Source organism: Panthera onca, chromosome A3 (genome assembly GCF_046562875.1).
Source record: "Panthera onca isolate mPanOnc1 chromosome A3, mPanOnc1 haplotype 2, whole genome shotgun sequence".
NCBI lineage: Eukaryota > Metazoa > Chordata > Mammalia > Carnivora > Felidae > Panthera > Panthera onca.
In genome coordinates, this window is record NC_138341.1 from 680,288 (window position 1) to 1,825,500 (window position 1,145,213).

A 1,145,213-nucleotide genomic window follows, 5' to 3' on the forward strand; every position below is an offset into this window, starting at 1 on the left:
TGACCCTCGGGTTCGGGCTGGACGAGTGCTTGGGGAGGAGCCGAGGCTTCCGCGCGCTTTCCTTCGCGGGACGGTCCCCGGGGTCCCACGTCACCTGCGGTGAGACCGGCGACGGCACGGGGGTGGGGTGGTGGGTCCCCAGGGACCCGAAAAGCAGCGGGGCTGTACCGAGTGAGAGTGAGGGCGGGGAGGGCGGAGGGGAGCCCCCCAATCAGACACCCTGGAGACGGACGCGGAGGGGGCGCCCAGCCCGGGGTGGGGGCGCTCGCCTCGCGCCCGAGGGAGCGGAGCATCCAAGCTCTCCCACCCTTCCCGCCCCCCGCGTGCGGCCCTAGTGCCCCCTCCCGACCCCAGCCGGATGCCCTCCCCCGGCCCGGGGCCCCTACGCCCGCCCCGCCTCCGACCCCTGCGCCCCCACCCCCGCGGGAGCGCCACGTGCCCCTGCCCCGCCCGTGCGCCGGCCCCGCCCACCCGGAACGCAGCGCGCCCCTCCCCCCGGGGGCGGGCCCACGTGGGCGGAGCGAGGAACGCCCCTCCCCCTGCCGCCGAGCCCGGGAGGGGCGCCGACCAGCCGCCCGCGGGACCCTCGGACGCTGGCGCGGGGCCGCGGCGCTGGGCGGCCATGAGCGCGCACGGCCCGCCGCCCCCCGCCGCCCCCCGCGGGCGCCCCGACCACCTGCTGGAGCCCGCGCGGGTGAGTGCGGCCCCTCGGCGCCCCCTCCGCCCCCCGGCTCCCCGTCCCCCACTCCGTGCCCCTCGCCCGCCGGCGTCCACCTCGGCTTCCCGCGCCCCTTCGCCTACCCGCGCCCCGTCCTCCCCGCGCACCCCTTCCCGCACCCCTTCTCTTAGCCCTTCCGCTCTGCGAGTCCCCCTCCGCCCCCCGCGCCCCTTCCCCTCCCCGCCTTCCAGTGCCCCGTCCTCTCCGCGCACCCCTTCCCGCGCCCCTTCCCCTCCCCGCCTTGCCTTCCAGTGCCCCGTCCTCCCCGCGCACCCCTTCCCGCACCCCTTCTCTTAGCCCTTCCGCTCTGCGAGTCCCCCTCCGCCCCCCGCGCCCCTTCCCCTCCCCGCCTCGCCTTCCAGTGCCCCGTCCTCTCCGCGCACCCCTTCCCACGCGCCTTCCCCTCCCCGCCTTCCCCTTCCCGCCTCGCCTTCCAGTGTCCCGTCCTCTCCGCTCACCCCTTCCCCTCCTCTCCCCACGTCCTTTCCCCTTCCCGCCCCCTTACCCTCGGCGCCCCTTCCCGCACCCCTTCTCTTAGCCTTTCCGCTCCGCGAGTCCCCCTCCGCCCTCCGCGCCCCTTCCCCTCCCCGCGCCCCTTCCCCTCCCCGCTCCCATCTAGCCTTCCAGCGCCCCGTCCTCTCCGCGCACCCCATCCCGCACTCCTTTTCTTACCCCTTCCCCTCCGCGAGTCTTCCTCCGCCCCCCGCGCCCCACCCCCCCACACCCTCCCCCTTCCTTTTGTGTCATCTGGAGCAGCCAGTGCCGGTGGGCGGGCTCGGGGACCTCGGCCACAGTGGGCGCTCACCTCCTGGCCGCCTCTCTCTGTCCGCACCCCAATACCCCGGCTGGAACCTGGATTTGCTGTCTGACGTCCCGAAGGGCTTGCAGGAAGCGCGGGGGCGCCCTGGGCCATGGGAACGGGGGTTTTCCAGAATCGGGCGTTTGGGGTTGGCTGGTTCCTTCGTGCGAGCGACTCCGGGTCCGGGGGTTTGGGGTCCGGGGGCCCGCGTCCCGGTTGCGGTCCCAGTTTGCCCCCCCCCCCGTACCCCTCTGTCTCTCCGGTGCCGGGGACACCCACAGCCCCGTGCGCCGTTTTCGGATTCGGAACATGGACGCTGTTGGGACCCCCTATTCCAGTCCCTGGTTCAAACAGCCCCCCTGCCAGCTTCGTATTGTTGAATAGCTGAACTATTGACAGAAAACAGAAATGTTGGCACAAACAAAAACGGAAAGTTCTTGGAAGCCTTCAAGTTGCCACCCACAGCATAACCGAGCTTCCTGGAAACAGTTTAGGAAAGCAGCGGATTATCAGGAGCCTCAGGAGGCTCTCTGGAGACACTGAAGTGGTTCATGCAGGTGTCACAGCAGCACCCCTGTGGGGCTCGCCCCCACGTCCCCTCACCCCGTGGACGCCGGTGAGAACCCAGGATACACTGGCTGTACTTTTCGGGGTACCTGACAAGTGTTTTCAGAGATGGTCACGGGTCCTGATGCTTCTGAACAAGGGCGGGAGTAGTAACTATGATTGTTTTTTCTCAATCTGTGAGTAGATGCCTTTTCCATCACGTTATGCATTTCTGGGATATTGTTACAAAATCTTAAAACTCCATCCCAGGTAAAGTTCTGTGTGTATTTTTAAAGTACTTTGTGACATGAACCGCTCTCCAGCCACTGCGGGTGGCGATTAAACCCGACAAGGTGTGCTTGTAGTAAGTGGCAGTAAACTGCTTAAGGAAATACAGACACTCGAGCCAGAAGCTTTCGTTTTAGTGCTGCTTCGAATTTTAAAGCGATTCCCCCCATGGTTAGAATTGTACGTTTTCCTTGAGGTATTTTTCCAGCAAGTCCTGTTTATAACCGTTGCTCTTGTAGTGGAAGAATCGAGTGGATTTATTATCATTGACCCAGTTGATGAATTATTGGCAGTGACTTTGGCTTTTAAAAACTATCGACTGCAAGTCGCCCGATGAGTACTCTCCACTGTGCTAAGTGTTGATTCCTCTAAGGTGCTAAATTTGGGGTGTGCTAGTCCAGATGGAGTCTATTCACCAGTTTGCATAAGATGTGATTAGTGCTTTCTTTGTAAGAAGAGCCTTGATTATATGATACAACCTATGTGAATTATACTTGCAAGTAAGCTCTTGTTAGGATTGGAGGCCAAATATTAGAATCATGATGGACAGCGTGGTAAGGGCGAGAAAAATAACTTTGGGTACATAAACAGCAAGCTGTTCTCAGTGCTCCACTGGGCTGCAGTGCAGGAGAAGCTTCAGACTCCTCTGTTTAAACCCATCTAAGTATCCCTTTTACATGTTGTCTTTAAAAACATGAGCATCCAGAGCGTGTAATCGTGGCTTAGGTATGGGAAACGGCACTATACGTGTTGGATGGTCATTAATTTTTACTGGGATGATTGGGGTCCAGACAGCCACGCAGAATTACGAATTTTTGTGTCAGTAACTTTACGTAATGTCATTGAATTTGCATAGCTATTCCATCCTTTCTGTTAAGGAAGGAACTCCGTGCTTCTGATGAGAAAGATTGATGACAAAAAAGAAACTTGTTTTAAGCCCGTTATATTTCTAGTGGCAGATATTTTTTCGGAAGTCACAAATGCAGCACAATCTTTGCAAGGACTGGTTGCTTGAATCTTGGGAACCTGGCCAAACGTGAATGTCTCTTCCTTTGCAGTCCCTTTTCCATAGCTGTTCCATGGTCTGCTCCCTCTGGGTTCTGCCAGTACAGGTGCGAGGGCCCCTGGCTCCCCACCTCCCCACCCCTGCTAAAGTGCATTGCTGGACCCGGGCTCCCCCACCCCCCACCCCTGCTGAAGTGCATTGCTGGACCCCGGCTCCCCCACCCCCCACCCCTGCTGAAGTGCATTGCTGGACCCCGGCTCCCCCACCCCCCACCCCTGCTGAAGTGCATTGCTGGACCCCGGCTCCCCCACCCCCCACCCCTGCTGAAGTGCATTGCTGGAGAAGCAGCAGTGCAGTGGAAGAGTGTGCTCTGCTTCTAGGGTCCGAGGCTGCTGCTGGCGGTTGGTGCCGAGAGCACATTCTGGGTGCCCGAATAGCAACACTGTCCAGTCCAAAGGGGCTGGAAGCACGAAGCCGCGTGGGCCAGCAGCGCGCCTGCTGTTGTGTGCGATGAGCTTGCCCCTGGAAAGGCGAGAACAGGTCGCTGAAACGTGCGGTTGGTAATTAGAGATGTGAATTACTGTGGGAGGTCACGTACGCGTGCGACCTCCCGGCAAGGCGGTCCCTTCGTTTTATGCTTTTGTTACGTGTTTCTTCTCCTTGCTGACTCATCTTTGGCTTCAACTGTGGAATTTCTGGTGAGGTCTGTGACATCATAAGCAAGATTCACGTAATTTAAAATGAGGAATCAGATTTTACCAGGAGATGTAATTGCCAGTGAACATTTTAACAAGATCCGAGTTAGAGACATGCTTATTGATCGAAAACCCCGGAGGTTGCAATCGCCTTGTTTCCCAAACGTACGCACGCGGGACGACAACCTTTTACAGCAGCAGGTCCGTCTGATACCTGAACAGAGACCTGGATTTTAAAGCTCCCGACTGTAGGTAGCTCCACTTCCCAGGATGCCCCGAGACCTGCGTTGGGAAAGGCGGACCGTATTCCATCCAGGGAAGGACTGACTTCCTCGGGCTCCTGGCTCCCTTCTGACGGGAAGGAGGGAGGAGAGTCTGTGCTGTTGGCTGAGGAGGAATTAACTTAGGTGGGCGTTTCGCCCAGACCCTAGAGCTTACCTGTCCCTGGGGGCAGCACCTGGTGACCTCAGGCCCAGAAGGGACAGTTCCGGAAGGGGAGGGGCCCTCCATGGCTGTCTGTGTCCTGTTGGCAGGGGGCAGGCCCTTCCCCCCTGTAGTGAGTACAGCCGTACAGCCGGTGGTGTTCCCTCCCTCTGGTGTCTCACCCGAAGAATGTGCTGTTTGGGTGCCCAGGGTGGTTTTGAATCTCTGATGCAGCACCTGCTATTTAAATAGAACCGACAGGTATTTTACTGAGATAAGGAAGGGTAAAAAATGCCTCTGGAGGAAAAATGCCTGAGAAGGTCCAGAGGAAACGTATTTGCATTTTAAAGGGTCTGGTACTTGCCGTTACCCTCAGGCTGGTCACCTCGTCCTGTCCCTGTCGTTCAGGCGGTAGTTTTGGATGAAAGGCTTCAGATTCTTTCCAGTGAACAGTAGATGTCACTTGTCCCCCCAGTCCGTGCCCACACTGAAGCGGCTCGACTTCTCCTACTTCTGTGTCAAAGGCTAAACCTCCCTGCTCTTGGGGACCCAGAGCCGTGAGGGCTGACCCCTCGCCCCTGAAGCCCGCCCTTCCGGACCGTGCTGATCCCACATCTGCTTTGATGCCGAAGTTATGATTTTGTGATTTTTCAACCTAAGTTATTGGGTAAAATAGTTGTGTTTTCTAAAGTGTCTGCTGTTTTAGAGCCTGTAAATGTTATTAATTAGCTATGCTTAATTAAGCAAAGAATGAAGATTTAGGGAAATAAACCTGTCTCCACTTAAAGGAATGCTGGGCTGACGAGGCTGGGTTCTAATGAGCCTGGTGCCGCGCCTGTTAGTTGTTGGGAACGAATAAATCGGACCATACCGTTGACACTTGACATCGACTCTCCTTAGTTTTGATAGTTGTTTTGAACTCTTTTGAAATTTGGACAGATACCGTTTTGTTACAGCACTGAATTGCACTATTATGGAAGCAATCACACAAAATGTGCAAGATCAGCATCGTAAATACCGTCATGCTCATTAACATCCACTCTTAATTTCACGAATCTCTGTTAGACTCCAGCTCGCGAGGACAGACATCCCTCGGGTACCCAGCGGGTTAGTGATTGCATTGAGGAGTTAACTAGTGAGGAATTAACTGTGATTATTTATATTTTAATCAAAAATGGTTTAAATGACACACTGCACTTAGAATTAAATGCCATCTAGAATGAATGTTCCTGACAGGCAGATATTTTATTGTCTGTTTTATGAATTATTGTTGGTAAAAATGTAACCACAGAAATGCACCCAAATTCCATATGAGAATGTTTTTATTCTTTGAGTTAGTGTTTAGAAAAATAATCTGTATTTATAAAGTGTGACATAACTCTCAGTTATTCCTACCAAAAATTATAACCCCTTCCACGGAAAATAAGTACTTTATGGTTAGCAGTGTTCACAGCAAACCTTGGAGGACGAGCTTCCGGAAACTGAACGCAAGGGCTCTGGAATGTTCTCTAATGGGGAAACCGGCTTCCCTTTGTAAAACAGAACTACGAGATGAAGGGGGCCTGAGCCCTGTGCCGTCTTTCCCTCAGTCTGAGCGCTGCCCACAGCTGCCTCCGTGCTCAGCCTCCGTCCCTGAAACACGAGGGCCCTGTGGGTCCCCAGACCTCAGCCTGTGGGAAGCAGCAGTGGCTTCCAGCTCCCTCCGGACACACCCCTGTCCCACATCACAGCCTCTGGTTCACCCCTTCCTCCTTGGGGTCTTTGGGTGACCAGCCCTCCACTAGCCTTCCGGGGTAACCTCCCCCTGCTTAGGGTACCCACCACCCGGCCACTGGACACCACTGGCACCCCCAGGCTGTGTCCTCAGCCACTCAGCTCAGACCTCTGTGTCTGTGGCCTGGCTCTTCGGTTACCATCCCCCAAACCAGTCTCATAATCTCAGTCCTGAAACCCGGTTGCCTTTCTGTGTTTTCGTGTCAGAGAGTCATATAGCACCACCCACAGAGCACATGGCAGTGTCCAGACCCTGCCCTCTGAAGCTTCAGAGGCACCCATGTTCCTTCTGGCTGCCTCAGGCCCTTTGCTCATGCTGCATCCCAACCCTCACCTCAGTCCCAGCCTCCCGTTAGCTCTGCTAATTCCCAGTGGCTGCGGCAGCCCTGCTCCTCCCTGATGGCGGCTCCCTCCTCTCCTGCGGCCAAAGCCCCGGCTCCGTCCAGGCGTTCGATGCTCCCAGGCCTTGTGGGCCTTGTTCCCATCCACACGGTCGGTGCTCCTAGGCCGCATGGGCCTTGTTACAACGACCAGGTTACGATTTGAACCAACCTAAGTCATGATTGCCTTTAGAAAGGCATGTCTGCAGCTTGGCCAATGATGCTGTTTAGGAGCGAATGCGAGTATTTCCCTTTCTCTTAGAAAGAGCCAGAAGACTTGGCTACTCGTATACGTGGAGCGTAGCCGCTGACAAGCACACGCCCTCCCGATCATGTACATACCTGCGTCCGGGTGTGATTCTGTGAGTGGGAGGGAGAAGTTCTGATTCTGGCCTTTATGCTGAGAATTTATTTTACATTTATCATTAGCTGTTTCGGGTTTGAATAAAATCGCACCTTTTATTTTTGTGATAGCAACATTCTAACATCGCTTTGACAAATGAGTAGAACTCTTCATGGTAGAATATAGCTTATTCTGTTTCTCGTTTCTATCCTGCTGAATATTACCCTTAATGATTTCTCTTCAGATAGGTGTACTTTACCAAATGGCTCATTGTAATTATCTTTTCAAATGTTTGTTTATTTTTAATAACTTATTGTCGAGTTGGCCAACATACTGTATGCAGTGTGCTCTTGGCTTTGAGAGTACGTTCCCGTGGTTCATCACTTACACACGACACCCGGTGCTCATCCCAACAAGTGCCCTCCTCAGTGCCCATCACCCATTTTCCCTAAGTGTCACGGACTGAGAAGTGTAAAATTACCTCTCGTGCCATAAACCCCAGGACATTCAGAACCCGATGAGTTAGAAGCAGTCCTTCTAGAAAGGCGTGCGGTGTCGATGCATCATCACGGGCCCATGTTATCTTGATGAAAGAAATCCAAGTCTGGTCTTCTTCCGAAAAGTTTCATGGTTTGCGTAGCAAGGTAGAGAAATACCCACTTCTCCCCGTGTGTCAGGAGAAATGCCAGAGACGCCAGGCTTCCTGCAGAGGAGGGAGCAGACGGAGGGTGGCCCGGGAAGCTGGCACCACGTGGGTTCTCCCCGGCTCAAGGATTTCCTGGGGAATGGGCACTTGGCGACGGGAGAATTGCGTGTCCTCTGGAGAAGGGCTCTGTGGGTGTAAATGTTACACCCGTGCACACACACACACCACTTACAGGACAGTGTCTGTGCTGGAATCGGAGGCAGAACAGAGAGGTCCAGGCAGAGGCGCTGGGTCGAGCCAGCACCACAGTGGGAGGGAGTCCCCGCGTCCTCCTGGGGCTCCTCCCTGGGCTGTGGGGGGCAGTGTGCTCAGGGGCCTTCTGGAGAGGTGGAGGTCAGGGTTTGCGGAGTGAACACGTGACACGTGGTGGCCAGTCTTCATGGGCATTGTAAGGGGAAGAGGCGTGTGCCGGCACAGAGGAACCCCTGTGTTACCCGGTGTGGTCGTTACGCGTGCAGGGCAGTCCCGGAGCTGTGGCCCAGACACTTGAGGCGGATGCACAGAAGCCCTGGGGGGACGGTACGTGGGAGCTGCGGGGATGGTCAGCACAGGTGCAGCCGGGAGTGGCTCGGATTCGGGGCAGGCGCCGGATGTGGTGCCTGCGGGGACTCTGGGGGAGGGGCAGGAGTGCGGGTGCCGCGTGTAGATGCACACACATGTGACACATGTGTGCACACCACAGTGTGCATATGCATCACACATGCACAGAGTACACACACCACAGATGTGCGTGCACACATCACATACTTGTGCACACGCACCACACATACTGCACGCGTCACATGTGCACACATCACACATGCACATCACACGTGCATATGCATCACACACATGTGCACACACACAGCAAACAGTGCACACACACACGTACACACACCTTGCACATGCAACGCACACCCCCCATGCATATACACACACGCGCACATGCATTCTTCCCACATACACCAGGTTTCAGAGCTCTTTAGGGGGAGTCTCTTAGAGCCCACATTTCTGTTTTACTCCCCAGCCGGCGTGGAGGGAAAAGTCCAGACCCAGGGTCTGAAGGTTTTCACGCACAGAGCAGGCTTCCTCCCCAGACCCAGTGTTTTCGGGTCACGGAGCAGAGGCGTTACCCACTGGGGCAGTAGGTTCTCAGCGGTTAAGCAGAATCCCTCCACATCGAGGTGGAAAAGACAGAGCTGTGAGTGGAGGCCCGTGAGGGGCTCTGGTGTCTCAGCAAACGCCTGCTTCTTTCTAGTGAGCAGAGTGAGACACAAGGTCCAAGTGGTTTGAACTTAAGTAAGAACTTTTCCCTAAATGTGCAATCTCTGCTGTCTGTGGAGTGTGAGCTGTGCATCATTCACAGGCTTGCACGTCAGAGTCCTTGACCCTGGGGCCACAGTTTGTTTTGTGTTAACCTAGTCTAGCTCAAGTTGTTTTAGTTTGCTACCTATTCTTTGTATGCTTGTCCTTTGGGCACCTCTCCTGGTCCACTATTCTGGCTGATTCTGCGTCCTCGGCTAGCATACCAGAAGGACTGAGAGCGCAAAGCTCAGGGGCCGATTTCTGTGTGACTGGGGTGGGTTACGGAACTTCTCTGTGGCTCACCAGTAAGGTGGGGAGAATCACAGTGCCCACATTACAGGGTTCTACGATGGCCCCGTTCGTAAACGACTGTGTTGGGAAGTGTGTAACGGGGGTACTAGTAACAACTTCACACGTTTTTACTATTATTATTAGGCAGGCTTCATTAAAGGTGAGTCATTATCATAGTACGACTATGATGTCTTAGGCGATTTGTATTCCTAATTTTTACTGGGTCACTATCCCGAGAACATAGGGCCCAAACTTTGATCTTGTGTGGTTTGCAGGTTTTGTCTTAATGAGACCACATAACTGTGTAATATGTTGTAACGTGGAATTTACACACAGCATCATCTACCGTCAGAGGCACAACACAAGCCTTCTCTCCTCGCTAGAAAAAACAACGCAGTGCCAGATGGCTCTGTAACTACACACTCCCGACAGTCGCTGTTTCCGCTGGAATGCTGCCCCAGGAGTTTGTGTGTTAGGACTAATCGTAATGGGCTTTTCTCGGTCAGAAGGTTTGTTTAGGACATTACTCAGCATATTTAGGGTTTTGCCTGTGATTTTCCAATCGCCCAGTGTGTCTTCTGTAGTGGATTGGGTGGTGGTTCCCAAGAAGATACACCTATGCCCTGAGAATCCCTGCAAAGTCATATGGCCAAAGGTGGGATTCAGAGAAGGGTCTTGAAAGGAGACGCTTGTCCTGAATTATTTGAGCGGACACTTAAGTGTGAGTACCTGTGTTCGGGGTGGGGGGGCAGGGGGACAGATGCACGGAGCAAAGGGGAGGTGAATGGGGAGACAGAGACCCGGATGCGGCCACGAGCCTGGGAGCTGGGAGAGAGGCGAGCCTCTGATTTCATTTTGTACTGAGGCCCTCGAAGACTGGGAAGAGGGCCTTCTTGTTTTGCACCACCAAGTTTGTGACAATTTTGTTACAGCAAGCTGGGACACTGACGCACCTTCAGTAAAGAATAGTTTGTGGGGCACCTGGGTGGCTCAGTTGGTTGGGCTTCCAGCTTGGGCTCAGGTCATGATCTCAGGGTTTGTGAGTTCGAGCCCCGTGTCAGGCTCTGTGCTGACAGCTCGGAGCCTGGAGCCTGCTTCAGATTCTGTGTCTCCCTCTCTCTCTCTCTGCCCCTCCCCTGCTCATGTTCTGTCTCTCTCTGTCTCAAAAATAAGTAAAAAAAATAAATAAATAAATACATAAAAAAGAATACAGTTTGCAAGGGAATCTGAGCACAGACCTGCAGCTTCAGAAGTAGGTCCATAGTTGTTACATTTGCTGATGCTCTAGGGGAGCTCCTCCAGGGCCCCTAACCCTGGGGAGGTCGTGTCCACACCACCCAGCTGCTGGCTGCAGCCCTGGGCATCTGTCGTGGACCCACACTCTGGGTGCCCACAGCAGCGGCCTCCCTCCTGTGTGCACCCTGCAGAAATGGACCTTTGGTCATGTCGTGTGAAAGGAAAACAAAACAACAGGAATCGGAACATCAGAAATTGGGAGGGGATATGTGGATATCTCCTTAAATCACCCGATTTATTTTATTTTATTTTATTTTATTTTATTTTATTTTATTTTATTTTATTTTATTTTTAATTTTATTTTTAATTTTTAAAAATTTACATCCAAATTAGCATATCGTGCAACAATGATTTCAGGAGTAGATTCTTTAGTGCCCCTCTCCCATTTAGCCCATCTCCCCTCCCACAACCCCTCCAGCAACCCTGTTTGTTTACTTATTTATGAGTCTCTTCTGTTTTGTCCTCCCTGTTTTTATATTATTTTTGTTTCCCTTCCCTTGTTTTCATCTGTTCTGTGTCTTAAAGTCCTCATATGAGTGAAGTCATGATTTTTGTCTTTCTCTGACTAATTTCACTTAGCATAATACCCTCCAGGTCCATCCACGTACTTACAAATGGCAAGATTTCCTTCTTTTTGATTGCCGAGTAATACTCTATTGTATCTATAGACCACATCGTCTTTATCTGTTCATCCATCAGTGGACATTTGGGCTCTTTCCATACTTTGGCTATTGTTGATAGTGCTGCTATAAACATGGGGGGGTGCATGTGCCCCTTTGAAACAGCACACTTGTATCCCATGGATAAATGCCTAGTAGTGCAATTGCTGGGTCGTAGGGTAGTTCTATTTTTAATTGTTTTTTTTTTTTAATTTTTTTTTTAACGTTTATTTATTTTTGAGACAGAGAGAGAAGAGCATGAATGGGGGAGGGTCAGAGAGAGAGGGAGACACAGAATCGGAAGCAGGCTCCAGGCTCCGAGCCATCAGCCCAGAGCCCGACGCGGGGCTCGAACTCACGGACCGTGAGATCGTGACCTGAGCTGAAGCCGGTGCTCAACCGACTGAGCCACCCAGGCGCCCCTATTTTTAGTTTTTTGAGTGGCTGCGCCAGCCTGCATTCCCGCCAACACTGCAAAAGACATCCTCTTTCTCCGCATCCTCGCCAACATTTGTTGTTGCCTGAGTTGTTAATGGGAGCCATTCTGACAGGTGTAAGGTGGTATCTCATTGTGGTTTTGATTTGTATTTCCCTGATGATGAGTGAGGTGGAGCGTTTTTTCATGTGTCGGTTGACCATCTGGATGTCTTCTTTGGAGAAGTGTCTATCCATGTCTTTTGCCCATTTCTTCACTGGATTCTTTGTTTTTTGGGTGTTGAGTTTGATAAGTTCTTTATGCATTTTGGATACTAACCCTTTATCTGATATGTCATTTGCAAATATCTTCTCCCATTCTGTCGGTTGCCTTTTAGTTTTGCTGATTGTCTCCTTTGCTGTGCAGAAGCTTTTTATTTTGATGAGGTCCCAGTAGTTCATTTTTGCTTTTGTTTCTCTTGCCTTTGGAGACGATTTGAATAAGAAGTTGCTGCAGCCAAGATCAAAGAGGTTTTTGCCTGCTTTCTCCTTGAGGATTTTGATGGCTTCCTGTCTTACATGGAGGTCTTTCATCCATTTTGAGTTTATTTCTGTGTCAGGTGTAAGAAAGCGGTCCAGGTTCATTCTTCTGCGTGTCGCTGTCCAGTTTTCCCAGTACCACTTGCTGAAGAGACTGTCTTTATTCCATTGGATATTCTTTCCTGCTCTGTGAAAGATTAGTTGGCCATACGTTTGTGGGTCCATTTCTGGGTTCTCTATTCTGTCCTACTGATCTGAGTGTCTTTTCTTGTGCCAGTACCATACTGTCTTGATATTACAACTTTGTAGTATAGCTTGAAGTCCGGGATTGTGATGCCTCCTGCTTTGGTTTTCTTTTTCAAGATCACTTTGGCTATTCGGGGTCTTTTCTGGTTTCATACAAATTTTAGGATTATTTGTTCTAGCTCTGTGAAGAATGCTGGTGTTATTTTGATAGGGATTGCATGGAATATGTAGATTGCGTTGGGTAGTATCGGCATTTTAACAATATTTGTTCTTCCTATCCAGGAGCATGGAATCTTTTTCCATTTTTTTGTGTCTTTTTCAATTTCTTTCATAAGCTTTCTGTGGTTTTCAGTGTATGGATTTTTCACCTCTTTGGTTAGTCTTATTCCTAGGTATTTTATGTTTTTTGGCACAACTGTAAATGGGATCAATTCCTTGATTTCTCTTTCTGTTGCTTCATTGTTGGTGTATAGGAATGCAACTGATTTCTGTGTGTTGATTTTATATCCTGCGACTTTGCTGAATTCATGAATCAATTCTAGCAGTTTTTTGGTGGAATCTTTTGGGTTTTCCATATAGAGTATCATGTCATCTGCGAAGAGTGAAAGTTTGACCTCCTCCTGGCCGATTTGGATGCCTTTTGTTTCTTTGTGTTGTCTGATTGCAGAGGCTAAGGCTTCCAATACTAGGTTGAATAACAGTGGTGAGAGTGGACATCCCTGTGTTGTTCGTGACCTTAGGGGGAAAGCTGTCAGTTTTTCCCCATTGATGATGATGTTAGCGTTGGGTCGTTCATATATGGCTTTTATGATCTCGAGTTATGCTCCTTTTATCCCTACTTTCTTGAGGGTTTTTATCAAGAAAGGATGCTGTATTTTGTCAAATGCTTTCTCTGCATCTATTGAGAGGATCATATGGTTCTTGTCCTTTCTTTTATTGATGTGATGAATCACGTTAATTGTTTTGCAGATATTGAACCAGCCCTGCATCCCACGTATAAATCCCACTTGGTCATGGTGAATAATTTTTTTAATGTATTGTTGGATCTGGTTGGCTAATACCTTGTTGAGGATTTTTGCATCCATGTTCATCAGGGAAATTGGTCTGTAGTTCTCCTTTTTAGTGGGGTCTCTGTCTGGTTTTGGAATCAAGGTAATGCTGGCTTCATAGAAAGAGTTTGGAAGTTTTCCTTCCATTTCTATTTTTTGGAATAGCTTCAAGAGAATAGGTGTTAACTCTTCCTTAAATGTTTGGTAGAATTCCCCTGGAAAGCCATTTGGCCCTGGACTCTTGTTTTTTGGCAGATTTTTGATTACTAATTTGATTTCCTTACTGGTTATGGGTCTGTTCAAATTTTCCATTTCTTCCTGTTTCAGGTTTGGTAGTGTATATGTTTCTAGGAATTTGTCCATTTCTTCCATACTGCCCATTTTATTGGCATATAATTGCTCATAATATTCTCTTATTATTTATTTTTGCTGTGTTGGTTGTGATCTCTCTTCTTTCATTCTTGATTTTATTTATTTGGGTCCTTTCCTTTTTCTTTTTGATCAGACTGGCTAGTGGTTTATCAATTTTGTTAATTCTTTCAAAGAACCAGCTTCTGGTTTCATTGATCTGTTCTACTGTTTCTTGGTTTCGATAGCAATAATATCTGTTCTCATCTTTGTTATTTCCTGTCTTCTGATTTGGGGTTTTATTTGCTGTTCTTTTCCCAGCTCCTTAAGGCGTAAGGTTAAGTTGTGTACCTGAGATCTTTCTTCCTTCTTTAGGAAGGCCTGGATTGCTATATACTTTCCTCTTATGACCGCCTTTGCTGCGTCTCAGAGGTTTTGGGTTGTGGTGTTATCATTTTCATTGGCTTCCATATACTTTTTAATTTCCTCTTTAACTGCTTGGTTAGCCCATTCATTCTTTAGTGGGATGTTCTTTAGTCTCCAAGTATTTGTTACCTTTAAATCACCTGTTTTAAACTTGGGTCTTGGGGCACCAGGGTGGCTTTGTCAGTTAAGCGTCCGACTCTTGATTGGCTCAGGGTGTGACCTCACGGTTGGTGAGATCAAGCCCGAGTTGGGCTCTGTGCTGACAGCGCGGAGCCTGCTTGGGATTCTCTCTCTCTCTCTGCCCCTCCCCCCTCACATGCGCTCGCTCTTGTGCTCACTCTCTCTCTCAAAATAAATGAAGAAACTTAAAAATAAACCCGAGGCTCCACTACAAACCGAGAATAGTTCACAGGTCAGACAGAAGGCAGCGGTACCTGGGTGCGCACACGCACACTCGCGATGCCGAGAGGATGCAACCAGGTATTCAGTTTCCAAAGTTTGCACCTGAAGCTGGGCTTTGCTTCAAAAAAAATTAAATGTGTAAGTTGAGTTTAAAATTGGGGAAGATACCCATATCTTTAAAAAATGATTTTCAATTAATTCTTGAGGACTAAGCTTTTAAAGAATATTTTCCCTTTTGAGTTTGCTTGGAACTATATTCTAAGGACCTATTTTCAGTATTAAATATTTAAACATTTTCAGTTTTCAGTTTAAAATGATAAAATACATGGTTTAACAAATTTGGAAAAATATAATCTTTCATTTCTTAGAGAGGTTCTTTCATTTTCCTTGTAAATATCTATTTGTCAATCAAGTATTTTAACTTTTATCCTGTATTCTGTCATAGTGGTGACTGGTAAATATGGAATACAGGATTTGGAGATGAACGTGGCATATTTATTAATTCAGCAAAGATATGACATTTCAGTGAGGTTGAACAACTGAAGTTTTGTGAACATCTCAACAGTTTTTCTAGAAAAATCTCCAAAGTCACCATTATCTACATTGGTTGTTAGGATTTGAAATGCAATGGAAACCAGGGTTTACAGCTAAAATCTGTTGAAATCAAAATAAATGGCATTTTAGGGGCGCCTGGGTGGCTCAGTCTGTTGAGCATCGGACTTCAACTCAGGTCATGATCTTGAGGTCCATGAGTTCGAGCCCCATGTTGGGCTCTGTGCTGACAGCTGGAGCCTGGAGCCTGCTTCGGATTCTGTGTCTCCCTCTCTCTCTCTGCCCCTCCCTTGTTCTCATGCTCTCTACCTCCCCCCCCCCAAAAAATAAATAAACATTAAGAAAAATAAATAAATGGCATTTTAAAAAGAAATTTGTTCATTTAAAATCCAGAGAGTTACTTAAAAAATTCTTTTCCCATTTTAACTCTCTGGATATAATACAAGTAATAGATACGTATTTTATATTCTGATGTTAATATGGTGACAATGTCAAACATCCTTAATTGACGTTTAGGATATTGGAATAATATTCACCTAAAACCATTGTGTTTCTCTAAGATTTAAGAAATTGGAGTCCAGCTCTGAAGTGCTAATAACAAACGATAACAGAGAAACAACACACGTGTAAGGTCACCTCTTTGTATAGGCAATACCTTCATCCTGGCATCTGAAACGAAACGGGGCAAAGTGGGACGTACAAAGGTTAATGGATCAGATGTAATTATATTAAAAAATTTAATCTTTATTTGTTTTTGACAGAGAGAGAGAGAGAGACAGGGCTCTCTCTCTGAACGGGGGAGGGGGGGCAGATAGAGAGGGAGACACAGAATCCGAAGCAGGCTCCAGGCTCCGAGCTGTCAGCACAGAGCCCGACGCGGGGCTCGAACCCACATCCCACGAGATCCTGACCTGATCCGAAGTTGGACAGTTAACTGACGGCCATCCAGGCACCCCTGATTTAATTATACTTTTAAAAATTAATTTCTAAGTTGGATAATATTGGAATTTAAAACTGGCTTGACATGAAAACATCGAACACAGTCTGCTGGGTTAACAGAACCCGGAGCGGAACCAAGAGGACAAAGTTAGGAACTAGGAAAGAGCAGGCGAGCTGAGGAGCTTCCCACCCGGGCAGGACACAAACCCCAGAAAAGTGAGGGTCGCCTGGGCCACAGGAGTCACCCACCTTGTAAGCGCAGGGTGCACAGGTCTCTTTACTCTTCCTCCTCTGACTCAGGTGAGGACCAGCCCATGTCCTTGCAAATTGAGTGCTTCAGGCATCGGATTTATTTCCTGGTCTTCACTTGATCAGATTCCATTGCAGCCCGCAGATTCGTTTTCATCAGGGTGGAATCAAATGCTCTTAGCTTTGTGATTTCCGTTTTCGTAGGTGGGATGGGGGGGGGGGGCGGGCAGGAGGAGTCTGCACAGCCTGTCCTGCGTCCCAGCGGTGGGTACTGGGATGTGCCGGGCGCACCAGGAGCGTGGCTCGGTGGGCGGGCGGTGTGGCCCGTGGGGCCCTACGAGTTTCACGCTGTTCCTGCTGAGCCGGCGTGGGGTTCAAGGAGGCACAGAGCACCCAGGAGACACGGGACAGCCCTGGACCACGGGAGCAGGGCCACCGGAGCCCATCCCCAGCCCTTCCCCAGCAGAGACACTGTGCGCAGCCCTGACAAGGGTCCCTGTGGCCTGCTGGTGGACAGGCTAACGTCCCCTGCCTCCCTGTGGCCTGCTGGTGGACAGGCTAACGTCCCCTGCCTCCCTGTGGCCTGCTGGTGGACAGGCTAACGTCCCCTGCCTCCCTGTGGCCTGCTGGTGGACAGGCTAACGTCCCCTGCCTCCCTGTGGCCTGCTGGTGGACAGGCTAACGTCCCCTGCCTCCCTGTGGCCTGCTGGTGGACAGGCTAACGTCCCCTGCCTCCCTGTGGCCTGCTGGTGGACAGGCTAACGTCCCCTGCCTCCCTGTGGCCTGCTGGTGGACAGGCTAACGTCCCCTGCCTCCCTGTGGCCTGCTGGTGGACAGGCTAACGTCCCCTGCCTCCCTGTGGCCTGCTGGTGGACAGGCTAACGTCCCCTGCCTCCCTGTGGCCTGCTGGTGGATAGGCTAACGTCCCCTGTCTCCTTGTGCCTTGTCTGCACTGGCCAGGATTCCCGGTCGTGAACTCTTCTTACCTACAACGTTTATCTTGCTTTTTAAAATTCTTCATCAGGAAGTAGTAGTTTTCAGTTTATTAAAGACTACCACTCGGTGGTCAAATCTCAGCCACGTGTGTCGTATCAGATGCGGCTTTGCACGGTTACTCCCGTAACGTAAGAGGGGGTTGTAAGGGTGACGCGGTTTGTCCGTGTGGGGACCGGTACCAGCGGGTCCGCGCCCCTCCCCTGGGAGCTCTTGGTAGCAGCCACTTGTCCATGGGTCATACTCCCGTAGGGACCAAATGCCGATTTCCCCGCGGTTCTCGGGCGCAGTCCCATCGTGCCCATGTGTCAGAAGTGCACCCGCAAGTTAAGCTCCTTCAGGCGCGTTTGCGGTGGGTTGTTCCGATCCTGGTGCCGCATCCTTCACAGCGGGGTGAAGGGGGGGTGCAGGGACATCCTTGTCATCCCCTGAGTCTGTATCTACGGAAGTTCATCGGGGCCACAGGAACAAGGGAAACATCTCCAGGTGGATTTGTGGCCCCATCTGCCCTCAGACAGGACCTGCCTGGCACCTGCTGGGGCGTGAGCCTCAAGCTGTATAGGTGGGACTTCAACGCCATCTGGAGAATTTAACTTCCAAGTGAGAAGTGAGGTGTCCTGGGGTCAGTCGTGGTCCAGCCCTCCCCTCGCCCCTCCCCCATCCCTCCCCTCCCCCCTCCCCCGCACCCTCTCTCCCTCCCCCAGCCCTCCCCACACCTTCCCTGCTTCTCTATCTGCACCTCCTCCTGGGCTCACTCTTCCTCTAGACCATCCTCAGGGGTTCCTGTGATAAAGGTGTCTTTAGTACGAAAACCTCTTATTTCCCTGCCCCCTTTTTCTGGGAAGAGTGGTGGGATTCTAGTTTTACTTTTCATCGCTTTTCGAGGTTTCATTCGTTTCCTCCTCCTCCCCTTGTTGCTGGTGGGAAGTCCGCGTCCTCCCGGCTGCGCAGAATGAGCCAGCAGGCCTCCTTCCTCCTTCCAGACACAGGGGGAACCGCACGCTCAGTCTGCGGGCCGGAGCTGAAGGTCCTTGGAAAACAGCTTTGAACCTTAGGCATTCTTACCGTGCAGTGCCAGTAACGCATACCAGTGAAATCAGCCCGAAATTCTGAACGCACGAGGCGTCACAGTGCTGTTACTGTGGGGCTGGGTGAGAGCCCTAGGTCTTTCCCGCTCGCTCTCACCAGTGAGCTGTGCAGGCGCGGGTCGGCCCCTTATCTCGTTCAGGGTGGAGTTTCCTCGTCTACAGAATCATTTATAAGGAGACGCTTGATGACGTGGTTTGATCCTTAGCGTTCTGTACTCATTTTTGAAAATTGAGCTCTTGGTGTGTTGCAGGTTCGGGACTAGGCATCGAGGACTCAGAAATGAGTAAGGCAGGGGCCCCTCTCTCCTTAACTCAGTTTCACGGGAAGAACTGAAATGGAGTTAAAATGTTACCATAAACTGGACGGTCGGCCGCACACGGTCTCTCTGGGGGAGGCCGGGGGGAGAAGAGGCCTGACTTGGCGCGTGAGGGGACTGCCCTGGTGTAAATACTGTCGCGGCTCGTTTCAGGCTGCCGGTGGTTTCATTACAGCTTCTGACATCCGACTGTTCAGCGGTCCGCTGTCCTGTGCTGGCACAGGGACGGCTTCCGTGAGGAATCTAGCGGAGCAGGTGCAAACTCAGTGCGGATGCCGGTGGCCCCTGGGGAAGCAGGGCTGCCGTGCGTCTGCCTGGCCCGGACGGACGGACAGGAACCCACCCGCCCCGTCTCGCGGGGCGCCTGGATTCCGTTAGCCTCTTTGTGACCGTTGCCTCTTTGGGATCGTGGGTTGAGTGTCACATCTCCATGATCTGCCGAGATGCCTTTTGGGAAACCGGAGGGCGTCTTTAAACACACCCAGCAGCTTTGCTGCTAAGAAATTACCTTCTTCAGAAAATGGTTTTAGGGAAACCTCGCGTTGTCTGTCGTCTTTTTCTGTTCTTTTTGAAGATACCTGCCTGTCTCAAAGCTGCAGGACCAGGAACAGATCATTCCCACCAGTAAGGCAGACATGTGGGTTTCTTTCAACAGGCGACGAGGCGATTTTCCACTCTTAACGCGATGTTTACAGTGCAGAGTTTCTTCTTTGAACAAAGTTAGTGCTGAAATTTACAGAAAGACAAGGTAATTTGATTTCAATTGTATTAGATAAATAACGTGAGAGAGAATCATGCCACTTTTTTGTTATGAAGTGGCTATTAATCACCATTCAACATTTCTAATGGAATAAATTTTCACAGGTTAGGTTATTTTATAATTTTATGCTTTCTGTTGAGCATCTGTGACTTCTGCTGACTGGTATGTTTGAAATAAAACCTATCTCAAATCCAGAATCATCAGATCAATAGTTAATTCTTAACCGTGCACACACACCAGGCTGACCAAGTGTTCCTGTGTTAAATGCGTCAGATCAAGTTTTCAAGTTGCAGCTCAGCCTTGTGATTCTTCTTTATAGGTGAACAAGTGAGAGGTGATTTTCATAGTAGACCTGGAAACATCCCGTGATTAATAATTCATGGAAAAAATTTTGTTTCCAGTAGATTTAGTACCATAAGGATATGTGGTAGTCCTGAGTCACGGGGTCGCTGCCAGAAGAGAGAAAAGAATTCTGGATAATAATATCGACATTCCCATCCTGTTTTATATTTAAAGCAAATGTCAGAAAGTGGAATGTCAGATTATCATCTATTTTGTCAAGAATACAGTGGTTTCTACAAAGCTCGTATATTCTAGATGTTTACCTGAAATATTTTAGCTCCATGAGCTACTCAATAAAAGTGTAATTAAATACACAGATCTAGTGTTATTTACATTATAATGAATAAAAAATAAATGGTGTAGTAAACCTTGTTTTAATATTTGACATCACCAAAGGAAAATACTCTTAGTTTTCCTTGAAAGGAACACACGTGCACACACATGCAGGTACACAGGCATACACACGTGCACACACACACGTGCACACACATACACATATATCTGCACATATGCACATATATATCTGCACATACACACACCTGCACACATATACGCATGTGCACATATATGCCTGCACATACACACAGATACGCACACGTGCACACATACACATCTGCACACACCCGCACACGTGTATACATTCACACATGCATATACATGTGCACTTGTACGGCTACATGAGCGCACCTGCACACACTTGTGCACGTTTGCACATGGGTGTACATATACACTTGTGCACATACACACATGCACACACACATGTACACTTGTGCGCTTATGTACACGCATCAAACGATATGCTTGTCCACGTACACACATGCATACCCATATACTCTTGTGCATATACCCACATGCACATATACATACGTGCACTTGTCTACGTGCACATATACATTTGTGCATGTACACCCATGCGTACACATACACACATGCACCGACACACATTCCTGTGCACATACACACCTGCACACACATACTTGTATGTGTACACACATACACACTTGTGCCTGCACACACGTGCAGGTGTCCACGTGCACACATACATGTACACACACTTGTGCATACACACACACGTCGTCCTCTTGGAACTGTCTCTTCCTTGTGGGCGTCCAGCAGTAGTGTGCAGTGTGGGACGGCATTGCCTTATCCCTGGGACAAGAGACAGTGCTGAACATGTAAATGTATTCTGAGCAAGGCAAGGAGGAGGCAGCAGGCAGACCCCACTGCCAAAGTTGAGGTTATGGTGACGTCACCCAGAGACACTACTTGCTTGACCGCAGAGGAACGTCCAGTTTGTAGCTCTTACAGCTGCACCTGACGTCCGCACTCCGGTGCTGATTGTATTATGGCAGAGCGGAGGTTTTGTTATCAGAATGTAACAAGGGTTGATGTGAATCTACCTGCTCCTTGTAAGGAGCTTTCTTCAGTCACACTAGAAAAGACACAGCACAGGCTGCACAGTTTGCCGGCACAGATTTCTGGGCAGAAGCACGTTATATGTCATTTTTCTTCCCGGGAAACTTTTCATTTTTTTTTTGGAAAGCAGTCACCTCAATTTGTGAAGATACAAAATCCAATCATCGAGAGTTGCCAGAAAACCAAATATATATAAATCACATTCATTCTTAGACACAATCTGGTTTCTGAAGGGAAAAATGTATCCCCTGACGAAAATGAGTCGGGCTCCCTTTGAGTAACTGCCTTTTCCTCAGTTAATGTGCATAGGGTTCCAGAAAAATCTACCAAGACATATGTGCCTGCTTCCATTAAACGTAAAGACTAGGTGGTATTTTTTTCTGTTTGGCAAATGTAGAAACTGGTTAGAATGCATTTTATGCCAGAACAACTTCTGTAATTAAGATATTTCCTTTCTCCAGAATAGAATGGTTTGTTGGGTGACAAATCCCGCTTTCCTTCTCTCCCAGTTGGCCTTTTCTTTTCTAAGAAGTGGAAAACCCGGCTTCCTGGCTTGAATTTGGGGCCAGTACTGGTGACAATAACATTATGCACCTGTGTTGGGAGGCTCCCCCCACCCCCACCCCGCCCTGGCACAGCGCTGGTCCACGAAGAGACAGCCAAAAGGATTCAAATATACCAACCAAGGACACGTTGGTTTTTAATGTCAGAGGATTTCTATCGAATTATTTTATTTTGAAAGAGAAACTGACTTGTGATAAATTGGTCTCTTGGAACTGTGGTCACAAATTTGGCTTTTTCTCCGGCTGACTTTGTGGGAACACTTGCTCCCCACAGGTGGGGTGACCCCCTGTGTGCTCCCCGCAGGTGGGGTGACCCCCTGTGTGCTCCCTGCAAATTGGGTGACCCCCTGTGTGCTCCCCACAGGTGGGGTGACCCCTGTGTGCTCCCCGCAGGTGGGGTGACCCCCTGTGTGCTCCCTGCAGGTGGGGTGACCCCCTGTGTGCTCCCCGCAGGTGGGGTGACCCCCTGTGTGCTCCCCACAAATTGGGTGACCCCCCGTGTGCTCCCTGCAGGTGGGGTGACCCCCTGTGTGCTCCCCGCAGGTGGGGTGACCCCTGTGTGCTCCCCACAAATTGGGTGACCCCCTCGTGTGCTCCCCGCAGGTGGGGTGACCCCCTGTGTGCTCCCTGCAAATTGGGTGACCCCCTGTCTGCTCCCCGCAGGTGGGGTGACCCCCTGTGTGCTCCCCGCAGGTGGGGTGACCCCTGTGTGCTCCCCGCAAATTGGGTGACCCCCAATGTGCTCCCCGCAGGTGGGGTGACCCCTGTGTGCTCCCCGCAAATTGGGTGACCCCCTGTGTGCTCCCTGCAAATTGGGTGACCCCCTGTGTGCTCCCCACAGGTGGGGTGACCCCTGTGTGCTCCCCGCAAATTGGGTGACCCCCTGTGTGCTCCCCGCAGGTGGGGTGACCCCCTATGTGCTCCCCACAAATTGGGTGACCCCCCGTGTGCTTCCCGCAGGTGGGGTGACCTCCTGTGTGCTCCCCGCAGGTGGGGTGACCCCTGTGTGCTCCCCGCAAATTGGGTGACCCCGTGTGCTCCCTGCAGGTGGGGTGACCCCCTGTGTGCTCCCCGCAGGTGGGGTGACCCCTGTGTGCTCCCCACAAATTGGGTGACCCCCAATGTGCTCCCTGCAGGTGGGGTGACCCCTGTGTGCTCCCCGCAAATTGGGTGACCCCCTGTGTGCTCCCTGCAAATTGGGTGACCCCCCCCCCCGTGTGCTCCCTGTAGGTGGGGTGACCCCTGTGTGCAGGGCTGCCGGGAGCACCCAGGCGGTCCTTGAATCGTCATAAGCGTTGCTGCCCTGTCATGAATCGTCGGAATTACCCGGCCTAATCCTCTCGCAGGAGCTGTCAGTGCTAAGGTAGGCGAGCATCGTCAGTGTCATAGATAAGGAAGGAAGCAGAGGACGTTGTTGTGTTCAGAGAGCCGATGTGTTTGTTCTTTTTCTGGAAATCAAAGCTCAGAAGGGAGAAGAGGAGAAGTCCTTTTGTTTGTTCTTATTATTTCTGGGGTGTGTGTGCATCACCGGGTCACACGTATTCCCTGCGAGTAACAATAAAACATACACACCATCCCCCTGTGTGTGCGTGTGGAGAGACTGAGGTGAGACAGGCTGTATTTACCAGATGTCCCTTTTCCTCCGGCTTTGGGTGGAGGAGAGGGGACGGGGGGGGGGGGTGGGGGGGTGGGGTGGTGGGATGGCCGCCAGTACAGGTGCGCGTGGGCGCCTCTGGGCGTCCCCTCCCCCGCCTCTGCCGGGGCCGTTTCGGACGGAGCGGGAAGTAACTGCACCCTTTCTGTTCTCATGTTGAACGTTGGTAAAGACGCCCCTTCACGTAAGGTGACCTACACTCAACGAGACGCAGGGTAAACTTAATGAAATCGTGCTCTCTCTGGAGAAGCCGCGTTTAGCAAATGCTGTGACTCAGATGGCCATGCTTAGCAAAAAGGTAGGACACGAGATGAAACGCAGAGAGGGATCTGGACGGCTCCGGGCGAGGCAGGAAGGAGGCGCCCTGCAGGGATGCACCGGCTCGCTGACCTCTTTTCCGAAGGCCCACCGTGCAGTCTCCGGGGTTCTGTGCGAGAATTGCTCTGTCGGCGTGCGGGACGCTGTCTCCTTCCTTACATAGAGGACTTGTTCTTTTAGTGCAGAAGGCAAAATGTAGTCCTGTTCTCATTAAAGCACAGATCGTGTTAAGGAGAACGTCCCCCACATTCTGGAAAGATAAAACATGTTAGAAAAACCAATAAACTCGTAGCATTTTTAGGATGCCTGTCTCAGGGGCTAATTTTACAGAATGTGCTTAAAATGTAATAGTTTTTCTCTCATTAATAGCTTTAAATTAAATTGAAACTGTCTCCTCTGGAGGCAACCCCATTATCAGACCTAACACACATATTTTGCACAGATTTTTTCCAGACTGTTTTGTCTTTTTATTTCTTTAACTGTGCATTTCATAAAGCACACATTTTTAATTTCAGTGAACTCTGGTTACCCAGTTTGCTTCTTTTCACTTTAGTTTTTTTTGTTTGCTTTTACTGATCTCGCTCCTCTTTCTTGTGCTAAACCTGCTGCCATAACTTTCTGCTTCGTTCTTGAAGTTTTACAGATTTTTATTCTTACATGTAAGTCTGGGATCCGTCGTGGGTACTTTCTGGGTAAGTAGTGAAGTACAGACCGGGGTTCATCTATTCATAGATGGCGCTCTGACTGTTCAAGCGGCATTTTGTAAAAAAGGCTACTCTTTCCTTATTAAACCTTGTTAGCCTTTTTAAAAATTTATTTATTTATTTTGAGAGAGAAGGAGAGCATCCCAAGCAGGCTCCATGCTGTCAGCACAGAGCCCAATGTAGGACTTGATCCCACGAACTGCAAGATCATGACCTGAGCCAAAACCAAGAGTCAGACACTTAACTGACTGAGCCACCCAGGCACCCCTTTTCTTTGGCCCTTTTAATTACAGATCTATCAGCTACATCTCTGTGGATGTATTTCTGGACTCTCATACGTACACGCACACACACCTCTTCTTATGCCTGCTGATTGTTGTAGCTTTGCAGAAAGCCTAGAAATCACCTGTGTCTCTCACCACCCTACAGTCGATCCCTGAACAACACGGGTTTGAACTGCACCGGTCCCCTTATACATACGTGAATTGTTTTTTCAGTAAATACAGCACAGTGCTGTAATGTATTTTATCTTTCCTGTGATTGTCCTAGTAACATTTTTTTTTCTCTAGCTTACTTTATTGTAAGAGCACAATGTATAATACATATATAAAATATGTGTTAATCTACTGTTTATGTTGTTGATATGGCTTTGGTCAGCAGTAGGCTGATAGTAGTTAAGTTTTGGGGGAGTCAAAAGTTATGTGTGGATTTTTGACTGTGCAGAGATCAGTGCCCCAGCCCTATGTCGTTCAAAAGTATATACAAAACTTGTTATTAATCCGCATGTTTCTGCTGGTAATCAGATAATTTAATACTGAAGACAGAGAAAACCAGATGGCAACTTTATTGTTCTGTAACTTTAGGGATTATAGCTGAGTCTCCTGAAAGTCTGTTGCAAGTATTAATATCTAATGAATTTCAAGGATGAATGCCAATCCCTCAAACAAATGGTTTCATTTTCTAAGTCGTGTGACTGTTAAATACAGTCAGTATGTGAATTGAAGTTCTGAGGGCAGTGGGGATGGAGGGGAAGATATAAGTTCTATAGTATTTGAAAGAACAAAACCGTGACTTTAATTCCAAAATTAATTCTTTTTAATGTTTATTTATTTTTGAGACAGAGATAGAATGCGAGTGGGTTGGGGCAGAGGGAGGCACAGAGTCTGAAGCAGGCTCCGGGCTCCCAGCTGTCAGCACAGAGCCTGACGCGGGGCTCGAACTCAGGCTGTGAGATCATGACCTGAGCCAAAGTCGGATGCTCAACCGACTGAGCCACCCAGGCGCCCCAATTCCAAAATTAACAATGCACACTATAATTTTGCTTCCCAAAAGTAAGTGCCTTCTTGTATTAGGATGCTTATATTCAGTAACTCACTGGAGTTCTTTACGTTTATTTTATTTTCCATACTCCTCTTAAAGCTTTTGACTTCATAATCACGTGTTGAGACGTGTGGCAATTTTTTCCCCCAAAATAATGCCCAGTAGTAACGCGAACTGATCGTAGGAGGTATTTGGGTAGCTGAGAAAAAGCATCCGCAGTATGTAATTCAAAACCAGCCAACCGCACTGGGTGGGGCCCCAGGGCCCCTCGTAGGACGCGCACGCCTTCGGCAGAGAGGACACAGCTGCTCTTCCAGGAGCGGATATGAGACCTGGCGGCAGTGGTAGGGTGAAGCCCCCACAGTTCACTGTAAGCATTAATAAATGATGAGAAGTTTCCCAGAAGACTGTACGCGTCACGTTGCCCTGGAGCTTAAATCCGGAAGGGGATGAACTGGGCGCTGAGAGAGACCACGGAGAGGTCACCTGCTGCTCAAGGCGGGAACCGAAACGGGAGTATCTTTCCCCAGGGGCTGAGCGTCTGTGTTGTGAGGCGCACCGCACAGATGAAGGAAAGAACGTTCGTTAGGACTTCCTGTAGAATATGACATATTTTTGTATGAATTACCAGCACCATGTGCCACACTGAAAAGCAAACATTTGACTGTTTTATAGAACAAAAAAAAATGGAAAAATGCTTTAGCAGAAATAAGCAGAAAACAGATGTAGAAATTAAATTCGTGATATTGAGAAAATTAGGATTTCTAAGAATACAGAGCAAAGAAAGACAAAAATATGATAAAGAGGATAAAGGTATGGAAGACAGAGCAAATTACAGAAATTCCAAAGAAGAAACGGAAGAGACACAGTAATCAAAGTACAATTACAGAACTTTCTCTCTTTTTTTTAAACGTTTATTCATTTTTGAGAGAGATAGTGGGGGAGGAGGAGAGAGACGGGGAGACGGAGACTCCCAGGCAGGCTCTGTGCTGACTGCAGCGAGCTCGACAACAGGGCTTGAACTCATGAGCTGTGAGATCACGACCTGAGCTGAAGTCAGAAGTCAGACGTTCAACTGACTGAGCCACCCAGGCGCCCTTCGAAACTTTCTTATACAGAATTTATTTCTGGCGTCCTCAGAAATACACTGTTGACCTTAGGAAATTCACAAGTGAAGGAGAATGAAGACTTGAGGGATTCCTGCAGGGCAAAGTGAGTAAATCCGCAAAATGAAATAACAAGATGATGGTCATTAACTGAACGTAATTCCCCTTCTCTTACAATTCACCCCGGGGGCACCGACCGACGCTTTGGAACGGCTTCCCAGTTGCCGGGGAAGAATTCTCCAGCAGGCACACCGTGTTTCACTGTGTCGGGGCTTGGAGACGCGGCCAGGCGCTCAGTGCGGCTCCCTGGGCGCAGCCCGGCCAGGTCTTGGTTCCTGCTGCTCTGTATTTTCTTTACGGCAGATACGTAATTCACACACCGCCCTCTTCACCCAAAGTGAGCGGTTTAGCGGTCTGTCGTGTCCTCGAGCTGTGCTGTCATTGCCACAATCTACTTCAAGGACGTTTCACACCCAGCGAAAGAACTCCGTACCCGCCGAGCACTCCGTCCCCGTTGTCCCTCCCGCCAGGGTGCCCGTCTGCTTTCCGTATGGATCTGCCCGTTGCAGACACTTTACAGTAAGAGGATCTCACGGTGGTCTTGGTGACTCGCGTCTTTCCCTTATCATGACTTCAAGGTTCGCCAACATTCTAGCAAGTTTCAGACTGTATTTTTTGTTGCTGCAAAATACGTTCTGTGTATCACATCTGTTTATGGACGATTGGGTGGCTCCGGGGCTACCTGAATGGTGCTGCGGTGAACACGCGTATGTAGGTTTGGGGTGGGACCCGCAGGCTCAGTCCCGTTGGCGGTCTGTGCCTCGGAGTGGAGAGTCATGGAGACACTGGGTGCCATGGAGACTCTGTTTTGGCCAGTGGGACGGACGGCTTGGCCGTTCGCCACAGATTTCCAGCTCGGGTTCACTGCTTTAGAAACCCCAGATGTCAGGACGGTATCTCTGAGTGACGGCGAGTGTGTCGTGAAGGTTGTGCCTTTTTCTGCCCCCACCAGCAGCACGAGAGCGCGCCAGCCTCTGGGCGTCCTTGCTGAAACTCGCTGGTGTTCCTGCTGGAGAGTTACGGTCACAGCAGTGGATGGGACGGAGTATCTAAGTGGTTTTGATGTGCATTTCCTCAGTTCTTAAAGGTGTTAAATATCTTCCCATGTATTTAATGGCCATTTGTGTGTCTTCTTAGGACAGTTGTGTATTCAAATTGTTCACCCATAGTTTAATTGGATTCTTTGCTTTTATTCAACTATAGGGTTTTTAAAAAGTATTTTGCATACAAATCCCTTATAAAAACAGATATAGGATTTGCAACTATTTTCTGCCATTCTGTGGGTTGTCTTTTTATTTTCTTCATGGTATCACAGAGTTTTTATTTTGGTCTGCTTTTTCTTTTGTCATTTATTTTTTGGTGTTTTATCTGACAAAATAGTGCCTTACCAAGTTCCTTTAGATTTACTCCTGTTTTCTTCCAGGACTTCCATAATTTTAGTTTGTTTTTAGGAAAGGATCCATTTTGAGTTAACTTTTGTGTATGGTGTGAGGAAGGAATACAAATTAATTTTTTAATTTTTATTTATTTTTATTTTTAATGTTTTTATTTTAGAGAGAGAGACAGAATGCAAGCAGGGGAGGGGCAGAGAGAGAGGGAGACACAGAATCCAAAGCAGGCTCCAGGCTCCGAGTTGTCAAGCACAGAGCCCAGCACAGGACTTGAACTCACGAACGGTGAGATGATGACCTGAGCTGAAGTCAGATGCTTAAACGACTGAGTCACCCAGGCGCCCCAGAATTCATTTTTTGAAATGTGAATATCCAGGTGTCCCAGCATTGGTCAAAAAGTGTATTCTTTCCCCCATTGACTTGCCCTGTCAGTGTTGCTGAAAATTAATTGATCATATAAGTGAGGGTTTTTCTGGATTCTTGGTTTGATTCCATTGATCTATGTGTCTGCCCTTGCAGACTTTTATATATATCCTCACCCTCCTTGCTAGCACCACACTGTCTCGATTCCTGTACCTTCTAAGTTTTGAAACTGGGAAATGTGAGTTCTCCAGTTTTGTTCTTTGTCAGGACTGTTTTGACCGTGTTGGATCCCTTGAATTTCCATATACTTTTAGGATCAGGTTGTCAATTTTTGCAAGGAAGCCACCTGGCCTCTTGACCGAGATTGCACTGAGTCTGTGGATCAGGGAGTGGATCACTGGCATCGTCGTTCGGAGTCTTCTGGAGTCTTCTGACCCGCGAACGCGGGGTCTTCCCATTGAGTTAGCGCCTCAGCTTCCTTCCGCGAGGATACACAGCTCCCGAGTTTCCATCTGTTTTTGTAAAGTTGTTCCCAGATATTTCATTCCTTTTTTGCTCTTATAAATGGAGTTTTCTTATTTTCGTTTTTAGATTATTCACCGCAAGTGTGCAGGGATACAGCTGCCTATGTGTTGATCTTGTATCCTGCCACCTTTCTAAACTCAGTTATCGGTTCAACTGATCTTTGGGCGGATTCCTTGAGATTTTCTGTACATAAGATAATGTACTTTGCAAATAGAGTCTTCTTAATTTTTAGTATAGTTGAGTATTAGTTCTTTTTTGATTAGTAAGACTTTTTTTTTGTTTTTTACGGAAGTTTAAGACTCAGCAAAGTTGAGGGGAAGGCACAGACGTCCCACATGCCCTCCGCCCCTCACACATGCACGGCCTCCCTGGTTATCAGCACCCCCAGCAGAGGGGACGTTTGGTATTACTGATGCCCGTGGACGCGGCATCACCGCCCACAGTCTGTAGTTCACCTGAGGGTCCACTTGTGGTGATGTCAACTCTGAGTTTGGGCGGATGGGTGAGGAAATGTGCTCGTTGTTGTATCACACGGAGTCGTCTCACTGCCCTGAAAACCCTCTGTGCGCTGCCTGTTCTCCCTCCCCTGCTCTCCGGAGAGGGACGTGAACGTGAACAGAGGCTCGGGGAGGAGAGGCAGGGGCGCGTGAGGGACGGCAGGGCGCTGGGACGGGCGGTGGAGAAAGCAGGTGAGCTGCGGCAGTGGGGGCTGTGTGTGGCCACGAGGCCTGGCGCCCGGGAAGAGGTGAGAGGCGTGCGGGGCAGGGCGAGCCGGGACAGGATCCTGCTTGTGCTCTGGAATCGGGGTGCCTGTGGAGGAGATGGAAGAGGAGTCTGCCGGCTGCGGGGCCCGGGGGTGGGGGTGGGGAGGGTGGGGCGGCGTGGGCACTGGGAATGGGATGGGGCATTGCGGGCACCGGGAACGGGGGTGGGGGGGTTGTGGGCACGTGGAATAGGGGGGCGGTTGTGGGCACCGGGAATGGGGGGGCGTGGGCACTGGGAACGGGGTGGGGGGAGGCGTGGGCACCGGGAACAGGGTTGGGGGGGGCATGGCGTGGGCACCGGGAACGGGGGTGGGTGGGGGGCGGCGTGGGCACCGGGAACGGGGGGGGTGTTGTGGGCACCGGGAATGGGGGGGCGTGGGCACTGGGAACGGGGGGGGGGGGACGTTTGCGGGCACCGGGAATGGGCGGGGGCGTTGCGGGCACCGGGAACGGTGGGGGGGTGTTGTGGGCACCGGGAATGGGGGGGCGTGGGCACCGGGAACGGGGTGGGGGGCGGCATGGGCACCGGGAACGGAGGGCCCACTCTGCAGCTGCGGGGAGGGAAGGGCCCCCAGGCTTTGGGAGATGTGTTTGCAGGCGCAGGTGCTGGCCGGGCTGTGGTGGTGCTGGGGGGATGGGGGGATGGGGGGCAGAGGGGAAACACTCGGAACAGCACGTGGCCTCCGTGGGCCTGGGCCGTGCACACGTGCCGTGTGGCGGGCCATCTCCCGTGTGACTTCTGTGCACACTTGGAGACATGGCATCTGGCCTGCACACAAACTTTCAAAAAATGTTGAGGACACAACTTAGAAGCATTACGTAAAGGGTCAGTAGAACAGACTTTCAGAGCAGATCACAAAACAGACTGTAGCGAGTCCGATTGAAAATTTGCCTGCCTTACCGTGAAGACATCTACGTGTATGTAGACGTGGTTTTGTCCCCCCCACCCCCCCCCCGCCCCAAAGACAGCATAACTCAGATTAACTGACAGAGCATAGGCTGCAAAAGCACGTTTTCCATTTGTATACCGAGGATTTATTTCCATATTGTGTAAATAATTAAAAATTAACGAAGAAATACCGAAACGCCCCCGTGGTATAAACAGGAAATCCAACACATGGAAATCTCTAAGGGCAATAAACATAAATGAGGCTCGGGTGGCTCACCAGTGATCAGGGAAATGGAAGTTATCGTTCAGGATGAATGACTTCACAGCTACGAGGTCGAAGAATAAAAAACATGTTAATCCCAAGTGACGCCTCCTTAGTGGATTGTGAGAAACTCACATGCGACTTTGTAAATCTCCACAACCGCCATGAGGAGCGGTCCGGCTGGAGAGTTTAAAACCCTCCTGCTGCTTTTACCGTGATGGTGGCGTGCAGGGGTGAGTGGGGAGGAGGCAGTCCAGAGCTGTTAAGAAGCGTACCCCACTTGTGAACCGAAGGGGGTGTTGTGGGAAGAGGCACGGGTTGTGAAGTTATAGAAGGTGTCGGAGGCGTGGTCCCCGGGGGACTGACAGGCCGGGAGGGCTGGTTGAGGCGCCCGCGACACTCGGGAGCTTGCATAGCGGCCCAGGGAAGGGAGTGGAGGGGAGGGACCCCTGGCTTGGCAGCAGGTGGTCCAGACCGCCCCAGCTTTGCCTCCGTTAGCGGGGTGTCTGCTCACGGCCGTGCTGCAGATTTCGGATGAGTGACGGCCCCAGGGGGCATGCAACTGTCACCGGCACGGAGACCCGGGGAGCCGCTGATGGCTGTTGCTGGCAGTGATTCCGGCGTGCCCCTGTCCACAAATGAACGCCAGCTGGGTCTCCCCTCCCTTAACTGAGGGGAACGAGTCAGGCCTTCCCACGTGCGCACATGCAAGCATGCCCCCAGGCTCCGTTTCCCACAAGGGTAGTGGCGTGGAGAGGGTGGGCCCCCCACCCCCCCTCCTCGGGCGCTCCAGACAAACAGCTGACGGGGGGCGATAGGTGTGTGCGTACAGGCAGAGAAAGGGGTTTATTGTGAGGAAGGGCTCATGCAGTTATGGCGGCCGGGGAGCTCCTCCACATCTGCCCCAGGCCAGCGGCAGACCCAGGGGAGCCCGTGGTCTCCGAGTCAGGAGGCCCAGTGATGTGGTTCAAGCCTAAAGGCAGAAAGAACTGATGTTTCAGTTTGAAGACCGTCTGGCAGGGGAATTCTCTCGTTCTAGAGAGCATCCACTTTTTTGTTCTAGCAGGCCTTCCTTCAGCTGACGAGGTGAGGCCCACCCACATCACGGAGAGCAGTCTGCTTTACTCACGGTCCGCTGATTTAAATGTCGTTCTCATTCAAAAATGCTTTCACGGGAACATCCCAAATAAAACGCTTGACCGAATATCTGGGCGCCGTGGCCCAGTCAAGTTGACGCACAAAATTAACCCCCACGGGGGGCGAATGAAGTACGTGAGTTGGTCTCTGGGAACAGAGATGCGATCCAAGTTCACTCGGTGATCTACACTCTCACGGGAGGGTACGGTGTCCCAGAGCGCCTAGGAGGTCAGCGAAGGCTCCCTGCAGGTGGGGACACGAGAGCTGAGACAGAATAGGAAAGGTGAGGAGGGAAGGCTTTCTCAAGGAGACGGAACGGCGTGTGCACGAGCTCGGCAGCACGTGGAGGAACTGGTGGCGGTTGAGTGTGTGGGTTTGTACAGCCGCCACGGGGTGACCTGTGACTGGGGGCCAGAGATGCAGGTTTTGTAGGGGCTGCTAAGAAATTCAGACTCTGCTCAGTGCAGGGGAACTGTTTATGCAACGTGGGATGATTGATTGTTTTAAAAAAAATTTTTTTTTTAACGTTTATTTATTAGAGACAGAGAGAGATACAGAGCATTAGCAGGGGAGGGGCAGGGAGAGGGGGAGACACAGAATCAGAAGCAGCTCCAGGCTCCGAGCCGTCAGCACAGAGCCCGACGCGGGGCTCGAACTCACAAACTGCGAGATCACGACCTGAGCTGAAGTCGGACGCCTAACCGACTGAGCCACCCAGGCGCCCCTATTGGTTGTTGTAATGTCTGTTAAATGCATTTTTCAAGTACCTGGTTTGGTCATGTGACACACAGTGTTTTAGCTACTCTAGCACTGGAGCCCGAGAGGTGGATTAAATCTTCACAGAGCAATTCAGGTGAGGGGCTGCTTTGAATTAGGAAGGTGGCCGTGACATGCAGAGAGTGGGAGGGTGGGGAGCCAGGGAGAGACGTGTGGTGAGGGGGCCGCAGGGTGACGCCCCGCTGTCTCACGGGGGCCTGATCGGCGATGGCAGGGCCAGTGTCTGAGGCACAGTCAGCAACCGGCAGATCTGAGCTTTGGGGCTGGCTGTCCCCGGCTCTGGCGTCTGTGCCTTTCCTCTGCCCCTGGAGCCTCATCGCCAGATGGTGACTGAGAGGAAACTGAAGCCAGCAGACGGTAGCAGAACCTCAGGTCACGTCTCGGGGGGCGAGCTGCCAGCGTGGCTCATCTTTACAAGAAGAGTGCTCTCCACAAAGTTCATCCCCCCTCCGTCCACGTGGGGTCTGAGTGTGCTGAGTTTGTGTAATGATTACTGCGGGTTTTCTCCAAAGTTGTGTTAGTGAATATCTTCTAAAACATAGAAAATTTGGAAAACTATCCCAGTAGATTCTTATATACCCATCACCCAGATTCCATAACAATGTTTTTTGGGCTTTTTTGTTTGTTTTTGCTTATTTTTTTAGAGAGAGCGCAAGAAGGGGAGGAGGGCAGCAGGAGAGAGAGAGAGAGAGAGAGAGAGGGAGGGAGGGTGGGGGAGAGAGAGAGACCTCAGCAGGCTCCACACCTAGCACAGAGCCCGACTCGGGGCTGGATCCCACGACCTTGGGATCATGACCTGGGCTGAAATCAGCAGTCGGACACTCAACCGACTGAGCCGCCCCCGCGCCCCGTGACTGATGTTTTACATTCTCCTCGTCTACGTGCATGTGCATTGTAGGTCAGGATTTCAGCCACAGACATGTCAGCCTGTCCCTCACATCAGTCTATCTGTTATCATGATCTGAGTTTCTCACTTGGTCAAGGAAGTAACTCAGATTCTCTCTCTCTCTCTCTCTCTCTCTCTCTCTTTTACTAATGGTAAGCGGCTGGCACCATAAATATGCTGTTTAGCAGCAGTTTTTAGCCCGATGGTGTTAGCACTCGGGCTAACCTTCTGAGTCCGTCAACCTAGAAGTCTGGCCAAGTGGCGACTCGCTGATGCATTTCTCAGTGGCCTTGTGTGAAGACAGCCTTCCCTCGTCCGCTGAGACGTGCTGCAGTGCTCTCAGAAACACAGGGTCAGTGCCTCCCAGTGTCCAGCGCCCTGGGCCTTCCGCGCTGGAGCTGGGGCCCCGTCTTTCAGGCCCCTGGGGCCTGCTGTCTTTCAGAGTCTTTCTCCTTACTTGGGCGAGCGGCATTATATTCCCAGGCCGCGTATTTACCCAGTGTGAGCCATCGGTTATGGTCACCCCGGCCTTGGGTGTGAGACACCATGTGCCCGGAGCGGGCCGCCTGCCTGTCTCCTTGGTGTTTGTCCCGTCTTCGCGTCCTGTTCTGACGTTAAATGATCTCCGCTCACCCTGTAACCGCTGCCGAACCCAGTAATGTGGTCTCCTGCCTCCCAAGCAGTGGGGGCCGCTCTTTCTGTTGAGTTTAGTTGAATATTTAGAAACCAGAGCTTCCAGGACTGTTCGCTGGACAGAGCAAGAAAAAGTATTTTTAAATTGTCGAGACCTTCAAATTTCACAGTATAAGATTTTCACCTAGATTTGATTTTTCTTTTCTTATTTCTTCAGTGAAAATCTCGGCTCCTACTAATCTTATCCTTGCTTATTTACTAGTCCTGTGTGTACACTGAACACTCTCCAAGTGGTAATATCAAACTCTCAGCACCAGAATGATTGACTGAAGGTTTATTTATTACTCCTCTTTAGGACATCGTCTAGGACATCGTCAGTGAGGAATGAACACACCCGTGCCATGTGCACAGTCCTTTTGAAATGGTTATTTTCTGTTTGTGGGCATGTTATCAATTTAACATACAATTAGCTTGAATATTTACATTAGTTTCTAATTTTGGGGCTTTCATATTTTTCTTTTGACTTAATTCAATTTTTGAATATGTAAAAACTTACAATGTGTGCCATTAAACGCAGATAAAAAGAACTCAGAATCCTTGCTTCACCCCTATTATCTACCTGGGTCCTGACGCTTCCTGTCTCCTGTGGTCACTTCGGTTACTTTCTCATTTATATTTAGACTTTTATTTGGGGGGAAAAAGCTAAACGTATATTTTTTCTCTTCTGTGCTTCTCTCTCGTAATATGTTCTTCTGATGCAGGATTATCATACTGTACACAACGTCCCCCTATCTTGAAATTGACTCTGTGTTACGATGTTACTAGTTGGTGTCTCCCTCACTATTCTTGGGGCTGCCATGTGAATGTCCCACCTCGCATGTTCAGCCAGTCCCCGTTCAGAGATACTCTATGCTTCTAGGGCTTTTGCAAATACAGTGTTGCAACTAATATCCCCTCGCATGTCTGTGAGGGTACCTTGCAGTTGGAATCCAGAGGAGGACTTACAGGCCACGTGGTAGATGCATGACTTAACTAAGTGGCTCACATTTCTGCCCCTGGGGTAGGGCTGTTTTGCACTTAGCCAGGCAGCTGTTTAGACTCTAGTTTCCTTCAGATGCAAACAGTGGGGTGTTGTCACGTGTTTATTTGTGCCTGAGGTCACTGATGAGGACTGAGGGCCTGTGCTTCTGTTTAAAAATGTGTATTTTCACATTTCCATGCAAATCCGAGTTCGGTGTTATCTGTCTCCTCCTCACACCTCAGACATGAGCTGTGGTGATTTTACCTGCTTTCCTGTGGTCTCCAAGGTGTTTTGAAATATGTCTAGAAGTTTAAATTTAAAAAGCTACAGTTTTCCAGTGGGAACCTGAAATTATTTCTCCAACTTAATTGTGTAAATTATTTTTCCTTTATAGTAGTATTGCTGTGATATTCTTATTTAACTATGTGTTGACCAAATAGGGCTCTGATTATGAATGTCTTTATGCAAAGTACCAACTGAGGAGTCTGATGGCCAATTCACTTCAGCTCACTTAGATACCAGGGATCAACTACTATGCGAGGCCGGTGTTTGGGAGCGTGGACCACAGAGGTCGTGGGAGTCAGTCTGCTTTCCAGGGTGTCTCTAAAATGACGTCCCCAAGGAGGCTGTCATTTTGTTCTTTGACTGTGTTCTCTCACATGTGAAAAGTCTGCTGTAGGCCACCAAATCAACATACATATTTCAGAATTGATTTTTATATTTAGTGTACAATTAAGAAATAGGATATTTCATTATAGTATTACCTCCAAAAGATTGATTAAACAACTGTTTATTAACATAACATTATAACCATTAAGGATACTCAAGTGGAGTGAAGTGATTGCAGAACTTTCCGTTAGAACTTTGATTTGCTTTAGGTAGCAATTTGTCCAACTTAAAAGTATCCAAAAGCTTCTCTTCCAAATTCTACTAAATCACTGGCTTTAATACTAAATGATAATAAATTAAACAAAGACCATTTCTGTAATTCAAAATTATGATTTGCTGACACATAGTCATACTTAACTAGTAAATTCCTTTGATTTCTGACCATGGGATTTTTTTCATTGTGTATTGTCTGCATAGGAGTTTTATTTATATCACACAAAACAACCTTTCAGGGTGTTGGGAGTGGTTGGGACAGTCATTTCTAGAACATGGGGAGTTCGGGCACATCCATGTGCCTTTCTTCTGCATTTATATAATGATGATTTTAGCCTAGGGAATTGGGAACCACGGTGGAATGATTTTGGCATGGATGCTGCATTTGCACTGAGGTCTTGAATCGTCATTTGCAGAATAAAACCTGTGTTCATTTCTTGTCTTACATCTAATTGACGTCCATATTTTTTTGTTAAAGAGTTCTCTAGTAAGAAACATGATTTTATATGAAGGAAAAGTCCAAGGCTGAGTGTTGTAGTTAATACACTGGGGTATTGGGTTTTATTTTGAAAAGTGAATGAACAGGATGACATACCCGTGATAGACACCGAAATGGGGATACTGAGCTATTTGAAAACTTCATGGAGAGTTAAGGGAGAAATTGACCTGCATTTCTCAAGTTCAGTGCCAGGAGAGGTGGGATGAATGTAGGCTTGAAGATTAGCTGAACTGTTTCATATAAATTTACCCAAAGATATTAAGAAAACTGTATAGAAATTCACTGTCAAGTGCTTGCTTCTAAATACAGAAAAGGCTCTTAAATATAACATTGTCTTTAAAAGAAAGACGGCTGTTTTTCATGATGTTGTGTTAACTTACATTATCTGCCTTTCAAATCAGGAACTGTGATGACTTTAATTCGGGAAATGTTATTGCTTTACTTAAAGTGAGGAACACACATTTGATTTTCTTTCTCGGTTCTGATGTTTCAAGTGAACAGAATGAGTGCCAGAGCAACAAGTCAGTTCGGTGGGGATGTCAGAGAAACACTGTGGAGCCGGACCAAGTAGGTAGTTGGTGGGGTTTTTCCAGCGGCAGTTCTGGTGTCCGATGAATCCCAGGCACCCACTGATTCGGGGAAATACACACGTCACCAAGCCCTCAGACAGGGACGATGGGGACTTACCTCCGCGATGGTCTGATTTAATCATGATGGCTCGTTCTTCCAGAAGTGGGGGTCAAACTAAGCCACCGCGACCTGCCTGAAGGGCAGAAGCGTGTGTGCCCGCAGGCTGTGGGCTCTGGAGGGAAGGCTTCAGAGGAACAGGCTGTCCTCGGCCTGGGAAGCCGTCATGGGCCTGTGCACGCGACACACTCGAGCATGTTCGTAAACACGTGATGCGTGCCTGTGTGACAGCCCGTATTCCCGGTGCGCGAGGACCACGTAAGGCTTCCGCACGCCACCGTCCAAGGAAGAGAATGGCGCAGCTCCACCTGGGAGGACCTCTTGGGCTGGCTGGGTCTCTGGGGTTAGAGGTGAGAGCGCCGTCTTGACGGTGGAGATACATCTGTAGACCTTGAGGGAAGGAACATGACGAGTTAAGATTTACTTCAGGAAGAGAAGAGACCGGAGAAGGAGGAGGAGCGGAGGGGCCAGATCTGGGATCCCGGACGCAGCCGGCGGTCAGGAGCGCGTGGGGCCACAGGTGAGTCATCGGCAGGTTCAAGCTCACGAGCACCTGGGAGGGCACTGGAGAAAGAGGATTCCGTACCCTCTGGTTGTGGGTCGAAGTGAATCCTTTTCGACTTCATCTTGAGGCCGCTCTCAGTAACAACTCAGGTAGGTTCGTTTAGTGGTGGCCCCTGGACTTGGTTCAGCTGACAATTGGGCTGGATCCACAGGATTCATCCTGGTGGAAGCGGAGGGGAGTGAGTTGCAGCCTCAGAGCCCGGCCTGGTGGTTACTCTCCTCGTGTGGAAAGTAACCCCTGGTGGGAGTGGATGGATAAGGCCCTGGGTGTTTTCCTCCTCCGACGCAGCGGGAGGTGAGTGTCCATAAAATTGGGTTGACCCGTTCAGGCTGTATTGGAGTCTGGGTGTTGGGAAACCTGTTTTTAAAACAATTCTCTGTGCTCAGAATGTGCAAATAGATGGTGTTGAGTCTTTGTTTTGAGTGGCAGAGATAAAAAGGCTTTAATCTTTCTGTCAAATGCAGCGTCTTAGTAAAAGATGAGGACGTGACCTAATTCATGAGGTAGGTGGTAGATTGCCGTGTTGAGTGTTGACAGCAGAAGTCTGAATGTTCCTGCACTGGCTTGCCTCAATTCTCTGCCCCCCTGACCCCCTTGGAGGAGAGGGTCAGTCTGGAAGAACAGGTTGACTGGCTGTGGCCCCGGTGACGACCCCATCTGCCAGGACCGCCACCCTGTGGGTATTCCGTCAGCTTTAGGTAGACCGCGTTGTCGGACGAGTGCGTTCGGCCCTTAGCAGTTTGCAAGGAGAGCTAGTCCTTGCTCACCTCTGTGTGCAGAAGTGTGGCTGCGCTGGGCTCCGTGGCCTCTTGCCCTGTGACCACAGGGGAGAAAACGCACTCGAAAGTCTAGGCTGGTACGTATGAGGGAACTTACTAGAATAGCTGGAGATGTGGGCAAAGCAGTATACGTGTCACACCCGCAAAACCTATTTCAGTAGAGGCCCGTGTGTGGGCTCTGTCTTGGCGACCGCGTCTGCCCTTGTCAGGGAAGCGAAGGCGTGGGCGTGCGTGGGCCAGGCCACGTCTGATCTGTGGGCCAGTTTGATGATCCCAGATTTACTTAGAAAGTAAAGTCGAAGAGAACATCTATTTGGAAAATTCCAAGTGAAGTGACGATCGGTGTGAAGAAAACCGAAAGATTCTTTATTAAATAAATATGTGACTGGGGTAGGTTAAGTGTCTGACTTCGGCTCAGGTCATGATCTCATGGTCTGTGGGTTCGAGCCCCGCGTCGGGCGCTGTGCTGACGGCTCAGAGCCTGGAGCCCGTTTCGAATTCTGTGTCTCCCTTTCTGCCCCTCCCCCGCTCATGCTCTGTCCCTCTCTGTCAAAAATAAATAAACATTAAAAATAAATAAATAAATACGTGACTTCACTGAATAAGGTTACAGCAGGAAGTGATACGGGAGAGTAAATTTGTATTTTCTCTACAAATGAATTCATGGTTTCGGCATAACACCAATCAAAACGCCTAGAGTATTTTTAAATAAAATAAATGGATTCTGAAGTTTCGCTGCAAAAACGAGCAGGTGGGAATGAAGGGAAAACCAAAACAGGGAAAAGACGCTGACCCTCCCTCCAAGTGTCAGTGTACCGTCAGCACTGTGGTCGTCGGAACAGCATGGCGCGGACGCGAGACCAATGACGCGGATCCACGCGGTGCAGCCGGTCCGAACAGAGTCCAGCGCTGACAGCAAGGCTGTGGGAGTGTGAAGGAGACGGTATTAGTTATTTTGAAAAAATATTTATGACCCGCTGCATGCATTCCAAATGGATTAAATAATTAGTATAAAGACTCAAAACTATAAAACACTCCCCCTCATCTCACCCACTGTCAGACTACACGCCTGTCGCATCATTGACGGGAATCTCGTGGAGTCTGTTTAATAAACTGGGAGGAGATCACAGGGGGTCAACTCGGGTTTTCACTTCGGGGCAGTGGGGACCTACTGGTACTGGGACGGTGTCCGGGCAGGACAGTGGTCGTTCCGGCTCCGAGTAACCATGGGGACTTGTGGTGCCTGGAGACTGAGAGCTGACCACGAGGCGGGCCGCACGTCAGGTGCGGGCAGGGCGGCGCTGGGCGGGCGCCCTGGGAGGGCCGTGTGCCGTGGGGTTTTCCCGGAGCTCCGAGAACGGGTCTGCCTGTGACACCATGGGCAGCATCGTTCATTCACGTGAGACCCTGGGACAGACCGACTGCGTCGGAGAGATTCAAACCTTTGGGTCCCACAAGAGCATCGATTTGTTGGACTAGGTCACAAACCCAAAAGTTCTGCTTCCAAGTCAGCACGACAGATAGATTTGTCACTTGACTTCCTTTTGCTGCATATTTACAGAATTTAGGATACATCTTTTAAAACCAGCCCAAAAGCAATACATATTTGAATATGAATTGTTAATCAATGTCTGGAAAAGCAAACAGCTATCAGTCATTACCGGACAGTTAATTTTTGAAAGTCCTTTGCAGTGTTCAGCGCCAGATGCGGACGCACGGCTTTCAATTGGAGACCGCTCCAGCGTTGTCTTATGGAATTCCGGGATTATTAGTCAGACTCTCTGGCGGTGTTACTCTCCAAGCACTAAACCTGGATTCCGAATAAAATACAAGGCAGGAAACTAGTCGTCCTCCTCCTCCCGAGTTTAGGTGCCCTCGGTGTCCTCCGCGTCGGTTCCGCACCGGCTGTGTGATGCGCGGACAAGTCACTGGGGGTCACGGGGTCACAGCACACAGACGTCCCCTCTGGAAGCAGGTTTAGCAAATTGTAGATGGGCGTTTGCCAACATCCAAAAGTACAAATAAATGAAACTTCCAGGAAAATGAGTGAGAGAAACTCTGTGTTTCTGAGAGAATAGTCATTGTTGGCCCTTCGTGTGTCCTCTCACTTCCTCCCCCTGGAGTCCTGGCCCCTGAGCGCCACCCCCCGCCCCCACCGCCAACACCCAGCCATCAGGACCGCCTGCCGATTCTGCCTTTGGGGGCGTCTGGATTCCACCCACATCTCCCCATCCTTACTCACCCGGGGAATGCAGCAGCCTTCTCTGCCTTGACCTTTTTATCCTTGACCCTCTTCTGCCCTGACCTCTCCTTCCCTTCACCTCCTTCTCTTGAACCTCCTTCTGCCCTTGACCTTTTATCCTTGACCCCCTTCTTCCCTGACCTCCCCCTTCCCTTGACTCTCCCTCTGCTCTTGACCTTTTATCCTTGACCCCCTTCTGCCCTTGACTTTTATCCTTGACCCTCTTCTGCCCTTGACCTTCCTTCTCCCCTTGACCTTTGGTTAATTTTCTTCATTGTGAATGGTTGTACCGGGTGATATTTGCCAATATCGTCCGGCCTTTTTGGAGGTGTGGATTTTCAGATGTTCTTAGTTGGCCGTTTCAGAAACGTTTCTTTGGGACTGAGTCCTGTTATACTTTATCTGTGGACCTGCAAGGAGCGTCTCTGGTCATGTGCTCCAGGGCAGGGTTGCTGGGGTGGGATTCGTCCATGCGTCTTTACTGCGTAACTCAGGAGCCCGTGGCAGGGGTGCGCTCCAGTCTGGGCGCCCTGCATGTACAAGAGTGTCTCTAGTTTCTTCATATCCTCACCTAAATTTCTGGTTTTATTGTTTTCACCTATCTGTTGGGTATATTAAGCAAATTCATGGAAGTTTTGAAGTAATATCTTTATTTTCATTCAGTTCATAACCTGCTGTGTTCTTTTCTCTGTCAGTTGGTGTTGTGTCCTGATGTCTGTAAGTTGGTGTTATGGTCAGAGACTACATTCTGACTGACCATGATGCTCTGTGGTTGCTTTGGGGCTGTGCTCCATGGGGGACTCTGAAGTGAGTTTTGTTTGGTTTTGTTTTATTTTTTAAAGTAAACTCTACACCCAGTGTGGGACTCGAACTCATGGCCCCAAGATCGAGTCACACGCTCCACTGACTGAGCCGGCCAGGAGCTCCTAAAACGAGAACTTTTTATTATTATTATTTATTATTATTATTACTATTATTTTAATGTTTTATTTTTTTTAAGACAGAGAGTGACAGAGTATGAGTGGGGATGGGGCAGAGAGAGAGGGAGACACAGAATCCAAAGCAGGCTCCAGGCTCTGAGCTATCAGCATGAACTCAGGGCTCGAACTCACGGGGGTGAACTCACGGGGCTCGAACTCACAAACTGTGAGATCATGACCTGAGCTGAAGTTGGATGCTCAACTGACTGAGCTTTTTAAACAAAGAACTTTTTAAATTCATGGCTGTTTCTTTCAGATTCATAATCATGTTTCACATCTTCTGTACCTTTGCCTATTTTCCTTTTATTCTAATGGCAGATGGGCAGGCAGGTGTGCCCAAATCTCCAGCTGCCGCTTTAATTTTGTTTATCTGCAATATTTGGTTATTGGGTTTTTTTATCTTAAATATTTGCCGCGTATGTGTGTGGTCTTGGTTGTTGTATCTTCTTGATTTATTGTTCCTTTTATCAGTGTTTTGTTGTCATGTTTTTATCGTTGCTGGAAAATCTGGGTTTTTTTTTTTCATAAATTGGTTTAAATTGGATTGATCCCCTTTGGGGAGTTCAGATTTCCCTAGTTTATACATCACTGTCCTTTTCAACTTTTTTTGTATATTTTTGTGTCTTCAGTTTATTTCTTGTCTTTATTTTATTGTCTGCAGATTTCACGTGAAGAGCTTTTAAACTTGAAACAACTATTTCCGTTCTGTGTGGGGGAGATCTGTTTTTTTTGCAAGATAAACAATTGCATTGTCTGACAATGATGATAATTTTTTCTTCTCCTTTTCCAGTCATTAAACACCATATTTCTATTTACTGCCTTACTAATTTAGCTCTGTTTTTTCAGAACATTAGATGGTAGTGATGATAATTGAAGTGTTTTATAATAACTTTCTGATATCTGTTAACAAGATCATAAGATTTTTCCTTCTGGTTTACTTAGGTGATTTGTTACTTACGATCATTAGGATATTATTTTGTGGACATGTAACTATTTCTGTGTAGTTGCAATATTATTCTTTTGTTCTGTTCTTGAATTCTATTATCAGAGTGCCGAAGACGGTCCATTTTTATTCCAAAGTGAGACTTTGTTCTTCATTTATTTTTGTTCTTTTTCTTTGTCAGGTTTTTTAATTTTTCTGTCGGATGTGGTGGGAGTCATTCCCTCTTTCCTATACTTGGGAATACTTCACACAGCATAGTATTTCTTTCCTTGAAAGTTTCAAAGGATGTGCTCATAACCATCTGAGCTTTGGATCATTTATAAAGATGGTGTTGGGGTGCCTGGGTGGCGCAGTCGGTTAAGCGTCCGACTTCGGCTCAGGTCACGATCTCGCGGTCCGTGAGTTCGAGCCCCGCGTCGGGCTCTGGGCTGATGGCTCAGAGCCTGGAGCCTGCTTCCGATTCTGTGTCTCCCTCTCTCTCTGCCCCTCCCCGTTCATGCTCTGTCTCTCTCTGTCTCAAAAATAAACAAACATTAAAAAAAAAAAAAAACTTTAAAAAAAAAAAAAGATGGTGTTGACAAAATTGTGAGTCTGTTCATTGTCTCCAAGTCTGCTTGAGTTTTGACAATTTAATTTTTACCGAAAATTGTCACCTACAGTGCAGATGCAGGCCGCTGCCCACTGTGGCTTTCACTTGGCATTGTTTCTCCATCGGGTTATTTCATTCAGTCTTCTCTACTTTGGCTTATAGACGCTATTATCTTCTCAAGTGGCGTTGCAGACATCGAACTGAAAATTTAATACACTGTCTCGTTTCCTGCAGTAATTTTATTTGGCGTAACTTCCCTCTGGTTTTTCCAGCTGATCCCTATATTGTTAGCAACTGTATATTCTTAAAATACACACTGACTCAGCCCTGCTCTTCCCACCGAGTTTCCCACTTCTCAGCGGTAGGCAAATACGGACGGTGGTTCGCTTTGACGCGCTGCAGACCAGCGAACCAGTACAGGAAAGGCTGTTGTGAGTCGCAGACACCCCTGTGTGGGTGCGGCTGTCTGGTGTCGCCCGCCTGCCTGCCAGGTAAGCCTGCCGTTCCTGGTCCGTGGGCACGGGCGAGCGAGAATCGGCCAGGTCAGAGCGGCTGATGGCCGGGTGGGCACAGCTTTCTCTCGCCACCCTGGTCATGCTGCCATCCGCCCTTGGGTTCTGCACACCCCTGCACGCTGCTCCTCGAGGCAGGGAGCCCACGTGCTTGGGGGCCACGACTTAGGGCGTCCTGAGCCGGAGCCGCCCGGCGGCACCCTGTCCACACGTGGGACCCTGGCGCGTTCCCGCAGGGCGCCTGCCACGCATCGTCTCCTCCCTGACCCGTGGCACGTGGCTTCTGGTCGTGTCTGCCTCGGCCCACACTTCGTGTAAATACAGGATGTGCAAAAATACCTGTATATACAGCTGCTGCCTTTAAGGGTCTCCCCTTCATTCCCAGACGGCATGACGATGGCTGCACAGAACCCACATGATTTTTCGGCGTTGTCGTGTAGAAGCTGTTTCACGTGGTTTATGGTGTGCGAGCGCCTCCATTCTCTCTTCTTCAGGTTTTTTGGTTTCTGTTTTTGGTTTTGAGAGAGGGAGAGCGAGAGAGCGAGCATGGGCAAGGAGCAGAGAGAGAGGGAGAGAGAGAACCCCAAAGAGGCTCTGAGCTGTCAGCCCAGAGCCCAGCTCGAGACTCCATCCCATGACCCGCGAGACCATGACCTGAGCCGAAATCAAGAGTCGGGAGCTTAACCAGCTGAGTCCCCAGGCGCCCCGTGCATTCTCTTAATCATTGGTAGGGTTATGTCACCAATAACTTATCTGTCAATTCAGTGGGTCGGGGCTGAGATCAAACTTGCCATCTTACTCAGAAAACCTGAAATACATTTTGTGTACAAGGGCTCGTTGAGATGTTCACAGACCGCAAGGCCTGCACTCAAAGCATACAGGTCGGTGGTTCACTTCTCGCGGAGCTGTGCCAGACATTTTTATCCCCCGGAAGGAAACGCCGTGTCCCGACTGGCCCTTGCACACGCCCCCGGCCCCCACCCCTGCATCCGCTAGTCTGTGCTCTGTGGATCTTCCCTGGGCCTTCTGTGGACACGGGGTCATGGTGTTATCCGTGGCTGATTGCTCTCTCTCACCAAGCAGTCAGGGTTCGGCCACGGCGCTCCGTGTGCCGGAACTCCATTTCTGTCGTTAATGTGATTCCACCTTCGGGGTAGGACACGTGTGTAGCCACACATCACCTGGTGGGCATTTGGGTTGTTTTGCCTGTTCTGAGGGACACTGCTGTGGACACTTGGGGACACGTTTTTGTGCGGATACGTGTTTGACTCTCTGGGTCTGTACGTGGGAGTGGATTTGGCGGCCGGTGTGGGCATTCCGTGTTTAATCACCGGGAGGAAGCACCAGGCTCTTCCGAAGGCACGTAGGGGTCCTCATGTGCCGAGCCTCACCAACACCGCTCCTTTCCACGTTCTGATGACAGCCAGCCTGGGGGTGTGCGGTGGCGTGAAACCTGTACTTTAAACCTATTTCTTGTCAAAAATGACACAGTTTGAGCATGAAAAGCCTAATGGAGAAAATAAAACATACCCATTACAGCACAGACAAAAAGCTACTCAGCATTTCAGGGTTTTTAGCCAAGGTGAAGATTCTTTAGCAGACATATCCGTTCCCGTAAATTATAAGAAGACAAAAACCCTAATTGTATGGCTTCCTTCTGTGCTTTGGGGTTGATTGTTGACCAAGACAAGTGAGTCCCCACAGGTCCAGCTGTGTCCTCCTGGTGGGTGGATTTGAGTTTTCGGACACTTCTCTGTGATTAGGAGGACTGTCGCTCCCACTCCTTCGGTCCATTCTCCGCTCCGCAGACATCAGACGTGCTGGTGAGCTCTCGTGTGATTTTCGTCCCCTGCCTGCCTGCACACGTCTGTGGGATTCGGTGGACACCCTCACTGTTTCACTCGACTGTAACACATTTCGTCATGGACTTTCTTCTAAGTATGCTCATGTCGCTTTCCTCCTCAACACGCATCCCCTCCGAGCCGGGCTGGCTGGCTCTCTCCTGTCGTCCAGGTTACGGACATCCGCTTTCTCTCCGAAACCCCACAGCAACAGCAGCGTATCTTGACGGTATTGAATCTGCATTGTTTTTGGCCTACGATCCTCAGGTCTGTCGTTCTAAATAGAGCATCATTAAATTACCCTTCAGGAATGTGCACTCTCGTTTGGAGAAACGTGTGTCTTCGCAAGTGTGAGGAGTTCTGCATCGGTGGTCAGACTCTTTCCTCATTTTGCTGCATTTCACAGGGTCCTGAAATACTGTGTCCTGCTTCTGATCTGCAGCTGGTCCCATTTCTTTTTTCCCTTGAACGGGAAGCTTCTTGTCTGTATGTGCTGCTGGTGGTTCTGAGGGCAGCGAGTGGAACACAACACGACAATCTACTAACCCTCCCCCCGTGGGGCTTCACCCTCGGTTTGGAGAATATGTAATGATCCATAGTGACGTCAGTGCCTTTGCCAATGCCTTCCCCTCATGAGGTGTTCCTAGTAACAGACGTACTTAAACAGAACAGAAGCACGCACGTTTTATAATTAACCTGAAGAAAGACTTCTTTGAGTCATACTTGGCCAGTTTAGCAAACGTGTGTAGGGTTTATAAATGTTAATGAAAAAGCGATACCGTAAAGGCCCATCCCTGCATGAAGACTGCTTGACTTTCTCGCAAGCTGAGCACACACGCACGCCAAGATGTGCGAGAAGGACGTTAAAATAGCCTGAGCGTCTCCCGTGCAAGTGGGAAGCCATCGCCCTGTCTTCCCATCTGCTTCCTACAACTCGCCTGGCCCGTCAGTGAGACTGACCTGTGTTCTCACTGAAATCCTGCCCTAAATCAGCAGGCGCTGGTCACGATGAAGAAAAGTAAGGTCCATCACCAAGGCCAGAAAGTGGTTTATCGATCCCTCCGCGTCAGGATGCTTCGCTGGGAGGTCTGCGTTCCTCCAGCATCTGGCCCACCAGGTAGCGGGGGGCAGGCCATCGGCCCCGCGGTCAGGCCGTCGGGTAAGACGCCTCTCGGAGGGCTGTGGACAAGGGAGGAATTGGGGGTTAGGCATTGGCCAGGTGGGTGTGGGGGGACAGGCAGGGTGTCCGCATAGAGGCCCTTGGGCGACTGTGGGTGGAGAGTGGGAGAGCGTCGACGAGCCAGCAGGAGAGCAGAGGAGAAGCCAAGGGCCTGTGGCAGGTGGAGGGGAGGGGGCCTCCAGGAAGGCGCTGACGCCTTCCCAGCTCTCCGTCCACGTGTCTGGGGGAAGGAGGGAGGGGCCGCCACGTACGGTCACGTCCAGTCACACTGTCGCAGGAGCGATGCAGACAGATCAGGGCTCCCTTAGGTGGACGTCACATCTGCCGCTTAGGATGGAACCAGAGAAGTTGCCCCGTGTGAGATCGCGCTGCCCAGCCTGTGACGCACGGTGACCCTGTGAGCTTCGGTGATGGCTCTCCCCCCTGACGTTTTTGGCTTAAATGTATGAAGTGAAGTCCCATAAAAGAACACACTTCTGGGAAATGTGAAAGAAGGAGGAATGGTGGTTGGGTGAGAGATTTTAGCAGCATTTTTCGAACCTTCATACCAGGAGAACAAGCCGTGGAATTTATAGTGTGGGGGAATCCCCTGCACTTCGAGAGGTTTGAGCTCAGTTCTGCTGAGAGTGGGCATCTTGCCTCCACGGAAGGGAGGACGGGGCTGTTGTAATTAGCGGAGTTAACACAGTAGCGGCCCAGGCACGTGGGAAGCGGCTTCATCCGACATCCACAGGCCCCTGAAGGTTTCACAGACGTGGTCACTCTCGGGCAGCACCTTCCCAAGAGTAAGTGAAGGAACAGTAAGTTAGGTCCAGCAAGAACGTTCCGGCAAGAGAGAGTTCAGAACGGGTCCTGCTAAATCAGGTGGCGCTTTGCCGTGTTTGAGTCATCTCGTGTGCGTGTCGTCTCCGCGCTCCCGTGTTGGTCTGAGAGTGGACAGTGTCATTCTCCATCAGAGTGAATAAAGTTGTCGTCATTATGAACACACGCAGCGGCCACGAAGACCTAGTCTTGCGTAGAAGTGCAATAACGCACCCAAAGTCACATGACCGACAGCAGGTCACACAGGTGTCTTTCTACAGGGACGTGTTTAAGTTGCACACGTTCCTCGAGCCCCTGCTGCTCCAGCCGCAGAGTGAGAGCAGACGGTCCTGATGCCACATGGCACCCACAGCTGGCCAGGGGACGCTCCTGGCTGTGGGCACGTCTCTAGTGAAGGATTCTGGGGAGCCCGTGTGCCCGCCCGCCCGCCAGGCGGGGCGCCAGGAGGTCAGAGGGAGAGCGGGCCAGTGGGCGCTTCCCTGTCCGGTGGGACTGGTGATGGTCGGGGTTGTCCTGCTCACCCGCAAAGGCTTGGCGACCCTGGTGCCTGCTTCTCAGCCACCTGCTGAGGCCAGGAGAGGAAGAGAACCACGGCTGGGTTCCCGGGTTCCCGGGTTCCGGAGCGTGGGTGTGGGGGCCAGCCCTGTGCAGACACCTCCGTGCAGCGCTCGGCCCCGGCGGCCACGTGTGACGGAGCCACGTCGGCTCCGGCCCCGGCAGCTGGCAGACAGGGTGCATGTAGGCCGAGCGCGTCCAGACGTCCGACGGGTTTGCAGACGCCCTTACGGCTCCTGTTTGTGTACTTTCTAAGTCAAGCAGAGTTTTGAACGGGCTGTCTGTGGCGCAGCTGTTTGTGTGGACGGCAGCCTTGCGCGAGTGCGTCGGCGTGGTCGTGGGTGAGCGCGGCGGTGCCGGGAGTGCGGGTGGGCGGTACTGTCGCGCAGTCTAACCCGGCAGGACGCGGCTTCCTCCGCGCCGGCGTCACCTGGGGTGGGGGGAAGCGCAGGTTCTGTTTGGGTGGGAGGGTCTGTGGGCCAAGGGTCTGCGTTTCCAGGGAGCGTTCCGGACGCCGTTCCCCCTTGCTCTGAGCCCTTCCTCCCCGGACTCTCCCGTTAATAGAAGCATCTGGCAAGCTTCTAAAACCCTGAGGCTCAGACCGCACCCCACACAGATTCAGGCGTGGTCTCAGGGGAGACCGGTGCGGGCACTGGTGCTCTGTGGGCGCCCGGTCCTTCCCGAGCAGCCACGTTTAGTGGCCTGGAGCTGCCCCGGCACCACGGCGTCATCCTTCACACCTCGCTGGGCCTCCCTCTCGCGGGCCCATCCACGTGGCCCTGGCCTGAGGGTGCAGCGCCTGCCACCTCGCCAGTCATCCTCCTGCCTCCCCCGCCCTCCTTCCTGGCGCGCAGGGTGACCGCCCGGGGCCGCGCGGGTAGCGCCCCGCACGCGGCCCCTGCCGCTCGACAGGACGGAAATGCCAGCCTGCTCGCACCTGAGGCCCGACCGCCGGGGCCGGGCTGGGGGCACCCGGTCGACCGCGATTTTCACGCACCAGGAGGCCCCCTCATTTATCCAGAGACGTCTTTCCGACTTCCCCCTTCTCCTCTGCGGACGAGGCCTGGCACGCCATCTTCTTTACTTAGATTCCCTCCTGACCGCTGCTTCCGTTTTCTGACTGCTTTGTCTGGTGTCAGAAGGAAGCCCCCCCCTCGTCCCCGGGCTCCCGCGGAAGCAGAGGCCGCCCTGGAGGAGCCTGGCGCACGGGCCCTGCCTGGTACTTCCGAGGAAGTCGGTGTCCGTTTAATGATGATTTTCCACATTTCCTACTCCAACAAATCTTCATCCAAGTATTATCTGAATCTTTCTATTTTTTTTTTTTTTTAATTTTTTTTTTTTCAACGTTTTTTATTTATTTTTGGGACAGAGAGAGACAGAGCATGAACGGGGGAGGGGCAGAGAGAGAGGGAGACACAGAATCGGAAACAGGCTCCAGGCTCCGAGCCATCAGCCCAGAGCCTGACGTGGGGCTCGAACTCACGGACCGCGAGATCGTGACCTGGCTGAAGTCGGACGCTTAACCGACTGCGCCACCCAGGCGCCCCTATCTGAATCTTTCTAAAGGCATGGTTTTCATTTCAACAGCTTTGGTGAAAGTAGAAAAGCCTTTCTAAAGGCAGAAAAAATTGCTTTAAGTAAAATACTGATAATACTTCAATATTTTGAAGAAAATCCTGGCCAGTTTTCTTTTAAAAACATATTTACTCAAATCCTGTAAAACTGTTCGGCAACGGTTATTCAAAACTTAGCCTTCCCGTGTGTTAGGCCAGTCGCCGGAGCCCTGGTCAGATGGGAGGCAGATGTGCTGCCCTGTGTGCTCAGTGCAGGCGGGTCCCATGGGCTGGTGGGCGAGGGGCCGTGGTCCTGTTGTGGCGCTCACGCCCTTGGCCCGTTTCCGCTTTGCCCCCTCAGACCAGAACCGGCCTCGCCCTGCTGCACCACGAAGGGTCTGGAAGCCCCTGCGACGTCCGCCTGAAGCTGACGAGAGAGGTCCTCACGATTCAGAAACAGGACGTGGTCTGTGTCCGCGGGAGCAGCCACGGCGCACATGTAAGTGCCCTGCGCCGCCGCCGGGCGTCGCGTGGACGCGCTGGGAAGGCCTAACTGGGTGAGGCCGCTTTCCTGTTTCCTTCGGGCTGTTTGCTGAGGAAGAGCCCCTCCCCCATTAACTGTCCCCAGACATCAGGTTCCAGGTGGACCCCTTTACTGTCTCCCTGACTCCCGCCATTCCTTTGCTGATGGGTTTCCCTTAAGGACCTTTATGTGAAAATGGCCCCACGCACCACGGGATGGAACGTGACACAACCTCATTGGAAATGGAAGGACATAGTGTGAGAGGTCGTCTGCCGGCGGAAACCTCAGCCGGGAGGTCTCTGTCTAGAACGATGTGCAGCGGCCATTTTCTGGTGCCTGGCGTCAGCTCTGTCCCTGGCGTCTGGGGACATAAACAGGCGCTCCTGCCGCTTTTGGCTTCAGTCTCTTACAAATGAACTTTTCTTAAGGCGAGAAACTTACTGATTAGAGGCAATAAAATGTCGAATAAAGATGAGGAAGAATAATTTTGGCTGGTTTTGTTTCAGTTTAACTCAAACAGGGCTACCCTATGTGGTATATTTAATATGCAGTATACTGTACATGATGTATTTTAATATGCGCTATACTGTGCGTGATACATTTAATACACAGCATACTGTATATGGTATACTTAATACACAGTATGCTGTAAATGATATTTTAATATATAGCATACTGTATGCAGTATGTTTAACATACAGTATACTGTACATGATATATTTAATATATAGTATGCTTCACAAGATATATTTAATATACAGTATACTGTATTAAGTGTGCTATATTAAAACTGTAGCCAATTTCCTGTTTTCCTTCTGCTGGACTCATAATTGGAAATATATAAATCTATGCATATACAATCTACGTCTCACTGCTCTGTCCTTTGAATGCACCCACCCAGGAGCTACAAAAACAGAGAGAGACCCAAGGAATCATGTAGCTGAAAATAAGTTTTTTCTGTGCATTTGTTAATACCCCAGGTCATTCCTTTTCCCCAGTCCAGGGAGGGCTGTTGGGAGAGTGCGGGCTCTTACGTTCACAATTGCCTGGGTCCTCATGACCTTTGACTGGAAATGAAGTAAACTGGCCATTTCTCTCAAATCGGCGTTTCCCGGGAGATGCAGATGCTGCCAATGTGATGTCTTCCCTGGGAGAGCCCGACGTGCCCCCGCACGGAAGCGATGCCGGGCTCCTGTGTGAGTCATACACACACGTGGCCCTGAGAACGGAAGTGCTCGTGCCTTCCACTGGAAGTGTCCCTCTGTGCCCCACCTTTCTCAGGCCACTGCCCCTGTTCCGGATGCTCCCTGCCATCCAGGACAGGTGAGGCGACTGTGATGGGGGTGGAGGACAGTTCCTTCCGCTGTTCCTCCCTTGAATCGAGGGTCGGGTTGGACGTTGGGGTCCACCTTCCTGCAGCCCAGGCACTAAGCCCTCATTCAACCTACTGTCCCCTTCTGTCCTCTACCTGTTCTGAGTACTTGGTGGCATGGGACTGGGGAGCAGAGGGTTAGCAAAGAGTTTGGAACTGCTTAAAAAATTATCCTTCTTCAGAGTGACTTTATAATCTGTAGAGAATCCCTGACAACTTGTAATAAAAACATTCAGTGTTTCTGTGCTCAGTTGTCCAGGAAAAATAAATTACATTCTTTATTCATAATGTCAGATTCTTGGGCTAAGGTTAAGTCCTTGATGAAAGTGATCAGTTCCTTCCTAGGATAAATGAGTGTGTGTTCGGACCTGTCAGTTTATGTTTATAATTTCCAGTGATTCACTGAGGGCTGTGAACGGCCACAGGACTGACCTTAACTCGCCCGCTCTGGAGAGTGGGTGGGAGGCACACGGGGCTTGGGTCTGTGACCACTGTGTCTGCCGGCCGCACTTCCAGTGTTCTCTGTGGGTTCCCTGCTTCTCCTCCTACAAAATCGTGGATGTTCTGGTGAAGAAACACGTGTCCCTGTGCTGGATGGTTTGGGGGGCGGTTCCGGGGGAAACAGTCAGCAACCTGAGATCAGACTCCTGTATCCCAGCCACAGAGCAGATTGGGTGCAGCCCCATTAGTTTGCTGGAGGGCTGAAGCACTGCATTCTTCAGTTGGTTATAAAAATAACAGCTGTCTTGCCTGAGAATACATCATGTGTCTGGAGACCGAGAAGACTATTTTTAACAAAGGTCACAGCTGATTTTGGAATGGGATCCAGAACACCTCTGGGGGAGCTCTCACCGCGCCTGTGGAACCGGACGTTTCCAAGGAGGCCGCACCTGGCCGAGGACGATTATTCCCTTGAAGCTTATTCCGAAGGGCAGGAGTGGAAGGTCTAGTCAGTCCACGGTGCGTCAACAGAAGAAACAAGTCGGGGTTTTACACGTCGCCGAACCCCGAGCCTCTGTGGCCAGGACGTGACACTTACGTGTCAGATTCGGTGCGACACCTATTTACTGGGCACACAGTATAGATACTAAATTCCAGCAGAAACTAGCTTATCAGTAGGACCACAAGACTTAAAACTACCATTAAACGTCATTGCTGTCGTGTGTGACTCCGCCCCCGGGGGCCGGGACCGTCCTGGACACGTCACGTACCTGACGTCACGTACCTGCCGTGGGTGACTCCGCCCCGGGGGCCGGGACCGCCCTGAACACCTGAAGTCAGGGTCGTTCTGCAGCCGCACGTGCAGCAGGCCCATGGAGTTCTCGTCCTCGACGTCCGTTTTCTTCCCAGGAAATGGTGCTGGTGACTGTTGCCGCCTTTCGCGCTCTGACCTTGGGGCGAAGCGCGCGTGCCGCGTGCTTGGTGATCCAGCCGCGCGGTGGCGGGAACCAGCTCCCCCGACCCCACAGGCGGACTCTGCGGGGGCTCCCCGCCTCCGGCCGCACTTTCTGGATTGCGCGCGTCCGAGACACGGGAACGGGTGGACGTGACCCTGCCGAAGCAATCGCTGCAATGTCAGTTCACGATGGGTGTTATTTTTATCACAAAAGACGGAGGACAGGACTGCACTGACTCTTCCATAAAACCAGAGGATTTTTTAAATCTGCCGGTTCAACACTGGAGTTTAAAACCAGAAAATTCTTGTTTCATTCATATTTCTTCCCGTTGAGATCAACGTGGCGTTTTGCAAATTTCAAATCCTGGGATTTTCCCATTATCTCCTAAGGAGAGGGAGTGCTTATAGCGTGAGAGACCTAGCTTTTTCTCGTGTTTCAGGGTTTTGTGTACATCGTTTTATTTTACAGTCATCCCTGTACACGTGACACGTTGCATTTCTCTACTTGTAAGTTTATGCTTGTGGCTTAAATTAATGTGGTTGGGAAGGTCTGCATGAAGAGAACATTTTAATAAATTTATATTGTATTCGCTACCTTGAGTCCCGGCGAATTTGCGGCTGGCACGTACTTCAGTGGATTCTGTGTCCTCGTGTTACTATTTGGGACGCTAAGATTCAGAGCGACCGAGCTAAGCTCCTGGAGTTAGTCACGGGGTCGGGGCAGTGTCTCAGCTGCTCCTCTGTGAGGGTGTGACCCGGGGACGCTCTCGCACACGGATCCCCGGTTCTGGCGGGGGCTGCCAAGCTGGCGTGAGCGGAGGCTCCCGGCCCCTGGGGCTGGCGTCGGCCCACCTGCCACGACCTGGCTGCATCTGCATGAGACCTCAGGAGGCAGTCCCAGGGCCCAGAGGTCAGAGGACAGCTGACTTTCTCCCCTGCTTGGAGCAGGAGTGCTGGAAAGTCACGTCCTTCATGAGTGAACTTGAAACCACCATAAAGTCACGTCCTTCATGACTGAACTTTAAACCACTGTAAGCAACAGACGGCAGAAATAAAACAGACGTTGACCTTCGGGGACCTTAGGCTCGGCAACAACCAGGTTTGTAGCACGCCTCTGGCACAGGAGGCTACGGAGGTGGCACAAGGACAAGACACGAAAAGTGACCCAGCAGACCTGAGTAGAGGGGCTGTCTTGAGATAAAGATGAAAACACACCTGGCATCGGAATATCTGTGCACCAGCTAAACAATGTATTAGATGCAAAACTCAGGCTGTGAGACCGAAAGACGTCACAGGAGTGGGGGGAGCTGGGCGTGAGGAGGTGGGTAGTGAACTTGTTAAAGTCATTTTCAAAAAGTAAGTTTATTTCTCACGTAACAAGTGCCGTGAGGAATAGCAACAAACTGATTTTTAGTTTGGAATAAAGAATTAAACTTGTATTAAACTCCGCAAGACGGATGAATTTGTTATCATGACGCCTGCCAAAGTCCTGGCTATGTCTGATAAATTCTATACTCAATGCCCACAATTCTATCATTGCTCGTTTGTGATAAAATAAATGCATTATTACTGCTTTTATCCACCTACATTTATATCCTTTCTGTGGTTCCCTTTTGCTTTCAATTCTCTGGGTCCATAAATCTGCAGTAGGTAAATGTCAAAACATAGTTTGGAATTAGTGATAAAGCAGAGTATTTTCTTAAGGTCCTTATCTCTTATGTTTGTGAAAAGCGCAGCTGGCTTCGGTTGGAAAAGAGTTTATTGAAGAGTTACCTTAGATTTCCAAACTTGGTCCTCCCAAGTCTCTTCACATCTGAATGAATTCATAATTCATTGCTCTGGGAAGTGAGCGCACCCCAACCCTGAAGAGAAGGGGAGAACGTGGCTCGATGGATGAGGTACTGGCCCCACGGTTGTGCACTGAGCGAGCTTGTCAGAGGGGACCGCTTTGGTTGAATTAGAAGGTGCCTTTTGAGAGCACTAGTTTCCATCTGCACATCTGCTGAGAGAAGGGCTTTCAAAACTTGTGTCTGTGGCCTGGCTGTGAGTTCGTGAAGCATCAGGACACAGGAGGGGCCTCAGCTGGGTTGCTGTGTGGACGTTTTCAGCTAAAAGCTGTACAAGTTGTGTTTCCTATTCGTTTTAACCATCCACTAACTTTTACAAATCTTGTTTTGAAAAACAAAATTGTTAAATATGACAATGCTACAATCGTGTTAGAACCTAGGTAGTTATATGACCTTCAATTGTGAGAACACAGGTTGGCAGAACCTTCTCCCGGCTTTGAATGCGAGATTCTTACAAGCTCCAGCGAGGGAGTTTAGAAGAGCAGAAAGAAGAGGTTTTTCATGACGAGACTTGACATCCTGATGTTTCTGTGACACTTGCTGGTTTCCCATAATTCTCTCCACTGGCTGTCTTCGTGGGCCCAGGCTGCCCACGCAGAACCACGCAGATGGTCAGGTGCCCTCTTTTAGTTTGGAAAACCATGCCCTCCACAGGCTTTCCTCTGAGCACATGCAGAGAGGGCTCTGGGGTCCCCCTCTTCCTGCTCCTGTGGGGACAGCAGTCCCATGGTCTGGGGCCCAGCCTGTGACCCCTCCAACCTCACTCTACCTCCAAATGTAGTCACACAGGGACCGGACTTCCACGTAGGGACTTGAGGGGAACAGTTCAGTCCACAGCAACTTTCTGTGTGGGACACACAGTGTCATCCTTGCTTTCCAGACGCAGAAACTCAATTTCTCACAGGGTTAAGTGACCAGGGTGCATTTGCTCCAAAAGGAAATTTTAGCAGATTGCATAGAGCACTTGAATAAATAGTGTTCTGGATTAATAACAGATAACAGTCACTTCAAGTTCTCCTGAACAAATGGTAAAGGGGCTCATTGCATAAATTTTTTCTGCTTTCACCTGTTGGGACTATTAGTCCAGATTTTTGGTGTGCATTAACCTGTTTTGTCTCAGGTGATCATTTTCTGAAGTTTTATTTGAAGTTTCCTCCTGAGATCGGTATGTGAATAAAATGACTGATTTACAGTGTCATTTGGCAAAGTCTGTCGCAACAGAAACACACTTGGCACTTTTCCAAACATATTTTCTCTAAAATACATCCATCCGCTTGCTCTCCGTGAGGTTCAAATGGTCGCATTAATGGCGAAAGTTGGAAAACACGATTGAATGTTTGACAAATTCCGTGCGGTGGAGATTGCTGGCTGGTGTGGAATCACATGACCCTATTTTCTGGGCTTTGGTTAGAATATTCCCTGCAGAGGCACGTTGGGTGTCGCCACACACGCGGCAGGGACTCAGGCTGAATGATGAGGCAGCCGGTAACTGTCCCCTCCGCCTTTCCCGCTGAGTCGCTAGCTGACTCCAGACTTTGCGGACAGAAGACCCCCACGCACCGTGGGATTTACGTCCCGAGTGTGTCTGCCCTTGGCAGGGATGAGACGTGCTTCCAGCGTTCAGCTAAGTACTTGGAAAGGCCCGGAAGGAGCCCCCGCGAATCTGTCAACGGGCGTGAGCTGGGCCTGCTCTTCACCGTCACCCCCTCGCGGGCAGTGCGGGACATGGAGACAGTGTGATCCATTACCCTGAAGCCAGCGTCCCCGACCCGCGGCTCTCTCTCTGCGTGTGATGATACAAACGGCCACCAGCTGAAGATGCTGCAGCCACAGGACACTCAGAACACAGTGTTGCCGTTAATATCCACACGGGTAGCGGATTCCCATGCATGCGCTAAAGGAGGTACGTTGGCTCTGGTTTCTTATGATGAATTCACTCCTGAGAATGGAGTCACTCTTGGATTTTACACGTTGTGCAAGAGACACGTTGTAAACACTGGCTTCCCCCTCGGCCCTGCAGTCCCTGTGGCCCATTGCTGGCGGGGGGCATGCTCGGCTTGGGCAGGAGCCCACATGGCCCCCCCGATGGCCTGTTCCTGCTCATGGTGCTCCGCGAGCACACTCCTGATGGCCTGTCCCCGCTCACGGCTCTCCACGGCCCCCTGACGGCCTGTCCTTGCTCACGGCGCTCTGCGAGCACACTCCTGATGGCCTGTCCCCGCTCACGGCGCTCCGCGAGCACACTCCTGATGGCCTGTCCCTGCTCACGGCTCTCCACGGCCCCCTGACGGCCTGTCCCTGCTCACGGCGCTCCGCGAGCACACTCCTGATGGCCTGTCCCCGCTCACGGCGCTCCGCGAGCACACTCCTGATGGCCTGTCCCTGCTCACGGCTCTCCACGGCCCCCTGACGGCCTGTCCCTGCTCACGGCGCTCCGCGAGCACACTCCTGATGGCCTGTCCCTGCTCACGGCTCTCCACGGCCCCCTGATGGCCTGTCCCTGCTCATGGCGCTCTGCAAGCACCGTTTGGTCTGAAAGCATCTATGCTTCCGCTTCCAGAGCAGAGAACATGGGTCATTGCTGTTGTTCCCACGGGATCTTTCTGAGCCACAGATGCGCCTGGCCCTCCCCTTCCTCCCACCCCAGGCCCCTGTCTTCCACCCTCAGATCTGGTGCAGTTGGTTAACGATTGGTCAGTTTAGACCAAGCAGAACAGGAGCTGGGGATTGAACGTGTATGTGGTTTGGAGGCCTCGCTGGTTCCGGGCACCGCTGCACTTCCAGCTCGTTGCCACCCCTGGCGCCTTCACGCGTGGTTGGGCCCCGTGGGCCAAGGACCGGGAGATGGTGATCATTCAGGGGTCAGCTCTGACTACCTGAGAACGGGCCTAGGCCTGAAGGCGGTTGTGCCAGGTGGAGAGGCAGCAGGGGAGGGAGCCAGGCTGGGGACTGGTGGCAAGAACGGATTCGAAGGCGGGTTGAGATCGGGAGAGCACGACCATTTCCTGGGGCCTGTGATCCTTGAGAAAGATCCGGAAGATCGGCCAGCTTGCAGGAATTCACCTTGGGTTTAAATAACGGCTGTAATAGGGCCTGGATCTTGTGTGTCTGTTTTTAATCCAGGTCTCTGCTCCTCAAGGTAACACTACAGACAGGAAGTGAACGTGTGTCACTCTGCAGGTGTATTTTAAAGAGTTACTTAACTTTAAATGAACGTATGTCTGCATTTTGCATTCACTCTCTGATCATGCATTTTAACCTAAACTTGCTTTGTTTTCTAAAATTTTTTAAAGCACAGAACCGTTACGCTGCGCAGACAGCCCGTTGGCGGCTTGGGCCTGAGCGTAAAGGTAGGAACGCATTCCTCCCACGCGACCTTCTTTCTGAGCGCGTGTCTGTGCTGATCGTGACGGAACCTTCTCTCTGCCTGTCTTCCAGGGAGGCGCCGAGCACAGGGTCCCTGTCGTCATATCAAAGATATTCAGAGGCCATGCAGGTAACGCGGCCAGGACATGTATGCCCACGGCAGTTTGTGAGATAATGTGTTACTGGAAACGATAAAAATAAGCACCTGTTTGTGTGCTGGGTCGTTTGGCGGCCGTTTTGTTTTGTTGTTGCCCCTACGTTACCCCTGACACGGCTCTGCCTTTTTCATGTCCTCTGAGGCCGCAAGCCCTTACGAGAGATACTGCTTCCCCTGTGGCCATCAGGGCAGCCTCTGGAGACACGTTCAGGGCCAGACCACAGGGTCTTCTTAGCAGTGTGATGCCCGAGGACACATGGTCCTGGCGTCGGCAGTCATGATGCTCATGGAGGTCTGTGACAAAAATCGCGTCCCGCCCTCTGGGAGCGGCTTGGTGGGGAGGCTGGGATGGCCGTCGGGGACGCGGTTGGACGGTGTCAGGCTTGGGGGGGGGCGATGGTCGCCCCGCAGCTGCCGCTGACTCAGGTCACCGGGAGCGGGAGGGGGAGTGGATGTGCGGTTTGTGGCCGCACCATCCAGTGCTGAGTGGTGGGAGATGGTTGTAGTACAGTCACGTAGTTAGATGGCAGGGACCAGTCCGGTGTCCCAGCAGGCCCTCCGTGCGGCCGCCTCCACTCTGCCTGTGGGTGCTGGTCCCCCTGAGGCTCAGGGGCCGTTTGTCCCCCTGCTGGAGGAGGAGGGGAGGCAGCAACCCGTGTGGGGGAAGGGGTCCGAGGCGGTGAAAGCAGAGCAGGGGTGAGTCACCCACGCAGACTGGGCTCTTGAACAGTGGAAACGTGTCCCCTCCTTCTCCCCGACCGCAGCCCCAGCCCCGTGTCAGAGCACATGGCAGCCCTGTGGTTGCGGGAGAGGCAGCCTCGGCCTGGGACCCCACCACCGCGTGCTCCGCAGGTGTGTGTGCGCAGGGGCTGTGGCGTGGACCTGTGGCTGGAGTCCCGTGTCTACACGGAATGTGAATTCCCCACAACAACCTTGACTCATTCGTGCAGAGAAGAGCGATTTTAACCACACATTTGCATCTGCAGAAAGACCATTTCCGCCCGAAGGACATTGAGTCATCGGCTCGACAACACACGTTTCTCCCCTTGTTGAGCGAGGTTACAACAGGTGGGTAGTGTTTCATCAGGACCGAGGCTGAGACTCAGGGCCTCCGAGGAGACCAGCTTGTGAAGTGCGGCCAGTGCGTGGCTCTCCTTGCATACGCCTTCCTAACACGAGAGGATTTTGGTTCTGTAGGAAGTGTGGTTTTGATGAAATCTGTAGGTAGCAGGAGAGCTGCACTGGTCTGTGCATCACGTGGGTCACTCTTGTTGACGTTTTCAAAGATGTCAAAACCGTCGTCCCTCCAGACTGGAGCGTTCCTGTTGTACTTCCGGTGATACCGTGGAGCCTAGATGCTTCCAGAACCTAGTGCGTCTGTGCAAGGGACTGTCCCTACCTGGACTGGGCCATCTGTCTGGTTCCTTCTGTGCCATGTGGCACACGGGGTGGGCTGATTGGTGACGGAAGGAGGACAGCTCGGTGTGTTTCTGTGATGTTGCAAACGTCTTTTCTACTAGTGTAGGTTTTCATTTGTGGATATGAGTGTGTCAGAGGAGAGGAAGGAGGATTAACCAGCAGATAAAAATCAGAAAAAGCTTTTATGCTTCGATTAGAGGGAAAACCTCCATTCTCTGTGGAGGGACAAACAGGTGAAGGCCATGTGCAGAGAGCGCCACCGTGAATCGAGGCTGTAGTTTTGAGAAAGGTGGCCGGTCACCCCAGTCCTCCTGTCTCTGAGCCGGGGCCCCCGAGGCAGCTGGGCCAGTAGATTCCCCCACTTCCTACTGGTCCTGCAGCCAGAATGTGCGGGTGCCTCCTGAGCAGAGTCCCTGCAGGGGTCAAAGAAGCTTCCTGTCTTCTCAGGCTGCCTCCATCCCGGCATCGGTGGCCGGTGAGCTGAGAGCCAGGGCCCTGTCCCCATCCACTGGGTCACCTGTCCCTGCACTCCATCAGTGCGGTCCTGCCTCAGTCGGCCTCAGTAGCTCAGGCCTCTTCTCAGACACGAAGATGGTTGCCCCCACCCTACTGCTGTCGGCCTGTGTTCCAGACCTGTTGCTTCCCTTTTCACCGAGTGCATATCCCACACCCTGAGCTCTTTGTAAAGTCTGCATAAATGTTCAACCGACTGTGAGCTTTTAGAGACCCAGGCTCGGCGTAACGCCACTCACCTCAGAGTATGGCACAGGATCATTGTTTTACGGGCAGGGACGCCCTTGGCTGCTGGAAATCTGTGCCCAGCTGTCGTGTGCCTCTGGTGTCGGGTGAAAGTGTGGGGCCCCGTGTGCTGGAGCCCCGGGTCCAGGCGACCTGGAGACGCACATGGCAGCCAGCACACCCGTGAACTGGTTCCCAGTCCAGCAGTCAAGTCAGGATTGGCTCCTGGAGACGGGAGACTCCAGGTGAGTGGTGGGAAGGGGGACACTGACTGGCCCTGGTGAGAAGGCCGCACCCCCACATGGCCTGGGTACCTCCCTGATGTGGCAGGTGTCACTTGCCCACAAGGAAGGCCTAGATGTTGAGGGATCGTCTGCAGCCTCGGTCCCACTGGGAACGTGATGTGCACCTGGCTCCACGTTCAGGAGCGAGGCGGCTATAAACTGTAAGGTCAAAGGGGAATGTCAGCTCAGGCTGTCGTTCATCTGTGCATTTGTGCAGCCACGTTCAACAAATCATGTCTTTGGAAGAGTCTCTGTTCTGGGCATTCAGCGGTGATGAGCCCGCCATCACATCAAAATCGTCAGGCAACAAGATGAGTAAGGTATGTTCAGGCCGCGAACATAGGTTCCGCTGTGTAGGAAACTAGGCCGTGTGATGACGGACGTGAGGGAGGGTTTTGTGCGACGTGGTCTGGGAAAGTCCTCCCGCGGGTGATGTTCAGCAGATATTGGCGAGAAACGGAAGAGTGTGGCCCGGGTCGCCTCGGCGGGAGCGTGGTGCACGTGGAGAGGAGGAGGCATGGTGGTCGTCAGGCCGGAAGAGGCGGAGACACGGTGGTCGTCACGCCGGAAGAGGTGGAGACACAGGCGTCGTTTTGCTGGAAGAGGCGGAGACACGCCGGAAGAGGCAGGTGGCCGGGTGTTCGGGGCCTGAAGTCCAAGGATGGAGCTCGGGTTGTATTTACCAGCGAGAAGGTGGTTTGCGGACTTTCCAAACGCAGCATTATAACGTCTGTTCACGTTAAAGAGCCACCACCCGGCTGCTGCGGGAAGTGAGCAAGAGGGACCGCGCTCTTGGACGTCTTGGTGAACGTGGGGGCAGCCGCCAGCCTCTCAGGTGCTTTGAAGGGGAGCCCAGGCGCGATTTTACAGAGACACCCCGGGGACTCCTGCTGGAGTCTCTGTGTCTTTAGCTTCAGCAGCATCTGACGGCATTTGGTAACATGACACAGCGGACACGGGGATCAGCAGATGCTGGAAATGCGGGTGGGGGTGGGGATCCACGCCCCGTGGCAGGTGCATGCTTAAGGGTGCTCGGAACGGGTCGGGGAATTAGAACAAAAGAAGCATTTGAATTAGGGTGATTTTCTAAGAACTTAACCTCCATGGGGAGGAGCGGCTGCCTGAGCACCTGGGGTGTGAAAGGAGGGGGCCTGAGAGGGGTCCGGAGGCCGAGGGGCCGGGTTACCCTCTGGCTCCTTTAATTCTTCAGGAAGAGCTTTCCCACCTCCTGCGAGCGCATGAAGTCCCTCTGGGGCACAGGACGCACCCAGAGGCTCTCCCCGCACATCCCGGTGCCCAGGCCTCCTGGGAGGGACCCCGGCAGACCGTGGTGCCCCGCGGCCTCCAGCCAGGCTGAGGCTCTGAGCTCAGAGGTCCGGTGAGTCCGTGATGTCTGCTCACATCATGAGGAAAAGGTACAAGTGTTTATTTTGCTTGGGGATATTTATTAATACTATATACCTAGTAAGTAAAGTCTTAAAAATATCTTTCTTTGGACGTTTAACATTCCTTCAATTCCTGAAGCCCTTCAAGTTATTATTAGAAATTTCTGTTTGGTAACTTCAAACCTCATGAACAGGGGCAGCTCACTTGGCTTGTAAGATCACAGGCTCTCGCTCACTCTCGGGGACCTGCTGCTACACTGAGCTCCCCCTCGCTTCAGGGGGCAGTGAAGACACACCTACTTCCTGCCCTCCTGGAGTGTGCCTCATGCTGGGGAAGCCTCATGTCACCCACGGGGACACAGATAAATAATGGCAGGAGCGGATCGTACTGCAAAGAAAAATATGAATTTTACTTAATGCTTTCCGTGTCTGGGCATTCAGCACCCTATCAGAGAGGGACTCTCGTGACCACCCTCGTGGTGCAGTGAGAACGCTGAGGCACAAGTACACTAAAGAGATTGTCCAGAGACACACGGCTGGCAAACGGAAAAGCCAGGGTGTGGCCCACGTGGTGAGTCTCTGAGGTCGTCGTGAGAAATTGCCCGAAAATCCGTGGATTCACATCCAGATGGGGGTGTCTTTGGCTGTGAAATAGCCTAAATGTCCAGTGGCCTGAAGGGATAGGGTCTGCTTTTCTGACTCCACAAGAAGCCAGCGGTCCAGGCCCCGGCATCTCCCTGTCCTTCCACGGAGTCGTCCCTACCAACGTGGGCTTCGCCTCGTTACCTGTTCCACGTTTACAGAATGGCTGCCTTTCGAGGCAGTAACCCTCTTTCCAGGTGGGGCAGAAGAGAGTTGGCGAAGGCCACCTCCGGGAAGGGCCGTCTTTTCCCGCAAGAAGAATGCTTTCCGGCATCGTCCCCCCCCACTGACTGGGACTGCAGCCAAGTCGCCCTCGGAAAGGCCGAGGGAATGAGCTCGCGGCATGTCTTTCGGTCAGCTCTCTTCAGCCCGAGTTCAGGGGCGCGCAGGGCCTCCTCTCGCCGGGAGGAGACGCCGGGCTCTCCGAAGCAGTGTGAGCACGTGCACCTGTCGTGGGGGAGGGGACTCGGGGCTGCGCAAGTATGGGGGGGGGCGCTTGCATTTTGTCAACAACGGTGCCTTCGGCAGCTTCCTTTCCTTGGACACAAAGGGCCTCGTGTGTACGTTAGCTCTGCTCTTTCAAACCTTGATGAATCCTTTTGGGCCACACCATTGGGCTCTTTTCCTTGGACCCTTTCCAGCTATATCCCGCTTTCTCGTGCTGCTTTTCTTGTGTTCTGCTGCTGCTGAAGCTCGTAGCTGGCTTCCAGCCTGTGTGCTTGCGTCTGCGCCAAGAGTGGAATCCGTAGCTGCCGAGGAGCCCTTTCCCGCTGGCGGATGAGGTCTGGGGGGCAGGGATGTTCGAGGAAGCGGAGACAAGGAGAGCAGGTACGGCAGCTGTCGGGCCTCTTAACGGTGAGCTAGAAAACACTTCCTTCTAGAGGCTCCGGATTCGCACGGAAATGTTCCCTAATTTACTGTATTATGTTTCACACACAAATTTCCTAAAATACGTGGCTTTAACTACAACTGTGACGTATGACTCCGTTTGTTAATAATTAACAAGCCATAAGTGGTTACCAACTGGAAAAAAAAATCTTAGAAATAATGTAGTAGGGTTTTCCTTCCTTAAGTGACAAAACGCCAGCATTTGGTAGCAGTTAAACTTCTGGTTAGTGATGACTAACTAGCGAGTACGTGTTCCTTAAGCCTCTTGTGATTTCAGTGTCTGAAACTGATGCTGCATTTACCTTGGGAAGAAACGTCTCAAACAGAAAGCGCCCATACGCTTGTGGCCTTTTATCTACTTATTATTTAATGATCCCACAAAGGAATACAGGGGTCAGTGGAAATAGTGAAGAACCCTAGACCCAGGACGCTAGGGTCCAGTGCCGCCCTTCTGCAGATCCGCGTATGCCCCTCCCCTCTGTCCGGTCCTCCTGCCCTCTCCTTACAACTTTCTGCATTTCCTAAGTGCATCCTGGGTGCTGGTTCCTTTCCAGACCCCGAGACGTGGAGGTGTGGAGCACAGGACCTCAGCCTGCAGGAAAACTAGATCGGTACTTGAGTACATACATGGAAGTTGCACTGTTTGTGTGCGTACACGCGTGTGCATATGTGAGCCTGTTCTGTGTAGAGTTACGGATACGTGCGTGTGCGCGTGCCCAGAACGCGGCCGTAACCAACGAGAGATCAAGCTTCGTAAGCTGAAGGTAACTACCTCGGAAGGTGTGGTGTAGAGCGGAATCGCGGTTGCCAGTTACCACTCAGGGTCAGCTGTGCTCGGCCCCGTCTGAAGGACGTGAGCAAACTGCACGACTCTGGGGCTCCGTGGGTGGTGGGCGTAGGATGCCCTTCGAGGAGAGCTGGCCCCGGAGACTCGGAGCTAACCTGAGGAGGTCATTCGTCCTGGTTGGGCTTTGCTCTCCTTGCTGTGAAGTGATCAGCGCGGCGTTCTGGCCGGGCACCGGAAGTCGGGCCTGCGCAGCGGGTGCGCTAAGATTTCACAGGAGAGGCGGGGCAGCTGGACCAGCCGGGTCCCCGGGTTACCCCAGAGGCCGCCAGGGGCACCACAGACCCTCTGTCGGTGGGCGCGGTGAGGGGCGTTCACTCTTTTCTTGAGGGCAGCAGCACATCCCGTGGGAGCCGCAGGCTGACCAGCGGCCTCTGCGGCGTGCGGTGCTGACGGGGCCCGACCCTGGTTTCTCGAGTCCGGGGCTGCAGAGAGGGCATCGCAGTCTCGTGCAGCTCAAGCTGCCCTGTTGATCCCGCCAGTGAGGAGCGAGGTATTTAGCAGGCGAGGGTGTCTTCCTAGTTTGGGCCCACACCTGGTAGGTAATAGACGCCCCACAGAAATTGCTCAGAACCGGGAGGGGGGGCGGGGCATGTTTGGTTTTCCTCTCGCAGCATAGAGGTGTGTCACGTGGAGTTGTGTTGTGTGCTCGGAGCTGAGCCAGCCTGTTGTGCGGGGACGCAGCTCTGCCTGAGATCAGTCTCGGGTGCGCTCCTGCGTGTCTACTCCCTGGCGGTGTTGAGTGCACCTCCCCAGGCCCACCCGTCCACACCTGCCCAGGATGCGGAAGTGCGGGCCCCTCAGGGTGGCTGAGTGCTGTCATCACCCAGAATTCCACTTAAAAACCTGAACCAGTGGGGCGCCTGGGTGGCTCAGTCGGTTGAGCGTCCGGCTTCGGCTCACGTCATGATCTCGCGGTGTGTGAGTTCGAGCCCCGCGTCGGGCTCTGTGCTGACGGTTCAGAGCCTGGAGCCTGCTTGGGGTTCTGTGTCTCCCTCTGTGTCTGCCACTCCCCTGCTCATGCTCTGTCTCTCAAAAAAAAAAAAAATTAAAAAGAAAAACCTGAACCAGCCGTAGGTGGCAGGAGGTGGAGGGAGATGTCCAGAGCCAGCAAGGAGTTCTGCGTGGGTGGGGTGTTCACGCTGAGCATGCAGGTGTGGTGAGTGTGGCCGCATCCTTTGAACTTGATGCTTCATTCTCTGTGTGGCGCTTCTGTGTCCTTGCCCAGGAGTAGCCAGCGACCCTGTCCGGTCACAAAACCGTAAACGCCGGGCAGAGATTCAGCCCTTTGCGTGTGGCTGGCCTTGGTCACCCACTGACCCCGCGCGTCGTGCCTCAGCCTCGTTCCCACGGCAGCTCTGCCTCGCCGGGCTTCCCCCACCCTTCTTGGGGTGCAGACCCCACCCCCTCGCCTGCCCGCGTCGCAGACGCGCCAGCGCCACCGTGGTTGTGCGTGTGTGGAGTCGCACACAGACCTTGAGAACATTTACGCTTTTGGAAAAGCGAAAGCAGCGTGGCTCCTCTCTCGGGGGTCGGTCACGGAAGCTGCTCTTCGATTACCCGCTTCGCACTGTGCGGGATTAAGGGGGAGAAGAGCGTCTCCGCAGAGAACGACGTTCACAGGGAGCCTCTCGATGTGGCAGAAAAGAAGCGCGGAGCTTCGTGCCGCGTGCAGAGAGCGAGCACAGGGAGGCGCTGGACGGCTGGCGGCCGTCACCCCGCTGTCACCCCGACGGGCTCCTCCCGCTGCTGCGGCGCAGCCGCGCCCCCGCCCCCGCCGCTCGCCAACGCCCCGCGGGAGGGAGGAGGCGCTCGCCCGGCCTGTCCACTGAGGCCGCGCCCGGGGGCGGGGGCGGCCCCGTCGCAAACCTGCGCTGTCCCACATCTAGTTCTTCCGCCGCCGGCCGGACGCGCTCGGAGACCCGGTCCGTTCCCGGCCGCGGAGCAAGTCCGGGTATCACGGCATCGTTCGGGTGGGCGTGTGGGCAGGCCCGGCCGGTGGCTGGTTGGAGGCCCGTGTTCAGGAGACACGTGGGCCCTCTCGAAACTACCCAGAAAATTTCAACAAGAGGGAGGGAAAGAGAGGAGCTTGTGCGTTAGCAAGGGCGAAACGGATGAGAGCCAGGGTCTTGCACGCGAAACTTCCGTTGTTAAAAGCGAGTAAGTGTCCCGGGTGAAATGTGGGTTCTCGTAAGGCCCCGCTGAGTGTGAGACTGGGAGCAGACACGCTGTGCTCTTCGAGCAGATGTTCGCACGTGACACAGGACAGCATTTCTGCAGCCACGTGTGGGGATTTCTCTGAGGGGAAGCAGAGGTGAGGCGGGCCCGCTGCCTGCCCAGCTCTCCAGCCTGCAGGGCCCGAGCTTCTGAAGCTGCGGCCTTGGGGTCCTTAGACCTCAGGGTGTCCGAGCTGCGTGGGGGGCAGCTGTGGGTCCCCTGGGCCCCTGATTTCCAGCCTTCTCTAGAATTTTCACTTGCATCTGGCGTCTCACTGCCATGAGTATGTCATCACCGTATAGATTTGCGATTGATTTATTTTCACATCCGGGATATTTCATCAGTTTAGCTGATTGCATGTTAAAGCTTCCCCCTCCCCCTTCCCTGCTTCCAGTCGGCACTAACTCCTGAATCGGTAGCCGACGCTGAGCCCTTCGAGACCCCTGCCGTCTTGCACGCCCAGTGAATGTGCAACAGGTGCCCGGGGAGCCGAGCACCAGCCGCCTCAGGAAGCAGAGGGAAGAGTCTGAGCTCCATTCTCGTAGACGTGACTGATTCAGGGTGCCGCAGCCTTGCAGTGACACCGCTCAGATCCAGGGCCCGTGTGCTGGGCTCCCGTCTCACTGCCCCTGAACCAGCAGAGGTGCCCGCGGGGCCCCCACCTTCCTGTCGGTTCCGTGGGGGAGCCCGCCTTCAGCGTGTAGAACGAGGTCCAGACACGCAGGCCCGCGTGCCCATGGCGATAGCAGGTCAGCCCCTGACCCCTTCTGGGGGTCCGTGGATCTCGGTAGACCCCGCTCTGAGATGGGTTAGGCTGCACCCGACCGGAGTCGTGCGCACACAGCCTGAGACGCCCCTCCCGCTTGGGGCGGCTGAGTGCAGAGTGGGAGCAGAGTTTCTCGCCACACTCGCCTCCCCCTGGTTCTTTCACCAAACCCCAGTCTACTTCCCGTGTCCAGAGAGCCGGCCCTTTGGGGGAGGAGGCCCCGGGGCCAATCCTGGACCGAGTTAGGGGTGGAGAGAGTCGGATGAAGAGCGTTTCCGTGCCTCTTCTTGTTTACTGGAAACAAACCAATGAATGGCATGATTTTAAACCTGTCGAAATAAACAGAACTTGAAACAGATAATAGAAGTGGACTCATCCTCTGGGTGAGAAATGCTGAAGCTCTGTGGGATCCTGTCACACCCTGCGGGGGCTTTGTCACACCCTGCGGGGGCCTTGTCATACCCTGCGGGGGCCTTGTCATACCCTGCGGGACCGTGTCGCACCCTGCGGGACCTTGTCGCACCCTGCGGGGGCCTTGTCGCACCCTGTGGGACTCTGTTGCACCCTAAGGGACCCTGTCAAACTCTGGGGGCCCTGTCGCACCCCGTGGGACCCTGTCACACCCTGAAGGCCCTGTCGCACCCTGTGGGACCCTGTCGCACCCTGGGGGACCGTGTCACACCTTGTGGGACTGTGTCACATGCACCTTGTGGGACCCTGTTGCACCCTATGCTTCCTACAGAATTGCCAGGAATGGGGGGTGTTCTGGACAGGAGTTTATTTTCAGAAAATCAGATCCAAATTACTGAAGGTGATCAGTCTTTCCCTGTGATTCTACAGTCACTTGGGGTTTCTGCAGAGCCCGTGTGTGTGTGCGTGTGTGTGTGTGTGAGTGAGTTGGGAGGCGGGGTATTTCTGAGACATCAGCGTGGGTTATACAGCAATCCAAGGTATCAAGGTTACTTTTAACAACTGCTGACACTGTCACTTTTTTGTTACTGGTTGTTCAATTTTAACAAATAACTCTTATTATTGTTCTTTTTCTCTCTCATAAAAGTGAAGACAAGAATAGTTAAGTTTTAATAGCAGGTAATCGAGCAGAAGTCAGTATCAAAGGCCATAGTTTCTCTCCACAAAGGAGCAGTGACTTGGTGGCGATGTGGGCTTGGGAACAGATGGTCAGTGCCTGAGCAGGGATGGGGACACAGACCGTGTTGAGGGAGCAGGAGTTAGACAGCATCTTCGGGGAGGCCTGACCACAGACTGAGCCGCCACCAGAGGCCCTTCCTTGGTCCGTGTGGACAGAGAGAGCTGGGAGGCGGTAGAAGGCTTCATGTGAGAGTACAGTGACAGGTGCACGGGGAGGAAGTCGTTCTGATCATGAGAGACAGCCTGGCCCCAGTAGAGTCAAGGGGGTGGCTCAGTTGTACGGCTGGTCCCACAGCTGGAGAGAGATGTCCCACAGCTGCAGAGGGGCTGGTCCCAGGAATGGAAAGGGGGTGGTGGGAGCAAGGAGGTGGAGGGTTCAGGTGTCTGTTCTGAGGGCTGAGAACCAGGAGTTCAGACGGGCCAGGTGGGGCTGGGAGTCAGTGGGTTTTAGGCACAGACACAGCAAAGACAGAGATCATACATGCACATGACATGATTATATCTCCATATGTAAATATATGTTAACATCTATTGAAAAGATTTGTATAACTTCGCAAATAAAGACCTCACTGTTCAGACTTTTAAGACTTCACATCTGAATGTCTGGAACCAAAAAAAGAAAAATTCAGATAAGGTTGAATTCCTTACTACCTGAGTTCACCTTTCCTATAGATGCCATTTTTTCAGAGCGACTCGGGATGAAAGTATCATTCACTGAAATTCAGTGGAGGCAATTATGTGGGAATCACGAAGGGAGGTGTCGAGAGGTTTAGCCCTGCTCTGAAGGATGCGGCATCCTGAAATTCTGTCCCACCTGTAACATGGTGTTCAAGGCCTCACACAACGTGGCCGCTGGCCCCCGCAGCCGCCTCCTCGGTCCGGCTTGCCTCACCCCGTTCCACCCGACTGAGCCTGGAGGGACCCCTCGCTCGCGTGCTCTCCCTTTTACCGTTCGGCTGCAAGGGAAACTCTGGTGTCTGTGTTCTAGGTTTTCTGAGGCCCCCACTGCACCCACAAAGTTAAGTGTCCTGCACCTGGGGTTTTTCAAACGCCATGCACACCTCTCGTGCTGGGTCAGGACTCTGTTTAGGTGGGGACTCTACCGTGCACATATTACAAAGAATCTGTATAGCCAGTAGTCAGTAATCCTTCTGTTGCCCTGTGTGGATTTTCACCTGGTAGACTGTGAGCCCCTGAAGCCAGCATTGTCCTGTTCTCTGCCCCCAGCTCAGAGCTGGAGGGGGTGCAGGAAGGACGAAGGAGAGCAGGAGAGAGACCGGGAGACAGAGACAGGGACATTGGTCACACCAATGGGTCACGCGGCTTTTCTGGGCAAAGCTGCCGTGGAAGTGAGAACCCTGTTAGCTAGCTGAGATCAGTACCATTACGTTTAGTGATGTGGGCTGTATTTCATTTTCAACAAAGTTTAATGTCATTACAATGACCAGAAGTAATATTAACTCACCTTAAATACATACAGGGAGCGTGAAGAGAATTGCAGTGTTTAAAGAAGAGCGTACTCTCTGGCTTCCAATATTTAACCAAAGACTTAAAAATTAAAACCAGTCCGCATGAAGGCAGGAAACCGCAGCACCTTCTATTTGGGGCAGGTGCGTCAGTCTTCCTGGAAGCCGTCTCTGCGTCTGAGGACCGGAGTGGTAACGCGGCCGGCACCGCGAGCCTCCGGTCTCCGCACGGTCTCTTTAATTAAAACCGTCTGTGTAAATTTGTCCCCAAGAAAGAGTGGAAATGCTAAAGGGTTTCTGGGTTTCCTGCTTCACGGCCTGTGCCGACTTGATGAAAACCGGGAAGCCGACTTTCTGAGAACGTGATGAACTTCTTTCCGTATTAAAGGGCTCTTGTGTGTCTGGGGAGGAACTCCCTTAACGTGCTCAGCTTGATGGGCGGGACCTGCCTACCGCCTTGTGCTGGCACTTCCCACACCTGCACGGGCCCTTGTACGCGCACCCACACACACCTGCTGCACACCTGCACAGGCACGCACGCTCACACACATATTGCACACCACAGGCCCGCGCACACCCACGCACACTCACACTGAACACCCCTGCGTGTCGCACACACAACACACATGTATGTGCCCCCTGCACACATTCCCACGTGTGTTCACCCCACACGTGTGCGCACACATCTCACACACATGTTCACTCACAGCCCACACGTGTGCACACATGTACCTGTGTTCACCCATGTGTGTGCACACACACGCACACACGTGGGCACACACATAAGCCATTCCAGTTGCTGTGGACACTGAGCTTAAACGGGGCCCTAAAAAGAGCAATGACCTCAATTTTTCTTAACACTGTTGCCACTTTTGCAACCCTGCAGCCGACCAGACAGGGATGTTGTTCGTCGGAGACGCCGTCCTGCAGGTCAGTATTTTAAACTTGAGCCTCCGCCCTGTTGTGTATTTTAAAGTGACAGTAATCGGTGATCATCCTCACAATTTTCAGCTCTCAATTTGTTGTCTACTCAGGTGAACGGCATTAACGTAGAACACGCGACCCATGAGGAAGTGGTGAGTGTGCCTCGTTTCTTATTTGTGTTCTTCTATCGTAACGGTTTTTCTCTCTAAGTTGTATTTCACTGAGTGCGTTCCTAGACACAGAGCTCCATAATTGGAAGGAAAGCTTAGAAAACTTAGTGAGGGTGCTCCCAGAGGACCTGCGTGAAAAGCCCAGCGTGGCAGCGAGGCGCGTCCCGTACGCTGTGTGACGGGTGCTCACGGGCTGAGCAGGGTGGAAGGAACTGCTCCTATTCCAACTGGGGGACTGAGTTCGGGGAGTGTGGACCCAGCCCCCGGGGCAGTGAGGACCGCTGGCTTGCTGGAGCACGCTGGTGTGTAACGTGGGCAGACCGGGCAGGATGTCCCGTGACACACGCACCTGGTGACCGTCTGGGACAAGGGCTTGTCGACACGCACGTGCTCCAGCCTTCCTTCTGTGGGAGAGGACTTTGTCCAGGTCAGGTCAGGTGCAGGATGCCAGCAGGGGTGAAATGAACATCCACGTGAAGTTGGGCACGGAGAAGCCCTATGTGCTCACGTGTGGCTGCGGCCAGGACGGCACCAAGGTGGGGAGGCGTTTAAGCTGGCTCTTGAAACCGAGAAGGTGGGGGACGGGTGGGTGGTGCGGTCAAGTGCAGAGCAGGGGCGGTCACGGGGGGCGAGGCGGGAAGGAACGCCTCCCCCAGAGGTGTCGGTGCCCCCCACAGGGACTTTACTCTGCACGTTACAGGGAACCAAGCATAATGTATTACTGTCCCTGGGAAGGGTCGGCGTGCGTCCATCCATCAGTGTTTATCTTTCCAAGAAGCCACCTCCTGGCTCACGTAGGGCAAAGTCCGCTGATGCGGTCCCCCTGAACTTCCACGACACTGGCACAGAGTCCCCAGTAATCTCAGCCCGTGAAGAGTTGTTCGCCATCCCCCCTCCTCGCTCGGGGCCCTGGACCTGTGCCAGGTGTGGGGAAGGCGCTCACACTGGGGATAAACGTGTTTCTTGGTCTCAAGCGACGTTCTCTGCAAAGGTTTTGTTAGGGTGAAGAAGCCCATGACTCGGGGGGGGGGCCTTGTGCACCACAGTGACCCCTCCTCGGTCCAGCATTCATCCAAGAAACCAATTCTTGAGTAAACGAGGTGCATACCTTGTAAACAGAGATATTCTAATATTTGACACAAATATACTTTTAAAATCACACTATCAAATTATATGTCTGCCTCCTTTTTTATTTTAGAGAGAGTGTGTCAGGGAGAGAGACCGAGGGAGAGGGCAGGAGAATCCCAAGCAGGCTCCACACCATCAGCACAGAGCCCAATGTGGGGCTTGAACCCACCAACCCTGAGATCAAGACCTGAGCCAAAATCAGGAGTCAGACGCTCAACTGCCTGAGCACCCCCAGGACCCCCACGTCTACATTCTTAGGTGACAGAAAACACGTGATTGCAACACTGCTAATGAGACAGATTCCATTGTTCAGGTTCATAAAGTTCATAAAAATATTAAATTTGTGAAGACCTCAGAAATCATAGTCTCACACGCTCGCCTGAAGAGTGAATTCTAGCTTCAGTTAATTCTAAAAGGACAAATGTCGGTTTTGCTCAACACAAAGGATCCACAAAATGAATCGTAATCACCCGCATTCTGCCCAAGCTTTGGAAGAGTTCTGATACGTGATGGGGACAGAAGTCTGTTTATTTCCACGTAATGCGTCTGTGGGAATAAACATGCAACTTTCCCTCTTTCTAATACACTGTGTATTTTTTTCCACGTCGACGTCTGTCATCAGAACTGCCATGGCAGGGAGTAAGTGTCCTTGGGCACGTGTGTGCGTTGGGCGCGTTCTGAGACCCGTCACCCGAGAAAACGGAAAGTCAGAGCCTGACACCCGCCTTCGGAGCTAGGAGGTGCCTGGAGAGGAGGTGACTGCTCACGCAGCGGGTCCCCGGCCACGCGGGTCAGCGAGGAGCGGGGGCCGTGGTGGGTGTGCAGGCAGAGCTCATGGCAGTCGAGGGCTGGAGCAGGGTCTGTGCTGTCCGGACCGCGTGACGGGTTTCATTTTTCCGCAACAGGGTCAGAAACCGTAGAAGACCTCTCCGATTTGTGATCAGATGTTACTTGTGGTCTCACGTAGCAGACTGAGTTCTCAGGTGCTGCGAACACACGGATGAAAATTGCCGTAATCAGTAAAAATTCACTAACTTCCAGAGCCTCCTATTTAAGTTGAAATTAGTCCTTTTTGTACATATTTCAGTCATCGGTAGGACTTTTGTTCTCACGGAGGCCTCGGGACAGTTTCTAAGTTCAGGTGGGTTTGAACGTAACCCACAGAAATAAAGTCAACTACATGTTGAGGACAAAACAAAGAAAACGGGGTGGCGGGTCCCTTGTCCCGGCTGTGCCGCCACAGTCTGCCCCAGGGGTGAGCCAGGACAGAAGGGTTTCCCTGAGAGCGGACACTCGCTTCCCCCAGGTCACCCACGACAGATATGCGTGGGACGTCTTTTACGCCTGATACTATGGCATCGGATCATGCGGAACGAGGCCTCCACCCTCAGGGTTGAGTGTGGTCTGACGGGGGAGCGAAAGCTGCACCCCTGCTGGCGGCGAGCCACCCGATCCTGTGTCTGCTCTCAGCTCCTGGGAGAGACACTGAGCCCTTGAGATGCCTGTCACCCCGTCCCAGGGGCGTCGCCCTCTGCCTCCTTGCGCAACCCCCCACATATTCTCTTCAGGGGTCGGGGGTTACAGTGCCCTCTGTCCTGCTCCCATGAGGACCTGCCCAGAAGCTCTGATGCCGTGAACTGACAGAAGATTCCAGCAGCCTTCCCATCTTGTGGGAAGGAGCGTTAGAGCTGGATGGAGAGACAGGCTAAAATGCATGGATGGACGACAGACAGACAGACGGATGGATGGGTGGATGGATGGACGGACGCGATTAGATTAGATAGATAGATGATAGATTGTAGATAGATAACAGATGATAGATAGATAGATAGATAATAGATGGTAGATGATTGGTGGAAGATTCCATGATAGAAGTAGATAGGTAGGTGATGGAGATGAGTGATGGGTAGGTTGACAGACAGGTAGAGATAACTTGATGACAATACTCTCTCACTCCTGAGTTGGAAAGTTGCGGGGGAGGTGGTTCTCAACCCCACGGCACACTGGACTCAGCCAGCACCACACAGAGATTTCACTAGATGCCTTAGGGTCAGCATGATTCCTCCCGAACGTCCAGACCTCTTAATCAGTAGAGTTCAAAATCAAGGAGTGGGAAATAAAACTTGTGATTGTGTCGTGGTTGTGGTTTACGAGCGAGGTGTCACGTGGCCGTGGAAGGAGCCGTGGTAGTCGAGAGTCCTGTTCACGGGCTCACCTCTTCCACCAAGACCCGGTCCAGCCCGGTCCCCAGGGGTAGTGGGGCGGGTGACAGGCAAGCCTCGGTGGACAGTTACTGTGTGTTGTGGCTCGTTGGCCCGAGGTCGATCACCGAGACCCTGCCAGAGCCCGGGGACCAGCCTGCTCTCCCAAGGAGCCTTTTCAGGACGAGAGCATATGTATTAGCAGATACGGTTTTCCTGACGTGGCTTTAGTCCCACACCCGAGGGTGTGCGTGTGATTGTCCTGTTGGCCTCCCCCAGGAGCCGCCTACAGGGCCTGTCTGCACGGACCCCCCGCCCCTTCGGATCTTGGGCCGTGCTGCCTGGGTTGCTGAGCCCTTACGTGGCGGCCGTGTGACTACGGTGCTGAGCCTTGTCACGATCGGCCGTCTGGAAAGCGCAGATGGGGCTGATGTCCCGTCAGGATCCACAGAGACCTCCGGGGGTTTGGTAGGCTTCCTCGCCGTAGGGGTGCAACCTGCAGCAGTTTGTCCTTCGGCCGGAGTGTCTGACCTGCCCCAGGCCACCAGCAAAGCCCATGGGCGTCCCAGGCTTGCACGTGTTTGTGGGGTCGTTTCTCTCTCCCTCACATCACCAGGTCCTCCAGGGTGCTGCCTCGCTTCCCCCAAGTTGGATAAGCATGGTGTCCCCACGTAGCAAACCACGATGCCCCCTGAGAGGCCCCGGGTCCTGTGGAGCAGAGACCGACAGGTCGCTGGCATGGCCCCAGTGCTGCCCTCCGAAAGCAGGCTGTTTCTGCCAACAGCTGGAACCTACAGACGAGGGAAGGTCGCTGTGCCGGTGGAGGGCGTCACTTGCCACGGAGCAGAGCGCACCTGGACGGCAGTGGGGATTGCAGCTGGGGTTCCGTGTGTTTGCCAGCGTGGCTGGTTTTCTGGGGTGTGAAAGTGGTGGAGGGAATCCCCACGTGTCCTATCGGAGGCTGGCTTCCTCCAGAGTGACAGAGGATGACAGATACTTTCTGCTGTCATCTCAGAACATGATCTATCATGTTCTAACTCAGAAGGAAGGAAAGGTTTTTCTCAAACCTCCCTGATCTTACACACAAACCAATCAGGCCCCCAATCGATTACCTCAAACCACACTTTGTTCTTGCCAAATTATGAACCACCGACTATTATTTCAAGGATTGTTTTAATGATGGGTACTGTTTTGGGGTTCTAGTAGAGAAACAGAGCCATCGAGGGAGATACTGGATTTCTGTGTGTGTGTGTGTGTGTGAGAGAGAGAGAGAGAGAGAGAGAGAGAGAGAGAGAGAGACGGACCGACACACAGACGGGGAGAGACAGAGAAGGAGGGAACTCTGGAGGTCAGAGCTTGAGGCTTGAAGCTCTCAGGCAGAATTTGTGGCTTCCGCTAATAGAAATGTTTTCTTCCTCAGAATCCTCAAATTTTATCTTAAAGCCTTCAACTAATTAGATGAGGCCCACCTGCAGTATGGAGGGTGACCAGCTCTACTCAAAGTCCCTGACTGCAGACATCAGTCACATCCACGAAATACCTTTACAGCAACACCTAGGTAGCTGGGTACCGTAGCCTACCCAAGTGGACACATAAAGCTATTAACCAACTGTGACATATTGCTATACGATTATCGTTAAAATATATATATAAAGGAGGGGCGCCTGGGTGGCTCACTCGGTTGAGCGTCCGACTTCAACTCAGGTCACGATCTCACACTCCATGAGTTCGAGCCCCACGTGGGGCTCTGTGCTGACAGCTCGAGCCTGGAGCCTGCTTCGGATTCTGTGTCTCCTGATCTCTCTGCCCCTCCCCCGCCCCGTGCTCTGTCTCTCAAAAATAAACATTAAAAAAAATTTAATAAAAAATGGATTATCTCTGTTTGAATGATACATTAGCAGAGTCTGTTACTTTGAGTTGTGAGGAAAATATTGGGAATATAATTATGGGATACACACGAATAGTTCTCTCATGGCTCAGAATGACAGTTACACATGCGGAAGGAGGGCCCAGGGGCAGCCCCTTAAATCTCCCACATTCGAATTCAGGAAAGAAATCTCGGCGGGGGCGTGGGGGGGATGGCGTGGGATCCTGGAGGCGAGTGGACAGTGTGACGTTACCGCCCGGGCCGGGCATCTGAGACGTCCCTGGAGGCACAGAGGAGGACGGCTGTAGAGCTTGGCGGGCAGAGGCCGCCTCAGGGGAGTCAGCGAGGGTAGCCTGCCTGGGGGCCGACAGTGTTTGCCAGCGTTTTCTTCCAAGGGCAGCGGGACGAGGTGCTGGGGGGGGGGGGGGGGCGCCGTGGGCTGTTCCTGCTCCAGGGCCGCTCACCAGGCGCAGGTGCAGCCTCCGGGGTGGGGGATCCCTGGGCTGACGCACGCCCAGAGCGGGGGGTGGTGACCTGCAGCTGACTGACCTCAGGGAGAGGAGGTGACCTCGGGGTTCAGCCGAGAGGAGACGAGGAGGAAGGTCCCCTCAGGGAGCGGGGATGAGGACGCAGCCTCACGCGCTCAGAGCCCCCCTAGAATGAGGCCACGAGGATGGCACGAGGCTGATCGGCCACTTGTGTCCCTCCGGCCACGCGGTGCCGCCTGCACCACAGGACCGATGGTCAGCGGTGGCCGTGATGCCAGAGGGTGAGGGGTCAAGGGGTGCAGTGACGGGTCCGGGAATCGGAGCTGCACGAAGAGGGTGAGGCGTCACATGGGGCCACCCGGAGCGGCAGGTACCGTGGAGGACACATGGGGTGCAGACACCCCGGGAGCTCGGCAAGGTCAGGCATAGGACCCTGTGAGCGCGGCCGGCCAGGCGACCCGACCTCAGGGAACAGAGGAGGCCCGGGGAGGGCCAGGCTGGGCTGGAGCCTGTGAGCATGCGCGCGCGCCCCAGCCCCGCGCGCGCCCCAGCCCCGCGCGCGCCCCAGCCCCGCGCGCACAGGGACTGGTTTTCTCTGCCCTGCGGGCCTCGTGCATGGAGGCGAGTGTGCGAGACGCGGCGGATAATTCGCGCTGATGTCTCAGCTCACCTGCCCTGCGCCACTTTCCAGCCCCTGGTGTGGACGGAGGGAGGGTTTGTGCCCACGTTCCCATGCGGTGCCTCTGGCCCCTGGGTGCCCTTAGCAGGTGGGCCCGTGGAGGTGATGGGGGTTCAGTCAGGTCATGGGCGGGTCCCGGGGTGGGATCAGTGTCCCTGCCAGGAGAGACGCTCGAGCTCACGCCGCCCACCGTTCACACCGTCCGTGGCTGGGGAGGAGCCTCACGGGTGTCCAGCCCCGCTGGCCCCTGACCTTAGGCTCTGGCCTCTGACCCTGGCAGATAAACTTCTGTTGTGGAAGCTCCCCACCAACGCGCTAAGACCCCGGGGGTTTGAATGGCTTGAGTGGCTTTTGTTAAACGCTCGGGAAAATTCGGGGTGCCTGGGGGGACCAGTCGGTTGAGCATCCGAATCTTAACTTAGGCTCAGGTCATGATCTCATGGTTTGTGGGTCGGAGCCCCGAGTCAGGCTCTGTACGGACACCACGGAGCCTGGAGCCTGTTTGGGATATTCTTTCTCTCTCTCTCTCTGCCCCTCTCCTGCTCACATGTTCTCGCCCTCAAAAAATAAAAAGCTAAAAAATTAAAAAATAAAAAAGCTTGGAAAATTCATGCGGAAGTTGAATCTTTCCTTAAAAGGAAAGGTCCCTGACATGGCTGCAGGAAGCTGAGGGCACAGGTGGGAATCTGAAGCTGGAGTCTGCAGCCCCCAGCTGCCCTGTGGGGGTGGGACCGATGTGCCCCAGGGTCAGTGACGCAGGAGGAGAGGAGACTCTGATTAGATGCACAAGGCAGTTGTGTGTCGCTCTGGGTGGCAAGGAGCCATCCGACCTCCAGGCTGCAGTCAGGTGTCTGCCCCTGCACCTGTCAGTCTTCCGGTGATGTCTTGAGGGGAGAGATGGTCTTGGAGCCCTTTGGTGAGCGTGGAGGCATTAATGACGAGTGTCCCAGACGGTTTTTTTATTGTTGGACGAGCGCAAGCAGGGAAGGGGCAGAGGGGGGAACAGAGAACCTGGAGCAGGCTTGGGGCTGACAGGCTGATAAGCAGTGAGCCGGATGTGGGGCTCGAACTCACGAACCGCGAGATCACGATCTGAACCGAGGTTAACCGACCGAGCCCCCCAGACGCCCCCGTTCGCAGACATTTCTGAACACGCACACAAGCCTTGCACCAAACTGGGGAAGACGCACAATGAAGCGGAGCCTTCGTGGCCCCCACGTGGGCGTCCAGAGCATCGCGGTGGGCAGAGGGGGGGAGGGGGCCCCGTGTGCCGCTGAAAGTGCTGAATTCCTTCAGGCCGCTTGCCGCACGCCTCACTGTCCTGCACACAACATCACCTTGTCCGAAGTGGTGTCTCTTGAGGGGCCTCGTGAACCACACACAAGGGCAGACTCACGGAAAGGTGCAGCGGGTTCTTTGGGGTTAATCAGTCTCCGCTAAACAGGTAGGAGACGTCAACGCTTGGACGCGTGTCGTGTCCAGAAAGCCTCGTGCGTGGTATTCGATCTGTGACGGCTGCAGGTGTTTACGTAGGTGGGGTGTGTGCGTCTCCTTCAAGAAGAGTCTGGAGAGGCCGCTGAAGGTGGCCACCTGCATGCACAGATCTGGGGCTGTTCCATCCAGGGGACGCTCGCTCTTTGAAGTTTAAAGCCACACGAGCTCAGGACGTCTCGGGGGCCTCGGTGCCCTTCCTCGGATGTGGTGGAGTGTCTGCGACCCCACCTGCATTCGGGGAGGAGCCGCTGCTTAGGGCCGGGTGGCCGGTGGCCGTCTCTCGGGTCAGACGGAGAGAACATAGTGGCGAGGTTCCCACAGATGCATCAGGGCCTGCTGAGGCCTGTCCGCGAGCAGAGGCCGGTGCTAGGTGCTCCCAGGCCCCCCTCCTGGTCTGGGGGCTCTGACCCCTACCATGAGCTCCCAAGTGACTTGGTCCTACGCTGTGTTTGAAGGTGGGTTTGGACCTCGTCCCTGGCAGTGGACGTGTCCCGTGTGCACCTATCCGGAGAGCAGGTCCGACGAGGCGGCTATGGAAGGGATGGCTAGGTGTCCACCCACCTTGACCAAGTGTGAGCAGAGGCAAAGCCACAGGACCGTGTGGTTTAATCCTTACAGGGTCGGTGTGGCCCGAGTGAGGCGGGAGGCCATCAATGCATGGCCACGGGGAATGAGGGAGGACATGGAAGGTGTGGGAGGGATGCCGCAGAGGTGAGTCTGCAGCCCGGAGTATTTAGGGGGAATTCGGGGCCTGGGTGTGAGGTCAAGGTCGAGGTGACGCAGGCCACCGGCAGGCGTGGTCCCAGGTCCACTGGGGTGGAGGTGCTGGTGCCCGGTGGTCGTTGTCACGGCGGACAAGGGCTTTTGTGTGGCTCTCAGGGCCGTGCAGGGGACGACAGCAGGTGTCTGAGAGATCTGGACTTGGGGGTGACAGAGCCGAGTGCGAGCCCGTAGGGTCCCCACGCCGGCCGGACAGCTGACCACCGGCCCTGATTGGGCCTGACCTGGAGTGCCCCAGCCGTGCACCCGCGTGATCCCAGGCTCCGGAGCAGCCACGTCACGTCTGCCTCAACACCAGTGAGCGCGCTGAGCACGGGAAGCTGACCGGACGTGGGCGGAAGCAGAGCCCCGTGGTGGGGATGCGTTGGCACAGGGAGGGGCGCCCGCTCCTCCCTCCAGAATTGTGCTTCAGACCCGGAGCAGGGCTGGTGGTCAGCCGTGTCTCAGCTGCGTGGCGGTGTGCGTTTTGCCGGCGTCTGACGCTTGGGTCTTTGTGCCAATACATTGAGTCCTCACCTGACTTGACCTTCGGGGAGACGGCCCGTGTGGTGGGCGGGGAGCCCGGTCTGGTTGAATGCAGGCTCGCCCCTGCTGGCGTGCACGAATGTCCGTGTAGATGGCTCGCCCCTGCTGGTGTGCACGAGCGTCCGTGTAGACAGCTTGCCCCTGCTGGTGTGCACGAGTGTCCGTGTAGACGGAATGCAGGAAGCATGCACGAACATCTGTGTAGACGGCTTGCCCCTGATGGTGTGCACAAGCGCCCGTGTAGACGGCTCGTCCCTGCTGGTGTGCACAGGCTCCATGTAGACCTGAGCTCAGACCTCCAGGGGCCCACAGGCCCTCAGTGTCTCAGGAAATCACCGGCGTGGAATTCTTGGGAAGTAGGCCAGGTGTATAGGACTCTTGTTTTAATTCTGTGTTTGATCCTCTCCTGGTGGTAAAGTAGTTATTTTTTGTCGTGTTGACAGGTGCATCTTTTGAGAAACGCTGGCGACGAGGTGGCCATCACTGTTGACTATCTCAGGGAGGCGCCGGCATTTCTGAAGCTCCCATTAGGTAAGGGCGGCAGACCGTCGGGGCACTGTCCTCCCGCGCCTCGCTGTGTCTGCACAGGACACGGCACCGACAGGCATACGCCAGGTCCCCAGCACGGGTTCGGAGGCAGCAGGGGCACGGATAGACACCCTGCGTTTCCACGTCCGCAGCCCTTAGTGGAGGCATCCGACTACTGCGTGCGGATCAGTTGACTTCTGCGGGTGGGCTCGCTGATCACGCTTCCTGCGTGCGCACCGACACGTGTACGGGAAGTAAGGTTGTACCTGAAGTACCTGTGTAGACTTGGGAGATCCCCCGCGAGAGAGAAGACGGTAGTAAGGGCACGCTCTGAAGTGCCTGCCTCGTGCTCGTCTCCCGTACACGGCTGTGACCCAGTTTGGAGGCGATGGGTCGCCCGTCCATGCAGACGTTTTCGTCAGAGTTGTCACCATGACCCTCACGGACTCCGCCGCAGCCACATTTCTACAACAGGTGCAGAGTGGTTTAGTGGGGGCGGGGGTGCGGTCCTCTCAGCCAGAGGGGGCGTTAGGTACCATCGTGCCCGCAGGGGCTGTGACTCTGCTGGTGGCCCCTCGAGGTCCAGCTCTGGCAGGGCGGGTGCCCCGAGGACGGGGGTGGGTCCCACCCTCCGTGTCGTCCTGTGGAGGACCAGCGCCCGCCCTGGGCTGGCCACGTTCTCCGCGTTTTCTCTCCCTCTTCTCCCCGCAACCGCAGAAGCCTGTGGTGGGGGGGCCGGCGCAGTCCTCTGGGCGCGTCTGTGGTGGAAACCCGTCTTGCAGGAGGGCCCACGTTTGACAGAAAGTCATTGAACTCGGTCGACTTCTTACTTTCTCTCCCTGAGAACCTGAGCAAATCAGTTTCAGAATCCATTTTCCCGTCAGACCGCACCGGGGTAACCAGGCCACTATTCGCCTTTCTCGGGAAAATCGATACTCCTCCGTCAGTAAGATCCCTCGGGGTCTACGTTCTTAGGAGCCCAGCTCCTCGCAGTTCGCAGAGGGCTCCAAGGTCAAGAGGACAGGCCGCGGGGCTGTGGACGGAAAGGAGCGTGCCCCGAGCGGCAGGAAGTGGGAATGGTGACCATCAGACCAGTCTTTGGAAAAGTAAACACCACGCACAGCACTGCGTCGTGTCCCGTGGGGTCTGGGCAGACGTGCACGTGCACCTGTGAGGGGAGCGGCTCGGGGCAGCCCGTGTGCAGGTCCTGGAGCCAGCGGGGCGCTACTCCCGGGACAGACTGTCCGTTGCGGGGAAGGAGGGGGACGCCGGTCCCAGGGTGCGCTGTCCGTGGGGGAGGCAGGCGCCTCTGGCCCGAAGAGGGGACGCCACTACCTCCTGCCCACGGCCAGCTGCTCTGGGTCTTTGGGCTCAGGGGGTGCATCCGTGGGCACCTCCAGCAGTTTGGAGGAGAAGACAGGCTCGGGGGGGGGGGGGGGGGGGGGGCTGGTCCACTCGGCCACAGTAACAAAGCGCAGTGGCGGCCGGGACAGCAGACACTTCTTGCTCTGGCTTCTGGAGGCGGGACGTCTTAGGAGGACCTGGTTCATAGGCGCCTCTCCTCTCTGTGTCCTCACGTGCGGCGGGAGCCAGGGAGACCCTGGGGCCTTTTGGAAGCTCACCCATCACCTGCTTCAGGTGCCCCAACAACTTCCTGTCAGGGGCTCGGTTGAATTCCAAATTCAGCAGAGGAATTTGGAGGACACAAACGTTCAGTTCATAACAGAGGGGAGGTTCGGGTGAGATAGGGGATTTAGGGTGGCAGGTGGAAATGGAGAGGCAGGGGTGGCCTGTGGACTTCGTGTCCCCCCGCAGCACGGGGGCTGGAGAAGGGTCCGTCGTGTTTCTTCTGAATCGCACACAGAGTGAGTGGCTCTCGTGCAAAGAGCTTAGTCGCTTCTGGCCGCTCTGGGCTTCCGTTTCAGACTGTGAGCACATGCTACCAGGGTTTCACGGGGGTTCTTTCCAGCAGAACGTAAAGGCTAGCAAGTGTCGGACGTGCACTTGGGTGTCACGTATGTGGCATCGTGTTTGTGGAAGGTGGTCGGTTCGCAGCACTGTGCCACCAGGCGGGCCGTGGGTCCACCCTGTGGGTCGGCCTGCATATCTGTCCTGTAGGTGTTTTCCCGTGCGGATAGAGAGCTGATCCTGTAACGTTGCAGCAGGAGGAACGGGGTGGCGGGCAGGATCTGGTGCGTAGACGTTCGTGTTAGGGCTCCATCTGCCTTCTTCCAGGTGAGGTGACCTCCCGGCAGAGGGGGCGGCCGGGGTCTCCAGACCGCTTCTGATAACGCTACGGAAGCAGCAGAATCCAGGCAACCCCAGCAGCATCTTGAAGCCGGGGTGGGGGGAGGGAGTGCCCAGGGGAGTCAACAGGGAGCCTGTCCCCAGAGCCACCACAGGCCTGGGGTGGCCACGTGCCCCTGGCCGAGGGACCGACGGGGACCTCTGACCATCAGCCGGGGCACTGGAGACGTTTTGTTGAGAGATGCGACACAGCTGCGCGTAGCCAGCAGCCTCGTCACTTGCCCGGCTTTGCTGCCGATGTCCTGGCACAGCCTGGCTGAGTCCCGCTGGCCCTCGTGGTGGGCTCAGCATGCACGTCAGCACCCCCGTAAGGGTGCTCACGGCCCAGTGTGGGGGGCCAGCCAGCCGTGGCCTGGCAACAAGCCCCATGCGATCTGCCTGCCAGCCTTCCCACATGGCAAGGATGTTGAATTCTCTCTTGAGTCAATAAACGTCTATTCTTTATTTGGTTTCGTATAATCTTCAAAAGTTAAAACCTTACTATTCCAAAACACCGTAATCCCTCCGTAAATTCAGGCAGGTTCCTCTGGTAGGCCGCAGCAGGACGGCAACTCGCTCTTGCCTGCCCCACCCTCACCCCTGCACCGGGTCATCGGTGGAAGCCCGCCGTGCACTACAGCAGCGACTGGCGGTGCAAGGACACCAGGCCCGTGAGGACAGTGCCCGCTTTCGACACCTGACCGCCACGCTGGAGAGAAGATGAACGGCCGGTGACAGGAGTCAGCAGCCTCTCTCTCTCTCTCTCTCTCTCTCTCTCTCTTTTTTTTTTTTGCATAAATTCAGACTCTTAGTGTTTTTTTAAGATATAAGTCCCATAACACAACTTCCACTGTTTATTTTTTTATTTTTTTAACGTTTTATTTTCGAGAGAATGCAAGCAGGAGAGGGGCAGAGAGAGAGGGACAGAGGATCTGGAGAGGGTTCTGTGCTGTAGCACTGAGCCCGATGTGGGGCTTGAACTCGGGAACCAAGAGATCATGACCTGAGCTGAAGTCAGATGCTCAGCGGGCTGAGCCCCCCAAGTGTCCCCAAGATCCACTATTCAAAGTGCTCGTTCACTTGAGTGGTTTGTAGTGTTTTCCGCGTGCCACGCAGCCCTCAGAGTCCAGTCCCAGAGCCCTCCCATCACCCCAGAGAGGCCACAGCCCCTGGCCCGGCCCCATGGGCCCCCCTCCTGTGTCTGGGCTCTCCTGCTCCACACTCTCTGTGAAGGTGATCCGCACACGGTGTGGCCTCTGCGTCTGCGTCCCTCACTTGAGCTCCTGTTTTCCAGGCTGGCAGAGGCTGTAGCAGGTGTCAGCCCCCCTGTTCTGTTCTGTTCTATGAGGTCCCACATTGTGATCCCTGCTTCATCAGCGGACCGGGGTGGGGGGGGGGGGGAGCGGTGGGTGGTTTGTTTCCACCTTGGAGCCGCTGTGAATAATACGGACAAGAGCCTTCATACATGGGTTTTGTGTGGACATGTGTTCCTTCTCTGGGTGTTAGCTGCATGGGATTGCTGTGTCCTTCGGTCTTTCCGTGCATGACCCTGGGGGACCTTCTCGGCAGCCACCCCCTCATTAAACCCCACCCACCCTGCATGAGGGAGGCCAGTGTAATTTCCTAGGTGAGAGCTCGTTTTGTAGGCTAGAAGTTTCTATAAATATTTCTTGTAAGCTTTTTGTTGTATATTTTCTTTTTTAAATTTTCTTTATATTTATTTTTGAGAGAGACAGAGCACGAGCAGGGAGAGGGGAGAGAGGGAGGGAGACACAGAATCCCAAGCAGGCTCTAGGCTCCAGGCTCCGAGCTGTCGGCACAGAGCCTGACGCGGGGCTTGAGCCCACGAATGGTGAGATCGTGACCTGAGCCGAAGTCAGATGCCCCACCGACTGAGCCCCCAGGTGCTCCTGTTGTATATTTTCTAATGTTGAATTGTGACCCCAAGTTTATTTTTATCATTAGCAATTATTGACAACTGATCGTCCTGTAAATAATGGGCTTTACTGGTGGTGACCAAAACTGTATCACAACAGTTCGGATTTCCCTTCTCGGATGCTGTAGACGAAAACACACCGGTTTATCCGAAGTCAGTAGGATGACTGGCGGGGTGACCTACTCACGTTCCCGTTCGCTCCACGTCCTTTATTTTGCCCTCTGGGACCGGCAGTCGCGTGTCCTCTGGCCGCAGCGCTGTCCTGGGGCGCGGGGAGCTTGGAGGTGCAGGGAGCCAGGGCGGCGTTGTGTCACCGTGGCCTAGCGGAGCGCCCAGGCGGAGACGGCCCCAGGGCAGCGGGTTCGCGGGGGCTGGTCCAGGGAAGGAGGGGTGCGCTGGGGCGCCGTCTTTGGGGCCCAGAACAGCGCGCATTTCCCGAGTCCTTGGGGCTGCGCACGGCGCGCGCGGGAACGTGGTGTTCGGTGGGGAATCCAGGTCCTCATCGGTTCTGTAGGGATGGGGGAAGGGTGCGGGGGGTGGGGGCGTGGTGGCTGGTGGCCCAGGAGTCCCGCAGCGGCAGGCAGGGGTGGCGATAGTCGGCTGCAGAGCCCCGCGAGCCCGCCCGCAGCGAGAGGGCTGGTGACTTCGGAATGACTGCGTACGTGACGTCACCTGACCTTCAGTTTAATCTTAGGAAGTCGACCGAGCACCAGGCGTCTCCAGTGTTTGGGGGTTCCGGCTCCATATACTCCTTTCCTGCAGCAGGTGGGGGAGGGGGCACGCCACATCACGCGGTGATGGCTGGCGGCCGGCGTCTGTGGCAGATCGGCCGCGCCGTCCTCAGCACCCAGACGGTCACATGCCAGGACCCTGGATCGGCTCAGGGGTCCGTAGGGGGCTCCTCAGGGTAAAGCCTAGATGCCTGGTTCTCGTGGCCGGTGGACTTACGTGGACAGGTGTCCGTCTCCGTGTGGCCCCACCACAAAAATTAACAGACTGAACCTGTGAGTCACACGGGAGCTGCTCATGCTCCTACTGTGGCCAAAAATATTTGGGATCCGGTTGTCGGCGGATCTAGCTTTCTCTGCGAAGCTATTCTCAGACATCGGAAACAGCAGGAAAGCTTTCTCCTTCCCCTTGAAAATTCACCGTCGGCGTGAATTTTGTGGAGCTGATCATAAGCTCTGGTCGTGTGGCCCCGGAGGCCTGGAGGTGGGGCGTGTTCCCCTTTACCGGAACCAGGTGCTCCGGGTGTGAGCCCTCGGTCCCGAGAGGACTGCGGTCAGTGGGTGACAGACAGAGTCCCTCCAATTTCTTCCTCTGCGAAATGACGCTTGTAGTAAACACCCCCAGCAGAGGCACGTGTTTTGAAGCAGCAGGTGAAACCGCATTTACGAGGCACTTGGTTCAGTTCCCAAGAAATCATAAGGATGTTGATGACGGGGTGACCAACACAGGCTCATCTCTGTCCCTGCGTGGCCACCTCACGTGACTGACCCGCAGGGCGGGGGCCCTGATGCCGGTGGCTGGCGGGTTTGGGCCCCGTGTGGTGAGGAGGCTAGGGGACAGTGATTTATTGTCAGGAGCCTCAGATGTCTCTCTTTTCCAGGAAAGTCAGAAATCTGGTTGTTTTTTTTAAATTTCTCTTTAATGTTTATTTATTTTTGAGAGAGAGACAGAGCGTGACCAGGGGAGGGGCAGAGAGAGAGAAACACAAAATCCAAAGCAGGCTCCAGGCTCTGAGCCGTCAGCACAGAACCCGACGCGGGGCCCGACCTCACAAACCGCGAGATCGTGACCTGAGCTGAAGTCAGATGCCCAACTGATTGAATCACCCAGGCACCCTTATGAATTCTGAGATTTAATGTGATGTCTTGGTTTTTCTCAAGCAAAACCGATCTGTAGGTCAGCTTCAACTTTACCTTGCAGTTTGGTGTCTCTCCCTAATGCGATTTACTGCCCAACAATCGGCTGCTGGGGGTGCCCAGGGCACCTCCTTTCAGAAGGGCAGGGGTGGAGGTCACTCAGCCCCGTCTCTCCTTTCCTCTTCAGTTTTCGGAAGAGGAAACCGTAGCTCAGAATGGCTCCTGGCCCCAGACCTCTGCTCCCTGCCCAGACACGGGCTTTTTGTTTTCAGACCCACTGTGCACAAGCTTATCTGATTTATCTCTATGTTGTCCACTAATGCAGTTGGCAATGCCAAGGAAATCAGAAAATGTCAAACAAGTAAGCAGCTTGGAAATTTAGAACAGAAAGTCAGGAATAGCGTGTAGAAGGTTCTGATGCGATCCTGGTGGTAGAGAGTGCAGGTGTGGGACGTCCCCGGGGACCAGGGATGACAGTCCCCCGGTGCCGTGTGGGTGCGGATTCTGGACCCCGGTGGCACCTTTTCCCGTGAGGTGGGCCATCTGCCCTGCCTTCTGCCTTCTGCCCCATTTCTGGTTGAGGCCAGACGGGTGTGAGGTGGCCCCAGGACAGCAGGGGACGGAGGGCGGACGTGGTGGCTCCGCGTGATGGCCGGTGTCCTGGGGGACTTCCCGGTGCTTCGGGAGAAGGGAGGCTCTCTACCTGGGGACCGCTGCCCGCGCTCCGTCTGAGTGACCGTCTCTGCTTGCCCGCAGGGTCCCCGGGGCCAGCCGGCGACCACAGCAGCGGGGCCTCGTCCCCTCTGTTTGACAGTGGACTGCATCTGAACAGCAACCCCAGCAGCACAGTAAGCACGGCTTCTCGTACTTTAACCGAGCGGGGATGTATGTCCCCACACACGCCCCAGAATTAAAACGTCACTCGAGGTGGCAGGTTCAGCTAGGAGGACGTGGGGCACGATGGAGGACACCGTTGGTTGGCGTCTGGTCCCACAAGGGATGGCTCGGCGCCACGATGTAGGACGTGGTGGCCGTGGTGGCCATGGCCCCCACGGCCCAGCAAGCGGGCGGGTGCAGTCGGCTCCAAGGTGGGATTCAGCCCTGCTCCCACCGCCTCTGCCGGGCTCCCGTGTGCCGTGTGCCAGTGGGACATTTTCCTCCTGCCCAGATGCCTGCCCCCCCGAGAACCCCAGCTGAGCCAGAGCAGGGGGGGCACCTGGCCCCTGAAACCCCTCCCGCAGAGACCCAGACCCTGTGCAGCGGGCCTACCTCGGCCCCCTTCCAGCGTGTGGGCGGGCTCCTCTCCACCTGCGTTAGCGGATGGGGATCGGAATCCCGTAAGCAGTCTGAAAACCTGTTACTGGAAATCAGGCCCTCTCTCGCTCATAAAAGGACCAGCTGCGGGACGTGCAGGGACAGCCTGAGGGAAAAGTCCAGATTCAGACAGTAACGTTCTTGAAATACCGTTTTTCATTTTAACGTTAAAAAAATGTTTATTTATTTTGAGAGCGAGAGAGAGAGAGTGGGTGAGGGGCAGAGAGAGAGGGAGAGAGAGGATCCCAAGCAGGCTCCACACTGTCAGCACAGAGCCCGACGCGGGGCTGGAACCCACGAACCGTGAGATCATGACCTGGCCGAAGTCGGGTGCTTAACCGACTGAGCGACCCAAGCGCCCCCCGTCCGTGCTTTCCTGTGTGGATTTAGCATCTGGTTCAGGAGAACCTTCCTTACCCCGTGCTCGTAAATATATCTGCTTGTGTTTCCTTCTCAGTGTTCGTTTGCTCTCTGTGTTAGGTCTCCCAGGCATGCGACACTTATTTCTGTGAAACATGTGAAAAGTAGGGATCAGATTTATCGTCCTGGGCAAGCACGTGTCGTGACCGGTTCCTCGGGGATCGTGTGCCACCTGGGCCCTCGACCGCGTGTCCTGCCGTGGTTTACGTGTGCTCTCCAACGGTGTCAAGGCCGGAATCACACCGCTGTGGACCTACGGCACACGTTTGCCACCGCGGGCCCACGTCTCCTCACCTCCTGGTTCACTTTATTTTTTCCGTCTTCTCTTTCCCTTTGTTTCTTCGTGAGAATTTTAAAAGCCTCTGATCAGATTCTGCAGAAGTCTTGGGGTTTTTATTGAAAGTGTGTGAAAGTGTGTGACTACAGGGGAAGTCATTTTTCCTGCTGGTGAAAGGATCTCAGATCTTCAGTATTTTTCAACAGGGTTAATTTTTTTCTTTTTTGATCGATTCAGCAGAGGATTCTTCATTTTACTGCTCTTAGCAAAGAACGACTTTGGCTCTGCAGATCCGCATGCTGCTGGTTCCTACTCATTTTTGTTACCTTGTCCCTTTGATTTCGTTTGCATTTTTGTGCTTCCTTCTTTCTTACCACCGAGCCTGACAGGCTGCGCCCCCGTTGGAGTGTGTGGTGATTACCGATGTGTGCTCGAGCTCGGTTTTGATCGCGGACTTTGACTTTTTATTGGTCCCCCCCTTTACTGTGCCCCTTTTCTTCTTGATATTTAAATTATTCTGATTAAATTTTTCACGTGTCTTCCTTCTAAAATTCTCCTCTGCATGTCTCAAATGTGTGTACTCCATTTACATTTATTTGGAGGTGGCCCTTGAAATTTTGCCAAATGTATACTCTGCTTACACGATAGAAAGACAGCATGTTTAGGTCCTGCTGGAAGGTGCTAGGACCTTGTGACCCCCGAGCCCGAGTTGTTTCCTGATTTACCACCTGCTGTGGCTTTGTGTTTAGAAGCTGCTTTAAACTGCGTGAAAAGTCACAACTTTTAGGGTTCCTGCACTCTGAAATGTTTACAGCCTCTTGTTCTCGCCACGACTTCTGCATCCGGCCTCCTTGCAGGGTGGATCTCCTCTCTGCTCAAGGACTCTCGCTAGAGCTTAAGGCCTGTTGGTACCAAAATCTATTTCAGGTTATTTTAAAGCGGGTTATTTTGTCTACACTTGAACGTACTTCCAGCGTCTCTGGTCTCTACTGCGGACACTGGGAAGTTTTCTCTCCACGTGGCTGCGGGTCCGGCTGTGTTCCTGGGCAGCCTCCGGTGTGGTCACTGATACAGCCCTCTCCATGGTCTTTGACACCAGCCTTCATCTACACACACGGCACCTCCCCGCCCCTCCGGCCCCCACCCCGAGCTCAGATTGCCTTTGTGCCCCAGCGTCACCTCCTGTCCCTTACAGGCCTTACCTCTTGTCACTTCTTGCCTTCCCTTGGGCTTCTCATCAGACTATCTTCTAGGAGATCTCTTAAAATTTTTATTTTGTTATTTGTCTCAGCTTTGTACAGTATCCTAGTTGAATCATCTGCTGAGTGTTTTTTTTTTTTTAAGAAAACATCATCCAAGATCACGTTAATGCGATTCTTCTTGAATGACAGGGTGTGCACAGAGCAGGACGCACCCCCAGCAGTCCCCTCAGGAAAGGTGACCCAGTCTGCCGGAGATGTGGTGCACACTGGAGAACGGAACAGATGGGGGGGGGGGAGGCCCCACCCGACCCCACCCGAGGTCCCCCGGCACCTCCTCCCACGGCCTCGGGCCTCCGTGCTCTCAGGCTCGGCGTGGGGCCGGCGACCAGCCTGCTCCTGTGAACGCATACCCTCAGCCTTCGTCGTCACCCTCATCACGAAGGGGAGAAAGAGAAAGGCAGAGCGTAGGAATGCTCTGTAATCATTTGGTTAGGTCACCTTCAAGAACAACGCATTTCACAGAATCTGAATCCCAGAGAGTCAAAACAGAGTTTTAATATGTTATTTTTTAAAAGATATTAAGACTCAAAATCCTGTAAAAAATGTTAAAGGCCACCTGCTTCGTATTCCAGATGGAAACAATAATAATCGCGTCAATAATCCAGCGGCCAGCTGGTTCCACACCCTTAGCGGCTGGGCTCTGTCTTCTGAAGCCTGTTCGGCACTGAGATCGTTCTCTGCACTCGACAGGGGACTGTGTCCAGTACAGCCTCACGATGGTGCTGGAATTGACAGGACCTGTGGATCGGAGGGTAAAGTAGACTCTGCCCTGCACTTTGCTTTATCGACAGAAGCGGGTCGGAAACATCCTCAGACTCGAGGGATGTGGACCGTTTCCGGTGGCGACGCTCTCGGGATGGTTGGATGGCTTCCGTCCTCTGGGACCGAACCCGACCCGACCGAGCAGGAAGTGGAGTTTGCTCAGAGCAGCCTTGTTAACGGGGAGGGGGGACCCGCGGGCTGGTCCCCGGCTCTCACGGCTCGTGCCTCCGACCCGGTGCGTCTGTGCCTCTCCTTGTGGAGGCGGGGAGGCTGCACGTCCTCCGGTCCACACTGCCGGAGGGACGCCCGTGCTACCTTGTCTAGGCCGCAGCCTTTCTGTGTGTTTATTCCGAACTGAATTGGTAACTACTGCTTCCCGACGTGACCTCTCTTCCCCCGTGAGACGGGGTCGGCTCCCGGCTTTTCCTTCTGGCTCCCACACGCTCTCGTCCAGAAGCTGGGGCCGCCCCACATAGCTTAGAACTGACTTCATCTTTACGCTGCTTCTCTGCCAGAAACCCTTACCGAATATTTATAACAACAGAGAAGGTCTCATTCGCACTGACACCATCTATTAGGCTGAAAGTTGCAGAATTTATTCCTCCTGTCCCCTGGACCTCCCACTCGTCTGCAGACCCGCTGGCGCCTCCTTACCCGGTTAGTGTTGATGCTTGTCCTCGGAGCGGGCTGCTCCGAGAGGGTTTCGTGTCCAGAAAGGTCTCCTTTGTCCCGAGCGAGAGCCGGCGTGCTCCCTGGGTGTTCTTGGGCTCTCGGGTGAGTATAGACCAATGCTGTTTGTCTTGAGGTGGTAACACCACCGATGTCAGTGTCTGCTGTCGTAGGTTAGTCGGAGCTCGGGTAGGACTGGACGGTGAGCGTGCTGAGGTCCCTCTCTTGTTATAATACTTCATAAATTAGTAAAACACCAGTAAAATTAAAGACCAAAAGAGAAATAAAGCAAATTGCAAAAGATAATTAAAAATGCACCAAGAAAAAAGGAAAAGAAGACAATGAAGGAGCCAAAGTAAGAAGGTAAATATGAATACAAATAGAGTAGTAATAAAATACGTTTAATTAGACTGAATTTACAGTTTAGGAGCCATCGATTATTTCAGTCTCTAAGAGGACTGGAATCAGGGGTGCCTGGGGGGCTCAGTCGGTTAAGCATCTGACTCTTGGCTTTAGCTCCGGTCATGATCGCACAGTTCGTGGGTTCGAGCCCCACACTGGGCTCTCTGCTGTCAGCACAGAGCTGGAGCTGCTTTGGATCCTCTCTCTCTCTCTCCCCTTCCCTACTCGTGCTGTCTCTCTCTCAAAAATAAATAACACATTTATTAAAAAAATCTCTTAAAATGCCCATGCTATCCAAAGCAATGTACAGATTCAATGCAGTCCCTATCAAAATTCCAATAGCAGTTTTCACAGAAGTAGAACAAACAATCCTAAAATTTGTATGAGACCAAGAAAGACTAAGAAACACCAGATAAATCTTGAAAAAGAACAAAGCTGGAGGCATCATGTTCCCTGACTTAAGTTTTTTTTACAAAGCTGTGATCATCAAAACAGTATGGTCCTGGTATAAAAACAGACACATAGACCAATGGGACAGAATAGAAAACCCAGCAATAAATCCACAATTATATGGTCAATTACTTTATTACAAAAGAGCCAAGAATATACAGAGGGGAAAAGACAGTCTCTTCAGCAAATGGTGTTGGGAAAGCTGGACAGCAATGTGCAGAAGGATGAAATGAAAGTGAACCGATTTCTTACACAAAAGAATTAAGTCAAAGTAGACGAAAGACTGAACGTAAGACCCTTAACCGTAAACCTCCTGGAAGAAATCATAGGGTATAAGTGCCTTGATTCTGGTCTTGGTGCTGATTTTTAAAAATTGACCCCGAACGCAAAGGCAACAAAAGCAAAAATAAACAAGTGGGCTGTATCACACGGAAAGCTTCTGCACAGCAAATGAAGGCATCAAAAATGGAGAAGATACTTGACTTGTAAGGGGCTATTATTCAAAATTTATAAGGAACACCTACAGCTCAAGAGAAGAAACCTTACACTTCAATGAAGATTTGGGTGGAGAGGACTCGGGGCGCCTGGCGGGCTCAGTCGGTTAAGCGTCAACTCTTGATCTCATGTCAGGTGACAATCTCACGGTTCGTGAGTTTGAGCCCCACGTCGGGCTCTGCACTGACAGTGTGGAGCCTGCTGGGGATTCTCTCTCAAAATAAGTAAGTAAACTTAAAAAAATTGGGTAGACGAACTGAATAGATATTTTTCTGCAGAAGACATACAGGTTAGACTAGCACACACGAGAAGATGGTCAGCGTCAGACACCCTCAAGAAAGTGCAAATCAGTGGGGCGCCTGGGTGGCTCAGTCAGCTGAGCGTCCGACTTCGGCTCAGGTCATGATCTCACAGTCCGTGGGTTCGAGCCCCGCGTCAGGCTCTGTGCTGACAGCTCGGAGCCTGGAGCCTGCTTCGGATTCTGTGTCTCCCTCTCTCTGTACCCTCCCTGGCTCATTCTCTCTTTCTTTCTCTCTCCCTCTCTCTCCCAAAAATAAATAATAAAGATTTTTAAAAATTAAAAAAAAAAAAAAGAAAATCAAATCAAGACCATGATGTCACCTCACAGCTGTCCGAACGGCTAAAGTCAACGACACAAGAAACAGCAGGTGTTGGCGAGGACGTGGAGAAAAGGGAACCCTCAAGCACGGTCAGTGGGAATGCTGACTGGTGCGGCCGCGCTGGAGGACAGCGTGGAGGTTCCTCAAAACGTGAGAAATAGAAGTACCGCGTGACCAGCAATCCCACTTCTGGGAACGCTTCCAAAGGACACGAAACCACGGTCTCGAAGAGACACCTGCATTCCCTCGTTCATTGCTCGTTATTGACAGCAGCCAAGATAGGAATCAACCTGGGTGTCGTTGATGGGTGCACGGCTCACGAAAACACGGAAGCCCTACATCTCTGTCTGCAGTGGCATATTACACGGCCTTGGGAAGAAGGAAGTCCTGCCACTTGTGACAACACGGATGGACCTTGGTGGCATCGTGCTAAGTGAGAGGACGCACAGAAAGAAAGACAGATACTGTATGATTTCGCTTACGTGCGGAACCTGAAAAATAAAAAAGAGTGAAGGAAACCCTCGCAGACACAGTGCACAGATTGGTGACTGTCAGAGGTAGGCTGGGGGGCACTGGGTAAGGTGGCTGGAAGAGAAGAGTGGAGGCACCGGACACTGCCAGGTCCACCCGTCACGTGGAGCCAGCGAGGAACCCTGGCGACGTCCTCAGCCGGTCTTGCTGTCACATCCCCTCCGTCGTCCTTCTGGCCACGTTGGGTGGGGGACCGTGACTGTCGCGCTGCGTCCCCGAGGCAAGTCCTGCTGGGGATGGTCAGCGGTAGGTGTTTGTGCACGTGGACCGCTCTCGTGGGTGCCTCAGCTTTGTGGCCCCCCGACCGTACCGTGCTTGTGCTCGTGGAAGCCACACGCACCGCAGAGCGCGGGACGCTGGTTATGGCGGGGAGAGTGGCTGACGGTAGCCACGGGGTGAAAGGGACGACCCAGATGGCTGCAGGGCGTCAGTCATGTGATGTGTGAGTCGATAAACAGTTTCACACAAACAGCAAGTCTGTTATAAACCACAGCGGGGCTCAGGGCTCGGGGCCCGTGTCCCCAGGATGTGGCACTGAAGCCACGACTGGTACGCTGTGTATTCAGGCTCACACACACCAGTCCCAGTGAGGGCTCAGTGAGTCTGATCTGGGGGCTCTGCAGAGGGCGTTGGAAATGGGGTTTTACCAAAGGCTGTGGTGTGATGGCAGATTCCACGGAGCCGATCCTGACCAGTCCGGCTGAGCGCCTTGCGGGGGTGTTTCTGGAGTGCTGTCTGGCGGTAAGGGCAGCGCGTCCGTGGACCATCACGCCGTCCACACAGCAATCCCAAGCCCGGGACTGACGGCAAGCCGTGTTCATAGTGCACATAGTAAGTGCTTAAGAAAAACCCGTTTCGATCTAACGTCTCAAGAATAGGGAGATAGTTCTGTATATGCTGATGCATTCATGTGAGGAGAGTTTTCAGTGTTTTAAAATGAATTTTACCAAGAGCTTTTAATGGCTGGAAGATACTTACGCGATGTTAATTTTCAGAAGTATGAGTGCCATAGAAACACAGTCATTTACAAGGACACAGAGATGCGAATGAGCTCTGCCGTGTGCAACAGTGATTACCTGCGGAGGTGAGAATGTTCAGGACTGCGGTTTCCTTGTGCGCATAGACCTGTCTGCTGGGAATTGTGATAACAGCGGTGGAAGCCCCAGTTTACACAGCAGTTTCTCTGTGTTTCTCTGTCAATGAGGTTTTTGCCAGCTTTCTCCTTGATTTTGATGGCTTCCTGTCTTACATGGAGGTCTTTCATCCATTTTGAGTTTATTTCTGTGTCTGGTGTAAGAAAGCGGTCCAGGTTCATTCTTCTGCGTGTCGCTGTCCAGTTTTCCCAGCACCACTTGCTGAAGAGACTGTCTTTATTCCACTGGATATTCTTTCCTGCTTTGTCAAAGATTAGTTGGCCATACGTTTGTGGGTCCATTTCTGGGTTCTCTATTCTGTTCCATTGATCCGAGTGTCTGTTCTTGTGCCAGTACCATACTGTCTTGATGATGACAGCTTTGTAGTGTAGCTTGAGGTCTGGGATTGTGATGCCTCCTGCTTTGGTTTTCTTTTTCAAGATCGCTTTGGCTATTTGGGGTCTTTTCTGGTTCCGTACAAATTTTAGTACTGTTTTCTCTAGCTTTGTGAAGAATGCTGGTGTTATTTTGATAGGGATTGCATCGAATATGTAGATTGCTTTGGGTAGTATTGACATTTTAACAATATTTGTTCTTTGAATCCATGAGCATGGAGTGTTTTTCCATTTCTTTATGTCTTCTTCAATTTCTTTCTGAAGTTTTCTATAGTTTTCAGCATACAGATCTTTTACCTCTTTGGTTAGGTTTATTCCTAGGTATTTTACAGTTTTGGGTGCAATTGTAAATGGGATCAATTCCTCGATATCTCTGTCTGTTGCTTCATTGTTGGTGTATAGGAATACAACCAATTTCTGTACATTGATTTTATATCCTGCAGCCTTGCTGAATTCATGGATCAGCTCTAGCAGTTTTTTGGTGGAATCTTTTGGGTTTTCCATGTGGAGTATATGTCATCTGCGAAGAGTGAAAGGGTGACTTCTTCTTTGCCAGTTTGGATGCCTTTTACTTCTTTGTGTTGTCTGATTGCTGAGGCTAGGACTTCCATCACTATGTTGAACAACAGTAGGGAGAATGGACATCCTGTTGTGTTCCTGATATTAGGGGGAAGACTCTTGGTTTTTCCTCATTGAGGATGATATGAGCTGTGGGCGTTTCATATATGGCTTTTATGATGTTAATGTATGTTCTTTCTATCCCTACTTTCTTAACAGTTTTATTAGGAAAGGATGCTGTGTTTTGTCGAATGCTTTTTCTGCATCTATTGACAGGGTCATGTGGTTCTTATAGTTTCTTCTAATGTAGTGTATCATGTTGACTGACTTGCAAATATTGAACCAGCGCTGCAGCCCAGGAATGAATCCCACTTGGCCATGGTGAATAATTCTTTAGATGTACTGTTGAATTTGATTTGCTAGTATCTTGTTGAAAATTTTTGCATCCATGTTTATCAGGGATATTGACCTGCAGTTCTCCTTTTTAAAAATTTTTTTTTTTTTCAACGTTTATTTATTTTTGGGACAGAGAGAGACAGAGCATGAACGGGGGAGGGGCAGAGAGAGAGGGAGACACAGAATCGGAAACAGGCTCCAGGCTCTGAGCCATCAGCCCAGAGCCTGACGCGGGGCTCGAACTCACGGACCGCGAGATCGTGACCTGGCTGAAGTCGGACGCTTAACCGACTGCGCCACCCAGGCGCCCCCAGTTCTCCTTTTTAGGTGGGGTCTTTGTCTGGTTTTGGAATCAAAGTAATGCTGGCCTCATACAATGAGTTTGGAAGCTTTCCTTCCATTTCTGTTTTTTGGAATACCTTGAGAACAATAGGTATTAACTCTTGTTTAGATGTTTGGTAGAATTCCCCTAGGAAGCCCTCTGGCCCACGACTCTCGTTTGTTGGGAGATTTTTGATAAGCAATTCAATTTCTTTGCTGGCTATGCATCTGTTCAGATTTTCTGTTTCTTCCTATTTGAGTTTTGGTAGTGTGTGGGTGTCTAGGAATTTGTCCATTTCGTCTGGATCGTCCAGTTTGTTGGCATATAATTTTTTCAAAGCATTGTCTTCTAATTGTATTTGTGATCTCTTTCATTTGTGATTTTTATCTGTTTGCTTTTTGAGAAGTCTGGCTTGGGGTTTATCAATTTTGTTTATTCTTTCAAAAAAAACCAGCGCTCAGTTTCGTTGATCTGTTCTGTTTTTTTTATTCTATATCATTTATTTCTGCTCTAATCTTTATTTCCCTTCTTCTGACTTTTGGCTTTATTTGCTGCTCTTTTAGGTGTAAGGTTAGGTTGTGTGTTTGGGACCATTCTTGTTTCTTGAGATGGGCCTGGATTGCAATGTATTTTCCTCTTAGGACTGCCTTTGCTGCATCCCAAAGGGACTGACTGTCATGTTTTCATTTTGATTTGCTTCCATGTATTTTTAAATTTCTTCTTCAATTTCATGGCTAACCCATTCATTCTTCAGTGGGATATTCTTTAACCTCCATGTATTTGGGGGCTCTCCACGTTTTTTCTAGTGGTTAATTTCAAGTTTCATAGTGTTGTGGTCTGAAAATATTCATGGTATGATCTCGATCTTTTTGTACTTGTGGGCTGTTTTGTGACCCAGTATGTGATCTATTGTGGAGAATGCTCCATGTGCCCTGGAGAAGAATGTGTATTCTGCTGCTTTAAGATGAAATGTTCTGAATATATGTTAGGTCCATCTGGTCCAATGTCTTATTCAGAGCCGTGGTTTCCTTATTGATTTTCTGCCTAGATGATCTGTCCATTGTTGTAAGTGGGGTATTAAAGTCTCCTACAATTACAGTATTATCTAAAAGTTTGCTTATGTTTGTGATTAACTTAATTTCTATTTGGGTGCCTCCACATTTGGATGGACCCCTTAATTATGATATAATGCCCTTCTTCATCTCTTGTTACAGTCTTTGTTTTACATCTAGTGTGTCTGATAGAAGTATGGCTACTCCGGCTTTCTTTTGACTTCCAGGAGCATGATAGATGGTTCTCTATCCCTTCACTTTCAATCTGCAGGTCTAGAGTGAGTCTCTTGTAGACAGTGTATAGATGGATCTTGTTTTTTTTTTTTTTTTAATCCATTCTGATACCCTGTGTCTTTTGATTGGAGCATTTAGTCCATTTATATTCAGAGTGATCCTTAATCTGGGGAAAGAAACAGGCATCCAAGTCCAAGAGGCACAGAGAACTCTGTTTAAAATCAATAAAAACAGGTCAACACCATGACATATCATAGTAAAACTGGCAGAATTCAAAGATAAAGGGACAGTTCTGAAATCAGCAAGGGACAAACATGCCTTAACCTATAAGGGTAGACACATAAGGGTAGGAGCAGACCCGTCCACTGAACCTTGGCAGGCCGGAAGGGATTGGCAGAAAATAGTCAACGTGCTGAACAGGAAAAATATGCAGCCAAGAATCCTTTGTTCAGCAAGGCCGTCATTCAGAGTAGAAGGAAAGATAAAGACTTTCCCAAACAAAACTGAAGGAGTTTGTGACCACTAATCCGGCCCTGCAGGAGGTCCTAAGGGGGACTCTATGAGTGGAACGTGGCAAAGACCGCAAAGGACCAGAGTCATCACCACAGACATGAAATCTCTAGGTAACCCCACTGGCTTCTGAACGGGCCTGATTTACAACTGCCTGTGAAGAGTCTAAGAACAATCATGTCCTATTTTGTCTCCATTATTGACGTTTCTTAAGAGATTTTTAATCTCATTGTGATAATAGTGATTTTGATTTGAAAAATATGACAATAACCTGTTGTCACAAAAGTTCATTTGCTTTTAATAATTGTATTGCCGTAACATCAAAAAATTTATGCACCATAAGTACTGTAGATAGCCTACACAAAATATTTGAAAATAATAGACTAAACATTTCCACTCAAAATACATCAAATTCAAATAGAAAATTATTTACATTTTTCGTATGAAACGCTGAGACCATGCTGTTCGTTCCTGAGACGTATGTCTAAATCTAGCTGTGGACAGAGACGTTAGAAGACTTTCCCGTCAATAATAGTTAATATTGGATGTCTAGTTAGCCTGTAAGAGTTGCTCCTTGTAGACAACACGGAGAACTCCTGTTTCAGCAGGATGCACCTGCGGAAGCTGCAGAAACAGCTTGTGTGGGGCTGTGTGTATTCGCTGAGACAGTTTCCTGAGGCTCACGTGCGGCTGGTTCTGGAGAGGCCTCGGTGGCCTCGTCTACTTGGCCGCCTCGCCAACCAGCCGCAGTGAGTTCCTTGCTCCATTCGCTGCAGTTTCACTCAATGTCCAGGGGCCTGGCAGAGGGACAGGGGGCAGGGGGCGGGGGGCAGCTGCAGGTGGCCGGCCCGGTGTGTGCAGCCTCGGGCTCTGGTCATCTTGACACACCGTGTTCCCAGAGGAAATGAAAACAGGAAGTCAGTAAAAGCTGACGCTGTTAAGAAACTGTCTTAATTCTTGTCTGTTTGTTGTTTTTTACAGTTCGTTTATTTTGAGAGAGAGATTGAGAGAGAGAGCATGTGCGCATGAGTGGGGGAGCTGCAGAGAGAGAGGGAGAGAGAATCCCAAGGAGGTTCCATGTTGTCAGCAGAGAACCTGACGTGGGGCTCGATCCCAGGAACCGTGAGATCATGACCAGAACCAAAGTCAAGAGTCCAATGCTGAACCGACCGAGCCCCCCAGATGCCCCCGGGTCCATTTAAAGAAAATTAGGAAACAAAATGCTTCGAGAGGTCCCTGCTGCCCAGGGCCCAAGGCCCTTCTCTTTCGCTCGAGAGAGAAGACTCACTGTTCTGAGGGGACGTCAGTGGAAACCTGACCGCACTGTGCGTGTGCTTCGCGGGGATTCGAGCAAGGCTGTTAACCGACACACTGATCGCGCTGTGCAAGAACGAAGTCTCCTTTCCAAGCTTCTGGGTGTTAAACAAAAACTTGAAAGGACTAATGAGGGTGCACCCCCCCAAACTGGCATGCGGAATGTTACAGAGATGAGCTCGGCTGAGGCCGCAGTTCCACATCCACGGAAAGTCATCTACTGAGAAAATTCACCGTAAGCAGAGGCTGAAGTGGGCGTCAACCCGGATTTTATGGGAAAACAGGCCTCGTCGTTTCGTTGTATTCAGCACTAACTGAGCGTGGCCCCTGTGTTCCCGGGTCAGTGCTGTGGTGTCCACGTGGCCCTCCTGGTCCCCCAAAGCTGCCATCGCTGACTCTGTTTATAGAGGAGGAAACTGAGGGTCAAGGGGGTTACATCCGAGTAATGAGTAGCAAAAATAAGTAGCAGGGTTGGAGCCAGGTCTGTGTTTGGGTTAGACAGCGTTTCTCATTAAGGGGGTATATTTGTGTAAGATACGCATGTGTATGTGATCACCATACTTACGGTAACACAAGATTTGTTACTCTTTGTTCATAATGTGTTGTACACGCCAAGTGTATACGTTTATACAATGCCTGCAAGTACTTAAATGAAAGGCTGAGCTGAGCCAGAGAGCAGAACCGGTGGCAGGACGAGCCCAGGATGGCATAAGGCAGCCAGCGTCGGGTGCCCGGCTGAGAGGGGACAGTGACGTTCAGAAGCATAGGTGCTGGAGATCCGGGCCTCCTGGTTCTGCATTAAAGCATCGTTCTGGTCTGGATTTGTCCATCGCCACGTTCTGGCTTTGCAGGCAGTTGTATTCAGACACAGGACCTAAGACCGTGGACGGACGTAAGAACATGCAGCGTTATGCCACATGGATCTCTTCCAAACTTCCGTTGAGTGTGTAAATGTGACAGGTTTGTTGGCAAATTTACCGACTTAAATTCAGACACTGAAAGCGTCTACTAGGAAATTCTAACTGACGAGTTCTTCCTCCCAAGCTGGGACTTGGGTGTGTGTGGTGATTGGTGCCAGGATGGGTCTGAGCTTGGGTTTGGGAAATGGTGCGACCTGACCGCCAGAAACCTGGCTTTGCCTGCAGCACACCGTCTCTGAGCCCCCGGCCTGTATCTGGTGACATCTCACGGGCTGGCCCTGGGGCGGCTGTACGCAAAACAGCCACGGCTGTGGTCTGCATCCCCCCATTCTTTGGTGCCCAGGGACCTAGAGAGGAGAGTAAGAGACCAGAGAGGTCACGGGTGGTCATGGGAGGAGTAGGCACCTGTCACGGGGAAGCTGGAGCCCGTGTCCCCTCCACCCTGTGACAGCTGCTGCACATCTTGTGAATGTCCGGGACCCTCTGGCGTCACTGGAGTGAGGACGTGAGGGGTCTGCTGAGGGGGCAAGGTGGCCGTCAGGTCGAGGGCACCAGCGGCTGCTCCCTGGTGAAGGTGACAGAGGGTCCAGGCCTCCGTGGGTGGTCCTTGTGGCCTCTGGGAAGGCACGAGAGACCCACAGACCGGGCGTGGACATATCTCACCCTAACCCTGCGGCCAGTGCTTCCTGGGGCCCTCCTGCACCTGATGTTTCTGTGAAATCTTGTGTCTGGGATAGATTTCTACTAAAATTACATTTAATAATGTTAGGCTATTTTAATTTTATAGTTTTGCATAAGCAATAGCTCAAAACTATTCTTCTGTAGTGAAAATGTGGAATGGTGAATTACTGCTCTTACGTTAACTGATTTATGTTCAGTATTTCTGCTTTGCAATCTCACGCGCTGCATTTGCTCTTACGTCAAAAGCACAAAATGACTCAGCAAGGTGTGTCTTGTGTAGAAAAGGCAGGATCCACAGTTTCTAGTAAAATGTCGGTGTGGGGGACGAGTAAATGACAGAGGCCATCGGGCCTCTAACAGGTGCATTTCCTCCTCACCACGGGCACCTCGGCGACAGCTTCTCTGGCCGTGACAACCGTGTCCACACCATCCTGGCTGCAGTTCTGGACTAGCTCAGGGCAAACCGCAGGACAGAGGACCCCAAAGGAAGAATATCCTGCAAAAAACACATTCCCTTCGCTCCACAGACGTTCACAGTCTGTGCCATTCCGAGGACATTCAATGACGTGCAGATGAAAAATTAGGAAATACTTGATTTTTAGAGATGGATGTGGCCATAAACGCCCGTAGGGGCGCTGACCCGACAGATATGACTGTAAACGCCCATAGAGGCGCTGACCAAACAGATGTGGCCATTAACGCCCGCAGGGGCTCTGACCCGACGGATGTGGCCGTAAACACGCGTAGGGGCACTGACCCGACAGGTACGACCATAAACGCACGTAGGGGCGCTGACCCGACAGGTATGACCGTAAATGCCCGCAGGGGCGCTGACCTATAATTTCTGTAACGTAGTAAATGGGTGGTTCTGGATGGAGTGGACCTTGCATGGGCCCAGGTCCCTTCGTACAGCCTGCTTCAGCTCTGGATTCTTCTGTGTGAAAAGAGCAAAAGATACTTTTCCTGCTGTTTTAAAATGTGTTACAGTAAATACGTGTTCATCTTGTTCGTTTTGTGATTCGGAGGGCACGGCCACACTTGGTGCCCAAAGGCAGGCACTAGGTGGACCTGCTCCGGCCCCGGGAGGCGAGGCGGCTGGTCGGGGGGTGTCTCCCGCAGGGGCAGCTGGGTGCTGGGTGGTCAGGGGCCGGAGCCCTCGGGTCAGTGCTGGGACGTGCCCTCCCCGGGAGCTGTGCCGCCACCCCACCGGCTGCCCGCGGGGACGTGGAGGGGTCCGTCCTAGCCCAGCGGCCATCCTGGTGTCGCTTCTCGGGCCACCCCGCCCCCACCCCATGCTGAGCCGCTGCCCGGCCGTGTGCCCTGGGGTGGTGCTGACGGTGTCACTGTGCCCCAAACCAACCCCCAAGCCCGTGTGCGGTGTGCACGGGTGGGTGTGGGTGTGTGCGGACGTGCATGTGTGGGTGTGCGGGTGCGTGCATGTGGGTGTACGTGGGTGCATGTGTGCGTGCGTGTGGGCGTGTACAGGCAGGCGTGCAAGTGTGGGTGTGCATGCCGGGGTGCATGTGTGGGGAGGCGTGTGCGTGGGTGTGGGTGTATGTGGGTGCGCGTGTGCATGCGAGTGCACGCGGGTGGCCTGGGAAGTAGCACACTGCGGAGGCCAGCCCGCAAAGAGAAGAGTTCTGGAAGCAAAGTCACCACCCGAAAGCTGAAGGAAACATGACACTAGAGACAGAGCAGAGTCACCAAGCCTGTCCCTGAGATGAGTGTCAAGCCCGCCCTGTGCCAACGTGATTACGGGTTTTTAAAGTAAGAAAGACGAGAGCATCGGGCGTGAACAGTGTTGAGAAGGGCCCGTGACGCTGCAGTCAAAATAGTTCGTCATCAGACACGTCGCGTACTCACCTTAAATTACATGCTGACAGCAGAGTTAATTACGCGATTATGGAAACATTCTTTCCTTTAAGAAACTCCCTCAGAGCCCTGCCGGGAGCTCAGAGGTGACAGTTCAGTCTGGCTTTTCCGCCGCTCGGCTCGCCTCCCCTCGCTGAATCTCTGATGCTGAGAAAGTAGTGTCTCAAGGTTCTTAACTGTTAAGAGTTCAGATTTAAAATTCCGCGCTGGTATCCGGGCTTCATACCCACCGTGGGGTCTTCCTCGTAGGGGAAACACAGTGTGTGCGGAGGATGTGAGGCTTCTGGGTTTTTTTTTTTTTTCGTTATTTAGGGGTATATAGGTGACATGTGTCTTGTTTTCCGCAAGAAAAGAAGTGTTTGTAAAAGTCTTACGTACATTTTGTTCTAATCAATTTCACTTCTAAAAGCACTAATGTTATGACACAAGGTCAGAGTATTTTACTAAGGCAAGGAGTATTTTCAAAGTCTGTCTCTTCAGGGAGGTACGGGGAGGGCAGGAGGCCGAGGGAGGGGACTGTCCCCTCCAGGTGCACCCCACCTGCCCTTGGCTTTCCGGGTGTGGCTGAGATACCCTTGGCAACCCCTAGGGGTTTCACCCAGTGACCACATGAGGCCGTGAATGTCACGTCCATTTCACAGATTTTAAGTGTAGGGGTAATTGGGACTTCTCACTGAAACCCGTCTTCTTAAATTGCCTCTAGGTTGTGAAGGTCCCGCAGGGTTCCCAGACCAAGTCATGGTGACGAGGCGTCCAGCTTCGGCCACCTCTCCCCCAAGGCACCACACGGTGCTTCCTGTGACTGTGTGCAATACCAAAGTACGGTTGTGTTGTGTCACAGTCTGAAATTAGATTTAAAAACGGGCCCGTACCTCCAGCAGGATGTATCAAGGTCGAAATTATGAACTTGTGACCCACAGGCATCTTTGTCTGCTGTGCAGCACACTTGCCATTAATTGAACACTAAGTGGTGAATATTCAGCTGCTTGCTAGCATTTGAGTCTTTCCTGGGTTTAAAAATTACCTTTACTGGGGCGCCTGGGTGGCGCAGTCGGTTAAGCGTCCGACTTCGGCCAGGTCACGATCTCGCGGTCCGTGAGTTCGAGCCCCGCGTCGGGCTCTGGGCTGATGGCTCGGAGCCTGGAGCCTGTTTCCGATTCTGTGTCTCCCTCTCTCTCTGCCCCTCCCCCGTTCATGCTCTGTCTCTCTCTGTCCCCAAAATAAATAAAAAACGTTGAAAAAAAAAAATTAAAATTACCTTTACTTTATTCATCAAAATTAGAAAGAAATCCAAGTCCCATCTTGGAGCTTCTCTAAGGATAACACCGAGGCACTGCAGTCCGCCACGTAGAAGCATATTCTAAAGAGCCACGTAAAATAAAGGTTTGGATTTGGAGTCTTTGGTCTGTGGTCTGCGTAACAAATTTAGTATACCGCCTTCTCAGGAACCTCCAGTGAATGGCTGCCTCGTAGTCATCGGCTCCATGTTAGGTCAGAATATCCAAAATCCAGAACTTCAATAAAGCCACCAAACACTTGCCGTCCATTCTAGTGACTTAGTTAATTTCATGGAAATAAATGTGGCAAGAAGCTGGTTGCTATGGACTCTAACCTGTGAGCCCCCGGTGGGGGCCCTGAGCTGCATCAGATAGCCCATGAGCAGGCATGAATTATACAGCACTCTGCTCTGGTACGAAAATATCGACCATCATTTTAATTATTTAATTGAAATCATTTTATTTATTTTTTTTAAACGTTTATTTTTGAGGGAAGGAGAGAGAGTGACAGAGTGTGAGCAGGGGAGGGGCAGAGAGAGAGGGACACAGAATCTGAAGCAGGCTCCAGGCTCTGAGCTGTCAGCACAGAGCCCAACACGGGACTCGAACACATGAGCTGTGAGATCATGACCTGAGCCGAAGTCAGACGCTCATCTGACTGAGCCACCCAGGCGCCCCAGATTGAAATCATTTTAAAATTACAGTTAATATTTCTGTTTTAAAAATTACATTTAGGTTATGCACTGAATGATGCTTAATCAGCCTACCAACATGGACGTTTTTAAACACCCTTCTCCCTAGAAACAGACACAGTGCTTGGGTACTACAACATCTTGCGTGGCCTGGTCCTGATACACGCGAGTGGTGTTTCGTGACGCGTGTCAAAGCGTGTGCAGTGTCAAAGTAACAGAGATTCCAAAGCCATATCTAAGCACCTGTACAACACGAATCTCAAAGAAGGGGGCCTGAGAATTTATCTCTTACAAACTCCCTTTATGATTCGTATGCACAGTGACATTTTCAAGTCCTTGCACGAGACATCGGATGTGTGAAACAAGACAAAGCAGCTGTTGGCACAGGCCTCCCGTCCAGCACGGGTTCTAAGAAGATCCGTGAGCACAGGAAGAACCAAGTGCACTTGAAGAAGCCCACACAGCACGTCTCCCGCAGTGCTAACCTCTGCCCTAAATAGAAGTAAGGTGCTTGTTTTCAGGTGCTGGGCAGCCGGCCATATAAGACCGTGAGCCGTGACGGAGGGGACACCACAAGGTGACAGTGCAACTCACACACAGCGTGTGGTCCTGGCGCACCGAGGAGACAAGGACAAGGACGCAGGGCTTCTGGATCAGCTAGAAGCCGTGGGGCAGGGCAGCAGGGTCCCCGGAAGGAGGTGGCGTTGGGAGCTGGAAGCGTGTCTACGTAGGTTTTGCACAAGTCCTTGGCCGAATGCCAGGATACCAGCGCGCAGGGAAAGACTGCCCCGTGCCCCCCCGTCAAGGCGCTGAGGGGCACAACAAGCAAAGATGCCAGAGGTCTAGCCGTGCTGGTAACACTGCGGCTCCATCCCGGCCGAACCGGAGAAACTGTGCTAGATACGCAGCTGCGAATTCAGAAGGGCTGCGCCTCAGGCACAGAGGCAACCCTAAAGCTGCCGTAACGGAGTCTCTAAAACCAACCCTTGGAAACAAGTGTGGACTGGACAGCACTGGAGGCTGAATCCCTTCAAGTTACAGGGGTTTAGTAAACACTTTGGTTTCTGCAAACCCACCCCAACATAGTTTAAAACTCCCTACGTTTAAGGTGATTACGGTAAGCGATCTACCTGCTGAACAGAAATGCCCTGGAAGAAAACATAATCCATAGTAGTCACTACCTTGTGTCGTTGATAACGTCTGGTCTGCAGCCAGAAACTACGAGTGACGCAAACAAGAACAAGTGATATGAAGCTAAGAAAACACGCAAGCAGTAGAAATAGACCCCATGTGAAAATACGGAATTTAGCAGACAAAGATCTTAACGCAGCACTTTCAAATATGTTTAAGGCCTTAGAGGAAAATACGGTCGTAATGACTGAACAGATGGGGACTCTCAGTGAAGAATCTGAAACTTCAGAAAATGAACAAATGGTAACCATAGAACTGGAAGCATAATAATTAGAATCCAATGCCTACTAGTTCGTCTTCCCATGGATAGAAGATGGCAGTAGGACTGCTCGAGAGACCAGGAGACAAATGGAAAATTGCCCATCTCAAGAACAGAGACAGACTGACAAATGAGCCCCAGTGATGTGTGGGACACATCAGGTGGACGAGTCCCAGAATGAGGATGGGGATGATCAGAAGCCTGACGCACACAAAGAAAACTATTCCAGTCAAACTGTCGAAAACCGAAAGAGGAAATTCAGGCAGCAGCCATATTTTAAAAAGACATAACTTACCCGGGTACAATGATGTAAATGAGTGTTTATTAAGAATTTTACATGCATGGGATAATATTCTTTAAAAATGAAGGGATACAGGGGCGCCTGGGTGGCGCAGTCGGTTAAGCGTCCGACTTCAGCCAGGTCACGATCTTGCGGTCCGTGAGTTCGAGCCCCGCGTCAGGCTCTGGGCTGATGGCTCGGAGCCTGGAGCCTGTTTCCGATTCTGTGTCTCCCTCTCTCTCTGCCCCTCCCCCGTTCATGCTCTGTCTCTCTCTGTCCCAAAAATAAATAAAAAACGTTGAAAAAAAAATTAAAAAAAAAAAAAATGAAGGGATACAGACTTTTTTAAGTTTTTTTTTTATTTTTTATTTTTTTAAATATGAAATTTATTGTCAAACTGGTTTCCATACAACACCCAGTGCTCATCCCAACCGGTGCCCTCCTCAATGCCCCTCACCCACCCTCCCTTCCCTCCCACCCCCCAACAACCCTCAGTTTGTTCTCAGTTTTTAATAAGAGTCTCTTATGTTTTGGCTCCCTCCCTCTCTAACCTCTTTTTTTTTTTCCTTCCCCTTCCCCATGGTCTTCTGTTAAGTTTCTCAGGATCCACATAGCAGTGAAAACATATGGAGTCTGTCCTTCTTTGTATGACTTATTTCACTTAGCAACACTCTCTAGTTCCATCCACGTTGCTACAAAAGGCCAAATTTTATTCTTTCTCATTGCCACGTAGTATTCCATCGTGTATATAAACCACAGTTTCTTTATCCATTCATCAGCTGATGGACATTTAGGCGCTTTCCATAATTTGGCTATTGTTGAAAGTGCTGCTATAAACATTGGGATACAAGTGCCCCTACGCATCAGCACTTACAGACTTTTTAAAGTAAATCTAAGCTAAGAAAATGCCATCAGGGGGGCTGCACTACAGGAAATCCTGAGAGGTGGTCTTCCAGATGAAAGGACAGAATGCCAGTGGGAGACGTGCATATACAAGGAGTGAGGAGCACCACAGGAGGAGTGTGCGTGTGTAAGATGTCTGTGCTTCCTTCTCTGAAGTTCCTTTGAAGTTAGATAGTTCAGAGGGCAGAATGATAGCACAGTAAAGTGGAGGTGGTGATGTATGTGGACGTAAGAGACAGCAAAAATAGCACCAAGGGTGGGGGCCAAGCACATTGAGATGCTCTGCTGTGAGATCCTGGCACTGGTGAAGGGAGGCATGGGAAGGAGGATGTGTCAGATACAAGGTTTGAAGTGATGCGGTACTGACTCAGAGTAAACACTGATAAATTAAGAGTGTGTATTATGATCCCTATAGCCAATGAGGAGATAAAAAAGAATAATGAAAAAAATTAACCCCTAAAAGAGTATGTTCAATGAACTGGGAGAAAACCCAAGAGGAACAAATAACAAATTAGCAATGTATAACTAAACCCGTGACACGAGAATTATATTAAATGCAAATGAACTAAACGTTCCATTTGAAACAAATTATCAGACTGAATTAGACCCAAGTCTGCTTACCACGGGAAGTATTGTTTAAATGTAAAGATGCAGATGGGTAGAGATTAAAAGAGTAGAGAATATGTATCTTATAAACAGTAACCAAAAAAGGTGGCTTTGTTAACGTCTAACAAAGTAGTCTTCAAGATAAGGAGTGTCCAAAAAACAAAGAGAAGTGTTTTGTTATGATTAAAGAATCAATTCATCAGGAAGACGTTCTAGTCTTAAGTATGGCACACACCCAGTAATAGAGCTTCCAAATACATATACCAAAACCTGGCAGAAATGAGAATTAGACAAGCCTCTCATCATCTATGGAGATTTTAATGCTCTTTATGCAGAAGTTGATATGACGTGTAGACAGAACATCAGTAAGGACATAAAGGACATAATCAACCTTATGAACCAACTGGAACCTAACTGCCTTTTACAGGAAACCACACCCCAAGCCTACAGGGTGAATATGGAACGTTCACCAAGATCACGTGCAGGGCTGTGATAAGCTATTTAGGACTGTAAACTCAACTATTCTGTGATTGGTGAATTCTGTCAAAGAAATAACATGTGACCTCCACAGTTTTTCAGGAAATAGAGGAAGATGGAATGTATCCCACTAATTGTGTGAGGCCAGGATAATACGGGTACTGGAACCTTTCGATGGCATTATAAGTAACGAACGTTACAGACAACAACCCTCACGGATGCTGGTGCAAAAATGGTCAACAACCTGTGAAAAAACCCAAAGGGTACCACATCATGAGCAAGTGATGTTTGCCCCAGCAGCGCAAGCGGGCACAACATCCAAAGTGCTGACTTAACTGATAACACAGCAAATGTGCTGATAATATCCTCCAACTGGAAGGAGCCCAGATCTCCTTTAGCAGGTGAGTGGATGAGAAATGCAGGTATACGCAAACAGTAGAATACTACTCACTGATGAAAATGAATCCTCTGCCGATACATCTCACAGACTTCCTGCTGAATGGAGCCTTGTGCATATACTTCCTGTGTGGTCCTATTTGTAGAAGTTCTAAGAGTCAAAACTAATCTAGCTGATCTGACTTCTGTCAGACTGACGTGACTGGAGGGCAGGAATTGCCTACAAACTGCCACAGGGAACTTTGTGGGGACAAGGTTTGTGTGGGTGTGGATGGGGCAGAATTAGCTTGTGTCGTGATTCAGGTTCTGGCATGGGGTGTATCTATTTGTCAAAGCTCATCAAACTGTGCTCCTACATGAGTACATGTTGTAGGTGGTTCATGCCTCAAGATTGCTCAGTAAAAACAAAAGGAGTTGCAAAGCCCACAATTATCCAAAGTAGGAAGAAGACAGCAATACCTGAAAAGTTGCTTTCAAATCTCTTATTCAAAGTATTACGATGACTAATATTTTTTTTTCTTTTAAAAAAATGATTTAGGGGCACCTGGGTGGCTCAGTCGGTTAAGTGTTGGACTCGTGATTTCAGCCCAGGTCGTGATCTCATGGTTCATGAGTTCGAGCCCCGCATCGAGCTCTGCCCTGACAGCACAGAGCCTGCTCGGGATTCTCTCCCCCCCGCCCCTCAAAATAAATTTAAAAAGTTAAAAAAATGCCTTAAAGACGTATTTCAGCATACAGCAGAGATGGAGACCCCCATTAGCGGGGTCGGCGCAGCAGAGAACGGGGGTCCGCTCCCCCTCGCTCTCGGCTCCTGCTCACGCGCTCGGCGAACTAGGGTCGCCGCTCAGGGCCGCCCCTGCTGACACTCGTTCCTGCAGAATCGTCCTTACCCCTCACGGCCGTTGCCTGTTCCCGCTAGGCCATCAGGGTCTCGGGCCAGCCTGCAGGCCGCTCTTCAGACAAAGCCTCAGGCATCTTAGTAATCCTGTAAAACGTGCGAACGCCGTGTTCTCCTCGAGCAAGTGCTGATAACTGCTAAATTATATTTAGATACAGACTTCATTCCAAGGGAGTTAGAGCAAGAGAAGCTCTCCCTACACAAGGGATAAATAGAACAGAGCATAATCACCCTCAAGGACCCGGGTTCCTATTAAACAGAAGGTGCTCTGCCTCCGAGCGCGAGGTCTGTGGGTGAGTCCCGCTTTGTGTCAAGTGTGACCCATAAACGTTCTCTTCCGTGCCCTCGATCGCGGTTATTGGCAGTATGGCTCTAACTAAGTTTCAAAAAGAGAAGAGGAAGAAGGTCCTCAGGAAATGTACCAAGTGTGTGATGAGGTTTGGACCGAATTTTTTCCCTCTTTTTACAGTTTTGAATTTCCCAGTTGTGTAGGGTGTGGTCGTGTCTCCACCGTGAAGGTGGTGTTTTCGTGCTTCCGTGTGGACGCGTGTGCGTGCATGCCTGAGGAGAGCCGGCACGCTGGCATGCCGTGTGCCACGCGTGGCTCTCCGTGCCCGTGCGTGGCAAGACGCCGGGACGCGCGTTACTTCATCTTCTCTCACTCACTCCCAAACGGTTTCTGTGTCTTGTATCACAAGTACTTGGTTTTCCTGGCGTTTCTCAGATGTCTCCATCGTGTGGCACGTCGGGGAACCAGAGGGAAGAGATTGCCCTGGGGAGGGTCTGTGAGGGCCTCCCCACGGGGCCGCCCGCCCCTGACGCACCTGCCCCGACGCTGCGCCTCCAGCCGCCCCCAGCGGCTCCCGAGGTTCCCACCCGTTCAGAATCCGTCGCGTGGTCACTGCGGCAGCGAACAGGAAACGTCCCGGGACTCGCTTGGTTGCACATCGGTGTTTCACGACGGCCTTTTCCGCTTTAGCTCTTCGGCAGCTTTGGGCCGCGTCACAGAGCAAGCGGGGGAGGGCACGTTTTGTGTCGCCTGCAGTGGGCGCGTGACTCCTGCCTTAACCTGTGCGGGTTGCGAGGCGCTGACTGGCACAGCCCGCGGCGTCTCGGGTCCGCTGTGGGAACGCGGCCCCTTGCTCCTGCAAGCTAGAGGGACTGAGCAGCTCTGCTTGCTTTCTTTCTCTTTTTTCTTTTTAACGTTTATTCGGTTTTGAGAGAGAGAGACAGAGAGAGGGCGGGGGAGGGGCAGAGAGAGAGAGAGTGGGCGGGGGAGGGGCAGAGAGAGAGGGAGACACAGAATCCGAAGCAGCTCCAGGCTCCGAGCTGTCCGCACAGAGCCCGACGTGGGGCTCGGACCCACAGACCACGAGATCATGACCTGAGCCGAAGTCGGACGTTCCGCCGACTGAGCCCCCAGGTACCCCCACACAGCTGTCATTTCTTACAGGAACCTGGACAGCAGGGAACTCGGGGAATTGGCCCTTTGCCCTTGGAGCCGGTGGTGCTGAGTCGGGGGCTGCTGTGCGCTCGGGAGCCTGCGTGCTGGCCAGGTGCCCTCACCCCTGCCCGGGGCTGCCGTCTCCATGCTGGGCCGCAGGCTCCACGGGAGGATGGGTCGGGCTGCTACCGGCCCCTCCCTCAGAACCCAGACGGGAACTTGGGGGTCCTCTTGCCTGGAGCCCACTTCCGATCCTGCCGCCTGCGGACCCGGCAGCGCGGGGTCGGGTCACGAGCCCGTTTGCCTGGGTTCCGCGTTTCCCACGCACCTGCCTGTGATCTGCAGGCTCCACGGAGGAGGGACTGTGCTCGCGCCCACCGGACAGTCAGCGTGGCCCCTGACCCGGCCTCTGTGCGTGTGTACCTTCTGTCTCCGGACCCGGAGGCGCTCCACTGCAACGTTTGACGTGGGCGTGGCCGCAGCCCCTCGGCCTCCTGGACTCGCCCCTTCCCACGTCAGTCTCTCTCCCCGAAGCTTCCCCTTTGACCTTTCTCTTCTGTGCAGTGTTTTGTTAACAAAAGAGAGAATTAGTTTAAATTCACATGGGAGGGCACTTACTTCTTTCCAGATCTTTCAGAAAATTGTCACATGCTTTTTAAACAGTTGAAATGTATTTCCTTTGAATTTTAGGGGACAGGATGCTGGTGGCTGTCCCTGCATTCGGTGCTGACCGACTCTGTGACTGTTGCTTCTTGCTTATCGTGCACAGGATTCACCATCGCCTTCCTCGCCCGCAGCTGACGCACCACAGTATGAGAAGCGCTGGCTGGACACGCTGTCCGTTCCTCTGTCTATGGCCCGAATCTCCAGGTGCAAGGCTGGAACAGGAAAATGCAGGTGTGTGACCGCCGTCGGAAAGCGGGACGCTGGCACACCCCCCAGCCACCGCCTGCCCCAGAGTGTGTGTGTCGTGAGGCAAGCGTGTGTGACGTCTTCTGGTAGAGCGAGCATTTGCGAAATAAATAAGTAACAAGTCAGAGGAAAGGTAGGCACTGAAAAGAAACCGTAACCAGAGCAGTAGTGGATTTGTTGTTGGCAACAGTCCTCCCGTGGTGAGGTGATTCGTGTTAGTTCTTCTGAATCGTTGATCACTGGAAAAACCGTATGTTCGTGTGTAAGTGTCGGTAGAATTAGACAGGAAGTAAGAGTGCATTCGTGTCCAAGTTGCAGACGATTTCAGAGAAGTCATTTAAAGTCTGTGGGCCTCGTTGTCACTGTTCATAAAATGAGGGGTTACACCTGCATCCGTGTCCAGTAAGGCTCCTTGTCTCCGAGCTCGGTTAATTAATCCATTTCAAAGATTTATGTGTGAAGGTTGTGTTTCCATAACTGTTTCTGCGGACTCAGCGTTTTGCTCTCTTACCAGGCATAGCGTGTCCTCTGTGGCTAACCACCGTGGCAGGGACGGCACGGTGCTGGTGAATTGCCTCTCGGTTGTACGACGGGTGTGCAGACACCTGTGTGAGCCGTGGCCTGCCAGCCAGGGAGGAGTTTGCTGTTTGCAAATCGAGCACTATCTTTGACAAAACGTGCGTGCCTGCACCTGCCTGTGGGTGTGTGCCCTCGTGCGCGCTCATGTGTGGGTGGGGGAGAGAGGAGTCCAAGGTTCTCTTCTCTGGTCCCTCGGCCAAGGAGGGAGTCTGTCTGATGGCGCTTTTGACGAACGGCTACCATTTCATTTTCGGTATGAAGTGACATTACTTGCGTAGCCTCTCACAGTCAACGTGCACGTCCGTGAGAGGGCACTTTTGACACCGTCGCGTGCACGCCAGCTCTGAGTCTAAGTTTTACGTGTGTGGCCGTTTGGAAAAGGTCAGTAGACCTGAGAAGGTAGGGAGGTGGGAAGACGTGGATGGATATGTGGGTGGGTAGGTAGGTAGGGGGACAGTAAGGTGGGAAGGTAGGTAGGTAGAGGGAGCGACAGAGAGGAGTAGGTAGGTAGGCAGGCAGGCCGAGATAGGCCCGTCGGTAAACAGCCATGTGCAGGCCTAACAGCAGTCGTGGCCACAGATCCCTCTTAAAGTGTGTGTGTGTGTGTGTGTGTGTGTGTGTGTGTGTGTGTGTGTGTGTCTCTGCCCATCCCCCTGTTTGAATAAGAGGCCCTGGGAAAACCAGGGCCACTGGACGTCTTCAGGCACCTGCTGTCTCGCGGGACGAAGGGGCGGCCCGGACCAGCCTCTGGTTGGAAGGCCAGCGCTCTCGTTTCCCACAGGCCACAGCTGTGCCCTGTGTCGTCCGCGGGGTGCGTGACAAAACGCTACCGCCTGACTGGGTTCTGCCAGCCGCTCCGCTGCCTGGGGTGTTCAAGCGGGTGCTCCTGGCAACGGGAGAGCCGAACCCATCGGGCCTCCAGCAGGCGCCCGCTGGGATGAGCACGTTGTGCCTATGGACAACACGTGGTTCGGGAGGGCTCCCGCTGCCGCCTCGGTGCCGCCCCGTCTCCTGTCCCGGCAGAAAGGCCGCAGAGCCACCAGCCCATAGACAGCCCTCAACTCTTCCGGAGACAAAAACGTGTCGGTTGAAGGCCCCATGTCACCCGGGCAACACGTGCGGGTCCAGAGACGTCTCAGGGGCGCATCCTCTAAACACATGATTGGCTCAGTCCATGCTTGGTTGTGCTTCACCCGGTGCCTTCGAAAGGACGCCGGTTTGGGATTCCAGGACCCGGGTTTGAGTCGAGGCGCGTGTGCTGGGGTTTGGAAGTAAAGGCAGAGAGGACGCCTTTAGGACCAAGGGAACTGTGCAGGCAGAGTGTCCAGGGTCATCCCAGGAGGCTTCCGGAGATGGTCTGGATACGCCCCGGAAAGCCTTGCTCTCCTCGGACAAGCCGCCAGACCGCTGGGGAGGCGCACGGTGCGTGGGGAAGTGTCCTGGGTCTGGAAGGGTCCTGGAATCGACATTTTGCCGGTTTCCCTTTGCCTTTCCAGGGCCCCGTGGCTTCACCCAGCGAGGCGTGCGTTTAAACAAGTAGGTGGGGAAAGATGTTAATACCTCACTGCCTCCTAAGGTCTTGCGCAGGTAACGTAAACTAACGCTGTAGGTTAAGGAGCTCTCAAGTATCCTGAAGGCTTGTGAAATTACAGAATTCCTAAGTTCTGCAGAAGAGGAATGCCTGACCTGAAGGAAGAAAATCACGATTTGAGAGATGTCACCAAGAGCGTCAGGCAGTCTGAGTCTGTCCTGCAGGCACTGGGCACAGCTGGACTCGTTTGCAGGGCACAGACCTCCGTGGTCCTGCTCAGACCAGCCTCTCCATGCCTCTGGTTTAATGCTGGCCTCGAAGACAGTATGGACGGGGCACCTGGGTGGCTCAGTCGGTTAAGCATCCGACTTTGGCTCAGGTCACGATCTTGCGGTTCATGGGTTCAAGCCCCGCGTCGGGCTCTGTGCTGATAGTTCAGAGCCTGGAGCTGCTTTGGAGTCTGTGTCTCCCTCTCTCTCTGCCTCTCCCCTGTTCACACTCTATCTCTGTCTGTCTCTCAAAAATGAATAAATGTAGGGGCGCCTGGGTGGCTCAGTCAATTAAGCATCTGACTTCAGCTCAGGCCATGAACTCGCGGTCTGTGGGTTCGAGCCCCGAGTGGGGCTCTGTGCTGATAGCTCAGAACCTGGAGCCTTCTTCGGATTCTGTGTCTCCCTCTCTCTGCCTCTCCCCTGTTCACACTCTATCTCTCTCTGTCTCTCAAAAATGAATAAATGTAGGGGCGCCTCCGTGGCTCAGTCGGTTAAGTGGCCAACTTCGGCTCAGGTCATGATCTCACAGTTCGTGGGTTCGAGCCCCACGTCAGGCTCTGTGCTGATGGGTCGGAGCCTGGAGCCTGCTTCAGATTCTGTGTCTCCCTCTCTCTCTGCCCCTTCCCTGATTGTGCTGTGCCTCTCTCTCAAAGATAAATTAACATTAAAAAATGACCAAGAAAAAGTACAGAGTTGTTTCTGAAACTAGGAAGCGAGGAAGGAGGGGTGGGGAGGGAGGAGGAGGAAGGAGCAAAACTGTAGCTTCGGCCCTTTTTGCCTCACTTCTGTTGAGTCTCTGAAAGTAAGAGTGAAACTGTGTCTAATCACTGCAGCGATTCCATTTTTCTTCTGGGAGACGACCTTTCGTTAGAAGACAGAGCACAGAGTGTGTGTTCTTTCGTCGAGAGCAGGGCACCCGGGGGGCCAGTCGGTTAAGCATCCCGACTCTTGAGTCAGGTCATGATCTCAGAGTTTGTGGGCTCAAGGTCCAGGTCGGGCTCTGTGCTGACAGTGTGGAGCCTGCTAGGGACTCTCTCCCTCTCTCTGCCCTTCCCACCCCCCAGAAAATAAGTGAATAAACCTTTAAAAAAGAAGAAGAAAGAGCACGTCGGGAGCCAGGTGGTTTGCAGACGGGAACATTTTGAGAAGTGACGGGGCTGTCAGGATTATCCCGCTAAATACTCTGATTTCTATCGCAAGGTTGGTTTCGTGCCAGGAATGGACTCCTCTGTAGCAGATTTTCTGTGGTTGGGAATCGTGCGGGTGCAGCCTCGTGGCGCCTGTGGGCCTGGTGTGGCCGAGCAGAGCTGGGAGACCACGTCCCGCGTCCCGGGGGACGTGGCGTCTCGGTGAGGGGAGCAGCTTGTAAAGGATGTGGATGGAGTCGGCGGTCAGCAGGACAGTCGGGAACTCGGGGTCTGATCTGCGTCGGGCTCCTGTGCTCATCACTTGGCTTAATTTTTATCTAGGAAGATGGCAGGGGACAGTGGGAAGGAGCGGGCCAGACGTGTCCTGGGAGAGGCATCGTCACAGTCAGGTTCGTCATTGCACAGCGTCCGTGTCTCTGCTCGGGGGATCGTGAAGAACCCTTGTGCTGTCTTCCTCCGTGGGGCCCACAGGGAGCCCGGTGCCCCGCAGGCCGGCTGGCAGTGCTCACAGCCAGGGCCCTGGTCTCCATCCCAGCACTCTGGCCGTAAGGGTTCTGGAAGTTTCATTTTAGGGGTAGAAAGTTAGGGTGCTCATGTTTGTTGAAAGAGAACGATGCCATCCTGGAAGCGTCCCTACAGACCTGGAGCTGGTCCAGGTATGCGGAGGTCTGGGAGCCGGTGCCCACAAACCGTGTTTCTGAGCCTCAGACCTGCTGGGACGGCCGGGCAAGCCCGGCCGCCAGAGAGCGGGGGTCCTGATGCGGTGCCGGCCGGGGCTTCTGTCCGATGATTCCGTATGTCACTGGCCCAGCCTGGGTGACGAGCCTGCCTCAGAGCCGACACCCACCTAAGAGGCAAGTGAGGTCCCTGCACGAGCGGCGAATTCTGTGCTCCTTCATCCTGTCTTCCTGGTCCGTGATTACCGGCTTTAACGCCCACACAAGCCTGCCGTGCTTTCTCTGTGCACTTTTCCAAAGCACAGACCCCGGCCTCACCATGCGTGGACGTGCTGCTCCCTCCACACTGGCCCTGGGACAAGCTTCGCGTCACGGCTGGAAGGCGGGGTCTCGGCCGTCCCTCGGGGAGCAGGGACCCCTGCGTCAGTGGTCAGCTCTGGTCAGGTCTGGGTGGCCTGCACAAGCCTGTGGAAACCACGGAGAGTCGCCCCCACCTCGTGACGCCCGCTGCTAACCTGACCAGTGGCCGTTCCTGGCACGGGCTGGGGTTGCCATAGAGCAGACACTGCCCGTTGATCAAACGTGTAGTGCGAAGCTGGACAGCCTCCCCGGCCAGGGATGGCGGGCCGTGCCCTCCTGGAGATTCGAACCCTGAGCCGTGCCCAACGTAAACAGAGCCAGTGGCCGGGACTTGCTCCGTGGCTCTGATCCTGGGGGGCCGCTCCCCCATGGTATGTGCCAACGTAGAAGTGCTCTGTGTCTGTCCTCGCGGATCCAGTGGTGGATTCCCCAAGTGGCACCTCCCGGCACTCTGAGGGTCACGAGCACCCCGCCTGCGGGTCCCCACATGCACGTTGTCGTCCTTCCAAGCAGGATGCGCCCGAGTGGGGGGAGGGAGTGAACAGGCACCCAGAGCTGGACATGAAAACAATCAGGAGGGGTCTTAAGGTGGGAAGAAAGGGTGGCTGGAGACACACGTGCCTGCTTCCTGCCCACTGCACGGGTCCCTCAGCCAGAACAGAACCCCCCCCCCCGCCACCGCCACCCCAGTGCTGCACGCAGAGCAGGGGTGTTTAGTCCCGAGCCTCTGCCCTCACTTACCAAGGTCCCGTCCTTACAGGGAAATACAGGAACTGGAGGGACAGGGTCTCCACGCCACTGAGGGGGCGCTGTGCCCTGGAAGACCTAACGCTGTCCCGGTGCCCAGAGGATCTGCATCGCCCTCGACAGGGGGTCCACAGGCTCCCACGTGGCTCCGGGCAGGCCTCGCACGTTCACACACGGGTTGGGCCCTGACCCCGGGAACAAAAGGGGACCCTGCTCTTGACTTATCCGAACAGCTTTCTAATCACTTTTGAGGACAAACCCAGCGAATCAGGTCTATCTGGGTTTCCATTCCTGCCTCGGCCTCGCGGGCAAGCCTGGGTGCGCCACACGGACCCTGCCTCCCAGGACCACGGCACCACGGGCACCTCCTGTCTCCGCCAGTCCCGCCCTGCTCTTACCCAGAGGCCGTTTTCTCCCCGAGACCGAAGGTGTCCCAAAATGCTTCCTGATGCCACGTGTCTGCCAGTCTGTGAGAAGGTGACGGGGGCCCTCAGGCGGCATTCGCAGGGCGCACGGACCCCTGCCCGGGGCCCACGCGTTCCTGCGCGGAAGGTGACAGAACCACTGCAGGTCCTCAAGCTCTGTGGCTGCCCCAGCATGCTCGCTGCCTTCCAGCAGTGTCTCCGTCCCAGGAGCGAGCGCACGGGGTGGCCACACGGGGTGGCCACGGCCCGTCCGGACCGCCCAGCACATCCGGTTGTACCAAACAGGTGCACGCGCAAGATGCAGGCAGGCGCGGGAAGCAGGGGCGCCGAGTGGTGACGACCGCGGTCTGCGTGGTTCTGACGTACGGGAGATGCCCTTGTGATCCCCGCCAGGCAGCGTGCTGTCGTAAGGGCCGAGGTTGTAGAAGCAGAGACTGGGTTCTGTGCGTACGTGTGCACGCGTGTGCATATGCGTGTGTCTGTGTGTGTGTGTGCCTTTCCAGTTTCTGGCCTCGTGACCTTGGGTACGTCGATCGATGTACACAGGCCTCCGTCTCCTCACCTCCAGGTGGTGACACCAAGGGGACCCTCTGCGTGGGATCATAGTGAGTCTAAAACCAGAGCGGTTTGCACAGTGCTGGTCGCAAGGTCGGAAGCAGCGTCAGGGAGCTATCTTTACCATTCGTTGTGTCATTGTAACACACGAGGTATCTTTTTGGCCTCTAAACTTTGTTACTTATTTAACTTGAAAGACTTACATAGGATTGTGAAAATAACCCATACGCTCGTTGAAAGAACGTAAGATTCCTTACGCGTCTCTGGCCCGTCTGAGAAGCGGAGACAGCGTGAGATGCTGTATGTTTTACACCCTCTTGAAAGAGAGTCTTTTCGATGCATTTTGGTGACTTCCATAAAATCAACTAACATGCTGTCAGCTGGAAATCGTTGACAAAAGGCTCTTTGGGGACACAATTTAAGCACCATGTGGACCAAGAAGTTACTGCGAACACTTCGCTGACAAACGCCAGACAGAGCGGAAAGTCCACGACTGCCGGAAATGAGCCCGTCTGGGGAACGTTCGCTGCAGACCTCGCGATGGGCGGGGAGGCCACGATCAGGGTCAGTGGAGTCCCTCCGGGCCAGCCTCCCCATCACCCGCACGCTTGGTGTGGGTTTGCTGAGTCACTTTCAGGGAACAGCCTCGGCGTTCCCTTGTCCCGGACCCGGGCCGTCCCTCATGCCCCGGACTCACTTCCACAGTAGGGCCTCTGCGTCCCATGTGTGCCGTGCGTCAGGAGTGGCCGGCTGAGACTCCATACGGCCTCCAGGAGCTCTCGGGGCCCAGGGAGGGTCCTGCCCCTCTGCCTGTGGCCCCCGTCCCTTCCTGCCCCGTCCCTGAGGACCTGAGACGTCGAATCTCCGTGACGGAGTTTTGCCCGGGAAGCGTGTGTTGACACGACTCGGTGCCGCGTGCTGCTCCGGGGACCCTGCTGTGTGTGTGCAAGTGTGTATATTCAGTGTGACAACCATCAGATTGGAACTTTAAGGGTCCTGCGTCCGAAACCTAGGAAGGATGGCGACGCTTCCTAGGGAAGGGAGGGGGTCGTGAGCGCTTGGAGGGCGGGGGGCCGCCAGCAAGGACGCGGAGCCTGTGCCGGGGGTGAGGATCGGAGCCGTTGGGGCGTCTCTGACACACACCCCTGTGCACGCGTGCGCACACACCCCTGTGGATATGCACAGCCACAAATACTGACTCTGGGAAATTCAGAAAATGCAGGTGTGGGGGGGACCCGGAGCTGTCACGGCCTGTGACTCCGGTACGCTGGCCTAGACTTGCTGTGGAGACAGAGGTGACGTTGCGGATAAGTACGTGGGGGCCAGGGTTTCAGGCACAGCATCGATGCCACGGTGCTCGGCGGAGCCGCCCGGGCGTGCAGAGAACCCCTGTGCTCCCGGGCGCCCCCACGCTCACGGGTGCCCTACAGACCCGCCAGCTGCATTCTGTGCTGCAGGCTGACCTTTCAGGGACCTGGGCTGCTTGGGGGCCTCACTGCTTCCTTGTTGGCAGTAAACCCGTAAGATGATTTTCACTGCAGCGTAGGGGACACACGATATCCTTTCCGTTTCAGGCCGGATCGAAGGGATCTCCTGTCTTTGTAGGTTGCAAGTGATCCCCACAAGACCAGGTACCACCTGCCCCCGTGCGGTGTCATTGGGGCGTGGCTGTCCTCTGTGTCACTCACTGCTTAGAGCTGGAAGTCCATACCCCCCCCCCCCGTCCCCCTCGCCTGCTTTGCCCATCCCCCACCTTCACTCCGGTGACCACCAGATTGTCTTCTGTATCCAGGAGTCTGTTTCCATTTGGTTTTGGTTTTTCACTTGTTTCATTTTTCGGATTCCACGTATGATTGGGATCACCTGGCACTTGTCTTTCTCCGTCCGACTTATCTCACCGAACGTTGTTCTCTCAAGGTCCATCCGTGTTGCTGCAAATGGCAAGATCTCGTTATTTTTTACAACTAATATTCCACTGTATATGTGTATCACAACTTCCTTTCTAGAAATTTTTAAATGTTACCTGAGTCGAAGTCGGGCGCTTAACCGACTGAGCCACCCAGGCGCCCCTAAATGTTTTTTATCTTTTTTGAGAGAGAGAGTGCAAGCAGGAAAGTGGCAGAGAGAGGATGAGAGAGAATCCCAAGCAGGCCCCTCGCTGTCAGCGCAGAGCCCGACGTGGGGCTCGAACTCACGGAGTGTGAGATCATGACCTGCGCTGAGATCAAGGGTCAGACACTTAACCGACTGAGCCCCCTGGGCGCCCCCGGTGCACCACATGTCCTTTATCCGTTCACCGGTGGATGGACACTGAGGTGGTTTCTACGTCTTGGCTGTTGTGAACGTGAGGGTGCATGTACGTCTTGGGATTGGCGATTTCACCTTCTTTTGACAAATACACGTGTGGCTCCGGGGTGGGAGGGTGGTTCTACTTGGAACTTGTCGAGGGGCCTCCACACCGTTCCCAGAGCAGCTGCACGGGGGCGCCCCCACCAGCAGTGCACGAGGGTTCCCCTTTCTCCGCGTCCTCACCCACACCTGTTGTTTCCTGAGTTGTTCACGTTGGCCGCTCTGACAGGTGTGAGGTGACGTGTCTTTGTGGCTCGATGATGCGCGATGGCGAGCCTCTCGTGTGTCTGTTGCGTCTGGATGTCGTCATCGGCGAGATGTCCATTCAGGTCCTCTGCCCGGTTTTTAATCGAACAAACGCACAGGTTTGGTCACGTGACAGCTCGGTCCTGCCCTGCCCCCCACCTGTGTCAGGGCCGAGGACACAAGAGGCGGGAGATTCCTCAGCTCCTGGTGTGAGGTGCCCACACCTGTGGCCTCTCTGTCCACAGTCAGGAAACGCGATTTTCTATCCACGATCCGTGGGATATTTTGGATAATTGTCACTGCCTGATTCGTGCCAGGCTCTGTGACCCAGGTGTACTGTTTGAGTCATGAGGGTTTACGTTCTGAAACAGAGGAAACAAGGCGGGTGAGATCCACGTGCACGGGTTCCGGGTGGTGTCGCGGTCAGTGCGCTGAGTCGAGCTGACACTCGGATTGCACGTCTTCGGGGGCGGTGGCTGGAGGGCGCAGGGGACATTTACACAGGAGAGGTCGTGCGGGGGCCGGGGCTCGGTGGACGGTGGGCGGCAGTGAGGTGGGTGCCAGGCGGGTTCGGTGACCGTTGGCCACCGTTCCTGATGACTGGGGTGGCCCAGACGAAGCAGCGGGCTTCCTTAGGCACGGGTAATGGCGAAGCAGGACAGAAACCCAAGATGCAGCTGCTTGTGTCTGTGGACTAAACCGTGGACGGTAACTTGGTTCCTGTGGGAAGCGTGGCTCCCTGTGCAGAGCACAGACCTGGAGGGAGCTGGGCGGTGCTGAAATCCGGTCTCCAACCTTGTGAGCTGGGCAGGTGACGTGGTCTCTCGACGCCACTCTGGGAAGCCGAAACGGTAACCCTGTTTTACAAGGTCGCTGAGAGGAGACGTGCGTTACACGAAGAGTGTGAGTCAGGCCGCACGGTGCTGGCGCAAAGCCAGGCCTGAGGAAATGGTCACCTTCCGGTCCCCTCACTGCCCCGGCTAATGCTGCGTGTGAACCGTTCACGCCCCGGAGTGTCGTCCTCCCACAAAGGGGGTGACGTCCCAGGGGACAGACGTGCAAAAGAAGCACAGGTCACCCGGTGCCGTGTCACTGGCTCTCCTGGCGGATTTTCCAGAAGAAATGATAACTACAGTAATTACGTGCCTGCGTCCGCCAGGCCACGCTAGCACCTGCCGAGTCTGGTCCACACAGCGCGGCCCCGCAGCCCATCAGCACACCTGTTTGGGGGTGTGGAAGCCGCCACCCGACCGGGGGCTGGGGTCGCGGGTGTGGAAGCCGCCACGATCCGTCAGATCGGTCCTCGAGCACCCACGCAGTGGGCAGGGGGTTGGGCGCACCTCGCCTCACGCATCGGGCTGCACGTGCTCAGGCGGCAGATGTTCTCGATCACACTGTAGGTGCTCTCGTAGGTGCCGGAGGTGGGAAACGAACCCCGGCGTGAGTGCTCACGGAGCTCAGCGTCTGGCGGGAGACACGGGCAGGCAGCGAGCAGACACGAGAGTCGAGCAAGGAGACAGTGGTGAGTGACCGTAGGATCCTTGTGGTTCTGTTTTATCTCTGCTCCTCCTTTAGGGGGGACCCCGTGCAGGTGCTCAGCCCGTGTAGGGCACCGTGCCGCTCACACCGCCGCGGGGCCAGGGGCTGGGCGGACACAGGCCTGGTCTCGGGAAGGTGACAGGAGGTGACAGAGGAGGACGCCAACTTGCTCTGTTCAGCACCACAAGGGAGAAGCTGGTTTTCTCGTCTGGACCTGCTCAGCTTTCGTCGTCCCTGGCTCTCCTAGGAGTGGTGCCTTAGAATAACCGCCCTGGGGAGAACGGTGCCTGGATTCAGACTGACGCTCCGGGCCCCCGTGTAACGTGGTACTTAGGAATGCCGCTGCCCAATGGGGAGAGTAGGGAGAGAATCTTCCTCTGCCTTCCACTAAAAAGCGATGTGCAGGCTACAGAGACCGTCTTAAAAGGCTGTATGCGAGCGCAGACTTTTCAAACAGTGAGACATACGCACAGTTTCTTCTCGCTTTGTTTGGTGAATGCCCATCACGAGCAGAATAAACACACACCCTGTCCCTCAGCTCCAAAGCGTGGGGGCCTCAAGCCGTGTGTGTGCAGCCCGCTTCTCCTCCGGGGCTCCTGTCCAGGGGCAGGAGAGGCTTTCCGGAAGCCTGGGCATCGCCGGGCCTCGACTTCCTGCTGAAACGGTGTTTGGACGAGGCTTCGCTCCCCCTGTGGGAGCTCAGGTGTAGCTTTTCTGCGGATTCTCAAAACCTGACGCAGGGCTATCACAGAATGTGCTGGGCCCCGAGCGGTGGGTACTCTGATCTTTAGCCTGACGACGACCTTGACCGTTGGAAAGAATCCCAAAAAGGCCGAGTGAGCAGATGCTCTGACTCCAGAGCCGCGTGGTCGGGCTCCTCCCGTGCACTGGGAGGGACCTTGTACACCAGCCCGAACACAGTTCACGCGAGATGCTGACACAGTGAACCGTCAGAGTCCATCTGGAAGAGATGAGTGGGAATCTGTCGTTCGTACTGCTTTCCTAACAATTAGCCAGCGTGAACGTCCTGATCAAACGTTATTACTGTGTATGTGTCATCGGCATTAACGTCGGCGTCTGTATAATCTTCAATCTGTGTTGCTTTCTTTGAAGGTGAGTTTCTGAGTGATGCTCTTTGCAGGGAAACTGGGTTTGCAATAACCTTGCTTACGGCCTCTCCTCCCGCGCTTGTGTTCTGTCGCATGGTCGGCGTTTTGAAGCCCATCACGTGGGGAAGGGGGACAGATGTCGGAGGCTGGAGGTCCTGACCCTAGCCCTAACCCTAACCTGTGGAGGGCTGTGTCGGACTGAGGACGCTCCCCTGGTCGTGGACGCGGGGAGGGGCAGAGAGAGCTCTGCAGGTGCGGTCCGTGTGTCCCTGGGGTTAAAAGGACACAGCAGGGCCGGATTCTGATTAGCAAAGGGGCATATGCTGAACCCCAGAGCCATGAGTAATCTCGTACATACATCACATGTAAACACTAATTCGCTAACTAATTAATTCACCCTTGTTACCAACTCCTTAGCGCGTTGCACATCCTCTGCCCTGTCGCGAGCACGTACATGACCCACGGATCACGTGTGTTCCAGATGCGAGCCCGTGGTATGTATGTTTCCCCATCGTGGGGCCAGCAGTATGTCAGAGACATGGCGTTTTCTACAACGGCTTCTACACTGTTTGTAATAAGGAGGAAATGGGCGCCTGGCTGGCTCAGTCCGTGGAGCGCGTGCCTCTCAGTCGTGAGTTCGAGCCCCACGTTGGGCATGAAGCCTACTTTAAACAAAGAAAAACACAAGCAAAGAAAGGAGGAAAAAAGATGTATCCTGTCTTGTGATTCCATCGTCACCGCACCGGTCTGTGTTCCCGTGGATCCACGTCACGGGTGGGAACTGCCTGCTCTCAGCCTAACGGTCTCGTCAGCACTTCCCAGGGGTTTCAGGAGCAGCTTCTCTGCTTCCTTCACCGGGAACGCCCGTATTCCGTCCGCGTGGAGAGGTGGCTGTGGGCTGGCAACACGGTACTCGGCCGACACTCTGGCTTTGAGCGCTGGGGATGCGCTGTGCCTGCCCCCTGCCCCCCTGCCCCCCTGCCCTCCTGCCCCTGTGCCCCTGTGCCCCCGCCTCTGCAACAGGTCAGCTGATAGCTGGCGGCCTCCTTGTGAGGAATGAGCTGTTTTACTACGTGCCCTTCGGCTGGGATTCCCCGCATCGTTGACCCAAGGTGTCCGTCCCTGGAGGCGTGAGTCTGCATCCGGATTGCACCCCTGGGCCTTGGCGGGTGTGCTGACCGGCCGTCCCCAGGTCCCCGGTGTGCTGAGCAGCTGTCCCCAGAAAAGTTGGGAACGTTTCCTCTGCCCTCAGTCTCCCTCCTGCTGGTGCCCCCACCCCAGCGTCTCTTGCTTCTCAGAGCCTCTGGCAGGTTTCTTCCTTCTTTCTTCTGCCTGGTCTGTGGGCTGGGGGGACTCTGCCCACCCACCCAGTTCAAGTCCACTGTGTAGCCTCTCCGGCATTTCAGTTCTCCTATTGTTAACTCCACTAGATTCACTGGCTCTTCCATAGCGTCTGTCCCTTTGTTGGTTTTCTCCTGAGATGTGCTACAGTCATCGTATGTCTGTTTCTTTAATTTTTTTCAACGTTTATTAATTTTTGGGAGACAGAGACAAAGCACGAGCATGGGAGGGGCAGAGAGAGGAGGAGACACAGAATCGGAAGCAGGCTCCAGGCTCCAAGCTGTCAGCACAGAGGTCGACGCAGGGCTGGAACCCACGGACCGCGAGATCGTGACCTGAGCCGAAGTCGGCCGCTCGGCCGACTGAGCCCCCCAGGTGCCCTGATATACACGGTTTTCTTAAGGAGACCTGAACGGAAGTGTCGATGACATTACCTTTCGGACACGTTTCATTAGTCCAGTGGAGCCGCACAGCCAAGCGCTCACTGGGCCGCGTGGACAACACACGTTCACATCCTCACGTTCCGGAGGCCGGACGTCCACGTCGGGCGCATCACAGCCTCTTCCTGGCTTCTAGACGGCCGTCTTCTTGCCGTGTCCTCAAGGGTGGGGAGGGAGCTCTGGCGTCTCTTCCCATAAGGACTCCAGTCCTGCAGGATCGGGGCTCAGCCCTCACAACGTCACTCGATGTGTGTCTTGAGAGGCTGCCCACGTCGAGTAGCAATGGCACCGCCATCATCGTGTCTTGAGCCTCAAATACCACAATGGATGGTCTCTGGATGAACTTTACTAAGGATTCTGTAAAACGAGAACTCCCAAATTCCTAAAAGAGCAGGAGTTGCGTCCTCCACAAACGACTCTCATGTTTCCTATTGAGGCAGAAATGGCCTGTTAGTGATGGATCTCAAAGTTCTGAACTTAATTTTGGTGAACTTACAAACTGGAGCAGGTTGGTCATGTCAGGGCGCCGTCACGTGTCTCCGCGTGTGGCTCTCGGCCGGGCCGGAGGCGCCGTGGATGACACTGTCTGCCTGGTGTGCACAGCCTGGCTCTCCCCTCCCTGCAGGTCCGGCGCGTTCCAGGTGCTGGCTGTGGACGGCGTCCGCACGGGAGTCCTGCAGTTTCACACGGCCCGGGAGAGCGCCGACTGGCTGAGGGCAGTGTCCGCGACCATCAGTGACCTGACACTGGAGAGCGTGAGCACACCTCCCGTGACTTAGTGCTTTTGTGTTTAATCCACAGAAATAGAGATCTTTGAATTTACGATTAACACTAAAATAGCGGGTTACAAGATTAAACAAGGAAATGCACTTTCTTCCAACATACCACATCTCTGACTATAACCAGGTCGTGTTAAGTTGTCCAGATGCCTCCTGGCAGGAGAGTCTGGACCAGGTCAGTCGTTTGGATGCCCAGGGGCCGTTCCCTCCCTGAGAGGACCTTCCTCTCTCAACTCCTGTCCCGCACAGACACAGATGTACTCATGTGCACATAATTTCACGCATACTTTATCGATGTGATGTGGGGAACTTAACGGGGTCAAAGATGGAATTCCCCTCGCAACTTTATGAAAACAAGAGGCATATCCAACCAAAAAGGTCACGTCCCAACTATTCAGAGCAAGTATCCAGGAGATAGTGCTGTCTCCTGGAGCCACCTGTTTGATGTTCAAAGTCAATACGAAATTAAAAAATTAAAAGTAAAACAAAATGGGCTGGGAGTTAAAATCCAACTCAGTAGTAAGTTCCCACGGGAACCACGGTGTGCTGGCAGTGGGCTGGTGGCCAGAGCTGTGGACACTCACGGAAGGAGTGACCTGCCCAGTGACTGCGTTTGCATCCTGAGGCCAGCTTCTGTGCTGGAGCGAGCAGGTGGAGGGCCAGCGGGGGCAGCGCTGGGGCTGACGCTGCAGCAGCACGTGCACAGCGCCCCGCCCCCCCCCCCCCCCCCGGCCCCCACCGCCCCTCTTCTTCCACACACACTGCCTTGTTCTGAAGCTGCTGGACAGGTTGACCGAGCACATTGGGAGACTCGGGAAGGAGCGATGTGTTCGATTTCCATTCTGCAGACCTCATGGCTTCTTTCTCCAGTCAGATAAGGAGCTTCTGTAAGACCTTAGTTTTCAGGCTTGACATTTTGAATTCCTAAGGTATCTGGACGGATAAAAAGAAAGGAGAAAGCAGACAGCGGGTGGTAGATTGGTATTTGCAGGCGTGCAAGTGACCGTGAGTGTCCCTCAGTTCTGGGTGAGTTTCACACATCCCAGCCGGTAGGCAGAGCAGAGGGGAGGAAGCCGGAAATGTGGATCTGAAGTCACGTTCCGAGCGTGTGTGCTATTATCCTGCATCTCCACTTCCTCACCGGTAAAGTTTGGAGATAGTACCACCTTGCGGGATTCCTGGGGGTGTGGGGGAGAATGTGTGTGATGTGAAACTCTGAGATCGTTAGAGCAGAAAGTGTCTTCCCCACTTTTTTCAGATATTGAAATTCAAGTATCTGTGGTCCCATAGCTTCACTCACACAAGATGCTGATATTTGAAAAAGAACAGCTTAAGTATGCTAATGTTGTTTTTTGCGAGTTTTGTTTTTTGCTAGTAGTTTCTTGCTACTATTGTTTTTTGCTAATATTGTTCTTTTTTTCCGTTGTGGGAACTGCTGCTATACATTTGTACGTACTCTGGTTTTTAGGTTAGAAATACATCGTAAAAGAAACTTGTTCCCAAGGAGCCTTCCCGCGGCTAGTTAATTTCAGTTGCCAGTTCGACAGGCGAAGAAATGATGGCGTTAATATTCTTGTCATAGTGACTTCTCACTTCCCTCTCTTCACAGATGAAAATGGTGAATGAGGGCTGTTCTCCCTGTGACCAGGTAGGGCTTGCGTTTTTCATGTTGATCCTATAACAAGTCTCTACAGTAGCTTCTGGATTTGGAACTTGATTTGGAAATCTGGGGAGGACGAGCAGACCGCAGTCAGGGGTCCTTCCCCCAGTATCAACTCCACCAAACTGCTCAGTTTTAGCCGAAACGGCTTAGGAGGGGGTTCTGGTCCCCGGTGCCACGTTATAACCGAGCTGTCGGCACGTGCTCTGAGGAAGTGCGATTAAACAGTTGTGTCACTGTGAGTATTGAAGCCGAGAGGGTTTTTCCCTGTGTGATCTGCGTGATCTGAGCGCGGTGTAATTTTCCTAGAGAACGTCCTCACTTGGAGGGCCTTGCCCCGGGGCGGCCTCTGGCCAGCAGGAATTACGGCAGGTGCGTGGGAACAGCGCTCCCGGGGCCCCGGGCTGGCCTGCAGGGCCGCGTCGTGGGGAGTCAACACCTCCTTCCTTCGCAGGGCTGGGTGCTGCCCCTCGACTCGGGACCCTCACTCGCTCGGTCTGCGAGCACCGCGAGTGACGCATCACGCTCAACTAGTTTGAGCGCCAGGTGCCTGCACTGTGAAGCCACAGAGTCACTGGCTCTTTCTGGAAACATCACAGTTGAAGCCGTCCTGTAAGGGCAGACTTTTTATTCACTGCCCATCAGTTTTCTGATTTGCCTCTCGCAGGTTTGAGGTGCAGAAAACCGAGAAGAGTGAGCTCAGTTTGCTTTAAGTAGTGCCCACACACGCTCTAGATGGTGCTCGCGATCAGGCGTGGGCGCAGGGTGGGGGCACTCGTCCGTCTGTGCCGGTCCATGTTTGCTACACGAGAGGGACAGTTAGGCCTGTGTCTAAGTCAATCCACGAGTGCACGTTTTGTAATTAGAAAAGCAACTCTAGGGGCCCCTGGGTGGCCCAGTCGGTTGATCGTCCGACTTAGGCTCAGGTCATGACCTCGTAGTTCATGGGTTCAAGCCCTGCGTCGGGCGCTGTGCTGACAGCTCAGAGCCTGGAGCCTGCTTCCGATTCTGTCTCTCTCTGCCCCTCCCCTGCTCGCACTCTATCTCTCAAAAATAAACAAACAAGAAAGAAAGAAAGAAGAAAGGAAGGAAGGAAGGAAGGAAGGAAGGAAGGAAGGAAGGAAGAAGGGAGGAAGGGAGGAAGCAGAAAGAAAGAAAGAGAGAAAGAGAGAAAGAAAGAAAGAAAGAAAGAAAGAAAGAAAGAAAGGAAACTCTAAGGAAAGCTGCTCTAAATGTAACTTTTATTTCTTGTAACATTTTTCTGAATACACGATCATCTGTTTTGCCTTAGGGAGCTGAAGGAGGGCGGTGAGCTGTTAATGGGTGATAGTTCCATAGATGCCTTCAAATTCATACAGGATTCATTTTGTAGTCCTGTGCAGAAAATACTGTTTTCTCAGTCTGCGCTGTGTTTCTAACGTGGAAGCTCTTGTGGACTCTTCCACTGAGGGCAGAGCTCCACTGTCCACACGTAAAGCGTGTCTTCTCCAGGCTGAGGGGGGAGGGGGAACCGACCAATCGGTTCTGTTCTCTCCTGGAATAATTTACCGTTCTGAAATTGGATCTCAAAATTAGCAAAATGTCTGTGGAATTATTTATGGTAAATCAGAGACTCTCTCGAGACCACAGGAGAGAGGGATGGTCCGGGTGGTGACCCAGAACTCAGCTTTTCAGTCGTTCAGTGTCCCCGGGACCCTGCTGGCAGGTCACTGCAGTCAGGGCTGTGCACACGTGGGCACGCACAGTGTGTGGCTTTGACGGGGCTTGAACTTACCGTGCTTGGAGGCACGTGCTGGCCTTTCAGGATGTACCTGTGTCTCCTGGCACGTGAGGAAGAGCTCGGGTCTGGGATTCAGAACATGCTGTGTTTCACTCTGAAAATCAGGAGTCACAGCAGAAAATCAGGAAACAGTGTTCAGGGAAACTTCAAGCCATCCGAGGAGCAAAACTCCCGATGCTGAGAGCATCGGTAGTTACGGCTCAGGGACCTCGAGGCAGTGGGGTAATCTTGCTCGGCTTGGTCTTAGCAGGATGTTGTCACACCCTAAGCCACGCCAGTGTGATGCCAATGTCCCTAACACCTGGGTTCTAATCCCAAGTAATCTCTTCGCTGGTGACATACTTTGGCCAAATTAACATCTCAGCCACGGTTTTCTCTCCCATAAGATAAGCAAGCGGTAATGGGAAATCTAAAGACTTTTTCTAACCTCAAAATTTCTGTATTACTTTGAACTTTTTTTAATGTTTGTTTATTTTTGAGAGAGAGAGAGAGAGAGAGCAAGCGAGCACGAGTGGGGGAGGGGCAGGGGCAGAGAGAGGGAGACACAGACCCAGAAGCCGGCTCCAGGCTCCGAGCTGTCAGCACAGAGCCCGACGCGGGGCTTGAACCCACAAACTGGGAGACCTTGGCCTGCCATCCAGGCGCCTCTGAACTCTTTTTCCCCTCGGGGGCTCAGATTAGTTCATTTGGAAGGAAATATTAGAGACGAGCTTTACTGTGTGGACTTTCTGAAGAGCTACCCCTGCCTTGTCTCAGTGTGCTTTGGGTACAGATTATCTCACATGTGCTCCAAAAACTAAACATTTTGTGTGTATTATAGGAGTTTAGATTTGTGATGTTGGGCCCTTAGGAACGAGAAGGCATGCTCTTTTTCATTCTGAACCGTTAATTCCTGGTTTTGGTATGTAGAAAAAACATACTATTTGATTAAATACTTTTAAAAGTAAACGTATTTGGGAATTACTGCAATTTGCAAAAACAAATACAAGACAGAATTGGCAGATCCTACAGAAAACCCAGTACAGATGATTTTAGACTCACGTTCAGTGAGTAAGATGGCTGTAGATCTTGCCATCCAAACAGAGGCAGGTCCTTCCGGGATGACGGCCAGCCTGAAAACAACACATGTACATTTAAATGGTCCCGGGCGAACCCGAACACGTGCTCCCTGCTAAAACAACGAGTAGTTCTGTACATTTCCAAACTACATTTTATCTAGAAAACCTGAAGTAAAGGGAAATGTGGGTGCCTGGCTCATCAAACCCAAAAGAAACCGAAGTATCTCAGATAATGTGGGCATTTTCTGTGTAAAGGGCCCAGCCTATGGCGTCGTCTCATGAACACTTACCTAATTATCTTGACTCAGTCATGTGAAAAAAAAGGCTTTCCTATAGAAATGGAATCAGAAGAGATAAATGAAAATGTGCTCATTTATTATGAATGGTCATGTCCTCTTAATGTAATTTACAGTGACATAATCAGGTAGGTGTTCCTAAAATTATAATATACGTTTCTTGGAACACATAATAAGCCATTAGAAAACTCATAATGTAAAAGATAATATTAGCTACCCTTGAAATTATTTATGAACTACATATACCCAAAAAAGATTCACAAAGCGGGCAACGTTTCTAATAATAGCTAAGCTGTAACTTATTTCTTTGCTAATTAATCGAGGCGGAATTAAATTACATACGGAGTTTCATTAAGGTCACGTCCAATTTATAGATGTTTCAGATTAACAATCTGGTTTTTAAGCATTTCTTTTTGTAAAACTTCATCTGGCATCTTGACTTAGGACGTCTTTCACCGGCCGTAAGAGTGAAAGCTGTCAGGAATTTGTCACATAAACTGCAGAAGCGGAGAGGACCTACCTGAGCCCGGGCTGGGTGCCCCAGTGAGCCCCAGGGCACCGCCTTGAAGCGGCTCGTAGGACGGTTTTATTTCGTAAGGTTTCCTGGCATGTCTGTGGTAATTCACTCTTCGTTTTACTTACACGTGAAGCTGCTTTAAACACTTTTTTGTAAACATGGCAAAAGGAGGAAATTAAAATGAAATTACTACAAAATACGTGTCACATCAAAATTTGGGGTAAGACGCAGGGACTTCAGCTTAACATGAGTTTGTGTTCATGCACTGAACACTTAGGTTATATCACTGCTTCCGTAAGCTTTTTGGATCCTATTCTGATTTGTTACAGCTTGCACACAAAATGCCAGTCGTAAGAGTCAAATATCGTTGTCTTCTCTTCACTCTCGTCAGGAAGCGGAACGGTAAAGAAACAGTCACCTTTCCCACGTGCATCAGCTCTGTGCAAACTCATGGACGAATCCGAAATCCTAGCCCCTGAGAGGATGTGATTTAATACTGTGTTTTTAAAGATGCGCGGAAGGCACAACTCTGCCGCAGGCGAGGGTTCTGGTGGCGCCCAGACACGCACACGGAGCCCGGCAGGTGCAGAGCCCCGGGGCTGTCCCGGGACACTGCCTTTCACATCCGTCTGCTTGATCAGGGTTAGGACACCTGCTGGTTCTGGGCGTGCCCGTCTCTGCCGCTTCCAGCCCTGCGACCGTGCCCGCTGCGAAGGCTTTGCTTTAATGACACAGGCTTTCTTTTGCAGGTCGTGCACATGGGCTGGGTCAGGGAGAGACTCGAAGGCACCAGCTCCCGTGAGACCTTCAGATCCAAGTTCTTGGCCCTGAAAGGCTCTTTGCTGTATGTTTTCAGCACCGCTCCGGTAAGGACGCCTTGACATTCCGTGGGCAAGGGGTTGCTGATGAGAAGCAGCGATGGGATCCAGTGTTCGCGGGAGGCCAGGGCGGCCCCTCCCGCCCACACCCCTCTCCCCGGCCCGGAGGTGAGGGCACAGAGCCCGTCCCTTACGTGGTCAGAGAACCCAGAGACGAAACAAAACAGGTCATGAAAGTTTAAAAGTTCCTCTTTCCTTCACATCCCCCAAGTTTTGTGAAAATAACCAGACAGCCTGATTCAGCAGGGCCCCTCGTAGAAACCTGACGCCAAATGCCATAGTTTGCAATTTTGTTTTCAAATCAGCAGCGACAACGCCTTTCTCCCTGAGCGAACCAGGTACATAACGTGTGCTCTGCCTCGGGTATCAGTCAAAGCAGCTTCTGTGGGCATCGGGACCAGGAACCACAGGACCTGGGAGGTTCAGGCGTCCAGAACTTTGGATGCACTCTGTGCAGTGTCGATGGAACTTCCTGCCGTTGAAAGGAATTAACAGGTTTCCTTCCTCTTAAGGCTGGGCAGTGTCCCATTGTGCACACACACCACACTCTTTCTCTGCCCACCGGGCGACGGACCTTGAATTGTGTCCGTGTCGGCTGTTGCGAATAGCACTGGATGGAAATTTGAGTGTCTGGACGCCCGGATTTCATTTCCTTTGCGGAAATACCGAATCACGTGGTAGCTCCAGGTTTGATGCTTCGAGGACCCTCCGCACTGTTGTCAGTGGTGGCCCTGCCAGCTCACATTCACCGACAGTGCACGCGGCTCCCTTTCTGCACATTCCCGCCACACCCAGTCTTTGTCTGGGGGGGGGGGGGTGCGTGGTGGGAAGACAGTGTCGTGGGTGGAGCCCCACCTCCAAACGCATCGGGCCGCGTACGTTAAATTTGTGTTCTTGTTGGATGGCGATCATATCCCAAGAAAGTGGTTTTAAAAAAATAAAGAATAATGAAAGGACAGAATCACATTTTACCTCCAGGCATCAAGACAATAATGCAAGTTTTCACTAATGAATATAGTTTTTTTAATAAGCTTTTTAATTGGGAATAATTTTAGATTTACCGAAAGTCGCATATGTGGCATGGAGAGTTGCTGGGTCCCAGTGTCCCCAAAGGTTGGCACCAAATGTGACTGTGGTCCCTTTGCTGAAGGTGAAACTGGACAGTGGTCCCTCCTGGTAACTAAACCAGACAGACACTGCTGTCCTCACCAGCCTGTCCACTGACGCTCTTCCTGTCCCAGGACCCCCCCAGGACACCGGCTTGGGTGTAGCTGCACGTGTTTTGATAAACCAACAATGCTGTGAATTTACTGAGGCCGAAGGGCTTTCTGAATTAAAAAAAAAAAAAAAAAATCATAGAATTCTACTCAGAACAAATGTACTAATGTTTTTTAGCATTTGTTGCTAAACATCCATTCTCTGGGTTTGGACAAGGGTGCAGTGATGCGCGTCCACCATTACAGCATCCTAAGAGTGGTTTCGCTGTCCTGAACATCCTCTGTGCCCAACCCCACCCGCCCTGTGGCCCAGAACCACCGATCGTTTACTGTCTCCGTGGGTTCCCCTTATCCAGGTTGTCCTGTAGTTGGAATCATAGTGCGTGGCCTTTTCGCGTTGGCTTCCCTCACTCAGTAACATCTGAGATTCCTCCTTGTCTTTTCGTGGCTTGTAGCTCATGTATTTTTAGTGCAGAATGAGATTCCGTTGTCTGGATGGACCACAGTTTATTTATCCGTCACCTACTGAAGGGCATCTTGGTTACTTCCGAGCTTAGCAGTTACGAATAAAGCTGCTGTAAACATCCACGTGCAGGTTTCCACGTGGACGTAAGTTCTCACCTCCTTTGACTGAATTCCAAGGAGTGTGATCGCTGGACCGTCTGGTGTTCAGTTTTGTGAGAAGGCTCCACACTGTCTTCCAAAGGGGCGGCACCATTCTGCGTCGCGACCTGCGATGAGTGGGCGTTCCTGCCCCACGTCCTCGCCAGCACCTGCCGTTGCCGGGGTTCCGGATTGTGGCCATTCTCACGGGTGTGCGGTGGGACCCCGTGTGGTTTTAACTTGCGTTTCGCGGAAGACGAGTGAGGCATCTGCTGCCTTTGTCTCTTCGCTGGGGAGGCGTCTGTTGAGGTCTTCGGCCTATTTTTTTACTCAGGTTGTTCGCTAACTGTTGAGTTTTAAGAGTTCTTTGTATGTTTTGGGTAACAGTCCTTTCTTGGATGTGTCTTTGGCAAATATTTTCTCCCAGTCTGTGGCTCGTCCTCTCTCTCTCTGTCTTTCTCAGAGCAGTGTTTTTAACCTTAATGGAGTCCAGCTCATTGGTTCTTCCCTTCATGGATCCCGTCTGTGGTGTTGGATTGAAAAGGTCATCATCACCCCCAAGATCACCTAGGTGTCCCCGATGTTATGTTTAGGAGTCTTACATTTTGCATTTTGATTCTGACTGATTCTGAGCTTTTCGTCAGGCGTGTAAGGTCTGGGTCGAGATTATTTTGCACACGGACATCCCTTGTTCCCCAGTCACTTGATGGAAGACGGTCTAGGCTCTGTTCTGTTTTCTTTGCTCCCTTGTGAACCGCCAGTGACTATATGGGATTAGGAGCTCTCTCTGATCCATTGATCTGTGTGGCTCTAAACCACCTGCGGTGAACGCTGTAGCTTTGTAGTAAGTCTTGAAGTCGGTTGGTGTCAGTTTTCCAACCTTTCTCCCTCAATATCGGGCTGCCTGTCGGGATCCTTTGCCTCCATATGCATATGAAGGTTAGAACGTCTGCATCCACAAAGTAACGTCCTGGGAATGGCTAGGCTGAGTTCTCACGGAAGTTAATTTCTTAACAGACACGATGTTCCGGGTAAAAACGGCCGGGATATGAGGTCCTGTGATGATGTCTCAGTCCCTCGTGAGACTGAGCCCCTGGGCTCTGAGCCTCCCCAACGTTCTCTGGTTTATCTGCCCCCTTCTGTGGGGCAGGGTGGGTGGGGGACTGGACTTGGGATGTCCCTTCCCCTGGGCAGGGAGGCTCTGATGAAACCCCACCAGGTTCCGCTCTGGCTGACCAGCCTCCCCGAGGGCAGGCCTGTGCAGAGCTGGGCTCTGGGACATTTCAAACGTCTCCGAAGGGACTTTCCCTGGTGTTTTCTGTGGGAACCTGGTTGAGCTCCTGCAGGTAAATCTCACACTTTTGGGGGGTCTCCCCCACCCTGTGACTGGGTTGCCCTGCAGTTTTTAACTCTCAGCAGCTCGCTAATGACAGGCCAGATTTTCCCGCCCGCCCTGGTGCCCACCATGGACTCCATGCCTCCTGACCTGTCTCAAGGCCGTGGTGCGCCCTGTGTCCTCCCCTGTGGCTCTCACGGATCTGCGAAGAGTCTGTTGAGGTTCTCACTTGTTACACCGGAGCAGGGACTTCCAAGGTCCTTGTGCACAAGCAGAAACATGTTTACTTTTTAAGTAGAAAAAAATCAAACTCTCCCATCACTTAATGGTATTATGCTTGTTTAAACAAACCGTTTTCATGCATTATCCCAAATAATAAAAGCATATTTTTAAATGGGGACTCGGAAGATTTTATAAGACAACGAAGAAGTTTTACTCTGAAAAACCCCAGGGAAAGAGTGGTTTGGTAGAGTAAGTTGTGCATTATAATCACTGGCTGTGGGACTAGGTGTGTTATTCCCCCTTCATTCGATAGTCTGCTCGCTTTGGGGACAGGGACAGCAGACGGCAGCCGCCGCCCCCCTCCCCCCGCAGGGTCACTGTGAGCCCCGAGAGACTGCACCTATGTGTTCGTACACGTGTTTGAAGACGCCAGAGCATTTAAAGTTAACAGGTGGACTTTGGTATTGGTACTCGGCAAGTCTCGTTGTAAGAGCAGTACCCAGAATATGGCAAGGGAATCTGACCTCGGTGTTGGCGGGTATTTCGGTCCGGCCGGGCTTGTATCCTGCAGCCGACCACAGTGTCTACTTTGCCCAAATCTGTAACACCCCCCTATGTTACGTTTGCAGCATCTGTACACGGTGACTTATGCTCTGGTGACAGAAGACAGGAGACGACCACTGGTCACGCCCCACACACCTCCGGGCCGGTTTCCCGCCCCGGCCCCACAGGCAGCGCAGTGAGCACCGCCGTGTTCCGCACGGACACTGAGCAGAGGGGGGATGGGGGCACAGGAGAGAGACGATCTCTCCGACTCGGTAAACGAGGACCCTCTTGGGAGAGCAGGGTCCAGGGGAGGTAAATTCTCAGATGTCCCCCACCAGTCACTGTCGCTGTCCCGTGAGAAAGTCCCGTATTCAAGGACGGCTTCTGAGCTCCATCAGGTCGAGCCAAAGGGATGATGTTGAAGCAGAGGAGGGAAAAGAAGGGCAGAAAGTGGAAGAGGGGTGCGGAGGGGGCGTCTGCAGTTTCCGGCTCAAGGTCCTGCCCCGAGGAGGCAGAGCCCAGGGGTGGGGCCTGGCCCGGCCTCAGGCCCTCCTAGGTGCTCACACGGGCCGACGAAAGCCGGGATTGTTCTCATCACTGTGCTCTCCTTCCAGCCAGCGGGTTATTTCTGACTTGCAAATTGGCATCTGAGAAAACGTGAGCAACATGTTTTCAAAAATCATTAAAATGTGTTAATAACAGTCATGAAGTCAATTTTACAGCGTCGTACAGCATTAACGTATAAATTATGTAGCAGTTCCTTATGAATATGCAGGGAATAGTAGAAGCAACTTTAAGAATGTCAATTAGGCAAATATATTCTATCATTTAAAAATTTTTACCTGGAAAGAAATAACTCATTTGAAGGTTTGTAGATTGAAGAAACACTAGATAATTGTGTGTCTGATACAGAATTATTCTGTGTCCCCTCTGGGGCTACCCGGTAGGTGTTCCCCAATAAGATTAAAGGACACCAAGATATTACATTTACAGCCTAAAGTTTCTGCTACATTCCAAGTCAGATGTGGCCGAGGAAACAAACTGTCAACTCTCAGGACTTGGGAAAAGCATCAGTGGCCTGGGGTTACAGACCTTCACGCTTTTCTTCCACGTTGCAAAGGCTGGTTAGTTCCATTCTGTTGCCTGCTGGCTGGAAACGCTGAGATTCCATCGTGGATCATTTTTCCCTTTCTTGATTTCCGAGTCGCCAGGAAGGAGCGTAAGGATCAGGGGATCACATCTCATTCCCGTCCAGGGAAGTATTTCTCCGGAGACAGGCAGGCACGGTGACGGCTCTGAGTGTCACTCCGCATCCCTCCCTTCCTATCAGAGGGTCTTGCCCCTCCTGAGAGGCAGGGAAGAGCCTTCAGCTGGGTCCGTCCACCTGAGGGCCTCCGAAATCAGCAGGTTACCTCATGGAGCATCTGGTTCGCAAAGCAAGGAGTTCTGACTGAATAGGCGTCTGCTCGGGTCCCCACCGCCTGTCTGTCTGCCTTTCCTTTTAAAAGGGGTTAGGCTTTTAACCCTTGGATTATCTTCTTAAGACATCATCACAACAGGGGCATCGCCTGCACATATTTTTTTGAGTTTATTTGTTTATTTTGAGAGAGAGAGAACAAGCCCACACCAACGGTGCAGATGGGCAGAGAGAGCGGGAGAGAGAGAATCTCAAGAACGTTCCATGCTCAGCGTGGAGCCGGACGTGGGGCTCGGTCCCTCAACCCTGGGATCATGGCCTGAGCTGAAACCACGAGTTGGACCCTCAACCAGCCGAGCCCCCCAGGTGCCCCACCTGGGCGTATTTTTGAGACAAAATTCTGATCTGACCAGTCTGTGGTGGGTCCTGAGGTTCCCAGGTGATGGCAAGGCTGCTGGTTCACATGGCCTCAGTAGTAAATTTACTCAAATGTAAAACCAGGATCTCTGAGCCCCTTCCCACACTGGCTAAGTCTGAATCACCCCCATGGGGCCAGGAACCTGCTTCGAAGGTGACACCTGCCTGCATTCAGAGTTAGTTCACAACTCTAGGAATGTCCGCTTCTGAGATTTCATCCATCACTCACCGCTGTCCTACAAACCTCCAAGGCTGAACTTTCTATTTCCCTTCTAATTATACAAATATACGTAGATGCCACCCATCTTGGTTTTCTTGGGGACAGCCACGTCCTAGATGGCTCCTGCCTGGGAGCTTGTTGGCTTTAGTGTTGGGTTGGTGCAGCCCAGATAACTTCTAGAGTCATAACTAATAAAATAGAAGGTAGAGGCAGCCCTGACGGGCATCACGAATATTCTGGAGATAATTTACGTCAAGCGGAAACTTAGGAGTACTTTGTGTTTGTGCTTTGGCTGAGCCAGAGAAGGGTTCACGTAGCAAAGCTTGACAATGGCCAACACGCGCACTGAACGAGTGTGCGTAGCCATGCCTATTTACAGCAACAGGGAACTACTAAGGAAGGACATTCTGAATAATGTCATTTTTTTTCTTTTTCACGGTTCTCCAAAAATAGGCAGCATTGTTATAACTGGAAAAATTAAAAATTGTGTCTACCTTCATTGCTGCAGCCTAAATGCTCTACTTTGCCCCCAAATTACCTTCGAATTATGACTGTGATTGACCTTTCCACCTTTATATTTTACCATTTTCGTGTTTTGTTAATCACAGGAACAATGACTTACTTACCTCTGGATCAGTTAATATGAAGTGGCAACATGCCAGTGTAATTTCACATCATTAACTATTCGGTGAAACGTTCTCAGGTGATGGGCTCGAAATGCCTGATTACGTCCCAGTATTTATTTGGTGGAACAATTTCAAGAAGGTCACCAACTACGTACATCATGTACTTTCATTTCAAAGACACGGTGAACCTTTGAGTATTTTCATTCTTATTTGTGTGTTTAGTTGCTGCAAGGTAGCCACCGGGTAAGCAGTCACAGTCAAAATTTGTTACAGTGTTGAGTATTTCAGATTTTTTTACACAAAATATTTTCGTGTACAGCATGTAAGTGAACATGAATTGCAGTCCATAGAACACCATTCAAAAGTTGGACGATGTCTTCATTATTATTGCTAAAATGGTTGTGAAATGCAGTCAGGCCAATCAAAAACGTTCGATTAAATTGGTAAGTCAATAAATTTGTATTCGTTTCTGGAACGGAGCAGACTAGTGAGTTTATCCTAAGTCTCACGACTGGACACGCAGCACACTGTCACACACAAACTAACCACCCTCTCAGTAAGCTCCCTAGACGGGACCGAAAATTGGTCCATAACTTAATGTATGAGGAGTCCAGAATGAATTCTAAAACTGTACCCAAGTGAGTGTAATAGATGAGCCCCTACGTTACCGACTTGTGCTGTGAGCACAAGTTCTCCGTCAAATCCCCTGCCACAGGCAAGGTTTGGTGTCCTACTGCCCTACTCATGGTGTAGAATTTAATTAAGGTAAAGACACGTTGACTCCATTGCTGTAAATGTTTAAATTTATCCAACTGAAAGTAATCCAACAAGCATGCTTGTTTTTGTGTCTACTTTAAAATTCTTCCCAGCCTTATGAGGTATAATTAACAAATAAAATTGTAAATAGCTCAAGTGAACAACATGATGGTTTGATGTATGTGCACGTGTGAAATGATTCCCACAGCTGAGCTAATGAGCACATCCATTACCTCACACAGTTGCCTTTTTTTAAACAAGAGAATGCTTATGATTTATGTATATATCTTATATTTCTTGCAGGTAAGCACATTAGACTGGGTACGGGCAGAAAAAACCTACAACCTCTGTGAGGTACTATTTAAACTTCACAAGGTAGGTATCCTTTGCACGTGAGATGTGCTCATGGAAGTAAGATGTGCCTTTGGGTTTAAGAGTCCATTGAGATAGTAAGATAACCTGAAAATCTTCTGTATTCATAACATTTCCCCATCCTGAAACCTGCCATCCTGCTGTTCACGCAGATGAATGGATGGATGGATGGATGGATGGATGGATGAGTTGGTGGGTGGATGGAAGGAAGGAAGGAAGGAAGGAAGGAAGGAAGGATGGATGGATGAGTTGGTGGGTGGGTGGATAGATGGATGGATGGATGAGTTGGTGGATAGATGGATGATGGATGGATGGATGGATGGATGGATGGATGAGTTGGTGGGTGGATGGAAGGAAGGAAGGAAGGATGGATGAGTTGGTGGGTGGGTGGATAGATGGATGATGGATGGATGGATGGATGGATGGATGAGTTGGTGGGTGGATGGAAGGAAGGAAGGAAGGAAGGATGGAAGGATGGATGAGCTGGGTGGGTGGATGGATGGATGGATAGGAAGGAAGGAAGGATGCATGGATGCATGGATGTATGGATGGATGGATGAGTTGGGTGGGTGGATGGAAGGAAGGAAGGAAGGAAAGAAGGAAGGAAGGAAGGATACATGAATGCATGGATGGATAGATGGATGGATGGATGAGTTGGTGGGTGGGTAGATGGATGGATCGAAGGAAGGAAGGAAGGGAGGAAGGAAGGAAGGATGGATGAGTTGGGTGGGTGGATGGATGGATGGATGGATGGATAGGAAGGAAGGAAGGATGCATGGATGGATGGGTGGATGGATGAGTTGGTGGGTGGATGGATGGAAGGAAGGAAAGGAAGGAAAGGAAGGAAGGAAGGAAGGAAGGAAGGAAGGAAGGAAGGAAGGAAACATGGATGAGTTGGTGGGTGGATGGAAGGAAAGAAGGAAGGAAGGAAGGAAGGAAGGAAGGAAGGATGGATGAGTTGGTGGGTGGGTGGATAGATGGATGGATGGATGAGTTGGTGGATAGATGGATGATGGATGGATGGATGGATGGATGGATGAGTTGGTGGGTGGGTAGATGGATGGATGGAAGGAAGGAAGGAAGGATGGAAGGATGGATGAGTTGGGTGGGTGGATGGATGGATGGATAGGAAGGAAGGAAGGATGCATGGATGCATGGATGTATGGATGGATGGATGAGTTGGGTGGGTGGATGGAAGGAAGGAAGGAAAGAAGGAAGGAATGGAGGGAGGGAGGAAGGAAGGATGGATGAGTTGGGTGGGTGGATTGATGGATGGATGGATAGGAAGGAAGGAAGGATGCATGGATGGATGGGTGGATGGATGAGTTGGTGGGTGGGTGGATGGATGGAAGGAAGGAAGGAAAGGAAGGAAGGAAGGAAGGAAGGAAGGAAGGAAGGAAGGAAGGATACATGGATGGATGAGTTGGTGGGTGGATGGAAGGAAGGAAGGAAGGAAGGAAGGAAGGAAGGAAGGAAGGTAGGAAGGAAGGAAGGAAGCATGGATGCATGGATGGATGGATGGATGGATGGATGAGTTGGTGGGTGGATGGATGATGGATGGATGGATGGATGAATTGGTGAGTGGGTGGATGGATGAAAGGAAGGAAGGATGCATGGTTGGATGGATTGGTGGATTGGTGGGTGGGTGGATGGGTGGGTGGACCGGTGGATCGATAGAGTGTGCACAAGTGTGTATGTGCACACATACTGGGGAGAGAGTGTTTTAGTCACTGCCACTTACAGTAATATGTTCCGGGATCTTTGGTATATTATTGTCATTGCCATTGTTTTTAACAGGTCAGATACAAACCCCAGCTTCCCAGCTTTTCTTTTCAAAGTCTGGCCCAAGCAGACCAGAATGACTGATCAAATATTCCACGTCTATTAGAGGGAAAGCATTCACTGGCTAAGAAAGGGCAAAGTTTTACCAATAACCTCCATCCCAAGCTTTCAGAATCACCCAGTTCCAAAGTAGCGAATCCACTGCCAAGAAACAAGTTTTCCGTTTCTCCTGGGCTGACACCTCGTCTGGGACTCATGAGGTCGGGGTTTCCCGGGAGCGCTCTGTGCGACTCCTGCTTGCTTGCAGTTGTCACACGTTGACATATCGGAGAAGAAGACAACCGGGGATTTGAGCGGGGATTGCACCAGGCTACACCAGCCAGGAGACACGGGTGTCTCACGGATGGGCTTTTAGCAGACCTCAGGTCACACTGAATGATACAGAGGTTGGGAAATGGAACCTGAAATGCAAAACCTGGTCACTGAGCGGCTCAGGGGACTCCGCCAGGCGGGAAGAGGTCAGTCCCACCCCATCCCGGTGACCCGGAAGCGCCTGCTTTGGGCCCAGGGGTGCTCCCAGCTGTGACTTGTGCCCAGGCTGGGGGGGAGGCTTGTCTCTGGCCTCATGCCCCTGCTCAGTGAGAAGCCAGGGCCGTCACCACCCATCACAGGGGAGGAGACACAGGAGGCGGTGCCCTCGGCCAGCTGTCCCGGACCTGCTGACGTCCGGCTGACCCACAGTGCACAGGCAGGAAATAAATGCACCCAGTGAATGTGCCACAGAGGGTCTGCTGTTGTGTGTGAAGCACGTGCTCTCGATGTAGACAGGGCTGACGCTACCACCTGAAATTTTACTTTGTTTCTTTATGCCTCAGTTTCCTCATCTGTAAAATGGGGTGATAATAACCTGTTGTTGTCTATTATTTGTGACCCTCTGCAGGGTTGTGTTAATTGTGTGATGACCAAACGCCCCGGCCATAAGGAAGTGCTCACCGAACACGGCCTTTTTAGGGCATGTTTGAGGTCCCCTCCTGCCCTCTGCATCCCGGGAGCCGTGATTCTCCCACACCACAGGGCCAGGGATGCACCTGCCGGTGATTCTCAGCCTTGTCTTAAGGGGAAATCACCCGGAGGGAGCTTTAAAGCAGAGCTAATGGTTTCATTTTATTTGAGATGTGGCCCAGACATCTGTGTTCATTCTGGAAGTTTCTGCGGTGCTAACATGTGGTGCTAACATTCTGCGGTGTTAAGTCTCGTGTCGTGTGTGCAGCATTTGTGCTTTGACACCTCCTTGTCAGTAAGTATCATTTTACAACACTAATGAATTCCTCTGCGTCATTGGATAGAACCTTAGTGATGAGAGGCCTGGTTGTATTAACAACCTTTACAAAACCATGAGAATATTAGTTGTTGTTAATAATGCCAGTAGGGATCATAATTGTATGTTAATTATACCTCCTCATCTCTTTTTTATTTTTTAATGTTTACTTATTTATTTTGAGAGAGAGAGAGAGAGAGAGCGAGGAGGGGAGAGGCAGAGAGAGGGGGAGAGAGAATCCCAAGCAGGCTCTGCACTGTCGGCACAGAGCCCAACACGGGGCTCGATCCCACAACCTGTGAGATCATGACCTGAGCCAAAATCAGGAGTCAGACGCTCAGCCTCCTGGGCCGCTCAGGTGCCCGTTTCTTCCTTCCTTTCCACTCTCCTTTCCACAGTAGTTGAAACTCATTGGCTCCATTAGTAAGTCACGCACTGAAATGTGAAGTCAGAGACCTGTGAGTGTGATCTGGGCGTGTAAAACAACACACATTGTCTCGGGAATCATCCGTCCCACAGCTGGTCATGAGAGGAGTCAGCTTTCAGCCTAAGGTCTATGGCCCCAGCTGAACCGCACTCTGTGGAAGGTCTCCTTGCAGGCCCACTCGTGGAGGTCAGTGGAATTCGGTTGCTGGAAGGTCTGGACTGGGGGGGCTCAGCTCCTTGCTGAGTTGGCCAGAGGCCGCCGTCTCCACCAGAGACAGCCATTTCCACCATATTCTGCTGGTGAGAAGCGGGTCACTAAACATACATGACACATATGACGTGTGATACACATCCTCTATATGGTATGTAGGTATACACACGTAGGAAGAGACCACGTGAAGCCCACACTACGGTACCGGCCACAGCGTGGTGGGGAGCAGACTGTACTTGGCCAGACCGTGCTCGTTGCTGGGGGTGGGGGCGGCTGGTCAACCCTGGGCTTCAGTGAGGTATCAGAAGTGAGTTACATACACTTGGAGGGAAGCTGTCTCCAGACATCCCCTAAAAAGGCCAACAGCTAAGCCTTGACCACATCATCTGCGGCACGAGTCTGCGAGACGTGTCCTACCAGCTGGGGGCTTCCCTTCATTCTGGGGACGTTTCCGTCAAGGACTAATTTCTTCCAGCAACAAAACAGCCCAGATGGATGGAGAGCTTTGACTTCGTGGCAGATGAGGCCCAGGTCAGGGGTAAGAGGCACAGCCTTGAGGTCCGAGCCTCTCCGCAAGGGGAGGAAGCCGTGTCTGAGTCCCAGTACAGGAGAGCGCTGTGCCCCAGCGTGGGACGCTCCTGTGTCTTTCTCACGCAGGAGTGCGCACAGCAAAGTAGGAAGTCTGTACCGGAGCGGAAAGTAAAAATATATGCAGTGCCGTTTTTCATGTGTTTTGTCTGAGAATTTGACCCCAAGGAGTCATTAGTCAAAAGCTAGAAGTTTTGAATGAAAATTTAATGTTTTAAATTTTGATATGCCTCCTTAAATGGAAAATGTCCTCAAAAGTAATTTTAAATTTAGATCTGGAATTTTAAGCTGCATGTAATAACAACACCTACGAGGGAAATACGTCCCATCCCCATAATACTATTATCACAGTGGTAGAAGGAACCATGATGCTGAAGTGATTCTCGTGATAATTTATACGTGTAGATTTTCATTCATCGATATTCCACAAGATAATTGTAGAGGAAAATTTTATGGCTTTTCCTTTTATTTTACAAAAGTTCCACATTGTCACATTCTGGCTTTTACACGGCTCTCCCGCGTCTGAAGTGCTCTTTTGGTGTCGGGATGTGTTCCAGAGACCGTCATTTTGTACAGACGTGCTTCGTTAATAACTGCGCAGCCATTTCTGTTTTTATCCAGCATTTCTTCCAGGAAGACCAGTAAACATGTTGTGAAATGATTAGCAAACCATTACATTAGTCAGGAGAACAGCCACAGCACATATATTAATCCCATATGGGGCAAATAATAACAATAAGGATAACTTTGTAGCATCGAACTTCTTTAAAAAGGAGATCGTATTCTGTCAGTCGAATGTCTCATTTGGATGTCCTAAATGGCGATTCTACAAAATGATGCCCCCTTTGGTACACGCCTTTCGTTGTGGGTGATCACTGTGCACATATAAATCTAAACTTATTTATGAGCATTTAATTCGCTTTTCAAAGGTTGAAATAAAGTTCGATATCAGAAGAACTGGCACCATCAGCAACAGTTGTTAATGATTTGTGTCAGAACGACCTTTTCCAAGTACGGCCATTAGTATTCCATCCAGGAATGAATCCTGCTGTTGTAGGTTTGTTTCTCTGACTTTCTTCTAAGAAATTACTTTCTCTGGTTCTTTCTTTTTTAAGTTTATTCATTTTTGAGAGAGAGAGAGAGACATAACACGAGTGTGGGAGGGGTAGACAGAGAGGGAGACACAGAATCCGAAGCAGCTCCAGGCTGTGAGCTGTCAGCACAGAGCCCGACGCGGGGCTCGAACGCACAGACCGTGAGATTGTGACCTGAGCCGAAGCAGGACGCTCAACCGACTGAGCCACCCAGGCGCCCCTACTTTTTCCGATTCTTAAATTACGTATTCTCTATTTCAACTCTCATCAGAAATAGATGAGAAAATTGCATCCATGGGCTTTGATTGCACATGTAGGTTGTATGCGGCTCGCAGACAGCGGCAAACAGAAACGCCAGTTGACTCTGGGGAGTCTGGCGGGAGAGGAGGGGGATGTGTCCTCCAACAGAAGAATACCCAACCTGAAATTTTTCGGTTAAAATTTAAGTTAACTCACGTTTGGCAGAGGATCTAGATAGCAGCATCTACCTCTGTGGGGTGCCTGCCCGGGGGCCTTGCTAAGCCCCCCCCTTCCCCCCCCCCCCCCCCCCCGTTTACATCGGAGTTAATCCTCTCGTACAGGGATCGAATCCTCCTTATCTTTGGGCTCAGAGCCCATAAGCACAGGGTGGCTAGTAAGTTCCCAACCCAGGGTCATCTTAAATCCTATTCTGTTCCACTCCTTGGGACCCTTGGAGTCCCTGGAATCTGTCTAGAGTCCGCAGTAAGAATTTTCAGCCTGCTCTCCAGCGACCCGCCAGGCAGCTGGGACCCCAGGGAAGGGGCTCCTGTCCTCCGTGAATGTCTGGAAGCCCCTCCCTTGAGCCGAGAACTTGCACCTGCATGAGGGAGGACCCTGCACAGGGTGGGGGGGTGGGGGGTTGGCTCCAGGGCTTTGCTGCAAAGGGCAGGGGGACTCTGAGGGCTGGGGTGGGGTCAGGAGAGGGAGCCTGGGCCACTGTGTGACCCAGAGTCAAAATGAGCTGTCTGTCTTCACGGTAGGACAGAGTTCTGCAACTTGGAGTAGTCCTGACAGCCTGCAGGGGCACAGCGTTCCTGGATGTTTGTGTTCCTCGGGACACGTCCAGGTCCTGGGGGGTGGGGGGAGGGGGGAGGGAGCTGGCCCTTAACGGGATTTGCAGCTCCGAGGGGCTTAAAACCAGGTGTTCTAATGCAGATGCTGTGGGTGCAGCCGGGGAGGGGGGAGCCACTCACCTCCCACCCTGGTGGCTCATTTCCGAGCCCTGTTGACTGAGTTATCGTCTCACACGGGAGCCACAAGAAATGTCTGTGGAAATGAGCTCCATACGGACCACTAAGGTCACTGACATTAATGTTGTTCTCCGTGCTTCAGAAAGTAACGTCATCCCTGAAATCCTTCCGTGTTCTTCCCTGGGACTTCCCAGGCTGCTCAAGAGCGATCTGTATTTCCTCGTATTTGTCCGTAAAGGCAGAGCTCCGCTCACTGGTTTGAGTGGCAAAACACGTTGCTCCTTGAAAAGTGACCTTGCTCCTCACAAGTGATCTAAATAAGTGGTTCAAGAGTCAGATCGCCATGTAGGTGAAAATCTAAATTCTGCTCCTGAAGGTAGTGGCCATTTGGAGAATTATAACAATATCACTGAGCAATACTTAGAAAGCTAACATTATGCATTTTAAGTAGTCTCTTAAAACCGTCGATTTAAGTAGTCTATTAAAAACTCCACTACGTGCAGAGGTACATGTGCTGACACTGCATATGGAGGGGATAAAACCCACAGGCAGATGGGGCGCCTGGGTGGCTCCGTCGGTTAAGCGTCCGACTTCGGCTCAGGTCACGATCTCGCGGTCCGTGAGTTCGAGCCCCGCGTCGGGCTCTGTGCTGACTGCTCAGAGCCTGGAGCCCGTTTCAGATTCTGTGTCTCCCTCTCTCTCTGACCCTCCCCTGTTCATGCTCTGTCTCTCTCTGTCTCAAAAATAAATAAACGTTAAAAAAAAAATTAAAAAAAACAAAAAAAAAACCCACAGGCGGCATACAGAGTAGCCCCAGCAGAACTATTGCTCTTTCACGTTCCCTGCATGGATACAATAATTATAAATGTGCAGATAAGTACCTAGAACAAATACACAGAAGTAGGAAAACTCCAGGTAATTTTAAAATGTGCTCTTTTTGTTCTGTTGTCAGAAAAGGGGACGTGCGGGGTTCTGTGTGCTTACAGGGCCGGCAGGGGGTCCGCTCCTGCTCCAGGACTGGCCCCGACTGTCGGAAGCCCGCCAGCCGCGTATTAGCTCAGACCCCGTCTCTCCGCTCAGCAGCGCCTCGATCACAACGTGCGTTTGTGCAAACGCATGAGGACCTAACAGGCGCGGAGGGCACTGGTGGCTCGTGCTTTCTCTGTGCTGCCACTCTAAGCGCCTGACCCCCTCCTGTGCCTGCGTCTCAAAGCCCAAAACAGCCTCAGAGGTGGACAGCTAACCCTTGGCAGAGAAAGTCCTGTTTTCCCCCTACGGAAATACGAGCTCCCGGTGTAACCAGGGACAGGAGAGCGCGATTGGCCGTCCCACTGGCGGCATCGCCCACACAGACGCTTCCCGAGCCGTCTCCTTAGGTCGGCGGTCTAGACAGTTACGTTCAGTACTTGCAGACCCAATTTCTGAGACGTTGTGTCGGTGACTAGGACGCACTCCTGGTTTATGACGGGCAGTCTCATCTGTTGAACGGTTTCTGTGTATCCCAGGCTGAAGTGAAAGATCTGGGGGGGGATCCGAAATCAGGGCGCAGTCTCTTGCCCAGGGTTCGTTTAGGGCTAGGAACACACACCACCCCCGCACGTGCACAGGCACGCACACACCTGTGCACCCGCCCGTGAGGCAGGAGGAATCTGACCGTGTGCAGGCGCAAACACCGCTGAGGACCAACAGCAGGTAGAGGGCGCACAGGCGAGTCCTGCGGAGACGTCCCGAGGCCGGAGGAGAATCAGGAGCCCCCAGAACCCACGAGCCACCTACACACAACCGTAGTCTCTACCTGCACAGCTGAGCCACGGTGAACACCGGGGTCCCTTGGCGAGGAGTCTGCCCTCCGTCCCCTTCACCGGACAAGGTGGTTCAGGCACAGTCCACGTGGAGGGTCAGCGCCTAGGCAGTGCGGGTGCGCGCGTGTGTGCAGATGTGTGTGCGTGTGGAGAGAGGGATGAGGGGCGGGTGCAGGCCGGAGCACGCTGTGAGTAGAGGAAGGTGCACGCTTACGTACATGTGTGCATGTGTGTGCGTGTGTGAGTATGCGTATGCAAGTACGTGTGTGTGTGGACGGGAAGAGGGGCGTGTGCGAGTATGTGTGTGTGTGTGTGTGTGTGGAGAGCAGAAGAGGTGCGTGTGCAAGCCAGCACACAGAGGGAGGGGAGACTCGCCGGGCGCTGCCTGCCGCATGCAGCACTGCGTCCCCTGAGCGTCCAGTCCTGGGCTGTGCTGACCCGAGACCAGTGAGGCCCAGAGTCACCCTCTCCTTAGCCGCGTCCGCCACCGACTCGGGAAGGAAGTGCACACACCCGATGTCTGTGTGCAGAGCCCACGGCATCCAGGGCTCCTCTGCCTTAACCTTCGCTCTCGGGATGTTTCTGGACATTGGTTCTGTGTGGCCAGGACCCTGGGATGGTACAAGTACGCCTTGGACGGCTGGGGGTCCTGCGGTGCCTCGGGGGGGTTCTGAGCAGGGGTCCTTTTGCCCAGGACAGAAGAGCTGGTGATGCCCCGCGACCCGGCAGCAAGGGGCCTGGTTAGGGCCGTGTTCATGCCAGACTGGGGCACCCGGGTCCCGTGACCTGACCTTCCCGTGAGACGCTGAAGCGGACGCTGTGGTTACCGCTATTTTAAGTGGAAGCTGCTTTGGGTGGAATTTACCTAAATCTGTTTCGGGCTCATCTCCACAGCTGCCACGTGGGAGGACGGCCCTGCCCTGAACGGGGCTCCCCGTGTGGCCGGGTCCGCAGTGGCTCCGTGTCCCCATCTGGTGGCCGTGGGGCCTCGGCTCTCGGTCGGGACCCCCTCCCGCACTAACGCCCTGACGCGTTCTGTTTTCCAGCTCTGGCTGGCGGACGACGGCTGGCTCCACGAAGACTGTCACCTGGGTCCTCCCGGCTTCGCGCCCCAGCGGCCGTTCAGCTTCAGCGTCCTGGTCGGCCACGGCCAGAGTCGCGTCTTCAGCGTGGACCTGGGGAGCGAGCTGGCCGCCTGGGAGAGGTCTTTCCAGAGGGCCACTTTCAAGGAAGTTCAGAGAAGCAGGGTAAGCGCCTCCCACCCTCCCGCGGGAGAACTCGGGTGGGGCGCGACCTCGCCATCAGGTGTGCCGCCGTTCCAGACGAAAACGAATCTTGAAAGCTGAGCATTCTGACCTGAGCCACCAGGTCGGCGTCCGTGGCAGGTGACGGGTCACCACGGGAGAGCGCGAGGGGGCGCATTTCACGTTTGCAGAGAGCCACGGGCTTTCCACGGAGGGGGCGGGGGGCACGTCCACGCCCCTGACGAGCCACGCTGCCCACAGGCTGCTCCCAGCAGACGGCGCAGGTGGCTCATTTGAGGTGAAGTCCCCCGGGCGTTTGTCACGGACGAGGCACCCGGTGGCCTTGCTCCCGCCGTCAGGACCCGAGGGAGAATATGACGTGGTTCACACAACTGAGCTTCTGCCCTTGTCGGCAGGGTACAGAAACATGTGTCCGTCAAATGCGTGAGCAGGCAGGGGTCGTGACCTCCGGCGTCGTTAACGGTGGGACCCCTCAAGGGCAGAAGGTCCACACGGCGATGTCAGGGAGGGGACTTCCCGCCAACCGTGCGGCCACCTCCAGCCCCGTGTCGTCGGCCCTGGTGCAGAGGAGATCACGCCTCGTCTGGGAGCGCGCGTTCTCAATGGAAGGCCCCGCGTGGCTTTGACTCGCCCGCGGCTGCTCGGGCCTGGGGGTCCCTGACTGGGCGTCACTGCGACCTGCCAGTCTGCATGGCGACGTCACACTCAGATGTTCCTAGAAACACACGTCACGGCTTCCCCCGGGCCCCCCTCTCCGGCTGGGCGGCCCCCGGATGTGGTTCCGTTGTGCCCAGCGGCCACATGCCAGAGGCGCCGGCTCCGTGACCCCAGCAGGCAGGTGATGCAAGGGTCCTGAGGCACTGAACACCGACTCCCCTGTCGCGGGGACTCATTGGCCCATCTGGCGACTGTTCACAGCCCTGAGCCCTGAACACAGCGGAGAAATGGGAGCTTGAGGGACACTCATCGTGACCACACTTGCAGCCCCAGAAAGTGGGAAGAAGACGGCATTCTGCATCACCGCGTATGCCGGGCGGCTGGTCTCCAGTGTCCCCAGCTGTGCTGCAGGCAGGGGGACATCCCAGTGTGTGGGGGAAGGAGGCGTCGCAGACGGGCACCCCAGGAGACGCACCCTGATGCCCCGTGGCCCCGGAGGCTGCAGGCCGGTCTCGCCCCTGCCGGTCGGAACAGAATGAGGGTCCGAACCGCCCTGGGTGGATTACGGTGCCTCTCCTTAAAGAACAGACTTTCTCCCCTGGGTCCAGAGTGGGGACGGGACACCGGTGCTTGCATGGTCGGGAAGTCCCTCCGGAGGGGGTGGCAGCTCCCCTTGCAGAGTCCTCGGTATTTGGGCAAGTAGGGAGAGGGGAGGGCCAGAGACGGGCTGGCGGGGCAGCGGGTAGAAGGGAGGACGCTGGGTCTGGATCAGGACGGGAGGGCAGCATGCCGGCGGGTTCTGGGGAGTCTCTCCACAATCCAGGATTGAGATGGCGAGGGTCTTTTGTGGGCAGGCGAGGACGAGCGTGGCCGCGACGGTGACCGTCCGGTGACCGTCCACCAGATGAGGGGTCGGCTTGTGTGGTGGGGTCTCCGTGTACAGGACAGGAAGTTCCCCCAAGACCTCCCCAGTCTGAATCGTCACGCCCACTTTCCGAAGCAGGATCCTGCGGGATTCCTGCCCCCTGGTGTGGCATCCAGTCCCGGGGACTCTGTCCCGATTTCTCAGTTTTCTGGACTCGGAGGCGGGAAGGACAGCAGACGTGCTCTGGAATGTGTGGCCAGTTTCTCCCTCCGTGAACTTGGGCAAAATATTTCCCTAAACTCCTTCACTTCCTCTGAAATTAACGATTATAGTGTGCACACGAGAGCCACTCTGGGAATTACACTAATTTGTTTTTAAGGTTTTTTTAATGTTTATTTATTTTTGAGAGAGAGAGGCAGAGCACGAGTGGGGGAGGAGCAGAGAGAGAGGGAGACACGGAATCCGAAGCAGGTTCCAGGCTCCGAGCTGTTGGCACAGAACCCGACGCGGGGCTCGAACCCACAAACCGCAAGATCATGACCTGAGCTGAAGTCAGACGCTTAACCGACTGAGCCACCCAGGCAACCCTGGGAATTATACTAATCTTAACGTGCCTCCGTGCCAGGCCGTGTGCAGTTTGTACCCTGTGTTAATCTTTTAAAGTAAATCTGAGACGCGACCCTGTTTTCTGTGTTCTTTCTTTCACTGATGGAAGACTCACGTTCGGAAGGGCTCAGTGGCCCCTCCGCAGCCCCGTCCATTTCTGCCTGATTCAGCGTCTCTCCTGTTCCTGGCTTGGACTCTGCCCCTCCCGAGGCCCCGCCTTCAAACCTCGAGAAGGTTTACACGTTTGTAACGTGTTCTCCTCCCGTGTGCGTCAGGCTGCGAGCTTCATCCGCCCGGCTGTCACCGCATCCCTGCTTCCCCATAAGGATGTCAGGAAGAAAGTTCTGGACTTGAACTTGTGGCCCATTTCCTCACAGCAGCGTCTCAGGGCACCTCAGCGGGGTGAGCACCCCACAGAGAAAACCTCCAAATCAGGGGTGTGCCAGCAGGTGTTTAAAACCCCTGCCCGTCTCCAGCTCAACACGTTTAACTAATGTCGTTTCGAGTGACACCTGTGTCACAGACCTCCACAGGTGGCCTCAGGCACCAGACGGAAGTCCTCTGGCTGTACCTGCTGTGTCGCCTGCAGGCCGGGGTCCCGCCGCGACTGTCCCACTGTCCTGTCCCCGTACCGTGGTCCCGCCGTGGTCCCGCCGTGGTCCCGCCGTGGTCCACGGTCCCGCTGTCCACTCTTCAAACAACGTTTGCTCCTATTTCAGCATCGGGTGCACGTGGTGCTGGGTGACGTGCAAAGTGCTGTGCGTTTTGTCCACATCAGTGTACCTAAATTTTAACTATACCAGCCTCATCCTGTTGGAATTTAAGAAAAACGAAACAGGATCTGTGTCCTCGCAGCAGCCTGCGGTCTGAGTATCTGCATCGGGTGGGCTGCTTCTGAGCTCACAGGACGAGGCACCGAGACCCTCGCCGTCCTACAGACAAACCAGGGCTCGCCGGCCCCACCGGCTGAGCTTTGAGGTCCCCGTGTCTGCTTAGACCATCTCCCCTGCTGGTCGTGGGACACCTGCCAGAGCAGCAGGGGGTGCTTTCCATTCACAGATTTTGGTTCCACAGCAGATAACTGTGCTGCTTGTTGGGCCAGGACGATGCTCAGATGGGGCGTGTGGCCGGCGTCCGCACTCTGCAAACCCCCGAGAGCGGGTGCCCCTCCCACCAGCCTCCGCATCTGCAGCCTGTCCGGCTCCAGTAAACGGAGACCGTGTAAAGCTGAGGTCATGACTCTCAAGGAAACGTAAGGTGAACACGTGCCCAAAGATGTCATTTAGTTCCTTTATTAATGAGGGAAGTCGGGGTTGTTGGGACAGTCCACAGAGCCCTCGGGAAACCCACCGAACGCAGACGCTGTAATGTGGGTGCTTCCAGACGCCCCTGCTGGGTAGATGGAAAACCTGCTCGGGGAGGGGGGGTAGAGCAGCCTCCTAAACAGGCCCTCGGCTGGCTCATCCCGCCGGACGGAGGCGTCTTCCAACTCTACCAGACAAAAACAACCGAGTTAACTTTTGCCGCTTGTTAGCTGAACGTCACCCGGCCGATGATTTGTCCTTTTTTGCTGGAAAAGAATCTCCAGACATCATTCTTGCACTCACACGCTTGTGCACACACACTTGTTCTCCTGTCTGTCTTGATGGGAGACGTGGCTGGAGCCCGGACCGACCTCAGGGCAGCGTGGGTCACTCTACGGTCTGACGTCCTGTGGCCTCGAGCAGCCGCTGAAGCCAGAGAACAAACCTCTTCTAAGGAACTGGAAACAAACAACAGGCAGTCTGACCCAAAGTAAGCAAAAAAATATAAGTCGGAGTAGAAATCAGTGAACTAGACAGAAAACCAAAGAAAAACAGAAAATCAGTGAAACTAAAATTTGATTCTATAAGATCAAAAAATTAATGAAAGTCTTGCCAGACTGATGAAAAGGAAAAGCATTAAGAATGAGGGACAAAATGTCACTACCCAGATATTTAAAGACACGGTCAGGGAACATTACATAAACAATTTCTAAAAATTAACACAAATCTGACAACTCAGAATGGACACAATCCTCGTAAGACACAAACCACCAAGTCTCCCTCAAGGGGAGACGAGTTACCCAAATGATACCATTTGTGGTTTAAAAGTGGAGTTTTTGCTAAGTCCTTTCCCACGAAGGAAATTCCAGTCCCAAATGGAGTCGTTGATGAGTTGTACTAAACATTAAAAAAAGGAAAAACTGGGGCGCCTGGGTGGCGCAGTCGGTTAAGCGTCCGACTTCAGCCAGGTCACGATCTCGCGGTCCGTGAGTTCGAGCCCCGCGTCGGGCTCTGGGCTGATGGCTCGGAGCCTGGAGCCTGTTTCCGATTCTGTGTCTCCCTCTCTCTCTGCCCCTCCCCCGTTCATGCTCTGTCTGTCTCTCTCTGTCCCAAAAATAAATAAAAAACGTTGAAAAAAAAAAAATTAAAAAAAGGAAAAACTAATCACACAAACTAACCCAGAAAATTGGAAGTAGGAGGCAATGCTTTCAAGCTCCCACGAGCCCAGCATCACCCCACGGCCAGTGTTGGACAAGGTTGTGCAAAGTAAACACAGCTATGGACCATTGTCCTTTACGGGTGTAGATAAATATTCTAAACACAGTTTTACCTAATAAAATCCAGTAACTTCTTCTATAACAGGAATAATATGTCAAGTTAAAAAATTATCCTAGGAAAATACCATTGGTTTTATGTCTAAAATCAATCAAATTAGGGGCACCTAGGTGGCTCAGTGGGTTAAGTGTCCGACTTCAGCTCAGGTCATGATCTCGTGGTCTGTGAGTTTGAGCCCCGCGTCGGGCTCTGTGCTGACGGCTCAGAGCCTAGAGGCTGCTTCGGATTCTGTGTCTTCCTCTCTCTCTCTGACCCTCCCCCGTTCATGCTCTGTCTCTGTCTAAAATATAAAATAAACATTAAAAAATTTTTTTTTTTTTAATTTTTTTTTTTCAACGTTTTTCATTTATTTTTGGGACAGAGAGAGACAGAGCATGAACGGGGGAGGGGCAGAGAGAGAGGGAGACACAGAATCGGAAACAGGCTCCAGGCTCCGAGCCATCAGCCCAGAGCCCGACGCGGGGCTCGAACTCACGGACCGCGAGATCGTGACCTGGCTGAAGTCGGACGCCCAACCGACTGCGCCACCCAGGCGCCCCTAAAAAAATTTTTTTTAATAAAATCAATCAAATTAATCTATCAGGCTAACAATTTAAAAGAGAAAAATCCTATCATCATTTCAACAGACCCAGGAAAATATTTGACAAAATCCAACTTCGTATCTGATCTAACAAACTCAGCAAACTAGAAATGGAAGAAACTTTCCTTAACCTGCTAGGAAGGCACAGAAGTGCCCACAGGTAACTTCCTGCTTAGTGGCCAGAGACTGTGTCCCCGAAGACTGAGCATAGGCAAAGCTGTCCCCTGTCATCACTTGTATTGATATTTACCGAAGGCAGTAGCCAGGACCACAGCCAGAAAGATGAATAAGAGACACCAGGTTGGAAGGGAAAGAGTAAAACTGTCTTTACCCACAGATTTCATGACATTCCTACTAGAAACTCAGGTGGAATCTGTAAGAGAAGGGAGTTCAGCTACAAGAAGAAGTTGCAAGATCCAAGGTCAATATGTAAACATCCATTTCGTTTCCTGATATAAAGAGCAGACAACAAAAAATACTTGTAACAGCATCAAAAATATGAAATAATGTGGACAAATCTGAAACACATAAAAGACTTGTAACAAAACTGCAAAGCGTGGCTCAGAGACAAGTTAGAGGAAACTCACGTAAGTGGAGACCTAGACTCGTGCACGGCCCAGAAGTCACAAAGATGCTAAAAGGTCAGTGACCCTGCCGCCGATCCGTCGATGAGATTCCAGGTGCCGTCCCAGCAGCCTCGTATGTGGACTCTGACAAGATGATTCTAAACTTCATGTTGGGAATGGAGGGACAGAAGATGTCTTAGGTAACTGGAAAAGGAACAGCAAAACGCGGGGACCTACACTGCCTGATCCCAAAGCTGGAGAAGCTGGGGCCATTGCGACCGTGTGCGGTTGCCACAAAGACAGGCAGAATCCAGAATCCAGAAGTAGACCTACACAGACATAGACCATGTCCTCTGGCACGGAACAGCCCTTCAGGGGAGGATGGAAGTCTCGGACAAGGCCTGCTGGAACAATTGGGTATTTATGCAAAAAAATGGACTTTAATCCATACCCCACACCATCTACGAACATAGGCTCAAAATGGGTCATAGACAGGGGCGCCTGGGTGGCTCACTCGGTTGAGCGTCCGACTTCGGCTCAGGTCGTGATCTCGCGGTCCGTGAGTTCGAGCCCCACGTCAGGCTCTGTGCTGACAGCTCGGAGCCTGGAGCCTGCTTCGGATTCTGTGTGTGTGTCGCTCTCTGCCCCTCCCCTACTCAGGCTCTGTCTCTCTCTGTCAAAAATAAATAAACATTTTAAAAAATGGGTCAATGGGGGAGAAGAAGGGGGAAAAAAAAGTTGGGGAGGGAGGCAAACTATAAGAGACTCTTAAAAACTGAGAATAAACTGAGGGTTGATGGGGGGTGGGAAGGAGGGGAGGGTGGGGTGGGCATCGAGGAGGGCACCTGTTGGGATGAGCATTGGGTGTTATATGGAAACCAGTTTGACAATAAATTTCATATTTTAAAAAAATGGGTCATAGACAGAAGTATAAATGCAAAACTATAAAACTTCTGGAAGAAAATAGTAGGTAAAATCTTTCTGACCCTTAGTGATGCAAATGTTTCTCAGATATAAAACCAAAACCACAATCCACATAAAAGGAAAACAATGATAATTTGGACTTCATCAAAATAAAAAACGGGTATTATTTGAAAGACCAGTGCCAGGAAACGTGAAAAAGATGCCAAAATGTGGGAGGAAATACTTGGAAGGCGTAGATCTCACAAAGGGCTTGCAGCCATAATCTATAAAGAGATCTTGAAGCTCAGTAATGAGGAAAACAACCAAACCAACAAAATTTGGGCAAAACATTTGAGTACACAGTCCATGAGAGAAGATGTGCAGACCGGAAACCATCACGTGAGAATACGCTCAGAGTCGTTAGGAGGAGAGTGCAAATTGCACACCTGTTAGCAGGACTGAAATTTAAACGCCCAAGGACGGATACCACACGTAGGTGAGGACGTGGAGGGATGGGAAGTCTGGCACGTGGCTGGCGGTGATGTAAAGTGACGTGACCAGTCTGGCCAGTCCCTGCATTAAACGCACAGCCACCCTAAGACGGAGACATCCCGCTCCTTGCCTTGTTGTGCACAGAAGCCTTGGTCGCAGCTGCTGTCCAAATCCTCAAACAACCCGCCTGTGCATCGACGTGGGACTGGTTAGATACGTGGGATGTCAGGGCTGTCCACGAATGTCGGGCACACCCAGCAACGCGGGAGGCACCCCGCCTGACGAGGGAAGAGTACGTTTCGTGTGGGTCGCAGAGCGGAGTTCTCGTTCTGATGAGGTCCGATTCAAGATTTCTTCTTTCCTGGCTCGTTCTTGGTGTCATCTCTAAGATCTCCGGGTTTCGTTCCAGGTCAGGGCGGTTCCGTCCCGTGTCTTCCTCTAACAGCTTTCTAGGTTTCCCGTTTACACTGTCACCTGTGCCATGTGGATGGGACGTGGGTCTCCCCGTCTGCGAGCCCCTCGCACTCCAGGCTCCACTGTGAGCCAGCCTTTCCGGGAAAAGAAGGAAAGGTGGCTGTGGACAGCTCCGCGATGGCAGGCGTTTGTGTGGCGGTCAGGGCCGCGCGGTGGGGAGGGCCCGGGTAGGAGCTGTCCTCGGAGAAGCGGGCGCAGCCCCAGGCAAGCTGGGAGCAGGTGGGGCCCGACAGCACTGGCCGCACGAGGGGCCCCTTCCAGCCGACCCGTTCGGAAGGGGGTGAACTGGTTTCCAATTAGTAACACCCTCTGACACTTGGCGACACGAATTTAATTTACAGGTGATTTTATCAAAATCATGATTTCACTTATCGAATGTCATTAACCAGCACATTTTTTAGATACTCAGAGGTCCCTTTAGTTCCAGCCAAATCCGGAATTACTTTTTGGCGGGTAAATTCCAAAATGTCCTCTCCGCCCAGTTCATCAGAACATTCAAATGACCTCAGCTTCTGGCAGCTGGGCACGATACTCAGGCGTCCGCCTGCCTCACCTGGGGTGCGTCCCGAGGCACATCGTCCCCGGCCCACAGGGCCCACCTGCTTGAGCCGCTCGCATTAGGGCCGTCGGTCAGCTTCGTGGCTTCCGTGTTGCTGCTGCGTCTGGTCCGCATAGACCTGTGTGTAGGACCCGCGGGCCGGCTGCCTCTTCCAGTGCGCCGTGGCCCCGGAACAAGTCCAGGTCGCGTTAGGGTTTTGTCCAAAGCAAGAGCAAACGAGTCCAGGGAGGGATTTAGGACTCTTCACATAAATGAGGCACAGGAAGTCTCGTGTGGGCTGTTCGGTTGTTCCCAAGTGTCTGGGTGTGGCTTGTGGTTTCCCGCAACCACGTCTGTGTTCTTGTATTCACTCTGCCGGTAGGGTGTCCCCCACGTGCCACGTACTTCCTTAGATGTTTTCATCCGGGGAAACTGAGGCCCAGAAAGGTGCCTTCCTCCACGGGGTGGCCGGGCCCGGCCAGTCCCGAACGTCCCTTCTCGCTGGACGGGCAGCTGTGACGTAGGTTTTCTGGGCGTCACAGGTAGCGTGAAGTTACAGAGGCGTTTTCACCGGTCCTCACCAGTGTGCGTGTGCACGCACCTGAGAGAGATTTGCTGCCCTTTTAATATTTGTCGAATTTGTAGGAGACTGAGAAGTAACCTTGAGTAAGTCATTTAACTTTCTTATTGATTTTCTTCTTTCCGACATGATTGCTATTTCGTGTCCTGGAATGGTGCCGTGACGTGTAATTAATTGATGTTTGTAAAGCAGTTGACATTGAAATATGCACAACGTAATTTCCTTAAATGCTTAAATCAATCTTCCAGATACATTTTTAAGAAATCTCAAGCTTGCGGTATTCAAAATGAAACACATCAGTGAGAGTTTTGTGACAGCATGTGGAGTAGGACAGATAGGATTTATGTCTCCTGAAGAAAATAAGCCCAGAGGACCCGAGAGAAAACCGAGCGAATGTTAAGTAGCACTTAGGTGAGATAGATTTATGGGGTCATTAAAAGGTAGTTACTGGTTCGTTACCAGAAGCACCAGTTTAACTGCACAATTAAGTTTCAGATTGTTTTCGTCGTGTGCAGGAAGCTTATTGGAATTTCAGTTTACCTGCTATGGTTTTGGTCAGATTTAGGTTGAAACGGTCAACCTAATTGTGTAGCTTATGTTGATTTTGCCTAAATGCACAACATTTCCACAAGTGACCTGGAGGGGACTGGCCTCTCTTCAGGCGTCTTCGCTCCCCTCGCCAGACAGAGCGTCAGGGCAGTCAGGTGGGACCACGCCACCTTCAGGCCTCCTCTGAATTCATGTTAAAATCGAGCTTTTCTCTTAAAGTGTTACTCGTTTGGTTGGGTAATCTCTGCACTGTGTTCACCAGTGACCTCACAATTAAACTCATTGGATACATTTACAAACTTTCCAGAAAGGTCTGATGACCATTACCCTGATACTAGCCTGTGATTTCAGTCAGGCTTAGTGCTGTGTTACGTAAGCGTTGCATATGTGATGGTTGTCCGTGTGTGTTCACACCCAGAAATGGGCCAGTGACCACTTCGTGCTGCTGGTGGGTGCGCTTGGGCTGGCGGGAAGGGTGTCCGGGAGCACTTGCCGTCCGGCTGGGCCTGTCCCTCACCGAGGCTCAGGTTGCTGCCACCTGCTGGGGCGGTGGGTGCCACCTCCCCGCCGGGCAGAGTAACTTGGCGGGTGCCGGCGTGGGCTGCGCCGATGGCCGTGGGGGTTCGTGGCTTGAGCTGCAGCCGGGGCCTCCCGGAGCACAGCGCTCCTGAGAACCCGCTGCGGAAGGCAGGGATGACGCGGAGTCCTGCGCACGTGGAAATGGAGCAGAAGCGCTGCCTGTGTGCACATCGTTGGCACTTTTACAACTGTCGTTTCTGGTCGTGGGGGTTTTGCGACTAGCTGACTGATGTTAAACTCCATTGCTAAAGACTGTTCTGTTGAAACTAATGCTCTTTTCTAGTCCAAAACATACACGTGCAGCTGGCAAGGAGAAATGCTGTGTTTCACAGTGGATTTCGCGCTGGGATTCACCTGCTCTGACAGCAAGACGAAGGTAAGGGGTCAGCAGGCGCTGCCGGGGGCCGGGGCGACGCGCTGTTACGGTCAGAGGCACAGGCGTCAGGGTTGTGCCCTCACAGGAGCCCTGGCTACACGGTGCCCGCAACAGCACCCGCACCATCGCGGGCTGGGTTTCCTGGGTCCTGCTCCAGGGAAAGACCCCTCCCCCCCCGCACTGAGGGAACATTAACTACCGCCTGGAGTAAAACCGGAACATTCTGGTGCGAGTATGGCCCCTGTTACTGGTGGGCTCATCAGGTGCTGGTTCCCCAGATGCGCAGCTGTGGCTGGTCTCCCTCATCCTGGATGTAAACCCACGTCCTGAGCAGCTGTTTCCACCAGCACCTCTGACAGGCCTGAGTCGTCACCTTAGCCAATTATTTCCTGACACAACATTTACAATATTTTAAAGTCCAAGCTACTCATTCAGAACGCAGGGCTGGGAGAGCATCGGCCAGACCAGCACTGTCTGTGCCTGGCCTGTGGCCTGCAGTGGGTCGGCCCTGAGCCAGGGACACCTCATCTCCAGAACGTTCTCAAGGGTGTGTTTCCAGACCTGTGCTCTAAAACCTTTGAATACTCTCATCTACGAATTAATCCCTGCAGCCCGTTCAGGAGCCCCTCGCAGCTTCCATGGGGGTGGGCTTGTCCTCAAGGACGTCTGGAAATGTCTGGGGGCGTCTCGTATTGTTATGACTTGAAGGGGAGTTTCCGCCAGCCTCTGGTGGGCAGAGATCACAGATGCTGTAAACGCCCGCGATGCCCAGGATGGCTGACAACAGTCAGGGGTGCAGAGCGGGAGCTGTGATCTAAGTGGGGGGCTGCCAGCTGGAACCTCACTGTCGCCCTCCTTGCAGGAGCACGGGAGGCTGGGTGGAGCTTTGACAACAGGGGTCCTGGTGCTTAGAACAGCAGCAGTCTCCATTTGCAGGAACACCTAATGCAAAAAGGATTCCGTGTGCCCCATCCAACGTCAAGGCCACAGTGAGGCCGTGCACAGATCTCCATGGACAGGCTCTGTGCACAGATCTTCGTGGACAGGCTCTGTGGACAGATCTCCGTGGACAGGCTCTGTGCACAGATCTTCGTGGACAGGCTCTGTGGACAGATCTCTGTGGACAGGCTCTGTGCACAGATCTTCGCGGACAGGCTCTGTGCACAGAGCTCTGTGGACAGATCTCCGTGGACAGGCTCTGTGCACAGATCTCCGTGGACAGGCTCCGTGCACAGATCTCCGTGGACAGGCTCTGTGGACAGGCTCCGTGGTACAGGTGCCGCTGCTCGGCCTTCAGCCAGGTCTGTGTGACCTCCGTGCTCGTGTCCTCACGATGAGCCACTTAGCAGCTGGCCTGCAGCAAGGAGGAGCCGTCGGCCCCGCTGTGAACTCGTCTTTCTGGCCTCATGCTCCACGAAATCCTGGGTTCCAGGAGATCAGAGCCGAGACTTCGCAGCTCTCACCTGAAGAGCAGTTTCGAGTCCTCCCTCTGCCCCGTCGAGGCCCCACGTACCCCTCTCTGGCCGCGTGTGGGTGTGTCATCTTGGGGGACGACCCCCCCCCCCCGGTAGGAGCCCTTGAGCTTGCCGTCCATCTGTCTGTCCATCGGTCAGAGGAGCCAGGTGCAGGGTCTTTATTAGCTGCAGACTTTTTCTTCTATTAAACAACAAGAACTTACAAAGCACATCTCATGTCTGGAGAACCTTAGCAAACAGTAGTAACAGGTAACCATCCACCTTCTTCTTGTTGGTTCCAGAGAAACGAATGGGGAGTGATTTGCACGTAGCCCCAGGTGGGAACATGTCCACGGGATCGAAGGTTTTCACCATCTGTGCTCCGGACCGTGTCTCATGCTCTGTAGCAACAAGTGGCCTCTGAGTGGATTTTTAAGTCTTATAGGCAGAGAAAGGAGCGTTGACCATATGATGCTGGCCGCCGGAGTGCAGGAAGGAGAAAGTTGGGGGGGCAGGTGGGGAGTGTGGCCGTGGACGCCTGGAGCCCAGTGCACGGACAGAGGCGGTCCGTGCGCACAGAATGAAGGGTGGGAAGGTGGATTCTGGCAAGTTATCACATGCTCAGGGCCGATAAGAAAATTAAGCAAATGTCTGCATCTGTATACATAGAGTATTTAACGTATGACTAAATATGAATTAAATAAATGAGCTCCCGTTTCTAAATAACCGATTAATTTCATTCCTTTTCAGAATGTGCTCTGGAGATTTAAATTTTCTCAGCTTAAGGGATCTTCGGATGACGGAAACGCTCGCGTAAAGCTGCTGTTCCAGCATCCAGACACCAAACAAATAGAGGTGAAGGTAGGGAACCTTGTTTGTACTGCCACCCGGCCACGTGCCACGTGAAACCTCAGAGGTCAGAGGATGAACACGTCAGTCCCATGTGCCACTGCCTCCAAGCCCAGATGGCCAGGACATCACTACAGCCCGTGGTCTGTCTCTCAGAGACACTTCTGTCTTGGGGTTGTGATCCCTGAACCATGTGAATTCATCCTACTGAAAATTATAAGTTCCTTATAAATGTCAGTAGGGAATCAATATTTAAAAATACATGAGGGGCGCCTGGGTGGCTTAGACGGTTGGGCACCTGACTCTTGATTTCTGCTCAGGTCATGATCCCAGGGTCGTGGGATCGAGCCCCGACTCAGGCTCTGCATTGAGCATGAGAGATGCTTAACATTCTCTCCCTCCTCCCCTCTCCCCTGCTCATGCTCTCTCTCTCTCAAATAACAATAAACAAACAAACAAATAGGAGCAGCCAAATTGGAAGGAAGAGCTTTATAAACAGCATTACGCACAATTCAGATGATGACCAGACTGCACTCAATTAACAGGTCCTCGGACACAACCTCCAGACTCATCACACTGAGCGGTCAGCTTACTGTCCACAGAGGATGGGTTTTTCCGTGTTTAATGTACACGTGTTGTCACCCAGTTTTAATGGAACTAGAGACAAACCAAAGTGTCAGTCTGATGCGCTATAGAAAAAGGAAGAAAAAAACAAAAATATGGGACCCACGAGCACATGTTGTTTGGAAACAGATCCAACAGTTTGCCTTGTTTTCTGATGAAATTAGGACGCACCACACGGGACACAGCTAAATCCAAAAGTCAGTTTCTAACATCTTTTTATTGAGTTTAATGAAATAATGTTCTGTGTCTACTTTTTAAGTACAACTGAAATTGTCAGAATCTGTTGACATTTTTATCTTCAGGGAGTGATAAAATCACAGCCTGAATGTAAATGCTGTCTAGGCGCGTGGGTCATGAGGTGTGTGACAGGGCAGTGGAGGGGACAGCCGATCTAGGACAGACACAGGAGGTGGCTGTGATGGAGGGGTGCGGAATCCGGGGGACTCTAGCCACCAGCAGAGAAGGGATCCCGAGAGCGGGGGGACTTGAGATAATTTTACGTTTGTGTTTGGCATTTTATCTGCACTGATATGTTGACCATGGGTCACGTTACCACTCCTTCTGGATGATGGATATATTGGCCCTTGAGGGGCAGGGGAGGAACGAGCAACATTTCCTGCTTAAATCCCGCAAACCTCCTAACCCAGCGTGTTCCGTGGGAGTGTGGGCGATGCCTTGGGAAGCCAGCCTGCAGCGGGATTTCACACGGTGGGTGTTCTAGCAGCGTCTGCTGGGGTACCTGCTGACGTGGGCTGGTGCCTTCGTAACACCCAACCGCATACGTGATGTCAGAGTATGCTTTTGGCGGGTGCCAGCTCTCAACAGATCAAAACGCATCTGTTCTCATGTGTTAACGTTTGGTGAACTTTTGGTCGTCTGTGTTAATGATGGGAGGAGCTGGGAAATCTGAACCAGACAGTGTGAGATGTGGCACATGACTTTGGGGCAAGCGTTCATCTCAGTATCTTGGCGGCATGTGTACAGGCTGGACACAGAGAGACCTAGGAGGTGGTGGGTCACAGGGGCAGACACACGCTCTGAAAGGCTGGGAGCTTGGATGGTTTGCAGGGCTGCCTTCATGATAACAATACAGTTGGAAATCCGAAAACCCACCTGCACTCAGAGATGAGAGGGAGACACGTAGAAAAGTCCCAGCAAACCCAACTGAGCACATCTCCACCTGACCTGCCCCTTCGCAGACCCCGAAGCTGCTGACGGCCTCCCCGAGCCTCCCTCCAGGGCAGCAGGGCAGAGACGAGGGCAGGTGACATAGGGAGCCCAGGGGCACGTTGCTTGGGGCCCTGGCAGGGCCGTGTGCGGTGTGTGTAGGTGACGACTGAGAGCGGAGCGGAGCAGAGGGCCTCCCGTAGCAGGACGGGGGCACAGCGGTTGTCGACAAACCCCCTTTGAGCCGACACTCCATGTGTATTACAGGCCGTGACACACAGAAAAGGTTGGAAAGACCGGACGGGGAATCTGGATCTCAGGAGAGTTCTTAGGGTCGAGGCTCTGTTTAAACAAAGAGCCCTGGGGACTAACCTCTGAATGGAGAATTTATTTATTTTTGCTTTTGCAAATACTGGGTGTGAACACTGTGTGCCTTTTCTTACAAGTCAGGAACGGGTAATTGCCTCCCAGAAAATTATGTTCGTCTTAACCGAATTTTCTGGTTAAGGGAGTGATAACTGAGGAATGAATTTTCCCTTATTAGTCATTGAAAATGTCTCTGGGCCCTTTGGCTGGGGCGGTGCCTCAGCCAGCACGCCATGAGAACCGGAGGGGCGCAGGGTTGCGGGCACAGCGAGCACTCTGCACCCCTGCGTGCAGGTGCCGGACTCCATGATGCTCCCGCGGCTCCAAAACTGGCGTCCCACCGCTTTCTGACAAGGTTTGCCTGTCCTCTTCCTGCCTCCTTCTCCCGGAAAAGCCGAGGTGAAGGAACTCGTCTCCTGTCGGCTCCGAGGCCGCGTTCCGCGAATGGGCTGCGGGTTAGGCCCAAGTCAGGAGTGTGCCACAGGGCACACAGTGCCCCCCCGCCCTGGTTCCTTCGTCCCGAGCTCGCCCTGGTGGCCGTCAGTGCGCCTGGCGCATCTCTGTGATTCCACATCTGCTTCTCGGCTGAGCCGCCAGAAGCAGCTGGACGTGAACTTTTTAACCAGCATTTAATCGTGTTCTAAATTAGTAAGTTAACGAAGAAGGAGCAAATCGGTATTGATGGAACCTCCAGAGACACTCACGGAAACTGTTACCAGTTTCCAACGAGGAAGGTGCTCAAATTATCCCTAAAGTAAAAGACTCAGGAGCCCGAGCCACCTGTCCACACACACGGACCCGGGCCTCTGGCCGCGGAAGGCAGGGCACAGCTCCACGGACGGTAGGTGCGTCCTCGGGAGGAGCCCTGTGGTGACGCCTCCTCCCCGGCCTCAGGGTGTGGGCCAAACATGCCCCAGAAGGAAAGACGAGGGTGGACGTGGACCCAGGTGTACTTGAGGCATCTGAGAGCGAGTAAAGGAGGTCGTGTTTCTGAAACTGAAGCATGGCTGCTGAGCTCCGTGGCCAAGAGCGTTGGTGCCACGGCATTTGTCATCCATACAGCCGACCCGGTGGAGCGGAGAGCGGACAACGGAGGGAGGGAGGCACGTGGACGGGCCACGGGGCGTTCCACGTGACGGTGTGAGCGGGAGGCGCCTGAGCCAAGCCGAGGTACATGTGCCCGCAGCCCCTTCCAGAACGTCTGTGCTCTTGTCTTCCATAACCTGTTCTCAGGGACGGGGACGCTCGAGCGACAGCAGGCTCACCTCCTCTCTGTCTCTTCCCCCCACGCCCCCGCGCTCTCCCAACCTCCCCCTCTCTTCCTTTGTCCCTCCCTGTCTCCCCTGCACCCTCTCTCCCCCTAAGTCCCTGTCTCCCTCCTTTCCCTACTCCCCCTCTCTCTCCCAATCTCTCCCCCCCCCCCAACCCCTTTGCTGCCCCCTCGGCCTGCTGAGTGGCTCATCCCAGAAATGAAGTTGCCTTCGGCTGCGTGTGAGGTCAGCGGGCACTGGCAGGTCGGGCCCGGGATGGGGAGCTGGTGGTGCCTGATGGTGCGTCTGACACGGAGCTGGGTGGGGTAGGGAGTAGGCGGTGGGAGAAGGGGGAGGCGGGGGCGAACCGCTTATAAGTGGCGCCGAAACAGGAGCCCAAATTCCAGGAGGGCGAGCGAGTGCTGTGCTTTCACGGGCCTCTTCTCCGTGAGGCAAAGTGCATGAAGGTTGCCATAAAGGACAGACTAGCGACATGCTTTATACGTTACAATGGTTGGAATAAAAACTGGGACGAATGGGTTCCAGAAAGCGGAGCACTCAAACACGTGGACTCCAGGCGGCAGAAACAGCGAGAACAGGAGTGGTGTGCAGAGGGGAGACGAGAGGCACTGCCCCGGGGAAGAAGACGGCCGGCCTGCGGCAGAAAAGCGTTGAAGTGAAAACCAAAAAGAGCAAACAGAAAACACCTGGAAATGGAGACACCTCAGCCTCCTCGCAAGAAAAGGGCCCGAGTGGATCCTACCACTCGGTAGAGAATGGTAGGTAGAGAATGGTTTCCTCATTCCGAATTCTCGGTTGAGAATGAGGAAACATCCATGAACAGAGTTGAAGTGGAAGTAAAGATTCCCGAAGAACTGAAACCACGGCTTGTGGACGGTTGGGACTTAATTCCCTGGCAGAAACAGCTTTTATCTTCATGCCAAGAAGAACGTGGATTCCATTCCAGAGGATTATGCAAATTACAAGAAACCTCGAGGAGACACAGATAATGAGTCCGCTGTGAACGAGGTGGTGGCCGGGATAAAGGAGTACCTCCATGTGATGCTGGGGACTCAGCTGCTCTGCAAATTTGAGGCCGCAGTACGCAGAGATGCTCGCGGGCCACCCGGATGTGCCCACGTCCCAGGTGCACAGGGCACCGCATCCACCGAGGTGGTTTGTACGAACTGCAGCCATGTTGGCCTCTACGCCTCTGGATGACAAGAGTCCCGCATTGTTGCTGAATTCTCTCCATGATTTCCTAAAGTACCTGGCAAAGAATTCTGCACCCTTGTTTAGTGCTAGCGATTATGAAGTCGCCCCCCACCCCCTGCCCCGAGTACCATCGGAAGGCTGTGTGAGGCGAGGCGCTGACACTCTGTTTGGATTTCTGTAAACACATTTTTGTTCGGTCCTCCTCTTATACAAATGATGTACTTTGCAAACGTTAGTGTACAAGAGAATTGGTGTTTGCTTTCTGTTTGATCCTAAACAGAGAAAATAAAAGGGGTTATGGCCCCTTTTTTCCTTTTTTTTTCATTTCAAAGTCACTACCAATGTATTCAGTGATGGACAATGAGAGACATACTGTAGTGTTTCATTGCCTAGACAACAAAGCTGCTTTTGAATGCTGCTGGTTCTATCCCTTTGACACCATGCAATTTTATAATACGTGTTAATGCCGTATGACAAACTGCTCTGACTCCTAGTGCCAAAGGTTCAATTCAGTGTATACACCTGAACACGCTCATCCGTCTGTGCTCCGTTTTTATGGTGCTTAAAGAGCCCATCCTGCAGGCCGTCCATGCTGTTCCTTAGGCATCGTCCCTTTGCTCCGACTGCTGAAGACTGGTGGCCTGTTTCATGGTTTTGTATTTGTGTCTAATGCACGTGTTGACATGATAGACGTAATGCGTTGTGTAGCTACAGTTTTCTGGAAAAGGCAATCTTTTAGGAATTGTTTTTCAGATCTTCAATAAATTTTTTCTTTAAATTTCAAAGAGCAAAAAAAAAAAAAAAGAAAAGAAAAAAATGAAGTAGCCTTCAGGGGCCCAGGTGACGTCCTTGTCTTGGTTTTGAGCCCGTTGGGGGTCACGTGTCCAGAGCCAGTGTTCACACTGACGGAAGACGCAGTTGAACCGAATCTCTGAGCGGTGCAGGCAGCCGTGCCCCATCCCTCAGGCCCAGCGCTGTGGAGAGGACGTCACCAGGGCAGAGACGGCAGTCTTGTGCCGCTGGCACTCCGCCCCGGCGAGCCCAGCTGTGGGGGGGGCTCCGTGAGGTCGGTAGGTCTGGGGTCATCGCAGGACCCCCGGCACAGTGTTGGACGCCAGCTCCTGGAAGGCTCCTGGCGCCCCAGCTTGTGGCTGCGGCAGCTCAGTGAGGAGCACGGGACTCTCCAGCTCACCTGCCGTCCTTCCAGCTGGGACGTCATCACACTCCCATTTCCAGAAGAAAGGCTATGGCGAACCTGCCTGTGGAGCGCAGCCAGCTGGCCCACAGCCACCAGGGCACCTCCACGATCCGAGAAACGCTCACTCCCCCCACATGGGGCGAGTAGGGTATGCCAGCCATGGTCCCGCTGTCTCCAGACTTAAGACCGGTCCCAGCCTGACCCCCATGAAGCCACCCCGGCTTCTCGTCCTCTGGCCTCAGTCTGACCCCGTGGTCGTCAGCTCCTCCTCCAGGGAAGCGGTAGCCTCCCTGTCAACTCCATTCCGAAGACCTGGGTCCAGCATCAGCCATGTCCACGGGCCTCTTGCTGGAGCACAGATCTCCGTTAATGTCAGGACCTGGGGTGAATGAGATATTCTGGACTAGGGACGGACAATTATGTAACACACAGTGCTGCACGGCTCGTGCTCCCAAGCCCATGGCGGAGGGTGCCAGCGTCACAGAGTTACTGTTTCCTAAGAACTTTCTGTCCCATTAGACTCCCTCTTCTTGATTATGGCTGCGCCATGGTGATGGCCCTTTCTTTAGAGAGGTTACATAACTGTCGGCGCCATTCCGATGGCCATAACAACACCGGACCTGGGTTCCTGGCATTGGGAAGCCTGGTTCCATCTGTGGGTCGTCACCCACACCAGCGTCTGGCTGTCCGTTAACGAATGCTCCCTGCAGTTAGCTGTTTCTGGAAGCTTTGCTGATGTGCACGTCCTTTTTTTCAAAGTAATCTCTATACCCAACGTGGGACTTGAACTCACAACCACAAGATCAAAGTCACATGCTCCCCCCCGACTGAGCCAGCTAGGCGCTCCTTGTACATGATCTTTGCAAGGAGACTTGAGAGAGTGGGTGTTCTCTCTGCCACTTTCTCTGTGGAGGGAGAATGGCATCATGGCTGTAGACATGGGGAAACTGAGGCCCGGGGTGCTTAATGCGAAGCTCACGTCACTCAGCTTTTACACGATAGAATGAAACGTGTGCACGCCGTCCCCTTCGCCCTGTCCCCAGCACTTCCCGTGATGCCCCACGGAAGCCCTGTTTCCAGTAAACACGGAAGGGGAGGGTCCCCGTCCCTCACCCCCCACCCCGAGTCTACCTTCTGTCTGCGTGGATGTGTCCCGAGCACCACGCAGAAGTGGCTTCGTGTCTGGCCTCCTTCCCTTAGTGCCACATGTGCAGGGTCCATCCAGGTGGGACAGATGAGCACTGTCCTGTTGTGTGGACACACCAGGTTGTGTTCAGCCCCTGTCCACAGACACATGGCTGGTTCCGCCTTCCAGCTGCTGCGAGCGCTGGTGCACAAGCGTGTGCTCAGCGGTTCTGGGCGTGTCCCGGGGGCCGCCGGGCTGACTTCCCACCAGCGCACGAGAGCTCTGGTTCCTCCCTACCCTCGCCCATCTGTTATTTTCTGTTTTGTGAAATCACAGCCCCCTCGTGGGTGGGAGGCGGGGTCTCCTCCAGTTTTTATGTGAATGTCCCTGATGCCTAGTGGAGTCCAGCATCGTTTCTGAGGTTGTTGGCCACTCGTGCACCTTCTCTGGGGAGATGTCGGTTCAAGTCCTTTCCCATCTTTTAGGAGGGCCGTGTGTCTCTCTCTGGTTGGGCTGAGCGAGTTCTGTCTCCACACATGCTGGGTGTTAACCCCACATCAGAAACACGACTCACGGGTGTTCTCTGCCGTCTGTAGGCTGTCTTCACCTTGTACTCCCGTGAAAATGTCCTTTGATGCCAGAAGGTTTCAATTTTGATGAATCCAGTGTGTCCGTTTTCTTGTTGCCCAGCAACCGAGCGTTAAGCTTCCAAGTCCACACTTCATGGTGGCTCCGGAGCGGCAGCTCCCGTGGGGAGGTTCTCGTGGGGCGGCTCCCGTGGGAAGGCTCTCGTGGGGCGGCTCCCGTGGAGTGGCTCCGTGGGACGGCTCCTGTGGAGTGGCTCCCGTAGGGCGGCTCCCGTGGGGCGGCTCCCGTGGGGCAGCTCCCGTGGGCAGGCTCCTGCGTGGCGGTTCCCTGGGCACCTCCAGTTCCTGACTCAGCCTGCAAGCGTGTGCTGGGGTTTCACAGCTGGTTGTGTGCTGTCCTGACGGCAGCTCGAGGCCTCCGGGCAGCCTGCCTTCCGCTCGAGCACAGGCTACTCACGTCCCAGAGGTAAGAGAATCTGCAGATTGCGAGGAGTAGGTTATTTTTGGTTTCTGATTTTTAAACTGGTGGGAACAAGAGGAGGCCACGAATACAGAGCTGCACCCCACCTGCTCAGCGAGCTGCATCAACCCACAGTGGTGACACCACGGGAGCCCACGGGCTTTCTTAGAAGGGGCTCAGTGACCCCTGGTGGCTCCTCTCTCCCGGAGTCTGAGTGGATTTCTAACAGCCGTGGCGTTACCAGTGCCGTGAGCCGCTGACGGGGCTGCCCCATCACCTTATGGGAACCCACAGCTGCCTTTGGGATTTCCAGACACTTCCTTTGCAAGACCTTGGTGTAAAAAATAAAGTGAAAGAGATAAACTTGCCTTCAAACTCAGACTTTCCATGTTCATCTCACACGAAAGGAGCCAGTCCCCGGGGGACAGGAATTTGATCTGCCAGAGCTGCCCTGAGTTTCTGGGGCTGGAGGATGGGCTTCTCACAGGTCCTGCTTCCCCACCAGTGGGTCCTGCACAGGAGCACTCTGGTGACACCCAGAGGGTTGAGCCATGACAGGTGGTGCAGGCACTGAGCAGAGGCCAGCGCCCCCGGAGCCCAGCTCCCGCAACACCCCGCCATCGGCTGCTGCCAACGACGGTGGCGGGGACCCCACGCCAAGCGGCCCTGAGAGCCAAGGCACTGTGGCCCGCAGGAAGGTGGACATCAGCACACCACCGCCTGCAAGAACAGGAGCCTCCTGTCCCCATCCCCGCTCAACAGAGGACAGTGCTGTCTCCCGGTGACGGCCCGCCCGCTCCTTGGGAAGACGGGAAGTTGCTGCAGAGGGCAGATGCCGTGCCTTGCGTGGGGACCTTCTCCATCGGTCCCTTGTCTCAGGGCCTGCCATGTGCAGGGCAGGGGGTGGATGGGGAGGACAGACCCGGCATGCAGGTGGGGCAAGTCAGGAAATTCTGCACAGACAGGGGTCTGCTGAAGGCCACACAGCGCCCAGCTGGATCGGGTTCACCCCTTCCTGCTCCAGGGGTCTGTGCCGAGGCGTCGATGAGCTTCTGTCGTGATAGGAGGCTCAGTCACTTCTGAGGCTGCATCACCTCCACCAGAAACTGTAAAGGTGCAAAAAGGGGTTTTATAGCTGCTGTCCCCACGCACAGAGCTGTGCCAGCAGATGGCGGGCCCTTCTGGAAACAGGAAAGGAAGGAATGAGAGGGAGCATGTGCAGGAGCAGGGGGCCGGGGATGGGGCTTGAGGACAAAGGTCGGCGCGGCCACCCGGGCCTGGGCGTGAGGACGCGGACACAGAAGCCAGTGTGCTGAAGGCCACCAGCTCAGGTAGCAGGAATGTAACTTAGGTGGGACAAATGTGGTTTTTAAGGACGAGCTGCACCCGTCGGTTCTGCCTGAAACACAAACAGTGCAGGTGTCATTCAGCCTGGCCCAGGCCTGGGCTGACACGTCCCCCTTCTGAGCCTTCAGAGGACGCTGTCCGGCCCTCACTGCCTGTTCACGTGGACGTTGGTGCCCTGGCCGCCCTCGCGGGGCTGGGCTACGGACGGTGCCCACCCAGAAGGAGCACAGGCTTTCTTTAAAAGGCGCCAGGGCCCCTGGGGGCTCAGTCGGTTGAGCGTCTGTTGATTTCAGCTCAGGTCATGATCCCACACTTTGTGGGTTCGAGCCCCATGTGGGGCTCTGTGCTGAGTGTGGAGCCTGCTTGGGATTCTCTCTCTCTCTCCGTCTCCCTCTTCCTCTCACACCTACTCATGATCTCTCTCAAAAAGTGAAAAAAGAATTTAATGGGTGGATGGGTGCTCGTTGTAGTTGAACAGAAACAGACTTCACGTAGCGTCTGTGCACCGAGCTGTCTCGTTGGGTCTTCCCCGGCGAACCTTCATGTGACAACAATAGCAGCAGGTGCCGTGCGCCGCTATTCACCTGCGCACCTGCACAGGGGCATCCCCACCGAGGCCCGGGTGCCAGTGCTGGGGTCGCCGGCAGGGCACTTGCTGAGGATCACAGACGGCTGGATGTGGAATGAAGGCCAGGACCCGGGCAGCCCCGCCTCAGAGACCCTCTCCTCCGTCCACGGTGCCTCCTCCGTGTTCGTCACTGTGTGGACACCGGGCCGTGTGGAGCGGTGAGCACAGGTTGCCCGTGTGTCTGGTCACTGGTCTAAACACAGGGCCTGCACATCCTGAGTTAAAGAAAGAACCGGCCTGAGCCTGTGAATGACAGAATAGGACCCAAGAGCCCGGCCAGCCCACCAAGTGCTGTGGGCAAGTGACACAAGCCCATAGCCTGGGCCCATGTCCCCCTCTGTAATTGTCCCCAGTCCATTAAGGGACAAAGGTCAGACTCACTGGCTGCCCAGGATGAGGCCTCACCTGAACTTGGTTTCTGTATTTATTTATTTTTTTTAATTTTTTAAATGTTTATTTTTGAGCGAGCGAGAGACAGAGTGGGAGCAGGGGAGGGGCAGAGAGAGAGACACACACAGAATCAAAGCAGGCTCCAGGCTCCCAGCTGTCAGCACAGAGCCTGACGTGGGGCTCGAACTCACAAACTGTGAGATCATGACCTGAAGTCAGACGCTTAACCCGCTGAGCCGCCCGGGCGCCCCATCTAATACACTTATTTCTACTTTAGTTTTCTATATTAATTTCACAGGGAAAACCTTTACCAGCTCTGTGGGAAATTCACTTTGGTTATGCCTAAGAGAGTATGTGTCCTTGTCAGAACACGGGAATTTCCAAATAAAACATTTCTAACAGCAGAGAAAAGGAGGTGCCCTTCACAGCCTGGAAGCCCCCCTTGGCACGTGTGAGCCCCTGCGGACTTGCTGCAGGCTCGAGACCACACTCGTGCAAACAGCCTTCCCGGAGCAGATGCTCGGCCTTCCAGTACGTGTCCCTGGGGGACAGACACACTCAGAGCTGTTGGGAGACTCAGACGTTCTCAACGTCCTGGCAAGGTAACAGTGCCGAGCTTTCACATAAATAAAACTTAGGAAGTTATCATTCTGCTGTTTGCCGAAGAGGAAAAAGTGGCTTCAACTATGAGCCAGAGAATCAGGCTTCCCGGCGTGAGGCGGCAGTGTCAGGAGGGGAGTCACAGAGGACGCGGCAAAGGTCACGGGGAGCGCTTTCCTCGAGGAAGGTGGGGGACCCAACAGAGAACGGGAGCAGTCGGCCCGGGTAGATTCCCGGCAGGGTTGGAAGGTGGGGGCGTGCGTCAGGGGGCCACTTCGAACAGGTCTCCGCGTGACCCGACGGTGCACGGGCTGGACTGTCCCCTCCCCGGCCTCTGCCATCCCAGGGAATCACGGCCTCCGTGAGACTCCCTCTTTCCAGACCTAACCTGCCCCCCTCGGATGTTTGGGATCTTGGTTTTCCCACGCTCTGCCGGGTGACCCCTCACCTAGGACTCTGTGGTGTCTGTCCCTGTCTGCCGGGCGGGCCCGTCACCCTGTCGCCCCTCCCCTGGGAGCAGGGCTCGTGCCCCACCCCGTCCTTCCCACAGGTGGTGATCTCTGTCTCAAGGGTGTGGTGCAATGTCTCCCCATCACACTCCGTGTGCGTTCCGCACCTGCCAAGCTCTGGGGCCGGGCTGTTCCTCACAACTCCGTCTCGTCTCCAGTCCCGCCTGTGTGCGTCTCAGGACGATTACAAGGCGCGTCTGTTATCCCAGATGTTCGTCCTTGTGTTCTGCCAGCATCTGTTCCCGTGTGGCTTTGCTCACTAGCCCCGTAGCCTCTGTGTTGCCTTCGTGGGGAAGGGACAGGCTGAGGCTCCCGTGGAAGTGCCACCTGCATGTGGATCGCTGTGGCCGAGTGGAAACTGTCCTCTTAGATGGTGGTGGACGTTCAACTGTCCCCTCGCACAGGGTCTCCGATGGCTATTAGGGAAAGAGGGCACCTGACGCTGGCCGCTGGGCTTTGGAAGGGACGTCCGTCACCTCAGACACTTTCTGACAAATGCCACTGATTTGTGCACCGAGATGGAAATACGGATAGCGATGTGATTTCTACTGGAGGAGGTTTACTGGGGACACACAGGTGATTCTGACATCTGTACACTGATTGGATGCGTCACTCTTGCGATCGATGCCGCAGGCCCGGAGCAAGGACTGAGGAAGAAGAGTTGTCTCAGCTCCGGGCGACCTCATGATTCACACCTGGAATTCACACATGGCTCCCTAAGAAGTTTTACTTCAAAGGAGAAGTTCTAGGTATTAAAACACTCAAAAGTTGATGATTATATAAGCTGTGAGTCATAGTCCAACAAATCATTATTTCAGCCACCGTGAAATATTTAACAACGGTTTCTAAAGATCTAGGTCATTGGGACAAACATGCCACCGAAGAAAGAGGCGTGGGCGAGGTGCTGGGGGCCGGCGGACGGGCCGAGTGCAGGCGAGTCCATCCCCAGGCGCGTGCGGCCTGGCTCTCGGGACCTCACCAATCTTGTCCGTAAGATGCACACGATTTGCACCTGACGGTGCTGCAGGACGTGAGCGGGAGTGGCTGACGGTGCAGGAGGACAGAACGCGCCTGCAGGACAGGCTTGAGGGTCCGCACAGCCGGGACAGTGTCACGGGCGCTGCAGCCGCCGGGGAGGGCCTTCCTTCTGCGCCCTCACCGAGCACTCAGTCCTCCCTCCGTGTCAGTGACTTCAGGCGCCTCGTGTAGGGGAATCACACAGGGTGTGTTCTCTGTGACCGGCTCGTTCCTCTCAACCTCATGTCCTTAATCCCTGTTGAAGCAGGTGGGAGAAGTTCCTTCCTTTTAAGGCTGCACATGCTCCGTTGGGGACAGACCCCATTTCCTTCATCTGCTCAGCTGAGTGGGCCTCCACGATGCCCCGTCCTCAAGTCAAGCAGATCTGAGAGACAAAGCACACGGCATGGCACTCCGAGAGACACGACCTGGTGGACTCGGGGGCACGGCCACCCCCCCAGTGACCCGCGCCTCCTGAGCACCTGTCACCGTCACATAGCTTGGGGAGGCGCTGCTCTGTGCATACCGTCACGCTTCCACTTCTCCCCCAGTGTGGGCGGCTCTCCGTGGGGAGCTGTCCGTGGGGAGGGGGTTCTCTGTGGAGGGTTCTCCCTGGCGGCTGGGGGGGGGAGGGGTTCCTCCGTCGGGGGCTCTCCGTGGTGGCTCTCTGTGGCGGCTGTCCGTGGGCGGCTCTCCGTGGGGAGCTGTCCGTGGGGGGGGTGGGGGGTTCTCTGTGGAGGGTTCTCCCCGGCAGCTGGGGGTGGAGGGGTTCCTCCGTCGGGGGCTCTCCGTGGTGGCTCTCTGTGGCGGCTGTCTGTGGGTGGCTCTCCGTGGCGGCTGTCCATGCTGGGCCTTCACTGCCTGGCGGGCGTGAGGTCAGAACTCCACACACGACTGCTCAGGTCGATGAGCGTCACCGGACAGCCTTGCTGGTGGCACGTGGATAGGACACCAGCCGGAGGTAGCTGGGCCTCTGGCTGCAGGTTCACAGGGCGCCTGCTTACTCAGTATCTGGAAAAAATAGAGTGGAGGCTTTAAATTGGATCCTGGATTTCGACCCCGTCGACTGTGGTTTTGTGTGGAATTTACTGGTGTGAGCGGAGATTCTGTGTGTGCCTTCGACACGTGGGGCCAGAAAGTATCGATGTCGCCCTCGGCGGGCCTTTGTGCTGGAGGTGCCCGGCTCCTTGTTTCGGCGCTGTGCACTTCCAGACAAGTCTTCTGGGAACCTGAAAAGCAGTTTCCAATTTGCAGATGTTAAACCAAGACCTTGAGGCATGTCGCGTGGATGTGGCAGCTCTTCTTTTGAAATGTCCCTTCAGGAAGCTCAGTAATTATGACTTGTAAATGCAGAAATTGTATTAGGTTTGTGTGAGATTTGCAAGAACCTCGTGTTCCTTCTAGCGAGAGACTCGTTAGTTCCTCTCCTCCAGGAAGACCACCACGACTGAGTCCCAAGGTGTGGGCACCACTGGCGGGCTGGCTTGGGGTGAGGTCTGCCATGAGGTCCAGGCAGCTTCTAGATCCTGTGGTGCCGCGAGGGCTGCGGAGTGAGGTGATTTCTCAGGAACACGTGTTAGGACGCTGTCGCAGGAGGGTGCACCTCGACCACTAAGACACCTTGCTGGTCATTACTCAGAAAAGGTGAAAGTGAGCAGTAATCAGTCATGCGGCTGTCAGGGTGAAGATTCATTTCCTGCAAAGGAACTTGATCCAAAGTGGAACGGAGGAAAGGGGCCCTTGTGGTTCCTGTACCTGGAATCAGTGGCTCCGAGCACAGGGACCTCATCGGCCCATCTGTGGGCAGGTGCCCCTCTGGGCGGGGTTCACCTTCCTGCAGATGCCCTCCGTGCATCTCAGAGATCCTGTCTTCAGAGGTGCGGAAAGGAGTGGGTCTGTGGAATAGACGAGCCAGCCTGTCATCCTGGACAGTGACATGGCTCCTTCTGAGGCCGTGTCCACAGTGTAGAGCACAGGGGGTGTAGACAAGACTTAGTTAAGCTGTCAATCGGGTAGCAAGCGTCTTAAAAAGGATTTTGATGTTTTCAATTATTTTGGAACTTTATTGTGCCAAAGTAGGAGAGAAAAAAGTCAGAATAATGCATTTAAAGCTTTCTCTCCACGGGTAGAATGGGGGTGGGGAGGGCAGCCAGAGAGGACACAGGTCACCATCAGCAATGTTAGGACACTGATGACCCCGTGGCAGCTCACTCGTGCGGGTCCGTGGCTGACGAGCGCACTGGAGGGTCGTGGGCACCTGGGTGGGGCTTTCAGGAACAGGGAAGGCCGTCTGTGACTCCTTTTTGTTTCAGGTGCATCTGGGATCTTCTGCATGGGGACGGAGGGACCCAGGAGTTTGAGTGTTTTTACTTTTATTTTCTTACCTGATGGGGCACCTCTGTCTCTGTAGGAAACCTGCCCCTTGGGCATCATTTCCTCTTTCTCCTATTGGGCTGGTGACAGCCTGAGGGTGAGCCACGGTCCTGCCTGTGCCCGGGAGCCCCACGCGCTCTGCTCACCCGCTGCTGGCGGTTCCTTCCACGAATGGTTGCACACGCACAGGCATATACACGTGTGCACACATAACATATGCATGCACAGGCACGCACACACATACCACGGCTAACGCACAGTGGTCAGTCCTACTGAATTCTGAACACCAGGAGCCCTGATATGCTGAGACCCCGTCACAACTTCGCCTAAGCACCAACCGGGCCAGGCATCAGTGGGGCCTGAGTGAAGAAGTCACTCCACCCGGTCAGGAGCCCACAGCCTGATGCAGACGGGGTCCGGGCAGCAGCCAGAAGGGGCATCACCTGTATGAGATGCAAGAAAACGAAGCCGTCAGCCTGATCTGTCAGGGGTCCCTGCAAAACAAGTAGTGTCTTCCTGTTTGTGTCCTGTGAGACCGCAGGTGTCTGCTTTGACCTCAGTCCATCCTTATTCCATGTGTGTTTGTACTTGAGTGATTTTCTGGGAGCTCAAAAAGCATAGAATCTGTTACATGTTTTTGTAATGTGCTTTTCTAAGACTCACAGCGTTTCATTTTATCTTCTTATTCTTCTTCCAGGAACTCGAATTCCCGGACCTGACAGCCGTCTTGCACTGTGTTCACGCCTTCCTAGCAGCAAAGGTGGCCTCAGTGGACCCCGCATTCATGGACAGCCAGAGCTTCGCGAGGAAAAGTGCTTCTGCTGAGCGCTGAGCATTAAATTATTTTCTTAAGAAATGACTCTTTCCTGCAAATATGACAACTCTGTGTGATTTTATAATGAGCCTCTAGTTGTGATACCAATTAAATGTGTCACTAGTTTCCAGAGACGCATCCCGCTTCTTAGATCTGAGAGGCCAGGGCGCTGCTGGGTGGAGCTGCGTTCACGCACGTCCGCGTCCCGGGAGATGACGCACCTCGCGGGCCTGTCTCTGAGTCAGGCCACGGTGGGCTCTGCCCCGCGCCCTCTGCCGCCCACATCACTATCCTCTAGATTGTATTTTCATAAAATGTGAGAAAATCCTGAGAATCCCCTGCTTTACTGTCCTCAGACAGGGAAGGGTTTTGTCTTCCCTTTTTGTCAAAGAGGGCTGAGTAAGGGTGTGACGTGAGAAATGAGAAGTATGCGGGAAAGGAAATTAATTTCAATACTACCTTTTCATAAACTGTGTAATTACATAATGCATCACTTAAATGCTAATTTAAACGACTTTCCTAACCTGTGAAATATAGCCTTTATCATAGTTTCCTTGGTTTTTGTACTGTTTACCACTTCTCAGAAGGTCCGCTTTCCATTTTTGTCATCGAAAGCAACTCAATGAACCCTTGAATCTTCTTTTAGGGAGACAGACTGTACTCAAAGTCCAGGTCACAGCCTCATTTCTCATGGTTGTGAGGACAGGAAGCACATAAACCACCGGGCTGTAAAGTTCCAGGAAACAGTTCTGGGAAAACAGGTAGATGTTTCCTGCAGCTGCAGGAAAGCAGGTGTGCAGTGCTGACAGCCCCATGGCCCCGCGGGTGTGGACCTGAGCGGCTACGTCAGTTCCCCGCAGCCCACCCGCCTCTTGTCGGTCGGTGTTTTGGAAGAAGAACCGTTTTGGTTTGTAATATACATCGAATATTTATAATCATATATTAAACACATAATATTTAGGTGTTTGAAATGCATCTCCCTTCTAGAAGATCTCTGTACATAGTATGTGTATCATAGGTATTATATCTAGAATTCCCGTTTACGTTGCAAGGGCCTCTGTGGAAAACTAACAGCAGCAGACTGTTTAAGGTGAATTTTAAATAATACTCCGGAGAATGGTGTTCCCAGAGCACAAGGCAACAATGGTCTCTGCAGACGTCTGTTCCCGTGCTTTACGTCACACTTCCCATCAATGTCAACATTCGCGGCAGCAGGAGTAACGTTTCCACCTGAAGACCAAGTTACAGCCCTCTGCGGTGTCTCCTCCGAGGGGGCGTGCCGGCCTCCACATTTAAGGGTTCTCCGTTTCCTCACCGGAGCCAAAGAGCCTAAGCTCACTCAAAACTAGAAGGTATTCTTCTGCACCAGAGTGAAGAAACTGAGGATTTTTTGTTTGTTTTCATTAAAACGAGAGATTTAAAAAATGTACCTTTACTGGATAATAATGAACGATTAATATTTTCCCAAGATTTGATGCTAAAGTTTATTTTTATATTTGTATAAATATACAATTCTTTGAAAAGAGGCACAACTTTTTAAAAATTAAAAAACAGCAAAAGTCTTTTTTTTTTCTGAAATGAGCAGTGGCCATGTGCCCACTTGTCTTTCCCTTTGCATTTCTGTGCACCTGCCCAGTGGCCACAGGAGTCGTCCCCGCCCTCACGTGGCCACACGGGTCAGGCTGCTCACACCCCTGTGGACCAGTGGGGGGTGGGGGTGGAACGACAATTATTGCTTTGGTTTGGAAACAGGACTCGTCAAAGGCGGGGCCTGCTCCTCACGCCAGGCTGTCAGGGTACTGGGTCAGACATTATTTTATTTTCATTTGAGATGTGCAGCTAACCTTAAAATATCAGTGTTGCATTCTAATTAGGAATTATCAGTAATTCCTAATGGTCAGTAATCATCCTAATTAACAGTGGGAATCATCTGCTCATCTCGTGTGCAAAGTCATCGGTGCTGGAGACCATGCTGAGGGCCGCACACACACGACCCCTTTCAACTCGCTCCCTACCTGGCACAGGTCTGACTTCGTTCTCACCGTGAAGGTCAGGGAACAGGCCTCAGCCCAGGTCGAAGGCCGGGCTATTTGTGGGGCTCGGTGAGCCGAGGCCCTGGGATCCCCAGGCTGAGCCCCCCGGCACAGATTCCGTGGAGCTGGTGAGACACGCTTCAGCCCAGGGCCTGTGGAACCCCAAGAGGATGGTTGTACTTTGTCTTTGCCTGTCCCTGGAGAGCAGTAACCGGTATCTTCTAAATGTGGCCTGTTTTCCCTTTGTTCCATTTTTGTACATTTTTCTATCCCATTTCAACAGTAACAGCAGAAAACTTGCCCGGTGACGAAGTATTGTAGTCAAAGTGGAAACACATCCTCTTGGAAAGTATCTCAATCCATGCCGTGGATCCTGACCTAATTTACAATCCACACGTGGGCATCTGGCAGGACGCTGTTGAGTAGGTGCATCCCGTTAGTGACCCTGCTAGCTGAACATTCATCTTGAAGGTTTATTAAGTCTTGGGTGGAGGAGGAGGAGGAGGAGGAAATGTCCGTCATCCTGAAGGCAAGGAAATGAAATGACAAATACATCATCACCGGTGTCTCAGAGGACGCACCGCGTTGGTCTGTGACTGGGGTTCGGGTCTCGTGCCCAGACTGCTCTCACAGGCCCGGCAGGCTCTGAGCTGGCAGGAAAAGTGACCCGCTAACACCAGAGGAGAAGCAAAGACACCTGCACGTGGTGGAGACGGCGGAGAGGGGGGTGGGGGCACAGCTGAGAAGTGACAGGAGCCAGCGGTGCTTGGTGGGGACCAGGGAGCTGGATGCCGAGGCAGGTGTCCTAGGAAGGACCGTGAGCAGGTTTGAGCGTCAGGAACAATTTTACTGGTTCACACAAACTTTATTTTTCTCACCTCGTGGTCTGTATTTTCATGACCTCAAACGACATCTGCACGTAAGGAAAGGATCCAGCTGCATTTGGATCCCTCCAGACACAGGCAAGTGCCAGAGAACCTCTTCCCATATTCGTTGAGCTCTGTGTGTGTGTGGACCTGGGGGTCCAACCAGCAGAGGCCTTGTCATAGCCAGCAACTTCCTGGCACCCCCCCCCCCCCAGGACCTAATACTTGCACTCTCCACCTGCCGGTGAGCTTTCATGACTTTTCTGCCTTCAGGACGCTCAGCGTATCACAGGAGTGTCCGTGGAACCCTAAACACTCAACAAGGTCCTGGTTTATTTTTCTGTCCCTGTGGACGATTTGTGGGAGCTGACGGTAAAACCTCTCGTTTACTGGGGCCTGTGGTGACTGCCATGGGTAAATCCCTTCCCTCCCACTCAGTGACTGGTGGCCATCTGATGTCTGTCCAGAAGCACAAAAATAGGGGAGGGGTAAGACTGGAGATTATACCAATTATTATCATCTTGTTTTTTCCAGAGTTTGGAGCAACAGAACAGGCAAAGACAGTTCCTAACCCAACCCTCCCCAATTCCAACAGGACTTTTTTGGGTTATTTTGGAAGTAAAACTGATTTATTCAACCCGGGAACCAAACTGAATGTCCTCATGGTTTCACAGGCTAATTATTTATGTATCTATTATCTACTTTTTAAGCGGGGTGCAGCTGACACACGATGTTACACTAGTTTCTGGTGTAATCACAACGTGATTGGACGAGTCTGTCCCTTATGCGGTGCACACGCGGGCGTCCCCGTAGCACGAATACCATCCCGCCACGGCGCCTCTCGGATGCTGCGGGGCACCTGCGGGGGTCACCGCGGGGCCTTGCGGTTTGGAACACCTGGTCCAGGACGGAGAGCCCGGCCCCGTCCTGCCTTCACAACAAGCGAGGCTTGGTCCCGAGTGGAGAATTTGCCGCCGTGTCCTCCCGCGTGCGGACGGGAGCAGCCTGACCCCGCAGCCCGAGTACCAGCCTGCAGGGAGGAGGGAGGACTCCGTAACCCCGCCAGGCGGGGGCGCATTTGCACAGGTGCCCGCCGCTGGCCGCCCCCCTCAACCCGCGAAACGGCGCACCTGGTGGGCGTGTGCACCTGCACACACGTTACGCAGACACAGCCGTGGTCAGGGACAGCCAGGACGGCGTCGCCGAGGAAAAGCGTTTTCTGTGTGTGTCAAAACCCCGGAAGGACGTGGAGGCTGCCACGGGCGCAGGTTCTGCGCGTCCGGCAGGTCCTGGCCGCAGCAAGCTCCGCGGGTTGACCGCCGCGCACGGACGCACAGCCACACGGGAAGAGCACGGCTAAGTCGCACGCAGAAATGGTGAAATGCACAGCAAAAACTCTGTAAAGCTCTCAGCAGGCCTCAGCCGGGGGGGCAAGGTTCAGAAGACACTACCTGCCCGACTTACGTCCTGAGGAAGAGCCCACCCTGTAAATCCAAGGAGATCCAAGTCGGGCTCATAGAGGCTTCTATGAGACACACGTGGAAGCACGACCCTGGATTCAACTATTTAACATATACCGTGGAACGACCCGTCGGTGCCGGGCGGTGCGGAGCCCGAAGCCCCGGTGCAGCTCACGAGCCTGGAGGAGCGGGCGCGCCCAGCTGGAGAACGCAGACGTGGCTGGAGAGCATGCGCAGAGGGCTGGAGGGCGCGCGCACACGCCTGGAGGAGCGCGCGCACACGGCTGGAGAGCATGCGCAGAGGGCTGGAGGGCGCGCGCACACGCCTGGAGGAGCCAGCGAGAAGCCAGCCCGCCCGGCTGGAGAGCGTGCCCGCCTGCAGCGAGCACGCACGCACGCGTTTGGACAGCACGCTCTGCTGGAGAGCGCGCGTGCACGGCTGGAACCCGCCCCAAGTCAGGCACCTGGACACAGGTGACAGCAGGTCCCGACGTGTCGGTGCTGGTGGGACTGCACTTCCCGTTCCGGCTGCACTTTTCAGAAGCACATGGACAGAGCGGTTCCAAACAGGTAATCGCCCCGAGATACAATACGCTTTGTAGTAAACCCAAGTCTGTACCACGTGCTAGGACTCACGGATGTTTCTGTCCTGCGGAGGAAGCTGGTTTGTTTTATAGCTCGGCAGTTTGTAATCGCGCCGCCTTAGCAGGCTTTCCCTAAACTGGCTTAGATGGTAATTCTCGTTTCTGTGTGTTTGTTTAAAAACTCAAAGGCAGATACCTCGTCACTTGATTTCCGGAGTCTTGGTAAGGCGGCGGAAGTTTGCCGGGAGTGAGGATTTTAGATGTTCGGGCTGCGCTCAGGAACCACAGACTGGGTGACGTGGGAACAACGACGTCCACTTCCTCGGTCCCGCAGGCTCGGCGTCCGAGGTCACGGCGCCAGAAGATTCGGGGGAACCCGCTCTGGTTCCCAGATGCCGACTTCTCGCCGTATCCTCACGTCGTGCAGGGCCACGGGCCGGCAGGGGTCTCTGCTGCACGGGCACCACTCCCCCATCACGCAGGCGCCACCCTCCTGCCCTCATCACCCGCACAGCCACGCTGGGGGGCGGGTTCAACACGTGAACTTCGTGAGGACACAACTGTTTTTAGTGCAGAGCAGTAGGACGAACATCAATTTGACCGAGTTTGTGTGTCCAAAACAGAGTTTGGCCGGGAGAAAGGATATATATTTTATTGGTACCTAACAATAAGTTTACTTGAGATGAGAATCTTCAATAATATGTGTTTATCCCAAGAAAAACTTTTCACCTGTAATAAACTTTTCCTTTGAAACCGGAATTCAAGGTAAATGCAAAACACAAAGAACATGCACAGTGTTTCCTCCAGGTAAACCAGAGTTCCTGTTTGCCCTCAAGTGGGCTCTCTGGTTACTGTTTATTGTGACTCCTATGCAGAAGTAGAGTCGTATCCCCATAGGTTTGGGGGGGGGGGGGTTAGATTTCGGGAGCCCTGCAGGTAACGTGGGGACCACCGCCCATCATGGTTCGTGAAAGGCCTTTTCAGAAATCGGCTTCGAGGCGATCTGGGGATTTCTGTGCAAAGCCCTCTCTCGCCGACGCTCGGCGGCAGAGATGAGAGGTTCGCCAGCGGCCTTATGGAATGTCACGTGGCCTTCCTTTAGGAGTTAGGGATTTTCTGTGCCTTCATAAGAGCTCAGAGTGAGCCTAGACGCATTTAAAAAATGCAAGGTCGGGCCACGGGCCTGGGCCACGGCTCTGCCTTATTGGCTTCAGATCCGACATCCTCAGGACTGATGAAATTATTGTCAGCTTAGCCCCCAGAGCCTTGATCCCACCCTAAACGAAAAGTTCAAGAAGTGACTCAACTGTGGAAGTGCCCGGAACGTGCAGCCGGACCCATAGTTGAGCACTTCAGAGTGATTGCTGGTGTTCACTTACGTATATTTTATTCAGAGAATAATTCAGTCACTCTTGACTCATTCCCTCTAGTTTCAAACTCAGGGTGTAAATAATTTGAGTGGTTGTCTCTATTTTTTTTTATTATTATTAATAAGCATCTTTAAGTTGTTCGAGAGCACAGGGAACCTGGTGGCTCAGTCGGTTGAGTGTCCGACTCCTGATTTCAGCTCAGGTCATGATCTCATTGTTTGTGAGTTCAAGCCCATGTCGGGCTCTGAGCTGACAGCACAGAGCCTGCTTGGGATTCTCTCTCTCCCTCTTTCTCTGTCTCTCCCTCTCTCAAAATAAATAAATGTAAAAAAAAGTTATTTGAAAGCAAGAGTCAGCAAGCCACAAGCCGTGGGCCACATCGGATCCGTGGACAGTTTTTGTAAATGTGGCTTCATTAGAACATGGCTGCGTTCGTTCATCTGGACCTTGGTAACCCGGCACCATCAGCTGCGGTCTCAAACATGTTCTTATTCTGCCTTCCAGCCATAGCATTCAGAAAACATTCCCTGGGCATTTGCTGTGTACAGACATGCTAGGGGCCGGGGACACACAGGTGCCTGGAATGTGACACCCTCCCGCATCTGTGGAGAGGATGAGTATCCGCTCGTTATTCCCAGCATGCTCGCGCCTCCCATTCCAGGCAGAAGGCCCCGGTAGCCCAGAGAGGCTGTTCCGCGCTCTGCCCTGCAGGATGTGGGGTTGGGCAGGGGAGCTGGCAGGTACGGTGTCCCCAGTGGAGCACGCCAGGAAAGCAGAGATCTTTGGGCGGGCAAGATACGTGGACGGGGCTTCAGGTAGCTCAGTCTCGGGCTACAAATCCCAGACAGGCGGGGAGGCCATGGAGGGGCCCAGGAGTCAGGGGGTAAGTGCGGGGACTGCTGGGCTTCCTTGGATGTCATGTTGTCGTCAGCCCCCTCGTTCATCCATTGGGCTGTTCAGCACAGATTTGACCACTTTCTAGGCTCGAGAGTCTGAGAGCTAGAACTCACATAACACAGTCCTTGCCGTCCAGCCACGGACACGTGGGGAGAGCAGGGCAGGGGGCCTCAGAGCACAGAGTGGCCGGCTGGTTCTTCCCGCAGAAGGGGACTTCCTAAATCTCACCGAGCCTCACGCGTCCCAGGAAGAGTAACTCCCCTTCTGAAATGTGACCTGCACGGGAGTGACAAGTAGGTAGGAATGTGCAGAAGTACATGTGAGAGGGGCGCCTGGGTGGCTCAGTCGGTTAAGCATGCAACTTCGGCTCAGGTCATGATCTCACGGTCCGTGAGTTTGAGCCCCGCGTCGGGCTCTGTGCTGACAGCTCAGAGCCTGGAGCCTGTTTCAGATTCTGTGTCTCCCTTTCTCTGACCCTCCCCCATTCATACCTGTCTTTCTCTGTCTCAAAAATAAATAAACGTTAAAAAAAATTTTTTTTTTAAAGAAGTACATGTGAGAGAAAGACGCATGAAATTCTGGGCACCCCGGGGGTGGCTCGCGAGCCTCTGCTTGCCAGGAGGGTGAAGAACACCTCTGTGTGAATCAGAAGTTTCTGGAAGAGCTGAGGGCCTTACACCCCTTGGACAGGTGGAGGCTGAGTAGACGGTGCCTCGGCGGCTGGAGGATTTCTGGGGAATTTAAGTGGGAATCGTCCTCGTCTTTGAGGGCAGCACACTGAGATCCGAGCGCCCCGGGCATGACTCAGCACAGACACTTGGCGCTGACTCTGGAAATCCAAAGTGTCTGGGGTAAGCGACATAAACCAAGGGTATTGGATTTTGTTCAGAGTGAAGGCCAGGAGGTTAAACAGGCTCAGTGAGGGGGACTCTCAGCAGGTGTGACCCCAGCCCCGTCCTGGGTGCGGCATCCACCTGTGGCTTGGCCAGGCACACCGATTCCTGCACCCGCCCTCCAGCAACCATGTGGGACAAGGGACAAATCTGAGCCAGAAAAGAGGGATTTAGGGAACACCCCAGATGCTGTCCTTGGCAGCTGTGACACCCTTGCCGGCGCTCTCTGCCGGCCTCAGCCACCATTGCAATCGTGAGGGGGCAGGGGAAGCCCCCCTCTGCTACATCTTCCCTTTGGTGCTTTTCCCGCTTCCAGGCTTCCTCCCCCCAGCAGCCCGCACCTGCCTGCGCCTGCTGCGCCTGAGCCCACAGATCTTTATTTCCACGGGAGCTCCTAAAGATGCCTGTTAATATTGCAACTTTCTGGTCAAGAAGCTCACGTCTGATAGTCTTTGGGCCACGGTCTCTTAAGTCAGCCTAAGGGAGTAACTTTAAAAGTGGAGATACCAGGCTTCATAGAAGTCTCTTCAGGGGCACCGTGAGGGCCGCCTCACGCTCGCTGAACCTCAGACGCTATGTCTTGAAGAACAGAGTCGTGGGAGTCGAGAGTTGAATCAGCAGCCTGGGCTCATAGTTTGTTGACAAATTGATTCTGTAGAGACGTCCAATGTGAATTCGCGAAAGGTCAAGGAAAAATCTGTTTTTCCATTTATTTGTGAACACTCAAAAGTAATTTTTCCAAGGGAGGAAAGCCTGATCTGTTCCATGACTTCCTCAAGGGCACCTCGTCTCACCTGAGACAAGAATAAATGGCCGTGTTGGTCATCACGCAGTGGCCGTGACACTGTATCTGTTCATCCTTACGGTCACAAAGGTCACAAAGGATTCCTGCCTGTGCACCTGAGCACAGCATCAAAGGAAACTAGTTGATTCTTCCAGTTTTATTCCATGCAAGTTTCAGTATTTACCCCAGAACTCCAGTCCCACAGCCAGAGTCCCAGCTGCACCAGGACATACCGACTCCTCCTCACAGGGTACACGGTTCCATCTGGGAGACAGATCGCACTGGGAAGAAAGCGTAATGTATCTAGACAGATAACTTTTTTGGTAATTTGGTTATTTTGTGTAAAAGCCTGAAGTCTACCTTTTACATACACTAGTAAAATTTTACAGTGTACTAATGTCTTCAAGCAAGACATGTCAGCCCACAGAGGCCGACATCATGGCACCCTACAAGGTGAGCGAAGGCTCTGATTTGGAAAATCACATCCTTGTCTGAGCTCCGGACGTGGGTTACGGTGTGTGCCTTAAAACCATGCAGAGTTTGAGCCCATGTTGCAGGGTTAACGAGCTGCACAGCCTGGAGTAGATGACCTCTCTACACCCCGGTGTCCTCGCTTAGGAGGTGGGAGAAACCACAGCTCGGGCCCGTCTGTTCCAGAGCCCGAGAGCCAGGGCACAGGGCTTGGTGCTTCCCCGCTGATGGGAGTCCCGCATACGCCCACCACGTCACCTGCAGGTGGCGGCTGGAGGTGCCAGACCTGAGCAGCTGCAGCCACGAGACACCTTGAACCCAAACCCGGAGGTTAAGCCGCATCAGCCTGGACCACAGGTTTGCTCTGGGCATGGCTCTTCAGATCAGACACCAAGGCCGGAGGGAGGTTGGCCTGTCTGGGCAGTGAGCCGCGTGCAGAAATGGGTCTTTTCCCAAACTGGACCTGATAAATGCCTGACAAGACCTTGAAGAAAAGTGTCAGAGACGTGAGGGTCCCATAATAATTTAGTGAGTGTGGAGCGTGTGCGCTCGGGCGAAGCTGGAAGGCCACAAAGGGCAAGTCCACGGCAACCACACCGTTAGAGGGTTGACTGGCACACACACTGAGCATAGCACCCCATCACAGGCGGCCTGTTTGGTGTCGACATGCTCTGTGAAGCAGCCCAAGTTTGGAGAAATCTATGCTTACTCACCCCAGGCCTTCCCTGTAAAACACTCTCAGCGCCCGTCCTGACAGGTGTGGGAAGCAGCCCAGAAACTCATTTCCAGAGCCTCCCACCAGGAGTGCCTTGCACCAGCCCCCAGAGTTGTTATCTTTTCTCGCTCAGCGTCAGTAATATGCCAGCAGAAAGGTCAATGACCTCTGTCTGAGAGGTTTTCTTAGAAGAAACAGAATGTTCTGGAACACAGTGACGACATGGAAAAAAGAGTGTGGTGCCACTTGGCAGGTGGATGTAAGCCAACCCGAGGGGGGCATGGGGCACTTGGCATCAGTGAGCCTGTGAGTGGCTCTCATGATGGAAGGTTCCGGAAGCTTCCAGCACATCCGATAGAGTGGGTGGATTCAGGAGGGGCTGGCGCCTGGGTGGCTCTTAGGGACCTGCTGTAAGCCACGCCACGGGAATATCGTCACCCTGGCCAAAGGGCTGCCCCCAACCCAGGAAGAAAGACATTCTTCAAACCGATACAGGCCCAGCGATGCTTCCGAGAAGTTTCCCATGTGATTTACCACAACCGTGAAGCTTGTGGAGTGCAGACGCCACTGGCAGAAAGCAGTGGCCACACATTCCAGCCGGGAAGCCTGCACCTGACTCGTGGGGGAGGCCACCCACGCCCAGCTCAGGTGAGGCCAGGACAGCCTGGGACAGGCTGACTGGGCGGGGGCCTGTAGGTGGTGAGGCAGCACAGAAGCGCAGTGAGGACGGAGAGCAGGAAGCAGAGACCACCGATCCCGGAGTTTGTGATCGTAGCAAAATACACAAAACACGAACTTTACTGTCTTGACCCCTTTGAGCCTGTGGCTGCCACCGTCTGCCTTCAGTTCATGCTGCTGCACGGCCATCGCCACCCTCACCGCCAAGCCGGTGCGTCACCTCTGCTGGACCGCGCCTGCCAAGCGAGCCACCCAGGAACCCCTCAAATATAAGCTACTTTGAAATAAGACTTGCCCTACGTTGAAGACCCAACACCGACTAGGTCCCAGCTAGTGGCGGGAACTTAACGCATTCCTGAGACTCAGCATTCCCATCTGAAAAAGGAAATGGTGGCACGTGTCCTGTAAAGATGTCATAAGGACTTCCTATGACCACACAGGTGCCATGTGTCCTCAGTGTCTGTTGATAATTACTGTTCATGTCTGGGCACCTTATCACAGAGGAACCCCACTACCCCCGTATCTTGTGCAGTATGTTGTCCTGTAAATTCTCTTAACGGGGGGGTTGTTATTGCTTCCTGAGCGAGTTACCCCATTTTGCCACAGGGAAGCAGATGGCTGCACCACAGGGCTCACTGGGGCGCCCTCCCTGCTGGACACACAGCCCTTCAGTCCTTCAGGATGGCCTGGGCCCTCAGCATTGTGTCCTACGCTTCTCACACCTAGAAAACTAATTTTTGAAATATTCTCAAAACTCGGCAGGGAGACTTCTGAGTTACAGAGGACACGCGATGCCGTAACGGGCTATTACGTAACGACCAGAAATATCTGTGATTCAAGTCTGCACATGTCTCAGGGAAAGAACTTCTCTGTCACAATGTGTGAAATCACCAAGCAGAGCAAGCGAGAAAGCAAATTGCACATTTGTGGAGCCGATGCGAGCTTTTATTGTAGGTGTGAATTTACTCTCGATTTTTAGCAAGAATCAAATATTCCACATTATCTTCTTCGTGTCTTGGCAAGTCAATCAGTAACGACTAAGGCTACAGAAGATCTTTTTTTTTTTTTTTTTTAATTTAACGTTTATTTATTTTTGAGACAGAGAGAGACAGAGCATGAACGGGGGAGGGGCAGAGAGAGGGAGACACAGAATCTGAAACAGGCTTCAGGCTCTGAGCTGTCAGCACAGAGCCCGACGCGGGGCTCAAACTCACGGACCGCGAGATCATGACCTGAGCTGAAGTCGGCTGCTTAACCGACTGAGCCACCCAGGTGCCCCTCTCACATGTACTTCTGCACATTCCTACCTACTTGTCACTCCCGTGCAGGTCACATTTCAGAAGGGGAGTTACTCTTCCTGGGACGCCTGCCACCCAGGCGCCCCCAGAAGATCTTTTTAAAATCCCTTTTATCTTTTACAAAAGTATAGATTGTTTTCTAATACGTAATCTCGTGGCAAAATTTCAAGCCGTAGAGGTAAAAAACAAAGCCCTTTGAAAAAGTGTTCCTTTTCCTGCCCCTTCCCCGACCCTCACACCTTGCACACCTAGAAATGACTGTGGTCTCATTGCTGTCTGCAGACGTCATTCTGGCCCTTGTCTGAAATGCTGAGGGCAGCGTGGCCGGGCGCCTTCGAGAGGGGCCAGGGCGCAGGTGAGTCAGCAGTGGCCTCCCCCAGGCAGTGAGCCCCCCGAGGCCGGGCCTGTGGGTCTCCAGCAAAGCTGAGACCGCAGGGAGGTCCCCCTGCCCGCTGCCCCTGCCCCCTCCTGCTGGCACCCCACGCCCTGCCTGGGGGAGTCGGCCGCCTGAGGGCACGGCTGCACCACCCGCCCCCCCAACCCACCCTCCACCCCGACCGCCACTCAGGTCATCTCAGCCCTTCCTCAACGGATATCTTGCGCGCACACGTCTGAGTATTTGTCACTGGGATAAATTCCAGATCTGGGATTGTGGGTCCACAGGTGTGGGCTGGAGGGTTGGGAGCCGGGAGCCCAAAGCCAACACTTAACCCAGAGACCCCCGTGGGGAGCAGTGTGACAGACGATGCCGCCTGTGTGAACAGGCCAGTAGCGAGGGCCCGAGAGCACAGGCGACCTGATACTCCTGATGCAAATCGAGGAGTGCAGGGCGGACCCGGTCACCCGGTCTGCCCTTGGTCCTGTCTGCACTAAGTGGGCACTGGGTGCTTTCGCCCGAAGGGACCCCTGGGTGTGGAGGACCCAGGCCTCACCCGGAACAGATGTCCCATAAAGCCTGGTTCCGCCTGGGCCCGAGTGGGGCCAGAATCGGGTGGGGCACCCGGTGACCCCGAGTGCGGGTGGACGTCGCGGTGGCCAGGCCGCTGGCCCCTCTGACTGGCCAGTTAGGAGGAGAGGCCGGGCCCCGTGTGGACGGGCTGTGCGAGCCGCCTCCCTCCAGAAGCAGAAGGGGGGAGGCCGGGGGAGTTTCCTCCCCTCCCCAGCTGCTTGCGTGCCTCCGATTCACAGACGTGCGGCCAGCTCCTCTCCGCAGAGCCGTGCCCTCTGCCTGCGCCGCCTCTGCGACGGGCTGTCTCCCACGTCCGTGGCGCACTGCTGCGGTTTCGAATTGTTCCCGTGCAAACGGCATCTCTGTGCGTCTCACTGGCTTTTGCAGAGTGACAACAGGACCCATCAGGAGGCAGGGGTGACTCCGGGTGGAGGTCCTGTGACTGGCACCCAGCTGTCACTGTGGAGACAGAGAAGCATATCATCTGGGGGCCGGCGTCCGTCCCCACCAGGGGCCCACCAGAGCCCGAGTGGGGAGCTGCCCGACACTCCGGTGGCCTGGACGTGTTTCGGCCACCCTGGGATTGCTGCCTGCGGGTGTGCCCCGTAGACGGCACGCCCTCGGGGAGAGAGCGGGTGCGGGCGAACCCCGGGGGTGCAGCCTCGCAGACCACGGGAAGACCCAAGGCGTGCTCCACCTTCCTGTCACCAGCCCCCTCCTCTGGATGCCGGAGGTCAGAGTCCCTGGGCCTCTGCTCTCTGCCAGGTGGAGGCGGGGAGAGTCCGGGGACCTGCCCTGAGCAGCGGGAATATGTCACCTGCAGGCGGAAGTGACAGGAGTCACAGAGTGCCCATCCCGGCAGCCTGGTCCTGGTGACGGTGAGCAGCAGGGCCCCTGACAGACCTCACGGAGCGTGGTTAGAGCAGTGGAAATGGGGGCCGGGTGTCAGCGCAGCAGAATCTGGCTTGCCCTAATTGCATTCCGTCCCTCTGTGACGCCTGGCCCCTGGCACGTGTAGTTGGTCCCACCTTCCCTCGGACAGGAGAGTCTAACCTGCCTGCGGGTCACGGGAAGTCACACGTTCCACGCACAACTCCTGCTCGAAGCGGAGTGTGGGTCACGTGTGCTTCTGGAGGGAGCGGGGGGAGGGGCCGGGACTGCGATGCCCGGTCCCCACCTCCCGTCCTCCGCGGCCAGCGAGCTGTACTCACCCGACGGCACCTGGGCGAGGGAGGACCTTGCTGCCCCTCGGTGCAGCCAGTTGTGGGCTAAGCCGTGTCCCCTCAAGAGTCACCCGTCACAGTCCCAATCCCAGCACCTCCAGATGCGCTAGAGACAAGGTCCTTGTGGGGGGACTTAGTGCAAGTGAGGTCTTCAGAATGGGCTGCATTCCCAGTGGGGCCGCTGTCCTTACGGGACTTGCTGTCGCGGACGGACACCCACGGAGGGACCTCCACGCGCAGACGGCCCAAGGAGACGCGTCAGGGGCTTCCTGCCCGCACCCAGATCGCAGACCTGCAGCCCCAGGGCCGAGAGGAATGCGTCCTGTTGTTCAGGCTGCCACCCTCGGTGACTTATTACTGCCGCCCCAGCAAACCAAACCAGACTTTCCTGCCTCCCCCCTTCAGGCCTGCTCGAACTCAGTCCTTTCACTGAGTCCGTCATGAGAACACGTAAGGTCCTTCGCAATCTGGTCCTGATTTCCCTTCCAGGATTGGTTTTACGCAACTAGTCTCCTGGCCGCTCAGGAGATCCAATCAGTTCTTCACATGTCACGCTCCCATTCCGTCGTTCATCCACACATTCATTAATTCCACTCATCCATCCGCCCGCCCGTCCTCCCTCCATCCGTGCATCCCTGCCTCTACCCTCCCTTCCATCGCGCATCCCTCCCTCCCCCCCCCCCCCCATTCATTTACACTTATTGATGGTAACGTATGCCAGGCTTTTCTGGGCAGTATGGACAGAACCAGAAACAAAATCGACTTCTCTCAGAGCCTTCCTGCTGTTCCCTTTAGCCAGAAGTCTCTCTCCCCCAGATGGCTTCCTACCCGCGCATTGTCTACCGCAGCAAATTTTCCTTGTCACAACTGCAGTCGGATACCCTCTTCTGTGTTCCTGAGAGTCACGTCCAGGATTCTCATAGAGAATGTATCACACTCCACAGAAATGATACTCTCACGTGTCTCCCTAACCAGATCAAACCTCTGGTGAATGCAGGGAGGACACCTTACTTCTGTTCACACCTGTCCAGCGTAGAACTCCGTCCTAAAGATGTTTGCAATGGTTAATGGTTAATCCAAGAATAAATGCATCATTTATTTAACTGAGTCAATATAAAAAATTCAGCTGTACTGTATTCTAAATTAGGCCTTCGTTTTTGTGACCTTTGCAGGCTTTTTTTTACTATCATCATACACACACATGCACACAGACCAAAACTAGCTGGAGAGGCTGTATATTCTCTCACACTGGAATTTGGTCAAAACGACATTGAATATGCAGTTTTTGTTCTGTTTTGTTGTTTCCCTAAGTTGATTGAATTGACCGTTTTGCCCTCGTGTGAGCTGTGCCTCTAGGTCAGTACGAACAAACACCTCATCACTTTTCCCGAGAAAAAGCCGTGTGCTTGAAGATCACTAGTTGCTGATCTTTACATCCTCGTCTGGAAATCTTTCAAGTGCATTTATTGACCTTCAGTGCTCGGATTAGAGAAATACACGTGGAGAGGGAAGGTGTGCATCTTACTGCGTATGGATGCCAGAGCCTTTTATATAAGCTACTAACTCTGAACCTGGCTGAGCCGTTGTGTTCACCAACGCAACATTTCTTTAAAATTCCAGCGTCTTTCTTCTCTATCTCCAGGGAAAGTGTTCTTTTTCACATGAGGAACTCAGCCCAACAAGAGAACAGGCCACACCTGATAGTCTCCCAACCACGTCCCTCCTGTCCTCAGACAGGACCTGGCTTGAATTCGTCACCTTTCCTGTGGGCCCATCTCTCTGCAAGAATGACGGTGACAGAAACTCCGATGTGCTCTCCCCACACAGCCCTGCCCGCCCCGTGCTCTACAGTGTTACCAGCACAAGGACGTGGTCCGTCCACCCCCTCTTGACAGGGTAGCAACAACGCTCGAAACAGGCCGCGGGTCATTTTGTATGTCACCCTCCTAATGACCTCCGGCAAGGGCAGGCGTCCATTTTTTTTCTGGAATAGGAAGCCAAGTTGCCTTCTGTTACACTGGGGAGGAGTAGGTGTGACCGTCCAAGATCACAGGGTCCCGGCACCTGGTGAGCTGCCTCTCGCCCATGGTCGAGGGGACGGGACCTCTTCTCAGGACAGAATCATTCTGAGATCTTCGTGAAGGTGGGGACCTGGAAGGACACTGGATGCATTTGATTGTCCCCACCCGCCATTCCATAAATGCACTACGTGTGACAGGGACAAATCCGCTGTGCCACACACATTGTCACTGAAGACAAGCGTAGGTCAGGAAGCTGCACGTTGCAGTTATTAATGTGGCAACACGTTCGCACAACCTTCGGAGACTTTGGGATGCCTGTTTCTGCTGGATCGTTCTGGGGCCTGATTTCTACTCAGGTCAACATTGGCAAATCATGTTTGCACCATTACTTTCAAAGTACCTTAGAAAGACTTCATGTCAACAAAGTGCATTTCCAAATTCCAAAGGCCCTCACGGTCCCCAAAATGACTGGGCTCTGAACTCAGTGGGAATGCGGGGGTGCCACGTCTCATTACTCAGGGTCCTAGAATATTCTACGTGAACACTGACAACACTCTTGCCCTGGGGCTTCCAAAGACCACTAAAAATGATCTGGGGGCCTTTCCAACCTCACAGGGAGGCCTCTCTTGTTGCTTTACTTTAACAAATGCCAAAGTGTTTTCCTTATTGCTTCTTCAGTGTGTGATGCACGATATGAAACTGAGTCCCTAAGAACCTTTAACCAACCAGAAGACCATGGTGCCCCCTTAACATCCACTAGTTGTTCTCTTATCCCCGTAGCAATGTAAATTCACTGAAAAGTAGGAATAATTCTGCAACCTTCCCGTGTCTCTCCTCTCTGGGAAGATTGTTTGTCTGACACCAGCCCCCAGGACAGGGCTGTGAGGACCCAGCTTAAAGCAGGTGCTAGTACGTGGGGAGAGTCCAGGCCCCGGTCTGCGAAATTCTGATGTTTTTGCTGAACGTGATGAAGCTGTGAATACCCCCAGGAGAGCTGATGGGGAATGGCCATTAACTGGAAACTACTAGAAGGTTCAGCGGACCGCGGACCCTTCTTCACCCTCCGTGGGGCGTCTGCGCAAACTCCACAAGCCTGACGCCAGATGAGGCCTCGTGCCAAACGCTGCAGCCACCCAGGCACCGGTTCCTGCCTCAGAGCATCGCAGGCCCTTCGCAGACGCCCTGCACATAGCACCTGAGCTGTTCACTAAAGCAACAAATTACTTACTGAGCCTCTGTGCCTCCTGTGCACATCCTCACTTCCAGGGCCGCAGCCAGCTCTGGGCCCACAGACGCCGACAATCCGGCCCCGAAGTCCTAGATTCTGCTGCTGCTGCTGCTGCTGCCCCGTGACGCCCCCACAGGAAAGTGGGACGAGGCCGGGCCCCGGCTCAGAGCCCGCAACTGGAGGCGGCCACGCCAGGGGTTGGGGAGCGTTGGCACTGTGCCTGCTGAGCGTCTCGCGCTGAAAGCCTCCTGTCCCCACCTGGGTTTGCACGAATTGTCAGGTGACCCGCTGACCTAAACTTAGGTTTTAACAAACTTGAATAATTACTCAAATTTTATAAGGAAAATTAACTGAGTCTGAATCAGAATTTTCTTTTCTTTTTATAAATGAGCTTATTCTAAAATGATTGTAGGTTTACATCAAAGTCGGAAGACGGTCGGAGGCCCCCGTGCCCATCTCACCAGCCCCCCTGGGGCCACTGACAGGCCTGTGGAAGCCGCATCCTACTGACCGAGCCACGGAGCCACTCTGCTTCCTCGTCTCCCTCAGCGTCCTTGCCGGGCCTCAGGACCCAGCCCCACACCAGGCTGCAGTGATGCTGTCACCGAGTGCCCTTGTCCCCCCCCCCCCCCACCTCGGGGACAGTCTTTCCTTTAAAAAAGACTAACTTACAAGTTTATAAATGAAAGAACACGCGACACAACACAACTAAAGGTAAGAGGCAAGAATGGCACTCGGTTCGCAGCAATAAAGGGGGTGGGTGGCTTTGAACCCAGAGTCAAGGTGAAGGTGGCCTCAGGGCTGGTGTCTGGGGGCTCCCCTGGGCCCGGAGGAGGGGAGCGTCTCACTGCCAGCAGAGCTGAGGACGGGCAGACAGAAGGGTTGCAGGCCTGGCGCGAGGATGGTCTTCAGTGGCCTGATTCTTTGAAAATTAGTGGTCACACATTCACTAAAGTATCAATCAAAGCCCACCCTGTTGGATAGTTTGTTGACACCCAAAGTACAAATAATCGCCCCAGCACAAGTCAGTAACTCGTACGTGAGTTTTCTTAGGACACGACGAGTTCGTTGATGACAAAATCCACAATCTTGTCTTCTGCAAGGCACAGGATGTCCTGTGTTACCCCAGAAGTGCACACGCATCGCGATGACCGTCTTCCTGTTGGGCACAACGAGGGCAGCTGCAGTGGGACAGGAGCAGACACGGGCTGTGGCAGGCCACGCCTGGATCAGGAAGGTCTGGGATGTCACACAAGATGCAGGGAGCTTGGCAGGGGCAAGGAGACGCTGAGGAAGGGCGTCTGCACCGCTCTCCTCGCTATCACACGTGCGTTGTGCCAGACACAACGTACTGACTGCACGCCTGTGTGTGTGTGTGCACATACAGCTGTCTGTGAACATGCGTGTGTGTGTGTGCTACTGGCTGCACGCCTGTGTGTGTGCGTGTGTGTGAGCGAGCAGGTGTGTGTGTGCCATTAGCTGCGTGCCTCTATGCGTGCAAGTGTGCATGTGCATGCCTGTGTGTGTACAGGTGTGTGCTTGTGGTTTGTGTGCGAGCATGCGTGTGTGTGCAAATGTGTGGATGTGTGAGCATGCAGGTGTGTGGGTGCATAAGCGTGTGTGTGTGTGCACCCAGGTGCGTGTGTGCGTGCAGGTGTGTGATGTGTGTGGCACAAGACATTGGCTATATTTAGAAATGCGTAATCTCAGAGTTTCAGCGCTGACCTTGGGGGACCGCAGCTAGAAAGAGGTGGGTCCGGGCCCAGAGTTCCTCTCTGACTTCATAGTCAGGTTGTGTCCTCTCTGCATGCGAAGACCACTGAAAGTGCACCCTGGGAGAGCAAGGGGTGGGTCCAGGCCACAAGGAGCCACTGTTGAGAGGTGGCAAGGGGACCTGGCCTCCTGGGCGTGGCAGAAGCCAAACTGTAGAGCCAGCGAACCAAGCGGGCGGTGCAGACCTCCGAACTTTCCTTTCTCACCTGCTGTGTCACACCCCAGCCCCAGCCAGTGTCGCCTCCTGCCACCCCCAGGCTCCAGGGTCCAGGGTGATTCTTCCAGCCACAGGGCCTCAATCCGAGTGACCTTTGTCCTGCCGTCTCCCTCCAGCTGTGACCTGAGGATCCGCAGCACCATGTCTCTGCCCCCAGAGCCCCGGCTCCAGCACTAACTGTGCCCACCGGGCATCCTTCCTGGCAGTAGTCCAGCACAGACCCCGAGGGCAGGGATGGCTTTGCAGACCCTCATCCCCATGAGCCTGGCAGACCTCGGTCCTACTCCCACACAGGCGATGGTGCCCATGATGACAATGACAGGACCCACGCCCAGAGGGTGCAGTCTCCTGCCCCACGTGTCCCTGCGTCCCATGGCTTTTGCACCAGAGGTCAGAGTCACCCATAGTACGAAGGCATGTGGGCTCCAGAGCTCGGGGCTACACCCGCCTCACTGGCATTCGTCACTTCTGGTTTGCATTGTAATGATTTATGTGCGCGTCTTATCTCCACTTCCAGCGGCTTCCTTCACTATGTCCTTGTAGCTTCAGAGAAAGATACTTAGATTTCTTTTTGATAGGAGGGGGGCATTTGCAGAGTAGGCCAGTCGCTGAATCCAGGGCCTCGTGTCCCCTGAGGGCGTGACCCTAGGCCAGAACCCACTCCCACAGCTACCAGGCATGAGCGCCGTCCGCTCCTCCTGGATTTTATCACTGAGTACTTCCTGCCCCTGAGAACAAGGCCCAGGGGCTCGCGCTCACGTCCCCAGCACCTGTGGACGGGGCCTCAATCAGGTAAGAGTGGGTGGAAGGAAATAAGGCAGGTAGCGTCCTCTTCCAACGCCGTTATTTTTGGACCCGCTCAGTGTCATCACTTTGGACTAAATACACTGACCGCAAGAACTGGTCCTTCACAAGGGGAAAATCTGGTAGGTTTTCATTCTGGCTGAATTTTTCACTTTCTGTCAAGTCAACAAGTACAAACCCACAGGCTGGATAGGAGGCAATCTTTGTCATTCCTGTAGGGGCCCTGGGGGCCAAGGGCAGGCCGGCCCAAACCCCCCACTCAGGCATATTGCTGTTCTACCTAGAAGCTAGTGAAGACCGGGCACTCAGACCCCCCTCTGCCCCCTGGAAGCAGGAAATACGTGTCCCAGGTGAGGGGAGCCCCCTGGTCGCCAGAAGGGCACGTTCCGGCCCGAGAAGGCCCGTGAGTGACTGGCCCTGCCTATTCATACGCCCCAGCGAGAACCCCTTCAGGGACCCGTTCAGGACCACCCCAACCCCCCTTCCCCAAACCCGTTCAGGGCCCCGCACAAACAGCTTCCAAGGCTGAGTGCTCCCTGTCTGTCAGCCCCTCGAAGATTTACTGTCATAAACACTGCCTGCCTAGGTCACGTTCTGGGTCTTAAGTTCACTGCTGGGCCTCCCTGCACAAGGAGTAAGATTTTGGTACCCCTCCTGTTCATCTGTCTCATGCCGGTTTAACCCTCCGTCCCGCTGGCAGACCCTAAGGGTGGAGAAGACTTTCTCCTTCCTATGTCCAGAGAGCCAACTTTTCTCGACCTGATTTAAGTCCCCTGGATTTTTATGTCATCTGAGAATTCGCTCCTCGAGCAACATGGTAACTCAAGTGTGATGAGTTCCCCAGTAACGTCTCCAGGCCTTGTTTCTCTGCCTCTGTCCACTCTCACATTCCCCTTGAGCCCCAGGCACCACTGTCTGTCAGAGCCTCTCCTGCGCCCTGTGCTGGTCTCCTTGGTTACAACAAACTACCACACACTTGGTGGCTTCCAACAGCACGAATCTGTTCTCTAACCTCTGGGGTCCTAAGTCCAAAAGGAGCCCGTAGGGAATAAAATCAGGCTGCCTCACCACTGGGTCCTTCCGGGACTCCAGGGGAGAGTCTGTCCCTTGCTCTTTCCAGCTTCTGGGCACCTGCATTCCTTGGCTCGTGGTCACATCACTCCAGCCTCTGCTGCCATCGAAACCTCTGTCCCCCAGACTTTCCTGCCTGCGTCCCGTGAGGATCCTGGGATTGCTCCTTGCCATCTCCAGGTCGAGCACTCAGTCACGTCTGAAGAATCCCAGGTTCCAGGATTTGGACGTGACGTCGCTGGGGACACGGCAGTCCCCACTATGGCTCTAGAGGTGCTGGTGCCCAGAACCTTCCCGTGTCCTCTTGCAGACGACCCCAGTTATCACTTATCCCAGTTATCCAGCTGCAAATCTATGGCAACCACCCCCAGATGTGTCCCTCAGCACAGACTCCAGCCCAGGCCCCAAAGGCGCATTTGCAAACCCTACTAGCTCACAGCCTGTGTGTGCATCCCACACCCCAAATTCCGTGTCCGAACCTGAACCAGTCCTCTGTGGCTCATGCTTGATTCCCTCCTCCCCTGGCCTCCCAGGGTCAGCGACAGAATGTCCGGGAATCAGGCCAGCAGGCTGAGCCTGGCTGGCCTCCCTGCTCTGCCCAGGGAGCCCGGGACTCTCCTTCTGAAGAGGGCCCCCTTGTCCTTCCTCTACCAGGACTCTGATCATCCCAGACCGTCAGGGTCTCTGTCGTGTTGATCTTGACATTCTCCTGCTGCAACCTCCTGACACACTGACATCCAGGTCACCTTGCCTAATGGCTTCAGGCTTCGGTCTTGGCCCTCCTGGAGAAGCCGCGGGCCTGCTTGAGTAGGTCCTAAAGAAGAAGAAAGGAGAAAAGGAGAAAGAAGATGGTGTTCACATAGTAGAACCCGAGAGACTTCCATGGGAAACAGAGTGTACATCTCCATTAAAGCACCCAGAACAAAGGTCATGACGGTGGTGTTATCGTTAGCGGGAGAGAACTGCTGCGGACACGTGCTGGGCTGAGCACGTTCGTGCCGAGATTGGCAGCCTAGGAGGAGGCCAAGCGCCGAAACCCTTCCTCCCTCACCTTCCAAAGGGAGCGGCGGGCACACAGGTCAGGTGCCTGTTCGGGCAGATCCGCCCGCGGACGGGGTGGGGGGGCCCCGCCTCCTGCACGGATCCCCCCTTGGATGGGGTGGGGGGCCCCGCCTCCTGCACGGGGACTCCTTGTTCACCCCACCCTGGGAGAGGCGCCCGTTCACCTTCCAGATGGAGGTAATGGCCCGCACCTGCCAGGCCTCAGCAGCCCACCGGACCACACGAAGGCCTCTGAAGGTCAAGGAGAGAGAGGAGAGAAGGGGATGCCAGCGTCATGAGGGGCTGATTGTAGCCGGCTTCTTCTTTCTCCACACGCTCACCCTCTTTGCCTTTCTTCCTGGCTCGGGGCCAGGGGCTCAGCCGCACGAGGGCCTGAAGGAGGGAACGAACGCTTGTTTCTGACGGCACAGGAGCCTGGCGCAAACCCGAGGGCACAGGGGCCGCTGCGGCTCCTGACGCTCGAGTGGGCACTGGAGCGCGAGAGCGTTTATAGGGCGGCAGCCGCGGCCCCGGGGAGCCAGAGCGTTAGTCTGGGAGGCAAGTCAGAGTCAGGGCTTCAGACCCAAGCTCGTGGGGCTCTGTCGCCGGCGTGGAGACTAGTCAGTGAGCCGTCAGACGCCAGAGGCTCCGGTAACAAGTTGCCCAAAGAGCAGCTCTCGTGGGCGTTGCCCCGATGGCGTGCGTGCTCTCCGTCGATTCTGCCGTTAGAATGAGGGTGCTCGCGGTCCTGGGCGTGGCGCTGCTGGTGGCCTGCTCACACCTCCTCTTCCCCTTCATCTGGACCGGCCAGGACCTCCTCTGGGGTGAGTGACAGATGAAATACGGTCTCTTGACCTGAAGTTACCGTCCACAGTCACCGGGACAGGAAGCGTCACGGGGGACTTGGCACTCAGCTGGGGTCCTCTGTCCTCACACGGTCACGCTGGGGGTTAGCCTTCAGTGTACGAATTTTGAGGGGACATGAGCATTTAGACCATAGGACTTGTTAAACATTTCGAACATAAAATAAAATAAAGTGGAAGTCTTGTCATTGGAAACAGCTGGTATATTTAAGTATTTTATCTTTTGTGAAACGCACAACTTAAAATAGGAAGATATTAGGAACTCACCACATCACTGATTAGGTAACAAAGTACTCAGAGTTTTCAGAATCAGCAGTAGTGTCTGGACAAGAGAGAAAGAAGGGCGGCCAGACCGACCTTGGAGGAGGTGAGGGGGTATGGGCCCGCTTGCTCCTGGCGCTCTGCTCCACGGCAGCTCTGCAGGGGGAGCTGGTGCCCGATTTGCGATGTGCGAATGGGGCCCCACGGGGTGACCTAGCCAGGACCCCACATTCGGGCCCAGGAGCCGCGAGCTTGTCGCCGCCTCCCGCGGACTTGGTGGAGAAACTGAAGGGGGCAGAGGGTGGCTGACCTCGAATGTGCTTCACCGTGGGGCGTGTCGTCCACAGGGAAGGGCCGAGACTCTGCTGTGACCCGCGCTGTGGAAGAGAGCAGGCGCATGGTGGACGAGGCCATCTACCACACCATGAAAAGGTGGGCTTTCCGGAGGGGGCGGGAGGGGAGCCGCCAGGTCGCCGGGAGAGGGCACGGGTCTGCCGGTTAATTTTCACCACTGGCCCAGCGGCTCCACACCTCAGGAGACCTTGCCTGTGCAAATCCACTTTCCTGGCTTCTCGGGCAAGAGCTGGAAAGACCCATATTCAGCGTCAGATTCTTCCTCCAGCACGTGGAGAAGCACAGTGACGTCCCCGGGACTCAGCGCTGCGGTCCTCGCAGTCCTGGGGGCCGGGGGCTTCTCCCTGGGGGGTGAGACTCAGCCTTTGGGGAGCAGGAGGCGGGGGAGCTGGGAGACCGGGGCCTGGGCGGGGCTGGCAAAGACACATTCGGTGCTGGATTAAGTCCACCCATCATTCTGGTTTAAGTAGTTAAGAAAAACCTCGATTTTAAATACATAATTGACATCAACATCAAAGATATCGTGGTCTCAAACATTAGATGTTCATAAAACACAAAACAACTAAAAAGCAGGTTTTGAGGTTGACTAGTAATTATGTAAACTGTCAAAATACAGAATGTCACGAGGCATAGTTGATTCCTTTCCAAATACCTGTTTTTCCAGCCAGAAAAGTCCCCTGCTGTCCGTATTGATAGTGAACTAATTTTTACCTCTTTTCTAAAACCTTGAATGAAAGGGGGAAGAAAGAGAAAGCCCACTTCCCCTGCACTCATACTCTGGCGGCGTGTCTGAAACCTCGACCGCGGTTATGGGAATGGCCGTCAGTGGCCCAGCCAGACCCTGCTTGGAAACTGGCGGAAGCAACAGATCCCGCTGAAGTCAGTGTCTGCAGCCTAAAGAGGCCATGACGACCCCCTTGGGATGTTTTATTAGAAAGATCTGCTTTTCGAGAACTCTCAAATAATGCTTTATTTGCCTACTCAAGCGGTGTGTCCTGAGGGGCTATGCTCTCCCTACTTAGCAAGGCCGGCCCTGTGCCGCTAGGGTTAGGAAGACGAATATCATCTCACGTCCACACTCCTTCTGGGGAGACACACACTTAATTCAGGGACGGGCACACTGATCATCAAAAAAGCAGCGTGGTCGATTAGCGATAAAGAATCAGCTTTGGAGGAACCGAGACGGGGGCGGGGGCGGGGCGACCTGGGGCGGGGTGGGCGCTGGGTGCGGGCGGAGAGACAAGCCTCATTCTGGAGGGGGTGGTGCTGGGTGGTTGGTGCCCCTGAACTCATGCCCTTTGGGCTGGGGTGCACAGACCTGCCCCCAGGGGCCTCGCGGCTCCACTGCGGCCCCAACACTCCTGCCCTCCATTCACAAGCCTCTTCAGGCTAGAAATGCCAACATTTCCCCCTGACGTATATGGTTTCTCAATTAGGGTTAATGAACTAAGGAGCCGTTAATTTGCTATTTGCTTACTAATCATAGAATGAATTATTGCATTTCAATAACTAATTAAGTTTCAACAAAAATCCCCCAATAATTGCATGGTCGCTTAATTATTTATTATTTATGAAACGATAACGTATAAAACCTGAGTTGCCTAAATAAGGTAATTTCTCAGCGTATTTCATCCTGATCCTTGAAGGGCTTCTAAAGTACTCAGGCTAAGACCGTGGTTCATGTGCCTTGTGAGCTCTGCCTCTTCTGTGAATTCTTCTAAAGCGAGAAGAATCCACCTGTGGGGTCCACGGTGGTCACTGGAAGGATCACATGCCTTTAATGTCCTCATTCCACAAAGTGCACAAGCCCAGTGACTGGGGTGCGAGAGTCACCCCGGCCGCCATGGGGTTGTCTTGTGGACCAGGGAGCAGCCTTGGCCCTGCTCATCCCGAAGCAGAGAGGGACACTCAGGGAAGCAGACAGACAGACAGACGGAGGGCAGAGAAGGCAGAGGAGAAAGATCCAGAGCGGGAAGGACAGTAAAGAGAGTCAAGGAAGGAAGGAAGGTCCCATGAACTGACCAAGGGGTCCCCTTGCCCAGGACTAGGACCCCACCATCTCAGGTCTGTTACCACATGTGTTCTGGGCTGTGGCCCCACATACTCGGGGTTATGACCCCATGGACTCAAGGCTATGACCCTGCCTCCAGGGCTGGTTGACACATGAGTGCGGAACTTGGGGCTGGAGCCCACCAGTTGGGGACTGTCACCTGTGTACTGAAGGCTATGACCTCACATACTTTGGCTGTGACCCCACGTGCTCTGGCCGTGACCCCATGTGTTCTGGCTGTGACCCCACATACTCAGGGCTGTGACCCTTCATGCTCTAGCTAAGACCCCTGTGCTCTGGCTGTGACCCCCGTCTTCTGGCTGTGAACCCCCCCATGCTCTGGCTGTGATCCCCCCTGCTCTGGCTGTGACCCCCCCATGCTCTGGCTGTGACCCCCGTGCTCGGGCTGTGACTCCCATGTTCTGCTGTGACCCCCCCCCCATGCTCTGGCTGTGACCCCCATGCTCTGGCTGTGACCCCCGTGTTCTGGCTGTGACCCCCGTGCTCTGGCTGTGATCCCCGTACTCTGGCTGTGACCCCCGTACTCTGGCTGTGACCCCCGTGCTCTGGCTGTGACCCCCGTGTTCTGGCTGTGACCCCCGTGCTCTGGCTGTGATCCCCGTACTCTGGCTGTGACCCCCGTACTCTGGCTGTGATCCCCGTGCTCGGGCTGTGATCCCCCTGTGCTCTGGCTGTGAGCCCCATGTTCTGGCTATGACCCCCCCATGCTCTGGCTGTGGCCCCCTTGTTCTGGCTGTGATCCCGTACTCTGGCTGTGACTCCCATGTTCTGCTGTGACCCCCCCCATGCTCTGGCTGTGACCCCCATGCTCTGGCTGTGACCCCCGTGTTCTGGCTGTGACCCCCCCCATGCTCTGGCTGTGACCCCCGTGCTCTGGCTGTGACCCCCGTGCTCTGGCTGTGATCCCCGTGCTCTGGCTGTGACCCCCATCTTCTGGCTATGACCCCCCCATGCTCTGGCTGTGATACCCCCCATGCTCTGGCTATGACCCCCGTGCTCGGGCTGTGAGCCCCATGTTCTGGCTATGACCCCCCCATGCTCTGGCTGTGGCCCCCTTGTTCTGGCTGTGATCCCAGTACTCTGGCTGTGACTCCCATGTTCTGCTGTGACCCCCCCATGCTCTGGCTGTGATACCCCCCATGCTCTGGCTATGACCCCCGTGCTCGGGCTGTGATTCCCCCCGTGCTCTGGCTGTGAGCCCAGATGGCTGGGGCCAAGGTGCTGCTGGGAAGTGGCCCAGGTGAGCGACGGGATGGTGAGCAGACAGGTGAGCCCAGAGGCGCATGTCAGGGAGAACCTCGGCCGCCCCCCCACCCCCGCCCCCTGAGCCTCCCAGGGAGGGTCCCGAATGCCCCCAGTGCCCAATGACTTGCCTTTAAAGGGCTGATGACCGTTCCCTGGCGCTCCCAGGATGCGCTCCCAGGGCCCGCGTGCTCGCGGTGGGGAGCAAGTCCTCCTGTCCCTGACGCTTCAGCAGCAGGGGACCCATGGTGCCGGGAGGCGCTGGGTCCAGAAACGTGGACCCGAGGACCCCAACGCTCGTATTGGTGTAAATGGCACGATGCCGGGGCTCACGTCCCCGGGCGCTAAATCCTCCCAGGTTGGCCTTCGGGCCACTTCCGACACTCGGTTTGCCTGGAGAAGGTGCGCCCCGGGCGGCACGGCCTGGTCTGCGGTGTCTCTGGAGCCCATCCGCTGCGGACGCCGTGGCCTTTCCGGCTCCGTGGGGGAGGCTGAGGGAGCTTCCGACGCTCCGGGGGAACCAGGGCGACACCGGGAACCGGGATCCGACGCACAGCTGATGCTGAGCCCGTGAGAGCTCCCCAGATGTGAGCTCAAAATCAGGCATGTTTTGCTGCGAATAGAGGGTAGGTGTGCCGCCTCTTCATACGTACTACCTCACTCACCTCTAGAGCCGAGGCCGTCAACCTGCAGCCGTGGTCCGGGTGTGCACTGTGACGTGCGCGAGCGACCCCCGCGACCTCACGGGGTGGCTACGGAGCGGAGGTGACAGGAGTGGAGGCGCCTCCGCAGGGAGCAGCCCAGGTGCCCAGAGGGACACACGCCCGCAGGACAACTCGTGGTTGCCACCAGCCTGTCGTGGGCCCGGAACGGCCAGGCCCGCACGCAGGGTAGCCAGCTGGAGCCGGGGCCTCGCAGGGAACAGAGAATCCCCCCAGGGGGAGGGGGTCAGCAGGCAGACCCTGGTCATGGGAGTGGGCAGCACAGGCTGGCCTGGGTGCCTTGGGGGCCGGAGAAGCACAGCGGAGGCCCCCTGTGCTGGAGGCCGGAGGCCTCCACACCGGAGGCCGCACAGCCGGGCAGGGGTGACGTGCGTCCCCGAGGAGATCTCTGAGGACCCCCCGTCCGTGGGAAGCACACGAGGGCCTGCCGCCAGCCAGGGCAGGTCTGTGCGGGGCACGGGAGCCTGGCTGCACGAGGCTGGGGCCCAGGGGGCAGGGGCTGGCGTCCGGTCCTCGCTCCAAGCTGGGCCAGCCGGGTCTGGACGTGAGGACGTGTCTTGTCAACCTCACCAGAAGGGCTCCAAGGGCTTTGTCTCAGCTCTGTTGGTGAGCACTGGGCTCCCATCACACACGTGTGCGTGTGTGCATATGTGTGTGTACTATGCTGGGCTCTGGGCTCCCGTCGCACACGTGTGCGTGTGTGCATATGTGTATGTACTGTGCTGGGCTCTGTTGGTGAGCGCTGGGCTCCCGTCACACACGTGTGTGTGTGTGCATATGTGTGGCATGCGTCCGTACTCCCTCAGTGAAAGCCCACTTCTGGGAATCTGCGCGTGCTCCCCCAGGCCAGCCCGGAAAGTAGCCACACCTTTGTCAGGGGTGAGGGCGTGTGTGTGCTGTGTGGACGCAGTCTGGTCCTGGGATTCCACACGAGAAAATGTACATGGGGATCGGGGCTGGAACAGCACAGCCAGGGGGTCAGCCGCAAGCACAGAGCAGCGTGTTAAAGTGCACTGTCCCCATGAGCGGGCAGGTGCCCCGAGCGGGGACGGACCCAGGCTGGTGGGGGGCTGGATGCTGTTGGGTCCCAGGCTGGGGGCACTGTTGGGTCCCAGCAGATGGGGTGGTCTCAACGGAGGCGCCTCAATCGTTCGGGGAACCCCTCCCATGGGATGGGAGGCGGTGTGACCGGTGCAAACTCCCGTGGGGTGCAGCTGCCTGCGTGGGCCCCTCCCGCGAGCAGACGGTGGGCACAGCCCTTTCCTCAGGTGGCCTCTCCAGGCCCGCCCACGCTGGAGGCCGCCTCCCCACTGCGGGCCGTGCCGGCGGTGTCTGTGACCTTGGAAGCCCGTGCTCTGGGCTGTGGCCTGGCCGGGCTGCCGGGGGTTTGCCCCTGGAAGGTTCTGCTCACCTGTTTGCTCAGAAAGGCAGTTAAGAGGCCCCTCTGCCTTTGTTCCGGACAGTTCTCCAAGGTCGTCCGCAGAGCGGCTACGCCCTGGGAGAAACACCGCCTCCCCGCACAAGCAGGAAAGCTTCGATCCCGTGGATGTAACAGGCAGGGCTCCTGGGGGGGCAGGGAGCCCATGTGGAGTGGGGTTCCCGGCCGAGGCTGCGAGGCCACCGCACCTCATGGGCCGCCGTCCTCCCCGGGCATCTGGGAGCAGTGGAGTGCTCATCTCCGAGGCCCGTGCAGACACTGCCCCAAACCCCAGGGCTCAGTACGGCACTCGTGAGTCGGCAGACGGTCCTGTGCTTACAAGCCTGGCACGGCCCTCACTGCACCAGAGCCCAGGAGCCTGCGGGACGAAGTCCTTCCGCTCCAGGAAACCTCTGTCCTCACCGTCCCGGCTCGTTCCCGGCTCACGTCCCCTGGTGGGCCTTCCTCTCTCTTTGGGCGGTGACGTTGAGTCCCCGAGCACTTCTCCTCGGTCGTCCTCACTCTGACTTCGTCCTCCCCTCGCAAGGACCTGGGGTGCACATGGCCCATGGGACAATCCAGGGAAACAACGTCATCTTACCATCGGCTGACCAGCAAGGCAGATTCTACCTGCAACCCAATCCCCTTTGCTATGCGGCCAGGTGTGTTCACAGGCTCTGAGGACTGGGGTGTGGACATCTTTGGAGGGCCCTTCTCCTGTCCACACAGAGTCTCAGGGGGGCCCAGAAAGCCTGGCACTGATACCATTGTGGCTGGGGGCTCGTGGCTGGGGCCAGGGTCCCTTCTCTGGGGCCAGAGTCCCATGTTTGCAGCTTGGTCCGGTGTCCACAACTAGGGTCCTGTCTGGGTCCAGGGTCCCCTGTCTGGAGCTGGGGGTCTTGTGTCTGGGGTCAGGGTCCCCTATCTGGTGCTGGGGCCAGGGTCCCCTGTCTGGGGTTGGGGGTCCTGTGTCTGGGGCTGGGGTTCCCGCGTCTGAGGCCAGAGTCCCCTGTCTGGGGCTGGGAGTCTTGTGTCTGGGGCCAGGGTCCCCTGTCTGAGGCCAGGTTCCTGTGTCTGGGTCCAGGGTCCCCTGTCTGGGGCTGGGAGTCTTGTGTCTGGGGCCAGGATCCCCTGTCTGGGGCTGGGAGTCTTGTGTCTGGGGTTAGAGTCCCCTGTCTGGGGCTGGGGGTCCTGTGTCTGGGGCTGGGGTTCCCGTGTCTGGGGCCAGGGTCCCGTCTGGGGCTGGGAGTCTTGTGTCTGGGGCCAGGGTCCCCTGTCTGAGGCCAGGTTCCCCTGTCTGGGGCTGGGGCCAGGGTCCCCTGTCTGGAGCTGGGGGTCTTGTGTCTGGGGTCAGGGTCCCCTATCTAGGGCTGGGGCCAGGGTCCCCTGTCTGGGGCTGGGGGTCTTGTGTCTGGGGCTGGGGTTCCCGTGTCTGGGGCCAGAGTCCCCTGTCTGGGGCTGGGAGTCTTGTGTCTGGGGCCAGGGTCCCGTCTAGAGCCGGAGTCCCCTGTCTGGGGCTGGGGTTCCCATGTCTGGAGCCAGGGTCCCCTGTCTGTGGCTGGGAGTCTTGTATCTGGGGCCAGGGTCCCCTGTCTGGGGCTGGGATTCCGTGTCTGGGGCCAGGGTCCCCTGTCTGGGGGTCTGTGCAGCTATGGAGGCCAGTGTCTCAGCTTCTATGAAAAGCTGGATCCCCTCAAGTGCATGATGCCATCATGTGGTTAAAAAACACACTGGCAGGTCTAAGCACAGCTTTTTTATATTAAAGTTACATGTCAGATACCTTTATATGTGTGTTTGGGTATCTCTAACGTACACGTTGCAGACGTGTGTGACTTTTGTGTCCCAATACCGGGTCCTTCTCTTGCTGGCTGTCGGCCTGAGGCCAGCTGCTCTGGTCTCATGGGCATAATTGCAGAATTTATCCCCTGAGCCTTTGTGAGGAATTACTGAGAAGAAAGTAGTACTTAGCACGGTGCCTACCACACTGTTTTCACCCAGGAAGCCCTGCCCGTTTGTGCTTATTATTAACAAATGGAACACAGAGGTGGCCCACTGGATGGCAGCAAGGGGGACGACTGAGCGAGAATTTGGCTGTTTTTCGCCAAGGCCTCAGCGTCGGGCCTTCCTGCCAGCTCCTGCTTCCACCTGGGGCCTCATGATGCCACCCTGCAGGAGCCACCAGGCGAGGGCAGCTTCGGCACAGAGGCCAGCCCGGCCCCCCTGCTCCTGGGGCCCTGGCCCCCAGATGCCGTGGGCAGAGAGGCCGCACTGACCCCCTGTGGCCGGGGCTCCCGGGATGTGAGAGGCCAGGAAGGCCGGCTGCCGGCGACACCGATGGCACTTCGCGTTAGGGTGATTTCGGTTCGAGAACAAAGGGCGTGTGGCCGCGTCGTGCCCTGTGGCGGCTGATTCTTGGCCCCGGGACCTCGCGGGGTTGCAGGCACTCAGGGCGGCTCGCTCACCGGCTGGAACACGGCAAAGGCCTCTCAGGATCTGGGGGAGAAGGTGTATCTCACACAGTGTCGCACAGGCCCTGTCCCCTGGCTGAGCCCTGAGTCCGGCGAGCGGCGTGTGTATCAGCCTGACCTGCAGCCCGCACAGTGCTGGCCGCGTGGTGCTCCACGGCGTCCGCTGAAGCCATCAGCGACGGCCGGTGAACACGGCCACGCAAGAGTAACCAACCCCGAGTCTCCTCTTGTGCGCAGAGACCTCAGCGAACGGGACAGCCCTTCTCCGTCACAGCTGCTGTCTTTTTCCAAGCTCCCCGAGCCAACCAGCCGCGCCGTCTCCCGAGCGGCTGAGATCATGGAAGCTTCCGTGCAGGCCGTGAAGACAAGAGTCTACGGGAAGCTCGGGCGATCTCAGCCTCCCACCGGTGAGCTCCCCGAGGTGCCCCCCACCCGGAGCCATGGCCCCTGAGGAGCAGACCCCAGGGCTGGGCGGGGACTTCGAGGGTGCTTCTCACTCCGCTGCACACACATGGGGTCCCCGCTCGCTCCCAGGACTGACACTTGGCTCTTAAATAAACAGGCTCAGGCAGACATCACATTGTGTCTGCGCTGGCCTGGGAGGTCGCTGTTGCTCTGCCGTCCGAACTGAACCTGCCAAGGAGCTCAGCCTCCTGGGCGTCCCGCGTCATGGTGGAAGGAGTGTGGGGAGGTCCACAGACCTGGTCAGAACTCAGGGAGCTCCCAGGAGCTCAGGGGCCAGCAAGGACGGTGAGTCATTGCCTGTTACTGGTTCAGAGCCTTGGAGAACCAGGGTGCTCGACCCTGAACTGGGCACCACACTGGCTGCCGGCTTGCCCGGCTGTTGGCAGAACAAAATAGACTTGGGCTCAAGCCGCATCGGGTGAAAGCACCCCGCGGGTGCAGGGCCCTGCGCTGATGGCCGTCGTGACCACGGGCACATTTGTGAGCCCTGGGGTGGGCAACTAGAAGGCAGGATTTTTAAGAAACAAACTTACCCAGACTTTTCCAGTGTGGTGCGGTGAGCTACTGGGTCCCTTAATCCGAACTGGCCGTAGACACTTAACCCGAAGTGGTTAGTCAGTCTCTACAACAAGACAGGCTTGGCTGAGTCGGGGCTCACCAGAATTCTCAGACAGTACACTTACCAGGTTCGACTGACTTCATGGCAGCCAAAGATTCTTCTGACGTGGTTTTGTGTCAAATCGTGGGACTGAGTGAGGGCTCTGAGGGCTGTAGGCCCCATCCCGTCCCCAGAGCCTTGCTCAGCCGCGGGGTGCAGGGGTATCAGGAGACGGGGCAGAGGGGTTTGGCCCAGGCCAACATACAGAACTGAAGAACCCATTAATTTAGGGAGTTTCCTATGGCTGCCATTGTCAACAGCGTGGACAGGTGTAGACGGTGTAGAACGTGGGAAAAGTAACTGAGGCCACGCGGCCCCTGGGACCTCGTCAGCGCGCAGCGTTCACAGCTGCGTGCAGGCGCCCTGCTTCCCGCTCTTTGCGCACGCTGGTTCCGTCCGTCAGCGCAGCCACGATCGTGGTTCTGTGCGGCGGGCTTGGTCACGCTCCCCACGCCAGAGCGCTCCCTGTTCTGAAGGCTCTGTGCTCACGTCGTAAGCCGCACACGTTCCCGTCGGCTGGGCAGAAAGCGTGGTCGGAGGGTCACTGAGCCGCAGGGACTGCTCGGGGCACGTTGACGGTCAGGAAGCCGGTGTCATTTCTCCCCAGTTTACATTACAAGGGTGCATTCCTCCTTGTGTTTCTCTGCTGATTACCTCAGCTTCACGGGTGTGTGGTTAGTCAGCTTATTAAGGCGTTATCTTGAAGATTTGTATAAACCATCTTGGAGAAGTGGCCAGTGATCCCTTCTGCGAGCAGACAACAAAGCAGTCCTTGCTTTGATTTGTTCAATAAGCAGCAACAGAATTGGGGAGAAAGTGAGTAAATAAGGGACAGGTTTCTGGGCCCCTAATCTAGAAAGATTCGGGAGAAGGGATCCAGAAATCAGTGCGCAGAGAAAAGAAGGTTCTGTGGATGGACACAGGGACGCTGCGGGCACACCTGACCAGGGCAGGCTTGGAGGAGGGACAAGGACTGCGCTTGGCCGTCTTCCATCACCGCGAGGGTGTGACCGGCACGTCGGGGAGGTGACCCCACTAGGTGGCTTGTGTCTGGGGGCTTGGAGCTCTGACTGGCTTTCCTGAACGATCACAAAGCAAAAATAGGTTTTAATAGGCCACCTGCTGGCGGTGAGAGGCTCAAGGGGATTGTTGAGAGAGCGACTGGATTCACGGAGAAGGAAGCCCTCGCCCCAGCGCACAGCGTGGCTTCCGTGTGAGCCCGAACACAGGGGTCACAGACACCCTGAGAGTGTGGGACAGTGCCCGCCGCATCGGTAGGCTTGCCGTGACAAACGCGTTGCTGCTTCTCCTCAGATGTCCTACCGGAAGACGTGCTGAGCACCATCGCGAACCTGTCGGGATGCCTGCCTCACATGCTGCCCCCCACGTGTCCAGACACCTGCCTGGCAAACAAGTACAGGCTCATCACGGGCGCCTGCACCAACAGGTATTTCCTTCCGGTCTTCTCGGCTGGATTCCGACACGATGAGCGGCCCTCCTGAGGGAGGTGGCAGACCACCCGGGGTCGTCTCCGCCTCTGAGCGCCGGATCTCTCTACCCTCCACCACCTCACCTGCCCACCCGTCCACGGGTGTCCCCCGGACGCCACCCCCGTCCCATCTACCAGTGGCCCCTGAACCCGGCCCCCGTCCTGTCCACGGGTGTCCCCTGGACGCCCCCCACCCTGTCCACCGGTGTCCCCTGGACACCTGCCTGCAGGACCGGTGAGGGGACGCCCAGCCCCTGGACAGCAGGGCCCACAGGAGGGCGGGGGAGAGAGTGGCACACAAGCACGGGGGACAGTGGCGTGGAGGGGAGAGAGCAGGGGAGAGTGTGACGGGGCTGGGGAGGCCCAGGAGCCACGGGTTCAGCTGAGACCAGACCCCGGAAGCACGAGGGCCGAGGGCGGTTCCATCAGGCCCAGACGCAGGGCTGGGTCACGGGAGAGCAGCCCGCTAGGCACCGGAGGGCAGCACCGCTGCCGCCTGGCCCCGGGGCGGGGGCTGGGAGAAAACGGCCGTCAGCCATGCGTCCGTTCGTTCGTTCGTTGGCTGGTTCGTTCGTTCATTCCTTGTTTATTCAGAACACTTTGAGCGCCCAAAGAGCCGGGAGCTGTGACACATGCTGGGGAATGTGACAGCCTGGTCCTCGCAGCTGACAAATGAGGCCACGGGCCCCAGTGGGTCCGGCGTAAACAGGAACAGCTCCCATTTTTAATACATGAAGGAAAGGAAACGGGGACACCCACGTGGCTGGTCAGGCGGGGGCCGTGCACACGGGGCTGCTGTCGGAGGCAGAGGGTGATGCCCGTGACCCAAGCCATCAAGGACGACCAGATGCTCGGCGTCCCTCCCCGACTCTGCACGCCACTGAGGGCGTCCCTGGGCCCTCCCCCCGGTCCCCCCCCAGGAGGGCCTGGGCCTCTCGCCTCTGTCTCTGAGGCTCCTTCTGTGGAGGCAGGGCCCCGCTGGGGAGCCCTTGCCAGCTCCATCCGGGGGGTCTTGTCTGGCACCTCTCCTGGCGCACCTCTTTCCTCCGTGACACCCCGGCTCCTGCTGGTGCTGGCTTTGCCTGGGGTGCAGGCTGCGGAGGGCGGGAGCCTCCGTGACGCCCAGGCCGGTGAGTCCTCAGTGCACACGGGAGACACCGCTCATGGCTGCTCCGGGGTGCGTGTCTGTGCCGCAGAGACCAACACGCGTGTGCTCACACGGGCCCCGGGTCCCATCAGCTCCACAAGGCTTGTGCGGCCCCCCCGGGCGTGATGCACACTGGGGTGTTCACACCCGGGGAGTAAAGGCTTAGCAGCTATTTCTTTCTGATCCGTATTTTCTTAACTGGGAAAGCGTATTTTCCTTTTGGGTAGTTCTGGTTATTTCGCTGAGTTTCTACATCTTTTATCTCAAGTTTCGAAAGCAGCTTTGTTGTCAGCAGGAAGCCGGGACTGCTGTTCCTTCGAGGTTCGCCGGTGGTCAGACTTCCCTACGAGGTGGCAGAGTTAAATCGCGGACGTGTTGGCCGTTACCAATGTCATGCTTCCCATTTGTCCTAAATTTCACCAGTGCTTCTTTCTGAGCTCTTGGGGTTGGCTTCCTGCTACGGTCTTTCCTCCACACTCAAACTCGGACACGCAGTGGGCGTTTTTGCTTCCCTTTTTCTTCCTTAACCAAGTCCCTTCTTATCCTATAGCTGCTGCCAGGCAGTGAACAGCGGTGCTCTGGGCCTACTGACGGCGGTGCGGTGGCCAGAGTGACCTGGGATTTAACCGTACAAATTCTAAGTCTCCACACGGTGGGTTTAAAAACTCTCCACTTGTACTGGTTTTCTTGCAGTGTAGACCTCACGTGTGTGGGGTGTGGCTTCTAACCTTCCTTTTCCCTCTGCTGAGAATATCCCAACTGCTGGGCTGCGTCACGCGAAATCAGCCAGCCCAAGTGGAGAAGGATGTCTACGGTCTCTCTTCTGTTGGTGTGACCTCATCGGTGCCACAAGCGTGTTGCTCACGAGGAATCGAGTGCACACCCGTTCACGTGGCCCTTCTCTGCTCTCAGCTGGTCCTCGGGCTCTGGCAGCCACCTGGGTTCCCCGCGTGTGGCGGTGTGGGCATGGGTGCTGCTTGTGTCTCCTACGGTAAATCCAAACGTGACACGTAGGACGTCAGAAATTCACACACCTGCTGTCCGGTTCTGGCTGCTGCGTGTAGCAGGACCACCTTGATGACTCTCGGAGGCAGTCCGGGCTCTATTTCTGTATCCATAAAATGGGAATGATACCGGCAGGGCTGATTTTGAGAGACGCGTTTCTAGAGGTCCATGCATGCAGTCTACAAGCTCGAGGACAGTAGGTGTTGCCATGATTGTTACCATGAAATGACCGTTCCACATGTGACCAGTTGGCTCTGGCCGAGGGCACTAGCCACAGAGGGCCAGAAACATCCTTCAACGTGAATTTTCCCGAGAGCAGGGGGGAGGCCCCTACGATCAGGCAGCTGTGAAGAAGTATACTGCTTCTCAAGGTGACAGTGACACTCTTCACGGCTCAGACTTGGTTAACGTCAAGTTAAAGATGACAGCCAGTAAACCTGGCCCTCAGCCTCTCTAACCATCCGGCAGAGGCGTGGAGATTGCAGACGACGTTTCCATCCACGCGGTGACAGAGACACAGCCCGTTACTGGATTCGTCTGCTTAATTCCCAGGCCTGCCTGATGTGCGTCCTACACACGGACGTACAGAGAGGTTGGGATCAGGTTTGCAGGTCGTCATCCTACCAAAGGCTGGCATGCCAGTCTCCTTTACGTGGTAATTCTGCACCAAGCTTCATCCGTGGAGACTTTCTCTCCTCAAAACCCGTGAATTCATAGAGGAAACCATAAACTCTGAAGGCGAAACTTGACACATACATTGAAATTATAGGAAGAACCCCCAAACGTACCTAGGTTTAGTATATATTCTGGTGTATATATAATTCTCTGTATTAATTTGCCAAAAAAAGTTGTCAAAAACCAAATTAAGTGTCGGATCTGGCTTGCCAACATATGTGGCTATACGAACACCAGGCATCTGAAGTCTCACGTCCCCAGGGCCCTTTTCTTCTGGCCATTTGCTTTGGGGTCATTTTCACACTCGCTTTTTCTTCTCCTTTGTGTTTGGGCCGAAGGCACGAAATTGCCCAGTGGAAGTGAAACCTTGAGGATCTCAGTGCAACTGAGGGAGCTGTTTGTGTCACCTTCACACCATCCTCTCCCTCAAACGCCTGCATTTATCTGCTTGAAACCAGCTGTTAGATGGGTCAGCGCCCGCGCTGTCCTCAGATCCTTTACTGATATTGACGCTTGAATCCAAACAAACCCGAAACGGAACAGCACCCCTGACAGGCACAGGCCACCCCCCGAGGCCCCACGGACGCTTGTTAGTCTTTAAGGAAAAGTAGACGGTGCTGGTGTTGGTTTCTTGATGAAATATCGAGGAACACAACGTGGGCACAGGTGTCTCCACGATAAGTAAGGTCTCCAGAGTTTGGGGAACACATTGAGCGCGTACCAATTACGGAAAAGCCTGTTCCTCCGGGAGGGTTCAGTCGTGCCCCCTCCACTGCCCGTCTCTCACGCTCACGGGTCTTTGCTGCCGCCGATCGGGGAGCTCCAGCAGGGGCCCCAGCACCGCAGGCCGAGATGTTCATGCTTCCAGGCCGGCCGGCAGGGCACCAGGCCACATGGGGTGTTCAGGTCAAGTGCACACCCTTGCTGAGTGTCCACAAAGGCACGTGAGTGCCCCCTGGGTGGTCGTGATAGCCCACAAGCTACTGAAATAGAAAAGTCACTCGGCACAAACATCGCAGCCTAAGAAGTTAACGTCTCATTCACATCTTCTTTCTGCCCTTTGCTTCGCTGGATTATTTGTTTTTCGGGTGGGAGTTTGGTGAGTTCTTTATAGATTGTGGATACTAGCCCTTTGTCCGATATGCCATTTGCAAATATCTTTTCCCATTCCATTGGTTGCCTTTTAGTTTTGTTGATTGTTTCCTTTGCAGTGCAGAAGCTTTTTATCTTCATGAGGTCCCAATAATTCATTTTTGCTTTTAATTCCCGTGCCTTTGAAGATGTGTCAAATAAGAAATTGCTGCGGCTGAGGTCAGAGAGGTTTTTTCCTGCTTTCTGCTCTAGGGTTTTGATGGTTTCCTGTCTCACATTCAGGTCCTTTATCCATTTTGAGTTTATTTTTGTGAATGGTGTGAGAAAGTGGTCTAGTTTCATCCTTCTGGATGTTGCTGTCCAGTTCTCCCAGCACCATTTGTTAAAGAGACCGTCTTTTTTCCATTGGATATTCTTTCCTGCTTTGTCGAAGATTAGTTGGCCATACTTTTGTGGGTCCAATTCTGGAGTCTCTATTCTATTCCATTGGTCTATGTGTCTGTTTTTGTGCCAATACCACGCTGTCTTGATGATTACAGCTTTGTAGTAGAGGCCAAAGTCTGGGATTGTGATGCCTCCCACTTTGGTTTTCTTCTTCAATATTACTTTGGCTATTTGGGGTCTTTTGTGGTTCCATACAGTTTTTAGGATTTGACCAACAGGCACACGAAAAGATACTCAACGTCATTCCTCATCAGGGAAATACAAATCAAAGCCACACTGAGATACCACCTCACGCCGGTCAGAGTGGCTAAAATGAACAAGTCAGGAGACTGTAGATTCTAGCGAGGATGTGGAGAAACGGGAACCCTCGTGCACTGTTGGTGGGAATGCAAACTGGTGCAGCCGCTCTGGAAAACAGTGTGGTTTCCTCAAAAAATTAAAAATAGAAATACCCTATGACCCAGCAATAGCACTGCTAGGAATTTACCCAAGGGACACAGGAGTGCTGATGCAGAGGGGCACTTATACCCCAATGTTTATAGTGGCACTTTCAACCATAGCCAAAGTATGGAAAGAGCCTAAATGTCCATCAACTGACGAATGGATAAAGAAGATGTGGTTTATGTATAGAATGGAATACTACTTGGCAATGAGAAAGAATGAAATCTGGCCATTTGTAGTAATGTGGATGGAACTGGAGGGTCTTATGCTAAGTGAAATAAATCAGGCAGAGAAGGACAGATATCATATGTTTTCATTCATATGCAGATCCTGAGAAACTTAACAGGGGGGAGGGGAAGGGGGGAAAAAGTTACAGAAAGAGAAGGAGGCAAACCATAAGAGACTCTTAAATACTGAGAATAAACCAAGGGTTGATGGGGGCTGGGGGAGAGGGGAAAGTGGGTGATGGGCATTGAGGAGGGCACCTGTTGGGATGAGCACTGGGTGTTGTATGGAAACCAATTTAACAATAAATTATAAAAAAAAAAAAAATCTCATTTGTATCTGATTGAAAGAGCACCCCTCCAAGCCATTCTTCATGGGATTCCAGTAAAGAGAAACCAAGTGTAACAAATCTGACACCTTATCGGAGCGCACACCAATCTCCCCACGCTGACTTATGGCAGCTAATTAAACGCATTGCTGTCCCGTGTCGCTCTGCAAATTGAACCACTCCAGTGTGCTGGAGATCAACGAAGGACTGATAATCAAATTATCCCCACCCACTGTCCCTGCAGACACACAAAAGTGCCCATCCCGCCTCCTGCTAGGTGCTCCTGAGGGTTCCCGGGTAAGGCAGCCGCGATGCGATGGATGCAATAAAACCCTTTTCCCTAAGTCAGGAGCCATGTGGCACCATCAGGAGAAGCTGTGTTCAGTCTGTCCTTCGAATGTGCTGACTCCACTGCCCAGATCAGAAACCACTCGCAGGAGCTCCCGGTTCTCTTCCCTCTTAGAGCATCGGAATCAGTCACATTTATGTCAGAATGATCCACATACATGATGTCCTTAATAATGATAATTGTGTCAGAACACAACTAATTTTTAAATACGTCTACTTCTCAACACTCCGCAAACTAAAAAAACCACTCAGCGTGTCACGAGTCTCTTAGACTTTGCTACTTAGGTGCTCCAAGTGCCTACACATCGGATGCACGAAAGGATCGTTGAAGTCTAGTCCCAATGTTTGCCCACTCAGGTCCTTCTGCCGTGTGACCTCCTGAGCCAGACGCTTGCCTACTGCCTTCAAATGGCCACCTTGCTCATTTCTCTTGCAGAGAGCACCACAGGGCCGCCCCAGATGCCGAGTGACCCCACGTGGATCTGGTTGGTAAATGCCAAGGGAGCATGAACAATTTTATACCCAAATTAGCCATTAAAAAACAAAGAACAGATTTTTCTGTAACAGAAAATTCCCATTTCCTTTTGCTCTTTGAGCCAGTGTTTCCATTCTAATTCATCTATCACTTTTCCCCAGATGTAGGCTATCTCATGATTCGAAGCCTCACATTTGTTTCCGCAGAGACCATCCCAGGTGGGGAGCCTCCAACACAGCCCTGGCCAGGTGGCTGCCCCCCGCCTACGAAGACGGCATCAGCGAGGCCAGGGGGTGGAACCCCCACGTCCTGTACAACGGCTTTCCGCTGCCCCCCGTACGTAGCTCACCGCGCTGTGTCCCCACGATGCTCCCCGGCCACCCGCCACCTCGGAGGAAGCCAGCCTGCTCAGGGCAGTGGGCTCGGAGAGTCCCCGTCAACCCTCACGACCCCTGTGCTCCAGGGCACAGAGAGACCCCAGTCACCAGCCAGGGAGCACAACAAGGCAGATTTAAGTTAAAGTTCCTCTAACTCTCTGCTCGTCACCTCATTTCAGTATTTGAAAGAAATCCTCTATGCATGGGCAGAGGAGGAGGTGTATTCAAAGATTCTTAAAATTACGTAATTCACTCATTCATGCAAAACCATGGATGGTTGCCGCTTTAGTCCCAGAGGCAAATTATTTGCTAAGCAAACTCATATCCAATCCACTGATCAATGTGGTTAAAAAAAATGGATATTTGACCCTCCATTTGACTACTTGCTTCCATGAACAAACCAATCTGCTTGGTCCTGTCCTGTATGTGACAGTGGAATTCTCCAGAAACATAAAAGGGACGCCCTGTTTAGTGTGAGAAGTCAGGATCTGACCATGCCAGCTTGGGGACCGCCACCCCGTCCCCAGGCTCCCCTACGGAAACCAACAGCTTCCCTGGGAGGTCTTCCGTTGGCCGACAGGCAGGAGGACAGGAGCCGCCTGGTGTCAGAGCCGCACCGTGGGCTCCCTGTGGTTGGCACAGGCCCCTCTGGGTGTGCTAACCCGTACTTTTCTCTAGGTCACTTGCAGCCTCCATTCAGCTGCCTGGGTAATGAGGTAATAACACCTTTCCTGTCCTGCACTAGCTGCCAGACCTGTCGGAGCCCTGAGGCTTTCTGAACTCTCAGTGTTAAGGGCAACCCCGCCAGAATTATACAGCTACTCAGGTCAGAGCTCAGGTACCTTTAATGGGATGTATTAGTTTCCTGCTGCTGCTGTAACAAGTTAGCACAATTTTAGTGGCTTAAACTACGAAAAGTTACAGAAGTCTGACATGGGTCTCACTGGCCTCCAATCCAGGTGTGGGCTGGGCTTCATTCCTCCTGGAGGCTGGGGATCCGCTTCTTGGCCCCCTGGCTGCCAGGGACACTGCCTCCTTGGCTCTTGCCCCCCAAAAGCTGCATCCCCTCTGCTTACAGTCAGGAGAAGCTCTCCGATTTTAAGAACCATGTGATTGCATCGGATCCACTTGGAAACCCAGGGTAGCCCCCTGTCTTGAGGTCCTTAGAGTAATCACATCCACAAAGGTGTCAAGGCCTGGGGAACAGCCCTCCGCGGCCCTGTCCTCTGAGTCATGACCTCTGTCACACCAATGGCTAGATGTGTAATAAATTACCTAATTTAATCCCCACAATGATCCTGAAATATCAACATTTCATACTCACATACAGATAATGAAACTAAGACCCAGGGCAGTTAACTAAGGCCCCCCCAATCACCACAAACCAATGCATTATGCTGAGGGCAGCCTGGATGTGTCCACCCACCCTAATGCCACAGACTCGAACTTCTGAGCGCCAGCCATCCGTGAATGGGCGCAGCCTCCTGTCCTGTGAACGAGCACGGCCCTATGACCCTCAGGGTCCCCCAGTGTCCTCTTTCTCTGCCGATGGCCTTCCCACATGACAAGCTGGTCTCTTTCGCCCAGGTCCGGGAGGTGACAAGGCAAGTTATTCGAGTTTCCAACGAGGCCGTCACGGAAGATGACCAATATTCTGATCTCCTGATGGTGTGGGGCCAATATATTGATCACGACATCGCATTCACCCCTCAGAGCACCAGGAAAGTTGCATCTGAGGGAGAAGCTGATTGCCAGTTGACCTGCAAAAACCAAGACCCGTGTTTTCCCATACAGGTACAATTTTAAACTTCTTCACATTGGTTACAAAAGTAATAGATGTCGTTTAAAAAATCAAACAGAAGTGTAAAATGAAAGGTCAAAACCTATGGATGCGGCCGGAAATTGCCTGTGAGTGTATGTACATAACGTGTCCTTATGTGCGTACAGGAGCCTCACGCACAGCTCGTGTGTCGCACTACGTGCGTTGCTCCCAACTTGGTGTGGGTCTCCGAGCAGTAGTTATAGTTCTCCCCGTGTCATTAAGTGGACAGAAACGTGATTGTTTTAAGACTTCGACAGTCCTGCGGTGTGCGTCATAACTTACTAACGATTAGCTTCTTCATGAGCATTTAGGTGGTTTTAAGCTTTGTTGTTTTAAAATGCTGTTGCAAATAACAAAGCGGGCGCACACCTGGACGTAGAGCCTGGGGCACGCATGCACACCTAGCGGGCACGTCGGCAGGGCTAACGGTGCAGAGCTGGGGGAGCACAGAATGCCTCCACAGATACTGCAAATCTGGTCTCTGTAAATATTGTGCTAATTTCCTCTCTTACTAGCAAGGGAAGAGACAGTGCAGGTAAGGGTTTAATCACTTCTCTTTGGAAAACATCCTCAAAGGTCGGGGGTAGGAGGAGCACTTTCTACCCAAGAGCAGACTGTCTGGGCCACGTCCCCTAGGTACCACACACCTTCCTGGAGCAGCCACTCCGGGCCACGCTGTGCCCGAGCTTGGTGGGAGGTCCAGATAAGAGAACCAGAAGTTTGGACCCTTTGGGCGTCTGCAGAGGAGGCCCCAACAGGCCAGGCATCTAAACAAAACAGACCAAAAGGAAAGATTGTGGAGAAGGGGTGAAAGGGCACCATGGGGACTGCACCAATCACAGCTAAGGAAACTCCAGCCTCCTCCGAATGTCCTGACCCTTGGCAGGAAGGGGGAGCTGGAGGGGGACAAGTGGGCGGGGCAGGAGACAGGAGTGGGCGGGGTAGACAGCAGCACCGGTGCCCTAGGGTCCCGGCCCCCCGAAAGCTTTCAGGGTGTCTGCAGAGGCCCAGAGACCCGGTCTCCCCTTTCCCGGCAGCTACCCACCAACGGCTCGGGGACCTCAGGCCGGTCCTGTTTGCCATTTTACCGCTCCTCCGCGGCCTGTGGCACCGGTATCCAAGGCGCCTTCTTTGGCAACCTGACCTCGGCGAACCCGCGACAGCAGATGAACGGGCTGACCTCTTTCCTGGACGCGTCCACCGTGTACGGCAGCTCCCCGGCCTTGGAGAAGCAGCTGCGCAACTGGACCAGTGCGGAGGGGCTGCTCCGGGTCAACACGCGCCACTGGGACGCCGGCCGCGCCTACCTGCCCTTCGCGCGGCCGCCTGGGCCCACGGGCTGCGCGCCCGAGCCCGGGACCCGCGGGACGGCCCAGGCGCCTTGCTTCCTGGCCGGGGACGGCCGTGCCAGCGAGGTCCCCGCCCTGACGGCCCTGCACACACTGTGGCTGCGGGAGCACAACCGCCTGGCCGTGGCGCTCAAGGCCCTCAACGCGCACTGGAGCGCGAACACCGCCTACCAGGAGGCGCGCAAGGTGGTGGGCGCCTTGCACCAGGTGTGAGAGGTCACTGGGACGCCCTGTGCTAGCGTGAGCAACGGGAGCTGGGCGGGAGACGGGGAGCACGGGAGCCCCGTGGTTCAGGAGTAGAGCTCCGGTAGGAGCTGCGTGCTTGTGTAAGCGGAGGGAGCCCCGTGGTGCGGGAAGGCGTGGGGGGTAGAGGGCGGGAGCCCGTTGGTGCAGGAGTAGAGCTCTGGAAGGAGCTGCGTGCTTGTGCAAGCTGGGGGAGCCCCATGGTGCGGGGAAGGGTAGGGGGTAGAGGGCGGGAGCCCGTTGGTTCAGGAGTAGAGCTCCAGAAGGAGCTGCGTGCTTGTGTAAGCGGAGGGAGCCCCGTGGTGCGGGAAGGGGTGGGGGGTAGAGGGCGGGAGCCCCGTGGTGCAGGAGTAGAGCTCCGGAAGGAGCTGCGTGCTTGTGTAAGCGGGGGTGAACCCCGTGGTGCGGGGAGGGGTAGGGGGTAGAGGGCGGGAGCCCCGTGGTGCAGGAGTAGAGCTCTGGAAGGAGCTGCGTGCTTGTGCAAGCTGGGGGAGCCCCGTGGTGCGGGGAGGGGTAGGGGGTAGAGGGCGGGAGCCCGTTGGTTCAGGAGTAGAGCTCCAGAAGGAGCTGCGTGCTTGTGTAAGCGGAGGGAGCCCCGTGGTGCGGGAAGGGGTGGGGGGTAGAGGGCGGGAGCCCCGTGGTGCAGGAGTAGAGCTCCGGAAGGAGCTGCGTGCTTGTGTAAGCGGGGGTGAACCCCGTGGTGCGGGGAGGGGTAGGGGGTAGAGGGCGGGAGCCCCGTGGTGCAGAAGTAGAGCTCTGGAAGGAGCTGCGTGCTTGTGCAAGCTGGGGGAGCCCCGTGGTGCGGGGAGGGGTAGGGGGTAGAGGGCGGGAGCCCGTTGGTTCAGGAGTAGAGCTCCAGAAGGAGCTGCGTGCTTGTGTAAGCGGAGGGAGCCCCGTGGTGCGGGAAGGGGTGGGGGGGTAGAGGGCGGGAGCCCCGTGGTGCAGGAGTAGAGCTCCGGAAGGAGCTGCGTGCTTGTGTAAGCGGGGGTGAACCCCGTGGTGCGGGGAGGGGTAGGGGGTAGAGGGCGGGAGCCCCGTGGTGCAGGAGTAGAGCTCCGGAAGGACCTGCGTGCTTGTGTAAGTGGGGGGAGCCCCGTGGTGCGGGAAGGGGTGGGGAGTAGAGGGCAGGAGCCCCGTGGTGCAGGAGTAGAGCTCCGGAAAGAGCTGCGTGCTTGTGTAAGCCGGAGGGGGGGGGGGTGGGAAGCCCCGTGGTGCGGGGGCGGGGGGTAGAGGGCGGGAGCCCCCTGGTGCAGGGGGCGGGGTAAGAGCGCGGGAGACCCGGTGCTGTGGGGGTGGTGCTGGAGGGTGGAGCCGGTCGTGGGAACCTGATGCCCACGCTTACATGGACCCGCACGCGGTGGAGGGCAGCTCACCTCCGAGTCACATTCACGATTCACAGAGAGGAACACGCAGTCGGCGAAATAAAAGAAGTGATAACCACGTAGGGCCTGTGAAGGGGCGTTTAGGCAGATTTGGAGGACGGCAATGTAATGTGACCCGGAAACCCGCCACCGTCTTATGGCAAAGTCAAACAGCCCGTCAGACACGCTCTCACCTTGAACAAAGTGGCCTCCGACGCAGGCGCAGTCTAGCAGTTCTCAGACAGGGTCCCGTCGGGAGCGTCCCGGCCCCCGCTCTGCCATGGCGCGTGTCCCCTTGTTTTCTGTGTCGTGTCGTGTCTGTGCCCCTTCCCCGAAAGCACGCTCCGCGGGGACAGACGGTGTGTTTCCCAGCTGTCCCGTATGAGCAGGGGTCCAGGTCCAAGGGCAAGAGCGAAGTAGAGCCCCGCCCATCACCCCGGAGCCCCTCCCTGCGGCTGCCCAGGACGTTACAACATTTCTGAGGCTCACATTTCACTTTCAAATTTCCTTCTGTTTTCTTCAGTCAATAGCTTTTCTTCGGGGTTTTTGCAAATGCCTTGGAAACCTTAAAATAATGATAGGTTGCATTGAAAGAGTTGGTAAAACCCTTGCAGGGGCATGGGCTGCGTCCTGGGGGCCCCTCAGCCCCGGGACAGACAGCCCTGTGCGGGGGGTGGGGGGGGGCGTGTGCCCTGCCCCAGGTCGCGGAAGGGGCTCCCACGAGGGGAACCTACAGGTGTAGAACAAACAAACAAAAACCTTGTGGAGAAGTCACTTTGAGGCCTTACTGCAGGGCAGGGCGAGCTGAGACCTGGTCCATCAGGGGGCTGCACCTGTCTCTCCGCTGGGTCCCGTGATCATGAAGGGCACCTGGGGAGGGTCACAGGCCGCGTCAGTCCTGTCCCCTTAGAGCGATGCATCTTCCAGGTTGGACCAAATCAGGACGAGGCCTCATTTACAAAACCCACACACGGGTTCGGCTCCTGTGGCGACCCCTGCCGGCCCCTTGCCTTCGTGCTTCTGTTACAACTAACTAACGACCTGACAGACACAATTCAGGGGGGGAAGGAGCGACAGGGTGTTTCTCTCGGCCTAAATTTTAACCGGCGAGAGCCCTTCAATCCCACGTAGCCCTCGGCTTGCGCGCCATTTCCTTCCCGCTTCCGCGCAGGGAGTCGCAGCGCCCCGGACCCTCTCTGTAAGTAACGTGTCTGCCACGTGGACACCACACCGCACACCCAGCACAGAAAACCATGGCTGTTTCCTGCTCTCACGGAAACTCCACAAAAGAGGTTCTCCAGATAAGGAAGCCGGTCCAGAGAGGCCCCCGGCCCTCCCAGAGTAGCGCAACTAAGAAGGAGGAGGTGGGATTCGAACTCCCGGCTCTGAATCCTGAGCCTCTGGTCTCAGGTTCCGCAAAACGCCTGGACTTCTGACTTGCGCTCTGAGTTCAGGCGTCGCCGGAGTGCCCACGGGTGAAGCGTGGTGCAGTGCCACAGCCCTTGTGTCTGCGTGGTGTGCAGCCATGTTTTGTGTGGCCTTCCCTGCGGGGTGTCTGGGGGTGTCGCTGACACGCGCCCCGTCCCGTAAATGCCAGAGCTGTGAGGTCGCTGCTCGCATCCGTTCAGCTGGTTACCTGTTCCCTTGCCTGGATGGCACGTCCCTCCTGGAACACCTCTGCCCCCGGGCATGTGCAGGAGGAAGTCCTCCCCTGTCTCTGGACGTGGCCCCGGTCTGGCCCCCGGGCCCTGCTGGAGGCGCCCCGCTCAGAAACTCCTGTTTTCCCTTCTCCGTAGATCATCACCATGCGAGACTACATCCCCAAAGTCCTGGGCCCCGAGGCCTTCCAGCAGCACGTGGGCCCCTATGAGGGCTATGACCCCACCGTGGACCCCACCATGTCCAACGTGTTTTCCACGGCCGCCTTCCGCTTCGGCCACGCCACAGTGCACCCGCTGGTGCGGCGGCTGGACGCCAGCTTCCGGGAGCACCCCGCTCTCCCCCCGCTGCGGCTGCAGGACGCCTTCTTCAGCCCCTGGAGGGTCCTCAAGGAAGGTGCGCCCCCTCCCGCAGGCTCCCCGGCACAGGCGCCCACAAACCCGTGGTGACGGCAGGCTTTCCGCTCCTAGCACATTTGGCCGAATTCTGTGTGGTTATCGGCCTTTGCGGGGAAAGTCAACACCTCGAAGCTTTTTAAAGGCTCCACCGCTCATCAGAAAACCTCCTCCTGGATTCTGAAGCTCTTCAGAGTCCGCAGGGTGGCCACCTGAGGTGCAGCCCCCCTCCACCTAGTGTTTCAAAGCTCGTGTAGAAACCTCGTTAGCACACGTTCATTACAAGTAACACCGTCCTCACTGGTGCACAACGTGAGAACGTCAGGACTGCTGGTTCCTTCTCTGGGTCCCCTTTGGGCCTGCAGCCTGCCCTCTACGCTCACCAGTCAGTCCCCCTGGGGGGCCCGGCCAGGTGCTGACCCACCCACACGGCAGAACCCAAGCAGTACTGGGAAGCCCTCGGAGTCACGTGAAGGGAATTCGAGAACCTGAAGGGCTCATCCGTTAAGAACAAGCAGAGCTGGCCGTCGGAGATGCCGTGGTTTTCCCAGGACTCATGAGACAATCTCGGCCTCTTCCGTGTATTTTACAGGCGGGTTGGACCCCCTCGTGAGGGGCCTTCTCTCGAGACCAGCCAAGCTGCAGGTACAGGACCAGCTGATGAACGAGGAGCTGACAGAGAGGCTGTTCGTGCTGGGGAGCTCGGGCATGCTGGACCTGGCGTCCATCAACCTGCAGCGGGGCCGGGACCACGGCCTGCCAGGTCTGCCTGCTGCCGGCTCCTCCCCGGGCTCCTCGTTGGGCTCCTCCCCGGGCTCCTCCCCCGACTCTCCTTGGGCTCCTCCCTGGGCTCCTCCTTGGGCTCACCTCCTCAGACTCATTTCCCCAGGCTCCTCCCCGGACTCTCCTTGGGCTCCTCCTTGGGCTCCTCCCCCGACTCTCCTTGGGCTCTTCCCTGGGTTCCTCCTTGGGCTCACCTCCCCAGACTCACTTCCCCGGGCTCCTCCCTGGCTCACCTCCCACCTGGGCCTGTCTTCTCAGAAGTACATGCGTTGCCAACCTTTTTCCAGTCTCTAAGAAATGGGCTTTCCAGGCACCCTCGTTCATCCACTGGGAGCTCATTCAGCTTGCTCAGAGGACAGGCCCGCAGGGCGCCCGGGGCCTCCCAGTGGGGCAGGAGCAGGGGGTTTAAAAAGAGGAAGAGGGAGATGGTCTGGCCTCCCAGCAGCCCACACGAGGCACAGCTCCAGGGGAGTCAGAGGCGGCTGTCCTGCCCGCCCCCTCCCTGTCACCGTCCCAATCAACACACAGCCTTCTGCTGCCTCCAGGCTGTCTCACCCCAGCAGTCTGATTCCCTGGCCACTGTGTGGGTGGGAACCCTCTTCCCGGGAGGCTCCTAGCTCCCCACCCCCACCTGCCGTGCCCACTCAGGCCCCTTACCTGTCCCAACCCTCGCCGCCCCAGCCCTGAGACCCTCTGGGATGCCCTCCATGGCCTTTCCTCTGGGGTGCCCATAGTTGGGCTGTCTGGCCAGCCTTTGGTAGCCACGCAAGGCCCCTGCTGCCTGCCACCCAGTCTCTGTGTGTAGACACGCCTCCCCTGGTGCCTGGGGAGCCCCTCCGGGTCAGGGGCTACGCCTCACGTGTCCCCTCTCTGCGTGTGTTGGGGACTCACAGACCGGCCGTGGGAAACCAGGCCTGCCTGCTCAGAGCCCCCCACACGTGTCCCCTCTTACCTCCCCCTCAAAGGCCAGGGAGGTGAGTTATGATCACAGTAAAACGTGGCGTCTGGGGTCTGGCATTGTTGTGTCTCCCACTGGGTTTATGAACTAACCCTTCAGGAAGGCCCCGACGTCGGTGCCAGAACATTCCGGCACGTCAGGTGGTGGGGTGGGTTCTCTGTAGCCAGGCGTCCTGGACGGGACCGGCGAGCGGTGGCTGCGGTGAGGCAGGCGGGGCGGATGCTACAGCCCCTCCCCCTGCAGGCTACAACGCGTGGAGGCGGTTCTGCGGCCTGCCAGCACTGGAGACCCGCGCCCACCTGCGCACGGCCACTGCCAACGCCAGCATCGCGGGCCGGATGATGGACCTGTATGGTCACCCGGACAACATCGACGTCTGGCTGGGCGGCTTGGCGGAGACCTTCCTCCCCCGGGCGCGCACGGGGCCGCTGTTCGCCTGCCTCATCGGGAGACAGATGAAGGCCCTGAGGGACGGAGACCGGTGGGTGCACCCGACCGGGCCCTCGTGCGGGAGGCGGCCCCGGGTCACCCCAGACGGGGCTCATGCAGGCCAGCACCCTGTGAGCTGCTGCGGATGCGTCCCAACCGCCCAGCCTCACGTGTGAGCAGGTTTCGCGTGGAGAGCGCGTGTTTCTGGCGCCAGAAGCCCGCCGTGGGGTGTTCTCTGACACGTCTGCCCAGTGGGGCAGACGGACGCTAACCCGGGCCTGAGGCCCAGGCCCGCGAGGGCGCCCTCTGAAGGCTCAGCCTCGGCCCGGGCCCCGCGAGGACCCCGAGGGTCCTGGTTCTGGGCCCGGCATGGCGGGCGTGAGGAGTCTGGAAGCACGCGGACCGCAACGGCAGCCCGGTCCCAGGCCCTCTCCTCTCGCGCAGGTTCTGGTGGGAGAGCAGCGGGGTGTTCACGGAGGCCCAGCGGCACCAGCTGGCCAGGCATTCCCTGTCCCGGGTCATCTGTGACAACACGGGTCTCCCCAGCGTGCCCCCTGACGCCTTCCTGGTCGGAAGATTCCCGAGGGACTTTGAGTCGTGCGAGAACATTCCAGGCCTGAACCTGGATGCGTGGAGGGAGGTCCTTCCTCAAGGTGACGTAAAGCCCTTCTTAACTTCTGTCGTGGCACATGCATTATTTGCAAGGATGGGGGAGGTGGGCGCCCCACACGTGAGCTGCACATGGGACCCTCGAGTCGGGGTGGGCAGGCGGACAGGTGAGCGCATGGGCCTCGGGGGCACAAGTGTCCGCTGGGCCTCAGTGGTGCCGTCTGCAGAGCTCTGCCCAGTGCCAAGAAGCTGCATGGCCCGCTGGGCTGTGGCAGAAATGTCTCTGGCTGGAAGGTGGGAGGTGAGGGGGGTCAGGGGGGTGAGGGGTGAGGGGGTGAGGAGGAGGCAGGAGGTGAGAGCCCTGAGAGGCGCCAGGGGACAGGAAGGCTGGGTAGGCCTCCCAGGGAGGGGTTGATGCAGGAGGAAGGTGTGGGCACAGCGTCCTGGACGCCATCGCTGTGTCTGGTGACCAGGGAGCAGCGTGTCGAGGGGCAGCAGAGCCTGGGGGGGGGACCTGGCCCGGAGCCGGCGTCCTGAGGCGGGTGGGCTTGGCTCTGAAGCCAGTGCTCCTGGTCGTGCGCGGCTGGACCAACCCGTGGGACGTGGGGTCCGAGTGGCGGGCGGAGGCGGGGCGGAGCCGGCAGTGAGCGCTGAGGGCACCCGCCTTCCGTCCCTGTGCAGGTGACGCGTGTGGCCTCCAGGGCGGAGTGGACAACGGGGACTGGGCGCTGTGCGGCGAGCCCGGGCAGCGCGTGCTGGTGTTTTCCTGCCACCACGGGTTTCGGCTGCACGGCCCGGAGCAGGTGGCCTGCTCCCCCCGGGGCGGGCGCTTCCAGCCCCCCGTGTGCAGAGGTCAGTGCTCCTCAGCCCCCGCCTCACCCCCAGATCTGTGCCCGTCAGACCGGGAGTAAGCACAAGTGTGGCTCCTGGAAAGGCGCCTCTGAGCGTAACGACCCTCCCAGGTGGCGGGGAAATAAAGCGTCTCCTGGGTGGGGGTGCCCTCGTGGACCGCTTTCTAGATGCGTCGCGACCGTCATGTCGGCACGCGGGTATTAGGGACAAGTCAGTGACTCACGGGAGAAGTTTCTAGAGCCACATTCTCGAGTGAAACTTGAAGGAGGGAGGTGCCTCCTCTCGGAACGCCCTTGGACACACTTGTCACCCGGCTTGCGCACCTGGGCATGTGGGCGCCCCCAGGTCACCTCCCATCCGTTTGTCCAGCCTGGCTGCTGGCAGCGGTGTGGGGAGAGGGGCGCGAGCGCAGGTGAGGGGCTCCTGCGGAGGAGCGGGCAGAATGGCCGTCTGCAGCGGATGCCTGTGTGTGGGTCCCTGAGGCCGGGGACTCCTGGTGACCGCAGGCCCGCTGGCTGAGAAGTGACCCACAAACCGTGCGTGCACCCCACCGGGCCGCGGCGGCCGGGGAAGCGATGCCGGAGGCACGCAGGCTCCGCTCATCGGCCCACGACCTTGGCCACGACTGCCCTGGGAGGAGCCTGGCGACAGGCAGGGAGCCGCTGACGGCCCAGCGGGCACAGGGGTGCAGCCACACAGGAGTTTCAGTTCAGGAAGAGGAAAGCGTTCTGGAGGTGGATGGAGGCCGCGAGAGCGAGCTTACGGCCACGGAAACGCTCGGCTAGAAGTGGTTCACGTTGCGGACGTTTTACCTCGGTGACGAAGATGCGGCTCCGGTCTCGGAGGCCAGCGGTGTCTTGTCCCGGAGGGCTGCGGTGGTCACACAAGAGAGACTGATGGAGACCGTGAGCGCCAAGGCCGGGCTGCAGTGCGGTCCTGTGCACCTGCTTGGCGAGGGCCGGGGTCTGGGAGGGGCTGCGATCTGGGAGGGGTCGGGGTCCCCGGAGGGGCCCGGTGGCTGGCCCCAGAGTCGTGTCCAGGGAGAGCCCTGAGGAGCAGTCGCCAGAACAGGAGCAACCAGGTGAGACCCTGCCGGCTCGGGGGAGCGTATCGCCAGGCCCAGGGCTGGACCGGAAAACCCCCGTGCCCAGATTTGCACGAGCAGGGCGTGAGCGGCGAGGCTGGAGGACACCCCGCGCCTCATCCGACGTGGTCGGGGGGGAAGCCAGAGCTTTGTCCTCGAGGTTCACAGGAACCCACGGTGCCGTGGGTTACACCCTTTTTGCCTAAATACCTAGACGTTTTACGTGTGGATTCAGGCGGATTTTCGCCCTCGTGACCCCAGAGCTCTATTCCTGACGTCCCGCCTCACACCCATCGGGTGTTTCTTCTTCCTTAATCAGCCGTCTGCCCGGCGCATGCCTGGCTCGTGCTGACCCCTAGCAGTGAACGTCACTCGGTTCTGAACCCCGGTGGGGTGAACCCGGCAGCCTTCGGGGGGCGTGGCCCGCCGTGTGGACACAATTCCTGGCTCACGGTCGCCCCCGGGCGCCCAGAGCTCCCGAGTCTGGACCTACCTGCCAGGATACCAAGACCCTGGTCGGGCGGGGCGGCTCTCAGAAGCCTGCTCCCGGTCTAATGATCCTGCCCCCCGCTGGCCCGCGCCCCCACTCACCCTGCCTGGGCCGCCTCAGTAGCTTTGTCATCTGCCCCCAAACCAAGGGCTTCTGTGACTCCGCGTTTGCAGAGGCGACCTGACCGAGGGGGGTCACCCGTCTCCGTGGCTTCTCCGTTCCGGTTAGTCACAGGCACAACGAAAGCACAGGCAGATGCCCAGCGTTACCAACATAGCGAGTCCAGAGCCAGCGGGTTGGATTTTGGTGCATCCACACGGGGAACTCTCGTGCTGAATAAATTAGCAGTGTGTCCACTGACGTGAGATACTGTCCACAGATTCACCAGGTGAGATGCACATCACAGAGCAGCTGCACAGTGGGAACCCGCTTGGGGCGAGAGGAGCCTGTTTGCAAATACTTCCAATGCCTTCGTGAAGACGACGACTCATTAATCTCGGTTTCAAACTCGGCACAGTGAGACCGGACGAGGAAGGAGAGGGTGTTAACCTTTTATTTACATGACCCGTGTTTTGTCCTCCTGCGTTAACGATTAAGATACAATATCTTTAAACAAATTCCGGAAAACTCGACGCGGTGCAGCCAGTGGTAGAAATGTGCTATTTCTGTACGTGGTGTTTTTCACCTGATCTGTGCCCTGCACTGTGAGTTTCTAAGTCAAGGAAAAAACAGCCTTTGAACACAGTGCAGAGAGTGCTTTTCCTCGTGGGGTGAACTGATGTGAACGTCAGAGCCACCTCTGTCCTCGGTGAACCACGGCGGCCACGGCTGCAGGGAGGAAAGAAAGGCTTTCCTGAGGATGCGGTGCCCGGGTCAGACGAGACACGCACTCTCCTCGCCACTCAGCCCTAATTTTCCACCGGCCCATCCACACGAAAGGCTGGTGGAAAAAGCGAACCTAGAAATTAACTGCAATGAGACTCTCGTGAGGGCTTCGAAGTCGGGAATCAAAGTGGATACAACGCGGGGTGTCTGTGGCTCTTTGCTCTGTTGTTGCCCAGAGGGTGTGTGATCCATGAATACGAACCGTGGCTCCTGTGTCTACTGGACAGGGAGCCCCGGGTCAGCACCCTGAGCTCGGGAGGGGGAGACGCACCTGGGCAGGTAATGGTCCAGGAATCTAGCACTAGGCAAGCCTGAGACCAGTGTGGGTCTGTCCCACACGTTCCGTGGCTTCCCCGGGGCAGGGAGAGCAGAAGGTGCAGGTCCCCAACCTGGGCAAACATGTCCCTCGAGATGCACACCGCAGCCCTGACCCCTGGCCCCTTGGATGTGCATAATTACACCCGTTTACACGTGGGAAGAGCCCAGCTGGGGGGAGCCCGCACCCTCGACCTCCGTGTCAGGAACAACCCCGCCCCGCACGCCCGGCACACGGCCTGGTCGTGCTGGGCAGCGTGGTCACAGAGTGGCCGACCGGCCCTTGAGCTGACCTCACAGGCGGACGAGAAGAGAGCAGGTGCTCCCACAGAGGCTCCCCCGAGAGGGACGCGCCCCACAGGGCACTAGGGGTTCTCGTCTCCTCTAGGCAGCAGTCTGGGGGGCCTGCGTCGCGCCCAGGGTGAGGACCGGAGCTGGGGAGGGGACGCCACAGGGGGCCGGGGGAGGAGGCGGCGCCTGAGCTCTGTGTGCTTTGTGCAGACGTGAACGAGTGTGAAGACGCGGCACAGCCCCCCTGCCACCCGTCGGCCCGGTGCCGGAACACCAAGGGCAGCTTCCGGTGCGAGTGCACAGAGCCGTACGTGTCGGGGGAGGACGGAACAACATGTGTAGGTGAGTCCCGAGCGCGTCTGCAGTGCACCTTCCGGAGGCCCGCAGGGTCATCCTGCTAGATGCGTGTCCCGTGACGTCCTGTGTGCGCTCCCGGTGCCGCGTCCGTGACTCTGGGTGGGAGCGGGAACCAGCCAGTTCCGACCTCAGCTTGGCTGCGGGAAAGACACGACACTCGTGAAGGGCGAGGTAGCGTGGGGGCACCGCCCCGTCCTCTCCGGCACTGGGGACACCTTCCTGTCCTCTCCAGTGTGGGGGCACCGTCCCTCCTCTCCCGGGAGCTTCCGCTGTGAGGCTGGCACCACGTTCCATTCTCAGTACGGAACAGAGAGGTCCACTGACTTGCTGGGGGTCACACAGCCACTCGGTTGCAGATCCAGGTTCCTAACTTGGCGCCTCGCCCCCGTGAAGGAGAATCTGCAGGGGCAGATTTTGTTCGGGTGGGGGCGGGGCACCAGGCCGACGGAGCCCAACTGCAAACACGCCCGGCCACACAGAGCGGGCTGCGGGGGAGGGGAAGCAGCCGGAGGGCGTGGTCAGGCTGGGGGGTTCCTGCAGAAGCAGCGAGTGTGGGGGCGGGAGGGGCCCCTCGCTCCAGACAGACTCCAGGCGGCACCCTCGTCCCCGAGTGCATGCAGCAGGCACCGCCCGGGCGCCCACATGAGGCGCAGGGTGGCGGGGTGGCGGGACCCTGCCGTCCCCGGCTTGTGAGGGGTCAGAGTCCCGTAGGGGAGCAAGGCACGAACCCACAGTCTCACAAGCCGCGTAGAGCCCGCCCTCGTGGTAAGTGCCACAAAGGGGCGCGTGACGTGCAGGTGTGTCCGTGAGGACACTGGCCCGCCCAGGGGTTCAGGGAGCGTCTCTGTCACAGCGGGGTGCAGGCGGAGGTGAGGGGTGGAAAAGCACTGCGGGTGCCAAGGCCCTGGGGCAAGACAGTGGGGATGATTGGGAGGAGGGGGGACAGGAGAGGCGGTGAGGGCAACGCGGAGCAGGCCCTTGTCCCCTTATGTCCCCGTGTCGGAGGGCGGGACGCCTCCTCACACCTGCGCCCCAGGAGACGGCTGCCGTGGGCCAGGCCGAGGTGGCGGCAGGACGTGGGCGTTGCGACCAGAGGTGGACGCGAGGGGCGAGGGACAGGGATGTGCAGGGAGCCTAGGGCGCTCCGCAGGTGGGCGGTGCAGGGGCCCGGCCAGCTTTGGGACCAAGACGCCCATCCTGGCGCCCGTGTGTTCGCTGAGAGCGGCGGGCGCGCTCACGGTTTCCGGTCATGAGGGCCGACTGAGGGGCTGAGTGCGGGCGGGCGGGTCGAGGCCCCGTGGACGGTTCTGAGAAGCTGTGACTCGAAGGGCCCCCTGGACAGGAGCCAGTCCCGCCCCCACACGCCGCCCGTGCAGAGCGCTGGTCGCACGTGCCCGGCCGACCGCGTGGTCCCATCGGGGAGCCTCACCGGGCCCGGAAGCGGCAGGCGGGGCGTCAGCTGCTGGAGGGCGTCAGGGGCAGGTGCAGGGAAAATCCAGTCCCTACGCTCTGGGGCCCCGGCACCCCGCTTTCAAGGCGAGGGGGGCCCCCCACGGGAGACACCCCCGTCCCGCCACCCTGAGGGATCTCCGTCCCCGACAGCCACATCCACGTGGCAGGTCTTACTGTGGCGCGGGCACCGGGCCTGGGCCCTGCCCACGGGGACGCGTCCCGCTGCTGTCGTGGCCGGGTGTGTGTGTGTGTGCCCACGTGACCCGCTGTGACTGCCTCCGGCACGCTAGGAGCTATCTGCTCCGGACGCCCCCCCACCAGCCTCTCCGAACGATCCTGTCCCAGAGGGTGTGCTCTCAGGCGGAAGGACCCCACGTGCGCACGTGTTCGGTGAGGCGGGGGCCCGGTATCGGGAAAGACGGACTCTCACCTGGGTCACTCGGCGTTGTTACCCCGTCCTGGGTGGGTGGGGACAGAGTGCAGACGTCCGTCTACCAGAGGCTCCCCCCTCGCCTCCCCGTGACGCGGCCCCCCCGCTCCCTGCGCCACACCCACTGCCCACCGGTGTCCACGACCACGTACAGGCTGAGAGACCCCAGGTGCCACGGGAAAGCTGGGCCACCGGGCACGCTCACGTTGTGGGCAAAGGGCCCTTGTGTTGGTGCGTTTTGTGCACGATCGTTAATGGCCACACACGTGTGCGGGCTTTCCCCGCATCAGGGTAGGTGAGAGGAGACCCCGCGGCAGCCGCACGGATCCTGGGACGGCATCTGGAACCCAGTCGTGCTCAGCTAGCTCCGGGGTTGCTTTGCTCGGAGCCCTGGGACGGGGCCCTGTGCTCGCTTGCCTGGTGGCCCCGACATCCAACACACACGGGCTGGGCCGGACCGCAGACCTGTCACCCGTCCTGGGGGCTGAGTCGGGGATCCGGGTGTGGGCAGGGCCGTCCCCAGCGGGCCCGTGCGTGGCATCTCCTCCCGGGTCCTCACCTGGTTCCCTGTGCTGTCTGCGTCCTGATGTCCCTTCCTCACAGGACGCCCGTCAACGGGATTGGGGCCCGGCCTCACGACCTCGTTCGACCTCAGTTACCTCTTTAGGCCCATCTGCGTGCAGCCGCGCTGAGGCTGGGGACAGTGGCGAGGCCGGGTGGACATCAGGCAGGTGGGGTGGGGCCCCTCCCACACAGGAGCTGGCTCGACGCAGGGTGACAGGCCACAGACCGCGGCGGATGCGTCTGGGAAGTCCATTCTTGGCCATTTTAGAAAAATCAGTGGGATCGGAGAGTCACAGGTCCCGTGTGTCTGCTTGGCCGGCACGGAGCCCAGCAGACCTGGGATGACCCACATGTAGGCACAGGACCTGCTCCCACACAGGAGCCGGCGGGGGACGGGCAGAGACACCCGCGCCCTCTCCCCCCCGCAGGCACATCCTGGGCAGGTGGTGAGACCCGGGAGGCGACGGGTCTGGAGAGGCCACCTGTTCTCTCCCCGCTTCTGGGATGGGGAGGTGGAAGTCAGGTGTGGGCCGGGCACTTCCCGAGTCCCGTCACCGAGCCCTGCACGTCCCCGGCGACTCCTTGCAGCCCCCTCCTCACCCCCGTCCAGCCACGGCCCCTTCCGGTCTGCACCCATCAACTCTGCTCGGTTTCTTTGCCGAATGAACAGCCAGCCGTAGCTGGGGCACCTGCTGTGTCGGGGCCCCACGGCTCCCCCTCGGGGCTCCGACCACGGAACGGAGTTCAGCCTCCACCTGCTTCTGCGAGAAGGGGCACCGAGGGCTCGAGCTCGTGGTGTCACATTGCACCTCCCCCCCCCACCTGCCCGCTCGGCCCCTCTGTGAGCGCAGCACGAGCACGCGGGGTCCCCAGCACCTCTCCACGGGGCTCACACGTCTCTGCCTGTCGGTCCTGGCGGGAGGGCCTGTTTCCTGGAAAAGGGCAGGCGCCCCTGCGCTCTCCCCAGCTCTCCCTGCACCTCACATCGGGGGGAGCCCGTCTGTGGAAATGGCTGCTTCGGGCAGATTTGTGCCCCCAGGTGCACCATGCCGTCGCGAGCAGAGGCGGGCCCCCTCGGGACCAGGGTGGGCTCGGGCTCCCGGGCACACCGGCTGCACGCTTGGCAGGCCGGCTCGCTAACCCGCTCCTTCTCCTCAGACTCCGGGAGGCTCCCCAAGGCGTCCTGGGTCTCCGTGGCGCTGGGTGCCCTGCTCGTCGGCGGCCTGGCAGGCCTCACCTGGACGGTGGTTTGCAGGTGGTAAGTCCCCGCTCTTCCGCCGAAGGAGGCCATTTCCTCCCCGCGGGCAAGGCTGCTGTGTTTCAGGGGCCAGGGTAGAGGGTCAGTGCCCCAAGCCCTTCCGTCCCCAGAGCTGTTCTGTACAAAGCATTAGACTTCCTGGTTCTTGATGACGCTTCAAACAAGGAAAGCGGGACAATGGCCCTCACGCCCCGGGAGTCAGGTGTCTGTGGGTGGAGACCCCGGGGATGGGGTTCTGGGAACCTTACAAGGTTGCAGGATGCTGTCTCGGGAGCCGAGATTCGCCCCCCGCCCCTGGTTTCTCAGAGAACAAGGGTCCTGTCTTCAGCCACGTCCGCCACTCCAGGGCCGACTCCTGGGAAGTTGGGAAGTTGGACTTTTACGCCGAACCTGGCAGCGTGGTGGGGCCTCAGAGGCAGATCTGGGCGTCTGTGCGGCGGACGGGTCCGCGCCCCTGAGCCGCTCTCACTAGCAGCTCTCAGGAGTCAAGCTCAGACTCTTGCTGAAGTTTCTCACGTGCGTAAAATGCACGAAGCCGTTGCTCGTGCCGTCTGGCCGCCCCCTCCACACCCGCGTCTGCCGCACCTCGTCCACCACTGCCTCCCGCGGTCTGTCCCTCCTGCCGCTCGCCCTGTGGCCCCCGAGGCCTGGCCCCACGGCCCCCGCGGCTCCCGCGTTGCTCTGCGTCCCTCCCGTCTTCCAGCGATGCGGTGACCTCCACGCGTCGGCGCCTCCGTGGCTCCCGCCACGTCCCGACACGTTCAGAGACGCCTGCCCCTGACCTGAAGAGGGACATCTCCCCGTGTTCCTACACCCTGCAGAAGCAGGTTTTAAACAGCCAAACCTCATAGCCACGGCAGACAGGTGTCACCGTTGTGAGGCCACTGCTGTGCTCCACGGGTGTCACCGACCAAGGCCAGCCACAGCCCTGCTTCTGTCCCGAGCAGCTGAGGTGAAGCCCCCCCTAGCGTGACGGCCCCCCTCCGCCCATCCCCCCGCCGAGATGCTCTGGTAGACCCGGCACCATATCCTTTAAGCTCCAAGACCACCTGTGCCTCGACTTCTGTCCCTGAAGAGTTCACTGTGTGTCTGGTAAGTGGTTTTTAAAGGACACGCTTTGCAGCAGATTCGTAACGTCCGACAGAACTAACGTTTGCCGCGGTTCAGACGATACCGCGAGGGATTCCTTCGGGTCACCGTGAACAGGAAGACCAGACATCACGGGTCACGCGGGCCGGTAAATTTAGCTGCTACCTCGTCTAACTTCTCTGTCGGTCGCCTGAGTCTTTGTCATAGGCTGACGTGCGTCCCCCGGGGTCACACGCTGAAGACCCGACCTCCGGTGTCTCGGAACGTGACCACATGTGGAAGCGGGGTGGCTGTGGATGAAACTAGTTGAGATGAGCTCATGCTGCAGTGGGTGGTCCCAACCCAGCAGGACTGCCGTCCTCACAGAAGGGGGATGGGGACAAGGACGCACACAGAGAGAGGCTGGGTGGAGACGAGGGCAGAGATCGGGGCGTCTACAAGCCAAGGCTCTCCAGCCTCTCCAGAGGTTGGAGCGGATGGTCCCTCACCAGCCCTGCCGACATTATGACCTCGGGTGTCTACACTGCAGAACAGGGAGAGAACAGATTCCCGTTGCCCAGTCCCCAGGCCGCAGCACGGTGTTACTGAAGCCCCAGAAACTCGTATGATAGTGTCGGTCTGTCCGTTTCCGGAATGTGTCACTTGTCCAGGCTGGTCAGCCGTGGAGTAGCCGCGGGAACCCGGGGGGCTGCGCGGGGCCGGGGCCTGTCCTCCTGCCCCTGCCTCCTCCTAGTTGACTCTGGCCCGACTGTGGTCGCACCCTCAGGGCTGTTCTGACTGGTCACGGACCGCTCACCGCCCCCCACCCCCCGCTTACCTGGCGGGGAGTCCCTGGAGTCGGGTCCACGGAGCGTCTCCAGGTGTAGGACAGCGGGGGCGGGAACCTGTTGTGAGAATCACTTGCTCTTAGAGGCGCGGACGCTGGCGTCAGTACCCCCGCAGCGAGCCGCTAAGTCAGCGGAGCAGTAGAAACTCGAGGGCCCGTCAGCAAACACCGCCAGACGGGCTGGGCGCCGCTCCCGACCTGCCAAGTGTCACGCGGCGAGCAGCTGACGTTCCGTAATTGAGCGCGAACGTGCGATTTTGTGTTTGCGAACATCGCCGTTAAGACACCGGCCCTGGTCACTGGGTTACGCCCGTAGCCCCCACACCAAGAAACTGAGAGCCGTCGGCCCCACGAACACCTTTCCGGGGAAGTCTGGGGGGAAGCATCCCCCCAGCCTGACGGCCGACTGCAGCCGGGAGAACACCTGAGATCACTCGGCCGAGCGGCTCGAGGCGGATGCTGACTTGCAAACAGGACGGCAGTTCACGCAGGAAACGGGCTCAGACCGCGGCCGGGGTCGCCGTGGGGACCAGGCAGCCACACCCTGGGCCACGAGGGGGTGCAGACCTGCCACGCCCAGAAGCGCCCTTTCCACTTGCGGGGTCCACTCCCCTCCACGCCCCGAAGGCCTTTCACCTTTTACCTGAAACTGCTTTGGTCGACAGCTTGAATTTTCCCAGTTTTCGGTCCTCCCTGCGAGTGGGGGAGGCTTGGAAAGGGGGAGTTTGCCCTCTGGATTTGAACCCACACAGGGAACAGAGGGAGGGGGCTCAGCTCCTGGTGGGCAGCCCTCCTGCGACATCTGGTTAGCGGGCGCTCGGCGGGGGGAGAGGGAGAGTCCGGCTGTGCCCACACGGACGGCTCTGTGTGCACGATCCACAATCGCCTGGCACCTGGGCCCCTGCTTCCCGCCCAACCCCCGCCGCCAGGCTGGGTGGCCTCGCCTGGCGCCCTCCAGCATGCTGCGTGGTTTGAGCGAGTGTCGCGCGTGGCGGCTGGCCACACGCCTGGGACGCCTGTCCTCCTGTCTTGGCCTCTGCTCCCCACGGAGCAAATTCAGTGACTTCCCAGAGGGTGTAGGCACGGGGCCTCCTTGCCTCCGCTCCAGCCGGGCCAGGGGCCGAATCCGAGGCTCCCTCTCTGTCCCGCGCTCCCCTGGGCCCTCTGCAGTCCGGGCACAGGGGACCCAGCGGGAACAAGTGCCCAGCCGGCTTCCCAGAGCTTTCCTTCCAGGAGACCAGACGCCTTCACCCACGCTACCCCAGGGAGGGTGGACCCCCAAGGCTTGTTGCTGTCATGTCCTGAGTCCTGGAGACGTCATAAGTGACCGCAGGAGTGACGGGCTGCCATGCGCCGGGCACAGCTGGCGGGTGGAGGACGTGTCCGAATGTCCTGCTGAGGTCCTCACTGACTCACCATCAGCGACACTTCTTTCCTCCCGGATGGTCGACACTCCCCACACTCGCGCTCAGGTCCTGGTGACCCGCCCGCCACAGGAGGAGGCTGGGCTCGGAAAGCCGCGTTCACAGCCTCACGCTCCTGTCTCTCCACACAGCCGGCTCCCTGAGAGCCCGCACCCACCTCCCGCCGCCTCACCAGTCCCGTCTGCCCCCACGTCCCGGGAGCAGGACCCATGAGCCAGCTTCCCGCTCGCTCCTTACGGAACGCGTTGGGATCATAATTCCGTGACAAACAAAAAGGAGGATGGAAAGGGAAACAGTCCGCTCTAACGCTCTGTCCGCGGAAAATTCTGTTTTTCTTTCCCTGAAAACCTGTTTGTGAAACTACTCGTTCCGAGAACATGAGGTCTGACGAAGGGAGTTGGTGTGGTGGCCTGTGTGTGGCCGTCGGGGGGTGTGAGTGTTCTGCACACGCGTGCACACGCATGTTCCCACTCTGAGGTGACCGCAGCGACCTTCTAACGAAAGGACCGTGTGAACCGAACCCACCACCGCCTTGTCCCTTGAGGCCCTCACGGTTGCCCGCGTGCCCAGCGCCGTTAGGCAGAAATGGATTGTGAGACCGGAGCTCCAGTGGAAATGGCAGGATAAACACAGGACACAAACGGAAGGCTGGCGAACGGGGAGGCGGAACGCCCGGGGGCCCGGGGCAGGTGCCTGCGAGAGGGTGTCTCTGGGAGCGGGCCTGTCTCCGTGGGACGTGCGGTTTGGACAGGGGGCTGTCCCACGCCTGCAGCCACACATCCCAGACAGAGGGGTCCAGAGAGCACGGCCCCTCCTGGCAAGTGCCAGAGGGCACCCACCCGGCGGGAGAGCTGGGCCGCGGGCAGAGGCGGAGGTGGTGGGGGAGGGGAGGTTGAGGCACACAGCCTGTGAGGCTCGTCTGCCCAGGTCTCTGGTCCTTCTGCCTCTCAGCCGACAACGGTCCTTCCTTTCCCGGCGCCCCAGGCTGCAAACCAAGGTGGCTCGGCTGACGTCTTTCTTCATATCCACGTAGACGCGCATCACTGGGACCGGCCCCTCCTCCTCGGGCCACCTCTGTGCCTGAGGGCCCAGTGCGTCCTGTGCTCACGTCCATTCGTCCCGCGGCATTTCCTAGTTTCCCTGTGACCCCTGTGCCCCTGGCTGCTGGGGAGGGTGTTGGGTCCCACGCTGGGGACGCCCCTGCTTTGTGAGGGGGAGGGGGCCACGGCCGGGACTGGCCCCAGCAGGAGAGGCGCACACAGCGCGTCGGAGACGGTCACGTTCAAACGCAGAGCGTCCTCAGTGAGCGTGAGAATTGTAACGTCAGTGGGAGTGGGGGTCTTGCTCGTAATCCCAGTTTTCCGCGTACGGATTGTGAGTTTCTGAACGCGTTTCTGCACGAATTAAAAGTGCCGTCAGATAGGGGTGGCGGCACCGGGCTCGGGTGTGGTGGCTGCGGCCGCAGGGCTGGCGCTGGCCCCGCTCTGTGGCCTCCTGACGTCCCTCGTCTGACCGAGGACAGTACAGGCCACGCTGTGCGAGAACGTTCTCGTCGCAGTAATGCCGCCAGGCTCCTCCCCTGAGAGGTCGGGGTTGAGGGGGGCTCCCCGGTGCTCCAACACTCCCTCCAGTCACGGTGGCAGCATGGCGTGTGGGGCGGGCCCTTGGGGACCCTGTGAGGAATGACAGTCGTAACCAGTGTGTGCTTGTCCACAGGACACACGCGGGCCGCAAATCCTCACTGCCCATCGTGCAGACAGGAGGAGCCTGCCCGCCGGGTCCTGGAACATCCCCGGAAACGGGGGCGCAGCCTGGTGCCTGCACTCGGGGTGCGGGGCAGGTGGGTGCACACCGGGCGATCGTGGGTCCCCGCGTGGCAGGTGTTTCCGTTCCGACCAGGAGGTGCTCCCCACAGCGCCCGGTCCTCCCCATTCTGCACCTGCCTGTGTGTTTTCTCCCACAAACCGCATTTACAGGAGAATGTGAACTAGTGAAATGTTAACCTACTTTTTAAAAAGCGAGGGCAAATTAGAACGAGTGAGCCAGAGTGGAAGCCGTGAAACGCTTTTGTTGTGCCAACTGAGGCCTGACGGCGGGCGTTCACCCCAGGTACTGGCTCAAGACGCCGCCAAGAACAGGAGCTGAAAGGAAACGCTGACTTCTACACGCACTTTTAAAAAATGTTTTAATGTTTGTTCATTTTTGAAAGAGAGAGAGACAGAGCGTGAGCGGGGGAGGAGCAGAGAGAGAGGGAGACGCAGAATCCGAAGCGGGCTCCTGGCTCTGAGCTGTCTGCACAGAGCCCAACGTGGGGCCTGAACTCACGGACCGCGAGATCATGACCTGAGCACAAGTCGGACGCTTAACTGACTGAGCCCCCCCGAGTGCCCCTAAATGTACTTTTTAAAAAAATGGAATAGCTGTAAGTAGCATCTAGACTTGTTTTTTACTGTTTTTACTCTGTACGTGTGACCTCAACAGATGCATTAAAAAGTCACTTCTAGGGGCGTCCGGCTCGGTCAGAAGAGTGTGCGAATCTTGATCTCGGGTCATGAGGTCGAGCCCCCACATTGGGTGTAGAGATTGCATAAACATAAATAAATAAGACTTTTTAAAAACTCACTTCGCACCCCTGCACCTGTCAGACCTAGGCGGTCGGCGGGCCCTTGCAACAGCCCGCTGTCCTGTCCCTGGAGATGCTCCCTGCACACCTGGGCCCCTAATTAGCCCGGCCGAGACCCGAGGGCCGACGCGGGTCCCCCGTCTGTCCGTGTGCTCAGTGCGACTTGTCTCCCACAGGACCCGGCCTATGGATCGCAGACCTTCCTCTGCCGGTAGTAACCACAGGCGCCTGCTTGGAAACCCCGCATGAGAACTTGCTTCCGGCTGATTCCTGGGAGCGCACGGCCGTCTCGGGGCATCTGGGGCAGAAGGGCACCCTGGAAACGACACGGCCCGGGCCTTTCCGTCCTGCAGGAAGCGAGCTGCTTCTGAACACTCAGAGCCGCATGTCACACACACGTGTGCTGCCCCTTTGTGGGACGGTGATGGGACACAAGACAGTAGACTGCAGTTTACTGACCAGGGCATTCGAGGCTTCAAAACGGTTTCGTGTTCCCCAAATCACTCCCGAGGCTGTTTTCCACATCAGGGCCCGTCTGGCCTGTGGTCCAGTGACACTCAAGGGCGGACAAATAAATCCTCCCCTGACAACCGTCTGACTGTGCGTGTGTGTGAGCCCGCCTGCCGGCTCCTCCTGGGGCTCCCGGACGGGGATTCACCGGCCCCTTCGTCCAGCCGGACAGACGGGGAGGCGCCGTGTCCACTGCGTTCAGGCATCGTCTCCCCCGCTCTCATCCTGGCTGCTGTCTTCTTCCTTCCACCCCGCTGCCTGCCCGCGCACCTGTTTCCTGCTTGTGCGTTTTTCCAGTGTCCTGTGCCCAGGTGGCCTTCGCGCCTGTGTCCTCTCCCGGCTGCCCTCCTCCGGGTGGGCCTGGAAGCAGGGCGACTCTCGGGGTCTGTCTCACCCCCGAGGGGTCGATGGCACCGTGTCCTGGGGCCCGGCCCCGCTCTGGACACATGCTGCCTGCCCCCAGCTCCCCTCACTCAGGCAACAGCCTAGAGGCCCTCTAAGGCCCCGGACCTGCTGGCGTCGGGGGACCGGTCATCCCCACAAAGCAGCTATTGTCATCGCCCTGCTTTTCCACACCGAGCGACCAAGCAGCAGCCTGGGTCCCTCCACGGTGGCCAGTCCCCCTGGGCCCAGCCGGGAGATGGGAAGAGCACAGACGCACCTGCCCGGGAACCTGGGGAGTTAGTGACTGAGGGACACACTCCTGGACACCTCTTCACGACGTGCCGGGAAGGAGGACACGGCAAGGAAACTGCCGAACGTCTGCGGCCCTGGCGTTCGGAACCCGCAGATCCTGTCATTCCCCACGGGTGCTGGGTCTTCCTGTGTCCCCAGACTCTCATTGCTGTTAATATGAAGTTAGTGACGATGATTCAGCCACAGTCAAGCACCCCGGCCAGAGCCCCCTCACCATCAGACGTGGGGGGCGTAGTGGACCCACAAACACTGCACACCGCGTGCTCCCCGGCCTGTGGACGGAGCCTTCCGGACAGGCTCTGACTCCGAGCGGTTTCCGTAAGGAGATGGGTGGACACGGATGGACAGTCCGCTGCCCCTCAGGGTCCCAGCCAGCCGCCAACAGCGCGACTCGTGCGCGGCCTCCGCTCCAGGCTCTTGTTTTGGGCTTTCCCCCTCGGGGCCTGTGCGCGTGGGGCTGGCCTCGTAGGCGGTGCTGATGAACAAGTAACGAGCCCGAAGGACGAGCCCAGCTCACGCGGTCCCGACGGCTCTCGGTCCGACGACCCCTCACTGGCCCTTCCGGTGCACACGTCCGTCCCGGGCGAGCCTCACCGCCGACCAGGGCCCCCCGTGGGGCAGGACCAGGCTTCGTGACAGGGCCTGGAGCACTTTTCCCACCAATGCCCGTTCTCCTTGGCCGACGGCTCTGCCTGCCGGGTGCCGTGGGGAACGCAACCCACCCCGGCTGCTTTTTTCCAACCAGGCACCCGGCACCTTAGCCCCGGGGTTGGAAGAGCCTGTTTGGCTCAGGCACGGATGGAGCTAATCGCCTCGGGAGGGGCCGGGTGGGGGCCGCCGAAGGCGACCCAGGGCGGCGCATTCCTTAGGGGACAGGGAGTGTCTGCATTACGGGAGCCTCCGTTTTCCTGCCCGTCGACGTTGGGGTGAGCCCTGCAGGGACACCAGTGCCACGGGTGGATGGGGGAGGCCAGGGGCCCCACTTCCTTCCAGACCTGGGCCCTGAGGGTTATAGCGCACGGGGGGCGTCTGAGCGGCCGCAGCGAAAGGGCCTCCGCCAGCACGTGCCCACGGGGACGGGAGGGGGACCGGGACACCGCGGGGAGCACAGAGGCAGCAGACAGCAGCACGTCCAGGGGTGAAGGGCCCAGGGTCGCAGCCGCATCCCAGGACCGGGCAGGTCGGCCGCAGCCAAAGGGGGGTCAGACATTCTAGTCTAAAGCAAAAGAGTAATCGATGAAAAAGCCGTTGGTGAGGCAAACAGAAAGGTCGTGGCTGTGATTTCACTCCAGCAAAATTGTTGATGGATTTCACATCTTCTCTTTTCTTAGGGGCCTCTTAGAACCTGTTGTGCAAACACTGCATTCTGCAAATAGTTGTCAGTCTGCAGAAGGAACAGCGAGTGTCGGTTGTTCTGATGGCAAAACAGCCAAAAACAAAAATCGAGGCCTTAGCAAACGACGTAGAGAGGGTTTGCACGTCTGTCACATTGACCTTCGCCGTGGACACAGGTGATGTGGGCAGAGGTTCTCCCAGCTCACTCCCTCCCCACCTCAGCAGGGAGAAACCGAGGCAGCAGGCAACGGCTTTCCCGGCTCCGTGGGCCCGAAGCGCACTCCCTCAGACTCGCTGTGTCAGCGACGGCGTGGCCCTTGCAGAGTGGGGCTCCCCCGACGGGAGGGACCCCGGCCTGGCACAGGCGACCCCGGGCCAGTCCTCAGCACGGAGCTCCGGCCTTGGCCTGAAACCAGGTCAGGGCCCAAATGTGAAGCCGATGAGTTTGAAAGCGTCAGACCCTGTCCAGACGGCTGCGGGCGCAAAGGGGCTGCGGGAGCACCAGACCTGCTCGGCCTCTGTGGGCAAACCAGCCAGGGACAGCGGCCCAGCCCACGCGGACCCTGTGGACCCACCTGTGTACCTCAATGTACCCCCCTGACCTCCGAGCACCCTGACCTTCACATGTCCCAACGCCCCTACACACCCTAACCTCCAGGCGCCCCCACCTCCAGGCTCCACAACCTCCAGGCGCCCCGACCTCCAGGCGACCCGACCTCCAGGCGCCCCGACCTCCAGGCGCCCCGACCTCCAGGCGTCCCCACCTCCGGGCGCCCCCACCTCCGGGCGCCCCGACCTCCGGGTGCCCCCACCTCCGGGCGCCCCCACCTCCGGGCGCCCCCACCTCCAGGCGCCCTGATCTCCAGGCGCCCCGACCTCCAGGCGCCCCCACCTCCAGGCTCCCCGACCTCCAGGCGCCCCCACCTCCAGGCTCCCCGACCTCCAGGCGCCCCCACCTCCAGGCGCCCCCACCTCCAGGCTCCCTGATCTCCAGGCGCCCCGACCTCCAGGCGCCCCCACCTCCAGGCTCCCCGACCTCCAGGCGCCCCCACCTCCAGGCGCCCCCACCTCCAGGCTCCCTGATCTCCAGGCGCCCCGACCTCCAGGCGCCCCCACCTCCAGGCTCCCCGACCTCCAGGCGCCCCCACCTCCAGGCTCCCCGACCTCCAGGCGCCCCCACCTCCAGGCGCCCCCACCTCCAGGCGCCCCCACCTCCAGGCTCCCCCACCTCCAGGCGCCCCCACCTCCAGGCTCCCCGACCTCCAGGCGCCCCCACCTCCAGGCTCCCCCACCTCCAGGCGCCCCGACCTCCAGGCGCCCCCACCTCCAGGCTCCCCCACCTCCAGGCGCCCCCACCTCCAGGCGCCCCCACCTCCAGGCGCCCCGACCCCCAGGTGCCCCGACCCCCAGGTGCCCCGACCTCCAGGCACCCCCACCTCCAGGAGCCCCCACCCCCAGGTGCCCCGACCCCCAGGCGCCCCGACCTCCAGGCACCCCCACCTCCAGGCACCCCGACCCCCAGGCGTCCCCACTTCCAGACGCCGGGACCTCCAGGCTCCCCGACCTCCAGGCTCCCTGATCTCCAGGCGCCCCGACCTCCAGGCGTCCCCACCTCCAGGCGTCCCCACCTCCAGGCGCCCCCACCTCCAGGCTCCCTGATCTCCAGGCGCCCCCACCTCCAGGCGCCCCGACCTCCAGGCTCCCCCACCTCCAGGCTCCCCGACCTCCAGGCGTCCCTACCTCCAGGCGCCCCCACCTCCAGGCGCCCCGACCTCCAGGCGTCCCCACCTCCAGGCGTCCCCACCTCCAGGCGCCCCCACCTCCAGGCTCCCTGATCTCCAGGCGCCCCGACCTCCAGGCGCCCCGACCTCCAGGCTCCCCCACCTCCAGGCTCCCCGACCTCCAGGCGCCCCGACCTCCAGGCTCCCCCACCTCCAGGCTCCCCCACCTCCAGGCTCCCCGACCTCCAGGCGCCCCCACCTCCAGGCGCCCCGACCTCCAGGCGCCCCGACCTCCAGGCGCCCCGACCTCCAGGCGCCCCCACCTCCAGGCTCCCCGATCTCCAGGCGCCCCGACCTCCAGGCGCCCCCACCTCCAGGCGCCCCCACCTCCAGGCTCCCCGATCTCCAGGCGCCCCGACCTCCAGGCGCCCCGACCTCCAGGCTCCCCCACCTCCAGGCTCCCCGACCTCCAGGCGCCCCGACCTCCAGGCTCCCCCACCTCCAGGCTCCCCGACCTCCAGGCGCCCCGACCTCCAGGCGCCCCGACCTCCAGGTGCCCCGACCTCCAGGCATCCCCACCTCCAGGCGCCCCCACCTCCAGGCTCCCCGACCTCCAGGCGCCCCGACCTCCAGGCGCCCCGACCTCCAGGCTCCCCCACCTCCAGGCTCCCCGACCTCCAGGCGCCCCCACCTCCAGGCTCCCCGACCTCCAGGCGCCCCCACCTCCAGGCTCCCCCACCTCCAGGCGCCCCCACCTCCAGGCTCCCTGATATCCAGGCGCCCCGACCTCCAGGCGCCCCCACCTCCGGGCGCCCCGACCTCCGGGCGCCCCGACCTCCAGGCACCCCCACCTCCGGGCGCCCCGACCTCCGGGCGCCCCGACCTCCAGGCGCCCCCACCCCCGGGCGCCCCGACCTCCAGGCGCCCCCACCTCCAGGCGCCCCGACCTCCAGGCTCCCCCACCTCCGGGCGCCCCGACCTCCGGGCGCCCCGACCTCCAGGAGCCCCCACCCCCAGGCGCCCCGACCTCCAGGCGCCCCCACCTCCAGGCGCCCCGACCTCCAGGCGCCCCGACCTCCAGGCGTCCCCACCTCCAGGCGCCCACTGCACCTCATGTTACCCCCAGACAGCCCTTGAGGGAGGCAGGTGTATCTGGGAGAATAGTCCTGAGGGTTCCAGCCCCGCTCCGGACTCCGGCTGCAGTGCTCCCCGAGCGGTGTGCCAGTTACCAGGAGCTGTAGCAGGACCCGGGTGTGCTCCCCCGTCCCTGGCCAGGACGCCGGCCGCGGTGCTGGGCTCTGTCCTGTCGGGGTGGCTCGCATCTGGGACCAGGCTGGAGGAGGCCACGCCCAGAGGGTGGAAGCAGATCCCAAGCCTTAGCAATTAAGATCCTTGGCAGGATTCATTTCCTTGTGGGTGTGGGACCGAGAGCAGCTTTCGGTGTCAGAGAAGAAGGGTTGACGTTGGGGGGTTTTGGTTTGTGTTTATTGGTCTTGGGGGATTTTTGTTCTGTTTATTTCGATTTTTTTTTCTTTTTCCGTGGCCAGTCAAAGCACGCCCACAGCTGGGAGAGGCCCCTGGGTCCCCGCCACGCCCCCCCACCCCCCGTGGGTCCCAACGAGGCGATGATCGCGCGGGAGGGCAAATGACAGCAGAGGGAGGGCCTCTGGCAAGAACAGGTGTCCACAGTGAGCTCAGAAGCCCCGCCCCTGTGCCGTTGCCTCCTGCGCTTAAGGTAGGGGCCAGGGGGTGACCCCACCAGAAGGGGGCGTCGGTGCCCCGTCCCACCCTTCCCGCCGCCCCAGGGGCCACTGAGTGTGAGAGTGTGACGGCCGATGGCACAGCCAAGGCTCAAGCCCACACGTGCTGAGCGTGGGTCCGCGAAACGGCCACCACTGTGCTGTGGAAGCGGCTTTTCCCCAGCCAGGGGCAGGAATACCCGCGGGCGGGCGCCCCCACCCAAGAGCAGCCCAGCCGGTGAGCAGGGCCATCCGTGCACCTTCAGCCGGGCCCCCGCAAAGGCGCCTCAGGTCTGGACCCGCCGGCCTCCCACGGCTCCGGCTCAGCCCTGCTCGCACCCGACGGGGTCCGGTCGGTGCCCGCCCAGCACCCGGCCCTGCGTTTCCCTGCCTCGGGGACGGCCGGCTGCCCCTCGGTGGCTCGGGGCTGGTTCGTTCACGGGGACTGTGCAGATAGATGGCTGGAGGGCTCTGCAAAAGCGGGTGGCGTTTGCGAAGGACAGAGCTGAGCGGAGAAGCAAGGGCTTTGGGATCCCACTCCCTCTTTTGCAAAGTGTTGGAACGTCGCTGATCTCTCCGTCCTCCCCTGCACCCACCCGAGGGAGGGGTGTTGGACGGGGGAGCGGGTGCAGTCCTGGGACCTGGGGCTGGGGGGTGGGGGCAGGGTCTCTTTCCGGTGGCTTCCACAAAGGAGCATTAGAACAGCCTCTGTTAGCAGGAGGCCCCACCTCGGGTGTGGGGAAGTCGGGGCCGGGGTCTCATGAGGGCTGGGAGGGCACAGGCGGTGGTCCCACCTCAGGACCTCCCCCCCCCCCCCCCCCCCCGCCACCGGGCCCCAACTCCGGGGAAGCGGTCCATTCCGAAACACAAGAGCATTTTCTGCACAGTTTTCGTGTCTTGAGCTCATTAAGCAAATCAGGACCCTGTCTTCCCAGCCAAAGTTCCTCCTCATTTCTGGACTGTGCGAGGCTCTTCGGTCACACATCCCACGGGGTTGCATCTGGGGTGATTGCGTTCTGCTGCGGCTCTGTGTACTTTTATAAAGATACTCCTTTATCCCTCATTTCAAGACGTGAAGTATAAATAAAAAAGCATTGACGACATTCAGTGGAATGTCATTTACTTATTTTCGGCCTACATTACTTCCTTAGAAAACAGCAGACAATAGCAGGAGCCTCTTGGGCAGCTGCGGATAATCCTTTTCGCGTTAAATGGTTTGCTACGAAATTCTTCTTCTTTATACAACACTTAGGACGCTGTGTTGATTTTTAAACTGTGCAGATAAGTTCTTTTAGCTGTGAGATTCATTTCAGGATAGCAAAGACGCACTATACAACACTTGCTGTAACAAGGCAGGGTGGAAACTTCTGGCTTGAAATTTTAGTCCTAATTCTCACTAAAGTACAAATGACTGATATTATTTCCATGCCTCAGAAGAGGCTGTCATGGGGGATCCTGGACGGCTCAGTCGGTTAAGCATCCGATTTCAGCTCAGGTCATGATCTCGTAGTTCATGAGTTCGAGCCTCACATCAGGCCCTGTGCTGACAGCTCGGAGCCTGGAGCCTGCTTGGGACTCTGTGTCTCCCTCTCTCTCTGCCCCTCCCCTGCTCACTCTGTCTCTGTCTGTCTCTCTCTCTGAAAAATAAATAAACACTAAAACAATTTAAACAACATATTTATAAAAAAAGAATAGGCTATCATGGGGGAGGTAGCAAAGAGGGCGGGGGGTGAGTTTGGGGGTCCCAGAAGCCACGCTGGCCACGGGCCACCTCTCCCCCAGCACCTGAGGGACAAGTTCGTTCCCTGGAGAGCATCACTTCCTCCTCTCAAAGCTTCGGGCCTAGAATATGAAGAAAAACATTCACCCGGAAAAGTCCTCGGGAAGGAAAACCTTCGAGGAAGCAGGACCTCGTAAGAGCATATCCTGGTTCCCCGAATGGAGAGTCTGTTTCGCAGCCCGGGAAACGGTCTCCGCTGACACGGCGCTGCTGGGGCTCCGCTGTGACTCTCGCCTCTGCTCCGGGCGGGTGAGGGCGCAGGGCTCGGGGCTGGAAAGTGAAGGTCAGAACAGGGACGGCAAGGGGGCAGGAGGTGGGGGTCCGGTGAGCAGGTGGCTTCGCGGTGCCCGCAGAGGGTCCCCAGGCCGCCCCGAGGTCTCGTGAAGCCCCTGCCGCGGAGCTCCCCACGGGACCCCACACGGCCTTGCCGTCTGAACCAGTGATCCGTTATCAAACATGTTTTTAAAAGCAAAAAATCTGAGAATTTTGTAAAAGCTTTGACCCCCCCTCCCCGCAGAAAACAAGCAAAGTTTGGAGCCCATTTTATTGCGTTGCATGAAAATTGATATCCGTGATGCAGACAGAATATAAAATCCACCTGGACAAAGACGCCCCCTTTTTTCTCGTGGAAATTAAACCATCACTTATGGAAAGAAGTTTAAATGAACTGTAAGATGCGCGGTACGGGACAAAAGGTAAATATCCGCTATGCTCCAGAGGGGAGGTTGAGGAGGCTGTAATCACTTGTGCAGGAGGGCGGGCGGAGCCCCTGTGGCCTGGGGCCCACGGCCAACCCCACACACCACCCGCCTTGGAAGTGGTTTCCCGGGCCTCCTGCGGTGGTCCGGCCTCTGGGGACGCGGTCCCATCGGTAAAATCATGATTGCCTGAAAACAGGCATAGACTTCTCTGCGGAGGGCCACACGATGTCTTGGGCTTAGAGGGAGCTGTGGTCTCTGCCACGGCAAGTGGCCGTGGACAGATGAGCACCAACAAAATTTCATGCCCAAAACAGGCAGTAGGTGACATTGGCGGGGACACCACCGTCGCTGGCCCCAGGGCTCGGAGTGCGGACTTCGTCCATGGGTGGGGCTCGCAGCTGGTGACCCACCTGAGCACGGGGTCCGCAAGCCGTCCCGCCGGGCGGAGGCCACGGGGAGACCCTTCTGCCGGTGGCAAGAACCCAGCAGGGACCGTGGTGGTGTCTCACGCTAACCCGGGCCCCACGTGGCCGTCCCGGGACCAATGGGACGGACACGACGCCGTGAAGGGAGCCGGAAGAGTGGTGGCCCCGGGGCGTGGCCGGGTCGGGTCGGTCCTCGGATGAAGGACTTCGGTCTGGGCAGGGGGGATGGAGAAGCGGGGAGCACTCGGCCCCACCCTCAGGAGTGCTCGCGTCCACGGCCCCGTGTGCAGGGGATAGGCCCAGCTCGCCTCCAGGGAGAGGACAGCTGGCCCTGGGGACGTGATCCTGGGCAGAGGGGAGATGGGCAGAGCAGCCCCCGGACCCGTCCGGGCCACGAGGCTGACACCACCCTCCCCGCGGCCTCCTCTCTGCACGCCCTGCCCTTTCTTGGGGCAACCTGACCCTTGCCTGGACCCCAAATATCTGCAGGCCTCAAGGCCGTGTCCCCTGCTCATCTGACCGTCACCCAAGTCCCCACCCAGTGACCAGACGGGACGTCACCATCTCAGAGGTGCCCACAGTCCCCAAGGCGTCCTTCCCCGGGGACACCGGGCTGAGTGTCCCCCAACCTGCCGGAAGGGACTGCTCTCCTTCCCATCCCTGACCTGCGGTGTCCCCGCGGACCTGCGGCCCCACGAGGGGGCGCCACAGCCACACAGGATAGTGTTCCCAGAAGTCACCAAAGCGCACGTCAGACAGACCGATGTTTTTCTCGTGGAAACCTTTGAGTATTTCTCTTCCTAACATCGTCAGAGTTGTTTTCATCGGTAACACATCTCAGAAGCCATTGTTCTTGAAACTCTGAAGAGAAAATGAAATACTGAAAGAGCCAACATCACCTCCTCCAGGAAGCCTCTCTGGCCTGTCCCTCGAGTCCACCTGCCTCTTCATAATCCCCTCACAAACGCGGGTGCACAGATTCTCCTCATCTGGGACCCCATCTCCTTGGGCACAGGAAGCCCACGGGGCTTGTTTTCAGGGGCCTGCGCTTACGGATCGAGTGATTATCACAGGAAATTCCTGACTCCCAGCAACTCAAACCGGTACTCAAAAAAAAGGAAAAAAGGGGCGCTTGGGTGGCTCAGTTAAGCGTCTGCCTTTGGCTCAGGTCATGATCTCGTGATTCATGAGTTCGAGACCCGCATCGGGCTCTGTGCTGACAGCTCAGAGCCTGGCGCCTGTTTCGGATTCTGTGTCTCCCTCTCTCTCTGCCCCTCCCCTGCTCATGCTCTGTCTCTCTCTGTCTCAAAAATAAATAAAAACATTAAAAAAATTTTTTTTGAAAAAAAAAGGGAAAAAAGTGTGTTTTTTTTTTCTCTTGTGGCGAGAATTTTAGCACCTCCTTCCTGCTATGTCCGCGGACGGGAGACACGTCCCGGAGCTGCCCTGGGGGGTATTTCGGACCAGAGAGCTGTCGCCTTGGAAGGCCGCAGAGGCTGGAGGGAGCAGCCAGCCCTCTGCCCGCGGGGTCGGACGACACAGTGTCCCTCCAGCCCCGGACTCGCGGTGGGGCACGCGGGCGTGAATTCCTCAGGCCAGAGCAGGAGGGGGGACGATGGCCTCACCGAGACGCCGGCGTGTCCTCCGGTTAGAGAGCAGCCCGAGGTGAGCAGACAGTGAGCAGGCGACACCGTCCTCAAATGTGGCCCTGGTGTCCACACACACAGAAGCTGGAAAAGCTACTTTCTTAAGAGCACAGCGCACGACACTCTCCACAGGCTTGCGGACATAGGTCTTGCAGCCGGGCTCACTTCGGCGCAGGCCAGGCAGCCTTTCGTCCTCAGCGGCCCTCGATCTCTGGGAACCTGGCCGGACGAGCCCTCCGTGCGCTGATGGCCGGGCGGCGAGGGGGGCCCCAGAGCGCGGGGCGCACGGCGGGGAGCAGCGAGGCTCCATCCTCCGGAGAAGCACGTCCCCCGGCCCAGGCTAGAGGGAAGGGGTCAGATGCCACGGGGGCCTCGAGGCTGGCGTCCGTCACAGGGTCCCGGCGTCCCCAGTACGGTGGGAGGAAGGGGTTCCTTCCAACACGAGCCAGGACGTCCTAAACTCCACCCGACGCCTGAGGAGAGACAGCAGGCGAGACGCGAGGGGCTCCGCGGTCACCGCGTGGGAAGTCCTGGTCCCGGGGCTTTTCCTCCGGTCCCTTGCCCACCCGCGCTCTCGTGGCCGTGCTGCAAGCCAGACCCCCCCCCCCCAGGCTGGACGCCCGTCTTGCCCCACCGCTGACCCCACCCACACCCGCGTGGAGCCGGCCCCACGTCCACAGCGCGTCCCCGCCTTCCCTGGCTCAGCATCAGCCACGCCTCAGCCGTGGGCCTCACGTCCAAAGCTACAGACATTTGGTATTGTCACAAAAACGGCTATTTCCTGGTGAAACGTGTCCCTTAAGCCACATCGGCTGCTAGCCCTGACCGCAGAAGCTGCAAGTCAGGAGCCAGGGCGGCGCCGTTCGCAGCCGGAAGGCAAAGGTTTCGGATGAACAAGAGGGTAGAACTGCCGGGCTGGGGACGGCTCGCCTGAGTGGCAGAAACAGGAAGAAGGGATTTGGGGGGATCTGGCATGTGCTCCGTGGGATCTGGGTCCCTTTACAGACCGTCGAGGGCCTGAATGGGCCGCTTCAACATCGGGGTGTGCATCACGCATCATGGAGGGCGCGGGTGGTGAGGGTCCGCCGTACCTCAGGACCCAGCTCTGTCCCGGGACGGGAGTCTCCTTCTGGAGAACCACGGGGTGGGGGGCGTGGGGGGCAAGGAGCAGACGGGGAGGGACAAACAGGAAGCATCTGGTTATGGCACCGCAGCCGGCCTTTTGGGGGCGGACGGGGCGCTCACAGGGGCACGGGGTGCAGTGACCAGGCAGGATGGGCTCCATTCCCGGCCTAGAAATCTGCCTCAACGGGAGAACTTGGCATTTCATCCCTATCGGTCCCAAACCTCCGGAGGGTTCCGAGAAGGAAGGCAGCCAAGTCTGGCTGAGGTCCTGAAGGGAGCTTCCGCGGCTGTGAGGAGGTTCTGGAGCCAGGACATGGGCGCACGCGGACCTGAGCTCATTCCAGAATGTGCTGGGAGGTGGGCGTACAGGGAAGGTTCAGAGCCTGTGTGCCCCAGCTCCCCTGGGACCGCTGGCCGTTTTCAGAGGCACTTGGGGCCGTCCCGCAGGGGCTGCCTGTCACGTGCATCGTGGGGCCACAGTGCTCGCGAGCTTCCCTCCCCGTGCGGGGACTAGACACGAGGGAGGGCTCGTGCGGCTCCTCCCTGCCCCGCGTGACAAGAGCCTGAGACACTGAACACAGACCCCGTCGGTCCCCCGCCCCCTCCCCCACAGATGGGCTCCATGCGGTAAGAGCCCCTCTGGAGAACACAGAGCTGCCTACAAACGCCACGAGAATCTGCACCTGCCACGAGAACTGATTTCTGTTGGCAGCATTGGAACCCTCTCTCCCCAACCACAAACGGAAAAACAATTTTCACTGGAAACGCTCTGGACGACGTGGTTGGTGAGAGCTGTCTTTCTTACGGGCTGTGGTTTCACCAAGGGGAGGCCTTCCCCTTGGCCGTGGGCTGTGGCTGCTTTGCGTCTTTTCCAGTCAAACCCGTGCCCTTCCTGCTCCAACTCTGTGCATCCGAGCAGCCGAGGTGCAGGTCAGGTCAGCTCAGGGCGCTGTGTGGCTCGGGATCCCCGCTCACATAGAGGCCTCGCCCACCTGTCTGCTGCCCTGGAGCCACTCGGACAGAGCGGCCTCGCTTCGTCTGGACCTGAGCGTCCCTGGGGCCGTCCCAGCTGCAGGTGGCCGGCCCCCACCCCGTCCCCCAGCTGCAGGTGGCCGCCCCCCACCCCGTCCCCACCGCAGGTGGCCGGCCCCCACCCCGTGTGCCGAAGCGCTGGGCTGGCGGGGAGTCCGCGAGGGGGGAGCAGGGCTTCCTGAGGCCCGCAGACTGAGACCCCCAACCACACGGGAGGACAGGCACCGGGAAGCCGCACGTTCCCGCGTCTGAGAGGTCGGTCCCTCGCCTCGCCCAGAGCACGCGCCCCACGGCCGTCCCCGACGTCCCTCCTCCTGCTCGCTATCCGGGGTCCCCTTGTGACTTCGCCTGTTCGCGGAAGTGCGCTGCAGCCCCGCATCGGCACCGTCAGGCCGCTGGCGCCCCAGGAAGCGGGGGGGCCGCCCTGCCCACGGTCCTGCCGCGGGGACGAGGCCACGCCCCAACTTCCTGCTTCAGCTCCTCCCGCAATCAAGCTCCTTCTCGCGGTCCACTCGGCGGCGCGGTCTGCGTGGGCGTTTTGGGGCAATTTTGTGCTTGGTGGCGGTTCCTCCGTTTAAGATGGCCGCTCTGGGCAGCCTCACGGGGACCGCCCACGAGGCGGAGGTCACGTTCAAGCCAGGGGATCACAAGCTGGAGGAAGCGGGGGCACGACACCTGGATACGTGAATGAAGTGAATGTGTCGTCCTGCACGGGAGCTGCGTGCCCTGCGGTTACATGCGTGTGATTTAGAAACTCAGTGGCCCCCGAGACACACGGTGGCAGAGCCCCTGGCCCCTCTGCACGGCCGCTGGGGCCACATCTCGCTGCGAGGACCAGCCTCCACCCCGGCCGCCGCTTGTGCTGGAGAAACGCGCCTCCTCTGGGCATCGGTTCCCATCGAAGCTGCCGTATTCCCACCAACCCCCAAGGTGACTGACCCAGCCCCGCCAGCGGCCGCTTCTCCCTGGGTCTGTGAACAGCGTCTGGACCCTGGGCCTCCTGGTCTCCTCTGGGGGAGCAGGGGACGCGCTGTGGACGCTCACCCAGCTTCACATTCCCGCTGAGCAGAGGCTCTAAGACACCGAGCCGGAGGTGGGGACCAGCAGGGGCGGAGCCCTGACAGTAGAGGGTCCTGCGGTCGCCCTGGAGACCCCCCCTGGAGGGCGGCAGCTGCGTTCCCTTGGCCTCTGCTGGTTCCAGCGACAAAGGCTCTGACATTCCAAGCTGTGGGTCTGGAGTCAACGCTTCCTGTTTTAGATTCCAGCCGGAGGGTGTGCTCGGCATCCCCCAGAGTCTCCGAGGCACCAGCAAATCCCGCCATCCCTCCCCAAGGAGCAAGCGCAGGGGACGCCAACGCTGACGCTGCTCCAGGAGAGAGGAAGGGTGCTACTCGCCCCGTCCTACCTGAAGAGAACGCGAACCTGAAAGGTGCCTGTGGAGTCGTGCTGTTCGGACACCGGTCTCACAAGAAAAACTCAAAGCAAACGTTGGTTTTCCACTGCAGCACGTTGGCCGTTACAGTGAACAAGAAGGCGGGAAAAGAGCAAATCTCTTGGTGCCTCAGAAATGCCCGGAGAAGGTGCTGGAAACACCTGTGGAGCCAAGGAGCCGGTTGCCACGGGAACGAGGGGCCGCGAGGCCACACCAGAGGGCGAGGCCAAGGCAGAAGGCACGTGTATTTTGTTCCACATGATCAGCTCTGAGCTTGAAAACAGTGAACCGTCACCTACTCACGTTACAAGAACCATGAATCAAAACTATTGTAATACAGAGAAAACAGTCAAAACTTACACAGAACGTAAGAACTGTGGCCACTTACGCATCTAGGAAGCAAATCCCACTTGTCACCACGTGTCTCCCTCTCTGAGACCCAAGCCAGCCTGCAGAGAGGAGAGTCCAGAAGCCCGAGCGACGTGCACGTAAACGCAGTGGGGTAGGTATTGTTTTGGTCTCCACTCGCCACAGAGACCTTCAGGGACAACCGGGGCCCCCAGCTGCTCCCTGGGAAGACACACGTGTTCATCTTCTGCCATGGGAGGGACACCAGTGACGAAGGGGGGGCTGGTGGAGCGCTCAGGGAAACCGAGGCACGAGGACAGCAGACACCGGAACAGGGCCGGGAGCCCAGGGTCTGTGTCTTCTTGGCTTTGATACATGAAATCACTTTCCTTTCCTTTGATAACCCGTGTTGTTTCCCAAATTATCACAAACCAGGCGGCTTTAAACCAAAGGAACTTGTCCTCTACTGTTCTGGAAGCTGGAGACCCAAAGTCAAGGTATGGGCAGGGCAGGGCCGCATCCCTGATTCCTGGGCTCGTGGCCACCGCGTCCCTGCTTCCTGGGCTGGTGGCCGCTTCGTCCCTGCTTCCTGGGCTCGTGGCCGCCTTGTGCTCTTCCCTGCGTCTTTGCGCGTCCTCTTGTGCCTCTCACAAGGGTGCCGTGGGATTTAGGGCCATCGCCTCACAGCACAATTGCTTCCTGCCCTTACCTTAATTACATCTGCAAAGACCCTTCCTCCAAATAGTCACTAATGAGGCCCGGGCGACTTGGATTTGGGGGACACTATTCAACCCCCCACACCCCCTCCACTAACTCCCTTTGCTCTGATGAGAACCTCACATCCTTGGTCCAGCGCCCAAGGGTGTGCGTGCTCTGGTGGCCCCCAGCCCCGTCCTGGGCCCATCTCAGGTCAGACACAGGCGCCTGGCGGCCTCTCCTCCAATGTGCCACACGTGTCCCACTGCAGGACCCTCCTCCTGTCCTCACCACCCCGCCGTGTTACAGACACTTCCCTCTGATCCACTTACCCGTATTATGACGTTACTGTGGCCGTCTTCCCAGGCCCGTGTGCCCACCTCTGCCCGCAGTGTGTCACCGGGGCCAGGGGGAGCTCCCTGCGCGGTCCACACACAATTCAGGGGCAGACCAGACCTCCGGAAGATCCTGGTCTGCGGCTAACAACCCCTGGTGAGCTGTGCTCCGTCCTCAATAGCACGAACCTGACACGTTCTGTGGGGCGCACCGTTTGCCGCAGGAGATGCCGGGACACCCGCACGAACCCCCTCGCTGCCTCAGCAACGGAGCTCTCCCAGCCCGCGGACCCTCCAGACCTTCATCCCGGGACTGGTGCCCTACAGCGTGTCTCCTTCGCAAACCCCTGAGGCCAGCTTTATTTCATTTCAAGCCCGGGGGGCAGGAACTGAGGTGTCAGGCAGTGGGGGCAGGGCTTGCGTGGGGCCCGAGCCGCACACACACCAGAGAGGAGGCGGCCGCCACAGAAGGAGCTGGACGCCGTCCACAAACGGGCTGTTCCCAGGAAGGTGGAAAGTATGTGATGAGAACAGCAGATGGTTCCAAACTCCCAGCCCCGGGAAGGAGGCCCTGGCACAGCTGGGGACGCTCGGGAGTCCACTAGGCGGGGTCCCTTGGTCGGGGGGCAGGGGTCCTGCACAGAAGCCGCCTGGGCTGTCCCAGGCTCCCCGTGCCGGCCAGCGTCCCATCCCCTCCTGTTGACGGGGGAGCAGGACCCGCAGGCAGAGCCCTGGGGGCCGACCCCGGCCCGGCGACCTCAGAGGGGTCACTGAGCCAAACAGACAATGAGGTTAACTCGGTCGCGACCCAAAGTCAGACGTCCCAATGCCTCAGACCCACCAGTGGCCTTCCTCCCGCCTGCTGCCCAGCTCAGGGGTCTCCGGGGCTCGCTTCCTACCAGGAGGGCAACGGTGTAAGCCGACGGGTTCACGGCCCCCTTGGGTTTAGGGAACCCCAGAGAATGACACGGTGACGTTGTCACCTACGGAGAGAGCACTGCGCGCACAGGCGACCATGTTGGGCACTGAACTAAGCAGGACAGAAACCAGGAGGGGCCGGTGGACTCCTCCAGACCTACTGTCTCTGTGAAGAGGTCACTGATTTCAACATTCAGATCGCTTTCGTGCGCAGAAAGTCCGCAGCCTTTCCAATTAGCCTGTTTATAAGCCTGACGGAAGGATTTTATACAAACCCTCCCGCCTGCACACCCTAACCGGGGCACGCTCTTCCTTCCCACACTCTGGGAACCAACCCCACATCCACCTCAGTGCACGGACCGCGTCTTCTGCACCACCTGTGACCACGATCGAGATGCCAACGTCTGCCGTTAGGGACAAAAATCACCTCAACCACACAGCAGGGGGACCTTCTCACCCACTTTTATCGGGGTGATTGGACCCTGAAAATCCGAGACGTGACCAGATACCAGTACGTCCATTTCCTGGAAGCAGGCTGTGAGCGCGAGCCTGGGGCCACGAGGGCGGTGACCACGGAGAGGGTCCACCAGTGTCTGCAGGCAGACATGTCCTCCGTGACTTCTGCTCAGTCCCCAATGGCGTCACACTCGGTAGGACTGGACTCCTATTCACCTGCCCGCAGCGATGTCTGCCCGTGGGGACGCTGGGCTCTGTCCTTGGGGTGTGCGGCCTGGCACAGAGACCTCGCGGGCCAGGGCATATGACCAGGAAAGACCCCAGAGGAGGTGGGGACTGGGGCCGAGGGACGGGGGTGTTGCAACAGGAGGCTCCCGGCCAGCAGCGGGGGTGGCCAGTGGGGGGAGGGGGGTCAGCGGGGGTGGCCAGTGGGGGCGGTCAGTGGGAGGGCCAGCGGGGGGCGGCCAGTGGGGGGTCAGCAGGGGATGGCCAGTGGGGGGGTGGCCACTGGGGGGGCGGCCAGTGGGAGGGACAGCAGGGGGTGGCCAGTGGGGGGGGGGTCAGTGGGGGGGCGGCCAGTGGGGGAGGTCAGTGGGGGGGCCAATGGGGGTCAGTGGGGGGGCGGCCACTGGGGGGGCGGCCAGTGGGAGGGTCAGTGGGGGGGGCGGCCAGTGGGGGGTCAGCAGGGGATAGCCAGTGGGGGGGGGTCAGTGGGGGAGGCCAGTGGGGGGTCCGCCAGTGGGGGGTCAGCGAGGGGGCGGCCAGTGGGGGGGTCAGCGGGGGGGGCGGCCAGTGGGGGATCAGCAGGGGATGGCCAGTGGGGGGTCAGCCAGTGGGGGGTCAGCGAGGGGGCAGCCAGTGGGGGGGTCAGCGGGGGGGCGGCCAGTGGGGGGGGGTCAGTGGGGGACCAGCGGGGGGTGGCCAGTGGGGGGGGCGGCCACTGGGGGGTCAGCCACTGGGGGGGTCAGTGCGGGGGGGGGGCAGCCACTGGGGGGTCAGTGGGGGGGGGCCAGTGGGGGGTCAGCCAGTGGGGGATCAGTGCGGGGGGGGGAGGAACCAGTGGGGGGTCAGTGGGGGGCGGCCAGCAGGCGTGGCAGGATGCACCCAGTCAGCGGGGGGAGCTATCAGTAGGAATGGCCCCATCCCCCTCCCCCGCTGTGTCCCCCCACCAGCCACCTTCCTGCCGAAAGTCGCGGGGGGAAGTCTTGTCAGCCTCAGAGTGTACGAGAGCTGTGGGCCCTGGGACTGGCGCTCGGGATCTCCCGGGGGCCCCGGACCCCATCTGGGTCACTGGGGCGACACCGGGGTGGGCGCTCGGGGGAAGCTACAGGGCCCGTGATGCGGCCTGCAGCCCTGCTGGGGTCAGGCCGTGCCGCGCGGAAGCCGTGCGGGCCAAGTCTCCTCCTGGGGGTGGGGGTGGGGGGCTCCAGAGGAAGACGTGCCTCCAGCCCAGCCCCCGGCAGACGGCTGGACAGCGGGCCGGCCCGGCAGGCGTGCTCACCGGCCGGAGGACCAGATTCATTTGCAAAGCAAACGGTCAACCAAACCGGGATTTTTACTAACGCTCCGGGTCACCGACTGGCCTTCTCGAGGCCACAGATCACGTGGCTGCGAGGACAGCTCAGGACCCGGCAGGCTCGTGGCCCGCTGCCCCACGCAGGCCCGCCTGTGCTGTGAGACCTTGTGAGGAGAAGCCGGACTTCGGGGTTTCTGTGTGGGAGTGCCTAAGCTTTGTGACGGTCCGTGTGCCACGAAAAGCCACGTCACTAGAAGAATCCGGCGACTTCCGCCTTCAGCATCCCCCCCTCCCACCCCGAGATTGGGGAGCTCTGACGCTTACGGGTTATCTTTCCTGCACACGTGACACGGCGTCTCTACACACGAGTTACGAGACCGATCGTTTCCGTGTAACACAGCCGCTGATCTCCAACGTCCACACTCGTCGGTCACACCTGGCAAACACACCTGCTGATGCACTTGGCTAACACAATGGGCGGTGTCTGTGGGCAGGACCCAGGGGGGAAGCCCGTCGGCATGCGGATCAGATCGTTCCTGGATGTGTCACACTGCCCGCAGAGGAAACCAGTTCATCAGCCCGTGGACCACGAACGCACTGACCCCCGGGGACCGTGTCTGCGGGTGACATCACTCGGCTGTTTTCCAGAACCAGCTGCCGTCGGGCATGTCACTGGTGGCCCGGACCCTGCTCCACTGTTCTCAGGAAGAAACTGTTGGCCCCACATGAGGCCCGCAGGTCTGTTAATGGGGGGCCAAGCTTGGTGAGGGGAGAAGCCGGCCAGAAACACAACCAAGATGCCCACCTCCCCACACACCAGAGCTCCCCCAGCTTTTCTGTGCCACCTCTGCTTGGGGCACGGCCCCCCTGCAGGCCGGGAGCCCCTCCTCATCAGGACACCCCCCCCCTCGCACGCTGGGAGCCCCTCCTCGGCTCCAGGACATAGCCCCGCCCTCCTCATGGAAGGACCGCCCCCCCTTACAGAAGCGAGCACGCACACACGTGAATGTCTAGTGTAGTGAACACCTATCTACGAACAGCACGTGATGACCTATCTGCACGAACATACATTCATATGTACGCAAGTACCTAAAACATCATGTCAGTAGGGGTGCATCGCCTTCCAGCCCAAAGCACAGCAGACAGAGGCCCTCAGCACCTGCGTGCACTTCCTTGGGGAACACGGTTCCGGAACGACAGGGGCCAGCCCCGTGCCCTTACAAGGCAGGAAGGTTTGTGTCAGTGTAACAGCTGAAGACTTCCCGGCCAAGGAGCTCCGAGTGGGTCCGGCTCAACCGGCAAGGCTCTGCAGGCTGGTCCGGGGCTGGTCGGGGCTGGGGAGGCGTCCCGCACGGGGAGTTAAGTGGAGAGGCCCCAGGGCCCCGGGCCGTGGAACAGACGTGCAGCCCAGCTCAGGCCACGGGGAGGGTTCCGGGCCGCAGGAGAGTCCAGGCATAATCTGTCGCCTCTGAAAGTGAGCACGTGGGGGGCAGAGAGGACTGGCCTGGGGCACAAGTGACGGTGGTTGCCCGGCAAGCAGCCATGTCCCACAGGGGTGGCGTGAACGAGAGAGGCGGTGTGGTGTGTGGCCTCAGGCTGGGAGCAGAGGCAGTTAGTCGTGTGGGAGAGGAGGCGTGGACCTGTGGGCGGGAGAGTCCGAGCCCTGCCGTCTGGTTTGCAGCAACGCCCTTTGCACGAGCTGGGACCCCCCGCCTCCCCACATTCCGTCCAATGGCCGGCCGGGCGCCCAGCGCCTCGTCCAGCAAGGAGACTCTGCCCGCCCGCCCCAGAGCCACCAGGCGCCAAAGGCAGGAAGCTCGAGGCCACCTCAGGCTCACGGTGCTTTGGCAGGGGCCTGGTTCTCTGCTGTCCAGACCCTGGACCCCTCTCTCTTCCACCCACAGGCTCAGATCTCCTTCTGCTCGGCGTCTTCATGCTAACACACTCTAAGCCTACTCGAGCGTCTGGGGTTTGGTAAAACCAAAGGGGAAAACCCCCCACAAATTCCTCTGCCTTGAGCCTCATCACTTTCTCCCGTGTGGACACCACAGAACAGAATCCAGCCACAGACCACGAGGTCGGTGACGAGAACCACTGTTCGATTTTCTCGGCGCTGCTCCAGCATTCAAGGCTGGCATCCCGTCCTGAAAGCCACCCAGGGCCTAGCAACTCTTCCACAAAAGCCACAAGCAAAGTTCAGAGAGGCTGAGCACTGCACCTGTATCACACAGCTGGAGAGAGCCCGGGTCTGTCCTCCCGGGCGGTGACCGCTGTTCTCGACCGTCAGCCCATCCGTCCAGAGGCGGGTTCCGGGAAAGCTGCGTGCTGGGGGCCACGCTGGGGTCCCTGCTCCTCCCCCACCCCCCGCATCCCGATGAGCTGGTGCCCCCAGGTGTCCTCACGACAAGCCCACCCCGTCCCCACCCGAGGGGTCACCTTGCTGATTCCAGCACAAGGGACGTGTTAACGAGAAGAACAAGATCTTGAGGAGGACATGTGTTCCCCCAAAACAGCACCCGTTAGCCGGACTCGCAGGGCCCCAGCCCACCCTGCCGCGGGCTCTCCGCCCGAGCCACCGCCGAGTTTCGGGCCCTTCCAGAAAGCAGACGTGCCGCGCTTCTCTGGACATTGCATCACGACGCCTCAAACGTGCAGACGAGAACGCGCATCGTCGGCAGGTCTGGGAGACACGCGGCTGTGGGCACAGCTGACAGGTGGTACCTGGTGGTGCAGATGAGGCTGCGGGCTCCAGACGGAGAACCTCGAGGCAGCTGCGGACCCGGCTCCTACCCGTGCCCCTTCCCGTCCGCCTGGGAGCCACCATGCCGGTGGGCGGGCGCCTGTGTTCACACCGCTGGCCCGGTCTCCCTACAGAACCTGCACCTGTCCTTTGCCTTCTGTCAGGTCAGGAGGATGACTTCCAGCCAGACTGGCCAACAGGACGGTGCAACACGCTCCGGTTATTTCCAGACGGCGCTCACGGCAGCCTCCCTTACACCCGGGACCTCGGGAAACAGACGCGTGAGGAAGACGATCCGACAACAGGACCAACGTCCTGAGCGAGTCAAGGGCCCAGGCGTCCCCTCCTGGACTCCCCTCACGGACCAGGACTGTGCACCAAAGGCAAGGGATTCCCTGGGGCCGCGGGCGACACAGCGGAGGAACAGTGGGTGCCGGGCGAGCGCGTCCAGCCCCGTGCCGTGTCCGGCACTCAGGTCGCTAGACCCAGGCGGGACCCGGACAGACGCACACACACCCAGACACGCACACGCGGCCTGAATCCGGGGCCAGCTCCCTCAGGCCTCATCCGGAAACTCTACTCCCGGAGAAAGCAACGGAGTCACTTGAATTCTCACACCATTCGGCCCGAGAGCCTCACACCCGGTGCGGCCGTCTGGGCGGCGGGGGCAGGAAGGAGGGCAGCGTGCCCTTGCTCTGCAGCGGGCGCTCCAGGAAGGCTTCCCGGCAGCAGGGGCCTGACCACGCGTCTCCCTCCAACGGCTGCTTGTGGGGAAAACGAACGGGTCTGGATCCCCCTGGAGGCTCCACTTCAGCCTCCCCCGACACGTGCGGCCTCACGGCTCTGAGCCGTGTCTCCGTGGCCTCAGTGATGACCCACAGGAGGCGCTCTGCCAAGTGCAGAGAACCAGGCGCGCCACCGGAGGGCCACCGATCAAGCGAGCAATCCCGCCGGCTTGTGGCACAGGGCTGACACCACGTGCACCTGTGACGGCCACGAATGAGCCAACTGACTCGCGCCTTCTCCGCCACGAAGTCCCACTCCCTGAATTCTGGACCGAGCGGGGTGGTCGGGTATTCTGTCCCTTCTCCGCGGCCACCCACCACGTGTCCTCACGTCCCCAGCCCCACAGAGCGCGGGCCACGGCCTGGTGCTCGGTAACCAGCTGAACAAGCGGCGGACAGAGGCGGCCAGTTGGGTGGTCGGAACCTGGGGGGCACCTACGGCCCCGTCACCAGCCCGGGTCAGTGTGTGTCCACCGGCGGGCAGCTCCGAGCGGAGCCTGGCTGACCCCACCCGAAGACGAGCCGCAGACCAGAGGATCCGGGACGCAGCTGGCAGAGGTTCCCGGGGACAGTCAGCCCACAGGAAACGCGCTGCGTGGCCGTGGACCCGGGGGGCTCGGACCACGTTCTCCCTGCCAGACAGACGCCCACGACGCGGGCACCGCGGCTCCGCCCGACACGCCGTCCCCGGCAGCGTGCGCATTTCTGTCCTTTTCCGGCGACCTTACCGTAGTCACTTCAAAGCCACGCTCACCGGCGGGATCACTCCCAGCGCAAAGGGGCGGCAGGGTCCCATGGGAGCAAGCAGCAAGCCACTGGCAGGGCAGCGGCCCACCCTCGCCTCGTGTCTTCACGCGCACTGCCTGCAAAGTGAAGACATTTCGCCCCCATCGCCTGCAGGCTGGGTCCCTCCCCTGAAGAGTCAGGGGGCTGCTGCCCACGAGGAGTGGGACCAGCAGTGACTCCTGAAGTAGAGGAGGGTGCACGGCGCGGAGGACGGGTGTGCGGGGGGAGCTGTGATCTGGCCGGGGACCCAGGGGCCGAGCCGCGGAGAAGATCCACGAGGCTGGCGGTGAGCAGAGCACAAGCCCCGCCCTCCGACACTGTCCCAGGCGTGGCCACGGCCACCACAGAGACAGGTGGTGCGGGGACACGAGGAGGAGGAGGAGGAGCAGGCAGACACAGAGGCCGCGGGAAGGAGGCTGGCGACGTGGAGGCCCCTCTGGGTGCAGGAGCTCGGTCTGTGCACTGACACTGGGCACGGCCGCTGGCCTCCAATGAAGCCATTCCAGGTCACGGCGGGAGAGGCTTCTCTACAAAACTTCGCTCTCTGTGGGTGCGGGCGGCAGACGAACCGAGGCCGGAGTTCTGCGTCCCCCCCCCCTTTCCAGGGCGCAGCAACGGGGCCGGACGGTTCCAGGAACCAGGCGGTGCCACCCCGGCCCGAGTCTGTGCCGGGCCGGCGACACCCGGGGCTCGTGCGGCGGGTGTGGACGGGAGTCTGGCACGGGTCGTGGTCACAGAGGCGACGGATTCCAGTCCACGCTGCAGGTCAGCACCGTGGAGGAAGGACTGAGCCCCGAGCCACCCGTCAGTCAGGGGCTCGGGCAGAGCAAAGACTTCACGAGATGTCGGCGGCCGCCCGCTCGGGGTCGAGGAAAGCAGGCGGCACCGGCCTCCGTGTCAGAAGTGGGTCCGGCAGGTGCGGACCCCTGGGGGCGCCGAGCCCAGCCCGGCGGTCCACGCGCACCGGCCCGCGCCTCCTCACCGAGCCCCCTCGCTCCAAGTCGTGACGGGAAACGTGGATGGCGTCACCTCCCGGCGCGGTAGTTTTTAGGGAACAGACACGCGTGTTCTCAGCGAGTCGGCCGGCAAGGGCTCTGTCTGTCTGTCCGGACTTGCTCTGCTTTCTGGAGACAGAATAAGAGGATCAGTCTGTGTGCGGGAAGGACGAGGACGGTCGGGAAGGCGCGTGGAGCTTCTGTTGTCATGTTGTCACCGCACAGCTCCGGGCTTCTCGGGGAGGGTCGCCAACCACTCGAGCGGGATTCGGTCGCGGCAAACACTTTGCAAACGACCGTTTCCACGATGCTTCAGGCGATGATCAACGTCGGAAAGAGCAGAAAGCACAGTGAAAGCCAGACTCCTGTCTTCATGCCCCAAAGCTCTGAGAGAGAAAAGCCAGTCGGCAGCGGGCACGCACCTGAGCCCTCCCTGCAAGTGACACGGGGCGTGGGTGTGTCCCTCCCCGCTCAGTCACAAGACCGCGGAGGAAGCTGTTCCTGGCAGAACCGTAGGCGGCCAGCTGTCAGGAATCAAAGCGGGAAAATGGGACTTTGAGATTACCGTGCGAAGTCAGGGAGACGTTCAGGACACTGGCTAAGGCTGCTGGGGGCCTTCGGGAGCAGCTCTCCTTCCTCGGACGCCGGTCTCTGCACAAGGAAACCAGACAGACGCCCAAACAGCAGACAGAGACTGAGTTACTTTCAACAAATCCCACCAACATAGAAATGGGCACCACTGGAGTTTCTGGAACCTTCTAGATCCAAATGTGCTATCTCCCGCCAACGCGTCACAGTTTGGACTGTGACAATACTCATTACCCTGAACACAGATGGCTGAGAACCCACATCTGGAAGATTTGAAGCTTACTGCGTGCACTCAACAGCTGAAGAGCAGGGACGCCATCTGGTCAGGGCCTTGGTTACTCTCACTGGGACCCCAGAGGGAGCCTGGGAGGGACGAGCAGGAACCAGGGGGAAGGTGCAGAGCTGGGCCCTCTGCTCGTGGCTCCGAGGGCTGGCGGGGTCTGGACTCCCCCACCTGCTTTCCACCTGCAGGAGGCCCCAAGCACTGTCACCTGGCACGCCGTCACCCCAAACACAGCCACCCGATGTGCACGGTCACCCCACGCACTGTCGCCCGGTGCCCTGTCACCCCCCACCCTGTCACCCGGCACCATCGCGGGGGCCACCTGCCCTCTCTGCACCGCAGGGTGACCCGACTCCCACCTGGGCACGCCATATGCTCTCTTGTCTCACGGCTTCAGCTGGGAAGTGATGATGTGGTAAAGCCACAGAAGGTGACAGAAGATCCCATCTGTGCAAATCAGATGATTTCCTGAAACTTTGTCCAAATGGCAAATACGTCTTTTGTAAATATCAAATACGTTTAAAATGTGTTTGTCGAGTTCCTGGAACACATCTGAGAATCTTTTTGGTGAATCACTTGGCAAATCAAACACAACTACTTAGGTCATTTGGCGTGCAAGTCTGTACACAGGAAACAGGTGTCAGGGGCTTTCTGAAAGGCAAGACTCTATACGTTCTCCACGGTTTTTAAAGCAAGCTCCAAATGACCCACTTTTGCCACTTTCACATTCTCCATTTCACTTAAAATAGGTAAACAGCACTCACTCCCTGCCCCCCCCAACCATGTTCCACACCGACTGGGAAAGTGTCCCCTGGCCTCCTGTTGGCCGGGCCGCGGGTGGTCCCGGTGAACCAAACACCTGTGTACCTTGGCCCCTGAGGGCTGCGCCCCCCCCACCCCAGACCCTCCCTCCGGGACTGCCATCCCAGGGGTGGCCGGCACACGGAACAGGTGTCGGTCTTGGGGGAGGGGGAGCAAGACGAGAGGCCCAGGGCCTGATCTGCACCCCACCTCATCCAGCGCTTTTCCCCACCTTTGGCGACACGACACGCCCCCTGCGTCCTCGGCCTGGGCACGTGCTCCCCAAGCTCCGGCTCATGGCCACCTCGCGACGCTGGAGTTTAACGGAACGGGATTCTGTTCACGTCACACAAATACGTAGCATTACACACGTCTAAGGAGAGACGAGAATTCTTGCGTGGCTGGCGAAGAGCGGTTGCAAGCTCCCCACGACCCCGAGCGGGCGCGCCATCGAGGACAGAGAACGCGTCGCTAAAGCATCCGGGAACTGAGGGCCTCAGCTCCCCAGACTTGGGTGTCACACAGCCACTCGCGTGTCTGGCTGGGAAGCAACTCGGCAGTTTGAGAAACGCGTGCGATTTTCCCTGGTGTTCACTCCCTGTTCTCCTTGCAATAACAGCGTAAAGAACCGACTCTTCCAGAGACGGGAAGGTGCCCCACCCCCTCCAGTGCCCCTCGGAGCAGCGTCCTCTCCTCTCGCACCCAGAGCCCAGACCAGGGCGGGTCCCCGGAGGAACAGCCCGCGTCTGTCACCTCCGTCTCTGGGACCCCTGCAGAGTCCGCGTGTCGGCCGGGGCCACACGGCGTCTCTGGCAGACACGTCTTGGTCCAGGTCCAGACCGCGACACGTCACGCTCCCCTGAGATCGAAACGGCAAAGCGCCTCGGCCTGTGACAGCGTCCTAGCTATTTGAGAGCAGAGTCCGTTTGTTTGTTTGTTTGTTTTGAGAGGGAGGAGGGGCAGAGAGAGAGAGAGAGAGAGAGAGAATCCCAAGTAGGCTGTGTGCTGTCAGCACAGAGCCCGAAACGGAACTCGATCCCACAACTGCGGGATCATGGCCTGAGCTGAAATCGTGTTCGACGCTAAACTGACAGAGCCCCCACGGGCCCCAAAGCATCTGTTCTAACTCCGCTTCCGTTTCTCTGCCTTCTCTCACATTTTCGTGGGACACCGTGCACGGGCAGAGCAGCTTGGGCTCTCTCCAGGAGCTGCCTCGGGTCCCGACCTTGCTGTCGGCCTCCCAAGGGCCCCCAAGGTGCTGCCCCGACGACGGGCTGAGGGAAAAAAGAACGCCACTCTCCGTTTGAAAACGTGGCCCATTTATTTGAACTGAAGGCATCGTTACATAGTGCAAACGTTTCTTTGGTATGAACTGGTTACAATGAACGTAAAAAGGCACTTGTCTGTTGGCAACAGTCAGAAAGTAAATAAATATGTACACTCGCCTCACGTCACCGTGGCTGCCGAGAGGGCCCCGGGACCCCGCCCGCAGCTCGGACGCTCCGCGTGAGATTAATCCGGTGGCCCCGCCACATTCCACGTTCCCGCTGTGGTTCCAGACAGGCACCGCGAGTCACAGGCAGCCGCGCCTCCGGGTAGAGGACACAGTCCCAGTCACCCGTTCTAGCCCACGTGCATGTGCCTCCAAGCAAAACCACAATCCGCCACCAAGGCGCCTGGAGACGCCGGCTGCTCGCAGAGGGTGGGGTCCGCTGCCGTTCTACACCTGAGCAACCTCCACAACTGTCACGCTGTGCACAGTCCTCCGCTCTCTACTCGACAGAAATCGGTTCTAGGGTTTGGGTGTTAAAAGTGACTTGATCCCTCAGGGGCAGTCCCACGCCCCACGGAACACCAGCTTGTATTTACCACTCAACGTGACGAGGATGAGAAGTCAAGTTGGCTGTGTTTAGAGCCGCTGTGAACACGCTCATGGCGGGGATGTGCACTCCCTCCCACGGTTGGGGCCGGCTGGTCACAGAGCCGGGGTCTCCTGCTTCCGGAAGGAAGGCCGTGCCGGGCCCAGGTCGGGCTTCGAAACTGCTCACGACGTGCCCGACGGCCTCCCGGCCACCCCAGGGATGGGTTGCGACCCCCCAGCCCGGGACGCGCCCCCCACATACGAAACCACCTGTGACCTCGGGGCACTTCCCACGGCGCCCGCACGTTCAGGGACACGTTTCTGAGGACACAGATCACTTCATATTGAAAACAAAGAAGAAGGTTTCTGGTCAATTGAAAAGAGAGACCACGAGGTATGATGGTTGCTCTTCACTGAATTCGGAGACGACTTTCGCACAGTGGAAGGCATTTCTCTGCCACCCGAACACCGCAAACATGGGCGCAATCTCGTCAAACATCCTGCACTTTGAAAATACAGATGAGGTATAGGGACTGATTGTTTCCTTAAGGCACTTACACAACCTGAAGTCACAAAGTCGCCAACACCGACTCCTCCGTCGGGAGAGGCCTCCGTGCGGGCACCACACCCGGGGTTGAGCAGGAATGGGGGGGGGAGGGGGTTCCACACTCGGTCCACCCCAGGCGGTGCCACGCAAGCCGTGGTTTCTGCACGTGGCTGGATGTCCTCACGGGAGACATGCTGGAGGTCGCCGGCGAGCGGGGGCTGAGCCGCGGGGCCGTGTGCTCCCTGCTGGTGTCGGGTCGGGCCCGGGGAGCCCGCACCCGCCGCCCGGACGTCAGCCGGCTCTCCCACCAGCCTGCCCGTCGGCCAAGTGCTGATCCCGCTCTCCCTGCGGTGCGCTTCCTTCTGGCGGCTCCGTGACGCGCCCTCACGGCGGGCGGCTGCCGAGCTCCAGGCGTCGGAGCCCAGGGGACGAACGTTTGGTTGGGGAGACGAGTAGCGTCCAGGAACACGAATCCAGCAGCCTAAATAACTGGACCGTGCAACTTACTAGTAGCACCAATTTGTCGTTAAAAAAACTTAAATAAAAACCTGAGAATCTAACGTGAAGTCAGGACGTGTGTCCGTGGTTTCTCCTCCGCCAACGCTCTGCTCTAAGCACCTGTGCTCCTCCGGAGACAGAAGGGGTCCCGGGCGGCGATGGTCCCTCTCGTCCACACGCCCCGCACGGGCGCCGAAGGCTTCACGGAGCCTACGGCCTCTTCCCCGAGCCGTCTCTCGGGCAGGCCGGACAGCAGGCCCCGGGGGCTCTCACGGGCGCTGGGCAACCGGCAGGCTGGCAGGCTTCCACAAAGCACGTGACCTGCCCGTCCTGGAGGAGAGAGGCGCCAGCACCGGTCAGCTCCTGGGGTGCGCGTCCTGGGCGCCGCCCGCCCTCCCCCACCCGCCTGTGCCCGAGTTCTCTGGTGCACTCTCTGTAACACGGGGGCCGTTCTCCGGGTGATTCACGGCTTCGGACACTCTGTACTTCTTCCGCGAGGTCCCCGCCCTCGGCTCCCCACCCTGAGGACAGCCCGGGACCTGGGGCTCAGCACACCCTCCCGGCCCCACCCCTGAGACCCCGCGTCCGGGGATGTCAGCCAGAGGAGGACAAAGTCAGGAGGCGCGGTCCCTGCCCTGCCCAAACACGACAACCGCCAGGGATCCCGGGGCGCCTGCCTGGCCCACTGCCCTGTGCTGTGCCCCCAGCCTCTGCACCCAGCCTCCGGCCCGGGCACCACAGCGGCCCGTCCCCTTCCTCTGGAGGCCCAGGCCACCCGGCGGGACCAGCCTCCTCGCTGGTATAGGCACCTCAGCGGCTGCTCGGGCAGCCCCGTAACGGCGGCTCTCGGGGAAGAGCCACCCCCTCCCCAGACAAGCACTGGGGCCTCTGGCGGACCCTGCGGCCGCCCGCCCCGGAGCCCACGTGCCGGGGCCCCGCACTCACACGGCACTCGCAGGTGGTACACGCGTCTTGCTTCCACGTGGCGCCGTTGGCGTGAGGCTCCCCGTCTGCGTCCGTGCAGTCCGTGGCGCTGAGCCGGGCCTCCAGCCTCTTTATCTGCCGCAAAGCAAAGCGAGACGTGTGCGGGTCACACGCGACCAAGAGCTTCTCTCTGCAAGGGCGGCTGTGCCGTCGCCGGGAGCGGCGCCTCCCAGAGCCGGCCCGTCACCGGGCAGGCGACAGCCACGCCGGCCTACGCCGCACCCGGGCCTACGCTGCAAGGCACGGGAGGCGCAGCTGCGGGGGAGCAGGAGGAGCCCGGAGAATCGGAGGGCGGCTTCCCACAGGCCGGCGAGCGCCGGACCCAGCCGGACGGGAACACCCTGAGCTTGGACCCCGGCGGCCGACGGTCGTGACCGGGCTCCGTGGGCGTCCCTCCCTCCGACCCCGCGGCTGGGCTGGCGGTGACGGCACGTCCAGACTGTCCTCGCGTGGGGTTTCCGTCACAGGCAGCCGCATCTCCAGACCCCCCAGAACGGGCACAATTGGGCACAACTGCCTGACACAGCGCCCGCAGCTCTGACGGAGGGCAGGAGTGGGCCGAACAGTGAACTCGCAGACCCCCTACGAGCCCCCGTCAGTGAAACGCGTGACATGCACGCAGTGTGACAGCACGTGGAAAACAGCACGGCCTCCCCGCTGTGCGAGGCCAGACCACCGCCCAGAGCAGCGAAGTCACCTGCCCCGGGCACTCAGCACCCAGCTCACCCACGGCCTGGTGACCTGACATTTACAGGCCGATGGGCACTCGAGCCGGCAGGTCACAGGCAGGCTCCGAGCGGAAGCTGGCACTTGTCAGCACAACCGATCTCGAAAGCCACCGGACCTTCCAAGAAGGGAGGGAAAGGAAGGTCCCTGAGGTGCAGCAGCGGGGGCCACGGGCCGGGCAGGGCTGCTGGGGATGGCGGGGGCTCCCTCGGTGGCTGCTGACCCCGTTTCAGCGTAAAGCCAGAGGCAGCAAGGCCAGGACTGGAGCCGCGTCCGCCTCGGGGAGACTGTGAGCAGCACGTCCGCGGGACGCAGCGCGGCCGCACGGAGCAGGACAGGTGCCCCCACTCCCTCCTGGGCTGCAGTCACAGCAGACGTCCCCCCACAAGGCACGAGCCCTGGCGCCCCTGACCAGCACCTGCCCTGAAACGCAGAGCTGCGCAGAGCAAAGGAGATAGGGGACGGCACAGTCACTTCATCCTGCAGGTGCGAGAAGTCACGGACCCACAGACGCTCGCCTCACGCTGCCTCGTCCTGCCTCCTGCCTCTGCTCACACTACCCCACCTGCAAAGCGTGACCCTCCCGCCCCCCACCCACCTGTGACGCTCCAAGGGTCTCCGAGAGACTGTCTTCAGGCCTCCCAGCGCCCACCTGTGTCGGGCTGGGCCCCCAGGACACCCGGTGCTTGTCACAGCCTGGTTGTCTCTTCGGCTCCAAGTGACTTTTGGGGGCTGCTCTCCTGGTGCCTTAAACCCTGAACTCTGCACGGTGCCCGCTATCCCCTCCTAGCCTGTCTCCATTTGCTGTGTGACAGCAAATAAAGGCCGTCAGGTGAGATCACCTCACACTGCACGTGCACGTCAAGACAGGAGGGCAGATGCGGTCAGAGGCGGGACACCTCTCCGAGAGGCTGGGACAGAAGACCCCAGGGTCCCATCCCTGAGGACTGGGGGCCCCGTAAGTAGGAGTGGGGTCATGCTCCAAGACCACCAGTCACAGGCACGTCTCCAGAAGTTTCCACAACATCAGGAATCCCTGCCAAAAGGACCGTCCGAGGTCTGCACGCTTATTACTAAGGCCTCAGTCTCCACTCGTGATACATAAAAGCCCACCACGGAGGCCCGGACACAGAGAAGGGAGAGGAGGAAGCAAGTCCCCTGAGCCGGGGAGGACAGATGGTTTTCTGCAAACCCTACGGATGCCCAGAGAAGAGCCCAGTGTATAGACGGTGCCCTGCCCCCACCAGGGGGTCCTGACCACAAACCAGCTCCTGATCCGGCCCTGGGAACAAGGATCACATCGTCATGGCCTCAGGACGGGACCTGAAGTGTGGCTTCTCCCTCGTGGCCCTAATCCTGAGCCCCCTCCTGACCTACGGACTCTGGCCGCTCCGGGGACCCCCTCCCGCAAGGGCACCTGCGGGCAGCTCAAAGCATGAGCCCCCCAGCCGTGGGAATCCTGAGGGCAGCCCAAAGTGGCTGGGCCGGGGACAGGCCACAAAGCGGCCCCAGAAGGAAGTGGTGTCCCTGGAGGCTCCAAGTGAGGGCAGACCAGTGGCACACCCACGCACTCACGGTGGCCACAGTGCCATCTGCAGCGTGGGACAGGACGTGCCAGGCAGTTACCTGCTCTCTGAGGTCCGTGATGGTCTTCTGCATTTCCACAACGAAGTCCTTGAAGTCGTTCGTCCCCGGAACCTGTGGACGCTCACGGGACGCGGCCGTGGCATTGCCGGGGCGCTTTCTGTGCTGCCCCACGCTGCGCGGGGGAGAAGGGGACGCTGTGACTCGAGCTGGAGGCCACCGGTGGCTGCACGTGCCCCCGCCCAGCACCGGGACCTCACCCCGGAGACGGCCGTACCTTGGTGTCCCCCCGGGGCCCGCTCCCCCGGCGGGGCCGTCCTCCTGGTAGCTGAACCCCAGGGACCGCCTGCCTCGGAGATGATACGAGAACGCGTTGAACTGTCCCCGGGTCCGGCAGTCTGAAACGCAAGCAGAAGGGGTGTGTCGGGTGGCGTTGGGTCCAATTCGGAAGACACAGGCTCATCCTGGGAGACGTCAGCTGGCCTTCCGGCACGTGTACAACTCGAGCCACCGCCTGGCGGCCGCAGCGGCCAAAGACCCAACTGTGCTTCCCTTCTCCCGCCACAGGCAAGATGGCCTCTGTGTCCCCCCCCCCCCCCCCCAGTTCCCGGGAGCCCCCAGCCTGCTCCGGCCTCCTGCAGGCACGAAGCATTGCGGCTGTCCTCTCAAACCCACGCCGGCCTCCCCCACCACAGGGACGGGGGCACGCGGTCCCAGCCTCACATCTGTCTGCTCGCGCCAGGACGTCAGCTTCCCCTGCGGGGGGGGGGGGGGGCGCAATGTGGAGCACATTGCACACGCCGGTGCCCCGTCCGGCGGCCCGGCCCCAGACAGCAGGACGTGGAGCGTAAGCTGGGGCCAGAGCCAGGCTGCTCCGCCTGCCGGCCGCTGGGAAGGGAAGGCAGGGCCTGGAGCCCCTCTGCCCGCAGACCGCGCCTCCCGGAGGCCTCCACGCGCCTCCGATCGTCAGCAGCCACCACTCGGCTTCCCACCCGCTCCCGGACCCATGTCATGCCACTCCGCCCCGATGCAGGGTCACAGCGTAGGCCCGTGGGACCCGGAGGCCTGGGGCAACGCCGTGGGAGCAGAGGACGCGCAGCCCGTGGCGCTAAAGCACACACCCTCCCCAGCGGTGCTCACACCGTGCGGCCAGGTGCCCCTCGGGGCGGCAGCAGGAGCCCACGGCGACACTCCCGCTGCGCAAACACAGACACCACGATCCAGCCGGTAATCCTCGTGAAGGTCCCGCGCGGGGGGACAGGCCGGCATCACGCGCCTCCTGCGGCCGCACCGAGAGAACGCAGCCCCGCCCGCGGAGCGCCAGCGCCCCGAACGCAGAGCCGGCTCTGATCTGAACCCAGGGAGAGGCTGCGGCAGGCCCGGAGGAGGACAGAGGGGACCCGGGGGCGCGAGATTAAATCCCTGTCGTGGGACGTGCATGTGTATCCACGCTAACTTCCCAATCTTGCCCACACACACACGTGAGTGGGTTATTCAGGAGCACAGGGGCACGCTCAGACTTCCTCCTCTAGTTCAGGAAAACGTGCCCTATTTCCCTACAAACACACACACACACTAGTACACACACGTATGTATACATACGTGCGTACCTATGCACACACATACACAAGTGTACAAACACGCGCAATGTGTGCATATGCATGCATTCGTACGCACATATGCACCCATGTGTGCATGTGTGCACACGTATGCACATACACACACGTGTGGACACACGCCCGTCTGTGCTTGCGTGCACGTACACACATACACAGTACACACGTGTGTGCACACGCACACAGATGCACATACACATGCGTGAGCGTACACACGCATGTGCGTGCATACACGTGTGCGTGTATACACCTATGCATACACACGCACATGCGTACTTAGGCACACGTGTACTCATACAGACACACGGGACAGAGAACAGTGACTGATACGTAACAAACGACCGATGCATCTATTCAGGTCCCGGAATCATCCGCGGTATTTTATAACCCACGCGATTACTTCAAAATACACCAACGTGTGCAAGAGTGTGTGCGTGTGCCTATGTGCTCTTCCTTGCCCACAGAGGGGCAATTTGAAACTCCCCTCTGAAACCACCCGCCCAGGAACCCTCCCGTCCGGCCCCTCTGTGCACACGATGCGCGGCTGTGGCTCCGGGGGGAGCTCAGAGGGCTGCTTTCAGCGAGTCTTTAAAAGCTGAATGGAAAGTAAACAGTGACCGACGTTCGGTCTGTCGAAACTATTTTTTCCTACTGTATTTTAAACACGACTTTGGAACTACTATGAAAGACAAAGCTTATAAAGCATCCTTTCGGGGCGCCTGGGTGGCTCTGTCGGTTGAGCATCCGACTTCGGCTCAGGTCACGATCTCGCGGTCCGTGAGTTCGAGTCCCGCATCAGGCTCTGTGCTGACGGCTCGGAGCCTGGCGCCGGCTTCGGATTCTGGGTCTCCCTCTCTCTCTGCCCCTCCCCCACTCTCACTTTGTCTCACTCTATCTCTCAAAAATAAATAAATGTAAAAAAAATTAAAAAAAAATACAAAGCATCCTTAACTTGGTCAGCTCTGGACCGGGCCTGCTATTTCCGGAGGAAAAGCGTCGGGGACAAAGGATGTCAGAAATGCCTTTGGCAGCTGCGCGGACAGGAGAGCCGGCCCCAGCAGCTCCAGGAAAGGCCCGCCTGGCAAGACCCCGTCTCTCCCGGGACTCTGGGTTTTCCGAGCGGAACAGGAGCCCCGGCTCAGCCCCTTCCTATGCAGCAAGGGGCCCCTGGTAAAGCTATCAGGAAGCCAGTTATCCGGGAACCGGCTTTTCCCAGGGGTCAGGACAGCTTCCTGCATCCTCTGCCAGATTTGCAGGAAAGCACGCGGAGTTGGACAAACAAGGACGATGTTTTTCAAAAAAACTAAAAACAAGAACATGGTTCCTTCGAGGTAATAGTGAGAATACAAATGTTTTGGAAGATGGGGCATGCAGCAAACTCAGTCCTCATCTTCACGCGAACTCTCTTGTGAACCGCGTGTGCCACGCATCCCTGTTTAGCACCTACGTGTACGCACACCGTACGTTCACACGCAGAGAACCAAGGGGGGCAGATGCACAACCGGATCAGCGCAGGCACCCACACGCGCACGGACTCAAAGGGAGACACCGCAAACAGCTCTAGGCCACGGACCCAGGTTCCGATACCTCCTCATGCAAACAGCAGCCTCCTGAGAGTAATCACCAGTGAGGACAAGAGCCTGACCGAACTATTTCTTCCGGAAAGGAGAGGGAACAACTCTAGTCCGTGCCTCCTGTCCACCGGCATGCCGGGCGGAAGGGGCTGTGTCCGCGGGCGTGTGGGTCACGCAGGGCAGCTCCAAACACACCTGGCTTCCACATTCCAGTCTCCGAATGCAGTTTCAATGAAGCCAAAATCACGTTCAAATGAAAAGGTCAAATTCGTGGTTCGCCACAGTGGGAGTGCAAGGGCTCCACGGCAGGAGGACAGCGGCCCCGCGGCAGGGACCGGGTGCGGCCAGAGACCCGCCACCCCTCCCCACCCCTCCCCACCACTCCACAGGCCTCGGCCCTCCTCCTGATCTTACACAACGCGCCCCTCCGGGTACAGTGTTCTCACAGGGGTCTGGACGCAGAACACACACTTCTCTACTGAGCACACATCCTGGGGGCGTCCACGTGGCAGGGGCACCCGCGCGTGCGCACACACGACACTCAGGACAACACGCGAGTGCCCCCGTTTAGACGCACGTTAGGTTTCAGAGACAGCACAGAAGCCCGTCTCCTCATGCACACTCTCGTCTCCTGTCTCCTCCGCTGGGTACGTCACTTACAGGAAACGCCACCACGTCACTACCAGTCCTTCGTGACCGCGGCCTCTCAGACTGTGCAGCGACCCTGCATGGCTGCCCGCAGGAGTGGTACCTGGTTCTGTCCCCACTGCGGCCAAGCGTCCAGAGAGCACCACGCCAGAAGCCCCGGGAGCACTACCGCAGGAGCCCCAGGAGCACCACGCCAGACGCCCCGGGAGCACCACTCCAGACGCCCCGGGAGCACCACACCAGACACCCCGGGAGTACCATGGCAGGAGCCCCGGGAGCACCTCGGCAGGAGCCCTGGGAGCACCACTCCAGACGCCCCGGGAGCACCACTCCAGACGCCCCGGGAGCACCACTCCAGACGCCCCGGGAGCACCACGCCAGAAGCCCCGGGAGCACTACCGCAGGAGCCCCGGGAGCACCACGCCAGACGCCCCAGGAGCACCACGGCAGGAACCCCGGGAGCACCAACCCAGACGCCCCAGGAGCACCACACCAGACACCCCGGGAGTACCATGGCAGGAGCCCTGGGAGCACCACGCCAGACGCCCTGGGAGCACCACCGTAGGAGCCCCGGGAGCACCGCGCCAGACGCCCTGGGAGCACCACGGCAGGAGCCCCCAGAGCACCACACCAGACGCCCCGGGAACACCACACCAGACACCCCGGGAGTACCACGGCAGGAGCCCCGGGAGCACCACGGCAGACGCCCCGGGAGCACTACCGCAGGAGCCCCGGGAGCACCACCCCAGACGCCCTGGGAGCACCACAGCAGGCGGTGAGCGCGGCAGGAGCGGGCAGGCAGTGGGGAAGACAAACCACAGAGGCGGGGGAGGGGCCGGGCATCGGGGACGCGCACCTTCGCAGCAGTCCTGCCACACGCGCAGGTCCACACGGGGGACGTCGTCGCAGCTGCTGTAGCCGTGGGGGAACTCGGCCACCCTGAACACGTCCCTCTGCACACGTGTGATGTTGTCCGCGTTGTCGCACAGAATCCTGGCCAGCGACGTCTGCTTGATCTGTGTCAGCTGCGCCGGGGAGAACACCCCCGGGTTCTCGTACCACAGCCTGTTTCCAGAGTAAGAGCAAGGTCAGACGCCCGGAGGCCCCGCGGAGGCGCGGGGAAACCGCCAGGAAGCTCTGCCGCCGGCACGGACGCCGCGGGGCTCAGTCCGCTGTCACTTAAGAGGGGCTCAAGCACGGATCACGCCTCCTACTCAAGACCCAACACACGGGGCCTGTACTGGACGCAGCAGAGAAGCTGGCGCAGAAGGGGGTGAGACCCCTGGCGTGGCGCGGCCCCTGCTGCACTGCCCCGCGGTAAACCCCACTCGTGACATCGTGTCAGTCTTGCCAGAAGCTCGAATCCCTCCGAACTGCCACGGCGGTTGAACCGTGTGCACCGTTCTTGGGAACAGAGATGCCCTCGGTACGTGGAAGGGCACAAAAGCACCTGTGACCTGGGTCACGTGATCCTGGGGCCGCAGCCGGGGGCAGGTCCCCACACTAGGGAGCTAATCTCGAACGCGGCGAGGCGCGAAGACGCGCATCCACTTTCACCTGGACACAGTCTCCGCCACCTGCCCCGCGCATCCCCGAGTCCCCGGAAAGGTGCATTTCAGAGCAGAGGCTCTCCCCGGCCTCACCTGCCTTCACCTGTCGTCCCTACGGCACCTGCCTTTACCTGTCCCCATCTCTCAGGCGCTTGAACTGTGTACTCAGCAGGCACATCAGGGTCGGTCCCAGTCGGCTGCCAGGGACCAAATCCTCTACCATGAGGGCAGGAAATAAGTCGATGTTGAGTGGGGACCCGTATAACCTACAAAGGAAAACAACCCAGTGAAACCTCAAATTTGCTTAGGCGTGCGGCAGCTAGTACATAAAACCAACGTGAGAAAGTCCCCATCTTTACTACCGTTTAGCATCATTCGGACCTGCTTTCCACAAAGAACATTCATCATTACTCAAACCGTCTACCCGTTACGTTTCAAAACTTTTCCCTACTTTCTGTGCATATACGTATACACACGTATAAAGCATACCACGCGTTTATTGTAAGTTTAGAAAAACCAAGAAATACAGGAAGAGAGTTAAAATCACACCTTTTCTGTTCAGAGATCATCACACTTGACAGGATAACGTACAACCTTCCAGGTTTTTTTCATAAATATAAATAAACAAACTTCACATAACTGAGGACAGACTTTCCAAGGGGTAATTGTGACGCTGGAATTCTACCGTTTGTTGAAAATAGGTTTGCGGTAACTAAGCCATTTGCTCAGCAGAACAGCACAGGAGGCCAAGACAGCGGGGTTGAAACGTTCAAGAGCAAACACTTTCATCGAGCTCTTCCAGCTCCCGCGAAGCACAAGCACGGGGGCAGAGAGCTGGCGGCAGGCTCTCCCCTGAGACACACACGCGGCTCTCCCAGACGCGGGTGCTCGGTCTCAGTTGGGACTCAGAGCTCAGCTGGGTTTTCTATACGCACACTATCCGGCTCAGAGGCGCGGCCGGCTCCGTCGGCGGGGCTGTGGCCACAGAGGAAAGAGGGGGTGCTGCTCAGGCACCCTCGAGAAGGGTGGCTGGGCGCTCCCGCCAAGCCCCACGCCATCAGCACTGACCTCGGCTGCAAACAGAGGAGCCTCGTGCCGTGGTTTCCCCGGGGAGCAGGGCTGAGGGCAGGCGGGGAAGTCGGGAGCCCCAGCCTGCACGGCTCCCGTGACCTTGCCGCCGACGCGGCCTCCGCTTGAAGGAGCCGCTCCCCACGAGGGGACAGCGCCCACACCCGCTCGCTCGGGGGCCACAGCCAGCAGGGAGCACCCCACTCGGGCCAGGCCCCCCACCCCTCCCGCAGGGCTCGGGCTGACGGCTGAGGAACTCGCTGTTGTGGTGAAGACGGTGGAGTTTCTTTTCCAGGGTCTGCGGCGCACGAGGCGGGCACCCCTCCCCCGGCCTGTGGCGCTGGGACGCTAGGGTCTCCCCACTGTTGTGAACGGAGTTTGGCAAAGCAGAGAAATGCGGGAGAGCGACCCGTGTTCATCCGGACGGGACCGGCACGTAAGAAACACAGATCCCGCAAATCCTGACCGAGCGGTTCTGTGCCCGGTGACGTCCCAGTGCCGCAGGATTCACACAAACCGGCAGCCTGATACCGTTACTTAAAGGACGCTGGAACGCGCCGGACTAAGGAGGGCTAGGTTCGTTCACGTCGTCGCACCTCGCGATAAGTTACGAGTAAAAAGTGATCGTCCCGGAGAAGCCACGGTCAGATCCTAACTGGGGAACGCCTCACCTTCGGTGGAAAGTGAGTAACTCAGAATAAGCGAACCGGGCGAACCGGAGAGTCCAGAAAGCACGCAGTGTGGCCTCAGACAGCTTTCCTTTTTCAAACAATTCTTTCCGACGTGAATGAACGCAACTTAAATACACGATGACTGGTAGACGTGCTTGACAAGTCCAAGGACGAGGAGGGATCGTTATGGAAAAACTCTAAAGAGGTACTATTTGCATTAAAGAAACGACAAGTCACACAGTAGGTAGTCAGCAAGCCAAGGGCAGCCGTGCCCGTGAGAAGGGCGGACGGCTGAGTGAGTGGAGAAACGCAGGTCTAACGCACCGCCCAGCCAGGGACCAAGGCCGCTAACCTCCCCGCTGCCCCTGTGGTCTTGGGGTGCCCAGAGCACCCTCACGGTTCCAGCACCACAGGCCCCGGCCCGGAGCCCACACGATTGCCTGAGGCTGTGGGCAGTGGTCCCCGGACACAGAGGTGTCCCTGTCGTGCTGGCCGAGCTCTGGTGCTCTCTGCCTGCTGCGAGCAAGGGAGCTGCCCACAGAGCCCCACGCACGCACGCTGGGGCCCGAGGTTCCCCGCAGGTCCTTCCCCTCCCGTCGGGCTCCCCTGCACAAGCAGGCCGGGCACCCACGTGGCTGTGGCCACCACTCCCTGCACCTGCACGGCCTCCGAAGGCGACGCCTCCACAGGCTCTGCCCTCCCGGCTGCACAAACACACACTAGAATCCCGAGAACAGCCATGCACACGTGGGGCCACCTTTCTCGGCACGCCTGACCCTGACAACGTTGAGAAACCCAAGACGCCACACGGTGGCTCCTCCTTCAACTCACCGTCTCAGCTTCTCCCGGATCTCGGGGTTCTTGATCTCATTTTTCAGGTCCTCAAAGGTGTGGGCGGACGACAGGTTGCAGTACACTCGGTATTCGTGGTAGGGCGGGATGCCGTGGTCCCGGCCCCGCTGGATGTTGATGGCGGCCAGGTCCAGGGCCACCGCGTGCGCCATGGAGAAGAGCCGCTCGGTGAGCTCCGTGTTCAGCAGCTGCGAGGGGACACGCATCTTCCCGGCCACGCCGAACAGGCCCCTGAGCAGCGGGTCGATGCCGCCCTCGTTCACTATGCGGAAGGGAGAGAAGAAGGCTTTGTGCAGGGGGATGTGTCCCTGCACGATGGGCTCGAAGTTCTCGTCCAGCCGGTAGAGCACGGGGTTGACCAGCGTGTGGCCGAACCTGAAGGCGGCCGTGGCGAAGGCGTTGAAGATGCCGGCGTTGACGCCCGGGTCGTAGCCGCGGTAGTCGCCCAGCGCCTTCATGCCCACCTCGCCCAGCACCTTGGGCAGCCAGTGCTGGTAGGTGATGTGCTGCACCTGCGCGCCCACGATCTTCCTCGCCTCGTGGTAGATGGTGTCCCCGTCCCAGTGCGGGTTCAGGGAGAGCAGCTCGGCGGCCACGCGGTTGTGCTCCCGGAACCAGAGCGTGTGCATGCTGGTCAGGCCCAGCTGCTCGTTGGCGCGGTGGTCCCCGGCCAGGAAGCAGGGGATGGGGCTCTCGTTCTCGTCCCGCATGCACTCCGTGGGCGGCCCGGTGGCAAAGGGCAGCAGCGGCTTCCCCGACCGCTGCACGATGCCCTGCCGCAGGAGCCCCCGGTGGCTGGCCAGGTCCCGGATGGCACGCGCCTCGTGCTCCGTGCTCCCGTACACGTTGGAGGCGTCGATGTAGGAGGTGAGCTGGTTGATCTGCTCCCGCGGGTACACGGAGTTCATGAGGAGGGACGTCATCCCGCTGCCGCACACGGGGCTGGAACGCACAAAGAACATGCAGCGAGCCCCGTTCCTGACGCGGGGGTCGTTGGGGGGCACGGCGACCGAGAAGCAGGGCGGGTCGTTGCTGCACACAGAGCTGCAGTGCTGTCCGTCGGAGAAGCGAGCCTGGCTCAGGGCCACCACCGTGGAGTCCAGGTCGTGGTCCAGAAACTGGCCCCACTGCATGAGCATGTGCGTGAACTGCTCGTCGGGCGTGACGGTCTCGGTCCCGATCAGGGACGTGGACACCAAGCGAGGCACGGGCAGCGCGTGACCGTGGTACAGCCGGCCGGGGTCGATGCCCCGCGGGGTGTTGAACCCGTTCTCGTACACGGCCTTCAGCAGGCGCTCGAAGGCGGTCAGCGAGGCGCCCCACATGGGGTGCTGCAGATTGTTGCAGGTGCCGTCGTGCGTGCGGTACTTCTGGTGGAAGCACATGTCCGAGCAGTTGTTCACGCGCCGGTGGGCCGTGCAGCCGGACAGGTTGGCGATGAGGCTCAGGTACTGGGGGGACACGAGGTCGTTGTAGTGGTAACCTGCGGCAGAGGGGGACGCGGCTCACCCTCCGGACGGCGGGCAGCACACGGGCACACGGCCCTGGCCCCCACGGTTCTCCCCCACCCAGTCCTGCCTGCCGGGCCGGGAGCCAGGGGAGGGGACCTTCGTGGGATGGGCGCGCGCGGTGGGGGAGTGGGGGACGGCCCAGGGTCCACACAGTGCCGGGGAAGGGGTCCCGGCAGGAACAGCCAGGAAAGACCAGACGTGCGCCAGGGGCCTGTTCTGGGACTGCTGGAAGAGCTTCGCGCTCAGGGGGGCGTGCATGTGTGCACAGGGGCACCCTCACGCCCGCGTGCACAGTACAGGCACACACGGGGGCACACGTGCACACACACAGGCACGCACACGCAGACGTACACGTGCAGAGGGGCGCACACACCCAGGGGCACACGTGCACACGCAGAGGCACGCGCACACAAGCAAGAGCACGCACACAAGGGCACATATGCACGTGTAGAGGTACACGTTCACACGCAGGGCACACAAGCACATGCACACGCAGGGGCACACGTGCACACACACAGGCACACACACGGGAGCACACAGGAGCACATGCAGACATACACGTGCACACAGATGGGCACACACACCCAGGGGCACACGTGCACACGCAGAGGCACTCACACACAAGCAAGAGCATGCACACAAGGGCACATATGCACGTGTAGGAGTACACGTTCACATGCAGGGCACACAAGCACATGCACACGCAGGGGCACACGTGCACACACACAGGAGCACATGCAGAGGTACACGTGCAGAGGGGCACACACACCCAGGGGCACACGTGCACACGCAGAGGCACGCGCACACAAGCAAGAGCACGCACGCAAGGGCACATATGTACGTGTAGGAATACACGTTCACACGCAGGGGCACACGTGTACACACGGCACATAGGCAGAGGGGCACACGCGCACACAGAAGGGCATGCATGCACGGGCACACGGGCTCACATGTCCGCCCACACTGCTAGACTCCTGGTCAGCACCATCTTGCACGGTACCTGCTTGAAGCCGGTCAAGATGCACTCTGCCTACGTTTAAAGGAGCCGAGCCAGTCCCACCCATGGAGGGAATAGAGAGCTGGAGGTGGGAGGGGGCAGGCGTGCCGCATGAGAGGACAGGCACGCTGGGCTGCGAGCTGGCCCGATGCTCGGCTCCCTCAGACCTGAACACTCCGTCCGCGGGCACCTCGCAGACACGGCAAAGCAGGATTGGGGTGTCTACCTCGGGAAGCCCCAGAACCCCCAGGGGTCGGGGCTGGCGTCCCCCTGCACTGCCCCTCTCTCCTCTGGCCTGCTTTCCAGTCGGAGGGACGAGCACGGCCCGGGCAAGCATGGGTACCGGCCAGCAGGCAAGGCTGGACACAGACAGGCCACCTTTGTGAACCCAGACACGTGTGCTGTGCTTTGAACGCCCGAGTCTCCCCCAGCGCCCTGATAAACTGCTGCCAGGCCAAGCCTTCCTACTAACCCGGCGGGCTGACCACCGGCTGCATCAGCAAGTTCCGGGTAGTGAGCTGGTCGCCGGGGACTCTGCACACTGCCCTGACCATCCGCAGCCATGCTTGCTCCCTCTGCTTTGCTTTAGATATAAAAACCATCCCCGAAGGCAGACAAGCAACTACCAGGGAAAACACTGAAATTCGAGGAAAAGAAGGCACCTGAGGCTAATGGAACAGACTGGACTGTGTCGGGCACAGGCGCGGAAGGCTCCGAAGGCGAGTTAGGACACCGGGGTTTGCAGCTCGAGGACACAGGTACCCCTGGTGACCAGCGTCCCCTGAGCATGCCTGCGAGCTGCTGGAGGTGAGACAGTCCCTCCCACCACTAACCTGGCCTCCAGGTTCCCCACTTCACCCAGAGTCACCTCTGGGCTTCCTGCCCCTGGGCAGAGACCCAGTCACCTGACTGTCACCTCTGCCTTCAGCACAGCTAGAAGCCACCCCACTCGCTGGCCATCCTACTGCAATGCTTCACCTCCCCACGCAGCCACTCCACGGACACCCGTGACCTGGAACCCGCCCGGGTCACTCCACAGGTGCCCCTGGGTCGCTCCACGGACACCTGCCACCCAGGACCCCCTGGGCCACCCCACGGACGCCTGCCCCGCGTCCCACGCTGCCCCTCCCCCTTCACATCAAGGCCACCCAACGACCTGATCCACGTGATCAGGTCACTTTTCTACAAGAAGCCCCACGGCCCCCACATCACGGAGACCACGACAAAACCCTCCTCTCGCCTCAGGGGCCCTTTCCGGTTGGGCACCCGAGAGTTCCCTCATCCTGTCCCCTCCCCGGTCTCTCCACCTGCTCCAGCCCAGCCTGCCCAGCCTCAGACACCCCGACTGGGGTGGGCTGTGCACCCGTGCCGGGGTGCTGACTGATTCCTGTCTGTCCGGGTCTCCGTGTTCCTGTAAACAGCACGTGCTGATGGGAGACGACCCCGCAGTCCTGCACAAGGACCAACAGCAGACAGGCTCTGCCTCGTACAGAGGCCGCACAGTGTTTAGGACCCGCCTGCAGAAGCCGCCACGGCCACATTTAGCTCCTGAACGATGAGCCACACAAAGAAAGGGAGGAAGAAAACCAGGCAACCCCACGGGCCCCCACAGGGGGCAGAGCATGGTCCCTATCTCAGACGGCTGGGGACACCGTGAGGCACCACGATGACAAGGCCACGAGCCCCAGGCATCCCTGTCCATGGGGACAAGGCCACAGACCCCATGCGTCCCTGTCCACGGGGACAAGGCCACGAGCCCCACGCATCCCTGTCCACGGGGACAAAGCCACAGACCCCACATGTCCTTGTCCACAGGACAATGCTCTGAGCCTCACACATCCCAGTCCCCATCCTGGGCCCGAAGAGTGGAGAAGTGCCCAACACAGGTTCCCCAGGGAGCACCTCCAAGGTGAGGCTGGCCGTCCATGGAAGAGAGAAAACGTCCGGAGATGGCCCCCGACACTTAACCGAGGCCAGCGCCCTCCAGGACGAGGAAACAGGCCTATAGTCTGCACACCCGCGCCAGGAAGCTCAGCCCCAAACCAGTGCAAGGCAGAGGTCAGGCTTGAAGGACGCGTTCCACTCCCAAGGACAGGGGCCCATTCCCACATCTTCGAGCCACATGCACGTATCTAAGAATGTCAAATTCTCCAACATTTCTGTCCTGATGGAAAAGATCGGCTGGCTCACTGAAGACCAATCAAAAAACCCTGAAAACCCGGAGCCTGCCTCCCGGAGAGAGGGGACTGTGCGTGCTCCCGGAAAGCTGTGAAAGAATACGCGTGGTGGGAAGGCTGCTTTTCCAGAATAAAAGCCACGGCCACCCGGCACTTCTCACGGCGCTGCTCTGCTCCCAGCACGGCGGGGGCCGGAGAGAGGGCATCAGTCACCCACCGTGCACATGACACCCGGGAGACCTCAGCAGCCGCTCTGCAAACAGCCGAGCGCCGCAGATGCCGTCCCGACGGCCCGCAGCGCTTCGTCCAGTGTGCACGGCCTCACGTGGCAGCCGCTGCCCTGCCACCTCTTCCCTCCATGCCATTTGTCACGGGGAACCATTTGTCTCGGCCGGGGGCCAGCAGCGTGTGGGCGTCCAAGATACCCGAGGCCGTCGCTGCAGGACCCGGCATGGCCCGCACCCGGGCAGCCGAGCCTGCACTCAGACGGGGATGCGGGCATGGCCCCCAAGGAGGCCACACAGGTGGGGTGGACGCCCGGCACTCGGGAGAGAAAGACCCCAGGACTAACTTGTTCCGTTCAGGTCGACCATCAGCCCGTGCCGCACGTGCTCCTGAATCAGCTGCAACGTCCGCTCAAATATCTCTCCCGCGCGTGCCTGCTCCACGGTGTAGGGGTCCCTCGGGTACCGGAACAAGGCCAGCAGGTCATTGGGAGAACGGGGACGGCTAACGGGTTAGGAGCGGAGGGAAGAACAGAAAAAACCCTTGAGAACGAACATCACACCCCAAGGTACGATCACTGCCGCTGAGTGTTGGTGAAGCCGCTTCTCCAGACGTGGCAGACTGTGCCTTATTCATCCCGAGTGGAAAGCGTCAAAACCAAAGACGCTAAAGGCAAATCATTAAATCAACAGAGAAAACACACAGTTCTGAGGCAGGAAAAAACACTTTGGAACTGCCAACACAAGCAAATACAACGCACCCGACAAATACTTTGTTTTTGCCCAATCATTCGGTCGTAAGCCAAGTGAGTAAGTGGAGGTTTTCTGAAAACGTCTTGTGAGTCACAGCTCAGCTGCCACTCAGAAACGGTGACTTTCGTCATCTGAACCCCACAAAACCCGGTGCCAATGGAGACTGTGACTTTTAAATTGAAAGGTTTTTCTTCAGACGTCATAGGTCACAGCTTCGTGTCCTGAACCGCATGCGCTTCACCCCGGAGCCTGACCAAACAGTGGTCTGAACCCATTTCCGCCCCCAGTACCTGTCAAACAGGTGCGTGCGGGTTGAGTTTATGGCTCTGTCCACGGTCGCAATTGCTTCAACAATCGATTTGGCCACAAACGGGTCCCCGTTTCGGCTGACGTCAGGAACTGGAAAACACAAGGTCATTCATTACCCAAACACTGCCCCACAAGTTAGGCGATCACATGTGGACACGACATCATTTAGAATAAGGCACACCTCCCTCCAGTACTATTTTTCACACCAAAGTTAAATCACGCTAGAAGCTATTTTCAAGCCATATGTAAATTATAGACCTGAATTTCTGAAACCACGTGACCCTGGAGGAGGACGGGAAAAGTAGCTCGGACGTGAAGCAGCCAATTCTCCTAGCGAACTCCGGCCGCGAGTGGAGGCTCGGCTCCGGCCAATTTTAATTCCTGGTGGATTCCATCCTTCCGTCAGCGGCCAAACCCTACACAGGTGCCTGGATCTCCAGCCGTTCGCCCCTACAAAGACTCTGCCCCCTGCATTTTCCTGTCCACTACGGGCTGATCACGTCACCGCCACGAGCGCACCATTACCACACGCGCACACACGCGTGCATACACAGGTCCACACGGCTTAACCTGCAGGCCTCTGGGCCTTTCCACTTCCCTCTTCTCGTCTCTTCCCACTTAATACCAGAGTTTGCTAAATAAAATAACCCCGAACCAACCGATCTTCTACCCCTATCCACTGACGCGGCTGGAGCAAAGGTCACCGGGCACGAAGTGGTACTTTTTTCCCTAAACGTACTCAGCCTTTCCAGAGTCTGACACAAATTTAAACGATCTTATTGAAATGCTTCTTTCACTTGGCCGTGGGACACACTTCCTCCTTCCTGGGACACGCTTGCTCCCTCCTGGGACACAGTCCCTCCCGCTGCGACACACTTCCTCCTTCTTCCTGAGACACACTTCCTCCTTCCTGGGACACGCTTGCTCCCTCCTGGGACACTGTCCCTCCCGCTGCGACACACTTCCTCCTTCTTCCTGAGACACACTTCCTCCCTCCGGGGACACACTTCCTCCTTCCTGAGACACACTTCCTTTTTCCTCATTCCGGGAACACACTTCCTCCCTCCGGGGTCACACTTTCTCCTTCCTGGGACACGCTTCCTCCTTCCTCCCTCCGGGGACACACTCCCTCCCGCTGGAACACACTCCTTCCTTCCTCCTTTCTGACACACTTCCTCCTTCCTGGGACACACTTCCTCCTTCCTGGGACACACTTCCTCCCTCTGGGGACACACTTCCTCCTTCCTGGGACACGCTTGCTCCCTCCTGGGACACAGTCCCTCCCGCTGCGACACACTTCCTCCTTCTTCCTGAGACACGCTTGCTCCCTCCTGGGACACAGTCCCTCCCGCTGCGACACACTGCCTCCTTCTTCCTGAGACACACTTCCTCCTTCCTAGGACACACTTCCTCCCTCCGGGGACACACTTCCTCCTTCCTGAGACACACTTCTTTTTTCCTCATTCCGGGAACACACTTCCTCCCTCCAGGGTCACACTTTCTCCTTCCTGGGACACACTTCCTTCTTCCTCCCTCCGGGGACACACTCCCTCCCGCTGGAACACACTCCCTCCTTCCTCCTTTCTGACACACTTCCTCCTTCCTGGGACACACTTCCTCCTTCCTGGGACACACTTCCTCCCTCTGGGGACACACTTCCTCCTTCCTGGGACACACTTGCTCCCTCCTGGGACAGTCCCTCCTGCTGGGACACACTTGCTCCTTCTTCCTGGGACACGCTTCCTCCTTCCTCCTTCCGCGGACACACTCCCTTCCCGCTGGGACACACTCCCTCCTTCCTCCTTTCTGAGACACACTTCCTCCTTTCTGGGACACACTTCCTCCCTCTGGGGACACACTCCCTCCTGCTGGGACACACTCCCTCCTGATTCCTCACACCTCCCAAGGACCTACAGGAGCCAGGTCTACCTGACCCCCACTCCTGCCTCCTGATGCCTACCCCCACCTCTGTCCCTTCTGCAGCGGTGTGGCCGCTTCCTCCTTCCCACCAGACATCTCCCCGCTGCGCCGGGCCAGCCTCAGGCCCTCCCTGGGGGTCACAGGGGGCAGTGGTCTAAATACTCACAAATCCGCACCAGCCCATCTCTCTCCCGAAGCTTACTCGTGCTTTTCACGCGTGGACACAGAACCTTCCGTGCGCCTCATCCCAGCCTCCACCCCGCTCTGTGACATCTCAGCGAACGCGCTCGCCCGCCGGGCTCTGCGTGGGTCCACGGCCGGCAGGCCCATCACGCCTGCGCTGCGGCAGCACGCCGACTGGGACACTGGCAGACACCGTCCTCGCTCCCTCCCCCACACACCTCACCGTCCTTACTGCCTCGGAACTGCTCGGACCCTTCCGGTGGCTTCCCACACCCGTGCAATAAAAGCCAGACTACAGCCCGGCTGACGAGGCCCCGACCCCGCCTGGCCTCTGGCATTCGGCCCGTCCCAACCTCAGGCCTCACGCCCGCCACTCACGCCAGGCCCCGCGGCCCCGCTCCTCAGAATGTGCGTGCCCAGGGCGGGTCCTCCCCGACCACCTGCCCCGAGCCCCAGCCTCCCGGTCGGATCACGACCGGAGCCTGCTGTTCGCTCTGTTACTCGTCCGCGTCCGCTGCCTGCATGTGAGCCGCAGCCCCTCGGGCCCCCGACACCCCTGCGCCCGCCCTCAGCCGTGTACAGAGCGGCTGCCCGGGACGCTCTCCTCCCCGCCGACACGGGCACACAGCGGGCGAGCCACGGTGCGTGGGACACGTTTACCCGCTCTCGACCCACGTGGCCCAACAGCATTTCCCAGGCAGACCCCCCGCGCAGTGGGTCTCGCACGGAGCCAAACTTACTAACTTTTGGAACCGAATGTTTTTATGCCAAGTGCTGGACGAGAGGGTCCAATAATTGTACAGAATGTTATGACTCCAATGTTTCATTATTATGAATCACTTCAATTTGTTTTCCTCTGTAAACGACAATCACGAAAACTAACACGAAAACATTTACCTACCTTTTGAAAAAATAGAGGAAATTCACCAAAACGTTAATAGTGCTTATTTCTTAGAAGTGGGATTGTGGGGAGATTATTTTTAAATCTCATATATAACCAATTCACATTTAAGTAACATTACTTCAGGTATAAAAAACTGTAATTAAATAAACAGTCCTAAAATTCACCAATCTAATTTTACATCCATTTCACATACCACGTATGATGGGAAAATAATATTTTTCCCTAAAAAAACCCTCCAAAATCAGGCTTCCAGTTATTCCTTTATGGTTCACATTTATTTTTTTTTCATTTTTTTTTAAAAGGCTGCCCTTTTAAAATATTTTTTTATTTATTTTGAGAGAGAGACTCAGAAAGCACAAGTTGGGGAGAGGCAGAGCAGGGGGAGGGCAGAGAGAATCCCAAGCAGACTCCACACTGTCAGCGCAGAGCCCGACTCGGGGCTCGATCACACAACTCTGGAGTCAACCTGAGCTGAAATCAAGAGTCAGACACCTCACCGACTGAGCCACCCGGGAGCCCCCGTGGTTCCTATTTAAGAAGTGGCTTTAGGCTTAAGGCGTGGGGGGTGGCGGGTGCACAAACCAACCCAACCCCATTGCTTCCTGTGGGCACTCACAAGCCTGTGGAGAAGGCAGGAAGGCAAAAACACAGACCCAAGCAAAGGTGGTGGCCGCTCGGGATGGCGGAGGGGAAGCTTGATGGGACGTACAGGAGATGCAGGTTTGGGTCCAACCTAACATTGTGGGTTTGTCCTGGAGCCACAGGGCACAGGGCAGCGACAGCGACACGTTGGGGATCTGAGCCTTCAGGAAGATGGCGGCAGCATATGGACAGAACAGGTGAACGAGACAGGCAAGGGGCAGACGCAGAGGTGGGCTCAGCGTGGCTCAGGGTCCGGGGTGGGACCGGTCAGTGATGACAGACACTCATCCCGGGAGGACACGTGGCCCCTTCCAGAACCGGCGCGAGGACAGTGAAGGGGCACCAGCCGCGTCCGCTCCTGCCAGATGGGGACTGCAAATTACATGCTCCCAGACCCGAATGGGTTTGGATGACGACTCCACCAACCACCAAACCCCTCATCAAGAAAAGCCGCACAGGGCACGTGACCACAGCGGCCTGAGGTCTCGGGGAGGCCGCCAGAGCGTGTGAGTCTGGGCAGGCAGCTCTCCTCTCAGGATCCCGGCAACGCCCCTGCAAACTGGGGGTGCCCTGCCTTCCCGTAACCCTGAAAACCCTCACGTCAGTCTGCAAGTGCGCTGGGCCAGGTGCCCTCCTGCTATGTGAGTCCACGCGGGAGAATGTCTGCCAACCTCAGGACACACGCGCCGAGGGGACTCACCGCTCACGCTGAGCACCATGCTGACGGAGGCCTGCCCGATGGTGTTCCTCGCCACACACTCGTAGCGGCCTGCGTCCGCGGTCCCGACGTCGTGGATGGTCAAGAACCCCTCGGGGCTGATATGAAACTTCCCACTTTCCGTCACCTGAACCCCATCCTGGAATAAAGCAGAACAGAAATGATACTAAGAATAAGATCAAGAAGCAGGCGTTGTCTTTCTGGGGTGGGGACACCGCCTGTCAGGACCTCATGAGTGGACGGGTCACACGGACTGTGGTCACATCTACCCAAAACTAGAAAGAGAACATTTAATCCAATTCGGTGAGAGTTTTCTTAAACTCCTGCAAAAGATCCAGAGAAGACACAGATAAGTTCCTTGGAGTCTCCAGGATTGGGGATCGGGGGCTCATGAAAGGACACCCCTGTGCGGTGTGCACAACGGTAGGGAAGGTACAGAGCTTGGGCAAGGGCCAGCGGGATGGCCCCGTGTGGTCATGGCAGGTGAAGTCTGGCAGACAGTGGGGGGAACTCAAGCCTCCCTCCGAGGGACCCCTGCCCATGGCCACCCCATCCTCCGGGGACACGTCCCATCGAACTCTTGTTTACAATGGCTAAACGTGGAAATGCACTTTTGCATTGGGCTTCAGAAAAACAACACGGAAGAATGAAATAACACCAAAAACCTCCCGTATGGATTATGGGCCCACGGATCTAGCCAGAAGGTTTTCTTGGCTTTTGTCATGGGGAAGGTCACGAAGAGCATGATGCTGTGTTGTGCATTTGCCTCGTTTTGGTTTTGTCAGTAAGGGGCCCGCAGCATCTGCTGACTCCGAGAGGAAGCGCGCGGCCGGCAGCCACCCCCCTCTCCCCCGCCCGTGGCAGGTGCTACCTTGTTCCACGTGATGACGGGCTCAGGCTCCCCCTGGGCACTGCAGGGGAGCTGCACGTTGGTGCCCACCTCCACCGTCCTGTCGCTCGGAATGCTGGCAAACACCGGGGTGACTGCAAAGAAGGGGCAGCCAGCTGACCACGGTGGAAATCCCAAAACATTTGTGATTTACACCATAAGGCTTCAAAAGAGCACAGCCCCTTGCCCGCAGCCAGGCCAGACCCAGGGCACTCTTGCCAGTCTCAGCCTGTCACTCTGCCTCCTAGCCTTGTCTGCAGAGAGCCGAAGGGCCGGAGGAAAGGGGAGATGGTCTGCCCGCGGCCCACGCTGGACCTGAGGAGCACGTCTGAAGAGCAGACGCAGCCCTAACCAGCTCCTGTCTACGTGGGGCGGGGGGACTGGGACGTCACGGGCCCCGGAGAGAGCCTGATGGTTAGGACAGGAAACGCACACTTAGGAAAAGAGCTTTCCTCACCAGGAAAGTGAGGATCCTGGCCCACGCCCACGTGGGAAGTCCTGGTGCCCTTTAGGGACCACCCACAGGATCTCATGCAACAGGCCATCCCACATGCTGCCCGTCGGGAATGGGAAGGTCAGCCCCAGCCGAGAGCAGTCCAGCCCGCCTGAGTAACAGGAAGACAGCCCAGGCCCCAAACCATCAGGGAAGGACCCCCCAGGGGCTGGGGACCCTGCAGCACCAGCCACACTCTGGCTTGGGCGCCTCTCGCGGAGAGAATGGTCAGACCACACACCCACAAAGGACAAAAGGAAGACGTGTGTGAAGGCTCATGGGACAATGGGGCGAGAGACAGAATCCCTGGGACATTCTCAGGATTCGTCCACGAGTCAGGAGCTATCAGACCCCTGGCCACAGTGACCATCCCGGAAAGGATATGAGAGCCGTTCTGTGAAGCGGGAAGAATCGGCCCCAGAGCACGGACAGGCCGGCCTCGTCGGGTTCCCCACGAGGAGCTCCACGCGCGGGACGCACACCTTGTACCTCGAGCAGGTACGAGGGACGGGTGTTCAGAAGAAGAGGACACGCTCTGTCGCGAGCAGTGACGGGAACCTTGGCCGCAGAAGGCCCGCGTCTCCGGACGGTGCCTCCGCACAGAGCGGCGGGTCCGCCAGGAGGGAGCCGCGCGTACCTCTGGGCTGCACGGTCAGGTGGGCCACAGCCCTCTGGGAGCCGATGATGTTGACAGCCTGGCACTCGTACTGGCCCTGGTCGTGGAGCGCCACACCCGAGATCCTGAGCGTTCCCGAGGAGAGGACGAGGTGTCGCCGGTCCACGGACAGCTGGCTCCCTGAAAGGCACGGGGGCGCCGGTCAGTGGGACACGCAGTGAGTGGTGGGTTAGAGGCAGGACTCGGGTACGTCGGTCAGCAGAACGTTCGCGGAGCAAACGAGAAGCAGGGCCCCTGGGTCAGCACCTCCTGAGCGACGGTCCAGCCTACGGGGCGTGCGGCAGGTCAGGGACAAGAGACATGCTCCCGCCTCTGAGAAACTGCCCAGAAGCAGGGAGGAGCGGGTGGCAGGGACGCAGGCTAAACAAGCAGGAGGCAGGACACAGGGGGCGTGTGTGACGTCGGCCCGAGGACGGGCCACGGGGCAGGGGTCAGGGCGGGAGCTACTCAGAAGCGAAGGACACCCCAGGTGAGGGGGCAAGTGCCCTGGCGGAGCCCCTCCTGCCCAGAATAGAGGTGCAGGTGTTAACTCCTGCCCGGGTGCTCCTCTGGTTTAAGGGCCCCTTCGGGGAGCTGCCCTCCGGTTCAAGGCAGGTTCTCAAGGTCACTCCCAGAGCGGAGCCCGGAGGCCACCTCTCCTCCCCCCACCTTCCCAGCCGGGCTGCCAACGTCCCGGGAGAAGTCTGTGTCTTTGCGTCATCTGCCCTGTGGTTCACCAGCTGCAGCAGGAGAGGTGGCCCCGGGGAATCAGCGTGATCGACAGGTGGAGATCAACAGTGTGACCTCACCGCAGGTGGAGACACAGCACGACGGGCCCAGGAAATGAGCTTCCAACAGACATGTGCTACAATCGGTTTCCAGAAACTTCTATCCCACATGCTGCTAAATCCCATCGAGATGCTAATTCAGTGTAGATCAGAAGCAAAACACAGACTACATGGGAGGAGCAAGAAAGCAGAAGGCCACCCCAGTGCCCTCGTGGACAGTCTCCTCCCCGTGTCCTTTTCGGCAGCAGTGGGCGAAGGTGAGGCTGGGACACACACACGCTGACGGTCCCCACGGCCGGGACACGCCTTGGCTCGGCCACCACTCGGGCCTGGGCAGGGGCTCCGGGGCTGCCTGGAAAGGGCAGACAGACTTCCCGAGGCGGCTCTTACCTCCTTTGGTCCACGCTATGACCGGCTGTGGGTAGCCCTTGGCCTCACACTGGAAATCGACCGTCTGGCCCTCGATAACAGCTCTGTCCGCAGGGGTCACGGTGAACTGGGGAAGAGCTTCCGGAAGGAAAAACATGGGAAAGATCATTTCAGAGGTGGATCTGGGTAAAACCGCTGGAAGGAGCATCAGGGTCCTCCCTCCGGGCAGGCGCCACGGCCCCGAGCGGCCAGCTGTGCCACAGGGGGACGCCAGAGAGGGAATAGCATGACGGCAGAAGGGCATCGGACGCTGGGAGACGGTCAGAGACCTCTGCTGACTCAGCAGACGGCTGCTGACGGCGGTGAGGCTAACGAGGGGGTCCCGCTCCTCTCGCCGTGCAACGTCCGCTCGTCCTTGTGTGGCTAAGTGTCACCTGGCCCAGCTGTACGTGGGGACAGGAGCTGGTTTGCTGCTGGGGGTGTGAATCACACAGCCCTAAGCCCAGAACAGATCCGTGCGTGCAACAGTAACGACCAGACGACAGCACCACGCGGTTACGTGCCCAAAGAGGCAGCAGGACAGACTCACAGCAGACGGCAAGGGAGGGGGCTTCCATGGAGGAGGGAGGCTGGGGAAGACAGACAAATCGAGAGAGGGCTGATCTCTCGGGATTTGGCACTCTCCTGGCTCAGAGCTTCTCCTCAAATGCCTCACTGTGTAATCTATTAACAAGGCAACAAACTCACCAAGAGTCAGTCGGACGTTAGGAAACACACAGCTGAGCTCTTAACACTACAGGTACTGTCTGTCTGCAGCTGGAGCCAAAGCTACTCCTGGGAAGTTCCGAGCTGAAAGCAAGGCTTACTGATGGGTTCAACACACCCGTGCACACCGCCCACACTCGTGTGTTCGCCTTACACACGCCAGGTGCCCTACGTGCCACAGATAACACGGCCAGAGATAAAGCCCCAGGAGAAATCAACTGTCCTAAAGTCTCCATTCGGAAACCAAACGAATCCCCAAGTCGCGGAAGTCGGATGTGGGAAGTGCGCTGGGGGCGGGGAGAGGGTCTGCACGCGAGCGACGAGGGGCGCCCCGACCCACCCTGGACGATGATCAGAGCCGCAGCGTGGATGCTGTCCAGGCTGTTGGATGCGAAGCACGTGTACTCCCCACTGTCCTCCTGCTGGACGTTCTGAATGTACAGGCCGCCAGAGGGGGTGATGCTCACGCGAGGGTCCTCAGGCAGGGGCGTGCGGTCCCCTTTGGTCCAGGTGATCCGCGGCACAGGGTGGCCTGTGGCGCTGCACTCCAGGGTGACACTCTCGCCGACCAGCACCTCCGTGTTCTGTGGCTGGATTACAAAAGCGGGTCGAGCTGTCACAAGGAAACACAAGTTCTGGATTAGTTTCCTCTGGCCAAGCAACAGGGCTCTGCGCGGGATTCTCTCCAGGCCACTCGTTCCATCTATTGGCCTTAAAATAAAGCAAACAGTTTAATCAACACTCTCTCGTCTTCTTTCTCTTTTAAAGAACGTGCAGCCGGCAGGGATGTGCTGCCTCGGATGAGGGCCGTCAGTGCCCGACAGATGGCCGGGTGGCTCCCTCTTTCAGCGTGGACAGAGCAGCTCCAGGCAGGATCCTAACTTCTGTTCGTTCTAAGTACACTGGGCCAGTCCAGTCAAACCTTGCCAGAGCCTCTAACTAGCACGAAACACTATTTTTAAACTGTATTTAGAACAAATAAAAATAACCCATTTCCTATGCAAAAAGAAAGCACAAGCTAGCTGAGCTAGTATGTTCCAGCTCTGAATCCAGAAGAAAGTCTGTGCCGCCCCGAGCGACACGTTTTGTGAGGGCGTCCACGAAGCACGGAGCTCATACACCAGCGGCATAAACCGCCACGGCCCACCTGCGGTGACGTGGCCACACACGTCAGAACTGAGAAGTCATACACCCCGTTACCCAGAGATCACTCTCCTAGGAGTTTACGAGCATGTAAAACAACGTTTGTACCCCAAAAGGGTGCTTTTTAAATTCCTGTGATGTATATTCAGGCCGACACCCTTCTCCCCAATTCTGAAATCCAAAAACGCTCCAAACACAAAACATCTTTCATAATTTATTTGTAAAACTTAATCTGACGAGAAGCGTCTGGAGTCTTAACTTACTCCTCGCCACGTGACAGCACACAGCTCGCTGTGGGACGCGGATACGGTGGCTACAGGGCGGTGCCCGGGACCCTGCGAGCCACTTAAACAGATTACGTACCAGGTGGCCCTGCTGAAATTCCCCCAATTTCTGATTTCCAAATGATATCAGACCCAAGAGGTTTTGGATAAAGGGATGATGTGGACTGATAATGACAAAAGGTTTGAGGAAAAACCTCAGAAACTCCAAAGAACCAGTTAAATAGATCACATTGCCACAGATCATGAATTCCACGCAGCTGTGGAAAGGAAAGAGTAAGAGAACCAGTCACGTTCTGAGATGAAAAACAAGCAAGGCGGGGGCGAAGAAGGCAGCCCTAGCCATAATCTGGGAGAGTGGGGTTGGAGGCGTCAATTTAGGGGATGAAGAAAGACACACAGAAGAACATTTCTGCGCCTTTCGTATTCGGTTAATGTTTAAACTGTACTAAACACGTATCTAAAGAACAGATAAATAGAAGGTGCAGAAATGATCCTAATGTTAGCATTTCTGGAGGATGGCAAGCTAGAGACCACAAAGCCATCTGCAGGGGCAAGAACCCCAAAGTCAAAGCCCACCCGGAGGGCACTTGCAACTGTGGCTTGAGAAGTGGCTGTTCAGAGCCCATGGAGAAACAGAGGCAAAGGCGAGGACAGCTCTGGGTGCAACTGCGCACCCAATGTGGACAGAGAGTTGGCATCAGTCGAATGTGGAAATAAATCTCCTTCAAGTTTTATTAACCAAAAGCTGGTCCTCATGAGGGGCTGCCGCCTGACTCCAGCTCCAAGTGAGAAAGAAAGGGCGAGATTCAGAAGTGCTAACTATGCTATGACCACACAACACACGAAGCACAAAATGTTTCATACACCGAAAAATCAGAACACAGCCTACTTTGGAGACAACAGTAGGCGGTGATTATCGACTCTGGTAACTTAAGGTCACGTTTAAATTATCGTAGGGAATCACTGACATCAAGGAACCACGCTGTGGCTTCCAAAGTGAAAGCAGGAAACAGAAGATGGGCAATTATTCCAAAATTAGGCACAGAATACAAAAAAGACTGGATAAATAGTCCCAGGATGCAAAACTTATAAATCTAAATATGTTGCTCATGACAATAAACACAAATGGACTCATTTTAAGAAAACATCAGTCTGAATTTCTTCTTAAAAAACAGAGCAAAGGTCGAGGATTACCTAGGACCACGTGCTCCAGCATCTCCGGGTGAAGGAATTTCGCTGCAGACTAGCGCACCCGCGCTTTGCCCACTTCCGGCCAGCATCCTGCCCACTTCCGGTCCCACACCCCGCCCACTTCCTGCCCACTTCTGGTCCCGCGCCCTGCCCACACCCTGCCCTGGCCCTCCCCATGCCCAGCCCGTGCCCTGCCCACTTTCTGCTCTCATCCTGCCCCCATCCTACCCATGCCCTGCCCATGCCCGCCCTCACCCTACCCATGCCCTGCCCACTTCCTGCTCTCATCCTGCCCACTTCCTGCCCATATCCTGCCCGTGCCCTGCCCACTTCCTGCTCTCATCCTGCCCACTTCCTGCCCGTGCCCTGCCCACTTCCTGCTCTCATCCTGCCCACTTCCTGCCCATATCCTGCCCGTGCCCTGCCCATTTTCTGCCCTCATCCTGCCCCCATCCTACCCATGCCCTGCCCACTTCCTGCTCTCATCCTGCCCACTTCCTGCCCGTGCCCTGCCCACTTCCTGCTCTCATCCTACCCACTTCCTGCCCGTGCCCTGCCCACTTCCTGCTCTCATCCTACCCACTTCCTGCCCATGCCCACCCTCACCCTACCCACTTCCTGCTCTCATCATACCCATTTCCTGCCTATTTCCTGCTCTCATCCTGCCCACTTCCTTCCCATGCCCTGCCCACGTCCTACCCGTGCCCTGCCCAGCTGGGTGCAGGGAGGGAGCCTGTGCGCCACGAGCAAGGGCAGCTCTGGAAGGAACCCTCATGTGGCGTCCTCTCCACGTACCTGGAGACCCAAAGTACCTGAGGGTGACTTCTTGTGTTTTCACCTGCCCGGCGGCATTTTTCGCCATGCACTGGTAAATCCCCTGGTCTGTCTCCTGTGTGTTTTGGATCATCAGGGTTCCGTCGTCCAGCAAGTTGAGGCGGGAATCTGTGTTCATGCTCAGCTCGTTGCTGCAAAGACACAAACCCGGCACGCTCAGACTCGGAAAGCTCCAGGAGGCCCAGTCCATACCGGAAGACACCTGAGCACGTGGGGAGGCAGAGACGCCATGCCTGGCCTTTCCAGGACGCTTCCCCACCCCCAACAGTGTCCCACATCATTACCATGTCTGGGACAGGGGCCGGCCTAGTGCATCACTAATTCCTGGTTACTTTTACTATTCAGTTTCAGTTTACAAAGATTTTAAAGTTTGAGCAACTGGGTGGCGTGGTTGTACAGGGGTCCCACTCTGTCCCGATTTTGGTTCAGGTCATGATCTCAGTCTGTGGGACTGAGCCTCTAGTCAGGCTCTGTGCTGACAGCATGGAGCCTGCCTGGGATTCTCTCTCCTTCTCTCTGCTCCTCCCCAACACTCCCTCCCTGTCTCTCTCTCTCTCTCTCTCTCTCTCAAATAAAAATAAATAAAATAAAACAAAAAATATTTTTAAGTTTCAAAGCGGTCCTCTTTCCAAAGGGAAACAATGAAAATAGTGGGAAAAATTCAAAAGAAACATTTTCCTTGGTTTCTGGCAAACTGACTCAAGAAAATGGGACAGAAACATTTGCTATTATTAAAGCAAATGATTACATACACTGACCGACAAAACCATCATTGTTGTGAGCATTTCCCTATGGACGCCACTCAGAAACCTACAGGCTCTCGGCTGAAGACCCGGCCAGGTGTGAGAACCCCCTTCCCCTCCCGGCTCACACACCTCTCTACCTGCACCAACCCACCGAAAGTGACATCCGTCCTCATCCACGGGGTTTTCTGGATGGAAGCAACAGTCTCCCCAGGTTCCAAACGTAAGAGACTCACTGATCTGGCCCAGCTCCCTTCCATAAACACGGTGAGCCAACAAGTCGGGAAGGCAGGCCCACCGGTGAGGTGGACTAACAGGGGAGGCAGGTCAGCAGGGGAGGCGGACCCACAGGAGAGGCTGGCAGGTGGAGGCAGAGCCCAGCACCAGACGACAGGCCTGGGGTTAATGGAAAAGGCTCAGCCGAATTCATGCCTTTCTACTTTTCAAATACACACGTACTCCTCCTGTATTAACTCAGGATTTTAAATCTTGACGACTCCAGAGACATCCAAGAGAACATCCTCTCTGAGGACCAGGCTGGCACTGCTCACATCCTGCACGGCGCTGGGCCCGGGTCATAAGGACAAACCCAGGTGTAGACGAGGCTCCCAAACTTCACAGGCAGGAAAGTGCTGCCCTTCCTGCACCTGACGGCTCTCTGATGCCAAGCTCCCCAGCTTCCTACGCATCTTCTCTGTGAACACGGCCCAGCACTGGGAGGGATGACGGCTGGGTGGGCGTCTGGGCTCGGTCACCAGAGGGTCCTCTGTGCCCTGTTACGACCGAACGGCCAGCGAGCTCAGCTCAGAGTATAAATGCCCACAGCCAAGATCCGCAGAAAAGCCTGTCCGTGTCCTCGTGAGAATGAACACAGAAGCAATGACAGGGGGTCTCACGCTAACAATCCGTTTTCAAGGAGTCGGTTCAGAACGCACGCTGGAAAGCGTTCCGTGTTAACACGAGGCCCCGGGAGCCACGTCCTCCGACACCTGTGCCCCCACACACCCCGAAATGCTTGTGGACGGAAGGGAGGACGCTCGTTTCCTGAGGCCGATCAGACGTGCAAGGAACTAACTACAAAAGTGCCCACTTGATGGGCGTCCCTGAAGACGCTGTCCCAGCAGGAAGGAGCCCTCCTCACCCAGGAGGACGGTTCCAGCTTCGAAGCCCCAGTGACCACCCTCCCCCCAGATCTGGCGGAGAACCAAGCCTCCCTCACGCCCCTCACCCCAGGCAGGGGGAGTAACGGACGGCCCCTTACAGCAGAAACGATGCAGAAACGTTCTCCTTTAGACCCTTCCCTCCACCGGAGAGGCCAAGAGTGTCGAGAGGCCCACAGGGTGGCGGCGTGGGCACATGCCCAGTGGTGCAGACGGGCCATCTGGGCGGACAGTGAGAATCACTTACTTGTTTCGCAGCCAGATGATCTCGGGTTTGGGGTTGCCTTCTGCTCTGCATGTGAAAAACACAGTGTTCCCCGAGGTGACATCTGCGTCCTGGGGCTCTGATGTGATCCGGGGCCTTTCTGTGCCAAGAAGGAAACGCATTTCTTCTTGGTTTTAAACACTCCCGTTAGAGTCAGCAAGAACCCAAACCAGATCTCAGGTTTAAGAGAAAATCCCAAGTGTTCAAACATCCATCCCAACCACAATGTTCCCACGAAGATGACAGACGGGCATCTCCTGGGAGACAGGCTGAGTTTTACCCAGCGTTTCTGACCCTCAGATAAACCTGGCGAGACCCCTGTGCACACAGCAAACTCCAGGAACAGCTGCTTTGGGTGAATAAAGCAATAGAAAACAAAGCCTTTTAGCTAACGCACTCCTGAGAGCAGAAAGCTCTACTGTGCAAGGCAGGACAGTAGCGCGTCCTCGTCCTCTGTCCTCCCACGTGCGAGTCCCACTCCTATGGCCCTGGGACCAACGAGCTGCCTCCTCCAATCTGCTAAGGGGGGGGCTGCCCCGTGTCCTCCTTCTCCACGAATACGGTGGCAGGAGGCAGACAAAACCCATGGCCCTCGAGCCGGGGTCCTGTTGGTTAAGTCAGAGGCGGCTGGGGAGCAGGGCCACCCAGGGCAGCTCTGGGAAATCAACCGTGTGGTGCATGGTGGTCACACACACACACACACACGCGTGTAGATGTCAGGGGTCAGCCGGGCACTCTCAGCTGCGGCCTCTGGCCTCTGTCCCAGGAAAGAGCCTCGTCTGTGAGGCGCACACAGCCCAGCAGTGCTGCCTGCGTGCGGCATGGCTCCTGCCGGAGGACAGTCACACAGGACACGCACACGTGAACAGGGCCTCTGACGCCGCACAGTATTGAGGCCGGGCAGGTGCTCAGACGGGTGCACACGTGTAAGGACAGTTAACAAAGGAGTGCAGACGCTGGCTGGTTACTCACAAAAGCTGCTGATTTCTAGTTTCGTTACATGTATTTTCAACACTAAAAAAACGATGATGCTTTAGAGAAACGGACTTCAGCACCCCAAAACAGTGCTGCAATTAAAAGGCTCAGCCGCACCAGTCCTTGGGCACTGCAGGACTCTGCCCCGCCGTCGGAGTTTGGCCCTTCTGGCGGTCTGTGTCTCGGGGCCGTGGCCGGAGGCCCAGCCCAGTGCACAGAGGCAGCCGACAGCTGCAGCCTGTGTGCACGGGGGCGGGAGGGACGGGGAGGCAGGGACAGTGTGACCCAGTTTGCTAATTTTGCAGGGGAACCTGAAAACAAAAGCCAAGAAACCCCACAGGCACCGAGAGATGCTGTGTACAGACCAGGGCTTTGCCAAGGAGCGTCCCTGTCAGTCCTACAAGGATCTGATGCAGGGACGCCGTCCCTGCAGGTGGGCAGGGCCGTGCGTACCACACCCCCTGGGTGCCAGCACGGGGCTCTGGGTCTCCCTCGGCCCCAGGCCGCACTCACCACAGTCCAGCTCTTCAGGGGTGATCGTGGCCACCGAGCGCCCCTGGATACGTCGCGGGTATTCACAGGTGGCGGCCGCCTGTGCGTTGCCAGACTTGGCGTAGGTTTTCAGCAAGTCCGCCAGCCACAGGATTTCACAGTCGCAGTGCAGCGCGTTGGAGTCCAGTCTCCTGGCACAGGGAAGACGGTGAGACGTGGGGACGAGCCCACCCCGGACGACCTGGACGCGTGAGCCTGTGCGGGGCCTGCCGGACACAGGCCGGCGAGGAGCGTCCAGGCCGCTGGCCAGGTCCCCACTCCGGGGACCCCGCCTGCCTGCCCGGCCCTAAGCTTGCTCTTCTGGAGACCTCCCTGCTCCCTCAACACCAAGTGCCCCTCCACCTTCGCCAGAACGCCGTCTGACTTTGGCTCGTTTCTTTGTCCAGAAGGAATCCTAACTAGCGAGGGAGGCTGTCTTATTTCACCTTATTTCGCTCTGGACCTGGGCTCATTAGCATGATCTTCCCCTTTTCCTGATGTCTAGCTCCTTACGCTCAGTGGCTCCTTACGCTCGGTGACGGCCAACCGCAGAGCGGCGGCCCTCCTGACCGCGGAGGAAAACAGAAGGGCATCAAGCAACGTTCTCGGCCAGCACTAACATCCCTTCCTTCTATTAAAATACACCACCCGGTACAAGAAGTGCGTTTAGAGGCCTTAGAAACCGGGGGACCAGTTTACTTAATGCCCAGCTCTGTGAACACCCAAGGGCTGGGGACAGGACACAGAGTCCTACACGGACGTGGCTCCACCACCAAAATCTGCAACATGGAATTAAAAATTAATCTGAAGAATGTGAAACTGATTTTAAAACATGTCTTGGTGCCTCTGAAGGGGTCAACCTGCTGGCACATCCCCGGAGTCCCGGGGGCTCTCGGCTGTGCCCTCCGGGCGTCCCTGTGCTTTTCTGCATGTGACATACCCCGCAGCCCCTGCCACAGGACCCAGCTCAGGACCCAGCTCAGGACCCAGCTCAGGACCCAGCTCAGGACCGGGCCAATGGCAGGGAATCGGCTTCTGTAAAGACACACTTACAGTCTCTTCATAGATTCCAAGTGACTGAATGTTCCTGGAACCAAATGTGTGATTCGGTTGTTATGTAAAAATCTGTTGAAAGAGAGAAAACCACAACCAACTTTTAAAAACGCTTCTTACACGTGTAGAAAAGAGTACAAGCAGTCAAGTAAGTGAGTTGTAAACAATACCTCAGCGACTGCATTTATGTGATGCAAATGAACTTGAGAACAATATTTAGTTCAGAAAATAATTCGATTTTTTTTCTATTTTATCACCATCTCCAAATAAAGAGAAAATTGTAAGTCCCGCTTCTGAACTGTTAGACAAGGAACAGAGATTTGCTCAGGTGTCTGGACAGGCAGTGTTCCCTTTTCCATCACAGAACCTGACGGCACGCCGGCCCCCGGGGACCAATGGGAAGACGGGAGGGCAAGACGAAATCAACTTACAGCCTTTCCAGCTTCGGCAAATGTTGGAATGACTCTGGGTCCAAAGTTTCTATCTGATTAAAGTGCAGGTATCTAGACAAGTTTTTAAACAGAAGGAAAAAGAGAAAGGAAACATTTTAAACAATTTTACTTTTGCTGATCTAGATTTTCTGCTCAAAAAAATGGTTCCTAAGTCATTTCAAATTCGTATGTCAATAGGTAACTCTCTAGATTTCCTACATTGTGCAGAAAACACATGAAGTAATCACATAGTAAGATTAAATACAATTAAAAACTGGGCACAGACTGTAAGAAGGACAGCAGGGACTCTGACCAAGTCCCCTTCAGGCCTGGGGCCTGGCTGCTTAGCCCGGGGACCTGCTTGCAAAGCACACGGACCTTCGCAGGAAAAAAGCCAAAATATTCTCAATTGCAGCACATATGTAAGTAGGTGCACGCCGTCATTCAAACCTTCTAGTCTATATGTGAATTTAGGGGAGGACACGCGTATACGTTAATGTGGGGGGTGAGCATACCGTCAGCTCTGGAAAGAACTACAGGAAAAATAACACAGCCCCAGGCTTAGTAAGATAATGTGCTAATTACACAGAATATCCAGCATTTATATTTCATTCACTATGTCCCCTTAACTTTCCATAATTTACACATTTTTTACCACAACTAATTTCTCCCCATTTTCCTGAATTACTGCTTTTCTCACTTTGGAAATTGGTGTTTTTCCCCTTAAGAAAAACACCAGAAGAGGTCTTAGGACAGGGTGCTCCTGCCGCAAGCCCCCCACCCACACGAGGAGGAGGGGGGTCCCCGCCTTCACACAGGCTGACTCTGGGAGGGGACGCTGGGCCCAGCAGCTACAGGCTTCACCCCAAACCCAAACGCCAGAAAGCACTCTAGAAACGCACCCAGATCACTCGGAGACCTCCACTAACTCTGAAATTACCGTAACTTGGGTCACCAGAGTTCAGTTGTCCTCCCTTGCCCTCTGTTCCTGTCCTTGGCTCCCTGGGAGGGTGCACGGTGTCCCCCACCCCCGCCAAGTCTCAGGTCATTGCCAGATCCACCTCCCGTGCCTCCGTGACACCCGCGGACAGGTCCCTGCCCATCGCCCCGCACACCAGGGTGGGAAGCCCACAAGCAGGGAACAGAGGGGACACAGGGAGAAAATCCACAGTCAGCGGCCATCACAGGAGGCTCCTGGAGGGGACCCCCATCGGCAGGGAGGGGGAGTCCTGGGGGAGGCGCCCAGGGAGGAGGTGGAGGAGGCAGGAGACTCCCCGGGGCTCCGGGCAGCCTGGGGCCACCCCCCTCCCATGGCCCCAAGACGGCCGTGAGCCCCAACTCCATCTACGCTCTCTGTGTCTGGCCACACACGTTCACCACACACGATGCGGGCCTCCCAGAAACCCCCTGGGCAGAAGCTCGGCAGACTCCGGCGGCCCCGGGCTTATCCCAGGGGTGTGGAGGGGCTCCTGGCATGGGGACGGGACCCCAGACCGCAGCCCGGGCACACCCACCAGAACAGCCCCGTCTCCTCGCACAGAGTCCTCCCCGTGGCGGGGGGCCTGGTCCCACGTGTCTCTGGGTCTGTCACACTCTCGCCGACCTTCAGGGCATGAAGTCCCGGTGGCAGGGACTCTAACTCCCTAACCGGGGGTTTCGAAGGCATCCGGACCCAGGATCCGCTGTCTCCAGCCGGTTGGTTAGAGACCCTGCTCGGGGCTCCTGGTCCAGTAAGCCTCACTTTCCCCAGACTTTGCCCCTTTCTTCCTGGAAAGTAGCTGGCCTCCCCGCCTCCCCGCCCCGCCCCCGTCAGGGTGAGCTCCACGTGCTTTAACTTTCCAGCACGTTTAAATCAGACGCGATTTTCTAGGTGTCGGCTACGATGATCTCACTGCCCCGTCCCGGGGGGAAGTGTGTCCCTTCGTAAACTCTCCTCCACCTGGACGTTTTCCAGACACTTCCGTGTGTTTCTGCAAAGCTCTGAACTTTTTGTCCCTTTCTCTCTGAACCGAAGATTACACAAACACTTCCGTACGACCCCTTCCCTCCCTGACATCACAAGCCACGCGCAGTTGAGCTGAGGAATGTAGGTCCCTCCCGAATCAAAAGGGCCTCGACACACGAGCACCGTGTGTGCCCTGAGGCACTGTTTTCGGGGTGCCCGCACCCCAGTCCTGCCGGGGGTCCCCGCGCAGGCTCTGCGCCCGGCCGGCCGAGGAAACACGCACACGCGCGGGCGGCCGTGGGCAGACCCCCCGTTACAGCGACCGGCCCCGTCCGGCTGTGCGACTAAACTGCGGGCAGTTCTGGAACCCTCCAAGTTGTTCCAGCTCCACAGCTGAAAAGTCAAACAAACAAACCAGAAAGAGACTCCCGTTGCCGGGAATTCTACTTAGAAATGAACGTGCTGACTTCACAGCAACGGAGGACTTCTCGTGCGGCCACGGAAACGACATCCACACACGCTAACTAGAACCACGTGAAAAAGTTTATTTTCTCCGAAATCATGACGTCATAAACGAAGGAAGCTGCACGTGCGCAGAGTCACAAAAGGAACCGGCGGGCGATAAAAACCACCTGCTGGCCCCGCGGCGCCCCGGGTGCCTCTCCCCGAAGGCCCTTCACTTGTGTGCGAGCCTGTCCCTTAACTCGGGAGCACCATGAAGACAGGGGCCACTGGCTCTCACTGATCTCTGTATCACGGGGGCTCAGCACCGGGCTGCTCTTGGGCAGAAACCAGTGCCGTCCGGGACCGGGTGGGTGGGGGTCAGACAGACAGAGGAGTAACGAGTCAACCACTGCTTTTCCGATCGGCATGCACACACGCCCTACGCCCCGTTAGTACAGACATGCATCGTGCAGACAGCAAACTTAGTTCATCTTCCCTACGAGAGGCAAGAGGGCAGGTGACATCCAAGGCAGTCAGGCGCAGGAGAGGGACACTTACAGTTGTTCTAGAGAGGCAAGTCCCTTAAACGCTTGCCTGTCAATTGACTGGATCTCATTCTTGTACAAATAGCTGAAACAAGAAACGAGGGGAGGATTAGCACACACACGAGACACCGTAACTCCGGGTGGAAAGAAGACTTACGTTGACACAGGGAGAGGGTTTTAAAATTAACGACTGTATTAGAATACGGACAACACATTTACACGGCAGCGTGGTTACCCTCCTGGAGGGCCCCCTGCCCGTCCCCAGAGGAAAGTGTCCACACACGGGACGCCGTTGACCATTGCTCTGTCTTCAGACCAGTCCCTGGTTCTGGGAGCATGGCTTGCGACTCGTTCCCAGTACACTCGCTTCAAAGCTCGAAGGGAATAAAACCATTTCCCCACAAACATGTAGTATGCGTTGATCATAAGACGCTGTAACTGCGCCATTTTGAGAGACCCGGAAACGATTTGGGGAGCGGACAGTTCGCACCCTGCATGTGCCCTGCAGACCTCCCCCACCAGGGTCCCCTGCTGGCATGTCAGAAGAGTCACAGAATTGGCTCACTGCCTGTTTTGAGATGGTCTGCAAGCTAAGAATGGGTTTTACATTTTTAACTGATTGAAAATTTCAGAAGAACATTAACACCTCACGACACAGGAAAAGTATATAAAGTGTGAATTTCAGAGTCCGTAAGGACACGGGACACACCCCGGTTTTGTTAGCCTACGGCTGGTGGGGGGCCACACGGCAGAGGCGGGGAGCCACCACAGACGCGGGATGGCCCTTGGCAGAGTCCGCCACATCCTGAACGGACCTGCCAGGGGTGAGGACCGTCCCCAAAGGGCCCCGGTTCTGAGGACATGACTGGCCCCCGGTACCGTCCTCATGAGCCCTGAAGCGCCATGGCGAATACGAGGTGATCTCAGCATCAGACGAAGAGGCTGGCGCCCTGGGTGCCTCTGCCTGCTGTGGACGCCCAGCGACCGGTCAGCACACACAGGCGCCAGCCTGGGACCGCGGTAAGGCCCTCCCTGCACATTGGTTACCTGGGGGCTAGGCTTTCGCCCTTTCGTCCCCCCAAGAACATGTTTGTCCTAACGCCTGTGACACTGTGTACTTCATCTGCAAAGGACCGTGCGTCTTACTGCACTGGGTTTCGTGGTTTTTGGTGCAGGGCTACCTCGAACCATCCAGCTAAGCGGCTCCCACTTCTCCGTCTGGGCAAATGTGCCGAGGCGACCCCAGAGACCAGGCAGAGCTCGCCCACCCGTGCAGAGCCCAGCGCCCGCCACAGAGGCCTGGCCAGCGGCCACTCTGTCAACCTCCACTCACTAGCTGTGTGGTCGTGAACGAGCTGGTAACCTTCCTCCGCCTCAGTTTCTTCCGATGTAAATGGACACCACAGCACTTCAGGATCACTGGGAGTGAACAGATACACGGGAAGCCGACAGAAGACGGCCTCACCCGCGGCCACTACGGTCCTGGCAGGCACTACTCCCCCTTCTACTTCCGGACGGGGGTTTCTGGGCTCATTTCTTCAAAAGAAGGCGAAAACAAGCCCCCGGTGCTGGGTCACTTTGCAAGGACTGAACCGAACTACTGTGGACGAGTGTGCGTCTGTGAGGACACGTGGGCTCCACGGGAGTAAGTGGGTGCTGGTCGCCTCCAGTAACGGGCCGCGTACAGATGAGCCCACACAGAGTCAGAGTCGCCTGGAGCAGGAGTTCTTGCCCAGCTTCATCCGGAAATACCAGTGAGGGGAGGTCTAGGCCTTACACAGGCAACTAATACTCAACGTCTGAAACCACTGCCTACGTGTAAAGGCGGAAATAACCAGTTAACTTCAGAACAGCTCCCCGGTACTGAAATTGCACAGTGTCCTCAGAGGTGCCTGTGGGAGCGCACTCTCCTGCCCAGGAGGGGATCAGATGGGCAGGTGGGGTCCCTCCTCACCAGGGACCCTGACCCAAGCCCTCCCCAGGGACTGGGGCGCCTTCCGCCAGGCCAGCCACAGAGGGGGGCGAGGCTGGAGAGCAGGTGCCTTGATGGGGAGTGAGCCAGCAGACGGGGCTCCTGAAGTGTTACTTTAAAATATCCTTGTAAGTGAGAACCAAAGTGTCCCCCAAACTGTAACACTAAATACGTCTGCAGAGTGAATGATAACTTGCTCCTAATTAATTCAATCCCAAAGCACAATATTACAAAATAAAAAATAAAAGTAACACATACGCACACACACACTACGGATGCTGGCCATCAGCTAACTGAACCTACTTTTGTCAGAAACCAAAACCTTCCTTCTGGAACTTGCATAGCACTTAAAATAAATAAATACATAACAGAAGGCCTTTCCCTCATTTTTAAAATGAGCGACAAGGCTTAATAATGTTCATACATTATTCTAGTCTATTCTGTCCTGTCCTGTTCTAAAAAGCAACACACTATGCCAACTGTGATGGAAAATATTTATACCTAACACTTTCGTTTACCTTCACTGAGGAATATGTATTTCTGTAAGCAGAGTTAATGTGATCGCTGCAGTGACGTTATCCAAAATCAAACAGGCTTCCAAATACACATCAACACCAATAATGTGACTTTGTTTTAAAAAATCAACAGGGGCGCCTGGGTGGCGCAGTCGGTTGGGCGTCCGACTTCAGCCAGGTCACGATCTCGCGGTCCGTGAGTTCGAGCCCCGCGTCGGGCTCTGGGCTGATGGCTCAGAGCCTGGAGCCTGCTTCGGATTCTGTGTCTCCCTCTCTCTCTCTGCCCCTCCCCCGTTCATGCTCTGTCTCTCTCTGTCTCAAAAATAAATAAAACATTAAAAAAAAAAAAAAATCAACATAACTTCTAGATGTTTAGGTTCAGTTATGATATAAATTTCCAAAAAAAGTCAGTGATACAAATCCCTCATTAAAATAGTTCTACCTTGGGGCTCCTGGGGGGCTCAGTTGGTTAAACGTCTGACTTTGGCTCAGGTCATAATATGGCAGACAGGGAGTTTGAGCCCTGCGTCGGGCTCTGTGCTGACAGCTCAGAGCCTGGAGCCTGCTTTGGATTCTGTGTCTCCCTCGCTCTCTGCCCCTCCCCCACTCACTCTCTGTCTCTCAAAAGTGAATAAACATTGAAAAAAAGAAAAAAAAAACAAAGACAGAAAGAGGGACGCCTGGGTGGCTCAGTCAGTTGAGCGTCCGACTTCAGCTCAGGTCACGATCTCGAGGTCCGTGGGTTCAAGCCCTGCGTCGGGCTCTGTGCTGACAGCTCGGAGCCTGGAGCCTGCTTCGGATTCTGTGTCCCCCTCTCTCTCTCTGCTCCTCCCTCCCTTGCACTCTGTCTCTGTCTCTCAAAAATGAATAAACGTTAAAAAACATTTTTTTAATGCTTCTATCTGGAAATGCCATCTAAGTCTTAAAAGTAAGAATAACACGTACACGACACGTACTTTTCTCTACAACCAGGAATTCGACTGGAATGTGTCTTTAATGCCTTCCGGTCTTAAATTGAGTGCCTGCAACGTAGCAGGCCTGCACCTGACAGTGAGGCCACTTTCTAACCTGCAAAACTGGCTTCAACAGGCAAATGTTTTAAATTCTAATAAATAAGTTACCGAAAGTCAACTCTGAGAAGTAAACTACAATTTTACTGCAGAAAACTAAGAGGTGCAATCACTTGAAGGAAGCTGGGGAAAATTAGCCAAAAGTAGTGACATTCCAGTGGGATTTGTCATCTGCTTCCCACACTTGCCCACAGCTGGACAGGCAGCTTGAGACTGCCCTCCAAGCTTCTCTCTCACAGACCACCTGTCAGCCATTCACGCTGGCGAGGGACCATGAGTCACGGACAAGCAGAGTTACTGTTCCCACGGACTCTGCAGGGCTGTGACTCTTAACCTCACTCGCGGACTTTACTCACCGAGCCTCATGCGACACAGCACTTCATACCGACAAGAACTCATTTTAAAAATCCCACCCGAAAATTCACTACCTTCTGGAAATACAGCCTAAGAGATGGGTGTATCTGCAATAATTCGCAAGCAGCATAACATTTCGCTCAAGATTAGTCTGTATACTGACAACGTAAGCTTTCCGAAGGGTAAAGAACGGATGGTGAACTTACAGATATTTTAAATTCTCCAAGTCTTCAAACGATCCGCTGGGTATGCTCTTGATCTGATTGTTGTTGAGAAGCCTATGAAACCAAAGTTCAGGAAGAAGTAAAACACCACCGGTGCACTGTGCTGTGGGAAACGTTCCTTCCGCTCGCAAAGGGTCATAGCAGGACTCCGCCGCGGAGCTCAGCGCCTACACTGGCTTGACTGCTTGTGTCCATGACAAACATTTCAGTTTTGCCCTCTGATCACGAGTTTCCTCAGTGCATGGGCGTCCCTGTCACGGCACGCCATTCCCGCCCCCCGGGCACACAGACCAAGTTCCCCTCTGATGGAAAGGGTATCTGTCTGTCCTACTGACTGTCACATTGTCCACCTCAGCCGACTGGAAGGCCAGCGTGGACGTGCAGGGTGGTCCCACCAGAGGGAGGGGTTGGCCGCCCCCCCAGGCTCCCATCCTGGGCCCAGCTAGCTCGGGAGAAGCACCTCCCCCTCCACCTTGTGAGGGGGGCATGTGAATAGGGCAGGTGAAGGGGTCTGGCCCAGCCAGGGGCTGAGTCATTCATAGGAAGAGAAGGTGCCCGTGGCCGAGGGCTGGGTCACACCCATTTATGAGGGACCCACACAGGTCACGGATGTCAGACAAGACAGCATGGGCGCCGAGCACGGACCCACAGGCCTGGCGTCTCAATGCACGTGTTCTCCTCTGGGGCCCCGTGTCCACTCTCCCGATCCACACCCCCGACCACGGATCATCGGGGCTGACCGCTGTGGTTGAGCTCCACCCGCAGGTGAAAGCTGAGATGATTTCTACACTTTTTCCCATGGGGTCCCAACAGAGCGTTTGGACTTACAACGTATTCAAGTTTCTCAGCCTCCTGAATGCCCCGGGCTGGATCTCCCGGATTCTGTTAAAGCGCAGATCCCTGAAAACAAACAAGAGATGTGTTTAGACACAGAAGTGCACAGTCACCGCTAGTGATGAGCCATCATCTCACCCAGACTCAACACCGCGACGAGGCACCTCAGGAATTAAACCTTGCAGCCCAGCTCCTTCCTTGGGCCAAGTGCCTCCTCTCTGAGGCTCAACGAATCAGTGAGTATTTATCTGAACGAGAGTGGCGCTTTCCCAGGACACAAGTTGGTTTAAACAACGATCCTGGAGAGACAAACACTTTTCTAACTAACCAGACGCCCACCTCCTGCCACCCGCTGGAAAACCTAACGTCACCAGGTCCTCCCAAACCAGAGCGGGACTGCCCTGCACGGACTCAACACGAGTCGCTGGCCATGGGAGGGTCCAGAGCTGCAGCACCGCCTTCCGACAATTTCCGGAGCTGGAGTGCGGTGGTTTATCCGCCAAGCGCCTTCAGTGTTCTCTCGGTGAGAAGCAGAGAGTGAAACCGAGGAGCTCATCGTGAGCTGGGAGATCCATCCACCCTGCGCGTGGATCCGAACTCAGTACTCCCCCTACGTCTTCTCAACAGTCAGACAGTGGATCCGAACTCAGTACGCCCCCTACGTCTTCTCAACAGTCAGACAGTGGATCCGAACTCAGTACGCCCCCTACGTCTTCTCGGCTCTCAGATAGTGGATCCGAACTCAGTACTCCCCCTGCATCCTCTCAGCAGACAATGGATCCGAACTCAGTACTCCCCTTACGTCTTCTCAGCACTCAGACAGTGGATCCGAACTCAGTACTCCCCCTACGTCTTCTCAACACTCAGATGTGTGTTGGGAGAGCAGTTACTGACTTTTCAGGGACAGAGGGATGACCTGGGCAGCCCAGGTGAGACCAGAGGGCAGGACCGTGGCACCCAGGGCTGGAGCTGTCTGTTGCCGGTGGCCCAGTGGGGGAGGCGCCGGGCAGCTGGTGGCGTGTGTGCTCCGTGGACCCGGGGAGGCGCTCGGGGGCAAAAGGCAAGCGGCCGGGTCCATTTTTACCCGCTCCCAGCCCCAATTAAAACCTATAAATTTAACGTGAATGAAAGGCACTGAGAAGCAAATGCAACACGACTTTCCTCCTCAAAGAGTCAGAAAAATCAAGATTCCTTGGGCACAGGCCCAACCCCTTGTGACTCGGTGCTGCTGGATTATCACGGGATGAGTTGGGGCCCTGCCATTAGCACCTTGAGGTCTGACTCCAGGGCCGCGGAACCGACCTTATTGGGAAACAGGGTCTTTACAGAGGCGACGAGGGTGGCCCCACTCCAGTATGACTCACGTCCTCAAAGAGGGAAATCTGGACAACGGGGACAGAGCCGTGTGAAGACGGCCATCATCCCGCCACATGTCAACCATCACCCAGGTCCACCGCGAGCCGGCAGCTGGGACACAGAGCGGACCGCCCTGGAAGGAGCGTGACCCTTGGTCGTGGAAAGGCGCCTCCAGCTGGAAGCGTGTGGATTCCCGTCTGAGCTCCGTCTGTGCAGGCCGCCCCAGGAAACAGACACGGGGCTCCTGGGCAGCATGTGGTCCAACTCCGGAACAATGCTCCTCTCATGACGTGTACGGAGTTCTCACGTTCACGGACTTTTCAGGAATCGGATATTTGGGGCCAATTTAATAGTTGTAATGACTTACGGAATGGGTTCTGGTTTATGCTGCGATAAACTTCTCAGGAAGCATGTAAGTGGCTAAAATGAAATCTGAGCAGTTAGGAGTGAACAGTGGGGCACCTGCTTCCTCGCTCTGGGCGGGTTCTCGAGAAGGGGAGGCCCCGGGTGCCGGTCGCCACGGCCCTGACCGCCAGCCTGACCACCACCCCGTGTGCTCTCCGGATCCCAGTGTCCGCCCGCGTGCTCTCCGGGGAACGCGGCTGGCCCGAGCTGACCTGTTGCTTTGAAATACGGCAAGAATTCATCTACATCCACATTCAGAACACTGCACGTGGTTCCGGCACAAGGACACTGAGGCCAGGCCCTGCGGGGAGGGCAGGGAGGGAACGGGGGCCGGGGGGCGTCTCTGGGGCCGACTTCCCTGACTCCCCTCCACATCCCGGTGAAATGTGGGGCCGCGGTTAATGAGGACACCTGGCTGGTTACTGTTCAGTGTAAACACAGGTGATCTGGAAGATCCCTCCTCACACAGAGCAAAGGCAGGGTTTCACAGGGTTCGGACAGATGACCCTGGACCAACACGGAGAACAGGTTCCCCCCGGAATGGGGACTGCTGTGGGCAAACACTCCGGCAAACTGGTGGGGACGGCCGCAGACCACGAAGCCGGCCCTCAGGTTGGCAGAAGGACAGGGGCCAGAGCCATGCAGCTTTTGAGGCGGGCTCCCCTACGACGGCAGAGCAGGGCGGACAGTCACGAAAATGCCCAGGAACTGGGGGCAAACCGCTCAGGGACCCAGGACTGGACACCCTCACGACACGGTGACGCCCGCCCGCTCAGGTCGGGGGGAGGGAGCCCCACATGACACCCGCCGGCAGGTGTGAGGCCGGTACCAGGAGCCTTGGCCGGATGGACGGACAGAGGGGCCCCCACACAGCGGCCGCACACCCGGCTCTGAGTGCCCGAGCATGGCCGGTCCTAACAGAGGCCTAGGTCCGGGGAAGACCCGAACCAGATCTAGAGGACTCCGGGGGAAGTGGAGATCAGTGCACACTGATTACGTGTTGAAACATGAACATGTTTGTTATAGTTAATAAACTCAGTAAAATTACCCGGTTTCTAATTTTTTTTTTAAATTTTTTTCAACATTTCTTTATTTTTGAGAGACAGAGCATGAGCAGGGGAGGGGCAGAGAGGGAGACACAGAATCTGAAGCAGGCTCCAGGCTCCGAGTTGTCAGCACAGAGCCCGACGCGGGGCTTGAACTCACGGACTGTGAGGCCATGGCCTGAGCCAAAGTCGGACGCTCAACCGACTGAGCCCCCCAGGTGCCCGTTTCTCTGTAATTTTTAAGGAAACTGCTAGAACATTTAAGCTTACACATGTGACCACATCTTATTGCACAGCCTATTTTCCGGCAGTCAGGCCAGCCACCCGTGCTCCCAGCAGACAGCTGGAGAAAAACCACATGCCCGTGCAGCCAGGGAGAGGGCACAGAGAGGCCCCCCCAACAGGAGCAGAGGCGTAAAAACAATAAAAGGAACTAAACTGAGATTCTGGAACTGGAAGTCGTAACTGCTAAAATGGGAAGTCCTTGCACAGACTTAATGACATCCTGAATACAGCAGAAAACGGGGCAAGCTTGCGGGCAGGACACCAGAAAGTGCACAGTGTGACAGAGAGAGGACCGTGTCTGTACCCTCGCACATGACGCACAGAGACTCTCGGTCAGCCTCCGAGCGGCACGGCAGGAGGAGCGACGGTCAGAGGCCGTGCAGCCCCAGCCCGGAGAGACAGGTGCAGGGAACCAAGATGCCATGGGCTGCAAATACAAACCCCAAATCCAAAGTCATAACTGCAAATCAGAGGCTGTGTTTCACCTGAATCGATTCCCGCTCTGTAGGAAGTCTCAGGAGGGACTTATTAATTAGGAACGGTGAGGATTCTCTTAAGCAATGTTCTCGGGTGGGGGGGGGGGTCCCCTGATCAGCAGCATCTCCTGGGAACTTGCCGGAACAGCAAATTCTGGGCCCCACCCCAAATCTACAGAATCAGAAAGTCTGGGGTGGAGCCTGGTAATTCTGAGTTTTTATAATCCCCCCAGGAGACGCACGGTGAAGTTTGAGAACACTGCTCTTTGGTAATGTTGGGGAGGCAGCTGTGTGTGCATGTGTGAGTGTGTGCACGTTTGCGAGTGTGTGCGGACACACAAGCGGCATCTGTACATGCACGCGTCTGTGCACACACATGTGCACACACACGCATACGTACACACATGCACACACGTACACATGCACACATATACATGCACCCCGTGCATGTGCACGCGCACATACACGCATGTGCACATGCGTGTATCCACATGCACACACGTGTGCACGCACACATGCACAGTGGGTCTCTGCTCGTCCCCTCTGCTCGTCCTCCACGTCTGATCCTTTAACCCATTTGTGGTTGCTGACATAAAACTTATGTTAAATGTAAGCCAATTAAAAAGTAGTTAGAGCCAAGTGTATACTAAATGCCCCCCCATTTTTTAACTTGAAATAATGTCTACACATGCCCAAGGAGACAAAATGTCTAACCCCACAGAATAGGACTATGGAAGGTCACTCCTGCCCTACACTGCACACTTAGCTATAGCTCAGTTATTTTACAAGTAGAATTTCTATTTTTACAATCATTGTTAAGTACTTCCACAAATAATCCTAACAGGAAGCAAAAGTCCTAAACCTTAAAAATTAAACGCCACTCGGCACACGATCACAGGACGGCAGGAGACCATGTCTGTGGAAAGTGCTCCCGAGACCATAAAGCCATTTGTAGACGTCCACGGAGACCATCACTCATGGTTCTGACAGATTTCCCAGACTCATCCGCTGAACGCACTAAGTACTCATTAGGCGCCAGTCTCTGAATTAAGCAGTCCCCACGGTAGAGAGTCTCAGGGTGATGCAAGGGAGCCTCTCACGGGCTCCTAGAAACTAGGAGTTCGGGGCAAGATCATGGACAGCACCACGGTCCACGTCCACCGTGTCTGCCACGGACAAGTTAGGGCCTGGGAATGGTGAGTGGTTTTAGGAAGGAGGAGAATTCGCGACAGGTTAGAAGAAATCCCTGCATTTGGCAAACAAAGATTCAGAGGCAGGAAGGTCTGGCAAGGTGCCCCAAGTCGCTCAGTCGCAAGCAGCAGGGCTAGAGGTGAACTCCGAATCCGCTCAGGGTTCCGATCTGTGCCGCCAATGCTCCCGCCCCCCTCTGAGAAGGTGGAGGGGTTCACAGGATGCCCCCGCCCCACGGCACCCGCGTTCAGGAGCTCCTCAAAAGTAATGCAAAGTGCTGCCCCCTCCGGCCTCCTCGGGGAAGTGCAGGGCCGCAGAAGCCCCCTCGGCAGAAGGGCCTGGAACAGCCCTGGAAATCAGTGCAATTTTGTAAGCCAGACCCTCAAAACCAGAAGTCCATTTACACTTTATAGGAAAAAGGCTAACCAAGTCTAAGCTCACAAGTGCCAAGGGCTAGGTGATTTGTTTTAATGTTTCCATTACTGCAAACTACTGATGAAGCAAAGCCCAGCAGAAAAAAACAGAAATCAGAAACTGAGCACCTAGAGGGCACGGCACACAGAGCCTACCCCAGAGCCTACACCCAGCCCACCCCAACCCGCTCAGATGCTCCGTGAACCTACAGTTGAGCAAAACCACCTCACACACAGCACAGAACAGAGTGCTGAACAGCTCCTGTGATCTACTGAGCACCGTCCTGCAAGTGATACACAGGTGGCTGTGTGGGGGCAGGGTTATCCGCTGCGGACCCCTGTCCCGCATCAGAGGGGATCCCACCCAGTACCGCCAGCCTGGGGAAAGGCCAAAATCCAAATCCCAAGTACAGTTTCTCCTGAGTGCGTACAGCTTTGGCACGATCATGAGTCGGAAAACTGTGTCGAGCCATCGTGAGTCTAGCTGCACCCCCAATTCTACTCAGAACTCTAAGTGCTGGACTCTCTCCCTGAGATGGGCAGTGTGGCCCCGGGAAGCCGGCCCCGCTGCTGCAAGGAGCCGTGGGACCCACCCACTGCCGCCTCCTGCGTCCCCAGGGAGGGGAGGGGCCGGCATCTGGATTGAGTGGACCGTGACCCCGACCAACCCAACACAGCTATTGTTTTCGGAATCTAGCACTGCTTTTCTTTTCTTTTAAGTTTATTTATTTAGAGAACGGGAAGACATACAGAGAGAGGGAGCGAGAGCGGGAGAGAGAGAGCAGGCTCCGTGTGTCGGCATACAGCCAGATGCAGGGTTCCATCCCATGAACCACAAGATCATGACCTAGGCCGAGATCAAGAGTCAGGAGCTTAACGGACTGGGCCACCCAGGCGCCCCAGAAATCTAACATCTTACTTTAAAGATATCAGAGCACCTCACAGCCTGCTCTGTCTTCCCAAGACTGCTTTAAAAAAGAACGTCTGTAAATGACCTGGTGATAAGACACTTACTTACGGCCCCGCCTTGGTGCGAACGTCCCTGCCTGCGGGCACACGGAATTGTGGGTCTCCCACGCACTCCCCAAGGCACCGTGGACTTCACTTGTCCTCAAGAAAAGCACGTTTTCTTCCCCCACAAATCGCGGTTCCTCTCCAATTCCAGCAGTCTGACTGACACTCCACCCCCTGGACAGGTGAGCCAGAAGCTGACCGCCACATCTCCTTCACTTCCTGCCTCCGATGCACCACCAGGCCGTCGTCTGTCCTTCCTGACGCCTCCGGCCCACGTGCCTGCCCCCATCCCTGCTGCAGAACCCCGGGCACACAGCGCGCCCTCTCCTGCGTGGGCATCCCACTAGCTCAGGAAAGCGGACCTGGCCTCCGGGACCAGACAGCACCCGCAGAAGCGCACGCCCCGTTAGTGGTTCCTGCAGCACCGTGAGGACAGGCGTTCTGAGCGTGCAGACGCGCACACAGAGTTGAGAACTTGCCCCGGGCTTTGTGCCGGCAAAGCAAAGACCACCTGCCCAGGGATGTTCGCGCTGCGTAACTACAAAGGGCAGCTCGGAAAGGCACCTTTACTAACGAGGTCCTGAACGACAAATGTGCTGAAACAGCTTTGAAATGCCCACCACGCAGGCACCACACAGCTCGGGGCCAATCAGGGCTGCAGATGAGGATCCACTGTGCCCTTCTGAGAGCACAAGCGTCCTCTGGGCCGTCCTCCTGGAGGACACCACCCTCCCCCAGCCCACTCCAGCCTCCGGTCCCCGTTGGCCTCCACGAGCCGCACACTCTAGTCCCCAAGGCCGTCCCTCATGATGACAGCTCAGCGTGCCCGGGACGTGCCTGGCTGTCAGGGTCAGGAGCCTGACGCCCGCCCCATCAGGCCTACGGGGTCACGCCCACAGGCACCCCTCCACTGACTGTCCCTGTATTATTGTTGTCTGCTCCGGTGACCAGCTCTCTGGGGTTCCCACAGTGCTTGTGGGATGCATGGACGGCTGCTGCCCGAATCACAGCCGGTCCTTCCTGACACCAAGTTAGGAGGCACGGCCCAGAGTGTCCCATACTGCCCGGGCCCCACTTGGCCAGAATCTCCTCTCCAGGCCACCATGTTTCCCAATATGCTTCATTAGGGTCCCCAGGTCATTAGCGAGTGCACCCTGCTCTCTGACCGGGAGCGAGCTGGCCCTTGGCTAGTGTTTGCCCATCAGAACTGACCGCCTATAAATTCCCCTGGTGATGCCAACACTGGGGCGCTGAGGCCACACTGACAATCACCCTGCCGAGGGAGGCAGGCCTGAGAGGCCGCGAGCTAGGACGCTTGCACCATACATGGTGCACGGGGTCTACGGGACAGGGGCCGCACACGTGGAGCAGTGGGTCAGAGCTCCAGCAAGGCTGGGGAGTCGGGCTCGCCCTGGGAGGGCTTGGTCGGGGGGGGGGGGGGGCGGGCACACTCCGTGGTTTGCTGACCGAGAGGGCAGATTCAGGGGGATGTCCGAGCTGGCCCCACGCATGCACGCGGTAAGCGTGCCTTTGCAAGGATCGTCCCGGATTCTTGCAAAGGTGTTTGTGAACCAGACTCTCACAGGCGGTTCTGCTGGGACGTGGGCTAACAGCTGATGTCCCTGCGCACCTGCTAAGGGCTGGTCACTTCCACCACAGCTGCCTGGCGTCATGGCCTAGCCTGTGACCTGCTGAGAGAGAGACCTGGGCACGGACTGTGCTCCCAACGTGACGCCGTGGTGCCTCGGGCCGGGCTCCAGGAGGCCAGGAGTGGAGCTCTGGCTTCTCCTGAAGTGGAGACTAGGGAGGTTTGGAGGCAGGATCACATGGACGTCTGAGAACGTCTGAGAACACCTTGGGCATGGTGTGGAGAGAGGGCTGAACGGCATTAGCCTGGAGACAGAACTGCCGAGGGCAACTGCATGTCCCGAACAGGAGGGGACGCCAGGGGACAGGAGGGGACACCAGGGGACAGGAGGGCAAGCAGTTGGCACTGCTTCTGCAGCTGACTTTAAAAAAAAAAAAACAAAACTCAATTCGGTATTTACAGAGTAGATTTGAAAAAACAGGAGTCATGGCTGGAAGTCACGGAACGTTTACACACAATGACAAATTCGTTTTTGTTTGTTCCCATCCTAATCTTCCTTTCTCACAGCATGAAAGTACACAAAACACAAGCCACGAACGTGCCTGAGGTCGCAGGGAAGAGGGGAGAAAGGCAGAGAAAGAGCCAGGCTCAGGAGCAGAGGCCGGAGGTCAGAGGCGGGCTTGGCTCTAAGCACCCCGAAGGCAAGCAAAGCCAAGGTCAGATCTGGCACAGCATTCCCGAGCCCCCAAAAGTTCCTTAGCCAACCGTCTGGGAGAAATGAGACTTTACTGATACGAGACGAAGGCAAAATTTCTCACACAGATCCTCTCACGTGTCAGGCTCCTAAGTGTAAGTGAACAGCATCCCAAAAGGAGGCTCAGGGACAGACTCTGTGTGTCTGTCCCCTCTCCCTCACTGGGAGCCACCGGCAGGATTCTGAAGCATGACTCACAGCCAGAAGTTACACAAACTTCATCCTGTTTATTTTGGCTCGTGCTTCCCGCCTCCAGAGGTCTCTCTGACCCTGGTGTGCGTTCAAGGATTTGCTAAGCCCGTGAGCACGCGCTGTCTGCATGTGTGATAGGCGCCTACTCCCTCCTTCAGCCAAGTTACTGAAGTTAAAAACGGGAAAATCGCGGGTCAGCAAAGAAACACCGGTGCCGGGAGAGGAAAAGCCAAGGAGCCTGGGTCCAAGGCCTGGCCACCCGGCCACGGGCATGGCCCCACGTGGGGACCCAGCATCTCTGCCCGAGGGACAGCTAGGACCGGCACCCGCACCCGACAGGCAGGACCGGCTGCGGCCCGCTGCCACGAGGGGTCCCGGACACGATGCCTCCACCTACACAGGGCTCGTGGACACAGGACAGGGCAGGCTGTGCTGACGCAGGCGCATCCTTCCGGAATGCCAGCGTGGCTGGACGCGTTTGCCCACGACAGCCTGGGACACAGCTCTCAGCCGTGTCAGTGTTGACAACCACGTTGCTTTCAAGACAGGAGCCATCACAGGAGACCTGTGAGCCGTGGCTGATGGGCTCTGCTCCTCCACGGCCTGCATGAGGTGGCCCACGGCCAGCCACGCCCAGAGGAGCGTGCTCACGGGCTCAGCCACCCTCGGGAGGGGCCAGCTCGCTGGCTCTGCCCTTTCTTCCCACCCTACCGTGGACTGACGGTTCCGTAAAACAGTAAAAGACGGTCTTGCACGTTGTTACTATGACATTGTGTTAACACTGCTGCTGACCTGTGACACGGTGGCCTGCGGGCTGGCACCCGTCACAGGCGGCACCCAGGGCACCATGTCCTCAGGTGACGCCCCAGGCCACTTCTCGGCCCAGGAGCCTGCAGGTACAACATGAAAGGACCGTGCCCGCACCCCTGCCAGGTGGGCAGTCCCAGAGAGATGGGGACAGGCAGACAGCGAGCTCCTTGCTCACATGACCTGGCTCACCTCTCCCACGAGCCCACAGGAGAAATGGGTGATTTGACAAGGAGCCAACGCCAGGCGGCTCTGTGGCCCCGAGGGCTCTGTTTCCCACGGAGCCGCCTGTGAGCTCGGCGGCCACACATCCAGGATCGCACATTCCCCAGAGAAGGCCGTTCAGACGGCGGAGGCACATGGGCGCTGGGGTGCAATTTGTCAAACGTTCTGTTCTTTGCCGTCTCTGCCTCCTGATATGGCACCAAGCAGCCAGGACCGCCTCTCCTGGCTCACAGGTGCAGGGTGGGCAGGGGCTCTACCCAGCAGGCGGGACAGAGGGACAGACAGCAGGCAGGACAGGGGGGCAGTCGGGACTCTACCCAGCAGGCGGGACAGAGAGGCAGACAGCAGGGAGGACAGAGGGGCAGCCACAGGAAGAACTCGCGAGGGCCCTGCCCGGGGTGGGCAGCCTCCAGACTGAGGAACCTTCCTTTTTGCAGGGCTGGGTCCCACTACGGGGAGGTAGAGAACCGGGGTCTCACAAGGCTGCATCCCCTTCCTTGGGGGCCTCGACGTGTCAGCGTCCCGCGGAGCCCAGTGTCGAGGAGGGGCGGCCGGGGCAGGGCCAGAAGGCTGCCCCAACCCCTCAGGACCTCCCGGAGGCAGGACGCCCACCCAGGCCAACTCTTGGGTGACCTTCCGGCCCATTCCTTAAAAGTCTGGTTGGCAAAAATACGTAATAATGTATATGATAACAGAGAGGAAAGCAAAATACGTTTTTCTCCAACGTACAATTCAAAACAAAAACTGAGTAGTTCAAAGCACAATACAGAAAACTTTAAATGAAAACCGACTTTCTGAAAATGAATCAGGGTATCGACCCATTCCAAAGACAAACATACATACTTTCCAAGCTGGTTTTAGGAGTCAGGAGGTTATTTCATTAGTAACATATACAGGCAGCGATGACGCTTAAATATTAGATTTCTCTGGGATTTAGTGACATTATTTCCTTTGCAGAGAAGGTGGCCCTATGGCTTGGATTTGTACCATGAGATATTTAAATAATCATGACGTTGTAAGCCTCATTTGCCGGGTCTAAGTCTTTACAGGCAAACCGCAGGCAAGGCAGGGAGACACTGTCCAGGATCAGGTCAGAATGTTCCATGAACCCCACTAAACAGCACAACACGAGACCCGGAAGGAGGGACAGTGGGGGGAAGGAAGGGGTCCAGGGCCAGCCCCTCCTTCCCATCACAGGTCCTCAGGCACAAGCCAGGGCGGTGACCCCAGCTGCACCCAAAGCTGCCGCCCCCAGGAAAACAGGCAGATAGGTCGGAAGGAAGGAGTGTTGGCAGGAAAGATTTTCTCTTTTCCTTTCAGGTGCACAGAAACCTGCGGGAAGGGGCACAGGACAGAGCCACGTTCTGGGCACCAACAGCCCATGCTGCCGCTTCCAGTCTTCCGGTCATGTCCTCAGACTGAGACCCCGCGTTCGTGTTAGGCTCAGGAAGGCAGGCGTTGGCTCAGCCTGCCCAGGGGAAAGTGGACACCCGTGTGCTGACCTGTGTGGGTGGCCAGCGAGAGCAAAGGATCCATCACCCTGAAACTGTCATCCATTCTCGACAAGCCCTGGGGATTCTGGACTGAGCTTTGCCAATAGCCCGCAGACAGCGTCCGCGACTTCCCGGCCCCAGCTGTCTGCGGCAAGGACGCCGAGAACCTTCGCACACATGCTTGACAGCCTCGTGCTGCCCCAGCTCCTCATGTACTGTGACCTACGCATCCCCTCTGCTGGCCCTCCAGTGAGCCCTGTGCCAGGACCCCCGGGAAGGCCCTGTAGGAACCCCCACCTGGGCCCACAGCCCCCCACGCAGAGCGGGGATACCCTGCCCGGGGCACCGCAGCACGCAGCCACAGACGGTACGGGGGCCCCGGGCATGCCTGCTAGAGATCCCCAGCTCCTGGCACAGGGTTCGGAACCCCGCAACTGTGGCGTCAGAAAACGCTCTCGTTCAGATTTTTCTCAACCACTTAAAAGTGTAAAACACTGAGCTCGCGGGCCAGACAGAAGCAGGCAGGGGCTCCTTCCGGGCCTGGGCCCTGGGCCCAGGGTCCACACCCGGTGCGGCGAGGGGAGCCTGGCACAGCCCCGGCACCCTTTGTTTCCGGCTCTGCCCTAGGTAACTCCTCCCCAGGCTTTGTGGCCGGACTGCTGTTTCGCAGGCCACACGCAGAGGCAGCCGATCCGGCAAAGCCTTCCCTCTGCCCTACAAATGAACGAAACAAATGTACGAGTTCACACACTGTTCCTCTGGGAAAAATCCCAAACTTCTTCCACGGGTGTTTAAAAAATGAAATCAGTGTTTTCCCTACTTTCCAGACCAAAAAAAAAACCCAGAATTGTGCACTATGGACTTCTCCCAAGGCCGTTTTGTTCTGACCCAGAAAGCCCAGCACTGGGGGGTTAAACCGAGGACGGTTGCCTAATGACAGGGGCAGAGGACCCACACTCACCTCTTGAGCAAACCAGGAGGCGCGCCCCGGGCGGGCGGGAGGTCCGCCCCGCGTGGGCGGGCGGGAGGTCCACGCTGTCCAACTAACCCAGGGTGTCCCTGCAAACACAGCGGGCGGACGTCGTTCTCGTTAGGGGCCGCCAAGGAAACCGCAACTGAACGGGGCATGTTCCCAGCAGGATGATGCCAACTCGATCTCGGGCCCTGGGAAGTGGGAGCCACGCGGCTTCTACTGAAAACTCGCATGCGTGGCCTTCCTGCTGTGAAAACGGGACGCGGTGGTGCGGATAAGCGAGGCTCCTCCAAGGGGAAGAGCGCCTGAGTACATGGCGGGGCGTCCTCTGCGACGTCACAGACCCCGGGGAAAACAGGAGCAGACGACACACCCGACAGGGCGCTGGGACATCTCTGACCTGGGTGACCCCACAGCAGCCTTCGGTGGTGCTCACAGGGCCCACCCCCTGCCTCTCGGGACTCATCCATGGGAAACAAAAGTAACCAGTGCACGCGTGCGCGCACGTATACACATGTGCACACAGATACACACTCATGTGTGCACAATATACACACGTGCACATGCATACACCCGTATACACATGTGCACATATAAACACGTATTCGCGCGTGCACACACGCATGCACACACGCATACACATGGACGCATATACACATATACACACGTGCACACACGCTGTCTCCAGGCCACTGCTCTGAGTAGACGTCAGTGTTCTGGTGTGACAGCAAGGAGGTGGACTGCGGCCCAGGGAGCACCAGACACACCTGAGTTCCCATCCCTTCTCTGCATTTTGCTGCTGTGCCATCCTGGACAAATGTCTTAACCTCCCTGATCCTCGGTCTACAACTCTGCAGAATGAAGCAGTAACATTACCGGCTCGTCCTGGGAGGACACGAAATGAGGTAAGCAGAGCAGGAAACCAGCTGGGAAAAGAGGATCAGAGGCGGGGCCCAGGCCACCTTCTGGAAAGGGGGTTGTGTGGGGTCACCCCGCGAAAGAGAGCCCACCTCCGTCCCGCTCCGCACGGCACTTCTCCAGTTTACAGTCAGTGGAAAGGTTCAAAGAGGTGAGCCGACTGGCTTAAAATCACGCGGCCCAGCAGGGGCCTGGGCCCCCGCACGCCGTCCCCGCGCCCGAGACCCTGGTCCTCCCTGGGCACACTCCGGAGAGCCCCGTGACCAGGCGCGATGGGAACAGGCTCAGACAGCCCTCACTCACCCTCTCCCGACCTTCACTTGGGGAGGCCGCACTCTTCCAGGGACACACTGATGTCCCTTTAACATAAATGCTAAAACCGGCCCGAGTCACGTCCAGAAACATGGCCACGTGGGCAGGCCTTCACGCGTCCCGACAGCTGAGGCGCGGACGGGACCGAAGAGGGTGCACGCCGGCCGGGAATTCTCACCCTCCACCCAACGGCGCTTAATCCCCAGCGGCCACGGAAAGTCTGACGGGCGCAGATTCCACAGCAGCCGCCGCTGTTCAAGGCCTCTTTGTTCTCCCCTCGGGCGCCTGTGGACCTGGGCAAACGCTTTCGGCCCCGGGCGATCGCATGCAGGGGCCTCAGCAGCTCTTGCCGACTGGTGACCGGTAACTATTAACGGCAACAGTGGAGCCCGTGCGTGAGCACACACACACGCAGGCTCACACACTCACACTCACACCAGGGACAATGGAGCCCGCGCACACACAGACACACACACACACACACACAGGCACCAGGGACAATGGAGCGCACACACACACACGCTCACACGCTGACACCAGGGACAATGGAGCCCGCGCACACACAGACACACACACACACACACAGGCACCAGGGACAATGGAGCGCACACACACACACGCTCACACGCTGACACCAGGGACAATGGAGCCCGCGCACACACAGACATATATACCAGGGACACTGAAGCCCCCCCCCCACACACACCAGGGACAATGGAGCCCAAACACACACCGACAGACAGACACACACACACACACACTCACACCAGGGACAATGGAGCCCAAACACACACAGACAGACACACACACACACACACACCAGGGACAATGAAGCCCATGTGTGCACACACACACATACACACAGACTGGGGAAGGGGAACCACTGGCAGGATATCAGATGATGTTAAGAAATCTTTGCTAATTTTTAGAGGCTTTATTGTGGTTATTTTTGAAGGTGCCTTTATATATGGATGAAATGAAAATAAAACTATGAAATGAAAAACAAGTATTTTGTTAAAAGTACTATATTCCTCCTTTGTGAAAAAAATCCAGGTTACCAGCTCGATATACGCTATCAGCACTAAAGGCGAGTGCTGTGTTTGTTCATGTGCCCAGTGTCCATTTATTTTAAAAGTGGAGGCTGACATCAGACGACTTTCTCCCGAACTAACCTTCCCCTCCCACCGTCCAGGCCTCTCCTCGGTCAGCTCCTTCCCTGCAGGTTCTAGCAGCACTGCGTCCTCACGGCCTCTCCCACCGAAAACCTTCACTGGGACCCCCCACAGTCAACGGCAACCACCCCCACCCCCCAACTTGGCTCCCTGCCAATCTAGACCTACATCTCTCTGCCCCGCCGATCGGAGGCTTCCCACGCACGCTCCCCGGCCTCCGGCCTGCACGTTCTTGGGGGACTGCCCTGCTCCCCAAACACGCTGCAGCGCCGACATCCGCGGACAGACCTGCTCCCGGGTCCCACAGCTGGCAGAAGTCCTTCCCACACCTGACGCGTCAAAACCCAGTTGAAGAACCAGGTCCCCGTCCAGTGAGGGCGTCTCGAACTGCCCGGAACAGAAGGAATTCTGTGATGTCCTCACGCGGCGTCTGGCCTCGGAGGGTCCAGTTACTGGGGAACACATCCGTCATGGCCCCCGTGAGAGGCTGTGCCCTCCAAAGCCACAGCCCACCTGCGGACCCCACCTGTGACACCCACGGTCAAGTCCAGGGTCCTGCTAATGACCAGTGGCCACCCCAATGTGTGCTGAATTAAACAGTGGTAGACACCTATTCTCGGCCCCCAAACAGGCCACGTCCTCATCCTCAAATAAAACAAAATGTGATTAAAAAAATAATAATAACCTTTAAATACATGGTCAGTTCAGTTGTGTTGCTTTCGTTTCCTGTGGGGAGAGGAGCCCTCAGACACGGTCGGTCCCAGAGCTGCACCTGCAGACACTCCCCTGACCCCCCACCGTGCCTGCCGGTGCTCAGGTGACCCGTGAGCCCGGGATCGGGCGAACGTCTCGTCAGTGTCGCGACCAGCAAGGCTCTCAAAACACAACTGACTGATAAGAAAAATAAGACCTTTTGGATGCGGGATCTGGGATGTGTGACTTCTGTGCGCAGGAGAAGCTTCCTAAGACCACAGCCCGTGTCCAGCGCAGGCGCGCGGTAACCAGGACGCCCCTCCCGCTCTGTGGGGTCGGTGACAGCAGCAAACCGCCCGTGAGCACAGGGCTACCCCCATGTTCTCAGCAGGACCACCACGTGGTGGACACACAAACCCATGCGATGAGACACCCAACACCAGAGAAAATCGCTCCACAATACGAGGAAAGACGTGAGAAAAGACCACGATCACCTGAATACAAACGTCAGGTCCCACGAGCAGTCCCCGCCTCTGAGCGACAGAAAGCAGCCCGTGACTCTCAGAGCCTGCGTTGGGGACAGAGCCAAAGGGCACCTACGGGGGCCGGTCCGGACTGTGCCGACACCCTCCCCGGGGGGTGTACGCGTCAGAACCGATGAAGCCGGTCACCCCCGAGGGCCACACCTCTCAGGCCACTCACGCCTCGGCGCAGCCGCGGAGCCCCGGACCCAGCACAGCGGCCAGCCTCCGGCGAGAGGCGCAGAGCCCAGCCCTGGCTCATCCGAGCTCCGGAACCCTGGTCCGGTCGACTCATCTACGGTGTCGATCTGTGCTGTTAATCCACCGCACGTGGACCGTGCCCCGGACTGGACTGGCGCACCAACCTGGTATCAGTCCACAACAATAACACTGCACTGACCTGCTATCCCAACTGCCCACATAATCGTTACTGACCTACCGTTCTACCACAATAATCAGTTACAATGACCTTCGGTTCTGATCTGCTGTGTTAACTGACTCTAATCTGCTGCGCTGACTCACTGTCCTAACCCACTCCGTACCCGAGTACGACACCATCGACAAAATTTAACCCACTACACCAATCTCTGTACTAACCTCCCAGGGCCGCCCAGGCCTGCTCCCTCCCTGAGCCCCCATGGCTTTGTCCCTCACTCTGACGGTGGGGAGAGGTGGGGAGAGGCAGGACCTTGGAGGGTGGGGCCGGGCAGGCCACCAGAAGGCACCTAAGCGGGGGGAGGAGCCGGTGTGAAAAGGGCAAAGGGGGCTCGGGAGGGGCCCCGCACCCCGGCCCCCGCGGCCCCCAAGTGGCAAGAACCCCACACGAGGGGCCCATTCGGGCATGCTCCGTGCCCGGTCAGAACACACACACCCAAACCAGTCCCTGGCACACAATCTCACCCAGACCCTTCGCAGCTCCGTGGCCGGCCAGGGGCAACCACGCACGGACACGGACGCACACACTCAAGGCACGTATGCGTTGGCGTGACCCTGACCTGCCACCGGAGGGGGCACTGTCCTCCCTGCAACCACAGTGAGCTTCTTTACCTGAAAAGTGGGGCCACCAGCAGGTGCTTTGGGGGCCTGACCACGATCCTGCCACTGAAAATGGCAACCTTGAGGGCAGGCAGGCGAGGTCGACACACGGGGGCTGCAGACGAGCTCCTCACGGAAAGTAAGTAAACCGGTAACACAAAACACACAGACGTGCCAGAGGGAAAGCGGCCTCCACACCCAGGAGTGTGGGAGCAAGGCCACCAGTGTCTTCTCTGCGTCTTCCTCAATGAGCAGTTTGCTTCCGTGATAATAAGTAACTGAAAGATGGGGCTCTTTCCTTTCTAGAGAAACGTTTTAGAGGCGCCTGGGGGGCTCAGTCAGTTAAGCGTCCGACCTCGGCTCAGGCCACGATCTCATGGTCTGTGGGTTCGAGCCCCGTGTCGGGCTCTGTGCCGACAGCTCCGAGCCTGGAACTGCTTTGGATTCTCTGTCTCTTTCTCTCTCTGCCCCTCCCCCACTCATACTCTGTCTCTCAAAAATAAATAAACATTAAAAAAATGTTAATACAACACTAAAAATAAAAAAATAAAGTAATCAGGTTCCTACTATTTTGAGCTCAAGGGATTAAAAACTCATTTCACAGCTCGGGCTCCTGCACAGGAGCGGACGCTGGGTCCCCTCTCTTCCCTCCCCTCCACCCTGTGTGCAGGGGTGTGTGCCCCGGCGCCTGTCTCTGCTTCATCAGGGCTCTGGGCGTGCAAGGGGCTTTCATGGCAGCCCTGCACCCTCTCTACGGCCACAGCCTGCCAGTGTCGGTCCCCACTGCCAGCTGTTTATTTTCTAGCTCCCGTTCCCCAGAGAGCAGTCTGTCCTTGGTCAGGGCAGGGCCGGAACATCAGCAAGTGGCCAGCATACAGACTCACTGTCCTTGGTCAGGTGCCCACCAGACCCACCCAGCTGTGGCCGGGACAACCAGGGTCATGTGACACTCGGCAGGGACAGTGCGTTGGTCAGGCTTGTCTGGAGAAAGAGACCCAACAGGCGTGTGTGTGTGTATGTGTGTGTACATATATACGAGGGGGAGTTTATTTTAAGGAGGGATTATGGAAGCTCAAGTCCTACATCTGCAGGGTGGGCCAGCAGGCTGGACACCCAGGAAACAGGTGCCGTCTGAGTCCAAAGGCCTTCTGCTGGCAGAATTCCTTTTTGCTCAGGGCACCCCAGCCTTTTTCTCCTAAGCCCTTCAACTGATTGGATGAGGCCCACCCACACCACGGAAGGCAATCCGCTTTACTCAAAGGTTACTGACTCAAGAAAGTCTAGAGTAACGTTCAACCAAACGTATGTCTACTGTGGCCCAGTCTGAAATACACAATTAGCCATCGCAGGCACCCAGGCATGCTGGTGAAGCCAACTTATTGCAACAAATATTATAATTTAAACCGTTGAACAAGTTACTTGAGGTTGTTCCTGCAGAGAGGGAGAGACAGAGCTCGCCCTTTGAGTTCAGCGAAATAACAGATAAACCATGTCATCCTACTGGGCACTCGCCCAACCTTCACCGACTGCTGAGCAGTCACATACTCTCAGCACAAACCAAGCCCAAGAAGCAACCGGTTTCAGGCCTTACCAAACAGATGTGTTTTTGCTTGCTGCTTTTCTAAAAGCCTCAAATCAGGCTGTGTTTCAATTACCTACACGGAGGAAATGGATCATAAAATAGAATAAAAAAATACGGAAATCAAATAGTTACTCTCCACCCAAAAGGCTCTGAGGGCACCTCACCTACGGGGCTCCTTACAGACAGAAGGAAGTTCCCGGAAGACAAGAAATGCGACCCGATTAATTCTGAACAAGAAAACATTCTGGAGAGCTAAGTAAGAGTTTCATCGATGAGGAAATATCAGAGGACAAAAGAGGCGTGGGACAGATAATTAACCCCAAAAAGAACTCACAACAGATGGCTTTGGGGTCAATCACCAGCTTCTGAGGGAAGGACACACAAGGCAGAGAGAATAAAAAGTAACCCTGAGCCAAGGAAGGCCCTCTCCAAAGTCTCCTAGGTGGACCTCTTCACTTCAGTCAAGGCTGTTCCACGTGAACAGCCCGCCCTGCCTCGCCCACTGTGGCGATGGGACGGTCTTCTTTCTTTGTCCTGATTTTCAGAGTCCGCAGCCCTGGAGTCCTTCCCCAGTGAGAAAACGTAAAGCCCTGATGCAGCACAAACCAGGTCCTCTGCACCTCCAGATGCTGCTAGCTGCATGGGATCCTCGAGGGAACAGAGAAACAACCAATAACAGTAGTTATCACGAAACAGTAGTTAAAGGCTGTTTGACACAGAGCTCTAAGAAAGCTCAAAAGAATAAGAAGGCTTCTCTGTGGCTAAAGAAAATGATAAGGGAGTGGGATTTTAAAGCTGGTGTTTTCTGAGCTCCAAGAGGCCTGGATCTACAGAAACAGTTCTTTCCACAGCCATTTCCTTTTCTGTGTCCCTCCAGCTAAGCTTCTAATCCCATTCCTGACCAATGAGAGGGAAGGAAGGAGCAGGGACTGGGCTGTGTCAGGATGGAGGCACACAGCTATCACTCGTGGCGGGCACTTCCGGATGTAGTGGTTCCGGTCTGCTGGTACAAGGAGGCCCCTGCAACAGGACGTAATGTGTCTCAGCACCAATCCTTGACACTAGCAGGGATGCCAGGAAGGAGAGAGGGAGGGAGGGATGAACAGGAGGGCAGATGGATGGAGGGGTAGGTGATTAGGTGGATGGATAGACCGATGATAATCTGAATGGGTGGGTGGGTGGGTGGGTGGGTGGGTGGATGGATGGATGGAAAGACAGGTAGATGGATGGAAAGACAGGTGGATGGATGGATGGATGGATGGATGGAAAGACAGGCGGATGGATGGATGGAAAGACAGGTGGATGGATGGATGGATGGATGGAAAGACAAGCGGATGGATGGATGGATGGATGGATGGATGGATGGATGGAAAGACAGGTGGGTGGGTGGATGGATGGATGGATGGATGGATGGAAAGACAAGCGGATGGATGGATGGATGGATGGAAAGACAGGTGGGTGGATGGATGGATGGATGGATGGATGGATGGATGGAAAGACAAGCGGATGGATGGATGGATGGATGGATGGATGGATGGATGGATGGAAAGACAGGTGGGTGGATGGATGGATGGATGGATGGAAAGACAGGTAGATGGATGGAAAGACAGGCGGATGGATGGATGGATGGAAAGACAGGTGGGTGGATGGATGGATGGATGGATGGATGGATGGATGGATGGAAAGACAGGTAGATGGATGGAAAGACAGGCGGATGGATGGATGGATGGAAAGACAGGTGGGTGGATGGATGGATGGATGGATGGATGGATGGAAAGACAGGTAGATGGATGGAAAGACAGGCGGATGGATGGATGGATGGAAAGACAGGTGGGTGGATGGATGGATGGATGGATGGATGGAAAGACAGGTAGATGGATGGAAAGACAGGCGGATGGATGGATGGATGGAAAGACAGGTGGGTGGATGGATGGATGGATGGATGGACAGACAGGTGGGTGGGTGGATAGATGGATGGATGAATAGATGGATGGATGGATGTACAGGTGGGTGGATGTGTGGATGAGAGATACGTAAGTGGACAGGTGGAGGGCTAGATGGAGGAGTGTGACGATAGAAGAAAGGACGAATGGATGGATGGAGTGACACACACAACGATGTAAGACAGTTACACAACAAACAAATCCACAAGAAAACACAAGCTCAAGACTAATATTAGCCACTGTTGCCATGCCAACGCAAACATCCCACATGTCTGAGTAAATAACAAAGATGACTAACTGTATCCACTTTAATCGCTATTTTTAAAAGTTAAAGTGCTGTGCAGCTGAGTACAGAACATCAGAAATATTGTTCCACTCCAGGAAGTGACGAGCCTAATCTGGGTCCCCTTCCCTAACGGAAGCCATGAAGGGAAGTGAAGCCGTATCCTCTGGTGACACACACTCCCACAGGTCTGGGAAGTCAGGTTTCTTGGCACAACACTTCTGAGTAAAGAAATCTTCCTGCCCAAGAGCAGTAAACGCTTTCTTCTCCCCCCACAAAGAGAGAAAATAACAATTCAAGAGCTCCAATCACTGCAAAGGCAAAATGTAGTAATGTGAGCCTTACATTTGCCAGGAGTAACTCTGAACTTCTTCTGTCCCTGTCCTCAGGCCTTAGCCAATAAGTAACACCAGTTCGCCGCCAGAGTGGCATGTTACAAAAGTTGGGAAGGACGGGAACTGGCCGTCACCGAGCACTTCCTGGATCCTCGCAAGTGCTGCCCGCGTGGGGTGAGTTTCATGTTGGTAGTTTGGTCCGTTAGAGAAAACGGCACCTGAGATGCATGGAAAATGCATTATGCTTAGTGGTAGTTCCTGTCTGAATCACAAGTATGTGATTCAGTCAAAGTCAGGGCACAGAGCGACAGCGCATCGGTGGCCCCGCAGCCACCAGGAAGAACACGAGGCTGTCACAACATCACACCCCTCCCCCCTGGGCCTGGGGGGCCTGCCTGCCTGCCTCTGCTGGCACAGCCCCACAGTTCAATTCAGCACACTCAAACCATAAGACAAGTCTCCACGGCAGAAGCGTCTCCTGGCCAGGCCGTGTCAGCAGATGCACACGTGTGTTCTTCCTCACTCCTCGAAACGCCCCTACAGATGGGGAAACCGAGGCCCCAGGGTGAATGAGCTCCCCTGGCAGGCGCGGGGCCGGGATCTCAGCACAGTATCACCCTGCCCTCAGACCACGGCACCTAACCTGGGGTGCCCCACACACTGGGTTTCTTGGGACGTGTTCAAATAGTAACTAAATGTAATGACTTTGGACGCTAAAGTCGGTCGAAGTCGCTCAAAGTCGTTCAGGGCACTTTGTCCTGTGAGACGCTGGGCAGACCCAGCAGGTGTTTGCAGGGGCCTGCCTTGTTCGTACCTCCCGGAACCCATGGGCTCAGACGCCGAGAAGGTCGCACAGGGGCGCGAGGGGTGTGGTGGCTACACTGGGGGACACCTCCCTTGTCCCTCAGGTCACAGCGTCTCCACCCAGAATACCGACAGCACACTCGATCCTCATGATGCGGGGATTCCATGTCTGCACACTTGACCCTAAAATCAATCCTCACGGAGCTTTTGCCATCACTCGAGGACCGGAAGGAGTGGCAGAGAGCCTGAGGGGCCGGACGCCCGTGTTCCTAGCGCAGAGGACAGCCAGGTGACCCTCTGCCGTCTGGCTCCTGCTCAGGCCGTGACAGGTGTCCTTCTTGCTGCCCACTGAGTGCTAGGCTGCCTGCGTTCCTGTGCTCTCTTCGGGTGACTTCGCAGCTTAAAACTGACCCCGAGCATGGCGCTGGAGTCCTGTCCAGTTCTGAGTTCGAGAGCCCTGACGGGCCTCAGGAGAAAACAGGTGTGTGGGATGAGCTTTACTCCGGCTGGAGCTGCCGCTGTTGGCTGGGACTTCATGGCGGGTCAGTCCAGAGTCTGCATTAAATACAGTGTCTTTAAACAGAAACACACACAAAAGAAGGTCATCCGCTGTTGGGTTGATGACAGTGTTGTGACGAGACTCCCGGGAACGGGCCTGCATGTCCCCAGGACGGACGGTTCAGGATCGCTGACCCGTGTCTGCAGTGACCTTAGGGAACAGGACCACTGCGAACGAGGAGGACCCACCGCAAACACGGCCTTCAGGAGCAGGATGCCAGGGGCCCAGGTGCCGATTGTGGAGCTCCTCCCAGGGCAGGTTCCAGGGTGTCAGTGCGACTGCCGCTCCAAGACAGACAGCCAACCACGAACACAGACCAAGCCAGCAACATGTGGCCTCCAGCGGAAGCCCTAAGGATCCGAAATAAGACAGACCCAGCCGACACACGGATCAGGTGATTGCCTGCGTTCTCAGGACAAACGCAGATGAAAGTCTCCAGAGAGAAGGCAAATCATAAGGACGAGGGTGTCCTTACCGAGTGAGGAAACAGGTACACACACCACGTTTCCAGGGTCCAGGCATCCGAGGGATGCCCCGTGTGCCGTCCTGCCCGAGAACAACGAGAAACGGCCCCGAAGGGACTAGTTCTGTCAGCGGGAAGGGACCGACGCTCAGGCATCGGAGGAGCCTGTCCCGAGACTCCCCTTGGCCTGACGGGACTAGTTCTGTCACCGGGACGGGCGCTCAGCCAACAGAGGACGCCTGTCCTCAGGAAAACACCGACCGTGTCCAGGAAGGAAACAGACCTGGAAAAGCCCACAATGTGTTGACCAGAATTCTCGGTGCAGAACAAGATGTTGCAGATTACAAAAACGTGCCCGGAAGTCCCCAAAATACAGACACAATGGCATTGAGAGGGTACTGTTTAAAATAGCAGAAGCGTGGACACAAAGAAATGACCCATAAAAATGGAGTTCAAAAAATTTGGTGATTCTGAGCAAAGAAATGCTACATGGCCATTAGGAAAGATCACACAGACACAGGGCACAATGTGCTGCGATGTGCACTACAGAGAAGGGCACAAATTGTGCCTCAGTTTTTACAGATGATGGAAGGGTGGATGGATGGATGATGGATGGATGGATGGATGAATGGACAGATGGGTGGGTGGGTGGACATTCAGACAGGCAGACAGACAGGCGGGCAGACGGATGGACGGATGATGGGGAAGCAGATGATACAGATAGGTGTGTGGAAGTCTGGCCAAAGATACGAATGGAATACTGCAGGTGCACAGATGACAGAGACAGAGAAGAGGATATAGGAAAACAGACGTACCAGCATCTCCGTGTCCGTACGTACACACACGTGAATGGGCACACGTGCATCTGACGGGCAAGCCCAATCCCGTAAGAGTTTCCTCCGACGACAGGAATGCAAGTTATTTGTTTTGTTCGGTCCCTCTGTATTTTCCCATTTTTGTTATGAGCACGTACAGCTTGCACGAAATACTTTCAAAACACCGTAGGAAAGATAAACTGGACACTGTGATGCGTGGGTGAGAGGGCAGTTTTGCAGCTTCCTCCCCGAAGGCTCAGCCTTCCTTCAGCAGGAAGGCCCCTGTGCACACGTGCAACTGGCCGAGTGCAGAAGAGAGGTGAGCCCTGACGAGCAGCTGAGGGCCCGAGACAGAAGGCCTCGGGGCAAATGTCCAAGGACCGTACAGACTTGTGCACAACGTCAGAATCTCGGGAAGCAAACAGGAAGAGCCAGTGCCCCGCAGACAGGCGCAGGCCAAGTGTGCCCCACACGCGGGCAGCTGGACAGGCACGGTTTCCATCCCGAACCTCAAAAACAGCAGACTCTGGTTCCAGAAGCTGACGATCCAAGCTGAGCACTGTTTCCTCCTGGTTTTTCTCCCTCTGCCTCCCATCACCTCCACGTTATCTCTGATCACCTAGAAGGGACACCAGCCCAAATCCGTCAGCCCTCCGAGAAGTCTTTGGTTAAGCAACTGGCTTAAGAGAAATGTGGCTTTGATCCAGGAGTTACAATCCCTGAACTATCCTCCACCTACTGAAGATAACCGCACCCAGAGACTCTCTACGGGGGATAAATACACTGCCTTTAACCCCAGACAACAAAATTCTTTTGCTGGAAGGAGAGGGAGCAAGTTGTTAGCCTCCGTTTACCTGTGATGGTATTTTCTAAGCCCACAGCTGGAGCAAAGTGAACAGGGCTGGGGGTGAGGCCCCCGTTAAGTCACACCACACTGAGAAACATGGCCAGCAGCGTCCTGCCATCCAGCTGACCTGTGTCACAAGGGGCCCGGAGCTCAGAGCTGCTCTGTGCCCTGAATGGCAGTGCCTGTGGCGGAGGGGACAGGAAGAGGGGCCTGACTCGGGGCACGGTCATCAGGCACCACAGTGTCCCCCACAACGGTGCAGAAACTCAAGATGCCTGAAATGCATGGCACTCCCTGGGGGCGCACTAAGTGACGTTCCGTGGGCGGGGTGGGAGACAGCACGTGAGCGCAAGCAGTGTGTCACCTGCGGCGGCCCAGGGCATAGAACCTCCCGGGCATTCGCTCACCTTCTCTGTGCCTCCAGGACAGTGTGGAGGGCAGGGTCTAAGGGCAGCAGTGCATGGCCAGAGCCCGGGTCCCCGAGTCGCTCTGACAGCAAACATTTGGTAAGGGGCCAGATTGTAACTATTTTGGCTTCTCACAGCTACGCAACTCTGCCTTTGGAGCTGGAAAGCCGCCGTCGATAAAACAGCCGAGGGGGCCCGGCACACACTCGTACAGATCAGTCTACAAGGCGGGCAGCGATCGCGCTGGCCGTGGTCACGGTGTGCCGGCCCCTGGCTCAGAGCAGAACCCCGAGGACGGCTGCCCAACCAGGGCCATCGCCACCGCGCCCCTGTGGGTCAGGTAAAAACTCACGTCGTTTCAATCCACCTAGACTTTGCGACCAAGCTGATACAACAGCATTCCAAAGGCAAAGGGGGAACAGCAGGGTGGCATAGTTTTTAATTCTTTTTCAATCTAGACTTGGGCATGTGAAGCCAGTGGCTGATTGCTTCTTCTAATTGTTACTTTTTTTCTTTAATTTTGTTTTATGTTTACGCATTTTTGAGAGACAGCACGAGCGGCAGAGAGAGGGAGACACAGAATCCGAAGCAGGCTCCAGGCTCCGAGCTGTCAGCACCGAGGCCGACGCGGGGCCCGAACTCACGTTCCGTGAGATCACGACCTGAGCTGAAGTCGGACGCTTCACCAACTGAGCCACCCAGGAACCCCAACTGTTACTTACTTTTTTAATACACTTTGTTGCAGAATAATTTAAATTTTTTTCAAATTAGAAACAAAAGCGAGTGGGGAAATTACACTTTTGAGGGACTGGACTTGCTCTCCTGTCTGAAGCGAACTAAAAGCCCACAAAAGACACAAAGCAAGTATTGTGAGGACCGTACATGTGGGTCAACAAAGGACATGATCCCTGAGACCATACAAGCACCCCAGAGGTCACGCCCTACAGGAGGGAATGATGCTGTGCCTCTGGGGAGACCGAGGCAGCTGACTCAGGGCAGTGTGCGGAGAAGAATGCACCGGGGGAGCAGGAAAACCCCAGGGATCCACTCGGCATCGAGCACTCGGCTGGGTGTGCAAGGGCCAGTGGAATCTGAAGTAGAAGAAAGGAAATTAACAAAACAAAAACCAGAAAAAAGGAGAAAACCCAATGAAGCCAAAAGGTAGGTTTTTGCGAAGGTCAGGAAAACGGATGAGTCTCCTGCAGACTAGTCAGGTAACGGCATTTGTCACCAGAAGCCAGAGGAGTGGCATCGCGAATGGCCCCGCAGATGTTAAGGGGCGGAAAGGAACAACTTTAGGAGGGCAGGCGCCTTGGGGACACTGTCTACCCGTGCTCATTCGGGAAGAAAACGCTGCCTTGACGGATCGGGACTCACTGTAAGCTCACCTTCCCGCGAAGAAGGGAAGCTTCCGCAGGAAGTCCTGCCAAACAAACATTTAAGAAAAGACTGTAATATAAGCAGTTCTGCCCACGCTCACCCAAAACGTGGAAAGGGCAGGAATGCTCTGAACTCATCCCGGGGGCAGGGCTGACCCTGAAGTGTCCAAATCAGACCAAGACATTCCAGGAACCGGGACAGAGACCAACATCCCGCGTGCGAACACAGACCCGGTCACCTCAGTGGGGCAGGACGGGGCGAGAGGGGTCTCGCGGGTGAGGAGAGGGAGGGCCCTTACCCTGACCGTGGTGAGGGCTTCACAGGCAGGGACAGATGTCAAACTTACCACCTTCAACATGAGCACCTTTCAAAATGTCAATTGTGTTTCAATAAGGCTTTTTTTTTCTTACGTGAAAATTCGCCCAAAAGTCAAAAAAGGAACATTATCGGTGGTTCAGCACGTGCTTCAGGCCCTACTATAGAGCAGACCCGGGATGATCCCGGCGAGCTCTGTGGTCTGGGGAGACCCGAGCCCGTTCCCGCCCAGGGGTGGACTCGGAAGCAGCCTTCTCCCCGTGAACCTCGTCCACCGCCCTGGTGGATCGTCGCCGGGTGAAGCTCTGTTCCCCCGGGCGATGTTGAGAAACAGTTTCCAGAACAAAGAAACGAGCCAAGAAATTAGCGAAGTGGGCACCAGGAAAAGGGGACGCCCAGATGAACCCATGAAGCAGCGAACACATTCCTTCCTGACTTTCTTGCCAGGTTCCAGTTACACGGCGTGAGTTATCTTGTTGCTTTGTAATGGATCCCGCGTCATCATTTCGTTGCCACGTCTGAGGATTTACCCACGAGGTTCTTGGTGGACATGTGCAACCGGAGAGAAGCCAAGGGACTGGGGAGGAGAAAGCACAACGTCTGCTCTTCAAAATTAACTTCAAGACAATGTGTAAGTCATTGAAACGATCGACTTAGATTTTAAATCTATCGACGAGATTATCCCTCACGCCAACAGAGCACCCACTTACCCGCGGCAGGGACGCCCGGTCTGCACAAATCGTGTATGCAGCACACAGGGGCCCAGCACACAGGAGCCCATGACCATTCAGGGCCCAGCACACAGAGGCCCAGCACGCAGGAACCCATGAGCACACGGGCCCAGCACGCAGGGGCCCATGACCATTCAGGGCCCAGCACACAGGAGCCCATGAGCACACGCGGGCCCACCTGCTGCAGGAACCACTGCCCCGCACAGGGAGAGGAGCCACCAGCAGTGTCCCAGCGGGCTGCTGAGGCATCAAATTCGGGAAGGTTTAACTGCTTTTAAATTGCATTCACCAAAAAACGCATTTTTAAATCAACTGCATCGTCTCCTACTTTCTCACGTGCCCCTAACACTATGGAAACGGTCACGATTAAAATGCCGAGTGCACTTGGAGGCCGCGCTTCAGGAGACCTTCCTCGCTAGACGCTGGCATTCAGGGAGCACAGGGCTTCTCCAAGTGCACACAGCACGCAGAGACAGGGTGGGGGGACCAGGCCCCTGCCTCCCAGCCCTGGGTTCTGACTGCAGAGCTCAGAGCTCAGCCACAGCCCTGCTGGGATCTACTCCAGTTTCCGCCCTGCTGTGGTGTCTCCAGTCAGAGAGAAAAAACTCCTGAGCCGACGGGCATCAGCCCAGTGAATGCAGGCCAGACTTCTACTGGTTTTCCAACTGATGGGGAGAAAGTTCCGGAGACTGGAACCGTCTCCGTTTCTGCTGACCTTTGCAACGTTGAACTTTTCATCACTGCAGGGGACACCTGTCTGTCTGCCCGGCACTCGCTTCTTCCCTCCAGGCCACGCGCCCTCGCCCGCTTCTAGCCCACGGCTCAGGCAGAACAGACTCCTCTGGGCTCCAGAAGCTGGTCTGGCCAGTGCGGAGCTCCAGAAGAATTCCCAGAGCTCGAACAAGGGGCTGCCCGTGCTGTGCCCAGGCCGTCACGAGGGAAGCCTACAGTCGCCAGTCGCCTCTACAGAGAGAAACCGAGTCACGGGACGGGCAGAGAAGGAAGCCAGGCCGAGTCAGAACTGCCTTCTGGATTCAGAGGTGCAGGGACTGACGAGCTCAAAATACACGGGAGGAAGCTAGTTCTCCAAACTCCTGAAGCCCAGCTAAGCTGCTGTGAGTTTCCAAGAGGGCCACCTGGTCACACGGCCTCCAAACACAAGCTTTCAAGGGTGGAGCTGGGGCTGTGGCCACACACACACAGAGCCCCACTACCCGGTGACAAATGTCTGTCACAGCTCTCCCAGGGTAGGTCCCTCCCGGAGCCTGTTCTGAGTGCTGAAGAGCGTCCTCTCCCGACCAGGGCACGCCGGCCGCTCTCCAGGCTGACCGCCAGCAGCCGCCCGTCGGCGCGGACCCGAGGAGCAGCGAGCATGGGAGGACACTGGCCCATCACCCTCGTGGGAAGATAAATTTCCACTACCTGAATATTTTAGAAATATTCTTGTGGTGCTTTTCAAGTACCTTTGAGTTAAAGACTCTGACTTCATCGTAACTGGGAACTTCAAAGGAAAATCAGAAATTGTAAGTAAGCCAAAGGCTCCAACACCCCCCAGCGTCCTGCAAAGCCCAGCGGAGCCACCTGGCCGCCTCCACCTGGATGGACCCGGTAACCTTTAGGTCAGCCTCCCCAGGAGCCCAGGGTGTCCCCAGAGGGCACGGTCAGGACTGAGGGGCTTCCCGTGAGCCAGAGGGACGGCACAGAAGTGCTGAGAGGAGAGCCCAGCTGGAGGGCGGTGCACTGCCCACCCCCACCTCGGACACGTTTCTACGCAGCCCCCGTGAGCGAGACCCCCTCACTGTGCCAGGGGGACTTGGCGGGAAATATAATCTCCCGACAGCCAGGCCTGGGAAGCTGCAAGGGAGGCTGGTGACCCAGGGGCAGAGACAACGTGAGACATGACAGACCGCCAGTGGGCACCACCATCCCCAGAGGGGCCTGCAGATGGCTGGGGACCCCACCCATGAGGCGGGAACCCCAGGGCCGGTGCAGGGGCACACTGGCTGCACCCCAGGTCCACAGCGCTGCCCGCACTGAGCAGCGCCCCCTCCAGCGCGCCACAGGACCAGGTGTTCCCCGAGGTGGGACTGCACGCGGGCACAGCAGACCGCAAAACACAGTCCGATCGGGAAACAGAGGCGGCAGAACAGCAGCCTGGCGGGCAGAGCCACTACCTACTCTGGGACCGGGCTGCGTCCCTGGGCTTCCTGTCACATGGACAGCTGTCTGGAGTGGCCTGGGCTGTCTGATGGCCATCAGTTTGGGAGTAGATTCCCATGAGCTCACAACGGAGGCCACAGGGAAAGAAAGAGGTTGGGGGAGGGTGCGGAGGGTGGAGGGCCCGTCTGCCCGAGGCCAGAAGCCCAGTGCGGACAAAGAGGCCGTGTTGAGAGGAGGGCCAGAAGGGCAGAAATGTCACACTGTTTTAGTCCTCGCTTTTTAATTACCGTGGGGACAAGCTTCTCCTGTGGTGAACAGACTAGAACATTCAAAACTGGAGCAGGAACTTCTACAAACACTCCCAGGCTGAACTGCACAACAGCACCAGTAGACCAGTAGAGAGGGGGCTTGTTGAGGCTGCCCGGGAGCACGTCTGGAGAAGCACAGCGACATAGCAGAGCAGGGAAACCGGAGCGGGAAACTGGAACCCCAGACTGGAGCCCTAGACCGGAGCCCCAGACCAGAGCCTCAAACCAGAGCCCCAAGACTGGAGCCTCAAACCAGAGCCCCAGACATGAGCCCCAGACCAGAGCCACAAACCACAGACCGGGGCCCGCAGACCGGAGCTGGAGGCTCCAGACCACAGGGGGCCAGTGCGGCTCACTCTAGAACACACCAGATACTTCCAGTGGGCATGAGCTGGGCTCAACCCAAACCTGAATCACAGGGTGGTCACAGACCGTTATTTTTGAAGCCCTGACCACGAATCTAAACAACCCAATCTCTGCCGGGTTTGAACACACTCCGGGAGCACTTCAGGAGATGTCAGAGTTCGGGGATTCTGAGTCAATCCTTCTTTTTGAGGGGGTGCAGGGAGTCTTAAAAGTAAAGGGCCGATGTGGGGTCACGTGGTCCAACTAACCTTGAAGCCAGGTTCTATCTTTATCTTCATATTTTTAGTGCCCAATTTCTACGAAATATTTTTAAAATAGGGAAAAAAAAAATAGTGATGCATGAGAGCAGAGAGCTGGGAGAAAAGCCACAAAGGAAAATTAAATATTTCTGCATGAGCGGAGCTTGTCATGTGATGGCACCTACCAGAGCCCGAGCGAGCCTGGCACCTCAGACCTGGCCTTCCTCCTCCTCCACAGGGTGCACGCCTTCTGGACCGTATCCTGTCTCCCAAAGCCTCCTCCCTCACCATTTGTTGCCCTGCTCCCACGACCTCGGTCCGGGGCCCAGTGACCCACACAGGGTCCCCTGCTGGAATGTGTCACCGCAGGAGTCAGCTCGGCCCTCCTCCCAGCGTCTCCAGCCCAGGCAAGTGCCCTCTTCCCGGGCCTGGGTCTGCAGAGCTGTGAAATGGGTTTGTGTCCATTTCAGCAAAAATCTGTGAAAGTCTGCTTCCTTCTGGAAGGGATTTGGTCAGCAGAGTGTCCGTTCTGCCTGCCTCACAGAATCCAGCAGACCAAGCACGGGCATTTCAAAACATTTTCGAAACTACAAAGAGCCATGAAAATATATGGTAAAGTTTACGCAAAAGAACGCTTTCTGGAAATCTTTCAAGTGTTAACTATTATGTCACATTCCAGGCCTACCATCGGCTATTTGTCAAACACTCTTAAACCTCTGTGGAGAATCTTGCCATGAACAGTAAGCCGGAAGACTGCATTTCTGTTCCACAACGCTCATATTCTAAGATACTGTTCTTTTTGGGGGCGCCTGGGTGGCTCAGTCGGTTGAGCGTCCAACTTCGGCTCAGGTCATGATCTCTCGGTCTGTGAGTTCAAGCCCCGCATCGGGCTCTGGGCTGACCGCTCCGAGCCTGAAGCCTGCTTCAGATTCTGTGTCTCCCCCCTTTCTGCCCCTCCCCAGCTAGTGCTCTGTCTCTCTTTCTCAAAGTTAAATAAACATTTTCTAAAAAAATGTTTAATGCTGTTCTTTTTAAAAAGCAATTAAGAGTTGGAGACAAAGCACAGTACTGGCCAGATGTGAAAAGTGGTTTCGGGTCCAAGTTTCTTCCAGTGACTCAGTAAAGAAATTATCCGTATCCAGAAAGCCTTCACTGTGCCCGCCATCGAGTCTGTTAGTTTACAGTGTGGTGCCCTCTCGGGCGTCCTCTGGAAGGAAGGCCGATCTCTCTGAGAGGGACAGCTCGCGGAGGGTGACTCCCGCCAAAGACCCCGAGCAAGCTGCGTCGCAGAGTCAGCGGCCGGGAGAGGTGGTCTGCCACGGACTCGGGTTAGAAGTCCCAAGGCTGAGAGCCCACTTCCTAGAGCTCACTTGAGATTTTACAACTTCTGCAGGCCCTTGGGCGGTGCCAAAGGAGTTGGGCTCAGCCAAGAAAAGTGGAAACTATTTTTGGCATCCAGAAGGGCAGCTGTAGGCCGCGGACACAGTCGGCGCCTAAAACGCATGCCTGCCTTTACAGATTTGGAGAGCTTCTAATCCGGGACGCATCCGGAAACCTCGAGGCCCGAGGCCAACTCGGAGCGCGCCAGGCCGGGGCCGCGGGCGCAGGTCGCCTCCGCACGGCCTCCGCGGAGGGGGCACTCCAGGGAGGGCGAGGCCGGCCCGGGGGTCTGCGCGCGCAGAGGCCAAGTGCGGGGCGCCCTGTACCCACTGGAGCGCCGAGCGGCGGCGAGTGTGGCTCCCCCGCGAGCGGCGCGCCCGGGCGGAAATGCGCTCGGCCCCCTCCGTCTACACCCGAGCTGGCCACGGGGCTCGCTGAGCACAGGGAAAGCCAGAGGGAACGGACGCCCCCGCGAGCCGGGGGTACCCGGGCGGGAGGTTCTAGGCGCCCGGCGTATGCGGGGACCAGGAGGCGGTGCTGCGGAACTCTGAGGACCCAAAGAGGGGACGAGGGGACCGCGGTCCTGCAGGAGGGGGAGGCGCGCGGGGGCGCACCGCGCTTGGGCAGGCGGGGTCCGACCCCCGCCGCAGAGGAGAAGGGGGCGCGGAGGAGGAACACCGACAGGAGAGGGAACCGGGGAGGGGGCGGCGTGGAAAAGACGACGGGGAGGAGGGCGGGGGGATACGGTGCGCCCGGGCAGGGTGGGGACCGGGAGCGGCGGGAGCTGCGAGAAGGGGGCACCGAGGGGGGACGCGAGCTGGCAGGGAGGGGCCTGCGGGGGCGGCGAGAGGGACTCTCCCGGGGCTGCCCCCACAGCCCGCCACCTCCCCGCCCCCGACCAGCCGGGGATTCCAAGCCGCCGGCTAACAAAGGAGGCTCCGGAGGCCGCGCGCCCCGGCCCAGGCGGACAAAGGCCCGCGCCCGCCCGCGCCCTCGGGCTCCCCGCCGCTCCCCGCCCTCCCGCCCGCCCGCGCCCTCGGGCTCCCCGCCGCCCCCCGCCCTCCCGCCCGTCCGCGCCTTCGGGCTCCCCGCCGCCCCCGCGGCACTCACAGGATGGAGGTCTGCGGCGCCACGGCGGGCACGGCCTCCAGCAGCAGATGCATGCAGCGCACGGTGCTGCGGAAGCACAGGCAGCGGCTCGGGCAGCCGGCGCCCGGCTTCGGGGTCCCCGTGGCCAGCGCCCCCCAGCCGCAGCACAGCACGAGCGCCAGCAGGCAGCGGCGCGCGGGGCCCGCGGGGCCCGCGGGGCGCACGGCCATCGCCCTGGGCGCGCGGCGCTCGGGGACGCGAGACGACCGGGAGGGCCCGGCGCGACCCTGCGGGCTCCGGACTGCGCCCGCCCGCGCGGCCCACGTCCCAGCGGTGCGCGGGGGGCGGGGGGGGCGCCAGCTGTGCACATGCGCGCGGCTCCTCCCACCGCACCCGCCCCGAGGGCCGGGGCGGGGCCGGGCGTGCGGCCGCGGCGCCCCGCTCTCCGCCCGGGGGCCCCCCGGGGCCAAGTCCGGGTCTGCGCGCGGGAGCTGCGGCCTGGGCCACCGCCCCGAGCCGCGTTTGCCGCTCGTGTTGTGTGAGAGCGGTGTGAGCGTGCTCGCTCTGCTCCGGACCCAGTTCCACGAGGCCTCTTCCCCTCTCTCTCTCTCTCTCTCTCTCTCTCTTCTCTTTCTGTCTCTCTCTCTTTCTCCCCCTCCCTTTCTATCTCTTCTCCTCCCACCCTCCCAGCCTCTCTCTCTCTCAATCTGCACCCCCTTCTCTAAACACACACACGCTGCAGCAGGATTGGAGCCAGGCAGACGGGCACCTGCCTGTGACCCCGCGGCCCTTTTTCTGCCGCTGCTGCCCCCAGGGCATTGTTCCGAGCACAGAGGACATTCGTGTAGGGGCCTGGGTTCAGTGCTGGGCCAGGATGTCGCTCAGTGCCCTTGCAGGTCCCTCCCTGGTGGACACACCCCCAGGAAACCCTCGGGCCCACCCCAGTGGGACATGGGTGGAACCACCAGGAGACACAGGGGGAGCTGTGGGAAGGAGGAGAGACTGAGTCACACACACACACGCATCCGCACTTTTGTTCTAGCACTGCACATGTGATCCACTGATTCTCACAAAAACCCGATTCCTGCATTTTACAGGTAAGGACCATGCCCAAGTGCCAGTGTCAGAGCGCAGCCCAGGTCTGGGATGTGTCCACTGTGTGACCTGGTGGCAGTCTACCCCAGGTGTGCCTGAGGGCACGTGGGGTGAGGCTGCTTAGTGGCCGGGCACTTTCCTGGTGACGGGTTAGCACACACCTCCCAGGGTCCCCACCTGGTGGCAGCTTGGCTGGGGTCTGGCTCAGGTCCTTCTGAAGGCTTGCACGCCGGTCACTGAGGTCACTGTCGCCACTGCCACGTGAAACAGCCTTCCTGGCTGCCTCGGGACCCAGCACAAGCCACCCCAGGGGCCTGCGCACTAGCCAGGCACAAAGCTTCCCCACTGCGTGCTCCTGGACTCCACACGCTTCTCCACATGCCGTCCGAGTGTCCCCGCTTGAATGCCCCACGAGAATTTCAGCACGATCATGTCAGAAACACGAAACATTCCTCTCCCTGGAAAACGCACTTTTTCTCCTGAATCACTGGTCTGCTGCTCCAAACCACCTTCTCATAACTTCAACCTGGAGCTGCCCCTACCCTGGTCCTCACCCTGCACGATGGAGTCGTGAACCGCACTGCGCATCACTGCCAGAGACCCCGTGCTCTCCCCGACCTGGCTTTCCGTGACCACCCCCAGCCCCTGGCTCAGCACGGAGGCCCCCTCCCGGGCACCCTCCTGCTGAGTCTGCCTGGCCTTCTTCCCCGCAGTGGACAGAGAAGAGGTCACAGCTCTGACCCTGCCACTTCCTGTCCAAACATCTGATTTAAGTGGGCAAAGGCCACATTTCACAAGACACCTTTCACCCACTGCCACATCCAGGAGGCGGGGGCATCTCTGAGCAAAACACAGTGCTGCCTCCTCTTCTCAGCTCGACAGCAATGTCTACACCAGCCGCAGGGGCCCTGTCCCGTGTCCATCTGGCCCGGCTACTGGCACACAGAGCTTGGGCCCAGCTCTGACCCAGGTGTTGTGCTGCAGGGGTTTGCAGATGAGACGAGCACGGGTGGATGTGTGCAGTCTGCTGACTTTAGGTAACAATGGCCTCCACAGTGTGGGTGGGCCTCACCCAATCAGTTTACGGTCTTAAGCATAAAAATTGGGGTTTCCCAGAGAATAACTTCTGCCTCAAAACCGCAGCATCAACCCCTGCCTGAGTTTCCAGTCTGTTGGGCTGCCCTGCACACAAAGGGATTGCTGGTCCCCACAGTCACATGGGCCAGTTCCTTAAAACCCATCTATCCATCCCTCCATCCTTCCTCCCTCCTCCCTTCCTTCATTCCTTCCATCATTCTCTTGTGCTGCTTCTCTGGAGACCCCTAACACACGGCCATTTGCAGGATGCTGAACGAGGAGGTGTAGGGGGGAAGCCGGTGCGATTATTTGTCCAGGAAGAATTCACATTTTTGCAATGAAGCTCCTTCTATCCAGCTCAATTCACCTCACTTGTCTGTTGTTCGTGCTTCCCTGCTCCTGCCCTCTAGAGGCCCAGGGAAGCCTCACACCTCCAGGTTCCTGGCCTTCCCCCGGAGGGCTGCAAAGCCGCTGAAGGTCTCCGTTGCTAAGGACCCAGATGAAATACTCCCATTTCCCTTCGACGACCACTTTGCAGATCTTATCATCTGCCCCGAATCCTGTCATCTCTCTGCTAATTGACAATCTTTAGTTGCTTTGATAGCCACACAAAGAAGCAAAGATTAAGGAGTGAAGAAATTCTGTCTTAACCTCAACCCTGTTTTCTGCGGACTAAGTCTTTTTCCAGAGCCTCAGGGTGGCCCCAGGGGACACAGGATACAAGCCCCACCCACCCCCACCTCCACCCCGCTCCCTGTGGCAGGCCTTGTCAAGCCCCGTAGCCAGTGCCTGGAGAATTTAGGTTACTGGTCGAGGACCGCTGCTCAACGGAAAGATGGAGAAAGGAGCACCGTGCTGGTCCAGGTCCACGTTGTGCCAGGCACCGACGCGAGCTGCCCGTCTTGCGATGGACACTGCTGGGGACCCACTGAGACCTTCGCTGCGCTGCGGTGCCCCACCCCAGCTCCCACCTATTCTCTGGGGCGCTGCTCGGGGCCCGGAAGTTGGGGTAAACTGTGCCCCCACACACACAGCCACAGGCCCAGAGCTCCCTGGGCCGCCGGCCAGCCTCTCCCCTGCTCAGCCGGCTGCCCCCACTCCTGAGAGCCCCGCCTCGTCCACGGGCTCTGGTGAGAGGCCCCACCCTGGGGGTGCACCTCACCCCTCTTGCCCGCAGGGTCCCCCCAAGGTGGGCAGTTTGCACTTCACGCTGCCTCGTCGCCTCCCTGCCCACCTCCCTGCCACGCGGAAACTCTCCACGGATTTACACAGGAAAGAAGACGGGCTTTGGAGCCAGAACCGGGAGGCAGCCTCACGCTCCTGGTGACTTTCTTCCCCTCTCTGGGCTTCAGTTTCCACACCTGTGACCTGAGACCAGGTAGGGGTGAGGACCAAGGGACAAGCCATAGGAGACGCCCACACGCAGGAGTCTTCCACAAACACAGTGGGCCGCCCGCCCGGGAAGCTGCCTGGGGTCTGCGTGGGCCCCGGAGTCTGGAAGGCTAGGAGGCCAGCCGTGGGGCCATTCCCAGACGATGAGTCAGCCCCTCGCAGAACCTGGCTGTGCCCGAGGGGAAGGCCTCCCTCTCCAAGGCTCTCAGCTCCTCCTGCAAATTCCTCTGTGAGCCTGTCTGCTGCAGGTGCCTGTGCGCCCAGCCCCCGTCGGCCCCCCACAGGCAGGGGACTCCACCCAGCAAGCAGTGCTGTGCAGGGTGGGGGGGTGCCGCACCACCGACGGGCGCCCTGAGTCCTGGAGGGCAGACGTCAGCCACCAGGGTGTCAGCAGCTGGAGTCTTCGCCGAGGCTCCCGGACACAATCTGCCCCAGGCCTCTCTCCAGTTTCTGGGCACAGCCGTTGGCCTGGCGCTCCTTGCCATGTAGACACCTCCCTCCAACCTCTGCCATATGGTCCTCACATGGTGCTCCCCAGTGTCTGCTCACTCGTGGTCCTTTCCTCTTCCAAGGCCCAAACTGGCTTGGAGCCCTCCCCACCATCTCCTCCTAATGTGGCCATTTACATCCACAAGGGCCCTTCTTCCAGACAAGGTCACATTCTGAGCTCCCAGGAAAGACGTGGGTTCTGAGGTCACGTCAAAGGGCCCGTGGTCACGTCAAAGGGCCTGTGGTCATGTCAAAGGGCTTGTATTCCTCATGAGCCGTGGGTGAGGGGCTCGGGTGCAAGGACGAGGGGTGGCCTCCACCAGGGAGGCCAGGGGAGGCTCAGGAAGGGGCTTGCTGTCCGGAGTTTAGCCACAGAACTTGGTACAATCTTGTGCGGCCTGGGGAGGACCCCTCTTCTGTGTCTCCCTGGCTCCATCCTTCTGGCATGGCTCCAGGCACCCCAGACCTTGCCAACGTGGGGAAGAAAAGAGAAACCTTAAAAAGCCTTTCTTGGGGGCGTCTGGGTGGCTCAGTCCATTAAGCATCCAAGTCTTGGTTTCGGCTCAGGTCATGATCTCATGGTCATGGGACCAAGCCCTGTGTCGGGCTCTGTGCTGACAACTCGGAGCCTGCTTTGGATTCTCTCTCTCTCTCTCTCTCTCTCTCTCTCTCTGACTGCCCCCCACCCCCCACTCATTCTCTCTCTCTCCCTCTCTCTCAAAGTAAATAAATAAATAGGTTTTTTAAAGAGCTTTTCTTTGGTGGTTCATATTCCCATCACTTCTCTACCTGAGGAATGTTTACATACACTCCACACGGCTCTTTGGGTAAGTTGAACGATCATGGGGCCTTTCCTGTGCTGGCGGGAAGGGCTCTGGTGGCAGAGGACGTGCCCCGGAGAGGCGTCCCCGCTGAGTAGTGCTCCTCCTGACCAGGACCATGACCATGGGCACAAGCAGCGGGCACCCACCCAGCCCGCCTGTGTACACACGGTGTCTGGTGCGTCTGCCTCGGGCTCCCAGGAGGACACATGTGCACACGCGGAGGGCTGAGCCAGGAGAGGGGACCTGAAAAAGCCAGGGGGCACGAGGGCCTGCCCCCTCCACATCTCCACCCCTCGCAGGCCTGGGAAGGCAGGGGAGGGATGGGGTGACCCGCGGCAGACCTGTCACCCACCCAGCAGGAGCAGGGATCCCCGTGACCCTCGGCTTAGAAGACCAGGCCTACGGAAGAACAGAGGGCACCTGGTTCACGCAGTGAGTGCTGAAGCCCGTGGGCGGGTGCCATGTGCTGAGAACCCCACAATCTGGGGGAAACATAGACCTGTACTCGAGCACTGGAGGCGGGGGGGGGGCGCTCTGTGGCTTGTCCGCACAACAGGGAGCCGTCAGCAACTCAGAACCACAGTCCTCCTCTCTGGAGACGTCCTGTGTCACCTCCACAGCTGGGACTTCACCCCATCCTCCCTCCTGAGCCCACTGCCCTCTGTGGGGACCCGCCAGTGCCCCTCCGCCACCTGACGCCCGGCTGACCTGCCCGCCAAGCAAGAACAGGCAGTGTCAGTTTGTGGTCTGAGGTTCTAACTCTGCTGGTCTGGCTGCTTCCCGCCCCCCCCCCCCCCGCCCCCAGAGGCGGGAGCCTGGATGGAGGCGTCTTCCCAGATGAGGTGACCCTTCCTCATTTCTTCCCTCACAGGCCCGCAGCCCTCTCCCTCCGGGGCCACCTCACATGCCCGCAGGTCCCCACGCGGCTCTGTGCTCCTTCCTGTCGTGCTGGCTGGGCTTCATGTCCATGCTGGGCAAGTCCCTGCCCCTTGGGCTCTGACCTGTGTGCACACTCAGCACCCGGCACAGGCAGAGGCCGTGCCAGGCACGGAGGGACCCTGAGCGCGTGTCCCCACCGGCAGGACAGACAGGCAGGGGTGGGGTGAGAAGGTGTGGCCGACGCCCCTACTAAGCCCCTGGGAAATATCTCTGCAGCAAATGAATAACCAAGGCACCTCTGGGCGGGGAGGGGGACAAGGATCCTGCCCGGGGTCCTTCAGGCAGGCATCTTCATTCTTGCTTTGTGTTTGGGGGTTTAGTAAACACGTGTTCAGACTCTACCCAAGATACTTAATGCTCACCCCTCAACACGGAGAGTTTCTGATGAGGGAGCAGAAGGCAGGCTGCCAGGCCGAACCGCCCCCCCCTCCCCAGGTGGGATGTACCATGTCCCTGGACTCTCCTCGCTGCCCAAGAACAGAGGGAAGGGGGAAAACAAAGGGTTAGCTATTGGGATCACGGTCCTGCAGGACCCGAGTCTCCATCTATTTACAGATATCTTAGTAAATCTCAAGAAAAGGCAATCTTATCAACAGCCTCATCTCCAGAGACCCATAGACTCTTGGAGCCCCAACATCACCGTCCGCAGCGGCAGCGACGTGGGAACAAAGGCAGAAGGAAATGGCAGGTGGAACTCAATGTCCGTATACCCTGCAGCCCATTGGCAAACCCCGGAGGGGGCAGAGTGAAGGGTTTCTCCACAAATCCCCACCGTCTCAATCCTGATGCTTCACTAGAGGGAAAACCACCTTAGCCTGACAATAGCCAGGCCTCCAGGATCCTGGGAGTCCTCTTCAGCATTTGAAAACCTCACTGGAAACTTCCCTGGGGGGAGGGGAGCCCACCTCTCCCAACTCCCAAGTATGTAAACCAGTCTCTCCTCTTGGTGCCCCGGGCGGCTCTTCCTGCCCACGGTCCTGTCCCTGTGCTTTAAGAAAACCACCTTTTTGCACCAAAGACGTCTTCAGGAACTCTTTTCTGGCCATTGGCTCTGGACCGCACAAACCCCACCATCACCCCAAACACCTCACCATTTTGACGACACAGAAAGTCACTTAGTCTGAAGTTCACAGAGCCCTTCCCTCCATGACTAGGTCGTGAGGTTGCTTGTAGAGGTGACCCTTGACTTGTCAAGGGCAAAGTGGAAAGCTTTGGGAAATTGAGGCCTCGGAAAGCACGGCAGAGTGCAAGTCTCCAGGAGGAGGAGCAGGTTTGGGGTGGCTCTTGCAGCCCTCACGTGGGAGTGACTGAGAGCATCTGGTGGGTGTCCCCCTCCCATTTTGGCAAAAACACTGCCTCCCCGACCAGAAGCGTTCTGTGCAATGCCGAGCTGAGCAAGCAGTTAGCCAACAGAGGTGAAATCATTATTCGGCCTTGCCAGAAATGCTCCGTAATCCTTTAGGATAAATTAATCACTTCGGGAACAATAGTGTGGGCAGGGGCCGGCCGTTGACTAATGCACACAATCACTGCCCACGATCACTGTAAACAGCCTCGTCAGCCTGCTGTGGAGTGAAGGAGGCTATTTTATGAGAAAATTCGAGCGCCCTCCTTTGTAAAATCAACATGACTTCAGAAGAGTCCCTCTGTCCAAGTAGCACAGTTGCCGACTGTGTCTGAACTGTGTCTGAGCTCCCGCCTGGAGTCAGAACTGGGAGGTTCTTGCCTCCTTTCTGCCTGAAGGGCCCCCTTCCTTCCGACCCGCTGGGACTGGGGCTGCCCTGAGGCACAGGCCCAGGGCCAGGTCGAAGTGTCTTCCTATGGGAAGCCCTCCAGCCAGCCAGACAGGCAGGGCGCCTGGTGCCAGACAGACCTGCTTCCCAATCCACCTCTGGAGGCTACCAACTGCCCGACTTTGGACACACGGGGCCTTCAGAACCCGGAGCCCCATTCGGGGGCAGGAGTTGCGTGCCCAGGAAGAAAGGCTCCAGGTTTGAGCGTGTCATGGGGTGGGTGTCCTAACAGGAGGGGTCACCGGGGCCCGTGCTCAGCTCTGCCAGCCTGGACTTTTCTCAGGAGTTACGCCTTCCTTCCCGGCTAAGGGAAGAGACACCTGATGGTTTTGGAGGGGAGTCTAGGTCCCCTGTGTGTGGGCTGAGCTCAACATTCGTGAACTCCCAGTCTATGAGTCACTGGTCCAGACTGGTTGGCCGGGGGCCCCCTAGAGCTCCAGAGGACATGGCCTTCTATGGTCACAGTGGTTGTCGTGACACGGAAACTTCGTGATTTCATCCCCAAACCACACTCCACTCCACAAGGCAAGAAAACCACAGTGGGAGAGAAACATAAACACTGTTACAGGCACTTAATACTTAAGTCCCTGAGTCTGGCAGGAGCAGCGAGAGAGCAGGGTGATGCTGTCCATCTGGCCTTACCTCCGCGGCAGGACCCCAGGCTCGCCCCCTGGTCACACAGAGCTGTGGTCACATTTGGGAACCAGAATGGCTGGTCCGTGGGCAGACCCTGCAAACACGGGTTGTGAGCGTAAAGCTCTCTGTGCGTTAACCAGATGGCTCAGCCTCGTCCTGTTTTCCTTCCTGATAATTGTGTCTCTGGAGCTACGTGGATTGGAGCCTGAGCGTATTCTGAGAGTATACCATCTGAACTACTGGGGAACAAAGACATTAATACAAAGAGATTTTTGCCAAGAGTTAGCTTTTCTCCATGGCCTGGCCTCCAAACCTCAGACGTAATGTCCACCTTGTAAGTCAGAGGTTCAAGCTTTTCTATTGTTTTTTCTTGTCACTCTGATCCGAGAAACAAGATGTCAGAGTGATGGTCAGTGTCATTTCAATTTCCCAGGCAGTTATTGTGGATTTCCACAGTGGCTTATTTAAGAGTGTCTCTGCAGCCAGAGCAGTAAGGACATAACGTTGGTGATTTCGGACCCAACAAACGCTGGGGCTACACGTCGCACCTTCAATGAATTCATGGAGTTTCATTGGGCAGGTGCTGTCCTGGGACGGAGACCCTGGCAGGCTGGTGGGGGTTGCACTGTGTCCCCAAGAGAGGCGTGTTCAAGTCCTAGGATGGCTGCCTGAGGATGTGACCTTATTTGGGAATAGAGTCCTGCAGACGCGGTTGGGGTGAGGCTGGAGGCCAGCAGGGCGAAGCCTCCTGCTCTTATAAAAAGAAGAAAGTGTCGGGAACAAAGACACCCAGAAGCGCCCTGTGGCCGGGGGAGGGGGGCCCAGCGCAGCTACTGCCCGCAGGAGCCCAGTGACCTCAGTAACACCTCAGCTGGAAGAGGCAGGAAGGGTCCACCTCTGGAGCCTTCAGAGGGAGCGGGACCCTGCCCACACCTTGATCTTGGACTCCTGTCCTCCAGAACGGAGAGAAGATTCATTTCTGTTGTTCGAAGTCACCCAGCAGCCGTGGGAGGTCATCCTTGGCCCAGAGGGCTGTTCCAGGTCTGAGAACAGCCGCGCCCTGGCTGTGCGTGGGGGATGGGCTGGCGTGAGCGGGCTCTTCTGCTGGCCTTCCCTGGACTCTGCCTCCCGCACCTTTACGTGCTGCTGATTTCAGCGTGTCCTTTCCAGGGCGCCTGTCCTTTCGGGGTGCCTGTCCTTTCCGGGGTGCCTGGGTGGCTCAGTCGGTTGAGCGTCCGACTTCGGCTCAGATCACAATCTCATAGTTCATGAGTTCCAGTCCCGCATCGGGCTCTGTGCTGACAGCTCGGAGCCTGGAGCCTGCTTCGGATTCTGTGTCTCCCTCTCTCTTCCCCTCCCATGCTCTCATGCTGTCTGTCTCTCAAAAATAAATAAACATTAAAAACAATTTTTTTTAATCAGTGTGTCTTTTCCCTGAAGCGAACCTTAGCTGTGTGTGACAGCTTCTCTAAGTTTCGAGTCCTAGGAAATGGCTGAATGAGAGCATGGTCTTGTGGACCCCCACCTGCAGTGCAAGGGTCTGGGACAGCCCTGGGGGAGGCCTGCCCCTTGCTCTGTGTGGCCCAGAGCAAGCACACAAATGGAGACTCGGGTGGGGCCTGGTTTACGTGTCCCCTCCCAGCCCATCATTGAGCCCCAGCACACTGGTCCCACCTGCAACAGCCACCAGGTAGCCTAGGACTGCTTGCTCGGCCCTTCCTTTGGGAGAGGGTCAAGAATTCTTAGAACATGGGGCTGGGCTTAGTCTCCTGCTGGCATGTTCCTTGATCTGTGTGTGGCCCCTTTCTATGGAAGTGCACCCTAGAGAGGGCAGGAGTCTCGGGGCCCCAGGCTGCAGCAATGCTGACGGGAGGCATAACTGTTCATAAAATGGTCCACGGGGATAGACCGCATGGGCACACGGCTTCACAAGGGCGAGCCAATACAAGGTCACTGCCACCCCACCAGCGGGCCCGGGTATGTTGGGGCTCAGCCAGAGTCTAGCCTGTTCTTGTTTTGTTTTTGTTTTTTAATGTTTATTTATTTTTGAGAGACAGAGACAGACAGACAGACAAGCATGAACAAGGAAGGGGCAGAGGGAGGAGACACAGAATCCGAAGCAGGGTCCAGGCTCTGAGCTGTCGGCACAGAGCCAGACGCAGGGCTCAAGCCCACGAACCATGAGATCATGACCTGAGCCAAAGTTGATGCTTAACCGACTGAGCCACCCAAGGCAATTCTGGCCCATTCTTTTTTTAAAGGTCAATCTTTATTTAAGCTAGCTCTAGATCCTTCCGATTGTTAGGCATTCCTTCAAAACCACCAGCCAGTTTTTCACTTAATAAACTGTAGGATTGATAAATTTAGGCTCTTCTCCCCAGTCTACAGATTGACCCCATACATATTAGGGATGGGCATTCCTTTTCATCATGTTGAGTCATGTCCCCCCAAAAGAGAGGTTGAAGTCCTAACCCTGGGAGCTGTGAGTCGACCTTGCAGGGAAATAGGATCTTTGCAGATGATCAAGGCAAGACAAGGTCACTGGGGTGGCCCTGACACCCGGAGACTGTACGCCTAATAAGAAGAGACACACAGGACTAAGGGGACCTGGGATGATGAACGTGGAGGGGTGGAAGCGGAGGGGCAGAGATGGGCAGGCGGGTCTGCGAGCACCTGGGGGCCCCAGAAGCAGGGAGAGTCAGGAAGCACCCGCCCTCGGGGTGTGGAGGGCGCACTGCCCTGCCTGCCGTCCTGGGTCTCAGACTTCCCGCCTCCAGAACTGGGAGAGAAGACGCTTTTGCTGTTTTAAGCCCACCAGTTGTGTCACTTTGTCCCGACAGCCTCAGAAAAGTCATAGTACCACCGGTCATAACTCTGTGCTCTGTTGGAACGATTATTTAGGAACCACAGCCCCGGGCCCTGTTTTATCTCTGGATAAACGTGCTCCCCTTCTTCCAAGGCCGGTCGGCACACCCCCACTGTGGGCGAAACGATACCACTGTGACCACGTGGCGTCATTTTATTGAGAAAACCAGGTCACTCCATGGACAAATGGGTCCAGGGTGGGTTTTTCCAAAGTCAAGGTCACTCCTTTTGACAAAGAGACCCCCCCGCCCCCCGCACCCTGCCCTTACCCCAGCCAAGCTGCCTCCACATTCAGATCAGCACGATGCCATGCTTCACACCAGATCATCCAAAGGCTCTTTTTAATCTGAATTTCGAAAATGAGGCGGATGACGGAATATGCTGGCTTAGACTCAGGTCAGGGCAGCCGGGCTTGTGGCCGAGCGACGCGCTCTGCCGGCGGGTTTCCTGCTTGTAGTCTGAGGGCGTGCGGCTTGGCCGGGTGGCTCCTCACGTGGGCTGCGTGGCACTCGGCCCATGTCCCCGCGGGCTCCTCCGTTCGTGAGGTCCCTGGTCTGGACTCGCTCCGCCGTCCACACCGGGGAGGCCTTGTAGCCCACGGTGACAGCACGTGGCCGCTGCCTGGCGGGCGGTGTGGGGGGCGCCTGGGCCCATGCATTCAGCACCGGGCGTCCTGAGTCGGTCGAGTCTTGGTCGTCTTTAGCTCAAAACAGCCTACAGGCCGAGGTGGCCCGTTTTGGGGTGCTGTGCCCTGCTCCCCTTCATGGGCCCGAAGACAGATCCTTTGGAAGGAACCCAATGTCATTACTCCCTCCCCGCCATCCCCCCCCACCCCGCCCCAGGAAGACAGCCTGTCCTCACAGAAGGTGGAGAGAGGCCTGGAGGTCCACGCCCCCCCCCCCCCCCCCCCCACACACACACAGCCTGCCACAGGGCCACGGATGAGAGAACTGGCTTCCTACATGCACGTGGTGTTTGGAGTCGGCGAGGAGGGAAGTGTCCCCACGGGAGCCTGGAAGGCGATGCTGGTGCCCTGACCCCACTTCCAAGGGTGGCTCTCGGGCCCCCAAGCTGCTGGGTCTGAGGCCTGCGTGGCCCTGACAAGGGTTTTCACCCCGACGTGCAAACAAGGACGAACGCAGGAGTGCCCGGGCAGAGGGAGATGGGAATCAGGCCTCGTGCTTTCACTCGCCCGTGCCCCACACCGGGAGCTGGTGGGCTGGCTGGCGTGGACCTCCTGCGTTTGGGTGCAATGCTCTGCACCCCTCCCTGCCCGGTCACCGGAGGAATGTTCCAGAAGGAATGACAGGAGCCGGAAGCACCGTGGGCTGTGGATGCGGGAGCACCTGGTGGGCGTGGACGCCAGGCCCCACGCGTGGAGAGGTCAGAGCCAGCATCTCCCTGGGGTCGGCTGCCCGCCTCACTATCTGATGACATCTCAGTGGCTCTGGGCACCAGGGCCACCGTCTGCGACAAGGATCCAGCGGCCCAGCAGAATTTACCCCGCGTCTCCTTAAGTAGTGCTTTCCTGGACTCGCCGTTGGAGTGGCCACTCACCCTGATTGTTCTGGGGTTCGAGCACGTAGCCTGTTTCCGTAATAGGGGAGAAAGAATGACGTTCCCTCAGCCCTTCATGTTCTCGGCTGGGGCCGCGGCAACAAGACAGACCAACAAGAGAAAAACAAGTTACAAGTATACCTTAAACAACAGGAGCCACGCAGGGAATTCTGCACTGATAAGAATCTCTGGTAAATTTGGGGGCGCCTGGGCGGCTCCACCGGCTGAGTGTCTGACTTCGGCTCAGGTCGTGATCTTTCGGTTGGAGGACTGAGCCCCGCGTCGGGCTCTGTGCTGACGGCTCGGAGCCTGGAGCCTGCTTCGGAGTCTGTGTCTCCCTCCCTCTCTCTAACCCTCCTCGGCTTGTGCTTTGTCTCTCGTTCAAAAATAAATAAACATTAGACAAAAAAAAAAAAAAAGAATCTCTGATAATTTAGAATCATCCTTCTCACCCAGCACGGAGACGGAGACAAACGGAGATTTCCCCGATCATCGTTAAGTTCGCTGCAAAAGGGAAATGCGGCTCTGTGGGTAGAACTTCTCCTGGGTCTGATGTTTCTCAAAATATTCGGATCGAAACGATCCTTGTGATGAGGGAGCATAGGGCAGGCTGAGGGCCCAGCACAGGCTAGCAGCTCCCTTGCAGGTGGGATGTGTGTGACATTCCTCAGGCACTCCTGGTGACCAAGGACAAAGCAGAGGACGGAAAACAAGTGGCCAACTGACAGAGATCACAGTCCTGCAGGGCCTGGGTCTCTATCAGTTTACAAATGTCTTGGTAAATTACAAGGAACAGGCAATCTTATCAATAGCCCAATCTCCAGGAACCTATAGACTCGGTTTCCAGGAGCCCCAACATCACCCTCCATGGTGGGAACAAAGGCAGAAGGAAATGGCAGAAGGAACTCAATTTCCTTATACCCTGCAGCCCACCGACGAACACTAAAGGGGGCAGAGTAGAAGGTTCCTCCAGAACTCCATGCTTCTTAAGGCTGATGCTTTGCTAGAGGGAAAACCACCTTAGCATGACAATAGCTACGCCTCCAGGATCCTGGGCGTCTTCTTTAGCATATGAAAATCTCACTGGAAACTTCCCCTGGATTTGACCCTCCCTGACTCCATAGTATATAACCAGTCTCTCCTCAGGGTCTCCTTATGATAAGAGAAGATAAGATAAAGTAAACAGAGAGGGAAAAGTTAGGACCTGAGGTCCCCGGGTGGAAAAAACACACACTTTGGAACAATGCTGGGAGTGTCTGACCACAGCAAACCCCCTCAGGCGTAAGGCTTCTCTTAAGAATGTAACAGACCCACCTACTCCCCTTCTGGTTTCCCTCAGGCATTTGAGGAAAGACCTAGGTGTGGCCACAGACCACCTCTCACAGGATGCAGTCACGCCCATCAGGAATGGACATGCCCTGGAGCTATCAAGCCATAAGGGTAGGACCTGAGAAGGGACACGCGGTGGGGGTGGGGGGATGGCCAGAACCTGGTAAAACAAGGACCCTCCCCTACAGCCGGGCATTCACTTGCAAACGTCCCCTCTCGGTAAAGAGAGCTTTCCTTGATTCTTCTGGTCTGATACTCTAATAAACTTCTCTGCTGCTCCTTGTGTCCCCTCTTCCCTCTGAGCTGAGAGACAATGAACCCCGGGTATTGAGGTAAAGAATCCTGCAAACTCAGTGCAGTTCATGCCCACGGGTCCTGTGCCTGTGCTTTAATAAAATCACTTCTTTTGCACCAAAGACGTCTCAAGAATCGTTTAGTGGCCATTGGCTCCAAACCCCAGCATCACCCCAAAAAAGTCTCATCAGGACTTCAGTACACTTTCCCATCGGTCCTGTTTCCCACATGGTGTCACTTAGGCCAAGTCACCGAACGGGGCCTCCAAACCTGACCTGACTGTAGTTTCAGCCTTGCCTGAAAACACAAGTCTTGATGGGCAGACAGAAATTTTCCGATCAGCACCAGTGAGGCCGTCCCTCTGTCCATCACACAGGATGGGTTCTCCATCCCCACCCACCCACCAAGGAAGTCAAGGTCACACGGGCCTTCTCCATCCCCCCTGAAGGAAGACAAGGTCACACGGGCCTTCTCGATCCCCGCCGAAGGAAGACCAGGTAGCCCAGCTAATGGGGCCCCTGCCCTTCCCCCTCAGGGAAGGTGACCTAATAACTTCCTTGCCCACCCTCCTCCCCATAAGACCTTCCATTTTGTGCAAGTGCTCCCAGCCCCCTGGACCTGCCTGACGGGATGAATCCCTTGACCAAGCCAAGCGGATGTGCACATTTGCGAGGCTGAGTTTTGTTTCTTCCCGGTCTGTACCCTTCTGCCCTGAATTTGCACAGGCACCCCCCGACCCACAGAAGCCAGGCTTGTAAGCTCATTCTACAAGCAGCCAGGTCTTGGGAAAGGCTTACTAAGGCCCGTGAACCTAGTTTTGTACCAGGAAGGATGAGGCGCAGGAGGGATAGGGGGACAGAGGACACCCATCTGGTGGGCTGTGGGACCTCCAGCTCTTGGGGGGGGGGGCGGGCTGTGAGACCTCCAGCTCTTGGAGGAGGGCGGGCTGTGGGATCTCCAGCTCTGGGGTGGGGGGGTGGGCTGTGGGACCTCTAGCACTGTGGGGGGCAGGCTGTGGGACCTCCAGCTCTGTGGGAGGCAGGCTGTGGGACCTCCAGCTCTGGGGTGGGGGGGGCGGGCTGTGGGACCTCCAGCTCTGTGGGGGGCGGGCTGTGGGACCTCCAGCTCTGGGGTGGGGGTGGAGGGCTGTGGGACCTCTAGCACTGTGGGGGGCAGGCTGTGGGACCTCCAGCTCTGGGGTGGGAGGGCGGGCTGTGGGACCTCCAGCTCTGTGGGGGGCGGGCTATGGGACCTCCAGCTCTGGGGGGCGGGCTGTGGAACCTCCAGCTCTGTGGGGGGCAGGCTGTGGGACCTCCAGCTCTGGGGTGGGGGGGCGGGCTGTGGGACCTCCAGCTCTGGGGTGGGGGGCGCGGGCTGTGGGACCTCCAGCTCTGGGGTGGGGGGGCGGGCTGTGGGACCTCCAGCTCTGGGATGGGGTGGGGGCGGGCTGTGGGACCTCTAGCACTGTGGGGGGCGGGCTGTGGGACCTCCAGCTCTGGGGGGCGGGAGCCATGATGGAGGCTGGGTCCCGGCCATCGAGGCACATCACATTGGTGCTGGAAAAGGTGGCACCACATGGTCTAGGCTGAGATGCTCGGGGGAGGAGGTCACAGCAGCTGTGGGAGTTGGGCTCCAGACGATTTAGCTCTAAGGGAGCAGGTAACATCAATGAAAACCAGCCTCTTGTTTTCTAGATCCTTCTGTTGCTAATCTAGCACCTTCTTCAGTGTCTTTGGTGTCTCTGTGATCAGGAATATACTTTGGTTTAATGGAAAAAATGTTCAGCCGGTCCATTACTTTTCCCAAATCTCTCTGCCTGCCCCAACTCAAACCAAAAATGAGTTACAAATCGTGTCATCTGAGCCTTTTTGCACAGAGGGACGTTGTGTGCCGTCCATACTCAGATCAAAAAGGAAAATTCCTCATTTTTGCAAAATGCCTGTGGTTATTTTAAGACTGGTCTTCCGAGAACTTGGAGAGCTTTCCTTACGGTCATTCTGTGTGTGGAATCACTACCAACTCATCTTACAGAGAAGACGGAAGTCCGCAATTTTTGTTCCGACAAGTGTCTGTCGTAGTCAGTTTGGGCCGCAGCTATAGACTTGGGGCTCAAACAACAGAAGTGGATTCCTCACGGTTCTGGTGGCTGGGAGTCTGAGACCAGCGCCTGACTGGTCCAGGGTTGGGGAGAACCCGCTTCCTGGCTGGCAGGTGGCCATCTGGAGGGAGCCTCATGTGCTGGAGGGAAAGGGAGAGAGAGAGAGAAGGAATCACGAGAGGGCTAATCCCATCACAGGGTCTGCATCCTCGTGACCCAACCGCCTCCCCGAGTCCCTCTCCTCCCACCATCACACCGGGAGCTAGATTTTCAGTGTCAGAATTTGGGGCACACCCATTTATTCCATGGTAATCCCCAGCAGAGTGTGCGACCCACTAACTCCAGAAAGTGGGAGAATGAAGCGTCTTCTGAAGGCCCCAGCCCGTGCCGGGGAGCAGACTCCCTAGACTCTCCAGCCTCCGTCCACTCTCGCTCTCAAACTCGGGTTTTGATGGTGGCGGCATCGGATAGATCCTTTTATCGATTTGTCCTACGCCTGGAACAAGTTGCTGACCCACCCTAACGTAACCTAATGAATTTGAAGAATATTGTGTGGAAACTAGGACAGGAAATGCCAGAGACCTTCACCAGCCTCCAGAGGGGAAGAGACAAAGCGCCGGGGGAGACGGTGTCGTGGCATCAGCACATCTCTCACCAGTAGCAACACCTTCACCACCTCCTTTTCGTGTGTGGTGTTCTAGCCAAGGGTTTAATCTCTGCTCCCGCCCTGGTCCTGCCATGGGCCCCTGTCCCCGTGCCCCTCCAGGGACAAGCGTACCTCCCACGTGGAGAGGAGAAAGCCCACATCCGCCTTCATCTGACCTTTTTGACCCTTCTGTAATCTTCCCTCCCATTCCCTTGTTTGAAGTTATGTCTAAAAGGGGGACATATATTTACCAGGAATGAATGTTTCCAGAAAAGTAAACTTGCCCACATTAGAATTTAATAGAGGGTAAAATAGAGGCCTGCTTTCTCAAAATTTGGAAATAATAATTTTTAAAAAATTTTTAAAATCTTTATTTATTTTTGAGAGAAAGAGAGAGAGAGAGCATGAGCGGAGGAGGGGCAGAGAGAGAGGGACACACAGAATGTGAAGCAGGTTCCAGGCTCAGAGCTGGCAGCACAGAGCCCGATGCGGGGCTCAAACTCATGAACCATGAGATCATGACCTGAGCCAAAGTCAGAAGCTTAGCTGACTGAACCATCCAGGCGCCCCTCGAAATGATAACTATGTCTTTAAATAAGATCCAAATAAATTGTATAAGCCCATATATTTTTCTCCTCTGTCAGCCAAGTCCTTCCATAGGTATGAATCTCAAATGTCGCACTAAAAATACACATTTGTGGGGGTTCGTCTATTTTTAAGAGACACAAAGCCATGCACTGTCACTAGTAGAGTGATTTATGCTCATTTTCATCGGGGACGGATTTATTCTTTCAGCAGCCAGAGCTCCAGCTACGTGTCCTGTGCTCAAGAACTTTCCTGGTTGACTGAGAAAACCCGGGCACTCTCTGCCCTTTAGACAGTTTAGCAACAAAAGGGAAGAGTCACGGCAACAGCTGACTTTAGACAGACGAAGGCAGAGCGCGTGGGCCTCTGACCCGAACCTGAGCTAGTTACCGCGAGTCACCACAGGAGCCGCTGACCACCCAGGCCCGGGCGGCGAGATGCACCTCCTCGCCGAGTGACCGGGTGACCGTGCTTTGTGGACGACACGTCCTCCCAAGGCCGTTTTCCATCCACCTGCTTCCAGGTCCAGCCCTCGAGGCGGCCCCCCTGCCCGAAGTGTGGGGTGATTGCCGAGACACCGGCCTGGTCCCTCCCGGCCCCGTCTGGTTTGGGTTTAGCCGCAGGGCTGCTGAGCCCCGGTCTCCGGGCACCTGTTGCCAAGCCGCTTTCCCTGGCGTCTCCCAGGCGGACGTGAGATATGCCTGTTCATCAACCTCAGCTTCTTTTCCTGTGGCTCCTCTGTCATTTGTTACAGGGCCCCCCAGCCCAGAACCCAGAGGGCAGAGTGACAATTACGTCCCCCTCCCCTGCGTCAGCCGCCCCCTCCTGGACCGTTTGGTGCCTCCAGGAACCTCCGCAGGAAGCTGTGTTCTCGTCCTCAGACCTTGACCGGCGCTCGTGTCACGAGGGACCTCGCCCGGGAGGGAGCCACACTCCCCTTGGCCCTCCGTTCTTGACCGGCCATGTCTCATCAGCGACCGAGATACGTCTGCCAGAGCTGTAAGGCCTTGGGGCCGCACCTCGTCCGTTCCACCGCTCGGAAAGGGGGGCCGGCCGGGCCAGGGCGGGCCTCCAGGGTGGGGGTCTGGGGGGGGGGCAGGTCCCCCCATGAGGCTCCTCAGGGTGCTTCCCGAGATCTGCTCCCACCTCAGCCAAGCTGGTCCTGGGGTGGATGCTGCCGGGCCTTTGTGGGGACACGCGCGAGCGTGGGGGGGGACGCGTGCTAGGTGCCAGTGGCCCTTCCCCCCCTGCTCCCCAAAGGTCTCTGGCATGTTTCTCCTCCACGTGTCAAATGAACGCCTCCTGTTACAAAAAGAAGCTAGTCCCAACCCTGAGAACACGCACGCTGTGACTGCTGGCGGTTTTATTAGATGCTCAGCGTCTTGAGTTCGCTGCCTGTGTTGCAGGAGCGCTGCTGGGCTGGGGGCTTGTGGGGGGTTGGCAGCTGCCTGGGCTCACAGACCTGTTGTCTCTTATTTCAGATCTAGGGGCAGAGGGGTGAGCAGGTGTGAGGCGGGCGAGGGGTTGCTGGCTAGGGCTGACTGCGCCCTTGGAAACAGCCCTGAACCCGGCCCGCTGTTGCAGTGCTGGGACCTAGGACAGTGCAGTGAACACTGTCGTGTCCCAAGCCCTGGGGACAGTTCCTGCACATTTACCAAATCCTAGCTGGTCCCCACCAGCTGACACCAGTTCCCTCTTGACGCCCTAAGGTGTAATTCTTATTTCCTGACTCATCTGTACTCTTCTCTCTTCCCTTTAATGTTAAATTAACCTTCTGTCTTTATCATGCTCCTCCCCACTCCTATGTTTGTGCATAATGATGAGGTCCAGAGCATGCTTTCCCAGAACATGGCACTTGGGCACATTGAGTATTTTTTAAAGTCTTTTTATTAAATTTTTAAATGTGTATTTATTTTTGAGAAAGAGAGAGAGAGAGAGAGAGAGCGCAGGGGAGGGGCAGAGAGAGAGGGAGACACAGAATCCAAAGCAGGCTCCAGGCTCTGAGCTGTCAGCACAGAGCCCCACGCGGGGCTCGAACCCACGAACCACGAGATCATGACCTGAGCCAAAGTTAGACACTTAACTGACTCAGCCACCCAGGTGTCCCTTTTTAAAGTCTATTTTAATTTTTTTGAGAGAAAGAGAGCGAATGCATGCAAGTGGGGGAGGGACAGAGAGAGAGAGAGAGAGAGAGAGAGAATGAGTGAGGGAAGGGCAGAGAGAGGGAGACACAGAATCCGAAGTGGGTTCCAGGCTCTGAGCTGTCAGCACGGAGCCCCACACGGGGCTTGAACTCACAGTGAGATCATGATCTGAGCCGAAGTTGGACGCTTAACCCACTGAGTCCCCCAGGCGCCCTGGAGTATTGAGTATTTTAAAGTGGAGAAATTTGGGGACAGCCGTCTCAGGAAGGACTCGACCCCCCGCCCCCAGCGGGTCGGCCCCTCGGTGAGGTGCTCACCACGTCCCAGCGAAGACGCACCCTCATCTCCAGGCAGAGGGGCTCAGCGCAGTGCCCCCTGCCGGTGACTCAGCCTGTAACAATACTCTTCTCTGGTCTTCATTTCCTTACTCAGGCTCCCGGGTCTTATCAAACTTCCATTAAATGGATTTGTATGTGTTTCTCTTTTCAATGTCTTTTCTTGCAGAGGCAGCTAACTTAGCCGGGAATTTAGGGGGGTAGGAGGGAAGCTACCCACTCCCCCCCATGTTTAGCTTTGTTTATTTTCTTATGTTGTCTTGTTCAAAAATTATTTTGAGACAACGTAAGGCATGTGCACAATCACACAGGAAGAAAGCGGGTGCAGGTTAAAGAAAGAGTGGAAAGCGGAGGGTTCCGAAGGGCACACGGGGCCAGAGACCAGAGAGGACCCTGATGTGCCGGGATGGGGTCCCAGCATGCTCCCCGAGGCCGGCCGGCACAGGCCAGGTCCTCTGGGGCCGCCTCGTCCTGGGCTCGGGCCCTGGATGGGGGACAGGTGTGTGTGTGTGTGGGGGGGGGGGGTGGGGACACGTCTGCTCTGTCAGTTTGCAACGAGTTAGCTCCAGGGTGTGGTGGGCTTTGTGCTTAAGTTCACGTTGTTTTTCCACTTTTGTTCAGAGTCTGTGCAGTGACCCATAACTTTTTTGGGTGTCATGTGATGGAAATATAAAGACAAAGTACAGAAGCTAGAGTTTTCCCTTAACGTGTATTTTATTTTATTTTATTTTTTTTAATTATTATTATTTTTTTAACGTTTATTTATTTTTGAGACAAAGAGAGACAGAGCATGAACGGGGGAGGGTCAGAGAGAGGGAGACACAGAATCTGAAACAGGCTCCAGGCTCTGAGCTGTCAGCACAGAGCCCGACGCGGGGCTCGAACTCACGGACCGCGAGATCATGACCTGAGCCGAAGTCAGCTGCTTAACCGACTGAGCCACCCAGGCGCCCCTTAACGTGTATTTTAAATCTTACCCCTGAGACCCTGGCTCCCCGCCTTGCTCTGCTGTGCTGAATGTCTGTGGCCAGGGACCCTGGAGGTGGGGCGGGGGGTGGGGAGGAGGTAGGTGCGGAGAGCCGGGAAAGCCGGGCATCCTCTCTGCTTTGGGCTGGGGGTTCCTTTTGTCCTGGAGGGTGGGGAATGGACAGTAGGTGTCCAGGAGGGGACTGAGGAGTCTGGGCTCCGTCTGGGGTCTGGGGAGGGGTCCCCAGGGGCCCGGCCCTAGAGCGGCCTCCTCTCCAACCGGCTCTCCTGCTCCTCCCCCTCGGCCTCCTCTCCAACCGGCTCTCCTGCTCCTCCCCCTCTGCCCGTGTTCTGTGTCCTCCTGCTTTTAACACCCTCGGGGCAGCTCAAGACCTTCTAGAAACCTCACTACACTCAGGCTTTTTATTTATTTACTCAAAAAATTTTGAAGTAGGCCAGGTTCAGACAAAGGAGCCAGAGAACAAAGGGTCCCCGACACCTCTGCCCACTCTCTTGCTTTGCCTCCAGGCCCCCAGGCTTTCCCGTCATTCCCCCAACCTCTCCCTCTGCCTCCAGTGTCCCCCTCCTCCCTCTCCATGAGGCCGGCCCCCCGCTGCCCATGCAGGGGTGCGGCTCACCAGGTCACCTCGACGGACCCCAGCCTCACTGCCACCCAGGTGGTTACACTTCTGTTCCCTGCGCTATTCACTCGTAGCATCACAAGCGTCTCACTCGTGAGCCTTTGTCACCAATGTTTAACGGCTCCGTAGCATCCTAAAAAGTGCACTTACCATGAATTGTTCAATCGTTCCTCCAAAATAGGACTTATAAGTTATTTTCATTTGCCTCGGTGTATGTATAATTGCAATTGTTTTGGTATTTTAGGATAGACCTCTGGAATTATTGGGCCAAAAATGTGAATCTCATAAGGTCTTTGACATGACTGCTAAAGTGCTTCCCAAAGTGTTGACAACAGTCCCAGCCTCGTTGCTCCTCAGGGGGAGTGGCTTTCTGGTGACAAGGTGCCAGACTTAAGGCACGACAGCGGCTCACGGACATGCCACCTCCTGCGTCAACCTCGTTTGGTCCTTGGGCAGGGCCTTTGACCGAGCTGCACCTGCTGTCTGAGGGAGACCATCCCTCCTGTCCTGGTCACTCCACGAAGCTGGCCCAGATGTTACCCGTGAGATCTCAGACAGCGCCAGCCGGCCGGGCGGGTGCTCAGGTGGCCCTGATGCTTGAGGACGTGGAGGACCCCCCACCCCCTCCCCGGGATACAGTTTGGATTTAACAAAGATCACCCGGCCTCTTCCTCAAACGTTGTATTTTGGGGGATTGTGTCTATATAGGAGGGCGTTTCTGGAATTTTAAAGGGTGACTTTTACCAGCATAAGTGAAGGAAAGGGGGTGATGCAGCGACATGTCATGTCTGAAGGGCAACTTGTCTTATGGGTGGTCCCTGCCAGTAGCTTGAAGTTAAGAGTGGGTGACTGAGCAGCAGGGCCGATCATGGGGGGTGACACAGTGCCCCGGGAAGGGAGCTGCAGGGGCGCACAGGGCATCGCTCAGAGCACCTGAGCCGCTGGGCCGCGGCTGTGAGGCTAAGCCAACCTCGGCAGGGTCTGCAAACCCACTGCCCTGGACGCACTGCCCTGCCCTGCCTCCCGGGAGGCAGAGGGCGGCCCAGGACTGCGCAGGAACACGGCCGTCAGGCCCCAGAGCCGGCTGTGTCCCTCAGGGCGTGGGATAAGGGGGAACCGTAAAGGAGGCTGTCGGCTCGGCCGGAGCGTGTGGAAACGGTGCGAGGAGGACGTCGTATCGCGTGTGGTAATCGCGCTGTGGTTGTGCGGGACAACGAGCCTGTCCCGGGGGACACCTGCGTGCAGGTGCAGACATGACGTGTCCTCACAAGAGCGAGGACACGAGCGGAGGCAAACGTGGCCGAGCGGCCTCGCGCGGCAGCAAGGGGCAGGGAGCCTCCTCAGCTGCGCGGACGGCTTCGAGAAACCATCTACGGGGAGCCGTCGCGGAGGGAGGCGCCCCCCTAGAGAGGCCGACCCTGAAGCCACCGGCTCTGGGGCCACTCGCTCCTCGTGGGCCCAGACGCCGTTTCCAGACTCAAGTGAAGACGCGGACCCTGGGTAGAGATCCATCGTGCTACAAATGTGGCAACACCGTTTTTATTTAGAGTAAGATGTGTTAACATCCAGCATGACAAAATTTGTACAAAGTTCACAATTTAAAAATGAAGTATCACTGCAACTTGTGATTCCACACATTTATAGCAAAATGAAAGTGTCAACAAACCCATGCCGTGTAGTACAAAAATAAATCAAACTTCAGTTCCACAGAGAGCACAATAAATATTTATACAAAATTCTGTCTTCATAAATGGTTACTTAAATTAACTCAGAAATGAATACGAACAATAAGTTATAATAAATAAACTCTGATGACTCACAATAATTCTGTATGAAAGGTCAGCATTCTAATATGTGACACTTTGTGATCCCTATATAATAGTCACAGATAACTCTTGATTGGATATTATGTACCAACGTTAGATGAGCAGCAGATTTGTGCTTAAAACCCCTTTCCATTGTACATAGGTGATAACGAGAAGAATCCGGAACTGATACTAGCTATTACTCTACTAAAAGCATTACTATATTGGCAAAGAAGCTGCGGACACATCGCGGCAGGGAAACGCATTCGCCCACACGAACGGCAGGGCCCCCCCCCGGGAGCCCAGGGCCCCGACGGCGTACACGGCATCGGGTGACCGAGAAGCACCTCGCTTCAGCTCTCGAAAAGGCAATTCTGAGCACGGCAGCTGCAACTAATCGCACAACAGAAAGAGGGCGCTCTCCAGGGCGGGCGCTGCAGGGCCCCGGGAGGTCCGTCATCTTTCCCAGCTCGTTATTAACGTCCTCGCGGAAAACTGTGAGCGTTTGTACAGTGGACAGTATAAAGTGCCGCTGGGGGTGTACATATATTTATACACATATATATACCGAGGTTGAGTATTGTATCAGTATTTGCTGTGAGATCCCTGTAATCTCCCTTAGCAACATCGTCGGGTCAGCCGTGAGGGCTCCTGTCATCTTTCCAGGGCCGGCCTCGCGAGGCTGCTGACCCCGGGAATTGCACACCTCCGTACGGATATATAGGACAAGGTAAGTGCAAATAGTCGACTGGCACGTTGTGGGGACAATGACCCTGTAAGTCCTGTTCTGCTAAAAATATTTTTTTTTATTTTTACAAAACCCATCTTTTTTTTTTTTTTTTCATAACAAAATTTTAAAGTACTTCTGTACTTCCTGCATAACATCAAGACATGGAGGGAAGAGATGCCGTTACATGTAACTCAAGTCAACACCAGAAGACACAACACGCCGTCCTAGGGACTACTCGGAAGGGGAGGGCGCAGCAATGAAAAGTGGTCTTATGCATACATATAGTGCAGTCATTGGAAGAAAACAATCAAATCTCCAAGTATAAGCAAGTCTAGGATGATCTAGTGTAAAGCAAAAAAGTGCTGAAGTATAGGTAATTACTCTTAAAATCTGATTGCATTCGTTCTTAGAATAGGTCGTGACAAATCAAAGAGCAAGGCTCTGCAAAGGCCCTGTGGTCGCCGGGTCTCCAAGGGAAGGTGGAACAGAAAGGCCCGTGTGCGGGCACTCAGCGTCGGGCGTCCCCGCTGAGCTGCGCTCCGCCGCCCAGCAGAAAGCGCCCCGCGGTAGGACTCCCGCCTCATTTGCCTTATTCCCCGAATGTGAAGTCATAGTAACAGCAACAACGACAGTAATAATTTCTAAAGGTGGAAAGAGGGGAAATAAATACTCTGAAATTATCTCTGAACTTAAATTAGAGCACACAGGTTCTGTGAGACAGACGCCATTGCAAGGACAGACGCTTCAGAGGGGCACACAGCTCTCGGGGAGATAAGGGGAGGTTGCTCCAAAGTCTACCGACACTGGAAAGGGAAATCTTCGCGCGGTCCACCTCTCATAAGCCCCTGTCTTAACTGCAGTTCCCAGAGGCACACCATGTAATGCTCAGGAGTTAATTTAAAAGTGCTGTTTAAGCTGCTTTGAATCTTCTGCCAAGTTTCCATGGCTTGATGTTGTCTTACAATAAATTACTTATCTCATTTCTTACAGTTAATCCATATGCCATGTCCTTGGAATGCAAAAAACCTCATTTATTGCCCCCACCATACACCATCCTCCTAAAACAAACAAACAAAAAAATCACATAATATTTCCAAGCATTGTTCAAAAATAAAGCATTTTTTTGCAACCAATTCTTGCTATGAAACAATATGCACACAAAATGTTATTTCTTAAATTCCATAAAATCCTCCAACATGAGGCAAAATGATAATGTCTAAAAAGTGGCTGCGGGGTCACCACATGATCATTCAAAGCTGGGTTTTTTTTTTTTTTTTGTTTGTTTTTTGTTTTTTTTTTTGTCCATTTCAGTTCAAAATACTAAAACATTTAATCACTAAAGCATTAAAAAGAATTTACACTCTATTTATTTTGATCCGCTTACCTCTTCAGAAATATATATACCCCCAAATGTGCATACATTAGCAGCTATAAACATTACATGGCATATCACACTATGTCAGCTTATATGAAAACGTACAAAATGTGAATGTATTGAAAACTATTCTGCAGGTACTATCTTTAAAGCAAGACATAAAATCATTATGAAGTCTTGTAAGCGTCACACTGTTTCAAACAGAAATAAATATAGAACACTTTCTGGTGAATCACAGCAGCAAAGAACAACAGGTCTCCTTTTAAACAACATCCCGTCACCTACAGCAGCTGCTCAGACCTGAATTCCTCTTACAGCTTGCTTTATATTTTCCAGTAGGGCTTTATTTTCTGGGCTCTGATAACGATCTTGATTTGTATACATGTCCGTCAAAGTAGTCACGTATGCATCAAAATTTTGTTCATTGATTGGATCCTACGAGATATTAAATAGTAGTTCATACACAACTTTTACTTTCTTAATAGGATATTCACATCAGCATAAAATAGTATCATAGCATAGTGCCGCCGTCTTTACGCTACGTAAAAGGCCTACTCAGAGCGTAAGTACTTAATCTTACGGGGAGCGCAGGATCTGCCCCACCGGTGCTTCTAGCCGCTAGCGCTACGGTTTTGGGGGCGGTGAGCGCAGACATCCAAAGTGTGGAGAACCATGAGCTTAGGCACAGAAGCAGACAGCGACTGCCTGTACGCCCGCCCTCAGTCACTTACCATGTGCGGCAGCTGGATGTTGGCTAGGCTGTGGATCAGGGACTGGCTCAGGTTGGCCAGCTCGTGCAGGAGAGACTCATTCTGCTGCTCGATTACTTTGTTCTCCTCTTCAATGGTCTTCAGGCTGCTCTCCATCGTGGTGATCTAGAAGGCACAAATTTGTGTGCCATGTAACAGGAGGGCGGGCCGTGGGGTGCGTGTGCCCCTACAGCGGCAGGCCTCGGCAGCCCGCCACCCAGAGGCCTGCTTCCCCCAGAAAGGCTTCGACGGTAAGAAGCGGTCGTTTTAAGGGTCCCGTTCTTACGCTTTTGATGCATTACCCTCGAAAATTTGCTAACTCGGCTACCGCTGCTTGTCTTTCCGGGGAGGGGCCGATGGGCTGGGCCGGCTTTTATTCTACGTTTTCACAGCTCTGTCCTCAGGCAGGACTATCACCGAGGACCTCTCCCACGAGGTCGAGGTCGTCTCCAGCGACTACTCTGACCCCAACAACGCTGGGGCCAGCTCGTCCTGTTCAGCCTGAATCTAATTCTGCCCCCGGTTAAGTCCTAAACTGTAAAGTTACTCGTGAGGCAGGCGGCTGTCTGGTCCACAGGTGGCAGTGGGCCCTCGTCCACCTCCACGGGCGATCGCTGCCCCCTCCCCCCGGGTGGTACGCAGTAGGCGTTCTCCGCATCTGCAGGTGGAGACATGACCGCCTTCCTGGACTACCTGAGGCCTACCGGGCTTCTCTTAAATGAGAGGCTCAGGGGCCTTAGCGCCCCCCGGCCCCGCCTCCAGTCCACAGCCAGCGCTCACTGACCCAGCCCGAGCCGCCCCCACCAGCCTGGGCTGCTGGGCGTGCACGCAGCCCGGGCGAGGCAGGCAGGGCGCGCGGGCGACCCAGGGCACAGTTAGGGCCCAGGAAAACGGGCACCTGAACCCGGTTCTTCACGGGGAAGCCGCCTTCGCCCCTGAGTTACTTGCACCGCCCCTCAAACTCTGCCCCCCCCCCCCCCCCCCCCGTTCCTCACGGAGCCCTTCCCTGCTCCCGTTAGCCTGCCTGCTGCTTCCTCGGAGAGCCAAGACCCGGGGCCTAAGGGGGGCCGCGGGCCGCAGCGGCGCGGGGGTACACGGGAGGGCTCTGGAAAACACCCACCCACGAGGATCTCCTGCAGGGATGCGCACCGTGTTCCCACAAGACCTCGGTTACTCCTGCACCGCTCATCAGCTTGGGCCCAAACTAAAGTGACCCGCCCCGGAAACACGTGGAGTTGGCCGCAGGGCAGGCTGCTGAGCAAAAGCAGGGCCAGCCCCGCCCACCTGCCCCAGCCCCGCCCCCTGTCCCAGCCCAACTTCCTGTCCAGCCCCGCCCTCCTGCCCCAGCCCCGCCCTCCTGCCCCAGCCCCGCCTAGCTGCCCCAGCCCCGCCCTCCTGCCCCAGCCCCAACTTCCTGTTCAGCCCCGCCCCCTGTCCCAGCCCGGGCCACCTGCCCCAGCCCCAACTTCCTGCCCCCGCCCCACTCTTCTGCCCTAGCCCCGCCCCCTGCCCAGCCCCGCCCCCCTGCCCCAGCCCCGCCCTCCTGCCCCAGCTGTCTGAGGGTGGGGCTCTCCCCTGCTCTGGGAGGGGCTGTGGAAGAGAAGGAGGCGGAAGCGGAGACCTCTCCAGTCCGTCCTGGAGCCAGTAGGGAAGCGGCTGTTGTGGCAAAGCCCAGCGGAAGAAAGGCCAGAGGTAACTCTGGTAGAAGGGGCCTACAAACCAAGAGGCCTGCACTGGTGGGGGTTCCAGGACTGGGGGTTTGGGCAGCCGGCCAGCAGCCTGGTTCTGCTGCCCATGAGCCATGTGGTCTCGGTCCCCTCCCTGTCCTCAGCTTGGGGACAAGGACACAGGTGTCCCTATCTGACAAGCACATCCTCTCTAAATGCTTGGGGAGCATCTAATCACTGTGGCAGAGCTGGGAGGCGCCGGGAAGGCCTGTGTGTGTGCATTCAAAGTCTAGACAAGACTTGAGTGAAAAATGAGATTTATAAGCAAAATAGATGTAGCTAAGAATCACTGATTTGAGAATATTAGAAACATATGTAAGTCTTCATACTGTTCTGACCATTTCAAATGGAGAGACCGCCACTTTCGGTCTCCAGTTCTGGACCTGGGACCCGGGGAGAGGCTGGGGCCAGACCCGCCACCCAGAAGATGATCGGAAGCAGCAGAATCTCTTTCCACACTGAAGACTTGCATGCAGCCCCAGCGTATGAACAGGCGAGGCAGCACTGGGCCCAGAGCCGCGGGCTCGGTCCCTGTCTCTCCGAGTCACCTGGGCAGGGCCTCAGGCCTGGATTTGCTGGGTCGGGGAGAACAGCAGGGAACGGACCATCTCAGTGGTTCGTCCGCCCAGACTGCTGGGCTGCGTCCCCTGTGGTGTCTCTGTGAGGCCTGGTGGCCCCGGGAATGCTTGCCTTTACCTCTGGTCACTGATAGGGAGTGAGGGTGCCAGGGGTCATGGGAAACCCAGTAGCAGGACTACCAACCTTCTGGCACTTTCCGAGACAAGGTTGGGAGGCTAACTGTGCTCTGGCCAAAGTTTAGAAGGCAAAGGCACTCAGGGGCTGCTGGGTAGCGGGGCTCTTGTGGCCACAGCCTCATTTGTCCCTGAGCGCTGACTGGGGGTGGCAGGCTGCCAGGAATGAGCACGTATGCCTTCCTCCTGAGGGACACCAGGTCCGGGCTGCTCCTGGGCTGCTGAGTGCTGTCTCCGTGGCCGACTGACCGTGTCATCATTCAGCTGACCTGCCCTGCACCCTCCAGCCCCGGAAACTGTGGGCTCACGGACCCTGGCTCAGCGTGCTGCCGTCCCTTGAAGACACCGGGCTTGTATTCCAGAGACGAGGAGCCACCGAGGGACAGCAGCCAGGTCAGTGGGATACATGTCAACCCTCAAATTCATTTTCGACGCTGGAGGCGCATGGACGCCTCCAGGAGCACACGTTCCCATGGGATGTCGGAAAGCGCCAGGTGGGCAGTGGCAATCCACACGGGGACAAAAGGACCAGCGAGGGGTGAGACGAGTGTGTGCACAGGGGCCTGTCTCTGCTCCGGATGTGCGGGGCTGCTGGGAAGCTCGGGTCTGGGGGCGCCCAGCGCCTGGCCCTCGTCCCTGCCCTGGCTCCCGCTGCTGGGCCCCATTTCCAGCGTGTGAGGGCTCGGCCCCGTGAGCAGACACACGGGAAAGCTGCGTTTCCACTGCAGGGCCGGCCGGGCACGGAGGTGGGCAGGAAGGAGGCCTTCCAGTGGGACACGAGTGCGTTTTGTCAGAATGTGGCCCGGCCGGCTGCGGCTCACCGCCCAGGACGGGTGGGGGGTTCTGAGTCCTCAGGATTACGAGCGCGAGCTGGGTCGATCAGTGTTCAGGCTTCCACCCGTGGGAGCAGAATACAAGTCCGGGAAGGTGCTTTCATTGGACCCAGTGAAACAAGTCACTGCAGGTGTGCGGGCTCACGGGGGCCCCTGTGGCCCTAGAATCCTCCTGGGGCAGTCACCTGCTGCGGGCCTCTGACCTGGGGCCGGGCACGGCCCTGCATGCGGATTAGTGCTATGGACAACGCCCAGCTGGTAACCAGAGTGAGCCCTGGCGAGGCTGCCGTGGGCCAGCAGGCTGGCGTGGAAACGGCTCAACAGAACAGTCACGCTGGAGAGAGGACGCCCCCGCTTTGCGCTTCCTTCCCACTCAGGGGCACCCGTGGGGTCCCTCTGGGCGCTCCGGTGGGGACACAGCCTCCCTGGAGGTGCGATGCCGCCACGGACGGAGCCAGCCCGCTGCACGGCAGAGCTGTGACCCCTACCCGATGTGCCACAGGCCCGCTCTGTGGGCGGCCAGGAGGGGTCCGCGGGGGGAGGGCGTGCAGCCCTGGCTTCCTCCAGGATGGATGTGCCTCGCTGCAGCTGTGATGGCAGCACCCACGTGCGCTCCCAGAGAGGAGGCAGGGCGCCTGGGGTGCCGCGTGGGTGCCGCGTGGACTCGGGGACGGGGCTCGGAGCTGCCACGGACGGGCCATTGGCCTCGGCTCAGCCAGTCATGTGTAATGGGACAGTGATGACACTTACCCCGTGGACCACTGTGCGTGCAGTGGGACTACACACCACGGCTGCTGCAGCCAGGTATCCAGTAGGTGCTCAATAATGGCTGCTCCTTCCTTCCTTCCTGACACTGGGCACCTGGGCCTAGGACCCCGTGAACGGGCAGCCTCCCTCCCTCCCTCCTTCCCTCCTTGCACTGGGTACCTGGGCCTGGGACCCCACGAACGGCCGGCCTTCCATAAGACCCTGGGGCCAGGCTGCTCCTCTCCGGGAATTATGCTGTCTCCCTAGGTAACACAGTGACCACAGGACATCAGGGCCTGCCGTGTCTTGGGAGGAAAGCAGCTCATGTGCAGGAACGGGAGACCCTCTGGGCAGGACTGCTCGCCAAGGGCATTTCACTCAAGTGTGTGTTGGGGCAGGAAGCAGGGGGCTGGCGGTCACTGTGCACCAAGGGTTCAGCCACCAAAACAGCCCACGTCAGCAATCAGGACAAGGGATGAAAATGGGGTGGCAGATAGGGGAAGGGGAGCACGTGACCCCGGCCCGAGCACTGGAGCATCCCCGGAGCCCCAAGGCTGAGCGCTGGCCTGTCCCTAGGCCCAAGAGCTGGCATGTCCCCGGGTCCCCGGGTCCCTGGCCCGAGTGCACACGGTGGCTAAAATTGAGGGCTTCAAAAACTGTTACCTGAGTCCTGAGTTTGATCATATCGGCTTCCATCTGGGAGTTGGACTCGTTGAGCTCCTTGATCTCTTCATCCAACTGCTTGATTTCTTCATCGTTCTCTATGCCTGTAAGGACAGAACTGCGTTCAAGCATCGTGCATGTAGACACAGCCACCGTTTTGAGTTTTCTGTGCTCTTTTTATGTTTGGGACTGGGTTTTCTGGAAGAAGAGACTCTTGGGTTTATAGAACAGCCCAGATTGCATGTTCTTCCAGCCCTACAACCGAGGCACACAGACCCCTCTCCACCGTGAGGGGGCCCCTCGGGGACAACCGCCCAGGGCCCCGCTGCCCCGTCTCCGTCCTGGAGGTGGGCTCACCCCCCTTAGCCCGTTTTCAGTCTCTCCCTTGTCACACCATGGACACATCCGAAAACGAGACCAACAGCGTCCCTGCCCTCGCCAGGCCCCGCAGAGCCGCTGACATGTGACCACATCTGCGGCCCGAGCGCCCGGGGCCCCCTCCCGCCAAGACTCGTGGCGGCTGAGGGGGACTGCGGGGGTCGTCCCCAAAGGGCTCTCTGCACACGGGCCACGTGACTGACACAAACAGGAAAATGCTAGAAAACATGCATCTGCTGCTGGGACCGCTGCGGCTGTGGGGCGATGGGGAGTATAGGCTGCACCAGCCCCCCGCCCCGCCCTGGGTGCCCTGGGACCGACCGCCAGCTCTGGCCTCATGGGGCGCTGGGGCCAAGTTTCTAGCTCAGTTGGCTGCTTGCTGGCAGTGGAAGGCGCCAGGGCGGAACGATCCAGACCCTTTTTCGTTCTGGCCTGTGGGTCTTTTAAGGCTGAATGTAGTCAAGGGAAGAATGGTAGGAGTCCCACAGAGACCCTCACCCTTGACAGCCCAGGACTCGGGATTGCCATCCGTGGTCACATAGCTCAGCAGCGGAGGCTGACTTAACGCTCGGACAAGGCGCGCAGCCCCGGCCTCGGGGCCAGAACAGACGCCCTTCTCCAGTGTGCAGACAGAAGGGGGGCGGCCACCCTGGGAGGGAAGGCCCGGGACACCTGGGGCCCTGGCCCACCCGGCCTCCCCACCAACGCGTCCGAAAGACAAAGACGGAGCGGTGGGATCCACGGTGTTGGGTCTCAGTTGTTGATTTTGGTGAAATGGAAAAGAAAATGGACATCGGAACAGTAGGCGATCTTCCTGAGGTGAACCACACGCGCACGTCTTGGGGGAGACACGGGCTTTCCTCTGTACAGCAGAGAGAACACGCGTGTTCGGCTTGATTTCTGGGTCCACCACCCTTCCTTTCCAGTCTCCTCCACAGACCCACCCTGGGGGCTAAATTGCAAACAAGCAGATGTTGAACCTGTGGAGCTCCCCCTGCCCCCTCCCCCCCCCCCCCCCCCCGAGGGACCAGCTGTGGCCCGCTGACCCCAAGGCTGGGTCTCGTGGCCCTGGCTCCACCATAGAGGCCTCAGCATGTGTCCCCAGCCATGTCTTACAGGGTCCGGAACGTCACCAGCAAAGCCTCCCTGCTCGCCACCCCACGTATCTCCCAAAGCTGTTCACGGGTCCAAGAGGAAATCCTTCCAGCGATTTGAGCTGTTACCTTTCCCCCCTTTTTTATCTGTGACCAGACTTCCTTGGCAACTCTCTCAGTCAGGGCTAGGCTGATTGAGTCTCCGCATGTGGTCCTGAGCACACAGGAGGGCTCGGCCCAGGGGTGGCTGATGACATTATTGTTTCTGGGGACGTTCGGATGCGCCTGGAGATAAGAACACGGGTGCGTAAGAATCCTGATTTGTAAAGCAGCTAGACTGTGAAGCAGTCTGTCCGCTAACACGGATTGGCCACGCCAGCAGCCCAGGCGCACGGAGAACATCTCTCACACAAACGGACCTGGGGACCTGTGTACCGACGGCCCTTCCAGCCTGTGTCTGAGCTGGTGGATTTTCAAAACGAATTTCGGTTAAGGTTTCTGAACAAGAGCTTCATGTGATACCTTCTGCGGTTTTTTAGGTCTGAACAAACTTAAAACTTCGCTTTTTCGGGCTGTATGTCATGTTTCTGTGGATCCAAAAACTGCATCAGCGTGAGTGTGGTCTCGTTTCTAAGAGGCACGGGGAACCTTCCTGTTTTGTGCCGACCCCTGAGGTTTTGAGGGACCCCTGAGGTCTGTCTCATCCAGATTCAGGTGACTTCTGAAAGACACCATTATTCACGGCAAAGCCTTCTCTCTGGTGCTCGCAGGGAAGGGGGCGTCTCCCCGAGTCCCTCTGGTAATAGCCTCTCCGTCCTGTGTGCACCGTGCAAAGGAAGAGCCATCAGCGAACCAAAGAACTGGTTTCTCTTATACGTCAAATGAAAGGTCTAGATTTTTATTTGTGTGTGGTGGCTAAAAGTGTGGAAGGCTAGACCTGACCATGTTTTGCGGTGGAGCCTGTGCGGGAAGGCTGGTGTAGCTCTTCTTGGGGACCCGTCCTGCGTGGACCCTCAGAACTGTTTGGTCACGACGTCTGACTCTGGATCATTCCTGATAAGAAAAGGATGCTCTGCGCACCTGCCTGTTCCCAGCGTCAGGGTGGCACGTTTCTGCTGATGGCGTCGGAGTGGAATTGTGACCGAAACAACTCATCTGAGGTCAGGCGGGTTGAAGATGACCGCGCTGTCACAACGCCCAGAGGACTGTGGGGAAAATCGCACTGGCTTGTTGGAGGCGACGTCAGCGGTAGCCAAAATAAGCTGAAGTTCGTAAAACCCCCCGACGTGTCAACATCTTTCTCGTGGGGCTGCCTTCTAGCAAACGAAAGCTTGGAACAGTTTTGAGAAAGCTCTGAGAAGAGAATGTGGTCTCTGGAAAACGGGTGACATCTTGGGGGCCCTTTTACTGGTTTGAGTTTTTACGAAAGAGTGTCCAGCAGTTCCTACTTTCTACTTAACTTTCCTGGGACACCAGCTTTCCTGGGACAGCCGCAGAGACCACGCGACCTGAGATATTTCCCGGACACTGGACGCATTTCTGACCCGCCCCGCTGAGGGGTTTGAGAAGCCACGGCTGTAGAGCCTGGATTTTGAAATGTGACAAAGATCCGGGACCTAAATCTGTACCTTCCCACGGAAGAGTTTGGCGATGAGTGATTTTCGTAGTCCTAAACTTCAAACTCCTCCATTGCAAAAATGGTCCCTCTCTGGGGACCAGATAAAGATAAGAGATAAATTAATCTATAAAAGACACGGGAGTCAGACTCGAGCAGCGGGGGCTAAAGGAAGCGGCTGGATAGCAAGTGTTCCTTGAGAAGCCAGTGTGGTCTCCGTGGTCACCTGTCTTCAGTGAAAAGTGACAGAGACTGGTTTTTCCCGCTGACCTTGCTGCAGGCTGACAAATAATTGAAGGGAAAAGGAAGAGTGAAAATACTGTATGTGGCCTAGCACGGTGGGCTTCCAGTTCTGCTGAACTGAAGAATTAAAGACAAAAATTCCTTTTTGTAAGTCTTAACTTGGTCCTCTAAATGTTTTATTGTAAGTTCAGCTTCCAAAGATACGTATTTTCAAAATTGTATGCTGTGGAGGGCTTTAAATGTCCATCAGAGCCTTGGACCAAAGAGTTTAGTCCATACGATTTACGAGCGACTTGCACTGCACGGACCAAGCGGCAACTCAGGCGTCATCACCAGAGCGGCCTGCGGGTCAGATCCACTTTCTGACGGAAGTCATATCATTGCACGTCAAGTAAAAATACAGCAGGCGGCCCTGTGCTGACCTTCCCATCTCTGAGTTTTCTTCTAGGAGCGCGGGATTCACGGACGGACGACCGTTAGTGCGTCTGTGAAACAGGACAGGGTGCCTGCCGCGTCTGTCCTGTGCGCTTGGGCGGCCCCCCGCGTGCCCGGGCGGTTCCCCCGCAGCCCAGCATCCCGGCCGCCCCTACAGCGGACATTCTCCTGTGAGGGTGGCAGGGACAGAGTGGGGGGAAGGTGGACGGGATCTCAGTCCCTTGGGCTCAGGAGAGACTCCAGAGAATTCCAGCGTCTGGAAACAAATTTCCTCAAGCTCTCCGCATGCGCCTGCCCCTAGGACACCCCCGAGGCCCCAGGTCATGGTGCGGTGCCCGCTTCTGGAGACGGGAGAGAGCGACCGGGGCGCAGCGCGCTTGTCCGTATCTCAGGGCAGTGGCACCTCTGCTGGGTCCTCGCCTGCAGGGAGGCTGAGCTTAAGTGTGTCAGCGCCTGCAGCGGGCAGCGGGCAGCGGGGACAGAGGCCCGCCCGCGGCCTCCATGTTCGATAGATGTCACAGCCCCTTCCCGCAGCCTGACTTCTGTGACAATCCAGGGAGGAAGAAGGAGGGCTGCCTCATTTCCTTCTGTCCTTGGCAAGACGGGGACAAAGATCCAACAACAACAACAAAAGAGCAAAAACAAAGGCGAGGACAGCTGGGCTGGCGGCGGGTGGGGGGGGGGCGGGGTTGGGGGGTGGGGAGCTGCCTGCTGAGGGGGCAGGAGGGGCTCTGCAGAGGGGTCTGAGCAGAGGCCACACCTCCTGCTGCTTTGAGAGCTGTTCTGGGGGATAAAGAAATCATGGCGACCTTTAAGTTTGAAGAATAAGGAGAAGGGGGGAGGGGGAGGAAGAAGAGGAAGGAAGGAAGGAAGGAAGGAAGGGGGGGCAGGGTCCCGGATTTCAGAGCCAGAAGGGAGCTTCAAGGACACTTAGAAGAGCTCCTTTTTACTCAGGTGAACACTTGACGGAAGGTGCTGGAATGCCAACACAGGAGTAGCTCAGCCAACTGAACAGTGGTCTCCTTGAGGCCTGCGCGCTCACGGAAGAGCCGGGCGTGGAGGGAGGGAAGCTTCTGGCCACGTTACCCGCAAAGGTGTTAGAGCATTGTCAGGCCAGGTTGCACTTAAGATATTCGAGAAAAGAGACAGAGACAGACTGTTTTCCACATCTCAGCGGGGGCAACGCCGCGACCAGATCTCTGCATGTGGCAGGACGGGGGCGATCCTTGTGGAAAACGGCGTGTTCTGGCCCGTCCCCGGGAGCGGCAGCGCGTTTCCCCCGTGCTTGCCCGCGGGTCAGCGGCCCAGGGTGATGCCCGACCATCCTCGCCTCACGACACAGCCTCTGCACCGAGAGGAGTGTCCCCAGGGGTCACTAAGAGGTGACTCTGGTCCTGGCACGAAGAATGTCCAGACCGATGAGAAACTCGGGCTCAGGAGGACCCGGGTCGGTCCGGCTTCCACCTCTCATGGCTGCGTGACCCGAGCTGCCTCACCCTGGCGAGAGCGCGACAGAACGCGTCCCTGAACCCGGATCCCGCCTGCCTCCCTCAGCATGGCCCCTCCTCGGGTCTGTTTTCTGTCCTTTCCTTCTCTGCACTGACCCCCAGCCCGCTGCCGCTTCTGTTGCCGAAGAGTGTGGACCGTCACAGGCCCGACCCACCAGCGGGGGGCGGCTGCTTGACCACCAGGGCGTCTGGTGAAAGGTCACGCTGAGTGTTTCTGGAAGGGTGGCGGTGGTGGTTTCTTCCCGGTGGCCGGCACTGCTGTTCACGGCAGCGGGCCTGGCACCTCCCAGCGGCTTCCCCACGCGGCCTCGGGCCTGCGGGTGACAATGAGGTTCCTGAAGCTCCGGGAGGCGGTGCTCCATGCGCTCGAGCTCCGTGCCTGTGGCCCCGAGTATGTGTCCCACAGAAGCGGGGAGGCCAGAGCCCGAGCCTTCCAGACGCACACATCGTGACCCTGGCCGTCTTCCCGGCAGTGACGGCCGCGTGTTAAGGACCGTGTGGTGCAGGAGGCCCGAGGACGCCCCGGAGCTGCTGTCGGGACCTGGAATGAGTGGTCGGGTGGCCGTGACCGGTGGAGGCCTCGGGGCCCCGGCCCGGCCGGCCTTCCTGCGGGGGAGGTGGCCTCAGGTAGACCCCAGCAGAGGGGGCCAGGTCCCCGGGGCCGCAGCTCCAGGGACGGGCCCAGGGACTGGGCTCATCTGGGTCCACATCTTGCACTGCTGGCCTCTGCTCCCAGGGGCCCAACCTGATGGCGGTGCCTGCCCGGGACCCCTCCTTTGCCAGCCTCGGGGTCGGCCCTGCCCCGGCGCCCTCCTCGCAGCGTCCTCTGAGGAGGGGCCCTGCCCCTGCTCCCCGAAGTGGCAGTTTGCCGAGTGGTTGCAAATCCCGGGCGCCGTAATCCCTCGAGTCCTGTTCTACCAAGTCCCGCCAACACTGAGTCAGCCGCCCCAGGGCAGGCGCAGGTCGGAGGCTGCGAGCCCTGCTTACGTCCCAGCAACCACCGGGCTGGAGGCTCGTTCTATGCGTGTTTCTGCTGAAAGACACCTGGATGCTTGTTGTTGGTTCGTTAGCGCTGACCTCACGGCCACCGGCTCACGACAGGCGTGGGCGGGGCTCACCTAACACACGCGTCACTCGCCCCCATCGCGCCTTCCCAACAGAACTCCTCCCCCCCCCCCGCAAAGTCTCAACAAACCCGAAAATGCCCCCCTAAAAAGACTGTGAAACGGAGCCCATTTGCAGGATGAGTGCGGTCTTGTCCCCTCAGCCTGCAGAGCCACACTTCTCCCGCCACATCCCCAGGGGCCACACACGCACCGCGATTTGCAACTCTGCATGAACTCGTGAATGAAGGAGGAAGCTGTGAATACTGGAGAGGCTGGGCTGCTTCCTCGCCCTCCCTCCCGTGGCACCCCTGTACTCCCGGCTCTGGCACCCACAGGTCCTTGCAGGTGGACGGTGGGCCAGCTGGGAAGCTCAGCGTGGAGGGGGCAGGAGGGCGGCTGTCCCCAACCCGGCCGCTCCAGGAGGGCCTGGGGCAGAGGCACAACGGGGGCAAACCGCTGGGACTGCTGGGGACGCTCCCCCCGACCCCAGACGGATGGACCGGCCTCTTAGATGCGGCCAGAACTATCCCGCACCGGCAGAGACGCTGCGACTGTCTCCGGCTGTGGTTACGCCAGAGGACAGAGCGGGGCCGCAGCTCCTGCCCCCTGGGCAGCCTGTGGGGTGGTTACCGTTGCTGGCCCGCTGTCGGATGGTCAGCATCTGCTCTCCTGACAGCTTCGCCTTCTTCATGGCTGACGTGGCTCGCGGGCATCCCGACAAGCTGGGGACAAGACACGGGTGGCATTAGTCACGGGCCTCCGAGACCCCCAAAGCCCTGCAGAGAGAACAGTCGTGAGCCACGAGCGAGGCGTGTCGCCGAGTCATTTCGTCAGACTGGTTGCCGGCCACAGGCTTTTTGCGAATGGGAAACAAGCCAGAGCAATGGATTCCGCGTGGCCCAGTCCCCGTGCACGAGGGGGGCTGTGTCTGCCTGTGGATTCGGGGACGGTTCTGCACGGGGCCCTGGGCCAGGTCGCCACTTGTCCCCTTCACCGTGTGCCTTCTGGGGCCGCGTGGCTGTCTATGGAGCGACTGGCTTTGGAAAACTTCCTTCTTACAGAAGGTGTCAAACTTACAGGAGGCCTGAATTAAGATCTGATTTTAAACGTACGAAAGCGGAAAGATCCGATAACGAGCTCACCCCCACATTCACCGTTCCGTCTCACGGCACAGCGGGTCCTCCTGCACCCGTCCTGCCTCCAGTAGAGTACTGGGGGCGATCGCAGTTGTGAAAATGGAGCCCCAATATCATGATCTCACTGGAATGTTTACAACCCCTTTGCCACTGACATCAAATGTGTGGCCTCTTGGCAAACTTCCCATCTGCCCCCTGACGTTGCTAACACTCTGTCCCCTCCGGGTGCATGTGCAGAACCGGGAATCTGGCCCCTGTGTCTGTCTGACGACCGTCTTCCCAGGCAGCTCCCCTCCCTCCTTCTCTTTCTCACTAGGTAAGCGTTGAGGACAATTGCATCCTGACACGGTCTGTGGCCCCGAGCCTGGGCCTCCCCACCCCTGCCCCTCGGGGGCTCACTCTTACCCGCCACCGTCCGGAGGGACCGACACTGGGGGCCCCCGCACTCGTGGTTCCCCTGGCACTTTGTGTGCGGATGAAATGAAAACTGTACGTGTGTATACAACTGTACGTCCAACATCACATATATATTGCATCACGTATGTATAATGTATTTCACCCATAATTCAGGGCCAGACGGACCCTGTTCACAGCCTAGCGATGCTGTGAGGGCTTTACCTGTATCCGTGTCCATCCAACACCCGGTGACAGCGTGGCTTACGTGGTTATTAGCAAAACCGTGTAATGTCAGTGTTCATGGCGGAGGCTTCCTAAGTGTCTTCACAGACTTCTCTCACAAGTTTTCTGATGGGGATTAGCACTGTTTGGGGGAAGACGTATCCTTGTACGTCACGTATTTTCACGGTCCTGCGTGGTTCACGCCGACGTCCAAGCGGTCTTTGGTCCGCTGTCTGTGAGACGTTGGTGTTCGGCGCCGTGCAGAGTATTCGTGAGGAATCACCACACCTGCTGCTCTTCCTGGGACCTTCCCTCCGTGAGCCGTGTTTGCTGATGGTGTTTCCAGATTTTTAGGGCGTGAGCTCCCAGGGAAAATGCCTCTGGGCCCCCGATGGCATGGCGGGTGGGGGACAGGAGGGCACTGGAGGGTCCCCGGGTTTAGTCATCTGGGGGGGGGGGGCTCCGTGCTCCTGCCGGGGACGAGCCTCACGTGTGTTTGCTCCCCACTGTCTGTCACCACGGTGGCCCGCGACCGTCCCTTCACGGAGCCAGGCCCTCAGCTTGGGTCCTGCCTGTTGAGCCCACTGTGGACGGACCACCGCCCTCCAGCTTCTCCAGAGCAGTGTCCCAGCGGCCGCCTCCACTGTCCTTTCGGGGCTCCGCGTCCGATGTCGGCAAGTGCGGTTCGTCCTGCCCATGTCCGCGTCTGCCCCGCTGCTAGAAAGCGGGCCCGGCCGGTCACCAGCCCCCGGCTCTCGCATCCCGGTGTCCTCTCCTGTCGCCGCTCAGCGGGGCTGCTCAGAGGCCAGCTTGTTGCCGGCCGAGTCTGGCGGCTCCTGGAAGCCGCTAGCACCAGTGTGGTGCCCGCTGGGTATCTCCCCACCCGAGTCCCCCTGCCCTGACGATAGGGTGGTGGGAACTAAGCCACGCGGCAGTGCGCGGGCGCAAAGCAGCGAAGGGCAAGCGTCAGCAGATTAGACCCACTGGGCATCTCCGGGGGTGCCTAGGATGTTGCTCCCAGACCCGAACGTGCAGCGGAAGGAACACGTCCAAATTCGGACTCCTCGCCCACACTGCTTTCATGTTCCGAGGCTTCTCCTGGTTTTCAGTGATGCGAAGGGCCAGCCGGGGATGGCAGGCCACCGCCCTCAAGCCGGGAAACTGAACCGGGACTCAGACAGCACCGCAGAGTCATCTGTTTTGCTCAGGCCCACCCACCCGCGCACGGGGACCGCATGACCTCGTGGGTCAAATTTGGAAGTGTCCCGTGGCACTGAGCCGGGTGCGGGGCAGGTCCGTGGATCTGGTGGCAGCTCACGCTGGCCTCACTTTGTGGCGTGTTGACTCCTGGGGGCCCAGATGGCTGAGGATTCAGGGGAATGTCCCACGCCCGCTGCCTGCAGGGAGCGGACCTGGGGGTCTCGGTGTGGCTCCCACGGGGGCCCAGTGGGCCATCATGGGAACGCTTCTAATTACAACTGCATCACTCTGAGTGGGGGTTTGGAAAGTCACAGAGTCTTAGTTCTGGCCGCTGTGGGCATCACTTAACTTGTTGCCCACCCAGCTTGCCGCCTCCCCCCCTCCCCCAGCTCCCCCAGATGTCAGGCACAGGGACAGCACCAGGAAACCCAGGGCGGGTCCAGGCAAGCGCTTCAGAGGGAGGCGGGACATTCGGTCAGAACATCGGCCCCAAACGGACTTCCTTCAGGAGAATCTTACAGCTGAAAATAGCTAAATTAAGGGAAAGGCTCCGGAAGATACGGCTGAAAAGACATGGGGGCAGTGAGGGTGGTTCGTGGGAGGAGGAGAATAAGAGCCTTGTGGGCAGGTGGGGTGTGCTGCCCAGAGGCCCAGAGAGTGGGGGCGGGGGGCCGAGCATTTAGGGACAGAGGACTCTCGGGGACCCGCACGAGGGGGTGTCTGTGGCTCAGAACTCGTCCCGGACGCACACACCCAGATGCAACCGGCCTCTTTCCAGCCAAGTTTTACCACCTGGACACTTGATTTACTATTTGCTGTTTCACCTTGCTGAACGGCCCCCTTCCTGTGTGACTGTCACCTGAGAGAGAGGAGACACACTCAGTAACGGGGCCTGCAGTGTGGACGGTCAATGGTCACAGCCATCCCCCCCCCCCCCCCCCCCCCCCCCCCCCCCCGCTTCTGCTGACTCACGAGCAGGAGGCATCGTGTGGGGGGAGGGGCACCAATGTCCCCGCTGAACTGCCTACTGGGCTTCCTGGCTCTCTAGGGTTTCTAGACCACCTGCCCCCAACGTGTAGGGAGGGGGTAGGAGGCTGGTACACTGCCCACGGGAAGGCTGGCCGCCCCGGGGCAGGATGGTCACCCTGACAGGAGGGTCAACCTGGCTGGATGGTCACCCCAACAGGACAGTCACCCTGGTTGGAGGGTCACCCTGGTAGGAGGGTCACCCTGGCAGGAGGGTCACCCTGACAGGACAGTCACCTCGGCGGGAGGGCCTGGGTCTGGGTGCTGGGTGGCCACAGAGCATCGGGGGCCCCGAGGCGGGTCTCTGGTCCTGGCTCTGCTGCTCTGGGGGAGCCTGTGGGGCACGGTGCCCCCTCCACGGCTGCTCTGGTTCCTTCAGGACGCCGTCTGTAAACTCAGCAAGCGCAGATATGAGCCGAACCCCCTCCAGGCTCGGGGACCTTCCCCTGGGTGTGTGTCCCGCTCTTTCCTCGGTGATTTTCTTTCTCCTCTTTTCTCTCTTTTCCTACCTTCGCAGATCCCTGTGAGCTCCGTAGGAAGCGTCTCGAATTCTTTCTCTGTTTTTTTTAAATTATCTTCTTTTCTCATGTTTATAATTTAAGAGAGATTTCCTCAACTTTATATTCTGACCTTGTAACTGAACTTTTTATTTCACTTGTCTTTGTTTTAAAAAGATCTTGTTCTCTTAATTTTTCTTGGATTAGGAATATAATAATTTGTTACATTCTGTTTATTCTCCTTTTCTGATGACAAAATTAAAAAAAAATTCTCCTCTTTCCAGAAATGCCTGTTTTCTCTGAGCTTTTCTTTCTCTTTTTGCAGTTTCTCTCGCTTTCTGTTACGTTGCTTAGCGCTTTCCTTAACCAGTTGGTCGTCCTTGGCTGTTCATTCCCATGGCCCCAGTATTGCCAGTTGAGGCCTGTCTTTGGGGCCTGTGGATGTCCGTCTGGAGGTCGCAGGGGTTGCACACGGGCTGACGCGGTGGCCACAGTAGGTTGGGAGCAAGAGGCGGAGGGCCCCACGCCCCCCCTCCATTCCTGCTTCCCATGCACCTGGGACCCCGTCCCTTCTGCTGGGGCGAGGGGCGCACGAGGCCGGGCTCCTGGAGCCCCTCTCCTTACAGAGATTTCCACCTGGTGCGATTTGGGAGCCCGCCCAGAATCCCGCCGCGGGGTCCGTGGGGCCCGCGGGCCGCATGCTCACTTCTGGTTCCCACCTTCCTGGGTCTGTGCACCTGCGTCCGCCGCCCCCACGGCTCCCGCTACTTGGTGCGAGTGACGGAGGCTTCTTCGCTTTCTGCGTTTCCACTGTTTTTTGTTTCCTGGGTTTGTAAAATGAGAGCAGGTCGTTTCAGCAGAGTTTTGAGATGGTGGAGTGACCGGGATTTTCCCTGGAGGCGGTTGCTGAAATCGAGTGCAGGGAGGACATCTGTCCGTCCGTCTGTACGGAGTGTGCTCTTCTCTTCTCTTCCTTTCTGTGGGTCACAATGGCAGGGAGCCCGGCCACTCTTCCTCCTCAGCGAGGAATCTGGTGTGATGAGACCCCAGGCGAGGCCACGGGTGAGGAGGCCACAGGAGGACACCCGGCCCAGGGGACGGAGGCAAACGCTGAGTGGGTGCCCAAGAGACCGCGGCCCCCAGCCCCTCACGGGACAGAAGGAGCCCCCGAGAGGAGGCTCGGAGTGTCCCGATGGTGCAGCAGCAAGACGGGAGCCGGGATCTGACGGCCACAAGCTGCCACTCGGAGAGACACAGCCCCTGTCCCCTTGTCACCTTGTCACCTTGTCCCCTTGCTGAGCCCATTGGGTTTTGTGCTGCGGAAGCTCATCCGAACAGGCAGTGACGACGCCGTTGTCTTTCTGTCTGTCCTTCTGCTCACTCTCAGGAAGCTCAGAGCGAAATCCAGCAGAGTTATTACCGTGGGTCAGCGGTTACCTCAGAAAGATATGTTGATGTCCCAGCTTCCAGAACCTGTGAGCAGGACCCTATCCGGACCTTCGCCGATGTGATCAGGCTGAGACAACGGTATGCCGGCCAGTGACAGGTGTCCCCTAGAAGAGGGACATGCCCTGTGCCCGTGGTGCTGGAGCGGCCGGGAGGACACCCCGGAGCCTTTGGAGGAAGCCCTGCCTGCATCTTGGTGTTGGACCCCTGGCCTCCAGGGCACGAGAGAACACACGCGTGCGGCCTCGGGAGCGTGTCAGGGCGGCCGTGTGCGCGAGCTTCTTCTGTGTTCCCACCCCTTTCTGTTCCGTGGATGGGAGCTTTCCCGAGTGGGACACTGCAGGGGGCAGGCCGGCGACATGGGGACGCACCTCGGGAAGGGCCGGTGGCCTCAGTCCAGGGAGGGGGCTGTGCGCGTCCTACCCCTGCTGAGCCCGCACTGGCTCGGCCTGTGCTCTGCTCGCAGCACCGGAGGAGGGACGGCGGGAAGGTACCGCTGCAGCAACTGTAGACGAGAACCCCAGGGCGGCTCCAGGGTGTCCCCACAAGGGGCTGCACGTGGGTCCGAATGTAAACTCAAATCGTCCGAACCAGTCACACAACAGAGGCAGGGACCCTGCCGGGAACTGCACTGACGGCTCCCAGCCCCATAGGTCGGTGGCCACAGGCCCGGGTGCCTGTCCCCAGGGTCCTGGAGGGCTGGTCCTCCTCCTGGGCAGCTGCCAGGCGGCTGTGGGGGGGGCACAAGGGGTGTCAGTGGCTCCCGGGAGGGAGCAGGACCCCCCCCCCCCCCCCGCCGGCTGGGAGCCCCGAGTGCTGGGTGTCCATGGGGCTAGCCCAAGCCGGGCAGGGAGGGCTGAGGCCAGGGGTGGTGGGTCCCAGAGACCCCAGGACACAGGAATTTCAAGGGACAGAGAGGACAGATGTCTTTGAGCACCGGTGGCCACTGTCAGGTGGTCCCAGTGCCTCTGCCGAGGACGGAGCGTGCGGGCCGCTGGAGGCAGCTGGTGGGGCGCAGGGGCCACGAGCAAGGACACCTCGCCCCCAGGCGCAAGAAGTGTGCCCTCGGAGAAAGCAGGGGGTGGAGGCAGGACCCCAGGTTACGTGCTTGCCTCGCGGGAAGGAAGCACAGACACGAGCACAGTCCTAGAAGACACACAGGCTTGTAGAACTGTGCAACACAATCACATTCACAAAACTGCTGTATCCCCAAAACCTGCGATTTGCTTACGGGTCGAGGGTCGTGTCGCGCTGGTCAGAAGTGGCTGCACGTCCGCGGGGCCGGCTGAGCGGCGACCTCTGACCTAGAGCTCCCAGGTCTTTGTGCCGTTTGGTTTTGTGCTGTTCTGTGTTGGTGTTTTAATTCAGATTCACTCCCATCCTGGGACTTTAAAGCTTTTAAGAGTTCCGTTTCTTCATCTGTTTATTGGAGATAAAAGCGAGCTCGTTTGCATTATCGGGTTTTGGCTTGCACGTTGGCTTTCCCTACTCAATCCTAACAGGCTGCGTTTCTTGAGGCAGAGACGGTAGAAGAGATTTGTTTCTCTAAAGACCCTGGCACCGTGGCCCCGACGATATGCTGGTGGGGGCCGAGCTCTCAGGGGGACCCTGGAGTCCCTGCCCCCGTGCCTGGGCCCCTGTCGACCCCTCCCTGGGTGAGCGGTGCTTGCAGCAGGTGGCTGCTCCTGTGACCATCAGTCTGGACACGGGGGTGGGGGAGGTGGGGGGGGGGGTGGGGAAGGTGGGGGAGGGGCCTCAGTCCCGGAGCCTCAAGGAACGGGATTCTGCCAAGACCCCAAGTGAGTCCGAGGCGGACAGTGAGCTCCAGGTGGGGGCGCAGACCTTGATACCTTGATTTCAGCTCGGTGAGGGCCCAGCAGGGGCTCCCGCGGCCGGGCAGGTGTCCCGCGGGCAGGAGCAGAGCCGGGAGCTGGCTTTACGGCCCGGGCTGCGGTATCTGTGGAACCGGCTGCTGGTCAGGCCGCCTGGAAGGGAAGTGAGCCTCCAGCAGCCGTCGAGTGCGGACTGGGCCCGGGGGCAGAAAGGTGTGGTGCGGGTGTGATGTGGGTCCAGGAGGGAGGGCCGAGCACCCCCCCCCCCACCCCCCCAGCAAACACTGCACGTCTCCCATCCTCTTCAGGCCGAGGAGGCCACAGGCGTGACCTCTCCCTTCTGGCTCTTCACGGGGCCTGTGGGGCTCGTGGTTCCGGGTAGGCGCTGGGCCCACGTTTCTCCCTCTCAACCGCTTCCCGTCAGACACAAAGTGTGGAGATTAGCATACAGGAGTGAGGCGACAGGGTGCTTTCAGGGGACGGGGGTCAGCACGGGGTCGTGCAGAGGGGGCCGGTCCCACAGGGTGTGTCCGGACCCGGGCCCTGAACTCAGACCTCCCGTGCGGTTAGGGGACCGGCCAGGCCACCTGTGCGGGGGGCTCGTCGTGCGCCCCAGTTGGGTCCTGCCCGCTGCTTCGGGGTGTGTGCAGGAGGAGGCTGTGCGGGCGGCTCTTGCCAAGGGCACGGGGCCCACGGCCCCGCGTGTGTCTCTGCAGGGCAGGGCTGTTTCCTCAGCGCGGCCTCACGGTACCCCTCCGGCCGGGGAGCGCCGGCCCCGCGAAGGACAGGTGCCCCGCAGGGTGGACGCTGCCTCCCGGCCTCCTCGGCCAACAGAGCAAATCCAAGGCCTCGCGCGGAACAGAGCGTGGAGGCATCTTTCCGCAGGTGACGCCACCGGGTGAGACGGCCCCGTGGTGGCCGGGGGGGGCGTGGGGGCACGGCTGCCTTCCTGGACGCGGGCGGGGGTCCGGCAGACCCCCGTCCCGCCTGGCAGGGCACCTCCTCCTTCCAGAGAGCGGCCACCTCAGCCCCTCCTCCCCTCCTCCCCTGGGACAGAAACCTGCAAGTTAGGGGACCTCTCTTCTCGTGCTGTAAAGAAAAGCCCTCAGTAAGCTTTTGTGACCCCGAAAACCCCGGCCACGGCCTCCCCGTTTCCTCCTGCGGCAGCAGCGGGGGGAGGGAACTCAGACAAGTGTCCTTGTGACAAGGGTGAGGGCCAGGGGGCCGGGCAGAGTCCAGAGGGAGCATTCCAGAAGCGACGGGGCCCCCGGCTTCCTCCACACCTTGGATCACAGTTACTAGACCCGTGAGTTTTCATTCCTCCAAGCGGTGGAAAGCGGTGGAAGTTGGATTTGTCATCGAGGAACCTCCTTGCGGGTCCTCTGTGCACACATGTGGTCTTGGAGGCAGGGGCGAGCTCTCAGCCGTGAGATGACTCACCGCACAGGCTGCCGCCTCCGGGTTGGGCACGGGCAGGGCCGTGCCAGCTGCTGACTCCCCCGAGGCGGGAGAGGTCTGCCCCGCTCTGCCTCCCCCGCGCCTCACGAGGAGCAGGTGTCTCGCCTATGAGGCGCAAAGGAAGCTGAGCTGGCCAGGTGGCCGCAGTGCTGTTCCCAACACCTGCCAGGGTTCCCGCACTACAGGTGTCCCGGGCCTGTCCTGCAGGTATACACGGCGGTCCCCCCTGCGTGATGCCCCGGGCAGGACCTTCTCCTTCCCGGCAGCGTGCCCGCCGGAGAGTGCCTTCCCTCCTCGGTGTTGGTTGTCTGACCTCTGAATCCCAGGGTGCTGTGGCTCAGTGATACGTACGTTTGTAAAAAATTTAGGGCTTCTCAATACCCCATGGAAGCCGGATAAGGATAGAGCTTTCCTCCTCTTGGGCTCCTAGACTCCATCCCCCAGCGTCCCTTGGGGAGACTCCATCTCCCAGCGTCCCTTGCATCTAGTGATGCTATGGCCTGGGTCTCCCTATGGGATGGATGTGGGGGAGGAGCTGGGTCCTCCTCCAGATCGTTGCGGGAAGTGGCTGAGTACAAGGTAACTCCGGTAGGAAGCACTCAACAGGGGGACTGATTTTTAATGCAATTCTCTCGGGAAGTGCCAAGCAAAGTGAAATTCTGAGGAAAGCCAGCTCCCTGTGTGGGATGGACTAGGAGGAAGCTGAAAATAAAATAAATCAGGTTGTCGGATCCAAGTGGGAAAGTTTAAGAGGGTCTAGGGGGTGATCTTTTTGAAAGAAAGTTCATTTTGGTCAAGCCCAGTGAAAGATACGACTTAGTTCCAAGGTTGCGTATTTTGTTTCCAGGGTTTGAATTAGTGACTTTAATTCTGTAGACTCTTCCACTGTTCCTTGAACTGCAGTAAGGTGGAGGGGATACACACAGAGAAGCAGGTTCAACAGCTAGGGACACCCACCTTCCCCCCCACCCCGCCCCTGGCCTCCTGCACCTGTGCCCCAGGATGCACAGTGGCCTCCCCAGGCAGCGGGGCCCCCGGCAGAGCTCTCTCCCTGTGGCCTGCTTTTCCACCTCATGCCCCTCACCCCCAGACCGTGCTGGGACCTCTTGCCTCGGGACCCGTCACACCTGGAAAGCGTTCCTGTCTCGGAGGAGGCCAGGCTGCTCGGTGCACCCAGTGAGCCCCCCGCTGCCTCCTATTTTCACCAGAGCTCTGACCACCTCAGAAAACGTATTCCGTCGCTCACGGAGGCGGGAGACCGTTTCCTAAATGCTGGTATGCGGGGACAAGTGAGGTGCCCTGGATACGTGGAAGGGGGAAGAAGCCGTTGCAACGGAGCAGGGCAGACCCTGCAGTTACCGGGGAACGGGACACACAGGGCACCCTGCGTGGACAGAGGAGTCCGGCCTGTTTCACCACCTGGATACAGATGCTCAGGGTGAAGGCGAGCCGCACAGCTCCGAGGAGGGGCCCCGGAATGCAGGAGGCAGGCTGCCTGGGTTCGAGTCCTGCCCCGTCACTTAGACACACAAGTACTTAACTCCTGTGGCCTGAGTTCTTGGTCTACAGACCAGGAATGTTTACAAACCGGGCACGTTATGGGGCCTAATTCCATGGGTTCTTATGAAGATGACGAGGGTTAACATCGCAAGGTATTTCGAGCTCTGCTTGGCGCACGACGAGCCCGACATCATGTTGAAGGACGAGGAGGCCTTCGTAGGGCAGGTGGGGAAGTGGAGGAAAGAGCGCTGTAGGCAACGGGAAGGCGCTCAGATGCGGAGGGAATGGCACTCAGCAAGGCTGGCAGGGAGGGAGCGAGGTCCCCGGGGGGGAAGCCCAGGTGCCAGGTCGGGGGACGGCGGGTGCCGGCTGGGAATTGTGTCGCTACCGCTGGGTCAGCCGGCTCCTCCCGGCCTCCCCGCCCTTCCCTGCCCGCCTGCACCCCGCTCCCAGTCACCCCCGGGGCCCATGCCCGGGCTGCGCCAGGCTGCTGCCTGCTTTCCCCTCCTGCACCCTGCTGGCTGCCGGGACAGGGCGTGCCGCCCCTTCGGGGCCCCCCTGGGCCGCCGGCGGCTGCCCACCCACCCCTCCTCCTCCTGCCCCACTTGCCCCGTCGTCGTCCTGGCCGGGCTCCCACCTCCCGCAGCCGGCCTGGGTCCTCAGTGTCTTACTGTCTCCCCCATTTTCCCCTTCTGGTAACACGTGGATTCTCTCTTCCCGAGGCCGTGCCTCGATCCTGGGCCCTCGGGAGATACGTGTCTCCCTCCTGAATGTCTTCTACCAGTGGCCACATCCTCACTCCCCACCCTGACACCTGCCCTCTGCCCTCTCTCAGGCTGGCTTTGGTCCCAGCTGTCCCCATCCGGGTTTTCTGGAACCCTCTCCACAGCCCCCTGAGAGGTGCGTGTGGCCACTGCCTCAGGTGACAGTGCTCGTTTGGCTCACGGCTGGCCTTTGAAGTGACGACGGGGAGAGCCGTCCGTCCCGGATGCTCCAGAAGCATCTACAGATCACGAGGGCCTGTGCCGCATGGTCAGAAGACAGCGACTTCGGCTTCCCGTACTGCTGGAGGGTTCGCAGTATGTCCGGATAGAAATGTGTCTGATTTACATGGGAAAGTATCTGGGTTTTCATTCTAAACACTGCTGTTTTAGGAAGACTCGGCCAATCCTGAAGAAAAATAAGACATTTCCTATGCCCTTTACAAGAGCTCTGCTGGGGACACGGGCTGGAGCCCCCCACCCTCCCTCACAGGGTGGAGAGTTTGCCTCCCAGACTTGAATGAACGAAACGGTTTCGCGGCAAGCGGGGACTGCGACGTGCAGAGCCCCTGGGGCTCTGACCGTCCCTGTCCCGGAGTGTCCGCGGGCTGGGACCTCCCAGAGGAGGAAACTGGGGAGAGCGGCTCGGAGGGCCTGGAGGCCACAGACGCGTGTTCCCACTCGCCCGGTGCTTATGTCCTGGCACCGTTAGACGTGATCTCTTGTCACCTACAAAGGCTGCCACACTTTGGAGGAGAAGAGGGATAATGGGAACTTTGTGTTTTCCCAGCACAGGGGGTGTATCAGGAACCCCACATCTCAATGCGCCAAGGCCGTCTTTCTGGAGACTCCTCCTCGCTAAGGCCTTAAAGGTTTGGGGTGACGGCTGGCCTGTCACCCCATGAGGCCAGGGCCACAGCCTCCAAAGGCTGAGCCTTCAGACACTCTGCTCAGCTAACGTCCGCACGCTTTTCTAATTCTCACCCGGGAACTGTCCAATTCTTGCACCTTCTGGGAATCGCATTTTGCCTACTCGATAAAATAAATGAGCACTTGTTCAGCAGATAAAAACTGCAGGTCAACAGACAATAGGGTGTGATTCAGCCTTAAAAAGGAAGGACATCATGACAGCTGCTACACACGGTGAATCTTGAGGACGCTGTGCTCAGTGAAATCGGCCAGACCTAGAAGGACAAATACCGGCTGATTCCACTCATCATACGTCCCTGGAGTCGTCTGATCGTGGAGGCGGAGGGTGGACGGTGGGCGCTGGGGCTGGGGGAGGGGGTCAGCGTCGGTGTTACTGGGGACAGAGCTGCGGTTTGGGAACACGAGAAGCTTCTGGAGATGGTGGGACGGTTGCACAAGAACCTGAGTGGCCTTTCTGCCACTGAGCTGTGCACCTGAAGGTAGTTACGATGGTGAGACGTGCGTTTTACCACAACGTACACACAGCAGTTCAGCTCTGCGCTCGGTTCTGTTCGTCCCCTTTACCCGCGTGCCGCCACCCTGTTCCTGCACAGACGCCGAGGGCCTGCAAAGGCATCTTAAGCGCCCGGCACCTGTGGGGGCAGAGCGGCGCCGACAGGCACACCGACACCCCCTTCCTCCTCGGGGACGACTGAGACGCCAGCTCACGGCGCGAGGATTCGGCCGCTGTGGGAGCGCGAAAGGCAGGGCCCCTGACTCAGCGCCCTGACACGTCCCCCCTCCCAGGTCCTCTGGAGGCAGGGTCATGGTGGCCAGCGCCATAGTCTCAGCCTCGTGCAGCAGGGCTGGTGGCCCTCAGGCTGGGTGGGCGTCATGGGTCACATCCGGGACCCTCTGTGGCTCCCGCGGGCACCTGGGCAAATGGGCAAAAGGGGGCGCCTTGGGGTCACTGTCTGCCCTGGGTCCCAGCGGACCTCGGCGAAGACCCCGGTCCCAGTAGCGGGAGTGGGGTCTGTCTGTGCACGGAGGCAGAACGGACGCCGTGTGGGCCCCGAGCGTGTGAACGCCTGCGGGCTGCGGGGGCCCCTCCGATCGAGGCCAGCCTCTCCCAGGAGACACCAGGCCGCTGGCCTCGGGCCGTAGGCTGAGAGATTCGGTCAGGGAGAGCCATTCGTGTTTCCTCTCTGTCCCCTGACCCTGTGTGAGTTCCTATCACGGCAGGATTCTCTTTCACAGTGAAAACGTAACCTTCCCTTCAAGGGGCATCGAAAGGCTCCCATCCACACATTCCTGCACATGCCGTGACCCCTTCCTGTTTGCATGGAGGCCTCTGTTCATTCTGGCCTGGACACGGCTTACCGCATTTCCCTCGGCGTCCTCCAGCCTGCTTTGCAAGAAGCCGGGGACACGTGGCCCGACCGATTCCACCGCCTCTGCGATCTGTCTACACCACCCACCCCGACTCGTCCCCGCAGGGCCCACCGAGTGCCATTCGACTCAACAGAATAGGCCTCTTCTGCTAAGACAACCTAACTGCACGTATTTCTTTTAAAATGAAGCGAGTAAAACTTAACGGGCTGATTGGCTGTTCTGGAAATGTCCTGATCCCCTTTTGGCCCGGGCATGCAACATGAGGTCCCTGTGCTAACAACCATCCCCCTTCCCGGAGGGAAGGGCCTGCCTGCAGTCTCTAGGCCAAACGAACAAACCTACAGATGCGCGTGTGTGTGCAGTTACAGCGTGCGTCTTACTGTGGATCCCGATCCAGAACTTTGGTAAATGCCTGTCCTGATACAGACATGGGAATGAGGCGAACGTCTCAAAACACACTCCAGGGTTTTCCTCTTTCTGCCTCAGGAGATCATGAGTTGGTGGCACCTTTGCACCTTTCCTTTCTAAACGGGCCTCGCATCGTGCCGGCCGTGACCCGGCACAGGCGGCCACTCACCTCCGGTGTGTGAGGAAGCTGCCGCTGACGTGGCCCGACCCGTCACATCCTGGCGTGGGACACGACATGCCCTCCGTCTTGACCGACTTCCAGGAGAACTGGGAGCCGTTGAGGTATCCGTCCTTCTGTCTCTTGGCGGCCAAGGGACATCCTGACGCACTGCGGTGGGAGGCGTACTTCCCGGTTATGTGGCCCTGGCCGTCACACCCAGGAACGGGACATCTGGGGAGCAGAAGACACGCACGTGATGGCCTTGCCACCATGTGCCTGGTGGCCTCCACAACGAGGTCGGAAGAACCTGGCTTGAGGAAAAACCCATCAGGCTCTGCTCCCGCAAAGGAAAAGGACAGAGAAAAAGGCCCTGGAAGTGCCACCTAGTGGAGAGCCGAGGTAATTCCTCGCGTGGAAACGCCTGGTCAGCCGCTGACCCCAGGAAGGCGGTTTTGGGGAGAATGTCTGCGTTGGGGAGGAATGTTGGATGTCGCAAGTGAGATGCAGGCATCTGTTGAAAAGACCCCCTTTTGGACAGAATCACAGCTCTTTCGGTGGAGGAATGCAAGGCCACCGGTGGAGAAATTGCAGGATTGGTTTTTAAAGGCGATTGTATAAACCCGTGGTTTTTCTCAAGAGCTAGAAAGCGCGTTCTGTTTGGCTGTGTTCTCCCGGGGCCATAAAATAGCCTCCAGCCAGAGAGGGTGTTAAGCAGGAGGCAGAGATGTTAATTAAGTCTCCTGGAACGGTGTCCCTGCAACGGTGTCGGCACGTGGTACCCCGTCAGTACCTTTTGGGGAATAGGGAGGAAAATCATTGGCTGCAGCTGGAGGTCAAGGGCAGGCTAACCCCGCTCCTGAACCTCCCCAGGGCAGTGACGGCCGTGGGGCCGAGGACGCAGGCAGACCACCAGCGGTTACCGCATGGAGGTGCGGCTCAGCGCGCCTCACGGGCCCCAGGCCGGCGGGTTTCGCATGCGTTTTTTTAACGGCAACGTTTACATTCTACAAAATTAGTGTAACCTGATTACTTTGATACGTTTTATGTAATTTTTACGATAATTTTCATTTTTTTTTTTTTTAATCAATTTCTTTTTTCTCCAAAGGCCCTGAGATGAACATCGCAGGAAGACAGGGCCAGGTTTATCTTACGCAGTTTGGGACCGGGCTCCGGGCGTCCGTGTGTGGCAAACACCCGGAGCAAGTGCTGGAAGCCCGGGGTGCCTGCCCGCCGCTCTCAGGTCCTGCCGGAGGACCGGACAGAGGGCGGCTACGTGGTTTCCAGCGGACATTCGCCGTCGGTGTTACCGCTAACACCTGCCTCTCCCCGCCAGCGCCACCGCGTCTCCCACCGAGGGGCAGAGGGACGTTTCCTGGCTCCGCTTCCCCCAAGCATCAGGTGGCCGGAGATTCCCTATTTACATGGTGCTCCTGACCAGCAGGTGTGCTCTGGGATTGGTGCCCACAGGTGGCCTTGCAGGTGCCTGGCGTCCCCTCTGCCTGCCCCCACCGCCCCCCTGGGCTCCCCCAAGGGCTCGCTGCCCTCTGCCCGCCCTCTGCCCGCCCCACATGCGCACCTGATGGGCTCCTGGTCTTCCTTGTCTTCCTTGCTCTGTGCCACCCTGATGCCACTTTTCTTTGCTCTCGGGCAACCTGAAAGACTAAAGAAGGGACACAGCCTCAGGACGCGTCCGCCCTGGCGTGGGCAAGTCCCTCCCCGCTGTCGCTGCTCAGATTCTGTTTCTCCAGAAGCTGGAGCTGCTCCCCGTGAGCACAAAATTATTCCGGGAGGAGGGACCTTCCGGGAACGGCCCCGCGTGTGCTCTCCAAGTCTTTAGACCCCGTCAGTCCCCTGGCGAGGGGGAGCACTGGGTGGCCGGGAACACCAGAGAGAGGCTGGGTGGCGGGCCCAGAAAAGGGGTAACGCTGAGGAGAAAACACACGCTCCCTCCGTCTCTTCCTCGGCGACCTGTTGTCTGCAGCCCGCTGCCCGGGCCCTGCCATGTGGGGACAATGACACCCGGTGGTCTGATTCCTCTCAAGTACAGACTTACTGTGAGTCTGTAGAAGGTGCAGAGGAAGTTGAACATGATTATTTTATTCAGTCGTCAAAGTTTTGGAAACAGAAGCTCACGCTTATCTAAAGGAAGACTTCCGGCTGGAACAGAAAACTACTCATACATGTCTGATCATGCACGTGGGCCAACGTGTATGAACTGCACACGTGCTAACTTGCATGAGCGTGTACACGGGCTAACGATAGGCTGTGATATGAGATTGTGCACGAGAACGTACAGGATAAATGCGACTCTTGTGCAACGACTGAAAAACCAGAAAGTAGGCCATTTACAGAGACGCGGGGACACACGGGTGCAGACTCGTCCGGTGCCGACGCGCGGCCGTGGCCCAGGTGGGTACCCGCCACTCCTCCTCCGTTCCTGAGCTTGTGCCCTGCTTCCCGGTCAGTCCTGGCTGACCACGCTGAGTCTCAGGGTCCCCTCACCTATCGCTGCGCTCTGCCTCCCCAGCATCTTCCCTCCTTTCCTCTCGGGTAAGAAGCAGCACCCCACAGGCAGAGGGCGGGTGCTGGGGTTGGGGCTTCGGGCCCCGGCGCTGCCCCCTCCTGTCTCCGTTGACAGGTGTCCCAACCCCTCTGGAACGTGGCCCGTCTGCTACGTCACCGTCTCCTTTTTTTTTTTTTTTTTTTTTTTTTTTTTTTCAACGTTTTTTATTTATTTTTGGGACAGAGAGAGACAGAGCATGAACGGGGGAGGGGCAGAGAGAGAGGGAGACACAGAATCGGAAACAGGCTCCAGGCTCCGAGCCATCGGCCCAGAGCCTGACTCGGGGCTCGAACTCACGGACCGCGAGATCGTGACCTGGCTGAAGTCGGAGGCTTAACCGACTGCGCCACCCAGGCGCCCCGTCACCGTCTCCTTTAATAGGAATGTGGGAAAGACGAGATGTGCCCGGATCCTCTCCCTCCTGCTGCCTCTGGTCCTCCGTTTCAAGGTAAAAACTTGGAAAGTGGGTGTGCCGCTCCGTGGCTGTCCCCACTGCCGTCCAGCTCTGATCTCTTGCCAGGAAGAGCGCTCTTTCCGGTCACCATGATCCGGAGCCGGAGGGCGCCCCTGGCCTCTTGCAGGCGAAGCTCCTCCGAGCCTGTCGGCAGCCTCGGCGTCTGCAGGGCCTGTGTCCCGGGAGGTCGGTGTTGTGTGCTGCCCTCACTTGAGGCCTGAGCTCACACGTCCCTCGTGCTCCTGAGCCCCTGCCAGGTCCTCTCCCCGCGCGTCCTTCCCTTCCGGCAGAGCTCGCCTGAGTCCCCTGTGCAATCCACGACAAAACTCAAGCCGTGCGTCCTACGACTCCTGGTCACGTCTCTTTGGGCGACGCCCTCCATTCCCGCTAAAGGTTAAAGTCCTCGCCCTCAGTTCCCTCCACGTCTCGTGTGCTCCTCTCCGTGGATGGGATTGGCATCTGCTCCCTGGCCCGAGACGGAACTGAGCTCATCCTTGGCCTTACTTGCCCGGGGTCCTGCTGGTTTTACGTCCCCCGTATCTTCGGAACCATCCCCCTTCTGCCTCCACGAGGCCGTGTTGGGACGGGCTGGCGTCAGCTCCGAGCTGTCTTAAGCCGCTCCATTTAGGACCTTCCGGTGGCACACCACCAAACGCCTCGCCGTGGGCACTGTGGGCCGGCCCCGCCCCCAGTGACTGCCGGCTCTCCCGCCTGGCACACGCCTGCGCCCTCGCACGCTCTTCCGGCGGCCACTGTCCCCGCCGTCTGCTGGCGGGCGCATCCCTCAAGGTGTGTTCCTGGGTGTGGGTGCCCTTCTGACAACCGGCCCTGGGAGCCCGCGGGGCCCCGTCCCCTGCGGGTGTCACTCGCGCTGTGCTGGAAGCCGTCCGCCCACCCACCACAGGCTGCAGAGCCGCGAGTTCCAGGGGCGCGAGAGCCATGTGCTCGGTCACCCGCGTCCAGTCCCACACCGTGTGTCCAGCCGGGGGCCTGCGTGCGCCCGCGGCCCTTCCTGGCTTGGATCCGGGGCCCTGCGGCCCGCGTTGCTTCCGCCCGCCGGCGGCCATCCCCTCCTGGATGTTCCCGTTACTTGCGAACACCGCTTTCGGGTCCTCCCTGTGCGGTTTCCTCACGTGCAGTCAGGACACAAATACTAGTCCCGTAAGACAGCGAGACCACACAGGCAACGTGTACAGCCACGCTCGTGGTACATAGTATGTGCTCGACACATGCTACCTTTGCCATCAGAGAACATTCTGGAACCCTAAGCGAGCAGCTGCTCTCTGAGCCTGGGAGGCTGTCCTGGGGAGCCAGAGTCACGTGGTGGCTTGTGACAGCTCGAGGCTTTGGCGCTCTTGCTGCATGTGAGCCATGGCAGGTCACAGGGATCAGGAGCTCCTCGGGACCGTGTGCTGGGACCACGCTGGGTGGGGGTGGGGGGGCCGCTGCGCTGTCAGGAAACAGCCGGCCTGGGAAGGGCCAGCTCAAGAAATGGATCCTTGTTGTCCTTGTGGACAGGGCCGTGGTCTCTGTGGACCCCTCCAGCCTCACCTGGCAGACACGGTCCCTCTTGTCACTGAGGACCGAGGGAGGCAGAACATGTGACGGTGGGCTGGGTTGGGTTTTTTTCTTTTTTTAAGTTTATTTATTTTGAGAGAGAGGGAGAGACAGAGAATACCAAGCAGGGGCTCGAACTCGAACTCAAAAACCGCGAGAGCAGAACCTGAGCTCAAATCAAGAGTCAGACGCTTAACCAACCGAGCCCTCCAGGCGTCCGGTTTGTTTTGTTTGTTTTGTTGTTGATGGAACCCTAGAGACCGCCAGCAAATATGGATGGTACTGAATTCAGGGAAGCGTCAGAGCTGGTGCAGAGATGAGAAAATCGCACCATGAAAACGGAAATGGAGCGTGCACAGGCCAGAACCTCTCCCAACCCAGAGCCGGGACTGGGCGACCTTCGGGGCCCTTCTGGGCGGGGAGGTGGCCAACTCTGAACCTGTTTCCTCCGTGCGAGAGGACACGACCTCACCTAATACCGGCGTGGCCCTGAGAGCCGTGGAGGACAGCGCACTGTCCCCGGCTCCCGGCTGAGAGGGGCACCTGGCCTCTGTGCCCCAGTCAGGAGGGCGGCTGGCCCGTAGCAACGCCCCAGGCAGGGCCTGGAGAGGGAGGGGTGCTCGGCGTCCACGGCCCCTGTTCTGGGCCCCTGCTTCCTGGGAGACCCAGGACGGCAGGAGGGCTGCGTGGGCTCACGGCTGCCTGAGTTGTGGCACCGTTTTAAAGACGTTTTCTCTGGTGTTTGCTCATCGGTAACATTCCTTGCATCCCTGGGAAGCGACAGTGGACGGTTAACCCTGAAAGCAGGTTCTCTACTTGCGTTTGGGGCTCGTGAGCGGCAGGCCTGGGGGCTCCGCGCCAGCCTCTCCTTCCTCAGTAGCCGCCCGAGGGAGCTGCCAGCCGTGTCTGCGCTTCCCCGGGTGGTGGCCTCACCCAGTGGGACAGACGGCCTGGCCCCGTGCGCCTCTTGGACTTACGGGGCGCTCCTGCGGGGGGCGCTGGCTGTGCTCAGCTTTGCCAGGAACCGGGTCAGATTCACGTGCCCGGGCTTGGCTTTTCAGGAAACCTGGGCTTTATGACATTTTATTCATAGGTTTGTGCTCTATCAATACCCACCTCTCTAACCTAGAAGCTCAGGGAATAAACATGGGGAAGCTGAATTAACACATTATGTGTCACCAAGCCCAAAGAGAAATTAGCAGAACATGCAATTGGATGTGGAGTGACCACCAAATGTCCACTGTCAGCTGTGCAGACACCGTTTCGTGCTGGGAGTCGTGGTCACGTGAGGACGCAGACATTTCTCTTCAAGATAAATTAAAATAAAGGGTAGCGTAGAATGTGCTTGGCCTTTCCCACTTAACTGGAGGGTTTACTTTCACCGAATTCACTCTGGACCAGTGACTTCACGCTGGCGGTGTGTCTGCGGGTGTTTTTTCCTGCTCTGCACTCCCCTGACCGCGGCGGGCTCCGAGCTGCCCCCCAGCCTGCTCCCCACCCTGTGGTCCTCGGGGGTGGCTCCGGGAAACATTCGGTGACGTCCAGAGACTTTCTGCAGCCATCACGAGCCACGGCGGCGGTGGTGCTGGCGTCTGGTGGGCAGACGTCCCACCGTGCGCTGGGCAGGGCGCCGTCCGGCCCCCAGTGTCCGCAGGGCCCAGGCGGGTGCCCCTGGTGTAGAGGACGCATGTGAGGAATCCTCCCGTGACCCCACCGTTCAGTTCTCCATTCCTAAGCTGTGCTTTTCACAGATCCGAGCGGCTGAGGAGTGCTCCGGAGTGAGCCCGGGGAGCACGGGGCACGCGGTGGGGTCCCGATGAGGAGGCTGCATCTGCCCTCCTCCAAACCGGGCCGGCAGCCGCTCAGCATCCCCTGCTCTGACCACTGGCATCTGACCCCCCGGGCGGCCACGGGCAGCACACGATCCACCGGCAAGCACCCTCCCTGTGCTGGGTGGCCGGGGGCTAACACTCATTGTCAGGGGCCTCTGCACCCCCGTCCCCCTGTCCCCCTCTCTGCCCCTCTCTCCTCTCTCCCCCTTGTCTCCCCCCTCCCCCTCGCCCTCCCTTTCCCTCTCTCCCCCTCCTCTCCGTCCTGTCTTCTTTATTTCCTCGTGGGAGGTGCATCCGAAGCCCGGATGCTCATCCACTTGGGGACCGCCCACTTCATGCGGGGAAATGCAGACAGTGACCCAGCAGCAGTGTCAGCCTCTGTATTTGCAGCACCACCTCCCACTGTTGGATGGGCCTTAGCTCCTGATTCCTTGTCCCGACCTTGGCCTTGCCTGTTCTTGCTCACTGAACAGGACAAGAAATTGGCGCGGTGACCCCAGGTCTAGATCCACTTTTGTGGACACAAGGTCTCCAGAGTTTCTTTCAGGTCACTTCCAACGCCTGGCCCGGCACCCAGGAGGGAGACTTCAGGCTGCCCTTTGGACAATCCCTTCCCCTCGGGAGCAGCAGGGCCTGTGACGAGTCGTGTCTTCAGCTCTGCTACTGGGGCTCAGATTTTCATATTTAGGAGGCTGGCTCCCAGCGGTGTTGGAACGCCTGCCTCTCAGTGGCCATCCCAGGGACCTTATTCTATGCCAGCGATGGTCCTTTGCCCTGTCCTCTTCTGCTTTAGAACGGCTGCTGCTGGGTGACCCGAGGAGTCTCTCACAGGCGGACGCAGGTGCAGGACGGGTGGGGCGTCAGGGGGGCGGGCGGTCTGGGGCCGGGAGCGTTTGCCTCCCGTGAAGACCCCACGGGGAAGGCGCCACGTGGTGGTCTGGCGTCTGGTGCATCGGCGGGTGGCACGGAGCGTGCACCAGAGCCCGCTGGAGGCCTGCGCCCGCGCGAGACAAGGAGCGGGGCCGTGCAGGGGGACGGGCTCGTCACGTACCTTCGATGAGAAGCGTAGTTGCCGGTGATGTGCCCAGAGCCGTCGCAGCCGGGGGTCGGGCACCTGCAAACACAAATGCAGATTGGCCAGTTGACTTGAGAGAAATCGACCCCCTCAACACGTCACGTCCTTACTCATCCAGAAAGCAGACTCTCAATGCTTCACCTCCCTACCAGAGAGAGACGAGCGGAGCAGGAAGCCCCGCAGCGGGGAGCGGGCACCTGTGCCCACCTAGCGCACCACCAGATACCAACCTTGGCCACCTTCTTCCTTCCAAGCACAAGGACGCTTTCCGGAGCATCACGCCCTCGGTACCTGCCTCGCTCAGAACACCCCCTCGGGCTTGGGCTCGAGGCTGTTGAGTCCAGAAGCCCTGACCCCTGCAGACACGCCCCGCCTGCTTCCCTCCTGCTCACGTGAGCCTCGGGGGGGAGGGGTCAGTGGGACTCAGCCACAGCAGTCGTCCACGAAGCAAGCTTCGTACACGGCGGGACGTGCGCAGGGCTGCTCTTTGTCTACACTTGAAACACCGGGACTAAATCGGGCTCCCATTAAGGCTGGGCCACCTGGCTGACCCGAGTCCAGTGAGGGCGGCGCCTGGGCCTGAGCCGTGGGGACTCCATCAGAGCGTCAGGCCACGTCGAGTTGCCTTAAAGCCCCGTGACCTTAACCGACCCGCACGGAGCCCAGACCTCTTGGTCCAGCAGTCCCCATCAGCCCAGACCCTAGAGTCCTTCTGGGACCTGCACCGGCTCTGTGGCCGCCTGCGCTACGGGACACGGCGTTCTTTAAGAACGGTTTCGCCATCACTGCCCTTCCTGTGACGTCCTAAGTGCACTGTCTCAAGGAAGGTCAGGCGCGCTGCAGACACCTTGCATCTCGCGCCATTCTGGTTGCCATGTGGCCACCGGGACTGTGAAAAACGAGGCCAAAAATTAAGAAAAAATTCTTCTTTCTTTCCAGATAGCTCGTAACTCTCAAAAACAACAAGGATGAAGGGACTTAGTAAGAACATCACACCTGGGTCAGCCCTGTGCCCCACCCCCACTCCGTGAATACCCGAGTGCCTGGTAAGGACAAAAATCACAAATTTCAAGTATTTAACCAGTGTCTGCTCCTTCTGAGGGGTTTCTATTCAGAGTCACCGGGGACACCGGATGCTGAGACGGGGCCAGCAAGTGACTTGTCTGGATCAGGACGTGGTGGCCCCGCTGCCCCCCCCCCCCCCCCCCCCCAGCACCGCCGGATGCTGGGCGGAGACGGCGGTGGGTGTCACAAGCCAACACTTGGTGTCTGTCTACATCTCCTTCAGTCCTAAGAGAGGGGTCCGTCCCGGCTCTCACGGTGTGCTAACGGCTATTTGCCGTGTCATATTACAGGTTAAAGTTCCGTTTGCGGCCCCTGCTGTGAGAGCTTAAAAAGGCAAACGGATCACGTTCGCCACGTCGCTGGTGTGGACGCTCGGAACCAGGAGTTTTAAAATATGCGCTTGTGGTAGAACAATGAAGTGTGTGCAGACTGTGTGTGTCGAGAACAACCACCGAAATCTGACTGTTGACCTGAGTTTTGTTAGAGCGACAGCTGTTTGTGTGCGATTGAAGTCTGATCGCAAGACGATTCCGCCAATGGGTAAGTATTTATTTTCTAAATAATAACTTAAGTGACCGAGCTGAACTGCCTGGTTCCTCGCATGGATGGTGCTTCGTGTGGACAGGCACCCCGCTCTCCGCACCCACCCACCCCCCGCCCTGCCCCCGCCCACAACATGCCCGGAGGGAGGGGAGTCTGAAGGCAATAAACCTCATTCTGTCTAAGAAAAGCTCATCTTCGTGCAAGTTTCTGTTTTGAAAATGTATCAAGAAACAGAAATGTTTCCTACTAGCCAATAATACACACTTGGCCTTGCTTTTTGCTTAAAAAAAATTCTTCAAACTCTTCCTAATTTAAGCACTCAGTGCAAATTTATTTAAAATTTATTCATTTTAACACGAGTAGAGAATTTTCAATGTGCCTTTTTTTGGTGAGGGCTGGAGGAGGTTGACATATTCTGTTCAAATTTAAAGTGAACCATTATAACCAAAATAATGCAAATGAAAATCAGATTTTACTAATTATAAAAAAAGAGAGAAAGACTTTCAGAGTAGATTTTGTGTGTTTAAGCCATTTACAAAGGCATCATCTGATAAAAAAAGAGGCGTTTAAAATGTCCTTTATCACCATGAAAACAACACACAAAATATTGATTTGGCCTGTTTCCGCTGTGTTGGGAAAGAAAAAACGTTTCCAGAAAGCCTCCTCTCGGCTTTCATCGTCAGCCGGGCAGAGGGGGTGGAGCCCCAGGCCTGCCTCAGGCCCTGTGACCCGAGTCTGCTCCCCGCCGGCCACACCTCTGCGCAGGGGCACCGAGGGCGGCCTCGTGGCCTCCACCTGTCACACGCCGGCTGCGGAGCGAGCCCGAGTGCAGCAGCCCAGGACCTTGGCCAGGCCAGGCGGGGGTGTGGGACGCCTTGCTCGCTGCCTTTCTTTGTTCGCTCCCCGTGACGCAGCCAAGGCTTTTGGGGGGTGGTGATTCAGCCTTTTCACCTTTAGGTGGTGCTTCCGGACCACGTAAGGCAGCCCAGAAAGGTTTCTTTCTTGTACCAGCTCTTCGTGTTCATTTTTCTGTTGCTGCTCAAGACTTTAAGGCTTTTTTAAACTCCTAGATTTACATGCCGATTTCCTAGCTTTAAGAAATCTCAGCACTCAAAAATACAATTTTCTGAAGTCGGTGAATGAGGGAGTGATGATTCACCTAACAAAAGGGGTCTTTGCTTCCCAAGCGAGCCAGCTCCAGGACCCCTGATAATGGGGCGGTGTAAAATCGATTTACCAAAACTCGATTTGCATCTACCCATCTAAGAGCACATCTTTTCCATGAAAGGAGGCCCGTGTGGGATAATCAAAGTCCCCCGTGGATAGAATCAGACAGGAGCATGTGCCGCACAGCTTGGGTTTTGAAATGGCAGGAGAGATTGACTGGGTTTCCATGGAAACTCCCCAGAAGGCAGGCACGGGTTCTCTGCGCTGGAGTAGTCGGCCGCCCTCCCTGCTCCCTGGCAGTTCCCGGGGACAATGGCACCGAGTCTATTTTAGGTTCCTGTACTTGGAGATGCAAAGTTCTGTGACATAAAACACTTGCTTCACACATCGCTTCTCTTTCAGTCCAAGGGACTTTTGGTGGCGATAGTCTGAGCAAGCACGGGTGCGGAGATAATCTTAGAGCTCTCCTTGCCGCCCGGGGTGGGGTGGGGGTGGGGGATGTTCGAGACAAAAACGTTTGTGCCTTATCTGGGATCTTGCATTTGCCTCGGGGTCTCAGTGATACCAGGACAAAGTGATTTGGGGTTACTGCATGTTATCATCTGGCTGGAAAAATTGGTCCGAAAAAGACATTTAGAAATGGCAATGGGGCGGGGCCCCCGGGGTGGCTCAGTCGGTTAGGCCCGACTCTTGATTTTGGCTCAGGTCATGATCTCACGGTTTGTGAGTTTGAGCCCCGAGTCTGACAGTGCGGAGCCTGCTTGGGATTCTCTCTCTCCCTCTCTCTCTGCTCCTCCCCCCACTAGTGCTATTTCTCTCTCAAAATAAAGAAATAAACATTAAAAAAAAGAATGGCGATGGGAACATCATGCTAACATGTTTTAAAAGGTGTTTAGGTTTTGCAGAATCCAGGTAAAATCTGGAAAAACATCAGGACCACTCACAAACTCCTGGACTTCTGACTTCATGGACCCACTCCTTCTCAGGTGGGAGTAGTGTGGGTTTCTGTTGCTTTTGCAGATCTAAGACGGCAAAGAGACCTGCAAGCCTGAACCTCCCAGAATGCCCTGTGCTCATGGCTGCACTGAGCTATGTACACCAAAACAAACATTCTGTTTGGATCTACACAGGAACTATCACTGATCACAGCCACAATGGGGGTCATAGGATGTATGCCCCAATGTCAAAGCACAACTTAATGTCTCTCCATTAAAACACATAATCCTGGACACCATAAGACTTTGCACTGGCACACGTCCCGGGAACGTGACAGCCTCGTGTCTGCCCTGATCTGTCCCTCCACGAGACATGCACCTGTTACAGTGTCGTCTTCCCGCCCGTCTAAAACCCCTGTCCTGAGACCGGGTGGGAGCAATGGAACTCATCAAACCCACGACTGAAGTGTCATCGATTCGTTATTGGTAAGAACATCTTTAAAGTGCCTCCTCCAAGGCGCTATTGTGCCCCTCTCTTTTGAAAATAAATATGAGGATTTGGTAAAGAGTTCTATTAAGAAAGACATCTAAAATAGGGCGTTTTCTTGCAGTTAAACGGATGCCTGCATCAGAGTGCATGTTACTACACGTTGTGATCTGAGACTGGTGAACCGCTGTGGCTTCTGCCCCCCTGGCGACACGTCAGTGAGGTGCAGGGCGGATTCCACGCACACGAGCATTTCTTCCTGGGGACCCCAAGGTGCTGCCCAGGCGCCCTTGCCGGGTAGTGGGTGGCTAAGCCCCTGACCCCACAGGGCCAGCCCTTCGCCGTCTACCTGGGGGTGACGCCGCCCTGAGCGGTAATACACCCTGGGTGCGGCAGCCTCTGTGACCTTGTGCCCAGCGTCCCCCCTCGCTGTGCTGGCAGAAAGACCCAGCTCGTCTCCTGCGAATCAGCTTACAGCAAAAAATATCTGAAGGTGTCTCAGGCTCTCTCATCCTGGTAAAAGTCAATCACTTATTTTTAAAAACCTTCTACATAGAGGCAGAAAGAACCGTGGGTGTCTCCGGGCTGCACCGGGAGAGTCTGTGGTTGACCCGCCTCCGTGAACTGCCCTGCGAGGCCGAGGACAGTAGCTAGAAATCCACAGAAACAGACACTGAGGATCCAGGGTGATCATACAAAATACAAGGGGTGCACTGGAGTTCTGGGAGGATTTCGTGGAAAGGCCCTCGGCCACGTTTCTTGCTCATTTCTTTCGTGGCAACTCTATCAAGGGAACGTAATTAAGTAAAATGCCAAGTATTAAAAAATATGTAATTTTTTTCTATTGCCCTCAACTTTAAAAGAACTCATAAAAATGTAAGATTAGGCCTCGTCCATAATAGCAAAATATGTTTGTAAATTGGAACGATTCAGGCCACATGTACAAAAGTCTTGGCTTTATTTATATAAAAAGTTCAATTCAGAAACCGCTTTTTTTTTTTTTTTTTGCTTAAAGAGATACGGTTCTAAAAATATATTTATTTTATTTTTTTCTGTCACATAGACGGGAAACAGTAAAGAAATTCCGAGGAGTGCAAAATAAAGATATTTTCAATGGAAAAATGACATACACTGATTCTTACGCTACATGTCTGTGATTTTTCTCCCCAAATGCAAAGAGAACAGGTCACTTAAAAGCAACATACATTACTTCTGCCCAATTTCTTGGATATATTACCTGAAACTCAAGGAAAGACAAAATCTTGCAAACCATTTTTTAACCTGTAAGATATTCATTAATTTTCCCTTTTTTTTTTTTTGAAATGCAATATTAAGTATGCATACTTGAGCTTTCTGCAGCCCAGACACAGAGGCCCCACGCTGTCGTGTGGCACTCACCAAGCGTCCCCCGGCCCCAGCCACCCGCCAGAAATAGCTCACGACACAGCCGAGCTACAGAGTCCGAGCTGTGGGCTGGAGCCCCGTGGACGCTGCAGGGCTTGGGGAGAGGCGGGTCGGGCCCCTCAGCCATCCCACCTGCGGAGAGGTCGGCTGGGGCGCCGGTCCCGCCTGCCAGAGCCCCTGAGTGCCTGTCCCCTCCGGGAGGCAGTTCTGGGGGAAGTCCCCGATTTGCTTCCCGCTTTGGTCCCCTGACACCTGGTTTCTCCCCGTCCCCCTTCCTCCTTGAGGGTCAGGCGAGGGGCTTTCACGTGGCCGTGTAGGACATTCTAGCTTTATGGAAACCTACATGTTTCAAAGTGTGAAGCGGCCACACCGATATTAGAAGAATTTAGTTGGAAAACTTGCTTGCTCCCTGATTGTGTGTCTCATTTTTGTCCGAGCACTTTTCTTTTTAAATTACACTCAAAAACAAACCAACAAAGGAAAAAGACTGTTAAAGGTACTCTTAGCATGGTTAAAAAGATTCATTTCGGTCATTCAGGTAACCTCTCTGAGTAGGTCAGGCCGCAGGTACGAGTGCGGCCGTGCGGGGCGGGAACCCGGGGCCCCGGGTGGACAGAGCGCCCCGGGAGCTGTGCGGTCGGGAGAAGCAGGGGGACGTGGGTGGAGAGTTAGGGCCGCATCAGTTCCGCGGTGCCCAATAGTTGTGCGGGCCACAGCACGCGGTGCGTGCGGTCAGGTCCAGGGGGCTGGTTCTTAGCCTCAACCCATCCACAACCGGGATGCTTCTAGCAATTTTCATCCTGACTCAGAGGCCCACGCGCTGGCCGCCAGGCTCGGGTCCCCTCCACCCTGACGTGTGCTGTGTGAACCCCCGTCCGCCCTCCCCCGACCGGGGCCCCGGGGCACCTCCCTGGCTTTGGCCGGGCCTGCCGGACCACACGGGCCCCCGCGGAGCTGAGGCGGAGTCTGGGCCGTTCCGGGCCCGTTTTTCCGGGGGCCGCGGGAGCCGCTGGGGGGGAGGTGCAGCCTGTTGTTCATGCCGCATGCAACTCTTAGTCCTCTCCACGCATGCAGCCTCCGGGTCTTAAGCTCTAACTCCTCGGTTGGTCATGCTGCCTCCTCGTCCGGGGGGTGGGAGCCTGACTGGGGCCCTCGCCGCCACACCGCACTGCCGCCCGCGGGGTGGTCCCGGCAACGTCCGGGAGTAGGCTCCTGTCCGGTGCGGCCGAACGTACCTAGCACATCCTGGCGTCCCAGTCACTTAACGGGATGTGTCCATGGGGACTGCTGCCAGAGCACATGCACGTCCAGCAGCAGTGAAGCGGCTAAACAAGAGACTGGGGCAGCCGGAGCCACAATTGGAATTGGACTCGGAGGACCCATGCAAGAAAAAACACACAAAAGGTGACTGGTGCGGCTGAGCGAAGGCAACAGAAACCAGCATTCCAACGTCCTGTCCCACGCGGGCGTTCACGTGCACCGCGACCTCGGGATGCGGGCGGGCTCCACCCTGGGCATGCAGGGACCTCGCGAGGGGCCCTCGAGGAGGCACTCACCTGTGGCCGATCGCACTGAGCTCTTAGGCAGTCAGTGTCATCTAGTGTAGGGAGGGCGGTTGGCAAGGACTGGGGCGCCTGCCGGCCGCGGGGCGGGGCCGAGATGCGCGACGGGGAGCGCCTCTACCCGCGAGGCCCGCACCATGGTGCCTGGCCTCTGAGAAGGGGAGGGCGCTGGGGACCGTATTCCCCCCCCCCCCCACCCCCCGGCCTTGCTGGTGAGCAGCCAGACGTGGCACCACAAGGACCGGCCTGCCGTCGGGGGCCACTGGCTGGGGAGGGGCTCTCTGCAGAGGCTGGCGGCCCGGCCACGCCGCTCCGCCCGCGTCACGAGCCAGGCGGGCCGCGCCCGAGACAGACGGATGACCCGGTGTGACCACGATGGCCCCTCACGGCTACACTACCACTATCACCCGCAGTGGGCACGCGCCAGCCCACGCCCCGGCTCTGAGGACAGACGGGGAGACCCGGGGGCGGCTGCAAACCCGAGGCAGCGCAGACGCGGAGTTTGCACGTCTGGGGACACGGAGGCCCAGAGCGGTCTGCTGGGCCACGCGCAGGCTTCCGTGGCCAGCGGCTCGGGCTGTAAAAGCCACAGTGACTGGGGGACATCGGTTCCGTTTCTCTGTCCAGAGACGGTTTGAAACTGCTTTTGAGTTCAATGAGGAGAGGGGCTTGGGTGGTTTACAAGCAGCTGCGTTTCCTCAAGCTTCCAGGCGTTAGCGGGCACCGGGAGAGTCAGGTCTTCGGGACAGAGGAAAGGAAAGGCCCGGGGGCCACGGAGCCGGGAGCAGCACACGCGCTCCTGGTAGCTGAGGTCGTGTTCCTGTTCCTAGCCTTCTTCCTAGTTTTGTTTCCCCTGTTTCTCCCCTGTTTGTCACGTTTGGGGGTCTTTCATTTTTTGAATCTCTCTTTTGTCTGGAGGAAATGTTTTTGGTCCTAACCGGGAGACGAGAAAACGGCCTGCTGCCTCTGCATCCTGTGTTGGCCTGGGCCTCTCCGTCATCTCTCACACTGCCACGTTGTGTTCCTCTCCTGCCGTCCCCAAACCCTGTCTTCTGCCCAGCTGCTTGTTGCTAGCTACCTGGTTTTAAGTTATTTTTTTAGTTTATTTTCTGCTCTGTCATCCCTCACATAACAAGATTGAGTTCCAGCCTTTTCTCCCTTCTTCCTGGGGGGTCTGCCTGTTTCGTACCTTGGTTTTTTTGGGTCCCGTTTCTAAGTGATTTCAGAGACTCTTAAGTTAGCATGAGTTTTGAGAACTAGGTTGATCAAATATGCTTATTTTACAGGCAAAGAGACAGATCCAAACAGGTGAAGTATACTGTTTAAATTTGCACAAAGAGCCGCCAGGTCAAGATGAGAACAGACATGTCTTCGGACCCAAAGCTCAGCTAGACTCGCCGTAAATGTCCCCTTGTGATCAGTGGCTCCTACCCTACAAAGCCGCCCCTCACGCCGGGCTCATTTTGTGCTGCAAGACAGAGATCACTTGTTCGTCTGTTTGCGATCCCCAGTGATCGATCTGCAAGGACCCTCGTGTCTCATAAAACAGGGAGAGTGGAGGGGATAGCAGGAAAGTAAAATGAAATTGCTCTAGACCTTTGTACCGAGGATGTAGCCAAAGCGGTTTCTAAGAGTCACACTGTCCGCCGACCGTGTGGTCCCCCTCCGGTCACGAGGGGCCGACCAGAGAGCAGGGGGCTCAGTGCCCACACCCCTGCGACCGGAAGGTCTGACCCCGGTGCTGGTTCTGGAGTCTGCACAGCACGTGCGTTCCACTGAGGACAAGACGGGAACCAGCGAGAGCTGAAGACGGGGACACCAAGTCCAGATGGAGAGACCAGGGCAGGCGCAGAGGAGGGTGGCAGGAAGGGGGCTGAGGGCAGCACAGGCGTCCACAAGACCCTGCAGCCCCTGCACACGGGCCACTGTCCCGGGCGGGTGTGGGGCCGGGAGGCCCGGGCACCCCCGTGGTGCCTCCGAGCTCGGCAGCCCGGCCAGACGCGTCCTGTGGCGGGGACCCGAGAGCGACGGGGCTGCCCTCGCCCCGACCCCTAGCCCCTGGGAGAGAGAACCAGGGACCCGTTCCTCCACAGGCGCCCACGCCTTGTTGGGGAAGCCTCAGCTGAGGGTCGGGAGCTTGGGAGAAGCGAGGACCGTGTGCCGTGCGCCAGCCGGTCTGCGGAAGGGACGCGGTGGTGACGCGGCAGAGGGGACACAGAGGCTGCCTGCTCAGCCGTCGCCCGGGCCCCTGGGGGAGTTCGGGGTCTGTCCCACCCGGACCTGCCGGACGAGTTAGAAGAGACGGAACAGAGAAAGATGCTGAGGAAACAAGACGAAAAGCCGTGATAAACCGAACGGACGCGAAAGACGCTGCTGGGCAGACGGCCTCCCTGGACACGTGCCCGCCGCGAGCCTGTGCCGTGCCCTGACTCTGCAGGGACAGGAGCTGCCTTCGGCAGGGACCGGCAGGCGACCAGGTCACCTGAGAGAAAAGTCAATACAGCATTCGGAGGCGTTAGCTTGGAGAAGACAAGACGGCAGGAACCGAAGTCACCGTCCTCACAACGGGAAGGGAGGAGGGACACTTGCCCGAATGTGCCTAAGAGCCCGGGGCCACGCTCCTGGGGGGTCCTGCCCCCAACACGCGGTGCTCAACAGCAGGGTGGGGCCCCCTGGGAGCGTGGCAGTCCCTAGGGCGGGATGGACTGGCGCCTGCTGTGACCACCCCAGAGGCCTCCCGGGGCTGAGGGCCCGGGCTCTGTGCACAGCCCGAGGCGTCCTCCCTCTGGGGGACAGGCCGTGCCTTCCTCTCTGCGGCCCCCACGTCTCTGCAGGTGACTGGACGCCTGGGCCTCCCTCCTGGAAAGCTCTGCCTCAGGGCCCCCACGTTGTCACGCGGCCTTCCTGCCCGCGAGGGGCTCCTCCCTCGAGCAGGCCCTCTGGCCTCCGGCTTTTCCTCCTGTGTGTCCAGCCTCCCCGAGCCTCACGTGAGCCGAGCACTGTGCCTGGCTGTGTGCCATCCCCTCCCTCTGACCTCCCAGAACCTTCCTCTCCTGCCTGCCCTGCCCAGGAGCTGGGGTGCCTTCCGGGTGGTTTGTCACTCTGAGCACAGGTTCTGGGGAAGGAGGGCGGAGCCCGAGCGCTGACACGGCCAGCCCAGGGCACACCCCACTGGGGCCCAGCATCTGGTGGTTTCGTCCTCTCTGTCTGGTGTGGTTCTTGTGCCGTTTGGTCTTCCCGTTTGCAAACTAGGTCCTGAGGGTCACAGAGCAGGTGCAGATGCCTCAGAGCTCTGGCCTGTGGCCCTGAGTGTGGCCTGTCTTAAATGTCCTCCTCGTTCTCAGCAGGACGTTGGCAGTTAGGGTCACTGCGTCCTAGGTATTGGGCGTGGCCCGCCGTCCCCAAGGTGTTGTCCCCAGCTGCTCTCAGGGGAGGCTGGCCTGAGGACCCCGAGGGGGTGTCAGCGGGTTGCCCAGGGGGGACCGTGCTGTCTGGGTGTGGGGGGCCGGGGGGGTGTCTAAGGGGACTCTGCCCAGAAGGTGAGTGCGTGCAGCCCCACCCCTGCCGGGAAGTCGACTTGGAGGTGGAGGGGCCTTGCCCATCACAGGCCCCCAAACCTGCCCGCGAGCGCTCGGCTCCCTGGGGGGCGTGAGAGCTGACGCCGGGAACTCGGAGCTCTATGACCCGCCGGGCTACAAAGATCCTCATGTCCTGGGGGCTGCTGACCGTCCGTCCCCCACTTGGTGGAGGACCAGGTGACCGCCCTGCGCCCATCTCAGTTCCCGGGGGCACAGTGTGTGCTCTGTGGCTCTCCAGGGAGGGTCGATGAGGACAGCCTCTCCTACCGACCGGTGATACTCCAGGCGCTCGGGCCCTCGGCAGTCACGCTGTGGGCCCACACTGTGGGGCCCGGAAGGTCGCCGTGGACATTCTGACTGTGTGCCTGCTCTTCACGAACACCCTGTGCTCTGGGTCCTGCCCCATCAGTCCGTGTCACAGACGACACAGGCCCAGAGATGCTCATACTGTGCTCACAGCAGGAAGTGGCAAAGAGGCTTGATTCCCACCCACTGGCGGCCTGCTGTGTGCGTCAGAGACAGGGGCATGCTCGCGGGAACGTGGGGCAGGTGGGGGGTGTGCTCGCGGGAACGTGGGGCAGGTGTGGGAGCAAAGCCAATGCTTGTGGAGTGACTGGGGTCCCCAGAGGGGTGGTGGGAGGGGAGGGGCGGGTTGGGGGGCGACTGGGTCCCCAGAGGGGCGGTGGGAGGGGAGGGGCACAGAAGGAGGTCCTTGGTGATGTTTAGAGAAGAGGGCTCCTTCAGAGCGGGGAGGGAAAGTCGGACGACGTGCAGAGTGAGGGCCCACGACGGGAGGACAGTGCAGACACACGTGGCAGCGGGTGGCGGCGGGTCCGAGGGTACGGGAGGGGAGGGCCTTACAGTGCCGGGTCCCAGCGGGAGCAGAGGAAGGAGCCCTCGCACCCCAGCCGGGTGCCGTCCGAACAGGGAGGGGGCTCTCGTCCGGGCCGGGGGCTCTGGTCGGAAGGGATGGCCTGCAGTGACCCTGGCCGGCCACACACACGCCGCGTGTAAGGGCACGCGATGCCTTGGCGATGGTGACGTGGGTGCCACCGTGGACACCGTGTGGTTTCCTCTGTCCCTGGAGCCGGTGTGAGCGGGTCGGGCCTTCCCGACTCCCAGCCACCACGTCCAGACAAGCATCCGGTCCTCGGGCCCATCTGGATCTGCCCGCGGAGAGGAAGCAGCAGGGACGTCGGGCGATGACAGGTGACAGTCGTGGTCCTGGGCGGTGTCGCTGCTGCACGAGGGCGCGGGCGGTCGAGTCTGGAGGTTCCGAGCTCATTGCAGGTGCAGCTATTTCTGCCAGGAACACATCCGCGCAGACCCGCGCCCAGTCAGAGTTACGGGGTCTGCTGCTTGTGGAAGCGGGAGCGTCAACGCTGCCCATCTCCGTGTGAGCGAAAGCAGCCTTGGGTCCAAGTTTGAAGGAAGTAATTTTAAAATATGGTCGTTCCACAGCGAACTTTGACGGAAACTTCAGTTGCCTAACACCAAAAGGGTGTTTCTTAGGAAAAGATTCACATTTAAAAATGATCTCTGTTACGTAAGCTATAAAAAAGGAATAGGAGGGGCGCTGGGGGGCTCGGTCGGGTATGCATCCGGCCTGGGCTCAGGCCATGTTCCCACAGTTCGTGGGCTCGAACCCCGCGTCAGGCTCCGTGTTGACAGCTCGGAGCCTGGAACTGCTTCAGATTCTGTGTCTCCCTCTCTCTCTGCCCTTTCCCTGCTCACATGCTGTCTCTCTCTGTCGCAAAAATAAATAAACGTTAAAAAAAACTTAAAAAAAGGACTAGAAAAGATTTTCTGGAAAAGGAAGGGAGGGAAAAGAGAAAGAAAAACAAAGACAACTTTTATAACTGGGAAATCTGCTAGGGGTCAAGGGGCTTTGGTGATTTCCAGTCTTCCTGTGTCAGCAGCCGTTGTGCGGGAAGGTCTCTGGGGGCCGTCCTTTGGCTCAGAAGACAGGGCCAGTGTCAGTGTCCCGCGAGGGGGCTCCTCAGAGGCCCGTGAGGGGTGGGGAGGACATTCCTCACCCCCACCCCCTGCAGACCTGTCATGGGGTGGGGGGGGGCTGGGTGAGGAGTGAGTTGCCATGGCAACCCACCGTTTCCCCCACCCCCCTCCCGCCCCCCTGCCTTGCTGCAGGTTCTATAATGCGCAGGACATTCTGAGTATCAGGGCACGGAGGGCGGGGGTGGGGAGCAGGGCAGGCCTTTCAGCGGGCACTAAGGGTCTCTCACCCGGATGAAGAGCCCTGTGGATGCACACGCCAGCCTCAGTGCTGGGTGAACCATGGCCCTCGGGGCCTCAGGAGGCTCCCCTGCAGCCAGGATGCCCCCGGGGCCACTAGGGAGACTCGGGTCACGTGCATTCGAGGCTCAGTGGCGTTTCGCTGTCCTAAACCGTAGATCAGGGCCGCATGCTGCCACAGTCCCTGAGCACACGCTCCCAAACACGAAGCAGGAGCCTTGCTCGTTTTGTGTGTGAGCCCGTGTTCTGACTAAAACGTGTGATCCTAGAAGCAGGGTCCAGGGAAGGTGGCGCAGCCTGGTGGCAAGGGCATCGCGCTGGGCGTCACGAGCCCAGTGCGCAAGAGGCCAAACCTGAACGTGAACCAGTCTGTGAAAGCGGGGAGCCTGGGTCTGCCCATCACTGCACAAGGGTTTTCATTTCTTTTGTCAGGAAAGGAGCCATTGGCCTAATCAGCTCTTTACATTTAAAGTCCGTTAAAAATAAAGAAACGTCATCCGTCGAACGTCCAATTGGCTTCTCGAAGGGTGATGAGCCCTCGCGTCACATTTTCTCAGGCCAAGTAGGGAAACACGGAGGGTTCTCGTTCTGCGCGAGTGGGTCAGCCCCTGCGGCGCTCGCGGGTTACCCAGTAGTGATGCGAGTGTGTTCGCGGGCGTCCGCCGACCGCGCTCCCTGCTCCGCTGCACAGCCGCTACTTTGCCGGGAAGGTGTGCGACTCCCGGGGCCCATCAGGCTCTTTGCCCCTTCCCGCCAGGGGGAGGAAGCGTGACAGGGCTCTCGTGCTCGCTGGCGGGGACTGGTCCCTCTCTGGCTGCTCCCTGCTTTCGGGGGGTGTGGAGAGGTCACGACAACCCGCACCCGGAGGTCTGAGATGGCCCTCCCGGGGGCTCCAGGCGCGGGTGCGCGTGGAGACGCTGCGTCCTGCCGAAACCGTGCCTCGGTCCCTGGTCTCTGGTCGTCTCCTCAGTCGTCTCTGGACCAAAGCACACATTTCAGAAGAAGACGAAAGTGTGTTCCTTTCTCCTGGACCAGGGCACCAGCAGAGCTCAAACGCTAGACAAGGTCGGCGGGTCCTATCCACCGTGAGTGCCAAGGTTCTGGGCAGGATCTGGAAGGAGGGTTTTCCCTTATGGCTCAGCACAGTGGACGTGTTGGTCAGTACCGCCTTCTCCTCTAGTTAGAAGACAGGACCGAGTCTTGCCCGCGTGGGAAACAGCTCCGCAGCTGTGGCCCAAGTGCAGAACTCACGTTCAGAGGTCGCAGACGGTCAGGGTGTGGTCCCCGCGTGGGAGCAGAAACCCCCGCCCATGGCGGGTTTCAGGCGGTCAGCCTTTCTCCACTGGCCAGCAGTCTCTCCCTGGCTTCAGCCCTTGGCCACTGGAAGGGGCACGTTGCGTATTTTGAAGGCATCACAAAGTCTCCTCTGGCAGACCACGAGAGGGGGTGGACATCAGAGAGGGCCACCGTGGGGGCCCCCGCAGACGGGCTCTCCCAGCATCTCGGCCACCTCCAGGCCTGGCTCATTCCCCACAGTGCGTCACCGAACCTCGGCAGAAAGCCAGGATTTGGATGAACTGAGAATCAGCCGACTTCGGGGGAGGAACGGAGTCCTGCTCTGTGTTTACCCTTTAACCCCTAGTGAGTTGGAAATCTGCAGGTGTCTGCGTGAGGGCGGCCGGGAGGGGCTGAGGCCAGGCCCCGGGCGACTTAGAGTGAAGCTGTGATTCCGGAAAGTCTCTGGGCACCTGATCCTGATTTTTCCAAATAAGAAACATGAAGTTCAGAACTCTGGTTGACTTGCTGGGGGCCACTCGGCGAGGACACGGAGTGGGTCTGAGACGATCCCGTCTGACCCAAGGTGGAGCCCCTCTTCCCGCGCCGCACGGGCCCAGCCACATGGCCGCCCGCCTGAGGGCGCACCTGTCTGTGTCAGGGTCGGGGTCAGGGTCGGAGTCAGGGTCGGGGGGAAGCCTGCTCAGCGGTGCCCGGCGGGACGCGGCTCGGCCAGAGGGAGGCTTTGGGCTCATGCCGAGACCGTCTTTCCTGGCTCCGCCTGGCGCAGAGGTAACCAGCGTGCGGCCAGGAAAGCGGAAATCTAACCTGCGGTGCGGGCTCGGGGTCTGGCCTAGATCTACGAACGCAGGAAAGAGAAGCGTGTTTCTCTAGGTCGTCTGCGCCGCTCTGACCCGTAAGGCTGTGCACTGAAAGACAAACGCCTGCTTCTAAGCGGTTCTCATCTTAAAATGCATGTCATCCAAATAAGGCAAGAGAACTGAAGCAAGAATCCGAGATAGTTTGAAAAGTAAAGAAACGACAGAGAATGGGACGCTCAAAATATGCCAGTTGCGAAAACGGTTTTGTGCGGGAGGCGGGAGCCGAGGGGGGGTCGCCGAGGGACCAGGGCTGCTGGGGAGTCTGATAGGCTGACGGACACCTCCAGTTGATGGCTTTAAGCCTGATTTGCAAGTCTGATAAAAGTGTTTAAAACTCTGCCAGATCAGACAAGAACGAGAAAAGACATATTAGGAAAATGGGATCCTTTCATCTTTGAAATATTTTGATCTCGGTTGTTGGAGTTTGAAATGTAAGAAGTTTTCTTTCGCTCGCTCGTCGCTGGAATCGGGTCAGACTTCGGGCGTTGATTGCCTGTGTCTTTTTGTTCCAGGGCCCCCTCCCCCGCTCAGTCGGCCTCATTCCTGCCCGAGCCCGTGGCCCGACCCACCTGGCTGCCGCCGGGCTGGCTCCTGCCTCCGTCTTGCCTCAGGCCTTGCTCTTTCATTAACAGGTATCATTATGTCGACTTTTCTGGGCACCAGGTGCTTTTGCGAGCACTTGACAAACACAAACTCCTCAGTCCCGGTAACGAACTGCCAGGGGGGTGCCGGAACCGCCCCACTTTGTGGATGGGATCAGAGAGGTGAGCAGCGTCTTCGGAAGGCGGCCCAGTGTGGGGGTGGAGTGCGTCGGGAGCCAGGAGGCCCGGGCGGAGGTCCACACCGCTAAGCCTGCTGGCCGCCCCCGCCCCCGCAGCGCTGGGCCGGACCAACCACCCCCCTCCGGACGTCCAGGATGCACAGCCCCCGATGCTCACGGTCTCCGGCGGCCTGTTCTTCGAGACCCGGGGACATTTCAACGTCTCTAGGCCTTTGAGGAGTCTCTGTGAATGCACTAAAATACCCTGATTTAAAAAATAATTTTCTAAGGAAAACAAATAGATCTAACTACCTGGAGTGAAACATTAACCCCAATTTAATTATTTCTACTTGGCCTAGAAACTCCCTCCAGTTGATATCCCTGGGGCTTAGAAGCCAGAGACGGGCGTTTTCAGTGGCAGAAACTGCTGTCATGACATGAAAAGGAGAAGTGCAGAAATACCTCAGGGAGAAGCCAGGCTTTCTGTCGCCGTGGGATTATTCTGACAGTGAGGGAGGTGTGACTGAGAAAAGCTGAGCGCCCCTTTGAAGAGCCAGAATTAATCACGGCGACTGAAAGGAACGGCTCAGGTGAGTGCACTCAGAGCTCGGTGTGGCGTGGGAGTGGGTGCCGGGCGTGGACAGGGCTGCCCACGTCCACACGCCCGTTCAGCGGGTTTCGAGGGGCCCTAAGTGCACACGTGGGGTCTCGCTGGGCCAGGAAAACTGAGCTGACACATCACACGTTTAACTGAAAACAAGCGAACACAGAAAATCCAACGTGTACATCAATATGCATACTTCCTCGGGAACGAATACACTTTGGAGAGGAGTGTGTACTCAATGCTACGTGGCCTAAAAACGCCCTACTGGAAACTGGGAAACTGTCTCCTACCCTCAATCTAAATCAGCGTCTCGGGCGTGGGAGAGGGTGGCCCGTGGCGGCCCAGGGGCTGGGGCCACGGGATGTGCTCTCGGGACCAGGAGGAGCGACAGGCTGTCAGGTCGGGAAGGAGGAAGCAGAGAGGGGGCTGGGCCACCCGTCAGGAGCCACACACGCGCCCCTCAGAGGCCCCAGCGGAGAGGCCCACGCCCCAGATAACCGGGCCTGTGCCTGTTTCCCTCCACGAACAGCCCAGGGCTTGACAACAGGTAAAATCGGTTTTGTTTGAAGACGAGATCTAAACGTGCGTAAGCGGGTGCACACGGAGACGTTCCATGTACTTGCTGCAATGAGTCCTGGGACCCTCAGCTGGCAAGTGGGGCCAAGAAGGGACGCCTCCTCTCCGTTCTCTGCTCTGTCTCCAGTCGGTCCTGCGTCGGGGGACGAGGCTGCAGCCGTATCACCTGCGTGCACCTCCGCGAGTCTGGACAGACTGCACGAGCCTAGAGCAGCCGACGACGGACGCCACTCACCGCGACGGTGGCCTCGTCCGTGCTCCCCGCTCGCGAGGGGACGACCTCGCGAAGCTCACACGCCATTCCTGCCTTTCCACCCGGGGTGCAGAGTTTCCAGGCTCACTCTTCCCCGGTCAGCTCGCAAGAGGGCCTCCCTTCACAAGGGGGAGGTTGGAGCTCAGAGCGAGCCGCCTGCTGACCCCACCGACCAGCACTGACCCCACTCAGCAGCCTCCCTTCGGATTCCCGGGCTCCTTACACGGTCTGTTGTACAAGCAAATGATTCTGACTCCTTCACGAGCTCATTTACTTGATGGCTTGGCTGCCCAGCGACGTGCAAAACGCCCGTGGATGCTGCGGGGGAGCGGCCACACGTTGGGGGCCCAGGTCACACCCTCCAGGAGCCTCCCTTCCCATGCACGACACAGGTGACCAAATACCCACAGCGTGAGGTAGGGCGTCATCGCCGTAGTAAGAGGCCGGTGCGTCGCCGGGTCCTGGGTGTGGAGCGGTCTGTCCGTGCGTTCAGGGACTCTGGGAAGGGCTGACCTCGTTCCGTGGCTGGGCTTCCGTGGGCACAAGGTCAGGGAAGGTCATTGCAAGGGAATGTGCCTGTGCCACAAGGGTCACGTATTCTTTGTGCCATGACCTGTGCATACGTTTGTAAATGCTTATTTCAAAAAGAAACATGCAGTGAAAGATCTCTCTCTTAAGCCTCAAGGTGCAATGGTCTGCAGATCTATGCGAATCTGTGGTGTTTCCTTCCCATCAAGGCGTTTCTCCCAAAGAGGCCCAGCTCCCCAGGGACAGCCGGCCTCACTGCTCTTCTGCCCCTGCCTGGAAGGCTGTGCTGGCGGGGTCTCGGGGAAGCCTGGGGGCAGGTCCCCTGAAGCGTGAGCGGAAGCCCGCTGCCCAGGAACAATCTTCACAGACGTTCATTTTAACTTTCTCGACCGACGCGTCCCCTGCGCCTCAGCGCCACCGGCCCAAGGATTCCCTCCGGCCAGAGGACGCCTGCCCTCACAGCTGTGTCCTGCCTCTTTGATCACGCGCTACGGAAAACTCGTCACTGGAGTCCTGTCTCAATGATCCCCACAAAGTCATACAGTCTTCACTAGTCAGCGGTGCAGTTTTGAGTTTTGAAATCTCACCCTGCTAAGCACACGCTCTCGGTGAGGTCTGCAGGCGGCCACCACTGTCTGTAACCTGGAAACCTCTTATGCTCCCGCGTGCTCAGGGCCGTTTCCTACCGGTGGGACGGAGGGATGCTGTCCTCTGGGGTCAGCCGGACGTTTGGAGGGAGGTTATCTGTGACAGGACTTCCCAGCTTTGTAACCGTTTTCCCTTCCAGGACGCGATCAGCTCATCCGGGCCCCTCCTGCCAATGAGGGAGCAGGTAGCAGCCCAGGAGCCTGGCCGGCTGGGTTTCGGGTGGGTGAGAAGGACGGCCCTGCTCTCTTTGTCCACACTCGCTCCTGGAGCATCACCTAGCCCGCCGTGGAAGCGCCCGACCGTCCCCCCCACAGAGCCCCACGCTTGCTCTGGCCTCGCCCGGAGTCCTGCATGGATGTGCAGCCCTCAGCACGGGCACCCACACGACCTCCGCCTGGCCCCCCCGCGTGTCCCCTGCCCCTCCTGCAGCCACAGCCGCAGGAGAGGGCAGCCTCTGGGCGCCTCTGGGTGCGTCTCACGCCTACGTCCTATCCCCCCTGCAAACCTGCCGTTCTGCCCACAAAACACCCAGAACTGGCTGCTTCTCACCCCTGCTCTGCTCCTGACCACCTCTAGCCGGGACTGTCAGCGAGACCTGTTCCCACCCTCCCTGCGCCTCCTGCCACGCTTCACGCTGTCCCCTATGTGGCACCTGGCGTGGCTGTGGGAACACGTCAGATCCTGTCACCAGTGCGCAGGTGGTGGGGGGCGGTGGGCTCATCCTACTCAGAAGGGAACTCAGAGCCCTGCCGGGCCTTATAAGCCCCTGTGGGACTTGACCCCTGCAGCCAAGCTTCATACTCCAGAACATTCCTCCGGCTGCTCCTCTTCTGAGTGTGCAGGCATTGTGCTCCTGCTGTTTCCCCCGCTATCAGGAGGCAGGGAAGGACAGGGACTGGGGTCGCTGGCTACCTGCCGGGGACCGGAGCAGTGGTCTCACGCAGCAGGCGTTTGTAAGCAAATCACCGTGAGCAACGTGAGACTTTGCCTGTTGTCCTTTTCTAAAGCTTAGACAAGAATACTTGAGTTGTCATTTCTATGAAATAAACCACACACGTGCAGAATATACCGTCGCACTTTATGAAGCACTTTCACATCTGCAGTCCACCCCCGCTGACCTTGACCGTGTGAGGGGTCTGCCCTAGTCCCCAGAGGAAGAGCGCCCCGTGGGCGGTGCACGCTTCGGGCATCTGGACTCCCGGCGCCGGGGGTTTGCTCTTGCTTTGTGTGTTGAATGGAAGCCACAGAAACACCTCCCCACCCAGAGATACGATGCGGCTGTTAAATAAGATTACCCAACCAACGTGTTGAGCAAAAAAGCAGGTTTCAGGATCACAGAGAGATTGTGGTTGAAGAAAGCCTCACCAGATGCAGTACGGAGATGAAGGTACAGGGTTTCTTTCCCTCCTTTTTCAATTTCCGGTGGCTTCTGTCTAAAACCTTCCTTGTCTTGTTTTTTTTTTTTGTTAAATTTTTTAATGTTTTTATTTATTTTTGAGAGAGAGAGAGAGAGAGTGAGCGAGCATGAGCGGGGGAGGGGCAGAGAGAGAGGGAGACACAGAATTTGAAGCAGGCTCCAGGCTCTGAGCCATCAGCACAGAGCCCGACGCGGGGCTCGAACCCACGAACCGCGAGATCATGACCTGAGCTGAAGTCGGGCCCTCCACCGACTGAACCCCCCAGGCGCCCCATAAAAGCCTTCCTTGTCTTGTTAAGAGCACATGCCCCCGTCTGACGTAAGAGGAGACCTCTGTCCCGGGAGAGGGTGATCTTACACGCGATGCACATTGTCAGCGGAACAGAATGGACGTACGCGGGAAGCACCGGCAGGACTTGAGCACAGAAGCAGAAAACAAGGAACACGGACCAAGGAGATGAGAAGTAGCCACTCCCACACCTGCCCTGGGAGCCAGAGCAGAAAGGGCACACGTCCGGGGCCCGTGGTCCCACGTCCTCGAGCGCGAGAGCAGAGAAGGAGGGCCCTCTGGGGGCCCTGAAAATGAAGTTTGGCTGAAACAAGTCACTTGTGTGAACCCGGGTTGTGGAAAGGGCATTGTAATGACGCGTTCAGGAAGCAGGCGCTAACGTAATTGGAACAAGGGAAGGACCGACGCTCCCCTCTGTGTGGCAAGCTCTCCAACAGCGGGCTGATGAATGGTCTAAGCAGGCTTGAAAGAGAAATATTTAAGATACTAATGGCAAACAGTCTTCTAACAACCTTAAAGCCCCAAGTGTTCATAATGTATCTGCTAATTATAAGCCAGGTTTATTTAGTCACTGAAGAAGGTGGCCTAAGGATCTCTCTTTGATAACATCTGCTTAATGAAATTTGAATTTCTGTACAAGTTTGAAAGTAATAAAGTGGAATGTATTTTTAAATAACGTAACAGACTTTCTCCTAACTTCTAATGAATGCTGCTCTCATGGTCCACAACAGTGAGGTCCAGGCAACATGCAGGTGTTCGAGTCTGAAAAGTTACCCTGTGAAATTTATATCATATTTTATTCTAATCTGTCTACAAATGGCATTAAATTAAAAAAAGAGGCCAGTATGTAAAAATAAAAAGACCTTCCCTCCATTTGTCTATGGCCTAGTACTAAAAAATGTTGAGTACCCAGATGCTAAAAAGAGTCCTAAGCTTTTCAGTTGTAGGAATAAAATATTCCTGAATGTTTATTAGAATATGGTAAAAAATATCTTTAAAGAACAGTGCAAACCGAGTCTGGGGTTCTCAGTGGCACTGTCCTATATGGACATCCGCTTGATAGCTGTGACTTTTAAATTAGCTTTGACAAAATGGACACCCTGGAAAGTGCATTCCCCTGGCGGCCAGGGCGCGGTGCGGCGCCCAGGAGGCGCGTGTGGCTGCGGCTGCCGTACTGGACGGAGCAGATCTAGAACATTTCCAACTCCCCAAGACTTCTGTTGGACGGCCCTGAAAGACTCATCTCACAAAGCCGAATTACATTTTCGTTTTGGTTATTAGAAACTATTTGCACTGAAAGTTTTTTTCTTAAAAAGAAAATCAGGCGAGACTGGGGTTTCTCACGTCTTTACGCTATTACAATCTTCAAGGACTCTACTGGAAGGCCGACCACATACCGCTATTTCCTAACTGCGGGGAGAGGACACTGCTGAGCACCTGTGGAGCCTGGAGACTTTGGCCATGCGGAGAACCAAATGGCAGTCACCAGGGCCAGGGTTGTAGCTCTCTCTGTAAACATGCAGCGGCAGAACTGCACCCCCCGTAGGAAGGCGGGTGGGATTTCCCCTGAACGGTCACTCCCGGGAGATCACAGGTCGTGTTCTGGGATAAAGACCTGGGCAGGTGGGGTTGTGAGCCGTTCTGCTCCTGGGTCCACCTGCAGACCCTTCAGCCCTTCGGGGTCCGTCTTTCTAATCAAGAAAGAAACCGCAGAGAATGGTTCTCTCTCCTGAAATTGTCAGGAAAAAGTGTCCTCCAAAATCCTTGTCAATAATTTCCCAGAAGGAACATCTACTGTGTTTCCAATTTTGTTCATTTTGCTCCAGGGAACTGTAAATTAGTGAAGTGTTTACTGAAATAAAACCTCAAATTTATAATTAAAGGCCGATGAACCCGGTCCTTACTGGCCAGACGTCTTTCCCAAGGAGGCTGGCCTCTCGCCCTACTCGGCGCCAATGTGGGGCTCCCGTGATGTTGAAGGGAGGTCCACGCTGAGAATCACCCCAGCGGGGCCAGGCATGACAGGAATATGAGACCAAACCCCCGGTGATTGCGAGAGGCCAGAGTCAACTAGACGTAGCATATGAAGCAGACCCAACGACAATTTGACGTGCCCTGTGACAGGAAGCGTGCCTAGCTCTGAATCCTGGCCTGAAACCGCGGACGACAAAACCTATAGGTTCACACACACACGCGTGTGTGAATACATTAATGACATATCTTCTATGTAAACGTGTACGCATATACAGAATACCTGTAAAACTGTAATATTTGAAATCGCAAGGAAAATAATGTTTCCTTTGTCTGGTGCACCAAGTATGCTGCGTATTTATAAAGAGAAGTGATTAATCCAGAAGCGAGGTCTGTCTACAACGTCTGACTGCGAGTTCCTTGAGGGCAGACACTGCGTCTGTCCTCCGACTACCGATTACAGGTGTTTAAATAAATAAGTGAATGAAGCAGTGTGGCTCCTGGCTCGTGGACATGCTGTGGTGTGTGCTCCCATCCAGAAGTCTCTGGAGGGTCCAGACTGCCCCCCTCCGCAGGGCTGCGGGCTGTGAGCCAGAGGCGAGCGCGGGGACAGCCTGGGCATGTGCGTTGAGTGATGCGCGCGTACCTACAGGCTCCAGAGGGGCTCCCCGGACCTCCTGCCCAGTGTCACCAGCAGGGGCTTTCCTGTTTGAATTTGAGGACACGTGATGTCCTCCACACCTAGAGGCTCACTGACTACGGGGTGACTTAAAGTTCTCATGATACAAAGTCATTCAGTAAATGTTCAATTAACTTGCACATTCTCCTCCTTTCAATTCTGGTTAATATTTTCACAAAATCCAAATTTTAAAAAGAGCTATGTGATTTTTGTGCATTGATAATAATGTTTACTGAGCGTCCTCTACGTGCCTGCTCCCAGCACGGTCCCATTTCACAGGGGAGGACACTGAGGCACCAAGTCCGAACGACAGTGAGGCCCACGCAAACACCCGAACTGCATCCCAGATGTTGCCGGAGAGCCCCGGGTGTGCTTCTGGAAAGCACAGGTCACTTCCTAAAGGGAATGGGACACTGAAGTTTGCTTCCGGTTTTGTTTTGGTTGGTGTGTGTGTGGATGACCTCCGGTGAGGTTAACGAGATGTACGCCCACGTCCAAACACCTGGGATGCCCACTGCACAGTCTGGGCGTAACGTTGACCACCAGGAGAAGGAAGTGGGGAGGGGGCTCCCTCGCAGAGACTGAGCCCAGGACGCGGGGCAGCGAGCCCCCTCCCGCGGTGCTGACCGTGGCAGCGTCCGTGCTCCCGGGAGAGTGGAGGCTACTCTGGTTGTCCTCCCCGTAATCGAGAATCTCCATGAGCTGTGAGCTGAGGAGCACACAGCTTTGCTTTACCTGTTATGTGTGTGTGCTCACCCGTGTGCGTTCATCTGTGTGTGTGCTCACCCGTGTGTGTTCACCTGTGTGCGTATCAACGTGTACATCTGTGTGTTCATCATGTGTGTGCTCACCTGTGTGTGCTCATCCGTGTGCGTGCTCACCCGTGCATGCTCAGTTATGTGTGTGCTCACCCATGTGCGCTCACCCGTGTGTGTGCTCATCCGTGTGTGTTCATCGGTGTGCATATCCGTGTGTACATCTGTGTGTTCATCATGTGTGTGTTCACCTGTCTGTGTGTTCATCCGTGCATGCATCGTGTGTACATCCATGTGTGTTCACCGTGTGCTCATCTGTGTCTGCTCATCTGTGTGTACATGCATGTGTACATCTGTGTGTTCATCCATGTATGTCCACCTGTCTGTGTGCTCATCTGTGTTCATCCGTGTGTACATCTGCATATACGTCTGTGTGTTCACCTATGTTCATCCATGTGTACATCTGAGTGTTCGCCCGTGTGTGTTTACCCGTCTATGTGTTCATCTGTGTACATCCGTGTGTACATCCGTGTGTGTTTACCCACGTGTGCTCATCCGTGTGTGTTCATCTGTGTGCATATCTGCGTGTACATCTATGTGTTCATCATGTGTGTGTTCACCTGTCTGTGCTTATCTGTGTTCATCCATGTGTACATCCGCTTATACGTCCGTGTGTTCACCTATGTTCATCCATGTGTACACCTGTGTGTTCACTCATGTGTGTTCACCTGTGTGTTCATCTGTGTACATCTGTGTGTACATCCGTGTGTGCTCACCTGTCTGTGTATTCATCTGTGTGTGTGTGCTTGTGTATGCCTGGAGTCATCCTCAAACATTCTCATTTTCGGTTTGCTTTAATATGCTTACCTATAATTCTTAAATTTAACTTATTTTAAATCAGTCCTACTTAAGATAAAATAAAAAAATCTACGTGCAGCCAAGCGTGTGTCTTAGGGTATTTTCAGAACCCGCTGGGGAGCGGACGTCCTAGACCTTGTACAGTTGTCGCACCCTGAGGCCTGAGGTACGTTCTGCAGGGGGAGCGGTGGGCACGTGCCCCAGACAGAACCCGAGCTAGGGGTGTGTGTGCCCGGGACACGTCCCCAGCTGTGTGTGCTGCGTGTGTACAGGTCAGCAGTCCTGGCTGGTCTCCAGCGCAGCCCTGGGGGGCTGGGGGAGTGGCTGCTGTGCGTGTGGGGCTGCCGGTGGGACTGAGCCGTGCACTCCCACTAAATTGCCCCTGATCTGCGGAGGGCCAGCGCCGTGTGCAAAACCCACTCGGTCTGAGCGCTGTCCCTGCCCCCTACAGCCCGTGGGTCCAGGCCTAGCCACCAAAACACCCATCCCTCAGTGTCCACGCCCGGAAAATGGGCCGAACCCCTCCAGCTCTTCTCTCCGGGGGCAGTGTGTGCAGAGGCCGTCTGTGAACCGTCAGGCACCCTGGGCGGGGGACACGCCAACCCCATCAGCTGCGCTCTTGTAGGTGCGGTGGGGAGGCGGGGGGCTCCCGAGCTCCTCTCAACCCCAGTGGGCAGAGCTCTGCTCTCGCACCAGGGGCCTGGTGGGGCTACCGCCCTGCCCGACCCTGCCCGACCCTGCCGCCACCAAGAAGCTGGACTCACACAGCAGTGGCCGCCCCTCCGTGGGAGAAGCCAGGCCCGCGTGGAGGGCAGCTGTGATTCACCAAGCCCTGTGCATTCCCTTTTGTAAACCGTGAAGACAAACCATTACAGAACTGAGGATTACGTACGGGAACTGGTGCCCAGAGAAAGTGCATGCCGGACAACAGAAGCCTCAGGACGAGCCGCCTGCATCAGACCCCAGTAAATAATCCTCCTGCTGCCTAAAAAAACCAGCCCTAGAACATTCTAGAAACAAGCAGCTTGCAAAGCAAAATAATATCGTGGCCAAAATTCAAACTTTTCATTCTTTGATTTAAATAAATTGTGGCCTATGTAGGGGTTACAATTCCTGTGTACCTAGGACAGATGCCCAGAGACGCCAGGAAATGCAGGAAAACGCAGGGCCCCCACCCCATGGTGCTGAACCAGAAGCTCCAGCATCAAGAAGGACGGGTGAGCGGCCCCCACAACCCTCTCTCCCACCACGCTCACGAGCGGCAGGGATGGGGGCTGCTAAGAGAAAGATCCAAATAATGAAGAGGTATCTAAATTTGGCCAACCAAAGTATAAATGGAAGCCAATTTGGGGGCCCGTTTTTAGAGCTAATTGCCTCTGATTGAAATCGGTTTTGATTTGGCTCGAATTGGAGGCTCAGACGGCTACGGCACCTACATGCCGCCCGTGTCTACAGTGATCGCGCATCTGGAAGCGGACGGCTCCCGGCGGGAGGACGCGGCTTCGCAGGAAAGAGGCGGACAGCGATGTGAGGCGGCTTCCAAGCTCTTCCCCGTTGGTCCCTTCGGGTCCTCTTGGCCATGAAATCTTTAGAGAGGGGACTTCCCTTCAGAATGACAACTCGCGTTAGGCAGAGTCCTCACCAAAAAGTCTCTTTGATTTGAACAATTCTATCTATCCTCCCCCCTACTTTCAGCCTGGGGTCCCAGTGAGTGTCACGGCCGGTGAGGCAGGTTCGCAGGATGTGTATGTGACACACGGCACATCGGCCCAAAAGTGTGTGCACGTGGCACGCGGGCTTTCCTGGGCTCACCCCTGCTTCCCTCCCGAGCCCCTACACTGTGCTGTCTACACTGCACGGGCCGGGGACCAGGGCGAGCAGCCCTTGAAGAGTGCGAATGGTATTCACGTACAGGTTACATTTTAATACATTTTCAGTTTACATATTGCACATAATTAGACATAAAATTACCCACTTCTTTTAAAGAATATCCCCAGTGTGTTGCCCTGGGTAAGAGCGGAGCAAAGTGTTGTCTCAGGAAGTTTAAGACGCTTGAAGATCCAAGACCAAGAGTTTATCTGGCACAACTCATCTTTCCATGATCAGAAACGTCCTGTTAATGGCCAACAACCAAAATTCAGTGTCAAGTGTGACAAGAGGAACATTTCCAGAAAGTTCCACACTAGAGAATCTTTGGGAGGGTACCGGCACCTCCCGTCTAAGGTCTTTATGAAGAAGTAGAATTGTGCGCCTACAATGAACGGTGTGATCTCACTCTGTCACGTAAGCAGCTGCCGCAGCACAGACTGACCAAACCTTTCGAAGATTTGAAGATGTATGTGATCTGTTGAGGGGGGCAGGTGCGTGAGTTGTTCTAGAGAAAGCTGCTGTAGATCTTTAAGGAATCAACCTACGCTCCTATGCAGGGAAAAGCCATCCCCAAGGCCCTCGTGACTCAGACTAAAGGTAACGAGTGGGGGGGTATCATCGAATAAGACGTTACAGGACAACAGATATTGTATTCTATAGTTTCCTCAGGTGGGAAAGACTTATCATCAAGTAAAACTCAGTCGCTGAAATATTGGAGTTTTTATAGCAGACGTTTAATTGGAACCCGTAGTTTTGAAGATCCACCAATAAAAATGGGCCATTTTAGAAAACTGGTCAAGTTTAGATTTCCCAGAAAGGATCGCTCAAAATGGCATTTAGTTGTTGCAAAGACACGCTGACAGACGAGCGTGGCTTTCAGATGAACCACAATTAGGAAAAGGCCATCACTCCCTGAAGATCAGTTCTCATCCAGGAACAGGCAGCATGGAGGGAACGGACCACTCCAACACCGCCCTGGAGGACGAGGAGGGCGGACCGCCTGCCTCTGAAGACGCGGATGGCGAGGACCCTCACCCACCTTCCGAGACGGAAGAGAAGAAGACAGTGCGGACGGAAGCCAGAGAAGTGGCGGCTATGCTCGGAGCTTCGGGGCAGCGTAAACCGAGCCCAAAGTCAAGGGACGAACACCCACAACACCTAGGTCCCTCAGAAAACTACTCTGGCCTCTGGGGGTGTTGAGACGCTAACCACTTAGAAGCAGTCCTAGATACAAGCTGTGCAAGGGCTATTTCTTGTTTACGGCTGGCCTGCTGGAACTGCGTGTACGTATGCCAGACTTTTGCAAAGCATTCCTCATCAAGAAATTCAAAGGAAAGGTGCCATGGTCTGATGTGTTGGCCACGTTCCATGTGCAGTTAGTCACGTTTTGATCATGAGGGAAATAAGGCTTTAAGCTGTGAGAAAGGATGTCTTAACAAAGTGGGTTGAGGTGTTCTTGCACCTGTCCGTTCTGAGGTTCTAAAAGCTATTTGTCCATTAGGCACTGCGTGGACGACACTAGACTTTAAAGCCGTTAAGTAAGAGGATGCCCTCCGGGTGTTTACATGCCATGAAGAAAACGCCAAGAGTCTCGTGACGGAAGGGCTAGTTCAGGAGGTCACTGAACATGAGCAGGTGATCTATGGCGCTAGGGCCTTGGACAGGGATCCTGCAAAAAATGACACGATGTGAAACAGAGCCCTACACTCTGAGACAGGCCTGGTGTAGCACAGTGGGACAGGTGTGGGGTGGGATCCTTGGAGAAGGAATCGTGTCTCCTCCGATCAGAGCGCCGGAGACTTCCACGCACTCTCTATGACTTGTACTGACTCCTTCCAAAACTTGTGTCGGAACTGAATGTGGTTCTGCATTTTCAAAGAAGAGAAACCTTAGTCTGGGGAAATAAATGTAAGCGATCAGATTTATGCTTAAAGTATAGAAAGAGTTACAGGCACAGGGGAGAGGGAGAGCGAGCGGCTGGAGGGGTGTGTGCCTGAGTGCTGGCGAGCTCCTGGCTGGACCCATCGGTGAGGTGACGCTGTCCTAGAGTCTTTGGAACTACGACCACAGCATGCCTAGGGAATCGGCTACTGTCGTGGTGAGTCCTTGTCATCAGTGCTATTTAAATGCCCATATTTTAAATGATCGTATTAACTAGCGACTGCTAAAAAACCAGTTTTTCATCTTTTAGGTTATAATCATTTCCTAAAAGCTTGAGTACCTCTGTCAAACTTCCTTTCCGTGTGCGTGTGTATCAGGAGAGAAACTACTTATGCCTGAGAAAATTCAGGACAGAAAGGCTATGGCATGAGAGAGCTAGAGACAAATGAGAAGCAAGAGGCAGAGAGACTGTCCGGAAAGGTGACCGAAATCCCGAGGACCCGGTCGTGTGTGCTGTCCAGGCACTGCGGGCGCAGGTGATTTTCTTAAAGACACTTTCCTTTACATGTGACACACCCATTTCGTTACTACTAGGTGCAGAGATTTTTAAAAGAATGATTTTCGTTAAATCTTACTTGAGTTCTTGTGAGCTGGTAGCCAGCATGCTTCGAATGCTTTTGTCAGCGAGGGGGCAGCCGGACAGACTGTAAGACAGGCCAGAGAGTCAGGTGAGTAGCGGCTCCCGCCAGCTTACGCTCCCGGACAAACACAACATAAAGTTGAAACTAAAAAGTTTAATGCAGAAAAGCGATGGGGCAAGTGCTGTATATTGAATTTTTTTTTTTTTTTGGTATAATTAACTTGGCATATGTTTACGTCTTCATTGAAGCAAACAGGTCTGTTAACGATTTTTGAAAAAGAATACGAAATGTTTGCGCTCTTTGGTTTAAATGTTTGTAAAGAATTTTCCAAATCGAGGTGGTTTATCCGAATGTAAAAGACACTATACAACACATAAATCAAGCACGATTTTATAGGTCAACATAGAGCACTTAGAGGGTTGACACGTAATTCGACGTTTTTACTTTGACAGCATTGTTGAGGTAAGCTGAAAACAATAAATTGAAAAGACAGAATCCACCATGAGAAAAAATGAAGTCACACCTTCTATGTGAGGCGTAATTACCAGTCACATGACCACTCCCATCACACCTTGGTGTTGGACATCTGCCACCAAACAAAAACAAAAACAGCCAAAATAGTAAGTAGGTTTAAAAAAAAAAAAAAACTTTAAGAAAGTTTCATTGTTTCCAGTTTAGCTGCAATGTCTGTGAGGGGGTTAAGCGCCCTGAGGGAAGCTGCAAAAACGGCACGGACCAAATGGTAGAAGGCGTCTCCATCACACAGAGCGTCCTGGGAACAAGCAAGCCACGCGGCTTCTCGCTCCCCTGAACTGGCAGTTTGAGACATTTATATGCTGCGAACGTCGCATGCTCAAACGGCAAGGCAGGTACAGATCGGTTTTTAAAAATAAGCCAAAGAAAGGGACAGTCGAGAAGAGCAGGCATCTCGCCTGGAGTTATGCTTACGTTATTAAGTCCTTTTTGCTCTCCTTGCACTGGGGGTACTTGGGCTTGGGGCTGGGGATGGTCACCTCTCCCGGGTACCTTCTCTCCTCCAGAGCCTCCTGGAATGGGTCCAAGTCTTCCGGCTGCGGGCAAAACACAGCTTCAGGGCCGCACAGACCACAGTGTGACAGACCGACCGCAGACGCGTCCCGCCGGGGCGCCGGCCGCCTCTGCGTTTTCCTCCCCTCCCACCGCTGTCCCTTTAAAGGTATTCCACGCCTTTGTCCGGATGAGGCCCCTGCCGCAAGCGCGGAGCGGGGCTCTGTTCAAAGACTATCGCTTTCGGAGCGGACCGTAGCCGCTCACCTACCGCTCTAAACTTCTAAATTCACGGTCACCTGTCGGGGGGCAGGGCCTCACTCGATATTTCTGTTGGGGTACTAATAAGAGGGACAGACACATGGTTCGGAAACCAGAGACCCTGTTTCTTCGTTGGCCTTTCTCACTCGATGCCCAGCAAGCACCTGTTGCTGTCCGGCACCCGCGTCCGACACTGACCTGCTAAGCTTAAACACTGACCCTACACGTGTTCTAGAACGAGAGTTATTCCGACCATCGGTGAGCATTCTGCGCGTGTGCGTTAAGTCCCAAGGCGAGGGAAGACCAACTGAGATTAAGGTTGTAGTTCTCAGTTACTCTTATGCAACATTTTCTTTTTCAACAGAAAGCGTCTCCTCTTGGGTAAGCGGGTCCCCTTGCGCTAACTAAGAAATGCCTATAGATGGCAGTACTCAGCAAACGTGTCTTGTGAATGCTCGCGAGTACTTTTTCCTTCTGGGACGGTCTGTATGATGAAAACACTTCTGTCGGTTTAGGAGGGCTTAATTTTAATTAAAATAAATTCGGAGGCTCAACCATCACGCCTTATTTGGTGGTGATGATTTAACACCGTAGGAGAGAAAAGAATACTTTGGAATTTAGCTTTTGCCACTCAGACTCTATTCTTTGGCAATGCGTGGCTTCAATTTAATCAAATTTAATCATTTTTGAAGAATAAAGACGATAGGCTTTGAGATGAAATGGCCTTATAGCCGGGTGCCTTTTCTGCCAATTCTTACAAATAGCTAATGTTCCCTTCTTTTCTGCACTTCCTTGTTTCCCTAAGAAGCTATTGCTTTGATGGTGGTCTCCCTCTTGTATTCAAAAAGGATTTTCATTTTCCAGTGGCTAAAGAAGACGTCACAATTTTCAGGACTGAACACTGGAGAAAAAGCCGGGACAATAAAGAACAACCTTTTCTTCGCTTCTTTTCTCAGCTTCAAGGCTATTTTCACGACTTGGGGAACTTGAGTGTGAACGTTGTGACTACAGGTCTCCCCCACTTGGCGAAAGCGCGCGTCACACCACTTTGCTCTCATGAAAGACCCACATTAGTACCTGCTTCTGCTAACAGAAAGAAACCAAAGAGGATTCGTGCTTCTAGGAAAAGAGGCGAGAAACGCAATAGCGCTCGGTGTTGGTTTTGCGGAGAGCCGTCGAGCGGCGGCTCGCACCCGGGCACGCTCCCGCCCCTGAGGGCCCACTCAGCAGCGTCTCAGCGCCCGGCTCCAGGGCCCCGACCTGTGCCTGTGCGGTGAGCACCTGGGCTTCGTTTCAGGCCATTTCCCTTTCGCAAAGTGTGTCCTCGGGTTGAGAAAAGCCTGAGAGGTTATTTTTGGGGTCTGGGGATGCTGAAAATACATTCCATATAAATTACTGGTACCTGCTTCTGCACTTTGTGCCATTTGGCTTAGGAAAGTCTCCACAGGAAAGCTACAATTTCCGGTCACCGTACTTCAAAAGTATGTTCCTGACATAGCTGTTTTAGCAATACTGCAGTCAGGGAAGATTCAGGCGATTATACTAAAGCGACTTCTCAGGGCTGGAATATACTCTTCTGAATATTTTAGGTTTCTCTGGGAATAGGCACGAGCCTTCGCGTCAAAGAGCTAGCTAATTAACAGCACACAATTAACCATTGAAGTACTTAACACTCTCCTTAGGATTCTCTATCTGCAGGGAAAACCATGCATCATAGCAACATGTCACCCAGAAAAAGGGACGGGGTGGCTGTTGACGTCTTTTCTTAGAGAAATCGTTTGTAACTAAATGCACTTGTTGGAAAATAAGATTCACGCTCAAAAAGAACCCGGGGTTTGTTTCACCGAATCGGTGTCAGTGACAAATCTCTCCCTGGTCCACGAAGCGCGTGGTCAGCCCTAGTCAGCTGAGGTCATCCCGCGGGTGCCCGCCGACGCCCGACCCCGCGCCCCGAGCCGGCCGGCAGGTGGGGGGGACGTACAGGGGCCTCGCTGGTGTCGCCCCCGTCCGCCCTGCGGGGCTTCATCTTGGTGTAGTCCACGGGCAGCTCCCAGCAGTCGTCCTCGCCCAGCTGGAAACACCGGCCACCCATCACCGCCTGCTGCTGGGGGGACATGGGCTCCAGGGGCGTCAGGACCGGGCAGCAGCTCTCCCGCGGCCGTGGCTTGTTCATGCTGAGGTCCAGAGTCCCGTTCTCATCCACCTCCATGTCGGGGTTCTGCCGGACAGAGAGACATGGTGACCGTGCGGCTCCACCGCCAGGCACAGCCCTGCCTTCGGCCAGTGCAGAATCCAGACGCGGATTCCTCCTGGGGTCTCCCGCGCATGGGCTCCCGAGGTGAGCGAAGCGGTGCCCTGGGGACATGTCTGCTGTCCCGCACTTAGCCGCGACATTGGATGGCAGGTGCGTGCATCTATTCACCTGTTGGTGACCTGCGACCTGTCCATCTAGCTCTTATTTATTTGTCTACCACTCACCGCTTCTCTTTATCTTCTCTTTTCTGCAGTTCCCCTCTGCTTTTAGAAATAAGCCTGGCCGGAAGACAGTCATGCCTAATCTCCACTCTATTCCAGCTCAAATACCGTTTAAGAGATCAGGGATAGATGTGTGTTTACGCTTAAAAATTCTCCTTCAGTTTCACTGATGCAAATACTTCAAGACCGGGAGAGGAGGAGACCAGACCAGTCAGGGGCATGGAGGGCGAGGGAGAAGGAGCCAGAATTTACTTTCCGATAAGAAATGCTGCGATGAACAGCCTTTCCACCTTAAGGGAGGGAGGTGTGCAATCACAGCTCAAATGACCTCTAGTCTAGTGATTCCAGTCTGACCTACTCTGCGTTTCAGCAAGCCCGAAATTTAGACAACTGTCTTAAAAAAATAAAGAAGTACAGGGTGAGGGTTTTTTTTTTTTTTTTTTTTTAAATGATGCTTTGAAACAGACGAAGAAGTCTTCAGACCTTGCCTCTCCGGAGGAGGGAGGCAAGGAAGGACTCATGAAGGGCAGAGCGAGAAATACCGCCAACCACCCTCCGCTTCTGTTCCCGGAGAGTTACACTCTCTTGAGCAAAATTCGGGTTTCAGGCTGGCGTGAAAGCTGCTGCCTACCCCAGCGTCTGGCAGCTCTTTCCTCTGGACGTCACAGCGGAGGGAAGCTGCCCGGACGTCGGCCCATCCAGGCTGCTACCTTGATAAATTACCGAGCGGGATTCTGTCTGTGCTCTTCCTGTCCGTGAGCACTCCAGCTTTCAAGCTCTCCTACTAATTTAGCCTTCATAATGTTGGAGTTAATTCTCTCAGTCTTAGGTTTAATAAAGTGAAACAAAATCCGAAGGGGTTACTGTCTTTTTTTTTTTTTCCTCCTTGCCAGGGAAGCCCGTCCATGCTAGCCTTGAATTTTAGCAGCCCTGATCACCACAGAAATCGCACGCCCCTGACACTTCTCCATAATCGTGGAATAAAAATATTAAGAGTAAAGAAAGCGGGGCGCCTGGGTGGCTCAGTCGGTTAAGCGTCCGACTTCGGCTCAGGTCATGATCTCACGGTCCGTGAGTTCAAGCCCCGAGTCGGGCTCTGTGCTGACAGCTCAGAACCTGGAGCCTGTTTCAGATTCTGTGTCTCCCTCTCTCTCTGACCCTCCCCCGTTCATGCTCTGTCTCTCTCTGTCTCAAAAATAAATAAACATTAAAAAAAAAAGAGTAAAGAAAGCATTTGTAAAACATGAAGTTACTGGCCTGTCTCCATTCATACGCATCACAAGCACTCGTAAGGAGTCCCCTCAGGTCTGAGTGCTCAGGGTGCATGGCCGGCTGCGCTAGTACAGGAGAAGGGGTGACGGAGTGGCCCCCGCCAGGTGGCACCCTCCGCTCTGCGGCAGCCTGAGGGACTGTCCTGCCCCCACGTCAGCAAGGTGACAAACCCTGCGAACAGACGTCTCTGCACTAATGAAAGCCAGCAGGGATGCGTGGCAGTCCCAGCGGAGACTGGATTTCTACTTTCTTTCTTCCCTGATACTAGTGACCCACTGGGAGCGAAGGGACAGTCCTGTGCTTGATTTGACAGCGGGGCCACCCGACCCTCCTGGTGTTCAGGGTTCCGGGCACGTGGCCGCTTCAGTTTCCTACTGTCCCTGTGGCCACTGAACCGACGTGAGGGCACTGGCTGTCCTGTTTCCAGAAACGCCCCTGGGTCCTAAGGGCAGGGTCCACGCACACGTTACTCTAACAGGCCTGCGCGTGCCCCCCTCCCCGCCCCCCGCGTCAGAGAGCGGGTCGTCCTGGGACGCGTGCGATTGAAGCCGCTCCCAGCAAAGCCACGCTTGGGGCTCCGCTAGGTCGCGCGCTTTGTGGGGGAGGTAGCACCGGGGGCGCGGGCTCCAGGGGGCGCGGCGCCGGGACGCGCGCTTTGTGGCGGGATCCGCTGGGGTAGGAGCGCCGGGGGCGCGGGCTCCAGGGGGCGCGCACGGCCCGGCAGCGGGCACCCGGCGGGGCGGGGGGGAGGGGGTCGCGTACCCGCGCGGCGCACAGGTCCTGCGGCTTGGTGGACAGGTTCTGCGGCATCTCTCGGCAGCGCGTGGACAGGTTGAGGATGGCCGTGGCGGCCATGTGCGCCGCCTCCATGTCGTGCGCGTAGTCGAAGCTGCTCTTGCTGCACGTGCTGCTGGCGCTGCTTCCGCCCCCGCAGCTCAGGTTGCTGCTGCTGCTGGGCGCGTAGCTGCTGGTGGTGCTGCTGCTGGGGCTGGCGTTCTTGCAGTACCGCTTCGCTGGGGAGACACGGGGACAGGGGTGACTCGGGTCCCCGCCGACGGGGCGACGGCAGAGCGGGGCCCCGCGCCCCGCCACCCGCACCGCTGCCCTCCCGCCGGCCCGGGGCACACCCGCGCCAGCGGCGGGGGAGGGGGCTGATCGGTGGAGAAAAGCCCATCTGGCCTTTCCCCCGTGACCCTGGGAAGTTGGCGGGGACAGAGCCGGGTGTGGGGGTTGGGGGGCGGCAGGGGAGACGCACGCGTCTCTCTGGCAGGCCACACGTGGCTGCGGTGGCCACCACCCAATCCATTTAGAGGCGCACACCTGGTTAGGATTGGGTCCCCTGATGTCAGGGCATGACCAGCGTGCCGGCCTGCTCCAGCCTGGAGGAGGGGTGTCCCAGTCATGACTGCCCATGGGCTCAGGGGGGCCACGGGGACCCCACAGACCTCATGGCTCCAGAGACTGGCCGCTCCTTCCGGCCGGGAGGGGCCTCAGTGGCCACCTGGGGCTCGCTGTCTTGTGTGCAACCGCACAGCCTGGTGGGGGCCTGTGTGCTTTGGGGGGTGGCCCAAACACCCCTTTCCTCAGGGGACCAAACACCCCTTTCCTCAGGAAAAGCCTGGTCCTGTGATTCTAATAAAGAGCCACACGGAGGAACCAGCAATGTCAAGGGACAGACGATGGCACAGGCCGTGGGCTGAGCCCAAGGTGAGCAGGGCAGGGCGGCCACATGCACGCCCCACACCGGCCCTCCTCCTCGTCGCGACGGCCTCCTGTCACCCGCGGGGAGCCTGGCTCCCAGGATGCCCTGGTGAACAACCCGCACCACCCACGGCTCAGCAGCCACTTGGGAGCAAGTGTTGCTTTTGTTCGTTCGGAATCTCTGGCACGCGGGTGGGAAAACGTTTGTGGGTTATTCGTCCGGGCCCTGTGGCCATTGCCAGGGGCGGCAGAGCCACAGGCTGTCTGTCCACCTGCAGGCTGCCAGATCTCCCCTGGGGTCCTGGGCGGTGAGGGGTCACCCAGGGCGAAGCTGGGGGCGCGGGAGATGCCCACGGTCCTCTCCCTCATGGGGTCCCTCGCTCCGTCCTCGAGCGGCTCTTTCCCGACCCACCCGCACGTTTGCGCGTCCTTTCCAAAGCGACTCGCGACTCGGCCGGCTCTCCCGGCATGTCCAGCGCTGGCAGCAGCGGTCCGTACCTGGAGCCGCTCTCCGCGGAGGACACGCGCAGCGCTTTCCTCCCGGAGGGAGGGGCACACCCGGCGATGTGACCAACGGACCCCCCCTCCCGCACCGGCGCGGTCGGTCATCGCGAGCAATGGCACGAGGGTGCCCAGAACACCTCATTCGGATACAAGTGGCAGAATAAAGAAGGCCTCACGGTTGAGAACTTGCAACTTTGGACCGAAGGCCTCTTTCATTTCTGCCCCGGGTCGCACAGCGATGCTGGCAGAGAGCACGCGGGCCCTGGGGTGCGGAGGGCCACCAGGCCCCCCCACGGCCCCCACCGCGAGTCACAGAGCCGCTGCACAGGCAGGTGGCCGTTTGAAGTCCCCTTGCGTGGACCAGAGGGTGACTGCCACACTCGGACCCGGCACGAGAGCGGGCCAGCTCTCTCTCCTCGAGGACTCGTCACACACCCGTTGGCGTGTCTGCGATGTGACCTTCCTTCCTCTTTCTTCTGCGAAGGCAGCTTGTCTAAGCAGAAGATGACACCGTGGGTGCCAGTGGCCTGGGGGGCTGAGGCAGCAATGCAGGGGCAGCCGACAGAGACCCTCCCTGGAGAGACAGCCCCCCGTGCCAGACCTGAGCCTCAGGCACAGGGAACCACGTGACACAGCAGCTTGGGGTACGCTCTGCCTGGGCTGAAGTCGTGGCTTTACACCATTTACAATTTTGACACAAAAACAGGCCTATCAGGGCGCCTGGGGGCTCAGTCGGTTGAGCAGCCGACTTCGGCTCAGGTCATGATCTCACGGCACCTGAGTCGGAGCCCCGGTCGGGCTTGCTGTTTTCAGGGTGGAGCCTGCTTGGGACTCCCTCTCTCTCTGCCCCTCTGCTCACGCTGTCTCAAAAATAAATAAAAATAAGGATATAAAAATTGTAGGAAAAATGAAATAGTATTTATCAGGGTTCCTGTCCCTAGCGAGGGTTAACCGCTGGCTCAGGAAAGAAATGTGGTGCACGTACGTGAGAGAAAAGGCCACTTCGTGGTGAAAGGAGCAAATTTCAATTTCTAAAAGAAAGTAAGCAGGACACGTGTTCATACGGCAAATGGCAGCAAACTTTTGGGAAAGTGCGTGTACCGCAGCAAACGTTGGAATCTTGAATTCTGGGGTCAGGGCAGAATCCTAGCCGTGACTGACCTGGGGGCCACCTGCCGATGGGCCTGACGCAGGAGAAGTCCTGGGACAGGCATCCACGTCATGTGCGGCCTCCTACTAAGCGTGACCCCCTCTTCCTCCTTTCATTCAAAACGAAAACAAGAGTGTGGACTTCAAGTCTTCCGGGTAACGTGGCTCCTACTCGTAGGATGCTCGCAAAGCCGGCGACACTGACCGCTGACCACGACCAAATGCGCTCCCCTTCCCAGTCAGTCAGCAGACAGAATCTGTCAGTGTCCCTCCGCGTGTCGGCCTGTCACTGGAGGTTATGGGGTGCACACTTTCCCACGAGACTGCCATCACCACGCGAGGCAACCGCGGCAGCCAGCCAGGCCCCACCCCGCGTTGAGACCCCTCTTCAAGGATTCTGCCCTCTCTGGCGGGACAAAGAAAGACTCCGCGGGATTTCTACTGACTAAATGTGACAAGTTGGAAAGTAAAAGCAACCAGCTTCCAACCAGAGCCTTCTGGTGACCCTGTGCTAAGTGCGTGCCTCCTTCCTCCAGGAATGCCCACCTTCTGATGTATTGACATAAAGGAACAGACCGATGCATCCTTACGAAAACCAGACATAAAGAGCATAGTCCAGACGTTCGCCTCCTGAGGCTTCACCCACGGCTGAGAGCCGGCAGCTGGCAGCCTGGTTGCGTTCAGGCATCCGCACACCCTGATTCACGGCGCTGACTCTCACAGTGTCGACGTAAGTCAGCATCGTCTTGAGCACATGGAGACAGACGCAGAGGATATGTGGGAAAGGAGCTTTTTGGCGAGAACCCGCTAGAGGAGGTCTGCCCGTGGGTCGGTCTGCCCCTTCCTCCCACACGTTATGCTTCTCCTCACAATAGGCTCATTTCATGGTTATTCTTCAAGAGCAATGACTCAATTCTCTGCACCTGCAGCAAGTCCCAGGGAGGACGCTCTTGTAGGGACCACAGACTACAGTTGCTCTGTGGTGCAGAGGTCCAGGGAAGGCTCTTCTCAGCTCTATCCCATCAAGAAAACTGACCTGCCTCATCCTTAATGGGCACTTTCTTTGATGTTTTAAAAGTCTGTCAGATGAATCTAGTGTAAGGAAAACATGGAGTCACCGATGCTTTTCTTGGTAAATTGTGGTGAAAGACTGCCTTTCTTTTGCTTTTTTCTCCCTTCTTAAAGACGTAATATTGAAGTTTTTCTTCTGTATTCTTGCTTCCTTGTGGGCCAGCTGAAGAGCATGGCTCAGCCCTGGTTTCTGACAACAGGTGTTTTCAGGCTCGGTGAGAATGAATGCCAACAATCAAATGTCTGTCCAACTCTCTAGAGCTGTCAGCCAATTCTCACAACAGCTCTGTGAGGTCCCTGGGGTGGGCCACTAACTCACGGACTAACCACTAACTAACACCCAGGAAGATTATCTGCCCCACACCACGCAGCTCCTAAACGGAACAGCCGAGAATACGCCCAAGTAGGTTTGACGTCTGGCGCAGGAAAATGTGCTCTACTGGTCGTGACCTCACCCAAAGTGCAACCGTAACTATGAGGTTAAGGAAATCAGGCCACACATAACAACAGGTGTGGCAAGCAGGTGCGGGAAGACAGGCTTCCAGAGGAACTCCTTCTCCAGTCACCGTGAGATGTCACTGAATCGGAAATCGTGTAAGCAGAACCCTGATGACATGGGTTCAGTTTTTTTGCTCCTTCCTTTGCAATCACATGGATAAAATTCTCACAAACCAGAAACTGGCAAATCATTAGGATAAAATAAACAGAACAAAAATAACTATTTTCTGTTATACCCTAAGACACTCCCTTTTCTCCACCTACATTTTTCTTCCTCTACGTTGAGAATCGATACGCACAAGGATAATCAATATGCAACACATCTAGGAAATACTAAATTTCATTCACTATGCATATTAATTGTTATTAAGGCAAAGAATGACTACCATAACTTAGACACATGCGCAGCAACTCACACTGAATTGTAAAGAGGTTTTGGAACTCCCCAAGCGTTCAATCGAAATGAACTTTTTTGTGTGCTGTGATTTTAATTAAAGATCTTTTTCAGAGAGGAGTTAAAAGATCTTTAAAGGCCCATCTCCTTGCCTCCGCTACAGAACACCAAGATAAGACTTATAAGTCATCAGAACTCCTATAACCCACATCTTAGTCGGAAATGCTTGCCAACTCGGTCCATATATATCCTAGAATTCCAAGCAGAGTTGCGGTCGGATAAATACATGGTGTCAGAGAAACGCAGTGGTCCCTCTCTGGTTCAACGACTTACCATGTTAGCAGTGGGAACCGAAGGCAACTAGTTCACGCCCCTGGCAGAGGGCCCAGAACCCGCGAGAGGAAGGAAGCTGCCCCCTCCTGAGGAGGTGGCATCTCATCTGTTCTACCTGCTCTTTGTTTCTGGCGGATGCATGGTCGCTAGGTCACAGGGGGCGGCCCTGCCTGGCCCCACTCGCGGTGGAGGAACAGGCCAGGGCCGGTGCCTGCTGGAAAGAGGCTGGGTGACACCGGTAGAAATCGTGTGCCCTTGGATGCACCTTGGAATCACTGGCTACTTAGAAAATGTCACCGCACAGGCAATGCCCCCGGGGATTCCGGTCTAATTGGTCTGGGGTGCATCCCGGACAATAGAAGTCTTAAAATCTCCCTAGATGAATCTAATGTGCATCCAAGGTTGAGATGACTGCAGAGTGCTGGTGCTGGGGGCTACTTCCGGCTCTCCCAGGCTTCTCTGCGTTGGGGCCATCGACTAGAGGAAGTTCATGAACCTAAGGACGCGGCAGCAGCACAGCCGAATGCAGACCGGCCAAAGGCTCGCTCTGTCCGCATCTGAAAGCGGCCAGAATGCATTGCCTTGGAAACCCCGAGGGAAGGGCGGCTTTCTCCCTCCCGCAGGGCTCCCGCTCACCCACACCCGTGAGCACACAGGTGCGCCCAGGTGGGCATGCTTTTCTTTGGTACCCAAGGGACCACATGCTCGACCAGTGTGCAGGGAACGGATAGACACAACAACAACATTATTAACGGCAAGCGTGACTCTCGTGTATAAGAGTGTGCACCTCCTACCATCATATCCTTTGGGGGATATATCCCTGGTTTGCACCTTGGGGGCTATGGCCCGCTTGCCGTAAGTATGGCTGTCGTAACTGTTGTACTCAAACGAGGTCTTGGAATATTTCTCTAGCTCTTTGGCCAGGTTGGAGCGAGGCGTGGTCGTGGGGACGTTGTTTCTGTAGCCGTAGTGAGGGATCTCGAGCTGCTTGACAAAGCACATTGGCCTACGAGCAAACAAGAGATAACCGGTAGTTTACTTTCTCGCGGCTGCAGGGAAGACACGGTTCACATCAAAACGAGGGCACGTTGCTCAAATCCCACCTTCCCGAGCACAGACCACATGTGCCGGGATTTTATAGCACCACATAAGCCATCCGCCTGACTTTCAACACACCAATAAAGAGAATGAAAGCAAGACCTTTAACTTTTCCCCTTATTTCTTTTTTGGAGTCCTAGCCGGCTTGATGAACATGGGAAAGACCTCACAGCCGGGCCTTCCTTTCCCAGTGGCTTCAGAGACGAAGAGTCACAGCAAAGGAGGTGGGCTAGTAAGACCTTTTCCTCAAAGGAATAAGCGGAAGGGCACCTGGGGGGCTCATTTGGGCATCCGACTTCGGCCAGGTCGTGATCTCACAGCCCGTGAGTTTGAGCCCCACATTGGGCTCGCTGCTGTCAGTGCAGAGCCTGCTTCGGACCCTCTGTCTCCCTCTTTCTCTTCCCCTTCCCTGCTTGTGCTCTCTCTCTCTCTCCTCTCTCCCCCCCCCCCCCCCACCGCCCCGTCTCTCAAAAATAAAAACAAGCATTTTTAAAAAAGAAGAAATCAGGGAAATATGAGGTGAAAGGGTAGTATTTGCTCAAAGACTAAGCTATTACAAGTTTTTTGATAAGCTTCATCTTTATCTTTTAAAATATTGGGCACAGGGGCACCTGGGTGGCTCAGTCAGTTAAGCGTCCGACTTCGGCTCAGGTCGTGATCTCGCGGTGCATGAGTTCGAGCCCCACATCGGGCTCTGTGCTGACGGCTCGGAGCCTGGAGCCTGCTTCGGATTCTGTGTCTCCCTCGCTCTCTGCCCCTCCCCCGCTCATGCTCTGTCTCTGTCTCTCAAAAAATAAATAAACATTTAAGAAAAAGAATAAGCGGAAATTAGAGACATACCCTTAGGGATACGGGCTGACGCAAAACTGGATATTAAAACAGAACATGTGATGTGTTTTGACGAACACCAGCCTGTGCCTCCCGCACTTGTATTGGGTAGTCGTTCAGCTTTCCAGACTCTCGAATGAAGTATTTGAATGGAGGAGCATTGAGTTCCATACGCTCATTACTATTCTGCCTTGTGCTGTGCGTGCGCGTGCGTGCGTGTGCTCACCTATTTCCTGATCTCATGGGTGGGATTTTTAAACTGTTTTGGGAAATCACTTCAGATTTACAGGCAAGTTGTGCAGAGGACTCCTTGCATTCTTCACTCAGCCCCCCATCATGCTAGTATTTTACCAGATCATCAACACATTTATTTTGGTTTCATTAATTCTGCGTCTTCTCGTCAAATTAACGAAATAATGTGGTCATTCGTTGAACGCCTGTTATTGGAGGCCCTTTTCCAGGTAACACGTGGAGGTGCAGAAGTGAATACAACTCGTGGCCTTGTCTTCCAAGAGCAGGCAGAGTGTGACATTAGTTTACGAGTCGAGGTGTGAGGTCAGCGGTCCAGGTGGATAAGTGGTCCAGAGGCACAAGTGCAGGGGTGAGAGGGGAGAGGCAGGTGCGGCGACAGCATCACTGGGGGCTCTCGGGAGGCGGGTAGCATTGGGGCCAGGGGGAGTCTGCTCTGCCTAGGGGGCAAGGCGGGGAAGCGTGGTCCCCAAACCTTCAAAAGTCTAGGCCCAGCTCAGAAGCAGAGGTGCCTGGAGCAGAGGCATTGGAGACAAGGTGGCACTTGGTGATGGACAGAGGCTGTGACGGAGGCCGGCCCCCACGGCCGGGGAGTGGAAAACTGGGACAGAACTGGAAACTCTAAGCCCTCCTGTTGGACACTCTGCTTGAAGACTTTTCAACTCTTAGCTACATAAGTGTAGGTTTAAGCGATCTCTTTCCTCCCTTCCTGTCTCTTCCCTCGCCCACCGAGTGAGCATCCCCGCATGGAGACACCACGGGGAACGCAAAGGTGGCCCACCCGGAGACCAGGTCCCCCAGATCGTGCTCCTAACTGGGACGTCAGTGCCTGCGGTGAGCCGTCGGGAGCTGGGGAGCACGGGGAGCCCCGGAGGCCTGGCCAATTCGCCACCCTGGAGTTAACTCCTCCGGAGAGAGCCCCCAGTCCCCACGGCCCCGGGCTGGCTCCCCGGTGCCTCCCGCTATGGTGGCTGAGGGTCCTTCCCTCTGTGGCCCCTCCTCGCCAGGCCCAGCCTGGGCATGTAAAGAAAGCCTACAGGTGCACCATTTGTGGCCCACAGTCGTCTCCTCAGGAGGACGGGGCCCGAGGGGGCAGCCATTCGCCCCCTGTCTGCTTTACCTTCCGGGAAGAGGGGGTCTCAGGCACACGGAGAGGTCTAGAAGGATGCACACCAACATTTATGGAGGGCTTGTCTCTAAATAGTGGGATTATAAATGATTTTTATTTTTCTTATTTTTGCTTATTTCAGTATTTTTCATTTTCCATAAAGACTTTAACTTTTCTATTGAGGGACAAAGTGTGTTTAACGACTGTGGTAAAATCCTTTCAGAACGCTTCAAAATAATACACAACAAAACCAAGCAGGTGTTCAGGCCATTTGAACAGTGATTTTTTTTCCAGGTGATTTATCCCAAAGAAAGAATTGGTAATTGAGCAGAATCAAAACTGTGTGTGTGTGTGTGTGTGTGTGTGTGTGTGTGTGTGTGTGCACGCACACACACATGCGCACGAACGTACTGCTTCCTCTTTAACAGCAAGACTTGGAACCAACCTAAATGCCTCCGAGGGAGCGCCTGTTTTCTGTGCCAGTGACCTCCCACTGGAGAAGGTCTGAAGCCACCACGGCCACCAGGGCCGCCTTTGTAAGGACACGGGGCGTGTTCCCACTACCATGTCCAATGAAGAGTCAGAATCCCCGACGATGGCCACACAGCCCGGGGAATGAGCTGGTGGGTGGGTCCTGTCTGGGATGAAGTTTTCTCTCTCCACCGCCTCCCGAGAATCCTTCTTTTCTAAACTTAAGAAAACAGTGGGTGGGGGCGCCTGGGGGGGGGGAGCTCAGTCGGTTGAACGTCAGACTTTGGCTCCAGTCATGGTCTCACGGTCTGTGAGTTCGAGCCCCGCGTCGGGCTCTGTGCTGACGGCACGGAGCCTGCTTGGGATTCTCTCTCTCCCCCTCTCTCTGCACCTCCCCCGCTTCTGCTCTCTCTCCCTCTCTCTCAAAATACATAAACATTAAAAAACCAAAAAAGAAAACAGTGGGCTGGACCAGGTGATCTCTGAGGTCTTCCTGCTTGGACCGTCCGGGACTGAGCGGGTTCACGTGAGTCGCTTGGCCGCTCTCGGGTTCTCAGTCGGGTGGCTGAGGGTGGAAGGCCCCCCGAGGGCTCCCGTGTGGAGAACGGCTTCCGCACCTACCGGGAGGGGCGCCGGGCTGCGGGCTGGCCTCCGCCCTCTCCTCCACATTAAGATAAAAGCACTTCGGGTGACTGTCTCATTCACGTGTAGAGCTCCCCTCCCTCCCCCCACATTCAGAGAATCACCGAATACGTTCAAGGCCGGAAAGAAAACCAGAACCACCGACAGCAGGCGGACGGAGGCCCCGACCACCGAAGCGACCCCCTGCCCTCACACAGCCCTGCGGGCGAGGGGTGGGCCGGGGGCTCGGCTCTTTTACCCGCACCGGTGACCGCGTGCCCGCCTGCCGCGGCGTGAGCCCGCCCGCCCGGCCCGGACCCCCACATCCCTGGCGTGCTGGGCACGCACGGCTCTCACGAGGCGACGCGCTCGGCATCTGGTACCTTAGCACGCGGTCTGAGGCCTGGTTGGACTTGGACACATCGCAGCTCTGGTGCTTCTCCTGGGCCTTTGCCAGTTTCTCCGCGGCAGCAATAGGACATCCAGAGAGGCTGCAAGGACAGAGAGGGGGCTGAGCTGTCTCCTCCAGCGGCTTCACGGCACACTGACCCCGTGACCACCTCCCCCTTTCCCCTGGTCTGCGCGAGAAGGCTCCGGCGCGGGTTCCCACACCTGCCGTGGGATTTCCTGATGGGACGGGTTAGAGGGCAACAACCGCGGCTGCACCTTGCACGGGTTCCTCTGGGTCTCCGGTGGACGGTGCTGAGGGCCAGGCCGTGCACCAAGGGCACGCAATCCTTTCCAGTGACAGCAAGCCAAGTTCCGTGTCATTCAAGAGTACAGGAGAGGGTTGAAATTTCAGACACAGATTCCATTCCGGGATGTTTCTGGAGACGAGGATCTAGCCGTCTGGGCCGGATGAGCCCAAGAACGGCAGGTCTCTGACCGGCACCAGAAGGCGAGCTCTCGGCTGACCCCTTGAGCGCCACCGACCACAGCGCTCTGGCTTGTCACTGACCAGCTCGTTCACGCCCTCCCCGGGGGACGAATGGCATTGGGGAGGAAGCAGGATAGTCTCCAGGACCACCGGTAAGTGGTTTTTGGAACTAAATGCTCATGGAAGAGACGGCAGGTTGGCTGTCTTGTGTTTGGGCTTATTCCTCATGAACTCACAGTGTCTATTCTTTGTGTGTCTGTATATATATCTACACACATGTGCGGACGCTCACCCCACGTGTGCGTCACGTCTCAAAAATACACGACCCCGCCAAGGTTTGAGGAGGGGGCCGATATTGTAAAGACCATACGGAACAGTGCTCGGCGTGAACTGAACCGACCTATTGATCATCCCTTTCTTGGCAGACTAAGTCCCGGAGGATCGCTGAGGGGCACAGGGTCGTGATTTGTTTCATGGTAAACTTCACACAAGTCACAACATTTACCAGTCAGGCAAGCAGAGATTAAGACGAAACTCATAACTGTTTCCTCCACTTAGGCATAATTTTACGTGCGCTTTTGAAGCTGAAAGTATAGGCCATGAGGCGGACCGTAACAGAATCACTCCGCTGTTGATAAAGAAGTATTTGATATGATCTGAATATCATGAGCAACTTGCTAAAAGTCAGAACAGGGGAGGAAAGAGAATTGGAATTTGTCAGAGCAAAAGTGCGATTCTGGGTACGCCTACGTACCTGGCTCACGGTCGTGCCAAACGCCCCCCAACTAGCGCTTTTGGACATTTGCTAGTGTTTTGTGTCCACACTGTGTCTACACTGATGACTGGGGTTTTGGCAGAGTTCTAGGGGCAACTCGGTTGGGTCGCGGACCCCCCAGTCTCGGTGCGCTGGAACCCTTCCCTGCACGGTGCACACAGGAGACTTCTCCCCACCCGTGAGGGTAGCTGAGCGTTCCCCACAGAGGGCTGTGGATCCGTTCCTCACATCAAGGAGGGCGCCTTCTAGAGGACGCAGGACGAATGAGTGGAACAAGTAACAAAGTCCACGCTTCGAAAACGGTTCTCCGGATTTGCTTCCCCATGCACCATGCACCAGTACCCTCCGCTCCCAGAGAGCGACCCGGGAGGGGGAGGGGTGCAGGGGCGCACTCCCTCCCGAGGGACGGGGATGGGGCTGTCGGGGAGCCGCCTTCCCCGCAGCGTGGGGCGCAGGACGCTTTGCTTACCTTCTGTGCGAGTTTCTGTTGCTATTTACATGCCCTCGCCCTGTGCAGCCCGGAGTAGGACACTTGAGAACATTCTCATGCATGGCAAGAACTTGACAAGGAAGAGGCAGAGAAGACAGCCCAGCGTTAAAACACAGAAATGGTCCGGATACGAGTACGCGATCATTTTAACAAAGGCTGGGTTAGTTCACAATGGACGGTCCTACACACGCTTGTGATGGGCATGGTCGGGAACACACATGTGGAAAGAAGAAGGTTCTCTCAACCTTAGTGTAGTGGGCATGCAGAGCAGGGAGCGCTGGGCCGGGGCCGTGGGGGTGGGGAACGTTCCAGATGGGGCAGGGAAGCGGGGCCTCCCTACATCTCCTGCGCGTCAGCCCTGAACATCGGTTGGCCATGTAACAGCACATACACTGGTGATTTGTAAGACACGCCTATACTCTCTGGAATCACATGGCATTAACAAGGAATTAAGAAGGTGGTCACCGGTGAATAGAGAAACCCAAGCCTGATTTTTAAATAAAATGAATTAAATAATGACTTTTCATCTGAGAATCAAGTATTTTGTTATTCTTCCAATGGAATGAGCTAGAATAGTAAGTGAAGTCAGCACGGAGACACGGCAGGATGTGGTTCGGCAGCACCAGGAGTCAAGCGGCCCGTTGCTGGGAGACAGCGTTTGCGTTTACACGTGTCGGGAACTGGCCCTGACAGTTTGCATATGTCATCCTCTGTCTGGTCCTCCGTGAGCGGCCGCTACTCTGGGGAAGCGGGAGGGGCTGACAGGTGCCGGTGGGAAGCCAGGAGGACTGAGCCACAGCACCTGCCCCCACACAACCGTCCGCTTCGAGGCAGCAAGACCGGGGGGCGCTTTCCCGGCCAGCGAGGTTCACCCACGATCGAACCATGGAAAGCAAAGTCTGCCCGAACTACTTCTCTATTTTCTACAACTTTCCTCTTTCTCTAGAACAATCTCTCTCTTCCCTGACGTTTGCATGCTATTCCCATAAGACACTGTTCTACTGGAGCCTACAAGAGCCTCCTCACTCCTGGCCAGTTTCTTGAAAAGGGAGTATATTTTGGTTTCATCTTTACGGTTTCACGGCTCCCGCATCATCTGGACGTCCGCTCAGCGCTCGGTAAGCACCGACCTGACAAAGGTGAGTCAGCCTTAGGCTCCTTGTGTGCTGGGGAGCTGGCCAGAGTGGGGTGTCAGGAGGCCTTCTCCCCGGGCGCCCCTGTACCCCCGCCCCGCCTATAACCCCCCACCGTGTCCTCTGAGCACAAGGAGGCTCCTCCTGCCCCTTCTCTCCCCCACTTGGCACAGGGCATCCCCACGCCCGTCTACGAGGACTCCGCCCCCTCACCCCCCCCCCCCCCCAGTCTCCCAGCTTGGGTGCCCCCCTCCCAACCCAAGTCTTCCTTCTGTGCTCCTCCCTGGCCCCAGGCCTCCACTCCCCGCCAGGGCCTGGGTTCACCTACATCAGTCTTTATTCAGTAGGGTTCTCCCGTCTTCCTGTTACAACATCACGCGCACTCTTCCCAATGTCCTCTTTCCTGTCTGTTTATCCACACTTGCCACAGCTGGGTCCTCACGGCAGATAGCAGACCCCTCCGTGCTGGTCTGCAGCTGGGTCTTGCCTGCTGCGTGCGGCCTGCACCCAGCCAGCGGTCGGGGGGACGGCCGCCCTCTGCTGCCCCCCCTTCTGCCCTAAATCCTGTTCCCGTCCCAGGATCCTGTGCTTCTGCCACCCCCAACCCCCCCCACCCCCACCCCGCTCTGCCCCTGCTCCTGTCCCCACTCCTGTCCCGCTCCTGTCCCCTCCTGTGCTCCTTTGGTCACGGCGAGTGCCCTCCAGGTCGTCAGGGCCCACCGCTCCCTTATTGTATCCCCAGGACTGAGGCTGAAGGTCAGATGCCTTCCATCATCCCTCGTACGCTCTCACTTCATTTATAAAAAGGAGCCTGGTTGTTATAAGGTGTGTGTGAGCTCTTAAGCCTGACTTAAGAGCTCCCCTTTGCCTCCCCTGCTCCTGCCCTCCCCTGCTCTTGTCCCCACTCCTGTCGCCCTCCTGTCCCCACTCCTGTCCCCACCCTGAGCCCCTCCTCTGCTCCTGCTGCCCCCTCCCCCGCTGCGCCCCCCATGTTCCTCGGACTTGTGTTGCATCCACGGTTCCCGCTCTTCCCCACCGCCCTCTGCCCTCCCTTAAATGTCAGCGACAGGTTTTGCTTAAGCCTGGTGACCCCGGGGTCTGGCCCCCCGACACGTGCGGATCTTTCCAGAACAACCATGCTCTCCTGGCTGCTTGCATCCTCTCTTCCTCGGCCCCACGTTCTACACACTCATGTCCCAAACTCCTGTTTTTGGCTCCTGTCCGTTTCCGCTTTATGTCTCCTCTCCAGGCAATTTCATTCCCGGTTTCCGGCAGCATGGCTGGGAAAAGAGGTTGGGGAGCCGCCTGTGTACCTGACCCTGGACCCTCCTCCAGGCAGCCTGTGGCAGTGCCACCCAGCACTTCCAGGGAAGATGGCAAATCCGAGCCTCTGTTCCTTCTGTTACATGGGGCCCTGTTTCCCCATCACATCTACTCCTGGAGTCCACGTTCTTACGTGCCAGGTGGGAGCTCTCGGCGTCACCCCCACCCCCTCCCTCTCCCCTCCTGCACGCCAGCCTGTGTCCGGAACGCGTCTTGAACTTGTCCCAGATCCTCCCTCCCTGGCCACTGCCTCCGTCACTCCTGGTCTCCCGCGTGGACTACCGCAACAGCCTTCAGACAAGCCGTGGACCCCTTCTCTCTCCCTCAGGACCGGCTCAAGTGCGACCCCGGTGAAGCCTGCGGGCCCTTGGGAAGTCTGATGTCTCAGGTGTGAGTCACCCACTGTCTTGAGCACGCGTCTGTCCTTGGCTGGGCTGGGGCTCTTGGAGGGCCAGAACTGAGTCCCATAAGTGGGATGTCCTCGTGTTTCTAGCACAGCGTGCTGCAAACTGGGGTGTGCGACACTCTAATGCCTTCGGCTTGACGGAAAGGGTGATCAGGGGAGCCTAGCCAAGGACAAACCGGAAAAAACACCTAAAAACTAAAAAATAAGACATGCCCTTTGAGGAGTCTCATGTTTTCCTTTTAGAGTTTTTATGATTCTACAAAGAACTATACACGAGTATTTAGGAACAGCTTCCTACAGACGCTCTGGAAGGCGTTTGGGAGACGGGTGTCGAGCGGACCTCCGGCCTCCTCCCGGCAGAGGTGAGCCCAGGTGCGGGCTGACCCGTGGTCTGTGGGAGCACGTACACCACGCAGCCGGTCGGGGCGCATCCCCCTTCTCTACTACATGTAGGCTCTTCCTGTGAAAATGAGTAGCGTGGAGAATTTCTCAGCCACGGAAGGGAACTGATTTTCCACTTCGGAGGCGAAAACGTGTGCCTTCGGGAAAAGTCGCGTCAGGAGCCTCTCTGTACCTAAGACACCAGTGATGTCCTCGTGCCCCAAGCTGGGGATAAGGAAAGTGGGGTGTGGAGGGCCCGTGGCTGGCCCGGTGTCTCAGCTCGTGGGGACCCGGGCAGGAGCAGCAAAGCCAGGCCTCGGCAGAAACACAAGCTTGGGGTTCCGACAGGTGGAGTCTCCAACTCAGCCCTGCTCCCTGCTCAGGCGGGTTAGTACCTGTGCAGATCGGGGTCGGCCAGACACCGCGCTAATCCCCCAGGAAGAGAGGGTGAGGGCATCGGCTCCCCACTTTCCTCATCTGGGAAACAGGGGCTCGCCAGGGAGTGAGGGAGGCAGGGAGGCTGGAGTGCGCGGAGAGGCCGGCACGGACGGTGCTCAGACAGGAAGCCGCTGCGGTCAGACCATGCTGTCTCCCTGCTCATGTAACACACGGGCACGGCCATGCACTCGAATTCGCTTCTTTCCATACCCTTCAGGTTTGCTCACAAGGCCGTTACAAGAAACACGGGCTGCTTACTTTCAGTAGCCGTTTGAAAACCTGGAGGCACAGTAGTTTCTAAAAAGATTGCATCGGAAAATGTTCAGCCAAACCCGTTTTCTAAGCCTCAGCGACTACCCTGAATTTCTCTTTGTTCTGACAGATTTGCGTCTCAAGAATTCCAAAGTTAGCCATTTTAATGGGACAACCCTCAAAAACTCCTCTGAACCGTCACCTGGTCATCCTGACGAATGTCGGCCAAGCGATTTCATTTTCCCTGCTAGAAACTGTGTCTCAGCTAATGAGGAAAATCCTTCACATACCTTAGGCTCAAAATCGGGATCTTAAACTCATGTTGTCATTTCTGAAAATGTGCCTTTTCCCCTGAGCAATCAATTCTAATTGTATTTAAATAGCTGGCATACTTTATGTGCTGAGAGGAAGATAAACAGAGAAGGTGTACACCGTTTCGGTCCCGAATTAAATTTAGTTGTGTTTGTAGACAAATTGCACACTCTCACAACCTAACTCATTAAAAGGAATGCGTAAGATCTAGACCCAACCGATTTTAGCCTCCATAGCTAAGCTTTTGTTGTGTGGAAAAGTTGGGGTAGCTGTGACACGAGACAGACTCTGGACAAGCAAAATGCAGTAAGATACAAAAACAAATATGGGTTCATATATACAGAAGTCTACATAACTGGGCGAGAGGAGGCTCCGGGACCTTTCTCTCGGGGACTCATAGGAGGTTAGCCCTGCAGGGGGCGGTGGTCTTAGAGACCATCTCGGTCCACTGCTATGATTTCCGAGAGATGAGGGGACAAGTCACTTGCCCGAGGGCCCGAGCGAGTCAGAAATGGAAGCGGAGTGGAGTCCCGGCTGGCGAGCTGCCGTCCTGGGCCACCACGGAGCAGGAGTGACTGGGCCTCGAAGGGGCCGCCAGTCCTGGCCGAGCGGCCCGTCAACACAGGAAGGGCCGGGGAGACAAGGTTGGGCTGCACTGAGATGGAAATGACAGAGGCACGTGGGGTGACACAAACAGATCCCCGGGGCTGTGCTCCCACGGGTGTTGGCGAAACACGGACTTACTTTCCGGAGGGACCCTATCTTTGTGCGGGCATCCAGACAAACTGCGGTGATGTGGGTAAAGCCCGGTTACGTGGCCAGTTCCGTCACACCCCGGGGTGGGACACTTGCTCTCTTTCTTTTCTGCTCTCGAGGGATCTAAAAGCGACAACAGGTGTCAAGAGAATGAATTTCTTTACCCATTGAAGACAAATGTGATAAATTAACAACCTGAAGAGACCTTGACAAATAAAGAAAAAAAGCAGGTGTCAGGGGACAGGCTGTGACATAGACTTTTGCGTAGGTAGTTCCGTGGTTTTGGGTGATTTTTTTTGACCTGAAACACTGCAATCATGAATCATAAAATAATTTACTTTCTATGAGATAAAAAAAAGACTAGCCCTACCGTAGCTCCTGATTAATTGCTTTCCCGTGTGTTACATGATAAGCTGTGTTGCTCAAAGAAATCGACGTAAATACTGATGAGACAGTGACCTTCTCAGAGAGCAAAACCGCACAGCGACCCTCAACAATCGCTCTGTGAAATCCAACCAGGGGGCACAATGCCGTTAAAACACTGCTCAGTGCAGTGTCTGTCTCTTCTGGTGCTCTAATCGGATACACTACTAGGTGCAAAATTTTACTGGTGGTGGAATTTTTAAATTTTTATTTCTTTTATCTTGCAACGATGTTCCATAGCACACCAATTCAGAGACTTTTCTGAAAAGGAGCTGAACTCTTAGAAGGCACTGTAAGCAAATGACCAGAATGGTGGAAATCCCACCTGATGGGGGTGATGGGCAATAAAAAATGTTTCAGAAGCTGCTGGAGCAACCATTTCTTTTGATTTCTTCATCTGTCCTTGGAACCAGAGGAAGGATCTTACGATGCTGTGCATGCGTACACAAAATTAAGAGGGAATGGTCTTATACAGCCCTGTTGGCTCTCTGCAGGGAGGCGCAGAGCAGACCTTTGGTCAAAACTTGAACGCCAGATGCCAGAAATGCAATGCTATCGTTAATAAAATTATTTCTCTATCCAGAATTGACCACAGCTCATCAATGTGCAGAAATATTTCTAAGGTAAAGCTCAGACCAAATAGTAATATAAGTGTGCAAAAAAATTATTTTTGAGTCAGTTTTTGAAAACCGGTTGCACAGATCATCAACAGAGAGTGACTACGGTGGTTCAGCCCAGGGAGTGTGTGCTTAACGTTTCTTTAGGGGTGTAACACTTTTCTATCCGTGGCTGGTTAACCGGGCCAATCGTGACAGCTAGAAAATACATGCTTGGTTCAAGTTTTTTGAATTCGGATGGACTTTCTTCTTAAGTCATTCATGTGAACTTGAAACGGACACAGGAGTCACAGGAATATGTAAACGCTTTTACGTTTGTATAAAAAGCTCACCTCCCCCCCCCTTCCTTTTTTAAGCTAGCATTTTAACCTAGGTAATACATCTTTCAGGTCCTGGATCGCTAAACTGGGGCTGCTGTTGACGGGCCTGTATCCTGGATGCAACTGTCAGCTACTTCCTACAGGTGTCGAAGATCACGGTTTCCTGAAACAACTGAAATTATGTTGTAGCTTCAGTTTCTCAGTATCTTACTGGAGCTTCCCTTACACATATAATCAAAAAGCCTGGCGTTTTATTGCCTTTTGGGTAGTGTTGTAATAATATCAGCATCATTTAATTAACGTAAATATAAAATAGTAAGTGCACAGTAACAGTTTCAGAGCAAAATACTCATTATTTAAGATCATAAGCTAAATATGAATAGCATTTTAAAGGTAAAAACCTAAATTTTAACTATTATTCATCATTAAGTGATGCTTTCATCAGTACACTTGCAGCTTCCTAACAAGTGCTATCATTTCATACATTTCCAAAGTGTTCTGAAGTTAAGTGCAGATCTGTATAAAAACAAGTGGCTCAAACAATTTCAGTTTTGGAGGACACAAGGGTATACTCTCCTCTCGATGCTGCTCGCCTCCGCCATCGCCTCCCCGCGCATGCTGATTTCCGGGAATCTCAATTCATCTTGAAGGTAAACATTCAGACAAACCCAAAACAACCAACCAAGCAAACAGGCCAGTAACTCAACCGAAAACCCGGCAAGGATGTCTAGAAAAAAAAAAAAAAATTGCACGCTGGGTTTAGCTTTGCTCCCCTTCCTCCCTTTCGAGTGGATGCTTGAGGAGGAGAAAGGTAGAGGAGTTTCATGATGAACGTGTTTTGTTTTAGCTCAAGATTTTGGAAGAGTCACTCATGTATAATTCAAACCATTTTGAGAAGATCGTGTTTAAGTGAGAACTGTTGCAATAAAATAACAAAGAAGCTGGAAAATGAAGATTGTTGACGTGCTGTGCGGTTGTAGGAATTGTCCATTGGCTATGTTGGTAAAATGTCACATAATTAATCGTTTTAGTAAGGAGGGCATTAATCTCCCGGCCCCACCGGGGGTCCTTGCCTGGCTTTACTGATTTGGTCCTGAACATGCCCACAGACATCTTGAGAAGGGACCCGGGAATGAAGCAGGACACACATGAAAATGGACAAGCCTTGCTCGGAGGAGGAAATCTAGAGAAACTGGTCAAGTCAGGAATCAATGATTTCTGACTCTTCTGGAAGGTCCCAACCCCAACCCTTCCCCCATTTCAGGGAAAAGCACATCTCGGCTTTTACTGTTCCCACCCCTGCCCCATTTGTTGAAGGGAAGCCAGCGGTTTGAATTCCATTTCTTGCCCCAATCAAAATAAGACCAAATAGCAATAACAAAGCAAAATGAGTAAGAATCTACAGAAAGCTGCCGGGCTTAAGGGAACCACAGAAGCCAAAGGAGCCAGGGGCACACGTTGCGTGCGCTGCCCCGGGAGCCCACGTGTTCCCACAGTGCTCTGCCGCGTGCCTCGCTGCCCGTTCCGCGTGAAACCCGGTCTGCAGATGTCTAACACGTAAGCCCAATGTGTATTCGCCCCACCGAGCCGCCCTGTGAGAAAGGACACCCTTCCTTCCTAAAAGCGTTTAGCTCCTCTCCGCCTCTCAAACGTCCAACTAAAAGGTCCTGATAGATCGCACTACGGTTATGAACGCATGTGCTGTTTCCCAGTCTTCACAGCACCAACGCAAGCCTGATGCTGCACTGAGCTAGAGCCTGTCGCCTTTAAGAAACAGCCCCTTCCTCATATGCCGCCCCTCCGGAGGGTCTCCCTGCGTCACCCGAGACGGCGGTCAGCGCTCAAGCACCTGCCAAAGCAAGAACCCGACGGGCCTCTGGCTACGGTTCGTCCCCTGTTGGGCTGTGGTTACAGCGATGCCACAGAGTTCTGTGCACACATTGAGAGGAGAATACACACCTATGTCACAGCGGGAGAAAGAGGCTTTCTGATTGTTTGGTTTTCAAACCAGATTCCTGAACCTCACCATCAGATCCACGGTGGGGAAACTCAGTCTTTATAAGGAATACAATCGAATACAAGACAAAAGTTCTGTTTTTGGTCCTAATATGGAAGGATTTAAGGAATTACCAATTTCATTCTTGAAATTGCTCCTTATTTAGTTCTGAGAGAATCTTGTAACCGAAATAGCCACAGCGTCAAGGTTCTGCACGAGGTTAAATCATGACCCACCTCATATCACAAGTGGACACGGTTGTTACTGCAAACATGAAGTCAGTCATTCATTCAGTGTGTATTCATACTCTTAGTGGATATGGTGACTACACATGGGAACGATTAAACATACAGATACATGCAGATACGTGTCAATATATTTTATAAGTGAAAATCTGTTAAAACTATCATGTTGGATGGTTTTTTGAGTGTTTTATAATAAAGTAAGCACCATAACTGTTTCCACCATGGGATGGAATCAGAGAGCGGGAATGAATATACTAAAGAAATTACTATTGATCTCAGCTTGGGATACACCATGCCTTGCATAGCAAATGGCTCCCATTACTTACTATCTTAGGATAATTAATGTGCAGTCACTGCCCTTGTCTTATGTTATCGGTCATTCTGTTACTGTTCAATTTCTATCAGGGATGTTTTTTATGGGGGGGGGGTTCATCAATAACCGCCATTTGATGATAATTTTATAAATCATGATGCCACCTACCCAATCCAGTATATAAAAAATGTGCTTCCTCCCTGATTGGCTAATTGTTGTGTAAACCCTTGCCACTCCACATAGATCGTGGCTCCTTTGTAAGAACACAGGCTCATGCTAGTGGTTTCTATCACGCGATGCGTGTGTGCGCTAGCCCTGTCTTTCCGAGGCAGGCGTCTCCCGCTGAAATACCATATTACTCGTCTGCTCTGATCATAGGGCATTGAGCTGCTTTGTGTATTTCCCAGACAAATATTTTATTCGCTGTCCAGCAACATAGTCACAAAACATAATCGTGTAACCGACTCTGAGAAATCTGCATTAGTGACATGACTTAGTGTGATGCGCACTTCGCTTGTGGACTATCCTCGCATCTTTCACCCTAGCTCCTGCTTGCGTGAGGCAACTTACGTTAGGTAGAAATATTACCTTTACCATAGTATGGCTTTTTGACATGGCTGTCACTGGACTTAGGCTTTCTCTCCTCCCCGGGAAGCTGTCTTGGCGACTGCTCTTCATAGGACCGCGCATTGTCCCGCCTTCCGGCCTCCATCGCCATCTTCTCCCTCATGGCCTTCGCCCTTTCTGTCTCCAGAGCGATGGCTTTCTCCAGGAGGGTCAGGTTCCCCTTGGTCATGTCAAACACCTCCTCAGACCTGTCCGAGTTCACGGAGGTGGTGTCGTCATCTCGTTCGTGATACCCGTCCTCCTTTGCACAGCTGGAGAAAGTTCTAGACCTGGGACTCAGCTGCTCCTCGAGCCGCATGAGGTTCATCATGTCGGAGTAGCTCCTGTCCGGCGTCCTCCCCGCGAAGTCGTCCTCCTGACGGGCGTGCTGGCGGATGTTCATGTTCGGGGGCTGGCTCCGGTCCTGCGGGTTCGTCTCGCTCAGTTTCCGGGCCAGATCGAAGCACTGATTCCTCAGGCACTCCAGGCTGCTCAGACACACCTCCTCGTCGCTCTCCTCCACCATCTTGTCCACGAGCCCATTGTTCATGGGCTTGCCCAACATCACGTAGTTCATGTTCCTGCTGTCCTGCTGCGACAGAGAGTCTGCGTACGCCCTGTCGCCGAGGTTGTCTGCGAGCACCACACCGTGTCCCTGCGCCAGCAGCTTCAGGGAGTCCACCGTCTCTCTTACCACGTCGCTGTCCAGATCCAGGCTCAGCTCGCTCTTCCGGCCCAGCGTCTCGTTCCTGTCGCTGCCGTCGTCCAGGCTGGTGGACGTGTTGCTGTTCATCTCCGACTCAGTCCTGGCCCGGTAGGCTGCGTCCTCGGCAATCTTGCCGAGGTTCAACAAGGACTTGGCCACCAGCTCATCGTAATTATCGTACTCATCATTATTGTTATCATCCTTTTCTGCGTCTTGCATTATTCGAGTATTGTGACAGTTCATTTGATGGTCTTCTGCAAAGAAAATAAAAAAAAAGGACAAAAAAGAAAAGAAAAGAAAAAAATGGCTAGAACTTGAAGTTTAGTTGCAACAGCATGGAAAGCAAGTCAATGGCATGTCAAACCCTGTTCACCACGCACTGGAGACTTAGGTCCCGCGTGCGGCTCGGCGGGCGGTGTGGCTCAAATCGAGCGGACTGCTCTAAAACCAGGAGGCCACAGGAAGCACTTGCTAGAAACTATCAATTTCCTTAATTCTTCTGAAAATAAACCAGCATATGCAGTAAATGTAATTTTAAAATATTAATTTTTCATTCTAAATTTTACGAGTGACTTTTATTTTTTATCCGCTTTATTTATTTACAGCCCAAACAGATGCATGATAATTACACTCATCATATTACCAGGCTTTCTAAGAGTTCATGAACTTTGCTTGTTACCAACTCTTAAACAGATGTTTGCAGCAATTGCTTTTAAATGGTTTGTTTTCGCAGTGACGCTCAGGCAGCACAGTGCAAGGCCTCGGGCTCACGCAGCGACGCCACCTATGCTGGGCGTTCAGCATCAGAAGCACATGTTTGGACTGAATTAAGCTATTTTGAATTTTCTACCTTACAGACAATTCATTATGATATGCAGCGAGGCAACAGAATGCACGTAGAAGTTTAGAAGCTAAATCTAATTCGCTGTGGTTCCCGCATGCGTGTCTCAGCAGGATTGAGAGAGAGGGGGAGGAGTGTGCAGGGACCAAACGCCCATGAAATGCAGGACTGAGGTCAGTTGGTGCCACCGTGGCCCGTACGATGTGTCATTTAATGTGACCAGTGCACCCCTGCGTTGGCCTGCCTCCTAGCCTCAGGAGAATTTTGGTGAGCTGCTAGAAATAACACCCGAATGAGCATTATGTTCAATCGCAAAAAAGCATTTAGGAAAATCCGCTGAAAGAAGGCCATGTTAAAAATTACATAAAAGCCCTATGTTTCACCCGAAATGTATCCTGTTTAATGCTCAAGGAATGTTTGGGACGCGCATCTGTCTCCACCGGGCTGGATAATTGCTGCCAGGTATATTGCGAATACAGGTAACGGTATGTGTGGATTCTAAAGAGCCCCTCCCCCCCCCCCCCCCCCCAGCCCTCAGACTGGACTTTGTTACCTCCATGCCACTTTCACACCTGCTTTTTGTTTCTTTGATTAAAAAAACAAAGAAGGATTGTTCAAGTTTATCGATGCACTGAGGAAATGAGGTGTATTGATTAGGAGAAAATACCTGTTTGCTAACAGCTGAGTCAGGGTGTCCCCGGGGGCCTCCTTTATGGATTTCATGCTGTTCCCTCAGAAAAGACTTTTGTTGGTAAAAGAGGTCTGGGCACCAACATATCAATAGCAAATCAACACATTTTTAAAAATCTAACACATCTTTCTAAACATCAGCAAGTCAGACTTGCCGTACCTTAGTCATAGAGCGTCACTAATTGTATAAAACAAGTATCGTCTCTTTTCTGGATAGTTCCTACAAATACTTTTCTTTAGTACAGAGATACGTGTATTCCCAAAGAGTGGCAAGAGGACAGAAACCCGACCCAGTGAGTACAGTCGGGAAGACTGTGGAAGGACTCGACGAGCATGCACCGTGCCCTTGGCCCAGGGTTCAAGGTGATACGAGTTGAAGGCGATCCTGTTCTACAGAATTCTTGCAAATATAAAAGTTATATTCACCTCTCAATTTACACACTGCGTGTTAGGTTCCCGGGCCGTGATTGGAGAAGCAGGCCTCCAGGCGGCCGCTGTGTCTCCGTGGCACCGTGACTGGCCACCTGGAGCTCAGCACTGCTGTGCCCGCGAGGGACTGACCGTGACACGAATCTATACGTACGTTTGAAAACACGGAAGCACAGGCAACATCTTGGGGCGTTTTCCAAGCTGAGTCCGAGGAGAGACCGCATCAGGCGAGACTTCTTATTTTTGTGATTTTCTCTGAACTTCTTGTGAAACACATCCCATCACCCTCAAGAGCTTGGGGAGGAGGAAACGATGGAGGGAGCAACCACGGAAACAGAATGCCCCTGTCACCGCCTGGCTCTTTCTACACCCACGAGAGAGGCTGCCCAGAACATGCCAGCGGTCCACGGGTATGACCTCTGCACCTTCCTATCACGCTGTAGTTGTAGGGAACTTCAGTTAATTCTTCACACTGTAAATCTTAGGATTATCTTCAATTCATTTGTCCCGAGAAGGAAATGGTTTTCGCTGCATTTCTGAGCTTGCGGCTGCCCCTCTGCCCCCCACCCGGGGAAGGAGCCCAGGCAGGTGCCTGGCTGGAGACAGGCAAGGGAACCCGCGTCAGCGCCTGGCTACCCGGCCAACGGCAGAGCGCAGCTCTTCCTCCGGGCCACCGTGCTCGGCGTCGTCTGAGATTGCGCGACCGCCATCAGTAAAGGTGGCGATGGCTGGTGCAATGGTGCCAGTGGCCACAGATCCTTGCAGGTTAATGGAATTTCTCAAGTTACTGGCATTTAACTATTTGGAAGCATATGTGCAATAAAGTCTGCTCTTCACCATGTGGACTAGTGGAGGGGGACAGTCAGTGCAGCCATCAACAAGCAGGCTCTAAATATCCTGCATGCACCAGCCTCCTCCAGGATTCAAAGTCATTTACAGAATTCTATCTCTGGCTTTGTGTTTTCAGGCAATTTGCTCTACTTACGTTGTGCTGAGGCGAATAATGAAATGGGTCACAGGTGAAAGCAGGTATGAAGAAAGGGCGAGTGTTTTCGGTGCCGATCCGGGGTTAACCGCGTGGCACCAACAACGGTCCACAAACCGAACGTCCCCTTGCAGGGACTTCAGGAGCCCGCTGGACTAGTTCTTCACGCAACCCACGTTCTGTCAGACAGGGACAATGTGTGCTGAAGAAAAGGGTTTTACCTGAAAATCATATTAAAGTATGGGTTCACATGCTAAGTAGAAGACCAGAACTATATAGATGGGGGTTTCAGGAGGAGACCCGAGGACCTCAGTTTCCTTTTTGTGGTTTTCTGCTGCGATCGTGGGCCCAGCAGAGCTGTGAAGTAAGGGACACGAGCCGGAGCCACAGCAGGTGGGTGTCAGCGCTGGCGTCCTCCCCTGGGGTGGGGTCGGACTTGTCACACTGGGGCGTAGGTGAGGGAGGCCTGGCCCAGCCGCTTCCAGGGTGGAGTCTGGGCCCAGAACGCAGAGGCCGCTCTGGCTGGGCCCAAGGGCTCTTTCGGTTTCTACGTGAGTGTTCTGAAATGTTGTGGGTGTGAATTTTATCTCCTTTGAGTCAGATTGTTATAAACAATTTATACTCAATAGTTACAATTTGAAAACACAACAAAAAAACCCACCCAAATTCTTAAACAAAACCATAGGGCATTTCTTTTCCACCTTCATGACTATAATTTGATGTGGTTAGAACTCTGGGGATTACAACTTTATAATTACAAGTGCTATTTGTTTTTTTAGTGCGTTGTTGCTAAAAAATCCGATTGAGACACAATCTAGATTGAGACCCAACTCAAGATCTAGTCCTGATTGTGTTACTATTGTTGTTTCCAGACATTCAAATAAACTATGGGCAAGCAAGTACACAACTGATGTAAAAAAAAAAAAAAAAAAAAAAGAAAGAACCCAGAAGAACAACGAGAAATGAGAGATACTACTTCAAAGCAAGAATTGCTCTAGACTTTTCCAGGTCATAGGAGATGTGGTCTGGGAGCGCCCCCCAAAGGGTCTCAGGTAATGAAGTGCATTGTTGCAGCATTAGATGGGTGTTTCTTTTTGATTACAGAAACGAATCGTCAGCTTCCTCAACCTGCCATGTCCTGGGGCCTGGCCAACGAGTTACACCCTTTCAGACAGGCAGAGGAGGCTGGGAAATTAGGGGAATCCTGGACAGATGCTCAGGAGGCCGCCGGAGTCATGAGGTCATGTTCCTACAGAGCGCGAGGGGACTGGAGCCGGTGGGAAGGTAGCGGACGCCCTGGCGAGGCCGTGTGGGGGGCTGGGCAGGGCCACGGGCAGACGGAGACCGCCTGGTTGCTCTGACGGTGACGACCCTCCCCTTCCCTGTGACCTCTGCAGCCCCTCCCCGAGCCCAGGTACAGTGACCTGAGTTCACATCCCTCTGTCTTCATCCTTGTCAAATACTCCGGATCTGCTCTGGGACAAGTGTGGCGTCTTTCCCTCTGAGGTAGAGAAGTCTCCCACCTGTCTAGGAGCTGGTCCCGGCCCCCGGCACCCTCCCCAAGGCGTCATGCTCTGTCGTGACAAAGAGGGGCCCCCGGAGCCCCTTGTTCCACAGGGATGAGAGGGGAATCTCTGAGTTGAGAGCCGGGAGACCCCCGTTCGTCACCCTTAGACTCAGCTGTTGCGTTTTCTAATCACAGTTACTCAGCAATGTTGTTTGTCTTATTTATGGGGAACTTTTAGGCTAGGTCTGCTCATATTCACATTGACAGCAATTATTAGAGGCTAAAATTATCCAAGCGGAGATGCGCTGTCATGACCCTTGTCAGCGTGAGTATGGCGAGGGATGTCCAGTCTTCTGGAGCCCCGAGGCTGCATTCTTAGGATCGCAGAACGTTCGTGTGGGAGAGCGTTCCAGGTACAACTCCATCAAGACTCTCCTGTGTGAAGACGTGTGGGTGAGTCCAGGGAGTTGAGGCCACCTGTTTGCAGCCACGTGTCTTTGGGCAGCGAGTCCTTCGTCCAAGGTCACCAGGGCTTCCTGCCCCGCCCATGACACTTCCTTAACTCTCCAGAACTTGCAGAGATTCTGGGGGTTAACTAATGGGCTAATCTCAAAGATCAGTTCCCAGGAGATAAGAAGATCCAAGAGAAGACTTGTCGCTGCTTCCAGAGGGAAAGGTGACTCCTGGTCCCCACGAGTCTGCGTGGGTAGGTGAGCAGGCTGGTGAAGGCACAGCGGGCCCCCCAGCTGGACGGCACAACGACTCACGAGGAGCCCCCAGCTCCTGGGCTTGAACCAGTGGTCGGAAGGGTCACAGACTCTAGGCTGGGGGGGAGGGGGTGGGCACTGAATTCACGGCTCCTAAGGGAAGCTCTGACTCCTGAGCGTCCTCCATTCTTCCCAGGGGCTGGGAGGGTGTAGGGCCATCTCAGGACAGAGCTGCACGCTGGCTCTCCAGTCCCCCCCCCCCCCCCCCCAGGTCGCGGAAAGAGCCCTCTATGTTTCCGTAATTAATTCGTTTCTCATTTTGCTCAGCAGATGCAGATACGGTCTGATTCTACTTTGCCTTGTTTTTTCCTTTCTCTTCCAAACGAGGAGACGTTTGTCTACCATAACCAGCTGTCTGCGGTCCTGAAACTTCAAGCACCAGATACGCACGTGAACGTGACAGGGGCACAGGACCCGTCCCCGGGCGGCTAACGCTGCCGCGGGTGGCATGAGGCGCCGGCCACAGCCACGTACCCACCAACTCTGTGGCCACGATGAGGATGAAGATGTGTTTGAATTTGTTCATACGGACTAATGAAATACTCAAAGTCTCTTTCAATTAAACGTTTCAAGTGAGTGACTGAAATCTGACGTTCGATTTCCCAGTTGATTGTGAAAAAATATTTAGAAGTAGTTGGATTTTGCTTTTAACTAAGGAAAGTAGATACGGCATGCCCCAAGTGATCTTCCCGCACTGTGTAAACGAAGCAGGGTGGCCCCAGGCCCATGTGGGAATCGGGAGTTCTCGCTGAGTTTTTGGGTTGGGTTTTGGTTGTTTCCACTGTGGGAGGCTGGTGCTGGCCAGTGCGGTCTCGGGCTCTGGTGCTCTGTGTGGCCTGTCTGGGGGACCTGCTCTCGTGCGCCCCCAGCGGGGAGCTGCTCACGGGTCCCAGAGGGGACCTGCTCTCGTGCGCCCCCAGCGGGGGGCTGCTCACGGCTCCCAGAGGGGACCTGCTCTCGTGCGCCCCCAGCGGGGGGCTGCTCACGGGTCCCAGAGGGGAGCTGCTCATGAGTCCCAGAGCTCAGGGGGCGGGGGCACCCCCAAGATGGCCTCGTCCTCGCTGGCCTGGCGCGCTTCCTCACCTGTGAGCTGCAGGGGGAGAAGTGGACTGACGCTTCTGGGCTGGGTCACGGATGGAGCCTCCTCGGAATCTTGGGCACTTTCGAGGGGCCCCGTCCGACTGGGCTTCACTCTGGGTTCCTCCAGACAGCGGTTTCTCTGTTCCAGTTGGTGCTAATCACCGGTGAGATGATTTCGGTGAACTACCTGCCATCAACCAAAATGTGTATTTCCAGCCCTTTTTTTCCCGAACTGCGTGTTTTCCTTCCGGGGCTGTTTCTGGGCCGTGGCCTCATCCCCATGAACGTCTGTACATTGGCTCTGCGCCTTGGTGTTTGCCGCCGTCCGTTGCTTTTGTCTTCGCGGTCGGTCCGCTCTGCGCAGCGGGAGCAGATGCCTCCTGCACCCGGTTAGGTCGCGCCTGCCGCCTGCCGGCTGGGGTGCCACGCGCTCCTGGCTCCTCCCCTTCGTGAACACGTGCAGGCTCCCCGTCAGGTTATGAGTATCTAGGTTTACTGACCTTGCCCCTGTCACTGCCCTCAAGCTTTCCTTGGAACTGAATGACAAGCATTTCCTGTGCCCCCGCAGATGTCCGCGGCACAACCTAAGGGTGACCAGGGTGGTGCCGACTCTGGTGGGGATTTGGAAGTACTGGTACTCGGGGCCCGGGGGACACAGACCCGGTGTTGCTTAGTTACTCATTCAGCAGCTACTTATCGAGCACTTTGTAGCGCGGAACGAGGGACCAGAGCCTAGTCCTGGCGGCCTGGAAGTGACACCGCGGGTGGAGGTAGGTGTGCGCCATGGTGTCGGGTCGGGATCTGTGGGATGAAGAGGAACGGGGCCTCCCAGGGGCAGACGGGGCCAGGGCGCGGCGGGCCTTAGGTGCACGGTCAGCAGAGCCCCCGTGAAGCTGAGTTTGCGCCAAGATCGGAGGAGAGGAGACAGGTCACGGGATGGGCCCCAAGGACGAGCGGCCGGCGCGCAGGCTGCTGAGACCCAGGAAGCACGTTTTTAACATTTTGCCATTTAATTAATTTAAATTGATTTCATACTTGGTCAATTTGACTGATGCACACATAAATAACCGTGTTTGGCTACGGGCTACCATGCTGGCAGCACAGGGTCCGAACACGGAGAGTCAGCGGGAGCTGAGCTCTGATTTCCATCTTCGCAGCATGCGCACGGGCACACCTCGTTTTCTCGGGCTTCCCGTTATCGCAGATACTGCGGGTTTTACAGACCCGCGGCCAGCGTGTGTCGGGTACCTCCGTCAGCACCACTGTCCCAACAGCATTCGCTCACTTCCTGTCTCTGTCACATGTGGGTAATTCTCGCAATATTCCAACCTTTTTTGGGGCATTATTATGTTTGTTATGGTGATTTAGAAGCACAGATGACGGCCAGCGAGTTTTAGCAACAAGGTATTTCTTAACTGAGGTGTGTCCTTCGTTTGTTTAGAGATGCTGCTCTTGGACACTTAGCAGACTACCGTGCGGTGTAAACACAACTTGTACCTGTGCCGGGAAGCCACACAGGTCCCTGGGCTCGCTTTATTTTAGTGGCCTGGAATAGAACCCCCAATATCTCGGAGGTGTGCCTGTGTATACATGTGTATCTAATTCATACACATACTTGCATAGCACAAATTTTACACGAACCATCTACTGGCCGATCACTGTGTGTGCGCGGACCAGTTCTGATGGGTCTGCAGGCCACACGGCTCCGTGAGCCCTGGACCCTGGATCATGATGGATACTCTGGTCCTGGGCACGAAGCCCGAGAAGCGTTCACTGCTTGTCGCCCTGACTCCTGGGGGCGAGTGCTAAGCTTGTGTTTTTTTTTTAAAAAATTTTTTTTTTCAACGTTTTTTATTTATTTTTGGGACAGAGAGAGACAGAGCATGAATGGGGGAGGGGCAGAGAGAGAGGGAGACACAGAATCGGAAACAGGCTCCAGGCTCCGAGCCATCAGCCCAGAGCCCGACGCGGGGCTCGAACTCGCGGACCGCGAGATCGTGACCTGGCCGAAGTCGGACGCTCAACCGACGGCGCCACCCAGGCGCCCCTAAGCTTGTGTTTTTTTGTGAGCAAACCTCCAGTGCGTGCAATGGTTCCTGGAATATAGACGGGGCTCCGAGAATGTTTGTCACCCAGTGAATGAAGTCAGTGAGGAAAAGCAGAGCCGGTGGGCAGACACCTCTCCTGATCATCACAGGGCCGGCCCCGGAGCCCTCAACCTGTCTGCTGTGGGCTCTGCCCCTCATCCCGCCCGTCAGAGAATTTGGAAGTCCCGGGTCGCACCTGAGGTCTCGTGTCGGATCTTGCGTCAGACGGCGAAGCCGCCCCACGTGCTGGCGGGCGGGAGGGGTGGGAGCACAGGTCAAAGCACCCATTAAAAATCATTACAAATTGTCTGAGGACTATGGCTGTCTCATTAATTCTGAATGCTGTCCATTCTTTTTTGTTAAATTTTTTTATTTGAGAGAGAGGAGAAAACAAGTATGAGCGGTGGTGGGGGGGGGGGGGGTTGGAGAGAGAGAGTTTTAAGCAGGCTCCACGCTCAGTGCAGAGCCTGATGCAGGACTCGATCCCACAACCCTGGGATCATGACCTGAGCCAAAAATAAGAGTTGGACATTCAACCAACTGGTGCCCCTAAATCTTGTCTATACTGCAAGTGAAACCATGATTGGAAAATTCCCATTAAGCTAAGTGAGATAAACTGAAGGAAAAATAAGTTTTCACGAGGGACCCAACTCACATAATAACTCGTAGAAATCGTGAATTATGTTTCTTTTTTGGAGTGATTGTTCCTGAGGATCTGAGCGAGTGGAAAATGGAAGAATGACGCTTGGAGGGCCTTTCTACTTGATGACATTTTGGGTATCTGGCTTATCTAAATTTTGGCTTAAAAATAAGGTAGTCCTATCGGCCCCTCCCCACCAGAGAAGGAACTATAAGAAGTCAGTATCTCCCAGACTGAGACAGACTGACACATATTAACCACACTCTCTCCCCTCTCTCCCTCTCTGTTTCTGTCTCTCTCACACTCATAGACACACACACACACACACACACACACACACACAGAGCTCACAGAGTTTCTAAATTTTACAGAATGGGCTGGAAAATTAAAGGTACTGCTCCAATTGGAAGGTTTGATTGGGACGGAACCTGAGAGTCCCTGTTCTCTGTTCCTACTCGACCATGGTTAATCCCCACTGGATGGAAATAATCTGGTCTGTTTGTAAAGGCCCTTGGCAAACAGCACGACAGCTTTCCAGGGACCTAAGTTCAACAATCTTCAGCATCTGGAAGTTTTGTTGTTTTGGGCCAAATCTTTAAGGCTCTACCTCAGCACGCGACTTCTAATTCTGCCATTTGTAAAGAATCGTAATTTATATTTTTTCACGGACGCACTCAGGGGACCCCATGCACGTCTGGATGTAGGGAAAGCACATATGATTTTTTGTAAGAGGTGTCACCGTGCTGGGAGTCCCTCACGTTAACGCAGCCCTGATAGGCACAGTAGGCTTGCTACCCACAGCCGGGACCTGGGGCGCAGAATCACGGACGAGCCCGAGAGCGTCCCTGAGGCCCAGCTGCTGCGTGTAGCTCTGAGCTGCTTGCCCTCTCGGGACCGCACCTTCTCTCTGCTTCCAGACGAGACAGCAAGGTGAATGATGGGCCAGCGTCAGCCCCCGAATCCTCCGAGGGCCCACTGACAGCCAGTGGGGGCAGTGACCTGCCTGGTGCGATAGGGCCACCGGGGCTAGAAAACACCCCTCACCCGCTGGGCTCTTTTCTACGCTTTGAAAAACTGGCGTTTGGAATAAAAATTATGTTAATAAGACAAAACAAATATGCTGGCGATTTCTTCAAGTGGACCTTAAAACAAACCGAATGAAAACATATTAAGTCTGTTGGCTCGTGTCTTTTATTCCTCCTTACTATGTAAAGACAGGTTTTTCCCCAGTACGTCATGCATGTTGCTGGCATCTTAAACATACATGACGTTACAACCTCAGCAAGATTTGCGGTTGGGATTTACTTGTCTGCAAATTCATGAAATATAAGCCCTAGTTATATTTTATACTTGTGCAAAATTAGCTTGCATGAGGGAAGTTTAATTTTTGTCACTGACTTCTACCTGCAAATGTCTAACTCTGTGCTCACTCATTTCCAAGTTACAGAGCCACACCCTCCCGTATACCTGCGTGGGAAGCCTCCTAAAATAAGGCTTTCAAGGATGGAGGGAAAGATTAATTTTTAAGATGATATAAAATCACCATATTCTTTCTTCCAGCTCTGTCCACAGCCGTTCTCACGTTGAAGCCTTGCATACTAAACACATCATCTTTGTTTCTATGTTGGTCTCAGAACTCATTGCTTTTTCTGCTGACTGCAGTGGAAAACTGGTTTGCTAATTCCGATTTTCACAGTCTGTCTGTATTTCAACTTGCTTCCTCATCAGGGACATTTCCCCGAGAACGATGTAAGAGGATAATTGGCTAATCAATATGAGAACAGCCTCCTGAAGGGAGTTTGGGGAACTCAGCGGCCACAATACAGACCCCTCATCACCTTCCTTCTGCCTTTGTCTTAGAGAAATTCAAGCCCGTCTATTGCAAATTGTCACGATGTTCTAACAATGTGGGGCCAAGTGCATCATCCTGTTTGAAAGAGAAAATACCTTGGAAACTTTGCAATTAAAAAACAATGTTTCTTCGAGGAGGAATTTATACAGGGTGGGTTTTGCTTTGGATTCCCTTCGAAGAAAGTGGAGTTATTGCATAGAATGCTCTGTTAACAGCTCAACTGTTTCACGTGAGGGTGGTGGGAACAGTCCAGAGCCAGACGTGAAAGGCTCTGACCACCAGCGCGGCGTGGCGATCCGAGCAGAGGCTGGAGGAGAACCACGTGCAAGCACCCCTGGTCAGCTGTGCACCTGACACGGTCATTCTGCACGTGGTCCGCTCGCTTCCCCTTGCCTGCAGCGATCAATCACACACCCGGGAGGTTCTCACCACCATGACTCACACTCCCTCCAAACCACCCAGTTCCTCCCTGGCTGTGAGCTCTCGGGACCGGCACGACACATCTGTAACCAATCCACATGCAGAAGAGGGGCTTTGGGAGCCAGACCACCCTCACGGCAGGAAGGCATTTGTGGTCCGTACCATCCGATCCAATGGCCAAGTGAATCGTCCCTCAGAGGTGAATCGTCCCAGGCAATCCCAAGATTCAACCAAGAGTAGTACAGAAAGGACTCTATTTACTTACAAATGTATTTAAGAAACAGAATGTTATGAGACGGTTGTGTTGGAGATGGCCGTGAATGTGAAAGTTCTCTCTAGTCTTGGAAGCAAATCGCTACGTTCTTCCCCATGGGCAGATCCATATGAACTCCTAAGGATACGCATATGCACGCATTGACTGTACACACGCATATGTGTGTGTTTATTCTTTAAAGCTGTGTTCTTTTTAGTGGGGTGACCTATGAAAAAAAAACGTTAACTTGTTGGGCATTAAATGACCATTTAATCTAAATTTCTCAAGTCATAAGAGTCTGAAAAGATATTTACCCCAAGATCTGCAAAATCTGCTATGAGAAAAATCTCTTACCCTTGAACAATAACTTTCTTACTTCTAGTATAACAAGGGAGCGTTCATTTAATGAACGCAGATTAGACCATTACAGTGTATTGTGAAAATAAAATTCTCCAGGCCACCTGGACAAAATATAATTTTGATTAATCAAATCTGAATTTAATGTAATCTGAAATGAATGACTCAGATATTCTTTCCTGTTGTTCAAACAAGCAACAAGTGATAGAAAGAACATGAGCCCCTGGTAAGAAAACACCTCAGGAGAATCGGACTGCGTATCCACCACTTACTGGAAATCGTCGAATCTTTCTGAGCCTCACTTTCCAGGGAGGATGACAGTGAAATGGTATCTACCTGTCTCACGTAATCACTGAAGATCCAACACAACCCTGTATGTTGACACACCCGCCGGAGGTGTACGTTAGAGGCAAGATTTTGTTCATATGTAACTACAGTGCCAGAGGCTCCTTGGAATTAAAACAGATATCTAATTTCCAAGTTATAAATAATGGTCCTTTATGGACAATGGGCTCCTCTGTAATAATGTGGGGGTTGATATGCGTTTATTTTAGCTAAAACAAAATCTCTCAAAGCGCACAATGCAGCTTATAATAGAGATGGGATTGCCACACTGGATGAATGCATAGTGGCATCCCACTGGGAGAAATGGAGACTTTGCACCTGCTCACATGGTTAACATCAGCCTGTTTGGTTCATGTGGCCCCATCATGGTGCCCTGCTTTCTTCACGTTAGATGGTGGTCTGCTACTTGTGGACGTGCTCGTGTGTGAACCAGCCTCCTGGCACCGTCTGGAATGTTCTCCTCTCACTATGGCATGAGTGCTTTGCTTCTCTGTTAACTTAAGTCACTGTCTGTGCTTCTATTTGCTGAGATAAAGGCACAATCCACCTTGGAGGGAATATGCTGACCGCTCGGGGATATAACGGTCACCGAGTAAAGCATGGGACATGAAAGGTTGACTTCAAGATGGTGACCCAGAACTCTGGTCACCAGACAAAAAAGGTACACCCTGTTCCTAGCTTTTCACAAATGTATGATTTCTGCCAAATCCATTCAAGGAGTGGACAAAGGCTTGCAATGTGGGATGCCCTGTGCTCGGACTGTGTTTCTCATGGTAGAGATGTTGTTATCATGGCGGGAGCTCACACATATTGACAGCGATTTTGGCATTAAATTTACCAGTAAGGTAAAATAGAATGTATTTGGTAAGTGAGGACATGAAAGCAGGAAGTTGACAGACGTATGCCTTTCAGAGTCCTGTTTCACTGAATTAAACATAGCTCAGAGTTTGATCATGTAAAATGAGTGCTTGCTCAGCAAAGCACCTGGCTAACCGGAGTCTCGGACCATGTATTATGGGGGTGCGTCCTCCAACGGAGACTTCCTGTATAATAGAGAATCTCGGTGAAGCCGTCTCTAGATATCAGGCATCTAAAGGGATTTCTCAGGAAAGATACTCTGGCTTGGCTCAGAAATCGAGCAAAGCGTTTGGTGCTTTCCTGCAGAGAACCAGCAGTGGTCAGAACCACAGCGGAAGGTCCTTCATGTGGACCGTCACGGTTTGGTCGGAGCGACTCCTCGGGACCGAGGATTTGCGGGAGAGCCCATCTGAAAGGGGGTGGGTTGTTACACTTTACTGCCGAGAACACTCAGTTCATCGGAAGTATTTGTCTTACAACGAAGCAGATAGTCTAACGATCTCGTAACGCTTCACTGTGGCCAAACCCTTCTTTAGTGGTTCCAGGGGATTCCTTTACAGTTTACACAATAGATGATTCTAGAAGGTGCTTAGCTGGGGAGCTGGATGCCGAATATGAACTCTGAATCTATGAATCCAAAAATTGATTATTTATTCTCTTAACGGGCATTTGCTTTCCAGAAACCAATTCCTTGTATGCTTCAGATTCGGACTTGATGTTTGCTGAACACGAGGGTGCCAGTCACCGTGCTAGGTGGCTTGTGCAGTTAACCACTCTGGGGCTGCGATACACTCACGCAGCTGTTCATTTCGTGGCTCCATCACACATCCATTTATTATGCCCACTTACTTGACTTTTTCTAGAACAATGTCACTAGTTTTGACCTACTATCTCACTTTTTAAAAAACAGTTATGTTCTAGGCATTCAAGTTAGAATAGTAATTTAAAAAAAAGTCCATCTAGTCACATTCTAAAGCTATTCCGGTAGGGCTCTACTCTTTCAGAATATGCCACTTTGCACTTTTAAAAGTAGATTATTTGAAAAATGACCCTAAGTAAGCTAGAATTGAAAGTTTCATTGTAGCAAACGAAGACAGGACCTAAGATCTGGTTCAGACCCTTGGCTGACCGCACATGTACGAACCTCTCCTGCCCGCCTCTGTCACACACAACAGCCGTACCTCGGACACTGACGCCTGGCGCCGGGCAGCGCAACCTGGCCACGAGGAAGAGCGGGGCTGTGCACCATCTTTATGAGAAGCCACAGTCAAGTCACAGACCATTCACCAGCTTCAGCAGATAACGATTTCGCCCCAAACTGCGCACGTTCCGTACAGAGTCCATAAGCAAGTTGCCAAATTCGTCTATTTTCCAACGTCCCACACACTGTGTTACATGGAGCCCCTGTCTGTCATCCTCCGCGCGCAGCCCTGGTCATCAGGTCGGTGACACTGGGGCGCGGGCACGGCGGGGCTGCTGCCGCCGGCATGTGTGTGTGTCCCGATGCGCCTGCTTGGACTGTCTCCACGCCTGCTCTGTGATGCCACAACAGGAGCAACAGTCTGGGAGCCCACGCTGCAGTGTGTGTGTGCGTGTGTGTGTGCACGTATGCACGCAGGCATACACGGACATGTTCGCATGTCTATGTACATGGAACAATTGAGGATTACTTCCTAAAATCCAGGTTTCCTGGAACAGACTGTTCCTTCCGAAGGGGGAACGTGAATTTCTGTCCGCCACGTGGGATTAACAGCAACCGGCTCACACCCGCCCGGCCCGAGACAGCTCCCCACACTGGCTGTCCAGCGGTCCACTATACCGAGAAATTTGCTCCCCCCGAAGTCAGAGTTTTGAGGAGCTTTGATCCCAAGGAAGAAGCGTAAGAGAAGACACCCCCTTTACTTTTAAACACGTTTGGCATTTCTCTGAGTCAAACTCTAAGCCAGTGAAGACTGTATGTATCTACATTCTTCAGAAACTTACTTTTTTCTAGAAAAGGAATGAGTTTTATAAAATGATTATCTTTGATGTCATAGTTTGAGTCTGACACTGACAGAAAATTGGATATAAAAGCAAAACCACTTAAATTCATCGCCCGAAACACGTTCAGCGCCCCGTGCGCTGTGCCTTTTCAGGCACATCTCACGGGAGCCGGACACCTCAGGTCAGAGACACGGGTCTCAGATGCGAAGCAGATGACGGATTGATCAACTATTTCAGCTCAGCGGTTTCTATTCCCACCCTGGCCCGTGACGAAAGGTAAAGCCTCGGTGATCAGCAGACAAGCCTGACTCCGGCAGCCGGCGCCCTAGAGGGTCTTGCAAAGCTCCCAGCTGCTGGGAAGGCAAGCGGGTGAGCCTTCCCGGCAATGGTGGGGCTACTGTCACTATGTGCTGGGAAGAGCATCCAAGAAGATGCCGGACGGAGACCGGGTGCGCCGCCCTAGGTTCCCGGACGAGGGAGCCGAGACAAGTTAATCAAGCGCGCGCACCGTAAAGGCCACGGCACACTTCCGTCACGAGCTCTCTGAACCGTAGCTCGGGGGAGTCGGCAGCTACCCTCTAGCAGGAAACGGAAAGGGATTCTTTAGAACCAGGGTAACGACACGGGAGTGGTTGTTTGTCTCAGCCTTGACCAGGCAGACGCAGCAGGCGAGCAATCGGGAGTGAGTCCTGAGCACTTGCTCCTGTGCCTGTATCTGCAGCTTCACCTGTGCCTGCACCTGTGCCTGGAACTGTATCTCTGTCTGTGCCTGTGCCGTGGCCTGACCCTCCACCTGCACCTGCACCTGCGCCTGCACCTGCGCCTCCACCTGCACCTGTCCCTCCACCTGCTCTACCTGCGCCTACACCTGCACCTCCACCTCCACCTGCACCTGTGCCTCCACCTGCGCCTGCACCTGTGCCTCCACCTGTGCCTCCACCTGCTCTACCTGCGCCTACACCTGCACCTACACCTCCACCTGTGCCTCCACCTTCACCTGCACCTGTGCCTCCACCTGCGCCTGCACCTGTGCCTCCACCTGCGCCTGCGCCTCCACCTGCGCCTGTGCCTCCACCTGCACTTGTCCCTCCACCTGCGCCTCCACCTGCACCTGTGCCTCCACCTGCACCTGTGCCTCCACCTGCACTTGTCCCTCCACCTGCGCCTCCACCTGCACCTGTGCCTCCACCTGCACTTGTCCCTCCACCTGCTCCTCCACCTCCACCTGCGCCTCCACCTGCACCTGCGCCTCCCCAATGACACACTGGCCCCCATCACCACCGGACGCGTCACTACTATTTTAAAGATTACCATTCTCGTCCTCCTCCTCGTCGTCCTCCTCCTCCTCCTCGTCATCCTCCTCCTCGTCTTCCACGTCCTCCCCATCCTCGTCGTCATCGTCCTCCTCCTCCTCTAGCTCCTCCTCCTCCTCTCGGTCGCCTTCCTCATCCTCCTCGTCCTCCTCCCTGCGCTCGTCCTCGTCCTCCGAGTACTCCTCCTCGTCCTCCTCCTTGTCATCCACGTCCTCCGAGCCCTCGCTCTCATAACACTCGTCCACCGAGGAGCTGTCGGCTTTCACGGCGAATGGTTTCCGCTTGGGAGCAGGCTCTTGGGGCTGCTTATCCTGCGTTTTTCTTTTTTTAGCCAAGGGGCAGCCATACACGCTGTGTAGAGACAGAGAGAGAAGACCTGTGTCACTATCTTTGGAGGTTAGAGCACGGGCGCCCTGCAAGAGAGCCAGGGCTTAGTGTGAGTGCCACCCACACAGGCGCGGGCAGGGTCTCGCACACGCTCCTGCGTGTGCACAGCCTCGGTGCCAATGCTGCAACGGCGACGGAGCTCCAGGCACCTAGTCACCACACACACATGCCACCTCCCAGCCCCTTGTCCCGGCCATCACGTAGGGACGCACACCCCATGGCGCTCAGGAGGACGGTTTGTGACACCCCTCACAATCGACAGTCGACCACACAAATCCTCTTTCTTAAACATCTTGCCAGATACACATTACGTATGATGTGTTTCACGAGAAGAATTAGTTCATGCACAGTATATTCACATATCCCCTCTTCTGTGAAACATGACAATATATGTGTTGTGAGAAAGCTTTGGATGTGTTTGTATCTGTAGATGCTGCCGACAAAATGGTATCTGTAAACTAACGAGCTACTCATAGAAGATGAGCCACAAATGCCTGCTGGTGAGAACAGCCGCACAGTTTAAATTGATGAAGAACACTGTCAGTCCCAACGTTACGGAAAAAAGTCAGTGTTGTCGGCAGCCATCCCTAAACCCTGCTGAAATCAGTCCAAACCTGGGCAAGACCCCCGGAGCAGGACCTGTCTTCCATAGAGGGCAACTTTCCAAAGTGACTTTGCTATTACGGTTCTTGTCTTCCTGGAGACCCCACGATACACCGCAGGAATAAGGGGGAGAGACACAGGGCACGGATGCTGTGGGAGCCTATTCCATTGTCGAAAATAAGACGTGTGGTCTCCGGTGCTGACTGAATGCTTTGGGAGCACTGTGATAGGCTTACGTTTAGACCTGAGATGAGAAGTATCCAGTCTCACGTGGACCATCCAGTACATGCTTATTTGGGGAGGATCCTTGGGGCTGGGTGCTGGGCCCTGGCGGATTCAGAGGGGAGAGGCATAGATATGGACCGGTGAGGAAGACTGTGTTGGAGCCACTCAGCACAGGTGACATGTGTGCCAAACACGTGGCATGTCACGGGCACACAGTAAAGGGCTGTTGAATGGATAGGTGACATGTGATAAATGCTATGATAAATGCATGTTGAGGGCGTCCCGTCGAGAGGGTCAGGGGGTCAAGGGAGCTCGGCCATGCTCCAGACAAATGAGGCTGGGGCTGGGCTTGAAGAGGTTGCACGAAGCTATGGAAACATATTTCAGGCAAAACAGAGACTTTGTGGGGCACTTGGGGGGCTCAGTCGGTTGGGCGTCCAACGTCGGCTTAAGTCATGATCTCACCGTCCGTGGGTTTGAGCCCTGTGTCGGGCTCTGTGCTGACAGCTCAGAGCCCGGATCCTGCTTCACATTCTGTGTCTCCCTCTCTCTCTGCCCCTCTCCCACTCATTCTATGTCTCTCTCTCTCTCAAAAATAAATAAACATTAAAAAAACCCAGAGACTTCGCAAAGACGTGAACACAACGAAGAGCATGATCCGTGCAGAAAATGGAAACAAAAACCAAACACAGAGTTTAGAGTGTGCAATGGTGGGGCCAGTAGGATTGTGTCTGGCAAGGTTTAGGAAGGGGCAGACCGGCCTGGGGACCCATCCAGGAGGGGCCTGGAAGGAAGGGAAAGGCGAGGCAGTCACTGTGCTGACCTGATGTCCGATGAGGGTCCCCAGAGCCTCTGCTGGACGCACAAGTCTCTGATAGGCACTGTCCCTCCCCACAGCGAGACTTAGGTCCGTGGTTGAGGGGTGGGACGGGCAGACAGGATGCACTGTGTCTGGAAGATTATGTGCGTGAACGGCTTGTGGGAGGTGTCACAGAGTGAGGGGCTGGGGAGACATTTGACGTTGTACTTCAGGGTCCCAAGCTGTAAGTGCACATCTCACACACTTGCTTCGGGGATGGAAGGGTCACTTCTGTAGAGAGGTCAGTGCTGGGCACACACTCAGTACTCATACTTGGTGCCTGCTGTTGATTATCATGGCGATTTTTATTCTTACTCAGGAATTGGGTGCTCAGCAGGCATGTCCCTCTGTGTTTTGGACACTTACTGTTGTGCTGTTTGTCACTACCGTCAACAGTCCCCAGACCATCTGGATGAATGGCATGAGCGAAGGGGTGGCCCTGACACTGTTTCCTGGAGAATTATTTCTTCTGGTTGCTTGGGTGCATCTCATACTCTAGTAAAGACAACGCCATTCATCGGGGGCCCTGGAGGTCTCTGGCATGCACTGGCTCCCAGAACGGAAGGACTTCATTCCTATCCAAGTGCGTGACCGCAGTCAGTCCCCTTTCCAGCGTGGATGTCCCTTTCTTCATCTGTAAAGCGAGGGCCACTGGGTGATCGCCAAGGCTCCACCAACCCCAGAATCCCAGCACGATTGGTCATCTGCCTTTTGAAACTAAGCATCTCTTAGAACATAATAATCAAAGCAAGAATAATACTTATAACCCGAAAAAAACCTGAAGAGAACATATATTGGTCTCTGTAGCATTTCTAAGATGAAACAGAGTTCTGAGCTTTCTTTCGTGCGACTCTTTCCACGGACCGGGAGACCGGGTCCGTGGCCTCAGACACACAGGCCCAGCCGCCCCCACCTTGCTGTCCACCCCCTTGTGCCCAACGACCACCTGACAGTGCGTCCAGCCCGAGCTCCACACCAGCCAGGCTTCTCGGAGATGGCGGTCGGGGGACTCACTCATGGGTCCAGTCTGTTTGTCCAGATAAAGGATCAGCGGTAGGTGCTCGTGCCAGGTCGGCCCACGACGTTCCGGGGCGTAACGACTGTTGTCACCTGCCCGTGAGGGAGCTCTGTTTTGCACCAGTGCTACCCACACAGGGCACCAGGCCTCTCTCTGACCGTCTCTGACCGTCTCAGGTTCATCCGGATTGCTAGGAAGTGACGTAAAAACGGCTGTCTGTGCTGTTCGGTGATGCCACCCACAATGTTCCGCTCCAGCTGGCAGTGGGGACTCCTTCAGGCAGGGTGAGCCAGCACTGCGGCCGGGCTTCGTGCCCTGTCCCCCGCCCGTCCACACACACCTACCTGCCTCAGATCTCCTGGGGGCCTGCCTGCTGCTCAGACCTTAAATGGTAGGGCAGCAACGTTCAGAGCGGGCAAGTGGATGTTATCCTTAAAACGGATGTTGCAGTCAGAAGCGGACACAACTGGCCTTGGCTCTGCCCAGACGGGCCCCTGGGGTTGTGGGAGGTGGCGAGTCTGGCCAAGAGGACACCTGAAAGTGTGGGGTCTGAGCTGGAGGTCGGGGGCTCCACCCCGAGGGGGGCATCTGGCCCTCAGGACAGCTCCTCCTCAGACGTCTGCCCCGTTACCCCCGCAGGTGCAGTGGTGACGATGGAACCACGGCCAGGCACCCATCTGCCAGTGCCCACCGTGGCCCCCTCTCCTTTAGAGCCCTGCGGGGTGGCCAGCGGGGCAGTGGAGGAGAGAAAAGGAGGAAGAGTAGAAAAATCGCAGAGTATAGACAGTGGGAAGCATGGGGGTGGGGGCGTCAGGGCAGAATGAGAAGGAGGAGGGAGTCGGCCACGTTTGTGCCCCATCACACCTGCGCCTCACGCAGCGGGTTCTGGTGTCAGCGTGTGACACGTTGCGCAGACAGCCTCGGTGCCGTCAGGGAGGCGACGTGGAGGGAACAGCACGTCCGGAGCCCCGTGTTCCTGTCTCGGCTTTGTTAACACCTGGATGGGCTCCTGGACTCTGGCTGGGCCTCTGTTTACCTATCTGTGCAATGAGGGGGTTGCCCGTCCCTTTGCTGTTCTATAGTTTTTATTGCTCAAACTTCCTGAAGGATTTCCTCCTCATTGTGGTCTGCTCATCTACTTCCATTTAGTTCCCTGTGATACATTTTGGAAACCATTTCAACTAAATTCCTGACTGTTGGAATTAGCTGGCCTCAAATATCCGGCGCCTTCTGCTAATTCACGTGGCTCGATGCTCAAAGCCTTTTCCTCCGTCCATTAGCGTGAACCGTAGGTCAAAATCACGCTTACCGCAAACACATTCCGTTGCCCCGTTCCCTAAGTGCCCACTTTCAAGGTGAGAGCAAAGTCCCAGCCCATAAGACAGATTTCACTCACGCATCAGGCAGCAGGTGGCCCGGATGCCCGGTCTACGGGACCCAGTGGCTTGGAACATCCCTCCACCGAAAGAGAGAGTCTGCACGCACAGGAAGGGCGGGTGCTGCCCTCCTCTACCCGGCAGGTGCTGTGGAAGTGAGCGTGTTCCACAGCCGTGTTGTGCTCCATTCACCCGGGCTCATGCCTATCAGCCACGCGAGTCTTTCTAAGAAGACAGCAGAAACCCACGGTCCTGGAATGTCTCCAGATTGTGGACGCCAAATGGAATCAACGGTGGAGTCCTGGGGGTAACTGAGAAGCTGGCGCCGAGGTGAAGCGCCAGTTACACGAACGCAGCAGGTGCACGGCCGGCCCTCCTCCACATCCCCGCACGCGGGAGGGCCCGAGCTCAGCCGACTGTGTGGGGTTCACGTTGTTGCTTTGGTCCCCGATTCTGTTCCTCAATAGGACAGGTGGGCCTCCACCAGCTGTGTATTTTCCATGCTGGCCAGCGGAGGCTTGCTGCTGATGGTGGTCACAGAATATTGCTTGAATGAACAAACCATGGTCTCCTCCATTTATTAAAAATGAAAGCACTTTCTGGGGCCCCTGGTTGGCTCAGTTGATTAAATGTCTGACTCTTGATTTTAGCTCAGGTCATGATCTCATGGTTGGTGAGATCGAACCCCAAGTCGGGCTCTGCGCTGGGTGTTGAACCTGCTTGGCCTTCTCTGTCTCTCTCTGTCTGCCCCTCCCCTGCTTGTGCTCTCTTCCTCTCTCTCTCTCTCTCTCTTCCTCTCTCTCTGCCTTTCTCTCTCTCTCTCTCTCTCTCTCTGCCTTTCTCTCTCTCTCTCTCTCTCTCTCTGCCTTTCTCTCTCTCTCTCTGCCTTTCTCTCTCTCTCTCTCTTCCTCTCTCTCAAAAGAAAAAATGAAAGCACTTATCACGTACTGGTGTGATTATGGGTTCTCCTTCACGACACTGAGAAAATGGCCTGTGTTTAATTGATTGTTATATTCAGAGCTGCAGTATCCAATATAGTAGCCCATAGTCATCTGCAGCTATTTAATTAGCATTAAAGAAAATAAAAAAAATGGACTCCCCGGCCACACTGCTCACATTTTAAGGGTCCAGTAGCCGCAGGTGGGTAGTGGCTGCCATATTGGTGGTTTCCATCACCACAAAAAAAATTCAGTGGACAGATCCGTGACGGCCATCTGGGACACAGTAGGTGTTCATCAGGTATTTGTTGAGTGAATAGTGGCCACTGGCTACTGCAGGGAAGCAGGGCAGGACGGGGCAGGAAGGGCTGAGCTTTGGGAGGTAGCTCAAGATCCCAGAACTCCGACGTCAAGAAAGCTCATTCTTCTCCAGTCGCTCAAGGGAATGTGTTCTGTGTCATTGTAGCAAAATCAGATGGACCCGTCTATGAGGGGCAAGGCCGATCCCGGGCGGAGATCCCAGCGATGCCTGCAGACGCCCCAAAGCAGAGCTCCCCGCACGCTCTGGCAGGCTCACCTAACGGCGACCCTGGACGCCAGATCCCCGTCTGCGAGGTGTCGACAGGCTCTTTATGTCCTGCGTCCGCTCCTACTTTACAGAATCACAACCTTTGGAGATGGCGACGGATGCTCTTCTGGTTTTCTCCCCACAGTCGAACCCTCAAAGCACTAGTAATGTGGTGACTCAGGGTGACGGTAGCTCATGTGTTTGAGCCCCGCCGAAGGCCTTGAAGTTGCAGAGGGAAGAACTGTGTGCCGTTAGCGGGGAGTTTCCCGGGGCCCCCACGTCCTGCGAGCCTCGCTGTGCCGCTCACGTATGCCCGGAGCGTCTCCGCCAGTGCAGCTCTTACGATCCTTTGCTGTTAGCTTGGCTTAAGCCATCTTGAGTCTTTCCTGTCACGTTATTCTAGCAAATTGGTTACCTGGCCGCAGTGAACACTTACATTTAAAATGTTGTGTATTACAAGCTCTCAGGGCTGGTTTCTGTTGGGTTTTCAGTGGCCTCTTGCTTGGTGTTTTCATTTATCTGATTTTAATATAAACAGGTCAGGTCTCAGTAACTGGAAAACGGGCTTGGCGGCATGTTCCTGGTCCAGCCCTGTCGCATGGCCTCTGATGAGAGAGGAAGGACTCGGGCAGGCAGGTCACGTCTCCCAACATCGAGGGGAGGCTCGCGAAGCCACAGCCACTTCACAGACGCACGGTCGATGTGTATGATTGCTGTTTCACGGATGACACCTTTCTTATATTGCCTGAATGGCCTCGGTTGTGTCAGGGCTAAAATACTTATTTTGGAATCATGTAAATCATATTTGCACATGATTCTGGAGCCCTGAGTTCAAATCCCAGCTTGGCGAATACGGCACGACTCACAGAGCCCTTACCTGCTGTTTTTTAACATCTTCACAAAAATGAGCCCACTAAGCCCTCACGGCGACGGTACACGATGACGGGATAGAAATGATTATAATTCCCTTTTTGTGGGACGGAGATCGTGAGGGATCTTCTGAAGGTCACACGGCTGAATAACATTGAACAAAGTACTTGAGAGTCCCTTGTCCCCACATCTTGCCTTTCTGGTCTCTAAGGACCAAGAAACCCTGTCCCACTTTCTTATGGGGCTGTGGTCAGGATCCATTAAAACAATCACACACCTGTTCCTCTAATGTCTATCACATGGTGAGCAAAAAATATGTTTTGCTGAATGAATTAGACAGAGTGGCTCCTTTGCGCATTTGTTCAGAGAATGTTTCACTGAGCAGCACGGACACAGTCCCCAACTTCACAGGACATGAGCAGAGAGTTGCCTGATGGACCGGACGGGCTGTGGGGCAGGAGACAGACAGACAGACACTTGGGAAGGATGGGCCACACCCACACGGATGGAAGAGTTCAGGCCATGTACATGGAGAGGCGTGAGGACAGCCGCAGATGCACAAAAATGCAGACAGTACTGGTCACACCTGTCCCTACTTCTCACTCTCGATGCCCAAACTCTCCTTCGGGGGGTCAACTCTGTACACATTCCACTCCGTTAGGAACCCCCCACCTCACCCTGGAGGAACCTGTCCTGGACTTGTCTAGCCTGCTCTAAGTGTCTGTCCCTAGACCTCTGTCCCCCTGGGAGCCCCAGCAGCCTCCTCCCAAGGACGCCCTTCCCTCCACCGGTGCTGGGGACGCCCTTCCCTCACCTGTGCTGGGTCCCCTGCTTCTGGACCCAACATCTCTGTCCTCCACTGTCTCGCGTGGGTGCAGCACATGGTCCAGGAGCTCACGGAGGAGGCATGAGAAAGGGACACATGTGAGACCCTTGCACGTGTGCAGATGTCTGTGTGCTGCCCACAACCGATGGTCCGCTCAGGAATGCAATTCTAGGTCATATGGCATTTTCCTCGGTACGTCTGCCGCTTTCTTCCTTGCGACCTAGTTCCTTGAGAGCCGGTCAAGAAGTCCAGTTCTGTTATGAGTTTTGATCCTCTGTATGAAGCTGGGCTTCTGAGAGTCTTTGCCAGTTTCTCTGGCAGGGGATACATTCCCACGTTCTGGGCCACGCGCTGCTGTGGAGTCAGTTCAGGGAAATTTTTTACTTACTTCCAGCGCTATTTTATCCTTACTGTTTTCTCTGGTTCTGGATTGCTATTATTTGGCTGTTGTGCTTCCGGAGCCATCTCTTGTGTTGTCTTATCTTTTCTCTGTTTTCCCCCAGGGTTTTGTCCTTCTAACTGGACAGTTCCTTCAACTTTACCTCCAGTCCTTCTCTTGAGTTCTATTTCTTGCTATCTTTCATTTTCCTGAATTTCTTTGAGGTCCTAATTGTTTTCTCATCTTCCTGTTTGAGAATATTACACCTTTGCAGGGAAGATTTTCTCTATTTTCTCCGGGTTGTTTTCTCTGTGGCGCTGTTTCATTTTAGAGGCTTTCCCCCGTGCCTGGCCCTTGGACGTCCCCCACACGTGGGGCAGGACTGCGCTGACTGCGGGTCTCGGGTGTGGCCGGACCAGGCTGCTTCGTCAGGTGTCCGGCAGGAAGCGGCCGTTCCTCCCGGCAGGCGACGTGCTGGGGAATCCAGTGTGGAGACTCCAGGGTCTCGGCATTCCTTGCACAGATGCCCACGCAGCCCTCCCCTCAGCAGACAGTGACCCCGTGGCAGTGACCGGTGACCTCGGTGACAAACTCTGTGCTTCATTCTCTCCAGAGAACATTTTTTTAAGCTGATCCGGTCTCGGGGGTGAAGAGTTGGCTCATCGGCTCCGGGCCCGGAGCGGCACATTGGGGTGGCTGCTTCTACCCACGCGTAAGACCAGTTTCCCCGCTGTCAGGTCCATCGTCAACACGTCCAGCCGTGCCTGGTGCCATCGATTCGGGAGTTCTAGAGGATTCCAGGGTTCAGGTTTCGTCAGGGCCACCCGAGGTTCGCCTGTTGTTAGGGGCCGGGCGTCTGCTAGATCTCACAGTACTCAACTCTCTGCTCCTTCGCCTCCAAAATTCTGGTGCTGTTTCTCCTTTCCCATTATTTTTCCCAGTGTCCTTTTGCCTTTAAGAACCAGACTCTTGGCCGCTGTTTTAGTGAGGTCTGCAAGGCGGCCCGAGCTAACAAGTGTGTTCAACTCTTTCTGGAACTTGGACATTGTCTACTCAATTTTCTTTAAGTTTATTTATTTTGAGAGAGAGAGAGACAGAGACAGGGAGTGAGTGAATGGGGGAGAGGCAGAGAGAGACAGAGAGAGAGAATCACAAGCAGGCTCCACACTGTCAGCACAGAGCCCGACAAAGTGCCTGTTCCCACAAACCGCGAGATCACGACCTGAGCTGAAATCAAGAGTCAGACGCTTAATCAACTGAGCCATCCTGGCGCCCCGACTTAATTTTAAAGAACTTAAAAAATATGGCTCTGTCCTACCTATGTAATTTTATTTTGTTTTTATTTTTTATCATTGGCTGCCTTTTCTTTTCTTTTCTTTGTTGAAGTTTACTCATTTGTTTTTGAGAGGGAGAAGGTGTGCACGCGCACACGAGCGGGGGAGGGACAGAGAGAAACGGAAGAGAGGGTCCCAAGCAGGGTCTATGCTGTCAAGCGGAGTCTGTGAACCGTGAGCTGAAACCAAGAGCCAGACGCTCAGCCGACTGAGCCACCCAGGCGCCCTTCCCGTGTATTTTAGATCCCGCCACATGGCCCTGGAGCTCTGGTGGTGGCTGCCTGTTTCCCCCCACTCTCCGCCCGCAATCCCATGCCCACCCATGACCGTTCCCTCTTGCTGACCCTTTGAAATCCGTCTTGAGGTCCACCCTCCCGTAAAGTCACTCCTGACCAGTCCAGAATTCAGGACTCTCTACTTTTAGGAACCATCTGATACCTTGCACCAATCTTGTAAACCACCTTATTGTGGTCTTGACTTTTTGAGATGCATTTCCCTTATCATCTCGATTCAACTGTTTTCTCCTTGGCTTAGGGACTGTGCCGTATAGTTAATTGTTCTCAATCCTCGCTGTGCCAAATGAAGGAGTGGGTCTTTGATACGTCTGTTTCTATCGATCAATATTATTGGCACTTTCAGAACGGGCCCACCAGTCTTAGACTTGATTTTACCAGCATCTGGCTTTCAACAAAATGTGTGCTCTCTCCTCTCCCTGTACAAAAACAACATTTACTATCTTTGTCATTGACGAGACTAGAATGTTGAGAATGTTAGGATAAAATTACCCCAAGAACCAGGCTACCTCTTGGCAGTGAGATTAGAAAATTAAACCGCTTTGTAAATACACATAGACTTTTTCTATTTTAGTTAAAAATGTCAAGCGGTTGATAAGGTTTCCGGAAGGGGCTGGTCCATCATGAGCTAGTGAACTGCGTGCGAGGAGATGCTGCTGACTACGGTAACACCCTCAGAGCGGTAGGGTCTGGAGGAGGTAGAAGCCTTAGAAATCGCCAAATCCATCTTTCAACCTAGAAAATGAAGAAACCGAGGCCACAGGGATTAAGTGGTGTGCACGGGCCGACGCGTGGGGTGGCATCAGACCAGACTTTGTCTGCGAGCAGCTCTTCCGTCGGGCACCACGCGGTAGAGGCTGACGCCAGCCAGAAGCAGCACCTCCGTGGGGGGCCCTTCCGCACCCCGCAGGCATCCCGCCCGCACCGGCCAGAGGAGGGCGTCCCCGGAGAGAGCCGCGCACGCAGAGACCAGCGTCGGCTTCTCTCGACAACGCGGCAACTTCAGCTTTGTCTTTCTGAATATTTACAGGCTGACGCCGGCCCTCTTGGTCTGAAGGGCGCCAGGTCACACGGAACATTAGCAACGGAGGCCACCCGGTCCGCATTTAGTCCAGATGAGGAATTTAACGCTTGAGGCGGCAAGTGTGACAATTCCGTTAGTGAGTGGCTGTTCCGCGTGGTACCGCCACGGGCACTCAGTGCCGTGGTAACGCTTAATGCGGCAGGAAGACTTGGCACTTGGCACCACCCACACCGGAGACGTGAAATACGTCACACTGACGCGGCCGTCCCAGCTTCCGTGAGCCGCGGTCAGTAGGATACGCAGGAAGAACTGAGAAGCGTGCCACTCGCAGGAAGAACTGAGAAGCGTGCCACTTGCATGATGGCACCGGGGACAAGCGTGTAAGACAAGGCATAAAACAAAGGGCTAAAGATGTCCTTCCGTCTCTTCCCCAAATACATGCTAGATTATTCTTCAGGCGCAGTAGGACACGATACTTTGTCTTCACGTGGTTGCTCAGTTGCGAAGTATTTAAAATTCTGGTAGTTGAGGGATTGAGTTGTTTACAGATTTAGTGTGGGAATGCAGGTGATGCATATGAATGTCCGTGGCTTGTGTCTATCATAGATGTACATTTTATGCACACACACGTGCACACACATGTGCTCACACACACATACATATGCACACACATGCACACACACGGATACACATGCACGCATACAAACATGCACACACATGTGCTCACACACATGCACACATACCCACACACACCCACATGCATACACACACAAGCACGTGCACACACATGTACAATGCTTGCCTGAGATGCACATATGCACACATGCACATACACACGTGAACACATAATGCACACACGTGCACAGACATGTGCACACACATGCAACACACGCCTGCCTGCATATGCACACACACAAGCATGCACACACAGTACACACGAGTGCACACATGTACACACATGCACACATGTGCACAGTGCACATATGCACGCACACCCACATGTACACAAGCCTGCATGAGACGCACGCATGCACACAAACACATAATATGCACACACGTGCACACATGCATGTGTACACACGTGCACACACATGTACAACGAGCACACACACGAACACATAATGTGTACGTGCACACACGTGTGCACACATGTAGACACGAGCACACACATGTGCACACACACGCACACACACGCACACTCCAGGCAAGATACGCCCTTGATAGAAATTTGAAGCTTCTTAAATATGCATTTTCTAATAAGCAAAATATATAAGCTTTTACTCCACATAGGTTTTCAAAAGCTGCTCTACAGTTTCGTCGACAGCAGGCTACAAATAATGAGCCTGGAAATCTGGTCGTTATAAAGATTTAAGAATGTTTTCTTCATAACGTAGCCTCGATTTTAGTGTCTGTGGCAACGGCTAGTTACAAGCTGTCGCCGCTGCACATTTTTGCCGAAGAGCAACCTTATCCCCAAATCCATCTGCGTTTGGGGCTCCGCCCCCGGAGCCGGATGATATCTCAGCTGAACGCAGCTATGTTCATTCCCGTTATTTCCGTCTCCGAGTCCAGGAGGCGTGCTGGGCCTGAGGAAGCACACGGCAGCTTCTTTATTGCGTGACTGCCCTGCTCACGACCCGGCCCAGGGTGTGTATGTGGCGCAGCCACGTCCCCGTGCGGGTGACTCTTCGTCACAGAACACCACACGCGCGGCCGTGGGTCCGCCACTCATCCTACCACCTGCTCTCCTCCCTGAACTCAGACGACGAGATGCTACGTTCTCTGTGGCAGGCTGCTGTCTGCTTGGACAGGCAGCCTGCTTGCACACGGTAGCCGAGTGAGAAGCGCTGGGGGGCACCCTGTTGGTTTCACACGAGCCGGAGTGAAATCTCACGGGAAAGGTGCTCTGAGGACAAATTCGGGGCCTCCGCCGTGCCCCTCCTCTCAGGATGTCTCCTGGATCCTCTGAATGTGGCGTCTCTGTCCCGTCTACCTCCAGCTTGCTTGTCTCTGTGAGCAGGGAGGTGCCCTCAGGGGACACGGGGGTGCCCTGTGTGGCTGCGCTGGTGGCTGTGGTCTTTCAGAGTCCCCAGCCAGAAAGGAGGTGCAGAAGTGGCTGGCGGGGGAGGCGTGCTGCACGGTGCAATCACACTGCTTTATTTAAGTGTGGTGTCCCTGGGAGTCTTGCTTGGGTGTGAGGTCCTGGGGTGTGTGTGTATGTGTGTGTGTGTGAGGCAGTTCTGTCTCTAACTTCCTACACGGCGGTCCTCACTTCTCTCCTCTTGCTTTGAAGCTGCTCATGTGTTTAGGCAACAAGGAGGACTATCTTCCTGGGCACACCTGCCAGGGACCTGGGCACACCTGGCTGGGGTAAGTCCTCGGTGTGGTTTGTCTACTTATGTTTGTTTTATTGAGCACTTGGCTCATTTGCAGAAAGACACGGGATGTTTTGGTAGCAAGGCTCTAACCCTCCCCGCGGGTCCCCCACGAGCGCTAACAAGGGTAGGAGGCTTCCTCATCGCCCCCAGCACTTTGCCCCTCCAAAGGGGACAGGCTTCCGAAGCCGTCTTCAGATGCGGCTGGACCCGCCGAGTTCACTGCATTCAGGGTCTCATCCGGGTTGTAGAACTTCTTTCTTTTTTAAAGAAACTCAGCACTGCTGCTTTTACATGGTGCAGACACCCTGCTGGGGCCTGGGGAGGAGGGAGCCGCGCGTGGGGAACGCAGGAGAGCCGCGCGCACTGGCCTTCGACTCCGTACTGGGTTAATGGAAACGGTTCTGCCGCGAGGCACTTAAACCTGTCTCCATTTTTAACAGTAAGGAGACAGGAAGTTTTTCCAAACTGCCAACCTCTCCTCCCTGTGAGCAGAAAAGTAAATCTTAGTCGTACAAATGCAAAGGTTCTGAGACTGTTTGTTCCAGAAATGGATGCCGGTCTGGGACCAGAAAGCTCTCTACTGACGAGTGGGTCTGTCCTTAACTAGGGTCTGCGAAAAGAAGGCACCGATCAGATCCTCAGCACTTTCAAAGGCGTCGTCTGCAGCCGGGGGCCACAGACCAGGTGTGTCTGGGGGTCTGGAAGCACCGAGGGGGCTGTGTCGGGGATGCCCTTGCTCCCTGTGAGACTCTCGCCGGGCCAGGGGGTCGGGAGGTTGCCGAGGCCCCTTCCTTGTAGGATCCCGTGTGTTTCCTTGAACAGTTCCCACGTCAACGCGGTTCCTCACATGTTTTATTGAGATAACAGTCTCAAAAATGTAAAACTCCCCGGCGCTAAAAAGAAACGAGTGAGGGCCGGTGTGTATAGCACGGATCTGCTTGGGGATGAGTTTCCCAGAAGCTGAGACACGGCAAGAGAGGTCAACAGTGTCACATCAACTTATTGCAAGAAAAACAAACAACAGAAAAACCAGAACCCGAAGAAAAAGGCCGGATCCTACAGGCCGTTCAGAGGTGCGGCTCCAATGTGATGTGCCCGTGGGCTTCCTGGGCCGCACACAGCACGACGTGGCCCTGACCCAGTGGCAGCCCCGAGGGAGAAGCCTGAAGCCAGACGACCCCGCCTCTGCCCGTATCCGGCCCTTCCCGGGTCAAGGGCTTTGCCGTCTGAAGGCTGGCTTGGAGAGGGCAGAGGGGGCTGGCTGACAGTCCTGGCCGTCCACTGCACGGTCTCAGAACGGTCCCTGCAGAGGCCGGGCCCAGGACTCCCCGAGCGGGGACGTCAGATTCCGGGACCACAGCAGGCAGGTCAGCCTTTGGCTGGAGGCTGAGAACCCAGAGTAATTCCGTTTCTCCGGAAATGACTCTCGTATAAAAACAATTTCTCGCCGCTGGCTGAGAACAATGCACGGGCTTCGCTACTTCTGGTCCTTCCGCCGCATCGTGACAAGAAAACGTAGGCCGCCAGCAGATGAGCCGGTGAGCTCTGGGCTGGGCAGGCCGGCGGGGTGCGCACGCGATTACCCGGCGGTGCGGCCCCGCTGGCTTCCTGCCCCCGGCGAGGGCAGTGACCCTGCCGCACGTGGGAGTGCCGAGGGGCCCACCTGGATGTGCTCGCTTACCTTCTGAAAGATGCCCGCGTGCCCCAGACGCGAGTCAGTGTCAGACGTGGGACAGGCCCGCCATTACAAGGGGCGTCTGCCCTCAGGTACCTCCACACAGGCCGGAATCGCTAAACTGGGAACGGCAGTTGGGCGAGCGAGTGGCCTCCTGCGAGTCCCCGTGCTCTGAGCATCACCGGTTCTGTTCCCTGCGCCTTTGCGGCGAGCGGAAGGACCCTCATACGTATCTCCACTTCCTGGGCCGCGTGGGTTCTGTGAGCCACCCCTGAACCCCAGAACCTCAGGGCCGTCAGATTTCCGTTGAGCTGGAAACAGAAGCCACCAGAGAAGGGCACGGGGCGCAGGTGGGAAGGACTGAGCCCAGAGCCGGCGCACAATTCTGGTCCCCGGGCCCCGAGCTCAGTGTCTCCAGCTCCCCGGGGGCGAGAGAGCCTTCTGGCCAGCGTGCGAGGACGCCAGGCCGCAGGTGCGTCCAGAGTCCCCTCGCTCCACAAGGCTTTGACGTCACGGCAGAAATGCTCCCAGCGGCACAGACACTTGCACTGACCCTGGCGCCTCCTCCGGTCCCCCGGCCGGTCCTGGGCCGCGCACCTGGGAACCGCTGCCCCAAGGCCACGCTGGGCCCTTCCCTGCCTCCCCCCTCCGCCCCGTCTGCAGGCTGTCCTCACTCTCCACCCTGCTCCTGACCGCAGTCTCGGCTCACGATGTCTGCTCCTGTCCCGCACGCCATCCTGAAGCTGGGGCTCCGACCTCTCCCCGTCGGCACACGGGAGGCCCCTCACCTGCTGACCTCCGCACCCCTGCCCTGGGGGACGGCCTCGGTCCCCGCGGGGAACTTGCTTTTCTGTCCTCACTGGGCTCCCGGCCCCCTGCCCCACCTGCCCCTTTGAGGGCTGACTCCCCCTTGCGCTGCCCCATCCTGGGCCTCGGCTACCTGGTGGGCGGCCGCCCCTGCGTTCCGAGTCCACACCCGGGCACTGGAAGAGACGCCCACTCTGGTGGCCGGGGGCCTCGGCGCTCGGCACACGGCTACCTCGTCGCAGGGGCGCAAACGCTAGCCTCGCCGCCCGGCCGACGGGCTGAACGAGTGAACGAAAATGTGGAGTTTCCCCACGGGCCAGGCCTCATCCCGCATTGCCTCCCTCTGCCCGAGCAGCGCAGTCCCCCTCGCTCGCCGGTGGGAGGCTCTCCCCTTGGGAGCACCCACCAGCCCAGGAGCGTGCGTCCACGTTCCTCTGCCCCGCTGTCCCTCGACGTGACTCCATTACGGCACCGGGGACGCTGTGTCCTACGTGTGTTTCCACAGGGAGGTGCAGGTGCTGTGGGGAGAGGTGCTTTCCTCCCCGGGATGTGCTCCAACACGCACAGCAAGTTCCTGACGCTCGGTGCAGAGGCAGTTAGCATCCGGGTGGTGCCCCCGGGCCTTCCTCTGGGAAAGGGCACAGTGTCTTACTATGGACGGTAAACTGAGGCAGTGTCATCTGCTCACGTGTAAAAGTCGCTCTGTGTTTCGCCCGTTTCCCTTATTCAGGGTCTTGCATTTCGCCGGTAGCTTCCCTTCTGCAGGCGTGTAGTGAGGGCCCACGGGGAGCCCGCGCTGTAAAGGGGCCCGCGGCGAGGCAGACGGAGAGGCTCTGTCCCAGGGGTCGAGGGCCATCCGTCTGGGAAGCAAAGTTTCCACACGGGCAGACGCGGCAATAATGGGGGGGTGTGTGCAAGCATGTGCTTGGTGAGGTTGGCCTTGGTGACACGTGTTTGACGTGTAGAAGGGAACCCGGTCTTCAGAGGGTCGTGACCACTCCTTGCACAAAGTGAGAGCCGGGCAGTGGCTGAGGCGGAATGTGGGCTGAACCGGGGGCTTGGTGTCCACCTGTGTCTCCCACCTGCCGGGAGATGAAGTGAATTGTTCCAGACCCTTCTGGTAGCTGGAGCCAGAGCTGGGACAAAAAAAAAAAAAAGTCTTCCAACTTCCAACTCCAAAATGTCACATTTGGAGATCTGTGTCCACGTCATTTCTTAGGTGAAGGTCACCATGAACAGCGCCTGGTGCGTTTATAAGTGAACGAAAGAGATCGAAAGTGACGTGGCCTCCTGTTCAGGCATTTTGGGGTGCATGGCAGAGCTCGTGTGGAAAGCCAGGCCCGCGGCTGGAGACGGGTCTCCGTGGGCACGCCTGTCTCGTCCCAGCCTCCTCCTCCGGCAGCCCCGGGCCACGGCCCCACGAGCCGCACCTCTGGACGCATGCCTCCCTGAGTGCTGCACACCACAGGTCACGGCTGCTCCCAGGGCGGGAGGCGTCCCCCCCACTCCCCTCCAGGTATCCTTTCTGCTGGACAGAGGGCCCTCGGCCGTCAGCATCGCGGGGCGTCCCTCCAGCAGTCCGTGACGTCACATGGTCTCGCCACTGCCTCTAGGCCGCTCACTACGAGCCCTGTGATTTCTGGAGGAAGCGACTGGCCGAGTCCCCGTGTCGGGCTGGAAAGGCAGCCCGTCCATCTGCTTGCCCCTGCTGGGTCCCTGCTCCCGGGATGACATTCGCGGCGCTGTGCTGATGTCTGTCTGTCCGCCCGGTTCCTCGGTGCGTGTGTCCTGGGGCCGCGGCCAAGGGCAGCTGCCGCAGAAAAGGTTCGCTGGACCCTCAGCAGCTCGCCCCAGCGACACCGTCGGGGTGGGGTGGGTTCCCAGCAGCGGCACAAAGACGCGCAACGTGCGGGAGCCTCTCATAACCTGCAGAGGCCCCGGGGTGACGGCAGGAGCGGGAGAAGGACTCACCCGGGTGGAATCTCTACGCCTGTCGCCCGCCTGAATTCTGATCGTTTTAACATCTAAAGACATTTTTGTGCAGTGTTCACACCCGGAACGGCAGCAGTGGAAAAAGGTAATCTACGAAAATGCTCTCCAAGTACTCCACAGTGTTTCTTGTTTTCAGGAGAAAACAGATGACAATTTATAATTTAAGTAGATCTCTTCTGTAGAGTTATACATTTGTGAGCGATATAAAGATAAAAACAGCCCGCACGAAGGGATTAAAACTGCTGGTGGTTTCAGGCGTCAGGGCTGAAGGCCGAGCGCCAGCCTGCAGGGCGCACGGCATCCAGGGAGCGGGTGCCGTGCGTGCGAAAGGCTTACGTGAGGCTGGTCGCGGGTGTCCGAGGCAAGAACCCTGTTGTCAAGGAGGCTGGGGCCCGAGGCCACGGGGGTTGGGGGCAGGCCTGGGCGTGCTAACTCGCCATCAGTCCCTGTGCCCGGAACACTGCCGGCTTACACGATTTACTCCAGTAACTCGATGGAGACAACTGTGGGATCTCACGTACCGTCAGTTTCCAGAAGACTAAGTTAACCAGCCTTCTGGTCACTGGTAGCCCTGTCTGTGCAAAGGGACGGAGGCCATCCCGGAGCCTGCAGCGACCGGCCGGAAGCAGGAGCAGTCCAGGGTCGGCCTCCCACGCACCAGATCAGCTCTCACCATCGGGAAGGGATACGTTTGGCCAGAGTCTATCCAAGTGCATGGAATGATGGAATGACAGGGTCACGGTGAACGGGGCTGTCCCCAAGCTCCAAGTGTTTGGCGGGTATAGATCGCTATCAGTCCCGAGCATGGAGACGCAGGGCAGGGAGGGGACCAAGCTCACACCCTGTCCTCCCTTCTCTGTACAAATGAAGCCAGGACAAGTTAAGTGGTTGCCTTGCTGTCCTTTGGCATTGCAACTGGTGACAAGAAGAAGATGCTCTAATCTTCCTGAAGTTAAATCATGAAGACACGTGACAGACCGAAAGGAACGTGTCTGGGCACGCTCACCAGCTCAAAGTTAAAATGCAGCGGCATTGGTGGGGGGGTCCTGCTCACTCGTCGGCTGATGGGAGCACAGAGACGCCCGGGGCCTGGTGCTGTGTCCAGGGTGGCAGGAAAAGGACTCGGGGGGAAGACGCCTCCAAGAAACCCAGGCGACGACAGGTGCGCCCGTGGACGTGCCTTGAGGAGGTCAAGGTGACTTTCCACTTTCTCGTGTGCCCTGTCCTTGCACAGACACACTTGTGCTTCAGGCTTTGTTGTCTGGTCACCCGGCTCCTCTTCTGAATCCCGTGCTTGCCGTTCAAGGCTGGGCTGGTGGCAGGGAGGGGTGAGCCGGGTGACCATGACAGAGAGGAGAAGGTGAGTGTCCTTTTGTGCCTGGCGCAAAGCATCGGCCCCTCTGCTTTTGTCCGGCTGTGGAAAACACTGTCCTAGGCTGTGGGAGGGAGGAGCGGTCTGGGGGGCCAGCTCGCCCAAACACTAAGGGGGATCATTCTCAGGCAAGAAGAAAGCATGGCTTTCATGGCTAAGCATGCCGTTGTCCGGAATTGTCCGGAAAAGGCACTGTTGAAAATAATGATCAATCTTTTAAAAATGGATCCTTTCACTAATACTATAACTCTTTTTCCAAGAAGAAGGAAGTATTTTAGAAACAATTACATCCCCTATTGTGTGCAATGGGGTAACATCGCATCCTTCTGCTGGTGGGAACGTACGAAGATTCCTTTTGCTGGAAAGAAACTTAAAAGAACAGTTCCTGTTTTCCTGCTCTCCGGCCCCACGCTTCTCCTTATGACAACATGCACCAAAGAATCAAAGTCGTAAAAAGGTATCTGTAAAGATACTTATCACACATTTTTCATAACACGAGAAAGTTTCAAAAAACTAAATTATTTCTAACAATAAGAGTGGAGTTGGAAGTCAGCCATGAAAGTCAAAATAAAAGTCTTTACTGATATAGGAAAAGGCTCATGTTATAATGTTCAGTGAAAATAAAAAAAGAAATACAAATTTAAATCCTGAGACTGATTTGAATAAACAGCAAAAACGCATTAAAATCAAAGGAAAAACCCAGCAGCAGTGGTGGCTGACGTCCGGGGCAGATGTCACGCAGTGACCATAACGCAATCAATACTCAGAGAAGGCTGTCCCCATTTCCGTCCTTTACTCTAAGTCGCTCTGACTCCCTTCAGCCTCTCTGGTGAACAGAGGCCCCTGGAGAGTCAGTTAAGAGCATCTGAAAAGCTAACCCCTTATCTTTCCAAGTTCGGAAGCGTTTCAAAGACTGAGGAGCCCTGCGTGTGCACGGTCCCTCCCCGCAGACCTGGTGCCAGGCGCCGTGCCGCGTGTCCCGTGTCCCCCCAGTGCCCCGATGGCCCCGTGTGGGGGCGAGAGCCACCGGACGCGCCTCCTGGCTGGGGAAGGGCTGTGAAAGCCCCCCCCCCCAAATTCTCCTCTTCTCAGCCTGCACCACACCCCCTTCTTTTCGTGTATTAGAAGTCAATCTAGGATAATTTAAGAAGTGTCCCCGATAACGGCCATGCCCGCCTCGCAGGGGGGACTGGCGCTGGAGGGGACAGAAGTCCACCAGGGTGTGGACAGCAGCCCAGGACCACGGAGCTGTGCTGGTGGCCAGTGCCAGCACCCAAGGGACCAGGACTTGTAAACTATAAAGTGCTTCTCGCATCGTCCTGCCGCTGTTGTTACTGTTACAGGCATTACGGGGGCTTCCCGTAGGGAAGGGGGGAGGGGCTACAGCGGCGTTCCCGATGACTGCTGGCCAGGACCCTTCTTGGCGGCCACCGTCCCACCACGCTGCGTCCCACCTGTGAGGCCTGTGCCTCCTTTAGCCACCTGTCCTTGGAGAGAACTCTGTCGGCACCCACCCCGCCTGTCCCCACCCCTGGGCCCCCGCCGGGAGGGGGTGAATCGAGAAGACACGAGGAGGGGCCTGTGCCCATATGTGGCCCCACCAGGACGGAGTCTCTGTTCCTGACCCCATGCCGAGTAGCTGCTCTCCACGTGACGTGATGGGCCAGGTCTGTATGAACAGGGACCGGAAGCATCCATGAGACCGAGTGTGCACGACCTGCGGTTGAGGCCTCTACTCCAGGACTGCCGTCTGGCGGACCCTTCCCCGGATGGCGCCTCTGCCTCCCGCCCTCTTAGCTCAGCTGCTCTCTGGAGAAGCACACGGCACCGCTGGGCCCGCCCCCCTCCAGCCTGTCCTGCCCACCTGCTCTCGGGGGAGCACAGACTCTCCACTCACAAGCCATTGCGCTGGCCGAGGGGCTCACAAAGCGGTTCGGGCACATCCCTGAATTGTTATGCATTATTTACGGATGGAATTTCTTCCAAGATGCTCATTTCCCTGCTCTCGCTCCCTGGAGTTTTAGGAAATGCATCCACTTGTACGTGAAGCGTATCCCTGGCGATGTTAAATATAGCATTAGGTAATATACACAGCCCGGAGAGTGGCTACTAAATTACAATGAGTGGATCTTTCAAAGTCTGTTGAATCATACAAATGGAGTGCAGCACTCTCCCTTAGCGGGAAAGGGAAGGCGCGTTTATCTTGAGGATCCATTCTAAGCCCACAAGGGCTCGACGGAGACTGCCGGGGCCCAGGCACGCCTGTCCGAGTCGGGCTCCACACAGTCTCCAGGGCGCGTCCGGCTCTCCCCCCAGCCCGCCCGCCCGGGCCCTGCATCCCTGCGTGCTCCTGGCTGCCGCGCTCTGTTCGGGCCAAGGCCGTGGGGCAGAAACGGCCAGGCGGCCACAGCGCCTGGCTCTCAGACGACACGCTGGCCCAGGGCCTGGAGGGGGCTCCGAGCAGCCCTGAGTCCCTGGACCCCACCCGTGAGTGCAACACGATGCCCGGAGATGGCTCTGGGGGGTCCCAATCTGGGGCGGGGCTGAGCCTGGCGAGGCCGCCTGGTCTGCCCTGACCCCTTCCCAACCAGGCCCGCCTCCTTGATTCCGCCGTGGGAGGAGAGCCAGATGCAGGACGGCACCGTCCCCGGTTGGGAGTCGTCCTCTGCGGCCACAGGGAGGCCTCGGGAGCGAAGGTCATGGCGGCACCACGGGGGCATGGCTGGGGCTGCTGGGGGGACAGCCCTCCTCCCCAGCTCCTGGGAAATGCTGGGGCCACGTCACGGTCACAGGCAGGGCTGAAGTCTGTGAGGTGGAACGCCAGGCTCTGGCCTCGCGTCCGCAGAAGTCTGTCCGGCCGGGACCGAGACGTTCCCAGGCCGCCCCCCACCCGGGAGAGGGGAGGAGGACAGATTTGTGAGGCAGCTTCTGGCACTTGGGGTCTTCGGGGCACGGGTTTGTCACCACCCAAGATTTTTCAGATTCGTACCCGCTCCTGCTAGATGCTTCTACCCAGAAGAAGTCTCCTTCCTCCGTTACCTGCAGACTCCCTCTGACCAGGTGCCTGCCTTCTGTATACACACACCTGTTCCTTGGGCAGCGGTTGTCCAACTCAGCATCAGAATCCCAGACCGCAGGGCCCCCTCCGCAGCGTCTCACCCAGCAGGTCTGGAGTGGGGCCCAAGCACGTGCTGGCTTCCCAGAAGGTTTCCAGGTGGCACTGATGTTCCAGGTCATGGAACCCTACTTTGAGAACCCTTGCCTTAGGGGCACTGACCCCGCCTCCAGCTCCAGGGGTGGGCCCGACAGTCAGGAGGGCGATCAGGGAGGGCTCGCAGGTGGCTGGAGACCCAGCTGGAGCACTGGAACAGAGGATGGTGTTGGCAGCTTCTCGGAAAGTTCCCCCTTGTGTTTCCGCGAGGTCCTAGAAGTGACCCCTCCGGTGTCTTCTGTCCCGTGACTCGGGAGAGCTTTGCAGCAGAGGGGCCGGTGATGGGGCAGAAGCCCCTGAGGGAGGGAGGCTCTTTGTTTCCAGTTTACGTGAGACAGTTAATTCTGCATTTTGTAAGCCCGTCGGACGAGGGTTTTCCATTTACTGCAGCTGGCGACATACTTAGTCACACAGAAACTTTTCAGACAAAAGCACTAAAATCTCACTGAACGAAAGCAGCGTTACCGCCAAGTGAGCACTTCCTCCCTCCGTCTCTCGCTAATTCAGGCAGGAAGAGGGTACGGTTTCAATCGGGTCTTGGGGTCTAATGTTTGACACACCGTTTTCTCTTCGGGACACAAGATCAGAGAACGAGGAGAAGGGAGTCCTCACGAGGGTCCTCAAGGTGTGGGTACAGGTGAGCGCAGTGTGACCGCTCTCCAACACGGATTTAAGGAACGGGCTCACAGTGGGGCTCACCAGGCGGTTCCCCCAAAACCGTTCATTGTGAAACAGATTCCGGGCGCTGGGAGCCCTTCCTGGAATCCTCACCCGTGTGCACGCTGAAATCTGGTGGGGGGTTCCCCACCCGGGGATCCCCTCTCCCCCCCGCCTGCAAGCTCTCGTGTGGGGACGTGCACCTCACAGCGGGAGGAGCCTGGCCCTTCCCGTCCCAGGGGGAAGAGTTGTCAGCACGCACTGTGCGTCCCACAGCGGCTCAGCACCCCCGACCTCAGGAACCCTCCTGTCCGCGCTTCCCATGGAGAAAGCGGCTGCCGTAATCCCAGTGCACGTGGTGGCGGTCAGAACTGAACTTGGGGAGAACCCGAGATGATGCCTGTTGTTCCCACCAATTTCTGAGGAGTAAACACTCTGTTGATGTTTCAAAGCCATGTTTATATATTCTCATCATTAGTCAAGAAATGAGAGCCAGGTTATAAATGCTACGTCTAGACTCGACCAATCCAGACTGTGAATGCCACCGAGTGTCCACGGGTATGCTTACGGACGTTAGTAACTGCCCGAAAATGCCCAAGTTCCTTCTCTGTGAATGTGGAATTATTTGAAACATATATAGAATTTCGTCAACATCAAAAGTGTGCCCCAAATGCGTTACGTGTCTTGTTTTTCAGATTTAAATGCACCGAATCAGTCACGCTGAGCTCTAAAATACATAATGAAACAGGCAACGGCCAGAGACCTGGCCATCTGGGCAGACGTACTACGGGCAGCAGGCAGACTGCTTTTCCAGGATAATGGCCAGGGAGCTTTGTATTTATTTATTTATTTTTTCAAATAAAGGATGTATTGTGACAATAAAGGTTAAGTGTCGTCTCGGTCTGAAAGGACTGTGCCCGAATCTCGTCTGTCTGCACACATGTGACTAATAATAAGCTGTGAGCGGCGAGTCCGGAACCCTCTTGCTTTGATTCTACTCCATACAGATAAGTCCCCAGATCTCCAAATTTCTGCCCCCTGTACCGTCGTGCAAGCTACCAAATTGATATTAAAACATATATGCCCTGACTTCTGGTTTATAATGCCAGTGACGAACGGTAAAAAGGAGAGGCGTGCCATAGGGTTCACGGATGGGGTGATGGCGTGCACAATGACGGCTCATAAAGAACGAGGGGGGAGTTCTTGATTCTTGCGGGTTCGTGAAGTAAAACCCCGATAGCCTGGCTGAGTGGCTTCGTGCACAGAATTCTTCATGAGCGTCCCACGGCGTGCCCTGCTGTATGGCATCCATACATTAATTAGAGCATTCAGCAAACACTGCAGTGTGCTCCATGCACCCGAGTGAATCTTCATTTTTCACATGCAGGCCCTTACTAATTCAAATCAGCTTTGCAATTAAACGCGGAAAATTGTGTTAAACTTTCAAGCGTAGTTAGAAAAAAATGCAATTATGCTGGGGTGTTTTATTTTAATGCAAATGAAATTTCTATCAGTGTGAAATGGGTAAAAGGGAAGCGCAGGGATCCCTGTTTCTGCTTCCTCTTCTCTTTCTTTCTTTCTTTCTTTTTCTTTCTTTCTTCTTCTTCTTTTTTTTTTTTTTTGGATTATAGATGCTCTTCTCTGTTGCACATCGCAAGGCTCCACTCCACTATTTCTCGCCAGTACCTGGCTCTGTTCCAAGGCTTTTAGTGAGTGCTCTCTGCCAAGGCATGAATAATACAGCCCCCAGGCTGTTGGCAGAATCCAAATGAGGCATGCGTACATCAGGAAGCAAGCCCTCGACTTCAGCTCCAGAACAAGCTCCAGTGAAGACAGGCAATTATTCACCCGCGGCTGCCGCCATGGCAATCACACTGGCGGGTGCAGAGGTATACGAGATGGGAAAAAAAATCTGAATATGGAATGTGCACAACAAGCCAGAGAGAATCCAATAATTTTCTAATGAAAAAGGAAAGCTACCATTTGGAGCTTTTAATTTTAAAGTTTCAAGATCAATTGACTTGACTCAGAATTTTCTAAATTGGGGAGGATTGAAATATGATACTGATACCCATCACCTAGCTTTTGGGTGCTTGTTGAGTGGGCAAGACTCTGAAGGTAGATTTCAGGTCAAATATTCCATCAGAACCTTATGCCCAACAGACACATACTTTTAGAAACTGAAGTGAGGGGTAAATATAAATGAAATCCACTAAATTTCAGAAAGAAATCTGGAGAGGTCACACAACAGATGAGTGAGGAATGAATCCAGGTTAGGGGTTTCCTCTGTCTCTCTGTCTCTCTCGCTAGAGGCTCATACAACAATCGCTATTCAGAAAGAAGTAAATCCAACAATTACAAATGTTCCAGGATGTACATAACTATTACAGAAAAGGCTACGATTCAAATGCCTCTACACTGGTTAGTATTAATCTGTAATAGATATTGATATATTTTTTATCATTCCTATTTCTAATTGGCATTGGTGAAATTTCTAAAAACTTTAAGAATAGTGAATTGACCATAATTTTGGCAATAAATTTAGCTTACAGAGATATAGCCCTTTCTAAACATTATTTTGCTTTAACACAAACAATATTTCATCTCAACAGGGGGAGAAAAAACATGCATTGTGAATATAAGGCAGTAGAGTTTTCAATCTTCGTTAAATGTTCACGAGTAGATTTTTTGCAGAAATGCTTTGACATTTGGCATTTTGCTCCTATCTTAGTATCCGTTCTTGCAAAGCTCTGGATTAATAACCACATCTCTCCGTCGTGTGGCTGAGCGGCCACAATGATTTTACATAAGAAGTCATATGTGAGGCTTCTTGTCACCATGTCCCCACCCTTCCTTGAGATGTCCATCTTTGGCCGGGGGGACGTCCAGCCTGAGGTGCCCCCGCCAGCTCCGGGGTCAGGCTCAGCAGCCACGGACACCCTGCGCCGTGGTGTTGCTCACTCCAAGGACGTGGCCTTGGCGACGTCCACACACTTCCCACCTGGCCTGGCCCCTGCTCCGCCAACACATTCACGGGCCGGCAACTTCCTGAATTCCAAGGGTGTGGCTTCCACACATTCCATTTTCTCTGCCACCTTCCCACCGCAGAGATAGCTGTGGACACGTGGGAAACCAGTGGTTTTTCACCCATGGGCGTCTGACATGCTGACACTCTGGGAAAGGAGGTGATGCGGAGGAGAGCAGAGGGGGCTCAGGAAGATCCTGTCCCTGAACTTGGGCATCTAAGACTTTGGAAAACCCACTTAAGATAGATAGTTTTGGGGCACTTGGGTGGCTCAGTCGGTTGAGCGTCTGACTTCGGCTCGGGGAATGATCTCACAGCTTGTGAGTTCAAACCCTGCGTCGGGCTCTGTGCGGACAGCTCGGAGCCTGGAGCCTGCTTCGGATTCTGTGTCTCCCTCTCTCTCTACCCCTCCCCTGCTCATGCTCTGTCTCTCTCAAAGATGAATAAACATTGAAAAAGAAGTGAGTTTTCCCATCTACAAAGAAGCCCCGTAGTTGGACCCATGTTTGAGATACATGAGGGTCTCTAGCTGCCTGTAAGTATCGCTGAGAAAAGTCGTATGCACTCAGGGAGGCAGAATTCACTGAGCCACGTGTGAGGCTGTGTGACAGTGAGTCCAAAGGAAGAGGTCAGCTCACTGCATACAGAAGAGGCTATGTTAGTGCCCTGGTTCATAACAGGAGAATTATTTCTGCCCCGATCGCCAAGTCCGTAGTGTTTTTGTCATACTTGTATGGTGGTAACACGAAACCTCAGGTGGGAAAAACAGAAGTCAGACTCATGTGTCCAGATACTAACGACGCTTCTGAAGAGAAACGTTTCTGATGTTGATTAGCTTCAGGAGGGGCCTGGTCCTTATTCTGTCTTCCAGGGCACAGAGTGTTGACTGAGCCTGGATCCCTGCTTGTCAGTGGATGGCAATTCAGATGTGTTTACCTTCGGCACTAAGGGACTGATGTACCACTTGCACCAGGTAGTGGAACTGTTTCTTTTTTCCCATTTTTGCTTCGGCTGCCCAAAGACTCGGAACAAAATGCAATGCTCTGTTCAAACCCCTGATACGTCCTGGGTTTCTGGTAAAAGTATGTTCCTGCTTCCCTCACATTCTTCCTAATTTACATCTTTGATCCAACTTTTAATTGTGCAGAGTTGTACGCATGTTTACCAGCTACTTCAGACTGTTTATGACCCGTGAACATAAACAAATGCCCGTGGGGGCACCTGGGGGCTCAGGTGGTTGAGTGTCTGACTGAAGCTCAGGTCATGATCTCACAGTTCATGAGATCAAGCCCCATGTCAGGCTGTGCACTGACAGCACAGAGCCGGCTTGGGACTCTCTCTCTCCCTCTCTCTCGCTCTTTGCCCTCCTTTTCCCCTCAAAATAAAGAAATACACTTAAAAGAAAATAAAAACATACCCATGAACAGACTGTCTTTTGTTCAAGCACAGTATAGATTTCCCACACCTGCCTCAAATTACTTCCGCGTGTTCAAATAAATAGATGTGTCCACATACTAAAGTACCTTTTTACTTGACTACGAACTGACGTGATATATGAATAAAATGAAATTATGTCCCTAATAAAATGAAAATACATTCCCTGAATATCATGTTGCTAAAATACCAAAAGGGTGGGTAATTTCATCAAAACCAAGACCCGGGCTGCCACTCTTGTCACACTGGAAGAGGCTGGGTCTCGTTGGGGATGGAACAGCAGAGAAGTCAAGGCCACACCTGTGCTGTGGGTACGGAGGTCAGGGCCACACCTGTGCTGTGGGTACGGAGGTCAGGGCCACACCCGGGCTGTGGGGTGCGTGCAGACACTTATGTACATAAATAGCTGTCAGAGGGGAGAGGCTTCGGTAGCAGGGAATCTTTTAAAGCCAGAAATAATTGAAATGTTACAGATTTGAAATAACACCAGTCACAAGATATTAATGTATACGTGAGTCTCATCTACCACGAGAAGCACCTTTTCGGTTTAAGTAGTTCAAGTGTCATCCCTTAGTTAAAAATTACCGGTAATATACAATCACTAGGGAAATGAAAATCAAAAACTACAATGAGATATCACCTCACACCTGTCGGAAATGGCTAAAATCAACCACGCAAGAAACAAGTGCTGGCGAGGAGGTGGGGAAGGAACCCTCGTGCACTGTTGGCGGGAATGCAAACTGGTGCAGCAGCACCAGAGACCAGGGTGGAGGCTCCTCAGAAAACTGAAAACAGAGCTACTCTATGATCCAGTGGTTTCACCACTAGGCATTTACCCAGAGGGAACGAAAACACTAATTTGAGAAGCTCTATGCACCTCTATGTTTATTGCAACATTAGCTATAATCACCAAGATATGGAAGCAGCCCGAGTGTCTCTTGGTAGGTGAGTGGAGAAAAACCACGTGGTATGTGTATATATATGCAGGAATATTATTCAGCCATAAAAAGAAGGTATTATGCTAAGTAAAATAAGTCGGAGAAAGGCAAATATCATATGGGGAATCTAAAAAAAAGCCAAAGAAACACACAAAAAGCAGAATCGGACCTCTACGTACACAGGACGAACTGGTGGCTGCCAGAGGGATGGGGGTGAGGAAGGAGGAAGACAGGTGAAGGGAAGGAGGAGACACAGCTTCTGGTCACGGAATGAGTGAGTCACGGGGATGAGAGGCAGAGCACAGGGGACACGGTTGGCGATACTGTAACGGTGTCACACGGGGACAGATGATGACTACACTTGTGATGGTCACAGTCCAACGTATAGAGCTGTCAGATTATTGTGCTGCACGCCTGATGCTAATGTAACATTGTGTGTCCACCATCGTAGAAAATTATCGACAACATATAGACATCAAAAGTAAAATGGACAGCCCTGACAGTCTTGTCGAGAAGCGGCTTATGTGGTCACATGAGTTCTCAATGGTGATTAGTTCTACATAACAAAGTCTGTAAGTATCTTATTCAAAAACTGAGGAAATCGAAGTCCTAAATGTTCAGTAATCTGTCCAACGCCCCTCGCTGACTCGTGGCGCCGTGGTGCTGGAGGAAAGTCCTTCGTCCGCCGCCACCACATTAACTGTTTCTACCAAAATGTTAGAAATTTTAACGATTACGTAGACTATGACTTGTGATAAAAATTATGACATTATTTTAAATTCAATTAGAAATGGGTTGAAAAATTGTCTAAAACTGGATGTGTCCGTGACCCTTCTCTAAAGTGCCGGCCCCATCACTCCTGGAAGATTCGCACGCTCTGTGCTCACACCCGCATCGTGTCCCAGAGGAAAATGCAGGCTGGCGGTCTTGAGGCCACCCCCAAGCTAAGCACCGAAGTTCTGTGCACGCAGGGAAAGAGACCTCGCAGGCAGGTGTGCACGCCCATGTCACGTGGGGACGCGGACGCACCGCTTGATGCGCCTTGGGTAAGAATGTGTTTCAGAGGGTTCTTTGGAAACGTCATGGGTTTTCCTGAAAAACCGTGGTGATGAATTGTCTAGCTAACACCTAATTCAAACTTTCTAGCCAAATGTGATCACTCCTTCCGGTAACAGTATGATAAATTTTAACCATTGACTAATCAAGAGAGGAATAAGGGAAAACCTTGATTTCATTCATGGCTTGCTAACTTGTTTTTCATTGAAAACATAATCAATGTGGTTTTAAAAACCTTTAGATTAAGAATTTACAAAATAAATTCTTATAAAATAAAATAACATACTTTAAGTAAACTAATTATTTAACTTACATACTCAGGATTTTACTATAATATACAATAACAATAATAATATGATAAATTGAATTTAGGTTTTAAATAGCCAGATTCCCTTAGAAACGACCTGTCGTTCCTTTGGTATGTAGAGAAGTCTGATAACCATTTCATCATGGATGCTTGTTAAAAATTCCCCGTCTCCTTAGATGCTAGCATGGGGGTTTGGGGAGTAATTTGTAATTTTCCCCTTGATTTTACTGAAGGACAATGAAAATAATTGCTTGATTTCACCCGTAAATTAATGTTCAGCTGAAGAGGAAATGAAACGTAGGGCAGCGCAGGCAGGGTCACCCTGAGGTGTTTCAGGCACACCTGGTCGAGGGTCTGAGCTTTCATTACGTGGGCTTCCTTCTTGATGGTTTGTTAGGATGAACGACCTTAGTCCTCGCAACCTAATTTGTGAAAAATTAGCTAAAAATTTATTCTAGCCTGTAAACATCTCCAACTCCTCACGACCGAAACCTTCCCTTGAAAGGTAAAGCTGCATTAATAGCACAGGGAAGAAATTCCTTATGGAAAAGTAAATCTAAAGATTGATCTCTTCATGACTCTCAGCCCTAGATGTGCAATACAATTCTGCTGTGATGCGTTTTTAGCAATAATTATCTAGCCACCTGATCTCCTGGATGTTCACACCCAGTGCCGTTACGGACCTAAACTCCAGTGTTTGCAAGAATAATATAATCGTTTAAGCCCCAAAGTCTCATTAGTGTGATCTGTCCTGGATGTTAATCTCCTGCCGGGACCTCCCCCAGCAGCTGCCCAGGTGCCCACCTGGGCTTCCTTTTCCAGGACAGATAAATTATGGAAGCTGAGTTCCTCCAGAAGGATCAGGAAGGTCACACTTTAATTTACCATCCATGACTTGCCACCCTGCCGCTACCAGAATGAGCACGTGGGCACGGACAAATAAGCCGTCCCAGTGAGGCAGAGGGAGGCTCTTAGCAGGTGCCCTGTGTGTGTGGGAAAATGAGTTTAAGGCTGTTCTTAATTTGTGTCATCTTATGTATTATCGTGAATTCTGCCCACCCTCTGAGACTTTGCCTGGGAAACCAAAGGCTGAATTCACAGCAGAGGAGAGGAGGAAAAGACAGCACTCGCTCTTTTCCAGGAATACCCCCCACTCATTTTCGTCCTTGGGTTTGGGTGTCTCAACAAGCCACTGTAGACCATATATAGTGAAAAAGGCGGCCGTTACCTTCTGTGTCTTGCGTATTTGCCACTGACGTGACCGCTGCCGTCACAGCCCGGCGTGGGACAGCTGCAACGGGAAAGAGGTAATTACATGGGGGCTTCGCTGCAGGCGGGTGGGACCGAGCGCTTGGTGGCATCGGGGGAGGGGCACACAGAGGGACGGAGAGCAGGCAAATCTGGAAGGAGGGAACAATTAGGGCTGCTTTTTCTTAGCAGGTCTCAGGGAGTTGCCTCCATCAGTGCAGCAGGGTAGGACCAAGCCGCCGACAGACTGGGGGCGGGAGGGGAGCGGTGTGCCCATTAAAAGGCATGGGTTCTCTACACGGCTTCTGGGGATACATCGTGCCCACGGAGTACTAACCTGAAGGGCTCCTGTATGGCTGGTTCCACGGGAACTGCAGAGAGATGGGAAACAGAGATTTATCATCGATCACACGCGCCCTCTCCCACAGAAAGCTATCGAGAGGGTGGTGTCAGAGCAGGTCCGAGTGACCCTCACACCCAGCTCCACAGGACGAAGGGGACCCTGAACGGGGCCTCCGGGGGCTTGGAGAAGCGCGGACCTACCTCGAACCCCTTTGGACCGTGTCCGATGGCGCTTCTCCTCGGCGTCCACCTCCATCTGTGGATAGACGAGCAGGCGGTCAGTTCGGTCAGCAGCGCGCATGCGGCCAAACACGGCCGTCTTAGTGGCTATGGGGCAACCCTCTGGGAGAGCGACGTGGGGGGAAAGCACCAGGCAATCTAACTGTGTCACTTAACGAAGCAAAGCGGACCTTGACCTTGCAGGGGACGCTTCAGCGGGAGGCCCCACCCTCTGTAACGGGGCGGGGGGGGGGGGCTTTGATGAAGCTTAGGCACAGCCTCTTTGCCCTTTTCAAAGACCGATTGGGAGACCTCGGCGAGAGTTACAAGTCGCACTTTGTAGCCAGCACCTGAGAGGTAGCCCTTATGTTTGCAGGAAGGTTCATACATGTAGGCTGGAATCTCCTCGGAACCCAAAGTTGAATCCGATCACACAGTTAAGGGGGGCTGGCAGGTGTGGCAGGACATGTCTGAGCCGGGGGCTGATGCCGTGTCATCTAGTTCCGGGTATAATCACCGTCCACACTGCTCCAAATCATTAGGATGCTTTCCAGGGACGACGAGGCCCTTTGCTCATGGTAACCAGCCCGTTTCACAGGTCACAGACTACCAAACATTTTTGTGTGTTACTGTGTCTGATCCTCACAATTTTCTAAGAAAGGTATCTTTACATCTGTTTTGTAGATAGGACTTGCCCAAGACCGTCTAACTAGGAGTTTTGGTTCAGGGCCCTGAATCCAAGCCACTTGTCTCTACACAATGTCTTTTTTTTTTTTTTTTTTAATGTTTACCCATTTATTTTTGAGAGGGAGGGAGAGAGAGAGAGAGAGAGAGAGAGAGAACACGAGCCAGGGAGGAGCAGAGAGAGAGGGAGACACAGACTCCTAAGCAGCTCCAGACTCTGAGCTGTCAGCACAGAGCCTGACATGGGGCTTGAACACACAGACCACGAGATCATGACCCGAGCTGAAGTCAGACGCTTAACTGACTGAGCCACCCAGGTGCCCCTACACATCATTTTTATTTTTTTTATTTTTATTTTATTTTATTTTATTTTATTTTATTTTTTTTTTTTTTTTTTTTTTTAACGTTTATTTATTTTTGAGACAGAGAGAGACAGAGCATGAATGGGGGAGGGGCAGAGAGAGAGGGAGACACAGAATGGGAAGCAGGCTCCAGGCTCTGAGCCATCAGCCCAGAGCCCGACGCGGGGCTCGAACTCACGGACCGTGAGATCGTGACCTGAGCTGAAGTCGGATGCTTAACCAACTGAGCCACCCAGGCGCCCCCTATTTTATTTTTTTATAAATTTTTTTTTAACGTTTATTTTATTTTTGAGACAGGGAGAGACAGCATGAACGGGGGAGGGTCAGAGAGAGAGGGAGACACAGAATCTGAAACAGGCTCCAGGCTTTGAGCTGTCAGCACAGAGCCCGACGCGGGGCTCGAACTCACGGACTGCGAGATCATGACCTGAGCCGAAGTCAGACGCTTAACCGACTGAGCCACCCAGGCGCCCCTACACATCATTTTTAAGCCAAGGGACCACTGCTGGAGGGACGGACGTGTGCTGATGTATTGGTACACCCAGTATTTCCACATGTCTGGATAATTTATACACGCAAAGTTGCATAGTAGGAGAATTTCACTCAACAGAACAGGGGGGCTGATGGGAGGAGAGTGGTAAGAACGGTCCGTCTGATCGTGAGGACAGGACATTTCAGCCCCATCTGTGATGTCCTTGCCCATCGAAGCTACCAGGAGGCAGAAGACAGGGGCACGAAGTGTCCTCTCCTCCATGCATGGTTCGCCTGCCCCGCAATTTAGGACGAGAAGATCGCAGCGGGGCACAGAAGGGTCGTAAGGGCATGTGGTCAGTCAGACTCCCACGAAGGAGAGAGCAGGGCAGGTCTGCTGTCACAAGCAGCTGCCGGTGAGGGGTGGCTCTCCGCGGAAGCAACGCTCAGGCAGTGCGACACCAGGCTCCTGAGTTAGTGTTCCTGTCGACTGACCGCCAGACCCTCATTCATTAACACTGTGTGCTGAGTATGGCAGCAAATGAAACACACACACAATAAAAAACATAGCTCATTTAATGAGTGTCGTGCCTTTTAATGGAAGACGTGTGTGCAGATGTAGGGCTGTAGATTCAATCAGATACGGATCCGAGAAATCGAGCAGCCAGAGTGAGGTGGGTCACGGAGAAAGGGCTTCATAGGGGAATCTTCGCGGCTGAAGCACTAACTGAACGAAACAAGAAACAGGTCGTGTTTTAAGCCTGTATGGAGACACGAGAGACCCAGTTGTGGGCGAGAGAGAGGGAGTGGGAGTGGGTGGGTGTGTTTCCTGGGAAGCTGGCCGTCACGGAGCTGGTGCCAGCAAGGTCGGTCCTGACGAGCGGGTGGGGGCTGGGGGCCGTGGCCTCGGGGAGAGCGGGGGGCACGTCGAGGGCCTGGCACTCCCAGAGGGGTCCCTGCCGCCCCGGTGTGTGTATAGCTGCAGCCGACCCTTGGGCACGGGGCTGGGGATGTCTCAAGTGTATTGTGGAAACAAACTGATTCAGCGGGGGTTGAGAGCCTGTGGTGGGAGCAAGGGGGTGTCCGCAGAGACGGACAGCGCTGGGAGAAGGAGCCCTGTCGGGGTGGTGGCTCCCTCCTGGAGTGCGGTTGTCCAGAACAGAGACGCAAGAAGACAAAGATGGCCGTGAGGGACGTTTCAAGAACAGTCAGCGTGATGCAGGCTCCGCTGTGTGCCCGCCTTCCCGCCCTTGCTCTGGCGTCGCGGCCAGGGCACAGGGTGCGAGATCCCCGAGGGCAGGCACGCTGTGCGGGTTCGCGGTGTGAGTCAACAGCACCGCGGGGTAATGCATCGATGCTCCAAAATTGCTTCCCTACGTGGCAACATTTTCCAAACACTGTAGAATGCTGGCAAGGCAGGTGGGGCCCGTGGGGCCCAGAGCAAGAGTGGGCTAACCCTCAGGAAGTGATGGAGAACGTACCAGGCCACGTTCTGTGGAAATGCTGTGTTTCCTGCCACGTGGCCCGCCATGCCGTAGGACTGCGGATGCAGCGATTGTGGGGTGAAATCCTACTCTTTAAGGAATTCAACGCCGAGCACTAGCTTTCTGCTAGGGTAGATAACCTGAAAGCCGTTCTCACTGGGGCACGAGGACGTTTGGACGCGCTGCAGCCAACCCATTCTGGGAGGGCCAGGGGGGCTTTCTGGGGAGGGGTGGAATCTGATCTGAGTTTTAAAGGTTAATTGCTGGGTTTAGATTAAAAGTGGGTGGGGTGCTCATGTTCCAGGCAGAGGGAATGGGATGTGCAAAGAGGTCTGCGGGCTTGGGGGTGCGCTCAGGGCACCCGAGGAGGGGAGGGCGGGCACAGCCCGCTCCCTCCCGCCCCCAGGAGCACATGGGCCACTCACCCTCCGTTCCTGACACTCAGGCTCTGCAGTCTCTGATGGGAAAACCCGCCTGTTGCTTAGGACAGACCTTGTGGCCAAAGGGTGCGAGGCTGGCATCCCTCTGTGGGTATTAAATGGAAAAACTCAGCCTCATTTGCTAACTGCTCATATAGTTGTGTGAGGATTATTTTATTTTTTTACGTTTAAATTTTTAATCCATGCTTTACATATAGAAGGACGATCTTATTTCCTTCCAGGAGAAGTGAGCTCTGCCGCTAATCCCTCGTTACATGAACCGCGCTTTCCCGCTACGCCACAGTACCCCTCTCGCTGATGTTACCCCTCACCCAACCCGGGTCTAGCTTGGGGCCATCGCACGCCACTCTTGTACGTGTTTGTCGCAGCGCTGATCCCGCTTGAAGTTCAGGGCTCCGTGACACGTTCCGCTCGCTGTCAGGGCGACTCGGGGTAATTTGGCAAACATACGGGAGGCACCAAGCACACGGGGGCTCCCTTTTCTTTCTCCTTCAACCAACGACCCCGAACGAAGAGCTCGAAATGGTTTTGCATTTTACTTGCGCTCAGATGTGTCAGTGTGCAAAGCACCGGTGAAGTTCGTGTTAAGCAGAAAGCGTGCAATTTGTCACCCAGAGTTTGAGGAGCGTGTTCGTGTCCTGACGTTTATGCCTACAAGCGTGTGGTCGAAGGCGAGCTGACAGCACGAGCTCATTCACACACCGGCTCCTGTGGGACCCTGGTCTCGCCCGCCTTCTCACCTCCTCGTCTCCTCCTGTGGCTCCCCTGTGGCTGGCGGCTGCCCTCTGTGCCCGGTGGACCGTGGTGCCCACTTCGTTCCTCTAGTGCCTCTGAGGCGTCAGTGGGTGATGCCACGTCGGGGTCATCTCAGGTCTGCCCCTCCCCGGAGCCCGCAAGGGGTAACCCTGCCGTCATCGCCTCACCGCGTTCCCATCCCTCTCCAGCAATGCACATCTGGAAAGCGGAGCCTCAAAGCCGCACTTAGCAGGAACGCTTTTGTTTCTAAGTCGGGCGCTCAGTTTTAAAATAAGGAGAGGTTTTTCTTAGGAATTTTAAACGGTTTTATTCTTAAAGAAAAGGCTCAAACGTAAGACATTTACTTTGGAGCCAACGAACGCGATCACACTGATTTGCTGAAGAGAGAGTGAACTGGTTTGTAATACGGGACGTCACCCTTGGAGTCAGGACGCTTTTATGCTTTTCCCTCTGTCGTCGCCCCCACCCCACAAAGTGCACACTTCCTTCAGGTTGAGGCTCCGTGGAGATCGTAGAACATTAATGATATTGAAGCCTCACACACTGCTCTCTGGTCCCTCCAGTCCTTAGAGGTTGCTTTCTGCGGGAAGGTGCTCATCGGGCCACAGCAGTGAACCCCAGGGAGGGGCGCGGGGGTCCCCACTGCCGGCCACCCTGCGCTCCGGCGACCTGCGCCTTCCGGCGGGACAAGGACGGAAAGGACGGGGTCACAGCCTCCCTGGTGCACAGCTCGGACACAAGCTGAGCCCGAGCTCCCTCCCCCAGAGACGCCCCTCAATTATTCAGGAAGCAATTACCTATGTTGTCAATTAGCCAGACCCTGTCTTTCACCTCCCGCTGCTCAGCACCGGGTCCTTTCACTGCTCATTAGCACCGGCAGGAGGAGTGGGCTACACGCGCCCAGAGGCGGGTTCATTTACCGAGCGGTGTGGCAGGTGAGAAGGTCCGCGGACTCTACTCATGGAGAGAAACCAGAGCGGCCGGCAACCTCAAGTGTGCGGATCAAACCGCGCCCACGTTTTCTGTGCACTTTTGTTCCCGTGAACCCTTGCCCCCCCAGGCAACCTTGGCCCTCATGGCCTCCGTGTCCCCCCTCGGACGCATGGAAGTCTTGGCTCATAAAAACCCATCGGTACAGATCAGCAAGGGTCAGAAATTATATGTTGTTGGCATCCTTGAATTGTGTTTAGAATAAATACGACTGCAGTTAAAAGTCGTTTCCCAGGAGGGCTGGGTGGCTCAGTCGGTTAAGCGTCCGACTTGGGCTCAGGTCATGATCTCACGGTTCAGGGGTTCGAGCCCCGTGTCGGGCTCTGTGCTGACGGCTCGGAGCCTGGAGCCTGTTTAAGATTCTGTTCTCCCTCTCTCTCTGCTCCTCCCCTGCACGCACTCTGTCTCTCTGTGTCTCTCTCAAAAATAAATAAACATTAAAAAAAGTTGTTTTCCACACTATGACAAAATGTTCTGCTTTTTAGTGAATTTAATGTGGTGCAAATACATTACATTTTGGGAGTTCTGTTCGATGTTTACATTAAGTGACAGGACGGCATGCTGTTAAGAAGTTGCAAAGTTAGGAGAGACAGAAGTGTCTCCAGCTCAGGCCTCATGGTTTGCAATGGTTTCAGTTTTAGGTCTCCAACCTCACAGGCTGGAAATGAAAAATTAGGCAAATACAACAGGTGCGAGAGCCTTGTTTCATCTGCTCCTACTTTCCTCTCCCTTCCCAACCTTTCTCAGCAAGGACTGGTAGCCACTGAAACCAACCTCCAGGGAAGGCGGCCCATATCCTGGGGATTCTTCACCCTGACTGATCCCGTGACGTGTGCTTGGGGCCAACAGGGGCAAAGAGAGAGGAAAAGAAAAGTAGGAATTATCTGGGCAGAGAAGAAAGTGAGGGTGTGGCTATGCCCCCCCCCCCCTCCTCGCCACCTGGGACCACGGTGCAGAGTGCGGTATGGTGACCCAGGGGAGCCACGTCAAACACTTATCAGTGACAGAGTGTAGGACGATATAGAAATGAGCATATTTTTATTAAATGTTTATTTGTTTTTGTGTGAGAGAGAGAGAGAGAGTGAGCAGGGGAGGGGCGGAGAGAGCAGGACACAGAATCGGAAGCAGGCTCCAGGCTCCTAGCTGTCAGCACAGAGCCCGACGCGGGGCTCGAACCCACGGACCGTGAGATCATGATGACCTGAGCCGAAGTCGGACACCCAACCGACTGAGCCCCCAGGTGCTTCAGAAATGAGCGTATTTGAGGATCATTTAAATGAGGAGATTTGGAGGCTAATTATGTTGCAAACTTGTGAACAAGTTCAAGCAGGTGGCATACACAAAAATTTAGAAATTCGTTACAAAAGCGTGGCGTGCCAGGGCCTGACCATGATGGGAACGGAGGAGGGAGGCTGCACCCTTGCTTTGCTTGTGGATTCCTCGTCATCAGGCCCTAAGGAGGCAGAAGCGTTTACGCGTCCAGTTAAATGTTGACCTTGAAGTGTCATACTCTTCTCGGACTCCTGTCACCGACGATGGTTTTCTGCTAGTTGTTCCCCAGACGGAAGCCCTGAACGGTGGGCACAGACACCCAGCTGTGTGGCAGGAAAACGTGGAACACAGAGAGCAAGCAAGAGGCGAGTCTGTGACCCCCTGGGTTTCTCGTGGTCTTGAGAGAACTCTGGAAACTCCTCGTCGCTGCAATGTTCCAGGCGTGCCCCGTCCACGGTGGTGGTGGTGGTGGTGGTGATGGGAGCGGTTTGAGTGCCGTGAGGGGAGTGGCCACGTTTTCAAAAGAAGCCGTATGGACTGGTGGTCTGACCAACATTTACGCTGTGTCCTGGGGCAAAAGCAGGCTCCAAAGCCAAGTTACTGGAACTCGGGGACAGGGAGGGAATCTCTGGCACGCCTAGACGGGACAGCTGAAATCACCCGGGAAGCATGCTTGCCCTCAGGGCTCGGGACTGTCACGCGGGCCGATGCGCCAGTATCATCGGGGAACCCCGGGAGGTCACCCTTCCAGGCAACACCGGGGAGCCCTTAGTAAACCCCTGCATGTGGTTTGGGACTTAAGGCTTTAAGAATAACGCGACGCATCCTAAGAAGAACCCTAAGGAAACAGCAGTCAATGCGACGGCGGTCGGCCATGCAGATGCCCTGTAACAGGGCCCTCGAAGGGAAATCTGTCCTCTCGACGCAGACACTTGGAGAGCCAGGTGCTGGGGGTGCTGCTAGTTCAGGCGCCTGCACAAGGGGGCCCCACGCTGACCCCCGATCCCCATGCACGGACCTTGTCTCTTTACCCCAAGGCCTGTGTGTGTTGGGGGGACGGGGCTCGGTCCAGCGGAGGCAAGAGCACGGCCACGAGGAAGTTCAGTCCACTCCAGCCTCTGAACGTAGGAAAAGGAAATTGTGGGGAAAGAGAAAATGATCTTATTCTTGAGGCACGCGGACAGGTGACCGCGGGCGTTGTGGGTTTGTGAGCGAAGGAATGAATGAAGGGAAGAGTTACAGGCACTGATGCTTCGCTGGCTCAGCTCCACTGGTCAATGACTACTGATTAGTAATTGTATTAGCGCTTTAGAACTTTCGTGATCAAACGTAAGGCTGCAAGGGAAATGCGCCCCCCTCCCCCAGGCCGGCAGGCGCTGCCTCTGCTTCTCTGCAAGCACGCGGGCGGCCACGTCCACGGAGGTCTGCACGCGCCCACTGACTTCACGTTGGGGGTGGGGGCTGCGAGCTCTGAGGAGCCTTTCACAGCCCGGAGGATGGGGGTCGGCCCGTCAGGAGCCCCAGACGGCTTCCTCACGGGCGAGCATGTGGGGGCCGGGGACCTAGTGGAGCGTTGGGGACCAAACCCAAGTTTCAAAGGTGACTCCAGGGTGATGAAGGCAGTGGCTTTTAACGAAATGACTCCCATTCGGTTTCGCTCCTATTTGGGTGACCTGGCGATTACACATCCGTAAACAACCCACTTCCCAATTTATATCGTCCGTCACGGCCGTGGTGACACCGACATCCCAGAGGTGGTTCTGGGGGGCAGAGGGTGGGCAGAGTCCATATTTCACTACTGTTTATGGTCACGGCGGGGTCTTTACTTTCAAGTGTGGGACAGCCGAGCAGGGACGGGATGGGCACCTGCTTCCAGAGCTTTGGGTGAAATGCCAAGTCAGGAGCCTTAGTTTTTGTAAGATCACTATTGCGATTTTGGCCCCGAGTGAAAGTGTAAGAAAAGACGCCCGCACCTGCACTGATCGGGTTCTCTGACTTCAGGTGTGCCCCTATCACCACACCCCTTTATCCCGCCAGCAAGTTCTGGCAGAAAATGCCAAGAGTCAGAATGCAGGACCCGGGCCCAGAATGGTTCTGCTGGGCTCTCGGTGCTTGCCCCGTGGAGCTAACACCCACAAATCCGGGGGCTTTATATGCGATTCTGCACTTCCGATTTCTCTGGAAAAACAGGAGGTCTGGAAACACCGCACTCGGTTTCTGTCAGCCACAGCCGGCGAGACAGGCAGGTTTCCCCCGTGGCCGCCGTCGCCTGAGTCCTTGTCCATCCCGTGCCTGGTGGTGACAGCAGCCCGCTGTGGGGCATGTGACGATTCTCTTTGTCCACTGCAGCAGCTTCTCCTGTCCCTGCCCTGGGGGATACCTGAGTCCGAGGGAACATCTAAGTTCCGGGGCCCAGAGAGTCACACACATCGTAGGATCTCAGGGAGTTTCATAGCGTGTGCTGTTCCCATCCTGGCTCTCAAGACCCGGGTTGTCGGCCGAGGCCTCCGTGGACAGTGCAGCCGGGGCGTGCTGGGAGGGCACAAGTGGCCGCGAGGGTCTTCTGGACAACTCTGGGTTTGCCTCGCAGGCCACGGTCCGGGAGCGCGGTCCCCAGCCAGCTGGCCGCCCAGATGGAAGGGCTGGCTGCGTCCGGGCCTTCTGTGTCAGTGGTGCCCCTGGCTCGTCTCCATGGACGCAGTCTGGCCCGCGGTGTGACGGCAGGCTCCACGTTTGCTAACTGCGCGAGACCCGGCAGGGTCCGGTCTGTGGATCACGGTTCTCTCGTCTGTGAAATTCCTGCTTATCTCCCTGGGCGGCCGAGAGGCTTGAACAGAACGACTCCATGGGAGAATCCAGCATGGCGCCTGGTGCACCAGAAACACTTCCCTCCTTCCTCCATTTTCCAGGTGTGGTGCGCGTCCCCAGGGGTGCTGGCAGCAGAGAAGCTCACGGCCTCCGAGTTATGGGCACATGCGTCATGGTGATGCACGTAGGATGTTGTGCTCTTTGTATTTTTAATCACCTTTGCTAACACCAGCATTTTATTGGCCTCTGAGTATCTGAACCAGTTCAATGGTGCACAGCTTGGGAGGACAGTCTCCATAATGACCCCGGGCCAGAAGTTCAGTGTGTGTGTGTGTGTGTGTGTGTGTGTGTGTGTGTGTGTGAGAGAGAGAGAGAGAGAGAGAGAGAGAGAGACTCTTGATCACCTCCCTCAGTCCAGCTAACAGTTCAACGGGGCTGGAGACTCATCGCTCCCAAAGCCAGGCAGTAGGCACATCTTCTGAGAAGCTCCCGTCCTGGGAGCCTGGAAACAGGGCATCACACCCAGGGTGGCTCTCCGTGGCTCCCAGGGCTGCGGGAGAAGCTGGCAGGGGAAGCCCCGCTTGGTGCCTGGCCCAGAACGGTTGCTTGATAAACACTGGCCGAGTTGTGCTAAAAATAAAAATATCACAAACTCCTTAAAGGTCATGCGGATGTTGGGCAAACTTTCTTGGAAATATGGAAAGAAGTTCTACAGAGTAGAGAGGAGGACAACAAACGTGAACTACTTTCTAGAAAGGAACATTCCTACCTAGGAAGGGGCCGTTCACAAGTATTAAGAAGGAATATTCAAAACAGGATCAGTTGGTGGCTGGTCATTGGTGTTTTCCTAGACAAGTATGGTCTGAAGTAAAAACCGTCAATATCAGCCCGCGGGGCTCCAATGACGCCAGTGTCCTGCCGGGTCGTGGCGTGGTCGAGGGGAACCGGCAGGGCCCCTCCTGTCCCGTCCCCTCGGGGCGCGGAGAAGGGGAGCCCGTGTTGCAGGGGCTCCGGGCACACACTGTGGCAGCCGCCCCCGCACCTTCTCCTGAGTGGTGCAGGTTACAATTTGCAAACTACTGACAGACCAGCCAGTCGCTTTTGAGAGCGGGACCTTTATTCTCTCAGAGGGTCCTCTGTGTTCGTGCCATTTCTTGTAAATAAAAGACCCTTAAATAGCTGCCAGATCAAGCAGAGGACAGACATGCAAACATAACACTGTAAGACAAGGTCAAGTGCCGACATACGAGACCGCCGTGTGGCGTCACTGGAGGCAGTGCAGAGCGGGGGGCAGCTGCCGGGGTCCTGGAGCTGAACCCCCGGGCCCGTTTCTTCGTCCCCCGCAGCTGCACGAGCTTGGACAAGGAGCTAGCCCGGTGCGTCCCCGGTCTCTGCTCCCACGCGGAGCCTGGGGTGTTGGGAGATCAGAGGAGGACACAGCTTTGTGAGCTCTCGGGGAAGAACTAGTCCCAAGTAACCCAAGGGCGCTGGGGTGACGGGCCAGGTGTCGCCCGGTCTTCTGAGCGGCCGTGCGTGGTATGGACCCCAGTCCCGGGCTCAGGCCGCATCACGCACAGCAGTGCGGTCGGCACAGGACTTCCACGGGCTGCACAGGTGGAGGCCGGCTGGCGGGGGAGCGGCACGTCCGGCGTCCCTGGTCTTCCCGTCAGGAGGGCCACCTGGCTGCCACCGTCCTGAGGAGCATCCCCACTCGTCCCTCACAGCAAGCCGGGTCACCCACGCACACCTGCCCGGTGTCTGCTTTGACCCCCATCCAGCCCGCCCCGCATAGAGAAGTCTGCCTTCCGGACGCTTCTGGCCGCCCCCACGTCCTGACTGCGGGCGAGTGCTGTACCACGTGCTCCCTGCATCCCTACATCTCTGTGTCCTCTGCGTCCCTGCGTCCCGGCATCCCTGCATCCCCTGTGTTCCTGCGTCCCGTGGGTCCCCTCTGGTAGCAGCCCTTGAGGGTGGCAGGTGGCAGCACCAGGACTGACGGGGGCTGGGAGCGCCGGGCCCATGCTAGCCATGCAGGACACACAGCAGGGCTGGAGCTCACATCCGATTCCTGCCCCGGGCCCCACCGGGGATCGCGATCTTGGAGATCACTTTCCTGCGAGGTGGGGGATCCCTTCTTTCTAGAATGTTCCATCTACTCCTCTCACCTGGCCCTCGTGCTTTCCGTTGGACTCAGGTCCCCTCCACCCTTTGACTTTGTTGACCTTTAGCAGGTGCCACGCCCCTCCTTCCTCTGTGGCCAGGCTGCTCCCACAGAGGCCTCCAGGCAGTTTGCACCTGTCAGGTGTCACTTCAGGGGCCACCAGCGGCCACGTCCTACAGCTGCAAAGTCTCACGGAAGCTCATGCCTCAGGAAAGCATGTGGCGCCCGACTCCCCTGCTCCCTCGGGGCTCTGTCCCCAGGCCACACCCACTGGGGACATGGCTGCGCCACCCTGGCCGCACATGGGGCCCCTGAACTTGGGTCAGCCTCGACCCCACGCCTAGCGGCCCCCAGAGCACGCCGGTCACTGTGAATCCACCCCAGAGCCACGTTCAGTGTTCCCTTGCTGCCCGGGGTCTCCTGAGCCACGTCCCTGCTTCCTGTCCCCACGTCCATCGCTGTCGCCACTCTCCTCCCTGCCACGCGTGGACTCTCAGTCGTGGGCTTTTCTGCCTGACGGTGGAAGGTTTTCCTCCCTGTGTCGCCGGGTCTCCGGAGGAGGGACCTTGTCACAGCCCAGGGTCGGCCTTCCTGTGATTGACTGAATAAAGGAAGTGCTCCGAAACCTTATCACATTTGACTTCTGTCCACCATCCGTCCGTCCCCTCCCTCCACGCCTGGTGGCTGTCACGGCCACCCCTCCCACCGCTGGGGGAGGCGCTACCTCACGCCCTGACTGTTCGGATGCCGGACCCTCCGAGGGGCTGTGGGCTGAGACACCGCCGGCCCGCATCCCTCGCCGAGTCCCCAGAGCCCTCCGTGCTGCCCTGCTGCCCCCCTCCCTCACGTCTAAGCAGCGACGCCCCCTCTCTTTCCCGGGGCAGAAATGGTCACGACCAGGAGCGTAGGAGCCTGCCTGCTGGGCAGTGGGGCATGGCCGTCTCCTCCCTCCAGCACCTTCTGCGTGCAGAGTAGCGCTCTCTACTCCTAAAGCATCATCATGAACACACACTGCACTGTCCCTCGGTGTGTGGACTATTGACAACAGCAGACTCCGTGCTACACGGACTTTTCTGTGAGTTGCTATTTTCACTTACTAGGAGTCACAGCTGCCTCTCCAGGCCAACGCCGTGGACTCGACTCCTTTGAACGGGTGCATAGTATTCCCCGGAACGTGTGTCCTGTGATTTATCCAAGCATCCCTGTAAGCTCCCCCACTAACGGACATTTAGGTTGTTTTACTTCAGTTATTTGTCTCATTCCGCTATAAAAAGAAGTGCAATAAATATCACACACATCTTTGTGCGTATCTCCGTGATCTAGTCCTCTAGGGTGATAGTTTCGGTACTTCTGGAACACGTACAAAGCTGCGCGCTTTTTGGTAACGTGTGATGGCTCTTCTAAGAGCTTTCCCACAGTGCACCACACAAGTGTCACTTTTCCAGAGGGAAATAGCTTCGCTCACTAGAGCTCCCACCTCTCTTCCCCTGTCCAGGGGTGAGCGTCAGCGCCTTCTCACGTGCTGGCCTCTTGCATTCTGGCCGCTGAGAAGCCCTTATTCTCACTCTTGGCCTGTTTTTGAAATGTTCACAGTGATTTGCAATAGCTCTTTGTACATTTAAGGCATTAATCCATTTACCCATCTTATCTGTTGGGAGTATGTTCTTGTGGCCTTTTCCCCCTTGGCTGGTGGTGTTTCCCCCAGGATATGTGAAAGGTGTCGGCGACCCAGCCAGGACCTTGGGAAGAGCCGCAGGCTCTCCGGCTCGGCTGCAGTTTCCGAGCGGCTCCCCGCCCTCCTGACAGTGCCCCGTCTCCCGGGGCCGGGCGTGTGCGGCCTCACGAGGGTCTGCTCCACACCCCCGAGACGTGTCCACGAGGCCGCCCAGCCCTCCTCTAATGAACACCTGCTCCGCTACATGTACCCTCAGGTGGCAGGGCCACGAGAGGCCACACCTCTCCTTCTGAAGCTACAAAAACCCACAAATGTGACCAAAGAACAGCTTTTAATAAGTAGTAGATAATGTGCTATATTCATAAGCTCAGCTATGTGCTCTCCGAGACTATGTTCGGTCTGTGTTCAGCATTTTCTGCCTTCACTTCTCCCAACCCAAATTTTGACAAAGTGGCACCAAAAATAAAATTCAAAGATTCAAGGGGCGCCTGGCGGGCTCATTTGGAACAGCATGTGACTCTTGATCTTGGGGTTGTGAGTTCAAGCCCCATGTTGGGTGTAGAGACTACTTACAAGTAAAATCTGTAAAAAAATTTCAAAGGTTCAAACATGTTTTGACCCGGAAAAGTACTGATAGAGTTGTCTATTTACTTAAGTATTTCAAGTTATCCGACTGATTTTCTAGTTTGGAATTTTTGAATTCACTTTTTCATTTTAAATTAAAGTATCCTCACCACACTCCATACCAGCTTTGGTGCACGGCACAGCGATTCAGCATTTGTATACGTTACGAAAGGCTCGCCACGGTCACCATACAATTGTTGTAACACTTTTGACTATATTCCCTTTCCTGTACTTTTTATCCCTGTGAGTTATTTACTTTACAATTGGAACTTTGTACTTTTAAAACCCAGTTAAAAAAATGTTTTGCTTGTTTTTTAAGGGGAGAACAAAGTTAAAAGAAAAAACAGAAGAATTAGAAAAGCTTATGTCTACATGTAAAGCATGTTTGTATTCAGGGGAGAGGAAGACGTTCAGAAATTATGACATTTCAGAGATCAGTAAATGGGAGATATTCATGAGTTTTGGCGAGAAGGGGCTGGGCTTGGAGTCTTAAACGTGAAGTTGAGTTTTTTCTACTTACTGTGTCTTTGCCCCTTGAGCCCCATACAAACGGTACCGAGAGGACGGTGTCCCCGGGCGCTTCATGGGGTGGCCAGGCGGGTGTGCAAGCACATAGTAGGTCCAGAGGAAATCCGTAAACTGTGTGGCACCCGCTCTGCCCGTGTGGCGGGCGGCACTATCCCCGGGTGTCCCTGCTCTGGTGGCTGTGTGGCTGCTGTCACGGTGCTGCCTGCCCTCACCAGGCCGTCGCTGTGGGACGCCCATTTGTGTGTCAGCATTCCTTCTCAAGGGGAGACTCACCGCCCCCCACCTCAAGGGGCTCTCAAAGGGCAGGCAGTGGGGTATGGCACATTGACGGAAGATGACGGGACTATTCAAGTAATGGGAAGGACACCTAAAGAAACAGCACTGAACAGAAAGCAAGACAGGAGAAAGTTCTAGAAGGGGTGTGGGGGAGGAGAGGAAGGCGCATTCAGTTGTGACCACAGGATTTTGAGGGGGGAGTGTTGCGTGCAGTTCATTGGTCCCACCTTGACCCCCGCTGGGAAGTGGTCCAGTGTGGGTGGCGTTGCCTCACTGGGGTCCATCCTGGATTCATCCACTGGATTTTGGCATGTGGGTCTGCCTGGTGCTTAAAACCCCTTCCACCCTGACATTGTTTGGAACAGGTGCTCATGAGATCCAGGTGGGATTTGAGAGAGCAGTTTCAGTGGGAGGGGGGCGGTTTCCACGAACCTCACAGCGGACGGGCAGCGAGGGAGGCCAGGTGGAAGGTCGAGAGACTGCCCCGGAAGGACCAAGATAAGACAAGAGCTTATGGGGGCTGAAGAAAGTGTCTCTCGAACTCTTTTGAACTCCCAGCGTGGAGTGTGTCTGCCCTCGGAGGGGGAGAGGTGGTGGACAGAACGAGAGACGGGGTGGATAGAGAAGGCAGGGACACTCTGATGCGGGAGGAGGGGAGGGCGGGGCGAGGGCCCAGGAGGGGTGAGAGCTGCTCTCACAGAGGGAGGATGTGTTCCCGACACCGGTGGTCCAGGCGACGTCACCCCAGGGCGGGCCGCACGCACCCTGGGGCGCAGGGGCCCACTGTACCTTGCGGGGCGTCTTCTCTCCTAGGAAGGGAGGCAGCGTGGCTCCGTGGGCAGGACGCGGGCCCAGAGTCAGGGTCCCTCTACGTTCTCTTCCTGGTCCTCCCCAGCTTGGGACTGTGGCAAAGTCACTTAATTTCCCTGTGCCTCCATTTCTCCATCTGCAAAATACGAACCACAGTGTGAAGCGCCTCTGATTTCGCTAGCACGTGCGAAGGGGACATACATACATGGAGAACACCCTGTGGCAGCAGCAGACGTGGACCCTGTGTCATCTGTCCTGCCCGTGGACGAGGGTTCCCCTGGGAAGCACTCTCCCGGACCTGGGACTCTGGGAAAGGGTCTCCCCAGACACTTGCAAAGTCGGCTCTGCAGTCTGAGACATTGTGCTGGACCCGAGAAGGTTCTAGAACTCCCATCCCTGTGGTCCAGGATCCCTCCAGGCACCCTCGCAGAGGTTACAAGATGACACCGACAATTCAGTTAACCAGCTTCACATAGATGTCACATAACCCTTCCAGCAATAAACTATCATATCAAATTGCTTTGTTTGAACAACAGGCAACTAGGTTCTGGGGTTAAATAAAAATCAAAGGTCATCAGGCCATTTTCCTCCGAACTCAGCAATTCCTTCCTGTCGTCTGGGACCCGGCATCCCTGTCTGCTGCTGTTAACCCTTGGGGATGGAGCTGTAAATCCTTTCCGGGAATACTTCTTCTCAAGGAGTGACTTCACCCACACAGGCAGTGAATAAGTGTTTGAGCACGCGATCTTGCCAAAAACACAAGGATGTAGACCACAGGAGATTTAAATCATAAATTCCCAGAAAGAGAAAGCATTTGTCTTTTTATTTTCAACGTTGCCACTTAAAACAAGAGAACTTCTGCCCACTTCCTCCTGAGGGTTTGATAATCTCCGTGAAACCTTACTATGAGCTCGCCATCTGTCCTGCGTGCCGAGCCCCTGGACGGTGCATCACTCGGGGCAGGGACAATTCTACCTGTTTCTGTATCTTGGCTGCCTACACCCCGTGGTGGGCAGTGTGGGTTTGTTGATCCAAATGACAAGAGGAAAGAAGGAAGGGAGGGAGGGAAAGAAAAGGAGAAGGAAAAACAGAAAAAAGAAAAAGACAGCACTCCCACTGACAGGGGCAGGACGAATTCTAAGAGATTGGATTAGGATATACAAGTAAAATGTGTTATTTTATTTTAATTTTTAATGTTAATTTATTTTTGAGGGAGAGAGAGAGAGAGGGAGAGAGAGAGAGAGCACAGGTGGGAGAGGGGCAGAGAGAGAGGGAGACACAGAATCCAAAGCAGGCTCCAGGCTCACGAGCTGTAGATCATGATCTGAGCGGAAATCAAGAGTCAGACACTCAACCGACTGAGCCCCCCAGGCTCCCCATGAAATGTTCTATGGTTAAAGGATCTAAAATCAGGCTGACTTGGGTTGCTAAATCATTACCAGTTATCACCTCATGACCTGAGCTTGCTGTTTTATAAGCATTACATTTTCCGGAATTTTTCAGTCTCTAGAGAAGACTGGATACAGAAGGGATCTAGCACACTGTACGTAAAGGCTCAGGATGGCGTGGTATGTTTACATATGACCATCGCTACACTTATCATCACCGGTTTGCTTATACACCTGCATAACGTCTCTGAGTTTCAGTGTCTCACGTATGATCACGATATTGTGAACAGCAACAAAGCCAGATGCAAAGAATTCTGGCCAAGAATGAACGCCTTCAATGAATTCAGCCATATTTACTGAGGGTTCGCTCTTCGGAGCTCTGCTGGACTCTGACTTGTTATAAAGCAAGGTGAATAAGATATTCCTACACACATACGGGGAGGAGTGAAAGAAACGATACAGGGAAGTTGGGATCGATCTAGTGGGAATCTTAAACCTGTGAAAAAATCATTTGTTTGGGGTATGAAGAAAGATAGAGAACGTGAAGGAACAGAAGAAAAAACAAAGAAAAACCAGTCTGTTTGGGTAAAATAGAAACCCCATGGCCGTCATTAAACGTACTAAAAGAAGTAAAAAGAGGAACCCCGATAATTGAGAAAAATACAACATCATCTACCGGCGCAAAAGGTGAAACAATACATTGCCAATGTGTTCAGTGCTAATGCTGTGACAGATGCAGGTGTTTGACTTTTTTTTTTTTTTAAGTTTTTATTTTTGCGACAGATAGAGACAGAACATGGGCAGAGGAGGGCCAGAGAGAGAGGGAGACACAGAATCGGAAGCAGGCTCCAGGCTCTGAGCTGTCAGCCCAGAGCCCGACGCGGGGCTTGAACTCACGAGCTGTGAGATCATGACCTGAGCCGAAGTCGGACGCTTAACCGACAAGCCACCCAGGCGCCCCGAGGTGTTTGACTTTTGAAACAGATTCTTGTCTCCATTCATCAGTCGATGGACGTGTGGGCTATCTCCACACTGTGGCTGTTGTCAACAGCGCTGCCACAAACATCGGGTGCCTGTGCCCCTTCGTATCAGCATTTTTGTTTTGCTTGGATACATACCTAGCAGTGCAGTTGCTGGGTTGTGGGTGGTTCTATTTTTAATTTTTTGAGAGCACTTGTCGGGAGGAGCACCGGGTGTCGGACGTAAGAGGCGAATCACTGGGTTCTACTCCTGAAGCCAAGATTCCACACTGTGTTAACTAACTTGATTTTAAATAAATAAACTAAAAAAATAAATTCTTTTATAAAACCATAGTGGTGAAAGAAGCATTTTGCCAACAGCTAATGTTCAACTGAACGTTGGTAATATTATCAAGAAATACACATATAAATAGCTCATAATATTTAAAAATTCAACAGTTAGATTCCATATTGACGAATGACAGGCAAACTATTAATTACGGTTCCACTCATGTTCTTAGCATAATTCAACTGAATTCGAGATTCTGGTTTCTGCCGGTTGTTACACACACCTGAAGCGCCTTCGTCTGTGGGTTTGTGTTTCGTTACCAACAAAGGCACAGAAGACGATGCCCTTTACAAGAACGAATGGACAAGCAGGACCGATGGTGGGTTCATCCCACGCTTCCATCAGAAGGCGGCTCCTGTGCTCAGGAGAGTGTTCGTGGGAGGAACAGGGACGGTGGGCCCCACCACCCCAGGGGCCCCTCCTCTGACAACCAGCTCTTTTTTCAAAAATTTTAAATTTTTTACTTAAAAAAATTTAATGTTTATTTATTTTTGAGAGAGAGAGAGAGAGACAGAACGCGAGCAGAGGAGGGGCAGAGAGAGAGGGAGACAGAATCCGAAGCAGGCTCCAGGCTCTGAGCTGTCAGCACAGAGCCCGACGTGGGGCTCGAACTCAAGAACCACGAGATCATGACCTGAGCCAAAGTCAGACACTTAACTGGCTGAGCCCCCCCAGGCTCCCCTAGGTCTTTTTATTATTATTATTATTATTATTATTATTTTAAGGTTTATTTATTTTTGAGACAGAGAGAGAGAGAGCATGAACAGGGGAGGGTCAGAGAGAGGGAGACACAGAATCTGAAACAGACGCCAGGCTCTGAGCCGTCAGCCCAGAGCCCGACGTGGGGCTCGAACTCGCGGACCAGGAGATCATGACCCGAGCCGAAGTCGGACGCTCAACCGACTGAGCCACCCAGGCGCCCCAATATTTTTTTTTAACATTCAAAGTCAGTGGCAGAAACCCCTCTGGGAAAATTATTTCAGGAAATCAAGGTCTCAGACCTAACGTATTTCTGTTTATTTGCTTTAGAAAAATGTGCATTCACAGTGTCTGAACGGATAGCCTGACAGGAAAGAGGCAGACTGACTCGGGGGGCAGCGGTCACGCCTGGGCCCATGGTGGCACCTGCCTGTTCCAGCTTCTTCAGCCCTGTGCCCGACCCCTGAGGGCAGGGCACAGTCCCGGCCCGGATTGCGCCCCTGGTGTATTGACCTTCCTCCCAGGACGAGTTCCTGCTGAGGCTCCCCTGGGGAACGTCCCTCGCTGTTGGGCATGTGGCCGCGGGGTACAACATGTCCTGAGACCACGGAGTCACGGCTGCCGACACAGAGCCCACCACTGAGGCCGGTCCCGTCACGGGCGCTCGCGGTCCCCACCTCGGTGGCTCGTGGGGCCTTCTTCACACAGGCCGACCCAGCCAGAACTTCCTTCTCTCTTTGATGATTTCTCCCTCTTTATGTTTTTTCCCTTTTTACTGTTTTGGGGTGGGGAGGGGAGGATTCCCCCTAAACGGATTTGCATTGTCCACATTTACCCTCCAGAGATCTTTGTTTTTGTATTTTTTAAATCTCTTTTTCTGTTTCCTCTACCTTCTGGGAGATTTCTTCAAATTTATCTTTTAGTTCTCCAGCTGCATTTTAAAATTTCAAGAATACTATTTTATTTGCCACAGTTATACATTTGCATTTACTTTGGTGATTATTCATCTTTTCGAGAAGTTGGGGGCTGTGTGTCACTAATCTCTCACACACCATAGCATATAAGGAGCATTGGGTTAATATTTGATGGTGAACTGGAAGTAGGAAGGAGGAGGGAGGGGGGAGGAGGTGGGAAGAGGAGGAGGGGAGGAGGTAGGAGGGAGGAGGTGGGAGGAAGGAGGAGGGGGAGGAGGGAGGAAGTGGGAGGAGGGAGGGAGGGAGAAAGGGAGGAGGGAAAGGGTGGAGGAGGTGGGAGGAGAGGGGAGGAGGGAGGAAGGGAGGAGGTGGGAAGAGGAGAGGGGGCAGGAGGAAGGAGGCAGGAGGAGGGAGGAGGTGGGAGGAGGGAGGGAGGAAGGGAGGAGGGAAAGGGTGGAGGAGGTGGGAGGAGAGGGGAGGAGGGAGGAAGGGAGGAGGTGGGAAGAGGAGGGAGGAGGTGGGAAGAGGGGAAAGGGGGGAGGAGGATGGGGAGGAGGGAGGAGGTGGGAGGAGGGAGGAGGTAGGAAGAGGAGAGAGGGGAGGAGGCGGAGGAGGGATGAGGAGGGAGGGAGGAAGGGAGGAGGGAGGAGGTGGGAAGAGCAGAGAGGGGGAGGAGGGAGGAGGTGGGAGAAGGGAGGGAGAAAGGGAGGAGGGAGGAGGTGGGAAGAGGAGAGAGGGGAGGAGGAGGGGGAGGAGGCAGAGGAGGGATGAGGAGGGAGGGAGGAAGGGAGGAGGGAGGAGGTGGGAAGAGGGGAAAGGGGGGAGGAGGAGGGGGAGGAGGGAGGAGGTGGGAGGAGGGAGGGAGGAAGGGAGGAGGGAGGAGGTGGGAGGAGGGAGGGAGGAAGGGAGGAGGGAGGAGGTGGGAAGAGCAGAGAGGGGGAGGAGGGAGGAGGTGGGAGAAGGGAGGGAGAAAGGGAGGAGGGAGGAGGTGGGAAGAGGAGAGAGGGGGGAGGAGGAGGGGGAGGAGGAAGGAGGTGGGCGGAGGGAGGGAGGAGGTGGGAAGAGGAGAGAGGGGGAGGAGGGAGGAGGTGGGAGGAGGGAGGGAGGAACGGAGGAGGGAGGAGGTGGGAAGAGGAGAGAGGGGGAGGAGAGAGGGGGAGGAGGGAGGAGGTGGGAGGAGGGAGGGAGGAAGGGAGGAGGGAGGAGGTGGAAAGAGGAGAGAAGGGAGGAGGAGGGGGAGGAGGCGGAGGAGGGATGAGGAGGGAGGGAGGAAGGGAGGAGGGAGGAGGTGGGAAGAGGGGAAAGGGGGGAGGAGGAGGGGGAGGAGGGAGGAGGTGGGAGGAGGGAGGGAGGAGGGAGGAGGTGGGAAGAGGAGAGAAGGGAGGAGGAGGGGGAGGAAGCGGAGGAGGGATGAGGAGGGAGGGAGGAAGGGAGGAGGGAGGAGGTGGGAAGAGGAGAGGGGGGAGGAGGAGGGGGAGGAGGGAGGAGGTGGGAGGAGGTCTCTGCGGGAGAGGAGGCCCCCCCCCCCCCCCCCCCCAGTCACGGGCAGCAGCGGGGCAGGGACTCCCACGCCCAGCTGCCCGGGAAGGCATCTCTGGTGTCCCTGCTCGTAGCTTGGGTGCTCACACAGCCTGGATCCCAGGGGAGTTCAGGACCTTAGTGGGTAGGACGCACAGGGTGTACTGGGGCCACGGGGCACCCGCGGGGCAGGGTGGGTGGCAGGGAAGCTGCCTGGACGCTGGCGGGGGAAATGACTGTCCTGCCCCTGCCAGCCCCACGCAGGCCCGCAGGGGATGTGGGGCGAGGCGCACTCAGATTCTGAGTCTGGAGTTCTCACAGGCGCCAGCACACTGCTCGCTCCCCTAGGTGTCCGGGGGGGCAATTCCTCGGCCACACAGCACCGTCTAGAAGGAAACGGGAAGCAGCACCCGCAGCACCGCTCCCTGCAGCCGCCGGTGGGCGAGGCCGCTCCCAGGGAGACACAGGCGCAGGCAGAATTTAAGACAATCAAAGGGGAAGTAACGTTCATGAGGCAGGAAAGAAGCTGGCCTGCGGGATCAGAAAGGCTAACAGTACGTAGGACACACACACGTGTGTGCAGCTGTCTCCATCTGTACACACACAGCCATACCTATGCACGTGCGCGTGTACTCGTCCGCGACATGGAGACACGAAACCCCGTAGGACCGACAGCCACGTGCGTCCCTGCGACTCCTGTCCTGCCCATCGCAGCCATAGTTCGGGCGCATATCCGCCAGGTTACGTCTAATTAAAGCAGACCTAATCTCCAGGGATGGAGTTGGCGACACAGATAGCAATTAAAAAGCATCTCTCTGCTTAAATTACAATTTAAAGGAGGTGATACTAAATCCCTGCTAATAATCGAGTCCACAGGCCCAGCGACAGCTGTGCCTCCTTCACTTCAAGCAGCAGGGAGCAGAGGCTGGGTCACCTGGGGCTTGGAGCCAGCCAGCATCTCAGGGGCCGGAAGGCAGAGGGTCGGGTCCTGGGCTCCCACGACCCCAGGGCGCCTGAGCGTCCTTCCGGGGCCTCGCTCCAACCTGCCCCTGTGCAGGGAGGGTCGGCTGCCTCCGGGGCTCCTGGCTGTCTCTCCTCCCCTCACCCGTCACCTCCTGAGCCTGGCACAAGTTACTCGGGAGAGCGGAAACCAGAAAACCGTGTAAATAGCCCACGCCACGGGGAGGCTGGGGGACGCACCAAATGTCCAGTTCCTGGTGTGAAAGCAAAGACCACTGATCTCTGGTGAGCGGAGCCGAGTTCTGGCCTGACCAGCTGCCAGCCAGTCCTGGGTCCAATGACCCGGCAGCTCGGAGTCCCGGGCTCTACGCAGCAGGGGAGTCCGAACTCCTGCCTGATGGGCCGCTGGGCAGACCAGAGGGGACGGAACGGAACTAACCCAGCACACGACCAGGGCCCGGCCATCGGGAGCCCTTCTTCCCCAGGTAACACGAGTAGTTATGAACACTGGAGGCAGTGTCTTAAGTGCTAATGATGTACTTTTGAAATGAATACTCGTTGCACAGTTAAAAGCATGATATGCTAATAACCACAAACACCCCCACAATGAACACGAAGAAATATAGGTAAGAAATAAATCCAAGTGTGGATAAGGCCTGTGACGGTGGGGGTGGGATTTTGGAATATGTGCTCTTTAGCCCACACTTTCTCCACCGTTGTGCTCCTGAGCTGTTATTTGTGAGGACAATGCTCGTACCCTTGACGCGGCCCCCAGACGTTAAGTACATATCCCAGCCACTACTAAATTCTTAGGACAAAAGGACACTTGTCATTGGCCAGGCTGACGGTCTTTAAAAATACTCATTTGATGGTGGTTTTGGCGATCTTTGTTTTGTTCTAGTGACTTCCCCACCGAAGAGGAATGAATCGTGGCAGGAGATGGAGTTAGACCCAACCGAGTCCCCAATCAGGTAGCCAGGGCAGGGCCGGGACAGGGGAAAGTCACACTGTAAGGGGGGGAGGGCTCCGTGGCAGAAAGAGTCGGGCCGCGTTGTGGACTCTGTGTCAGTGTTGAGAACAAGAAGGGCCCAAGCACGGTGGTCACAGGAGGTCTCCCGAGCAGCTCGTCTGACCCACACTCTTCTGCCTTTTATTGTAATGTGCATGGTGTAAAACAACGCAAAGTCCACGAGCAATTATTTGCCCTTCAAATCCTGGATTAGTGGGAGTGAGGCCAGAGCAGGGAATGTTCCAGAGTCAGGATGGCCTCTCCTGCTCACGTGCCATTTGGCTCGGAGACCACGCACCATCCCCGACGCGAGCCTGAGGTTTGTACACAGGCTAGAGGAAGGCGCGGTTTTTACACTGGTTTGCGGTCTACACTGGCTGGGGGGTGGTGGCCAGCACTGGGCCGGGCAGCTGATTTGCGGCTTAGGCAGGTGCAGAGCCTGGGTTTTGACCTAGGTCAGAAAGAGCAGCTGGCTTCAATTCCATATTTGGTGCTGACTTCACAATCTCCACTTCTTACACAAAGGAATTAATTTTGGGAACTTAGACGAGGTCAAGGAGCATGCCCCGGGTCACTCAGACAACAGAACGGGTTTGCTCTCCAAGCCCAGGGGTCCTGGCCCCCCAGCCACTGCTGCGAAGTGGGACACAGATACATTCCCCGTGCAAAGAATTCGGAAGTCACAGGTCACACCAAGCACCTTGGACTGGACCTCCCGCCTCGTTCCCTTCTCCGGAGCCAAGTGCGTTTAGCAGCTCGGTTTGTGCCGTCACCGTGACGCTCATCGGGGCACGCGCACACGCCAGCTCGCACGCCATCCACCTGGGCGTCACCAGCTGCGCCACATGGAACAGGGCAGAAGGACCCCGTTTCTAAGCATAAATGCTATTATATTTTACACATCCTTCTCCAACTTCTTTTTTCAGTTGAGGCTGGACGCATTTCTACGTGAACGTGATAAGCTATACTGCAGACTCCGTAACTCGTGGTTATGACGTCATAGCCGGGTGGCACGGACCTTCCAAGACTCTCCAATACCTCGACACAGGTTCAGATTGTTTCCTGTTTTCACTGAGCCAACGCGCTCTGATAAACGTCCTTCTGCGTCTCTCCTCCTCACACACGTGCTTAGATTTTTCAACATTTACAACGTTAGCACACAGCGGCAAGCCGCCCTTCGAGGGGCCGAGTCCGTTCACAATCAGCAAGCGTGTGGACGTGCATGTCCCCCAACACTTGTGCCAGGACTTGGTTGCAACAAACTTCCTCTGACAGGACGTTTGTTTTATAGACTCTCTGTGTCTGAACTTCCTGCTTCCCGTAGCCTCTTCTGTCTCCTCCTCTATGATTTACTGATTGCATCATTTACCTTTTTTTTTTTTAAATGTTTATTTACTTAGAGACAGAGAGTAAGGAGGAGGTGCAGAGGGAGAGAGAGAATCCCAAGCAGGCTATGCACCTTCAGCGCAGAGCCCGATGTTGGGCTCGAACCCACGCACCGTGAGATCATGACCTGAGCCCAAATCAAGAGTCCGACACTTAACCGACAGAGCTACCCCGGCGCCCCTGTTTCCTTCCCCTTCTTGATTGCGTGGTCTGCATACACGTGGGCTATTTGTTGTTTCCTGCTGTTCAGGCAGTAACCCCCCGGCCCCGGTTTGTCACGGGGTCTCTCAGCTTCCTGTACAAAGTGTGGGATGGGAGGCGGCCATCCTCCTCAGTCTTGGCCTGCCAAACCTCTACTTTCTACGCCGCATCTAGGAGGGACTTCCTCCAGGATTTGCTCCCACATCCCCCTAAATCACAGTCGCTCAGTCCGTCTGCGGGGTGTGCAGCGGGGGCCTGGCCCGGGGTTGCGATTCCCGGGACCACAGCTGCCCAGAGCAGCAGCCCTTCCTCAGCGGGGTCCTCCCCCAGACGGCCCTGCATGCAGCCCTGCCTCTGATGGACGCAGGCCCAGGACAGACAGAGGTCCGGGGCAGAGGGATGGACAAGAGCAAGAGGTGAGCAGCCTCTGAGAAAGGAAGGGGCCGGCGGGACCTAGGCGGTGCGGGGGCTTCTGGAGGCCACCGGTACTCTGGCTCTTCCAACATGGGGTGTCGGGTTTGATGGGAAGGAGGAGACGGGTGGCCGAGTGAGAGGCAGTGAGGATGTTTCCAGACCAAGGACAGGCCCAGGGGGAGACCCAGGTGTGGGCAAAGGGGCCACAGGCATGCAGGCAGGCAGGCAGGCAGGCAGGAAGTGCCTCAGGGGATCCTGCTGCCACAGACGGGCTCTCGGTTTTATTCTGACCGTGGCAGGGACTTTTCAATGGGCTTGAAGTGCTGGGGGCAAGTCATCCAGAAAATTTTTCATTGGGCCGGCCCCTGAGCCTGGCCTTCTGTGTTCTCTGGAAACCAGAGAGTGGGGAGCGAGGGCACACGCGCGCTGTCTTGGGAAACGGGCCCCGTCCCTGCCTGAGACCCGCAGAGATGGTGGCACTTGGAGGGGACACGGGACACGTGCTGAAGCATAGGTATGTGGAGCCCCCGCCAGGACCAGGACTCCGTGTCGGTGCAGAGCGGGGACCGCGACAGTGAGTCCCAGCTCCAGAGACGCTCCAGGTCTGTTCGGCACAGACCAGGCCTCCCTCGGGGCTGAGCGTGTGCACCCCAGACCTCCCGCAGACGCCTCTGGCCCAGGGCACTGCGCGTACGGGGAACACAGCCTCACGATACTGGTGACCGAGGGTCTCGCTTTGCCGTGGCCCCCAGCGCACGTCTGCTGACGACGTGTCGGGTTCCTTTCAAGTCTACGGAGGCGTTTCGCAGGGACAGGCTGGGGTCCTTCTGTTGCGCAGTCACGTAAGCGCACCTGTCCCGCCCCGCGAGCACACCTACCTCCAGGTGCTCTGACAAACTAGTTTAAGCTCTCAGTTGCTTAACAGCTTCTCATATAAATTTAAGTGCCCTTTATCTTATAGGATGGTAGTTTTCTTTGTCAGATTCAGAGTTCCGTGGCAGTAATTTTGAATGGCTTTTAAATAAAAAGAATCACAGGTTCGGCCAGGTACAAGATGAGGGAACGCGAGAGATATTTCAATTTTTCTTTTCCTCTTGTGAATGTGTTGCAACGTCTCTGGGGTCAAGATTATGTACAAGATGTTGATGTATAAGGTTAACCTTCATCCTTATTTATCCGTCCAAAAATATCATTTTTCAGCTGCAGGCTCGACATGGCCAAATTGGTTAAATGTGATAGGAGATGATCATCCACCCACGTGTGACCAAAATGACAGGGACATTTCATCTTAAAGGATTGCTCCTGCTGAGAATTGATTCAAGTACTTGGGGGTTACTGACTCCAAAGTCAGTCGCATCCGGGGTTCACTGATGTGGCTCAGGACTGGGTAATTTTCTCCACCGTTTAGAAAAGAGACAGCATCCACGGTCATTGTTGGAATAGCCTCCTGTACGACCAAAGGAGCATTATCAACATTCCTGCGAATGTTGTGTTTCACTCGCCTAATTGTTAAGGGCTGAATTGTGTCTCTCAAAAATTCACATGTGGAGGTGCTAACCCAGGACTTCAGAATGTGACCTTATCGGGAAATAGAGTCATTGCAGACAAAATAAGTGAAGATGGGGTCGTACATAACAGGGTGGGCCTCGACCCGCCGTCACTGGTGTTCTTACAGAAGGGGGACACTTGGACACGTGCACAGGCGGGGGGATGCTTTGTGGCCCTTTGGCGGAGATCAGTGATGCCTCCACAGGCCGGCAGACCCCGGAAGCTGGGGATGGGCTGGAGCAGAGCGTCCCTCATGGCCTCTGGACCTGCCCCACCGACGGCTTGCCCTGGGACGTGGGCTTTCACCCACAGACTGTGGGACTGTGAGCCCCTGTCCCCTCTCAGGGACACCCCAGCCCGTGGGGTGAACACCACCTACTGGGCCAAGGCTTGGCATCCTCCTCACTGCACCGCTGGATCTCATTTCACGGCCCCCGATGGCCTCTTTTGGGCAATTCACTTGGATGGCATTGAAGGCCAAAGGTCATGGCCACATGTGCAAGGTGAGGCCAGTCACTCTGGTTCAGCCTTCCAGGCCGAGGGGCCTTTTAGGCAAATGTCAACCTGCCCTATTCTCTTCACACGGGGAGAGAAACTAAGTGTCCAGTTGTCTGTGGGTAATGGGACGTGATGCATGAATGGAGACTGTTTGGGGTATCACTGCTTAGGCTTCCTTGTCACCAGCCCCTCATGACCCGAACGGGAACTGACGTGGCTGCGGTTGGACCCCAGAATTAAGATAAATGAGGCGATTTAGTGTTCTGGCCTCCGTAATAAGTCCGGAGTATCTGAAGGAGGACACGGGAGGCAGGCGCGGGATTCCAGTCATGGTCCAGGGCTAGAAGGAGACTAGAAAGCGAGCTGGCCTCTCACACCTCGCCCGAGGTGGGGGGACAGGGTGCTTGCCCCCGGCTGGGAGAGGAAAGAGGGGGAGAAGGGAGGAGGCAGCAGGGCCAAGGTGGCCCGGGCTTGTGCTCTGGGGGCTCCAGGCTGCCGGATGTCAGCGGCCTCATCCCAACACGGGCGGCCGACCTCACCACGGTTGTGCACACGACTGCCATTAAGACGCGGGGAGCCTCGCCAAGGGCCGCCTGCATATCGCCTGTGGGTGGGTTGTCCAAGGTGCGGCTGGACTCCATGCCAAACCTGCGTGGGCGATCCGTGCCCGGCTTCCCCGATTCCGGCCCTGGTGCGAACCCCTCCCCAGCAAGGGCGTGGAAGGGAGGGTCCCAGCAGAGGAGAAACCCGCCCTTGCCGCCTTCACGATCTGCAGACCCGGTGTGCCGTCTCCTGTGCTGACTGCACTGGGGTCTGTTTCATGTGTCAAGCCGCGGTGAGGACCAGGGAGTTGGAGGGGAAGGAACATACACGGGCCACCCGAGCGGGGCGGGGCCCCTTCAGGCGTTCCCGTCTTGGACGATCTCATCTGGGATCTAGAGAAGCATCCAGACTCTCGGTAGCACACTCCTTCGGCGCAAGTGTTAAAATCAACATGGGATGCGTTTCCTGGGGTGAGATTTTCCTTTGAAGAAAAATATAAATCGGTGATGAGATCGGATATGATTCACGGCGTTAGGTACTTTTGGAATCGCCTGATTTTATTTTATTATTATTATTTTAATGTTTATTTATTTTTGACGGCGGTGGGGGAGGCAGAGAGAGAGGGAGACACAGAATCCGAAGAAGGCTCCAGGCTCCAAGCCATCAGCACAGAGCCCGACGCGGGGCTCGAACTCACGGACTGTGAGATCATGACCTGAGCCAGAACTGGACAATTAACCGACTGAGCCACCCGGGCAGCCCTGGAATTGCCTGATTTTAAAGTTCCTCAATGAAAAAAAAAGATTCAGGGTAAAAACGATCTTGCCAGCCTGCTTTCTTTATATCCGGAAAGCTTGGACTCTCTTCTGGGAAGATATTTTACATTGATTTTGAAATACTTCCCTCAAAGCAAATGCCAATTTCAAGTAATTCTGAAGGTTTTTGTCCTGACTACAGCCTAAAGACTGACGTCTTCTTTCTCCCTTCCGCCTCTGCTCCAACGACCACATCTTCCGAATCCAGGACGGCTTCCCCGTGCAGCGTCTGACGTGCCTGGGCCTTTCATCGCTCTGGAAGCCTCTTCCCGATTTTCATGCGGCCCCATCCCCCAAACCAGGGTGCGCCCAGGGTTCCGAGCGGGCCGTGGTGGTCTTCGAGCCCCGTGCACGCTTCGCTGTTATCTGCGGTTCAACCAGTCGTGGAGCGTTACTGCCAAGACCGTTGCTCCCTCACTCCTCCTGAACGTCAGGCGTCGTTTCTCCAGCCAGACGCCAGTGGTGCCCCAGCCCGTGCTCCTGCCGCCAGCCGCCCGCCGGGGACCCTGCCTCGGACCCATGACGCCCGCCTGGCCACGGTGTCAGCACCGTGCCCGCCTCGTCCCCCCTCTCCCCGCTCTTTCCGGCAGGTTCTCAGTCGGTACAAGGCTCAGAAGCCCTTCCACGGCGGCTCCGACACGACCCGCGCCTTCCTGTCCCCACCGCCCCTGCCCGCGTCGGGGCCACGTGTCAGAGCCTCTGCGGCCTCCCTACGGGCTGAGCCGTCCTGAGCCCTCCTGAGCACCGCGGTTTTTCCGCCTGGAAATCTTTCATTTTTACAGTCTTATCTGGAAACCGAACACGTAAGATGGATGGGAACTGGGACACCCGGGTGACGTGGGGGGACAGGCTCCCGACTCGGCCGCTGTGGCCCTGGAAGCCCTGGGCTCAGCAGAGCGCAGCTGGGCACAGGTCACAAACGCTCCAGATCCTGGGTGGTCCCCCCACCCTGACACAGCGCTCCCCACCCGGGGTCCACCTGCACGCGGCCAGCTTCCCCGGCTGCAGGGTCCCCCCCGCACCAGCGGCTGCCTTGTGTTCACCCAGCACAGTGTCTCACAGAAACGTGCGGAACGGTGGTTACCAAACTGAAGTCGCTTAAAACCCAGCGCACGTAAGAAACATCTAGGCTGGTTCTTGTGTAAAAAAGACACAGATAACTTGAAAGATCACCAGTGTGATTTTCCTCATCAACTCGAAAAGTCTGGGGGAGTTTTGGGCTCTTCTGAGAAAAGCTATCAGGTTGTTTGCGACAGAGCAATAAATACGCTCCAGCCGTCCTGAGCGTGTGGGGAGCGCGGGCTCCTCGGTGCACTAACCCTCACCTGGGGGCTGCAGTGGGACATTAGCATACATTTACATACATTTACATGTAACATTCCTGGCACCCTCAGCTCCCAAACCTGCACTCTGGATAAATTTTTTAAAAAGGCAGTGTGACCTATGACAATTATATTCCAGCCCAACATTCAGAACAAGATGCACGAAGCGAAACAAAAGCCTAAGACAACCAGTTACGTGCCTGATTAGGATAAAGACGGGCGGAGCCTCAGCGAGAAACGGAAAACCAGACAGAGAGCTGAAGTCTGAACGGGCTTTCCAGAAGCAGCCGGCACGAGCCTGCGCCCTCACCGTCCTCACTGGTTTCGGAAACGCTTCTGGCTCCGCGCTGAGCGGGGCTCCGCGTTACGAGTTCCCTGTCCGGTCTCCAGCTTCATCACCGCACCGAAACCGTGGGCTGGGTCCCACTGCCCCACTGGGCCCGTCCCCTGCCTGTTTGAGTAAACATCTGTTGAGGCTCCTCTGGGTGTGACGTGACATCACGTCTGTTTCTACCGTTGTCCCCACGAGGGTCTGGAGACGATCTGCTGGTCTTGGGTCCACGCCTGCCTGCACCAGAGGGGTGTGGCGAGGCTCGGAGAGCACGGCACGAGGCTGCCGACCGGGCAGCAGACGGAGGGCATAGGCTGCAAGGCCCTTAGGCAGGCTGAGGGGTCCTGACCGGGACACCTCCCGCAGCCACTGGAAGCCCAGTGCGCATGGCCTCCCAGGGCTGGTTCTGGAGGCCAGTTTTTCTCCCTGAGCCAGGGCTCCGGGGGGGGGGGGGGCGGGGGCCCTCTGCCGACTATCGACGCTCGCCGTCACCTGGCTCCTGAGGCCGGGACGTGCAGAGGACCCCTGAGTCCTTGCTGGTGGCACTCAGCTAGAATGTTCTTGAGTGCCGCCCTAGCCCTGCTGCTGGCCGGCCCCTCAAGGCCAGCAGTGGTGGGTTTTTGGGAACCAGCTCCACTGACACCTTGCGGGAGACAGAGTCAGCCTGTCCACGAAGCGGTTTTCACTGAGGGCGAGTGGTCAAGTCGTGGCCGGCACGGCAGAGAGAACAATGAGCCGGAGGCAGACAGAGAACGGGGCACATCCATGTCGTCATGTGCCCGACGACGCTCGCCGTCTCCGGGAAAGGGGCTGAAGCTGCAGGGGCGGGGGGCGGCAGAAGGGAGATTACATGGGGGTTGAATCTCCAGACCTATCTGAGACCTTTCAGGGGTGTGCACCCCAGCACTGCTCAAGGCGCCTCCGTGGGGCAGGCGGGCATCTACCCGATTCAGGGGACTCGGCAGCTGGACAGGCAGAGCGGGGCCGCGCAGGGCCAGCCCCCAGCTGGGGTCAACGGGTGCAGCGTCACTCAGTTCAGCTTAGCAGCACCGGACAGACGCAACACAGTGTCCCCGGTATAACCTAGAAGAGGTCCACGCTTGCCCTGGACTCCGGCATCTGTTGGGGTGCTTCTGCATCGTTGGGAGTAAATTACCAAAAGGGTAATTAAATAATGGGAAGTTTGGCCGGTGAAAAGTTAGGAAAGCGCATGACAAGTAACAAAACGTCTTCAAGAGCCCGGAGATGGCAGATTTCGTGTCCACACATGAGACGATTGTTTAGTTGAAGAGATACCTGGTTATAGCGAGAAAACGAGTGCATTATGGCTCCCAATATTGCTCTTGTAACACCAAGATTAGGCTTTGTAGGGGCGCCTGGGGGGCTCAGTCGGTTGAATGCCCGACTTCAGCTCAGGTCATGATCTCGCGGTCTGTGGGTTCGAGCCCCACGTCGGGCTCTCTGCTGACAGCTCAGAGCCCAGAGCCTGCTTCCGATTCTGTCTCCCTCTCTCTCTCTGCCCCTACCGGCTTGTACTCTGTCTCTGTCTCTCTCTCAAAAATAAATACACATAAAAAAAATGATTAGACTTTGTTGGGAGACACGGTTACTAACCTTGACTTTGTTAAAGGAAACTTCCTTCTTTGGCTCCCCACCTTTCACTGGGAATCGCCTGTGAGTGGTGGGCCAAGGCCGGCTGAGAGGATGCAGGATGGAGCCCTCAAACCTTCAAGGATCCTGCAGTCTAATGGAATAGACTAAAACCAAACTGCCAGCCAACCATGTTTAAGGGGCAGAGAAGAGGCCCTTTTCTGGCACTCGAGCCAGAAAAAATGGGGCTTACATGTCAGGGAAGCACTTGAAAAGGAGGGTGATTAATTTTTTTTTTTTTTAATGAGACTCTTGGAGCTGCAGTTTTCTTATCTATAAAATGAAATACGAGAATAGACGCTCCTTAAAATTCTTTCCAACTAATGTTCTAGAGTTAAAAAGAAACCTTCTAGATGTTCAACAAATCAGAGCAACGGACTCTTCTAAATAAGCCAGAAAGAGAAAGGTAACTTGTATTGACGTGTAATGACACGGGCAATCACTCCTACTTTAGGCTCAAGTGACCGGTAGATTGCATTGCTGACTGACCTATACATGCCTGTGTCCGGGCACACACACGTGTTATTGCTTGGCTGAAACAGCTCTCCATGCTGTTTGATTTGGAATTGGAAATATGTTTGTGCGCATAAAATAACCCAGGTCCCGTTTCATTAAAAATAAACCTAACGTTATCTTCAAAATTCCTAACTGAAGAATTTGCACACAGTTGAGAACATTGTTGGCATAAGTCAATTGTTCGTGTGTCCATGTGTGTTGACCAGATATGTATTTTTATGTCTAAGATGATACGAACATAAACACACGCACGGCCACCATGATTGAGTTGTTCTAAGCTAATGTTTCACCGATGTTCATTTGCATATTTCATAATTTAGGTTCATCACTCCTTTTCCTGTAAGACAACGGTTTGCAAGAACAGATTATAATCTGGTAGAGTGCCCGTTACAGCAATGATTGGCTAATGTGCAATTTAGCATATTTTCAAGTATACAGATTCATATTTTGTGTCTGAAGCATTGATTCTTACCTACCATTCATTTGCTCACTCATCCGTGCATCCTTTTATTCTATAAATACAAATTGAACACTTACTACTTGCAGGCTGTTGTCCTAGATGCTAAAGATTCACAAAATGAGGGGCGCCTGGGTGGCTCAGTCGGTTGAGCGTCCGACTTCGGCTCAGGTCATGATTTCACGGTCCGTGAGTTCGAGCCTCACGTTGGGCTCTGTGCTGACGGCTTGGAGCCTGGAACCTGCTGTGGATTCTGTGTCTCCCTCTCTCTCTGCTCCTCCCCCACTCAAGCTCTCTCTCTCAAAAATAAACAAAAATGAAAAAAAAAGATTCACAAAATGAATAGGAGAAAGCAAATGACTTAACTATAACTTAAAAAAGTGTAACTCTTTAAGATATTTTACTTTCAGCTTCATTAGGCATGTATTTGTAAGCTGAATGTATATCTTTAGAAATTATGGAGGGCTGACAAATGTAGATTGCTTCTGGAGTATACTGAGGTAAGATTTCATTAATTTGGAAAAATCTCCTCAAAAGTATAGCGTGATTTATATATCATTTTAGGTATATATTTGATAAGCTTTAAGATATGCCTGTTTTGACTTCCGAATTTTTTTAAATATTTATTTTATATTTGAGAGAGAGAGAGAGAGAGCATGAGAAGGGGAGGGGCAGAGACAGAGGGTGACACAGAATCCAAAGCAGGCTCCAGGCTCTGAGCTGTCAGCACAGAGCCCAACGCTCGGCTCGAACCCGTGAACCCGTGATGGTGACCTGAGCCAAGTCAGACACTTAACCGACCGAGCCACCCAGGTGCCCCTGTTCTGATTTCTAATCAGAATGACTGTTCAATATGGTGCTTATGTGTGCTTGGTTTAATCGTTTTTCACTTACATCAGATTAAGTCCATCTTACATGCTGATAAAAGCATTAGTTTTTAACATCTCGCATCGTGAGGACACAGTTACTTCTAAATATCTCGTATGTGTACTAAGTACTTGTGTGACTTAGTTTTTAAATTGTGTATGTTTCATCACCGACTCGAATAAAAGCATGTCTACTAATTTCCAACAAAACAACCCTTTCACTTTAGAAATTAAAATTTATTTTTCCATAAATTTGAGAGACCTGGCCTGTCAATATCACTGAACTCTGGGACACCTCGGACCTCTAGGACTGTCTGGTGTCCTGATGACATCATGTCCGATGCCCTGAGGATGTCACGGTAGCTATGACACCAACACGGAACAACAGGCAAACGTCACGAAGCGTGGCATCAGGGAGACGCGTTCAAGACTGAGGGTCACACTGGACCCAGTTAGTCGCCGCTTTCAGAGCTCCTGGGAGAGACGGCGCACTCGAGAGACTGCATCGCCCATGGCCCCATGTCATGACAGCCACGGAGGCACTGGCAGGAAGGGCGGCCACAAGGTACCCTGCAGCGGCCCAGCCTTGGCCCAAGGACGCGGAGCTGTGGACGCGGCTCTGCTCACGGTGCCCCTGCCCGATAGGCATTTGGACATCGAGGGGAAAAGAACCTCCAGGTTTGCACCTTGCGAAAGAAACTGCTTTTCATCATATTCTGATAGGGATGGTCCATAGTAAGGAGACTACTACACAAACCATCCAAGGAGGCGACTCACCGCCCTGCTGGTTTGTCCCCCATTCCGAACGGCTTCAAGGACACGGTGATTTGACCGTTCCCAGGTGGCGTGACTTTGTGCCCTGGACGTTCTGTTTCCAGGAGCTTCTCCTGGCAGCCGAGTACCACACGGTGTCCCATCGCGTTTCAGTCCACCGTCTCATGGTGGTGACAGGAGGGTGTTTGCCACTGACAGGTGCACACGCTGGCATTCCCAGAACCTAAGCGGTGGACACACGCAGGGTGAGGGTCTGGCTCTGCTCTGGGCTTTCATGGAAGTGCCTTCATGACTGGAGAGAAGTCATTAAATTTCTTGTATTTCAAGGGCGCCTGGGTGGCTCGGTTGGTTAGACGTCTGACTCTTCGTTTTGGCTTAGGTCACGATCTCCTGGTTCGCGAGTTCAAGCCCCACATCGGGCACTGGAGCCTGCCTGGGACTCTCTCTCTCTTTGCCCCTCCCATGCTCGCTTTCTCTGTCTCTCTCAAAGTAAATAAGTAAACTTAAAAAACCAAATCTCTCGTATTTTAAAACTGCAACAGAAGGATTCAATGGTTCTGAAGTTCTCGAACTGTGGTTTCCAGCTCAAAGAAGCCCCGAGGGGAGATTAGCTCAGACCAGGGCATTGGTATCAGCACAACTCAGACGTTCAGATCGACACTGAACGTTACGTCCAGCCTCCACAAGTACCCGGAATGGGACTTCTGACTCCCGCGTGCAGTCTCTACCCCCCGAGGCTTCTTGTGCACGGAGGGGAGCCCCCCCACCGGAGCGTGGCCCACGTCAGAAACATGGGAGCTGGCCTCAGTTACTCACTTGCTCTCAGGCACCCACGTCAGCACGTGCTCACGGTCCATCTCCACGAGACATCTCACGCCACGTTTCCTTCATCAGGACTGACTAGTCCCAGCCACGTCACCTGTCACCTAACGAAGGCAGCGCTTCCCACGTGGCTTCTCCATCGCCACCGCGGCCTCGAACAGTCAAGTCCACAATGTGTGTAAGAACCAAACTTAAGACACAAATGTGTTCCCAGCACCATCTTGTTTGAAACCCGTTGGTCGTTTTCCCATTGTGCTTCATCTTCAGACTCCTCGTGGTGGCCACGGGCTCTCCGGGGAAACAGCTCCTTCCTTTCAGGTCTCATTTTGTTCCACGTTGTCCTGCAGCCCCTCAGCTCTGGCAACAGTGTCTTACTTTGGTTCCATCAGCCCAGCTCAGTTCTGTCGTGGGGTCTCTGCTGTTCCCTCTGCTGAAACATTCTCCCCACACTTTTCCTGGCACCAACCCTTCCACCTCAAGCCTCGGCTTAACTGCCGTTTTCCTGGGAGAGGCGTTTCCGAGTCACCATACAAGGAATATGCCTGCCTTTGCCCCCAGAACGAGACACCTTCTGCAACTCGTAGCCGTTTTACGTGTCCACGTGTGGATATGATCCCTATCTGTATGCTCTGTGGCTGCTGGGACCAGGTCCTGTCCTCATTGCCTCCACGTGGCACAGAGCATGGCCAGAAGTGCTCTGGTGAGACCGAAGGCAGCTTTTCTCTGCTTACAGTGATGGCCCTCTTGCCCGGAACGGCAGTCGCTGGGCTCGGGCGGTACAAATTACTGGTGGGAGCCCCTAATCACTCTGCACCTCTCGTGCCCTGAGCACTGATTCTACACGACCTCAAAGAGCAGTTATTTTGTGTGACTGCCTTGCTCTCCTTGTTACGTTAGAAACGCTCACTCCTGGGTCGGGCCTTGGTGGACTGCGAGATGCACGTGGGTCTAGCGTGGCCATTCGGACGGGGAATGTTTACAGGGAACAGGATCAGGGGAGTGTTTCCCGGTTGAACGATGCTACTTCCTGGCACACACACGTCTTGGGGGAACGTGAGAGTTGCCTGCACTAAGGTTCACTTTTTAGGAAGCATGACCCTTTTCATGACCTATCATCCCACCACAACTGAACTCAATGGGCAGACTTCTGAGATGCCTCTTAAATCTAAGATTACACTGTAGAAACCTAAAGTGTGTCCTTAGCGGAGCAGAATCTCCTGCGTTCGGGGGTGACCGTTACCGTTCTCGCTCTAGGGAATGGGATCCCCATCCGACTGAAGGTTGCAAGTAAGCCCTTGGAGTCCTGCCCGCTCCGGCTTCCTCTCCACCACGGGCCTGCTTCCCTGATTCCACAATGGCCGTCGATGCCCAGTCTGTATCTCCATTTGCCTGTTTCTGTCCACCCTTCCTACCGCCATTGTCAGGGCCTCATACTTATCTGTCTGTGTCCCAGGGTACGGCCTCGTTGTTCCCGCCACAAACGACACCTCCTTCAGGTCAACTCTCCATGCTGTGGTCATGAGTCACACACATGACTGTGCTCCTTGTCTGCCTCCGTGTCTCCGGTCCGTTCTCATGGCCCTCAGAGCAAAATCCGAGCTCCCGACACCTGCAGAGTGGTGGGGAGGCCCAGCTCGCTCTGCACAGGACATGCCGTCGTGCTGAATCACAGCTCCCTGGTTTCTGCTCGTCTCCTGCCTGCGCTGGCCCTCGCGGTCTCCAAACCTCTCTTAGCTACCCCGTCTTCATTTGGGGCTGACACTCAGGTATCACCATTTGCACCTCTCCCTGGACCCGTCCTCACCTGTGTGCCTGTTACGACCACAAGTATCGTGATGCTGGTCGTCTCCCGGCCATCCTGCCGACACCAGGCTCTGCAACGTGCCAGCTCCCGACTTTCCGGGTCTCACCCTTCCCCACATTCCGGTGCCCAGAGACCACCAGCAAGCACTGTTGGACGTGCCGGACCTCAGTGGGCACAGCTTTCCTGGTGCTGAGACGTAGGGGTCGTGCGGCCCCGTAGGGCGTACGTCTCCCCCATGTGTACCGCGGCATCAGTCCCGACGATATCACAACGGCCATTCGGTACAATTCTGCGCTCGACCTTTATGTATTCTACAACAGACTCCCAGTAAATACGTCGTCAACTCATCAGAATCTCCATTCTCTAACTTACGGGACGGAGACCTTACCATCGGAAGGAAGGTTCGAGATGGAGTTTCTGAACGGAATTTGTGTGAACTGTTATGGGAGAGCTGATGAGTGAGGACTGTGGACCTGGACGTGGGCCTCCACCTGGGTCTGCTATAGCCGTCCCGCTGGCCCTGCTCACGGTGCCGGGCCCGGGAGTCCCTTGGGGGTGCCGGTTGGTGTCGTCGGGCGTGCGGAAGAACAAGCCAGGCTTTCCTGGGGGGTGACTGCAGGCGTGGGGGTGCGAGAAGGACTGAGCAGGGCCGCTGTTGGCGCCCCGGCCGAGGAGAGACGTGCACGTGAGGACACAGAGTGGAGGGCCAGCCAGCAGAGGAGGAGAGGGACAAACCCAGGCGTGTGGGTGTGTGAGAAACAGACCTACGGGCAGGTTCGGGCCGCACCTCTGCCTGTAGGGGCCGCTCTGCTGTGCGCGGATGAGGCCTGGGGCCACGGGTCTGTGTTTCCATTGCAGCCCCATGTCATTCATCATGGTCCCTGGGTTTAATGAGCCTTGTCAGCCGGTATGTTCAGGGACCAGGGGCCCAGGCCCCGAGTGACGGTCTGTCCTTGTCCCTTGAGACCGTGTACTCTGGGTCCTCGGTGAGTGAGTGACTTTGCAGGGTCGCATCCAGCTTGTCCGGCCGCATGTCTTCAGGGACACGTGGGGGCTGGACTGCGGGGCGGGAGGGTTGGCGAAGGGACGCCGGAGGTGAAGCCCCACGGAGGACCCGTCGACACCACGGGCCCCGCGCGGCCCGTCTTCCCTTGGGTGCGCGTGCTTGGAGCAGGAGGCAGCTTTGCCAGACTCCGGGGCGTCCCTCTGCCCCAGAGCTGAGCTGTGCATTTATAATACGGAGCTGTGTGTGTTCAGGCAGGAAAATTAATTAAAAGTGAATTTGTTATTTACATTTTCAAATTCTGGAAGGAACTTAAGACACATCCTTGCAGAGTCGCTTGGCCTCCTTTCAGAGAGAATTAGAAAGATGTGATACTTATTTGGAGAAAATACTGATACTCTCTCATGTTCTGTCAGCTCCTGAAGAGTGAATCCGTCCGGGGGGCTGGTCACCGGGGGCAGGTATCTGCAGCTGTTAAGTGACAGCGTTCCTTCTGAGGGAGGGGTATCGTCTCTTTTACGATCAACTTCAGGTCCGAAAGCGCTCAGTGACGGGCTGATCTCTGCTGAGCACCCCCACACGACCGAGCATTTAGAAAGGGGAAAACGGAAACAGCCAGATAGGACAAAAGGCGAAACAAGATAAATCACGGTGAAGGAGAACCTAGTATTGATTGTCCCGCCTTCTCTGGAGAGACATGTTTGCTTGTAAAGACGTATTATCTAAAAATGCAAGCAAGCTACCTGAGGTTTTATCCTATGAAAATTGACACCGTAGGTGAGCACAGAAATCTCCTGCCCCTGCATTAATCACTCTGTTGCTGGCCTTTTTAATTAAATCAAAGCTTTGAGGAAAGTAGGAATTAAGGTCAGTCACGTGGCATAAAACTGTCGTTGCTGGAGCCGATGCGGGCCGTGGACGCCCATCTGGGTTTGGTTGCGGCCGCCGCACACGCAGCGCGACGTGTTGCCGTCGGGGAGGAGCCTGTGTGGGGCCCGGTCCTGCTCCCGTGGCGCCCGGGCGGCCCTGCAGCCAGTGTGTCACCCGAATCCACTGAAAATCGGATCACGCTGCAGCTACGTTCTTCTGCTGAATGTTTCCTCGACCAAACGCGAGAAAAGCCCACACAGCCCCTCCTGCTCCGAGCAGAGATGGGGTGTCCTCACTGCCCGGCCCCGGGTCACTGTCACGGCCTCTCGGGAAGCCGGCGAGGGCTCCCGGCACGGGTGAGGTGCGGCTCAGACGCCTGTCACGTGGGCCGGGTCCCGCCGGCGTGGCTCACGACGACCGCCTTTCCGCCTGTGACCGCGCACGTGGGACCTCGGAGCTCGAGGCTTCTCTGGCCACGAACACAGCTCCGCACTCATTCTCTCCCTCCAGACGTCTTACCAAACAGCCTTCCGTTACGTCACCCGCATTTTCAGGTTCTGTTTTCGCGATGGTGACGCTACAGCTGTGCCTCGGCCCTGAACAGCACTGACAGGGCAAACGATTTAAAATAACCTGTGTGATGCAGGTGACGTCTTACGAAGCAATTAAATGATTTTTGTGCTCCAAACTGCAATGTCATATATATTACGTTTATTCCCACTGGCCCGTGTATTTTCTCAGGAGCCTTGTTCTAATGGATTATCTGCGATCAATGCTGAATTACAGAGGGGGTCCGTGGAATCGCTGTCATCTGTCCATCGTCACCACCGGCAGAAAGAAGGGGGCCCGGGGACCACGCAGAGCGTGCCGCCCGGCTCCTGACGCGGGCGCCCGAGGTCGGCACCGCTGTGGACCTGCCCTCAGTGTCTGTGCCCACGGAGCTCAGGCTCTGCGGTCACCCCCTGACCGCCGACGTCCCCGTTCTGCTGCACCCCTCTCTCCTCCTGCTGGAGACCATCGGTGGCGTCTTCTGGCTTTGGGCCGGCAGCTGCAAACTCCCGTCCCCTGTGCGCTCCTCACAGGTCTCCTGCCCGCCTCCCCTCCGTGGCAACAGAGCCTTCGGGCACTGCACTTTGGTGGCCCTCGCGTGGCAGCCAAAGGGACACGTCCTCCGCCCCCCTCCGCACTCCCTGAGTCCCCGCAAAGCCCTGCGGTTGGGTCTCAGCTCGTCCAGGACAGAGACTCCTGGTGTCACCGAAGCCCAGGGCTCTCAGCACGTCCTGCCTGGCGACATCCCCCGTGACTTCCGCACCAGGTCACAGACCCCCAGGCCGGCGTCTGGCCCAGCTGCCCCCTCTTGTCCTCGGGTCCCGCGCCCACTTTGGCACCTCGGGTCTTTCCGGGTCCATCCCTCTGCAAAGCTGCCCGGCTGGTCTCTCCTCGCACTGTCCCCCCGGCAAAGCCTAACCCCGGTCTGGCCCCTCTGTGCCCCCCGCTGTACCCCGCCTCGGAGCACAGCTGACGTGGCCTCACGGGGTCTCTGGTGATGCAGGCTCCCCCGTGGCCCTGAGCCCTCTTCCCTTCTCCCGCTCATGTCCCCTCCACACCCCATCCCTTCCCTCCTCAAGTTCAGGGACGACCCTCCTGTCTCCTCAAGGAAACAGACACGATTAGAAAATGCTACCTCAGCTCTTACGACATCTGTGTCCTGTTGTTGTCATGAATCCCTGGGGGGGGGGGTGGGGGCGCTGTCCCTGCTCCTGTTAGAGGTCAGCGATCCCTTCTCTCATCAGGGCCGTCCCTCCAGGAAGCCTCCTTCACTCCCCTGCATCCTGCCCTTTCCTTCCTCACCCACTGTCCTGAAAGGTGAGGGCAGGATCTGTGTCCTGCTCGGTCACGACACCGGCCCCAGGACAAGGCCGTCCCTTCACGGGTGCTCTGTCACGTGTGCCGAATGGATGGACGTGTGGTGGGGGACACACAGCCATCCAACTATCCACACAGTAGCCCAAGTGACCATTAGTTTAAAAAATCATCTCTATCAAAAAGACTGTACGAATTGAACCACAGGAGAATTTGACTGATTACAGAGGAGGACACAGTTTTCATCATTTTGCTTACAATGAGACTGATTCCATCAAATGGACCTTTTTTTCTGAAAAAATCGGGTAATGAAGGAAAAAGCTCGGGAAGGCACCTTTCTTCACTGAGGTGTTGCTCTCCTGGATCAAACTGTTCAAGTTCCTGTTTCGTGACCCCTCTCCTCTGTGACCGTCCGTCCCTCCGTCTTCTGCTCGTCTCACGCACACACTGGTCCTTGTGACACGTCACTGTGTGGGGCACCTGCACGTGGATGGTGCTAACGTGACGTCTGCTGTCACTATGCTATTGGAGTCATGGGGACGAGGTCACTGTCACCCATAGTCGTGACTCACCATCAGAGCGGGATGCTCCTGAAGTTATCACGGTCAACTTTTTTTTTTTAGATTTTTTTTAACGTTTATTTATTTTTGAGACAGAGAGAGACAGAGCATGAACGGGGGGGGGGGGCAGAGAGAGAGGGAGACACAGAGACACAGAATCGGACGCAGGCTCCGGGCTCCGAGCCATCAGCACAGAGCCCGATGTGGGGCTCGAACTCACGGACCGTGAGATCGTGACCTGAGTCGAAGTCGGACGCTCAACCGACTGAGCCACCCAGGCGCCCCCATCACGGTCAACTTTTATCAGCAGCCGTGCACGCGCACGCTGGCGTATGAACACGGCCAGGCCAGACCCCGCCTCCCGCCGGCCGCGGCCTGACCCCCAGCCCAGGGGCCCGAGGCCCTGAATGCACCACCACATGGTGGGCACGTGGATGGTGCTCGGAACACCTGGTAACAGAAAAGTATCCGACTGGTTCCTGAAAACTGCTGGTGCCCCCCGTTCAGACACAAGGTGAGTCAGGGTCTCGGGTGCCCCCAGAGACAGCCGACCCCAGTTCTTCTCCAGTACTCGCCTCGACATCACAAATAGACCCACACTTCACGGGCCTGAGGACAGGATGGCCCTCGAGCGACTCGGCCGAGGGTGGCCTTCCTGCCCCTGAACACAGTCCTCGCTTCACAGACAGGCCGGCGCTTTAAAAAGCACCAGTATCCGTAGTCACTTTAGGAATAATTCAGTGCACAACAAGGACTCCCTGTCCCCATCCCTCTACCCCCTGCCTCTATTTTGGGATGCAAGCCGTGTTGTCACGGAGCAGAATGACACTCGCAGCAGGTACAACTGACACGTGGAAATACACCGGATCAGCTGCATTAATTGGGTCTCTGATGGGCACAAGTAGGAGGTGTTGCAACATGTGAGCTCAGAGCCCTGTTCACGGTCCATTTCCGTGTAAATGAAGAGTGCCCGCCGCCTAAGTGCAAGGCACGCGGTAGCACACCGGAGCTGGCCCTAGACCGGAGGAGGGAAGCCTTGAGCCAGAGAACCCACAGAGGCTGCGAGCAAACTGGCTTTTTCTCACCTTCCGCATGTAAGATTTATGCAGGCGACTCCCGTTAGCACTAATGAGAGCTGCGCATGTAAATCTCCCATGAAACGATGGGAGATGAGCCTCATCCATCACTGTGCGGGTGTTACAGCGTCTGGGGCCGGTTTCTAGGCGGCAGGCCGGCTGGCGGGAGGGATCGTGCCCGAGAGTGCTGGTGTGGCGGCCTCGGGGGGGGGGGGGGGCTGGGGGAAGGCGCCGCACGGCAGCACAGGGGCGAGGGCTGGGTCTGCGAGCGCGCTGGGAACGACGCCGAGGCCGCCCTCCACGCCACCCGCGTGCTCGTGACACAGAGTCCGAGAAGGGTGAGACCGAGAGCCCCCTCCACGTGGGTGGGTTCTCTCCCCCCACCTCTGCTCATGCTTTTACACTTGCTCCTGGGAGCGCGGGGGAGTGCTGTGAACGAGTTCCCGGCAACTGCCCCCTTCTCCGTGTCCCTGCTCACGTGGTTGCACCATGCACACGTCAGAAGTGAGGCAGACTGGCCCTTTTCCACGTAAGGCCCACGTTTTCTCGCCACGGTGCCTTTGCTCATGCTGGCGGACATCCTGTCTCTACTACTCTCACATTTATTGAATTGTCAGCATCTCTGGGACACCTTCTCCTTCCAAGAGCCTCGCCTGTCTCTGAGTTGGGTACGGACATTACCCTACGCTCCCCTTTCCCGTGACTGCGTCCCTGTCCACTTGGAGCCTTTCGCAGAGCCACCCGAGCCCTGTGGGAGTGTCAGCTCCTCCAGCCACGGCCGTCTGGCATCTCTTTGGGACACTTTACAGGTTCTACACGGTGGTGCGGGCACATTTTAAAGAGGAACACACGTGTACGTGGGACAAGGTTCTTCCTCCCCACAGAGGTGCGTCCTAAACATGCTCCCAAACCTAGTGGTGGCAGCACTCTCCACACCCGCGTTTGTACCCTGCGATTTTTCATTTCACAACATATGTTGGGCTAAGTCCATGTAAGCCCCCACCTTTAAGAATATTAATTCATACTGTTCTGTCGCGTAAATATATCATGGTTTATTTAATCAGCATTTTCTGGGCAAGGAAAGAGCTCCTTCCCCAAATCCTACTCCCACAGATAGGTCCGCAACGTGCGTCATAAGGTAATCAACTCTCCTAAAATGCTCACTGTGTGACACACGCCAGTTAATTCATCCAGTCCTTCCCCAGCCCTCTAAGGTAGACGTCGGGTTCCTGACACACAGAAGAGGGAGGCGAGGCCTGCAGAGCTCACAGAGCTCGTCGGAGCTCCCGGAGCCGGTCAGGGGCCAGGAGAGGCGCCCGCGGGGGCCGTGCTCACGACTGCAGCTCTATGCACACATGTTGCTCGTGCATCTGAGCATCCATGCGCGAGCCTCTGGACTCGCTAACACGAAGGCACATCCTTCCTAAGCTTTGGAGACACAGTGACACTGTGAGTCGTCGTTTAGGGCTCCTGCTCCTCGTCTCTGCCGCTGTTAACCTGCGGGAGGGTCGCGGGTCGAGAGGCCAGCAGTGTTGTGACGCTGTGACTTTTTGTGGCGGTGAATTTACGATGCTAATGAGGCTGAGCCCCTTTCCTAGTATAAAAGCTGCTTGTGTCCTCTCTGAGATATCTTCCCAGATCCGTGGTCCTTGTTTTGCTTAATATTTTGTTGAATGTAACATGCCAGTAAGTCGCCGTCTGCCTGCTTCTGCCATATTCTAATGGGTTGTTTCCTGTGTGTTTGTTTGGTTTATTAACGCAACACGAAAACAATTCATGCCCTAGAATTTCCATATTTTAGAAGCGATTTTGATGAGGGAAGATTTATTCATTTGACTTCTATATTATCTCTGTGTAAATTTAACACCCCTTTCACGACTGTAATATGTTATTCATTATGCTTTAGCAAATGTCTACTAATTTCCAACCATGAATTTTACATTGGATTTAAATTGCTCATGAAAGCTACCAATGAGATAAGGGCTAACGTGATTTTTATCCTGGTCAAATGCGAACGAGTCTACAAGGCAAATGAAGATGATATGCCCAAGGATAATTGTATTTCCTCCCAAAGAGGAAAAAAGAAGGATGAGTACCTCCGATGGCCACTCTAGAACCTAATGTGTAGTTCCATCAACAGTGTCCTCTAGGATTGAGGAGGGAGACCCCACCTCGCTAACACCCCACCTTCGCTCTCCTCTGGCAGAAAAACTCTACAAGACTTGGGGTATTGAATCATTACAAGTTTCCATCGTTTGGAAGGAAATTTAAAAGCTCAACACACCACTTCTTTCTGATAATGCAACTTTGGCTCAGTACACACAGAAGGAGCTGTTGACTTTAGCAGACAAGAGGTTTAATTATGAGAAGCGTCACTGGAAGGCGCCCCTCGTTATTTAGGCGGAATGTGCTTCTCCAGACACACTAACGGCAGATCTTTATAACTAAGACGGCACACAATCTTTTTGTCAAACAAAAATTAAGGCCAAGGGAAGGACATCAAGTGTTATTAAGGAAGAGATATAAAATAGGGACCAAAGTCAGTCTTAAAGCACCAGAACAAAATCTCCCACCAAGGTGCCAGGGCACACACTGCTTATGAGACGCAGAGTTTTAGCAGATCATTGCGGTTTCTGTCTCCACGGGTATTTGTGAAGGTCCCTGCGGTGAGGTGTGGGGCCTCCTGGGGACACCGTGCAGTGTGTCGGACCCTGGACCGGAAGCTTCTGTAAGGCACAGGCCACAACACGGGTCCGAATACTGTACGCGCAGCACCTGCTTTTGTGGTGTTTCTGCTTTTGGGGTTTTTTTTTGAGAATTTTGTGATATACAGCCTGATGTTCCAAACAGTTGGTACTGGTGAGCACAGGGACAGTGTCAGCACACTCTGCTAGTATTTCCCTCATCCCCCCAAGCTCGTAGAATGGTTTGAGAGGTCAGGACCTGCAACAGCCCCAGCGGCGTCGCTGATGTGAACGCTGTGCTCTCTCCCGGCATCTCTGGGCTTGGAAGGCACCTAGTTCACTCCCAGGGTAGAAAGCAGGAAAGCGTTCTCCATCTCTGATGCTCGTGTGCGGAAAACCCAAGTCGTCCCAAGGTGTCCATGGACCTGTGGGGCGTTAAGGCATTGCTGGGACTCCCCAATTTCGTCACACACAGTGAACAAGGAGTTCATGGAAGGTGGCCCCGCGGCTGACCTCCCCTCACGGCCTGGGCCCTCCAGCGCAAAGAGAGCTCCTCTCTGGTGATCGCTCCCCCCGCTTGCCAGGTGGACCCGGGCTGACTGAAGCCCTTTGTGATAGATGCCTGCCCCTAGATCTGAGTCCCTCAGTGATCTACGGTCCCACATGACCTTGCCTACTTCCCAACCTTGCTTCAATCAAAACGCCCACTGACTGAAGGTGATTGTTCTCTGTTGGGAAGAAAGAAACCTCATGATTTGCAGTTTCTGTCACACTGCGGGGGAAGGAAAGCAGGTGTTAGCAGTTTGTATCCTACTTTCCAAGAGAGTGGTGGTCCACGGCTTTGATACCAATGATGAAAAATGCGTATTTCTACTCGTTCCTGAGCTAAATTCCAGAAAAACCAAAGCTCAGGCACCTTCGTTTAGTTTTTACTATCCACAAGATCTCGTAGCATCACATTTAACAAATATTGTTAAAATGGGGAGTAACGAAAGTCACGAGAATTATTTAAGCAATGTGCGTGAATTGTCGTGAAAACAGTTGGAAGGCACCATGTCATGAGTTAGAGCTGATCCTTGACGAAGCATGACTCAGGTTATGTGGTTGTTTTCTGGGGAAGCATGTCTGACAGCGGTGAACTGAAGTCATATTAGCAACGCCCTACCGTGAGGCACAACAAGGTGATCGAGTAGCAACACACGGCAGTTTTGCAAATTCTTGGCGTGTATGCACACACACAGGGTGCGATGTGTATACACATAACACATCGTGCCTGGATGTGGGATAGATACCAGAATGGCAGTGTGTCTATCTGCCTAGGCTTTGGAGACAGGACAGAGACAGGCCCCAGTAAAGAATGTTGGTGGGGAAGTTAAATACCTACCCAGGTCTGAATTCCATCTGTGCCACTTACTAACTGCAGAAGTTATTTAACGTCTCTGCACAGTAGTTTCTTCTGATATAAATCATGGGCAAGAATATGGATAAGAACGGTAACAACTCTGTAGGGTCCTTTGAGGACTAAAATGGCCCACATTGAGTAGCACTCGGTACATACTGGAGACTTAATATATATTTAGCTACAGTTATCATCACTTGTAGTTTACATTACTTTCATGTAACCCAACTCATTTGATTTAACCCTTTATCCTTATTTCACAGAAAAAGAAAGATTTGGTGTGATCTGCCCACAGGCATACAAATGGTTATTGGCAGTACTAGGATGAAGCCTAATGGCATTTGTCAGTTGTTTTAAGTAAATTCGTTTCAATGGGTCAAAGAACACAGATTTATAAAGTTTGAACTATTTCAGCAGATTCTTCCTTCTGGATACACAATACACTTTTCTTTAAAATAGTCGCCATTCAGAACACAATTCACGACGTTTTTTGGGAAACAGATATTGATTTTATTTTAAGTAAAGTCTTTAGCATGGAAATTGGATGCAGGGTGTGATTTTCTCTTTGGGTCTAGTTCAGAGGAAATTGGATTTCCTAGAGTGCCAGCTGCAGAGACGCCACAGGTGTTCATGGCTCAGCAATCACAGTGGCTAATTGGGACACAGTAGGACAAAAAAATTGCCCTAAATCTAAATCTTGTTCTATGGCACTTTCATTTTTCCCATAGGAGCAAGCCCCAAAGTCCTTCTTCATTGGGGATGCTAAAGGAAGCTAGCTGCCGGGACAGGAGATATGGCGCATGGAGGGGCAGTGGCGGAATCACAGGTAAGGAAGGATAGCCTCTGCTTAGCAAGGGCGGTTGGTCCCAGGGTCCTTCCACCTGAGTTTTTCCGACAAAGAGTAGGATCAACAAAAGAATAATCCTGAGAACCTATAATTCAAAGAGCTGTACAGCTGCTCGTTAAACTAGAATCTGCTCAGTTGAGTACAATAATGTTGGGTGCTAGAGGTGGGAAGAGTGGTGGGCAGATGACAGATAGCAGTGGTCAGTCTCTAGGGTTGGAGCAAGAAGGCATATCCTTAGAGTGGACCACTCTATACCCTCCCCCTGAACGGGAAGGGAGATACACCACATCACATCGCCCCTCTTGTGGACCACACAAATAGTACAGCACGCAGACTTGTTTTACGAACACCAAACCCAAGTCACCAGGAGTGAAGAAGCAAGCCCCTTTGTCCTAATATGTTGCTGGGCATACGAAGTGACCCGTACCCATATCTGTGCCTTGATCCCACCTCTGGGTTTTGTATTTTTCCACCATGTAGCAAAGCCACTCCTATATTTGCACATTTATTGAGCTAACCTTTGAAGACCCAGGTCTGGGGTCACCTCCTCTAGAAAGACATCCTTGGGCTCTCTGGTCAGAATTAAAATCTCTTCCAGACCTCGTAAATCACCTCACCTCGACCTTGTCAACTCGACAGGAGGTGACCGAGTGCCACACAGGGTTCAGGGCAGGTGGGTGCTCTGGAGGGCAGAAGGAAGCCGGGTGCATGCGTGTGAGGAAGCACTGTGTGGTCTGGTCTCACAGGTCTCACCACGCCTTATGTTGGTTCCATTTCTGAACTCTTTGAGGACTATGACCATGCCTCCCTCATTTTTGTACCTCCAGAGACCAGAGGGATTCCCAGCACAAACTGGGTACTCAACAGTGTTAGAAATGAGGAACTGATGAAAACATGGATTAACACACACTTGTTCCTTCCTTGGTACCTGTGACAGGGAAGCGTGGTTGGAAACAAAGCCTTTTCTTGGAGTAATTTTTTGTCTTATCCTATTCTAATGCTAACTTGGCAATCTTTTTATTCAGCTTGGAAATAGGCTTGGATTAAACATTGAAGTGTAAAGGCTACTTGGAATTAGTGATTCATGTTAAATCTGGATTTCTTAACAAAACTCCCTTCTCTCCCCTTGTAGACCAGGTACCCTCTTGGCCACTTAATGATGTCATCCTAGGATGGATACTTAAGTTCACTAATCTTCCCTTTACTGGCCTTTAAAATGGGAAGAATAATCACTTAGGCTTGGGGACTTTGGGAGGAATTCAGGGCTTGCCCAGGGCTGGTGTTCAGCATACGGCTCAGGCTCATCGTTTACAGGCTTCCACCCCGGGGTGGGGTGTGGTGGTGTGAAAATGACACCGAAGAACCCAGTGCTTCTCCCATCGTTAATAGTGACTGTCGTCTTGGATGATGCCTCATGATATCTGAGTTTCTGTATCTCTTATGGTCTTATTATGAACAAAGAACTCTTGAATGCCGGACAAGCTTGCCTTCGATGGCAGATTGTGTGGAACATTCCATGACAGTAGTGGCTTTCCACTACAAAGTAACTGCTAAGGGGAAAAAGCCTGTGAAATGTGGAGTTTTAATAAATTAAACAGAACCGTATCTTCGTCCTCCGCAAAGATTTTTTATTAAATGTTGTATTTAATGTTCTTTGTAAATCCTCGTGGTTCACCTGACCGGCCTCCAAAAAAACTAGTAATAAAATCTGAATTTTTTTCAAAGTGGAAAAAAGAATTTTTAAAGATAATGGTACATGCAGAAATGGGATATGGAAATCTACTACTAAAAAGGATGAAAACCCCCACTTCTTTCTGATTAAGATACTTAGCCATGTGATCTACAGACTCAATGGAATCCCTGTCAAAATCCCAATATCATTTTTTGCAGAAATAGGTCCATCCTAAAATTCGTATGGCATCTAAAGGGACTCCCAAATAGCCAAACAATCTTGAAAACGAAGAACAAATTCAAGGTTTCATACTTTTTGATTTCAAAACGTACTACAAAACTACAGTAACCAAATCAGGTGCTTGTAAAAGAAATATAGACACATAGAAATAGAATAGGAAAGAGAGCCAGAAAAACTCCCCCCATATGTGGTCAAATGGTTTGACAAGGGAGCCAAGATCATTCAGTGAGGAGAGGACAGTCTTTTCAACAAATGGTGCCAGGAAAACAGGCTATCCACATGCGAAAGAGTGAAGTTGGATCCCCAACTTATAGCGCAACAAAAATTGACTCAAAATGGAATCCGAGCCTAAACAGAAGAGTCAAAACTCCTCAGTCCTTAGAAGAAAATGCAAGGGAAAGCCTTTATGATATTGGAGTCTGCAATGATTTCTTAGAAATGACACAAAAGGGACACACAAATGGCCGCCGAGCACAGGAAAAGGTCATTAGCGAAATGCAAATGTAAACCACACCGAAGTACCACTTCACACCCGTGACGATAGCTCTTCTTAAACAAATAGACAAAGAACCCAGAAAACAGAAAACAACAAGTGTTGGCAAGGATGTGGCGAAATGGGAGCCCTGTGGTTTGTTGGTGGGAGCGTAAAATGGCACAGCCACTGTGGAAACCAATAGGGTGGCTTCTTAAAAAATTAAAAATCGTGGGGCGCCTGGGTGGCGCAGTCGGTTAAGCGTTCGACTTCAGCCAGGTCACAATCTCGCGGTCCGTGAGTTCGAGCCCCGCGTCAGGTTCTGGGCTGATGGCTCGGAGCCTGGAGCCTGTTTCCGATTCTGTGTCTCCCTCTCTCTCTGCCCCTCCCCCGTTCATGCTCTGTCTCTCTCTGTCCCAAAAATAAATAAAAAACGTTGAAAAAAAATTAAAAAAAAAAAAAATTAAAAATCGAGCTACCATATTATCCAGCAACTCCGCTTATGGGTATTGACCCAGGAAAACTGAGAGCAGAGGGACTCAGATATTTGCACACGCGTGTTCTCAGCAGCATTATTCACAATGGCCAAAAGATGGAAACAACCTGCGTATCCACCTATGGACGAGCAGGTGAACAAATTGTGGTCCGTCCGTATGATGGAATATGATTCAGCCCTAAAAAGGAAGAAGATTCTGACACCTGCTACCACAGGGAGCTTGAAGCTTGAAGACATTGTGCTCAGTGAAACAAGCCAGACACAAAAAGACAAATCCTGTGTAATTCCACTTGTATGAGGTCCCTCCAAAAGTCAAATTCACACAGACAGAAAGTGGATGGTGGGTGCCAGGGGCTGGGGGGAGAGGTTGGGGAGCAAGGGCTTAACGGACACGGGGTTTCAGCTTGGGATATGAAAAAGTTCTGTGCACACGTGTGCTGATGGCTGCACAGCTTTGTAAATGTATTTAATGCCACTGACCTGCACACTTAAAAACAGAGGAAACGGTAAATTTATGTTATATGCATTTTACCACAATTTAAAAAAATTCTTGAAAAGCAAACTCAGCCACAACCTGAAATTTTGTCAGGAACATGGCTCTCAATGTCCACAGTGGCACCGAGGAGAGGTTTGTCAACAGCAATTGACAGCAACCTGTAAAAAGGCCTTGGGCAATGCAGATTAGGCCCTAATTAAAGGCATGTTTATTTTACTTAAAGATAAAATGTCCCCCGAATAGAACTGATACTGGAAATACAGATCTGATTTCAAAAAAAGCTTTACACCAAGGAATCTCTGTACAACTGCCAAAGAGTGACCAGACCCGTCAATGTGGCTATGAAATTATTTGGGGGTTAACGCTGTAGTCGAATAATAGGAGACCCTCTGAGTCTATGTTTAGTAATAGATGATAAATTTTGACTTTAAATGGAGCTTGCTTATTAAAGTTAATGGACATTATGGTCTTTAGTAAATAAAAAAACCCCTCCATTTACAAGCCTATCTTTATGCTTTTTCAAAGTAAGACAGTTTAAGATAAATATATAAAACATTTTGCTCCATGTAGATCGTAAAGTATAACATAGAACCGGTACCTTTATGTGGCTTCTTGGACAGCCATACGTCTGTGGCACCGACCAGAACCTTTCTTGACCCGATGTGGTTGATAATTTCAGAGACACAAACAGTTGATTGGATTCGATAACTACATTTTTTCCTTCTTCCAGATGCAGTCACTCTAGAGGAGAATAAAAGGCAGAGAAATGAGGTTGACATACATAATGAAAGAAAAGTCCTACACGAGGGATATAATTATCAGGGAGGTTTGCTTGTTTATAACGCACTTAAAGGGAAAGGGATGAGAGTAACCAGGCCAAGTGCACAGACACAGGATTTGTCGCGAGTGGCGACAGCGGATGGGACCACCTACTATCACGAGCGAGTAATCCATTTTATTTTACTTTATTTTTTGAGAGAGGGAGAGAAAAATGTGAATGGGGGAGGGGCAGAGAAAGTGAGAGCAAGAGCGAGAGAGAGAGAGAGAGAGAGAGAGAGAATCTTAAGCAGACTCCACACTCAGTGCAGAGCCTGACGCGAGCTCAGTCTCATGACCGTGAGATCATGACCTGAGCTGAAATCAAGAATCAGACACTTAAATGACTGAGCCAACCAGGCACCCCACAAGCGATTAGCTCTTGATGAATGATTCATAATAGAAAAGTTCCTTTAGAAAACTAAATTAGTGTTTGTGATGTGCAAATTACACAAAACTGTAAACAAATTCTTTTTCTTTTTAATGTTTATTTATCTTTGAGAGCGGGAGAGAGACACAGAGCATGAGCGGGGGAGGGGCACAGAGAAGGAGACACAGAATCCGAAACAGGCTCCAGGCTCCGAGCTGTCAGCACAGAGCCTGACACATGGGTTCGAACCCACGAACCCTGAGATCGTGACCTGAGCTGAAGTCGGATGCTTAACCGACTGAACCACCCAGGTGCCCCAACAAATTCTTATAAAACTGAGTGTGAGAGTTGTTTTGCGACTGTGTCTGGAAAGTATTAAGACAGTGTGAACGATTTAGGGCTAATTGCAGAAGCAAACGTAATGTTTCTGCCCACGTGCACACAGCTCATTTCATCAGGCGCCCGTCACGTGGGTTCTTATGTTTGTCCTTCTCCATTCAAAAGACACACACAAAACCTGCAGTTCTCTCCATAGAGGAGATTTTACAAGAGCATGCTTTCTGCTAAGTAAAAAAACAAAATACAATCTTAAGTGATAATTTAAATTTTTTATTTGCTATGGCTGTAAATTGACACCTAAATATAGTGTTTACAACGGGCCTTATGTACAACCTTCTATGATCAGTATTTATGTAGCGGGCACAGTTATTCTGAATACGTTCTGAGATGCTACTCACTAAACTGGCTAAGAGTGAGTTGGGCAGTATTCAGTACAGTGGTTTTATGAAAATGATGTTTTTTCTCACCAAATGAGGAATGTCAAATAGACAAATTTAAATACATCTTATAAATGAACCAACATAAAGCAAAACAATTAGGTGGTTGAAAATGTGTGAATAGGAAAGGACTTTTAGGATCAAAGCCACTCCATCCACTGTATTGCTGGCACTTTGTTTAAAAATCACATTTTCAGGGGTGTCTGGGTGGCTCAGTCGGTTGGGTGTCCGACTTCGGCTCAGATCATGATCTCACGGTTCGTGAGTTCGAGCCCCGCGTCGGGCTCTGTGCTGAGAGCTGGGAGCCTGGAGCCTGCTTCGGATTCTGTGCCTCCCTCACTCTCTGCCCCTCCCCCACTTGTGCTCTGTCTCTCTCTCAAAAATAAATTTAAAAAATGTAAAAAAATCACATTGTAATAAAACATTATTAAATTGATTTTCACAATATCCCACTCTTCTGGGAACGCCAGAAATTCACCTGTATCACTTTAAGCATGTACCGTCGTTCTGGGGGAACCCTTGTGGTTCACAGAAGGTCACGGGAGAAAGACCTGGACAGTGCCGTGGCTGGAGAACTCTGACCACACAGGAGTCCAGGAATGGTTGGGGGGAGGTTTGTCATGAAAGTGATGAGCGTCTACAAAATGGGGTTTTGTGGACAAGATGACAGGTTTCTCATGTGCTGCATTCTCCAGGAACACGTTCACAACCCAGGGCAGTGAACCCCCGCTTTGTCCCCTCCCACACAGCTCCACTCGGCACTCAACCTTTTCTCCATCAAGTGTCACTGTATCTGTCCTCCCCGCCTCGCCGGACGGGGCCACTGGCTCCTGTCCTGGGCCCTGAGCCCCGAAGGGGCTGGGGCTGCACAAGGCAGAGACACCCGCTCCTTCCAGAAGAAAGGGAGGCCCGGGCTGTCAGTGTTTTCATCTGGGCCGTTACGAGATGTGGATTAAAAAGTCACTGGCGAATGGCTTATAGGTTAAATGCCCTCGAAGGGAACTTGAAGCTTCTTACTAAATGAATATAAACATTGTGATTGAAGACAGCTGGGACGTAAAACAGAAATTTTTTCTTAAAAACAGAAGTTAAAAAAGAATGAAATGAAGTGACATGACTGTTCTTCGAGCGACACACCTTTCGCTACGTGAGAATTCCCAGAGGACCCACTGATGAGCGACTCCCTCAGGGACGCGACCTTATAAGGCATCACCTTTTCCCAATGGTTCAGCGACAGTAGGGGGGTTAGGCACCTATGGCTCCTGCCGCTCACGGTTTTGCATCACACCTGCTGCTTGTGATAAGTTATGACAGGATCCCCAGGATGAGCTCTTAAGTGGGGTGTTTAGCAGAGAACTTGGCTGGAGACACCAATGACACTGGCCAGGTAGGGGTGGCCTCAGACTCCCGGCCACACTTCGCCCTCAACCAAAGCTCTGCTGGCAATGTCCTCTCACCCACTGTCCCTCGGATGAGAGGCTGTGGGGCTTTCTTTATGGCATTTGTCACTATGTGAAATTATACTGTACATTTTCTTTGTTTAAAAAAAATTTTAATACTTGTTTATTTTATTTTTTTTTTTGAGAGAGAGAGAGAGAGCACAAGCAGGGGAGGGGCAGAGAGAGAGGGAGACACAGAATCGGAAGCAGGTTCCAGGCTCTGGGCCGTCAGCAAGGAGCCTGACACAGGGCTCAAACCCACGGACCGTGAGATCATGACCTGAGCCGAAGTCGGACGCTCAACCGACTGAGCCACCCAGGCGCCCCACGCTTTTCTTTGTTTCACGTGTTTGGGAACATTTGCAGACTCGTGTGCAGCTGAACAGATGATGTAGCCATGCCCTGTACTCATTACCCCTGTCCTCATCCTGCGGAACCGTAAGACGTTACCACCAGCGGGACGTTGATTCATTCCACTGATCTCAGCTGGACGGCCCGGGTGTACTCGTACCCACCGGTGTGTGTGTGCACGTGCATCATCCGTGTCACTGTGTCCCCTCCCTGTGTGTGAGCATGTGCCCCCCCCTGCAGCCAAGACAGGACGTCCCTCCCCTAAGGGTCTCCTGGCCGTCCTTTGTGACTACACCCACTTCGACCTGCAGCCACACGTCCGTCCTCCAGCTCTGTCCTGCTGTCATCTCAAGGATGTCTGTGGTCTTTAGAGACTGGCTTTTTTCCCTCGGCCTCAGTGTCTGGAGACTCAGCCAGGGTGTTTCTGTACCAATAGCTGGTTCCCCCTTATTGCTGAGGGGGCTCCACGATGTGGACAAACCAGTGTTCACCTGCTGAAGGACATCAGCGTTGTTCGCGGTCTTGGGCTACTGTGAATAAAGCTGCCGTAAATGCTCGTGTACAGATTTTTGCATGAATACAAATTTCCATTTCCTTGGGATTAATGCCCCAGAGTATAACTGCTGGGCCGTATGGTAACAGCGTGTTTAGTTTTACTTTTTAAAGACACTGCCCAACTGTTTTCCATGGTGACTCCACCATTTTACCTTCCCACAATCCACGGGTGAGGACCCAGCTTCTCGGCCCCCTCATTGAATTTGCTGTTGTCCCGCCTTTTTTCCCGCCGTTCTGATGGGCGTGTGGTGGTCTCACTGTGGTTCTCCTCTGCATTTGCCTTGTGGCTTATGATGCTGAGCATCTTTTCATGTGCGTAACTGCCAGGTCTGTATCTTCTTGGTGAAATGTCTGAGTGTCTGTGTCTTTTGCCCATTTTCTAACTGGATTTTTTTAAATGTTGGATTTCTGAGAGTTCGCTGAATATTCTGGATACTAGTCCTGTGTTGAACATGTGGTTTTCAAATATCTTCCCAACCTGTTGCTTGTCATTTCATTGTCCTAACAGGGAACGTTGTAGAGCAAAAATGTCAATGTTGATGACGTCCAATTAAGTAGTTTTCCTTCATGGATCATATGTTTCTTTCTTTACACATTTATTTTCTGTCTTCTTCCACTGAAAACTACACTCCATATGGTGGAGACTTTGCTGTCCAGTTTATTTCTATGTCCCCAGAGTCTAGAACAGTGCCTGGTACCCAGCATATGTAGAGTGAATTAAAAAAAAAAAAACAAAACAAAACGAAAACTAGGTAAAAATTATTTTAAATAAGTTCTTTTTCTAACACTTTGAAATAACAGTAGTAAATAATATCATATTTCTATTCTGTAAAATGCCTTCGAGCGCATTATCATCGTGGGATGTTCATAAGCTCCTGTGGAGAAGGCAGGTCAGGTGTTGGTCTGCTGTTTCAGTGGAGCTCAGAGATCGTGCGCACAAAGCCTGAGTGTGTTTTCACTGTGGTAGGTGGCTCTCCAGTGCTCTCCTGACATTTAAGGTGACCACAGATGAAGAGAAGGCAGCACTAATTCGTACAGAAATAACAAAACTATAGAAATGACAACCTTGAGTGAAATATGAATTGAAACCAAAATAAGCTTAGTCACAAGTCATATAAACTCATGAACGGTTGCCCCTCACCTGGTGTCTAAGTGTGGCAGGAATTCACCTAATCTTAGCAGCACAGCCATCCGGCTGTCCGCCGAAGATCCACGCTGTCCCTGAACTCTGGGGCCTCCCCGCTGCTCCGGAGCACAGGCCCCCCTGGCTTAGTCGGTAGGAAACCGGCCACACTCAGAGCCCCGGCTTCTTACAGTGAGTCAGGCACCAAATACCAAAAGGGCATGAGATGGCCTTCTAAATAATTGCCCTGTTGTTCCCAGGGGACTCTTTACAAAAGCATCCTATATCTTGCCCCGTGCAACAAAGAACATCCACATCACGGGCACCCACAGTAAGTCACCTGAACGGTCTTGTTTTCCAGTCAGTGTCAATGGGTAGAGCCTTCTAGAGCCACCAGCTCACTGCCCAGTGCTGGAGGCACTTAATTCCTGCTCAGGGTGCCGAGTCCACACTGTGGATGTCACATATGTCCTCCACCAGATGCCTCACACCGAAAAAGAAAGAAACCTTGTCTGCTGCTCACCGGGGCACTTAGTGGGTTCGTGACACTTCTCCTGAAAAGTCCCTTTCTTGGAATTCTTAATAATTTTCTCTTCTTAGGCTCTTTACCTTTCAGAAATATTGTTGTTAAAAAAAAAAAAAAAGAAAAACAAGAAAAAGAAAATATCCAGAGTGCACAGAAAGTGGCATTGTTCTTCAGGTGGATATTGAGAAGTTCATGATTCTCACTGGAGATGTGGTGAATTATCCAGAAAGAACTTTCCAGAAAGTTTGGAGGCTGTAGGCCATCTCATGAGCTGTATTGTGGACTTTCTGCCTAGCATCCTGACTCCACTGTGCGCCTCTGAGGGCTGGGACCACGGTCTGTCAGGCTCTGTGCCCTGCACTGGACTGAACTGGACTGAACTGGACTGGGAAGACGCAGAACACGTGCTGAGCAGGTTTGCTACAGTGAACGGCTCAGCAAAGACGCACTAGCCTAACAGGTGCTTGCCCACCGCTGCAGGACCGTCAGGTGGTGCCACGCACAGGGGTGAGGAAGGGTGTGCTTTCGGGGAACAACTCCTAGGCTGGGCTTCGGCTGATGGCCTCCCCTTCTCGGATAGTCAGATCACTTCCTCATTTTAACCGAAATATGGTAAATAAGTGATTTTAAGTAAAATTGAGTTTTACATCAGGACGTTAGTAATGGTTGTGTTACAAAATTCTTTATAACTTTATTATTTCTAAACTCTGTTACTGACATTCACAATATAAGGAAAAAACAATTTGACCTTCCCCATTTAACAAGCGTATCTACTGTTAATGTACTTTACATCAGTGATGTATCGGGGCGCCTGGGTGGCTCAGTCAGTTAAGCATCCAACTTCAGCTCAGGTCATGATCTCACGGTTTGTGAGTTCAAGCCCCGCGTCAGGCTCTGTGCTGACAGCTCAGAGCCTGGAGCCTGCTTCGGATTCTGTGTCTCCCTCTCTCTCTGCTCCTCCCCTGCTTGCACTCTGTCTCTCTGTCTCTCAAAAATAAACATTTAAAAAAATTAAAAAAAAATAAATTAGTGGTGTATTAAATAAAAAGCATTAATTGTCCCCCAATTCAAGAATGATTATCGAATGTTTGGTTTTCAGATGATTATAGTATAATAGAATATATATTTATATAATTATGTGTTGTATATGTGTTTTATATTATTACTGTATTACGTATTATATGATAATTGCATTCCATATTTACTTATACATATTTACATACAATTATCTAGTTATTATATAATATAATTATTATATTATAATACTTTAAATTAAGAGATGGATTGAAATCTAATAATATAACTTGTCACGAGAAATAGAATCATATGAGCTTCTGTTTGAAAAGTTTGTGCTTTGAGCTAAAGAAGACCAGACTTGTTTATTTTTCTTTCTTCCTTTTTTGTTTTGGTTATTTATTTACTTCTTTTAATTTTTTTTAATGTTTATTTTTGAGAGACAGAGAGAGACAGAGAGAGACAGAGCATGAGAAGGGAGGGGCTGTCAGCTGAGGAGCTGTCAGCACAGAGCCTGATGTGGGGCTCTCGGGGCTCGAACTCACACACTGTGAGATCATGACCTGAGCCACTTAGGTGCCCCTGCTTGTTTGTTTATTTATTTATTTAGCCATAAGTTAGGGAGGGGGCCAAGCACCCTCCTGTTCTGCCCTTATAAAAGCTTGTTTCCAAACGAGGAGATAGAAGGCTGACATTTGGAAGCACCTCTCCATACATAATATGTAATATCCAGGTTCATCTTTATTCTCAGTACATTAAGAAGCTACTTTGGGGGCACCTGGGTGGCCCAGTCAGTTGAGCGTCTGACTTCGGCTCAGGTCATGCTCTCGCGGTTTGTGAGTTCGAGCCCCGCGTCGGACTCTGTGCTGGCAGCTCGGAGCCTGCAGCCTGCTTCGGATTCTGTGTCCCCCTCTCTCTCTGACCCTCCCCCCCCCATGCTCTGTCTCTCTCTGTCTCAGAAATAAATAAACATTAAACAAAAATTTTTAAGGCTACTTTGTATATAATTTCCAGTCCATATTGTTTTTCTTTTTAATATTTAAAAAAAATCATAATACTGATCGGCAAATACAAGGAGTCCTATCACATGAATGTAACTCACAGAGTTGGTACGGGTACTTTGGAGGCAAATTTGCTGCTCGCTAATTTAACTTGTATTTTACTGTCAGTTTTCCCTATGCTTCTTGCTTTTGCTAAGGGCTCGTTATGAATATACGGCTTAAATGGCATATGGCTCAGCATTAAAGAACATTCAGCACCACACACTGGCCCTGGGAGCCTCCTGGCTGCAGGAGGAACCATGAGTGACGGCCCTGAGTGTGTGTGTGACCTCTGATGACCTCTGGCGACCTCTGGTAACCACCCCTAAGCTGGAATCCCATTTGGAGCCACTCAGAATGGTTCTGTTGGTAACAAAACATATATTTATTTTACTGGTTTTATTTTTTTTTTTTCTTTTTAACGTTTTTATTTATTTTTGAGACAGAGAGAGACAGAGCATGAATGGGGGAGGGGCAGAGAGAGAGGGAGACACAGAATCGGAAGCAGGCTCCAGGCTCTGAGCTATCAGCCCAGAGCCCGACGCGGCGCTCGAACTCATGGACCTCGAGATCGTGACCTGACCCAAAGTCAGACGCCCAACCAACTGAGCCACCCAGGCGCCCGTTACTGGTTTTAAATATAGACATTGAACAGCTGTGTTTAGCGCCTTTGTTGACATGGGCCCTCTGCTCTAGCCTTGAAAACCCCGGGGAATTCGTCAACCACAGAGAAACAGGCTGTTATCGAGGAATGAACATTTGTCTCCTGGCAAAAGTACCTGTAGCAGAGGGCAGGGGACAAGGGACGTAAAACCGCAAGGGACAGTCCCACCCGCGCCCTCTGCCTGCTCCCCGCCACGGACCGGGGCCTCTGGGTTCTGGGGCGTGCTCGTGTACGGATTCCAGAACCTGCCAGCGCGCCCAGCCAATGCCGGAGCGTGCGTGGTCGCTCAGGCTGCAGTTCCCAGCCATCACGCCAAAAGGAGGCATCGAGTTGACAGGGTTCGATATTGTTCTCATCAAAGTCGTTCTCAGCGCACCTGGTGTAGGGGTCGGGCGGCCACTGTCTAGGGCTCGTTATGAAAACAAGGCACCCCAAATACCGCCCCTTCTATCCCAGCTCCCTAGACGGAAAGATGTTCACTGTCACCTTCCCTTCCGCTGTCCGCCTCTAGATCCCTAAAAAAATGAGTGGGTCTGTCCTTGAGCGCCACTTCCCAGGAAAAGCTGTTAACTCCCCGCCAGGAAGCAAGGACGGCACCAGGATGCACCTGGGCCACGGCGGCTCACACGCTCTCCGCCCCCAGGGTAGCTATACTGGGCATCACGTGAGATTGTCCCTCATTATTTGGCTGTCACGACTGTGGACACTGCTGACAGACGAGCCTGAGGCTCACCGTGTCCCTCGGTGACTGGTCACTGTGTGCGTGCTAGCTCCCCTGCCCAGGTGTGCGCTGAGGGTCATGTGCAGACCCTCCAGTTAAGGAGGCTCCGCCTGTGACAACACACATGTTGTCGGTCTGTGCATGGAGTGCTCCCCCCAGCCGGCTCGGGGCCCATCCGCCGCCCCCGGTTGTCCTCTCCTGCCCCCTGCATGGTGTCCTCTTTGTTGGATGGAGACATCATTCCATATCTTCCCAGGGAAGATGCTTCCTATTCCCACCACATTCGTCTGAGAAAATACTCTAGATCGGAAGTAATCCCCCCCAGATGTTGGACGTTGTGTGCACTGTTTCCTACCTCAGGATTCCTTGAGTGGATCCCGCCCTGGATGCTCAGACCAGTTATTACAAGTCTGTCTTGGTCCCCAGGGTCAGAGACCTCCTGGGAAGGGTAGGCGTGGGGGTTCCTTCTCCTCCGTCATGTTGGGCTCCCCCTACAGCTTTCAGGGACATTCTCTTCATTTCCCTCTTCAGCGGTCCCTTCTCCCCATTCGCTCTGTTCTTTGTGTTCCCACGGTGGGTGCAGGGGTCGCCTCCTCACCATTTCCCGTTCTTCATCGTTTCGTCCCTCCTTCTGGCTGCCGGGCTCCTGGACTCTCCTCGTGAACTTCAACACTTAAATTTCAACACTCCTACTTTTTCGTTCAAAGTGAATATTTGAATCATCTTCTCCTTTAAAAACAGTATTCTGGGGGTGACTGGGGGGCTCAGTCAGTTGAGAGTCTAACTCTTGGTTTCTGCTCAGGTCATGATCTCATGGTTCATGAGATCGAGCCCCATGTCAGGCTCTGAGCTGAGAGCTTGGAGCCTGCTTGGGATTCTCTCTCCATCTCTCTCTGCCCCTCCCCTGCTCTCTTTCTCTTTCTCTAAAAAAAAAAAAATAATGAAATAAAATAAAGTATTCTGTTCTTGTTTTGTGAATGTGATAATTGTTTCCCACAACCGAAGAAGTTAATGGAGGTCAAGTTCTCTCTTGTATCGTTTCCATTTCCTCCGTTGGCTTTCACACTTTCTCCTTCTTTGCTCGTTGGCTTATTTTGTGCCTTTCTTATGAGAGGATTTGCTCAGACACCTGGAGCCCTTTGGCCGTCCACCAGACTTTGGGCCTCGTGAGAAGCCCCGTTCACGTGGGCGACGCTTCCTGACCGTGGGCTTCGGCGTGTTGGCTGGTGCAGCAGGGAAGAGGGGCTCCGGGGCCTGACAGCAGGGCTCTGCATTCGTCCCCTCCCACTTAGGAGCTGGGCATCCTGGGCACGCTCCTGAGTCTTTTGTCTCTACCGGTTTCCTCACCTGTGAAGTGGGGACCGCTGAGGATTTTATAAATTAAAAAAAAAATAGTGTCTTTGGGGTCGTGCCTGATACACAGCAAGTGTAGGAATGTGCTTAGAATGAAGCCAGTGGATAAACCACCACCAAGGAGACAGTTGTGTCTCTCCCGAAGGGAATCTGCAGAGACGGGTGCGGGCAGGCCTCTGGGGTCTCGGTGACCCCAGCTGGGTCCCCTCACTCTGCTCTCAGCACAGCCGCCCGCCCTTCCCTCGTCCCCCAAAGAGCCCCTCTCTACCCCCTTGAAGAGCAAACAGTGCGTTTTCTACTGAAAAGGAAGGAAGCCCCGGTTTCCAACCATCTCTCCAGAGTTCAGTCCAATGTCAACGCACCTCCACGGGGCCGACCCCGGACGGTTCAGAGAAGGGTTCGGAATGCTCCATGGTGTGCTTTCTCTGCTGGGTTAGCATCTCCCTTCCTTGGGTCTGAAAAGTGGGTTATTCCATGTCTCTGAGATCCAGCCTTCAGAATAGTGTTGCCACTGTCCCCTCTCTGTTCTTTGTTTTTAAAGTGAAATGACTCTCCTGCCTTTTGGTGGGGCTTGGAGGACAGCAGAAGCTAATATGCGGGAATCTCTGTCTTTAACTGAACACCACAGATTTAACATGTATTAATCTACCCAGAGAGGAGGAGACACCATACAGGAGGATTTTTTCCCTTTCCTCCAAAAAAACAGGCATTCAAAATCCCATCGACACTTGACTGCAAGTAAGATCTAGGTATTAAGTACGAGCATTTATGCCCAAAACCAGTTAGTAAAATCTATTTTCTTATTCTTATCTCAATTGTCTGTTTCCTGAATGATTATTCCTCATTAATTTGCACTCTTGCTTTTTGCATCGAACACCAGCTTGCCTGCTTTCTGTCTGTCTGTCTTCTTGCACCAGTCAGTCCGTCATCCCAAGGTTTCCAGCCCAGACCCGGCCTGTGTGGGTTCATACTCTTTTCTTGTTCCCCCATAGCTCTCCCCGGGGGGTGTTATCAATCTAACACGAGTAAGCTTTGGGCTTCTTCATGGATAGAGACCGAGGTGTGTTCACGTTTGTGTCCCTGACACTTGGTGCCCCAAACGGTAGTTGGCGAAACTTAGGCAGTCTGGAAGTGGAATGAGGCGCTGACCCGGCTCCCCTGGGGCCTGCCCTTCGTCCTCCCGCTTCCTGCCCGTCGTGCCTCTGTTGTGCTGACGCCCGTGGGCCTGGGCCCACTCCCTGAGCCCAGAGGCCCCGGCGAAATCCCGTGGCTCCGTTGTCTGCACCGTTTTCAGAGGCCCCTGGAAGTGACTGCCAAGTCAGAGCCGGCACAGGCTGGCCCTCAGGTTCACGGTCACGGCCGTGCCCACACTGAGCCGTGAAGGCGGGGCGGGCCGCCATCCGCCTGGCCCCCACGCGGGCCGTCCCCGCGAGCCTGGGTGGAAGGGCACCTTGTGAGAAGGGACAGGCGCCAGGCTTTCTGCTCCGGGAGCCCCTCGGGGGTGGAGGCTGGGCTGCCGGAGTCAGACCTGGACCCTCCGCCAGCACCGGGGCTTGTCTTCACCTCCTGGGGTTCATGGGGGTTCAGGCAGCACGGTCCGGCCAGAGCAGGTGCCCCTCGTGGCCGGTGTGAATTCTGAATAGGGATTTGGGAAGGAGGGGTGGCAGTGAGGTTTAGCCCAGGAGCTTGAATTTGAGTTTATGAGGAAGAGAAAAATTTCAGTTTTAGCAAAACTACCAGAAAACGGGGTCTTTTTCTCAGGAGACTTGCTTACAACTCGGTAGCCACAGCCTGCTCGTGTGTAAACTGAGGGTTCGGAAAGGTACCACCGCACTTCCCTGAGAGAGGCTCCCGTGTCTTTGGGAGCTGTGCTGGGGGGGCACGGGGGACAAGCCCCGTGGGGGCACATCGGGGCACGGGGGACAAGCCCCGTGGGGGGCACCTCGGGGCACTGGGGACAAGTCCCACGGGGGGCACGTCGGGGCACGGGGGACAAGCCCCGTGGGGGGCACCTCGGGGCACTGGGGACAAGTCCTACGGGGGGCACGTCGGGGCACTGGGGACAAGCCCCGTGGGGGGGCACGTCGGGGCACTGGGGACAAGCCCCACGGGGGGCACATCGGGGCACTGGGGACAAGCCCCACGGGGGGCACGTCGGGGCACGGGGGACAAGTCCCGTGGGGGGCACGTCGGGGCACTGGGAACAAGCCCCACGGGGGGCACGTCGGGGCACTGGGGACAAGCCCCACGGGGGGCACGTCGGGGCACTGGGGACAAGCCCCGTGGGGGGCACGTCGGGGCACTGGGGACAAGCCCCGTGGGGGGGCACGTCGGGGCACTGGGGACAAGCCCCGTGGGGGGGCACGTCGGGGCACTGGGGACAAGCCCCGTGGGGGGGCACGTCGGGGCACGGGGGACAAGCCCCGTGGGGGGCACATCGGGGTGCTTGCCCCCTCATTGACCCCTCTCGCCCAGGGGCCCGTCTCCGCTCCCCCCTGTAGCTGGGACTCTGCAAAGCCGTCACTGATGTAAAGCTGGAGCGGGTGGCGCCCGGGAGGCCTTCCAGAAGGAGAGCCACCTGCCGAAGGGAGCGCCCGGCAGAAGGGGTGGGCCCCCGGGGGCGCAGGCTCCGTTCCGGGCGGCTTCCGTCTCCCAAATATGGCTGAAGCTCTGCCCTTTCCGTGTTTGCTGCTGGGCTCCCTCAGGCCCCCTGCTGCCTGGCATACAGCGTTTACACCGCGGGGCACCGGTTCGCTCGCGGACTCGTCCCACGTGCCTCGCGGCTGCCGGTTCGTCGCCAGAGGGTTTCAGTCACGAGCAACCGTGTGAACTCAAGTTTCACTTTCAGAGCACAAAAACCCTTTTTTGCATTTTAATAATAAACACACGTGATTATAACAAAGCGTGATGGGGGCGCCGAGGACATGATTGTCATCACCGCCCCGGGCGGGGGTCGGCGTGTCTGTGCTCAGAGCCGCGAGCGTGACCTCGTTCAGGAGGCTCTGACACAGGAACCCATAAACCCCGAGTCGCAGATGTAACCTCGATTTCTGACAACCTTAACCTTGTTGGGCGAAAATTTTGACAATGTTATAGAGCACGAAAATAATAGGCTCCATATGGACAGAGATACCGATGCTTCCTTTTCAGTAAAATAAATACATTTCAGAAGAGAGGCTTATGGAAAGGCATTTTCCCTTCAGCTGAATAATTTTTCGCTATTAAAGATATATGTTAAGATATATGAGATCGCGAGCGCCTGGGTGGCTCAGTCGGTTGAGCGTCCGACTTCAGCTCAGGTCATGATCTCACGGTCGTGAGTTCGAGTTCCGCATTGGGCTCTGTGCTGACGGCTCGGGGCCTGGAGCCTGTTTCAGATTCTGTGTGTCCCTCTCTCTGCCCCTCCCCTGTTCATGCTCTGTGTCTCTCTGTCTCAAAAATAAATAAAAAAACATTAAAAAAATTAAGATAGATGAGATCGCTCTAGACGAAAATATGGGGCCGTTGGATGTAATAAAATGAAAATTCAGGAAGAAATCTCATCAAATGACATCAATAGCTACAATATTCAAATAGAAGATTAACCAAAAGTCCTTGATTACGAAGCTCAAAGTTCAGGGCTATCTACAAACTCACGAAAACGTCCAAAGTCGAAATGCGTGGCAGGTGAGGCCTGCACGGACGGCTGCCCCCACCGTGCTGCATGCACTGCCCCCCCCCATAGAGAGGCTGCCCCGATGACACTCCCCTGACCTCAGCTGGCCTGACGTTCAGATGACCCATCCAGGGCGGCCACAGGAAGCCCCTTCCCACTTCAAACTTGCGGCCCCACAGCGTCACGGTCCCCTGCACCACATCCCGAGGGGAGAGGAGAGGCCACCCAGGCAGGTCAGGGAGCATCTGGCTTTAGTGGACAGTGGACAGTGTCCCTTTGCTGGGTTCCATTCCGCTGTGACCACAGGCATATTTATTGACTCGGAGCCAGAGGCACTGCTTTTAAAAAATGCTGCTTCTTGGGGCGCCTGGGTGGCTCAGTGGGTTAAGTGTCCGACTTCGGCTCAGGTCATGATCTCACGGTCCGTGAGTTCCAGCCCCGCGTCGCGCTCTGTGCGGACAGTTCAGAGCCTGGAGCCTGCTTTGGATTCTGTGTCTCCCTCTCTCTCTGACCCTCCCTGTTCATGCTCTGTCTCTCTCTGTCTCAAAAATAAATAAACGTTAAAAAACAAAATTTAAAAAAAAAAATGCTGCTTCTTTGGAACCTTGATCATTTGCAAGGCCTTTCAAACTCCGTCTTTTACACACACATACACACACACACGAAATCCAGAACTCTAATCAGAAGTTGTGACCAAAAGAAGACGGACGTTAGGTACAAAAGAGCAGCACGAAAACTGAAATTCTTATGTTTTGCAGGAACGATTGTCTCTTTGTGAGACGCGTGTTCCTTCCTGCTTTCTTGCCTCATCTCATTTTTCATACCAGCTCTCCCCTGGAAATCTACTGCCACTAAAATTCGCAGTTTAAATCTACTCACTTAATGAAGCCCACCTCAGTTGCCACTTTCTCCAAAAGACCTTCTTTCAATTCCCGAAAATGTAATCGATAGTCCTCAACTACCAAAACTCTTCCAAAACTTCTCATGTGGCACCAACATTATACCTTGTCCGAGGGTTAGGTCCACACCCTTATTTATCTCATAAGCTGGGTATTTGTGGTCAAAGTTGGCAAAGCACAAAGGTGATAATGGGACCACTCACAGTAGCACTGACCGTCTGAGGCACAGACTCTGCAGAAGGTCCTGCTAGTCACCAGCTGTGTGGTCAGGGACACACTACCCGACCTCCTCAGACCTCAGGTTCTTCCTTGTTCAAATGGTATCGTACATGAACATTCTTTACATTTACTGTGAATTTAAATTAAGTTTGTTTCTATTCTTGCCAAAACGCTGAACCAGAAAGACACTGACTTTATGGCAAGACCGATTCCAAAGAGGTGCTGCAATATCGAGACGTGAAGACACTTGGGTGGGGGTGTGGGGGGAAATTCGGAAGTGGGAGGTGGGGTGTGGGGTGTGGGGTGGTTGGTCTGAGGCAGGGGCAGACTTCACAACTGTCGGAGGATAAGGTAGAAAAGGGGCTGTTAGAGTCAAGCTCTTGCCCCCCGACTCCCACCACTGTCTTCACAAGAAATGGCAGATACCTGACTGGTGCCCACACCACACTCGTCACTTACGGGAGTGTCATTCGGGAAAGAATTCGCATCAGTAGGAGGGAATATGAAGCATATGATCAACTTAATAAAAGATGTGCAATACCTCTGCAGGACAAATTATAAAGCCAAAGAAGATCTAAATCAATGGAGAGATAAATCACACCATGATCAGGAAGCCTTAATATTGTGATGATGTCAATTCTCCCCCAAATTAATGGGTAATGCAATTTCAACCAAAACACCTAAAAGGTTTTGTGAGAGCCCAATAGTGATAGGGAATAGATGGGGGTCAAGAATACCTAAGACACTTGTGAAGAGTGGCCTGCAGCAGAGGAAAACTGCTCACCAGACGCCAGGACTCACTCTGAAGCTGCCGTAATTAAGCCCGTGTGGTATTAACCAGGGAAAGCAAATTAACCTCTGAAGTTGGCCACTGCATGTTTTGCGATGGAACTTGAGGACAGAGAAGGCGCCCCAAAGGGGGAGAGGAGACATTCTTCAATAAACAGAGCTGGGGAAATGATTATCTCATCATAAAAATGAAGTTGGAGTCTCACATCTCGTGTAAAGTAAACTCAAGACGGATTAAGGAGATAAATATTCAAAACAGAGCCTTAAGACTTTTCCCAGAAAATGTAGGTGACTAGATTCTCAGATCTCAGAGTAAGAAAAAAATTTACAACATCAAAAGCATTGACAATAAAAAGATGGCTGAATTTGACAACATTAAATGAAGGACTTTTCTTATCAAAAGACAACTTGAAGCAAGTGGAAAGTCAAATTACAAACTGGAATGTATATTCTTGATTTGCATAGAGAATATATAAAGAACTAAAAAATGAGTAAGAAAAACGCACTCAATACAATAAAAGATTGGGCAGAAAATATCAACAAGCACTTCCTCAGAGGAAACACGGACATCATAAATACGTGAAGAGATTGTTCACAATTATTCATGAAAGAAATGCGAAATAAGCTTATGAAGAGCTCCTATTCTACCACTCGATTGCATTTTTTTTTTTTTTACTCTGACATTGCCAACTGTCAGAGAGAATTGGCAACTTCCTAGACGTTTAATTTCACATAGGGAGGGAAATACCAGAGAATGCCCAAATCTGAAGGGGTGTTAGAAATCACGTGGGCCATTGAATTGTTTGCTGTGGTCTCTGATGTCCCAATGGTGTGGAGATATTTTAGAAGTCACCACAATCTAGGTCCCTCTTTGGTTCCAGGAAAGACTTTCTTGAACGGGAATAGCCAACCTCTCCTGGAATTTTCACATGGACCAAAATTCTAAAGTGTGGGCATTTGCATCCTCAGTAAATATAAGCTTAATGTGTGATTCGCTTTGGAAATAAACATTCCTAAGCCATTTACCTTGCGGTAAATATCTGAAAGATAGTAGTATTTCCTATCTCCTATAAGACCACAAAATCAAAGATCATCTCAAAATGCAAGTTGTTTTCATGTTTAAAATCACTTGGTCAGTGGGGCGCCTGGGTGGCTCAGTTGGTTAAGCGTCCAACTTCGGCTCAGGTCATAATCTCACGGTCTGTGGGTTCGAGCCCCGTGTCGGGCTCTGTGCTGACAGCTCGGAGCCTGGAGCCTGCTTCGGATACTGTGTTTCCCTCTCTCTCTGACCCTCCCCCATTCATGCTCTGTCTCTCTCTGTCTCAAAAATAAATAAACATTAAAAAAAATTTTAAAATCACTTGGTCAAAAGAAACACACATTTTTGGGAAAAAGATGAATACCAACTAATAAAATGCTTGACTGAACAGAATGCGCAACAGACAAGATTATACTCACGTTTGACAAATTATAAAAAAGTACAGAAATTGCTGAGTGGAATACAGTGGACTTGGAAGTCAATGAGCCATTTCAATCTTTACCTTGCCTGGCACACTGCAACTCAAAAATAGGCAACTTTGTTTTGGGCTGCTTTGACCCTTTCCTACCTCTGCTACCCACCCCTCCCTGTCCTTCCCACAGAGCTTATGTGCTCTGTGAAAGGAAGGTCTCCTTCTGGGGTGGCAAGAGGGAGAGAACGGAGAAGTCAGCAACACTGAATTGGACGAATAACTGCATTCATCCAGAAAATTTGGGGCGCCTGGCGGTTCAGTCGGTTGAGCGTCTGACTTGAGTTCATGTCATGATCTCCAGGTTTGTGAGTTCAAGCCCCACATCGGGCTCTGTGCTGACACCTCAGAGCCTGGAGCCTGCTTCAGATTCTGTGTCTCCCTCTCTCTCTGTCCTCCCCCACTTGCTCTGTATCTCTCTCAAAAATAAATTAAAAACACATTTAAAAAATTAAAAAAAGAAAAATAAAAGTGGCTCAGCTGGAGGGTGTTTCTAACTCGTAGACGAGCTTTAAATAGTCTTCAAATAATTTCCCTGGTCTGTAAATCTTACACCATGGAATGTCTATATGCTTGCTATACAAACCTAGAGCTCTAAGTATTTGCCTCCCAACCGAAATCCAGTTTGTAAATAAACAGCAAATAAATAGTCTTTAGTAAAAAATAGATAGTCTTTAGTAACTATTCTTTAGTAAAAACAATGTGAGCTCTCTAGATACTGTGGATAAGATCTGTAGGATTCTGTGAACAGAGAAAGCACTAGAACGTGCTCCAAGGGGACTTGGGACCCCCTCCAGGGCTCATGTCCTGACACAAATCTAGGCTCAAGTTCCAGCCAATGTTGAAAATCAAGTACATGAATTGTGGGAAACAGCTCTGACTTCATGCTAGTCCTGGAAGCTGTTGTTTTCTTGACTTCTTTCCTGATGTTATTTTCATGTGGAAAGATGTTCCTAAAATATTATTAAGCTGACTGAATATATCACCTCTTAAAGATTATGATATGCCTTTTATGACCCAATGCTAAAATTGGTTTTTATTTTGGAGACAAGTACCTGTGCCCTTTTTGCCTATTTTGGTGTGTGTGTGTGTGTGTGTGTGTGTGTGTGTGTGTGAAAGAGAGACAGATAGACAGAGACAGAGAATGAGAGAGAGTAACAGTTACTTAACCATTACTAACTGTCCTTGGTAATTGGGAGGAAAAGATTTCCCTCCATAATTTAAAACCCACCTTAAACTTCCTTACTGCTGCTCTATCTTTACTACCTTTCAAGAGGGGTAGAGAAAAGCTATTTTGAATAAGAGATATTTGACCTTAATAGTATATTCATCATTCATACCTGTTATTCTCAGAAGGGAAGTTCGTATTCTCTTTTGAGGTAATTCATGTATCTTTTTACATTCCCAACAATCTGTCCATCCAATCACCCATTGACCCATCCATCCCTCCATCCATCCATCCATCCATCCATCCATCCATCCACCCATCCATCCAACCACCCATCCACCTATCCATCTATCCATCCATCCACCTATCCATTTATCCATCCATCCACCTATCCATCTATCCATCCATCCACCCACCCACTCATCCATCCATCCATCCATCCATCCATCCATCCATCCACCTATCCATCTATCCATCCATCTACCTATCCATCTATCCATCCATCCACCTATCCGTTTATCCATCCATCCACCTATCCATCTATCCATCCATCCACCCACCCACTCATCCATCCATCCATCCATCCATCCATCCATCCATCCATCCACCTATCCATCTATCCATCCATCTACCTATCCATCTATCCATCCATCTACCTATCCATTTATCCATCCATCCACCTATCCACCTATCCATCCATCCACCCACCCACTCATCCATCCATCCATCCATCCATCCATCCATCCACCCATCCACCCTCCCACTTTCCTCTCTGTCTAACATTTCCATGGTTTTCTCCCTACCCCATGTATAGATGCACTGTGCTGGTTAAGAGCATGAAGAACTGCCTATGTCCAATCTTGCTCCTCAGTTTGCTCACAGTCTTACTGGGAAGTAAGTACCTGAAATGATGAAAGGAGAGAAAAAATTCCAAGAGAAATCTGCTAGATGGCAAAAGTTTTTCTTTTTCTTGCATTATTTTTTTGGGGGATGTAGATATTGACCAATTCACTTCACCCTAGAGAGGAGGATAAAGAACTGGGGGCTGGACACATCTTCATATCTGTTGTGTCGACCATGCCATGCACTGAGCAACGTTCTAAAATACCTTGTCAGATGTGAAGTATGACGACAGCCCAATCGTAGTTATAACAATTCATTTGCTTAAAAGTAAGAAATTAATGATATACTCATTTTAAGAAAGAGACAAAAGCAACATGAATAGAATGAGCCCTAGATACATTAGTTTCATCTAGTTGATTATTTATTTGGGTGTCCTTGGAAAAGTCATTTAACACCTATGAATATCTGTATGTGGTAAATGTCTATAACTGTACTTTATCTGCATTTCTAATTCCTAATTTGAAGATCAAATGAGACAAAAAATGGTGAAAACACTTTAGAAAGTATGAAGTGGTACTAATACAATGTAGGGATGATTAACACTAGTAGTGATGTTAATAATAGTGCTGGTGGGAGAAGAAGATAAAAATAAGAAAGAGTGGTGCTTTAGGAAGCAATGCATAGATAAATCCTGATCCTCCAGTGGCTTCCTGATTTATGCCATGGAAATAAAAATGTTAATATGTAGTAAAACCTCACAAATCCTGACTAATTGGGGGAAAAGCCAATTTGAATTTCTGAAAGGTTTTAAAAGAAATGTAGCTCTATTACTTTAAAATGCATATAGTAATAGGAGCTACTGGTTAATAAAACTACTGTGCAGGCCTCCATTAATAAGTAGCTTGGGATAATGTTTAATCATCACAGATTCATGAACGCAGTCAAATATCTACCAAATACCTGAGTGCTCTGTTGCAGGCCAAGCACTAGGGATAAACACAGAAAGGAGGTGTTCATCCTGTCCTCAACAGGTTTACTGTCGAGGGCGTCATACCTGACAAGCTCATGGGTCATCACCATATGCCGTTACAAGTGTTGTCACGGTACTTGTGTGCTCAGGATACCTGGGCTCACTTTGGAAGGACATATTTCTTAGTTTGGGGAGCAAGGAAAGATTTCCCATAGAAAGTGGCATCTGTATTGAAACCTAAGAGGTAAATTGGAATAAGTCATAAAAGGCGGGAGAGGAAGTTATTTGAACTTTGTCCTAATGAAAGTCAGAGCGTGAGAGATTTTCAAGTATGAATCCCAGATAATAGGATCTGCCCTGTGGCTGGAGCATGAAGAATTGACAGGGAGGTGTGATGTGAGTCTGCAGGACGGGGGGGTCTAATCAGCAGGTGACCTCACTTTGGGCACAGGCAGCAAGGACGGAGATTTACAAAGATCAAAAGCACCAGCGATTCGTAGGATGGAAGGAGGGGGGATTTTTGGTTTTGTAGTTTGATTTGGAGATAAATTTGGGGCTTCCGGGGGAGACTTCTAGCAGGAAGATGGATGTAAAGAATTGCAGATATAGATTTAACACCGGGTTTTGTGTCAGATCATCAGTTGCTGTGTCCCTTGACACAAAACAGGTTTGTCTTCCCTTAGAAGATTAGCACCATTGTCGAACGACACAGTCTTTGAAAGCTGCGCGACGCTGGCCCCACGGTAGCACTTGGTGATTTCTCCCTTCGCGTGGCTTCCTCCGCCCGCCCCCTAAACACTGGTGTTCTCCGAGGTTCTGTTGCCTTTGTAACATCTCTTCTCATTTTCCCCAGGGAACAGTACCCTTCTCAGGCCTTTCCTGGTGCCTGTGAAATTTGAACCCAAATGTCTAAAATGATCTATTGGAATGTCTCCCAGGTTCCTCAAGTTGCCCTTTCTCTCTTTCCAGTGACCGTCATCTTCCTGTCTTTGATGCTGGAAACCATGAATCTGTGAAGCATTGTAGGCTCTTTCCTCTCCTTAACTCTCTTGCTCTGAACCAGCCCGCCATCTCTTCCCACCCCTCCGGCCTCAGGCCCAGCTCTATTTTCCCTCCACTGGGTGAGCAAAGGCCACCTGACTGCCACTCGCCTTCTGTGTCTCCTCTGCAAAGTCACCACGACCATAGTTGAGCTTCCCCTCTGCAGAACCCCCCCCGGGGCCCCCACTGTAGATGGAAATCAATTGATCGGTCACTCACCCCACTCTTCTTGGTCCATCAGCCAGGCTTCTCCACATATGACGGGACCCACTTCTATGGCCTCTGCCTGTCTTGGACAATACAAGTCAGCGTTGCTGATCTGTGTGCAGCCCTGCGTACTCCAAGCTGCTAGGCATCTCTGTTCACTTGTGCGTGTTCCTCTTCCTCTCAGAACGTCCCTTCTTTCTCTCTTTGTTCAACTCATCCTTCAATGCCTAGTCTAAGCCACTTCACTGAATGGAGGCCTTCCTTTGACTCTCTCCCCATTCCCAGCAGGCTGAGGGCAACCCCATTCTGTGCTCCTCTGGCTCTGTCCACAGGCCGTGCCAGACACACCTGTCATTGGAATTACCCATCTCTCCCCCAAGACGCTTGACACCCCAATATCATGGTAGCTTTTTATCCTCCAAGAGAGTCATGGGCCGGATGAAAGAGGTCATCCAGTGAACATCATTAGACTATGCTTTGTGGAAAGCCTTCAGTAGCAATGGAAATGGAATAAACCAGTTTTTAAATAAATTCATTTGTTGTGTGGGTGACTGGAAAACGTTTCTGGGAACCACGATAGAACTCTCTCTTACCGTAATGACCTGGGTAAGTCAACAATCTTTGCCCTTAGCCAGTTAAAAAAAATGTCACTATTTTATTTTTAGCTTCATACACAAGTTATAGTCTTTCCTTAGAATTGTGTCTATTTAATCCTTATCAGAAGGAATGACAAATACACTAGTGAAGTTTTCTATGCAAGACTGATGAGCTGCCTGAACAGTCGTGGCCGCTGTGTGCTTGAGCTCACCGCAACACGCATCACATGCGTTCACAGCTACGTTGGATATTCACGGTACAGAGTGACCGGTAAAGCTTACATTATAGAAATGTCCACAGAATGATCAATAAAGCTCACATTATGGACACGTCCATAGAGTGACTGGTAAAGCTTACATTATAGACCCATCCATAGGAAGAGATATCAACCTATGGATTTACATTTTGGCTACTGCTTAGATAAACACATGAAGGCAGATAGAGCGTGGTTGGAAATGGGAGACACATGGTGACAGTCCAGGTAGAAGTAACACATTAAATGGAGGTGGAGACACCAGGAGATTAAACAAGTGAGTTGGATTCCAGAGAAATAACAAAGATCTCTCTCTTTGTTTTTAACGTTTCTTTATTTTTGAGAGGGAGAGAGAGAGCGCGCACACACAAGTGGGGGAGGGGCAGAGAGAGAGGGAGACACAGAATCCAAAGCAGACTCCAGGCTCCGAGCTGTCAGCACAGAGCCTGACACAGAGCTCGAACCCATGAACCGTGAGATCACGTCCTGAGCCGAAGTCAGAAGCTTAACTGATGGAGCCACCCGGGCGCCCCAACAGAGATCTTTTTGATGGGAAAGATACATTCAGTTAAGGGAGAGCCCTGAAAGTCATTCTGATGAGGTTTGATCTCACGCAGAGGCTGTGTGGGGCACCTGAGTGCTGGGATGATGTCATAATAAGAAGTAACACTGAGAGTTTATCGTGTGACAGACACAGTCTTTCATCTTTACAACAACACCACTGAGGTAGCCATGGTTTCTACCCCATCCCTGCAGGTGAGTAACCTCAGTCATTGTGAGCTTACAAAGGGTGGTAAGTGGCAGAACTGGGTTTCAAGCCCGGCCACATAGGCCTTGGACCCCATGCTCTTAAACGCTATCGTGTGGAGGGAGTATTTGGGACAGGAGTCTGTCTCTGTGCACAGGAAGAAACAGAAGAAACAGAGACCAGGAGTAAGAGCCCATTTTTAAGATGATAAAGTTGTTGACCACTTGGGACAGAGGAGATGTAAAGAAAGGAAAAAAAATTTTTTTCTAAGATAGAAGCTCTATCAGAGGATTATAGCCTTTTATGGGTCAGAGAATTTGATGACCCTGCAGGGTCTCCTGTGTGAGGACCCAGCATTCGTGTGCAACATGCTCAGTGTGCACACGTGGTTCAGTGAGCTCACAATCACCTGGGGCCATGACACTCAGGTCGGGAATCTCTACTGGAGGCTGTAGGAGGACCAGGTTGTGGAGGAGTGTGTGGTCTGGCAGGGGAGTGAAGGGTGAAGTGTGGGGCCATGTGTGAGCCCGGGTACTGACTGCAAAGTTCAGCCACGAGAGCTACAGGCAGGAGAATGAAGGAACTGGGCTTTTCTGTGCGTACTCACCACATCACTCAGTCATGTACGATTCAAAGGTGGCTGGAAATACACTACAAATTCCATTGTTAAAAATAATGAAAGCCAGAGAACTAAAAAATTATGGCAAAACAATACAACCCGCCATTTCAGAACCACAATCAACCAAAGCCATGGCATAAACTGAAAATCGTCCAACCAAGAGGAACCACTAAATTTCCATCAGATAGTGAACGTCCAGGGCGCTTTGACTTGAGGCTGTTCTTGCCACTCGTCCTCATGGCTCCGTGGGGTGGCAGCCATATGCTGGCAACTATGACACAGAGAGATTTGATGGGTTTTGGAACTCCATGAAAAACACCATTCTCAGCTCACAGTATTCTGTCTAGGAAGCCTCCACTTTTTTTTTTTAATGTTTTATTTATTTTTGAGACAGAGAGACAGAGCATGAGCAGGGGAGGGGCAGAGAGAGAGGGAGACACAGAATCCAAAACAGGCTCCAGGCTCTGAGCTGTCAGCACAGAGCCCGATGTGGGGCTTGAACTCACAAACTGCGAGATCGTGACCTGAGCTGAAGTCGGATGCTCAACTGACTGAGCCACCCAGGCACCCCTAGGAAATCTCCACTCTTAGAGCACAGTAGGGAGAGAGGTCTACCTTCAGGGTTGTACAAAAACATAGCCAGTGCTGGCACCCCAGCTGCTTAAGGTGGTGACTTCAGATGGCGGCAGATGGAAGTCTTACTTGGGGTTGAAAAGGAAATCCTAGAAAAACCCCAAGAACTAGACAACACTAGTGAATTTGGAAAGTGGTGTCAGATCGTGCGAGTCTAAAAGGCTGCTTGCGTGCACACGGTCACATGTGTGTCTAGGAAAGGGGTAGGAGAGGAAAGGCACTGGTCACTCACTGTGGAGTACCCTGAGGCCCTATACTAGCAGAGAGTGAGGGGTAAGGATGTCTTATAAAGAAGCCTGAAGTGTGAAGGCATGTCTCCATGCATCGATTCCCCCTCACCAAGGGTGGAAGATGTTCACAAAATGCCCTTAGGAAAATCTGAGCCATCTGTGGCTGATTGCTATACTGACCCGGTGTAGCACCTAGGAAGCCAGGTATAAAAACAAGCAAAGGAAAAAACAATCAAACAAATAAACCCCAAGGATTAGAAAAGATAACAAAAAACTCAGAGGCCATACCACACAGGGTATACAAAGTGTATAGAATTTAACAAAAGGAGTATTAAAAAGGTACACTAAAAACTACCCAATATTGTTTCAAGAAATATAAGATCTAAGTAAATGGAAAGATATCCTGTATTCATGTATCAGATTTATCTACAGAGTCAGTGCAGACTCTATCAAAAGCCAGTAGTTGTTTTTTTTCCACTTGTTAGTGTGTGTGTGTGTGTGTGTGTGTGTGCGTGTGCGTGTTTTCCCTGATATCGTTAAGTTGATCCTAAAATTCATGTGGAAATGCAAGGATACAGAATAAGCAAAGCAGTCTTGGGTGGAATGAACAGAAATGGAAGAATCAAGCTCCCTGATCTCAAAACCTACGAAAGCGCTAAAGCAGTAACCAAGCCGCTGTCGTACTGGTTTAAGGGTAGAGATGTCGATCGATGGAGTACAAGTGAGAATCCAGATTCCAGTATTTATGGCTAATTGACTTTTGCCAGTAGTGCCAGAACTCTTTGATGGGAGCAGGACAGTCTTTTCATCAAACGGTGCTGGACAGGACATCCACATGCAAAAGAGTGAAGCCGGACTCTCACCTCACACCGTATACAAACATGAACTCAACACGGATGGTAGACCTAAATGTAAGATCTAAAACTATGAAACTTTTTTTTTTTTTTTTTTTTTTTTAAATTTTTTTTTTTCAACGTTTTTTATTTATTTTTGGGACAGAGAGAGACAGAGCATGAACGGGGGAGGGGCAGAGAGAGAGAGGGAGACACAGAATCGGAAACAGGCTCCAGGCTCCGAGCCATCAGCCCAGAGCCTGACGCGGGGCTCGAACTCACAGACCGCGAGATCGTGACCTGGCTGAAGTCGGACACTTAACCGACTGCGCCACCCAGGCGCCCCTAAAACTATGAAACTTCTAGAGGAAATCTCTGTGGCCTTGGCTTTGGCAATGGTAGCTTAACTTTAACACCAAAACACAAGCAAAAACCAAACGTGTCCCTTGAACCTTACCAAAATTAAACACTTTTCTGGGATGGAGGACACCATCAAGAAAATGAAAAAGCAACACACCAAATGGAAAAATATTTGCAAATCATCCACTGGCAAGGACCTGTAGCCAGTATATGAAAATAATTATTTGATGCAAAAATAAAAAGATAAATAAAAAAATAAAAAGCAAAGGATTTGAATGGACATTTCTCCAAATAAGATAGACAAATGGACAATAATTGCATGAAAAGAGGCTGGAAATCATTGGTTGTCAGAGAAATACGTCAAAACCACCCTGCGATAGCACTTCACATCCCTTGGGATGGCTCTTGTAAAGGGGGAAAAGGGAAACCAGCAAATGATGGCAAGGATTGGAGAAATCAGAACTCTCACCCATTGCAGGCCAGAATGAAAATATTGTAGCGACTTTGGTTAAGATATCGGCAGTTTTTAAAAGTGCCAAACACAGGACTAACATATGACACCGCAATTTCACTTCTACCTAAGAGAAATGAAAACATATCCACACAAAAGCTTGTGTATATGTTTACAGAAGCATTTTTCATAACAGCTGAAATGTGGGAAAAACTTAAATTTCCATTAACTGATGAGGGCATAGATGAATTGTGGCATATGCACACAATGGAATCCTACTCATCCTTAAAAAAGAGTGAAGTTCTCATGCATGTCAGGCCATGGATGAACTGTGGCAACAATGCTAAGTCAAAAAAGCTGCAACTCACAGAAACTCGTATTGTTTGATTCCATGTATGGGGATCGTCCACGATCGGCAAGACCACAGAGACAGAAAGTGGGTTAGTGATTCCAAGAGTGGGGAGGAGGTTGGGTAATGACAGGTGATGGACATGGGGCCTGTTCCTGGAGTCCTGAATGGTTGTAACGTTAGATGTTGGTGAGAGTTGCCCAACTCTGGGGATACACTGGTATCATCAGATTCCTGTTCTTACTGGGGGACTTTTATGCTCAGTGATTCCCGGTAAAAGCATAAAAATATGGGTTTCCACTGTAGAAAGAGCAAGGGATAAAGCAGATTCTTTTGTCCTGCCAGGGGCATCTTCAGTTTTTGTCTCCAGAACTCACTAGTGGTCATTAAAATGCCAGGGAACAGTTCTTGACTCCTTTCCACTCCGCTACCTGCCCTTCAGACAAATCTCCGCCTGCTCTACGGTGGCCTAACCAGACTGCTTCCTCGATGGCAGTGACATCACTACGAGTGGATTCAACATGGTAGTGCCATGGCACCAAGTGCCTCTTACATGTTTGGAACTAAATGAACAGGTACGGTTCCATTGCTTCCTGCTGGCCATTGGGTTGTACATCGACCCATTTGTTCACCGGGCATTCGATGGCTTATAGACCTGTGTTGAGCCCTGCTGGCTTCATTTGAAAGATCTCTGGCAAAGACTCAGGAAATTGAAAGTCTAGCCCCAGACACTTGGATATGTTTCTCAGCTTCTTCATACCTCAATTTCCTCAAATGTAAAATGGGGGTGATGATCAAAAGGGATGATAACACCCATTACTTGCATGTTGTGAGGATCTAATACCACCAATATCATATCACACACACACACACACACACACACACACACACACACACACTCATGCATGTGTAGTGTAATGGAGCATCCCGCAGAATGCTCAGTAGCACCTGGGACTGTTTAACCAGCAGAAAAACGTAGACCCGAGGACTTGCCTCAGTTGGCTCTGCTCCCAGAGGAAGTGCCAGCACCAGGCTGAACCAAGCACCATCCAACCCAATGGGGAATTTCAAGAAAGCAAGGGTTAAGTCACATTCGTTTGTTAATCTTTTAAAGAGTCATGTAAAAACCATTCTCATTGTTTCAAGTTTACATCAGCAAATGATGCTGTGGATAATTAGCTCTGTCTTCACATTTCTTGTTCTGGTCCTTACAGCAGGATCCCACCTCCGAAATTCTGACTGTGCTCTCCTGCCGTTAAAGGATGCTTGTTTCTTTTTAGGAACAGCTCAGAATTTATTTTGGAATTACTCACAGTGAAAGAACAACCCCCCCCCCCCCCCAAATGTGGCATATAACATGATAACATTTATAGTAATAGAATTATCATGTGAAAATGCTTTGTTGAAACTTAAAAATCAATGCTTGGGTTTGTGAGGGGCTATAGTTCCAGAAATAACTGCACCGCAATTTGGTCATAATGCTTCACATAGCCCAAATTCACATGGGGCTCGGGCTTTTCTCAACCTTTCAGGAAGGAAGGCAGCCTCGCGAGGACTCCCCGGATGGTAAGGGAAGATCGTTCCATGGTTGGGAATCAAATAGGCGGCTTTCAGACATGCTGCACAGCACGAATTCCACAGCCCACCGCCCGATGCGATCTCTTTGCCGAGGACCCCAGCCCTGCCTGGGGCAGAAGGGCATCAGGGGACCTGGCACCTTGTAAGGCCACCACACTCCTCCTGATCAAGATGTGGCACGGATCGAGATCCGGTTCTGAGCTGTGTCAGAGACTGGGGTGTCTCCAATGGACCCCGGAAAGTCGTCATGAGGATCCAGTGTCCCTGGCGGCCCATGTGAGCTGACGGCTTGCTCCTGAGTGACCCCGTGGTGGCTGTTGAGGTTCGCATTTTCACACAGCACACTCTAAGCCAGCTGGAACACTTCTGCTTTGAAGAAATATCCACCTTACCCAACTGCCGACGCTTCTCTCAAACCTTTAAGGCTGTGGTGCTCATGGGTGCAGATCCTCACTTAGCTTTGCCCTGAGTAGCAATCAGTTGATTGATGAGTGTTGCCAACCGGTTAGATTCGCTGATATGCAACATGCTTGGCAGGGGGGCTCCCTGGACGCGGGAGGGAATGGCGGCCGTCTTAGTGATCCGTCACCTCTGTCATCACCTTTTTCTGGGTGGGACAGACACAGGCAGCCTAGGCGAGGGCCTTGTTGTGACAGACTGAAGTTGCTGGATTTGCTGCATCGAACTGGCTATAATTCTACTCATCACCCACAACTGCCAACCCGTTTCTCGTAAGGTAGTCACTCTTTATGGAAAATTGGTTTAACCAGAAGGTGGAATCCTGCAGTTTTTCAGAATTCAGCGGTAAGAAAAAGGGGGTGGACGTTTGGGTGCTTCAGACAAGATAGGATTGATGAGAAAAGGAAACAGTCAGCATTGGTGCCAGGGGTGTGGGAAACTGGGGAGACAGCTGTCAATTAAGAAAGAAGCTAACGTATCAGCCACCTACTACATGACACGCAGGGCATTTTGTCAGAGACTCAGAGGGGTAATAACAGAGAATTCAGTTTCTGCCCTCAAACTGGTAGACACTCATCACGGCTCCCGACGACCCCCACCTCCAGGTGTTTGCACACGTGGAACGCCTTACTCTTGGTGTCGCCTGACCTGATGGCTTGCTTATAAGGAACGGAACATGGCGAAAGGGGCTGGGATGTCCCTTTCCGGGTGAGGCCACACTGTGAGTTCTGCCTCACTAGCGATGGCCCCGGCTGTCCTCACATGCTCGCAGCGGGGGCTGCTCGGCAAGGAGCGGAGGCTGGCCTTCAGCCAGCAGCTGGTGAGGAGTGGAGGCCTCCGTCCAACAGCGTGTGGGGACTGGACTCTGCCAGCATCTCCTGAGTGAGCTGGGAGCTGGACATGTTCCAGTGGACCTTGTGGTGACAGCTTCCTTGAGAGACCCTGAACCAGAGGATTCACCAGAGCGGTGCCTGGACTCCTGACCCACAGACACGGCGAGATAGTCTATGGGTGTGTTTCTTAAGTCACTAAATACTGGTGTAACTGGGTTCACAGCAACACACAGTGAACACAAGATCTAACCGTGAAAGAAGATAATTAGTGAAATGATAATCTACATCTTAAGGCAGCATAAGTACTCGATGAGCAGATACTGGCTGCCATCGGTCAGATACGCGTGTTTCTCGAGAAGCCCTTCTGGTGCGGCGTGAGCACGGTGACCTTCACAGCCAGGCTTCTTGACCGAGCTGGCACCCTTGTCCCACCACGGCCCAAACTGGGCAGTGCCTCTTTTCTCGGTGGCCTCATTTCTCTGTCCCACTTCCCCGGGGCCACAGTTTTGAGCTACGGCCACTCTCAGTGCTCCCATCCTTCCCGCAACTCCACCCGCCATTCTGTTGCCAGGTTCAGCCTCCGAGCGCTCTGCTCTCTGCGTGGCACTGAATTTTCTGTCTTCCTTGTGTGTGTTCATGCTTTTCCGGGGACTTGAAATGCCCCCCACCCCCCGCCCCGTGCTTCTCTAGCTCTTGAACTTCTACTCATCCTTGAGACCTACCCCAAATATACTCTGCTACGTGCCTCACCACGTCTGTGTTGATCCTGTCCTCAGACTCACGATGGTCCCCCTTTGGCTGTGGATTCACGTAACGAACACGGTGCACGCTTCTCACAGACCGCTCGGTGCGGTCTACCTTTTATTATGGTTATTTATGTTCATATTTTTAGCCCTATACATTTCTCAAAGTCCCAAACAGAATAAATCTTATTCATAATAGTACCCCGAGCGTCTCACTCTGTGCTCGGAGCATAACGAGCACTCAGTAACGTTAGTGGAATTGAATTTGATTCACAAAGTCCTACTGTTTAATGTTCCCACTGGAGCCCAACTAGCAAGGCATTGAAGGGGCTCGGCATCCAGCCCAGGGATTTGAATTGGCCCGTCTACGCCTCCCTCTGACTCTCCCCCGTGAACAACCTGCCTCATTCCCGCCAGCCTTCTCCTCCCACACTTGGTTTCCTGACTCATGATTTCCCTCTCTTTTTCATTTCTTTTCTTTTTTCCCTGCCCCTGCCCAGGTGGGCTTGTCCCAGAGAGAAGAGAAGATGGGGGTTCTAAGCCCCCATCTAGTATTCTTCACATAGAAACTGCACATGTAATTGTTACGGTTTCTATCTGGCCCTCATCCGGGTTTCTAAGCAAAATGAAGGAAGAGGTCACCACGATCTCATTTCTTAGGGTCCTGTGTTTGGAAGGCTTCTCTGTCTTAGTGACGAGATATTGGAGAGACACGGAAGTGCTGGGGGCAGGCGTCGCGGGAGCCTGTCTCGGAAGGCACAGAGCTCCGGCGGTGACACACGCGCTCAGACATACGAAGAGCAGACCGTGAAAGATCTTTCCTATTGAGGCAACAGAGCGCTCAGTCAGGTGATTGGGATTTTAAGCCAATCTACATAGCAAGGGATATAGATCCAGACTGGAAATTAAATTGTAGGGTTGTCTCATCCTAAGCATTATTTTCAATAATACATGTTTTATACTTGTACACAGTGGTTATTGAAGGAAATGGCTGAAAGGGGAAAGCGTGTGGTTGAGAAATACGCCAAGCAGATCTGACCCCAGAAAGAAGCCCAAACCCTGGGTCACTCTTCTCCGTTTCACCTGCTTGTCTCGCTCTGCCCCTCGCCTTGGCGTTCACGTGGCGTTTCATGATTCGTAAAACACAAGATGTGGCACACGCGCAGCCGTGGAGTAATCATGGTGGGCTTCTTGAGGCAGACCTGTCTCCCTGAGCCCAGCCCCCGCCTGGCACCGGGCCAGGCTCACGGGACGTGTGTCCTCAATTACTTCTGCCGGTGGAATCTCAGACAAAGGGCTTGGGTAGTTTCTCTGACCTTTCGCTTACACGGAACCTTTCATTATTCGTCATAGGCCTGTGGTTTTCCCTCAGCCTCTTGATACTTTTATTCAGCAAACACCCATGAATATGTATGTCTGTTCCTGCCCCCGGCTCTGATGCTGGCTTGTTCTACGAGCTCCTGTTTCCCTCATGCAGGTCACGACGTTCTCCAAACAAAATCAGTGTATCATGCTTTAAAAGAAGGCAAACAGTGCTTTGTAGGACAAACTATCCTTGACTTCACCAGCTCCAACGCCCCCCTGGTTGGTGGAGTGCCTTTTGTCACCCCTGTGGCCCCCACCGTCCTGAGCACCTGGGGCTCTGTGAGCAATTCCCTGTAGCGCCTACAGCCGGGGTCCCCCAGCCTCCCTCGTGCTGAGGGCTGTCTGCTCTCTCTCTGCTCAGGTCTGCTGCATTACCGGGACAATCCTGTTTGCGGGTGTTAGACTGCTGGGCATCCTGGATTTTTCTTTCCTTTCCTTCATTCTGAAGAGAGGCTTTACAATGTCAAGGAAAACTGAAAAGCTCTGACTTGCACCGCTACCCCTCCCTTCTACTGTCTTTGGAAAATCTCACCACTGGTGAAGGGTTAGGGGCCATATGTAATCAGGTCAAGTGAGCTTCCAAGGTTGGCATCTTTATGCTCAGGCTTCTGAAATCCATGTCGGGGGTTCGTCTGTCGTGTTGCAATCACTTTAGAACAAACTGAAGGTCTCCCTGCACGGCAAACATCTCCCACGACACATGCAGAGTTGGCTCTTGAACGTATTTCAAGGACTTGCAAAATAAGTGCTTGATCCTAAATCAAATATGATGGGTGCTGATTGGCCTTGGTTTTAACAATTGCAATGTGTCGTGTCCACAAACCAGATGTAGCTCCTGTTCATGAGGGTTCACTCCCTTCCTCAGGTGATGGGTGGACGGGGCTGCACGATGGCACTCATGGAGGACGGTCCCGGGTGGGAGGCAGCCTGCCTGAAAACGGGGCCCCTTTGGAGTCCACGGCCACGGCCGGCTGTCACCCACGCTCCACGGCCGTCTGGGAGGAGGCCTGGTCTGGAGCAGAGGTCAGAGGGAAGCCTTTGTGGGCTCAGTGACTCAAACCCTGCCAGACAAGCTGGGGAAATGCTTGTTTGAACAGATCCTCAAGGCCTCCTGGGTCTCTGACCACCAGAAAGATCTCCACAGCTCCTGGAGCCTCAGCGTTCTTCCCCACGCCTCGCGGGGTCCCTAGTCATGCGTCTGGACCTTTCTAATGTTGCCTCAGATCATGCAAGTCCTATGGCTTGTTCTTCGGGTGACCATGTTGTCTTCTTCTTGTTTTTTTTTTTTAATGTTTATTTATTGATGAGAGACGAGAGAGACAGAGTGTGAGCAGGGGAGGGGCAGAGAGAGAGGGAGACACAGAATCGGAAGCAGGCTCCAGGCTCCGAGCTGTCAGCACAGAGCCCGACGCGTGTCCCGAACCCATGGACCATGAGATCACGACCTGAGCCGAAGTCAGATGCTTAACCAACGGAGCCACCCAGGCGCTCCAATGTTTATTTATTTTTGAGAGAGAGACAGAGACAGAGTGCAAGCAGGGGAGGGGCAGAGAGAGGGAGATACAGAATCCAAAGCAGGCTCTAGGCTCCGAGCCATCAGCACAGAGCCCGACGCAGGGCTCGAACCCATGAACCCATGAACCGTGAGATCATGACCTGAGCTGAAGTCGGATGCCTAACTGACCGAGCCACCCGGGTGCCCCCATGTTGTCTTCTCCACTGGACCACAGGCTTCCTCAGGACAGGCCCAGTCAGGACCATGCACAGGCACGGTCAGAGAGATACCAATGCACGGCTCCTGCCCAGAGTTCTGGAGCTGGCAGAGGACTTCCACAACTGAATTTCATCTTCCTGACGACCCAAGGAGGTGGGTGGGGCCCGTGCCGTGGGCGGTCCCATTCGGTACTCACGTGACATTCCTACGGTCACGGGGATGCAGGACGTGAATTCGGGCATCCTGGCTTCACAACAGCACGGTCCCTAACACTGGCTACAGATAATGTTCTCAGAAGGAGACCTGCTCCTTAAGGAGGCTCACGAGCCTCCCCTTCTTGTGGCCCATCTTTCAAGAGCTAGGCATCGTCACTTTCACAATAGCAGTGCCGTATGTATTTTACACAATCTGAACATAAGAGCATGTGACTTGGAGATTAGACCACGTTCACAAATCTCAAGTCACACAACATTGGAGTTTGACATCGCGTGTCCCGCCATCAGGGCAGAGTTCAAACGAATGGTTATATTCCACTGACCCGAGTCGTGCTGTGTTCTAGACTGGTAGGCAGTCGCAGTGTCGGGAGACATTCATAGGGTTGCAACCAGGGAGGAGGCGGAGTGCTCCCAGGAGCCAGAGGGTAGGAGCCAGGGACTCTGCTAAACATCCCACAGAGAGAGCCCAGGGAAGCTCCTGCAATGAACAATTATCTGGCCCATCAACTTCCTCCGTTAACGTGTCATGGCCTTTGTAAAGGCAAACAGAGCAAAAAGAACCAGACAAAGCCGTGCTTTGACAGTCCAGTTTGGTGCAATTGAGATGTGCGATCACGTCGGAAGCACAAGGCAGCAGGGAAGGTGGGGTTTCTCCACGTTTTCTGTTTGCGTCTCCACATTCCGCTGAAATTAATTGGCACCAGACCTTGTGAAGTGACCCGGCAGGGTGTGCGGTGACCAAGAGCTGGACAGCCTGCTGCAGACTTCCACCCCGCACCTCCCGAGAGGCGTCGGGCAGCCCCTGAAGCAGGTTCTGGATCTGCGGGAAGCCCACGCAGCCCACCGGGGACCACAGGATGTAGCACCAGCAGCACGAGGCAGCCCATTACAAGCATTAGCGACCGGAGACAAAGACAGATGCACCACAGGATTGCCCCCTCGCTTTCCCGAAGGTCTAGCACCTGCTTCCTTTGTGCCCTTCCCCCGCCCCCCAACAACATGATTCTTAGGCCGAAATGGTCATTGCTACGTGGCTGGAGCACCTGTAAGCTTCATTTTCTCGGATTCTCATGACCTTCCTGACCTCTTTATCAGGGAGTCATCTGTGTGCTGAAATACAACCGAACATTCAGCTTTCAGTCCTGCCAGAGGATTGTAGGCTCCACGTTTGGACCCATTTGCTTCTTCTTGTGTGTGTGTGTGTGTGTGTGTGTGTGTGTGTGTTTTTAAGTAGGGGGGTGATGAGAAATTGGGAAACCATCAGCTAATACAAAAAAGCCTCAGAAAGGTTTGCGGTGAACAGGTCTCCAAACAATATCCTTAAAGAATTAGCAAAGAAAAACAGGCTTCTTACATGCAGAGTCCCCACCTCTCCTCACGGACTCTTCTCTGTAGAATATTCTTACAGCACATATTTACTTCCAGGCTTAACAGCTAATTGTTATTTAGTGTGGACTGCAGATATTTACTCACCAAAATCCATTTTGCTTCATTCTGAGCACTGATTAAAGTCTGCTAACAAAGAGTGAAAATACGACAGCCGTTACCTGCAGCTAACCCACGATCACCAGATAGCCTGCCAATGTCAAATGATGTGACCCTGCAGGTGAACTACACGGGGCCGTGCAGCCGAGGGTGGGGTTTTATTACCTACACAGCTCTCAGTAAGACTGGCAATCTTAGTTTACGTATTTAAGGGCGCGTGGGGGGCTCAGTGGGTTGGGCGTCTGACTTCGGCTCAGGTCATGATCTCACAGTCCGTGGGTTCGAGCCCTGCATCGGGCTCTGTGCTGACAGCTCTGAGCCTGGAGCCTGCCTCTGCTTCTGTGCCTCCCCCTCTCTCTGCCCCTCCCCTGCTTGCGCTCTGTCTCTCTCTGTCTCAAAAATAAATAAAAACATTAAAAAAAATTTTTTTTAAAGAAGCAGGTTTATAGGGGCACCTGGGTGACTTAGGTTAAGCTCATAGCTGAGTAGGTTAAGTAAGTAGGCTCAGCTCATGAGTTCATGGTTCATGGGTTTGAGCCCCACATGAGGCTCTGCACTGAGAGCTCGGAGCCCGGAGCCTGCTTCGGATTCTGTGTCTCCCCCTCTCTCTGCCCCTCCCCTGCTCATGCTCTGTCTCTCTCTGTCTCAAAAATAAATTAAAAAATTAAAACAAATTTAAATTGTACCTGTTTATTTTCTTCCAGGAACTCTGAGTGGGCACATTTGTCTATTAGCGTAGATAGGACATATTGGCACCCAGCAGTATCTACCGAGTGGGTCTGGGATCCAATCCCCATCCCGCTCCTACCCTGCAGCAGGGCTCAGCATCACCCAGGATGCTGGTGGTGATCGGGAGACCTGGCTTTTCTGTGTTTTGTCTCAGGGAAGGGGATGGACAGCAGGAGGCAGGGGACAAACCTCTTCCTGTCTTTGAATCAAAACGGTTCAGAAGATGGCAGTGTTCACTGCGGTGACCAGCCTGGGAGAAGTCACCCCAAACAAGGACTGTCCCCGGAGGCCTGCCTGGGCCCAGAACGGTGCACAGTGGACACAGTCTACGGACAGCAGGCAGCCCAGGGGTCTCTGGCTGTTGTGATCCATGACATCAAGGACCAGAGGGGTCTCTCATCCCCCGTCACCCTGCACCCACGCACACATCAATAAGATGTGAGAGCCCCTGAGAACTTAGACAAAAATCTTGAGAAGAAGGAGAGGCCCCGGCGAGATGGGAGCTTGAAAGAAAAGATCGGTTTTAGACAAAAGGTTGTAACACTTGCACATGCACGAAAGAGACAATGGAGTTCACAGTTCTGACTCAGCTCTCTCGTGCCAGATGTGCGTCTGGTCAGCCCTCCTTCCCTGGTGCCACGTCTGTCCCTGACTCTTGTGGTTGCTTCTCCTCAACCAGTCCATGCCCCTCGGTCCCCGTCTCAGGCCTGACTCAAACTCATACCCGGGAATCTGCACAGTGGATCTCAGACTACGCGAAATGTCGACCTAATTTAATAATATATCTGCCACACTGTTGGTGATGAAGAAGAGAACAATGAATACAGCAGCACGTAGACTGGCACGAAACGATCCTCAGAAGCCAGCCCGCCGGGGGTACGCAGGCCGCACGGCCCAGGTGAGCAGCGCGTTCCCGGTCAGGTGGGGGCGAGGAGTTCACTCCTTCAAACTGCTCGCCTGGCCCTTTAACAGAGTTGGATATAGAATCATTATAATCTTAAAACAATTCCTGACGAAATTTGCTTGCTATTTTATACATGTTGCGCATGTGTCTAGATGGGCCGTAAAAGAGAGTGAGTTCCGTGTCAAAGGTCTACAAAAACACGCAGACGTAGTAGATATTCTCTTTCACCCATCGGCGGGTGAGTGACCGGCACGACCGGGCATGACAGCTTCCACGCCAGGGACCCAGCCCTCCTCTGCCATGTGCTGTCCACGTGACCGCGTATCCGTGGCTCAGCCCATCTGAGCCCAAGTTTAAGAGAGGTAACACGGAATTTGAATCATAAAATGACTGTGAGTTCTCCTAGGCGTTGAATCCCTCCCTCCCTCCCTCCCTCCCTCCACAGGGTTGTTGAGGATTAAGAGATAATGCATGTAAAGTGCTTCACGTAAAGGGCTTGGAATTGCGTTGCTGTAAATCGTGGAGTGGCGGCTAGTGCTGCATTACTCTGCGCGAGAGGGATCACCAGCCATAACCTTTCTCGAGAGGCGGGATCTGTGATTAGGTTTCTTCCTTCCGATTGCCAGACAAATCAAGCTCACACTCTTCATCCTGTGGCTGTGCCCTTTCTGAAATCACGCATCTAAGAAAGCTTCCCTATCCCCACTGTATTTTATCTGAGTCCCTACCAGCCCGCACTCACCCCACCACCGTGAGGACTTGTTTGCAACGACATTTATGCACATCAGAGCCCCAGAACCTCCCCTTTAAGGAACCTTGCCTGTCGGTGCAAGATGCTGGCCGGTCGGCTGTCAGTAAAGGCTTGAATAACACCTCAAAGCTGTTATGAGGATTGTCATTTACTCCTTAGTTTGAGAGGCACTGATGAAACACATCAGTCTATTTTTTAAGTTAAATTTTTGTAGGTAAGCTGTTGACATGGTTCAAAAGCAGACGTGGTAGGGATTTACCCTGCCCGGCTCTCTGCCCTCCTGTGCACACACCCGCCCTTCCTGGTTGCTCACGGAACCTCCCAGAGACTGTCCGCAAAGCCGAACAAGAAAGATTCCCGCTCTCTCCTGTTCATCGCAGAGATGGTCGTCTGTGGCTCAGGGTTCTGCATTTGCACTTGACAATGTATGTTGAAATGTGTGTGTATATATGTACAGATACAGTTGTGTATGTGTATATACACGTAAAGACATCTGTATTTCTTTATATTTATATAAACACACTTTAGAGATTTAGTTATTTAACCCCAAAGCCCTGAGGCCTGGGTCAGCTAAGCCACTTGTCCGGGTCACAGTGGGGCTCCCTGTGTCTCGCATCTCAGGAGCTCTGACCCCGCACCACGTCTAACTGCGGTCCCTACCTAGTCAGAGCATCCAAGATCGTTTTCCAGGTGCTTGCAGTCAGCGTGAAAGTCTTGTGCATGATAAATATAAGCAGTTTAAAAATAAATTATATTAACATCACATAATGCCAGAGAATAAAAAATACCTTAAAACCCCTGTGAAAATGAGTGCGTGTGCACGGGAATGTGACACCCAGCGCCCGTGTGTCTGTGCTAATTGAGAATTCCTTCCCAGCCGAGCCTGCTGTTGCCATGGACACGGTCCCCAAGAGGAGGCTTAGAAAATTTCTCTACACGCTCACATGTGCCAGGGAAGTCTGCGTATTTCCCCGCTGATTCTCGGAGAAATCAATGCGTGTGGCGACTTCCATGTGAGGATTTAGACGTTTGGGGTGAGGGGAGATCTCCGCCAGCACCGTGGCCACGCAGCCACGACACAAATGCATGTACAATGGCCTCCGCGCAGCCCGAATTTAAAAAAATAATCACCCCTCGCCGGCCCTAATGAGCTTAGCCTTGCCTGCGCCTGGGCCCCTCCATGGTGCTTAATCCTCCTTCGATGTGGGGGCCGCTGGCCCTCGACCCTCACCCCCAATGGAGACACAGCCACAGGCGTGGCCCGGGGTGGATCAGGGAGGAGGGCATCGCCTGCCACACCGAAGGCCGAGACGTCGGGGCAGGGGGCACATCCCGGCCAGGCCCCCACCTGCAGGGCGCACAGCAGCTTTCCGTCAGTCACTCAAGGAGCTCGGTGAGGCCTGGATGGCCACCCCCTCCCCGGCCACCCCTTTCCGTCACATGCCTGTTCCCGACTCGGGTGCACGGGGTGCAGACGTGACGTTTCCTCCTTGGGGAGAAACAAAAGCAAATGTCACATGGTTTGACAGGCAAGTGTTGTCGTGTAGGGTCCTCTGGGCTCGGGGATGTGAGGGGGCCCTGGGGGGACTGGCTGTCATGCAGCCTCAAAGCGGCAGATGCTGTGAGTGTGGGGACTGGCTTCTGCAACCCTCAGTCAAGGGCGAGCACTCCCTGGTTCCCGCCGGGGCCACCAGGACCGCAGATGATGGGGGTCACCGTTTCCGGCCTCTGGGAGACTCCGTTTAAATGGGTGTAGAATTTCTGATACTGATATGGCCTAAAAGGTCATCACTGTGGTGTAAGACTCGGTATTACGTCATAAAAATGAAAACAGATCGCGCTGTTCAAGGGATGTTACGAGCACTCGATACAAGATAGGTGCCGCATGGCCGGAGCCAATGCTCCGTAAGCTCCAGGTGTGGAGCCGACACCGAGGAAAAGCAGTCCAGTAGCGCACCCGCAAACACGACCCGCCCGACCGCGCCGTGGCACGTTCCATAGCGGTGCAAAGTCCCCTACTGGTGCCATAAAATCCCTCGAAGCTGGAAGGAACTCTGTTTGGGGGAATATCAAGGTATGGGACCCAACTGCCCTCACAGGGATAGAATCCGAAGTTACAACCTCAAATGTAAATTAAATACTATCGAATTACTTAAATAGGGGGAAATTAGAAGGGAAAATGCAAATACTGGCATTTTACTAAGTGAGTGGACACCGCGTGCATTTTGGCATGCAGGCCATCCCGGAGCGTGGCGTGGCAGAGTGGATCCCTGTGGACAGTGGCGTGGCCACGGGAGCAGGCTGGCCAGTGCCAGGCACACATTTCTAGACCCTTCCGGCCTTTGTCTCCAGGCACCTGTCTGACGCCTACTGCTTTTCAGGGCCTTTGTCCAATTTCTAGTCATCCTTCGAAGTCACAACAACAAAGCCTTGGAGGACGGGGCCTACTCCGTTGGGCATCGTTGTCTCAGGAAAGGTCTTAGGTGGGGACGTTGGGGGGTCTCCCGTGGCTGTGTAGGGGGGGCACTGGAGAAGTGTTGGATGCTGTCCCTGGAGAAGTTAATATGGGTCCTTACCCCCACCCCAAGTTCTCAACTCTTCAATCACTGCTCTTCTACAAGGGGAAAGCTTACCCCTCCGGAGTAGACACGGGTCACCCAGCCCAGTTATTAAATCCTTCAGCCGGGACGCCACGGCTGTTGATGAACCAGCACACCGCACCCCAGCTGTAACGCTCTGCATCACGGGAAAATCCGCTACTTACTTTCTTATTTCTGTAACGTCATCTACTTCTGTTTATGGATGATTATATTTTATACCCAAGACAAGAATGACTCAACCAATCTTCAGAGAATATAATTTAATAGCGCGGTTTTGCGCAAGCTCTCGTGTGCGATACCAGCTGGAGTAAATAGTGTGTTGGTGAGAAGGTGGGGATCCGCTCCGTGGACCGGAGGCGGGGCGTCAGAGGTTTGGGGCGGAGGGCCCGTTTTCCACACGAGGAACTGCCGTTACTTCGTGATGGCGGGAGAACGGTTAATAAGGAAGCCTGGTGCTGCCCAGAGGGGGGGCTGTCCACTCCTCTCTTTTTCTTACGACAGATGCTATCTCCTTTCTTCTTTCTTCTTTTTTTAAGCAAGACACATCAGCAGGGACTGGTTTCATAGTGATTAGACAACACTCTCCTTGTAAAGTTATCAAACCTCCTTAAGAAGGAGGTGTGCTCTACTCTCAAGAATTTCTTATGAATTACGTTTATACTTTCACACATTTGCGAAGCGAATGGATGTTTGGGAAGGTAAGTGGCCCAGCGCCTCTTGCCAGGCCTGAGGCCCCAACACGTCACCTTACGAGAAACACACGATAAAGATGGAGGTTTGTGTATGCCTACTGTGGTTCAGGGAAAACAAACAACTTAGTGAATTTCAAGAAAAAGATTAGGCTAAATATGTGTGTTGTGCCTTCTAGCAAGGACAGGATGATGTATGAAGGTACCTAGGGGGTCTGCATTTCTTTTTTTTTTTTTAATGTTTATTTATTTCTGAGATAGAGACAGAGTGCGAGTGGAGGAGGGGCAGAGAGAGGGAGACACAGAATCCAAAGCAGGCTCCAGGCTCCGAGTTGTCAGCACAGAGCCTGATACGGGGCTTGAACTCCTAGACCGCGAGATCGTGACCTGAGCCGAAGCCGGACTCTCAACTGACTGAGCCCCCCCCAGGCACCCGGTGGGGGTCTGCATTTCTTAAAGCAATTCTTGGTTGACACTGAAGAGCCGGCCCCCCAATTTGCGCTGTGTTTGAGCAGAGACGCCCAGCCTCCTGTGCGGAGCTCCGCGGGGCTGGCTCAGCGCGAGGATGAGGCAGAGAGACCCTTCAGGTGCTCGAGTGAAGCCCTGGGCAAGAACAGCGTGTGGAAACCTTTCACGTTTTCCTTTTGCTTTTTTAATGAGGGGAAGGATATGCTAGAGAGAGTCAGATAAAAAATGTTTAATGTCATCGATTCCTTTTTTCCTTTAAACTGGGCTGTGCGCTCACTATAGTTCCTATTAAGACCCCGATCAAAGCAAGACCCGTCACGTTGAGTGGGAGCTCTCATGTTGGTGCCTCCGTGACGGAACCAGACGTGCCCTCTCAGTCTCCTGAGACACAAAATAACTGCGGCACTTGGTGCCCCTGCCCCTGTATTCTGTTGTCCGACGACCCTTTGGCTCCTGGAGGTCGGCTGTGGGCTGAGAGTGGCCGTGGGGCAGACGGTGCGGGAGGCACGGCTCCACCCGGGTCGGCGGCGGTCTGTGCCGGGTTAGCTGGCTCGGCCGCGCCGGGGGGCTCCTCTACAGACACGGAGCGTCCTGTGTCCCTCACACGGCTGTGGCGGGAGCCCCGTTGCGTGCAAGAGTGCTCATGAAGCACTAGCGTGGGACCTGCGTGTACTTCAGGCACAGTCGAGGTGGCGAAGGAGGGGACGCATTATAAGCAAAACACGTGAATTCCAGGATGACAAGGCAGGCTTTGGGGCTCCTGTCACGCTAAGGCCCCGCCTCGGTGTCCAACACAATCTGCCCTGCACACAGTTGTGCAGGCGGCTGCACGTGGTGGCCCTTGGGCCAAATCGGCCCACAGCCTGCTTTGTAAATAAAGTTTTACCGGCACTCACCGTGCCCTTCATCTCCATGTCGGTTGTGCTTGTTTTTGTGGCACAGCAGCTGCATCGGGGACCGTCCAGTGGGCAGAACTGAAACCGTTTACCATCTGACCTGTGGCGGACAGGGTCTCCTGCCTCTGGTGAAGAGCTAAGCGTCCAAACACCCAAGATGGCTTCCTGGAGCCACCAGTCTGGACGGGCAGGAGCCAGGCCTAAGCACTAGACTTCAGCACTTTTTTTTTTAATGTTTATTTTTGAGAGAGAGAGAGAGAGAGCATGAGCAGGGGAGGGGCAGAGAGAGAGGCAGACACAGAATCTGAAACAGGCTCCAGGCTCCCAGCTGTCAGCACAGAGCCCGATGCAGGCCTCGAACCCATGAACCGTGAGATCACGACCTGAGTCGAAGTCGGACACTTAACTGACTGAGCCACCCAGCTGCCCCTCGAGCACTTTTAAAGAGACTTTGAATCTGTGGCATCTTCTTGTCAACATTTCCTCATTTTTTGCCCCCACTGTAACTGGCGGTAACTAAGGTAACACAATAATTTAAAACCGAACAGGATTACATGCTAGTTTTCAGAGAACAAAGGGCTGTATTTGATTTATTGCTAATTTGGAGGGAAGAGGGATTCTCAGGGTGGCTTCTAAACCGTGGTGGCCACTCTTGAAGTGTGCCGTGCTCCCAGCATGTGAGGGAACAGGCAAACACCGTGGACACCAGACCGGGGCTGACAGTGGCCCCGAGGCCAGGGCTCTGGGTTTGCCCAAAGGCGTCGGTCACTGACACCCCGCCGGGTCCCGCGATCTGGGACCCCGTTTGCAGAACCTGGGGTTGAGGTCCTTCTTGAAGAACGTCCAGCGAGTCTCCGAGTTGACTTGCGCCCGTGTCTACTGATGTGTCTGAATGCAACTACACTCACCAACAGACGAGATTTGGTCTTTCCAGCATGGGAGCTCGGGACGCGGGCTCTTACCCAAGAGCAGAGTTTTACCATATTGAGGAAGGAACACGGCAGAAGTGCAAGGCCGCCGCATTCAGGATGGCTTCGTGTTATGAACGCCTTGCCCCTCCCTGACCTTCCGAGAAGCCCGTCCTCCAGCCCAGATGCTGCCAACAGCGGAGGCACGTGGCGGAACCGAGGAGACGTGGCTGTACGGTCACAGCTTGTTCAGCGTGGCCAGATGTTAAATTGTTTTGTTTTATTTTATTTTATTTTTTATTAAAAAAAATTTCAAGGTTTATTTGTTTGTTTTGGGAGAGAGAGAGAGCAGGGGAGGGGCAGAGAGAGAGGGGAGAAAGAATCCCAAGCAGGCTCTATGCGGTGAGCACAGAGCCCGATGTGGGGCTTGAACCCACGAACCACAAGATCATGACCTGAGCTGAAATCAAGAATCGCACACACAACCCACTGAGCTGCCCGGGTGCCCCATAAATTATTATTATTTTTTTCACGAACAGACTCAGCAACCAGGCTCCCTCTTTGGCAAACGCCCCCATGTAGGGTCACATTTAAGAAAACACCGCTCTTTCTGTTCACAGTTTCCTCTGGCTTCCTCCTAAGCCCTTCTGCTGGCCTGTCCACCTGTGTCCTCTCTCAGTCCGCTGTCCTCCCCTCCTTGGATCACAGGCTTCCTGAGAGCTCTTTGGGACAGTACAGAGGTCCTTGGAGTCCCTGCTTTCTCCTACGACACTAACTTCTGTCACGCCAGTAGAAGTCATTCCTTGGCAAAGACACGAGAAAGCAGGTTTGCTTGAAAACTGGTTAATGTTGATGCTAGGGCATCTTATGATCTAAATTTCTGCCAAGATTGCTCTACCACATCAATGTATTTTTCTTGTGACTTCTAACTTGTTTATGTTATCATTATTATTTTTATTTTGGCTTATCAAAAAATACATGCCATCTGATTTTATATATTTAGATATATATTATGATTATACATATGTATATACATGTATATATATATTTTCATGGTTATTTATTTTTGAGAGAGAGAGATGGCATCAGTGGGGGAGGAGCAGAGAGAGGGGGACAGAGGATCCGAAGCAGGCTCTGTGCTGACAGCGGAGAGCCCGATGTGGGTCTCGAACTCACGAACCGTGAGATCATGAGCTGAGCCAGTCAGATATTTAACTGACTGAGCCACCAGGCACCCCTACGCCATCTGATTTTACATACAATCTTTGCATCAATTGCTTGTTTTTCTTTTTAGATGTTGAATACCTATTTTGCGATTTTGATTTATGGAATGTATTGTGCATGACAATGACGATTTGGTATGTGACAAATTGCTATGGCTGAGTTTTGGTCAACAAAGGCACTCATTTTTCTAGGCTGTGGCTTGTTTTTCCACCTCTCGTCCTGCCAGCACTTTGATGGTCGCCTGTCTGTGCCTGGGAACGGCCACCACAAGGGCAGAGGGATGCAGCTCCAATCGGTCAATTCTTAACTGCTGAGAGTCTGTGGACCCCATGCCACTGATGTCAGAACCGTCCCTGAGAGATAATTACAATAATCATGGACAGGGGTGGGAGGGCTGTGGTTGCAAAGTCCTAATTAGAAACACCGGCTCCTCACTCACTGTGAGTGCTCGTTAGGCGTGGCCCGGGAAGTGCCGACTTTGGGCGTCGCACACAGAAGACGTCCACGGAAGGGGTCATGGATGGTCAGCGTGCGGAGACCCGGCTGCGGAGGCTGTTCTGGCAGCCGGTGTGGCCTTGGCCAGTTCAGGCCTTGGGCTCCTCCCCAAAGAGGGCGCTTCCTGTGGCCACAGGCCAGTCCCCGAGGGGACACAGCTGTGAGCTGTGGGCAGCCCACACTCCTCGCGGCTGGGCCATGAGAGTGTCGACACTGAAGGGCCGTCCGTCCTCTCTCTGGGGGTCTCATTCAGGATCGTAGTTTTGAGAGCCACTGACTGGAGAGCGACTCCAACCTGTGTATCTCAGCCCTGCCGTCCTCACGGAGCTCCAGATGCCCGCGGACCGCTGCTTCCCTGGCATCTCCACGTGATACCGAGAGGCACCTCCAGCGGAGCAGCGGGCGACTGCTGTGCCCGCCAGCCCTCCTCTGGACGAGGCGAAGGGAGAAGGGGGCTGGATGGAGGAAGGGATTTCAGCAAAGCGGTCGAGAACACGGGTACACGGGCAGGGCCAGGGGGAGCATCACCAGGCACCTGAGGAACGGGAGCCACTTCCCCGTATTGGTTTCGAGAACGGGTGGAGTCACAGGGCAGACTTAGAGACGTCTCTGACACGGGGAGCTGGCGTCTGTAGTGACTGTGTGCCGTGAGCCCTGGATGGTGGTGTGGGTGCCACGGAGGGACCCCCAGTGATGCCCTGTCATAGAGGGACCCCCAGCGATGTCCTGCCACGGAGGGACCCCCAGCGATGCCCTGCCACGGAGGGACCCCCAGCGATGCCCTGTCATAGAGGGACCCCCAGCGATGTCCTGCCACGGAAGGACCCCCAGTGATGCCCTGTCATAGAGGGACCCCCAGCGATGTCCTGCCATGGAGGGACCCCCAGCAATGCCCTGTCATAGAGGGACCTCCAGCGATGTCCTGCCACAGAGGGACCCCTGGTGATGCCCTGTCATAGAGGGACCCCCAGCGATGTCCTGCCACGGAGGGACCCCCAGCGATGCCCTGTCATAGAGGGACCCCCAGCGATGTCCTGCCACGGAGGGACCCCCAGCGATGCCCTGTCATAGAGGGACCCCCAGCGATGTCCTGCCACGGAGGGACCCCCGGTGATGCCCTGTCATAGAGGGATCCCCAGTAATGTCCTGCCACGGAGGGACCCCCAGTGATGCCCTGTCATAGAGGGACCCCCAGCGATGTCCTGCCATGGAGGGACCCCCAGCGATGCCCTGTCATAGAGGGACCTCCAGCGATGTCCTGCCACAGAGGGACCCCTGGTGATGCCCTGTCATAGAGGGACCCCCAGTGATGTCCTGCCACGGAGGGACCCCAGCGATGCCCTGTCATAGAGGGACCCCCAGCGATGTCCTGCCACGGAGGGACCCCCAGCGATGCCCTGTCATAGAGGGACCCCCCAGCGATGTCCTGCCACGGAGGGACCCCCGGCGATGCCCTGTCATAGAGGGACCCCCCAGCGATGTCCTGCCATGGAGGGACCCCCGGCAATGCCTTGTCATAGAGGGACCCCCAGCGATGTCCTGCCACGGAAGGACCCCCAGCGATGCCCTGTCATAGAGGGACCCCCCAGCGATGTCCTGCCACGGAGGGACCCCCGGCGATGCCCTGTCATAGAGGGACCCCCCAGCGATGTCCTGCCATGGAGGGACCCCCGGCGATGCCCTGTCATAGAGGGACCCCCCAGCGATGTCCTGCCACGGAGGGACCCCCGGCGATGCCCTGTCATAGAGGGACCCCCCAGCGATGTCCTGCCACGGAGGGACCCCCGGCAATGCCTTGTCATAGAGGGACCCCCAGCGATGTCCTGCCACGGAAGGACCCCCAGCGATGCCCTGTCATAGAGGGACCCCCCAGCGATGTCCTGCCACGGAGGGACCCCCGGCGATGCCCTGTCATAGAGGGACCCCCCAGCGATGTCCTGCCACAGAGGGACCCCCGGTAATGTCCTGCCACGGAGGTACCCCCAGTGATGCCCTGTCATAGAGGGACCCCCAGTGATGTCCTGCCACGGAGGGACCCCTAGCGATGCCCTGTCATCTCCAGAGCGAAGCCACCAGAAAGGAACGAGAGCTATTATTGCAAAGTCCTAATTAGAAACACAGGTGGATCTTGGGTGAATATTTCCCGTAATCGTACACGCAGGTGTAAGTATCTCAGAATGTTCCCGGGAAGGGGGGGAAATCAGTGAATCAGCCCCAGTGCTGAGAGCCTGGTGTGCACGCCCCCCGTCTGTGCATGCCCTCCGTCTGCCATCCTGCTGGATGTGCTCTCCTTGGGTCACGTATGATCCCCTGATTTTCTCCTCATTCATGTGGAACACCCCGGTAGAAACTATCCCCATATCCAAATAAAAGCCTGTTCTGGATTATTCTCTGCAGCATGTGGACTTGGGACCATTATTTCTTTTCCAGCTTCCTGAGAAGAGAGTGTCACCATCAGAGCGAATCTGACAAATAAGCCAGAGGGCTGGAGGAGGACAAGTCCGCAGAGGGATTCGGGCATTCTGGCTGGCGCGTGGCGAGCACTGAACTCGGCTCGCGGACTGAACAGACCTCTCCCGGCCTGCGCGGCATGGTCAGCAAGGCATCTCTGCTTTTGGGAGTGTCTTTCCCAAACCATTTATTGGAAGACAAACAGCAAATAAATGGTCACAGTTCCCACTGGGACCCTCTCTGCACAGGAATAAGGAATCCCAGGGGGATAGCTTCTGTTTGCTGCCCCCGGAGCGTACGCGCAAGTCAAGGAATTAAAAACCACACGTGGGCTTTGCCGGCCGGCACCTTCCTTCCCTACTCGTGTGTCCTCGGGCTCCCTAATGTCGTCAGCAAGGGGTGCCCTGCCCTCTCTCCCTGACACCAAAATTGTGCGTACGTTGGTCAAAACAGGAGGCCTGTCTCTTAAGCTTCCGTGCCCACAATCGCAAATGATACAAGTGTTCATTTACTTATTTATACGACCCAGAAATAGCTAACAGAGTTTAAAAGTAAACAGCGTTTAAATGTGCCCCCCCGAGTCGACTGGTCGGGGGGGATTTATTACACGTTTAACATGTTCTTCCGTTGTTTATGTGAGACCACATTCCAAACAGAAAGAGTGAGTACGTTTTTACACACGGACGAGTGGAGCTTGCGGGCTTCCTACTGGGAAGAGGGCCACACGCAGGAAAGGCACTGGTGGGGGCGGGGCTGCTAGCAATGGTGGCCGGTTCCGGTCGTGGGCATGACAGTCGTGGGCCCCGACCCCCAGGGTCTTGCTACAAGTTTTCAGACTCTGGAAGGGGCCTGATTCCTGCATTTTCATGGCTCAGATGGCCCCTGGAGCACAGATGGACACTCTCGAAGGACTCTCACCTACACCAGCCCATCACCGGGAGCAATTTTGGTCCCTGCCCATTCGGAGGCCCTGCCTTTCCACAAAACCTTCTCTCCCTTGTTGCCGGTTGTGACGAGAGCCTTCGTATGAGCCTTAAGACCCGGGTTCAAAAATTAGCTCCGGGGCGCCCAGGGGGCTCAGTCGGTTAAGCGTCCGACCTCAGCTCAGGTCACAGTCTCACGGTTCAGGAGTCTGAGCCCCGGGTCGGGCTCTGTGCTGATGGCTCTGACGGATTCTGTGTCTCCCTCGCTCACTCTGCCCCTCCCTGCTCGTTCTCTCTCTCTCTCTCTCTCTCTCTCTCTCAAAACAAATAAAGAATAAACTTAAATAAACTTAAAAACCACATGACCTCACACCCACGGTAGTTACATCTGCCTGCTTGGATTACATGTCTCTTTTGGGAAGCCCCACTGTGTGCTAAGACTCATCGAGATCAAGAGTGCGAGCTGCCTCCACCGCGCTGGGGGCGTCGCAAGGGCTCAGGGAACGTTTGCTGCTGCCGTGCCGCTGTCCCGTGGTCACTAGGGTCGCAAGGGTGCCCGAGAGGACGCTGCCGACACCGCCTCCCGTCGGGACCCAGGGCCAGTGCCCCCCCTCACGGCCTCCGCACCGCGCCCCGCTCCACGCTGTACGTGCAGGCAAGAATGGGCCCATTTTCACGTGAAAACGTGCCCAAAGTTCTGTCTTCACCGCCAGCCTAGGGGGCAGGTAGGGCTGTTTAACCCTGATAACAGTTATGAAAACGTTATTGCCCTGGTGACACAGACGGGGAATAAACGTGGAGACATCACAGGAGACATCACAGACGGCCTCCAGGCGAGAGACGTGCTGGGCCTCCCGGAACTCTGACATCAGGCCAGTGGCAACATGGCCCCAGATCCGAGCGCTGCTCCCATCTGGACCAGAAGCGGGAGACCCACGACCTGACTTTACCGCAAGGGTCTTCCTTATGGCGCCCACCCCCTGACCGGACAGGATAGGTCCGAGGTCATTACGAGGCCTGCTGCTGACCACGGACGGGGACAGTCCCTCCCCCTGCCCCCCTGCCTTGTAAAGCAGGCTCCACAGACCCTTCACGACACACCTGTCCTTCTTCGTGGCACTTGCCACGCTGAGCGATTCAGCATCTACTGACTTTTTAGGTGCTTAATGCATGTTTATCTCAGGACATCGTAAACGTTTTCAAAGCAGAAGCCGTGCAGTCACGATCGTATGCCCACTCGGGAACATAGTAAGCACTCAATAAATAATTGTTGGATGAAGGAATGGATGAATGAAGGGGATTTAGTGAATGTGTGGACACCACACGTGCAGCTCCAAGGTCTCCCCAAACAGTGACAGGGAAGGATAGGACGATCGAAACTGCTCGACTGTGGCCTCATGTGCGGTTTCCAGACTCCGCCGTCAGGCCTTGAGTCACGGCTCCCTCCCCCGCTGGCTGTTCCCTGCCTCCGAGTCCCGCCCTCAGCCTGTGCTTGCGGCTTTGAGCGGAAACTCGGATCGTCAAGCCAGCCTTCGCGGCCTCGCCTGCCTGTCCCCCTGCCGGGGACACACGTCCTCCTGCTCCCCCCTCCCCGAGTGAACTCGTTACCTTAACCGCCACTGCCCCGTGTGACATTCTAGCTGCTCCCTGCTGACGCTCCAGGCCGCCTACCCCGCTTTCCCCGTGTCCAGCGCACCGAGCGCTCCCCGAAACCCCACGTCAGGCGCGACACACAGCGCTGCTCTGCGTCGACCGCCAGCAGGTGCCCACGCCACGACGGCCACGCTGCCCTCGGCTTGTTCCCCAAACGGCCCCGCACCGAAAACGGCACGCAGCACGTGTTAAGCACATTTGCTCGCGATAAACAAATTTACAGAATCTCCACAGCAAAACTTCCAACAACTTAAGGGCAGCGACTGTGTCCCGAGGTCTTTGTCAATAGTGAGAGAGCCAAACGCAGAGCGCAGGTGTCCCCTCTCCAGGAGGGTTTTGCGGGACTCACACAGCCAAGGGGCCATCTCGGCCGGTTCTGAAACTTACGCGAAAAAGGCCAATTCGGCTGTGTTTGTCAAATAGGGGTAGGGTGCCCACCCAGCGCGGGCCGGGTGACAGGGACAGACACCAGGGCCTGTGGCTCACAGCCTTGGACGCAGGGTCACCGAGCAGCGGGCTCAGGGAGGCCGTGCCACGCGTCCGACGTGAAGGCCGCCAGGAGTGCAGACACGCGCGAGAGGAACAGAAAGTCGGTGAGCCCGACGCCTCCACACGGCGTCTGATCGGTGCCTCTCACAGGCCCCCGCTTCCCGCGGCTGCGATACTGGGTGAGAACAGCCCGTCTGGGGACTGGCAGCCCCGGGAGGCCTCTGTCCTTGCTGCCCTGTCCCGAAGCCGCTCACGCTCCCAGTGCGGAGCCTCCCGGTTCCATCCTCCCGAGGACACTGTCTCTACTGCCTCCCTCACGGCACTCACACTCACTTCTCAAATGGGGCTGTTCTCACAGCTGTGTCCCTGTCCCCCGCCACCCCGTGTCCCTTCCTGGTCACTGCCCTCCACCCACCCCATCTCCCTGGTCCCTGTGTCCTTGTGTCCCTGTCCCCTGCCCACCCCGTGTCCCTTCCTGGCCACTGCCCCCCACCTACCCTATCTCCCTGGTCCCTATGTCCCTGCCCCCCGCCCACCCCGTCTCCCTGGTCCCTGTGTCCCTGCCCCCCACCCACCCCGTCTCCCTGGTCCCTGTGTCCTTGTGTCCCTAGCCTCCACCCACCCCATCTCCCTGGTCCCTGTGTCCTTGTGTCCCTGTCCCCTGACCACCCCGTGTCCCTTCCTGGTCACTGCCCCCCACCTACCCTATCTCCCTGGTCCCTGTGTCCTTGTGTCCCTGTCCCCCGCCCACCCTGTGTCCCTTCCTGGTCACTGCCCTCCACCCACCCCATCTCCCTGGTCCCTGTGTCCTTGTGTCCCTGTCCCCTGCCCACCCTGTGTCCCTTCCTGGTCACTGCCCCCCACTTACCCTATCTCCCTGGTCCCTGTGTCCCTGCCCCCCACCCACCCCATCTCCCTGTGTCCCTGTGTCCCTGCCCCCCACCCACCCCATCTCCCTGGTCCCTGTGTCCTTGTGTCCCTGTCCCCTGCCCACCCCGTGTCCCTTCCTGGTCACTGCCCCCCACCTACCCTATCTCCCTGGTCCCTGTGTCCCTGCCCCCCACCCACCCCATCTCCCTGTGTCCCTGTGTCCCTGCCCCCCACCCACCCCGTCTCCCTGGTGCCTGTGTCCCTGCCCCCCACCCACCCCGTCTCCCTGGTCCCTGTGTCCCTGGCCCCCACCCACCCCGTCTCCCTGGTCCCTGTGTCCTTGTGTCCCTGTCACCTGCCCACCCCATCTCCCTGTGTCCCTGTGTCCCTGCCCCCCACCCACCCCGTCTCCCTGGTCCCTGTGTCCCTGTGTTCCTGCCCTCCACCCACCCCATCTCCCTGGTCCCTGTCCCCTGCCCACCCTGTGTCCCTTCCTGGTCACTGCCCCCCACCCACCCTGTCTCCCTGGTCCCTGTGTCCCTGCCCCCCACCCACCCCGTCTCCCTGGTCCCTGTGTCCTTGTGTCCCTGTCACCTGCCCACCCCATCTCCCTGTGTCCCTGTGTCCCTGCCCCCCACCCACCCCGTCTCCCTGGTCCCTGTGTCCCTGCCCCCTGCCCACCCCATCTCCCTGTGTCCCTGTGTCCCTGCCCCCCACCCACCCCGTCTCCCTGGTCCCTGTGTCCTTGTGTCCCTAGCCTCCACCCACCCCATCTCCCTGGTCCCTGTGTCCTTGTGTCCCTGTCCCCTGCCCACCCCATGTCCCTTCCTGGTCACTGCCCCCCACCTACCCTATCTCCCTGGTCCCTGTGTCCCTGTGTTCCTGCCCTCCACCCACCCCATCTCCCTGGTCCCTGTCCCCTGCCCACCCTGTGTCCCTTCCTGGTCACTGCCCCCCACCCACCCCGTCTCCCTGGTCCCTGTGTCCCTGCCCCCCACCCACCCCGTCTCCCTGGTCCCTGTGTCCCTGCCCCCCACCCACCCCATCTCCCTGGTCCCTGTGTCCCTGCCCCTCCCCACTCCCTGGTCCCTGTGTCCCTGTGTCCCTGCCCCCCACCCACCATGTCTCCCTGGTCCCTGTGTCCCTGTGTCCCTGCCCCCCTGCCCACCCCATCTCCCTGGTCCCTGCCCCCCACCCACCATATCTCCCTGGTCCCTGTGTCCCTGTGTCCCTGCCCCCCCGCCCACCCCATCTCCCTTCCTGGTCCCGGGAGATCTCAGTCAAACAAGGGCTCTGATTCCATGGGCCTGCCATCCTCGGAGTCACGTGCAATCACGCCTCTTTCCACCTCCCACATTCAGCTCCTCTGCAAGTTGTATGTTAGGTGGGTCCCAAAGGAGCCTGGCTTTCTGGTACCAGCCCAGGGAGCCTTCTCTCCTGAATCTTTGCCAGACGGACAACTCTCTCCTGATAAGCCTGATGCAGCAGAAGTAATGCTGTGCGACTTCTGGTGAGGTCACAGGATCCCCATGGCCTCCCTTTTCCCACGAGGAGACAAAGCATGTAGGACTTGTGACCGCAGGAGACCACCGTGCCTCGAGTGGCGTGGGACAGCTGTGTGGAGAGGCCACGTGGAGAGAGGCGTGCGGCCACCCCAGCCCAGTGAGCAGGTGTCAGCGGAGGCACCGCCCTGGAATCAAGCCAGGCATCTCCCAAAGACCCTGGCCCCACTGGCCACGTGCCAGCAGCAGCCTGGGCAGCCGTGAGGGAGACCCGTCCAGCTGGGTGCAGGCAGCAGCCAGAGATGGTTGTTTGAAGCCACTAGGCGTGGACGGACTTTCACGTGGCACCAGACCGGTCTCCCCCCTGAAGCCCTCGTCCCCCGTGAGGCCCTCGTCTCCCCCCTGGGGCCCTCGTCCCCCCTGAGGCTCTCATTCCCCACCCTCTGAAGCCCTTGTTCCCCCCTGGGGCCCTTGTCTCCCCCCCCGGGGCCCTCGTCCCCCCCCCCGAGGCCGTCGCCCCCCCCAGGCCCTTGTCTCCCCCCTGAGGTCTTCATCCCCCCTGAGGCCCTCGTTCCCCCCCTCCCCGGGGCCCTCGTCCCCCCCCGAGGCCCTTGTCCCCTCCCCCAGCTGAGGCCCTCGTCCCCCCCCCGGGGCCCTCATCTCCCCCCGCTGAGGCCCTCGTCCTCCCCCCAGGCCTTCATCCCCCCTGAGGCCCTCGTCCCCTCCCCCAGCTGAGGCCCTCATTCCCCCCCGCCCTGAGGCCCTTGTCTCCCCCCTGGGGCCCTTGTCCCTCCCCCCAAGGCCCTTGTCCCCCCCACTGAGGCCCTTGTTCCCTACCACCCCCGGAGTCCCTCATCTCCCCCCTGGGGCCCTGATTCTCCCCCCCAGGCCCTTCCCCCCCCCCAACCAAGGCCCTCGTTCCCCACCCTGAGGCCCTTGTCTCCCCCCTGGGGCCCTTGTCCCCCCCCCCGAGGCCCTCGTCCTCCCCCGAGGCCCTCGTCCCCCCCGTGACCCAGGCAACAAGCTCCCAAGTTCCTCGCCAATGTCTTTTCCCATCAGCTCTAATGAACGAGTGTTCATCTTCACAAAACAAAATGCGATCATTGTCATTTCTTTGAAATAAGAAGCATTTGATAGAAAAATAAGTGAGATAAAGTTGGCTGAAGTAGAGGAGGAGCCCCTGAAGCCCGTGTGTGTGTCTCCTGGGCTTTATCTCCCTCCGGTCCCTTCCGGGGGCCTGCGCCTGTGGCTCGAGCACGCGTGGCCGCAGGGCCAGGTACTGCGGGTGGCAGGACAGGATGCCCTCAGGGTGCGGCGACGTGCAGGGGGCCTGTGCTGAGACACCGCTCACCTGAGCGCAGGCAGGATGGAGACGGTGCCCCAGGGGCGTGCGCACGATTTGTGGGAGCAACGCTCCCCAATCCCGAGTTATTCTCCGGTAACTGTGTTCACTGGACTGGACAAGGAGGGTCACCGTGATGAAACGTGAGGAAATTCTACGCAAGAGGAGGTCACTTGACACAAAGAACCGAAGCGATCGAAGAGGCCTCAGCACCAGTGGGCTGTGGGAAGCTGGGAAGCCAGCAGTCTCCACTGTTTGTGTCTCTCTTGTTTTAAAAGTTTATCTATTTATGAGTAAGTAAATGAACACCCACGCGAACGGGGGAGAGGCAGAGAGAGAGAGAGAATCCCAAGCAGGCTCCACGCTGTCAGCACAGAGCCCGATGTGGGGTTGGAAGTCACGAACCGTGAGCGCGGGATCTGAGCCGAAACCAAGAGTCGGACGCTCAGCCGACTGAGCCACCCAGGTGCCCTGTTTGCGCTTCTTACCATGATTTTGCTTGTGTTGGGATACGAACTTGATATGGTGATGAGACGCCGCGAGCACACACAGTCTGCTGAGCCTAACCGCTCACCCCCAGGGTTCGTTCTGTTCTGTGACCCATCAGTTATAGCGGCTTCTGAGCTCCTGCCTCCCACCAAGGCTGCCTGGAGCCTCATGAGAGGAATTAGGGATGCACAAGCGTGCCTGGCGAGGGAAGGGACCAAACCAAGTGGGAAAGAGATGCAGAGCTGAGGAGCGGGTGGGACCCAACAGGCAGCACGCTCCCAACTTTCTTCAAGACACTGAACGTAAAGAATCGCTTAAGATTTTTCGAGCCGAAGTGCAAACCTACTGATCAATAAAATAACTGGATAATCATATTGCAATTAAAAGATTAATTAAAGGTAACAAGCGAAGTAATTGATACATAAAAACTGAAACTGTTTCCTCAATATTATCGTGAAGGTATAAATAAGGCTGCATAAAGCTTTCAAAATCAATGATCCCAGCAATTCCTGAAGAAATTCGACTCAGATATCTCGTACCCATAAAATCAGTTAGAAGGAATCCCTGATTTAAATAAGGAAGCGTGACAGGTCTGTATTAATGTAGGCTACGTGTGAAATAATTGAAAGTCCCACAGATGTTAAGCGCTACCCCAAAATAACAGCAAATTCTGTCTGCCTCAGCCCCCTGGGGACTGCCGGTCAATATAAAATAATTCCAGCCATTTTTCTCAGAGTTTTTTTTTTTTTAATCACATGAAATTTGGATTGCTATGACCAAAGAAAGTATGCACATTTACTAATCACTAATCAGACGGTCTCTGCAGATGAACTATGGCCACAAAACGTCGGGTGCGCACTCGGCCATCTTGTATCCAGTCTGGAAGGCCAGCGTTTCCGTGATAAAGTAAAAGAAGGGAAATGGAATGAGAAGCCATCTCACTGGGAATGGGGGGTGGTGTCTGGGTCAGGGGCCACACGCTGAACTCCACACAGAGTCCGTGTCAGGGCTCGGAGGCCCCAGCCACACCAGGCAGGTTGGAGATTCAGCCGTGGGGTCGGATACAAATTGGAGCGCGAGGCTATCTCTTCCTACTGGCTGGGTGTGCACTATATTGAAGTTTTATGTTAATCCCCGGATCACGGCCTCACACGGACAAAGTCATGACCATGAACATTTCACACTGGTAGAGAACGGATGTCTGTCACAGCCAAACAGAAGCCAGGGAGGACGGGCTATGCCACTGCTAGGACCACACGTCGGTTGTAATAACATAGTGCTCCAACTATCAGGAAATGCATTTTCCCTTATAAATAGGCACTTAGGAATTCGTGTTTCCTACAAATAAATAGTACTCTGTGAAGGGTGTGAGGAAAAGCAAAAACTCATAAATACCTCATTTTGTTTGGGAGTCATTAACCGCCAAGCAATTAAGGGAAACTAAAAATTCGGTTTTTGTGTAATGAATATGTTAAAAATTCATCTCAGTGCAGGCCACTGTATTATGTCTTCGGATTTCCACGCGTGAGTCAAGGATTAAGTGATCACTGTCCCACACTGTAAGGAAACATTTCTCTGAACGGGGGAGGGGCAGAGAGAGCCCCTCCCTCCGCGGGAAGAGGACAGAGGCTCACCCTTTGGTCCGCGCCTGGAGCCGAGGCCAGCCTGGGCTTAAAGGCCGTTTGTGACTTGTTTGTCCCTTGCTAGGAACAACAGCTAACATCACGATTAGTTAGCAGGGACACAGGAGGCACTGATGCCAACATCCTCCTGTTGGAAACAGTACTGGACCATGTAAATGTTTATATGTGCATTTTAAATCGAATTTCAAATCATTATTTCAAATGTCCAAGCTGAAATACATTACCTTTTGTCCAGATTGACGGCAAAACGCACATTTTGAAATTGATGGCCATTTTGGGTGACTTATGAGAAAAAGGTAGTTCTCTGAATTGTCTACAATCTGAAAGAAGAAACATTTATGTGTGTGGGTGTGAGAGTGTGACAGTATATGAAGGTGACAGTGTGAGTGTGAACGTGGGAGTGGGTGAGTGTGAGAAAGAGTGTGTGAGTGCATGAGCGTGAGTGGGTGTGTGGGTGAGCGTGTGAGTGTGTTATAGTGTGTGAGTGGGTGTGTATGGGTCTGTGAGTGTGTGTGAGAGTGAGCGTGTGCGTAAAGAGGATAAAGGGAACTCAGGTGATGCAAGCTGCCCAAGGGCAATGAAGGGGACCCCCTGCCAGGTGGCGGTGAGGACGCGTCTTCACACGACGTGGTCAGAGCCTCTCGCTCCGGGAAGCGTGGGTGCCTCAGTAAGGTCTCATGTTATCAACCATCAAGTTCAGCTCAGGAAGCCTTTTCTCCTGGGAGGGACGCACGCTGGTCACTGACCCCCCTTCCCCGTGGCCCCGGCTGTGAGTGGTCCGTGCACCTGCAAAGCCGGCCTCGGGTTGACCCCGGGCAGCCACTTACAACAGGAAGGTTTGGCCCACGAGGACCCCATCCCCCCTCACGTAGCGTGGGTTACTCTGACCGTCGTGTCGCACACTGCCTGTCAGCTGCCTGGTGGCCTGGCCTTACGAAGCTCCTTTCCAAAGAGAGCACCCCCCTCTCTGCCTTTGTCCTCTTTCCACTAAGGGCTTTGTTATTTGTTTTTATTTTACAAGATAATTGTAAAGTCAATACTGCCCTTGTTCCCCATCTCATTCTCTTCACCCTAAATGATGGCGCCTGGAAGGCGGGCTGCTTGCAGGGGTGAGGAGTGGGTGTGATGCTACAGAGGCGGCTCTCTTGCCAACACCGACCCACCGGGGGACCTAAACAAAAGACGCCGGGAGTCCGGAGTCGGGGACATGTGAACCACGTTACTGCTCGGAGAGGGCAGCCTGTAAAGTCTAGAGCGTCGCGCCAGGCCGCCCGTTCCCGCCTTGTGGAGAAGAACATGCACGTCCGCACACGCATGTGACGTGCCCTCCCCCCCCCCCCCACCAGGGCGGAGCCCGGCACGCAGGGTATGTGGTGCCTTCTGTGTGACTGGCGTGCGAATAATCCTGCTCGCGTGGAAGTCAGTTTCAGTGCCAATGTGAGTTTCAGATGTGTGGCCACCAGGTGGCGGTCATTGCCACCGCGGAGCCAGCGCCCAACAAACGGTGACCCACATACAGCAGCTCTCCTGGGGGTCAAGAGGTGGCCTCCGATCGAGTCTGGCTGACTTAACTGTCAAGTTTTTATCGTTTTATAATTTAATTCCTCAAAAATTGTTTAACATAAAAAATAATTCTGCTTAACAGTCATTCTGTCTACTCTCCCTGTAAATTACTTAAAGATGAGACAGAATCTAGTTTTCACTCATTAAGGTGTTCGCTATCCTCCCCAGACGCATCCTTGTCCCCCACCCGGGACAGGGGACGCGGCACTCTGGGTTGACTCAATGTCCTTCCTGTTCAGATTCCTGGTTCCTTCCCCCTTACGAGGCGAAATGGAGAAGGAAAGGCCAGTCAGCACGATGCCGCCTCCAGAAACCCTTCTGTGTCTGTCTGGGAGGAGAAAGCAAGATCTTGCAAGATTCTTTTTAAATTTTCCTCCTTCAACAATTCTTGCCATCTTTTTCTAGGACCGGTTACATCTGGGTTTGCTCAGAGCACTTACGTTATCTATCATGTGAGCCCTGCATCGTAATGAAATCACTGAGCATTGACTGTGGGCACGTCTGGTGTGGGCACCGGCCTCAGACGGTCCAGATTGGAATTGGAACACTATCTCCTCCTACACACGTCGTCTTGGGCCATTTACTTGAATTTTCTGAGCCTCAGTTTCCTCAATTGTGATATGAGAATGGGAACATTGCTTCCTTCACAGGGGACCCCAAAGGTTCAGGCATCCCCACTCAGACAGCGCCCTGAACTGCGCCTGGGACATAGATGCTCAGGGCAGGCGCCAAGGTCAGCGTGGACTGTTTGCATATGGCAGACGTTATGCTCACTGAAGGGCGGGGAAATAAATCTGTGTTCGTCTCTGTAACGGTTGGAGAAAACATAACCTCTCTATGACACACTATGCTTTACAAAGTGATTCACGTACAGGCTCTAGGTCAAAGGAACCCTGATCCTCTGGACAAAACAGAGTATTTAAAGCACAATGTAAATTGCTTGCACATTGGCCGCTGTGTAGTCCAGGGACATGGTCAGAATTTATCGGTGTGTGAGTCCAAAGTTGCTCGTCCTCTGTTCTCTCTCAGAGAGAATTCTGGGTTTGCGCACAACTTGACTTCCCCACCCCCTGAGGGCTCTGTCTTTGCCAGATGGGTTCCTGGACTTTCATGCAGAGATGTGCTGGAGGGAGCCTGTTAGGGAGTGTGTCTGAGAGAGAGAGAGAGAGAGAGAGAGAGAGAGAGAGACAGACAGAGAGAGCCCGGAGGGGAGACAGGGCCAGACCCACAGTGACAGCTCTGTGTGGCGATGGGGGAGGAGCAGAGGGTGAGGGTCCAGGTGTAGACGCAGGGTAAAGAGGAAATGAAGCTGAGAGGGTCAGGGAAATCTCAGCGGGTTTCCACAGGTCAGTGATGTGCCCCCACCCCGTGTTTCTCTCCCAGACATTCCGGCAAAGCACAGGACCGCCAGCCCCCATTTCTTGGGCTGTAGAACCACTGAGAAGGGACGTGAAGGTTCTGGCTTGTACTGGCTTGCATGGTTTTTGTTGACTCCTAGCATTTCATGGGTGCTGCTTGCTTGGAGTCGTGTCATGCATTTTGGAGCCTGTGGTTGGCAGGGAGAATAATGTTCCCCCCGAAGGATGTCTAAGGCCCAATCTGGAACCTGTAAATGCGGAAAACGGCAAAGGGAGTGTGTAAGGGTGCTGAGACCAAGGACCTTATGTGGGTCCCTGAGCGGACCCAATGGGGTCACAGGGAGAGGAGGGAGACAGGAGGGTCAGACAAGGGGATGTGAGGGTAGAAGCGAATGATGGCAGCAGGGTGACGGGGCCGAGAGCCCCAGAGGTGGGGTTGCACGATGCCTCCAGGAGGGGCCCAGCCTGGCTGACCCGGGTCCGATCTGGCCTCCAGAATTGTAAGGTTTGTGATGGGTAAGCTGCTGAGCCTGTGGTAACTCGTGAGGGCAGCAGCGGGGACCCCACACAGCGACCTCGTCAGCTTCTGTCAAAAGCTCTCGGAGGCCTTGCAGGCACCTTGGTGTCTCATTTCCCTGCGAGGCTCCCCCGGCCTAAAGGGGGACACCCGGCTATGCAACGTTTGCCTCCCACATGACGTGGAGACACAAACATACAAACAGAATTAGGAGAGTGCCATAATAAAGCACAAGTTGTTCTTTATGTTTATTTAAAAAATTTTTAACGTTATTTACCCTTGAGAAAGAGAGAGAGAGAGACAGAATGTGAGCAGGGGAGGGGCAGAGACAGACGGGGACACAGAATCTGAAGCAGGCTCCAAGCTGTCAGCACAGAGCCCGACGCGGGGCTCAAACTTACAAGCCACGAGATAGTGACCTGAGCCGAAGTCAAACGCTTAACCGACTGAGCCACCCAAGTGCCCCAAATCAAAGAATTTTTTAAAGCTCTTTGGCTTACCATCCAGGTTGTAAAGTTTAACAGTGACCTAAGGTTAAATGCCCAGCTCTGTAAAGTTCTGCCTGTGCACACCCATAGTATGACTGCCTCAACCTAGAGAACATCCCGCCAAGTAGAGCACTTCCAGAATTCCAGAAGCTTCTTTCCTCCTCCTCCCAGTGAGCAGCCACTACACTGACACCCATGGGCTCTTCTGTTCTTGAATGTCAGGTCAAGGAAGCACACAACACATGCATTTCTGGTCTGGTTCTTCCTTTCAACACGGTCTCTGTGGGGCTGAGCCAGCTGTTTAAATGTGGGTATTTGCTCCTTTCTGTTCTGGGGCCGTAATCCATGGTGCAGATTCCACCGGGCAAAGAATATGGTGGAAACAGGCTACGGACAGTTTGTCTCCCCAGCAGAAGGTTAGAACCATCAGCACGTTTCCCTGCTTCTGCGTGACCTCCCGTACTTCTTAGCGGTGTGATTGGGGAGCCATTGGGCTCTGAGTCAGAAAACTGGACTTAAGTTCAGTTTTCCATTTATGAGTTTCATGAAATGCGGTAAATCACTAATCCTGTCTGACTCTCTCCAAAATAATTGTATTAGTAATGACACCTAACAGATTTCCTGTGATAATTAGACTACATAATCTATAAAATCATTTTTTAATTTATTTTAATTAATTAATTTATTTAGAGAGAGACAGAGAAAGTGAGCAGGGGAGGGGCAGAGAGGAGAGAAGGAGAGAGAGAGAATCCCAGGCAGGCTCTACACTTTCAGCGTGGAACCCGATGCGGGGCTGGAACTCGCGAACAGTGAGATCGTGACCTGGACCGAAACCAAGAGTTAACCGACTGAGCCGCTAAAATCATTTTTAAATTGAAAGGAGCAGAAAGGTGCTATAGATACTAAACAACAGCAACTGTGCTTTCTGGCTGCTTAGAAGACAGTAATAGAAACCAGGAAATAACCAGACCAGACCACTACCTGTAACACACTGGTAAAATCTCTCTGCTTTTAAACCTTTAAGTTCAAAATGGGGATAGCATTACCCATGGTGGCGGACGTTACAGGTTGTTGCAAGAGTCAATATCGACACAGCCTGTAGAAGCACTTGCTAAAGGCATAATTAGTAGCAGTGAGGGTTATTCTGTATAAAAAAGTTGGTCTAACGTATCTCAGCTGTGTATGTCCATTAAAATTATTTATAAAATTATCAATATCAGTTATTATACCAATAAAGAAAATACTAATAGATAGCAAAGCAAGAGATGAAATTCTCCAGCAATTTTCAGTATAGAATAGTCATAAATGGCTACCAAAATTTAATAGCAGACGTCAAATTGAAGAGTAAAATATCAGTAGCTTGGTATAAGATCAGGAAAACGAGATGTGCCTTACCACCACTCGTGTGGAAGCTCCAGTTAACAGAGTGAGTGAACTGCTCACTAGGATGGGCATCAGCGGTAAAAGAGTGGATGCTTTATTTGCAGATGAAGCGATTTCATACCAAGGAAATAGGAGAAATTCTTCCGAGGAATGTAAAAATCAGTAGAGAACTCGGTGAATTACTTGGAGTCAAGAAAATCTACCAGAATTAACTGACTGCGCCTGTTTTGAATCAGCAGCCAGCACAAGGATACAGAAACCCCAAGACAGACCCGCAGGTCTGGATTGTGGGGAAGGACGCGGTGCCATCCCGGAAGACGGCAGAGAAAGACACGTCCAGTCGCGATTGGCTGTGCCTGCATCAGTCTCCACACCGGTTCATTGAGGGGAGGTGGAGTGTTTGTTAAATTTATTTTATTCTATTTTTAAAATTTTTAATGTTTATTTTTGAGAGAGAAGGGCAGGGCAGAGAGAGAGGCAGACACAGAATCCGAAGCAGGCTCCAGGCTCTGAGCTGTCAGCACAGAGCCCGACACAGGGTGAGAGATCATGACCTGAACTGAAGTTGGATGCTTAACCGACTGAACCACCCAGGCGCCCCTGATAAATCTGTTTAAAAATTTTTTTTACATTTATTTATTTTTGAGAGACAGAGAGAGACAAGTGGGGGAGGGGCAGAGAGAGAAGGAGACAGAATCTGAAACAGGCTCCAGGCTCTGAGCTGACAACACAGAGCCCGACGTGGGGCTCGAACTCATAAACCATGAGATCATGACCTGAGCCGAAGTTGGACGCTTAACCCACGGGGCCACCCAGACACCCCCCTGATAAGTTTATTTTAAAGTTAACTTGGCAAACTATGTGGGAGTTGTCAGTTAGGTAATGCTGGATGAATATTTAAGGCTCACTGTAAAGTTAATGTTATCAGATCAGTATGGTATTAGCACAGAGATGGAAAAAAACCAAAACAAAACAGATTACCAAAATGTGCCTCTTGGATTTCAATGCCTTTTTCCTTCCCCAGTTCAGGGAAGTTCTCAGCTATAATTTGTTCAAGTACCCCTTCAGCACCTTTCCCTCTCTCTTCCTCCTCTGGGATACCAATTATGCGTATATTATTTTTTTTTAGTGTATCACTTATTTCTCTAATTTTCCCCTCATACTCCTGGATTTTTTTATCTCTCTTTCTTTCAGCTTCCTCTTTCTCCATAACTTTATCTTCTAGTTCACCTATTCTCTCCTCTGCCTCTTCAAGCCGAGCCATCGTGGTTTCCATTTTGTTTTGCATTTCGTTTAAAGCGTTTTTCAGCTCCTCGTGACTGTTCCTTAGTCCCTCGATCTTTGTGGCAAGAGATTCTCTGCTGTCCTGTATACTGTTTTCAAGCCCAGCGATTAATTTTATGACTATTATTCTAAATTCACTTTCTGTTATATTATTTAAATCCTTTTTGATCAGTTCATTAGCTGTTGTTATTTCCTGGAGATTCTTCTGAGGGGAATTCTTCCGTTTGGTCATTTTGGAGAGTCCCTGGCGTGGTGAGGACCTGCAGGGCACTTCCCCTGTGCTGTGGTGTATAACTGGAGTTAGTGGGCGGGGCCGCAGTCCGACCCGATGTCTGCCCCCAGCCCACCGCTGGGGTCACAGTCAGACTGGTGTGTGCCTTCTCTTCCCCTCTCCTAGGGGCGGGATTCACTGTGGGGTGGCGTGTCCCGTCTGGGCTACTTGCACACTGCCAGGCTTGTGTTGCTGGGGATCTGGCGTATTAGCCGGGGTGGGTAGGCAAGGTGCACGGGGGCTGGAGGGGCAGGCTTAGCTGGCTTCTCCTTAGGTGATCCACTTCAGGAGGAGCCCTGTGGCAGCGGGAGGGAGTCAGATCCGCTGCCGGAGGTTTGGCTCCGCAGAAGCACAGAGTTGGGTGTTTGCGCGGAGCGAGCAAGTTCCCTGGCAGGAACCGGTTCCCTTTGGGATTTTGGCTGGGGGATGGGCGGGGGAGATGGCGCTGGCGCCTTTGTTCCCCGCCAAGCTGAGCTCTGCCGTCCGGGGGCTCAGCAGCTCTCCCTCCCTTTGTCCTCCAGCCTTCCCGCTTTCCGAGCAGAGCTGTTCACTTATGACCTCCCAGACGCTAAGTCGCGCTTGCTGTCGGAACACAGTCCGTCCGGCCCCTCCGCTTTTGCCAGCCAGACTCGGGGGCTCCGCTTGGCCGGCGAGCCGCCCCTCCGCCCCGGCTCCCTCCCGCCGGTCCGTGGAGCGCGCACCGCCTCGCCGCCCTTCCTACCCTCTTCCGTGGGCCTCTCGTCTGCGCTTGACTCCGGAGACTCCCTTCTGCTAATCCTCTGGCGGTTTTCTGGGTTCTTTAGGCAGGTGTAGGTGGAATCTAAGTGATCGGCAGGACGCGCTGTGAGTCCCGCGTCCTCCTACGCTGCCATCTTCCGGAACCTCCTAAAACGAACTGAGCTTTGGAACATTTCAGGCCTGGCATGGAATGCCGTTTTTACACAAGTGTCTTGTGGTTCAGAAATCCGATTTCACAACTTATCTTCCATTAGATGAAAGTGTTTACGGTGTGTCCGGAGCTGGAGTAAGTTCCTGCGGGTGCCCAAGAGCAGGGGCCTCCTCTCTCCTCTCATTAATTTGCTGATGCCTAACTGCACTGATGCAGAGGTGAGATACCGGGGAGAGAGAGCCAGTTTCAAAAGGCCAGATTACCAAAATGGAATAAGGAGCTTAGAAATATCTCCAAATACATAGGACAAATGCTACATGATAAAGACAACACCGTCCCCGAGCGTGAACGCTGCACCGGTCCAGGAAGACTGCCAAGCTGAGAGCCCACACGGCGGAAATACAGACAGATCGCACTACCACACGCACGAATGCAAGCTGCGTATTAAATGACAATACACGTTTCTTTAAGGAGCTATAGATACATCGGAAAAGATTTAGGTGACTACGATTGTAAGACAGGAGTGACTTTCTTAAATATCATAGGAACTACGTGGGTCACAAAATTAACAGATGTGGCTATGTAAAAATTTCCGTATGTGGTAGAAGGCACCACGAATGCAGTGAGCAGTCGAATGACAGACTGAGAAAAAAGATTCACGATATATGACAGGAAAAGAATTGGCGTCCCCCAATATAAAGAGCTTCTGGAAATTTGACAAGAAAGAGCCAACCTTGTAGAAAAAGGGTCAAGAAGAGGGAGAGCAAGTCAGAGCCGTGGAAGCCCAAATAGTGGAAAACATAGAATTGATGCCTTAGTCTTTTCAGTCAGAAAGATGTATATTGAAATAATAGAACATCTTCATCAATGAAGTTGATAATATCCACAGGTTGTGGTGACAGAATAGATCGTTGCGGCATTGTTTGCAGAAATCTGACATTACCGATTACAATTTTGAATGATATCCCCATCGGCCGGCAGCCCAATCTATGGGAGTGTCCCCTGCAGGTGGCTGGGTTTACGCACACAGAGTGTCTACGACAGTGTTGTTGGGGGCGGAAACGCACTGGGGTCCACCGAAGGGTCTACAGACAGAGCGGGGAAGCTGTGGACGATTTTGCCGCTAAATGAAAATCATGAGATAGACTATTTTGATCAGGAATGATGTGCAGGATACATGATTAAGTAAGAAAAGGAAGTCACAGGGCACAGCTTTCTAGCATAACCGCATTTTTACTGTTTTGTTTTGACATAGATGCGTCTTGGGGTGGATCCAAGCAAATGTGAGCTCCTAGACAGAACGAGGAGAGTGATGTGAGCACTGCCTTCTTCTGTTTTGTTCGCTCAGTTTGCTATAATCTTAGCTTCGAAAATTCAAAGAGAAACCCAAAAAGAAAATCTTTAAAGCAGTTTTTTTCACAAATATGTTTATAAATCCCAGTCAGAAATGTTAACATCAGCAATGCTAAAAATAAGCAGTCAGTATTGAAAGGGACAAACGTGTCACCTGTACAATTTGCCTAAAGTTGAAGCTTCCAAGAGAGCAGTCTGTGTCGCAGGGGGTCTTGGATGAGCAGAGCAAGGGTGTCCTCAACGCGAACATCTGTCTCCAGGGCAGAGCCATGGTGGGCCCTCCTCATCCCAACTGTGAAGAGCTTTGGTGACCCAGTGGGAGAGGGGACACAGCAGCTCATATGGGGCAGGGGACACGCTCGGAGGAGGTCCGTCCATCAGTGGGAGGGGGCGTGCTGCTGGGTACAGGGAGGACGTAAGTCCCCAGCCGGAGACACGACGGGGCGAGACCGGGCTTGCAGCTTCGAGCTCACAACACCACACACGAGCGTCTTCGTAATTTGCAGAGCAGCTGTCGCTTTATCTTGTTAATAAGTATGCAAGTATTGCTTTTTTATGAAAGATGACATTTTATTGGTGGAAGACCTGCCCAGAGAGTTTGTTTTCTTGCCGATTAGATTTAGGAGCATGACGCCCGCCATTAGCCTTCAGGCATCTGGATGCAGAGGTGACAAATGCATCAGGAACTAAATGAGAGGCTGGCAGCTTGGCTCACGCTCGACTCTGGCCTGTCACACGGCCACCGTGGGGAGGGGACCTGGGGGAGGGACCACTCGGCTCGTGACCAGCTGTCCCTGTCAACACTGTGCTTTCAAAAGTAGTCAGAATTAGCCGGGAAACCATGGGGCCACTAGCAACCAGCCGTGTCTGGGGCCACACGCCCAGCTTCTCCATGTCCTGGACAAGGACCACTGCTTTAGAGACCACCTCCTCTAAGGTGACTCAAAGATACTTGGTCATTCCAGGTCAGAGCCCAGGGGTCTCTTAGAGGCCAGTGTAGGTGACATCAAGAGACTAAGTCTACAGAAGTCGAATGCAGTAAGAAAGGCAGTCTTCTCCCGTGGGTCAGAGACACTCACTGGGCGTGTTGGATACGTAGCGGGTTTCTTGGTAACTCAGCTTGAGAACGTCCCGCCTGTCTCCTGGCCACAATCTTCCCTTTTCCTGTCTACTGACAATTGCTAATTTGTGAGAAGTGTCCCAACAAGAAGAGAAGCACCGTCTCCTCATGTTCCTTCTGGGACTATTGTCTCTTCTGGGTACAGAGCGAACACGTTAGGAGACGTGCTGTCTGAACGCCTGGGGATGGCACCTACCGTGCTAACGTTGCCCAAACTGCTCGTCTCCAAAGGTCCTTCGGTAGATTTCAGAAGATCACAGTAAGTAGTGTAAAGTGATGTCCTAGGTGGGCTCATTAAAACTCATAGCATGATCCTCCTACATACAATTAATGTTCATCAAGCCCAGCTTCACTCAACACGCACAAATTATGGGGGGAAATGTAGAACTTAAAAAAAAAGTACAGAATTTAGCAAAAAAAAGGGGGGGAAATTCATTTGAAACAATCAAAGTGGATCACTCATTATTTTCAAATGTGCGTATCTTTTAAGTTGTTAATTTTATGTCATTTCTCTCGGTTAAATCCCAAAGAAATCAATTTCCTAGGACCAGCCCAATGCAGACTCCATGCGCACAAACACACGATAGCTACCGCCTTTTCCCGGTAAGTGCTTATAAAAGCAAAGCTATTTCATTCACGTCTCACTATACAAAATGTTTACTTTTAAAAGGCCACACGGAGAACAGACTGGGGCTGCTGGAGGGAAGCGGCTGGGTGACGGGCATTGAGGACGGCACTTGTCGGGATGAGCGCTGGGTGTCGTACGAAGTGATGCATCACTGGGTTCTACTCCTGAGACCAAGACTACACTGTGTGTTAACTGACTGGAATTTAAATAAATAAATTTAGAAAATAAAAAAAAATAAAAGGCCACCAATAGCGGATTCATTTTTCAGTTAATCTGCAAAATCACAACACACCCTGAGTTTTCCGTGTTCTGACTCGGTGCTGATCTGACCCAGCGAAGGCCCTGCTGTGGGGGAGAGGGAGGCCCCACCACCCGAGGACCCACTCTCTGTCCTCCAGCTCCTTGTCCTGAGTCTGCTTGGTGACGTGTGCTTATGGACGTTCCAAATGCCCCAACTGCTCAAACACAAAATAAATGCCTTGAGACTTAAAAAGAGAATAATTTCTTTGAATTTTTTACGTCGCGATATTCATCTATTCATAGGAGAATAAAAATTTCACTTTTCTTTGAACAGCACTGGTTGCCTCCCTCAAGGCCTCGCACCCCTCGGAGGCCTTCGGTCCAAGGAGCTGAAGGCTCTCGTTATTCGTGTGATGGTAACACGGCGTGTCGACATCTCCCAAACTAAACCTTCCCTGGAACTCCGTCTGCCCTCTGCGTGCCCCAGGCTGGGGGACTGCGTCTCTGTCCCTGCAGGCACTCACTCCCGCTCGAGCCTGGGCCGCACGTGTGTCCCTGCTGACACACCACAACGTTGGCTGTCCCGGGTGGGTGTCCTCACTGCTGCGACCCAGCCACCTGTACACCCTGTCCACACTGCTGCCCCCCCAGAGACCTTGCCACCTGCATCTCTCCCTCAGATCCACTTCCTTTCTCCTTTCTTCTTTTTTTTAAATATAGTTTATTGTCAAATTGGCTAACATACAGTGTGTACAAAACCCATATGCTCTTGGTTTTGGGGGTAGATTCCTGTGGCTCATCACTTACAGCACCCAGTGCTCATCCCAACGGGTGCCCTCCTCAATGCCCCTCGCCCACTTTCCCCTCTCCCCCACCCCCCATCAACCCTCAGTTTGTTCTCTGTATTTAAGAGTCTCTTGTGGTTTGCCTCCCTCCCTAACTTTTTTTCCCCTTCCCCTCCCCCATGGTCTTCTGTTGAGTTTCTCAAGATCCACATATGAGTGAAAACATATGGGGTCTGTCTTTCTCTGACTGACTTATTTCACTCAGCATAATACCCTCCAGTTCCATCCACGTTGCTGCAAATGGTCAGATTTCATTCTTTCTCATTGCCAAGTAGTATTCCATTGTATACATAAACCACATCTTTATCCATTTGTCAGTTGATGGACATTTAGGCTCTTCCCATAATTTGGCTATTGTTGAAAGTGCTGCTATAAACATTGGGGTACAAGTGTCTCTATGCATCAGCACTCCTGTATCCCTTGGGTAAATTCCTAGCGGTGCTATTGCTGGGTCTTAGGGTAGTTCTATTTTTAATTTTTTGAGGAAACTTCACACTGTTTTCCAGAGTGGCTGCACCAGTTTGCATTCCCACCAACAGTGGACAAGGGTTCCCGTTTCTCCACATCCTCGCCAGCATCTACAGTCTCCTGACTTGTTCATTTTAGCCACTCTGACTGGCGTGAGGTGGTATCTCAGTTGGCTTTGATTTGTATTTCCCTGATGAGGAGTGACGTTGAGCATCTTTTCATGTGTGGGTTGACCATCTGGATGTCTTCTTTGGAAAAGTGTCTATTCATGTCTTCTGACCATTTCTTAACTGGATTATTTGTTTTTTTGGTGTGGAGTTTGGTGAGTTCTTTATAGATTTTGGATACTAGTCCTTTATCCGATATGTCATTTGCAAATATCTTTTCCCATTCCATTGGTTGCCTTTTAGTTTTGTTGATTGTTTCCTTTGCAGTGCAGAAGCTTTTTATCTTCATGAGGTCCCAATAGTACATTTTTTGCTTTTAATTCCTCTTGCCTTTGGAAATGTGTCAAGTAAGAAATTGCTGCGGCTGAGGTCAGAGAGGTCTTTTCCTGCTTTCACCTCTAGGGTTTTGATGGTTTCCTGTCTCACATTCAGGTTCTTCATCCATTTTGAGTTTATTTTTGTGAATGGTGTAAGAAAGTGGTCTAGTTTCAACCTTCTGCATGTTGCTGTCCAGTTCTCCCAGCACCATTTGTTAAAGAGACTGTCTTTTTTCCATTGGATACTCTTTCCTGCTTTGTCAAAGATTAGTTGGCCATACGTTTGCGGGTCTAGTTCTGGGGTTTCTATTCTATTAAATTGGTCTATGTGTCTGTTTTTGTGCCAATACCACGCTGTCTTGATGATTACAGCTTTGTAGTAGAGGCTAAAGTCTGGGATTGTGATGCTTCCTGCTTTGGTTTTCTTCCTCAACATTACTTTGGCTATTCGGAGTCTTTTGCGGTTCCATACAAATTTTAGGATTGCTTGCTCTAGCTTCAAGAAGAATTCTGGTCCAGTTTTGATTGGGATTGCATCGAATGTGTAGATAGCTTTGGGTAGTATTGACATTTTAATAATATTCTTCCAATCCATGAGCATGGAATGTTTTTCCATTTCTTTGGATCTTCTTCAATTTCCTTCGTTAGTTTTCGATAGTTTTTAGCATACAGATCTTTTACATCTTTGGTTAGGTTTATTCCTAGGTATTTTATGGTACTAGGTGCAATTGTAAATGGGATCAGTGTCTTGATTTCTCTTTTTGTTGCTTCATTATTGGTGTATAAAAATTCAACCAATTTCTGTACATTGATTTTGTACCCTGAGACTTTGCTGAATTCATGTATCAGTTCTAGCAGACTTTTGGTGGAGTCTGTTGGGTTTTCCATGTAGGGTATCATGTCGTCTGTGAAAAGTGAAAGCTTGACTTCTTCTCTGCCAGTTTTGATGCCTTTTATTTCATTTTGTTGTCTGAATGCTGAGGCTAGGACTTCCAACACTATGTTACACAACAGCAGTGAGAGCGAACATCCCTGTTGTGCTCCTAATCTTAGGGAGAAGCTCTCAGTATTTCCCCATTGAGGTCAAATCCACTTTCCACATGGAGGTTGGGGCATCATTAGCAGAGAAGTGTGACTACTTTGGTCTCTGTGTAGACTCACACATGCCTCCCCGCATTCTTGGCTGAAATCCAAACTCCACAACGTGGATTTCAGGGCAGGGCCTCTCCCACCTACTGCCCGCCAGTTCCCACCATGGCGTCCGCCAGGCCGGGATGAACGCACTTCGCCCAAGGCGCCATCAGCTCTCCTGCCTTCAGGCCTCCACACATCTGACTCCTGACTGCCTCAGGCTCCTGGACTGTCCCCCTAAGTTCCTGGCCCAGAGGCCAAGCTGGGCTCCCTCCACTCATGGTCCCTCCGATGTGGCATTTGTGAACTTAGTCCAATTACTTCTTATATTGTCTGTGTGACCTGCTAATGTGTGAACTTGGCTCGGGGAAGGAACTCTCTCTTCTTTCTTATTAGAATATGACACAAGTCCTAAAACATTTGTTGATTGAATACAGGAATAAATTGATGGATGGATGGTTGGACAGACAGGCGAACAGAAGGATGTGTAGATAAGGATGTTCTCTACGGAGAAAGTCTTCATTACATAAAGTGGCAGTGAAGACATACAACCATCAATAAATGACCAGAGGGCCAGAAACAATGCAATAAGGTGGCCAGAGAAGGTGGAGTGGTCCTGCCTCGCTCTGTGGTCACAGCCGTGTGGACCAGGCATGGTCGGCCCTCGGTGCCTGGCTCTTTGCAGCTCCTGGTGGGCTCCCCGTTTGAGGCCCTCTGGTCTGCAAGGAAGGCGGGACAGCTGAGCTGGGGAGAGCGGCCTTTTAGCTCCAGATGGCAGACTCCCTGCCTTCTGTCCCCCAGAGGTCACTCAGAGGCCGCATGGGCCTGGGTCCCCAGAGTTCATGTGCTGCCCCACGGGGGAAGAATCTCAAGTCTCCTGCTTCTCACCAGCAAGGTCGGGTCCGACACCCAGGAAGCCGCTAAATTCTTCAAACCCAGGCTGCGAATCTCTGACAAGCAGGTGCATTTTCAGCTCTAAGTAACAGTTGCCGAGCAATGTGGATCTGGAGATTATTCCCTCCCGTCTGCTCCCTCCAGACGACCCTGAGAGCCAGTCAGGATCGGCACAGCCCGATCCTTTGTTGCTTTAACATCAGTATGTGATCTCTCTCTCTATTCATTTTCGTCGTGAAACCTTCAGTTTTAGTGAATCCATGTAACGGTTCCTGTTCAGGCTTCCTTCCGTAGCAGAGGCCACAGAGGCACGTGCTCAGCACATGTGAAGCTGCCCGGGGCTCGGGACAGCTTGCTTCGGAGATTCTCCATGGTTCTCCCGCCAGGGCATCAGCAGAGGCACCCGGTTCTCGCAGGCCAGGCCGCCCCTGGTTGTGTCCATGGGGACACGTACTCAATAGCCATGTCCATTCTTGCGATGGAGCTCCGCTTCGCATGGGGACCATCACAGTGGCAGGTGCTGGGTGCACCGAGGCAGACAGGGGCTGGAGGCACACTCCTGGCGTAGCCCGGGAGGACCTGGGGCCTGGGCATACGAGTTTGTTATGGGATGTGTGTTCTTCTCATACGTGTCTCTGGCCACCGGAGTGGCATTCCATGTGTTCTAGAAATTTCACTTCATTATTCAACCCATAGCCTACCTGCGCCAAGGACAGTATAGACGGGTCGCAAATGACCTGCACGTGTAGGACCATGGTGCCCGGGAAGGGTCCACACGCACCCGGAAAGGAATATGTGCTTTTGATGTTATGGCTATAGACTGAGTAGAAGAGAACAATTAGAAAATATTGTTCACCCTTCTATTGTCATGGCAAACAATGCCAGCATTCTGATAAAAGAAATGCTTTTTTGATTAAAGTCACTCATGTTCTCTAGGGGAAAGAAATGCGTTCGAATTACCCCAAGTGTGTTGGTTTAGTTTTGGTTTTATTTGTTCTTAGTGTAACATTTCAGAGCAGGGAGCCGGGGTCAGTCAAAACTTTTGTATCATGAAACACAAATTGTAAAGTACAATGTAAAGTGTCGTAGAAGCTAATTTAGAAAGGGGTCTCTCACAGCAGAAGTTAAGTACCTTGTTAATTTCTTCTAGTATGTAATCATTTGCTATAACGCATGTATATCTGCAGGTTCAAATTCCTAAGGATGGAGAATCCACAACCATGAAGTGTTGACATACATTTGTGGACATCATTGTTAAATGTAGAATCACCTCTAACTGGGCTTAAATACAAAGCTTGAAAAATGTACCTTCAGACATTCTAAAATGTAATCCAGATTAACAGTCAGTAACTGATAAGATGTTTTTAAAAGGGAAATTAATTCAATTGTCAAAAAAAGCTGCTTAACTGTTCTGCACTTACTCTGTCTTGTGTGGACATTTGCTCCCTTTTGTTTAGCTCAAGCCAAGATAATGAATGAACCAGTGTCACTGGATATCATTTTTAAATGTTTTGAATGAGGTAACTGCATACTGAAATAGATTTTCAAATGCATTTTTAAAAATCTCCAAAACGGAGATGCCCAGGTGGCTTAGTAAGTTCTGCATCTGACTCTTGATTTTGGCTCAGGTTATCATCTCACAGTTCATGAGATTGAGCCCTGAGTCTAGCTGAGCACTGACAGGCTCCTGCTTGGGATTCTCTCCCTCTCTGTCTCTCTGCCCCTCACCTGCTCCCGTATGGTCTCTCACTCTCTCTCTCAAAATAAATAAACTTAAAAAATTAACCAAAATGTATATATTTATAGAATTCTGGCTTCTTCAAAAAAAACCTCAAAAAATTGTATGTTGATCTGAATACCACCTGTTTGCTTCATGATATGATTACATGACACACATTTTCTGTGGAGAAGTGTAGGGAAGGGTATAAATTCAGGGAAATGTCACCCACAAAGACATAACTACTGTTACTATTTTGATGGCATCCTTCCACGGACCACCGTCTACGTCTACATCCACACAGGCATGATGTGCATGGGAACATATTTATGTGTAAATGGGCTCATGCACGTATGCCCTCCACGACTCGCCTTGATATTCAAAAACACAGTGTGGATATGTTTTCATGTCAGCAAACGTGAGCTGATTTTAATGTTTAATATTTGCTTCTTAGCCACTGCGGTTGCAATACGTTTTATAAGATAATTAGGATACCCCCTCCCCACCTTTTAAACCAATAAGGAACACGTGCTCCCTTTTCCTTATTTACACATACGTTTCGTAGTTCCTGTGGGACACATGTCACAAGTCAAGTTTCTGGGGCAATGCTCTTCTGGGAGAGTCTTTCTCTTTGTGTTGATGGATAGTTTGCCAAACCACCCAGCACAGGTGCACCAATTAAACCCCGAAAATCAGGAGAAAAGTCAGCTATTTAAAATCTTAAAAAAAATCCTTCAGGGGGGAAAAAAGATCCTTTGAATTATTATAAATCCTAATTCTTTGAGGGTTTTCCATCTTGTTTGATTTTTACAAACAGCCACAAGTCACGTGGTTGAGTAAAGTCGGGAGCTAGAGCCAGGCGAGGTGGCCTCCGTCCAGTGCCAGGACTGCACTGGGAGCCCCAGGGAGACCTCAGGTCAGCGGCTGTTTGCTCCCTCAAGGTCACAGAGGAGCTTTAAAACTCTGCAGAATTCCTGGACAGGGAGACTGAGGGACTGAGTTTGGGGGATTGAAAAATGAACTATTGGGACCTCAACAAGATAAAAAGCTTCTGCACAGCGAAGGAAACAAAACTAAAAGGCAACCAATGGAATGGGAGAAGATATTTGCAAATGACATATTGGATAAAGGGTTAGAATCCAAAATCTATAAAGAATGTACCAAAATCAACACCCCCAAAACAAATAATCCAGTGAAGAAATAAATGGGCAAAAGACATGAATAGACACTTCTCCCAAGAAGACATCCAGATGGCTAACAGACACATGAAAAAATGCTCAACGTCACTCCTCATCAGGGAAATACAAATCAAAGCCACACTGAGATACCACCTCACGCCAGTCAGAGTGGCTAAAATGAACAAGTCAGAAGACTACAGATGCCGGAGAGGATGTGGAGAAACAGGAACCCTCTTGCACTGTTGGTGGGAATGCAAACTGGTGCAGCCACTCTGGAAAACAGTGTGAAGTTTCCTCAAAAAATTAAAAATAGAACTACCTTAAGACCCAGCAATAGCACTGCTAGGAATTTACCCAAGGGATACGGAGTGCCAATGCAGAGGGGCACTTGCACCCCAATGTTTATAGCAGCACCATCAACAATAGCCAAAGTATGGAAAGAGCCCAAATGCCCAACGATGGATGAACGGATAAACAAGATGTGGTCTGTATATACAATGGAGCATTACTCGGCAATCAAAAAGAATGAACTCTTGCATTTGCAACTACGTGGACGGAACTGGAGGGTGTTATGCGAAGTGAAATCAGCCAGTCAGAGAAAGGCAAAAATCATATGACTTCACTCTTATGGGGAATTTGAGAAACTCAACAGATGATCTTAGGGGAAGGGAAGGAAAAATAAGATAAAAACAGAGAGGGAGGCAAACCATAAGAGACTCTTAAATACAGAGAACAAACTAAGGGTTGTTGGAGGAGTTTTGGGTGGGGGGTGGGCTAACTGGGTGACGGGCATTAAGAAGGACATGTTGGGAGGCGCCCTGGGTGTCGTATGTAAGTGATGAACCATTGAATTCCACTCTTGAAACCAATGCTACGCTGTATGCTAACTGACTTGAATTTAATTAAAAAATAGTTAAAAATTGTAATAAAAAACCTAAGCATGTTGTAACCTGCTATTTTGAGACTCTGGGTTCTTTTTTCCAACATAAAGTTGAATGTTTTCTTGCCAGCTGATACAGGAAAATAGCATCTTCTCTTTTTTTTCAAAAAAGGATGATTTTTGTCTATGTTTTCTTGAAAGTTCTGAATTAATAGTGTTTATGCTTTCTTTGCACAACACGAAATATGATTGGTGTATGTCTTTCTTGCACATTTAAGTTTTATTTCAGAATGATGTGAATCTCTTCCTAGACTTACACTTCGTCTTGTGCTGTCGTTTGCTAAGGACCCAAGTCACTGACCTTCTCCAATGCCACTGACACGGCCGGCGCCTGGGGGGCTGTGCCCTCCCTGCCTTAGTATGCTGGCTTCTGCACCCTTCTTTCCACACTGCTCTTCTCCCGCTCACCAGGCCGCAAACATGCATACCATTCACTCTGCAGATATTTTAATAAAACACTTTTGCTCAAACAATGGTCACTTATGGTAACGCCACAGGAAACACCAGCCTCAGGCTGTGTGTAAGGCTGACCCAAAGGCGAGGTGGGATTTCCCAGGCCAGTGAGGAGCTCTCGCGTGGGGAGGGGGCCTGTGAACGCCTAGAGGCCAGTGCAGAACGCGTGCCTGTAACAAAATGTTACAAAAAGCCGTCTATTCCCATGCTTCATAAGCTGATGTCCGTGAACGAGCAAACCGAAAATCCCATAACCCTCCGGACAGCTGAGGATTCTGAGGTTAGAAAACCAGAGTTCTGGGGAGACAGGGAGAGACGGTCTCTGGGACAGAAGCCCACGAGAATGCCCAGCAGGGTGGCCCTGTGCTCAGAAACGGGTCCTTTGCACGGTCCTGTGTCACATGGTTATATTTCCTGCAGTTTTACAGACCGCAAATCTCCTGGAAGCCAGAGTTTCTCCCTTCAATCTCAGGTGCTCTCCCTGGGCCTGGTCACCCACTTAGGTGCCAGGATGCCTGAGGTGGGGAGGTGTTTTCCCCCAGCACCTACGGTGGAGGGCGGCTGAGTGTGAAGGGTCAGAGGTCAGGCATCCCGCAGTGTGGAGTCAGCATGTGTGCAGGGACAGGCACGGACCGAGGAGGCTGCCCTGGGCCTTGCAGGGCGTGGGTGTGGCTGGGGGGATGCCTCCAGGGACCAGCCTGTCCTGCTCTCTCCTCCCTCCCTGGGCTCCAGGGCTGACCCTGCTCCCTGTGGGGGTGGGGCATAGCATCCTCCCCCCAGCTCGAGGAGCACGGCCCCGGGGAGCACCTGCGGGGAGCACCCTCGGACCGGCAGTCTGGATGGCCTCGCGTCCGTCTGTCTCTGCACGGGTGGCGCCCTGCACAGGTAACACTGCGCCTGTGCCACCCGGGGTAAGGCGAGGGGTCTACCCTCCACCCACCGTTCTGGTGATCCAATCTGTGGAGGTGACTGGAGCAGGACCGGTGGAGAGCGAGGTGAGACAGGAAGTCTCCCGCCGGCTCTCCGACACTGGGCTTTGCCCACCTGGGGAGTCAAGGGGAAGCTGGGCCTTGGCGGGGGGGTTTGGGCGTGGGCACACGGTTCACGCACCCTCTCCAAAGGAAGCTCATTGTGCCCTTCAGACGCCTGCCTTTCTGATGAACCTGTGGAGTACAGCCTGCTGGGGAGCGGGGGTCCCACGTCTATACGCGCACGCTCACTGGGACGGTTTCTCAGAGACCAGCGGACTGAGGAAACTGAGATGCGCTTTCAGAATTTCAATTTTTAGCAGACTTTTACTGGTTAGCCAGTATCTCGCTGCTGCGGCGACACAGGTGTAGAAAAAGAACTCACAGATCGGCGACCCTCCCCGCTTCCCTTGCCTGCGAACTCTGAACATGTAGTGAATTACACCTGTAATTGCGATCATTCCTAGAAGTCTTCTCTGGGAAAAAAACAAGATCATGACGTAATTATGCTTGTCAATATCTGTGATCATGAGGACTAGGTATCTTCACATTTGTTTTCCTCAAAAGGTATGTATCTATATACGAGCTTCACGCTCATTGGACTCCTAGCCAGTGAACTGAACGAATGGCCTTTGGGGAGATCGGCGTCTAAAAATAAAACTCAAGACCCAGATGACCACCCGGGCCAGAAGTGGCTCTGAAGATGTGATGTGGAGTTGGCAACACATTCCTGTGAGTGCTCCCCAGCAGCCCTTTCCGGCTCTCCAGCCCTTTTGTATCTGAAACGTGGACCTGAATAGCACCGTGGATAAAAGACGCATCATGAAAATAGTGCTGTCTTCATGGCTCCCTCCCTGTTGTTTCTGAACTCGCTGCACTGTGGCATCCTGGTGGGATAAAAAGGGTCTCCATGGGGCCAGATTTAAATAGAAAAAGCATTTAAAATGAAAAGGGTAGAAGATGATACGGAAAGGGAAGGAGGAAGCCTTTGTGTCCCAATTAAAAATGTGTGTATGTGTGTATATATAGACAGAGAGACAGAGAGACAGAAGGAGAGAGACGGGTGGGGAGAGGGAGGGAGGGAGAGAAAGAGAGAGGGAGAGATTATGGAGGGACAGAGAGAGAGACGGGTGGGGAGAGGGATCACTAGAAAGGAGGATTTGAGATGGACGTTTCGGACAGACGTAAAAACACTAAGGTGAATATGTAGATACTATTTATCATGCTATCAATGTAGTACAATAGTATACACATGTTTATATAAGCATATAATTCTATATGTTTATAATACGTAAGTATTATTATGTGTATATAAGGTTTTGATAAATATGCATTAATTACATAAATAAGTTTGGCTTAACACCGAAAACACCTTAGGAACATTTAAATAAAGCTGAGAAGGCCCACACAGGGATTTTGTAAAATGGTCATTTCAAAAACAGCAGCCGTGTTCAGATGACTTCTACCCTCTCTGTTTGGAAAACAAGGCAATGGAAACGTTATGTCCAGTCCCACCGCAGAGGGCGACAGCCTGTAGTCTCTGTGAGCTTACTGTCTTATGTTAACAGAGAAAGTTCGAGGCCCCCTTGTCTGGGGCTTGGTAAAGCCCGAGGACGGCTCCCGTGACCACCGTGGACATCACGCAGCAGCAAAGCTGTACGACGAGGCGGGCGCCTTGGGAGACTGTTAAATATTTCCTCAAATAGTTTTTACAACACGTTCTGCAATTTGGCTTAGAGATTAGTGCATTTTTTCCCCTTAAACATCAAGGAGGCAGATGTGACGGATTTGCTAGCCTCGGAATGCAATGGCGACCCTCTGTGTGAGCGGGCTGCTGGGGGGAGTCACCTGATCCGCCTTGCCCAGGGTTGCACCTGCTTCTCAGCCCACCCCTGGAGCCACAGATGACCACTGGGGCTAAGTGGGGAAAAGGCACATCCGTAATACCGTGGGCAGTCCCGTGTCGTGCCCTAGCGCCGCCGTCGGGATTCAGGAAGAAAGAGACAGCGCCGGCATAAACAAGCACAGGCGAATCGTACGCATTCCGCATCGTTTCCATGCTTTCTCTTAGCCTCCCCCCTGCATCTGTCCCAGATTAATCAACAAGCTGACACCCACATAAACGTGGGCCACGTCAGCCACACCATGCCTTTATGAGGCTTTCCTTTGGTGCTTCCGGAACAAGACTCGGGGCGGTGCTCAGTGTGACCTTGAACGTCCTCCAAGCCACTGGCGCCAAACACGAGGCTCATAGTCAATTTGTTACCTAGAGAAGAAAGGGAAGGATCCCGGGTACTTGTTACTTTCCATCTGAAGCATCTCAGCCTAGTGACGGCTTTGAGATGGCACTTCTCAGCAGTAAGACTCGGGGACAACTGGGTACTGCAGTTATTAGCATTCAGAAACCATCCAGAGCTGCAGCTGAACTCCAGCTGCTAGCGGGCTTGAAAAGATCCAGTGCCTTGCAAATCTCTCAGACGGAGGCGCTTTGGAGGCGAGCATTCCGCGACCAAATCACGTTCCCAGAGTAAACTCTCCTTCTGGTGATAATGAATAAAACACAATCAGACAGCCATTTCAGCCTGGGCGTTTTCAAGTCTGCACCAGTGTCCCCGTCCAACAGAACGCTGGAAGGACTCAGGTCGTTCCCGAACAGCCCACGGTGGCATCTGTGGGACAGGCCCCGGGGCAGGTACGCTCGGAAGGCGCTAGGGAGGATGTAACCTCCAGCAGGGGCGTCTCCCCTGGGCCCCAGGCAGGCTTTGTCCTCGTGGAACTTGAGGGCTGAATGAGTCACAAGAACCTGCCGCTGGCTCTTTGCTCAGGGACAATCCCTCTCCCGCAGAAGCCACCTATTCTGCCGCGGACTCCAGCTCGTGGCCTTAATCTGACCGCAAAGGAGTCTGACTTCTTTATGTCCGGGAGGACCGGGGCGGGGGGGGGGGGGGAGCGCGTCTGGCTCGGAAGTGGACGGCACGTCGACGGGCGGCCACGATCTTACGGGGTCAGGAACGACAGCCACGGGCAGGTGCAGGCGGGACGCCCACGTCCCAGACAAGGACAGCGGGGCACGTGGCAGGGTGCTGCGTCCACTAGACAGCAGGGCACTGCCACGTAAAGACGCGGGTCCATCTGGTGCCATGTCTCCTGGCTACCGGAAGGACGTCCAGTGTTCAATCTGAGCGCACTGCGCCTTTCACTTTCCCCTCAAGAAAGGAACGCAGACACCCGCTGCAAACTTTAAACTCCCGCTGTGTCGTCATTTTAAGAGCCAGACAGAGAATTCTGTGAGAAGCAATTAGTGAGAGGCCACCTGAAGTGGGGGGGGAGGGGGTGCTCACTTCTAATTTCAGAGGACACAGAATCACACCTCTTGCGTCCTCCAGGGGCTCACCAATTCCACACCGCCTGGTGCCGGAATAAATTATCCGGAGGACCGAGGACGGTGGCAGAAATGTCTAATGATTATTTCTGTACGAAAGGCACAGGGGGTGTTTGTCTTCGCCCCCGAGTGAAGGCGCAGGGGACGCAGAGGCTCCAGGAACGAGGCTGGAGAAGGGGCTCGTCCGTCCGTCCGTCTGTCTGTCTGTGTTCTGCACGGGTCTGCAGGGTCGGACACGGCTGAGAACAGCGGGAAATGGTTCTTTCTTGCTCCACGATTTCATAAAACTCATAGTGAGTTGGCCGCCGTCTGTGGGGTGCCCTCTGTGTGGTGTGCACGTGCTCAGGGAACAGCGTGCCGTGTCCCCGTCAGGAGGTCAGGCAGGCCCCGTGCGGCCGGCAAAGCCTCGAGCGCCTGTGATGACTGACGCGTTCTGCCGGCGGCCGTGACGCAGAGGGGACAGGCCCACAGAATCTCTCCGTCAGTTTTGTTCACGCACGTTCGTTCTTCAGTCCGCGGCTCCTTCTCCTTCCTTCCTCTTTCCTTCTTTTCCTTGCTCTTTCCCTCCTTCATTTCCCAGTTCCATTCTCGAATGGAGCAAATTTAGGAACACATAAAAATCACGTAAGATTGGCCCTGGAGATGCTGGTGAGGCCCCCGGGAATTTAAGAGGAGGGTGTCCCCGCAGACCAGGAGGAAAGAGTGACAGTGGCCCCAGCCAGCAGCCCCCGAGGGTGAAGGGAATGCCAGGTGGTGGGCGCGACCGTGTGCCCATCCTGGGCTGGATCTCTGGACGACAATCAACGATTAGGAAAGTGGCGAGAGTTGACCTGCCCAGAGGCACCTTCGCCCAAGCGGCTCAGACGTCATCGGAACGCTGGGTCCACACGCGTGGCTCTGCCCAGCTGTGCGCTGACTCCCCATTGCCTGTTACTGAAGTCGGTCCGAGCTAAGTGATGAGGCTGGAGCCTGGGCCCGGTTCCATTTGGATACGATCGAGATTCCTCTTACAAACCACATCACAGGTCATGATGATGAGGTCATCAACATACCTGTTCCTTCTAACACTTGAATTCCCCGTCTCGTCCTAGTGGCTTAACACCTTCAATGTCATGTTTGTCCAAAGATGCAAAATATAAAGCCAGGCTTCTTATGTGGAGGGAGTGCCCTCGAGGGAGGGGGGAGGGAGGGAAGGAAGAGGGGCCACTGAGGAGGGAGGCAGGGAGGGGGCAGGGAGGGAGATAATATGAGGAAGTGGAAGGACTGGTTGAAGGACCAACGTCAGGCAAGACGATAAAAGTTTATGAGGTAAGAAAACACAATATTAGGCACTGGTTTGCAGTCATAAAATAAGTAAATTAACAATAAAAATCTTTACTCTCTCTGAGACAACTTAGTAGAAGTGGTCCTTGGATGACATTCGAAGGAAGAATTTATAACTTGACCGACTTCAATGTTTCTCATTGAACTCAAGGCCTGAACCACCTGTGGCTTAAAAAAAAAAAAGTTCCTCTGCCGAGCCATAAACTACAGTGAGAGCAGGCCGTTGCTTTACTAATATTTGAATCAAAAAGATCTTCTCTCCTAAATTGGGCAGGAGGAAACCCAAATGCCCAGGCAGCCACATCCACTAACTCCGAGGGAAAACACCAGCTGCTGACTCCGTGGCAGGCCCTGTGGACTTCAGGGGCCAAAGTGGAAAACAGAATTTGTTCTTTGCCTAAGGAAGACTTTAGTATTTAATCCGGCGAGTAAAAATACTATTTTATAAGAACACAGTATATTATTTGAAATAAGGGCTCCGGGAGTTATGATCATTACCAAAACCGGTGTGTGGGCGGGATGCGCACAGGGGGACGGCGGGAGGGAGGTGATGATGGCGAACGAGCAGTAGGCAGGGTGGAGGATGGAGGGAAGGTGTCACCCAGGCGGAAGTCAGAGAGCAGGTGCAGAGGCGTGCACAGGCCGTGGCAGGTGGCCGAACTGCCACACGGTGCAAAGTGGCAACTGGGGAGGTGGGCGGGTCCAGGTGATCATAAACTGCAGACCCTATTAAGGAACTCGATCCCATCGGTGACAGGGATGCTTTGAAAGACATCAAGCAAGGGAGGCACGGATGCATTCTTATTTTATTTGGATTATCGTGAAGGCTGTGGGAGGAGGGCCTGAGGGACACAGGGTTGAACCAGGGAATACGGGTCGGGGAGCCTTGGAGAGGCCGCGGGGAGGGGTGACAGGATCCTACCCGGGTGTAGGGCACTGCTGGGCGGCGGGGGGTGGGGAAGACTAAGTGGCAAGTGGCACTGACCTCAGAAGGCCACGCGACGTGAGGATGAGGAGGGACAGGCCCCCGATTCCAGCTTGTCTGTCTCACAGCAAACAGAAGGAGGAGCCTGGCAGAAGGCCGCGGCCACGTTCAGGCTTTGCGTTTGGGGCATCCGGGCGGCACCAGGTCAACATGCTCTTAGATCTACAGTGTGGAGCTTGGTCGGAACGGCAGAGCCGGGGGCGCAGACTCAAGGGTCCCCAGCATGCAGGGGCGCCACGGACCGGGGTGGAAGAGACAACAGGGCCAGCGCAGAGCGGGGCCGCAGCGGGCTGGGACGGGGACGCCAGGACACGGGAAGCCAACAGAAGAGGGGCCTGGGGGTGCAGTGGAAAGGAAGAGGATTCTCTGTGAAAAGGGACCAGGAGCATCGGGTACAGTTTGGAGGCTCATCAGGGTGAAGTCACAAAATGTCTGTTGGTTGGGAACCAGAGCTCAGCTTGTGGGGTCGGCGAGCTCGGGTGGGTTCTGAGAGGACGGTGAGCCCGTCGGGAAGGCTGATGCGCAGTGAGCACAGGCAGACCACGGGTGGACGGAAAGCCAGCTGCACCGCCTAAGAACTGCTCCTGGGGCCCTGAGCACGCGAGGGCGCCCAACACCCCCAAGGGCATCCCCCAACATGTGAGAGCACACGACACCCCTAAGGGCAGCCCTCCAACACACGAGGACACAGGACGCCTACCCCCAGGGCTGGTATGTTGAAAACGGGTGGGAGGTGCTGGGGGTGCTGGTGAGAGAAGACAGAGGGTCTGGGGCCACTGTGAGGGCGGGACGTGAGTGGAAGGGTCTGGAACATTCTTTGTGTGAGCTACTTTTGTGAGGAGCTTAGTGGAGGCACCAGAGACTGATAAACACCCCAATTTGAGGACTGCATTCTGCCTTTCAGGGACATGCTTGTGCCAGTGGGGGAGGTGATGACGCTTAATTAGACTGGAGAAAGACGAAACCCTTCTAACCGGTAGGTGTCTTAGCCTTGGGGTTGGGAACCCGTTCATCGCCGGTTGGGTGAGCCACGCTGCCTACATAACTCTCAGATTAATTGATTCATTAACTCAATAACTAGGAAAATTAAAAGAAGCCCACGTTGCCGCCTTAAACTCGTAAGGTATTGATTGATTGATCACCTAAAGAATAAAGTGAACACTACAGGTGCTTTCGTAACTCTTAGGACAACTTTCTCCAAAAAGTATTGGGTTGGATTTTTAGAATTGGTAAATTAAAAACAATCCTTTGTGTTGCAATCGCCAAATATCTAAAGTGTCTGAGAAAGGGCACTTTTGTCCTGGTGCTTTGTGTCACTGTTGGATGTCAAACAGTCTTAAGGTAACATGAATGGGACTTCTGGCCACAGGAGTGAAGTCTGTGACCTTCCAGACCCTTAGACATGACCCAAATGTCCTTCTGAAAGCCTATTGTTTAAGATAGGCAATGAGAGACAGGAACGTTTTCCCATCTGTGAATTCCTACTGCGCGCTGATGGCCCACTGCATCGGACATCACGGCAGGAAGGCAGTCGGGGCCACTCATTCTCAGCCCACCCCTACCTTATAATCACGTCAAACTCGCCCGAACCAGTCTGCCCTGGAATCAGGATTTGCACCTGGTCTGTGCGACTCGGAAGCCTCGACCTTTCCACGGCGACACATTGCCTTCAATTTCTAAACCTTGTTTCCTACCACTCAGGCGCACTGACCACCACAGAGCCTTCTGCTGGTGACTTCACACATTTTGTGCCTGGTGCTCCCGAGCGCAGCCGTGACCCGTTATGGAACAGTCTTGAGCCACCCGTGTCCTCTCTCAGTGGCCCGCACTGCTCGCTCTTTCAATTCTAATATCAGCTTTTTACAACCTCATTTTCTGTAAATATCGTGTCTCACTTCCGCCAATGAGTATTGGTTCCAGGCATCTGGCATTTCAAACCCTGTTCCATTACTTACCATCTGTGTGACCCCTTCTCGCTAAGCCTGACTCCTCTCCTGTGTTAAAGGAGATGATACTAATTCTAGACCCTAAAAGTGATCCAGTGAGAATATCCAGCAAATCACATAGTGGGTGTCTGGTGCAGAAAGGGTGGATAAGTCAATTTCAAAAGATTATGATTGTCTCAAATGCGTTGCTCTTTTGTGCAAAGTAGATTTCTAAGCTGCATAATAAAACCTGATAATGCGATAAGCAAATTTGTAATAAGCAGGCTGGCAAACTCTCCCAGGGGGATATTTCTGAATTTTAGCTCGTGGACTCCGGACCTCCTGTGTTCCCAGCTCTAGTCTGAAGGCAGATCGTGGGGGCTGGGGCTGTCCTGAGGACCTGGCAGTCGGGGAGAAATGAGTCATCAGTGGTAAAGTGGATACAGCCACACCTACATCCTGAAGGACCAGAGGGCGCAAAGCACCGATTCACCAGACAGAACCACGGTTCCCTGAAAATGCCACCTCGCCATCCTCTGCGACACCCTGCTCAAGACAGCATTCCCCTCTGGAAATTAGGCCAAAAAAGGAGTCGTCTGCTCTCAAAAGGATATAGAAGCACATGTAAATAACCGAGAATTACATGTCTTTATGTAGAATATTTTCAGTGAAACTCAACCTATTCAATTCTCACGAGCAAGTCTGAAATAAAGGTCTCATTTAAAAATTAAACGTAGATTAGAAGTTTATTGCACTCAATTCATTGGAGTCATTCGAGTGTCTCCATCCTTCCCAAAGGAGGGTAACATTGCTGTTCTCCTTTCTCTGTGTCCTTCAGTTAGCCAGGTGGGGAGGGGGCTGAGGAGGTACATCCCACCCAGCTGTGGACTGTGACTGCAGGGTGCTCTGGGGCGGGGGTGGGGGGTGGCGTGGGGGGCTGACATCACACAAGGAACCCCCCAGCATGACCCCAGGGGCTGACATCACACGAGGAACCCCCATCATGGGCCCCCAGGGCTGACGTCACAGGAGGAACCCCTCAGGGACCCCCATGGCTGACATCACATGAGGAACCCATGAGGACTCTGCCCCCCCGCCCCCCAGACCCTGCGGAGACACAGGCAGCAAGACCATCTCCAGAGATGAGGAAAATCAAGGCAGCTCTAGCTGGACCTTGCCGAGGTTTCTAACAAAAACAAAACAGCTTTTCTCTTTTGCCTTTTGTGTCTATCAGTTTGGGAGGAAACCCCGGGTGTCCCTGGGCCCCCGTGGGCCGCTGGATGGCGTCCTGCTGGGACACTGGTGCCGTGACAGGGATCGGAGACATTCTTACTGACTAGATAATGAAGCAGATCAGTGCTCTGCCTAAAGTCGTAGGAACAATTGTTACTTTTCTTCTTAGGCTGCGTCTCAGCTTTTAGAACCAGGTGCTGAAAGTGTGTAGTGAAAACACTACATAGTTCACTCGAGCGTGCAAAGGCTTTAAGAAGGAAAAGTGGCCAAGGCAGATAGAAGACATCGTCGGTCCCCCTGACTTTGCTTCCTTGACAGGAACATATCAGGTGGCTCATAATTGTACCAGGTAATCAGGCAAACTTAATGTGCCCTTGGACTAGACCGCCGTCCAGCAGCCATCAGACGGCATCATCTTATTACTATGACGTTCCCGTCACTTTCGGGAAGCGGCAGGGGCGAGAGGCAGGCGCAGCTGGGGCTGGCTCGCTGGCTGCCGTTTCGGTCGCACGGCCGCTGTCACAAAGACCACGATTTTTTCGTCACCTGTTTCATTCGCCAGGTCAGAGGCCCACGAGAGGGTCAGGCCATGCACACGTCACGCAAACGAGAGGAGACGAGGGGGAAACGTGCATCCTCTCCCTTCCCGTGACTCTGTCTGCTCTTCTTATGGGCTGTGCAGGCTTTGTTGTCACTGGATTTTAAGAGGACACATCAGCTGGTGCCGACTACGTCTTCCTGCTGAGGTTGTTGCCACACTGGCCGGTCCTGGGGACTTTGTAGGCAGCCGTCGGGGCCTCCGCTGTGGACGGACGGGGTTTTACGCCGACGTTCTAACTGCAGCTGACCGGGAGGCAGCAGACTGGAGGCGACTGGAGCTCTGACCAGGCCCCGCCCCCAGGATACTCACTCCGCTTCTGGGCCCCTGGCCCCTTCCCCTCTGCTCTCTGCAGTGATGCCCTCGTGGAGACGACACACAGGCTGGGTGGGCCGGAAGCTCTGGCCGCCGCGTCGAGGTCGTCATGGCCCCCGGGGTGCGCTCGTCCTCGGCCACATCCGCCCGGCAAGGCGGAGTGGAGAGCGGCCAGCGGGCTTGGCGTGTTGCCGGTGAGATGAGTCTTGCACACGCCTTGGCCCTTGCCAGTCAGATTCCGAAAGGAAAACAGAAGGAACGCTTCTTATTCCCTGTGTTGTATCCTGGAAAAGAATCTGTAAGGGAAGGTTTGGCAGATTCCCAAGGACGTGTGACACGGCATGCCTGGCACGCGGGCGCCTCCCCAGCGATGCGCGTGCTCCGGGCTGTCACCCCTGGGCCGCTCCTCCCCGGACCCGCGGGGCCCGTTGCCCGTGTGCACTGCGTTTCCCCCTCGTCCTCGCGCCTGGCGGCTGAGAGCGGGGCCGTGGGCGGGGTCCAGCTGCAGTTTCTGTAACACACATGGCTCCTTACTCAGCAAGGGCCCTGCCCCCTCCTCCCCGCCCCCCTGCCACACGCACAGCACACACGGGCACACAAGCACATGCGCGCACACACGTGTCCACACGCGGGTACGTGCGGACACAAACACACGTGCGCCCACATACGCGCTCAGAACCGTGTGTCGAGGCACTGACGTCAGCAGGGGGGGCAGGCGGAGCGTGGCAGTGACCCACTGACAGGCCACAGGACAGGCGGAACCAGGGCCACTCTGTCCACGGGAGCGCCGGGGGCAGAGGGCTTTGGCGTGGAAGGACTCCCGGCAGAACCAGCCATTTGCACACTCACCAAGAGGGTGTCCGGTCCTTTCCCACTGCCCTGGGACCACCGTCAGCCGACAGAATCAGCCTTTGTAGTGAGAGAAGCCTACGCTGCCGTCTGAGAGAACTCCCTTTGCCACGGAAGGAGGAGGTGGCCCACGCCTGTCTCACGCCACCAAGGACAGGTGACTTTCCCGAGCAGCCGGCACAGGGGCCGTGGGACCGTGGAGGGCTCCTGCCCCAAAGTCGGGCGCAGCCACGATGCGTGTCCAGGTTAGCGCTCGGGGAAACGGGAGGGCGGTCCCCACGCTGACCGTGGGCCTGCTCGTCAGCCTGGGCCGGACATACAGGTGGTCTGTGTGGAGTCCCGTGCGGGTCGCTGCCTCTGTGGGTGCTCCACGGTCCCCGGTGGCGGTGCCTCCTGGCCCTGCCCTCGAGGGCGCTTGTGCCGACCGGCCCGCGTGTATGCTGTAGGCGCAAGTTCTCGAGTTCTTGCAGGGGCTCAGCGTGCCTCGGGAGGTGGGAAGAGGCAAGCCACGGAAGGCTTGGACGCTCCCTTCGGTCACTGCACAGCAGGTGTGGCCGGGGATCGGGCCTGGCTGCGCATTACAGCCCCAGCGACCTCACCGATCAGATGGACTGATACCTGAACCGCCTGCACCCTCCGTGTGGAATCGCCGATAACGTGACTCTCTTTCGAGTGCCCTCCTCTGTGCTGTGTTGTTTCTTCTCTCCTCACTCTCAGAAATACGCAGTGAGCAGTTAGTGATTCCAGCTGAGGTGCTCAGACGCTGGGCTCGTGCTCCGGGAGGGCCGCCTGGGCTGGACCCAGGGCTGCGCTTCCCGGCTGGGTGACCGTGGCTGAGAGGCGCCCAGATTCCTCATCTGCAGGTGAACTGATCCGAGACTCAGCCACGTGGCGTTGTTGAGAAGTTTAAATGAGATGTGCGTGTGCCCGCAGCACAGCACACGCACATCTCAATCTCGGAAGGTGCTAGTTCTCATTCTTATCATCGTCACTGTTGGTGTGTACGTAAGAAAGGCTCTAAGCTTTGCACACAGCAGCAAAACCTCGTGAGATACCAGATTTTTGCTGTACTAAATGTCTTCTCACTTCCTAGAACTTACGATTGTCGAAAGAGAAGGCTGTTGTCATAGGGAAAGGAGGTAAGGAGAAGGAAGGATTTATGTCGCTTTTGTATACAAGAGGAGCCAAATACTTGATGAAGGAACATTTTCTTAATGGAAGCATTCCGGCCGACAATGAAGGAGACACGACAGAATGCCACGTCGTCAACCTAACGAAACGGTGGATGGAGGCAGCGAGGGCCAATGAGCCTCATTTTCAACCGTCAGGTGACAGGGTTGATGGGTGACTTTCTAACGGAGGGTCAGGCTGCTAACCTGGAAACACGGTACTCACGGACCAACAAACAGTGTGTGGAGGGAGCCAATCCGACTTATTCTATGTGCTTCCTTCTCATTGTGACGAAATAAGGAGCTACTCACAGAAAAGATCTGAGCCTGATTAGGTCTCTAGTCTAACCAGCAGCTTGCAGGAGACACAGAGGTCCGAGGAGCATATTAAAGGGCTGGGATGAAGCCAGCAGAGTCCAGGCTGTGGGACCCTCTACAGGACAAGCGACCCAGCTTCAGGACCAACAGGCTCCGGGGGCAGAGGCGTAGGGAAGGGGCGTTCAGGTCTCACATCAACAAGATGCCTGCAGACTTCATTTGGATTCTAATTCGAACAAACTATAAAAACAGATTTGTGAGAGGATCTGGGGACTTCGGGTTCTCCCTGGATATTCAACGATGACAAAGACTCACGGAAAGTTTGAGTAGGTGGTTGCATTTTCACAAAAAGAGGCTTCAGATCCTAGAAATCCGGACTGAAGCGATTCTAGATGCTTCAGTTACACCCTGACGCAGTTTTGTGGTGAGTGGCCGTGTCTGCAGGGGCGAGAGGTGAGGGTGTGTGGCAGAAACGGGCCTGGGCGTCCGCGGAGCACCGCGTCGTGCCCTCAGGCCCGCAGCCGCTGTGCACGTATTAAGTCTTTCCTCACAAGAAGGTAAAATGCAGAAAGAAAAAGCAGTAAAAACTCTTCTATTTTTGAGAGAGAGAGAGAGGGGATCTTAAGCAGGCTCCATGCTTAGGGCGGAGCCCGATGTGGGGCTCGATCCCACCACCCTACGGTCATGACCTGAGCTGAAATCAAGAGTCGGACGCTCAACCAACCGAGCCACCCAGGCGCCCCTAAAAAGTCCTTTACAAAAGACAAGGAGGAGTAATGACATTTGCCAGGTCGCGGGTGGCGACAGGAAGAGTGTGTGTGCACATACGGGCCTCTGGCAATGAAGCGGGCCCGGGTGGGGACTCACCCGCTCCGTGAACCGGCTCTGGCATTTAGGGCAGCGGCTTCTCATTACCGTCCACGAGACCGTGTGGGGTGCTGGTTAGAAATGGTGTATTCAGGCCTTCTTCCTAGAAATTCTCGTGGGAAGGTCTTGAGTGGCGATCACACGTCTGCGTCAGAAACGTCGCCCTGGCTGGTTCTCCTGGAGCTGCTCTTGGAAAACTGGACCAGGGCTGGGCGCCGCTGGCCACGCTCGGGCGGTTCACTCTCAGGACGGACTCACAGACACCAGTTCCAAGTTCACAGACTGACGTTTGAGGGGAGAATCCATCGGAAGGCGTCTGAGGGACAAATGACACCGGGACCCGAAGACTTGGGTCAGCAGGCGCCTCGTCCCTCCCTGGCGGGCAGACGGGTGGGGACACTAGACAGTGTGAGCGGCACTGTGGGGACGGAGCCCGGGCGAGGGTCGCTGGGGGGGCGCCGGGTGGTCTGTGTCGGTGGGTGGGCCTCGCAGCGGTGGCCTCGCTGACCCGTCCTGGGTCCGCCAGCGAGGGGTCTCCACTGCCGGCTTTCCTCCAGGCAGGATCGGGACCCCGCCTTTGCTTTCCAGCTCCGGGGGTGAGCCCGGCCCCGCCCCTGCTGCACGACCCTCAACGGCCCACGGCTTTCTGGAAGGCCACAAATCCGACGTGTCAGAGCCACAGAAGGAAGGGGCCACCCGACCCGCCTCGGGCTGCGGGACGAGCCAGGGATCCACCGTGTCCCAGGATCCACTCCTGCTTGGGGTCTACTTCTTCAATAGCCTGGTCTCTCCTGACGACTTTGGGAGATTTACCGCCACCGGGATAGCCCGCCGCTCTCAGGCGGCTCCCTGCACGTTTCCACTCGGACAGGTGCGTGGGGCTCTTTGGGTTGCCCCCTTCACATGTTCTTGGGGCGCGGGGACCTCACCAGCACCTTGCTTGTGCTGAGAGGGTGACCGTTGTCACACCTGCCCAAGGTACACACGCTCGTGTTCTCCGTGAGGGCAGGGCATTCGCTGCAAGTTTCTGACAAAGCATTTGAAGGATTTATAACCGAGATAGAATTTGCATCATCTGCTTGTGGTGGTGAGACGCCAAAAACTAAACAAGGCAAACAGACGAATGACTGTGACATCGCACGCTGTCCTCTCCTCTGCCCGCACCTGCCGAGGGATCACTGCCGGTGCGCGACGGGCGAGAAAACCGGGAACAGAGTCCAGAGTGTGCGTGTGGAAGAGGCGGGACGTTTCTCGGTCCTGGAATCTACACGGGCGCTGTCCACGCGGCGAACAGAGTCTGTGCCCTCCCGGCGGCAACACGCGGCTTTTATAACTTAAAGATGCGCCCAAATGTTTTATGTAAATGCGATCTTCTGATGGATACTGGACAGAGGACAGTGAGCACAATCTAGCCCTTCGTGGCGAAGTCGGCTAATTAGGTGATTATTTTGCTTTATTATAAGGATCAGAAATGCTTTTGAGCACTTGAGGCCGTGCAGGTAGGCAGGTTCTGTCCGTCTGTTTCTCCCCAGAATCATGTCCGTATTTTTCTCTTTTATCGTTCTCCCTTCCTCTTCCTCTTCCCTCCCTCCTCCCTTCCTTCCTTCTTTCCCCCCCTCCCTCCCTCCTTCCTTCCCTTCCTCTCTCTTTCCTTCCTTCCTCCCTCCTCCTCCCTTTCTCCCTCCTTTCCTTCCTCCCTCCCTCCTTCCTTCCCTTCCTCCCTCTTTCCTTCCTTCCTCCCTCCTCCTCCCTTTCTCCCTCCTTTCCTTCCTCCCTCCCTCCTTCCTTCCCTTCCTCCCTCTTTCCTTCCTCCCTCCCTCCTCCTCCTTGTCTCCCTCCCTTCCTTCCTCCCTCCCTCCCTTCCTTCTCTCCTTCCTTCCTTCCTCCCTTCCTTCCTCCCTTCCTCCCTCCCTCCCTTCCTTCCCTTCCTTCCTCCCTTCCTTCCTTCCTTCCTTCCTCCTTCCTCCCTTCTTCCCTTCCTTCCTTCTCTCATTCCTTCCTTCTTTCCTTCCTTCCTCCCTTCCTCCTTCCCTCCCTCCCTTCTTCCCTCCCTTCCTTCCTCCCCCCTCCCTCCTCCTCCTTTTCTCCCTCCCTCCCTTCCTCCCTCCCTCCCTTCCTCCCTCCCTCCCTCCTCCCTTACTCCCTTCCTTCCTCGCTCCCTCCCTCCCTTCCTTCCTCCCTTCCTCCCTCCCTCCCTTCCTCCATCCCTCCCTTCCTTCCCTTCCTTCCTCCCTCCCTTCCTTCCTTCCTTCCTTCCTTCCTTCCTTCCTTCCTCCTTCCTCCCTTCTTCCCTTCCTTCCTTCTCTCATTCCTTCCTTCTTTCCTTCCTTCCTCCCTTCCTCCTTCCCTCCCTCCCTTCCTCCCTCCCTCCCTCCCTGCCTCCCTCCCTCCCTCCCTCCCTGCACTTCAGCTACTTTAGATCTTTTAAAGAAACTCCTGAGGTACCACTTTCCAGCACCATCAGTGTTCGTCTCTTCTAGTCGAACTGTGCTGACTTGATGCCCGCTGCCCGGGTGAAGGAGGCTTGGACGGCGCGGAATGAAGAGTGTGGACATCACAGCGTCTCCCTCTGCGGCTCCCCCGTTGGCCTGTGTGGGTCCACGCTCCCCAAGCTCCCCAGCACCCGACTCCCGGGTAGCTGAGGGCCCATGATGTGTGTGTTTTCTGCTCTGTCTGGAGTCCTGCAGTGGAGACCTGCTTGCGGTCCCTTCTGCCTTCCGTGTGAGAATGAGTGAAGAGAAGTCCGGTGGCCGTGAAAGTCTGACATTTTGCTTAGGATTCCAGAGCACGTGACGAGAGAGAGAAGGTATCGCCAGATGACACACGGACTTTTCAGGAGCGCGTGCGCACTGTGTCTCGAAAGGAGGGAGCCCTGTATCCTGGGCTCCCCTGTCTGCAAATCACCTTGGGAGCATCCTGGTACAATAAGGTTTCCTTTAATTAACCGAGCGAGTGCAGCGTGAGGGGTGAGCACCCTCCCTCAGAGTTCACGGGCGGCCCTGCAGGTGCGAGGAATAAACGTTCACCTCGTGCCCTCGTGGACCACACTAGACACACTGCCAAGGGGGTGCGTGAACCACACACACAGACACACCCCACACGTGCTCTGCCCCTCATGTGTGCACACGCACACAGATACACATGCACACGTTTCTCTGAACCATTTGAAAGTAGGCTGCCGGCATCGTGGCCACTCACACCTAGACCCTCAACACGTGTCCCTCAGGGAAAAACATCCACGTTCTCCTCTGTAACCTAAGTGTAACGTTAACAAGGAAGGGAGTTAAGACCGTTCCAGCCGTATCATAAAACGCACAGTTCCTTTCACGTCTCCCTCAGTTATCCATAAAGGTTCTTTGTAGATCTTTTAGTGTCTAAAACGTAGCTGAGGCATCAAATCACTTTCCCTTCATTATCCAAAGAATGTCTTCTCCGATAGATGCTACTTTTTCCATTTGTTCTCATCCATGGTTATTTCCTGAATGTTACTTTAGGGGATATTTTCCTTTAACAATTTTGAAACTTTAGATTATAATTTCTACTACCGAGTAAGTGAATAAGTAATGATCTAGATTTTTTTGTAAGACAAATTTTAACGGAGAAGATTTTAGGGGAGGAGCGTGGGAGAGCAGATGAGTCAGGGCACAGGGACCGCCAACCAGGGGGCCAGAGGGGGCCTGCCCTCCGTCCTGTTTCCTGCCTCAGGTCCCCGCCGTCCCCTCCGTCCATCCCTTCCCTTCCCGTGTCTCCTTCCTTCACTCGCATGGTGCAAACATAAATGCAAAAGGAAGAAACAAATGAAGTAAAAACAAAAGAGAAAACTCCACCCTCAGACCCGCCTGTTTACGTACAGTAAAGACTCACGTGAACATTCCTATTCTCTCGTCTACCCTCCTAGAACTTTTATGCAAATACCAGCAAATGTTTCTATGTGTGTTCATACTTCTGCTTCTTTTCTGCTCCTTGCTTTTTATTTGTACGTCCGTTTGTAGAGGGCCTTCCTTCCTCTCTACCCGGCTGCACGGGAAGCAAAGACCCTCTGATCTGAGTGGGGGAGCACACAGCACGGATGTAAATCAGACTGTTTGCGCCTTAATCTTTAGGACAAAGCCTGTGTCGGCTCCTTATGAGCAGTGACGGCAGTAACTGTGGTTTGCGGAGCTCGGGCTGCGAGCCGGCCCCGGGCGTCACAGGCGGTGCTGGATGCCGTCATCGGCAGCCCCGGCCGTGGCAAGCCATCCACCTGTGTCACAGGTGACGACACTGTGCCTCTGGCATCTGAGTGGATGCCCCGTCCCGTGCTCTGCAGTCACGCCTCCGGGGGTCAGTCACCACCTCCTTGGTTTGCCCCCACGCCCCGTGGCCCTCACAGACACCTGCCCCTTCGTCCCAACCAGCCCTGCCCTGGCTGAGACCCTCGACGACCCCGGACGCCCGACGGTCCCCTTCCAGCCTCACTCTTAACCCACCCTTCACGCACCTTCGTCAAGGGAAGGTCAGACACGTCTCCCCTTAAACTCACCCGCAGTCCCCACGGTCCACAGCGCGTAACCTGAACTCACAGAGTCCAAAGCCTCTCCCCCTTCGCCTCCCTCACCCAGACCGCTGGGTCTGAGGCTGGTGCCAAGCGTAGAATACCCCGTCTCCCAGAAAAGTGGGTCGGCAGCCTCCCCCAACAGCCTGGGGGAGTATGGCCCCGGGCATTAATTCTCCAGGACCCTGTTCTCCAGGACACTTCGAGTCACCCGCTTTGGGGCTGGATTTTCTGCATTATGAGCCACCATTTTATACACGCCATTCTTCCAGACCTTTCACGGTGTGTGGTTAGGTTTTTTTTACCTTTTGGTGTATGTGCACCCCTGTCCACTGAAGGGTTAAACGTGAACAGCTTGGTGGCAGAGTTCTAGAATCCATGTTTCGCATCGGTAATGTCTGGCGTGTTGTAGCTGACTCAAAAATGTGTTGCACAAACGCACAAAATCACACATTGATGGGAATGAATGATATTTATAATAATTGTTTTGACAATTCATTTTATTAAGGAAATAGGCATCTACTTCCTGGAAATGTCAGTTGACTCTCCTCGCTTCACCTGTGCCTGTGACAAACAGAGGACCGGAAGCCCGAGAAAGCAGAAGGCCACAGCCTAGCGGGACAGCGTCTGCGGACTTATGACCAGGCCCTTCGCGGGACGGTGTGGGCCAGGCAAAGCAAGGGGAGCCCGCACCGGCTAAGGCTGCACATAAGCAGGGGGTTTGCCGGAAAAGGTCAAGGATGTGCAGTATTTCCTTTAGAGTAGGGCTCCGTGCACATGGCTGGAAAGTCCGTGAAGAATGACTCAAGGGGAAAAGTCAACTCTCCTGCCACCTTTGCGTCCCAGCTAAAAAAAAAAAAAAAAGCGTGTGTGTGTGTGTACCTGTGTGTACGTGTGTACGTGTGTGTGTACTTCATACTTTTGTTACATAAACGTCGGGACACAATGCAGAGTCTGTACCCACTTATCACACGCACTGACATGCACGAGGGGCTGTTCCACACCCGCTCTGTCTGTATCACAAACACATAATAACGCGTCTTCACACAGCACGAGAACCCGCTCGTTCGCAGACAAGACCAGCGTCGAGCCCGATGCACGGCCAGCGTGTGCGAAGAGCTGGGGTATGAACGAGACATGTCCCTGCGTCAGGACACCCACGCGCTCAGAATAACAAGCTGACGCCAAAGAACTCTGGGTACAAGACGCCAGGGCGGAGAGGGAAGCCCCTGCCGCGTTTCTGGATTTTTCCTGGCCTTGCTGCCTGCCAACAGCTCTCCCTCTACCAGAGCTCCTTCCAAGAAGTCAGGGAGCCTGGGTCTAGCTGAGCCCTTGCTAATGCTCACCCCCAGGCCCCACAACCGGGGGTCCAGTTGGTGGTGCTGCTCCTCAGGGTGTCACAATCTGGAAAGGAATCAGGGTACATCTGTCTGAAATGTAAAGGCAGCCCACTGCCCACTTCAAAAGAAGTACAGATACTTTACATACTAAAACACCTTCTGTTTCAAGGATGGAATGCAGTGATTTATATCTCATTTAATCCTTGTGATGGTCCTGCTAAGAAGAAACTACGCATTATGCCCATTTTACTGGTGGGGAAACGGAGGCTCAGATTCCCAGAGTTAAGTATGTCCTCCAAAGTTACAGAGATAGTGTGCTAGGCTTAGGATTTGTTTCCTGCTCTGGTTGCCTCCAACTTTTTACCCAAATTTCTGCCCAACACTGATGACATGTGAGACCAGCAGACCTCTCTTTGCTTAACTACTTAGGGTGAATCTGCTAGAACATGTCTGTGACTGGCGTTTCTGCCGTTTTCTACCACACATTGTCTCCTGTTCTGATCTATTCTGAAACAATTTATGAATTGTCAAAGTGCTGCTTTAAAGATACCTGCATTCTGGCAAATCGTTTCAGTGGGAAAAAATCAATTAATGTTCTGCATTTTACTTAAATGATTTATACTACTAATTCATATCCCAAATAAGGTAGGTTTGAGACACTCATAAAACAGCCCTTTAAAAACATAATCTATGGCGTCATTAAAGTCTTTCTTGAGATTAATCCCTTCATCAAGTTTCTGATGTCAAATCTATGGCAATTTAAAATAATTCTCTTTTGTATTCAGTATTTTATTCTGTGTTCTCTGTATTTTTGGTTTGGAGTTATGGTGTATTTCAGAAGACAGACTGGATGGACACATTTTACCAAATTGTGCGGTTTGCTCTGCCCTGTAGCCCAACACCTACACTGTGGTGAGGGTTGTATGTAATGGAAATTTGTATAGAATAAAAGCATCGCCGGGTCCCCGACGGATTCTCTCTCCTCTGGCGTTGGGGTTTGACACATAACTCCCTGCGTGTCTAAGTTGGACACCTGTGATTTTACATGCCATCCAATTTTCAGGAGGACGTAAAGGTATTTCTGGGTGGTCGGGTTGATGTCGGCCTGAAGATACTAGAAACGTTTTCTCTCCTCCAAATCTTTCAGGCGTCGTGTTCTGCCCTGACTTCTCCAGACAGAGCTGCCTGCTGTCCTTGGCCTTCTGGCAGCTTCTGTCCCAGCTCGACCCTGACTACTTGGCTCGCACGGCGGCAACGCGCTCGTCTGTGGAACAACGTGCTGGCGGAGCCTGATTTTTGACACTGTTGTGTGAGTTTGCGAGTAACGAAATTTGAAGAGAGAGTAAGAGTCATGTTCTGTTTTCCAAAAATGATTACTTAGGACATCTCAATTCACGTATTTACTACGGATTGGCAAACTACCGTCTGAGGGCCAAATTCCCTTGCTGTTGATTTTGTGAATGAAGTTTTACAGGGACACGGCCACGCCCATGTGTTCACGGATGGCCTGTGGCGACTCTCCCACAACAATGCTTGTGCTGTACTTGCTCTGGGGACCGTGTGGCCCTCAAAGCCTGGGATGTTTGCTGTCAGGACCTCTGCAGAAAAAATTTGTGCGCCCCCGTCTATGCAATACGATGGTTTCTACGTTTTCACGTTATAGATGATCATGTGAAGATTTATGCTTTGTTTCTGGAAGCTACTGGCGTTGTGCTTCCATTTTGGAATGCTGCACCGTTTATTTCAATCTACCACTGTATTTCATCACCCAGGGACTCAAGTACTTATGACACACACACAGCAAATACACACTGATGATCCCCTCAAGGCCAGACATTAATCTTTAAAGGACAAGAGAGCGGAGAAGAAACATCCAGGAGCCGCAGAGGGTAAATGCGAGCGTCGCTTTTGCTGTGCACAACTCTTTCACGACGGCTTCATGCGTGTTATCGCCAAAGCTCTGCAGGCAGGAGATGTTGACATTTAGAGAAGACTGAATGAGATTACGTACGTGAAACGCTCCGCTGTGAATCGCGGGAGTGTGGGTGCACTCCTGCTGTTATCACTTCTACCCGATTGGCCTGGAGGCCCCTGGGGACTGTCGGCGGCCACACTCACCTTGCCCCCCAGACCACCAACCCCAGGGCCTGCTGGAACCCCGGAGTCTCCCCATCTGCTCTGAACAAGTCCGACCGCCCACCTGGAAAGCGTGCACCTCTCTCTCAGTGCCCAACGGCCTTCTTCGACTGAGAAGCCCATTCAAAGCCAAGAGCATTGAATGTCAACATGGACTTCGCTCTGAAAACCAGCCGGCCCCTTTTTGTGTCACTTCGCAAACTCGTGGGGAGGTGGGTGTCGGAACGCTTTATAGGACGCAAATTCGTGGGGAGGTTTGCCGTGGAGGACATGCGTTGATGATCGTCACGTGTGAACACTTAACTCCGAGCCAGAGACGCCAATTCAGCGAATCCGCATTTAAAGATTAGACCCACACAAAACATTGCATGAAACATTCTTCAACTTATGAGTAAAACTCGGCGGGATTGGACAAAACAGGGTTATGGATACGAAACACCTACGCTTCAGAGCCCGTAACTGACTTTGAAGTCAGCAGGACTTTAACGTTCAGTGTGAGTAGGTTTTTTAAAAGTCCGGGCAAGTGACGATTAAACAACCAGTGGGTGCGGTGAGCTCTTCAGGGAGAGCGAACAGGGGGCAGCCGACAAGACGGAACAACCGAGACCCGCGAAGGCGGCAGCACCCGCTGGGCGGCACACGGACGCATCACCGCAGCGCATGAACCTTAAAAGGCCCGAGTTTCCCCCGTAGAGCGTCCCAAGAGACTACCTTCCCCCCAGAAGCTTCGTGCTCTCCTCCAGCAAAGTCACATGCGCAACACGGACTGGCGAGTGTGGGTACTGAGAAAGTAACACCGGAGCTTTTGACGTCAGCTCCAGGCACACGTTACGGTCATGCCGGCCCCCGGCTTGCACGAGATTCCCGAGGAGCATCCCCTCCTGCTGGCCCGCAGCATCCCCTTCCCGCGGGCCAGCCCCCACCCCCAGCTCTCCACACCGCAACTGAGGAACTTTGCAAACCAGTGCTGCAGCGGCTGCGGAATTTCTGGCAACATTCGAAGTGAAGCGTTTCCCTTTGAGGGTCCCAGTCCCCCTTCCTCCTCGCCAGCAATCCCCAGGACCCTCCCAGCACCCAGAAGGACGCACAGCCCGTGCCACCCTATACAGTTCTAGTGGCAAGAACAACAAATGCATCATCTAATTTAACTGCAGACGGCTCTTTTCAGCACGAATGGTCTGCTTGGGGGTGATGCACAACGGGACTTCTAACAGCGCCCCCAGCCCCCCGAGGCCAGGAAGCACCAGCCAGCCGGGAAGAGTAGTGATTCGGGGCGGCGATCGGAGAGGACGCTCACGCACCTGCCCCAGAGCTGCCGCGGCGGGTACCTGCACTGTCGCCCGGGGCGCTCCTTGGATCCGGTCGGCTCCCCCGGAAGGTCAGAGCTCCAGATGTCCTGCCCAGGTGACTTCACCAGGTCTCCTTCGGGTTCATTTTCTAAAGGACAGAACAACACAAGGGCATCACTGACAGGAGAGAGGAGGGGCCGACGGCCGCCTCTCCTTCATGCCGCCCCCCTCACCGCCGAGCACCCCACTTTGAGTATGGAGCTGCTCGCGAGGAGACACCGGTCCATCGTGCCAGCGGCACTGATTGCAAAGGCCGTGCCGGCCGAGCAGAAAATGCTTCTACACGTCTAGTTAGGCCACTTTGAAATCCAAGGTTTTTAACAGTTTTAAATACAACTCTAGGTTTGAAGGTAAAAGTAAGTGCACTTAATATTTAGATTGACCAGTTACCAGCCAATTTGTAAGATTACTGCCTTTTTAACACTTTGGTGCAATTAAGAAACAATTTAATAGGCGAGAACTATTTTGGATGTGTAACTATTTCTTGGAAATAATGGGACTCATTCGTAATGAAACATAGTCTGTTGATGACGAGGACTCTTTCAGATGTCACCTTGATTTTATTTTAGGGGAAGAACCACAAAAGAGATCGTCTGCATTCATGCAAAATTTGAATTTGTGAACTCTCCATCCGGGTTTTCTGCAATATTGTCTCAGGATTGGGAACTCTCGACCATTCTAATTGGCAAAGCAAATACCCAGATCATTTCAAGCATACTGTAAAGAGAGAATTTATTTTGTTGAAAAGAAGACGGACAGAATATCAGAAAGTGGAGAGGGCGAGGTGTCTCAGATTTAAAGCTATTGTTTCTGGTGCAAACCTCTAAATTCCGAGAAGCTCATTAAATCGAGTCTGTGGCAATAACAGAGAAGTGTTAATGGGCATCAGCGAAGTGTGTCAGGCAAATGAGGAGACCCCGAGGGTTCCACACTGCTCACCATCAGCTATTTTCTGCAGCATTACCGTAAACCCTCAAAAACATCCTGTATTTCACTTCCTGTGTGTTACCTCACAATAAAGGAAATATTCAGGGTGCTTGGTGAGTGGGATTTAAAACAAGCTCATACACAATTTCCTATGAAATTCACAGGCAGCCTATAAAATGCAACCATAACAAATGCTATTATTTTCCCTAATAAGAATTGACCAAAACAAACACATAAAGAACAGAATAATTTGGAAATATGCACCTGGAGCTAGAAGGATGTGAAAATTACCCGGGAAAGTCAAGTTTGAAAGATAAAATGAGAGTTAGTATATTTTTCTACGTATCGAAGTCTAGAATCATTAGTTTGAAGTTACTGTGGAATATTTTTAAATGTATTAACCTTTTAGTACACGTTATGATTTGTGGTTTTATTTAGAGCCGTCTATAGCCGTCTATACTGGAGAATCTTTGAGGGGAGTCGTGTGTTTTGTGGTCTTTTCCTGACTGCCCGCACTCAAAACACAGCCAGATACACGTGCACACACACTCACATGCCCACGTAATATACATGCAGGAGATTCTTGTCAACATAGGCTGTTGCTTTTTTAAAAAATTTTTTTAAATGCTTATTTATTTTTGAGAGACAGAAAGACAGAGCGCAAGCAGGGGAGGGGCAGAGAGAGAGAGGGAGACACAGAATCTAAAGCAGGCACCAGGCTCCGAGCCATCAGCACAGAGCCCGATGCGGGGCTCGAACTCACAAGCTGTGAGATCGTGACCTGAGTGGAAGTCGGAAGCTCAACTGACTGAGCCCCCGAGGTGCCTCCAAACTGTTCTTTTATTTACAGTATGATCTGTAAACCTAACTTTTATGTGACCGAGGCAAGTGTCCCCTGAACCTCCGCATACCAGACACAGCCCCTTCTGACCATCTAGATTCAGACGGGAGCCTCCATCCGGGACGTAAGCAGTGTCTTCTGCACTCTGACCTCTACTGCACAGCACTCAGAGCCCTCACCCTTGCAGGACAAGGTGTGAGCCCACACGCGGTGCTCTGCGTCAGGACACCGGGGGCTGCTGAAGACAGATGTGTGCTTAGCGGACATTTACTGCGATTCAGCCTCTGCTATTGTGACTTTCTGAAACCCATGCCTGCCCTTCCCAGCAGATCCTCGTAGGGTGGTTACGCAGAAGCTTGATATGATTGGTGTTGAAATCCTACCACAATTGTTTAAAATTACAATAATTGGGGCGCCTGGGTGGCTCAGTTGGTCAAGCATCGGGCTGTGGCTCAGGTCACAATCTCATGGTTTGTGGTTTCAAGCCCTGCATCGGGCTCCGTGTCATGCACAGAGCCCGCTTTGGATCCTGTCTCCCTCTCTCTCTGCCCCTCCCCTGCTCACGTGCTCCCTCTTTCTCACTCTCAAAAATAAATAAAACATTTATAAAAACTATATAATGATTATTTTCATGGAATACTAGTGAATATATAGACTGTCATGTTTATGCATTATTTCTAGGTAGGCAAGAGCCCTCCTAGCTAATACTGGTGTGAACGTTTTGGGTTCACTGAACTCTGAAGTTCAGGTTCCTCTCAGACAATGGTAGGGCGGGGCTAAGAATGTCTTTGCTTTATCCCCCGAATACCAAACACCTGGCTTCCCCCGCCTTGCTACGCCACTGGATGTGAACTTCTGGCCGGTGAACCGTTTGCATAAGAAGCGTGCCATTCCCGTTTTGTGCACACGCTACCCTTGTTTATAGAATGGGTTAGGGTTAGGGTTAGTCTACACCTTGGAGTGTCCATTAAGTGGCACCAGGAATCGCCCTACAAGTGCCCTTCTGCCCCGAAGTACTTCTCGGCAGGAGGCCCTGACCTGAACAGGTCTGCCCTTGTGCCCCTCCCCTCCTTGCACTTGCCTCTCCCTGCTCTGTGCACCTGCCCCTCCCCCCACTGCACCTGTCCCTCCCCCCCTTGTGTACCTGTCCCCTCCTCCTGCACCCACCCCTCCCCCTCTCTGTGCACCCGCCCCTCCCCCCTGCACCTGTCCCTCCCCCAAGACTTCCCCAGCAGCGTGCCAGCCCATTGGGTTTGGATGTCCTGTCCCTGCATCAGTGCTTTCCTGAGGTTTCTTAATGTCAAAGAGACCTTCTGATTAACTCAGTTGTGTCTAAATGACACATGCAGGTGTCTCTTTGGCAATCTGAGTCACTGTTACAGGATTATGTACCAGCGGAAATGTCTCTTGCCTTTTCTTCTCCCTAAAATTTCTACGTGAGATTGGTTAAAAAATGAGGGACATGTTTTGACAGACCTCCTCCTCAGACTTACAACACTGCACAATAGGAACCAGACAACTCCTCAGAAGGCAGTTAGGAGTAAAGCCTTCTCAGTGAACACACACAGAGGCTCGGGTGAGTCTCCAGGGATGAATCCAAGGACCCATGGCCTGGTTTTGTTTGCTCGCCTGGACCCACGCTCAATACTCTCTGAAGGAAAGCCTCCCCTTAAAAGGTCTTCTGTGTACTCATAAGATCACGGCACGGTTGTGGCCCCGGTGGGGTCGGCGCTGTCCCCACGTACCCTCTCCGTGGCCTAGAGGCCGCTGATCTTCCACTTGGTCCTCTGCCTCCTCCACACCTGCTAGGGCATCAGAACCCACTACTGGGTCGAGATGAATCAATTGTTGGTACGCGGTGGGTTCTCCATCAGTCTTTCCTGCTTGAATAGAGGAATTATGTTCCCCTTTGCGCCAAATTAAAGATATTTTAGTAAATCCACTCCCTTGCTGGTGTTCTTTGTTTTAGAATACGCTCAGCTTCTAGCTCGCCATAAAATTTAGACCATGTCCACTTGTGGTTTCTCAGAGAAAAGAAAAGATCATTTTCGGGAGATACAGGTGGTAAGGAAGACAAGGAAAGAAGAGAAGGTTTATGAGAAAATAAGCAAGCGAGTGAGGATCCATCACGATGAAATGATAGGAAAGCAGGAGAACGTATGCAGAGTTTGAAATCATCTTCTTTCTGTTTTTAATACCTATCACCTCTTCGTCACACGTTCTCAATCTAAAACGTCACAGATTTGCTCCAAGCCTCCGTTACGTTGAATGTTGCGATGTATTTCCGAGGATTTAGAAGGCCTGAGTCTATGGTTTGTACAAACTTAGTACCTCTGTTGATCCCTCATGCAGCATGGCCCTCAGAACAGGACTTCAACCTCTTCCTCCCCGCAAGGGGCCGCTAATTCCAGCACGTTAACAAACAACAGGACAGAGCATTTGTTTGTAATTTGGAGCTTTTGTGGATAAAAATATCAGGGGTGCCTGGGTGGCTCAGTCAGTTGAGTGTCCAACTCTTGGTTTTGGCTCAAGTCATGACCTCACAGTTTGTGAGTTCAAGTCTCACGCTGTCAACACAGAGCCCGCTTGGGATTCTCTCCCTTCCTCTCTCTCTCTCTCTCTCTCTCTCTGCCTCTCCCCTGATTGTGCGCCCTCTCTCTTTCTCTCTCTCAAATGAATAAACTTACAAAAACTAAACAAAATGACAACAAAATCGATCTATCACATGCACGGTCTGCCTCTAGCTATCTTCTGATTATGGGTATTCCCAAGCTTAGACCCGTGTCTGAAGCCATTGATTCTCAAGACTAACACTGGGAAGGAAACTCGTTTCCTACTGTGGGCTTTTAGCGAGGGCCAGCAGGACCCCCGAGGACGACGATATGGTTTTAGTGGGTTTACTTGTCTGCGGTGTGGTGATAGGGAGTGAGCAGGACTCAGGCTTCTGTGGCGGTGACAGGAACACCTTGCCCTCCGGAAATGGTCCGTGTGTGTGATAATCTAACACGCACGTGCCCCAGCCTGACAATTACCGCTCCCCGTAGCCGCCAAATATGTTTTAGTCACATGTGTGCGCAGATGCACGTATGACTGTTCGGTGCAGAATTGCGTATAACCAAAAACAAAACTGTCAGTGGTGGGTTGGTTCGATTGTATAAACAACCAATCGGATTGGCCAGTATGGTTGATGGCACAGGGTCACTGTAGGTCAGTGTTAACAGCATGGTGCAGAGTAACAGGTACTGTTAACCTCACGTGTGCACATCAGTAACCTGATACCATACTCCATGTTTACATACGCACACACGTCAATGGGCAGAACAATTTGGAGCAGTTACAACAGACCCACGGCTAGCAGGGACCGTTTTTGGAAAAAAGGGTGGGATTTTGAGGACTAAGGAGGATTTTCACTTTTTATCTTAAATCCTAATGTTTAATGTTCATCTTAATTGCTTGACGTTTTATTGGAAAACGCACTCATGTAACATTTATGCAACCGAAAAAACCCCCAAAATATTATTTTTCTTATATCTGTTAGTATTTTTGAAAGTTGTGTATCGATTGCCATAAAAAATGATTAGTAAATTCAGGTTAAAAAACTGTACTTCCAAGATCACATAATAATTACGAGCAACTTGAACTCCCCCCAAACCAAACCATTCACTGCTTCCCACTGTATTTATAACTGGTTCTGGGATCTGCTGACTGTTTACACACCAATAAACAATGCTACAAGGAAATCACATTTAGGTCCAATTAGATCATTCAAGCTCATTAGAAAAATTCTTCCAAATTAAGCAAAATGTTATAGAAAAGCAATTAAATATGGAGGCAATTAAAACAAAGGCCAATCAGTGCCACATCAGGGAGGAGAGGGCTGCTTCTGACACCCAGCGCCACCCCCCAGAGCCCGTCCGCCAGCGGCCACTTCCCGGATCCCCTCCTCCGGCGTCCCTCCCCTGGCAGCCATCCTCTGGCAGTCATCCCCCTGCAGCCATTCCCTGGCGGCCACCCCCAACCCCCAGCGGTGCTCTCTACCTGGTCAGGTCAGCCCAGCTTGTGGCCACTGGTGCAGAATGAAAATCTGTTGGGGCACCGCCCCAACAACAAACATATCAAGCTAGAATGGCTTTTGGAGTCAGTGGACACGAGAACTGAAAGTAACCTTAAGGATCCTGTAGCCAAGTCAAAACCCTCTATTTCTAGACTTGGGTGTGACATCTGGAAAAGCTGAAGGATTTGCCCAGGTTTCTGGAAAGTAAGAGCTGGTCCAGGTAAAGGCCCCAGGTGGACGGTTCCCAGTTCCCTTCCCCAACTATGTGAGAGTTGTTCTAGAGGGATCTAAGACTTAATTTCCATTCCTTTTTTAATGATCCCAAGCTTGAGGGGTCAGAGGGTATAGATGAATAACTTAAAAAAAACTTTTTAAAAAATTTTTATTTATTTTTGAGAGAGAGACAGAGTGTGAGTGGGGGAGGAGCAGAGAGAGAGGGAGACACAGAATCTGAAACAGGCTCCAAGCTCTGAGCTGTCAGCACAGAGCCCGATGCGGGGCTCAAACCCACGAACCACGAGATCATGACCTGAGCTGAAGTCAGACGCTTACTGACTGAGCCACCCGGGCACCCCTAGATGAATAACTTTTAATGCAAAGTATGAGTGGAGACCAGCCTCAGCCACAGAGCGGTATCTTGGGTCTGGAGTTCACAACCTGCAGCCATTGCTTTGTCTAGGAGCCACCGTATGTGAGTTTGGGATATCGGGAATGAACCCTCAAGGGCACACCTCTGGCAGGCAGCTGTAGGATTTGGCCCCAGAAGTGGTAACCTCCATCCACTAAGGCGTTCAGGCTTATTTTCTTTGACTTCGGTGAAACAAGTGATTCTCACTGAAACCAAAGCCTTTCAAGAGGCAATGCCCGACAAACCTCAACATCACCTGCCATCCTTCTCTCCAGGGAACCCCCTTGCTCCCCCCCCCATGCCAATTACCCTCAGCTGAGTTCACCACCCCACCTGCCTCCCTAATCCTGCTCCTCCTTCCACCTGGGGCAAGAATCTTCAAACTCTATCTCCTGTGATGCCATATCACTGCTCAGCAGTAAACCAACTCAACAATAATGATGGTTACTATTGTCATCGTAACGTCCTCCACGCGTATCACAATATACAGTTAGGTGTTTCACACGCAAACTTGTAAACTGTGCCCACTGCGAGTGAGGACTCTGAAGTTAGAGGCATTGCCCCCGGTGGTTAGAGGTGGGGCTGCAAATGCAAACCTTCCCCTTGGCCTGTGAGGCTGGTTATGACTGTCTCTTGAGCCTAAGTCTCACGACTGCCCGTGGGACCTTTTGTCTAAGACCTTTTCTCTGTGTCCCTTGAATTCAGAGGCTACTTTCTCCCTTCTGCTCACACCATCATCCCCTCTATTTAAATATCAAAGACTTTCCAACGCACTTATCAAATCCCACCATTTAGCTGTTCAGAGCCTTCCCAGGTCACTCCAGCCCTCGGTGGGCCACATACTCTGAATCGCCACAGGGCCACCCTTCAGCCAATTGCCATAGGTCACGGACCAGGAGCATCCGTGGTACGCACCTGTCACCTGACATCACCCTCATGCTCCTTGAGCTTTGCTGCTGCTGTTACTGCCGTAAAATGTGGTGAGTGTCTTGAGGGCAGGGATTGTATTCTCTTTGCCTTTATATCACCAGAGGCCGAGAGGGGATTTCTCAAAGGAATGAACGTTAATAACACATTTATTCAGGATGTCTACGGAAGATGTTTACTCTTCCGTGGATCCCTCATGGTGTCCAGCACTGGACCCGGCACATGTTGGAGACTCCTCAATAGTTACTGATCAACTGGAAAAATTAAGACATTTGACCCAGTCTGTTTGGGCCGCTACAATAAAACACCATTTTCTGGGTGCCCTATGGACAAGAGAACCTTGTTTCTCATTCTGGAGGCTGGAAGTCGGAGATCAGGACATGGGCAGGATCGGGTGAGAGCCCTCGTCCGGGTCGCAGACTTCTTGCCGTGTCCTCACACGGGAGGTAGGCGGAGGGGGCTCTCTGGAGTCACAAGGGCACTAGCCCGATTCATGGCCTCACTCCCAGGACCGCGTGATCACCTCCAAAGGGCCACCTCCAAATGTCACCACCCAGGCAATTAGATTTTGACTTATGAACTTTAGGGGGACACGGACGTTCAGACCATAGCGCCACCCTTCAGAAGATGGACAGGTTGTTCAGGAAAGACAAGGCTCCGTCCAGACCTGTTTGAAGCAGTCATCTGCCTTCTGAATACAGGTGGCCAGGAGGTAACATGACGAACAGGTATGGCGCGCTCAGGTGAATAGTCCTCACTCCCGTTGTTTCTGAGACACGGCGATGCCATGCAGTGAATCATGCCATTAATTGCTCAGTGAACACCAAATTTGCAGGGGACCCTTGGGTAGAAAGTCAGCAGCAAGCCCCCTCTCGGAATACCTATAATTACTGTCTGTCAAGGTTGTGATTGTAGATTGTGACTTAAATATGTTATTAGTTCAACTTAAACCAAGCCATCCTGTTCCAACCAGAAAATTCTCACACTAAGGGGCGTGGGCACATTCAGCGACCTTCCTTTGGGACAGACTGCTGAGTAGGAATGCTTTGTCTTCCCAAGATGAAATGCCAAGGATGGGGTAGGATTCATGGCTCTCTGAAGCTCACAGGCGATCATTGACAAGGAGCTCACAGGAAGGTGTGAGTTGAGAAGTGGGAGTCCTCTGTGCACGTATATCCTCCAACCAGCTGCTCCCCGAGTGGTGGAAAAGACCTTCCCAAGAAGTAAACTATTGGCCCCACACCAAAAGCGTCTACACGGCGAAGGAAACCAGCAACAAAATGAACAGGCAGCCTACTGAATGGGAGAAGGTATTTGCAAAGGACTTATCTGCAAGGGGTTAAATCCAAAACATATAAAGAACTTCTGCAACTCAACCCAAAAAAACAAATAATTCAATTAAAAATGGGCAGAGGACCTCAATGTGAATTTTCCGAAGAGGACGCACAGATGGCCCAGTACACACAAGCAAAGACCCCCCACGGCGCTCATCATCAGGGAAATACGATCAATCAAATGGATCTCGAACGTGTTGAGATACCACCTCACACCCGTCAGAATGGCTAAAATTAACACAGGAAACAACAAGTGTTGGTGAGGATGTGGAGAAAGGACTCTTGTGCACTGTTGGTGGGAATGCAAACTGGTGCAGCCCCTCTGGAGAACAGTGTGGAGGTTCCCCAAAAAGTTAAAACCAGAACTGCCCTTTGGTCCAGTGATCACCCCCCAAAATACAAAAATACTGATTTCAAGAGGTACATGCACCCCTCTGTTTATAGCAGCGTCAGTTACAGTCGCCAAAATGTGGAAACAGCCCAAGTGTCCACCGCCTCAGGAATGGAGAAAGAAGGGGCGGCACATTCAATGGAACGTTACTCAGCCGTATAAAGAATGAGGTCTCGCCATTTGCAGCAACGTGGATGGACCTAGAGGGTTTGATGCTGAGTGAAATAAGTTAAAGACAAATACCACACGATTTCGCTCATATGTGGAATTTAAGAAACAAAACAACGAAAAAAGACACAAACACACAACAGCCACGAAAGACAAACGCTTGAACGCAAGGAATGAACTGGTGGTTGCCGGAGGGAAAGTGGGTGGGGGATGGGTGAGAGAGCTGACGGGGATTAAGAGGCACAAACTCAGTTTCGGAAGGAGCAAGTGGTGGACAGGAAAAGCACAGCACAGGCCACACAGCCGCTAAGCTCACCAACACTTTGGCGACACTTGGCGACTCCCGTTACCACGACGCCGAGTGGTGTGCAGGATTGTTGAAAGACAACATCGCACGCCTGGAACAGTGCAACGCTGCGGGGTAAGCGTCTTTCACATAAAAATAAATAATAATAGAAAATTCGTAAAAGAGAAAAAGAAATGGGTGTGAGGGGTCTGGGAAGGACCTTAACCTCACACAGACCTGCACCCACGTCTACCCCCACCCCCCTGCACTGGACACCCCTCCTTGGAGCATTAATTTGTCTTTATTTTTAAGACTGTGTGTTTGTAAAGTACAAATGACCCTGAGATAGCTAATAGTTGGTCACTGTGGGTTCAAAGGCGACCGACTTTCACGCAGCAAAGAGGACGGCTGAGTGACCCTGGGCCGCCGTCTCTTCTTTCCCGGCTCTCTCTGTCTCACAGGCTCTACTTTTCGGTCTCTGTCCTGCAGAAGGGAGCGCCAGGAGAGGGCGATGGTGAGGATGTGGTATGGGACTTAGGGACGGTCCCGGATTTATCGAAGTGTGGCAGGTGTGTTTCGGGCACCCAACCAGAGAGACCTGCTCCCTTCTGCATCTGGGGACTGTGTGTCGTTGAAATCTCCCCTGCACCCCGCGGGAGGAGGAGGGCTCGGGAGCCCCTGGCTGAGACAGCAGGAAAAGCAGCACAGGACCAGCTCGGCCCCAGCTGCCGGAGGGGAGACCAGACCGGGAGATGTAGAGTTCAGGAGCCAGACCCGTGCAGGGGGGAGTGGGGGAGGCGGGCTTGGGGGGGCCGGAGGAGAGAGGGTCTGTGGCAGGCATCAGTGCCCATCACAAGCACCACAATGGAGATGCACGTGGGGCTGGGAGGGGCATGGGCGCCGTGAGCTAAGGACAGGGGACACTGGGGACACAGAAGCACGGGGCGATGGAAGGGAACGTGTATGTGGACACTAAGTTCCAAGGGGTCTGTATCTCACCCTGGGCCACAGGGAACCACCGCAGGCCTCCCACAGGGAAGGACAGTTTTAGAAAAGCGGCGGTAAGCCGAGAGAAGCACGCAGGGAAGATGCAGGGCCAGGGCTGGGAGTGCACGGAGAGGCCCCCCGGCGCTGGGAGGGACCCTGGCCTCAGGGTGCCGCGCAGCTGCCACGGGCCGGGACGCAGGGCCCGCTGACCTCCACCTCGGGCCTTGTGACCCACTGGGTCTTCGCGGTTCTCCTAGGGGTGTAAACGGAAAAGCTCCTGGTTCGCAAAGCTAGCAGAAGAGAACTACTCTGGATTTTTGAGATTACCCTGCATCTGATGGCCCCGCCAGGTAACAAAGAAGGTTCTCAGTGAGATAAGGTAAAAGATCAGTATTTCTAGAAAAAATAGCTTGGAAACATAGTGAAAACCTGTAGAAATGGGCAAAGATAAAATTCCTTTTTCATAAATTTTAATTTAAAAATGTCTATAGATATTATATCTTCAGCTGATAATATCCTCTTGTGGCAGAAAGTAAGGAAGAGAGCAAAAGAGAAGGAAATAAGGAAGTGGCTGGGGGAAGCAGGGGTGGGGGAAGAGGGAAGAGGGAGGGAGGGAAGTAATCTGAACAGTAGGGATCAGGCTAACGTGGTCCACGGTTTGAAAATTTGGAAACGCTGCTAACACCTACCTACAGGAGAGTCACAAATGCATCATAAGGTTTTGATATCAAACATACAGTCAGAAGCAACGATCGACACGGCGAGAGCAAAGTGGACCAGGACAGCCAGTCACACAAGCGGGAGAAGGCTCGGGGCTGCCGATGACGGCCGGCAGAGTGTGGACGGAAGCACAGGCCTGTACCCCACAGGTGTTTGTTTTACACGAAGGCACATCTTACATGTAAAAGTCATGCGATGGTGACTTGAGGTGGCGAAGCGTTATGTCTTTAAATTAAAAAAAAAAAAGAGAGAGAGAGAATGTTCCATGGGATGATTTTATCAATAGAAAATCTCCCAACAGAAATATCCTGATTGTGGGAATGCAAGCTGGTGCAGCCACTCTGGAGAACAGTATGGAGGGTCCTCAAAAAACTAAAAATAGAACCACCCTACGACCCAGCATTTATCCACGGGATACAGGTGTGCTGTTTTGAAGGGGCACACGCACCCCCATGTTTATAGCAGCACTATCGACAGTAGCCAAAGTATGGAAAGAGCCCAAATGTCCCTCGATGGATGAATGGATAAAGAAGATGTGGTCTATAGATACAATGGAGTATTACCCGGCAATCAAAAAGAAGGAAATCTTGCCATTTGCAAGTACGTGGATGGAACCAGAGGCTATTATGCTAAGCGAAATTAATCAGTTAGAGAAAGACAAATATCATCTGACTTCACTCATAACGAGAACTTTAAGACACAGAACAGATGAACATAAGGGAAGGGAAACAAAAATCATATAAAAACAGGGAGGGGGACAAAACAGAAGAGACTCATAAATATGGAGAGCATGCACAGGGTTGCTGGAGGGGTTGTGGGAGGGGGGACGGGCTAAACGGGGGAGGGGCACTAGGAATCTACTCCTGAAATCATTGTTGCACTAGATGCTAGCTAATTTGGATGTAAATTAAAAAAATTTAAAATGAAAAAGAATCACGAGAAAAAACAACAACGAAACATCCTGGTTGCAGTTTTCCCAGACCCAGATGCACATCTGGAGACGTCCGGATCCCAGCCTGCACCTGCTGGAGGCACCTTGGGCAGACGGGAAACCCCCCCAACCCCCGGCGTGGGCGGGCCGCCCCTGAGCAGGTCGTGGGGACAAAGGCCTGCGCTCTTGCTGTGACAACACAGTCCCCCAGCCCTTGATCTGTGATTACAGGAAACAGCGCTCAGACCTGAGCTTGGCAGTGGTCCCTGAGGGACCGTGGTGACAGACCCCTAGCTCAGTGTTTTCATGTGAGGCTCTGGACGCAGACATTGGGGGCACAGCCCACCGTTCACCACCTGGTGACTGTGAGCGAGCTCCACCGCCTCTCTGGGCTTCAGTTTTGTCACCTGCAGGATAGGGACAGTGTTAGTAGTCGTCTCTACCTTAGAAGGGCTATCAGGAAGACTGGGCTAGCACAGCCCCAGCACTGAGGACAGGCCTGCCATATTGTCAGCCCTGCTGATGGTCAGTCAACAACCATCCCATAAACATCCAAGACCCTTTTCTAGCCTGTTCCGCTCTCAGAGGGCTCAGGCAGCTATCACAGAAGCACGGGAGACGGGCGGCTCACCCAGCCATCCTGTGGGTGCACCCTCATGGGGGAGGGGTCCAAGGGGAAGCAAACTGTCCTGTCTCCTCCTCACACGGTCCCGCCCCCAGGACCTCAGGACCTCCCGGAGGCCCGGCTCTGAACACCTGAACACTGGGGCTGGGTTTTCAGTACATAAAATTCAGGGGACACAGACATTCCGTCCCCAGCCCCCCTGACAGGTATGCCACTCATACTTGTCTCTGTGACTCCTTATAAAAGTATGACCTTTAAAAACTAATGATAGCAAGGGGATTGCAGGTAAGTGGGGATTGGGGCATTTTTAACACATGGAGTTTATATAATATCTATGCATCATTTAACATTTTCTAGTCACTCGTATGCTTTTTTCCTTCCTTGTTTTTTAAAAGCTCCGTATAAAAATTAATGACTCACAATAAATTGTATCGTGTGCAAACAAACATATCCAACCGATTGGCGCCCACGTGTGGGGGGAATGCACTCTGGGCCTTCCTGAATCCCACATTCCTTACTGGAAGGTGATTTTCATCATCCCTTAGCCCAGATCGTGCATACACGGCCAAAGAAACGTGGATCTGATGGACAGACGATGGGGCAAACCCTAGGAACCTGTCTTGGGAATTTGTCCCCAGCTTATTTCCCTCCTGCTCACAGGCAGCTGGCCCTCCTGCAGCAACAGTGTGGTGACTCCACTTCGCCGGGCCCCGCGTCCTATGCTGTGTTCTAGAAGGGGGATCCGCAGTTCTACGGATCCCCCTTCCTCACTTGTACACTTGCTAACACTTCACACGATGTTGTTTTAAACATCACAGAATCGAAATCTGTAAGAAACAGATTGTTATAAAATTCTGCCATGAACAACTAGACCGTTCCATCGAATCTGAGATACTGTAAAACGCACACCACGAGTGAGTCCCGGCAACGGTAGGGGGAACGGAGCCCCCAGCTTGCCCGTGCTAGCTGGAGAAAAGATCTCAACTCAAGCAGGTCCAACCCGTGGTGATGGTCTTCCTACCAAAACAAGTTAGCAAAGGCGGCCTTCTGCCTGTGCACATCCCAGTATTCGAATGTTCAGACTGTTGGGTTAAAATAATCGGGGGCCTCTCTGACCACTCCGGGGGAGGGAAAGGCAGGCAGTCGAAAGTGATTTGGTTCCTTTTTCCATCAACTCATAGGCAAATCCAATAGGAAAAAGAAAAGGAAAAACACCAACCGTGTGTAAGTAGCCAACCTCAGTGATTGCACAAAGGAGGACACGTTCAGGGGAATGGGCTGACTGGATTAATAGGTAAATGTCTACACACAGCCAGGCCCCGAAGCCCCGCTTCTTCAGGAAAGGGGACTAAGCTGACCCCTGGCCAGGTAGAGAGTCTCCCGGTGGCCACGTCACTGCCCTGGAGCACTGCTGGCCTGGGGGGTCTCGGGGGCAGGGAGGAGTGAGGACCGTGGGCTCTGGGGACTGGTCTGCAGGTGCCTGTAGCAGCATGACGGTGCCTGAGCAGGGGCCTGCTGGAGGATGTTCCCCACGGCCCTTTGCTGCCTGCCAGGTGACCTCCGTCAACCACCCCCTACTTTTGATGTGTAAAGCGGGTGAACGGTTTCAGACCTCATTCTGTGTCTTCACCTTCTGTTGAGAAACAAACACGTCTGTCAAAATGCTCTCTTATACTTTCCTGTAACTAATTTCCAAGTCTGTTCGGATAATAAGAAACGAAAAACTTGACTAAATACATTTTGGGTAAATTTGCATGAAAATGAGCCAGATGCAGGACAATGATCTCTATGGAGCGAAGGTGACAGGAGATACTGGGGCTCCCACTTTCTGGCGCTGTTTCTTATGGACTCTATGGTCCTGGACAAATATACAAATATTCCACCTCCGTGGGCAACTGTTTTCACGTATAAATACCAAGTTCAGCCGGATGACCTCTACGGCCCTACCAGCTCTGAGTTACAGGAGACTCTGATTAAAATATTTCTTTTTTTTAAATTCTACTCTTTATTTTAAAGTTTATTTATTTATTCTGAAAGAGACAGAGGTAGCACAAGGCGGGGAGGGGCAGAGGGAGAGAGAGAGAGAGAGAGAGAGAGAGAGAGAGAGAGAGAGAATCCCAAGCTGGGTCCACACTGTCAGCACAGAGCCCGATGCGGGGCTCGAACTCACAAACTGTGAGATCATGACCTGAGCTGAAACTAAGAGTCAAATGCTTAACTGGCTGAGCCACCCAGGTGCCTCTAGAACATTCCTTTAAATAGTGAATTCAGATACACCTCATGGGATTTGATTATGACGCTTTAAGGTTGCACACAGCTTTTACCCAATGCACCCACAGACATAAAAAGTAACTGTATCATCTCATGGAAACAAAGTCCTTTTTGTTTATTTTGTATTTGCTTTTGATCCATCCCCCCACCCCCTGCCCTTTTGAGAAACAGAAAACAGAGAACTTAAAGAAAGCGTTACACAGCCTGGCCTTAACGGACCCAGAGAGCCAGTCACTGTCCCAAAACCAGCCTTTTTGGGCTGAAGATTAGCCGACTGCGGGCACCGACCCTCCGTGTGGAAGCAAATGTCAGAGGAGAGGCTGATATTTGGCCGTGGGCTCCCGCTCTCTCCCAGACATTTGCTAAATCCACGTTTGGTGAACGTCCCCAGCCATCAATCCCGCCGGCTCCCTCTGGGCCCGCATGGAAATGTCATCCGCCAGGCCCGCAATCAGAGCGGCTGCGATCCCGGCTCAGTGAGGACTGGATGGAATCCAGGTGAGAGCGGACGCAGTCAGGCCCGGGGATGGGGGAGCAAAGCCATTTTCTCTCCTTTGCCGTCCACACGGCCATCAGGCCTTAATCACCAGGGGAGGGAGGGCTGGCTGCCACAAGCCTGCTTAGTCCCCAGCTCAGCTCTGAGCCGGCCTGCACAGAAGGGCCTCAGGGAGCGGGCACAGGCCTGGGGAGGGGACAGGCGGGAAGGAGCCACGGGGGCAGGGGGGCAAGCTGTAGGGAGTAAAAATAAGCTGGGAAGAGGGTGGGGCCCAACACCTGAGCGCCAGCTCGACAGAAGTCACACAGCTCCCTGGGCGCCTCTGAGTCAACTCACCGGACGCCTTCGCTCTGGCCAGAAACGTTTGGTCCCATGACACTCCCTGGTCTCCCCCAAAAGTCCTTCTTTTCGAACAACATTCCCCAAAGATCCTCCCTAACAGAATATACGGAATACGTTCCACTCTCATTCACAAAGTGTTGTAATCAATTTAAGAGTATTCTAAAACAAGTTTCCAAATGATCTCTCTCTGGGTCATATGCAGATATTTTGTATTAAATACACATCTATTTGCTTGTGTCTATATTAAAATATCAAAAGTTCAATTCACAATATCCTCTAGAGGCTGGCATGTTAACATTTAATTGTAAGCCTAATTGTCTTTGAATAAAGCCTGTGCGTTAAAAATAAACATACTATTTACTAGTAAGAATCACACACACACACACACACACACACACACACACACCTTTCCCATATCAAATACCTGTAATTATGTATGAACTACACACAAAATTGCATTTTCCTCAGTATTGCTAAAATTTCATTGTAGTGTGGACCGCTGCACAACAGAACATGATTAGAATGGTTTCGTTTAAAGTTCTTTTTAAACAATGTTTGTTTATTTATTTTGAGAGAGAGAGAGAGAGAGAGCAGGGGAGGGACAGAGAGAGAGAGGGAGAGAGAAAATCCCAAGTAGGCTCTACGCTGACAGCAGGGAGCTGGACGCGGGGCTCGAACCCACGAACCGTGAGATCATGACCTGAGCTGAAACCAAGAGTCAGATGCTTAACCAACTGAGTCCCCCGGGCGCCCCCGTTTTGTTTAAAGTTCTAAGAAAGACAGTGCTTGGGGGTCGGTCACCGGGACGCGGGAGGGAGGGCACCGCCAAGCTGGTGGGGCCCCCGCTGCTCACCCTGGGCCGACCCAGGAAGGGGCATGAACCACAGGTGTATTTGGGCACAGACCAGAGTCGTGCATGAGCCTTTATGGTGCTTAAAGCACCGAATCATCCACGTGAGGGAGCCCACAGTTCCTGAGCTATCGTAAAGGGCTTAGAAAATAAGCCCTCCGTGGGGCTGAAGGAGGCAGGGACGTGATGGGGGCCCCTCCCCTCCCTCTCGGCAGGCCTTCTTCTCCTGGGACCTGTCGGGGTGGGGGGGGGGGCACGTGCTCACGCTCTTAGCCTTTCGCTCATGAGGGGCAGTGGGGGTTTCAGAGAACCGCGAAGAAGAAGCTGGCCGCATCCAGGCAGGCCAAAGTTGTGAGTGACGCGGCATTTGAAATCCACCTCCAAGGCAAAATTGAAACACAAAAGCTTTGTCCCGCTCATCCGTCACCAGCCTCCCCAGCACCCTGGGTAACCGGGGGCCTAGGAAGTGCAGTCTCTTCACAGACTGTCTACACGTGCCCCCAAGTGAACATCTGAAACCACAACAAGAGAAAATCAATTTACTGCCCCCAACCAGTTTCTCCATATCCACTTCCTCCGATCTACCCTGCGCCCCCAGCAAGGCGATCTTATTAAAAATTAAATTGGACTAGGCCATCCTCCCACCCAGAACCCACAGAGTCTCCTGGGAACCGACACTTCTCACCCCTGCCAGCCTTGACATTCCCCAGCACAGCAGTTCTCAAAGTAGGTTCGAGGAGCTCATTCGTGTTGCCTCGGGGCCTTTGCACATGCTGTGTATTCTGTCAGGGACACCTGCCCCATGCCTAAAGGTTCACCCTCTCTACCGTAAGGGCTAGCGCCTCATCATCTGTATCAGCCTTGCAATTTTCCTTTTTTGGGACCCTGACTTTAAATTTTCCCAATTGTTTGTTACTTCCCTTCTCTTATGGAAAAAAAATTCCGGAAGCACGGGACCCATCCGCCTGTTCCCTGGTATCTTTGCAGTGTTCACTGCACAGTGAAGGCCTGAAATGTGAGCGGGCAGGTACGTGAAGGAGACGTGGGTCTGTCGCATCTCAACAGATGCTTTCAGGCTTCTTTGTACACATTCAAGTGCATAGCAGCTTCCTATTGGCCAAAATGCTTCAGGTGAGGTCTTCCTGGAAACTGGAGACCGAACACGGTTATGTCATTTTGTGGGATACTTTTGGAGACCCCGGGAATGGAGGAGATGTTCCCTTTGGTGGAATAGTCCAAATAGTCCAAAGGAGATAGTCCAAAAACCTAGTGCATCTCAGACCCGAGAACCTAGCACGTCTTAGAACCTGGCACGTCTCAGACCCGAGAACCTGGTGCATTCAAGGCCCTGTCAGGTGGCAGGCTACGAAGGCAAGGAGAAGACAGGATAAAACTAACACCGCAGACCTGAACTTTTCCAGGAAACACCATCTGCGTTCCATTGGGATCCGAGACCCTAGGAAAATGTCAGAGCCGTATCACTCACATAGAATACGTGAGTTCATTCCGTGGTGCACGTTTTAGTCTAACTAAACAAGCGAGGTGCCCACCCAAAGCCCTCCCTGCTCATACAGCAGGATGCTGAACATTCTGCCCACAGTAGAAGACTTTCACTTCCCTGGGGGAGGAAACAGCTGGGCCGGGAGAGACGCTGCTGCTGTGGGCCTGGCGGGGGAGGGTGGGGCCGCTCACAGCAGTTTGAGGAGAACCGGGTCATCGCCCCACATCGGTACACGCGTGCAAGCCCAGATTTGTGCAAATAAACAGAAGCTCAGGCCCCCCTCGAGACGTAGATGCAGGAGGACAGAGCCTTTTGTGGGCGTCTAGACAGCATCTTCCGAGTTTGTCCCCCAACACCTCATTCCTCACTCCTCACCCTTCCAAGCAGGAGAGGACGTGGGCAAGATTAGCCAGGTTTCAGGAGGTCAGTTATTCCATACCCATCAAAGATGGCGGAGGACGCCGCACGCACACAGCGGGCCCTGTCGCCTCCTCCCCCGGAGGTTTCTTCAAGCCCTTCCTTTACCAGACACCGTGCTCGTCCCTGCAGACGAGGCAGCACACAAGAACGGCTGGAGTCCCCGCCTGGAGGGAAGTCACAGCCCGTGAATCCCACTCTATGTGGAAATCCGACCCTCTCCGGAGACCCGAGTGGAGGCATCCTGGTTTTACGCCCCGTGCAGCTGTGTACTCCGCTGAGAGGTCTCCGTGCATTTCAAGTCTCTGAAATACTAAGGGCGGCCTTGAAGGAGCCTCTACTCTGCTATAAATACACACCAGGGAAATTGATTCAATGCGGGCACACTGGGGCGTGGTCTAGTAGGGGGCACGTGGTCCCAACTCAACCCTCCACTCTAGCACCAAGAGCAGCTGTAATGAGCAGCGAAGTAACACATGGAATGTTCTAGAACAATGACGCAAAATCCCCGTTAGGGCCTGTGCTTCTGTTTTCTTCACGCTTTTAGCCGGGTTACTTGTTAGTCCTGAACCTGCTGGTGCGCACGGTACCCAGAGGCGCCTGCCGGTCCTGCCAGTGGGTGGCGATCATCAGAGACTTAGCTTTGATCCAGCAGCTGTTTGGATCGAATACCTCGTGGGTCATCTCTATTCCGTCTCATTTGAGTTTGAACTGATCCTAGCAGAGCACAAGCCCTGCCCAGCCATCTCCACCATTCTCCACTGTGCAGGAACAACTCTCTTTTGCGGGGGGAGCCCTCAGGTCTGGGATAGGGTGATGTTTTCTGCAGCCCCAGTCAGAGCAGGGTCAGGCCGGCAGTGAGGCCCCTCCCCTGGGAAGCTGAGTCAGTTGGCTCGAGAGTCAGCAAGTCAACAAGACGTGTCCAGTGTCTGGACCAGAAAATCACTTTATCTCTCCGGACTTTGAAAATGAAAAAGCAACACGTTGCCAAAAATATTTGCTAATTAAGGATCACCAGGGGCACCTGTGTGGCTCGGGCAGTCGAGCGTCTGACTCTTGATTCAGCTCAGGTCGTGATCTCACGGCTCGTGGGATCCAGCCCTGCATCGGGTTCCGCGCTGACAGCCGGAGTCTGCTTGGGATTCTCTCTTTCTGTCTGCCTCTCTCTCTCTCTCCCTCCCTCTCTGTTTGCCCCTCCTTCACTCCTCACTCTCTCTTTCTCCTAAAAAAAAATCACAAAAATCCTTACATGTTTGAAAACATAGTGAAATAATGTGCCCTGCCGTCAGAATGCTGGCCTCCCCATGTGGGTGCACGTGGTCCATTGTAGCTCAAATATTTTGTCCTTTTAACTTCATTAAATAAGGCGAATGCACGCGGCTTGCCCTCCACGTTCGCATCTGCGACACGCTGGAGTGTGGTATCACTCCATTTTCGGTCCGGAACATCCCACACGATCCATAAGCCAATCTTTGGTACCTGGCAAGTTCTGAGAAGAACTAAAAGAGGAAAATCAAAACCAACTAATGGTCCATCTGGTGCCCTGTTACACGATTCTGTGACTGAGTCAGGTCTGGAGGGTGGAGCAGAGTCGACTGGACGGATGCGTCGATCCGGGTGGCGGGTGGCAGATTTCGGGGTTGTAGCGGCACCGCCCCGTCTGGGTTGCGTTTGAGCCAGAGGGATCTCGGACTACGAGCAGCCTACAGTTACGTTGTGTAGTTATAACTTTAAGGGAAAGGCTGGAATGTTACCTGTGTTTAAGATGACACATAACAGAAATTGTACTTTAGCTCTTTTTAAGAGTTACTTTTAATGTTTCTTTTTGAGAGAGAGAGAGGGACAGAGACAGAGCATGAGCAGGGGAGGGGCAGAGAGAGAGGGGGAGACACAGAATCCCAAGCAGGCTCCAGGCTCCGAGCTGTCAGCACAGAGCCCGACGCGGGGCTGGAACTCATAGGCTGTGAGATCATGACCTGAGCTGAAGTCGGACGCTTCACCGACTGAGCCACCCAGGCGCCCCACTGTTTACTTATTTTTGAGAGAGAAAGAGAGAGAGACACACACACCATATGAGCGGGGGAGGGGCAGAGAGAGAGGGAGACACAGAATCTGAAGCAGGCTCCAGGCTCTGAGCTGTTTGCACAGAGCCCGACGGGGGGCTCGAACTGACGAACCATGAGATCATGACCCGAGCTGAAGTCAGACGCTCAACCAACTGAGCCACCCAGGAGCCTCTTATTTTGGCTCCTTGAGCCAGTATACTGATTTTAGCTTTGTTGGTTGTTGCTATTTTATTTATTAACACTATTTTCCCCAATGATCTGTAAGGTTAATCATCTAATAATTGGCATTTGATAGTTATTAATCAGGTTTTATCTTCTTTAGAACATTCTAGAAATTCTTTGATGCCAAGAACCTTTGCATCAAATTGAGATGGAAATCGTGGCGGTGTTCTCTTGGAATGGCGCACAGCTGAGGGTGGGGAGAGAGATGAGCCAGTGGTCCTCCGCCAAAGCACCTTTGTGTTTGTCTGGGGGGACCTGGCTGTCGCTGCGGGCTCTGCTCACGGCAGCCCTGTCCTGCTCTGCTCCCCAGGGCGGGGCACCTGCAGTGTGTCAGTGCTCTGGGAAACTGACCTCGTCCCGTTGCTTGGCAGGTGTCTTCCAACCTCATCAGACCCTCTCTTTCTTCTGCAACACCAAGGCTAAGAACCATGTGGCTGGTTTAAAACGGGGTAAGTGCATGCTGTAACACGAAGCGTTCTTGCTGCCTCCTTACTTACGGACGTTTGCCTGTGGGATGCTGGAAAGTCAACGCTGACATCCACCACGCGAACAGATTTCAAGCCTGAGCCTCCGACGTAACCACTAATGGTGGATGAGGAAACGCACGGCCCTGCTTTTGGCATAAGCTCCCTGCTGACAACAACCAGAAAAATTGGACTCTGTTTATACAATCTGCTTGGAGGCGCTGGAGAAGTATGATTTGCACAGCCAAGAGACCAGGCAGAAAGAAACCCAGAGTTGGGCTTTATATTAAGCACAGCTCTGTGGCTTGGGACATTTGACACTGTAGTGCCTCGTGAAGGTCTCAGAATCCGAACATCTCTGTTCTTCTCTGAACAGTGTGTGACTGAGGGCGTGAGATTGGAGCTCACGGCCGGTGAGAAAGAAGTTGCCTAGAAACACCACAGACTTCCAGCTGGGGGTGTCCTGAGGTTTCATCCCAAGAATAAATGTAAACTGGAAACAGCTCAGTCCTCCCGGGTGGTGAAGCCCAGCTTTGATTCATCTCAATTCCTGATTTGATTGAAGTGATAGCCCATAATCTGGATGTCCAGAGCAAAAGTAAACACTTTCTGGAGGACGATGACCTTACACAACGTAACTGAGAGCCTCAACGCATAGCTGTGTTTTCCATCTGCAACGTCCGTGATCCAAACAAAATAAAACAAGGCACACAACTAAGCAGGTTTGACCAAAACCCAAGAAAAAAAACTAATGGCCAATAGCGACAGACACATCGGAATTATCTGATATGAATTTAAATTAATAATGATGAAATTGCCAAAGGAATTTAGCACAATGCTGAATTTCAGGAGATACAGAATGCTTGTTTTGAAGATCAAATGGGGGGGGTCCCTGGGGGGCTCAGTCAGTTAAGGGTCCGACTTCAGCTCAGGTCATGATCCCATGGTTCATGAGTTCAAGCCCTACATTGGGCTCTGTGCTGACAGTGCAGAACCTGCTTGGGATTCTCTCTCTCTCTCTGCCCCCCTCTGCCCCTCCCCCACTCATTTCCTCTCTCCATCTCTCTCTCTCTCTCTCAATAAATAAATAAACTTAAAAAAGCACATTGAAAATTTAAAACATCTGAACAATTAAGGCTAAGAATTTTCCAAAGGGATGAAAATTTCCCACAAATTCAAGAAACACTATGAATCCAAAATGGGATAGATATTTAATGAGATAAATATAATTTATAAATATAATATTTACTTTGTGCACCTCAGAGTAAAACTCTAAGACTCAAAAACCAAGAAAAAACATTTATAAACTGGCAGCAATCAATGACAGCTAACCTTCAACAGAGACAGGAGGAATCAGAAGACAATAAAATTCTATGTTAAAAATGCTTAATGGAAATAAATGCCAATCTTGTGAAAAAACCCCTCAGATATGAAGGTGAAGCAAGGGCATTTCAGGCAAAAAAAAAAAAAAAAAAAGAAAGAATTTGTCATCAGTAGATCCACATTAAGTAAAATTCTAAAAGATGGCTTAGCCAGAAGGCAAATGAAGAGATGATCAACCCAAACTATGAATGATGGGTAAATCTACATGTTCATTACTGTATTGAAGGACAATAATAATACCTCATAAGATTTACTATATTTACAAGGAAATGGCTGTATTGAATAAATACTTGTATGATGCATGTATGGCTTTCATTGCAATATCACATACACTAGGGAGGTATAGACTGAATGAAAGCACTCATAAGGTCACTGAATATTTGGAAGGTGGTAAAACTACAAGTGATATTCATGTTATTAAGTCAAGAATAAATACTGTAATTTCAAAGTAGCCAATAAAAAGCAGTGAGAGAAAGTATAACTAACAAGATAATAGAGGTAAAAAGGAATAATGTAAAATACCAAATCCAAATAAATTTAAGAAAGTCACAGATGAGTTGGCAAAAAGCGACCCATTAATAATCACACTGAGAGGGAAAGGTGTCCAAATCGTCAGAGTGGACCGAAAGCAAAGCCCAGCCGTGTACTCCTTCCCAGTTGCGCCCTCAATACAAGGGCAGGAGAGGGTGGAAAAGTGAAAGGAGGGGCCTGCCTGGGACGTGACTGCCCACAGACACGGTCTCCCATGGCCTCTGTAACAGTGATGATGCTGAGGCCAGGTGCTGGACATCAGGATTGTGTGACTCTTGGCCAGGGCACGTGTCTCTGTGCTACTAAATCGCGCATGGTCTGGGGCGCCTGGGAGGCTCAGCTGGTTGAGCGTCCGACTTTGGCTCAGGTCATGATCTTGTGGTCTGTGAGTTCGAGCCCTGCGTCGGGCTCTGTGCTGACAGCTCAGAGCCTGGAGCCTGCTTTGGATTCTGTGTCTCCCTCTCTCTCTGGCCCCCCCGCCGCTCATGCTTTCTCTCTATCCCTCAAAAAAAAAAAAAAAACAAAAAAAAAACACACACACACACACAAAAAAGCCTCCCAAAACAAAAACCGAAACATTTCTTAAAAAATTGTGCATGGTCACGCTGGTGGACAGTTATACCGGAGAAGCTGAAACGATGCGTCTGCATTGTTGATTTTGCTGATGAGGAAACTGAGGCCAGAGGAGACATCAACCCTCAGTCATTGTTCATTCAGTATTTAAGGGACAAGCGCTATGAGCTGATGATGAACAAGGTGTGTTTCCTTAATTCGTACACTTTTACAAGTTGTATACACACAAAGGGATGGAAAAGAAACCCTTACGAAGGGGCCCAGATACAGGCCATTGACTAGAGAGGTGAATGGTCGCTCAGGGAAGAGACCTAACGTGTCTCCCTTGAGTTGGGGCCTCCCCTGGCTGATGGAAAGGAGCAGAAGCGTGAGAAGTGGGGGGAGGACACGGCAGTAAGGTCTACACACACTGCTCCCCAATAACGAGCTCATGCATGGCCCTGCTTCTCATAAACGCTCACCCTTTGCTTTCGAAAGCAAAATCCCTCTTGGATTTGAGATATTTTGAAGCGTGAACTTGTCAAGGTAGCAGAGTTTTCAGGGAAACCGTGCCAGACGGCAGACTGTGGGGACCGTTGGGGCCCCCTGCTGGTGCCGTCCACACCGCCAGCCCGAATCTACTGCCTGGCTCACCGGAGGGTATGGTCCTGCCAGCATGAGCGCCGCCCACCCAGGCCAGTGGCTCCGGGGACCTCCGGAGCGCCACCCTGGCCACCAGCCCCACCTACCGGGTCCCTGCAGGGAGGCGGAGCCCTCAGGGCCAGGGCGGAGGGCCCAGGATGCACAGGGCAGTGACCACGGGACTGCACGGAGGAATGAACCCACAGTCTCTTCTGTTGTTAGAGGCACCCCCATGACACCTTGGTCCTGTTTAAGCTCTAGGCTCCCACCACCTCGCTCTAAAGCACTGTCTCCTTTCGCTCCCAGGAGCTGTCCTGTGGGGCGTGTCCCACGCACCTCGGGTCCTCGCTCGGCTACAGGACCAGCAAGCACACGCGCTTCCTGCTATAAAGCCACCTATCCGAGAGGCAGGCCGACCCCCGATTCAGGAGGGACTTCTAACAATTGGAGCGGTTCCCCCCATCCATGCTCAACTTCAACACGCAGCCCTGTGACCCAGCTGAGGGGGTACAGTGAGGTGCTGCTATGTCCTCCTGAGCATGACTTCATTTTGGCTGTGTCTTACTTTCACGTCGGGTTTTACAGGTTACAAAGGGTGTTGCTGTGAAGCATGTCCTCGGGTCCCCACAGCAGTGCTGGGAAGGAGAGGTGGGTGTCATCGCCAGCATGTGGACACGGGGGCGCCTGGCTCGAGGACGCCGTCCCTTGTGACCCCATGAGTTCCTACAGCTGCTGCAAGACCTTGGCGGATTTAGTGGCTACAAACAACACAGTGTGTTCTGTCACAACCCTGGAGGTCCCGTCCTAAAACTCAGGGCTGCTTCCTCGTAACGTCTACAGGGAGACGCCGTCTCCTTGGCTTTCCCAGCTGGGAGAGAAGAGCCCACACTCCGTGGCTCCCGTCCCTTTCTCGGGTCACTCTGACCTCTGTTTCTGCCACCACCTCTCCCGACTGTGTCCCTGCACAAGAGCCACCCAGTAAGGCAGGATAACGTCTGTGCCTCAAGACCTTGACTTAGTCACAGCTGCAGAGTCCCTTCTGTCACATGCGATGACTTATTCACAGGCGCCGGAGATGAGGACGTGGGCATCTTGGGGGGCATTACTCTTCAGGCCACGTCCAAGTACAGGAAATGGTGGAGGCAAGTCTGAGCCTCCTCACCTCCACGCTTTCTGCTCTACAAGCTCTTGTGAGGAGGCAAGTCCTCAGATACCAGTAGCCACTGAGAAAAGGGAGGTGTCCTTGGCACCCATCTGGTCGAAAGCCAGGGTGTTAGTAAGGTGAAGCACTCCTGCTCCAGTGCCATGTGTGAAAAGCCACCAGGGTGGGAATCAAAGATTTCTGTGCCTAACGCGGCATTCTGTTCCTGCCGGGGCCGTGCGGATTGGATTCCCACGCCTGCGATCTACTCGAAACCTGTGGGCTTTGGAGAGGCACGCAGAGCACATTAATACGTAACCGGGAGGCTACGACAGGGTGTGTATTATGCATGGGCACCCTGGCCTCCAGAGTGGTTTTAGGTAATACATTGTCACTTCAACTACTGAGGCAGAAAAAATAAATCAAAATTCTGGAAATACCAAACTTTGAGATAGACAAAGATGTGCAGGGGCGAATTACGTGGTTGGCCCGGATTCGTAATGACAGTGAGCCCACAGTCAGGATTCCTGGAGGCTGCTTTCTGGGATGCGGTGACCTGACTTGGCCACCCGTTCAGGACAGACTTAGATTCGGCCTGCACTCCTCAGGGTCTGGCCCATTTTCTCAACTTGAATGTGATCTAACCTCTTGTTCAACAATCTTTTATTCTTGACACTCATGGTTAGTGTTTTGAAAAACATTATACATTTTGAAGTTGAACATCTTTAGTGGTATTTTGAGCTAAAGTCCTGATTTTGTAGTTTACCACTAATAACAAATTAATCCTTTAGGTTTTGAAATACTAAAGCCCTCCACAACCATCCCTTGAAGCCCTGTATTTAAGGGCATTTAGTCATTACTACAGAAGCTGACAGCGAAACGTAAACATTCTTATCAATGAAGCACACAGAAGTGTTACTGTTCACCATCGTTGTTGTTCTTCTTTTCCAATTGTATTTTATTCATTCTTATTGCGTGAAACTTAAGCAAATTTTAATGTGCCTCTCCTTTCATTCAAGCAAGATGCAGATTGTCCACGAACACTGTGTCTGTTTTTCTTTAAAAAGGAGCAGGGAGTGAGGCACCTGGGTGGCTCAGTCGGTTGAGTGTTCGACTTTGGCTCAGGTCGTGATCTCGTGGTTTGTGGGTTCGAGCCCCGCGTCGGGCTCTGTGCTGACAGCTCGGACCCTGGAGCTTCGGACTCTGTGTCTTTCTCTGCCCCTACCCGCCCGCCCCCCCCCCCAAAAAAATAAATAAAAATATTAAAAAAAAGGAGAGGGGCAGTGCTGAATGGCTCCCGTAACAGTGCACGGGGTGCACTGAAGGGAGAGTCCAAACTGAAAGATCCCACTTCCCAGAATCTCAGGTTGTTGGCTGTAGGCATCGTCTACATCAGAAATCTCTCTCCTGCGTCCATCGCCACTCAAGTCAGGGATGGGAGCAGGACTGGTGTTTCCGGAGTCCACGCGGTGGCGCTGTTCACACGTGTCTCAGGGTGCCCCTGCACTCCCTCCCCTTCACCTGCAGGTCAAGGTCCAAGGTCCTTCCGTGGTCAACCAAGGTCCTTGGCTGGGTTGTCCCAACGCTTCCAGTACTCCCAGAATTCCTATGTTCCCATCTACTGTTTGACATAGTGACAATAGCGAAGTCCTTATAATCTCCCCAAAGGTGCTAAAACATGTCACATCTTCACGTCTGGGAGCATCTGTCTTCACGACCTCCCTCGTTCTTTCCTGTTGTTTACCTAATGAGGTCCTAGCCATCTTTCAAAATCCAGCCCACGTGAAGGTACCTGGATGAGGCTTGTGTGATGTTGGAAAGAAACCCCGAGAAAAGCGACTCCCCCTTTCCATTGCACTGAATCCATTTACCGGTGTGCCTCACTACCCGGGCTATAGCCACCTAGAGGACAGGGGTTTCTCCCTTCTCGTTACAAAGTAGAGGGTCTGGAATATTGCGGGGTCTCGAAAACCAAACTAAAACATGGCAGCACAGTAAGCGTAAGAGCAGACGCTGCTCAGTTATTCTTCAGCACAGGGGACCCGCAGCGTTGCCCTGAAATCCGTCCCCCACGAAGCCGCTGGGTGAACCTGGAGTTGGCACCCGTGTGTGTGTCTCACAAATGTGACCCAAGTGTAAAGATGTTCTTTCCTGCTTAAAACGCAATCCATTGATGAGAAGGAGCATCTGTACTTCTTTTTGCCCATCTTTATCCTTTGTCAAGGAGAAGAGTGTCTTGAAATGCTTCACGAGGTTGGCGGCTTCAGCCTAGGCCGTCTTCGGCTTTGTTTGTTGTATACAGCATAATGTATGCTTTAGTATAATGCCTTGACATCTACCTAAGTACACTGCCAACTAACCAATTAAATTTGCTGAACGCCATTCTTCTGCAAGGTTAAGCAGAGCGGGGCTTTGTCGTTCTGTTCAGCAAGGAGCCTAGAGCAGTAAAAAGTCAGCTCTACAGAGAGTTGTTGACAATTCTCACAGAGACTCGATGGTAAGACGGTTTCCTGGTCATGGGTTCTCTCGGGATCTGATCAAGGCTACAGGCTTCCTCTTCTAAAAAGTGCAGAGACTCACACATTTTGCACAAATTTTCCAGAGGATCATAAATTATGCGAAGCACGTCCATACAACCCCCAGAAAATGCCTCACTCCCAGCTGGAGAGCCACCATGACTGAGAATAAAGTTGTAGCCTCCGCACTGTGACCCTCCACGCGTGGATTTGGAACTCTGGCCCTGCCTATCGTGAGTCCAGTCCTTTACTGTAACCACACGCTTCACGGTCCCACGTCCACCCCCACGGCAAGGCGAGGCTCAGTCCCACCCCACAGCCACTCACTCGACCAACCTCCCACTCAGCACAGTTTAACCAGCATCAGGGTCCCAGCAGCGCTGCGGTGACCCTAGGCTCTGTGCTTCGAGGAGCTGGTGACACTCTGTGTGTGCCTCTCTCTGCTTGCAACCCCACCATTCTTCCACGGAGGAAGGGGGAGCCTCTGGAGGGCACGTACCCTACAGCCAAGCGACCTTGGCTTTGCCTGCATTCAGCCTCTGCACTTGCTGTAGGTGAACCCACACCGTTTTGAAGAATCTTCTTAAAGAATCCAGGTTCCCTCTGAAATACAGTAGCGATGACACTGGGTGTGCACACCTGTGCTGGGGATCATGTGACACAACGCGCCTGCAATTTGGCGCGTCAGGCTCTGCCCTCACGGACAGGTGCGTGCTATGTCGTTACGGTGTGTCTAGATTTTCCAAACTTCCTTGATCGGGCATCTTTTCAGTAAGAAAATAAAATAAATATTAAAAATAATGAATGATCGTCTATTTATATATTAGTACATGGATACACCTATTGTGTACTGGCAAATCTATTAATTGTGAGAGACACGTGCCAGTAAAAACTTAAAAGTACCTATTCTATTTATAAACAGTACAAATCTTTTTCTTCTGAAATGTGCTAAGAAGTTTTTTTAAAGTAGAGAGAAATATCTTTAAATATGACTTATTATTTTTCTAAATCTTGCCTGTCACTTCATGAGAGAGCAATTTCAAGCTCTATTTCTTACTTCAACTTATATTGATACTTGCTTTGAAGACCCTGTCATAGCTGAAAAGACACCTCACAAAGAAACATTCATCTAAAACGAAAGAGCTGTAACTTGTGTATTGGCAGCTGTAACTGAAGCCTGATGCTTATTTGTCCATTATGTCTACAGGTTATGCCAAGATTTTTACTGAAATTCAACTGATCAATTCCCCTTAATCCCAAACGCCACAAGTTGCTCTCGCAAACCATCAGAAGGTGTTAAATATATACATTTAAACCAATGGATTTGGGGCGCCTGGGTGGTTTAGTCGGTTAAGCGTCCGACTCTGGATATCGGCTCAGGTCGTGCACTTGTGATTGTGGGATTCTGATACGCGTGCCTTTCTTCTCCTAAAGCTCTCAGCTGGTGCCACACGTCATTCTTGACCGTGGTGAAGACGGGGTGCCGGGGGGCCCTGGGGCAGCTGTCACTGCCCCACCTGCCGGCTGGGGCAGAGTAGGCTGGTGTTGGCTCTGCCGTCTGTGGAGCGAACGAAGTGGAATACAGATGGCAGAGGAGATGGCCGGTGGTGGTGGGGTGGCTTTGTGCTCCTGTCACCTGGAGACTCTGGGATAGAAGGACGGAATCGGGGAGTCAGAGAGAGTGCGGATTCTGCTTCCTGCAGGATGGAATAACTTACTTCCTCCCCGGGAAGAACAAGCTGAACCAAATGCCAGCGGACAAGTTACGCGATGACACGGGACACCAGACAGTGAAGAGAAGTGTCTCTGAGAGGCGGGAAGCAGAGGCGGGCTCTGGGCCGCCCGGCCGTCTGCCTTGAGAATCCCAGGCTTGGCTGTAGGACCAGGGGCCCAGGGCTTTGCTCAACAGACTCGCTGAGTCGAGGACACAGAGCTGGGAGTCCAGGCAGACCACGAGGTGCAGAGTTCTCCGGACAGGGCACTGGACAGAAGAGAGCCCGTGAGGTCTGGAGCGGCCCCCAAGAGACCCAACAGGGTAACGACCAGCACGCATCTGAGGAAACCAACCGAGGCCGAGAGAACGAACACCCAAAGCACCACAGAACAGCGTGTGGCACCCACACAGGGGCGGGAAAAACGTCTATCCCCACCGGCCAGGCCTTGAACCTTGTAACTGACGGGCACGGGGCCGAGGACTCAGAAGGTTGTGGCTCGACAAACAGCAAGGAATAATTAGTTATAGACAGACTAGTGCTTAGATGCTGCCTGAGAAGTTTTCAAAGCTAGACCACAATGGATCAAACTATTTCCAAGTAACTTAACTGCTTCCAAGAGCAAAGCCTGAAAGTATTGCTAGGAATGAAGATATATCCAGTGCTCAAAAGGGCAAAATTCACACAACCAGGAGTCTGTTAAGAAATCCCAGGCATGGAAGGAAGCAGGAAAAATAAAATTAAGAGTGAAGGGAAAAATCAACCAATCCAAACGTAGTTGCAGAACTAATGCAGATGTTGGGATCATCGGACAAGGATGATAACATAGTAATTATAACTGTAGTCCATGTATCCAAAAAGTTGAGGGGAGACAGAAGATTAAAAAACCCACCTAAATCCTATTTCTACAAATGAAACCTATGACATGTGAGATGAAGAAATCACTAGCTGGGATAAATAGCAGGTTAATAGAAAGTGTCCAAAATGAAATCCACAGGGAAAAAAAAAGAATTTGAAAACATGGATGACGCCCCAGTATCGGTAGGGCAGCTGCTAGCGGCCTGATACACGCACAATCGGAGCGAATGAAGGGAAGGAGAGACGGGGGGGGGGGGGGGTCACAAAAAAATAAAATAAAATAATTCAAGCTATTGGCTTAAAACGTCCAAATCTGATGAAAACCTTTAACCTACAGATTCAGAACAAATCAACAAAACCCAGGTACAAGACACACGAAGAGAACAGCATACGGCAAACAGTCAAATTGCGCAAAGCTGGTGATAAACAGGAACTCTTAAAAGCAGACAGAGGGGACAACAGACATGTGGTGTATACAGAAACACAGATAAGGATGTAGCATTTATCATGAGAAACACCCAAGCAGGGAGATCCTAGGGCTCTCGTTCTCAAGGGCAAGAATCCTGTTAACCTAGCATTCGTTACCCAGAGAAAGCACCTTTGAAAACTGAAGGTAAAATAAAGACTTTATAAGACGTATGAAAGCTGAAATGATCTATATCATCAGTCGACTGATCCTACAAGAAAGGAACAGAGCACTGATAGGGATCGCCGCAAAGTAACAGAGCAAGGGGCACCATAACTGTATGGATGACAACATCGTATGTTTTCTCATTATTTAAATCTGTAAGGCAAATGACAGCTTAAACGAAAATAATGATGCGGTGCGTCCTCCATCACATATGCAAAACTAAACTGCACGGCAATAGCAGCAAGGTCAGGGGGGAGAATGGGGGTACACTGTTGTAGGACTGTTTGTTGGCAGACTGTAAAAAGAAATACAGGGGCGCCAGGGTGGCTCAGTCAGTTGAGTGTCTGACTTCGGCTCAGGTCATGATCTCACGGTTCCTGGGTTCAAGCCCCACGTCGGGCTCCGTGCCGACGGCTCGGAGCCTGGAGCCTGTTTCGGATTCTGTGTCTCCCTCGCTCTCTGCCCCTCCCCCACTTGTGCTCTGTCTCTCTCAAAAATAAATAAAATGTAAAAAGAAAAACATGTTAAGAAAACCCAAACAGCGGCTAAAATAACAACAACTACTACAAAAGAGTTGTAGCCGATGAGCCAATAGAGGAGAGAAACAGAATGACGTAGAGGTACTCGATCCCACATGAGGCAAAAGTTAGGACCGAAGAGACAAGGAGCAGACAGGATAAATGGAAACCATACAGCAAGACGGTAGGTGTGGATGTGACGGCATCAACAAGCACATTAAACGTGTTCTCTGAACATCACAACGAAGAGGGAGAAGCTGTTGACTCCGATAGGACATGACCTAACTGTATGCCTCCTGCAGAAACATGTCTTCTGTGGGAAGACGAATGAAAGTGTGAATGTGCAAGAATGAAACCGTACGCATGCTAACGCTCGTCAGAAGAAAGCAGCAGTGACTTTGTTAACAACGAACAACGCAGCTTCAGAGTAAGGACTATTAACAGGGATAAAAAAGGGAACTTTGTAATGATAAATTCACAAAGAAGAGATAACAATCTTAGTCACTTCTGCACCTAATAACTGACCTCTCAAACACATGCAGCAGGAGGGAGCTGAGAGATCTACAAGGGGGAGCAGAAATCGGTACGACAAGCGGACAGAGAATCAGTGCAGATCCGGGTGTGAACGACGTCATCGACCAGTCAGACCTGGCAGACCCTTAGAGAGCACGCCCCCCAGCAGCAGAATGCGTGTTCCTTTCAGGACGCACCAAGGCTGTACCCCGCACATCAAATTCTGGGGCATACAGCAATGGATTTGGAAAGATTCACGTCCCAGGAAGTATGTCCTCTGCCCACAGTGTTATTAAAGTAGCAGTCAGTAGTGGGAAGGTCTTTACGAAATCCCTCAAATGTTGGGAAACGAAATAACCTACTTCTAAATAACCAATAGGTCAAGGAACATTAAAAAGAAGGGAAATTTGGGGCGGATGGGTGGCTCAGTCGGTTGAGCGTCCGACTTCAGCTCAGGTCACGATCTCACGGTTCGTGAGTTCGAGCCCCGCGTCAGGCTCTGGGCTGATGGCTCAGAGCCTGGAGCCTGCTTCCGATTCTGTGTCTCCCTCTCTCTCTGCCCCTCCCCCATTCATGCTCTGTCTCTCCCTGTCTCAAAAATAAATAAACATTAAAAAAAAATTAAAAAAAAAAAAGAAGGGAAATTTGAAAGTATTCTGAATTGGATGAAAATGACAAAAAAGCCCAGAACATATCAATTTGCATGTTGTGGCTAACGCAGTATATAGGGGGAAAGTCACGGCCCAAATACAGCTGTCAGAAAACAAAAAGATCAATGACTTCGGCCTCTACCTTAAGCAACTACAAAGAGAAGAACCAATTAAAGTCAAAGTAAGTGGAAGGAAGGAAATTATAAATATCAGAGAAGAAATCAGTGAAATAGAAAACAGAAAAAAAAAGTAGAGAAAATCAGTGAACCAAAAACTTATTCTTTGAGAAGATTGATAGAATTGATGAATCTCTAATTATGTTGATCATAAAAGAGAGAGATACAGAGAAGGACAGAAAGATAAAGGTGTGTGTACATGAGAGAGAGAGAGAGATGGAGAGGAGAAAAGGGGAGGGGAGGGGAGGGGAGGGATAAAGGAGAGGAGAGGAGAGGAGAGGAGAGGAGACAATGAATTAAATTAGCAATACCAGGAGTAAGAGAGGGGAGATCAGCACAGAACGTACACATATTAAAATATAATAAATACAATAAAGAAACATTATGGACAACCTTAGCCAATAAATTTAACAACTTAGATGAAGTAGAAAAAATTTCCATGAAACACACCAACTACCAAGTTCATTCAATAAGATACAGGTGCCCTGGACAGCCTATCTCTACCAAAGAACACTCAAGAGAGTTAAGAAATTTCCCACAAAGAAAACTTCAGGTCCAGATGGCTTCACTGGTGAATTATACCAAACATTTAAGGAAGAAATAATACCAATGATGCACAAATATTTCCAGGAATTTTTAAACGAGGGGATAATTCTCAACTCATTCTGGGATGCCAGTATTTCTCAAGTTCAAAACCAGACAAAGGTATTAGAAGACAAAAGAAATATAGAGTAGTACCTACCATGAAGATAGATATGAGAATTCCAAATACAATTTAACAAAGTAAATCCACATAATAAGGTATAGTATGTCGTGACCAAATGGGGTTTAATCAGTGTTAGTTTAATATTTGAAAATCAAAGTAATTCATCATGCATAAACTAAAAAAGAACATCCACATTATCATCTCTAGCTGCAGAAAAATGTGACCTTATCCACCATGCATTTCTGAGTAAACACTTGGCACTAAGAATAAAAGGAAACTTCTTCAAGACGGTAAAAGGCATCGGCACAGAATTTACAGCTTAATTTACCCCGAAGATCAGGAGTGGGACACGATGTCCTCCATGACCATTGGTAACCAACATTGTACTGGACACTGTAGCCACTGTAGGACAAGGTCATAAAAGAAGTAAAGTGCAGATTGACACAGAAAGAGTGAAACTGTCTTTATCTGTACGTGATATGATGGTGTGTGTAGACAAATCTGATGAAATCCACAGAAAAGCGGCCAGCATGAATAAGGGAGCTTAGCAAGGTTGCAGGACACAGTTCGGTGTTTAAAATTAGTTTTAATTTCATATACTAGTAATGAACATTCAGAGGTTGAAATTAAAACTATAACTTACAATAACACCAAAAATGTAAAATTTCTGAGTAGAAAATTGGCAACGATGAGCTCGACCTAGACACTGAAAATTAGAAGAAACTTTGCTGGAGAAATTAAACAAGACCTACATAAATGGACAGCCATGTCGTGCGTGTGGTTCAGAAGGCTATTTTTATTTTTTATTTTTAAAAGATGTTTACTTATTTTGAGTGAGGGGGGGAAGAGAGTGCACACATGCACGTGCATGAGCAGGGGAGGGGCAGAGAGAGAGAGAGAGAGAGAGAGAGAGAGAGAGAGAGACAATCCCAAGCAGGCTCCGCACCCAGTGTGGGGCTCAGTCCCACAATGGTGAGATCACGACCTGAGCTGAAATCAGGAGTCGGACACCCAACCGACTGAGCCACCCCGGCGCCCCTCCATCGATCTATTAAAGCAAGAGGGGTTCGTAAAGCAGAGGGAAGAGCCATGGGACCATTCAACCTCCCTCCAGACTTGACTCTGCCTCCTCTCCTTTCAAAGACCCGGTGGCCTGAGACTGCAGGGCAAGAGCCAGGTGGGCATAGCGAGCTGGGGTCCCAGCTCCTTCACCATCACTAGTGTTTCTGGTCTGTAGGAAGTCACGCACTCTTCAAGACCAAGAGGCAGGACTTTCGTTTCTTAATGTGGAATAAAAAGCATGAAAGCCTGAATATCTGTGAGACAACACGGTGAGATCTGGCTGCGATGGAAATGCTATTTCCTGACTCACTGGAGGAAGGAGGTTTGAGTCTGGAGGACGCTGTCACATCGCTAGGAGAGTCTGGTACAGGGAGTGTCGCGGGCAGTCAAAGCCAGTGTTAGGCTTGGCTTGGGGAGCCCTGTTGCTGTGCAGTTTCTTGTCCCCACAGTCCTGGGGGAAAGATGTTCCTCATGCAGACATGGGCGGTCCAGCACAGGGCCCGGCTGTGGGCACTGGGAAAATGAGTCGCCATTGCAAACTGGAAGGTGTTTAGAATTGGCTTCCTTTTTTCGTTTTGCTTTTAAAGTTTATTTACTTATTTTGAGGGAGAGAAGGCACGCTGAAGCAGGGGAGAAGCAGAGAGAGAAGGAGACAGAATCCCATGCAGGCTCTGCACTGTCAGTATGAAACCTGACACGAGGCTCGAACACACAAACCAAGAGATCATGGCCTGAGCTGAAAGCAAGAGTCAGAACGACTGAGCCACCCAGGTGTCCCTAGAATTGGCTTTCGTTTTAATTTTATGAGAGACACTCTGCCTCCAGCCTTCCCTCCCTGGCAGAAGTTGAAACACTTGCCTCCCTTCTGGGCAGCCCGGGCATGAAGGGGTGCAGGGCAGACAGAGAACCTCGGAATATCTGTTGTGGTAACATCTCCCCACACCCACTTTTCTTGTGCTAAACTGCACTCCTTTCCAGAGCAGTCTTCACGCAGGCCATGACGTTTCTTTCACATGATGGAAGCGTCTCTTCAGACGCTTCCCAAGGATGGGACTGAGCCATATTGCTTCCAGGGAGGGGTCCGCGATGGCTGACATAGATAAGATCCGTGGGCCTCCTGGACTTCCTTGATGGTGGATGATTAGTCTGAGCCATCTGACTCTTTTTAGCTAACTAAATTTAGGTTCAAGAGTGCCATCAAGGACTGGCCCCAGAAATCTGATTCGGGTAGAGGAAGAGCCTGTTCAGAACTGGTGACAGGCACAGAATGCACCTGAGGTCTCTGCTTGGGGACTGGCCCGTCCCATGGCCACCACATACAGCCATGGCCACTGAGAAAAACTTAAGCAGCACTACTGAATAATAGAGGAAGAGCACACACAGGCAGCGGCCAGGATTTGCCCCACAGAGGCAGGTACCGTGTTCCTCTCCCCTGGTAACCCTGAGACGGGAGCCGGATGCCTGCAAGTCAAGGTTGCAGCTTACAACCTATAACCAGAGCTTCTTTGCCAGCCAGGCTTTAGTAAGGTTGTATCTGATGCAAACAAACCAGCCTTGAAGCATGAACAAACTTGTCATAAAAAAAATTTGGGGTATTTGCGTTTTAGAAGAGAAAGTTTGGATGGAAAGGCCTTCAACTTCCAAGAGAGTGGAAACCAGAAGACAAAATTCCTGGGTCAGAGCACTGGAACCCTCTTGTGAAGTGGTGTAGCACCTGCTGTGGGGCCCGCCCCATCGCCAGGGCTGGGAGGGCACGCGGGCTGCACGGGATGCCCCCAGGGTGCGTGACGGCAACTGGACATACTTCTGACCTTGTCCAAAGCCCGCCGCTTAAACACCCGGTGTCGTCTTCTCAACTGTGTTATTTAATTAGTAGATGACTTTTCTTACGGTTTCATAGATACAGCCAGATTTGTTTTCCTACTGTCCTTCAAGGGCTACTGGACAGTGGGACTAGGATATACAGACAGCCACACACATAGTATAATATAAGTCATAGTATATGTCATATTTATATGGTATTTAAATTGTATATTTTAGATAATATTTTAAGGTATTTTATGTTAAACATTCGCATAGTGTGTTACACTATATATAAAATCCATATTACTTTTATATAACTGTATATGGTATATAATATATTTTTTGGAAAACAGTGAAAAGAGTTCACTATCTTCTTTAGAAATATATTTCTCTGTATTTTTCTTAAATTACGGATTTACGAAAATCTATACGAGTTAAGCATTTTCAAACAGATATTTGTAAATGGAAGATGACAATGCCTGGATCTCATTTGGACGTCAGCAAGATGAGGGAGAGGTCAGAAGACTCTAGACTAGGACACGCATAGACTCATCATGTGTTATCTCTCACCTCCCTGAGAGGAAGGAATCTTAAGTTCAGGGATATCTGCTTATATTTTAAATCGAAATTTAGAGTTGTCATGACAAAGTCCTAATGTGATATAATGGCAAGAAAATGTTAAACATCAGGTGTTTCTCAAAAACCGTTCTTACAGGTGACATCTTTAAATGACATTGGAAATGATAAGACATGTGGATTTAAAAACATAAAAAGCAACTACCCTAATGTGATTAAAAACGTAGAAGAAGTGTCTTCTGTTAAATACAACGTGTCAACCTTTTCCCTGTCTTCTGGAAGGACTTCTTCCCTTAAGTGTGTCTGTGCACCTGCCTGACCGTGTAAGGAAGTGTGTGAGCCCCACCTCCCTCCCTGCAGGGGACATCCAGCCCCTTGGAAGGTGGCTGAGCTGAGCTGTCAACCAAGGAGAAATCCTGTCTCTATCTGTGAGTTATCTCTGGGAATCAGAGCTGAGTTAACTCTTTTCTGGATCAAGATAAGCAAAAACAATAATTTGATGAAGGGATTAGGATAAAATTGAATATAGCTAACTAGCCTGTCCCTCCATATGTTTTCACGATAATGACAGTCTTCAGTAGGTTGTTCATAGGGAAAGTTCCTCTCTTAAAGATAATTTGAAAAGTAAATAATTTAAGTGCATTTATCTATTTCGTAGTGAATCAGTCACCAATGAAGTCAGATTTGTCAACTTCACGCTCCTTTTTAGAAACAGTATGCAATGTTTTATTGTTTTAAGGACTAAAATCTTTCCCTTGATCGGCTCCAGAGTGATATGTAGCATTACGCATTTCTAAAAATAGCTGGTTTTTTTAGATTTCGGGGAAATTTTCATTTTTAAATTATTTCCTCCACATGTTCAACCATTTGTTTCATATAGTTTTACAAAGACTTCCTAGATCAATGTTTATCTTTACAAGGTTGGATCCGAACAGTAAAGTAGAAGTTAAAGTCTAAAAGTCTATTTTGCAATTAGCCCTCAAAATGGAAAGATAGCCACCCAGCATATTTTAATTTCTTCATTATAATTTTGGAACATTGTTTGAATTTTTCTTCTAAAAGTAAAAAAAAAAAAAGAAAAAAAGAAAAAGAAAAGAAAGAAAGAGAAAAAAATAGTTTTAAGCAAAAGCTTTGGAAACACAGGAGGGCTCCATGTGGAAATCAATTCACACTTAAAACTGCCACACCACCAACCTTCTCCCAGCAGCCAGCAAAGGGAGGCGTGCGGACTGGGAATCAAAGCACTGATAAGGTCAAGGACAGGAAGGCACCTGTTGTGCTTTGCGTGCGTTGACTGAGTTGATAGGTGAGGTATGTTTGTGGAACAAACATTTATTATGTGGAACATAATAAAAGATGTTCTTGTAAGATGACTGTCTGAAAGCCGCTTATCTAAACACGCTGCTGGAAAGAAAAAATAATGAACGGAAGCAAGGCATTTAAGGAGAACAAACCAGTTGAAGCTCATTGACTAACTTCCAGCGAACCTTCTCTCAATTTGTACGTGAACAGATCCTTTGCCTTCACTGTGAGGAGACATCCTATCAAGAGTTCCTTCCTCCCTGCCTGTCTGGGAGCCTGTTGTGTCCTCCCTCATCTGAAAATAGAAGGCGCTAATGGCAACAGCTGGTGGTCCGGAGAAGGGGTCCGGCTGAGATCCTGGGACAGACGGCAGAGGAGGCTGGCTGAGTGGCCCTGAAAATGGGGCAGAGAGCAGAACAGTTCCGGCAAGGCTCTTTGCTCCTGTCAGGGCTGCAGGGGCGAAGCGGCCCCGCCCCGTTCCACGCCACACCCGGTTGTGCACCGGGAAAGAATCAGGATGCGACTGAAGTCTTGAGAAAGGTGCTGGGCCAAGGCTGGCCTCCTGGGCGCACGACCCGGGCGTTCCCTCGAGGCCCCACATCGCTGAAGTTTCTGTGGTTGCCGTCCTGAAATTCTCAATAACGTTTGCACGGGAGGCCCTGCGAATTACGTGGCCGGTCCTGTCGGGCACGCATCTTTAGAGAGGACACCTGTTATGGATGAAGTTAAAAGAATTTTTTCTCAGCCCCTTGCTGAACGCAGAACTGCTCTCCAGGTCCTGAGCCGACTCAGCCCCCAGCACGTAGAAATCTGTTCCTGCCTTTCCCCTCCCGCTGAACCATCAAGGCCGCGTCTTCTCCAGTCACCGTAAAATAGGTGCCTGTCAGCCCGGGAAGGGCTCATAATTACCCTCCTGTCCCCAGTGCGAGTGTCTGAGTCACAGAGAGCGGCGGGTGTTGGGAGGCTCCAAAGGCAATTCCCACATGGCCCTGACGACAGAGCGCCGCCCTGACCGTCCAGTCTAACCCCACGGGCCACCCGGGTCCCCACAGCATCGCCTCCCCAAGTTCACTTTCCGCAGCTCAGGCAGAGATGTTATTAAGGTGACAGTCTCACTCCCGCCATGCTTTCTAGCAGAACTTGGAGAAGGTGGTAGGGTCGCGGGAAAACAGGCCGAGGCTACGTGCCCGGGGACATCTCCCCCACGACCTTTCCAGCCCACGGGGCTGCGTGTGGGCGCGGTGTGACCTCTGCCTGGCGCCCAGGAGCGTGTCCTGCTCTGTGCCTGACATGCCCCGGGCAGTGTTCCTCCTCTCCCGCCACCTGTCTTTGTGTCCGTGAGGGGGTCCTCTCTGGATGGCCTCCCTGACGTCGCTCCGGGTGAAGGTGAACTTGTAGGTCCCGCACGAGGGTCATCTTCCCACGTGTGGTGGGTGGCAGGTGTGCTTGGTCCCAGTACTTAGAACCTGCCTTGTCTCAGAATCATCCTGGAAGAGGGGTCGCCCTCGGCCCTCACCTGCGTCACCCCTCGAGGTCTGGCTCAGAAGGCCAATCGTCCCTCCCTGAGATGCTCTCCCCTCTGGGTTCGTGGGCACACCCTTCCAGCTTCCCTTCCACGCGCTGGGGTGCTCTTCCCCAGGCTTCGTGCGGGCTCCTCTCTCTGGCCTGACTGTGGAGGGGCCCCGCACACACCCCCCGCCCTTCTGCACCCCTTCTTTTGGCCCATCTCATCCGGCTTCATGGCCTCAAACACCATGTCCACACCGAGGACTCCCAGAAGCATAATTCTAGATTGACACCTGCCTCCTCGTTTCAGACCGAGCGCTTGGTGCCACCTGCCCAGCATCTCACACTTCACGTGTCCCCGTGGGACACGGTTGTTCCCACTCATTTACGCCTCTGGCACCGCAGCCAGGCCGGGAAGGTGGGGCCAACAAGCCTAGGTTTGCAGCAGGCACCTCTGGGGGGCCTCCTCTCCTCCGCAGCCCCCACCCCCTCCATCAGGCCACACAGGAACCAGGCTCACACCCCCCTGGAGAGCCGGCCAGCGCCGTCTGCTAAGAAAGGTCCGGACCTGCCGTCCCTCGTTTGTTTATTTGAGCTACGAGAGAGCAGACGCTTTCTCTCTGGGAATGGGAGTTCACATATATTGCATAACACTGTTAAATTAAAACCTGTTGGGGCACCTGGGCGGCTCAGTCGGTTGAGCGGCCGACTCCAGCTTAGGTCATGATCCCACAGTTCATGAGTTCGAGCCCCGCGTCGGGCTCTGCGCTGACAGCTCAGAGCCTGGAGCCTGCTTCAGATTCTGTCTCCCTCTCTCAGCCCTTCCCCCACTCACACTCTGTCTCTCTCTCAAAAAAAAATTAACTTTATAAAAAAAACTCATTAAAATAATCTCAAAACATGATGTTGCCCATGAAGTTAAAGTTCAGGCAACATAGACTTTTTAAAAGGACATTTTCATTAGATTATAAAAATAACTTCAATACTTTGACTAATTTATACCATTCAGGAAAAACAATTGGAAAAGGGATTAACATTTGTTGACCACCCACCGTCCCTCAGGCATCGGGCTCCTTTAATCCTTCAGATATTTGAAAGGCATCCTACTAACTCCATGTTGTGGTTAGAAAATGAAGCACTCGGAGACGTTAATGGAACGTTCCATGCCACACAAGTCGTCACCACTCGTTCACCAGGACTGAACACAAAGCTGTTGACGCGCGTATACCTGGGACCGCCCTGTGCAAGGATTAGAGACAGTGGGATCATCAGTAAGTGTCAAAGGTCAGGCGAGGTGCGGGTCTGTAACATATACTCCACATCGGGCTTGATATCTAAGTATTTCTGCCTCATAGTTAGCTCAGGAGGACAACCCCGGAAAAGTCCTTCATAAAACTTCCCAGTCATCAAAGGCAATATATTTAAAATCTGTGCAGTGGGTTTATCATAATGATTTCACTAGGGACGCAGTCAAATCACCACCGAGTTAGATTTTAAACACTGTCATATAGAAAGCAAGCTATCGTCCAGTGAATGGGTGTCCTATCTGAATGATACCCAGTTTTGAATACTTTGACTCATCAGAATAAGGTCTCTTGCCCACATCACAGTGGAAAGAATTTGAGAATTGAAAGAGAGCTTAGAAGCTTTTATGTATTTATTTAGCCAAACCCTCTTATTTTAAAGATAAGGTATTTATCTTTATATAAATGCTTCTTGAGTTGCAAGCGTTTTTAAAAACTTTTTATAAACTAACAATATACGTTACAGTCTAGAAACACATTCTCTCTATAAAATGTTTCAAAAAGCTCCCATTTATACAAAAGCACAAAAGAAGTTTTCAATCTTAATATTACAGAGGTGAGTTATAAAGCTGTCATAGTGTCTTCTCCCCAATACCTGAGAACTCATGGGACTAGTGTGTCATTTCAGTGGCCTTTCCTACAGGTAACGGGTGGGACGGAATCCTTCCCCCACCGATACAGGAGTCGTGCTGGGTCTTAAGCGGCTTAACCACACATCTTCTAAAACTAAGGACATCTGTGAGCTCATTGCAAGACCTGTAAGCAGCAGAGGAGGTGGGGACCAAAAGCCAGAGATCTTCCAGGTGGGGCTCCTCACACACACCCATGCGCAGTAAGCAGCTTCCCGGGGACCCAGCTAGGTATACTCTGTGCCTTTGCAAAACATCTGTATATGGCTGTATAAATACACAGATACACATGCAGTTGGGCCGGGAGTAGATATACTTTATACTTCTAATCTAGGTGTAGATGCTTATTTAACACAACTTAAATTTTTTTTTTAATGTTTGTTCTTGAGAGAGAGAGAGAGGCAGAGAGAGAGGGAGACACAGAATCAGAAGTGGGCTCCAGGCTCCGAGCTGTCAGCACAGAGCCCGACGCGGGGCTCGAACTCATGAACCGTGAGATCATGGCCTGAGCCGAAGTCGGACGCTTCACCGACTGAGCCACCCAGGCGCCCCAACACCACTTTTTATACAAATAGTCTCATACGACTCCATCCATGAGCCTGAAGGGAGCCCTGCACATACATGACCTGGGCCACCATTCCTTGGTCCCCTTCATTCTTTAAAAATGCATCGCATCCCCTTGTGTCATCCATATGCATTCATCCGTTCCCGATATGTGAACATCTCAGCGTTTCCGTGGCTCTCTTGGGACACCTGGAGTACAGGGACCACCCCGGCTGTGCGTCCTTGCCCATCATGAGGGTGTGTGTAGGACAGGTTTCTGTCGGTGGAGTCGCCTGTCACACGTAACATGGGGTTGACCTCACCGAATCTATCACACTCCCACAACGGGGAACGGCTCGGTCCTCTGTGGTCTACACCTCAGTAGCTTCGCCTTAATGAAGGCGTGTTTCCTCTGTGTCAGCAAGGTCACTTTAAATCCTAGACCAGCCCAACCAGGTGCCTGCCCCACAGGCCTGCAGCTCACCTGGGGACTGAGTTACTCAGGTTACCTGGGGAGGGGCGGAGCCGGCCCACCTGCTTCCAGAGCTGTGTGTCCATGAGAGACTAAGTTACAGCAGGGCAGCCAGGTTTACAGATGGGAGGCTTACAAATTCCTCTGGAGAAAAACAACTTGTTTTAAAGTCCTTGCCACGGCTGGCACTCTGTTCGTTTTCGCTGCTAACCGTTTCCTTGCCTAGCATAGCTCTGACTTCAAAATCATTCCTCTTTTCCCCTGGTTGGAATCACATCTCGAATTCCACAGTCACCTGTCAGTAGACGGAGCGAATGACTCATCTGACAGCCCTTTTATACGGTGAATAGTGATCTCTCCACAGGAAAAATCAGGAGATTGACTCTGTTTCATAATGGAACACCATATTTATAGAAATGATAAGGAAGATCAGACAGCGATTTGAGGTAAGTCTGTGATAACGGGGGAAACAACTTCGGTGCCACATGGACCCAGTTCAGCAGCGCGGTTTCCCCTGCGTCTCGGTGCTTCGAAGACACGGTCCCCCTTTGCCAGGCGGGGTTTAACTCTGAGCTCTGACGTGGGAAATCCATTAGAGCGTCTGCCAGACGGTGTGCGGCTCCCCTCCCCGCGACGTCACGGGCAGGTGGCTGCGGAACTGCGCGTCTCCAGTGTCCGTGACACCTGGACGCCTGTCACGGGACCATTTATTTACAGGTCTTGCTAACCAGGTCGCGCTGGCGACCCTGGAAATCTCCCTGCACCCCGTCCATGTCCTCCAGCAAGCCCACGCCTACAAGGTGACACGTGACAGCAGAAGCCAGCTCAGACCCAGATGCCGAGCTGTGGAAAATCCCTCCAGCGGCAGCAGCTGGGGCGTCGAGGGCTCTGCAGGCCTCAAAGCTGACAGGCCTGACGTGGCCTGTGGCTCGATCATGGCGCGAGGCTGCTCGCTGCGTTCAAGGGCTCTACTTGAAGCCATTTTTCTCTGACTTACCTTTGATGCCCAGCTATTTGCATGTTGTTTTGAGCTCAGGGGCAGAGAGCAGCACCTGGGCAAATACCTCTTGAGAGCTCTGGGTCTGTGCGACTGCTGGTGAAAATCAGCTGCCTGGGCCGGGTGGGGGCCCTGTGTCCTGCAGGGCCACCAGGCAGGCTTTTCATGCAGATCAGGTCCCAGGTCCCAGGGGCGGGCCCACCCACTGCTCTACCAGGAAAATCCAGGCTCAGGGGATGCCAGGCGCTTAGCAAAGCTTTGCAGAGCCTCTTGTCAACCTCGTGAAAATAGGAAGTGAGGTCATCCCCCCGCCCCCCGTCTCAACTGGGGGCACGACTTCCATGCTTTGGCTTCTGTGGGCCCCAGACTGGTGAGTCAGACTGGAGAAATCTGTTAACAGCTAAAATGTGAGCAGGAGGGAGCCATGTCCTGTACCATAGGGAGAGACATGTTCTCTTTCCTCTGGGCGTTCACCCACCATGTGTCGTGTGCCTGTCTGTCATCTATCCATCTATCTGGCGCGCGCTCTCTCTCTCTCTCCCTCTCTCTCATTCTGCAACTCTTTCTCATCTCTATTTCTCTCTCTCTCTACCTTTCTCTAGCTCAGATCTATTTCTTTATTATCTATCTATCTATCTATCTATCTATCTATCTATCATGTCTCAATCTCTACCATTCACTAATTCAATCAACATTTATAGGTTGACTGAGCCATTACACAAGATGTTTTGGGGGAAAAAAACAACGAAAACAAAAACGAAAACAATGACAACTGATTTGAGGATCCACACAACTGGATTTCTGTTTGCCTGCGTCACACCCCCCACCCCCAACCTCACGTTCGGTCTTTTTGTTGTTGTTGTTGTTGTGCATTTTGTCTTGTGTAGATTCTGGTTTTGCTTGATCCCAAAAACTCTCAAATAAGGAACTGTTGTGGCGGTTCTCTCCAGAAGTATCACAAGTTCCATCTGAACCAGGAATGCCTGCAAACTGGTACCACAAGTCCGCTTAAGGGGAGAGGAAATTTTCATTCTGTAGTTATAGCAAAGGTTTGTCTTCTACTTATCCCCAGGAAAGACAGCACAGTGACAGGTTTTTACTTTCCTGAAGGTTCTCTTCCCCCTCTTCTCCTTTTCTCTATCTGTGCTGCCCTGGACAAGTATTTCCAGCTAAACTCCATTCCTTATGCCTCTGGCCCTTCAGAGCGCCTCGTGAGACAGGGAATCCCAGTAAAATTTAGCTGGCGGAACAGGAACCACGAGGCTGATTGGGTGGGATACTGTTTGTAACCATTTGCCTTAGCACCTGGTACACATTTAGCACTCGCTGAATATCACTTCCTCATCCCCTGGATGCTGTAGGTACCCAATATGTATTTGTTTAAATAAATGAGTGAATAATGATCTTTGTCTTTGTATTTGTTAAATTGAATTGAAATAAATGTTTAGGGGAGTCTGGGGGGCTCAGTCAGTGAAGCGGCCAACTTCAGCTCAGGTCATGATCTCATGGTCTGTGAGTTCGAGCCCCACGTTGGGCTCTATGCTGACAGCTTGGAGCCTGGAGCCTGCTTCAGATTCTGTGTCTCACTCTCTCTCTGCCCCTCATCTGCTTGTGCTCTGTCTCTGTCTCTCTCGAAAATAAATAAACATTAAAAAATTAAAAATAAATTGTTTAAAAATGAACAGTAAAGGCAATCTGACAACGTGGAAAGGTGCAAATGTTTCTCTCCTGAGTCACTTAAGAATTGAAACTCACTTGGGTGGGAGTCATGTTGAATGTAAGGGCACCTCCCCCTTCCCACCACTGAATTCTAAGGCAAAAGCAAGGGGTGGGGGGTGTCAGGAAGAGGCAAACTCACAGCCCCCAGGGTCCCGACAAGAATGGCTGCAGTGCAGGAAACACGTCCTGGGGACTGGGAAGACACATGACGCCCTCTGAGCACAGAGTTCACATCTCATCCCCCATTGTGCCACGATGCCACTGCGGCCCTCCCCTCCGTCTCTGAGGCTGCCTGCTCTCCCTCCTGCCCGTGTCCCCACACCCAGTGCAGACTGGCCTTGGGCTGGATCACCAGTGGTGCCTGAGACCACCGTGTAGTCTCTGCATGGAAGAAGGGCGGAAAAGTGGGAGCCTTTGGCGCACATAATAGAACGAACACCACAAAGCAGGGGCTCCCGTTTGCCACACGAAGAGAGAGATTTTCAGAGGAAGGCAGAACCAAATGCCATCAGATGTGTGCACAGAACATGAACCCAGCAGATGGAACAGGTGCTTCGGGGGTTAGGAATCAGGATTAGTAGCTGCACCGATGAACAAAAATAAATCCATAGTGGACTCCAGAGAAGTGTCCAGATTATTTTTTTATAAAGTGTATTTATTTATTTTGAGAGAGAGAGAGAGAATAAGCAGGTGAGGACAGAGAGAGGGAGAGTCGGAATCTGAAGCAGGGTCCATGCCATCAGCACAGAGCTCAAGGGGGGGCTTGAACTCATGAATCGTGAGATGGTAATCTGAGCTGAGATCAAGAGTCAGACGCTTAACTGAGCCACCCAGGCGCCCCAAGTCTCCAGATTCTTATATTGTTTCGGCATGTAAGTGATTCGGCATTTTGTTGTACTAAATAATATCAGAAAAAGAGGAGTAAGCCCCACTGCTCAGAAATCTCTCTGTTATGGACAAGGTTTCCCCTTGCAGGAGGCAGGGGCAGGGGCAGGGGCACACGACACCAGCCTTCCAACCAGGCCTGTTTTAGGCAGGGGCAGGGGCAGGGGCACACGACACCAGCCTTCCAACCAGGCCTGTTTTACACAATAAACCACGAAATCAATTTCCCAGGAAAACCTATTCTGCACATTTTAAATGGCAGCTTGCCGACGTAGCAGGTCACGAAGCCAGATTCGTGAAACCGAGGTCTGTCTGTGTCCAGGATATGTGCACAGCCTTGCAGTTGTTATGATTTGGGACAGAGCAGAGTGCACGGCTGTTTCCTAGATCACCTCAGGGAAGAGTGACGGTGCCGAAGGGCTTATGACTTCATCCTGGTCGTCTGCGTCCCGGTCCTGGTCGGAAGACCAAAGCAGGGAGGGGCCAGGTGGGCTCCCTGCCCTTGGCCTCAGCCTCCAACGGCATGTTCACAACAGGGCGAATGTGCTTGGATGCCTAACAAACGTGCGAGCTATTGTGGACGTCTGGGCCGGAGGGGACAGGTGGGAGAAGCCGGTTTAGCGGGGCTCCCACTGCTCCAGCTGGCGGTGGCCTCCGTGGCCCCCCCGCACTTAGAACCCAGGACTGACGGGTGGTGTTTTTTCAGGAGCAAGGAGCGCACGAGGGTTGCAGAGGCCCTGCCCAGGGCTGTGCAGTCTCTCCCAGGCTGGACACCTCGCTGAGGGGCCGGGGACCTGCACCCAGTCGCCTGGGTGAGTCGGGAGACTGCAGGACTCCAGACAAGTCCAGACCCTTCCTGAAAGCAGGTGCTCCTGCTGCGCGTGGACGGGGCCTCCTTCCCTTCTCGTGTCCCTTCATGCCCCCTGCCCCCAACCCCCTGCTGCCAATCTCAAAGGGCCGCCTTCGCGCGCAGCCAAGCCTGCAGCCTCTTCCTCGGCGTCCCGGCCGCACACCAAGCACCTGTCACACCTCCACCCTCCCTCCTTCCAGGCTGCTGTTGCTATGGCAGCGGTGGCGTCCCCTCAGAGGACCATTTCTTAGCTGGTTGATGTCATTTTTGTCCCCGCACTGTCACCTCCCTGGCTTGTCTCACGGACACGGCCCGCTGGCCAGGATCTGCACGCGCACCGAGCCCTCTGCCCCTCTGGCCCTTTGGGGCACATGCCAGGTGGCTTTCTGTCCTGCTGCATTCTCATTGGCCAGGGAGTCTGTCACTCGGCATATCCCCCTCCCCCTCCCCCGGACCTGAGCTGAAGCCTCGGATGCCTGGTCTATTTCCCAGGCCATTGCGGACTCGTGTTCTTGAACTTACTTGCACGCTTTTTACATGCGCCACCGCTCGCCCCCCATTTACCTTTCGCCTAGTTGACACGGGGTGCTCCCGTGGTGCCAGGTGAGCGAGCCTGAGAGCCAACCTGTGGCCAGCACGGTGAGGGGGAGAGCAGGTGCACATGGGGCGGCAGGTGAACCCGGACCGAGGGCCGCTCGCTCCGCCCGCCCAGGGAGGTGTGAGGCACACAGCACAGCCCTGGACCCGCCTCCCACCCTGCGGGAGCCCCCGAATACATGGGTCACAACTCAGCCTACTCCTCCAGAGCCGCTTTCAGAATTGCCCTTAGTCTGTAAATTTATTTTTGAGAGAGAGACAGAGCGCGAGCAGGGGAGGGGCAGAGAGAGACAGACGCACAGAATCCGAAGCAGGCTCCAGGTTCCGAGCCACCAGCACAGAGCCCGACGCGGGGCTCGAACCCACGAACTGCAAGATGGTGACCTGAGCCCATTAGCCGGCTGAGCCCCCAGGCGCCCCTGGATTGGTCCTAGTCCTGATCTGAGGACTGTGAACAGTCATTGGCTTTCCTTTCTTTCTTTTTTTTTTTTTTAACGTTTATTTATTTTTGAGACAGAGAGAGACAGAGCATGAATGGGGGAGGGTCAGAGAGAGGGAGACACAGAATCCGAAACAGGCTCCAGGCTCCGAGCTGTCAGCACAGAGCCCAACGCGGGGCTTGAACTCACGGACCGCGAGATCATGACCTGAGCCAAAGTCGGCCGCTTAACCGACTGAGCCACCCAGGCGCCCCTGGCTTTCCTTTCTTAAAACAACAGGTGTTTTGGAAGGAGGCCGTTGAACTCACCACCACACATCTTCTTTCCAGATGCTTCTTCCCTCTTTGTCTGCCCTGCCCAGACCCCTTCCTGCCTCTTTCCTCCCAGCCTTGCCTCCTTCCCACACCCCACCCCCCATTCCAGCTGAAGCTGGAAAACTCAAGGCTAACCGCTAACCGGGGCGATGAACACGACATGTGGTGGCCTGCATAGACCCCGCTGTGCCGGACGCACCTGTGCCAAACAGCCTCCTCGAGGGTCTGAGGCCACGGCACCGGACGCAGGCCCGCCTTTCCCAACACGATATTTCAAAGTTCAAAGCTTCTCAGAGGCTAGATCTTAAACGTTCTCTCCACAAAAAGAAATAACAATTGTGTGAGGCGTTAGGGATGCTAGCTGGCCAGGTGGTCATCCCACTGCAGCAACGCCTTTCACGCCCACCGTGTCACATGTCAGTCACCTCTCGTTTCTAAGAACTGAAACTTTCCTCACATCACAGTCTTGGGGGCTTGGATGAAGGACGGCGCGGCCAGGACGTAAGTTCTTCGTGCGTCAGACGCTGCTGTCTTTCCCCACTTGAAGCCTTAAACCGCCACCGCGCATGCCTCGTTCCAACAACCTTCCCTTAGCGACCCCCTACTCTAAGCGCCCACGGAGGGTGGGCCTCCCTTCAGAAGGCTGGACGGCGTCGGGTGGAGATGACTCCCCACATGCCGGCCCCCCAGCAGCCCCAGGTGGGAGAAGAGCGTACTTCCTCCGAGGAGGGAGCTCCCCCGAGCTGAGGCTGTTTATGAGTCTCACGGGTGGGAGTCTGTGAGGGCAGAGTTGACTTGTGGAGCTAGTGTCTGCCTCGCTCGGGCAATTGGGGTGTCCTGGGGAACCCCACGATCCAGGTAAACCTCCGACTAGTCCCGGCACCTGGCCAGCAGCATGGGTATCAGACAGAGTCGGGGTGTTTAAAGACCGGGGGCGTGGAACCTTTTATTTTCATGTTTCAGGTCCTTTGACAAAGCTGTGTTTTAATTTATCCACAGTGAAAAGACAAGTTCACTGCCTGTTGAAAGGAGACACATGTTTTGCGAGACTTTAGTTAGATTATTCTTTAGAATATGGAACCCGGGGTTTTTCTCAGGAGTATGAAACGCAGGGGAAAAGTCTGACTCGCAGCACGTAATGGAACAGACTCTAAATCGAGGCCACGAACTGCTGTGGATGGAGACAGCCCTCGCCTGAGAACCCGTGAGCTCCGTGGCCTGGGGCCACCTGCCCTTCCTCTGGGCTTCAACCTCCTGACCTACAAAGTGAGGGTGTCAGCCCAGAACGATAATTTCACTGCCCTGGCCAGGAAGGGGCATGGGGTCTGGTGAACCTACGTGGATGCTACTAGGTATGATTCTGGGTTTATCTGTAACACACACAAGGCTCTGGCAAACACGTGCTTGGAGAAGAATGTCTTCTGCTGAAAGCGTCTGAAGACAACAGCTTACCGATGGTTTGTCCCGTGTGCCGGACGCTACGGGAGGGGACAGTTGTACCTGTGTGTGGGGTCCCCTCTGTCATCCACGGGGAACCTGAACGTCCTCAAGCGAAATTGCAGCCTAAGACGGAAGCTGATCGACCGTGTGCACCTGAAGGCGGGCTCTGCGTGGACTGCGCCAGATCGCCACGCACAGCTCCCGTCGGGCTGGCTCCCCGTGAAAAGCCAGTGCCCAAGCATCTGAGGCACGTGCAGTGCCCGTGGCTGCATTCTGAGCAGACAAGGCAAGGGAGCCCCATCTGAGCTTTTCCTGGGTGTCTCCTTGGGACCCTCTGGAGCCGCAGCACGCCAATCCCTTCGCAGCGGGGACAGACCTTTATCTTGGTCTTCTGCGACTTGGAATCACAGGGGACAGCCCGGTGGGGGCATTGCAAAGACCACGCACAAGAGTATGAGGGTCGATGTGGGGACCGGTGCTCTCCATACTTCGCCTTGGACTTGAGCAAGTGTGCTAGCCCCGCCCAGCCTGTTTTCTGGTCTCAAGACATGGCGATAAGGGTAGTTCCCACTTAAACGTTCTTTTACCTGACGACGCATAAGTAAAAAGCACTGTTGATTCAAGAGTAGTGCATGAACATGGGATGGTCTCCAGCTCAGAGCCAACACCCCAGCTCCTGGACAGAGAGTTTACACGCCCGGTTAAGGGGACACACGGCACGTGAAACAAACATGTTGAATCCACGCGCACGTGCACATAGACAGGTGCGACGCAAGAGAAGGCAAGAGCCTCTGAAATAGCACCTAGAATTAGATGCCTATGACCTGCTTGTGAACATGTTTATAGACTGACGATCCTCCCTTCAAACTGTCCGCTACCAGTGCAACATAACGTCGATGGTGGATAACGTGTTTCCAATTTTACACACAGAGAAGTTGATGCAACGAAACTCAAATAAAGAAACAGCACACTAGAGAATATGGCGTGTTTGTGACCTCACAGATGGGGTGTCAGTTTGAAAGGGCAACACTTTGTGCTTTGAGGGGAGGGGGCTGTCCCCTTCCACGACCCCCACGGAAGGCGTGCTCCTCCTGAGCTGTGACTGTCAGCTCATGGCTCAGTCTCTACCGGCTCCTAACTGCTCTGCCTCACTACTGGTGTGGCCCAAAGAACAGGCCCCCCTTTTTTCCAGGGGGCTGGTTCGGCTGCCCGGTCTGTAGCCAAACCACTAAAAATCAACAGTCAGAAGGAGCGTCACTGAAGAGAGGCGGCTGGGAAATCAGCTGATCAGCTATTTCACAGATGGAACTGAGAGGAGACTGCACTGGGGGCCCTGCTCTCCCCTCCCTTCTGGGGGGCCCTGCCGCTGGGGGCCCTGCTCTCCCCTCCCTTCTGGGGGGCCCTGCCGCTGGGGGCCCTGCTCTCCCCTCCCTTCTGGGGGGCCCTGCCGCTGGGGGGCCTGCTCTCCCCTCCCTTCTGGGGGGCCCTGCCGCTGGGGGGGCCTGCTCTCCCCTCCCTTCTGGGGGGCCCTGCCGCTGGGGGGGCCTGCTCTCCCCTCCCTTCTGGGGGGCCCTGCCGCTGGGGGGCCTGCTCTCCCCTCCCTTCTGGGGGGCCCTGCCGCTGGGGAGCCTGCTCTCCCCTCCCTTCTGGGGGGCCCTGCCGCTGGGGGCCCTGCTCTCCCCTCCCTTCTGGGGGGCCCTGCCGCTGGGGGGCCTGCTCTCCCCTCCCTTCTGGGGGGCCCTGCCGCTGGAGGCCCTGCTCTCCCCTCCCTTCTGGGGGGCCCTGCCGCTGGGGGCCCTGCTCTCCTCTCCTCCAGGAAGCTGGCGCTCACTCTCTTTGCTTCTGAGTTTTTTCTTTTTTGTCCTTCCTTCCTCCATTAACTAATCACTTTATTAAATAAAATGTAAATTTAGCTCGTGACATATTTCTTGAAGAAAATGTTTTCTTCCTTGCTCTGCAAACCGGCTGTCTCACACAGACTCATTTTTCTGAGTGTACCTGCACGTAGAAAAGATGCGATGAACTCCCAGGTGACAACGGTGATTATTTCCAGATGGGGAGATTCGGGGTCGTTTCGCTTTTTACCCTTTACTTACTATTACTTTGTAATCTTGTACAATATATTGTTTTCATGGCAATAAAAAGAAAATATGTGCATCTAACTCCTTGTGTAAGTCTCCAGACAAAGTGAGAACACGGTGGGTGTGCCTTTCCTTCCATATGACCTTGAATTACATTATTTGAGAGTGAGGTCTGGTGCCCTTGGACAGGAGCCTCCCCTACACGGATGGTGGCTTTTCTCCCTGCAGGGTGCAGGTGGCGAGGGAGGCCTCCGCGGACGCAGGATGCGTCTCTCCAGCCGTGTCGGGGAGCGTGTATCCTTTCCTGCCTTGTCACCGAGTTGGAGAAAGCTTTCCTGTGTTAACAGCTAAGACACTTAGGTTGGAACTCATGCTGTCAAGAACCAGGACCAGAACGGCGTCCCAATTTTCCACGCACAGTTTGCACCCTGCCGTCAGGGTCCAGCCTGCAAAGCCCCATGGTCCGCACCACTATGCATGTCCGGAGAGATACGGGGTGGTGTTGGGGGAAAGACAGGAAAGGATTGTCAGTGTGACATGTGATGGTTTTACTTCTTCTTAATGTGTGTTGCTGGAATGCTGCGAAAAATGTTTGGGTTCCTGAATATTGCACACCAGCAGGCACGCGGCAGAGTACAGGTTCCCGGGTGCCACGAGGGCACGTTTCTCTGCAAACCTCGTTTGAACTGATCCCTTGTTCCATGCTGCTCTCGCCAGCGGACGGGGAACGCGACTCTTAAATCCATTTTGACTTCTCGTAAAATACATCTCCTCGAGTAACATACAGATGACGAGGAAAGCAGGAGGAAGGGGCGTGGGGCCCCGTGGAGTGGACGGAGGCTGCTCCCTCCCCACACCCACCCCTGGGCCACATCGGGGCACCTGCGCCGCCCAGAGCCTGCTGGCGCTCTTCCGGGAGGCCGGGAACACGGTGACGTGTCCTTCTGTGCTATCACGCTCACTGCTGAGCAGCAGGCCCACCACGCGCCGACGGAAAGAAAGAGAGAGAGCAGGGGGTGATGTACGGCACGATCCACGGCTTTCATCACTTCAGTAACCGGAAGACCAGTTTATCGGGAGAGCTCGAAGTGGGCCAAGCCCTCCTGCAAAGAATCGCGTGCGAGCAGAGAACGGACCCGCCTTTTTCTCCTGAGGAGCCCTGCCTCCCTCAAGGCCTGACAAGGAGTAGAGACGGGTAAGCATCTAGGAAAGGGGCGGGTAAGCAAAGCTTCCATATTTCGTGGCCCCGGGGTCGTTAATATTGCAACAAAGGTAACCAAGTAACGGTCAACACCCTTCCAAGAGCCTCCCCGCCCTACTCGAGGCGAACCACACATTTTCGCTACACACGATGGAGAAAACTGGACGCTTCAGCCTGGAGGAAACGTCCTGTCTTAAGTCTTCTCCTGTGCCTCCCACTTTCTGAGAACTCGGTTTTACGAAGACCGTGTCTGGAGCGGCGGCTGGCTTGTAGCGGCTGCTTGACAGACCCACCCACGAGGATGACGCGCTCGTGTGCCTGACGTGGTGTCCACTCGCCAGCACCCGCCGCCCCGGGGGGCATCGTGGGCGCTCCAGGGAGGGGGCTCCAGGACCCCTGGGGCAGATGGGCCCTGATAAGCAGTAGTGCGGGAGGGGCGACATCAGAGGGCATCGGGGCCTCAGGGGGTTGGTCCGGTGGGTGGGTGGGTGGGTGCGAACTTAATCGCCGTGGAAGTGCAGCCTGGCTGGGGAGGGTTCACGGCGGCACATTCCGAGGACCCGAGGCACAGGCCGGGGTTTCGGCAGGGGACAGAGAAGAGAAGGTGGTTTCTCAGCAAAGACACTGCTCGGGAAATGCACCTGTACCCAAGGGAAACCCGCACTGCTGTGTGCCGGCCGAGACGTGCATCAGAATTGCAGGAGGAAGCCGAGGGGGGGCCGGAAGCCCAGAGCGAGGATGGACCCCCGCGGCGGCCCCCCTCAACGAGTGTGTGAAAATCAAGCTTTGCGCAGGCTAATCCTATTTTAAAAGCTCTAGGAGAGCTTACTATTTCCTAAGACATTCTTGGCGAAGTCTTTGGCCAATAGAACAATTCTTTCGTAAAATAAATAGTACGCTACGCAAACTTATCTTGGTGAAATTTGCTCAGATCTGACCATGGTCTCATGTGGCATATTTCTTAATCGGGACAGCTGGATTTAGCCCCCCCACCCCGGAAGAGAGAGACAGAGAAGACAGACTTTGCCATTCCCTCTCCAGCCGGCTGTGGACGTGGACGCTCACAAGCTTGCTTGGTAACCAGTTACGTGTAACTACAAGAGAGTCAACATTCGACGTGGTGTCTGACGTGCCTGATTTCAAACAAACCCCGGGTCAGGGCGGAAAGTAGCCGGCTTGCTGCCCGTGGCGTTCGAGCGGGTTTTCGTTCACAGGAACCCATCGGATTGTGATGTGGACCGTGCAGCGAGGCAAATGTGCACCTTTCTCGTCTGATGAACTACCCGGTGGTCTTTGCCACGGGACTACGTGGAAGTAGGTCGGGTGTCTCGGATTCCAGCAGGAGCTGCCAGCAATGCGGTAGAGTCACTTTGGCATCTGAACGCCACGTTACACATTTCAGTGGATGAAACAGCTAGGACTCTCCAATTAGTTTCCAGTGAAAAAATGCCCACATCACAGAAAAATATTCACCCTAATTGGCAACCTTGTTAGCAGCTGTTTCAGCAGAAGGCTGCGTGCGAGACCGCTATCCTGACAGACTGGATTTTTTGAAAGACTAAATTTTAGACACACCCCCACAGCAATGAAATAGCCTCCATAATAAAATACTCACAGAATCTTCGAGATTATAATTTCAAATACGTTTCTATTTGTGACAACGTGTGTTTGGACCATAGGAAGATATTCAAGCTTATCCAAAGACGTTTCCTTATCGAACTACATACAGATCCTTCCATGGAAAGTCTCCGTCTGGGGAAAGGGCGCCCTGCTGTGCTGTCGTCATCGCCGGCGAAGGGCAGCGTTCCCAAAGACCCGTCACTGTCCTTCAGGTGTTTGCTTGAAACATTTGCAAAATTAAACAGGAAATGTTTGCAAAACTCTTGGTTGATGGATGTCTAAGAAAGAGTGAGGACACCCTCGTAAACAAAAAAGGATAGTGGCCCACCTTCCGGCACCTTCTGGGACATAAATGTCCTTACTCCATTATCCCACTATGTTCTTAACAACATTCTGTACGGTGGGCAGGACAGCTCCCTCGCCCATATGCTGGACGAGGAGACTGCAAATCAAAGTTGAGCATCTCGAGCCTCAGTTATTTGTCATGAGGCTGGGGGCCCCTGGGAGCAGGGCAGTGTGCACAGCCCAGTGTCCCCACAGCGACAGATGTGAGGAGCTCTTTCTGCCTCAGACTGCAGCCCCAGCAACAGGGTCAGGCCAGAGGGCCGGTTTGGCAAAGAGGAAAAACAGTGACAGAAACACAGAGCGACTGCGTTAGAAACGGTGCTCCCAGATGTTGGCTGGGCGGGCACTGCCCTACGCTCTGTGCCCTATGACCCGCCTGCTGTGATCTCTATCCAAGTGGATCATCCGAGAGAGATGACAGGCCCACGTCCTTATTCTGAGGTCGTTGGTAGGACAAAGATGTAGAGAAAAAACTGACTTGCCCGCTGGCCACTACGCACGGTGTTGTATTGTTCTACACTGTGAGCCATCCAATGCAATCAACAGGAAAGGGCGGTTTGTGGCCGAAACGCCACCTAAACTGGCAGACACGGGACCAAGCACGGCCCCTGCACGACAGCTTGGGATGGGGTCTGCATGATAAGGACACCGCCAGCAAGGCAAACGGTTGCACTCAGAGTGATTTTTAAAATTCAGGTACACACAATGCAAGAACCTTGAAGAACAGAAAAAAAATGGGAATGGGTGGGGACTGCAGTGGCAGGTGCACAGAGCACGTCCCGGGCGGCCATGGGCTGGTCACGGGGCACCTAGCTAGCGCCTGCAGCCGGGCCTTCTCCTGAGCCTCTGCTGGGACTCGGAGGAAGAATCGGGCAGCCTGAGCCCCGGACCCGCTCCCCCTGACCCGTCTGATCGTCAGCACCCCCGGAGCATTCTGGCCACCCCAACTGCTGCGGCTCTTTCCTCAGGAGGAGGAAGGTCGATTAGGCTTTGGGGCTCGGCAACATTTAAGCAAGGGATTCAAAGTGTGACACCAGGCAAAACACCGGGCAGAGGGGCACCTGGGGGGCTCAGGCGGTTGAGCGTCTGACTCTTGGTTTCGGCTCAGATCGTGATCTCAGCGTTCATGGGATCGAGGCCCACGTCAAGCTCTGCACTGACAGCATGGACCCTGCTTGGAATTCTCTCTCTCTGCCCTTCTCCCACTCTCTGTCTGTCTCTCTCAAGATACATAAACTTAAAAAAAAACCCCACCGGCAGGCTGATTGCTCCCGTCCTTCCCCAGGGTACACAGAACGCTCCCCGGCTGTGAACGCCGCGGAGCCCCTCAGTCCCCATTTCCCACGTCACAGGCCTTTGTAAATCTTGTACAAATAAATTCTTAAACTCAGTGCCTGCAAGATGATGCTAAATGTTTTAGCATTAGGATGATTATAGTCATGTCAAGAAGAAAGTGCCAAGCGAACTACAAACATGTTATTCAGATTTCCACAATCCCAAGTGTCGTCAGTAGATTTCCTACCTACAGACATTGCAGAAACCGATTTAAGATCTACAACCCTGGTAAATATGGAAATAGCAACTACTCATTCTCGTAAGATTGGATGCCCATAGGTTAAAAAAATTTTTTTTGGTTTATTTTTTGAGAGAGAGAGAGTAGGGGAGAGGCAGAGAGAGAGAGAGAGGGAATCTCAAGCAGGCTCTGCACCATCAGCACAGAGTCCAACGCGGGGCTCGAACTCACGAACCATGAGATCATGACCTGAGCTTAACTGCCCCGGATGCCCACAGGTTTTTAAGGATCAGGGTAAAGCTCAGAAAGAAGTATTCTAACTGATAACAATTTATTCTATACATTTATCAGTTCATGGAGGGACTATTAAATGCCATCGTTCTCTTGACGTAAGCACACCTGGACGTTGCACCATAACCCTGAAACACCCAGTGGAGATGTAGATTCAGCTAAGAGCCATATAAAAAGCTTGCATAAAAGAATAATGAGAATTTAACTTTGAACCCTAATGTCACTTTCTAATGTGATAAAAATGTCGTTTTTAAGACACACCATGTGTGAATGGTCACGGAGTCTGCAGAGAAGACAGGACCTGTGGAAGGCGGAATCACAGCCCCCCTCCCCAAAGATGCCCCCACCATGATCCCCCAGACCTGGGATCCTGCTCACTTACTTAGCATATGATTCAGTTAAGGATCTTGAGATGGGGGGATTTTCCTGGATCAGCCTGGTGGGCCCGATGTAATCACAGACGTGTTTAGAAGAGAAGGTAGGAGGCAGGAGGGCCAGAGTCTGAGAGGTGAGAAGAGACTGGGCTACGAGGATGGGGGAGGGGTGGGCACGAGCCCAGGAGTGCAGGTGCCTCTAGACGCCGGAAAGTCAAAGAGACGGTTGTCTGCTGGACCCTCCCATAGGCACCGGCCCCGCGGACAGTGAGTTTAGCCCAGTGAGACCCCTGGGCTTATACCCGCAGAACCGAAGGATAGTAACTTGGCGTGTTTTAGCCACCACGTTTGTGATCATGGGTACAGCAGCCATAGGAAACAGAGACAGGGCCCTGGGCTTCTCGGGTACCTGGTCTAACTTCACCCACCTGAGGGCACTGGTTTATTTTTGTAAGACTTGAGTACTTGGAGCAGAGAAAGGAAGAGAGCTGACAGCGGTAATTAACTCAGCAGGTTCCAGGAAACAGGAGCACAGCCCACAGGAGCAGAAACCGTCAGGTGCCAGGAAGGAGACGATGGTTTCCACCCGGAGGAGGGCCCCCTGGAGCCCACGGACGCCTCCGCCTCCCGGTCACCCTTCCCGAAGCCGGTGCGCAAGGCACTGGGGCTGGCGGGGGTGGGGGGGGCTCCCGCTGCATCCGAGGGCCAGGGCACAGGTGGGTCCCCGTCACTCAGAGCCTGCCGGTGCCTGCTGCGTGGAGGCCGCCTCCTGGCCACGTTTCCCGTTAGCTCACTTTAGTAACGGATGATCGTTCCCATTATTTTTTCGTGTGAAGGATTCCACAGCGCCGAGGTGGAAATCAGCCGTCTGACCGCATGAGTTCTATGTCGGCCAAGGACTAGATGGATTATTAAAAATTGTAAATCTCAGTTTACCTCTGCAGGTGAATGCCGCTTAATTTTATTGGTCACTTACTCATTAAGAGCCAAAGTAGATAAAATTTTGCCAATGAAGTCACACCACAAGTGCTTTTTAAGGGTAAGGTGGGGCCACTGTGTCTGGCTGTGTTCCAGACCCATCCGTGGACATGACTTTGCTCAGGTGATCCCAGAAGCTTCTTAAGGGGGTTTAATTGTCCACAGAACACCTACGAATCCACCCGAGTAACTTATCCTGAGCACATCTCCCTGTTTTTCTCCTTACAAGACTCTACAACACACGGTACAAAACTATGAAGAAAAATTTGAATTGTGGCATTATTTATAATTGAAGAAAATTGAAAAAAACCTGATGTTTAAAATTAGAAAATAGGTTGGCTCTGGTGCTGTATAAATAAAATATTTGCAACCTCTTAAACAAACGTTTACACAGGACTTTAACTCCATGAGAAAGAAACCTAGCAGAAGGGAATCATGGAGACCGAGGAAACGTTAACAGTCATAAAGCATGGTTACCTCTGATCGTGAGAGGTGACTTTTCTTTTTCTCCTGGTTTTCTTTATTTTCTCTAAGTTGCTTACAATGAGCTTATATTCCTTTTGTCATCAAAGAAATCGTCACGTAAGAGACTTTTAAACGCACTAGGAGAGACCCACGGCTGATGTGTTTCAGGCTCCCCCCTCCTTCCCCCTCCCTGTGTGGCTTCGCTTCTTGCCCTTGTGTTTCTGGCATCCTTCCGGAAGCTCTTTCCGTGTCTCTCCTACCGGCACATGGTGGAGCCTCCCACATGCCTCCAATCTCAGAGAAAGCCAACCTCAGGCTGTGCCCCAACCCTTCAGCCCCCACCCCACCTCACGGGCGCCCTGCCACCCCTTCCAGGAGGCCCAGCTCTCGTCAGGAGCGCGTTTAGGAGAAATCTGGACACTGAAGGAAGGGTGTAAGTCAGCGAAGCAAACTGCACTGTGCTCTCTTTAACGCCAGATAAACTATATCACTGGGTTACCCGAAGCTGCTAGTAAGAGCGACCCAGCAATGACAGTCACATACGAGGGTCTGAAAGCAGTGATATACCATTTCCAAGAACGTGTCATTCTCACAGAAAACTTACCCAAGACTAATTCAAGAGCTTCTTTTGAGCATCCAATGAGGCCGGGAGAAGTTAGTAAGAAAAATCCATTGAATGTAATGTGATCATAGTAGGCCCTCATTGAAAACAAAATATGAAGAGAGATTCTCCTGCAGTCACCCCAAAGTTATCCGGGGGCAAAAATTAAACAAAAAGCTGGCCTTTCCTGTTAGTGCTCTGTTCCTGTGTTGGGTGTTCAAACGGCTGGGAGGAGGGCAGACCCTCAGGGCCCCTAATGCCTCAGTTTGTCCTCATGGCTTCCCCTCTCCCATTCTGTGCCCACGTGGTGTGCCAAAGGGGCATTGGTCCCCACCTCTGCCCTCCTCTTCCGTTGTCCAAAGGGCCACTTCCCTCTTACTCCCGCCCGTGGTGCAGATTCCAGGTGGAGGCTCACCCCTTCCGTGGCCTGTTTCTGGAACCAAGGAATTTCTCCACCATCCAACCTCACAGCCCTTGCTCAGCAGTCCGTACGGCCCGGGAAGAGCTGGTCTTGTGTTTAGCTTCAGGGACACGCACCTGATTCTGACTCCTGGGGGGCAGTGACATAGTTCCACACGAGGGTCAACGTGGAACCTGTTCCCGCTACCTAAGCGATTCCCATCTTAAGTTAAAAACTGATTTATAACTTGTAAGGTATAAGCATGTGCACGTAGGGCAGGCATTTTGTGGACACTGATGGCAGAGAAAGAAGGAAGGCTGGGAGCTGAGGGTGGGATGTGGCCTTGTCTCCATCGCCAACACACCCACATTGGCGGTCTCCGGGCCACAGAGAAGTCTGCCTTCTTCCTACTCAGCCCCTCACCCTCGAACAGGATTTCTGGGTGTGCTGTGTGAAGCGTCCTATCCCTTCCAAAATTCCTTCCCTCTTTTTCCCCTCCTCTATCTGAATCTTTGCAGAACATCCTGTTCTGTGTGTGTGTGTGTGTGTGTGTGTGTGTGTGTGTGTAGATATATAGATAGATGCCAGATCATTCTCTCCTCCAGGTCAAAATTCTTAAGGCTCAAATCATAAATCCCCATTTATATGTACAAAGAGATGTCTTAAACAGTCTTAAGAAAGAAAAATATTTAAACCAAATTCCCCAAATCCCTGTGCCTTACTTTAGAAGGTGACTTTTTCTGCAAAATTTTAGAGTCAATGGAAGAGAAACATTTAAAAATAACCGAGTTTGTGCTGTTACGGTGCCTCTGGAAGAAGGAAGAAGAGACACAAAGCCAGCGAGGTGCCAGCGAGGACGCGCCACCGCCGCCACCCCAGTCCAGCACGGCGGAGCCCCAGGCTGGCAGGGGACAGCCCCGGGAAGGGAAGGTGGGGACGGCGGGCGGGCCGTGCACCGAGCACCGCGGAGGGAGCGCGAGGCGCCGCCTAAGTCCCGACTTTTAGAGTCAGCATGCGAAACTGGGGACAAGAGTCAAAACGGGGCGCTTCTGGTGGGGGGCGCGCAGTGGCTGTGCCACAGACAAGGCGGTCACACCCGGGGCTCGGGGCTCGGTGTGGGGAGAGACGCAATCACAAGGAAGGGTTGGGAGCGCATGTGCGAGAAACAGGGCCAGAAAGTGCCTGCGAGGGAACACGCGGGGCCGCGGGAGAAGTGAGTCAGAGGCTGCCGCAGGAAGAGAGCCGTCTACACCCGCCGCGCAGGAAGATGCTGTGCCGGGGCCAGGCCTCCGGGCTCGCCTCCTCCCCAGGCTGGAACCTCGGTCCTCCGGGTCTCCTTTGAAATTGCTTCCAGGTAAAAAGACTGCATGGTCCCCGGGCAAAATGTTAAAATATAGACACACACACACACACCCCTACACACACCCACACAGCCACCTACACACACCCACCTACACACCTACACACACACCCCCCAACACACACACCTAAACACAAACACCCCCCACACCTACACACCTACACACGCACCCACACATACACGTACACACACCCACACCCCCTCATACCCACACACACCCACAATATACTTACACACCGCCCCACACACCCAACACCCACACACACCTACCCACACACCTCCACACACCCACACACACACCCACACATGCACCCACACCTACACACACCCACACAGACCCAACACCCCCACACCCCCCCACACCCCCACACATACACCTACACACACACCTACACACCTACACACACCCACACACCCACCTACACACACACACCTACACACACATCCACACACCCCCACACATACACCTACACACCCCCACACCCCCCACACTCAAACACCCACACACCCACACATCCACCCACACCTACCCACACACACCCACACACTCACCTACACACACCTACACACACACACACCCAAAGACCCACACACACCCACACACCCACACATACACCTACACACACACCAACACACCCACACCTACACACCTACACACACCCACCTACACACCTACACACACACCTACACCCACCCACACACCTAAACACACACACCCAAACACCCACACACACCCATACACCCGCAACACCCACACACACCTATCCACACCCCCCCACATACACCTACACACACCCCCACACACCCACACCCACATACCCACTCACACCTACACACACACCCACACCTACACACCTACACACACACCTACACACACACCCACACCCCCTCACACCCCCACACACCCACTATACACCTACACACACCTATCCACACACATCCACACATACACCTACTCACACCCACACACACCCACACCCACACATCTACACCCCTACACACACCCACACACACCCACAATATACCTACACACACCCACCTACACACACACACACACTCACACACCCCACTATGCAGAAAAACAACCCAAACCTTAGGCCGCACACTAAGTCCTGGCAGGTGCAGGCTGGGCGTGGCCGCTTCACAGACTTGTGTGCAGGGAACCCCCATCCGTGCTGCTCTTCGCTGGTGTTTCCCACACACGGGATTCTGCACGAATCGGCACAAATGCAGCAAGCGGACTGTGGTCCGTGTGGACCCGTCAGCGGGTCTGGGGGAAAGTCTTCCGCTCGGCGCCTGTGGTATAGACTGAGCAGCAGGGTGGGGTGGGCCGGAGCGTGGACTCTGGGGTGGGGGCACTGCCTGGTCCCCCACCCCTCGATCCGTGCTCTGTGGCCACTCCCTCCCGGCTGCGGGGGTCACGAGGTCACGCTCCCGCATCTGTGGGCGCCCCCCTACACTTGACTGGGGGTGCCGTGGCCACGACGACGCCCCTCACTGTGCTGTCCTCTTAGGGTTCCGCAGGAGCCACCGGGCCCAGATTCACACAGTAATGCTGCAGGATGAGAAGCCTGTACTCTGTTCTGCTGAAAACGCCTCCTGGCACCTCCCGCATCCCTTTGTACTTAATAAAGTTCAACCATCGTTACAAAACCACAGCTCTGCCTTCTGCCCAGAACGCGCCCCCAAGCCCCGCGCCCTGCCCGGCGCTGCCCCCTTCCTTGCCCGCTCTAAGGAAACCCTCTCCTTTCCACACCTCTGCCCCCCCCCCCCCCCCCCCGGCACATCCTCTCCCACGCCTACATTTCTGAGTTAATTTTCTTTTCCATTATGATTTTAACCCATCTACTTCCAGGAAAGCTTAGAGGCCACTTAAAATAAAAGACACATGGACAGTTCGCCCCTAATGAAAGATCACAGAGGAACTTCTCTGGAGAGAGAGAATGTTACAGAGAAACAACGGTTATAGGATTTAAAAGCTCTATTCCCCCAAACCGAGGCTGTCTCCCACCTCCCTGCCACCTGTCATTTATGGCCTTCCCGGTGTCCCCTCCTCCCTGGGACCCTCCCTGCTGCCCTGTGGCCTGGGGTTTCTGTCCTGCTGCAGGGTCCCAGCCACTGGCCATCACTACTGAGCCCAGGGGACGCAGTCCAGCAGGGGGATCCTTGGGGTTAGTTATTATTAAGCACAAACCCCATCTTCCTTTCAGCCAGAAGTCTTGAACACATACCTTCTGCTTCAGAAAAAGGCATCGTCTAAGAGCCACACGATACAGAGAATTCCATTATTTGCACTGGAAATTCAAATTACTTTGGAAACAATAATGAAATAAGCCCCCCATTTGCTCTTGGGTATTCAAAAGATTTTAATTAAGAATTTTGTTTTCCAAAAATGTGAATCTTTTAGGCATAAAAGATTTGCAGAACTGAGGCTGGGTTAGTTTTCTGGTTTTTAGCTACTTGTAACACACATATGTATAGATCCCTACCGTGGTACGTACAGAAAGTGGTTTAGACTAATCCCAGCCACTAGCACACTGTGGGTGCAGGAATCCGGGTCAGCCTTTTCTGGTTCTGGTAGCACTTGCTGTCCTGCGACTTGGGTGTCTGGGCTCTAGGTTGTCAAGGTGTGTGCACAGCAGAGAGCCAGCTGAAGTGTGGGGAGTCGTGAGCACACTTTCCTTTACTGAAAGAGCATAATTCATGGCAAAAGCCCACCATTGGTCCCCTAGACTTTTCTGCGGCCACGGAGACTCATAAAATAGGGAGACATATCAAAGTAGCGGTCATCTTGTTTTTCAAAGAGAGAGTCCACACATGTAACGACCACTGTAACCTGTGTCTTCGATTCTCTATTAGCACCTCCGGTCAGAGAAAACACAGGCATGGACAGACAGACATCCCCCATAGTAGATGTACAGGGGGCATCCTGAATGTGGGTGGGGCCACCTGGGAGAGGTCTGCCCTTCAAAGACATGGGGGACAAACTGGCCTGCAGGCCCCAGGCCACCATGAGAGCCTTGAAAGATCACATGTGAAAGGTGCAATTATTGACCCAAGCGGCAGATTGGGATCTCTTGGAAAATTAAGTGGGAGGTTTAGATCAAGGCCTTGCAAACTACAGCCACAGGTCAGACCCAGTAATGCTGACACGAACAGCCAAAGCTGTAAAAAGAAGCAAAAGCATAGCATTCTCTACAGTGATAAATGGGTTAAAGGATCAGACGTGGAGGACGAGCAGAGGGGACGAGCAGACACCCACTGTGCATGTGTGCGCGCACACGTGTGTGCATGTGTATACACGCATGTGCACATGCGTGTATGTGCATGTGCACATGTATATGTGCGCACGTGTGCATGTATGTGTATGTGTGTATGTATGCGTGTGTGTGCGCGTGTGTGTGCACAGACGTGTGCATGTACAGCTGCCGCTTGTGTGTCCGCACACACTTGCAAACGTGCACACACTCACACATGCACACACAGCTGCCTCCCCAACATTACCAAAGAGCAGTGTTCTCAAACTTCACTGTGCGTCTCCTGGGGGGATTATAAAAACTGAAAATTACCAGGCTCCACCCCAGAGTTTCTGATTCTGTAGATTTGGGGTGGGGCCCAGAATTGGCTGTTCCGGCAAGTTCCAGGAGATGCTGCTGATCAGGGGACCCCCCCCCCCCCCGAGAACATTGCTTAAAAGAATCCTCACTGTTCCTAATTAATAAATCCCTCCTGAGACTTCCTACAGAGCGGGAATCGATTCAGGTGAAACACAGCCTCTGATCTCTAGTTATGACTTTGGATTTGGGGTTCGTATTTGAAGCCCATGGCATCTTGGTTCCCTGCACTTGTCTCTCCGGGCTGGGGATACACGGCCTCTGACCGTCCCTCCTCGTGTCACTCGGAGGCTGACCATCTCTGAGGTGGTGCCCAGAGTCCCCAAGACCGATGTGTGTGCAAAATGCAGCCTGTATTTTAAGTGAGGCCATTCCGAACCCCCACTGCAGTCTGGTGACAGACATTCTAGCTGTGGCATCAGACAGAAAAATTAAATATATCAGATAAGGTGAGAAACAAGTAAGACTGTGGCTGGCCTGGCCCTAACTGAGGGGTTTTCAGGAAGTTTCTGAAACGCACTGTTGATAGTACTTGTGAAAACTGTCATGTGAGCAAACACATTATTAGTTAAGGGTTAAGAGGACCGTCTAAGAAAACATGTACAACATGATGCTTTCTGAGCACTCCTTGTTTCTAAAATCCTGATGAAGAGAAAAAATGTAAATTAAAAATCCCAGATATTACGTAGAATAAAAATACCCAAACCTGGTACATTCTCCCCACCCTCTGGATAGTGCAGAGGCCTTCGGTCGCAGATGATCGGCACCTGGAGACCCGGGAGGACCGACCACATAAACAGCACCTCGCTTGATCAGCAAGGCTTTGGAGTTTGGGACAGGCAGTCCACAGAGACCATCCCTGGTCAGGTTTCTCTGCTCCTCTCCTTGTGAGTGAGGAATCAGGAGACCTACAGATGGGGAAGCCTTACCCAGACACATGCCTCTCTCTCTGGACCTCGGTTTCTCTTCATGGCTGAAAAGAGGGAGGTTGGTAGTAAGGTACTTAGAATCCCTTCCGGTCTGCTGTTCTAGGCCCGTGTGCACACCCACGGCGCCACCTGTGTGTTCACGGACATTCTGTGGGTGCCATATTGTGGAAGGTCCTGTATGTTACATCTAGAAGCTACTGACAGTCTCTAAAAAAATGGTTTGCATAAAACATTAGGTCATAGGATGGCACAGCTGGGATTTTTATGAAACATTAAAAAAACTTATAAACCCATTAAAACAAAATTTCTTTCTGCCCTTTACTCATAATATATTTACGTTGCTGTGATACAATTACATTTCTTAAGAAAACTAGCTTCTCTGTTTGAATGCATTTGCAAAGTATGTTTCGCAAAGATCAAACCTCTGGGGACTGGTTTAAATGAAAGTGTCACTGATTAATCCAACAAGGGAGAGTGACACCTTTTTGACTCTTTGCTCCTGTTGGGAAGATACCCCCCACCCCCTTCACTGTTTACTTTTTCTGCTCCAAGTGATGTGGGAGCTCTGATGGCATCTGAAGTCGTATTTGCCAATCGACGCTTGATTTGCAGGCCACAGAGATGGGGAAGAAATGGTTGGAAAATCAACTGGCTTGAGATGTTAAGAAATTGCAAATCTTTACAAAAGGCCGAATCAGGAAATCTGCACAATAATTGAAACGATTTATGATTTCAAGCATCACATTCACCCCCTTCTTGAGACTCAAGAGCCCAGGACACCTGGGAGCTCTCCAAGAAGCCTTCTCTCCACACACAGGGCTGGTCTTCCGAAGTGAAGACTGACTGAGAACACAGACCTCTGGGTCGGGAGAGCGACCGACCGGAAGGAGCGCCCTCCCCTGCGAGTGGCCTTTCTCCCTTCCGCTCATTTTGCACGAGGAGTTGCAACAGTGTCCCCTCCTGAGCCCCACACAGTGCTGTGAGCCTCTTGGGCCCATAGGGATAATTCCCACCCCATCTATGGGCAAAGTCATGAGGAGATCACAAAAGAAAATTCCAGACAAAAAGGAGAGGTGAGTCCCGAGTGTCGAACACCAGGAGGCCCTTCACCATTAGGTAAGACCACACTCGGCAGGTCAGGCCTGGGGTCCAAGGGGGAGGGTGGTTTGGGGTCTGGGTGCCTCCAGGCACATCACCAGCTGAGCATGCTAGGTCAAGTTCACTAACCTTTCTGACAGGTGTTTATCTACAAACAAGATGCTAATAATATTGTTTAGGGATCCCATGAAGAACAAGTAACCTAACCTAAGATGAAAATGTCTGGAGATGGCCAGGTGCCATCAGGCAGCTCCTGCCCCAGGTCGGGCCCCTAGACAGGTGCCGAACGCAGGGCAGGGCAAGGCCTTCCAGCCAAGGCTGTGGGTCCTCCCGGCGCCCAGGGGCGCGGCCTCCCCTCCGTAGTCACTGTGTCCTCTTGGAGCCTGAGTGTTTTCAAGTCCACGCCACCAGCAGGAGAACGTGTCACAGGAAAAGGAGGCTTGTAATTGGAGTAATTAAGTTTCACCCCTCTTAGTTGATGTGCGATCCTAGCAAATTGTCCAACTCGGGGCCTCAGTGATCCCACCAACAAAATGGGCACATGAGTAACAACATTTCACAAAGTTTCTGGGAGGAGTGGAGGAGTGAGAGAAACACGGAAAAGTCGGGGGGGGGGGGCGTGTACCCACTGTGGTGTAGATGCTACAGAGGCGCTGCCCCCGAGCCACGACCCTGGCACATCCCACCCGCCTTGCTCCCCTCGCTGCTTTTCCTCCCAGAGGTTTTTTCACCTTTTTTTTTTTTCTGGTTTTTCCAAAACACATCTCCCAGAGGGTCTCCAACTGTTGTGTTTGTTTCTGTTTTTAGAACATGGCTCTTTGTGATTTCTTCCCGTTTCGTTATTCTTGGAAATGATCAAGTCAAAACAAAAAGCTACCTTTCAATGCACTAATACACTTATTTCTTTTGGTATTTTTATTTATAAATCTGATTGTAGCCTTTTATAGCAATCAGAAGTGACAGGGGACATCATGAGTGACCAGTGGAACGGTGCTATCTCCTGAGGCTGACAGAAGCCATTCGAATGGGACTCAGAAGACAACTGCCCGAGGCTGGAGGCCCCACGGTGGCCCAGAATGTCTGCTGTCGCTGGGTGACGCCGGGGCGCCACGGAGGGCGAGCTGGCCAGCCAGGCAGTCGGCGGGGGCACCTACTGTGCTTGTGCGGAAGTGATGAGAAGTAGATGGGAGAGTTGTGTGCCCAGCAGCCCAGCTCCTGCCATTAAAACATCACGCTCGCGGGATCTGGAAGCCGCAGGAGTGTGGGAAGTGGCTGGACCGTGGCTTGTGTCTGGCAGGACGACAGGGACAGAAACCTGCCGGGGACACTGACGCTGTGTTGTCGTGATCTTTTCTGGAGCCAGTCAGAAAGGAAAGCATACACAGGGAGCGTCCTCCATTCCTCAGAGGAATAAAAATAAATCCAAAAAATTCACATGGAAACAAGCTGGAATGAGATAAAATCCAAGTACACTGACTCATGGCCTTTGCAAAATATCCTGGACAAGATTTGTTTCTATACAGCGCGGTTTTGAACAGCAAGGTTACGTGATAAAGCAAGGGGCTTGGAGAGTAGCAGCGGTCGTTCTGTGACCCACTGACAGGGTCGGGCATCCCCGGCTGTGGCGGCAGGACGCGGCGCTCCCTGTTCTGTGTTCTTTTGTTCCAACACCTAGAACAGCCTGTGGCATATGGCAGGTGCTGAGTAAGTTTCTGTGGAAAGAGGGAGGAGGGAAGGAAGGAAGAGAGAGGGAGGAAGGAGGGAGGGTATGAGGGAAGGAGGGGGAGGGAGGAAGGAGGCAGTGGGGAGGAGGGAGGGAAGGAGGGAAGAAGGGAGGAGGGAGGGAAGGGAGGAGGCAGTGAGGAGGGAGGAATGAGGGAGGGAGGAGGGAGGGAAGGGAGGGAAGAAGGAAGTGGAGAGGAGGGGGGGAGGAGGGAGTGAAGGGAGAAGGGAGGGGGAAGAAGGGAGGGGGAAGGAGGGAGGAGGAAAGGAGGGAGGAGGGAAGGAAGGGAGGAGGCAGTGAAGAGGGAGGAATGAGGCAGGGAGGAGGGAGGGAAGGGAGGGAAGAAGGAGGTGGGGAGGAGGCAGAGAAGGAGGGAGGAGGGAGGAAAGGGAGGAGGTGGAGACGAGGGGGGGAGGAGGGAGTGAAGGGAGGAGGGAGGGTAGGGAGGAGGAACAGAGGAGGGAGGAAGGAGAGAATGGAAGAGGTGGGGAGGAGGGGGGAAGGAGGGGGTGAAGGAAAGAGGGAGGGGAGGGTGAAGGAACAGAGGAGGGAGGAGGGGGGAGGAGGGAGGGGAAGAAGGGGGGAGGGAAGGGAGGAGGCAGTGAGGAGGGAGGAGGGAGGGAAGGGAAGGAAGGGAGGAGATGGGGAGGAGGGAGGGGGAAGGAGGGAGGAAGCAGGGAAGGAGGAGGTGGGGAGGAGGGAGGGGGAGGAGGGGGGAGGGAGGGAAGGAGGAGGTGGGGAGGAGGGAGGGGAGGAGGGAGGGAGAAGGAGGGAGGAGGAAGGGAAGGAGGAGGTGGGGAGGAGGGAGGAATGAGGGAGGGAGGAGGGAAGGAAGGAAGAGGTGGGGAGGAGGGAGGAGGAAGGGAAGGGAGGAGGTGGGGAGGAGGGAGGGGGAGAAGGGAGTGAAGAGAGGAGGGAGGGGAGGGAGGAGGCAGTGAGGAGGGAGGAATGAGGGAGGGAGGAGGAGGGAAGGGGGGAAGGAGGAGGTGGGGAGGAGGGAGGGGGAAGAGAGGAGGGAGGGAAGTAGGAGGGAGAAATGAGGGAGGTAGGAGGGAGGAGAGAAGGAGGGAAGGGGGAAGGAGGGAGGAGGGAGGGGGCAGAGAGGAGGAAGGGAAGGAGCAGGGAGGAATGAGGGAGGGAGGAGGGAGGAATGAGGGAGGAAGGAGGGAAGGAGGAAGGGGGAAGGAGGGAGGAGGGAGGGGGAAGAGAGGAGGGAGGACAGGAGGAGAGAGGAATGAGGGAGGGAGGAGGGAGGGGGAGGAAGGAGGGGGAAGAGGGAGTGAAGGGAGGAGGGAGGGGAGGGAGGAGGTGGGGAGGGAAGGAAGATCTTGGGGGAGTGATAAGGAATGACCCCAGTGGTTCATGCATCTCCCACATCCTCTAACCTCCTCAAGTCTTTATAAATTTTCCAGTTTGGTTTAAGGTCGTGATGTATCAGAGTTTTCCATAAATAATTATGAGCGCTCTAATTTGAAGATTGTTCAGCAAACCAAATGACCAATCATTTCTGCTCAAATCCAACCAAAGATACTTAAAAAAAATGCATGGTGTTATTTTCTTCCACGGGTTGTGCCGTGCGTGGGCAGAGGTGTCTTATTTCCGGTGACCTGGCGGAATTGGGGCCCGTGCAGCAGGCACTAATGCATGTGTCAGGGCTAACAATCTAGCTCTTCAACCAAGAACAAATAGCACCAAGTAAGTAAATAAAATTATTTTTTTCTCAAAAGGCAGAACGAAAAGCACAAGTGAATTTTTCCACTATAAAACACATGGAAATTAATAATTTTAAATTAGAATTATCACTGCCCGTGGAGAGGGTAGTTACATGTAATTCTTCCCTAAATGACTGAATGCAACTCCTTTTTTTGGCTAATTAACCGATTACGGTTCCCACGAAGAGTCCCTCTTTCACTATTTAAGAAAATAATACACTTTGAAAATGGAAGGAGAGCAAAACGCTATTGGCTCGGGCCCCGGCCTGGCGCACGAGCTCTGGAGCAGTGCAGACCTCCCGGGACCCGCCCGTGGCTCCCAGAAGGAGGGGCCAGGGGGCCCGCGGACCCCATCCCAGAATGTGCCCGCAGATGAGGGCACCCTCACCGTGTGGTGCAGGGGGATCGTGCGTGTGGCGTAGGTGATATTTTGGAAACTATCTCTGTGCACAGATACTAAGCAACCTGCTGGGTCTGGAGGACAAGATCAGAACCCGGATTTGCGGCGACCTTATCCCTACTTTCCTTCTCTGACCTGGCCCGTTACCTGCTGCCCCTGGGAGCCCTGGCAGGGAGCATCACCCTTTGCCTTGTGATCTGATCCTGACGCTAATTAGCCTTTTGTTCGAGACCAGGTCTGCCAGAGGCCCTGAGGCCCCGCGTAACAGGGGGCAGTGTTCGTCTGCGCTCCCCGTCAGGCCCAGGCCGTGCAGCCTGACTCCCCGTGTGACTTCATCCTTGAAACTATTTTCTCTTATTTTGTTATTTTATTTTTTAAAGTTCATTTGTCTTGAGAGAGAGAAAGAGAGAGAGAAAGAGGGGCAGAGAGAGAGGGAGACAGAGAGTCCCAAGCAGGCCCTGCGCTGTCTGCACAGAGCCCAACATGGGGCTCGAACTCACAGAACTGCGAGATCATGACCTGAGCTGAAACCAAGAGTCAGACGCTTAATCGACTGAGCCACCCAGGCGCCCCGACTCCTTGCAATAATATTATGATGTGAATCTTTCATCCTTATTCCGTCCTTGGAAAATGGGGGACTCAGGGCTTGTTAGCCAAGAACTCTTTGCTAGTCCGCGGTAGGACTAGGATTTGAACCTGGACCCAACTGACTCAGATGCTCACCATTATGTCGGCCCCGGACCCCCAGCACTGGGTGCTCGTTCTGCTTCTGCCTGTGGGGCCCACGCCAGGCTGGCGGGTGGGGGCTGAGCCCCTCCTGGGAATCTGCTGTGGAGACCAGGGTCCGTGCTGCCCACGACCCTCCCTGGTTCTGATGGTTCCCCTTATTGGCATCTACTCAGCGTCCGTGACATCACTAGAAACACCAGAGAATAGCACTCCGGCCTCCTCCCAAACCCGCGGTGACCCCACACTCAAGGTCCCTGTTCGTACGTCGCTTTACGGAGGGGACAAAGGTTGAAGAGATGAGGCCACCACCTGACAGTCGATCAGCTGAGGGAACAGCGCATCCTTCCGCCGGGGCTGATTTCGATGGACTTAATTCCACGCTTCCTGACCACCCCGGCCCGAGACCTGGAGACGGCGGGTGCTCTTTTCCCTGCACGTCTGGGTCACGCGTGGGCTGAGGCCCGTGCCTGGGGCGAACGTGCAGCGGGCACGCGGACGGCGTGGTGGCATTGGGCCCCGGGTGCCCCTGGCGGGTCGCTGCTGACGCTGAGTCGGGTGCTGGGGAGTCACAAGCGCCAGAGGAACTTAGCGCTCCTTGGCGGGAACACAGAGAATCACGCACAGCAAAGCCCGGTGGGCCCGCATCGGTTTGCCAACGTTTTTTTTTTTTTGTTTTGTTTTTTTTTTTTAGCCGTTTCTGAGGCGTAAGACACCGGACCGAATACTGAAGGAGACGCGCATGAGATAAAGGGAAGATAAGTAAAAGTGTCACACGTGGAGGCAGGCAGATTTGGCTCCAAATTCCTGCTCTCCCAACTCAAATTTTTTATTGGATAATGGGGATAATGCCTTCTAGCTTTTGAAGTCGCCATTAGAGGTGAATGAGCTTATGTAAGGGAAGCACCTTGTGCTTTGTCTGCCAAAGAGAATAGGCAGTGTGTGGGAGCCTGGGTATTTTGGTACACTCTGAAGTCCACATCCAGCGGCACCCACGGCGGGACACGGTGCCAGGGCATCACAGGGGCAGAGTGTCACATGTGGGGGCTCGGCTGGGTTTGCCTCGTGCAGCCCGATCGGGGCTCCTGCTGGACAGCGGCTGAGGAAGTTCATGCTTTCAGATCACACGCTGTACAGCTGCAGGACTGTGGGCAAATTATCTAAGCTTGTAGCAAGGTTTCCTTGTCCGGGAAGCGCTGACGGGAAGGCCGCACACGTCACAGGGCGCGGCAGGCAGTAAACTTAACACTAAAACACGAGGAGCGGTTCAGGTGCGCGGAGGGCAAAGCATTCAGCTCTCGATGGTGACGGCGAGGATGCTGAGACCGTGGAACTGAGGCCTCCCTGGAGGAGGTGTTGGTAGAGGAAGCGAAAGGCCGAAGGACGTGAGGTCTTAGGTGGGGGTGGCTCGCAAGCCGGCCTAAGTGGGGTTGGGTGAGGGGGTCTGGCTCCTGGGGGCGTTAGAGGCTTGCTGGGGGCCGACGTCACACACCGTGTCACACACCATGTGCCAAAAGCTGAGCCCAGCCCTCAGCCACCTTCCTGTTTCCAGGGTCCCTGCGGGAGCTTTCCCAGCAGGGTCGGTAATGTCGCAGGGGCTCCGCGACAGGCACGAGAACCGCGCCCGGTTCCCACATCGGCACAGGGACGCCCGGTGAGCTCACCCAACTCGACGCAGCCCACGGGGTCACAGCCAGGCTTGACACTGAGGTCTCCCTGGGTTCGGTGTCTCTGCGTCTTCTAACACACGACCCCTCGGGACTAACCCACCCGAGGACAACGGAGGCCAGCGGGACCGGTGCTGGGAGCTCTGGGTGGTTCCGCACGGTAAGTAAGAGCTCGGTATTCACGCCGGCTCTGCAGTAAGACCCCACGGGGTGTGGCCGCGGCACGTGGAAGGCGATGAGTCCCCGCAGCCGCGGGACTGTGGGGTGCGGCGGGCGGGGGCCCAGCACCGGACTGTGGCTGACACCTGCATGACGTCTAGGGCGGCTCAGGGCGGAGAGTGCGGATGGGGGGGGAGAAGCGGGGGGATCCCAGGATCCCAGGAAGGAGGAGGCGGGAGCACAGCTGGGGGACTCCGCTGCAGGCGGAGTGTCTTAAGGCCAGGAAAGACTGTGACCCCCTCACGGTGAGGAAGACGGGCCAGGGAGACTGCGAACCAAGAAACGCCACAAAGGACGGGTGTGCGGGTAATGTCAGGGGAGAGGTGACTGGCCAGGTCCAGCTGCTGCCTGCGGGGGAGGGGGAGTCTTATGAAGGGAAATTTGGGAGCCACTTCCGCAATGGTGACAACAGCGTCGGGGGCTCACGCCGCTGCCCTCCCTGGTGGCAGGTGCACTTGTCAGGTGCTTTGCCCGCAGCAGCAGGTCTCTCCACAGGCAGCCGCTAACGTCTGTCATTTCTGTCATTTCAGATGGGGTAGAGGCTCCGAGGGGCTGAGTGAATTCCCAAGGCCTCCGAACAGGTAGAATGACGGCGTTTGAACGCACGTGAATGACTCAAAGTGCTTGCTTTACATTCTGTTTGAGAAAGAAAATAAGAGGCAGGTGTAACACAGACCATCCTGTGAGGAGGAGGAGGAGGACGGGGAGGATAAGACCGCCCCGGGGGAGGCACCAGGGATTTTCGAAGGCATCCTCAGGCAGGGTCTGGGGAGACCGAGGCAAGCCGACAGGCTGGAGATGCGACCCCGCCAGGGTGGGCTCGGTGGAAGAAGACGTCAGTGGGACACGCTGGGCTTGAGTGTCCGTGGGGCGTCCTGCGGAGGGGCGAGGAGTGGCGTTCTGCATTCCCGAAACTCCCAAAAGAGATCTGAAATCTAGCCCTGCAGATGAGAGGTAATTGCGGGGCAGACGCCACCCCGAAGCAAAAGTCCAGGACGAGGAGAGGACAAGGCCAGAGCCTCTGAAAGAGAAGTTGCACCGCCACACCACGGGACGCCCACGGAGCCGACACGTGCTTCGGATGCCTGACCTGAACGTTCATTTAAGATTTAGTCCTTCTGGTTAATGTTAATAAGGAGTGAGATCTGGGGGCTCGCGCCTGGGACTTCCAAACCGTTAGAAAGAGATTTATAATATATAGAGTTAGAATGAGGTCATTTCTCAATTTCCCAGAAGCCTTCTATGTTTGATTCATGCATATGCCTACTTTGGATGGAAGCATTTTATTTTCTGAACTCCAAATGATCCATTTCTCTGTCATTTTTAACTAGGAATGAAAGGTAATGATCAAATATGGAAAAAAAGGGCACCTCCAAAATACAGAAATTTAATTCCCATAGACGTTAGTGAACAGAATCAGCAGATGAGCAGAACCACACTCCCCAGGATTTGCACTTAACCGTGACCGCTGTTCCTATGCGCGGGCAGAAGCAGCCCACGGAGAAGGAGTGGGGAAGATGGGTGGGAAACACCTCCGATCGAAACACAAAATGCTATTTCAAGGTCCAATTCTCCACATTTAGACCTGGCCACAGCCTCTGAAGATTACCCGTGAATTTCTTATGTTGAAAGATAGCCAGATGTGTACAAAAATCAGTGGTTAATACCAACACTAGGCAATTAGGAAGAGTGTTTAGAAACCACCATGGTGACTAAAACATTGTCGGATGGAAAGCGATGGTAATTAAGTTCAGTTGGGAGACAGACTATACCAGAAAATCTGTGAGAGGAATTCTCTTTTTCACTCATGTCCATTACAGAAGCATCCTCTCTTACTGATGTGTGTCAGCCTTGGAAATAGCCCATGGCAACGGTCTTGGCTGGTTTCCCTTCTTAACAGTGCAAGCACACCTGGGCCACACAATCCTGCATTGCATGTTCAGGGAATTCACACTCATTTAATTATTAGCCTAAGTAAAATATAATTACGAGGATAAATCTATAGGGAAGAGGGAAAAAAACACAAATAACCCATTCACAAGGCCAAAAGAAGTGACCCTTTGATTAGCTCCTTCTTGGTTGATCCCAGGGCCGGCCCCCTGAACAGACTTCATGCCCTGTGCTGAGATAGGGCTGTGCAGACACCATGCACTGTGTCCCCTCTCACCACAGCGAGGAGCCACGTCTCGGTGACCAGCCCCGGGTCTGCCCTGCCCAGCAATGTGCTTCCCCCAGGAACTATCACTCAGAGTTCCCAAAACTATCTTGTAGGCAAAGAAAGAATTATTTTAAAGAAACCCCAAACCAGTTTAGACCTATTATTTTATAAAATACAATGAAAAAGAACTTCTGGAAAAGCGAGCAGCCCTTGAACGTCATGTCGGTGCCTAGTGGTCAAGGACGCTGCTAGAGGTGACCTCCCAGGTCTGTGCTCCTCCGGGTGTGCGTGGGCAGCACAGGCCGTGGCTCCATTCGGGGGCCAGTCTGCAGCTCCCCTCCCCCCCTCCCTGACCTACAAAACCAAGGAAAAACTCCCATCTCTGAAGGGTCGTGAAGGCCGCATGAACTCATGGGTGTGGAAGCTTCGTAGCCGTGCAGGCTTTAGGACCCTGCCGCTACCGTGGCTCCTTCCTGCCCCTCTTGCCCCATTGCATGATCTGCAGGTGCCAGTGCTTTGGGCTGCAGGACAGGTCCCAGCAGGCCTACCTTTGCACAGCCAAGCACTACCGAGGTACCTCTGCTCAGCAACTCAGCAACCTCCAGGAATCCGGGGGCCGTCCATCGCGGCTCAGGCACCCAGAGCCCTCAGCCTGTTACACTCGCGCACCTGTCACCTTGCCCTTTCCCCCTCTGCCCCGTGTCGGGCAAACAGAACAAGGCTTCGGTGTCGTCGGGCACACCTCGATCCTCTCAATGTGCGGCAGCCCCTTCTGCCTGAATGTCCTTCCTCCAACCGACAAGGGAGAATCTCGGCCGGACCACTTGTGTGAGGTCTTCCCTTTTGATTCTCCGGCCGAGATGATCTCTTGCTCCCCACGAGTCGTACAGTCCCTTACCAACTTCGCCAGAGGCACTGATGGCTTCCAGTCTAGAATGAGAAATCATGTGTCTGCACGCACACACGTACATGCTGGGAATCTGCGTGTACAGACGGCAACAGGCTGGGAGTTTCCTGGATTTGCTTCACCACATTCCCTCAGTTACTAACGTGGTGCCATATATACTCACATACAATTATTTATTCCCTTTGGAATACATTTTCAAGTCTCCAGCATTTGCCACATACAGGGCTGGCATAAAGAGACAGGGAGAAAACTGGCACTTGAGTCATGGATCTGTCACACTCAAGGTTGGCCCGAAAAGGTGATAAAGAAGCAAAGAAAACATTGTAACCAATCTCCCCTGGTACTCATGGTGTGCAGGCATTCTGGAGGGAGAGCCATGAAAGGACATGATGGACAGTATACAATCAAGCGAAAGCAGTTAATAAAGAAAATACAGCGTGGCCTCCAGATGCCCTGGTATCTGGCCCGAGCTCAGCCACAAGGCATCACCGTGTCCCCACTGGGCCAGCTCAAGGCTGCAGGGACGGCATCCAGGGGTGTGTTAATAATGACCATCTTCTTTTTAAAATTAGCTACAGCTTACCCCCAATTCATTTTTCCTTCCATCTGCTCACTTAGCTCACTCTATTCTGCCAGAATATACGAATCCCTCACCAGTGCCACAGGATCTGTGGCTCGTACCCCGCTTCCTATGTCCTGTGAGAGTGATAGAGACATCGCAGGCTATGTGGAGGCCTGGTGGGAAGGCCTCCCCACCCTTTCAGATCCTGTGCCTGTGTGTGCACCTGTGTGTGTACCTGTGTGTGCACCTGTGTATGTGCACCTGTGTGTGTACCTGTGTGTGTGCATCTGTGTGTATGCACCTGTGTGTACATCTGTGTGCGTACCTGTGTGCCTGTGTGTGCACCTGTGTGTGCCTGTGTATGTGCCTGTGTGTGCACCTGTGTGTGTACATCTGTGTGTGTGCACCTGTGTGTACATCTGTGTGTGTACCTGTGTGCCTATGTGTGCACCTGTGTGTGCCTATGTGTACCTATGTGTGCTTGTAGTGTATGCGTCTGTGTGTGTGTCTGTGTGTACCTGCATGTGTTTGCACATGCTCATCATCAATGCAATATGTTCCATGTGCAGGGTTCTGACGTATAGCAAGGGATTAACAGGTGACCCGTTTTGTTTTGTTTCTACATTCTTGGTCAGATGACAAGGGAACATGGTACCTAGACTGTGGATTTTTAAACGAGAACTTTGGAGAACCCCCGAAGTGTAACAAGTCTGTCTTCAGCACAGACCGAGAACACCCACTTGAGAACTTGCCATGGTGCCCTCTCGACTGTTTACTCCGGATAACGAGAGGCGGTGTCTTGCATTCATAGAACGAGGTTTGCACACATAAGCAGCGATAGGACATGAGAACTTGATGAATCAAAATGCTCCCCAGCCCATTTTTTTAAAAACACCCGTACCCTGATGTCACATACTATCGTTAGGAGTATTTGGGAGTGCGCAGTTCCGGTCACAAGAGACCTTTACAGGAGGAATTGTTCTATTTCCTCCGGAGAGAAAAAGCAGACTCTGTCGGCCAGGCTCCCTCTCTGAGCGCAGGCACCTGCTGGGTCGTCGGGTCAGGGTGACCTGGATGCTGCAATGAGACAGCACAGGCCACGCAGTTGGGAGAAGGTGGATGTGTGTTGTCAAAGTCTTGGAGGCGGGACGGCCACGGGCGAGGCTCTGGGACTCCTGGCGGCACCTGTGAACCTGGCCCGCAGATTGCCCCCTGCCCCCCAGGGCCTCACTCGGCCTTTCCTCCGTGTGCGGAGACCCAGGCACTGGTGCATCTTCCTCCTGCAAAGACCCCAGCCTTATGGGGTTACACCTCCCTTTGACCTCATTTAACCTCACTGACCTCCTAGAGGCTGCACCTCCAGATACACTCACGTGTGGGGGTAAAGCTTTCAACATCTTACTTTGGGGGACATAACAGTGGGGTTTTGTAGTAAGTAGGTAGGTGCACAGCAGCAAATCCAAGGACTTTCTGAGGGCGAACACAATTTTCACGGAATCGTGCAGGGCCCCGACCAGGCCCTGCCTGCCCTCCTGACCCTCGTGCCTGCCTGGACCGTGGGCAGCCAGGAGCCCCTGCCCTGCCCCGGCACCGCCCCCCACTCCCTCCTGACCTGGGGCTCCTCCAGTACAGCCCTTGTCCTCACCGCCTCTCCCGCTCCTGCCTGACCTGAGTGAGGCTCTGTGCCCACCTGACATGGTGGGGTTCTCACGTACCACGGCTGCTGGGACACCTTTGATCTCCACCTTTAGGTAAATCAAGCCCGGCTCCTGGGGGCCTCGTGCACTGGGCCCCGCCAGCTCGCAGCCCCTTCTCAGGCGTCTTGGCCTCGGGGCTGCTGTTCCCCATCAGGAGATGCTCACCGTCCGCCTGGCACACCTCTGCCCATGCGTGCTCTTCCCTTCCTCGGCCACACACTTCCACGGCCCTACATCAGACCTGTTCCTCCTGCCGCTGGCTGGGCCTTCGCAGGGCCTGGGTCTCCTGCACCCCTGGCCAGCCATCACCTTCTGTCTTCCCCTGTCCTCCTCCCGCAGCACCAGTCTCGGCCTTCCCGCCCCCCTGCTGTGCGGCTCCTTCCCGGAAAGTGGTTAATAACGTTCAGTCGCTCGGGGGAAAAACTCAACTCGAAGAGAAAGGAGCAGACTAAGAAGGTGAGTTTTAGGTGACGCTCCAAAGACATGTAAGTATGATTACCGACAAATACAATGTTCGGGGACAGAGTGGATGGTGTGCACACAGAGCAGAAAGGGGACTTTTCCAAGCCCGTTATACTCCTATAGGATTGGGGGTGATTTTTTTTTGGAGCTGTTTGAATCTGTCTTGTCAGAAAGACTAAATTTTTAATCTGCAAAGGTTTCCATCTCCCCAGAAAGTAATCCTTCTAGGAATCAGGCATTTTCCTGGCACATCAGCCCGGAAGCTTCCGCAGGGAGGCGGTCGGGCTCAGGGCACACGCACCCCCCGGCCGGTGAGCAGCGCAGTCGGGGCAGTGAGCCACTGAGTCTGGTTTGCTGCATGTTTGAACGATCGTTATGGAGAGATTGGGTTATAAGAAGAAAAACTACCAGAAAACAGTGGCTATTATCGCTCTGTGAGTGTCAGGAGGCGAGGGCGTTATGTACACGCGCTTTGCATTAGCCCACAGGAATATTACTGCGCGTGAAAATTAGTATCTGTGCTCATTATGGAATGTTAGACCTTGTGCCTCTCTCGTTAAAATGCAAAATATGATCTACAGACCTCTCAGAACACTAACCAAATAATTATGAAATGAGCATACAGGAAAGATATATGTATCCTACATACAGAGGAAAAGGGAAGGAAGGAGGGAGGAAGGGAGGGAGGAAGAAAAAATTCATGTATTCAAAGTGCTCAAATGTAATTTATTTATAACATAAATTATATTTTCTTCCAGAAATTTTTAGGAGAGTCAGGGAAAGGGACATTCTTAATCACTCTTAAAATGTGAAAACTCTTAACTTCTATTTTCAGCAACCCCAAATTGTGAGTGTTCGTGTTCTAGGAGATTTGGGCTTTTCCATAAAGTGATTTCTGAGGCTGTAAAGGTCTGGTGTGATTAAAGCACACTTTAAAGTAAACACTACACGTGACCGCTGACCGTAAACTCACAGGAAGCAGCGTCTTCAGCAGCACCACGGTGCGTATGTAGGAAGTCTCCTGCATTCATCGTCGCATGGCATCCTAAAGCCACCACGTACAATTCAGAGGAAGGACAGACACAGCCTTACGTGTGAGTGCCCCACAGAGCACGTCCGTGGGCAGACTGTAGCCAGAGCCCCAGGCTGGGTCTGGGGTGGTTCTCACAGCACGTGGACAGCGTGACCCTGCTCTGCGTGGTGCGGGGCCAAGCAAACGCTGCTGATCATCACGCAAGAGCACCGTCAGTGCAGGCGGGAGCTGGAAGAGGGCGCCGCAGGGGAGCAGCAGGCAGGGGTGTGCTGGCGTGAGGGAAACGGTGTCTGGGGTGCTCTGGAGGGGGGACAGGGCCACGCGTGTACCTTTGAGCTGCACCTTGAAGGGTGACTGGGCTTCTGCTGGGGAACCACCTTTGCAAAGGAAATCAAAGGGTGTGTGTGCGTGCGTGTGTGTGTGTGATGGGTATGTGTGCACACATGTGTATGCACACACACTTGTGCACGTGTGCACGCACGCCCATGTATGCATGACACATAAACACACATTTTTGCTCACACGTGTGTGCGTATGTGGGCATGCACGTGTGGATCTGTATGTGCACACGTGTAAGTATATGGGTGCTTATGTGTACATGTGTGTGTTCTTGTATATGTGTGTGCACGTGTGTGTGTGCATGTGCGTGTGTGTGTGTGAGCATTATACAGCAGGGAGGTGAAGCTGAGCTGTGCCGGGCCGTATTGTTCAGCACTCGCATCCAAAAGTGTTGGTTGCACCTGCAGTGAACACAATTGATTTCTCTCGGGTCTGTTGTGCAGCCTGTGACTCTGCCCTGTGGGCTGCATCTGGTCCTAGGGTGCTGATTTCCCCTCTGTGTGCTGCTCCAGGAATCAGTACCCAATTCACCCACAGGGACACCGGTCCAGCTATTTGGATGAGAACAACAAAGCCACAGAGCCCCGGGCGTGGGCTCAGACACTGACCACTGCGCTCCGTGCCACATCAAGCTGGCGTCATAGAAACACAGGTGCCGCTCTGGGGGGTCTTCTCCACCTTGTCAGTGTGATCCAGCCACTCTGCCCTCTAGTTCAAGCACACCGTGGGTACGCTCTTCTCCTACACGTACTGCCCTTGTCCGTTGCCTGTAAGATAACTTCCAAACAGTCTGTCGCGGGGTAATGTCCTTCCTCCCCCCGTGTCAGCCTACTGTTCTGCCTGTGCCTTCCACACTCAACAGGCCTGTCCTCCACAACATCCTGCTGCGCTCCCCCTGCTCCTTAGTCAGGAGTCGGAACACCTCTGCTTGCTCTTTAGCGCCATCCTTCCCTCCACGAGGCACCTTGCGTCCCTGCTGTGGCTTATCTCCAGTTGTGTTTTACTCATCTGGGGGCTTGTTGGGGGAGTAGGAGCTCCCAGAGACCTGGGTTTGGGGTTCCATATACGGCAGCGTCCAACACGACGTAGGTGCCCGGGGTCAATGTGTTGAGGTGAGAAAATATTTCAGGCTTCCTATTCATCAAGGTTTGTCTATGATTGAAGTTAGAAAAGATTGAGCGTTGTTCCAGTAAGCCGCATAGAATGTGATGTTAAAGCAGGGCACACAGTCTGCCTTACCCTCACGGTGCCTTCCCAGGGGACAGAGGCCAGACCCCACGGACACCGGGAGGCTGCCTCTCAGCCGCTAGTCACATCCACCATGAACAGATACCTGAAGACTGACTAAGCCTGCGCCACCCTAGTTTAGTTAAGATAGAGGTTATTGGTGCTGACTGAGGGGTCTCTATTCCTCTTATCAGAATTATCTAACTTATTACACTATTGATCTGGCAGATTTTTGAATTTTACAACTGTTTTAGTTGATGTAAAAAGTTCTTTTGAAAATCCTGGCAGATGATATCACGACTCTATGGCCGGGCGATCAGAAGACGCCAGGGAACACAGAGGAGACGCCAGTGGTCTTTCTGCTGCGACTTTCCACTCCCCGTGGTCACCTGGATCTCCTCCCGTTCTAGATGCTCCTAGCGCTGGGGTCTTCCAGTCGCTGTGTGCCACCGAGCCACAGAGAAGTTTGGGAAGGCAAAAGTTCACAGCAGCATTCACTTGCTTCAGACCGGCAGTTCACGGAATCTTCTCACTATGGGGTGCTATTAGCAGCTCTCATTCTCCCCTTGTCTTGTCTCTTTGTGAACGCTTCTCTCCTCCATTACGTCACCGTCTATTTGACCCATACCTTCCAAGAAACGCTCCCAGCTCTGTGCTTGGAAATGAGTGTTCTCCCTCCAGGCTGCGAGCCCCAGTCTGTGTACTGAGCATCACTGCTTCTGTTTTACCGACTCACCTGCTAGATCCCTCTCTCACCTGCTAGGTCCTTGTCTCAACTCTAGATCCCTCTCTCACCTCTAGATCCTTGTCTCACCACTAGATCCCTGTCTCACCTCTAGATCCCCGTCTCACCTCTAGGCCGTCGACTCACCTCTAGGTCCTCATCTCACCTCTCGACTCTTGTCTCACCTCTAGATCCTCATCTCACTTCTAAATCCCTGTCTCACCTCTAGATCCTCATTTCACTTGCCAGATCCCTGTCTTACCTCTAGATCCTTGTCTCACCTCCAGATCCTCATCTCACCTCTAGATCCTCATCTCACCTCTAGATCCTTGTCTCACCTCTAGATCCCTATCTCACCACTAGATCCCTGTCTTACCTCTAGGTCCTCGTCTCACCTGCTAGATCCCTGTCTCACCTCTCCTCATCTCACCACTAGATCCCTGTCTCACCTCTAGATCCTGATCTCACCTCTAGATTCCCATCTCACCTCTAGGTCCTCGTCTCTCTTCTAGATCTTTGTCTCACCTCTAGATCCTCGTCTCACTGGCTAGATTCCTGTCTCACCTCTAGATCCTTATCTCACTGGTTAGATCCCTGTCTCATCTCTAGGTCCTCATGTCACCTCTAGATCCTTGTCTCACCCCTAGATCCCCATCTCACCTCTAGATCATCGTCTCACCTCTAGATCCCTGTTTCACCTCCAGTTCCCTGTCTCACCTCTAAGTCCCCGTCTCACCTCTAGATCCTCGTCTCACCTCTAGATCCTTGTCTCACCTCTCAATCCCTGTCTCACCTCTCAATCCTTGTCTCACCTCTAGATCCCCGTCTCACCACTAGGTCCTTGTCTCACCTCTAGGTCCTTGTCTCACCTCTCGGTCCTTGTCTCACCTCTAGATCCCTGTCTCACCTGCTATATCTCTGTCTCATCTCTAGATCCTCGTCTCACCTCTAGATCCTCATCTCACCTCTAGATCCCTGTCTCACCTCTCAATCCCTGTCTCACCTCTCAATCCTTTTCTCACCTCTCAATCCCTGTCTCACCTCTCAATCCTTGTCTCACCTCTAGATCCTCATCTCACTGCTAGATCCCTGTCTCACCTGTAGATCTTTGTCTCAACTCTAAATCCCTGTCTCACCTCTAGGTCCTTGTCTCACCTCTAGATCCTCGTCTCACTTGGAGATCCCTTTCTCACCTCTAGATCCTTGTCTCACCTCTAGATCCCTGTCTCACCTCTAGATCCCCATCTCACCACTAGGTCCTTGTCTTACCTCTCGATCCTTGTCTCACCTCTAGATCCCCGTCTCACCTGCTATATCTCTGTCTCATCTCTAGATCCTCGTCTCACCTCTAGATTCCCATCTCACCTCTAGGTCCTCGTCTCACCTCTAGATCTTTGTCTCACCTCTAGATCTTCATCTCACTGGCTAGATCCCTGTCTCATCTCTAGGTTCTCATGTCACCTCTAGATCCTCGTCTCACCTCTAGATCCCTGTCTCACCTGTAGATCTTTGTCTCAACTCTAAATCCCTGTCTCACCTCTAGGTCCTTGTCTCACCTCTAGATCCCTGTCTCACCACTAGGTCCTAGACTCACCTCTAGGTCCTCATCTCACCTCTTGACTCTTGTCTCACCTCTATATCCTCGTCTCACTTCTAAATCCCGGTCTCACCTCTAGATCCTCATCTCACCTCTAGATCCTCGTCTCACCTGCCAGATCCCTGTCTCACATATAGATCCTCGTCTCACTTCTAGATTCCTGACTCACCCCTAGGTCCATATCTCACCTGCTAGATCCCTGTCTCACCTCTAGATCGTTGTCAGACCTCCAGATCCTCATCTCACCTGCGAGGTCATCGTCTCACCTGCTAGGACCTTGTCTCACCTCTCGATCCTCATCTCACCTCTAGATCCCTGCCTCACCTCTAGATCCCTGTCTCACCTCTAGATCCCTGCCTCACCTCTAGGTCCATATCTCACCTGCTAGATCCCTGTCCCACCTCTAGATCCTCATCTCACCTCTAGATCCTCGTCTCACCTCTAGATCCTCATCTCACCTCTAGGTCCTCATCTCACCTCTAGATCCCTATCTCACCACTAGATCCCTGTCTTACCTCTAGGTCCTTGTGTCACCTGCTATATCCCTGTCTCACCTCTCCTCATCTCACCTCTAGATCCCTATCTCACCATTAGATCCCTGTCTCACCTCTAGATCCTTGTCTCACCTCTAGATCCCTGTCTCACCTCTCAATCCTCATCTCACCTGCTAGATCCCTGTCTCACCTCTAGATCCCTGCCTCACCTCTAGATCCCTGTCTCACCTCTAGATCCCTGTCTCACCTCTAGATCCTCGTCTCACCTCTAGGTCCTCATCTCACCTCTAGATCCTCGTCTCACCTCTAGGTCCTCATCTCACCTCTAGATCCCTATCTCACCACTAGATCCCTGTCTTACCTCTAGGTCCTTGTCTCACCTGCTAGATCCCTGTCTCACCTCTCCTCATCTCACCTCTAGATCCCTATCTCACCATTAGATCCCTGTCTCACCTCTAGATCCTTGTCTCACCTCTAGATCCCTGTCTCACCTCTCAATCCTCATCTCACCTGCTAGATCCCTGTCTCACCTCTAGATCCCTGCCTCACCTCTAGATCCCTGTCTCACCTCTAGATCCCTGTCTCACCTCTAGATCCTCGTCTCACCTCTAGGTCCTCATCTCACCTCTAGATCCTCGTCTCACCTCTAGGTCCTCATCTCACCTCTAGATCCCTATCTCACCACTAGATCCCTGTCTTACCTCTAGGTCCTTGTCTCACCTGCTAGATCCCTGTCTCACCTCTCCTCATCTCACCTCTAGATCCCTATCTCACCATTAGATCCCTGTCTCACCTCTAGATCCTTGTCTCACCTCTAGATCCCTGTCTCACCTCTCAATCCTCATCTCACCTGCTAGATCCCTGTCTCACCTCTAGATCCCTGCCTCACCTCTAGATCCCTGTCTCACCTCTAGATCCCTGTCTCACCTCTAGATCCTCGTCTCACCTCTAGGTCCTCATCTCACCTCTAGATCCTCGTCTCACCTCTAGGTCCTCATCTCACCTCTAGATCCCTATCTCACCACTAGATCCCTGTCTTACCTCTAGGTCCTTGTCTCACCTGCTAGATCCCTGTCTCACCTCTCCTCATCTCACCTCTAGATCCCTATCTCACCATTAGATCCCTGTCTCACCTCTAGATCCTTGTCTCACCTCTAGATCCCTGTCTCACCTCTATGTCCTCGTCTCACCTGCTAGATCCCTGTCTCACCTCTAGATCCTTATCTCACCTCTAGATTCCCAACTCATCTCTAGGTTCTCGTCTCACCTCTAGATCCTAGTCTCACTGGCTAGATCCCTGTCTCATCTCTAGGTCCTCATGTCACCTCTGGATCCTTGTCTCACCTCTAAATCCCTGTCTCACCTCTCAATCCTTGTCTCACCTCTATATCCTCATCTCACTGCTAGATTCTTGTCTCACCTGTAGATCCCTGTCTCACCTGTAGATCTTTGTCTCAACTCTAAATCCCTGTCTCACCTCTAGGTCCTTGTCTCACCTCTAGATCCTCGTCTCACCTGGAGATCCCTTTCTCACCTTTAGATCCTTGTCTCACTGCTAGATCCCTGTCTCACCTCTAGATCTCCGTCTCACCACTAGGTCCCCATCTCATCTGCTATATCTCTGTCTCATCTCTAGATCCCTGTCTCACCTCTAGATCCCCATCTCACCACTAGGTCCTTGTCTCACCTCTAGGTCCTCATCTCACCTCTCGATCCTTGTCTCACCACTAGATCCCTGTCTCACCACTAGGTCCCCGCGTCACCTGCTATATCTCTGTCTCATCTCTAGATCCCCATCTCACCTCTAGGTTCTCATCTCACCTGCTAGATCCCTGTCTCACTTCTAGATCCTCATCTCACCTCCAGATCGCTGTCTCACCTCTAGATCCTTGTTTCACCTCTAGAACCCATCTCACCACCAGGTCCTCATCTCACCTCTAGGTCCTTGTGTCACCTGCTAGGACCTCGTCTCACCTCCCGATCCCTGTCTCACCTCTCAATCCTTGTCTCACCTCTAGATCCTCATCTCACCTCTAGATTCTCGTTTCACCTGCTAGATCCCTGTCTCACCTGTAGACCTTCGTCTCACCTCTAAATCCCCGTCTCACCTCTAGATCCTTGTCTCACCTCTAGGTACTCATGTCACCTCTAGATCCTGACTAAATTTCCAGAATAGACATCTTTGCTCATTTTCTCATCCCTTCTCTTGAGGCACAGTGATTTGTACAAAGACATTGCTCGAACATGAGCCTTGTGGAAACCATTTTTTGTTCAACTGGTGAAACAATTGAAATGATGGGAGACCCTCACAGTTGACCCCACGTTGGACTGAAAGGAAACACAGACCACACGCTGAGGGGAGACAGCATGAATGGAGAGAACAATACACACCCCTTGTTACATGCACTTTCGTGTCATGATGACCTCCACTTTGCTGAGGTGAGTGTGGGTTCTTTCAAAAATACAGCTTTCCAAATCCTAATACGGGTTCTTTTCTGAGAACATCTCAGAGTTAGGGCTTAAATAATGTGGGAAATGGAGAAGTGCAGAAAGAAAAAAGCAGTTAAAAAATGTTCAAGCCCTAGTCAGTGTTGTGGCTAAGCAGTCTAATCGGGTCCTTCTTTGAAAAAAAAAAATCAGAATATATTCCTAGCAAGTTTAACAGTGCAGTTTTGTATCAATTATTTAAATACCTTTAGAAATCTATTCATAGTTACAAGCCACAGAAAAGTTATTAATTATGAAATCAATTGTCTTTGATTTTAAAATAAAGATAACTATTCATTCCAAAATATTTTTACATACAAAATAAAGGGCTTTTTGTCACAGCAATTGCCAATATGCAAACTTCCAAGTGGAGAAGGAACACAAGAGTTCCACATGTATACACATTGGTGACTGCGAACGTATGTGGGTGCTCTGCTTATCAGGAGGGACCTGTGCGGTTCACATGTAACAGTGCTCGCAATCTCCACAATTCTGTGAGGTCTGGAATATTGTTACCCATATTTTCCAGGTGAGAAAACTGAGGCACAGAGATAAAATTTACTCCCAGGGAACACAAGTTGGATGTGTTCCCTGCAGGTCTGATAGGATACCTCTGATTACTGTGTTCTACAACTTGGCGTTCATTGAAATATTTTACTACGGGAAAACTTTAAAACTATAAAAGTAGAAAGAAGAACATGATAATCCCCCTGCCAATCAGTTACAACAATGTCACTTGGCCAATGTCATTTCAACTGTATTGCCATCCAATGACTATTTATTTCTACATTATTTTGAAGGAAATACCAGAAAGGATATAATTTTACCTAGGAATGTTTCAGAATGCAATTCTGAAATACAAAAACTCTTTGAACAGAGTCATGAGACTATTTGCATATGTAAAAAATTAGCACTAATTCCTTAATACTGGGTAGTTGATATTCTAGATGGTATAAATAGTTGATGCTTTAAATTCTAATCTAATGTACGAGGTCCCAAACTTAGTCAGGTGAAATATACTTTTTTCTTGCTGTATTTTAATACTTTTATTCACGTAAAAGTAAACATAAAGATGGTGGAGGAATTGTAAGGACACAGTGTCACCGTGGCCCAGAGGGCCAGGTCCTATGGACGAAGGACACACGCCACCTGGGACCTTGCCCACGCCAGAGGACACCCCTCCTGTTCTTATCCGAATCTCGTCACACAAGCACTCGGCCTGGTCTGGTCCCTCATGACTCCCCCTTGCCCAGCTCCATCAGGGTGCAAGCCCCCCGAGGCCGTCTCTGCATCCTGTCCCCCCATTGTAGCCTCTGCATCACTGGGACTTTGGTGTGACTAGAGGAGGCAGTTCTGGGCCACCTCGTGATCACTTTTCACCCCAGCCACTTACAAATGACCCTTATGGTACAAGTGGAAACCCCCGGGTGGGTCTCTGTTTCCAGGCCTCTCTGGTCACACACTAGCATTTAGTGCCCTGACAGTCATGACACTGGGGGGAGCCTATGGGCTTCTGGCCCAGGCACAGATGACAGAATTCTCTGTGTTCCAGGACTTGAGGTGGTACAAGGGTTGGCAGGGTTGGCTTGTGCTGTATTTCAGGACTTCCCTTGTGTGGGACTACAGCCTACGGTGTGGAGGAAATGCTGTCTTCTTAACTACCCAGGTGCTATGTTGCCCGGATTCTGTGGCTGGAAGCAGCAGCAGGGGGAGGGGCAGAGGGGAAGAAGGAAGGAAGAAAATCAGACTCCTGAGCAGGCTCCCAGTGGCCCTGTGGGGCGGCCAGCTCTCCTCCCACCAGCGGCTTCCCCTGCACGCTGGCTGGCCCGTTTGCCTCCAACTGAGTGGAAGCCTTCCCTCCGGTTCCCTCTACCAGTCTGTGCTAACGAGGGTTTCTATTTCCATCCCCAAATCGTCAAACACCGGACGCTGGACACTGGACAACGACATTTCCTCTCCTAATCAGAGGACATGACAACACTATCAGCGGTCGCACTTGAGTGATCTTCTCGCTAGAGAGGCAGACACAGGTGTGCGGTGTAAAGTCAGGGACGCAGCCACAGGTAAATGAGAGAAAAGCTTTGATGTGGTAAAGTTATATGAATATAAGATAAATAAATATAGGAGTTAGTACACATAAGTTTCAGAAAAGGAGAAAATGAAGAAATAATAAATATAACGAGCCAGGAAACTTGAGAATAAAAAGTAAGACAATGTTCATGGACAACCAAACACATTTGTGGACTAAAATAGAAGCATGACATTTTCTAAGAAGGTTTTCTTCACAGAGGGAGAATTTCAAGCATGTAATATTCTTTGCTCATGTGAAATCAGCTTTGGTCATTTTCATGAATCAACCACACAAACACGGGTTAAACGTCATTTACTATCTGGATTGGGCAGCTCGCACGTTTATGGACTGATTTTTTTTATGTTGTTTGTATATTTTTCATATCGGTACAGTGGGTGTTAGGAGGTATGTATCTCCAAGACAACCAGACGGTGGAAAAGGGATTTGGAATTTACGGTTTGGCACACATTACAGAGGCTGGCAGTGCAGATGTGGGTCCCTTTAGCCCAAGCTTCAACTCAGGTTCCGACCTCTGCTTCAGCTTTGTCCTCTTTGAAATGTGGGTGATGTTTCCTGCCTTGAATAGTCATCTTGAGGATTAAGTCAACTGATGGATGTCAGCCTCATGGGCCACGGTCACAGCGCAGAAGTGTCTGCGATGTGTGCCGATTCTCTTCCAGAAAACAAGCCCACACCCTCAGGCATTAGAGCTATGTCATCCAGAGCTCAGGCCCCCAGCATGGGATTCCGACCTGTGATTTTGGGGTTATAGCCTCTGCAGAGGTTCCTGTGTCCTTCATTTTATAGATGAAGAGAGTGAGTCTGAGGAAAGCTAAGTGGCTTGCCTAACGTGGCCCATGTGGGGCAGACACCTAGGCTGTCCTCCTTCCATGGCAGGTTTTCCTTGTATACTAGACTCACACACCATGGCAAGGCTTTTCCTGTCACTATCACTAAGAGTTTGGGGCAGATGACTTTTTGTTTCCTTTTTAATGAGATCTTTAGTAATCTGCATGAAGGTGGGGGGGTGTCTCTGTCTTCATGGTCCTCAACTAGCCTATGTGGTCAAATTGAGGCCAAAATTCATGGCTTTATAGAAACTTAGCAGGCTGACTAGGTAACAAACAGTCCCATTCCCTTAGAAACGGTGAGTTATGTAACTTGCATACTTAGGAAACAATAACTACCATCAAATATTTGAAATACTGTCATATGAAATAGAAATTAGTCCTCAGCAACTAGAATGGTTCCTGACCATAGCAGACTCTTACAATATATCCCTTGAATTGGATTGAGTTGAACTTATTCTATACGTTTCCGGAAGCTAAAGTTAAGAACAATAGGTACATAATATAAAATGGTAATTTCACTTTAAGAATATTATGAATAACACTCCAACCCTCGACACAACCCAACAATGGGATGGACTGCCTTGCTGAGTGGGAGGCTTTCCGTTCCCAGTAATGGTCAAGAAGGCAATAGAAAAGCTCCTTTTCAGGGGCTGGCAGGGTGGGGGCAGAGTGTTGGTATAGGACCCTCAACTGTGTAGTAGAATGAACGTGATACAGCTTTTCTCTAATAGTTGTGGATCTTGAAATACTCAGATTCAGACACTAAGAATAATCACGGTCACTGTGTTAAATGGCTAATAATGAGAATACATGTATATATTTTGAGATTATATATATATATATATATATATATATATATATATATATATATAATTTTTAAGTTAATTTATTTTGAGAGAGCGTGCAAGTCGGGGAGAGGCAGAGAGAGAGGAAGAGAGAGGATCCCAAGCAGACACCATACTGTCAGCACAGAGAGCCCAACGCAGGACTTGATCTCGTGCACCATGAGATCATGACCTGAGCCAAACCAGGAGTCAGTCACTTAACCAACTGAGCCACCCGGGTGCCCTGAGATTATTATTCTTTTAAATTTTTAAAAAATGTTTTAAATTATTTTTGAGGCAGAGAGAGACGGAGCACGAGCAAGGGGCAGAGAGAGAGACACACACAGAATCTGAAACAGGCTCCAGGCTCTGAGCTGTCAGCACAGAACCCAACATGGGGCTCAAAGTCACAAACTGTGAGATCATGACCCGAGCTGAAGTCAGAAGCTCAACGAACTGAGCCACCCAGGTGCCCCCTGAGATTATTTTTTTAAGGCCAATTTGTTATCGTGCTTTTCATACTATCACTGCACTCAATGTAAGTGTGCATTCCATTACCAAAAGCTGAACCTGTCACAAGTGCGGGCTACTCTGTTGTTCACATATCAGCTGTGTCCGGTGTTGTCTTGCTTTGTGCCTTACACACAGCAGTTCAGTGAACGAAAGAACAAAAGTGTAAGGTTTGGAACTGAGTTCTTGGGATTTGGAATACATGTTGAAATAAAATCCCATGCTATTAGATTACTTTTTCCTAAAAGTACGTGCAGTTGACGTAAAAGTTGCACATGCAATGACAGACCATTCCAACATGGAGGCTGAGCTATCTCGAGTCTCGGAGCATGTGCAGTCCCAGGACAAGGCATCAGACTGGAGGAGAATTTTGAAAGCATTGTTCTCTCAAAAGCCTTCAAGTGTATATATCCTTTGACTACCTGTTGCCCTATGAATTTATGTTAAGGGGATAATTAACAACGTAAAAATTTTAGGTAAAAGATCAGTCATTAAAACTCCTATGAAGCAAAAAAAAAAAAAAAAAAAGGCCAACTGATGAAATTATAATAGAGGATTAGTTAGATATATTTAGTGTAGCCGTAAAATGGAATTCTATATCTATGGAAAATGATGTTATAAAAATATATTTATTGATAAAGAAAGATATGTATATGCATAAAATAAAAAGGAGTAAAGAACAAAATTACAGTATAATCCATCTTAATTTAAAATTGTATGTGCAAGGAAAACAGTTGCAAAAAATTTTGAGCCAACATGTTAAAGGCAGTTATCACTGAATTCTGGTATTTTCAGCGTTTTAAGTTTTTTATGAGATAGATACATATATGCGTATGTGTGTGTGTGTATATGAACACTGATTTCCTACATGGGCATACAGCAGTTGTGTAAAGAAAACTAAAATTAAAAAACTCCTTTAGCTTTGTGGCAGTTCAATACTAGTGGGAATGACAACATTTAAAACATAAGTTCCTGACCATGTTGTCACCAAAAAGTGAGGGAGAAGAGAGATGATGCCTTGAAAAGGTGTAATTTTGAACAATTAAAAATTAATGGTGTGGTAGATAGAGAATGTCAGGTCCAAACGACTGGCTCCTTTCTGAGTCTTAATGGGGATTAGATTTGTCTTATTTACGAGAGTTTCAATTTCTCAGTCCCACCTCCTCATCACTGGAAGAGAAAGCAGAGTCCAGGAAAGTCAAGTGTGCGCTTCAAGGTCACAGGACGGGGACAGAACTCTCCCACGTGCTCTGGTCAAGGTTACGCTGCTCAGTAATAGCATTGGGAATGAGCGAAATCATATCTCAGATATGTTTTACAAGAGTTACAAATGACTGTCCAGGACGTGCCACCATGGAAAAAAGACACCTCGCGGTCAAAACGCAGCTGCAACCCTGAGTGTCACCTGGGCCAGCTGTCCCCCTGCCTCATCCCCAGCACCATCATGTCTGCAAGGGTGTGATGATGTGCCCTTTTTAAGGCTACCGCGAGGATTGAAAAGGGGACAAGTCAGGAGTAAGACAACATGGCTGACAAAGCCTGCGATACGTGCTTCACATTATTATCGACAACGTGCCTCTCCATGTGGAAATCAGCAGTAAAGAGGACTTTCTCAAAAGAATAACCCATTCTTTTTCAAAGTTGTCACTGTTACCCTCCACGCTCTGAGAGTGTCACACGCTGCCTCTGAGAGACAAAGGGAGTGCCAACACGTCCAGGCCATTCGCGGGCCGGTTGGCACTGGCCTTTCCACCAGCCAGTCTGCACAACTCCCTGAGACCCCAATTAAAGAATCTGGGCACAAGTCATGTGAAACTTATCAGGCACCATACACATATCACGAAGGAAAAATTTTAAAAAATTAAAAACGTCATGTTGAAATATAAATACACCTTTTGGTTAATGCCCTCGTTTAATTCGGCTTGTTTCGGAAATACTTAGATTACCTACAAGCTCCCATCAGTGTAAAGACACAAGAAAAAGTGATAGTTGATGTACCAGTTTAACGTGCATATTTAATCAACTAGACAATAAAGTAAAATCGAGGCATCTCAATATCAGAACCAGCAAGAAATGCTGGTAGAAAAGAACCCTTTCTCAACTGGCCTAGTTCGACATCACGCACCAGCACATCCCAAATCCTTGCTTTCAGGTAACATTCCTTGCATGCCTAGCAAAAGTACACGGCCCGTCGTATTAACATACCACAGTCTACGACTCTTCCAACGTCAGCATCGATGGCACAGACGTCCAGACGGCAGCTGCGTGCTCCTTGGCCTCAGCCTCTGCGTGAGCTTCTCTGCGCACAAGAGAGGACAGAAGAGGTGGTTAATGGAACTGAGATCACCCCCTTGAATTGATGGGACAGAGGGTGTCCCTACATGTCTGCCACTCCCCTTAATGCAAGGACGGCCATGCACGCAGGCCTCACACTCATGGCAGTGCGGCTTGGGCACAGTCCTGGGCCTACACAGCCCGACTGTACCCTTCAAAGGTGTAGTGCCTTTGAAATCGAAGTCTGCTCTTTAGTAACAATTAAAGGACAAGGTCAGGCGTGTGAAACTTGAGTCAGTCCTTAGGCCTCCGGCCTCTGTACAAAGACCACCAACAAAGGGAGAGGACTCAGAGATGAGCCCAGGTGCCCGGGACACCAATTGCCCATCAGGGAGTAATCACAGACATCCACAGAAGGTTCCGGACCGTGGGGTGTGCACGCCTGCTTGAAATATGGCAGCGGGTGGGATCGAATAAGAATCTCAGAATCAGGTTGCTTGCCTGAGGCCACATGAGGACTAATTCTACAATGGAAATAGGAGCTTTAAAAAAAAAACAGAATAAAGAAAGATGGGAAGAGGAAGGAAGGAAGTCTGATATTTCCCATTTTCTGGGTGTGCTCAGAGAAATGGGGGCCTTGAAGGGAAAGAAAGGAATAGAGTTCCTTTGGAACATTAATTCAACTTTTTCTAACCACCAAGCATATTCATTCCAATTTTAGCAGCTCTGTGGGAGGAGATAAGAAGCATGACATTGTACGCGCTCAACTTTGCTTCTGTTCTGCGCCTCTACCTGGGACGCCCTCCCTGCGGGTCCCTACAGCCCTCCCGGAGCCACACTTTCCACTGGGGAAGTGAGGAGACTCCGAGCCTGCCTGCTCACAACGGCACCGACGGAAGTGGCCACTACCGACCATTGGCCTATGAGAGTCTCTCTGCGTTAGAGGCTGGGGGCCCACAGTCCCATTTTGCTCAGGGCAGGACATACCATTCCCACTTGACGTTAGTTCAAGGTACCGTGTGGCGCTGGGACACACAGCTAGGACACAAGACCAGCTCTCTCTGACTTTAGTGTTCTTTCTACATCTCCGGGCTGCCCTCCACCGTCCCAGCCCCACGAAAACGTCATCCTGGGTTTTTTATTCTCTTGGAAGGAAGCATTTAGTCCTTTTGAACACAGCCTGGTTCACATGCAGAAACCTTCGCTTGTGTCTTCCAGGGCAGCACATTGTTATTAAATGTGGAGACCATTTTGGATCACCCCCCAGATCAAATGTAGCATGTGACCAATTTTAAAAGGGGTCACGAAGGTATCAAGTTTCTGCTGATTTCTAATAAATGGGAAAAATAAAACAAAGAACCCATTAGAAGCTATTTAAGAGAATTTCAGGCCTTGGAATCTGACTTTATTACCGAAAATGGCATTAAGTCTAGCTTCTACTTGGGTTAGAACATGCTTGCCTGTTGTGAGTCAGAAGTAAAAGTTCTGATGGCTCCAAGTGGCCCCATATGGTTCCCTGTACCAGCAGAGGGGAGGCCACCTGTGAATGACACTGACCCAGCCGACTGGGGAGGGTGGAGCCAGTACATGCCTGGGCCTTGTTCTGTCTCCTTCAGCTGAGCAGTTCTGTGCAGGGAAGGGGCAAGGGCTGCATGCAATCCTGAGGGCAGGGAGGGAAGGGGGTGCGACAGGAGGACAGGTGTGTGTCAGAAACATCTTTGCTGAGGTCTATCTCCCAACCCACTCAGAAAGAGAAGTTCATGGCGAATGAATAGAATTAATGCTCATGTGATCAAGTAAGGTGTAGGTCTGTGTGTGTGTGTGCGTGTGTGTGTGCATGTGTGTGCATGTGTGCATGTGTGTGTGCACACAACACACTCATTTCACCTGAAATCACCATTGCTTTAATTTGTTTTTAGTCAATTATCTTTCTTTTTAAAAACTCAGTAGGTCTATAGAAGTTTACATGACTTTACGTTTATCAAAACAGGGTATCGGATTTTGAAATGTTGGAAAACATTGACTAGACTCCAACTTATTCAGTCCATGGTCTTTCGCATTTCTTCTTAAGGCCAGAATAGCCAGCATCCCGGCTCTAATGGTCTGTGCAGATACTCACAGCCACGTGAGTTAAAGAAGCATGAACAAGCATGGGTCAGCCCCAGCCTTTTTTTTAAGTCTATCTAAAAATATGAATAATCTAATTACTGTGGATGGAAAATGACAGCAGTTCAAAAGCTTTGGGCGAGTTTCTCACTTGTAAAGTGCGAATAATGGATTAGAGAGTTTTTGACCTCTCTGATTAAGCTTTATTTACCAGTAAGTTAGGGAGCTGGGTCTTCAAATTATGTGAATATTCTGGTTAATTGGTAAGTAAGAATGATTCCATGTTATCTTTTACACACAAAATTGTACTTCTTTCCGCATCAGAAGAGAAGTAGCAAGCCTTCCACAGAAATTACAACAGCAACGCAACTAAAACTTCAGCAGGGCAGGCTAACTAACTCCACAAGTCGGGGTCAGCTTTGGAACCTCACACACTGGAGAGTGACGGAGCCATCAGGACACAGAGCATTTACTTGTCCCTTCCCGTAGCCTTCCTGAAACAGACACCGGGTTTATCGTTACCTGTGTCATCCGTATTCTAGGATCTCTGCTATGGTTCCTTTTTGGGTAAAGGGAAGATATAGTTACAAAGACCTGAAAACAGAGACTTGCCATGTGCTAATAATGACCATGCATTGGTTTACTTAATCCTCACGGCAAAGTAGGGGAGTCACAAGACCGACTCTGCAGGTGACAAAAATGAGACACAGACAAGCTCAGTAACTGGCTTAAGATCACTTCATTCGTAAACAGTAGGACCGGATTTGAACCCTGACAATCTAATTCCTCAGCATGTGCCCCTGCACACCACACTAAGTCCTCAATAAAGTTCGAGTTCACTTTAAAAGCCATGAAATCATCATATACCTAACCATCATACACCTAGACCGAGCAGAATCTCAGGAAGAATTTGATAAGAGGTTTCTTACTATCTAGGTCACTTGCCCCTGTGCTGTCCACCGGCCACGTGGGCCACTGAGCACTTCAGCATGCCTACTTCAAGGTGACACGTGCTATGAATGTAACATACACTCCACAGGATGCTCTGAAGACAAGAATATAAATATTCCATGAATAAATACGTATTGCCTATTGATACAATAGTATTATAGGGTACATAATATATTATTAAAACTAACTTCGTCTGTTTATTTTCGTTCGCTTTAATCTCTGTTGGAAAAGGCAGTCTTACGCTTGTAAGTTTGTGACTTGCGCTATGGTCCCATTGGACAGTGCTGATCTGGAGTCTCACTTAAAGGGCTCGTTTGACCATGAGTTACATTTTGAGTGTTTATCAGAAGAGAGCCAAATACAAAGGCTCGGAGTGGACCCATTCTCACCAGAGAAGAGTACAAAACACTCAAGTCTGCCCCAGGAGTGTTAGCTTTATGATCTTCTCGAAATGTGTAGCTTCTGAAGTTAAAGTTCGCAACACCCGGCTGATCAGATCAGGGAGATTGTGTGCCTCATGCTGGCAGACTGGGTGTGGCCTTTTTGTTGAGCAGCTGAAAGTTGGCTGCTTTATGCTGATTGTAAACACGAATTATTATGCATTATATAAACTGCTATGTGTTCACATCTTTCTCAGTCTCCTAGGACTTCCCTCCGTGGCAGTGCTGTCGTGGCCCATACTCTGGATTCTAAAACCGTGCTATTTGCTTATCATTGGCTTTTCAGGCCAGGGAAGTTAGCTCTAGGGAGCTAACTTCCATTCATACCTTATGGAAAAGCTGGGCTGTGAGAAGGGACCACAGAGAGCTTCAGATACATGAACATATGGCCACGGCCTATAGCAATGATAATAAAAACAATCCCAACAACCAGCTGACCACCGTGTTAACTTGGGCAGCCGTCCTCTTGTAAGACTGGGATAAGAGCTCTCGTGACATTGCCTAATGGTCTGCAGGGGAAATTTGGCTCTCGTTGGCCTGCCAATGGAGTAAAAGCAGACTAAATGGAGTGGAGCAGAAAATCCTCTCTAAACGGGGTGAGCACATGACTGATATTTTAAAGAATTTGGCATCTGACAAATAATGGGACTTTCTTAGTATTGTCTGAGGAGACGAAAAAATGAGATTTAGATGTAGATCCCAATTAATCGCCTACAGAGTCAGCAATCCCCAAACCCCAGTCTCACCTGCGTCACGGTGTAAACATAGCTGCACGAACCCACCACTGACAGGGTCCCCGGAGGAGGGTCCCGGGAGGTGCGGTGGGGGAGGAGAGAGTGTGGGGGGGGGCGGGGAAAGGAAATTTGCTCCCTGGGGAAGACCTCCCCAAGTCAGGTGTGGGATCCCCGGGGGGAGGCAGGGTATTTATGTTCTGACACTGGCTTGTCAACTCACCATCACAACAACATGCGAGAGCATGTGATGTCAGCCACACCCTCGAGAACGGCTGTACACGGGCAAAGCAGGGCCCTGCTCACCCGGGTCCCTTTCCTGGACTCATTTACCTTCTCAGCCAAACCAGAACCTTCAAAAACTGTTCTTCAAACCACATCCTCTCTGAGCGCCCCCAGGTCACATCCGACCACTGATTGAACAAATATTCGTGTGTGCCCAGGAGGCAAGCAGGGGCAGATTTGAGCTGGGAGATCCGAAGCCCCAGCTTGTGCATCATCCACTTTCATTTTCTAGAAAGGGGGTTTTCATTAATGAAAGTTTAAAAGCCATTGGACTAGCCGATCTCTAAGGCCTTCTTCTGCTGGAAGGCGAGGGTGTTGTTAGGTTCTTTATGACACCTGGCGTGAAACCAGAATACTTGTACTGATTTGGCTTGTGATTAGGAACCTACATCTCCAGGAGATACAACATTGATGTGGGCATAAAGAAAGCAATGAAGAAAGGGAATCATTCAAGCTTAATTACTTACACTATGTACATACCAATTGGGAGGCTATTTAAGGAACCGCAGCCTGAAACGTCAAAATTCTATTAGGCGTCCACACACCCCTCCACGCAACGGGCTGTATCTTCCCCACATTCATCGTCCGACAGAGAAGAAAACAGCATAGTCCTCAGCCCAGGATGCATATTGGAATCACCTGGGGAGCTTTTACAACACACTGACATCCACCTGGAGAGACTGCGATTTAATTGGTCTGAGGTGGAGCCCAGGCATCAGTATTCTTTACAAAGCTCCCCAGGTGATCCTAATGTGAAGTCAAGGTTGAGAGAAAGTGGCTCCGAAGAAAGGCTGGAAACCCGTCCAAAGAGTCCCGGGTTTGAAGCAGTGTCCTGCCTCTCGCCACTGCCGGGAACCTCGCCTTTCGGCTGCCTCCTCCATTAGGGAGCACAGAGAAGGCGAGACAACATGCCTGCCCCACTCACCTTCTAGGGCTCTTACGAAAATCACTCTGGAAATATAAGGGACAGCTGGTAACAAAAACCACCGCTGTATAATATTACTACGTTTAAGGAAGCCTCAGAGAAGTAAAACTCAAAACCATGCACGAGGCACAGAAGCAGCATGAGAACAGCCAAAAAATGAGAGGAAAAGGGCCATATTCCCAGGTTTTCGCCACAATGCTGTGCTATGGCTTATCTATCTCTTGACTACGAAACCAGTGATTTGTGATTTGAGCTTAAATCCTTTTATGATATCAGATGAAAGTGTCCAGACATAGGGCGAGGAGATCTATGATTTTACATGTTGGAGCTGAAACCAGAAGTCCCCTAAGCCTGTGATTTAGGAAATCTAGTCCAGGAGGCATTTACTGCCTGGAAAGAGCTGAAGCAGGCCACTCTGGGGCAGGAGAGGCAGGACACTGAGCCCAGAGGAAGACACCGGGTCCTGGTCCTAAACAAGCCTACCTTACAGACAGGAAGGCAACAGGCGAAGGCAGGCGCTCGCTCTTGGAGAGGGAACAAAGCCGTCCATTCAGATGGAGACGAGGAGGCTCAGAGCCTCTGCAGGTCCACACGCTCTGTGAGGTTTCTGGAAAGCTCACTGTGATGTGGCAGGTGGCTAGGTGCTCTCTGTTCTGACCCGGGGTTACCCTCACACCAGAGGACTCTGCAGGTTTGGGACCCAGGTTTGGGAAGGACTTTAATATTGTCATGGTGCTTTTAACCATTTTCAGGGGTGCCTGGGTGGCTCAGTCGGTTAAGCGTCTGACTTTGGCTCAGGTCATGATCTCACAGTTCATGGGTTCGAGCCCCGCGTGGGACTGTGTGCTCACAGCTCGGGGCCTGGAACCTGCTTCCGATTCTGTGTCTTTCTCTCTGCCCCTCCCCCACTTGCACATGCTCTCTCTTCAAAAATAAATAAACATTACAAAAAAAAAAGCACGATTCTCAAACTGTCAGAGGAAAATGCGTGGAGGGGTGGCCTCTGTACCAGGGCCGACCCAGTGCCACGAGTGCACAGAAGTGGTGCCTGGGGCTCCTCCCTCGTTGCCCAGGCTGCAGCTGAGGGGTCTCTGCTCCCCCACTGATGTGGAGCTGGAGGAAACCCACTGGGTCCAGAGTGGGCAGCAGACCGGCGCCCCCAGGGCCTGTGAAGGTGCCGCTGTGTCAGACGCGGGGCTCGGGCGAAGGCGGGCACGGGCTCTGGGGGCCGCACGTCTGGTGGCCATAGTGAATGCCACACGGGCTTTCAGCACCCTGGATGCTGCCACGTCGTCTGGGTGCGTGGCTCTCCTCTGGTGGGGGCTCCTGAGACACACTGGGCTAAGCAGTCCCACTCCCAAATGGCTTACGTCAAAATGACTCTGAAATTCGAGAAAAAGTTACAAACCGCACAAGAGCCCGAGGCCCGGCTATCTAAGGAATTTCTGGGGGAAGTCCCCCGTTGAATTTTTTGGGCTGTCTCTAATTTCTTGTGCATGTCTGCATGCACACGGCTGTCACCACTGTGACTCACCGTCTGGGAGAGGGCACGGAAGATCCCGAGGTGGCCAGGCTGGGGGTGGGCAGGCTGGGTCCCTCCCCCTCTGGGCCCTCGACGGCCCTGGCCAGACAGGTGGACGTGCACCACTGACAGGGACCCAGCTTCGGGTCAGCCCTGTGCTCAAGTCATGTGAAGACCACAGTTTGTATCTGTGATCAGAACGGGCCTTGAGGTGGGTCAGCATTCGCTCATCACACACAGGAAAGTCTGCTGTCAGCGAATCAGATGTACTGATAATATCTGACCGACTCTTCTCTGCAATGAATCCTTGTCCCTGCATCCTTAAGCATGTACACCAGACAATGAAGAACTCTGGGGGCAGGGCTCACAGAGCAAGGATGAGGGACAAGGTGAGAAAGTTGGCGAAGCTCAAGTCCCTCTCTCGCAGGTGCCCCTTCCGCTGGCAAACCTGACTCACAAGGAAAATATCAGGTGGCTGAGATGCAGGACAGAGGGAGTGGAGGTTCAGGTTCAAGGCCAGCTGAGGCCTCGGGTGGCGAGGGAGTGGAGGGCCCCGGCCCTGCAGACGGAGCCCTTGTCACAGAGAGTGGACACCAAGGCACGTCACCCTTTACCCAGGACAGGGGGGTTCGCCTCCCCTGGTCCGAGGGCTGGGGGGGGGGGGGCGGATAGGGACAAGGACGCCACCAAGGAGTTGGAGAGGAGTGCCCCTATGTGCTTGGTGCCGTCTGCCAGGTGCCCTGCAGGAGCAGGGGAGCTGAAACTTCTGGAGCATCGTCCCCAGCGTCCAGGCATCACAGAAATGGGGAGAGGTCGTTCCCTTGAGGGCGTGGTGATAGCTGGAGACTGTGCTCATCAGGACAGGCAGAGCCAGAGGGGCGGTCCCGGGCCTCCAGGGGGTGGGCCAGCCTGGGGGCAGGACATGGACACCGGCCCTCCTCCTGGCTTATCTGGAGCCACACAGATGGTTTTACAAATGCAAAACGGGAAAATGTGGGACGGTGTCTGTGTTAGGACCTCAGGCTTCTGCACTCTGGGCTGCAAAACCTCAAGGTGCCCTTCTCCGGGCGGGCTGTCCAAGGGCGCGGGGGTACAGGAGGGCACGTGGGGGAGGAGGTGGTCAGCACTGGGGGCTGCCACGTCCTGTGGGCACTAGATGGGCTTAAGGAAGTGGTGAAATGTGTGCATCTATGAGTTGGACAAGCGTCTGCCTGCAATCATCTGTGTTCGCTGCTCATCGTCAAACACTAAATTAGTATGAAACTTCAGGCCATGAGGTGACAAGACGGAAAGACGAGCTTGGTCACAGATGATGGTGACAGCTGACAGGCAGTTTCCAGGCCACCTGCCCATGCTCAGAATGCACTGTGTCATCAGAGGGGAGCCCCCCAAAAACAAGCCCCTGAGACACTCCCAGGCGCTGTCGGGACACAGGAAAACCCGGTTGTCCTGACAGCACATTTGGAGGGTCTCTTTTTAGGAAGAGGGTGGAAGGCGGTCAGTACCGCACGCATGTGGGAGCACTGCGTCGCCTCAAACCAGCTGGAGCACCCCCACCCCCCGGGCTTTGTGCAGTGGTGCTGAGGCCCAGCAGCCGTAGCAAAGCCAAGAGGGGACACCGATGAGTGATGAAGCTTGTACCTCCATTTACCATGCATGGGGAGAGAGGAGAGGGGACAGCCAGGCTTTGGGGAGGAATTGTCTCCACCGTACCAACGTGACAAAATCGTTCCAAGTGTGCTCCACTTGGTAACTTCTTTCTGCTAGGGAGGCCAAGGATATCCGAACCCCATGTAAATATGAGTCATTACTAACCCTTTATTGCTCAAGGATAACTGGAAGCTCATTTTATCATTTGCCTTGCAGACCAAATCCATTATTAACCATTTTTGAGAATAGTAATGTGGGCACCATACCCTGCCGGGCATTATAAGATCAGTATCTCTCTAGATCTACACCTGTATCTGTTTCTAGACTCCATAGACAGTCCCAGCCTGCAGGTGTGTAACGTTCCAGGTACAGAAGCAACCAGTGGGCAACATCAGGTAAGTGTTCTTCAAAACGATACGCTTCTCTTGGGCCGTGACCTCCCCACCGTGGTGGGGATTCAGACCCCGGATCAGCAGATGAATACATGCCAGGGAGGTTTTAGAGGGAACTCCTGACACGTGCCCCTCTGTATGAAGTCTGCGATTCATCTTTCTCTATCAGATTCTCTCTGACACTGTAAGCACTGAGGTCCTGGAGTAGGTGTACGAACTCAGAAAGGAGGAAGCAGGGACTAGACAAGCGTCAGGAGCAGTGCCCTGAAGCTGAGTATGATCCGGGCAAAAAGATAAGAGGAGGACATTCCAGACAGGGGGGGATTGGAGCCACGGTGCACTGGGGGCCAGTAGGGTGGCAATCAGCCCAGACACAAAGTGTGGCCTGGAAACCGTATTGTCTGTCGTGCAACATCCATTTGGTGAGTTATGTACAGCAAGACTGAAAACATCAGATAGTTTCTTCTTCCGTCCAGCCATGGGAAGAGGCTGACCCAGAATACAGTTGCTTCAGCTTAGGAGAGAGGGGCAATCAGCCAGACAGGGGTGTCACCAGGGAGAGGGAGACAGAGGGAGCTTCTGCCCTTAGAGCTTCTCTCTAGACAGAGGGGGCTTCTGCCCTTAAAACCATTTCATTTCAAGACGGAGGAGGGGGACAACCCAGATACAGAGAATCAAGAAATTCAAGAACAGACTTATACTTAAAAACTGATCGTAGGGGAAAAGAGAGAGAGACAAACCAAGAAACAGACTCTTAACTATAGACAGCAATCTGATGGTCACCAGAGGGGAAGTGGGTGAAACAGGTGACCGGGATGAAGGACGAACTTGTGAGGAGCACAGGGTGATGCATGGAGTGTGGAATCACCATACTGCCCACCTGAAACTAATATCACATGTACGTTGACTAACTGGAATTTAAATAAAAACTAAATGGAATTAAAAAAATAATAATAAAAAAATAAAAACTTGCCATCGCTCTCTTGAAACAAAAGCGGTTTACAAGCAAAGAGGTGACAGTGCCTTTTGGAACCAATGGGAGAAAAACATCTCTCAGGAAAACAGACCAGTGCTCTGAGAAAGATTGCTTGTCCTATTTGATAAACGGTTCCTCTTCCCACTTAGATGATTTTTTTTATCTTAAGAGAAAGGGTGTGATTCATGAAAAATATTTCTGTTTTGAAGGGCTTTTCCCCTTTATTTAAGAAATTAAAAATTTAAAACGCTTTGTGATCAATGTTGGGATGCTCTTTTGGGTATGGATGGTGTATAATTTCCTTCTTCATGTTGATATTTCAGCCATGACACAGACATTTTCTTTATTCTAGAAATGCTGTCTCACTACTGTCATTAACTCCAGGAGACAAGGGAGGGGGAGTGGGAGCGAGACAGAGGCCAGTAGGACCCATCAATGATAAGACAAGGAGATCGGTGGGGGCAACTTGGGGGACAGAAGCTCCATGCTGTTGCCATGCGTGCACTGTCTCCCCCGTGCCCAAGGGTGCAGCTGGGTGCTTCTCCTGTATGGAAGGAAGCCCGTGGCCCGCCTCAGCCTTAAGAAACCCACATTCAGTGGCATGAGAAACAAGCTTTATCTTTTCCTGGGCACATCGCTAAACAGTTTGAGCATCACCCCCGGGCAGTGCTTGTAACCCCACCCCGGGGCCCCAGGCTCCCCAGACCATGATAATCGGTCCTCACGCAAAGGACAACAGCTCACCGTGCTCCAGCAGGGCTGGCAGCAGCCCCAGGGAGCCATGGCCCTCTTGCCACATTTGCTGCCACCAATCTGGAGGACATTGTAGAGCCAGCTGGGGCTACCTGCAGCGTGGATGCTTTTAGGGCGGGCCAGTAACAAGGCAAATTCAGGTTCCCTGCGATTTTGGCGAAGCGCGATATGCACAACCTTTCTTCAGGCACGCCAATTCTGTGGGTTTTCTCTGCTTCTCTGCTTCCTGAAGGCATCTCGGCAGAGCCGCAAAAGCCTCAGTGTCCTAGAAATGCCTCTGAGTCATTTTTCCTGCTAGGCTCAAGTCAGAAGCATCTTGAAATTTGTATTTGAACAGTGCTAACAATAGGGCAACACAACCAGGGCACCTCGTTCAGGACAGAAGTTGAGGTGGGTGGGACACCTGGACAACAGGCGTAAGCCAGGACCGTCGGTGGCACGGGGTAGAATCTGCCTGCCCGGTATCGGTGAAAAAGGTCCTCACCAGGTGCATGCTCTTCTGCAGATGGGTCAGGACATTCCTATTAATTCTTCCCCAGAGACAAGTTTTAAAATTCATAACATTCAGATACTTCACATCTCTCCACTTGCCCTCCCACCACGCCAGCAGCCGTATGCGTGGCTCAGGATATGCTCAAAGGCACTAACTCCAGGGAGGGCTTCGGGAATTTCTCAGGGAAAAACAAGTGCATCCTTTTATACAGAATGAAATATTGTCCTCCTCCTCCTCCCTATTACCATCTGAGCACTTTCCCGGAGAGGGAGGAAGGCCAGAAAAATAAAGTAAATGCACTTAGGAGCCATTTAAGGTAAGCAAACCAAGCCCTAGATTTCAGCAAGGCACATCTACTCTGAGAAGCCACCACCAAGACCGGTGTCATCAAGACTTTTCCCTAGTTTTCCTCTGGGAGTCTTGGTGTCAGGGTCTGACATCTAAGTCTTTAACCCATTTTGAGTTCACTTTGTGTATGCTGCAAAATTAAGGGTGCGGTTTCATTCTTCTGCTTGTGGGTGTCCAGTTTTCCCACCACTATTTCTGGGAGGGACTCTCTTGTGCCCATCAGGTATGCCTATCACCCTTGTTTCCTGTGCTCTCTATTCTGTCCCCCTGGTCCACGCACCTGTCTATGTGCCAGCGCTCTGCTGTGTTAATTCCTGTGTCTTTGAAATGATACTTTGAAATGAGCAAGTGTGATGCCTCACACGTTGCTCTCGCTCAGGATTGCTTTGTCTACCTGGGGCTTTTTTTTTTTTAACATTTATTTATTTTTGAGACAGAGAGAGACAGAGCATGAATGGGGGAGGGGCAGAGAGAGAGGGAGACACAGAATCCGAAGCAGGCTCCAGGCTCTGAGCCATCAGCCCAGAGCCTGACGTGGGGCTCGAACTCACAGACCGCGAGATCGTGACCTAAGCTGAAGTCAGACGCTCAACTGACTGAGCCACCCAGGCGCCCCTACCTGGGGCTTTTTGGTCCCATGGGAATTCTAGGATTGTTTTTCCTATTTCTGTAAAAAACGCCATTAGGATTTTGATAGAGATTGTATTGAATCTTTCGATCACTTTGTGTAGTATTGACATTTTAACAATATGAAGCAACAGAAGCAAAAATAGGACAGAGGAGTTACATCAAACTTAAGAATTCTGCACAGCAAGTAAGACAATCGGTGAAAAGACAAAATATAGGATGGGAGAGAATGTGTGCGAATCATACATCTGATAGGGGCTACTATCCAAAATATACAAAGAAGTCCTACAACTCAGTCGTAAGCAAAACAAAACAAAATAACTCAGTTAGAAACGGGCAAAGGACTTGAAGAGTCACTTCTCCAAAGACCTCCAGATGGTCAACAGACACGAGAAGATGCTCACCATCGCTCATCGTCAGGGAAAGGCAAATCAAAACCACAACGAGATACCACCTCACACCTGTCCGAACAGCTAAAATCAACAACACAAGAAACAACAGGTGTTGGCGAGGACGTGGAGGAAGGAGACCCTCATGCGCTGTTGGTGGGAATGCAAACTGGTGCGGCCACTGTGGAAAGCAGTATGGAGGTTCCTTAAGAAATTAAAAAATAGAATTACTATATGATCCAGCAAACCTACCTCTAGGCATTTATCCAAAAGAATCCAAATCAGAATCTCAAAGAGATACTCACACTCCCACGTTCATAGCAACATTATTCACAATAGCCAAGGTACAGAAACAATATAAATGTCTTGGGTGGGTGAATGGATAATTATATATATATATATATATATATATATATATATATATATATATGCAATAGAATAGTATTAGCCTTACGAAGAATATCATCCTGCCATTTGAGACGACATGCATGGACCTGGGGGACACTATGCCCAGTGAAATAAGCCAGACATGGAAAGACAAATACTGCATGATTCCACTCGTAGGAGACGTCTAAAATAGTCCAACTCTTAGCAACAGAGTAGAGTGGCGGTTGCCAAGGGTGGGGAGGGACAAACTCGAGTTGCCTCTCCATGGGCACCAAGCCTCCGTTAGGCAGGATGAGGAAGTTCTCCAGCCCTGTGGACGGTATCGTTTCCTCAGTCAACCACACTAGGCTATGCGCTTAAAAATTTGCCAAGAGGATAATGTCATGTTAAGTGTTCTCACCATACACAAACATCAAACAAATAGGGGCGCCTGGGTGGTTCAGTCAGTTGAGTGTCTGATGCTTGATCTCGGCTTAGGTCATGGGATGAAGCCCCTCATCAGGCTCTGCGCTGACAGCATGGAGCCTGCTTGGGATTCTCTCTCTCTCCCCTCTCTCTGCCCTCCCCTGTTAATGCTCTGTCTCTCTCTCTCTCTCTCTTTGTCTTTCTCTCTCTCGGAATAAATAAATAAACTTTAAACAAACAGAAAAACCTATGCTAGCCCCCTCTCCCTGCCAGTGAAAAAGACAGTACCCATGTCCACGTACTTCCTTCCTTCCCACTTTCCCTTAGCTTCGGGTCAACGTCCACACCACCTGACAAACATTCTGAGTGAGGATCTGAGAAGAAAGCGAGGGTAGTTCTGATCAACTCTGGACGGAGACGAAGGGCCGTGAATATCCGTAAAATATCCCAAGCATGTTTGGTCTCCCAAGTGTCCTAGAGATTAGTAAATCTGGGCTGTGGCAACCAGATTGGTCTTTGGTCAAGCCCAGCTTTTAATTCTGGGCTAAACTATAAATGGACACACTCAACATCCAAGCCAACTGACATACACACATTTTTGGTAACGATCATGTGCCTCGTGATGGCCGAGTGCAGTGGGACAGGCTAGCACAATTCAAGAGATAAGATCTCTTCTTGAAGAGACAAGAGGGAAGTCCAAACAGCAAAATCTATGTGGTAGACAATTAGATGTGACATCATTCAACAAAGCTTAACTATAAACATTTCTTATGGGACAGGACTTGCAGGGAAATCTTCAGGAAGGAGCTATGTTTCAATTTAAAGAATGCCTTTGCAGTAATAATTTGCTAGTCGCAACTAGGACACTGACCTCAACGGTATAAAGTTCTGTAAACACTCATTCAATAAAGGCTTTTCTTAAAGAATAAAAGAGCCAAAATTATTAATGTGATAAATACTCCTCTGTGTTTTGAAAATAAATCCCTGTTATGGATGTTGAAACTCTTAGTTGTTGGAGGGGGCAAGATAAGGTGATGTGCATGTGGGGACTCTGGTCACCACAAGTGTCGCTCTAAAAGTGCGGCCAGCGGTGCACAGGAAGCAAGTCCTACCTGGCATGCGGGGCACCTGCCCTGGGAGGCCCCTTGAGCTGTTCCCCGGGCAGTGCTCTGGCCGCAGGAACTCTGCTTATGACTGTTTGTTCAGGAAGCAGAAGGCACTGGGATCCTCTTCAGGGACGGGACCCAGAGCATCTTGCCGAGGCCCAGGAGCCACGGGCTTGTGGAAGTCCTGGCCTCACCTCTCAGTGCGTCTCTTCCCACGTGTCACCCAGAGGGACACCCTGCCGGGGCGAGAGGAGACCTCAGTCCACCCGTTTGGGGCGCCGGCCAGGAGCCAGTATGAGCTGGTCGTGGGAAAGGAGGCTGCGTGTGTGACCTGAAAGCGAGTGCCCACGGATCAGCTCAAGATTCCAGGGGACAGAGCGTGGGGAAGGAAGGGGTGCTCTGGGGTCAGCCTTGAAGAGGGAGGTTTGTCCCCTCGCTGAGACACCGCTAGGGGGGACCGCTGTGCTGTCCCCCGTGCCCACAGGGCTCGCCAAGCAGAGAAGCTACAGCTAGATTCCCTTCTTTGAGATGAAAGCGTAATTATCAATGAAACTGGGAACTTCAAACATCCAAATAGTTAATCATGTGTTTTTCTGTAGCTCTGCTTAGTGTTCACTCATCTACCCCTTCAGAACTGCCAGTGAGAGTCCCGTAGACACAGACTAAGAGAGAGCCACTCAGGACGCCTTTAAACCCACCCCATCTCAGCCTTTGCCCACGCTGTCGCTGCCTGTCCCTTGTCAGATTCCTAAATCATATTTTGGCTCGAGATGATTTTCTACCGGCTTGCTGATGTATTATATCCTTTTAATTAACTTTAAAGCAAAGGAAAAAAAATCAATACCGTTTGGTATGTCAATGACTTTGGAGTGATTCCCAAGCTGTCTAACCTGGCCTGAAGTCAGTTTATTATTTTGAAACACTAGAATGGCCAGTATGGCCTCGCGTCGGAGAACAGTGTGAAATAAACTCAGAAGTTCACACCGTCTTAGGAAAACGTTCTTTGTGTCCAGAGACTACTTGCCAGTTACTGGGAGTCGAGTCGGCGTGGTATGCCTCAAACAGTCACATAAATACAAAATACACAACATTATTTGTTCACGTGTGACCACAGGTATTTATAACGTCTGGTTGCCTCTGGGATTCCTATTATTTATTAGAGAATGTTTGACACGACCCTGTAGTCTAAAGACCCCAAGTTCTGTTTCCTGAGGAGTCACCAAAGCAGGGCTGTGTTATTTCTTTTAAAAAATATATATTTTTTCTTTTTTTTAATGTTTATTTATTTTGAAGAGAGAGAGACAGAGCATCAGTCATGGAGGGGCAGAGAGAGAGGGAGACACAGAATCCGAACAAAACAGGCTCCAGGCTCTGAGCTGTCAGCACAGAGCCTGTCTCGGGGCTCGAACCCACAAACTGCGAGATAATGACCTGAGCCAAAGTCGTAAACTTACCCAACTGAGCCACCCAGTGCCCGAGGGCTGTGTTATTTCTAACGGCCGGTGCCCAGGCCTGTGTCGACCTCGGTCGGTAGAACCGGCTGTGCACAGACCAGCCTGTCAGGGGCCGATGCAACAGGCTGGGGGGCCACCAGCGAGGGGCATGCCATTTCCCAGTGCTCCAGAGTCGAATTCTCCCCATGGGGACAATGCACCAGGAGTGAGGCACATCTTTCCAAATAACCACACAGCGGGTTTTTTTTTGGTTTTCTGAGTAAGGATCTAACTTAAAAGAACCCTGTCAGCCGTGCACATTCTGCGGTGTTTAACTTCTGGCAGAGGGAGCAGTGGGCTGGGACTTCTCACCGCATGCAGGTGCTCTGCGAAGACACAGGAAGTGACTTCCTACCCGCTGGATCTTGCACACAGAGTAGCCCAGAGCGGACACCCACCCCGGACCCCGGTGGGAGTCGGGGCAAGGACCCACCAGTCTCCCTCCTGTCTCCCCGTCATGTGGACTCTCGCTCGCTGTCCTGGGGCAGCCCCTGGGCACAGCGGCAGACCCTCCAGGAACCCAGTCCTTTCTTCTAACCTGCGTCAAAGCGACACACACCCTGTGCTGACACTGGTCACCAGTGGAGCACACCTTGTCCCTGGCTCGCCCTTCCCACCTCTCTCCTGCCTCTGTGCCCGCTGCACCCCCCTGCCTCTTCCCTCCTGCTCCCTCTCTGCCCACTGATGCCTCTGTCTTCCCTCCTCCCCCGCCTTACCTTCTGTCCCCAGAAGGACATTTTACGTGAAACAGACTTGGAGACAATGCCTTTGGAACTGTAGGATGTCCTATCTCACACCCGTGGGTGGACACACTTGTTATTTCATTGTTTCATGTGGCAAGTATTCAACCTGCATTTTTGAGCCCTGCTCTGTGCTAGGCACTGCCCTCAGAACTTGGTTACAGCAGAGAATAATACAACCAAAAGGAAAGAATTGGTGAAGACAGCTGTTCTAATTTTTTCTTTAATTAAAAAGTTTGATATGGACATATGATGTAGATTCCCCACTGTGCCCAAATATTTAGTTCATGTGAATGCGACCAAACAAAAGATTTTAGACATATAATTATGCACCAGGCACTGAACCACATTCTGTTGATATGAAAATAAAGAAGAAAATGGTTTGATATATTATAACGGGGTCAGACTCACAAACAGGCCTCTATCCACTCCAAAGTTTATATCCATACAGTTAATACTGGTTCCATCAGTTACCTTTAACGTATATTAACATAAGCACGTTTCATAACTGCTACAGAAAGTGCACACTCAAAAGTAGGGAAAATTTTTAAAAAATTAAAAAGAAATAGGGAGAAAGAAACTGATAGACCGTTATGTTCACAAGTACGGAGTGTGGCAAGGTTGTGACTTCTGCGAAGAGGTGTGCAGCCAGACTCGAGGTCGGAAATGTAGCAGACTGCCCCAACGGCTGACTAATGAACGTGCTGGGCAGTAGGGGTTGGCTGGATTTCCAGAACGTATGTACAAGTTGATAAAGGAACAGAAATGGTCTTGGATTTTCCCTTCGGGTGAGTTTGCTCATCTGCACAGGTGACCTTGGAAATGAGGGCACCTTTCCTCTGAAATGGTGAGGAGGGGGACGGCTGTGTTCCTATCCCTGCCAGACGTGCAGACAAACTTGACTGAGCCCTCAGAAAGCAGGGGCTGTGCCCACCACGAACCTGCCGCTGATTCTGCTCACGGGAGTCCCTCCCGTCCCTAGAAAGGCAGATAGCTCTCTGTGCTCAAATGGTGGGATTGAACAGAAACTAGAAACCTGATCAAGCACTTGTAACTCTTACAGAATTTAAATGGGCTCTTTTCTCCCATCTAAAACTTTGCTAAAACCAAAATGGTCAATTAGATTACAGATATGCTAATACACAGTAATTATTTGCTGTATGAATAAAGTCCTTGAGAGACGGGCCAGTTGACAGTTTGGGAACAGGAAGATTTTGTTTCAGCACGAAAGCAGCCCTGACTTTGGGGCTGTTCATGAATCTGGTCACTCACCAGCAGCACGGGGCCCCTCTTGAATAAGTATGAACCTTTATTTTTACTATTCAGTGAATTATTCAATTTACATTTACTCAGCATCTAAATGTACCTTTATTTTTTATTATTCAGTGAACTATTCAATTTACATTTACCCAGCATCTACTGTTTGCCAGAGAGTGAGAAATTAGGACCCACACTTAATTCTAGGTTAAAATGGTTTGAAAAAAAAAAAAAGGAAGAGAAAAAAAGAACAGTCATCCATCACGATAGTAACAGTTTGTGAAATCGCTTTCACGGTCCTTATCTTACTCCCTCCCTCTGATCCCTTATGAACACAATGCCTTCCGCCAGGCTTGTTTTAGAGGTGGAGATTTCGTTCCAGATGTTAGGTGATCTGTCAGAAACGTGCACAGCTGACACTAGAATGGCCACGGTCTGAGCATGTGGTTTGCACTTCTGGGGAAAGGTGGCACTTCTGCATTCTTCCACTAGGGGCACCCTTTCTGCACACGCACTGCAGGGAGAGCAAAGGCCACCAGGCTCAGTACCCACCCGGAGCTCGGTCAACTGGTACCGACTGGCTTGTGTTTACAAAAAGTGTGCTCAAGAGCAATGTAGTCAGAACTTAAAAGCCAGAGGTTACTGTTCCTTAAGGGCTTTCACCACCCTTCAGTTAGAGTGGGTTCGGATGAAACGCCCCACCCCACCCCTGCGCTGTAGGCACGCTTGGCCTGTGGGTTTATTTCAGCAGAAGGAATGTGCTTGGGCAGTGTGTAGACCATGCTGGGGGAGTTCTCACCGGCCACGTATGAGAGGCACACGTGTGCTGCAAGAGTGCATGTTGAGAGCAATGTATTTGCCCCCAGGAGCCAAGAGAGGACTTTAAAAAACAAACACAACACCCCAAGACCAGCTTGTCTGAAACTGACCACAGTGCAGGCTGTGTATGTAATAAAATTTCATTGCCAATGAAAATAACATTTGTCACTTGACTTCTCAGGAGAGCAAGGTATGAAACAAGATATCCCCTCAAGAATCCTCCTTGTGTCCCATTGCCCACAAGGAAAACACGTCCCAGTGGACCATCTCGGAGCGTCCCAGCTCATATACAGTTGCCTGGCTATAGATAGTCATCAAAAATCCAGGTTTCCTTTCTTTTATATTTCTCATTTGCGGTGTCTCTTGATGACTCTTTTGTCCAAGAACAATAATTTGACTTGAGATTATGCAGAAGCAGGAAACAAAGACACCTAAAGCTAAACTAAGATGTCTTAGCCACACTGGATTTAACAAAATATTAACACTGTGTATTATTTATATACCAAATCAGACTAAGAGTTGAGCAAGTTGTCTACTGAACACCTCTTCTGTGTAAGACACTGGAAAATCCATATGGTGGGAATTAATCCACTTTTAAGGCATCAAACACATTCTCAAAGAAATACAATCTAGTTTTGGGTAGGAAATGAATACATTCATTAACAAGTAGCCTGTAGGGGCTCCTGGTGGCCTAGTTGGTTGAGTGTCCGACTTCGGCTCAGGTCATGATCCCGCGGTTTGTGAGTTCAAGCCTCACATCAGGCTCTGTGCTGATGGCTCAGAGCCTGGAGCCTGCTTCCGATTCTGTCTCTCTCTCTCTCTCTCTCTCTCTGCCCCTCCCTCATCCATACTCTGTCTCTCTTTCTCAAAAAATAAATAAACATTAAAAAATTAAAAAAAAAAGGAAGTACCCTGCAAAGTTGGGTGACTGGAACACTGGTTTGGGGTGGGGCAGATGCAGCAGCCACGCAGGTGGGAGGGAGGTGGGTCCCTAGCAGAGAGTGTGGGTTGCTAGGGAATGACCCCCCTGAGCGGGGAGGAGGAAGGCGACCTTCCAAAGTCCACACCCGTTGTCTTTTCTGGGCTCTGTGCTAAAGACCTGCCTCACCCTCTTCACTTGTATTTAATAATAACCACTAGATTACTTTTCTTTTTTCTGTTTAATCTTTTAATCCTTTTGGCTCACTCCTGGTGAAAGAGTTTCAGGGAGCAAGTTACTCCTTTGTACCTGTATCACCAGGAACCTAAGCAGCTCGGCAGAATTTATTCTGTGACTCGTGGGGTTTACCTTGCTTTGGAGATGAAGTGAAATTGATTATGAAGGGTGCAAATCTACATCACAAAGCCTTGCACGATCTACAAAAGTGTCACCATGTAGGCAGAGCCCAGACAGTAAATAGAAAGCATATTGCAAAGTCCAGTGAAAAATTACGGGCAGACTATGTAGAGAACATGTGACAATGCACACTTGACCTTATGGGACCACACGGTTCTCTCCATCCCAATGGTGACATGCTAAAGTGGATCTCTTAAACCAAACTTTGGTTCAAAATACACAGGTATAAAGCACAATATCTAAATATCTATTTTCCCAAATAAGTTTAATCCAGCATAGCCATTTTATTTATTTATTTATTTATTTAGTTAGTTAGTTAGTTATTTTAATGTTTATTTATTTTTGAGAGAGCAAGAGAGAGAGAGAGAGAGACAGAGCACGAACAGGGGAGGGGCAGAGAGAGAGGGAGACACAGAATTCAAAGCCGGTTCCAGGCTCCGAGCTGTCAGCACAGAGCCCGACGTGGGGCTCGAACCCACCAACCGTGAGATCATGACCTGAGCTAAAGTCGGACGCTCAACCAAAGGAGCCACCCAGGTACCTCAGCATAGCTATACTATTTAAATTGCTAGAATAATTTTTAGTTTTTGAAATTATCATAAAACGTGGAGGATTCTGCATTGTCCAGGAGATTGCCCCATCTGGGAGACAGGTCACTGATGCTGGCAGGGTTACTGACGATGTCAAATGGCTGCCTATTTCTTGACCATGCTTCCTCGGGGTCCAGTGCTCATCTACCCACTTAACTTCAGCGCCCCCTTCTTGGCAAATTAGAGGGGGACCTGTGTGAGCCTGGACAAAAGGAGGCCAGAAGTGTCCATGTCCTGTGAGTCCTCGTGGGGACGTGCCTCCTGGGATTCTGTGCCCTACACTCCTCCCTGCCCCACCCTTGTTCCTGCCATGGTGGGAGGAAAAACTGAGGAAAGGGGAAATTTTTCCCTTTCCAAGAGTTCAATTCAACTTCCCCCTTCAGTGCTAACATCGATTGCTGTGAATAAGCACTAGGAATTTGAGTTTTCAAGGGTCCTTCTCAGTTGCTTGAACTCAAGGAGCAGATACACAACTATTTATTTTTAAAGTGGCATCAATGGTCGGAATGAGATGGAACACACTTATCACATAAGTAGATGAAGGAAAATAACATGTGTGCAGGGCTGGGTTTTCAAATAGGAGTCTGGACATCTGACTAATGAAATTTCTGTACAGAGAGTTTAGAGGCAGCGTCATTCTTCCAGGTGGCCCCCCAGGGACTCAGGGAAATGGGGCACATGCATTCATTCAAGTGTTCCAGGCAACAATGCACCTCTTTCCAAATATCAAGGTATGTGGCCTAACAGGGCCAAAAGGGAAGTGATCGCCACTTGGGAAAAATAAGTTGATGTTGAGTCAGGGTGGCCTGGAAAGTCCAGGACCAGCAAGGTGCTCATGAAAGGTGGTGTTCTGCATGCCACGCCCAGCCACAGCCTGCCCCCAGAGCAACAATGTCCAGTGCCCTCAGGGGGACACACCATGAAGACTGCATTTCATCACCTCACACGGGGAGGTTACAGTGTTCCATAAATAACTATAAATGCAAGGTATTTATACCTTGTACAAAATACACCTTGTAACGGCTCGAGGCAAGATGGCTTGGTTTCCTCTGGGACAGAGTAGGAAAGGCTTTGTGGGAAAGTGGCATTTGCACCAGCCTTCCAAGGGTGGACAGGATGTGTTTTCACAGGTGCCAGGAAAGAACACTGTGGCTGGAAGGGACAGTGTGAACAGTCAGAGCATGGTGGGTGGACAGCCAAGCTCCTCCCTGCACTCCGGGTCTGGCTTGGATGGTGCAGTGATGGACGGCGATGGAAGGGACACGTAAGAGCGGGTGGGGAACCACCTCCACTGGTAGGATACGGTGTTTGGGTTGGATTCTGCAGGAAGTAAGACCCTGGTGCTGTTTGAGCAGGAATATGCCAAAGCTGTACTTTGGAACAACAATGCGAAAGCAGAATACAGAATGTACGTGCAAGTGTGTGCGTGCGAAGGGGGTGGCGTTCGAGGCTACTCCAACAGTCCGGGAGAAAGATAATGACAGTCTACTCCAAAGGAGTGGGAGAAGGGATGGAAGGACGGAACAGTTGGAAGAGCTATTTTAGAGACAGAATTGGCAGGAAGTAGCCACTGATTGGCTGCCAGATTAATTATCCCAAAGAATAGCTCTGGCCTTGTCACTCAACCACACAAAAACCCTCAGTAATTTCCCATTATCTGGAGAACAAAGTCCTAATCTCGTCTCATGTAGACTCTTGTAAGTGTGACACTCACGACCCAGTGTGACCTGCCCCTACCTGTGCTTCAAGGCTGCTCTTTGCTGTGCACCTCTGCATAGACCCTGTCCTCTCTTCCAAATGGGGGGGGGGTCTCCACACGCCCCCAGAAAACCCATGTGCATTCTTCCCCACGAGCTTTCTCACCTGATTTTCTCTGCCTGAATTTCCCCCCTATTCTATAATTATCCACTAGAATCCTACTTTTTCTTCAGGGATTGTCTCAAATACTATGTTTTTCATGTAATTCCCCCCACCTCCCCCCCAGCCTTGCCTGACACAGCCTCTCCCTCCTTTGAGAACATTGTAACACTTAATTTATAGTCCCTCATCTTTTTTACCAGGTTCCAAATCATATTATAGACATTTATAAATTTTTCTTTTCTTCCCTATTGGTGTATAAAATTTCCGAGGAAAGAGGGTAGTTCTGACTCACTTTCTTTTAACCCACAGCATCTAATATGGTAAAGATTTGGTTAAAGGAATGGATGAAAGAAGAAGTGTAAGAATTTCAGCAGGAAGGGGGTTCCCAGGAAATCCCTCTGCCCACAGCCAACAATAACAACAACAAAAGTAAGTGGTAAAACCATAGAAAAAAGAAGAAACTCCCTACTGCATCTGATCTGTGAACACACTATACTCATTGGGTTAAACCGCCAGATGCTGATGTGTCATCCCAGCTGCACACAGCCCCTCTCATGCCTCTCCACCTTTAACTGTCAGTTTTGGTCCCTCAGACCCCTGATCTTCACAGGGCCAGTGGGAGCTGATATCAAGACCGCATGCGACAAATGAAGAACATAAGATCCTGATCACCAAGATCCCACAGGAATCAGAAAAGAGGCTGAAGGTAAATCGTAGCTGATGGAGCATGAGGAGGAAGACGTGGACCACACTGCAGTTTCCTCCAGACCACATCACACACACGTTTGTGTCTGACCTGTGCCTTCAGAGCTGATGTATCTGGACAAGGATGTGGCCGAGTAGCCTGGGTCAGATTACCGTTCTGCCTCTTCTGATAAACATTCTCACTTCACCTTGTGTAACAGAAAGGGCTCCCCAGATGGAGATGCACAATAAAACTGATTGTGAATGAGTAGAAGTGAGAGCCCTAGAAAGGCCTTCCTGGAGGTAAATGAAGTACCAGACAACATCACCTAGAGAATGAGGGAAACAACTTCATCTAGAGAATGAGGAGAGAACATCATCTAGAGAATGAAGACAACATCATCATCCAGAGAATGAGGAGACGACATCATCTAGAGAATGAGGAGACGACATCATCTAGAGAATGAAGGAATGACATCATATAGAGAATAAGGGAGACAACATCATCTAGAGAATGAGGGAGACAACATCATCTAGAGAATGAGGGAGACGACATAATCTAGAGAATGAAGAGACAATATCATCATCTAGAGAACGAGGAGACAATATCATCTAGAGAATGAGGAGACAACATCATGTAGAGAATGAGGTAGACAACATCATCATCTAGAGAATGAGGAGACAACATCATCATCTAGAGAATGAGGGAGACATCATCATCTAGAGAATGAAGAGACAACATCATCTAGAGAATGAGAGAGACATCATCATCTAGAGAATGAGGAGACAACAGCATCTAGAGAATGAAGACAACATCATTATCCAGAGAATGAGGAGATAACATCATCTAGAGAATGAGGAGACGACATCATCTAGAGAATGAAGGAATGACATCATATAGAGAATGAGGGAGACAACATCATCTAGAGAATGAGGGAGACGACATAGTCTAGAGAATGAAGAGACAATATCATCATCTAGAGAACGAGGAGACAATATCATCTAGAGAATGAGGAGACGACATCATCTAGAGAATGAGGGAGAAACATCATCATCTAGAGAATGAGGAGACAACATCATCATCTAGAGAATGAGGAGAAAACATCATCATCTAGAGAATGAGGGAGACATCATCATCTAGAGAATGAAGAGACAACATCATCTAGAGAATGAGGGAGACAACATCATCTAGAGAATGAGGTAGACAACATCATCATCTAGAGAATGAGAAGACAACATCATCATCTAGAGAATGAAGAGACAACATCATGTAGAGAATGAGGAGACAACATCATCATCTAGAGAATGAGAAGACAACATCATCATCTAGAGAATGAAGAGACAGCATCATGTAGAGAATGAGGAGACAACATCATCATCTAGAGAATGAGGAGACAACATCATCTAGAGAATGAAGAGACAACATCATCTAGAGAATGAGGGAGACAACATCATCTAGAGAATGAGAGAGACATCATCATCTAGAGAATGAGGAGACAATATCATCTAGAGGATGAGGGAGACATCATCATCTAGACAATGAGGGAAAGGCAGCAGTGGCACACCACATGGGGGCCTCAGTCAGGTTGCAGTCAGGGTGACTGGATGTTCCAGAGTTGTGCTCACTCAGGGGAAGCCAGCACCTCCGCCCCTAGTGCCTTCGATCCTCCTGCTGGTCTGGCACCTGGATTGGGGTGGGGGGTGGCTGGGCAAACTGGGGAAGCACAATAAGCCCTCTGCCCCTACCTGTGACAGACCAGCCCAATTAAACACATGCGGTGTGCCTATTTACTTCAGGTGTTAAGATTGACATCAAGACGCCATGTTGTGAAGGGTTCAGGAGCAGACCTATTCTACCAGAAAAAGCTTGGATCTTTGTTCGGGGATTACTTAACCAAATTGGCCCAGCAAAAACTTTCTGAGCGCCACTAACTCAGTGCAGCAGCTTCAATTTATTAATGGCGTGTGCACAAAGAATTTGGGATTCCAAGTGCATTTCCTTGCATTAGTTAGGTCCTCGGGCGAGCTCATGTCTCAGCCTGTAATGCATATGAATCATGAGGCTCAGTTACAAGTAGTACAGGATCTAATTGTGTGTGTGACGGTGCCACTCGGCTGCAAACAAGCTCAGATTTATGGATGGCCGTGCGGACTGCAATTCTAGACCACGGGTGGGGGTGCTACCTTACTCACCGGGCGGAGTAGGGGGTCGGAAAAGGAGTTTTCAGGAAAGATGGATCAAGGGGAAACACGAGCACAAGTCAAGAGCTGGGGTTCCAAGCCTGCAGAGTCACCCAGGAGCAGTTCAAGCTTCTGGGCCCCTCCCTTTCCCACTCTTTTCCCACTTTCATGTGTGACCAGCCTTTCCACTTCCTGTGGCTTCTCCCTCTGGTGTCTGACTGGCTCGTTTCCTCTTCTTGACAACTGACAACTAGGACTGCAGTGTATCCCCCATCACCTTCCCCCCGGAATATAGCACGTCTGAGGTTTTCTAAGGGTCTTCATCACCAGTAGCTTCTTTTGATAGTTTCATCCCAGTGTCCATTCTTGCTATTTCTAGAGCCCACAGAGACAGAAACGAAGCCTGTACTGGGTACCCAATGACAGAAGGGGACAGTCATTGAATGAAGGGCATGTCATGCAAACTCTGTGGGAGGCCTCGTGAGGACACGGGGGACACCGAGGACAGGGATCCGGGGGGGGAGGGGGGGGAGGGGGTTCCTGGTCAGGAGCAGGCTGAGGGGAAGGAGGGAAGAATAGAGACAGACAGAAGGGCTTTTCTTAGCTCCTTGGCAGCCTGGCTAATGGTCGAGGACCCATTGCTTGACAAGGGGAAATGCAGCAGAGGAAACAGTGGGTACTGGCCTGGGCATCAAGGAGATGTGGAAGGAATGGACCAGGGATGCACTGGGAGCTTGAACAGTTACTTACATGTTTATATTCCTTTCAGGGCAAATGTGAATTAGGGCTTCGGGCCCCACATGCACAAATCTCCAACATGTCAGAGAAGAAAGCGGGGAGAAAGTGGCACATTTTTACTGTGGTCTTGTCCTTTTGTGAAACACAAAACTGATAAAATTCAGCACTTTACTTTCTGGAAATCTTGGTTGATAAAAAACGAACCTGGAGATCAGGTGTAACCCCTGGCTGTCAGGCTCTTCACGCACGCTCTTTCCAATCCTACCTGCTGTGTCTGGGGTAGGTGGCCACAGTGGTCACCGTGGGCTGAGCCCCCCGCTGGGGCCCAAAGCTCAAGAGACAGTAGATCTGAAGGTGGACAGTAAGTGTGACACTCCCAGAGAGGCTTTAATGAAACACGATTTCAGTTTGTAAATTAGCTTGAAATAACTATTTCTTGGGAAAGTTGGGGACGTGTGAGGAGGACAAAGGCTCAGAGAGCTATTACGGGAAAGACCCAACTGGAGGCCATGGCGGACCTTAGCGAAGCTTTCAGGATGGGAGTGACACGTTTACTGGTAGAAAAGCTCCAAATCTACTTTAAAGTGCCAAACGGCAACCTTGCTGTGGTTCTATCCTGAAACAAAGGAAGTGGGAGACATCATTTGCATTGTTACTTTCGGAGATATTATACATTCTGTGAGTCATGTTTACATTCAGTCTTAATATAGAAGGAGTAAGTTATTATTAATTTGAAAGCCATATCAGAGCCTAAATCGAATGGCTTATCTTCACTCACAATATAAAAAACACTTCTGGTTCAACCCTCACTCTGTTATAGAGTTCGTCGTATATTTATCTCTACAACACACCTCTTTCTCTGAGGAAAAGAAAAGAGAGAGAAATTCCTACTCACACATGGACATTTCTAGAGCAGAAAAGAAATACCTAGTCCCATTATTTCCTTGAATGTTTTTTAAGACAGTTTTATGATTAGTCTCATGGAATTATTTGTAAATGCCACAAGATTAAATGTCATTAATCTTTTTGTTAATCATTCAGGAAAAACAATAAATCTCTAGATTGTCACATATTTAGATCATAAAATAAAATGGCATGTATTTATGAAAAGTTTTTAAAAAGCACACTATGGGGGCACCTGGGTGGCTCAGTCAGTTAAGCATCCGACTCTTGGTTTTGGCTCAGGTCATGATCTCACCATTTGTGAGACTGAACCCCGTGTTGGGCTCTGCACTGATGGTGTGGAGAGCCTGCTTGGGATTCTCTCTCTGGCCCTCCCCTGCTCAAGTTCTCTCTCTCTCTCTCTCTCTCTCTCTCTCTCAAAATAAATAAATAAACTTTAAAAAATAAAATAAAAAGCAAACTATGACTAATTTTTGAAATGGAACTGCTACCCACTTATCTGTAGGTATAAGTCCCCAGATGCCACTGGAAATCACGTGCAGACCATGCATAACATAACAAAATGAGCCACCACAGTCAGATGTCACTGGGTAACAACAATTCAGAGCATCACCTGTCTTTAGTACTTTCACTATGTTTATGTTAATACAGGAAGCCTTCTCCTTGTTCCCCACATAGCCAAATTACTTTTGTTTTCAACAATAGGTCCAAATGCGACCTGTTTATGAGGTTCCAATGGCCACGTGGCCCACAGGACCCATACATCTTTCTGTACTCTCCTCACAGGTCCTCTGCACCACCGAGGTGGGTGATCACCAAGCAACATGCAATGTTTCTCCTGGTCCCTTGATTGTCCATGAACATTTTTGTGTGTTTGTTGCTATTTAACTTTGTCTGTATTTGTATTTTGTGTCCTCAACTAGATTTTTAGTTTTTAATTTTTTTAATTTTATTTAAGATTTTTTTAAGTTTATTTATTTATTTTGAGAGAGAGAAAGAAAGAGCAAGTAAGAGCATGGGGGAGGGGCAGAGAGAGAGAGAGAGAGAGAGAGAGAGAGAGAGAATGCCAAGCAGGCTCAGTGCAGAGCCCAACTTCAAGCTCGATCCCATGAGCCATGAGATCATGACCTGAGCTGAGATCAAGAGTCAGCTGTTTAACCTAGTAAACCACCCAGGCACCCCCAGATTTTCAGCTCATAAGGGCAAGGACTATGCTGCACCCCTAGTTCAGTGCTTGCCCCTATAGACATTCAGTAAAGAAGTGCTGGGTCTACTTAAAGCTATTAACCATCAGCCAGAACAAGTGCTAACTTGCACATCCAGGGAGCCATCAATTCCACTCTTGTGTAATAAAAAGCTTTGCACTTGGTGATTTGTTTTCTTAAACGGTATATATCTTTAATAATCTGAATTCTTTCATGAATATGCTATTTTGCTTCTTATGATTTTGGAGCTAATAAGAATACCTACAATACTATAGATTCTTGTGGGTTTTACATGATATAGTTCATAAGTAAAGCAGTCAGTGTGGCACATTTGGTAGCTAAGTGTTAGGTTATTATAACCTGGTTATTATAGCCAAAACCTGGCAGTCTATTTTCATTGGTATTTCAATATAATATATAAACAGTTTGGATTTGTATGAAGAGGGGAATGGTGCTTGTCACTTAACCCACTGAACTTTTTAGGGTGCTTCGGTAGCCCAGTCAGTTAAGCGTCCGACTCTTGATCAGGGTCTTGGGATCCCAGGGTCATGGGGTCAAGCCCTGCATCAGGCTCTGTGATGAGTGTGAAGCCTGCTTAGGATTCTCTCTCCCTCTCTCTGCCCTTCCCCCACTCATGCTCAAAACAGATATTCAAAACAAATAAATAAAAAACTTTTAAAGAATCACTCCTGAACTTTTGGTCCTGTGCAAGTATGACTTTGCTGGTTGGTTTAGCTGTACGATGTCCCACTTTAAGACTGAGCTGCAAAGAGCTGAGCTGTGCTTCTTGGCATGTCTCCACTGCCTGTGCGTTTCTCCCCCCTTTTTTTAATCTCCTCTTCCTTTCACTTCCTATCTCTCCGTGCCTGTGTCCACTGCCCTTTCCCTGCATGCCCACACTGACTTTCCTTCATGGCGTTTCTCCACTGCTTCTGGTGTGAGAAACACTGCCCAAAACTTAGAAGTTCCACATTTTGAGCTCTTGAAAGAGTGGATTGTTTTATTAAGTGGGACACATCTTCCGTTGAATTTTCCCCAAGGAAGCTCTTTGGTACGAGACATCTGGAGAGGCTGGAATGGCTTCTGTGAGCTGGTGAGGAATCTGTTTGAGGTGTGCACAGGGTGAGCTGTCTAACCTCGCCCATGGGCTTGGTTTCTCTTATTTCCCTTCCCATGAAGGTTTAATGTTCTTGTATACTCTACCAGGATTTTGTGAGGACTCTTTTGAGCTGGGGAAGATCACGTGCCATGGGGCACGGTGGTAAAAACCCAGTGTTTGTCTGGACCCACAAGATCTTGTGTGTCGTTCTGGGTGCTTCAGGGTACCAGAAGTAGGCCATGGGTTGTGTAACACATTTTAGCTGCTATAAATGTGTTCTGATTAGGCTGCTTTTCCCTGGCTGTTACTACTATGTAAACACTGCTTCCAGAAAGGAAAGGCGAGACACAAAGCCAATGGGTCCGTGTCCTTAAGCATCAAGCCTAGTGATATGAACTGCAGACACTGCCCTTCCTCCATCATGACAGGTGAAGAAGATCCACCACAATCCGATGGAGTCAAGAGAAACAAAGCAGGAATGACAGAGCCACGACAGCACGTACATTTCTGTGAATCTTCTCAGGACAACTCACCCGCTATAATGGCCAGAAGAGAATTCTTGCCAAAGTAAAATAAGACCATAGTCACAAAATGGATAAAATCAAGAGATAAAACAACTTAGAGTTAGTTTTCAGCTACACATTTGAGTTTCACACAAGATCCAGTGGTTTTTCAAGATGATCAAGAAGTTTGATTGGATGAGTTCTGGGAAAATTCAGCTGACCTTGGCAGTCCTTGATTAGACCCATCAATCAAAAATAATGCCTTCTCTAAATTTTCCAGGGTGCTGGTGTTAGGCTTGCTTCCTGCTCTTCTCCGCAACAGCACCCCAGACAAGGACTGGGAGGTGCTGCTCTCTGTCAGGGGCACTGCCACAAGCAGGGAGCCCCATCACCCTGCAGCGACACCTTCCCGGAGCAGGCTGTGCATGAGAATGGCAAACACCATTACAGAATGTTAGAAGGGGAAGGAGCTGAGAAATGACAGAGTTCACTCCCCTCATGTGAAGCCAGGATTCTGGGACCCAGAACGCTGGAATGACCTATTCAAAGTCATCCCCAAATCATCAGGAAGGTGAACTGAGATGAGGTCCTCCCACCCCACCAAGACACACATGGGCTGTCTGTTACTATCTAGGTTGGCTATGGACAAACAAATCTCGCTGAGAAAATAAAGAGGACAAAAAAGAAAAGAAAAGATGACTACAGTGGATAATATTTGGTGAAAATCCCCTCCAAGAAGCTAATTGGAAAGAGAAGTTTCCTAGTGTCATTGGCCATTTTCAATAGATTGAGGGATTCCTCAGAAGCTTGTACAAGGTGTGCAACATAACTGCTACGATCAAACCAGCAGGGCATGTCTATCTCTGGAAGAGCCTCCAAAAGCAGTCAAGGAATCCATTCCTGGCCTTCCTGATCCTGTCCTTTGCTAACTGAAAATCCAGGGACACGAGCCAGCAGTGATGGTGTTGCACCAAAGTGACAGTCAGTGGCCCCATTGAGCACAGTCCGCAGTCAGAGAGAATCTAAGTGGGAAGAAGGGCATAGACGTGGGGCCATGTTGAAGGAAGGATGAAGCAAGTGGAGATGCCACACTGAATGTTTTTAAGAGAGAGAGAGAGAGAGAGAGAGAGAGACCCATTTTTCTAACGTTGATTGTCTAACATCACATCTCAGGAATATGCTTATGCTACAACAAATGATTCAATCTGCACGTGTTGGATTTTGAAGCTGTAAAGTACATATGCTCCTAACACACATCCGGCATCTAACCCTGGATTGTCAATACCCAAGATGTGGAGTATTTGTCACAGGCTGAGTGTATTTTCCAACTTTTGCAAAATTTAAAGCATATGCAATGTTATGGATGAGGAACGAGGGGTCCCCTGTAATCTCACAAATGGGACGGCCTTCCCTGTCACAGTGACCCCTTGATCGGGTACTGTTTTGATCATTAACTTTAAAAGTAGATGAACAGGTGGCACAGCCCATTTGTAAACAGGTGTGTTAGCTCCTCCCTGGAGAACAGACACAACATTTCTTGGCTTGCACTTCGGGTGTGGGTCTCTTAGGGAAAAGGGTTGTTTTTGAGCTAACACAACCCCAGTAACAGCATATTAACTAAAAAACAAAAAACAAAAACCAAAAACCAAAAACCAAAACATTTGGGCAGTGAAACTACCTCCACCCTTGTTCCTGGGATTAAGAAAAGAACAACAAAAGATACTGATAGATTTAGAACATAAACTCAGTGGAAAATTCCAAGGGTTAATTCTGTACAAAATGTGCCATGTTAACCAAGGAACAAGTCATAAATTAGTCTGCAATTTGCCCGAGCCAACTATTAAGATTCCCCTCCTGTTACACACAAGTGTGCAGCATCCACCAGCACGTCCTGCTTCGTGTAACCCCTGACTTCTGTTTTTAAGCAAAGACATGCAGCTTTGCAGAGACTGAGTTACTCAAATTCCCAGACTCCGAGAGACCATAAAAACACTACTTCTAATCTTACTTTTCTTTGGTAGGGTTTAATCATGGATTCTTAATTCTGAACAGATAGGTATGTTCAGTCAGGTCTGACTCAGTGGAAATGTGGCAGGGAGTCATCTGAATGGTCGGAAATGCATGACCAGTTTCCAATTTGAACTGTCCTGTCCTCTTTCTGATGCCTCTTCAGCCAGTGGGGAGCCCGCGGATGACCAAGCCGGGCCCGGCTCGCTGCTGGCGTGGTGCCGGCTGCTGATGTCACAGAGGAAGCCAGAGGTGAGAAAGTAGGACCAGGGGAGCTTCCTGTTTGTTTGGGAGGTTGGGTCCCGGCCGCTAATCCGGGGCTTAACCACGCTCTACTCAAACTTTCTGTTGTTGATCTCTGGGATCAACAGCTTTGAGATGTTCAGAAACTGCAAATCAGACAGCTGACATTTGCCAGCACTCCTTCCTCAAAACAGCATTTTGCTCACTGTTTCGTGCATTCCCAGGTAAGCAGAGACTTGTTTCCGTCCTAACTGCACACACCATAACAGGATGGCCGATGTCAACCTAGAAATCTGATGAGTGAGGACCAAGGACGCAGAACCCACACAAAGTCCAAATCTTGAGCTCTAGATTTGTGTAAAAAGGTGATAAACTCAAATCATAGATTTAATTAAGTAAAGAAATGTGATTATATAATGCTATGTAATTGAGAGCTAAGTCTCAGAATGACCACCCAGACCCCTGAAGTGTTAATCATCTAAGGAAGGGACCTCAGTGTTTACTCCACTTGTACCATTAAGTCGGAATAGTGGTTTACTCTATTTCAAAACATATTCAAGGGAAAGTAGATCTGGAAGAAATTGTGACTGCCCTTTATCACAAGTATATATATTTAAAAAAATATGTATATTCACACTTATTTAAAGTAAGTATATATTTGTATATAATCTATAAATATAATCTATAACATATTATGTATATGTAACATAACATATATGTTGTGCAAATGTAATATATAAAATATTAGCTATTTATATATTTATTTTACAGATTATACATGAATATACACTTACTAAAATGTGTGTGTGTGTGTGCGCACACGCACACACACACGCACACACGCACACACCCTGAAACACTGTGGGTCAGAAGTTTAACTGTCATCTCCACCTCTTTGGCTCTTTTGACATACTAGGTGCTCAGTGCGTGCACATTGTATGAGGTGTTCAGTCAAGTGGTAAGAAGGAAGGGGCAGCTGAGTTTCAGGAGCCAATGCCTGCAATTCCCAACACCGACTTTGATGTTTTTTTCTTGCAGGAGAAGATGGTGGGGGAGCCCCCAGGCTGCCCATCCTCGTCACTGACTCTAGCTAGGCTGTTGACTAAACTCTTCTAAAATGCAGAGTCTGAACATAATTGATAAATGTGCAAGTAGGGTCCATGAGAAAGAACAAAAGAAAGAATCACAACCCCAGCAGCTGAAATTCCCATGGTGGAAGTCGTGTCCCCTGATCTTGACCTGAGTTAATGTCCGCCCCAGACATGGTGGCCTCAGTGCCAGCGGCTTGTCTGAGCTCCCTGAGGATGTCTCTTTCTGTTCCTTTGGTGAACTTGGGCTTGGGAAAGTGCCCATACAACACAACATGTGGGATGGGTAGGGGTAAATTGATATCATGGAACTCATTCACACCACACTGGCCATAGGAACACTACGATTAGGCATAAAATTTTATTCTTCTGGTAATATACTTCAAGCCCTAAACAAAGCCAGTGAAGACAGGAATTTCCCTTAGGAAGAAGAAACAAGAATAAAAGAAAAAACCCAGTTACCCTGGAAGATAAACAGCACAACCCTCACTGGCGACTATCACCATTCACTCCAAACTACAGGATGTGAGGTCAAACATACACTCGTATTTGGAAAATGCAAAAATGAGGACCTGTCATACTGACTCCTGAGTGACCGGAACCACAGAATTTCTCAGTGCAATACACCCAGTTACAGCATGTGTCCAAAGTGCAAATGATCACTGTGTCGTAAAGGAGGCCAGCAAGTCTGTCTGCAGAAGAGGCTGACATGGGTAAAGCTATGACCAACTGCCATCAGCACACACATCAGGGCAATTGCAACTTCCCACCCTTCAGGCTTGTGACGATTTCCCCCTCTTCCCTGCAACTGGTGATTAGTACCTTCCACGACCCAGACAACAAACAGCTGGATGGATGCCAAAGGACCATACATCCGTGGTCTACCGTGCCCTTTTTAATCAACTTCCTAATTAAAAAATGCCATGCTGGCATGAGGTATGAAGGGAGTAGGCTTGGGCTGTTTCACAAAATCGCAGCCCCTAATCTGGGGGTTGTGGAAAATCTGTGTTCTTACAGATGTTTATGAGTTTTCCTGGTGCAAAGATAGAATCAATTTGCTTCTGCCTGGCCCTCAAGACGTATTAAATTTATCCTGAAGGAAACTGGTTTCTGAAAAGCTCTTGCCCAGATGCATTAGGCAGGTGGGAGTTTCAGTGAACCAGAGGGTCCACTAGCAGATGCAGCATTGATTTCTGAATGTTCACAATCTAGCAGACAGCTCCAGAGCAGACTTGATTTGATGGCTCTCTATGGGGTGCCCTGCAGACTCGATTATTTCCACAACCAGTCTGGCTAGCATTGTTTCATGGCGACAATGCTCTGTGCTCTCAGCTTCTGTTCAGATGGCACAGGCTAGTGGCATACATGTGCCCGGGTGGCAGGGGATGGGGCCAGATTTGAAGTCAGGCTCTAAGAACTATCTATCCCTTTCAGGGCTGAGTGGTACAGTAGGCCCTGAGATCAGGAGGTGATACTGACTTCAGAAAGCCATTCTGTTGAGGGCCATCCAAATACACCACGAGTCTATGTTGAGATATGGCACGAAGATACCACCCAAAACAGGGTTTGAAACTAGAAATCCTAGAACGAACATCTTTGTCAATGTACTAAAAAGAGCCCCCGCCTCATAAATTATTAATTCACGAGTTGTTTGATTTAGAGATGTAGAGCTGACATTCCAAACCTGAAAATATCTCAAGCGAATGTCCAGTAAGCTTAAGGACATTCTCTCTAAAGCAATTTGAGACTGGAGCTGTCAGACTTTAGCCAAAAGCAGTCGGTGTGTAATATTGAGCCATAAAGTTCCTTGCAGCTCTATTGATGGGTGCACAAATATATCCAAAGCAGGTTGACAAGGCGCACATATTAACCCAATGGCTCAAGGGCTTTCAGCTTGCACAGAGCACTGTCATATCGGCGGTTTAGAAACACATGCACATGCTCACTCACAAAACCCTTGAAGAGATTAATTGAGTACTCCTGGGAGTGCAAAAATACATCGTAGTATACAATGTTAAAGAAATAAGGCCAAAAACAAGCTCTTGAAAGAAAAATATTTACACCATGTTCATGCACAATCAGTGGGATCCCTGGCAGAGACTGGCTCTTGTCACCTGAGGCAGAGCGGACCCCTCAGGGCACACCGCTGCCCGTGCACCAACCACTCCTCCTCAGCGAGGCAGAGAGGGCCTGATCTTTCACCAATGTTTTGGCATCTCACTCGTTGCTTTAAAAATTTGCTATGGAAAGCTGCTTTTCTTTCCAAAGTTGATCTCCAACCGTAGAGGTAAACCAAAAAAAATTTAAGAGGGAGGAAGGAAGGAAGGAAGGAAGGAAGGAAGGAAAAAAGGAAGGAAGGAAGGAAGGAAGGAAGGAAGGAAGGAAAGAAGGAAGGAAGGAAACAAGAAAGGAAACAAGAAAGGAAAGAAGGAGGGAAGCAAGAAAGATTCCCTTAGAAATCACATTTCCAGGCAGGTGCACATCACCATATTTCTAGCTGTGGGACCTTTTATTCTTTCATTGTCTTTGAAGGCAAGCCCTTCCCAACCCCACGGTGCCTGAGAGCTAATGTGACAGATAGTGGCATAAAGTGAGTCTGTCAAGTGGAAACTCATATGACATAATTTTGGCCCTTAAAACAAGCTGGGCTACAACTCTGAGACCCAGCCGGGCACAAAGGAAGACACTGGTAGGTGACACACCAGTGTCCCCTTCTGTTAGTAAATGGACACATTGAGAGCAAAAACTAATGCTCATGTTTTGCCCCAAGAAAGTTATAACCTGTCATCAAACTACAAGGAGTCATTTTGATCACAGAAAGCTTGGCTCAATGCTTAGATAAAATCTAGCATGGAAAAAGAACAAATATTTCCTTCCTCTAGCTAAGATTCAGGAATCTGAGAACAATTTGCTGTTCAATACTGCTGAGTTAAATAAAAAAAGTCAACTGTTTTCTCATTCTTGTTTACCAGCAAATTGAGAAATAAAATTGAAAAAAATTATAATATGTATTCATAGATGCAAAAATACAGGATCCGTCTATTATGCAAAAAATAAATGGATAAACAGCTCAGTGTGAGTATTCAGAAACTTGCAGCACGAGGAGAAAACGGTCAAAGCCAAACGTCAGGCAGGAGCTTCCCACAAAGGGTTAATATGTTTTCCGATACCTTGTGTTTGAGGTTGAGGTTGAGGTTTGCTGGAGAGAGTTTTCTCTTTTTTCGGAAAGGCAGAGTTTTTTTTTAAAACACAAGAAATGACCCTCCAAAAAGTTGCATTTTCTGTCAAATGGTTGCTGTCATTGTCTAAAGCAAACAGCTAAATAAAGTGAAGCAACTCTTTCAAAAAGAAAGAAAGAAAGAAAGAAAGAAAGAAAGAAAGAAAGAAAAGGAAAAGAAAGCCTAAAAATAAAAGCAAACTAGAATCACAAAGTGATGTGATATATTTAAGAAACTGTCAATAGACGATTTGAGGGTAACAATTCCTACTTAAGTTCTACCTTAGAAACACGCGAAATAATTAGGTCAGTGAAAATGAAAACCTTACCTTTTAAGGAGAGTAGAAATTATGAAAACAAGAGAGAACTATTTATCAGTGAATTCCCGGAGAAGGAAGTATATTTAACTAGACACTGAAACACCCATACTGCAGTCTTAAAGCCAGAGAATTATATAAGAAATGTGTGTCACTGGTGACAATGGAGAACTGGGGTTCCAGCAGGCTTACCGTTATTTCCCAACTCAGGAGACTGGTTTGTAAAACCAGCTTCCAATTTTTCTTTCCCCCGGAAAGAACGGAAAGTATCAGAGGCTGTGCTGATTTTTATATTTCCTATCTATGGATCGTACAGATCAATAGAAACTTGAGTTCGGTTTCCACAATCTCCAGTAAGTTGCTGGTTAAATTGGCTAAAATCCCCTTCCCAGCCAGGAAAAATATACACCAGTCAAAACTAATTATGTCTGGGCTTCACCTGAAACAACGTTCGCGAATTTTACTGGCCTGGAGACACTGTTCCGGCAAATATTAATTAAACACCTTGAATAATGGCTGCTGTACGTTTCTGAGCACAGGAATCTCTAAACGGGGAATTTTCACTCCAGACCCAGGCACGGGAAGATGGATGGAGCATCCACCCCAAACCAGCAGCAAATGACTGTTCTTTTGTTACTGACCAGGAGGAGTTGAACTTTGCTCCACTTTGGGAAGCAGAGCCACCGCTCTGGAAACAACAAGGAGGACAGGACATATTTACCTGCAGGGACCATCAAAGAGAAACCTGGAGCATCGCAAAACAGAGCGGTCCAGACGCATGATCTGTGGCTGCAGCCCCCGGCCGCTTCGGCTAGGCCGGCGTCTGGCAGGCAGCCGTCCCCACGGCAGCCACCCTGCCTTCCATGTCGGGGACTCACCCGGAAAAGCCCGCACCCCGCTCCACGGCCCCAGAACTCTTGCGGGGCTCCTCAACGCCTACCATTTGTTCCGCGTTCATCCAATCAACTTTCCACTGCACATCTTCCCTCTGCCGGCGCTCAGACGCCGGGCCACTGCTCATCTGTATGCTAATTATTTTGCCACATGGACAAAAGTAATAATGCTTTCAGACAGGAAACTAACAGGCCTGAAGTCGAAGATGGAAATTAATAAGTTGACACCACTAAACGCCGGCCAGGCTGTCGCGCGTGCCGAGCGGGGCTCCCGGGGAGGCCATGGCCGCACAGCACCACCAGCACGCCGCTGACTTACCCTGTGTCGGGCTGCATCCTCTAAGAACTACCAAACATATCCATTTCCCCAAATCCTAGCCCGGGGAGGGGACTTCAGCGCTGCGCTAGGTGTGTTTCAAGGGATAGCTGTGGCTTCAACCAGTCATTTCTAACCTTCCTGTTTATGAAGCTTGCAACACAGTCAGACAAGATTGGGGATGCGTGCTGTATGTTTCTTACATTGTACCCACAGGCCCCTAAATCTCCGGAGCAGAATGGGTATCATGTGCAGAGCCGTATTCACTGTAATAGATGGGAACTGTGAATACCAGAGGCAGGCCGGGAACAGTCACCCGGGAGGCAGTGTGTCTAAAAACACCCCCCACCTCCCGTCATTGATGTTATGGTGGATTCACACTGTGGCCAAAGGAGTCTCGCAGAGTCAGCCAGACCTGCAGTGTTTCACATGGTGCGAGTGCCTAGCATCCAAACAAAACAGAACGAGGTTCCGAAGCCTGTGCTGGACCGCAAAAGGGGAAGAGCAGTTACACAAGACTTTACTGGAACTGAGTCTTAGCCGTCCCTGGGGTTGCCAACCACACTGGGTTCTGCCTCACTACCAGCTCCTTTTATCACTTTCTTTTAAAACAAAGGACATAAAACTATCTCTCCAAGAAAGTTCAAACATCATCCATCTCTCGGTATTGCTCGAAGGGAAAAAAAATGTCAGAGAAAGTTTGATCCGCAAAGGCAAGACCAGATACGATTTCAAAATACGGAAAGGAACATAGATATATGACTTTCATTAGCATTTTTCCGGTAAAAAAAAAAAGTGCTGATTTTATAGATGGCTTCTTGGGTCAAGCAATAAAGCTTTAGTCCAGCAGTAACTATACCACCGCGCTGTCTGCAGACCTCTGTTATAACACTCACCACTACGAAAGTCCACATTAAATCACAAAGGCTACTTAGCACCTCCCACTCCTCCCCCTGGACGCTAGCCTTGCAGACACAGACTTCTGTTTAATGACAACCCAGCAGCACACAGGTATCTGGGGGCCTGCCCACGATGATGTGATACCGGAGGTCTAGCTCTCTTGGAGAAGGAGCCCGTTCTTGGCTCATTTGCACACCAAACCAGGCGATTTTAAGAAGTGCTGTGATCTGTCATCAAATAAGAACTGACGACAGGTAGGGAGGGAAACAACCATTTGCTGGGGAGATCAGATGAAATAATTCTAAAGAGCTGGAAGTTGCAACAAGCAGATAAATCATATGCAGCCTTGAAATAGAGAGAAAGCGATACCTTTTCGCAGAAGAGTTGGTGGCCATCGAGAGAGATCCCGTTCCGCAGTCTATTTCTCTACACATGCAGGGCTATTTCTGCTGTGGAGAGCCCATGGCACGTGTTGATCGCGTCTCCCTATACATCCCCGCTCCATCCGCCCCTACCCTCCAGCGCTGTCACTGTCAGCTCACTGTGTAGACGGAGAGTCTGGGGCAGAACCACCACCAGTGATAAACCACTGCAGGCTTTCCACAGAACACAATGCTGACTGTGGCTTCCGTCGGGGTGGGGGTGGGGGGTGGGCAGCGCAGAAGTCTGAAGTTCCCAAGAACACCTTATTCCAGCTTTCAGAGGTGATTCCCCTAAAGCCCGAGCCTCTTGCCTGACGTGTTGAGACCAGACACACTGGTTCCTACACAGGCTACAGTTCCCTTCCCACCCAGCCCTGCTGGAAATCACTGCAGTGCGAGAGCTAGAGATGCTTTAGGAGAATATCCTGTACCATTCTGCCTTCTCACAGCACAACACCCCTTTCACTGAGACTAAAATATTTTCCTCCCCCTCCCAACTTTTCCAATAATCACCACGTGGGGAGTAAGGATTTTTTTTTAAAGAGATACATTTTAGGAAAAATTTTCCAAGAGAACAGCCCGACACAGCAAGGCTTATCAGTATTTCTTCACATAATAAATAGGCATTTGTGCGTTCTTCCTACTTTTATAACACCTGGCTTACATTTTCTCTGCCATCTCTGATTACTTCTACAGATACCCTGAGGACTCATTATGATGTCAAAGCTTAAAACAGTTTCATTGTGAAAACAGGCATAGAAAAATCATTGTGTATGCTTGAACAATGCAGGTGTGAAAGAGACACAGAGAGAAGAGAGGGAGGCAAAAACAGACAAACAGGAACAGAGTTACAGAGACAGGAAGAGGGAGGGGGAGAGGGAGGGGGAGAGGGAGGGAGAGGGAGAGGCGGGGAGAGGGAGGGAGGGAGAGAGAGAGAGAGAGAGAGAGAGAGAGAGAGAGAGAGGGAGAGAGAGGACAGGACACAAAGCATACTCCAAAATGAAACCATGTTGCATTGAAATACAGCCTACTCATGGAAAATGTATAGCTGCTACCTTAAAATAATCTGATATCAGAAAAATCATACAATAGATTACTACAAAAGTAGAGAGTTTAATATTATTTCTTGTACAAGTTATGATCATTGTAGACAAGATTTCTAATTTGTGGTATGTGCCAATTTAAAAAAAATATCCTTTCTTTAAATATCAGTCACACATAATATTTGGATACAATTTACCCCCACCAGTGCAAAATAGAATTTAAAAAATAATTTTATGCACACACACAACTTAAAGTTTGTAATATCTTTTCTCTTTAGTTTAATTTGGAATAAACATAGATCAGTGCCAGGTGTAGGGTTGTGGTAAAGAATGTGGTTTGATGAAACTTAGCTGGCGTGCTGAAAAATATGTTAATCATTTGCAAGTCTTGTTCAAGTTTAGCCTCTGTTACTCCTTTCTAAGGAATGCTACACATATTTTCAAAGAAAACAAAAAGAAGACATTTGCGAAAAGGGCCCTTTTAAAAATTTGAAAGTAAGAAAACAAATAATACTATTGCAATGAAATTATGATATGAAGTAATTTGATTGTAAGAATTTACCAAAAATAAAGATCTTTTTTTTCTGAATCTGCATTCATTTGCTTCCTGGACAGACTTCTGGTGGGACTTTGTGTGAAGGCAGACTTTATGGCTAGGTAGTAGATGCAGTTGAAAACCTGGTTATTGATTGGAATTGTAGCCCTGAACTCAAGGGGACAGCCAGATGGGCCACACTTCAATGTCAGGGCAGGGCGGTCTTTACCGAAAAGCGCCTTGCTAATCCCTCTTAGTACACTAAGTGGGTTTCTTGATATAAAATATTTAAGGGTAATTAAAATGTTAAGTTGTTTGAAGTTAAAAAGATAGCCATTAAAATATGAAATAAGTGAACAAAGTATTTTAGGTGATATACTGTGTTTCTTAAACAATACCTCTCCCTCAAATTAGATTATCTTACAGGTAGAGTTGGAAATCTACCCATATGACTCTGAAAATATTATTTAGGCAACAGAATAATTTTTTCACAGAGGACTGGTTTGGATTTTTAAATCACACATGTGAGGTGTTTCTAAAAGCAAATCAACAAATAGTCATATTACTGACTCTAAATTTCAAGTATAGTTTTAACGAATAGAGAAACTTCAAAAAACCTTGAAGTTGCAAAAATAAGTTATTTCTTCTCCCTAATGTATTGAAAATTGGCATAGAAAACAGACATAAAACATCAGGTGCATTCAGTAGTAAGCCATGAAACATAAATATTTTCAAGACAGTAAAAAATAAATAAGCTATGTGAAAACACATCAGGAACAATGAAAACCATACACTGAAGAGGCTCCTTTTCTAAAAATGCTCACATTTTCCTAAAATCATGCTTGTGCTGTTTTTATAACCCAAAAGGAAATTAGGTGCTTTCATTCCTTCAGGGATTTTGGTACATCACACATCCACGGTCACAAATTATTGGGCCTTCAACTTTGATGTCAGCTTCACATGTATGAAATCAGCCTAAGTTTTACTGGACGATGCAAGTTTAGCTCAAGAGAAGTTGAAATTTATGTTTTACGTGCAGTTATTTATTGCCTTACTGGTTCATCTTGATAATCCTAGTTCATGGTTCCGAAAATAAAATTTTATCAATTATTACATAAATTTCTATCACAAAAATATTTTCCACTTGAAAAAACATGTCTACCTAGTGTTTATAGTTTTTCCACTCACAGTGTACATATGCACGTAATTCTAATGAAATCATGTTTGGTGATTTGGAAAGTAGGGTAAAATTTTTATGTGCAAAATAAAATACTGAGATTGCATATCCTTTCTGCCACCATCTTCAGAACACCCAATTGTGACCGTAAAGGCTGCTCCTGCTTCTTCCTCAAGGAGCACAATCATTAAGGTGATGAAAGTAAGCCATTTTCACATTGCCAGTAAACTAGTAGGAAGTCAGTCACCGCTGAATGTAATTGCTATCAGCAGCGGACAGCTCCCGGTGCTGAAAGGGAAAGGGAGAGGAGCCTTGCTCACAATAGCTCACTCAACCAGCCTTTGAAAAATCACAGCAAAACTGAATGAGGTGGCAAAGTGCTCAGGCTGAATAGCACTGTCTACAGAACAATGGCAGCCAGCTCCAAATCCCACTATAATCACATTAATGAGATTAATCAGTGAATTAGCAGCAGTCAAATGTCAGGGAGGCAAGGAAGAATCCAACCAAGATTGGTAATTAACTTTTTTTTTGGGGGGGGGAGGGAAAAAGCAACTATGCTACCTCCTAGGTTTCTCAGAAGTTGACAGTTCTGCTTTACAAATCTGAAGGCTACATGTACTGATCAAAAGGCAACAGCATAATTCTTCATCTTATAATACAGATCCAGGTATCACGCTACTGTGCTTTAACTACAGTCCCCTGAGAAAAGCGATGTCACGTTAAATAATCCTCACAAACTATCAGGCTTTTGTTGTTTTGGACTTTCTAAGTGTGAAATTAATATTTAAAATGAAGTCATGTCTCTAATACTCAAGCTAAAATATATTTAAAAAATGGCTGATTTAAAAAGGAAGGATTATATAACAGCCGCTGGTGCCTATGAGTAGTCCGTGCTACTGTAGCAAGAGTTTTAAAAGAAGTGCCATCAAGTAAAAAACTATCTTACAAACACATCAGCCATGGTCTATTGTCTCTAATACAGAAAATATGTAACCACAGTTCAACTTTAAGGAGAACTTTAACCACCTTTATTGTACTCAAGATCATAGAATAATACACTTTCTTCCACATCAATTAGAAAAAATAAACTTCCATTTTTCTAGAATGTGTCACTTGGTAGTGCATGTAATATACAATCAACATTTTGTATTCAAAGTTTTTGAGAGGTGAAAACTTACAGGAATGCAATGGAACTGTTTTTCAAAAAGGAATACTGTGCAAACCATTTTTTAAAGGTGATCACATTTTTATCTGTATCAGTTAGAAAGCAACATAACTTTTATGAACTTGAACAATTAGAAAGACTCCCTTATGCCTATAAGGGTGGTGGTAGGGTGCTTTTCTCTATGAAGTTAATTTTGTGCAGTAAAATACACTTAAGCCAAAAAGCTCCTATAAAAATATTTTTACCCTAAGTAAATAAATAACTTAAAAATTCTATAGATTATATAGTGTTGGTAACATAAAAAATTGTCATGGCTAGTTTCATACTAACTTCAAAATCAGTGCTCTATATTTTGAATAAATAACTATCATGTGAATATTTGCATATATATTTATTTCTTTATTGTGACCTATCTTGAAATTAAAGTGTGCAGTTTGAACTTCCAGTTTATTAATTTAAGTTGCTTTAGAAGACATATTTCTGTTATAATTGAAATAATGTTTCATCATTATGAACTTCAAACATTCAGGCTATAGTTAAAAATCTTCGAGTTTCTGAGTTTAAACAATATAAGCCAACTTTCTTACCATCTAGGCAAATGTAACATCACAGCAAGGACATCTCATGTTTTAACAGCCTCTGTAAAAATGCTATGCTTTATTTGCAATGTAAAGTAACCCAGTAAAGTCTCTGTGAAGTTCTGGCTTCAGTGCCCGCAAATCCTCCAAGGATCGTCATGCAGCAAGTTTTTTTTTTTTTTTTTTTTTTTTTTTTTTTAAATAAACAACACCACAGTTAAGGCATGCATCTCAATACCCATTTTGCCGTAAAGAGAGACTTCTGTGGATTACGCACTCTCTAGACCTGGAACATTGCAGCTCCCAGCCATGCTGTAAAAATAACTTTAAAAAGGAGCAAACAATGGACACTGCAGCACGAGGCTCCGGACCACGGAAACACGTCCGCTGTCCACCGAGTCCACAGAATTCACCTCACGAAGACCACATACCTCACGCCATGACCACAGCCGCTCACAAGTTCAAGACAAACTCACTGCTGGTAACTGTGCTGGCTCAACAGACAGCCAAAGAAAAGAAAACCCCTTTCCACCACCGGTCTGAAAGGAAGAGAGGAATATGCCTACCACCGAGATGCAGAAAAGGTTGCTTTTTGTCTCCAGTGAATATTGACATCATAACCCATAGTCCAGGGAATAAAGCATAAAATGAAATACACCCACCAACAATAAGTAAAAAAATCAGGGGGCTTCAAGAAGACTGCGAGGAAAGCTCTCTCACTGCTTAGTGTGCGGTAGCTTAGGGAAAAAATGTCGCCCGGGCAGGACTGACAAATGCAGTGCGATCGGCTCGCAGGCCTGAGGGATCTGTTTCACTTCCACATGCGTCCCCTGATGCACACACTCCCACTCATGCTCTCGATATGCTTTTTTTTCCTCCACATTTTTTTTTTCACGAGCTCCAAATCCCCGGCATATGACCTTCTGTTAAATAGATAAAAAAAAAAATTGCTTATCAGTCATGCAAATGAGGCTGAATTCATTTTCCACAACAGATGGCCTCATAGATAATGATGATGGAAGAGAGAAAATTGAATGTCTCTCACAAGGTGGCCATGGCAACCGAGAGCAGAATAATATCAATAATAAGCTCACTGCATAATAAGGTTGTCAATCCCACAAATCAAAGTCTCCAGCTAAATCAGGTGTACCACCCCAGCTAGTTACCAGGTAAACACACACACACACACACACACACACACACACACTGCAGTTTGCACTGACCATGAAGAAAACTAGAATTTCAAGGCATGCTGTGGAAATGCGCACTCGCATGTATGTGTGTGTGTGTGTGTGTGTGTGTGTGTGTGATCGGAGGGGGGTGGTTTGGTAATGGAATGACAATGTGACATATCTTTTCTTTATTTTCGTTTCATTATCTTTTCTGTAGTGGACTTGCTTTCGGGAAGGATGTTTAAATAGCCATGTTGAAATTTGGAATGTGGAATCTCCCGCCTCCTCCTCCCCCACTCTCCCTGTCTGATGTGCTGTCCTGCATTGATGCAGTAGCAGCTTGCTTCAGGCTTCCACCTTGGCTCCCAGGGGGACATCCTGCAAAATGAATCAGCAGCCATCCTGAGCAGGCTGATTAAAATGAAAATGGCAAGGCACATGTCTGGGCGGAACTGGAGCTTGGCTTTGCTGCCTGTCTGGCAAGCATGCTCAATATAGCTCTTGCTAATAATGGCTTACTGCCTTTCGTTTTTTAAAAAGGTATCGCCCTTTTTCCCCTTAACCGACTGGTGTTGGAGTATGTGTGTGTGTGTGGGTGTGTGTGTGTGCGCGTGTGCGTGGTCGGGGGTGGGGGATGGGAATGGATTCTTCGGTTCTTCTGATTTTCCGCTGCTCACATGCAGACTGCCTGCCTGACAGCACCATTATGGTAAAGCTGCACTTACCTCCGTCATTCTTCGGGGGAGGGAGGTGGTTGATAAGTCTTAGGGTAAAAGGGCCAGTTATGAACTCAAGCCGTCTGAAAGACCAAGTCACCATCCTACACCTAGATACAATCATTTCTAACCAAATCTGAGGCAACAGACCTTGAGAGAGCGCTCGCTGCTTCACAGGCTCACAGTTGGACTCTGAAATGCAACCTATTTCTGTTTCAAGGCTTTGCAACCCACCTGCTACTGTATCCCAGATATTCTGCAGCACAAAGCATCCAAAACAGGAAAATGAAAGCTGACTAACTGATACAATAATCTAACAAATTTAATAAAAATAAATTTCTGACCTTTTTTCATAATTCTCAGGCAGAGCTTCAAGACTGCCCTCAAAGAAGCTATACTTTCCAGCATCTCTGTCCAATTTTTCCGTTTTTTTAAGGCATTCTGGAAATCAGAGCATGATCATCTCTCATTAAAAAAAATGGCTTAAAAATTAGAACCAAGGGTTTTCCTGAATTCATTATACTTTATTTTTATTATACATTTTTCTAAGTTATAATAATCTTTCAATTTTGCTGTCTTAATTTCCCTTCTCGATTCCTTTTGGTAACAGATGCGTGATGAGCGTGTTGTGTGTGTGTGTGTGTGTGTGTGTACTTATTTTTGCCGTTAGTGATGCTTATCTCTGAGATGTGATCTTTTCTCTCCCGCACCCCTGCCCTGTTGCTGCAGTGCGAATCAGAAATCAATAGAGCTGCCCTAATGGAGACTCCACTCGGCACGAGGCAAAGCAGCTGCCGGCTCCCCTCTCTCTCTCCCTCTCTCTCTCCCTCTCTCTCCCTCTCTCTCTCTCTCTCTCTCACACACACACACACACACACACACACACGCACACACAGAACTAATGACGTCTGCGCAGCTTTTTCAGCTGATTGGGCAGCACATCGGATGTTCTGTGGAGCAAAGAATAGGAATCATTTACAGTCAGTGGAAAAAAAATGGGAGCATGCATTCTCCTGTGTCTCAGACACTGATCCTGAGCTCCCCAGACAAGCAGCCGCCTGTAAGGGACACTTCTTCAGGTTGCGTGGTCACTACCGAGGAAAGGAGGACTCCAGAATGGTCAGAGAGCTAGACGTAGCACTATGGAATGCTTCCATTTTACAGAGGACAAAGCATTTCTCTAAAAGAAGTAAGCAGAATAAAATGTACAGAAAATTTGTATGTTTTTGTCAAATAGTGAACTCCGCTGCACTATTTTTAAGAGTTTGAATATACAATCTATTATTACTTTAAAATACTCCCAAATATACTTTTAAAAAATAAGGTCCAAATGAAAAGAATAAATGTGTGTGCCTACACACAGACACACGCTTCTGTGTTTCTCTGCCTTAGCTCAGCTGTGTTGGCACTGGGTTCAGTTTTCTTAGTTATAATTTAACCCCAAGTATCTTATCTTGTAGTAAGAAGGAAATAAATCTCTAAATGATACTAAGGCATGGTGTTTTAAATCACAGACTTATATACGCGAATATGTTCCTTAGACATATGTACATGTCCGTGAAAATGCACCGTTTATCAGATACAGGACGCCTGCACCCATGTAAGCCTTTGTGCACAAACATGTGCACACACACACATATGCGCACGTGCACGCAGAGGCATGATATTGTTTCAGCCACTTTTGGTTACCTGAAGCTGCAGGTGTATCTCACTGACAGGACAGGCCCCGGGGTCAATGAGTGTGGCATCTAGTGTTAGCCACGAAGTTCAGGAATCTCTGGGCTGTGCAGGGAGGGAGCACCTACCCCTCACCACACAGCCAGAGCCTGCAGCCCCACCGCATCTCACGGACAAGGAGGGCCCGGCCAGAGTCTGGCTGCTGCCTCCATCCTCTGAGGACTCCAGAGCCTGACATGCCAGCACTCAGGTGGCTTAAAAGAAGGAGAATGCACAGAGATCATGGAGCTGCCAAGCAGTGCTTCCGTCTGTACTTTGCAGTTGCATCGTGGGTCCACTTCATACATGGAAACCTGGTACTCTGCAGGCCGGTGAAGTAAATAAAACCCTTAAGACACATCAGGATGGGAGTACCCCAAAAGGCTATTCAGGTTGGAGCTCTTACCGTAGTTTTTGATTAAACCATGCGATGCATCATTTTCGCTTCCAGGGATCTATCAGACACTTCCTTAAATTATTTCTAATATAGTATGTTGCCCTTGGATGTTTGTTGGCTTTCTATATTAGGAAATGCAGCTTATTCATATTATCTTATGAACTGATTAATTAGTAGCTCATCAATTAACTACTTTCTAAGAGAAAATACGTATGTGTTCCCTTTTAATTGGCACGTCCTCCAATTTAACACAAAGAAAATAAACTCCAGGTGCACTTGTGGCTTGAACTATGAACGCGCACTATATGGTAGGCTGGGCACTAGGAAGGCACGCCGTATGGTAGGCTGGGCTCCAACTATCAGCTGCATGTCCTGAACTTGCCAACCAACAGTGAGCGGATGTCTGGACTTGTGGCCAGAGTCTGCTCTCAACATGATATGTATCTACAGGGGCCTTTGCATCTGTTCAGATGCCATGTTTCACACCAAGGCAAAGGAGTGGGGACCAGATCTCCACGTGAAGTGTGAGGATAACCTTTCTGAATCTTGGTACAGGAAGTTCATGACATTGTCCTAAAGGATCTTTTTAAATTCTCTTCAGACCTACACTTGCATCAGTGACGGAATGGTGCGGTATAAAAGGGAGCCTTGCACTAACTTAGGACAGTAGCAAACAGGATAAATCATCACACCTGGGTAGCAGATAGTTAAAACCTGGACACCACCATGCCAACGTGTATGCCATGCAAACTAGGCACGAGATAGCCCCCACTCCACTGACGGTTGGGCTTTCCAAATTAGACTTATATGAGGTAAGAGCTACTGTAGTAATGTATCAAACAATGATAAAGATGGGAAACCCACCTTCAGTGCAGGGGATTAGCTGTAATCAGTCAACACACTTATAGAATGCTCAATGTCAAACAGTAAAAAGAAATAAAGTGAAGGTGATTTACTTGAAAGACAGGAGTGAGAAAGAAATCTGGGGGTCGTGGCACAAAGAGTTGGTGCATCAAGGATAGTTATAGGCAGATGGAGGTTGGATCAGACAGGCCATGAGCTTGGTGAGACTCTTGAATCTGCCTTGGGTTGACTGTTCTAATGCATGTTAACAGATATTGGAAGAGTCTGAACAAATAGGATTCTAAAGCATTCATATTCAGACCCCTTGGCCTGACTTTATGGAGCTGGTCATTTTAGGGCAAAATATAGACTTATTAATTGCATCAAATGTAATTCTGAGATCTAAGAGAGTGTCAAGAATTTAAGAGTTAGATGATTAGAGCCAACAAACTAGGATAATCTGTAAAATATATTTATTTCATACCCAAGTTCATAATTTAAAGAAAATGAGCTACGATTTTATAAAACAAGTACTTTCCTGATCCCCACTCTCTGAATTCTCTCACACCTGGAGTCTTTATATCACATTTTCTGACCTGTAATCATATGTTTAATACATCAACACCTATCCAAGATATTTGAGGAAAGGAACATAGGCTTCTGAGCTTCTGAGCACATGGTGATTGTGCCACACAAGGCACATGTTTCTTGCACTGTGATAGATTCTCCAATTCACGAATGGGCCTCATCACTAAATTAAGAAAGATGCGTCTTAGACCATTGACCTTATTTGGGATTGAATTATTCTTCATTGTACTGAAAACAGTAATAAGTATCATGTATGTCTAGCATCCTTTTTGTATTGAAATCTGTAGGAAAAGAGAATCTAGAAAACCCTTGGGTGCAGGAAGATACTAAGGATAAACAAGAGGAAAATATACCACATTCCCTCGTCTTCACTGCAGCAAACATCTCATTCTCTTTGAGTTTCCAGCATCTGAATCTCCTCCCAATATTCAGTACCTCCCCGACATTTGGGTATCCTTAGTAGGTAAGAGCTGCCTCTTACTACAGATACTAACATTACCAGGTATTTTTTCCCGACTTCCCTTACAGTGACGTTATGGGCACATGACCCGTGACCTACCATTACTATGAGCCCATCTTAAAGTTTGAATCTTGAGTTGGTTGCACAAAGAAGCTTGGCCTTCCAAACCCCTTTCATGATAATGGTGGCAGTTTAGCACAATTAATTAATCGATTAATCAATTCACGGAGAGGAATGCCAGTGTCTTGTGCTATGGTGGTGACGTCAGTGTCCTAACCGGACCAGCTCTGCTGCATATTTTTAAGCTTTGCTGCCAACAAGCTAGCCTCCAAGTCTGGCATTCCAACTGTCCTGGCAGTTCTGTCTTTCTGCTCAAGTCAGCATCATATTCACGTGAACGAGTACACTGAGTAACACACATATTGGTACTTGGCATGTGGCAGACAAGTCAAAATAGGATAAATGGGAGAAATCAAGATTCATTACTTCATGGTAGAGAGCGTCTAGCAAGATGGGAATTTGCTACTCATGGTACCTGGTGTCAAAACAATTAAATTCTCCACAGTGGCCGTGTGGGATGATCCACTGGACTGAGAAAGAAGATGGCACACAGTGATCCTGTCTGATTTGCAGAACTGAAGAGACTTGGTGTCTGTAAACAGGGGTCTGACGTGAGCGCCACCATGAAGATTAGGCATCCTTCACCTGATCCTGGAAATTAGTAGATTCCCAGACCCAGGGCATTGAGAATGAAGGATGTCTTTGAAGAAAGACCTTGCAGTAATATCATGAAAATAAATGATCCTTTCTCAGACGACCTGTAGCCGTTTGTCAGAGAAATTATAGGCATCATTGGACACTAGCTTCCCCTAGCTCCTGGGAACCCAAAATATCATTTGGCTTACAGGGTAAAGTGGGGTCTTACGGGGAAAGGGGCTGGTGATACATTAGGTCAGTGAGGACTTAAACTCTCCCTATGTTTCCCCCAAATTCCTAAGGGTAGAGATAAAAAATGCATATTCAACAATCGGCAAAATCTGTACCTTAGATCCATAATAAAAGGACTATCGGGGCCCCTGGGTGGCTCAGTCGGTTAAGCGTCCGACTTCAACTCAGGTCACGATCTCGCGGTCCCTGAGTTCGAGCCCCGCGTCGGGCTCTGGGCTGATGGCTCGGAGCCTGGAGCCTGTTTCCGATTCTATGTCTCCCTCTCTCTCTGCCCCTCCCCCATTCATGCTCTGTCTCTCTCTGTCTCAAAAATAAATAAACGTTAAAAATTTAAAAAAAAAAAAAAAGGACTCTCAACAGAGGAAACCAAAGCATGGGGCATTACTGGAAAAATCACACATTAGTGTCACCAACAAAGTCTTCAGAGATGCAATGAAGGGCTTCTCATCTTGTCCCCTTTCATTTACTGGTGCAGCTGGTGGGCAAGGCAGGGCTCCTGGAGAATGGTGGTAACTCACCACAAGCGCCAGCCAAGGGCGTGATGTCTCTATTCTAGCAGACCAACACAGCTCCGACCATAGGGAAATGTAGTTTATTCCAATAAGAGACAAGGCCAGGAGAGTTTTCCTTCCTGTACTGGGACCAACAGTATATCTTTCCCATCTTGTCTCAGGTTTAATTAATTCTTCATATTTTCAGGAAACAGAATCCTCTTCTGTCAAGCTGGCTGTAAAGCCTGTCACTGTGGCAACGGTGACATGTTGGAAGGACCTAAGGTATGAGTATCTCTCACTCTAGATTTCTTGGCATGATAGAGGCTCACTTGAGACCATCAGGCAAATGCAGTGAAAAACACAGGGTCCTGTATCTTCTAAAGTTATGGGCATCTACATGTCTGGGACCTTCTAGGTTTTGTCTAGCAACAGAAGGGCATGATGCTTTTCTCTCTACTCTCTGCTTTCTCTTTCTCGGTTCTGCTGTTACTGGGGGAACAGGCCATGTAGGGTGTATGGTGTTGGCTGAGGGGATCAATCCTGATTATTTGGGAGTACAGCAAGGAGGTGAGGAAGAAATGTGAAAGGAAGAAGGGGGTTTCTGGGCATCTTCCGGTCATGCAAGGTTCACTGGTTGCAGTAAAGGAAGACCAGAGACACTCAGGACCCCACCTCTCGTAAAGGCATCTGGGGCATTCTCTCAGGTGCATCCCTGGCTCTGCTGGGCAGCAGGGCAGTGGGGGATCACGAATATCAGTGTGCGCAAAGGGAGCAGAACATCTAACTGCATGTCTCCTCCTTGCTTTGTCACATACACTTTATAAGATGGAATCAACCTTCTCTGTTCTCTCTCACGTGATTTTACGATATTGGTGGTCTATGGTGCACAGAATATCGACACAGAATTGGGGCAGAAAACCACAGGAGTGAACAGCACTGAGAGATCCTGGGTCAGGAACTGACACAAAAGTAGGGGTCATTCCTTCCTTAAGAGGACAGAGCGTTCTTGATCATGAGATAATTACATCAGAGTACACACGTACCTTTCAGGGATGTGTACTGACATTGGGCAGCAAAAGAAAGAAATAGTGGGTGTTTGCTCCATTTCCATCTTTCCTTGAAGAATTTCCCTGTCTGTGAGTCTAGCCCCGGGGATGGGATGGTGATGCAGGGGGCTGAAGGTCCCGGCAGGTGTGGAGTGTGGAGAACATGGTGGGGATGCTCTGGGTGAGCCGTGGAGCTGTGCCCTCTGGGCACCGCCAGGGCGGCTCCGCCTTCTCTCTTTGTCCTACAGTCCTGGGCACTCAGAGAACTCCCAATATCTTGTTAAAAATCCCCTTTTCTGGTTAAATGTGCCAATTGGTTTCCTTTTCTAGAGCTGGAGCACTCTGATGGACACAGCACACAGACACATGTGCACATATACACTCACACATACATACACACACCACTGTTCTGCAAGGCAGGAGCCATGCTCAGATACAGAGGCCCCTGGGGTTTACCTATCTACATGGCCACATTGCCCTCAATGTTCCGCAGCCATCGTCCCCAATCCTGGCTTATTTGCCCCCTGGCCACTGCCCCTCTCACTTAGTAAGACGCCACTTACCTTTCACATGGGGTGGCCCTTCTCCAACCAAAATCCTATGGCATTTTAGCTCTAATAATTATTCCTCTTCCAGCTGCCTATGCTAAGTCCCTCAGGTTTAGGACAGGGAATAGAGTGGTCCAGAGTCTAAACCATATCAGGACTGAAGTGGGTAAGTAGGCTGATAAAAAACAAAATCATCTTGGCTCTGTCGGTTCCCAACCGTTTTATGATATCAAGCTGGAAGAGACTTTACAAGGAAAAACATCTTAACAGCATATCTTTGATGTGTGGTCTTTTTAATTTGTAATAATGGACAATTCTTACTTTATCTTTTAATAGTCTACACTGCAGGGGTCCTGTTTCCCAATTATGGAACAAAATGCCTCTTTCACCTCGTTTTACTCTTGAAATACACACAGAGGCCATCCAAGCAATGTGGGGACCAGCCATATTGCCCCTCTGGGGAGCCCCACCCTGCCCACCGGATCAGAATGTGCTCTGTTTTTTTAATTTTTATTAAAAAAATTTTTTTAATGTTTATTTATTTATTTATTATTTAAAAAAAATTTTTTTAATGTTTATTTATTTTTGAGACAGAGAGAGACAGAGCATGAACAGGGGAGGGGCAGAGAGAGAGAGGGAGACACAGAATCTGAAACAGGCTCCAGGCTCTGAGCTGTCAGCACAGAGCCCGACGCGGGGCTCGAACTCACGGACTGTGAGATCATGACCTGAGCCGAAGTCAGACGCTCAACCGACCGAGCCACCCAGGTGCCCCAATGTTTATTTATTTTTGACAGAGAGAGAGAGACAGAACATGAGCGGGGAAGGGGCAGAGAGAGAGGGAGACACAGAATCCGAGGCAGGCTCCAGGCTCTGAGCTGTCCACACAGAGCCTGATGTGGGGTTTGAACCCACGAACCTTGAGATCATCACCTGAGCCAAAGCCGGACCCTTAACTGACTGAGTCACCCAGGCACCCCTAAAATTAGCTTTAGTAATATATTTTATTTAATTCAATATCTAGAATATTATTATTTCAAAGTGTAATCAACACAAAATATAAAATATATTAATAAGATGTTTTACATATTTTGCGGGTCATTCCAAATTTTTATTGAGGTGTAGTTGACAATAACATCGTATTAATTTCTGATATACGGCACAATGATTCAATGCTTGTATACATTATGAGACAATCACCACAATAAGTTTGGTTAACGTCCATCACCATAATTACAAAATCTTTACATATTTTTAAAATCTGGTGTGTGTTCTACCATTATAGTGCATCACCCTTGGAATCAGCTAATTTTCAAGTGTTGAGTTACCATGTTTTGGGTCAGTGACCACCAACAAGATTCCCAGATAGAATCCACCAAATTTCTCTCCCACCTTCAGGTTGGGATGGGTCGGCTGGAAACTGCCCAGTTGAGAGTAACCATAGCAATGCTTGGATGAAGCCTTGCAAGGTAATAACCAATGACTCGTATCCTTTCACACATGGATACAGATATTAGTAAATATTTACTGACTAACAATGAGCGAATATTTGCTCAGCCCTGAGAAGGCTCTCCCTCACCACTGTTCTGGCCCCACAGAATCTCGCTGGCCCCCCCTCTCTTCTGTAGGTATCCATGTGGGTGCATAGTTGTTGTTATGCAGTCCTACAACTTTTGTTCTATTTGGATGCCTTTAGTTGTATGTAACAGATGGCTGTGTGATATTCCAGGAGTTCAGGGGTTTTAGAAACTCGGTCCACCCCGTTTCTTCTGACCCCCTTGCATTTCTGGTCCCCTGAGTGGCCTGCTGTCTTGTCACTGCCCCATGGCCATCGCAGGCCACCCGTGCACAACTCGTGCTTCAGGGTCTGAGCTCCTGTTCAACTGTCTCTGCCGTCCCCTCACTAGCCTTCCACAGGCCCAGTGTGGACAGCGGCATATATTATGTTTTCTTCTGTCTCTTTTACCAAGGTAAATTTCCCAAGACCTCTCCTTACAACATTCTTGTGATTGATGACGAGTTTTACAGTAGGGTGGCTCAGATGTGCTTCTTCAGCACTATTTCTGAATGTACGCATTCGTGAGCAGAGCAGTTTTTCCTTGAACCTGCTTTCAGTCTCCCCAGAAAAGAATTTCCAAGACTGGGGCTGAACATCACCGTGTTTTACAGAGGCCACGACAGGGGAAGATTTACGTTAGATGGTTGTCTATTTTAGGCAACGGACTTCAACTTACACGACTGGAATCTCATTTCCCAAATGCAGTTACTTTCCAACAAGAAATAAAAGCATAAACAGATACCAGAATTATAGAAAATTAGAAGTAAAAAGACTACATTAGAGATTGTCAATGTTATAGTTGAGGAAGCTGAAGTCTACAGAGGTAGTGACTGGTTGATAATTACTAGTGAGAGAGAGACAGTAAGAGGTGGAAGGAGGGAGAGAGAGAAAAGGAGAAGGAGAGAGAGAGAAAGAGGGAAAGAGAGAGAGGGAGAGAGAAACATTCACAAGGGAAACCAAGCTTCACTCACTATAGATGGGGTTTCAGGCTGCATGAATGAACTTGGATATCTCTTCACTAAAATCACACTGTCTTAAAGACACCTAAGAATATTCGGTTACCAGGAAATTGAAGATGTATTTATTTATGGGCTGATAGACCTCCAATTGGGACATGAACTCAAACCTGAATATAATCATCTATACCGAGGATTTCAAGCCGGGTTTGAAAAATCTCATGGAGTTTGCTGTGTCACTTTAACTGGGTCCAATACAGCAGTGGGGAGAGGAAACCTCCATCCCAGGACTTCATGAAATATTTTCCATGCACTATTTCATTTAATTTGAAAGTCAGAAAATATATTTATGAAGTGATATGTATGAGTCAACAAATACCCAAACTTAACACATCCAAAAGGCTCTGTTCCCTTTTGTGGGAGCCACGATTACCCCAGATTTGTACACTAAAATAAGGTGGGAATTGTCCGAGATAGATTTGGGGTACTTGCAGGTTTTCTGGCATTTGTTACTTAACTTCTTCGGTGCAGAAAATCTTCGTTCTCAGAAGACGAATTTGTAGGCAGACCCCAAATCACTCATAAAGTTAGTAAATCAGTAAATAAAGTAGATGCTATTCCTGTCAACACTTTTGAGATTAAAACCAAATGTGGCAACAAGGCTGCTTTCAAAGGAAGGCCTTCTACACCGGTCGTGAAACCCGAGTCTCAGAGACACATTTACACTGTTGGCCAAAGCCATGTAAACATGGACACACCATCCAAAATAGGACCGCAGGGGCCCATCTGAGCCTTCCTGAGGTCTCCGGGCTTCCTTTCCCCCTCGGGTGTGCAGGGTACCAGAGCAGCTCGAGCAATCTGCGAGTTCCCTGAGGAGTCAGGGATGGGACGTTTCGGGCAGCACCGGTGTGCAGAGAGGGATACGTGTGCTGGGACAAGTGTGCAAGTCTCAGTGTCCAGACAGGAGGAGGCATCAGCTGGCGGCCCTGCCTGGAGCCAAGGCTGAGTGAGCAAAGGCCAGAGGCCAGCAGGGCCGCTGCAAGCCGTCTTTGTGCTGCAAGATCCACTCGTACGTACTCCGTGGGGACACGTGGCAAGTCCTCCCGGAGCCTGGCCCTTCCACCTTCCCCGCTCTGGAGCACCGCATGATGGGGAGCTGCCGCGTGGTGGGGAAGGGACGTCAGCCAGGGGCGGGAGGGGACAGTGGACACTGGAGGGCAGGTGGGCTGAGGGCCCGCAGAACCAGCGAGCTGGGGGGGGGTGCACCGAGGAGAGTAAGCGAGAGCCCCTGACCTGGTGTCGTAAGGGAAGCACTTTGGAGATATAAAAATATACACTTTATATATAAAATGTGGTGTGTATTCCTAAGGCATCTTAGTTTTATTTCCTAGTTTCCTTTTCAGGTTATGTGTTTAGTCTTACCAATTAGAAAATACAGGCAAATAACTAGAGTAAAGAAACGTCACGTGACCTTCCACCAACTGGCCTTAATGCAATTAACATTATGCTCCTTGGGCCCAGACATCTTCTAAACACCGTGTTCTATGAGTTATCCCCCAAAATGGTCAAAAATAATAAAATCCAGAGAATAAACTGGGAGTTACTGGAGGGGAGGTGGGTGGGGGGATGGGCTAGGTAGGTGATGAGCGTTAAGGGGGGCGCTTGTTGGGATGGGCACTGGGTGTCATACATAAGAGGTGAATCACGAGGTTCTACTCCTGAAGCCAAGACTACACTGTATGTTAACCAACTTGAATTTAACTTTAAAAAAAAAGGAAAAAATGATAAAATCCATTAATCTGGCAATTTCTTTTTTTAAAAAATGTAAGACATCTGTCTTTATACCTTAAGAATCCTTACGCTGTCCTATAAGTTTTAGTCCTTAGTTACCAAAAATAAGGAGAACTGAACATCACTTATTCAGTCAACAATAATCACAAAAGTTGGTGACGGAAGAATTGTAGAACTTTTAAACTAAGAGAATCTTAGAAATAGTGTTGACTGATTCATATTCACAGCTAAGGAAACAGAGGCACCAGGAGACTAAGGTTATTACCTCTACTAAGACCTTATGAGTAGTTGGGGTGGACAGCTAGGATATCAGACAATTTAATTATTTACATGTAGTCCAAAAATCACAAGAAAGGTGAGAGAGTCTTAAAAATGTCTACTGTTTTGACCAGGATTTTATATTTTTACATTCAACTTTGTGCTAGAGAGCCTAACTGATTTATGCGCTGGACAAAAGAAGAAAAAAGGATACTTCATATATATACTTCAATTGTACATATATAATTTAATGCAGACAAGATAATAGTGTATATAGAAAACTATTTGAACTATAAGAAAGGAAAGCCCAGAGTCTGAAGCCTAGGTCATCACCCTCACTTCTCTCCACTTGGCCTTGCTGCCCCAGGACATTGTCTGCATTCTATAGTCACACGGCCTGAGTGTAGCATTGGCTTCTCAGTGCTGAGTTCCCAGGCAAGTTATGTAACCATCCCATGTCTCTGTTTCCATCTGCAAAATGAGGGAGATAGTAGAATCCACTTCACAGGATGGTTCTGAGTATTCAGAGAATTAATTTATCTAAAATGTGGGGAACTTTTTGGCACGTAGAACTTGTCCCATCACGACTGGAGGATATTATTGTTAGGGTTACTATAAATGATGGTTGCGGTTTCCTCCTGGGATGAGCACAGAGAGGGAAAGGAATGAGAATTTGGAGGGAAGCAAAGAGAACTTAGCTATACTCAATATGATACTAACTTTTAAACAGATGTGCTATATACACCATGGAATGTTACTCGGCCATCAAAAGGATGAGATTTTGCTGTTTGTGACCACATGGATGGACCTAGAGGGCATTATGCTAAGTAGGTCAGACGGAAAAAGACAGATACCATATGAAGTAACTAATATGTGGAAACTAAAAGCCACAGCAAATGAATAAACAAACAAAAAGCAGAATCAGACCTATGACTCAAGAGAACAAGCTGATGGTTGCCGCTGGGGGGACGCAGTGGTGGACAGAACAGGTGAAGGGGAGAGGGAGGCACAGGCCTCCAGTTACAGAATGGGTAAGTCACAGGGATGAAAGGGAATACGGTCAATGGACTCTAACAGTGTCGTATGGGGACAGACGGTGGCTACACTTGCCGTGAGCTCAGCATAGCCTACAGAGAAGTTGAATCACTATGTTGTACGCTTGACATTAATGTAACATTATGTGTCAACTTGACTCAAATTTAAACAATGATGAATGCAAACATTTTTAAAAGTTGGAATGCAGGGGCCCCTGGGTGGCTCAGTTGGTTAAGCGTCCGACTTCAGCTCAGGTCGTGATCTCGCAGTTTGTGGGTTCGAGCCCCACGTCGGGCTCTGTGCTGACAGCTCGGAGCCTGGAGCCTGCTTTGGATTCTGTTTCTCTCTGTCTCTGCCCCTTCCTTGCTCATGCTCTCTCTCTCTCTCAAAAATAAGTAAACATTAAAAAATAAAAAATAAAAATAAATAGATAAAAAATAAACCTTGGAACCCAGATGCCAACACATTAACATTAGGTAATGTTTGTTGATGTGTGCTTGGCATGCTTTTATTCCTTTTCTTTTCTGCACATCTGAAATCGCTCACATTCTAAAATATATGTAACTTTTGCTGGTACAGCCTAACGCCATTTGCTTTCAATCTTTATTCCCTCCAAACATAACATTATTGACACATAGGTCTTTTATGACTTTGTATTTTAACCATTTTTTAAAAGTTACAAGACAAAATGCAAGGATAAAAACATGACAGAAAACGGATGGAGAACTTATTGAATTATTACAACGCAAAAAGCCTGTTGACCCCAGCCCAGGTCAGTAGGACATTTCTAGCACCACGCCCCACCCCAAAGCCTTTCCGTATGCTCTGCCCTAATGCCCGTCACCCCGCCTCAGACTTACTCCTATCATGTAGAGCTTTCCACAGTTTTCCTGACCTCACACACATGGTTCAGGGCAGCACGATCTTCTCCTCAGTTCCTGCAAATTACCTCTGGACTGCAAGGCTTAAACAGAGTCAGTTTCCATGCCTGTGGTGTGCCTTTGGTGGGGTTGTGGGTCCCCACCAGGAAGTACATAATTTCTGGTCGTGTTTTTGTGATGTCATTAGTCGATAATGCTGGACGATTAGATACAGTGAAGGTGCAAAATGATGATATTCTAATTATGTAATTTATTGTTTCCTAGATTAGATGAAATATTTTTGTAAGGAGAAGCTTCCCTCCACCTACTCTTTGATTGCTTGATACACTTCACATAGTTGGAAAGGCAGCATAAGTCATTTGACCCCCCCCTTTTTTTTACTGTTGTCAAAATAATTAATTTGTTTCCTATCATCCTTTATAGCAGAACAATTATGTTTGTCTAAATTTCTTCTTAACACGCAGACTTAAATATATTCAATTGGTTTTTATATATTATAATTGCTGTCCTTCCTGAAGCTCAAACAATAAGCTCAAAACTCAAAGCTCACTCATCTTTGGCCAGTGGAGCCCTCTTCAAGTTGAATCTTGTGTCTTTTTAGTATGACTCATATAGTATCGCATGGCTTTGTTTCTGTCTGCTGTGTCAAGATGTTCCAGATTCGTCTTGTACCTTTCTTGCTCTATGTTCTGAGATGCTCCAGTGTCTTTTACTGGGAAGTATTTCTAGACCAGCATCTGGATGCTAGGGATAGTCTTTGCTATTGGACTGGTATTTTTTCTAGGCTTTTTCAATGAATACATAGCTATGGATCAAAGAATTCATGAGTTCGTACTGATATTACAATTCAAATTCAAGACTATAGGCCTTTTATTTTGTATATTTTGAGATATATCACATCCCACATCACTAGCTTCTTTCTTCTATGTCAAACATCCATCAAGGACTGAGCCAATGATTGAATTAGAATATCTCATAATTACTTCCTTTTTGCTCTACCCCCAAAACATATTAGTTTCAAAATAACGATACTAAATATTACCACCACCAACGTAATTACTGAGAAGTGTAACAATTGTTCTTACAGCTAATTGTTTCATTCCCTCTCAAATTTTTATAGTTGAACTACAGTTACATTGTCAAAGGATACGACCATTAACTACTATACTCACTCCCTGTTAACACTTATTCAGGGTTATTTCTTCAAGGAGCCACACCGGAAATGATCACTGTAGCCTTTTGGCCCCGATGTGTCCAGCCACTTCCATTTATCAATGCCCGTTTTCTCATAGGCTCCTTGAGAATGACTCCAGAGAACTCTTCCCCTAAGTTCACAAGCATCTTCTTTGCTGGACACAAAAATTCTTGGTTCACGTCGTCTTCAAGTGTGTTAACAGTGTCACCCCATTTGCAGGTGTGTATTGTCCCTGAGGAAAGCCAGCAGGCATTTTCCCCATGTCCATGACCTACCTTCCTCCTCCTCTTCAGCTGCATCTGGACAGACCAATCTCCCCAGTTCCTCACGTTTCCTTTAAACTTCCCCACACTCTTTGCCTTGACTAAAAGCTGGCCCTTGGGGTGGACAGTCATTCTGTCCCCATCCTCTCAAGTGGACACATGTCTTAGCTTCCAGAACCAGTGAGAGATCCAAGTGCTTCCCCCAAGCATAGCAACAGGTGGGAACTGATAAGCATGTGTTCATTGAATGAATGAACACTGAGTACCTTTGGCAAGCAAAGCCCAAGCACATAGGGAAACCAAAACAGTTAAGTAAAATGACCTGAGCAGAGAACACTCCCTGACATTGATAACTAGGACTGGGCTTACCGGTGACCACGTTGTGCAACATCCTGATGCAAGGTCACACTCAGAAGGAGAGGAGGCTGAAAAGGGACTTCGCTTATCAGTAGGTGTCAGAATCGTGGTTTTAATTCTACTTCATCTTATTAATTTATCTTTTTTCACCTCTGGGTTTTCAGTCTTCAAAGAAAACAAGGAGGAAAGTGAATTCTCTATAGACAGAGGACTTATCCATCCTTCAAGGACCTGAACAAATTTCATGAAGTTCTTTGGGACTTTCTCTCTCTCTTGCCATCTTTTGGGGACATATCTTGGCTTAACTCTTTCCATAGACCACTCTGTACTAGCCTGACTCCCCAGAGGGCGGAAATGCTTTATCTTTGAACCCTCTACAAATCCAACAATAAGATATGGCATAAAATAAGTACTCAAAGATGTCCCGAATTGGAGAACATTTTCATCCTAATAATGGTCCACATTATCATTAGAAAATGAAATATGTTCAAGGACGTGTAGTCCATACTGACGATAAGATTTGGTATTCTGACTTCATATATGAATAATCACACGTTTAAAACTGTTTAAGAATACATAGAGATCCTCTTGAGACATTCAACAGCTCAGAAACAAGAAGGGATGTTTCCTCAAGATTAAGAGATTTGAACAGAGATTTGGGTGGGGGGGACACATTACCCTTTTGAAAACAGAAAAAACACATTGGTCCTTTATCCTCCACCAGGACACAATTAAATAATTATCTCCCGAGGATTCACTTGTTGGAAAAGGAGACCTAAACATTTTATACAAATAAAACCAAGGCAATTTATAGCACCAAAGGAACAATATAAAGAAAGTAAAGGGAATAAATTCTTTAGCTTAACCAGTTTGTTATCAGTCTTGAATAATATTATTTTGCTGGTTTTTATATTCCATAAGTTACTGTTTTATGGATTTTTTATCAATCAGGAGATGATAAATAAATAAAAACTTACAACATGTCAAAAATTAATTGAAGAAAAGATTTAGAAATAGAAGATTGTGATTCCACATGTATTTGAATATGTTCAGGTACAAAAATTCTCCCTGGTTCCTGTGTCTTCTACAGTCTGTGTGTCTCTGTACACAGCCCATATTTTATTTTCCATAATTTTTTCAGTAGATTTGATAAACTTCATTGAAGGAGAATGGGAACAGAAATGGACTTCACCCATGACCAGACTCCATCTTTTTTGTGCCAAGTACATTTGTTTTATTTTTAGTAATTTCTGTTGGTATTTAGCCTTTATATGTTATAGTTAAATTATAATTTGATTCTGTTCCAGGTATTTACTGCTTATTTTTCTCTGTACTTTATGATGTAGATCAATAAATACAAACTTGGTTTTCCAGGTTTTTTTTTTTCATTTTCTCAATAATTTCCACTATGTTCAGTAAATTTCTAATTCATTTCAATGGATTTTCATCTTGCATAACTTTTTCTATAAAATTTGGAATTACCAAGTATGAATATTAGCACTGGTTTTGTGTTACGCTTACAATTACTGCAACAACGTCTTAAAAATCATGGAGACTTTAGCTCATATTCATGTAGCCTCCTGCCTGACATAGAGAGACTCTTATGTGTAGTGATTTTACAGTCACATGTTAATGTCGTCCCTGTTTCTCAGGCTCTGAGTGGAGTCCGTCCGATGTCAGTGCCTTTCTTGACAACTGAGCGCGCGGTGCCCCTCCAGGTCCGTGTCTCCTTGCTCTCTTCCTCATCTACTTTTTGACCAGAGCAAAATTAATTTTTCTTTTTGTTACAATATTCTCACTGTTAATAAAATAACTTTTGTGCCTTCTAAAGCCCTGCTGTTTCCTCCTGGGGTTTCGAGGCTTCACCGCCCAACCTTGTCACCCTCAGCAGCCTCTCCCTTCTCTGCTTGCCTCCAGCCTTTCCTGGCAGTTACTACATTTCTTCAGGTTCTTCCTCTACCAGACTGTCTACACTGGGTCTCCCGTCTTTGATTTTTAGAAGAACACTGTGTGCTTGTTCCTTCAACGTCATTATGGTTGCAAGAAGCCTAACTCCAAGGCATACAGCACTTTCAGTAAAGAAAAATAGGAAAGAAAATACAACAGGTATGTTTCCCTTCTTTCTTACATATAATTCTGTTTCTGCTAATCCATGGATGCTCAAATTCCCTTCTCTGTCCCTGTCTCCACAGTAGCAGGTGGTGCTGGGGTTATAGGACAGAACGCCTCTCCGGGAGGGCTCAGGACGCTGCTCACTGATGCCGCCTGTCTCTAACTGGCAGGGTAGACACTATGCTTGTCCACGTGATAGGTACCTGGGGACGGGTGCTCTCAGAGAGGGAGTTTTCCTCCCAACCACTTCCCTTTGGTGGGGAACCCCAGTCATGATGATTTGGGGCCTGGCGTCCTGGGCAAACGTGTTCCATCCCTGTGTCTAGGCAATTAAGAAAGAAATTCTGAAACTGCCTTTATTTTCATAGCTTCTACCCCATTTTATTTTCCAGGTGGTTGCTCATTAAGATTTATATGGCTCAATAGTAATAACAATAATAGTAATAAAGAATATTACATATTCAAGACAGTACCTCCATCTTGTTTTCCCATGACCTGTTCCCACCCATGTCTGAAGGATCATTGTTTGATCTCACCTGGAGTCCTGCCAAGAGAACAGTTTCAACGTCCTAAGTGAGAATTCCACCGGGAGACCACTACCATAAAAAGTCCAGAGGATGGACTCTAGGCCATGTGGAAGAGAATAAGGCACTTCGCAATTTGTATAAATTTGTAGGTAGTTATATGTAAGCGATTTGGCAAAGTTGTCCTCTCCCTGTTGGTGCTTCTACTGAACATAACTGACAATATCAATTGATTGAATCCCGCTAATATGCCATCTATTTAGATAAAGACCTGGAAAATTAATAATAGCAACCAATAGAAACTTGAACAGTTTCAAGTGTTGTGCATTATGGCGGGTTCTTTACGTATGCTGAGTATCTCCCTCCCTCCCGCCAAACAGCCTCTGGGTTGTGTGATATGTTCAACCAGATGAACGCACAAAAATGAGGAAATATAAAAGGTAAACAATGTCTAAAACCAGCCCCTACAGATTCTACTGCTTTGATATGTATTTCTCCAACAGAAGACTGATCGGATAAATTTTCAGTGTTCAGGATATTTTGAATATTTCACCAAACGTGCATTTATCCAAATAAAAATCAGAGTCCTGTTAAATTATTCACTCCCGAAAATGACCTATGCTTATTTACAAAGCAATTCTTTAAAAACTTAAAAATATTTTTGTAAAAAAAAATGAAATAGCATAAATAAAAATATTTTTGTGTGTTGCCATGTTGAAATTTCCCTTTGGTATTCAACATCATTATCATTGCGAGACGTTTTCAGTTCACTTACTCTGCATGTGTTTGCACACACACGTGATTGTGTGTGTGTGTGTGTGTGCCTGTGTGCATTTGTGTGTTTGTGCATGTGTTTGAAATCTTTTTCTATTTCTATTGTGTAATATCATAGTGTGTTTCGGCAGATGTGTGAATTAAATGTATATACACCACAACCGATTCCAAATGCAGTTCCCTTCCATAGGTTTCTTAATTTAGCACAAACATGGTTTCCACGAGGCTGGGCTCCCTCAAAACTGCCTTATTTCGTGGCAACAATTTTAACTCCGGTGTTACACTTCGTCACCAGTTGACGAGAGTCTCCATAGCCTTGCCAGATCTTTCACCTCCCAACACAATAAAGGTAGTTGATTGTCTGAACTAGTGGAGTTCTTTATCGGAAGCATCTGACGAAAAGGAGGCGGGCCTGGCTCCTGCAGCTGTTGGTGAAGTTTGCCCCCAGCCCCCGGGACCGCGCAGTGGCCGTGAGCTCCCTCCTTCCTGCACGCCACACACAGAAGCTCGGACTCGGGAACAGAACTGATGATTTACAGGGACGCTTTTCACCTTAACGGAAACATTCTGCTTCCCTTTGGGGCCTGGGAAGGTGCCTTTTGCAGTCGCGCTTGTGAGTCATGGCCTTGGGCAGCCTTCATTTTCGCCAGGATCACGGAGACGAGGGGCGACAGAGAGTGTCTCCAGTTGACGGAGACGGGGGGCGGGGGTGGGGGACACAGACAAATGCTGTGCGGGCTGAAAGTTCGGACAGAAAAGCGCCGCAGGATGAACGGGTGTAGCTGATGAATCTGCACTAACAGTAAACTGCCCTGGTTTCAAGGCCCGTTGACACTCGTACACGTTGTCAACATTAGAGGAAGCCGGGCAGCCAGTACGGAGACTCCACACAACTTTGGTGACATTTTTGTAAATACACATTTCTTTCAATGAAGACATTAGAATAGACGCTCCAAACATTTGAGGTCCATGTGAATACTTCTCAGCAGACCTGCGACCTACGGGCTTCCCAGAGACATCACCAGGACACCTTTGTTGAATGGACACAGGTCCCGAGGAAAGGGCATTTACTGACTTTTGACGAAACATGCCCTCTTACGGCACATTTTTACCCCTCACTCCTCCCTCTCTCTCTTCATCCTGAGTGACAGCGGCCAAAAAGTTTATTGCAAGTTTGGCGAAATGGGCGGCAGTGGTCAGTTATGAATAAATCAGCCCAGGGGACAGGGTGTGGGGCTCAGTGACACCCTTGACCATGTTACAGTCATTGCTAAGAGAGCAAAATTCCTCGAAGTTCTCATCACAAGCAAACACTACTCTGTAACTCTGTGTGGCAACGGGCGTTAACTGAACGTACCAATCATTTTACAATATGTGCAAATATCGAATCATTATCTTGTACACCCGAATTAATACTGTGCCTCGCGTCAACTATGTCTTCATAAATAGGTGAGTCATTATTAAATAATGAAATAGACAGTTGAAGATTTATGAATGAAAACACACGACAAACCACTGAAGAAAGTGGACCCAGACCATTCCCTAAACTCACTACTGGGACTCCTGGCCTCATTTCTGGAACACACTTTATATCTGCCCAACCACACACAGCCCGCTCTCCACTTTGTGCGTGCAGGTTGGGGATGTTTGGGGGCCTTCAGCCTCCCTGACTCCGGCTGGGTCGTGAGGTGGCCAGCAGGGCCCGAGGCATGCATACATCTCCAACCACTGCCCAGTCTGCGGGGCCAGCTCCTGCCACCTTCTCCTGGCTGAAAGCTCTTTGGTTCATCCGTGAGCATGTTCACCTTGAGTGGGAGCTCTTACTCTCTTGGACTCAGAAAGCGTTGAGCACAGAGAAGTGGGTTATAACCAGCCATGTTTCAGATTTAACCACGCATGAACCTAAGAATTCTGCTCACTGCACATGTGGACACGGCCTCATGAGGCCAGGGTAAGGCTAGACCTACAAGGCGGACATCTCCCCAGTCCGTCCCGAGTCAGTGTGAAATCAGTCCCTGAGGGGAGGCCATCCAGGACAGCGGATAAAGAGAAGGGGGTGTGGCGATAACAGAGACAAGCCAGGACTGTCCCCCCGCACTAGGGCCTGGGATCACCGCCCTTCAAGACTCAACGAGTCTGGGCCCCAAGGTGGGCGCTGCAAAGGCTCACAGGTCTCCTTCTTCTGAGGCACCCGCGTCAGTGCGCATCCGCGTCCGTGCGCAAATGGCAAGGCCGAGTGAACCCACATCCACCTTCTTCCTGTGCGCTGTGGATGAAAAGGAAAACCAAAAAACAGAGGAATTGTTCAAGGGAGACTGGAGGCATCAAAGGGCTTCCCGGCTGCTTTTTTTGGGCTCGGTCTCTTTAATGCCTTTGCTCCTGGAAAGTGGTTCTACTTGTCGGCCAGGCTCTGGTCAGGACGTAGGAGCCGCTGTATGTATTCTCCGTGTGAGGGGCTCAGCCAGGACGGGGGCCTGCAGGACTGTTGGAAGATCTGGGGGACAGGGGTCAGGCATCTGCGGACAGGGGGGCTCTGGCCTGAAGATAACATGAGATGGGAGTGGTCAGCCTGAAGCCCTGCACGCGTGCTCTGGGCATCCTGAGCAGGGTTGAGGTGGGCTCTCACACGACTGCCTGGTGCTGTCCCTGCAGAGTCTAGAGAGGACGGGCCTCTGGTCACCAGTCACTGCCTGAATCATTTGGGGGCTGCTCCCTCAGCCCACCCAGTCCACCCAGGGCCACACTTGGAGGGGGATTTTGCAACTCCCTCCCTAGTGTTAGAAGGGAGAGCTCTGGTGTCGGGTCAGCAGCCCACTCCCTGCATGGGTGCATTTGACAAGTGCGGGAGCCACACCCGGCCACTCAGCCATCCACTCCACTGAGACACTGGGGCCGGGGTATCACAGAAATAGCAAGGAAGCAATAACCCGCTAGTTAAAGGGTTCTGAGTCACCTGAAGGAGTATCTCGGTTACCCCAGATTCTCGGGAAGGGCCATCTGAGGCAGCTCCGTTTTCTGGGAACAGGTTACCCCTCCCGTGAGCAGACACCTTGACCTCGTGGTTCTGTGGCTCTGCCGCCACTAACCTTTGACCTCAGACACTAGAACTCAAACTCAACTCTGACACCCTCTTCTAGGCTCCCAGCCACATGCTGTAACAAATCGGATGAGAAACAAAATGAAACGGAAGCCTGGGCCCTGTGAGGACCTCCAGTACCTGTGCCCACACACTTACACGGCCTGGTCCCCATCCCCGCGCCCCACGTCTCTCCATCGCGCTCAGGTGGGTGGATCGGGTATCTTAACATTTTAGATGGAACTTCCCACGATGTTGCACCTTTCTTCTTTCTAAGTCATTTTACAAAGAATTCCACCCTTTATGAGAGCCTCCGACCATCCTGAACGGGGTTGTATGTGCTTTAAAGTACCTCCAAGAGCAGAACTAAGTACCTCGTATTAATGAAATAACGTAGTGCTCTGAAAACCCTATGAAGTAGATGCTGTTATTATCCTATTTTGCATAGAAGGAAACTGAGTTTGAACGCTAGCTGTTTGCTAGAACGTGCAACCAGTGAGCGCTTACCCCAGAATTGAACCTGGATCCACTGATCCCTATAAACAGGCTTTTATGATCTCACATTGCACTGTATTATTTAAAAACAGCTGCATGTATGCTGACTTCCTCCAGACTGGCCATTATTTGGAGCTCTGTCCCCACCCCCCTTTTTTTAAATAAGCTTTTTAGTACAAAGACTTCCTACATACCCTTCCCCTAGATTCTCCCACTGTTAGCATTTATTTTACATAGGTAGATTTTTCACAAATAATGAACCGATATCGATCTTACTATTTTTGTAAACTTTATTTATTTACTTATTTTGAGAGAAAGAGAGAGTGTGTGTGTAACCGAGGGGAGTGGGCAAAGAGAAGGAGAGAGAGAATCTCAGCAGGCTCCATGCTGTCAGTGCAGAGCTCAGTGCAGGGCTCAAACCCACGAACTGTGACGCCGTGACCTGAGTTGAAATCAAGAACCAGATGCAGGGCGCCTGGATGGCTTAGTCAGTTAGGCATCCGACTTCGGCTCGGGTCACGATCTCGTGCTTTGTGGGTTCGAGCCCTGCGTTGGGGTCTGTGCTGACAGCTTGGAGCTTGGAGCCTGGAGCCTGTTTCGGATTCTGTGTCTCCCTCTCTCTCTCTGCCCGCCCCCCCCCCCCCCCACCCTGCTCATGCTCTGTCTCTCTCTGTCTCAAAAATAAATAAAAACATTAAAGGAATCAGATGCTTAACTGACTGAGCCACCAAGGCACCCCTGACATCTTAGTATTTATTAACTGAAGTTTGTACTTTATTCATATTTCCTTAGTTTTTACCCGAGCTCATTTTTCTGTCCTGCCATCCCATCCAGGGTCCCATGACATGTTTACTGCTGTCTCCTGAGGCTGCTCTTGCTGAGACAATTTCTCAGACTTTCCTTGTTTTTGATGATCTTGACAGTTTTGAGGGGTAACGGTCAGATATTTTGTAGACTGTCCCTCCATTTGACCTAGTGTGATGTTTCTCTCCTGGTTAGACCAGATGATGTGTCTCTGGGAGGAAGACCCCAGAGGTAGAGTCCCACCCTCATGGCTCCATATCAAGAGTCTCCATTTATGACTGTCGATATTGACCTTGATCACCGGCTGAGGTCATGTTCATGGAACTCTCCAAAGAAAGGTACTTGTACCCCCTTCCATCCCGTCCTCCTGAGAATGAAGTCTCCAGACACAGCCCATATGTAAGGGCTGGGGGCTTCTGCTCCTCCTAACTCGAGGGCAGTCTGTCTACATAATTTACCTGACATTCTTCTGCATGGGAGCTTTGTTTCCTCTCCATTCATTCATTTATTTCATCTTTTATTTATATAAGTGTGAACTCACTGATGATTATTTTGCATTTTGGGCTTTAATCTGATACTAGATGACTTATTTTGTTTGCTCAGTCATTTTTTCATCTGTGGCCATTGGGAGTTTTCCAGGATGGCTTCTGTGTCCCTCTGACATGTCCTCAGAATTGTGATATTTGAGCGCTTCCTTTCTCTCTGGACCTACAAGACGTTCCAGGCTCACCTCCTCTTTTTCCTGCCTATGTCTAGAATCGGTCATTTCCCCAAAGGAACCCTAGTTCCTTTTTTCAGGAGAACAGTGTCAGAAACCGAGCTCTGCCTTCCGAGTGATCTCGCTGCTCCTGGACAGCACTGCTTTTCGGCCGCTCAGCCGCCAGAACCAGGAAGCACACGTAGGTGTCCTACCTGCAAGAGACACACACATCCACAGTTACTTTCCCGTCTCTCCGTCTGCGTCTGTGTTAAGCTAAGCCTGAGGTCATACAGACGTCTCCAAATCTGAGACAGCACCACTAAGAGAGCGTACGCGGCTCCTTCTGGCCTTGTGCTCTGTTTCATCACAGAATGTGTTTCCTGTCGTCTCGTCCGTGATGTAGGTCTCCGTCTTCGAATACTCACCCACAGCAGTTCACTTCTTCTCTCCCCATTTATGCAGCTTTAGAATAAGATGACAAGTTTCGTCCGAATTGTGTGCGAAAAAAAAGAAGGCTGACTCCAAGTGAGAGTTTGAAAGGCCCTCTTCTGCTTCAAGCTTCAAGGTAAGGAGTTTCACTGTCTCGTGGGGCCACTGGGAGGACTTTGATGTCTGCAGTCTGTCCTCAGCTCTGCTCTAAACACGTGAAGTGGGGAGATGGCTTAGCTGAAGTGAGGCGATCCATATTGCTATGTGTGAGTGTGCATGTGAGTGATAGTGAGTGTTCTACCATCAGAAGCTCTTCTGCGTTTCCCGGATTTTTTACTTAAATGTAAGAAGATGGCTCTTCCAGTGCTCCTCAGGCTCATTTCTTCAGGATTAACAGACAGGAATGAACATGTGATCAGCCTCTTACGATTGCTTGATTATTAATGTTACTACAAACATAGAGACCATAGCGACCTTTCCTCAGAGCCTCTGCATGGTCTTTATTACTCGTAGACGACCTACTGAACTATCTCCAAAGTATCTGAAGGGCTTCCTGATCCTTGTGAGGTGGAGAACACCTCTGGGAGACAGAGAAAGGGCTCACCTGAAGCCAGGAGAATCGAGGGCCTTAGGAGGTGGCAGGCAGAATGATGGAGGAGGCAGAGAGCACCGACTCCTGGGGCTGAGGGCAGGCCAGAGTTCAAGGACTCTTCGGTTCACAGCCTAGAAAGGTGGGGGGGTCCTTTCTTGAGGGAAAAATACCATTCATCAAACTATCATAGATCATGACATTTTTCAGGTCAGTCATATTTGAAATATTCGGCCCATTTCTCTGTATATTTGTCAGGCAACTGTCCCAATAGGGGGGCCGCCCTGTGGAGCTGCTCTCTAACCTCATATATGAGCCTCCTAGATTCATGTTGGAGTTGTCCACTTCCTGTGCCTCGAAGTCACTGAATCACAGGAATGGGGAGAACAGGTCATGCCCGAGGTGCGGGTCCCACCAACGAGGCCACACACCCAGCGTGGATCCCCAGACTTCCTCCTTAGACTGTGGCAAATGGGCTTGAATGCCACAGGGAGAATTTTGTAGGAGTTTTTCTAAGAATGAGACTCTCTAGACAAAAATGTACTAGAATTACACGTGGAACTTCCCTGCTGAAGTAGCCCAGCCAGACTAGCCCACAAGGAAGCTTATGTGTTGACAAGCACACACATTTACACACAGCTTCACATCAGCCTTTGAGGGGAAGGATTGCCAGATGTCGGAGAACAGTCTCTAATAAGAGAGAATAGATGTGAAACCAAAGAAAAGAGAACCTCAGAAACTTGTGGGAAACAAAAGTTACAGAAGAAAAGTAAGCAAAAAAAAAATGATATTTTCAGGACAAGGGAAGATTACTCAAACAAGAATGAGAATTTATCTGAAAGGGAGGAGAATTCAAAGAACCAAAAAGACCCCTCGCATACTGACGCTTGATGGCAGGTGCAGAGTCCAGTAGAAGGGCTGGACGACAGTCTTGCGGAGATCCCTAGAGAGTGGAACAACAGTGGGACGACAAGATGGAAAGTGGAAGGAAAAGGGATAACCCTGTTGGCCGGTCCAAGCAGGAAGCCCAACGTCTGCCTAATAAGAGACCCAGGAAAGGAGAAAGAAAGAAAGAGAGTGAGGAAATTATCCAAGAACGAAATTGGAAACATACCCACCACTGGAGGATGTGAGCTTACAGGTTAAGACGCTGTACTGAGGGTCCAGATTCACAGTCGCAAAGGAGCCCACATGGAGACACACAATCCTGAATCCAGAACACATTGGAAAGCTTGGGAGAGGTCACATGAAAAGCCTGAGGATCCAGAAGTCCAATGAGCTTTTATGTGTGTGAGTATCCAAGAGAAAGCACTTCCAACATTCTGAGGGAAAGTGATTGCCAGTGTGGCATCCTATCCAGTAAACTAGTAATAAAGTAGGAGAGTAAGGATAAGAAAGTAATAAGAGACAAGGTGTTGTAGAGCCCATTAACCACATCCCTGCCCCCATTTCCTTATCAACAGAATCACAGTTTTGCTGGTGACAGTGGAGTGCCCGGAAAACCACCACAGCCCCTAGGAGTGTTGATGTCACATAAATCTGCTGATGGGAGGTGAGCAGAGTTCTGCTGCTAAGCGTATTTTCCCTCCAAATAGAAGGACGAACACGTGCAAGGAGAAAGCTTGGCTCCTTCTCTCTGGATCGCAGACTTGAGGCCAGAGGCAAAGCCCAGGATGACATACGGAAGCATGGGGTGGATACACCACCTTGATGACGTAGCAGACACCACACCACACCCAAATACCTTCCACGCCTCCTGCCGAGTCGGAAACCAAAGGAAACCCTAAACTCTTTGGCTCTGCCATAGGGTTATGTTTTCAGCTACCAGCAGCCAAGTGCAGCCCAGATGCGTATCTGGCAACAATTCGCCTCCTGCGCGTTCTTGCCTATGAAGAGACTTGTGTGCTCTGCACCTAAATTCAGGTGGTAAACCAAGACAGCAAAAGGCCATGGGATTCAACGCAGGGAACAGGGTGAAGGATTTTCTGACATGATGATGGAGACAACTCCCCGGATAGCCCCCGTGTGGCCAGCCCGGGGGGAGACCCACCCCAGCTGCATCAGGAGGAGGTAAGGCTCTAGATGGCATGTTCAATAATGCAGTGCAGAGGTCACATGATGGAAACGTTCTTCTGGTAGAGTAAATATGTACATAAAATAAATAGTCAAATAAGAGCACTGGTATCTCCAGGGTAAACAAACAAAAACATTCGACAAAGAGGGAAGGCAGACATCGCAACTATGAGCCTCGGTTATGGGTAATGTTCATGTTGCCATTATCACGGAGACTCTGGCTATTTTCTCTCTAAGTTATAATGTACCTGCTTTCGGAGGTTGGGGAGGAAGTGCCATCACATCTGGAGTGGACATGAGCGATCTAAATTCTCACCTTCAACCCAGAAAGTTGACAAAAATATAGGGGCGCCTGGGTGGCTCAGTCGGTTGAGCATCTGACTTCGGCTCAGGTCATGATCTCACAGCTCGTGAGTTCAAGCCCCGCGTCGGGCTCTGTGCTGACAGCCTGGACCCTGCTTCAGATTCTGTGTCTCCCTCCCTCTCTGACCCTAACCCACTCGCATTCTGTCTCTGTCTCTCTCAAAAATAAATAAACATTAAAAAAAGAAAAGAAACAAAAAGTATAGCAATATGGGAATATAATTCAGAAATATGGAGGGAAATCAGAATAATAGATAAATATCAAAATAAATAGCTAAAAATTGAAAGTGGCTACTTGTGAGGTTAGAGCTAATGGCAACTATTGTCCTCAAAACCTGTAGAACTGCTCAATTTTTACAATCTAAGTGAATGTATAATTTTGAAAAGCAAAACAAATTAAAGGGCTATATTCTGGAGGTGCTAACGTTAAGTTTATGGTAACACCTTCAGGTTTTCTAAAATATGGAAAGGTTTCTTTTCCTCATCGCCTGGGTCAATGTCTAATTCTGTGTCTCTTTCATTTTAAAATATCTCCAGTCTAGGGATAAACAATGAAAATGAAAAAAAGAAAGAATGAATAAAAGATAATATCAGATTTCAACGTGCAACTTCTCTGAGCTAAGACGTCATCTGTTTCAGAGCATAGTAAATATACACACTTAACACCTTTATGAAAAATGACCAGGACAGTTTGCCATTTGTAGAAAATGGCCCCATTGAGATGTACCCAAACACCACAGTGCGTGAGTATCGTTGCTAACACAAAACCCTGCAGAAGGCCCTCCATTCCCACCCGCCCCAAATTTCTCCTCCTTAAACGTGTTGTGTTGAATCTGTGTGTCTTACAAGAATGAAATCCAGGTGTGTGGGCTGCGTTCACCTCTGGAGGCTTTGGGGATTGGTTCGTTTCGAAGCCCGCTTGGGTTTTTGGCTGGATTCACCCCCTTCTCTTCCTAAGACTGTTTCTTTGCTGCTCATCAGCTGGGATCAGTCCTCACTCCTGGAAGCCGTCCACACTTCATACACCTTCCACGAAACCCCACTCCCGATGTTTTCTTTGGGCTTTGCACTCATTGGCACAAAGAATGACTACTTTGCTGCTTACGTTATTTGAATTATTTTGTCTCTTCTCTCTTTTATTAAGGGATGGTCATTACACGCTTATGCCACAAATCCACTATGTGGACGAAAACAATTCAGAAAGATAGGACTCTTTCATAGCTGCTTAAGGTCGTCGCTGAAGCAAAGTGGTATTAAGTATTCTTCCCTATTCCCCAATTACTGGATATCCTACTTCCTTTCCACTAAATAATTACACCAAAAGAAAAGAGCTCCTCTGATATACTCAAACTATTTAAAGATATTATCTCTAAGCCGATTACTCTAAAGTTCTATGTTGCTTTTATGTAAGTTTTGCCCTTTTGCTGTCCTGAGTCATCGCCGCGACGCGAGTTTGCAGGGGCCCCAGAGCTGGTGAGCATGCCCTGGTGTTGGGCTGGACAGCAGCTCTTACTATACAGATGGCAAACTGTTAGCATGTGAGAGACAAATGAAAATGAATATCGGACGTGACAGAAATCAGGTATTCACCTAGGCTACTCTTGTGTGTCTCCTCTTTGTCTAACCATGCACCTTCGGAGAAGCAAAGCCTGAAAGACGGGTTCCCGAACCATCTTCCCCTTGGGAAAGAGCACACGTCTCGTCTCCCACGGCCTGCACTCTGGCCCTACTGACCGCTGCTGTAAACCCCTTCTTGTCACTCACTTGGTCTTTTTTTAAGCATCCCATTACAGCAAAGCTAAGTAGACTCCATATACATTTTTTAAAGGCATGCAGAGGGGAAGGAACAAAACAGAACGAGTAGGTGGCGTGTGTTTCCAGAATGCAGAGCGGCAATCTGATGAACAAGAGAGGAGGGTGCTGCCTGCTGGGTTATCAGTCGGGAGTCCCTCCCTGCGTCACCCAACCTGATTCCGGTCGCCCCACCATTACGGACTCGTTCCTTGAGGATGTCATTTTTAAAACTCCAAGAGCCTCCTTTTACCCTGTAAATGTCCCTAGACGGGGTCTTACTCTGCGCTCACATCATTATTATGCGATAAACCTTAGGAAGAGTCAGTCACTCGCTGAGAAATCTTATATCAGTCTGGAAGGAAGACGGGGCTTTGGGCTTTGCTGAGAGAAGCGTCAGGAGGGGATCGCAGTGAAATATTGCCCTTCATAACTTCACACAGGGCTGGTCCCACATCTGTCATCCTGAAAAAACAACCAAGTTTGGCGTTAGCCATTTTGGGTAATTTTTTTTTTTCCTCTTTCTTTTCCTGATCTGAACATTCAGTTGTTTCTGGAATTATGACTTATTTCACCTGGGGACTCGAATGGAATTCAGGTCACTGGTGACTTCCACTGCCTAATTTGAAAGGGGGTAAGATTGGTGGTTAAAGACAAAATCCTGACTCTGGGGGCAGGGGGCACATTGTTTAGCAAATGCTTCATTATTTTAGAATTTCTATATTCCTGAAATTTTTTACCCCTTCCCGACATGAGGAAAACACAAAGTCAGCATTTCATCACAGCTCAAGAAACCATTTTGATCTTGATTAAATTTTTACAATTCATCCTTTATGCTGAAACTAGTGAATCAAACACGATTGTAGTCCAGAAAAGCCCAAAGTCAGTTTTACTTCCCAAACGGGCCTATAAACCCTCACCCCAAACCTGGGAGTCAGACGTGTGTCAGGTTCAAGTTTCTTATTCAGGCATTAGGAAAGATACAGGGCACAGGTACTGTGCTTGGCATGACATCCCTGGGTCTGGGGAGCACCCGGCCGTCACGCCCAGCAATGCGCGAGTGGACGCCCACGAAGCGAAGGCTGCGCTACGACCGAGGGTCTCCATCTGCCCAGGCAGGTGTGGCTGTCTCACAGCTTCGGAGTGGGGCGGGTTTGCCTACAAATGGGCAACTAAACAAACACACAAAAATAGTTTTTCAGCGTGTTTTGGACTTCTGAATTGCAGATGACAGATTGTAGACCCATATTTTTATTGCTGCTATGTATGTGGAAGGCTCTTAACAACAAAAAAAAAAAAAAAAAAAAAAAAAAAAGAAAAGAAAAGAAAAAAGGAAGGAGAAGAAAGAAAAGAAGACTCAACTAGTCTGTGAAATGGTCATCTTACTTTCCACAGCCCTTCTGGAGGGAGAGAAGAGGCAAAGTCAGAGAGATCCCGGATAAAGGTTTGAGTATCGGTCCCATAAGGTCCTATTATTCAAAAGATAATAATTAAAGCAATTCTAAGAAAGGCAAGTGAGTTCATTTATTTTGGAGAGTCATAAAATGTAAATGCAACTAAATAAATTCTTTAGCTGTACCAATTTATACAAGCAGTAAACCTAGGGTAACTTAGCAACTACCGCCTCAGAAGAATAAAGTATGTTTAAGAATATGCATGATTGTCTACCGAAAGTCATGGGACTATAACAAAAGAAAACTAATGTAATGGTCAGTCTGCTAATAAGGATGTTCAGATGAAGCATAATTGTGTAAATTATTAGATGTCAGGGTTACTTTGGCAGGTTCCAATTACCTTGGCATGTTCTAGAACCTATTGCTAGTAGATCATACCAGTAAAGCCAAGTGCAGAACAAACAAACAACACAGAGCTTTTGGACCAGAAAGTTCTCTACTGTTTCAAATGTAGATTAGTTCTTGGGGAGAAGAGGGGCAGGGAAGGGCAGCAGACCTGACTTTGTGAGAATGAAACTAGAATTTTCTATATCAAAATAGTTGTTAAGTATCAGCTGACTTGGTGATCGGAAGACCAATTTTCCATAGAAGAGAGGAAAACAAAAGAAAACATTTTTAAGTAATTGTAAGCACTAAGTCATGGTCAGGCTATCTGGGCCAAGAGCCGACCTTTCAAATTCTAGGCTCAAGAGTAGACACAGCCTATCATGTCGCATGCCAAACTATCTCTGTGTTCATGATCCCGAGGGCTCGGTGTTAAGACGGGTCATTTCACAGAGGCCCAGGTCCTGTACACACACAAACACAAAAATTTAAGGCGACCGCTGAGCTCCCGTGAGTTTGGAGGCTTGTATTAAACTTGGCTTTGGCCCGATACCGTGACTTCCACGCGGCTTTTAAACTATTTTTAACTCTGTGATAAAATACAGTGCACCGAGAAGCAATGTCGCAAGCAAGGGTCCTCTCAAAATACTGAAAGAAGTGCTAGACGTGCCATCTGGAAAACCAAAGGGCAAAATGAGAAGGGAGAATCACAAAAGAATGAGAAGTGTGAGGTGGGCCTGTAGGTTACAGGGATGGAGCAGGTGGCCAGGGGAACCGGTCTGGTGAACATCTTAAATGACTGCATTTCTCACGAGGAAAGACGTCGGGCTGATCACGAATGCCAAGGAAAGTCAGACAAAGGAAGAAGTGCGCACACATGCAGCACTGCGTGTTCACTGACTTTGCATGGGATACTTACTGGCAAAGACATCCTCACTACTGGCAGAGGTAAACGTTCGTGTTTGTAGGGTGTACGCGATCCAGACTGATGGGCAAATTATTGAAATAACTCTTATCTCTAATTTTAAGGTGCTGTCATGTATGTGAAACAAAAGCAAAGGGGCGTCCTTTGATTCACTTTATAGCTCAGTGTCACCTGATAGGTTTGTAATCATTTACATGTGCAAATGCCAATCGGTTATTAGAAGCAACCCTCCAAAAACACATTCTGTTCTATCTTGATTTCACTTTTCCTTTTGTTTAAGGAAAGTCCTTGGCACGTAACAAGGCTGTGCACCCTCCTCTGAAGGTTGAAGTAAGCCCTGTGTTCCAGAATAGTCTCCTGATTCCTAGGGAGACCACACCACAACTTTCTGAATTTCAAAATGTGGTGAAATCCAGATGGGAAACCTGGCCTCTTCCGAGGCCCTCTGATTTGTGTGTGCACTTTCGCTGCATTAGGACTGGAGTCCGGTGAAGTCACAGTGTGCAAGTTTAGAAATCAAATCTGATTAACGAGAAAGACCCAGTATTATAATCAGTACTTCACATGCTCTATAGGCCCAGACAAAATATCGAATAGTAAAGACCAAAATCGGTGTTGGTAAGGCTTTTGGAGCTGATGCCACATTTTATTTGCTTTACGTATATACACCTATGTCCACATTTATATGTATTTCACCCTGAAATGATAACGATTAAGGTCAAATGGGAGCTTTGCAAAGGTAAATTTCAGAGCCTGGAGCGTGGGAGGGGTAACGACAGAGCTGGCTGCTCTTCAGACCAAGACGGCTCCAGGGTAAGGTTCTGGAGACTGAGAAGGAGCGCTGTGTTCTCTACCACGTGGGGGAAGAGCTATAAATGAGACACGGAAACATTACTCAGTGTATTAAAGTGTATTAAATGTCTAGGACAATTAAAATATTATTTGTTGACCAAGCCCCTAAAATGGGCAAAGCCTGAACCAGCTCTTTCTGGGGACGGACATGAATAAGTGGCCTTCTGAGGTTTCTACCTTAGACGGTGAAAACAATCCAAAGTCACTTCAGAGAGTGGAAGGTATGCGATGATGTTCTCCACTTGGGGTGCACGGAGGATAGATATTTTACAGCGCACTTTACAGTTAAAGCACGTGCACAGATACTGTGGGCCAGCCCTCTCATAGATTAGAAAATTGGTCTTTAGGAAGGTTGTATAATTATCATGAGGTCATCATGAGAAGATGTGGAAGAGATCGGACTTGAACTCAGGACTTGTGAGCTCTGAACCAGGTGCTCTTCACGACAGCACGATGCTTCTGAAACGGAAAGGAGGAGGGCAGTGTTCTCCTCATTTCAGAATAAAATGAGGGAAAGGAGTTTATGTCACACTGGGCATAATTAGAACTGAATTCAAGGTATTTCTCCCCAAATCTGGTCTTCAGCTCAAGTCTGGTTGGCACACCAGCAGCTCAGCATCACCTGCAAGCTTGTTAAAAATTCAGATTCTGGGGCCCCGCTCGGGCCCCATGCACGGAATGAAAATCAGGGTTGGGCTCAGAGAGAACCTTGGTTCTGGAAGCTTCCTGGGGGTCTCGTGCCCTCCCTGCACAACCCTCAACTCAGTAGGTAGAATGATGTTATCGCCGTGTGAAGCAGAACACCAGGAGTCTTCCCCGAGCCTCCTCCCCCTCAGCTTCTAGAACTGCAATCATCACGTCACGCCTGTTTCTCCAGAAAATAGTCCTCGAGTCTGTCTGTCTTCATGCATCTCCACTGCCACGCCCTGGCCAGCTTTTCACCTTGGCTACTGCAAAAGCCTCCTTACCACCTCCTCTGAGCTGTTTCACACCCAGAAATCTGAATGATATTTAACAAAATGAACATGCAGCCCAGCCCCCAAGCCTTGGCCGGCCTCTCCTTGCTGTCGGGATGAAGACCGAATCATTACAAGGTCTGCAAGGCGTCACAGTCTGGCTGTTTTCCCGGTGTCCGCAGAGTGCACTGATAGTCGTAATGCAGTGACGGGTGCTGTGACCAGATAGCCCATTACAAAACCATAAACTCAGTAGTGAGACTGCATGGCTGCTGTTGTGACCACAAATAGAAACCACAGATGCCAAACCTTGATATGGAAAGGTCTCAGGTGACCCATTATATTGGAAAGCGAACAAGATTCAGGATCCTGGAGAGTCACTTTTGCCACGTGGTAGCCTATGTGACCTTGGACAAGTCATTTCAGGGTTTTCCTGTAGAGTCAATAACATTCATTCTTTAAAAAAAAAATTTTTTTTAATGTTTTTACTTGTGTTTTTGAGAGAGGGATACAGAGTGCCAACGGGCAAGGGGCAGAGAGAGAGGGAGACACAGAATCAGAAGCAGGCTCCAGGCTCCGAGCTGTCAGCACAGAGCCCGATGTGGGGCTCGAACCCACGAACTCCGAGATCGTGACCTGAGCCGAAGTCAGACGGTTAACTGACTGAGCCACCCAGATGCCCCAATAACATTCATTCTTAATTGCCACACAGAGTTGTTCTAAAGATGAAGCAAGATCTACGAAAGCACATTGAAAACCATAAAGTGCTCTGTAAAGTCTCTGGGTTCCCCTGGAAAGAACAAAATGCACCTTCTCCCTTCCGTTGTGAAAAGTAGCTACGATGTGTGCACGTACTAGACCCTGCCAGTGTGGCACCTGGCGAAATCACTACTGTTTTTGTGGCCCTTGCTGTGGCTTTGTGACGTCATCTCGGCCAGAAGTCGGAGTTGCACAAACACTTGGAATCGGAATTCCAGAAGCAACGGCACCAGGTACCGTCCTTGGTTCCACCTCGTCTGTGTCTGTTTCCAGCCACAGATTCACATGGGGCAAAAGATTCCTCTGACGGAGAGAATCTGAACCTCGCCCACTTTGGTGTTTTTATTGTATCAAGTTACATCCAGCTGGGTTCACTAGGCAACGTTAAAGAAGCCTTTATGGCTTGCTGGCCAACTTACGGTTGCCTTTGATTTAACCACAGGTTCTGAGAGTCGAGGTTTATAACCAGGCCAGGGAAATGGCCCTAACCCTTAAATGCCCTGTTTCGAAGAAATGAAGTGGCATCGTGGACCCTGAAAACCTTTGGCCCTGAAGTTGCCTTAAAAGAGCCTAAAAAGGAGGAAAGAGCCGTTGTCTCTTCATGTGGGAGCAGGGAGCTAAGCGGCCTCGGGGCCCTTAAACCCCCAGGGCACAGACTAGATGACCCTCCCTGGCGGACCAGCTCCCAACCACCAGCTCAACTCTCATCGACACCAGCCAAAAAGACTGGGAAATGGGTTTTAAATGCCTCTTTGGCATGATTGAATGGAAAGTGAGTAAGAAAATTCCTGAAACCAAAACTGAGGTGAACACAGGGACCTGTAACTCTGAAATAAGCCTTCTCTTTATAGGCTGAGTCTGGAGACCTTGCGTTCTGGTTTTCACGGCTTCTCAAGGCTCGGAGAACAGGATGCAAATTCAGGTGCCGCCACACTGCAGGCCACACCGCACTTCCTGACAGACACGGGCCCTCCGACGCTCAATAGTGGCTTCAGATTGATGACCTAGGCTTCTAAATGAATTACAGTGAAAATACTAGAAAAAACACAAAGAAAGAGAAAGGAAAAGGTACATATTAGCAAAATAAAAAAAAAATATGTAACGGAGATTATTAAGATCCAAAAGATAAAAAAGAAGCAAAAACTGAAACACTTTTTGCGTGGCTGGGAAAGAACGTGGAGAAAAGGCACAGGCAATCCTGGGTAGAAGCACTCGGCAGCAAGTTCTAAACGCGATCAGGCTATGAAACGACTTTATGCCAACGAGTTCTAAACCTCAGGGAAATGGCTGGATTCCTGGAGAAATATGATTTCCAAAATTGACTCAGGGAGACACAGAAAACCAAACAGTGCCATAACCAGCACCGAACTAAATCACGGACTGTCCTCCAGAATCAAACGTTTTACAGGTGAGTTATGCCCAACTGGCAAGCAGCAGAGAAATTCACACCTATGCCAAGTATCCTGGGCAGACAAAAGAGAGAATACCCTCAAATCACTTTATGAAGTTAGCAGAGGCCTGATTTAAGAAAAAATACCGCAAGCACAATATGAAAAGATCACACCTTGCTAAGAAAAGTGGATACGAAACTTGAAATAAAATATTAGCAAAAAATCCAGCAATGTGCACATGTACACACACACACCAGACACACACACGTTCATGCATCAGAAACCAAAATCGAGTTGTATTTTTCTGAGGAGTACAATCTTGTTAAACATTTAAGAAATCAAATAAAATGATTAACCAAAGTAATGATTTAAATTTGGAAGGTCACATGACCATCACCCTAGATGAAGAAAACGTATTTGATGAAACTTCCAACCTGTCCATCTTTTGAAAAAGCCAAACCGACAAGAAAAACGTCTTAGCTAAGTGAAAACAAGTAAACCAAACACGTGTATTTTTGGTCATTTTTTTCTTCTGTTGTAAGTATCACTAAAGTAACCATAAAGGGACATTTAAATTTTTTACAATTTTTTAATTAATTCATTCATTCAAAAAATTTTTAATGTTTATTTTTGAGAGAGAGAGAGAGACTGTGAGCAGGAGAGGGGCAGAGAGAGAGAGGGAGACACAGAATCCAAAGCAGGCTCCAGGCTCCGAGCCGTCAGCACAGAGCCCGACGTGGGGCTCAAACCCCCAAACTGTGAGATCATGACCTGAGCCAAAGTCGGACGCTCAACCAACTGAGCCACCCAGGCGCCCCGTAAAGGGACGTTTTACAAGGCATAACCACAAAATGGCAGTGAGAATAGGAACGCAGGGTAGTTGGGTGGCCGTTGTCCTGGTCGCCTGGGACTGTGCGGTGGCCATGGGCGTCTGCCGTCCTCACCGTTTACGACAACGTCCTGCTTTGCAACCAGTGAGGCCTCGGTCTGGTGAATATGGGGCCAGTACTGCAACGGAGAAATAATAGTAGTCTTCAAAAACCACAAGTGAAGCCATGTCAATCGTCTCCCTAAAATCCTGAAACTGTGTCTCACCCACGGTGAGAGCCCAAACGACCTCTGAGAGGCTGCACGAGCAGACACACATGCTTTCGCCTCCCTTGACCTGGCTAAGGTCACGCCAATGGTGCTTCCCCCTGCCCCCCAATCCCCCGCGAACACAGCAGACACACGCGGGCTGTCCTCTCTGCTCAGGCCACTCTCTCCCTGGCGAGCCGCATTCTCCCTGCCCCCCTGCCTCGTCCCGCAGACTCACCCCTCAGGGAGCCCCGCTGTGGCCGCACGACCTAAGATCACTTCTGGTCATTCGACCCACACTCTGCCGCTGCCTTTGCTGTCTTCATGCTTAGAACCTGCTGCCTTGTCACAGAACTTAAGTTTTAAACTGTGTTTATAACCGGCCTCTGTGTCTCTCGATTACCATGTAAATCCCGGGAGGGCTGGCATCTCAGACTCTCTGCTGTGCCCCCGTGAGCCTGGAGTGGTGCCTGATGCTTGGTGATGGCTCAATAAATGTTTCTGAATATGTGTCTCTGATGAGTGAAATCTGGATAGGAGGCTGGCAGGGCCTCCGCTCCCCCACTCCCCCCATCCCTCCTGGCACAGGTCACTCCGATCATGGCGAAGACTGGAAATCGGGATCCCGAGGAGGCCGACAGGAGCCCTTGCGCGTTCACTCTCTGCTGCTGGAGACAGAGCAGCTTCGGACAACACAGCTCGATTGTCTTACGGTTTCTGTGGGTCAGGAGTCTGGGTGTGCGTTCGCTCGGGACCGAGCCAGGATGAAGCCAGCGTGGCCCAGTGAATCGTCCTCTGAGGCGTGGTGCCCTCCCAGAAAGGACTGGAAGTACAGTTGGAAGCAGGTGAGCTGTCATGACCTTGTTCAGGACTGTGGCTTTGTGTGAGGGCAGAGAGAAGCCCTGAATGTCTCCAAGGCGGTGACCCGGTCCCGTTGTCACCTTATCAGGATTGTTCCTGTTTTGGCACGGACACTGGATAGAAGGGGTCACAGGGCGCCACTTTGCGTGGGCGGGGATGGCTCCTCTGCCCCGGACGGTGGCAGCCCGGGTGGAAAGTGGCCCGGAAGAGACACATAAGGCAGTGGAAACAACATAATACGAAGACTGAGTAGATATGGGGGCAGAGAAAAGGCCCGAGGGCGGTGGCACCACGTGCTGGGGCAGTGGACACAGCAGAAAGAGTTCAAGAGGGACGTAGGAGGTTGTTTTGGACGCGGCTTTGGAGCCCCCCTGAGACGCCAGCATGGAGACGTCCAGCAGACGTCGGGTCAGACAGTGAGAACAGGCCCAGAAGCCTCCCACCTTTAGGCACGTGGGAGAAATGCTGACCGCCGGCCTCGTGCCTCACCTCGCCATCCCCCGGGGGCGCGGTTACAAGGACACCTGGCTGCGGCCCCGAGAGGAGAAGGGGCAGCAGAAGCCAGTGGCAGATAGGTTCCCAGCAAGTCACTTAATGTCTCTTAATGTTCTAATTTGTTAAATGGAGCTAATAATGCCGAGCTGCCTCAAGGAGATGTGCCGAAAATTAATTTACCATTTGAAGTCATTGAGACAGCACGAGTGATTACTTCACATTTTATTATTGTTAGCGTGATGCCCGAGGGCCCTGGCCAGGGGGGTCCGAAGCATCAGGGACGAGGGCAGACAGGGGGGACTTTCAGGACTGGGCCTGGTGTCGAGAGTGAGACGGTCGTGAAGGTAGGAGTCAGGAGCACTGCTCCCCCCTTGCCACACGTGCACTCGGGACCCCTCTCTCCTCCTTGTACACGGAGCCTCTGGATCGCGTACAGTGGGATTTCGGGTGCTGTGTTTACGGAAGGAGCCTTAGTGACAGGATGCTGGTCCGGGTGAGTCTCTTCTCCCCTTCAAGTTGGAGTCCTGCTCTGCCTCACAGTCAGAAAACTCCCATCCCGTGAAACCACCAAAGCACCCCTGGCGAATCCCACACGTGACTCTCACTGCTGAGTCTGGCGAGGACCTTTCGTTTCTTGTCTCCCTCTTCTAGCATCCACCCCTGCTAACGCTTTCTCCTCCTGACACTCCTTCTCCCCCCGAGATTCCTCGACGACACGTTCCTTGTCTCCTCCCGTGACCCCTGGTCATCCTTTCCAGGCTCTTGTAGCAAAACTGTTCTCTCTTCAAACACGAGATGTTTCTGTGCCTCGGGACTTTGCCCTGAAACTGTTTCCTTACTTTGAAATGTTGTTCTGGATTTCTAGCAGCAAATGCTTTGGTGGCACCAGGATGTGACCACAAGCCTCAAAGAACCGTAGCGGTGAATGCAGGGGCCTCAGTGTCGTAAGAGGACCTGAGGCCCCCCACACCTCACAGATGCAGGAAACGTTCAGCTGTGCGTCACGTGAAGGTGGGGTCTCCGGAATGCGCCGTTTAGGACTGGATCGTGTGCACTAGGTTTTCAAGGGATTTCCGTACTAATTGATTGCATTTACTGCAATATTTTCCGATGGCCAACTTGATGTCACGCTTGGGTATCTAAAGGGCGTCACAGAATCGGCATGGCCGAGGCGCTCACCTCGTCTTCTCCCAGATTTGCTGCTTCCACGGCTCTGTGAGCGGCAACTCTGTTCCTCTTATCGCAGGGACCAAAGCCCTTTCTCTGCAGCCCACCCAGACTGTCCAAGCACACCTGGCATCCAACCCCTTCTTCCACATCTGCTGCCTCCAGTCTAGAAGAGCCGCCAGCAGCTCCCGCCGGATCATTCCGACAGCCTTCTCCCCACTTTCTGACAAAGTCCACTTTCAACAAAAGAGTGATCCTTTGAGGAACGAGTGTCTGCTCCTGGTATAGCTCTGCTCCAAACCACGCGATGGCTCCTAGAGTCACCAAAAATCAAGGGCAAGGTTCTCAGACTGGTGGACAATGCCCTGGAGGACAGGGCCCTCCCACCTGCCTGAGGTCACATCCTCTCTCCGTGGCCAGTGTCCGTCCCTCACCTGCTTTTCTCACCTCACTGCACTTGTCCTTCTGACATAACCTGTGCCTGGGCTCCCTTCTGCCCTCCAGGTGGGGGGGGCGAGCACAGGGTGGGCACTCTTGTCCATGCTGGAGGGAAGCTCGCAGAGGAGCGAGGACGACAGACCATCTCTGCTCAATGAATGAAATTTGGAAATATATTTCAGGGTTAAAATAATAAATCTTTGATTATCCGGAAAACCCAATTTTCGGAATAATACACTGCACAAAGTGCTTGCCAGGCAGGACTGTCCTGCACGGAAGCATCCTTACTCGGTTTTGCCACATTTCGGATGAAATGAGCTTGTGTTGACCGACCTGGGAATGTACTCCCCATTTGCCACACTGCATACTATGTCCCGAAGTTCCGAGTCAACAGCTTCCAAAGGAACGGATGAGGCACGATGACTTTGTGTCAGGGGCTGCCCAACACCATCCCCACAGCCGCTTATGCAACAGACACAGCAGTGAGGCTAGCCAGGTATATGCCCACAGCCCTCGTGGCCTCTGATTAGCGAGTGGGGCCAGTGGACTCCCCAGCCTGTAGCCCGGTGTCTCCAAATGTAAAGAGAGCTTTCCTCCTAGTCTCTAATGTTCCTTACAGCATAAAGTATATGGTTTTTTTCAAAAGGCAATTAACCATGGACAGAATTCAACTTCTCTCAATAACTCTTAGCTTTCCTGGAACGTCCTGGGGTATTTCATAAAAGCTGAAGTCCACAAGGTACCACAGGGGACTGGCCATAAGTGGCTGATTCAGCTGTCATTCAGGGTCTCAGACGGATGAGCTAAGCCGGGGGTTCCTTATATAACTCAACCATGCCTGGTCAAGGACATTTATTAGCTGGTGCACTTGTCTTGCCCACATATTTTGTCAGTAGACTCCCCCAAAAGAGTGAAATCCAAGGTAATGAGGCCAATGGGAAGTCTGGTCTTTCTTTAACTGTCTTTTCTATTTTCTTCAAATGCATCCACCATCGGACACTTTTCCTGGCTTTCTAGCTCTTTGGACCCAGAGTGCTGCTGGCTGCTGGTGGTTCCAGTAAGATCTGGCAGGCTGGAGGAGGCACCTCGTACTCACGGAGCGCTCCCCTGATGCTGAGTGCTCCTCTCGACCCCACAGAACAACTCATGGCTGGTCTGTAGTAATGCTGGGCTTCCTTAGTTTTTCCACCAACGAGTCTCACAGAAGAAAATCAGACTAACTAGATTCTCTAGAAAGTTAGAAGTGTGCCCTTATTTGTTAAGGCTGATTGTGTAGGTCCCAGGAGCCGTAATCCAGTGTTCACGTGATACCTTTTCTGGAATGTGTTTCAAGGAAAAGAAAATTGTTACGGGGCCCCAACACAGGCTTCTCGGAGCCATGGGGACCTGCCTGTCATCCTGGAAGGGAGGGTTGTGCACCTAGAAGACCACCGCCCCCCCCCCCCGCCCCAGGGAAGCACGGCCTGGCTCTAACAGGGCACCTTAAATAGTTTCTGCCGAAGGAGGACCAGGGAGAGCGGAAGAGAATTAGTTCCCATGGAGACAAAAACATTTAACAGACGGCAATTCTCAAGAATTCTGCACTCACCAGTTGATTCATTCAACGGACACTGGCTTCTCCCATGGGTCCTGCTGGTTAGAATCTGAGGCCTTAAGGGAGAAGCGAAAACCCAGACGCAGGGCCTCGGGGTGCTTCTAGTCCAGTGATGGAGGCAGGTGCGTCTCAGCAACATGATGCTCAGCACGATGGCTCCCCCCTCTGAATCCTTTCCAGGCGGCGGTGGCTGTGGTGTCTCCTGACCCCCTTATCTCCTTCTAGACTCCAGGCTCATGGTAAGTAGAGTGCAAGACAGGCAAGAGGTTAATAAGACACAGTCAGGGGGCGCCTGGGGGCTCCGTCAGTTCAACGTTCAACCCTTGATTTCAGCTCAGGTCATGATCTGACAGCTTGTGAGATTGAGCCCCATGTCGGGCTCTGTGCCGACAGTGCAAAGCCTGCTTGGATTCTCTCTCTCTCTCTCTCTCTCCCTCTCCCCTGCTTGTGTTCTCTCTCCTTCTCTCTCTCAAAATAAATAAATAAACCTTAAAAATAGTTTTAAAAAGAAGACAGAGTCAGAAGCCCTTGTATCACAATGTACCTGGAATGAGCCTCCTCAAGTGACCCAGGAAGCGTTGCCAGACTAGCAGATATTTTAGCTTGAGGCAGACTGAGCAGAAGAATTTTCCTGCACTCGCTCCCCACTGTGAAGAAGATCTGAGTTGAGTTTGGGCGCTCTGAGGACGCTCCGGTTTCAGCCCTGCTGGTGATAGGCGTAGGCAGTAACTGAGGCAAATGCATAACCAAGGTGTCTCCACTCTTCCGCCTGCCGCCACACTTCCCCCGGGGACCCCAGGAGTCCAGGGCCATGGAAGGAGCCGCGCGTCTGTGCTCTGTGTGAGCCGTGACTTTGGAGCATGGGGGGTGTAGAACAGAGAAAAAAACATATGGTGTTTAGTGGTTCATAAATATGTCTAAACTTCATGACGTATAATTTTGATCAGAAATAAGATCGTCTCTGTAGAAGGTAGGGCGATCTGTGAACGACGTGGTGGCTTTGATGTCCCCTGGCCAGCACAGGGACAGCACGGGGCGCGGGAGCGCTGATGGAGTGAGGAAACCGGTCCGAGGCACACACATTCTGGAGCTGGACTCAGGTGGGGGCGTGGGAGCTAGGGGGGCAGACGCCACAGCTCGAGTGAACAGCCTGGGGCGGGGGGCAGCAGAGACAGGCTGCTTCAGACAACAGCCACGGGGGGAGCGGGCTGTTTCCAACAATCAGCGATGCTTCATTAAGAGCCTACAAAACGGCTTTGAGCTCTGAGGCGAGAGGACAAGAAATAACGCACAGCGCAGGCAGAACAGAAGCCAGAGTGGGCCAAGCAGGTTGTGGAGGGACCCGGGTTCTGGGAGATTCCGCTCGCCAGCGTCCGGGTGCTGGGACACGGCGGGGGGAGAGCGGGGAGCCCGGCTGCAGGGACTGAGCTCCCCCACCACAGGTCTGGAGCCCAAGCACCACCCTGGGTGACGGAGGAAAAGCTCACGTCTTTTGGGTGCAGTCGGTGAAGGGAACAGGGGTGGGTGCTGGCTGCCACCCCAGAGGTGGACGGGCCTGCACACCCAGCCTGAGGCCATGGGAGAGAGGAGTCCCCGCAGCGTATCCATCCCGGGCCCCACTTCTCCTACCCTCATAGGTAGGCTGGATGCGCCAACAGGAGACGCCACTGGGGAGACTCATCCACGTGGCACATGGTCAGGAGGAGGCGGAGGTGACGTGTGACGTGGAGTTGGGGCCCCCGGGCTCATGGTGTCAGTGCTGTGTCCCGCTCTCCTGTCCCAGCTGCTGCACCCACAGGCCACTTGCCTGGGTCTGACCGCGTGTCAGGCACAAACTGTAGGAAATGAAGGGACATTCCTGGGGCATGGTGTTGGGAGCGTGTTCTAGGTCACAAGTAGTCTTCATTTTGTGAATGTCTCCTGATTCGTGTTCTCTTAGAAAAGCTACAGGGTTGGGGTGCCTGAGTGGCTCAGTCGGTTGAGCATCCGACTTCGGCTCAGGTCATGATCTCATGGTTCGTGAGTTCAAGCCCTGCGTCAGGCTCTGGGCTGACAGCTCAGATCCTGGAGCCTGCCTCAGATTCTGTCTCCCTCTGTCTGCTCCTCTGCTGCTTGCACTCTGTCTCTAGCATTGTCTCAAAAATAAATAAACATTAAAAAAAATTTTTTTAAAAAGAAAAGCTACGGAGTTAAGGTTGTTTCCCCCAAAGCACAAAGTATGACCAGAGCAGTTGACTGTGAAGAGCCTAGACTCTGGGTAGAGACTGTGGGCCTCTGGGGACCCACTTACACACGTCCGGGCCCTCGGTGTCACAGGGCTGCCCAAGGTCACCTCAGACGTCACTAGGATGGTAGTCTGTTGCGATGCTGGCAGCCAGACCCAGGACCCACCCATGGTGACTGGCAGTCAGACACATGCCCAAGGTGCCAGGTCAGGGGGCAACGCGCACATGGCCTCAGTGGTTCCTTGAGGCGGAAGGAACGAGGGCACCAAGGAGATCCCACTCCTTAAAGGAGTAGGGGGCTGTTTCAAGAGGGAGAGAGCACCAAGTAAAGTAACAGAACGTGGCAATTCTCTTTCTCGGTGAGGTGGTGGGTAGTGTTCTGGAAGGATTGCCTCTCAGAGATTAGCTATTAAGGTCACCATACTTAGAAACTCCAAATTAATGGCATTTTTCCACTTCAGAGCCCAGATGCATCGCTGATGCATGGGTGAATTGCAGAGTGCTGAATAAATAGACTAAGATTATTAATAAAACATCTCTCAAGTTATTATGGTTACTATATGCTCTCTGTACGGTATTAATAGTATAAAATGGGATGACACTTGCTTAATGGCCCAACTAGTGATGTGTTATGATAAATGTTCCATAAATACCTAGAAATAATATGTATCCTGCAATTGTTGTGAGTAGTAATTTTCTGTATTCTTACTTCTATAAAACCAGATTGTTTAATTAGAGTTGAGAGAGAGGGATGCTTACATACTACATTTTGATTATGCACTTGTGTATTTCTCTTTTCAGTATTTTTTTCTGTGGTTTTGGGAGGTAGTTTTGGTAATCACCTTGTTGCCATCCTCCTAACTTCTTAGATGTGTGGTTTGGTGTCTGTATTAATTTTAGAAAATTCTCAACCATTGTTTCTTAAAATATTTCTTTCACCCCATTATTCTTCTCTTTTCCCTCTGGGTTTAATCACATGTGGTTCAGCCCTTTGATAGGATCTTACAGCTCCCAAGTGCTCTGTTTGGTTTTGTCACTGCTGTTTCTCTGTGTGTTTCCGCAGAGTAATTTCTGTCAGTCTAAATTCGAGTTCACTGATTCTTTCCTCAGCTGTGTCGATTCCACTAAAGAGCCAGTTGAAGACATCCTCCATCTCTGCATGTTCTTACATCTCTCTGCTAAAATGTAGCCACCTGACTCTGCATGGTGCCCATCTTTAGACAGAAAGCAGATGGAATGTTATTTCTGTGCCCTTTGTCCAATGGTCCCAACATTTGAGTAACATCTGTGTACAATTCTTGTGTTTATTTCGTCTCCTTGCAGTTTGTAAATTTTTCTTGCATTTTTCATGCTTCATATTTTTTGTTGACAGGTGGATGTCTTGTGTAGAACAGCAGAGCTTGAGGGACATAGGGTTTTGAAGGCATTTTTGTCCTGAATATGGGCATGTCTTCTTCTTCTTTTTTTTAATATGGGGTTTGAGTCACTCTAGCTAGAAGTTGAAATGCTCCATGGATACGCTGTTTGTGACACTAAATAGTAAATCAATGAGCACACAAAACTGAGATCCAGAATGAGATAAACTTTCTGCTTACCACCACTTCTGTTCAACATCCAACTAGAAAGGATGGCAAAGATAGTAAGTCAAGAAAAAGAAATAGAAGGTATCTGTACTGGGGAAAAAAAAAACCAAATTTTGTTATTTACAGTTGCTATGATTGTGTGAAGAGAAAAATCCCAGAGATTTTGTCATAGCTTATAACAATTGAACGATTAATTAAAAGATTAGGCTACTAAATTCCCAAAATAAAATTCCCATATAAAAAGTTAATTAAATTTGAGGCAGAAAAAAATTTAGAAAAATTAAATTGAAAAAAAAAAAAAGCTGTCTAAAATAGCAATCAAACGCTAGCCAGGTTACTTAGAGTAATGTACAAGAATTCTGTGGCTGAAATTATGAAATGTATTGGTAGATGTTTTTAAAAGACCTAATTATATGAAAATATGTCATATTCATGAATTGAAAGCCTCAGTGTAGCTAAGATAATAATACTTCACAAATTTATTAGCTATTTACCATGATCTGGGTTAAAATACTGTGTGTGTGTGTGTGTGTGTGTGTGTGTGCGCGTATGCACGTGTGGTTCTTCAGAAGCTTAATGCAATACTTTGGTGGAATTTCAACAGGTCAAGGAGAGGCAATATGGTCTTGAAGAAGAAGCTGGAGGGGGTTAGCTCTACAAGTTTCAGGGCTCATTGTAAAGCTATAATAATCAGAAAATGGTAAAATTGGGCAGGCATAGACAAATATAGAAAGAGAACAGAGTAGAAAGTTCAGAAACAAATGTATGCAAAAATGAACATTTGATTTATGACAGAGATTACAGTTGAATTCAGTGTAGAAAGAAGAGTCTTTCTAAGAATATTTATAGGACAATTTGAAAATATATAAAGATTAACACACGCACACATCCACACACACAAACACTACATTTCAGTATAAATCAAAGACTCACAACACACACCCGCCGAGAGTGTGCTCATCACTTCTGGGGAAGCAAGTCGGTCTTAAGTAAGTCAGTAGAAGCACCAGCCTGATGGGCGAACACTGATGAATTCAACTGCATGAAAATAAGAAACTTCTACTCATCAAAAGACACTACTCACGGTATAAAAAGATAAACCATAGAATTAGAGAAGACATTTCCAATAAACATAATAATAAAGTGATATCATCTAGAAAACATAAGGAAAGCCTACAAATCAGTAAGAAAAAATAGAAATGGGTAAAATATTTGAATGGGAACTTTGAAAAAAAGGATATTCAAGGTTTAATAAATATGTAAAACAGACCTTCAACTTATGAATGACCATGGGCAATTAAATTAATGCCAAAATGAGGTGTCTTTACATACGAAACATGTCAGAAACAGATTTATGAATCTAATAACTCCAAAGGTTGGCAAAGAAATAGAGAAATGGATGCTGTGTCAACTGTTAGTTTGGGGTGAGTGGGTCACTACACTGGAACACAGTCTGGATTTCCTTCCTTGTCTCTACGTCTAGTCTCCTGATAGACAATGCTGATGAAGACACATGAGAGAAACACAAGAGAACTGAAGAAACAGGGACTGGAGACGTTGGAGTCGTGTTTACCACCAACAGACAGAGGAGACGAAGTTCATGGAATGTAGATCTTGGAATGAGTAAGGGAAAGGTTGAAGGTCCAACTGGCGTAAGAGATTCATCTGCATCGTTCGACAGAAAGGGGCGACACAGCCCCCAAAGTACTGGTTTTCAGGGATGAAACTGAAAACCAACCCAGGAGGCTACAGCCCACACTGGTGGACGTTCCTCTCTGGGACTCGGTGCAGAGTGCACAGGTGTGCAGTGTGTGTTCTGTGTCGTACAATCGAGGGCAAGTGCCCAGGCCCCCCACCCCCCGCCCCTCCAGCAGCCTTTCCCCAGGGTGTGCCGGCTCAGTGCCAGCTAGCGTTGAGAGGACGGGCGTTTTCTTGATGACGCAGTAACATCTGGCTGGCTCACGGCTCCTTCGAGGGCACCACAGGAGACACAGGTCTTTGGCCTTGTCCGTCCTCTCCTGGACAGGTCCTGTGTCAGGTGAAGTGCCCAGAACCTGTAGGCGAGCTGCTCCTTGTTGGCGTCTCATCAGCTCTGCTTTCATTCTTTTTTTTTTTAATTTTTTTTAAATGTTTATTTATTTTTGAGACAGAGAGAGACAGAGCATGAACAGGGGAGGGTCAGAGAGAGGGAGACACAGAATCTTAAACAGGCTCCAGGCTCTGAGCTGTCAGCACAGAGCCCGACACGGGGCTCGAATTCACAGACCGCGAGATCATGACCTGAGCCAAAGTCGGCCGCTTAACCGACTGAGCCACCCAGGCGCCCCCCATCAGCTCTGCTTTCATTGTTCCCTTGCTTCCAGAAAGAAGCTTCACTTAAGGTCACCCGCCCCCTTTCCTGTCTCACGTTTCCACTTGCTGGGTCCCTAACGCCACATTCTGTTTCCTGCTTGGCTCCCTTGCTCACTACCCCCAAAACCATCTGTGCCCAATCCCCCGAGCCTCAGTCTCCCTGCCGGGGCCCCTGCCCCTTCCTCTGGCAAGGTACATTTTCACTGGTAACTTCTTGCCCAGATTCCCAAGGCTGAAAACATTAGTCACATTAAAGCCCCATCAGCTTCCATTAAAAGTCTAGAAAAATAGTAATCTCAATCAAAGTCCATACAGCCTCAGATCGCAGAAGGGTCTGAGCGAGAAGATCGGGACGAGGGCTTTCGTTGCCTCTGCCCACACGGGGATCCTGGCACCTAGAATAACTCTCACCAAGCAGAGTGGCAGTGAGCCTGCCATCAAGTGACAAACAGCCACAGACACAGTGGCTACTGGGCTTCAGAACAGAATAAGAAATTCAGATTCAGAATCACTCTGCACAGTGCCCATATGTCCCGGATTGACTGGGACAGACCTGATTTCAAATATTCTGTGCCATTTTCAGAGCATGTGTCAGACCATATGTCCACATTTATGTTTAAGAAAATATGGTATTCATTTCTTTAACAAGAACATAGACCCGGATCATGGGGAACCACTCCTGAATCTAAATTCTACCTCTGTCTCCACGCCGCGGAACAGCCTCCCTGGGGACCTCTCCGAGAGCAGCGCGTTCGGGTCGGGAGCCAGAGTCAGAGCGAGGCTGACCTGAGGCCCCAGTGCCAGCACGGGAGTCGAGCAGCCACCACGCACTGGCCGTCCTGGGAACCAGACCAGCTTGCTTCTGATGGCTTCTCCATGCCTGATTTTTATCCTGCATTGTCCGTGGAAGCAACCTTGAAATTTCGCTCAGTCTATCACTAAGTAGACAGATTCAATCTCTCTTGAAGCAAAATTCTCTGAATATCTCCTATAAATGGGTCCAGACCCTCTATCTTCTCCCAACTTTTCGGTTGGCTTACGCACAACACACATGTACACACAACTGCACAGTAAAGAAAATAAGGGCCAAGGAATAATTAATTGGTTCTCATTGCACTTTATTACGTATATCTTATTTTAGTCTGTGTTCCGTAAGGAGTTACTTCCTTACAGGAAGGAGCCATTCTTTAGGACGGCTATAAATGACATAACACCGTAGTAGATGGTGCCATTCCATAAATTCTCCTCTGAATTCTGAAGGTCACATTTAATACCACGAGGCACTCACGTCACTTAACAAAGGTCCCAAAATACCACTGGGACACATTGACCACCTAGAAAATATGTATTCATATAAAAGCAAAAATACCATGCCTTCATTAGGTTATTGTTCAATTATTTCAAAATAAGATTTATAACCGAGGTCAAATGATGTGTTATAATGTGATGAATTTATATCTGTATTTATTGAACATTTTCTTATTAAAGGAAAGTTGAAAATCTGATAGAGATAATCTAATTATAATATCTAATTACAGAATGAAATAAATCACTAAAACCAGCTTAATGAGTCTTAAATGCTAATTAATATTCAGGCAAGAAGCTGGAATTTTGACACTCCAGTCACGGAGTAAAAATATAGGAGCACCTATGCATGTAGCATGCAGGATGTTTTGTCATTTTGAATTTGAAATTCCTCACACCTTCGGCATTGTTCGAATGAGCACTGCGTTCCTTGAAGCTTCTGTTAATCACGCTCTAAGATCCATCACTAAAATGCTATTAACAGCACCCACCATGTGGAAATTCTTAAAGACATACTTTTGCTAGAGTCTGCTGGGCTGGGGGTACCAGGCAGCACTGAGCTTAACCGGGAGGGTAGAAAGGTGGTGACCTGGCCACAGGTATGCGGGAGCAAGGGAAGCTCCGCCACCGTGTGCCCCCTGACGGCCTCTCTGGCCCCAGGCTGCAGGCGGGCCGCAGAGGCGCAGAGGCCAGACCCAGACCAGATGCCCGTGCGGCTCCCACCCCTCGTCACCAGGGTGGGCAGGGGCTCCTGTCCTGACCTGTTTTCCCCTTGTGTAAATCAGGGATGAGCGCATCGAATCTGGTTTGTTTGAGAATCGGATGGGCTGGTATTTGTAACTCAGGTAGAGTGGAGCCTGGCACTGGTAGGTATTCGCCAGCACTGGGTGATGCCCGCTCGTGGGGGCCTGGGCGGTACATCCCTCACGGGTTTGCATCCAAGGACTCCGTTGTCAGCCACCTCCAGCACCACTGAATTACGGATTCACATTTTCGCAGATCAGGCACCCAGGCCAGCGCAGGGCAGCACGGGAAACACGTGAGAAGGGCAACAGAGAGCCACGCAGATGAGGGATAACAGGGTGCGGGAGGGAAGGGGCGGACGGGGGCCCCGTCACTTACTGAAAACAGAACACTCAGCATTGGCGCGGTCTCTTCAGGCGACCGGTACCAATGCTGTCAAAGGGAGCGTTATGGTGACATTGATCCATAAGGAAAGGACTGGAGAATATTTTGCGAGCTTGTCAAGAACTTCAGAAAAGTAGCTTCGTTTTAAACTTCTCTCCTGCTGGATTTAGGTCATGCCTGGAAGCAACCACAGACCGGGTCCCTCTCCCTCGCTTCCGCACTCCTCGGCGGTCTGAAACAGCTCGTCTCCCAACGACAGATTGGATGGAGTGTCTGTGCCTCTGCCACCTGCTCCACGTCTAGGTGTCGCGGTTACACGGCTGCTCCAGAAATGTTAGTGTCCTACAGAAGACGTCTGGGACCAGGATCGTCCTTCCCCATAGCGTACGACTGCTCTAAGTACGATAGGGTTTGCTTCTCCACCGCAGTGCAGACAAGTGAATACGCAAGGGATCTCGGGAAGCTGCGTTGTATCCTCAGAATCCCAAGCAGGGGAGCAAACCCAGCTGCAGGTGACCAGGTGAGCCTGACCTTGTGGTCTTAGACACGTCACTCCGCACCCCTGGAACAGACCCCTTATTTTGAATGCAGACAAGATGGCCATAAACCCCTCTGTGCCCCTGCTTTAACTCGCTCTTTTCCTTGTGTGTGTGTGTGTAAATGTTTATTTATTTATTTTGAAATAGAGAGAGAAAGAGACAGAGGGAAAGAGGGGCAGAGAGAGAGGGAGAGAGAATCCCACGTGGGCTCCGAGCTGTCAGCACAGAACCCAACACGGGCCTCGAACCCACGAACTGTGAGATCATCACGGGAGTGGAAACCAAGAGTCGGACGCTTAACTGGCTGAGCCACCCAGGCACCCCCCCCCCCTTCTCTTTATTGAAACACTCAAGCCACTTAAAAAATTAAAACAAAACAAGAACACTGATGGTGCCCATGGTGTCCTCTCCGTCATTTCAGGAAATTTTCCCTCCCCAAGGTCACGGATGACCTCAGGGCAATGACCCTCTAAGACTTGAACACCTTCCACACGTCCGATGCCTCTTTGTTTCCAACTCTTTCCTGGTCTCTCTCTCTCCTTTCTAGATCCCTATTTTCATAGAAGACGTCTTTTTCCCCCACCCCTCGTTGACATTAATCACTAATATTGTCAAGATTTCTTCTGAGTTTTTTTATATTTTCTGACAGTTTGTATACATTTTGGGTAATTGTGTCAATTACCACCTGCAGGCTATAGATTTCAAATGTTTACTTATGTTTAAGGTTGCTACATTAAAAATTTAGACGCACCCTCTTAGCGTCCCCTACAAGATCCTTTCCCCCAGATATATACTACACGCATCAAGATAAGCACATTAACATATTAATTATTATTTTCCTTTCCTAATCTCTGTATGTAAATAGAAACATCGCTATCTAAACTGTCAGTAAAACAAAGACCCCGGGGGTGTGCACTCAGAATCTCCCCTTCTTGTTTCTGTGATCTGTTTTCTCGCCACTGCTCACCAAGTCCTGTCAGCTGTGTTGCTGAACTCTTCGCGAACTGTTTTGCATGCTTTCGGTCCTCACCGTGATGATGTTTGTGTGGCCTCTACCATTCCTCACCTCGACGGCAGTAATCCCTTAGCAATGATCTCCTGTCTCCATCTGCCTCCTTTCCAACTCATCCTTCACACAATCTGAACTGACCTTTTAAAATGCATATTTAATCCATAACTTCAAATCTTTCAACCTTTCCCAACAAACTTCAAAGAAAGTGCAAATTCCTTCCTCAAGATGCTTCATGGTCTGGGGATGCCTCAGTGGCTCATTCGGTTAAGCGCCTGACTTTGGCTCAGGTCACGATCTCGTGGTTCCTGGGTTCGAGCCCCGCCTCGGGCTCTGTGCGGACAGCTCGGAGCCTGGAGCCTGCTTCGGATTCTGTGTCTCTGTCTCTCTCTGCCCCTCCCCTGCTCTCTCTCTCTCAAAAATAAATAAAACATTAAAAAAAAAAAAAGATGCCTCTTGGTCTGGTGTGTGCTTCCTGCCCCATGAGTCTCCCTCCAATGAGGCTCGTGACTGGGACCTTCCATAACAAGTAGCATCATTCACACACTCCTGTCTGCATGCGTACCAAGCATTTCCTCCCCTGAATCCTCCTTTGGGATCCCGTAATATCCCACGTACTTGTACCATGAGGCCCTGGATACTCTGCTGAGGCTGTTGGTTCTCCTTTCTCCCTTTCCCAAAGGGACACTCTCAGGAGGAGGTAAGCACACATCAGTTCATTCTTGAACACAGGAATAAGAATGAAGGATAAAATTTATTTGCTCAAAAAGTTATCAAGCACCCATTATGCATCAGACACTGTTCTAATGCTCAGATGTATCAGTGATTGAAACAAAGACGCCTGTCCTCAGGAAGGTTACATTCTCCTGTGCAGAGACAATGACCAAAAAAATAGGTATCATAAAAAAAACAAATTATCTAATATGTTTGAAAGTGACAACTGCTATGGGAATAAAAAAAAATGTCCAGTATAGAAAAGATAATAATGAATGTCTAGAGAAAAAGTGCACATTAAATGGTGTGGTTGGGTGGGTGATGTCGAGAGCACCATGGAGAGGAAACCATCCTGAAATCTGGAGACTGTTGGTCACATGGTGAGGAGACCAGCGTGGACACTGGTAGATATTCTGCAGAGCTCCCAGGCACAGTCAGCACATCTCCCATGCCAAACACACAGGTCAATCACTTGAAAAGATTCCAGAGCTTGTAAGAAAAACAACAATTTGTTCAATAAACTGGGGTGGAAAACAGCTCACAAGCCATCCAAGAATTCCATGTTAAGAGGACAAATCAGTTTTGAAACACAAGTGGACAATTTAATTTTACGTAATACCCAGTACTGGCAGACGGCTTAAAGAAACAATGTATGGTGTATCAGGAAAATAAAATATTCTTAAGCAGTTACAAATCATGTTGTAAAAGAATACTTCATGTGGTAAGAAAGTGTTTACTATCTAATGTTAGGTGACTAAAAAGATTATTCAATAATACATCCAATGAGCTCCAGTTTTACATCTAAATTGCGCACGTGTGCATTGTAGTACCGGGAAAACCACACAGTGCAGTGGAAAGAGGTCGTTTTTGTATTCTTTGTGGTAATTTTCTATACTTTGCAAATTTTCTACAATGAATAAGTGGCATTTTAATACCAAGAATGAACACAATGCTATTAAAAAGAGAGAACGCTCTGAAACAGAGTCTAACATGATTTAGAACATACGAAAACTTTTAGGGAAGCCTCACCTATCATTGGGGAAACAAAGCGTCATTCTACAGTTGCTTCTGGTAAAAGTAGACAGCTATTTGAAATAAAGCAAACGAGCAAATGAAATAGAGGTTCTTCCTCACATTGTGAACTGAAACCACATCTTGGTCATCTTAAAAATATAAACATGAAAACCTTGAGTCTTCTGCTTAATGATGGCAGATTGGTGACATACACTCACAAATCTTTTTTCTTCTTCCCCAAATAGTGGGAAATTAGACAAAAAATCTCTAGATCCATAGCAATGAAAAGGATGATTGAAAAGTAGACAATTAATTGTTTATGGGAAATTCATAATTTATCTAGCAGAGGGGAGGAAGCTACAAATAAAATATCAATGCCGGGTGATGTCACAGAAGCCACCAAACAAAACCTCTGAAATCTCAGGGGTTGCTGGTCATCGGCCACATGGAAGTCAGGCAATGAGGCGTGAACAGCAACAGAATGGTGGTTTACTTTATAAGAAGACAAGGAAGTAGGGAATAGGGACATCTGGGTGGCTTAGCCTGTTAAGCATCCGACTCTATGTCATGACTCAGGTCATGATCTCACAGTCGTGATACTGGGCCAAGTGGTAGGCTCCACACTGAGCATAGAGCCTGCTTTAGATTCTTTCTCTCCCTTTTTCTGTGCTCCTCCCCCTGCCCTCATTCATTCATTCGTTCTCTCTCTTTCTTTCTGTCTCTCTCTCTCTCTCCCTCTAAAATAAAATAAAATAAAATAAAATAAAATAAAATAAAAGGAAGTAGACTGAGGGCCTTGGAAACAGGATAGTTTCTTAAATACTGTATTAAAGACAGACCCTAAGATAATTAGCTCTTCAGCTGTTAGAGTCTATACCCCCAGGCATATAGACAGTGGAGGATTACTCTCTGGAGAAACCAAATAAACTCAACTCCATCAACATACATTCAGGAGCCTAAAATGAAATGGCAGTCTGTCCCCTTGCCTGATCTCTCTGTGATGACTTTAACCATTCAGCAAGCTTTATCCACGCACGCTGAATTTCTGATTAGCTCTTCAGTACATTATTCACAGATACAAATTCAGCTGCCTCTTTTAAAATTTTTTTTACATTTATTTATTTTTGAGAGACAGAGAGACAGAGCACAAGTGGGGAGGGGTAGAGAGACAAGGAGACAGAATCCGAAGCAGGCTTCAAGCTCCAAGCTGTCAGCACAGAGCCAGATGTGGGGCTCGAACTCACGAGCCACGAGATCATGACCTGAGCCAAAGGTGAATGCTCAACCAACTGAGCCATCCAGGCTCCCCCAATCCAGCTACTTCTTAACATCTGCAAGTAGTTTTCAATGAGAAAGGGAAAAAATGCAATTGGAATAAAATCAGAATAGAGGAAAGAGAGACAATGCAGGAAGGAAAAGGAACACTGAAAAATTCTAAATCTTAGAGTGATAAGAGACGGCATTGCGTCTATAAAGAGCAGTCTGCTATGAAAAGTGAACAGATGATGAGGAAAAGCCATTAAAATTAGTAATACAAAAAGTCAAAATAAATGTATATTCTCTCTACATATGTCTATCAGTGGGAAGAGTAGAAAAAACATACTAAAGACTTCCACAGACAGATGAAGAAATGCAATTACATACAAGAGATCAAAACCTAGAAAGGCATTGGCCTGTTAAGAAAGACATTTTATGCTAGACAATAGCAAAGCCTTCCCTTCAAAATTCAGAGACAAAAAATATCCCCATGTAGAATTTTATACCTAGCCAAGTTATCAAATGACCATGAAATAGATAGAATCAAGTACTTTTTTTAATTAAAAAAAAAATAATGTTTATTTATTTTTGAGAGACAGAGCATGAGCAGGGGAGGGGCAGAGAGAGAGAGGGAGACATAGAATCCAAAGCAGGCTCCAGGTTCTAGGCTGTCAGCACAGAGCCTGACACAGGGCTTGAACCCAGGAACCGTGAGATCATGACCTGAGCTGAAGTTGGACGCTTAACTGACTGAGCCACCCAGGAGGCCCTGTAATTTTATTTTCTTTAATTCAAGGATTAAGAGAATGACCAATATGCATTCTTCCTTTGGAAGACAATGGAGAATATATTTCAATGAGAGTCTGGAGCAAACCAAGAAAAAGTCAGTATAGAATGCAGAAAGCACTGGCCCTACCACAGGAGGGAAGTAGGACATAGGTTGGTGGGTCTAAGCAAAAACCAGCACAACCTGGAAGAGAAGAATAGGAGACCCTGAAGGAAGCATCCTGGAAAAGGAAGGGGCCAAGTATTCGCTTAGCGGATCATCTGGTGGGAAGTGATTACAGATACGGCACAGCTGAAGGATCGTTGGGAGAATAGTCAGGAAAAACATATAGAAGAAATAGAGTAGGGGTACATTTCTACTAGGGTTGCCATGAAATATTTATATAACTGTATATTAGGGGTTGAACTGTGTCCCCCACAAAGATATGTTAAAGTCCTAACTGTGGCACATATGAACATGACCTTATCTGGAAATAAAGCCTTTGGAAATGTAATCAAGCTAAGATGAGGTTGTTAGGATGGGCCATAATCCAGTATGACTGGTGTCCTTACAGGAAGACAAGACACAGAGGGAGGGACAGAGAGAAGGACCACGTGGGCTTGGACTTCAGCAACTACAGCACAGGAACACCAAAGCCTGCTGGAAAACTACTGGAGCCTTGGGAGAGACAAAGAGGGACTCTCCCCCAGGATCTGTGGGAGGAAGAGCCTGTCAACACCTTGATTTAGGACTTCTGGCCTCTGGAATGATGAGACAATAAATTCCTGTTTTTTAAAGCAACCCAGTTTGTGGTAATGAGTTACGACAGGCCCAGGAAACTAGAACACATAATGTAACCAACAGTGTGATCAATACGCATAATGTAATCAATATCTGCTAATTTAATAGAAATTGTCATATAACTATGTTGGCAGATGAGGGATAGTGATGTAAGGCTGCTGCATCCTTATTAATTATAAAACACATTTTATAGATAATGACTAACTTTGATGAGTTAAGAAATCACATTATAATTACATTAAGTATATGTTTATTGAATGTGATATGTAATATCTACTATATTTAAATGGAGTTAATATCAGAATAATAACAACAAATTTAACTTAATATTTTACACACAATTTATTATAAACTGGGCAGGGTACTAGGTATTTACATATATGAGTGCATTGGTCATTCTGGTGACTCTATGAAGTATTTTTACTATCATCATTTCCATTTTTTTAATGTTTATTTTTGAGAGAGGAAGAGAGAAAGAGAGGGGAGGGGAGGGGCAAAAAGAGAGGGGGGAGAGGATTCCAAGCAGGCTCCACACTGTCAGCACAGAACCTGAGATCATGACCTGAGCTGAAATCAAGAGTTGGACACTTAACAGACTGAGCCATCCAGGCATCCCCCATCATTTCAATTTTTATATGGAGAAACCAAGAAGGATTTAAAAACTAAGTAAGTGGTAAAACTCAGATTCAACGCCACGACTCTGGAGTCAGAATCTATTCTGGTAACCACAGGAGATTGCCTCTAACCCAATTGGTAAGGAAAGAACGGTAAGTGGAAATATAGTCCCTCCAAGACGGTAAATAAGGGTACAGGTCAACTCTCAAAAGTTGATGGCCACGCAGCTATTGCTGGCATGTCAGTTAGGTGTCATAATGCAATTCTAGTCACACGTGATAGAAACGGCTGCACCTGAGCACCAGAAGACATGAGGGGTCGAATGAATAAGTATGTTGTGGCATATCACGTAACGCAAAACTAGACAGCAGACAAAGTAAGTGAACTTGAGTCACATTGGGGTACTTGGCAAACACTTTGGAAAACTAGGAGAATCTCCCTTAAACTGTGCACATATATATACACTCAGTAATTCCACATCCCAGCCAAACGGGGAACATCAGAGGTATTCACCAAGAAAAGCAAGGGTTCAGAATGCTCATAGAGCTATAAGTGTTAGTCCCAAACTGAATTCCACCAAATGCCCTCCCCAAATCGAAGGGACACATAAGTTGCTGTGTACACACACGACAGAGCACGATGGAGCCATAACGTGGGTGAATCTCACACCCAAAATGTTGAGAAAGCAAAGCTGGGCAAAAAAGAGCAGATGCTCAATGGTTTGTTTGATTTCTGTGATTTTAGGAGTCAGAATGGCAGCTACCTTCCAGGAAAAGGGACGTCACTGGACAAAGGGGCAGAGATGGGGTCGAATGTGCTGGTAGGGTTCCATTTCTTTACCTCGGTGGTATCCACCTACGTATGATTCATGGAACTGTGTACTTATGACTTGTCTACTTTGTATACATGTATGTTCAGTTGGAATTTTCAAATGATAGCTTAGTAAATACATCTTCCCTGCAACCTTCAGGAGGAGAGTTTTGCCCAGTGTAGGAATATAGACGAAATGGGAAAGCCTGGTTAAGGATAGGGGTGGGAACAGACATTTGAACCGTGGATCAGCTGCGTTATATTTGTTTCGTCTCAGTCACGTGATTGATCTCATCTGCTTCGTGGGGGGTAGCTATTAAATGAGGTATCAGTTGGTGTCTCCCTTCTTCTCCAGACAGCCTATACTCCAAGCCAGGTGGTGGTGACGATTTATTTCCCTCTTCAAAATGATGTACCACTCTCTTTGTAATTGCTGTAAGAATATCATTGTTTTGGGTGCCTGGGTAGCTCAGGCAGTTAACTGTCTGAGTTTGGCGCAGGTCATGATCTTGTGGCTTATGGGTTCGAGCCCCGCATCAGGCTCTGTGCTGGCAGCTCAGAGCTTGGAGCCTGTTTCAGATTCTGTGTCCTCTCTTTCTTCCTCCCACACTGATTCCCTCTCTCTCTTTCTCTCTCTCTCTCTCTCTGTCCCTCAACAATAAAGCTTAAAAAATTAAAAAAAGAATATCATTGTTTTGTGATATTCTATATTTGACTTGATTTTTAAAATGTTTTTCTTAGACCTTTCACTTGGTTTTTCCAAATGAATTAGCATTTAAGCTCCTGGAGGCTAGACGTTGTGCTACTCCTGTGCCTGTAAGTTTCCTTCCCTGTAAAATGAGATTAATAAAAGCAGTTTTAACCGAATTATACTCTTCAGGTGTAAGGCATCCTGAATAGAAAGGACCGTTAGCATGAATGTCTGGGACTCTTAGAACACCTGATGCGGGCCCTACCGAGCTGTCCAGTCCAGCTGGTCTGTCCTTCCTCCAGCTCCTTTCCTGAGGCTGTGCTTCTAACCATCTCTTTCTTCTTCTGTCTTTTCTCATTTTGGTCCCATCCAGTTTCCTCCAAAGTGACCAACCGGCACCTACTGCAGATAGTTGTCACTCAAAAGGAGTCAGCCACGGGGAGTCTGTTTCTCTTCCAGAACCCAGACCCGAACCTTCTGGGTTAATTCTATCTTCGCCTCTGCTCCCATTTTTCTTAATTTCCTGTGCTTTGCACCTCTTGCCTTACAACTAATGCTCTTACTCTGGCCCTGTGTTTTGAGTGTGCAAACATACCAGTCCTCTGGCATCAATATTGGGCTTTCTTATACTCTTTAAAAAAATTTTTTTAACGTTTATTTATTATGGAAAGATAGAGAGAGACAGAGCATGAGCAGGGGAGGGGAAGACAGTGGGGAAGACACAGAATCAGAAGCAGGCTCCAGGCTGATCTGTCAGCACAGAGCCCGACGTGGGGCTCGAACTCACGAACCTTGAGATCAAGACCTGAGCCCATGACCTGAGACGAAGTCGGATGGTTAACCGACGGAGCCCCCCAGGCACCCCGTGGGCTTTCTTTTACTCTCAGTGTCCACCTGACTGTTCATGTGACGAAGAGAAAAATGATCTATGGGTTCCGACGAAAGTTCTGTGTTTTGCTCAGAGGACGCGGGACATGGGGATATAGATGGGGGTATGTTAGGCTAGGGGTAGGTCCAGAAACCCAAGAGAGCAGTGGCCCTTAATCAGGGACAATTGGGTCTCCCCAGAGAAGTGTAGCAAAGTCTACATCACTTCTGCTGCTTGTCCGAGGACAGTGTTACCGGCTTCAGGTGGGTAGAGGCCATACGTGCTTGGGGACATCTGCGGCACACAGGAGAGCCTCCGACGGTGAAGAATTACCTGGCCCCAAATGTCCACAGTGCTGAGGTTGAGAAACCCTGACAGAGCTTTGGATTCGGGGAGGGAATAGTGGGGAAATTGTTCGCTTTTAGAAAGAAAGCAGGTGGCTGGACAGGTCTTTAGGCTTTAATCACCAGAAAGAAGGGCTGGAGTAGCTGCGAAGCAGACAGGAACAGAGGTGTCAAAAGAGAATCCTGAAGAAGCTTTTCATGCTATTCAGTGTTATTTTCTCTGCCAATTCTCCTCTAGCTGAGACATAATACTTTCAAGATTTTGGAGTCAGATTTGAGTTTCTTTCGGGTGTGACACCATTTGAGATAAGCTTACAGAGAAGATCAGGAAGGCTTCATTTGTGGGGTCACCCATGCGATTTCCACATCTCGACTGAGTCCTTCTTATCTGGAGAAGCCCATGGGGACCAGCCCTGGTGACATGACCTGCTTCCGATGGGGATTTCCTGGCCCTCCCGAAAAGGATCTAGACCTTTCTCCTCATTCTCTTTTGGATCTGACGATGACACTCCAGTAATTTCACCTCTTAGAGTGGCCTCCAAATTTTATGAGTCTTCTGCCCTGTGCACTTGAACTCATTTGCTCCTTTCGTGAGACTGTTTATGTTGATCCTAATGGTTGCAGCTAAGCTGTTTGCAGTCTTGTCAGGAGAGGGAAGGCTGAATTCCAGCAGCTGAAATTTCATGTTTAATGCAGACATAATAGGAAACACAACTGCTGCAATCAGAAACCCCCGGGGAGAGGCATGTGACGAGAGGATTTTAGGTAGCAGTCATACGTGCTAACCCAGGATCCAGCCCACAGATGAAATCGCTCTCGCTGCAAAGCTCCAGTGTGTGATGGCACTTGAGTTATTTTCCCCCAAAGACTTTCGTTATCTTTATTTTGAAGGGTCAGGAAAGTCATAAATCAAGGTTAAACTTCCAGTTGAGAAGGAAACTCATGTAAAACACTGCACCCGTATTTATTTGGGGGGAAGGAGAAGCACACCCTTGCTGTGTGACATCGCACACCTCTGGGTGGAGAACGGAAGGAGCTTCTGTTGGTTGTCTACCCAGAACCCTTCCTCACTTCTCTCCTGCCAGTAGAGAGAGCCCTGATTTTCTAGGTGTCCGGCTGCCTCCTTCACTGGAGCCAATCACAGTGTTCCCAGTCCTCTAGGTGGTGAGGGGCTTGGGCGTGAGCAGCTGACACAATCCCAGCCCATAGGGTCCGAGAGGAGTCTGGCGGGTGTTTCTAAAAAGACATTTGGCCTTGCTTTAGCTAAGAGACACAAGGAAAGACTGGCTCTTCTGCCTCAGGAGAATACTTGACCATCTGGATGTAATGCCCGAAATGACAGCTGTCTTCTAGCCATGAATGTGGCTAAGCTGAGTGATAAGCTAGCATCCTGAGAAGGACTGACATGTCTAGAGGAAGAAACCGGGGTCTCAATTGTGTGGTTGCGATGTGTAACTAGCCAGCTGTGGAGCCAGACTACTTCTGGACTTCTTGTTGAAGAAGATGATGTTGAAGTCGCTTTGAGTTGAGATTTCCACTGACTTGCTCTTTGACTTGCTTTTGAAAAAATGAACTAATGAATAACTTCATATTTGCCACAGAAGGTGCACCATCTTCTTTCTCAATAGAAGTATTGGGTTTGGCAGCTGTGTACTAGTGAGTCAGAGCAGTTGGTGAGCTATCATTCTTTGTACACCAGAGGGAACACTTCATTCGGGAGAAGGCCACCTGACCGGTTTTACCTTCACATTTTGTAACTAGCGTCCTTGAACAAATTGCCTCAATGTCATCAAGTCTATGAGCTGCAGCTGCATTGTCCTATGCATTCCACAAACGCATTATTATGGGTTCACCTAGCAGTTCGTTTTGTAGCCATCATAAGCGGGGCCTCACTGCAGCCATTTTCATCCTCAGAACATGTACCTGAAATATCTCATTGTCAACATCAGTCTTCATTGGCCCTAGAATTCTTTATAGACTTGACATTTTTTTTGCATGTAACCTGGTATTTCTAGGTCAACAGGCACCTAGAAGTCCTTTTTAAAATTCATCATGATCTTTAATAAGTAATTAAGTACCCAGTTATACATTGTCCTATGTACAAACATGACTCTGAGATTGTAAGAGATTGCAAAGTGAAAGAGCATTACAAAGACACAAAACGTGACACATATTTAATGAGTGGGCATTACTATTTTCATCATTACTGACATCTCATATTTGTAAAGTGTTCTGGAAATTACAAAGTAATTTTATATGTTTTTATTTTAATTAAATTAACACACGCCCAGGAGTGTACTAGGTGATGAGGGAATTTAAGAAAAATACAAAACTGGTTTGTGTGACTTAAATAATGCCAAACGGAAGCTTTGTTGAAAACTTTTATTTAAAGCCAAGTATCAGTGAATTTGGAAAGGGGTACTGGATCTAGAATTTTGCAATGAATCATAGGAATCTCAAAAAAAATTGAGTCGTGACATGACGGTAGCCAGCAGAAATGTAGGTGTGTTACGGCAATATGATTAATAGGACAAAAATTATTTTAATTAGTGACTCCATGGCCTAATTCTAAGCCCAAAAGTGATAGATATAAAAAAATTATTTAAAAATCTATCTATTACCTATGTATAATTTATCAACTGATCTGTTTTACTTAATGTTATTCCTATGGAACTTATACATCTTAAAATATTACTTTTCTAGAAGTAGAACAAACAATCCAAAAACTTGTATTGAACCACATAAGATGTAGAATAGCCAAAGAAATATTGAAAAAGAAAAACAAAACTGGAGGTATCACAATTCCAGATTTTAGGTTATGTTTCTAAGCAATAGTAATTAAAACGGTATGGTGCTGGCATAAAAATAGACACATATATAGATCAATGGAACAGAACAGAAAATCCAGAAATAAACCCACAATTATAAAGTCAATTAATCTTTGGCAAAGTGGGGAAGAATATGCAATGGGAAAAAGATAGTCTCTTCAACAAATAGTGTTGGGTAAACTAGACAGCTACATGCAAAAGAATGAAACTGGACCATTTTCTTTCATCATACACAGAAATAAACTTGAAATGGATTAAAGACCTAAATGTGAGACTGGAAGCCATAAAAATTCTTGAAGAGAGCAAAGGTAGTAACCTCTTTGACATTGGCTGTATCAACTTTTTCTAGATATGTCTCCTGAGTCAAGGGAAATAAAAACAAAAATAAAATATTGGGACTTCATCAAGGCAAAAAGCTTCTGCACAGTGAAGGAAGCAATCAACAAAACTAGAAGGCAACTTACTGAGTGGGAGAAGATGTTTGCAAATGACATATCTGATAAAGGGTTACTATCCAAAATATACGAAGAATTTATACAACTCAATACCAATCATCATCATTGTCATCATCATCATCATCATCCAATTAAAAAACAGGCAGAAGATATGAACAGACATTTCCCCAAAGACTTCCAGATGGCTAACAGACATATGTAAAGATACTCAACATCATCAATCATTGAGAAATGCAAATAAAAACCACAATGAGATATCACCTAACACCTATTAGAATGGCTAGAATCAAAAAGATAATAAATAACAAGGGTTGAAGGCATCTGGATGGCTCAGCAAGTTAAGCATCTGAGTCTTGATTTTGGCTCATGATCTCATGGTTGTGAGATCAAGCCCCGCATCGGGTTCTGCACTGATAGGATCGAGTCTGCTTGGGATTCTCTCTCTCCCTCTATCTCTCTGCACCCTCCCCACACACTTACGCCCTCTCTCTCTCTCTCAAAAATAAATAAATAAACATGAAAAATTAAAGAAATAACAAGGGTTGGCAAAAATGTGGAAAAAAAGAACCCTTGTGCACTGTTGGTGGGAATGCAAACTGGTGCAGCCACTCTGGAGAACAGCATGGAGATTCCTCAAAAAGTGAAAAATAGAACTACCCTACAACGTAGCAATTGCACTACTAGGTATTTACCCAAAGAATACAAAAACACTAATTCAAAGGGATACATGCACCCCAATGTTTATTGAAGCATTATTTATAATAGCAAACCATGGAAACAGCTCAAGTGTCCATTAATAGATGAATAGATAAAGAAGATGTGGTATATATACACAATGGAATATTACTCAGCCATAAGAAGGAATGAAATGAATCCATTTGCAACAACACGGATAGAGCTAGAGAGTATAATGTTAAGCAAAATAAGCCAGTCAGACAAAGACAAACACTATTGGATTTCACTCATATGTGGAATTTAAGAAACAAATGAATGAGCAAAGAAAACAAAAGAGAGAGAGAGAGAGAGAGAGACAGAGAGACAGAGAGACAGAGAGAGAGAGACCAGCCAGGAAACAGACTCTTAACTACAGAGAACAAACTGGTGGTTACCAGAGGGGGGGGCAGGTGGGGAGATGGGGGAAATAAGGGTTAGGGATTAAAATATATATGTATTAATTTTCCATTTGAACCCAAAATTAAATCTGGAAAATTCCAGAAGAATTACCTACAATGCAACATGGTGCATTTCTCTTCATCACAGTATAGAAATTATTTGATTTTTAATAATATCTTTTGTACTTTTATCTATGGAGAACTAGTCAGAAAGCTTGATTGGTATTTTTAGCATATTTTTTCAGACAGCATAACATCTTTTTTAAAAAGAAAGCAGTCTTTCTGAGAGATAAAATAAGTCCTCATGATGATAGAGAATATACTTCTTCTGATTCAGAATTGCAGTTTTAGAAGTCAAGAATGTCACCCAAACTCAAAGTCCTTGAAAAACATTTGAAAAACTTTGAAATGAGGCAGATCCGAGGCTTCAGTCTTACCTCTCCCGTGTTCCAACTGTGTGACTATGGAGTATGTGCTGAACTTCTGTCAATCTTACTTTTCTTATTTTTAAAATTAAAACACATACTAGCCACACTCTAGATATGAAAACCCTCAACAGAATAATAACAAACTAAATCTAGTGACGTATAAAAAAAATGGTACGCAATGACCAAGTGTGGTTTATCCCAGGAATGCAAGGTTAGTTTAACATGTGCAAACCTCGTGACACAATATCATATTATCAGAATGAAAAACAGAAAACATGATTATCTCAATAGATTAACAAAAGTCAAATCCACCACCCCTTCATAGTAAAAGGACACCAAACCAAGAGCAGAAGAAAGATTGCTCAGCTTGGCAAAGAAAATCTACAGAACCCACAGCTGCCAAGGCACTTGGTGTGAAAGACTGAGTACTTGCCTACCAACATAAGGAGCCGAACTGGCACGTTCGGCTGCTTCTATTCAACATTGTGCTGGAAGATCTGGCCACTAGGCAAAGTACCGAAATAAAAGGCATTCTGATTAGAAAGGAAGAAGTAAAATCACCTCTATTTGCAGACAGCATGAACTTGCCTATATATAAACCCTTAAGAAGCCCACTGTGGAGTATAAGAATGAATAAATAAATTCAACAACCTCAGTATACAAAAACCCATTTTATGTCTATACACTGGTAATAAAAAATCCAAAAATGAAATTAAGAAAACAATTTCATTTACAACAGCATCAAAAAGATATTTAGAAATTAGATTAATAAAAGATGCAAAACTTACACTCTGAAAGCTGCAAAACGTTGTTGAAAGAAAATGAAAGAGCTCCAGGTAAATGAAAAAAATGGCTCATGGCCATGGGTCAAGATTTTATGTTGGTAAAATGCAACATTTCCCAAATTAATCCGCAGATTCAATACAATATCTATTGTAATCCCGGCCTGCCATTTTCTCAGAAGCTGACAAGTTGATCCTAACATTCATATGGAATCCGAGAGAACCAGAATACCCAAAAAATCTTTCCACAGGACGATAAAGTTGGAGGACTCACGTCCTGATTTCTAAACTTATTTTACAGCCACAGAAATTAGTAAGTGTGGTTCTGGCATGAGGCACTGGCATAAGAATAGACATACAGATTAATGGAACAGAATGGAGAGTCCAGAAATAAATTCTCACATCTATGGTCAGTTGATTTTGACGAGGATGCCCAAAACAATTACCTGAGGGAAAGAACAGTCTTTTCAACAAATGACGCTAGAACAAGTCGACACCCACCTGAAACTGTATGTAAAATGTCAACTAAAAATGAATCAAGAGACAGAACTAAAAGCATAAAAGTCATAGAAGAAAACAAGTATGTTATCTTTGTGACCTTGAATTAGGCAGTGGTTTCTTAAATATGACATCAGAAGCACAAACAACAGCAACAAAAGTAGATAAAGTGGATTTCCTCAAAATTAAAAACTTTTGTGCCTCAAAGATCTCATTCAGAAAGTGAAAAAGACAGTCCAGAGAATGGAAGAAAATATAAACAAATTACACGTCTCATGAAGGACTGGAATATAAAGAACGCTGACAACAATAAAAATAAAGATAACCCAATTAAAAATGGATGAAGGATCGGAATAGACATTTTTACAAAGAAGATATACAAATAGCCAATAAGCACACGAAAAGATGCTTAACATCATTAGTCATCTGGGAAATACAAATCACAACCACAACAAGATACAACTTCACATCTATAGCCACAATCGAAAAGACATTATAAGAAATGCTAACAGAAATAGGGAGAAATTGGAACCATTATACACTATTGGTAGGAATATAAAATGGTAGTCACTTCACAAAACTACCTGGAAGTTCCTTTAAAATGTTAAACACATTCTCTTTTTCATCTTTCCAATTTCACATGAACCAGCAATTTCACTTTTGGGGACATACCTAAGAGAAATAAAAACATACAACTGCACTATAACTGTACATGAAGGTCTATAGCAGCTTTGTTCGCCAAAGAAATCAGTAAGTGGAGACAACCCAAATGTCCATCAGTTATCGGATGGGGAGATAAAATGTGGTATATCCATTTCATTCCAAATGGGATATTATTTGGCAATAAAAAATTTGCCAAATAATAAAATTATTATATGATTCATTGTACAACATGGATGTGACTTGGAGACATTATGCAGAAAGAAAGAACCAAGTCACAAAAGACCAGTACCCAACAGGACTAAGAGGGTTGAGTGGAAATGGGTAAGACATAGGGCATCTGGGAGTGATGGAAATGATCTGACAGAAATTGTGTGATGGCTGCATCATTCTGTGTATGTGCCAGAAGCCACCAAATTGTACAGTTTAAATGAGTGAATTACACATCGTGTGAAGTATATCACATCAATTATATTTGATGTATATATGCATACATATATATGTATGCATACATAGCTCTTTAAACTAGAGAAATAAATACTAACAGAAATGGAAGTGAGAAAAATAGAGAAACTCACAAGGACTAACCATGAAGAGAAAATGGATGGGTTGGAATTTATAAAGAGCTTCTGCCCATCAAACCTTGTGTGTGTACACACGTATATGTACACATAACTTATGTACACATAATTTGTTCTGACTGGAAATTTTATGTAACATATAAAAAATTCCAAAACATCGATCAATAAATAAATTTTACAAACCAAATGACTTACTTAGAAAGATGGACAGAAGGTTTGACTAGGTACATTTTAAAAGGTTTTCAGTGTAATTTTTCATCAGGGAAATGCGAATTGAACCAAAACTTCTGATACCACTCCCATTCCTTCCTCGAATGGATTAAAGACACAGAGGTTGAAATTTGAAGCATCTGTGCAGATGTGGAGGAGCTGGACTCATCCACCCTGCCAGCAGGAATGATTTACACAGACACACAAATAGTATTCACCAAAGGTAAACACTTATTTTCCAGAAATTCACAACCCGAATTCCTCTGCAGGTACACACCTGAGAGCAAGGTGCACCTGTACGCTCACCGAAGATATGCACAAATAGGTTGAGAGCAGAACTAGTCCCGAAGGCCTCCAGGTGACGCTGTCCCAGCAACCACCACCGCGGAACGGCCCAGCACCGGGGGCCATCCCACAGTGGAATCAGCACAACAATGAGGATACGTGAACCACGACCACGCGTGACTACGTGGACACATTTCGCAAGCAGTGTGGAGTGGTGGAGCTGAGGCAGAAAGCATACACTCTGCAAGATTTCATTTATACAAAGCTGAAAAGCCGAGGAAGCCAACCCATGGTGTTAGAAGCCTGGATAGTGGTTAGTTTGGGGAGTAGGGGGTGAAGAGAGACTGGCGGGGACCTCCGAGAGCCACAAATATCTTGCTTGTTGATTTGATCGGATTCTCATCACACAGCTGTTCTAATTTGTTGAGCTTTTCTGAGCTGAACACCTCTGATTTGTGCTGTACATTTAAGATGATCACACTCTTTTCTGATGCATGTTATGATTTCATTGATTGTCTGGGAAATCAGTGAAGATTAAACTCTATATAGTTTAAGCATATTACTGACGCCATAAAACTATTTAAAAATAAAGGAAGGCTATGACCCAAGAGGGTGCTGACTGAGGGGACAGGGCATGTCAGGAGTCTAGGGCAGGGTCACCTTGCTGCGGGCACATTCATGGGGTCTGGCGTTGGGTAAGTGGGTTACCGATAATGTGTATATGTTACCGATAAAGACTGAAAGTATGAAGAAGAGCAAGCGAATAGGAGTCTGATGTGGAAATTTGGAAAAGGGGATACAGAAGATGAAATTGATGGGATGGCAGTGAAAGTTTAAGACGTGTTTAAAGGAGGGTCCATAGGAAGTGCTAATCGGCACATACGTGGGTGAAGGACAGAGGGTCTGGCGCGAGCAACTTGGTAGATGGTGGTGTCAGGAAGCCAGAGAAGGCGCGGATTTTCAGAGCACACCAAGACAACCATTCCGAGCATGTGTGGAGGATTAAAGGTGGAGTTTCAGGTGACAAGTGGGATATAGAGAAACCTGATTCCTGGAGGAGACGTCTGGGTGGGCCACACACATTTACAAGTTACCAGCATGGAAATGCTGTCAAGAAGTTCTTAGAAAGGACAAGACACCCAGGGGAAGAGTGTGTGCAGAGGTGAGAGTGGACCTCAGGTCTGGACACTACACGATTGTAAGCTGAAGGTTGGGGTGGAGCAGAAGAGCCATCGAAGAAGAAAATAGCCAGTTAGGTAAAAGGACATCCAAGGGAACACGCATCAAAAAAAATTATTTCAGGGCTCCTAGGTGGCTCAGTTGGTTAAGCATCCAACTTCAGCTCAGGTCACGATCTCACAGTTCATGAGTTCGAGCCCTGCATTGGGCTCTACACTGGCAGCAAGGAGCCTGCTTGAGATTCTCTGTCTGTCCCTCTCTCTCAAAATAAGTAAATAAACTTAAAAAAAACATTTAAAAAAGCGTTTCAAGACATTTCAGTTCTCTCAGATGAGACTAAAAAGTTGAGCAAGATGAAAACAGGGACATAACTGTTAGAGTTGGAGATGTGGGCACCACCAGAGACTTCTCCAGAAAGTATCCGTGAAGTGGTGGGCAAGGAAGACACAAGGCCATAGGAGGGAAGAGGGAGCGAGGAAGGAGACACAGGCTACTTACACAAGTCTCATGAGTACTTGGCTGTGAACAGACAAATATCTCAGTAACAAATAGCTTTGCTATGATGAGATGATCAGTCAATGATCTAAGGTCTGGAACATAATAGGTGCTAAGTACATATTGATGAACAGGAATAACCTTACACTGTGATATCCCCAAAGGCAACTCAAAGTATTTCTCAAGTCAAACAGAAACGTGAGATCCATGGTTGAACATGCCCTTGTGCAAGAAGGCACATCAAGCCTCAGTTAAGACTGAGATGTGCCCGGATCCCCTGGCTGACGAATGTTTGCATTCCAGACAATGAGGGATATAAACATATGTACATAAATCAAGTCAGTGGCCAGATTAGCGTGGAAATTGGGGGGCACAGTAAAGAAGATGTGGGTGGGCCTCACCCAGTATGGTGAGGACCTGATAGGACCATAAGGAGGGGGAAGGTGAACCGTCCTCTCTGACTGACTGTTGGAGCCAGATGTCGGTCTCCTGGCCTCTGAGCACCTGGGTGTCAGCCTTCAGACCCAGATTGGACCTTCGCCATCAGCGGGTTGGTCCTCAGGCCCTGAGTGCCAGCACCAGCCCCCGCTCCCTACATACGGTTTCTCTGTAGAACCTTGACTAACGTTTCAGCATTTTCTTCCCTCCGTTGTAATATCTTCTTTGATTCATGAATACTTTGACATGTGTTTTAAAATTTACAAATTTACAGGAGGAATTGTTTTACTATATTTTGGAGTTGATTTTTAATTCTATTAAATTGCACTTCAAGTATATAGTCTGAATGATCATTTTTTTAAAATTTTTTTTTAACGTTTATTTATTTTTGAGACAGAGAGAGACAGAGCATGAACGGGGGAGGGTCAGAGAGAGGGAGACACAGAATCCAAAACAGGCTCCAGGCTCTAAGCTGTCAGCACAGAGCCCGATGCGGGGCTTGAACTCACGGACCGCGAGATCATGACCTGAGCCGAAGTCGGACGCTTAACCGACTGAGCCACCCAGGCGCCCCAGAATGATCATTTTTTTTGAGAGGGTACCGTGAAACTTCCTTTGTGATGAAATGTTTTTTCCTGTAAATGAAATTTCCATGTATGCTTAAAAAATTGTGTGTTCCTTCATTGTTGGGTGGCTATACATTAGATTAATATCAGATCAAGCTTGTCAAGTTTGTGTATGCTGTTTTGTTTTCTAGTTTGCTACATCTATTCATTTCTGAGAATAGTGTGATAAAAACATTTAAGTAAGGTAGTAGCTTTTTCTATTCATTTATAGAATTGTGCCAATTTTTACTTTATGTTTTTGATATTATATTGTTAGGAACATACGACACTAACTTTTTGAGACTTTTTACGACTACCTCACACCTGAGAGAGATCTTTGACTTCATATCTTTGATTCTATGTTTTGTGATATTAATATTGCTATTGCTTTTTCTTGTTTATGTTCACATAGCATATCTTTAGCCATCTCTTCTGACATTTCTGTCATGTTTTATGTGTCTCTTATAACATGCATATGGAAAATATTATTTGAAAACTTTATTCTGGCCTCCCTGGTTAACAGAAAACTTTAAAATATTTACATTTACAGTGATCATTGATATATTTTGACATATTTTTACCAACTTGTTTTTACCTCACCAGCTTGTTAAACATTCTATTTCTATACTTCTTAGTTATTGCCATTAAATATTAATTACCTACTTAAGAGTGTCAAAATGTAATAAACATTTCTATCTCTTTATTAAGGAACAAAAGTACTTTTAAACCACTTGAATTTAATTCTGTTTGCACGTGTCATCTGTGTTATTACTTCAGGACTTTCCGAGTGTTTCCAGACTCCCAAGTGTTTGTCTTCTCTTTTAGGATCATTCATTATTTAGTGATGTATTTGTTCATTACACCTTGTGCCTCCTTCCTTGTGGGTTCGAAATTTCCTTCCCGCCAGAGTCTGTTCTTGTGAGGATCTTTCCGTCAGTATTTACGCAAAAGACACAGAATTCTAGGTAGACAGTGATTTTTACCTGAGTATTTGGAAGATATTTTTCATTCCATCCAGGTGTATGCTTTTTGCAGATGAGGTCAATAAAAAGATTTTGTATGACCTCACTGAGAAATATTATATACCCTCAAGGTCCACAAGTGAAAAATATTAAATAAAAATTGATGGGAAATCCTCAGTAAGGGACACTGTGAACAGTTCGGTCCTTCTCACAGTGTGATGGGCACAGACATGTGTCCCTGATATTAATATTGTCAGTGGATGTCCTTTCCAGGCCAGTTCCCCCTGGCCATTACCTCTGCTGCAGAAGGCAGTGCTGGCCAAGGTCAGTGCCATAGGGGTAGGGTAGGACAGGGAGGGATTACCACCCAGAAAATCTCGATAACCTCCCTATTTTGAAGTCAGCTGACTGGCAACCTGGATTTCATCTGCAGCCCTAATTTTCCTTCGCCATGGAGCTTAACATGTTCAAGTTTCTGAGATTGGGACACGGGTCTCTTTGGAAGGGGCAGGGGCATTATTCAGTACATCAACAGAGGCACTGCACCAGGGTAGCCAAATCCAAGAGATCAAGGTGTAGCTCCCAACCAAGGCAGTTCAGGATTCTGAGTGGGAAAGAATGGAACTCTGTCACAAGGGTTGGTGGACATGTGGGCCAGTGAGTTCTCATGTTCCCCTGAAGGCCTGTCCTGCAGAATCGCCCACTCCTTCCTGTTAAGAACAAAAGTTCTCTCCTTAAAGAGAATGCAGGGCTGCTTCCTGGTAATACTTGCCCCATCCTTGCTGGCCGTTAGATCATAATTAGGGTCGTGCCGTGGCTCCAGTGACCCGGGTCTGAGGAGGAGTTCTAAGATTTAGATAACATGCAGGAGCCAGGAGAGAATGTGCAGGACTGGTTCTGAGGAATGTTTGCTCCAGTCCCGGACAAAAGCTTTTCTACGGAGGAGTGTATTGATTTGGAAGCAGTTTTGAGATACAGGATTCAGCATCCTGGCAAAGCCGCACGTGATGGTGTGAAATCGCTACTGGGGTGTTTCCTGGAATCACGGAAAAATCAATGGCCCGTGCTAAGTGAGCTGAAGTGCCAGGATTGCATGGCAGACTGTGGAAAGAGGGATTGAAAGACAAGGAAGTAGGCATGCGGGGGCGGACACAGTCTGCAAGGCCAGGTCACCCGCCAGATGGAAAATTCACCTTTTACCAAAACAAGAAGGAATGTACAAGACGAGGCACCAGCATCGAAAGGGCCTTCGGCGGGTATTGTCCTGTGTGGGCCAGGCCCGATGGGGGGCGATGCCATTGCAGAGTTGGGCCCACGCTGGCCACAGGGATGGCGGGACTCGCAAAGGGAGGGGCCAGGTGGCAGTCCTTCAAGATCAGAAGCCAGGTGGATGCAATTATCATCACGACTGGCAATGTTGGAGTGGCGGCCTGTTGGAGTGAGACCTGACCTTCAGAACTAGGAGGATGGTCTACAGAACTTTGCATCCCTGGGGGCAAAATAGCCAGGCAGGTTACTGCTCCATTTATCAAAAGAAATCAAGGATGGAAGAATGGGAAACGGAGAGCAGTACCCCCTTGCGCAGTCTCCTGACGTGAGCCAGTTTTTGGACCCAAGACTCAAGGATTGAAGAGAAGGCCATGTTCTCAGGAGGAAGGTTCTTGAAACACCGAGGCAACAATGCATGGGAATGATACCCCGGGCCCCCACTAAGGGATGCATGCCGTTTCCTTGGGTAACCGTGCACCAGGCAAAGCGGAATACACAAACACCTCCAGGGTCGTTGGACACAGGTTCCAAGTTGACAGTAATACCCGGAGACCTGCAGGGTCATTACTACCCTTCTGTTAGAGTTGGGGCGTATGGGTCAGGTAATAAATGGAACCCAGGCCACTGTCCATCAGCTCTGCAGATTCACAAGGCTGTCATGTGGGAAAGATCTACCGGGCAGGTGGTGCAAACCCCACATCGGGTCTTTGGCGGGTGGGAGTACCAAGCGGAAGCCTCTGAAACTGTGCCCCACCCTGGTCCCAGGCAAGATAGGAAATAAAAACCAGTATCGCATCCCAGAAGGAACAGGAAAGATTAGTGCTACACTCAAGGAGCTCAAGCAGGTAATAGTAGCAGTCCCACTACCCTTGTCTCCATGTAATTCACCCTCTGGCCCCTTGGAGGACAGAGTCCCTCTCAAGCTCAGGGAGGTATGGCTGCACTCACAGCTCCGGGCCAGCGGCAGAGCGAGCCAGCATGGCTGCAGGTGCGTCACATGAGGCCCATGTCTGTCAGGAAAGCAGGCCGGCAAGTTTCGTTCCCATAAAACTGGAAAGAGCATATGTTTACATTGCCTTCTTGAGCTGTGTTATCTCTTCTGCCCTCTGTCATGAAGTGGTTCACCCTGACCAGCTCTCTGCGATATCATTCTGGCCTGGCCAGCAGGAAGCCGGTAGACTATCGGAGGCCCTGCTAATCCCCACACTCCAGAGTATGGCAGACAAACCCTAATGCGTTCAGGAGCGTGCACCTCAGTGAAACTTCTAGGGGTCCAGCGGTCAGGGCAGCTTGTCTAATAAAGGACAAGTTGTGGCATCTTGGCCCCACAAGAGAAAGCACATCATGTGATAATCCTCTTTGGATTTTGGAGCAGCACGCTCCGTCCCTGAGAATACGGCTTCGGTCCACACACAGGGAATGAAAATGGATTCCAGCGGGGGGCAAATGGGGAACAGCGCCATGACAGGTCCAGGCCGTGGTCCAGCCAAGACCCAGGCCACAGGACCCAGCAGATTATACGCTGTCAGAGATTTCAGTAGCAGGAATAGATGCCACGTGGATTTTATGGCCAACACCGTGGTCGAAATGACAAATGAAAGCCTCTGGAGTTCCAAAGCGAGTTCAGTTCACCTGCAGTTGACCACAGCTTTGGTTCGCTGCTGGTAGAGACAGAACGCCTGGCCACGGGGCGCCAGTGGCCACGGACCTGGAGTCGCCCCTCACGACCCGCATTCTGACAGAGTCACTGGACCACGTAAACAGGCTGACCACAAGCCACTGCGTGATGAAAGTGGTTTGCAGGGAAGGAGCATGAGTGGGGCCATCAGACACAAGCAAGCTGTGTGATCAGGTGTCCTTGACTCTCATGTGATGCCTCCGTACCACAGCCTCGGCTCTCCTCAACTCATACCCGTGGCTGCATGAGCCACTGATGGCGGAAGGCTGAGTTCAGGCTCAGTTCACAGGTGAGTCAGCTTGGTACGGGGCTCACCTGAAGGTGGCTTCAAAATGGCGATGTGCCTGAGCGGCTCACCCGAATTATCCTGTTATCTGCTCTGGGTGGACAGGTTACGGGTGTCGTGAGAGAGTAGTCGCTGCACAGAGTCATGGGGTTAGTAATTGGTGGAGACAGAATTCGACCCAAACGATCTATGTCCACAATATGTGCCCTTAACATGCTCCTGTTTTCATACTTTGGAAAAAATGGATTATTTTCTCACACTTCATACCAAAATAAATTCTAAGTGGAATAAAGATCTAAACAACAAGAAGGAAGGAAATCACAAAAGTATTGGAAGAAAATGTGAATTTTATGTTTTTAAAAAACTTTTTTTAAGTTTATTTATTTTGAGACAGCATGGGGGGGGCAGGGCGGTAGAGAGAAAGTCACAGAGAGAATCCCAAGCAGGCTCCACACTGTCAGCACAGAGCCGGATGCAGGGCTCAAGCTCACAAAACCATGAGATCACGACCTGAGCAGAAACCCAGTGTCAGACACTTAACCGGCTGAGCCATCCAGATGCCCCAGAATTTTAAGCTTTTATTATTATTATTATAGTTAATGCTGATTTTTGAGTGAGAAAGGGCTTTTAACTTAAAAACTTATGACACAGGTAAGATATATGGCTGGAGCTCAAATCACAGACAATGCTAATTTTTTTTTTTTTTTGTATGTATGAACACGTGTAAGTATTCAAGAATACAGGTGGAGGCAGGAGGAAAACAGGGACGCCACGCAAACACCGTTGACAGAGAAGGATCTGCGAGTGGCTCTCAAAATCATGAAAAGATCAACCTCATCCGTAATACAGGAAATGTAAATTATGACTCCCCATCAAGTGTATGAACACCCGATGTTTTAGAGCCCACCATGCAGGGACAAGGTGGGAACGTGCCAGTGTGGTTGTAAGTTGTGCAGATTCCGTGGACGGTGACTTACCGACGTGCATCAGAATCTGAAATGCACACTCTGTACCATATTGCTGTCCTTTGACCCCAGCCCAGCGTATACCCGTAGCATAGCAACCAGAATGTGCACTGCAAAATATGAGACTGCAGACCTCCTCTGCTCAGCCATCTCCGATGCCCCCCATTCCTCTCAGAGCAAAACCAAAGCTCTTCAGATGGCTCCTCGTCATCTGGACCTTTCTGGACCCCCGGACCTCACACCTCCTGAGAGACTTTCCTATAGTTGCCATACTCTCTCAGTCGTTTACCAAATATCTTTTTAAACCTGAAGTGTAGGGGTGCTTGGGGGCTCAGTCGGTTAAGTGTCCGACTTTGGCTCAGGTCGTGATCTCGCAGCTTGTGTGTTCGAGCCCCGAGTCAGGCTCTGTGCTGACAGCTCAGAGCCTGGAGCCCGCTTCCGATTCTGTGTCTCCCTCTCTCTCTGCCCCTCCCCTGCTCATGCTCTGTCTCTCTTTCTCAAAAAATATATAAACATTAAAAATTTTTTTAAATAAATAAAATAAACCTGAAATATAATGTAGATAAAAGTGTACAGAGCATATAATCTATGGTGATGGATTACACGACTAATCCCCAAATAGATACTGCATGTAACCACCACTCAGGTCATGATGTCAAACGTGACCAGCACCAACCGGCCCCTCTGCACCCCTGCCTGGTCACTCCCGAGGAAATCGCTGTGTGACTTCTAGCCCCACACGTCCATGAGCCTGTTGTTGTGTGAGTAGAGCAATACGCACTCCTAGGTCTGGGTTCCCTTACTCAACACTGTGAGATTCTCCCACGGTGCGGGGAGCTGTGGTCTGTCTGTCCTCCGTGCAGCAGTAAATATCATTTATCATACATCCGTTCACATCCAGTCATGTCAGGTCACAGCACGTCATGTCATATCACATCACACCGACCATGCCACACCGTGTCGTGTCATATCAGGTCACACCGTGTCATGCCATGCCACATCACGTCATGTCAAACCATGTCATATGCCACATCACGTCGGGTCATATATATGAATATATAGTGAGGGACCTACCTAGCTGAGGGTTGTAGACGCTGGAATTGTCTCCACTTCGGGTTATAATAACGGGTCTGTGGACATTTCTGCACGTGTCTTCCGTGCATTTCTGTTGAGTATAGACCCAGGGTACGACATACACACGTGAACAACAGTGCAGGATGCTAAACGTGTGTGACCTCTAAGGAGGTGAGGTCATGGGGGCCCAGAAAGATCTGGATCATGGTATTTTCAGTGTGGTTGCACTCCCACTGGTACTGTATGAGTGTTTCAATTATTGCAGTGTTTCCCCAAAACGGTTACAATGTATAAAAATTAAAATTGATATATGTACTTTTATTTTTATTGCAGTATTATTTGCAATAGCCAAGATACGGAAGCAATTCATATGTCTGTCCACAGATGAATGGATAAAGAAGATGTGGTATATATACACAATGAAATATTACTCAGCCACAAAAAGGAATGAAATCTTGCCATTTAGGACAACACGGATGGATCTAGGGGGTGTTATGCTGAGTGAAATGAGTCAGAGAAAGGCACATACCATATGGTTTAACTTATATATGGAATCTAGAACAAAACAAAACAAATGAACAAACACTTTTTTTTTTTTAATCTTCATTTATTTTGGAGACAGAGGGAGACAGAGCACGAGCAGGGGAGGAGCAGAGAGAGAGGGAGACACAGAATCCAAAGCAGGCTCTAGGCTCTGAACTGTCAGCACAGAGCCTGACGCAGGGCTTGAACTCATGAACCTGAGCTGAAGTCAGACACTCAACCGACTGAGCCACCCAGGTGCCCCAAACAAACACTCTTAAATACAGAGACCAAGCTGGTGGGGGAAAGGTGAAACAGATAAATGAGGTTAAAAGATAGAAATTTCCAGTTACAAAATTAAGTAATGGACATGAAAAGTACAGCATATTACAGTAATACTGTAATAATGGTGTATAAAAATAATTGGGAAATCCTCAGTTTTCAAGAACAAATGGTCCATATTCCCTATGTTGTAATGTTTTATGATTAGAAGCAAAACATTTAGAATAACTAAAACCAAAGTTTTTCAATAATTTTAATTTAGCCGGAAAAGGTGATAAACATAAGCACCGAGAGGTTCTCGCTAATTATGGCCAGACTGTATATTTATCTTCTTAGGAAGAGTGACAGGCTTAGTGCTCAGCACCCCCCCCCCCACGATGGTTCCCTGAGGTCCCAGGGCGACGCCTGTCCACGCGGGGGGCTCATTACTGCCCGGGAAAGCGCTTTCCCTCTCTGGCCTTCAAATTGGGGTCAGAATGTACATTTCCACACAGTTTGAGTTTTCATCTTTCACGTCGCTAGTTAAACCCTCTATCAGTGGACAGTCTCAGCACAGACCATTTAAAAATTTTCTGGCTTCTAATTTCCTGAGACTATCCATCGCCTCTCACTGAAATAGCATTTGCCCTTACTTTTCCCTGTGGTTTTCTGAAACTGTCACCTTTTCCTGCGTCTTCTTGTGATCCTAACTTTCCAACGAGAGAGAGAGAGCTCATCCAGGACTGCAGGGGTGAGCTGCGCATGTCCAAACTGGAGGTGACCCACTGACTGTGCCGTCACACCCGGGTTAGCCTCCTGTCCTTGCCTTCGCAGGTGCGGTTCTCCAGGTGGTCAGTTAGGTCTATTGTTAGGATCAAAATGATTGTGACTATCGTCACAGTTTGCACGGAGGGGTTTCCTAGGATCTGCTCAGGAGGGGCAGAAGGCAGCTTACCGAAGTCATCGCCCTTAGCACAGATCCTTGCCCCCCACAAACGTGTGGGTGAACGGACCGAGACAGAAAGACCAGGGAAGCAGCCCTGATAGACTGACCTTTTTTCCTGCGTTCTGGAAACTCCACGGACCTTAAGTAGATTCCTCTGTTCTGAAGGAAGCTCAGGTGCATGATCGTGTATAACCCGTTCAGTATTCAAATCTGTTCCTGCGGCTTAAATGCTTAATGTACTCTTTTTGGTACCCATTTGTTTTCAGCAATTAAAGAAATTAAAACACTGAGACCACAGGCAAAAAATTCTGGGGTCACTTCCCCCCAAATTAGAGGGACAGGCAAATACAGAAACTCACGACTTACTGGGGCAGAGACCTTCCAGGAACCCACACCTGGGAGGAAAAGCTAACCTGTAATTTGGCACACATAGTAATAGAGCAACAGGCAGAGTCTAAGTGTGGACAGCTCCGAGGGACAAAACTCCAGTGGGGCACACATGCTTTCGTGGATTTTGCCTCCAGAAGCTCTTCCAGGTGCTCCAGAAAACAGGAGGAAATCTGCCTGGCACTTCTGGCAGGGGGAGGGGAAAGGAGCCACCTTGAAATAGCCCAGCACACCCTGACAAGACCTGCCTGCAGAGAAACTGTTTTATTTGAGCCTAACTTCTGGGGCTTTGGTGGGGGCTTCACTGACCCAGGGAAAGGGAGATACCCACCTCCAGCCCCCCTCACCCCTCCAGCCATTCTGTCCCACCTAAGGGGTGGGGCCAGAACTGCGAAGCACCCATTGGGCTCTCATTCCAGGGGTCTGTGGCCTCACTAAGAGACTGAGACCCGGTCAGGACGACAGCACTTCTCCCCACACGCTTCACTTCCACAGGCTTATTCACTACACTACCTGTTGCCCAGGACATCATGCCCAGCTTTCAACACAGAATTACTAAGCATTCTAAAAGGAAAAAAAATCAGTTTGAAATGATAGAGCAAGCATCAGAACCAAGTCAGACATGGCAGGAAAGTTGAAATGATCAGACCACCCACTTGAAGTTACCACGATTAAAATCCGTGCGAGAACAGACAGGCAACGTGAACAGAGATGGGATTCCAAGAATGACAACTCATTCTAGTGCAATGGAAACTAGGGGTGACTCTGACAGACTCACTAGTAGATTGGACTCAACTGAGGAAGGAATTTCCGAGCTGGACAAGATGCAACAAAAACACAATCGTCATCTGAATCACAGTTGACTTCTTTGTAGAAACTGACACACGGATTCTAAAACTCATTCAAATTTCCAAGAGACCGGATAGTCAAAGCAGTCTTTAAAAGGAAGAATAAAGTAGGAAGACCCAGACTTTGCGGTTTGAAAACTTACCACAGAGCAAAAGTAGTCAAGAGAATGCTGTACTGTGCAAGAATAGCCATGCAGATGAGTGGAATAGAATCGAAAATCCAGAAGTAAACCTGTGTATCAACGGTCAACCGAGCTTCGACAAGTGTGTCAAGACCATCCAATTAGGCAAGAATAGTCTTTTCAAAACATGGCATTGGGACAACTGGACGACGACATGCAAAAGAATGAATCTGAACTCTCGCTTCCCCCCAGGCATGAAAGTTAACTCACAATGAATCAAAGACCAAAATGTAAGAATTGTGAAACTCTTAGAAGAGAACATAGGAGCGAATCTTCATGACTTGGGATTTGGCAAAGGATTCTGACATACGACACCAAAAGCACAAACAATAAAGGAAACAGATTCATTTGACTTCATCAAAATTAAAATCCGTGCTGCAAAGAACACCATCAAGGAAGTGAAAAGATGCCCCACAGAATGGAAGAAAGCATTCGCGAATCACATATCAGATAGAAGACTCCTATGGGAATATATAAAGAACACTTGTAAGTCAATGATAAAAAGACTAACAACCCAATTAAAACATTGGCAAAGGATCTGAATAGACACTTCTCCAAAGAAGTTATACAAATGGCCAACATGCACGTAGAAAGATGCTCCACATTTTTAAGCATCAAATTAAGTTGAAACCACAATGAGATACCATCTCTGTCCTGTATGATGGCAAGGATCGAAAAGTCAGGTAATAACAAGTGTTTTGACAAGTATGTGGAAAACTGGAACTGCCATACAGCACTGGTGGGAATGTAAAATGGCGTAGCTGCTCAGAAAACAGGCTGGAAGTTCTTCAAACCATTAAATATGGGGCTTCTGCATTTCTACTCCTGGATATATACCCAAGAGAAATGAAAACTTGTGTCCACACATAAGTTAGACACAAATATTTATACCAGCATTGATTATGGTAGTCAAAAAGTAGAAACACCCCCAAAGCTCCTCAGTTAACAAACACATCGAGAGAATGTAGTATCTCTACACAGTGGCATGTCATTGGGCCATAACCAGGAAAGAGGTAGTGATGCGTGCTTCCACACGGATGAACCTTCAATAATTATGCTAAGTGGAAGCAGCCAGTCATGAAAGGTGTTGCGTGAACCAGGAACAGAAATGCTGAAAGCCGGGAATAAACCAGAGACAGAAAGGGGACACAGCAGGTTCATAGTTGCTTAGGGCTGGGGCAGGTGGAGATTGTGGGTAGGCAAGTGACGGCTAACTAGAACAGAGTTGCTTTTGCAGGGACGAGAACATTTTAAAATGGACGGTGCTGGGTGCACATGTCTGTGAACACACTAAAACACCGCGTGTGGAACACTCTAAATGGGTCAGTTGTAAGGTTTGTGAATTACATCTCAATAATCCCGATAAAAAGAGACAAGAATGTCCCACGTACCCACTGCCCTACACACACCCCACACTTACAGACATGCTCACCCTCCAGAGTCCCTCTCGTGCAGAGAGGCACACATTAGGTCTTCCTGTTGAGTCAAACCAGTTCCTACTTGAAGTAAGGAGAGGGAGAATGCTCATCTAGATTTTGGGCATCTCCCACTAACCAAAAAGAGATAAAATTTGAGCAGTCCGATGAATGTATTTAGAACTAATTGATTCAAAGCAGTTGTTGAAAAGTTTGTTTTTGTTTTAATCCTTTTCATTAAACAGGGGCTATTTATTTGACTGTTTCAAAAGACGCTTTTTGAGTGTGTTTGAAACAGGCAACCATCTCTAAAGTTCTTTGTATCCTGCGACTTTGCTGAATTCATGTATCAGCTCTAGCAGACTTTTTGGTGGAGTCTATCAGGTTTCCATGTATAATATCATGTCATCTGCAAAAAGTGAAAGCTTGACTTCATCTTTGCCAATTTGGATGCCTTTGATTTCCTTTTGTTGTCTGACTGCTGAGGCTAGGACTTCCAACAGTATATTAAGCAACAGCAGTGAGAGTGGACATCCCTGTCATGTTCCTGATCTCAGGGGGAAAGCTCTCAGTTTTTCCCCATTGAGGATGATATTAGCTGTGGGCTTTTCATAAATGGCTTTTATGATGTTTAAGTATGTTTCTTCTATCCCGACTACCCTATGACCCAGCAATAGCACTGCTAGGAATTTACCCAAGGGACACAGGAGTGTTGATGCATAGGGGCACTTGTAACCCAGTGTTTACAGCAGCACTTTCAACAATAGCCAAAGTATGGAAAAAGCCTAAATATCCATCAACTGATGAATGGATAAAGAAGATGTGGTTTATGCATACAATGGAATACTACTTGGCAATGAGAAAGAATGAAATATGGCCATTTGTAGCAACGTGGATGGAACTGGAGAGTGTTTTGCTAAGTGAAATAAGTCAGGCAGAGAAAGACAGATGCCATATGTTTTCACTCTTATGTGGATCCTGAGAAACTTACCAGAAGACCATGGGGGAGGGGAAGGAAAAAAAAGTTAGAGAGGGAGGGAAGCAAACCATGAGAGACTCTTAAAAACTGAGAATAAAGTGAGGGTTGATAGGGGGTGGGAGGGAGGGGAGGGGAGGTGATGGGTATTGAGGAGGGTACCTGCTGGGAGGAGCACTGGGTGTTGTATGGAAACCAATTTGACAATAAATTTCATATAAAAAAATAAAGTTCTTTGACGTGAATCTGCGTTTCTCTAAAGGGACCTATTCAGAACAAATCACCTCGATGTAGGGTCTAACGGGGGTGATGGCTGTAGGGAGGGATGACAAACTCAAAGACTGTAATTCCTTAAAATATGAAATGTACCTATATTGGTAAGAGTTGTTAGTGCCACCGGTAAGCATTGGCAGTACCAAGAAGCACCATCGCCAGCAGCCCAATGCCAGTGACACAGGACTTGGTCATTTCACAGCCACGATGGATGTCCCGCTTTGAATATCCCTCCATGCTCTGCCCAACTAAAACGAACGTTAGAGTGTCTTAGTTCGTTGGATGACAGCTGTGACCTGACCCTTCAGGCTTGTGCACAGGTATTTATCAGGCCCCTGCTGTATGCTCTAGGCCATTTTCCAGGTGCTACGTCAGACAACAGTGTCCTCATGCAAGTTTTGTGCAAGTGGAAAGGCTCAGAGGAACAGTATACAAGTAAGCATGGAGATAGAATCACGTGAGACATTGTCAAATTCTACCAATACAAAAAAATATAAAATAAAATAAAATAAAATAAGCTCAAGGTTTAGAAAGTGCCTTGGGAGGGGTTTATTTAAGACTGAGAGATCAGAGAAGTCCTCTCTGAACAGGTGATATTTTTACGCGATAGATAATGCTCTTCAGCCATTCTGCGTGTTCTCCAGAATAGATTCCCAGTGAATCTGCATCTAATTAAGATTCACTGTGATTCCCATTTTGAGTGGGGAAATCACAAGGATAGTTAATAATTTATATTATGTTCTATACTTTTTGGCTTTTGTTTAATGTGCTAATAAAGAAGCTTTCTGGCAGGAAGCCATAGTCAGAAAGTTTACAGTAAACTCTCAGTAACCACATCAAGTAATAAAGGAGTACTCCTTATACCTTTATGTATATACATCTGTAACTGCTTTTGCCTGAAAAACAATTTGAATTGATATAGACTTCCTCCATTTTTTCTCCAAACAAATGAACCAGAGATGCAGAAGGCAACATTTTCCAAAGGGAATTCTCTGGAACACTAGACCCAAGGAGGAATACATTTCAGGTAACACAGGGATCAAAGAAATGTGTGGAAAACTGGCTCACACAAAGCTAAACTGTTTATTTCCTTTCCTCTGCTGGGCGTTTCAGAACCGTTACTATAGCAGCTGCTTTGGACCCGACCTTGTGAGGCCCAAGACAGAAAACGCGTTCGGGCTTCTTGGCGACAGTCACCGCACTTTCTGCGCCCGCCCGTCAGAGACCGTAGGAAACGGTGACATAGACTTCCCTCAACTGGTTTCTTTTCCTGGTGACTTCACATTCACATTAGCTGGAGGCAGCATAGTTTTAGGAAACGACTCCAAACCATCCCCCCAAATCCTTCTGAGCTACACTCCCTGTTTCTGTGAACTGGACCAAGTCTCTGCCCCGCCCGATGCACAAATGTGAGAGCAGAATCTAACGAAAAGTTTAAGTGCCACTATTACGACATCTTCTCCAAAGTAAGCCTGCAGAAATAGCCTGGGTCCCCCAAATGGTTGATAAATCAGTAGAAGGAATCCGACCAAGTGTTTTGTCCCTAGCGAGTCAGGTTTATTAGACAAACATTTGTCAAGTGCCGCCGAGGCAGAGAACGCCCTGCCTTCCTGGAGACGACATTGGATTGAAGGGGCAGACGACAAGCAGGCAGGCAGAAAAATAACACGATTCTAAATATCACAGGTGGCAAGAGAAAAAATGTAGAAAAAAGAGGATTGGGGCAACAGAGTACGTGAGGGGTTTTACAGGATTGGCCAGGAAACCTTTGAGGAGATATCATCTCACGGAGCCCTCGTGGAACCAGAACGAGGAGCCCCACGCTGTGGAAGCGAAGAACGAGCCAGCCTCCGCATGGGGAGTCTGGCAACTGCGGCGGCCTTGAAGCAAGACGGGACCATAAATGATAGAAAATTAAGTAATGCCCAGTATGCAATGGGTCCAGCTCAAGACATAAGACAGCAATACAATCCAAATTTAAACCAGAGGGTGAAAATATCAGTGTTCATGACAGCTTTATTGGCAACACATGATTACCAAGCAAGTCCTCTACCGAGGGGCTATGCTAATAAAGAAAATTGCAAATCAATGGTTTCTGTACCCAACTTATTTCCCTTTAGCTCACAGGGATTTGAAGTGTTGAACAGCAAAGATTAAAAGGAGATTATGACTCGTCCCTCTGTCAAAAGACCCATTCAACACCGACAAAACAAGAACAGCAAACTGCGAATTCACCCAAACAACAACCAAAGGAAAACAGTCATGACTAGTGTTGACTTTGTCACTTTAAAACTCACACATACAATCTTCTTTTGCCAAAATTAATGCAAATCAAGATGACAACAATGAAAAGAAAGCTTTTCAAACCAAACAACTTAGTACATGTATGGCTTGCCTGTGAGCTCACGAGTGTGGGTAGTGTGGCTGCACGAGGGGTGGGTCTGCGGCTAAGACCATACGAGTCTCTGGTCCAATGAATGGAGTTTGGTAGTAACTCTTGCTAAAATTAAAAAAAAAAAACCAAATAAATAAAAATAAAAATTCAGTTATGACACCGAATGTATGATCCATAAAGAGAAAAACTAGTAATTGGACATAATTAATTTTTTTATTAAAGTTTTATTTTTTTATTTTCTTGAGAGACAGAGAGACAGAGCATGAGCAGGGGAGGGGCAGAGAGAGAGGGAGACACAGAATCCGAAGCAGGCACCAGGCTCTGAGCTGTCAGCACAGAGCCCGACGCAGGGCTCGAACCCACAAACTGTGAGATCATGACCCGAGCTGAAGTCGGCCACTCAACTGACTGAGCCACCCAGGTGCCCTGCACATAATTAAAATTAAAAACTTCTGCTCTGCAAAAGGCACATAAAGGAATCAAAAGTCAAGCCACAGACAGGGAGAAAATATTTGCAAAACACATATCTGGTAGAAATACTGGTATCCCAGATATTCAAAGAACTTCTAAAACTCAAAAGTAAAACAAACGACCCGATTAAAAAGTGGGCAAAGGATCTGAACAGACTCCCCAGGGGAGATGACATACAGGTGGCAAATAAACACATAAGAAGATGCCCCGTGGCACCTGCCACGAAGGAAATGCAAATTAAAAGCACAGTGCGATGCCACCGCACACCTGTCGCAGTGGCAGAAAAGTCCGGAACCCTGACAACGTCAAATGCTGGCGAGGACGTGGAGCTGGTGGTAACACAAAATGGTGCAGCTACGTTGGAAGACGGTTTGGCATCTTCCGAAACTAAACTACGTACGTTATGATCCGGCAACCGTGGTCCATCGTTTTCACCCAAATGAGTTGCGTTAAAAACGTAGGTCCACACGAAACCTGCACGTGGATATTTATAGCAGCTGTATTCATGTCCACAACTTGGAGGGAACCAAGAAGTCCTTCAGTGGGTGAATGGATAAACAAACTGTGGTCCATCCAGACAATGGAATATTATTCAGCACTAAAAAGCAATGAGCTATCAAGCCATGAAAAGACATGGATGAAACTCAAATGTATCACTAAGTAAAAAAAAGAAAGAAAAAGAACAAAAGCCAGCCAATCTGAAAAGGCTGTGTACTGTATGATTCCAGTTCTATGATGTTCTGGAAAAGACAGAACTAGAGACACAGTAGAAAGATCAGTGGTTGCCCAGGCGTGGGGAGGGGACGGCAGGGAGGGGTGAGCAGGTGAGGGCAGGGGAATTGTAGGGCACTGAAACTGTTGGGTATGACATTTTAATGGCGGATATATGACATTATGCACGTGTCCAAACCCACAGACCCGCACCATGCAGCGTCAACATGAAGTATGGTCTTGAGTTAATATAGTGTCCCAACATCAGCTCCCCAATTTCAATAAAGTACCACACTCATTGGTAACGGGGACAACTTGGAGGCGCGTGGGAAGAGGGGATTCTACGGGAATTCTCTACTTTCTGCTCATTTCTCTGTAAATTTAAAAAGGCTCTAAAAATAAAGCCTGCTAATTAAAAATGAAATAAACAATGTAATTATGATGTCAAAGACTCTATTGATTTGTTTTAAACACCAGCATGCTAGAGTTACAGCCAATCCTTCAAAATATCACAACCCCTTCAATCCTGTGATATTGTCTCAAAACACAAGGTGAGGAAACACAGAATATATTTGTCCTCGGACAACTGCTGCAGTGAGCTCATCACACCTCCGCCTGACACAGGGCTTTCATTCGTGAACTTTCCACACACTGTACAGTTTATCCACCCGGAGATTTTCGTTGCTGCCGTTAATGGGGCTGAAGAGTCAACAAACTAGTCTCTGAATGGAGCCCACTGAGATGGGGGCCTGGAAGGGCTTCTCTCTGTCCACGCGGAGAGGCAGCCCCGGGTCGGCCGGCTCCCCACCAGGCAGGGTCCCCCTGAAAACTGCCTTCTCAGGACCCAGCCCCACATAGAGGTTCGCCCTACATGCTCACACCCATACTGTTGTTCCCTGAGCATGCACCCCTCCCTGGGGCTGGAGCCCGCCTCTGTCCCTCGGGGCCCTTGACCCACCAGCTGGTCTCCAGTGTCTGCCCCAATGTCCTCTCTGCAGCGAGAGTAAGCCTCACCCGCTCTGGAGCAAACCAAGACATCCCTCTACTGAAAACACTTCAGGGGCGCCTGGACGGCTCTGTCAGTTAAGCATCCAACTTCGGCTCAGATCATGGTCTTGTGGTTCATGAGTTCGACCCCCATGTCAGGCTCTGTGCTGATGGCTCAGAGCCTGGAGCCCGCTTCAGATTCTGGGTGTCTCTCTCTCTCTGCCCCTCCCCTGCTCACACTCTGTCTCTCTGTCTCTCAAAACTAAGCAAACATGAAAAAATTAAAAAGAAAACCCACCTCAGTCTCTTGTAGCTGCATCTAAGGCAAAGAACAGGTGTGCAAGGCATCTTGGCACGCCGCCCCCAGCCTCAGCTACTGGAGGACCAGCCCCCTCCCTGGCCCTGCCCTGGCACCTCCGTCTCCCAGCCCCTCGTCTGGGCTCAGACACAACCTGGCCTCGACCCTCCACCCAGCTCCCTGTGAGTGACTGGTTCCTGCCTGTGCTTCTGAAGCATGTGTTCCCTTCTTTCCAGCTCTTTCTGTACGTGTGGTTTATGCGCTCATTGATCTGATGGCTTCATCCCTGTCTCTCTCAGTGCTGCAAGCTTCATAAAGGGCCTCCTGCCATCACCCTACCCAGGCACTGAGGGGAATGCCGGGGACCTAATGACAATTAGTATCTCCCGAATCCAGCCGCATCTTTCCCCCCCAGTGACACTGCCTGGCTTCATGGCCCTCCACTCTCAAGGAGGTGGCCAAACCAGCCACCAGCCAGCCTCCCGGCCTAGACACCAGCATCCCCTAACACCGAGGCTGGAAGAGCCCTACTACGCACAGGCCTGATGGTGTCAGTTCCTAGGTTAAAATTGTCAACAGCTCCTGACTACACTCAAAATATATCCCAAACCCGTTAGCGTCTATGCAGTACTCTGATAGCTTGTATGCACTTACCTGTGCAGCTGTTTACAGCCAGAGGAATAAGGTGCTGTCTACTCCCGTGCAAACCGTACCCTTCGGCCATACCGAGTCTCTCACAAGCCGCCCAAACGGACCACGTCAGGAGGTGGAGATAAGCCCAGGAAACAGGGGCTCAGAACTTCCAGATGTTTCTAGGTTCTCATGGTCAAGGCCGTGTCAACATATCCCCTGAGTGATGAAGGCACGTTACCACCCACCACAAAACAATGGCTCAGCCTTCAGGGCCTTTATAGGTTCTGGAGAGACGGCACGAGGTGTGCGTCTGGTCCACTTACCAACCAACCCATTTTCAGCTGGACCCAGTTCTCGATGGAGTGGGTCCAGCTGCCAGGTTGCCCGGGTCCTCCATGGCCCCGTGGGCCCGGCAGAGCCCCGAGTGGCTGTGACACCGTGCGGAGCCCCTGAGAGTCTCCCACAGGAAAGCCCATCACAGAGCCTGCAGTATGAACAAAACCATGCTTTTCCCTGCAAATACTTACTGCGCTGTGAGAGCCCCGGCTTCCTTCCGGGCCGCACGCCACACAGCGGGCCGCGGGGTCCCAAGCAGCACCTGAACAGAATGCCTTGTGTGCTACGTGTGCACGTGGGGAGGAAGTTCCAGTCCGATCGTTAGCTCGAGGCCCAGACGGCAGCAGAGTCGAGGCACAGCGTGTTGTTCCCTCCCCCACAACCACGGTCCCCGTTACAAGCCGGGTCAGTAAGAGTGCGGGGGCCTGGCTCGCAGGAGGCTCTGTGTCGTGTGCTCACATCAGGCAGAGCTGAGCATCTGTGTCACTAGACCCTGGTGGGGTGTCCCCAGGGAGCGCGGGGAGGAGAGTCCTATCAAGGGCAGGGACTGAAACCCTCCCGCCACTTACCTTCCTTCTCAGGAGGGAGACAGGTCCGACGTCTGGGCCACAGGGGGACACTGGCAGGGCTACCCGTTCAGCCCGCGGTCAGAACATGGGAGAAATGGGCCGGGAGGACTAGTGACCAAGTCTGTGGAAAAGCGTGTAGGGGAACCGTCTACACAGGGAACCCCTGTCCCACGTGAGCGCCCTGAAGACTGCACCCACCATAAACCAAGGGCAGGGCTGCTCTCCGGTCAGTTTGCCACCTTTCCCGAGTCACCCAGAGCCTATGGGGCGGGCCCCCCGTGGAGGGACCCCAGCGGCAGGGATGAGACTCTGCGTGGGCTCCACAGAATGGACGCTTCCCTCCTGGGTTGATCTGGGCCCTGCCTGGGTCACACTCCAGGGCCCCTGAACAGAGTAGCTCAAACTGGGTGGTTCAAAGCAACAGAAGCCTGTTTTCTCCGATCGGGAGGCCAGAAGAGTGAATTCGAGGTGTTGGTGGTGGGCTACGTTCCCTCCTCTGGAAGGGGGTCCGGCTTCCGGTGCCGACGTCCTTCCCTCGGGGGGTCTGTGAGCTCGGGTTTCCCTCATCTTATAGGGACACCATCCCCGGAGGAGGGGCCACCTCATCCTGACTCGAGTACATCTTATTTGAACACAGGCCCCATGGGTGAGACTCAGACATGTCCTCCGGGGGGACATGATTCAACCCCCACCACCGCCACCGCTGAGCCCCCCCTCTTGGAGCAGGTCAGGTCAACGCTAGGCCCTGATGCGGCACCATTTCCGAGTGGGGAGGGGGTCCAAGCAGCCACCTGCTGGCAGGTCGGTCACACAGAAGCATTTCCATCGAGGAGTGAGGAGAATTTTCGGAGAGATGGCATTTGCTCTGCGTCTGGATTCACCCGAAATCATCTTGTGTCGTCACCGCTCACGGGTCTCCGGATGTGTGACAAGCACGTGCTACCCCCCCTCGATGCCACCTCTGACCGGGGAAGCAGCGGTCTGCGCGGTAGCACGGCTTTGGCACGTACCTCCTGGCGACGCCACACGCTGCACCCCCCAGAAGCCCTCACAGATGCCGCGTGATGCCCCACTCAGGGCTGAAACACACGCTTTTGGAGACAGGCGTCCGCAACAGGTCGGGTCTCAGCTGGAACCAGCAGCCGAGGCAGCCCGGAGTCAGGGCGAGAAGCAAGAGTGGCCCCTTTAACGACCACGGCGAATAACCCACCAGGAACATCCCGTGCATCTCTGGATCTCCGGGTCCTCCGGGCGTGGAGGTTTTCATCCTGCGAAGTGAAACCTAGCGGTGACAACAATGGTTTCCTGCGGGTGAATCAGACTCGGCCCCGTTGCCATGGGGGGCCCCTCATGAGTCATCTGGCAATCCCTCTGCACCGTTGCGGGGACGAGCGACCCCTGCCGTCGAGGGGACTCCGACCCGCTGCTTCCCGAGGGACACGGATCCAGATCCCAGGCGTCCTCCGGCGTGCCTCAGCCGTGTCCCAGCCGACGTGGGCAAATATCCCCATCGGCAGAAGCCAGCGCGCTAAGGCCCCAGACCTCACATGAGGTCTGCCCCCCACAACAGGATAACAGCGCAGGAGCGGAGGAAGAAGTAAACGCACCGTTGGGACCTCCAGCTGCGAGTCTGGAGCATCCGTGCACGTCTCTGTCTCACACCTGTGAATGCGTGATCCACATAATACACGTTACGTACGTGTACTTTTACCCGAAGAGAGTGGATTTGGCTAACTTTCCAATTTAGCCTTTAGGATACAGAATGTGCGGGCGGGACTTTTGTTTCTTCCTTCTCTTTTTCACGAAACCGCTTTATTGACGTGTACCTGACATGCAAAGAGCTGTTCGGACTCGACGTTTGCAGCGGGTCGCGTTTGGACATAAGTGCACGTCCGGGAAACCGTCCCCGTCCAGCCTCCCATCGCCTCCAAAGTCTCCTCGCGAGCACGCTGTGTGTTACTGTTTGTTGTACTGGAATCCGTGACGCCGAGAGGGAGGTGATGGCAGACGGGAGTCAGCGCCTCGTTCAGGGAGCGCACGTGAGCCTCCGGGAGCAGGGACGGCAGAAGCCGGTGCCCCACGGCGGGGACCTGGGGGGGCCTCCGCAGGAGGCAGGGGTTTATGGAGAGTGACGAGGTGGGGCAGGAACGGGCGGCCCCCGTTCTGCTGGCCCTCAGCCCCTTCCCCACTCACTCCTGCCAGATGGCTTCTCCTGGGGTCCTGAGCGGACACCTGGACGAACATCAGAAGACAGAGGACGGACGTGTTTTCTTCTCCCGCTCCGCTCAATGCAGCCGCCACAGCAGCAGACCGCCCAAGTCAGGGCTGACGGCAGGCAGGGAAGGGTCCAGGGCGCCCGTGACATCGTCCGGGGCAGCCGAGGGGGTGTGAGCTCCAGAGCTCCCGCCCCGCACAGGAGCGCTTGCCATCAGGACTTGGCCAGGAGCGGGGCGCTGATCCGCAGTGACTCCTCCCGCCTCCCCCTGCAGCTCCCTCCCTTTCCACGCTTCTGGGCTGTTTCCTTGGCTGATCGGTGACTGATAGCCCCATCAGCATTTTCCCTGCCAACTCGCTTTGTTGCATTAATGATCTTTTTTACCTGCCCCGGTGTTAGGATGGCCCCGGGCTCCATCCTCAGGACTCCGCTAGACTGTGAGCCCCTCGCGGGCAAGGACGCTGCTTGTCCCTCTGGAGTCTGAGCATTTTACACCTCTGACCGCGGTGCGTAGCCCAGGTGCCTAACGCGTAGTGACTGCTGGAGATCAACCTCAGCTACCTTCCTAACTTCAGTTAGACCTTCCTGGCACTGAGTCTGCCAGCCGGGTCTACGGTCTCACTGCTCTCCGGAGTAGCTCAGAGGCACCTCCGGTTCTTTGTGGTCCGAATCAAGCTTGCTCAGACCCCGTCTCAAAATTCCAGTGTTCGTTTGTTTAGTAACATTACGATCTTCCAGTATCTAGAACCAGAGTCCTCAGCACTACGTTCAAGCCTGGCACAGTCCGCCTCCTGAACAACGGTGTAGGTGCAGCCAAGGATAGCAGTCCGAGCCCGGGGCCGTCCCTTCGCTCCACACACGAGGTCCTGCTCTGAGACCCCTAGGCCGGGCTTCCCTCTCATCTGTGCCTCTGGTGTCGTCGGGTCTGAAACTCAGGTGGACTTTCCTCCATGGCTACCCAACCACACCTGCTCAGCTTGAGATCTACATGTCCACCGGACTTTGGCGTCCCCCAGGGCTCGGTGGGAGGCCTCCCTCCTGGTCCGGCCCCTCCCTCAGCCAGGCAGACCTGGGCCCGTGTGCCAACTCCTGCCCAGGGAGGGGGTCCCCGAGGCTCGTCCCTTCCCATCTGTCACCTGGAGCAGAAGGAAGCCTCCTCAACCTGTCCAGGGCCAGTCTTGCACTCCCAGCCTGGCCTTCCCACGCTGACACCAGAGGGCTCCTTTCCATGTGTGCAAAAGTACTGTCATTTAATCCATTAACTAGGATAAAACAGAGCCTCCTTTCCAGATTGTCCCGTGTTCTGTACGGAACCAAATCACCCAATTTTGTCACCACGTTCTCCAGCATCAGAAACATGGCTTCTTCACCTATTTTCCTTTGTATTTGCTTCAGAGCCAAATGCGGTGACTCCTGGCCACCCCCCAGTGTGCAGTCACAATGGCTCTCTTACCATGTGCCATGCACGGTGCTGGGGGCGGGGTGCTCTGAGATCCGAGAAGGCAGCCTCTCCCTCCATCACCCACACAGCACGTGTATGTTGCACATACTAGGAAATGCAACTTTAACCTGATTTCTTACCCCACATAACTGAAAACAAAACAAATAGAGGGAGTCTTTGGGCGGTTCGATGGGCAGGCACGATGTTTCCGAGAATGCAGCCCTCTCCGTGCCTCCCCAGGGTCAGCCCCTCAGAAGGTCAACGGCCTCCCTGCCGAGGACAGACAGACAGGCTGGAGGCCACGGCCGGGCCTGCTCCATGCAGACAGCAGGCTTCTACCCGGCCTCTGTCCCAGCCAGCTTCCGGAACTCACGTCGGATGGGCTGCCGAGGCTGTGTTCCCACTCCTGACTGCGGACCGCCACGGCTGGTGCTGGGGGTCGTCCCAAAGCACGTGAGGCCTCGGGGAGGGGCTGGGATACCTGGGAAGGATGCAAGATGTTTTACTTTTCAGGTGGATTTTCTTTCAGCCGCACGTTGACAGGGTGCAGCCACAGAGGCGGGAACAAGATACTCACTGCTCCTGTCCATATGTGTCTACACAGAGAGGAGCCCAGCCCCACAGGGCTGCACCGCGTCTCCTCCTCCCCAGCCCCCGCCCTTACCGTCCACACAGGCACCTGTTACACATGGAGCGGAGCCTTCCTGCGCAGACGGACAGAAGCCAGTGGCGGCCAGTGACGGTCAGCCTACGAACCGAAGCACACACACAGTCCCCGAGGGCCCCCGTTGGGGGACAACTGTGTCATGGGGTCACCCTCTGAAAAGGAGGCTGGGGATCGAAATGGAGAGGGTGTTTTCATGGTGGTGAGCCCAACGCCCCTTGAATACAGTGGCCCCGTGTGACAAGCTGTAAGTCTTCCTCACTGTGGGGGAAGTCCGTTCATGCCCCACAAGTCAGCTTCTGGCAATTTCAAAATAAAACCTGGTATTTTCCCCCAGAAACCTAATCAGAAAGCAATGCCTATGACTCCCTTATTTCCATGCTGAAAAGGCAAAACCAGAAATCCTCGATGCCAACTATCGCCAGGAAATAAACTAAAGAAGTCCATTCAACTGAACGCCTTTGCACGCAAAGTGTTGCATAGGTCACAGGCAGTGGAGCAGTGGGACTGAGGGCTGGCCTCCGCCCCCGGGCCCCACGGTCTCGCGGGGCCTGTCACCTGGGGCAGTCTACCCCTTCTGCTGTACACGAGACTGTCTTGAATCTGAATTCCACTTCAGTAAGGAAGATCTCCTGCCGCCTCCACATTTCCACAAATTCCACAACGGGGAGAGGAAGGAATTTGTACTTCCGTGTTCAGTTCTGGTTACTGAGCTCTCGACCATGGACCATGGGGGGAGCCCATTTCCTCCTTCTCAGTCCCTGTGCATGCATGCACACACACACACACACACACACACACACTCATATGCACACTTATACCCTCACGCTCTCTCTTGCACACTCAAGCTCACACACACACACACACACTCACATGTGCACGCACACACACAAACCTTTCCATGGTAGCACACTTTACAAAGGCTTAGAAAGATGAAGTGAACTTACGTTAAAAATGCAAACAGGGGGCGCCTGGGTGGCGCAGTCGGTTAAGCGTCCGACTTCAGCCAGGTCACGATCTCGCGGTCCGTGAGTTCGAGCCCCGCGTCGGGCTCTGGGCTGATGGCTCAGAGCCTGGAGCCTGCTTCCGATTCTGTGTCTCCCTCTCTCTCTGCCCCTCCCCCGTTCATGCTCTGTCTCTCTCTGTCCCAAAAATAAAATAAAAAAAAAAACAAAAACAAAAAAAAACGTTGAAAAAAAATGCAAACAGATTGGGGCACCCGGGGGGCTCAGTCTGTTGAGCGTCCGACTCGGGCTCAGGTCATGATCTCACAGTTTGTGGGTTCAAGCCCCACGTCGGGCTCTGTGCTGACAGCTCAGAGCTTGGAGCCTGTTTCAGATTCTGTGTCTCCCTCTCTCTCTGCCCCTCCCCCACTCACACTCTGTCTCTGAAAAAATAAATAAATGTTAAAAAAAAAAGAAGGCAAACAGGTTATAGCCCAGGTTTTAAGTCCCTTGACCCTCTGGCTGATTCTGGGTCCAGCCCCACAAATACAGACCTCTCCACCACATGCATCTGAACCTCTCTTCGTAGCTTCAAAAAACCCCACTTTATTGTAAAAGCAGTCCAGGTTTTTCTAATCCCTACCAAAAAAAAAAACAACAACAACAACCCTAAATTCCAAATTTCTCTTTGAATACACACCCTTTCATTCATCCATTTGCTCATTTAGTAAACACATGCTTACTGAGCACCTACCGAGAGCCAGACACCTACTGGGTGCTACAGACATAAGAGGGGGCAGGAACAGGCATGTTCTCTGCACCTGTAGGCACAGAGAACAGGTAACGACATAGCAGAGGCAATACACACACATCCAAGAACAGGACACACGCAAAACTACGGGGGCAGCAGCTTCCACATGTGAAATGTACATGGGATAATAAGCAATGAGACAGGAGTATCTGACTTGTTCCAGAGCCCAGGGAAGAAATGCCTGAGGTGTAACGAGAAAGCTGACTCACACCTGGGGGATGAGGAAGGGCTAACAGGGAGAAGGGGTGGAGAGAGGAGAAAACCAGTCAGATCGAAGACGATGGGCGCCTGGGGAGTGAGGGCGGAGGCTCATCGGGCAAGAGAAAGGCCAGCGTGCCAGCTGCAGACAAGGTGCTGTGCGGTGCAGACGAGGCTGGGGCAGGAGGAAGTGTGCTCGCCCTGCCCGGGATGCACAGACAATGTCAGTGTGCATCCCAGGAGGGGCAGAGAGCTGGGAGAGTTTGAGATGGAGGCGTGGTATGAACAGGTGCTTGGCCTACATGCATGGTTTACTCTGCATTTAGAGAGTGTACTGACAGACACTGGCCAGGAAGCTAGTGAAGCGTCCAGACTGGAGGTGACTGTCACTTGACCCAGGGAGGTGGAGTGGACCAGAGAAGAGCAGAGTAGGTGTAAAGGACAGTTAGAGGGTCAAATGGGCAGGACTTGGTGAACAGCTACTGGAGAAATGGAGTTAGAAGGCAGGTGAGGGGTCCAAGATGAGTTCTAGATTTCTCCTTCCACCTATGCCACAGTAACTGACACGTCACCAAAACAATATGTGCAAATAGCAATGACATTTATCGAAGATGTTTAACCACATTGGTCGTTGGACGAAGGCAAGTGGACACCATCGTGAAATACCACTGTATACCTACCACCATGTCGAAAACTAGAAAATCTGTCAACACCGAGAAAAGGCAGATATGCACAGGAGCTGCAGTCCTTTTAGATCGCTGGTGGGGGTATGCAGTGGCCCTCGCCGGAAGTAGCGTGCGGTGGCCCCACTGGTTTGCAGAAGATCCTGGCAGTGACTCCAATGCCTTGAATGTGCTGCGCCACAACTTGCTTCTGGGTCTTCACGCTCGGCCGCCTCTTGCCTGACACGCTCTCCCCTCCCCTGGGGTCTCTGCTCAATCAATGTCAACTTCTTCAAGCTCAACATAGACATGACTTTTGAGGCTTCCCCTTTCCAAAAGACCAGGTAAGGCTCACTACTGAAATACTCCCAGAGCACCCTGTCCCCCTTCTTTGCAGGGTATCCAAGAAGAGAATTCAATAATTAATTTACTTATTGGAAGAGGAGGGGGAAAAAGTTACAAACAGAGAGGGAGGGAGGCAAACCCTAAGAGACTCTTAAATACAGAGAACAAACTGAGGGCTGATGGGGAGCGGAGGAGAAGGAAAAGTGGGTGATGGGCATTGAGGGGGGCACCTGTTGAAATGAGCACTGGGTGTTGTATGGAAGCCAAGTTGACAACAAATTATATTAAAAATAAATAGATAAATGTCAAAATTTTTAGAAAATAGAGCAATTGTTGACTAAAATGGTAATTTGTTATTTAATTTTGTACCCCTCCATCAGAAGGTCCACGCTGTGGGGGTAGGGCTTATGTCCCTCTATCACCTCTATCTAGCACCCAGTATGTGTTTAAATGTTTATAGAAGTGAACGAATAAGTGAATGGATGAATTAGTGTAGGACACAGAGGGAGAAGAAAGTAGAAAATGATTTTGTGTACCATGCGTTTGAGGTATTTGTGGACTATTGAAACGACTTCTTAGAAATAATCCAAATTTGGCTAAAACTTGAATTGATTGAATTATCTTGCTCATTGGGGAAGAGAAGGAGACATTTGAGCTGCAAGGGAAAATGGTGATGGACGAGGGGACATGAATGTAAGGAGCAAGTTTGCAGCAGTCAGTACTGTTTGGAAGCAGCTTAGATTTTATCTATTTGTATACAGTTTTGATTGCCTGCTTCATTGAAAAATACTCACTGTGGAAAGTAAGCATATTTGGTGATAGCTTTATGTTTAATTGCAGTAATACATAGAAGTAAACTAAAATCTGATGATGTGAGCTCACATTTTGAAACATTCAGGCCCATTATTTCTAAAATCAGGAGTGGATAAGCCTAATTTGTACAGTGTACTAATTTTATGACATTTAAGTCTGAAGGTATCTCAAACTGAAAAGTTCAAAATCAATTTTTGTACACTTGAAACTAATGTAACATTGTCAACTGTACTTCAATCGATCAATCAATCAATCAATCAGCCAAAATTCAATTTTGAGGTTGGATAGCTAATGTGCAGCCAACTATGGACTTTCCATAAATAAGCCAACTGGTTGTCCAACTCTTTGAGGCCTGAATATGCTTCTGTTTTACTCCTGGCTCCCTGATGCATGACTTCCTCTTGTTTATACTGAATTCTTCACTTTCTGTTTCTTTTCTTCCTCCCTTCCTTCTTTCTATAGGATTTATTAGGTGCCGTTCCATGCAAGATACAGCCTTAGGCATTTTGTGTAGAGGACTGAAAAAAAATACACATTTTTCTTGACCTCAAGTAAATGCCAGCTGATGAGGTAGGCCTGTGAAGAAACAATGACACAACCACAATCCAACATAACAAATACCAAGAAAGATGTAAATCGTCGTGGTCACCCAGAGGCAGTTCACAGTAGAGCCAGTGAAGCTGGGGCCGGCAGGGCCCAGATTCTTACCAACCTTTGTAAGTTGCTTTATAGAGGACAGAGGCTGCCCATAGCTTCTTAGTGCGACCAATATTCCAAGGCGTCAGGGCTTTCTGATTAACCATGTAAGTCTACGAGGCAAGTGGGAGGCTCAGTAGGTTGGGCGTCTGACTCTTGATTTTGGCTCCGGTCATGATCTCACGGTTTGTGGGACTGAACCCAGAGTGTCGGGCTCTGGGATGACGGCACAGAGTCTGCTTGGGACTCTCTTTCTCTGTCCCTCCCTTGTTTTCATGTGCTCCCTCTCTCAAAATAAATACATAAACGTTACCAAAAAAAGTTAAAAAACAAGAACAATGTGAGTCTAGGAGCAGGAGCTGCTGTACTAGAACCTGGTTCCCAGAGATGGGCGTTTGTTATTGTTTTGATGTTTATAATCAGCTCCTGTTTTCTTGCATTAACAGCAAGGTAAAGACAAAATTTTAAAACCAAGATCTCAAAAAGAAGCTAAATATGACGTTGAATGTTTGTTTCCCTTTTTACTGAACGCCTCCTGCCCCCTCAGTGGTTCTATGAGGAGAGAACTTAATCGTACTCACATTATTTGTGTTACGCTTGCTTTTCCTCTTAACCAGGCTCACTCCCCGAAGTCAAAGAGCAGGCCTTTAATAGTGCATTGCCAATAACTACAACGATATGTAGCTAATAGACCCATCTTGTCATTTTCAAAACACTTTCACGTATATTGCCTACTTCTATTCAGAAGACAGGTGTGGGAGGGTGAAAGGTACCCTCAGGCTTTCTCCCAGGTAAGGACAGAGGTATGGTAGCAGCCTGCCACAGGAAGGAGGGGCCGAGAGTGAGTCGTGCCGAGCCTCCTGTCCTCAGTCTGGTGGTCCTCTCTCTCTCCTGCTTCACCCCTTCCACAGCAGCCCAGGCTCGGTGGGGTCTAATGAGTTTATGTAAAAGCATGTCCTCGGCTCGACTGAGCTGTCTAAATCCTGAGCCCAACATTCTCTAAGGGAAATCTCCTCATTTCTCTGAATGAAGGAAAGAGATAGTAAAGAATTCCAAAGCACTGATAACCTCTTTCAAAAATGTGAACTGAGCGGTGCTGGGGAAACTCAAGCAGAAGGGAAGGCACATAAAAAATACCGAGGCCGGTTCTCCGTGCGCTTTGCAACGTGGTGCCAAGCTGGCCAACGACAAATACTCTTAACCTTACCCTGTGCGGCCGTGACGCAGTCACGTCAGCCAATGACAGCGGCACCCCCTTCACCCAGCACCTGGGGGTCTGCGGCATGCTCAGTCGCCTTCTCTCCTTTGCCAATGATAGGATCTATTGATGCACAGACAGCGTGTGGGGGAGGAGGTGCTGAAGCTGCACTTTGCAGACCATTTCCATAACTTTCGAGAGAACTGGCAGGTCGGAAATGAGTCGATAGTTCAGATAGATTGTCAGGTAATAAGGAAAGTCATTAGAACAGGGGAATGACTGCAGCTGCTTTAAATTGAGCAGGAATTCAGCCAGATGTGAAGGCGGGAGTTGCACAGCTAGCTGTGACAGGAGCCCCGTCTCCTCTGGGTCCCTGAAAGAGCCACGTGGGCCACGAGTTCAAACAATAGGTTGACAGCTGCAGCACCCAAATTGCCTTCATCTCTTGTGCAGGGGTGGCCACAGTGAAGTCGAGAAAGACAGATTGATCTCGTGTTCAAGGAGTCATAGTGCTGGGGGCGGGGGAGCGGGGGGAAGAAAAACAGGGACCGGGGCTCAATAGCCTCAATTACTTGTGCGAAATGAACTGGAAAATTTTGGCAAGTCGAGAAATTAAGAGCCACAAAAACTGGTTCAACATTTACTCTGCCATTAAGAGATCACAATGAACACACTTATCCCCATCCGATTTCAATTCTGTTGAATCACACAATGCTTGGCTTTCAGGTTCCTCCATTTTGGGGTAACAAAGGCGCTCCAGTGTCCGGAGAACGTGCGGGGAGGAGAGGCTCCCACTGTGGGCCCAGATTTCCACCGCCTCCCCGCGTTCGGACTGCTTTATGTTTATCCGCACAAAAGGAACTTCGGATGAAAGGCTTTGAGGACTGACGCGTGAGTTGAATGCTAGCACGCACACAGATCACTCTAGAAATGCTGGATCGATCGATCCCCGGGGCAGCTTGGAGGGCTCATGTGACACTTCTGCTGTCCTCGTTTCAAAAGTGGCCACGCGCATACCACGTGATGCACACACATCCTTTAAGATATTTGTTCCTCCAAGAACCAGCCGTGGGCATTTTTTCACAGGAATGAAAACACAGACGCCAACATTGCCCATAATTTGATGTCCTTGTACTCTTTGTTCATGTTTCCACCTCCCCGGAAGGCTTTGCTGTTACTCTGGTTCGGTCGTTAAGGCCCAGATCCAGTGTCACATCCTTTTCCTTCCCATCATCTACGCTTCCATGGCAATTTATTGACCTATAGCTCCATGATAGCTCTATTATTGATTATTTCTCTCTTAGAGGACTCGTTATATACTTTTGTAATGGACCACCTGTGTGGACTTCCCCCTGATCAGCTATGAGCATGCACCATGACTTATTTATTTTGTATTCCCAGTGCCTAGCACAGTGCTTGGCATGTGGTCAGAAATCAATAAATAATTGTTGCTTTGATAGCCTCTGCATCGCAAGGATGACGTATCAATTAGTTGAGCAACAATAAATCAGGAAGAACGGAAACTTACATCTAGGGCCAGTCGTGTGGAATTTCCAGATGCTCAGAGAAAGCCATAAATAAATGAGAGTCCATTTGATCTGGCACCCACGGCTGCTATTGATGTCCTTACTGCAATCAATGCAGCAGCTAAACCCTGAACAAGAGGGTGGGTGGCAAGAAGAGAGGTCAAACACAAGTTTAACTTGCTCAGCACAGTCTTGCAGATGTCACGGTACTTGATGAGCCGTCTTCTTTGAAGGAGTTCCTTCTCAGGGACCTCGGCTACTCTTGGGCTTTTGGTATAATTCCTGTATTGATCACCCAAAAGATAAGTTGCTGGTGTCTTTTCCTAGATCACTCACATTCCTTCCCTACTATAATTTCCGGTTGCATATTTCAGGTTTCAACTTCCGGGAGGCTACCACCTAGCCCTCTGACTACGCCACAGTCAACCGCAGTTCCTCTGGCCCATTTTCTCCTTTGCCTCTGTGGTTCTCTCATTCACCCAGCCCCCTGGCTTCGGGCCAGGGACAGGGCCCCTATTCTTTTGCCCTCTCTGCCCCAGCCACCAATTCAACCTACCACTCAAACGTACTAATAATTTAAAAAGAAAAGAAAAGAATCTTCAGATCTCTCCCTATCCCCCCATTTCTACTTCTTCTTCTCTATTCAGGCGGAGGGCCTGGATTATTTCTCTACTTCTGTATCTAACTCCCATCCTCTGTCCACAGCGTTTCCAGATCATATTCCTAAAACCATCGCTTTCCACATCTGACATCCGTCATTTCGTTCAGGGCAAAGTCTTGGTTCTGCACAGTCTGGTTGCATTTCTTCTGCTTTGTGTCTACTTTCCTGGAACACCCCACCCCTCCCCCATCCTCCTGCTCAGCCAGGCTTCCTCATGCTCCCTGGGGCATCTCTACCTTGGAGCCATGACTTAGGTCACTACTTCAAACTGGAGAGCTACTCCATTCCTGTCTGAGTAAATTCTGTGTCTTAAGACTCAGTTCAGGTTTTGCTTTCTCAAGGAAGGCTTTCCTGATCATTCTAGCCCAAAGCACATTTCCTCTGCTCTCTGTGTGCTCAGAGCATAGTCCCAACTAAGGTCACCATTTATAAAGTGCTCAACTCGTACAAAGTACTCATGCAGCAGTTACTGTGCACTGCTGTATACAGATGTTCTCCTCTTGGATCCTGGAAGAAAAGATCTCAGTGTAACCCCCACAAAAGCTTAGAACCAGGACGATGGAAAGCATCCAGTAAGTTTGTCGAATGAACAAGTACACATCTACAGGCCTTGGAACTCTGATTTGAGGTGATGGTAGAACACTTAATGGGCCCAACCTATTCCTGAAGTAGACCACACAGGATTCCTGCACCTGTTTCTAGAAGGGCACAGAGAAGCAGTGGGAGCCTGGCACAGCAGCCTCAAGGGATTAATTCCCACTCTTGGAGAACATGAAACAAACCACATCAGTGATCCCAAGAGCCCCTAGGAGACACGGTTCTACGGTATTTCCCCACAGGTCCCGTTCTCCTTTGGGGACTTCTTGGAATTTCTATCTAATTAACAAATGATCCCCTTCCCAACTCACCATGACCCTAGAACTTTCCCGTCATCTCCATCATCTTCCAAATCAGTTGTTTTTCCCAGGTGAGAATACTGACGAGAGGGATATCGGGCACCTGGGTGTCTGTCTCAATCAACAGGATCATCTGGGGGAGACTTTGAAGCTGGCCCGTGTCCTGGGATCATTTGGGGGAGACTTCGAAGCTGGCCCTGCATCCTGGGATCATCTGGGGGAGACTTCGAAGCTGGTCTGTGTTCTGGGATCATCTGGGGGAGACTTTGAAGCTGGCCTGTGTCCTGGGATCATTTGGGGGAGACTTCGAAGCTGGCCCTGCATCCTGGGATCATCTGGGGGAGACTTCAAAGCTGGTCTGTGTTCTGGGATCATCTGGGGGAGACTTTGAAGCTGGCCCTATGTCCTGGGATCATCTGGGGGAGACTTCAAAGCTGGCCTGTGTCCTGGGATCATCTGGGGGTGACTTCGAAGCTGGCCCTGTGTCCCAGGAGGCAGCTCATTCAGAAGCTTGGGAGTAGCACTGATAAGGCAATAAGGGGGTGAACGTGGGAGACCTATGCATGGTCCCCCTTAGTCACATAACAAACATCCACCCAGTGTACAGGGTGCCCAGTTCACACACCTAGAAGGACCTGCCTTCTCTCTCATGCTCTCTGTAAGGTAGATACACATCCTGCGTCTTTCCAACTGCCTATGAACGATCACCATTTGGCTGCTTGATGATAAGGTTCTCATAAAAGGTGATCATGCCTCCGATAATCCCATGTCATCTTAGATATTCTGAGCAGTTAATGGGTTGGTGATAAGACTTTCAAGTATCCAGCTGAAACTTGATGAGTCTGGTATTTGTTTTAAGTGGAAAACAGCTTAAAAATATGTTTAGCACATATTTAAAATATTCATCCAATTTAATGTAAAACTTTATGCCCATATATACCCATTTTCTATCACAGCTTTGTTGTTTTGTTATCATATTATTACAACAGTATACATTATAATTGCATTATAATACAAAGTACAGTTGTATAAATTTTGCAGTCACATAACTTTAATAAAATCAAGAGAACTAAAGAGACATATATAGAATAGAATAGAACAATATTGCATTTTAAGATCAAAGAAATGTGATCTTACATATCTACCCACATATGTATCATTTGTTGTGTTCTTACTCTTTCCATGGACCTGAAGTTTTCTATGTTGTCAGGCACCTTCAGCCTGAAAGACTTCCTTTAGTATCGTTTGTAGTGCAGATCTATCAATGTCTGTTTATCAAAAATGTCCTCGTTCTGCCTTTGTTTTTATAGAATACTTTCATTAGATAGAGAAGACATTTTTTTTTTCCTTCCAGTACTTGAATGTGTTCCAATTTCTATGGATTTCATTGTTCTGAATGAGAAGCCAACTGTTAATTGTATCATTGTATTTTCATATATGAATTGCCGTCATTGGCTTCAAGAGTTTTGCTTTGTCTTTGGGTTTTTAGAGGTTTGAATATAATCTCTGGATGCATTTGTCTTTGTGTGTGTCTTACTTGGGGCTCTTTGAGTTTATAAATTTATAAATCAATGTTTTTATCAAATCTGGGAAGTTTTTGGACATTATGACTCCAATTATTTTGTGTGTGATCTGTACTCTCTTGATCTCCCTTTGGAGCTCCGATTACACAATGTGATGACATTCTCGTTGGGTCTCTTCATGTTTATTCAATCTTCTCTCTCGGCGCTCTCTAACTTGGATAATGTTTATTGGTCTGTCTTCTTTAAGCTGATTTTTCTGCCGTCTCCAAGCTTCCAGTAAAGCCACTTAGTGAATTTTTGTTATGTGAATTGAACGTTTCAGGTCTGCAACCTCCACCTGGTTCTTTGGCATAAGTTTCATTTCTCCACTGCAATTTCCTATCTGTTCACTCATTCATGGTATATTTTCACTCAATTATTTGATCACATTTGTCTTCAATTATTTGAACATATTTATAATAACGACTTTTACATTATTGATGACAAAATCCAACACGAAGGTCCACTTCAGGGTAACATTTCCTTAGTTTGAGCAAGACTCTCTTTTTTTATTTTTATGCCTAATAATTTTTCGTTGAAAATAGAACATTGCAGATAACACGGTGAAGCAACTGTGGATTCTGTTTCTTTCTTTTTTTTCAGAGGGCTGTGGCTTTTTTGCCATTGGGGAAAGATTGTTTATATTGTTCTATTAGGCAGTTAAAATACCTGCACGCAATCTCTAGAGTCTGCCTTCCTCTCGGTTCAGTGTGCAGTCACGGATGTTTCTGTTTTGTTTTGTTTTCTTTTGTTTTAAGCCTGCCTATGTAGATGTCTCCCCTGCTCCTGTTTAGTTTAATGTTTTTAAAGTTTTAACTGTAATTCCAGTTAGTTAATAGACAGTGTTACATTCGTTTCAGGTGTACAGAATAATTTAGTTTAATTTTTAACCATTGATTTAGTCAGAGGTTATGATCACATATCTCAAGCCAATAAGATTTCTGCAAAGGGCCGAGCTGTGTGCAAAGTGGGGGAGGCATTTTAGAACTCACCAAGTCTGCAAGCCTCCCCAGGTTTTGTGCTGGGTGCTCTGGAGTCTTCCACACAGATGGAGTTCAGCCATTACCCGGGGTCGTGGAGACTTTATTATTTCTGACTGGTTCCTTTTCTTTGTAAACCTCCCCTTCGAAGGTCCACCTTCTTTGCCACCCAGAGTAAGTACGCCACCCTAGCTGGTTAAATTGTTGTGTGTGTTTTTTTTCTTCTGAAAAAGTTGGGAGATGAAAATGGCTCAAGGAAAGAAAGTCTCAGACTTGTCATTCTGACCATAACAGTAATAAAGTTTTGCACGTTGCTGTATAAGCATAATAGGAGACATAAGGAATGTGTGACCCCCTGAAGCTCTGGAAAAGCTCCGTATGGCACTGAAGTCTACATGGTGCGTTCTTCACAACAGTCCCGTGTCTGCAAATATTTCTATTCCACTGTTACAACTACCATTATCTTCTGTCTGTTCACATATGGAATGTCTGTTAAACACCACTACTTTCTTTCAAGTGTTTTAGCTTCTCTTTTTAAATAAGTTAACATTAAATTAAGTAACTTATCATAAGATGAAAATGCACTCAATAGGAACATCCAGGAATATTTTTAAAATGCTAAAAACATGATTATTCTTGATGTTGTGCTAACCTAAATTTCTGCATTGCGTTCAGAACAAAATTCAGGTGGACAGTTGAGGCAGGCTAAAGCTATGCCCTCCTTACTCCTTTGTATCTATTTGTCTCTGACATTATATTCGATAACTGAAGTACCTATATCAGAATCACCTGAGGTGATGTTTAAAATTCAGAAATCTCAGTCATCCAGTATCAACAGATCTCCATGTAAAACTCAGAGAACCTGTATTTTTAAGCAAGCTTCCGGGGCAAATGTCATGTATATTGAAATTTGCTAAGGAAAGTGTTCAGTGTAAAGAAGCTTGTTTAATAGTCCCATTTTCGGGCATTGACTGTACTCATTATTTGACCTAAAATTCTTATTTACATTTAAATAGACACATTTACATTAAGAAAGTAATCAAAACAAATTAAAATGCTCTGATGCCCAAAGATGTTCTGTTACCATCAGTTATATATGAAATTTTAGAAACGATTTAAGTATCCAGCAATAAAAGAATGGCTACAAATATGTGGCAAATAAACTGTACGGTATAGAACAAATATTAGTATTATACTATGGGAGGAAAAATAAACATAATGGTGTAAAAATAATGAAACAAAATAAAATTGTATGTGTACTATCATTAAATCTGTGTAAATGTAGATATTGTTATAATTGAAGATTAAAAGAAAAGAAAATCAACAGTGTTGAGGTAATGAATTATAGATCGTTAACAATATCTTTCATTAATGCTTTGATATTTTGATAGAACTTCAAAAAGGGAAATTAAAGGAAACCTACTGACTAATAATCAAATGAGATAATACAGGTTTTTTTGAAGTGTATTCAGCTCAAATCTTTTTTTATATCTAGGGTTTATCAAACACCACCCTTCCTCTGAACTCCTGTAGACTTTGCTAACTGTGACACCCATTCTGTTTGCTCGCAGAAGTCACAGAATTACCTCCTCTGGAGGGGAAAAGTGTTAGTAGAGTTAGAGGGTGTTGGAAGCCTGAGGAGTGGGGAACATCTCAGGGACATGTGGGTTCAAACCCACACACAGTGGACTGGAACCCAGGGAGACAGTGCTCGTGTCTGCCAAGCTAAGGGGCTGGGCTTTGTCTTGGAGGCCACGTGTGAAGAAGTTTCCCTGAGTAGATAAATAGTGGAGCTTGTGTTAAGCAGGGGGAGTACTTGAGAGGAAGAGGCAGACAGACAGGATAAGGAAGGCGACAGATAGCAAAGCCATGTCATTGATGAGTGGGGACTCCCATCCTCCTGCAGATACTCAGAACTGACTTGTGCCCAGAAACTTTTTGCCTCTGTGTTAACCTGGACTTCCTTTCAGATGAGCGATTTTTTGGAGGAAAGAGCACACTGGGAAGTAAGACTTTGGTAATAAAAAAGAGTAAGAAAGCAAATGTGAGATTTGGGTCATTGAAGGGCCTCTGTGTATCATCACAGGTGAACATCATTGATCATCTCCAGAATTTCCGGAATTAGGCCTGGCTTGTGTCCTCATTTTATGGGTATAATTTTGAAGTGTCCTGAATTAAAACCTTTGTACATTTGGTCCAGTTTCCCTGCCCCCACTGTATCTCATACACCCATATCATCGCAGCCCTGAGGTGTGGGCCACAGATTGCTGAATCAGACACCCAAAACCTAGAACGCTTTTGTTTCCTTCGGGAATCAAAGAGGGAAACCCGAGCTCTGTCATGAGGCTGACGGTAATACTCACTGGGCACTTACTGGGTGCAAACAGCTGCTACAGGACAAATAAGTCACTGTGGTTCTAGGAGTCACACAGACCTAAATACAAGCAAAGCTACATGGTGATCAAATGGCTAGAAAATCCTATAAACCACTGATGGGGAAGGTGGCACAAGCCCCACATAGGGAACAGCCACAGGACGGGTCAAGGCTTCCCCAGAAATGGGCCTGGGGGCTTCAGAAGGCCTGGGCGTGACTGCACACAACGGTGGGGCCAGTCTTCTGCCTGGTAGCTCTTTCACTGGGTTTTTCCTGCTCTCGCTGCCTGGTTTTCTTCTCAGAAAGCTGAACTGTGTTTTCTTTTTCACACACGGCCTTCCTCCACATTGCTGGCCTTTCTTCTGCTAATAAAGCTTGAGCCCCTCCCTAATTCACTGCACTCAGGATGCCCCACACCCACTCTGCAAATCCCTCACTGTGTCACTCAGCATCTAAAATTTAAGTCTCCTCCTGGGGGCTGGAAGCGTGTTCTTTGTTCAGCATGATTTAATCTTTTGTTGTGCACAGTGTACATTTTCCGAGCAACAGAAAACATAAACAATAATAGTGGATGTCCTCAGGGCAGCGCACAGGCGCGCGGCTCGCCCCCGTGGCCTGCCTTCAACGGGGCTTTGACGATGGCTTGTCACCTCACACAGAGGGTAGTGTTTAACCCACCCATGCTTTCCATTACGTGAAGTCATTTAAGGAGCTTTGCTTCTTTTTAATAGCAAGATGAGACAACTGAATATTTATCCTTTTAAGCATCTTTTAAAGATCAAAATTACTCTTTAATCCCAATTATGGTTATTAACTAATTAGTTCCTCCACATCTCACTTAAATAATTTATTGCAGAACACACACTCAAGGACAATTCTCAGACCCAAGTACAGCTTCAAGTTCACATAATTGCACGGCATTAAAACAACATCCATGCCAAGAACAAGAGGCTATCGGTGGCTTTGCTTCAGCCCCGTGCGACGGGTTACTTTCTCCAGGGCGTGCGCACACTCGCGACTGAGTCGAGTCTGAGGACCTTTCAGAAATTCATAGAACACATTACAGCCAAGCAGACTGTGAGAAATGCCAACTGTATACAGGTATGGCAAGGCGTGAGAGTGTGCACGTGAGTGTGTGTGCACCTGTGTGTGTGGAGTGGGGAGAAGTGGGAGGGGCAGGTAAGAGAGCCACTGTACTGGAGAAACAAGGACAAAATAATTCTTTAAAAAAAGGATCTGAGTTTCAGCCATTAAATCACGTTGCCGAATGGGCAACAGACCACATCGGTGTGCTTGCTCTCACTTGTTTAATGTACAGTCTGAATGACATATTCACAGATAATAAGGCTATTCTGGACTAAGACCACTTAATCTCTTAAAAATTTAGGGTTGAGGGATTTACATTATTCTAAAAGTCTTGGAATCACTGGTTTCGACAGAGAAACAGAGATTGAGGAGGAAAGATTTTGGAGAAGTCTGGCTAAAAGGCGATAAGATCTGGCGAGCCCTCATCATACCTTTCTGTTTCGTTCATCAATCACCTGGAGCAGGGGCAGCCCCACACCGGGGCACGGGGCTCTGCAAGGGCGGGCCACACTGCAAGCCCCACTAGACTCCTTGGCCGGTCGTCCTTGTGGAAGACAAGTGACAACCAAGGAGTGGGGGGAGGGGTGGCGCCTCCTCTCCAGTGCCTTCCTGTGACGTTGGAGAAAGTAACAGGTAGAAACAGCAGGTTCAGCTTTTGGCCATAACTCAAAAATATATTCTCCCCCATGGGTAGGGGAAATTTTTACTAGAAAATATTCACATTTCCTCACATTCTTATTAGCGACACTTCCCAAAATAGAGATCAACTTCTTCTTCAATTGATATTCACGGAGACAGTCTAGAAAGACCCAAGTATAACCAAGCTTACATAAATATAGCCCATGATATGCATTCCACCCTGAGAGATGATCTTGATCAAAGATTTTACATGAAAACACTTCTCATCACAGAATAAGGCATGCCAAAATTTATTGAGACCTTGAACGTAGAGTATATAAAAAAAGAGTTTTTGTGAATTTTATATTGAAGACTCTCTAGGAATCTGAATTAATGTTGCTGAGCCAGACCAGCTAATGGGAGGAAGGTTACCGTGCAAAGTCAAGAATGCTTAAGCCCTCTCAGACACAAAGATCAGCTTTTGAAATTAAAGGTTTAGAAGAATCATCAATTCCATCAAGTTGCATTGTTTTACATGAAGGGACATGATTTGGGGGTTTGTGTTACTGAAGTATACAACATCCATTAGTAAAATACAAAATCATAATTTTATAGCATATGGTGCAATGAATTTTCTCAAACAGAACTCACCTGTATTTATCAACCCTTACTCAAGAATCAAAGTATAACTCCTGTGTCTCCTGTGTCTGCCTCCAAGGTAACCATCATCTTGACCCATTTCCTGAGTTGTTGCACAAAGTCTGGGATGCCCTGTCACCATCACCTCAGAACTCTGTTGTGCAACACCACAATTTATGGACCCGTCGCACAGGTGCTCTTTTTCCAGTGTGTAGCCATTCTGGGTAGCCCCGTTCACGATGTTTTTGTACAACTGCCCGATTGTTTTCCAAAGCTGTACCGAGTCACGCTTTTGCCAGAAATGTATGGAGCTCTGGTGGTTCTGGTGTTCGACATGACTTGGCTTAGAAAGGCTTTCTTCATTTTACCTCTTCTGACGGTACTCGATTGTAAAGTTACTTTGCATTCATGATGATGAATGAAGCTGAGCATCTTTTTATATATTCATTGGCTGTTCGATATGGTTTTGTGAAGTGTCCATTTAAGTGGCTTCCCCATTTTTCAATTGGCTTTTTTGTTGTTACTGATTAGTTCAAGTTCATTACATGCTCTTGGTGTGAGCCTTTTGCTGGATAGATGTATCTATTCTCCTTCTCTATGTGGTTTGTGTTTTCACATTTTCAATGATATATTTTGATAAAAGTGCTCGATCTTGTTATAGTCAATACACCACTATGTTGTTTATAGTTTTTGTCTCTTTAAGCAATCTTTGCTTACTCCTGCTCATAAAGATGATCCAGCATTTTCACCTGAAAATTTATTTATTTATTTACCTATTTATGTACTTTAAATGTTTTACTTATTTTTGAGAGAGAGAGCACAAGCAGGGGAGGGGCAGAAATAGTGGTGGGGACAGAGGATCTGAAGCAGGCTCTGTGCTGACAGCAGAGAGCCCAGTGTGGAGCTCGAACTCATGACCTGTGAGATCATGACCTGAGCCAAAGTCGGACTCTCAACCAAGGGAGCCACCCAGGTGCTTCTAAAATTTATTTTTAATATTTCACTTTTAGAGCTGCATGTATAAAAATTTATTTTTGTGAACTGGTAAGGTAGGAGTTAAAATTAATTTTTCCACGTATGTATCCAATTGACCTAGAGCAACTAACCAAAAAGTGTCTTATTCGTCCACTACATTAAGTAATATATTTTTTAATCAGTCAGGTCACTTTTGTGGGTGGAGGGGATTCTGTACTCCATTTTGTTCTGCTGGCTTATTTACGTATCCCACCATTCTGCCTTAATTACTGTAGCTGTATGATAGATCTTTCTATCTGGTACTTACATCCCCCAGTTATGTGTTTGTTCTTTCAAGATTGCCCCAGCCGGTTGTATTTCCAAATGGATTTTAGCAGCAGTTATTTAATACTCCAAAAAACAAACAAACAAACAAACAAACAAACCAGACCCTGCTAAAACTTTGTCTCAACAGATCAGCGTGAGACAAGTTGAAATTAATGTAAATGCTGATTTTTCCAAGCCTCGAGCATGGTATGTTTCTCCGTCTACTTGATCTTTTAAATTTCTCTCAATACTGGTGCATCATTTTCAGTGTAGAGGCTTATGTTTGTTTTAAATATGTGAGGTGTTTTGATGCTTTCATCAGCTGAATTTTCTACTGTGTACTGTTTGCATATAGGAATTTGATCAATTTGAGCATCTATGACCCTATAACTAGTAATCTTGCTAACTTGACTTTGCGATTCTGATAGTTTACCTGCAGAAATATTTTGAATTTCGAGACACATCATCATGGTAGCTGCAGAGCAGTGTAGTTTTAACAACCAAATACAGCGGCTTGTTTCTAGGCGAAGACTGTTCAGACATATAAGGCACAAAGAATGCACATTTTCTCTTACCTACGTTTCCTTCTGGAATCTTTTCTCTCTTCGGAAAACACAGAGAACAGACAGACACACACAAGCCCACAAAGGGGGTCGAGACTACCTGTGTGCATGGGCACACCCAGAAAGGAAGAACCGTGGAAAGTAGACAAAGGAGACGATATTTTTAATCAATCAGGTCACTTTTGATGTCACGTGAGTGTGAGGCTGGGGCTTTCCTATTGATAACCTTTTATGAGCACGGTTAATTAGAAAGGCAGTAAGATTTTATAGGTGAAGTAAATGATATGTGGTGTGACTGAGAACTGCATGTTATCAATTTGTGCATTTGTAAATTACTTTTAATGGCCGTAAAAATGATTATTTAACGGATTCATCTGCACGTGAAAACTATTCTGTTTCTCATGAACAAAGTAGTGAATAACCCCACAGTCGTTTTTCTTCTTGTTTTTTATTAAATGTCCTTTGGTCTCTTTGTAACAAAGTGATGAAGAAAAACACATGAGAATAATATTTCACTTAAAATTAAAGGAAATATTAATTTGTATGCTTCTTGGGGAAAAAAATGGTTGAGTAATACGTTATGACTACAGTACACACAGGATACCAAATTTAAGTAAAGACCAGCATTTCCAAGTTCCTATAAAACCTCATGTTTCTGTTATAAAACGAGAATATTTGAAGAGGGCGATATCTTTCTGTTATTCTGGCTCATGATAGATATTAAAGTCATTGTATCACCTAGTGTCCTATAAAAATATCATTGACCAAGAACATTAGTATCGTGAGCCAGGTCCCCCAATGGTCCTGGGCAGGACTGTGGGCCCCGGGTGGGGTCAAGTGACCAGGATGAGCCCAACTCCTGCTCTCTGTCTGTGGTCCTGATGTGGCTTCTCAAGCATATTGACAACTGAAGGAGGCAGAAGACAGAAGAAGTCGTAATGGAGGCAGGAGGTAGACATCAGGGCAACAAGGGAAATCTGGGGAATGCGCATTCCTAGAAGGTAATTGGAACCACAGTAACATCAAAAGAGTGAGGAACATTGTTTTCTACAGTTTTCCCAATGTCTGCTCTATCCCTACACCACAGCCGACTGTGAAGTGTCAAATGGTAGAAATGGGGGCCAGTGGAAAATAAAGCAATAATTTGATCACACACAGATATAAGAAATAAAAAGTAGCCATGTTTGTGGCAGAAGGAAGGCACCACCAGACCACACCATCTGGCATGTGAACTGTTTTCTAGAACATTTTCTGCAGATGTCCCTGGAGGCCCATCACAGAAGGCCATGAATCTTAAATAATAAAATCTATCATGGACCAATAGAAAATGTTATATTTTTGTTCATAAAAGTAACCGGACATTTGAGGCATGGGGGGAAGCCATGGTTTAGATATAGCATGTGAAAAAAAAAAGATGATTTTTTCAAGGTGATTGTCTATTGAGGCATCAGTGGGATATAAGCACCAAAGAAGTTACTGCTTTTTAAAATTTTTTAAAGGACAGTGTAGTAAGAGAAGGGGAAGCCCCGTCCCCCTACTTTGAGCTGGTCAGAGCTCACCTCTGGTGTCTGTCTTCATCTCTGATTAGGTACCAGAGATCAGAGAGAGTGGAGTTTGAGGGTCAAGGCAAGATGCTGAGGAAAGGAGCCTAGAGGAGGGTGGACACAGGGGGCAATGGTGGCTCTTATGAGGAAGGTGCATCATTAGACGTATCTACCTCACCTTGGGAAAGGGACCAGGACAAATAGTTATAGGTGTGTGTTAGTGTATATTCTGTGTTCTCCAGAAACAGAACCAACAGGCTGATAGATAGATAAATGATAGGAGATTTATCACAGCAGGTGGCTCATGTAATTATGGATACAAATAAGTCCCACGGTCTACCATCTTCAAGCTGGAGAACCAAGAACGTGAGTGGTGTGGTTACAGTCTAAACTCAAAGCCCTGAGATCCAGGGTGGCCAGTGATGAGATTTCCCACCCGAATCTGAGTACCTGAGAAACAGAGGAGCTGACGTCCCAGCGCAAGAGAAGGTAGACAGGCCAGCTCAAGCAAGAGGGCATATTTGCTCTTTCTGTGCCTTTTGTTATACCCCTGCCCTTAGTAGGTTGGTCGGCTGATGCCCACCCCACTGTGAGCGTGATCTCCTTGACACGTCTATGGATCCAAATGTTAAGCTCTTCTGGAGAGCACCTCGAGGACACCCCCAGGAATCCTGCTTTTCCAGCTCACTGCGTATCCCTTAGCCCAGTGAGGTTGACACAAAAAATTAACCATCACAGGGTAGCAGCGTGCACCCATGAAAGGAAAAATCTAATAATCGAAGCCTTCCAAGTTGGACGGAGCAACCCTGTGAGCAAAGGCTCATGGCCACACAGGAAGTGGCAGTAACAGTACGGGCATGGACGCCATAACAGGTGAGTGTGAACATGGGCACCTCTAAGTGCCCAGGCACACCATGGGGCTGGGTGGGCTGGGCTGTCACTCTCCTCAGCCTGGAAACTCTTGGGCTGCTTATAAATGGCCAGGGAGACCACTTTTCCCAGTTACCTCTACATTTCCTTTCAGTCTAATTAAAAGTCAACTTGTTTGTCAAAACCACCAACTATCAAAACTTGTATTATTCCCTCGGCAGCTCTTCACTGGCCTGAAAATGCCCATATCTTACTGTCGCCCATCATTTAGGGCACATGTCCTTAAAATTTGATGAAAACTGTGAATTAGCTCCTCAGAAAAAATGCACTTATAAACAAGGGACGCAGGGGCACACACACATACACACACACACACACACACACACACACACACACACACAACTACAATATCCCAAGTAATTGCAGACTTGTTCACACACCCCTCAAGTCCTATGGATCCAAAGCTCCCAGCTCAGCTGCAGAGTTTCTGATATTTTACTAATAAATCCTAAATTTATTGGTGACAAGGAAAAAGCAAAGGAACTTAAAGTCTAAAAACCCTGGGCACTACCAAATGATCCCCAGGTGAAGGGACAGCCAACAAGTCCATATACAAAGATGTGACTTATGCATAGCTTCTAAGGGGACCCTGTTTGTATAAAACGACATTTGAATGTGCTTCTTCCTTAGCTTTGTGAAAGCTTTAATGCTTGCAGTGTGTTAGCCATGCCTCCACATCTAATTATTGTCCATATTGAAGACTGTCGTGATAAAACAGCAGGTCAGGGAGGCAGACACCTGGTGTGTGGCTGCAGGTCTGACACGACAATGTCAGCGTGCTGGGCAGATAGCTTTCCTCTGGGCACTCGGTGTCCTCAACCCTGGAGGGACGAGGCTGGAGTAATGACCTGTGGCATTTGTCCCAAATGGGGAATCAGAAGGCTCTGTGATCCTAACTGCCCACCAGCTTGGGAACACAGGCTCCCAAGTCCAAGTGGACCCGCCCCCCTCCCTGCAATGGTTTCCACGCTTATGTCGCCCGGAAAATTGCTTAATCTCAGCCACACCTCACTGGCCTAACCTACGATATGAAGGTAACTTACTTCCAGCATTCTGCGTGTGGCTTAAGTAAGGAAACGAATGCACACCCTTACCCCAGTGTCTTGCACACCATATGACCTTCATTAAGAGCAGTTTCCAAGACTGGAGTGATTTCTACTAGGATAGATGTTCAGAAGGAAAAAAAGTCATCAGAAACAGCATTATTTAAGCACAGATACTCATCCATCCTAAGATACCAGGAAGGATCAGAAGAATCACAATGCGTCTATGTATATCTAGACTTAAACACATGTATACAAATGTACTGTATTTACACATTAATAATAATGTGTCGTATACATAATAATAATGTGTAATAATAATTATAGAAACAATTACATACATTTGTATGCAAATAGGCTGTGTATGTAGTATGTGTATTTCTGTACGTATCTCACACTGGTTGTTCTTGGTCCCTATAATTTCATTACCTGTGTTCTTTGAAATCCAAACATATTCTGGCCTTTTCCAATTCTGCCCATGACCTCCTCCCTCCCCCTGAAACAGTCTTAGAGGTTTTGTGTTGGAAGTTTCTTATCCCAGGAGGCACTCGTGATCTGGCCCCAGGTTGGCGTCCTTGTCTGTGGCTCCTCTTGGACACTTCTCTCTGTTCCGTCCCCCACAGAGTCAGCCTGCCCACGTGCTACCACGGTCACGTGTCCCTCTCCCTGCTGGACGGTGCCTGAGTGCGCCCTCCCTGCCGCCTGGCTCCTGTCCACACCTCCTGCCCCCGCCAAGCCGCACTGTGGCCTTTTCCCCGAGATGCCACGGGGCCTTGCCCTGTCCCACACCTTCCCTAAATGCACTGCTTAGCCACAGAGCCCGGCTCAGGCTGGCCCTGCAGGGAAAGTCCTGCAAGTGCCCGTGCCCACCCGACTCTGCACCTGAGCGCACCGGTACTGATGCCCTCCCCAAACCGGTCACTGTTCCACGGCCACTGGGCTCCTGACCATCTGCCTCCAGAGTGCTCACAACCTGGGGCCACTCCACAAGCATTTCTTGAATGAATCAATAAAAGGCAGCTTTGGGGGGGGGGCGGGGAGAAAAGCTTTGTGTGGTTTGATTTTTTTGATTTGAGCACAATTTAGAACTGACAAAGCAGTGCCATGATTTAGAACGATGTATCCTAAAAGCTTAGTAACTTATTTGACTGTCACGGAAGGTAGGTGCCTGGTCGCTTTCTTTAGTGAAACCCCGCAGAGAAGAGGGGGTCTGTGACCTCAGCGCTGACAACAACAGACTCCATGTGAGGCACACGATGCGGATTAAAAATGTGTTGATAGATTGATTTCGGCACTCAGGGAAATTTCCTACAATGATTTTGATGAGTCAATACAATTAGTGAATGTCAGCAACAAATCCAATCATTTCTAAATTCTTCTAGGCTTAGAAGCCTCCTAATTCCCATTGTTTAAAACACATTCAGCTTCCTCTCCATCTCAAAGGAGATTAGCAGGCTACGCAGTAACTCCCCGCCCTTACCAGATACACGACGTGAGAGATCTCCCTTTTGTCCCTTTTTGGAGTCTCTTTTGGTTTTGAACGTGAGAGAGTACGTGCAGGACAGATGACAGATGTCGCTATGCCAGGTGTCTTGATCCTGAAGTTCTAGCTATACAATTTCCTTCTTAATTTCCTGAAACTTTAAAAACTGGTATTTCTCCCAACTTTCTAGTTATGGTTATGACCCTGAGGACAGAAAGTGAATGACTCATCCATTCTGGTCTGGTCTGGCTCAGAGACCGTAAAGGTCCATGGACCCCCGGTCTCTAGGCAGTAGGATGGGCTGGCGTCCTGTGGCAGCCGTGGACAGACAGGAGACTGACCGGTCTACACGTGATGATGTTTTATCGCTGAGTAGGTGTCCTGAGCCAATGCTGCCCTCAGTCACTAGGGCATCGAACCTCCTGGGACCGGAACCTCCGAGTGGGCACAGCATGCTCCCCACTGGGCGAAGACCATCCGTAACTCCAGAAGAGAGATCTTTGGGGAGCTGTTTTCTCCACATTTGCTCCTAAGTCAAGAGATACGAGGACATCCCCCTTCACCAGTTCCCGGGAACCAGAAGAGAAACATTTCCCTATTTCCTTCTATTGCTCTCACTGGTGCTGAGATAGTCCTGCCGAAACCCCACTGCCGGGTAACTGAACACGTCCGGGGCTGTGCTTCCCGTGAGTCGCTGTTGTTGAGCCACACAAGTGCGCAGCTGCGAAGCTCACAGCACGGACCCCGCCTCCGTCCCGCTGCTGTCGGGCCACGATGTCGCAGAAGCACAGGTGTGCTACCCCCAGCGCCACGGGGTCTCGTCCTCGGGGAAAAGCCTGTTGAAGAGCAAGTGGGAAGAGAGGCGGCAGATAATCCGTCTGTCCTGAGAGTCCCCATCTAATTCTAGGCAGAGATGATTGAGAGAGGGCAGCATACACCCCCCAAATTAATTAACACTGGGGATTAATTCAGGCGGAAGCGATGGAAGAGAGAGTGGAAAAGGAAGGCGTTTCTTCCAGCTCTCTCCTAAACTCAGACACAGAACAGTTTAGACATGCCCTCTGAAGCGTGGGCCACGTGACTGGCACCTAGTGGGTGGTCATGACGGGTGGGCCCATAAGCATTTTGAAGATTCATACGATGCTGACTGTCGCTGCCGCCATTATGGGACAATCGTGGGAGGCTCTGCCGCCCATTCACGTGCTCCTCACGGAGAAAACAGGTGTGTGCTCCTCCCGCGTGTCAGAGACGAGTGTGGCTGCTGGAGCCACGAGTGCCACCAAACACAGTCCTGACTCTACAGGCATTTAGAGAACCAAAGAGATTATGGATGTCTAAACACATATGCATAGCCAAATACTGGGAGAGAAGAAAATGCCAGCTGGAAAGAGAGCAGAGAGGAATCAGGGCATGACAGTCAGAAGGGTCAGAGAAATCCATCATCTGGTATCGCTGAGAACATGAGGGGACAGAGACACGATTCCGAGCAGAGAGGTCGACAGAGCAAAAGCTTAAACGTGTCACCTGCTTCCGTTGGAAACATCCTAGAATTTCTAAAGTCTTTCTGGGTAACCCATAGAAGAGGGTGTATCCTTGTGGCTGAAACAGAATAATTTGATCAGTGCCACCTTTAAAAAATGAGAAAACATTTCAGAGAGGTGGATATGACTTCGGCTCAGTGTTCTCAGGGCAATCATTTCTAGCGTGCTTGAGTGTACTACAAGCAAAGGGACATGTATGTCTTCCTGAATGACTTTAAGTTCCCCACAAGATCATTTGAAACCAGGTGAGTTAGGAGGAATTTGAAGTCTTCAGATAGTCCTGCTCGGGTGGCCCACCTGACCTCATTCAGTGTAATTCTCAGCCACAAATTCTGCACAGTTGAGATTTTGTTCCATGTGAGTAAAGGTTTGGAAAGTTCTGCGACTCGGAATGTCTTTTGCTGGAGATAGTGTGCACTGCATTCTCGATGACCTAAGGAGGACAGAGTTCTGACTCCAGAACAGTGTGCAAACAATGGTGAAGACGGGTACCCACCATGAGGTGTGGCCAGGAAGCACAGGTGCAACTGTGGAGTTTTAAAAAAAAGATATATTTTTTTAGTGTTTTATTTATTTTTGAGAGAGAGAGAGAGAGAGCAAAAGCAGGGAGGAGCACAGAGAGAGGGAGACACAGAATCCGAAGCAGGCTCCAGGCTCCGAGCTGTCAGCACAGAGCTCGACGCAGGGCTCGAGCTCATGCACGAACTGTGAGATCATGACCTGAGCCAAAGTCGGCTGCTTAACAGACTGAGCCACCCAGGCGCCCCTGGATCTTCTTGACTGTTAAGAACAACAGTCGCTTTGCTGGTTGTGCAAATCCTAGTCTATAAATGTTTGTCCTTGACTGATAAGCTCTCTGTGTCTCACTATGATTCAACATTTTCATGGTCACAGAACCATGCATAGCCTTACAAGTATGAAAATCTGCCTGAAGTTTATAATCACGTCATGGTGACAAAGAAACCCCAATGCAACACCCTGAATTGCGTCCTTCGGCTGACAGTGATTCCAGCCCTATGAAATGCCCTTTCCAGTTGGTAATGGGAATTTCCAGCGGAAATTTCTTTTTAAGGAAGAAAATGTGTGATGAATTGAATAGCACAAGTAAGATCTGAAGATATTTCAAGGATGAACTTCTGAAATCCACAGAAAATTCTGGAGTAGTTGTTTAAAAATTCTTTCTATATGTGCATTTTAGCTGGTCCTACCCCAACTACAATATGTGCTTTCTACGAATAAAGGTCATAGATACTTTCCAATATTCTTTCCCTTGTTCAATAGTATCCCAGAGTCTTGATAAATTCTCAATAAATATTTGCTAAATCAATTCAGGAATTAACCATATCCATGTTTACAGCCAACGAGCTCTACAGAATGCGTTCTGTGGATAGAAGGAATGGTGTCATTAGGTCATGCAAATTGATTGAAATCCTTCAAAATGAGAAACAAATCTACTTGATGAGGAAGAGAGGGATCAGGGAAGCAACCCATTTATACATGGATAAGAAGAGAGTAATGCCACAGCAACAGGTGTTCAGGGACCTACGAAGGGGATACGAATTTCACATCCCTCTTCTTGTTTTCAGATACCTACGGAACAGAAGAAGGATATGCTTTTATTACTTTTGTTATGATCAAATCCTTGGTATGATGTAGTGTCGTCAAAATAGGTATCATGCCTGAGTCCAAGCTGGTAGGCGACTCAGGAACATTGGGATAGGTGAGAGGCAACACAAGGGTGACCTTCGTCTCCTGGTCCCATGAGTGTTGAGTCCTCCATTGTTTTGCATCCTCAATCATCCACAATTGTGCCCACCATCATCAGTTCTTCGTGAGTCTGAGCAAAGGAAAGATGTGTGAGGCAGTCCTCTTAAGAGACTGGGGCTTCGATAGACCTTTTGGGGACCAAATTCAGCCCATAGCAGGGTGCCGGTGTGGCCTCCGGGGCACCGTGATGGGTGTGGACACTATCGGACCCACCCACCTCACACTTCTTCTACCCTTGCTGGGGCCCCCACTGCAACCTTGGCCCGCATTCTAGAAACACTCCTCGGGCGTGCCGTGTCCTTGGAGGATGCGTGTGGGAGGGGTGGGCTGGGGTGAAGATGTTCAGCCTCCCATCTGGTGCTGGCTCCATGGGTACACACATCTGGAAAAGTCCATCAAGCCACACACTTACGATTTGTTACTTTTATTCTGCCGGTGACATCCCAAAGATGTTTGCAAATGACTCTGGGCCGTGCTAGCGCAGGTGTTCCGTGCGGCGTATATGACAGGATTTCTGAAGTACCCTGACCTGACTTCTAGCCACATCACTCTGCGACATACATGCTACCTTGTGCTAACACATATCGTAATTATTTCTTTGAGTTAATTACGTACATACACTTGAGTTAGCGGTTTATCGGTAATGTTCTTATCTATTATTTATGTACTAATCTTATTAACTTCGCTTATTCATTATTTTATTCACTGTGTGAGCGTCTCCTGTGCCCCAGATACTGCGTTGATTGCTGTGGATGCGAGAATGGCTCAGACCTGGTTCCTGCTGTTGAAACTCACTCTGTATGCACGGAGTCAGACACACATGCTGTCGCACCCACTGTTGTGAGTGCTGTGTCTGAGGGACCAGCAGGGCACCAGAGGGGACAACAGGAAGGTGTCGTTATCAGGAGAACACTGGCCAATGGCAGCAGAGGCAGTGATATTTGAGTCAGGAATAGAGATTCGGAATTCTAATGACAAATATAGAGGTCAGGCAAGCAGGTGAAAAATACAAAGGGAAGATCACATGACAAGGACACACACACACACATGCGTGCATGAGTGTGTACATGCACAGACACATATGGGCACAGTCACACGCATGCACACGCATATACAAGAGCATATATACACATGCACGCATGCATGAGCCCACACATGCACACAAACACACACGCACCTGCATTGGCCGTGAACCCTCTCCTCCCAGTTCCTGAGGACGTGAGGTCCCTCGTTTGAAGAGTCAGTCAGAACCTTGCTGTGCTGAGTAGTAAGGGACAGAGAGAATGACACAGGGAGCGACTAAGCTGTTTTACAGGGAGGGACACAGGAGGAAAGTGGGAGGAGGGCAGGGAGCGACTGACGGCTAGTGGGGGCGGCTGCGAGGAGGAGACGGGTAAGGACAGGGAAGCTGCCTGTGGGCCCTGAGCTCTGACCCGCCCCACCTCACGCTCCCTGGGGAAGCAGGTGGCCGAGGTTCCCTGCCTCTCGCCCGCTTTCCTCTGCTCCCAACAAGTCCTAAGGCCAGAGCAGACCCAGGTTTGTTCCCGTTACAGTAATAATAGGTGAGTTTTTACATAGCGTTTCAGGAGCCAGGTCCTCTACAGACATGATCTGTAATGTGCAAACAGGCCTGTGAGGTCAGTTTTTAAAACTCAGTCTTGTGGACGTGGAAAGCAGGCCCAGTTGCGGCCCGGACGCCGCTGGTTTGGCCGGTGTTTCGTGCGCCTGCTTGCTGTTCCAGATCGTGCCCACGGGGCCACATGCACAGGCCACTGTCATGGTGCTCACATTCTGAGGAGACTCGAGCTCTGTGTGAGGACCCCTCGCCGCGTCCCCGAGTGCCATGAGCCTCGGATCCACAGGACCACGTTTGTGCTGTTCCCACCACATTTCTGCAGCTCAGCCGGGGTTGTCACATTTGGGCTGAATGTTAAATGTGCTTCTCACGCGAACGTATGGCCTCCCCTTCAGAGGACGCCAGCGCCCGGTGGTTGGTGACAACCCAGGGGTCGAGCGGCAGGTCGCCGTCTGCGGGAAGGACGCTTTACTCTTTACGTCGTGACCGTGGGACTCGAGGAGGGTGTCTGCTTGGGGGCGAAGCCCATCCACAGGCCTCGGTCTGCATGCAGGGCGGGAGCTGCTCCCCAGGGCACCCCGTGGCCCCGGGCCGCCCACCCAGCCAGGGTCACTCGGCCCTCCGCTGCATTCCGTGCTGTCACATCAACGCGTCCCCGGAGCCCTGACATTAACTGAAAGTGGCCTCGCCACGGAAGGAGCGCAGTGCGGAAACCAGAGCAGATGTCCACGCCCTGCCGGAGTGCAAGGACGACTATGGGGGGCCCTCTCCCTCCCCGGGGGTGAGGTCGGGGAGAAGGAAGGGGCACTTGCTGCCTGCCTGCGGGTGCCGGGCCCGGCACACCTACCCTTCGTCCCAGCGTCCTGCTCCAGGTAAGAGCAGAGTGCGAATCACGCGGCCGGCGCTCGCAGAGGAGGTCTGAACCCCGGATCCGGTAGCCAAGAGCCCTTCCCACTGGCGGCCCCCTTCAGGGCCGGAGGACCTCAGCTGGCGCCCTGAAGTTTGGCTGTCTCTCTCCTTCATAACGAGATCCTGTGCTCCGCCTCTCCCGTTTTGCCTCCAACAACGGCTTGTTTATTTTTATTGCTGTTATGCATTGCTGAGAAATTCCCTCAAGGGCCCCAGGTCATACCGGGAAAAGAGGTTCTATCAACGGTCTCGGGGGACATCTGCCACAAAAGGTGCATGAATTTGCTTCTGAGGCAACCCCAGCGTGAGTGGCCGTGGCTGGATGACCCTACTGCCCAGGTGGGGCAGGGGTGGGTCATAAAAGAGACGGGACAGCGGCAAAGAGTGTAGTGACAACATGGCCCCGGGACGGGCTCAGCCAGTTACCACGGGGGTGGTGGCTCATAGAACAGGGAGAGAGGGATGCCCGCTCCCACACACCCTCTCCAAGGAGCGCCTCTGCGGACAGCTGGTCTTCCCCCTCCTGACCCTCCCGCCAGCCCAGGGGCTCCGACCGCCCCCACCCCCAAGTGGAGGACAGGAGGCTTTGTGAACTCGGGCCAAGTGGACAGGAAGCCAGAGGCCCTGGACCGCCCAGTGCGGTCCCCCCTTGGGAAGACTGCAGTCAGTCCTTACTTCTTTTCATATCCTGTTGTCTCCCTTTTTGGGACTAGATGCACACGGGAGTGAAGAAAGGGGGTCTCCCCAACCAGAGGACGTCTGAGGCCTGTGCCGCCCTTGGTGACCGACGATGGGAGATGGGACGATGGGAGATGGGACGATGGGAGATGGGACGATGGGAGATGGGACAATGGGAGATGGGACGGGGGAGCCAGGCTGAGCTGCACCGCGGTACCAGGCCCTGTGGCAGAAGCAGGGAACGCGAAGCCCGCCCCCCAGCAGAGTTCCTCACCGGCTCCCACCTGTACACATTATGTTGTACTCAATGGAGGTCACAGAGGATGGGAGGAGGTGAGGTCCCGGGCTGTGTGGCTCCCGTGGGACCCACCCTGGAACGGAACAGTTGCCTGGTCACCACCCTGAATCCCAGCTCCGAAGGGGCACGCGTCCATGTGTCCTGTAGCTCATCTGCGGGGACGTCCCGCCTGGAGTGGCTTGTCCATAGCAGAGGCTGCCCACGCTGCCCTCCTCGTCCCCGGGGACACTACTGGGGTCAGCAGGACAACCAAGGCGGGCGCTGTCCATGTGAGCACGAAGCACGTCTGCACAGGACAGTGGGGAGAGGGCACGGGGCTGTCTGGAGCACCGTCTGGACCCGCAGCGTCGGTGTTCCCCTGGGACCCTGCTTCCCGGACTCAGACCGTCCTCCCTGTCACCCGTTAGAAATGCAGACCCATGGGGTCAGTAACTCTGGGGGAGGGCACAGCCCCCTGGGCTTCAGCATTTCTGGGGGGTCATGGTAGGCACTCCAGGTTGAGAAGCACTGGTGACCTTCTCAGAGGAGGAGGCGTTCTTGCTAGGAGCCAGGCCGGAAGATTCAAGGGCAGCCAGGTGCCCAGGTGGCAAAGCTGAGTGGACAAGATGCCCCTTTCTACCAGAAAATTCTTCCCACAAAACCCCATGGCTAGAATAGGAGTGAATTTTTTTTTTTAACTCTAATGGCTTTTTTCCATGTTTTTAGACATAGAATTCTTTTACGTGAAATGTTACAGGTGACCCCAATGTGTTGGAGCAGATGGCATTGCGGGTGATCTAGTTGTCCTGGGTGAGGGAGGGGGCCTGGGGGGCCCCAGAGCCGCGTGCATGACGGCCTGGGGACTCTTCATGGGCCCCCAGGTTTCAAGGGTTCCCACTTGTCCAGGCACCAAATTCCTGAAATCCCACCGTTACCACATGAATTGTTCTTTCTTGCCACCTTACAGCGGCTAGCTTGAGTATTTGAAGGGTAGAATGGCCAGACCTCCCTTTACCTACTTCTGGAAGAAACTTGTACTTTCGATCCCTGCAGGAATCTCCCCTTTCAGGCAAAAACACCATCAGAGACGGGGAAGTCACAACCACTCAAACTACTCCCCTCTGTATTTTGACCAGGTTCTCATTGTGTGGACTCGAGGAAGTCATATGTGAGTCTTAATTTGTTATATCTGCAAAATAATAATGACAACGCTGACTACATCGGGTTACTGAGAGAATGAAGTGATGAAGCCAAGTTCAAGTTCTTAAGTTCGTATTGTCTTGTCTGGTCCATGATGAATACGCAGTAAAAGTTAGCTATTATTATTATTATTATTATTATTATGCCAAGCAGTTGTTAATGTTGAGATGTTCGTATAGTGGAACTGAAATCTGCATTCCTGAATGCTCCCCAATTTGGGCCGTGTCCCTGGGAGCCATCCAGAATGAACAAACAGAACCCCACAACTTCCCAGAGAAACACAGGGGCTTCCGCTCAACGGCCCTCGCCCTGACACCAAGCTCAGAGCCTGGCCTGGGTCCCCACACTTCCTGGGGCCTGTCTCCTCCCCACCTGTGCCTGTGTGGGGTCTCTGTCTTCCCGGGAAACTCCTGGTCCTCGTGGGGCTCCACCCCTCTGCCAGTGCCCTCTGCGCACCTGCTGTCCTGTCCCGAGAGGTCCATGGACACATCCGTCCACTGCTCCGTCCGGTCCCTCCCCTCCAAGATGCCGACACAAGAAATTGGAATTCCCATGAATTCCTCACAACGTGTCCTCTGGACGTCCCTTCACAAGAACAATGGCCACCCTGTTGTTAAACTGAATGGGAGATTTTCAGTTCTTATTTCACTGAATCTTCCAGCAATGTGAAAATATCGATTACTCTCCTGTTTACAAAAAAAAAAGCTCTTCTCCACAATTCCTTGACACCAAGGGCCCAGGTTTTCACCTTGGCCCGTGTATTACTCTGCTCAGGCTTCTGTAACAAAACACAGGAGGCGGGGAGGGGCTGACACACCAGAGGACTCCCTTCTCCCAGCCCCGGAGGCCAGTGGCCGAGATCAAGGAGACGGGAGAGTGGGCCTCTCCTGGAGCCCCTCCCCTTGGCTGGCAGACACCGGTCTTCTCCCAGTGTCCTCACAAGGTCATTCTCTGTGTGTGCTTCTCTGGCGTCTCTCTGTGTGTCCAAATTTCCTGTTCTAATAGGACACATGTCGGACTGGATTAGGGCCCACCTAACGGGCCTCATTTAACTTAATTACTGCATTAAAGGATCTACCTGTAAATACGGTCACATTTGGAAATACCGGGGCTTAGCGCTTTGGCACATGAACTTCGAGGGACATTTCGCATTTTTTATGAGCCTCTGCCCCTGCCTGCTGGCTCCCAGGGCCCTGCACTGGACTCCAGCCCCGGAGTGTCCACGACCTCCGTCACCACGTGCTCAAGCACACGATGGATGTGGCTCCTGGCCGTCATGCAGGTGCCAACTCAACACCGTCAACACCAACATAAGCATCTCTCAAGTTTGTTTCTGCTCCTTGTCCCGTATTCCGCACCTCAGAGAATCCACTTATGTGCCACCCTTCCGTCCATCTACCCATCCAAAAAATGCTTATGGCGCACTGCGTCTGAACTATCTTCCCATTCCCAGAGCTTGCAGTGGAATGATAATGTCAGGTTTTAATCACGTAGCTCACCAGCCAATGGCGAATTTCACCTATACGGACAGATGTACGGACATATGGGAGCATAAGCCAGGGAGGTATGGCCAGTTTACAATGGATACAGAAGTTTCTAGCATTAGTTTCAGTGCAGTAGGTATGGTTTCGTGATCCAGTGTTCGCTTGACGAGGGGATCTTGAGGACTTAAATGCGCCCAGAGGGGAGGGGACAGCAGACACACATGAGGAGCCCGGTCTGGGCGCATGGGGAGAAGAGGGCCACAGCAGCAGGTAGAGGCCAGGCCACATAGGTGTCCTGTGGATGGACACAATGAGGACATTTCTGTGTGTGTGAAAATGAAGACAAGCCACTGACGGGCTTTGAGCAGCGGGGCAACATCACAAGACGTTCGCGTCAGGGAGTGCTTTCCTCAGACTCCACGGGGCTTTAGGGGGGTCAAGCGGAGGGAGCACAGGTGAGCCATGACATCATTATCGTGGCCCCGGCAAGCGGTAAGGCGGCTGCCACCGGAGCAGTGACGGGAACCTGCAGAGACGGACAGAAGCTTGGGCGACCCTGGGGACTTAAGCCACGCAGCTTGGTGGCGCACTGGACGTGAGAAGTAAGAAAGGGGGAGTTGTCCAAGTGCCTCAGCCTTCTGGCTCGTCCACATGGGTGGCCCGTGGTCCCCGCTTCGAGCAGAGGATGCTGGACGAGGTGTGGGACAGAGAGCTGGCAATGCACTTGAGACACACTATTGACAGGGTTGGGTTGGAGATGCAGGTAGTGAGGAAATGCCACATGACAGTATTTTCAGGGGTGTGTGCAGAGATCCCGGGGCCAGGCCAGGCGAGGACGCGGCTCTGAGCCCCGACGCACTTCGACCCCTGAGGGCTCCATAGAGAATGCTGGGCACGAGGGGACTGTGAAGTCACAGCCGTGTTATGGGGCGAAGCAGGGGTCTGGAGCCATGGAAGACGAGAGAATGTGACCCACGTTGTCTGCTGAAGACCGAGCGCTCCTCACCGTGTTCGGCAAGATGAAGGTCATTGTTCCTTTTGGCAGCAGGCGTTACTGGGTGAGACGGGGGCAGAAGCAGACTGTAGCACGTGCAGGAGGAAGTAGAAACGGAAAAAGGTGCTGAAGCCTTTGAAGGAGGGCAGAGCATCGAAGGGAAGCTGGCGTGGATGTGGGCTCACAGGAGGACACCTGTGTTTGGGGATGCAGATGCTGGACGGAGCAGATGTGGACGCCAACCAGTTCCTTCTCCCCCACCCATCTACAGGAGGGTGAAATACCCACTACCCCTCTTGCTGGGAGTGTTGGCGGTTGGGGGCTCTTACCCGAGTCCCCCTCCAGGCACTGCCTCTGACTGAGGAGAGCTGCCTCATCCAAACTCACTTGCCTCCTGTAGGGACATCCTCATCGATGGCGTCACCGTGGGACCGTGAAGTCCCAGTCCCTTCCTTCAAAAAGCGAGCTCAGAGGGGCCGTTGCAGGTTCCTGGGGCTTGGCTGATGGGCTCTGTCCCAGGTGCTCGGTGGCCCGCCGCTCCCTCCAGGCGCTCATCCCTACAGTGCTCCGTCTCAAATCCTTTCCCAGAAAACCTGGCGTGTGACACTTGAAGAGGGTGCCCCTCTGTGCACACTGTGGTCGCTGTCTTCCGTGTGTCCTGGCATGGCATCCTCCGCCTCTAGGATGCCGACGTGATCGGTGCCCCTCCAGTGCACCCCTTCAGCTCTGGTGCGTTAGCACTCGGCCCTGGCCAGACACACGGAGCTTCGTTTATGGGCAGCAGGCAGCCATAAAGTACGAACTGTGCCATTACAGCGCACGTGCACACTTCCTCCACACTCCCAGCGACGTCGTGACCTGGGTGTCCTGAAATCCCACCGTCCGCACTCCCATCACGTGTCTTGCGTCAGGATGAGCACTTTTGACCCGTGACAGAAAAAGAAAAAAAAGCAGTTTTGCAAATAATTTTTTGAATGTGCCAACATGCAATGAAGAAAGCTTGTTAACCTGCGTGATCAAACCCAGGCTTCATAATTCGAGGTGTCTTCCAGTAAACGATCTGAGACTGAAAGATGAAGCCGTCAGGAAGCAATTGGGAATCTGTAGAATTGCTTTAATAGCATGAGGAGCAGCATCCACACCTCCCAGCCTGGGAGTAGGGACCAATAATCACACAGAACGATGCTAGATAGACAAAGCTACAGACTCAGGAATGTTTGTATTGTTTAAAAAGTTACTGCCAGTGTGAGAGTAGATTATCACAACTACTATTTCCAGGAAAGTTACTTCTTTACTAAGCAGAATCTATGTGTAAAATGCTCATCTTCTGACATTATCTGTCAACATAATTGCAAAGTGAAACTTAGAGGGCCAGAATTATCCTTACTTTTTCAGGCCGTATCCTCTAGTACCTAGTGTATAGCTCGGCATGTGTAGGTTCTCAATAAACATTGAATGGGTACATGGGTTATAAATGGATGGAAGGATGAATTATGGATGAACAGATAAGTAGAAGGAAGGAAGGAAGAATGGAAGGGAGGGTAGATGGATGGAAAAGGAAGGAGGGAGGGAGGGAGGGAGGGAGGGAGGGAGGGAGGAAGGGAGGAGGGAGGGAAGAAGGAGGGAGGGAGAAGGGAGGGAGGAAGGAGGGAGGAAGGAGGGAGGGAGGGAGGGAGGAAGGAAGGAAGGAAAGAAAGAAGGGAGGGAGAGAGGGAGGAGGGAGGGAGGGAGGGAGGGAGGGAGGGAGGGAGGAAGGAAGGAAGGAAGGAAGGAAGGAAGGAAGGAAGGGGAGAAAGATGGATGGATGGATGGATGGATGGATGGACGGTTTGATGGATGGATGGATGGATGGATGGATGGTGGATAGAAGAATACGTATGCGTATGTACCCCTTATATTTTGAAGAGTGATTAGCAAGATGAGTTCTCAATGTCAGGCACATACATTCAAATGAAATATGCACATTCTGGTGACTTTTTGGCAAAAAAACTTCTACGAATGTAGGCAGTATATGATCGCTGCTGTATGCTAATACCTTAGCTAAAGGATGACCCTCACCTTGGATCATCTCCCATCTAAAATCAACCCAGTTGCCACAACTTTTGATTTATTTCTCCACTCATTCCTTCCACAAGCCATCATCGCCTGCTTACTGTGAGTTTAACATCGGAATAAGTACAAGCTGTGTGTGCAAGCATGAAGATTTGACCCCTGCTGGAAGACGAACTCCACAGCATAGCCTCCACGATGTGATTACTCCTTTTGTCACATCTTTGATTTCCTTTTGCTTTTATCTTAGAGGTATGATTACTCTCCTTCACATAGAGATTGTGTGGCCTGCCGGCATTATCACCCCCATGTCTATTGTTGTAAAGCTTATTATAAATTATTATGATTTTTATTTTTACCTCCCCTTTGCACAGAACTTATTTTGTGCTAAGTGCTTTCCCAGGTGCGTTACGCACACGAACACGTCCTCATAACAGACAGGATGTCGTCTCCGTAGCTCAGCAGTGAAAGCGGGGACCTGAATAGATTAAGGGCTTATGGAAAGACGTCTACAGGCAGGAGGAGAGCTTGACTCCACAGAGTCTGATGCCAAGCCTGCAGTTTCAGAGGCTTCATTTTGTTTGTCACCAACGAGGTGAAATTGACACTAGGTCTCCGGGAAGCTGGGGAGGAATTATTAGTCTTAACAGTGTGAAGAGAGGGACCGTAGGGACATAAGCAAATAGATGTGCCCCCTGACTTCAAGGAGCTCACAGGGCGTGGGAGGGGGAGACGAGGCCTCGCCAAGAGAAAGCGTAGCCAACGTCGGAGGCTTTCTGTCAACTGACCGTTTTTTACAAGTCATTATTGCACACCTGCTTTGTTAAATCTCGCTTCTGGAGCGCGATGGTGGACGAGACTCACAGAAGCAGTGCGAGACACGGATAGTGATCCCGCTGCAGGGCCTGTCATCTCACAGCAAAAACTACTTTTAAGCAAACAAATGGCCGTAGGCTCTGTATTCCGGACGAAGATCCAGGGGAGATAAAGTGCCCGTGGCCCGGGAGGGCGCGATTGCGAGGAGGGAAGGTGCCTCGAAGCAGATGTGATGCCTCTTCTTTCCCGAATCTAATCCGTCAGAGTCCGAGGCGCACGCGGCTCTCGCGGAGGGTCCGCCCCCTGGCCGGGCTTCATTGGCTCTTTGGAGCACACTGCCCCGTGTGGTCACACCGGTCGTCTGTCCCGCATCCCTACGAGGGGCCTGCCGCGGCCGCCCATCACAGACCGCCCTTCCCCGAGACCCCGTGCCGGCCGCATCGCGGGTCCACGGACGGCAGCGCGCGCTGGCACAGCCCGGTCTGTGGGGGGCAGCCGGGAGTCTTCTGTAACCTCTGTCACCCCGCTTCCATCATCCGTGCCCGGAGACGGCGATGTGCGCTCGGGGAGTTGCTGTGGCCCTGGCACAGGCTGCCGTGAGCGAAATTGCTCTGCGAATTTTAGAAACCAGAATAAACTGTGTTACCCTTGCCCTTGCTTTGCAACATCATCTACAGAATAATATCTTCGGTCCACCGTCGGGAGCACAAACTTCACGTCGGGCAGGCGGGATCTGAGTGCAAGCGAGAAAACACAGGCTTTCTGTTTGTCCCAGAATTAGCCCAGCCCGGCAAATCGGGGGTCTTTTCCGATGTATTTAGACCGGGTTTCCGTGGCCTTGAACAGCCACACCCTCCCCGAGTGAGCCCCAGGCATGCGTCCTCCTGCAGAGATGCCTTCTTCTCTGCTGTGGCCCCTGTTGGCAGCTCCAGACCCCTCAATCAACCCTTTTTCCAAGGTCTCCCCAGTCCAGGGCCTCCCCAGCTTAGGTCAAGCCCGCCATCCGCTGTGAGAGCTCAGTGCGTTCGTGAGGAGCTGCCCAGGGGTTTCCCTCCCCTCCGTGGGCCCCTCCCCGTCCCTTCTCCTGAGCCTCTTCTTCCCCCACCACCATCAAAATAGGTCACATCCTGCGTTGGTTCTCAATGTCTCCTGGAGCACTGTCTCTCTTGCCTCGAGATATTGTCTTCATTATTCTGCTTCTGCCCACCAGCCCTTGTCCCGCAAAATTAGCATTCTCCAGACACATTAACCAGTCACATTTAAGATAACTTTCATCTGAGCCAAATGGGGCCACACACAGAATATCCACATAATTGGAGGTGATTATTCATCACGGCCCCCTTCCACCCAAGGGTGAAGAGCCTGTGGTTTTGTAGCCTGAAAAGACAGAACTTGGACCATGCACGCTTGGTTCCACATCTATTTTAAGGAAGTTTCCGTCCCCACGAACAAGCCCTTCTGGTCCTCAGGCACTTTCTCTTCCCTGGATTTCGTGCTGAATGTAGTGCCCACAGCCATTTGTTTGTTTGAAAATAGTTATTGCTCTTAATGACAGGGTCTCGTTCTCCACAAAGACAGCTGCCGGGAGGGGCCCGGGGAGGCAGTGCCGTCTGTGTGGGGGCTCCGCGCCTCGCTGACACGCGCTGTCTCCCGCACAGCACGGGACAGAGCCTGCAGAGGGAGCGGGTCCCAGGCAGGGCCGACCCCGGCCGTGGACAAGTCTTCTCTCCCCCCGGCCTCTGTCTCCTCGTCTGTGAAACGAAGATGTCGCACCAAAGTGTCCCAGCGACCCTCACGAGCACCCGGGCCGAGCCGTCTTCCGAGACTCGCAAGTTACGGCTCTCACTACGTTGCTAGTCTGCGTGCAGTGTCTCCTAAGGAAACACATCGAATCAAGGACAGCCGGAATTTTCCGCTGGCCATCGTCTCTCTCATTCGGTCTTAACGATCACATGAGGTAGTGGTAATGTCATTCCCGCCCACGGACTGGGAAACCGAGGCACGGAGCGATCGGAGCCAGGCTAAAATCCAGGCCCGCTGACCGTGAAGGGCCTTCATACACTTGTGCCTGCTTGTCCTCTCCCTGAACTTGGGGACCCCCGAGGGTCCGGCCCTGAGTGAACAGCCCCCACTCCGAGAGGCAGAGGCATGAGCCCGGGAGGAGAAAGTAGGTCAGGCCAGGCTGTAAGAAAGGGGTGAACAGCCCCGGAGGGTCAGCGGGTCAGCCAGGGCAGGGGACCCCAGGGCACCGCACCCCCCCCCACCCGCGAGTCCTGGCTCCCCTGCCATCTGCAGCCTCGGCCATTGGGAGCTGCCAGCAACCCCACGGAGAGACACCTGATTGTCTCTGATTGTTCCCAGACTTTAATTACAACCCGCTCACTCCGCCTGGGTTACTGCTCAGGAGGCTTCTGGAGTGACGGCTACCTCACTGCCTCCAGAGCCTTGGTGCCCCCTCGATTGGTGCACGGGGAGGGCGAAGGAAGCCTCGTGCCCCCACCCAGCGGGCCTCGCGTCCTGTGGCCTGCACCCCGGGACCGAACCTGGGGCGCCAGCCTCCGAGGACGCTGTGTCCCAGTGTCCCAAGCTCTCGAGGGATAGGCGCTGCTGGCTTCCTGGGCAGCTTTTGAGGTGTTGGCACATTCTCAGCAGATACCCATTTTCTGAGTTGAGTTAATGCCCTTTCCAGCTGCAGGCATCTGTCAGATGCGCAGGGGGGTGAGGTTCCACACCCTGGGCTCACCAGAGGAGACCCTTCACGGCCAAGGGCTCGTGCCAGGCTGCCCGACTCCAGAGGCCCACTGGTGGACACACGCCCCACACGGGCTGTTAGCGGGAGCTGCCTGGTACACGGGACAATGCACACGAGCGTGTCCTGTAGGTCCCCAGATGGATGGGTTGTCCTGTTCCAGAGACGGGGCGCAATGGCACTGCGGCCCGGGGACGGGCTCTTGGGAAAGTCACTGGCACCGTTCCAGCCTCCTAAAGTTAATATGGAAAATGGGAGTGGCCACCTTCTCTGGCAGGAAAGCTCTGGTGACGGTCTGACAAGGACACTTTCACAGCCCCCGGCAAGCACTGAACACCCGCTCCTCTGGAGGAGGCCGCACGCACCTGCCAGGGGAGCCGCGTCCGTGGTGCACAGATCTGTGGGAGGACCGGCTTCTCGGGCACCGCCGGCTCCGGGCCGGGGCTTGAGGGCCACAGCACTCGGGTCAGAAGACGTCGCACCTTCCAATTTTCATGTCTTAGAAGATGAGGCATTTGGCTGGGAGCTCTTGTTTTCCCTCGGTCCTCCCTCTCAGGATCCCGGGACGGAAATATTTCAGAGAGGAAATAAAATGCGGGAGCACTTTTGCTTCAGCGATGAAGTTCGCTGCCCGTGGGATTTGCTGGGGCGAACACATAGGCACCCGTGATGGCCGCTGTTATCAAGCCGACTCGGGCTACAATCTCCCCGAAAATTACTTCGGAAATAATTAGAAATCCTGCGTCGGGTGGGAAGGACAGGGCCCAGCTGCGTCCTCGTGCCTGTGAGGTCACAGACAGGTTCACCGTGGGCCTGGGGACAGGGACACAGATGGGTCCTCCTGCCTGCCGGGTCCCACCTGGCACCACCCAAGGGCCCTCGTTAAGCGCTATTGACACCCAGACTCTTGTGGATGGGACAGAACTGCTAATTCTGGAAGGTTTGCTTAGGAAACAAGCTGTGTCCAGGGACCTGCCTTCTCCGGAGGTCGTGTTCCCTGTGATGGTCCCCTGCTGCGGCCGGGGCGGAGACATCCCTCCCAGGGGACCAGGCCCACACCAGCCTTTCCCTGGGGGTCCAGGGGGCCCCCACATGCTGCAGGGGCTGCCCACAGAAAGGCCTTTTTTTCCCAGAAGAAACCTGTGAGCCTGACCTGCCAGTGGCCAGTGCCTGGTTGGCCGCTGACCGCCAGGGCGGTTCCTGGGGGACACGGCTGCTCCCCGTGACCACACAGCCTCACCACTTGCTGGGGTCTGCAGGCTGCTGTGCGGAGAAGGGCCCTGTCGCCCGTCACCGGGAAGCTTGTTGGAAATGCAGAGCCCCGGGCCCTGCCAACCTGCCACGTGGGAATCTGCATTTTACCCGGACCCTGGCGCTCGCATCCGAGTCTGAAAAGCACCAGCCGGGATGTGCCACTGTCCGCGAGGCCCGGAGGGCTGAGGGTCTGGTTTGTCTTTTGGTTTCCCCGGTTCTCTGTCCAGCCTTTAACAAAATAAGTGCCATTTTGCATTTTAAACCAAAGTCACCTTGATGGAAAATTCGCCCCGCTCTGCGCCGGATTCCTAGGGTGTGTGGGAGGGGTGGAGCCTCTGTTTTCCCTCCACTCACACATCACGAGCACCCCGGGTGTCTGAAGCATCTCGGCTACCCCTGTGCAAATCGCAGGCAGTGAGTCTTAGTGCCTGGCGCTGGGCTGGCATTTCATTCAGACAGGCGCTCAGCCCGAGCAGGGGGTTTCCAGGCAGGTGGGGCGGCTTCCGCAAGGAGGGGGAGGTCTGGGCCTCGGCTCCGTCGTCCCTGGGGCCGAGGACAGGTGGTGGCTGCCCAGCAAGAGGCCTGCACCCCGACCCCTGGCGGTGACTTTCTCCCTGGAGGCCGGCACGCCCCCCTTCCCAGCTCCCCGCGGGGACAGCCACCGTCTGGAAGCCTGTTACCCTGACGCCATGCTCCCCCCTCCCAGTGACTCCTGCCCTCTCCCCCTGCAGCCTGGTGCTGCTTCCTGCCTTCCTGGCTCAGCGTCCTCTTGTGAGTCCCAGCTTGGAAACATCCCCGCTGTGTGTGCTCACAGCAGTAGTTCTCCCTCTCTGAGCTAGCGCGTGCCCTCTTATTTCACTTGTTTAAAAAAAAAACAAAAACCCCAAAACCCTGTTTGGGAGCGGGCCGTCTAACCGACAGGATGCAGGAAAAGCACAGCAGAGGCCTTCGCACAGGTGCGTGAGGGAGACGGTCTGTTCACCGCCTTCCCGGCCTCCCCGGGGCGTTGGTCAGCTCGGGCTGTTGGGACGGGCACCAGAGAGGGGCTCAAACAGCACACCTCTACTCTGTCACAGTTCTGGAGCCCGGAAGTGCAAGATCAAAGTGTCAGCGGGGTGTTTCTCCGGAGGCCTCTCTTGGGGGGAGCGGGGGCACGGGACGCTGCCCTCCTGCTGTGCCCTCACATGGCCTTTCTTCTGCCTGTGCTTCCCCGGGGCCTCTCTGTGTGTCCAAACTTCCTCTGTTCATAAGGATGCCAGTGATATTGGATTAAGCCCCATCCTAATGACTTCATTTTAACTCAATTAGCACTTAAAGGCTGCATCTTTAAGTATAGCCGCATTCTGAGGTGCTGGGACTTAGGACCCCGACACAGATATTCGGGGGGCACAGGTCAGCCCACACTTCCAACTCCCCAGGCTCCTCCTTGTCCTGGGCCATCTTGAATTCCTGCTCCTCTGCAAAGAACTCTCCAGACCTCATTCTAGCCATCCCTACGAAGACTTACCCGTAAATCTTATCTGGATTTCCTCCTCGGAAGCCTTTGGCCGAATTGCAGCCCAGAATAACATCGTCCATCACGATTCGCTACAATAAATCGAAATAAACTCACCGACCCGTCCACCTGTCTGTTGTCCATCCTGTATGAAGCCCCGTACGAAGGACCATCCGAGAAGCCAGCCCTGCACCGGCCATTAGGAAGAAAAGGACCAGTCAGGAACCTCTTTGACCCCTGCTTCTTACACGGAGAAACGCTTTGGTTGTTGGTCTCTGCCCCTTCCAGCTTCCGTAACACTGTCAATGTCCTCGTCGGAAAGGCGGTGACACAGGGAGCCGGGCTGTGCCCGGTGGAGAGCCCCACGTGCCTCTTCTCTGCCGTGGGGCGTGGACCGGAGACAGATTGTGCTCCCCACAGGCGGGTGTGCTGACCGCAGAGCTGCAGGGAATCACCGCGGAAGGAGGCCCAGGAAACGCCAACGTGAGGCCCGGTCGTGTGGTCCCACTCTGCCCCGTGCCGTCCCGTCCAGCCCACGGCAACCCTGTGGCACCTTCGTGGCCCACCACCTGAGGCGAGAAAGCTCGCCTGCGCCCACTCGGCCAGACAGTGGCTCCGTCCTGCCTCCCCGCCACCCCCTCCGGCCCCCCCAGCCCAGAGCACTGCCTGGAAAACGCAGGTCCCCTCTGCTGCGCCCCGGCAAGCCTGAGCAGGGCAGGGCGTGGGGAGGTTAGCCCTGGGGACGTGCCCCCGGAGCCAGAGCGCCTCATCGGCTTCAACAAGTGCCCGTGGGGGCGCGGGTGCCCTGCGAGTCCGTGCCTCGTGCCCTCACCGCTCCCCGGCCCTCTTGTCCACCAGTCTCCTTCCCCCGCCCCTCTCCCCATAGGGTCCTTTTATTTAGACCGTATGTCACTCACTCGTGTGCGCCTTCCGCTCTGGCCCCACCCAGCCCCTCCCGCGCCCTGCCGGACCAGGAGCTCCCGGAACCCCAGGTTTGCCCCAGCACACCCCGCACGTGGAGTAACGGGTAACAGGGGCATACACGCTGTGCGGTGCAGGGTACGTTCCTACCCCCAAAGAATCAGGTTGTTACCTGAAAAATTATTTACAGCAGGAGCCAAAGAGGAGGGAGCCTGCTGGGTCTGATCCGTGAACCAGAGATGGAGAAGGAGAGGGAGAGGTGAGGAGACAGAGAGAGACAGAGAAGCGAAGAGAGACAGAGAAGCAGAGAGAGGCAGAGAAGCAGAGAGAGACAGAAAGACAGAGAGAGGCAGAGAAGCAGAGAGAGACAGAAAGACAGAGAGAGGCAGAGAAGCAGAGAGAGACAGAGAAGCAGAGAGAGACAGAAAGACAGAGAGAGGCAGAGAAGCAGAGAGAGACAGAGAAGCAGAGAGAGACAGAGAAGCAGAGAGAGACAGAAAGACAGAGACAGAAAGAGAAGCAGAGAGAGACAGAAAGACAGAGAGAGGCAGAGAAGCAGAGAGAGACAGAAAGACAGAGAGAGGCAGAGAAGCAGAGAGAGACAGAAAGACAGAGAGAGGCAGAGAAGCAGAGAGAGACAGAAAGAGAGAGGCAGAAAGAGAAGCAGAGAGAGACAGAAAGACAGAGAGAGGCAGAGAAGCAGAGAGAGACAGAGAAGCAGAGAGAGACAGAAAGACAGAGACAGAAAGAGAAGCAGAGAGAGACAGAAAGACAGAGAGAGGCAGAGAAGCAGAGAGAGACAGAGAAGCAGAGAGAGACAGAAAGACAGAGACAGAAAGAGAAGCAGAGAGAGACAAAGACAGAGAGAGGCAGAGAAGCAGAGAGAGACAGAGGGTGGGGAGAGAGACGGGCTAACAGGCTGCAGACTCGAAAAAACCACATTATGTGGTGGAACCTTGACTGACAGCAAAACACGGTTATAAAAGCCAAACACACCGGGAACGCAGAGCGGCCGGCCTGCCGGGTTACACGGGACAGACATGAGCACGTCCCGTCCCGTCAGAGCGGTCGTGGCCCACCTTGCTCTCCTGCCGGCCCTCCCAGCACCCCTCCCTCCCCCCCTCCCTCCTTCACACGCGCACGTGCACACATATGCACACACGTGTGCCCACATATACTCATGCACACACGTGCACTCTCTCTCTCTCTCTGTCTCGCATGCACACACATGCACACACGCGCCCTCCACCTCGGTGCCCTCTCTCCCGCTGGCTGCGCCCCTCCCAGCCCCGGCTCTGCAGTGGGCACGGAAGGAAGATTTATCGCGGCCGAGGTGGCTCCTGTCTCCCAGACACAGGCTCATCCCACACGAAGCTTCTTTATATGGGGTTGTTAGCTCTGCTCTGCTGACTTGGGAGGCTACATATTTTTAATCTTTATTATTTTAATGCGGTGCTTCATCCCTGGGCTCCTGGCTCCAACCACATTCTGACCTCGGAACACCAACAGCAGTAAAGCCACGGCCATTTGTTACCCCCACGCTGACGGCCCGGGGTTCTTAAATTAAAAAGCGTGGGAGGGGACAGATCCCGGTGCTCGTCTGTCTCAGCCCGGTGAACAGTCTATGGCAGGAGACGCGGGCGCTCCCCGGCCCCTGACCGAGCGCCGCGCATGGTGGGCGGCCGTGCTGGGTTTTAACAAAGGGAAAGTCCCTGTCCCCGAGAAAGGCTGCGCAGGGACGCGCGAGATCAGAATGTGTTTAAAAGTGCTTCTCTCTTACAAAGGAGGGCGGGCACAGCGGAAGGGGGACCTGAACCCCAGAGCCCGTCCACACGGTATGTCGCACACCGTGCGGCCCCAAGGCCTGGGGCAGGTGCCAGAGAAGGCCTCCCGGGGTGGCCGGTGCCCCAGCAGCCCCCCCCCCCCCGCCCCCCGCTGGTGCTCCCAGCCGGCCACGGGGGACTCTGCAGCCACGCCTCTGTCTCCTGCCGCGCCCCGTTTCCCCTCATCTCTAACTCCTCTGTGTCTGGAGGGGTGAGGAGGCAAAATGAAGCGGGTCTCTAGAAAGTGCTGATCCGTGGTGGGTCACAGTAGGACCCCGTCCCCAGGAAGACCACCCCAGCGTTCCGTCCGCACATTCACGCGATGGTCCCTCTCAGCCTCACAGCTGCCCCGGGAGACACATTTCGGAAGCCATGGTTTGCCGCATTCTGCAGATGAGGGAAGGACCCACAGGGGTTCGGTGGCCCGCCCACCGTGATGCAGACGAGGAGCCTCTGGGGACGCACCCCTGGCCCGCAGCTCAGCGTTCTCCGCTGCTCAGCATATGCTGCTGCTGACAGACTCAGGGCACCCCCAAACCCACCTCACACCCCGGCGTTGCCCCACAGGGCTGGGTTCTCTCTTCTTCAACAGCTTGAGCTAAAGGAGCATTTGTGGCTTCGCTCCTGATGCAAACACCAATCTAAATTGTGTGCTCCCCACCCCAGATTCCACAGCCTTCCTAACAGAGAAGATGCCCACTGCTGACCTGAGGACGTGGGACAAGAACAGCAGGCGGCCGCCTGTTTGGACTGGTTCCATGAATCCAGGCAGGAATCCATTCCTTGGCCCAAACCTCCCCTATCTGCTCTGCTAATCGGAGTAATTTTTCATTCATCCCTTAGAACTGCGATTTTAAAGAGCAGAGCCTCCTGGGAAAGTGACCTTCTTAGGAGCAGGTCTCCGTGAGTCAGAGAGAAAGTGTTTACGAAGGTGTCCGGAGACACAGGGGAACTTCCCGCCTTGCACCCCCACTGGGGAAGAAGAGATTTCTGTATCACAGCCAAAAACGAAAGATGTCCTCCTAAATATCATTCTGGACATGGTGCTTTCCGCTTTCCAGCTTCAGTTGGTAAGATGGTTCTTCTACTTAATGACTTCTCTTTGATGCCATGTCAACCTTTTTGTCCCTCCAGGCAGGATCTACCAGACATTGTCAGATGGCCGCTGGACGCACCAGCCTCGCCGTGGAGCCCTGTCTACAGAGGGGCTTGTCGGATAACGAAACGCTTCAGGGTGTCATTTCTGAAACAGTGCAAATAGCGTCTTCAGATGGAGAATTCTACCAAACATTTGAAGAAGAATTAACACTGATCCTTCTCAAACTCTTCCAAAGCATGGAAGAGGAGGGACCACTTTCAAACTTATGGTACGAGGCCAGAGTCACCCTGAGACCAAAACCAGACAAGGTCACTGCAAGAAAAGAAAATCACAGACTCGGGCACCTGGGTGGCTCAGTCGGTTGAGCATCTGACTCTTGATTTCAGCTCAGGTCACGATCTCAAGGTTCATGAGTTCGAGCCCTGCATCGGGCTCTCTGCTGACAGCATAGAGCCCACTTGGGATTCTCTCCCTCCCTCTCTCTGCCCCTCCCCTGCTCTCTCTCTCTCTCTCTCTCAAAATAAATAAACATTTTAAAAAAAGAAGAAGAAAAAGAAAATCATAGGCCACCATCCCTGATGAACATAAATACAAAATTTCTCAACAAATTCAGCAAACCAAATTCAACAGCACATTAAAGGATCATGCATCACGATTGATGGGATTTATTTCAGCGACCCACGAATCAATCAACGTGATCACCACAATGACAAAATGACGAACAAAAATCAGACTACAGAACATCTTCAAGCATCTGGAAAAAAAAAAATCTGACGGTGTGGTTCCAGGCTCTAAATTTCCATATGAGAATTTGTTAGCATTACTCTTTGTTTTTAATTCTTCTAGGTCAGCACTACAAACAGGTAAAGAGTGAAGGCATAGTTTTTAAACAATAAAACAGTCTCCTGTTTTAAACTGATTAAACTCTGTTTAGTCAATGGACAGACCTTTTGTGAACATGTGTTGTGGGTGACTCTGGGGGGGCAGAGGGGGCCCCGTTGACCCACTGCGGTCTCTGCCATGGACCCCAGAAGTGCCCCCCGGCTTCTCTGGAAGCTCACCCATGACTTCTTCCGTCTGAATCAAAAGGCCTCGCCCTGGGGCCTCGTTCCCCTGGGCACCTCGGCTGCATCACATTTTACCAAGTCCCCTCCTGGAAAGACATGTTTTTTTCTGGTGTGCGGAGAATTCTAGAACCCTAATTTTCCTCTGTGCAGCCAGTGGTTGATAGGTTTCTTTGCTGGTGGGTCTTCTCAGTGTGTCTCCTGTTGCCAAGTACGGACAACAGACAGGCAGCTCGGGGCTTTTGCCTGAGCCCCATTTAATGGTTACTTCAAACTTCAGGAACAATAAATACCACAAATGAGTTAAAAGAAAGAAGAGTGGCTGCTTCCCCACGACATACATGCAGAGCAACTAATTTCTGAGCGCTCCCCATATTTGTATCGTTTAATCTTCCCCATAACCCTGTGAGGAGGGATTGATCTGATAGCCATTTATAGGGAGGGGAGGGTCCGAAAGTTCCTGAACTTGCTCGGGGCCAGAAAAGGAGGCCTTCCAAGTCACCTGGCTGACGGGTCAGTGAAGGGTCTGGGGTGGGGAGCCACGGAGGCTTGGCTAACCTGAGCTACAAAGAATGAAAGAGTGAATGGGGTCCCTGGGGGGCTCAGCTGGTTAAGTGACCAACTTCGGCCCAGGTCATGATCATGAGTTCGAGCCCCACATCGGGCCCTGTGCTGACAGCTGGGAGCCTGGAGCCTCCTTCAGAGTCTGTATCTCCCTCTCTCTCTCTCTGTCCCTCCCCTGCCCATGCTCTGTCTGCCTCTCAAAAATAAATAAGTGTTAAAATAAATAAATAAATAAATAAATAAATAAATAAGTGAGTGAATGAACGAATGGAGTCTCATTGGGAGGGTTCGGGGCTGGTTCACAGAACCAGAGGGCAGAACTTGCAGTCCTGGGGCTCCGTGCAGGACGTCCACAGGAAGACCTTCTGGTCCCCTCCCACACCCGGGTGTGTCTGTCCTGAGCCCCAGGAGGGGCACTGCACCAGCGGTCACGGGGGTCCAGAGGGCCAGCGGCTGCAGAGCCCTCCGCACACACCGTGACCCGGAAGAGGGAGCCTGGGGCTTGGCGGTGGGGCCCCCGCGCTTCAGATGCTGTGTCTCACAGTCCGAAGGGAAGAGTCTGTTGTTTCATTTACTGTTTGGGAGGCTGCTCTTCTCCAGGTTTGTCCTTTCTGAACCAGAATCGAGTCTCCTGACCATAAAAAAAAAGGTGACAAATCTGAAGAGCTTGGAGCTGGACATCAGGGCAGCCGCTCGGGGGAGACGCGTGGGCGTCTGTGGTCTCCATTCCACGGATGGGAACGAAGGCTGGGCCGCGGCCGAGCTTACGGTCACAAGCGTCCTGCTCTCGTGCGAGGGGCACGCGTGTGCAGAGTCGTCTGAGAGCCCGCGGAATACTGACTCCTGCCGGCCGGCTGCATTGCGATGCTTCCTTAGTTAGCATAAGGCCCAATCTCCTGTCTTGCAAAGTGGCCACTGGCCACCAGCACGACGTCCTCTCCCACCCGACAGCAAGCAGAGGTGAGCTTGGCCCCCGTGGGGAGCCAGGCCCCCGTGTCCGCTCCTGCCTGGCCGCCGTGGTGCGTGGTCTCCGGGGGTGGGGACGATGCGGACAGCGCAGAAGGATCGCATGCAGCCGGCGTCTCTGTTCTGATGTGACGCAGCCCGCACGTTGTGCGCACAGGACATCCTTTCAGGAGACAAGGGCGGTGAGGAATTGCAACGTTTTCAAAGCATCAGACCCGAGTCAGCCCTGCCCCCACTGTACCTGCAGGAAGTGTTTCTGGTCCCTTTAATACCGACCTTCGGAGCCACCGGCCTAGGACGCGGTCCGTGATGCATCAGATGTCACTGATTGGGGTGCCTGGCCCACCGGCAGGCGGGGTTAAGAGAGAGGACCCCCCCCCCCCGACGAGAAGATCCCGTGGCAGACGTAAGGCCGTCAACCACTCCACTGAGGCCAGCTCCAGAGAAGGAAAAACACCCCGTTGGTTCTGGCCTACCCACCCACTCTTCCCGTGGGCTGTTCCCACCCACTCTTCCCGTGGGCTGTTCTCGTGGACTGATCCTTCATTTCTTTCCCACTGAGCCTGGGCAAGCACATTCCCCGCCACGCCGTCACTGAAGGTGGCCCCTGAGAGAAGTGGTGTAGACGAGCCAGCCTCTGCCCCGGGACGCTAATGACACCAGCTGCGGAGCGTCTTGAATTCTCTTCCAAAAGAAATGCTACCCATTGTCAGCTGCTTTCAGACGAGGTCAGGCCGGGAAGAGGGGGGTGGCCACCACAGTCGCCGTTGGGCCCTATCGTTCACCCGGTACGTCAAGGTGGATTACAAAAAAGCCCAGCTCAGACCCTGCTGCAGAGGAAGACCTCCTTCCGCTGACACCTGGCCAGAGTCCTTCTCTCCTGGTGGGTGCAGGCGGCCATATATCTGGAGCCCCTCTGAGCCTGGGATATGGAGAGTATGCTTGTGTGTGTGTGTGTGTGTGTGTGTGTGTGTGTATGCATGTGTGCACATGTGCATGCTTGTGTATATGCACAAACACGCTTGTGTGTGCATGCAAGCTTGTGGGTGTGCATGCTTATGTATGCAGCTCATGTGTGCGTCCACACATGCTTGTGTGTGTGCGTGGTTGTGCATGTGCATATGTGTACTTGTGTATGTGTGCACAGGTGTGCAGGATTGTGTGTGTGCGTGCTTGTGTATGTGTGCACACTGGTGTGTGTGCGTGCTTGTGTTACACACATGTGTACATGCATGCTTGCGTGTGTGCGCACATCCATGTCTCTCTGTGTGTGCATGCATGTGTGCTTGTGTGTGTGCACACACCCATGTCTGTGTGTATGCACATGCTTGTGTGTGTGCATGCTTGTGTGTGCATATGTGTACTTGTGTGTGTGTATGATTGTGTGTGTGCACGCTTGTGTGTGTGTGTGTGTGTTTGTGTGCATGAGCACGCACACACTGCTGTCGTACAGAAGCTTGGTGTGGAAGGAGTCTCAGGTCCCTCTGCAAGGATGTGTCCTTCAAGTCAGGCAAGTCAGGCTGCAGCCCGGCCTGGCAGGGACACAGATGGCCACGTTGCGGCCACAGCTGGTGGGAACAGAGCTGCTGGCCCACTGGTGAGCCTGTCTGCCCGCTCCCTGCCTCAGGATTGCTTGGCTCTCTCCTCTGGCTGCCGAACCCAGCCCAGGAGAGACCTGAGCGTCTTAGGAGCTGACTAACCACCTAATTCATTTTGCATATGCTCTTTTTGGCCGGCACAGCCACCAACTGGTCCCAGGTTTGACCTGGTTAGAAGTGGAGGTCAGATACTCCAAGGTTGCTCACACACAGACACAGTCTTTGCTGCTCGGTCTAATCTGATCATCTATTCAGTTTCAAAAACGCTTCAGTTTGTTAAGCTCTGGACACAATGGCTCCCAGTATTACTAGCTAGGTCTGCAGGTGGAGTCTTTATTTCGACTCTTTTTTTTAACTAATTACATTTGTCATCCACTAAGAGTAGACACTTGGTAAACGTTAAAATAACTGGCCGACTGCTCAGGTAATTTTTATTAAATAAGGCATTGGAAACAAGGGGCTAATTTCCTCCAAGTTGTTTTATCAATAGGCAAACAACAAGCAGGCACGTCTATCTGGCTCAGTCAGACTCTGGATTTCGGCTCAGGTCATGACCTCACAGTGCGTGAGTTACAGGCCTGAGCCCAGCTCTGTGCTGACGGTGCAGAACCTGCTTGGGATTCTCTGTGTCTGCACCCACCGCCCAATTACTCTCTCTCTCTCTCCCTATCTCTCTCAAAATAGATAAATACACACTTTAAAAAAAACAAAATAAGATGAAGCTTTTAAAAAAATGATGAAAGAACATTTACTACCAGGCATTGGATAGAAATCCAAGTTCTACTGCTCAAACGGAAAGAAATACATTGGTTTATGAAACTGTAAAGATGAAGGAGCCTCCTTCAGGCGCGGCTGGATTCAGGAGTCCTCACAACATCCACAGTTAGTTCTCCATTCTGAGCTCTACTGGTCTCTAACGGTGCTTGTGATTTGGATTTAATTCTCCTCTGCTACAATCACAGTCAATCCACATGGCAGAAAGAAATATTTAAAGGCCAAATTTCCTGCAACTCATGATCACAAAGTAAGAGGAAGCCACCCCTCGCCCTGAAGGGTGGAAAGTCCCCAGGGAAGTCTGGCACGGTCGGGGTCACATGAACACTCTGGGTCAGCGGTCTGCCTGGGGGTCTCGCCTTCAGCTGCTCAGGCTGGGGAGGGAGCACAGAAGATCCACAGCCTCCCTGGGGTTTCGTGCAGTAGCTGGCAGGTGTGCATCCTCTTGACGCCCCTCCTGCCCACACCCGGGGCAAACAAGGCCGCCTGGGTGCATCGCAGGCAGAAACAGGCAGTTGGCAGGTCAAAATGTCCCCAAAGTAAAACGTGAAGAAATGATGGCATACATTTTCACCTATAGGAGTTAACACACTGATAATATCTGCTGTCGAACAGAATGTGTCGGGAGGTTGGTGGCATAAAAGCACACTGAGGTATCGCCTCTGGAGACGAAATATCTACCAGTTCAATTTTTTATGTTTATTTATTTTTGAGACAGAGAGAGAGAGACAGAGCACAAGCAGGGGAGGGGCAGAGGGAGAGGGAGACCCAGAATCCGGAGCAGGCTCCAGGCTCCGAGCTGTCAGCCCAGAGCCGGACGCGGGGCTCGAACTCACAGACCGCGAGATCATGACCTGAGCCGAAGTCGGACACTCAACCGACTGAGCCACCCAGGTGCCCTAATTCTTTCAATGAATATATACTTGAACTCAGAAATTCCACACCTCAGAATTTACTATTCTACAGATGGACATTCACAAGTGTGGAGAAATATATGCACTGTGTTATTGGAAAATTTTTAAAGAACAGGAAAGATCGAAATATCCATCCATGGATGTCACGTTAAATTACTCGTGGTCATGCCACAAAGAAGTCATGAAAAGAACAAGTTGATTCTGCTGTTACTGATATGGAAATTGTCACAAGACATATTATAGATGATCATGTTGTTTATTAATATGCAAGAAATCATCCAATTTGTGCTTCTTTACTTTCAGAAATCTTTGTGTGTGTATGAGGGAGACAGACAGGCAGACAGAGAGAGGGAATGTAGAGAAAGACGGACAGCGAACGCATAGCCGTCGTCTGTTTACAACTAACCTCAGAGTGTAGACTTTGGATTGCTTTCCGCTCTTCACTATTTTGAAAGTATTTTGGATACTTGTGAAAACACACACACGTGCACCCCTCTACTGCCTCAGGAGGATGGAGTGCTGGCAGGTGTCCCGCTGGTCTAAGATGGTGACCGTTTATTTGTGAGGTTTGGATCCACTTTGCCAAAGCCCTTCCGCTGAGACTGGGGACCAGTCAGCACTCATACTCGATAGAAGTACGTGAGAACACAGTCCTTTCCTTCCCCAAAATGTGACTATTATAACTAAGAGCAAAAGTCTTTAATGACATGGGTATCGCCACGCTAATGCACTTTCCACACGTTAGTGCTGCTTGTCTGTACCGCCAGGAATCTCCCCTTCTAGAAAAATTTAAACCGCTTAGCAAGGAATGATTGACACGGAATGAAACACACGTACTTACAGCGTACAATTTGGTCAGTCTTGACATATGTATACCCTTGCAAAGCCATACAGCCGTACAGAAAATTGTTCCCAACCGTCCAAAGTTTCCTTGCTCTCCTCCCTTCTGCCCCTCCCCCACTCCCAGGCCCCATCAACCGCCTACCTGTCTTCTGTCGGGTTGGGTGAATTTGCATCTTTTAAGTTTTACATAAATGGATCTTTCAGTCTGGATGCTTTCAGTCAGCATAATTATTCCGAGATATGACCACGTGGTGTGTGTCTGTAGCTCACCCCTTCTCATCGCTGCGGAGCTCTCTGTTGTACGGCCACGCACCTGTGAGTGTGTGTGTGCTGATTGGTTATTCCAGGTTTGGGCTATTACAGATAAAGTCACTACGGACGTTCCCGTGCAAGTCTTGGCGTGACACCTACTTAGCCCTTGGAAGAATACTGGGAATAGAATGCCAGCTCACGTACGTGGTAGGCGTGCGCTTGACTTCTTAAGGAACCGACAGACTGTTTCCCTAGGTGGTCGCACCATTCCACGTGCCCTCCAGCGGCACCTGAGGGTTCCGGGTCCTCCACACCCTCGCCAACACTCAGCGTGGTCAGTCTAGTTTTGCGCGTTCCAAGAGGTATGTCGTGGTTTATGCTGTGGGAGGTCCGTTTTTAGCTAGCACTCACGGTCACGCGAGTGTGGATCATTCGTGAAAAGACAGGGTCTGAGAGCCTTGAGTGAACTCATCCAAATAGCTACTGTATTCTCTTTATCACAGAATTCCATAATCCTGTTGGAAAGAGCTATAAAGTTTGTAGGACATGTGTTTTCTACACTTTTCTTTGTTCGCTTTATTTTAGATAGTGCTTTAAATGTTGTGCTATATTTCCTATTGTCCCACAAGTAGAATTCTGCTTCAATAAAATTGATAAGAAATAAAATATTGCAATATTTATATTTAACCTTTATTACAATGTACAAAATTTATATTTAAATTCCATTAAAGTAGATGCCGTTAGATTTCCAAAAATGACAATATTGGATTTCTTATTTCAGGGGATGTGCAATGGATTGAGTGCATGTTTGGGAAGAATGCCACACGGTCCAGATTGCAAGCATTTGGAAATTGAGTATTTATTTCTGCTGTACCTATTACTAGGTGTGTACATACGTGCATGTGCACGTGAGTGTGCACACTCATGCTCACGCACACGCACAGTTTAACGGAAAGCCCGGTGCCCTCGGCTGAGTAGGGGAGAAGTGGTCTTCCCCAGGATGCTGGTAGCAGTAGACAGACGCCAAGAGGTAGGTCTAGGTGTGCCTGTTTGCAAAGCCTGTGTCTACACGGCCGGGCAGGAAGCGTCCTCTCTGCCCAGCCAGGGAACCGGGAGTGAGGCCAGCACACATACCCGAGAGTAGCTGCTGACGGCAGGGGCTGTCACGCTGAATCGTCACCCAAGGGGCCCGCACTGTGCTGCGTGGTGGGACAGCCCAGCTCCGGGTCTGGAATGAGCACTCAGTGTTTGAGACACAAGGAATCAGCCCTACTGTCCTCCTCCTTCTCGCTCTGTTAACACAGTAAGATCTCATTGCCTTTCCTTTTCCCCAAAATGCACTTTTCCCTTGATAGCACGCTTCCACAAAAACTTGGAAGTCACAGGGGATAAGGAGATCCCAATTTGGATGCCGAAAAGGCCTGCTGTGTGGAGACAAAGGATCTGGGGCCAACAGGCCAGAGTGCGGAGGCATGAGTCACTCACCAAAAGCACACACGCCTTGAGGGCTGAGTGGTTGCTAAACTGGGACCCCGGGGCCGGGGCTGAGGAGGTCACTGATGTCTGGGAGGAGGATCTGAATGGCAGGCTTCTAGCAAATGGTTCAGAAATTGATCTGCATGAACTTTCCGGAAGCACACTCTCCGCCTCCACATCCAGGTGTGCTCACCATTAAGGCCCAGGGCTCCTCTCCAGCCTGCTAATCGCTCCCGGGCATCCTTGCCGTCTGCCGCCTCGGAACACGCGAGGCTGGAGCCTGGCCTCCTGGGGCCTCGGAGGCCCCCTCCCCAGCCCGAGAGAGAGAGAGCTAAGTGAAGCAGTGCATCCAAGCGTCTACACGGAGTCCCACAGACAGCAGGCGCTCGAGGGAGGAGGTAGCCACCACCAGGTTTTGAGAAGCCTCTTACGTATTAAGAACATTTCACACCATCCAGTTTCTTAAATGCATTAATAAAACAACCAAAATGGCACTTGTATTCGTTAGAACGCCTGATGAAGAATCGTGTTTGATGTAAACAACACGTCCATGGCGGAGAGAGCCATCAAACCTGGGTGGTTGCTCAGATACGGAGCCGGTCTCGTTAGATGGGGTGTTGTGCGAGGTTAGCTGCCTGGAAAGGTTGCACCGGCTCGGCCCTCCGGAGCGCGTGCCCGGACGCGGCCAGGAACAAGGGCAGCACGGCCTTTGCATCCGCAAGGGAACCGCCCAACCTTCCTCTGGTCCAAGTTTGGGTTTCTCCACCTCCCTTGCTCGACTTTCAGACACGACTGCCAGCAATTCTGAACACTAGTGGGTTATTTTAGCCGCAGGGACACATGAAACCCGTGGCCCCTGCATCTCCCGAATGCGGAGTCCAACTGACCGACTCCCACTGTATTTCCTTCCTGCCGTTGTAGGAATGACCGCAAGGCTGGTGAGGACCGTAGTCAAGGAGCCAGCGGCCTGGGGAAGGTGCCCGCTGGGCCAGCTGACCTGGAGACGTCTGGGTCACGAACGGGAGTGCTCTTTGTGCACGTATAATGCTTGACAGCTGATGGCATTTCTGTGGCCGGAAGTGCCTTTGAAACTCACCGTCCTGTGAAGCACGCAGGTTGGGAGCCCTGCGCGGAAGGGCGTGTGTGGGGCCGTGAGCGCAGCTCCCCGGGCTTTGTGAAGACTTTGCCAGAGTCCTTGTCCAGACTCCTTCAGGTTCAACAAAGTCATGCTGCAATTTAAAGTATTCTTCTTTTTTTTTTTTTTTGACCCAAGTCTTTGTTCTGAGACACCTAGCTCGGATCGTGGGTACTCTGCTGTCCCTGGAGCCCCCGCCCAACAGAGCGAGCCCGTCCTTCTCCCACAGGACCCTCCTCACCTATTTGGACAGGACCCCCCTCGCCTATTTGGAAAGCCACGACCCCCCCCCCCCAAGGAAAGAGTCCTTGTCCTCAGGTTCCCCAACTGCTGCCTGCAGGGTGGGGCCTGGGGGCCTGTCCCCGCTGTCCCCAGCCCCGCTCCAGCACGGGGTCCTGGCCGAAGTGTGGTGCCCGGGCCGGACCTGTAAAGGGGGCCGTGCGGAGAGCACAAGAGCCAGGAATGTCTGCAGCCCTCACAGCACGTGACTGTGTCCCTGAGACCGGTGGTGAGGGGCGTGTGCGGGCCTCTCTCTCCCCTTCCGTGGAAGGCCCAGAGACGTGGTGACGATACATCACCTGGTCAGCGAAGAGAGCGCCCCAGTGTCCTGTCAGCGCTGACCGTCACTCTGTGTCTGTTCCCTGGACGGGTTTCTGCCGCCCATCCAGCCCATGTTAACTCCCTGGTCAAACCCACCATCCCGGCCTCCCTGCGTCCCTTCCGGCCTCCCACGTTATGTCACCGCTTCTTCCTTACTTACGTGGCTCCTAGTCTCTACTAGGGCCCCTCGAAGCACTGAGGTTTCGAACCCTGTCCCTGTCTTCTGTCACCTTGCTGACGTCTCTCTCTTTCAGCTGAGGCTCGTTCTCCCTCTGGCGTTTTTGCAAAAGGCCCCTTTGAGGCCTCCGCCCCATTTTCTTCGAACAAACTGCTCTGCTGTGTGTGCCCCCGTGCGGGTCTGGGGGGGACGTGGGGCCCCTGTCTGTCCTGCCCTTCGTCTCTCCGTCTGTGTACATCAGCTGCCCAGGCGAGCGGGATTCTCTAAGGGTTACTGGCCTTTTAAAACACCAGCACCAACACCACGAGTGCTGTGTTATGCACTGAACACGTGCTCTGAGAAGGGGTGGGGCAGAGCTTCATCGGGGTCTGCCATCACCTGAGGAGGCGTGAGTCACGCAGACCCTTACGGACGACGAGCCCCAAGGATTGTTACTGTTGGAAAGCTCACTGGGTGCTCTCTGCCCAAAACACTCGGCTTGAATCGAGCCCCCAGACCCTGCATGGAGTTGAACCTACTCGGGAATATTTGCTCTTTGCCAGGCTGGACCAGTGTAGTGATTCCCCAAGTGTGGAGGACCCGCCTCCCAACAGCACCGTGAGTATTAAGACCCTGCATCCCTCGTGTCCCTCCCGTGTCAGCATCTCCATTGATGGGGACTGGAAATCTGGACTTTGGCAAGCACTCTGGGCCATCTTCATCCACACTAAAATGTAAAGGGTCCTACGTAGAGATCGTTAGGGAGAGGTGGTGATATTTTCCAATACGGAAGCAATGACCTCAGGCCCCTGGTCCACTGGCACTATTTCTATGGGACCATGGGACAGGACAGTCCCTGGAGACCCAGCGAGGGCAGCTGTCCTGCAGTTAGATGAGGGTCCAGTCCATGAAAGGAGGCTGGGGATCGGCCAGAATGGGGGAGCCCTGGGGGGAGTCTGTGCTGGTCCCACCACCGTCCCAGCGGGCCACTGAGGGATATGCATTTGAGAGGGTGTGGTGAGTCCCCAGCCCCGTAAGCACAGGGTGACCTGGGAACCCTCATGCTGGACAAGAGTAGTTTGAGTCAAATGGGGCTTCGGTGATGATCGCACTGGACCACAGGCACCATTTGGGGCCGTCCCAGCAGACTGGGACACACGGTCTGCCCCACCACCATCCTTGTTTTGAAAACGCACATGTGTCCCAAGAGGATGGCTACATTAGGGGACGACTGAGCACAACACACATGTCACGTTTGTTTACCTGCGAGCTTGTCCAACAGACACACGAGGCGGCTGCACGTCCCCGAAGTGACCCACGTGGGTGCACACCGCGTCCCCGCACTGACCCGGGTGCGCGCACACAGCCGCACGCGCACCTGATCCTGGGGCCAGGAGCCATCCCTGTTCGATGTCACAGATTTGTCCTCTCGTCTCATGTGAACCTCTTCCACCGGCGAGCCTGGGCGCAGTCCTTGTGACCCCCTTCCGCAGTGCACCGCAGGCTTTTCGGAAGGTAAGGTGTTTACTGCAGGGCAAGGCAGGTGTGCAGGTGATGAGTCCTGCTGCAGCCATTTTTATTAGGTTCCTTTTTTCCAAGGAGCCACTGATAAGATTTCTGGGTGTCGTGTCTCTACTCCCATAAGTCCGGGAGCTTATTGCACAATTTTGCACACTGTGGTGATTTTCAGGAGCATGTGTGCTGCACCAAAGAAAACTCCCCCCACACAGAGCCCCCAGCCTCTCTGCGCCCCCCCACAGTTCCCAGCACAGGCCACGGGAAAGGAGGCTGGGAGGAAGGAGGTCACAGTATCTGCAAAACCCTCACACCAAGAGCCTAGATTTTCCTCAGGGTCTTTGTGACCCCGTAAAAGAGTGACAGGCTCAGTGATTTATATTTCTCTTCTTTCCAAGGGAAGTTCATGGTGAGAATAATTTAGGGCACGTTGAGAGCAGGGGCAGGGGGGCCAGCGGGTCTGGCATCTGCACATTTCTGGTTCAGGTACAGCCTGACTGTGCCCTCCCCGCCCCCCTGCAAACGTCCCACCAGGCTTGCCTCAGCCAGGCCTGGGGCCTGGGTCTGTGCAGCGCAGTGGTGTGGTCTCCGGTGGACGGGGAACCTTGTGGACTCCACGAGACCTCAGATCCAGCAGACGACATGGGACTTCCTGAGCAAGCACTCTGGCTGTGTGCAGGGGAGGGTGTGCAGGGGGAGGAGCATAGGGGGAGGTGCGCAGGGAGGGTGTACAGGGGAGGGTGTTCAGAGGGAGGTGTGCAGGGGAGGGTGTGCAGGGGAGGGTGTGCAAGGGAGGGTGTGCAAGGGAGGGTGTGCAAGGGAGGTGTGCAGGGGAGGGTGTGCAGGGGAGGGTGTGCAAGGGAGGGTGTTCAGGGGGAGGTGTGCAGGGGAGGGTGTGCAGGGGGAGGTGTGCAGGGGAGGGTGTTCAGGGGAGGGTGTGCAAGGGAGGTGTGCAGCGGGAGGTGTGCAGGGGAGGGTGTGCAGGGGAGGGTGTGCAAGGGAGGTGTGCAGCAGGAGGTGTGCAGGGGAGGGTGTGCAGGGGAGGGTGTGCAGGGGAGGGTGTGCAGGGGGAGGTGTGCAGGGGAGGGTGTGCAGGGGGAGGTGTGCAGGGGAGGGTGTGCAGGGGGGGTGTGCAAGGGAGGGTGTGCAAGGGAGGTGTGCAGCGGGAGGTGTGCAGGGGAGGGTGTTCAGGGGAGGGTGTGCAAGGGAGGGTGTTCAGGGGGAGGTGTACAGGGGAGGGTGTGCAGGGGGAGGTGTGCAGGGGAGGGTGTGCAGGGGAGGGTGTGCAAGGGAGGGTGTTCAGGGGGAGGTGTGCAGGGGAGGGTGTGCAGGGGAGGGTGTGCAAGGGAGGGTGTGCAAGGGAGGGTGTTCAGGGGGAGGTGTGCAGGGGAGGGTGTGCAGGGGAGGGTGTGCAAAGGGAGCAGGCCTGCTAACTTTCCTTCTGTCTGTCTGTCCCTCTGTCATCAGCTCAGACGGTAAGAGGCTTTGTAAGTTTCCCAAGAAAAATGTCACTCGTTTGCCTGCTGGAAATCCCAGTGAATTTCTAATGACTCCCTTGGTGGGGACCCCTCTCCCCATGCTAAGTGAAGAGTGGAGAAGAGGGGGAGAGGGAGGAAGAGAGAAAAGGAAGGGACACCACCCTGGGGTCCGGGGGCATCGGGAAGACAGGTCCTGCCGGTCACCCAGCCGACAGGAGGTGCGCTGGGCACTTAGTGACGTGGCCGCGTTCCGTTGGGGGGAGGTGCCGAAGAGTTATGACGATGGGCGATGTGCACCCTTAGCGCGTGCGATGTAAACGCTGAGTTTGCCCAGGGTCCTGAATGTCGAGCTGGTGTCTGATGGTCTCCAGAGGCTTCCGTGCCTGGCTGCGTGCTGCCGCCGTGGAAGAGGGTGTGGGGACACAGCAGGGCGCCCTCCTGACTTCACAAAGTCTTGCTCAGCCTTCGCACATGGTTCATAGAGCGCCTCACGCTGTGGGCAGTGGCTCTGGAGAAACTCAAGGCACAGGTTCTGGAAGCCCTGGACACGCCCCACGCGGCTCAGGCTGAACGCCTTAATCTGGGCATCTCTGTGCGTGTTCCTCTCTGCCTCGAGGACAGCCACCCCAGCCATCAGAAACAGTCTCCGCGGATAACGTGGCTCCTTCGGGAGCCTCCCCGGTGCTCTGATTTGGGTCTCACGGTGGGCAGGTCCTCGCCCCAGCTGGCCCCTCTTGCCTGACATTCTCATATCATACGTGGATGCCTTCGTGCCAAGGGACCACCTAGTGCAAATACCCCTCATGTGTCACGACTGGCAACAGACTAATTCAGCCAGAGGTCTTCTGAGATCCCATCTGGGAGAAGTGCCTGCAGACCCGTGGCCACGGGTGTGTGGATGCGGGAGGGGACCCCAGGGAGGGCAAGATCTTTAAGATGACTTGGGGCTGGGGGCAGGCTGACGGCACTGTGGGGAGATTAGAGCCCCACATGCGGGCGTGATTAGAGGCTGAGACAAAGGAGAGGCTGTAAGAAATGCTCAGAAAACAGGGACGCCTTTAGATCATTCAAGAGCTGTGAGGTCCAGAGAGAAGGAGAGAAAGGGGCGGGCCGCAGAGAACAATTAGCAGTCCTTACAGACCATTGCCACATGGTCACCTGTCGGGAGCCCTGTGGGACAGGAGGTTTGCGTTGGCTGGACGCAGAGCTAGGACTTCCGGGGTCCACAGAGCTCGAGAGTCAGGGTCCAGACGGAGCATCTGCGACAGCATCTTTATTCCAAGTGTTGTGGGGCTGATGTGTCGTCTATTTCCACTGTGTTTGATAGAAAAGTCAGCATTATGAGGGCTAAACAGGGCACAGGTTCACCCCCCCAACAAAAGGACCCCAGGGGCAGGACTGGGTGCAGGTGGCAGCCTCCAGGGGCAGGGACACAAGCCCTCCTGTCTGATGGTCCCCCGTGGCACGTGCTCCGGGGTCCCAAACACCAGCTGTTCCGTTTCCTTCTAGAAGGCAGTGAGGAGGAACGGGGAGAAAGCCCCTGGGCTCACCTGAGGTCTTCCAACTGCAGGGCAATGCGTTTGCTGAACCGTCTGCTACAAAAGGAAAGTTTCATGACACTAAAGACTAGCAAAGAGGCCATCGAATACACACATACAGCTTCCAGGCTTCGTGTTCAAGTCTCGCCTGTAGCTAAACTGCCTGGATGACATTCGTGGATATAAAAAACAAAACATGGACCCGAGCAACACAGAACGGGCAATGGTCCCGAAAGTTGAGGCTCTTTGACTTTGAGACTGCTTGGCGACGAGAGACCACATCACGGGTCGCGAGAAGGAATCTGCTGTCAGAACAGTGTGTGTTTGAATCCTTGCGCTGCCTCTCGGTAGCTAAGCGACCCTGGGAAGGTCGTCATCTGGAAGTCAAAGTGAGCTTCAGCATCCTTGGCCGTCAAGTGAGAACAAGAGTAGTTACCTCGAGGGTCGTTACGGGGGATGAGGCTGCGTAACTCAGGCGTTTAGCACGGGACCTACTTCCTAGCTAGTATTCGACACCCACTGGCTAAAAGTCACAGCTCCTGTCAAGGATCCGAATTTACGCTCGCCGAGCAAATTCAGCACAGCCCGCGTGTGCCGTGTGGGCAGGACCCCGCGGTAGGGGTTCTGGGTCGGTACCCCCTCCACTGAGACCCTCCCGGGGGGTCCCCCCGGGCACAGGCCAGCCCACGCCCCTCCCCCAGATTTACCCCCTTCCGTGGGCTTCCCGGCCAGGCGGCCCTCAGGGACCTCTTCCCCGTCCTCCCAGCTCCGGCACGTGCCCACGCGGCCCCTCGGCCACAGGATCTTTCTCCACTGGACCCTGAGCTCTCTGGGGCAGAGAAAGGGCCAGGCCCTTTGGTAGATTTGTTTCCTCAAATGCAAACCCCAGGCACCTGCCTGGGAGTCAGCTTACACCGGAGGGTGGGGAGTGTCTTCACGACTCCGGGCACAAAGCCCCTTCGTTGGCCAGTAGCCGCGCTTTGACTTGTGTGACCGTATTTCAATCTCAGTCCTGTTCATCCCTCCCCACACCTTGTTCTTTCCCCACAAGCAGACGGCACACTCCCTGGATTCTTCCGGCACGCTATGCTTACCTAGAGTGGCCTCTTCCCTCCTGCCCAGGCCCCTGGATTCAAGGGGCATGGCTTCCGGGGAGAGGGGGAGCCGAGCCCACCTGAGCCCAGTCCACAGAGACGTGAGGGAGGACGCACCTGTGCCGCTTGTCCTGAGTGACGATGCTGCCACTGTGACGCCTCAGCCCGCCCTGGCTCTGCCCGGGCACCGCGTGCTACGGCCCCTGTGCTTGTCCACGGCCAGTATGTCCTGCCCCCCTGGAGGGGGCGGTCCTCAGGGGGCCGGGGAAGACTTGACCCTGTGGGGAAGAGCCGGGGCCCCAGCTGGACAATCAGCAGCCCCTTCCCGAGAGCCTCCTGTCTCCGAGGACAGGGCTGGTCCCTCCCTCCAGGACAAAGACGATGGTGGAGTCAGACGGTCACCCGATCCCAAATCCCCAGATGACCTGGGGCTTCAGAGAACCTAGGGTGCCCCTGGGGGCGAGGAGGGCTCAAGTCCAGAAGGCCACCCCTCCGTAGGGGTCATTCCCCCAAAAGACCACGGCCAGCAGGACCTTCCTGTCCCACCCGGGCTGCTCCACGCCACGGTCAGACGCCTGTCCTGACCTCCCCTCCTCCATGCGCTGGCCGCAGCACGTCCTGGACGTGAACACGCGTTTGCAAGAGCTCGGCTGTGAGCTGACTTAGGGACTAAGAACCGGACATGTCCTTCCCTCGCTCCCTCCTGTTTTCCGGGCCTCCTGGGACCAGGCTTTTCGCACTCTCGAGGGGGCCGAGTAAAAAGCCTACTTAACCACTGTCTTTGGGTCACAGGTGCATGGAGACTTCTGCTTCTTGAAGTTCGAATACAAGAGACAGGTAACACCTCGTCAGAAGAGATATTCCTGTGTCTCCAAGGCAACCCAGCATTTTCTCTCCTGGGGAAGAAAACGGCCACAGGGGAGACTCCATAGGGCTGGCTCAGCTGAGAGACAGAGAGAGAGAGAGAGAGAGAGAGAGAGAGAGAGAGGCGGGGAGCCTGAGGCATTCCCAGCAGCCAGGAAGGGGGGAGGCACGGAGAACACAGGTCCGGAAACGTGAGGGCCCCCACCTGGCCGGGTTCACCCCGGATGTTGTCTGGGATTTGAGGTCAGAAAGCAAGAGGGAGCCTCTGCTGACTGGGAGGTGGCCTAGGATGACTGGATCTCCAGTTCTGCATCCGGAGTCTGGTGGCCAGACTCCGGTGGCCAGGATGTCCTCCGGTCCCTGCCACCTCGGAGGCTTGTGTGACCTCACCAAGCCTCCCGCACTAATCTATACAACGAGGGTGATCATAGCCTCTCTCTTGGATTAAGTGGGTGGATGCCCATGACTGCTTAGAGGTGCACCAGGCGTTCAGAACTGCTCGTAGCTCCTAGTAATGACTAGTCATGACTCATGCCGTGTGAAGGTCCACAGAGGAGGTTAGGGTACCTCCACTGATTCTGGCTTTGGTGCTGTTCTGCACAACCTCGACCTGCCTTGAGACTGGGCTGGGCTTCTGTGTATGACTGTGCAGGCGGTGCACTGCACAACTCCAGATAGAGAAACACGTTGTACAGGACGCCCAGGCCCGGCTTCTGGTCCACGTGAGTCCGTCTGCCAGGGTGGAGGGTGTGCCCAGCCGCAGGAGGGGCGGGGGCACTGTGAAGGCCCCTTGGGGCCTGGGGTGTGGGCCGGACACAGGTCCCAGGCTCCACGCTGCCTGTGATACGAGCATATTCTGAAGCGAGAGGGGTGTCACAGAGGGCACCTGTGTCTGGGGTCAAGGGTGAGAGCAGCGGGGGCTGGGGACCAGGGTGGCAGGGGTGAACAAGGACCCCCCCCCCCCCAAGAGCTTCTTGGCTTTGCCTTGGGCTGGCCGGGTCATAGAAGACAGCACGCATCAATCCCCGGGTCATCACAGAAATCCCTTCCCTGCCCCCACCCCCGCAGGTGGCCTTGGCCTCTCGCTCTGGGAGGCCACGTCCAGGGCCCCTCCAGGTGGCACGTGGGTTGTGCAGCCTGGGGAGAACCGCCCAGCATCCTCCCCGCAGGCCCGGAGGTGGCTCTGCTGTCCCCGTCAGCTGTCCCCACTGTCAACTGCAGCTGCAGCTCTCAGCAGAGCGGGGGCTTGTTGTTTTCTCTCCAGGAAAAGAACGCCGTTGGCACCCAGAGCAAATTAAAATCGAGTGCAAAGCCATTTCCGGGTCACTTAAGCACAGCGGGTCACTAGCTTTCCGCGGCTCCCAGCACAGGAGACAGGGCCTTTCTGGGCCCTGCGAATTGCTCAGTGAGAAAGACATATCAGGATTTGGGGGTTTGTGTTTTTAAAGTACTTTATTACACAGTGCAGGGCACGCACCACGGCTCCACGGAAGGGACTCAGGAATGACAAACACAGGGTCGCAAGGCCTCTGCCCGAGTGGACGAGGCTTCGTTAGTTACCTGCCTCTCAAACTCTAACACGCTCGGGAAACTCTTGGGATCTTGTGAAAATGCAAATGCTACCCCAGCAGAGGCAGGATAAAGCCCAGGACTCCGCACCTCTGACCGCCTCCTGGGCCGGGACTCCACAGACCACGGAAAACCCAGCACGGGCCTCGCCGTCTTTGCGCGCAGAGAGCGGAAACGAGGAACGGCCTTTGTGTTTGTAAAGACGGGGAACAGAGAACAAAGGAAAACACGCAACAGAAACCATATGCCCACAACGCCTGGAATTGTCGCCGTCTGGCGTCCCGCAGAGAGCGCCCGGCACCCTGGATGGTGCGAGCACTGGCCGTGCGGACGGCACAGAGGCCCGCGGACCCTCAGGGTCAGCTCCAAGGCCTCCTCTCCCTCGTTCCCAAAGCCAAGGAGTCCTCAACTTGTAAAGAAGGAGACTCAGCACGGCCTCCGGCCCTGGGCCCCTGCCCCTGGCTCTCCACACGGCCACCTGCTCTGCTCCTTGCCAGCACGCGTGGACCCTCCCTGAGGGACTTAGGACCCCCCGGGGGACCTGGGACGATCTCACTTGGGATCCTCGACTGAATTCCGTCTGTAAAGACCCTTTTCCCAAATCGGTTCACACTCGCGGGTTCTCAGCAGCGGGACACGGGCGCCCCTCCCCACCGTGGTCACTCTCTGGTGCACCGCACACACCTGTTTGGTGGGAGTGTTTATGGAGAGCCCCCCCCCCCCCCAGCCCGCTGAGCGCCAGATGCGGCCAGCCCGCCTCCAGCCACTCCCTGCTGTCCACACCCCTCCCCGGGGGCCTCACCTCCTCACCATGGAAGGAGGTGACATATATTTGACGCAGGGAAGCCTTGCCTTTGTTCTGTGCCATCTGGCTGTTGATCCCGCGATGTCTTTTCATCTCTGCGGTTCCCAGGTGTGGTGAGTGAGGGGACGCCCCCCGGCTTTATAACTTCATGAAGCTTTTCCCCAAAGCCAACACTGGACTTCATTCCTCCAGCAGGGCTCCAAGGGTCTTGGGGGCAGGCCAACGATGCTCTCCATCCTTCCACTGCACCTGCCGGTCCATCGTGCTCCCTGGTCCAGGTGCCGGTCCCGGGAGCCCTCCCCGGTGCCCAGCTGGTACGGTGAGCAGGGAGGGACACCAAGGTGTCCCAAGCCGGGAAGGTCTACGGGATGACCTCAAGGCCAGAGGGAAAGTGTCACGTCCTGATGCCATCGTGTCAGCTTTCTGGGTGTTTCCCTGGCGTGAGGGGCAAGTTTCAGTGGAAAGTCAGAGCTCGTGTGCCCTCATCGGAGGGAGCAGTTCAGAAAGTTCTGTGGAGAAGCAGCACTTATACCTCACGCTGGCCGCAGCGAACACACACGCTCAGGACACTGGGCATTTTCCTGGAAGGAGGAAGCCAGTCCGGGGCCGACGAACCCAGGCCCGGTGCAGAGCCACGCAGCTTTTCGGCCGGGGCCGAGCTCCTGCAGGCTGCGGCCGGGGGCCGGCTCCCTCCCGCGGGCCCGGGGCGGAGGTCACCACCGGCTCTTCCGGACCCCAGGCCGGGGCACCAGCCAGAAAGCTCTCGACCTAACGTGACCACCAAAATGTTCCAGGGGCCGGTGGAAGGAGGGGCAGTGGCCGTCAGCTGCAATCACACCGGAAATGGCACTGGGGACCAGATGTGGTCTCACACCCGGGTGTTACTGCCACCCTTCCAGGACGGGGACGGCGCTCGTGCAGGCCGCAAGGACGGGTGCGGACGCTGGGGGGGCGTGGAGATTCTGACCGCTGTCCACAAGGAAGGAGAAGGGCCTCCACGGGCGTGTTGAGAATTGGGCCCAGAGCCAGAGTCAAGGCCAGGCGCTCAGTTCAGACCCCAGGGCGAGGACGTAGCAGGCACTCCAGAGCCATCTCTGCTGGGGGACCTCTGGAGACACCTCCACCCCAGGTTTGCCGGTGGAGAAGTTCATGTCGGAATTAGAACCCTGGAGGAACCCAGAGATGAACAGCAGGTCAGGAGCAGGGGACGGGGGGCAGGGGGCAGGCATGAGGAGCTGGGGGTACGTGGGTGTCGTTCATAAGCCCCTGAGACAGATGCCCCAGGGAGCCAAGCTGGCCAGAGACCCCACTGCTCTGCCATTCACCAGGGATGCCTCTGGGAACACCCAGGCGAAGGTGGGGGGCCCCCGCCTCAGCCTGGCACTCACCTCATTCCCGGCCCAGTTGCCTGTGGTCCCCTGGTCACCCCACAGCCATGCAGTCCACGGCCCAGTGTCCAGTGTCCACGAGGCCGGGCCCTCAGAGGACAACAGGGGCACAGGCCTGACCTCAGTGCAGCTACCACAGACCTGGTGGTCCCTCATGGCCGAGCTGTCACCCGTGACGGATGGGTGCATCAGGGGGTCGTGGGCCCCACTGTCAGATCAGAAGGGATCCAAGGAGCGCCTCTCAGAGCACCCATGGGAAGTGAGCCGCACCGGGGCCTCCGGGCAGGAGGGAGAATGAGGCGGGCTCCCAGAGGGCCTCCCACCGCCGAGGGACACCCCCAGCCTCCAGACTCGCCCGCCCCCGCTGCACCTGCACACGAGACCCCACCGCCCCCGTCTGAGAGGCTCTCGTGGCCGGAGGACGCTGTGCGCGGCCGTCTGAGGCAACCGGGCCTCCTGGGGCCACGCGCCTCTTTCCGAGGGACACCGGGCTGCCACTCCCTTCCTCCGTGTGGAAGGCAACGCAGACACAGCCCGCCCGTCTCTTTCCCTCCTTGCGGCTCCCTCCGCGGAATCTTCGGAGCTCTCGCCCCCTAAACGGACGTGCATCGAGTGTCCAGGGCAGGCAAGCAACAGCTACGAGCCTCCTACTCCCGTGTCCCAGTCTGACTCCTGCGAATGTGGAGCCCGAAGCCGCTGCTCCTGCATCAGGGAGCTGACAGCAGGCCCGCGGGCCAGCCCAGGACACCGCCTCCTTCTTCACGGCGCCTCTGCACCAGGACAGGGGGCAGCAAGTTAGATCAACACCGTCTTCACTTTGTGCTGAGAAATGGGCTTTTCCTTCTGATTCAAACTGTCCTCCCTGTGGAAAGCATAGCAATGGCTTCAAAGACAATCAAATGGCACATTTTTATAAGAGACAGATGACAGGCGATTTGAAAATGTTTCTGAGTGATTTGATCACCAGGCTTTCCACATGAATGGAGAACACACACACACACACACACACACACACACACACACAAATATACATTGAAGATTTTTCTACCATTTCTTATATTGAACATGTGGCACCAAATCCCGGGCCCGGAAGCAAACTGTCACTCTAAGTACCACGTACATAGGTGGACTTAGAACAAGTAGACAGCTGATTTTCTCCAGCTCCCCTCTTCTCCAGCCTCCTGAGAGCTGGGTCCGGGATGAGCGGGCGGATCCCGGGAGAGCAGGGGGGGGAGGGTGCCTGGGTTCTGGGCAGACAGGCCCTGACAAGTCAGTCCCAGGAGAATAGTTCATTTGGAGAAGATTTGAGATGTGGCCTTGTTGTCATTGCCAGGGCTCAGGATGCTGGCCGGCCTCGTCCAGTCCCCTGTAGCGGGTGCCGGAACAGTCCAAGCTCAGACAGAGGGTGTGGGAGCCCCAACTCCAGACCTAGGAGGTCGCCGGGAGCCTTCTCAGAGCAGCAGATGTGTCAGGGAGAGCGTCAGCTGTCACCGCCCAGAGCCAGGTCCCGTTTCAGAGCCCCCGGCTGGGAGCCGATGTGGGGGTCATGGGCCAGCCTATCAGAACGAGGCCCAGGAGCACCTGAGATGCTGCAGGGAGACCTGAACAATCTCCAAAGGGACTCAGAGACACGGAGCACATCACCACCACAGAGGATGGGCGGGTGCCCTGGTAAATGGTGAAGGGTGGAGCTGGAGGCCCGACCCTGGGGAGGTGGGGCGGGGGAGCTGACTGTCACCTGATCCGTGAGACTGAAGCAGTAAGAAAGTCTCATCTGACGATGCCCCTCTGTGCTCATAATTCCTCAGAAGCCCCCCCATCCACAGAAGTCTGTCTCATCCCTCATTTGGCATCTGTGGCCCTCAAACCTCCACATCCCCAGGCCGCTGCTCCCGGGTCAAGGGCAGTGCAAAAGCCACCGGCCCCTGAATGGCAGTGCCTGGCTGCTCCCAGCTCCCCCTGCTGGCGTCCCATCCCTGCCCGCCCTTGAAGGTCAGCTCAGATCCCAGCCCCTGTCTGACACCGGGCCCCCACTCTGTTACCTGTTTGATGCGTGCAGGGCCCCAGGGAGTTGATGTGATGCACTCATCTGGCCCACAGCCCCAGACCCTGGCCTGGAGTGGTATTTGCCCTCAGGATACTGTAAACTTTAGAAAAGGAAACTCTCAAAATCAGAGCCAATGACATCTATTCAAATTTGTATGAAATCACAGCATCTGTGAATATAGTACAGAGAACTGATGCTGAGGAACTAGGAACGGAATCAGACCCGGGTCCTGCTCTTTAAGGGGCTTTCGGTCAAGCAGAGTAATCAGTAAAATTACTCTTAACATGCATCCAGCTAAGCCTTCCTGGATATGACACTGCATTCATTGCATTTATGATTTGCCATCATGGTACACTGGGTAACAGCCAGCCAGCCAACAGTTTCCTGGAGCTGCTTGTTCCTGAGAGTTTTAGGGAGGAAAAAATCTCCCTCTACCCTTCAAGATTCTTCTGTCTGGCCTAACACGTGTCTGCGACACGACACAGAATAACAGGAGAAAACCAAATTTAGTATCATACATACAGGGAAACCACACAGATGTGAGATTCCAAGGACGGTCAGGTATATATGCCATCCTGAGCTAAGCAGAGGGGTCTAGAACTTCAAAGGGAAGGAATGCCAATCAACAGGAAGATGAAAAAGAGGAAACGGTAAACAAACGTCTGCTGGGCCAGTTGGAAACAATGGCACACAGAGAGGAATTTTAACAGCCTCAGCTGGTCCCTGCCCCCAGCCAGAACCCCTAGATCCTGTCGTACCTTCTCACACTGCCAGCTCTCCTCCTGGAGCAGGACCCCCATCTAAATTTTTTTAGGCAGTTGAGGGAAGGCGAAATGTTCTTCCAGAGCCTTTTGAGCCTTGAATGTTTTCAACTCAAGATAATCTGCACGCAAAAGTGGTCCATCTTGGGGTGACTGATCTGAACAAGAGTCATTGTTACATTCTCAGGAATCTTGGGAGCCAGCTGACATCATATTGGCCATGGTGGCAATATTTTCACCACGGGAACTGGCAAATGCTACAGATCAGAGCTTTATTTGATTTATTTGTATATTTTCGGATAGCCAGTTATTAAGCATTTACCAAAACACCACTTAATTAAACCCATCCATTAATTGATTATTTCACATTTATTATTAAGTGATAGTTCTGTGCCAAGCACAGATGTAGCCTTGTGAACACACGTAAGAAGTAACTCCTTTTTCCTAAGTGGTTCACTCTTCAGCTTCAGAAGCCTAAGGAATAAAGTATGTCCTAGAAATGTGCCCAGGCACAGGGCGGGCGTCTCCGTCTGTTCCGGCTGCTATAACAAAATACCAGACGCTGGGTGGCTCATAAACAGACATTTCCCAGTTCTGGAGGCCAGAAGCCCAAGATGAGAGTGTTGGCATGGCCAGGTGAGGACCCTCTTTCAGGCTGCCCACTTCTCACTGTGTCCTCACACGGAGGAAGGGATTTGGGAGCTCTGTGGGCTCCCCGCCTTCTTGTCTTTGCTCACCTCCCAAAGCCCTACCTTCTGATACCATCACCTTGCGGATTAGGTTCCAACATATGAATTTGCTGGGGGGGTGGGGGGCAGGGGACCCAAACATTCAGACCACAGCCTTGGGGTACATGGAAGTTCTCCGTACCATGAAGAATGGCACACACCTCTCTTGGAAAGCCTTGTCTGACCTCCACAACTGCCCCCATACACATGGTTCTAGAAGCTTCTCGTCCTCTAAGACTCTGAGAATGGCTTCCTCAAAGGGTTCTGCCATATCATAATTGCCTGTTTACTCCTTTGTAAAGAGCAGTTGGCAGGCAGTTCTAGTGGTGGAGTCACAGCCTCAGTAATGGGGTGCAGGGTCCAACCCCACTCTTCCAAAACCTACAGCACCTGGTCTGGGGAGGACCCGGTCTGTGGTGGCACCTGCCTGTGCGAGCACCTGGTCTGGGGAGCACGTGGTCTGTGGGAACACCTGGCCTATGGGAGCACCTGGTCTGGGGAGCACCTGGACAAGTGCAGAGTAGTACCAACCTACCTAAAGCAACTGCTTCCCTTGATTGGCATTTGTTTATCCCTCTGATCTCCTAACAGGTGTGTAAATGCCATAAGGGTTTACCATTGGGTTTTCATCATTTGCTGCCCAGTACCAGGACAGAACTGAAAACAACATAGGGTTCACTATTTTCTTGTTGAATAAATGAATAAAATAAAGGTCCAGAGGTGATAGACACAACTGATAGCTGGGTATGTATGAACTGCTCTAAAGAAGACACATATCAGATATGCCGTGCTATCTGAACATGGAAGAGTGAGGAAGAAAGAAAACACATTCTCCTGTAACAGGGATGATTTAAGATGGACGTGGAGAGAACTTCCTTGCCCTAAAGTTGGCTTTTAAAGAAAATAGTGGAAAACAAACACTTAAAAAATAAGTCGTAGCTATATTTGAGATCAATTTCTGAAAATTTGAGGTATTTTTCCCCTCTGAGGCAAAGATAGTGAAATCTTGAATTTTGTGGAGTCAAAGGAGAGCCTCCCTCTGTTCCTCTCTCTCTCTCTCTCTCACACACACACACACACACACACGCCTGATGTTTCTCTCTAGTCAATAGTCCCGTGGTCACTACAAATACTTGAATTCGACACATGCATTCAGATCAGCTCCCAACTGCAACTAAATAAAACAGCTGAGAAATTAGTGCAAACTTCCCCAAAACAGATGCCCAGGACTCCCGGGACCGGTGCCCACAGTATCCCGAGCCACCACCAACAAAAAGACAAAAATGACAGGGTCTAGAACCGAACATCTTCTATTTCAGGATGCACTGAGGAGAAAGGGTGCTTGAGGACACAAGGGACCGCAGCAGCCTGCAATGGTTTCCTCGCGTCACAGCCCCTTTTGCCTTTTCCCAGAAGCTAGAAAAGACAACAAAAATATGGGAGAACACACCCATGCTTGGGCTGACGCATCCAGCAAAGGCACTGCGGGCCCCCCTCTCCCGGAGTCGCGAATATTGTTAACACAAAATGTGAGTTCAGAAAGTGGAAACAATGGAGGTTGTTAAAGATGTGCGTTGCAGACGGCCCTGTACTGTGTTTAACAAAAGTCACCATCCCCACGGCGCGGTAAAGCGCCTGTCTGGTGCACGGCATCACGCGCGTTACAGAGCGCTGAAATATCACTATTGTTTGCAGGAGGACGGCCCAGCAGCACGGGAGCCGTGCAGGGTGGCCCCTAAATCAATGTCGGCAGACAACGCACGACACACCACGGTGGGGGCCACGCGGCCAGCAGATCATTGTCCAAACTGCGCACTTTCGAGCCGGGGTCTGACTCTTTGCTTCTGCCTGTACAGCTTTAATTTCCTCCTGCCCGGAATTTGCCGAAGCGTTGTGGGTTCCGGGGTATGTCCCTGAGATCATTTGAAAGCTGCTTCATGTTCTTTTCTAACACGAGATTCAAAGCCTAATTTCTCAGATCCAAAGGCACTATTTTTTTAATGCCAGAGGCAAGAAGCCAGAAGCATCCCTGCATGCAATTAGCATCAGATCCAAGGTAGACCGATCTCCACCAAGCACACACAACCTTGGCCTGCTGTGCAATATACCGAATTAACAGAATTGAGGAAATACCCACATTTTAAACTACTAGTCCCTAAACTGTTGTGTGTACATGCATGCATACTAATTAATAATTTGTCTTTTAAAACAAATTTTTATTTCGAAATAAATTTTCCAAACGCTAAAACATTTCCTTTTAAAGGTTTAAGAAAATCTCAGGAGTTGGGGTGAAGAGGGTTTCTCCACATGACTAGTAAGATGTGACAAACACACACACACACACACACACACACAAGTGCATACATATGCACACAGACACAGGTGTGCATGCATGCACTCACATGTATACATAGATGCACATGTGTGTCAGTGTCCCGTGGTATCATGCCCCTCCCCTTGGCTCTGCAGCCCTCCCCCCTGTCACCTGCATCACCAAGTCCCTCTCTCTCCACGATCTGGATACATTCTGCACGCCAGAGGGACCTTTCTGAAATTAAAGTATACACACCCTCACACAAAAAATAACTGAGAATGCATCATGTATTTGAATATAAAACTATAAAACCTTTAGGAGAAAACAGGAGAAAATCTCTGTGGCCAAGGATTAATTCCTCAACGTGATGTCTAAAACATGACACAGGAGGAAAATCTGAATATGCAGACTTCATAAAAAGTAAAAAAAAAAAAAAAAAAAAAATTCTGCAAAAGACCCTGTGCCACAGATGAAACGATAAGCTACAGACTTGAAGGAAATATCTGCAATTCACAAATCCAACAAAGGACTCGTATCCAGAATGTGCAAAGAACTCTCAGAAACTGAGCAGAAAGAAATGAATCCAATTAGAAAACGGGCAAAAGCCTTGAACAGACACTTTTCCAAAAAAAGACATGCAGACAGCAAATAGGCACGATGCTCAGCAGCCTCAGCCCCGAGGGAGATGCGCATTTAAACCACAAGGAGACAGCGCTTCACAGCCAGCAGAATGGAGGGAACGCGCACTCGTCACAGCAAGCACCGGTGAGGACCGGGCGCAGCGTGACTTCTCGTCCACCCTGGTGGACGAGCAGAGCCGTGCAGCGGCGGCAGGGAGCAGCTGGCGGAGTCTTACGACCTCCAGCAGACACTCACGTGACGCAGCAATCCCACTCCTGAGAAAATAACCTAGAGAAATAAAGACGTAATGTCAACACAACATGTTGTAAAGGACTGTTTACCGTAGTTGTGGTCATAACCGGCAAAACCCGGGGAGCAAACAGGTGTCCTTCAACGGGGACGGATACATGAAGCAGCCCGCCCACGCGGGGGACTGCCACTCTGCAGGCAAGGAGGAAACTCGATGCCCCAGGGCCTGGCTGGGTCTCGGGGGCATCTCCTGGGGTCACAAACTGAATGACCCATCTGTGTAATGTTCTCAGAAGGAGACCACGTCCGCGACGGGGAGAAGTCTGAGATATCAGGGGTGGGAGTCACTGCGTGGCTTCCGGCACGTGGTCTGAGGGCGGAGGGGTGTCTGTGTGGTGGTTACTCGAACACGTACGTGTGATAAAATGCCAGAGAACTGTACCCTATGCTCACAGCCCGGGAGAAACACGCATCTAGAAGCTGCGAGAGCCGAACAAGCCTGCGGGTCAGAGTGTGCCGATGTCGGCTTCCCATCCGGGCCACTGTCCTCTGGTTTGCGAGACGGTCTCACGGCCAGGGCTTGGTGAGGAGGACACAGGGGCTCTGAGCTCTCTGGCAACTCCTGTGTGACCCTGAAACGGTTTAAATATAAAAGAGCTCTAAAAATTCCTATTAGATCGCCACTCGCACTCTGATTTAAACGCTTTGAGAACTGGAGCCACCCCCGTCTAGGGACGAGGCCCTGGCACTGCACAGGGACCCCGCCGGATCCGTTCGCTGACTCCTCATCCCCTGGCTGACCTCACGGCCCCCACGATCCAACTCCTGCAGACCCTTCCAGGCTGTTCTTGAAAACCTCTGCTGACCGCACCTCGCCAGCTGAATCCGCTGCCCTTGCTCTGCGCCCACACACCCTGAGCCTGGCTCTGGTGCTGGTCGGGTGCTATGATGGCTGAGGCACCTGTCTGAATCCTGGGCTGCGTGTGCACGTGCAGAGACGGGAACGGAGACTCCCGAGAACTGGGCTCTCAGCAGACGCGCACGAATAGGTACGTAGAAGGTGCCCAGGAATACCTGTTGAATGAACAAATCAGCAGTGGAAACACAGCCACGAGCCCGACGCACAGATGAGAGAGGCCAGCACAGTTCCTTCTCCTGCTTAAAGACCAATCCCTCAGGAGGGGACAGACGGGCAGACACAGTCCCAGCAAGGACACTCAGGACGGCCGTCTTGCTTCTTCGTGCTTCTCTCTCTTCTTTCCATAAACCTTCCCCCAGACATGCTCTGACTGCCGACTCCTGCCAAGCCCACTCCCAGCACCGAGATGCATATGGGGATCGGACAAGGCCCCGGAAGGAATCGCCCAATCCATGAGCGGACCCTGAGTGCCACCCCAGGGCTGCACTGTCTCACACCAGTGTGGCTCCGTAGCAGCCTTTTCCTACCTGCCTGAGCAAATCCCACGTCCTCCTTATTTTCTCAGATTTTTAAAACATTGTCAGCTGCTTATTTGAGAACACTAAAAGCATCAGTATCTAGGGCATTTGATTAAAATTCCACTTCATTATAAAATTATTTACGAAAGACTGATGCAGTTATAATGTGAAATGTGATTATAGCAAGCTTTTCGGGGACCCTGCCTTTCAGATCAGAGCTCATTATCAACTAAAATAGCTGAAGAATTTGCAAGTGGGATGGGGTCAACCCCACCGGAACGTGTGCAGCCAGGGAAGGGCCCCTCCTGAACAAGAACACGGCTGGGACCTACAGCGCACCGGCATGGGCACCCTCGGTGTGCCCTCTGCTCCCCAAACTTTGCCGCCACGGACTCAGCTGGATCTGTCACACATGCTGACAACCGGCCCCACACGGCCGCGGGGCAGAATGAGGTGTGGCGCCTGTCCCCGGGTGCAGGTGAGCGGCATCACTGGTTTCGCTCGCCCACAGCTCACAAGAGAAAATGGAAGTTCGCTAACACGTGGGGACACCCTCATCCGTGGGTCACGTTACAGAGACGAGGCTTGAGCCAGGGGTTCGACTTCACACGTGCTCCCTGAGCCACGCTGTCCTCTTCCCCGGAGGCAGGCGCCCAGCCCCCGGCCCAGGTGGACCTCAGGATGCGGGGAGAAGGGGCTCAGAGGTGCCGTCCCAGGGTGGGTGCACTGAGGGCACAGGCTGACGCCGTGTTACGCTGGCGGGGGCGTGTTCGCTACGGCTAAACCCATTTTCAGTTTGGATTGACGGGACCTTTGTCATTCATGTCCTTGACTGTTGAGTTTGCTCCAACCATGAGCATTTTAATTTCCTGGTGTGTGTTTTGGAATCCTTTCCACCTAGAGTCGTTTTGCTAGAAAAAGCAAAGGAAGAGAGAGGCGAGGGCAGTTGCCAACTTTCGAAAGAAACGCCAGGTTTCAGAAGCAGCCAGTGGCCACAGAGGTCGGCTCAAATCCTGAAACGGCAGCACAAGTGGGCGCCAAGCTGAGGGTCTCTCGGGCCGTGGAGGGAGAAAGCCACCGGCCATCCCCTGGGCTCCCCTGGACCAGCTCCCGTGAGGCAAGGAGACTGTGAAGGACAGGTGTGCAGGGGCCTGGGCCCCACCATTGATCCATCCAGGGCTCTGCAGGCTGGCGCCCCCGACCTCCCTCCTGCCCTCACTCGGGGCTGGCCTTGTCCTGCCCCTGGAATAGGACAGGACGCCTCTAAAGAACATGACTTCTCAGGGAGAGCAAGGGAAGGTCGGACGGAGGACAGTCAGAGCTGCTCAAGGTCAACTTGGTTACAGAGCGGAAACCACTGCCTGCAAAGGGCTGCCCTGCTTCGAAGCCAGGGTGCGCCCGAGAGCCTCCGAGCAGACCCAGATGTCCCCTTCCCTGGAGCAGGACTCTGCCGGCCGTGGGGGGCCAGGCCGAACGCCATCCCGTCCCGATCTGCCAGGAGCTGCCACCCAACGTGCTCAGGAAGAACCCCACCCGAAGCGGCAGGCAGGACCTGCACGACAGGGGCAGACATCTGAGATCGTGGCCCGTCTGCAAGCGCGGTGACGGCACAGGCGGCTTCCTGGCCGATTAGGTTAGCTGTTCCTCAGCCATGTGCAGAATGACTTCTCAGCGACTTGGTGTCCTGACACTTCACACTACAGGGTCAAATGAGTAAAGTCAGGTGCACTGGGCCCGGGCATCTGGTCACCCTCCGGTGCGGCCAAGTGCCCACGCGTGCGCTTGCGTCCACGCTCCCGGCTACCCCTGCGCATTCACGGGCACGCGCTTCGGCATCGTGTGACGGGTGCATGCCCGGGTAGTTAGTGCGCACAATAAGGAAGGTGATTCAGGTGTTCCCGGTTTTAAAACAGATCAGTTGCTATTACTTAATAACCATACGATTAATAACCGCACTCGATCTTTATCTCGAAACCTGGGACTCCCAGGACGCACAGTCTGGAATTGTGGCCTCACGTGGAAGGATCTGGTTTCAGGGCCACGCTGCACGCTGTGGAGAGGGAGGTGTCTCTTGCCAGAAGAAGAGGCGACCTCAGGAAGGAAGAAGCGTATGCCGTAGGACTTCCAGATCCTCATTTCCACCAGGGGGTCTGGTAGAGGGTGATCCCCTCCCCTCCCCGGGCCCTCACACAGGGACGTGTGAGCAGAGCCACACTCATAGCAAACGGACCCAACTTCTGCATGGACTAAGCGTGTCCTCGGCTCTACCCGACCCTGGTGTGTGGGACGCCCAGACTAGGGCCTGACCCGCCGCTCTTCGCCATTCCAAACCCTACCTGTTCTCGCTTCCTACGACTCCGCAGTGTCTGCCCCTGGCGCTCACTGAGCCCCAAACGCTCTTCGTCCGCGTGCCTCATGGTCAGCAGAGCTAAATCCATCAGTAACCCTTAGCAGCCGCTCAACACATTCCATCCACAGCTGTGACCCTTCCACACCCTTGACCTCACCCTAATTTTGATTCTGGCAACACCTGTGAGGGCAGCTGCAAAGGAGCTGTGTGACTCCCCACCCCACCATGTCACAGAAGGGGGACACCATGGCTGGACTGTGGGGCAGCCAACAGGGGCCAGAGGAGGGTGTGAGGAGGTAGTTCATGTGACAAGAGGGCACAACCTCAGAGTACGAGGAGCAAATGTCCATGGAAGGTGAACCGCCCCCTTTCCACTCCCTCGCTATGTTGTCATGGGTAGATCACTGAACCTCTCTGGTTCTCAATGTCTTCGGCTGGAAGGTGGGTGTCATGACGCCTATTTGGAGGGCTTGGGGGACTGATATGGATTGAGGCAGGAAGCATGGCTGATACATCCTGAACGTTTGGTGTTCTGGTGATTATTACTTTTCCAGGCTGCCCCTCCTCGTCTCCGAGGGCAGATGCACCTGCTTCTTGCTGGCCACCGAAGTCATAACAACCTCACTTCATGCGGTGTGACTTCAGAAGGTGGGAAGAGACATTTGGCTCGCAGACTCAGCCCAACCGTCCTCTCTGAGCTCGAAGCCACTCAAGAAATCCCCTCCTGATCGTCGGGTCGTAGGTGACACAGGCTTAAAGGCAGACAAGTCAGACACCGTGAAGGTGAGATGGGCAGTGAGTAGGACAGAATGGCAACCACTATGAAGGAGGCAGGGCTGCACCGTCTCTCTGGCCTGTCGTGTGTGTCTGTGTGTGAGCACATGCGTGAGTGTGCATGCTTATGTGTGCAGGTGTCTGTGTTTGCACAAAAAAGCATGAGCTTCAATTTCATAAAACTTGATTTCAGACCCTGAGCCCATCGCTCACCTCTAGGGAGACGAGCAAACCACCCAGACGTCCGTGAAAAACAGGCAGGACCCAGTCACACGTAACATCAGCTCTGCTCGATGCATTTTTATTTTCCTTTCCTTTCTTTCATTTGTACATAAAAGAAAGTCAGCCCTGGAGAACATCTTCACGGCCTGGACATCACTTTTGTGCCAAGATTTAATTCTTCAAAGGTGCCAGGAAGGGTCTTCCTGCCGAGGCACCGGGCACGCAGCTGGGGGGCCTGCCCTCATCCCCAGTGGAGGCGAGGGTGCTCCGAGCCACGGCGGCAGGAGGTTGTGGGCCCCACGCACCGGGATCCAGGTCAGAGGAGGCACTTGGGCCTCAGGATCTATCCCATGGCGTCCTGTAACTACCAGAGGTCTCCAGGCTGACACTGTCTTCCCCGGAGGAAGGAGGGACCCTCCCCTCTGGGACTCGGCCCCACCCAGCTCCCCGAAGTTGAGGTCAGCCCAAGCCGTCAGCCAGCTTAAGGGCCCGCGAAGAATTGCCCCCGTGATCATGGAGATCTTAGTCAGGGCTGGGCTCTTACTAGCTATGAGACCTCGTGCTGCCGGGAAGGAGCAGGACACAGAGGTCCTTGCACACCAGGTCCTACAACCCTTAATAAGAAACTTTCCAAGAGGTAAGTGGCTCACCCGAGGTGGCCCAGAGTTTGTGCTCTAACTTTGTGGACACACGTAGGCCTGGGCACTGCCCCGATGGTCACAAAACCACGTTACTCTCTCCCTGTTTGGTCCGGCCTGACTCTGTGCTCGTGGCTCTGGCTCATCCAGCGTCCTCCCGCTAACTGGATCTTCGCACCTGCCCCAAGAGTCCCCACTGGCAGTGGAGCGCGCCTGATACGATGTGCACCTGACTTCCTCTCTTGCGGACAAGAAGAGGCAAGGTTGCCTTGCCAGGTTTGGTTCTGGCTTCCGAACTTTTCCACAAATAAATTTTCATCCTTAATAGAGATGCGTGCATTTCATTGTTTTAACAATTCGGCTCTGAGATGATTTATGGTGAGCATTTTAATTATGAATACATAAATTACCATTTTTATAGCCTATTTGGATCTGGATCAGCAGAGAACGAACCGCTACTCTATTGTTTCCATTTGTCACTCGCGTTCAGTCCCGCGTGTTTGTAAAACAGAAGCCGGGCTCCAAACAGCAGGGATTAACCCAACCATTGCCCCAAGTCCCTTTGATTTCATCAAACACACAGAATGTCAAGCTTCCACTTAAAAATTGTGTCTGGCCAACCACCCTTGACAGAGAGCCTTTCCCAATTTCCCTCCAAAATGCATGAAAACACAAGAAAAAGTAAGGAGCCACATATATGTTGCAAATGAAGGCTTAACCTCCACACACCTAGAGGGATTTCCCAGAGTGCAAAGGACCAGCGTTTAGTGGAAGAAAGAGAATTCTTTGAGGATCCACAATACAGTCTCAGCCAGCCCATGACAGTTCCAGGACCCCTCTGTCCCCCAAATCCTATGGCTCCTTCCAAATGATGCCCAGTTGACCCCCTTCCAGGGACTGGCAGTGACCCGCCTTCCTCTGAGCCCGAGTCTGTCCACTCTTACCCTGTTGGTGCCTCCTGCCATGTACTAGGACACGTGAACAGACGTGGAGTGTACGTTCCAGCCGGAACACGGTGTCGGGCAAACTGAAGGTCCTCATGGAGCATTTCTGAGAAGGACACAGAAAGCTGAGTACTCACAGCCTCCTGTCGCTCTCCCGGGGCGCCTGAGTCTTTCAGTGTCGGCCTAAGTGGTGGGTGAAGCAAGCGGGGGGTGCCAGTCACTGCAGAGGAGGGCTGATGGCAGGGGAGGGTGGAGGCGTGCGGACCATGTGTCGGGAAGAGGGTTCTGGGGGCCCTGGAGAGAGGTGACAGATTCAGAGGCTTCCCTCTGATGACCGTCCCTCCCTCTCTGAGCAGCATTACTGACTTCCTTCCAAAGCACAGTAGCTGGTCTGACCTGACGCGCCAGATTCAAGAGCCCAAAGCTAAGGAGACCTGGTCCCGGGCGGGAGGGAGGAGTCCAGGAGGGCAGCACGGTGAGGCCACCCAGGTGGGCCGGGCGGCCCCGCGGAGCCTCCGCCTGGGGACCACCAGGTCCTTCCCTCCCTGTGTCCTCTGGTGGTGCTGTTATGGCCCCAAGCGCTACTGGCTCATCTGGGACTGGGGGGGAAACAAATCAGGTATTTCCATCTGATGATGAGCACCGGGGAGGTACACATTTGTCCAGGGGCAGCAGGAGCTCCGTTAGGCCTGTGGGCTGACGTTTGGAAGGCTGAACGCGAAATCCCAGATTTTAAGGAAACTGCTTATCTGCCTCGCCCCCAGTTCAGGAGGCCAGAATCTGAGAGGAACGAGCCACAAAGGGCCGTGCACACATCCTTCCTCGTGCCTGAGTCTGAAAAGCTGTCCCTGGACCAGACCAGTCCCCAGCCTCCCCCGGACCCCGGCCTTGTTGGCAGGTGCCTTCAGACGCCAGGACTCCCGATCTCCCCATCCTGCCGGCGGCCCCGCCCCACGCCCCAACCTCCAGGCAGGCGCACACGTTCCCGCCGCTCCCCGGTCCTGTACACACACCCTTTCCCTGCAAAGCTGCAGTCGTCCAGCACGCTGGACACACTGCGCTCTGCTTCAGAGGGATGCGGACACCGCCTCTCTGGAGAGGCACGTCCAGCCTGTAGCTCCACGAGCCAGTTGAGAGCAGGTGCACGAGAACCGCTCTCCACACGGTTTTGCCGGTTTCACCTCTAAGATGTCAAGGACGTGCGTCACTTCTGCCAAGCACCTACAGCACCGCTGTCTCAAACACACAGACGCCTGACAAGTGAATTGAAAAATGTGGCACACACTCACGTGTCACCAGGTCTCTCCCTGTCCCGTCAGACCACCGTGTTGCGAGGTTGGCGTGTGGGTGCGCATCCCAGCATCGTGACAACCAGATTAAAGCAATCATTTCCCCGTTCTTCATTATTTCTTTTACAACAATAAAAATGAAATCAATCTGGGAAGAGCCACTCTGGTGATGGCACGGATCCAGAGATTGCCTATTTTTAGGTCCTTTTCTCCAGGTTTTGCTGCTTTGGGGCCATCAGCCTCCAAAGTGATCCCAGGGCCCCCATTTCCTGGGGCTCACCCCCTGCGTCGCCCCCTCCCACACGTGCCGGGTTGTCTGACCGGTGGCACACCGCCAAGGTATTGGATGCTGCTGCCGAGACTGCATCATAAAGACGTAGCTTCCCTCTGGGGGCTCCCTGCCCCTCCCATCCCCTGCTCTGGGCAAAGCTGGCCGCCATGTTGTGAGGAGGCTCAAGCAACTCTGGGGAGCCCCTTGTGGCGATTCCTGATGACAATAAATGTGTGCTGTTTGAAGCTCCTAAGTTTTGAATTAAATTGTGATGTAGCCACAGATAATTAAAACAGCTGTGTATAATGGAAGAGCCTGGATATGAAGTTGCATTGGTGCTGAGCCAGAGTCATGACTGCAGCACAGATCGGCTTTACAGCCCTGAGTAGTGGCCTATCTCTGTGAGCCGATGGAAATGTACTGCTGGGTACAACTATAAGGAGTCAGTGTGAATATGCACCAGGGCCCTGCAGAGTGCCTGGCACACCATAGCCAATCCGTAAATACTCAGCAAATCAATAGGTATTTCTCCTCTCCTCTCCACACATTTGTTTATGATGTTATTAAGATATTAAAATTGAGACATGCATCAGAAGCATCCTTGGAGCCCTACACCTTTGAGTGATGGTCACCGTGGTTTCTGAGTCACTAACTTCACGGGACTATTTCCTTTGAAGAACATGACTATTCCCCATGGCCGAGTGCACCTTGACCCATTGACGGTCAGTGCTAATGGCCCTATCACAGGTCTTTCTGGGGAAGGTTACCCCATCGATGCCTTCTCTACACTGTGGGCACGCTGGCCCCAGTGCTATCATAGCAATCCTGCCAAACACAGAAAGAAACAAGAAGGTATAAAGTGGGGAAAATAGCCCCCCTGAATAAAAGGAACGGAGACACGCTCTGTGCATTGGAGGGAGGACAGCCCAGTGGGAAGACCTCAGAGCTGGCTGTTTGGACGGCCGCAACATTTATTCTTCCCAACAGTCCAGTTTCCCAGTTTGCGATGGTTCAACATACAACTTTTCAACCTTACGGCAGTGTGAAAGTGGTACACGTTCAGTAGAAACCATATTTGGAATTTGAAATTTGTATCTTTTCCCCAAGCTAGTGATCTGTGGCTCCATCCTCTCTCATGGTGCTGGGGGGGCAGCAGAGGCCATGGCTCCCCGTCAGCCACATGCTCACGAAGGTCAACAACCAAACACTTGTAACCATTCTGCACCCACACAGCCATTCTGTTTTCCACTTCCGGAACAGAATTCAGTAAATTACAAGAGATAGTCAACATTTCATCATAAAATAGGCTTTGTGATAGATGATTTTGCCCAATTGTAGGCCAACGTAAGTATTCTGAGAATGTCAAGGTTGACTGGGCTAAGCTTTGATGTTCAGTAAGTTAGGTGTATTAAATGCACTTTCTACTGACGATATTTTCTACTTGCAGTGGGTTTGTCAGGGTGTAGCTGCATCATAAGTCAAGGAAGATCCATGTATGGTTCCAGACATGCCAACGTTCTCACCAGACCTTAATGTTCTCGTGTGAAAACGGAGAAGGATGCTGGTTGTTTGGGGAATCGCCTTCTCTCCGAGAAGAGTGCACGCAAACATGTTTACATCAGAGGAGGAAGGAAGCAGGAACAAAGGAATAACTCCAATGAGAAAGCGTTGAAGGGATGGACTTGGAAGGGACTCGTTGGCTTTCCTGGAATTTTGGAAGAGCCGCCATGAGGAGAAGCCGCCATGAGGAGAAGACAGGCCGGCTCCGTGTGGGTCAAAGACTGGATCTAAGCTATGTCACAAGAAGATCCGGGTTGGCAATAACCCTTGTGAATAACGTATACATGCATAACATGTAAGTGACAATGCCTTGGTGAGCATACCTGTCTGAAAGCAGAGGCCTCTGCTACAGGGAGTGTGCAAACACACCACAGGACTATTTGGAGGGAATCTGAACTTTAAATTGGGGCTGGGCCTTGGGGACACTGCACGCATACAGCAGCGGTCACGCAGATGCAGGGGCACTTCTCGCCACGTCTGCCCCGTGATGGCGCCTACCGACGCCGTGTGATGTCCTGCCCAGACCGGTCCGCTGTCTCCCAGCCTGGAGAATCTCTAAGTTCATTACCATATCGTCTGCAGATCTCTGAGCTGCTTTCCAGCCTCTCCTTCCATGAGTCTCTGACAAGCTTACTGCCAGAGACTTGTGCTGGCTCCTGTCAGCATTCATCAAGACTTTGCATTGTGATAGGTCTTTCTGCTTGGACCTATAAAAGCGGAATTGATAAAATCTTACTGATTCCGAAAGGAGTTAAATGTTATTTTTCCCTAATAAGAGCAAATAGCTTCCGTTTATTGGGGCTCTACCATTTGACAGGTGAGCATGTATTTGAACATGTATGTGTGTGCATGTGACTGTGTATATAAGCATGTATGTGAGCATGTGTGTGAGTGTGTACGTGAACATGTGTGTGAGCATGAGTGTGTGAGTGTGAATGTGTGTATGTGGGCATGTGTGAGCACGAATGTGTAACCATGTGATCCTGTATGTAGGAGTATGTGTGTGAGCATGTGTGTAAATGTGTATGTGTGTGCGTGAGCATGTGTGTGTATGAATATGTAATCATATATATGAGTGTGAGCGAGTGTGTAAGTGCGTGAGCACGTATGCGAGTATGTGCATGAGCATGTATGTGTGAATGTATAAACGTGTGTGTGTATGTGTGTGAGCATGAACATGTAATCGTGTGTGTGAGCGTGTGTGTGAACATGTACTGAACAAGCATAACTCTGGTCATAATTAACTCGAATTTACTTCCATGGTCTACCTTTGCCTCTTTGAAAGAGTTTTTCAATGAGAATACTCTTCATTTCTCCTAGAGGAAAACTCTAGAAGGCCGTGGCTATTCTGCTCGCCTTCAGGTAATAGACGACGTAAGGGTCACCTGAGTCACAGAGAGTCTCGGTTCAGAAATTAGAAAGTTGTGACCAAATACATCAAAACCACAACTCTGACTTAACACCACCGTCTCCTTCCCTCCCACAGCATGGCCTGGCGTGGACACGAGGGCTGGATTCGGCTTCTCTAGTTCCCTGTCTGGCGCTCCTCCCTCCCTCCACCCAGCGCCGAGACCCCGTCCCCTCCCCCGTCCCCAAATGGAGCAGGGAGAAGCAAGAGTGATAAGGAACAGGAACCACTTTCGGTGAACGTGTCCTGTCATGAACCTGCTCCCAACTCCGTTTTCGCAGAAACCGATCCTTTCTCCCTCTCTGAGCCTGGTTTGGAATTCAGCTGGGCCGGGACCTCTCCTCTGCTGTTCCTTCCACCCGGGAGATGAACCTCTGTTCCGGGGCGTTGCTTCTGGCCCCTCCATAGTGCCCAGAGACCCGGTGTCCACCCCCAGCTTCTTGGTGCGGGAAGCCCCCCGTCTTCTTGGCCGACCCTCTGGGGACACCTGTCAACCGCCCCATCTCAGCTTTCCCTCGCCCGCACGCTGCACATGAACCTGGTTCTGACCGTGGTAAATTCCGGGCACGTGTGTGCCAGCGTCAGTGCGGCTGCCAGAGGTTGCCGGGACCTTCCTCAGGCCTGAGGCGCCAGTGGAATCTTCTCAGCTGTGGGGGACATGCACCGAGCTCCCGCTGAAGCCCCTCCCCCTAGCGTTGGAAACACGCGTGACACATTTCCTCACACCTGCTCCTCTTGCGTTAAGGCTGCTAACCTGGCATGTGTCACCCTCGCCTTGGCGCTGGATAGCTACCCACGATGCTTCCGTTGACACAGAGGCAGGAAGATTTCCATCTTAACACCCTACTTCATACACAAGGCACAATCTCCCATGAAATGTATTTGACGTGATATATAATGTATCTAATAGCAACCCGCCAAAGTGGTTGAATTGTCTCCAGCTACTTACGAAGAACCTCAGACTGTAGAGCTTAGGTAATGTGCCCCAGTTCACGGAGTAAGGGGAGCAGGGGTGACATGCGGTCCCAAGAGCACTGACTCCATGAGCAACCTTGTGCACAAGACAGAGACTCAACTTGGAGCGAGCATGACAGTTGTCGGGACGCACGGGAGAGATGCAGACCACCGGGTGCCCCCCCCACCCCAGGTTTCAGACTAGCAAGGCTGGGGTGGGGCCCGAGAGTATGCATTTCTACAGGGTTTCCAGGTGATGCTGCTGCTGTTCTGAGGCCCACACTTTGAGAAGCACGGCATTATACTAACCCATCTGGGCTGGGCTTCCCCGGCGACCTGGCGGGCGGACCCGGACGACATCACTGTGGGTCCCAGGGGCATTCGGTAGCACAGCTGACTGAAGACAGCTAATTGCTCTCTGTGGTGACGAGGAACTTGTTAGAGTTTTCTCATGGGGGGTGGGGGGCTCAGACGTGTGGTTAAAAGGTCGTGGTGGAAACAGAATACGTACCTCATGCAAACGAGCGTTCTCTGAGGAAGGCAAACCCAGGCCGAACGTCCCCCCAGGTTTGCAAGTGGATGACAACGTAATGCAATTTCATTAAATATGATACCCCCACCTCAGCAGACCTCCAAACACACACACGTGCACAGGAGATGTACTTTCTGCTTTTGCCCATCGGCTGGTATGTGTAAGGGTCACATAAACAGGTTAGAGGTGAAAAAAACCTGAATAAATAAAAACACAAGGTAATTCAATTTTGAAAACTGTATTCGTTTGGAATAAGCCAATTTATAAAGCTGGAAGTGACAAACTAAAATTAAATGCACTTCCCATTTATTACTGTGTTTCTACACCCTCATCAGCCAATTACCCTCTTAAATCATTTAGCAGAAGGATCATCTTTACTCTCTTTTAAAGTAGATAAATTCTTCTTAAAAATCCATTTTAATGTCTGATTGACGGCTAATTTACATTTGTATGTGTCATGTTTGCTAAGCTTTCTCTATGAGGTTTCCACGCAGCATCTGTGCGTCTGGACATGGGGTTAAGCGCCCTGATGAAAAGATAACCTGAATACCACGGAGAAGAGAGATCTACGACGCTCTTTCTAAAACCTGGCCCCGGGGCCTGGGTCTTCACATTCAGGGTGTCTCTACAGTTATGAATGTCTACGGAAGCTACGCGATCCGTCTCTGAGGGCATAAATACCCAATATGACTGAAGCTCGAGCCATATGCCAAACCGGCTGAATGTCTATCTCCTGGCCAGGGTACCGGCCACTTAGGCAAGGTTTATTTTATATAGTGGTTCAGACAGCATTCATTCCCTGTTTACATCAGAGCAATCTGATCTACTTTCAGAAGTACGATTTCAATCGGAGTAAAGGTACATTACACTTCCGTTCTGATCTTCCATGCGTTCTGCGATCCTGCTGTACAGCAGCAGCCAGGGGCGTCCTGTGGACACCGTGACGCGTGTGTGCGTGTGTGCATGTGTGTGTGTGCGTGTGTGCGTGGTGGTGTCCCAGCAGATCTGCGCTCACTTACCTGGGGACGTTTCTTACCACCTCTGTGTCTGCCAACACCTGCCTTCACAGGTGAGAGGCTCCCTCCTGGCAGGGGCTGCAGCTTTGTCCCTGACCTGGACCAGCGGGGTCCGCCCAGGGCAGCCCTACTGTGTGTTGTGGGTGAGCACACACACACGGCCAGTGGAGGCCCAGCCACGGGAAGGGGGAGCTCCCACTGAGACACAGCCGGGTGTGGCCGTGGACCTTGTCAGAGCTCTTGCCCGGCACCTCTCCCCATCCCCGGCCATGCTGGGCTCGGCCTCTGCCATTACCCTCCTGGGTGACCACGGCCAGACTCTGTAGCCCCTCTGGGCTTCTGCTTCCTCCTCTCTAAACTGGAGATGGTCAACCCTATCACGCGCAGGTATTAGGAACAATGACATTATGTACAGCAAGGGGCAGTGTGTCCAAGCCAACAGGTTGGCTGCACCTATTATAAATGCCACTCGCATGTCTACGCCGTCTCCCCGCCCCTTGCCCCCCGTCACCCAGAGTACACCCCGCCTGTCCACTGATCTAGATGCAAGCTCTACTTCCCATGCTGCTGGCTCTTTCTCATTTATGTTAAACAAGAAGGAGTGGGTTGTCGCTCCAAAGGGTACCTTCCTCTCGACAGGTCCTCTTAGACACCGGGTCCCCTAATTAAATCACGGGTCCTCGTGGGGGCCGGGGGGGTTGTGTATAAGCGTGGTGGTCAACCAGTTGAAGACGCAGCATGAAGAATTCCAAACCCATTCCAGGCTATTGGTTTAGTTCGACGGCAGAACATAATATACGAATGTCGAAGAAAAGTTGACGACTGACGTAACCCATGAGATGCCACGGAACAGTGTTGGCAAATAGGTTCCGTCTTTCAGGTCAAACGTGATGCAGTGGCCACGGCAGCTGAGCCCCCCATGGAGGAGAATGCGAACACCACCGCTGTAGTGAGGTGCCTACACGGTGTTGCTGACCAAGGCCCTGAGAAGCAACAGGGGTTCATACAGGTTCTGCCAGCACAGCTAGGGGCTACCCCACATTTTTATGGGACCGAGAACAGAAGCTCTGGCATGAGCGGTGGACACCCGTGTCATGCGAGGGAGATGGCTGGAGAGTCGGCTGGATGGGGGAGCCCAAGCCGGTACCCGCGGGACATGTAGAATAGGGGTGAAAGCGACGGTACGAAGAGGTCTCCCGCCTCAGAGAGCCACGAGGAAACTGCAAGGCACACGTGGAGGAGAAAACCCAGAAAACTACTTGGGGTCAGTGAGGACATTCGTTCGACCAGAGAGAGAATTTTGTGACACGTGAAGTGGGAGGTGACGGCAGACAGCCTGCGAAGGAACAGGGTTGAGTTTAGGGCAGCCTGGGTGCTCCGACCTGCTTCAGTGTGCATCTGGGTCTCGCATTAGAACAGCCACTTTCCGACCACATCATCCCCCAAACGGCTGGGGTCTAAAACATCGGGGAACGCACTGAACCCTGAGGCTCATCGCGGAGCGTGGGGCTCAGCTGGGGGCCACGCATCCAGGCTCCACGCTGCCTGGCTGCGGAGACGGGAGCAGACTCACCTCCTTGGAGACCCGGCAGGGAGCTTTGCCAAGGAAGCGACTGGGACTAACACCCAGAAATAGAAGATGCGGTGATGAACACAGCACCGTGCCTACCTAGGAGAGGGGCAGATGCCTGCTGGGAGGAAGAGGGGGGCTGTACGGTTGACCCCACATCTGTACAGCTGTCCCGGTCCCATACCCTGCAGATGTACACGTCCCACTGGACGCTGGCACAGGAGCACAGCTCACCTGCTCCTGACCCACAGGACCCTGACCCACTCCGGTCCCTCTCGCTCTTCTCTCCCGGCCAAGGACTCTCAGTCCACTTCATCCCATGAACAGACTGGATGTTTCCATCCCTCTAGTTTGCCATTCGGCCTCGTCTCAACCCTGGTTCTCCCGCCTCTGCCTGTCTGACCTCACCAAGCACCCCATCCCGTGGAGGTCTCCACACTCCCTCTCTCCTGCCCACCGGCTCGTCTCCGGACCTCGCACCCACAGCCGTGTCCGGAGAAGTCCGCCCCTCAAGCCCACGCAGGGCAAGCTCAGCCGCTTGGGGCTTCTCTCTTGTTTACGGGTTGAGGCTCCTGTGTCCTCTCCCTGATCTGCCTTCGACGCTGCTTCTGAAGAGATGATACCCTCTGCCTCCCCCGAATCCCACAAAAGGTTACAAGTGTGCTCAGCGTGTGTGAGGAGGCTCTGCGGGAAGGAGCTCATTAATTTTCTCATTGTCCCTCTGAGGCATGTGTCAAGGAGCCACCTCTGTGCCTGAGACCCTGAGCACACCCTCAGAATGCTAAGAAAGCCATGGCTGTTCCCACAGGACACGAGCAGGAAACGCTGTCAACCAGCATCTGCAGCACAGCCAGAAAACGGTGGCGACAAGTGACCAGAAGGCCAGAAGCTCCCTCTGCAAAAATGGAGCCCCGCTTGTATTCCCTCCAGGAGATCGCTCTGCTGTTACGGGCTGCAGGCCACCTGGGGACCGTCCACACACAGCCACGGCTCGCTCTCCTGCGCTGCGGTCCCAATGTGTGTCCAATGCCCTGTCGGGCCTCTCGCAGGAAACCCGCAGGCCGCACACCAACACGGACCCTTCTTGGCACTGACGTGCGTAAGCAGTGCTTTCGAGAAACGCGGCGCTTACCCAAGACCTCACAGCGAGCAGATGGCGGGTCCAGAACCCCCCGCAGCCGCCCGTGTCCCCAGGGGAGGCAGCCCTGCACCAGGAATCAATCAGTGAGTCGATCTGTCTCTACGGTGGGAACGGTCACGTTACACAGAACCCGGGACCTTGGCAGGGGTGAACGAACTCGGGATGGACAGGTGAACGACAGTCAGCGTGGCCGGGACGGAGTTTCTCCGGGAAGCCCGTCAGCGGAAGGCCGGCTCGGCACTCATCATGTTTCTTCAGCGCCATCGCGCTGTGTGGGGTGGTGGCTAAGAGGGACTGGGTGTCCGCCACTGGCCCAGTTCTGAGAGAGCCCTCAAGGCTCTCGCTGTCACCAGCAGACCCCCAGCCCGCGGCCAAACGCAAGTGCAGACCGTGGCCCCCCTGTCTGCTTCGCGCTGGGCCTTTTAACCCTCCTCCCGCGGTGCCTGGAGGAACAGGACCTATTCTCGAGTCGCATCCTTCACAGAACCCGGACCGCTCCCGAGAGTTCTGTGAGCCCTGCCGGTCCAGCACCCGCCCCTCCCGGGGACCTTCCCACCCTCCCTGCCCGGGACCCGCTGGGCTGTCTGCCCTCTCCCACGGCCCCAAGGGCATCTGATGGAATCGGAAACAAGAGCAGGGTGGGTATGAGAGCTGAGTCCGCGTGGGGACTGGATCCTGACAGGACAGCAGAGAGGCCTGGGCTCCCTGAGGACCCAGGAGAAGGCAGAAGGGCGGACAGGATGCGAACCCTTCGACTTTCATCACAGGCGGTCTTTTCAAAGGGCATCCTCCTGTGTTTAAAGAAACACACATCCTGTAAGGTGCTAAAAACCCAGACACACTTAAAAAATGTGAAATATTCTCAATCTCCTACCAACCAGATCCTTAATTTAATATTCTGGTATACTTCCCCTCCAGGAAATTTCCCAAGGACAGATACTTTTTAATGAGACTTAACTTTCTGAGACTGGCGGTAGGTTCTGTTTTCTGGAAAGATTGTTCCAGAAGCTTTTCTGGTATTCCACTTCACGAAATGTGTCCTCAGTTTCTTATGAAATTAGTTAATTCACCATCTAGAAGCCGGTCTTTCTCCCCACCACTTTCACCAGCAGATTTTAAATTCTGCTATTTAAATTTCGGTTTCACTGCAGCCTTTCTCTCCGACCAGCTGTCTTCTCGTCTTGCTGACCGACCGTTCATCCGCCTGGACCAGCCGCGCGGGCGCGGCCGGGACACCGCCAGGGCTCAAGTCCAAAGTCCCTGCAGAGCCGCGAACCGGGGAAGCAACAGTGCCTGCGCCCAGGGGGCCTTCTCCGATGCACATCGAGCTCGGTGCACGGGAGGCACCCGCCCAGGGCCAACACTCAGCGTGGGCCGGCATCGCCGTCGACACCCCGGAAGGGCTGTGCCTGTGCTTCCTGCGGCCAGTTCCTCCTGCGGGGAGCTCCCGGGTTTCTGAATGTCTGCGTTTGGGGTTCAGACGTCAATAGCCTTCGAAGGTCGGCCGTCTGTCTTCTCAGTCCCCAGCCAGAGGAACGCCTTTCTTTGCTCAGCAGCATCTTCTTGGGCCCCACGCTGCTCCTTTCCTTCTCATTTCCCTTCCATTTATTTCTCATTTTGGGCTGGTTCTTCCCCACGGAGAACCCAGGAGTCCGGGCACCGCGCTTGGCACCGTGGTGCGGTTTTCTAGATGAACCCTGGCGCCACTTACCCTCTCAGGGGTTCATGAAATCACCTTCCCAGACGTGCAGCCAGAGGGCGGGGTACGGACAGCGTGGGGCTCGACCCCCGGCTTCGGCGGCCCTGCGGGCCTGGGAGGGCGTTTCCCCCAGCCCCACGCCCAACTCACTCTCCTTGGAAGATGGCGCCCGTGGAGGACTACAGTCCCCAGCATGCGCCGCTCCGGGCCGCCCCCTGCCCTTGGCAGAAGGTCATGGGACTACACTCCCCAGCATGCACCGCCCCAGGGCCCTCCGGCCCGTACGAAGCGTCGGGGAACTACGGTCCCCAGCATGCCCCGGGCCACCGGCGGCCCACACCCGTATTTCCGGGTTGCGTTCTGGGCGTGGACGGGGCCCCAGACGGCGGGGTGCAGCCCCGGGTGGGGAACCCTGCGGGCTGGCCGCCAGAACCGCGTGGCCGCGGGCGGGGAGGCTGCTGGTGTCCGCCCTGGGTGGACGCGCGGCCTCGCGCTCCGAAGCACAGCGCGGACGTTCCCGCGGGGACGCATCGTCCTCCGGCCGTGGTTAAGCGAGCGCAGCCCGCGGTTTAAATATGGCTGCTGGAGCCGTATTTAGAAATGAGCGAGTTCTCGTACAGCGTGGCCATGTTTATGGCAGTCGGTCTTTGTTCCGGGGGCGTCACAAATTGTGTGTGTCCTGCGTCAGGGACACCGTTTGAAACAGGACACCTTTCGTGTGGGACTTGTGCACAGACATCTGTGATTCTGCATGTAAACGCACGTGTGTGAGAGCAAGTCCTCGAGGGTGTGCGCGCGCGCGCGCGCGTGTGTGTGTGTGTGTGTGTGTGTGCGCGCGCGCGCGGCTCGTGTGTGCGTGCCCGCGCTACGTGCTCTCCCTCCTACAGACAGTGTCTGCGGGCTGGTGACAGTTTTTACAAAGGAATAGTCTTAGGCTCCTGGGCTGCGGAGGCTGTGACTGCATCTCCCCCGGGCCTGACTGTCAAGACAGCCTGGCCACTGAGCCGGCACGCCCTGCCTGTCCCCGGCCTGTCCCCTGCCTGCTGAGGAGTCCCTCCCCCCACCCGACAGCAGCTCTGCGGAGGCTCAGCGCTCTGGCTGTCAGGTGTCCCCCAGAAGGAGACCCCGGAGGCCACCCAGCACAAGGAGCCTGTCCTCGTCCGGAAGGCATGAGTCTTCAGAGCCCTGCTGTCACCGGAACGGGGACGGCCTCCAGCTGCTTCTCCCGGACAGGATGAGCTCCGCACAGCTGGAGTTACCTGGAGGCGTTCAGCGCCTGGCCCAGAGCGGGCAGGGGACAAGGTCAACCCTCTTCCTCGCTGCTCCCCGGCATCCAGCTGGGGCACGTGCTGTGCTTGCTAAGCTGGTCCTGTGAGCTCTTCCCGGAGGGGTTCCGTGCTTGTCCTTGACTCTAGTTTGTGTGCAAGGACAGAAGACTGAGGACAACAAAACTAAGAGAGTCTCACGTGAACTACAAGTTAGGCTTTATTTTGTCAAGATACGATCAGGAAAAAATAGGATAAAATAGGCAGAGAGGGAAAGGTGAGGACCTGAGGTGGGAAAAACACGTATTTTGGAACAATGCTGGGAGCTGCTGACTACAGCAAACCCCCTGGGGCGTAAGGTTCCTCTTAAGAATGTGACAGACCCCACCTACCCCCCCTCAGGTTCCCCTCAGGAATTTGACAATCAAATACATAACTAAAAAAGTAAACCATAAAACTTACGCTATACGAGGGACAGGATGACCAGTCTGACTCCTCATACAGTGGAAACGAGCCAATCAGGAATGGACAGCCCAGCTCCTGGAGCTATCCAACCAGCAAGGGTAGAACCTGAGAAGGAAGAAGGGGGAAAGAGGTGGGGGCAGAACCGTAGAAGACGAAGACCCTTGCCCGTTGTCACCTTTGAACATCCCCTCTCTGTAAAGAGAGCTTTGCTACTCTTCTCCCTTTCCGATCTTACACTCTAATAAAGTTCTGCCTGCTGCTCATTTGTGTCCCCCTCTTCATTCTTTGAAGCAGGTGACAAGGAACCCCTGGGTCTTGAGGGAAAGAATCCTGCAACAGAGAGGTAGGAGCACACAATCAATGCCTGGGTGGTCCCAGTTCATCGCGATCGGAACCAGTGTCCTTGTGCCAGACACCAGGGCTGGTGACCCGGCCGATCACATGGGGTCCCCTCTATCACAGGGGGCCCCCTCTCAGGCGGGCCTCACGGTTGGCCTAATGCTCTGCTTTCACTGTCTTGAAATCCTTAATAATTCTTGAACAAGGAGCCGTGCACGTGTATTTTGAATTGTTCTCTACAAGTTATTTCTCCGGCCCCAAGAGATGTTTCATCCTACGTGTCTTTTTCTCCTCTGTAAGATGGTGCCTTCTTCAACTCCAGCTGCAGTATAGGCACCTTAATCTAGACCACTTCAACAAGCAACAGACACGGATTTCTCACCGTTCTGGAGGCTGCAAGTTACACATCAAGGCATCTGCAGATTGGGCTTTTGATGAAGGCCCTCTCCTACAGACATCCTGCTGTGACTTCCCACGGTGGAGGGGCAGGGAGCCCTCTGGGGTCTCTTCCAAAAGACCATGAACCCCTTTCATGGGGCTGCACCCTCACCACCTAATCACCTCCTAATGGCCCGCCTCCCAATACCATTGCATTGGGGGTTAAGATTTCAACACCTGAATTTGGGGGGGAACAAAAACATTCAGAATATAGCAATCAGTAAAAACACCAGAAGGGTCAATTCTTTCCTCCAGTTTGGCAAAACTGGGCCTGGAGTAAAGGCTGCCCTACACCAGCCATAATAATACTTATAAACAAGCCTTGAGGGGATTGAACTGATCTCAAGGGAGTCTAGCCACCTGCTAAGCCAAACATTCTCCAAAGGAAGAAAACTAAAGCCAAACTCACCCAAGTGGGTGTTCACAGTGCCTGGCAGTCAATCAGATATTAAGAGACAGGTAGAGTTGCTACAAATTATCAAACAGATTCCAGAGGAAAGGAGTCAATAAAAACAAATCAAGAGGTAATAGATACACTGAAATTATCACACACACACATAAAACAGCTATTATAAGCGTTATAAATACACTCCAGTATTTAACTTTTTTAAAGTTTATTTATTTTTGAGAGAGAGAAAGAGTGTGAGTGATGGAGGGGCAGAAAGAGAGGGAGACACAGAATCTGAAACAGGCTCCAGGCTCCGATTTGTCAGCCCAGAGCCCAACACGGGCTGGAACCCACAAACCACAAGATCATGACCTGAACCAAAGTCTGATGCTTAATTGACTGACCCACCCAGGCGCCCCAGTACACCCCTGTATTTAAGTGAAAACATGAACATCATGAGGAAAGAAACATAAGCCATAAAAAATAACCATTTGTTGGGGTGCCTGGGTGGCTCAGTCGGTTAAGCGTCCGACTTCAGCTCAGGTCATGATCTCGTGGTTCGTAGGTTCGAGCCCCGCGTCGGGCTCTGAGCTGACAGTTCGGAGCCCGGAGCCTGCTTCGGATTCTGTGTCTCCCTCTCTCTCTGCCCATCCCCCACTCATGCTCTGTCTCTCTCTATCAAACAAATGAATAAACATTAAAAAAAAATAATAATAACCATTTGTGCACCAAAAGACAATATCAACAGAGTGAAAAGGCAACTCATAGAGGGGAAAATATTTGCAAACCATGTTATCTGATAAGGGATTAATATTGAGAATATATATAAAAAAAAAACACTTTAGGACTCAACAACAGAACAGAAGCGACATGATTAAAAAATGGGTGAAGGACGTGAATAGGCATTTCTCCGAAGGAGACACATGAACAGCCAATAAGCCCGTGAAGAGATGCTCAGCATCACTCATCATTAGAGAAACACCAATCAAAGCCACAATAAGACACCATTTCACAAGTGTTACAAAGAATTATATATATATGATTAAATATATATAAATATAAATTATATATATATATAAAATCCAAGTGCCAGGGAGGGTATGGGGGAAATTGGAGCCCTTGTGCGCTGCTGTGGGGGTGTAAGTGGTGCGGCCTGTGCGGAAGACATTGTGGCTGCTCCTCGGAAAATGAAACATGAAGTTCCCATATGATCCTACGATTCCACTCATCACATGTCCCTGGAGTCGTCAGATTGTAGAGGCAGAGAGTGGATGGTGGGCACCGGGGCTGGGGGAGGGGGTCAGCGTCAGTGTTACTGGGGACAGAGCTGCAGTTTGGGAACATGAGAAGCTTCTGGAGATGGATGGTGGGGATGGTTGCATGAGAACGTGAATGAGTCCAATGTCACGAGCTGCACACTTAAAAGTGGTTAAAATTGTTGGGGCGCCTGGGTGGCTCAGTTGGTTAAGCATCCGACTTCAGCTCAGGTCACGATCTCACGGTCCGTGGGTTTGAGCCCCGCGTCGGGCTCTGGGCTGATGGCTCGGAGCCTGGAGCCTGCTTCGATTCTGTGTCTCCCTCTATCTCTGCCCCTCCCCCGTTCATGCTCTGTCTCTCTCTGTCTCAAAAATAAATAAAAAAAATTTTTAAAAAAAGTGGTTAAAATTGTAAATTTAATGTTATGAATATTTTACAGTAATAAAAACTAAAATCAAAGATTACCAAATAGAACTTCTACAGATGAAAAGGACAATGTAGAATTAAAAAAAAAAAAAGTCACAGGCCTGGGATAACAGCAGATCAGACATTGTGGAAGAAGAGAGTAGTTAATTTAAAACCCACAAAGAGAAACCATCCAAGTGAAGTCTAGAGAGAAAAAGAAAAGCAGCAAATAAGGAGGTGATTGGAGTGATAGACAAATTATTTCAAGAAACTATGGCCATGAATTTCATAAATTTGAGGAAAACCACACACCCACATACAAGAAACCCAGTGAACAACCAAACACAATAAACACCAAGAAAGACACATAAAGAGCTTCACAGTCAAATTTCTGAAAACTGATAATAACTAGAAAATCTTAAAAGCAGCCAGAATAAAAAGACACATGACTTATAGGATGACAATCATAAAAAAGACAACAGACTTCTCAAGAGAATTAGAAAAAAAAAAAACAGAAAACAATGGAACAGCATCTTTAAAGCACTGAAAGAAATAAAAACTGTCAACCTAAAATTCAGTATTAAGTCAGTGTATCTTTATACAAATGAACACGTGTGTATTATGCTAAGTGAAATAAGTCAGGCAAGGAAAGACAGATATCATACGATTTCACTCATATGTGGAATTTGAGAAACAAAACAGACGAACATAGGGGAAGGGAAGGAAAAATAAGATGAAAACAGAGAGGGAGGCAAACCATAGGAGACTCTTAAATACAGAGAACAATCCTAGTGGTGATGGAAGGAAGTGGATGGGGGATGGGCTAGATGGGTGATGGGCATTAAGGAGGACACTTGTGGGGACGAGCACCAGATGTCCTATGCAAGAGATTAATCATAGGGTTCTACTCCTGAAACCAAGACTACACTATATGTTAACTAACTTTAGTTTAAGTAAATAACTGGTGTATTCTATAAAAATGAACATGAGATAAATCTCCCATGTAAAGAAAAGGAGGAAGGATGTCACCTGCCAGCAGGCAGGTCCTACAAGAAGAGATCATGACACAGGCATTTCAAGTGCAGAGTGTGATGTCGGATGGGGAAGTGGACCCACATAAAAGGTATGAGAATGAGGTTAACCTTTGGTAGAAGCTGTCAGACTTAACTCAGACGAAAGAATCCTGACTAGTGGGGGCAAGGCTCTGCGCTCTGAAACAGGGCACAGAGTGCTACAAAAATACTGTTTCTCTCCAAATTCATTTATTCACTTATTTTTTAATTTTTTTAAATTGTTTATTTAGTTTTCGAGACAGAGAGACAGAGAGACAGAGTGTGAGCGAGGGAGAGGCAGAGAGAGAGGGAGACACAGAATCGGAAGCAGGCTCCAGGCTCTGAGCTGTCAGCCCAGAGCCCGACACGGGGCTGGAAGTCGCAAACTGTGAGATCATGACCTGAACTGAAGTTGGACGCTCAACCCACTGAGCCACCCAGGTGTCCCTCTCCAAATTCATCTATGAATTTAAGTCTCTTTTGTGGAAAATTCCAACTGGATGAAAACAATTCAAAATACTTCTGAAGTTCACTAGAAAACAACTAATTTCGGGGCGCCTGGGTGGCTCAGTTGGTTAAGTGTCTGACTCTTGATCTCGGCTCGGGTCATGATCTTGTGGTTCGTGGGTTCGAGCCCAGCATCGGGCTCTGTGCTGACAGCGTGGAGCCTGCTTGGGATTCTCTCTCTCCCTCTCTTTGCTTCTCCTTCTCTCTTTCACTCTCTCTCGCTCTGTCTCTCAGAATAAAGAAATAAACTTAAAAAAATTAAAAAAAAAAAAAGAAAACAACTAATTTCAATGAAAACAGAACAGGAAGTATTTGTTCCTAACCATCGTACAAACCATACAAAGCCACAGTGATTATGAGTGTTTCACCTGAGCGAGGAAGAGTTTAGCATTGCAAGAGTGCTCCTGCCTGAAAAATAACTAGGAGATAATGGGTTAAAATGTTTACAGAAATGAATGGCCGCATTTAAAAGCAAATATGTCACAAATTTTCAGCGGCCAGTAATGCAGCCAGATATCAAAAGTCTTAAGATGTATCTCTGCTTTGACGCATAAATTCTGCTTCTAGAAATTTACCCCTGGACAACAATCAAACAAGAGGTTCAACAGGCCCATAGAAACATGCTATAAAATTGATGCCCATACTGTGAAACCCTGGAAACATCTTAAATGTGGAATAATTATGATTTTTATACCCATCGATATACCATGAACAAAATTGTATATAATCAAATGTGTAACTACAATATCTTTTTAAAAATCTGTTTATTAGTTTATTTGGTGGGGAAGCAACATGTGCCTCACAATAAGCCGCATGCCGGAGTACTGGTGAGTAAGGGGGGTTTTCTGTCCTTGAGAAGCTCAGAGACAAGGTGGGTCCCAGCAAGTGCCACCCAGGACCTGAATGCCACACCGCTGAGACCCTCCCTGGTGACACAGAGGGGGTGCACTGTGGGCCGGGCTCTCCCAGGGCACTGTCCTCATTAAACTCTGCAACTCCAGGGGGCTCAATCAGCTCACCAGGATAAAGGAGATGACAGAACGTGACCAGCGCCCACGAGACAGCCCGAAGTCCCTTCCCGGCCCAGCCCTCCGCCTTCCCGGAACTTCTGGGTCTTCCGCTTGGGGCACCTGGTGGGCGCACCTGCGGAATACCGCCCCGGGAACTCTGATGACATCTTATTTTTGTTTCTATTTTTGTTTTGGCCGATTGTCCCTTTGCCATAGAAATGAAGGGCAATGAGCCCTGAACAGCTAAGTTTCTCGGTTGGTCGCTTTGTTGCTCTGACGGCGGGCATCCCCTCACCCACCTGGACTGTTAGCCTTCACCAGGGAGGAGAATAGGGGGCGTCCAGGGATCGCCATTGGCTCTGTGGCTTCTGATCGCCAACCAGGTCGATTCCCTCTGAAGGCAAGTGAGGGGACAGAGGGGGCCCAGCCAGGTGGGGACACTGGGAGGAGAGACAGGCTGCTTTCAGACGGCTGAGCCCCTTGTCTTCTGGATGAGTTCTTCAAGCAGAAACCCTCAGCCGCAAGGCGCGTAAGACACGAACCTTTTGTGCGTTCACCTGTTGGTGATCTGTTTCGTGTGTGTGTGCATGCTTTTCTTTGTTGCCGAGGAAATTACACATCGATGTAGAAGGGTTTGGGAGCCATCATGCTCAGGGATTTAAACACAGTGAAATCAGGAAATTTAAAACGATGTTTCACAGAGCCAAAGTACTATGACCTCAAACCTCTGAACAGATAAACACCTCACCTCTTTCAATGGCCACTCACGTGCGGTCTGTGCGGATGTTGTCAGAGTGAATTTCTGTGGCCCACCGTGTAGATCCCCCTTCTTTTCCCGACGTCTGTCATAATGCGAAAGGAGCAGAGAGGGGCTGGGCGCTAGGAGGCTGCCTACTACAGGTGTGATGTTTTGCAAATCTCTTTATGCTTAGACACGTTGTTCATGGACAGAGTGGGGAAAAGAAAACATTCCCCAGCAGGTTACGGTGAAGGAGACGCAGAACATACCGATTGGTAAATTTGCAGATTATTTCATGAGCCCATTGTTAAATACAGTCATTATTAAAAATGAAATTATAGAGGGGTGCCCGGGTGGCTCAGTCGGTGAAGCGTCCGACTTCGGCTCAGGTTGTCATCTCACGGTTCATGGGCTCGAGCCCCGGGTCAGGCTCTGTGCTGACAGCTCAGAGCCTGGAGCCCATTTCGGATTCTGTGTCTCCCTCTCTCTCTGCCCCTTCTCAGCTTACACAACAAAAGTCATACAAAAACAACACATCTCAAAAGTCATTACTTCCTGCTTACTCTCCTCTGTTCTACTCCTCCTCCGCTCGAGGTCACTGGCATCTGCTGTGTCTGCAGGTAGAAATACGCTGACCCGTGATGGGCTGCTGCCTGCCTCCCGCAGCATCACCGCCTGAAGTTGGCCGCGGCGGGGTGATGTCACAGCCCACGATTTGGGGCACAACGTACTCCCTGTGCTGCCCCACTGTCTAGACCCGAGGTGGTGAAAAGTGCTGGAAAATGCAGGCGAAGCCAAAATGTGGCTGGCGTCTGCAGCCATCGCTCTGTGAGAAGCCAGAACCCCGAGGAAGCATGGTCCTCGGTCCACAGACTGTTATGTGATTGGACAGGAGGCCACACGCATCACTGACCCTGGAGTGAGGTTCTAGCACACTCGGTCCCCGTTTCGCTTTGTCTCACGTGGTGTGGACTGCACACAGGAGCACACCAACCAGCATATATGTGTTGTAACTACACTCACTTGTTTGGCCGTGGTCCAAGAGCTTTGAAAAAAATGAGCAAAAGCATTTTGCGAGAATCGAGTTTTCTACGCACCGTTTACACCAGAGTCTTACGTGTGTACTATTATTGGTGAATATTGCACAACACATCCTTGACAGGATCTCGGTTTTACTAAACTATGTGCCCGTGTATGTGCACACATCAGTTTCTGGGGAGGTCCAGGCAGTGAACAAGTGTTGGCACACCACTGTCACCCTGTGTCCGGACGTGGTGAGCGACGGGTCCTCGGGTCCTCGGGGTCAGGTCTCTGGTGCTGGCAGCGAGGACAAAACAGATACCACAGTAACTGGTCCTACGGGAAAGTTGAGGCCAACGGAAATCAACCCATAACCCTGGTGAGACACGTTCTTGCTGGCTCTGTGTTCGGTGGTTGGTTTTGGCAAAAGCTGTGGCGCGGGTCACGTTGTTTGCCTCCAGAATTGAAGGGGCAGAAAGTCCCCACAAGAGAGTAATCTGCCTCATGCCAGCCATGGCTCAGCTCTTGCGTTTCTCTCTGCTTGGAATGTTCCCGCACCTTCTCTTTCCCTGTAAAATGCTGTCTTATTCCCTAAGACTCACCTGAGCGCCACTCTGGAGTCATCACTGGTTAGATGCGCCTTTTCTTTCCTCTCCTGGCGCCTTATTGCAACACTCAACATGCTCTATTTTGTCTGCCAGTGTCCGAAATTGACTATAATATCCTCAGGGACAGGAACACAGAATCGCTCCTCTCCATTAGCAGTTCCCAACAATTTCCTATTGAATTGAATAATGGTGACGCTCAGAAGATAAGGTCAAGTCTACGCCCTTCCTTAGTGATTCTGGGCTGTTGTCACCGCATCACTAAGGAATGAGCCCCCGGGGGGGGGGTGGGGGACGCCTGTCTGAATGCCTCTCTGCATAGGTGAGGCCTGGGGAGGGGTCATAGTTAAGTCAGGGTTCTTAATGTATTGCCAAGGCTCTTCGTCCACGGGCTACAGAGGAATCGAGATTTACATAAACTAAGTGTTCAGAGGTGTTTTAGGAATTGAGAACCAAAATAGATGTTTAAAAAATTGTCCAGGCTTGAAGTTTAGGAAGAGTTCCTGTACAGAAGGAAGACCGGTGTGGAGTGCGAGGGAAGAGATGTGGTTTGCAGAAATCCCTGGGGAAGGCGTGAATCTCCCCTCCAGGGACTGTTAGGTGCTAAGGCTAGGAAGCAGCATGTGGACGGTAGGAGGTCCACCTGTGTTTTTGGGGGGTTTGTTTTTATCTTTTGTAATCTTTTTTTCCTCTTTTTCTATAATTTCATTCCATTCTATTTCATTTTCTTTTCTTCCTTCTTTTCTTTCTTTCTTTAAATTCACTCTTTCTTTCTTTCTTTCTTCCTTCCCTCCTTCCCTCTTTTCTTTCTTTTTTTTTTTTTCTTTTTTTTTAGATTCAAGTTAGTTACCATACAGTGTAGTCTTGGCTTCAGGAGTAGAACCCAGTGATTCACCTCTTACATACGACACCCAGTGCCCATTCCAACAAGTGTCCTCCTTAATGCCCATCACCCATCTAGCCCATCCCCCCACCCACCTCCCTCTGTCAACCCTCACTTTATTCTCTGCATTTAAGACTCTCTTACGGTTTGCACCTTTGTCATTAATACTTATTGAAGGACCACACAAACAAAAGAGTACACAGATTATGAATATACAGCTTGATGAGGCTTGTGTTTGTTTAGTAAATAAATTAATATCCAATTACTTATTTAGGATTTTTTAAACTTATAATTCTATGGGTGACATAATGTATGACTTAGGTCAAATGAGGTATCATGCAGCACAGTGAATTTAAAGTCAGAAGTCATGGATTCAATTCCTGGCTTGACCTTTCATAGGCTGTGTGCTCTTGGTAAATCACCTGGCACATCTCACAGATGATTGTAAGAATCAAGTGAACTCTTACGTGCAAGGGGTTTGTGAACCACCAAAAATACACACATCACATGATAACGATTATTTCCCCAGCACTATAACATTTCTATACATATTTCTTAGTACGACAGGTGCAGTCCCATAGAAATACATTTCACCAGAAAGGTACACGTAAATGTAATAGAAAACACTGCACATTCTGCTGTAGAGATATATCTCCACAGAATTAAGGCAAGAGCTAGACCGGAGGATGATTGGAGAAACGTCAAGGCAGGACCCGTTACCCCTTATAAAGTCTAGCATAGAACGTTCCCCCTTTCAGCAGCTCAGATAGGCAACGCCCATGACCTGTGAAGCATTGTCCCAGAGCTGATGGGCTCGGGGCCCGAGAGTCTCTCTAAATAACTGAGTGCCTGTGGTATACTCCAGAAAGCATGATCATGTTCTCCAGAATGGGATCCATTTCCCAAGCTTTTTTTGTTTTTAATTCTGGTATAGTTAACATATGGTACTTTGTTGGTTTCAGGTGAGACAACACAGTGTCTCAACATTTCTACACATTCCTCGGTGCTCGTCGTCAGTGTGCTATCAATCCCCTTTACCAGTTTCCCCCGTGCCCGCCACCCCCCCCCCCCCGCCCACCTCCTCTCCGGCAACTACCAGTTTCAAACTTCTCAGTAGTTAAAAGCCTGTTTCTTGGTATGTCTCTTTATTTTCCTTTGTTCATTTGTTTTGTTTCTTTTTTTTTTTTTAATTTTTTTTTCAACGTTTTTTTTTTATTTTTGGGACAGAGAGAGACAGAGCATGAATGGGGGAGGGGCAGAGAGAGAGGGAGACACAGAATCGGAAACGGGCTCCAGGCTCCGAGCCGTCAGCCCAGAGCCTGACGCGGGGCTCGAACTCACGGACCGCGAGATCGTGACCTGGCTGAAGTCGGACGCTTAACCGACTGCGCCACCCAGGCGCCCCTGTTTTGTTTCTTAAATTTCACATGTGAGTGAAATCATATGATATTTGTCTTTCTCTCACTGGCTTATTTCCCTTAGCATTATCCTCTTTAGCTCCATCTGTGTTGTGCAGATGGCAAGATCTCCTTCTTTTTATGGCTGAATAGTACTCCATTGTATACACATCCCACATCTTCTGTATTCATTCATCAGCCAATGGACCCTTGGGCTGCTTCCATATATTGGCTACCGTAAATAATGCTGCAAGAAACACGGGGGTGCATGTGTCCCCTCGAATTAGTGCTTTTGTATTCTTTGGGTAAATACCCAGTAGTGAGGGTCCTGGGTCATAGGGTAGTTTTAGTTTTGACTTTTTGAGGAAACTCCGTGTTGTTTTCCACAGTGGCCACACCAGTGTGCATTCCCACCAAAAGTGCATGTGGGATTCCCCACATCCTCGCCAGCACCTCTTGTTTCTTGTGTTGTTGATCTTAGACATTCTGACAGGTGTGAGGTGGTTTCTCAGTGTGGTTTGATTTATATCTCCCTGATGATGAGTGATGTCGAACATCTTTCCAGGTGTCTGTTGGCCATCTGGAAGCCTTCTTTGGAAAAGTGTCTATTCACGTCTTCTGCCCATTTTTCACTGGATTATTTGTTTTTGGGTGCTGAGTTGCATAAGTTCTATATATGTTTTCAATACTAACCCATTATCAAATATGTCATTTGCAAATATCTCTTCCCATTCCATAGGTTGTCTTCTAGTTTTGTTGGTTGTTTATGACTTGATGAGTTTTTACAAAGTGAACGCACCCACATGACCATCACCTAGTTCAAGACATAGGAAAACACCAGTCCCCAAGTAACCCCATATAACCCTCCAAATCAGGGCACCCTCTATAGAGGCACTATTCTGCCACCAATCCCCATATGTTAGTTTCCTTCTCTTATGTATCTGGTTTCTAGCATATAATTGTGTCTGCGACATTCACTGACATTCTTTCATGTAGCAATAGTTTGAGCTGAGTCATTGCTCTGTGGTATCCTATTGCATAAATATACCACCATTTTTATCCATTCTACTCTTGATAAACTTCCCAATTTGGGCTATTATGAATAATGTTGCTATGAACTTTATTGTAGATGTCTCTTGGTGCACACGTGTGCACGTTTCTTTGGAGTATGTACCCAGGAGTAGAATCACCAGGGGAAAGGTAATGTTCCCTTTCTCTACCTTCTTTGATTTAACTAATATTTGTATCTTTTTAATGTTTTACCTGTATCATTTTATAAATTTTATAAATTTCCCTTTTTAAGAGGTTAGAATTATAAATTCAAGATTATGATATGCATCTTTGATTAATAACAGTCTAAATTAATATTACTGCCACCCTTAGCCAATGCTATAACCTTGGGAGACAAAGGCATTTATCTCTCTCCATATTATTATTGTTATGTATTTTTAATCTTCACGTATTTCACAGACCATGTCAGATATCATTATTATCATATGGTTGATATTTATTTGTAACCACCTAGGTATTTCCCTTCTCCCCTTTCTCTTGCATTTATCCCTCACTAGATTTCTGTGTTTCTCTCGGGCATCATTTTCTTTCTTCCTAAAGAATTCTCCTCTAAAATTCTTCTTAAATTTTTTTTTCCTTCCTGTGTATATTTGTTGGCGACAAAATCTCTCAGCTTTTGCTTACGATGGAAATGTGTTTGTTGTGTTCTCACTTGTGAAGGACGAGTTCTCTGCTCCGGCTCGGGCTCCCGTCTCCTCCTCGTGGTGTTTTACAGGAGTCATTCCGTCATCTCCTCCTTCCCATTGCTTCTGAGGAAAGGTCAGCTTCCAGGATTTTTGGTCCTCCTTTGAAGGTCATGATTACGTGTCCTCTGACCGTGTCTGCGATTTCTGTGTCTTTGGATTTCAGGCATTTTGGTTACGGTGCCAGGCGTGGCTCCCTTCGGGCCCGTGCTGCATGGGGGCTTCGTCGTTTTTCCGTCTGTGATTCCAGTTCCATCATCCCTTTTGGACAAACCTCCACATTCGCTCTTTAGAGGCTCCTCTGCCCTCTTTGCCTTCACTTCTCTTGCTAACGCCTCGCTAACGTGCCTACTTCCCCGCGCTCCACTTGTCTCTGCTGCTGTTTTCCTTCTCTGCCCGGAGCCTGGATGTCTTCTGCTAACCATGGTCTGATAGTCAGATCCTCTCCTCCAGGTTTTGAACCCAACCTTACTGAACTGGATCTTAGTTTCAGTTATTGACATTTTTAATGGCAAAAGTATCAATGGGCTCTTCTTTGTGAATTTGGATTTTCTGATCAAATTCCTCATCCTGGCTATTTTAAAGTCCACGTGTTGTGACTCCAGTAAATGTACTATCCTCAAGTAAGTGTTCTTTGTTTCCTGGTTCCCTTTCTTGGCTACGCCTGGAGAAACTTCACGAAATGCTAGGTATTCTGAATGAGAAGTTGCAGAGGGTGTGGGCGAGGTTGTCTTCCAGATGGGGATCCCGACCATGGGCCGACTTCCTTCGTGAGTGGGATTTGGGGCCACTTGCTCACCGGCTGGCTTGTTCTGATTCAGTTTGTAAGGATCCGTGCCCCTCTTCTCTTTTCTCCCCGGGTGACCTCCCAAGGTTCCCGACTGAAACCCTAGACTACTTGCTAACGTCCGTCTACCTGCTAAACTCCAATTCAGCCCCATGACACCAAAAATCTCAGTGTTCCAAACCAACAACTCCAAGGTTTTGTGCTTAGCTTCTGAGCATCCTTCCTACCTACCCTCAGGATGCAGCAAACGCCTCCAGGGGAAGCTGCAGGTTTACAACAGAACCAGGCACCTGCCTTTCCTCCGGGGTCCTCCTCCTGCTGTCCCCACAAGCGCCAGGAAGTCACGGGATCAGCACTTTGCCGACTCCAGAGAGTCTTAGCCGGGGCCTAGCCGGTTTCTCAGCCTCTCTCCCCTCTCTCTGGGATCATCCATCCGAAGTCTCGACAGCACAGCAGCCCTCTGGTGTCTTCCAACTCACTAGAAAAAAGTCTGACTTTTCAACTTGTTCTAGAAGAAGCGTTGTCCGTGACCAGCTTCTCCATCTTGGCCGGCAGAACCCCTCAGTTGGGTTATGTTGACAAAGCTCAGGGAAAGCCATGACCAGTGTCCACAGGTCCCACCCCCCGCCTCCGGTCTGTTTCCAGTTGGGGTAGAAGCAGGAACGTGGAGACTTGCCTCCCCGCGGCCACTGCACCCTCCGCAGCCTTCCTGGTGACGTGGCCTTGGATCCACGGTGTAACCGCAGCGTCTCAGCACACAGCCCGGGGACTTCCTAGGACATCCCGCCCCCATCCCGCCCCCCACCTAGCCCGTGTGTCTGTTTTGGAGAGATGGTCCCTGGTCATTTTGGCCAAACACCTGCAAACAGTGGCACAGCCGTTGCCAGACCGGATTCAATAGCTTTTCTCCCGAAATCATGGTTTTCCTGGCCAAGAGCAGACTGACTCCACGCGTTGGAATAGTTTCTATCTCCTCCCCCGGCCTCAGAAATGAAAAGAATAGTACTTGCGACTGAAAAAGAGGGTCATGGAGACTAAGCAAATATTTGTAAAGCAGCAGAGTTTGAACACTTGAAAGAGAAGTGCGATATGAATGGTTATTTTTTAAAGCACCACATGTAGGAAATGCAATCCAGCTTTTTTAAAGAAGTGTTTTGGCGTTTCATCCCAATTTACTGATGAATGGTGACTAATGAAATGTTTGTCTGGGATTCTGAAGAGCGATTCAACCGGGCTGCGTGCACATAGATAACGTCAGTCGCTTTTGATCTTGCGGACCAAAGCATCTTATGTAATGATAAATTATACCAGGTTTCAGAATCCTCTAAATGATGTTATCTGCAGCACCAACGCCTCTCCTTACCGTCTCCCATTTTTATTTTCTCTCCCTGAAAGAAATAGCAGTTTGTAGAGGCTTATAAATTCCAACTCTTATCTTCTCAAATGGTTGTTCCTTTTCCTCATCTTAACATGCAAATAGACTCCCTTTCTTAAGCCTTCGATAAAGAGCCAGAGGGAAAGTTCACAAGGTTCTGATACGCCATCCCGCCAAGCCCATCCACTGAACAAGGGTTCCGAGGAACTTCTCACCCACCCGGGCCGTCGTGGCCAGAGCTCCGGGAACTCCGTCCCGGGCCACGAGTGCATCATGGGAGAGGCTCACAGGTAAAGAAAGAAAGAAGCGGGCATCTGGCAGAGAATCTGGAGTCACAGAAGAAATTTCCTATTTGTCTTCAGCACCATTGACAACACGGGGTCTGAGAACGCCCTTGAAGGTGATGTCAGGCAAGGCAGCCTCCAGGTTCCCTTGAGCCCTCAATTCTGGCCAGTCCTACCTTGGCGCTTAACTTGCTCAGTGACCTTGGGAAGGCCCCTCCCATGCGCAGGTGCCTTTCTCTGAAGGTGGAGCTCGGCCTCAGATTTGCCTCCAGGCACCGTCCTGCGCCTCGGGGGTTTGGGGTGTGAGTTTGGGGGGGGGCTACCAGGGAAGGTTCCATGCTCCGCCCTCCCCCTCCACCTGTACTCCCCCCCACACACACAAAGCCCCTCCTCTGCCTCCGCCCCACCCCCATGGCTCTGCTCAAGGCCGGTTCCTAAAGCGCGGTCTTTATCACGTTACTTTTCTGGCTCGAAGCCCCCACTCCGGGGCCTGGCCCTCTGTTTCAGGTGCCCAGCGCCTCCCAGGTACCTGCCCCTCCTGCACCAGGCCCCTGCAGCTTGAAACTGCTCCCTCCCCTTGCACCCCCACAGCCCTGCTGCCCGTCCCATCCTGTGTGCTGGTGTCTCTTCCCCTGCAGCTCCACGGCCCTTGCCCACCGCCGTCCACACCCTCTCCTCCTAGCGCCCCTCCGGTCCACCTTGTGACTGCTGATGCTGGGATTTTGTCGAAGTCCTGTTTGTTGCTGTTTTATTACCTTGTGTCTGGAGGCCCCACGTTTTCGCGTTCGGACAAGGCATTCCTATCCCTCGATGTGGCAAAGGGGACTCGCTCAATGCTGTCACACTTATACTTTTGCGAAAAGCAAAAGCAGTATTCGGAGCCTCCAGGAGGCCGCCAGAGGCCTGCCCCTCCCCCCAGGGGCGTTCTTGACCTCTGCTGACTCGGGACTCCCGCGGGAGACCTGGAGCTCCGTCTGGCAGATGGCTCTGGGCCGTGGTCTTCGTGGAGGGTGTTATCCCAGGTGAGGTTAAGAAAGGCTGATGCTGGCCTCTGTTCTCTGACCATTTCCGTCTATGAGATTCAAGGAGACGCTGGGGGCAGTTGTTGGGACAACGCGCGTAACAAGCATCACAACGCAGACATAGGCTTTGGAAAGTGTGCAGGTCACCTACTGCCACCAACAAATCCACAACTCAGCATAATGAATACACCTGAAAACAACTTCACTTACTGTGTCCTAGGGTCCAAGGTTGGGGTCGGGCTGGCTCAGCTGGGGCCTGGTGGGGGGCGGGGAGCAGCATGGCTCCTTTCCGGATTCGGGGACTCCTACAACAGCCCACAGTTGTTGTCAGGGTGTCAGGATCCGGTTTCTTGTGACAGCGCGGCTGACCTCCCACCTCCCTGTTGGCTGTCGCCTAGGGGCCGCCCTCAGTTCCCAGAGGCCACCTGAGGTCACTGCCTCGTGGCCCTCACGGGAGCGCAACTCGCTTCCCCAAGATCAGCAGGCGCCTCTGCTGCCTCCCGTCTCTGAACTCACAGAGGCCCACACCTCTTTGAGAGAGCTCTTCTGATTAGGTCAGGCCCACCCAGAGCGATCTTCATTTACTTGAGGTCAAACCCACTAGGGATCTCACTACATCCGAACACATGTCTTCACCTTTGCCATAAATCACCACACGGTCCTGTCGCCTACGCCACGTTGTGGGCGGGAAGGGGCCCAGACTCTGGCCCAGACTCGAGGGGAGGGGGTTGTGAAGAGTGGGGTTCCCTGGGCTCCACTCTGGGGCGTGCTATGACAAAACTTACTCGAGGTCACCCAGAGGATGGCAACCGTGAACGTCATGGGGTCGGGAATGTTAAATTAGGACAGTGGAGGGGGGACAGAGAACAGCGCTAACGTGTGTGGGGAGACTGAGCCCCCAAGCCTCCTTGCACCACCTTGGCCTCACCACTCAGGACGCTTTCCTTGTTTTATAGACCAGAGACTGGGTCCACAGCAAACCGGGAAGCACCGTGTGGGAGGACAGCAGCTGCCCTTCTCTGGACCGTGTCCCGGCCCAAAGCCTTAAAGAGGGCAGCAGCGTCCCCCCGCCCCGATGCCCACGCCAGAACCTGCACATGGGCCTGTGCCTCGGTCCACGGCTCCCAGAGGAAGGGGTCATTGGGAAGCACACCACAGAGACCCCTCCCTCCCTGTCCCCTGCACCCTCCCCCTCCCTCCCTGCCTCCTGCAACTTGCCTGCCTTCCCTTCCCTGCACCTTCCCCTCCCCCCCGGCACCCTCCCCCTCCCTCCTTGTCTCCTCCCCCTCCCCCCCATACTCTCCCCTCCTTCCAGCAGTTCTTGAACCTACCTCTCCAGGTCCCCACTATCACTTCCCTCCCAGGCCGCCCTCCTCCCTCTCCCTGACCTCCATTCCCACATTCCCTGCCTGCAGTCCTGCCCCAAGTAGCTCCCATCCTGTCCCCCATCCTGTCCCCCATCTTGTCCCTCATCCTGTCCCCCATCCTGTCCCCCATCCTGTCACCCCCATCCTGTCCCACCCATCCTATCCTCCCCATCCTGTCCCACCCATCCTGTCCCCCATCCTGTCCCCCATTCCTGTCCTCCCATCCTGTCCCCCATCCTGTCCCCCCATCCTGTCCACCCATCCTGTCCACCCATTTTGTCCCCATATCCTGTCCCCTCCATCCTGTCCCCCATCCTGTCCCCCCATCCTGTCTACCCATCCTGTCCACCCATCCTGTCCACCCATTTTGTCCCCATATCCTGTCCCCTCCATCCTGTCCCCCATCCTGTCCCCCCATCCTGTCTACCCATCCTGTCCACCCATCCTGCCCACCCATTTTGTCCCCATATCCTGTCCCCCCATCCTGTCCCCCCATCATTTCCCCCATCCTGTCCCCCATCCTTCCCCCATCTTGTTTCCCTGTCCTGTCCCCTCCATCCTGTCCCCCATCCTGTCCCCCATCCTGTCCCCCCATCCTGTCCCCCCATCCTGTCCCCCCATCCTGTCCCACCCATCCTGTCCCCCATCCTGTCCCCCATCCTGTCCCCCATTCCTGTCCCCCATTCCTGTCCACCCATCCTGTCCCCCCATCCTGTCCCCCATCTTGTTTCCCTGTCCTGTCCCCTCCATCCTGTCCCCCATCCTGTCCCCCATCCTGTCCCCCCATCCTGTCCCCCCATCCTGTCCCACCCATCCTGTCCCCCATCCTGTCCTCCCATCCCCCCATCCTGTCCCCCATTCCTGTCCTCCCATCCTGTCCCCCATCCTATCCCCCCATCCTGTCCCCCATCCTGTCCCCCATCTTGTTTCCCTGTCCTGTCCCCTCCATCCTGTCCCCCATCCTGTCCCCCATCCTGTCCCCCCATCCTGTCCCACCCATCCTGTCCCCCATCCTGTCCCCCATTCCTGTCCTCCCATCCTGTCCCCCATCCTGTCCTCCCATCCTGTCCCCCATCCTGTCCTCCCATCCTGTCCCCTATCCTGTCCCCCCATCCTGTCCCCCATCCTGTCCCCTCCATCCTGTCACCCCCATCCTGTCCCCCCATCCTGTCCCCCCATCCTTTCCCCCCATCCTTTCCCCTCATCCTGTCCCCCCATCAGAGGGAGCTCTGATCCCTCCTCCCTCCTGCCCTTCCTGAAGGCTCCTCCCTGCCTACACTGCCTTCCTTCCTCCACTGAGATTCTGTGGAGAGCAGCTTCCCAGGAAAACCTTCCCAGAGGACTCATGTAACCCCCATCCACGCTGGACTGAGCCCTGCAGAGCCTGTCCCGCTGGATGGGCCACACCCACTGCTCTTCTGAGGCTGGGCATACAGTAGGGGCTTAGTGAGTGGTCTCCACTGCATCAGGGCAAGCACTCCAGACCTGACCCCCATTTCGGCCTCGGGGTGCCTTCGGGGTGCAGCTGACGGGCCTGTAGCAGCCCCAGCCGGGGCTCACCATGCTGCTGGGAGCTTGCCCTTGGGGATGTGACCCTCTGTGGCCCTCGGGAGGTCCTGCCTCTGAGGCAGTAGGAAAGCCATCCTGCTGGGACCCTCTGGGAGCATCCCCGCAGGATTCGGGGGTCCTCTGTCCTCATCAAGTCCCTCCCTGGTGCCTCACACAGGTGCAGAGCCCGCGGAGCCTCAGGTGGCCCCCCTCCGACAGGCAGGGCTGGGGACGCAGGACCACTGACGCCCCCTCCTCGGCCTGGAGGAGCCACAGAGACTGACCGTGGCCGAGGCCGGTTACCAGGTCACCACAGAACCACAGCCGACAGGGGGGCAGAGACTGAAGTGTTTATCAGGGTGTGGCGGGGCTCCAACAGCCGTATTGTATGGTGGCCACCCCAGGCCTCCCCAACCCTGGAAATGAGTCATCAGAAAGCGCACAAAGCCGTGTTCTCCTACAAGCCCCACCCTCCTTGGAGTTGGACCTTCCAGTCTCTTCCAACGTGGCCGGGTAGCGGGGGCAGGGGGGGCCGGAGCCCTGCGTGCGCCTCTCGGTGTGGGGCACCCTCACGCGACCTTGGGGCCCAGGTCACTGCCGAGGCAGTGGTGATGTTGCTCTCACATCCTCCGTAGAGCTCTACAGACCAGGGGTTCCAGAAGGCTGCCCTACGGGATTGGGGGCATCACTATTCTTATGGAGGTGAAATCCACACAGCGTAAAACCAGTCGTGTTCAAAACAGTTTGGTGCATTTGGCGCATTCACAGTGTGTGTGCGGCCAGACGCAGGAGCCTGTCCCTGCCCCCGGGTGACATCACTGTCCCCAGGGCAGGGGCTGTGACACGCGGGGGCAGCCAGAGCCCCACTGGGTGCCGGCTCGTGATGGGCTCCCCCGACAGAGGCCCCACGACAGCAGGACCCAGGGCTCAGGAGGCACAGTCACAGGGGGGCTGGAGGAAGGGCCCCTTGAGGCCAAGACAGGAAAGGGGCCGCTGCAGGCTGGGGCCTGAGGGGCGGCGAGTCCCTGGAGAGCCCGGGACAGCGGGGGGCAGGTGGGGGCAGTGCCCGCGAGAACCTAGGCACCGGGGCACGGGGACCCCCCCCCCCCCATTCCTGTGGCTGCTGGCACGGCTCTGTCTGCTCTGTGCAGAATGATGCTATTCATTTTCCGGAGAGGAGCAGAGCTCTGGGGGGAACAGAAATGAGAACCTGGTGCTGCGGCCAGAAGTGCAGATTTCTCACGCTCCCTCAGCAGAACCCAGTCGGAACCACACCGGCCTGACCTCCCGAAGTCCTGTGCTCTCCCTGGGAGCCGGGTGTTTATTCCTGTCTTCAGCCTCATTCGCCTCCACCCTGCGGCACGAGGCGTGCGTGGTAGTGTCTGTCGATGTGCCATCCTGGTGCTACGTTTTCTGGGAAAATCTGCGCTTCTGAATTTATTACATTCTCTGTAGATGGAGAAGCTATGCCTTTTTTAAAACGAGGGCTATGAGGATGGGAATAAATGTACGAATTATGTATACGCCAGGTGCTGTGCATTTGCCGTTTCTGCGTCCCAAAACAAGAAAGGCGGCCAGGCAGCCCCACGGCAGAGGCGCTGGGGGGCCCCAAGTTCCTTGCCGTGGGTCACACAAGAGCGGGGGTGAAACTCTGCGGCCACCAGAGCCCGAGTCTCATCTCGCCTGCGAGGAGGCTGTGGCTTGAAGGTCGTCCAGGACCGCCCCGGGTGGGCCCGCAGCCCGGCGTGGGGTCTGGCCCGCCTCCCGGCCCCTCCGCCCCATCTGTGTGAATTCTCGCGCGTGACCCCTAGCTAGAGCAAGGAAAAGATAATTTTTCCCTAGAGCACATGGAACGTGGTTTATGGTTGCTGCAGAGAGGGCTCTCCGAGAGACTCTAAATTACTGTGCTCTCTGGAACACGCGTGCATGAATAATAGATCCAGCCAGATGCGGGCGCCTCGCGTGCAATTTCTCAAGGCGCCTCAAGAGCCTCTCAAGGGTGCTTGCCGAGGTCACAGCCTACTTGAGCTATTCCGGGCGGGAGAGAAGGGGCTCTGCAGGTGGAGACAGAAGCACGACTGATCCGTCACCCGTGTCAGCCCCGCACTGGACCCTGCCGGGGCTCGGAAAGCGGGCGGGACCGCCAGGCACCGGCTCTGCGCCTCCCCACCGAGGAGGAGGCAGCCTTGGGGGCCTTGCAGCCTTCGTGTCTTTGGTCCCGTCCGTCCAGGTTAGGAGCGCAGGTGTGTCCCCGCCACAGGGCGGGCGCGGGGTGGGACCCTGTCGTCCTACCTGCCCCTGGAGCCGGGTTCTCTTGGCCGTCACAGGTGGTAGCAGCGAACCTGAGAACCGGGGGTCTGTGACCTTGACCCTGGCTGCCCTCCTGGGAAGCTGAACCTGACACTGGGTGGCCCCGAGCACGTCACTGCTGTTCCCGAGTCACCGCGTGCACACGGACCAGACACGCGCAGCGCCTCCCAGCGCCATCCTGGGCCACACGGGGCACAAAGTAAACGACACACACAGGCCGCGGGGGGCGCTCAGGGCTCCAGCTCCTGGTGGGCACCGGAAGCCCGGCCCTCACACCGAGTCTTGCGGACAAGACGCTGGGGGGCGTGCTCTGTCGTGGCCCACGGCCGCCAGGACTCTCCTGTGGGTTCCGGTTCCATGACGGCTGTGGACGGAGTGGGCGGGGCCTGTCTGTGCAGTGCGGTTCCCGCAGCTGTGCCGCCCGCCGAGCCCTGGGGTCACGGTGAGGGAGGGGCCGAGCCCGTCCCCGACCCGCCGCGGAGCCCGCGCGTATGTGACCCTGCACGCAAAGGGCTTGCAGGCGTGACGCGGTCAAGGGTCCTGAAGCCGGGTGACCCTGGACCCCAGACACCTGGCGGCCCGACACGACCACGGGGTCCCTCTGAGGGGAGGCGGGGGTGGCGATCCGAGGAGGCCGTGACCGGCAGGGGAGGAGGCATGGGGGGCCGTGAGCCCAGGACAGCGGGCACAACCCACCAAGTGCTGCTCTTTTCGGCACACACTTCACACCGTGACACGCGGACGGCCCCGCACCTGCCAACGCCCGCACCCTCTTCGCACGGCAGCCGGGCCGCCTCTCCCTGGCGAGCCTCCCCCTGCGCCGGCTGCCCCGCCCAGGGCAGGCCCCCACGGCCGGCCGTGAGCACCCTGCATAAGGACGGCAGTGCCCCCCTGAGCTCCGAGGCAGCCCTGCCCCCGCTCTGTCGCTCCGTCTCCCTGCCTCCCGGCACCCGGAGGCCGGTGCCCAGCAGAGCTCTGCCCAGCTCTGGTGACTCCCAGTCCCAAGACCTGCCTCACTCTGGAGGCAGGTGCCCAGGAGGGGGGCGGTGGGAGCACTGAGTGGCCCCCCAGGACATGGGGTGAGTCCAAGGGGTCATGGTGTCAGGCAGCCAGCTCCGTCACAGCGGGCTGTCCCACCCCCGCCCTTCCCCGCCTGGTGCTGAGCTGTCCCCGGGCTTCAGTGCATGCCCGTGTCAGGACAGCTCCAGGAGCGTCAGGAACAGTGGCTGCTGCTGGCGATGCCCCCGCTGAAGCCCCCAGACTGGGGTCACCGGCTGAGCGTGTTTGGGGAGCGCCAGCATCCCAGGGACATGGAGGGGTGCGGCAGGCTGCAGGCTGGGCTCCCTCACCTGGATCGCCAGCCGGAGGTGGGGGGTGGTAATTCTCCACTGGGGACTTTAATGACCCTCAGCCAAGAGGCAGGAAGGAGGAGTGAGAGGAAAGCCTTCCTCACGAACGAGCATCATCACTCCTGGGAGCCAGGAGGGGTGTGGGTCACGTGTGGCATCGGGGCAGGGACTTGGTTTGTCTGGGCTCAGGCTCCCAGGGGCGGCTGGGCCCGGGTCTTATGTGTCTCGGGGACAGCAGCCTCCGGCGTGGCGGTTCCGAGCACGGCTTCTGCTCCACAGGAGACATGGGCCGCCGAGGGTGGCTGGCCGTGGCCCCCGGGATTTATGTAATACCCCCCGTTTTTCTTCCCGGGACTCACCGGGGCCTTCCCTTGGTTTGCCTGCAAAGCTCATTTTGCTGAAGTTCGTGCCCTTGCAAATCATTGCGAAGGGTGGAAGGCCTGGACGGGGCTGCTAAGACCAGAATAAACTTCAAGCAGCTTTAATTCTTAGAGCAAGCCCGTGTTCCATCAGGGTTAGATTGCACACACGTGCCTCACAACCAAACACACGATCAGGAAAGCAGGCACCGGTCCAGGAAATTCAGAAAGATACACCAGGAAGGGTTGGTTTGCTAGAAAATCTGTTTAGAAAGAGAAAAAACAACAACAACAACAACAAAAACCTTTAATGTATTAATTCTTGAAGTAACGCCTTTAAAGCAAGGTTTAGCTGAGGAAAGTTCTGAAGTAAAGCATTTCCTGCACGGCTAAGAGGATGAATCTTACTACTGATTATATTGTATTTATCTGCATTTCAGCAATTACTTTACACGCAGTTCAAGCTCAGCCAGTAGTAATAGTCGGAAGATGTTACCTCTTAAGATTCTCTTAAATGCAGATTGTTTTATATGAGCCTGGGGAATAAGAAATTTTTGTAACAATTTCTCTTCTGCTTAAATTTGTAAGACTTGTTAGGGAGTGTCTAAAGCTTAGTGCACAATTCTAGAATGCTATGGAATGAAAGCCGCAGGATGGGATTCGGCGTGAATGCATCTGATCCCGTCTGAGGCTAACCTGTCCCCTCACACCAGTTGGCCGGTCTGGTGCCCGGCTGGCATCTGGGACCAGACCCTGCTCACTGGGGGCAGGGCTGAGTCGCAGGCCTGTGGGTGGCGGTGCCCGCGGTCACAGCACCGACAGCAGAGCGTCCGGGGACGGCAGCCCTGAGACAGAGCTGAGTGACGCTCACACAGAGACCTGGGGACGGTCATCCTGACCCCTTGCCCTGGGCGGGGGCCCAAGGAGAGGGCGTCTCAGCAGCTCGAGACAGCAAAGTGGCCACAGACTCAAAGCCCTTGGCGGGCGGGAAGGGCTCCTGGCAAAGCTCAGCCTCGCGCTCAGTGGCCCCCAGGGACACGGGACAGGGCCCCCGGCACACGGCAGAGCGGGGCGGGCTGCGCACTGGCACAGACGTGCCCTCTGCCCGGGCATTCATCCCTACCACTCAGCACCTCTGCTCCCGGCCGAGGGACCCCAGGAGTTCAGCCGACACCACCTGTGCCCCGTCCCTGAAGGCCTGCCCGGGGGCACCAGGTCCAGCAGGAGAAGCGGGACAAAACTTGCCCTCCCCTGCCTTTTGTTCTGTTCAGGACCCCAGCGACTGGGAGTCGCCCCCCTACCCCGCCCCAGCCCTGGTGGGCTAGTCCTCTCTTCTCAGCTCACCAATGAACATGCTAATCCTTCCAGAAACAGCCCCAGACACACCCAGACATAGGTGCCCCATCGCCCTGGGTGCCCCTTGGCCTGGTCAGGTTGGCACAGAACACCGGCCTTCGCGGAGACTTGCTTTTTTAAATCGAGGTATAATTCACATGTCCTTCTGGAGGTTTTTAAGTCTAGACGGACAGAGGAGTTAGCCTTTCTTCGTGCTGAAGGGCAGGAAGGGGCGGGGGCAGCTGCGTCTCAGGGACGCGAGGGGAGCAGAGGGCCGCCGGCCCCAGCCGGGCTCCACTGCCCTTCCACGGACGCCTGCGGGAGCTGCAGAAGCCCACCTCTGAGGCTAATCAAGCTTACCCTGGATTTTCGTCACTCGCAACGGTCCTGTAAATCCTCAGAGGTGCCCTTTATTCTATTTCATTAGCCGAAATCCTGACAACCATAATCTCCGCCCTGACTCGCGAGTGATCAGATTAACACAACGTCCTCGGTGCCGGAACCCTCTCCCTCTGCCTCCGTGTCTGCGGCTGTCATTCATTACTTTTTCCCTCTGACAACCTTTTCCGGGGACCCCCTTTCTCCTGCCATCGCATTCGTATCACTGCATGGTGTCCGCTTCTGTCCGATCACCTACTGTAAGTTATAATAACATCATTTGTTTGTATGATTGTTGTCTGTCTCTCCACATTTTGGGGGATAATCTCAGCTGCGTAACAGAGCGCTCAAAACAACTGGGGCTTAACAAGATGGAAGTTCATTTTCATTTTTATCGCAAACTATGTGAGTTCAGAGAGAAGCGGTCTAGGGCTGGTGTGATAGCCCCACAAACATCAGATTCCCCACAGAGGATTCCCCACACTTCAAGGAGGCTGCTGGAGCCCTGCCATCACATTCACATTCCAGCCAGCAAGAAGGAAAAAGGGACCAAGACATTTATGTCCTCTCCCTGAAAATGGTGTCTTCTGGAATTTGAACACAGTCCTTCTGTGATGCCCCTTTGTAGCAAGAAAGCAGGGAAGTATAACCTTGATTTCAGATGGCCGTGGGGCCAGCTAGGAATTTGAAGTTTTACAATTAGGCAAGAAGGGGAAAAAGGATATTGGGGAAAACAAAACAAAAGCAAGATCTCTGACCATCCCCACGAGGAGACAGTAAAAGCTGGAAAGGAAGGCCCTGTGTCTGCTCATCTACACACACCCGGCACCAAGCAGAGTCTGCACCCACAGAAAGATATATGTTCCATAAATGGGCACCACCCCAAACTGAAGCAGGATGCAGGCTGTTCAGAGGATCGGACAGTCTTACCCACTGGGCAGCAACCTCTTACAGCACAGGAGTCAGAGCGGAGACCTTGCCTGGCTGTCCCCTGCTGTGCCCTGGGGACTGCCCAGGTCAGGGCAGGGACCGCCCTCCCCCACCCCGGCTGGTGGTGCCTCTCCCACTGCTCCCAACCTTCTTGGTGCCCCTGCTGTGGCCGGCCAGCCTGCCAGCTCCTCGGGCCCCGTGTAGCTGGGGCCTGGGGACCCTGCCTGCTGGCACTCAGGGTGGACAGACTGAGCACGTGGCCAGACGGCATGCTTTTGCCCGTGCGGGGACACTGTTTCATGGACAGTGTTTCTGCGCAGTCGGGCAGGGCCACAGCCACGCGACAAGTGATACTTCTGCCCATTAGCAGAAGAGGACAGCTGGGGACTCCCTTTTTATTAATCGGTCACTTTGGAAAAGAGAGGCTGCAATTTGAGTCTCTAGAAATTCAGCAGGAACCCATGGGAGAACCTGAGAAGGCAGAGCCCTGACCACACTGACCACCAGACCACACTGCTGGCCTCCACAGGCCTCTGCCTGTCCCTCGATCGCCCTCCTGCTGACCTCCATGACTGCCTGTCACCTCGGTCACCCCCTGCCAATATCCATGACTCTGTCACCTCGGTCACCGTCCTGCTGGTCCCCACGGGTCTGTGTCACCTCGGTCACCCTCCTGCCCACCTCTGTGAGTCCCTGACGGCTCAATTAGCTTCCCAGGCCCTAAGTTCCCCCTTGTGACACTGTCCCTGACCTGCAATCAGCCCCTGTAACACAGACCATGCTTCTAGATCCTTCCCTGCACCACATTCCCTGTCGGAGAAAGACCAACTTCGCGGCTTCCCTTAGAGATGCTCCTGATTCAGTCCCCGCTTTCTCCCACGGCCCCAGCACGCGCCTGCCTGGAGCTCACCGACCCTCGGGCTCTGGTGCTGCTGCTCTGGCCTCCTGGCCTCCAGAGCCTCCCCGCCAGCCCCCCCCCCCCCCCAAGCCCTGCCGCCTTAGCAAATTGCCACTAACTCGGTGGTGGAAAGGACACACTCATCATCCCGCAGTTCTGCGAGTCAGAAGTCGAAGGGGCCCCAGGCTAACGCGGAGGGAGCCGGCTCCTTCCGGAGGCTCCAGGGGAGACCCTGCCTCTTGCCTCTTCCAGCTTCGGAGACGCCCGTGTGCTCGGCCCCCTCTTCCCTGCTGGTCTTCCGTGTCGCTCTGACTCTGTCCTCACACCTCGCGTGACTTCCCTCTCTCCCTCGTAGGGACGCTGTGGCGACACGGGGCCACCGGGCAGCCCACGCCACGTCCACCTGCAGATTCGCACTCAGCCCCGTGCTCAGAGCCCCCCACGGCCACACAAAGTAGCAGCGTGAGGACGCGGACGCCTGTCGCTTTGTCTCCACGCAGAGTCGCCCCTCATCGGCCCCCCGTGCCCGCCACGCTCTGCTCCCGCTGCGCGTCGGACGGCGGGCCGCCTGCAGCTCACGCTCACGGCCTGCTCGGCGTTGACCTTCAGCGGGACGAGGTCGAGAAATTCACCTCTGTGTCCAAGTACAAGCTGGCGCCGTGCCGGCGCAGGTACGTCCTCCGATCCCGCCGGGACGCAGTGCCCACGCGGGTTCCTGCAGACCGTTCCAGGGCCGGCCGCGCCTCGCGTCTTCCCCGCGTCCACGGGGAACTAAGAGCCGGCCGCGTTTACGGTGGTTCAGGGGTGGTTTCGCGACCCGCTTCCGTAGGGGAAACAGGGAGGGCAGTGCCCACGCTGAAAAGTGTGCCGGGGCCGGGGCCGGGGCCGGGGCAGGGGCAGGGGCGGTGCCCGCTGAGGGAGGCTCGGGGCCGAGCGCCACGAGGCCAGAAAGACGCCCGGGGTGTGTGAGCAGGGCCGAGGAAGCACAGAGCCCGCGGGCCTCTCCCGGGAGGCGGGCCGCCAGCGTGAGGAGGGCGGGCGGGGCGGGGTGTCGGTCGAGAGGAGCAGCGGGGGCGGAGTCCGGGCAGAGCGCACTGGAAGGCCCCGCAGGGAAATCGGGGAAGACGCCTCGCTCTTCGGGTGAATCACAACCAAACGCGCGTTCATCACACACACACACCTTGTGTTTGCGTGCGCACGGTGCAGGCACGGTGTGCGTGGTGAGTGCGTGCATGCTACGTGTGCACACGTGTTTGTGTTTACGTGTGTGTTTGCCGCGTGTGCGCGTGGTTGTGTTTACGTGTGTTTGCCAAGTGTACACGTGTTTGTTTACATGTGTGTTTGCCGTGTGTACGTGTATTTGCGTTTACATGTGTGTTTGCCGCGGGTACACGTGTTTGTTTATGTGTGTGTTTGCCGCGTGTATGTGTGTTTGTGTTTACGTGTGTGTTTGCTGCGTGTACAGGTGTCTTACATGTGTGTTTGCATGTACACGTGTTTGTATTTACGTGTGTGTTTGCTGCGTGTACACATGTTTGTTTACATGTGTGTTTGCCGCATGTACACGTGTTTGCGTTTACATGTGTGTTTGCCGCGGATACACATATTTGTGTTTACATGTGTGGTTGCCGCGGGTACACGTGTTTGTCTACATGTGTGTTTGCCGTGTGTACACGTGTTTGTATTTACGTGTGTGTTTGCCACCTGTACACGTGTTTGTGTTTACATGTGTTTGCTGCGTGTACATGTGTTTGTTTACATGTGTGTTTGCCACCTGTACACGTGTTTATGTTTATGTGTGTGTGTGTCTGCCGCGTGTACGCGTGTTTGTGTTTATGCGTGTGTGTGTTTGCTGCATGTACACGTGTTTGTCTACGTGTGTGTTTGCCATGTGTACACATGTTTGCGTTTACGTGTGTATTTGCCGCAGGTACATGTGTTTGTGTTTACGTGTGTGTTTGCCGCGTGTACACGTATTTGTGTTTATGTGTGTGGTTGCCACGGGTACACGTGTTTGTTTACCTGTGTGTTTGTCATGTGTACGTGTGTTTGCATTTGCGTGTGTGTTTGCCATGGTTACACGTGTTTGTGTGCGCATATGTACGAGTGTGCATTGCTGTGTGTGTCATTGTGTATATGAATGTGTTTGTGTAGTGTGTGTGCGTGTGTTAAGTGTGTTTACTGCGTGTTTGCACGTCCCGTGTGCACGTGGACTAGTGCGTTACGTGTGTTTTGTCTGTGCACAAACGTGTGTGTGCTGTGTGTGCACGTGTCATGTGTGTAGCGGTGCCACGTGTGCATATGTATGAGCGTACGTGGTGTGTTTGTGTCACGTGAGCACACACGTGTGCCGTGTGTCACGCGTGATCTTGTGTGTGCGTGTGTTCGCACATAAGCACCGTGAGTGTCCACGTTCCCACTCGGAGGCCTAGTGACCTCCGCGGTCTAAGGTCTGGGGACCGCGGGGAGTCCTTAGCGCAGATGTCCTCAGGGGCACACGCGGCCCTTGGTGGCCCAGAGCGGGGGTGCGAGGGAGGGAGCGGCCCCTCCCCGGGGATCACTCGACGCGGATGCGAGTCGGCGCCCCCCGAGGAGTGCGGGGAGGCGGCCCCGGGCAGGCGCGAGACTGGAGCCTGCAGAGCACAGAGGGTTTAGGGGTAGGCGCTCCGGCGACCGGCGGCCTCCTGCACGGCTTGCGCTGGGGCTGCCCTGCTCCGCCTTGGTTTGGCCCCAACGCTCCTACGGGAGAACGGCCAGCGTCGGGGCTTTGGAGGCAGGGCCGAGCCGCCCCCCGGGGCCTGGATGGTGAGTGGGGGACAGGACAGGACAGCGGGACGCCTAGTGGGAAGGAGGAGGGCGCCAGGAGTCCCGGGCTGGGCACAGGTGGGAAAGCCGCGTGTGCGCCCGTGTGTTCGCACGCACCCTCCCACACACGGTCTGCAAAGACCGTTCCAGAAGCACCACTTCCTGGGACGTCAGCCTGCGAGAGTCCCGCTGGGGCCTGGCCAGGGTCGCCTGCAAGGACGTCCTAAGGGCCGGCGGGCAGCTTCCTGTGTGCCAGTGTGCATGCGAATCCGGAGGGAGAGCGGGGTGCCTGTGGGATGGGACGGCTGCACTCGGGGAGGGTCTGTCCAGGGCAGAGCCGCCTCCTGATTTGGCCGGAAGACACGCAGCCCCCTCCTGGGGCCCTCGGGTGCGAGCCGGGGAGAGGCAGGCTGGTGCGCGTGGGCCTTTCCCAGCCGCACAGGCCACCGGGGATGTGTCTGCGGCTGCGGCCAGTCTGCACCGTCTGACCCGAGCTCCCATCGCAAACCACCCGTGAGACCATTCGACAGTCACCTCAACTAGACCACACACCGCGTGTCAGCGTGCAGCCAAGTGCCCAGCCCCTGTCCTACAAATATCGACGACATTGGTGAAGTTGGGGCCCCCGCCAAACGCTGCTCGTTGCGACGATCAACCAGCCGACTTGGCGCCTGCAGGTCATTCCCGAAGCAGCGTAAGGAAAGTGCACCAAGCAGGGGAGTTCAGCGACGCTTCCTCATCACTTCGATGTCGGGGGAAAGTCGGGTCGCATATCCCGGGTCGCGACTTCCCACCTCCTGTCTGACAACGAGCATCCCCTTCGGTGCGAAACTAGAAAACCCAAAGCCACGTTTCTTGGAACAGAGGCGCCGTCGGCCGAACCTCATGCCAGGCTGCCCGGCGCCCTGCACACTTCACAGCCGCTCGCCCACCCCGCGCTCTCCTCGGCGTTGCTTGGGGCCACGGGTCCGAACGAGAGGCGTGAGGGCGCAGAGGGGGAGGAAAGCCGGCCCTCACCTCCCCGGGCACAAGGTGCCGGAGTCACACGTGGGGCTCTCCCTCCTGTCGCCCACGCAGAATCTCCCAGTGAGGTGGACGAAGTGCACTCTGGCCCCCGCGTTCCCAGGGAGGAGCAGTGGCGCTCGGCTCTGCCCGGTGTGGGGTCTCCCAGGGCCACGCAGGTCCTCCGCCTTGATGGGCCCGTGTTGCCGCCAATGTTTCCCTGCACTACTGGGTCAGGTGACAAGATCAGGTTTTGAAAACATCCAGACTTTGTCCCAGTGCGACGTGGCTGTGAGACAAGCCAGGGAGGACGCAGCCCGGCAGAAGATCCCTCTTTTTATTTCACGGGGGAGAAAGGATGAGACCTTTAAAATTTGCTCTAGTTTCCTTGAAACAATCACAGGGTTTGAGGTGATATCAGTAGAGGGATTAATAAGGACAATAAAGCGTATTTTGTAGACCGAGGTGAGACATAAAACCCGGGGCGCTGCGACGAAGGCGGAGGGTGTGGGGCCGGAATGGCTCTACACGGCAGGTAGCGAACATATGGACTCAATGAAGAGACAAGGCAAATGTAGCAAAAAATTAATTCAAGCCCCTGACTTATTCCGGGGGAGGGGAGGCGTGGCGACAGATGGTACAACATCAGAATGGGGGATTAAGATAAATTTTAAGAGGACAGGTGTGCAGGACAGAGTGGCCTTTTCTGGTTCTGAAGTGTTCCCCTTCCTCATTTTTCACCGCTGGTTAGGTCCCAAGGCACGGCCCCCAAAGGGCCCCCGTCCGATACGCCCTTACAAACGTGCGCTATATCTTGTCTCCGCCGCGGGGACAAACTTCAGTCTGACCTGAGGAAGATATACGGCTCCCTCCCCTCTTTTCAGCAGGGACGTTCGGGTCCTAAATTCAGGGAGGAGCTCCTCACCTGGAGAGCCCCTCTAGCATAGCTGGGCTGCAGTCAAGAGTCAGAGCAACGTGTCTGTGCGGTCGTAGAGAAAGGCAGGGGCGCGTCTGACCGCACACAGACGTAGTGATGCCGTAAAATATCCTGACAGTTAGTGACAAAGGGCAAACAAAAAACGTGTGCTGCCTGTAACAGGCCAACCAACATCCTTAAGAAATAAATAAACCCAACGAAGAAATAAGAAACACGGGCACTGATAAAATAAACAGGCGGCTGCAAGTGTAGACGCTCAATACATATGCGAAGATTTCCCGTTTCATTACACATATTAATCAAATTAAGGCAAACATTGTACAGTGTGTCCATAAAATGAACAGAGACGCGAAAAAATGCAAACAGGTATTTGGGAAGAAGTGAACAGCATAATTCTCTCCTACGCGGAAGGTAAGAACGTAGGCTAATTTGGCCATTTTTATCAGGAGGTACGTAAATATCCATCCTTTTTTTTTTTTTTTACCTAGAAACAGCGCATTGAAGAATGTGCCCTAAGTCCACAGCAAAATACGCTCAGAGATGCACGCACGGGGGGATCACTGCACAGCACTGAGCTGTCTGCCCCGGGAGACTGGTTCCATCCATTCACTCCCACAACAAATGTTTGCTGAGTGTCTATTATGTGCTGCGGAGTATTCTGTGTTCCAGAGATACAGCAGCAGACATCCCAGCAACGCCGTGTCCTGCTGAGGCCCCATTTTGGCTGAGGCACAGACAAGAGGCGATTAAATACCTCATAACGTGTCTGACAGATGTGCTCACCGTGGAGAAAAATGTAAAAGGAAAAATCGAGAGGGAGGGCGTGTTCTCCAGCGGAACACTCAGCAGCCACTAAGATAATGTCGTAGGGCCTATTTAATAAGGACGTGGAAAATACTCCAGCACATTTTAAGATATAAAAGGAGGTTATAAAGCAAAAAAAATAAAAGTGATCTGATTGCGGGAACACCCCCACGGCCACTAGTTCCGTTCACCAGAAGGGGGCGCGCTCGCGGAAAGGCTCACACAGTCAACTCTGGGACACAGGGTCACATAGGATTTTTCTAAGCTACTGCTTGTATTTTCCCAAATCTCTCCTGGATTGTATACTTTTCCAATGAAAAGTTTCCCTCACAAACTGGGATAAAGCTCCCTTCTATGTGAGTCGTTGGTGCAAGGGGTGACGCGGTACGGCTTGGGGTGTGGGGGGGGGAGGGGGGGAGAGGGCCAGGGTGCGGGGCTCTGGAGGGAGCCCTTGGGCACCTGCCCAGTCTGTCTGGGGTCAGCATCACTTGCAGGTGTGGGCAAGGCCCGTGTGAACCGGGAGCCTCTGGCGGTGTGGGCACAGCTCTGTCCCTGGGCTGCGGAGGACGGGTGGGACGTGGGCCTCTGAGGTGACCACGATGTGGGGAGCCCGGGGGGCCGCTCCTCAAAGCCCAGGGTAATTTCCAGGCTACGCACAAGTAAGACTGAAGAATGTGTTGATGGAGACAAGACTTCCTTTTATTTTATTTATTTATTTTGTGTGTGGGAGGGGGTGTGGGGAATGGAGCTTTTATTTTTATTTTTATTTTTTTTAATATAACTTATCGTCAGGGCGCCTGGGTGGCTCAGTCAGTTAAGCATCCAACTTCGGCTCAGGTCACAATCTCACGGTTCGTGAGTTCAATCCCCACATCGGGCTCTGTGTGGACAGCTCAGAGCCTGGAGCCTGTTTCGGATTCTGTGGCTCCCTCTCTCTCTGACCCTCCCCCATTGATGGTCTGTCTCTCTCTGTCTCAAAACTAAATACACGTTAAAAAAAAAAAAAAAAAAAAAAAAATATATATATATATATATATATATATATATAATGTATTGTCAAATTGGTTTGCATACAGCACCCAGTGCTCATCCCAACAGGTGCCCTCCTCAATGCCCATCACCCATTTTCCCCTCTCGCCCGCCCCCATCAACCCTCAGTTTGTTCTTAGTTTTTGAGAGTCTCTTGTGGTTTGCCTCCCTCCCTAACTTTTTTTCCCCTTCCCCTCCCCCATGGTCTTCTGTTAAGTTTCTCAAGATCCACATATGAGTGAAAACATATGGTATCTGTCCTTCTCTGCCTGACTTATTTCACTCAGCATAATACCCTCCAGTTCCATCCACATTGCTGCAAATGGCCAGATTTCATTCTTTCTCATTCCCGAGTAGTGTTCCATTGTATACATAAACCACATCTTCTTTATCCACTCGTCAGATGATCGGCATTTAGGCTCTTTCCATAATTTGGCTATTGTTGAAAGCACTGCTCTAAACATTGGGGCACATGTGCCCCTCTGCATCAGCACTCCTGTATCCCTTGGGTGAATTCCTAGCAGTGTTACTGCTGGGCCATAGGGTAGATCTATTTTTAATTTTTTGAGGAACCTCTACGTTGTTTTCCAGAGCGGCTGCACCAGTTTGCATTCCCATCAACAGTGCAAGAAGGTTCCCGTTTCTCCATATCCTCGCCAGAATCTATAGTCTCCTGATTTGTTCACACTGGCAAAGATGAAGTCAAGCTTTCACTTTTTGCAGATGACATGATATTATACACGGAAAACCCGACAGACTCCACCAAAAGTCTGCTAGAACTGATACATGAATTCAGCAAAGTCGCAAGATACAAAATCAATGTACAGAAATCAGTTGCATTTTTATACACCAATAATGAAGCAACAGAAAGAGAAATCAAGAAACTGATCCCATTTACAATTGCACCTAGTACCATAAAATACCTAGGAATAAACCTAACCAAAGATGTAAAAGATCTGTATGCTGAAAACTAGAGAAAGCTTATTTAGGAAATAGAAGAAGATACAAAGAAATGGAAAACGATTCCGTGCTCATGGATTGAAAGAATATTGTTAAAATGTCAATACTACCCAAAGCAATCTACACATTCGATGCAATCCCAACCAAAATTGCACCAGCATTCTTCTCGAAACTAGAACAAGCAATCCTAAAATTTGTGTGGAACCACAAAAGACCCCGAATAGCCAAAGTAATGTGGAAGAAGAAAACCAAGGCGGGAGGCATCACAATCCCAGACTTTAGCCTCTAAGACTTGCTTTTTAAGAAACGAATATGCAGTGACAGCCTGGTCACAAGAACAAAGCCTACTCCCAAAGCGAGTAGCGTTAATACTATCTTGATCATTCTGATTATGTTCGCTTGTACAATCTGTTCACATCCCCAGTCAGATTTATCTTCCAAATACCACCGTGTTATCCGCCCTTGCCAGAGGAAAGGGACCCGCAGACGGGCGGCTACCCCCAGGGACCCTGACTTGGCCGCGGCATGGCGGTGACTCCGGAGCCCCGGACGGGGGGCTCTTGGTGCCGGCTTAGCAGCGGGAACACGTGAGGAGAAACCGTGGGGTCTCCTCCAGCGTCCAGGCCCAGGGGCCATCTCTCCTGCACGCCTGTTTCCCGTGGGATTGGATTTGGCATTTTAAATGCCGGTCACAGCCTCTCAGGGCTCAGTGTGAGGTGATGAGAAAATGGCTCTGAAGCTGGCCATCACTCTCCTCGTGCGTAGGAGGAAGCATCCAGAGAAGGCTCACCTCTCCCTCTGCAAATCCACGGACCAGGATGGCTACAGCCTTCCCCGTGGGGCCGCCTGCAAACCTCGTTGCCTTGGAAAACCGCCAACCTCTGCAGCTACTTAACGCTCTGTGGGAGGTGAGTCCTGTCACCACCTCGGACACTGTGAGAAAAGACAAGAAAAGACGGGATGGTAGGCTCACAAAGCCAGGGCAGGGAATACGGTAGGAACCTTCCTACCCGGACCTACCTGCAGAGGGTCCGCACGACCCTCTGTGGGCGCGAGCCTTGACTGCCCGCACGGCCAGGCGGGGCGTCGGCCTCGCCCCGGAGCTCCGAGCTCTTCCCAGAGTCCCCCCTGTGCACCAGCCCCCAGCCTCCCTGCCCTGCCTGGGGGCCGCCTCTGACGCCTCTGGGGACTCAGTCAGCTTTTCAGTCTTGCTTGCGCACACCAGGCCTGGAGGAGATCGCCACTGTCACGAAGCCCTCCTGGGGGTGGCTCTCAGCTCTGCGCCAGGCCCGGCTCCGCCCACGGCCCCGGGCCCCTGACCCAGAACCCTTCCACCTGGGTTCTGCTCAAAGTCAGGCCAGGGGGCGGGACTCACAACCTGCTCCCTGAGCCCCCTCTCTTCCCGTATGTGCGCGTGCCACTCTGTGCCCTTTCCAACGTGACCTGCGCCCTTGAACACACGCTCAGTTCAGGGAGCTGTCGCTCGTCCTCGAAGCTGCCCCACTGAGGAGGGAGAAAGCGTGATTCAGAGGGGTTGTTGTGTCTGCCCAACGTGCCAAGGAGGGGCCCACTCTGGCTGCATCCCGTGCGGCCCGAATCCACCGGGCACGCTGGGTCCCCACACGCTAGGGGCCCCTGGCCCCCCACCTCCCACGGGAACGCACCTGCCCCCGCCCATCGGGCCAGCCAGTCCCCGCCCCCAGGGGCACCGCCCACCCCGCACAGCCCTGGCTCAGAACTGAGGGAGCCCTGCCTGCTCCCCGCGCGGCTGCAGCGGTCCCGGATCACAAGTCACATCCAGAGTAACAAGCTCCCCAATTTCAGAGCCTGCCCTCCCACCATCTCAGGGGGAAATAACGTTGTTCCTCCTCAAAGGGGTGTCCACGGACCGGCGAGATCACAGAGCAGACAAGTCCTTGGACCACAGCCATTGTTCCGGGATTGTCCTAGCGAACCCCGTGCCCAGCTGAGCCCCCCGGTCACGTGCCCTGTGACACTCCGGCTGGCTCCTGCCGGTCCTCACCTGCACCAGCACGTCATGATAGCCCTGACCCTCTGTGCAGACTGTGGGGCGTCGGCGTCTTAAGACATCAGGGAGAATGACAATAAGGGCCTGTGGGATGCTGCTGGAGCCCTTGGCGAAGTTCGGTGGCAACGGCTGGCCTGGACAACTATGTCAATTAATACGTTCAAGTTCAAATAGTCATTTCAAAATGGAAGTAACATCCTAGGGGCATATGACTTTGCAGCAAAGCAAAACAAACAAACAAAAAATAAAACCAAGAAAACAAGTGGAACCAAAAATAAAACATGGCGGGAAAAATTGGTTCAGATTCACAGAAACCGATGTCTATAAAATACCATGGAAAGGCTGGTGGGTCCTTCATCCTGAGTCCAGAAACACACTCACGTGTGAACTGGACACACATCCAGCCGCACCAGGGTCGCCCCCGAGACTGCCCTGGAGCCCAGCAGTGTGGCCGGGTGCCGTCCCAGGGACCACGGCCGCGTCTGGCACACAGGGGTCCCACGGGGGCCCTGCCAGGAGTGTCTGTGCAGGAACGCGGACGATGAAGAACCCAAGTACGAGACCGGGGACAAGCTGGGCCGTCATTCCCACAGCCGTGCGGGAGTGACCAGGTGGCTGGCCGGGCCAGCCCTGTTTAGGGCCACAGGAAGGGACCGGTCCGGTGACAGACCGTGACATCCATGAAGGCACAGTGGCAGAGAAGCCACCGTCGTTAAATTGTCATTTGCCTATTTTCCGCGCCTGCCTGGTTTCCTGCCCGCCCCAAACTAATTCCCCTGGGAGTGGCACACAGCCAGCCTGAAGGGTTGAGTTGTGTCCCCAAGAGATAATCCGAGAGATAATTGGATAGTTGTGTCCCCCAAGAGATAATCCGTCAAGATGTAGCGTGGGCCTAAATACACGCACAGAAGAGGGAAGACGGCCTCACGATGACAGGGGCGGGCGCTGGGTGGTGTGGCCACAAGCCAAGGGCGCCTGGAGGCCCAGAAGCTGGAGGTGCAGGAAGCCAGCTCAGGGCCTGTGGCCCTGCCACACCTCATCGGGGGCCCCTGTCCTCCGGACGGTGACGGAGCGAACTCGTGTCGGGAGCTGCAAGCTCTGCACTGACCTGGCACGGCGGCCCTACGAAACCCGCACCGCCCCGACCTCGCCTTGGTCCGCTGCAAGCGTGCGCCCTGACACTCAGGCCTGAGGCCTCCCGACCTAGGGGTCAGAGTGAGACCCGTGTCACCACCGCTGCCCAGAAAACCCACCAAGGCCTGACCCAGATGCCGCCCCGGTCGCCCTCCAGACGACTCGGGAAGCCCTTCTCTACCCCTTCCCCAAGCCGCCCTCAGCTCCCCAGGATTCCACCAGCGACGGGGAGCTCACTCCACAGGCTGGTCCGATTCCTACGCTGGCAGCTGTGAAGGCTGAAAGCTCTGGTTTACTTTGATACAACGCCTGGCTGGCCCCCCACACCTGCACCCCCACCCGTGACCCCACCTGCACCGCCCCCAGCGACCCTAGCTGTCCTGACTGCAGGGCCCCAGGTGGATTCAGGGTCCAGGCTGCAGCCGTCCCCGCAGCCCCGAGCGGCCACACTGGTTGCAGGGACAGGAGTGGCTCTGTTCACGAGACCGCCCTCGCCCCTGGGGACAAGTCCTGTGTGAGATAAGAGCAGCAGCTTGGGAGACGACTGGTTTCCCTCCGCTGAACAGCTCAGAGGACATGTGACTGCACGGGGGGGTGGAGGGACTGTGTCAATGGCCCATCGGGGACTCTCCCCGCACACCACGACCCATGTCCATTCTCTCCCGTGTCTAGAGCTCCTGCGGCCATCCCTCCCTGCTGCCCCTGACCTCCAGGCCACCCTGAGCCCCACCTGTGCTAACAGAGTGTGCCTGTGCGCTCCTTCCCACACGTTCCTCCCGGGGGCCCCCAAGAAGGGCAGCCCCTCCTTCTCCAAGCGGCCCCCCAGTTCCCAGAGCTCAGTCTCCGGGAGGGAAGAGAGGAGCAGCTGTGTGCAGGGGGGAACTTGACTGTGTTCCCATAAGTAGAGAGTCATGGGGTCCCCTGGCTACGCCGGGCTCCTGGCCAGCCCCGGAGTGTCACCAGGAGCGCCACTCAGAGCTGGCGCGTCCCCTGGCACCAGAATCCCCCACGCAGGCGGCCTCCCCCCACAGCCAGTGGGTCGGGCGCCGGCCACGTCTCCCCAGTGTCCGTGGCACGTGGGAGACAGGAGGTGTCGGCAAAACTTCTACTTCCTCTCAGTGCAAATAGAAGAAAATGCCTCCCGTCCTCGGATCACGAAAGCATAACTCAGATCCGTAACCCGACATTTGTTGGAAAGCAAAGACACCGCGTGAAAATGTCCTCTCAGTGAACGCATTCTACACATCTGCCCGCACTTTGGGGGCGTCACACACGGATGCCAAGTTGAGTTCCCGCCTAAAACCTGGGTTTGGAGCTTAAGGAAGGGGGACTGACTCCCCACGTCATGGGATTGTCCCCCTGCCACGCCAGGATGCAGGCCCGCTCTCCCTCCAAGCCTACTGGGGGGCCTGGCAGCGGGGGACAGGCAGGGGGAGGACGCAGCCCAGTCCCACCCCACACTTCCTGGCCCCCCAGCACCCACATGAACCCGAGGCTGCAGGGCATGCTCAGCTGGCCTAACACACAGATTTCCAGGAAGCAGGTGTGCAAGGCAGAGGAACCTGCAGGCACGCATGTGATCACACACACACGCACGTGGATACACACACCTCGCCTCACACACGCACGTGCACATATGCACACCCCTCACACACGCATACTCACACACACACACACACACATGCTCAACACACACACACATGCACACAGCTCGCGGGCTCACATCTGTCCTCTGAAACGGCCACTCAGGGAAGAATTTGTGCTGACTTTCTCCTGCCCCAAAGCCCTCCCACGCCTCCTTCATTTCCCTGCATTGGATGATTTCAGGGGTTTCACCCTCTGTGTCCCCTCGGGAATGGCTGCCTTGCTCTCGGCGGTGGGGGGGACCCTGTGATATCTGCTGAGTCCTGCATCAGACATGCCACGGGATGACCAGTCAGCGTGCCACAGGGCGCCCAGCATGGGTCCAGAGCTTCATCATGGACGTGTGCACGCCAGCAGCTCCCGGTTTCCACACCCGCCCACGCCTGGGGAGGTAGAGCCCCGGCCTCGCCAGCCAGCGCCCCAGCCGGCCGGCCGGCTGGCACTCAGCCCGCTGCCTTGGGGCCGTCGGTGGCGGGGGGCCTGCCAACCTCACTGCTCCCGACATTTTCTGGGGGCCGTGCGTGCGTCCCTCTTTCAGAGAGGTCCGTTCTCCCCGGGAAAGCCGCCAGCCCCTAGCTCGGCGGGTCCAAACCCCCCACCTTTCAGGGCCCAGACGATGAGGCCTCCTCCTGGAAGTCTCCCTGGATTCCCTCCTCTGCTTTCATTCGTAATGCTCTCTACCGTCTCCGGCCTTGCTGCAGACACTCGTTTGCCCCGGGCTCCTAAGCATTTGCCGGTGAGCCTCAGGTTCGTCCCCCCGTGGCTTGAGCCCCTCCGTGGTGCCTTCCCTGCTGGGCTCCGGAGCAGGTGCATCTGGGCTGTGCCTGTCGGGAGTGTCTGCGGCCGCTCCCCGCGGGGGCTGGGTGAGTTCTGCTGTTTCTCTGGGGCCTTCGTGAGCCCCCACACGGCAGCTCCCCGCAAGCAGTCACTGGACCAGTCGCACTCACTGTGGGGGGAAGTTAGGGGTGCCGGGGCGGAGCCAGGCCCCCAATGCCTGCGGGATGAGCGCGGGAAGCTGACGCAGCCCGCCTGACACGCGGCTGGCACGCACGGAGCTCTCCCTTCCCTGTGGGTTTTGTGCTCAAAGTGCATCTCCCGCATTTCTCGTTTTCCCTCGTGAATTTATCCTCCACTGGCAAAAAGATCGTGGCACATTTTAGACCGAACAAAGCCACAAGAAGCTTTCTATTACTTACCGAACAAGAAATGAGCTCCACATTCTCCCCAGACCCAGATGTGGGGTACGTTCACGCACAACATCGAAGCGTCTGGGTTTCGGGTGGAAAATAACCACTCGCACGGTCATGCAGAGGTATCCCTCCTCCCACCGCCCCCGGAAGGCCCAGCCCCGGCCCGACCTTGGGGTCATGGCTGCCGCCCTGACCTCGGGATGTTTCAGTCCACCGCCGGACCTTGGAAATAGCCGTTAAGAGTCTTAGCTGATACTCTCCTGCTTCAGACAAGTGTGGGTATTTAATTGACCCCGGTGGAGAACTGAATGCAAAACTGTGAACTGCATTCGATTTTCCTTCTCGGGACGCAGAGGCTGCATGGAAATGTGTTCGCCTACGAAGCCCCATGCCTCTCGGCAGTGTGCTCACGGTGACCCCCTGGGGACCGCCTGGGGCGCGCGGTCACGGTCAGGCCAGGAGATGGGGCGGAGCCTTTCCCGGCAGACCCCCTCCTGAGTGCTCTTCAGACCGGCCCTGGGGTCTGATCCCAAGCACGAGGAGGCCGGTGGACAGCCGTCAGAGCTGCACGAGGTGGTCCTGGCGCAGCAGGCTCGCTGTGGAATGAAGGTCCGGGCCCCAAAGACGCCCTCCATTACTGTGGCCCGGGGCTGGGACGGTAACACCGCGGCCGGAAGCCTCAGCTCTGGGGCCCAAGGTCTTGGATTTGAAGTGTCCTCACAGCTACAAGTGCAGCTCTCTGTGCCTCGGCGGCTTGCGCGTGAGCGGGAAGGTAAGAGCCTTGCACCCTCCTCGACGACATTAACTGCACACGGCCCGGGGCCTCCTGTGCCACAGAAGTCCCGGAAACAGCAGCCCCCGTCCCGGTGCACACCGGCCTGGCTGCTCGGGGCCCGATCCCAAACCAGGCAGGACCTCTGTCTTGGGCTCAGCCCGTCAGAGCGGCGGCCGGGCCCTGCCGGCCTGGTGAACCTGGCTGTGTCTGGGTCCCAGCCGCGGTCCGGGTACCACACGGTCGTTGCCGTGTGATGAACGAGAGGGCGGACGTCCAGTGAATTAAGGGAGAGTGTGGGCCCTACCTAAGTCAGACCACCGCAGGCAGCGCCCGGAACCTCAAGGCAGTTCGAAAACCACGCCTTCAGGGGCGCCTGGGGGGCTCAGTCAGTTAGGCGTCCGACTCTTGATTTCGGCTCAGGTCACGATCTCACGGTCCTTGGGATCCAGCCCCACATCGGGCTCTATGCTGACCACGAAGTCTGCTTGGGATTCTCTCTCTCTCTCTCTGTCTCTCTCTCTGCCCCTCCCCTGCTTGCTGTCCAGCTGTCTCTCAAAACAAATAAAAATAAACTTTAAAACAAACACACGAGGAAACACACCAAGTCTTCAAAGGACCAAGATCCGGGTCACCTCGGATTGCTTTATTAGCGCCTGCAGCTGCCACTGGACACGGACACTCGTCGTCCTCCGAGAGGGAGGCCAGTGAGCGCTGGGGGCTGTCACCGCCCCAGAAGTGAGGGAGGAGGTGTCTCCGTGCCGCTGACCGGCAAGTGGCCCCAAGTGCAGGCCAGCCTCAATCTGTGACCTGAGCCCCCTCTGGGTGGTTTCTCTTCTCCATGGGAACTGTCCTCCGGACGGACGCCACGCAAGGGGAGGGGCCAGAGAAGCGACCGAGGGGCTTCCTGGGTCGCTGTCCACACTGAGGTTTTGCGTCCTTCAGGGAAGGAACACCACCGGATTTGCTCAGAGGAATCTGGATTTGCCCAAAAGAAGGTACCCTTGCCCTCACGAGGACACAGATCTTCTTCAAGCCGCACCAGTGACCCTAGAGAGCCGAAGGGATCGGCCACCGCTCCTTCTCCAGGGGCCTCCGTGTCAGGCCCCGAGGCCACAGGTCTGCCCAGCAAGCAGTGTCTGTTCACCAGCCACACTCTGCCCGTCCTGCCTTTTGGGGCCTCGACTCCCCACAGCTCCCAGCCCTCAGGGCCTGGGCTGCTGTTCCCACCCGCGGATGCTGCGTACCAACCGTGACCTTCAGTAGCATCTGCTTGTGGCTCTGAGTTAATCCCAGCGATTCACACCCCCGGTTCCCGGATAACGTGAGCACCGACCCTCACTGGGCACTGGCCGTGGGCAGCCCTCCGCCCGCTTTGCCGGTGACCTCGTACAATATCCACAGCAAGCCTTTGAGGAGACAGCTGTTACACCTCATCCTCCTGCAGATTTAAAAATCCAAGCACAACATGTGAGAAGGAGAGAGGATGGAGAGGGGGTTTGCAAGAGGCAGCGGGAAGGGCGGAGCAGAATCCTGCCGGGCAAGCAGGGTGGAGATCAGCCTCCTCCAGACCTGCCCGCTGGAAGGGGCCTCTCCACCCTGGTGAGCATCTCCCCAAACCCTCCCTGGGGTTCCCTGCCACATGGCCAGCTGCCCAGGACAGCAGGCCCTTGGCGGTCGGCCCCCTTATAAAGGGGTTTTAGGTCTGTCCCCCTCTGCCCGCCACGGCCTCCTGCCGTCATTGGTGCAAGGAGATGATCTGTCCCCAGTGCCGCCCCGTCCGCACCCCCAAGCACCTGTCACCTGCTGCGGTCGCTGCCCCGTCACCACACCCGACGTCACCAGCCAACCCAAGAGCCCGGGATATTTTCCTCGTGTCTGATTCGTGAGTGGTCACGACAAGACTCCGCCCTGTGTGGTTTGTGATACATAGCACAGACCAGACGAACGGGAAAACTACAGTGTTTGTGCCGAGGTAACGCGTGCTGTGGAGACGCTGTAGAGGGGTGAGGACCAGGGGTGCACGGGGCGGCCTGAGGTGTGAGACCCGCCAGAACGGGCACCGGCAGTGTCCCCCGGGGGGAAGCCTGGGGGGCGGGGGATAGAGCTGCGGACACATCTGGGGGCGGGGCTACCCGCAGATGGCCAGGCACGCGGACGCCCCGAAGGTGGGCCCCGGGCGCGACTCGGGGGCGGGGTCAGGGAGGAGGGGGGGCCCGCAGCGTTAGGGGCTCCGGGCCACTCCAAGGGGCTGGGTGTTGACACCAAGTGCAGACCACCTGGGGACGTGGAGCATCGATGTATCACCGACTCCTCTTTTCGGGGAGACTCCCTCTGCCGTGTGCAGCGCAGAGCACGGTGGAAGGGGATGCGGCCGGAGGCAGCGGTGGGCCCAGCCGGCCAGGGTGGTCATGGGGTGAAGCCCGTCCCGCCGGGTTCCGTGTGACAGACAGAGAGGAGTCGGGGTCAGCGCAGGGGCTGAGGCTCCAGAAGGATGAGGCGGCCCCACCGGGGGGGCGGGAAGGTCGGGAGCTCGGTTCCCGGCACAAAGCCAAGGGCTCTGGGACAGGTGGTAGCATACACAGAGGGTAGGTGGGTTCGGGCTGGACGTGAGCCGGAGGCAGGGCCTGTGAGCCCCCGTCTGAGCGACACCACAACCGGGGAGACGGGGTGGGGGGGCCCGGCCGGCCAAAGCGCTAGTCCCAGAGGTGAGGAGAGGCCGGTGGAGGGTGAGGAACGGGCAGGGAGGAGGGGAAACCAGGGCAGCCAGCTGTCCCCAAGCTGGGGACGTGTGTGCACCAGGAGGAGAGGCCGGTGGGGGGAAGGACAAATCAGAAGTTTCCATGGCCTGTGAGGCCCTCGGGCGCCGACTGGCCCAGCCCCTTCCTTCTGGGAACGAGAACAGAATCAGAGCAGCGAGGGGACTTGGGGGTTAGCAGAGCAGAGCCCAGCTCAGAGGCGGGCCTCCAGCCACTAAGTCATGGCTCTGACCTCAGCCTGCAGCCAGACCGTCAGACTGCACTCTCCTGGTGTGGAAGTCCCCACTTACCAGCGTGCCTATGGCCAGGAGGACAAACTGGCTCCCTGCTGGCTCCCAGAGGGACTGGGGACCACGTGGGACTCAAAGGTCACCACCGGCCCACGTCCACGGGGCTCTAGACCACACCTCGCTCATCCCGCTTCCTTCTTCGTCCCGCTGGACCGGATGCAGCCCGCCCCGCGACTCACCAGCTGGGGGAGGACGGACTGAGGAAACAGCTCTGCAAACTGAGGGACGCGAAGAGTTTTGCCCCCTTTTCTCTCCTCCACCTGCTTTCTGTGTGTTCGCACCACGTTCTGCACGGCAGAACGCCACGGGCCCCTCGCCCACCTCTCACTCCACTCGTTTCCCTCCCCTGGATCCCCTCACCTTGTGAACCATCGGTGTTTGGCAGGGGCCCCGGTGTGCGGCAGCGGGTCTGAGACCATTCCTCAACCGAGAGCCCGGGACGCTGTTTTAAATAAATGTGCAGATTTGGAAAAAGGACAAATACCAAGTAAATCTTGTCTCTAATGGCCCATCAAGCATTATTGCTGAAGATCAGCTCCTAGAACCCGTGAATCTCAGAACGTACAAATCACCTGCTTTTGACGGGTAACACATATACATTTTGTTTAAGAGCAAAATGTCAGGAAATTCATTTCTGGAGATGTGCGAGGAGTCACGCACACCAACCCCTGCCACCTCCGTAATAAATTTGGGAATGCGAAGTGCAGACCCTGCCCTTGAATGTCTCACACCCTCATCAGCAGCCTCAGCGAGTCAAGCCAGGGAAGGCCTGGCCGGCAAGCCCTGCGGCTTTTCTGGAGGCCGCTGGCACCTCAGGGTCCTGTCTCCCGGCCCCGGGCTCGGGCTCTGAAAACGGGGAGGGAATGCGGAACGGAGAGGGGGTGCGGACGCTCCGGACGCAGAGGTGAGAAGATGGAGGCCGGCTGGGGCTTCGCGCGGGTCGTGAACGCGGTGTGGACGCACGTGGGGACCCCCTGGGCGGGGAGAAGCGGCCCCGTAAGCATGGCTGCGTGACCGCGTGTACATCAGCCGTGCCACTGCGTGCACTGAAGGGGGCGGTCCCGAGAAAATGCAGGTGAATCAGTCCCGTTCCGGCCCAGACTTGAACCGAAACCCACAGGGAGATACCTCCTTCTCCACTTAAAATTTTGGGTAATTTCTAATTCTTATTTTTGAGACCCTAAAATCTCTAACCACTGCCCCCGAAAGCCTTGGACTCGCGCTCCTTCTTAGGGGAGCAGCAACGACGAGGGACCTTGTGACGGACTCCCCAGGGGCTGGCAGAGGACGCGGCTGCCTTGGGAACACAGACCTTTCTAAGAGCTGGGGTTTGGTTTGTTCTCTCTCTCTTCGTTTGCAGTTCTCCTTCCTTAAGGAGTTTCTTTGCACTCAGTCACTTAACCAACGTCTGTCCCTACTACTGCCAATGACAACGGGGGCAGTGGCTGTATTTCCTGGATTCTCACAACGTGCCGGACACTGTGCTGGCAGTTTCTTGCAACGGAGCTCGCCACTCTCGAAGCAGGTGTTAGGTCCCATTTTCCACCTGGGGAAACCTAGGGTCACACTGCCAGGCGCCGGCCGGCCGCCGTGGGGGTCGGAGGCTGGAACACAGCTTGTCACCCGGTGACAGGTTCCCCTTGCTGACCCGTGCGGGCACGCGAAGCCGAACGTGAGCTGGGACCGTGTCAGGGAAGCTGGTGCAGGTGGAAACCACCGTGGTGCAAGGTCAAAGCGACACAGGACGTGAGTGTCCAACGTGTGGTCGTGGACCCGCCGAGGAGCAAGACCCCTTCCCGCGGGGATCAGGGGAGGCCTGAGGCGGGGGCTGGAAGTGAACGGGACGGAGCCGCGGAGCCGGGGCTTGGGGGCAGGGCCCCCCCAGAAACAGGCGAGTGTAAGGAAAGCAGCACCTGCCAGTTGTACGAATTCACCCCGACAGAGTGACGGGAGTATAAACACAGATACACAGGCGAAGGAGGTTGTCAGCCAAGCCGTCTGATCGCAAGAGGAGATTCACACGAAGACGTTATGATGCAGCCCAGGGGCGCAGCGAGTGGGGGAGCTGGAGGTCACAGGAGACCCCCCGGAGCTGGAGAGTGGGACATGGGAGTCACCACCTCACGCTGTGAGGAGGCACGTCCGCCGGGGGGCGCCCTGCTGCCTTCACCGTCATCCCGCACATCGGTGAGCTCAGCAAAGCGCGGGAGGGAGTCAGGCAGCCCCGGGGGAGGCCGTGGGGCCAGACCAGGTGGGCAGAGGGCAGGGTCCCTTCCGGAAAAAGAAGGAGCGCAGCGCTTGGGGCCTGGGGCCAGTTCTGGTCTCAGGTGCTGTTCACATGGGAGAGCGAGCACACGGAAACCCTCCCGCCACGGGGCCCGGCACAAGCTGCGGTGGCACATGAGGGGACAGCGTGGCACCTGGGAGGGTACTGGCCGGGAGGGGGCCGCCCAGAGCAGAGAGAGTGACAGACCGTCCCTACGGGTCTACTCTGCACGTCCACGTGCACGTGCGTTTCTGATGATGCCGTTTGGTATGGAGTCCACGCCAGCCACGGCCGAGCGCTCGTGGCTCGTGCTGTCCTGACCACTCAAGCCCCCGGGCCTGGCCCCCCAGGACACCCACCAGAGGAGGCCCTGCTTCCAGCTCGGGACACAGAACTCGAGTTCTCGGGGAGCGTGTGGCGCGGATGCTGCCATCGCCGGGGCAGGAGCGTGGGAGGGCAGAGCCCACAGAAGGATCTCTGGGAAAATTTCTGACCTGAGGGATGAGGAAGCACCATGGGACAAGTGTCAGAAAATTAAAGCAACACAGTTGACAAGAATAAACCGTTGAGGTGAGAGGAGATTAAATTTTTTAGGAGTCAAACTCAAGAGAAACTCAAGTCTTGAAATATATTATTGCAACTTAAAACATAATCATGTGACCTGGGTGACCCCAGGTGACCCTCAGGACTGTACATCCTACAGATGGACACTTTGTGTCATCGGTGGACAGACATGTCCTGGGAGGCCCCTCTTCTGGGAGTGTGGAGGGACCTGTGACCTCTCTAACCAACGGACCGTGCCATGGTGGGGGAGAAGCTTCTGCGACCACAGCACCTGTGTGAGGCTTCTTTTTGGCGGGTGCTCTGCAGGTGACCCTGCCGCTTGCTGAATTGTGGGGAGAGTCCATGTGGTGAGGAGCTGGGGACGGCCCCTAGGAGCTGGGGACAAACCCTAGGATTTGGGGACAAACCCTAGGAGCAGGGGACAACCACTAGGAGCTGAGGACTGCCCCTAGGAGTTAGGACCATCCCTAGGAGCTATGGATGACCTCTAGAAGTTCCATGACCTCTAGGAGCTGTGGGTGATCTCTAGTGGCCACATATGATCTCTAAGAGCCACGGTGACCTTTAAGAGCTATGATGATGTCCAGGAGCCATGGTTGACCCCTAGGAGCCACAATGACCTCTAGGAGCTATGCATGATGTCTAACGGCTGCAAATGACCTCTAGTGGCTGTAGACAACTTCCGGGAGCCGCAGAGGACATCTGATCGCAGAGGATGGCTTCCAGCTGACAGCCAGAAGCTGGGTTACTGCCCCTCAGACACAAGGAGAGGGACTCTGCCAGCACGCTGAGCGGCCTTGGGAGTGGGCTCGCGCACAGATGAGCTCCCAAAGGAAATGCAGCCTGGCCAGGTCTTGACTGCAGTCTGAGACCCTGAGCAGGAGCCCCAGCTAAGAGCCATGGACGCTGTGAGACAAGAAGTGTGGGTTGTTTGAAGCCACTAACTGTGGGGTGGTTTGTTAGACAGCAGTAGTGTCTGGAGAAGCAGACCCAATAGGAGGCATGTGCGTGTGCGTGTGCATGTGCACGTGCGCGTGTGTGCGTGCGCGCGTGTGCGCGTGTGTGTGTACGCGCGTGTGTGTGTGCGTGCATCCATACACAGAGGGATTATCAGGAACTGACTCCCAGGTTATGGAGGCCGAGGAGGCCCAGATTTGCAGTCAGCAAGCTGGAGACCCAGGAGAGCCCGTGGCCAATCTGCATTCTCTGAACGGAAGACGTGCCCCTCCTCGAAGACGGGCCGGCCGAGAAGCGCTCCTCACCCGCCCTTGGGTCAGTGTTCTGTTCCCATCAGGCCTTCAACGGATCGGGTGAGGCCCACCCATGCCGGGAGGGCCCTGTGCTTTACTTGCCTGTAACTCAGATATCACTATCCTCCAGGTTCCTCAAAAAATTAAAAACAGATCTACCCTGTGACCCAGCAATAGCACTGCTAGGAATTGACCCGAGGGATACAGGAGTGCTGATGCAGAGGGGCACTTGAACCCAATGTTTATAGCAGCGCTTTCACCAATAGCCAGAGTACGGAAAGAGCCTAAACGTCCATCAACTGACGAACGGATAAAGAAGATGTGGTTTATGTATACAATGGAACACTACTCGGGAATGAGAAAGAATGAAATCTGGCCATTTGCAGCAACGTGGATGGAACTGGAGGGTATTATGCCAAGTGAAATAAGTCAGGCAGAGAAGGACAGATACATATGTTTTCACTCATATGTGGATCTTGGGAAACTTAACAGAAGACCATGGGGGAGGGGAAGGAAAAAAAAGTTAGGGAGGGAGGCAAACCATAAGAGACTCTTAAAAACTAAGAACAAACTGAGGGTTGATGGGGGGCGGGAGGGAGGGGAGGGTGGGGGGGATGGGTATTGAGGAGGGCACCTGTTGGAATGAGCACTGGGTGTTGTATGGAAACCGATTTGACAATAAATTTCACGTTAAAAACAAACAAACAAATCTCACTCTTCTCCAGAGATGCCCTCCCAGACCCCCAGGGTACCGTCTGGGCAGGTATCTGGGCACCTGCGGCCCCGTCTGGCTGACACATCACCACAGGCAGGCAGCTCGACAGCCGAGAACAGCTTTACCAAGTGTTCCTCACCCCGTCCCCTCCTCCGAGAAGCCCTCTCATCAGCAGCCCTCACGTACAAACACCCCCAGCCCCAGGTCAGAGGGCTTCCGCCCCTGCCGGGTGCCTGTCCCGGCCTGGGGAGATTCTTCATCCTGCCCTTCCGTGGGGTGGAGCCCCCCCCCCAACTTTCGCCCTCTCGGCCCCTCTGTGTAGACGGAGACATGAAGGAGCACAGGCCTCCCTCAGGACAGTGCTTGTGGCTGGCCCCGTGGAGACCACACGCGGCACAGCCTCTCCCAGCGGGCCGCTGGGTCGGTGCCGCACTTTCTCCTGCTGCATTCACGTTCAGGTTCCGAAGCCTCCCCTCTTGGAGTGAAAAAAGGCGAGGCGCTGTCTAGACAAAGACTTCCTCTGCGCGTGAAGCTGGTGGCCTTCGGGTGGACGTTCTCCACGCGGTCCCTGAAGACGGTACACTGGGGTCTCGCGGAACAGGGTGTCCCCGTCGGAACAGCGCAGGGAGAATGGGGGACATCCGAGGCTGCTTCCGGATATGCCCCACCGCCCCCAGGCCGCACGCCCTCCCTCCATTGCCCGGGCCTCGCCATAAGCCAGAGACGGCGCGGGTGGACCATCGGACGTGCCCCTGGCGGCATGGAGTGGCTCCCTGGCTCATGTCCTGTCTTCGCCTCGTCTGCTCCCGCGGCCCGGGAAACACCGCGGCCTCCCCAGGGAAGCCGTCCCACCGGCCGGGGCCACTCACCACCTGCTTCCCGGCCACTCCCCCGCCTCGCCCCGTGACCTCCGGATCAGGCGTGAGGACGTGCTGACAGTGCCTGTGACCCCACTGTGTGGTCCACCGCCGGGTGGGTCTCCCGTCTGCGTGTCCCATGCGGTGATGCTGGAATCAACACGGCCGCCGGTGGACTGAGCCTGGGGGTGGGCGGTGCCCTGCGTAGGGCAGAGGCCTCACCAGGACCCCGTGTGACCCATCTCCATAGCGCTTGGAGAAGGGAATTAATTGCCTCTGAACACACCTGATGCAAAACTGATGTCACCTGATTTCCCTGGTGACACCAGCTAGGTGGGGCTGGGGGGCAGGGGCCGGCCAGTCCTGCCCACGGCGACCATCCCAGGGCACGCAACTTGGCACGGAGCCCTGCCGACCATTTCTGTGTTCCGGGACACGGTCTCCTGCCTGTCGGGCTCCCTGGGGTGACATCTCCAGCCTCCTGGGCTCCTGCATAATCGACGTTCCTCCTCAGGCGGGGCAGGGCGCTCAGAGGCAGGCCAGGCCGGACGTGTCCCTTCTGGGCTCCAGCCCATCCGACCAGCGCTCGGGGAAGGGATGTCTTGCAGGCCTGGCCTCGGAGCTCCTCCATAACCTTGCCTCGAAAACACGCTCCCGCCTGGGCTCCCGATCCGGCGATGTTGGGGGTGACCCCGGGGCTCCTCCTGTTCTGGCCGGTGCTCTAGCGGGCACACTGTTGCACTCTCAAGCCCGGCACCCGGGCCCCGTGCACAGGGGCCAGACGCGGGGTGCCCACGCTGTCTCCACTGATCTCAGGAGGACCCAGAGGCACATCCCTCTCGGGCACATGGTCCCCGCATCCCACCCTCCGCGGCCCCCGCGCCCCCTTCGGGAGCGTCCCCCCACATCTCCTGCAATCGGGGCCGGGCGGGCGGGAGCCCAGGGGCGCCAAGCATGGCTGGCCGGGCTCCAGCTGCACGGGTCGTTCTGCCCCGCACAGGCCAGGTTTGTCCTGACTGCAGGCTCCCTCTCCTGCGGTCTGCCTTCTGACTCCCACTCCTCCCCCAAAGGCACTTTCACCTTGGGCACTGTTTGCACCCGGCTCAGCTTCTCCTGCCACCGTTTAGGCAAAGGCTTGAAATGCCATGGGCGGATGGCTTTGTGGTTGGTGCCAGCGGGTGCGGCCCAAGCAGCATGCCTGGGACCCTGACGGCCTCCCAAGAGGACGCTACGGTCACGCAGAAGCCACTGCAGCAGCAGAGACGGGCGCTGACGCTTCAGAAACTGCCCGGGCGTGGGTGCGTGGCTGGCCGCCCTCCCAGGAAGGGACAGGGAGCAGGCGTCGCCAGGTGCCTGTGCTGGTTCGTCCACTGTGACCGGGAGGCCGCCAGGCCCTGCCCGCACCGCGGCTCCTCTGGCCGACAGCCTCGGGAGCCGCCAGCCCAGCACGACTCAATGACGTCCGCGGGAGAGACGCATGTAGGGCGTGCAGACCACGCACTGGCTGCCTCATTTGTGCCTCCTCGTCCCCGCCCGGGCGTCTACTGGGGGCTGTGAGGGCTTCGCACACACTCACCTTTCCTGCCTGCGCCTCCCCTTGCAAGGTCTGTTGGCGCTCCATCCTCTGACCCAGAACCGCGCTCTCCCAGGAGAGCACGGTGTGCAGGGAACCCCTTCTTGTTCTCCAGGCGAGAGGCGGGCACCGCCCTGGGACAGCGCCACGGGCTCCTGCAGCTGAGCGGCGCCCCCCAGCCCCCGGGCTCCCCTGTTCGAGCCAGCACTTGTGACTGGGACTGTATTTGCAGACGGTGTCTTTAGACGGGAGATGGAGGTTAAATGAGGTCACTAGGGTGGCCCCGATCCTATCTAGCTGGTGACCTTGTTAGAGCGGGGGTAGAACACAGGCACACGCAGAGGGACCGCATGGAAACACCGGGAAAGGACAGAGTGTGCCCGCCGGGGAGGGAGGCCACAGAGGACCCAGACCCCCTCCCCCGCCCCGCAGTGCCCCAGTCCCCGACCTCCAGTCCCCAGCACGTGCCCGGCACGTTAGTGTCGCGTAAACTGCACATCCACAGGACGTGTTCTGACGGCCCCAGGAAACCAGCTCACAGCCTGGCCAGCCCTCATCATCTCCTTCCCCAACGTGTGTGGACAGGACGGGGCTGCTGTTTTCCCGCCATTCAGTGCATAAAGGGCCACTTACATTTCAGAATTGCTACATAAGTGTTCTTCTAGCCGCCGGGCCTGAAACTCCCCCTCCTTCTATCCTTCTTGTAGAAGCAGTAAAACGGCCCCAGCCTTTCTTTCCGCTTTGTCCCACCTGAGCCACCCTAGAGGCAGGAACTAGCTTCCGTGAACTGTCTGGCCGGTCAAGCTGCCCCCCGACGCTCCAGGACTGGAGGTAGGACCCTGAGTCAATTTCCCTCTCACGCGCTGCGTAAGGGCTCAGGCAGGCACCTCGAGGTGTCCAGGGGCCCGGCTGGAGCTTGGCTTGGAGAGCAACAGGGCGTCCCTCTGCCGGGGGCCCCGGGTCAGTCCTGCCAATAACCCATGGGACACCTGTGCTGACAGGGAGGGACCGCTCCGAGAGCCAGAGAAAAAGGGCATCCGGCCCCCAGCCCCTGCCGCAGCCAGTGCACGTGGGGGGCCTCAGCTCTTCCCTTTACTTCCAGGGCACAGCCGTCTGCTCAGGGCACCCCCGGAGAGGGACACAGCAAAGCCTGCAGCAGGGTGATGGGCGAAGGAGCAGGAGTGCAGCCCCCGGCCAAGAGTGGGACGGCCGGCCTGCCGGACCTCAGCCCTGATGGCCCACTGAGGGGAGGTGGTGGCCCCGGCCACCTGGGTGTGGACGGGAGCCCTCCCCAGGGACCTCTGCCAGCCGCCCGAAAACCCCAAGACCGTGGCGCCCTCTCCCGCCCCGCTGGCCCCAGCAGAGCCTCCAGTGGCCCAGGTTGCCCACCCGATCAGGGCGCCATGACCCGCATGCGCCCTCCTCCTTCACCCGCCGCCCCATGCAGAGAAAAGCCCACCCAGAGGCTGCCGTGGGTTAGGAATGGCATCCTGTCCGTGTCCTGGGATGTCAGACCCTCGTTTTCTCTCAGGGAAGAAGACGCGCTCTGTCCAGCCAGAGGAAGGAGCCTGCGTGGTCCTGCAGCAAGAGGGTCAGACGGACCTCCTCCCAGCCCGACTCGGAGCCACCGAGGCCCGGCCCAGCAGAGCGTCTCCCTCCGGCACTTGAGGGTTAAGTGACGCAGCCCGAGGATGACCGGCATAGGGGCCACGGAAGGAAGGGAGGCTGCGTGGTCAGCAGTGGCTGGCGGGGGCTCAGGTGCCGGGAGCCATGCGGGACCAGCCCTCCTTGCCCTGAGGCAATCCTGACATCCTGAGGCTGTGCTCCCCCCTCGGCCGAGTCCCCCTCTGGAAGCAAGCCCCTGCTGTTTGCCCCGGGTCACCCCCAAGCAGGCTGCTCTCTCCGGGAGCCTGGGTGTCCTGGCTCAGCCCAGCTATAGCACCGACAGATGGAGGGAGGCCCGGCCCTAAAGCCTCTCGCCTCCCAGCTGCCCACTCGAGGAGCGCGGAGGGCCGAGGCGGGACAGGGCACCGCGGGGGACGTGCTGCCCCCACGAGCCCCAGTCCCCTGCAGGAGAACCACAGAGGCCCCACGATAAGGGCTCTCGGTCAGGAAGCCTGAGCTCCGTCCCAGATAACGCATCGTGCATGTGAGCGAGGCCACTTCCCCTGTAAAAAGCGGGGACAGGACTCCCAGGAAGGACGGTGCTGCAGGGGCCTCAGGGCCTGGGCAGGGCTCCAGGGCCCCCCACCCACACGACAGCAAGGGCCCCACCCGCTCAATGCCATACATTGGGCTCCACTGTTTACAGTTTGTGTGTGAGCACCGCGGGAGCAGGTCTGTCCTGAGGCCTCCCCGGCGGGTTTTCATTCCTGTCCTCCCGCGTCGCTCCAGGAGATAGCGACTCCCTTTTCTGGTCTGACCCACCCCTCCTGACGTGGCTCAAGAGCCAGCGTCCCCAAGGCCCCCTGGCAGGCGGGCAGGCGTGTGTCTGTGCCCGTCCTCGGCGCCCACAGCTGCTGGTTCCGGGGCGTCCTGGATTAGGAGCTCAATAAACGTTTGTGGGATGCGTTGCCCTAACAACAGCCGAGGACGACATGCTCCCTGATCTCAGAGTCCTTTCGTGTCTGACCTCAGACAGGCAGGTGCCACGGGGCCTGCCTGGGACGCCTCCTGTCAAAGTCCTTTTCCAACGTTGTGTGGGAGCGATGCCTCCCTTGGCCGAGGGGTGCGTCCAGTGCCTCCAGGCTGGGACTGCAGCCCCGTTCTTGGCGGACAGAAGCCGCCCACGCAGGTATGTGGAGCAGAGACTCAGGTGGAGCTCAGCTCGCACGGTGAGTGATCCATATTTATGTCTCTGAGCATCTGCTGCCTCATCTCAGAAACACCCTCGAGAAGACGGTTGGACCCTGAAGCCGTGCGATAGACGCTTAGGGCTTTGGGGATTGGACACCTGCCTGTGTCGACCTTCCTTCCCAGATATAGGTCTGTCCACTCGGGACAGTGACGCTATCCTGCTGGACCGGAATTTCTTTCCCTACAAACCAAAACGCTGACCCTCCTCTCCCAGGCGGGACCAGGGTGGAGAGGAGAAAACGTGGAGCTCTGGACTCCAGCGTCCGTATCCCTCGGACCGTGGCTGCCGGTGGGGAAACGGACCAATAAGGCAGCCAGTGTGGGCCGGGCACGCAGGAAAGATGCTCTGACGGCCAGACTCCTGTGATTTGATCCGGTTACCCGCTGCGTAACTGCTGTGCACATTCGGGCTCTTTGGAGATTTTCCTGCCAAGGTCGCTGTCCTTGAGGCTTCCTCCAACTCCGCCTCCAGTTTGAAAGCAGGACTTCTTCCCCTGCCTCCCACACGTGTGTCCCCGAGGGACAGATTATGTAAGAGAAACAGAGAGGAGATGGGGGGGAAGACGGCACCGGGACTCAAACACGTCCGTGAGGCGTCCAGGGAAATCCCACTGCAGTCTGCCCAGAGCGCTGCTCCGAGGCCACGGGGACCCGCGAGGTGGCCCAGCCTGGCCTGCGGGGAGAGGCCGGAGCAGCCTTTCGCCTCCTCCCTGGCCACTCTCCTCCCGGGGCCTTCTGGACTCCTGCACCCCTGCTGCCAGAAAGGAGAGCCGGGCGCAGCCTCCCACCAGAGCCGGGCTTCGTCCGCCTCACCCTTGACCTCTCTTCACCTGCCAAAAGTAAACCCACTTTCGTCGGCTTTGGGGGCTCCCGGGATTCCCTGTGACTCCAGAACTCCTTCCCCGTGTGGCCCCACCTGCCACCCAGGAGGGCTCAGTGGCCGCAGAAAGTCCTCAGGGACAGGTCCTGCTGATTCTCCGCTTTGGTGGCACTTTGTGCACCGTCTTTGGTTCTCATGGCCACCAAACATCTACACGATAGGCCTACACACATCTGCCTGCAACACCCGCGCTCGGGTGGGCTGCCGGTGGAAGGAAGTTCACCGACGCACCATTCGGGCATCAGCGTCGTGGCCCACGGCACAGGCTGCGGTCTCGCTGCACTCAGTCTGTGCCTCTGATGCCCCACAGCGAGGTGCACCGGTTGAAACACTGGTATCGTGCTCTGCCTGGAGAGTAGAACCCGCTCTCGGCCCAGAAAGGAAAAGCAGCCCTCGCGTGCACCTGCTGCTAAATCCGTGCACTTTCTGGGTGGGCTGTTGGACGGCAGGACTGGCCTCCGGGCCCCTTTTGCCCTGAGGGTCGCCCTCCTGGGAACGCATCCTGAAGGGAGGTAACCGGGGGGCCTGGGGGGCGTGGGGGACGCACCACTGTCTCTGTGCCACCTTCCACGGTCATTGGTGCTTGAGGACAAAGAACATCAGACAAAATGAGAAGACACCAGAGCAGGGAAATGAACTCAACGTCTGTCTGAAAGAGGGGAAGTGGGAAGGCTGGTGGCCGCGGCCCGGGGAGCGCCCCGTCTGCACCCGCCCCCCGGCCCAGAGACGACTCAGCGTCCCACGAGGAGCAGTCAGAACCACAGAATAGGAGGAAGAACAAAATGAAGAAGACAGCCGAGATCTGGCTCCCACCACAGCCCTTCCACCGTTCCTGCTGGGGCTTCTTCTGGGACCTGAGCGTCCTTGTCCCGCCCCAGAGACCGTGAGTCACAGGGATCGCCCAGGGAACAAGCGTTGCTTCCCGCGGAACTCTGAGAAGCGTCAGGTTCTGCTGGGCCTTGTCCGAGTCTGGCACCCTGCCAGCGTCCCAGTTTGCAGTGGGAGCACAGACAGCGGTGGCGGGAGGGCCCCGGGGCGAGTGTGGGGAAGGCCAAGGTTCGGGCGGCTTCCCGGAGCCCACGGCAGACCAGGCCGGGTCCTAGACGTGCCCTGCTGGGTGGGCGGAAGACAGCGGAGGGACAGAGGACGTGGGGCCGCAGGGGAGCTGGGAAACAGGAGGAGTCCCTGATGTGAAAGACTCAGGGGGACAAGGAAGGCCGGCGTTTGGAAGACAGGGGAGGGCCGTGCCGCCGATGGCCCCACCGCAGGGGCTCTGCCCTGCCCTCCCGCGTGGTGCCCGCCCTGCAGTGTCAGCGGTCTGTGAGCCAGCCGTTCACAGTAAGTCCCCCGGTCTCGCTCGCTCTGTCCCTGGTCTCTCTCCCTCTCCGGGGCATGCGTGTGTACACGACAGTCACAAGGACGGGAGCAAGACACATGTGCGCAGACAGGGAAGGTGCTGGTTGCGTGCAGCGTCTCCCTACAAGCTAGAGAAGGAGTCACTGGCCGTGTTGCCACGCCCGCCCCTCCAAAGCCACTTGGGGTGTTCCGGGCTCGCACCAGACCACAGCGCCCTCCGTGTTGCAGACCCACAGGCACTCGAAGGAAACGGGCAAGCGGAGATCGGCGCTGCAGGTGTGCCCGTGTCTTCCCACGGCCCCTGTACCTGGAGAGGGACGTGGCGGCGTCTGCGGCTGTGCTGTCCCCGTGTTATTCCTGGGGGGGGGGGGGTCCCGTGCTCATCATCGTCTGCAGATGTTCCCAGAAACAACGGAAGAAAACCAAAGTGCAGTTCCCAGACCTCTAAGTGTTTCTGCCAAGACTTGAAGGGGCCCCTCATGCTGTGCTCGTTCAGAAGCAGCTCTTGCACACCCACTGTGCGCCGGGCTCTTGCACACCTGCCGTGTGCTGAGCCCTGAGAGCCCCGAGGCCACCATCTGACCTCGGGGAAGCACAGAGATGTGTGCAGCTTGCGCTTTGTGCAGGCGCCTGAGGGGTGAGGGACGGGCTCCCAGGCCACTCGGGTACTCGTGTCCCCCCCCCTCCCCGCACAAAGGAACCAGAGGCACCTGCAGGGGCACAGACTCCTGCAAGGACAGCAGGCACGATTAGGTAAATTCTAACCAAACTCACCATAGCAGAGTCAGGCGTGGAACTGACTGGATTGCGGGCTCGCGGTGGGCTAACTCTGCCTGGGGGTCAGGAGGTCTCACCGAGGGGAACGCTGGCAGAGTCTCCATGACTAATAGGACCTCAAAGCCAGGGGGCCTCCACACACAACTGCTGGGCCCGGCACGCCCGGGAGACAAGGTCATGAGTGCAGAGCTCCCTTGGGCCCCGGGGTCGGCAGGGGGGACAGGAGGCAGGAAGGCGGGCTGGCCCGGATCCTGGAGGGCTGGCATTCCCCGTGGGGCCGCGGGGACACCCAGGAGGATGACTTAGGGCCCCACCGCGCTCCTGGAGGAGGCCAACGAAGGCCGGGCTGCAGGGTGTGTGGCACGCACTCGGGAGCAGGGGGAGGGACCTGGCCCTGCCCTGTGCAGCGCAGGCACCCACATCTGGAGCGAGAGCCCCTTCCCTTCCCGGACTCAGTGCTGCCGGCTGGCAGGGCGGCAGGGAGGCACCGGGGATGCGGTGCCCCACAGATAGCTCCCCGCTCCTCCCGCCCCGGGCTTGCTGGCCTCTCGTTTCCTCCCCCAGCCGTGCCCTGCCTGGTGGCCCTGCCTTCAGCCCTGCACCCCGGGGAGGCTCCAACAGGAGCCGCAGGGACGCCCCCGCTCGGTGTTCTGAAGGACACGGTCAAAACACGTGCCCTGGAGACAGCACGCCTCTCTTGTCTTTTCCTTTTCTCTTTTACTATTATGATTTTAGTTCTCTTTTCCAAGGCTGGGGGCCGAGTTAGTAAGATAATAGCGGAATATACGAGGGCAGGAAGGACGCTGACTGCCAGCAAGAGGAGACACCCACCGGCCCCAACTGCCTCTGCTCGTCCGCTTGTCACGGGTTCCTGGGGGTGTGGGCGCGGGACCGGGAAGTGGCTGGCAGGAGAGAGGGCCACGGGCGGCGAGCCTGGCTGATGGGACATTGTTTCACCGTCTCTGCGTATGCAGGGGCCCTCACACGCGCGGGAGGAGCCCATCTGATCTTTCTGCCGGACAGTCCCAGGGCCGTGGAGGTGGGGGGGCTCCCGTGCACCTGCAGGAACACGCCCGCAGGCCACACGGAGTCAGCTGCCCGGCTCCTGACCAGAAAGAGCTGACAGGCCTCCCCGTGGAGGGCCCCGGAGGAGGGTGGCTGCCTCCCCCGCTCCTCCTGAGTTCCATTTGCTTCCGCCTTAGAGCTCCTCTCCTGCTGCCCTTAGAAATGCAAAAAGGGCGATTAATAATTAATAGGACAAGAGCCTCTCTTCTGCATTATTAAATGCCCAAATGCTAGGACAGGCCAGCCCAGTAGCTGCAGACGTGGGACCCCGCAGCTGCACTTAGAGGCGTCTGCTGTCTCTAATCTTTCCTCCCTGGAAATAAGGGCCGACCGAGGGGTAGTGCTCCCCCGGGACAGCCAGGGCGGCCGTGCCCGGGCACAGCCGAGGGGCCCTGGCCGTGTCGGGGAGCCTCGGCCATCTGCTGGCCAGGGCGCGCCTGGAGGGCTTGTGGACACCCGCACCGCCTTCCGGCCGCTGGGCCCACACCTCACGGCCGGTGAGATGCACAGCAGGGAGGGATGTCGCTGGCTCTCCCATCTGACGCACGACTACACCGAGGCCCAGCCGAGTTTCCCAAAAGGACACTGGTTTACCCCAAAAGGACGCTGCTGTTAAGGTGGCTCCTCAGGTCCAAGAGGCACGTTTTCTTTTTCACAGGTGCACACGGCCAGCACATGGAATGTTTCTGATGCCGTCTTTTTAGAGGAACATTAAGTATCTCAGGACCAATGGAGGTAACTAGAGGTCGCTCTGGGATTACAGCCCCCCCCCCACGCCCCGTTTTCCTTATCCCGGGGCCACAATTACTGAGAAAATAGGGAAACGAGAAAACGTCAGCCCAGGCGAGCCCTCCCTCCCTTTCCTCCACCCTCGGGCAGCCTGCTTTTCTCCAAGGAGGCAGCGAGCCGGTGGCGGATGTGAACCCCGGAGCCGGTCATCAGGCCGGATCCCGACTTCCCGCCACCTGCCGCATGGCCGTGGGCGCCCCGGACGACTGAGTCTGCACCTGAACCTCCCCTGGGCGGCTGCGGAAGCACAGGTCCTCCTCTGGCATGTTCTCCGCGCCGCGGGGGCGGTTCTGGGGGGCCGTCTGCCCCGGCTGTGAGCTCCCCGAAGGCAGGGACCCACCTCGCCCACACCTACCTCCCTCGCCCAGCCCAGAGACGCTAATGGCACCCCCTGCCGGGCCACTAGCAGGAGAGAAGCTCCTGTTCACGCTCTTTCGAGAAGCCTCTAACCGTCCCACGAGAGGCGGGGCTGCCGCCAGCCTTCCAGGACACTCAGGCGGCATGCGGCCAAGCCTGGCATCAGGACGCAGCCGCGGCACCGGCCGGAGGGGTCCCCGCGCTGCCAGCTGACTCCGCTGCCCGCCGCAGACGCCCCGGCCCCCCTCCCCCCAGAAGGAGCAGAACAGCAGGGCGGGCGGAGGGTGAGCGCTCACAGGCCGGCGGGCCCTGGGCGTGTGGCGCGTGCCCGGGTCCCCTCTCTGTGCACAGCGGGCCCGGAAGCTTCCCCACCAATGCCGTCCGGGGAGGGGGCCCTCGGCCCGCAGTCAGGGCCCAGTCACAGCCAGCCCTGCCCTGACGCGTGTCTCCCGTGCTCACCTTCAGTGCAGAGGGCGGGTGATGACACCCACCTCACGGGGCTGCTGAGAAAGTACGGTGAGAGGGCGCGTGGGGGAGGCGCCCCTGCTCTCTCGCCGTCTGTGTCCCGGGGCCCCAGCCTTCGAGAACGATGCCAGCCACCAGCCGCGGGGACGCGGGCGGCTGGCCTCCCTGGCTGGGCCTCAACCCAGCACGTCAGCCTCCATCCATGCTGGAGGCTAACGTGGCTCCCACTGGCTCCTCCCAGAGGTTTCTCAGCCCGAGGTGGGATCAATCCCAAGACACTCCGAACAATGCGGTCAAGGCCGGAAGCAGAGAAACACAGCGGCCATGCAGAAATAATTAGGTGGAAAAAATCCCCAAATCTGCTCCTCTCTGAGAAGTGCAACTCTCTCTCTCTCTCTCTCTCTCTCACACACACACACACAACTACTGAACCCTGCATGTAGGAGAATCTGGCGAGCCATGTCCAGGCAGGTGGGGGCAAGCTGCCTTGACCACCCAGACGGCCATCCCTCCCACCCTCCCCAGGCTCTCCCTTCTTCTGTGAATGTAACCCTATCCAGGGAGCAAAACTGAACCCAGGTACCCTATATGGAAGTGAAACGACGTGTGTTTTGAGTAATTCCCATGCGTCGGGCTCTGCTCTGGGCACCTGGAGAGCCGGGTCCAACGTCCCCACCCTGCAGGTCAGGGGGCTGGAGGATGGAGAGGTCACAGGACTGGCTGAGGCTGCGCACTGCTAGGTGGGGACCAACCCCAGCCTCGGTGGCTCCACGGGCTGGGCCCTTCTCAGCACGCCGAGCCCCCGGCCCCGCCGGGACACCAACCCTGAGCGTGCTGACCTCTCGGCCCCCTCTCTGAGCGTCTGTGACTCCCAACGCCAGGAGTGGAAGGCGGGTGGACACCACCCAGGACGTCCTCATGTGACGCCAGAGCCTCATGTGGGGCCTGGAGACCGGGGAGGTGGGAAGAAGGCGCCGAGGCCCTTGGGAGGCCCTAGGGGTCCAGACAGACCTCCACGCCGGGGAAGCCGCCCACCCCGTCACTCCCGTGCACCATCCTGTTTGCCCTGAAATCCCCCCCGGCACACAATGCGGGTCTTCGTGCAGGAAACGCGCCCCCTCCCTGCCTGCGCGCAGTCTCTTCTGAGCAGCAGATCCCAGGCGTCCACAGACAGGCGCGGTGACAGCAGTGAGAGCCCGAGGCAGGAGCGGGAAGAAGGGGAGGGGCCCCGCGAGGAGCCGCGCCTAGGAGAATCCGGAGCCCTCGGTACTTTTCAGGTCCGTCCCTCCAGCCTTTATGCAGCTGCTTGGTGCCTCCCTCAGCAGGTGCGGGGGGCACAGCGCCCACTCGTGCTTCTTGGTCCAAGGGAGTCAACTGGGTACAGCGACGCCTAGAAAATGCCGCGGTTGCTGAATAACTGATTGGGGCAAAATGCTCTGAGCGCTGGAAGGAGGAAGGAGGCAGACACACCCGTGTGTGAGTGTCAGCCCTAAGGTGGCCTCAGCACCCGGTGACGGGCAAGTCAGGCACCTGCTCCCAGGACCACACGTGCTCTCTCATGAGGAGACAGAGCACATGGCCCATTAGACACCACAGCCTGGCGGTGCCGTCGTGGTCTCGCAGGGCCTGGGCGGGGGGGGGGGAAGTGAGGTCAGCAGGTGGGCAGGGAGGGCCAGAGCGCCTCAGGGTTCTGTCCACGGGTGTGGGGCGTCTGTCTCTGCCATAGTCTCTGAGTTCCTCAAGCGTGCATTTTGGGCAAAGGTGGGCAGCCATCCGGGGGAATCCCTGCGGGGGAATTTTGAGCAGGAAAAGACAGGAGGTCGTAGCTCAGGGCCTGAACTCAGACAAGAGGATGCCGTCGGGGGGGCGCCTTGCTGTGTGCCGTCACGAGGACCGTCCTGTGTCCTGTGTCCCAGACACGGGTCGTTTGAGGAGCCCTTAGTGAGAGGATCCCATCCAGAGGCACAGGTGGAGTGGGAGAGTCAAGTGCCCGGGCTAGTGGGGGCGGGGACCTGAACTGTCACCAGAGCAGACGGGCGGGGCTGCAAATTCAGCAAAGGACCCCGCAGTCCACGTCTGAGTCCTCGGAGCTTGTGAGTTTGGTACCTTGGGGGCAACAGGGACTTTGCAGATGTGATCGGGTCAGGGATGGTGACACGAAAGGAGGTCCAGGATCACCTGGGGCCCGGCCACAACCACAAGGTCCTTGGAGGAGGCGGGCAGCAGATCTGAGTGAAAAGAGGAGGTGTGAGTTGGGAGCAGAGGTGACGGGCGGAGAGGGTGGGACGGAGATTTGAAGGCCCTGCTGGCTTCGAAGGGAGGGAGGGCCCACAAGCCAAGGAGCGCAGGAGGCCGCCGGAAGCTGGAAAAGGCCAGGCAAGCCCCCTCACCCCGAGGAAGCCAGCCCGGCCCTCGGCGCCCAGGACCGCGGCCTCCAGACACGGAGGGCCAGTGCGCGGTGCGGCAGCGGCGGGAAGCACGGCAGCAGGGATATCAGAGTCACATGTGACACGCGCCCCTCTCCCGCTGTGAGCCCACCCGTGCTGCCCGCGAGTGGCCGGGACCGCAGCCAGAGGGCAAGGGGTGCGGGGACCCGGTGCAGAGCGGGGCGGGCGGGGCAGGGGGGCGGCTGGAAGCCAGCCAGTTCGGGAGGACACCAGCGGGCAGAGAGAAGGAAGAGTGCGTCTGTGACTGGGGACAGCGGTCTGGGGGCCGTGCCTGGCCCCAGCTGTGCTGCTCCATGAAGGTTGGGATAAAACAGAGCCTTTCCCCAGCAGTGGGGCAGCCGTGCACCATCCCCAGTGTGCGCTCACACCGCAGGGGCTGTGCAGGACCCAGGGCTTCCAGGATTCCTAGAGTGGGTGCCTCTGGCCTCCCCGCATCCCGTCTGCTGCCTTTGTCACTGTGGGAGCGGGAGGGAGCAGAACTTCCCTGCATTTTCCACCATCGCGACACGTCTGAGGCCATCCCGGGAACCGATGGGTGTTCCTTGCAAAGCCATCAGCTGTTACACTTGAGAGCTGAGGGTGTGCAAGGGCGTGTCTGCACATGGCAGAGCCAACCGCGCACTCTGCACCCGCCGCGGAGAGGGCTGTAGAGCACGGGACAGATGCCTCAGCGACACCTGCATCCCGGGGAGGTGAGAGCACCCACCGTCATCACCGGGAGCAGCGGCTCCTGAGGGCAGGAAGGATGAAGGGCTTTCTCCAGCCACAGTTCCCAGGACAGCAGAGCACCCACACCCCAGGCTCGCCGGTCCTGGCGTGACCCGCGGCCCCTCTCCGAGTCTCCCTCAGCACGCCGTGCCTGGCACACCTTCCCCGTGAGACAGCAGAGAAATCCACGGCGGCGGGCGACGAGACTCCTCGAGTCTGTGGTGCTACAAAGATGGATAAAGAGTAAATGGGAAATCTCATGCACACACACACCCATGTGCTAGAGCGTGCACACACACGTGCACACATGTGTGCACACGCACACACCCAGACTCACGTGTGTGTGCGCACATACACACGTGCACACACACATGCACGTGCACACACCTGCACACACCCCCACGTGCTAGAGCGTGCACGCACCTCTGCACACACATAAACACACCCATGTGCTAGAGTGTGCACGCACATCTGCACGCACATACACATACCTATGTGCTAGAGCATGCACACACATGGGCACACACCTGCACACATGTGTGTGCACATGCACACGCAGACTCACATGTGTGTGCGCACATGCACACATGCACACACATGCACGTGCACACACCTGCACACACACCCACGTGCTAGAGCGTGTGCGCACCTCTGCACACACATAAACACACCCATGTGCTAGAGCGTGCGTGCACATCTGCACACACCTGCACACACGCGTGTGCACATGCACAACCCACACCCAGACTCACATGCGTGTGCACACACACACACATACACGCACGCACACCTGCGCCCACCCGCACACGTGCACACACAGCCCTGGACAGTGTTTCCTTCCGTGTCGGCAGCCTCCTCCCACGCCTCCCGCTGCAGGCATCCCTATCAATTACTTATGTTCACAGATGTGATCTCGGTAAACTCACCCTCTATCTGTCATGCGGAGAGAATGGTTAAGTGACCCCAGGCAGCTTGGCAGGACACCGGGAGATGTTTTTAGAACAACCTCATTTGCATCGAGCAGAATGCGTCCCTAGTCAGTGCAGAAAATGAAAGTCTGCCTCTCCCTCCTTCTGTTTCCCCTATTCAGACATCTGACCAGGCACCTTCTTTTATCAAAAAGGAAAAGAACTACATCAGCAAACTCTCTCTCTCTCTCTCTCTCTCTCTCCCCCAAAGATTCTTTGACTGCATAATTGAAACCAAGGGAACAAAAATGCACAAAAACAAGTGGCACAGATGTTTTCATCACAGGTACCTCAAATAACTCCAAAGGGCCCTAACTGGGTAGCGTCTGTGAATATATTTCATGCCTGGCTCGCTGAGAATTCGCATTGGAAGTCATTGCTGCGAATGCAGCGGGCTGGATGGGTTTCAATCCAGTACAGAAACCAGCCACTTGTGTTGCTGGCTGTCAGCCGCGGTCACATCACTGCAGATCTGCTTTGCAAGACCAACAGAAGCCGGCGTGTCATTTTTGACACAACTGCTTGTCCCTTTTCACTGCTCAGCTGACAGCACTCCCGGAGCCCGCCTGTTGCTGCGTGTTGAACAGACCCAGGTGCCCAGGCTCGAAGCTCTGGGGCTTCCCTGGAAGATGTCAGCTCCGCTCTGTGTCTCCAACGGGAGGGCTGCCGGACCAATCGATTTGCCTGCCAGCCGCAGCAGGCGCCCAGGCGAGGGACTGCCGGGAACATCCCCGGCATCTTTCACAGGACAGTCACACTGTTTCTGGGAAGAAAGGAGGTCATCAGGAGGCCTGGCCTTGCCAGCGCTGAGATGATGTCTCACGGAGGACGCCTCTCGTCCCCCCTCGCCCCTGGAAGGGCAGGTGCGCCGGGACCTGAACGGGGGTTGCTATGGAGGTTACTCTTGGCAGCCCTGTTTTTCACCCCTGCCACACATTTTCAGATGCTAATTTAGGCACCATTTTTTTTTTCATCATGTGAAGAAAATACCAGCGTGGAGGGAGGGGAAATATTCACAGATAAGTCCATCATCGTCTCTTCTCTTTCTGGAAGGCTCCACAATCAGAGGAGGAAGTCCCCTCATCTTTTTAGAATGGGCTCTGGACAAAATTCTGGGCCAAGAGGTCGATGGAGCGTCTACAATGCACTCAGTACTTTGGAGACAGGGGTGAATGAAGCCCGATTCCAGCCCGGGGGGTGCCGCTCCTACGGGGATGAGCCCACGGGCTGTCTGTGTACGAAGTACCTGCCTGAGTGCGTGCACACGTGCGTACACAACCAACCGCGTGCACGTGGAAGTGCCCACATGATGCTCACGTGGTCTTTGGAATCTGATCAAGGACCAAGTCCACCGCTGACGCGCTATGTGGCCTCAGGCACATCATGCAGTGACGACAAGGACCCGCCACCCGGTTGCTCTGGTGGCAGAGCAGGCTCACGTGCGGGTCTGAGCCCGGGTCTCCCTCGGTGCCCCAGCACCGTGACCTCCCCGCCTGCTGTCAGCCCGAGAGGCCACTTCATGAGCTGCGTGGACGGCTCTCTTGTTCTCTACTCCTTGGGTTGGACTATGCAGAGCCCTGCAAGGAGATACAAGGACAGAGGGGTATAAGGGGGGAGGGTTTGTCCCCTGCCCCTGGCCGGATGTCCCCTGGTAACCACCTGCCTTGACTAGCTGGTGGTCAGCAAAGCACAATCCCTTCCACCCCACGCACACATTCCTAAGTGCACTGTCAACTAAGTGTCCCTTAACGTGTCTTCGTTTCTATCATGCGTCTGCTGTGGGCCCTGACGGTCGCCGGCAGGGAGCTGGGCGGCTGGGGGTCAGGGGACACTCGACGGACTGCGAGTCTTGGGAAAGTCACAGCCCCGCCCCACCCCCCAGCACCTCCGCACCATCGGGAGCGCAGTGAGGGGTGCACCGGGCATCAGCGGAGGGGCAGCTTGGCACCGCGTGGACGCCCCAGCAGACCTGTGAGCGCCTCGCCTTCTCCACCGGGCCTTGGGCTCAGAAGCCCCGCCTCTCTGCCTCGTCTCCCCGTTTCCTCCCAAGCCACGCCCTCATGCTTTCACTTGGCTTGCGCAGTGGCCGCGATAGGCGCCTGCACGGTGGGTGCCTCCAGGCCCCGTCCTGCTCTTACCGTGCCCCCGCCTGCCCCACGGCTCAAGCCCCTCCCGACGGGCTGCTCTCCCTTAACGGGTCTGGGCAGCTCCCCTCACTGAGGCACCGAGACCTCCTCCTCCTCCTCAGTGTCCAGGGGGTGGGGGTGGGAAGCAGGGGCCGGGGCTGGCAGAGGCCCTGCCATCTGCGTGTGTCGGGGAGACCCCTGGCACCCTCCACCTCCACCGGGGGGGCCTCACTCGCGAAGCTGCCGTTTCAAATCCGACGCGAAGCATGGAAAACGGGATTTGCTGTGGATTTCCTCTCTTGGCTGGAAGCGACTGTAAGTGTCCCCAGAGTCGTGCTGGAGAAAGTTAAATAGCATGTGGGAGCAAGAAGGGATACTCTTGGGGGGTGACTCCCGGCCTGCCATCGCAGCGCCTCAAGTAAGTCCTGGCAGGGGCCCTAGGGCAGGTGGCCTGGGGGGCGCTGTCCCACCGCCCGAGCGCCCGGCTCCCATCCAGACCCCCACCCTTTCATCCACACTTCGGGGGCTCATCCAAGGAGATGACCCTCCCAGCCATGGCTTCCTTCCTCCTTGGCAGAGGTGGGGAGAAGAGTCCTCATCAACCCAAGATCGGGAAGAGAAGTGTCATGTTGCCTGTTGGGATTCCCCTCGGGAGCGTGGGTCAGACTTTGAGGGAGATACGGCAGAAGGGCATCCCCACTTTCAACGGGACCCCCATACCTTCCCGTGCACCCAGCTGTCCACACAGCCCTGCAACTTTCGCAAGCTCCTTGGGGACAGGGAAGGTTGTGTTTGTGACAGAAGGGGGCCTTGCGGTGCGAGTCAGCTCCTGGGTCTTCAGACTTGTCCTCTCGACCTGCCCTTCACGGACCTCCTAAAAGCGACGTCTGGTCTCTCTTGTGCAAACAACACCCGTCAACACAAGGCTGTCGTTCGTAGCAACCATCCTCTATCCCTTTCTGGTTTAAGCTGAGCTTCTGAGCCCAGCCTTCCATTCCATCCAAACACGGAGGAGGTCACCCCTGGCCCCACAGACGCCAAATCCACTAGACCGCGGGCCCTTCCTGATGCGGTGGCTGCTGGGATTCTGTCTCCGAGTCTGCGTTCCCAGGCCTCCACGCGTCAGGGGCCGACGGGACCCGGTAGTGTTTGCAGCTTCCCCCCTCCCGGGCTTCCGAAGCGGATTCTGTGACCTCACCTCCCTCCTATCGGCAGACGGTCTTGGTCAGTCCCTGAAATAGTGGGTAACCCCTGCAGGGCGGGCACGGGGGTGTGATTGGCCCACGAGGGGTTCGCCGACGAAGCTTCAGGATCTGGAGGGATCGGGCAAGACGGGGACGGAAACGCTGCCGGGTGCGTGGTGGGCCGGAAGCGGGCACCGTTTGCACCTCTCTGGAAAACCCGAACGCAGGACTGGAGTAATTCTGCACACATGCACTCGACGTCTCTTGGGGTGTGGATGGCGGGCCCCTGGTTTGCAGAAGACACGCAGGTAAGCGTTCCCTGTGGAGTCTCCTCCTTCCCTTCCCTTCATCCTGGGCACCCACAGCAGGCCTGCTGCCCGGCTGTTCACAGCCCCTGATGCCCCTCCCCACACCCCCCACCTTTCCTCTTGGGTCTAACCCTGCCACCTCCACGCTGGCCCCCCTGCGTGGCTACCTCTGGCCCGGGACAGGGCCCCCAGGTGCACACCTTTCCCCCTCCACACCACTCCCTGCTCTTTGCCCCTCACTCATGCTCTGCTCTCCAGATTTTTGACTTGGGGTTGCGTCTGCCCCTGTGATGGGCAGACACGTGGGCGTCGTTCCGTGCTGGGCCCCGTCTGTCCAGTCATCGAGTGCTGAGGACAGGACTTCCTGTCCCTCCTCCAGATGCGTGCGGCCCACTCCTCCTGCCCCTGCAGTCGCTTGAGTTGACATATCTTTTGTTTTCCTTTGACAATCCACATTTATGACTGTTGTTCTGGCATAATTATTAGCAGTGCCCTTTCCAGGAGCACATCCATGCGCGTCCTTGTTTGGAAACAAAATAGGAAGTGACCAGAAAAATAACACCCTGAAGAGTGTCTCTGCCTCCAGCCCTTCCCTACACGTGCCTCGAGTGTGAGCTGTTCGAACGGAGGTTAAGCTCCCTGCTTACAAACCCCAGGCTTGTGAATCCCCGTTTACAGCACCCCGGGCCTCACTTCTGTACGTCCCCAGCGTGGTGTGGCAAGGTGGGGCTGGCCAGCGCCGAATGACCGCAGAGGGGTTCACTCAAGTTCGCCACCGCTGACACCAGCACCAGAACCCCCACTGGGATGTCCCTTCCAGGTGGCCGCTGGCCAAACACTGACGGGAAACGCAGATTTCAACACACACGTTGCGTCATTTGTTCGCCCGTGAACTCTGTGGCCAAAGAGCAGTGACGTTCCGGCAGTGGGCGTGCTCGGCATCTGAGGGACGTGGGGTTGAAAGGCGAGATCCCTGCTCTCGCGCTCAGAATCTAATGGGAAAGTAACAGCTGTAACGCAGAGTTAGTGCAATGACCACCTCGACAGCAAGATGGTCTGAAGGGAGGAGAGGCAGCTAGGGAGGCTTGGTGAGGAGCAAACGTTTCCCTGAGCCTCTCCACGACGAGCAGGAGGCCAGATTTCCACGTGTCCCCAAGGAGTGAGAATTAAACCGTGTCCCTTCCTCGGCGCACACGCACACACACATGCACGTGCAGACACACGCACGCACACTCATACACACCCTTACACGTGCACGCTCATGTGCACAGTCACTGGCGCGTGTGCACACATTCATGTGCGTGTGTAAACATACACGCATCCATACACATGCACACATGCCCATGTGCACACACTCGTGTGCACATACATGTGCACACACATGAACATACATTCATGCGCACACACGCACACACATTCATGTGCACACACGCACACACATTCATGTGCACACACACATGCACACATACCCACACACATGTATACTCACATCCATAAACACACATGCACACACACATGCATGTACATGTACACATGCATACTTACACACATGCACACGCACACGTGACCCACATGTACCTATACACATATGTGCTTATACATGCACATATATATACATGCATGTGCTTACACTCATGCAGCCACACCCACATGTATCTGTATACACACATGCTTATACACACATGTACAGACACACATAACCTTACACATGCATCCACTCCTCCCAGGGGTGCTCCTCACCCTCATTTCCAATGTCATTTGGCTCAGATGACATCATAGAGCTGCTTACTCTGACAGGTCAATGTGACATCGAATCGCACACACTGCCCAGCACTTCTAAACCCGGTCCCCACTCAACCTTCTCTTTTTATTTCCCCAGAAAGTAGCTTCTAATGCCCTACAGAAGCCCCCTTACCCACAGCTTCACTCTCCATGGTGTCACTTTCCGAAGTTCTGGTACCTGTGGCCGACCCTGGTCCTCCTTCTGACGTGTTGTCAGAAGGTGAAAAAGAGGGGTTCCTGGGGGGCTCATTCGGTTGAGCGTCCAACTTCGGCTCAGGTCGTGATCTCACGGTTTGTGAGTTCGAGCCCTGCTTCGGGCTCTGTGCTGACCGCTCAGAGCCTGGAACCTGCTTCAGATTCTGTGTCTCCGTCTCTCTGACCCTCCCCCACTCACACTCTGTCCCTTTCTCTCTCTCTCTTAAAAATAAATAAACATTAAAAAAATGTTTTAAACAAGGTCAAAAAGAGCCTAATGCTCCATCACAATGTCTGGTCACCCACCTCACTCCCTCTCATCACATGGGCGTCTTATCATCTCATGTCGTCACAAGACCCAGGAGAGAACAAAATGAAAACGACGAGGTATTTTGAGAGAGACCTACACCCATGTAACTTCGATCACAGCATGCTGTTATGATTGTTTTATTTTCTTACGCGTCATTGTTGTCAGTCTTTTACTGTGTCTATCTTATAAATTAAACGTTGTCATAGGTATGCATGTAGAGGAGAAAAGACAGTGAACACAGGGTTCGGTTCGTCCACAGCTCGGGGCAGCCACTGGGGTCTTGACACATCTCTCCGCGGGTAAGGAGGGGACATCGCATATCATGTCTCTTGCTCATTGCCTGTCTCCCCTCATGGCTTTGGGTGTGCGGTTCCTTCAGATGAAAACCCAGCACTTTGGAAATGACTGTTTTAACCTACAGTCTTTCCCTTCTGGTTTCGCCTTAGAATTTTGAAGGATTTTTCTAAATGTCGCCCTGTCACCTCTGTGATAAGAGGAACCAAGAAAATGAGATTTCGAGGGAGCAGCGGGACCTCCCAGAGCATGCGTGGTGGAGCTCTGCCAAGAAAGGTGGAGTCTGGCACGGCTTCAGAACGCGGTCGTCACACCCGGGGTTTTCTTGGCCCTCCAGTGCCTTGTTTGTGCCTTATCGAGAAAGCGTGTGCTGTCCGGCTGTTCCCTCTGCCCTGTCGCTCTGACCCTTCTCCACGGTTAGACTGTCCACCACCTACCACGACCTCCTTCCTGATGGACGCGGTGCCACCACGAGGACTCTCGGAAGCATCGAATGCCAGCCCAGCCCTCCAACTTTGTCAAGAATCAGACCGATGTTTGCAGCAGGGATGTGATGGGGGGGGGGGGGGCGCATAAAATCTTAATTGTGGGATCCCGTGCCGCTGGTGGCCTGCCACCATCTTTAGTAAGAAATTCTGGGGTGAGGAGCCAGTGCCAGCCAAGCAGCTGGGAGGGAGGGATCCAAAGCCCTCAGCTCCCCGTGTGTCAGTCTCCCCTCCATTAGATCGATCCACGCAGAGTTCGATGGTGAAATGTTAAAAGAGAACACACAGGTGTTAAAGAAAAAGAGAGAGAAGCCCCAAAAGAGAGACATGCCGCATGTCAAATTAGAAGTTCTATTCCAGGTCAGGGACAATTTTTGCATTTTTATTATGAATCTCAATAGATACTATAAATTAATGTATTTTTCCAGAGGGTTCCATGGCTGTCATTTGAATTCATAATTGCCCTATGCAGCAAGCAGAACTGAGACCATTAAACACGTTATCCTTTGAGGAGACTGACCACAGGGACTCCAAAGTCACAGACTCAGGAAGCAGCCCGACTGTTTCTCAGTGTCCTGCATCCAGGCTCGGGAGCACAGGTGCTGTGTGGCCAGAGGGCCGGCCCCTGATACACGAGGACTTCGCAGGGAGAAGGAGAAGGGTGGCCAATGAGGGTTAAAGGAGGGTATTTGGGGCGTGTAAAACCAGCTCAGCTTCGAGGGAAGGGTGCTAGGGTCCAGAATGACGGCAGTTATGCACCTTTCCAAATTGGCTTTGTGTAGGTAGGCTCTAGCATTTCCAATTATCTTTAGTGAAACGTGGTATCACTTAAATAGCAAATCTAACCAACTAAACAAATTGGAAAAACAGAACAAAACAAGAAAAAATAAAACTCTCCAGGGGTGGAATCCAGTCTTTCTGTTTCCAAGTTGTAGTTGTGTCAGGTCTGAAGAGCAGAAAACCCAATACAAAAGCCTCTGCTGTCTCAGGGTTTAGGGTGACCCCAAGTCCCACGCGGCCAGAGCGTCACTGGCCCACATCCTGGCAGACCGGTCACTCACACACATGTCACAGGACTGCCTGGAAGACACAGACGCGTTTTCTGAAGACTTCTTGTCAAGAGGTGAACCGCTCTTTCATCTGGGCTGGACACACCACTTGATTACGCCAAGAGAAAGTGGCAGAAGTGATGCTGTGTGTGCTCCTGATTCTAGGGCTTCTTCTCCCACTCCCGATGCCCCAGCTGCCATGCCATGAAGTCGTCCAGGCTAGCCCCGGCGAGGTGAGGAAGGAGGAAGACAGACCAGATGGAGGAGGAGGGAGTCCCTGCCGTCAACACGCAGAATCTACTGCAGACACATGCCCGGGGCCACTGTGACTTTCATCCCAGCTCAGTTCATCCTCCAGATGAACACAGACTCGTGACCCAACCTAGAAGAAACCATGAGAAATAATAAATTGTTGTTCAAAAACCCTAAAGTTATGCAGTGGTTTGTTGAACAGCAGAAGCTGAGTGAAATTGTGCCCAGTTTGGAAGAAAACTTGTACAGCCTTCTTAGACACGGTACAGCTACAAAATCGTAGACCCTAGGTGATTCCAAGAGGCCAAGCCTCCTCTCTCCAGTGACCTGTGGTAGACATAAAGTGTGAGTCACGTGCGACCTTCCTCACTTAAACCATCAGGGGCCTGGCTTATCCTGGCCGATACATGGTGCAATCAGACACAGACATTTCCCACTTTGCAGTAGTGATTATTTTCTGAAAATCATGGTTTGTGTGAAAACACTAACCCAAAGTTTCTTTCCCATTATTTTAAATTGAAAAAAAAAAATGTTACTCGATCGAAAACCCCTGGTTGATTTCTTCAAATGAAAGTAAAACACAACAAAACTTTTCTTTATAAGTAACAAGCAAACATACCAGCGTGCAAAATGTTTACTCGGGTTTTCTGCATCCCCACAGGATGACCGTGGCTGTCAGCAGGCAGGACTCTGTGCGCAGTGATACAAAGTCTCATGGCACCAATAGCTTCGTGAGAAACAAAGTCTACACCCGGTGGAAAGCATCTGTGTGTGATTCTGACGTTTGAATGTAATGGGAGACTTTTCCCAAAAACTGAGTTTGTTTCCCAAACACTGAGTACCCCACTGAGTATGGGGTACATAAATACAAAGTTTTCCTCTGTAAACATCAGCAGAAAAATACGTCAGTAAAGTTTGGGTTGTAGTAATCAAGAGGTATTCCATCGAGAATATTAACGTGAATCCAGGAGATAATCTGACATCAGTATATCAGATGTCAGATACTTCCTGAGGAAACTCGGAGGTAACAGGAGAGCCCAGCAGGCTACAGCAGCGAGGGAGGCAGGGCCTGGGAGAAAGACGGGTGATCGGGATGGGAGAGGCAATCAGTGCACTTGCTCAGGAAGTTTCTGCTCACTTGTAGCAGGGAAACAGTAAAGAAACAAAAACCACACTTTAAATGATAAAGTGTCAAGTTATTGAAATAATGGCATGTCATTTACCAAAAATTTAGAAGGTATGAAAAATGGTAATTTTGAAACCTTGAGGACAAAAGTGAAAGATATGGAAACTTTCTCGTCTTCGACAGCATGAGCGCCTGTCACGTTCCCGAGACTTAAAACAATTATTTGAGCCACAGATTACTTGCAGTGTCCTCACCTTGATTAGCATTTTGGGGGAGTCTGCAGTGACTCTCAAGGCCTTGGACCCCGAACCGTCCAGGCTCTCGGCCAGTGTGATGCCGCTCTCACTGGCACGGTGCAGCCCGCCAGCACCGGCTGCCGTTCGCAAGGTGAGTCTGGTCCAAGGTCAAACAGAAGAGGTTGCAGAGCCAGGATTGGAGATTTGTCTTTGTGGCTCGGAAACCCACGAGGACTGTGACCCTGGAGCTTAATCGTGTTATCCTCTCTTGCAGGAATTCGCCCCTAGCTTTGGCGTCTCAACATCTTTGTTGTCCTCTGATGTGACCTCTTCACGGAAGCCTTTCCTGCCCCACACTCCTCCCACTGCTGACCTTCCACCACCAAAATCACTCCTGGCTGTTTTCCTGGACGATACTATTTGTACCTTTGTTAACATATATTTAAGATAGATATTTTTCCACTAAAGAAATGTGCATACACTACATATTTTTATTTGAAAAGAAAACAAATCACCCGTGAACTAACCACCCCAAACAGCCAACAGCTGGTCGTGAGAGAAGAAAGATAGATCCTATTGATAACTTTGAAATCATGAGATGTCTAGGCCTTTTAGTGTAGGGAAAAATAGCCTAACACAGTCTCAGGGCCCTTAAAAGTATCTCTGTTTTATAAGGTGGAATCATCGATATTTATGACCATCAGTGAATGGTTAAATTACATTTCTCATGTTCTGTATACGAGAAAGTGTGCTGCCCATTTTAGAGATATTTCAATTCAGAATTCAAAATGTGTGTGTGTGTGTGTGTGTGTGTGTGTAAGTTTTGCTTCTCAACTTGGTAAACTTCAGTTATCTGCAAAATTAATTTAGTACACACCTTGCCACCCCTTGATGCTGATGAATGAAGCATTCCCCGAACAGCACTAAGCAATGGGATGAATAGCCATAAAGAAGACATATTTAGACCCTAACAAAGTGTCAGAGTTTCCCTGAAGCTGATTATAATTGTATTTAAAATAAATACAGTGTTGTGAACTGTGACTGGCCACAGTGCTCCAAGCAGAGGATGTGCTCCTGGCTGGCATGGGAGTGGCCTCCCTGCCACATGCATTGGTAGCACACCAGGCTGCACTTGCCATTTTTCTTAATGATCTAGAGGAAAGAACCAAGATGTCGTTAATGTAAAGCACCGATTTCAAGATTATCCAAGAGGCTACTGTGCTGAAGTGATGGCTGCTGACATTGGCAGAGGGCTTTCCGTGTTCCTAAGCACATTCTCTGCCTCTTCCTACCTTGCTTCTGTGAGGAGGGAGGAGCAGGTGTCACTGCTGTCCCCATAAACAATCTCACGTGTGGAGACTCTAACATTTGCCTGAGGCCGACAGCGTGGCTGGAGCTCAGATCTTTGCTCCCCGTGGACTTGGTCCGCTCCACAGAGTGAACACAGAGGTCGAAGATAACCTTTGAGTCCTGTGTGGAGTGAGGTAGGGCAACCAGGGCGGGACCAACCATCACCATGTGCCTGGCAGGCGGGCGCTGTCCGAGGTACTGACTCTTGGGCATCGCATCTCACCGCGCGCTGAGCGAGTGTACCTGTCTCCTGTTCAAGATGGGGAAAGAGGGACCCAGAGAACTTACCTATTTTCGAGTAAACCATGTCACTATTTAAAAATACAGACTTCATATATTGTAACTAACTAATGCATTCTGTCATTACCTTTGTTAAAGCCTTTTAGTTTTTTACAGGGAGCAGGCACTACTGGGCATTGAAACACAGGAGGAAGGTGACACGTCTGGTTACTTCCTTCCTCCTGGGAGTGGGAGGTACAAGCGGGCAACTGAAGAGCTGGGTCTTGGAGAACTCAGAGCAGGCGAGGGGCAGCAGAGCAGTGCCTGGAGGTCAGGGATGGGACTGGGGACAATTGGCTGTGCTTTCCATGGAGTGTGGATGGGTGTGAGCCACAGAGCTGAACGGGTCGCACGGGGAAGCCAATGAGGTTCGAATGAACAGGGGCATCGTCGCTCCCACAAGAGACTGAAGATTAGATCCTGGGGGCCCTGGGATGGCCTTGAGGTGATGAGGGACATGTGGAGAGACCACCCCCCAGTTTGGGGGAGGACAGTGGCATGAAAGGGAGGAAGCATGGAGACAGAAAAGCCCATATGGACGCTGACATATCATTTTGGGCGGCAGTGTGTGTGGCTGAAGTCAGATACGGTGGAGGAGACACCTGGACGGACTTACCATCACTGCACACCTGGCATCTGGGACAGAGCTGGGTACACAGTAGGTGCCCAATAAGTGTCTGCCAAAGCAGGATAAGAGATGGTGGTCAAACTTTACTGTGTATCACGCCCCTCTCTGTCTTTTCTTTATTGCTGGAGGTAGGAATGTGCCATTGGTATGGGGATAGCCGGGAAGGCCTGTGGCCTCTGTTCTGCTATCTTCCTGTGGAGGCTCTCAGCCGGGAGGAGAGGGTGACAGACCCACACAGCAAGAACGACAGCACAGGCGCTGGACAACTGTTTGTGCAGCTGGGGAAAGGAGTATGGGGGCGCCTCCTTGGCCAGGGCCAGCTCACCAGTGCGGGTGTGTAGTGTGCCTCCACCTTGACTGACCTCCCCCCTGCACCTTCCCCACCTGGACCCACACCTCCCCCCCTGCACCTTCCCCACCTGGACCCACACCTCCCCTCCTGCACCTTCCCCACCTGGACCCACACCTCCCCTCCTGCACCTTCCCCACCTGGACCCACACCTCTCCTCCTGCACCTTCCCCACCTGGACCCACACCTCCCCCCCTGGCACCTTCCCCACCTGGACCCACACCTCTCCTCTCCCACACCTTCCCCACCTGGACCCACACCTCCCCACCCCCGCACCTTCTCCACCTGGACCCACACCTCCCCCCCGCACCTTCCCCACCTGGACCCACACCTCCCCCCCTGCATCTTCCCCACCTGGACCCACACCTCCCCCCCTGCATCTTCCCCACCTGGACCCACACCTCCCCCCCTGCACCTTCCCCACCTGGACCCATACTTGGCTCCCTAGCACCTTCCCCACCTGGATACACACATCACACCCCACACACACCTTCTGCATCATTAGCTACAGAGTGGGTTCCCGAAGGGAGCTAAAAAATACTGACACCAGTGTCTCACCCCCAGAAATCTTGGTTTAGTTGTTCTTGATTGCAACTTGGACATTGGGATTTTTTAAAGATTTCCAGTGACGTTCCTGGGTAACTGGATTAAGGATTACTGCTCTGGGCCCCCATAAAACATCTGCTTATAAGCAGGGCTTTCCATCCAGCTTCTCACCAAGTTCCAACTAATGTCTTGTTACATGACCAATCTCTGTCTTCCAGATCGGCTTAGATTCCGTGTCCCCATTGCTGATACCATGCCTGTATTCCCAGCTTCACAGAAATGGATTCATGATTCACCATGATTTACCACCAAAGTCCTGCAGACACGAGCACCTGCCCAGAGTTCCCAGTCCCAACGGCCACCTGTCCTTTAAGACTTCCTCGAGTCAAAGCATATCTGCTCTCCTGACCTGCCAGAGTATCCAGCGAGATGGCCCAGGGAAAGCACACAGCACTGAGCGTGCAGCAGGGGAACACCTCAATGGAAGAACAGACCGTGGAAAGTCCTGGGATAGATGTGATGCCACAGAGGTCCTTAGCCAGCTCCCACTGTCACCCGCAAATTAATTTGCAATTGTGCGTTCATGAACTTATGGGAAAGTGTTAATAGTTCTAAATCACATCCCCGAAAAGACTTTGCCCCTGTAGTACTTGAGGAAAAAGAATCATGGAAAATAGGTACTAACTTCAACTACAATGAGCTGTGGTTTATAAATGTGTAATAACCTTCCCAAGATCAAGCAGCTATGAATGAGGGGAGGGTTAGGTTTCCAATGCAGACACATCTAACTCGGAGGTCAGTGTGGTTTCCATGAGGGGCATGTCCACACGGGTCTCCGTGTGCTCGGGTAAGAGATGCTTCCTGACAAAGAGTCCTGCGTCCTGGCGGTCAGCGGGGTGGGGACGAGCTCTCCTGACACATCACCTGCCACTCCCAAAGGGATGTCGCAGCCACAGACAGAGCCCTTCCTGGGCCTGGACACCTGAGCCTTCCCCAAAGCAGGACGTCTGCCCCCATGGCCCTGGGCTCCCCATCGGCTGGGCTTGTCCTGACGGTTATGAAGCCTGCTGCAGTCGGCAAGCAGTGATCCCGCACCTTTGCTGTGGTCGGGAGAGCTATTTTTCTCAGTATTGAGAGAGTGACAGAGTAGGAGGGAGAGAGGGAGGGAAGGTGGGGGAAAGAGGGAGAGGGAGAGAGAAGGAGGGGGAAAGGAAGGAGAGACAGACCAAGGAGGAGGGAGAGAGACAAGAGGGAGGCTGTGCAGGGGGCTGGGGCTCAGGCCGGAGGCTCTGGCCCCTGGGACTTGGGGCGGCATCCTGCCCACAGCACAGGCTGCCGTGTGCCTCACGGACTGCCCGCAATTCCACGTGGAGTGCGCCATGGCGTTTCCACCCTGAACTAACGCCCTAATGGCACAAGTACAGGAAAAGCGAAGCATGGTGCTCGGGTGCACGTAGAGACCACAAAGGGGCCGTGTCTGTGTTCTCTGCACTGTTGAGGACTCACAAAGCCCGTCTCTGGTGCAGGAAGACAAACTGCAAGCCAGGCACGTGCCCTTCCCACCGGCTGTGTCGTCTTGGAAGGTCCCTCGATCCCTCCCAGACTCTGCTCTGTCATCTATAAAACATAACAACCCACGCCTGCCACACTAGACATTGTCAGCAGCCACTGAGCTCATGTGGGTGAACACAGCCTCAGAACAGTCACCTCCAGTCCACGCCGCTCCCATCTCCCCCTCTAAGGTGAGGAGCTTTAGGGCCGCTGGGGATGCTGGGACCCCTGGAACTCACACTCACGTCCCTGGGACCCCCCGCTGGCCCCAGGCTGGGCCCACCCTCCCCAGACCCCTTCTGTCTCCCTCCTCCCTACTGCTCTCGTTTCTGTGGGGGCTCCCCGTCCACGCCGAGTGCCTTCATGCCTCCGGACAGGCAGGGCCATCGGCGACTCTGGGGTTGGATGGGCACGCCCTTCCCTGCCTCCCTGGGGCCCTGGCCCGTGTCCACAGGCCACCCTGCAGCCGCTGGTCTGTTGTTACCCAGGGGCACTTTGGACCTACTGCCTCTTGGCCCAGTTCACACCGTCTCCATGCCCCCGAGGCCCCGGCCCCACACCCCGACCAGGCTGCGCCTCGCTCCCCAGCTGCCAGCAGGCCCTGGGCCTGGCTGGGGGCAGACCCCCGAGCCGCACCTGCAGAGCTCAGGGGTAAGAGAGGAGGAGGGAGGGGGAATGTGAACGATGTCCTCGAGAGTCTGCCTCCTGGGCAGCTGTGCACCGAGATAAACCCACCACTTTGGGGCCGGCTGCCCCCACGGCCTGTGCTCTCAGCCACGGCCCCTGTCGGGGGAGAGAGACCCCCAGGGCGCTCACCGCGGCCAACACGCAAACACACGCATGCACAGCACCTTCACGCTCATGGCCACACCCACACAACACACGATAGACACGCATCGCACACGCAAGTACATCGCACGGGCATGCCACGCCCACCTGTGCGCCGGTTCCCAGTGGTCCTGACCGTTCTCCCCACTTGCTGGTATGTTGATGCCACACCTGGTCTGCGTGCCTGGGTCCCACCGGGGCTGGTCTCGCGGCGCCCATCATGGCGCCCCAACTCCCGACTGGTGGGAAGCTTGTCCTTGTAGAAGGATCTCCGAGCACGGACTCAGCCTGTGACCGGGATGCATGCTGTGCCCGCCAAGCTCTCCCGCTCCCGAAGGTCCCGCTCAAAGTCCACCGGCTTTGGCTCCTGGCAGGGTCACGGCTGCCTCTTGTCCTCGCCTCCCTGGGCCCCTCCCTGCTATGAGATCCTCCTGCCCCAGCCCTGGGGGGGCGCTACTCTGGTCCTCGTGTCCCCGTGGCCTGAGACAGCACCACGCCTCTACACCACTGTCCTAGGTCACTCTCTCTGGGCCTCGTGTCCCCACCTGAAGACAGGTCACCGTAAGGCAGCTGGGGCTCCCCAGCTCTGGCCTCCCAGCGTCCAGAATTCCTTGAACATCTTTGAGGAAAGAGCTTTCCTGGCACCCGCGTTCTCCTCCAGCAGCCTGGCACGGGCACTCCTGCTTCTAGGGCACCCCTCCTGGCCCCGTGGGAGAGTGACACGAGGTGCCTGTGCCCTGCTTCAGCCCTCCCCAGCCACCAGCCCTGGAGGGTGCCCCCCCACCCCGCCCCGACCTCTCCAGGAAGTGGGGAACTTCAGGAGCCGGGCATTCCCGGGCACAGAGCAGCCCCCACCTTGCCTCTGCCAGGACGGCTCATAGGCCTGGGGACCCAATCGAGGGCACCAACTATGCGCCTCGTGGGAAGGAGCCGCTCCTTCCAGGGGGGGCCGGGAGTGAGCCCCCCCACACACACCGCTTTCCAACAAGCAAACCCACCTCCAGCCTCCGCCACTGAACAAAGTGTGGCACCTGTTGGATGGAGGGGTCCTGCCGTTCTGCCCCCGCTCTCCTGCCCAGCAGACGCCAGGACTGGAGGCCACTCTCAGACGCGTGCAGACGTGGGCACTGAAGCCCGCCACCTCTCCCGGGAGGACACGCAGGGCCGCCCTGCCTCACTAGTGCCTCGCTCCCTTCGCCCGTGGGCTGGCCTCGCTCCCCGATGCGTCGGCTCTGGAGCAGGCTTGACTTGCTCCTCGTCGGGACATTCCAGGCAGGCAGTGGGCGGCAGGGGTGGCAAGGGGCGGGGGGCTCCGCGGCGGGGCGGCCGCGGCCCTCCTCGTCGAGCTGCGTGAGCTTGGCCGGCTGCTTCTGTCTCGGAGCCGCACCTGCTTCCTCTGTGAAGTGGAACCACGGTGATGCGTCCTACAGATGCTCAGAAAGCCGACGACGTGGTGTCCACAGGCAGCAAGCAGTGCAGGAAGCCGGGGGGCCCTTTCCAGACCTTCCCCCACACCCTCGCCTTCCTCACGTGCTACTGGAGGACGCGGTCCTCACGGCCGATGTCGCATGGCGTGCGTCCACGGGCTGCCCCACTGACAAGCAGCTTCTCCGGTGGTCAGGTCAGGGCACCGTAGCAACCGCGGCACAGGGCACCCGCATCCGGTGACCTCAGCCTTGAACGACACAGCTGAGACCCAAAGTAGGAGCCGAGGGGCCCGGAGCAGTCGGCAGAGACCCCAGCTGTGCTGTCGGCCCCGGAGGGGTCCTTGGGGCGTGCGGACTTCCCGCGGGCTCTCGTGTCCAGCCGTTTTGTCCGCCTGACTGCACGGGGTCACACACAATGCTGGAAAGATGGCCAGGCTGATGGCAGCGAGAGAAACGAGCATGGGAGACAGGTGACAGAGGGCAGGAGCACAGCGCGGGGCTGTGAGGGGGGCGTGTGGAGCCCACGGCTCGGGAACACGTTCTCCTAACCGAGCGAGCGCTGGGACGGTGGCCGGGCCACACGGCAGCAGCGAGGGCTGCTGTGATGTGCGGGGGGGATGGAGGGGCCGCGCGAGGGGCCACGCGCTCCAGTAAGACGCCAGGGAACGACGAGCAGACTCAGCAAGCGTCTACGGCCCCGAAAGACAAGGTGACACGTGTGACATTCCACGCGGATGGAGAAGATGCGCCCACGCGGCCTGGGAGAGATGAGGGACAGCTTTCTCTTGTCCCCTGGGTTTCAGAACCCTCCTCTGGGTGTGGAGAGGATCCAGCGTGAGGTCCAAGGCCCTGGGTGGGAGTCCTGGTCCCACCAGACGAGAGCTGCACCAGCCTGGGCAAGATTCGGTCTTCCTGAGCCTTAGTTTCCTCATTTATGAAGAACACAGGTGGCGTTCTTGTGTCCACGAATTCCTAAGTTCGTGGGCAAGTCAACAGAGAGGTATTTTCTATCACGTAAACTGCTTTGCAAGGGTAAGAGTCATAATTGTACAAATAAATGCATCCAACACGTCCACTCAGCCAGCAGATGACACGCGTGTGTCCGTAAGTGCAGACGGGCAGGGGATGGACCGACCACATCTTCCCCACCCTTGACGCCCCACCCAGCACCGCCCACCAGGGTTCTGTAGGAGCACAACTAACGTGGCATCTCAACGGTCCTTGTCTCAGTGAGAGGCGGGGCATCATCGTGACGTATCGTGAGGTTCTGCCGATGGGCGGCTACAAAGTATGCCATTAGCTTCCTTCACTTTGCCTCGTTCCCCGAGAGTAGATGGCAAATCCATTGTGGGATACAATGACACACAAAAACGACGAAAGGAAAACAAAACCCCCGATTCCTTCATGACAGCAACAATAAGAAGCTAATCGCAAAAGTCCATTTAATTCAGACGGCTTGGTGAATAATTTCTCATAAAACAAAACCGAGTATGAAGCTGGGAAGCGTCCCTGCAGACCATTCCACGGCCCAGGATTCCACACAGGTTGAGACTGAGACGCCGAGGGGCTGGGTCGCACCTATCATGTTAAAAGTAAAGCCAGGACACGTGACTGGAAGGGCGTAGATGGGGACAATGATGGTGACCCAGGTTGGTCACCCGCTTGCATGCCCAACACTGTGCTGAGTGCCACTCAGTGCGATGTTACTCCCTCGAGAGACCCGGGCCGTGGGGCTGCCTCCACATGGCAGGAGTTGAGTCATTGGTTCAGGGCACACAACTGGTTGATGTCAGCGCTGGTTTAAGAACCCAAGGATCCCCACCAGCTCGGTGCCTTTTCTAGCTCATGCAAACCCAGAATCAGCTGTGTGCCAAGATGCTCTCCACACGGGATCTCATTCCCAGCGAGCAGTGACATGCTTCTGCCTTGGTCCCCCTCACTGTCCCCCCATCATACGGGAGGGACCCCCGGAACAACTGTAGGCCACACATGCCCAAGACAGCTCATCGGCTCATCACAGGTCCTCACGGGCCCCGACAGTATGGCCTCCGCCCTGCAGACACCTTCCTCCTCCCTGTACTCGCCCCCACGGACTCTGGTGTCCCCAGGGTCTCCATGATATCACGCCAAGCCCACAGGGAGCAGAGGTGATGGCATGGCCGTGCCTGTAGACCACCTCTCGAGGGCTTTACAAACACCCGTGGCAGTGCCATTATCCAAGAGCAGTCTGCAATCCCCGCCCCAATGAAGAAGGAAGTCCCTTGTTTCGAAATCTACACTCATGGATGCACTGATTAAAGTATGCAAAATACAAACCACAATTACTTTAAAACTCGTACGGATGGTCAGTGTGGTATAAGGGGAAATTATAGGCGTCAGCTTTCAATCCCAACTACAAGCAAGTTATTTAAATGACTGGAGCTGAGCCGAGCTTCTCCAGCCTCCCTTTGTCCCTCCCATCCTCCTCCAAGACACTTTGTAGGACAAGCGCCGGGTTTTCGCTCCCTGAGCCTCCGGTGCAGTGACGGCCAGTTCCCACCTGCAGACCTGCTTCCGTGCTGGCCCCGTTCCTGCCACAGGTGAGCCGCTCTCAGCACGCCCACGCAGAGGAAGGTGCCCGCGTGCACCTCACGCCCACTGGACGGCTGCTATAAAAATCAATCACACAAAATAACAGGGTTGGCGAAGATGTGGGTAAATGAGAACCTTACGCTCTGTTGTTAGGAAGCAGAAAACAGTCCGGCCTCTGTGGAAACCGTCTAGAAATTCATCAAAAATGCAAAGGTAGCGTCAGCATATGATCCAGAAATTCTACTTCTTGGTAGATATCCCCCCAAATGGAACACAAGACCTCAAAGAGATACTTCCAGAACAATGTCGGTAGCGGCACCATTCACAACGGCCAAGATGTGGACGCATCCCAGGTTTCCGAGGATAGGTGACTACATCAACAAAACGTGGTGTCTCCATACAAAATGGAACAGTTTCAGCCATCAAATGGGGGGAGATCCTGGCACACGCTACCCCATCGACAAACCTCGAGTCATTGTGCTAAGTGAGATAAATCGGCAAAAAGACAAAACTGTGTGATGCCTTCACGTGAGGTGCATAAGAGTCGTCCAGTTCATCAAAGCAGAAAGTGGGATGGTGGGTGGGGCTGCGGGGGAGCCGGAGGCTGCTGCTCAGCGGGAACGGTTTCATTTTGCAAGAGATGGAACATTCCAGAAGTTAGTGACACAACGACATGAGTGTACTTACCCTCTGAGCTGTACACTTCGCGTTTGGGCTTTTACTGCCGTTTAAGAAAAAGAGACCATCACGTGTCAGTTGGGGAAACAATTCTCTACTACGGATGCCTGGAACATAGTAAGTGCTCAGCAAACAGCTGCCATTGTAATTTGTAATAATCAGAGAGCACAGCCAGTGAGCCGGCCCTGGGGGTTGAGGGAGCCACTGTCACCTGAGTGTTACGTGCCCAATCAGGAGGGGGACTCCAGGAAGTAGCCTGATCTGATTTAGGAGGTAAGCGCCAGTGAAATTACAGTCTGGAGAGAGAAAGTCACAGCTGACATCTGGGCCACCTGGACACGCCCCATCACTGGGCACGCTCTTCCGTTTGTGTCCTGGGCCAGCCACCGAGAGCAGCAGAGAATGTGTGCACACGCCTGAAACTCGCCCGTACGTGTGCACAGACAGGGAGAGGCCCGGAGGAAGCAAAGACCACCAGACGGACAGAGCTCGGCAAGGGCATTTGAAGTGCCATCCGCCTAGACCCTGCACAGCCATCGCAGACCCCACAAATAGAGTCCATTTTTAGAAATCAAATAGCGAAATGTCATATGCTCAGTCCTTCCCTCCCCATCTGGTAGAGACAGCGTTTTGCCTCCAGGCACAGCTACTAACCCCAGAAGCTCCGTGAGAAAAACTTCTAGAGCAATCGCTCATGATCCTCGAGGAAACGGAACTTGAGCCATGAGAAGAGGTCATTTAGAACCAGCTCAAACATCACAGGGTTTTTTTTGTTTGTTTTTTGCTTTTGGCCCTGGGGGGCATAGACCTCTTGCAATGCGGCTTCAACAGTAGGAGCGGCAGAAGGTACTTGAAGGTAGCCCACTGGTGGTCACAGAGCAGGTCTCAGCTGCCGTGGCCCCAGGATGCAGGGATGTGTGTGGTCAGAGACGGAGGGAGAGACCCAAGTGCAGACATGTGGGCCGGGCTGAGTTTCCCGTGCACACCCCAGGAGGTCCCTGGCCCCACAGGCCCCTTCGCCTCAGTCTGGAGGAAAGGACAAGCCGACTGAAACGAACATGACAAAACAGGAGGCTTTAGACGGAAAGTAAGAATGGCAGCAGGCAGGGTCTCCAGGCTAAGAGACCCCCGGCACCAAAACATCCAGTCTGCTCCCAAGGAGGGAGAGAAAGTTCTCCCAGGTCTCCACAGCTGAGCCTCCTACTAGTTTGGGTCCGGGGAGGCGGACAATAGAGTCCTGCTCTCACGGAAGCAAACCCAGAACCAACGGGAAGGGAGCTGCAGCGTCGTCAGGCTGGCGAAGAGCCTCGCACGCCCGCTGGTCCCTGTGTTGGTGATCCTTCTGTTGTTGTGTGCGGTGCTCACATCGGTGCTCCCCAAGCTTGCCCACAGCGGCGCGGCAAATCCTGGAGGCCGTCAGTCCAGCTCTGCTGAGTGAGTGCTGCCTGAAATGACTTTGGTCAGCTAGTTGACTCTAACTACCCTATGGGGATCTGACTGTCAGGCGACAACAAACTGTCTACAGGGTGTAGATTTCTGGTTTTGATTTTGCTAATGAGGAGCCTCCTGTGGGACAGGGGTTCTCCCGGCCCCGCCCTAGTTACCAGGTGACTTCGCTAAATTCCCTCCATGCCTCGGAGTCTCACTTTCTCATCTGTGAGATGAGGGTTTGAGCTATGAAACCCCTCCCACCTGAACCGTGCATTGTTTGCAAAGCCAACAGACAGGTGTGGACCACAGGAGGCGGTAAGTCCTGGATTGCGGGTCTTTGTGCAGCCCGAGCTGGCCTGTGGCATGTCCAAGGGGAAGTCAAGGACAATCGAGGAGGACCAGGACGCACACGGACCGGCAGGGAGGCTGTCGCTCAAAGGGCAGGGAGACACATGGGGGACGATTGTCAATAGCAGCTAATGGCGATTTGCTCCAATCCTCCCCAGTGACGGTTAGTCTGCACCACACCGCTTGCTCTGGCGATGAATATTTAACAAGAAAATATGTCATCAGAACAAGCCCCCACAGCAAACGGATTAATATTAATGGGACAAAAATTGAGCCTCCTTTTGAACCCTTGGAGAAGACTGTAAAGGCAGTGATTATTAAAGAACCCAGCAGTCTCAGAACCGACCTTGACCTGGACAGGGCTCAGCAGGAGCCACCAGAGAAGCAATTAAATATTCCGCGTGGTTCTAGCCTGGGTTGGGGGCTTGGAGCTCCCGACAACGTGCGTTTGAAAACCGATCTGCATAGATGCTGACAGGTCAGGATGAGGCACAAGGAGGAACCGGGGAAAAGAGCAGGGAGCCAAGAGGCCGGCGGGTGGCTGGATATGGTCCCGGGGCCCGAGCTCTCCTCCCGAGGACGGGGCAGTCACTGACTTCCTCCTGCCCCGATTAGGAGCAGGGCCCACATTTCTTAACAAGCCTGCATCTTTCAAATGTCTAAACACGTCCTTGGCACAAAGTGGGTGCCCAGTGAGGAGACCACATCTAGCCCCCCTCACTTCCTCTGCAAAGTGAGGGAAGGAGGGGATGCCGAACTCACTTCCTGCAGCAAATCCAGGCGTACTTTTCGGCACCACGAGTGCTCGGGGCTCTCCACCCCACACGTGGCCGTGTGGACCCTGCCGCCCCGCCTCGAGGACTGGCGAATGTACTGTCAGGTAAGGACAACCCGGCAACTTTGATTTTGTCACACGGCAGGTGCTCGGCAACGGACACGTGTCCATCCTCTTATCCATTCAATAAATATTCACTGAATAGCTAACGTGTGTAACTACTGATCTAGGATTCAAAATAGACCAAAATCATTTTCCTCATGATGTAGGGGATGGGAGAATGAGAGGTAACGAGCATGCACAGCTCTTTCAAGGGAACTGCGTCAACGGGGTGTTGGCTGGAAGACAGAGAAAGGTCAAGGGAGTTTCTTTAAAGGAAAAGAAACAATGTTTCTCTTTTATTAGAAACAAAACAAGCGAGGAGAAATGACAGCAAAGGAGTTAGAGTAGAGAGTGTCTGGAAAATGTCTCTGAGGAGGTGAGGGAAGTGGGGTCTAAAGAACAACATAGGAATTGCACTTAGCTGGACACATAAAAGGGTTCTTCTCAGTGAAAGGAGACATGTTGGGTGGGTGAGTGAGTGGATGGGTGGAAGGAAGGAAGGAAGGAAGGAAGGGAGGAAGGAAGGAAGGAAGTGTGGGGGGGAGGGAGGAAGGGAGGGAAGGAGGAAAGTAAGGAAGAAAGAAAGGAAGAGAGGGAGGGAGGAGGAGGGAGGGAAGGAGGAAGGGAGGGAGGGAGGAAAGGAAGGAAGAAAGGAAGGAAGAGAGAGGGAGGGAGGGAGGAGGGAAGGGAGGAAGGAAGGGAGGAAAAGGAGGGAGGAAGGGAAGGAAGGAAGGAAGGAAGGGGGAAGGAGGGAAGGCGGAGGGAAAGGAGGGAGGGAGGGAGAGAGAAGGGAGGAAGGGACGAGGGGTGAATAGAGATGGATGGGTGGATGGATGGTGTGGTAAACTGAATGGATTAGTGAATATTTAATTGATTTTGTGGGATCTCAGGCCTTACTTTTAGCCTCTGATCCAGAACAACCTAAAAGCTCAAGGATCTAAGACCTGGAGAGATTTCTCAGACGTGGCTGCCGAACCCTTAGCAGCTCACGGGGACGAGAGGTGAGGCATTGCTTCCCGGAGACATACCAGTGACGTTATTTGTGGAGAATGGGATCAACACTCAGCTGTGGTTCTCTGACTTCTCAGAAAAGCATCTTTCTAGAATGCCAGCCTAATCGCATCACTTCCTTGCATAAAGTCCTTCACTGCCTTCCCATTGCCCTCAGGGTCAAATACACAATTCGTACTGTGACCTGTACTGCCCACTGCCCCAACTTCTCTGTGAGGGTGACACAACATTTGCGGCCGAAAAGCCCACTCCAAAATTCACAGTCTACACGGACAGTGAGTCTGAGTAGACGCGTGGGTCTTCTCAGGGGGCCTAGGCTTGGCCGATCCCGGCTGCGCTCACACCCGAATCTGTGTCAGCCGGGGCGTCACGCGGGGGCGGGCTGGTCTAGGATGGCTGTGGCTTGTACGCATGGGCCTCTGCCTGGCCTCCACCACAGGGCTGGGGTGGAGTGGAGGAGGGCAGAAAGACGGGAAAATCTCACCGGCCTGTTGAGATGTAGGTTCAGAACGGCTATTGTCGCACTCAGCACAAGGCCGGCGCGGATTCAGGGGCACGGGGGCACAGGAGCGGGGTTCCAGCTCCACAAAGTCACAAGGGGGAAGGCTGTGGCTGCCGGGAAAGGTGGGGCGTCGGGGACGGGTCTGCCGTCGGCGCCCTCAGGTCCTGCCTCTGCTCCCCGACTTGTCCGCCTGCCGCCCACCTTGTCTCTCTCCTTCCCACTCAGAGCCTTGGTACACATTTCTGTGCGTGCCTGTCCCTTCTGGGCCGCACCCCACCCGAACCCCTGCCCTTCTCACAGGTCAGCCCCCGCTATTCCTCCTTAGCAGGCAAGGTAGGAATCCCTTTTCCAGACCCGGCCTCAGTGCCACTCACACACTGACCATAATTGCGTGTTCAATGTCCGTCTCCCCCCGAGAATACTGGCCCGACGAGGGAAGAGTCCCCAGCTCCTAAGACAACCGCTGACATCTGATAAAAGCTCAGCAGATATTTTTGCTATTATTGGGTGAATTAAAAGGGGAGGACCCCTCTTAGCACAACAGACAATGAACCCTGTCCTTATTTCCATCGGCGGCTTGCCCACTACTCTTTTCTCTGCCCTCCTACATCAGTTCTCCTTGGAGAAAGTTTGGCACGACTTCTTTCCTCGAGGGTTCCACCCAAAGCGAGTACGCCGGGGCGTACGGATCCGATATCCCCACCGCACCAACACCACTGGAGATACACCAGTGTAGACGATGTCGATGATGGTGGAACTGGCATCCCCGGGCCCTTCACTGTGTGGATGTTGGTGGAGGCTAGTCCCAGCGAGCCTCGGTTTCTCCTCCAAGGGGCAATGAGCCCGCTCTTTCTCAGGGTCTGATGAGCATCAGCAAAGCCCATCACAGGCGGGCACTCCGGCGGTGTGGGCTCCCTTCTGCCCGCCTCCCCGACTGTCTGGAAGAAGGCCCCGCCCACGGGAACGTTCCCTTCGTACCTGCAAGGCTCCCCGAGGCCACTCTGCCGTGGGTGGCAACGGAAGGACCAGGGGACATGCGCTTGGGACGAACGGAGTCAGCTCGGCCTCTGGAGCACGCGGGATAAGAGGAGGTGGTGAAACACAGACTGTGGTCGGGGAGCCGGCTGGGCCCGGTGGCGAGACTCGAGAGGAATCTGCCTGATGGTGGCAGTCGCAGCACCCGCAGTAGAACCGAGGCTGGAATGTTCTCAGCTGGAGCTCTCCTGGGCACAGAGGGGCGGGAAGGGGGGCGGAATGTCTCTGTCCTCCTCTGGCGCCAGCGTCTCTGAAGAACTCCTACTGCATCAGGGGGCTGACCTCACAGCTCCCTAAATGGCTCACGGCTCCGCAGTGGTCGAGGAGCCCCGGTTACACGGCTCAGGACGCAGCGAGGAGTGGCCTCTGGCAGTGTGGACTGGACAGCGACAGGTGAACACAAACAGCGTGTGGCCACGAGGCCTCCGGCCCTTCTGCACTGCAGCGGAGGTCTTGCCTGACGGCTAGAAGGTCTGGGTGTCTGGCTTCCGGGGCCGAGAGCTGCCGCTCTGGAAGAAAGAACGCGCCTTCCGCCTCGTCTGTGCCTTCATCCCTCTCTCACCTTTCTACTGTCCGGCTCCTCCCGTCCCCGTTCCCGAGGCTGTTCCTGGCCCAGAGAAAAGCCCATCGATGCCAGCTAGGGGTTGCAGGTGGCCTTTGTCATGTTCCTCGGTCTCGGAAGCCGCTGCGAGATGCTGACCCCGCGGGTGGAGTGAGTGCCGGGCCAGGGGGCTCGCACAGACGGCCCCCGAACCCTCCCTTTGGACCACGGGACTGCTGTCCCCCCGCGTCCACAGCTCCTCAGGGTGCTGGGGAGTTTCCTGCGGGGAGTGACGACTGGGTCCGCAGGGCACGTGAGCATCCACACCGCTCACCCCCCAACTCGCTTCGTGGACGCTCCCCTCTGCACCGTCTAACCGCACATCTCACACGTTTCCTCTTATTTGACTCTATCGTGGGTCCTATTCTTCTTACGACTTCAAGAGAACTAGAAGTAGATTCTATCAAGACACACGCTGAGGGGCGCCTGGGGGGCTCAGTCGGTGGAGCGTCCGACTTCGGCTCGGGTCATGATCTCGTGGCTTGTGAGTTCGAGCCCCGCGTCGGGCTCTGTGCTGACGGCTCGGAGCCTGGAGCCCGCTTCGGATTCTGTCTCCCTCTCTCTCTGCCCCTCCCTTGCTCATGCTCTGTCTCTCTCTCTCTCTCTCAAAAGTAAATAAACTTTAGAAGGAATCTTTTAAAATAGTTCCAGTTTTACTGAAACGTTGTGAAGAAGGTACAGGACGTTCCCAGGGCCCTGACCCCCACGTTGTGCCCTGTACGGCCCTCTCAGAGCACTGTAGGACACTTGTCACAGTTAATGGGCCGATATTGATACGGTATCGTATGCAATAGGCTCCCTCGTATTTCCTTGGTTTCTCGTTCTCAGTCCCCGTCTCGGATTCCACAGCGTCTGTCCTGGCGCCCGAGGCTCCCCGGACGGCGGCAGTTTCTCAGAACCCCCCTGTTCCCGTCACTGGCGGCCCTAATGTGTTGGAGGGTACCGGTCGGGTGTTTTTGTAACATTTCCCGCAGTGGAGATTTGTCTGATGTTTGTCTCACGATCAGACTGGAAAGCGGCTCTTCCTTCCCGTCTGTCCGGGGCACCCACAGCCAGCACGGCAAACCCCTTAGGGTGGGCCTGGCCACCTGGCTGAGGTGAGGGTCAGCCGTCCCCAGTGTGAAGTCACCCTGTCCCCGCTTTGTGGCCCGTCCTCTTAGGACACACCTGCTGCCCTCCTCCACGGCGGACTGTCTGCCTCGACCTGGATTCCCCGGCACGAGAGACTCTCTGTCCCCCGCCTCGCGCCCGCTCATCGTGGCGTGGAGACCCTTATGAGCCGGCGGGAAGATGCTCTGTGCTTGCGGTCGCGATCCAATACCGCTCTGTCATTCTGTGGCTCCCGCCGTCCCAGCTCTGACCACGGAGCTCTTTCCTCACCTCCTGCGTCCCTACATACCTCCGGCCTCGGTGCTAGAGTGAGCCGTTTCTGCGGGAGCGAACTAGAGCCACGTCTCCTGGGGACTCACCAAGGGGGGGTCAGTGACGGGTAAGATGACCAGTCAAAGAGGGGAGCCCTCGTGGTGTCACCAGGGCGGCTCTGCCCAGCGCTGCTCGGCCTGATTCTCCCCAGACTGGCTGTTGGGTCTGCGGCTCCTGGTGCCATAACCGACGAGTGTGTGTCCGTGTGAAAGGAGGCCCTGGAGCCTCCAGCACGGACGAGCGGGCCGCACACTCTCTCCCCCAGGGCACAGCACAGACTTCTCGGAAGAATCGGCGAATAAATAAGCTGACCAAAATTGCCTCAGATTTTTCAGTGAAACAAATGTTTTGGATGTGACTCCGCCTTTCACTAGCTTTGACATTCGGTGAATCACCAAGCCTCTCAAGAGCACAACACCCTCATCTTAAGACAGGGGCAGACGCGTGTGTGTGTGTGTGTGTGTGTGTGTGTGTGAAAGGTGTCGTGAGGAATAAACTAGAACCTACGACCCAGGCACCGAGAAAGGACCTCACACGCACAAGATATGCAATGCACGCCCAGTTGTCATACTTACAACGAGTATTCATTCAACCCGGAGGATGGCGCCTTCCAGTCACAGGTGGGCGTGAGAGGCCCCGGCGAATCCACGGGGAGCCTCATCTCAGGAGGAGGGGACAGAAGTCACCCCTGGGCGAGGAGCCAGGGCAAGAACAGGTGTCCGAGCTGCCCCACGATGGGGCCTCCGTCCACGCTGGTCCTGGAGGCAGCCGGGGCCGTGGGACGTCCCAGCCCAGTGACACCGGTCAGCCTCTCAGTCCCCATCTGCTCGTTTGCAAGAGGGAACAACTGGCGGGGTTTCTGTGGGGAGGGGTCGGGCAATGCGCAGAGGGCCTGGCACGCAGCCCCGGTGAGGGAAGGGGCTGGAGCCTTTGTCGCTGTGCCAGGCGCACCTGGGACCCCCGACTGCGGCTCGGCGGCCGCACTGCCCTTGCCACGGATGACAGCACCCGCCACTTCAGCTGAAACCCCCGTGCAGGGGCGCAGCCCAGTTAGATGAGGTCCGCCAATGCGGGGTCTGCTCAGCCGCAGGCAGGACCGCCGTGCAAAGCTTCCTCCTCGGGTGAGTCGTGCAGGGACAGCCAGCGTCCCCCAGATCAGCCAGAGCCCCGCCTCCCTGCAGGCGCCATCCCCCCCCTCCCCGGCCTCGGGGGCTGGGGCAGCGGGGGACGCCCTGACGGGAGCATGAGGCGAGGCAGGGGGGCCCACACCCAGCCGTGAGCACCCAGCTGGGGTGCAGAGCAAGCCACGGGGAGACTCGGGGAGAGTGGCGTGCCGTCACCGGGGGGAGGCTGACGGCCCGGAGCCCAGGTCTCGGTGGCCCCCCGCTGCCACTCTGCAGGGCACAAGTGAAGCCAGCCGTTGCCACAATATCCCCGCCGTCCTCCCCGGCCTTGTCTGCTGAGCTCTGTGTTGGGGGGGGGGGGGAGGGGGTGTCTCTGCCTGGGGGGAGGGGACACCACTGCCCCCAGAAGGCCGTGATGAGGACGGATGGGGCTCACTGTCCCTGACACACGGGCACCACCTGGCTTGCGGGTGGGGCGTTCCCAGGACCTGACACCAGCGTCCTCGAGCTGCACCGAGGACCCTGAGCCTCCCGACCACCCGCTCATCGCAGTTTCGGCGAGGCGTTCACCGCGGGCAGGAGCCTGGGCTTGCGACCCAGGGTCCGACTCTGCCAGGCAGAGGGTTTAGCGACCCCGAGGCCACACGGCCTCCGGCCCCACTCGGGTCCTGGAAGCCACTCCAAACTCAGGCCTCTGATCCTGCACCTTGGACGCCAGCCAGGACAGCACATGGGTCCCCTTCCTGCCGAACGTCTGTGAGTCCGGGGATTCCTCGTCCTGAAGCCGCACGGGGCTTGGGCAGCTCTGCCTCCTGGGGACGGAATCGGCTTATGACACTGTGGTCCTTTATCAGCGAGTGTGTGTGTGTTATGGTGCGTTTTGTGCGTTTTTGTATTTATGTGTGTGTGTGTGAATACGTGTTGCGTGTTTTGTGTGTTTGCGTGTGTGTTATTATGTGTGTGTTACTGTGTGCGTGTTTCGTGTGTGAGTATGTATGTGCTGGTGTGTGTGGGGGGGGATTTGGGCGGCATCTTCAGGGTGGACGTCGAACAGTTAGCCACCTTTACGTGGCCTGAGTTGCCAGCCGCACGCGGGCACCCCTGTGGTCAACTAAGTCGGCCTCGTGGGGTAAGGGAGGCGTGAAGGGAACAGACTGTCCAGGCCCACAGCTCAGCTCTGCAGACATCGTCTCATGTAAACATCATCAGATTCCAGAAGACACGCTATGCTACCCATTTAATAGTCCTTAAGAGGAAACGCGCTCAGAGATTCAAACGAACAGTGGGCCGCGAACCCCCGCACGTCCGCGGGGGAGGCGTCGTGAGCAAGGTCTCTAGGAGGCGGCAGATTGATTCGGTGACACAGCAAAGAAGGGACGCCTGCGGAGAAGACAAGCAAAGAGAGGGGAGGCTCGACACGGAGACACAAGAATCTACCTGAGGAAAAGCATCCACCGACACGTCCTGTTCACCCGGAAAATGTCACCATAGAAACAGGAAATCTTCTGGACTCTCCTAACTACAATGCACAGAACCAGTCCCCCGGGTGCTCCTCGATCACTCCAGGTCCGGGCTGCCCTTTCGAGGGAGCGGTGAGCCAGGTGGCTGCAGCTGGGCATCAGGGCGCACGCGGGTGCCCTGAGGGCTGCAGACACCCATCACCTGCCGAGAGCCAGCGGACGGACGGAAGCAGCTGGGAAGAGGGCGCAGGATGGAGGGGCAGGAGGTCCGGGATAGGGGACCGCCAGGCGCGTGCGAGGGTCAGGGACTCCCGCTCCTTCCCGGGAACGGGGCTGACGAGGCCCTGCCCCAACACAATAACTTAGGCGTCAGCTCCTAAAACACGAGGCCTTGGTAACATGCTCACTGATAAAATCACCTGGGGCAAGGAAAAGACGTGGAGGAACCTTAAATACACATCGTCCAGGGAAAGAAGCCACTCTGAGAAGGCCACACACGGCGTGAGCCCGACCACACGACGTCCTGGAAACGGTAAAGCTATGGAGACAGCAGGTGAGAGGTCGCCAGCGGCTGCGGGGGAGGGATGAACAGGTGTGGCACGTGGATGTTCAGGGCGGTGGACACGGTCCGTGCGGCCCCGTGACGGTGCTACGTGCCCTCACGCGTTTGCCCAAACCCACGAGCGTACAAGGCACAGAGCCCGAGGGTGAAGCGGGGACTTAGTGATAACGCACCACGTCACTCGGGCTGTGAGAAGGTCACCACACGCACCAGGAGGCAGACGACAGGGGAACTGAGGGGGGCGGGGACTGTGTGTGCGAATCCCTGAACTTCGCGCTCAGTCTCTCTGTAAACTTGAAACTGACCTGAAATTATAGGTTTAAAAAAATAGAGCGGAATTTATTTTGGTTTTGCGGGAAAACGGAGCCTTTTCCTTCCACCCGTCAGCCTCCAAGCACAGGCTCCACCAGCACCTTGACGACGAGACGGTTTTCCTCCAACTCCAGATCTGCGCCTTGTCGCGGCCCCAAGGCCGAGGAAGCGGGCTCAGCGCACGCGCAAGGGCGACACCTGAGCCCCGGTTTCCACAACGCCACGCCCATGCCGGCTGCAGGGGACCCCGTCCCATGAGCCACCGACAGGTCCGCACGTGTCCCGGGGGCGCATCCCCACCGTGTTTTCGCCCGCTAGGAACCCGGTTCCCTGTGTTGTTTCACCGCAACACCACCTCTTCTCCCCGTCCTGCTCCTCTGGTCACTGCGCCCCCAACCTTCCCAAGCCCTCGGGACCCCTTGCCCTGGACTGAGGCCCCCAGGCGCCCTCCACCCCCACTGCCTGGCTCCTGCCCCGTTTCCGTGGACTCTCCGGGGTCCGCCAACATCCTGACGCGCCGTGTCCCCCCCCGTGCTGCGGCATGGCACAGAGCCACTCCCTCCCAGCAGGCACTTGGGTTCACTGTTGTCATCATGTCACCACAATCACGAGTCCCTGCAGCGGGCAAAACGCCAAGCCAGGTGCCAGGAGCGACGGAGATGATGGGGTGCCCCTGACTCCCGGCAGCAGCAGCCTTGGCGGGCACGCGATGCGGCAGGCGGAGGGTGACCATAGGCCCCTCGGGCTCCCGTGGTGACTCATCCGGATCCCGCCAAGCCCCCATTCGCTCTCTGAAGAGGCGTGAGTTCTGCCAGAGGGAGGGGGACCAAGAGCCCCAGTGCCTTCGCTCAGGGGGAACTGAGTCAGTCGCTCCCTGTCTACTGCTGCATAACGAATCACCCCCAAACTTCATGACTTAAAAAGCGTCATTTTGGGGTGCCTGGGTGGCTCAGTCAGTTAAGTGTCTGACTTTTGGTTCAGGCTCAGGTCATGATCTCCCGGGTTCATGAGTTCGGGCCCCACGTCCGGCTCTGTTCTGTCAGCGTGGAGGCTGCTTGGGATTCTGTCTCCCTCTCTCTCTCTCTCAAAATTAATAAACGAAATTAAAAAATTTTTACATACGCTTTTTTGTATCTCATGATCGTGTAGAGCTCGTGTGGGTGATTCGTCAGCTCCACGGGCCTTGCCGCCCACCCGCCTATCTCGCCCCTGGGGACACCATGTTCTCTGGTCACCTCCATCGGTAGCCCGGCGTGAGGCTCCCCGGCTGCCGGTTCCACGGTGCCACTCGTCAGGTGCGCTGGGTCCACCAGCCGCTGACAGCGGTCCCTGGAGCAGCCCACCCACGCCTTCCCTGGCCCACGGGGCAGGTTCACACTGAGCATCTCCAGGGCAGCGGGACCCTCTGGCTGCGCTGACAGGTGCATCTTGGGGGCCTCCTGCAGACCACAGCTCTCTGGGTTCAGCCTCGCAGCCTTAGTCCTCCTGTCCTCCCCGTGAGCCAGCCTGTCCCCAGTCCTCCCCGTGAGCCAGCCAGCCTGTCCCCTGTCCTCCCCGTGAGCCAGCTTGTCCCCAGTCCTCCCCATGAGCCAACCTGTCCCCAGTCTTCCCCATGAGCCAGCCAGCCTGTCCCCAGTCCTCCCCATGAGCCAGCCTGTCCCAAGTCCTCCCTGTGAGCCAGCCAACCTGTCCTCAGTCCTCCTCGTGAGGCAGCCAGCCTGTCCCCTGTCCTCCCTATGAGCCAGCCTGTCCCCAGTCCCTCCCATGAGCCAGACATCCTGTCCCCATTCCTCCCCATGATCCAGCCAGCCTGTCCCCTGTCCTCCCCATAAGCCAGCCTGTCCCCAATCCTCCCTGTGAGCCAGCCAGCCTGTCCCCAGTCCTCCCCATGAGCCAGCCTGTCCCCAGTCCTCCCCGTGAGCCAGCCAGCTTGTCCCCAGTCCTCCCCGTGAGCCAGCCAGCCTGTCCCAAGTCCTCCCTGTGAGCCAGCCTATCTCCTGTCCTCCCTGTGAGCCAGCCTGTCCCTAGTCCTCCCCGTGAGCCAGCTTGTCCCCAGTCCTTCCCATGAGCCAGCCTGTCCCCAGTCTTCCCCGTGAGCCAGCCTGTCCCAAGTCCTCCCTGTGAGCCAGCCAACCTGTCCTCAGTCTTCCTCGTGAGGCAGCCAGCCTGTCCCCTGTCCTCCCTATGAGCCAGCCTGTCCCCAGTCCCTCCCATGAGCCAGCCATCCTGTCCCCATTCCTCCCCATGATCCAGCCAGCCTGTCCCCTGTCCTCCCCATAAGCCAGCCTGTCCCCTGTCCTCCCCGTGAGCCAGCCAGCCCGTCCCTTGTCCTCCCCGTGAGCCAGCCTGTCCCCTGTCCTCCCCGTGAGCCAGCCAGCCCGTCCCCTGTCCTCCCCGTGAGCCAGCCCGTCCCCTGTCCTCCCTGTGAGCCAGCCTGTCCCCTGTCCTCCCCGTGAGCCAGCCAGCCCGTCCCCTGTCCTCCCCGTGAGCCAGCTTGTCCCCTGTCTTCCCTGTGAGCCAGCCTGTCCCCTGTCCTCCCTGTGAACAAGCCTGTCCCCAGTCATCTCTGTGATCCAGCCAGCCTGTCCCCAGTCCTCCCTGTGAGCCAGCCAGCCTGTCCCCTGTCCTCCCCGTGAGCCAGCCTGTCCCCTGTCCTCCCCATCAGCCAGCACATCTTCAGCTGGCCTGCATTTTTGCTTCAGTGGTACCTGACCTAGTGCCAGCCAGGTGGCCAGGAGGTGCCCTGGGGCAGACCCTGGGCACGTGTTGTCGGGGGAGAGGCCTCTGCATCACCTCCAAGCCAGGGTGGAGTCGCTGGCCCTCCCCAGAGAGGAAGGGCCCGTCATCAGGCCCAGGGGCTCAGGAGGGTCTGGGCGCTCAAGGTTCTCCGAAGCGTGAACCTTTGCTCGCACAGCAAGCCAGCCAGGGTGGGGCTGAGCCCTGCAGGGAGCTCGCGGCTCCTGCGACTCTGTCCTAGGCTGCCCCTGTCCACTGCATCCTGCCCACAGCCTGCACGACCCCAAGGGGAGCGCTGAAGCTGGGGTTTGTCCTGAGTTGGGGGAGGGCAGGGGTCCTGGTCTTCACAACCCCAGGCAGTGGGATCTCTGGACATGGGCTGCCCGGGAAGGTGGCGTGCCCTTGACCAGGCTGGGTAGGAGCTGAGAGCGTTCCCAGCAGGGACCTGCGGGTTCAGGGTCACCCACCTCCAGGAACAGCACCTTGGTCCCCTCAACAAAAGGAACAGGGAACAAGTTCGCCCAAACCGGGGCAAAGTACCCCAAGTGTCAGCTGAGTGCGGCCCCTTCCCTGCCTGGCACGGCTCAGGGCTCCAGGACCATTAGTCGGTTAGTACGTCTGCTTTAAATCAGCTCCCCTTCAACGTAAAAATCATAAAAGAAACTTTATGTCATTATCATAAATACAAAACTGGTGCCTCTTGCCCGATGTAGAAAGGAATCTGATAAAGCCAAAACAGTATCACCGTTTCTGGCCAGAGTCCCGCTACCAAAGGACCGAGCCCGAAGCCAGCAAGTCCATCTTTGGTTAAAACGGGAAGATGGCAGGTGTCAGAGGGGCGTTCGAGACCGCGCAGACCCCAGGCGAGACTCTGCCAAATCACAGAGCCCGGGGAAACTAGAAGGGCTTTCCCTTCTGCCGTGGCTTCGATATCATTTCAGGCGAGCGTCTCTCACCGCCTGAAATCGTCCTGCTGACGGCCGGGCCGCATTCCCGCACTTTGGCAAACACTGACCTGGGAGAGCGGTGAGGAATATATTTCCCCATAAAAGTGATTGAGAGTCCTTGCTGGCGATGCCCGTACCTGAGTTAATCATCCCGTGCCAGCATCAATTTCCTGCTCTCGGCAACGTCCTGTGGTTAGATATCAGCACGGTCGAAGCTGGGTGCGGGGCCCACAGGAACCTTGGCCTGATTTTTACAGTGTCTGGTGACTATTAAACCGATTTCAAAATAAAAAGTTGTAAAAGCAAGTGCTGGGTGACTGCTAACCGGTGCAGAACGCTGGAGGGAAGCTGGGGTATGGCTCCACGCAACCCTAAATCCGGAGGCACCCACAGCAGCTTGGACCACGGTCCCTCAGAGCTGGGGGGCAGAGTCCAGAGCAGCCCCGCCCCCGTTCTAACTGAAGCCACCTTCAGAGCGCTGGGGCAGGGAGGGGGCGCTGGGGTCCGGCCAGCTGAATGCATGCCAGCTGTGAGGATTTTCTGGCCATGGCCAGAGCTGCCTCTTAGCTTCCAGAAGGGAGGGTACGTGCAGAGCCAAAGGATCCAGAAGACCCCACGCCCCCTTCCCCAGGCATCTCTGGCTTGTCATCTTAAAAGTCCCTCCAGGACCCTCCAGGGACCCACTTCCCCAGTGGGGATGACAAGGAAAGGGTAACAGGACCCCTCCCGGGTCTTCCTTCACAGCCTCCTCATGACAAGTGCACAGCGATCACCCCACTGCTGCTGGCCCCCCTCCCACAGGCGGTAGCTGCTGGAGGACAGGGACACGTCTAGGAACAGAGTCCCCTGCCCGGGCTCCTCTGGGCGATTCCTCTCTTCCTCCTTGTGGACTGGACCACAGGGGAAGGACGGGCCACTCTTCGTGGGAAGCGCCTGGTTTGGGAGTCAGAGGAGAAGCACGTGCCTATTTCATGATAGCTACGTGGCTTCAGCATGCTGGAGAGCCTCACTGCGACACGGGGACAATGGTGCCCTAGGACACTTTCAGGCACGGGCAGCAGGCACCTGCGCCAAAGTATGCCAGAAGAGCAGTGCGTAGTGTTTTCTACAACCGAGGGCCACCAGCATGGCCTGCGAAAGTGCAGAATGTGGGACAAAATGCCCCAGGCGACTGGCGGGTCCCCTTGCTGTCACCACAGCCCCCTCTGCCTCCACCACCAGCGAGCTGCCCGCTTCTCCACACTCAGAGACCCCAGTGGAAAATAGCACTTTCCCCCTCCTGGTCTCCATGTATCAGTCCCACAAGACATGTAATTAGCCGTGGCCGGGTCCTGAGCCCAGCTGGAGAGCCACTGTCACCAAGGATACAAGCACGGTGGTTCACGGATGTAGATCAAGCAACCATCTGTGGTCAGCACCCTGTTGCCTAAAGAGAAAGGGGTGTGAGGTCTGCTGAACGAACCCCAACCGTAGCACCTCCCCCACGACACTTTGGATCGAATGGAACAGAGCACGTGTGAGGGACGGGCTGCCATCGGGTCTCGTGTGTGAGGACGTGAGCGGGCTCGGGCGTTAGATCAGGGCCAGGTTGGACGAACGGGGACACGTGCCCAGAGCCCGTGCAGACATACGTCAGGCCCAAAGGTACAAAATGCCACCGGGGTGAGTCCCATGAAGCTGGGGCTAGAAGGAGAGCACGAGGCCGGGGGAGGAGAGAAGGCCGCGGGGCCGGGCAGCACCTGAGGGCCCAAGGCCAGGGGCCAGGTCTGCGCCAATGCCCATCGGCCTCCCTGACGGCCTGTGTCCCGGATCCCAGCAGGGGTCCCCCAGGCAGGGCACCTGCACCGGGGACGCACTCAATATGCACATCTTAGCTCGCTGTCCTGCAGGCTCAGGAAGAGAGTGGGAACAGGTCACAGGTCTGCACAGGTCCATATAGATGCCAGAATCTGGGCGACATCTTAAATCCAGCCCTGTCATCGGTAGCAAACACTATACATCTTGGGGGAAGCGGGAGAAAGGACTGTACATTAAGGGCAATTTTCCCAAATTACCTGACGAAAAGCGAACATAAGCGTCTTCTCTCCAGGATGATAGGAACGGACAAGAACGAAGACCAAGCCTGTGTGTGGCTAACTCCTCCTCTGACAACACAGAAGCTTATTTCAGATGCTAACACTGCACCAAACGTCTATGGAAATACCTAGAAAACAACTCGTGGTGAACGCGTTGCCTGAAAGGCGGTACCCCTTGAACTGTGGACCGAAGCTGTGATCTGATTAGACATAGACCATTAAATATTAAGCCAGCTCAGCCCGTATAATTTCAACATGCGGCTCAAAATTGTATTTGTAATATGTCCACAGGCTTACTTGCTGTAAAATAAAGTATCAAATGTCATCAAGTAGAGAAGGTGGATGTTTGGTTGGAGAACAAGGAGAAAATGTAGCTGATTTGATTTTCCTTCGGGGACGCGGGCGGCCCGCGGTCTCTGTCTCGTTCCGTCTTCCACGTGGGATACTCACTACCTCACGTACTGGCTGCACGACCCCGGACGGGTCCCTCCCTCACCTCTAAAGTCAGGGGCCAGCTCCCCTGCAGCTACCCCACTCCGCTCTAACTGAGGAAGGAAGATGCCTTTCAGTGAGGTTACAGAAAAACCAAGTCACGTGAGAAGTCGCCTCTCTGCCTGCAGAGCAGAAACATCCTGTACTTCGAGGATCAAACCGCCTCTGCTTGCCCACGCCTCGTCCGCACACAAGCAATGACGTGCCGCTTCACTCAGCAGACATTCCCAGAGCCGCGTCTGCGGGTAGGGCCGGGAGGGACAGGCGAGCCCAGGGACAGAAGCCCCCCAGCGTCTGCGGCCCACCCTGTGGGGAGGACACACGCGATAAATGTTAGGTATGCTGGCTCTGTGGTGCCACACGCGGGGGCTTGGGACAACGCACTGCCCGGCGGTTTCCGCGGCCAGGAGTCGGGGCGTAGCTGAGCGGGTTCTGCCGTCCGGCTCACTCTGGCGGGGGCCAGGCCGTGTTCTCATCCGGAAGCCCAACTGGGGAGAAATCCCCAACCTCTCTCTCGCTCACGCTCTGGCAGCTTTTCCTTCTGTTTCCACACGACTTGGTTATTCCAAGCAAACAGTGGAAGGCAGGACACTGAAGTGACTTGTACAGTCTTACGTGCTGTAAGGTGTGGTGATGACAGAGCAGCCAGCCAGCACCTCCGGTGCATTCTGCACGTGGAAGCAAGCGCAGGTCCTGCCCACAACCAGAGCGGGCGTCAGGCCCAGACGTGAACACCGGGAGGCGGGAACACTCACAGCCGCTCGGCCACAGAAGGTTCTGGGTTCTGTGGAGGAAGTCAAGCCAGCAAGGGTGGCGGGACTCCCACGGGCGGGCTGCAAGACAGGGAAGGCGTCGGCTACTCCGAGTCTGGGAGGGGGGAAGGGGCAGGTCACAACATCTGCGGGTCCAACGCAGAGGCCCCATGGGAGTTGTGACCTGCTGTGTTCAAGGACAGCAGGTGACTGTTCTTGCTGGAAAGCAGGCCCCATGGGAGTAACCAGATATGTTCAAGGACAGAAGGTGACCGTCCTTGCTGGAGAGCCAGTCCCCGTGGGAGTAACCAGATGCGTTCAAGGACAGCAGGCGACTGTCCTTGCTGGAAGAAAGACCGGAAGAGGCGTAGATGAGGCCTGGCAGTGGAGGGTCCACACTGGGCAGGACTCTGGGCCTGAGGACTTATTTTGTGTTCACTGAGTAACACACGGGCCCTTGGAAGGCATCCGACAGAGGAGTGACAGGTCTACCTTTGTTTCTAGGGTCCCCCTGAGCGCTGGTGGAGACAACACGGAGTGTGTAAAGTTGAAGCAGGGAGATCCACGGGGACACAGTTGCAACAGGCCATCTTGGTGATGATGGTGACACTGACCAGGGTGGTGACTCACGTGTCCTTGAACAGCATGTTAACCTTGATTTGAAGGCGGCCCCAGTAGGACCCTGCAGATGAATCAGAAGCGATCTCTTCATCGGTGGGGACCCCATAACGCCCTGGGGCCTTGAACACGCGCTCCTTCCCTCAGCTCTGTCCCCGCCACGGCCGGCCAGCGCCCCAGCCTGCAGGTGACCCGGTCCAGTCCTTCGTGGGCATCGCACAGCTTCTACCGTCCAGCCTTCCCGCTGAGAACAGAGCTCACTCCTGCCCTTATTCTGTGTCCGCTTCAGGCACCTGTCAGCTCACGGGACGCTCTTGTCCGGGACCGGAGCCCCTCTGTGGCTCCTCAGCACCTCCGGGCAGGGCCACCGGCAGCGCCCTCCACGTGCTCGTCACCCGCGTGTCCGTCACCCGGCCTCTGAGGGCACCAGTTGTGCCTTCGTCACCCTGCGTCTCAGCCACCAGCATATTGCCCGACGGAGAGTAGGCGCTCTAAATATAATTACGGAGCGCCGCCGTGGAAAGGTTAACGTCGCCACGGATGGTTAACCGGCTGACTTGAGAGCTGGAGCTGGGGTTCCCGGCTGGAGGCGGCCAGCCTCAAACGCTGGACCCAAGTATCCACCCGGAAGGCTGTAGAGGCCGGGGGACTTTGGCGAAGCAGAGCGGAGCCGGGAGGCGGGACGGGAAGGGGTGGGTCCAGGGGGGCTCTGTCCACGTGCAGCGTCCAGAGGATGGTAGCTGTGGAGTGTTTGTGGCGCAGGCAAGACCTGGAAGGGCTGTCCGGACCACGGGGGGATCGGCACCCCCGGGCCAGGCCACACGCAGCCCCTCCGAGAGCCCCCGGTGGCAGGGGCCGATGCGGCGGGTGGAGGGCCCCTCGGCCTCCATGGGGTGGCGGCCAGGCTCCCCCTGCCAGGTGGTATGAGAAGTCAGGTTTGCTCTGAGCCTAGCATTGTGGGGCCGGCGGCCGCTCCCCTGAGCACCCCTGCCCGGGCCCCATGCCCCCAACGCCTGCCCTGAACATCCTTGCGGACAGAACGCTGTGCCCCCCTGGCGTGGGCCCCTGGGGCACTAACTCCCATCTTACTGAGTCACGTGGTGAGCCTCCTGGAGGGCCCTCCCGGAGCCTCCTGGGGAGGTGCTCACACAGACCACAGGCCCTGGATCCTGCGGCTGAGGGGGGCTTCCGGGAAGGAGGAGCGGGCAGGACGTGGGCAGGTCCCTCCGACAGTCGAAGCCAGAAGGGCCCCTGAGACTTCCTCCGTCTTTGTCCCCGCAATGGGAATGCCGATAGCCAGTGACATGATACATGAACCCATTTCTCCCCGCGGCGCGGCTCATTTATCAGACCCACCAGCCCCCGCGGGGGCCGCCGACGTTCGTCCTGCAGGGGCCGGGCCTGGAGCTCTGTCGGCTGCGGGTCAACGCCGCCCCCGTCTGAGCCTCAGCCCCACACCGACAAAAGGGGCTGGAGCCTAGGAGCCCCAGGCCCCTGCCTCCTAGCGAGTTTCCATTCCGGGAAAGGATTCGCCAGCGCATCCCGGTCCTGAGACAAGGCCCCGGTGGGAGTCTGTGGGAGCCTGTTTTATGCAAAGAGAACCCCCGTCAGACAGGACTACAGGCACTCTCTGGGGTGTCCCACTGGCGGTTTCTGGTCTGCCGCTGGGCCCAGCCTTCCCCCTCAGTTAAAATGACCAGACTTGAGGAAATTGTTAGTTGTGACTGGTGGCGACTGTGCAGTCAGAGGTCAGGCGACTGCCCTTGTGACCCGCACGGAGGAAGGGAGGGCCCCAAGGTCAAGTGCCCGCCCTGTGACCCGCACGGGGGAAGGGAGGGCCCCAAGGTCAAGTGTCCGCCCTCTGACCTGCACGGGGGAAGGGAGGGCCCCAAGGTGAGGGGTAGAACGAGGCTGCATGGACTCATGGCCTCGGCCCAGAGGCTACAGGAAAGGAGTGTCATCTGACAGTGACAAGCACCCCAGCGACACCCTCCTTCCTCAGTCCCCCTCGGAGCACGTGCGGCTCACGGCCACCCTGGCCGCGGGCCGGGCTCCTGAGGGACAAGTGTTCATGTCCGGGGGGTGGTGTCCAAGTGGGCCTCGGGCCCGGGTTCTAGGGTCGGTCCTCCGGGCCTCGCCAGCCCCTCTCCCAGCAGGGGAGGCACGTGGAGCTTGAACTGAGTCCCACCCACGGGGCTGAGACCCTGAGAAGCCTGGAGAATGGCTCCCGAGAGCGTCCACACACGGGATGCCGTCAAGAACCTTCTGCTCCTCAGCAGTGCTGGTGCTCTGCCGGCCTAATGTATCTCTCCATGAGTCAGCATGTATTGAGTGCCTACGGTGTGCCAGTCTGGGCTTAACCCTTTTCACTCAGCCTGTAACATAACCCGAGGAGCTACATTTGTTTGTTTTCATCTTTCTGTTTTACAGGTCAAGCAGCGAAGGCTCCAGAGGGCCGACTCTGCTCATCAGACTCCGGGGGCTCAGCCGGGACAGGGCTGGGAGGGTCTGCTGTGTCCCAGCCCAGGGAGCCTCAGCAGGTAGCTGAGATGACTTTCTTTTGGTTCCCGGGTCAGAGGTCCTTCTGGATGGGGGTTTTCTGTCCGCCTGGCGTCGGGGGTGCCTCTTCTTGGGCTATTCCCTGATCCCTGGCTCAGCCGCAGCTGTGACGAGACAAATCAGGGGCTCTTCTGAGCCTCGGTTTCCCCCCACAGGACACCACTCCTGGCCTGTGGGGCTCCTCCTCCTGGGTGAGCGGCTGGCAGCCAGGCCCTCCCCCACCCCAGGACGGGTCCTGCGTGCCCGACCTCTGCGTCACACCGTCCTCCGCAAGGATGTGAGACTTGCCTGCACTCTGGGCACAGCCCACACGTCCCTCAGCCCGGCTCCGGCCCTGCTCCCGTCCACACCTGGGTCCCGGCCCACACGCCCCTGCACGGCCAGCCTGCATGGCCAGGTCCTGCTTCTGTCGGGCAGGGTGGGAGGTCTGGCCCCAAAGCAGCAGCCGGGCCTCCCGTCCCCAGTAACTGCTTCCCTCACCGCACACCCCGCCCTGGGCCTCACGTTCTCTTTCACAGCACAGCCTCTTGGGCCGGAGTTACAGGCCCCTGCATCTGTCCCCTCCCCGCGAGTCTGTGGGGACATGTCTCCAGCATTTTGGTTGTTTGAACTCTCACAGCACAGGACGGGCGGCCTGTGCTAAACGGATGTTTGTGGAATGAATGAACCAACGAGTGAAGGAATGAAGAAAATTCTTGTGCTGGTGGGAATTTCCTGTGTCCAGGAAGGGTGTTAGGGTGAAAGCCTGAGCCCCTTAAAATGTCAGCAAACGGGCAGGTGGCTCTGGGGGTGATAGGGCAGGCCGACGCCGGTGGTCCCTGGGGCCGCCTCGTTCCCACACACGTGTGCAGGGATGGGCACAGACCCCTGTCTCGGGCAGCAGCCCAGCTTTGCCTGTGCGCTGTGGTCACCATTCTGGGCCCTGGCTTCCCACCCAGAGACCCCAATTCACCTGCTCTCAGTGTGGCCCGGATAATGGGGATCTGGAAGCTTTCTGGATGGCTCTAACAAGCAGCCGAGGCTGAGAACCACAGTCCACGGTGAGCTCCCGAGGACCAGGGTCACCAGGGGCCATGACGGCCTGTGTCTTTCTGCAGGCCGCCCTGCCCCCACGTCACTGTCCATGCGCAGAGAAGCCTTGGCCCTCGCACCACGGCAAGGATGAAGGAAGGAGAGGCCAGGGAGGGCGGACGGGAAACGTCAGGCCCGGGCACAGCGGGTGTGCAGGCGGCTGGCGGGCGGGAAGGGGCAGATGACGGCAGGCGGGGGCCTGCGGTCCTCCCTCGGGGCGGCCCCGGTTCTCCCCGTCAGTTCTGACAGTGAATCTGACTCCTCCCAGCTTGGCTTCCAGCCACGTCCAGAACACTGGGGATACAGCGCTCTAATTAGCGGTGCTCATTAATCAGGGCTCCAACTGGGCAGAACTGGAGATGGGGGACCCACAGGGAGAGGAGCGTTGGCTGCAGCAGTGCCGGTGGCAGCAGGCCCCGGGTGGGGACAAGGCCTGTCCTCGGTCAGAAGGGACAGGAGACACAGACTCTGACCTCGAGAGAAACCACGGAAGCATCGCCATAGGAGGCTGGCAGGCTTTAGAACATAATTATGTTCTGTTTGCTTCGTTGCTCAGAACCTCCCAGCAGCTCCCCGCCGAGAGCGGAATAAAGCCCGTGCTCGCGCTTTAATACGGGGTGCCCTGGCCCAACCTCCGTGACCCAGTTTCTCCTCCCAGCTCCCCAGCTCCGCCCGCTCTCCCTCTACAGGCGCAAATAAACACACCCCCACCCGCGCTCTCTGCCCCCGCGGGGCACAGATTGTGGAGACTCTACTGTGTCTCTAGGAGTTTGACTCCAGCCAAGCCCTGAGAGCGGCAAAAGACCCTTCCCCACTGCCTCTCACACGCGTGTGCACCCTCGCACAGGCACATCTGCACACACGCGTGTCCACGATGCAGGTGCACGCGCACACGTGGGCACACACGTGTATGTGCATAGTCGCACATGCATACATTTGCACACAGATGCACACACGCACGTGTTTGCACACGTGTGCAGGTGTGCAGCCACACACGCTTGCACATGCACACATTTGCACGCACAATGCATGTGTACGTGCACACACTTGCATGTTTTACACACGTTAACACGTGTGGCGCATGTATATGGATGTACACGTGCACACCCCTGCACACATGCATGCACATTTGCACACACATGTGCCCACATGTACACGGTTCGTACACGCGTGTGTACACACATGTGCATCACTGTACACATGTACATAGTTGTGCACACATCTGCATACATTTGCACGTGTGCACACAAGTGAACACACTCGTGCACACACATGCATACACATGCACACACACGCATGCCTGCACCAACAGACTCTGCACTTGCTCACTCTGCCTCCACTGCTTAGCACTGGCCCCTGCATCTTCCAACGTGCTGCTTGAGCACACCTTCCCTGAGCCTGTCCCGCCCCGGAGGGCTTCCTTGGAACACCTGCAGAGTCCTGCATCATAACATCGCCACCTGCTATCACATCCTGTCGTTGCCGTTATTATGTAAAACCATCCTTTGTCCCCCAGGGTTTAACTGCCCTGACGACAGGCCCATGTTAGACCAGTTACCCCCACGTCTGAGTGTCCAGCACAATCTCCCCAAAAAACAGACATAAATGAATGTGTATTTAAGGGTCGTTATTTTTAAATAACCAAAGCTCAAGGGTTGACATGTGGGCCCATGTTATCCCACGCTCTGTCTTATTTTCTGACATTGTGGGAAAGGAAACACTTTCCAGACAACCTTTGCTCATCTTGAAGTCTGAATGAGCCCAGACGGGCCCATTTTACAGGAACGAAAGGCACGGTGGAATCATCACTTTGCACATTTTTGCTTAAAAACCGTCTCTCCCCGGCACACCGATAGCTGTGGACCAACGGAGCTGTGCATCTACTGACAGCGTCCTGCGTGGATTTGCTCCTGTGTTTTGACCGTCTCTGCTCCGGGGCCGCGACTGAAGTGCAGAACGGGGTTCGCCTAACCCCAGAAGCCGACACCGGACCGGACTGATGTGGGACTCAAGATACGTCCGTGATCACATGATGTGTCTCTTTCTCCTACAAGTAGAGGGCAGCCTCAAATACAGGTTGATGGAAATGTCTCATTATTTCTAGATAATGGGAGCTTCCGATAGATCTCTAGTAGACACGCGTTCACCCCACGATAGCAGCCAGATCTGCGTTTAATACGACGAAATGCCAAGTAGCACATGATGCTTTGCAGAATTGTTTTAAGTGGGGAATCATGGGGAACCACGGAATTCAAGTCAAGCATCAGCCGAGTGCTGGCTGTGTCGTTTTCTCAGTGGGAAGAACATGCGAGACTATGTGTCTTTCGATCTCACTTTCCCAATCTGTAAAATGGGTCTAAAGACATCTGGTCTACTTATTCTGTAGCCCTGCTTCAGATGTCACGGTCACGTGAGGGTACCTCTGCCGTCGGAAAGAACGGTAACGAGCCAGCAAGGTCACCGGCATGAGCGGGTCCCCAGGACGCCGGTCCTTGACTTCCACTGTGTTCCGGCAGGACTCGGCCCGCGGCTGGCAGCAAGCAGGGAAGGAGCAAGACTGGGCCTGGTGTCCGGCGGGAGCCACAGACAAGTGCAGAGCAGGAGGCAAGAGCAAAGCCCCCGCTCTCCGGAGCGCACTCTGACTCCCGAGGTCCCCGGCTCCCGTCGTGCCCAGTGCGTGCCCAGACCCACGACCCTCGCCCACCTTGTGTTTTGTTTTCCCCTTTCTCCTTTCTTGTTCTTCGATGTCTTAGCAACACGAGCAAGAGAAGACGTGTCGGTCGGAGAGGGTCCCTGCAGCCCTCACAGCCCCCAACGGGACGAAAGCCCCCAACGTTGCGATGGCATCTAGGCCTTTTACGGCCTCGGGGTGCACGCCCCACAGCAGGTGTGCAGTGAGAGCTGGAGAGGACACTCCGGTCACCCGGCCCCGACCGCTGCCCCCTCCCCGGCTGTGATGGGGGCGGAGGGCAGGCCTGTGCAAGTGCCCTGTGCCTAGCCCGCCCCTCCCGGCCCACCCGGCCTCCGGGCCTCTGCTCCTCTTTCTGTCTTCAGCTGACTCATCAGACCGCATGGCATTTTTCTTTTTAACCACAGGCTTCCTCCTGGCCGCGGCTCCTGGGGGACAGTGACCGCATTCTCGTTACATCAACGACAGTCAACAGCAAACATTCGCCCCTTTGTGCCCGGAGCGGGTTCACCACGAAGCACTTTCTGTGTGTTCTCGTTGGGAGCGGCCGAGGAGCGGGGGACGGGGTGGAGGAGGAAAGCTGCTCAGTGACGCTCGGCCAGGAAGTGACAGCTGGAGCGGGCGTCCAGGCAGAATCTTGACGCCTAGAGGCAGCCAGCACAGCTCCCGTGCGGCGTGGCCATGGAGGCAGTTGCGGCCCAAGCGCGAGGCGTCGGTGCCCCGCACGCTGGCTGACTCAGGCAGGCCACAGGTCACACCCCCTCGTGGCACCCGTGGCCGACGCAGTGCCTCCGGTGGCGACGAGTGGAAGTGCAGCCTGAAGCCCGTCTGGGGACCGAGCAGGGGCGCCCAGAGCGTGGGCCCCCAAACGGCATGTGGACGAGAAAGGGTCTGGGATTTGAAGTCGGATGCACACGAGCCGGGCCGTATGATTGTGCGGCCGCAGGGTGAGCCTGCCTGCGTGTGAGAAACAGAGAAGCAGGGCCCCCGCCGGCTAAGCCGTCGGGGTGGCTGGTTACCGCTGCAGGGGTGAGGGGCGGGGAGGGTGCGGCCAGGAAGAAAATCACTCTTTCATCGGGTTTATTTCCATGTGCAAGCATCACCGTCAGTGTGGATGAGGGGCCCGTGCTGGTCTGACCCCACCTGTGTGGGGATGTAATCCCAGCCCGGCCCTCCCCTGGCCCCGGGCCCGGCATGCTGCGAAAGCTCGGGGCCCTTCCACGCACCTTCTCCCTTGAAGTTTCCTCCCCAGATTCCTCTCTTCCTGCTCCTACCTCTGAGCTGGTTCACGTTCAAGATTAAGCCTGAACCTTCAAAGTCCTCCCTTGAACCCGACAGACCCTCTCCTTTGTCCTCACAAAGCACCTCAGACCCCCTTCCCAACCAGGACCTGCCCGGGTCCCGCCACAGCGTTCGGGGCTCCTGAGACCCGCACTCGGGCCTCTCGGTCTGGAGGCGGCGAGGGTCCTGCGAGGGCAGTGGGACAGAGCCCCCATACGACAGAAAAACAAGCCACCGCCCTCCCAGGTTTGCAGGGCAAGGTCAGGGCCCTGCGCTTAACATCACAGGCTTTTGCGAAACCCCCTTCTTCCTCGGTAACTATTGTCTTCCTATCTTACAGAAGCTCTTTCTTCTTCCTGAAACAGGCCCGCGTGATGTCAAAGTAAATTCCGGGCCCAAGGATGCCCAGGGGACACGAGCGTTACTTCATCATACGGCAGCTTTTCCTGAGAATGTCCCTGGAAATGCCCGGGCTCTGTGCTGGGGGATCCAGGTTTTGTGCCAGGAAACCTCGCAGGAAAAGAGGCGTAGGGAAGCTGGGGAGATGGGCGGGCCTTGAAAACCGCAACTGTAAGATCAAAGCACGGGTGTGAGGGCTCTTTGCGGTGGGGGGTGCAAACGACCCCAGCTAACCTGGAGGAGGGGCTTCCGGGCGGCCGTCTGACTTTGCACAGGGGCCAGCGGCCCGAATGCTCACAGAGGACGTACCCAGACGCAGGCAAACCCAGAAAAACATCCTGGAAACTGGAACCTGCCGGTGCAGGCCCCTCCCCGGGCCACCCACGGCCGGGGGTGTGCTCGCCCTGGCGGTCTCGCCTTTGCCTCTGCCGTGGGCCGAGCCCGGCTCTGGGAAGAGCCCACCAGACCCGGGGGCAGGGCCCTGGGTCCAAGTCCCGCCGGGCGCGTCCTGACCAGGTGAGCCGCTCGGCCTCCCTCCTCAGCAGGCGTCGCCCGGGACCGCCGTGGGGCTGCCGGGACCTGAGTGCCAGCTCTGCGCGCAGCCAGCGCCCTTTACTGTTATGTCAGTCTTGGCACCCTGGTGGCTTAGAAATTTTGCCAAGAAGCAGAGCTGTTTCTCGAATTCATCGACTCACTCATTCGTGGGCTCACACGCCTTGTCACCCCGCATTTAATGAGTGTTGAAGGGTCCTGGGGGAGCTGTGTGACAGGCAGACACCAGGCTATGTTATGACGTGGGAGGGGACAGCGGGACGCAGGGTAAAGACTGTGGGCGTGGCAGCTGAGCAGACCCACGGTCGGGTCCCGCCTGTCCCTACGGGGTGGCTTCGAAGAGGGCTGACAAAGCCCCATGGGCAACATGAATGTGTGCACGGACTTGTGGTCAGACGACAAGGAAAGCGGGGGGTGGGGGGAATGCGTCTCAGGGGCCAGGTCCCGCGGTCGGTCTGATGGTGCCACAGAGACACCAGCTCACTGTCCTCCCGGCCTCTCGGCCCCATCGCTGCGTCCTTGCCCCCGGACCACTCTGTCCACCCGAGGAATGCCCACGTCTGAACTTGCCTGCTTAGCTCATCCTCAAATGGCAAAGCCAGATTTCTTCTCTAAGAAACACCCTTTGCCTACAGAGCAAAATGTACACTTCTCATCACGGTCCACCAAGCCCTCCACGGGCTGACCCTGCCCTCCCCCCTGGAGCACCTTCTCGCCGCACGGCCACCCTGATGGTCATTCTCTGTGTCCCACGGTCACTGCTGCCGGCATGTGCATCCACCGTGTGGGACAGTCCTTCTCCCAGCCTCTGCCCCTCATCCGGCCAGCTGTTCCTAGACCTCACCCCCTGCCTGGCCACCACCTCCAGGAAGCTCTCCCTGAATCCCCCTCCCACCCACCCAGGAGGCCAGGTGCCCGTCTCCAACTCAGAATTTCCCTAACTCACCTTTTTACTGGGAGGCGTGTGACCCTCCTTTGAGGACCGCAGGGTCTCTTGGGAGAGACGCGACATCACACTTCACACTCGTTCCTCTGTCTTTCGTGTCCTGCACCCTGGAGGGAGAATGGTGAGCGTGGGGCAAAAAGTCGCGGGACTCGGTCAGGAGCGAAAAAGAAGCAAACAGGGCCATCGGCCAATTCGGGGTTGGCACAACCTTCGTCCACTTGGAGCCAAGGACTGGGTGCCTCCCCACGCCGCCGCCAGGCACTCGCAGAGCCGTCCCGCGGTTACTGTTCCTCGCACACCTGCCTCCCCGCCGGACCGCGAACTCTCCAGGGTGGGGGCCTGTGTCACTCACCACCGTGTCTTCCCGCAGGGCTGCCGGGGGCCTGGGGCCGGGCGCTCGCACGTGGGGGCTCGCTGAGCCAGGGACGCAGCGGTCGGTCGCAGCGGCCCTCGGATGCAGTGGCCCGTGCCTGCACTTTCTCCCCACTTAGCACCGGGAGAAGGCGCCCCCGCAGGAGGGCACTGGCTTGGGGGCCAGGCCTGGTCCAGCAGCAGGACTCTGGGCCCCGGGACATTCACTCACCCGTCTCTGCCGCAGCCCGCAGGGGGCCGTGCAAAGAGCTCCCGAGGGACGTCGTGTTGCCGCAGAGGCCTGGTCACTTCTCTGCCCCACGGTCCGCCCACGATCGCATAATTGATACCCCGACACCGTTCGTTCGCTGACACGCAATCTGCTATGGTTCCAGACCTTCCTACTTACAGCTCAGCCTTTGCAGGATTCATTAGGTTCGGTTGTTCAGAGAATCTGCTTAATTTCCAGCCATGCCCCGTCCTGTTGAAAAAAAATTATAATCTGTAACAATTACACAGTTCAGTTGTTTAATGGAAAATAAATTTGTCATCATTCTCTTGCTGAAAATGACTTTACCTACAGCGAATGCTCTGAACGTCCCCGCAGTGGCCCTGGCGTGGCCCCTCGTGAGTTGACCCCACACCAGCCCTCAAACCCGACGTCCCTCCCCCGTGAGTCTGTCTGTAAACAAGCTCTTGCTGGGCGTGTCACACAGAATGTCACTCACGATGACCATCAATGAGTGTTAAGTGAAGAAAGGGTTCTGTGACCAAATAGGTTTCAGAGAAATTGGATTTTGAAAGCGTGCATATTTAATGCAATCCTGATCCGAGTTTTATATGCAAAGTCTCGACATTTGGGGCTATCTGAAGAGGAACGTAGGACACGGTGCCTCCCAATCCTGACCGCGTCCAGAAGCCCCTCCTCGTCCTGGTACTTGAGAGGCGCGGGCAGGACGGTGGTCAGGAGAACCTCCACGCAGGGCACGTGCTGTGTGCTCACCTCTCCGGCCACGTTCAGAAGGCCACACCGTAGCCACGTGGTGGGACTGTCCTCCACCCCACGGCTGGCTCTTTCCACACCCAGAAACAGCTGGTTCACTTGTTGATCCCTTCATCCAACCGCCCACTACTTCCCGACAGCTCCTGAGTGCCCAGATGCTCCCAGGCCAGCTGTGGAGAAGCCATCCTGGACGAAGAGGTCCGTGTGCAGGTGACGGTTGATGAGGTGCTCCCAGGGGAGATCTGCGTGACAGGCGGGAAGGGGCCAAGCATGGGGCCCCTGGGGACGGTCCCTCACAGGGTGGCTCGAGCTGGCCCGGCCGGGAGGACGCTCAGGGGAGGCTCGCCGAGGTTCTCACGAGACACAGAGGTGGGTTTCCACGTGGCCGTGTCTGCAGGACAGCGGGACTTCGCCGTCAGGGACCATCGGCTCACGGGCGGTGACAGCAGCCTCCGGTGGCCCCAGGACAGACCTCTGGACCAGGGCTGGCTGTTGAGGCAAGGCGCAGAGAAGGGGAGCCGCACAGCAAAGAGCAGACGCGACGAGGAGTTTCAGGCGGGGCAACGGCCTGACCTTCCCCCGGGACACGAAGGTGGCCGGGCAAGTCTCATACCGATTCTCAAAGCCAGTTGGCCACCCTGCCCCTGTGCCCACTGTGCTCTGCCGGCCCGGCCGCTGCGATGCCCTCAGCCCCCGGCCACCTTCACTCTCGCATCCAGAAGCCCCTCCCAGAAGTCGGCGAGGCCTCCCACGGCCCTCCAGGCCCGCCGTGCCTCCCCGTCCCCTTCCATCCCAGAGCGAGCGTCCGCACAAAGCCTGGATGGTGGGAAGTGAGCAGCCCGTGTCCCGAGGGAAGGAAGGGACGACGAGTGGGCGGAGGGCCTCTGCAGGGGGCTTCGTTACCCCACCCGGACAGCCAGGCCTCACTGAGAAGCAGCAGGCCCTGGAGACAGGATGCTGGCCATCAGATGCCAGGTCCTCCTTGTCCGTGTAACCTGGAACGAGCCACCATCTGCGTCCGTCCTCTCATCCACGAAGGGGCCACCGAATGGGCTGACACACCCGAGTGCTTAGAAGAGTAAGCCCCCGGCGACTGTCAGCATCATCGTCCTCTCCGACGCCGTCCAAACGAACCAGAAGCAAACTCAGCACGGCTCCCGGGTAGCTCTAAGTGTGACTGCTGTGGGCTCCCCGGAGCCCGGCCCCGTCCCCGTTCACGCACGCAAGGGCCCGTCCCGGCCGGACGCGCTCCCACCCCCCACCTCACAGGTCACGCTGCCATAGACGGCCGTTCGCCTCTGCCCCTCCGGCCTTCACGCCTTCCAGCAGAGCACCTGCACGAGGCTGGGGAAGGCGGGAGAGTGCGCGGAGTGGAGGTGATCGTAGGGAATGACGATTTCCACCGTGAGTCTGATGAAGAGCTGCCTTCATCACCGTGGCGTCTAAGGAGCCAACCGCAGCACAGAAGCGGAAACGTTTTGGTGCCACGTTGCCAGTCAGCGAGACCTCGGGTTCCCGCGTAACTGCATTCCTGAAGGTGTGGAATCATCAGAAGACCAGATTCGATAATTCGTTTCGGGGGCCTCAGACATACTTGGAAACCAAGAAGAACTCATTCAGTTTTGTTAGCGTTTCTCAGAAACCTGCAGAAGGCTCCCAGATACGTCAGACCGGCCCAGACTATCAGCAGGACCGTCCTCCTGAACCCACACGGGCGTTTTTTGTGTGTTTTACAGACAGAGCCGTCCACGATCCTGTTCCAGACAGGGGAGCGCCCCCAAATCCAATTTCTGCCTTCGCGAGCTCTTCCCGGAAGCAGCTCTGGGGCGGTTCCCAGCACACACGAAGCCCCAGGGAGCCCTCAGGGGTCGTGAGGAGACTGTGGGGCTCCAGGGGCCTGAGCAAACAGCGGCACTGATCCGGAGCCCCTGGGTGTCCCCTCACCAGCCCTCGGTGCCCATGAGCTTCAGGGGAAAACTGAGCAACTGCAAAGAAAATGAAAACAGGCACATCCAGCGGGTTCTAGCTCCGCCCAGACCTCGCCAAGATCTTCCCCTTGACACGTGGCACCAAAAGGACTCCACCCAAGATGGCGGCCCAGACCGACGTTTATTCACCTCACGCTGGGCTCCTGCCTGATGGGAATTCGCTGCAGGGCTGCAGCCCGGGAGAAGACAGTACAGACCGGGAAGAAGACGGTACGCACGAGGGAGAAGATGTACAAAGCGGGGAGGAGACGGTACAAGCCAGGGCCCTGCGTGCACCTGCAGACACCGGGTCCGAGGACGGGGAGAAGACGGTACGGACCGAGAACGCAGACCCGTGAGCACAGAGGACCGGTCCGTGGTGCCGCCTTGCAGAGCCCGATGGGCAGCGTCCAGGCTCGATCGGGGAGGAAAGGGCCCGAAGGGGGAGGCAGCAGCCGCAGGTCCTCCGGTGCGAGCCTCCCACCCGTGTGAGGGGGTCTGGAACTCAGGTCGAGGACTTGAGGTTCTAAAGAAAAAGGAGCCGCGCGGGAGTGTGCGAATCGGGAAAGCAGTGTCGATGTCATCTAGTGTGTGTACCGCGGGGAGCAGACCGCGGCCCGAGATGGGGGCGGAGGCCGGAAGGACCCCCTAGCTGGGTTGGGGTCACACCCCAAGGGTTGTGCAGGGGCGAGGCCAGGGAGAGGAAGGACACGTGACAGTGTTCGGTATTTGGTGAGGGAGTCCCGGGCTGCTGGCGGAGTTTGACCCAAGGATGGCGAGACGTCTTCAGTTCCCGCGGCTCAGGGGGCACCGAGACCAGCCCAGGCTGGAGAGGACAGAGAGGACACCGCTCCCGGGGTGCAGTGGGTGGCTCCGTAAGCAGGACAGAGGTCCTCTGCTCCTCGGGAACAGGTGTCGGAGGGCGAGGGCCCGGGGCCTGACCTGGAGCATGCGCAGGCTGGCCTGGGCCCCATTCCTGGTCCCCCCCGCCCCAGGTGACCTGGCTGTGTGTGCTCAGTGCCCAGCGGGATGGCAGAGAGACGATGTCCCCGCCAGCGAGAGCGTCCTCACGTCCTGCTCTGGGTGCGGTGGGAAGGGGATGCAGAGGCGGGGCTGAGCCTCCGTAAGTGGGGACGACTCACAAGTTTTCACACAGAACGCACCCCCCCTCCCGCCCCCGTGGCCTCGGTGAGGCGGGAAGAAGCCGGTGAGGAGCAGAGAAGGAGAAGCCAGACTCCGGTGCAGCTGAGGACGGAGCGTGATGAGAGCCGGGAACCGCCAGCGGTAGGGAGGGTGGACTTTACATCAGCCAACGGCGCTGGCAGAATGGTCCAAACGCAGAGGACTCAAACCCCAGCTCCCGCTTTCCTACCACACGCGAAACAGAACACGCGTAGAACAGAATACAGCCCAAAGGAACGCGAGGCGTTTCCACGCGGTTCCCGAACGGCCCGTCAGCGAGGACCGCGTGGGGCGTGGGCTTCGCGGGGCCCGCCGTCCGCGACATCGGCGGCACGCTGAGCATCCCCGACCCCAGCCCCCGTACGCGGAAAAGGACGAGAACAAAGACTAAGTAACATGCTGCATCCAAAGCACGTGGCACAGAGCGTGTGGCCGGCATGTGACAAGTACCCTCTGTACCCACTGAGCTGTTTTTATTGCTGTAACTGTGTGTGTTTCGTAAAGATTTTCAACAGTAGCGATGGAAATGCTTCTTTTCCACAGACAGCCCTCGGACCTTCAGAACATTCCGTGTCTCAGAGGCCCGTTGTTCTACGGCCAGTCGGGCTCCCCTGTCCGCACACCCGATGCCCGCTCTGGGGCCCGTACCCCGCAGGCAGCAGCCTCGTGACGAGGGTTCCCTGGGGACTCTCCATGGCTGGGGGGCGGGGGAGCTCGGGTCACACGTGGCGGGGGGGTGGGGGGTGGGGGGTGGGCGGGGTGTCGGTTCACACACACCGAGTCCCAATCTCCGCTCTGGCTTGAGGACAGAGGTTGTCCTCAGACACGTCCTGGTCAGAGGGAGTAGGAGGAACAAACGGGGAGGAGGGACCCCGTGGTCGGTTCTGAGCTCAGTGACTTACAGACCGAATGCGGCTAAATCTCCATGACAACACGCCAGGCGGCCCGTGAGTTCCGCTGCCCAGAAGGAAGCCGAGACTAAGCCGAGTAACCTGAGATGGGTCAGAATTGAGCACAAGGAGGAGCTGAGACTTGATTCAGAAACACCTGCCCGGCTCCCCAGCTGACCTCCTCCCAGTCAGACACACTCGGCGTCCGTGCGTCTACACGGCGGATGCTGCGGCCGAGCGAGAGCCAGGAGGGCACACGGGCAGGGCCCACGCCACCCCCCAGCCCGGATCCGGCCACTGTGCTGGAGGAGCGCTCAGACGTGCCCGGGTGCCGGGGGCACAGCCGGGGGCACAGGGCAGCACTGACAGCCGGGGTGCGAGGCGGAGAGGGTCAGGAAGGCTCCCACTCCAAGAAAAATGTTTCGAAGGCAAAAGCTAAGATTCCCTGGAAAAGAGAATTGTATAGTCGCGCAACAGGCCCCCGAAAACATACAGATGCCGTTCGCAGGCAAGAGGGCATGGTCTCCCCCAGGAGCAGCTGACCCCTGCCGAGCCTCCGTGAGGGCAAACAGGTCCCCGCGCCCTCGCTTTCCCCCGCGACGAAAATCGGGGCAGCTCATCCGGGCTGTGCCTCGATTCTAAGACAAACTGGAGAATCAGTAGAGCCCGCCCGGGGTGAAGGGTGAAGGTGACCCTGTAACCTCATCCCCGACTTCTCATCACCCGTCCGCCGGGGGCTGAAGGACGCGCGCGCAAGCACCGGCCGCCTCCGCAAGAGGCTGAGGGCGCATTCCAGGCGCCCATGGCGCTGTGCTGGCACGTCAGAGAGGTGACAGCCTTTGAGGACTCCCAGTGGCGGCTTTACAACCAGCGTCTAAGCTGCCCCAGCGGGGGGGAGTGGGGGGGTGGTGAGGCCTGTCCGTGGCCTGAAGAAGCCCCCCGCGGAGAGCGGCGGGCACAGCGGTGGCCACGCAGGGGCAGGCGGCTCCCGCTGCGAGCCAGGCCACCAGCTGTCTCCCAGATCCCTCTCGCGGGAGTTCCGGTGAGCAATCTGGCTTCCTACGGGGGCGACTCATCAGCCTTCCGACCCCACGGTCTGACCCAGGGTGTCCGTGCGCCTCACTCTGCTGGCCTGGGCCGCTGGCACAATCTGTGCAACAGGAATGACCTTATTTAAGAGATAGCATCTTAGAACTTACGGAACTGCAGGATGGCCTATCTGAACATGACAGATAACGACTTTTCTGTCAACTACACCACGAACCAGTTTTCCACCTCATTTTTTTTTAGATCAGAAGTAAATGAAAAAGCGGAAGATGGTATGAGATCTGGGCGGAAGCGGCACCCGCTCTGCGGGAGGCCGCGCGTACTCACCGGTGCGGCGAAGACGGGGAGGGGGGGCTCTGGGCCCGGCCCCCGGGGGTCCGCGGTCTACGGCGCACGGCAGCCGGCAGAACTGGGGCGCGGAAAGGGCGCAGAGCAGCGCCGAATGCGGCGAGAGAGACCTCCGTGTGCGGCCGGAGTGAGGACACACGGACGGACACGCGGGAGCTGTCGGGGTGGCGACGGCCGCCTCCGGGACTCAGCACACTCCGTGGAATGTGACTCTGCTCCACTTGTAGAGGATCAGCTGCCTGCCGGTCACTAAGACGCATGCCCTTTGCAGACGTCCGAAGGAAATGCGCCCGAGAGATGGCTCAAGGCCGAAGCCCAGATCTGACAAGTCACGGGGCTGCTGATGGGGGTTCCGGTAAGAAACAGCGGGCTCTTGGCGGCTAAGAGCTCCGGCCTGGGGGGCTGTCAGCAGGCTGTGTCACACCTGCCCCACGGACACAGCGAACAACAGGTAAGCTCAGGTCTGAGGGCGGCTGATTAGTGCTCGACCTTGGGCTGTGGGCCTGGCCGCTGTGGGTTCCGCAGGCGAGGGAGACGCCGCGGGACATTTGCACACTACAAAGGAATGGGAAGAGCCGGGATACCTCGGTTCTCGGCCTGGGAGGGAGCACAGGCTCTGGGCAAACGCCGGGGGGAGCACGAACGGCAGGAACCTACCCCTTCCAGGCTGGGTGGCCAGGAGGCGCCTCCGCACCACGGCCAGCCTCTCCCGTAAGGTCTCAGTGGGGCAGGAGGACTGCCCTGAGCGGGCCTCATCGCCTCCTCGGGGCGTCCGTCCTGCCGGCGGTGACGCCCCGCCATCCCGGGGGCCCCCGTGGAGGCTCGTCTCCCCTGACGCACACCAGACATCACACACCCGTTCCCATCCGGACACACCCATCTCGGCCAGAAAGGCTCTGCTGACAGAAGCAGCCGTCGGCAGGCGGGGGGCCCGCGGGAGGGGGCGTGGTCCCCACGGAGCCCCCAGAGGAGGCACACAGACCGGGAGCCGGGCTCAGCTGAGGAGCAGAATGCAGATCCCAGCACACGTAGGAACCCGGTCTCCATGTCAAGGGCGTCGGGCTCGTACTTGGGTTAAACTGGGCCCGGGAGCGGGTGCTTGGAGGCTCCCCTCGACTTCGGAAGTGGGTGAGAACTCGCTCCCGACTCCACGAAGCGTAGCCGAGGAGAAGCTCGTTCCTGCGGACGGAGAGCACGCGCCTCTGTGATCATCCAGACGTGATCCGGGCTGAGGCTCCCTTGCCGCGAAAAGGGGCTCGCCAAGCACATGGGTGGCCGTTTCCTGGAGGGCACAGCCGGGTGTCCTCGCCGCCGTCCCCCTGCCGTCTCTAACAAGGCTCCGGGAGGAGACAGACTTGCAGAAACCTCTGGGAGCTCTCTCCAAGCTCTCGCAAGCTGTTTCGTTGGGGCGGGGGGCAGGCAGGAATTGACCCGTCCAGTTAGCGCTCGCAGCCCGGAGTCAGAGCCACTGTTTACTCGAAGGCCCCGCGACTCAGCCACATCCCTGGGCGTCCGTCACCACGCTGGGGCTTCACGGCGACGTGGCCGGCAGGCGGGGCGTATTTCGAGGCCTGGGCCAGATCACGTGACCCCAGGGTCCCACAGCAGGGTCAAGGAGCAGCCGGCCGAGACTCATCCGCTCCACAGGCTGCCACAGGGACCACCCCCCGCCCCTGCAGCCAGAGAGCCGGGCGCCTCGAGCAGCGACGCTGCCTCACCCGCTAACCGGTTCGAGTTCTGCACGTCGGGGGAGGGGAACGGCACGAACATAAAACACAAACGTCGAACGGGCCCCTGAGTTACTCAGTAGCCGCAAAGCCCGGGTGCCGAGCGCAGGAGCCAATGCCGGCGGGGTCCTGACTCCTTCCCTCGGGGCCGAACGGTCAGCACAGGCACAGGGCCCCTCGGGAGCCGCACGCGCAGGCCGGACCACCGAGCGGACACACGTCTCACCAGGAGCCCTCCAAGGACAAAGGGAAGAAAGGATGTGTAAGGGTCACAGCTGCCGCAATGGCAGGCTGGATCTTCTAGATTCCCGTGAGGCCCTGGTGAAAGCTCTTCACCAGGAAAAGCTCTTCCTCTTCTGCTGGAAATGGTGGCACAGCGTCGCTTTGGTGACCGTCGAAGTCCGCCTCTCAGCTCCGTGACTGAAACAGCAGGCAGGACTCGGCCTCAGATGGGGCGGGGTCCCCTCTGCCATCCAATCACCGCCCTTACTTTGCAGGTGACACAACTCAGGCAGAGCCAGCGGCCCTAGGGCCCTCGCTCCCTGGGGGACCCAGAGCTCGCGCTGCCGAGGTCCCTGCCGAGGCTTCCCGTCGGCCGTGACGCTTCGTACTAGACCAGGAAGGACTCGGGGTCCAGAAATTCTTCCCTTCCCCTCAACATCCATGAAAAATCTGGTGTCTCTTAACCCGAAGTAGACAGACTGTAGGCTTGCGGCTGGAGTCACGGTTACCGGGGAAATGCTCGTCTTTCGGCGGTATGAACATTTCCTCCTTGCTCGGAGACACGTGAAACCCAGGGCCTCCCTGCGTGGCCGTGGACGCCGCTGAAAGGCTCTGACATTTTCCACCAAGGATGCGGAACAGAGAAGAGGTGGCGTCGAAGTCATGTTGTTGCTTCATGAACACTCGGTCCCCTGCACCCCCCACGGGAAGACGCCAGCTGCCTGCCCCACCGATTCTGGGCTTTGGCCGCCGGGACACGAGCACGTCCACACGGAGGTCTGAACGCGCTTGTGTGGTTTGGCGGACCTCTTGTCCAGCGCTCTGCCGTGGGAAGAGCGTGCAGGGGGACCCACAGCCCAGAGCAGAGATCCAGAACCTGCCACACACCCCAAATGACAACTGGCTCTGTGCACCAGCCACAGGGACAGCTGACCGCATCACAGGGGCAGGAGGGAGCAGGACCAGCAGGAAGAGGGGAGCACCTGCATGGGGCGTGCCCGGCTGAGACTCGCTGACTCACACCGGCGTGGCCTGTGCCCCCGAAGGTCCCCCCGAAGGGGCCCCCGTCTAGACAGGTCTGGTTGCAGACAACAGGCTTGGAACCGCCCGTAAAAAAACAGCAAAGATCATCTGTGCGTTTTACGGACCTGAGCTGTCTCGAATGCCGCGTCTACAATCCAGCGGAGAGAGTTCGAACCAGAGAAAGACCCACGGCACCGTCGGCGATGTACCACGGAAGCTTCCAGGACGGGACAAAAGTACACAAACTTCAGGCTTTCCACGTTTCGGGGCAAGGCCGAGAGCAAGCCATTTAATTCAGAGCAGGTTTATTTCCCAAGGGCATCGCTGTGCACGATGTGATAAATCAAGGCTACAGACATTACATCACGGTCCACATTCTAATTTTGAAGAGGCAGAAATGGTGAAATTAGGCTGGATTATGGGGGTTTTTAAATTATGCTTAAAATAGTTCATCTCAGTGAACGTGGAAAATGTATTTGTCCAAAGTACCTTCTTCCTCACTGATGCTTGGCAAAGCCTGTGTTCGGTCCAGCAGCAAAGGCTCTTCTCACCGAGTCTTTGATCTGGACTCCTGTCTTAGGTCCCTGCTTTTGGGGGACGTGGCGGCTGTTCCCAGGGAGACGTCTAAAGGACTGTGAATGGCTTCTAGGTTTCACTGAGATGTTTCTCCCTCTTCTCCTTGAGGTCACACAGTCCACAGACAGGCACCTCGTCGCTCCTGCATCTCGGACCATCCAGGTGTCTTACCAGCACTACTGACATGTTGAGGCAGGTGACTCTCTGTGGGAGACGGTCCTGTGCATTGTTGGACGCTTACCTGCATCACAGGATGCTCCCACCAAGGGACAGCAGCGTCCCACAAACTGGGACAGCCTAACATACCTCTAGACGTTGCCAAATGTTCCTGAGGGACGAAATCACCCCTGGCTGAGAACCAAAATATATTGACGTCTTGGAGCCACTTATCAGACTGACTTAAGGGCCATGTTTCCCATTTTGGCCAATAAAAAACCTGTCTCAAAACACCCAGGGCAGGTTCCTAAAAACAGTTTTCTAGAGGCGCCTGGTTGGCTCAGTTGGTGGAGCATCCGCCTCTTGATTTTTGCTCAGGTCGCGATCCTGGGGTCATGGGATCGCGCCCTGAGTGTGGCTCCACACTGAGCGTGGATCCTGCCTGAGATTCTCTCCCTCCCTCTCTCTCTGTCTCAAGAAGAGAAAACCCCACAGATTTCTAGTCTCTACCCCAGATCTGCTTCACGAATTCCTGGCATCTCTGCCGAATGGAATGCCCGCACGGTTGGACAGTGTGACTGCTGGTTTGGTGACTGCAGCACTGGAAGACATGACAGGGCGGAGTCTTCCTTGGCCAGGGGTCATTGTCATTCCCTGTATGGAAGGGAGACACATCAAGAAAGCACACCTTCTATCCCCCTTCTGCTGTGTGCTGCCCGTCAGCACAGGACGGGCAGCTCTTGGGAGGCAAGAGGGGGAACAGAGGTGAGCAGCATTTCCAGGCCGTTCTGGAGGGACCTGGATGCTTTCATTCATTTTCAGGAGCGCTCGCCCCAAACGTGTGGTTTCCAAGATGCTTAGAACACCCAGCATGGGCTGGGAAGGAAATTGTATCAGGATGTTTTCTGCCACGACAAACAGAAAACATACCAAAAAAAAAAAAAAAAAAAAAAAAAAAAAAGGCAATGCACAATATATAAAACGATAAAGCTTAGTAATTATTCCGTGTGACCACCATGCTGGTCGCATTGCAGCTCCGGGGTTACGGGTGTGAGACCTCAACGATGCTCTGAGGATGCCGGCTCTTTCTGCCACCTGCGGTGTGTAGCCTGTCCCCCCAGGACGCCCCTGCTGGAGGAGGCAGGGAGTCCAGAGCGGTCCAGGTACCGCTGTTGATGGCAATATCCAGAAAGCTAAAAGGGGGCACGGATACCGTGGCACCTCCTTCAGTCTTCGGTGACAGCCCGGCACAGAAGTCTGCCAGGGGTTCTGCCCCTCTTGGCCAGATTTCCTTACGACCGAAGTCTAAAGCCCCCTCTGGCTGAGGGAAGGGAATTGGCTGGGGCGGACTTAGACCACCGTGATTCACCCCTGGGGCTGGGGAGGAGTCTCTGTGCCCCAGAACGTGAAACCAACCCGCACTTTCACCAAATTGGGGATCTCTAAGCAGGAGAGGACAAGGACAATAGCCACGTGGCCGGGGTGTGGCATAGAGACCAGCCTCCTTGCCGAGACCGGCTTCACATAGTCCCCCTGCCCCCAACCTCAGCACATTCCCATTTCCGTACATGGACGCTCCTCGTCTGGGAGGGTAAGTGATCTTCCCAGATGATACGCAGCTAGTAACTAAGGTAGAGCTAAGATGTGAGCTCGGGTCTGAGCAGCTGCAAATCCCACAGCAAAGTGTGGACCGACAGGCACGCATTGCACGTGGGAAGGTACGCATGAGCTTGCTTTTATTTTGGTGATTATGGATTTCCTAGAAGAGGTGTCTCCAAAAAAAGCTAACGAGCAGATCAAACTCCCATAGATAGTATTGCTTTAGACTAGGGTTCGTTTGTAAAACTTAATTTTAAGAAAAATGCTGGATGAATAACAGAACGGCGACGCATGGATGTGAGAAAACGGGAAGCTGGCTCACAGGTACATGCCAGCGAAGCCGAACAGTCTGCCTCCAGGACAGGAGCCATCCTGACGCCAGGTCCCAGAAGGACATGGCTAGGTGAGTCATTGTCTTTTTGTAAGTTTATTTATTTATTCTGAGAGATAGGGGGCCTGAATGGGGGAGGGGCAGGGGGAAAGGGAGAGAGAGAATCCCAAGCAGGCTCTGTACTGTCAGCACAGAGCCCGACGCGGGGCTCAAACTCCCGAACCATCAGATCGCGACCGGGGCTGAGATCAAGGGTCGGACGCTTAACCAACTGAGCCACCCAGGCGCCCCTAAATAAGTCATTTTCAAGTCTCCGTAAGGGGGAAAGGAGAATGTGGGATTCCACCGATGGATCCGCACCCCAGGAGACAGTCTGCCCTCAGCGGATTCACCGTTCACAGAGATGCTGGATGTCGAGGGGACCAGGGACAAGGAAATCAGAGAGAGGCCAAACTGGTGGTCCTTTGAGAAAGTGACTTCTCTGACCTGGTACTCAAAGGTGACCTTTTCCACGGGCCACTGCTCCTGGGGACACAGTCGTGGAGGTAATGACTCCAGTCGCTTCTCCACTCTGCCTGGCCCTGGGCCCCATTTCCAGGACACACAGAGACCTGGGAGGCTTTCTCCACCAGCCCACGTACTCCGTCCTCAGACCTGAGATGCGCTCGGGTCCCCCCTGCTCCTTCCTCTCACTTGGGAAGCAGTTGAGCGAGGGCTATGATAGCCACATACATAGTCACCAGCTGAACATGTACCCTGTGCCGTCTCACGTCTAACCCCAAACAGCTTCCGCGCCCCCACTTAGATTGTCGGGTTCCCTGGTTCACGTCACGGGCTCCCAGGCCCGGGTTGGCTGTCCCCCGCGTGTGGGCGGACACGTCCCGTCTGCTGGGAGCCCTGGGCCCCCCAGCGTGGTGAGCACATCCGGGGAAGGTCCACACCTGCAGGCCCACGTTCCAGGGACTCTGTTGAAGGCCGTACGTGAGGTCGGGTGGCGTGGACCCAGGGGCGGATGAGTTCCACGGTTCGGTGCGGATTCTGCCCCTCTCGGTCACTGACCGGCCACATTACCTGTCACCGCACATCGTGCTCCTCTGTTGTGTTTTGCCGCATGGTACGCTGATTGGACTCCAAACAATAGCTGATTTTGGATGAAAACACTCTTGTATTTTCAGATGAAATAATATTAATTTGGACAGTGAGCATCTGATCAGAATTCCTTGTAAATATTTAGATCAAGCGCCTAGGGAAGAAAGAGACCCAGTTAATTGTAATTAATCGTGGATAATTCATTACTTACCGTACATATCTCGGCTGGAGCTCCATTGGGCTCAGAACCCTAAAGGGGCTGCAGACTCCGAGCTGAACCTGACTGGAGAAGGGTGTGCCTCGTCTGTGCTGCCTGACAATGACGGATGGAAACGCGGGGACGGCCCGCTCCCCCGCCCCCGCGGAGCGCGAAGGAGAACCAATCACCGTCGCGGGTGGGTTGTAAGTCATCTTGAGATGCAGCTCCAAGCACAGAGGTGAACAAAGGACCAGCTGCACCGCCACAAAGTCTCCCTTCCGATCTTCCGTTTCTGCTGAGTCTTGACAAGGGCCGTCTCATGCCCAGACCTCCGCCCCCCTGCCCGCACCAGGCGGCCCCCGGGGGTGGTAGGACAGAGCAGCGTCACCCGTCACCCTCGGGGCGCAGGCATCCGATCCATTAACGGCAGGAGTGACGGGTCTGAAGGGCATTGTCCCCAGCGGCTGAAGGAAGGAGGCCCCGGAGTGTGGTCACCGCATCAGTGGACGGCTGAGGGGAGGTCCGCAGCCGCTCAAAGGGGCCGTGGGGGGACGTGGGGGGACGCGGCCACGCTGCCCGGGAAGAGCCCAGGGGCCGAGGGGTCTTGCAGAGAGGTCTCAGGAGAGGCAGCGTGGTGTCACCTCAGGTGTGAAAGGGGGGCCCCGGGAACCACGGCCGGAGGGCTCGCCCCGAGGACCCCCAGAAACCCACCTCTGCCCTCAGCCCCCACGTAGCCTGTTGGCTCCGCCGTCGGCACTCGGCCAGGCCCCTCCCTCCAGCGCCCTGCGCAGGGTCCTGGCAACAGCCTTCACCGGGTCTCCCCAGCTCTGTCTCCTCTTCTAGTCCATGCACACAGCCTCCCATGACTACGATGCAAGCCTCCTCACCCTCTCCTCTTAAAAACCCTTCCATTCCTTCCGATCTCCTCTACTAAGAAGGCCAAGCCCCCGGTTCAGGCTCACAGAGAAGGTCCCTGAACACCATGTCCCCCGCTGGGACCCCACCCTTCACCACCACGCCCTCCGCCCGGCAGCACCCGATTCTGAGTCACTACCCGGGGCTCACAAGCGCACCTCGTATGGATTCGATCCTCCTTACTCGGGACTCCGCCCGTAACGTACAGATTTTCCAGCTCACCAAAGTCTGGTAGCAGCCCTGGGGTCAATACACACGGTGTTTCCGTGGTCGTTCTGGAGGAACACAGACAGGCGACAAACTTGAGGGGTTGGCCCGTGTTCCCGGCTGAGATGAGCAAGATAACAGTCGCCTTCCTGTCCCAGCTCCCGTCCTGTAAACCAGTGTCCTTTTGTGGTCTATCTAGTGCCACGTTTTCCACATTTTTGTGCTTTTTGTCGATAACTTCGCTGCTTTAAGTGGCCCCGTGTTAGGCTGGAGTACTGGCTGGTGTTTGACCGTGCTGCCCCCGGATGTGGTGACACATTACTCTGGATGTTTCTATGAGGAGGTTTCTGGATGGAATTACTGTTCAAGCTGGTGGACTACAAGTGAAGCAGATTGCTCTCCCTGCTGTGGGTGGGCCTCTCCCAATCAGCGGAAGGCCTGAACAGAACAAAGACTGATCTCCCCCAAGCAGGAGGGGATTCTGCAGCAGACAGCAGGCAGACTTCAACCGCGGCACGGGGTTTCATTGGGCCTCAGCCTGATGGCAGGTTTTGGACTTGCCAGCCTCCGTAATCTTGTGAGCCGATTCCTTAAAATAAATATTATTCCGCATGTGTGTGTGTGTGTGTGTGTGTGTATGTGTGCATCTCATCGGTTCTGTTTCTCTGGGAACACTGACTGCACTAACCCCGTGTTTCCCCCAGGGGCAACGGTTCAGCATGCCCCAAGTCAGAATCGGTGGCCACTTCATGGAACACAACTACCGTGGACAGAGCAGTCGGCAGCACTGTCCTCCCGGCGGCTGCCCTCCTCCCACTTGCTCACCGGGTTGTGGTTTCTCAGGTCGTATGATTTTTCTAAGCACCCCTCGCCTCCCCCCACATGGTGATGCTCTCCCCGGCCCCCTGGGCCGCCTTGGGCCCCCAGGACCTGATGCCTCGCCTCTGTCACACCCCACACAGGAGAGACACCTGAGCGTTTGGAGAGCCGCCTGTCCCCTGTGGCACGGCCTCAGGACCAGCCAGACTCCTGGAACACAGGGGGCTGTGGGCGGTGACGTGATGCACGGCCAGTCAGAGAGGCCGCCGTTCCCTACCGTGGGGATCACGGGCCCTCCAGTGAGATACCCGTTCTGTGCACACATACGTGTGTGGGGAAGGTCGCGCGAAGGCCCTCGGACAAAAATGCCCACCTCCCGTCACAGTGTTGGAAACACCTGAGTTAGTTCTCTTGATTTTGAGGACGATGGCTGCAGTGAAAACAGATATTTTCTGGGCCGGGAACCATGCAGAATGCCTCCCGTTAGCACTTGGCTCCTCAAATTAGCAGGCCCGAGCAGATGAGTCCCAGCGAAGGCACCTCGCGGCTCATACGCCAGAAGACGTTGCCAAAACTTGCGAGCATTTGGGCTCAAATGTCCGAGGACTAGAGCATTTTGAGGATAACCTGGCAGGGGGTCTCCAGCGACGGCCGCTGCTTTTCTCCTCCGTGCTGCATCCGGCCGTGGAGCCGCGGAAGAGACGTTTCCGGACCAGAGTCCGTGAGTGGTGGAACCCTCTGGTGCGGTGGGAGAGTGGATGTCAAGAAAACAGGATTTGGTTCGCTTGCGCCCTAAAATCACTGTTACGGGTCATGCCAGCTGTTCAGAGAGGCAGTGTCGTCTGCAGGTGAGGAGGGCCCTCCTACAGCAGGGGATGAATGGGGGACCCGAGGCCCCGGGTCCCTTCCGACCCTGAGACTGGGGACGTTTCCCAGCTCCCTAAACACAGTGCCTGCACCTGTCTGAGCCTCAACACGTTGCCGCGGCAGCCTGTGCCCCCCCGCCCCCCGTGGCAGAAGCGAGTGTCTCGGGGGAGAGACACGGCCAGGCCCGCTGGAGCGGACGGCGGGTGGGGGGGACCCCCGGCACCTTGGCGCTCACCCAGCCCCTGGCTCGGCCGTCCAAGTGCAAGCAACATGGCCCACGTCGTATTCCACCCACGTGTCCCGTCCGACCTTCCCGACTCGTTTCATCCTCTGGCCCAAAAACTTACATTGACATTGAGGACGATTTTACAGGGCCGGCGACAAGCTTGGGCAGTTTAAGAGTTGTAATGAAAAGGTCCTCCAAACACAGGCTCTGGTCCTGGGCCACGCCTGCACGCACACACGTGAGCTCGCCTCTCTGCCCTCAGGTCCCCGACTGTAAAACACACACACGGACATGGGGTTTGCTGGGACACAGACCACTTTGTACGCCAAGCCAGTAGGAACCACTGTGCAGATGTCCCCTCGTTCATGGAAATGGAACCACGTCGGCTCATTCCAAGGCCTCTGGTCCACGCACAGAACGCCCCTTCCTGGCAGATTCTCCACCCACCTGGGGTGGAAGCCTGGGGCACAGTCACCCTGCATTTTTACATGGTGACCAGCGTCTGTCATATTTCTTAGACTTAATTCACACCTGGCCAACTTAACAATCATGTTGGGAGCTTTAGCGTCTTGATGTCTGACACTTTTAAGAATCCAGATGTCAGATATTTTTTGCGTTTTGAGAAGCCTTGCTTGATACATTAGTTTACAGCTGGGCTCTAAGAAAATCTCAAGAACATTCCATTTGTTTGCAAGTTTTCCTCTGCCAACTCGTGGACCCCAAATGGAGGTGATGACTGTATCCCCCAAGAGTGGAGTTTGTCACAACGCTTCCCACTAGGAGCCGCTGGTTTCTGAGTGATATCGGTAAAAAGAATAACCATAATAATGATCAAGGTCATCGCTTTGTGAAGCGAACAGCCATCGGTAATACTGAAACACCAGGTAGGCTTCGATGACACTGAGGGAAAACCTTATTACAGCTCTGATTAACTGTAATCTGATGTGCGCTACAGAGAGGTCGTCTGTGGAAATCACATGTCCTGCAGACACATGCACTTTAGGCTAAGTCCACCTGCACCAGTTACTAAGATACGACCCCGAAAACACTGCTTGTCTGTTCCAGCCTGCTTCCTGTCTTGAGAAAACGTGGGGTCAACACCATCACAGACATCGGTAAGCTTTAAAGGGCTTAACAAATGTAGAGTTCCAAGCTCCGTGACTGGCACATCCTGGCACGTCCAGAGGATTAATTCCCCGTCCTCTACGCCAAACACGGAGAAGCCTTTACAAAAGCAAAGTCTGAGCATGCTCATTGCGCACGGCTCCAAAGAAACGTCCCCTCCAAAAGTAGGTGGTGATACTGATCTTACGGGGGCCTCGCCATCTGTGTCCAGAGCCATCAGGGAAAAGTGAAGGGGAGCCAGGCGCCTTGTGCTGGATGGAGCTCCTGTGGGGTCATCTGGGTGGAGGATGGAGTATTCCGAGGGGCCAGTGCGTCTTGGTGGGTGAGGACTGCGGAATCGCCATACCTCGGTTTGAGGACGAATTCTGCCACTGACTAGCTGATAGTCTCGGGCAAATCACCGAGCTGCGCCCACGCCTGAATCTTCTCACAGGATTTGTGAAAGGATTACATCAGTGTAAGCGTGGATAGTGCTTGGAGGGAACTTGCTAAGATCTCGTTAACACTAGCTATGTGTCCATTCAGGCGTCGGGAGGCTCCAGCCACCCGCCTGTTCATATAAAGTTCCTGGAGCACAGCCCTGTTCGTTTGTTTACATGTGTCCCCGACAGTTTTCACAGCACAACACAAGAACTGACACTTTGAGATCACGTGCCCACAAACCTAGGATGTTGGATATCTGGCCCTTTACTGAAAAAGACTGCTGCTCCCTTGAGATGGTTAATTTCATACGTCAACTTGACCGGACTGAGGGTGTCCAGATACTTGGTCAAACGTTATTCTGGATGTTTCTACAAGGGGACCTGGGATGAGATTAACATTTAAATTGATGGAATGAGTAAATCAGATTGCTTCCCCCCCCCCTCCCCCCGGTGTGGGTGGGCCTCATCCAATCAGTTGAGGAAGTGCTTAGAAGAAAAAGATGAGCCCTCCCCACGACTGAGAGAGAACTCTCCAGCAGATGTCTCTAGACTTCATCTGTCACATCGGCGCTGCCTGGGCCTCCAGCCTGCTGGCCCAGTCTGCACGTGGGACCCGCCAGCCTCCGTAACTTGTGTGTGCCAATTCCATATATACATACCTCGTTGGGTTTGTTTCTCTGGAGAACCTGTCCTCAATTTATCATGCCTTAAGTCTCCATTCACAGGGAGGGCTCAGGATGTGGGAACACAGCCCTGAGATTGTCATAAAGGATCTCTTGTCTTTTAGGACCCCCGGCCAAGGAGACTCGAGGCCACTGCCGTCCCAAAGGATGGAATCCCAGCTGGGCTGGACTCATGGATGGTGGGGGAGGGGCTTCTGTCTGTCCCCACACGTGACCTAGATACCAAGGACATGATGCCCTTCAGATCCCACCTGCTCTCTCTTTCAGTCTTTGGAGCTGGGAATTAAATAAAATTTGAGGCCTCAAATATTCTTAATTAGTTTGTCTAATTATCACATTAACACTTACTACTTTTTGTAAAAATATTTTAGTTTTTATCATCTTTTGTGCCATTATTCCAATTAATTGTGTTGGAAATGCTCAGCCTGAACATCAAAGGATAAGGTGCTACTTTTTGAAGTCGTGTTGTTTGATAACAGAGTCTTCTCAGATTTCAGCATCTGGAAATGGGTCGAACTATAAAAATTTTATATATTTGCGTGCGGATCACAATATATCCTGTGCACGTAAATGAACAGATGTGACATGTCTGTGCCATCGAATTTCTAGCTGATCTGGAAATACCCATTGATATTTTTCATCATTTCCCTTCAACAAAAGTCTTAAGGTTGTGATTTCACCCGGGCGTCCAGAGATCACTGGGCGTCCTGGGGTGACGCTAGGAGTGACTTAGTGAACAAACCGCCAGGGCACGGTGGCTCAAGAACAGGTGAGCCTGCACGTGGCAGGACCTGGAAGGCCCACAGGCCAGTGGGACACGGCCCTGGGGTCTCGGGCTGAGGCGACTCAGCCGCCTTCCCCCGTGGCCCCCAAGCTTGCCGCGCCCTGTCTCCACAGCAGTGGGAGGGTGGGAGCATGGGGGCCCAGAGCGGCTCACATTCCATGAGCCAACAGGAAGTCAGACCGTGTCACCTCGCTGCAGGAGAAGCTGGGAGGCCTGGTGTGGTTGAGCCCGGGAGGAAGACAGCATGAGTGTTGGCGAACAGCCGGGAATCTCTGCCAGGGCTGCTGAGCCAAACCGGGGAGACAGAGTCTCCCTTTCATCTGATGAGAGGAGGAAAGGAGTGTTTTCATGGTGCGGAGAAGATCGTGCCGAATGTTCAAGCGGGCCCCCGAGACAGGTACGTCAACATCAGCGCCCGGCCGGCGGTGAAGCTGGGGGCGGACTGAGTGAGTTTAGGGGCCCCACGACACTTCGAGGTGTCACCGCAGGAAGTGATGACGCTAAAAGTCCTGGATCAAAGTCACGCGTGTGCTCATTCAGGCGTGGACAGGCGACTTGAGTGTGCGACACGGCTCTGGGTGGCAGAGACGGAGCATGACCCCCTGTCCTCTCTCCTTGGGGAGGAGGACAGTGCGGAGAAGTGACCCCCAGGCCCACGGCGAGCCGGGCACGCCAGGCACCTGCAAGGTACCCGGGCTCAGGGGCGAGTCGGACTTGGTGAGCAGGAGGCGGGAGGAAAGGGGACACGTGAGGCCAAAGGGCCTGGGCCCGAGTCCCGCCTCTGCCCCTTGTTTCTTGTGTCACATGTTCACTCCACAAGCTTCTGTTGTGACACACACACCACGCTCCCAGAACTGAGGTCGAGACCCCCGTCCTCTTGAGCTTCTGTCGCAGCGGGAAGACAGACGGCAACAGGCAAAGTAAACGGGAGACACCAGACTACCTGTCTGCTGGAGGGGAGGCCCAGGGCACTGGCAGGGAGCCCGCTTCGCGAGCGAGCGTCGTCTCTGCCAGCCCGGCACGAGCTCCTCCCTCGCCTCCTTTCCCTGCACACGCGCACTCTCCCCGCACTCAGGCCATGCACGTCCCGGCACCGACCCGTCAGAGCTCTCATCCGAGGGGCTCAACTCCAGGACAACGCAGGCCACGGCCAGGCCACGGCAGTCCCAGCTGGGACCTTTCCCTAGGACGCCGGGGAAGCATTTCTTTCTACCCCAGTTGCTAAGCAAACCTGCAGCTGCGGACAGCCACCTGTCCCGAGCGCATGGAGAAAGTCCCTGCCCCAGGAGGAAGCCAGGCCGGGCCGAGACGTCAGATGACGAGTGTCTCCATGGGGCTATGCCGACCCCCACCCATCTACCGCTCCCCAGTCACGGGGGCCTGCGAATTCCCATTTTCCTTAAGCCACTTTGGGTTGTGGTTTTATAATTTGCAAGCAAGAAGCTTCTAATCTAGCCAAGGGGAAGGAGATTGGCAGGCGGTGGAGACAAATGAGAATACTCTGGTCAGGGACGGCCTCTGGGAGGGGACATTTGCTCTGAGGGACACTGGTAACAGTGGGACAGCCACGTGCCGAGCTGGAAAGGGAAAGTTCCAGCGAGGATCCCCAGCAGCAAGCCCGGGAATTAGGAGAAAGCTGGGCACGTGGGGGGCAGAAGCGAGCCCAGCAGTGAGCAAGGAGCCAGAGGAAGCAGGCAGGGGCTCCCGCTTCATCCTGGGGATGGAGGACAGGCACCCAGGAGCCACAGGCCCAGAGGCTCATTGACACCATCGAAGCATCGCGGTGACAGGGACAGGGGCAGGGACAGGGGCACCGCCTCCCAGATGGGACAGCCACTGCACGAGGGCTGACCCCAGCTTGGCCGGGGACCGGACGTGGTGGGCACCCTGGGGACAGACTCAGAGCCTACAGACCAGCCCCTCCCTTCTGTAAGACCCGCTTTGTTACAGACTGTGAGTCCTCAGTTCCTGTGACTTCCTTCCAATGGTCTTCGTAGCTGCCGCAGTTCTCATTCAAGAATCTCACATCTGATTCCGAAAACAAAATAATAAACACGCACCAAAAGCTTTGCAGAAGCATATACTTAACCAAGTGGTTTCCCTTTATAGATTTCTTAAAACTTTTCAGGGGGGCGCCTGGGTGGCTCAGTCGGTTAAGCCTCCGACTTCGGCTCAGGTCGTGATCTCACGGTCCGTGAGTTCGAGCCCCGCGTCAGGCTCTGTGCTGACAGCTCAGAGCCTGGAGCCTGTTTCAGATTCTGTGTCTCCCTCTCTCTCTGACCCTTCCCCGTTCATGCTGTCTCTCCCTGTCTCAAAAATAAATAAACATTAAAAAAAAAATTTTTTTTTAACTTTTCAGGGATTTTTTTTTAAGTTCTTTTGTAATTAAAAAAAAAAAAAAAAAGCTATTTTTAACCGAATGTAAATACTGGTCATTTTTGTTGGTTCAGAGAGAATTTTTCTGAACGAGTCACAATGATTTTCCCGGAGAAGGTGCCTCATCGGATGCAGGGACCAGAGCCCGGCAGTGTTGATGCTTAGTCCTTGATGAGGCTGCCACGTGCCTGGCCCACATTACTGTCCACGGCTGCTAGTAACCAGTCTGTACCTCTGAGGACTGCTAGAGAAGGTTATGGCAGGAAGCTAAGAGCCTTGGGAAGGTGCTCTTTATTTAAAAAAACATTTTTTAATGTTTATTTTTAAGAGGGAGAGACAGAGTGTGAGCAGGGGAGGGGCAGAGAGAGAGGGCGACACAGAATCCGAAGTAGCTCCAGGCTCCTAGCTGTCAGCACAGAGCCTGATGCGGGGCTCGAACCCACGAACCACGAGATCGTGACCTGAGCTGAAGTCGGACGCTCAACCGACTGAGCCCCCCAGGTGCCCCGGAAGGTGCTCTTTTCATAAAGACCATATTTGCTCTCATGGCAGAAAATTCAGGAACTGCAGAAAAAACCGTAAAGAAGAAAATACAAATTACCCATGACCCAAATCCCACATAACCCTAAGTCCTGAGTCTCACGGCCCCCGACTCCTGTGGGGTGAGAGTGTCATTAATGACACATCATAATAAACGGGGTCACACTCAGATGTGCAGTTCGCCTCTTCCGGGGCATGCACCCAGCTCACGATGGTGCCCCTGTTCGAGAGCCTTTGATCCTCAACAGGGACAGGAGTCTCGAGGACACATGCCTGGCCGCGGCCCTGCTGGCTGGACGGTGCTGGGCAAGCCTGACCCACGCGGGGCCTCGTCACATTCTCTCTCGGCAGCTCCTACTGGGAGCCCGGTGACGGCGGGATCCCTCCTCTCTCACACCCGCAGGGCCTCGGAGAAGCCAGGTCCCAGGGAGACAGGGACACGCGGACAGAAGGGAGACAGACGTGAGATGACACACACAGGACCTTCCCGTCGCCTCCCCGGTCTGGCCCACCTGCGTTTGCCGTCCCCGCCCATCTATGCCTCCATCAGCTGCGCGGGCTCTCGAGAGACTCTCCGCAGCCGGGAGAGGGTCGCGTGCGCCCTGGGAGCGCCCCGCATGGCAGGGACGCCTAACCGTTGCTGCCGAGAACGTCCACACTCAGCCGCCCCCGTGGCTCCCCATGTGGAGCCCACGCACCTCCAGCGACCCAGCGTCCTTCTTCCCGGGGAACTCTCTCTGGGTGGCGATCGAAGAGCCTGTGCTCAGAGCGTTTCACTCCACGGCCAACGGCCACTCCGCCAAAGGATGCAGGGCCAGCCGGGAAGGTTTAGGCACTGGAACGTTCCCTCTGGCTCTTCAGAGTTGGGGGGCCTATCAGTTGTCTGCCCAGTCAGAAGCTTTCAGGGAATTTTGAGGCGCTACCGCTGTGAGCCAGGCCCCGTCCTAGACCCAGAAAGTCAGAGATGACGGTGCTGCCTGGCCCCAGGGAGCAGGGCTAGCAGGAGGCTGGTGGGGGGGGCGGTGGGGGGGGCTTGTGGTGGAAGGTCTGGGGTGGGGCTGGGGCGAGAGGCTGGGGACCGGGGGAGGGGGCTCGACCCGCCAGCTGAACCCTGGACCCCCCTGCCTGGCAGGCCCACTGAAGGTGTGAGCGGGGCCCCTGCCCTCTCAGTCACGGGTCACCCGCATGCTGGGCAAGCAACGGCCGGCACCCCACAGCCCCGCACTGACCTTGGGAGTGTTTCCCTCCCAAGTCGACTGAGGCAGGTCTCACCCCCGCCCTTCATGTCCTGCTGGCCCAGCACCCTCAGCCTTCAGCCCCAGGTCAAGTGCGGGCCTCTTAGGGCTCCCCGCGAGACACCCCGGGAATCGCGAAGGGATGACCCCTTTTGCACTGTGTCAGTATTTCCAATAAACAGCCCTTTTGTCTGAGGGCTCTAAAAGGTATGGTTAACATCATTTCCTTCACTTTTCTAGAAATGTCGTGTTTACAAGGCTATTTTGGCAAGAGCATGATGCAGGCTGACTGGGACCCAAACCTGCCACGCTGCTTCTGGACTTTTGATTAGAACTGCCACCAGAACACAGCCAGGCCACCGGCCATGTTGGCCCGACACCATCTCTCGGGGGCTTTGATGAGACACGCGGACATGTCCTGGAGGGAAAGGAGCCCGTCGACTCCGGTGCTGCTGAACCCGTTCTACACCTGGGTCTGGCTACCTCTGTCCAGCACCGGGGAGGGTTACTTGCTCTTCAGCTGTTGCTTCGCCTCTTCCAGGAAGCCCTCCTTGCCTTCTCTCTCCACCCGTTGTCAATGGCGTTGAACCACTCTTTCTCTGAGCTACCATTATACCTTTTAAATGTTTGTGTTATTTTGCTTAACATAATCTGTTTATATACCCCCTTCTCACACAAAATTATCATGCCCTTGAGGCCGGGAACCAAATCTGACTTCTCCTTGCAAACCCCGTGCCACCCCCCCCCCCCCCCCGCCAGAAGGGCGCATGGCACCCAGGAGGAGGTCCTTTGGTTGGACTTGACTTGATGAGGTTGACACCTCCTGGGTTCACACCTCCATGTGACCCCTTTGCCTCGTCTTTGGACTCCACCTGGTGACTTTTCTAATAAATAGAACAGAGAAAAACCAATTGGCTGTCATTTCTGAGACGAGGTCACAAAAGACCATGACGTTGGTCTTTCTCACCAGCTCCCTGTGGCCGTGGGAGTCCTGGCCCTGGGGACGTCAGCCGCTGTCTTGTGAGCAGAGAGGCTCCCACCACTGAGGACTGAGGACCCCGGGCGGCAGCCGGCCGGCCCCAGAGGCCTGCCCAGAGCCGTGTGAGAGAGCCCAGACCAGGGTCACCCCGCAGCCCGGCTGACGTCCTGCCTGTGACCCACACAGACCCCAAGAGGGAACCCGCTGGGCCACAGAAACTGGAGACACTACATACTTTTCCTTTCAAGCCACTAAGTTTCGAACGAATTTATTATACAGCCGTGGTGATGGAGGAAAGGTCCCCCTGTTAGTTCCACGCCTGATGTGAGGACGTTCGATTGACCAGGGCAGACACAGGGCAAGAGGGGGCCGTTCAAGGCCGCTGAACTCCCACGGCTCTCGAGACTCTGGGACGTGAAACATCGCCGACCTCCAAGCGGCAGCGTCTCAGGACAAATAAAACCAGGCCCTGACCACCTGCAGTCCGTTCAGCATCATGACGAGGAGCATACGCGCTCCAATCCAAGTCCCGCGGGTCAGGACGCCGTGACGGAGTGTGACTTTCCCTCAGAGGCGTCTGCAAAGTCCAGACCTCAGCTCGCAGTAAGAACAGCTCCAGTCAACGTTCGAGGAATATTAACTACTAACCACTGGCTCACAGGCCCTCTGTCAGCAGCCGGGGACAGAAAGACAGAGAGACGCCACCCTGTCTACTCGAGGGACATGAGGACAGAGGCCCAAACGGCCGAGACCCAGAACGATCAGTAACCCCAGTTCCGCTGCCTTCCATGTTCAGCAAACGACGCGCGTAAGAGGTCGTAGGGACAAAACCAGTAACACCGAGATAGACTTCTGCGTGCGATGGTGTTTGTCAACTTGGAGGGTGAGGGACCCGAGCCGTGGTATTAGCTACCTGACCCTCTGAGGACGGCTGGGGAGGGACCTCGTTCTCCCGGCGCTGCCCTCAGAGGTGACGAGGGCCGCGGAGACTGTGCGTATGAGTCGGAGCGGAGTTTCAGAGGGGACGTGGCTTCAGGAATTTCGGGGTCAGAAGGGACAGCGGCAGCCGTCTAGGCGGGCTCTCCCCTGCGACTTTGTGTGTGGGCGCGTCCCCGGAGAGCCGGCCTGCAGGCCCCTGGACTCTGGCTGTGCGGCCGGGGAGCCCGGAGGACAGGCCGCCTGAACCGGCCTCCCGCTTCCCTCCCTCCTGCCTCTCTCCCTCCGGCCTGTCCGGGGGGGGGGGGGTGTGCACGTCCAGACTCCACACACTTTCCTCCCCGTGTGACTACTGCAAACCGCAGAGGGGGCTGGGGAAGGGCGGACTCTGGGTCTGACGGCGGCTGGGCCCGGCAGCTCTCGCAGAGGCTGGGACCCCACCCCACCCCGCCCGCTCCGCCTGGGTTCTCATGTCCCCAGCACTCCTGCACGGCGTGTGGCACCTAAGAGGACTTCTGATGGTCTGGCAGGACTGGCCGCGAGAAAGCGCCCTTGTCCCTCACGTCCACGTGAGAACTCGGGGCCGGTCTGTGCCTGGATCAAAGCCTGGGGGACGGGGCCCAGGGGATTAAAGGACCACACCTTTCCCATAATGGGGGGGCCATTACCTACCAGGCAGGACCCAGCACGATGCAGTTAGCAAACCTCCACTGGTGGGGATTTCGAGCACATCCAGGACACCTGGCCGAGGGTGGGGAGGAGGGTGTGCACAGGGTCGGTGGGGGGGGGGGGATCCTGGGGCCACTTCTGTGACCCCGGGAGCAAACACCCGGTGGAGCTGCCCTCTCCTCGTGCCTCAGGCCTCCTCTCTCTGAGAAGAGCGTGGGGTTCGGGGAGAGACTGCTTCTTCCCGAGGGCGTGACTGGAGGCCGGGCAAGACAGTCCTGCCAGCGGTGGCCTTGGCCCAACCGTCCCTCTGCCGTGCGGGAGAGCGGACGGCAGGTTCCCAGGACGGCGTCTCTGGGCGTGAGACTCACCCCCTGCGGCTTCCTTCCTCCCGACTGCACAGTCAATAACCACAGTGACAGTGGCCTTCCAGTGTCCTCCCAGCTCCTTCCTATTTCTGAGTAGCTTGTGAGCACGACAGTCCGGAGCTGACATCAATGAGGGGCTGCCCCTGTGCCCCCCCCCCCCCGGGCCACCCCCTCACCTGCCCGATGGCGCCAGAGAACGTCCAGGCCCCCACGGCCCCAGTAGCGTGGCTGGAACAGGAGACACACAAACGTCACCTGTACCCTAAGGTGGGGCACGGGGGCGATGACAACGATCGGCCAGGACCCTGGGGACCCGAGACCCGGGTCCAGACAGCGGCCAGGGCCTTCAATCTCTGCCCTGAGCCTCTCTGTCCTGCCCCATGAAACCAGGTCGTTAGGGTCCCAGTGTGGCAGGGAAGAGACCATGCGTATTCCTCTCCTCTCCTCCTCAAAACCCCCCGCAGCCATAAAGCAACTGCTACAGAAGTATAAATCCACAAGAGAAGGGGAGGGAGGAGAGGGACGGGGGGATTTCCAGAAGATGCTCTCCTGCCTGACAGAGGGAGGAAGGGACACTGAGCCCCCAGACAGACCGGGGTGGGGGGGGCCCTGGAGGCAGCAGCGGGGAGGCGTCGGGAGGCAGGGGCAGAGCCCTGCACCTGCTGTGCTCCGGGACTGAGCTGTCCCTGTGACCCTGCTGGGGAGCACGGACAGGTCCTGCCCTTGCCGAGCTCTTATCTATATAACCCAGAGCAAGGACAGCATCGAGGCGCTGATCGGAGTGGGGTTCAAAGAGACGACGAGGCAAGGACAGGGGGACAGGGGTTCAGGGCAGGGGGCCTGGCCCCCCCGGACAGCGTCTCCATGTTTATTCCAGATGAGCAGTCAAGGAAACCCTGCCCGCGAAGGGGACATTTAGGCGGAGGTCGGGGGCAGGAAGAAGCCAGGGAGGGAGGAGAATTCCAGAACAGGAACAAGAAGCGATGACCCGAGGACACGCAGCAGGAACGTGTTGGGTGTGCTCCAGGGGCCTAAGATAAGGGGGTCTGCCACCACTTTTGGTAGAGGAATAAATCGCTTCACAGAAGGTGAGTTTGTCTACGAGAGCCAAGGGTGGGGCTGGGCCGGACGGCTTTGTCAACCAGGGGCCGAATGTCACAGCAAAGGGAGAGGAGAAGGGGATCCGACGGTCCCGTGATGTCCTGAGAAGACCCCTCTGGCTGGCGCCCGAGGACGGGGCGCGGGCTCCGGGTTCCCACAGAGAATGGCCCGGAACATCTCCAGCCACCTCTCGGGAAAAGTATTTATTGAAAGGTCAGGCTAAGTGACTGGGACAGCAGAAGGAGGTCAAGGAGCCAGCAGTTTGGAGGACGGTCGTCGGGGGTTACGGGACAGCGGCTTAGACTGCGGTGGCGGGTGTTCTGGAAGGGGGGGAGGGGGCGGTGCAGGCAGGTGTCTCGGAAAACACGGCGTTCTGTCTCCGGAAGCGGATGGACGGGGGTGCCATTTACGGAGATGGAGAACAGGCGGCTGGAGGGGGAGAAAAGTTCCGTCCTGGGCACGTGGCCTGTGGCACGCCTGCTGGAGCCCACGTGGATGCCAGGTAGCTGGCGGGGAGAAACCCACAGTGAGGGTCAGGGGTCCCGGCGGGGAGGCGGAAAAGACCAGCCGGGGAGAAAGAAGGCCGCCGGGGAGCATCCGCCCCAGGAAGGACACAGCGCCCAGGACACCAGCTTTCCGGAAGGCGTCGGATGGAAGCCGCAAGGGCTCCTACCTTTCGTGCCTCACAACCCAAGCCGGAAGAGGCCACGGTCCTCACTGTGACAGACACCCTCTGCGCCCGGCAGCGCCGCCCCCGGGGAGCCCGCCGGGGGAAGCGGGAGAGGGAGTGTGTTTCACGCTCCTGGGGTCCCTGTGGAGGGACGTGTCCTGAGCACACGCTCCGCCTTCTCCCGGCCTCCCGGGGGCGTTTGCCAGCAACGATGAGGCAGCCGAACTGGGCTCGGCTCTTCCCTTCTCCTCGTGGGCCCCAGCCGGGCTGCCCCGACTCCGTGAGGCCCGCGCGCCCCCTCAGTGGGGCGGGGAAGCCGCCGGATCGGTGGTCTTCCCGGAAGCCCCCTTGACAAATACACCTCATGCCGAATCCTCCCGTTCGGCTGCTACCAGTGATAAAGGTGCCGTTTGCCTCCAAAATTATTTCCTTACTTGTTATTTCAGTGTGTTTAGAATCTAGTTGGGGAGAAACGCAGTATTTATTGGGAGCTCCCTCAAAATGCCAATAGAAATGAAAGGACCACCATGTAAGGACATATCCGACCATAAGCGTATGTCGGATGAATTAATAATGTACAAAGCTTCTCATTAGAGTCGTCTCGACCAAGAATTGGAAGTGAAGTGAATCCACATCAATTTCAGAGAAGCTGGAAACAATGTGTCACATCCGTACCACCAACCGTAGGAACCCTTTCAAAATAATTAGCTGTGCGAAGTAATTTGACGGGATTTCCGCAAATTATTTTTCAACGAGAAAACAAGAGGCCAAAAGTATGTACTAATGCTGCTTTGCATAAATAACTCAAGCAAATATGTTGTTTGTGAATATGCGTTACACGGGAGGAAAGCAGGGGAGACAAATCGGGTCCTCGGCCGCCGCTCACCGCCGGGGGAGCGCACACGGATCTCCCCACTTGCTCTGTTCTGTGACGGATGGAGAGTCAGAAGTCATCATTCAGGGCGGGCGAGTCTAGTAACGGAGACAGACGTATATTTAAAGACACAAAAGTAAGCACCAAGAGAAACAAGCAAATAAAAACGCGGCGATGATAACGAGTAGAAGGGAGACAGGGAAGGTATTTTTAAAATACGCCGTCATCATTTCCGCGCTGACAGCAGGAGCCAGCGCGCTCCCTCGAAGGAACAGAGGACAAGCGCTTTCTGCTGAGATCCATTGAAGACCAGCTCGGAGGAAAGGCCTCAAAAAACACCAGAAACGCAACTGGACGGTGAAACAGCTGGTCACTCAGTAAACGGACAAAGGTCTTGAACAGACGGTCTTCCCGGGAGGAGCCACAAACGTCAAGTGAGCAGAAGAGACACCCTCGGCCACCGGCCAGCGACGCCTCGCCTGGCTCCTCGGGGCTCGAACCGGCCGTCGGGGACCCGCACGCGCTGGCGGGAGATCGGAACACACAAGCCTGCGGCCGCTTTTGGAAAACCGCCCGGTGGCTCTTCGGACGGTGACACGCGGGCTTCCCGAACGCCCCAGCAAGTGCGCACGTGGTACGGTGAGCCCTCCTTTACGATCAGGAGGAGTGGAGTGTGTCGCTCGGGCCGTGAGTGCAGCGGGCCCCGTTGATGGAGCCTGGCGGTCCCCAGACCCTCCCCCGCAGAGCCCTGCCCCCCAGGGAGGCTCACCCAGGACACCTGCTGCTTAGCAAGCTGGTTTCAGCCGCGTGCTGAACGTAACTTTCTAAAACTAAAGTGGGGGGCGCCTGGGGGGCTCAGTCGGTTGAGCGTCCGACTTCAGCTCAGGGCATGATCTCGCGGTTCGTGGGTTCGAGCCCCGCGTCGGGCTCTGTGCCGACAGCTCGGAGCCTGGAGCCTCTTCGGCTTCTGTGTCTCCCTCTCTCTCTCTGCCCCTCCCGCGCTCACGCTCTGTCTCACTCTCTCTCTCAAAAAATAAACATTAAAAAAAATTTTAAACTAAAGTGGTGCTGCCTCACAACTCACCTGCTGCCAGCCTCGCAGAAGCAGAGCGTGCCTTCAGAAACAGTGCAGGGGGCCCTGGGTTCACTGGGAGGGACACAGGGGGCCCGTCCACCCCCGAGCCTCCACATCTGTGGACCACCGGGTCTCTGGGCTCCTTTCCCTCAGGAAACTTGCGTTTCATCCCTGGAGGCCACGTCCTGCATGGGGGACACTCTCGTGTGCTCCAGTGACAACTTTCTGGGTACCCTTAGATCCTGAGGCATGAGGACACTCCAGAAGGTGCCCGGATGCTGGGGCCGGCCAGGTCCGAGGGGCGAGCCGCACACGGCTGTCACCTGCCCGCAGACACGCTGGGGCGCGGAAGGAGACTCACAGGGCGGCCCGGAGACCTCTCCCAATATCCGAGCCGCCATCGTAGAAAAGAGGGAAAATCATTTGTGTGTGGAGCCCCGAGGCGTGGAATTAGAAATGTGGGTGGGAAATGCATGAAAGCCTGCCTGGGAATCAGCAGAAGCAGCCCTTGCTGGCCTGAGAGCTGCTGGATCAGGGGCGGCCCTCGGGGGGGGGGGGGGGGGGGGCAGGCCGGCTCCCCCCCAGTGCTGGTCAGGGGGGGACGGCCAGTCCGGGGCACGCGGGCCGTGGGAGCCAGGGCTGAGGCCACCATCGCCGCCGCCCCGGGGCCCGTTTGCCGTGTCTTTCCTCTTTCAGCCCAACCCCCTCCCCGCAGCCTCGATTCACTACACTGGGAGCGTGTCTAGACGCCCTCTGCAAAGACCAGAGACGGGTCTCCGTGGCTCCTTAGAAGTCGTGCTGGAGGCCCCGGAGGAGCTGAGCTGAGCTGAGCCGCGCCCTCAGGATTCCCGGGTTCCTAAAGGGTGTGTGGCCCCCACGTCTTCCTCAGCATGGGACTGACGCCCCGATCTGCCCTCAGCTTCAGTGAAGCCCCTTGGGGGAGCCAACCGGACTTCAAACCAGGGGTGCTGGACGAACACCTTGGGGTCCCCTGAGGCCCAGGTCCCCCCCCCCCCCCCCGGAAGCCCTCTGTTTCAGTCCCGAATCCCCGCACGTCACTCGCTGTGCACCTGCGGGCAAGGTCCTGGGCCTCTCTGTGCCCGCGCCCCCCTGTGCGGGGCACCGGGGGACAGGCTGCGTGCGCTGCCCTGGTGGGCACCTGTCAAGCGCGGGGCTGGAAGCGGGGCCGCCGATCTCGGGTTTTTCCTCCTAGCCGCGCTGCCTGCCGACGGCAACACCCACGCTCCGCGGAGACTGCCACATCCTGGCCCCCTCTCCCTCGTTGCCATGGCAAGACGAGCGAGAGCAGAGAGCCAGGCTCGCGCACACGGTGTGCCGCTCTCCCTCCCCCGGGGCTCCCTGCCAGCTCCAGGCAGGGGGGCTGTTAGCACGGGGGGCCACGGGCCCGGCCACCCCCTCCCCCTCGCCACAGCCCGGCCCCACCACCCCCCCGGCCCCCGCGGAGCCCGTGGGAAGCACGGCCTGCAGACCCCGGTGGGCTCACTGCCGAACGTCCCCTTTGTCTGTGTGAGTCTCTCCCAGAAAAGGTCCCGGCCGATCTCAGGTCGGCCTGAGCCTCAGCGACGCAAGTCAGGTCACCTCTAAGGACGGCACCGGGGGCCGGGAACACCTGAGCGTCCGGCGTGGAGACGAGGGGCTGAGATCCGTCCAGGCACAGGGCACGTCGGGCGGGCACTCGGTCGAATCGCTCACACACGTGCGCTCACAAAACCCAGATGACGAGCCGAGAATAAGAGAACATATCGTTCCCACTGTATGGATAAGTAAACCGAGGCTCTGACAAGCAAGAGACAAGCCTGTGGTCAGACAGCCCTCCATCCGGACCAACGCCATCAGTCCAGGAACGCAACCCCAAAACTGCCTCCCGCCGCGAGCTCAAGCTCTGGTTTACAGCTCTGCTTCCCAGGCCTCCAGGCCTCCAGGCCTCCGTTGATGGGCTGGGCTGAACACTGGTCCCCAAAGACAGCAGGTCCAAGGCCCAGAGCCCACGGAGGTGGCCTCATAAGGAGAAAGGGCCTCTGCAGGTGTGAGTAAGGACCTTGGCCTGGGGAGGTCGTCCTGGCTCATCAGGGCGGGCCCCGAATCCAATCACAGTGCCCTTCGAAAAGAGAAGCTGAGGGGTTCAGCACCAGAGGAAGCCACGTGAGGACGAGGCAGAGACGGGACGGACGGGGCCACGAGCCAAGGAAACCTGGAGCTCTGGGAGCTCCCTGGGGCTCTAGGAGGAGCGTGGTGTTGCCGACAGCTGGATTTGGGACTTCTGGCCTCTGGAGCTCTGAGAGAATAAATCTCTGGTGTTTTCAGCGCCCCCCTCCCCCACCGTTTGTGTTGTCACAGCCTCTCCTCCCCTCCCGCACAGTGTAGGAATAAAGGTGCAGACTGCGGGGGAGGAGCTCTCCCCACGGGACTCTTCTCGGCCCTCGTGTGCCCGGTGGACCCGAAGACAGGGATTCCCTTCTCCAGTGTAGACGTTCCTCTGGGCTCCAGACACACGTACCCCCAAACCCACTTAACCTTCCCGGTTAGGTGTCCCCATCTCAAGTCCGACACGTCCGAAAGGGGTCCTCGTTCCCCAACACGCCTTCCCCGGTTTTCTCATTTGCCAGTGGGCGGGGGCACGTCTCCTGCTTTCTTCACACCCGGCAGCCGTCCCAGGGACCAGTGATGGTGACCCCGCCTCCGTGGCCCATGCCTGCCTCCCCATCCCCGGCCTGGTCCAGCCGCAGCCACGCAGAGCATCCCGGCGGCTGCTGGAGAGCAGGCCCAGAGGCGGGCAAGGGTCGACAGACTCCTGCTCCGGCCCAAGTTGTGGGGGCAGAGCATGAGGACCCAAAGGGACAGGACCGTCACCCGCCGGCCGGCTGCTCCGGGAAGGCAGGGAACACGTCAGCCCGAGACCTCAGGGCGAGTGGCTCTCAGGGACCAGACCATCCACCAGCTCGGCTCCCCGACGGCACCCGTACGACATCTGGCAAACGGTATCTTCCCAGTAAAATCTGCTGACTGTGGGAGTGGGGAGGCCCTCAGGGTGGGCTGGGCTCCAGCTACGAGCCACCATTTTCGCCACCAATCCCGAGGCTCCGGAATCTGGATGACTCCTCCTGGGACCACCGGCACGGCCGGCCGCCAGGCTTCCCTGGGGGTCTTTACTTCCTCGCACCTGAACCGGGTGGTTCGGGGGTGACCGGGTGGGCCTGATGACCAATGTCTACACGTGCCTTCCCCGTGGCCCCCGGAGCCCCCAGCGTGCAGCTGGTTCTCACGGACACGTGGCCCCCCCGGGGGAGCACCCGGCCCGGGCGTCACCTCCCTCTCTCAGAGTGGCCCAGCCACCCGGGTGCAAGGCAAGAGGCCACAGGCCCCACCCCTGGAAGAGTGTCCAAGAACCGTCTCCTGGCCTCTCAACAGCTGTCGTCAGGAACCCAGGCAGAGGTGGCGTGGACACCTGCGTTCGTGCGGCCGTACCAAAACGGCACACAGGCCGCTTCAACAGACATCTGTTTTCTGGTTCTGGATGCTGGACGTCCAGGACCAAGGGGTCCACAGGCCTGGTTTCTCCTGCGGCCCCTCCCCTCGGCTTGCAGATGGCCACCCTCACCTGGTCCTCCCCAGTGCACGTGTGTGTCCTAACGTCCTCTTCCCATGGGAGCACCGTCGCATCGATTGGGGCCCACCCTGAAGACCTCACTTGACCCTAATTAGCTCTTTAAAGACCCCATCTCCACATCCGGAGGTACGTGTCTTCAGGACTCCAACATAGGAGTTTTGTTGATGGGGACAGGATTCAGCCCTTCACGGTGCCTGACATGTGCCTCCGGGACTGAGACGAGGCCCTGGTCCTCTCCAGCTGCCCCTCTGTTTTCGGGAGGGTGGGCGCCGATCCCAGGGTATCTGTCCTCTGACGCCGATGGAGAGGACGGTGCCTGGAAGGGGCACAAACAGGCCAGGAGTCAGAGTCTCCGCCCAATTGCGGAACCACCGTAAAAGGAAACCGCGCCCCCCTTCCAAGTATAAGCTGAGCCTGGTGCAGGCTCTCGCCAGCAGCTTGCCCTGTGGGGTCAGAAACCCTGCTCTGCCCGAGCTTTCAGGGTCCCGGGTCCAGTGCAGGTTCCGGGCAGGAACCTCACATCCCTCACTCAGCTCTTTGCTCCCCAACGACATGCAGACGGCAGGTGCAACAGCATCCGCCGTGCACGGACAACCTCAGGGCGGAGCGCGGAAGCGGGCCCCGCGTCGCCCTAACCGTCAGAGAAGCGGCCGTGCCCAGGTCCTGTCTCCCAGAGCCGGCACCCTGCTTCCTTTGACTGCTTGTCAGTTACTTGTCCCGTTTCCATAAAAAGACAGACCACAAGTCAGCAGGACGCCCCAGAAAACCTTGGCCTGTGTGTGTGGGATTTTTTTAACTACACATCCCCAGAATCTTAACATGCAGGCTCCTTCTAACAGACATAAAAGCAGCCCGATCTCCTCTTTTTTAGATCTGCGAGCACATGGCACATCCGCATGCCCGCATCTGAGACCGGGAACTCTGGGCAGCTGGTCCCCGCAGTGTGCGGGCTGGCAGGGCCGGACGGGAGACAGATGTGTGCCAGGCCCAGCGTGGGACGCCTGTCAAACTGTCCTCAGAGCTCAGACTCACAGAGAGGCGAATTCTGCTCTGTGGCAGGGGAGCGACACACGGCGTCCCTCCTACGTCCTGCCCGAGGGAGTGCAGCTCCGGGCAAGGCCTCAGTGCTCAGCACCCTGCTGTCCTCCCGCTAAGGGTGGGACGTCCCCCCGCTTTGCTGACAGCAGCGCTCTTCCTTAAGATCACCACCATTTGATGGAGTCCGTTAAAGCTTGCCAAAATTAGAGGTCACTCTTAAAACTTTAGCTTCAAGCTCTAAAACCGTCTGCTAAATTTAGACATACTTCTGATGAGCACCTTAATTCTCTCGGAGAACAATATCGGCTTCAGCGGGAAGAAGGAGCAGAGAGCTGGTGCGCCGGCACAGGGAGCGTTCCGGGCGGAGCTCACAGCACCCAGAGCGAGCCTCACCTGCACCCCTTGCACTGGGGCACCTGCCTGGTGTTAGAGGAACTCGCCATCCAGTAACTTGGAGATGATATTTCAGACTTGCTGAAAGAAAATCTGGATAGTTCTGCTTGGGGTGGAGGGGGAGACATTTTCTTGGCTTGGGGGAGGGGGTTGCAGACCAGGGTGCCTGCCTAGTGGCAGGGATGGGTCCTGGCGGCGGGCTGGCCTGTGGAGTCAGCTCAGCACCACATCCCCCACCCCCCACAGCATGCCTGGAAGGAGCCTTCACACCAGCCAGGCCCAGCAGAGGTGAGGAAGGGGGAGAGGCCCTGGCAGAGGTGAGGAGTGGGGAGAGGCTCCGGAGGAGGTGAGGAGGGGGGAGAGGCCCCGGCGGAGGTGAGGAGGGGGGAGAGGCCCCGGCGGAGGTGAGGAGGGGGGAGAGGCCCCGGCGGAGGTGAGGAGGGGGGAGAGGCCCCGGCGGAGGTGAGGAGGGGGGAGAGGCCCCAGCGGTCTCCCCAACGGAGGTGAGGTGCAAGGAGAGGCTCGGGGACAGGGAGAGGAGGTGGTCTGGCCAGCACTCTGAGGCAGGGGGCTTCAGGGCAGCCTGGGGACTGGGTTCGGCCCAGAGGGGGTCAGTGGGAAGCAAGATCTCAGTAAGCGTGTGAAGGTCAACATGCAGAAAATCGCAGAAGACAGGAAACGCATCCAAGTACACAACAAGGTCGGTATCGGGAGCTTGCTGAGGAAGTAAACGCACATCCAGAAGAGCGGCTCAGCCCCACTCCTCCTCCGCTTCTCCGTCTTGAAATAAGGCAAACACTGAACGTTTCCTGTTCCTGCCACTGCTCAGCCAGCCTCACTCCTGTGGCAGCCCACCCCCATCCCCTCCAGCCGTGCTGCAGGGCCTGGGGCTGGGGTGCCTCCCCTGCACGCCCTCTGCAGGGCTCACCTGTCTCCTTCTGTGCTGCGTGACCCACAGCCTCCCTCAGCCCCTAGCTCCAATGCCCGGGCTCGGGGATGCGGCCGTGCCCTCCACAACCTGCAGAGTCCCCTCCCCGCACAGCCGTGTGTGACGCGTGATGCTGTCTGCTTCCCACACGGGCTCTTTGTATCCACCATCGCACCTGCTGCACCAAAGTGATCCCTGGCCTGAGCCTGAGGCTCAGAGCATGCTGCTGGCAAAAGGAAGGAAGGAGGGAGAGAGGGAGGGAGAGGAAGGGGAAGGGAAAGGAGGGACAGAGGGAGATGCAGGGAGGACAAAGGAAGGAGGGGGAAGGGAGGAGGGGGAAGAGAGGAGGGGAAAGAGGGGAGGGGAAGAAAGAGGGAGGAAGGAGAGAGGGAACAGGAGGAGAGGAAGGAGGGAGAGGAGGGAGGAGAAAGAAGGGAGGAAGGAAGGGGGGAAGGGAGGGAGGCAGAGGGGGAAGGAAGGAGGGAGGGGGAAGGGAAAGGAGAGGCAGAGAAGGGAAGGAGGAAGAGAGGGAGGAGGGAGGAGGGAGGGAGGAGGAAGGAGAGAGAGAAGGGAGGGAGAAGGGAAGAGGGAAGGAGAGAGAGAGAGAAGGAGGAGGGGGGAAGGGAGGGAGGGGCAGGGAGGAGGAGGTGACACACCGTGGACAAGGGGGAAGGGGTCCCATCGCCGCCAGAGATGTTCCTTAAGGACTGACAATTCAGGGGCACCCTGGGACCGTCCAGTTCCCCGCCACCAAGCGTGCTTGTTGGAAATGCAGACTCCCAGGCCCCACCCAAGCCTGCATTTGCACAGGACGCCCAGGGATTCGAATGCACTTAAGTTGTGAGCTGCACAAAGCCAGGTCAAGGTCTGGGTCCGGGCGAGGCACCATGCCAGCTTAAGTGAGGAGAAACTCGAGTTGCTCAGGCGCCCAGCAGAGGGAAGAACCCCAGGCTGCAGTCTCCCCATTCCGTGGGAGAAACTCGGGGGACACACCTGGAGCCCCGTCAAATAGAAGACGACTCAGACACTATGTACCTCAAGGCAAGTGACAGGAGACCCTTCGGTCCCATCAGGGGGGAAGCTCCAGCAGTCAGGGCCCGTCCCCGGGAGAGGAAGTGCCGGTAGGGCGCTTAGCCTGTCACAGGAAGCATGAGCCATGCGGCAGGACACAGAACAGGGTGGTCTTCTCTTCCAGTCACATGGCAGGGACTGGGGAGACCGGTCATTTCCCCCAATCACAAATCGGGGATCGGGGAGGGACCGGTCATTTCCTCCAATCACAAATCAGGGACCGGGGAGGGACCGGTCATTTCCTCTAATCACATGGCAGGGATTGGGGAGGGACTGGTCATTTCCTCCAATCACAAAGCAGGGACCGGGGAGGGACCGGTCACTTCCTCCAATCACAAAGCGGGGACTGGGTTGGGACTACATCGCAGAATAAGAAGGAAGTTCAGGGGAGGCAGTTTGGAGCATGGACTAACGCCGGTGTTAGAGGGACAGGGTAGGGCAAGAGCGGGGCACAGGCTTGAGGCAGAAACAGGGGGTTCGGAAGTGGTCAGGACTGGAGAGGACGTGAGCCCAGCGTGGGAGAAGGCGGGGCTCCTGCAGGACAGTGGGGTGCAGGGCTGGGCCAGCAGGTGGACAGAGGACTTCTGGATCCAGCTCAGTGGATGCTTCCCAAGACGGGATGCAGACGGGGGCGGGTTTGGGGTGAAGCCAAGACAAGCCTGGGTTGGCTGGTGGTTGCCGGCTGGTTTTGAGGCATCTGAGTCTTTTAGGCAGAGAGGCCCAGGGGCTGCTGGAAATGCAGGTCAGGAGTCCCGCGGGGAAGTCGGGAAGTCGGATCAGCTCTGCAGGGAAGTCAGGTGCAGGCACCGAATGCGGCCTTTGTGAGGCTGTGGCTGCAGCCAGGGGTGGAGCCAAGACCCCCCACCCCGGGGACAGTGCCCGGGGCTTACGGAGGCCAAGCCCCAAAGGGGGGGGAGGGAGCAGAGAGAGGAAGGAGGTCAGGCAGGGAGGGAGGGGTTAACTAGGTAAAAGTGGTAACTGGAAGCCAAAAGAAGAGCTTTCCCCACAAAGACAGAGGGACACTGGCACCTGACACTACAGAGGTCACTTAAGACGACCTGTCCAGCGACTTCTGAGGCTCCCTCCAGCCTGGCTGTCATCCCCGTACCTCTGGCACCCGTGCCCCTTCTTGCCCTCTCTCTGGCACCTCACAGCCCGGAGGTCTGACCCCAGGGCACACGCTCTCAGGAGTCGTTACTGAGCCAACAGGTGCGTCTAGGCATCGCGGCCCCCCGTCGGCCAGGGACCCGCGGCGAGGCTCACGGCTCCAGACCCGGGCTGGCAGGCCCCTCAGCCCCGGCCGTGCACAGACCCGGCTGTGTGGGGAGTCTGAGGCCGGGGTGCAGCTCCCCCGGGGGCCTGGCAGGTGGAAGCTCCCCAGAGCAGACGTCATGTGGAGGCGGAGGCGGGTGCGGGCACCGCACAAGACCTGCAGGGCCTCCAAGGAGCCGGGGGGCATTTCAATGCTGCCTCATGCTCTTCCCGTGCCACGTCAGGAATGCACGCACACGTGTGTGCACGTGCATGTGTGCACACAAACACACATCTACATATGCACAGACCAACGCACATGCATGTGCTTTGTGTACGTGTGCCCGCATGGACGGGTGTGTGTGTGGACGGGTGTGCCGTCACATGTGCACGTGCATGCGTGCGTGGCTGCATATGCGTGTACACGCCTGTGTGCATGCATGCATGTGCACGCACACACACACACACCATAGCTGTGTGTGCCCCCCACCCCCGGGGACAGGGGCATCCCACCCCCACACAGCTCCTCAACAGCCTGGGAGAACTTTCCGGTCGCCCTGCCTGCCTTCCCTTGGCACGGCGCCCGTGAGCGCTCACACGCCGGGACTTGCGGCCCTTTCCTGGCTGAGTGCTGCTCTCCTGTCATCTGGTCAAAGAAGCTGACAAGCACGGGCAGGTCGCCAACTTGGCCTCAACTCCACTCGGAGGCTGGACTGGCAGATAAATTGGTCCTGGCGGGGGGAGGAGGAGGGGGGGAGCAAGAGGGGGGCCCAGAGGGAAGAATTCAAATTCATTTTTCTGCTAAACCAAACTCCAGCTCTCCAAGGCTCACAGCTGTAGCTGGGAAGGCTGACAGGGCGCCAGGCGGGGAGCGGGCAGATGGTACAGGAGGGGAGTGTGTGCCCAACAGGAGGGGCGGGGACCCCAGCAGAATGGGGACGAGGAAGCGGGAATCTGGAGGAATGCTCTGGCCCTCCGACCTCGGCGCGTCTCTGGAGGCATTCGGGTCCATTCTGGCTCATTCCAGTTCTGCGAGAGCCAGAGGCAGAGGCAGATCCCGCCCAGAATCCCCGGCCACCTTGTGAGAGAGGACTGGTCCAGGGCGGCAGGCGTCCCCGGGCTGCAGCCCTTGAGAGCTCGCTGGCTGGCGCTGGTGTGGCCCTTTCTAACCTGGGGAAGGAACTCGGACAGCCAGAAGGAACGGGACTTCAGAACTCCTTCTCTGCCGATCGTCTTACAGGCGAAACTGGGGCTTCAGGCTGGATGTCAACGGTGGCTCCCTCGGCACTGAGGCTCCGGGGTCGTAAAGTGCACGTGGCCCGCGTTCCACGAGGCGAGTGTGGCCGTTCCCTGCTCGTGCTGTGGCTATTCGTCTAAGTCCCGATATGGCAAACAAAAGCCTTGCAGAAACTGCTGGATCCCGGTACCGGGAGCGGGGGGAGGGACATCATGTGACGGTCGCCGGCCGCGGTCCCAGGCGCCCTGTGATGTTCCTGTTTGTGGCTGTGCCGCAGGCGCGTGGACGCACGGGGCTGGCGGGGCACACTGTCCAAAGGCAGGTGTGGGGGTGCCCCGCAGAAGAGGTCCGCTCGGGGCAGCGGCCGCTGTGCCCCAGGGTGGCGCAGCCCAGCACGCGGCGTCCTCGCCAGGCCCCAGCGGACACCCTGCCGGCCTCCAGGCCTGCTCCCCACACCCTGCTCCTGTTTGCAGCCCCTTTCGTCTCAGCCCAGGAACCTTGTCCCCAGGGGGGCCCAGAGCAAGTTGACATCCAGTTGGGGCGCCAACACAGACACTCCACCAGCAAGAACAACATACAAAGGGATGTGAAAACCCCACGTGTGTGTGTTGTGTGTGTGTGTGCGTGTGCATGTGTGTGTGCGTACGGAGGAGGTAACATCCATGCGCGTGCACATGTTCGTGTTGGTGCGAAGGATATTGAGAAGACACCCCCGGCGTGAGAATATTCACTGACGACAGGTGTGTTTAGGGGGCAGAGAATCCCAAGAGCTTCCAGAACCCGGTGGTTCCTGGCTCTAACCCCATACGGATACCGAGAATCCCCCAGGGGAAAGAGGGAGTCTGTACCCCTGTGTAGCTACCAACACAGGTGAAGTTACCTGCCTTGGTTTGCAACCACCCCTGTCTGTTCTGCAATCCCAGTCCGATGTCTTCTGGGCAGGACATTCTGGGGGGAGGAGGCAGGCCTCCAGCCCGTTAGCAGCTTTTTGGACACACCCAGTTCTCATAAACAGCCATGTCGTGAGTAAAACCTAGTGAATAAACACACAGCACTGGGCTCCCTGGAATCCCACCCCGTCACGCAGATTTAGGGGGGCCCAGGGTTCACCGGAAGGCATTTCCAGTTTGCTTGAGCAAAACCACTTGAAAACAAGCACGACAACGTGGCAAGCCAGAACCGCCTCATGGCACCTGCTTCCTCCAGCAGCACAGCCCCCGCCCCCGGAGAGATGGCCACGTCCCCGAGGCACCAACCACCACAGGTCACGCCGCCGCTGGAAGCAGGGTGGGTGTGAGCGAAACGCTCCTGCTGACGAGCGCACGAAGGTGCATGCGTGCTGGGGAGGGTCGTCAAGGCAGCACCCGCCCCCCCACCCCAGACCTCCCCAAAGTGGCCCCAGGCGCTCACCTTTGGCCTCCTCTTGACGTTAGAGGCGTCTAGGATATCTGGGCCCTGAGTCCTTTGCTCCCAGCATCTCCTTCTAGAAATGAATGTCCCAGGTAGGAAAGGTGTTAGGAGCATAGGTAGTGTCGTGGGTAGAACTACGTCCCCACAGCCATGCAGAAGTCCCACCCCCAGGACCATCCCCACAGGAGGGAGAATGCCGCGTGAAGACACAGACGCGTGGGGGAGACGGCCGTGGGAGGACACAGGCAGAGACGCGGTGACGCTGTCACCAGCCCAGGACGGCCCGGGCCACCAGCGGCTGGAAGAGGCAGGGAGGCGCTTTCCCCCAGGGTGAGGGAGCCTGGCCGGCCACACCTGGAGGAAGCAGGACCCTGACCAGGTAGCACATGAAAACACAGCGTCTGCAGGTAGGGGCCTCCCCTGCAGACGGGGAAGGCAGGAGCGGCATTACGGGTCCCTTTGGGACACACGTGATCCCAGATACAGCCCACGTGCTGAAAGGGGCCTTGGACACAACAGACCCAGCAGCTGACCTCTGTCTCAGGGGACGTCCCCTCCAGCAGAGATTCATCAACACCCACTACAGACAGGAGGGGCCGCGGCCACGAGGGAGCCCGTCTCCACCCTCTCTGACGACGAGCGGGGCATCCGACGTCACGAGGCCGCAGACATCACGGGAGCTCCCTCCCCTCCGTGCCGGGAGCCGGCCTCCGAGCCCCTCTAGGGTTTTGGCCCCACACAACTCCTCCAGGGCGAGGGTCCATCCAGGACGAGGAGGGGTATCCGAAGGCAGGACTGCCGCGTTGGGGTAGCCCCGACGGGCGCGGCCAGGGCTCAGCCGAAGTCCCAGGCCCCACACCCAGGCAGCGAGGCCTCGAGCACAGCAGGCCCCGCCTGGCCCCGGGCTCTTGCTGCCCCAGGGGCACCTTCCGACCCTCACGGGAAGGCTCTGAAGTATGTGAATTGCTTCTTACGTCGTAGAACAGCCTGCACCACTGTTTATCGTCTTTACCTGTGTATCACGACCATGGTCTTCCCCGAGGGCCCTGAGGTTCCGGGTCCAGCTCGGGAAGTGGGCAAATCACGTGGGCAGGGGAAGAGGCTGGCCAGCAGCTGTCCGGCCCCTTCAGTTGGGGTCAGGCCAGAAGTCACGGGCAGAGGAGGGCGGGTGGAAGGCCGTCCCCCCCACGGGCTTGTGCCAAGCAGACAACCAGGTCTGGGAGACGTGGCCTCTGTCCTGGAACAACGGACCTTCTCTGCCCCTTTACCTCTCGTCGTCACGTAAAATGCGACGCGATGCCCCAGTTTGGAGACGTCAGAAACCCAGTTAGGTGGCCAACCACTGCCCACGTGGGGAGTGAGCCTCCACGGAAACCGGCCCACACGCAACGGGTGAGTCCCGCACGCGGGTCACGGGAGGTCCACAGCGGCAAAGCAAATGCTTGTGTGGATAAGTCTGTCCCTGGGCTCTCAGACCCAGCATGTCCATCAGGGCAACTTCCAGAGGCCCCGCCAGGTAGACCGCTGGGGCTCTGCCCACGGACCCTGAGCCAGGGGTCCTGGGAAGTACCTGGTCCTCAGGGCTGAACACATTCCCCTCCTGGCTGAAAGCCCTCACCAGGGGCAGACTTCCATTCCACCCCAGGGCCCAGGCCCCAGTCCCGGCGGGGGAGACTCAGGTGCAGTAGGGGGCCCATCCCCCAGCACGGGAGCCGTGAGGGTGGGGGTGCTGAGGGCAGAGCGGTCTGGGCGGGGGGCGAAGGGGTGGAGCGTGATGGGGAAGAGGCAGCAGGTGCGGGGTGCGGGACTGACGCCACACCAAGCCTTGGACGACCCCAGACTGTGTCCCCGGATGGCAGAGAGGCACATCGGCAGACACTCTCCGGATGCTTCTGTCCGCACAGGTCACGCAGGGCATCGGGACACAACACAGCCACACCCCAGCCAGAGGCAAGCTCAGTGGCCAGCCAGATCGGAACCGGTCCCTCGTCCGGACAGAAGCCCCTCCGAGCAGCCACAACACAGCACGGCCAGGTTTCCCTGGAATGGTTGAGCAGACGTCAGATGTTTAGAGGGCGTGGTACAGACCTGTCCACCTGAGGACCACAGGGCGGGGGCCACGAGCCCCTGTGAGAGGCACGAAAGGGACGGCACCCATCAGTGTGACAAGCCACCTGTGTGTCCAAGCCACCTGTCTGCTCCCCGTGCAGACGTGCCCTGTGCCCTCAGCGCGGGTCAGATTCCCTCTCTCCCTTCCCCGTCTCTCCCTGTCTCTCTCCATCTCTCTATCTCTGTGTCTATGTCTCTCACTTGCATACACACATGCACACACAGGTGTGTGCACTTGTATGTATACATACATGTGTGCACGTGCACCCATGCACACACGCATACACGCATGCACATGTACACACACCATATGTACCCGTATGTTCACATGTACACACACATGCACGTACACACAAGCACACACAAATACACACCACACGTGCACCATGCACACACGCATACACGCATGCACACACATACACAACCCGCATGTACATGTGTACACACACAAACAGACACACTGTCGTGGATCCCTGATTAATTTGCATTCCACATGACCGCAGGGCGCACGGTGCGAGGAACACTCCCCCAGGACCAGGAAAGCAGGCATCTTCCGGCAGAGCTAAGGAGGGGGACGCATACCTCTTTTCAAAGCTTTGATCCATTTTCCTTATTTTGAGTCAAACAAAACCCTCCAGACACACCCCCTTTTTAAATGTCATCGCCCCTGTCCCCTCTGGGTCCTGGCAGCAAGATGCCAAGGGAAGAAGGCCCAGGGGCAGGACAGGCCAGCACGGGGTCTCCGAACAGCCGGCTGGGTCTGGGGGACACGCACGCATCCTCTAGAGGAACCAGCTCTTGAAGGTCTCCCTTGATTTCCATGCCCGGAACCTGCTCCAGAAGGACACCGTGCGCTCGCTTACTGGGGCATGGCACGCGCCCAGTAAGCCCAGCGTCGCAGAGGCCTGCTCTGTCTCTTCTGTGGGCTCACAAAGTATGAGTCAGGACCTGGAGTCCGGCCTAACCTGTCTGATTCTGACGTGCCTGTCTGGGAACCCTTCGTGTGACACGGGCTGGTGGCCGGCTCCCGCGTAACCACCCCAACCGGTCAGGGAAGGTGAAACGGCACGTGGAGAAGGAGACCGTGTGCGGCTTCCTCGCTGCAGGGTCTGGAGCATCCTGACGGCAATGTCCCAGGTGCCTGGGAGTCTCAGCGCTGTCTCTGCCCCCTCGGGTGGGGGGTGTTACCCTGCCCACCCCTGCCCCTCGCTGCTGCCACCCTGCCTGTGCACCCGGCCCTCCCGTGCCGCTCCCAGAGGGCTCGTGGGCTCCCGTGTGCCTGGGGCCCCGGAGGCTGCTGGGGAGGCCTCTTCAAGGAGCGCTCAGCCCCAGGGGTGCCGTCCAAGTTGGTGGCTTCAGCGTGGAGCTGCTGGGACCGGAGGTGGCCCACACCGTCCTGCCGAGCCAAGATAAAGCTTCAGAGCTGCCGTCACACCCGAGGGGCTGTATGCCGGGTTCCAACAGGTGACTGACAGGGTGGAGACGGCAGGCCCGGGGCTCCTGCCAGAGATGGTGACGGGCAGCGGGTCACTGGCGGCTGGCCACGGTGCGGTCTCACGCCCACCGGGGCCACCTGACATCATCCAGGACTTCCCCACGCCCTGGAAGGAAGATGTGCAGCCTTGAGGGAAGTGAGTCACTGCAGCAGAGGCCGGGGGTGGCGTCACCTGGCCAGGTATGCCCTCAGTAGGTTGGAGGCGGAGCCAGGCCGACGGCCCCGGGCCCAGTCTGGTTCTGTGTGCAGCCGTGTGCGCGAGCTCCCCAGTAGGGGGGCAGCAGTCTGACCCTCCTGCCCCCGTAAGCGGCAGGAAAGGTGGTCCCGGCACGGATCTGTGCTGTTCACGGCGGGGCCTTCCCTCTGCAAACTCACGGGGATGGCTGGTGTCTCAGTTCTGCACCCCTTCCCTCGGCAGCCTTGGTCCAGCCGGGCCCTCCGGCCTGCCCAGGGTCCATGGGACGAGTCGGGAGGGCCAGGGGGCACAGTGGGAGGTCACCGTGCCCATCAGCAGATCCCTCCCTGCGGCTCAGCCCCACCCCATCCTTAGGCAAAAGGACATAAGTCCTGGCAAGTGCCTGGACACAGGCCTGCCAGGGTCCCACACAGTGCCCTGGGGCGTGGGTGTGAGGCCCGGCCCCGCGGCCCCCAGCGCTGGGCCCTCGGCGAGCTATCCTGGAACACAGCCCATCACTGCCCTCCGTGCCACCTCGTGTCCTCCTCTGCGTGCTTCTGGAACTCTGTCTGACACATATCTCGTCTCATCCCCTTTCCTCAGGGACGGTTTGGACCCCAGGACCCAGATGGGTAAAAGGGTTTGCCCAACGTCACAAAGCAGGACAGTGACAGGGCTGCCCCAGGCTCACCGTGACTTTAGGGCCTTGCTTGTACAAGGGAAATCTGTGCCCACCCTGCACATTGCTGAGTGTCCTGTGTGTACATGTGCTCATGGGTCCCCTGTGTGTGCATGCATGCGTGTATGTGAGTGCATACATTTGTGTGTGTGCTCATGTGTTTGTGTGTGCACCTGTGTGTGTGCATGAGTGTGCATGTGTTTGTGTGCTCACGTGTATGTGTATTGTGGGGCGGCATGTTTTTGTGTGTGCACCTGTGTATGTGTGTGCACCTGTGTGTGTGCACCTATGTTTGTGTATGCAGTTCTGTGTGTATGTGTGTGTGCGTGGGCATATATTTGTGTGTGCACGTGTTTGTGCATGCACTTGTGTGTGTATGTTTGTGTGCATGGGCCTGTGTTGTGTGTGCACCTGTGTGTATGTGTGCACGTGTGTGTGTGCACATGTGTTTGTGTATGCACTTCTGTGTGTATGTGTGTGTGCATGGGCATATATTTGTGTGTGCACCTGTGTGTGTGCACATGTTTGTGCATGCACTTGCATGTGTATGTTTGTGTGCGTGGGCCTGTGTTGTGTGTGCACCTGTGTGTGCATGTGTGTGTGTGTGAGCATGTGTTTGTGTATGCACTTCTGTGTGTACGTGTGTGTGCGTGGACATATATTTGTGTGTGTACCTGTGTGTGTGCACGTGTTTGTGCATGCACTTGTGTGTGTATGTTTGTGTGCGTGGGCCTGTGTTGTGCGTGCACCTGCGTGTGTATGTGTGTGTGCGTGGGCCTGTGTTGTGTGTGCACCTGTGTGTGCATGTGTGCGTGTGTGGGCATGTGTTTGTGTATGCACTTCTGTGTGTACGTGTGTGTGCGTGGACATATATTTGTGTGTGTACCTGTGTGTGTGCACGTGTTTGTGCATGCACTTGTGTGTGTATGTTTGTGTGCGTGGGCCTGTGTTGTGTGTGCACCTGTGTGTGTGTGTGTGTGTGCGTGGGCCTGTGTTGTGTGTGCACCTGTGTGTGCATGTGTGCGTGTGTGGGCATGTGTTTGTGTGTTCACGTGGATGTGCAAATTGAAGGGGAGACAGGCTTGTCCAGGGTGGGGAATCCCCGGCCCAGAGTAAGGGGTGTGTCGGGGCCAGCACCCCAGGGGGTGAGAAGAGGGAACCAGCCCCCATCACCCCCGCCCCCGTAGGTGCCTTTGTAAGCAAGACAGTCCTGTTGTTACCAGCTCACTGGATCCTCAGCAAAACCCATCAAAGGCAGAGAGGAGCCGTGTTCTTTCCATCATTTTAAATCTAATAAACAGGCCCGGAGAGTCTGTGCCTAACATCACCCAGCCGGTGGAGTCGGGAACGGGGAACAGAACTGTGGCGCTTCCTGTCCGTGCCCTGGGCTGCCCCAGGAGCTGCTGACTTTCCAGGACACGCAGGCCCACGTGACGGGCTCCCTGGGGCCTCAGCTCCCTCGGGCACTCAGTGAGGAGCAGACCCAGGCTCTACCTTCTCTTCTGGGTCAAAGCCGATTGCAGAGCTGACCCGAAGCTATCCGGGGTGACGGGCTAGACACGGAACGGAGGTCCCCAGGGATCCCGCTGGACACGGTTCTCACCACGCACACACAGCAGGCGGTGCTGGGCTCGCACACTCTCCTCCTCCCCCCGCCCCGAGGCCCGGGCAGCGAGTGCAGCCATGTGGCTCACGGGACGGAGCCTCCCCTCAGTGTCACCTCCAACACGGATGTCTCTAAGCACGAGTTTCCCTGGGGTTTCCTCCCCTTTCCTCACGTGGTGAAGCCCGAGCCGCCACACGGAATCTGGCAGACACCAGGGCATTTGGGGAACACTCTCCGGCCTGCCCCACCCCGTGCAGGGTTCTGAGGGGGAGAAGGCAGCCAACACCCCAGGGCTGACCCGTCCATCCACAGCCACAGAGCTCTGACCGTGCCGGGCACACGTCTAACGCACCCCCGGGCTCCGCCCAGCGGCCTCTGGCAGAACCCAGGAGAGAAGAGAAAGAAGCAAAGGGGAGACCGAGGAGGGAAAGTCAAAGTGACTCCCCAAGATGCTGCAGAACCACGAAGATAAGCCAACAAAAAAACAGTGAGTTAGATGAACATCTTAAAAGCAAAGCCTTCTCCAAATGAAGCATCTTTTCTATCATAAGCTGATGTAACAAATTTCACTTCCTAATTTCAAACATTCAAGCTTCTCTTCCAGAAAGGTGTTTACAAGGCCAGGCTCAGAGCACAGGGCCTTGACACGACTGAATAGCCCCGGGGAAGCACCTGACCGCCAGGCCCTGCAGCTCTGCTCCTGAAGCCCCGGGCTGTGCAGCAGCAGGACCTGGGGGTTATGTGGACAGGAGACCTGATCGGGCTGTCATCCCTGGGAGCTCACCCAGGCACGGACCCGGGGACACTTCTGCCTCCGGGCGCAGCCAGCCAGGAGCCTCGCTGTGTAGACGGGCAGGTTCAGCTGGGGCCTCCCAACACGCCTTACCCGGTCCACACCAGGGTCACGGGAGCACGCACCCACACCGCACATCCACACCTGCCCCCCCCCCACGCATACACATACCCACTGCACACACGTGCACACACACACTTGCTCCCCACCCCCCCACAGCAGGTGCACTTAGGCTACAGGAGGCTGGCCCTCTGGTGCCCACCTCCCCTGCTGCCCACAGCTGTTAGTCTTATCTTTCTCCTCACGCCTGCAGCCGAGGCCCAGTGCCCGTGGGAACCGAGGAGGCAGGGAAGGCAGAAGGAAGGCAGACAAAAGGGCCAGTTGGCCGAGACAGGAGCAGGTCGCCCATGGACACAGAGCACCCGGTGCTGCTTCTGGCCAGAGCCGGGGTGCAGCCAGGGCCTGGAGGGAAGGAGGGGAAGGGAGAGCTGGGGAAGGGGAGCCAGCCAGGCAGGCCGTGGGGAGGGAGAGCCAACCTGGGAGGGGAATAACGGGGTGCCTGGAGGGGCTGGGGAGCCAGGAGGGGTCCTGGGAACACCACCAAGCCACAGCCACGGGCTCACAGAGGCCTGGCCAGGTTGGGGGCACCAGCCCTCCCCCACAAAGCTGTCCCTGAAGAGCACCAGGCTGGATGTGCTCGGAACAGGCCAGTACCTAGGTTGGCCACATCAGCCCACCAGACTGCCCGGCCGTGGGCCCGGCCCCTCCCCAGGACACAGCACTGAGCCCGTGCCCGCTCACACAGGTGCACCCCTCCCCGGGACTCGATCCCGAGCCTGTGCCCGCTCACAGGTGCACCTGGGGTCTGCAGGGCCCTCAAAGTCCCCTCCTCTACCATGCCCTCCATGAGGTTCTTTCTAAAGGATCCCTTGCTTGGTTGCTTGTTTCCTGGTATTTATTTATTTGCTTGCTTTTGCTTTGTATTTTTAGAGCAGTTTTACACTCAAGGAAAATTTAGATTCAAGAAGGTACAGACACCCCACACGCCTGCCGCACACAGCCACAGCCTCCCCGCCATCGGCACCCCCAGCAGAGGGACACTTGCTGCAGCCAGTGAACTCACAGCACGTTCTCATCGCCCAGAGCTCACGGTTCATTCTAGAATCACTCTCAGCACTGTCCTCTCCAGGGGTTTGAGCAGATGTGTAATGATGTGCCCACTATCACTCTGTCTCCGTCTCTCTTCTTTCTTTCCTTTTCTTTTAAAGCTGTTA

General features: G+C 53.7%; 4 protein-coding genes, 9 long non-coding RNA genes and 1 pseudogene across 31 annotated transcripts; 9 read left to right on the top strand and 5 right to left on the bottom strand.

Moving 5' to 3' along the window:
* The first annotated feature begins 545 nt into the window (after nt 1-545).
* On the top strand, nt 546-180,125 carry SNTG2 (syntrophin gamma 2). The gene is made up of 17 exons (XM_078445075.2): nt 546-694; nt 50,652-50,789; nt 58,722-58,778; nt 58,867-58,924; nt 71,636-71,679; nt 71,784-71,825; nt 81,449-81,536; nt 88,377-88,468; nt 113,402-113,529; nt 127,488-127,617; nt 129,251-129,289; nt 133,702-133,818; nt 141,494-141,565; nt 151,041-151,241; nt 161,571-161,663; nt 163,868-163,978; nt 179,521-180,125. Exons 1-17 carry the CDS (start codon nt 623-625, stop codon nt 179,653-179,655), a joined length of 1,617 nt encoding a protein of 538 aa, XP_078301201.1. The 5' UTR covers nt 546-622; the 3' UTR covers nt 179,656-180,125.
* LOC132687509 (mortality factor 4-like protein 1 pseudogene) lies at nt 167,025-168,734 on the top strand (annotated as a pseudogene).
* Nucleotides 180,126-202,629: 22,504 nt separating the features above from the next.
* On the top strand, nt 202,630-244,718 carry TPO (thyroid peroxidase). The gene is made up of 16 exons (XM_078445074.2): nt 202,630-202,837; nt 203,485-203,569; nt 211,649-211,818; nt 213,849-213,981; nt 220,410-220,539; nt 222,168-222,374; nt 223,440-223,958; nt 227,152-227,410; nt 228,002-228,172; nt 229,394-229,631; nt 230,024-230,232; nt 230,870-231,040; nt 234,316-234,447; nt 238,067-238,166; nt 243,222-243,345; nt 244,305-244,718. The coding sequence occupies exons 1-16, from the start codon at nt 202,708-202,710 to the stop codon at nt 244,341-244,343; spliced, it is 2,817 nt and encodes a 938-aa protein (XP_078301200.2). The 5' UTR covers nt 202,630-202,707; the 3' UTR covers nt 244,344-244,718.
* An 11,359-nt stretch (nt 244,719-256,077) lies between these two features.
* Nucleotides 256,078-259,069, top strand: LOC144615976 (uncharacterized). The gene is made up of 2 exons (XR_013554836.1): nt 256,078-256,914; nt 256,946-259,069. It is a non-coding gene; the product is annotated as an uncharacterized LOC144615976 (long non-coding RNA).
* An 11,750-nt stretch (nt 259,070-270,819) lies between these two features.
* Nucleotides 270,820-347,718, bottom strand: PXDN (peroxidasin). Of its 2 annotated transcripts, XM_060647459.3 has the most exons (23): nt 347,403-347,718; nt 314,501-314,572; nt 313,655-313,726; nt 309,551-309,622; nt 306,604-306,675; nt 306,173-306,244; nt 305,102-305,271; nt 303,596-303,713; nt 301,407-301,576; nt 298,334-298,606; nt 297,250-297,366; nt 296,054-296,212; nt 294,906-295,018; nt 294,017-294,173; nt 289,649-289,757; nt 288,953-289,110; nt 283,676-285,179; nt 281,237-281,371; nt 280,412-280,620; nt 275,995-276,115; nt 275,760-275,892; nt 273,369-273,482; nt 270,820-272,753 (listed from the first exon to the last, which is right to left on the bottom strand). In XM_060647459.3, exons 1-23 carry the CDS (start codon nt 347,609-347,611, stop codon nt 272,634-272,636), a joined length of 4,449 nt encoding a protein of 1,482 aa, XP_060503442.2. In that variant the 5' UTR covers nt 347,612-347,718; the 3' UTR covers nt 270,820-272,633. The 2 variants fall into 2 exon arrangements, with proteins under 2 accessions (XP_060503442.2, XP_060503451.1); XM_060647468.3 differs by lacking the exon at nt 309,551-309,622.
* A 22,875-nt stretch (nt 347,719-370,593) lies between these two features.
* On the bottom strand, nt 370,594-799,184 carry MYT1L (myelin transcription factor 1 like). 16 transcript variants are annotated; one of them, XM_078445070.2, is made up of 26 exons: nt 798,951-799,184; nt 754,422-754,515; nt 660,493-660,628; nt 562,106-562,248; nt 526,066-526,222; nt 510,728-510,782; nt 510,522-510,555; nt 510,165-510,227; nt 479,383-479,735; nt 462,254-463,231; nt 457,740-457,874; nt 452,730-452,820; nt 450,992-451,099; nt 447,028-447,239; nt 441,346-441,596; nt 438,818-439,054; nt 436,498-436,619; nt 436,073-436,135; nt 435,544-435,612; nt 406,647-406,709; nt 400,766-400,849; nt 399,199-399,420; nt 385,477-385,568; nt 378,462-378,571; nt 373,728-373,871; nt 370,594-372,679 (listed from the first exon to the last, which is right to left on the bottom strand). In XM_078445070.2, the coding sequence occupies exons 6-26, from the start codon at nt 510,780-510,782 to the stop codon at nt 372,653-372,655; spliced, it is 3,513 nt and encodes a 1,170-aa protein (XP_078301196.1). In that variant the 5' UTR covers nt 526,066-526,222; nt 562,106-562,248; nt 660,493-660,628; nt 754,422-754,515; nt 798,951-799,184; the 3' UTR covers nt 370,594-372,652. The 16 variants fall into 16 exon arrangements, with proteins under 16 accessions (XP_078301196.1, XP_078301190.1, XP_078301184.1 ...); XM_078445064.2 differs by having other exon boundaries at nt 370,594-373,431; nt 660,520-660,628; nt 798,951-799,178; XM_078445058.2 differs by having other exon boundaries at nt 370,594-373,431; nt 798,951-799,178.
* On the top strand, nt 375,287-400,760 carry LOC132688544 (uncharacterized). The gene is made up of 3 exons (XR_009614568.2): nt 375,287-375,437; nt 376,489-376,617; nt 400,295-400,760. It is a non-coding gene; the product is annotated as an uncharacterized LOC132688544 (long non-coding RNA).
* Nucleotides 404,371-412,086, top strand: LOC132688563 (uncharacterized). Its single transcript, XR_009614584.2, has 3 exons — nt 404,371-408,275; nt 410,466-410,866; nt 410,992-412,086. It is a non-coding gene; the product is annotated as an uncharacterized LOC132688563 (long non-coding RNA).
* LOC132688448 (uncharacterized) lies at nt 420,293-427,899 on the top strand. The gene is made up of 2 exons (XR_013554833.2): nt 420,293-422,584; nt 422,940-427,899. It is a non-coding gene; the product is annotated as an uncharacterized LOC132688448 (long non-coding RNA).
* LOC132674274 (uncharacterized) lies at nt 608,647-609,360 on the top strand. Its single transcript, XR_009608477.2, has 2 exons — nt 608,647-608,846; nt 609,114-609,360. It is a non-coding gene; the product is annotated as an uncharacterized LOC132674274 (long non-coding RNA).
* A 123,081-nt stretch (nt 799,185-922,265) lies between the features above and the next one.
* On the top strand, nt 922,266-923,798 carry LOC132688583 (uncharacterized). The gene is made up of 2 exons (XR_009614593.3): nt 922,266-922,531; nt 923,612-923,798. It is a non-coding gene; the product is annotated as an uncharacterized LOC132688583 (long non-coding RNA).
* A 29,155-nt stretch (nt 923,799-952,953) lies between these two features.
* On the bottom strand, nt 952,954-955,998 carry LOC132688551 (uncharacterized). 3 transcript variants are annotated; one of them, XR_013554450.2, is made up of 5 exons: nt 955,759-955,998; nt 955,101-955,223; nt 954,445-954,605; nt 953,246-953,287; nt 952,954-953,009 (listed from the first exon to the last, which is right to left on the bottom strand). It is a non-coding gene; the product is annotated as an uncharacterized LOC132688551 (long non-coding RNA). The 3 variants fall into 3 exon arrangements; XR_009614574.3 differs by having other exon boundaries at nt 955,397-955,998; XR_009614572.3 differs by having other exon boundaries at nt 953,246-953,290; nt 955,397-955,998.
* Nucleotides 955,999-1,025,860: 69,862 nt separating this feature from the next.
* LOC132688578 (uncharacterized) lies at nt 1,025,861-1,028,960 on the bottom strand. Its single transcript, XR_009614589.3, has 2 exons — nt 1,027,054-1,028,960; nt 1,025,861-1,026,691 (listed from the first exon to the last, which is right to left on the bottom strand). It is a non-coding gene; the product is annotated as an uncharacterized LOC132688578 (long non-coding RNA).
* Nucleotides 1,028,961-1,108,127: 79,167 nt separating this feature from the next.
* LOC132688573 (uncharacterized) lies at nt 1,108,128-1,112,196 on the bottom strand. The gene is made up of 3 exons (XR_009614587.3): nt 1,111,527-1,112,196; nt 1,110,332-1,110,448; nt 1,108,128-1,109,213 (listed from the first exon to the last, which is right to left on the bottom strand). It is a non-coding gene; the product is annotated as an uncharacterized LOC132688573 (long non-coding RNA).
* Nucleotides 1,112,197-1,145,213: the final 33,017 nt, after the last annotated feature.

Coding starts and splice junctions, on each gene's coding strand:
- PXDN (XM_060647459.3), bottom strand. CDS start 347,611: ATGGCCGTGCGCCCCGCGGGCCCCGCGGGCCCCGCGCGCCGCTGCCTG. Junction 305,272..306,172: donor TTGGAATCTATGAAGAGACT/GTAAGTGTGTCT, acceptor TCCCTGTGCCAG/GAGACTGGACTCCAACGCGC. Junction 280,621..281,236: donor CGCCTGAGAGATGGGGACAG/GTAAAGGCAGGT, acceptor CTCTGGAAACAG/GCTGTGGTACGAGAACCCGG.
- MYT1L (XM_078445064.2), bottom strand. CDS start 510,782: ATGGAGGTGGACGCCGAGGAGAAGCGCCATCGGACACGGTCCAAAGGG. Junction 479,736..510,164: donor AAATACGCAAGACACAGAAG/GTAACGGCCGCC, acceptor GTCTCTACACAG/CGTGTATGGCTGCCCCTTGG. Junction 441,597..447,027: donor ATCCCCCAAAGGATATGATG/GTAGGAGGTGCA, acceptor GTGTCTCCCCAG/CGAAGCGGTACTGCAAGAAC.
- TPO (XM_078445074.2), top strand. CDS start 202,708: ATGGCGTGCGTGCTCTCCGTCGATTCTGCCGTTAGAATGAGGGTGCTC. Junction 211,819..213,848: donor GCGATCTCAGCCTCCCACCG/GTGAGCTCCCCG, acceptor GCTTCTCCTCAG/ATGTCCTACCGGAAGACGTG. Junction 220,540..222,167: donor ACGGCTTTCCGCTGCCCCCC/GTACGTAGCTCA, acceptor TCTTTCGCCCAG/GTCCGGGAGGTGACAAGGCA.
- SNTG2 (XM_078445075.2), top strand. CDS start 623: ATGAGCGCGCACGGCCCGCCGCCCCCCGCCGCCCCCCGCGGGCGCCCC. Junction 50,790..58,721: donor GGAGCAGCCACGGCGCACAT/GTAAGTGCCCTG, acceptor AATTTTTTAAAG/CACAGAACCGTTACGCTGCG. Junction 81,537..88,376: donor ATTTCTGAAGCTCCCATTAG/GTAAGGGCGGCA, acceptor GCTTGCCCGCAG/GGTCCCCGGGGCCAGCCGGC.